Genomic DNA, 1098015 nt, shown 5'->3' on the forward strand with positions numbered 1-1098015 from the left:
ATTAGATTTTTTTTCTTTGCGACGCTTAACTAACTTTTAAAGGTACATATTATATTCTTCAAGGCAATCGATGCCACTCATGCATGTTTGCATTGAACACAGAGTAGAGTAGTATTTCTGAGGTTATCACCTCAAACTTCTATGTTCCAGTTTATACAAAGAGCACTTCTACGTAAATTATGTTGTTTGATGTTAGCATCGAGCAAGCAGATTCTATATAGGATTATACATAGGCATCATATTTCCATCCTAAAGATGTAAATTAGTGGGGGTTTTTTGCTCCAATCTATGAACTTATTAAATTATTCCCTCTTGTGTCCTCCAGTTAATAAGGAGCCATCAAAGAAGGTATCAAGGAAAAGCCAGGGGAACTATGGCGATGGCCAAGAATTTGACATTCTCTCAGCACAAAACTCAAATTCTTTCACTTTTCCCCTTTTATTTCCACTCAAGGCACTCTAGTGAGATGGGCTGAAAGAACTTGTCTGTTATAGATATTCCTCATTATTGAAAATACAGTAAATAAGTGTTCATTATATGTTTGCTTTCTAATAGCCCAATAGTAATTTATAGGCATCACATGTTATGCTCTTTACTACCAGGTTCCTTTTTAACCATGAAAGGGAACATAGGGAAATGGAAAATTTGCTCTGTATCCTAGAGAGGTTAATTTTACTGTTCCAGATTAACATATAAATAATGTTAATTTAGGCAGGGCTCAGGTGTTTTAAAGAAGAATATTGGGGAATGTGTATATGTTACTGTTACTGTGTTTGACATATCGAATACGTCACGGGGAGCTTGCCGGGCTCTCCGAGAGGGGCGGAGGAATCGAACTCGGGTCGGCCATGTTGGCTGCTTACAAGGCAAACGCCCTACTGCTGTGCTATCACTCCAGGCTATAAAATATTTGCATAGTATTTTATATTCACATATAACAATCTTCAAATAATTTTTACACTTAAAATGACAAGTGTTCTTCAAACATCTGTGGTCTTCTTAAGAACAAAATTAATGGATCTTTAATAGTTCACCTGGTGTATATATATTTTAAGTGATAACATAGTCTCTGTTAGATATGGTTAACTCATGTATACATAATCGTCACTATGCATACACACATCTTTATTAAATGTTTTTGCTTGTGCTGATTTTTTGTTTATGCAGTTATATTAACATAATATTCTTGAAAGAGAATTGTTAGCTTAATTTCTATAAACCACATAATATTTATTTATCAATAACAACAAAGCAAAAATAAGCGGCCTTTGCAATTGGTGGAAACTGCAGACAACATTGACTTCTCAAGAGTGAGGCATTTATATTTAAATGACAAGTACAAGAGATGTATTTCAGTATTTCCGTGCTGATTCTAAGTTGTTAATTATTATGCAGGGAACAAATGTAGTTTTGACACAGGGTTATATAAATTTGTCAAAAGCTTCTACAGCCTAAAAGTTTGGTCAGGTTTGTGGGTATGTTGGTTTGTTTTGACCTTAACATCATGTTCCTAATTCTGCCAAAACTATTGACAAATTAATTGCATATTTGTTTATCTATCCATATTAATAATACTAAATATGATTATGTTTTTCTAGGGAACATTTAACCTTTCATAATCCTAGTATAAAGGGGAAAAGATAAGGCTATTTCGTTGCAGGTGAACCATATTACAAAAGAATTTTACATGGGCACTGTCGTCGTTCAAAAGAAGCAGTTTTCTCTTAAGAACAATTTGTTATATTTAAATACTATTCACTTAATCACTTAACTTCCCGTTAGTCGTCGATTTGCTCAAGCGGGCGCCAGTAACGTCTCCATTTGTCCCTGTCGCGTGCTAGTGTAGCCCAATGGCATCTGTTCGCTCCGGGAACATGAAGGGCCTCAAACCGATCGTTCATGGTCTTGACGAAGAAGTCTGACCATCTGGTAGGTGGGCGGCCAGGCGGTCTTTTGACATCCCGTGGAATCCAGTCGGTAACAGCTCTAGTCCAGCGGTCGTCTTTAAATCTCATTATGTGACCAGCCCATCTGATTTTCGACATCTTGGCAAATGAGACAGCGTCCCTGATTCTTGATCATCGACGGATGTCAGAACTCCAGATTCTTTCTCTCATTTGAGTGAAACGTGATATTCCAAGCATAGCTCTTTCTATTCTTCTTTGGGAATAGAATACTATTGGAAAATACTATTGGAAAACTGAATTTTATCTTTGATTCAAAGTAGAATATGTCATTCTTTAGCTTAAAATGATATAAAGATGAGAATTCTGTTTTTGCCATAACCACAACATAAAAACTAACATTTTCCTAAAAACAACTTGACCTGTTTTTGCATTTTAATAAGGCTTTTTGTGGGAGGAGGAGAGCCAAATTCGACTGTTTTCAGGGCTTATTCCTGGCTCTGTGCTCAAGGATCACACCTCATGGCTCGGGGATCAACTGGAGTACCAGGGATCAAACCCAGGTTGGCCACGTGCAAGGCAAATGCCCTACCTGCTGTAACATTGTTCTGTCCCTGGAAATTTTTTATTACAATAAAGGAGGCTTTCTTTTGATCTACAAAGGATTTTGTAAATTAAGTATTCTACTTTTTGTTCTAAGTCATTAAGCCTAAAACATTTAGCTTATGCCCGCAAAATCAGCACCAAGGACAGCACATGCTTTGTTTGCTTTCCTTATCAATGCCACAGAATAATCCAGCTGGGTGGCAGGAAAGGACACCTGTGGAGGGATGGATGTTGGATCATTGCATGACTAAAACCTGATTATGAACACTTTGTAACTTGTGTCTCATGGTGACTCAATTAAAAAAATAAAAATTTTAAAAATCTAGAGCTTAGATCCAAAGTGGCCATCATAACAAATTCATTAGAACTGGTAGGACAGGCATACAAAAGAAGCTAATTGGTGATTTTGATCATCCGGTGTTTTACTGTTTTATCAGATGTAAGGAAAGCTCCGACTTGCATCTCACACTATTATTTTGCCTGCCATACCCAATATAAATGGGTTAGGGCCTTAGGCCATTAGTACTACAGCATATTTTTTTAAAGCGTAGATCATAGTTAGCTCTGGCTTTGTATTTGTATCAGAAACAAGTCTAACAGTGGTTTGTTAGTGTACCTTAATACCCTTGTGCTCTTCTTTCATTGACATACATAAGGCTGACATGCAGACACTCTTCTTGGGCATTCAAGTGTATCAGGCATGGTGCTCTCACTGGCAACTTGAAATTCTCACTAAATGACTGTGCACTGATCCAGAAGCAAGTATTCTTTGTTATCTGTCGCTTGTTGGAGGGTATCAGACTCTACTAGGTGACAGATTTGTGTTGGCAGTGATTATGCTCAAATTCCAATGTCATTTCACTATTTTCCTCATCACCTATCATTTTATCTTTTTGTTCTTTCCCCAAACCTCTCTCAAAATAGGTAATTCTGCTTACACACAGACAAAATACAAAACTATTTTTCTTCATTATTTTACTTAATGTGTATTTTGTTTGTGGGACAACACCCAGCAGTGTGCAGAATCTTCTCCCAATTCTGTGCTTGGGAATTTCTCTCCTGGTGGTCCTCTAAGGACCATGTAATGCCAGGGATCTAACCTGACCCTCCAGCATGCAAAACATGTGCTCATCCTCTTTACTTATCTCTCTGACTCTTTCTACTAAAGTATCAGATGAGATTTACTTTACCGGAGATTGCGTAGTTGTGTGTTTATGTGTGTGTGTGTGTGTGTGTGTGTGTGTAAGAAAGAGAAGAGTATGGATGGGAATGGAGGGAGAGAAAGAAGAGAGGAGAGAAAGATACCAGTTATGTTTTGATTACTAGGCCATACCTAACAGTGCTTGGGGCTATTTATTGCTCTGTGCTCAGATGTCACTGCCAGTTGTGCTCAGGAGACCATGCAGTGCCAGCGATAATACCCAAGCCCCCTCCATGCAAAATATCCACTGGGTCCCCTTGAGCCTTCTATCCTACTTATGTTTTGAAATTTAACTGTATTCAAAAGACAGCATAACCCCATGAAGGTATAAATCCAGAAGTTGGAAGAATCTATCAAAATATTTTTGAAGTTTCTTACTGAGATCATGCTGTGTAGTATAGTCAGGTAGTTTTACGGAGTCGAGTTTGACTGAAAGCAATGTAAAATAATGTTGATGATCATGACATAAACCTAAGATTTACATATTTTTATAATATGTTCATTTTTATCTGTGTTCATCTCTTTATGATTGATTATCTCTCACAGGCCTGAAGAAGTTGCATCAGTTTTAAACACACCCATTTTCTTATGTTTGTATGAGATAATATTACTTTGACTCGCATTACTATATTTTGAGAGTTAAAATATAGTACTCTATAGGGCCAGAGTGATAGTACAGACTATAGGGCATTTGCCTTGCATGTAACTGACCAGGGTTTGATCCCCAGCATCCCATATGGTCACCTGAGCCCTCCAGGAGTTATTCCTGAACACAGAGGCAAAAGCACCTCATGAGCACAGTCAGGTATAACCAAAAAACTAAAACTCATAATAAAAACAAAACAAAGTATACAAATATAAGATACATATCACCACATAAGTTATATAATTATTTCTGGTAAGTGGTAGCAAAAACAAATTTTTGATTACAACTAGACTTAGAATCAATTTCAGATATACTATGTTGCACTTACACTTTTACAGAATGCTATAGATTACAACTACACTTTGCTGAATTTAATGGTATCTACTCCCTTGAGATAAAGTGTATACAAAAATGAAGCCAGAATTATGCATTTGTTAGAGGATTGAATGTCAAGGCATAAAAAAGCATACCTAAATTATCTGGTACCTCACATGATTAGGGAGTCATCCTGGAACCAAGACCTTGGATGGACTAATAAACAGTTAAAAAATGTACAGAATATATGTGATGAAGACATAGAAAAGAAATAAAAAGATGTTATTTCTTATGAACTTGATTACTGATTTTACTGTCTAAATATATGAGAAAATTATTCAGCAACTTTTGAGCTCTGACCCTATTACTCAATCTAACTTCCCATGAGAGCTGCTTATAAGGCTATATTATGGTGTGATTATGATATAATTTAGCCTCTCTGTGCATATCTGAGCCAAAAGGCTATCTTTCCTAGACTCATTATTACAGACTTAAGGGGAAGGCATACACTTTGCATCTGAGATTTTGATTAGTATTTTTTAAAATATGAGTGAGAAATGACAATGCATTTACTTTTCAGTAGGAAAAATATCACTTTTGTTCATATTTTAGATATTGTTCATGTCAGAAAACAGAATTCTTTTGGTCTGTCAATCTCAGAAATAAAGTAAGGGACTTATCATATATCCTTATGTGATGTTTCCTTATCATTTTAAGATATATGTGTTCAATTAACTGTTATTGCTAATGATACTATAAAAAAGAGGGAGGGAAAACAAAGAAGAAAAGAACACTTTTTCAGGGGGTTAGGAATCTGAAGATATGAATATTGAGCAACTAAAGGCCATTTCACTACAGTTAAAAATTAAGGTTGACTGAGCCTGTTTCCACATACCACGGCAGATATTTTTATGGCCTTATTCCCTCTGACACTTCAATATCCACACAAGGCAGATAGATAGGTAGATAGATAGATAGATAGATAGATAGATAGATAGATGTGTGTGTGCATACATACATTTGTGCCTTTCATTATTTTCTTCTTTCCACCATTTACATGTTAGAGTACAAGCATTTGATCTTCCTTCTTCCTCTTCTCTGTAAATGCTCACAACTTTGGTGAGTTCCTCCCATTCCATACATTTAAATACAATCCACTTAACAACTGTTTGGTGTGTCAGTACAGCTCAATATCCTCACTGTAATTCCAGTTCATATATACAGTTGTGTACTTGGCATCTCCTTTTTGATGGACATCTGTTTGCCATGTCCAAACCTGTAATCTCGAGCCCCCATATATTTGCTCCACTGAGAGCCTCTGAATCTATTGACGGTAACTACTTCTCTTTTTGTGACTCAGGCCAAAATTCTGGCAGTAATCTTTGACTTCTCTCTTCATTTATGCCACATCATCAAGTCCTTTAGGACTCCTTTTCAGCTCTACCTTCAGAACACATGTCAAATCTGTCTCTCAGTATTATTACAGTTCTAACACACTAGGTCAGTACTTAGAGGTTCCACTTGATTTCAAATATATATTCCTTATAACAGACCTCTGTCTGTATCTAATAGTTTTATCAAAGATTTTATTTATACCAATCTCAATTTAAATATATAGTTTCAGTGAATCCAAATGTGTCTGCATTTTCCTTTAAATTGGCCTTTTTGTGTCTTGTTCTGTCACTGTCACTGAGGGCTGGAGTGATAGCAAAGCGATAGAGCATTTGCCTTCCGTGTGGCCGACCCGACTGACCCAGGTTCAATTCCTCCCCCGCTCTCAGAGAGCCCGGCAAGCTACCAAGAGTATCTCACATGACTTGTTCCCTTTAGGTAGCACTGTAGCACTGCCCTCCCGTTGTTCATCATTTGCTTGAGCAGGCCCAGTAACGTCTCCACTGTGAGACTTGTTGTTACTGTGTTTGGCATATCGAGATACTCTCAGTAGCTTTCCAGGCTCTCCAAGAGGGGTGAAGGAATCAAATCCTGGTCAGCCAGGCCAGCCACATGCAAGGCAAACGCCCTACAATTGTGCTATCGCTCCAGCCCCCATGACTCATTCAAGAAATATTATTTGATATGACTTAGTAAAAATTATTTTCCTGTTCCTTTCTATACTTTAAATTCTCAAATTTCATAATTAAACATGAGACATTTTAAATACAATTTGATTTTGGGTTTGGGGTGAAATAAGGACCCAGGCCCCTTGCCAAATCCACATACTAATATTTTTCCTTGGGCTGGAGCGGGTAGGGTGTTTGCCTTGCACGTGGCCGACCCAGGTTCGATACCTCTGCCCCTCTTGCAGTGCCAGCAAGCTACTGAGAATATCCTGCCTGCATGGCAAAGCCTGGCAAGCTAACCATGATGTATTCGATATGCCAAAAACAGTAACAACAAGTCTCACAATGGAGACTTTATTGGTGCCCGCTGAAGCAAATCAATGAACGATGGGAGGACAGTGACAGTGATGTTTTTTTCTTAAAATCTGTATTATGGTAATACAGATAATTTCTTGACCCCAGACTTCTAGAAAGTAAACCCTAGGACAGAAAAATAGGACAGAATTGAGGAGTGACACTTTATTGTAAAATGCAAGCTGAGATAATAAGGGTGAGGAAGTAATCAAAGAAGAGAGATGTGACATCTCACCATATGCCACATCATCTTTCCAGCTAATGCAGCCTCTCAGTGGATTGGGATGGCTTCCTCCAGCTTTCTGGGCAATATTCAACATGGACGTCAGAATAACTGTCCTATGGGGAAAGGAGAGAACTCCTGCTGGCCTCCCTTCTCCCGCTGATGCATTGTGAATGCACCCACCTTAACCTGATTGCACCTCCAGCTCTTTATTATCTTTTGAGGGAGCCATATTCTCTGTTCCACAATAGGGTGGGTCATTCCAGTCAAAAAGGCACACTGGTGGGGTAAATGTACCAATTAACACATGGAGAGAGAACGAGAGAAAGGTCAAGAGATTTTTGAGAAGACAAACAACATCTGTGTCTAATGCAGCAATAACTCAAATCACCTTATGTGTTTGGATCTGCTTTTGAGCTGATTATTCTGTCCCATGGTTTATTCATGTACCCTGGAAGCAACATTGAACTAGTCCAGAAACAAGGGCTTTAAAACAAATTGTATGTCTGATAACTCATAATAAACTTTACCAATATTTCCACATTTACTGTAATTGGTTTCCCAAGATGAAGAAAAGTGAAAGATCTATTTAGTATGAATGTTTTTGTATTATATTTAGAAATACAGAATGAATAATATCCTTTATTATGTAAATCTTCATCCTTAAATATGATCTTTTATTACTGCTTTTGTTTTGGGGACACACCTGGTGGTGCTCAGGGCTTAGTCCTGGCTCTGCACACAGGGATCACTTCTAGTAGGTGTTAGTTGGACTATGTATGGTACTAGAGATCGAATCAAGTCACCTGCATGCAAAGCAAACAACTTATCAACTTTCTGACCTATAATACTTGATTTTTCTTAAACATGGAATATTTAGCTTCTATTTTTGCTTCATGGGCTTGTTTTTATTGGAAGGGATACATTTTTTAATTGTTTGCAGTGATATATTAGAAAACTGTGTGGGCTGATGTTTACATAGAAGCTTACTGAACTTACTGTTTCCGTATTTTATACATTAAAATTCTAGAAAATTCTCTGAATAATAACTTTTCCCTTCACATTTTTCAGAATTTCTTTTCTTAAAGAAAAAAAGTGTCAGGCCACATTTTCACTAATATTATTTAAGAGGGAGGAGGTTTGGGCCATGTCAGACTGTGTTCAGTGTCTACTCCTGGTTCAGTGCTCAGGGATCACTCCTGGCAATCTCAGGAGACTATATATTGCCAAAGAGATCAAACCAAGCCAGCCTTGGATGAGCTAATAGTCTGAGCCCCGCTATGATGGCTCAAGCTCCCAGACTTTCATTTCATCCTTTCTTCTTCCTTTTCTGTTTTGTTTTATTGTGTTTATTGTTTTGGGGATACATTCAGCTGTACCCAGTGCTTCTCTGCTCAAGGACCACTCCTAGTGGTGCTCTGAAAACCATATTTGATGCCAGAGACTAAACCTTGGTCGGCTACATGCAAAGCAAGTCTCTTGCCTTCTGTACTATCTCTCACTGCCTCCACTTGCATTTTTTGCTTTTTAATGGAGTCCCTTAGACCATCAGTCCTATGTTGAAAAAGTGTCAAATAAGTGTTATAATAAACTAATTTTGACTTATTTCTGTATTCATATTGGTTTGGTGACTAGATTCACAATTAAAAAATACTTCATTTATTTTTTATCAGTGAAGCACCATGAGGCACAGTTATAGACTTACAAATTTTTGTGCTTGGGTTTCAGTTATAAATGATCAAGTACCCATCCATCAACCAGTGCCCATCCTCCACCACAACGGGTCCCAGCATCCCTCCCACCTATCATCCCCCCATCCTACCCTGCCTCTGTGGCAGGGCATTCCCTTTTATTATCTCTCTCTTATTGGGTGTTGTGGTTTGCAAAAGAGGCAATGGGTGACAATCATGTTTAGTGTATAGTCTACTTTCAGCATGCTTCTCCCATCCTGGGAGGATCCTCCAAACACCCTTTATTTGGGGCACCCTTCTCTATCTGAGCTTCCTTTTCCCTTAGCACATGTGGCTGGACTCCAAGTCATGGAACAAAATTCCTGGTACTAATCTTGGCCACTCCTGGGTGTTAGTCTCCCATTTTGTTACTTTATGTTCCCCAGATGAATGCAATCTTTCTGTGTCTATCCCGTTCTTTCTGACTCGTTTCACTTAGCATGATACTTTCCACGTAGTACCACTTGTATGTAAATTTCATGACTTCATCTTTTCCAACAGCTATATCGTACTCCATTGTGTAAATTTACCAGAGTTTTTTTAACCAGTCATCTGTTCTTAGGAACTCAGGTTTTTTCCAGATTCTGGCTATTGTAAAGAGTGCTGCAATGAACAAACAAGTGCAGATGTCACTTTGACTATAATTTTTTGCCTCTCTGGGATATATTTCCAGGAGTGGTATTGCTGGGTCAAATGGAAGATCAAATTCTAATTTTTTGAGAATCATCCATACTGTTTTCCAAAAGGGTTGGACCAGTCGGCATTCCCACCAGCAGTGAAGGAGGGTTCCTTTCTCACCACATCCACGCCAGCACTGGTTGCTTTTGTTCTTTTGGATGTGGGCCAGTCTCTGTGGTGTGAAATGATATCTCATTGTTGTTTTGATCTGCATCTCCCTGATGATTAGTGATGTAGAGCATTTTCTCGTATGCCTTTTTGCCATTCGGATTTCTTCTTTGCGAAAGTTTCTGTTCATTTTCTCACCCAATTTTTTGATGGGGTTGGGTGTTTTCTTCTTGTGGAGTTCAACTAGTACCTTGTATATCTTTGTTATCAACCCCTTGTCGGATGTGTATTTGGTAACTATTCTTTCCCATTCTGTGGACTGTCTTTGTATTTTGGTCACTGTTTCTTTTGAGGTGCAGAAGCTTCTTAGTTTAAGATAGTCCAGAAAACATAATCCTCAATGGGGAAAAACTGAGAGCCTTCCCCCTAAGATCAGGGAATAGACAAGGATGCCCACTCTCTCCACTACTGTTCAAAATAGTACTGGAAGTACTTGCAATAGCGATTAGGCAAGAAAAAGATATTAAGGGCATCCAGGTAGAAAAGGAAGAAATCAAGCTCTCACTATTCTCAGATGATATGATACTATACTTAGAGAACCCTAAAACCTCTACCAAGAAACTCCTAGAAACAATAGGCTTGTATAGTAAAGTGGCAGGCTATAAAATCAATACCCAAAAATCCATGGCTTTCCTATACGCAAATAGTGAAAGAGAAGAAAGTGACATGAAGAAAACAATCCCATTCACAATTGTCCCCCAGAAAAACAAGTACCTGGGAATCAGGTTAACTAAGGAAGTAAAGGACCTGTACAAAGAAAACTACAAAATGCTTAAACACTTAATCACTTAACTTCCCGTTAGTCGTCGATTTGCTCGAGCGGGCGCCAGTAACGTCTCCATTTGTCCCTGTTGCGTGCTAGTGTAGCCAAATGCTATCTGTTCGCTCCGGGAACATGAAGAACCTCAAACCGATCGTTCATGATCTTGAAGAAGAAGTCTGACCATCTGGTAGGTGGGCGGCCACGCGGTCTTTTGACATCCCATGGAATCCAGTCGGTAACAGCTCTAGTACAGCGGTCATCTTTAAATCTCATTACGTGCCCAGCCCATCTGATTTTCGACACCTTGGCAAATGAGACAGTGTCCCTGATTCTTGATCGTCGACAGATATCAGAACTCCGGATTCTTTCTCTCTTTTGAGTGAAACGTGATATTCCAAGCATAGCTCTTTCTATTCTTCTTTGGGAGACCTGAATAACGTTCTCATCTTGTTTGCGTAGGGCCCAGGTCTCTGAGGCATATGTTAATGCAGGAAGAACAGTGGAATCAAAGAGATGTGCCCGGAGCCGGAGGTTCTTCGTCCTCTTAGCTATTTCTTCGACATTCTTGAAGGCGTTCCAAGCCGCTCTCTTCCTCCTGCGCAGCTCGGGTGCCAGGTCATTTGTCATGTTGACCTCTCGACCTAGGTACACATAGCTGTTGCATTCGGAGATGGTCGTTCCATTGAGAGCGAATGGGGCGTCAGGAACAAGGCTGTTTCTCATAAACATTGTCTTCGTAAGATTCAGCTGTAGTCCTACCTTTCCACACTCACAGTCAAAGTCGGCCAGCATTTGTGCCGCTTGGCTGATGTTTGGTGTTATTAAAACAATGTCATCAGCAAAGCGGAGGTGGTGTAGTTGCCGACCATCTCTCTTCACTCCCATTCCTTCCCATTCCAGTTGTTGCATGATGTTCTTGAGGGTGGCAATGAAGAGTTTCGGTGAAATGGTATCACCCTGCCGCACCCCTCTCTTCACATCAACGATCACTTTGTAGAAAGGTGAGATCCTGGTAGTGAGTCCGCAATACAGCTCACAGAGGATCCTGATGTATTGGGCTTGAATGCCCTGATTGGCTAGGGCTTCAATGACCACTTCCGTCTCAACAGAATCAAAGGCCTTCTTTAAATCAATGAACGTTAAACAGAGCAGCATCTTGAACTCCCGAAAAACCTCAATGAGCTTGGTTATCATGTGGATATTGTCGATGGTGCTGAATCCTTTGCGGAACCCGGCTTGCTCGCATGGTTGTCCTTCATCTAGTGTTCTGCCAATCCTATTTAGGATGACTCGAGTGAACAACTTGTAGATGACAGAAAATAGGCAGATCGGGCGATAGTTGCCAATGTCATGGATGTCTCCCTTCTTGAACAGTAGTACGATCCTGCTGGTTTTCCATTGGGACGGAACCTTGCATTCAGACAGGTAGCGAGTGAAGATCCAAGCCAGTGTATTGATGAGTACTGACGGCAGGTTCTTCAGGTGTTCAGGTCTGACCTTGTCTGGGCCGGGTGCTGTTTGTTTCTTTACCGACGAAATGGCGTGTCGGATTTCGGAAGGGCGAACGTTGGGAACGACATATCCATCCTGTGGAATTTGGTATGTTGGCAAGTGGACATGGCTATCGAAGAGATTTGAGTAGAAATCATGGATAATCTTCTCCATTGCCGTTCTGGAGGATGTGATGGATCCATCAGGACGTCAGAGGGCAGTCATCTTGGTCTTGTAGTTGGCGAAGGACAACGAATACTTTTCCCGGCTTCTGCCACATCTACCAGTACTTCTGCTCTTCTCTCTTTGAGGTCTTCCTTGATCTCATCTCTGCACTGCTTTGCGAGCTCGAACGTTAGCTTGCGGTTGCCTGAGGCATGCGCCAAACCACGCTGGCGAATTAGCTCAAGAGTTTTCAAAGATAGGCGATTTTTTGTGGCTATCTCTCTCTTGGCGTTCCTCGCACATTCATGGAGGTGCTGAACCAGTTGATCGTATTCCTCGTCAATGTTGTCAACAATGGCATCTTCCCATGTTGCCGCAATAGTACCAAAGAGTTCCCAGTTGGTGGTCATTCTGGGAGTTCTCTTTTTGAACTTTGCAGCCCTTTCTCCCCGCTCTATGAAGTAGAATTTTGCATGAAGGAGACGGTGGTCCGATCCCATTCGAAATTTTGGGACAACAGCGACATCGGTCAGGCAAAACCGTCAATTGAATATGATGTGGTCTATTTCGTTGTGGAATCGTCCACCGGGAGACTCCTATGTCCATCGTTTAGATTCTGCCTTCTGGAACTGTGAGTTACCATGCTACTAAATGCTACTTCAGGAAATAAAAGAGGACATGAGGAAATGTAAAAATATCCCCTGCTCATGGATGGGGAGAATCAACATTGTCAAAATGGCAATACTTCCCAAAGCACTGTACAAATTCAATGCGATCCCTATAAGATACCCATGACATTCTTCAAAGAAATGGAGCAAACACTCCTGAAATTTATATGGAACACTAAGTCCCCATGTATAGCTAAAACAATTCTTGGGAAAAAGAAAATGGGAGGAATCAACCTCCCTTACTTCAAGCTCTACTACAAAGCAGTAATAATGAAAACAGCATGGTACTGGAACAAAAGCAGAACGTAGACCAATGAAACAGAGTTGAATATACTGACATCTCTTCCCAAGCTTATGATCATCTAATCTTCGATAAAGGGGCAAGAAAAGTGAAGTGGAACAGGGAAACCCTCTTTAATAAATTGTGCTGGCAAAACTGAATGGCTGCATGCAAAAAAGTGGGCTCAGATCTCTGCCTAACGCCATGCACAAAAGTAAGATCAAAATGGATTAAAGACCTCAACATCAGACCAGAATCCATAAATTCCAGACTGGAAAATCCATAAATTCCATAAATGACCAGAATTCATTGAAGACAAAGTTGGCAAAACCATCCATGATATTGAAGCTAATGGTATCTTCAAAGATGTCACGCCACTGGCCAAGCAAGTAAAAACTTTTTTTTATTTTTAATATAATATACATTCTGTTTTCTTAAAGTAGCATATTTTAATTACTTGAGTAAGATAAAATAAAAACCATATGCACCATTTATTACTCCTTGTATTGTAATCTTTTCTTTAAAAACACCCTTTTATTGAGGCACTGTTATTCACAAACTTATTCATAGTGGAGTTTCAGGCATACAATTTTTCCCATCACCAGGGTCAACTTTCCTCCACCAGTGTTCCCAGTTTCCTTCCAATCCTGCCTCCTTGACAAGAACATTTTTTAATTTAAGTGTTGTAGTTGAGATATTATGTTTTGAGTTGTATTGATTCTGTTGTTCAGGTGCATAGGTCCCTGCCCTACCAGTTTCTTCCCATCCACCTCTTCTTATCCTCGTATATATTTCTCTGTCCTCACTTGATGCAGTTCTCCCAAGCCCTATACCTCCCCCTCCACCCACCCCCCCACACACACATTCTATTTCAGGCACCATGATTTGTAGTATTGTTAATGGCAGGGTTGAATAAAAAAAAATTCCAACACCACATCCTCCACTTAGCCCCTGTTCTAAATCTGATTTTCACAAACTGATTTAATTTAATTTTAAGAAAATTATCTTTCTTTAACTATTTGTATTATCAAATATTTTCCAGTTGGCCAAGATGTGAATTAAGTTTTGTGAAATTCTATTATTTTAATGCATTCCATAAGAGCTCTATATCTTTATGCTGAATATGGGGTATTTTTAGCGATTCAGCTCTAAAAAAATGATTTCTTTATGTGTATGTGTGTGTGTGTGTGTGTGTGTGTGTGTGTGTGTATTCTTTCAGTTCACTCCATGAGAGCTCTTATGGAAACAAGAAGTGCCTTTTTATGTACACAAACACTGTTTGCCTCTTTCTTTACTACATTTTCATTCTCCAATCCTTTTAAGTCTATAGTTAATGTTTTGCTTATATTTTCCTCTAAGTTCACGTACCCTCACTCAGTTATTTAATTAAAGTAATAGACTATAAAACTCTAATAAACATTTTCATTTTTTGGAGCTCTGTTTGATTACTCCTTGTTCATACTGACTTTCTTCTCTACCTAATACTTTTACTATAATTTCGAGGGGTTTTTTTATAGGATTCAAGCCAATCTAAACTTTTAAAATTCTCATTCAGATGTTTCATTAATTTTAGATATTTTCCTTCAAAATCTCTTTTCATGGATCTATATTTTTGTTCTTGTTTGAAATTTTTACATAATGTAGATTTTTTTTGTAACTCTTCAGTGGGACTTAAGTTTTCCTTTGAGAGTTCTGCATACTTTAGCTCATTAATATGTCTCTACAGATTGATTTTAGCTTATTCCTAGATTTACTTTACCTGTGACATTGTTTCCAATTTGATAGTTTATTGTTTACTTTTGAGATTTGAGCAAGTCCTGGAACAAGTCCTCTGCCAGAAGTAGATGCAGTAAAGCAGCTAACTAAAAATGAATAAAAAATAATAGTTTAGTTACAAATTAGTGGTATGCCTATTTATTAATATATCTAAAATGAAACATGATAATTGCGTTCAGAGTATAACCTAAAGTCAATTTTTGTTGTACCCCCCCATGTGAAGTTCAGAACAACTCTCAAGTACTGTATTATTAGATTTTATTATTCTACTTCAATACTTGTACTATGTAGGATGTATTTTACAGAATAGGAAGTCTGAGTATCTCAATCTTCCCACACTTAAACTCCTCCATAAATGTAAGGAGATGTTTGTATTGAAAACTATTTTGTTCCAACACTGAGAAAAAAATACTTGTAATCAAGAGATATATGATAACTAAATATATGCTTGTTGAATAAATGAGTTGACCATTAAAAATGATGGACTTGGAACTAAAATGACCAGGAAATATAACTCTGTTTCCACAATGCTAATTTTAGATTGACACTCAGAATTTGAAACACACAGATTTGCAACTCAGATTTTATATATATGTGCATATAGATATTAAAGGAACTGCATAAACATGAACTAGAAATATGTTTAATGTATCTTTCTCCAAAGCATATAGCAGTTCTTTACCTTCTCAAAAAGTCACAGAAATGATGAATATTGTCTTTTCAGATATAGAATTATGGTAAACTCATTGATATAAAGGGTAAACTTTACTTAAATTTGAAATTGTTTCAAATTATAAATTCAATTAGTGATTGTTTAAATTAAAACTGATCCCAGTGTAAGTAATTTAAAGTAAAATCAGTTTCCCTGGAGAACAACTTTTCAAATTTCCAAGCATCTCTTATTTATCAGTTTCTCATAATTAAAATTCTTCTACATCTGAGAATTATATTAAAGGTTGGCTATCAGAAAATAGATGTCACACACACACACACACACACACACACACACACACACACACACACACACACACAGATTTCCAGCAAGGCAGAGGGTAATATTTTTTTCCGCAAAGGACATGGTAAGCAAAATAAAACAAAACCAAATGCAGATTACATATTCTTTCTCTCTTCCCTCTTCTTCCTCCTCCTCCCCATTCCTATCAAGCCCTTTGTATTCATTCTATTTGTATGCTATCTCCAAATCTTTTGTTGGGTAGTAACCTACTGTTCTTGGGCCAGCGAGAACATATCACAGGTAAAGCACTTGCTTTGTATTCAGCAGACCTGGTTTTAATTCCTGGAACCCCAGATCATCCCCTGAGAACTACCAGGAGTGATCCCTGAGCACAGATCCAGGAGTAAGCCCTGAGAAATGGTGACACAAAACAAAAAACTTTACTCCAAAAAACAAAAAACTCCTCCCTATACACACACAATACTGTGTATTACTTCTTAAGCAAGTTATACTCTATTTTTAAATGCAATAGTAACAGGATAAATAAGCTAAGGAAATCACATGGAGATAGAAGAAAAAGGCAAAATGATGGAATACGAATAAAGTGGAATGAAACAACAGCTTAGAGAATCACCCAAAAACAATATAATTCATTTTTTTTATAACTCATTCCTATTTCCCATTTGCTTAGCTCAGGTTTTTAAAGAAGAGGTGGTTAATTTTTTATTGAGCATATGTAACATACTATTCATGTAATAATATACATGCCCTTATTATATCAGTTTTAGTTCATACGTTTTCTATTATTTTAGCATACATGAAAATCAAATTCACTCTGCAATATTTTATGAAGAATGCATGTTCCATACAAGTAACAAAACCAAGACTCAGATATCTCCCAAAGCAGCAATTCTAGAAATTCTACAATTTTTGTAGCAGAATCCAAGTTTTTAAAATAACTTATTCTTTCAGAAAAAGAGAATAGTTGCTGATCTGTAAGACGGAACGGCTTTTGTTAAAGTCCCCTGTGCAAAGCTGTGAACTTCCTTTGATATATGTAACATTTTGAGAAGCAGAAGAAACCCCAAAGCAAAACATGCATATCATGATAGATTGAAAGGTTACCTCTGGCATCGTGAATAGAGAAACCTGTTGTCATTTCAAGTATACCATTGAAGTCCAAAGTTACTTTTCAGAAATGCCTTATTTTTTTTTTACCACACTAACTGATGTGTCTTTAGCATTACCTACGAAGATCGACATTAAGCACTGTTAGACTTGACATATTCTATTCACAATACTCAGATCTACCAGTGGCAGCATGATGCATAGCATCAAGATTTGCAAAAACAGAATGTGAACAGAGTTGTGTTCTGAACTCATGTCTATGTGCTGTAGCTGCTGTATCTGTGACGCCACTGAGGCTGCTGCCTACAGGACAGGCTTTATACATTTAGGTGACAAGTGGCTTGTGTGGCCTTTACTAAATTATTGAACTATGCCAGGATATTCTTTCCTCTATATAGTGATAGGTTTGAACTAAATAATCACTGAGGTTTCTTTCTGCTGCCCCTTTCCTTAAGCTTCCCTTAGACTGTGTGCTTCACACATGCTCAACCCCTCTTTGATCCCTGGCACCATATACAGTTCCCCCAAGTATCTATGGAGTGAAGCCTGACCTCTGGGTGTGGTCCTCCCACAAAATAAATTTTTAAAAAATTGTATACTTGTATTGGGTTTACTTTTCCTTAAAGGCAACTACAATGGACTAAATTTCTAGAATCCCAACTGGAAAAATATTCAGCCCATCTGCATTGCTATGGAGCCTGTGGCAATTTCAGGATGACCCAGTGAACACAGGGTAGAAAGTGCCAGTCCAAACCTTGAGTTGGAGTGTAGCTTCTAAAGCTCAGGTGTAAAGACAGGTACAACACTCTGAGGAACAGAGAAGTTGAGATTACAAAATGTGTGAGCTCCAAAAGGACCTTGATTTTATTTAGAAATGCCTAAATAAATAATGATAGTCAATAGCTGGATAAAGATCAGGAAGTACCAGAAGTAGATACTTTATCTTACCTCCCTGTAGTTCAATCTGGAGTTTACTCATGTTGAGCTTTGGCTTCGTTTGAACTGTATTTGCACTATAAGGGATTTTTCTCTTTATTCTTGTCAGTTAATCTATTCCATAGCTTTGAAAAATAAAGGAAACAGAAATAAAGAAAATTGTGAACTCGCTAAGTCATTATGCTAACTTGTGCGAGAATGAGACCAGAACCGCTTCCATTAGGGTTCTTTGTATTATTATTTCTCTGTTGGGCTAAAAAAAAAAGAGTTCTTTTTCAAATAATCTGCTCAGCAGTCAGACCTCTGCTTGGAATGGAATACATAATATTTAGAGTTCCTTGGAGTTAAGAAAACAGATGCTTGTTTCTGGTCAAGCAGTTCATTTTCCTGAGAGAATTCTGAAGCCAGAGTCCATCTAAAATATGATTATCTTACAGCTTGGTTCTGAAAAGTAAGTTCTTAAGCAATCTGACCCAGAGCTTGTTCTCTCGACAAAGTGCTGCCCAGGACCAGAGGTTATTACCTCCTTCCATTCTGGGTGCCGTGAGCTTAAATGCATGCTTCCGTTTTGAGAGCAGATTTTCACTGTGCAGGCATCACCACAATTGGGTATTTTATTCTGTAACAACTCAGGTCATGATATGAAATTGTGAGCATTTTTTTCTTCTTTCTTAGACAAGTCCCTTTTTCCTTTTTACTATTTCACTTCTGTTACTAAAATGCATTAACTTTTTTTTTAAACATCATCATTACAGGAAACTGAATTTCTCCATAAGGCTGATGATTAAACCTGATTCTCATCTTTTATTCCAACCTTAGATGTAAAACACTCAGGTGTTTTATTATTTGTCAAAAGTTTGTTTTTTGGGGAAGATCACATAATGCATCTGAATAAAATGATTATAATTCAAACAATTGTTTGAACAGTAAAAATAAATTCAAATTTAGAATTGTGTTATCTTTGGTGAACTATATGAAGTGTCTCTAGTTTCAATTTGGAATGAAAAATAAACCAACAGTTCTCCCTTCAATTGCAAAGATTTTCCTATTTCTTTTTTATTCTACATAATGAAACCCATTAGGTATTGTTTCTGTTACTGTAACTTTGAAATTATGCTGGCTATTTCACTATATTCTAAACCATTAACCCTTATCTCTCTTAATGGGCTTGATATGATGTAAAGGGAGATATCAGAGGTATCGGGTGCTAGAAATGATCAGAAAAGATTTTCTCTTTTAAATATGGATAAGGGTTCCTGAACTTCTGCTTTCTACGTGTATCTGAAAGAGGTCATTCTCCATCACTGAGAATAGCCAACTAAGAAGTGTTCATTCACTTAAGGTAGTGTTGCTGAAAGATCAAAGAATTAGCCTCAGCCATACCATGGAATAAGAAGAGCAAAATCCAAAAGCAGAATGGACTTACAGAAACCTCTACAAACAATATTCTTTGGACACCATACAGAATCAATAACTTTCACTTCAGACCCAGATATATCCTAGCTGCTGTATAATGTGCATGTAATTATACATGACTGTGTAAACTCACACAAAGGGGGGGGCACGCAGCACCCACACAGCAGCAGTGGCTCTATCTCTCCCGCCGCCCGCGTTCAGTAGTCTCACCCTTCTTCCCCCCCTGGGGAGGCCGATGGCGATGGTCAGGCAGAGGAAGGAACGAGGGCCAGGCTGGTAGGTATTAGTCGTCGTTTATTCTGATTCTCTCTTCATCTCTGTCTCTGCTCCCCATTCTTCCTCCCCCAGCTACTTCATTCTCCTTCTCCATTCCCCTTCATCCTGCTTCTCTTCCTCTGCTTCTTTCTTCTGAACCCTAGCCCACTCCTACAGTACAGTTAAATCCTCTCTCCATGAGGAATTAGGGGAACAATTACACATAGGTGCAGTCACAATCAATAGGGGTAGAAATCAATAGGGGTAGAAATCTTAGCCTCAGGGAATCAGGGAAGGTCACTCCTAGGACAGATCCTTTCTCAGCAAGAGGACCCACCCTAGAGCAGAATCCCATGGGTGTGCCTCTCCTCTCCTTGTCCCACAAGCATATAAGAATATACAATATAAACCATTTTGTAAAGATAGAGTAAGAAATATCTTTTTTCATTCATTCATTCATCATCCTGTTATTCGTCGATTGCCTCGAGCAGGCCCCAGTAACGTCTCATTCATCCTAGCCCTGAGACTATATTCAAGGCTCTTTAGGAGAATGAGACCCATCATTGTTACTGGTATTTGGCATATTTGGTGTGCCACGGGGAGTTTGCCAGACTCTGCCCTGTGGGCAGGCTATATTCGATAGCCTGCAAGTTTGTCCAAAGTAGGAATGAGATAATAAGATATCATATAGGGATTGCAATTAATTTATACAATGCTTTCAGTAGTATTGCCATTTTGACAATGTTAAGTCTCCCGACCCATGAACAGGGGATATCTTTCCATTTCCTCATGTCCTCTTTTATTTCCTGAAGTAGCGTTTTGTAGTTTTCTTTGTACAGGTCCTTTACTTCCTTAGTTAAGCTGATTCCTAGGTACTTGATTTTCTGGGGCACAATTGTGAACGGGATTGTTTTTTTCATGTTGCTTTCTTCTCTCTCACTGTTTGCGTATAGGAAAGCCATGGACTTTTGGGTATTGATTTTATAACCTGCAACTTTACTATACAAGTCTATTGTTTCTAGGAGTTTTTTGGTGGAGGTTATTGGGTTCTCTAAGTAGAGTATCATATCATCTGCGAATAGTGAGAGCTTGATTTCTTCCTTTCCTACCTGAATGCCCTTAATATCTTTTTCTTGCCTAATCGCTATTGCAAGTACTTCCAGTACTATATTGAACAGAAGTGGAGAGAGTGGGCATCCCTGTCTCGTCCCTGATCTTAGAGGGAAGGCTCTCAGTTTTTCCCCATTGAGGATGATGCTTGCTGTAGGCTTGTGGTAGATGGCTTTAATTATGTTGAGGAAGGTCCCCTCTATACCCATTTTGGCTAGGGTTTTCATCATAAAGGGGTGCTGGATCTTGTCAAATGCTTTCTCTGCATCTATTGATATAATCATATGCTTTTTATCTTTTCTTTTGTTGATATGATGGATTATGTTGATTGGTTTTCGAATGTTAAACCATCCTTGCATCCCTGGATGAATCCTACTTGGTCATGGTGTATGATCTTTTTGATGAGTAGTTGGATTCTATTTGCTAGTAGTTTGTTGAGGATCTTTGCATCTGTGTTCATCAGGGATATCGGCCTGTAATTCTCTTTCTTTGTGGTATCTCTGTCTGCTTTTGGTATCAGTGTGATATTTGCTTCGTAGAAACTGTTCGGAAGTGTTTTTGATATTTCAATTTCGTGGAAAAGCTTAAAGAGCATTGGGAGTAAGTCCTCTTTAAAGATTTGGAAGAATTCACTAGTGAATCCATCCGGGCCAGGACTTTTGTGCTTGGGTAGACTTTTTATTACCAGTTCAATTTCCTTGATGGTGATAGGTCTGTTCAGGTATTCCAGGTCTTCTTGGTTCAGCCTTGGGAGTCTGTAGGAGTCTAGGAATTTATCCATTTCCTCGAGGTTTTGATGTTCCGTGGCATAAAGCTTCTCAAAGTACTCCCTGAGGATCCTCTGAATTTCTGTGGTTTCTGTTGTAATGACCCCCTTTTCATTTCTGATTCGGTTTATTAGGGTTTTCTCTCTCCCTTTCTTTGTGAGTTTTGCTAGCGGCTTATCGATCTTGTTAATTTTCTCAAAGAACCAGCTTTTGGTTTCATTGATCTTTTGGATTGTTTTTTGGGTTTCCATCTCATTAATCTCTGCTCTGAGTTTTATTATTTCCTTTCTCCTGTTCGGGTTGTGCTCCTTTTTTTGGTCCTTCTCCAAGCTCTTAAGCTGTGAGGTTAGGTTACTTATGTGTGCTCGCTCCTCCTTCCTGAGGAATGCTTGTAGAGCTATAAACTTTCCTCTTAACACAGCCTTTGCTGTGTCCCATAAGTTTTGGTAACTCGTGTTCTCATTTTCATTCGTTTCTAGGAATCTTTTGATTTCCTCTTTGATTTCCTGTCTAATCCACTCGTTGTTCAATAGTGCACTGTTTAATTTCCAGGTGTTTGATTTAGTTTTCTGTTTTCGTGTGTGATTTACTTCTAATTTCAGCGCATTATGGTCTGAGAAGATTGTTGATACAATCTCTATCTTCTTAATTTTATGGAGGCATGTTTTGTGGCTCAGCATGTGGTCTATCTTGGAGAATGTTCCATGGACGCTTGAGAAGAATGTGTATTCAGCTTTTTGTGGATGAAGTGTCCTATATATATCTACTAAGTCCCTTTCTTCCATTGTTTCCCTCAAATGAAGTATGTCCTTGCTAAGCTTGAGTCTGGTTGATCTATCAAGAGGTGACAAAGCAGTGTTGAAGTCTCCCACTAGTATTGTGTTGCTATTGATGTCTTTTTCCAAATCTATGAGTAGTTGTTTTAAGTACTTTGCTGGTCTCTCATTAGGTGCATATACATTTATTATTGTAAGTTCTTCCTGTTGTACAGATCCTTTGATCAATAAGAAATGGCCTTCACTGTCTCTTATGACCTTCCTCACTCTGAAATCGATGTGGTCTGATATAAGGATGGCTACCCCAGCTTTTTTATGGGAGCTGTTTGCCTGTAGGATTGTTTTCCAGCCTTTGACTCTGAGTCTGTGTTTGCTTTGACTATTGAGATGCGTTTCTTGCAGGCAGCAGAATGTTGGGTTCAATTTTCTAATCCATCCTGCCACTCTATGTCTTTTAATTGGTGCATTTAGCCCATTGACATTGAGAGAGATTATTGTTATGGGATTTTGTCCCATTGTTCTGTTAAAATTTGGTGTATTTGAGGGGCCTTTCTTGCCTTAAAGTAGCCCATTTAGTTGTTCTTGTAACCATGGTTTTGAGTCTATGAAGTTCCTGAGCTGTGCCCCCACGAATAGCTAAAGCAATTCTGGGGAAAAAGAAAATGGGAGGAATCAACCTTCCGAACTTCAAACTGTACTACAAAGCGGTAATAATTAAAACAGCATGGTACTGGAACAAAGGCAGAACTGCAGACCAATGGAACAGAGTTGAATACAGTGACATCTCCCCTCAATCATATGCTCATCTAATCTTTGATAAAGGTGCAAGTAATGTGAAGTGGAGTAAGGAAAGCCTATTTAATAAATTGTGTTGGCATCACTGGACGGCTACATGCAAAAACATAGGCTCAGAACTCTGCCTATCACCATGTACAAAAGTAAAATCAAAATGGATTAAAGACCTCAACATCAGACCAGAAACCATAAGGTACATTGAAGATAAAGTTGGCAAAACCCTCCATGACATTGAAGCTAATGGTATCTTCAAAGATGCCATGCCACTGGCCGAGCAAGTGAAAACAGAGATAGATAAATGGGACTATCTTAAACTAAGAAGCTTCTGCACCTCCAAAGAAACAGTGACCAAAATACAAAGACAGTCTACAGAATGGGAAAGGATATTCACCGAATACACATCTGACAAGGGGTTGATATCCAGGATATACAAAATACTGGTTAAACTCCACAAGAAGAAAACATCCAACCCCATCCAAAAATGGGGTGAGGAAATGAACAGAAACTTTCTCAAAGAAGAAATCCGAATGGCAAAAAAGCACATGAGAAAATGCTCTACATCATTAATCATCAGGGAGATGCAGATCAAAACCACAATGAGATACCATCTCACACCTCAGAGACTGGCCCACATTCAAAAGAACAAAAGCAACCGATGCTGGCGTGGATGTGGCGAGAAAGGGACACTCCTTCACTGTTGGTGGGAATGTCCACTGGTTCAGCCCTTCTGGAAAACAGTATGGACGATTCTCAAAAAATTAGAAATTGAGCTCCCATTTGACCCAGCAATACCACTCCTGGGAATATATCCCAGAGAGGCAAAAATGTATAGTCGAAGTGACATCTGCACTTGTTTGTTCATTGCAGCACTCTTTACAATAGCCAGAAACTGGAAGAAACCTGAATGCCCAAGAACAGATGACTGGTTAAAGAAACTTTGGTACATCTACACAATGGAGTACTATGTAGCTCTTAGAAAAGATGAAGTCACGAAATTTACATACAAGTGGTACAATATGGAAAGTATCATGCTAAGCGAAATGAGTCAGAAAGAGAGGGATAGACATAGAAAGATTGCATTCATCTGGGGGATATAAAGTAACAAAGTATGAGATTAATACCCAAGAATAGCTGAGATCAGCACCAGGACGATTACTCCATAACTTAGAGGCCAGCGGGTATCCTAGAGGAAAGGGCAGTTCAGATAGAGAAGGGAGCACTAAATAAAGGATGTTTGGAGGATCCTCCCAGGAGGGGAGATTCATGTCGAAAGTAGACTATGGACTGAACATGTTTGCCACTCAATGCCTCTTTTGCAGACCACAACACCCAAACGGAGAGAGAGAACACAGGGGATTGTCCTGCCACAGAGACAGGGGGGATGGGGGGATGGGGGTGGGGGGGATATTATCCATGGTGGTGAAAAACGGGCACTGGTGGAGGGATGGGTATCTGATCATTGTATAATTGAAACCCAAGCACAAAATAAATTGTAAATCTACAACTGTAAAAAAATAAATAAATAAAAATTAAAAAAAATAAGATATCATAAAAAGATGTCCTGATAAGATGTCTTAAACTTATAGAATTGCTCTCCTAGGGCCATCTCGATCTCAGACTACAGTGCTCAGGCCAGATAGTCTTTCCCACCCCTAGCAGGATCCTAGTCTCGTCATTTCCTTTGGATCAAGACAGCATATTTCTATGATCAAACTCTTAACTTATAGTTAAGAATCGTGGCACTTTGGCCTGGCCCATTTCGCTGCCAGGGTAGCTCACCACTTGCCCTGGGTCCATTCAGTCCCTCGTCGGGACCCTGTTTTTGGGGTGTTAGGAACTAAGGGCAACTGAGACTTAAGTCGAGAAAGAAGATGCCCGGGAGTGAATAATGTTCAAAGCCAATCAAATCCTAAATTACAAAGCATAATGTTAGCGGTCTTCCTGTATCTATACAAAAAGGATATTAGTTTAAGGTAAAATGTTCATAAGGCATAAGGAGAGGAGAAAGGCAATATTTCACTCATACATATAAAATCATGAATTTCTGGGAAACTGATCTTACAAATTAACAAAGTCTGATTAAGGGAAAAGCTGATTAACTGGGTGGGAAGGAGAGCATAGGGAAGACTGCTTACAGATAAACACAATGGAAGTGGAAGTGCTTCAGGAGCACTGTGATGGGTGTAACCAGATTAAACACAATGGAAGTGGAAGTGCTTCAGGAGCACTGTGATGGGTGTAACCAGATAAACCTAAGCTCCTTGTACTCCAACACATGACAACATAAATTATTGAAATAGTTTAGATTTTAAAAAAAGGCTTTTTGAAGACTACAAAGTGTTCATTGTTGAACAACATATTTTCATAGAAAATTCTGTAAGATATGGGATCAAAATTCTGTAAGATATGAGATCAAAAGAACTTATATCTTAAAGTAACAAAATATGAGATTAATACCCAAGAATAGCTGAGATCAGCACCAGGAGGATTACTCCATAGCTTAGAGGCCAGCCAGGCATTCTAGGGGAAAGGGCAGCTCAGATAGAGAAGGGAGCACCAAATAAAGGGTGTTTGGAGGATCCTCCCAGGAGGGGAGATGCATGTCGAAAGTAGACTATGGACTAAACATGTTTGCCACTCAATGCCTCTTTTGCAGACCACAACACCCAAAAGGAGAGAGAGAACACAAGGGATTGCCCTGCCACAGAGGCAGGGGGTGATGGGGGGGATGGGGGTGGGGGGGATATTATCCATGGTGGTGGAAAATGGGCACTGGTGGAGGGATGGGTATTTGATCATTGTATAATCGAAACCCAAGCACAAAAAATTGTAAATCTACAACTGTACTTCATGGTGTTTCACTAATAAAAAAAAAAAAGAGCTTATAGCTGATCTGTATATTCCAGCAAACCAGCTACTTATATAATAGAAAAAAAATATTCAAAATAATAATAGAATTATCAGATACAGAAAGTTCAGGATATTAGTAATGTATAAGAGTTTTATAAAAATGTGCGTGTAGTATGAAAGAGTATTACAAAAATGGGCTTCTATTCTGAATACACTCAAAGAGAATACTCATATATTGGATGACATATTTGAAGAATTTTTATTTTTCTAAGTTAATGTAATTCACACAGCACTGTCTAGCAAAAAATAAAAATAAAAAAATAAAGACATTTTCATGATTTCGTAAAGTTATCCCAATTTGAAACATTAAGTTTAGAAGCCCACCCAGAAGATTTTGTAAAACAAATTGGCTGTTTTCACACATATGACAATATAGCTTTAAACTATGGAATTTCATGCAAAAATGCAAAATCATCTATCAATGGACCAAAATAAATGGAAACCCAGGCTGTGAAAATAAGAGCACTAAATGATAATAGGAAAGGAAGAGGAAGGGAGAGGAGAGAGAAAGAGAGAGAGAGAGAGAGAGAGAGAGAGAGAAAGAAAGAAAGAGAAAGAGAAAGAGAGAGAGAGAAATGAGGGAGAAAAATGAGAGAGTAGAATAAAGGAGGGAGGGAGGGAGGGAACTAAATAAATTTATGAGGTGAGGTAAAAGTTACGGTTTTGCAGTGCTAAACAGTTTACTTTTTAATGTGGCGGTATGACTGCATTAATTTTCAGCCAACCACTAGACAGGCCATTCAGCATGAGGGCTGGAATGTGGTTCAGATCGGACCCTGTAGAACTGGAGACTGTCCAGGATACCTGCAGTACTCCAGAGTCCATGGACCATAAGTTACTGGGGCTGGAATCAGAGTTGACTTCAGGCAAGGACAGGCCTTAACTCCTGTACTATCTCTCCAGCCCCTTAGTACTTTATTTTTTTCAATTGAAATTTTAAAATACTTATGTTTCGACCTTGGACATTAACTGCAAAACTGAGACTGAAAACGCCTCATTGTTTAAAATAAATTACAAGTAGTCATCACTTTCACTTTTCTTTCATAAAAAACATGACAAGTAAAAGCTATTTCTAAATTTAAAAAACACTATAATTGTGAAAATTAAGAAAAATATCATAGATAGTGATAGATGTATGTACCTAATATAGTTATTACAACATTCTATTGCCTTTTAGTAAGGATTTTCCTGACCATGTAAAGGGACTTCAGAGCTCAAGTAAAAGAAATGTAAAATTTGAGTATACTGGAATAAATTCTTATTATAGGCATCAGCAATAACTTTTAATTGCTGTATTTCGGAATAGACTAAAACTCATATTTTCAGCTCCAAGGAAATAATCACCAATTGCTGAAGCATGACTCCATATTCTAGATTTTTAGATGATTAATTGCTGCACACATATTTTGTGCCTGCCACATAACCATCAAAGCACTTTTGTTCATGTACTAGCTGTTTCAGCACACCTTTCCCATGCCTCTCTCAATGCATCACTAACAGAAAACTTGCAATCCAAGCAGAGAGAAAATTGACGTTACTGGGGCCAGAGCAATAGGACAGCAGACAAGGCACTTGCCTTGCACACAGCAGACCAGCACTCAATCCCAGGCATTGCGTATGTTTTACCCACGCACTGCCAGGAGTAAGCCTACAGCACAGCTGCAGAAAAATTAACATGTCATTACATGTATTACATCCATGGGTTAACTGGAAAAAAAAAACAGTTAGTTGGGGATGTAAATTGATTGTTGTTGTTTAAGTGAATTTCAATGTATGAACTACTAGCTCAACCAAAATCAATTGCACCTTTTGCTTCACTATAAGTAAAGTAAAAGTAAAGGCCTTCCCATTGATTATCGATTTGCTCGAGCGGGCCCAGTAACGTCTCCATTGGAGACTTTGTTGTTACTGTGTCTGGCATATAGAACACATCACGGGGAGCTTGCCAGGCTCTGCCATGCGGGAGAGATACTCTCGGTAGCTTGCCGGGCTCTCTGAGAGGGGCGGAGGAATCGAACTCGGGTCGGCCATGTTGGCTGCGTGCAAGGCAAACGCCCTACCGCTGTGCTATCACTATGTGCCTTTAAAAATATCATAGCTTTTCAAACATTAGATCTTTAATTCAAAGCACATTGGTAATGGTTGCAGCCAGTCCTTAAAAGTACACAACCCATTCAGCAGAAAGGAGAGGGAGAGTTTGACTAAAGTGGTTTGTCATGCTGGTATCCATTCATTAAACTCAAACTCGACAGATAGTGAAGAGAAGGAAGAAAATCTACTGAAAGTCAGTTCTTTTTCCTTTCCCTCAAGTTATGTTAATGTGCCCATTCTTAATATAAAATAAATTGGTTAGCTTTAGCTTTGATTTTGGCAGGGAGCTAATGTGTGCTTGAAATGAAAGCACTTTCTTTATTAGTAACTAGCCTTTGCTGGGGCCCAGCCAGGGGTGAACAGCCCAGAAGCAGAGGCTAAGATTAAGAAAAGAAAAAGAAAGAAGGTAGAAAAAGCCTGGAATTCGAGAGCTAAGAGCCTCTAGCCTCTAGGATAGTGCTGTCCTCAGCTTCCGGCATTTACTGATTAGAACCCTTAAACATCAGAACTACAAACATTCTGGAGTTGGATTTTTACATATCTGAGAGTGTTGGTCGAACATGAAGATAAACAGACTTAAAGCACTTCCTTCAGGGAAAATTCTTCTAGGAGATCTGCCCAGGGACAGCATTCCATCTGGGGGCAAGGGTGGGGAGGGGGGCTCTGGGGGGGGGGGGGGATGTCGGCATTCTAGACTCTGGTCCCCGAGGGCTTTGATTTTTGTAGGAAATTAATATGTCCCTGAAATGAGAGCACTTTCTTTAATACTAACTGGCCTTAAAGAACTAGAGAATCCCATATTCTCTGCCTCACTAGAAGCTTCTCTCACTTCGTGAAGCAGTTCACCACCCCACCTGGTTCTTCTGCCGAAGAATCGCACCCAGTGCCTCCCTCATGAAACATAATAGAACAAAATTGCATGAGAATTTTACTCTCGTAAGCCCTTCCCTTAACCAAAGACATTAAGTAAATACAACTTAATAGAGAATTTCGTAAATGTCACTTGTAATTACATTTATGAATTATCATAGTTACACAGTGTGTCTGATGTGATTAGTACTAAATGCTTAATTTTAGTATTTTATTTCAAGAAATAAAACATAATATCAAAGAATAAAACATTAGTTATTTTTTTAATTGCCACAACTTCACAAATATGAAAATCCATGGTTGGTGTTTGCCCCTACTTTCTCTGGAACTTTCCTTAAAGAATTTGAAAGCAGAATCGGATCTTTCTTAAAGGAAATGTGTATTATTTTTGTCTACTCTACAATTTTAAAATTCTTTCATTTTTTCTTCTACAAGGAGAGTTTAATGAGGCATATTTGCTTGTCTCCATGGTATTTCAAAGGAGGATTACAAGCCGAAGACAAGAAGATGTATACAAAAAAAAGGGAAGAAATGAATAAATAACACTTTCAATAAGAAAGAAACTTTGCATTTTTAAAATAATGAGGTAGGAGATACTCATTTGTATTCTCTAAAACAATGTGAATAATTCAAGGATAAGTTTGTCTAGGTGGGAAGGGGGAGAATGGTAACTAACATACAGCACAATGCATATGAAATACTGCATGCAGAACATTGGCTCTATTGCCACAATACAGAAATAGCACATATTAGTAATGGTCCATTATTCAGTTCTCTAAGACCCTCTTGGGCACAGGGATAAGAGAATGAGATTCACCTGGCTCTGTGTTCCCCCTCCTGCTCTCAGGGCCTTGGTCATGCTAGACACATATTCTGCCAGTGAACTCTATCCTTGACCCCAGTAAGCTTTTACCGTTTTGCAAAAATCATCAGTATCATGTTCTGTTCAATTTAACTCCAGCACTTGGAAATCTGTCACACACGAGGGAGATTTTCCTGTGAGGTCTTGTCCTCTCAGATTAAGGATCTTGTCTCCAAAAATCGCTCTTGGTGATTTTCTTTTTAATTTTCTTTTCTTTTCTTTGTGTGTGTGTGTGTGTGTGTGTGTGTGTGTGTGTGTGTGTGTGTGCTTTGATGAGGTCTGAGGTTGAAAATAACAGGTGATGATTTTTTTATTCTTTAATCCATGCAGGGACTTTGCAATATCACATCTATAACGGGATATAATTTAATGCTATTCTAGTCATACCTCTAATCTCTCTTTTATGGACTTAAAATTAAGTAGGTGGAAGTTGGCTGTAAGTAGAACAGGTCTCAAACGCATGTATTACGTTGTAAATTCTAGTTTAACTTCTCTCACAAAAAAAATATAAAGCATAAGAAATATTGTGTTGGTGAACTAATTCAATACACTGGAAATAGATAAAATAACAAGAAAATCAGTAGGAAGCTAAATAATTAGAAAATGTCAATTTTCAGGTCAATATGATCATAGAGGAGGTAGGTAGCCTTGCACACAGCCAACCCAGATTAAATCTCTGGCATCACCTATGGTCCCCAAGTCTGCCTGGAGTGATTCCCATGTATGTCTGGGTATGGCCCCCAAAACAAAATCAAACCAAAACAAAAAGAAAATGTAAATTTTATGAGATAAATAGCAGAAAGAGCCCTTAATGGAAATTTAAAGGAGATGGTTTCTAATTCTGTATCTATGTTCAAATAGAAATGCAAAGCTTTTGAGTGCCAGCTCTTCTTTTTTGTAAAAAGGGGGTGGCTTGGATGATCTCTAATGCACCTTAAAATTGGGGCTCTTATAACCAATGGGAGGGGGACTGCTCCTCGTCAAAAGGCAGTAAACATTAAATAGTGCTCAAGTGCTGAACTCCAAGACCAGAGAATGTTCAGAACCACAGAGAGACGAGGCCAAGCAGATGGTTTCCTTGTGTGCATGCAGACTTTGCAGTGCCACTGGGACGTGCTGAAGAAGAGCTGGGCAACCACACTGATCTCCTCCTGGCTTGTGTGGTCACAACACTCCTGAGGACAGTCAGTGACTTTGAGAATTTGGCCACACGACCAGGGCAGAAGAAAGTCAGAGCAGGTAGAGATTAAGGTGAGGTAATAGCAGATTTCGCTCAAGAACTATGATACTGGCAGGGAAAGACATGCAAAAATGGCAAGTGGGCTCAAGTCCAAATGCAAGCAGGAATGTATAGTCTAGGGGGAGAGTGAGGGAGGGTAGTAGTGGGAGGGGACCAAGCAGATAGCAAGGCTGGGGACAGGCTGGCTATACTGACCCATGGAGAGTCTTGCTGAAGGGTGGGCCGGGTGACTGTGCTCCTCCATAGAGCCTGATGGGGAAGGCAGTTGGATGCTCTTGGTGGAGGTTCTCTCTGGTTGAGTGAAGCAAGGTTCTTGGTGTAACTGCCATGCAGGACCCTCAGTTAGGAAGCTGTCAAGATGCCAGATTCTTTGACTTGCTATAGAGAATTGTCCAACAGACCAGGCTGATTTTTTCAACTCAGTTATTGATGGCAGGAACTTGTGCCCACTGGATGTGGGAACTGGCTTGTGCCAGTGGGTAGCCCCAACCAGGGTGGTATGCCTGTGGCACAGGCCACTCCAGACTCCACGTGTTTAGCAGTGTTCATCAGGTCCCCAACGGTGCAAGTGTTCAGCTGTGCTACTCCAGAAAGCCCCTCGGTAATGACACACAGACCACTGCCCTGGCTGGCAGTGAGGGGATGGAGGTATGGGGAAGTTGCTGGCCCTGTGCTTAAGGATCATCCCTTGAAAGTGCTCCAGGGACCCTAGGGGAGGGATGCCAGGGATTGAACCCAGGTTGACCACCTGCTTGGCAAGCCCTTATCAGCTGTGCTATCTCTCTGGCCCCAGGGGTTAGCTTTATGGTTCTGTTGATCTTGCACCTTTAAACAAATATCCTCATTAGAAATTTATGTTCTAGAAGCTCTCTTCAGAGAAGACCAGAATCCATTTGAATATTTCATGTAGTATTTTAATAGTGTGTGTGTGTGTGTGTGTGTGTGTGTGTGTGTGTGTGTGCATTCACATGTGCACACCACCCCTCCCAGCTTAGGGCTTACTCTTAACTCTGCTCAGAAATTACTCCTGGCTGTGTGGGGGTGGGGAACCATGGGGGATGGACCATATAAAATGCTGGGATTGAACCCAGGTTGAACCCATGAAAGGCAAAGGACCTACCTGCTATTTTCATGTAGTAGTTTTGAAGTATTTCTCTTGCTAGTTTTCATGTTCTGAGGAGAAAAGAAAGAATTCATTCAACTAAAGTGTTAAATATTCTCCCATATCTCAAGCTAGCTACTTCTAGGCATGGGTTGAGCTGAATTTCAAAACCATTGTCATTCCTTAGACAACCTGTAGTTTTAAATGACTAGGCTGTCAGCCTTTTAGTCTCTGCCTTTGCCTTTTCTGCTTTAGTGAATAGTAACAATTACATTGCAAACAGCATGTTATTTCCAACTGTTTTTTTGACAGAAATCTTTGTGTTACAAATATTGCAAACCTGAGGTAGTTTGCATGATTCATTTTTTATGTAAATCTTAAGGATAGAAAAAAATTAAGACTTCAATGCATTTAGTCTTTAAAATAGTATTGACTTATGTTTCTCACATTGAAAAATACTTGACAAACAGGAGCAAAGAAGGGTTTCTTTCGGCTAGGAAACAAGTTTTTATATTCTGTTCTTGGATTCTTATGGCAAGACCCTTGCAGTGGTAACACCTCACTGATGGGAGTAAGTGGTGTGATTTGGGGGAAGGGAACCCAGGGATTTTTTTTTTTTCATTTTCTTCAAAGAACTGGTTGCAGTGTTCTCATTCTCAAAAGGTAGATTTATTTGCCTTAGATGGAGCCAGCTGAAATATCTTTTCTGAAAGAAGGCAGAATTTAAGAAAGAACTGTTGTGCTGACACATGCAATATGATTGGGGTAGCCAAAAAGATGCAGTGGGTCCATGAAGATATTTATTCTTCAAGTTGATTAAACTTTTAATAACTACTGAGTACCTAAGGATAAACCAGTAAGATCAAAGGCTATGCTCCAGTTGAGAAAAATACTGGGGCTGAGAAATAATACTGCAGGTACCGCACTGGCCTTGCACTCAGCTGACCCAGAATCTGTCTCCTCACCACATACGGTGCCCAGAGATCCCTTAGGAGTCATCCCTGACTGGAGAGTGGGGAGCATGGAGCCACATTAACCAAAATCAATCAAACAAATAAAAGATGGGTAATATCTAAAACAGATTTTCTCAGATAAAAGGCATTGCTTAGAAACTATCAACCTTTTGGTAGTGCCTATGGTAAGGCATGCAGTTTGTTATTCATCAATAGGAATTTATATACATACTATATGAGCTTGTGGCTGGAGTGATAGCACACAGGTAGGGCCTTGCACGAGGTCGACCCGGGTTTGATTCCTCCATTCCTTTCAGAGACCGAGAGTACCCAGCCCACACCACATGGTAGAGCCTGGCAAGCTTCCCATGGCGTATTAGATATACCAAAAACAATTAACAACAAGTCTCACACTGGAGACTGGAGACGATACTGGTGCTCGCTCAAGCAAATCAATGAACAACAGGAGGACAGTTCTACAGTGCTACTATATGGGTTTATGAATGAACCAATTTATATATGTTTATCTATTCATGAATTTGTTTATTTACTGAGAGTAACTACACAAAGATTTGGTTTTTGCAAAGAGGGACCAGAGCTGTTTCTCATCATTTGAATGCAAATGTTTCAGTCACCTACCAACTTGTCTTTCGATTTGGGTCAACTTCACTGAACTTTATGTTTTTTCTTTGTCTCAAGGCCCCTAGTTCCCTTTTCTAGGGCTTTTCCTTGAAAAAATCTTGCAATTGTAAATCCACTCTCTGAGCCTTCGGGGCATAAAGTTGCCCAGGCATTTCAGGTGGAGAGTTTTTTGTTTTGTAATCAGATACATTATAAACCCTCCCAAAGGGAATAAAGGGCTGGACTCTGAGTTAAAGCTGGAAAAATTCTCTGGAATATAAAGAATGTTTCCCAGAAGATAAAACACAGGCTTAACCTTTAATCTGAAATCTTCTCTTAGATTTCTAAATATATCGGTGTTTATTGAGAATTATGCTGCAGTGGATATATATCTCAAATTACTGATTTTGTATTCTTCAGATAAATGTGCAGGCATTAAATCTCTCGGCCATGTGACATTTCTGTTCTTTGTACTTCAAAGAATATCTTTACTGTTTGTCACAGCACCTGCCTCATTTTACATCCCTTAAGACTGGGTATGAGAGTTGATTTTTTTCTCCATACTTCTCCAAGATTTTTTCTTGATTTTTTTTCATAATATCCATTCTCACAGATGAGAAGTGATATCTCATTGTTTTTTTTTTAAATTTTATTTTCCATAACAGTGAGCTGCAGTATTCTTTTCATGTGTCTTTTGACCATCTGTATGTCTTCTGTGGATAAGGATCAGTTTAGATCCTCTGCCCAACTTTTAATGAGGCTGTTTTATCATTGTATGTGTTCTTTATATATCTTAAATATTAATCCTTTGTGGAATATATGTTGTGCAGAGTTTTCCTTGTTTCTGTGTTTTGTTTTATTTTCCACTTTAATAGATTGCCTTTCCACTTTGGCACTGGTTTCAGTTGCTTTTTAACTTGTTGTAGTTCTGTTTGTTTATTTTCCTTTTCGCTTCACTTAATTTTGCAGAAAAGTTTGCAAAATCTTTTGAAAGGTCAATGTCAAATAAATTAACTACTTAAGTCTTCATCTCTGTGTTGTGTGGTTTCCATTTTTACAGTTTTCAGTCCATTTTCAGTTAATTTGTGAGAATGGTATAGTTACAATTGTATAGTAGCACTTAGTACTTATACATTTTAAATAAATAAGAGTGGAAAAGATTTACTTCCGTTTGTTTTCACCACAATTTTGGTCCATTTTAAGCAAAGAATTATTTTTGCTTCTGCAATTGTATCTTCCACAAACACATAGATAATGGTGGGGAGGTTGGCAGGGAGGTCTTTAGATAAACAAAGTCTTGAAATTTCCTACTTTGATAACTAACTACAGTATAAATAAAAGGACAAAAAATTTAAAAAATGATTTAATTACCCAGATCATGTCTTATCAGCATTTTTTTCCATAGCAATATATCTTGATTCTTTCTTTTTTTTAAAATTTATTTATTTATTGAATCACTGTGGGAAAAGTTACAAAGCTTTCGGGTTTACATCTCGGTGATGCAAATAACAAACACATTTCCCTTTACCAATACTTATTTTTCACCACGAAGAACCCCAATAAACCCCCACCCCCCACCCCTCCCAATGCCTGTGAGGCAGATGAATTCTAGTTAACACTCTATCTACTTTGACTAGATTCATTGTTTAGATAAAAGATGCACCATTATTATTTAGAATTTACTACCCCCCAATCAGATATGCTGAAAAAGCATTGTGAAATGATTTGCTTTCTACAGCTGGGTTCAAGAATAAATGATGTCGTGCGGCCGCAATAGCGGCCACGAGGTTTTGGATTTCTGCTATTTTACATATTAACCCTGGAAGTATTTCTACTGAGAGTCAGATAATTAAGAGATTGGTTTCTGTGCTCTGGAGCCATGGCCATGCCTGAGAGCCGCTCATGGGGGACAACTGGTGACCTTGGTAGAGTGTGAAGGACGAGCCGGGAATGCCCCCCTTCCCATGAGGTTTTAGTCGCCCCATCACCACAAGGCTCCCAAGCAGCTACCATCTTTCTCTCCAGAGGGAAGAAGGCAGAAGGGACCAACTCCCTTTCCCCTACAGGCAGACATGGTGGTGTGGATTAATGCATAGGGGTGGGAGTAAGAGTTGTTTTACAGTTAGATTACAGTTTTCTACTTGATTTAACTATTGACCTTATAATTGTGTTTTCGTATTTGTACTCAAACAAGTATCAGATAATAATGCTTGACAAGATACAAATATAAAAACTTCTTTCTCTTGAACAGTGACTGAGCTGAAACAAACACGTGGATTTATCTCTTAAACTTATATGTGTTAGGATGTTGTTGATCTGTTTAGATGGTCTTTAGTCTTAAAGTTTTTTCCATGTTTTCACACGTCAGAGATATTTTCTAAACATACTTTTTCTTACGCCTTTGGCTTCTTTGAGATGCTATTAATTTTAGAAGTCAATGAGAAACATGAACTCTAAAAGCAAAAGCCTTGGTCAAATTGAATGGGGCAAAGAAGACATCAAAATATTTGTCTATTGGAAATACATCTGCTCAGTGGTTTGGGCACCTTCTTCTTTCTGAAGGGATCTATATTTATGCATGCTCGTTGTTTGCCTCCTTCAAAATCTATAAATTATATCTATATCCATCAGGCTGACAAATGTATTACCTTACACAACAAAGCAGAATTTTATCAGGAGAATTTTAATGGCCTGAAGCTATTGAACACAGCTGGTGACAAACCATCCCTTCTGCTATTGACCACTGCTTTTAACAGCTTTCAAAATAGCATTCATGAAAATCAGAAAAATGGAGCACAATGTGTATCTCTCTTTACATCGAGGTGGTTTATAGACAAAAAAATAATGCACAACTTTTCAGCTTTATTACTGAAGGAAATGGCAATTAAGTAAGAAGTGTCATATTATTAATCTCACCCTCTAAAGAAATGTTTAAAGTTGAACAGTGTATAAAATTATAGCACTTAGGACAGGGAACTCTTATTCTTAACTGTTAACATTCAAAATACAAGGGAAATCGCAGTTTTCTCAAGTGTTTACATTCACGGTGTGTACAGAACTTTAATATACTAGTTAATTTTTACACACATAAGTACATAAGGTAGTAAATCTTAGTGCTGTTCTACCAGTGATCAAACTAAAGATTGGATAGAATGTGGGCAGTTGACCTGTGATAGAACTTCTACTAACAGGATTTGTTTTTAAATTATGAAGTGTATTCTCTAGTGAATATGAGAAGATGATGGTGTGAATGAAGATTGTAATTTGAAAAGTTTTAAAAAGCAAGTATTCAAATACCCCCACTTATATCATTAAACGATATAAGCTTCAAGAGGAAGAGATACATTTCTTAATAAAGTTCTCCCATTTTTTTCCTTTCTGCCTTTTTCTCTATAGCATTTAATAGTATGGCAATCAATCACTTAATCACTTAACTTCCCGTTAGTCGTCGATTTGCTCGAGCGGGCGCCAGTAATGTCTCCATTTGTCCCTGTCGCGTGCTAGTGTAGCCCAATGGCATCTCTTCGCTCCGGGAACATGAAGGGCCTCAAACCGATTGTTCATGATCTTGATGAAGAAGTCTGACCATCTGGTAGGTGGGCGGCCACGCGGTCTTTTGACATCCCGTGGAATCCAGTCAGTAACAGCTCTCGTCCAGCGGTCTTTAAATCTCATTATGTGACCAGCCCATCGGATTTTCGACACCTTGGCAAATGAGACAGCATCCCTGATTCTTGGTCATCGATGGATGTCAGAACTCCGGATTCTTTCTCTCATTTGAGTGAAACGTGATATTCCAAGCATAGCTCTTTCTATCCTTCTTTGGGAGACCTGAATAGTGTTCTCATCTTGTTTGCGTAGGGCCCAGGTCTCTGAGGCATATGTTAATGCAGGAAGAACAGTGGAATCAAAGAGATGTGCCCAGAGCCGGAGGTTCTTTGCCCTCTTAGCTATTTCTTCGACGTTCTTGAAAGCGTTCCGAGCCGCTCTCTTCCTCCTGCGCAGCTCGGGTACCAGGTCATTTGTCATGTTAACCTCTCGACCTAGGTACACATAGCTGTTGCATTCGGAGATGGTCGTTCCGTTGAGAGTGAATGGGGCATCAGGAATGAGGCTGTTTCTCATGAACATTGTCTTCGTAAGATTCAGCTGTAGTCCTACCTTTCCACACTCACGGTCAAAGTCGGCCAGCATTTGTGCCGCTTGGCTGATGTTTGGTGTTATTAAAACAATGTCATCAGCAAAGCAGAGGTGGTGTAGTTGCCGACCATCTATCTTCACTCCCATTCCTTCCCATTCCAGTCGTCGCATGATGTTCTCGAGGGTGGCACTGAAGAGTTTCGGTGAAATGGTATCACCCTGCCGCACCCCTCTCTTGACATCAACGATCACTTTTTGTAGAGTGGTGAGATCCTGGTAGTGAATTCGCAATACAGCTCATGGAGGATCCTGATGTATTGGGCTTGAATGCCCTAATTGGCTAGGGCTTCAATGACCACTTCCGTCTCAACAGAATCAAAGGCCTTCTTTAAATCAATGAACGTTAAACAGAGCGGCATCTTGAACTTCTGAGAAACCTCAATGAGCTTGGTTATCGTGTGGATATGGTCAATGGTGCTGAATCCTTTGCGGAACCCGGCTTGCTCACATGGTTGTCCTTCATCTAGTATTCTGCCAATCCTATTTAGGATGACTCGAGTGAACAACTTGTAGATGACAGACAATAGGCAGATCGGGGGATAGTTGCCAATGTTATGGATGTCTCCCTTCTTGAACAGTAGTACGGTCCCAGTTTTCCATTGGGACGGAACCTTGCATTCAGACAGGTAGCGAGTGAAGAGCCGAGCCAGTGTATTGATGAGTACTGACAGCAGGTTTTTCAGGTGTTCAGGTCTGACCTTGTCTGGGCCGGGTGCTGTTTGTTTCTTTACCAACGAAATGACGTGTTGGGTTTCGGAAGGGAGAACGTTGGGAACGACATATCCATCCTGTGGAATTTGGTATGTCGGCAAGTGGACATGGCTATTGAAGAGATTTGAGTAGAAGTCATGGATAATCTTCTCCATTGCCGTTCTGGAGGATGTGATGGATCCATCAGGATGTCGGAGGGCAGTCATCTTGGTCTTGTAGTTGGCAAAGGACAGGCGGGCGTTACGAATACTTTTCCCGGCTTCTGCCGCATCTACCAGTACTTCTGCTTTTCTCTCTTTGAGGTCTTCCTTGATCGCATCTCTGCACTGCTTTGCGAGCTCGGACGTTAGCTTCCACAATAGTATGGCATGTTAAGAAAATTAAGTAATGCAAAATTTCATAATAATGCTCACCACACTGCAAAGTCACAAGCCTACTTTATTTCACAGTGAATTTCTAACCACTATGACAAACTACCATGCATTTCTAGCATCAACATCTGGGAGATGTTGTTCGCAGAGAATTTGAAAGGAAGAAATGCCCTCCAGTAGCTGCGACAGAGGCTTCCATAAAAGAGTTTCTTTTGCTTTTTTTATTGGCTTCTAGAAAGTGCCTTAATTAGAATGTTTTTATTACTCTCTTGAAATTGAACCCAAACTAGATCAGAAAGGAAATGACTAGAAAAAATAATCAAAAGTATCCTTACAATTTTTAAAGTGTAAGTGTCTCAAACATTTATTTTTCCGTCTTGAATTGAAGATCCTGGGAGGTAAACCCAGAGTGCCTTCAGCCTGCACACATGCTGACAGTAACTGTACAGGCATATACAACAGGCAGAAGCATGGGGGTTGCCTTTCAGGTGAAAACTCTGTTTCTGAAGTAGCAAAGGTGCTGTGCTCTGAGAGAGAGGTGCTCTGCCCTACAAGAGGATGTGGTAAGCCCCAGAACACCTTCACCAGCTGCCCCTTCCTGCGAGCTAAGCGCCTCACCATCTCAGGAAGAATTGCACAGCTAACAGCCATTCCTGTTGGAACACACCACAGACCTCGGAAGAATCTGCTGGTTACAGCAGATTCATTTTTTTTTTTTTGGACCAAATCCAGTGGTTCTTTTTGGATCTGCACTTTGGGATGATTCCTGGTGAGACTTGAGCGACCATATAAGGTTTCGCTGGGGTTTGAACCAGGTTGGCTGCATGCAAGGCAAACACCCTAGCTGCTCAGGACAGCAGATTTCTGGAGGGAATCGCTCTCAGCAGTTCCCTCACTTTATTCCCTGGCATGGGCAGAGGTGCTGGCTGCTGGGGACCGGTATTCAAGAAACAAAATTTGATGAGAGAAAAACAAATTCTTTCAGGGATTTCCACCCAACAAGATGACAAATTTATGTCTCCCCAAAAACCAGCTTGTCTGCCGATAACTGGGAGGAGAGCTTTCAGAGCAAAAGAACAGAGAGTAAATGGAGTGTGTGTGTGTGTGTGTGTGTGTGTGTGTGTGTGTGTGTGTCTGTCTGTCTGTCTGTGTCTGTGTCTGTGTCTGTAGAATGAACAATCAGTCAATCTTTTGGGCTGAGTCCCAGAGACCCAGTTGTGTTATCTGCTGACCTAAACAAAGGAATAGGGTCAGTTTAGGGAAGAGAGCAAATTGAAGATTTGGGGGCACTAACCTTTGTCCTGGTCTAATACTGGTCTTAGGTCTGCAAGGTCCTGGAATTGGCCATTTTCTGCAGTAAGATGGTGTCCAACAGACCCTCCAAGGAGCAAGTTCTGCCCTTTCTCTTCTCTTGGGAAATAAACTTCTACATGCACTGAAAGATGCCACTTCAGAGTACTTTCCATCATAGAAGCAGCATCTGATGACTTAAGTGCAAACAATTTCTATTGTAAAAACAGATTTTGGATTTTGCTTTCATTACCCTTCTGCCTTTGCTTAACTTTCCTACATTTGGTTACTTTTGCCATATCTTAGAAGATGCTTTTTCAGTAATAGGGAAACAAAAACATTCATGTGAGTCCTACAATTTGCCATTCTGGGGCGATTCATCAATATGTCCCAGCAGTGAGGGGAGAAATTAAAACATGATCTCTGTAATCTTGTACATCCAAACTTCTTGTCCCCTTCCCAACTTCCCACCCAGAAAGAGCCACCAAAGGTTTTCACTTAGGGCCTGTTCTCATTCGGGCCATGTACCCTTAATGATGCCTCATTGATTTTGTAATGCTTAATTTAAAAGGGCAGTCAGGCTAGTACATAATCTTGTGTTGAGTTAAGACAGTGTTATTTATATGGCAGAGCACCAGATGAAATGTAAAAGTTCCAATTGACTAACAAGTACATAATTCAAGCCAAATCCCATTAGGGAAGCCCGTGGACGCTTCAGCACAAATGCCTCCCGAGGGATCCTGGTGCCCGTCTCTTTGCATTGAAATCAAACCCACACATATTGCACGGAGCTCTCTGTGTTGGGATTTTTCACTCAAACTCACCCGGGTGAGAATTCACTCCTACGATCCCCAACAAAAGTGCCCCCCATACCTTTCTTGGCTGTAATGCTCATTTCTTCACATTGTAAAGAGGAAATATTATCTTAAATAAGGTTCTTCTGTGTGCACGTCTACAAAATAGACATAGCATTCCATCTTGCCATTGCACCATAATGAATAGATCATGGCCAATGCTTTTTTATTTTCCCTTCTCCTTAATTCATCTATACCAGAGGTGATTACTGAGTTTCTACCTACTTCTGGGAGTTGGCTACATGGAGGCAAACTTTGACTACAGTGTCATGCTCTAGGGAAAAGAGGTGGAGAGATAAATAACTGGATAGGTCGCTTGTCAGATGGTAAAAATGCCCAGATTTCCTAAAACTCTAAGACTGAATGATAGGATCGGAGTGCTGAGTAGAAGAGAAGTGCCTTCTGGCAGTGCTAGACTGAAGCAAGAGATTCACCTTGGAGCTGTGGGGGAGGAAAGGAGAAGCAAACACCCTGAGGCAGGGAGTTCAAGTCTAAATCAAAGACAAGTCAAAGTGCAAGTTAAGAGAGGGAGTGGAGGAGGAAAACAGATGTCAGGCTTTTGTTTGTTGGGGGTGGGGGACACACCAAGTATATTGGAACTGCTCTAGGCTTTATGCTTGGGAGTTGTACCAGGGGAGCTCAGGGGAATGATCCTGGAACTTGTGGTATCAGGATTGAACATAGGTCTCCTGTCTTCAAAGTTTATGCTCATCCTGTCAAGTTACTCTTTGACTGGCCAGTTTTTAAGACGAGCACTGAACTCATGAATAGCTCTGGTATGTTGAGCTGCTGTATATGCTCATTCAATCTAGAATGGGTGCTCAATAAATATTTGCTGCACTGATTAGTAACCTGAGTACTAACCTGAGTACTAAGCGCTATATTAGATACATCCATCAATATATTTTTTGCAATCACAGTCACGGTCACGGTCCTCCCATTTTTCATCGATTTGTTCGAGCTGCCCCAGAAACGTCTCCATCATGAGACTTGTTGTTACTGTGTTTGTCATATCGAATATGTCACAGGTAGCTTGCCAGACTGCCGTGCGGGTGAGATACTCTCGGTAGCTTGCTGGGCTCTCCAAGAGAGGTGGAGGAATCGAACTCGGGTCGGCCATGTTGGCCACTTGTAAGGCAAATGCCCTACCGCTGTGCTATCACTCCAGCCCATTTTATGTAGCACATATAAATAATTCCACAAACTACAGATTGGGAAAAACCAGAGCACAACATTGTCTTTGGGCTGGCAATGTGGGACTAGGCCTGAGAGTGCTTGGACCAGGCCAGCATCTCGTTCCCTGATGGAGTGTGGGATGGGACTCGGGGCCTCCCATGCAAGGCACGTGCCTTACCACATGAACCATCTGCCTGCCGGCAGAGAGTTTTCCTAATTTTCTGTATTTTTCAAAATGTATTTAAGAACAGACAATTCTTTTCTTAGCTTGGGAAATACTCACTACATTCTCTCCAAGACTCACCCCCACCAGCTCAAGGCTCCTGCTCCCACTAACTCTTTCACTTGGCCTTTTCTCACTGATCTTGTGGCCATGAAATAACTCCAAGACTGTATTCAATACTGTTTGTCTTATAGCTCATCATAACCTCCAATACTAACCGGATCTCATCCATTAGCAAGTTATTCAATTAAATAACAACTCCCAAGTTTCTATTGATTTGCACCTAAGTCCTTATTCGTTTTTCTTACAACATAGGGTATTCATTTTGTGTCTGAGTTTAGCAGTAAGTCACAAATGTCAGAGATTTTGTGCCAGGAAACTACATGACAAGCTGCAATCCTTAAACTGGGATTTAAAAGCAGAAAGTGGGTGGGATGAGCACAGTGAAAAATTAAACCAATGAGTTGTTTGTCAGGACACTCTTAGAAGAGTCCTGATATCCAGTGAGATTTGCCACATAATTATCAGGCACCTTTAACATGAGCAACAATTGACTTGCCACAGCTTTGATAGATTTCCTATATGAAGTCCAGAAGCTCGAAACCTTGAAATTTACATTTTTGTCCATCACTGAACCAGTCACACTACTGTGTTCACCTTATGCTTTACCTTATGCATTAAGTAAATAGATCATTTGAGCTCTGTTATCACTAATTAAATGTATAACCTTGAGCAAATATTTTAAAATCTCTTAGCCCGATATAATTAGATCTGCTGTAAGTGCCCATCTAACTTTGAAAGTCTAAGGTCATACACTGTAAGAAAAAGCAAGAAATTCCCCCAAATAGTGTGCTCTGGCTATGTTTTCTCAAGAATTCTTCAGAAGAGCAAACTTCTAAGTATCCATCAGTTCAAGATTGCTCAAATCAACTATGGCATATTATGATGATGAAATAGACATTTTTTTTAGTGACTATATGGTATCTATTAAATGTCACTCATTCTTGAATCCAAAAACTGTTTAAAAATAATGGATAGCGTGAACTCATCTGTAATGGACTGTTAATCACAGTGAAAATTTCAGTAATTTTTGGAACAAAGAATTCCAGATATATTTCACTTTCTCTCTGTATTTTCTTCATTGTTTGATTATTTTTTGCAGTGTTCCTGGATCATTTTTTAAAATTTCAACCCCCCAAAAAACCACTCTACCTATATGTTGCAAAAATAAAATTGACTACAGTAGATTATCAAAATAAACATAAAAATATAACCCCCTGATTATGGAAATGAATTGCTATCCCTCTGGGTATTTCAGAGCTTTTTCAACTTATCTGTACTCCAGCAGAAATTCCATTTCACTCAAATATGAGAACATTCTAATGGGAGAAGGGAGAGAGAGTTATGCAAGTATTTAAGTCTGCTATTATGCTTATAGCTTTCTTTGCAGAATTGTTAAAACACTGCAGTCATTTTCCAAGTGGATGAGGTAAAAGCAGGTTCTCAAAATTCTAATTTCTCACTTTTTAATTTATTGGTATCAGGCATTTAGGCCATTAAGGGGATTTTCATAGAAAAATGTGAACTTTTTTTTTTTTAATCTTTACTTTCTTAAGTTAAAAACTGCAAAGGCCTCAGTCACTGCACCTACACACACTCAGAGGCACCTTTTAAGCGTCAAAGAGCCACGGCTCAGCTGCTCAGTCCCTGCTGCTTGAAGACTGTACTCCCGATTTAGAGTGTCAAAAAGCTATGGCTAATTATTCTCATAGCAACGATAATCACACCAATTATGAGTCTTAAAAGAAGCGAGGAGACAAAGAAGAGATAAGACTCACAAAGACAAGTTAGAAGAAAAAACAATAGTGATTTCAAATGCTCCCAGCCTGAACCTAAAGTGTCTTTTCTTTTGGAAAGAATAACAATTTAGAAGTGCAGGAAAGGGTCCCAGCAGGCCTGTGGCATCTCTGGAGTCCAGGTGAGCACGTGCCTCTCTGAGGACCACTGCAAACTTCCTGTCTGTGGTTGCTAACCCCTCCTGCTTCCTACCCACACACATTCACCAAGAACCCGAGAGGCGGAAGTGGCCCAAGTCCGTGGGTGGTTTGAAGGCCTGGCTCTGGGAAATGACGAGGAAATGTAATTTTCAACTCATTCGACTTGATATTTAGGTGACTTTACTGGATGCTGGTGTAAGTTATAGGGGAGAGCATGAACGCTTTGGACATGTGTTTATTCACAAATGGACACGGCCAGTTGTCAGACTTGTATCATGTTGGAGCAGTGTCAGTACATGTGGAAAAATTATACAGGTCATACTGTGAATTTCTCCTAAATATTGGAGGAATCAGCAAGCAACAGCTTTTCATTTCAAAGTTGTACTTCAGAACTTGATAGATGTACTTTCAGTGATTGAAACACGTTGAGGTCCAATGCACAGCCTACCAAACCTGAAGAATGGGCCCCATGCTATCAGTACTGTATGGAAGTTTAGTCTATATAGGTATGATTAAGTACTAGAAAGACTCAATGTTTAGAGGCTTGAGGGATCAAATAAAGAGATCAACAGGTCCCAGCAGGAAGGACTCCCAAAAAACAGAGCCAGAAGGGAGTCCCTGAACACTGCCCCACACCAAAAACCAAAACAGAAACAAACCAAACTAAAGAAACAAGCAAAATTCTAAATGAGGGGCCGGAGCTATAGTACAGCAGGTAAGGCATTTGCCTTGCACATAGCTGACCCAGGTTCAATCCCCAGCATCCCATATAGTCCCCTAAACACCATCAGGAATAATTCCTGAGTGCAGAGCGAGGAATAACCCCTGGAGCATTGCTGGGTGTGACTCCAAAAGCAAAAAAACTAAAAGCTAAACTAAAAGTTTATTGACACTACCAGCATAGAATATCAGCAATGTAATATTAGAAATATTCTCTCAGCATTTGTTCACGGTCATGGTCCTCCCGTTGTTCATCGATTTGTTCGAGCGGGCCCAGTAATGTCTCCAATGGAGACTTTGTTGTTACTATGTTTGGCATATCGAATACATCACGGGTAGCTTGCCAGACTCTGCTTTGCGGGCGAGATACTCTCAGTAGCTTGCCGGGCTCTCCGAGAGGGGTGGAGGAATCGAACTCGGGTCGGCCATGTTGGCCGCTTGTAAGGCAAACGCCCTACCACTGTGCTTTGGCTAAGATCAAGTGTAGTATCTCTCAGCATTTAAAGTCTGTATTCTTGTTCTTGTGGGTGGTGGCACTCTATTTCCTTAAGAAAACAATGTGTTGTCTCTGCTAGCTTGAGAAAACTGCCAGGCTAGTCAGTCTTGGAAGGGAAAGAATATGTGAGAGGCAAAAAAGATGTTAATCCTTTGCCTTAGGTGTCTGTAACTGCTACACTGTGGACTGGGTGGTTTATCAGCAGAGACTGGCTCTCAGTTCTAAAGGCTGGAAGTCTGAGGTGCCCGAGCCAGCCTGCGTGGGTTCTGTGAGAGGCTCTCCCACTCCCTGTATCACAGCACTCTGAAAGGAGGTGGAGTAACTATTTGTATTCTCTGAATGAAGACACTGATCCTGTGAGGCCTTACCATCTGCCAGGCCCCATTTCCTAATTCCATAAAATGGGAAGCTAGTATTTCAGTAGAGGGCCGAGGCATGACACCCTTAAGCTCTGTGTGGACTCAGCTGAGGAACAAATGAATGAATGAATTTCAGCATGAGTTGACTTCCTGCAAGAACACTGGTCATGGGTCTCAGATGGAGACACAGACGTCCGAGAGTTTTGTTTAGGATACCTAAGTAGAACTGAGGGTTGAGTGGTGTGAGGGAAAACTGGGCTTACGCCACAATGATCTCATCTGTTTTTCTACTAATGCTCTAGGTGCCTTCTGAAAAGACCCCCCCAGGGATGGTACTGCCATATGGCTCGGATGCGGGCTCTGAGGAAGAGTGTTACCCAAAGGAGTTGTGTGGCCTCAGTCATGGGAACATCCCTTTCTTCTTTCTCTCTGCCTGCTCTCCCCTCTCCTATATACCCACCCTCTTCGCTCTCCCTCACATGCTCTCTAGCTGTCAGATTTCTTTTATAGAAATAAGTGAATAAGTGAAATCATAATGAGACATGAAGTAGATGTGCTGGAGATGAAAAGAAAGACTTTAAGGAAATAAGAAAAAAAAGCGTGGGGGGTGGGGAAGAAATTGCTGCACTCTTTGAAAGCCTTAAAGAGGAGGAGAGAATGGGGGAGGGCAGATAAAGGGTGGTACCCTGCGCAAGAAGCTCTTTCCTTGCACATTTGACTTTCAAACATGCCTCTGATCATTTCCCAAGGAACTGGTGCTGAATTAAACTAGATCTAAACAAGGCTGAGCAGTTGAGGTTGAAAAAAGTTGAGAGCGAAGGAGCGCTGTTTCCTTCAGGCCTGCATGGCTGTTGTTGCTGAATTGTCAATCACCAGCCATGGCCTCTGCACATCCTTCCACTAAGGACAGATGCTGCTGTTCTCTGCAAAGAATGAGTCTAGAGCACCAGGGACTAACTGGATTGGACATTATAAATTCCATACAAGTTCTTATCGGCTCTCACCACACACACACACACACACACGCACACACACACACACACACACACAGAAGCTGAGTGGTTACATGCTGATGTGACTTGTTGCTTCTGTGATTTATATAGCAATTCTTTTATTAAATTTATGAGTACTACGACATTAATAGGTACTTTATCAGACTTTATTAAATATTTGATTACTTGATATCCTGTTACTCATAAATTTGCTCAAGCAGGTGACAGTAACATCTCCATTTGTCCCTATCACGTAATAGTGCAGCCCAATTGCGTCTGCTCATTACAGGAACATGAAGAGCCTCAAACCATTTGTTCAGGGTCTGACCATCTCGTAGGTGGGTGGCCACGCATTATTTTGACATCACGTGGAATCCAGTTAGTAACAGCTCTAGTCCAGCGGTCATCTTCAAATCACATTACATGTCCAGCCCATCTGATTTTTGATGCCTTGGCAAATGAGACAGAATCCCTGATTCTCAATCATCAATAGAGGTCAGAACTCTGGATTCCTTCTCTCAGTGAAGCATAATACTCCAAGCATAGCTCTTTTGATTCCTCTTTGGGTGACCTGAATAGTGTTCTCATCCTGTTTTCATAGGGCCCAAGTCTCTGAGGCATATGTTAGTGCAGGGAGAATGGTTGAGTCAAAGAGATATGCCTGGAGCCAGAGGTTCTTCATCCTCTTAGCTATTTCTTCGATGCTCTTGAAGGCATTCCACACTGCTGTCTTCCTCCTGTGCAGCTCAGGTGCCAGGTGGTTCATCATGTTGAGTTCTCGACCTAGCTATACATAACTGCTGCAGTCAGAGATGTTCATTCCATTGAGAGCAAATGACCCACCAGGAACTAGTCTGTTTCTCACAAACATTGTCTTCATGAGAGTCAGCTGCATTCTGATCTTTCCACACTCACAATCGAAGTCAGCCAGCATTTGTGCCACATGGCTAATGTTTGGTGTTATTAGAACGATGTCATCGGCAAAGCAGAGTTGGTATAGTTGCCAACCTTCTATCTTCACTCCCATTCCTTCCCATTCCAGTTACTGCATGACGTTCTGGAGGGTGGTACTGAAGAGTTTCAGTGAAATGATTTCAGCCTGTCGAACCCCTCTCTTTACATCGATGATTACTTCCTTGTAGAATGGTGAGATCCTGGTGGTGAATCCATAATACAGATCATGGAGAATCCTGGTGTACGGAGTTTGAATGCCCTGTTAGGAATTCTATAATCTCTTCAGTCTCAATAAAGTCAAAGGCTTTCTTTAAATCGATGAACATTAGACAGAATGGCATCTTGAACTCCAGAGAAAGCTCAATGAACTTGGTCACCATGTGGATATGGTCAATTGTGCTGAATCCTCTTCAGAACCCGGCATGCTCAAGTGATTGTCCTTCATCTAGTGTTCTGCCAATCCTATTCAAGATGACTCGAATGCACAGCTTGTAGATGACAGACAACAGGAAGATCGGGCTATAGTTGCCAATGTTGTGGATGTCTCCCTTCTTTTACAGTAGAACGGTCCTGCTTGTTTTCCATTGGAATGGAAACTTGCATTCAGACAGGTAGCGTGTGAAGGGCCAAGCCAGTGTATTGATAAGCACTGACAGCATATTCTTCAGGTGTACAGGTCTGATCTTGTCTGGGCCAGGTGCTGTTCACTTCTTTTCGAACGAAATGGCGTGTCGAGTTTCGGAAGGGAGAACATTGGGAACAACATATCCATACTGCAGAATTTGGTATGTGGGCAGTTGGATGTGGCTATGGAAGAGATCCGAATGGAAGTCATGAATAATCTTCTCTGTTGCCTTCTGGAAGATGTGATAGATCCATCAGGATATCAGAGGGCAGTCACCTTGGTCTTGTACTTGGCCTAAAGACAGATGGACATTGCGAATACTTTTCCTGCCTTCTGCTACATTGGTCAGCACTGCTGCTCTTCTGCCTTTGAGGTTTTCCTTTACTGCTTCTCTGTACTGTTTTGCAAGCTCAGACATTAGCTTGTGGTTGCCTGAACCTCATGCCAAGCCACGTTGGCAAATGAGCTTGAGAGTTTCCAAAGACAGACATCTTTTCGTGGCTTTCTCTCTCTCGGCGTTCCTTGCACAATCATGGAGGTGCTGAAACTAGTTGATCATATTCCTCATCAATGTCATCAATGACGGCATCTTCCCATGTTGCCGCAGTAGTGCCAAAGAGCTCCCAGTTGGTGGTCGTTCTGGGAGTTCTCTTCTTAAACTTTGCAGCCCTTTCTCCCCACTCTCTAAAGTAGAATATTCACAAAGGAGACGGTGGTCCAATCCCGTTTGGAATTCTTGGACAACAGTGACATTGGTCAGGCAAAACCAATGGTTGAATATGATGTGGTCAATTTTGTTGTGGAACTTTCCACCAGGAGACTCCCACGCACAATGTTTAGATTCAGCCTTCGACTGTGAGTTGCCATGGATGGTCTGGGTCGACATGGTGAACTCAGACAGTCTCTCATCCTGTTCATTCCATTCTAGGCCATGGGTCCCAATGTGGAGTTCTTTGGGTAAACTTTTCGGTCCTATCTTGGCATTAAAATAACCAACAATGATCTTGTAGAAGGTGTGGTCTTCCTTATAGAACTTCTCCAGATCCATGTAGAACTTTTCAATTTCTTCTTCATTGTAATTGGATGTTGGTGCATAGACAACGAAGATAGAAAATACAGCAATGGGTTGTTAGGCATTCGAATGAATCAACGCTCATGGCCAAGTTCGTGTTGACAAGGACACGGACACCACCGATGCCTCTTTTGTCACATTTTCTGAGGAATAGTTCTTCTCTAGTGTCAAAAGTGGTGTGATGTGATTGATGCCTTCTCATCTCAGTCAGACCAATAATGTACTTGATCTTCTGTGCTTGTACCATCAGGTCCTCAATGGATGCTTCCGATGCCAGAGTACGTGCGTTGAAAGTACAGTCATTTTAGTCATTCTTCTTTTTGGCAGCCTAGTGATATTTTATCAGCCTCTCCTTGTTCATCATTTTTTTAATGGAAGAAGGAAATGTTAAGTAATACTTTAAAATTTTCTTTCTTTCTTTCTTTCTTTCTTTCTTTCTTTCTTTCTTTCTCTCTCTCTTTCTTTCTATTAGTGAGACACCATGAGGCATGAGGTACAGTTGTAGACTTACAAATTTTGAGCTTGGGTTTCAATTATACAATGATCAAATACCCATCCCTCCACCAGTGCCCAATTCCCACCACCACAGATCCCAGTATCCCTCCCACCCCCCATCCCCTCCCATCCCACCCTCCCTCTGTGGCAGGGAAGTTCCTTTTGTTCTCTCTCTCCTTTTGGGTGTTGTGGTTTGCAAAAGAGACATTGAGTGGCAATCATGTTTGGTCCATTGTCTACTTTCAGCATGCTTCTCCCATCCTGGGAGAAGCAACATCCTTTATTTGGTGCTCCCTTCTCTATCTGAGCTCCCTTTTCCCCTAGCATGTGTGACTGGCCTCCAAGCCATGGAGCAAAATTCCTGGTACTAATCTCGGCCACTCTTGGGTGTTAGTCTCCTATTTTGTTACTTTATGTTCCCCAGCCTCTTTAACAGAGAAGATATTTTGATCAAGATTGATCACTGAAATGATTTCTTTTCAGCTTGGTAAAACTTAAAAAAGTTAGAGATAATCATAATTGCAAGCACTGGGCTAAAACACATGTTTTCCAAAGTCAGTTTATTTTCATCCTCTTGTTTGGGTTTTTCCCCCAACAGTCTCATGCATCATAACATTTTAACATTTTACAGATGAAAACAATGGTCAGGGTGTATAAAGTAGTACTTGGAGGTCTGAAACTTAGACTTTCCAGTTCAAATATCCCATTTGAGTGGCTGAAATGATAGTACAGGAGGTAAGGTGTTTACTTTGCACTTGGCTGACCTGGGTTCAATCCCCAGTGACCCATATGATCCCCAGACCTTTGTCAGGAGTGATCCCTGCATATAGAAGCAGGAGTAAGCCCTGAACACTTCTGGTATGGCCCAAATCAATACATACAAAGAATCCAATTTTGCCAGTGACACAGAACTCTTCAATACTTCCACAAGATGTTGTGCCTAAATTTTTCAGTTTTCCTGGTTCAGGACAGACAGCCATCCTCACTGAATCCCGGCTAAATGTATTGCTCTGGCATAAATATGTATGCTGTCTCCTGCGATGAGGAAGGCTGGAGTGAAAGATTGCAGGTTTAATTCCAAAAATGCTTAAGTTAATCTGCCTATGTGGAGTTAAATGAAATTCCTTCAGGTATACGAACTAGTGCTTGTGGGAGATACTTGGACCAGAGATAGAGACTTGGAATTCATGAGATGCAGATCGAGAATGAGTCCCCAGGCACGGACAGAAATACCCAGGGGGAATGCATTGAGTGAGGAGAGAAATGGATTTAGAATTTATTTCTGAAGAATGACAACATTTAAGGCAGAGGGAGGAAGTGATGTCTTTGAATGGGAAGGAGAGTAACCAGATAATGAGCTAAATTGGAAGAGATTTTTTATCTGGTACCCTGAAAGAAATAAAATACCCACAACTCTGAAAAGTAAGTTTTTGTAGCTTATTTGTTAGCAGAGCCTGACCTGAACATGAATGTTTCAAGCAGAATTCCAGGACTTGTTCTTGATTGAGGCATATCTGGAAAAGCACCTGGGGTGAGGTTAATGGCTTGATGAGAGAAACTGGAATTCTATGTCAGTTATAAATTATTTTTCTTTTCCACAGAACTTGGGTCAGAGAGAGCTGACTTGCTTTGATCTTCTCTTACAGGTCTCTTGCAGAAAGCCTATGTTGTGTCTGTCTCTTCGGGGCTTCTTGCTGGAGAGAGAAAGAGAAACAGAGATAGAGAGACACAGAGAGACAGACACAAAGAGACAGACAGAGAGACACAGAGAAACAGAGAGACTAAGAGAGACACAGAAAAAGAGAGAAAAAAGAGAGAGAGAGAGATGCTCTTAAAGGTGCCTTCCCACTTCACATAGAGAAACAACTTGGGAGAAATGTATATGGGGAGAATTCTATGTTTGACTCTATTATGCCGCTAGCCTGAACCCCAGTTTCATCTCCCCTCTGACACAGAGCATAGCAGTCAAGACACCCAGACATGAATGCCAGCTCAGCGATGCATGTGCAAGCTCTGGCAGGAATTCTTGGCCAGTGCCCAGTCTGGGTCTCTCGCAGACTATACGAAACCTTTCCTCAAGGCTCCTGGGGCCTCCTCCTTCTTGCCACGTTTGTAATCTGGTTCTCATCAGGCAAGCAAGCGGGACATCGCCAGCTTACTGGGGTCTCTGTGACAAGGCCGCTATTTGGCCAGCCCAGACTTTCCTCTTTAGCTCTGGGTCGTAGATGAACTTCAGCAGTCCATCCATGATTTGATGCAAGCACCCTAGGGCACCCCAGGAACAAGCGGGATGCCCCCTCTCTGCTCATCTGCCACCCCTTGACTCTTCATCTAGTGCCAATTTGCAGACTTACCCCCCCCCCAGGACTGTGATGTCTCTTCTAAAAGTTAAGGACCCCAAAACAAAGATCTTGCTCCGCAGTAGCTCTTAGCTGGGGGATGGAAATGGGAAGTTGTGGATCACTGCATCAATTCCCATTCAGTCATTCTCAACACTGGGTGTTTCCTCTCCTGAATCTCTTAGTTCATGGACTGGCTTCAGGGCTGTGATGGGATAGGCAATCAAAGACTAATTCTAGCAGGTTTTTTTCTGAGGGTGTTGAAATGATCTCTTCTATTGGATTCAAAAAGGACGCTGCTACTTTTTCTTCATGTTCTTACTGAGAAATTTTGAAAGCATTGTGATTGATAGGATGGGCAGTGGCCTAAGGGTAGATAGAGCACAGGGCTGGCATGTGCAGGGCCCTATATTCTAGCCCTGCCCTCATGCCACTTCTGGGCTCTGCAGTGTTTGGGTCTTGTGTGGGGCAGGGAAGGTATGGGGGCCGTAGACTCACAGTGATTCAGACAGCTGCTTGCTTCTGAGTAGTGGATCTAAAATGGTCTAGTTCCAGAAACCATAAGGTACATTGAAGATAAAGTTGGCAAAACCCTCCATGACATTGAAGCTAATGGTATCTTCAAAGATGCCATGCCACTGGCCGAGCAAGTGAAAACAGAGATAGATAAATGGGACTATCTTAAACTAAGAAGCTTCTGCACCTCCAAAGAAACAGTGACCAAAATACAAAGACAGTCTACAGAATGGGAAAGGATATTCACCGAATACACATCTGACAAGGGGTTGATATCCAGGATATACAAAATACTGGTTAAACTCCACAAGAAGAAAACATCCAACCCCATCCAAAAATGGGGCAATGAAATGAACAGAAACTTTCTCAAAGAAGAAATCCGAATGGCAAAAAAGCACATGAGAAAATGCTCTACATCATTAATCATCAGGGAGATGCAGATCAAAACCACAATGAGATACCATCTCACACCTCAGAGACTGGCCCACATTCAAAAGAACAAAAGCAACCGATGCTGGCGTGGATGTGACGAGAAAGGGACACTCCTTCACTGTTGGTGGGAATGTCCACTGGTTCAGCCCTTCTGGAAAACAGTATGGACGATTCTCAAAAAATTAGAAATTGAGCTCCCATTTGACCCAGCAATACCACTCCTGGGAATATATCCCAGAGAGGCAAAAATGTATAGTCGAAGTGACATCTGCACTTGTTTGTTCATTGCAGCACTCTTTACAATAGCCAGAAACTGGAAGAAACCTGAATGCCCAAGAACAGATGACTGGTTAAAGAAACTTTGGTACATCTACACAATGGAGTACTATGTAGCTCTTAGAAAAGATGAAGTCATGAAATTTACATACAAGTGGTACAATATGGAAAGTATCATGCTAAGCGAAATGAGTCAGAAAGAGAGGGATAGACATAGAAAGATTGCATTCATCTGGGGGATATAAAGTAACAAAGTATGAGATTAATACCCAAGAATAGCTGAGATCAACACCAGGAGGATTACTCCATAACTTAGAGGCCAGCCGGGTATCCTAGAGGAAAGGGCTGTTCAGATAGAGAAGGGAGCACCAAATAAAGGATGTTTGGAGGATCCTCCCAGGAGGGGAGATGCATGTAGAAAGTAGACTATGGACTGAACATGTTTGCCACTCAATGCCTCTTTTGCAGACCACAACACCCAAAAGGAGAGAGAGAACACAGGGGATTGCCCTGCCACAGAGACAGGGGGGATGGGGAGATGGGGGTGGGAGGGATATTATCCATGGTGGTGGAAAATGGGCACTGGTGGAGGGATGGGTATCTGATCATTGTATAATTGAAACCAAAGCACAAAAAATTGTAAATCTACAACTTTAAAAAAAATAAAATAAAATAAAGGGAAAAAAAAAAAGTAAAATGGTCTAGTTTGAGGTAGAGTTGGGGAATTTGAACTAGGGCCTGTTGCACGTTGCATTCCTCTAGTCAGTGCTGGCAGGGTGCCAGAGGTTAAAGCAGACTCTTCGCTGCTACAAAGTGCTGGTCGCAGAGCCAAAGGACTGATGGACAAAGCCGAGGGGACAGGAAGGTCTTGCAGGCCTTGACCAAAACTAATGGGGCAGAGCCAAATAAAGCCGACCATGTGGTTCGCCATGTTTGAGTGTCAGGAGTCTGGCTGAGGGTCTCTGGGGCTTGCTAACTTCTTTCCTCCAAGGAGATGTGGTCAGGCCTGGAGTATCCAGAGTGGCTCTGTAATTAACACCCATACATGGCCCCCTGCAGGTGGCCCCCTGCAGCAGAGAGGCGAGAGATGCCCACTTTCTCTCCATCCACCTTTGCCTCCCCAGGACCAGCTGGGAAGGTTAGGGCTAATAACATCTGTATTGAGCCTCTTCTTGTCACAGACCAACCCCTCGAGGTAGCCACCAAGCCACACCTGAAGTCCTCTTGTCCCACTCAGCACAGGGAGTAGATTCCCGATTTCGGCAGGAGCTGTGGACTCAGGCTGGAGTGAGGAATTGCTCTTTGCAGGAAAAGCAAGCCAGTCTCAAGCCTTCCCAAGGGTTCCTTGGTCCTTTTCTCACAGAAAAGAATTCCAGGAGTAGATGAACAGTGACATTAAAAACAGATTTTTATTTGGATGCAGGATAGCTTCCCAAGTGGGGTGGCAGTCGGGACCCCTGGGTAGATGCCACTGCTAGGACAGAGGCATTGGGAGAATATCAGGAGACCAGCCACTGCTTCGAAATCTTTCATCAGTGATGACCCCAGCTGGACATGGGGACTTGAGGCACAGCTGGGCACCTGCCCTGTGGGACCCAGTGGGACCAGAGCATGAGTACTATGTAGTGACTCATCACAGACTCTCCTCAGCCCTAAATTTCCCAGGTGTTCCTCAGGTAGCCAAGCAGGTAGAGAGGGAAGCCACCAGCTCTTTCTTCCAGACGTCATACCAGCCTCTGGGACCCTGCTTCTCCACCCATGGCCCGGGGCCACAGGGCCACACAATTCATTCTGCAGAAGTATAGGATCGGTTCTAACTACTCTGATTCCAACACGAGCCCAGAATCCCGTATCAGTGCATCCCTATGATAAATTAAGCCTGATCCAAAATAACGTTTTTATTTTTTGCTTGAAAGTCTTTTTTGCATAGAGTTCCAGATTTTTGAAGAAATAATATTTTTTACATTTTTCTCAGTCTTTTTCTTTTTCTGTTATGCCGGAGGCAGACAGGGACATGGCTCTAAACCTCCTCTTGAAACAAGGAGAGCTCATAGGAGGGCCTGAGGAGAACGGAATGCCTTTCCGCTGGTCATGGCAAGAAACCATCTGGGACTTCCTGAGGCATTGAGAAAGACAGATAACTCACTCGGCTTGAGGGCAGAGGGGCTGCTTATTCTGAGAAACTCATGAGCATTTTAGTGCTGCCATGGGTAGGACAGGAGAAATTCTTCAGGGAACTCTGAATTTCCTCAGAAAGACCTTCCCATCCTCAAGACCAGACACTTTTCTTTCTGGTATAGGTCCTAAAACACAGTATATTTGCATGAACTTAGATTTGTGGGAGCCTGGTGAATTGGTCTTTCTGGTGCTTCATGAAGCCAAGAGACTCGGCTTCTGGTGAGACGAGAACGCTGCACAGAAATCAGACTGTGGAGGACAGGAGGGAGTTCAGGTGGCTGTCCCTGTCCTTTAAGTTCCCAATGCCATGTGCTCACTATCACACCATATGCCCTACCCTTGGACTCATCAGGTTCAGGAGGAGAGAACTGAGCCTTCCTGACTCTGCCAGGTGACCAAGGTGATAATTACATCAGCCTCTCCACTGGGGTGTGCAGAAAAGTGCTGAGGCAGACTCCCCATGCTTGCTGGGTTTCACTGCCTCTAGTTCTACCCAAGTCAGAAACCCATTCCAGCTCACCGCCATGAAGTCCCTTAGCTCTGGCCATCCTTCAAACCGTTGTCTGTGTGTCAGGCTGGAAAGGGTCACAGGCAACCAGATAATGCAACTGTTAGAGCAGGGAGGTGGGGGAGAACTCCATCAAGACAAATCCAGAGATCTAAGGGAGCTTATTAAAATGATTTCAGAATCCTCCAGCCCTATCCCATCTAGCAAGATTAATGGCAGTGAGAGGAAATGTGCACAGGAGAAAGTTTTGAAAATATGAAAAGAGGGTGGGGCAAGGTTATTAGCAAGACAAAGGGGTGTTTTAGCATGCAGGCCACTGGCACTCAGTAGGAAATTCCAGATTGATTGAGAACTTTTAGAAGGTACAGTTGGGGATAAAAGACTTTAGTTGGGGCATGTAGTTTATTTCTTTTTCAGTAGATTATTCGAGCAGATAACAACAGATTTAAAATCTTATCAAGGTATCCATAGACTTATGGGAATGTCTGAGGGATGGGCAGCCAGATGAGAGAAACAGGGCAGCTCTCCAAGGATGGACTGAGCACACAGCACTTGGCAGCTGCCCTTCCAGATGTGAGGGAGCGGTTTCTGAGGACTGGATGCTCCTCCATGGGCCCTGGGCCCTCGGCTGGCACACCCTCTCCTGGGGCATGGACAAGTAGCCCTAGACACAAGGTGGATTCCAACCGTCTGGCTAGGTCACACACCCAGGACCTTCGCCTCCCCTCCTTATTTAGTCACTGGTGGATAAAATGTGACTAGAGAGTAGTGGACTACGTGGGAGTGGGGGAGAGAAGTGCTGCCCCAGCTCCAAAGCACAAGGGCCACCCCCCAGCGAGATGCAGAAGCAAAGTGCCAGCATGGCCCAGAAGACTAGGCCTCTCTCAGGGGAAGTGTGGCAGGCACAAAGACCATGAGAAGCGTAGGAAGGACCACCTGAAGTCCTGAGCTTTCCCCTCTCACAAAACCCTGACAACAGGTCCTGAAGCTGCATGTGAAGATGACACAATTTGAGGAGAATAAATAAAAACAAGACGTAAAAATAACTGTGCACAGGCAAAGTGTGATCGATCATTATCCTTTTTGGGATTCACCCACATCTCAGCTTAGACACAAGCACATTCAGTTCTCTCCCCTATGGAGCTGTCTTGCCTCACCCCACCCTGTCTCTTTCTCTGTGTCTCTATCTCTGTCTCTCTCTCTCCCGCTCTCTCTCTTTCCCTCTTTCCTTCCATCTCTCTCTCTTTCCCTCCATCTCTCTCCCTCCCTCCATCTCTTTCCCTCTCTCTCTCCCTCCCTCCATCTTTCTCTTCCTTTCTTTCTCCCTCCCTCCATCTCTCTCTCCCTCTTTCTCCCTCCCTCCCCCATCTCTCTCTCTCTCTCTCTCTCTCTCTCTCTCTCTCTCTCTCTCTCTCTGCCATTACATTACCTCCTTCATCCCCACTTGATCTCAGTTACCTGCATCCCTGCACCACCTTGGGGAGGCATCGCCCAGAGTCAGGTGACCTACCATAGTGACAACTTTCCAGTTCTCAGATTCTACAGGAGGAAGCAAATTCTGCTTCTCACCAGATTTTCTCTTCTTAATGTTCCCCCCTGGGACTCTCTTTTGTAGATCTTCACTGTGTGTATCCTAACTTAAATATCATCTCTTCACCCTGGCCTTCTCATCTACCCTGTCTGAAGGAAATTGCTTCCCTTGCTCATCTCCATCAGTCACATTCTACCTCATTACAAGACTTAGGTTTGTCTTCCTTCCTCATTATCTGAAAGAATCTCATTTACATGTTCAACTACTTGTCACCGGGCCCTTTCCCTCTCAGATAAGTGTCATGAAGTCGAATTTGTTTGAGACTTTGTTTTGCTTTCACTACTGAAGCCTCAGCATCAAGCATCATGAGTGTCATGTAGCTGAGTTCAGTTGATATTTTAGGAATAAATACTTATTCAAGAATTCAGTCTGGGCAAAGACTACTGTGAATCCACGCTCGGACAGAGCCGGGGTGCTGTGACCTCCTGTAATTATGCTGTGTGTTATTATTGGCTTGCATTCTTCCCCAATGCGTGCCCAGCGTGGGGCATCAGATCCTGAGCTCAGCCTGCATCTAAATAATGCATGATGGTGAGAAACTTTGAAAATAGAAAAGGCCACGTCAATTCCAAGCCTTATTCTCAATGCGTGTGATTGTTCTGCGGGCTTCCGGCCAATCAGACTACACATTTTCTAGGCTGTAGAGGTCCTACTGAGTAAATCACCATTTCAACATACACTGATTTAGGCAATTTTTTGTTGAAATGATGAGCTCTGCATGCCTTGCTGGAATGTGTACTTGACATGCACCAGGCAGTGTTACTGTGTGGTACTTGGGGCTTTGCTGTGCCTCTTGGAGAATTAAACTAATTTCCTATTTTCCTGGAAGACTCAAGAAAATATGAGAACATGCTAAAGGCGCACCTGAGTGTTACCAGAATATCACATGTATGTGAAGAAGGACATATTACGTTCCCTGTAAAGGTACCTAAAATATAATTTGTGCCCATGTCACCAATTAAAGCAATTATAGATGGATTTTGTAATCTCAATTTGACCAAAAGGCAGTGTATTGTTTGGTCTGCTGGTGGGAATCTTGTCATTTTTTTTTTTGGCCATTTTTTAGATTTACCATCTTGGACAAGTAGCTCTGCAGACATGAGCTGCAGGAAGCCACATGGGATTCTGTTGAAGGTCACCTGGGACTCATGTTCGTGCCCTCAGAGCTCGGGGCCACAGAGTGGGCTGTGTGATAGCCCTGGTGCAGTCACTTTGTGGCCCTGAAAGGAAACTCAGTTGGTCTTGAAAAGCATCAAGTGTAAATGTTTTTCACATTTTTTTATCCCCGTGAATTAGAAAGGTGACCTCTTCTAGGAGGTGATTTTATTCAGAAGATAATTATTCTTAAACCCAGAAATATATTTCAGATGTCCAATCTTAAAGTGTCTTTGTCCATTTGTAAGGGGCCAATGTTACAAACTCGGTGACAACTTTAAAAAATCTTCTGAGCATGCCTTTATTTGCCTTTGACACAAAGAGACTTTCCATCATTAAAAGAAAAAAAAGAAAGGAAAAAAAAAGAAAAAAAATCCCTTCTTTTTGTTAGCTCTGCAGAAAATCATCTCCATTCTTATTACTTTGCTTTATCAGTGATTACAACGTAAGCTCCTGATGTCACTGTAAGAAGCTCCTGATCAGCTTTGGTTGATTAGCTCACAGGAGAGGGGTGAGGGCAGGCGGTAACAGCTTTACAGGGAAAGGCAGCTGGGCCCAGCTGCCAAGTTGATAAGGAACAGAGAGCGGCACCATCCAAGCAGAAAACTCCAAGTCTTAAAATTTGCTAAGGCAGAGAAAGGCGTGAGACACACGTGACTTGTTCTGAGCATATGTGCTCGAGCCAGAGGAGAGAGAGCAAGGAAACAGTTGTTGGCTCGCGCCAGTGAGAACTTCTTGTGTCTCTCATTTGACAGACCCATGTTACTGGAGATTCCTAAAGTACAAAATGCTTTTCATATATGATCTAGAATAGGTTTAACCCCAGGTCCACTGTGTCTCTGAAGAAAAACTGGAAACAAAGAACCATTGCAGTATTGGGGATTAAAATGAGTCACTTGAAGGCAAAATTTCCACCATGTCTTCTTCCTACTATTCCCTGTTTATTCTTCTAGGAAATGTGACAAGCCGGCCCCCTACATCTGCTCCCTGTTGGGGACTTGATTGGGAGATAAACGGGATGGACAGATGTGCAGTGTATGGGACCTTTCAACCCTGGCACTGGAAATGCTGGCACCAGGGGCGGAGGTCGTGGAAGGTTTCCTCTCCCAGAGGAATCGCCCCTAGAGATGGCAGAGATGTTTATCTAGATGTTTATCTTGATAAACCCATGGCAAAAGATGTCTATCTCAACAAACTAAGGTTCTTGGATGTGTATAAGTCTAGCCCAGAAATATTAAGAGATGTAGGCATCTGGCCCATGAGTGTTGTTCTTTTCCTGGTGATGACTGGCTCTCACCAATAAATATTGTATGTGAAGAACGAGGGGTGGAGCGTGGGGGGGCTGGGCTCAGTCTGAGGGGCTGTGAGTCCCATGACTTCATGATTCTTTTATTTTTTTAAGATTTTTATTGAATCACCTGAGATACAGTTACAAAACTTTCCTGTTTGAGTTTCAGTCATACAATGATCAAACACCCAACCTGCTACCAGTGCACATTCACCAATGTCCGCAGTATTACCCCTCCCCCCATTCGAACCCTCCCCCTGCCTTTATGGCAGACAATTTCCCCCATACTCTCTCTCTATTTTGGGGAGTTATGGTTTGCAGTTTAGATATCAAGTGGCCATCACATTTGGTCCTTGGAGATGTGTGCTAAAAGGAGACTCCATGATTCTTTTCTCTTATTTTTGTCGATGAACAATGGGAGGACAGTGACAGTGACAGTGACATTTTTGTCCCTATTTTGAGTCCTAGTGATGTCTCTCCTTCGGGACTATTAACCAGGGTCAGTCCCCGGCAGTTCCCAATATTAATGATTATTTAATTAAAATAATCAAATTCACTGAAAAACATACCAAATGAACATCTTTATCAGGTACATAAAGCAAAGTATTACTGCATTCTGCAATGTTTCCAAAACAGTGAAGCTGAGACATAGTGTGGCTGTCTACCCCTTGGGAGCAGGAACGATAGAACAGCAGGTAACGCAAGGTGGGTTCAATTCCTAACATCTATTTGTTCTTCCCCAAACCTGCCAGGAGCAAGCTCTGTGCACTGGAGGTGTGACCGCGAACCAAACCAAACCAAACCAAATTTCTACTGCATGCTGTTACTGTAAAAATAAAAACCAGAGTAGACTTGAGAAGACACAGATAAGGACCTTCCAATGACGCCGGTGGCATTGAAGCTGAAGTCCAGCCATGGGCAGCACCAGCATCCTGTGGTTATACATCATTTCCACAAAACAATCCACAGTGGAAACGGTTATTGAGTTTGCTATGGAAACAAACACAGCTCTGGTTTCTCACTGTCACTGACAGACTCCCAGGAATCCCTCCAGGAAATCCTGACAGGGTCTCCACACTCTCAGATGACAGTTAGGCAAGGCCCCACCCCTCCTGGAAGACCCTGAATTCCATTCTCTCTATCTCTCTCCCTCTCTCTCTCCCCCTCTCCCTCTCTCTCCCCCTCTCCCTCTTTCTCTCCCCTTCTCTCTCCCTCTCCCTCTCTGCCTCTCCCTTTTTCCCTCTCTCTCTTCCTCTCTTTCGCTACCTCTCTCCCTCCCTCTCCCTCTCTCCCCCTCTCTCCCTCTATCTCCCTCTTTCCCTTGCTCTCTCCCTCTCACTCTCTCTCCCCACTTCCCTCTCACTCTCTTCCTCTCTCCCCCTCTCTTTCTCTCCCTTCCTCTCTCTCCCTCTTTCCCTCTCTCCCTTTAGCTTTCTCTCTCCCCCTCTCTTTCTCTCCCTTCCTCTCTCTCCCTCTTTCCCTCTCTCCCTTTAGCTTTCTCTCTCCCTCCTTCTCTTTCCCTCTCTCTCCCTCTCTCTCCCTTATTCTCTTCCTCTCCCTTTATCTCCCCCTCTCTCTTGCTCTTCCTCTCTCTCCCTATCTTCCCTCTCTCCCGCCTCTTTCTCCCCCCCTCCCTCTCTCCACCTCCCTCTCCCTCTCCCCTATCTCCATCTATCTCTTCCTCTCTCTCTCTTCCTCCCTCTCTCCCTCCATCTCTCCCTCCCTCTCTCTCTCACCCTCTTCCTCTCTCTGCCCTCTCCTCCCTTTCTCTCTCCCCTCTTACTCTCCCTCTCTCTCTCCCTCTCTCTCTCCCTCTCTTGCTCTCTTTCTCTCTCTTTCCCCATTTTAAGGCAGTTTTTGTGATAATTATCTAAGTTGTCTATTTGTGTTGATGGAAAGAATGTTCCTCTGGATTGTAGAGTGCATGTTCCATTTCCTGTGTCTGGGGATTGGAGCTCCCCAGAGACTCCCGCATATGGATAGTTCCTGTTGTAGTGTATTGCATTTGATGCCTTGTGCTGGACTCCTGTTTCCCCTCTGACCTTTCTACTCCGATCTTTAAGATGAAACTTTGTATTATGTCAAGAAGACAAATTATTCCTAAAGGATACAAGTCACCCAAAGGTCTGAAGTGCAGACCCGCCATGCCAAGCAGAGCTGGTCACAATGGAGGGTGTTGCAAAGTGGTGGACGGGGGCCTCTGAGTCCCTCACAGCATTTCTGGCATAGGGTGATGCTGTGGAAGTGTTGCCCAACTTTTTGTTTGTTTCAGGACCTTACCCTGCAGTGCTCAGGAGCTGCTCCAGGCTCTGTGTCCAGGACTGTCCCTAAATGGCACTCTGAGGACTATGTGTTACTGGGCATCAAAGATGAGCCGCCCGCATGCAAAGACTATGCCCTGTCCATTGAGGTACCTCTTAGCCCCATTGCATTGCCTCTTCACATTTGCCTGCCTTATCAGTCAGGATAAACTGACTGTATGGATGAGGGTATTTTTCTGGGCTTATTATTCTGTCCTTATATCTCCACATCTATTTCACCATTTAAAATAAAAATAAATGCACCAGTACTGCATTCATTTTTAGTAATTTGCTGTTTCATTCATTCATTTCAACCAATATCCACTGAAAATTTAACATAAAATAAGCATACTGTGTAGGGTTATTACTGAGAAAAACATAGATCAGAAATAATATTGATATAAAATAAAATCTCTGTTCTGTTAGGGTACTTGTCCTAAAGTGGATATTCACTATGTATTCGCTGACTTAATTATGGAATAAACGATCAATCTAATAATGCAAAATGTACTGTTATATTAGCCATAATATATAATATATATAATAGCTACCACAGAGGTGATGGAACTGGCAATATTTTACGTTGTATTGGACCATCTGAATCCAAAATGCTGCCCTGGGTGTATTTTGGCTATTTGTTGAAGAGATAAAAGCCTCATGTACTGATTTGCATCCACTGTTCATTAATTCCTTAGCTAAATACTAAAACACCTAGAACAGTGCCAAATACCAAAGGAACACTCAATTATATGCTATTTAATGAGGGCAATGACAATAAAAGTTACAAGTCTGGAAAATGAATAGCAATGTTATGATCCCATTTTAACAAGCTGGATGGTTCTTCAAAATCACTACATTTAGGAATCTGAGCTTTTTCTTTTTTCTGTGTTGTTTTACTAAGGAGCATTTTTCTAAAGGAATCAATGAGTTGGTTCCATTTAGTATGTCAGTTATAATTATTTTATTAAGATACTGCTTCCTAAAGACAAATAAGCATTTGTAAAGTAACCATTTGTAAACAAAAGAATTCTGTGATTTTTCAGTCAAGGGGATTTAGATTAATCCATTTAGCATCTTATAAATTTTTAGAAGTGGAGATATTATGAGACTGATGAATCAGCAAGAAACATTCCTCATAAATATGGGACAGTGTCTGTGCTTTGACATAATCTCTTTTCCATGTGCTACAAATACAGACCAATAAGGTAAGGTAAAGGTAAAGGCCCTCCCATTGATCGTCGATTTGCTCGAGTGGGCACAATATTAGATTTCTGGGCTGGAGCGATAGCACAGCGGTAGGGTGTTTGCCTTGCACGCAGCCAACATGGCCGACCCGAGTTCGATTCCTCCGCCCCTCTCGGAGAGCCCGGCAAGCTACCGAGAGTATTCGATATGCCAGACACAGTAACAATAAAGTCTCCAATGGAGACGTTACTGGGCCCGCTCGAGCAAATCGACGATCAACGGGAGGGCCAGCAAGAAACATTCCTCATAAATATGGGACAGTGTCTGTGCTTTGACATAATCTCTTTTCCATGTGCTACAAATACAGACCAATAAGGTAAGGTAAAGGTAAAGGACCTCCCATTGATCGTCGATTTGCTCGAGTGGGCACAATATTAGATTTCTGGGCTGGAGCGATAGCACAGCGGTAGGGTGTTTGCCTTGCACGCAGCCAACATGGCCGACCCGAGTTCGATTCCTCCGCCCCTCTCAGAGAGCCCGGCAAGCTACCGAGAGTATCTCGCCCGCATGGCAGAGCCTGGCAAGCAACCCATGATGTATTTGATATGCCAAACACAGTAACGACAAATTCTCCAATGGAGACGTTACTGGGCCCGCTCGAGCAAATCGATGAACAATGGGAGGACAGTGACAGTGAATTAGGTTTCCACTCAGTTCAGCAATTTCGCCACTGGTCTTTTACTCCCCAACCCAAAAGCTCTCTTTCAAAAGACATTCACACTCCTGTGACAATCACAGCACTGTTCACAATAGGCCAAGTCTGGAAACAACCCAAGTGTCTAAGCAGAGAAGAGCAGATAAAGAAGTGATGGTGTCTTTACACAACGAAACTATTCCGCTCTAAGAAAAGATGAAGTCACACCATTTGCTGCTACAAGAATGGAATTGAAGGGTATTAAGTCAGTCTGAGGAGAAGAATGACTTCCTCCATTTGTGGGATATGAGTAAATGTAGTTGGAGGGCTGGAGATATAGTACAGTTGGTGAGGTACTTGCCTTGAAGGCCGCCAACCTGGGTTTGATTTCCAGTGCCAGAAAGTCCCTTCAAGAGTAATCCCTGAGCACAGAGTCATAAATAATCCCTGAGCACTAAAGAGTGTGCCCCCCACACAAACATGCACATGCACACAAACATACACATACACACACATGCACACACACGCACGCGCACACACACACACACACACACACACACACACTGAGGTGTAGTAAAAGAATAAACGATAGCCAAGGGCAGCAGAACCTAAGAACTGATCTACAGAATTGAACTTCCAGTAGTAGGGAGAGTTGGAGGGATGGATGGGAGAATTTATAAAGAAACCCTGAGACATTAGTGGAGGGGGATGTGAACATTTTGGTGGACGGCATGGTGTTGGAACACTGTAAGCATGAAAATCTGTCATTAACAGTATGAGTAAGGTAAAAATTTAAAAATACATGGGAAAGGCTGAAATGGTTCATGAAATGCTAGATTTAGGTAACCAGAAGACAAAGATGAAATATAATGACAAGTGGAACAAAATGCAGGCTACCCAAAGAATGAGTATAAATAAGCCCCCAATATTCATAGAGATCACATCAAAACTGAGTTCGTGCCTGGGGTTGCTATCAGTAGAAGAAAATATACAAAGTGTGATGTAAAAAAGGGAGCAGTGAGAACAAACAAAATTCAAAGCATAATTTATTTTTCACTAAAAGAATGAATGAATGAATGAATGAATCCTTAAATTTTCAAATATATGGTAAAATATACCATAGAGTAGCAGATTTAACTACAGGTACAGATCCATTTTTAAGTAGCATCTATTTCTAAAATATTAAATAAATTTAAATAATTGAATAATATTAATGATATAAATATAAAATAATAATGATTCAAATAAAAGTGGAAACTAAGAGAAAAATTTCTTAAAAAATTTATGCAAAATCATACTTTGTTTCTTGAAAATAAGCAAGAACTATAAACAAACACAAGTTACACAATAACATATTCTCAAAATTTCTATTTCATTTATGAAAAGCTAAAAGCATAGTGCTTGAATTTTTATACCTATATTGTGGAAACATATAAATATATATATCAGTGTATGTATAGTGTATATATATGTGTGTGTGTGTGTGTGTTTGTGTGTGTTTGTGTGAGCCGACCAAGAGTCCTAAACAAGTCCGTTTTCAGACTTTCTCAGTAGCACACTGGCAGCAGACATAGACATGTGTTTGTTGGCCACTATTATTGTGGAAGAGTAGCAAGGTAGCACTGTCCTCCCATTGTTTATTGATTTGCTCAAGCAGGCACTAGTAATGTCTCACAACAAGTTGTGAGACTTGCTGTTACTGTTTTTGGTATATCGAATACATTATGGGTAGCCTGCCAGGCTTTGCTATGCGGGCAAGATACTCTCAGTAGCTTGCCAGGATCTCCAAGAGGGGCTGAGGTATTGAATCCAGGTCGGCCACGTTCAAGGCAAACACCCTACCCTCTGTGCTAATGCTCCAGTCCATTGTGGAAGAGTATATTCATAAATTGAAAGATTCACCCAGATTTTATTGAATTTTTTTTCTCTTAATAAATGAAAACAGAGTTAATGGGCAAGTTTTTGCCTCTCTCCTTTGGTGGCCTATCAATATTATCTTCCTTCATTTTCCTTCATTTGTCCAATCTTTCACTTCACAACTGTAGGCTCTGAGTGACTTACAAATGGAAGTTAGAATAACCGGCTGTCTTGAGCGAAGTGTTCTTTGGTAAGCAGGGAAGATCTTCAGTTTCATCTGGACAAATACCTCTCTTTTCTAGTAAATTCTTTTTGTTGTTGTTTTGTTTTGTTGTGGGGGAGAGGGCACACTATCTGGTGCTCTGGGTTAACTCCTGGCTCTGTGTTCTGAGACCCTTCCAGGCAGTGGTCCTATGTAATGCCAGGGATCAAACCCACTGTGCCACAGGCCAGGAAACACCCTACCCACTGTACTATTTCTCTGGCCTCTCTTTTTCCAGATGTTCTGTTGTGATGAAGGTGGGAAACAGTACTAAATCCATACCAGCAATTCCATATTCAATGATTCAGTTACTTAGCCAGTTTGCTAATTGCCAGCTACGTAGGCTGGTTGGCTTGATCTGGAGACTCTGAAACTTATTGAGAGCACAATAGGTGATTGGTTTCTCCAGTTCCCTGGCTTAGTTTTGGTCTCTTTCTCCTAATTTATCCCAGAGTTTGGCACTATTTCACTTTAAATTTTCAAAATATTTTAATAATTCTGGGTATAGGTCCCAAACACAAAGCAGAAACAGAAATAAACTATTGAAATATGTTACCTGTTACTAATCCATCTTCTCGTTCTCACTAGTAACATTTAATTCTTCATCTTCTGAACAAAAAAATGCATTTCCCAAAGTCATAGAATATAGAAAATGAAGAGACTTCCCCTGAGTACAGTTTTCAAAATGATGCTCTTATAAAAGAAATGCAATATGGCAATCAAAAGCCAATTTCCATGAAATTAATGAATTTCATTTACACCAGACACATTTTATGAGACTTATACATCTCACAAAATCAATTAATAGTATGTCATTGTTTAAAAGGCATAATTTACTTTTCTGTATTATATTAATATATCTTTTTATCAATGACCATTTAGATTAGATAAAATTCTGTAAATTCTTTCATCAGGTTTCACGCAGACGTTACTAACTAGCCTGGATCAACTACCTGAAATATCTTTTCTACACTCTAGCTCCCTCTTCAAACTCCCTGGAGGCTTTTCTCCTTAGTCTATTCACTCTGTCATTTTCCCCCAGATCTTTTGTGTTCTCTTTATTCTTCAGCATACAAATCTCAAGAAAATGACTAGCTGGGAGGGAAGAAACCGAGGAATAAGGGTTGGTTTTGGATAGGCAGAACTTACAAATAGTTCACATTTATAAGATTTGCTCTGCCACATTCATTAGAAAGACATTTAGTATACCCACACTTGTGTTTAGTATACCCATACTTGTGTTTAATTTAAATGACTAACAACATTCATTCTAACACTGATTTTTTTTCAATTTTACCTTTTGGAGTTGAGTTGCTTCATCACAATGAACAAGTTGCTTTGTCTACTTTAATGCTGTGATTGCTTCATCGATAGACTCTTCATTCCCCCCCGCCCCACATATCAGCTCTAGTGAGTATGATCATGGATGATAATACCGGTACATATTTGAGAAAAATAATTTGCTTTCTTTGGATAAATACCCAGGAGTATAATTATTGGGCCAGTGGTAAATCTTTTCATTCCTTGGGGATCTCCACAGTGCTTTCCACAGTGGCCATACCAATTTATATTCTCACCAGCAGTTCACGAGGGATACATTGTCCACATCCTCACAACGATCTGTCACCCTCTATATTCTGATGATTCAACTTCCTAATAGATTTGAGGTCATTTCATTATGGTTTTGATTTGTATTTTCTTCTGAACAGTGATAGTTACTATCACATCTGTATCCGTTGTCCATTGTGTGTCTTTTGTGGATAAATGTTTATGGTAGGTTACTTGCCATTTTTTCAATCAGGTGTCCGAATATTTATTCAGTTTACACACCATCCTGTCTTTTGCAACTAGGATGGCCCTTGGGTCCATGATACAACTATGTTAAGTGAAGTAAATTGGTCATACAAAAACAAATATTGCAGCGTTTCACTTAATTGGAGAATCTAAATTAAAAATGAAGTAAGTTGAATTCACAGGGCTGTCAGGTGAGAGAACTGATTCAAAAAAGCCAAGTCCCATTGTGAAGTGACTATAGTCTGAGAATATAAGTACATGTATATATGTTTGATAACAATGGATTATATATTTGATGTTTGCTAAAGAAAACACAAATGTTTTTACCATAAAATGGAAAAAATTAAGGTAAATATATTCAGTGTTATAGAACTCTGGTGTGTGTGTGTGTGTGTCGGGGAGCAGGGTGGGGATGGTCCTTACAATTGCATGTACACACATGCCTCTATCCACAGTGGATGCCTATAACTTGGTTTCTCTGTGAGAGCTCGGTAGATACAGGGATGGAGGACAGTGGATGGTGTGCTGTGCGCAATACTCAAGCACATGCATCAGAGACTTTCCTGTCTATGCAAACTTCCCTGAGACTCTGAACTGAGCTTTCACTTTTCACATGAAAAGTCATGATTGAACCAAAGGCAAACTTATCCTATTGTCACTTTAAAATATAAATGTATATCACGATCATGATCATCCTGTTGTTCGTTGATTTCCTCGAGCAGGCACCAGTAACGTCTCCTTCTTCCTAGCCCTGAGATTTTAAAAGAGCCATTTCAATGCTCTTTCAGTATTAGGAGAATGAGACCCATCATTGTTACTGGTATTTGGCATATTGAGTACAACACAGGAAGTTTGCCAGACTCTGTCGTGCGGGCAGGATACTTTTGGTAGCCTGCCAGGTTTCCAAAGGAAAAAAGAGATAATAAGATGTTGCACGGCTGCATTTGCGGCTGCGCACTTCTGGGAGCTGGGTTTTACAGTCTCTGCGTCTTGGCGGTTGATGGGACCAACCTGGCGCTGGCGGCAGCTGGTGGGTGTGATGCCTACCTACTGGAAGATGGGGGGTCTGGGTGGAGAAGGCCCAGTCCCAATCCAAGTAGGCTTGGAGACCTCAGTCCCGGGACCCGCATGCCTGGGTTCCTCTGTCAGTTCTTTCATGCATGAGGCCCATCCGGACGTGTGGAGAGTGGTCCCAGCATAGTCGTGGCTGGCTCCGTAGGTCCTCAGCTGCTGGGCCTCTGCTCGGGATGGGGGGGGGAGAGAAACTCAACCCTCCCCCCCTCCAAGGGGCCCCGGTGAGGACAGCCAGGCATGGGGCAGGAGACTCTAAATGTATATGCTATTTGATTATGTAAAGGAGTATATACCAATGATTGGCTCCATGAATAACTTGGCCAAAAGAGAACATATTTATCACAGATTTATAACAAATGGCTTCTAGTCCTTTCTATCCCAGAAGACGTTAAGGTTTCACCTCTAGGGAATTTATAATATATACCAAAGAGACAGAGAATAATGGTTGGATTTCTGTGGGTTCACTTTTTTCCTTTTAAAAGGAAGAAATTACAGAACCAATGTGATATTTGCTTATGCAGCATTACTATCATTATGATAAATAAAAACATTTGCTTATTTATTGGTGAAAAATGGCATTCAGATAGACTACATTTAGACCACTGGCTCATTGTATATTCATACAGACACAACTTCTCACAGAGTCTACACACAGAGGTCTGGAAGTTCGCCTCCAGTGTTAAAGAATGGTCCCAAGTGCTTAGGACTAGGTGCTCAGATTTTCTCTTTTCTCACCCCGTATGTCTGTCTAGTTGCTCAGGTCTCCATGTTAAAATTGAAATCATGATACCACAGTGGGTAGGGCATTTGCCTTGCACCCAGCAGACCTGGGTTCAATTCCAAGCATCCCATATGGTCCCCTGAGCACCAGGGGTAATTCATGAGTGAAATGCCAGGAGTAACCCCTGTACATCACTGGGTGGCCCAAAAAAGCAAAAAAAAAAATAACTCATAAGTGATAGATTAAGAAGATCTCACAGGAGATAAATAGCAATTCAGAAGCTCTTAGTGCTGCTTGGGAGTTTTCAGTCAAATGCTGTCCATGCAGTGATGTCCATGCTGTCCACACAGCATCACATGCTGAGAACATTTGAGTTAGAGATAGGGACAAAGAAGCCACTAAACGTCCCCAGTTCTGATGAATACAAGAGTTCCTATCCCTTCATCATGTGTTTCTCTGTGTAACAGAACACGGTCCCCATTGGGCATCACTCGGCAAGAGTCCACCCAGCTGTGCAAGCCAAATGGTATCCTAGCAGCCCTGGTGATGTGGTCCTGGTGTGACTCAGTGGTGCCCGGTTCCTTCAGACCACCCTCTGGTTCTGACACATGCACATCCTCAACCCTTGACCCATGAACTCTTGCCCCCCAACCCCCATGCTGGTTTCGTTTTTTTCCCCTGGAGGATTTCCCTCCATTTCACAGGAGCTTAAATGTGGTCCTGTTATATTTCTTCATCACCTCTCTCTGCTTTATAGAGTTTGAGTTATCTGTTGTTTTGTTGGGGCTATACCCAGGGATGCTCAGGGGCTACTCCTGATCTAGTGCTCTGGGCTAGTGCTCCCAAAATTTCCCAGGAGACTATGGGCTGACGGAAATCAAATTCAGGTTTTTAGGCATACAAGTGAGTGCAATTCCAGCCGTGTAGTTGGAGTTAAATGAAGTTTCATAATATGCCGCATTGCCACAAACAAAAATAATTCATTAATTGAAGTGAATCATGATATTGTTCTTATATCTTTAGCTTTGTCACCTGTGGTTGGTGGGAGCAAACAGAGAAACTCTGTTCCTGGGTCCGCCGAGCCTGGAGTCCAAGGTCTCAGAGAGTTCCACTTATCTTGTTCTGTGGGTCTTCAGTCATGCGTGAGTCTCGGCTGGAGCTGCCACTCGGGTCCGGAAAGCATCCTGGAGTGTGGCAACAGATGGGTAGTGGAGGTAGTGCCCCACCCTACCCTGCCCTGTCTGCTTCCATCAACCACCCAGGGATCGAATTGCACACAGAAGACCCACCCTACCCAGATAAATACCCCACTGGCAGACTTCCACTATCAACACTACCTCCACTACCCAGCCGTCGCTACACTCCAGGACGCTTTCCGGACCTGCGCGGCTGCAAAGTGGCTGCGCAACACATCATAAGACACTAAATACACATCTTCCGGAATTGTCGCACCGTATTTCATAGGGTTCAAATATGGTAACACCTACAAGGGTGATTAGAGGTCGCCCCAAAAGCCTCTATCCCTCTCAGAAAGACTGGCAAGCTACCGAGAGTATTCCGCCTGCACGGAAGAGCCTGGCAAGCTATCCGTTGTGTATTCGATATGCCAAAACCAGTAACTACAACTGATCTCATTCACCTGACCCTGAAGGCTTCACCGACATGGCAGCACTGAGAAGGATGAGAAAGGAGAGGCCGACAAAATCTCAAGGCCGACCTAGGCTGCCACAATGAAGGAAGAAAAAAATGATCATCTGTACTTTCAATGCACGTACGCTAGCATCAGATGCATCCATTAAGGACCTGATGGTACAAGTACGAATGATCAAGTACAACATCATTGGTCTGACCGAGACAAGAAGGCACGAATCTCACCATGCCGTTTTCGACACTGGAGAAGAATTGTTCCTCGGAACATGCGATAAAAGAGGTGTCGGAGGCGTCAGTGTCCTTGTCAACAAAAACTTGGCCAAGAGCATTGATTCATTCGAATGCCTAACAACCCGAATCTGACGTTTACATTTGAATAGATGTGGCTCACTGCCTGCAGTTTCTATCTTCATTGTCTACGCACCAACATCCAATTATGATAAAAGAGAAATTGAGAAGTTCTACATGGAGCTGGAGAAGTTCTATAAAGAAGACCACACCTTCTACAAGATCATTGTGGGTGATTTTAATGCCAAGATAGGACCGAGAAGATCAGCTGAAGAACTTCACATCGGGATCCATGGCCTAGAATGGAATGAACAGGGTGAGAGACTGTCTGAGTTCATCATGTCGACCAAGACCATCCATGGTAACTCACAGTTCCAGAAGGCAGAATCTAAACGATGGACATGGGAGTCTCCCGGTGGACGATTTCACAAATTTCACAACGAAATAGACCACATCATATTCAATCAACGGTTTTGCCTGACCAATGTCGCTGTTGTCCCAAAATTTCGAACGGGATCGGACCACCGTCTCCTTCGTGCAAAATTCTACTTCACAGAGCAGGGTGAAAGGGCTGCAAAGTTCAAAAAGAGAACTCCCAGAATGACCACCAACTGGGAACTCTTTGGCACTATTGCGGCAACATGGGAAGATGCCATTGTTGACAACATTGACGAGGAATATGATCGACTGGTTCAGCACATCCATGAATGTGCGAGGAACACCAAGAGAGAGATAGCCACAAAAAATCGCCTATCTTCGAAAACTCTTGAGCTAATTCGCCAGCATGATTTGGCGCATGCCTCAGGCAACTGCAAGCTAACGTCTGAGCTCACAAAGCTGTGCAGAGATGCAATCAAGGAAGACCTCAAAGAGAGAAGAGTAGAAGTACTGGTAGATGCGGCAGAAGCCGGGAAAAGTATCCATAACGCCCGCCTGTCTTCGCCAACTACAAGACCAAGACGACTGCCCTCCGATGTCCTGATGGATCCATCACATCCTCCAGAATGGCAATGGAGAAGATTATCCATGACTTCTATTCAAATCTCTTCGATAGCCATGTCCACTTGCCGACATACCAAATTCCACAGGATGGATATGTCGTTCCCAACATTCTCCCTTCCGAAATCCGACAGGCCATTTTGTCGGTAAAGAAACAAACAGCACCCGGCCCAGACAAGGTCAGACCTGAACACCTGAAGAACCTGCCGTCAGTACTCATCAATACACTGGCTTGGCTCTTCACTCGCTACCTGTCTGAATGCAAGGTTCCATCCCAATGGAAAACCAGAAGGACCGTACTACTATTCAAGAAGGGAGACATCCATGACATTGGCAACTATCGCCCTATCTGCCTATTTTCTGTCATTTACAAGTTATTCACTCGAGTTATCCTAAATAGGATTGGCAGAACACTAGATGAAGGACAACCATGCTAGCAAGCCGGGTTCCACAAAGGATTCAGCACCATCGAACATATCCACACGATAATCAAGCTCATTGAGGTTTCTCGGGAATTGAAGATGCCGCTCTGTTTAACGTTCATTGATTTAAAGAAGGCCTTTGATTCTGTTGAGACGGAAGTGGTCATTGAAGCCCTAGCCAATCAGGGCATTCAAGCCCAATACATCAGGATCTTCCGTGAGCTGTATTGTGGATTTACTACCAGAATCTCACCATTCTACAAAGAAGTGATCGTTGATGTCAAGAGAGGGGTGCAGTAGGGTGATACCATTTCACTGACACTTTTCAGTGCCACCCTCGAGAACATCATGCAACGACTGGAATGGGAAGGAATGGGAGTGAAGAGAGATGGTCGGCAACTATACCACCTCCGCTTTGCTGATGACATTGTTTTAATAACACCAAACATCAGCCAAGCGGCACAAATGCTGGCCGACTTTGACCGTGAGTGTGGAAAGGCAGGACTACAGCTGAATCTTACGAAGACAATGTTTATGAGAAACAGCCTCGTTCCTGATGCCCCATTCGCTCTCAACGGAACGGCCATCTCCGAATGCAACAGCTATGTGTACCTAGGTTGAGAAGTCAACATGATAAATGACCTGGCACCCGAGCTGCGCAGGAGGAAGAGAGCGGCTTGGAACGCCTTCAAGAACGTAGAAGAAATAGCTAAGAGGACGAAGAACCTCCGGCTCCGGGCACATCTCTTTGATTCCACTGTTCTTCCTGCATTAACATATGCCTCAGTGACCTTGGCCCTATGCAAACAAGATGAGAACGCTATTCAGGTCTCCCAAAGAAGAATAGAAAGAGCTATGCGTGGAATATCATGTTTCACTCAAATGAGAGAAAGAATCTGGAGTTCTGACATCCTTCGTCGATCAAGAATCAGGGACGCTGTCTCGTTTGCCAAGGTGTCAAAAATCAGATGGGCTGGTCATGTAATGAGATTTAAAGACCGCTGGACTAGAGCTGTTACTGACTGGATTCCACGGGATGTCAAAAGACCGTGTGGCCGCCCACCTACCAGATGGTCAGACTTCTTCGTGAAGATCATGAACGATCGGTTTGAGTCTCTTCATGTTCCCAGAGCGAACAGATGCCATTGGGCTACACTAGCACGCGACAGGGACAAATGGAGATGTTACTGGCGCCCGCTCGAGCAAATCGACGACTAACGGGAAGTTAAGTGATTAAGTGATCTTTAGCTTACCATCATCTTGGGATCTCACTTAATCACTTAATCACTTAACTTCCCGTTAGTCGTCGATTTGCTCGAGCGGGCGCCAGTAACGTCTCCATTTGTCCCTGTCGCGTGCTAGTGTAGCCCAATGGCATCTCTTCGCTCCGGGAACATGGAGGGCCTCAAACCGAACGTTCATGACCTTGACAAAGAAGTCTGACCATCTGGTAGGTGGGCGGCCACGCGGTCTCTTGACATCCCGTGGAATCCAATCAGTAACAGCTCTAGTCCAGCGGTCGTCTTTAAATCTCATTACGTGACCAGCCCATCTGATTTTCGACACCTTGGCAAATGAGACAGCGTCCCTGATCCTTGATCGTCGACGGATGTCAGAACTCCGGATTCGTTCTCTCATTTGAGTGAAACGTGATATTCCAAGCATAGCTCTTTCTATTCTTCTTTGGGAGACCTGAATGGCGTTCTCATCTTGTTTGCGTAGGGCCCAGGTCTCTGAGGCATATGTTAATGCAGGAAGAACAGTGGAATCAAAGAGATGTGCCCGGAGCCGGAGGTTCTTCGTCCTCTTAGCTATTTCTTCGACGTTCTTGAAGGCGTTCCAAGCCGCTCTCTTCCTCCTGCGCAGCTCGGGTGCCAGGTCATTTGTCATGTTGACCTCTCGACCTAGGTACACATAGCTGTTGCATTCGGAGATGGTCGTTCCATTGAGAGCGAATGGGGCGTCAGGAACAAGGCTGTTTCTCATAAACATTGTCTTCGTAAGATTCAGCTGTAGTCCTACCTTTCCACACTCACGGTCAAAATCGGCCAGCATTTGTGCCGCTTGGCTGATGTTTGGTGTTATTAAAACAATGTCATCAGCAAAGCGGAGGTGGTGTAGTTGCCGACCATCTATCTTCACTCCCATTCCTTCCCATTCCAGTCGTCGCATGATGTTCTCGAGGGTGGCACTGAAGAGTTTTGGTGAAATGGTATCACCCTGCCGCACCCCTCTCTTGACATCAACGATCACTTCTTTGTAGAATGGTAAGATCCTGGTAGTGAATCCGCAATACAGCTCACGGAGGATCCTGATGTATTGGGCTTGAATGCCCTGATTGGCTAGGGCTTCAATGACCACTTCCGTCTCAACAGAATCAAAGGCCTTCTTTAAATCAATGAACGTTAAGCAGAGCGGCATCTTGAACTCCCGAGAAACCTCAATGAGTTTGGTTATCGTGTGGATATGGTCGATGGTGCTGAATCCTTTGCGGAACCCTGCTTGCTCACATGGTTGTCCTTCATCTAGTGTTCTGCCAATCCTATTCAGGATGACTCGAGTGAACAACTTGTAGATGACAGACAATAGGCAGATCGGGCGATAGTTGCCAATGTCATGGATGTCTCCCTTCTTGAACAGTAGTACGGTCCTGCTGGTTTTCCATTGAGATGGAACCTTGCATTCAGACAGGTAGCGAGTGAAGAGCCGAGCCACTACCCAGCCGTCGCCACACTCCAGGACGCTTGGGATCTCAATGATCATCTTATCTCCTAAAAAGCAAACCTTCTGGTTCTAAGAGATAATGTTCTTTCATATATCATGGTGGTATAAAATTACAAGAACAGCTACTTTACTTACATCCAGGAGCAAAACAGATTTTGTTTAATTTACATTAAAATGATTGAAATTTTTAATGCTATGCTATTTTAAACATTTTATTTTCTTCATCTAAATTCATAAAGTTACAACACATCCTCTGTGTAATTATTCAGTGTCCCTTGACATTTTTTTAAAATGCCACCTAACTATTCATGCTAAGCATATTGTTGCTTAAAGAAAAGAACATGTTGAATGTCAAGATCCTGATGGTCTAAATAATATGACATTGACTATTCTGTGTAATTGCTGTTGAATCCAAATTGGTCAAATCATTTATTCAGTGACTGTCATAACGGTGTTTTCAGTTTCATGATGGTAGCAGCCATCAGCACAACTCCTCAGATAGAGATATGCCAAATTAACGATGATATCAAGACAACAGGATGCAAAGGTCCAGTGCATTCAAAGAACACTCAGGGCTTCTAGAGGAGTGGAAGGCGTGGTGTGTGTGGGAGGGGAGTGAAGATGGCAGGTGAGTTTCCATGGTTTCTCAGGGGCAGAGTTTAGTGGCATGGGCAGTAACTGACTCTCCTTGTCCTAGACAGGCCAATCAGTCAGAAGTTTAATGCTTGTGTCTTAGTGTCTTGGAAGGTTAGTATCTCTGTGTTGGTGCCAACAGTGTCTTAATCCACAGGTCCAACTCAGATTTCCAATTCTGAAAAGTTCACATGAATAGGTAGAGAATAGTGAAAGATTTTGCATGTGTGGAAGGGTGGGTCCTCTAGGCCCAGGGAACTACTTTCAACCAGGCCTTCCCTGCAAAGATAAGGCCCCAAAATGCCAAGAACGCGATGGTGTTCAGGCTCTGTGCTATGAGGGACCATGAGGAGCATGTCAGCCATGAGGGGGGCCTACAGGGTTGCACCAGTTCTCAGGGTGCTGAGTGAAACATGATAGTCATGTATGCTAACCATTGAATTCCCTCCTGATCCTGGTGAGAGTTTTTGTGTTCCTTTTGTCAGGGCTCTCTGGATTGTAAAAACTGAAATCAAATTGAATCTAGAGGTACTTGGCAACCGACAGGGCAATAGTTAAAGGCAGGAGTCAGCGCTGTGTATAGATGAACTCCTTGGGAGGTGTGAAGCACGGTGACTGGTAGTAGAGCATATAAGACCCAACCTTTCTTTTTTTAAAAATTTTTATTAGTGAAAGGGCTGGAGCGATAGCACAGCGGGTAGGGCGTCTGCCTTGCACGCAGCCAACATGGCCGACCCGAGTTCGATTCCTTCGCCCCTCTCGGAGAGCCTGGCAAGCTACCGAGAGTATTCGATATGCCAGACACAGTAACAACAAAGTCTCCAATGGAGACGTTACTGGGCCCGCTCGAGCAAATCGATGATCAACGGGAGGGCCTTTACTTTACTTTACTTTATTAGTGAAACACCATGAAGTACAGTTGTAGACTTACAAATTTTTGTGCTTGGGTTTCAATTATACAATGATCAAATACCCATCCCTCCACCAGTGCCCGTTTTCCACCACCACGGATCCCAGTATCCCTCCCACCCCCATCTCCCCCATCCCACCCTGCCTCTGTGGCAGGGCATTCTCTTTTGTTCTCTCTCTCCTTTTGGGTGTTGTGGTTTACAAAAGAGACAGTGAGTGGCAATCATGTTTGATCTATAGTCAGTATACTTTCAGCATGCTTCTCCCATCCTGGGAGGATCCTCCCAACACCTTTTATTTGGTGCTCCCTTCTCTATCTGAGCTGCCTTTTCCCATAGCATGTGTGGCTGGCCTCCAAGCTATGGAGTAAACCTCCTGGTAATAATCTCGGCTATTCTTGGGTGTTAGTCTCCTATTTTATTACTTTATGTTCCTCAGGTGAATGCAATCTTTCTATGTCTATCCCTCTCTTCCTGACTCATTTTGCTTAGCATGAGACTTTCCATGTAGTACCACTTGTATGTAAACTTCATGACTTCATCTTTTCTAACAGCTACGCAGTACTCCATTGTGTAGATGTACCAAAGTTTCTTTAACCAGTCATCTATTCTCAGACACTCAGTTTTTTTCCAGATTCTGGCTATTGTGAAGAGTGCTGCAATGAACAAACAAGTGCAGATGTCACTTCTACTATACTTTTTTGCCTCTCTGGGATATATTCCCAGGTGTGGTATTGCTGAAGACCCAACCTTTCAAAGCAGCCCAGAAACAAAGCCTCAAAAGAGGGAGTATCTGGGCAAAGTTCGCAAGAACAGGGTGTCAGCCAGCACCAGGTGTTCAGCCTTCAGCCTCACTCAACCTCCTAGTCACACGAGCCCTAGATACAGAAACTGTCACGTATGCCTAGCAAGTCATCCTAACTGCAGCATCTAGTCTTGATTGGGATTGGATGGGTCAAAGCAGAGTAGGAGAGGTGATAGGCCAATAATACTGAACTTCATGTGATTTGACCTTCTTGTAAGCCGAGTCCCTCTATAAAACATATGTGTATTTGGCAATACAGTGAACAGCCATCAGCTGCTCCCAGAGGGTGTTTCTCCACACACCCGTCATCCTTCGCCACACGTCTGCCAGGACCTGGTGTGCAGCATGTCCAGGCACCATTGGGGGAAAACTGTTCCCCAACATCTGACACCCAACGTAGCATGGGATCAACAGAATTTGGTAAATTGTTACGTTTACTCAGTACAAGCGTTTCCGTAGTGCAGGCAGCTCATTCTGTCTTTGTTTACCTGTTAGAGGAGGAAGCTTTATTAATCTATTTTCTTGATAGTGGTGGCAAGGCAAATACCATAGATTAATTTGTTTATAAAATAAAATATGATTTTGATAATTGCCACAGCTTGTTCTTATATATTAAAGAACAATATGGTAAGGATTATTAGCTAATATAGTCTTAATAAATGGAGTGTATTTTCATTAGCAGTTCCTCAGGTTTTTAATAAGAACCAATTTGTGGGAGCTGATCTTATATATCTTACAATAATGTTATAAAAAGTCCATTTTCTTTCGATTATATATTGCACGATGTTTGCTTTTAAAGATTTTTGCCACAATTATCTTTGCTTCTTGCAATTGTTTTAAATTTATGTGTGAAAACTAAAGTTGTACAATAGAATCTTCCTTTGGAAGTTATATTCAGAGATTCCTGGAATGTCTTCCAATCCACAGACCTATGTAAACAATTAATAATCATCTCTGAAGCAGATGGGTGAAGGAGTCTCTTTTCTGGTTATTTAAATGACAAGGATTCTGCCTTGTATCTTTCCCAATTGTGACCTCCTCAAAAGGAAACACATTTTTATCTGCATAAACAATTTTCACATTTCCCCCTTTTCCATTACTTATGAGATGAAATTAGTACGTAACCTTCATTAATAATATTCTAGATAGATATTGACACTCATTTTATTAATCAAAATCTCATTTTCTTGCTAGCAAAGGCGAAACTGTGGCTTTCAAATGACCAGTGTCCAGCAGGTAGTAGGTACGTGATAATATATATATATGTATATATATATATTTATTTTGCCACAATTATCTTTGCTTCTTGCAATTGTTTTAAATTTATGTGTGAAACTAAAATTGGACAATATATTATATATGTATATATATATATGCTTTTTGGGTAAAACCCAGCAATGCACAGCTGTTACTCCTGGCTCTTCACTGAGAAATTACTCCTGGCAGTGCTCAGGGAACCATATGGAATGCTAGGAATCAAACCGGGGTCGCCCTCGTGCAAGGCAAACGCCCTACCTGATGTGTTATCGCTCTAGCCCCAACGTGATAATATCTGGAGGTAAGCCCGAACTGCTGTTTGCAACAATGGACTTTTCATCCCTTTGTAGTTTTTTGCTTACTGTAGTGAAATATAAAACACAGGTGAGGGTGGAAATTATGCCTTAAGGAGAGAGGACAGGAAACTGGATTGTAGGTTTTTTGACAAGCTCAGTCTTACCGTTGGTCCTGAGGAGTCCTTGCACACTGACAGTAGATTTTGAGATTTCTCCTTGCTTTTGCCTATCACTTTCTCCTGGAGAGAGAAATGATACCAGTCATACAAGTTTCAAATTATATGTGGGTCATTTGTAAGGTGTTTTTCTGTGCAGTGATTGATGCAATCATATGTTTAATGAATATATAAAGTGCAAGTCACCTTTTGCCATTAGAATGGCATTATCTAATTAGTGCTAATTAATAGTGATTAAACCTTGAATAAAGGCCTCCCTGTCACTTATGCCTATCTTTTTTTTTTTATCAAAAACAAGTTTCTTTATCTTTGAAAGGTCAAGGGTAGGTGAGTGAATATTTTTTATTTTGCTATTAAAATAGGATCTGTATAGTTTGTCCTTCTCTGACTTTTCCTTTGATACCATTCTTGATTCTAACATATATTTCCCCATTAGTAAATAAATATCTAACACTGTATCTGATCTTAAAGGAAATAAAAAGGGAATGTGAAAATCATTTGCTCTGTAAAAGGCCCGATTTGCTCGAGCAGGCCCAGTAACGTCTCCATTGGAGACTTTGTTGTTACTGTGTTTGGCATATCGAATATGTCACGGGGAGCTTGCCAGGCTCTGCCGTGCGGGTGAGATACTCTCGGTAGCTTGCCAGGCTCTCCGAGAGGGGCGGAGGAATCGAACTCGGGTCTGCCATGTTGGCTGCGTGCAAGGCAAACGCCCTACCGCTGTGCTATTCCTCCGCCCCAAAAGATTGCTTTCCTTTAAAAATGTTTGGTTTGGAGGGCCCAGCCCTCCCTCTGCACTTTGGGGTCACTCCTGGTGGGCTCAGGGGACTATGCAGGTGCTAGGGATTGAGCTCAAGTTGGGGACATGCTAGGCATGTGCCATGCCCACTGTACTATGACTCCAACCCCACCCCACCCAATAATTTACATCCCAGTCATGAGTAAAAGACATTGAAGCTTGTAGCTAAAATATAAGGTGAGCAGCATTAACTATGACTTGATGAGAATTAGGAGGGCACCGGGTTCGTCTTGTGCACTGCCTGCCCATCTCACTTGCTCATGCTCATACACTGCTATGTCCAGGCTCTTGGGAGCCCCTGCAACGGCCGAGCTTGTCCACAATCAGCTCCAGTTGGCTTCCTGATGAATCTGCTTTCCCCATATGGTCATGGTAATCACTTCCTCTTGTCAACAAAAGTCAAACAATAGCAGAAATGACTGCTGATGTCACTCTGCTCTGCATTACTTTATCTTGTCTGTGTCACCTTTCCAACCTGGTTCTTAATGACTTACCAGAAGAATCATACTCTTTGTACTGCTGTAACCCCCATTTCTGCCTTGAAAATTTGTCACGGTGGAAGAAAATTTGACAATGAAAGTAGAACTCCAGCCTTACAGCAAGGATGTCATGTTAAATTAGGGTTGCTCTGCCTTCAAGCTCCACCAGTGACAGGAAGGTCCAGTCTACTGAATGCCAGATCCACTCTCCTATGTGTGATGATGCTGGTTTTGTTTGCCAAATAAAAAAATTTGAAACTAATGCTTGATAAACAAATATAATATTATAGCAACCTGTCACCAGGTGGTGACAAAGCCACAGTGGTTCCTAGTTGAAGCAATCCTAAAGGGCCAATTTCAGGCACACCCAAAAACCTGAACACACATACACAAATGTACATAGACATAAAACATCAAATTCCTTGGAGATTCCTTTCTGTTCCACATGCTGGATGGACACTCAGATGGGAAGATAAACTTTCTTCTCTTCCTGCTCACCTCCCTTTGCATATGTTCCTTTTCCTAACCCCCTATCAGGGCACCTTTCCCATGCGCTCCTGAGAGGGATTAAAATGTGTCCAAAAGCTTGGCCTCCTTTCCCCCCCTCAGTTAACAGCATGGACTCTTGGTTTTTATTAAAACTCTTCTTTCTTTGTCAGCAGGAGGAAAAAAAGTTCAACGACTACATCTTTATTTAAACTTTCAGACAAGTTAAAACTTCATGGCTAGGACTGATGGAAGAGAAAAAATTTGGTTCTCATGCAGGTCTCCTTACTGGGTCATTTTTCCATTGCTTCCAAGTTTCTTCCCGACCCTTTCCTGCCTTTGAAATATGTGCTGTCTTCTTAGACCCCACGACGTCTGGGCTCTGAATCTTTCCAGATAGTTTATTTCCTGCCAGTCAGAATCCCACCTTCGTTCAGGCATAACCCAAGTGTTGCATAAAACCCACATAAAATTTCTCCTGCCATCCTGCAGTTTGGAGCAGGTCCCTACCCACGGGCTTATTATTAGTTCGTTCAATTCTTTATGGCATTTCTGTACAGCTCAGCATTGTATCTGCTTTAATAGTTCTAGTCACCGTCTGCTAAACTAAAAACATCTTAGAGGATAGACTGAGCTAATTCTCTCTGAGCGGCCTCTATTTCACCACAGCTCACTGCCTCTGGTGCCATCCCATTTCCTAAGCCACAGCCCTTGAACTAACATTTGAACTGAGTTATAGATACAAACATGTTAAAGGAAAAAACTTAAAGATTGCGAGCAAATTGATAGAATTTTATTTTACTCTTTCTACCCTTCCTGCTGTTGCTCACACACACACACACACGCGCGCGCGCACACATACACACACACACACACACACACACACACACACACACACACCTGCCTGCAGGGCATGCACATTTGGTTGCGGAGCTCCCCAAGGCCTGTGGTCATTTTGTGGACACAGACCAGATCTCATGCTCCCTGACTTGTGCCCACACACATTCAGCATGTGGCGACTGTCAGGGGTCACTGCCCACACAGGCCTCACCAGAGTTAGCACTCCCGACTCAGTGCTCACTTCCCTTTCTGGCTGGAGAGCTCACTAAGGGTCACATCCTTTACTGATGGTGCTTGAACCCACTTGGCTAGAGTGTAGCCAGAAATTACCTCTGTTGGCAGTCCCAGAGGTCTCTGCATAAACCACTGACCTGGTACACCTGGGCAGCAGACAGGGTCAGTCAAACTCACAGCCTCAAGCTGGGAAGGCAGCCCTCCAGCGACTGAACCTTCACCACCCCACCCTCCGCCCCAAAGACTTTAATTCGTGCACACACTTCAAAAAGAAACAGACTCAAGTACTATTTGCTGTTTTGCACATATCAAACTCTTACTGAAGAAATCATAAGAATGAAAAAATTCCTTTCAGGCTCAGGTTAATGAGGATTCTACTAATAACTTTACGAATGGGAGGTTAGAGCAGCCTGACTGAACTGAGGACAATAAGAAAGAGGCATGAGGGGAAAATTGGGGGAGAGAGTCAGGGGGAAATAAGCACAATAAGGCAGGTTAAATGGAAAGAGCAAAAAATCGAGATTATAGACATAAATTGATACGTGAAATAAATGACTAAGCATAAGCTTTAAAACTGGAATTACATATGGGATGTATGTTGGGAGCAAGTGGAACGATTCAAGAGAAAAATTACATAAATTGAGTAGGAGAAATATGTGATTTTACAGGAAAGCACTAAGTGTATCTGTGTGAAAAAATCCTATGCGGCTTCAAAAAATAAAGTTCTCTTAATAAAAATGTGAACAATCACACATAGAAAATGATTCATTGCCGAATGAAGGGTGAGGTTCGTTTCTCTAGCAGACATCTCAGTAGGCTGACCTTTGTAGATTGAAGAACAAATAGGAAATGCCAACAGGGCGTCCACAATCAGCACAAAGGGAGGCAAAGTTATTGTAAGAGCCACAGATTTAAGCAGCTATTGTGCAAAAACAGCCTCGAAATGACCTGAACCATAAAACTTGTAAAAATGAATTCTAGGGATGGTTGAAAATGACTAAAAGAATATCTCTTTGCACTGTGAAAAGATTTTAAGCCTGCTGGAAATCAAAGAATACCTCTCTCAACGAAGTTTTAAAGTTTTCTTATTACTAAGTATGTATTTGATTTTTTATTTAAAAGTTAAGTATTATATTAGGATAAGATTTCTCTTGAAGATAGATAAAGATAATAAGATAACAGAATCAATTTTGTCGGTGCAGGAATATTATATCCTTGTGATCATAGGCAAATGACATACATGCCTGTTTAATTTTGTTTTTTTTGTGTGTTCGTAAAACTTGAGTAGTGCATCCTATCAGCCACCATGGTTTGGTATCATTGGTGTAATTAGGCTTCCTTTAGCACCGAGCTTGCCAGGGATCCTAACTTAGCTTGATCATGCATTAGGATTTTTGCTTTGAAGCTAGGGCTTTCAGTATATGCCTCGTAAATTTACTTTTAAGAATATTTTTATTGAATCACAGTGAAATACACGGTTAGAAAGTTGTTCATGACTGGGTTTCAGTCATACAATGTTCCAACACCTGTCCCTTTAGCAGAGTACATTTCCACCACCAATGTCCCATTTCCCTCCTGCCACCCTTGCACCAGCCTTTTTCTGTAGCAGACACTTCTTTTCTCTCTCTCTCTCCCCCTCTCCCTATCTCTCTTTTGCTCTCTCTTACACACACATACATTTTCTCTCAGTATTATGGTTTGCAATACAGGTACTAAAAGGTTGTCATGTTTATCTCTTTCCCTCCTGTCAGCACTCAGTTCTTGTCCAAAGTGATCATTTCCAGCTATCACTGTCATAGTGGACTTTTCTATCCTAACTACCCTGCCCCACCCCACCACTTGTAGCAAATTTACAACTGGGGACCAGTCCTTCTGGTCCTTGTTTCATTTGGGTTTTTAATCAATGTATTTTTTGAAGTTTATCAGGTGAAGAGGTTAGGCCACACCATATAACATCTAGTATTATACATAATAACCACAATTATTTCTTGAAAACTTGTATAAATTTCTTTGAATTCTGATGAGTACAATGTTATTGCATACAGTTAAGTGTTATAATATAGTATATCACATAGTACTTATAATATGATACATCTAGTATAATATGAAGGCCACAACTACTTATTTCTTGAAAACTTATGCTGTATAAATGTGTTTGAATTCTGGTGAATACAATAATATTATTGCACAAAGTTAAGTGCTAAAGCCTCTTTCTGCGGCTTCACACACACACTCCAGTAGAATTGATGAGATACTCCATAATTGCACAGTCATGTTTAGTGAGGTCCTGCCTATTGGCCCATTAAAATTTTGTCTGTTGAACCAAAATTTAGCAGCTGGCATGTCATTTTATATATGCCTCACTGATTCTCAGAAAAAAAAATTACCTCTCTTTAGTGTTCTTCATTCAAAATTATCATCCTTCCTGACATATAGTATATACTTTGAATTTTAAGTGAGTGAATTAGAGAATATGAATCAGAAGGAGCTTGAAAACTTCTTTTGAAATTTATTTGCTACTTTAGAAATTTCAAATAATTTGATATTAAATAAATTTGATATCAGATAGATTTGAGGTATTTATATTCCTTTGTATCAGTTATGTAAGATAATAGGTGTTATCTATTATCTATGATGCAGCTATTTTGTATGCAATAGAATATGCAGAGATACAAATGATAAAATCCTTGCCTGCAGGTAACATTGTAAAAATAATATGAATAATACTATATCATATGTAGATGTAATTGATCAAAGGAATATTGGAAGAGTTAATTGAATGTTAAGTCCACACTGTCCTCCCATTGTTCATTGATTTGCTCAATGTGGGCCCAGTAACGTCTCCATTGTGAGACTTCTTGTTACTGTGTTTGGCATATTGAATATTCTTGGTAGCTTGCCAGGCTGTCTGAGAAGGGCAGAGGAATTGAACCTGACTCAGCCAGGCTGGCTGCGCGCAAGGCAAATGCCCTACCGCTGTGCTATCACTCCAACCCGATTGTTAAGTAAGTGAAATAATTAATTATAAAATATTTAATTAAAAGTTAATTAACAATAATTAGTAAAGAGTTAATTAAGTGAATGAAATATCAAACCATGATCATTTTAATAGAGGTATATAAACCTCGACTCCTGAAATTTTCATAAGTAATTACAGAACTGGAAACATTACTTACATTGGTAATGTTCCATACAAAATTATCATGCTTAATAGTGAAACATTCGCTTTAAAAATAGACATTAAAAGGATATATGCTATCAGTTTTATAACATTGATCTAGAAAAATCTGCCCAGCACTAAAGTCAAGAAAAATCATTTTCTTCGGTCGGGATAGGAGATATGTGCAGAAAGTACATAAAGGACCAAACATGACAACCTCTCAGTGTCTGTATTGCAAACCATAATACCCAAAAGTAAAGAGAGATTATGGGGAATATTGTCTGCCATGGAGGCAGGGGGAGGGTGGGAAAGGGGGGTAAAAGTAAGGTAAAGGCCCTCCCGTTGATCATTGATTTGCTCGAGCGGGCCCAGTAACGTCTCCATCGGAGACTTTGTTGTTACTGTGTCTGGCATATCGAATATGTCACGGGGAGCTTGCCAGGCTCTGCCGTGCGGGCGAGATACTCTTGGTAGCTTGCCGGGCTCTCCGGGAGGGGCAGAGGAATCAAACTCGGGTCGGCCATGTTGGCTGTGTGCAAGGCAAACGCCCTACCGCTGTAAAGGGGGGTATACCGGGGATATTGGTGGTGGGAATGTGCACTGGGGAAGGATGGGTGTTTGATCATTGTGTGATTGTAGCCCAAACATGAAATCTTGTAACTATCTCATGGTGATTCAATAAAATTAAAAATAAATAAAAACCTGCAGTCTCATGGGAAGGGGGGTGGTACCAGCTCGTCCTTCACGTTCTACCGAGGTCATGAATTGTCCCCCATGAGCGACTCTCCAGCACGGCTATGGCTCCAGAGACAAAAGGACTTAATCCAGAGCACGGCAACTTGTGGCAGAAAAGCGAATGGACCATGCATTAAAATACGGCTGCATGCCTCCCTGGTAGGGAAAGGGTGTTGCTCCCTTCTGCCTTTCCCCCGCCCAGCAGCAAGATGGCCGCAGCCTCAGAGCTTATTAGAAAGCCAGGTATGAGCCAGAGTTGATAGGGCAACTGCAGTCTCATGGGAAGGGGGGTGGTACCGGCTCATCCTTCACGCCCTACCGAAGTCATGAGTTGCCCCACACAAGCAGCAATCTGGCACAGCCATAACACCAGAGGCACAGAAATCAATCTCGTAATTATCTGGCTCTTTGCGGAAATCCAAAATAGCAAGGCTGCTATTGTGGCCACGCAAGATTATATGATTCTCATAACCAGCTATAGAGAACAAAGTATTTCACAATGCCTTTTCAGCAATTCTGATTGTTGGTGTGGAAATTCTAAACAATAATGGTGCATCTTTTGTCAAAATAATGAATGTAATCAATGTAGAGAAGAGTTAAGTGGAAATCATTTGCCTCTCAGGAATTGGGAGGGGTGGGAGGGGGGTATATTTGGGGTTCTTGGTGGTGAAAAATGAGTACTGGTGAAAGGAAAGGTGTTTGATCATTGCATGACCAAGACTCAAACCTGAAAGCTTAGTAACTTTTCCCACAGTGATTCAATAAATAAATATAAGAGGAAAAATAAATAAAATTATGAAAAAAAAGTAAGGTGGAGTTCATGCCCAATTCAATCAGCTAATCAGTGGTGAATAATAGCAGTACTCCTACATTAAAAAAAAAGATAGTGATCAGTGCACACTACTAGGAAATGGTATTATGATGGGGTGAGAACCTCTGAGAAGACTGGGCATCCAGAAGGGACTTCATACTGAGCAGAGTGCTTGCTTACCTCATGCACGTGCAGTGCAGAAAGAAGACAAGCACAGGGGAGACACTGAGTCCAGTGACAACAAACTTTTCTATTGATGGGACTTGGTGATTGGGGAAAAAGTTACTGGAAAGGCTCCAGTGGATTATCATGAAAGGATATTGGCACTTTGGTGGTAGAGTTTATGAGGTAGATTTTGTATGTTAATAGTACCCCTAAAACATGCAGATGTTCACACTCTGGAAAGCCTCCACTCTGGAAAGCCTCTGCTACCGCAATAACAAAACAAAATCAAACCCACTTAGTATAGACTACTGGGTACAGAATTTTAAAAATGATGACCCAGAAGAGCAAAATTATCCTCAAACAAATCTTCTGATGCATTTGATCGAACTTAAAACTCAAAAAAGATCAAGCGGTTTCCAAATAACTTAGCAAAACCTAAGAATATATTTTGAATATAAAATTATCCAGAACCCAATAATAATAAATCCACAATATCTGTCAACTAGTCAAAAATTAACAAGCATGCAGAGAAGCAAGAATATGTGACACATAATGAAGAGAAAAATAAATCAATCAAAACTGCGCTAGAGTTTTTTTTTTTCTGGTCCAATGTGTAATGAGCTTGGAAGCCATTTCAATCCTCAAAAACAAGGAGAGAACTGAGCAAGCTGAAAAATAAACAAGTCTTTTTATATTCATTAGAGAACTGAGGTCAATAGGCAAATTTCTGCAGCCAAATTGGAGAGATAGGTGAATACACAGAATTAGAGCTTATAGAGCAGATCTAGTCCATGGAAACTCACTGCACAGCCAGTACCAGCAGCCTATTTCCCAGGACATCATGTCCAGGTTTTCACAACATAATCGCAAGCATAAATTCAAAGAAAAATACCATTTGAAGAGACAGCAACCATCAGAACCCGGTATGGCAGATATCTTGCAATTATCAGGACCTAATTTTAAAATAACTTGGACTAATATGCTAAATTCTATTAAGTTAAACTATATCAATATAATAAATCAAGCTATATCAATAATTTAAATGTGAATTATCAAAATGTATCAATTAAAGGATAGAGATTACAAAAGATGGGAATAGACTTGTGAAAAATAGAGCCAACCTGTATATTGTCTATAAGAACCCACTTTAGATGAAATAAACAGATTAAAAATAGTGGTGAACAGAGTGTACTATTAACACATGTTCACCAGAAATGGTATGTAATACTACACTATTAAAGAGGATAAGAATAAGTTTCAGAAATGAAAAATGAAGAGTCCTCCATGGTAGTTATATGTTTGCCAAGAGGGATGATGGCTGTACCATATTGATACTAGCCAAAAGTTGGAATTGTTACATTAATTTTGCACAAAGTCAATTTCAGAGAAAGGGAAATTATCAGGAAAAAATATGCTCATTACTGAAAAAGGAACTAACTATCCAAGAAATCTAACAATGTGTAGGTAACCTAACAAGAAGCATCAAAATATGAGCTGAAAATTGAGAGAAAGATAAAACTATATGAGGTTGCACGTCTATATGGACATTGGCAAATGTAAGCGATTTGTGTATAGTGGATATATCTGCAAAATCTTTTTGTTGTTGTTTGGTGGAGATTCCTGATAGTGTTCAGGATCTACTCTCAGCAGTGCCCGGGGGAATCAAACCCAAACCTCCCTCATGCAAAGGAACAAATAGCCAAAATTGCCAAAAGTTAGCAAGAGAGTTCAAAAGCCTCATGCTCTGACCTTTGAACTCTCTTGCCAACTCTATCTTTGCAAGATCTTTCCATATTCACATATTACATAAGTGATTGGTAATTTTTTTAGCAGTTCATAACTCTAACCATCAGGAAACATTACTCAATTGAAATGGTGGAAAAAACATCAGAGATCACAGATGCAAGTGAATATACAGAAAGATAAGCTTAACACCAGACGCTATCAAAGACCACAGCTTAAAACATCAATGACATGTTGTATCACATCTTTGGAAATGACTTAAACCCGCATCATTGACAGAAACAAATTCAGGCGAGTATTGGGAATTAGGAAGCATTGGGAATTCTATTATTATTAGCAGGAAAGGCAAGTGGTGAACTACCATAAAAGATAGTTTGGCCGTTTCTTATCAAATTAATGATGTTTTCCTACACTTTGACAAACATGCTCATTGGGGTTTACCTGAGTTGAAATTTTACATCCACACATACGAGGCTTTGTTCATGCCTCCTAAAGCTTGGACCCATCAAGATGTGTTTTGGTAGATGATTAGACAAACTGGGCTCTATCTATTGAGTATCATATCATTTAAATGCTAAAACAAATATTTTAAAACAACTGAATTAGTAAAAGACAGGTATTTCTCAAATTTAATGAAAACTATCAATGCATAGATTCAAGAAGTTTAGTAATTTCAAAACACAAAGGAATATGAATAAAACAATAGGAAAGCATAAATTAACAGAATGCTTGAGACTGGCACAAAGAGGAAAAATTGAAGGCAGGTAGAGCAGAAAGGCATTATGTACAGGTGAGAGGATAAACTGAATCCGAGGTTAGACTTCCCTGAGGAACCAAATTAGAATGAGCAGAACCAGTGACACACAGAAAGAAAATCTGCTGATTGCTTGAAAATGCTCAGTTCATGTTTCGATAGCCATTATAAAATAAAGAAGACACTATTAGGCATACAAAAGCTGAAGAAACTTCAGTTTTGTACTACCTACAAAAAACAATTACTTCTCAGGAAGAAGAAAAATATTACCAGATATATTATAATGCCAGGCATGATACTAGATATAATACTAGATTTTTCTCATCTACACCAAGGAAAAAGACCTCAAATAATGATTTTTAAGATGCTAGTAAATATTTTAAGGGTTTTTTCTTAAAAATACTTTAAAAGAATTATATAAATCAAAAGTAGCACAATGCTTAAGGTTTTTTTGTTGGTGCCAACCAGATTATGAAATTGAGTCGTTGGATGGTGCCCTGCAAGCAGAAAGCAGAACCAGGACCCCACATTGCAGTAAGTGGGCAAGTGTAAGCTTCAGAGTCTCATTGATATGGAAAAGGCAAAATTCCTGGACAGCAAATTCCTGCAGCATTAAACAGCTTCTCCCCTTCTCACATATTTCAGACCTAGCTAAACTTTAGATGTAAACATCCTCTCCTATTTATCAAAGACCCCAGGTGTGAGGAGGTCCTGAGGTAATTGAGGTGATGTAATAGATGATGTTTTCAGGTGTGAGGAGCACATGACCTATGTAATTGAGTATATTTTCGGTTGTGGAACTGACTATGTTTTTCTTCTAATTGACCATGTTTTTCTTCCTGTAATTGATCATGTTTTCAATTCCTCCAGTTCTTTGTTCTTCCCACGCTGTTGAATTTCATTGGTGATTCTTCCTAGGCTGTTAAATTTCATTGGATGTGATTATAATAAGCCAGCAAATAAAAGGAGGCTGAAGCACAAGCTCTTGGTCATAAGACCCGAGTGAGTAGGGGGTTTTTTGTGAAGCATAATTTCCAGTATGTTTTCTCCGTGCCTCAGACTGCTTAATCAGAACTGTTCTTGCAATAGTTTTTAATAAACATTGAAATAAAATACATGATTAAAATGAGACAGAAGTGAGGGAATAGGGAATGAGCAGATTTACAGTTACTGTAGTATGCATTAGAAACATGATGTATTACTGTATCTGAAGGTAGAGTGATAAAAGTATTGTATAAACCCTAAATTAGCCAGTAAAGATATATTGATAAACCAATAAGACAAAATAAAATTGAGAGCACTCAAGCAAAGATAGGATAAAATTGAAAAGCAAAATGAATTAGATGACAGATTGAAGTCTAGCCATATGTTAAAGGTAATCATAGGACAATTAAAAGGATGAGGTGTTTGATCACTTGAAACCCGTTATTCATCGAATTACTGGAGCGGGTGCCAGTAAAGTCTCCAGTAAAGTCTCCATTCATCCCTGTTGCGTGCTAGGGTAGCCCAATGGCATCTGTTTGTTCTAGGAACATGCAGAGCCTCAAACTGATCATTCTGTTTGTTCTAGGAACATGCAGAGCCTCAAACTGATCATTCAGGGTCTTGACGAAGAAGTCTGACCATCTTGTAGGTGGGCGTCCACGCGATCTTTTGATGTCCCGTGGAATCCAGTCAGTAATGGCTTTAGTCCAGCGGTTATCTGTAAGCCTCATTGCGTGTCCAGCCCATCTGATTTTTGATGCCTTGGCAAATGATACAGCGTCCCTGATTCTTGAGCACTGACGGGGATCAGAACTCCAGATTCTATCTCTCATTTGAGTGAATCTTGATATTCCAAGCATAGCTCTTTAGATTCCTCTTTGAGAGATCCGAATACTGTTCTCATCCTGTTTTTGTAGGGCCCAGGTCTCTGAGGCATATATTAATGCAGGAAGAACAGTGGAATCGAAGAGATGTGCTCATAGCTGGAGGTTCTTTGTCCTCTTAGTTATTTCTTCAACATTCTTGAAGGCATTCCAAACCGCTCTCTTCCTCCTGTGCAACTCAGGTGCCGGGTCATTCATCATGTTTATTTCTCGACCTAGGTATATGTAACTGTTGCATTCAGAGATGGTGGTTCCATTGAGAGCGAATGGAGCATCAGAACGAGGCTGTTTCTCATAAACATTGTCTTTGTAAGCTTCAGCTGTAGACGGACCTTTCCACACTCACGGTTGAAGTTGGTTAGCCTTTGTGGCAGCTTGGCTGATGTTTGGTGTTATTAGAACGATGTCATCAGCAAAGCGGAGGTGGTGTAGTTGCCAACCATCTATCTTCACTCCCATTCTTTCCCATCCTAGTCGTCGCATGATGTTCTCGAGGGTGGCGCTGAAGAATTTTGGTGAAATGGTATCACCCTGCCGAACCCCTCTCTGGACATGGATGATTACTTCTTTGTAGAATGGTGAGATCCTGCTAGTGAATCCGTAATAGAGCTCACAGAGGATCTTGATGTATTGAGTTTGTACGCCCTGATTGGCTAGGGCTTCTATGACCGCTTCCATCTCAACAGAATCAAAGGCCTTCTTTAAATCAATGAATGTTAGACAGAGCGGCATCTTGAACTCCTGAGAAACCTCAATGAGCTTAGTAATCGTGTGGATATGTTTGATGGTACTGAATCCTTTTCGGAATATGGCTGGTTCACATGGTTGTCCTTCATCTAGTGTTCTGCTAATCCTATTCAGGATGACTCGAGTGAACAGTTTGTAGAAGACAGACAATAGGCAGATTGGGCGATAGTTGCCAATGTCGTGGATGCCTCCCTTCTTGTATAGTAGTACAGTCCTGCTGGTTTTCCATTGGGATGGAACCTTGCATTCAGACAGGTAGCATGTAAAGAGCTGAGCCAGTGTATTGATGAGTACTGATGGTAAGTTCTTCAGGTGTTCAGGTCTGATCTTGTCTGGGCCAGGTGCTCTTTGTTTCTTTACTGATGAGATGGCATGTTGGATTTCGGAAGGGAGAACATTGGGAACGACATATCCATCATGCGGAATGTGGTATGTGGGCAAGTGGACGTGGCTATTAAAGAGATCTGAGTAGAAGTCATGAATAATCTTCTCCATTGCCCTTCTGGAAGGTGTGATAGATCCATCAGGATGTCGGAGGTGCTTACATTGTATTAAAAATCTCAATTAGCATGAATATGCTGCCTGAGTTTGTGTGCTGCGTGCATTCATGCGGCCGAGCACATGTGGCAGCTGAACACATTTGTTGCCCGCATCTTCCCTCTTGAGATGAGTACTTTCTTGCTTTCGTGCTTGATGCTGGTATGTATGTAGAGTCTCTCTCTGCCCTTGGAGAAGCCCGCTGTCTCTCTTGAGTACATAATTCTCTCACTCTCTCCCCTCCACACCTTAAAAAATCTCCAAAAATATCTATTTTTAAAAAAAATCTTAAATGCTGTCTATAAGAAATCTATTACAAGTCTAAAAATCCACGAAGGTTTTAAAAATTATGACTATCTACATATGTGTAGATATAATGCTATAGTGCCACCCTTGAGAACATCATGCGATGACTAGAATGGGAAAGAATGGGAGTAAAAATAGATGGTCAGCAACGACACCACCTCCACTTTGCTGATGACATCGTTCTAATAACACCAAACATCAGCCAAGCGGCACAAATGCTGACCAACTTCGACCGTGAGTGTGGAAAGGTCAGTCTACAGCTGAATCTTACGAAGACAACGTTTATGAGAAACAGCCTCGTTCCTGACACTCCATTCGCTCTCAACGAAACCACTATCTCCAAATGCAACAGTTATATATACCTAGGTCAAGAAATCAACATGATGCATGACTCGGTACCTTAGTTGCACAGGAGGAAGAGAGTGGCTTGGAATGCCTTCAAGAGCGTTGAAGAAATAACTAAGAGGGCAAAGAATCTCCAGCTACGAGCACATCTCCTCGATTCCACTGTTCTTCCTGCATTAACATATGCCTCAGAGACCTGGGCCCTGCAAAAACAGGATGAGAACAGTATTTGGATCTCTCAAAGAGGAATCGAAGGAGCTATGCTTGGAATATCAAGATTCACTCAAATGAGAGATAGAATCTGGAGTTCTGATCTCCGTCAATGCTCAAGAATCAGGGACGCTGTCTCATTTGCCAAGGCATCAAAAATCAGATGGGCTGGACATGTAATGAGGTGTACGGACAACTGCTGGACTAGAGCCATTACTGACTGGATTCCACGGGACGTCAAAAGATCGCGTGGACGCCCACCTACAAGATGGTCATACTTCTTCGTCAAGACCCTGAATGATCGGTTTGAGGCTCTGCATGTTCCTAGAACAAACAGATGCCATTGGGCTATGCTAGCACGCAACAGGGATGAATGGGGACGTTACTGGCACCCACTCGAGTAAATCGATGAATAACGGGGGATCAAGTGATCAAGAGATCAATGCTAATACTAATAAATATAAAAATGAAGTGGAGAGATTTTGCATACTTGCCTTGCAGGTGACCAACCCTGGTTTGATTACCCAGCCCCACAGATGGGAGTCCTGTGTTCTTTCCAGGACTGATCCTTGAGCACAGAGCCAGGAGTCAGCCCTAACCAGGCATGGCTCCCCTTGCAAAATAAACAGTGGAATTGCAATAGTACTGTCACAAAACAATAGATTTCAGAGCAAAAAGTCTTACTAACTTTGTACTGGTTTAGGAGAAAATTAATCAAGGATAACAGTAATAGATACATGCATGTCTATGTAACAATTTGAAGCCAAACTGGTGGAATTGATAATAGGAATATACAAGTTTTTGATTAGAGTCAAGAATTACAAAAGTTGTCTCAGTAATTGATTGAACAAGAAGACAACACAAATCAATAAAATCCCAACAATACTATCAACAGAATAAATGAAATATTTTTTGAAACAGTCAAGCCAGAGACAATGTAATGTGCATGCTTCTGAAGTGCACTCATTGGACCTGGGAGACCCACAAATTACTGATTTACTGATTACTCATCTATGTTTTATGATGCTGTTCATTATAAAGGAGTAAATATAGTTTTTTTTAATTAGTAAAGAGACATAATCAGTTTCTTTCTTAGAAGCAATGAACATACTCCTTGAAAGACCTAAGCTATCAATTTGTATTAAAAAGGTAACACGTTAACTGAAAAATCTGGTGTCCCTTCAATAAATGAAATTTATATTTTAAAATCTTCCTGCAGAGGGACTTCAGGATGTCACATGGCTTAATTTGTGCTTTTTAGCTAATATTGGAGAAAGGAGTGAGAGCAATTCTGCACAATGCTTTATGAAAATTGAAAATGGAAGAACATTTCCCAAATCGTTCTGTGAGGCCATCATTACTTTGGCATCAGAATCACTTGAAGATATTTAAAGAAAACAATGGGCTAATCTCCTTCATGATTTTCTTAAAATTTTAGCATCTCAAGCCATAGGAAGGATAATAAATCATGAATAAGTGAGGTTAGTTCATGTTAGTTCAGTATTAAAAATGAATTGGTATAGTTTACCATACTGAAATCTAATCTAATAAAGATAAGGTCTTGGGTCAGACAGACAGTACAGGACATAAGGCACTTGACTTGCATGGGGTCGACACAGATTCAATCCCCAGCATCACATAGGATCCCCAAACACCACCAGTAGGGCTGATTCCTGAAAATGAGTCACAAATAAGCCTTGAGCACTGTGATTTGTAACCTCAAGTTTTTTTTAAAAGTGATCTTAATAGATTTTTAAAATCTAATTTGACAAAATTTAACATTTATTCCTGATAAAAATTCTCAATGAAATTGTTCTCTGAGCCTTAGATCAAATTAAATACCTCTACTTTCCATTTTTATAGTTTCCTATTACTTTCTTCATCATAAAATGTCTCACTTTTGGTTGATTAATTGGCTTTTTAATTACTGTTGTGCCTAGAATTTCTGTTATATAGCTGATGTTCAATTGATAAGTCACTAGTGAACTAAAAATTGGGGCTTATGATCTTTTTAACCCAATAATAATTTAAAAAGCTAATTCTCATTGAGTATTTTATGTTCCAGGCAGAGTGCTAAGTGATTTACTTGCAAACTTATGTTTATAGCCATCAGATAAGAAAGGCACTGTTATTATAATTTCAGCTTTACAGCTGACGAAATAAAGGCACAGAAATAGCTGTATACTTAAGGCTATCTACAGGGTAAATAATAGAAGTTGGAGGACATTGTTGGACAGAGAGATAGCCCAGGGGTTAAGGTGCTTGCCTTGCATATAGCTGACTTGGTTTTATCCCCAACACTACCCCTAAGCACCGCAAGAGGTGATCTCTGAATACAGAACCAGGAGAAAGCCCTAACCACTGCCAGGTCTGGCTTCACTCTCTCTCTCTCTCTCTCTCTCTCTCTCTCTCTCTCTCTATATATATATATATATATATATATATACATACACACACACACACACACACACACACACACACACACACTTGAGCCCAGGGATTTTGAGCCCAGGCATTCTGATGCTGGAGTACCCCATTCTCACCAACCCACAGATGGAAAGGATAGTAGTTAGGGAAAGGAGAATATAGAAGTTTAACTATAGCCATGATTTTTTTTTATTAGTGAGACACCATGAGGTACAGTTGTAGACTTACAAATTTTTGTGCTTGGGTTTCAATTATACAATGATCAAATACCCATCCCTCCACCACTGCCCATTTCCCACCACCACGGATCCCAGTATCCCTCCCATCCCCCATCCCTCCCTCCCACCCTGCCTCTGTGGCAGGGCATTCCCTTTTGTTCTCTCTCTCCTATTGGGTGTTGTAAAAGAGGCAATGGGTGGCAATCATGTTTGGTCTATAGTCTACTTTCATGAAATGTTTAAATCTGCATGTGAAGCATTCATCTGCCTGCTACATGTTTGTCCTCAATAACATCAGAGCAAAGGCACCGGGGCAGTGACTAAGGTAGTAGGCAAACACTGATAGCCTTTTATCTGATTTAACTGGACTAGGAGGTGATTCAGCACTGCATAAAATATCACCTTTGTCTTTGAAGATCTTGGAGTGTCTATGAAGCTAGGCAAATTAGAAAATATTTTTCCATCTTTCTCTCTCCTTTCTTGTATTCTGATCTTTTTTTCAGTCTTAAACCTTGGACAATTCTGTAATTGTCAAAATTGCCATTTCAGATTTCAACCTGAGGATTTAGAGTGAAGCAAATAAACCACATACAGTTAAACATAGATTTTATGAAAACCATGTCTGTATCTCTGATTTTTTCTTGTCAAAAAAAGACCTAAGAAATATACGTCTTTTAAAATACTCGTCTACTAAAATTGTCATCCTAAACACAACTGCTTTCGTTGGTGAGAACAGTAATTTCATTTGCATACCATTTCTTATAATACTTTTTCCTTATAATTCTTTTCAATACCAGGTGTCTTATTCTACCATTACAATTTTTTATTCATTTTAATTTTATTTTATTAAAATGGGCAGAGTGTTAGCACAGTGGTAGGGCATTTGCCTTGTGCGTAGCCAGCCTGGCCGAGCTGGGTTCCATTCCTCCACCCCTCTCGGAGAGCCTGGCAAGCTACCGAGAGTATTCAATATTGCCAAACACAGTAGCAAGCAGTCTCACAATGGAGACATTACTGGGCCCGCTCAAGCAAATCGATGAACAATGGGAGGACTGTTTGTTTTGTTTGTTTGTAATTTTTTTATAGTCTATTACAGTTTATAGTCTTTTATTATAGCACAATAGTGTTAAAAAGTTATGCTATTGATACAAGCTTACTTCACCCTACCAGGACACACCACTTGACCTTGTGTCCCTTCTAGTTTGATTGTTCCTCTACTCTCTCTCTCTCTCTCTCTCTCAAACACACACACACACACATCTCTCCTTCCCCCAATGTTTGGTAAGTATGTATTTCGATATCCATGTGTTGACCTTATCTGGTCCTCTCTATGTTCTTGTTTTGACTCTATTCCATAGATGAATGGGATCATCCTGTGTTCGTTCTTCTCTCTCTCACTTGTTTTGCTCAGTGTGATATCCTTCTGTTCCATTCCCATTGCAGCAAACTGCACATTTTCATCTTCCTTACTGTTCCTATGTTTGAGACAACTGTGTTTCAGACAATATTGTATAGACTTTCGAAAATAATGTGGCAAGTGTGAAATACAGGAAAGTTATTACTGCTTAAGGCTTATTAGCTTTAAAACACATTGATACCATCCTTTTGGGAGAGTGGGTCAACTGGACCAGCAGGCACACTCGTGTATGTATTTACTTTCTGTCCAGTCACTCCGCTGAAATGAACCTGCCTATTCACTGACCAAGGGTTTGTCAATGTACTGAAGTGAAATGTGTGCCCCACCACAACTATACAACACAACAATAGTTGAGTATGCAGAGTGAAAAGTAGAATATTTTCAATAGTTAAAACCAGAGAGCTACAAATTTGCTTGAGATACTCCAAGGAAGTTTTTCTGGGGATTTGGATGGTACAATGGCATTAGACAAGGCTTTTTTTTGGGGGGGGGGAAGCAGGAGGGGTTGAATTTATAAGCAAAAGTGTCCCTCTTTAGACATTGCTTATAAACCACAGCGCTTGATATGAATGGAAGGAATGGGAAATATGGCTAGATTGCTGGTGTTTCTGAACTGACAGAGAATACTGGGGAAAAAAAGTTTGGAATCAGAGAAGGTTCGTGCTAGCCTGGTAGATGAGTTTTTTTGTGGAAGGGAAGCCTAGCAAGGTAATGCTAAGAGGTTGTAGTTTCAGAAAGAGAATACTGTAGTTAGGAAAAACACATTACATGAAATCATATTAACATCCTGGGAGAATGTACAGTTATCCTAACAAGACATTGATTGATTATGAACATGGAGAGGTATTTAAAGTGAATTAAATGGAAATACTTATCATATAAGAACTACTATAAAAAATGGAATTAATTTTGTCGTCTATGCCCTCAATAAAAATATGTTAAAATCCACATATGCCACTTAATTTTATTGGTCAAAATTATTGAATAAATTTTTATTATCTACCCTACATATCTGTGCATATTCACATATAGAGTTTTCAAAAATATAAGCAGATAAAAAGACCTTTTGTCTCTGGTCTGGTATAAAAAAATTTGGAATATATCACTCCTATAATCACAATAAGAACAAAGTTTAAAATAACCTGAATTCAAATACCCATCAAATTGAAATAAATTCACAGGTGAAAGTAGTCTTCCCAAGGCAGCTTTTTTATAAGATCCAAAGGAACATATCTCTCCTCTCGAGAACTGGGATGAGCTTGAACTTTCCATGTCTATTTATCAGGGAATTACAGGCGATATCACCCAGACTTGGGATTTTCACTACTGAAAGGTTGTAGATAACAGACTCTTTTCCTCTAATAGAGTTTGTTGTGCTTAACATCACAATTTTTCATATTTCAACTATGATAGTTTGTACTTATCAATAAAATTTATGAATTTTATCATTTCAACTTGATCTGACAAAAAATTGTTTATAGTATTATTTTTAATCTAATGGCTGATGAAATGATGTTCTGCTTCTTTTATTCTTGATTATATTTTCCCTTCTTTTTTTTTATTTTTCATCCATCATTTTACACAAGAGTGGTTTGTTGAATAGCAATTACCAACAGAAACACTTTTAGCTTGTTTTCATTTTTAAATATATTCCTTTAATATTTCAAAGAAACTTGATTTTTTAAAAAATATATATGCCTCTTCAAAAGACACTGGAGTAGGCTGGACAGTGTCATAGGTTACTACCGATTTTTTACTAATGCAATTATTTTTTATTTAAAAATTTTATTCTGGTAAGACAGAAAAATGACTATAATTATTTTTCAATTTCAATGAACTATTATAGAATAAAAATATTTGATACTAAGTTTTCTTATGCTTGAACACTGAAAATAATCATTTTAGCCCAAATAAACTGGTGCCATCAATATTTTAAAAAAATTAATGAGGGACTGGAGAGACAGCACAGCGGGTAGGGCGTTTGCCTTGCACGCGGCCAACCTGGGTTCGATTCCCAGCATCCCCTATGGTCCCCTGAGCACCGCCAGGAGTAACTCCTGAGTGCAGCACCAGGAGTAACCCCGTGCATCGCCAGGTATGACCCAAAAAGCTAATTAATTAATTAATGATAGTTACATAATAAATTATAATTACTAAGTTCTTCCTTATCACTGAAATACCTGCTTTTCTTTATTCTTGGGCGTCTTGAATCATCTGATGTTGAGGGACCTCCTGAACTGGGTTTCCATTTATTTTGTTCTTCTTCAGTTTTGGCTTGCTAGAAGGCTATGGCCTGACTAAGACTGTCAAGAGAAGGATATTCACCTTCATCTTCACTCTCTTCTACTTCTTCAATTTCTTCTTCTGGTTCAGGAATTTTCTTTTTCTTCTCTTTTTCTTTTTTCTTTGGAGGTTCACGTTCTCCAAGCATATTTTTGGGACAGGCACAACTCAAGTGTCCACTTTCCCCTCATTCATAACACTTAGATTTATCAAAGTAGTTTCCTCTTGGGACAAACTCAGCTGCTCTTCCATGATCAATAGCAATACTTGCTTTTATTACTCTACCAAATTAACTGTTTGTTATTTATTGACCTGGTACAATTCTGTGTAGTCTCTATCCAAAAACAAAATAAATGCTACCCTTTACTCTTCCTGGTATCTTTATCTTTCATTACAGTAACCCCGGTATAAGTCATTGTTGGTCAGGGAAAAAGACAAGTTGGATATATACACGGTGCTTTTACTTGGGGCCAATCCACCACTCATTTCTTCGGGCGGTCTGACCCAGGCCCCCGAGGGGCATGAGCTCTCAGTTCCTGCGCGGCCCTCCCTATCTCATGTAGTTGGCGCCCCCCGGGCCGCGGTGGCGCAGGCCCCTGCTCTTGTTTTAATTTTTTAAGTTCTTATTGAAGCTTATTTTAAATATGTGAGAGGGAGAAGTACATGTTTGAGAGAAAACACGGGCTTCTCCGAACTGGAAACAGGCCAGCAAAGAAACATGGACACAACCAGTAAGATGCATGTTCAGGCGGGAACTCAGGCTTAAAGAGCAAGCCTGTTGTGATTCTTAAATTCCAGAAAATCACCAGGACACGCTTTTCCCAGGGAACGCCGGCTCTGTGCTCTCAGCTGGTCTTTCAGAGGTCCTTCCTAGTCCATAGTCTTCCCTGCCCCCATCATGTCCACCAGTCCGTGATGACGTTCTTTTGATCCTTGTTGTGTCTTTCTTGGTCTCTTAAGTGATTTCTATTTGGAATTTTATTCTACTGCAAAACCTACATCACAGCCAGATTAAATGCTTTGTTATATCGTTTTAAGTTTGTAAGAAAGGCACCGTTGTTCTTCACATAAATGACTAAGACATTCTCCGAAATAACATATCAAAGTATAAGCAGTAACTTGAAGGTGATACAGAAAATGTCTGAGTTCTAGTCAACACTAACTTACTCGGAAATCTGGATTCTTAAGCTCTGGCCCATATTTCTTTAGTACTTTATGACTGATATAGAATTCTCTCTAGGATAAAGTAGGTCACTTAAAATCAGAACAAGCCTTGGGGGATATTTGTGCAAAGAAATAGCAGGAAGTCCATTTTTCTGAGGTAGATGTGGTCCAGCCCCTATGCTTGTTGGTTGTGATTCTGAGCATACAAATCTTGAATGAGCTCTTTACTAATGAAAGAATTTTGTGAATTTCATGTTTCCCCAGAATTAAGTGATTAATATTATTGGGCCATGCCTTTTCTCATACCAAACACAAACTAATTCAACATGCTTAAAAGTCTTTAGAATAAGGTTTTTAGAATGCAGTGCCTTTCTAAGACATTTGGGATTTTGTTTTTGTTAGATCAATCCATTGTAACTTATTCCCAGATATCATATGGAAAAGTATATTTGATGTTGTGATTTTTTATTCACTATTAATATTCACAGATTATGTTACTTAAAGGGTACATTCATCTCTTTTAGGGGTAATACAACCCACCAATGTTATTTTGTAAATGTTCAAATACAAATTTAGAAATATGTTACGGAAAGCCCAGTTTTCACACTGAAAGAACATTGTACCTAAAACTTACACATTTATGATTACAAAGCTCACATGCTCTTTATTTCCTTTATTATCAATGAGAAATTTCATATACTCTATAAAGTCGATGAACACAGACAGCAAGTTGTAGACAAATATATTATTCCATTATTATTATTAATAATATTTTACTATTCTTCATACTACACATTTTATTTTGTCCTAATGGCAGAATAATAGAGGAAATTTTACCTCTCACTTTAGGATATTTGAAGTTCTTTAAGCAATCATCAGGTTTTTTATTTTACCATTTTTAGGACAATATACATTTAAAGAAATATGTCTCCTCACCCAACTGCATTTGCACCCCAAGTTATAAGTGAGTGGGACCAAAGAGGGAAATGATGCATTTGGCTATTCAGAAACATACCCATATAATATTCAAATCTTAAATATTTGTCTTCCTACTCTTGGTGCCTGTCTAGAAGGAGAAGATAATGCAGGGTATTCAACCCATTGTGTTAGTTACTAGGAATTGAGTTACTGTAGCAGAAGTTCATATATATGATTAGAAAACAGATCTTTTTCAGGTGATTTTAGTATCACTGTATCACTGTCATCCGGTCGTTTGTCAATTTATTCTTGTGGGCGCCAGTAACATCTCTTTTCCTCCCAGCCCTGAGATTTTTAGCAGCTTCTCCTTACTTTCTTTCCCAACGATTGGAGGCACTTTCGGTGTCAGGGGAATGAGACCTGTTATCGTTACTGTTTTTGGCATATAGAATATGGGGAGTTTGCCAGGCTCTGCCTGTGCGGGCGGGATACTCTCGGGCTCTCTGAGAGGCACACACACACATATATGTGTGTGTGTGTGTATATATATATATATATATATATATATATATATATATATATCACAGTCATGGTCACGGTCCTCCCATGTTCATCGATTTGCTCGAGCGGGCCCAGTAACGTCTCCATCATGAGACTTGTTGTTACTGTGTTTGGCATATCAAATACGTCATGGGGTAGCTTGCCAGGCTCTCCGAGAGGGGCAGAGGAATCAAACCTGCGTTGCCCAGGTCGGCCAAGTCAGCTGCGTGCAAGGCAAATGCCGTAGCCACTGTGCTATCACTCCAGCTTTATATATATATATATATATATATATATATATATATATACACACACATATATATACACACATATATATACACATATATGTATATATATACATATATATACATATATATATGATTTGTTGCCTACTACCTGAACCCCATAAAATATGGTGTGGTAATTATGGAAAATGGGTAGGAAGTGTTTTATGATGTGTTGTGGAGCCCAGAAAGTGGCCTGGAGCGTAGCGGTGGTTGGGTAGTGGGGGTCAGCTGCTGGCGCTGGGTCTCATGGGGCGGGGCAGGCTCTCACCCACCTAACTCTGGGGCTCCTCAAGTGAAAATAGCCTGGCACAGAGTTCGGTGATTTTAGTATGTATTAGAATTGGATTGATCAAGGACAATGATTTTCCAGGAGAAAAAGCCAAGTGAGATTACCCATACACATTAAACAGACAAGTATTTAGATGAGAGTGGATCAGAAATATATGTGGGTATGGTTGAAGGTGACTAGCAATATATATATATATATATGTATACATATACATATATATATACATATATATAAAGAGAGAAGGGGGACTCAAATGACAAAGAATTTTAGGTTAATAATCTAAGGGAATATACAAGGATTTACCCCACACCCCCAATGAGTTTGGAAAAGCAGCACCTTTCAATTTAAAAATAGAAGATTAGGTTTCTTCTAAATGCTTAAATGTTAGTTAAACATTTTAGAACCTGGTTGTGGAGAAAACAACTGTATATATTTCTGACTACGTGTTTGGAGAATACACTATTCTTTTAGCATTTTGTACATCTCTGAGACAATTTCTGATTACTCAGTAATCTTTATGATGGTAATCTCTTGATCCTATTATTCTTCATATTTCCCATTTTATCCTCAAACTTCCCATTAGGTCTGGTCTTGCTTTGTTCTTTCTAGTTAGAAGCAAGTGGTTTAGGGGAAAAAATTCATCTAATTTAGGGAAAAAAGATTTGATCTAATTGTAGATGAGGGAGAAAGAAACAGTGTTTGATTCGGGTATTAAAATGGGTCAGGAGCAGGAAAGTCGACAAGCTTTGGAATGGAACCCAGGTAAACATCCCAAGAGCTAAGTGAGATTAGGGCTGTATGAGGTTTGTCACTTTAACAGTGTGGAATTCAGTGCTTAGAAAGAAGGTATAAACTTCATCATTTGTTCATATCACAGTTTTAGACTAAGAGTTTGGGGCTGATTCTTCCATTTTGGCCTTCCCTTCCAAGATCCTGCAGCATCATCAGGTCTGTAGTCAGAGGAGATATATCATAAAGTTCACCCAGGCGGCTGTAGGAAACAGGCCTCAGTGCACTGTATACTACTTCCCACCATGTTCCATTGACCAGGAAGTATCACATGGGACTCCCTAGGTGCCAGAGGTAGTGAGTGATGACATATTCCCTAGCCTAGCGTGAAAGCAAATTGGGTATGGAGAACATAGTGATCTGTCTGTCACAGGGAGAGTGGAATGACAAGGTTGGAAAAGAAGGACGGGTTAAGTAATGGCAACTATTTCATGCCAAAGCTGAATATTTCTTACTGATATGTTTGTTTCACAGCGACACATAGATTTTATTCATTATACAACATTGTTGGCTAAGAGCATTTTTTATGACAGCAAGTTTTCTGGAAAAAAAGAATCTAAGTCTAGGATAATATGCGGGACGTGTGAATATGTGAATCTGTGAAGCTCTTATCTCTCTTTTTGTTTTAGAAATTCGAATCAGCAAATACAAGGCATTGGGAAGCGATTATCACACAGTAATGATTCTTTTAATGTCAGTTCAACTTCCACTGTTTTCTCTTCTTTCCCTAAATCCTAACAGTAATTTCAAAGATTTACACAGTTCTGATACACAGACTGATTTTACACAAATATTTCCATTTTATTATCATTGCTATGATAGCAAATACTCTTTTAAAATAGAGTATCCCTTAATAGCAACCATTTTATTATTTAGTGCTTTGCGGATAGCAGACTCTAAATAAGATAGGCACTTTCTTTAATTGCGTATTGTTTATTTTTGGCTACACCACGTGTTACTTAAGGCTACTCCTAGCACAGTGCTTGGGGCTCATTCTGGGCAGTGCTTAGGAGGCCATCTGGCTTCAAGAGTCCAGATCTTTGCAAAGCATCCCTTAGAACCAATTTCCTGGACCAAGATAAGTTTTCTTAATGAATCAGCAATTTTATTAGAAGAGAATCCCTATCTTAGAAGCTTCTCTATAGATGTTAACGTAGTTTTACACTGCCTTTATGACAGTTATGGGAAGGACCAGAGTGATGCCACATTTGTTCAAGAGCAAATATTTAGTTAGCACTTCTCACAGCAGATTCTGCGATGTGTCTTTAGAAAACCAAAACTAGGAGAAAACTGAAACTAAAGACAATGAAGAAACAATCTGAAAATGTGTCCTTTGATATTTCAGGTTAAAGTTAGAGTCCAAGTAGTTCAAAATATTCTTTACTTTTATCCTAGCTTTCTTTAGATTCTGTAGAATCCCATGTCTAAATGGATTAAATTTTCTTTTTTTGTTTGTTTGTTTGTTTGTTCGTTTCGGTAACACACCCAGGAATACTCAGGACTTGCTCCTGGCTCTTCACTGAGGAATTACTCCTGATGGTGATCAGGGAGCCATAGAAGATGGCAGGGATCAAACCCAGGTCAGTTACATGCAAAACAAGTGCCTGACAAACTGTACTATCTTCACTCCAGTACCAGTTAACTGAGTTTTCTAAGGCACTGTTGCTGGAGAAGGAATTGAGTCTGTTTTATTACTTCCAGTGAGGAAAAAAAAAAACCCATGACAGACGGGTGTGGGCTGTGTATCTGCTGAAAATAACATATATATGTTGGAGCAGAAGCAAGAAATGAAAAAGAAATTAGAGGCACAGATTTCCACCTCAAGAAATTGAACAAAGCTGTCTTTCCTTGCATGTTTCCAACTTTGATTGCAAAGCAGGGACTCTTTTTTTGTTGTTGTTTTTTCGTTTTCTATTCCATTTCTTTGATGTTCTTTGTGGCCATTTTTTAATTGGAAAGAAGCCATTTTCTCTTAGAGAAGTGCTTAGAAATGCTTAGTCTTGAATAACATTCCACTTCATGGCTGCTGACAGCAGCAATTTAAGTGACTCTTTAGCAAAGTTACTTTTCCTGCTTTCTATTGATAGTATGATTTGCTGAAGATGCCTATGATATTACTATAAAGTCAGGTAGACCCTTTCTTTGCCAAGATGATTACTTTATGTACTTAGTCACTAACTATGATATTGAATTTTGAAAAAAGGGATGGGGCCAGAGAGCTAGGATGGGGTAAGGCTCCTGTCATGTGTGTGGCTGACCTGTTCAATCTTCAGCACCACATAAAGTCCCTAAGCAGACTCCTGAGCAGAGAGCCTGGAGGAAGCTTAATCACAGCTGGTTGTCACCCACATCCCACCTTCCAGGATGAAGCAACAGAAAGCAAAGCGAAACATTGGACTAATTTGCTAATATTGCATCATTTAAAAGGGTACCTGGGGAATGTTTCTGCTCTGAGAGATGTACAGTAAGTTTAAAGACTATACTAAGGACCAAGGAAATAGTGTGGTAGGTAGGGTACAGGCTGACGCAGGGGAGGCAGAAGTGAAGGCAGGTTCCTGTTCATTAGCCATGACTAGGGGCTGGAGCGATAGCACAGCGGGTAGGGCGTTTGCCTTGCACGCAGCCAACATGGCTGACCCGAGTTCGATTCCTCCGCCCCTCTCGTTGAGCCCGGCAAGCTGCCGAGAGTATTCGATATGCCAGACACAGTAACAACAAAGTCTCCAATGGAGATGTTACTGGGTCCGCTCGAGCAAATCAATGATCAACGGGAGGGCCTTTACTTTACTTTACTTTTAGGTTCTTCAATATTTTCAAGAATGAAAATGTTGAATAATAAAGATGCTCAGACTCCAAGTTGGAAAGTATAAAAGTTTATTGGAAAGTAGAAGAGAGAAGAAAAGGAGCTCCCCAAGTTTGGGGGCGGGGGAACTTAGGATAGGACTAAGTTAATTGTGGCTCTTTTTGTGAGATTTATATATGAAGACTGGATCTGTATGTGACAGAGAATGCAGGGAATCAACTGGGTGGTCAGGCTAGTTTGTTTTTCTGGCCATCAGCCCTCAGGTGTCCGTAATCTTAGTGGCCCTGTGAGCCTTATCTCTGGGGGCAGAATTTTATGATGAGCAATCATTAACTCCTGTTTATCAAAAAAAAAGTCCAGGAATTTGCAGGGAGTAAAATAAATGCAGAATGGGCCAGCCAAAAGTGGGACTGCTCATAGCAGCTGCAAGGGTAAACTGAGGCTTCAAGGGTAAAGCAAGACATCTGAAGTATCCAGCACCATATGGTCCCTGAGTACTTCTAGAAGTACTGCCAGGAGTACTCAGGTAACAGGGACTGCTCTGTGGGAACCAGCCTGAGTCTGGCCAGAGTAAGGAGAGTTTCACTCCTGCTACCCAGGGCCCAGGTTAGGGTATTTGGGGGAAACTTTGATGGCAAATTAAAGGTCCAAAAATATGAGCAGTTGGATATCAATTAGACATAAATAAGAGTAATGAGAAATATGTTTATCCTACTCAGAAAAGGGGATTATGAAAATGAAAAGACAAAGCTGTGACTGTCAGTCTGAACCAGCCTTTTGTGGGCAAACCCAGAATAGAAATATGTATGTGTGCAAACATTCAGACATATATATATGTTTTATGCATCATATGCCCTCACACAGCAGCACGCCTGATGTGCAGCCCTGAGTTAGTCATGTTGTTCCCTCAGAGAGGGGCCTGGTCATTGGAAGGTCTTAGTTTCCTGTTGCTGAAACTAGGGAATTGTGTGCTTCAAGAAGATTGCAGCCAGTAACAGGAAGAGCACAGCAGTCAGCTTGAGGGCAGCCTGCGTAACATGTCGAAGAATGAATCACTGCCAATGGAATCGAAGGGTAAAACACAAAATAAGTCATTAGGACAAATTAAAATGTGCTAAGAAATGTGAAATGCACAGATCAGCAATTTCACGATCTTAGAAGAGCCTGTTAAATTACATAGGAACACAAAGTCAGCTAAGGAAGCTGGGTCATACCAGGTGTGCTCACGGCATACTGATGGTGGTGCTTGGGGCCCCTGAAGTGCTGTGACTAGAATGCAGGTTGGCTTCATGCCAGACAAGTTCCTTACTTCTGGTAGGATACAACTCAGAGGCAACCTATTGTATAAAAACATACATGATTCTGCGAAACACCTTACATTCACTGCCCTCTCAGTTGAGAACATGCACTTGAAAAATAGCAGTTAAACCTGCCATTGCATTGTGGTAATTTGCTTAGGACTCTGCCTTCTCCCCTACACTGTGCTGTGTGTTTTATTGACAGATCATTAGGCTTCCAGTTCCTGTTGCCTAGAGTATCTGACATATGTGTGCATTCAACTATAGCTTGAGTCAATGACTGAATATTCTGTGTCAACCTTAGGTCCCTGGTAAGGCACAGCTCTCGGCCCTTCTGTATGTGCCAGTGATATTTTAATGAGTGCATAGGACTGCTGAATGGAATGGTGGATGGCCACAGCTGTTTAACCTAGATATTTTATAACCTACTGGAATGCTTCCTGGCTCCAGTTCATAAGGGAATTCATTGCTTTGCCTCCAGACCTGCTCCCAACAGTTGTCATTGGGGGACCCATGGCCCCCGCCGAGTTCCCATCACAGCTACAGAGAAAGCAGCACCTCTCCTAAGCGTGGTGTGTCTGCCTCAGAACTATGTGGTCAGCATGAATAAAGACCCACAATGTAAGTAGTGGCCTACCTAAGGAGAAGTGAAACCAAACCTGCACTCCTCTGTCATACCCCATCACCCTCCCAAGTTCTGATTCCATTCCATGAGGGATGCCTGAGGCCTTACACTGACTGCTCAATCCCTATCCCCTCGCCTCTAAATTCATTCCCTGGGTAACTGATGAGGGAGAGGCCAATTTTCTACCTTGGTCCTGATAGCTCAAAATTCAGCATGTTTCCTGAGTCCTGCAATTGCTCTTTGACCTTTTAGTCTGAATCTTTGCTCTTCTGAGGATTGAGATTGCTGTGTGTTGGCTCCGGCTACTTTGTCACTTGCCGAGACTGTGCCCACTTTTTCTCTACAGTGCTGGGAGGCTGTCTCACAGGGGACTCCAGGGCTGAAGCATTGTGCTGGTTTCTCATTCGGTCCATTCCCCTGATTCCAAAGACACTCACTGCAGCTTTAGGGAAGGAACTGTCATCCCAAAGCAAACAAAAAAACAAAAAACACTTGAGCCTTGTCACATTCCTTTTCTATTAACATAAAGGTCTATTGGTGCCTCTGTTATCTTTCAATTGGAAGGAAGGAAAGAATTCCAATCTCACTTGTCACCTTTACCCCTTGATATTAGGCATCGTTATTCTTTCTGTCTAGTAAATGCCAATTTCTCACATTCTGAGCTAACTAACTAAATAGATTGCTTAACCTTTCTCCTTGCCTTATGCTTTTCCCTTTTAACTTTCTCTGTACTGATTGAATAATTTCTATATTTTATAATCTGTCTGAAGCTCATTGACTGCTTAAAGTTTTCTTCTGTTGTTAGGCTTCTCTGATTTGTTTCTTCTGGAGCGATAGCACAGTGGTAGGGCATTTGCCTTGCACGCAGCCAACATGGCCGACCTGAGTTCGATTCCTCCGCCCCTCTCGGAGAGCCCAGCAAGCTACCGAAAGTATCTCGCCCGCACGGCAGAGCCTGGCAAGCTACCTGTGATGTATTTGATATGACAAACACAGTAACAACAAAGTCTCCAATGGAGACGTTACTGGGCCTGCTCGAGCAAATCGATGAATAACGGGAGGACAGTGACAGGGACAGTTTCAAGTTTTTTAAAATTTTTGTTTCATTTCATGCTTTATTTAATATTAGTATTATCTGTGTAATTTCAAGTATGATCATTTACTGTATACTTTCTTTTGAGTCCTTGAGTATGCTGAAAATAGCCCCATAAACCCAGCTTGACTCAAGTTCAGATACTCAGGCTTCCCGCCCCCACCCCTTTCCTTTCTTGAATGTGGGACATTCTTTCTTGTCCTTTCTCTATCTTCAAATTTTTTAATCTGTATTTGACATTGTTGTTGAAAATTGGGCGTTCCTGAGCTACGCAGTCTTTTGTTAAAGGAAACTGAGCTTTGCTTTCACTTGTTGGTCTTCCGGTCCTCTGAGTTTATTTATTTATTTATTTATTTATTTATTTATTAGCTATAGTCCTTCTTAAGTGGGATCTCTCTTGGCTTTGTTCTTAGTTCTACCACCTGACCTTTATTGTAGGAAATTAGCTTCTTATCACATGTATTCTCAATTCCTCTGCTGTCCTTCTGTGCTGGCTGGCCTGGCCAGGATCTGAATCTGATCATCAGTAGCTGGTCTCTTCACCCCACAGTGGTCTTCCTTCCTGCCTCCCCAGGCTCAAGAGATAAATGCTTTGGTGCGGTGATGCTATGCTGCTCCTCCCGTGGCAGGTTCCTCTCGTAACAGTCCTCCCCACAGAAGTTCACTGCCTCTGCAACCCAACTCGCAGGCTTGCCCTCCTGATGTGCCCATGCTCTGGTTGGGCTCCTCCATCAGTACCATCCAGGCACAGAGCCAGGCTGAGTGTGAGACATTCCTCCTACATTTCCTTCTCACAGTCATTCTGGCTCTGCAGGGACCTAGGGACTTCCCATTCTCAGAGGAAGAACCAGTTACTCTCAAGTCTGGCTGCAGAAATCTGGCATTGGATTTTAACCCTTCTTTGGCTCTGTTCCTGGTACACATTTTACAGATTTACTTCTTTTTGTGATTTTATTCATTTGAGCTAAGAATTTCCTCCTGACTCATCTCTTCTACATTTAATTTAATTTTATTATAATTATCATGCTATTATGTCATAAATATGTTATTACTCATTGAGAAAATTATTATTTAATCTCTAATTATTAATTTTATGGTTTATTTTAAAGAAAAGCTAATGCTATTATTTCCAGAATGTCATTTTCCTACACTTAAACAAAATGGAATTCAGTATTTATAAAATGTGATTTCCAGTTCATTTTACTCAAGACTTGAAATTCCCTTATATTTTGTTTTTAAATTTAATAATGTGTAAATTTGTGCAAGACACATGATATAAATGTTTTACAATCTTTTTAGCCACAATGTGTTGTTATCACACACAATGTAAAAAATGATTCAATAAATTGTCCCACTGAATCATCTGTGAAATTATTTGACCCATTGATAGCAGCCTATTTTATCAAGTTAATTTTTTTTCATAAATCATAGTAGAATGAACTCTAAGACTGTGTTAATTATTGAAATATCAGTTTCTATCACTATCACTATCACCATCACCCTGTTGTTCATCAATTTGCTCAAGCGGGCACCAGTAACTTCTCTATTCATCCCTGTCACGTGCTAGTGTAGCCCAATGGCGTACTGGGGGCTCTTTCAGGGTCAGGGGAATGAGTGTCATCATTGTTACTGTTTTTGGCATATCAAGTACACCACGGGTAGCTTGCCAGGCTCTGCCATGTGGGTGCAATACACTTGGTAGCTTGCCGGGCTCTCCGAGAGGGATGGAGGCTTTTGGGGCAGCCTCTAATCACCTTTACAGGTGTCCCAGTCAGGCATACATGCGGGCAGGAGACTCTCAGTAGCCTGCTGGGTTCTCTGAGAGTGAGAACTAGACAATAAGAGGGTTGCGACCATGCACTTCTGGGAGCTTGGTTTTATAGAGTCTGGATCTTGGCCATTGATGGGGTTACACGGCAGTTGGTGAATATATCTGTCTAACTACTGGAAGATGGGGGATCTGTGTGGAGGAGGCCCAGTCCCGAACCAAGCAGCAGGCTTGGAGATCTCAGCCCCGGGTCCTGCAAACCTGGGTTCCTCTGCTGGTTCCTTCATGAGTGAGGGTCATATACATATGCATATATATAAAACCTATGTTAAAATAATGTTAAAATAATCACTTGCAAAAATGCAGATTTAAATGTCATATGAATAAAATGAATTACAAATAGAGACTTAAAAGAAGTAAAATTTATCCCTGTGCTACTTTATAATACATCTATAAACTTTTATTTGCAAATGAAGAAGCTCACCTAATAGTTCTAAATTTAATGTTATTTATGGACTCCCTTATTTTAAGGAAGATCTATTGAGGTTTTTCTGTTTCTTTTTCTAGTGATCTTCAAGTTGGTATTTGAGTAATATGCTACTCAAAGGTAGCATGCTGCTCTGCTGGGGAGCTTTGGATCTTTGATCCTGTTCAGTCAAACCCTTGTGAGTAGATCCAGTCAGAGTGAAGAATGGAGGGTGGCAGGGCTGGTTGATGGAAACAGGAGATGGAGGAACAGGGATAGACAGAGAGAGAGAGAGAGAGAGAGAGAGAGAGAGAGAGAGAGAAGCTACTAAGGATGACTTCCCAGTCTACATAGAGAAGTTTGGGAGAAGTGTGTATGGGGAAAGAGGGATCAGGTGCCGTGGTCCTACTATGCTGTCAGACCGCTGTGAGAATGAGACCCTGGCTGCTTCCCCCGGAGGCCTTAGGGGACCCCAGAGTACAGTACCCATGGAAAAAAAATGTAGCAAACTTGCTGTGTGCCCTGGTAACCAGGTGACCGTCATTAACATCCTGGTGTCTTCTGTGTCCCCCGAGACTGGGATGGGAATATGATTCTGGACGGGCCTGCTGGTGCACAATATTGGTCATATCTCTGAGTCATTCCAAAGTGATTCTTCTTTTCTGCTACCAAGCGCTTCTGAATGAAATTGCTATTGACATTATTTTTTCTGCAGTATTTTCAAATATTGTTGTTGCTGTTGTTTGTTGTGTGTGTGTGTGTTTAAATCATTAAGCACAATTGAGTGATTCTAAGAATCAATAGCCTTAATTCATTTGTGTCTGTATAGGGTAGTAGCATTTGTGGGCCACACCTGACAGAGTTCCAGTCTGCTTTGGGCTCTGTGCTCAGAAGTGACCCTTGATGATGGTTTGAGGATCAAATATGGTGCAAAGGATTCAACTGGGGTCTGTGGGATGCAAGTGATTTAACTCCTGTATTCCCAATCCAGATAGAGGAAATATCCTGGATTTCTTCCTTGAGTGGGGTTCAATTCCAGGTCAAAGTAGAAAGACAGGGAGCCTTTCAAATGTGAGGGCACAAACCTACATGTCCCCCATGCACCCATGTATGCCAGCCCTGGCCTCATCAGCTCTACTGTTTGGGATTCCTTGGGACTGGGACAAAATACTGCATTTATCACAACCTGCATGCAGGTATGTGGGAGCATCAGCCATGGCCAGCATCCTGACCAAGTGTGCAGGTCCCGCCAGGCATAAACTGCAGACTCATTTGCCACAGGGACAACAAAGGGAAGGAAGGGGGAGGAGAGCTCCCAGATGGTGCTGGTCCAGGGACATTCCAGCCTTCTAATCCTGGCACAGTATGAACAAGGAAAGAAAAGGTAAAGGCCCTCCCGTTGATCGTCGATTTGCTCGAGCGGGCCCAGTAACGTCTCCATTGGAGACTTTGTTGTTACTGTGTCTGGCATATCGAATACTCTCGGTAGCTTGCCGGGCTCTCCGAGAGGGGCAGAGGAATCGAACTCGGGTCGGCCATGTTGGCCGCGTGTAAGGCGAACACCCTAGCCACTGTGCTGAACAAGGAAAGAAAAGAGATCTAAAACTTTAAGAAACAATGTCAAAGTTTTTAGGGGGTTAGTTTGATTGCTGGAGATGTAGGTTAGATAAGTGTTTCTGATTCAGGGTGCTTGTTGAATATTTCGAATAGTGGCCAAAATCAGAAGACGATAAATCAGACACTTATTTGGAACAAAACAGTACCTGAAGTGATAACATGACTGTTTCCTTTTGAAGTTGTTTAGTATATGTGTAGCACCAAAGTCTGGATGGAAGGAGTATAGTACTTCTCACACAATGAGATACAAAACACTGTTTTTCTAGTGCCAATATGCATGACAAGGAAAGCACTGAGCAGAGGGAAGAGTTGTGTGTGTCCCTAGGGTGGGCATTGAAGCTAAGAGGTCATTGTCTTCTTTACTCATTATGGGAATGTAAGGCTTGCTAAACCTTTTGAAAAATACTGAGGAAAGACCTCTTGATTTCAAATATATGAAACTGCACTGAGAACTAATATTCTTTCTTTTATTCAAGAAAACAATATTTCTAGACTGTCACAGGAAGAACTAAAATACCTACTTATAGTTTCCAAATTTTCTTAATATATTAAGAATAATGCTATACCAGCACTAGTGTTTGCACTGATTTATTTGCATAGCTCCACGTGTTGGTCTTTCTTAATCATTTAAAAATCTCCCGAATCACTCAAGCACTCATTTTGAAATGAAAGTTTCTGGGGAAATCAGAGTGGATATAGAAATAAGATCATGAATTTTATGTTGTGTTTCTGAAGCAAGCTCTGTCTTTCTGCTCTGCCAGCACCGTAACCAGGTCTTTGCGTGGAATAGCAAAAACACAAAAGCTGGGGGACCATGATTTAGGAAGCACCAATTAGAAAAGCCCCACTGCTTCTTTGTTTGAGACACAGTGTACTTTCAAAGTCTCTTACTGCAAAGACACTGGGGAGTCTGTGCCCACTTTTTCCTGGAGGAGCATTGCCCAGTGGTCTGAACTAACAGGATGCAAGATGAATGACCATAGAGTTCGGATGTTAGAATTTTATTTTAGTTTTCCAAAAGAGAAAAGCAAAAATGTTCTTGGCCTTTTTAGATATTTTTAAAATATGTTCTGACTAGTGTGCTTTATTTATTCTTCCCTTCTATATCACTGTACTGGTGGCATTGATCACTGAGGCAGGGACTCACAGGAAAGCCACCCCAGCCTAGACCTAGGGACCTGAGGAGGCAGAGAAGGAGGCTGCTGTGGAGTAGCTCCCTGGTTTGAGCAACAGCTATGAGTTTCCAAATTCAAAATAAATGTTGATTTAATACAAGGAAAAGGCACGCAGTTAAGAAAGCTGCAGTGAAAGCAACCAGTTATTGCAGAAGGCAAGTATTTTTTTTTTATTTTTTAATTTTTTTTTATTAGTGACAAACCAAGAGGTACAGTTGTAGACTTACAAATTTTTGTGCTTGGGTTTCAATTATACAATGATCGAGTACCCATCCCTATATCAGTGCCCATTTTTCACCACCACGGATCCCAGTATCCCTCCCACCCCCCATACCTCCCATCCCGCCCTGCCTCTGTGGCAGGGCATTCCTTTTTGTTCTCTCTCTTCTTTTGGGTGCTGTGGTTTGCAAAAGAGGCATTGAGTGGCAATCATGTTCAATCTAGAGTCTACTGTCAACATGCTTCTCCCATCCTGGAGGGATCCTCCCAATACCCTTTATCTGGTGCTCGCTTCTCATCTGAGCTGCTTTTTCCCTTAGCATGTGTGACTGAGAAGGCAAGTATTTTAAATAAATTTAAATGGCAGACGAGAAGTGCCTCAATGGAAAATCCATTTCCCTCAACATTGCTCTACAACCATCAGATAATTTTCAAATAGCAAGTCTCTTTTCTGGATCTTATGCAAATTTTAATGTGCTCTGCTGAATTATATTTCTAATCATATACTCCCCCCCCCCCACTTCAGTTATCCTTGATGTGTGCTCTCAACACTCTAAATTTCACTAAATTAAAAATGAAATAAAAAAAAACTATTCAGTAAAGGCATGCATTGAAATAAAAGCCAAGTAAATGCTGAGGAGGAATGAGTTCGGGTAGTTTCTGACAGACAGGCCAGAGTGTGTTACCGGTCTAATTGATGACACCAGACCAAAGTATTCATTTGTTCCAACCATTCCTACAGATTGTAGAAATTATTTCCAACACCATGATATGTATGTTGCAGAAGGTTTCTTTCTGGGACTTTTGAAAGCCTTCTTTAGCACCTGAATAATCAACATAGATTTGTCTTGGCCATTGCATTTCTACTTTAAAGGATCCACAGAAAGATTACTGCTGTGACCTCCAGTATTGAATGGTGAGGGGATGAGTTGTCTTCTGCAAACATGATACAGGTTGCTAATAAGAACTTCACCAGTGTGGTATTACATATTTTAACAAGTAAAATATTTGCATGGCCTTGTCTGGTTCTTAATTCCAAAAGAGGTTACTATGTATGTCCAAAGAAACTCTAGTCTGAAATAATTTGGGAAGTACAAGTACTAGGAAATAGATGTGTCATAGGAGTGTAAACACTGTGATTAACTTGTTTGCTGCAGCCTCCTTCAGGAAAAAAATAAATGAGTGCAATTAAATCATGAATAACTTGTGTGTTCTTGTTCTTCTGTCCCAATGAAATCATATCAAATTCTCAGCTTGGAAATTTTCTTTAAAGTACTAAATCATTCACTTTAGCCTTATCATTAAATGGCTTCTTTATATTAGTAATAGCTCACAAAAAATTAGTTTAGGATTTTATAATTTTGTCAACATTTTGTCTGTTTGTAATCAGCAAACATCCATCGCAATGCAGGCTAAGTTTTTCATGGTTGATTTCTCTTTAGCAGCCTCAAAGCATTAAGAGTTTTTCTCTTTTTTATTTATGAATAATTTTAAAACTGCAAATACTCCGATAGTTACAAAACAAGGTTCATTACTTAGAAATACTAGCTATAGATCTTCTTCCTGAAATATATAGAAATTTTCTAAGACAACAAAGTTTGAAATGAATTCTTTTTAGTGAAGTAATTTTGTGGTTAGCATGACATTACCTCAATAGGATTATAAATATCACTGATGGCTAAAAAATACTTTTAGTATAGAAAGAATTCAACAAATATTAATTTTCTCCTTCAGCCAAGGAGGAAACTTATTAATCATCTTCCAATATAATAATTTTCCGAATTTATTATTTTGATTGCCATATCTCTGGGAGCTATCTTAGCTAGCAAAGATATTCTATTTCCATCTCCTTGTTTAAGAAAGGGGGGAACAAGAAAAATGGGCCATATTAGAGTTATTAGGCCCAGCGTACATAGCTAATAGCTGACAGAAAATCAGAATCTAGGGTTTTATTTCATTTTGTGAATACCAGAGTACAGTGTTATTTTCAGTCAGACTGTGCTGTTCTTTGTTTCTGGGGGGAGGGGAGAGGGAGTGGGAAGAAAGTATTAAAATGCTAATATAGTTTCAACTGTATTATAAAATGTATAGAATGCCCTTTTAATCATTTGGCAAGAAAAATCTCTGCTCTGATGCCATCTGTCATGCGAGTCTACACACACACACACACACACACACACACACACACACACACACACGCTCTGACATAGGATCATGTGATTTCCTCCTGGAACTGACAGAATAACCTTGTTGAGCCCAAATTTAACCTCATCACTCTGCTTCTCTAGTCTCTTGCTCTCAGCTCTGTCAATCTTGCCTCCACACCGATTCCTATCTAAACTTTCTAGAATGCGTATCTGCCATGTTTCTCCTCTGATCAAAGATCTTCAAGAGTTTCATATATGACATATAAAATTCCGATAAGACCTTCTGCCTGCTGCAGAACCAAACTTTGTTCCATCCTTTCCTTGATTTGTCAAAACAGAACTTTTATTTTTGAATAAATTTCCATTTCTTAAAAGTTGCAACAATAGTGTAGATTCTCAAAGTTCCCTCACCCCATATCTCCTCAGCTAAATACAGCATACAATACCATGGTTTTCTTAGCAAAATTAGGAAGTCAGTGTCTGTCAGTCTGACCATGAACTGAACTTCGGGTGCTATTCTGTATCTTTTCCAGCATTTAATCCCCGATTTTACAGTTCCAGATACTGAAACTGTCTTCTCTGTCCCCGTGAGTTATTCTGGCCATGCCACGTCCTCTGTCTTGATTGGTCTTATGTTGACACTTCTGAGTGTGAGGTATTTTGGGGACTGTCCTTTAAGTTGGGATCATATGATGATTGCCTCGTGTTTAGTGTGAGGTAATAATTTGAGAAAGGAATGCCACAGAGATGAAAAGCTGCACACACAGCACGTTGAATCCCAACAGTCTGGTGATTTGTCCAGGTCGTGATGGCCTGGCTTCTCTGCTGGCTCCTGGATTGTCCTTTCTGGACTCAATTCTTCAGAAGTGAGTCTGCCCATACTCAGGGAAGTTGAGGAGTATATTAAACCCCATTTCCTGGAGGGAAAGAAAAAGAGCTGCAGAAATGATCTAGAATCCTTGATGCATTGAAGTTGAACTCATGGCCACTTGTTTATGTTTGCTGGGATCTCTCCTACTTTGTTGCTGGATGCTCTAGCTTTGACTACGGGAGCTTTTTGTGGTTGTTGAGTTGTCTCTTGATGTTTGTCATCCTTGAAATTTTCTGGCACTCCTTTCATGCCTTATAAGATGTCCAATATTTATCTTAATATACTTTTGCCCTTAGCCTACAAGCATTCTCTCCTCTAACAAGGGTTGCTTGGTTTTATGAAGGAATGGAACTTAGTCCTTGAACTGTCTACCCCACACGTGTAGCATTGAGTTGCAGAATTCATGTATATGATTTATTTGTGCTACACGCAAGTTCATAAGTGTTTTCTTAATAGCAATTGGCATTATTTTGTGTGGTATTTTTCAATTCTAAAGGGATACTCTGCCCAAATTTTCTATTGTGAGAAAAAAAATCTGCAAAAAACCTGTAGGGACCATGTTTCTCTGGTTCCAGACCTGGAAACTGCTGAAGATTTGCTAAGAGTCAGCTTTAGGAATTTTCCCACAGTTGTGGCTAAAAATTGCCTGAGCAGACTTGTAACCTGACTTCTCAAGGAAGAAAAGAACAGCCCTGAGGGGGCGGGAGGTTATTTGAGCATATGCTAAGATTTTATTTTTCTCCTGAGTATTTCTTTTTTTCCCTTTCCTGAAGACAAGTTAAGGGCAATCCCAGAGAATCTCTCCTGATAATAGAGTAAACCTGAAAGCAGAGCCCTCAACCAGATTTCCTTCCACCCCTTCCTCTTGTAGAAGCATCTCATCCTGGCCTGACAGAAAATTTTGTGGCAGTGTCCACCATCCCCTGAAATGTGTTGGATCAGGCCTGACTGGTTATCTCCTTTTATTTTGCCCGTGGTTGGTTTGATGTGGGCATGTGACTGAGTCCTGTGGCTGTAAATCAGGTGCTCCTGAAGAAAGGGAGCTCCCCAGAAGAAGCCCTTTATCTCCTTTTTCAGTCACTTTCACGTGGCTGTCACCCCACCTCCTGAGTCCTACAGCTGTTAGGTGCTAATCACAAAGACAAAAGAAAAAATAGCAGACTCAAGACCTCTGAGAACTTGGTTCCAGCGTCAGTCTCTGAGCTGCCAGATATCCTTTAGGATCAAGATACAGATAGTTTGGATCTGGAAATGAAGACAACCCATCTCATTACTCCCTGTCTACAAAAGGGGAGCAAAAGGCATGTGCACATGTGTGTATGTGTGTGTGTGTGTGTGGTGTGTTTGTGTGTGTGTCTGTGTGGTACAAGGGATTGAACCAAGGGCCTCACACCTATAAGGTGAGTGCTCAACTTCTGAGCTTTCTCTCTTACCTCATTTGTCCCTCTGGTCCTACCCGAGTAAACCCAGAGGATGCAGTGAGCATGACCCAAGGGGATGCCAAGGTGGTTTCTCGGCCAGTGATGGGAAGCTCAACCTGGGCAAGGGATTTGAGAAAGGAGCTGCTGGCCAAGTGGAAGGTGGCCAGTGTTGCTTGTCCTTAACGGAGCTACTGAGCTAGAGACAAGAGACACAGTGCCATGGGCCAGCTACTAGCCACAGTTGCCTAGCCTCCCTGGAGACAGTTCCTGCAGACCGGATGCAAAGGCCGTTAAAGGCAGATGGAACCAGATGGACCAGCTGAGCCAGTTACAGAAAGGCTTGTGCCTCCCCAGCTGTCTGGCATAAACCCCAGCCAGGGCTCTGGGCTTCAGAGCTGAGAGAAAGAAATGCTGTGCTCCAGACTGATTATCATGTAGGACTTTTAAAGGTGACAGGACTGAGCAACACTGCATCAACGAAGTGATTTCATCAATGCAGCATCTCACTGCCAGAATGTTCATTCCTTGGAATTAAGGGCTATATTGTGTGTTGTATGGCCATTATAAGATGTCTAAGTCTGGAGCGGGGCTTGGAGGAATCTTCCCCCTGCCAGGGGTTTGAAAGTGAGTCAGTTTCCTTTGAGGTGGTTGCATGGCTGGAGAGAGTCCCCAGTGCTTGACTGATGGAAACTTTTAGCTCAAAAGAACTGTAGGGTAGAGCACACTGTGGAGAAGCAGACAAATCCATTCATTCACAACTGAGTGAATGAATGGGTTTATCAAATTGCAGTTCATGACAAATAACAGAAGTGGTCCAGCAATGGCAGAAGAGCTGAAGGAGAACTTTAATGTCTTTAAACCCAAGCATTAATGTGAAAAAGAAGTCAAATTTGGTGTCGGACCGCCTTCCTCACCTTCTAAATTCCTTTTATTGGGTTGTCTTTGGGTCACACCAATAGTGCTCCAGGGTTACCCCTGACTCTGTAATCAGGAATTGTTCCTGGCAGTGCTCCGGGGACCGTATGGGATGCCGTGGATGGAACCTTGGTTAGCTTCTTACAACCCACTATATTACTGCACCAGCTCAGCCCACTATATTACTGCACCAGCCCTGTTCTAAGTTCCATTTTTAACATGTATTTAGTTAATTTACTGGAAAACAACATTTTTAAATTGACTAAGTGGACCCTAAGAATCTCTATATGGCCCCTAAGAATCACCTCAGAGAACACCCACACAGACACTGCTGACTATGCACTCGCTGTGCCTCTGGAACCTTCCTCCTGCCACTCTCCCCTGTGCCCTCGGTGGCTAAGAAGACTGAGTCTGCAAACAGAAGCATGGCTCTGCTTTACTTTGGTCACCCAGTGATTTCAGAGTCTTCCTTGGGCACAATTGCCCAATTCTCAGAGAAGGCTAATTCCTCCTCCTGTTCTTCACAGCGAACGTGCTGAGGGAAGGTGACGGTTGGCACTGCCTGCGTGATGGGGACAGGGGACCAGGAAGCATGGGATTGAAGCTGCTTTCACAAAGTCACAGCTCCCTTGCGGGAGGTGACAGTGCCTGTCTCCTTGCTTCCCTTCTCCCTGCCAAAATGGCATGTCTGCGACTCCAGCTTTCTTCATGCAAGAGCCATGACCCCTGTGGGGTTCCATCTGTCTGTCTGGAGCAAGTGTTCTCTTTGGGGTGAGAGTTCACGTGGTTATGGCATCCTGGAGGTGCTGCCATTTCTTCAGGCCCCATGTTCCTCAAGTGTGTGTACTTAGAGGGTGAAAAATCTGTGCTATGGTAAAAGAAAAGGAAATTCCCTGGGCCTGATGATAGTCTGATGCATCAATATAAAGCACTGACCTCTAGGCATAACAGAAGATGGACTTCAGAGGTGGCTCTTACATCACAAATAGGTTTGCTGCCTCCGAGCCTGGAAGACAAAGTGTCAAGACGACCTTTGATGTGACCCGGAACCATCCCCACCCATCCCATATGGAGATTTGAAATAATCTTTCAAGCATTTTCAAGTCTGTCCTTCTTTCCTTCCTTCCTTCCTTCCTTCCTTCCTTCCTTCCTTCCTTCCTTCCTTCCTTCCTTCCTTCCTTCCCCCTTTGCTTTGCTTCCTTTCCCCCTCCTTTCTTTGTTCATTTTTTCTCTCTCTCTCTTTCTGCTTCTCCCCTGTCCTCCCTCCAGTCTCTTCCTTTCACCAGAATCTGAAAGTCCATATTTTTAGTCAAATCTTATTCAGAACACAACTAGAAATAGCATGAGTCTGGCATACTGGGACATTTTAAATCCTAAAAGTTCCAGCTGGAAATTCAGCAAAAACTGTTCTCTTGGCACTTCCTAAGAAGCATCCCAGGTTTCAGAACAGGAGCTGAAGTGGGAAAAAAAGGACACGAAACTACCCCCACCAGAACAATAGCAAAAAGCAGGAGTGAGATCTCTTGGCATCTAGATTTCAGCTTTTATTTTGATTTTTATTTATTTTTACTTTTGCAAGTTGCCGGGGAGAGCTGTCTCAATTCCTGAGACTACAGATGGATCAAAACAGATTTGGAGAAAGCTGGAAACTCTCTTCTCTCCCGACTATAAAACCAGGCTGGCAGGAATACTTCACCATCCTTTAAAAGATTCCATTCTCTGCCCACACCTCCCTGGAAGCCCCCAGAGTGAATATGCATGGCCACTGCGGATCTGTGGTGAGCTCCGCGGGTGCCCCTCGCCCACACCCATGTCCCTCACAGCTGCGGTCTCTCCTGGGGGGCCCTGGGTCAGTCTGAAACTTCACAACTCTGAGTGCTGACTGTTCTCCATGTCCTGATAGTTACTCCTCTGGAACATTCTTAAAATCCAAGAAGGTGCTGTGCATCCCTCATGGTTCACTCTGTTTATACATGGCATATCACAAGCCCTGATTATTTGGTATCAGGATTCATAGTATTTAGAAATTATAGTAGTAGCAGCACAATTTATAGTATTCATACCCAGTTCTGTATCAACACTGAATGCATGAAAAAACTTTCAAATATAATTTTTTAACTTTATCTTTGTAATTTTGTCTAGTTCATCCTATATTGAATGGTATGAGTGTGTTTGATCGTATTTACTTTTGTGTTTAAATGTCTGAATGTATGTGAGGCTGAGGGTGTGTCTGTGAGTGTGATTGTGTCTCTATGTGTGAGTGTGTGTGGCTCCATGGGTATTGTGAGAATCTATGTCTCTGTGTGTCTATATGTGTGTGTAAATGTGTGCGTCTCTGTGGCTACAGGGATGTGTCTATGTTTATGTGTGTCCAAGTGTCTCTGTGTGTCAATGTGTCTGTGTGTTTATGTCTGAATGTGTGTGACTGTGAATACCTGTGCCTGTGTGTGTCCACATGTCTGTGTGTGAGTATGTGATGCCCTGGGTGTGTCTGTCGGTTTTAGTATGTGCTCATGTGTCTGTCTGTGTCTGTTTGTGACTGTGTAAGTGTGTATCGCACCATGACCATGTCTGTCTGTGAGTTTCTTTGCATGTCTTCACATGTCTGTGTGTGAGTATGTGTGTCTGTGGATACAGCAGGGAGAGGGTCTCTCCAGAATGGATTTGGGACTTAGAAAGTAAAGTTCATGGAGAGGTCAGGATTTCTTTGTGAGCATGTGAGAGGCTGGAATGTCCCTGAGCTCCCCAGACAGACGTTCCTCTCCAGTCAGATGCAGAAAGACCCACTGGGCAAGGTTCAGGATAGCACAGTGGTTTTCCTGAAGGAAGCACGTCTACACCTGAAGAGGGCAGCTCCGTCCACTCTAGCCTAGAGGCTCTATCTTCCTCAGGCCTTGCTGCCGTGGCCAGGAACGCTCTTCTCGGGGACCATGTGGGACCCACGGGCGGACTCTGAACAACAAAGCCCAGAAATGAAGGAAGTTGGTTGACAGTGGAGAGTGGCATCCCTATAATTATCCCCTGGCTCCTTCTGGCTGTGGCAATGGAAACTCCTTGTGGGGGAAACTTGAGGGGGGGTCTTGGGTTTTTATAGCTATGGGTTTTTATGTTTTTATAAATCAGACCTAGAATTACTGAGGTTTGTATAATTGTGTTGGCCTTGTGTGTGTGGAGGGGGGGTGAGAGTGTCCTAAATCCTATGAATACATCGACCTGCATGAAAAGTTTGGAGATAACATCTAGTTCTAAAATAGAAAGGCGAGTGATGCTGGCTAGCCTCCTAGCAGTCTCTTTCAAACTGTATATGATACTTTTTTCTATACGTTCACTCAATTATGGTTTCTTTTGATCTTAATCTTCACAGTTCTGACATACCCCAATGGCCTTTCTGCAAGTATATGAAGCCTGATTTTAAATGCTTTTTTTAAAAAATTCACCACCAGAGCACCTCGTATGCTGCTCTCTCTCTCTCTCTCTCTCTCTCTCTCTCTCTCTCTCTCTCTCTCTCTCTCTCGCTCTGTGTATGTGGTAGAGTGAATGCTAGACTAGAAATTAGGAAATTAGGAAGAGTGGAACTAGTGTCTGCTCTGCCATTTATTCGCCATGGAAACAAAAAAGTGATTCATTTCTCTTAGCTCATGTTCCCTTATCTGTAAATGGGGGTCTTGCCCTTCAGATTTTAGAGTTATGGTGAGTAAGGGATGTGAATGGGCTTTGAAAAGTGTGGCCTCCATGCCACAGGGTGGCAATTCTTATTATATTCACACATCATGAGATAATAGATCAACCTTGGGTGAACTCCTAATTTGCTCAGGTTCTATTCAAGACACTGTAGAGTGATAAACATGAATTAGGAGCCATAAGTTAAGTGTTCAAGATAAAAGGAACGAGCACAACAGTATGATAAGAGATAAAAGATAGAGGTTCAAAGAAAATATGAAAGCTGTTGTAAGCTAAAACAGCTTGACAAGCTGATAGGGTGTGAGAGATAATCTTCTGATCAGCCATGATATGGAATGTGTGAAGGGGGCTGCTCCCATCTCCTCTGCTCAGTTGGTGGTTCCCGCCTCCCAGTCCCCCACACTACTGGACCTGTTCATTGCAAGCAGAGTCCCTGTGATAATCCCCTGGGAACAAAGTTGGGGATTACCCTTCAAGGATTCAGGGAGGGCATGAATGCTGAGTAAGTATCAGGATGGGTCTCAAGTGCATTTATGACATCCGAAAACCATCATTTTTGCTCTAACAGAAAGTTCATCTCTATATAGCAGCTCTTTTGAAACCATCTGTGGAAATCTGAAGTTCTTGTAGCATTGTGTTGTGTGCAGTGAGCTTGCCTTTGCACAGAGGCGAAGAGAAAAGCCACATGATTGCAGTACAGGTAGTTACGTACCATAACAGTCAACTCAACTTCAAGGGCAGGGTAGTGGCCAGGACCACACAACTGACCACACGTGGTTGAAGGTCTGAATGACAGGGAAGTGTGTAGCTGCCCAGGCACTGTTACATGGCATGGGTGAAAGTCCTGTCGTTTGTTGCCTTGTATCTTTACTGCATTCTTTCATTCTTTTTTGAGGGGTTAAAGTGTTGAAATAGTTCATAATTGAAAGTGTTGCCCACACAAAGATTTGGGGGAATGATATTTACTAATATGAATATGTAACAATAATAATACATTGTTGGTTGGGACTACTTTAACTCCCAACCAGAAAAGAAAGGAATAAAATAAGATCAAATCACTAATGTGATAGAAGTTTTGTTCATACTTGCATATGAATCATTGAGAGCAGGACAGATTTGCTCTGTGCTGGTGAAGGCACTTCTGGGTTTTAAACTTGCATCTCTGCTTGTTCTGCACATTGACATCAAATCAGCAGCTATACAGAGAGGACAGTGACAAATATTCCTATGAGTTGGACCTAAAAACACCGTCTATCACTTTCTGTCCTCATGTTTGGTCATAACTCAGCCGTATGGCCAAATAAAACTTAAAAGGATGTTCTGAAATACAGTGTTTGTGTGTTACCGGAAGGAAGAGGAGCAGTCTCAAAGATGATCTACTTGGGAGTTGTTTGACAAAGGTGCTTTCCTGTGTCTGGTTCTTGAACCCTTACAGATCTCTTTCCGCTACTGTGAGTCACAGGATTTCAAACCATCCTGTGGAGTGTTTTAGTCATCATCCTTAGTTTTGGAAGTAGAGACAGAAATTCAGTGACCCATTGAATTACTTGTGCCTACACATTTCGTCATTTGGAGATCTAGTATTCAAACTTAAGTCTTCTATCCCAAGACCCCTTTCTTCCCTAAACTGCCCTCTTCACATGCTTCTTGGGTGGGGTAGTGGAACTAAACATAGGAATGAATTGATTATACTTTAAAATTGCTTTAAAAGAAGACCCACAAATAAAGGATATTTAAAAATAATTAAATAACGGGGTTAGAAAGACAATATAGTGGGTAGGGCATTTGCCTTGCATGCGACAAACCCAGGTTTGATCCCCAGCACCCCATATGATCCCCAAACCATAGGAGTTCTCCCTGAGCATCACTGTGTGTGACCAAAAACAAAAACAAAAAATGATTTTAATAGCCATGTGTTGGAAGTTACAACCTAATATATTAAGAAGCCCTAAACAATGACATTTGGTAGAACAATTCCTGTGAAGATATTACTCATGTAGCATTTACTTCATGAGAACCCTGGAATTTTTCAATATATTTTCAATAAGTTTTCTTGCTGAAAAGTTATTGAAAATATATTGAAATATAAAGCACACATTTGGAATATAAAGCATATTCCAAATATAATCTGACATGATTTCTTGTCCTGGTCTGCAATGTGGATTCCATCAAAAGCTATTTCAGTTTCTGGGGCCTGGTGTATCCTCAGTGATTCATAGAGATTATTAAAAAAGGAGGAAATAAACAAAGGAACCCCCCCAAAACCATAAAACTTATGATGGAAGTAAGGTGGCTTACCAGGTTTAGAATCAGCCAGTGTATATTAACTATCTATTAGAAATTAGAGACTGCTGATCTAATACATACTACTTTTCTCAAATAATATTAGGTAGAAAAGAAATGAAATTTCTTTGGCCTGGAGGTATAAATTATTTATGTTATCCTGTATCTCTTTAGTTTGGGCAAATTATATTTGGCTTTAGTGTTTTTTCACCAGGATGTTGTAAACTTTCCAAAAATTGGCCCTGTTTATTTATTCATTTACTTTTTAATTTTTATTAAAGTCACAAAGAATGATTCAGGAGGATATATCTCTAGCACAATCACTTTGCCTTTCCTACCTCCAGGAGGCAAATGCCACTTGCCTTCTTACTGGGGAGGCAACTAGAACAAATCACCTCTCTGCGCCCCAGGATCTCCCGTGGTAAGTGACAGTACTGATAAACTTTCCCTGCTTCAGATGCCTCTGGCTGAGAGCATCAAATGTTCATCATGGTTTTCTAGACTACTGCACTATGTCCCTACCAGATGATATTTGTTCACTACCAGACAGATGTGACTTCAAGCTCGGAGAAATATTAAGACCTGATAAATATCACAGATTTGGAATGAAGATGGTGGAAACCTACTAGATTCCAGAACCACCTTTCAAATTTTTGCTTTTAACCAGAACCTGCATTGCCTTCTACTCAGATAACTTCCATAGGATTGTTACTGTTTCTCTTCCCCACTGTGAAAGTGGTGAAAACACCAATCCAGAATCATTTTCTTGGGTGATAAAAGTAGCAGCAGTGGCTCTTTATTTCAATGAAGTACCCATTCCATGATCCATCATTTGTGCATTTTAATCACAGAAATGGAGAGAGAGAGAAAGAGAAAGGGAAAAGGAGAGAGAGAGGAGAGGGAAGAGAGAGAGAGAGAAAGAGAGAGAGAGTGCGAGCCCTATTTAGTTTCTGTATTAAGTGCTCGGGCTTATGTACTCCTGAGGAAACTGAAACCAACTTTTTTCTGGACTGGAGGGCCTAGTGCACTTGGATCTGTGTCTTCTGATGGACTCAACATTAATTCTCCCTTTATTTTCACTGCAGTTAATGTCTGAGATCCATGTCTGCGGGTCATTGTTGGGAATGCAGTTCATGTTCTGGTAAGAATGAGCCAGTGACAATTTGGAACTGAGGATTTTGGCCGGACAAAGACACTCGAGGCAGGCTCTTCAAATAAATGGAGGGAAAATAGCATCGGTAAGTGTGCCCAGAGTCATGGTGGCTTTAAGGGCATTTTGATCAATTGAAAGAACAAAGTAATTAACACCTGCTGTGGGTTACAGCAGGGAGAGAGGTGACTTGCCATCCGCTCTTGGAAACTTCTGCCTTTTGCAAATGTTGTATTGAAGGAGAGGTATCAGGAAGATCAGTGTGCTTACATGCAAATCTCTTACACAAGGAAAGGGTCTGCAGGATGTGCCTCTAAATCAAAATGTGCATGTCTATCTATCGTGCCAAGAAGACCCTGTGCTCCAAGGGTGGCATTTAAAAGTGTGACTAAATGACACTCAGTTAGAACATGAACAGCATTGTCTCTCTTATTTCTGTATTTTAAAAATGAAGGGGAAGAACCAGAAAGATAGCGCAGTGGGTAGAGCACTTGCCTTGCAGGAAGCCAACATGGGTTTAATCCCCAGCACCCCATTTGGTTCCCTGAGCACCACCAGGAGTAATTCCCCTTTGCACAGTGCCAGGAGTAATCCTTAAACACTGCCAGATATGACCCCGAAACCAAAAGAGCAAAAGAAGAGGAAGTCTCTGTGTGCCTATAAATGTTAAGACTGAAATCTTTATAATGGAGATTGGGCTGTATCCCCACAAAGCATGGATATGGATGTTTTAACACCATTATCTCGAAAAGTGCACCTATTTGGCAATAGAATCTTTAAATAGGCAATTAAGTTAAAAAAAAAAAAACAGTATAAGATCCCCTGCTATCCCAAAGAAAAACTTTTCTTTTTAAAATTGGGTATGACTTGGTAGGTTATTTCCAGCACCTTGAAATCCTATTAATAATAATTTATCCAAATGCTTTTTTTTTTAGCTTTGTCAGTCCCCTGAAAGAATATAGAGTCATACCCAATCAGATGTGCTTGCCAGTAGCCCAGAAGTTCTGAGTGAGCATGGGCATTAACCTAATATGAATAGTGTCCTTTAAGAAATTAGGACTCAGGCATGCAGAGAGGAAAGAAGAGGCTCAGGACAGCTTTCTTCAATCCTGGGAGAGAGATATTTCAGGGAAACCGATCTTACTGGTGTTTTCATCTCAGACCCAGAACTGTGAGGAAAAGAATCTCTCCCCAGTCTGTGGAGCTTTGTCATTGATCCTTTGCAAATGAATACACTTGGATTCCTGTGAAGAACACCAGAACCCATGTCTTCAGTTCCTTCTGTTGAAGGGAATGTGTGGCATTATCTGAAACAGTGCCTTAGGCATCAAGGTTGGTGCTAGGGATGCAACAGTGAGAGTCTAGAACCCTGCTGCTGGACGGATGTAGCCTTCCAGAATCTGGTACCTCCCTTCTGCAGAGGGAGAATAACTGAACTAATGTAAGTGCAAGGGCCTCTGCTTCCATTGTGCGCAGCATGAGGCTATAGTTAATGACACTATATTGCATATTTGAAAATTGCTTGAGAGAATAGATGTTCAAAGTCCTCATCATAAGAATGAAAGGAGAAAAACAAACAATGTGCATAGTTGTGTGTTGGCCTCATTTTCTCCAGTGGTCACTCTACAGTGTGCACAAATAACAAATCATTTCACTGTACCCTATAAATGAATATAGTATAGTATCTCATTAAAAGAGCTCATACTTCCAGAAATTGTCGTTAAAATTGTAGAATAAGAAAGAAAAAAAGAACCCAGGAAATGACATATTTTATACATAAGCAAAAGAATAGATTTTTCCATTGTGGTTGGAAAAACATAAACCCAATGCTTTGAATCAGGAATGGTTAAGTTTTGCCTAGAATCTAGTATAACATATTTGCTGTCTTAGATTCTCTTGAGGCATCCATTTCCTTTCTTCATACTGCTATAGGTTCAGCTCTTGATTTTACATTCTTCACAAGTGAATGTAATGTCAAAATTATTCGGTTTATCAGTGTTCGGTGTTCTACTATTGCATACCTGCTAGGATTCTTGGAAGACTGTATTTTCCTTTCATTATAAAAACTCATTCATTGAAGAAAAGTTAAGATACCTTCAAAAGAGAAAAGTCACCTATACTGTCATTTCCCAGAAAAAAAAAATTACAGTATTCATTTCAGGCTGTTTTGTGTCAACACGTGTTGGCACATGTTTCTGTTTTATTTTCCCATATTGGTAGCAAAATTGTTTAAGAACAATTAAGAACCTCATTTCTACTGGACATTAGGTCAGCCTTACTTTAAATGTGGTGAACAGTCATTAGTGCTGTTCACCAAATATATCTAGTTTTTTTTTAATTTTTCAGCTATGTGATTAGATTTTGAAATCCCTTAGGTTTCTGGCAGAGCTCGAAATATAGTCGAGTCATTGAAATTTAAGTGGATGTAATCTGTATTATTTCTAGGAAATAATAGTTGATTTCTACAGCATAATCGTTGCTCCAACCCTTTTTCCTTTCTGCCATGACGCCAAGAAGAATCAAGTTAATGCCTATTATACTAGCCTGTGTATAAAATTGTTATTGCTACAGTGACAAATCTTCATGAACTCAGTTACTTGAAATACAAACAAAAATCTTTTTTGTTTTAAGTTCTGGAGGCCCAAGTTCAAAAACAGTTTATGTAATCAAGATTTTGGCAAGGACATTCTCTCTGGGGAGTCTATAGGGGAGAATTTGCTTTCTTGACGTTTCCAGCATTTCTTGTTTGGCTCTTTAATTCAGAGGGACTCTTTAGCCTCCAAAACCATTTGCAAAGTACATGGATAGCAGAAATGTTCTACTCATTGACACCTCACCAACAGTATTTCAGCAGAATCCCTGTTTACTACACTCTCTGAGGGAAGTCTTTGAAGAAGAAAAGACAAATCAGTAAATAACATAGAAAACTGATCAATCTTTTGGAAAGTTTCAAAATTTCCTTGTGAATTAGACTAAATAATGTGGATCTTCTTTTCATAATTCTGTTTCTAAAATGATACACCCTGCTACATTTCCTGCATAGGGAAAAGTAACATTGTGTTTACATGGAGGGGAAAAAGATGACTAGAAAAAGAAATGAGTGAATGAATACAGCCTTACCTGGCTGGATTGTGATTGAAATGGAAAGCATTGAAAGCTAACAGAGATATCGATCACTTTTTATGGGACAGTCTTCTGTGGCAAGATGTCAACAACCTTTCATTGGCACCTTGTTTTTGCCTACCCTCTTGGAACGCTTGAATGCCATCCATTTTTGTTTGTGGGACCAGTTCTCTGCTGAGACTCTGAGCGCTGTTGGGCCAAGGAATAGTGACTTTCCTGCCAACCCATCAGTCATCAAGGAGTAACTGACAAAGCACAGTGACCGAGCTTCCGGCCCAGCAGGGACTAAGCATCTCATCTGTGCGAGCACCTGATCTCCACTTGATAGGGAGGATGAAATCCAAGAACCCTAGGAAGGCAGATGTCAAAGGAGATGCTGCCAGGTATACAGGGCGATTTTTTTCCTCCCATAAATTGACTCCTTCCCACTTGCATCCGCCTTCCCAATACCTGCTACACTTTCCAGTACTGCTTCGAACTCCACTGGGTCTTGATCTCTTTGCTAACCTGCCCCCTTTGTCAGGCCTGGTGAGCCATTTGGCGGGAGTGGCAGTGGCCATCTGGGGTGTTAGAATGAGGCTCTTTTTCATGGCATACCTGTCTCTTCCATTCCAGAGACTCTTGGCTTAGGGAGTTAAGTGCCTCAGTTCTCTGGGCTTCCTGCCACCGACTGGGTGTTGCATTAAAGTCTTGGATCGGTGCTTTCATTGGAGATTATATAGGATATTTATGTTGTCTTGGCAATTTTCTTTCTGTTCCCAGCATCCTGAAATTTACTTGCTGCCCTCATTGAGTTGCTTTGTTGAACTTTCATCCTAGAAGTCTGATTAGTCAAATTAAATGATATTTCACCTTTTCTGAACAATATGGAGTGAGGGGTTGGCTGTGTTCCATTTGGGGGAAAATTTAAATCGATATAACTAAGATTATTGTACAGGACTTTCCAGGTTTTAAAATACTACTAACAACCCCGTCAGAATAACCTGAATTAAGTGTGTGCCACTCACAGTTTTTCGTTTATCTTTGGTTACATATGCTTTTATTTTAAATAAAAAAGCAATCCTGGGAAAACAACGTCCTCTACTTTTAGATGGAATCTAGGGAGCCTTTTTACCTCCTGGGGCAAACAATCTTCATATAACTCAGAAACTACATGAGTTCAGCAGTTTTCTATCATGGTTTAATTTTCTCTTTGAAAAATGTTGGCAAAGATCAGTACGATTAGTGGCTAAATTGGAACATTTTTAAATCTAAAAGCTATTTGGTGAAGTAGGATCACCACATGAAAACAACCTTTGTCGGGCAAAGTGGAGTAACCGTCCAGGTTGGAAAACTGAAATCTTGACTGGTCTCTAGAGCATGGGTAATTTTAACAAGTTATTCAAGCTTCCTTGCCTTTAACTTCTTTATACTTAAATCAGGGAAAGTGTTTCTTTACTCTTGGACCCATAAATAGTGTAAGCATATCATTGAAGTGCCATAAAAATGGGAAAAAATTGCTAGATTGTAGTAATTTCTTATTCCGCTGCAAACTTTTAATTTAGAAGTAGATGTGATACAGAGACATCTGAAGTTTTTCATGTGTAGTATATAAGTAGTTTTCTTATCAAATTAAAATGGGAAACAAAATTATTAGAGTGATATATAAAAATACGCAGAATTAAAAGATCCTGAGCTGTTATTTTAAAATCAGGGATGAGATCTCGAAATTAAATTACTGACATAACTATACTTTAAAGAGATGATTATTTATATGACATAAATCAGTACAATAGTAGAATAGTGCTAGATATTTATTAGCAAGTTTTTCTTCCTCATATTTATTTAATTAATTCTTGGTTTGGGGGCTTCACTTGGTGGTGCTCAGTCTTACTCCTGTCTCTGTGTTCAAGGATGATTCCTGGCTGGACTTGGGAGACCACCTGGGGTGCCAGGTCAGCTGCTGAGTGTAAGCTGCTGTATGCAAGGCAAGTGCCCTACTATCGCTCAGGCCCCAAACATGGCACCTCTTGAGAACTTTTGGATTCCACAGAAAAGAATTAGGCCATTAGCATTTCATAAATCTGAAGTTGTTGATTATTGAAGGCACGATTTCAATGAGAAAGTTAGAAGACAAAATAGGAGATTGGGAAGTGAGAACGTAGTGAAGGGTTGAGTGGTAAGCACCAGGAGAAGAGACAGTTTTTATCTGAAACAAATGAGGGTGAGAATGAGGACATTTGGCACTGATTAACAGCAAAAGGGAAGAGGTCTTCCAGGCAGTTTATGCAGACAGTTTTACGGAAAGTAAGAGTGGATGGTTTTGAGAGCTCAGGTGCTGGTGTAATTCTTGGAAAGGAAAGTGGCTTCAATGTTCTTGGAGATATGAAAAAATGGATTATTGAGGCTATGAAGTTTTGAAATAATGATGAAAGGAATTGGACGGATTCACATCAGTTGTACTTGCTTTTCTTCACTGAAATTGAGCTCAGTGAAAGAGAGAGATTAGGAACCAACTGGGGTGAAATGAAATCAATGCTGGTAGTATCTGGAGCAAAACTAAAGTGGAATCACATGGCTTTTGTTTTATTAAGCATATTGATCTTTTTGTAGAAGTAAGACATGTTCGGCATGAAAAGGTGAAAAGATTACAAAACTTAAAAGAAGTCAACATATGTCTTAATATATCTTCTAAGCTGTCAGTTTATATGTAGAATAACGTGTGTTGAAGAGTGATCATCTATTAATTAGGATCATAGCAAGAAATAAAGATGACACATTATTCAATTGTATTCACTGAGAAGCATGTCACAAAATGTTCATTTACAAAGGTATTCCTGGGTAAAGCAAACTTGAGAAGCATTGGTATCTGGACATAAAGGGGCTCCTAAAGATGAACAGATATTAGGCAGAGTGGGAGGTTGGATGGGGAGGAGGAGACAGCATTCATGATCTGTCCCGGACATTGGCACACTCAGGATCATTCCAAAAGGAACTCTAGCCCATGCAGGAGACAGGGGACATAGCAGATCATCAAATGCTGAGAAGCCAGTCTCTAGCACTGCACCAGTGACATAACCTGGGGAGACCAACAGGCTCTTTAAAAGACACTGTCATTTCCAGGCTGGGGTTTACCATTTCTGCGCAAAGACCAATATAAATCTATAGTCTCCTTCCCAATTTCTGAACTTGGAGGAAGCAGTGAAGGGATTCCGAACGGGCAGTGGGAGTTTAGAGGAGACAGGAGTAGCAAAGGAAAGAATCTTGAATCACCCAGATAACAGCTTAATAGTGCTCCAGGTCAAGTGCTCATGTTCAAGAAGACGAGCATGGCCGTAGCTTGCTGGACTAGAAAGTCTTTCATGGCATTTGAGAATGTTCTTGGTTATTGTGGGGCAAAAGAACAGACAGCTGCCAGGATGTAATGGAAACATCCCAGATAAAAAATGCATGTGGGGTTAAGAATTGCTAGAGGGGACCCCCCCACACATACCATATGTATCTTATAATGAAAGTATTTTTCCTTCCCCAAACTTTTTTTATATTCATGTTAACTCTGAAGAGTCTAAGACACTTCCCCATATAGGTAACATTAGGGTGGAGTAGTTATTTTAAAAGGAACAAAGGCAGAGGTTGACATGATAATTACTAAAACAAAATTTCAATCAAGATGCTTCTGAATATTCTTTTGGCAGGTGCTTATTGATGCAAATTGAAAGGAAGTTGGCATAAGCAGATTGCCATTAAAACTTAATTAAATCTAAGACTTAAACATTAGTCTGATCACTTAGCGTTTTCAACAAACCAGTAACAAAATATGCAGTATCCAGTGGGAGAAGAGAAACGTTAAGTAGCACCTTAGTTTTCTTTAAATGTGCTCTTCCAGACCCAGTGAGAGATGAGAAAACATGATAAAGACAATATCATAAAGCTTCTTTTCTGATAGTCTCTTGTGTGATACAGTACATCATCATCCTTTCATGCCCCTGGTTTCCTAAAACCCCTTTCTTGGTGCTCATCTGTGCATCTCTTAGAATTGCAGAGGAACTCAGTGGTTGTGAAAAATTGTTGGTATTGTTATATATTTGCTAGAGCAAACCTTGGTCTGAAATCACTTCCAGGTGCTACCCATGCTCCACCAAAAAAGCATTCAATAAATAGATCACTGTATCACTGTCATCCCGTTGTCCATCGATTTACTCGAGCGGGTGCCAGTAATGTCTCCATTCGTCCCAACCCTGTGATTTTTAGCAGCCTATCCTTACTCATCTTTCCCAATACTGCTGATTGGAGGCTCTTTCAGGGTCAGGGGAATGAGACCTGTTTTAGTTACTGGTTTTGGTATATCGAATATGCCACGGGTAGCTTGTCAGGCTCTGCACGTGAGGGTGGGATACTCTCGGTAGCTTGCTGTGCTCTTTGAGAGGCATATATTTATCACAGAGGGAAATATCTCCCTCTATGATTTGTTGCCTACTATCTGAACCCCATCAAATATGGTGTGGTAATTATGGAAAATGGGTAGGGAGTGTCTTATGATGTGTCCAGGAATATGTTCACTCAAATGTAAGGCTCGGCTCGAGCATGTGGAAAGTGGCCTAGAGCATGGAAGTGGCTGAGTAGTGGAGGTCCGTTGTTGGGGCTGGGTCCCTTAGGGGGAGGAGGGCTTTCACCTGTCCCCCTCTGGAGCACCCCAAGTGAAAACAGTCTGGTGCAGAGTCCAGTGGCGTGGTTAGGGGGGGCCTCATTTTATGCTCCCTTCTGGGAGATGCAGCTGTGAGTTCTGGAGGGTGTCTGATGAAGCAATTATCTGGCGCCGGCAAGAGGTGGTTTATGGGTGTGATCCCTGTGTCACCAGAGACTGGGGCAAGCAGTCAGAGGATCTCTGCTCCCAGGTCCCTTCGAGCCCAGAGTTCAAGGTCACAAAGTTCCTCATTACCTGGGTTCTGTGGGACTTCACTCATGTGTGAGGCTTGGCCTGAGCATGTGGAAAGTGGCCTGGAGTGTGGCAGCGGTTGAGTAATGGAGGTCGGCTGCCAGGTCTTGGTCCCTTGGGGCAGGGAGGACTTTCACCCGCCCCCCTCTGGGGAGTTTCAAATGAAAGCAGCCTGAAAACAGTCTTATTTATGTAGATAAATAAATAAATAATCAAACAATCAGGATTAGGTTAGTTTCAGGGTTGCCTTGCATTGAATCTGTGCCATTCCATCCCGTATGCCTATTGTTTTAGATTTCTTAAGTCTACTAAGATCTTGTGCCGGTCTTTAATAACCCAAACCTAAATGATTGATGTTTAATACAAATATATCGAGCACCATTAGATACACTGATTTCTTCAGAACACTAGCGTTATAGAGATTTAACACAATATCTCCCTGTCAAGGAGTTTACACGCTGTTTTTAGAAGCAGTTGTATAAATAAATAAATGTCACATGGAGTGCCGCATGCTATAATTCCAGCAGAGTTCAAAGTACTCCAGGAGGGAAATCAGGCAGGAAGTGCCTGACTCTATCCAGGAATATCTGCAGAGACTTCTTAAATGATTCAGCGCAATTGGAGTCCTAGAGAACTTGAATAAAACGTGTTTTTCAGTCTATTCGATTCAAGGAGTCCCTTATATCTCTTGTGTAGTGGTAATAGCACCTGCTTAGAGTTTTAAAGGAAGCCAGTGAGATTACTTCAAACATATCTTTATTATAAATAATTGTACCTGGGCAAGGGTCTCATTCTACCAGAAAAGGGACACAGCTTGGGAAACTTTAAAATAAGAGTTGATGTGATTAAGTTATATTTAGCCTCTATTGAATAGAAGCTTGTATGCAAGAACTGATAAATGTGAGTTATTAAAAAATACAAAGCAAAGACCTTCACCCCCTAAGGCTTTCCATTTGAGCAGTTGTGTGAATACAAGAAAAATGTTTGTGTCTAAAAAAGCCCTGGAGGAGCTGGAGAGATAGCACAGTGGGTAGGGCATTTGCCTTGTATGCGGTCAACCCGGGTTCGATTCCCAGACTCCCATATGGTCCCCTGAGCACCGCCAGGAGTAACTCCTGAGTGCAGAGCCAGGAGTAACCCCTGTGCATCACCAGGTCTGACCCAAAAAGCAAAAAATAAAATAAAATAAAATAAAATAAAATAAAATAAAAAAGCCCTGGAGAGCAGCTGTATGCAGGTACAAACGAGTTTGAACCCGGGTCTGAAGTGGGAATGCTCTAGATGAGGGAGCCCAGAAGTTTCTTCACGGAAGGGAGGATTTCTAGCCCAAATCTCCACAATTGTTTTCTCCACTCTAATAACAGCTTTGTTTCAGGGATGGAGCGCACAAATCCCCGTGTGTCCTGAGCAAGCCAGAAAAGGATCATGTTTATAAAGTGGGTGTCCATGGCCGTGTATTCAAACTGTAGGAAATGCAGTAAGACGATGGTGTCATGTTAGAAACAGCCATGACCTTGATGCCATTATCTTCGAGATCTCTAGACCTTGATGCTAAGCCATGCAAACCAATGATTCTGTACCTGAGGGGGAGAGGGAGGGAGAAAAAGGCATCACTCCCTCTCAAATCTCTGTGAATTAAGCACAATTAATAAATGAATGTATCTATGCAACTACTTCTAGAAATTCTTTTTTCCCCCTTTTGACTACAGATTTATTTTTTTTAATTTTTTAAAAAAAATTTAATGAATCACCATGAGATAGTTACAAGCTTTCATGTTTGGGTTATAATCACACAATGATCAAACACCTATCCCTCCACCAGTGCACATTCCCCACCACCAATGTCCTCGTTATACTCCCCTCCCCCCCTCCCCCGTGGTAGACAATATTCCCCATACTCTATCTCTACTTTGGGGCATTATGGTTTGCAATACAGAAACTGAGAGGTTACTCTGTTTGGACCTTTATCTACTTTCAGCACACATCTCCCATCCTGACCAATTCCTCAAGTCATCATTTTCTTAGTGATCCCTTCTCTATTCCAGCTGCCTTCTCCCCTCCGCTCATGAAGCAGGCTTCCAGCTATGGAGTAATCTTCCTGTACCATGTATCTATTATTCTTAAGTGTCAGCTTCATGTTATGTTGTTTTATATTCCACAAATGAGTGTAGTCCTTCTATGTCTGCCCCCCTCTTTCTGACTCATTTCACTCAGCGTGATACTCTCCATGTCTATCCATTTATAAGCAGATTTCATAACTTTATCTCTCCTAATAGCTGCATAGTATTCCATTGTGTAGATGTACCAAACTTTCTTTAATCAGTCATCTGCTCTAGGACTCTTGGGTTGTTTCCAGATTTTGGTTATGGTGAACAGTGCTACAATGAACATATAGTACAGATGTTACTGCACTTTTTTGCATCCTAAGGATATATTCCCAGAAGTGGTATTGTGGGGTCATAAGGAAGCTCAATTTCTAGTTTTTGAAGAACTGTCTATATTGTTTTCTAGAAAGGCTGGACTAGTGGACATTCCCACCAAAGTGAAAGAGTGTCCCTTTTCCCCCAATCCAGGCCAGCACTGGTTGCTTTTGTTCTTTTGAATGTGTGTCAGTCTCTGTGGTGTGAGATGATATCTCATTGTTGTTTTGATTTGCAGCTCCCTTATGGCTAGTGCTGTGGAGCATTTTTTCATGTGCCTTCTGGCCATTTGTATTTCTTTTTTGAGGAAACTTCTGTTCATTTCTTCTCCCCATTTTTTGATGGAGTTGGAGGATTTTTTTCTTGTACAATTCTACTAGTGTCTTGTATATCCTGGATATTAATTCCTTATAAGATAGGTATTGGGTAAATATTCTTTCCCATTCTGTGGGCTCTTTCTGTATTTTGGTCACTGTTTCTTTTGAAGTGCAGAAACTTCTTAGTTTGATGTGGTTTCATTTGTTTATGTTTGCTTCCACTTGCATGGTCAGTGCTGTTTCATCCTTAAAGATGCTTTTAGCTTCAATGTCATGGAGAGTTCTGCCTACATTTTTCTCCATGTACCTCATGGATTCATGTCTGATCTTTAATGGTCTAAGTGGTCTTTAATCCACTTAGATCTAACTTTTGTTCCTGGCATTAGACAGAAGTCAGAGTTCATTTTTTTTGCAGGTAGCTATCCAGTTTTCCCAGCACCACTTGTTGAAAAGGCCTTCCTTGTTCCTCTTCACGTTTCTTGCTCCTTTGTCAATGATTAAGTGGTCATATATTTGGGGGTCTGTGACAGAATATTCTACTCTGTTCCGTTGGACTTTAGGTCTGTTTCCAGTCCAATACCATGATGTTTGAATTACTACTACTTTGTAGTAGAATTTGAAGTTGGGGAAACTGATGCCACCCATTTTCTTTTTCCCCAAGGAGTGCTTTAGCTATTCGTGGGGATTTATTGTTCCATATGAATTTTAGGAGTGTTTTGTCTATTTCTTTTAAAAAATATGATGGGTATCGTGATAGGGACCACATTAAATTTGTATATTGCTTTGGGCAGTGTTACCATTTTGATAATATTAATCCTCCCTATTCATGAGCAGGGTATGTGTTTCCATTTCCTAGTGTCCTCTTTTATTTCTTGAAGTAGTGTTTTGTAATTTTCCTTGTATAGGTCCTTCACCTCTTTAGTTAAGCTGACTCCGAGGTACTTGATTTTCTGAGGTACTATTGTGAACAGGATTTTTTTTAAAGTCTCTTTCTTCTCTTTTGTTGTTTGTATATAAGAAAGACATGGACTTTTGGGTGTTGATTTTGTAGCCTGCCACATTACTATACTGACCTATTGTTTCTAGGAGCTTTTCTGTAGAGTCCTTAGAGTTTTCTACATATAGTATCATATTGTCTGCAAATAGTGATAGCTTAACCTCTTCCTTTCCTCTCTGTATGCCCTTGATATCTTTTTCTTGCCTAATTGCTATGACCAGGACTTCCAGCACTATATTGAATAGGAGTGGTGAAAGCGAGCAACCTTATATTGTTCCTGATACTAGAGAAAAGGTGTTTAGTTTTTACCTATTGAGAATGATACTTGCCGTGGGCTTGTGGTAGATGGTTTTGACTATATTGAGGAAATTTCCTTCTATGCCCATTTTGTTGAGGGTTTTCATCATAAATGGGTGCTGAATCTTGTCAAATGCTTTCTCTGCGTCTATTGATATTATCATATGGTTTTATTATTTCTTTTATTGATATGATGAATTATGTTGATTGACTTGTGAATGTTAAACCATCCTTGCATCCCTGGGATGAATCCTCCTTGGTCATGGTGTATGATCTTTTTGATGAGTTGCTGGATTCTATTGGATAATATTTTGTTGAGGATCTTTGTGTCTGTGTTCATCAGGGATATCTGCCTGTAATTCTTTCTTCGTGGTATCTCTGTCTGCTTTTGGTATTAGGGTGATATTTGCTTCATAGAAACTGTTCGGAAGTGTTTCAATACTTCAATTTTGTGGAAGAGCTTAAAAAGAATTGGGAGTAAGTCCTCTTTAAAGATTTGGAAGAATTCACTAGTGAATCCATCTGGACCCGGACTTTTGTGCCTGGCGAGACTTTTTACAACTGTTTTAATTTCCTTGATGGTGATAGGTCTATTCAAGTATTCCAGGTCTTCTTGGTTCAGCCTTGGAAGGCTATAGGAATTTAGAAATTTATCCATTTCCTCGAGGTTTTCTTGTTACGTAGCATAAAGCTTCTCAAAGTAATCTCTGAGGATCTTTTAAATTTCTGTAGTTTCAATGGTGATGTCCCACTTTTCATTTATGATTTGGTTTATTAGGGTTTTCTATCTCCCTTTTTTGTGTGTGAGTCTTGTTAGAGGTTTGTTGATTTTGTTTATTTTCTCAAAGAACAAGCTCTTGTTTTCATTGATGTTTTGGATTGTTTTTTGGGTTTCCATCTCGTTTGTTTCTGCTCTGAGCTTTATTTTATCCGTCCTCCTGCCTGGGTTGGGCTCCTTTTGTTGGTCCTTCTCCAAGCTCTTGAGCTGTGAGGTTAGGTTATTTATGTAGGCTCACCCTTCCTTCCTGAGGAATGCTTGTAGAGCTATAAACTTTCCTCTTTACCCAGCTTTTGCTGTGTCCCATAAGTTTTAGTAACCCATGTCCTCATTTTTGTTTTTTTCCAGGAATCTTGATTTCCTTCTTGATTTCGTTTCTAAGCCACTTGTTGTCCAATAGTGAGCTGTTTGATTTCCAGGTGTTTGATTTGATTTTCTGTTTGTGTGTGTGATTTACTTCTATTTTCAGCGCATCATGATCTGAGAAGATCGTTGATACTATCTCTATATTTTTAATTTTATGGAGGTATGTTTTGTGGCTTAGCATGTGGTCTATCTTGGAGAATGTCCCATGTCCCATGCACACCTGAAGAAGAATGTGTATTCAGCTTTTTGAGGATGAAGTGACCTGTGTATATCTACTAAGCCCCTTTCTTCCATTTCTTCTCTAAGATAAAGTATATCATTACTAAGTTTGAGTCTGATTGATCTATGGAGAGGTGATAAATTAGTGTTGAAATCTCCCTCTAGAACTGTGTTGCCATTGATGTCTTTCTTCAAGTCTATGAGTTGTTTTAAGTACTTCGCTAATCCCTCGTTAGGTGCATAAATGGAGTGTACATTCCTCCTGCTATACATATCCCTTGATTAATAAGAAATTACCTTCACTGTCTCTTATGAACTTCTTCAGTCGGAAATCAATGTGGTCTTATACCAGAATGGCCACCTCTGCTTTTTCATGGGAGTTGTTTGCCTGTAGGATTGTTTCCAGCCTTTGACTTTGAGTTTGTGTTTTCTCTGACTGTTGAGATGTTTCTTGCAGGCAGCAGAATATTGGGTTCAATTTTCTGATCCATCCTGTCACTCTGTGTCTTTTAATTGGTGCATTTATCCTATTGATGTTGAGAGAGATTTTTGTTATGGGGTTTTGTCCTATCTTTCTGCCAAAATTTGGTGTATTTGGTGTATTTAAGGGGCTTGTGTTGCCTTAAAGTAGCCCGTTTAGTTGTTCTTGTAGCCATGGTTTTGAGTCTATGAAGTTCCTGAGCAGTTGTTTGTCTGTGAAACTGTGTGTTGTTCCTTCTGTTATGAATGAGAGTCTCGCTGGGTAAAGTATTTTTGGTGAGAAATTTATTTCATTGAGTTTTTTCACTATATTCCACTACTGTTTTCAGGCCATGAGGGTTTCATCAGACAAATCAGCTGTGAATTTTAAGGATGCTCCTTTGTAGAAATTTTCTTTCTTTGATCTTGCTGCTTTCAGAATTTTGTCTCTATCTAAGGTTTCTGTCATTTTATCAGGATGTGTCTTGGGGTACTTTCATTGGGATTTCTTCTGGCTGGTACCCTTCGGGCCTCCTGAATGTCGTGGTGTGTGTTCTTCAGCTCTGGGAATATTGTAGCAATGATGTCTTTGATGGTTTCTTCTTCATCAGGGTTTTCTTCCTGTCCCTCTGGGACTTCAATAATTCTTATGTTATTCCTCTTGGATTCATCCTGACCTTCTCTTTACATCTGTTCCCAGATAGTGAGTCTCTTTTCCATTTTCTTCTGGTGTCTGGAGAGTCTCTGCACTTCATCTTCCAGATCACTGATTCTGTCCTCAGCCCCTGTTACTCTGCTGCTGAGGCCATCCACTAAGTTTTTCAATTTGTTTACCAGGTTTTTCAAATCTGATACTTACGTTTGTAATTTTCTTTTCATTTTCCTCATTTTGACTTTCAAGTCCTCTTGTATTTTATTGGTGATGCGTTACATTGCTTCTTTTAGCTTCCTATGCATCCTCAGTAGTTCCCTTCTAAATTCCATTTCAGAGATGTTATCTAGTGCTTCATTACTGTTGGGGTCTTCTGGGTTAGACTCTTCAGAAAGTAAGCTTGGCGGGCCTCTGTGTTGTTTTACCACTGTGAACTGTTTGGTTTAGACCTTCACACACACTATCATGCTTTGTTTTTGGTGTAGTATTAAGTGAGGTTGGGCTAATGACTTATTGGCTTAATGTGTTTCTGGTGATTAAGCTGCCCTAGTGAAAGTTCCACCTAAGAGAATTTATGGTTCTAACAGTTTCTAACCTAATTTACGGGTCATAATTTATGGTTCTAACAGGATATAGAAGGGGAGAATAACTTGTGCCTGCACTAGTGGCCATGGCTCCGGGAAGGGGCCCCGGCTGCCTGGGGGTACCTGGGTGTGTGGAAAGAAGTTCCCTGGAACTTGGAGCTGTAGATGCACGCTGTGGGCCTCGGTTCCCCTCCCCCACTGTTCCAGGTGAAAAACCAGCCAGGAGGTGGTGCTTGGTCCAGCACTGCTGCAGCTTCGTGAAGGGGCCCTGGCTGCTCGGGGATACCTGGGTGGGATGGGGTACTTCTAGAAATTCTACATGGCTGGCGGGAGTGACTCTACCAATAGTTGTTATTTCAAGCAGTGATGAAGTGAAGAGGAAAAGGGTTTACTTTTGACTAAGTATAAGGAAAGATTGAGGCATTTCTGAGGTGTTGCTTTCTGTCATAGTGTATTTAATGACTTTGTGAGAAAAGGAAGAGACTTTGTAGGCCAGACAACAGAGATAAAACACAGGGCTCTGCATGTCACCAGGAATTTGAGTTTATCCAGTGGTGTCAGCTGTGAAAGGGGTAAACCCCTGTTGGTCAGTGTTCATAGAACAGATTCAAATAACTCAACAGAATAGTTTTTTAAAGCAGGAAAGAAAAAAAATACCATATCAATGAACATACCATTACATCTCTGGACACTAATCAAGAGACACTGGATTAATGCTAGATAGTTCAGAGCCTATTTGATTTGCACTGAACTTTTAGAAAATGGAATTTTGAAATAATTTTTCTTGTAAAGACGGTAGCGTTTGAAGAGTAACCCATCTTGTCTGTGTCTCTGAGTCTGAGAAACTCTTAATGGGAATGAAAAGTATTATCTGGTTGTTGTGTGGGTGTTGCTTGAGCTAAGAGGAAAGCAAATAGATTCCGTGGTCTACAAAAGCATACAAGGTATAGTTTTCTGCTAAACCTTTCCCTAAAGCCAAGTTTTACAGCCTGTTACCACAGAAGCAAAATTGTGTTTTCCTGTATAAACTTAATAGATAGCTTGCTAGTACTTGGAGTGGAAAGGCACATTGTAAGACACATGAACTAAATTCTGCTGCTGAATCTTATACACTAAACTACTTCACCACCATGGAAACGTGAACGTATTTTGAGTGTCAGTAACTCAACTTTTTAATTGCTACTCCAATAATAACTTCATTAGTTAGCTTGGTATACGTGATTGAAGCAAGTGCAAAATGCAGTTTCTACATAATCTCATTTTGTTTTTCCTTTGGGACCACAACCAGTGGTGCTAAGGGGCTACTTATGGCTTAATGTTCAGGGTTTGCCCCCAGTGGTGCTCAGGAGACCGTATAATGCCAAAGATTGAATCTGGACCTCCTACATGCAACGCATGCATTCAAGCCCCTTGGAGAATTTCTTCAGTCCCACATAATCCTATTTTTTAGCTTTTGGAGGAGCTATCGTGTTCTTTTCTGTAGTGGCTGCCACTTCCTTACCAAGCTTTAGTGTTTTCTGAAAATTTTTATAGTAACCTGCCTAATAGATGAGGCAATACCTCATTGTGGTTTTCTTTTACATTTTGATATTAATGAGGTTGAGGATTTTTTAAAAATATTGTATATCACCTTTGAAGAATATCTTTCCTGTCCTTAATCTATTTTTAATCAGGATATTTTATTTTTTGCATTATTGTTGTAGCTTTATGGATATTAATTTGGCAGATATGTGTTATACAAATATTTTCTTTAATCCCATCTATTGACACGGTGACACGGTGACATGGTGCTCCCGTTGTTCATCGATTTGCTCGAGCGAGCCCAGTAACATCTCCATCATGAGACTTGTTGTTACTGTGTTTGGCATATTGAATACATCATGGGTAGCTTGCCAGTCTCTGCCGTGCGGGCAAGATACTCTCGGTAGGAATCGAACTCAGGCTGGCCAGTGTTGACTGCTTGTAAGGAGAACGCCCTAGCGCTGTGCTATCGCTCCAGCCCATCAATTATATATATATATATATATATATATATATATATATATATCCATTCTGTTGACTGTACTTTGCTGCACAGAAGTGGAATGGAATTTTTTAGTTTTTAATTTCCTTTCTTTTTGATTTTTGGACAAAACTTAGTGGTACTCAGGAGCTGCTCACTACTTAGTGCTTGGGAAAACTCTCCTGGAGGTGGTGCATAGGGGATGGAGGTGCTGGGCCCTGCCCTCAGGCTTTCCCCATGTGTGCAGCACAAGCTTTGGGACTTCCTGCCACTCCTTGTTATCTTAGATACTGATGTTGTGTTCAAGGAACCCCTGCCAATCCAAAGTGATGATGCTTCCCCTTATGCTTTTTCCCTAATACTTTTATAGCTTTAGATCTTAAATGTAGGTTGTCAGTGCATTTTGAGTTGTTTCTGTGTGTATTTGAAATAATGTAAAAGTCTAACCTTATTATTTTTTCATGTGAGTGTCTGTTTTTTTTCTATTTGTTGAAGGGTCTGCATTTCCCTGTCGAACTGTATGGACTCGTGTGAAAATCATTTGACCATCTATGTAGCAGCTTATTTCTCTTTCTTTATTTCTTTCTTTCTTTCTTTCTTTCTTTCTTTCTTCCTTCCTTCCTTCCTTCTTTCTCTTTCTTTCTTTCTTTCTTTCTTCTTTCTCTCTTTCTTTCTTTCTTTCTTCTTTCTCTCTCTCTTTCTCTTTCTTTCTTTTTTTCTTTCTTTCTTTCTTCTTTCTCTCTTTCTTTCTTTCTTTCTTCTTTCTCTCTCTCTTTCTCTTTCTTTCTTTCTTTCTTTCTCTCTTTCTTTCTGTCTTTCTTGTGGTGGTATGAGCCACACCCAGCAGTGCTCAGTGCTTACTCCTGGCTCTGTGTTGAGGGATCACTATTGGCTGTATTCAGGGAACTAGCCTATAGTATATTAGAACAGAGGCTTCAGTATGTACTCATATTAGTTTAATATTGATAATTATAATTGTAACTAAAATTACACATGGAATACTATTGATAACTATAGTATGTCATCTGAGATAGACGAAAAGAAACCATATCTCAGTGATATCTAGCATATCTGCCACTCCAACCAGGGTCTCTCATTGTAATCTTAAAATGAAAGAACCCGAAGTGTTCTTGGAAAATGACTGATTCTAGCACTGAAAATATGTAAGGCCCTGGAGCACATTATTTTGGCAGAAGTAATGACATGCTTTATACACACATTGGTTGGTGAGAATGTATCGAAGGAACCCAGAAAATCATTGAAAAGCATTTCCAGTGACCAAATCAAAAGCAACTTGAACAGCAAAATTCCCAAAACAATATTGGATCATAACCAAAAATATTCAATAAATATCCATAAGTCCTTACTTACAAAAATAAATCATTCATTATATTAGTTTAAGAAAATATGGAAATCTTTGCAGAAATGAAACACTGAAGTTTTGTTTTACTTTACTCTGAAGTGGTGTTTCTCAACCACCAGCCAGACAGTCCCTTTGTGGACTACCAAGATATTCCAAGGGAGATCACGAGTGAAAAATCACATAAACGAGGAACCATGGCATAGGATTTAGGGGTCAACTGAAAGGGCAGGGGCCACAGGAAGGAAGGAAGGAAGAAAGGTTAGAAGAGAACCCCGGCAGAAAAAAAGGTAAACTGTGCTTAAAAGAATGGAAGCTTCAGTCTGACTTCTTGAGTATAAATTGTGCTGTGACTTCCTTTCGAAGATTGTCTAACGGAGAGCGGGAAATTGAGTAAGTTTCTAAAGAAGAAATGTGCCCAATACAGCCTCATCCCAGGTCAGGAACAACAGCTGGGACAGCAGTTTTCACTGATGGGGAGAGACAACGGCTGGCTATCTTGTGACCATCTCCGAAAAGCCACTGCCCTGTTCAACCATGAGACAAAACACAGCCTGTGGCAGCAGATGAGCGTATTGTAAAATACTTGACCAAAGTTGTCTCCTTAAATGTGTCGAGGTCATCCCAAGAAGAAAAAATTCATTGGAAACTCTCTCACAGCCCCAGAGGGGCCGAAAGAGACATACAGGACAGACATGTCTACACATGTGTGGTTTTCGGGATGGTCTCTGGGCAGGAAAAGGAAGGGAAGATAAAAGTCAGATAAAAGCAAGGGAAATACAGACATTAGTTAACAACAAAGGTAAAGGTAAAGGCCCTCCCGTTGATCGTCGATTTGCTCGAGCGGGCCCAGTAACGTCTCCATTGGAGACTTTGTTGTTACTGTGTCTGGCATATCGAATACTCCCGGTAGCTTGCCGGGCTCTCTGAGAGGGGCGGAGGAATCGAACTCGGGTCAACAAAATGCCAGTTTATTATAGTAAAAATAATCATTTCACTAAGAAGCAGTAGTACTGGGAAAACAATGTTCAGAGTATATTGGAACTCTACGATCTTTTATGTAAATCCAAAATTTATTTTAATTGTATTTTTAATAAATGTAAAAACAGTTTAAAATTTAAGACTTACTTAGAAATACTTTTAGTTTCAAGATAGGAACATACAATACTTATATATGATTTATTTTGCACTTTTGCAAGCTTTATTTTATTCACATTGTATTTAGAATTAACCAGTGAACATTTCATTGGAAATAACCTAAAAAGTGCACAGATTGGCCAGGCAAATTACAGTTCATTTGCCTGTGAAATTTGAGGTCAGCAGTTTTCTTTAAAGCAACCTAAATATTAAAAAAGAAAAAAAGAAGGGGGTGGAAGCTAACTTTGGGGTGAGGAGAGGAAGGAAGTTCAGTTCTTAAACCTAAAAGTTATCACATTTTAATCTAGAAATTTTAAAATGACCTTGGCAGCAACATCTTTTTAATTTCTCCTCTGATCCCTCTGAATGCCCTTAATTCATTCTCCTGCTGCCACTGCCATCCTACTCCTTCCATTTCGTGTCGAACAGGGTAGAACTTCAGAGTTCCACAGGTGAATTCCCCAGAATGAAAAATCCCTCCTCAGGCCCAGGATGCACAGGCACTGGGAACAGGGAAATGCAACCTGCCGGGAAGCCTCCAGTTACCCGCAGCATCTTCCAAAAGTGCCAGTCCTGCTGCTGCTCCCCAAGTCCACTCCGGGCTTCAGATGCAGGAGCTTTTGGAAATCAGTGTGTGTATTAGCAGCTTCCACATCCGGTAAAAACTACCTTTGCTCCAGTGTGTTTGCTTCTAATGGAATGATCAAGAGGATGTTTTCCTCTTACCTATTTGATCCCTGATTACCGCCTTTGTGGAAGCTGTGCTTTACTCAGCAGATTATGAATGTGGCTTGATGCATTCTATCTTGCCAAGTTAATGTCAGGTTCAAAAAGGGAGATGTTAGCGCTGACTCTTTATGTCTCCGTAATAATCAGACAAAAGACAGTTCACCTAATGGAAAAAGTCAGGCAGTTGCTTCTTATTATTTTTTGTTGTTGTATTGCCATTTTGTGACTTCTCACTGAATTGATGTTTCTATTTAGAAAGTAAGTTCTCTATTCCTCTCTGTAAGAACTAATGTAGTGTGCATGCACGTGCATGTGTATGAGAGAGAGAGAGAGAGAGAGAGAGAGAGAGAGAGAGAGAGAGAGAGAAGGAGAAAGAGAAATAAAGAAAGAGCTACGTTTAATAAGCAACCCCGGGTATATTACAATTAGTAGGGATGTTCTGAGATTTTCCCCATTTTCAAAAAACCTTTGCAGAGATAACCTCCTGTATTTTCTCATACTTATTCACTAGAATAACACATATTTACTAAATATGAAATTAAATTGACACATCTTAGGCCTCCAAATTCATAGTATACCTTAAGAGTACTCTGGATCATTCTATGGAGTTCAGCAAATGTATCATACCTACAGATGTGCACAAATATAGATATAAATGTAGATGGTTAGTCTCCTGTCATGATTGCAGACTCTTTTAATTAGCCTAAAAAAGTCTTCTTGACTCCCAGTCTCTCTCTTTCCATCTACTTTAATTCCCTGGCAAACACTTCTCCTTTTATTTCTCCATGGTTTTCTTTCTCCAAAATGTCATCTAGTGGGAATTGTTTGTTATACATAACTTTAAAAAAAATTGGCTTATTTACTTAATAATATGTCGTTTCTCCAGGTCTTTTCATGGCTTATAAGTCATGCCATTTGTGTAGATGTTAGGTGGGGAACGCTCAGCCTATGAACCCATATAATGTCTGATAAATCCTATGACCTGGTCCATAAAGGGACAGACACGAATGCCTTGGGCTGGCTGACTGTGACTTTCTCCTGTATTCTGTTGCCTGGAAATGACAGCATAAGTATTCAGATCACCTTTGGATGCTTTGGTGGGTAAAAAGGTTTAGATCTCTGGTATAGATGTATCACAATTTGTCTTTCCTCTTACTAAGCTGCATCTTGGCCATTTCTTGACAATAATGGCCAAGGTTGCTATTGTGAGGTGTGTTGGTCATACATTATCAATTACTTAGATAAGTATCAAAAAATTGCAACTTCTAGTGGTCAGAATCTGTTAGTTCTATAAGAAATCATCAAAATTTCATGCCAAGCTCCCCCTATCCCCCAGCAGGATTGTAGAGTTCCTCTTAACTCTCTTCAGCAACACTCTTGCCAGTCTTTTGAATTTTGACCATTTCTGCAAAACTGTTAGGATATTGGCTTTATATTTATTATCACTGTCATTATTTTGATTTGGAGGGCATACCCAGAAGTGCTTAGGGTTTACTCCTAGCTCTGTGATTACAGGGATCATTCCTGAGGGGCTCAGGGGACTTTTCCTAAGGTGCAGGGAATCAAGTGTTGGTTGACCATGTGTGAGGTTAGTGCGTGGTTCCCTGTAGTATCTCTCAGGCCCATAGGGTATTTAAAAATTTCTTTTATTTCTGGAGTCAGAGTGATAATACAGCTGGTAGTATGTTTGCCTTGCACGTGGCCAAACTGGGTTCAATCCCCAGCATCCCCCAAGCATCACTAAGGGCAGAGCCAGGAGTAATCCCTGATCACCACCAGGTGTGATCCAAAAAAAGCAAAAAGGAAAAAAAATATTTTCTCGATGTTATATATGTGCACCATTTGACCACCCTCTGTTTGCTATCTTTAGCAGCACGTCTGCAGAAGTCTATGGTGCATTTTTTTCTTATTTTCATATGGTATGCTAGTTTTCTTTTTGCTAAGTTACAAGAGTTCTTTGTATGTTTTCCAGTCACAGCCTTTTATTCCATGTGTTTGCAAGCATTTCACTCGAGCTCGTATCTTGTTTGTTCACTCTCTTGACATTGTTGTTCATAGAGCCAGAGTTCAAAAATGTTCAGAAGTCCAAGGTCTCTATTCTTTCTCTGCATCTGAGTGTTGCATCTGAAAAGGCAACACTGAATGCAAAAGTGCATGTTGATTTTTCCTGCATATCTTGTAGGAGTTTCATTTTTTATGTTACACTTTTAGGTCTATGATTCAGCTTGAGGTACTGTTGTGAGAGGTGTAAGGTCTTTTTTAGATTCACCTTTTTGCTTTGAGATGTTCAAGCAACCAACCACAATTTTTAAAAACTGTTTTCTTAACCCCTTTGTGAAAGACCAGTTGAATATATTCATGAGAGTCTTATACATGGGATCTCATTCCATTACACTGGTTGTTCTTGTGTGAGAGAGCAACCACTTTTTAAAATTAATATGCAATAACATTACAAATAAATCTTTGTAATGATACAAAATATTATTTTCAAAATAAATCAAAAGTGAGTACATTTAACCAATTCTCAACTCATAATAAACTGACTATGTGGAATGGTAATTTATAGGCATGGGTTGTTGTTGTTGTTGTTGTTGTTTTGTTTTGTTTTGTTTTGTTTTGTTTTTTGCAATGGCACTTTTTTCTTTTATTGTCTTTGTTTTGTGATTCAGGCTACACCTACCTGAGTGATGCTCAAGGTTACTTCTGACTGTGTGATCAGGAATGCTCCCATTGGTGATCCAAAGAAATCCAGCTTCCTTTGTGTGGACCATGAGCTTAGTTTCTTAAACCCTCTCTCCAACCCTGTTTTATTGTCCTCAAGTACAGTAGCATCGGTCCTCCGAATTTATTCTTCCTTGTTATTCTGTTAAATGTACTTGATCTCTTTTGCATTCCCAAATAAAATGTAGAGTTAGAGTGCCAAAATACATGAAATAACTTGGATTATGATTGCAGTTGAAATAATTTATAGAAAGTAATCTATAGATCCAGTTGGTAAGAATTGATATATTAATAATATTGAGAGTTCAGATCCATGAGCCTGAACTATAGCTCCATTTATTTAGTTCTCTTTAAATTTATTCTTTAAATTTGCAAATATAAATGCAAATGTATGTTTAATTTTTGTTTATTTTCATATTTCACTTTTTTGTCAGAGGAAAACACTTGATTCTTATACACTGGGTATGTATTCTGTAATTTTTGCTCTTATAACTAATTAGGTTTATCTTTTCATGTCAGCTCTTTCATTTTTTTACAGAAAAAATTTTCTTCTGTGAACGAACAGTTTAATGTTTTTTTCCTCAATCTCTCTCTCTATATATATTTTTATCTCCTTGATTTTTCTAACCATATTCCAATGTGAGTTTAAAAAGGAGTAGGGAGAGAGGGCATTTTTGTTGTGTACCTGATCTTAGCACAAAAGTTTCAAGTTCCTTGTTGTTAATTATGATGTAAATGTTGGATTTTATAGTCTTTATAGAGCTGACATGTATTCTCCTCAACTCCTACCCTGCAAGGATTGTTTACATTAGTTCATGCTGAATGTGTCAGGGATTTTATCTCCACCTATTGCTATGATGATGTGTTTTTTTCTTCTTTTTATAATACATTATTGATTACATCAATTGATTTTTTGACCATTACTCTACCCTTGCAGACCAGGGTCATGTTGTTATTCGTCGATTGCCTCGAGCAGGCCCCAGTAACGTCTCTTCGTCCTAGCCCTGAGATTTTTTTTTTTAAGTGCCATAGTCAAGGCTCTTTCAGAGTTAGGAGAATGAGACCCTTCATAGTTACTGGTATTTGGCATATTGGGTATGCCACGGGGAGTTTGCCAGACTCTGTCTTGTGGGCAGGTTACATTCGGTAGACTGCCAGTTTGTCTAAAGTAGGAATGAGATGATAAGATGTCGCGCAGCTGACATGTTGTTAAATTACTTTTTTAAAAGTATATTTTATTGAGGGTTTTTGCATTTACATTCATGAAAGATACTAGCTTGGAGTTTTATTTCTTTGTAATGACTGTCTGATTTTGCTCTGAGTGTAATGCCACAGAGAATGAGTTAAGGAATGTTTTCTTTACTTCTGTCCTGTGGAAGAGATTGCAGAGAATGGTATGATTTTATTCCTAAATGTTTGGTACAACCCATCTGGACCTGTTTTTTTTTTTTTGAAGGTTAGTAATTAAGAATCAGTAGTTTAACAGAATATTCTGATCACGTCATCTGTTTCTTCTGTATGAGTGTTGACTGTGTCTTTTGAGGAAGTGGCTCACTTAATATGGGTAGTATAATGTGTAGCAAAAAGCTTATATTATCCCTTTATTATTCTTTCTATGTTCAAATGCTGTATATAAATATGGAATTGCCTCACCTCTGATGTATATGATGTATCATCACTTCTGTTGTCTTAGTCTGACTAGAGGATTATCATATTTAGTGACGTTTAATTAAATTTTAACATTCTGAAGAGATATAGCTTTATTTATGGTGATATATGTTACTTTTATCGCATTATATAAATTAGATGTATATTTTACATTATTGTATAAATTTATATCTATATATTTCTAGAGCTGGAATGATAGCACAGCAGGTAGGGCGTTTGCCTTGCATGTGGCTGTCCTGGGTTTGATTCCTCCGTCCCTCTCAGAGAGCCCAACAAGCTACCGAGAGGATCCTGCCCACAAGGCAAGCCTGAAAAGCTCCCTGTGGTGTATTCAATATGCCAAAAACAGTGACAACAAGTCTCACAATGGAGATGTTACTGGTGCCCGCTTGAGCAAATCAATGAACAATGGGAGGACAGTGCTACAGTGCTATATATTTCTAGAATAATAAATATAATTCTTTAGTTTTCAATTGAGATTCTGTGGTTTACAATGCTATTTATAATGGTTTCTTGTGCATAGAATTCCAACACTATACCCATCACCATGAAGCCCCTCCTTCTACTGAGGACCTGAGCATCCCTCCCATAAATATAATTTATTTACTTATTGTCACCATGAGCAGGGTATCTGGGATCACTTTGGGTACATGTGGGACTCCAGGGGTTTGAACTTATGTCTATGATTTTAAAGTTTCCAGGGTGCCTACTCTGAGGAACTAGGTTGATCCTCTGGGCCCTTAATAATCTTTATAAAGGACCTGTGAGATTTCTTTAACTTTTAGTTGGTAGTTCGGGCCCACATCCAGGGATGCCAGCTGTGAAAACCCTACACTCAGAGCTGTGTAAACTTCTTTGCTTGGGGATTACACATTACCAGATGTTCACCTCCTGCATTCAGTGCTCTCGAACCACTACCCCACCATGAACAGCTGTTGCCTTGGGTGGACAAAGGAGGAAGAAGAGCGAAACTGGCTGGTGATTAGTTGCCATTTATTAAATCTCTCATCACTCCCAGCTCTCTCCAACCCTCTCTCTAACTTGCTCTCAACCCTCTTGTGACTCCTCTCCAGCCACTCTTACTCTAGTTCTCAGCCTTCTCTCTAACTCAAAATCTTCTCCTCTAACTCTGTGTCTCTTTTTCTGTTCGTATCTATCTCTGTCTCTTCCTCAATTTTCCTCAAACTCTCTGTCTCACTCAATCTACTCTTCTATCTCTGTCTCTCCCCCTGTCTCCCCGTAGCTGCTCTTTTTCTTTTTTTTTTTAAATAATGTAGGAATGCTGTTATTTGTTCAGCCATTGATTAAGCTGATTGAATTGGGAATGAACTTCACAATACTTTTTTATTTTATTCTATTACCTTGAGAGAGAGTGACAAAGCTTTCATGTTTGAGATTCAGCCATACAATGATGAAACACCCATCCATCCCTCCACCAGTGCATTTCCCACCACCATTGTCCCAAGTATCACCTCCCTCACATACATACACATCGCAGTCTTCACCCTGCCTCTGTGGCAGACAATTTCCTCAATACTCTCTCTCTAATTTGGGGCATTAATTTTGTTCGAAATTTCCCACCACCATTCAAGCCTACCTGCCAGGGGCAGACACTAGATAATATATTTTCCATAGCTCATTTCGAATATCATGAGAGATCACGTGGGCTCGATTGTAAATGTAAATTTCTAGATCGTAAATTGTTGGGTTCCAGAGACATCTCTGTATGGCACTAATCCACGTTGGGACTCAACTGGAAGCCTCTGGGCCAGGGCTGTTGGTGCGCTAATATGGCATCTGGAGGCAAATTGTAGGTGTGACAGCAAGTCTTCTGGGCAGGTGGTGACCCAGGGAGGGACAGCCAGGTCCTCTGCCACCATGCGGTCTGGAGATTTAGTTCTGAACTCGCATACCTAGGCCTTGCTTTGAAAGCTCTTGGTCACCAGGATTACATCTGGAGTAGGTGGGGAGACTGCACCTGCTTCATCTAGGGTGTCCCGGTGATATTGGCTCAGTATGGGGCCCAGAGAGATCTCCTGTGCCGTGGTGTCATCTGGGACTTGCTGCTGTGTCTCTGGGGCAGGGCTGTTGGTGTGCTAAAATGGTGCCCAGAGGCTAATTGTGGAGATGACAGCCAGTCTTCTGGGCAGGTGGGGACCCAGGGAGGGACAGCCCTGGTCCTCTGCTGCCATGCAGCCTGGAGGTATAGTCCTGGAATCCACATACCTGGGCCTTGCTTGTGGAAGCTTTTGGTCACCAGGATTCCATCTGGAGTAGGTGGGGAGACTGCATCTGTTCCATCTGGGGTGCCCCAGTGATATTGGCTCAGTATGGGCCCTGGAGAGATCTCTGGTGCTGTTGTGTCATCTGGGACCTCTGGCAGCTGCTCTTCTTCTCTCTCCATGCCTCCCAACCACGCTTCCCCATGGGAAAAGTGATCAACATGTTTTTCCAGTCTCCAAGACCACCTAAAGCCCACAAGGTCAAAACAACCTTTGAGGTGTGTTTCTCCTCTCCTTAGACCTGCAACTTGATTAATATCTTTAATTCTCCTTCCAAATATTTACCATTCCATATGGACACAGTAATAGATACTTTTAGGCTTGTAGGGTAACTCTCGTGGGGACATTTTGCTACAGACTCAGACTACAGTGCTCAGACCGGATTAATTGTTTCTAACCTGAGCAGGGTCCAAATCTAGTTTACTTTTTGGATCATGACACAATTTGTCCATGACCAAGCTCTTAACTTATAGTTAAGCATTATTGCAATTTGACCAGGCCCATTTCGATGCCAGGGTAGCTCACTGCTTGCTCTGGGTCCATCCAGTCCCTCGTCAGGACCCTGCTTTTGGGGATCTAGGAAGTAAGGGCAACTGAAGTTTAAGTCGAGAGGGCAGAAAGCAGTTTGTTCAGGGCAAACTCAGTGGCTTTGTTGCAAGTCCCCCATCTGATCATTCTCCCTACCATGCTGGTATCTGGTTCTCATGCTTGCTCTCTCTTTAAACAGTGCTTCTCACCTTTCCTCCACCTGGCAGTTTTTCCAATCATGTAGACTTGATGTACAGGTCAAAGTCATTGGCCACCTGCCTTTGGTGATGGTGTGTGGTCCAGGAGGTATATCTCTGGAGTCAATCAACTCCCAAGTCACAGGCTTGTCTTTTCAACTGTCTTCCTGTACCCATACAAAATGCAAATGCACTGAAATAACTAACCATGCAAAGGACATTAAGGAGATGAGAAAGACAATATTTACAAGTCAGAGTCCGATCAGGAGATAAAGGTAATTGACAATTTGGGGGAGCAATCAACAAACACAAGCTCCCAGTGGCCAGGGAGAACAGGCAAACTAATGTTATCCTACAAGAACCAATTTTGGTTTCTTTTGTTTCTTTCTTTCGTTCTCTTCAAGCCCAGAGATTCTCCGCTAAAGACAATCTCCATTTCTGTTGAAGATGTTAGAGCATCAAAACCCAGATGTACTTCAGGTTTCTCAGTCCCCCATCTCTCTTCTTAAATTGCCCGACACTCTTGCCTTTGGTCTACTCCTTCCGTTGCTGTCCTGAGCAAACTCAGTGGCCTTGTTGCAAATCCCCCATCCAATAATTCTCCCTGCTGTGCTGGTGTCTGGTTCTCATGCTTGCTTTCTCTTTACTTTTTTATTTTTATTAGTGAAACACCATGAGGCACAGTTGGAGACTTACAAATTTTTGTGCTTGGCTTTCAGTTATACAATGATCAAGTACCCATCCCTCCACCAGTGCCAATTCTCCACCACCACTGATCCCAGTATCCCTCCCACCCACCCCCCATTCTCACCATCCCACCCTGCCTCTGTGGCAGGGAATTTCCTTTTGTTCTCTCTCTATCCTTTTGGGTGCTGTAGTTTGCAAAAGAGGCATTGAGTGGCTAAGAGAAATGAGTCAGAAAGAAAGGAACATTCATCTGAGGAACAGACATAGAAAGATTGCATTCATCTGAAGAACATAAAGTAACAAAATCAGAGACTAACACCCAAGAATGGCCGAGATAAGTACCAGGAGAATTACTCCATTGCTTTGAGGACAGCCGCACACACTAGGGGAAAAGGCAGCTCAGATAGAGAAGGGAGTACCAAATAAAGGGTGTTGGGAGGATCCTCCCAGGAAGGGAGATGCATGCTGAAAGTAGACTATAGACTGAATATGATTGCTTGCTCTCTTTTTAAACAGCGCATCTCACATTTCCTCTGGCTGGCAGTTTCTCCGATCCTGTAGACTTGATGTATAGGTCAAAGTCATTGGCCACCTGCCTTTGGTGATGGTGTGTGGGAGATGAGCAGCATCTGGTCAGTCTGTGGGTCCTAGACTCTGACCAATACAGGCATTTGATCCTCTGGACTTTCATAGGTCTGCAGGCAGACATGGTGGCTACAGAGGCTGGTGTGGGCAATCCGTTTCCCCAGAGGTCTCATGCTTTGAAGATGCCCTTGGGGTAATTAAACTGCTTCATCTGTTTCTGCTGAGGCAGGTCTGGTTCCAAAGGGATCTGGCTATTTGAAAACAGTTGATGTCAGCCTCCCCAGCCTGAAGTCCACAGATCTGCCAGTATTCATTGTGGCAACCCAGACAAGCACATGTTAGTGACTCTCCCCCAGTTCTTGCTCCAGCCCATGTCATGTTCGTACTGGGCCTCCAGCAGTCCCTGACTAGTGGCCGAGCATTTATTGCCATGTTGCTGCTGTCTCAGCTGAGGGCTGAGATGCACTCCAGTCTCTGTGACTCTGGTCCTGGGCTGAGCGCTTGTTCTGTGGCTGCCCTCTCTTAGGAATCCCCCCAGAGTGTGGATTTCCGAGTGCGTCCTCTCACTTATGGCCAAGCTGTGACTTCCAGACTACTTTCGTGCAGAACTGGAAGCCAGGAGTTCCAGTGAGATCTCATTTCCGTTGTTTATATGCAACAATTACGGGAAAGGTGGCCAAGTGGGTGGACAGCACTACACTGAAGAGGACGGCATGGGTGGGAGTCTGGCATTCCGATTGCTAAACGTATGTGATGGATTATCTCTGTTCTTAGTATCTTCAGTTATGAAAGAAAGACCTGAAATGAGACTAAGATGCATTGATTTCATCTGTGTGTCAGATGCGGTTGTTTATATTCGGGGGAGAGCTCGTGTCTTTCATGTAGTAGGACTTGAGTAAATATTTATCATTTCCCTTCCACCATTATCATTTCCTTTCCACCAATACCATTACATTTGAGAGGACACTTTCCCAATAGATGAGAAATAGGCCTAAGGTAAAATGAGAAAAAGAAAAATCAAAGTTTGTATGTGACAAATCGTGGGAAAGTAAAGTTGAACTACAGCTCTTCAAAGCCTAGTTGGGTTCTTCATAGAGGATGTGTAGTTTGAGGAGAGAAGTTGTCCATGTTTACATATATGTCTTATAACATTTATAAAGTTCTCATGTACTTGAAGCTGTAGAGTGAGCAAGGTGCTTGTCTTGTAAACAGGTAACTTGCATTCTATCCCCAGTACCCTATATAGTCCTCTGAACACTACCAAAAGAGATCCCTGAGTGCAGAGCCAGGAGTATGCCGTAGCATTTTTGGGCCTGGTCTATAATAAAAAAATAGACAAATAGTTTCCATTTACTTTTATATGAGTCAGAACTCATAACATTCTTTTATATACTATGGAAAATATGTTATACATATATGTTTTCTGACTCCAAAATTAAGTTTTCTTGCATTAATTTTGTGTATGCAAAAAGTCATGTACAAATTGTGTGCAAAGATATTTATTACAGTATTCTAGTAGCAAATGTTGGGAACTGACTGTTTTAGTAAATGAGTGCAAGCAGGTAAAATGCATTATGATGCAGTTCTAAGAATTGTTTCGTGGACATCATTAAGGAAATATAAGCAGTTATGGATGGGGAGAAGCATTCAGTCAATGAAGAAGCGACAATTGTTCCTATAAAGACTTAGCACTGTAGCACTATCCTCTCATTGTTCATCGATTTGCTCGAGCTGGCACCAGTAGCGTCTCCATTGTGAGACTTTTCGTTACTGTTTTTGGCGTATAGAATATGCCACAGGGAGCTTGCCAGGCTCTGCTGCGTGGGCGGACAGGATACTCTTGGTAGCTTGCCAGGCTCTCCGAGAGGAATGAAGGAATTGAACTCGGGTCGGTCACATGCAAGGCAAATGCCCTGCCCGCTGTACTATCGCTCCAGCCCTTATACAGACATAGTACCAATCAATTAAAAAAAACTGATGGCAAAATATTTGAACATACACCTCAAATAATCAATGTTGTTACAATGTGGCTACTGTGGCCAGAGTAATAGTAGAAAGAATAGAGCACTCGCCTTGCATGTGATCAATCTGGGTTTTATCTTCCACATTCTGTATGGTCCCTAAGCACCCCCAGGAGTGGTCCCTGAGCACAAAGTCAGATGTAAGCTCTGAATACCTAAAAAGTGGTCAATATCAGTCAGGAGTGATCTTACAGGGAGAAAAGTGTGGGCTTGCCTGACGCTCGGCCAACCCTATTTGGCACTCCAGTGTCACTTACAGTCCCATGAGCTCACAAGGAGTGATCCATGAGCACCACTAGGTATGGCTCAAACTGCCACCTCCCCCCAAAATTGATCAAATTTAATAGGGAAAGAAAAACTAAAATCACAATGGAATATCACCACATATCATGAGAATGGCAAGAAGGAAGGAAGGAAGGAAGGAAGGAAGGAAGGAAGGAAGGAAGGAAGGAAGGGAGGGAAGGGAGGGAGGGAGGGAGGGAGGGAGGGAGGGAGGGAGGGAGGGAGGGGAGGGGAGGGAGGGAGGGAGGGAGGAAGACAATGATATCAGGTATTTACCAAGGAGATAGAACCACTTTGACTCCCAGATTCCTGGTGTGAAAATAAGATGGCATCAGTCCTTAGAGTTTTGGAACTTTCTGGAATGGTAAAGTTAACCAGACATCTCCTATCTAGTGATTTCACAATCAGGATCACATGCCCTAAATAACAGAGTGCACATGTGAATTATAAAGATTCGTACATGGCTATGCATAGAATTTTTGTTTGAACTGAGCAAGTGACTAGAAATCACCTAAAGAATTATCCTTCACTGAGACAGTGCTATTCATCAAGTGGAATATTACTCTGCAGCCAAAGACATGATAATATAATACAGCAGCTGCAGAAGGCTGGCCTGGTTGTGAGCATTGTTCCCTTGATCCTTTAGAAGTGGGGAGGGACTTCTATCAGCTCCAGCTGTCCCTGGTTACTGGCATGGTGGCAGAGACACTAAGGGTGTGGAGCACCTGAGGGGCACTCAGTTCGCAGCTTGCCAATGGCAGGACCTGCAGTTTGTGTGCAAAGCAAGAGTCTGGGAAGTGCATCCATGTCCTTGAGCCTGTCCTGTGGCCTCTGCATTTCTCCCTGACTTCTAATTGAATCGCTTTGCTGGTCTAGGTAGGGAGAAACAGTTGTGGAGCCTTCTTGGTGCTAGGTGAAGTGGGAAGCTGCTGGTCCTGTCCCCTTATCCCTTCTTTGAGAGCAAACATTCTCTCCTTCCCAAGAAGCGCCTTCTCTCTCTGCATGGCACCCAGGATGGTGCCTGATGGGGTGATGAGGCCAGCATAGATGCGTCTCCTCTTGTGTGATTGTTCGTCGCTGTTTCAGAAATGTCCTGAGTGAATTTTAGGGACTCGAAAAACTATTTTTGATTATGGATAGCTAATTGTTGGGGGAGGGGAGTGTGGGGAGAATGGAAGGGAATTGGAATTTCAAATCACCACCTTTCCACTCCCACCCCCCCCCACCAGGATCCTCAAAATTGTTTGTTTAGTAAGGGTATAAGTTACAAAATCAATACATAAAAATCACTACTTTCTTATACAAGCTGTGAACATTCAATAGTTGGATTAGTTTAAAATGTCATTTAGCGTGTGATTAAAAAGTAGGAAATATTTAGAAATATATCTGATAAGAGATGTACAAGACCTGTTTACTAAAATCAATACAACTTTTGCTGATATTTAAAGATCTGAGTCACTGAAGAATATGACTTGACCATGGTTGGAATGAGGAGAATCGCTAAAATGTCAGGGCTTCCCAAGTTGATAGGTAAATTCAATCAAATTCCAGCCAAAAAATCCAACAAGCAGTTTTTGTTTCTAGAAATTTGCTATCAAGGTATAAAATTAATATGACAATGTAACATATCTAGAATAATCAACACAGCACTGAATAAAGACAAGTTGTCATATTAACATTTTAAACAGTGTTAAGTCCATAGTAATGAGTATTAAATTAATGAGTAAAGTTAAGCTAACAGACAAAGTGTGAAGCATCTCTAGATAGAGATATAGATTCTGATTGGGATATACATGCACATGTGTAGGGTAACACTGTTTTTGTCCTTCCTGCATAGCCTCAGGTAGTTTAGGTTTATTGGGTTGCTCCCATCAGAGTATTCCCATTTGTCTGTGTTTATTTGTAACTTCTTTCTTTGTGCTCTGATAACTTGTAAATATTGTTTTTCTCTTTTCCCTAAATTCTTTGCATAGTTTATTCAGAGCAATATCCTTTTTGTATGGACACAAGAAGACAGTATATGTTATGCTTTTGCAACATGACTCTCAGTGATATTTTACTCCTGGCATCTGTTCTCTCGACCTAAGCCTCAGCTGCCCTTACTTCCTAGCACCCCGAAAATCAGGGTCCCAATGAAGGACTGGATGGAACCAGGGTAAGCGGTAAGCTATGTGCTACCCTGGTATTGATATGGGCCTGGCCAAAGTGCCATAATGCTTAACTATAAGATAAGAGCTTGGTCATGGACAAATGCTGTCATGATCTGAAAAGTAATAACTAGATTCGAACCCTGCAAGGGTTAGGAATGATTAATCTGGCTGAGTGCTGTAGTCTGAGTCTGTGGCAAGATGTTCTCAGGAAAGCTGCCCTACAAGCCTCTTACTGTGTCCATACAAAAATAACTAGTATTTAAGAAGTTTATAGTTATTGAACTGAGGAAAGGAGAAAAACACCTTAAGAGGTATTTTGTCCTTCAGCAGTCTGGAAGGGCTTTGGAATACCTATTGGGTAGTGTTTCCTTTGAACCTGGTGGGCCCTCAGGAAGGGCTTTTTTTATGTTGATTTTGCTACCTGACTGGGTGCAGTGTTGGAGAGGCAAGAGAGCTCCGGAGAGAGTGAGAAAGGGCAGGGCAGCAAGATGGAGTGTGGAGAGTCTAGCAAGGGGGACAAAGAGAGAAGAATGTAGAAGAATACAGGAACAAGCACTTGGAGAGAGAGAGAGAGAGCCCAGACTGCGAGATGGAGCATGGAGAGATGAGTGGGAGAGACAGAAGGAGACAGGAATAAGGAGAGTGTGAGACTAGAACGGGAGGCTCAGAGAGACTGGGGCAGGGCCTTGGGGAGGATGGAATAAATGGCAAACGATCAATTAACCAGCTTGGCCCTCTCCTCCTCCTCTGTCTGCAACATGACCTGGGCCTCCCCGGCTGGGGCTGGGGGAGTGGCCCGGCCCCCCAGAACCTGGGCCGCGAGGGATGAGAGCCACCGGGGCCTCTCCCTGGCTGCCCCTTGAGGTTTTTCACACACATGAAACAGTTTCGCGAAGTCTAAAATCAAATGGGGAATAATCTTTTTAACAAAGAGCGCCAAAACATTTTCCCAATGTTCATATTAAAATATGGCATCCAGCCATTAACTGGTGAGATAGTTCAGAGGTTAAGGTTCATGCCTGGCAGTTCTGTCCCCAAAGCTATGCCCTGGAGGCCTGGCATTCTGCCACCATCACTCCAGTGCATGAGCAGCACTGTATCCTCAGCCCCCTGCCAGCTCAGCCAAGCATCCCTGTAGGGAACCCGGGACCCTCTGAGCACCATTTAGGAGTCTCCCTTAAAAAATCAACTCCATATTTTATAAATGAAAAGTAACATTTCATATCCCAGGTACATAAACCAGGTAATAGACTAATATACAGTAAATAAAGGAACACAATATAATAGAACCTAAAACCACAGAACTTCTAGAAGAAAGCAGCAGAGAAAATCCTCATGTGTGATTAAGCAAAACTTGTTGACTACAATACTAAAAACAGGACTCATCAAAATTAAAGATTATTGAAAAGTGGACTGCACCAAAATTAAAATTGTTTTGTCCATTTTTTTATGGACTGCGTTTGGTGGTGCTCAAAGTTCACACCTGGGGATCAAACCCAGGCCAGTGGGGTGCAAGCCAAGTTCTCTGTCTTCTGTATTATCACTCTGACCTGAATTGTTTTCTCTTCAGAAAATATGGTTAAAAAAAGGGGTTTGCTCATTACATTTAGATTTATATTTAAAGTACCTGATGTTTTATTGTAGTTTTAGTTTATATCCACACAAACATAGTTTCTCCAGAATATATTTTGTTTTGAACCCTCATTGTAAATGATCCGGTGTTTATCTAATGCCCACCCTGCTCCAGTATCTTCCCAGCAGGAAGACTGAGGCAGAGAATCCACCAATAGAGGCTAGCAACTAGTGGGGAGAACGTGGTTGTTGCTGGCGGTGCTGATTTCTGCCAGAAGTGAAGACAAAGCCCTGGCTAACGCCCATCATTGAAGGAGGGTTGGCAAGAGCAGAATTGCTCGAGTTTTCCAGCAGATGGTGGGTGTGTGGGAGTGCCTTGTGCTGAGAAAAAGGAGAGACTCTGGAAGAACGCTCAAGGAAGATGGAAATAATAGATAGCTTTAGAGAATCAGTCAGAGATGAAATCTGTAGGGAGATGTAAGCTATGTCTAAGGGTTACAATTCGTATCCTAAGGGTGATTGAAAGCATGTTGAGCTTCAGAATGAGGGGATGCAACCCACTCTAGGCAGACAGAGGCTGTATTCTGCAGGCAGTGCACCGCGTGGCTCTGAGTGGGTATATACGGACGTGTTGCATGTGTGTGTGTGTGTGTGTGTGTGAGTGTGTGTGTGTCCTACTGCTCTTAGTTGTCTCAAAACCTAAGCTTCCTGTCGATAAAAGAACAACCTTTCCTTGATGGCTTTTAAAGTATCTTGCATGTCATGGCCCCAGGAGAGGACTAATACATTATCTGTACTGACTAAAATAATATAATGCCTTACCTTATTGATCCTTAAAATACTTCTTTCAGCTGCAATTGATGATAATGAGTATGGTGATATACTAGAAACCCCTGTTCATCTTCTGTCTGAGCCCTTTGGACTTAAACTCGGATCTTGTCAGAGAAACTTGAATGAATGGCGCCACCTTTGACCAACCTTTTCTCTTTCCTCAAGCTTCAGAGAAAGCTGAAAAAGTGTCCTGTCCAAAAGCAGCCGTCGTCCGCTCTGTCATTTATGTGCATTATGTCATACTCAGACTGACAGCCAGGAAGGGCCTCCTTGCCCCTTCCCCCTCCTTGCCTCACTCTAGTTCCTTCCCTGCTTCCTGCTTCTTATCAAGGGGTCAATAAAAAAAGCAACTTAAGATTTTGACACGTTGTGGCTATTTGATACAAGTGTTGGTGACATACTAAAATAATTGATGCACAGTCCCCGGATGGTTGAGTGAATTCTCAGTACTTGCTTCTCTTCCTTGCTTTTCAAGTTTTTGTTTGTCTTTGGTTTGAGGTCACACTTGGTCAGGGGTTACTCCAAGATCTGTGCTCAGAAATTATTCCTGGCAACACTCAGGGGACGATATGGGATGCCGGGGATCAGACTTGTGTCAGCCATACATAAGACCACTTCCCTTCCCAGTGTACTGTCACTCCAGCCCCACATTTAAACTTTCTGTATTATACTTTCTGATATTAGCAGTTTTTTGCCTACTCATTATAAGAATTTTGAAAAAAAATTCTCATGCATATTTTCAAACATTACATTTTATGCTACTTTTTGTTAAGAAATAATGCTTAAAATATATTATATAAGATTTAGTACTGTACTGGAGTACTATCCTTCCATTGTTCATCGATTTGCTCGAGCAGGCCCAGTAATGTCTCCACTGCGAGACTTGTTGTTACTGTGTTTGGCATATCAAATATGTCACAGGTAGCTTGCCAGCCTTTGTGTGCCTGTGAGTTACTCCCAGTAGCTTGTCGGGCTTTCCAAAAGGGTTGGAGGAATCAAACACGGGTCGGCCAGATAGGCCTCATGCAAGACAAATGCCCTACCCACTGTGCTATCACTCCAGCCCATATAGAAGATTAAGATGGATTAATAATTCAATTGTTTTATCCTGACTTGTCAACATGTTTGAATTCTATCGTGGACATTTAATTAAATCACGGATACCTAATTTGTAAGCAACCACACAAAAATCTACTTGTTGTTTTCATCCAATGTGAAGAGATTGAATAAAAAGAAAAACTTCAGTGACATTTAGAAATTTAAGTACCCTATATCTGCTGGTTGCTCCAAATTTAGAGAATTTATCATGAGTTCCCACACGGCAAAGCCTGGCAAGCTACCCGTGACGTATTCGATATGCCAAACACAGTAACAACAAGTCTCACAATGTTACTGGACCCGCTCGAGCAAACCAATGAACAACAGAGGACAGTGATGGTGACAGTGACAGTGATCATGAGTTCAGCATTGTAAGAATATACGAGGTTAGAGAGAGGATAAAAATCCTACAGGACTAAGACTTTCCCTGAACCAAACACTTAGAATGTTCTAGTTGTCCTGGACCTTGTTACCTGAAGAAGTATGCTCTCATAGATTTGTGTCTGTTGAGGATACTGTTTTCTGGGGAAAGAGAAGAGTTAGGAGACTGGGAACATCAGTGCCTTTTCAGGCTGTTTAAGCGGGGATGGAGCTAGACACCAATGAGGCCATTATTCCTCTTGCTAACACCAGCTAACTGCAGGCTCAGAAATCTGTGTACTCACTGGCACATCACAAAAGCTGAACCCTCAAATCACCCACCTTGATGGATCTACTCTAAGAGTCAGGATTCAGTGACACTCCAAGAACCCAGTCTCCCTCCCTGAGAGGCGTGTTTGTTCCCAAGCTCAGTGCTCTGTATCCCTCGAGAAGGAGAGGGTTGGCGAGTACACTCCTGGCAGGAGAGAGGGGCATTTTCCCGGGGGGTCTGTCCCTGCTGCTCATCTGCAAGAGATTGCCGGCTGTGCAAGCAACTTCCTGGGGGAGAAATTTTGAACCTTCCCAGAACGCCGAGAATGCTACACGTTTTTATTGCACTCCTTACTCCCTTAGGTTTGCCCTCAAACTTGTCTGTCCTGTCTGTAGCACTGTTCTCCCATTGTTCATCAATTTGCTCAAGCGGGCACCAGTAATGTCTCCATTGTGAGACTTGTTACTGTTTTTGGCATATCAAATACGCCACGAGGAGCTTGCCAGGCTCTGCCATGCAGGCAGGATATTCTCGGTAGCTTGCTGGGTTCTCCGAGAGGGACGGAGGAATCGAACCCAGGTCAGCCACGTGCAAGAGAAATGCCCTATCCACTGTGCTATTCCAAGTCACATGAGGATGCCATTTCTCTGCTACCCGCCCTCAAATTTACAGCAGGGAAATGGCACACTTCATCTCATGCAGACCAGTGGGAGGTCCATGGTGCAGCCAACTCTGCAAGCATATCTGGAGAGTTCTCCCCAGTGTCTCATGCAACATGGAATTCCAAATCCCTTGTATGTGCACCTCTACAAAGTTGAGGTGCAAATACATGTATAGACATTCCCTGTTGCATGTGTATTAGCTTCTGCTGATATGGGTCCACCACCTTTTGCAATGTTTCTCGGTGTATAGGTTGGTGCTCATTTTATTTGGTTTAAGTTGGACTTAACCAACAGCGAGTGTGGAGGTCCTAAGAGATAGAACCACTCTGGAATTGATCCCCCACCCCCAGCCCCTTCTGAATCAGTCTCTTTCTATCATCTTATCCTCCAGACTTCTCTTCGAAGCTGCCCTCCTCAGAAAGAGAGATCCTTGCTGGAATAAAGAAGGGATCACTAAGTTAACGATGGTTGGAGGGATCAGGGATCATTCTGGATGGGAGACATGTGCTGAAAGTAGATAAAGGACCAAACGTGATGGCCTCTCAGTATCTGTATTGCAAACCATAATGCCCCATAGTAGAGAGAAAGTATGGGTGAAATTGTCTGCCATTGAGTTCTCCCCAGTGTCTCATATGACATGGATGTGACACTGGGTGGTGGAGGACAGGGGGATGGAGGGTAAGGATACTGCAGATATTGGGATGGAAAATGTGCGCTGGTGAAAGGATGGATGTTTGATCATTGTTTGACTGAAACTCAAAAACTCAAACATGAAAGCTTTGTAACTGTATCTCATGGTGATTCAATTTAAAATAAAATTCAAAAAGAAAGGGAGAGCCTTATGTCTATCAAGGGTTCAAATTGCAGAGTTTCATTTCTCCTCTACTGATTATAATGCAGTAATTAAGAAATATGCTCTTCTCTTCAGTCCACATTCTCCTGACTTAGCAGAGAAAGCGAAGTTTTGAAAATGCACCAAATCTGAGCTCTTACTAGTTTCCTAAGGTCACCAGACACCATCTCACAGTGCTCCTGAGGGCACCATGCTCACTGGCAATATACCCTTTGTCTGTTTATTTTCCCATGTGCTTTCTTCTTGTTCTGTAAGATTGAAAGATTCAGTGAATGATAAACAGTGCATTTTACTAGAAATAAGACACGAGCTTTAATTTTTGACATTTCTAATTTTCTCTGGAGTCTTGACAGAGGTTTATTCAGTTCCTGGTCGGTTTTCCTGTCAGCCATCTCATATTTCCCCATTCTTTGGTGAGAAGAAAAGTCAGTGTATCTTTTGTTTCTAAAAATTAGAAAACGTAGGATTATGACTGTAGGCTCGATTTCCTGCTTGTACACAAATGAAATGGATGGGGAGCGGCCTTGGCAAGCTATTCTACTAACTAAGCTACTAACAAGGTTATTCTGCATAACCCATGATCTTCCTTGATATCACTATTATTTAGATTAATGAAGGAAATGTATGATATACACATAATTTTATCCCGTAAGCCATACTTTTGGCCAAAAGTTAAAGCAAAGTTTCTTCCTTAAATATTTTAAAGTAATTAAAACATAGATACATATACTTAATTAGAATTGTTTAAAGTTGTATGTATGCAAAATTTAGATGTAGGGTGATAAGAACAGACTTGCTGTATTTAAATATTATTGAAATATTCTCTAAATTATAAAAGCACAATTTTCAAGATCTTATGATCTAAGATATATGATGTTTCTGCCAACACTTGCATAATCAAGTCTCAGTGAGGTCATCAAACACCCTACATAAATACAGATTCTATAGAAGAGTATGTTGCAAGTAAATAGCCAAACAAAACCTTCCTAGTAGTTAATTGTTCACCATCTCCTGATACACACTTTTTTTATCTTTCAAAATATCTTAGAACGTACGGTTTAAATGAGCTTGGAATTTAAAATTTTTTTCCCACACATTTTATGAGTTTAATTAGTATTCTGCAAAGTCCTTAAATATTTAAGAGGGATTTGGTTATGGGAAATCTGTTATCTCCTTCAAAATCCAGGGACATAAAACTGTCTTTAAACACATTTAAATGAAATTTAAATGCTTTAAAAATTGCAACCCAAAGTGTATGTTGTTAAGAGCTGTGAGTAATTTAAGAGACTTGGTGGCTTTGTCTTGAACAGATGCAGGAGAACAATCTGAAAGGGAGCACATCTAACAGTGAAACAGCAGATGATGAAATTATGTATGTATTTATAGAACTTATATTGTTCACTCGCTCTTTATATAACTACCTTTTCACTTTGAGGTTTTCTTCATGGTGTATGTTGTGATCTTATCTGTTTGCTTTTCTTTTCTTTGGGGACAATGGGTTATTTAGTATCTCTTTTTAAAAATGTGTTTAGGGTTGTGCATCTTAACAGCCTTTTCTAGTCGCATTATTTGCTTGGTTTCCTCCCTGTAACATCTCTCCCTTATAAAGCAAACAAAGAAAATAATTGGGGGTTTGGGTGTAAGATAGGAATCATGTGATGTGAATGGGTAGGGGAGATGTATCTTAAATAGATCTTGCCAGAAATTCTAGCTCGTTGTTGTTTTTTTTTCTTTTTGCATTTATCATAAATGTAATACTACTAAGTGTGACTTCTAGAAACTGTTATTTATGGGAGGCCTTTACTGTGAAGAAACTCTCCGTGGTACTTTATGTATTTTTTCTGTATCATGTACTCCGTGTCCAAGCAACTCAGAAGACAGATGCGAGACTTTCATTTTGCACAGATGAAGAAACTGAGACACAAAGACCCGAAATGTTTTGGTTTTTTTTTTTCACGATCTCCTGGACCCAGCACGTCAGAACTGAGAAGGTGGGTGGGGCGAAAGAAGCTCTACTCAGCTGATGCAGCTGCTGACCAGGAGCATGTGGGCAGCTCCTAGAAGAAGAGTCCATGTTTTCCAAGGGTTAGAGTTGGTGACGGAAATGGGATCTGAAGAGTGACATGGTCCTCCAGACAGACCCATGACTAAACAGGCATCAATCCGTGGACTTGACATGCAGCAGAGTTATCTTCCCCCCAACCCCAGGGGATGCTGCTGTTAACCCCATTTCAGGGTCCCAACACAATGCCCGAGTGATAGGACCACAGGAAGATGCTGACCTTGTACGCTTCTCAACTGGGTGGTCCCCGGCACTACACAGCATCCCCTGGTCCCTCCAGAAGAGATCCCTGAGTGCAGAGCAAGAAGTTCCAAACACAGCCAGGTGTAATTCCCCAACCCCCAATCAAAACAAAATCAAGATCACAAAACTAGAGTCAGGAAAATGAGATATCTCATTCAAAGTCACATCATGACCTTATAGGTGAAGGAGTACAATTAAATCTGCGATTACACATTCTTTGCTCAATCTTCTGTTCAGTATCTATAAACAGAAAATTGAACTTCTTTTTGAACTTCTGATCTTGTCTCCAAAAATCCTCCTGCTTGATTAGTGATTACAAAAAAGATTCCTAGTGTAATGTAACATTTTTACAGCACAATAATTTGAGATATCATGTTTACAGACCTATTCATTCCAACTGTTTCAGTGTTTCCCTCAAGCTTTACGAAAATAGTGGAAAAGGGCTGGATGCAGGTGTAAATATCTTTTGTATAAATCAAAACTCTCATAGCAAGTTTTCCCATTGGACAAGGATAAAAAGTACGAAATCGGGACACCAAAATTCTTACACATTTTGTAATGTGAAAAGAAAATAGAGCAAAGAAAATGTAAAGTTATAGCCCAGGGCCCCATTGGAAGGTCAGATTGACTAAGATAGATAGTAGCATGCAGGGCAAATTATTACATGGCCAGCCAGAAATACCAGTGCTACAGGAAAAAGTCTGAATGAGGAGATCTGGACCATTTAGACATCTGAGGGAGAGAACTAAACTAACTGATTTGCAGAACTAAACATGTGGGTTGAAAATCACTTGTTTCTATTTCCGGTCAAAGTTAAAACAAGTTCATTTGATTGTGTGGCCTGGACTGCTAGAACTAAATGTGATGGCCTTAAACCAGAGAAATGCCATTTCTTATTTGGCAATGTGGCAGCTCTAGTCCCAGTGCCAGCCAGGGCTGTTCAGTCGGAGTCTCTTGGTCATCTCCCTGTATCACACGTGGCCTCTCTGCATGAGACCAGAAGTCTTTGGTGTTTCCTAATCACACTCATGCCATCATGTTCTTATCCCACCCTGTTTACCTCCCCCAGACCTCATCTCCCAATACCATCCTATGGGCATTTAATTCCCTCACGTCTGCATTCGGAGGAATACTGACATCCATTCCAGATCATTCGGTGCTCAGTCCCACCACCTAAAATGCATGTCTTTCTCACATGCCGAGATTCTTCAGTTTCATCTCAACATCCCCAAGATCTTCGCTCATTCCAGTATCTCCTCTGCCACCTAAACTCCAAAAGCTCACCGAAATCTCATTTAGAATGGATGAGACTCCAGGTGTGATTCTTCTTGAGGCAAATTTCTCTGCAGCTGTGAACCTGGGGGAGAAGAGGATGCTGTGCTCCTAGGGAAGAGACTGCAGGCATGGGAGGAAGGGGGAAAGGAGAGGGGATGATTCCTCAGAAAGTGCCAGGCTTGGCAGGCACATTTCATTAGGTCCTAATGATGTAGGCAGGTAGATAGGGAAAGGCCCTTTGAAATGAAACAAAGTTTCATGGAAGAATTCTAGGAATGACCCACCTTGTGGATACAGAAAACAAAGGCCTGATAAGACCATCCAAGACCATCTGCAGACCCTGAGGATATAGGCCTCCTCCCCATGAAATTCCTCCTTTTCGAAAACCCCCTTTCAATCCGGTTAACTCTGCTGCCCGAGCCCATGTGCTGCTTATGCCCACGTGGCAGAGCACATGTGGTGCCCGAGCACATGTGTTGCCCGCATCTCCCCTCTTGAGGTATATACTTTCATGCTTTTGTGTCTAATTTTACTCTCTCTCTCTCTCTCTCTCTCTCTCTCTCTCTCTCTCTCTCTCTCTCTCTCTCTCTTTCTCCCCCTCCGCACCAAAAATCCTCCAAATAAAATTTGTTTGTTTCACTGCTTGTCTACTGAAATTCCTTTCTGCGAGGCGAGACAAGAACCCAGCAACGCTGGGTCCCGAGTGGCAGAGGCGGGTGGGGAGAAAGTGACTGTCTTTCTCCTCCCCGCTTCACATAAGTCACCTGTGGGGCCCACTGACATCACTAAGGCTGGAGAAGAATCCTCATTGGTTCTTTTCCTTCATTTCTCACCCGGGTGGCACCAACCGCCCTAAGGTTCAGTCAAAATGGCTCCCAATGAGCTCTTGCCATAGACCTAGAGGTGAGGTGAAGGCACAAGCGAACTGCAGTCATGCTGAAGGTGACCCTGATGGATTCTGTAATCCTTCTGAAAGAGACCTCCTGTCCCCAGCATGTCACTCCTCATTCTCATTGGCTGAATATGAGAAACCAAACAGCTTCCCACCTTCTCTGTCCCCTGTGATGCAAAACAGCCGCCTCTTGTATAATCCCATCTCTGTTTCTAACTCTGCTCAGATGCCTGATCAGATTCACAGGTCACACCCAGAATCTCCATAATCCAATTCACGTTCAAACACACCCTCAGTATCCTCTTTGAACAAACATTCTTACTCCTCTTTGAACAAGCTTTGCTATTTTTATACAACATAAATAGACTGAAAATTTTTCAAACCTGCAAGTCTGGTTCATTAATTTCTTAACCTTGCCTTCCTCAGTTTATCTCTGTCCTCTCACATTTCACTTTGAAATGAACAGGAAAAACCTGAGATTTCCTTTTATTTATTTATTTATTATTTTGGGGGGGATCACACCTGGCGATGCTCAGGGGTTATTCCTGACTCTGCACTCAGGAATTACTCCTGGAGGTGCTCAGGCGGACCGTATGGGATGCTGGGAATCAAACCTGTGTGGGCCACGTGCAGAGCAAAAGTCCTATTGCTCCAACCCCGAACCTGAGATTTTCAGCACTTAGAAATCAGAAACTCTGTCATCCATTAAATATCAGAACCCAGGCATCCAGGTTCTTTAACACTTTATATCAAGGGTTACCTTTCCCCAGTGTCCAGAGACCCAAGGGTCACCCATCCCCTAGTGTCCAGGGACCTGAAGGTCACCTGTACCCCAGTGTTCAGGGGTTTAAGGGTTACCATGCCCCAGTGTCCAGGATCCCGAGTGTCACCCAACTCTTGGTGTCCAGGAGCCCAAGGGTTACTGTCCCCCTTTGTCCAGAAGCCCAAGGGTCACGTGTCCCCCTGTGTCCAGGAGCCTGTCCTGCATTTGCATCTGATGCCCCACCAGAAGTACCCCCCACCCCGCCCAGGCTCTCTGTGCAGACCTCACGTTTTTATCCGTCTCTGCCCGTTACTGAATTCCAGAGCTGCTTCCACACACTCAGTCTGCATCCCAGCAGCACCCAGATCACCTGGCTGAGCTGCCATCCTAAGCTCCCAGGTACCAGGTGACAACGCACAGCATTCACTTCTCTCCACCCTGGAGCTGGGTGCTGGTTGTTGGGGTGTGATGTGAGCGTTTTGACTGGCTGGCTATCAAGGGATGCCTCTCAGTGTCCTCGAGCAGAAGGAGAAGCATGACCCTATCATGACACCAGACTCCTGTGACCTCGTGGAAACTAGCCGTGATGCAAAGGTGCCATTCCACAGAGCCCCACGCTGGATGAGAAGTGTGCCAGGGCTTCAACATACGCTTCTAGGGAAGCATCACGGATACCATTATGCATTATATATTAACATACATGTACATGAATATGTATGTGTAGATAGGTTTATGTGTATTTATATATACTATATATTGTAATGCACACATAATAGACACATAGATTCATGTATATATTTATATAATAACTACATCTAGTCTAACTATAGATGCAAAAATGACTCTAGTGGATCACGTATAAAAATAGAAGTGATGACATCTCCTTCACTCTTTCCTTAAATATAGCACACTAACTGCTTTGGAAACAGCTGGCAGAAGTGTGACTTTTTCTTCAGAGAAACAGAGACTGAGCACAGTGAAATCAGCTGTTTGGTCCTAATCAGCACCCTGGAGAGGCTGGCAGCAGACGCTCTGACCTGTCACACCCCATCTCCTTTGAGGAGGAGGAACCGTGTTCCAGAGGGTTCTCTAAAGTCTGAAATTCAGCATCCACTAGCCCCTGTACAGCCAGTGCTCTGCATTTTCCCAAGGGTATTGTGGGTGGTTTCACTCCCAGCATACTTCAGTGAAGGTCATCATGGGTCTCTACAAATATCCACCTCCCAGAGTGTGTCTATTCGCCTGTCATTGACTTTGGTAGTACAGCCCACATATCAGTTGGCGGGAGATGTTTGAATGTAGCACTGTAGAAACTTCTGTAGTCATTTAAAAGATAACCTTATTTAAACATGATAGAGCAGAAAGAAAAAAATTTGAGTGGGTTTAAAAAGAGCAAAGGAAACAGAAGCATTAGCTTCCCTCTCTACCCAAATCTTGTGAAATATCAGGTATTAATTATTGTCACTTAAGGAAGTAAGTCATGTCCAGATATATGTAGCTAGGAGAGAGAAGTTCATGTATGAAACCCTATGTTCATGGAAAGAAAGAAGGAAGGAAGGTAGGAAGGGAAGGAGGGAAGAAAGGAGGGAGGGAGGGAGGGAGGGAGGGAGGGAGGGAGGGAGGGAGGGAGGGAGGGAGGGAGGGAGACTTTTCTGAAGAGCATCATTGAAGACTGGCACCCAAGGAAACCATGCTGTTAACTAGGAACTGAAAATCTCAATGCTTAACTAATACCCTTCTGAGATGTGTGTGTGCAGTGTGTAAATTTAGATATGTTGTTAAAATTTAAAAAATCTTACGAGAACTGAGTTTCTGTAAGGAAACAATAGTGAAACCAATCAAATGAACTAGAATACCAAAAATTATCTCCCCAGAATATAGCCATTGTATTTCTTGGGAAGTAAACAGAAAATATGTAATAATGGTTATACATAGGATTTGTGCAGAAATTACAATATTCAATCAGCTACACACTATTTTGAACAACTATCTATATACAGCACACATATATTTAAGCTACCATAGGTTTGAAATGTGAATGAAAGAATGTAATCAATAAGTGATTATGAGACTTTTAAAATCAGCAAACTAAGCTTTTTGATTTATTTTTTCTGTTGGTTTTTGAGCCAAACGCATCAGTGTTCAGGCTTACTGCTGCTTCTGGCCTCACTCCTGTCAAATGCCCTTAACTCCTGTACTGCATCTCTGGCACCAAATGAAGCTTTGAAGAATCAAAAGATATAAAACGTATTAATAAGCTAGTAAACAAAATTTTTGTAAACTAGAAGATGTTACTGAGAAAGTGTATGGCTAACACACTCCAGAAAAAATTTAAGGATGGGAAAACTTGTAAAATGTGTTAAAATACAGAAAGTCATACTAAAATTAATTATTTAATAGTCATTGGAGAAAGTTTAAAAACTAATACTAGTGAGGAGTGGAGTTAAAATAAATACCTAAGACATAGTAGCATAGACCATGGTTGGAATCACTGGAATTTGCCAGTGTTCAGATCCTGGAACTCCAATAAAATCAAAAAAGAGTGTAGGAGAGGGAGAGAAGGAAGAGGAAGCAAGAGGAAGGAAGATAAAGTGCTGTGTCCTTGGGTGAATACTTGCCAGCAGTAGGACAGCAGGAGGGTATTGGACAGTCACAGGACTTTGAGTGGAGGCCAAACTACTGCCGGCACCCACAAGGAAACTCGAAAAGCGTTCAAATGTCTCTGTCATCTTCACCAGAGACAGAATGCATGCAGATAACTACTTGCTTTGATTTTTACACTCATCCAAAGTACCTTTTAATTTTGAGCTTGCAAAGCAGGTGACTTCAAGGAAAATCTGAGAACCATGTATTTATAGGTTTAGGGAAGTAAAGCCATGGAGGAATCTGGCCCAAAGAAAATTAATTGAGAAGAAAAGTCTAACATGCAAGAAGTCTGTTGAAACATTTGCAAGGGAATTGAAATAAGTTCCGAATCAAAGAATACCACATTAGAAGAATTAATAACAACAGAATGGAACATTAAAAAAGAGTATCACATAGTTTGGGAAGGGGTCAAGCAGAACCCACAGCTCTGACAGGAAATTAAAATAAAGTGAGAATAGGCATTTCTGAGGCTGGAGCGATAGCACAATGGGTAGGGCGTTTGCCTTGCATGCGGCCAACCCAGGTTCGATTCTTCCATTCCTCTCAGAGAGCCTGGCAAACTACTGAGAGTATCCCACCTGCACGGCAGAAACTGGCAAGCTCCCTGTGGCGTATTCGATATGCTAAAACCAGTAACGAGTCTCACAATGGAGATATTTCTGGTGCCAGCTCTAGCGAATTGATAAACAACAGGATGACAATGCTACAGTGCAGTGCTACAGACATATCTAAAAAGTATAGACTTTGTTAAATTACAAAGAAATTCATAGTCTTGAACTACCAATAAATACTACAAAAGTAGTTAATGAAGCTAGAAGAAATTGCACCGTCAATATGAAGAGACCAGGAAAGAAAAGTGAAAAGACACAAACAGGAAAAGAAGCAGAAAATAATAAGGAGAAGAAGTATCGGTTCAAGCAGAACACAAAGAACAAAAAAGAGAGAAAATTAAGACATTTAGAGACTTTTAGAATGATAGAAATAAAACAAATCAGTACAAATATGTTAAATAATCTAGGCATAAAACAAAGATTCGCTGAAGGGCTTAAAAATAAAGCTAATTTCTATCACCACATACCCATTGGTTTGCTAATAATTATTTGGGTTTTATTCTAAAAGTAGTAGTGGAATGGAGATTTATTTCTTTATAATCTATTTTGTTAGCAAGATAATGCTAGTTTCATGAAATGGGATCAATATGTAGTTATACCCTCATTTGTTTTTCCCTGCTCTGGCAAGTCTGTATAATATTGGGATTTTCAGGGTCATAATGCATCGGTAAAGTGCTTGCCCTGCACACTGCTGACCTGGGTTGGATCCCCAGCATCCCACCAGAGTGATTCCTGAGCACAGAGCCAGGAGTAAGCCCTCAACACAGCCAAGTGTGACACCAAAATAAAACCAACCAAACTAAGTTGTGCATGTGTGTGTGTTCTCTCACTAGAAAAATGCCAGAAAAGGCAGATAAACTTGTGATAATTTTAACTGATTTTTTAAAAATCTCATTTTTTGAAAGATACATCTTTCTCTATGGATTAAACATTTTTGAACTATGATACTTATAATCCAGACATACTATTTTGAATTTATTTTTTCTGGGAGGGGGTGATTTGGACCATACCTAGGGGTGCTCAAGGATTGCTCCTGGAATCTGTGCTCAGGAATCATTCCCGGTGGTATTTGAGGGACCATATGTGGTACTGGGGATTGAATGGGAGTAAGCTATGTGCAAGGCAAATGACTTAACCCCTGTATTATCTCTCCAACCTCAAGATTTACCATTTTAGCATGATTTGGTGAATTATATTTTCTAAGAAATGAAAATTTCTATTTTCAAATTTGACATATGTGCGTGTGCATTTTCTCTTACAATCACCCTATCTTACATTCTAAATGTGCTGGTTCTATGTGATCCTTGGTCCATGTAAAATTTTGCTTATTTCTTATTGATCTATTCTAGCATATCTTAATTTTAAATGTAATTTGTTTCTGCATGCATCTTTAAAATGTTCTCTCAAGTTTTATTGGTTTTATTCTCTTACTGTGAGAAAAATTTCAGTTAGGATAGAGAAATATATAATAGTTGTTATATTTCTGGCTTAGCTATTCTGCCACTCATTAGATTTTGGGAAAGATCTGTCACTCTTTTGAATAGTGGTTTTCTCATTGTATTATAAAGATCGCCATCATTCATCTTATGTCATCAAGTTTAGACAAGAAAGACCAACTCTTACAATTCAGTTAGGATTAATAGTTGCCAGTTTAAAACATGAATTTTTGAAAACCAATTAGAAGTTTATAAATTAAAATCAGCATAAGCTCACTTACAAAAATCACCTCAAAGTACTTGATTAAGCTTCAATTGCTCTAAATGCCCCCCAAAGTTTTTTTAGTACTAATTAAAAATTATTTTGTGAAGTTTATATTCAGAGTGTCTTTATACTCTTACATGAGGATACTATAGAAATAGGTTAATTCCATAAAGGAGTTATATAAAGTTACTTAACTATAAAGGGAGTAGTTAATTTTCATTCTATAAAAGAAAATTAAATGTTTAGTTGATAAGCAAAGATGCTGGCATGATGTTTTTGCAGATTCCTTGAAAGACATTTTATTAAAATACCATACAAATTAAATTCTTAAATTAACATTGATACCCCTTCCTTAAGGGAAGCATATTTAAAATTAAATTTGTGTGTGATTACCTCAAACATAGCCTTATTAACAGCCACCTAGATGTTTGTGGGTTTTCATGCATTAAATTTTTGTTCAGATTATTCACGGTTTGTTAATTGGTGTGATACTTGATGAATATTGATGGTGCATATTGTGGAAATAATTTCCATATGAAAGGGGGAAAAGCATTTCCTGCCCAGGCAAAACTCTGGAAATTAAAATAAAAGAATTTGAAAAGCCTGAATTTAGAATATAAGCTGACCCTTTCATTTATTTAACAATTAAGAATTCTCTGTAACCAGGGTCCAACGTATGTATGTCATATTATAGCTGAACTCTTTAATGTGTCAAAGTAAATTAGGAATTTAATTGATTCTTTAGGGACCTTTAAATGTCTAATGTATAGGTTATATGTGTGCTTTATTTAAATGAGATATTAGGATTTTATAAATGTCTACTAGATTTAACTTCCATTTCTAAAATGACACATTGGAAGGGTATTTACAGTGCTCATCTTACATGTTTTACAACAGATTCATAGGTTTAGCCCTTATGCTTGTATAAGGAAAATCAGTTCACAGAATCTTTAGCTGGTTCATGATTATCACCTATCAACCTGAGAAATCCACAGATCACTGTATTTATAATTTTTATTAAATAATATACATCAAAGAGATTAAGAGTCTGTTCAATGTCCGTTTTATTGAACAACACATGAAGTGTTCAATAAACATTTTAAAATTATATTTTTAATATTTAAGGAAAAAAGATTGAGATTGTGAACTCTGTGTCATTTAATCTTCATCTCCCTACCGTACAAGCTGGAGGACTCTAACAATGGGTCAGAAGTGAGATTGAGCCTCTTGCTCTTTTGAAAGTTCCAATATCTTAAAATCATTTTATCTGTCACACTTGCAATAACAAAGAAGAGATGATGATATGACCCAGGTCCAACAACCCTTTTCTTTGCTTGGGTCATACTTTCTGAAGTTCCTTCTTTGTAAGTGCTCTACTTGGAATCTCATGCTCACCGTGTACTCTCTAACTAAATAATTCTTATGGAAGAGAGAGAGGATAACAATGAATTAAAGGAACCAGGGGGCCATGAATGAACATTAAATACATCCCCCTAATTCCTTAATGTATTTTGGCACTAGGACCCCCTATGGCACAACTATTCTTAATATTTGGTCTATTTTCATTACTTGCCTTTGGTTTCCGTACAAGGCAGCTTTCTTTGGTTCCAGTATCTTCTTTGCAAACCATATATCAGTATTTCATCATTTGGTTCACTTTCCCTTCAACCAATAAGACTTAAGTAACCCCAGGAATATACCCAATGCAGCTATTACAGTTAGAATCAATGACAAAGTCAATTCTCTTCTAGAAAACCAGGTCTTTAAAAGTATTAGGCCTTTGGATCTTAACTATATATGATATTCTGATGAAAACATAACTTAACTGTGTTTTAAAAATAGACTATTAACATAACCAATGAGACAAATGCGTTCCACATATCCTAAAATTATGTTGCTTAGAAATAATTTTGGCAATCCAGACATCTTCAGAATGTCAATGTTCTTCCCTGCTCCCATTTACATGGTACAGGCCAGTTGTTCTTTGGGAGCCAACTTTTCCCAACCCCCTGGTTATTTCCTAGTAAATTCATAAAAATGTAGTCACGAGGATAGGCATCCCCCAAACATTGCCTTGCACCTTCTAAAATGGACCTGCACAGAGCCGCTGATGCCTGCCTCACCTGCCAATAGCAAAACCCAAGCAGGCACGTGGTTCCAAGGTGCTACCAACTCGAAATGAAACGTCTTTACTTTTCTGTAGATTAGACACTTACTCTAGATATGGATTTGGCTTATCTGCTGGAAAATCTCACAAAAGTCACCTTTTTTGCAAGTACAGAGTAATTATGGTTAGTCTCTGCCTTTGTGTTTGCTTCTGTCATGGCGACTCCATTGTTACCTAAACCCCCCTGGGATGTATAGTGTTGGCTTATAAAATGACAATTTTCTTATCACTTATGATTTTGTGATTCCCTTGAATAATTCTTCTGGTTCTAGTGGTGTCACTTGATACTCTGTCATTGGGCTTCTCAATGGTGCCTAGTGATCTCAGGCATCTAACACTTGGCAGTGGGTACTGTAACTAGACTACTCTCTCCCCATACTGTCTCAGAGTTTTTCCTCTTCATGTGTCTTCCCTACATTTACTTCTTATAAATCATATATATTTTTAGATGATGGCTCAAGTATTGAAAAAGCACACCCAAAAAGGAAAAAGTTGCTACATTATCTTAAGGTTTAGACCCAGAATGACCTCAGCTTATTTATAGTAATTATATTCCAGGAAAATGTAAGGAAAGGAAAAGTAAATTCAGCCTCTGGAAGGGAATAAACAATGCTGGTTATTGAATTGAGGTGAGCCACAGGATAGGGAAATGCCTAAGCCCTCTCATGCTGTATCTCTGGTTCCCGTACTGCTTTTGTTTGAAAGCACATGTGTTGGCCAGAGAGATAGTACAATGGATAGGGTACTTGTTTATGTTGTTTTCAGCACCCTGTTTGATTCCTCACACCACATATGGTTCCCCAAGCCCTCCAAGAGTGATCCTGGAGTGCAGACAAGTGTGCCCCCAAATCGAAAATCTGCACTGTAGCACTGTAGTCCAGCTGTTTATCTATTTGCTCAAGTGGGCACCAGTAATATCACCATTATGAGACTTGTTATTACTGTCTTTGGCATATCAAATACGCCACGGGGAGCTTGCCAGTTTCTGTCATGTGGGCGGGATACTCTCGGTAGCTTGCCGGGGTCTCCGAGAGGGGTGGAGGAATTGAACCTGGATTAGCCATATGCAAGGAAATGCCCTACCCACTGTGCTATCACTCCAGCCCAACCCAAAATCAAATGGAATAAGAAAATAGGAAACTTTAACACCCAAGAATGGCCGAGATAAGTACCAGGAATTTTACTCCATGACTTGGAGGCCAACCACACATACTAGGGGAAAAGGGAGCTCAGATAAAGAGGGGAACACCAAATAGAGGTGTTGGGAGGATCCTCCCAGGATGGGAGAAGCATGCTGAAAGTAGACTATAGACCAAACATGATTGCCACTCAATGCTTCTTTTGCAAACCACAACACTCAAAAGGAGAGAGAGAACAGACGGAAATGCCCTGCCACAGAGATAGGGTGGGATGGGGGGGGGGATGGGGGGGGGGAGGGATACTTGGATCCGTGGTGGTGGGAAATGGACACTGGTGGAGGGATGGGTATTTGATCATTGTATAATTGAAACCCAAGCACAAAAATGTGTCTGCAAATGTACCTCATGATGTCTCACTATTAAAATTTTTTTAATAAAATCACAAAAATCACAATCACAAATCATCCTGTTATTCGTTGATTGCCTCGAGCAGGCCCCAGTAATGTCACTTTCATCCTAGCCCTGAGATTATATTCAAGGCTCTTTAGGAGAATGAGACCATCATTGTTACTGGTATTTGGCATATTGGGTACACCACGGGGAGTTTGCCAGACTCTGCCGTGTGGGCAGCCTACATTCGGTAGCCTGCCAGTTTGTCCAAAGTAGGAATGAGATAATAAGATGTCATAATAAGATGTTGCGCGGCCGCGAATCCAGTCGCGCAGTTCCAGGAGCTGGTTTTTATAGAAGATAGTGAGGGGGTTGTCCCAAAATTTCGAACGGGATCTGACCACCGTCTCCTTCGTGCAAAATTCTACTTCACAGAGCGGGGAGAAAGGGCTGCAAAGTTCAAAAAGAGAACTCCCAGAATGACCACCAACTGGGAACTCTTTGGTAATATTGCGGCAACATGGGAAGATGCCATTGTTGACAACATTGACGAGGAATACGATCAACTGGTTCAGCACCTCCATGAATATGCGAGGAACGCCAAGAGAGAGATAGCCACAAAAAATCGCCTATCTTCAAAAACTCTTGAGCTAATTCGCCAGCGTGGTTTGGCGCATGCCTCAGGCAACCGCAAGCTAACATCCGAGCTCGTAAAGCAGTGCAGAGATGCGATCAAGGAAGACCTCAAAGAGAGAAGAGCAGAAGTACTGGTAGATGCGGCAGAAGCCGGGAAAAGTATTCGTAACGCCCGCCTGTCCTTCGCCAACTATAAGACCAAGATGACTGCCCTCCGACGTCCTGATGGATCCATCACATCCTCCAGAATGGCAATGGAGAAGATTCTCCATGACTTCTACTCAAATCTCTTCGATAGCCATGTCCACTTGCCGACATACCGAATTCCACAGGATGGATATGTCGTTCCCAACGTTCTCCCTTCTGAAATCCGACACGCCATTTCATCGGTAAAGAAACAAACAGCACCCGGCCCAGACAAGGTCAGACCTGAACACCTGGAGAACCTGCCGTCAGTACTCATCAATACACTGGCTCGGCTCTTCACTCGCTACCTGTCTGAATGGAAGGTTCCGTCCCAATGGAAAACCAGCAGGACCGTACTACTCTTCAAGAAGGGAGACATCCATGACATTGGCAACTATCGCCCGATCTACCTATTGTCTGTCATCTACAAGTTGTTCACTCGAGTCATCCTAAATAGGATTGGCAGAACACTAGATGAAGGACAACCACGCGAGCAAGCAGGGTTCTGCAAAGGATTCAGCACCATCGACCATATCCACACGATAACCAAGCTCATTGAGGTTTCTCGGGAGTTCAAGATGCTGCTCTGTTTAACGTTCATTGATTTAAAGAAGGCCTTTGATTCTGTTGAGACAGAAGCAGTCATTGAGCCCTAGCCAATCAGGGCATTCAAGCCCAATACATCAGGATCCTCCGTGAGCTGTATTGTGGATTCACTACCAGGATCTCACCATTCTACAAAGAAGTGATCATTGCAAGCTCTCACTATTCGCAGATGATATGATACTCTACTTAGAGAACCCAATAACCTCCACCAAAAAACTCCTAGAAACAATAGATTCGTATAGTAAAGTTGCAGGTTATAAAATCAATACCCAAAAATCCATGGCTTTCCTATACACAAACAGTGAGAGAGAAGAAAGCACCATGAAAAAAACAATCCCGTTCACAATTGTGCCCCAGAAAATCAAGTACCTAGGAATCAGCTTAACTAAGGAAGTAAAGGACCTGTACAAAGAAAACTACAAAACGCTACTTCAGGAAATAAAAGAGGACATGAGGAAATGGAAAGATATCCCCTGCTCATGGGTCGGGAGACTTAACATTGTCAAAATGGCAATACTACCGAAAGCATTGTATAAATTCAATGCAATCCCTATAAGGATACCCATGACATTCTTCAAAGAAATGGAGCAAACACTCCTGAAATTTATATGGAACAATAAGCCGCCACGAATAGCTAAAGCAATTCTTGGGAAAAAGAAAATGGGAGGAATCAACCTCCCGAACTTCAAACTGTACTACAAAGCAGTAATAATTAAAACAGCATGGTACTGGAACAAAGGCAGAACTGCAGACCAATGGAACAGGGTTGAATACACTGACATCTCCCCTCAATCATATGATCATCTAATCTTTGATAAAGGTGCAAGTAATGTGAAGTGGAGTAAGGAAAGCCTCTTTAATAAATTGTGTTGGCATCACTGGACAGCTACATGCAAAAAAATAGGCTCAGAACTCTGCCTAACACCATGTACAAAAGTAAGATCAAAATGGACTAAAGACCTCAACATCAGACCAGAAACCATAAGGTACATTGAAGATAAAGTTGGCAAAACCCTCCATGACATTGAAGCTAATGGTATCTTCAAAGATGCCACGCTGAGCAAGTGGCCGAGCAAGTGAAAACAGAGATAGATAAATGGGACTATCTTAAACTAAGAAGCTTCTGCACCTCCAAAGAAACAGTGACCAAAATACAAAGACAGTCTACAGAATGGGAAAGGATATTCACCAAATACACATCTGACAAGGGGTTGATATCCAGGATATACAAAATACTGGTTAAACTCCACAAGAAGAAAACATCCAACCCCATCCAAAAATGGGGCAATGAAATGAACAGAAACTTTCTCAAAGAAGAAATCCGAATGGCAAAAAAGCACATGAGAAAATGCTCTACATCATTAATCATCAGGGAGATGCAGATCAAAACCACAATGAGATACCATCTCACACCTCAGAGACTGGCCCACATTCAAAAGAACAAAAGCAATCGATGCTGGCGTGGATGTGGCGAGAAAGGGACACTCCTTCACTGTTGGTGGGAATGTCCACTGGTTCAGCCCTTCTGGAAAACAGTATGGACGATTCTCAAAAAATTAGAAATTGAGCTTCCATTTGACCCGGCAATACCACTCCTGGGAATATATCCCAGAGAGACAAAAATGTATAGTCGAAGTGACATCTGCACTTGTTTGTTCATTGCAGCACTCTTTACAATAGCCAGAAACTGGAAGAAACCTGAATGCCCAAGAACAGATGACTGGTTAAAGAAACTTTGGTACATCTACACAATGGAGTACTATGTAGCTGTTAGAAAAGATGAAGTCATGAAATTTACATACAAGTGGTACAATATGGAAAGTATCATGCTAAGCGAAATGAGTCAGAAAGAGAGGGACAGACATAGAAAGATTGCATTCATCTGGGGGATATAAAGTAACAAAGTATGAGATTAATACCCAAGAATAGCTGAGATCAGCACCAGGAGGATTACTCCATAACTTAGAGGCCAGCCGGGCATTCTAGGGGAAAGGGCAGCTCAGATAGAGAAGGGAGCATCAAATAAAGGGTGTTTGGATGATCCTCCCAGGAGGGGAGATGCATGTCGAAAATAGACTATGGACTGAACATGTTTGCCACTCAATGCCTCTTTTGCAGACCACAACACCCAAAAGGAGAGAGAGAACACAGGGGATTGCCCTGCCACAGAGACAGGGGGGATGGGGGGAAGGGGGTGGGAGGGATATTATCCATGGTGGTGGAAAATGGGCACTGGTGGAGGGATGGGTATCTGATCATTGTATAATTGAAACCCAAGCACAAAAAATTGTAAATCTACAACTGTAAAAAAAATAAAATAAAATAAGGGGAAAAAAAAAGAAGTGATCGTTGATGTCAAGAGAGGGGTGCGGCAGGGTGATACCATTTCACCGAAACTCTTCAGTTCCACCCTCGAGAACATCATGCGACGACTGGAATGGGAAGGAATGGGAGTGAAGATAGATGGTCGGCAACTACACCACCTTCGCTTTGCTGATGACATTGTTTTAATAACACCAAACATCAGCCAAGAGGCACAAATGCTGGCCGACTTTGACCGTGAGTGTGGAAAGGTAGGACTACAGTTGAATCTTACAAAGACAATGTTTATGAGAAACAGCCTCGTTCCTGACGCCCCATTTGCTCTCAATGGAATGACCATCTCCGAATGCAACAGCTATGTGTACCTAGGTCGAGAAGTCAACATGACAAATGACCTGGCACCCGAGCTGCGCAGGAGGAAGAGAGTGGCTTGGAACGCCTTCAAGAACGTCGAAGAAATAGCTAAGAGGACGAAGAACCTCCGGCTCCGGGCACATCACTTTGATTCCACTGTTCTTCCTGCATTAACATATGCCTCAGAGACCTGGGCCCTGCGCAAACAAGATGAGAACGCTATTCAGGTCTCCCAAAGAAGAATAGAAAGAGCTATGCTTGGAATATCACGTTTCACTCAAATGAGAGAATGAATCCGGAGTTCTGACATCCGTTGACGATCAAGGATCAGGGACGCTGTCTCATTTGCCAAGGTATCGAAAATCAGATGGGCTGGTCACGTAATGAGATTTAAAGATGACCGTTGGACTAGAGCTGTTACTGATTGGATTCCACGGGACATCAAAAGACCGCGTGGCCGCCCACCTACCAGATGGTCAGACTTCAGATTTCTTCGTCAAGATCATGAAAGATCGGTTTGAGGCCCTTCATGTTCCCGGAGCGAACAGACGCCATTGGGCTACACTAGCACGCGACAGGGACAAATGGAGACGTTACTGGCGCCCGCTCGAGCAAATTGATGACTAACGGGAAGTTTAGTGATTAAGTGATAAGTGATAAGTGAGGGGGAAATCAATCAAACGTGTGTTTCTCTGTGAAAAAAGCAAACGAATGTAAAAGGTTCAAAAGGGAGGGGAAAAATGCACTTGATGGACCTGAACCTCCTGCGGAATATCACCTCTAATACTGCCACTCTGAATCCTGAGCAGCCAAGAGTCCTGCCCCTGGACAGTGCAGCCCGCCCTCGCTTCCTCCCCATGGAGTCACTATCACTGAATGTCCATCCCCACTACTTGGTGCCGAGAGAGGGATTCCCAGCTCACAGGCAGCAGGACATGGAAGCTTCCTCCAGAAGCTTCTCTAGGGCCTCTGAGGGACATGCCACGTGCCTGAGTGGCGTGTTTGATTGAGTGGTGTGTTTTTTATTCATTTGAGTGAATAAAAAAAAGAATAAATTATGAAAATCACCATGTTGACAGAAGAGTAAAAAAAAATAAAAGTGAGATACAGAGCATTATACAACTTATATAAATTGAAAGAGCATGCATATATTATACCAATCACTTGATCATGATCACTTGACATCCTGTTACTCATTGATTTGCTTGAGTAGGCACAAGTAACATCTCCATTTGTCCTGTTGCCTGCTAGTGTAGCCCAATGTCGTATGCTCGTTCTAGGAACACAAAGAGCCTCAAACCAATCGTTCAGAGTCTTGATGAAGAAGTCTGACCATCTCGTAGGTGGGCGGCCACACAATCTTTTGACATTCCGTGGAATCTAGTCGGTAACGGCTCTAGTCCAACAGTCATCTCCAAACATCATTACATGTCCAGCTCATCTGATTTTCGACGCCTCGGCAAATGAGACAGTCAATGATTCATGACCTTCGACGGAGGTCAGAACTCGAATTCTTTCTCTCATTTGAGTGAAGCGGGTTACTCCAAGCATAGCTCTTTCAATTCCTCTTTGGGATACCCAAATAGCGTTCTCATTCTGTTTTCGTAGGGCCCAGGTCTCTGAGGCGTATGTTGATGCAGAAAAAAACAGTGGAATCAAAGAGATGTGCCCAGAGCCGGAGTTTCTTTGTCCTCTTAACTATTTCTTTGACGCTCTTGAAGGTATTCCAAGCCACTCTTTTCCTCCTGCGCAACTCAGGTACTGGGTCATTCGTCATGTTGACTTCTCGACCTAAGTACACATAACTGTTGCATTTGGAGATGTTCGTTTTGTTGAGAGCGAATGGAACATAAGGAACAAAACTGTTTCTCATAAACACTGTCTTCGTGAGATTCAGCTGTAGACCAACCTTTCCACACTCACGGTCGAAGTCAGCCAACAATTGTGCCGCTTGGCTGATGTTTGTTGTTATTAGAACAATGTCATCAACAAAGTGAAGGTGGTATAGTTGCCGACCATGTATCTTCACTCCCATTCCTTCCCATTCTAGTTGTCACATGACAATCTTGAGGGTGGCACTGAAGAGTTTGGGTGAAATGGTATCACCCTGCCGAATCCCTCTCTTGACATCAATGATCACTTCCCTGTAGAATGGTGAGATCCTGGTAGTGAATCCGTAATACAACTCATGGAGGATCTTGAGTTTGAATGCCCTGTTTGGCTAGGGCTTCGATGACTGCTTCCATCTCAGCAATACCATATATATTTTGAGAATGACATATAGATACATATACATAAAAATGAATGTTTTTAAGTTCTGTATCAGTGTGCATGTGTTTATGTAAGTATGATTTATATGCTTACATAAATATTTGTATATATTTGTGAGTATACATCAGTGTTTTTCAACTGCTGACCATTTGACCCCTCTCTGGGTTATCCAGGACTTCCTATGGAGCCACATGTAAAAAATCACATACATGGGAGGTCATGTCACAGAACTTGGGGACAGTTGGTACAGGGAGGGGACACACACAGGAAGATCACAAGGTTGGAAGGGGGTCATGGTTGAAAACAATGGTATGGATAGACACACATACAAAAGACATAGTTAGCACATACCCATATACATACTTAAAACAATCAAGCAGATATCTGGTGGCAGGAGTAAATGAAAGGAGAATAAAGAGAGAATAAAACTGAACAGAAAGGAACTCTTGATAATACCAAATGGAGATTTGAAAAATCATTTTTACTCAGCTCTATGCCTACTGGGGGCTAGACTTTTATGGAGAGAAAGAAGAGAGAAGGAGAAAGGAATAGATGAATATGTCACAACAAAGGGAGATATTTTAAGCCAGTGAGTTTCAAAGTCACATGGGAAAAGAGCATCACTTGATCACTTGACTTCCTGTTAATCGTCGATTTGCTCGAGTGGGCGCCAGTAACGTCTCCATTTGTCCCTGTCGCGTGCTAGTGTAGCCCAATGGCGTCTGTTCGCTCTGGGAACATGAAGAGCCTCAAACCAATCGTTCATGATCTTGATGAAGAAGTCTGACCATCTGGTAGGTGGGTGGCCATGTGGTATTTTGACATCTCGTGGAATCCAGTCGGTAACAGCTGTAGTCCAGCGGTCATCTTTAAATCTCATTACGTGACCAGCCCATCTGATTTTTGACACCTTGACAAACGAGACAGCGTCCCTGATTCTTGATCGTCCACAGATGTTGGAACTCTGGATTCTTTCTCTCATTTGAGTGAAACGTGATATTCGAAGCATAGCTCTTTCAATTCCTCTTTGGGAGACCCGAATAGCATTCTCATCCTGTTTGCATAGTGCCCAGGTCTCTGAGGCATATGTTAGTGCAGGAAGAACAGTGGAATCAAAGAGATGTGCCCGGAGCCGGAGGTTCTTTGTCCTCTTAGCTATTTCTTCAATGTTCTTGAAGGCGTTCCAAGCCGCTCTCTTCCTCCTGCACAGCTCAGGTGCCAGGTTATTTGTCATGTTGAATTCTCGACCTAGGTACACATTGCTGTTGCATTCAGAGATGGTCGTTCCATTGAGAGTGAATGGGGTGTCAGGAATGAGGCTGTTTCTCATGAACATTGTCTTCGTAAGATTCAGCTGTAGACCGACTTTTCCACACTCACGGTTGAAGTTGGCCAGCATTTGTGCCGCTTGGCTGATGTTTGGTGTTATTAAAACAATGTCATCAGCAAAGCGAAGGTGGTGTAGTTGCCGACCATCTATCTTCACTCCCATTCCTTCCCATTCCAGTCGTCGCATGATGTTCTCGAGGGTGGCACTGAAGAGTTTCGGTGAAATGGTATCACCCTGCCGAAACCCTCTCTTGACATCGATGATTACTTCTTTGTAGAATGGTGAGATCCTGGTAGTGAATCCGCAATACAGCTCACAGAGGATCTTGATGTATTGAGCTTGAATGCCCTGATTGGCTAGGGCTTCAATGACCGCTTCCGTCTCAAAAGAATCAAAGGCCTTCTTTAAATCAATGAATGTTAGACAGAGCGGCATCTTGAACTCCTGAGAAACCTCAATGAGCTTGGTTATCGTGTGGATTTGGTCGATGGTGCTGAATCCTTTGCAGAACCCGTCTTGCTCGCATGGTTGTCCTTCATCTAGTGTTCTACCAATCCCATTTAGGATGACTCGAGTGAACAACTTGTAGATGACAGACAATAGGCAGATCAGGCGATAGTTGCCAATGTCATGGATGTCTCCCTTCTTGAACAGTAGTACAGTCCTGCTGGTTTTCCATTGGGACGGAAACTTGCATTCAGACAGGTAGCGTGTGAAGAGCTGAGCCAGTGTATTGATGAGTACTGATGGCAGGTTCTTCAGGTGTTCAGGTCTCACCTTGTCTGGGTCGGGTGCTGTTCGTTTCTTTACTGATGAAATGGCGTATCGGATTTCAGAAGGGAGAACATTGGGAATGACATATCCATCCTGTGGAATTTGGCATGTTGGCAAGTGGACATGGCTATCGAAGAGATTTGAGTAGAAGTCATGGATAATCTTCTCCACTGCCATTCTGGAGGATGTGATAGATCCAACAGGACGTCGGAGGGCAGTCATCTTGGTCTTTTAGTTGGCGAAGGACAGGCGGGCATTACGAATACTTTTTCTGGCTTCTGCCGCATCTACCAGCACTTCTGCGGGAGAAGAGCATACATTTGATAAAGAAAAGAGGTTTGGATCAGGAGCTTGTGGATATGACTTAGATCTTTGCTCCTTGGCCACCCTCTGTCTGTTGCAGAAGTTTGATTCTAGCAATTGGAGTTTGAGGGTCTTGCTACTTTTCGTGTCCCCTGAAACTGCAGTGCTGACGAGGTAGGACTTATGAACTAACTACATTCTGAAGTCTAAACCATCGACCTTGTTGTATTCTACTGACTTCCTTGACTTGTGTTTTGCTTGTACCCAACTTGCTTGCTGGAAACTAAGCTTTCCTTAGGTCCAGGGCTGGGGCAGGGAAACTTTCTGTTCTAAAATAAGCATCTTGCTTCTTCTTCTCTAAGTGTCCTGTACTTCCTTCCAGCCTTCCTGGGTAGTGTCAAAACTTCTGCAACTATTTTTGCCAGTACTTTTTCCACATTTGCATTTTTTCTGCTTTTTATTCCTCTTAATAAGTGAAATATTATCAGGAAAAAGCAACCCTCTTATGAGAAATGTGGGCTGTAGTTCCAACCGACTGCGAGAAGGTGTTTTATGCTTTTGCCTTAAACCTCTTCATAGGGAAGGTCACTCCTGGTGATTGCTTGGGACAAACTTTACTTCTTAGAAAATTGAGACTTTTTTCATCAAGAGAGAGAACGGTTTCCATGGAGTGACAGTTGTGCTGAAGGGAATATGTGTCATTCTCAACAGTTGGGTGATTCTCTGGCAGTTTATCCTCCACAATTTAAAGCTTTTTTTCCCCCCAATCAGCCAAATACCTGTGGAGGGCTTGCCCACATATGAACATGGTGAGTTAAAAGTGAAAAAAGCCTAAATCCCAACAAGCTTTCCCTGAGAGAGCATGTCCCCAACCTGGGACTGCGCCAGCCTATAGAGGTTTTATAAAATAATCCTGAGTTCCAATTACTCAGTTTTTATACTTCCCATTTTTTGTCTTATGGCTCAATTTATTTTTTTGAAACGTCCCTCCAGCCCATTTAAATTGAAAGTTTTCATGCTAAAAGACAGGTAACAAAATTTCAGCAAGCCCAAGTGAAGTGCCAGGCATGTGCTCATAATTCCATCCTCACCCTACCTCTCCCACCCTGGGGAGCACTCAACGTGTTTGAGATACAGCTCGGAATGGCAGAAGAACAAAAGTCTGTAGAACAGGCCTGTCAGAAATCTCAAATTTGCTGCTCAGGAGCTCTGTGAACCTAGAGACATTCAAAGAAAAACCTCGGAGACGCTTCGTGTTTGCCACAGGGAGATCGGAAAACCGTGTCCCTTCACCAGGGGCAGAGGGCCACGCACAGTGGGGACTGAATGGCGAGTCTCAGCCCCTTTCCTCCTCCTCTCCCCGCTAATATCTCCAAGCCGAGCCTTCATCGCTGGCACCTGAAAGGAAGCTTATCGTACAGCTCACCATTCAGCACCTTATCTCCCCTCTCCCTTTCAATCTTTTGAAATACAGCCTTTATCCATTGCCTAGAAGGGGGTGGGGAGGTGCCCTGGATTTTTTAACACTAGAAAGAATGAGCCCTCACTGTTAGAGATTTTAAAAGAGGTGGAGACTTTCCATACTACGAAGTGCTATGTTAATGACACGAGGTTTTCCATGGGACATAAGTTAAACAGTGGGAATTTCCTGTCCCCTTGGCCCCCACTGGGGCCCCCATCATCTTCCTAGCTTAGGAGGCTTCAGCTCTGGTCCCTGGGGACGGGCCTGCAGGGAGGGCAGCCAGGAGACCTGTCCTCCCTCCCTCAGTCGCAGCTTCTCAAGAAGCCCCATGGATGCTCAGATCTTTACCCCAAGCCTCCCACTTCCAACACAGGGAAAGTTCTATTGATACTGGGGGCCACTCTTCACTGCCACCATCCCAGTATCCACTATCACTGTCCCACTATTCACTGTCATTGTCACTATCCCAGCATTCTCTGCCGCTATTCGCTGTCACTTTCCCGCTATTCACTCTTCACTGCCATCATCCCACTACTGACCATCACTATTGCACTATTTGCCGCCACTGTCCCAATACTTGCTGTCACTATCCCACTCTTTGTCGCCACTACTCTACTCGGTCACTGTTTGTGGTTCCTGGAGCCACTATTCCCCTGGAGGCAGTGTTCTCCAAATACTTTCTTTCCAGGAAATGGGCACCTCACTGAGTACCTATTAGACTTTTCTCAAAGCCAAAGTCTGTGCGGAGGTCACCTCTCAGGCCACTGCTGCTCTGATCCTGGCCAGTTAGAGCATGTTGTCATAACTCTTTGAAGACAAAGACTTCAGAATTCAAAAGCAATAGACACACTTCCTGTATTTTTGGAGGTGAGCAAGGAAAGTCTCCCCTTCCTGTTCCTTATGTCTTTGTAAGCAAGGTGGTAATGCAACAGTTAGCCCTTCAGTATTCTCACCGACCCTTTGCTGAGCATCCTTTTGGGGTGATACTTTACTCACTTGCAAGCCAGCCCTGATATACAACTTCATTCTTTAATCCATCACCTAGGTAGTATTGTTTTTCTAAACATCTTTTGGGCCACACCCAATGTACTCAGGGCTTACTCCAGGCTCTGCACTCAGGGAATCACCCCTGGGGGAGCTCAGAAACCATACATAGTGCCAGGGATCAAACCCAGATCTGCCATGTTGGCAGCATACAAGGCAAGTTACTGATTATCTCTGTACTATCACTTTGGGCCCCTGCTTTTCTAAACATTTTAAAGTTGAGAAAGCTGAAATCCACAGTTCCCCAACTGGCTCAATAAATGACTCTCATTCAGCTGTATCATGCTACACCCCAAAGAGAGAATCGCATTCCCATTATCCTTGTAAACATAACATTTGTACATTGGGATTAGTGACAGGACTTCCAGGTGTCCATCACTGAGTCTTCTGCATGTCCTCTTACTGAAACTCCAGAATCCTGGAAGTGACTGTCGCTTCTTTCAGCACATGAAGGCAGTGGCCGTGACCTCTTAGAGATGGAGTTGAAGCTAGTTCTGAAATAGTTTCATAACATCTTCCCTGGAGATGTTGACTGTGTCATTCATTAGCTGAGAATTTACCCAGACCACATATCCATCTGACCACTAAGGACATATTCCCGAATGTTTATTTTGCCACGGTCATTTCTAACTTGCCATTTGTTTCTCCTACTATCTTGAGGGTAGGTTGGTATTAATGTCTGATGGATGGATCAGTGTAGACTCACAATCCAGATCATGGTCCTCCCATTATTCATCGATTTGCTCGAGTGGGCCCAGTAACGTCTCCATCGTGAGACTTGTTGTTACTGTGTTTGGCATATTGAATGCGTCACGGGGAGCTTGCCAGGCTTTGCCATGCGGGTGAGATACTCTTGGTAGATTGCCCGGCTCCCCGAGAGGGGCAGAGGAATTGAACTCGGGTTGGCCATGTTGGCCGCTTGCAAGGCAAATGCCCTATCTGCTGTGCTATAGCTCCAGCCCATAATCCAGATCATTCATAGTAAATTCTGTGATCATGCTAACTGGTAGAACTTAAGTTTAATGCACTGGTCAGAAGTTCATATCCTGAAATTGAGGTGCCTAGGTAGTTCCTAGGGCTGGGGAGATAGCACAGTGGGTAGGGCGTTTGCCTTGCATGTGGCTGACCTGGGTTCGATTCCTTTGTCCCTCTTGAAAAGCCCAGCAAGCTACTGAGAGTATACCGCCCACACAGCAGAGCCTGGCAAGCTCCCCATGGAATATTCGATATGCCAAAAACAGTAACAACAAGTCTCACAATGGAGACATTATGGTGCCTGCTCGAGCAAATCGATGAATAACGGGAAGACAGTGTTACAGTGCTTTAGGTAGTAAAATGGGTTCTGCTAACAGGTTGCTTAACATTAGGCAAATAACTCAACATTCCTAAGCCTCAGTTTCATAATGTGTGAAGTGAGGGTGACAATAACATGAACTCCACAGGATTGCAGTGGGCATGGTGGGAGGATCAGAGAAGGTAATGATTGTCACCACCAAAGGTCATAATGATCATGAAATGATCATTGTGGAAACAAAAAGTATATGATCGGAGGCCATCACATTAAAGCTCTTCATCCCTGTAATTATTTTCCTTCTATAGTAGGCTTTTGTCCCCCTGTTTCAGATCAACTCCCTTTTCCTTTTGGAGACCATCCTCCCCACCCCGAAGATATCATTCTTTAGGACCCTATCTGGAAAGTCAGAATGTCTCAAAGATCCCATGAAAGAGAAGACATGCTTCCACCACAAGGAGCCACACTGTTCCATCTGTAATGAGTGTTTGTATAATATCTATTCAAGGGCCATTGACTTGGTCTTTCCAAACACTTTGCTCTTTGGAGGTATTATTGTCAAACTCTGATTAGAATATTAGAAAAGGATCCTTCTCTCTCCCCATTTCCACACACCAAAGAACAACTTTTATGGCTTTTCTAATTCTATCAAATTTCCCCTTAGTTCTTAGTTCATGCTGGAGATGCACTGGGGCTCATTATGCAAATGTAAGTGACTTCCAGGCAACCCAAATCACCTTAGGTTATACTAATGAGTTCTAGATAAGAAAGAATGAACAGAAAATTGCATCAAGGGTATTTAGGAATAACTGCCCAACTGAAAAAATAATGATGTAAATTGTAAAGTGGAGCTATGGAGAGATTTAAAAAATTATCATTTCACATCTTCAATTGTTTTGAAAAATAGTTCACCTACTAATGTGCAGTACACCTGAATTGTGTGCGTAAGCAGGAAGCATTTCAGAGTGCTAAGCCATGCTGGTCTGGCTAAGGCATGATCTCAATTAGAAAAAGAAATTTGATTTTCTGTATCACCTGTCATGAGAAAAGGAGCATGCAAGCACACCCAAATCTTCAAAGTTGACAATGAAGTTGTCAACTGCAGATGTCAATGAAGTGGAATTTCACTGGAACTAACAGGCATTGGAACCACTGTAAACATGAACTGTGCTTATAGTGACCAGCCACACAGCACACCTAGGAACTACACTAGAAACACAAGGATTCAGACTATATGAGTATTTCAGAGCCAAAAACGCAGAAAAAGTGTGTGACAAGCTTTACTGAGAGAACAAAAGATTTGTCAGAGCTTAGCCCCCACCCCAACCCACCCTCACAAATTGCAAGTTTTGAGAGTCATCTTTATTATGTCCTTCGAAATATGTTAGGAAAGGCACCATGTGAGGGAGTTTCAGCAGAAGGAAATGTCCTTAATAGGGTTGGAACACACCCGGTGTGAAATGATTGAAACACTAGTGCAGAGGTCAAGAGTAAAACTCCAGGCTGAATTTCTGGAAATAACCCTCTTCCCCCCACCCCCAGCCACGCTACAGCCACAAAAGTAAAACTGTAGAACTAGGAAGCCCCAAACCCTTCTTGATCCCCAAGCTCCAATGAGATTCTTTCTGCCACCACCCTCTTGGAGACCTGCCTCTCTGTTGAATTGACTCCTTCAGCTCCAGGACTCAGAGGAGTGACATGACTGCCTGGACCTGCAGTGGCTCAGGAGTTTGGGTAGCAGGCAGTTCAGCTTGTTGGACGTAGTCCTGGAAGACGTGGAGTGTAGAGCTTTATCTGCCCTGCTATCATTCGAAGCACCAGAAGAGCCTGATCTTACAGAGAATGATTCCAAGATACAAGTCCTGGAGTGAAGTTATCCTCTTTGGAGGGAAGGAAAAAGTGTGGGGAACGATCTCTCCATCCACACTGGAGGGAAGGTTTCTCTCCACAGCAGGTGCAAAGGATCATAGGGTCATTCACTCTGGCAATGCCAGCTTTGTGGTGATCTTTAGATCACCAGAGACCTATTAAAATTAGAAGTGGTATTTGCTGTTTGTCACAGATAGTGAATTTAGCAACCATCCTTACCAGTAAATGTCATGCCAATATTGAGAAGATGGTCTTTCTACAGAACTCTTTCTCCAGAGTTCTCTCTCAGGAATTTTCAGGCAGGTATATTTAGGCACAGGGAGTGAAGGCAGGGGCAGAGTAAGGGTAAGTATTATAAACACACAACTTCTTATCCTTTTAATTTTAATGAAATTAAAAAAAACAATAGAAATAATGAAGCTAAATATATAAGAGAATTGATTGACATCTGCCAGAGGCGGGTGTGGGAAGCAGGGGACTGGATGAAGGAGAGAAAAGGTTCAAGCTTCTATGTAGAAAATAAGCTCTGGGAGATGTCATGTGAAGCATGGGACAAAAGGATATTCAAATATCCTAATAAAACCGGATATTTAAAAGTTGTTCAAAGAGCAGGTCTTAGAAGTTTTCATCATGAGGAGAAAATGTTGGCTGTGAGGTGATGGCTATTCACCAGGCTATTCACTGTGGAATCATTTCCCAAGACATATGGATACTGAGTTTGCATTGTAGCCCTGAAGATAATTTGTTGAATATATGTTGATTATAAAAAGAGTGAAAGAATATAAAGCATACTTGGTGATGATAAGACTAGCTAATATTTTGGGAGGAGGGGAACCAGAATAGTCAAAAATATCTGATCAAGTTTTCCTTCCAAAGTTAGTTCAAAAAGTAAAAATTATGAAAATGAAACAAACTTGAATTTTTTTTTATGTAGGAGTACCGTTATTTATTCAGCCACTGATTAGGCTGATTGAATTGGGCATGAACTCCACCTTACTTTTTTTTTCATTTTTTATAATTTTGCTCGAGCGGGCCCAGGAACGTCTCCATTGGAGACTTTGTTGTTACTGTGTTTGGCATATCGAATACTCTCGGTAGCTTGCTGGGCTCTCCGAGAGGGGCGGAGGAATCGAACTCGGGTCGGCCATGTTGGCCGCTTGTAAGGCAAACACCCTACCGCTGTGCTATCGCTCCACTGAATCACCGTGAGAGCAGTTACAAAGATTTCGGGTTTAAGTCTCGGTCATACAATGAAACACCTTTACCTTCACCATTGCCCATTCTCCACCACCAAAACCCCCAGTATACCCCATCCCACAGCCTCCCCCTACCTGTGGGGCAGATGATTTCCACATTACTCTTTTTCTACTTTGATTACATTCAATATTTTGACACCAGACTCACCATTATTATTTGGGATTTTACCCCAACACTGAGATCTGCTGAAAAGGCAACAGTAGACTATTTGTTTTCTATTGCTGGTTATGAATAACGTATGATGTCACATGGCTTCAGTAGTGGCCCTGCGATTTTGAAATTCTGAAATTTTAACACTTAAATCTGGAGGGATTTCTGCCCAAACCTGCTGGGTTCTGAGATTTGTTCTGAGTCTCTGGGATCATGGCCGTTAAGCAGCTTGATCAGGAGCCGGAAAGGCCATGGGCAGTGACTCGGGGTCTCCTTGGGACGGGGAGGAAAGGTCTGGCTCCATCCCTATCCCGTGAGGCTCCGTGTGTCTCATCATTGTGGGCCCAAACTTGACTATCCAGTGGCTTCTGGAGGATGATGGCCACTGGGCCATCAGGGGGAACAGGCCAAGGCACGAAACCTATTCCCACTTAGGGTGGCCTGGCGCTGGTAATCTACTGCGGGGACCAGATGCATTTCTGCCAAAAGCCGTTGGGTTTTGAGAATTGTTTCTGAGTCTCGGATCATGGCCATTTAGCAGTTTGATCAGGAACCAGAGAGGCCATACCTCCAATTATAGAGCTGAACTGGAGGTGGTTTGTGTGTTGGCCACATACCTAGCTTTTGGCTGTTTACTTTCTTGGTAAACTTTGCCCCAAGTTTTTGAGGTCTGGCCAAGGCCCAGCAGCGATTTTGGGTTATCTGGCAGTCTGACGGCACCATCAGGCTGCTGATGCACTCGCCTCACAGATACAGACAGATTGACCTGCTGGCGGCACCATACCCTCTAAACTTGAAAATTTTTAAGTCACAGTTTAAAGTAAAATTTTCAAATAATTTATAAAATATGCTATCGAGTATTTAAGTGTTGGCCTATATTGTAGTTTTAAGAAGCCTTCGATTAATATCCACAGTGCTGGACAAAGTGACTAAAGGACCACCATAAATTTACATGTCTAAGCACCTAAATTACTGTCATTTGGAAAATCCAATTGTAAGGAGTGAATTCAGGTGAGATGAAGAACTCTGAAGTGCTTTCCTGAAGGTATTACTTCCAGACTTTTTAAAAATGAAGAATATTAATTATAATTATTTATTTTTCATTATTGAGGATGAATCAGGTAGAGATGTTAGATCCAAGAGTGGATCTGAATCATGTGTAAAACCATGGGCATGTAGAAAGACAACTGCTTAGCAGGGACTTGGAACTGAGGAGTTTGGGTATCATCACCGACTTTCCCCACAGGTAAAGTCTTTTACCCTTGTAAAAGTTTTTTACCTTTTTTAACCTTTTTTTACTTTTTTTTTTTTAACTTTTTTTACCTTTGTATAAAACCCAGCTCCCGGAAGAGAACAGCACAGAGTCTCCTGCCCCCGTGCCTGGCTGTCTTCGCTGGGGCCCCTTGGAGGGGAGCGGGTTGAGTTTTCCTCCTCACCCCGACCAGGGCTCCTGCAACCGAAGACCTTCAGAACCAGCCACCACCATGCTGAGACCACTCTCCGCACACATGAAGGTACCGGCAAGGGAACAAAAGCACACGGGTCCCGGGGCTGAGATCTCCAAGCCTACTCGGATTGGGGCTGAGCATCCTCCTCCCAGATCCTCCAAATTCCAGTAGGCAGGGGTCACACCCACCAACTGGCCCCCTGGCACCGTGTAATCCCATCAACGGCTAAGACTCAGAGACTATAAAACCCAGCTCCCGGAAGCGCGCGGCCACATGACATCTTATTATCTCATTCCTTAATCACTTAATCACTTAACTTCCCGTTAGTCATCAATTTGCTCGAGCAGGCGCCAGTAACGTCTCCATCTGTCCCTGTCGCGTGCCAGTGTAGCCCAATGGCATCTGTTCGCTCCGGGAACATGAAGGGCCTCAAACCGATCGTTCATGATCTTGACGAAGAAGTCTGACAATCTGGTAGGTGGGCGGCCACGCGGTCTTTTGACATCCCGTGGAATCCAGTCAGTAACAGCTCTAGTCCAGCGGTCGTCTTTAAATCTCATTACGTGACCAGCCCATCTGATTTTCAACACCTTGGCAAATGAGACAGCGTCCCTGATTCTTGATTGTCGATGGAGGTCGGAACTCCGGATTCTTTCTCTCATTGGAGTGAAACGTGATATTCCAAGCATAGCTCTTTCTATTCTTCTTTGGGAGACCTGAATAGCGTTCTCATCTTGTTTGCATAGGGCCCAGGTTTCTGAGTCATATGTTAATGGAGGAAGAACAGTGGAATCAAAGAGATGTGCCCGGAGCCAGAGGTTCTTCGTCCTCTTAGCTATTTCTTCAACGTTCTTGAAGGCGTTCCAAGCCGCTCTCTTCCTCCTGCACAGCTCGGGTGCCAGGTCATTTGTCATGTTGACCTCTCGACCTAGGTACACATAGCTGTTGCATTCGGAGATGGTCGTTCCATTGAGAGCGAATGGGGCATCAGGAACAAGGCTGTTTCTCATAAACATTGTCTTCGTAAGATTCAGCTGTAGTCCTACCTTTCCACACTCACGGTCAAAGTTGGCCAGCATTTGTGCCGCTTGGCTGATGTTTGGTGTTATTAAAACAATGTCATCAGCTCTCTGGAAATAAAGATGGCGGCCACCCGGGAGCCTTGTGGACAGCAGGCTTGAGCCGGGGGTGGTGGGAGCGGCAGGGACCTCATGGGAAGGGGGGCGTAATGGGCCGTCCTTCACGCCCGACCGAGGTCACCAGCTGCCCCCCAAGAGCAGCTCTCCGGCACAGTCATGGCCCCGGAGGCACAAGGACTTAGCACAGAGAGCCACCCGCTTGGAGCAGAAAAGCAAATGGACTATGTGTTAAACCGCACCACCATGCCTGCCCGGAGGAGAAAGGGTGTTGTCCCACCCGCCCACTCCTCTCTGGAAAGAAAGATGGCGGCCACACGGGAGCCTTGTGGACAGCAGGTTTGAGCCGGGGGCGGGGGGCGGCAGGGGCCTCATGGGAAGGGGGGCGTTCTGGGCTGTCCTTCACACCCGACCGAGGTCACCAGCTACCCCCCACGAGCGGCTCCCTGGCATGGCCACGACTCCAGAGCACAGAAACCAATCTCTTAACTATCTAACTTTTAATAGAAATACTTCCAGGGTTAATAAGAAAACAGCAGAAATCCAAAACCGCGCGGCTGCGATAGCGGCCGCGTGACATCATTTTATTCTTAAACCAAGCTGTAGAAAGCAAATCATTTCACAACGCTGTTTCAGCATATCTAATTGGGGGCGGGGGTCATAAACTCTAAACAATAATTGTGCATCTTCTATCGAAACAATGTATCTAGTCAAAGTAGATAGAGTATTAACTAGAATTCATCTGCCACACAGGAATTGGGAGGGGTGGGGGGTGGGGTTCTATTGGGGCTCACGGTTAAAAATAAGTATTGGTAAAGGGAAATGTGTTTAATACTTACAGACTGAGACCTAAACCCGAAAGCTCTGTAACTTTTCCCACAGTGATTCAATAAAGAAATAAATTATAAAAAAAAAAAACAATGTCATCAGCAAAGCGGTGGTGGTGTAGTCGCCGACCATCTATCTTCACTCCCATTCCTTCCCATTCTAGTCATCGCATGATGTTCTCGAGGGTGGCACTGAAGAGTTTTGGTGAAATGGTATCACCCTGCCGCACCCCTCTCTTGACATCAACGATCACTTCTTTGTAGAATGATGAGATCCTGGTAGTGAGTCTGCAATACAGCTCACGGAGGATCCTGATGTATTGGGCTTGAATGCCCTGATTGGCTAGGGCTTCAATGACCGCTTCCGTCTCAACAGAATCAAAGGCCTTCTTTAAATCAATGAACGTTAAACAGAGCAGCATCTTGAACTCCCGAGAAACCTCAATGAGCTTGGTTATCGTGTGGATATGGTCGATGGTGCTGAATCCTTTGCAGAACCCTGCTTGCTCGCGTGGTTGTCCTTCATCTAGTGTTCTGCCAATCCTATTTAGGATGACTCGAGTGAACAACTTGTAGATGACAGACAATAGGCAGATCGGGCGATAGTTGCCAATGTCATGGATGTCTCCCTTCTTGAAGAGTAGTACGGTCCTGCTGGTTTTCCATTGGTACGGAACCTTGCATTCAGACAGGTAGCGAGTGAAGAGCTGAGCCAGTGTATTGATGAGTACTGACGGCAGGTTCTCCAGGTGTTCAGGTCTGATCTTATCTGGGCCGGGTGCTGTTTGTTTCTTTACCGACGAAATGGCGTGTTGGATTTCAGAAGGGAGAATGTTGGGAACGACATATCCATCCTGTGGAATTTGGTATGTTGGCAAGTGGACATGGCTATCGAAGAGATTTGAGTAGAAGTCATGGAGAATCTTCTCCATTGCCGTTCTGGAGGATGTGATGGATCCATGAGGACGTCGGAGGGCAGTCATCTTGGTCTTGCAGTTGGCGAAGGACAGGCGGGCATTATGAATACTTTTCCCAGCTTCTGCCGCATCTACCAGTACTTCTGCTCTTCTCTCTTTGAGGTCTTCCTTGATCGCATCTCTGCACTGCTTTGTGAGCTCGGACGTTAGCTTGCGGTTGCCTGAGGCATGCGCCAAACCACGCTGGCGAATTAGCTCAAGTGTTTTCGAAGATAGGCGAATTTTTGTGGCTATCTCTCTCTTGGCGTTCCTCGCACATTCATGGAGGTGCTGAACCAGTCGATCGTATTCCTCATCAATGTTGTCAACAATGGCATCTTCCCATGTTGCCGCAATAGTACCAAAGAGTTCCCAGTTGGTGGTCATTCTGGGAGTTCTCTTTTTGAACTTTGCAGCCCTTTCTCCCCGCTCTGTGAAGTAGAATTTTGCACGAAGGAGACGGTGGTCCGATCCCCTTTGAAATTTTGGGACAACAGCAACATCAGTCAGGCAAAACCGTCGATTGAATATGATGTGGTCTATTTCGTTGTGGAATCGTCCACCGGGAGATTCCTATGTCCATCGTTTAGATTCTGCCTTCTGGAACTGTGAGTTACCATGGATGGTCTTGGTCGACATGATGAACTCAGACAGTCTCTCACCCTGTTCATTCCATTCTAGGCCATGGGTCCCGATGTGAAGTTCTTCAGCTGATCTTCTCGGTCCTATCTTGGCAGTAAAATCACCCACAATGATCTTGTAGAAGGTGTGGTCTTCTTTATAGAACTTCTCTAGCTCCATGTAGAACTTCTCCATTTCTCTTTCATCATAACGAGATGTTGGTGCGTAGACAACGAAGATAGAAACTGCAGGCAGTGAGCCTCATCTATTCAAATGTAAACGTCCGATTCGGGTTGTTAGGCATTCAAATGAATCAATGCTCTTGGCCAAGTTTGTGTTGACAAGGACACCGACGCCTCCAACACCTCTTTTATCACATGTTCCGAGGAACAATTCTTCTCCAGTGTCGAAAATGGCATGGTGAGATTGGTGCCTTCTTGTCTCGGTCAGACCAATGATGTCGTACTTGATCATTCGCGCTTGTACCATCAGGTCCTCGATGGATGCATCTGATGCTAGCATACGTGCATTGAAAGTACAGATGATCATTTTTGTCTTCCTTCGTTGTGGCAGCCTAGGTTGGCCTTGAGATTTTGTCGGCCTCTCCTTTCTCATCCTTCTCAGTGCTGCCCTGTCGGTGAAGCCTTCAGGGTCAGTTGAATGAGACCAGTTGTAGTCACTGGTTTTGGCATATCGAATACACAACGGATAGCTTGCCAGGCTCTTCCGTGCAGGCGTAATACTCTCGGTAGCTTGCCTGTCTTTCCGAGAGGGATAGAGTCTTTTGGGGTGACCTCTAATCACCCTTGTAGGTTTACCATATTTGAACCCTATCAAATACGGTACGACAATTCCAGAAGATGGGTATTTAATGTCTTATGATGTGTCGCACGGCTGCTTTGCAGGCGTGTGGGTCTGGAAAGCGTCCTGGAGTGTGGTGATGGCTGGGTAGTGGGGTACTTTGGACAAACTGGCAAGGTACCGATTGTAACCTGCCCACACGGCAGAGTCTGGCAAACTCCCCGTGGCGTACCCAATATGCCACATACCAGTAACAATGATGGATCTCATTCTCCTCACTCTGAAAGAGCCTTGAGTATGGCATTTTTAAAAAAAAATCTCAGGGCTAGGATGAAGGAGACGTTACTGGGGCCTGCTCAAGGCAATCGACGAATAACAGGATGGTTGTGATTGTGGTTGTAAAAGGTAAAGTTTTTTACCTTTAGACAAGGCATTGCTTTTGCTTGTTCATCTCCAGGTTCCTTGAGATGTGGCCTGCTAGTCCAAGTTCCACCACCCATGGTGATGTCAGGGTCACTGTTTCAATATTGCACGCTTCCAGCCACACCACATACATAGGTTTCCAGCCACCCTTTATTCCTTAGCTCAGTATCAGGTGGCCACCTGAAAGGAGAGGCCGACAAAATCTCAACTGACGCTTGACAAAAGACCTTTGACATTTCTTCAAGTAACAACTGTCTATTCCATTTTTTTCACTTGAACGTCATCAGTTTAGGAAGTTCTTTGTTATTATGAGCTCTTTCTCCACAATCAGTATAATGGGTCTATAATTACAGATGTCTCAAAATGTGGGCTCACGGGGGAAAGAAAAAGAGATCATGATAGGCACTTCAACAGAGATAGGATAAATTTTAAATTTATCACTCAATATTGGGATCTCTGTCATATTCTCAACACAAGGTTTTTATACTTAGCGAAATGGAAGAGCATATTATTGGACAACTATTGTTACTTCTTCCTTAAACAAAAGGAATAGTTCCCCTCTGTCATCCAAGTGTCCAAGAAAAGTTTATTCGATATATTTCAATTCTTTTCCAGTTAACATGAGGTCTTGTTCTTGACTGTAAGAAGCTCTTAAGTTAGTATAGAAAACAGATGTGAAGAGAAGCAATTATAACATTTATATTTACCAAGCACGGTATGATTAAAAAATGAAGCTATGTTGTGAGACCCAGAGGTTGCCTAAATATATTACTTCCAGGGACACCTTATGATGATTCGCACATTATGTCAAAATTCTACCAGATGGCATTCCAGATGTATCCGAGAGGGATAGATGCCAAGTACTAGTGTAGAGACACTACATGCTGGAGTCCCTTTATACTGGCAGGACTTGGTGACAGGGACCTGGGACACTACAAGGCTGAGAACATGCCCCAGGTCTCACGGACAGCACACACAGAACAGGGATCACCATGGGGAGGGAAGCCCTATGCCATAGGAACTTCCTAAAATGGAAACAGAATTTGTTTGCATAATGCTATTACTTAGGCAAAAGCAAAGTAGAAAAACAATATCCAGAACTAATTAAATACAGACTCTATTTGTTGGAAGTTTAAACGGTTTCACTGAGTTAGAAATTCTCTGGAATTTGAAGTTGAGCCTTGAGTGGGGTAATCTTGTCACACTGCCCTCCATGCCAGAGCCATGGCAGATGACTGGGGAGACAGAACAGGATGTGCAGAATGTATGTGCATCTCGCATGCACTATACACTCATAGATCACATACCTTGTGTTAAAAATTACAGACTATATCGCATTAATCAATAAAGGACCATGGAAAAACTCCAACATAACTGCATCATAGTTATTTCATGGCGGTTAAAGAATTAAAGTTCTATTCCCCAGAGATGACAGATCACTAGGCAGTGCAGCTCATGAACTTGAACAAATTTTTCCCAGCCTTGTGTGCACACACCCTGCATACCCAGGAAGTCTTGGGAGCAGAGAGGCTGTGAGAGAGAGCCATTGCAACTACAGGGAAATTCATTCTCAGGGACCCTGAAGCAACTACTCGCTTCTTCATTGTGTTCTCCTCATTTAGGTTTGTCCTTTGGGTACAAGATTCCTAAAATTCCTTTGTCCTCCTCTTAATTCGCATTGGCACTGTCTCCCGTCCAACAACCCAGAATTAAGTGTAACTCTGTGTGAGGTTCCCTGTGATCCTCAGAAGGAAAATTTATTGATTGATCCAGAATCCCTTACTCAATTCTTACCAAATTCTGCTATTAAAACCAGAGTTGACATCCACTTTTGTTAGTTGTTGTACTGCTGGTTAAATAGAATGGCCACATAGACTTCTTCATGTGGATCATGGTTAGTTGAGGCCTATCCCACTCTGTAACTTCTTTCCTGATGTTGGGTGAAAGATGATAATAGAGGGTTGATTGGTCTCTTCACAGATATTCTACCAACAAATTGAACCAGTTTAGTCCTCATTCATAGATTTGATAAGTAAATCTTTACTATTATCTAAAATCTAAGATATGATAACTATAAATGTCAAGCATGTTATGATAATTATTGAAAATGTCCTTTAAAATATTTGGAGGAGGGGGCTGGAGAGATGGCACAGCGGGTAGGGCGTTGGCCTTCCACGTGGCCGACCCGAGTTCAATTCCCAGCATCCCATATGGTCCCCTGAGCACCGCCAGGAGTAACTCCTGAGTGCAGAGCCAGGAGTAACCCCTGTGTATTGCCAGGTGTGACCCAAAAAGCAAAAAAAAAAAAATTTGGAGGAAGAAGTCATTATCAGTAAAAGGCATACTTTAGTCTGTTTGTATTTAATGTAATATACACATATATTTTATACAAACTACTTTATATCTGTGTTCTCTAGCTTCTCTTGAAATTTCAATACTTTAATCACACTTTTATTATTAATGTAAGAAATCAACAATATTGTGTTTACATAATGTGTTTCCATTATGTATGTGGAATCCCTCATTCCTACAAAGTATTTAATGTTTCTTAATTTTTAAAAAATTCCCTGACTACAGTGAACATACACTTCTTCACTAGGTCTAATTTTACAGACCGATTTTTCTCTTTATTTAGCTTCTTTTACAAAAATATAGATAATGTCTTGTCAATATCCGGGAAGTTTTATTCTGCTAGGCAATTAAATTGCTGCCAATCAGCTTATCCTGGTAGCAGGTTGGTTGGTTAAGCAGGGTTACACTTCGGAGCTCTGATTGAGTTTTGTCAAATTAGCTGTGAGACCCTATCGGCTCCCGTGCCTCTGTCTCTCAGCTTTGAATTGTCATCCATCTCCCTAGCCCATGGACATAGAACATTTGAAGTTTAAAGTTTTGACCATTTTCTATTTTTTTAAATGCTTGAAGACATCATCAATATGTAAACTGTTGGAGGCTTTGCCCTTTGGGGCTCCATTCTCTTTGTGATCTGTCCTCTCAATTCTTCATCACTGTGCACCTCAGGCATCATCGTTTCTCATACCAGCTAGCCTTAGTGCAGCTTCCTGCTACCCTGGCCCTCCCCTGCTGGGGGCTGAAGGCTTCCCTTCATGCTCCACCTCTGTACAGCCATTTTCTCCTGTTAAAGAGCTAAGCCCTTGTGGGGGTGGGGGGGGCAGGCTTATAGTACAGCTGCTCAGGTGCTGCTTATTAACCTGGGTTGGACTCACTCCCAGAACCCCATCTGGTCCCCTGAGCCCCACTGCGAGTGATCCCTGAGTGCAGAGCCAGAAGGAAACCTCAGCACCCCCCACTGTGTCCCCATCCACCACCCAAAACAAAGTTCAACCCTCTGTTTTATTTACACCTGATTCTGATCACTCTCAGCACCTTCAGACACTGTTTATATCTAGGAATCCACAAGGGGAGAATCAGGCCAATCCAGGCTGCTGGGGAATGACCTGATGGTGTATTTTAACACCTGACTTCTCTTCAACCTACAGGAATGAGTGCGTTCGTGCGGGAACAGCAGGGACGTTATGGAACAAGTCGGCGTGGCTCCGCTCACTGTTCTAACTTGGATTCTCCTTGTGAGTACAGACTAGCTACTTCCTCTCTGAGCTGCACTTTCCTTCTCTCTAAAATCAGCCGTTTTCCTTGGGGTCTTCCTTTCCTAGAGACGTCACTGCCCTGCTCACTGTGGAAGGCAGCTGAAGCACATAGACTTTTGCATTCAGAAGCAGGCTGGGCACCACTGGGGAATGAGGGTGCCAAGACCCTTGTGTACTGGTTTGGAATTGGGTTTATTATGTCCTTAAATGACATTGCAGAGCTTTACTCATTTCTTATTCCTTAACACTGGCTTTGTCTCCATCATGGGGTGGAGTTGGGTGAAGGGGGGGAAAGAGAGAGAGAAAAAAAAAGGAGAGAGAGGAGAGGAGAGGAGAGGAGAGGAGGGGAGGGGAGGGGAGGGGAGGGGAGGAGAGGAGAGGAGAGGAGAGGGAGATAGAGGAGATAGGCTGAAGGAGAGAGAGAAGAGAGAGGAGAGAGGGGGAGAGGGAAAGAGAGAGGAAGAGAGGAAAGAGAGAGAAAGAAAGAGAGGAGAAGAGAGGAGAAGAGAGATCGGGTAAAAGATATCTTCCCCAGTAACTAACTTCTAGCAGAGACTAAGGAAGGGGGTGCTGGCAGTCTCTCTGCTCTCAATTTCTTTTATGTTAAATCTACTGTGAGAAATATATTAGAGAGGTGGGAACTGGTATGTCTTATGGACTGACTCTGTATTTCATGGTGAAAATTTGAGAGATTTGATGAAAAGAATGGTGTTTCTGTTTGCCTCTACTAGAGTAAGGTGAGGTGAGGCGAAGAGGGCTCCACCCGCTCAGTCTCGACCTTCGCTGCAAATGCCCTTTTCTAACTTGTGTGCTGTGGTACTTCTTAGTCCTCTCAGTCCCTTGAAGGAACAAGTTAAGAGGATTTTTAAATCACCTGTGTAAAAGCAGCATTAACAGCACAACACATGTGTTTCCCATATGCGGTATTAGAAGACAGTTCTATTTGAATGTTGAAGCTGATGGACCAGAACCTGAAGTCATTAGAAAATCCACAATCTTAACATTCTGAACCCCATGTCCACAGGGTTGTTTATGTACATGAAACTAAAACGGGTGGGGGAGTGGAAGGAAGACACGTATCTGCAGACTTACACAGGCATCTGAGCTTAAGTTTGAACAGAGGGAGTTGAGAGGACCTTGGCAGGAGCTCTGGCCTGCCAGAGTAGCCTGACTGAGGAGGACCTCACTCCACCCTTCTCTGAAGGAAGGAAACAGCCAAGGGACTTCTTAAAGGTCTTTCCAGGGAAGTTGCCATGATCAACACACTACTAAATATTGCCTGGAAGGGAAAGTGCTTCTGGAAGGAGAAATAGGAATGTGCAAAAAAAAAAAGTGTGGCGTGAGAGAGGGGGCTTGAGGGAGAGGGAGGGAGGTAGAGAGGGAGAGGAGAGGAAGGGAGGGAGAGAGAGAGAGGGAGAGAGAGGAAGACGAAGAGGGAGAGAGGGAGAGGGAGATGGAGAGAGGGAGAGAAAGAGGGAGATGGAGAGAGGGAGAGAGAGGTACATGGGGAGAGAAAGACAGAAAGAGGGAGAGAGAGGGAGATGGAGAGAAAGAGAGAGTGGGAGAGAGGGAGAGAGAGGAATTAGGAAGGAAAACAGAGAGGGAGGGATAATGGAAGCAGGAAGATGGGAAAGAAAATTAAGAAGGAATGGAGGGAGGGAGAGAGAAAGGAAGGAAGGGCAGGTGAGGAACAGTGCTGTGTAACTGCTATGATGCCACAGGGGGGAAGTGATATCATGAGACAAGTGTAACTGAAAGACAAAGCATCCTTCTTGCTGTAAGATAGTTGGATGTGGATCCTGATTCTGTTTCTTAGTTTAATTAGGAAAATCACTTCTCTTCCAATTTAAAAAAATTTTATTTTATTCCTTCTCCAACACGCTTTTCTTCCTTGTTGCCATCATGTCGATGGACCAGGTGTTCACATGCTTTGTCACAGGGCTCATCAAGGCCTTCACTTGTTTTTTTTAAAGTTTTTTTAAAATTTATTTCTTTAAATTGAATCACAGTGAGATACACAATTATAAGATTGTTCATGATTGGGTTTTCAGTCATGTAATGTTCTAACACCAGTGTACATTTCCCACCATCAATGTCCCACCACTATATCAGGCACTTCTATCTCTCTCTCTTTCTCTCTCTCTCTCTCTTCCTCTCTCTCTCCCTTTACTTTTCAGGGGGATAATTATTTAAAAGCATCTAAAAAGACACAATGATTAAATGCAAAGTGACCCTAAATTGTATCTTAAACCAATTTCCATCCCCCCACCCTATGTTTCAGAAAGGTCACGGTTTTGACAACTGGGAACATTTTATTTTATTATTTTCTTTTGGGGCCACAGCTAGCAGTGTTCAGGACTTACTCCTGGCAGAGTTCAGGGAATCACATTGAGTTCTGGGATCGAACCTGGATTAGCCTCATGCAAGGCAAATGCCTTACCTGCTCTGATATCTCTCCAATCCGTTGGCAACATTTTAATTCCAATACAATGGTAAATGGATAATAAAATTGTACCAATATTAATTTCTATTTTTGACAATTGCTCTGTAGTCATATATGAGGAGTCCTTGTTTATAGGAAATAGGGGTTTGAATAATGGAATATAAGCCAGAAATTTAATCTCCAAGGCCTGCACTTCTTTATTGCAGTATGTGCTACAGTATTCATTGCATCTGCTCCTATTTCAGGATCCCAAGTCATATTTGTGGTACTCTTGGTCACATGCTTGCATAGCAAGTGTGATAACTTACCCAGTGTTATTTCTCTGGGTCTCGGCAATACTTCTTGATTCTCTTAGTGTTTGTCTTTGAATTTGTCAAAATGGTAATGGGATCCACAAATCTGCATATATTCCTCTTATTCTGAGGATCATAGCAGTCAACTGATGTAAAAATCCGTGCCACTGTACCTAGGGCGAAGTCTAGTCTGAGAGAGAATATCCAGATTCCCTCCTGTTTAGACTTACGATTTTTGTGCTTTTTCTTCCTTTTAGAAAAAGAAAAGGCAGATCCAAAAATACATTTGACTCTCCTGTCTATACAGAGAAATTGCTGTTTGTCCAATATATAATTATCCTGCATGATACAGATTTTTGCTAAAGTTGTTCCAGCATTTTATGTCCTTCACAAAGAACCAAGTTAAAATTTCCCTTTCTAAATTGTTAAGATCAGATTGAAAACCTGCTGCAAAACATATTTTTGAAATTGTGCTCTGGCCAAGGATCAGAGCTGAAGAGATACCTCCAGTTGTCAGTGCTCTAGTCTCAAGTGACATTTCAGGTAGGATGTGCTGTGTGAGCTAATTCACCCACCCATTCCTTTTGTCAAAGCACTGAAAGGCTTAATAGCAGCGTTCTCGTGGGATGGATTCAGCTAGACTCACCCTTCTCTAGCTACATTTAACTGAACACTTATTGACCTAAGCAGTGTTAGTGACATAACCCCAAATAACTCTATCAACAATCCTCTGAGCTGAGAGTGTTTTCTCTTTTTCACAAGAGAGTCTGCCAAATTCAGTAAGTTTTCCCAAAGCCACTTGGCCAGCAAGGGGCAATGCTTGATTCAGAGTGGGCCTTCTTGTTCATACAAGCACTGACATCACACATGCCCTTCTCACGAGCAGGGCCACGGGAATTCCTCTGGTTCCTGTCTTGGGTAAAGACAGCAGAGCAGCTCTGCATGTGTTCCCAATTGCCCCTGTGATGAGTGAATTGTACCCGTGTGGTCACTGTGTTGGGAGGGGAGGGCTTCCTGCCACAGTGCCTTTGTCCATCTTATTGGCTGTGAGATAACTGTGTGTGAACTGATCTCTAATACTTTTGTTTCCGGAGCAACATTACATGGGAGCCCCACATTTCCCTGCCCCCTGTCCTTTGCCCCTCACTTCCTATCTGAACACCTTGATGAAGAACCCAGGCCTCTGCTTCTCAAAGTCCTCACTGTGAAGTTTATCAAAGCATGTGATCTAAGGACTATCGTGGTGAGCACAGGGACCAGAGAAAGGCTTTGTCCACATCATTTAAAAAATGGTTTCAAAAAAGACTATTTTTGTTCAGGCAATTCAATGTTCAGAATAGACATCAGGTAAAGTTTCCAGAGAAAAGTAGAAAACTAGGAAATCTGAAAGCAAGGAAGCTATTGGCCATGTACACAGTATGTTTGCTTGCACCATACCCTTCTCCCCTCATGTCTTGTGGTCCCAGCCCCTGTGGTACCTAAAACTTTCATGTCAGCCAAGGTAATCTTGAAACCAAGGTAAGACTGGACCCATCTGTATACAAGTATAATTTTCCACTATTTATACTGTCATCAAAGAAGTATTTATCATCAATAGATGGATAAAGAAGAGTAAACTACCAAATGCCTCCTAGAATAACCACAAAGTAATCAGTGGAGAATTTCTAGTTAATGATTTACTTGATGTAGTCCCTTATGGTTATGATTTAATAAATATTTTTGTGGGATAAAATATCAAATGAAACTATAGATTTATCCTCTCAAAGTGAGTCAAGTAAATAGGCACTTTTGATGAGGCAGCATATGATGGTTGATAATGCACCATTCTTTCTTAGTCCGTAAGAAGGACCCCTGACTCTAGAAGATAAAAGTTGTGCTTCTTGGTGGAGCTGGTGAGGAGAAAAATGCTCTGAGGAAAATAGGGGATTTTCTGAGAGGAAAGCAAAGGAAAGAAATCCTATGGAGAGAAGAAAGTGAATTCAGCTTTCCACATGCTGACTTTAAGGACTTAAAATACACGCTAATAATAGGTAACATTTCTCCTGAGTGCTGATAGAAAAGGTGCCAGACAAATTTTTAAACATCCCTGGCACTCTCAACAACCTGATGAGGTAGATATTCTTTCCCACTTTTATACAAGGAAATTGAAATAAATATGTGGGACTCATTTGTTGATGGTAATAAAAGCCACAGAAGGCTGACGGTGGCCCAAGATATACAGAAAATGGGAAAAGAGGGCTAATAAAATATACCAAAGAATAACACAAATAGGCAGAAAATGAGCAATTGAAAAGGTAAAATAAAAACACACAGAAGGAGAGAGAGAACAAAAGGGAATGCCCTGCCACAGAGGCGGGGGGTGGGGGGGGGGAGGGATACTGGGACCCGTGGTGGTGGAAAATGGGCATCGGTGGAGGGATGGGTACTTGATCATTGTATAACTGAAACCCAAGCACAAAAGTTTGTAAGTCTACAACTGTACCTCATGGTGTTTCACTAATTAAAAAAATAAAAGATAAAATAAAAGCAGGAGAGTCATACAGTTGAAATGAGGAAGAGGTTCCCCATGTTAGAGATGTCAGTGGCCATACCCATCAAGGTGGGAAATAGAATAGGCACCATCTTTCAAGGATCCCAAGAGAGAAGATTGAGTAAGGGGAAGTGGTGGACTGAAGAATGATATTCCTTTGAGTGTCTCACTGAAATGAGAGTGAGATAGTAGTAGTGGGCTTGAGGGATACTGAAGATGATGTGTAGGCATGAAATGCATGAGGAGAGAGACTGCAGAGGGAGTGACTGGCTCTAATTGGGGCCTTAGCTGGATGGGAGCAGAAACATTTCTTAGTGTAGCAGGAGAAAAGGTTGCCTGCATGCATAGGAAGGTTCATATATTCTGCATCTCTGCCACCCCTTCTACTTGTGTAGATTGTATTATCCAGCTTCAATCAAGTAAGGACTTAATCAAGCAAATCGTTCCGATTCATTTAATATTTCCAGAGTCATTGACTTGTATTTGTTTTCTTCCTGTTAGTCTCAACCCAATTATTCTTCACAACAGAAAGCAAATACTACTTTGAAGAATTAAGAGTGAGTGAGTATAAAATAGACACATTCTACCACCTAACTTTTCCAATGTGGCCATTGTTCCTTAGCACTGTCAGATGCTCTCAAGATGACTTATCCACATGCATCTGCTGAATTTGGTGGCTGGCTGTTGGGAAGAGGTGAGGTTTGGTGACGTAGATATAACTTTGGAACAATCTCATCTATACCATCTTGGTTCTTGTATTGGAATCCTTTTTTGTGCATTACCACCAAAGTTATTTTCAGAACATCGTATGGATTTTTCATTGAAACATCTGTGTTAACTTTTATTATCCCTGGTCTGCTTTGTAATTTTGGAAACAGATATAAAGCACGAGCAACCCAAAGCACAGTAATATAGTGGGAAGCATCCTTCATAAGTCAATTGAGGAATTTAATAATCTCTTTAGAAATAAGCTCTGCAGCTATGAGAAAAATGTGTGGGTTAAAGGCCTTCCAATTAAGAAAGGTTTCTCTGTGGATTTATAGGCTGGTGGTTCACTCTTCCTGTTCGTGTTTCCATAGCAACTGTCAGGTAGATTTTCTGCTACTTGCTAGGAAGTTGGAAATGTTGAGTCTGGTTGAGCCTTTTCAATTCAGTGAAGCTTAAATGAAATTCTTTGCAAGGAACTGGCATTTAGCCTGGGTCATTTATTCATATCTAGAAGAAAAAATCAATTATAGTAATCAAATGTGCAAATTTTTTATTGGGATTATTTTTGGTACATATTTTGTGCTGTAATCTATTTTTAATGCCAGGGTACTAAAGGTTTGAAGGGCTGCAGCTGGCCTCTTTGCTATATGATGGCTTGTGGCTTTAATTACAGCCCAAGACATCGGAAGGCATGCCTTTTTTGGGTCTCCGTTTGCAAGCTATAATCACCCCTGGTGATATTCAGAAGCGAACTAGGATCCAGGAGCCTCATTTGGTTGAGACACCTAAGCTGCACGGAATGCGATACACAAGCTTCCCAGCTTTCCTTCTCCTTCTCCTGTTGGTTGCTTGAAATTAAAGCCTGGGAGAGAAATGATTTCGGTACTGGGACGTCAACAGCTTGGAAGTAGAGTAGCATCATTTTCCCTTCAGATTATACCCACTTGGGTGTCGCTGACGATGTGGGTTCATTGCAACCCACGTTGATGGATGTCTGGCAGCTGCATGTAGGCTGTCTCCTGTAATCCCTGAGAAAAAGAACCAAACCACCCAGAAGGTGGGCAGTGTGCGCGCATGCCGCTGTGCCTCGCATAGCATACAATAGATGCCCCGGGAAGGACAGGCAGCGAAGGGGCATTACTTAGTGTGTCTTTTGTTAGCAACTTTGCTCACTGGCACAGAATCAGCGGCTTCTACAGAAAATAAGGCACAAGTCTTCACTTCCCACTGTGCTGCTATTTATACCCTGGCACCCCTGTGGACATTTCTTATAAGATATATTATTTACAACAATGGCTTTGCATGTTTCAGCTCATTTCACCCCCTCTTCTTTCCTCATCATTTGCATACCACGTCTTTACCTATTATAGCCATGCCTCATAGTCACACTGAGATTGACTGTTGGCAAAAATACACAGGGAGGGAGAGACAGAGAGAGAGAAGGGAGGGAGGGGGTGGGGTGGGGAAATTTCTTTCTTTCTTTCTTTTTTAATAGAACTGAAATGTCTTTTACTTACTTGTCTGGCCTTATTTTCTTCCTCTTTGGTCTGGAAACTGCTATATTCTATTTAGCTAAATAAAAACTTTCTGTGAGGAGCAGTTGAAGCTGAAGGAAACTCACCCTCTTCAGTCGTCATACTGAGAAGTGGAACTGAAGTCCCTCCACTCCGCTCTCAACTTCATTTACTCGCAAAGGCTAGTTTCCTCTTAAATAAATGGTATGTGGAGCTGTGTGGCTCCATCAGAAGAGGTTCCTGTTCCCAGAAGCAGACACGGAGAAAAGTGAAGCGGGCAGCATTTGCTGTCTGTAGCGAGCAGGACAGTGGGACTTGCTCAGCGCTGCAAATATATTCAAATAGATGCATTGGGGAACACATCGTGTGGCCAGAAAGATCGTTTTTTCAGTCCCGTGCTAACACTCAGCACAGAGCCGTACTGGTGGTAAACAGGAGCACCTGGCCATGGGGAGCAACAGACATTTAATTTTGGCTGCTCCTCCACAAAGGATGTGCAGGCCACTTCCACCCCACGTTCAGGCACCAGAGTTGAGCTTCCCTCCATCTTCTTCCTCCCTCCTTCCATCTTCTTCCTCTTTCCCTCCATTTTCTTCTTCTCTCCCTCCATTTTATTTCTCTCTTCCTCCATCTTCTTCCTCTCTTCCTCCATCTTCTTTCTCTCTCCCTCCCACCAGCAGCCCTACTGCTGGTACACAGCCAGGCAGGGCACCTGCTCCCAGGTGTGTGTGTGTGTGTGTGTGTGTGTGTGTGTGTGTGTGTTGGGAGAGCAGGGGTACAACACAGGCAGTGAGGGTGTCAGTCATCCCTCTGGCTGCTCCCAGCTGACTGTGCCTCATGTGGATTTTATCCAGCAGATGGGCTGTTCCTCCCGGTGGCCCTTGAACCTGATGCACCTCACCTGCTCTCCAGGCTCCTGCTCCTGCTCCATATTCTAGCGACCTCTGACCTTGCTGAAATTCTCCCTCCAGATCTCCATTTCTCAACTTGGGGTCTATCTATTCACTTCATGACGAGGTGCTTCATTACCCACCCAGCCCCTGGCTTTCCTCCCTCTGAGGGCCCAGGTGTTCTGCTTAGAGCTGCTAAGCTGAGACAATAGGCTAAGCGGCCTTTCTTCCTCCTCCTCGCCTCCTGGCCACACCTTAAGCCCCATTGTGCTACCCCGATTTTCCTGGCTGGCTCGACTGAAGGCTGCTTCCCTGCCTTTCTGTCTGGCCAGGCCCACCTTCATTTCCTCTGTGCCACTAGGGAGAGCAGGGGTACAGCACAGGCAGGGAGGGTGTCGGTCATCCCTCTGGCTACTCCCAGCTGACCGTGCCTCATGTGGATTTTATCCAGCAGATGGGCTGTTCCTCCCAGTGGCCCTTGAACCTGATGCACCTCACCTGATGCTGTCCTGACACCTTCCTGTGACCGTCCCCCAGCGAATGCCACACGGGTCTCCCATACCCACTGAGACTTGGCTCAGAGTCAGGTCAAGGAGTGGTGAGACTCATGCTCTATCCAAGAAGAGCAGATCTTATGAACAACTTTTCAAGGTCACTGAATATCTGGGAGAGTGTCCTGGGACATGACTTGCGCCAGTGAGAATGACCTAGGTTAAAAAAAACCCAGACCCAGAGCAGTCGGAATGTAGTAAAAGAGAAAACCCATGCACAGCCTGTGTGGTTTGATTAGCTAGCCCCCATCTCTGTTGGAAACTGTATGGAGGCTTCTCAAAAATATACACAACCAAATGCCCAGGTGACCCAGCAAGCTCACTCCTTGGCATTAAAGCTGCCCACACGCCTATGCTCATTGTGGTGCTGTTTACAGTCATCGAGACTTAGAAACCACCCACGTGGCCAGCAACAGAATGGAGAGGGTGTGGTTTATGCACCACAGAATGCCACTCAGCTCCAAGAAAAGATGAAATCTTGAGTTCCACTCCAACTTGGATGAAACTGGAGTGTGCCATGCAAAGCGAAGTGAGTCAGAAGAAGAACAAAGCTCAGATGATCTCACCATCTGTGGTGTATAAGGAAACACAGCAAAGGAATAGACAATTCCTGTGAAAACAAACCCCAAGATGGTGCCAGCCAACAGAAGAGGCTGCCGTAGGGATTACGGGAACAGTTGCAAACGGACCTAGAGATGGAGGCAGAGGGGTACTGCCACTCTAGATACAGGTATAGTGCTGCACATTACATGTCCAAAATATTAACATTTAGACTATTATAAGCCAGGACACCTCAATAAAAATTGTGGATAAAGAAAGATAATCTCAGGATACTAAAACAGCTCATGGAATGAGAAAAATTATTTACCAAATACCCATCTGATAAGGACTTAATAATAAGGATATATAAGGCCTTGGTAGAAATTTACAAGAAAAAAAACAGCTCCATCAAAAAAGGGGGAGAAGAAATGAATGGAAGCTCTCTCAAAAATGAAATACAAATAGTCTAGAGGGAATGAAAAACGTGCACTACACCACTAATCATAAGGGAAATGCAAATCAAAACAACAATGAGATATAATCTCATGCCAGAGACTGGCATACATACAAAAGAACAAGAACAACCAGTGCTGGCGTGGATGTGGGGAGAAAGGGACCCTCATTCATTGCTGGTGGAATGCTGACTGGTCCAGCCTTTTTGGAAAACAACATGGACATTGCTCAAAAAATAGAAATTGAGCTTCCATATGACCCAGCAATATAGTTCCTGGCAATATACCCTAGGGGCCCAGAAACACAATGCAGAAAACCCATCTGTGCGTCTATGTTCTCTCAGTAGTGAGAATCTGGAAACAACCTTAGTGCCTGAAAACAGATGACTGAATAAAGAAACTATGGTACATCTACACAAGGGAATAATATGCAGCCTCCAGGAAAATAATGAAGTCATGAAAAATTGCTTATACATGGTGGACTTGGAGAGTCTCAGGCTGGATGAAGTCAGCCAGAGGGAGAGGGACAGACACAGAATGATTGCACTCATTTACGGGATATTAAAAAAAGAACTAGAGTAGGAGATTGATACCCAAAGACAGTAGAAATGAGGGCCATGAGAACTGATAGGACATGGTGGAAGCTTGTTACGACTGGGGGTGGGGGAGTGCAGTTGGGCTAGAGAAGCGACTACATGACAATGATAGTTGGAAATGATCACTGTGCACAAGAACTGAATGCTGGAAGGAGGGAAAGAGATATGCAAAATAAAACTTTTCATTTCCTTTCAGCCGGAACTGCCAGTGCCCAGTAAATCGCAAAAATGACCAACACAAAGGCAAAGTGGAGGCGCACCTGCTATATGTTCTCCAGCCCTTTCAGAAAACATGGAGTCATTCCTTTGGCTACATACATGCGTCTATACAAGAAAGGTGATACCATAGACATAAAGGGAATGGGCACTGTCCAAAAAGGAATGCCCCACAAATGTTATCATGGCAAAACTGGAAGAGTCTATAATGTTACCCAGCATGCTGTTGGCATTGTTGTTAACAAGTCAAGGGCAAGATTCTTGCCGAGAGAATTAAATGTCCGCATTGAGCATATTAAGCACTGTAAAAGTCAAGACAGCTTCCTGAAACGGGTGAAGGAAAATGATCAAAAAAAGAAGGAAGTCAAAGAGAAAGGAACTTGGGTTCAACTGAAGCACCAGCCTGCTCCACCCAGAGAAGGACACTTTGTAAGAACCAATGGAAAGGAACCTGAGCTGCTGGAGCTGGAGCCCATTCCCTATGGATTCATGGCATGAGAAGTGTTTGTTTAAAAATAAAGAGACTCCTAGACTATAAAAATATGAAATAAAAATAAAGTAACCTTTCAGCATCTGTATTGCAAACCACAGTGCCTGAAAGGAGGGAGGGAGTGAGTGAGTGAGTGAGGAAAGGAAAGAGGGAGGGGGGGAAGAGAGAGAGAGAGAGAGAGAAAGAGAGAGAGAGAGAAAGAGAGAGAGATGAAGACAGAGAGAGACAGAGAGGGAGGGAGAGAGAGAGAGCTATCTTCCATAGAGAACAGAAGCATAGAGGCAGGCTAGGAAATGGGGGAAAGAAACTGGAGGTATTGGTGGTGGGAAATGTGTGCTGTTGAAGAGACAGATGCTGGAACATTGTATGATGAAACCCAATCATACACAGCTTTGTCATTGTGTTTCTCATGGGGATTCAGAAAAAGAAAAAAAAAGTGGTGGAGAAGGATAAAGAGAAAAAGAGCCTCTTCTATCCTGGCGGGTTCTCCCCTGGGAATCCTTTCAGACCCTCGTCATCTGCTCACAAGTACTCTCAGGCAAGTTTCTACCCTCTCTCCACCTTTGTTGTCGCATTTCAGAACTGGGCATATTCTGGGCATTTTCTACATTCGTTGAGAGATTGCTATGAAAATGAAGCCGGTTAACACATATTAAATGCATTAAATGTTGGTGGACAGCACTGAGCCCATCCAGGTGTCTGGTTTTCTTCCTCTTGTGGACTTTTCTGTCCGGAAGTGTTCCAGCCTCAGAGATGAACAAACACCAGGTACATGCTAGACGCTCTTCCCTGCCACTGTGCCTTTGGGGAGGTTGAAGTGGACAGGAAATTCAGAGGCATCTGGTAGGAGGGTCAGGGCGTCTGACCATCTCAGACTGACCAAGCAGGAGTACACGACGACAGTGACCTGTTGTCTTTCTCTGTCTTTCTTACAAACTTATCTCTTCCTTCCTCATCCCCAGTCAAATGCAGTGTTCTGGGCTCCTTCCTTCCAAAGCAGCAAAGCAGAGACACTGGCCTGGGTCCCCGAGGCCAGAAAACATGTCAGGGTGAGAGGTGCCCCATGACTGCTGCAGGGAGGTTGGTTGACTAAAGGGGGCTCCAGCTCCCCAGCCCAGGGATCTGACACCACGCCCGGAGTGAGCTGTTTGGGGGGCTAATGTGCATCAGGGGAGCCTCTGTTCAGTCTGTGGCCTCCTTTTCCCAGTTTCACTTTTGGATTTTTCTCGTTCCTTCCCTCCCGAACGGGCTCTCAGTTCCCATGCTCTGTGCACAGTCTCTACCGGTGCAAGCTCTGAATTTATTTTGTCTGCCCCTTCCAGATTGGCTAACGGGAGATCAGAGCTTTCTGCACAAGAAAAGGCTTCCTGGCTGTGCACGTCTGCTCCTTTCATGTCGCTGGGCCTTTCCATTCCTGGCGTGACCCCTGCAGCCCTGCAGAGACAGGACGAGGCACCCGGATCACTAAAGTGCCATGGTCATAGTCGCCACTGTGCTTCCAGGGCCTCTATAAAAAGCTGAAAAACCTGGGCCTCTGAGATCAGCCCCCTGAGACGCCGACGTTTGCTCAAAGACACCCCTCTCCCTGTCTCTTGCTGACTGACCCTGTCCCAGTGTGCCTTTCAGTAGCCAGCCCACATCTCTATATTTAGGATGAGGGCCAGCCAGAGGGACAGACTTCAAACACTTCTCCGTTGCCTCCTGAGAAGCTTCCCCCAGAGTCTGGTCTTGGAGGCGGAGAGCCGTGTTCCTCTCAGCACCTGACTGTGTGGTTCCCCACACCTTCACCAGGCTTTGTGATGCTCTGTGACCTAGAAAATGTTCAATGCGACTGACAGTTTCTGCTATAGCAGAGCACCGGCTTCCCTTCCAGCCACCACCTAGTTAGGCGGTGGGTCCTCTCACCAGCACAGAAGTGGAGGCCCAGGCACCGTGGATGCTAAGAGGTGACACACATGAGTTCACTCTGCTCTCATGTGCTCATCCTATCTAGGTAGTTGGTCACAGAGGCAAGACTGTCTGTGTCCTCATCCACAGTGGTGATATTATATGAAACTCCTTTGAGCACTGACCTAGCAGAAGTTGAACTGCTACTCCTGGTGGGGGACAGAGAACTGGGGTACCTAGAGCCTTTGGCTGCCACTATTCCCCCAGCCCATCAGCAGATGTCCTGGCCACCTGGTCCCCAGGTGCCCTGGCTTAGGGGGATGGTCTCTCCATCAGTGTTAACTCACGGTCAGAAGCACTGTTGTTCGTTCCCAATAAGCTCACCAGGCAACAAGGCCTTTGTGCCCAGGAATGCCAGACAGAATCCCTGCCTTACTCTGAGGGCCTTTTAACCAGCCACAGCACCTCCAAGCACCCAGATAAAACACATGCGAGTTCAGAAGACCCCCTCCCCACCAAAGGACACTTGTTGGTAGCAGAGGCACACAAACTGAAATCAATGTGACTGGCTTCCACCTCAGCCTCCAACTGCACCTCAGGAGACTCACATGGGTGTTTTCTCAGGGCAAGTCCCCAGATGATCTTGAAAGCGGCTGGGCCACAGAGTTGGGACTTAGACCACTGTCAGCAATAGGTGAGTTTGCAGTTATGGACTTGGAAATAATGAAGATCTAATAATTTAGCAGGAAAGCGACAGGGGTGGGGGGGTGTAGTGTGGGAATTGGAATGTCAAGTTGGAATCTCAGATTTTAAACTAGAGGAGTCTGGTGTATAGGGGTTGGCTCAGGTGAGTCTAGGTGGGCACTCCCAGGCAAGAGCATGGCCAACACTGCCGCCCCACTCCAGGAATGATGCTTCATAGTTCAGAAACAGATGGATGTCTTTACTCTGTTTTGGAATTTGGAAGATGTTTTGATTTGTAGTTATGCTCCCTCCACATACCTTCATGGCTACACTTGTATTTCTCTTGCTCATTCTCTCTCTCTCTCTCTCTCTCTCTCTCTCTCTCTCTCTCTCTTTCTCTCTCCACCATGAGTTGTAATGATACCAGAGAGGTGGGCAGTAAATTTTCTTTAGGGAGAAGAGAAATGATTGGTGGGCGAGAGTAGCCAGATATCTTCACATGCCAGTCCTGGAATCTATAAGGAACACAGACAGTCTAGTTTATTCTGTTGAGGCCAGGAGCAGAAACTAGTTTCTCATCTGAGTTGCAGGGAAAGTGGGGAGAGCTTAGTGTTCTGGTGTGCTCTTGCAGTCATGCCACGTAGAGATGGTGTGTGGACAGCAGGGATGGTGTGCTCCAGGAGCCTGTTTTGTGGGCAGGCCAGACACTCCTCACAGCCTCTGCCTTCTTTCACTGCACAGACACAGAGCTTGATCAAACCAAGCCCAGGGCCCATGTGATCTCTCCTGACCATCCCAAACATCTATTAGTTCCTCGCCTCTTTCCTCTTTTGGCACTCAGGAAGTGTCTTCTTAGCCCCAGAGATACAAGAATACCCCAAACTCCAGAACTTTCATGAGTCTTACATTGGCCTCTCCCTGAGCAGTACCCATTGTCTTTCTCTTCTGACATTTTTATGTTCCTTCTCCCTGATGTTTCCCGTCAAGGAGCCACTCGTTCAACCCTCTGCTTCTGTCCTGTGATATTTCCTGTCACATAAGCAGAATGTCAGAGTGTAATTGCCTTAGTTAGTGCTGAGAAGAATGTATGGAGAAGAAGATTTTAATCACTCTTTTCTCTTTGTTTGCCAAATCTTCTGTACAAAACTTTGGGCTAGCTCAGATGCCAATGACTCAAAATGAGATAATCATGAAGTATCCAACAGTTCTGTGCAATTTTTTTTTACTTTGCTGCTTCTTCATCACTTCTCTCTCTAGAGCTCCATTCTAGACAAGACTTGAAGAAGTTTAGTAAGTGGCTCTTGGATTTCTCAGATTCTTTGGGATCAAATGAGACTGTGAGAAATTGCTCTCAGAGCAAAACCTACCATGCAAGCATTAATATCGATAAGGCTGTCATCCAGTCCAGCCAACTCTCCTCAACGCCCCTTTCTGCATCTTCATTGCACAGAACGGATGCTCAGCACATTAGAGAGACAGGTCTTTTTTCTGCCCTCACACAGAGCCACCTGTTTCTGGCAAGCTTGGGGGGAGAGGGCTGGAATAGACAACCCCAACTAGTTTTCAAGTGCAGAATCTGGTTGCCTCTCTGTTTTCAAAGGTTAAGTAAGACACATGTCATCTGGGAGGCCACTATCTGAATAGATACTCGGCGTTTTAACGTAGGGATACCTGTCCCAGTCCTTACCCCATAATTGCTAATGAACACGGGAATCCCCCATGCCTGTCATTTGCTAGTGAAGTGAGGTGTTTGGTGGGACCGACGTCCTCATCTGTGCTATTAAATTCAATTTAGGGCCACCTGCTTTGAAGGGGAGTGCAACCAGCACATCTGGCCCTGTCTGCGCCAGCCCTGAACAGTGCCCACTGGAGTGAAGGAATGATGAAATGTGTCTCCCTGAGCTGAGGCAGATTAGCAAGCTGTGAGTTCTCTGCTGGAGAGAAGCAACCTAGATACTGAGTTGTGCTTCTTTCCCTAAAATGGAGGAACGGTGTTTTCTTGGTAATGCCTTATGGGTTTGAGGCATAGTATCCCCACCCTAGCCTGTGCTGCATGGACCACCTGGTCTCATAATGCCAGTGTACTCACAAATGTGCCACTCCAGCCCCAAACCACACTTTTCCCGACTGTGGGGAGTGGGTCGAGAGTTGCTAGGAGCAATCATCCACCTTGTATTGAATTTGTGTTTGTGATTCTAGAGCCATCTTAGTTTTTTTCCTCAAGTTTTGACTTCATACTGTTGAGGAAGAAGAACTTTTTAAAAGTGCGTGCCTGTGAGAGGCTGAGCCCAGTGGCTTTCAATAGCGGCCTTGCAAGTGTAAGGTAGAGAACTCTGTTCTGGAGCCCCCGGGTGCCCGTGGACATGGACTGGGAATCCCCACAGACTGCTGTGTGCGGTTATTAATCCTGCAGAGAGGGGCAAAAGGGTGTGAGAACCTACAGAGTCTGGAAGAGTAGGAAGCTCGCAAGGACTATGAAGCACCAAGCTTCGGAGGAGGAGGGAAGAAGGGCAGGGAGGCGCTCCAGCTTTCTCTGTATCCGGTGGGGGCTGTTTAAATGGTAGGAGAATGATGCTCATTGTGAAGATCCAGTGCTCTGTCATCACTCAAGGGGGAATAGGGAGGAGCCACAAGAGGAGAGCACAAGAGAGAGAGAGTGCTCCCACAGTGGCGTTCACAAGAAATGAAATCTGTGGACATCAGATGCAGAAAACAATTAGGAAGAAAAGTCCTCATGGGCTGAAAGCTTATTGGATGGTTTTGGAGGAGCAAAAACTATCCTGAGGAGAAGGTAGAGGCTGGTCCTGCAGTTCCTGGTTAAAAATCCTGGTGGGTGGTGCCCCCATTTGTGGGAATAGGGAGATTCAGAAGAAAAAAGAGCTAGGGTGTGTGAGAGATCTTGTTTTGGCATAGAGCATTTAGGGCTTCAGAAACATCTAGAGGGAGTTGAGTATTGAGGATAGATCTCTATGACTTGAGAAGGAAGAACAGGGCAGAATTCTGGAATATCTTTGAGCGCCAAGTTGCCGGATAGCTCCCCTGATTTCGTATCTGCTGCTTCAATTCAGTATTTGAGAATCAACTTAAACTCTCAATTCTGGCTTAAGGGTTCCTTTATTTGATTTCTTCAGTGGTTTATGTTTCTGCAATGATGCCATTTTAAATAACTGATTTCTTATTTTTTTCCAAAATATAAAGCACACTCATTTGTGATTGGGAGTTATGTTCTAAAAGATGAAAGGGTTTGGCATTCACGAGGTAGTCTTCATATTTCTGAGTTTCTGATAGTATTCCTTAAAAATAAATATGACTCTCAGATCCAAGTACAAAAACAAAATATTATTCACCTAGCACTGAAAAATCCCACATTATTTACAAGTATGTGTCACCTGATGACTTTTTGTGAATAGTTCAATGACTTTTTATTGAGAAAGACTTTTCCATTCACATTCTAACCTGTTCTTTCAAATGTCTTAGGCGATCACCTAAATATTGCTCTAGACATCTATGGAAAAGTTTATTGTAAAATATTTCAGCTTCTGCTTATTTTTCTTATAATAAAAGAGAATAACTGAATATATAGCCCTGTTGCTATGGTAACTAATGTTTTTATATATTGAGAAAGAACATGAACATTTCTAAGTGTGTTTCTATTCTGATGATATATGTCCCCATATATGGAAGACCTTATCTTTAGAGTGACTGTAAGCCCAGGAATTTTAAGGAGGGTTGCTCTGCTCACATCCTCACATCCTGTCCCTTCACAAATATGAAGGAGTCTGTGTGAGCTCTGGAGTTACAGTTTGGTGAATGAGAACTCTACACATTAGGCCAGAAGGGGAGTCATCGCTTATATTTCAAAGGATTGTGAAGAATGATTATGCTTTCATTGGCTACTACATTCTAAAAATACATAGCATCTTTCATAGATTTCAAATCAGAAAATCACTAGTAAACCCCATCAGCTGGAGACCTGGTTCCACAGTGAGCACATGGCACATTTTTTCTTTCATTAGCAATTGTTTATGGTCATTTTCTAAGTTTACAATCTGAACTAGATTAATAGTTTAGAGGAGGTGACAGTCACATGCCAGATAATTATAGAAAATATGTAAAGTGGTGCCTGCCAGGATAGAGCTCTAAATCAGATACCATACGGAGAAAGGCCTAGGAACAGCCTGAAGGCGGCAAGGAAGAATTGCAGGAGAGCAGGAGTCAGAGAGGAAGGAGGTCTCTGATTAAAATCTTAGAGTCTTGTCAGAGGGACAGTAGGTGCTTATAGAGATGCTGAGCCAACAGTGAACAAATTGATGAAGATCCTTCAGAATGTGCTTACAAACCAGTGTGGTGGTGTGTGTGTGTACGTGTGTGTGTGTGTGCTAAACTTGTCTTAGACATCAAGCACCTTAAAATACCTTATTATCTTGATCTACAATGAGACTTAAAAATACTGATCTATAAAAGTATCGTTCATTTAAACTTTATGATGAACACATTTAAATGATCAGAGATTTTAAATTATTTAACTTCTTGTCTATTCAGCTGAGCATTTCAAATTAATTCCTCTGAAACAAGCAACAACCTGATGAATAACCAAAATTAGAACTCATAGTACTTAGAAGAATAATCAGTGTGAGGGAGTAAATACTGTTTCTCTCTAATGTTTTTAAGGGTTAAATCAAAGAATATTTAAAAGAGAATGAAAAAATTGAAACTAGTGCAGGATGACTTATTAAAAACGCCAATACTACTGACAGTCCATTGTTGCAGCCCTCTAATTTTTATTTATTTATTAATGTAAAATTTTATTTTGGGCATCATGATTTGCAACAACATTGATGATAAAGTTCCAGAAAGATTCCAGAGGGCAGTGGGTTACTGTGGAACAGCGCAAGAAGATTCACCCAGTCTTTGACTCTATTTCTTAATACCAAACAAGGTTTACTGCAGTAGGATCATTTGATAGAGAGTCTATAAGTACATCCTTTATTCATACATGAAAACAAACAGGATGGGAGAGTAATATGGAGTTCCTCTTACATCCTTAATCTATTGAAATATATATGATATATATGTACTATTTAAGAAGATATAACAGGAAGAGACAGTAATATCAATGAAATCAATTAAAAGTAAAACATATTCTTGATCACTAGATATCCTGGTACTATCAATTTGCTCAAGCAGTCACCAGTAACATCTCCATTCATGTCTGTCAGGTGCTAGTGTAGCCCAATGGCATCTGCTTGTTCTAGGAACACAAAGAGCCTCAAACTGATTGTTCAGGGTCTTGGTGAAAAAGTCTAAACATCTTGTAGGTGGGCGGCCACGTGATCTTTGACATTCTGTGGAATCCAATCAGTAATGGCTCTAGTCCAGCAGTCCTCTCCAAATCTCATTATGTGTCCAGCCCATCTGATTTTCAACGCCTTGGCAAACGAGACAGTGTTCCTGATTCTCAATCATTGACGGAGGTCAGAACTCCAGATTCTTTCTCTCACTTGAGTGAAGCATGATACTCCTCTTTCAATTCCTCTTTGGGAGACCTGAATAGCGTTCTCATCCTTTTTTCATAGGGCCCAAGTCTCTGAGGCGTATGTTAATACAGGAAGGACAGTGAAATCAAAGAGATGTGCCCAGAGCCAGAGGTTCTTCGTCCTCTTAGTTATTTCTTCAATGTTCTTGAAGGCATTCCAAGCCACTCTTAACCTCCTGCACAACTCAGGTACCAGATCATTCATCATGTTGACTTCTCGACCTAAGTACACATAACTGTTGCATTCGGAGACGTCTGTTCCATTGAGAGCTAATGAAATGTCAGGAATAAGACTGTTTCTCATAAACATTGTCTTCGTGGGATTCAGCTGTAGTCCGACCTTTCCACACTCATGGTCGAAGTCGGCCAGCATCTGTACCACTTGGCTAATGTTTGGTGTTACTAGAACAATGTCATCAATGCAGCAGAGGTGGTGTATTTGCTGACCATCCATCTTCACTCCCATTCCTTTCCATTCAAGTCATTCACATGACATTCTTGAGAGTGGCACTGAAGAGTTTTAGTGAAATGGTATTACCCTGCCAAACCCCTCTGTTGACATGAATGATAACTTCCTTGTAGAATGGTGAGATCCTGGTAGTGAATCCATAAGACAGCTCACAGAGGATCCTGATGTATTGAGTTTGAAAGCCCTATTGGCTAGGGCTTTGAAGACCACTTCAGTCTCAACAGAATCAAATGCCTTCTTTAAATCAATGAACGTTACACAGAGTGGCATCTTGAACTCCCGAGAAACCTCAGTGAGCTTGGTTATCGTGTGGATATTGTTGACCATGCTGAATCCTATTTGGAACCTGGCTTGCTCTCATGGTTGTCCTTCTTCTAGTGTTCTGCCAATCCTATTCAGGATGACTCGAGAGAACAGCTTGTAGATGACAGACAATAGGGAGATTGGACGAGAGTTGACAATGTCGTGGATGTCTCCCTTCATGTACAGTAGTACAGTCCTGCTGGTTTTCCACTGGGACGGAAACTTGCATCAGACAAGTAGCATGTGAAGAGCCGAAACAGTGTATTGATGAGTACTGATGGCAGATTCTTCAGGTGTTCGGGTCTGACCTTGTCTGGACTGGGTACTATTCACTTCTTTACCAATGAAATGGCATGTCATATTTCAGAAGGGAGAACGTTGTAAATGACATATCCATCCTGCGGAATTTGGTATGTGGGCAGGTGGATGTGACTATCAAAGAGATCCGAGTAGAAGTCATAAATATTCTTCTCCATTGCCCTTCTGGAAGATGTGATAGATCCACCAGGACATCGGAGGGCAGTCATCTTGGTCTTGTAATTGCCAAAGTACAGGCAGGCGTTGCTAATGCTTTTCCCAGCTTCTGCTGCATTGGCCAGCATTGCTGCTCTTCTCTCTTTGAGGTCTTCCTTTATCGCTTCTCTGCAGTGCTTTGTGAGCTTGGGCATTTGCTTGTGGTTGCCTGAGGCTTGCGCCAAGCCAAGTTGGCTAATGAGCTCAAGAGTTTTCGAATACAGGCATCTTTTTCTGGCCATCTCTCCCTCAGAGTTCCTCGCACAATCACAAACGTGCTGAACCAGTCCATTGTATTCTTCGTCAATGTTGTCAATGACAGCATCTTCCCATGTTGCCAGATAAATACCTCATCGGCAGACCTCCACTACCTCTACTACCCAGCCACACTCCAGGGTGCTTTTCTAACATATCATAAGACACTTAATTCCCATCTTCCAAGATTACCGCACCATATTTGATGGGATTCAAATATGGTTTGAACCATGGGAACATCTTCAAGGGCGATTAGAGACCACCTTACAAGCCTATCCCTCTCGGAGAGCCTGGCAAGCTACCTAGAATATCCCACCCACACTGCAGAGCCTGGCAAGCTATCCATGGAGTATTCAATATACCAAAACCAGTAAACACAATGGGTCTCATTACCCTGACCCTGAAAGAGCCACCAATACATCAGCATTTGAAGGATGAGGAAGGAGAGGCTGATAAAAATCTCAAGGCCGAACTAGGTTGCCAAAACAAAGAAGGACAAATATGACTGTCTGTATTTTCAATGCATGTACACTGACATCGGATGCATCTATCGAGGACCTGACGGTACAAACACAAAAGGTCAAGTTCGACATCATTGATCTGACTGAGACGAGAAGGCATCAATTACATCACACCGTTTTCAACACTGGAGAATAACTGTTCCTTGGAACATGTGACTAAAGAGGTGTTGGTGGTGTTGGTGTCCTTGTCAACGTGAACTTAGCCATGAGCATTGATTCATTCGAATGCCTAACAACTCAAATCGGATGATTACCCTTGAATAGATGTGGCTCACTGCTGGCAGTTTCTATCTTCATTGTCTATGCACCAACATCCAAGTATGATGAAGGAGAAATTGAGAAGTTCTACATGGAGCTGGAGAAATTCTATATAAAGAAGATCACACCTTCTACAAGATCATTGTCTGTGATTTTTTTTGCCAAGATAGGACCAAGAAGTTCAGCCGTAGAGCTCCACATCAGGACCCATGGCCTAGAATGGAACGAACAGGGTGAGAGACTAACTGAGTTCATCATGTTGAACAAGACCATCCATGGTAACTCACAGATCCAGAAGGCCATATCTAAACGTTGGACATGGGAGTCTTCCAGTGGACGGTTCCATTACAAAACTGACCACCTCATATTCAATCGACAGTTTTGCTTGACCAATGTCGCTGTTGTCCCAAAATTACCAACGGGATCGGACCACCATCTCCTTCGTGCAAAATTCTACTTCACAAAGCAGGGAGAAAGGGCTGCCAAGTTTAAGAACAGAACTCCCAGAAGGACCACCAACTGGGAGCTCTTTGGCACTATTGTGGCAACATGGGAAGATGCCATCGTTGACAAAAAAAATATTCAAATAGCACTTTTATCATATATAAAAGTAGCATTTCAAATCAATAATACATAGAATATTGTTTAATGAATATAGCACAGCGGTAGGGTGTTCACCTTACAAGCGGCCAACATGGTCGACCCGAGTTCGATTCCTCCGCCCCTCTCGGAGAGCCCGGCAAGCTACCGAGAGTATTCAATATGCCAGACACAGTAACAACAAAGTCTCCAATGGAGACGTTACTGGGCCCGCTCGAGCAAATCGACGATCAACGGGAGGGCCTTTACCTTTACCTTATTAATCAATTAACCATTTTATCCAATTAAGTATTTAAATATAAGATATGAAGAATAAAATTACAGAATAGTGCAAGTATAAAAACAGTATAAAAAAAAGACATTCTAAATGGTATTTAAGCCAGAGAACTGAAAAGGAAAAAAAGATAAAGCTGAATACTTAAGCCCATAAATATTTTTAAAACTTCTACAGTATTTGATGCCATAAAATAGTGGAAAGATGTATGCTAGAAAAAATTTATATCCCTTAATATTTTTAAAACATATGCTTCTCTCAATTATTAAATTATAATCTTGTTAAAAATTGGCTAATTCTCAAATTTGTTTCTTTATGAAGAAGATGACAAATACATTACTCAAAGAGGTAAAACTTGATGACACTTTTTAGAGTAGTTTTTTAATACACTGTGCAGTCTTTAAAATATCTCTAAATTTTTAGGTAGCTGGGCTGGAGCGATAGCACAGCGGGTAGGGCATTTGCCTTGGACGCGTCCTACATGGCTGACATGGCCGACCTGAGTTGGATTCCTCTGCCCCTCTTGGAGAGCCTGGCAAGTTACTGAGTGTATCTCGCCTGCATGGCAAAGCCTGGCAAGCTACCCGTGACATATTCGATATGCCAAACACAGTAACAAGTCTCACAATTTGCCCGCTCAAGCAAATCAATGAACAATGGGAGGACAGTGACAGTGACAGTTATAGCTCTAAGGAAATAGTCTATTTAAAAGGTTAAATATGTTCTTGAATGTAACAAAGATATAGTTCCTAGAATTTTCAATAAAGCACTATTAGTAAATTGGAAGTAAAAAATATTACTCAAAAATGTCCTAAATAGGTGATTGATAAATTATGATATATATTGAACATTTGTTGTTACGGATGAATAATTTTATTTACTCTTACTTCTGATAAGATAGGCTAGAGAAATAGCACATCAGGTAGGGCATTTGCCTTGCACATGGCTGACCCAGCCGACCCAGGTCTGATTCCTCCACCCCTCTCAGAGAGCCTGGCAAGCTACTGAGAGTATCGTGACCGCACAGCAAAGCCTGAAAAGCGACCTGTGATGTATTTGATATGCCAAACACTGTAACAAGTGTCACAATGGAGACATAACTGGGTCCACTCTAGCAAATCAATGAACAACGGGCGGACAGTGACAGTGGCCGTGATTAATAAGATAATTTTATTTTCTGTATATCAATTTTATCACACTGTAGTAAATAACTTTTAAAATACTCCAAAGCCCTTAAACAGCTCTCACTGACTACAGAGAAAGCTGAGATGCCTCCCTTTCATCCCCAGGTATCTGTACTCAGGCCTGTTGAACTCACTTTCTTAAGTACCCATATGAATTTGTCACAGTTCCGGTTCCACAACTGCAAGTTAAGGAAGAATTCTGACTCTTGAAACTGAAAGAGCCTTAGCCAAACACAGGATTTAGGAGGAGGATTGAACTGACCTTCTCAAGAAGTTGGTGAATCACTGATTTGAGGGCCCTCTTCTCCATCACTTTCCATCTGAGTCCTGTATCCTCTCTCTTTTCCTTCTCTTATCGAAGATTGCCCTGATCCTTCTCCAACTTGAACACAACTGACAATGGCAGCCAATCATTGTTTCTGCCCTGACCCCTCGTCTTTCTGTATCCCACTGCGCCTCAACCCCTGCCTTTCAGATTACTGGGGAGAAACTGAGAGACTGAGATGGTTTGTTACAGCAAATAGATTGATTTCCTTGGCAAAGGAGGTTTTCTGTAGTCAACTGTTACAAAGCTCACTTCACATGTAACAGAGCTCAGCCTTGGGGAGACAGTGATATCCAATGGGAGGCAGTGCTTTACATATGGATAGAGACACCTTTCTGTCAAGCTTCAACTCAAGTGACCTTTCGCAAAACACCTTCACAGGGACCAGAAAGATAGTACAACTGCAAAGACATTTTCATTGCACACAACCCACCCTGTTGTGATCCCCAATACCTCATATGGTTCCTTGAGTATGGCCAAAGTGAGTTCAGAGCCAGGAGCAAACCCTGAGCACTGCTGAGTTGATCCCATGATTAAAAAAAAAATCCAATGTATTCACAGGCTAGGTAGCCCAATTTTAATGCTTCGTTTTGCATTTCCACACTATCTTATTCATACCTCAAGCCTGGGTCAGTTAACTGAAAGTAAAGTGTTATCTTTATCAATTGAACTCCACATTTCCAGCGCATAAAATATGTTAAATGAATGCAAAATGAAAGAATTAATTTGTATATAAATGAATGACAGTTTGAGATTAAATATAGGCCTGGTAAATGAGAAATGGAGCTGGATAATTGTTTTGTTCTGTCTGGGTGTGGATGGTTTAACTCAGTGCTCAATGCCTACCACCGGGTACATCCCTGGACCAAGGTAGAGATCCATTTGAGGATATGCAAATTAAATTAAAGGAAGTGTTTATGAACTACTTTTTATAAATACTAATATAAACACATTATGATCCAGTTTTAGAAAACAGAAAAAGTTGGTACTAAAAAATAGTTTTCATAAGTTTAAATTGTGCCACTGGGACTGTAAGGCTGATTCAACACACAAAATTCAATCAATGCATTTTATCTTAATAACAAAATGAAGAGAAGGAAAATGTAATCAGCTCCCGGTGAACCAGGAATAGAAGGACATTTCACCTTAAAAAAAAGATATCTAGCGTATGCTAAAAGAGGAAGTATTGAATTAGAAAAATGAGCATTTTATGCTAAGACTCGGAAAAAGATAAAAATAGTCAACATTATTCTCATAGTCTTAGTGTAATATGACAAAATAATCTATAAAAACATTGAGAACTAATAATTGGTCTTTGAAAAATCATAGTAATCTAGGCTGCTATACAAAAGTTAATAACATTTCTACATTGAAATATTGATATTTGAAAAGCTTTAAAGTAGCATTTCTACACTTAGGTATATATATTTTAAAATAAGATAAATATGAGATCTTCATAGTAAAAACTGCTGTGAAACAGTAGTTTCATATAAATTAAAGCTCTACATAAGAGATCTATCTTGTTTCAAGAGTATTGAGAAGACTCAACATTGTTAAAATGTCAGTTCTTATCAGGATGAGTAATAAATTTACCCAATCTTAGTCAAAATATTGCCAGTATTTAAAAAAAAATAACCAATTTGTTTTAAAATGTATATATAAAAGCCAAGAGCATTTAAATGAATATAAATAAATAAATAAATAAATAAATACAAAGCACCAACAACTTATGACAAAGATCTTGTATCCAAAAAGCACAAAGAACTCTCAAAACTCAACCAGAAAACATAAAATAAAATTCCAATTTAAAAACTGGGTAAATTTTTTAACAGACACCACCAAAGGAGATATACAGATGGCAAATGAGCTCATAAACAGATGCTCCAAATCATTAGTCATTTGGGAAATGCACATTAAAACCACAATGAGATTCCATTATAAACATATTAGAATGGCTATTATAAAAAAACTCAACACCAAATGCTGACAATGATTTGGAGCAAGTGGAACCCATATTCTGCTGGTGGGAATGCAAAGTGGTATGATAACTTTAGAAAAGTTTTCCAGATTTTTGTAAAGCTAAACATACATTTACCATGGAAAACTCCTTGATATTTACCTTAGCAAAGTGAAAACTACTTTCCCACAAATAATATCTTAAATTCTGTACACATGCAAAGTCCAGGGAGGTCGGGATTACTCATAGCATCAATATTTTTTTTGTTTTTGTTTATTTTTGGGTTTTGTTTTTTTTTAATTTTTTTATTGAATCACTCTGAGATACAGTTACAAAGCTTTCATGTTTGTGTTTCAGTATACAATGATCAAACACCCATTCTCCCACCATGTATATTTTCCATCACAAATGTCCTCTGTATCCTTCCCCCTGCCTCTATAGCAGACAATTTCCCACTTACTCTCTCTCTCTACTTTTGGGCATTATGGTTTGCAATACAGATACTGAGAAGCTATCGCGTTTGGTCCTTTATCTGCTTTCAGCACACATCTCCCAACCCGAGCGGTCCCTCCAACCATCATTGACTTAGTGATCCCTTCTCTATTCCAGCTGCCCTCTTCCCCAGTTCATGAGGCAGGCTGTCAACCATGGAGCAATCTCCCTGGCCCTTGTCTCTACTGTTATTGGGTGTTAGTCTCATATTATGTTATTTTATATTCCACAAACGAGGGCAGTCATTCCATATTTGTCTCTCTCTTTCTTACTGTTCCTTCACTTACAAGCAAATTTCATGACTTCATCTTTCCTAACAGCTGCATAGTATCCCATTGTGTAGATGTACCAAAGTTTCTTTAAACAGTCATCTGTTCTCAAAGTTGCCAGTATTTAATCTAATCAAAAAATTAAATATCGATAGAATTAAATTGACAGGATAGGATTTGGCTGTAAATTTCCCTTAACCTTAATCATGGTGAGATAGAAAGTTGAATGGCTGTCACTGGGCCCTGGAGGAGGGAGTGAGTGATTGGGAGCTGCTGTTTATGAGTCTAGACTTTCCACTTAGAAGAGAAATAGTCATAGCAGCAGTTATTGGTGATGGGTGCTCTGCATCACGAATGTCTGCAATACTGTTGAGTCATACTTGCGAACACTTAAAATACATTTTTCTGTGTTCTTTGCTGTAATGTTTTTTAATTCAATATATATTAGAACTCCAGCATATAAATATATTTTAAAACCTTTAAGTAAATTTGTGTGAATTTTGTCTTTAGGTATTACAGCAGTAAAAAAAATAGTGTTTTAAATTTTAGATAAGTATTATTGGTAAACAAGAATTTTTATAAAGATCATTGGTAGACTCCAGTTATGATAAAAACAATTTTTTAGTTTTTTTCTCAAAATTCCAAGTTTTTTCTCAGATTACATCATAGAATGGTGAGGATCATATATTGCATTTTTCAGAAACAAACAGACTGAGATCTTGTTATATAAATGTAATTGATTATAGTTTTTTGCTTATCCAATGACACAAGGTATGACTTTGGGTGTCTGTGAGTGCTTTCAGCAGTACCTGCCTCATTTGCAGTACCAGATGTGATCAGTCTGCTGTAATCTCAAGATTAGGCTTCTGCAATGAGGGTTGGCAATGCTGATAGCCCACCAGTTTTCTTCTCTGATCTCAAGAAATCAGAAATCATCAGACAACAGGTTAGCTGTTTAAACTGGGAGGTACCATTAATATTCACTTCTTTTCCAGGAGCAAAGCTAAATGAATAAAAATTCTTGAGTCCCATGTTCCTTGTAAGTCAGTGAAATGAAATCTGCTTCCTCCCACCCCATCCAATGGTCTTCTTCCATGTAACTTGTAAAACTATCCTCTATACCATTTCTCTCATTATAACTGAGTAATTCAACTCTTGGTAGTTCTACTGAAAAAATTAAATTTTGAGGAACATTTGCTAGTGCAGGTGATTTGGTCCACCTAAGGGTGTTGGTTCATTACTACATAACTAGGGACTGAGTGTCTTTGCCATAGAAGAGCTGGTACTCTCAGCATTTGTGTATCTTAATGGAAATACCCCCCCCAAAAAAAAACAGTGTTTAAAAATGTGTGCGTCCATGTAATATACCCCAAATCCAAAAGTGGCATCATTACTTTCTTTGCCAGTTTCATATGTTTATTTCAGAGGATCCTTTGGATATTTTGTTGCATAGACTTTCCACTGAAGATGTGATCTGGTGTTGTTTGGCCCCAGAACCCCAGAGACTCTTGCTTCCTCATGCTTCCTCCTTTTGCTCCATTTTCTCTTTCCTTCCCTCCCACTCCACCCCCAAGATGAGATCTTGCACCATCTGAGACAGGAGTCAATTGAAAGTGATTTCCAAAAATCCTGTTCATTTTTCATAGTTCCACTGGAGTTTGATAACCCCCCCACCCCAGTGAACTCCTGTCTTCCAATGCACTTCCAATGCACTTCCAAGTCCACTGCTGCACTGGGAATACTTGCTTTGTGAGGGCGCAGATCCAACCTTCAGAGTTGTATTCACTCTCTTCTAAGGATTCTCTTCTTGTTTCCAGATGTATCAAGAATATCTACTGACAATTAGCATCTTTCCTAGGTATGGACATGCACAAACTGTTCATCAAAAAAATGTGAAGACTTCCCTTGAAAATCATACATAGGAGAAAGTAGACAATTAATTACAGTCTATCTGGCAAGTATGGGTGTGACACAAAGACAACATGTAATATGGAGCACAATTTTAGACGTGCAAGAGAACAGCAAATTTGTGGCAGCAGAAGAGGTTGACAATTTGTGTCAGGAGTTAAAAACATATTTCTTCTTTCCCTATCTGGATGCCCTTAATATCTTTTTCTTGCCTAATCGCTACTAAGCTCTCACTATTCGCAGATGATATGATACTATACTTAGAGAACCCTAAAACCTCTACCAAGAAACTCCTAGAAACAATAGACTTGTATAGTAAAGTGGCAGGCTATAAAATGAATACCCAAAAAATCCATGGCTTTCCTATACGCAAATAATGAAAGAGAAGAAAGTGGCATGAAGAAAACAATTCCATTCACAATTGTGCCCCAGACAATCAAGTACCTGGGAATCAGCTTAACTAAGGAAGTAAAGGACCTGTACAAGGAAAACTACAAAACTCTACTTCAGGAAACAAAAGAGGACACGAGGAAATGGAAAAATATCCCCTGTTCATGGATGGGGAGAATCAACATTGTCAAAATGGCAATACTTCCCAAAGCACTGTACAAATTCAATGCAATCCCTACAAGGATACCCATGACATTCTTCAAAGAAATGGAGCAAACACTCCTGAAATTTATATGGAACAATAAGCCCCCAAAAATAGCTAAAGCAATTTTTGGGAAAAAGAAAATGGGAAGAATCAACCTACCTAACTTCAAGCTCCACTACAAAGCAGTAATAATTAAAACAGCATGGTACTGGAACAAAGGCAGAGTTGCAGACCAATGGAACAGAGTTAAATATACTGACATCTCCTCCCAAGCATATAATCATCTAATCTTCGATAAGGGGGCAAGAAAAGTGAAATGGAGCAGGGAAAGCCTCTTTAATAAATTGTGCTGACAAAACTGGACAGCTACATGCAAAAAAGTGGGCTCAGATCTCTGCCTAACGCCATGCACAAAAGTAAGATCGAAATGAATTTATGACCTCAACATCAGACCGGAATCCATAATGTTTATTGAAGACCAAGTTGGCAAAACTCTCCATGATATTGAAGCTAATAGTATCTTCAAAGATGTCACACCACTAGCCGAGCAAGTGAAAACAGAGATAGACAAATGGGACTATCTGTAAACTAAGAAGCTTCTGCACCTCAAAAGAAACAGTGACCAAAATACAAAGACAGCCTACAGAATGGGAAAGGATATTCACCAAATACAACTGACAAGGGGTTGATATCAAGGATATACAAGGTACTGGTTTAATTCCACAAGAAGAAATCACCCAACCCCATCAAAAAATGGGGAGAGGAAATGAACAGAAACTTTCTCAAAGAAGAAATCCGAATGGCAAAAAGGCATATGAGAAAATGCTCTACATCATTAATCATCAGAGAGATGCAGATTAAAACAACAATGAGATATCATTTCACATCACAGAGACTGGCCCACATCCACAAGAACAAAAGCAACCAGTGCTGGCGCGGATGTGGCAAGAAAGGGACCCTCCTTAACCGCTGGTGGGAATGCCGGCGGGTCCAAGCCTTTTGGAAAACAGCATGGACAATTCTCAAAGAATTAGAATTTAATCTCCCATTTGGCCCAGCAATAGCACTCCTGGGAATATATCCCAGAGAGGCAAAAAGGTATAGTCGAAGTGACATCTGCAATTGTTTGTTCATTGCAGCACTCTTTACAATAGCCAGAATCTGGAAAAAACCTGAGTGCCCGAGAACAGATGACTGGTTAAAGAAACTTTGGTACATTTACACAATGGAGTACTATGTATCTGTTAGAAAAAATGAAGTTATGAAATTTACATACAAGTGGTACTACATGGAAAATATCATGTTAAGTGAAATGAGTCAGAAAGAGCGGGATAGACACCGAAAAATTGCATTCTTCTGGGGAACGTAAAGCAACAAAACGGGAGACTAACACCCAGGAATGTCTGAAATTAGTACCAGGAATTTTGCTCCATGACTTGAAAGCCAGCCACACGTGCTAGGTGAAAAGGAAGCTCAGATAGAGAAGAGAGCACCAAATAAAGGGCGTTGTGAGGATACTCCCAGGGTTGGAGAAGCATGCTGAAAGTAGTCTATAGACCAAACATGATAGCCAATAAATGCCCCTCTTGCAAAACACAGTACCCAAAAGAAGAGAGAGAGAACAAGGGGGAATGCCCTGCCACAGAGGCAGGGAGGGACGGGGGGTTTTGGGGGCTGGGAGGGATGCTGGGACCCGTGGTGGTGGAGGATGGACACTGGTGGAGGGATGGGTACTTGATCATTGTATAACTGAAACCCAAGTACAAAAATTTATAAGTCTATAACCATACTTCATGGTGTTTCACTAATAATAAATAAATAAATAAATAAATAAATAACCACAGAGGAGATTATAGGATGATGCGCAAGTCTCCAAGTTTTGGAAAATCAGCATCATATGTATTTCAAGGCTATGTATGCTATGATAGAATCATGGGGGCTAGTAAGAAGTATGCAAAACTTAGGTGAAGACAGCAAGCTATTGGGTTATGGCATATTCAGGAAAGAAGATCTAAAGATAACTAAAATGTTTTAAAATAGATTCTCAGCTCCAAGTAGTCAATAGAGACAAGGATTGAGAAATCTCAGAATAACATGCACTGTCTTTTTTATTATTATTATTATTTTTTTGCTTTTTGGGTCACACCCAGCGATGCTCAGGGCTGACTTCTGGCTCTGCACTTAGAATCACTATGTTCAGGGGACCATATGGGATGCTGGGAATCGAACCCGGGTTGCCGCATGCAAGGCAAACACCCTCCCTGCTGTGCTATTGCTACAGCCCCAGTCTTTTCATTTTTTAAGTTAAGATTATTTAATGGAGATACCAGAAGACTGGTAATTACATATAAACTATTACGATCACGATCATCCTGTTGTTCGTCAATTGCCTCGAGCAGGCACTAGTAATGTCTCCTTCATCCTAGCCCTGAGATTTTAAAAAGTGCCATATTCAAGGATCTTTCAGGGTTAGGAGAATGAGACCCATCAGTTACTGCTATTTGGCATATTTGGTATGCCACGGGGAGTTTGCAAGACTTTGCCGTGTGGGCAGGTTACATTCGGTAGCCTGCCAGGTTGTCCAAAGCAAGAATGAGATAATAAGATGTTTCGCAGTTATGAATGCGGCTGCGCGCTTCTGGGAGCTGGGTTTTATAATCTCTGGGTCTTGGCCGTTGATGGGATTACATGGTGCTGGGGGGCAGTTGGTGGGTGTGACCCCTGCCTACTGGAAGATGGAGGATCTGGAGGTCTTCGGCTGCCAGGGCTCTGTTCGGGGTGGGGAGGGAAACTCAACAGGGGCCCCAGCCAGGACAGTCAGGCGTGGGGGCAGGAGACTTAGACACATAAACATAGAGTGGAAATAAATATTGAGCTAACAAGAGGTGCAAGAGATGTGTGTCTCACACAGGAGGAATTAAGGAGTATCTAAGGACTAAGACTGAGCAAAACCTTTGATTCCTATCTTTTTGGTTTGAGGACACATTTGTAGTGCTGAGGCCTATCTCAGCTCAGTGCTTGGGATCAAACTTGGTATTTCCTTAAGCAGAGAATGTGTTACAGATCTTTGAGTTACCTCTCCAGCCAAATAAACCTTGTGAATTTGCAGTCACCAATAGAATTGAGGGGTAGAATTTAGACATCTCTAGGATCAAAATGTTTTATCCTCTTAGGATATTTCACACAATAATTTTCCTGAGAAGTTCTACATGGAGCTGGAGAAGTTCTATAAAGAAGACCACACCTTCCACAAGACCATTGTCAGTGATTTTACTGTCAAGATAGGACCGAGAAGATCAGCCAAAGAACTCCACATCGGAACCCATGACCTAGAGTGGAACAAACAAGGTGAGAGACTATCTGAGTTCATCATGTCAACCAAGATTGTCCATTGTAATTCACAGTTCCAGAAGGCTGAATCTGAACATTGGATTTGGAAGTCTCCTGGTGGACGGTCCCACAATGAAGTTGACCACATCATATTCAATCAACAGTTTTGCCTGACCAATGTCTCTGTTGTCCCAAAATTCCTAACGGGATCAGATCACTGTCCCCTTCATGAAAAATTCTACTTCATGGAAAGGGAGAAAGTTTAAGAAGAGAACTCCCAGAACAACCACCAACTAGGAGCTCTTTGACACTATTACAGCAACATGGGAAGATGCTGTCATTGACAACATTGATGGGGAATATGATTGACTGGATCAGCACCTCCATGATTGTGCGAAGAATGCCAAGAGAGAGATAGCCACAAAAAGACACCTGTCTTTGAAAACTCTTGAGCTTATTCACCAATATGGCTGGGTGCAAGCCTCAGGCAACCACATGTGAACGTCCAAGCTCACAAAACAGTGCAGAGAAGTGATAAAGAAATACCTCAAAGAGAGAAAAACAACAGTTTTTCTTCTGGCAGATGCAGCAGAAGCCAGGAAAAGCATTCGCAACACCCGCCTGTCCTTTGGGAACTACAAGACCAAGATGACTGCCCTCTAATGTCCTGGTGGATCTATCACATCTTCCCGAAGGGCAATGGAGAAGATTGTTCATGACTTCTACTCAGATCTCTTCAATAGCCACATCCACCTGCCCACATACCAAATTCCGCAGGATGGATATGTCGTTCCCAATGTTCTCCCTTCTGAAATCTGACACGTCACTTTATCAGTAAAGATGTGAACATCACCAGGACCAGACAAGGTCAGACCCGAACACCTGAAGAATCTGCTGTCGGTACTCATCAATACACTGACTCAGCTCTTCACATGCTACCTGTCTGAATGCAAAGTTCTATCCCAATGGAAAACCAGCAGGACTGTACTAATGTACAAGAAGGGAGATATTCATGACAATGGCAACTATCACCCGATCTGCCTGTCATCTACAAGCTGTTCACTTGGCTCATCCTGACTAGGATTGGCAGAACACTAGATGAAGGACAACCATGCAAGCAAGCTGGGTTCCACAATGGATTCAGCATGATCCACTATATCCACACGATACACAAGCTCACTGAGGTTTCTCGGGAGTTCAAGATTCTGCTCTGTCTAACATTCATTGATTTAAAGAAGGCCTTTGATTCTGTTGAGATGAAAGCAGTCATCAAAGCCCTAGCCCAACAGAGCGTTCAAACTCAATACATCAGGATCCTCCGAGAGCTGTATTATGAATTCACTACCAGGATTTCACCATTCTATAGGAAAGTGATCACTGACATCAAGGAAGGGGTTCAGCAGGGCGATACCGTTTCACCAAAACTCTTCAGTGCCACCCTCGAGACTGTCATGCTAGACTAGAATGGGAAGGAATGGGAGTGAAGATAGACGGTCGGCAACTATACCACCTTTGCTTTGCTGATGACATCGTTCTAATAACACCAAACATTAGCCAAGCGGCAGTGTTTATGAGAAACAGTTTCATTCCTGATGTTCCATTCGCTTTCAATGGAATGAACATCTCCAAATGCAACAGTTATGTGTACATAGGCCAAGAAGTCAACATGATGAATGACCTGGCACCTGAGTTGCGCAGGAGGAAGAGAGCAGCTTGGAATGCCTTCAAGAGCATCGAAGAAATAGCTAAGAGGACGAAGGACCTCCAGCTCCAGCCACATCTCTTTGATTCCACTGTTCTTCCTGCATTAACATACGGCTCAGAGACCTGGGCCCTATGAAAACAGGATGAGAACGCTATTCGGGTCTCCCAAAGAGGAATCGAAAGAGCTATACTTGGAGTATCACGCTTCACTCAATTGAGGGAAAGAATACGAAGTTCCGACCTCTGTCGATGATCAAGAATCAGGGATGCTGTCTCATTTGCCAAGGCTTCGAAAATCAGATGGGCTGGTCACGTAATGAGATTTGGAGACAACAGGTGGACTAGAGCCATTACCGACTGGATTCCACAGGACGTCAAAAGATTCCATGGTCGCCCCCCTAGGAGATGGTCAGACTTCTTCGTCAAGACCCTGAATGATTTGTTTGAGACTCTTCGTGTTCCTAGAATGAACAGACGCCATTGGGCTACACTAGCACACTACAGGGACAAATAGAGACATTACTGGTACCCGCTCGAGCAAATAGATGAGTAACAGGATGTCACGTGATCAAGTGACCAACTAACTTTCCTGAATATGGAACAAGGTATTCTCTAAGCTGTATTTCATTATATTTTGGGAGAGTCTGAAGCGATTTTTTATGACAAATCTGAAACGATTTTTCTAACGACAAATTTTATTACACCCACTTCATTTATTTTTCTAATGGGCTTATTTATTCATATATATGCCTGTGTTCCATATTAAGATCATATCATGCTAATGCCCTGTCTCTCTAGCTTCGAACTGGTGTCACAGGTCTCAGAACTAAGCAGCAGTTAAGCTATGAACATTCTTTAACTCTGAAGTTTGTGGGTCAAACTAAGGCATTTATAAAGCCAAAACTAAGATTCATCTTTTGATGAACTGGGTAAGGTATGTGCCTTGCACATGTTCAATGTGGGTCCAATCCTTGGTATACTGCATGTGGTCCCCATGGTTACCCCAGGAGTGATCCCTAAGCACAGAGTCCAGAGTAAACCATGAGCACAGCTGGATATGTCCCACAAATTAAAGAGAACCAACAACCAAAACAAAAGTGTTCATCTTCCCCCACAAGGATTCATGTTAGATTTTCCTCCCCTCAGTACTAATTTCTCTGTTATGAGGTAACCCATATTTTCATTTATAAGCTATCTTGTGTTCCAATGCAGTTATTGAGCTGTGGCTGTTTCAATTAGCCATTCACAAGCTCCACCAGGCATGGAAGCAACTGGAGGTGCTCCAATGATTCCAACAGGTTCTAGACATTCTTGTACCAACCCCAGTATATAGGGGTTGTCTTCATTTAAAAAAAAAGTCACTTTATTATTTGTGGCAATAAAGGTTCCTTTCCTGAATGCTGGGGAATTGGTATGTATTTTCCAATATTTCCAATATGGCTAAGCCACTATTAATGACTTAAGTTTGGTAGAATCCTTTTTGTATCTCCTGAAAGTAGTGTTCCATTTCCATGAGGAACCAAGATCTCTAACTCAAGAAAATTCTAGAGTTTCAGGAAATACAAGCACAAAGTGTCAAGTGAGTTGATTGGAATTAGTGATGGATGTTGATTGGAATTAGTGACGGGTAGGAAGTACCTCCTACTTCCACCCCTCTAAGTGAGAATTTGCTCAAGTTTAGAATAGGAGGGAAGCTCATCATTTTCTGTGGTCACACTTGAGCTCTGCCTCTGCTGCCTTGATATCTCATCTTTTGTCATAATTGAGTACCCCCCCTTGCTGTTGGTCCATCTGTTTCTCACCACAGAGCCTTAAAAATCAGGAGCCTCTGGTTAAATTCTGGCTTTGCTGCCTATCATGGCCATTTTTTTCAACTTTCCTCTGAGTGTTGAGTGCTCTTATGCCACCCTGAATGTTCTAGAATCCTCTCATCTTATTCACTGGGAGACCAGATTCAAAGCAGGCTCTGCCAATGGGCTACGAAACTAAGTTACAAAGAAGGGTTTTTTCCACTTATAAAACAAAATAAAAAACAAAGTGGTATGTCGCAAGAGAATGTCTATAAGATTAGAGCACCTAACTAAATGTGGAAACAGTGATTCATTATTTGCCACAGAGTTGGAAGTGCTTCTTATCATTCTCTGACATAGAAAAGATATGGTTTTGAACATTTTCCTCCCCTGCTGAAGCTATAAAGTTGCTACCTCTTACTCCCTCTCTCTCTCTTCATTTACAAGCTGAAGAATCATATTCTCTTCCCCAAGTAGCATCTAAGTGGTATCATATATGGGTTATAAAATTGGTTAGGTATGGAGTGTAAAGGCAATTTTAATATTGAATTTATTTAGTCCAGAACATTTCTTTTGTACATGTAAATGTAACTTAAACAAATCAATTCCATCTGATTAAACTTACTTTACATGCTTAATGTACCATGGACACTCTTTCTCCTCTGGTGCTTTTCCCAAAGACCACAGGGAGAGCATTTAGATGTTCGTTTTGCATGTCATCCCAGTGCACATAGAGTCCAATAGATTCCAAATGAAACATTGCATTAAATTAATTCGACTTCAGCCTCAAATGTTCATCATGTATGATAAACAAAACTGAAAGAAATGATAAGATGTAAGATGTGGTGTCACATTTCATTTTAATATCTAAATGCACTCACAACATGCTAATATTGTAGCATTGTAGGCTTGTGTACTTTTATTTGGCATACCTCCTCAGGGAAAGAAAAACTCTCAAAGAACCTGGAATCGGCAGATAGAATGTAAAGTTAAAAATTATTCAGAGTGGTTAGTCTCATCCTTAATTGTACAGGACAGCCATCCAGGGAGTCAGCAATATTTTCAATTCTCTCCTTTCACCTCAGACCAATTTGTTCTGAATTTCGGTGGTGAAAACCCAAACATAGATACTTTTTGAAGCTTCCCTAGGTAATTCCTTAGGTAATATGTAAACAAAGTTTAGATTCTCTGATTTAAAGAGTAGTTCTCAAAGGTTAATTTGCTTCAGACCCCTGAAATATTTGCTAAGATTTGGATTAGAAATCCTATAATCTGTGTTTTAACAAATTTGGGTCCTTAATCTGAAAGTTTCTGAATTAGTACTTTTAGAATTTACATTTCAAACAGATCCTTAAAAAATGTTCTCGCTGCTGGTCTAAAGACCACTCTTCAAACCATTAATTTAGAAATATCCAGTTGATCTCAGATGAGAAGTAACTTATATAATATAAACATTAATAATAATCTTTAAAAAGCACTGTAATACTGTCTCCCATTGTTCATTAATTTGCTCGTGCGAGTATCAGTAACGTCTCCATTGTGAGACTTGTTGTTACTGTTTTTGGCATATTGAATACGCCATAGGTAGTTTGCCAGGCTCTGCCATGCGGGCAGGATACTCTCAGTAGCTTCAGTCCTAAAAAAGATGCAAGCAAAACCTCTCAGTAATTCTATGGGCAGAGACAAAAAAGCGGGGGAGGTAGTGAGAGAATTCATTTCTTCTTGTAATTCTATAAGAGAAAAACAAATAAGTCTAATAAATGTTATTGGTACAGAAACCTGAAATTCTATACAAAGAAAAAATTTCAACAAACTTGACAATTCAAAGGGCAGGGGAGGCCAAAGGACCCATTTATGATTTGAAATACCTTGTGTCAAATAAGAAAGGGAGAAAAATATAAATCTAAAATTTTATAACTTTGACAGAAAGTAACAAATTTCAGGTGAGTCTTATTATCAGAATTAATAGATAAACATGACAATAGAAAATATGAACAGTAAAAATTTTGCCACTACTACTGTTAAGTTTGGATTTTTCTTGTAATCTAGTACAAATAGTTTTACTCTTTAACTTGTCCAATAGTTGTACTTGAATATTTGAACATTAAGCCTGTGTTCTACACATTTGAAATATTAAAGAGTATAACTAAACTAAAAGTGAAGAGAATTCATTTTTGACATTTCTTCTGCCCTACCCTGATATGCAGAGCTTATAACAGTGTCATATGTAATCTATGTATATACTGACATAAACTATAAAAGCTCAAGTATTTTGTTGTTAACTAATGAATTCCATGCAGTGTTTAGTTTATGGGTATCAAGTTGAGCTGTAGACATTAAATACTCATTTGTGCTTCTTTATGTTGAACTTTAGAACTTCACTGAGTTTTTATATTTCACAATTTGAGTTATATTTACTGTATATAGAATTCTGTCTCAGCAATGCCTGGAAAGTTCCCTATGACATATGCTATATGTTAAAAAGAGTAATCACTTAATCACTTAATCCCCGTTATTCATCGATTTATTCGAGCGGGTGCCAGTAACGTCTCCATTCATCCCGGTTGCGTCCTAGCGTAGCCCAATGGTATCTGTTCGTTCTAGGAACATGCAGAGCCTCAAACCGATCATTTAGGGTCTTGACGAAGAAGTCTGACCATCTTATAGGTGGGCGTCCACGTGATCTTTTGATGTCCCATGGAATCCAATCAGTAATGGCTCTAGTCCAGCGGTTGTCTGTAAACCTCATTACGTGTCCAGCCCATCTGATTTTTGATGTCTTGGCAAATGAGACAGCGTCCCTGATTCTTGAGCGTTGACGAAGATCAGAACTCTGGATTCTATCTCTCATTTGAGTGAATCGTGATATTCCAAGCATAGTTCTTTCGATTCCTCTTTGAGAGACCCGAATAGCGTTCTCATCCTGTTTTCGTAGGGTCCAGGTCTCTGAGGCATATGTTAATGCAGGAAGAATAGTGTAAAAAGAGTAAAAAGTCTCACAATTTGTTGTGAGACATTACTGGTGCCCACTCGAAAAAAATCAATGAACAACAGAAGGACAGTGGACAGTGGACAGAATTTTGCTATTTCCAAAATACCACACTATCAGAATTATTCCATCTTGAAGTTGGGTAGTGTTAATCCTCAAATTTTGTTTTATCTTCAGTATTGTGTAGACATTTTCCCTCGCCATTTAAATTTTAGGTTCAGTTTATCAATATCCACAGAACAACGGTAACTATATTAGAAGTTTAGTAAATATGGATCTCAAGTTGAAGAAAACTGGATTTTGACAGTATTGTACCTCATATCTACATCCACAAAATCTTTATCTACCTATTTTCTTACCTGGCTTTGTAAATTATGATCTTGTAGTTTTCTTTCTATGATATTTTGTTAGGTTTGCACCAACATATTTGATTTGATTTCAGTGCAAAAATAAATAGTGCGTTTTTTAAATTTTAAGTGCAACATATTGATCTCTGGTATATAGGAAAATAATGACTTCTGCATTTTAACTCTATAACTTGCTATAATAGTTCATTAGTTCCAGGAATTATTATTTCTTTGTCTTTTCATTTTTTCAAAAATGGTAATTCGATAGAGGAGGCATAAGCAGTTACTGAAACAATAAAGCAAAGGCTACATGTTTAGATTAAAAGATAGGAGTTTTTCTTTCTAATACGATGTAGCACATTTTCAGGTACATTTCCAGACATATTTATTTCGAACTTCTAGAACCTGAGAAGAACAAACAAAATTTAATTGTTATGTGTTACCCGTTGATCACTGAGTAAAATGATCTGAATCAAAATCTAAATGTTAGAACAATTAGAAATGGGGTTGTGTTTTAAATTTTGTTTTTAAAACAAAATTATGGTTAACAAATATAGTTATAAATATGGGATAGCTTTGAGAAGAGAGGATGAACCATCTTTAGTAATTTTTTTTAATTTTTTAATTTTTATTAGTGAGGCCCTCCCGTTGATCGTCGATTTACTCGAGTGGGTCCAGTAACGTCTCCATTGGAGACTTTGTTGTTACTGTGTCTGGCATATCGAATACTCTCAGTAGCTTGCCGGGCTCTCCGAGAGGGGCGGAGGAATCGAACTCGGGTTGGCCATGTTGGCCGCTTGGAGCGATAGCACAGCGGGTAGGGCGTTTGCCTTACAAGCGGCCAACATGGCCGACCTGAGTTCGATTCCTCCGCCCCTCTCGGAGAGCCCGGCAAGCTACCGAGAGTATTCGATATGCCAGACACAGTAACAACAAAGTCTCCAATGGAGACGTTACTGGGCCCGCTCGAGCAAATCGACGATCAACGGGAGGGCCTTTACCTTTTATTACTGAGACACCATGAGGTACAGTTGTAGACTTACAAATTTTTGTGCTTGGGTTTCAATTATGTCACTGTCACTGTCCTCTCGTTGTTCATCAATTTTCTTGAGCGGGCCCAGTAACATCTCCATTGGAGACTTTGTTGTTACTGTGTTTGGCATAACGAATTCTTCATGGGTCGCTTGCCAGGCTCTGCCATGCCGGTGAAATACTCTTGGTAGCTTGCCGGGTTCTCCGAGAGGGACGGAGGAATCGAACTCAGGTTAGCCATGTTGGCTGTGTGCAAGGCAAACGCCCTATGTGCTGTGCTATTGCTCCAGCCCAGGGTTTCAATTATACAATGATCAAATACCCATCCCTCCACCAGTGCCCATTTCCCACCACCACGGATCCCACTATCCCTCCCGCGCCCCCCCTCCATCCCACCCTGAAGTCCTGGCATGACTAAGAAATTTTGAGGCTTCAATTACCACTTACCAAAAAATATCATAATAGGGAAAGTTGTCCAAAAAATCACTTGTAGTTGTTTTCCTGATACAGAAAGTAACCTCTCTCATTTCATTAAACAAGTGATATTAGTTGACTAAAAGATTCAAAAAATACATAAGGGAGGAACCTACCTTCCAGTAAAAGGATATTTAATTAGTAGAAATTACTTCCCTAGCTTTAATTTTTCAATTTGGAGCTTTTCTAAGTACTATTACACCATCCTAACAAGAATGTACAGAAAATCAATGAACTGAGAAGTTCAATGTAGTGTAACATGACAAAAGTTGAAAATATTGTGCAATATAGTATTATAGTGAACTAATCCAACTGAGTTTTTTCCTTATTACTCCAAACCCTTTTAATGCACTGGAGTTCTCCGATAATGAAGCTTTCGGTTTAAAGTAATTTCTATAAAGTAGAAAGGGATTCCTTGAGGAAATGATTTCAAGTCCCTTTATGTTATTGTGAAGCAGGATGAATGGCAGGTAAAGTATCTAGATAACCCCTGAAAGTCAGAACTCCACCACAATCAATTCCCAGTGTGGAAAAGCAAGAAATGGTGAAAGCATGAAACAAATAGAGCAGAATGCATTTTAGCTCTGCCAATAGGTTGTGCAATGCCTGAAGCTCAGTAAAGTGTATATTCTCTGTTTTGAAAAGTAAAGTCTGTTCTTAATTTGGGGACAAGGTTTCCTTTATTTGCTTTGAATTGGAGAGTTATCAAGTTTAGCTTCTCTCTAAAATCAGAACGCTTGCTATTTTAACTCGTGAATTTGTCTAAATAACCAGATATTCTTTGACAAACCATTACCTTCAGGGTGTGCATATACTGAAATAACACCCCCCAAAAATGTGTAGAGAACATGGAACTGTTCTGTTCAGAAAATGAACATCAGCCCAATTCACAGTTACATGTCTCCAAGCCTCATGTCTCAGGATATGAGATGGATTCCTCAGTCTCATCCAGTAGGACGAGGCAGTAGCTCTATTAGCTTTTCTTCTTTTGGAACTGAAGAGTGAGATGCCAAAAAGGCAGGTGGAAATCTTCATGTGTGACATGGAGTTGACTAGAACATACTTGCCACTGGTGTCTCTGATAGGTCCGGCATGCATAAGTGTCTGAAGGTTGAGTTCCCACAAAAAGAATCAGAAGCGGGGGTGTGTGAAATGCTAAGCAGGTCACTGTTTCAAATTGCAACCCACAGTGAAGGATTTTCCAGGAGCTGGCTTATGTGACTCAGAGCAAGAGCATCTTTCTAAGTCCTGTACCAGAGTCAAGGGAGAGTGAGGCAGCACGTGTGCTCAGGGAGTCTGGAGCAAAGACAGAAACAAAGTTCACTGGGACTCAGTTGGTTCAAGTTAAAGAAATTAAAGAGTAACTTTGACTGTGAAGGAATGAAGGACCTCCTGGGAGCTGAACTCTGTGACCTGGGTGTGAATATGGAACCCATGCTAGACGTTCTCACTGCTCTAGGCGATATGTGTATGGGATGGAAGGCAGCAGAGGTGGCAAAACATTGGCTCTAGATTACACCAGGAAAATTTTCAGGGAGAGAAATGGAATGAGAAAGCAAGAAGAGGATGTCAGGATGTAAGGATGTAAGGATAAAGGACAGGGCCTTGGACCTCATGTGTGGTGTAGAGTTGAGGTCATCTGTGTCCATCTAAAATGCTAGAACCAACACTACTGAAAGCAGAAGATCCCAACTATAATAATTAACTTGAAAATTTATTTGTCAAGGAGTCAGGTTGGTAATGGTGGTGGGACTGGAGGTGAGAACATTGTATGCTGGAAATCCCATTGTAAAGAACTTTGTAAACTACGGTGTCCACAAACAAACAAACACTGTCCTCCCGTTGTTCATCGATTTGCTGGAGCGGGTCCAGTAACGTCTCCATCATGAGACTTGCTGTTACTGTGTTTGGCATATTGAATACTTCACAAGGAACTTGCCAGGCTTTGCCGTGCCAGCGAGATACTCTTGGTCCCTCCAAGAGGGACGGAGGAATCGAACCCGGCTCGGCTGGGCTGGCTGCATGCAAGGCAAACGCCCTACCGCTTTTAGAAATTATTTCTTGCTTTTTTGGGGGGTGGGGTCACACCCAGCAATGCACAGGGGTTACTCCTGGCTCTGCACTCAGGAATATACTCCCGGCGGTGCTCAGGGGACCATAAGGAACGCTGGGAATTGAACCCAGGTTGGCTGCGTGCAAGGCAAATGCCCTACCCACTGAGCTATGGCTCCAGCCCCCTAGAAACTATTTCTTAAAGAGATTTTTTTCAATGAATCTGCCTTTTTTTTTTTTACATTTGCGGTTTAGATTTTTTTAATGCATTAGACATTTAAGGAAGTTTTTTTAAATGCAAGAAAGTCAAAACGTCTCAAGGCTTGTTTCTGTGAGCTACCCCAAGATCCTCTCTTTGAATTCCCGGTGTGCCACTTGGTCCCCATCTGTCTTGTTGATTTGTTTACCCTCTTGTGTCTGCTTCCCTTTTGGAGGGACTTCACTATTTCAAGTAGTTGTTCTCTAAACTCTGATCTGCACAAAGCTAAGTGATTATCAGTTCTTTATCCATATATTGGCATCCTGGGGTATTTTTAATTAAAATTTATACCTTCGACAACTAAATACTGAAAATGAGACTTTCTTGGTTCTTCTAAATTGCATGGTTTCTCTGACTTCCTCTCACACATAGTTTTACTTTCTTCTTGACTTATGACCCTCCCTTTCTGTCTAACTGAAAAATAAAATTGTCAATTCATTGTACAGAACATTTATTAGTTAGTTGTTTCTCGGTCACGTCACAAAACTTGCCCACAGGCCTCCAACTTTCATTTCTAAAGGAGTCAATCAAAAAAAAATTTTTTTTAAACATAAGCCGTGTTCAATCCAAGAATAATTCTGGAATCGTTTGCTAAGTGGGTTCTTCCTATGCCTGCACAGCCACAAGGAGAAGGGTTCTTCACTAGCAGAAACCGTCGTGAGAGGCTTACTGGAGACTTGGGTGGGTCTGAAGGGGTTAAAATTCTCAAACTATCTAATTCAGAGTATCAGCAAGGGCCCAGCAGAAGGCAGCAGAGTTCTTGTAAGCATGGAAGTTCAGGCATCCATGGGGGACCTCAAAACGAAGAGTTTCACTTGGGCAAGCGCTTCTTACATGCTTCCTGCTCATGCAATAGTGCCAGGGCACAGAGAGCCCCCAGAAGCAAAACTGGGAAGAGCGGAGAATAAGAGACACGTCGTTGGTACCGATCTGTCTCTACCTCTTCTCTGCACAGTTCTCGAAGCGAGAGAATATTCTTTTCACATTCCCCAGGCTGCTCAGTAGAGAATGTTATTTAATAATTCTGTTCTTTAATTTGTAGGTGGAAGAGCTTCCACAAAACAGCTGTGGACACAGCAAGGGTGATCAATAGCCATGTGAGGCAGGCTAACTTTTGTGTTTATTTGGGGGCAACACCCTGTGGTGCTCAGGGCTTACTCCTGGCTCTGTGCTCAGGGATCACTCTTCGTGGGCACAGGGCACTCTATGGGATGTCAGGACCAATCCAGGTTATTGGCAAATAGCCTACCCACTGTCCTATCTCTTCGGTCTGAGACTGGCTGACTTCTGTCATGCAGAATATGAAGCTGAAATATTAGCAGTGAGCCCAAGTCCTATTGTTCTTACTGCTAACAAAACTGCAGTATTTCTGATTTTAGGGAATAGAAGAAATCCTGTACTCTGGTAAAAGAACTCATCACTTACATTTAATACAAATTCTCGTTTTCCATAATCTAATTTCACCTATGCTCATCCTAGGTCACCAACATAGCACCAATTTTGTATAAAATATATTAGTAGTTCTTAAGTTTGTGTACAAGCATTTGCGTAATCACGATGAGCATTGTGGGCTGTATGCACATTCCCTGACTTCACTGAAAATAGTCCTGTCTTACTGTATCTCATATAAGAGAAGGACATGCTATATTCGACATGGCACAGTAGTCATATTAATTTTAAATTTATTTCAGGTAAAATTCCCATTTTACTAAACTTGGCTGATTTTCAGAATTGCTCCAGTGTAGTCAAATGTCATCAAATAAAAGTTTATTTATCAGTTATTTACAGGGGCTTTCTATTGTGCATTGGGTATTATCTTTTTTTGCTGTTTGTTTACGAAAAGCAGTTACTTATGGCACATTTCTTTTATAAACAGTAACATCCTTCAGCTTTTTTTTGCCTCTTTATGCCTATAGGGCTATGTGTGGACTTGAAATTTGTTTTCTAAATATGAAATATGTATACTTGAATAGGGCTGGAGCGATAGCACAGCAGTAGGGCATTTGCCTTGCACGCAGCCAACATGGCCAACCCGAGTTCGATTCCTCCGCCCCTCTCGGAGAGCCCGGCAAGCTACCAAGAGTATCTCGCCCGCACAGCAGAGCCTGGCAAGCTCCCCGTGATGTATTCGATATGTCAAACACAGTAACAACAAAGTCTCCAATGGAGACGTTACTGGGCCCACTCGAGCAAATAGATGAACAACGGGAAGACAGTGACAGACAGTGACGGACAGTATACTTGAATGGTTTTAACTTCATTTAAATGTGGTTTGGTTATAGTTTGGGGGATTCTTAATGTGACCAAAAAAATTATACTCCTGGTAATAAATATTCCTTTGTTTGTTTTTGATCACATGCAGTAGTACTTCAGGATTAAGCCTAGGTCTGTGCTCAGGGAGCACTCCTGAGCGACTCAGGGAGACCAGACATGGTGCTGGTCATTTGTAAGGCAAACACCCTACCCATTACAAGATCTCTCCAGCCCTAAATGTTCTTTGAAAATATTCCCATGATCCTGTCATATAATATTTCCATAATAGGATTGAAGTTATGGGCATTCTGAGGGCAGGAATACAGTTTATTGATCTTTTTTTATTTAAGAAGATCTGGACATTTAAAAGATGTTGTTGTATATTTGTTGAATGGCCAGGATTGCAACTAATTTGAATTAACCTAATGTCCGAGCTATTTAGTAGAAAGCTAAAAAACCTGCAAGGGCTACAAGGCAAGTCAATAGTTGACAGATCCTGTAGACAGGGCAGGTAGAAGAGGATTTACCAGTGGGCTTCGGCCGTAAAGTCTTGAAGCAGCACAGCTGTCTGGCAGAGTGACCAGCAGCAACGCAGACCCCAAGAGGGAGGGCAGGCATGGAGATGGGGCAGATGTTCTTAATACACCTTGGCTGGAATGTAGCTCAAGTATTCAGCCCCTTCTGATAAGTCTCCCAGAATCCAGAGGCCCCTGGAGCAAGTGGATATCCCCAGAGGTTTTCAGCTACTTGGAAGTAGCAGAAGAATCTCAGTGACTTTGGTTGGAATCTACCACAAGTGTGTGTGGGGTGGAGGGTAGGTATGATAGAGAAGAGACCAGTGTGACAATAGTTGGAAATGATCACACTGGACAAAAATGAGTATTCAAAGTAGGTAAAGGGATATACCTGATAACCTTTCGGTATCGTTATTGCAAACCACAATGCCGGAAAGGGGGGAGAGGGGACAGAGAGAGAGAAAGAGAGAGAGAGAGTGAGAGAGAGAGAGAGAGAGAGAGAGAGAAGAGAGAGAGAGGGAGAGCAAGCAAGTGCTCATGTCTGTCATAGAGGTGACTGGGATGGAGTGTGAAGGGAGGGAACCTGGGGACACTGGTGCTGGGAAATGTGCACTGGTGGAGGGATGGATGTAGGAAAACTGTATGACTGAAATCTGTTATGAACAGCTTTGTAAGGGTCTATCTCAGGGTGAGTCAATAAAAAATAAATAAATAAAAAGTAAAAAAAAAATCTCAGTGACTGAGATTTTAAGGAACTTACAAAATGCAAAGCTGAGTGCTTGAATTTATATTCAAAAAAAAATTTGACCAATGCAGCAAGGTGCGAAGGCAAGAATGACAGGGGCTGTTTCTTAGTTTCCTCAGTTCTCCTGTGGCGGGTCTCACTATTTCAAAGACTCGTTGAACTTTGGTCAGAACTGCAGGCCCTTGGGGGCTGGAGCAATAGCACAGCTGGTAGGCATTTGCTTTGCACATGGCCAACCCAGGTTCGATTCCCAGCATCCCATATGGTCCCCTGAGCACCACCAGGGGTAATTCCTGAGTGCAGAGCCAGGAGTCACCCCTGTGCATCTCCAGGTTTCACCCAAAAAGCAAAAAAAAATAAAATAAAATAAATGAACTGCAGGCCCAAGCAACAAAAGGACTAAAGAACTAAAGTCTTGAAGAGAGAAGGACTGAACAGAGAATAACAATTCTGTGGATAGATTTTGATATAAAAGAGTGATGTTTATTTTAATTTGATGCTCACAAGTGCTTATAGATCTATTATCTATTCTGTATGGACAAGGCTTGTGTAACTCCATTGGAGATAAAACATATATACAGGATTATGTGATACCCATATGATAAATTCAAACTGTTTTTCAGAAAAATTTAACTGAGAGAATCTTGGGGAGAAGTAGGAAGGAAATTGGTGGGGTTTTTTCTTACTAATTAACCACTAATTTCTCATTTTAATCAGCCAAAAAAACATACTGATAGAATGTACATTATTCAAATCTATTTAAAACTTGAGTAATACAAGCTCAGTGAGAATTTGCTGAAAAAAAAAATACGTTCATGTGATGACTTTAGATAATAGATGTATATATCTGTTTTTTTTTTTCTGTAGGTCTTCAATTTTTATTATCCATGTTCTGTGAAGAAGGTGACATTTGTTACTGTGAATGGTGTGGCTTAGGAGTCTATTTAAAATTTTTATGTTGGTAACCACTTAGTCCCATTTATTCAGTGAGTGATTTCCTTCCCCTTTATTGAGCACAGGAGTCATTCCCCCATATTAAGCACACAAGTACTCCTCCCATGTGTTGTGTTTCTGTCCATTCTGCCCCCTCCATGAGGACCATGTCCATGTGGCCTGTTCCTATGCTCTTATCAAACAATTTCAATTTTTTCAGTTTCACAATAAAACTGTATGCAAGCACATACATATACACACCTTTCTCTTCAAAATCTACTGGTACTTGTTTTGTCTTGGAAATTTCGGATGGTATGGCCAACTTATAACTACACAAAGTTTGCTTTTGAACTGCAGTTATACTACAGAATAACTTTGGATGGGTATCTGCCAATATATTACGTATCCCATTTATGGCTGCAGAATTGAAAAGAATCTCCAAAGATACCAAAACAGCACATCTGGCATGTGGCCAACCACTGCATCAGAGAGTTCTGTGTGAGGCGCTGGATGAATAACCCAGCTTCCCACTGAAAGATGATCCCGTTCCTTTGCCCCACTTGCCTTCTCAAGTTTATCTCTAGCTATTCTGTTATTTCTCTTTCACATACAGAGAGTATACCCATGAGTATGTGAATATGTGGCTATTTCTGCTTCTTTAAAAACATACCTTCTCTTAACCCCTTCTATGCCCCCAACTACCACTCCACATACACTTTTCCATTTCCAGATGCCACAAAACTATTCACAGTTTTGGTTTATAAAGACAGACCTGCAGATCAAAGAAAAAGAGTCAAACATCCTGACACTGACCCTCAAATATTTGATCATCTAATATTTGATAAAAGAGCAAGAAATGAAGTGGAGCAAGGAAAGCCTCTTCAACAAGTGGTGCTGGGAAAATTGGGCAGCTACATCCAAAAAAAAAAAAAAAAAGAACTCAGACCTCTTTCTAATGTGGGGCACAAAAGTCAGATCAAAATGGATTAAAGACCTGGATAGCAGACCTGAATTCATAAGACACATGGAGGAAATTGTGAGCAGAACCCTCCATGACAATGAAGCTAAAGGCATCTTCAAATATGAAACACCACTGACCAAGCAACTGGAAGCAAAGATAAACAAGTAGGACTACTCTAAACACTTATTTTTGCTTTTGATTTTAGGTCACGTTCAGCATTGCTTAGGATTACTCCAGGTTTTATTATTAGGGAAGGAATTGGGGGTATTTATGGGTACCTAGGGGACCTGATATGGTACTGGAGACTGAACCTGGGTCAGCAACATGCAATAAAGTGCCCGGGCAGCTGTGTTATTTCTTCAGCCTTTTCACAAGCATTTTTATCAGAGTTTCTTTCAGTCTGATGTCCCTTAAACAAGTTTCACTCAGGATTTCTCACCTTTCAATTGAGACTGTTTTTGTCAATCTGACCCTTGAGCTCTCTCTACATTGATATTGGATTCTTTTTTAGAATATTGACATTGAATTCACTTGCAGCTCTATTTTTCTAGGACATGATTCAATTTTCTCAATTTCAAATATATTAGCATAAAATCATGCATTTTGTCATTCTACAATCCTTTTGGTCTTTGGCTGCCGGAGCCCTGGTCGGGGCGGGGAGGAAAGCTCAACCCGCTCCCCTCCAAGGGGCCCCGGCGGCGAGGACAGTCAGGCGCGGGGGCAGGAGACTGCCGACCAGGGCTCCGGCAGCCAAAGACCTCCAGGACCAGCCACCACCATGCTGAGACCACTCTCCACACACATGAAGGTACTGGCAGAGGGACAAAGTCACGCGGGTTCCAGGGCCGAGATCTCCAAGTCTACTCGGATTTGGGCCGAGCATCCTCCACCCAGATCCTCCAAATTCTAGTAGGCAGGGGTCACACCCACCAACTGGCCCCCTGGCGCCGTATAATCCCATCAACGGCCAAGACTCAAAGACTATAAAAACCAGCTCCTGGAACCGCGCGGCCGCATTCGCCACCATGCGACATCCTATTATGACATCTTATTATCTCATTCCTACTTTGGACAAACTGGCAGGCTACCGAATGTAGCCTGCCCACACGGCAGAGTCTGGCAAACTCCCCATGGCGTACCCAATATGCCAAATACCAGTAACAATGATGGGTCTCATTACCCTAAAGAGCCTTGAATATAATCTCAGGGCTAGGATGAAGGAGACGTTACTGGGGCCTGCTCGAGGCAATCGACGATTAACAATTCTTTTAATGCCCCAAACATGTATGATGATTAATATGTCTTTATTTCCACCTTGTCTTAAAATTTTTTCTATTTGAAAATGAGCAGTTTTTCTTTCTTGGTCTTTGGTTACCACTTGTTCTTATTGCCATCAATATTATTTCATTTTATTTTCTCTTTTGAAGAGAAAATACTATTTACTATGTTTGTATTAGTTTGCTGTATTTACTTTTTGGAGTGCAGTTTCAACTACTATCAATTAACTGTCTCTATATGCATCTTTATACTCTTTTTTTAACCTTCGTAAGAGTGAGACTTAGGTTAGCTGATTGTGAATCTTTTTATGGTGTGTGGGTGTGTGTTGGGGGAGTGCTCCCAAGTAGTGCTTACGAGTGCTAGAACTTGTTGAAGCAATACTTGGTCGCTGAGGGCTTGTCCCTGGTGATTCAGGGCTGCTCAGGTTTAGGACTGTCAGTGTCCTCCAGAGTGACACCTGGCAGTGCTTGGAGGGCCATGTCAGACTGGAATTGGAACTTTGGGCCTTGTACATGCAAGACATGTGCCCTAGACATATGTGTGTTTTAACGTATTTGCTTTTACATATAACATTGTTATTTACTTGTTCTGTTATTAATTTGAAAATGGGTTTTTTTGCTGTTTTCTGACTTATGAGTTTCTTAGGCACATAATTAACTTGCAAACATGAGGTTTTCTATGATCCTTTAGCCCACTGCTTATGTAAAATTCAGAAAATATGCTCTAATTTATTTAATGCCTTTAACACTTCTTGAGACATGCCTTATAACCAGGCAGATGAAAAAATTGTCTGCATCTTTTACATGTATTTTAATGGATTCTGTATTCTGTACAGCGTGCAGAATTGTGGGTGAGACACTAGATTAAATTTTATATGTATAATGTTAAATTTTTCTGGTTTTGCTTATTTTTATTTACTTGTCCAATTAATTGCTAAGAAATGTATTTTATTAAAATCTTAAATTGTGGCTGCGAATCTAACTTTTTCTTTGTATTTATGTCTAATTTTGTTTCAAATATTTGGAGTTAAGTATTAGGTTCCTACAATCTAAAATATACTTTTCTGGTAAATTGAAACCTTTTTCACTATGAATGAATTCTTTATATGTAATAATGTTTTAGCCTACAGCAACTTTATTTTATAAAGAATTAATCAAGCATGTCTTGCTCCATAATTTTAATGAAGTCTTTCTGTATATCTTAGATGTCTCTAGTAAGAAGCTAGGAGTCAGATGTCAGTTGGCTTTTCTATTCCAGCCTGAAGAAATTTTGATTTTTTAAATCACAATATCCAATCCATCCCCATCTAATAAAAATTATACTTAGATGTTTGATGGTTTATTGTTTTTTCACTTGTTCATGATTCTTTTCTTTTTAATGTTTTTATTAGTTTTACTTTTCCCCCTATCTTTAATGTCCACTAGTTAAAGTTGGGGGAAAGTTTTTTCTTTCTTTTAACATAATAAACATTTAAAAAAATTATTTATTGAATCACCATGAGAGCAGTTACAAAGCTTCAGGTTTTAGTCTCGGTCATACAATGATCAAGCACCCGTCCCTTCACCAGTGCATATTTTCCACCACCAAGAACTCCAATATAACTCTCATCCCACCCCTCCCCCTGCCTGTGAGGCAGATAATTTCTACTGAACTCTCTCTCTCTACTTTGATTACATTCATTATTTCGACAAAAGATGCACTATTATTATTTGGAATTTTCCCCTAACAATCAGACCTGCTGAAAAGGCATCATGAAATAATTTGTTTTCTTTTGCTGGTTATGAAGAGCATATGATGCACGATTTTGGATTTCTGATATTTTACTAATTAAGTCTGGAGGGATTTCTGCCAAAAGCTGCATAGTTCCAAGATTGGTTTGTGTGCCTCTGGGGCCATGGCCGTGCCGGAGAGCTGCTTGTGGGGGGCAACTCATGGTCTCGGCAGGGTGGGAAGAATGTACCATTTTGTCCCCCATCCCATGAGATCACAGTTGTCCCGTCACTGCCGGCTTATACCTAGCTGTCCAATAGGTTCTGAGGCAGGGGCCACCATGCCGTTGGGGGTGGGGGGGATGGGGGAAGGGACAGGCACCCTTTCCCTCCAGGGCCACAGCACCATAGCTTTACTGCATAGTCCATTCACATTTCTGCCAAAAGCTGCTGGGTTCCTAATTAGGACATAACATAATCAACCTTTTAAACTTCAATTAGTGTTGTGGTAAAAGTTAAAACCTCAGCTTTTAAATAGCCATTTCCCCTTGAGAGCAGGCAGGATTTGTGATGGTCTCCTATGATTGCTGCCTTGTAGGCAGAAGGAATTTTGCAGATGTAATGAAGGTCTCTAATCATTTGACTTTAAGTTACTCAAAAGTGAGATTATTCTGGAGAGGAAGGAGGAAAGACTAGCTGACGTAATAAGGTGAGCCTTTAAAAGAATAAAGAAGCAGTCACAAAGATAAAGAACATGTATTAATAGGAAAAGGATTTAAAAGGCAGATTACTAGCTGACTTTACAACAGCAACAATGAAAATCAGAAGTTATTGGAGTTGTATCTCAATGTGCTGAAGAGACCTCAGAATTCTATACAAGACAAAAATAGCTTTCAAGAGTGAGAGAATGATAAAGAAAAAAGATTTTCAAGCAAGAAAAAGGGTGAACTTTCTATCAGATGAAATCATTGAAAGAAAATTCACTAGTATATAGACACTAGAGGGGTGACATGTTTCAGTTAAATGGTATATGTATAGAAGAAGAAAGAGGAAAGGAAGTGATCATGTGTGAATAAATCCACATGCTCACTGATTGTATAGCAATAAGAACCTCAGAGACTTCTAACTCCAACATCAAAACAGACTAGCCCTTAGCTGTCACTGTCACTGTCCTCCCGTTGTTCATCGATTTGCTCGAGCGGGCCCAGTAACGTCTCCATTGGAGACTTTGTTGTTACTGTGTTTGGCATATCGAATACATCACGGGGAGCTTGCCCTTAGCTAAAAGTTAAAAATGCTAAAGTTGCATTCTTTAAATGAAGATATATATAAATTAGTTTTAAAATATGAGAAATGACTATTTAGTGTTCCAATGTAATTGCTGTGTTTTATTTTTCTACCCTTATACAACAAATTAGCACCAAATCAAGAGCTTTCAAAACTATGCAGTTAACCATTTATATTCCAATGACACAGAAGTCCATGATGCTGCAATGTAGGGGGAAATGGTTCTCTTTAACAGAAGTGTGTGGAGCTCTGAATGTCTCCACGGGGGAAAAACGTCTGAGCCCTTCTCTCTGCCATACATAAAAACCATGGTAGTGTACAATGCAGTTCAGTATCAAAGATAAAAGTCCAGAGGAAAACATCAGAGAATCTCTCCATGAGGCAGGCAACAGTTTCTTAGAACCTAAAAGCATTAATCATGAAGGGAAATGTAAATAAATTAGATAATACTAAAAGTGTGTCTATTGATGAGAAGGTAATAGTGAGACAGTAACAGTGAACTCCAGAGTGCTTGAGACGGGGTCCCACCTCTAATTAGGAGACTGTTAGGGGGTTGCTTAAAACCAAACACTTTTATCAATGATTTAGGATGTCACCGCAGACATGTGCAATGCAGCATAACCTTAGTGTCACCCACAGTGCCTGTCCCCAGCAGAGGTCCAGCCTCATCACCTTCCTTCTGTCTCCAGATTCATTCTAAAAACAGTGCCTTTCGCGGGAGACTCCATCGGGGTTGCGTTTTCTAAACTTACCTTTGTTATTGCCCTGTTTCAAATAGCCCCACTGCATTGTGCCAGAGCCTTTCATGTTCTAAGCGCAGCTTGCTGTTCTGCGCCCTTCGTAGGGAATGTGTAATCAATAAGCTTGCTCCGGAGAGCAACATTAATGGCGTATTTTGTATTCTTGGCCAGCAGTTTAGAATCAGTGAGTCAAGAATGTATGTAAAATTATGTGTTTTTAACAAAGAGTACAGAAGATAAGGTGCTTTATTGATCTATTAGCACAGTGTTATGACCAGAGGCTTGCAGAAACTGAACCATAAATTAGTTCTAGGAGCAATTGTTTTGTATTCCTTACTGGGCCTTCATTATGGCTTACAGAACAACCAACTCAAATAGTGAAAACTGGTTGTACTTATAATACATATATTTTATAATGCATATATAAATGTACAAAAACTTATAAAATAAAGTGATGGTCAGTTAAATATAAACATATACAAAGACTAAACAGCTACTTCATTAAAAGGCCAATCTATTTACACAATAGAATACTGATAATTACACATACACACACACTAACATACACATATGTCTAGCTTTGCTCTGCCCCTCTGTTTCACTTACAAAATGATCACCTACTATTTACATAAATGAAAGTTGTTTCTAAATAATAATTTTCTATTTGATGAACTCCCAATGCAAAAATTTTTGGTGCCATTTTAGTTGTTTACTCTGCAGGCAATAGAGCAAACATGTCTAATAAAGCCTCAACTTATATAGTGGTAGTGACAAACAAGGCTAAAAACCATCCAGTCGATTCAATATCACTTGAGCCCATATTTTATTTGCAGAGCTAAAAACATGTCTTAAAGTAATCTTTACTGAGGTCCCTCTAAGTGCATTTTAGGATTTCAGTTGAGAGTCCTAATATTTTCTGAGGAAATATGGGCATGAAAATTGAAGTTCTTGTACAAGAAAAAAAAAAGGAAATGAAAGAAAAAGAAAAAAAATCCAAAAGATTTTTTAAAAAGAGGATCAAACTCTATCCAGACAATGTTGCCAGGATATCTTTGGTTCCTCTCTGTACCTCCCCCAGGAGTCTTTTGCTGCTCTACTCCAGTCCTGACCCTACTCAACCCTGTACTGAAAATATTGCCCCTCTATTCAAACCTTGTCTGGTTTCTCCTCAAGGAGCAAACCTTTCTGCTTCCAAGTTCTCAGGATGCTTTTCAAAAACTTTTTCTTTCTATTCTATTTTTGCAGTATGGTTATTTGTGTGTGTATAATATTTCTCCCACCCCAGATGATAAATATCCAGGTCAGAGATGCTGTGCATTAATTATCTACTTGGATCCAGAGAATTCCAATCTCAGCCAGCACCTCAAAACTTGAGATGCACTCAAAGCCTTCTTAGAGACTTCACAATCACGATCACAACCATCCTGTTGTTCGTCAATTGCCTCAAGCAGGCCCCAGTAACGTCTCCTTCATCCTAGCCCTGAGATTTTTTAAAAAGTGCCATATTAAAGGCTCTTTCAGGGTTAGGAGAATGAGACCCATCATCATTGTTACTGGTATTTGGGATAATGGGTACGCCACGAGGAGTTTGCCAGACTCTGCCGTGTGGGCAGGTTACATTCTGTAGCCTGCCAGTTTGTCCAAAGTAGGAATGAGATAATAAGATGTCACTTCCGGGAGCTGTGTTTTATAGTCTCTGAGTCTTGGCCGTTGATGGGATTACACAGCGCCAGGGCGCCAGTTGGTGGGTGTGACCCCTGCCTACTGGAATTTGGAGGATCTGGACGGAGGATGCTCAGCCTGGATCCCAGCAGGCTTGGAGATCTCAGCCCCGGGACCCGCATGCCTTTGTTCCTCTGCCAGTACCTTCATTTGTGCGGAGAGTGTTCTCAGCATGGTGGTGGCTGGTTCTGGAGGTCTTTGGCGGATCCCTGGTCGGGGCGGGGAGGGAAACTCAACCCGCTCCCCTCCAAGGGGCCCCCCCAGGCGCGGGGGCAGGGACTTAAGGAAAAGTTAACTTTTCTGTATGTTTCGATTTAATCATCACTTCCTAAGAATGGAAACAATGAGGGAAAGAAAGTCGGAAATAAGTAGATCATAAACAAACAGAGATCCTCAGTGGAGAGAGCAGACCAACTGGCAGACGCAGTCAGGAATATGAGTGGCAAGGACAGCAAGCCACCTTCCCACCTTCCGTGACACCTGTCCCCCAAGGCCTGCTCCTCTGGCTGCTTGCGTCCTTGTGGGGCTTTCGCGTTTCACTGTCATATTTCCCTGCCCCCCCCAAGACCCACCTGGGTTGGGCTTGTTTCCTACAGAGCCAAGTGGAGCTTCCCACGGTCTATGACTCAGCTGCCACCACTATACTCCTGGTCACAAAGTGAAGGGTTTCATAAGCTCCATGGGGAGGTAGCCCTTCTATGTGCTAGGAGACAGAAATCCTCCTAAGTTTCCATGAGGAAGCTTAAATTTTACTTTAGGCAGGGGAATGGAACAATAGTACAGTTGATAGGGTGCTTGCCTGCACCTGGCCAACTCAGGGAACCCCAGAACCCCTTCTGGTCCCCCCAACCCCCATCAGAGGCGATCCCTGAGTGGAGAGCCAGGAGTAAACCCGGAGCACCACCAGATGTAGTCCAGAAAAGGAAAAAAATTCTTTTGATGAGCTGAGAGACAGTAATGGGGTTAAAGAGTCTCATCTTATACATGTTTGAACATACCCCCCAACCCCCACTATTCAATAATTCCTGACACCACACATGGTTCCCCACGTACCACCAGGAGTGAATGCTGAGCACAGAGCCATGAAAATTTCCTGAGCTAGGTGCAGCCCACCTCCCCCTCAATTTGTTTTGATAATGAATTGATAAAATGAAGTTCTTGTGACCATATTGCCACTTGAGGACATGAATTTGGCAACATTCGTTAATGACTTCCCAGTAAGAACTGTGCCTCTGAGATAGAATCCACTGATATAAGCAATGGGAATCTATTTCCTTCTGTGTATTCAAAAGATAAAAAATAACATGTCTTTTTCACTCATATAAATAAATATGTTACTGGAAGTTGGGAATTTTGAAATGGATAGTGACTGGTCCACTGGAGTGGAGAACATTAAATAAATGACAGCAACTGGGTCGAGGGCCCAAGGCAAGAGCATGATTAATGTTGGTGGATGATGCTGTTTCAAGTTGCATCTTCTCTCTGTCCTGGGAGGCTGCCCCCTGGAAGTGCTCTGGAGACAGCTGTTTTCCTCCAGCAGCAGCTGGAGCTTCGTGGCCCTTTGGGCAGCATCAGATCACTCCATGCTCAGTCCCTGTATCTCTGTGGAGAGGCTAGTTAGAGTCTCCAACTGCAAACAAAAGACAAATGAAAGGAAAGGACACACGAGAGAGGGCTTGTAATTCAATGGAGCCATCCAAATTGTTTTAAACCCCCCAACCTCCTGGGGGAAAGAGAAGTCAGCCTTCCCTAAACTCCATCCTGCATTGCACATGTGATCGAATTTGCAGCTGATGAAAGATTAAGCACCACTAGCTCTGGGACTGTGACCTTCATCAAAGGTCTGGAACAAAGAGCTGGTGGTCTCAAGGGATGCAGGGAGTGAGACCCCCCATTCCCCTGGGCCTCTGGCTCTGCTTCTCCTTGACTCCAGGTAAAGCCATTCCCAGTGACAGGAGGTAGAAATGTGCAGGACTTTCATCCAGATGGTGCAGAAGTAACTCTTTGCTGAACCTTTCTTAGCAAAGTTCCTTTAAACTTTCCTCTCTAGCACCTTCCATCTCAAATTCTCCCTTCTCCTAGCTGCTGGCAACCAGTTAAGAAATACCTCACATCCCAAGGAACCATCTTGAGATCAATTCCAACTTTTCTCCTATTCACCAAGTTCTTTAGGTTCTATTATCCTAGTGGGTCTTTTTGTTGTTGTTTGAGGGCACACCCAGAGTTGCTCAGGATTAGAGAGATTACCTCTGGCTCTGTACTCAGGAATTAGTCCTGACAGTACTCAAGGGACCATATGGGATGCCAGGGATTGAACCCAGGTCAGCTGTGTGTAAGTGCCCTCCCCATTGTACTATCACCCTAACCTTCCTTAATGGATCTTTATTCTCAATTCTGTCCTCTTTGTCATTTTACTGATCTTGCTATAATATGCACCTCCCTAACCCATTCATTTGCTAAAACAAAGTACTATAGTCTGAGTGGCTTAAGGAACCCCCTGTGAGGAATTGTTTACTTCTCACAATTCCTCAGATTTAAGGTTAGGACCAAAGAATTAGCAGATTCTAACCCCGAGGACACACTTACTGCTCTCTGTCTCCACATGGAAGAGGGGCAGAGGGCAGAGCTCCCTACAATCTCTTCTGTGAAGTCCTTAATCCTATTCATGGGGCCAGGGGGAGGGTGTACAATCATTACACAAGATACTCCTTTATTCTCATCCTGCAATCCATTTCCTACACTTAACCAAGGTATACAAGTGATCTTTGAGATTGACTTGTTAAAACCCTTGTGAACCCTTGGATAAACTATCCACTCTTTCAGAAAATACACATAATCCTTAATCATCGGAGTTCAAGACTGAGCTACTGGCTCATCACCACTATTGCAAATTGAAACCAAAGAAATTCAAAAGGTCATCAAAGATTACTTTGAAAGCCTGTATGCCACGAAACAAGAGAACCTAGAAGAAATCGATAAATTCCTGATTCCTATAACCTCTTAAGGCTGAGCCAAGAAGATTTGGAATACCTGAATAGACCTATTATTATCAAGGAAATTGAGACAGTAATCAAAATTCTTCCCCAAATCAAAAGCCCAGGTCCAGATGAATTTACTAGCGAATTCTTCCACACATTTAAAGAGGACCCACTGCCAGTGCTTTTCAAGATTTTCCCGATTGAAGAAACACAAGCACTCCCAAATAGTTTCTATGAGGTACATATCACCCTGACACCAAAAGCATACTGAGACACCACAAAAAAAGAAATTTATAGGCCAATATCACTAATGAACATGGATGCAAAGATCCTCAAAAAATACTAGCAAATAGAATCCAACGACTCATTAAAAAAAATATCATACACCATGACCAAGTGGGATTTATCCCAGGAATGCAAGGATGGTTTAACATTTGCAAGTCAATCAACATTATCCATCATATCAAAAAGAAAGACTAAAAAAATATGATCATATCAATGATGCAGAGAAAGCATTTGACAAGATCCAGAACTCATTTATGATGAAAACTCTCAGCAAAATGGGAATTAAAAGAACTTTTCTCAATATGGTCAAAGCTGTCTACCACAAGCCCATGGCAAGCATTGTGCTGAATAAAACACGTTTGTTGCCCAAAATGGGTCGACTGTTACATGTTCCAATCTTTGTGGCACATCCTTGATTTCTCAACTCATACAGGAACCTCCAGGCATCACTTGATAAGAACCATTCAGGACTCCTCTATTCTGCCCTGCTGTCTGCCCTGAGCTCTGCGGGTCCTCTGAGGCTCTGCTTGTCTGGCAGTGGGTGGGGGCGCACGTGACCCTCCTCAGACTGTTTATTGGAAGCCAGGGACCATGTCTTAGATATTTCTCAGCAGTATCTCACACCATCCCTGATATGTAATTGGCATTGAATAAGTATTTTCAACAAAGTGGGATTGAATTGGGCTGGATTACAATCTGGTTGCTAAGGGAGAGGCTGCAAATGAAAGACTCCAGAGCAAAGCTGCAAAATGAGGGTTTGCTCAGAGACAGCTCTTCCGGGAGAGTTGGGGGTAAGGGTGGGGGTAATGCCAGTGCTGGAGGTCACTAGCTATTGTGTTCACTTTGGCCGTCAAAGCCTTGTGGTGAATGTGGGCACTGCTGCTTCCAAATCAGCAGTCCCTGTCCCAGGTGTATCTAATGTGTTTCTTAAAATGCTCAGAAAGGCAAAAGATCAATACATCGACAAGGAGGCCAGTTCCATTCCCCCACAGGTAGAAAGAAGAAATTCTCACATTCCTATTAGATTACTTTGCCAATATCCAGAGTTACTCTAAGGATATGCAGTAACTGCTTGTGTTATCTGGTTTGACCAGAAAGGTCTAGAAAATATGTTCTGTAACCGAACCTAGTGTTTGCCTGTGAGACAGTAGACAGTACTGCCCACAGAGCACCATTTATGCCTCCCATTTGGAGGAAACCTCTTCCTCCTCCCCCCTTTCCTCAAGCTTGATATTTTCAGTGACATTGGTTTCCGGTTCCAGAGCATATTGCTGCAAAATAGAGAATTTTAAATAGCAAAAGAAAGAATATTCATGCTTTGGATTTCCTCTGTTGTTTGACGTTTATAAACACAGGACTAACCACTGAACGTTCTCATGCAAAGGTTCTCACCTGTCCTGTGCAATGATGTAGGTCTGACGTTCTCTTGGAAACTGGCTACCCTGTAGCTCAGGTTATATGGCTGGGCGTCAGCTGTGTCAGCCACACTCGGAAGGCTCCACACTCTCCAGGAAACTGGCAGGTCAGACTTCCTTCCACAGTCATGGCTACTTCCACTCTGAAGCAGAAGCTTCCTGCTTGCCCTCAGTAGTGCTCCCAGGTCTCTGAGAGAGGGGGCAGTCTCTGGCGACTGGGGAATAGCCACTTCTTGACAGTGAGGAAGGGTAGTGGGGGAGCCTGTTCAAGCCATGTGAGAAATTGGAAATGATCCAGCCCTGCACCCCATACACCCTGCTGTTCAGTCAGGCCCAGCACGGCCACCACACAAACACAACCAAAGGGTTTAGTGTTTTCCGGTCAATTGTCAAAGTAAGTCCCTAAAGAGGCAAGCAGGGTAAGCTAGCAATCCTTTGTATAATACTGGTGTGTATGTGTATGTGTGTGTGTGTGTGTGTGTGTGTGTGTGTGTCTGTGTGTGTCTGTGTCTCTATGTATGTGTTCGTGTATGCACGCATCTGTGTCTGTGTCTCTGTGTGTCTGTATGTGTGTGTCTGTGTCTCTCTGTGTGTCTGTGACTGTGTCTCTGTCTCTCTCTGTGTGTGTGAGAGACTTTGCAAAGCCAGTGCCACCAGCTGGGTCTCTAAGAACCAGCAGGGATTCATTTCTCTCTCTCTCTCTCTCTCTCTCTCTCTGCCTCTGAGGTGCGGGGTGGCTGGCTGAGAGCCGTGGGCACAGGTAGTCCTCTCTTCCTGCCCACCTGTGCTTTCATTTGGCACAGGAGAAAGGGTGAAGGAGGCTATTTGTGGTCCCCACAGAGCCCCACTAACCAGGACTCCACCTCACTTTCTAGTCCCCTCACTTTGGGAATTATGGTTTCAACAGATGAATTTGGGGCGTCCCAGTCAGTCTGTAACAGCAGTGACATGTTTCGGTTAAGTTAGCTGAGCTGCATGGATGTTATTTGTTCCCAGGAACCTGGACGTCCTCCAAAGGGCCCAGGAACCTGGACGTCCTCCAAAGGGGTCATACCGAGTCTTGTTCCTGTCCTGGAGCCAAGGATGGGCATTCCTCACTTTCCCCTTCTCCACAGAGGCCCTTTCTCCCTCGCCCCACATTGTGCTTGTCTGTGCTCTGCTGGGTAGGGCTGTGCTGAGTCATTCCTGAGCTCGCCCAGGGAACCAGCCTCTCACCTCTGAGAGGCCAATCACGAGTTTCTCTCAAGACAGCAAAAATGTTCTCAAGAGCACTGACTTTTTTGGGGGGGGTTGGGAGCACCCCTGCTTTTCTCGGGTCTCACTCCTGTGCACTGGGACTCCTTATGGGGTGCTGACCATCCCTCACTTTATCACTCCAGTCCCACAAAGACTCTTTCCTTGGTCTCCCAGAAGGAACCATTCCATACCTGTCAACGGCATTCCCTAAACACCAGAAACACATGCTCCAATTAGATTATTTGTATTATAGATATGGCTTGCCCACAGTCTTCCCAAAGCACAGGGGGGTAGTGTGTTCAAGTTACGAGTCTATTCCTTCAGTCCAAAATTATACTTCAAGCATCTAAATTATTATATGTTAAGAATACATGCAATGAATTAATATATTTGAGATCATCTGTATGAGATGATTAATACCATTTTATCTTGCAAAAACATGTAGTATTAGGGTTTTAGCTAAAATTCCTACTCAGTGTAGTATGTTGGATTCATTGAACATAGAGGCAAGCTGATTTAGAAAACCTCAGAATAACAAATAACTGTAAGGTGGGATATATCCTGTTTCCAAGTGGAGTAGTGATTTGTAAATCAGCAAGTCAGGAATATCATAGTTATGATTAGGGACTTAACTCTTTGGAGCAGTGGAGAGAAGGGGAGTGTAATATAGGATTGAGTGTCTGTGGGGACTCTTTTATCTAGGGGGAAAGCATATTTAAGGTAGAGTGACTAGTTATCAGGACATAACCCACTCTCATGGAAAGCAAAAAACACTTTTTCAAGTGCTCTGTGAATACATTATCATCCATTAAGTATCCCTTAGAGGAAGTCAGGTATTAGTTCTATTTTATTAGCTCAAGTTTTTTTTTTAAATAAGATACTTTAAGGTTGAACACTTTTAATTGCAAATGTAAGATGGAACTCATGGTTGTGAAAGTACACCTGTACCTGGACAAAATCCAGTGATTTGCCATGCCAGTCTACAGCTGTCTACAGTTAAATGGTCTAACTTCACCTTTATTTGCTAGTTATTTAATGGTAGGATATTTTGCAAGTTATTTTAGTTTTTAAAAAACGTGCAAGGAAACTGAAAGTTAAATTAAAACCTTTTTCCCCCCCCAAACTGAGGCTGGAGCAATAGCACAATGGTAGGGCATTTGTCTTGCATGCAGCCAGGTTCGATTCCTCCACCCCTCTCGGAGAGCCCAGCAAGCTACCAAGAGTATCTTGCCCGCACGGCAAAGCCTGGCAAGCTACCCATGTTATATTCAATGTGCCAAACACAGTAACAACAAGTCTCACGATGGAGACGTTACTGGGCCTGCTCAAGCAAATCGATGAATAACGGGAGGACCATGATGCCCTAAGTCTTCCTTTATTCACTAATTTAATAAATCTTTATGGAATATTTTTGATGTTCAATATCAAGATTTGGGTGATCGGAATCAGGCTTAAAAGTGCAGGAAGAGAAGACAAGAGGGAGGGGGACCCCTGTCCTGTTTACCAGGCTCATGGAAGAGAAATAGAGCAGAAAGCAAAGAATGGAAATGAAAGGCAGAATTCCACACGGACATTGAAATGGATGCACACAAAATTCTATAGTGCTAAAGACTAAATTGTTCATGCTTAATTCAGTAAACTTGAGAAGGCAGTGATCATTGACTCATTTTCATTAGATCTAGAAAAGTTACTCGAGTCTGTTGAAAAACATAGATCATAGACTTGCAAAGTAAGATGCTAAGCAGGAACACATAAAGTACTTCCTAGACTTCCAAGCATATACATAGCCACTCTATGAAAGTCTGTAAGATTTTCCTGTAATGAAGCAAAACAAAATCTTTCAACAAAATCTCACAAGAAACTCTCTTCTTTATTTCTTAGAGTAGCATTTTGTAGTTTTCTTTATACTAGTCCTTTACCTTCTTATTTAAACTGATTCTGAGGTGCTTGATTTTCTGAGGCACTATTGTTAATTGGATATATTTTTTAAATATAACTTTCTTCTCTTTCATTATTTGAATATAGGAAAGCTAAATATAATTTGTATATAGGAAATCTACATATGCATTATTTCATTATTTGTGTATATGGGAAAAATTTGGTATTGATTTTGTAACCTACCACTTAACTATACAAATCTATTGTTTCTAGGAATTTTAAGTCACATCTTTAGGATTCTCTAAATACAGAGGTAGGAAACATACCCTGGTGAAGGGACAGCATTGGAACATTATATGACTGAAACCCAATCGTGAGCAGCTTTGTAATGGTGCCTTGACTCACAATGAGTCAGTTTAAAAACTAAAATGAAAAGTAAATAATTTAAAATAAATTGAAGAAATGGGTGATGAGTCTTTATCAAAAATGCTTGGTATGGCTGGATAGAGTAAGGCTAATTGTAGGAAAGACTATTAAAAGGTAAAGAGTGGATTTTACTTTCTGCCTTTCGGTTGTGACTGATCAAATTGTTTGGTAATAGTTAGAATCTAAGAAAGATTTTCCAGGGAAAACCATTTTTAGTGGTGTTGGAGACGATAGAACTAGACTCTAGAAGAGCAGTTGGAAATGCACTGGAATGGATCAAATCAGATCTGAAAAGGATCTTAACGGTGAGGGATTCAAAAATGTTAAGGAAAATACAAATACAGAGCATTTCAAATAAAATGAATAGATATGAATGGTGAAAGAGAAATAAATGTTTATTCCTGCCAACTGGTAAATTCTGTAAAATGTATCACACAGAAAGGGAGCCAGTTTCAGAAAGAAGGCAATAATTTGGTTTGGGGTTTGAATGAATTTGGTTCTTAAACTAAATTATGCCAACTTGAGTGACATACTTGAATCTGTAGTGAATTTTCAGAAAAGAATTGCCATGGCTCAGTGACTATTTCCTGGTCAGAGCTGGGCTCCATTATGGGCCTCATATCGGCTTTGTATGAGGGTATCTGCACCCTAGAAAGTTGCCAGGGATGTAGTTTAGTGGTAGAACACTTGCCTTGTATGTAAGTCTCTAGGTTCTATCTTATCATTTTATAAAATAGATAAAGGGGGAAAAACAGATTACTTTTATTTTGCCCATAGGCCATTAGCGTCAATATTTATTTCCATAATCACATCAATGAATATAGCTTATAAAAGATCATGCTATTTAACTAGTGACTGTTAGAGATGTTTCAAAGAATCAGAAAAGGGGTATGGGGATGTTATGAAAAGAAAAGTGCTTTAAGTTGTTGGTGGTTTAGAGTGTCAGTAATAAGTGTAACCACTTATTTTCTCTTTTTAAAAAATAAGTAAATTTGAAATACTCCCAATCTTCAAGGCTGAGTGTCTTGTAAAATAGGCATATACATTAGTATGTAGCACTGTAGCACTGTCTTCCCATTGTTCATCAACTTGCTCGAGCGGGCACCAGTAAAGTCTCCATTGTGAGACTTGTTACTTTTTTTGGCATATCGAATATGCCACGTAGAGCTTGCCAGGCTCTTGTCATGCGGGCGGGATACTCTCAGTAGCTTGCCAGGCTTTCTGAGAGCGACAGAGGAATAGAATCCGGGTCAGCCGCGTGCAAGGAAAACACCCTACCCTCTGTGCTATCACTCCAGCCCATCCATTAGTATACTTCATTAGTACACTAAATCCATTAGTATACTTCTTTAAAAATACTTTTGCTCCATTAGTATTTCTAAGCTGATTAGGAAGCAGCTGAAAATTTGGAACAACTCTGCCACAGTGGAATGTAAAGTCTTTCACTGTGGCCAGCGAGCTGCATCTATTCTTCCAAGTTGATAAGGGTCTCCTGCTGCCCAGGAGAAAAGTCATATCTGGAACATGGATCTGTTTTCAGACTCTCAACAGTGAACCAATTTGGACTTGCCAGGCACCCAGTTCTTCTGAGGTTTGAGTCTTAGCAGATTCAGAAGACATGGTGCCTTCATTCCACTTTCATTTCTTCTAATCTCTGTTCTCTAGGAAAGACATACTTTGTCAATAGTCTTGGATTTCTACTTAAGGTTGTTTCTTTTCCTCTGTCTGTTCACTCAAACTTTTTTTTCACCTTCCTTTTCTCTTGGCCCTGAAAGTTTTACTTTTTTTCAGTTAGACTTTTTAAGGTCACAGAGAAACTCAGTGGTTCAAAATGAAAAAGATAAAACCAGGAGGAATGCAGTGTCTGGGAATCCCCCTCCCATCATGCCTTTTGTCCTTCGAGCTGCTGGTTTCTCTGAAGAGGTTCCAGACTTTTTTTGAGACCCCAGAGCCAGGCCCGGCAGCTGGCATATGTCATAATTACTTTAGAGTTGGCCTAGTCCAAGAGAAATAATGAGATTTGCCTGAACAATTATTATTAGCACATCTTAAAGATTTAGATGAAGGTTTGCCTCTCCTTATTTTGAAGTGTTAAGTATGTTGATAGTGCGCCCTGCAATAAGAATAGAATCTTCTTCCTGCAAGTGAGAATGACACAGAAATAGATGGCTAGAAGGAAGAACATCTGAACTGTGAATATATGCGGCGGCATTATCAGCAAATGGAGTTGGCTGGGAAGAAAGAAGACCACTCCCTGGGGCTGAACCCAGAACTGGGAGAACTGTTTCAGGACTAAATGTGCATTACATGTAAATGACCCTTTAAATTGGTGTAGATTGATCCATTAATGTTTACAACCATCATTAAAAGTTTATTGAAGTAACATTGGTTGATTTCATTGAGTGAATTTCAGGTGTATGGCCTCATTTTGGACTTCGATGTGTAGTATATTACTATTTCCACCAAAAGTCCAGTTTCAACAGTGTTGTAATGAAAATTTTCCAGAAGAATTGTGGAAGGGTTAGTTTGTCTTCGTTGGAAGCAGCAGGGTTGAGTAAGAAATAGCTTTGGCTGAATGTCATATACTAATACAGTCCTCTGTAGTGAAGTGGTTTAAACTTGAGTGAAACTTCACATGATAGGTCACTTACAAGTCATGTGATGCAAGCATTGCTTAACCCATTGAAGCCAAGTTGTTCTTGTCTATAAACAGAAGGAAATGATCAGCCTTGCTTTATAAGGTGTCTGTGACATCTTCTTGAGATTATACATTTTTAATTTCTAGGAAAGTGCCTGACTCAGCAAGCCCTCAAAAATGTTATTATCAAACATCTTAAATTCCTTATGTGACACTCAGATATCTCTTCATGAAGTGTTTCCACTAGTGAACCAGCCCAAGATCCCCAAGACACTTTGATCATTAATAATAATCTGCTTCTGGGTGTTGATATTTTAGTCCTTTGGCGCTTTTGTTATGTGAAGCCTGTTAATCTTGACTATGGAACAGAATTCATAACAAAATATTCAGATCATCTTTGTGTCATTTACTCGTGTCTGTCTCCGAGCACCATCTCCTCTGGACCTTCACCAATGTCCTCTCCTCGGAAACTCAATAGATGTTTATGCTTTGCCGAGCCATTAGAATATTCCTATTCTATGTAATATTCTGCCTGCGTGGCAAAGCCTGGCAAGCTACCCGTGACGTATTGATATGCCAAAAACAGTAACAAAAAGTCTCACAATAGAGACGTTACTGGTGCCAGCTTGAGCAACTCGATGAACAACGGAAGGGCAGTGCTACAGTAATTCTCCTTTATTAGGTGGAAAACAACTGAGAAAAAGCAATTAGGCTTTGAGAAGTATAATTAGGAAAGAAAACTACCTGCAAATGTAATACATTAGTACATATATAACATTTTTGTTTAAAGGCATAATCTTACGATTTACAGGGGGAGAAAATTGTGGGGGTTTTTTTGATCCCTACCTTTTCTTAAATGGGGGTTATTCCAGTTTATGTCTAGGTCCTCACACATAGATTATTATCCAGAAAGTAGGTTCATAGAAATAACATTGTTAATCTGTTTATAGATTTCATCCTAAAAAGATTATGTTGAAGGGCAGAAAACCATGCACATGTAAATATCAGAACGTAAGGTAGAAATTTTTTTAGTAAAATGTTCATGTAAAGTGCTATGGCAGTTTTGCATAGAAAAGTAACTTTTGCAAAAGAGAATTAGGCTCAGCTTGTTAGAAAGGAGATGTATTGAGTCTTGGAGGTTTTGGGTGTATGATGGGGTTTATGTATTTGATAGATACACTGTAGAAGCCTCAAGAATGTAGACAGGGTCTGTAGTTAACTTGAAACTCCCTTTGTTCCTTTCATGCAATACTTATTTCATTTCCATCGATTTGCCTCAAACGTCCCTATATCAACTCCTGATGGTCAGGATTTCTGGTTGCCTTTTGTGTTGGGGGAGTGAGGAGTGGGGTGGGAAGGCTATAACAAATCTCAATAACTTTTACTTTGCAAAGTCAAAGGGAGACATTTTAGTTTTTACAAGCCAAACAATTTCTGTTGCAAGTACTTAACTCTGATGTTGTAACATGAATGTAGCCATCAACAACAAGTAAATTATGTGCATGGCTGTGTTCAGATAATAGTTTGTTTACAGAAACAGACAGCAAGCCAGACTTGGTTTATGGCAGCAGTTTGCTAATCCCTGGTCCATAGCATAAGTTTATTGATGTATCGGTCGAAAGAAAATATTTCTGCTATCTGCTATTCATAGAATGGGACTAGAGCAAGCTGGAACCTACCAGATTTAACACCCGGCTGTCAGGAACAGTGAAGGGTCTGGGATTTTACTCTAGTTGGAAGCAAATTAGCTCGCTTGACACAGTTTCTAGGATGCTGGCATGAGACACAGATTCCTGGGTCAGAGACAAAAGAAAACTCATTACTCATGACAAGGCAGACTCAGGACATCAGCATTTCCTGTGCCAATTCTCCCAGCCCCAATTCCCACTGGGTGGCACAAAGAAAACCAGGTAACAACTGCACACACGCTGCAGCACGTTACAGGGAAAACCCTGATCTTAGAAAACACAAATCTTTTATAATGGACAACCAGCTCGCCAGACATTTGCCCTAGCGAGAGACATTCGCCGCATTATGCCAGAGCAATGTCCTTTGCTCTGGAGAGAAACACCATTTCTGCTTTTCAAGGCACACAAATATCCTTGAATAGCTCCTCTGAACAAAGGCAGGGAGTGTCTCTGTGGCATGTGCAGAAATGCAGAAACTCGGAGAACTCCCACTTCATGCAGCCTCCCCCGCCACTCTGAAAGGAACAAGGAGTTACGAGTTACACTGAGCACACTGAAATGCCCACAGAATTTACCAAAGCAGGAATGAAAAAATAAGGAAGAAAAAAATCAAGTAAACAAGCAGAAGCATCTATAAACCTTTACATGCACGGCCCAGCTAATGAGCACCAAGATGGACCTCAGTTCTCTTCTAACTCTTCTCCGGAACCACTTCCTTAAGCAAGATTCCACAGAAATCAACAATTTCAATGCAACTCATTTTTACTTTGGTTTTTGTTAAGTGTGTCTGTAGAGTCATGGCTCACTGAAGGCAGGGATACATTTTAAGAAGTGTGTGGTTAGTGCCTTATGCTGATATCCTCAAGAGCAAATTACTCCACACTCAGACTGTGTGCTAAATGAAGTTCTGTGTTCATCATTGGCCAAAATGCTAACGGAGGTGTGACTGTATATTTGTATGTGAGTCTGTAATTCAAAGTTGAATTACTTCTGAGCTTACAGAGAAAACAAGGAAAAAAGTCAACACTGCACTAAAATTAAATTGCAATGAAATTTAATTTTATCATATTACACTGGAATTTCACATATTTCTTAAAAAACATTCACCCTTAGACTATTTTTAAGTTTTAAGTTCCCAAGAATTTACATGATCTGTAATTACATTTTATTGGATAGAAAGTCTAATATATTATAGCCGTGTGATTCATCATATATATAATTCCTTTTTGGTCCACCTTATTCTTCTTCACTGTATCATTTAAACTTGGATTTGATACTATTACCAGTGTCCATTCAAATGCAGGAGGCAGTGGGTGTTTTTGCTCTTAACTCTTGGCCAGGTGTTGCTTGATCCCCAAATTCTTGTAAGAAGACAAGAAGGCAGGAGGTCAACCACACACACTAAGGTGGTGCAGAGCAAGAGATTAAATATTTTTTCTTACACAACTATCAATTTTTTATGTGCAATGTCAAGGTATTTTATTGAAGTGGAAAATGTTGTCCTTGTGGTTACATGTTTGCCCTTCCTACATTGCGGGGCACTCTGCTAAATTTCACAGAGGAAATGAAAGGTAGGACCACAGCTGTTTCTTGCAGAGAAGATGTGGGAATTTGTCTACCATACACATGTGTATGCAGAATCCAGAGACACGGGACATGAGAGCAACCTGGGCCACAACAATCAGACTGTCATGGCTGGGAGCTGAGAGGAAGGTCCCTGTGCTACCCGCCTCTTCCCCTTCTCCCTCCCCCCAGCCCCCCGCCTTGCTTCAAATGCACACTTGTATAGACCTTGAACAAGTCATCAGGTACCGGAAGAAAGATGTGTGTGTGTGTGTGTGTGTGTGTGTGTGTGTGTGTGTGTGTGTGTGTGTAAATGGCATCAAAGTGCAGGAATGTGGGCTAGGATGGTCTTCTCAAACGACTTGTCCCCCCTGTCTTTTTTTTTTTTTTTTGCCCCATTAGCTTTTTGAAACAGTATTCCTTTAACTCCAGGCCTTTATTTCTTTTTTAATTAATTCAGCTGGGTTTGGGAGCCACATGGCTGTGTTCAGGCTCTGCACTCAAGGATCACTCCTGCTAACTTGGGGGGAACTGTACAGGATGCCAGGGATTGAATCTGGGTCAGTGGCATGCAAGACAAGCGCCCTCCCCACTGTTCTTTTGCTCCAGGAAGCATCACTTCAGGCTTTTTAAAACTGGACCTTGTTATTTAAAGGTGTCTGCTTTACTAGACCGGCATGGTGGGGATTGCATGCCTTCCCTGTGTACAAGAGGACTCTAACACCCCATTCTGTATGTCAGGAATCTGAGCAATGTGGTTGAGGAGCCTCTCTTCTTCCTGGTGGAACTGCTGGAGATAATTTGCTGCTAAGAACACAGTGGTGGTGGTCCTGGGTTTGAAGTTGGATTTCCACTAGATTTGGGCTTTGTTTTCCTTTAAGCAATAGCATGATGCCAGCCATATTTCAATCAGATAAAACCTCGATGTTTTCATATTAATTTAAGTTCAGTGAATTTGGTGCAAAGTATACATGAAGGGTTCAGCAGTGAGGGGGTGTAGAAGGCACAGTCGCTGGGTGTTCTGCAAATTAACGGGGGCTGAGATGAACTTCCGCCTGGGTTTTCTGGACTGATTCCAAATTTAGAAAGAGCTTGACAAACAGTGTTGCCTTAGCCAGCAGGATTTTTTTTTCTCTCATGAAGAGCTTAAATAAAGAGAGAAATGCTTTCTGTGGTAGCAGTGTAGTCTGTCTGTATGTGTGTGTTCATTCTGTAATTTTTCCCCACAAATAGCACGGCTTGTTCAAGAAAAAGAAATAGATTAAAAGGTGATTCTATTTGCATGTGCTTCTAGGAGTCTAGAACAAAACAGGAAGGATATTAAGATCTAAATCAAAAAGCTCCTATTCCAGTTCAAACAGGTATGTGTGAACACTGGCATGAAATACAACCAACGCCATAAATGCCCAAGTTTTTAGATTATCTTCATGTGACCAGTTGAATCCAAGTCCACTTGTTTCTGTTCTAACTCACAAGTAAGGACTTTAAACATGTCACTTGGCAAGGTATTAGATCTAGGTAAAAAAATACACAAGACTACGGAAAAATATTTGTCTTCTTTGTTTTGTTTTGTTTTTGTTTGGGGGACACGCTCACCTGTGCTCAGAGCTTACTCCTGACTCTTCACTCAGGCATCACACCTGATGGTGCTCAGGGAACAGTATAAGATGCTAAGGATTAAACCCAGTTTGGCCACTTGCAGGGCCACTTGCCTGGCTTGCTGTTCTATCTCACACACACACACACAAAAAAATACTTAATTCTTACTAAATAAATTTGAACTCAGGAGGAATTCATGATAGAAATTTTACTGAACTTTCTGTCACACATTCTGGAGGGTTATAAAATCAGTCACTCTGAGTGAGAGAGTGTCTCTGTCTTGTGGTCCCTGCAGGTCCAGCCTACCCCATCCTGTCAGCTGTCTTCTTCCCTTAGGGTTCCAGAAAGATCCTTAATACAGAAGGTCCCCAGATTCCAAATGTGCAGGGCTCCTGGCTTGAAATGTCATTACAGTTACATTTGCTGCTGTGTTCTTGTCATTCTTGTGTCTCTTCATGTTGATTAGGTATGATTTTCCTCTCGATAGTAATCAGCACTGTATAATGGTTAAAAGACAGTTGTCCCTAGGTTGGAAAGTCTAAGTTCCTTTTTAATTCCTTCACAGTTTTTTTTTTTTTTTTGCAGTAGGCTCAATCCATCTGAATGGCGCCCCCATCTCCCCAGATTGGGTGAATGTTTCTAGGGTTCTGTTCCAGTCTTTCTTCAGGCCTTACTAGTCAAAATAGAGTTTAGAAATTTTAGTCCAAAAATCTATGGACTAGGGTAAAAGGGAGCTCAGATAGAGAAGGGAACACCAAATAAAGGGGGTTGGGAGGATCCTCCCAGGATGGGAAAAGCATGCTGAAAGTATACTATAGACCAATCATGATTGCCACTCAATGCCTCTTTTGAAAACCATAACACCCAAAAGGAGAGAGAACAAAAGGAAATGCCCTGCCACAGAGGCAGGGTGGGATTGGGGAGATGGGGGTGGGAGGGATACTGGGATCTGTGGTGGTGGGAAATGGACACTGTTGAAGGGATGGGTATTTGATCGTTGTATAATTGAAACCCAAGCACAAAAATTTGTAAGTCTACAACTGTACCTCATGGTGTCTCACTAATAAAAATTAAAATTTTTTTTTAAATCTATGGATCCCTGGGTATGGATAAAAAGATCCAGCAACTTTCCACTTCTGGCACATAAACTAGTAACTGCACACGGGAATGAAGGAAGCATGACAGAATGTACTTTTAAGACGTAGTGAATCATTAGCACTGAATCAGTCATACTGATCTTAAGAGGAAAAGCAGAGCATTCTTGTCTGTTACAGTGGGACTGGGGTTCTTAGGTTTGATGCTGTGGCCATCAAACTTTGCCACTGCTGTGTGTCCTTGGGGCTGTGTGACTCCACAGTCTTCCTCACTGTGACTGTCATGTCCTCCATTTTCCACTGTATCTCGACTGACAGCAACTAGCCCAGCAGGAACAGTTCACTGTGTCCTTGTGCTATTGATAACAATGAATAGCTTCCAAGGACAGTGCTTCTGTGAAGTGCCTCTCCCTTGGTAACCACATAAATTTATCTCCGCTGTTTTTTCACAGTTATTTATATTGTTGTTGTTCCAAATGCCCTAAACTTCTGAGTGTGTATAGGGTAAATTGGCCAAGTGAAGGGTCATTTGAAATGCATTTACAATTACAAAATACTGCCTTTTCGATATTTTACTGTCTTCAGAATTCTGCATTAACTGAATGTTAGTGTTCCTCATCCCTGTTAAATTATTTATGGGAAATAAGCTAACTATTGATAAAGTTTAATGGAACATGTTGAAGCCTGCAAAGTTCTTCAATTGTTGGAGGAGAGAAGGTATTTTAAAAATGAATTAGGGCTGGAGAAATAGTCCAGGGGTAAGGCATTTGCCCTGTGTGCAGATGACCTTGCTTCCATTTCCAGCACCTCATATAGACCCCCAGGAACAGCCAGGATTATTCCTGAGCACAGTGCCAGGAATAGTCCCGGAGAATTGGTGGGGAGAGGCGGGGGAACAAACAAACAAAATACCCTGAATTAAATATGTTTTAATGTTTGCAATGGAAGAGATAAAAGAGTAAAAGAGAAGAAGGAATGAAATTTCATGGAGCAGAAAATGTGGCTTGGTTGGCTCTAAGAGCCAGAGATGAATTCCCTCTCTGTGCAGCCATGAACCATGCTCATGCTTGAGATCCAGTTTTAAATGTTTAGTAAATAATTGACCTGATAAAAAAAACTTTCATACATTAAATGAATTTGGGAGGGGTATTGGGGCTTTATGGTCTTCAGCACATATGTCCTGGAGAAATGAGATACAAACCCATTTCATCCTCTCCTGGTGCTGCCTAATATTTGTGCACTGCCCTCTTAACTAGAACATAGTGAAACAGGCAGGAAACTAGTCATAACTAGGTCAACTGATGAATTCTGCAGCTCTGAGACATCCTCTCACACACTAAAGGTCAAAATACACTTTCGTAGTAAGAAATGAAAATTAATTTAACTCAAGAAACAGTTTGTATACATATCACTGTTCTAGACTGAGCTTACTGAACCCAAATATGGGTTCTTAGCTTGAACTCAAATAAGGGTACTCTAAAGAATCAAGCACTTTCAGGTGGTTCTAATGCATGCTTTAAAATACATGAGGCGTTGGTTTTTCTGATTTATAGAATAAGAAATAGAAAATTAGTTTTCAGAATTGTTTCTAAATGCTGCATAACAAATTTGAATAAGACTAGCCATAACAAATCTGCTGAACTTGCCATGAATCATGGCCAAAAGGACCGTGTTAGCTTCCCGACTTTCCTAGTGAAAGATATGATTCAAATGGTTTATTTGATAATAATTGAAAACCTTGGATTGAGAAAATTTATTTTCTACCATGAGACGTTTTACGGAATGAATATATTTTCTAATCCATCATTCAAAGGCTATTTTCATTCATCAATTTGGAAAATACTTTTCTTTTTAACATTCCTGTTTTTGGTGGGGGAGAATTGTAAGTAAAAGAATATAATAGAAAATATTTTAAGATGATAGGCACATATTTCTGCTTTATGATTGCTTGGCCAAATGGAAAATAAATGTATCTTTCATTCTTTACAAGTGAGGAGAAGCAAGTTACGTTGGTCCTGTTTCTCTCTGCCATGGACAAATTGGTGGTTTCTCCTTAACATTCCACAATCAGGGGTGATGTTAGCCCCACTGTGTTTGGAGTAGGGCCTATGAGGGGAACAGAGCCCTAATGGGCCATACATGCTCCTGTAAATGCAGTTCCCTTGGTCCTTGTGCCAGATGAGGAGGGAGTGAAAAGAGGCATCTGTGAACCAAGAAGGTTCATAGGTTCCATCACCAGATTCCTAACTCTCCGGTACCTTGATCCTGAACTTTCCATTCTCCAGGTCATAAGAAATACTTTTCTGCTGGCTCCAGGCCACGAGGCCTACAGAATTATGAGAGAGCCTGCTTGCACTAAGACACATCTTTCGCCCCTGCTATGTAGTAGTAGACAATTGAAAGGGGTGGCATGGTGAAGAATTCAACCCAACAGCCAGGTTATCATTGAAAGAAAGCCTGTCATCTACATGATTCACTCTGGATTAAAAGCTGAAGCCAGAGAGGGGAACTTCTTCCACCCGGTCTTCTGGAGTCCGGGCTCTGGGCAGAGCTTCCTGTTCACCCCTGCTGCTCTCTGAACGGTCCCTACTCCTGTGCAAATCACTGGCATATCGGAAATATTTGGGAGAGCAGAAAAACGTTTCTTCCATTGGCATGAAAGGGGGCAGTGATCTTGGTTAGTAATGAATGGAATGAGTCAATTCATTTAGGAAAATTCGTCTGGGCACCACAGATTCCTGTCCTGGTTGAAGAAACTAGGGAGTAATCACCGCAACAGCATATTGACTGCTTCCTGCTTTACAAGGGTCTGTCTTTAGTTCGCTGATTTCCTTTTGCATCCAATTTTACTAAGAATGTATTAGAGATGGGGCTGGAGAGATAGCACAGCAGGTAGGGTGTTTGCCTTGCACGCGGCCGACCCAGGTTTGATTCTTCTGTCCCTCTCAGAGAGCCTAGCAAGCTACCAAGAGTATCCTGCCTGCACGGCAGAGCCTGGCAAGCTCTCCATAGCATATTCAATATGCCAAAAACAGTAACAACAAGTCTCACAGTGGAGATGTTACTGGTGCCTGCTTGAGCAAATTGATGAACAATGGGACGACAGTGCTACAGTGCTATACAGTATTAGAGATGAACAAAGTCAGATTCGGTGATATATACCCAAAGACCAACCATTAGTGATTTCTGAAGCCAGATTGCATTGCAGAACTCTGTCTTACAACACCCTCGGTGGATCCATGGCTGCCTCTGTGTCAGCCTCCTGGGGCAGCATGCCCGGAAAAGGCTGTGCTCTGCCAAGAACTCTGTAGAATAAAACAAGGGAAATTTAGGCTGGAAAAATAGTACACTATTTTTAAGGCACCCGTTTCGCATGTGGCAGGTCCTAGTTTGATCCCCGGAACCGCATATGGTTCCTAATCACTGCCAAGACTGACCCACTCCACACTTCCAAGAGAGATTCCCTAAACAAAAGCCTGAATAACCCCTGAACACCACCAGTTACAGTCCAAAATATCCTCCAAAAGGAGAAGACAATGCATTGGCTAAAGTTCACGTTTTCTAGAAGCTAGCTTCAAGATTCCTGGAATGTAGCATAAGGACATAACATCATATAGTAAATCAAATAATTGAAGTTGTAAAAGAGACTTTCTTTGCCGCTAGTATTAATTAGTAATTATGTTTGCTTTTCTTTGGCTAACTCTTTTCCAATCTGCACATACTTGAATTTGCTACCAAGTGGCATCAAAAATCACAGTGCTTTAGTCATTTATTTATTGTTCTTTCTTTTGAATTATGAGCCACCGCCAGCATGTAAGGGTGGGAGCATCAGTTCACTTCCGGTTCTGTTCTGGGAGAAGGCTCTCTGGGTACCACACAGTGCCAGGAATCAAACCCAGGCCTCCAGCATGGAAAGTATGAGCTCAGTCTTTTGAATCCTCTCCCAGTTCTTAAGTTCTTATTCTATGCCCATTTCTCACAATGTCCTTTGCACTTTGGGCTAACTTTTATGGTTGGTTTTCTGTTACACAAATGAGAACTCTAGTAAGCATATTAGAAATGTAATCTTTAAAGAAAATTTAACATGAAAATACACAAAAAAAACTTAATTGCATTCTAACCTTTTATCCACTGAAATATTAAAAGTTCAATTTAAAGATGCAAATATTTTCCTTGATTAACTCTCCAGAATATGGAGATATGGAAAATGAACTGTTTGGATAACTATGAATACTGCTGTCATTTAAATAATTAACCCTAATTAAAGAAAAAACTCCAATGATTCCACTGGGGGAGGGGACCATATTCTTTGGTAATGTTAACATAGAAGTCAAACCTCATCTTGGTTGAAAAAATGGGACATTTAACACCTTCCTGAGCCACATACATTATTTTCCTGAATATACAAATTCTTGAGTTTGCAAGTGACACATCTTGCTTACGTAGGAGTTAGAGGAGTTCTTCTTATGGTACTTCAATAGCTCATGGAATTTGAGAAGAGAAATAGTGTTGGGTGCAGATAAGATGAGAAACACACACACACATGCTATCAGAATGAACTCTCTTCATTTCTGATCCCCTTTCCTCTCACCAGCCCGCTTCTCTTTGTCTCACCGGACACCATCTTTCTTTTTTTTTCTTAGTCACTATAGAAAGACTCAGATGACTTGGCTTTCTCTTGATTCTCACCAGAACACTCTAGAATCCCAGTCCACCTCCTTCCTACAAGGCCTGAATTTGAACTAGTGTGAGTCCAAACTCTCAGAACCAGGCAGCTGTGGTCACATGCCAATGGGTCCACACAGGCTCCCAATGGCACCCATGTGGGTCAGATTGTAATTCCAAGGATTGATAAGTAGAAAAACTCAGTCTCAGAAAAACTCTGTGCGTGGCACTATTCCCTCCCTCTCAAGTTCTTCTCTTCTTTTTCTGGTCACCAGAAGCACTGCTTTACCCACCCATACTGCTGCTCTTCCACACTCAAGATGTCTAGACCAGTCCACTTGACTTTCACCACACACCTCAGTTTAATATGAACCCTGCCTGGTCTGCTGCCTGTTCTCTTGGGTTTGGACTCATGAAGCCCCCAACTGTACTCGGCATAAACTATGGAGTACACTTAGGGAAGCCGCCAGAATGTGCAGTGTCTTTGGCAGAAGGTGAAACACAGATGGTCCCATCAAATGGATCACGTCCGTGGGTGTTACATCAGATCCAAAGAGAAGAGAGCAATGTTTGAAAGGGTCATTGAGCTGAGGAGAAGCTCAGATCAACATTCAGGAATCTGATAATGAATTTGAGCAGGTAGGTATGTAGGTGGGGCAGTGAAACATTCACCTTGCTTCTGGGCCTTGGATTAATCCCCAGAATTGGATAAAAATATATAAACACCATACAAAAAGCGAAATCCTAGATACTATAATAGTGACACTAAAGGATGTTTCATGGTCTAAAACTCTACAAGCAAGCTGCTGGTGGTGAGGAAGAGGCTGACTGATTATTCTGGTAAGGAGTTGGCCACTAGTAAAGCCAACTTGAGGGAAATGGACAGTGGGAAAGACAAGACAGGACAACAGACTTCAGAGGTATGTGCCATTGATGGGTTCCATTGAACTGTGACAGAATTTCAAAGCATGCAGCAAACTTGAGATTACTCCTTCCAAGCTCCTTGTTTGTCAGGTGATGAAAGTGGGGGCAAACAAATGACATGTTTAGTGCCAGGCCTTCTAGTGACTAGGAAAGTGCTCTGCTTTCCATGCAAGATTCAATGAGAGAGAAATTACATGTTGGGGAGAGACTATCTTCAAATAAACTCATCCAGGACTGCTTTGACTAATAAGCGTGTTGCTTTCTGGCATGCCTTCCTCTTTGCTAATGAAAGTAATGAGAGTAGTTCTAGGCATAAGCATGAGAACACTGCTGTCAATCTCGGGACAGGCCTCAGCCAACAATTCAATTTATGGTTTAATGAAGTCGGTAAAATCTCATATGTGGGTAATCACTTAATAAAGAACTACAGTGACCTAAGCAAGGAAGGACAAATCTAATGTGAGTCTCCAAATGCTAAAGGACATACCAGCTGGGCCTGAGCTCTGCCTCCAGCCATACTCGCCCCATCTAAATCCAACCTGGAGTCGCCCAGGGTCTTCCCCTGCCAGGGACTGCATTTCCCAGTGCCCTGGTTTATGACTGGGAGAGCAGAAAGGATGGATTCGCTGCTGTTAAACTGGGAGAAGATCTCCCCAGAGGAATCACACGAAGACAAGTTGCGATGTAATAAGCAAAGGGTCTTTATTGGCTAGCTCAAGCTAAGACCCTCGTCCGACTCATGGACACAGTGGCAGCCTTCTCAGAATGAGTGACCCCAACTCTCAAAAGGAGGGGTTTTTATACCATAACATTATATAACAAGGACATTCCACGGACCACTTTTTTTGGGCCAAGTCTGAGGGGCTTTCCACTGCTTGTACTTAGCTGATTGGTTATAAGTTGGAGTTACATAAAGGTTGCATAAGAGTTACATAAGAGTTATATATGCGGGAGGAGGGGGCTTCCTTACCTACATCTGATTGGTAACCCTTAGTTGACCTCCCCATGGCTCTCTCACTTCGGGGAAACCATGACTCAATTCCAGGTATCTGTGCTCAATTTTAGCAATTCTGGAACAGAAGCCTAGGCCTACCTTCTTCTGGCTGCTTTATGAGCCTCTCATGGCGCTGCCTTTGCTTCTCTCTCTCTCTCTCTCACGGCTTCTCACCCATGAAAGAGTACACTTCTCTTGTGTTCTGTCTGTATTCAGAAACCCTAGGAGATGACCACATTTTAGGTGTGAAGGACACTGGTCCCTACAGGACAGCATGGACCAACATTCTCTATCGTCTGTGCATCACTGCTGCCCTGTTACTTAGGTAAGACCAGGGAGAAACCTCAGTGGGCTGAGCACCTGATTTGCAGGCAGGAAGCTGGATTCAATCCCTCCCACACACTGCTGGCAGCAAACCCCCAGCAGGATTTGAGGGGTATCTCTGGACACTGCCCAGCAAAAAGAAATCTCAGCAGAGTTGAGTGTCTAAAAGTTTGGGAGGTTATTCAAGCAACTAAACTAACTGCAATGACCATGGTATAATATGAATATGGTATTATATAAATACAGAATGCTGTTCATACAGTACCATTCCTGTCTGCATAAAGATGCAAGCTGAGAGGTCTTTTCCCAAAGAGAGGCATTTGAAAGAGGTCAGCCTATTAGAAATGTGTCATGTTCCAGAATTGCATGTCTGAAACATCTTTTTAGTTCCACCCGCATTTCTATAGAGCTTCAAAGTTGATCTGTCTCCTCATATAAAAGGAGATAAAGTTTTATGCTAAAACAATCACTTGTAATTTGATACCATGGTTTGAGTCAAATATTATTAGAGTAAGATTCCAAAGAACTACTGGGAATTGCATAAGCTACGATTTCTAACATGCTTCTCACAGACATCTCCTTTACAGCCAAAATAGCCTGATTTGTCTAGGCCAATGAGAAAATCTCAAAGATTGCCAAGGCGCTTACATATCCCCACAAGTAGTACACAGCTTCAAGAGGTATTAACACAGGAGAAGGCTCACAAAATGACATATGAGAACCATGTCCTAAGAGTCTCCTTGCACATTTTGCATAGGCGACAGTATCCTTACTTTTCACCATTACTCAGCTGACAGTAATATTTACCAATACCCCTCCCTTTTACTAGAGATCATTACGAAACTAGGAGATTTTTTTCCACTGAGAAGGACAGTATCCATTTGAACAGATGCACAGGTTTTTGGTTTGTTACCAATGTGTTATGAGTTTTGTCCCTTGTATCCCAAACTGGTACCTTCTGATTTATGTTTCCAGGAAACTTTAACACATGCATCTTTGTGATCTTGTCTAAGGACATAATTTTTTTTTAAAAATGCTTACTTCTTAGGGTCTTCAGAGACATTAAAAGGAGGTGTAACTTGCCTTGCCCCCAGATATTCCTATGAATAATGTAAAAACATGACTTCATGTATTATCACCAAGAAAAAAAATAATGGTAACACAAGAGAAATAGAGGAATTTCTGCAATCCCATCAAGTAGACACTGAAAGAGAGATGAGGTGATCAGAACAAAAACTTTACTTACATGGAAATGGAACTGACACCTAAAATTTTTTATTCTAAGTTCAGTACTTAGTTATTACATTGGAGGTTTCTTAAAATGTTTATTAAATCTTATTCAATAAAACAACCTGGAGAGCTGACAATACCCTTTGCATTATATGCTCTTAATTATAGAAAAAAATCGTTTTTATTTTTAATTTTTTAAGATTTTTATTACCTAATAGTTGTTTTAATTATAAAATTAGTAATACTAAGTTTCTAACAACTTATTCAAATGATAAATGAGTTGTGCCTTAATGATCTACTTCTCAATTCTTAAATTTTTTTTCAAGTGTATTAGCAGAGATAGCCAACTACTGATGCATTAAAATCTGAGAAATTTTCTTTTACAAGAAAAAGAAAATATGCCTAGAATTTTATTCCAGATATTTTTAATGGACTGGAGCAATAGTACAGCTGTAGGGCATTTGCCTTGTGCTCAGCAGGCCTGGCTGAGCCAGGTTCGATTTCTCTGCCCCTCTTGGAGAGCCCGGAAAGCTACCAAAAGTATCTCGCCCTAATGGCAAAGCCTGGCAAGCTACCCACGGCATATTCAATATGCCAAACACAGTAACAACAAGTCTAATGATGGAGACATTACTGGGCCCGCTCGAGCAAATCGATGAACAACGAGAGGACAGTGACAGTGACAGATTTTTAATGCATAGACATTAAATGGTATTCCCATATCTTAGGGCAAAACTGAGAACATAATCAAATTTAATTACTCTATTAAATTTGGCTGGAGCGATAGCACAGCAGTAGGGCATTTGCCTTACAAGTGGCCAACATGGCCGACCTGAGTTCGATTCCTCTGCCCCTCTCGGAGAGCCCGGCAAGCTACCGAGAGTATCTCGCCCGCACAGCAGAGCCTGGCAAGCCACCCGTGATGTATTCGATATGCCAAACACAGTAACAACAAAATCTCCAATGGAGATGTTACTGGGCCCGCTCGAGCAAATCGATGAACAACGGGAGGGCCTTCAGTAACAACAATTACTCTATTGGTAGTATGGTGGGAAAGAATTTAGATTCATAATCTCAGTTATTGGTCACTGAATGATAAGAGTATCTTTCACTGCCAATAGTAATCGTGAAGAGGAAAGAAAGTGATAAAAGAGAAAAGAAATTTTCCATAATGGGAATTACAAAAGACACAATCAGATCTCCTATTTTTTCTACACAAATAAATAGTATATTCAAGCAAAAGTAGTAATTAATTCACTTTACCTACTGTGAAATCCAAATTACCCAAGAGTTAAGTACTTTAAACATATCTTTCAAGTAAGATAAAACCATATTGCACCAAAAATGTGTACAGCTGTGTGTGTTATGTGTATGATTATGTGTAGTGATTCTTAAAATAGACTCAAAAGTGGTTAGATAATAACCCCCATTCCTGCTTCCATCACGAAAATTACCCTTCAGAGTTTCACATACAAAACAATGCTCTCAACTTTAAATAGTAAGATAAGATATCAATGAGAAAAGATTTTAAAGCAACACTACTGATGCAAATCAAAACAATTATAAGTCATCCAAAGAAGTCTAGTTATTTTTTAATAAAATTTGCCCTGACTCACAAACAAGACATTAATCTCAATATTATTTAACATGAATAAGATTAAAAACCACTAAATGTAATGGAAAGAAATATTTACAAACAGTACATACAACATTAAAATCCTGGTTTTGATGTTGTTAATATTTTAAAATTTAGCAGAAGCACATGATAAAATAATAAACCAAAAAGCACAGGATTGAAAGGGGATTCCACCATAAAATGTTTCTTTTCCAGTCTGACCTCCCAAGTAATATCTAGAGGCAATTACATCTCTCCTTTGAGAGATATTTATATACTAGGAAATATATACAGAGATCTATATTTCTACTATATATAGATATATATTTTGTGACTTTCTTTTTCATAAATATTTTAGCTTGTTTATTTTCGGGGGCTGGGTATATTGGGCCACGCCCAGTGGTGTTCTTGGCTTACTCCTGGTGGGACTCAGGGAACTGTGTAGGACATCAGGGATCAAACCTGGGTTAGTCGCATGCAAGGCAAGTGCCTTACCCCCTGGACCATCTTTGAAGTGCCACTTGTTGATTTTTATCAACTGGTGGAAAAATATTCATGTTGACTGTTCTACAGATTGCTGTTGTCTTTGAACAATGTACCTTGAAAATCACACAAATAAATATGCTAGCACTATTCATGTTCAAAAACTTTGTAGCATGCATAAGAAAAAATTAACACATAAGAAAATGACTTGAAAATGACTTAAAAATAAGTAAATGAAGCTTAACAGTGAATATTCTCATCACACTAGCAAATCAAGAATCAAACATGAGAGCAACTGACAGTCATGTAGTAATGCCCAAACAGTGCCTCTTTGGTACTTCTTCACTTCTTCACTTCTTCAATCACTGCCACCAAGGATATTTGCCTCCCATACTTATCAAATGCCTCAGATAAGTTTTCTGTTTAAACTTTATAAAATTAAAACCACGCCATGTTTTTACTAGGTGTTGCAATAAAAGATATGGCATTATGAGTCATCTCCAAATTCAGTGACTATAAAAAATAATCACTCACATTGTCAATTTGGGAATAAAAATTTAGATTTCAGACAATTTTGTTCATTCCATAATATAATAGATAATATAACAGTTAATACAGATCTTAATGGATGAGCTATAAATATTTGTATAGAAAACTATTCTAGAATTTTTTAAAATTCTGCCATTGTAGCTTTAAAGCCAAAAGAGATATATGTTATGAATATGTATGACTTAGTGCCAATAAAACTTTATAAAATCAGGCAGTGGGGCCTGTGGGTCATCTTTGGGACTAGAGGACGGTCTGTCCTGGTTTTATATCACCCTCAAGTCTTGGTGTCTAAATAAGTCTTATTTCCTGTTCACATAGATACAGCCAACATGAGTTGGCTGGACAGGAACTACATCTGGGTGCAGGCTCTTTGTTGGTACTCTGTAGTATCTTCATGGAAGTGGGAAGCAAGTGGGATGTAAGGAGCGATGGAGTGAACAGCCAGACTCTGGGTTCTATAGCAACAAGTGCCACACATGACTGCCATTCACAGGCCTCTGGCCAAGCAAGCCCAGCAAGGTCACCTCCCTCCCTTCAGACATGGCAGGGAGCTGTCGTCCCCTTTGTGCCGCGCTGGAGAGAAGATCCAGAATACTCGTAAGCCAAGTTCCCAAAAATTATTGCTATTGCTGTATCTGGACAATAGGGCGCATGCCAGCCCTGGGGAAGCCCCAAGCTGCAGAAGGGAGAAGTCTATGCCCCTGGATGTGGTGGACACTTGCATCTTCCTGCATAGTACCACCCTGACCACCCCATCTTCATCCCTGCCTCCGCCATGACCTCCACAAAATGAGGCTACCCACTCAAATTCATCCCCAGCCTCCTTCCAAGGCCACGGAAGTCTCCTCTACTGTGCAAAGCAGAACCCTCAGAGACAATCACATATGATCCTAGAGAGTGTTGTACATAAACTTGCAGAAAATTTCTAGGAAGATTGAACCCCAAATGCTCAGGGCCATGAGCAGTTCATTAACGTACCTTTGTCTTATCTCACTTTTCCACTGGCTTTGTGTCTGCTTTCTGGAAACACTTCTCAAATTATCTGCATGGCTCAAGTATTTATTTCCTTTTCTGCTTTCAGGGGAATAGAAACTAAGCCCATTAAAAAGCTTATAGTCCGGATGGGACTCTAGAATTGGGTCACAGACCAGTCTAATGGCACTATTATGTCCTATTCAACTCTATAGTCTCTGTGGCGGACGCGGGCAGTGGGGCTGGGGGCTGGAGTGGTGGTATAGGGAGCTATCTGCACTGCAGTTGGTGAACAATTATAAACTTAATCAAGTTGTAGCCCTAATATTTGCTGATGGGCAGCTCATCACAAATTTAGCATTTTGGATGTATGGCTATTGATGTGGTCAGTATCAATTGATATTGTAAATTATATTCAATACCCAAAGAAGATGGGCTGGAGCAATAACACAGTGGTAGGGCATTTGCTTTGTGTGCAGCTGGCTGACCAAGACAGGTTCGATTCCTCCATCCCTCTCGAGAGCCCTGCAAGCTACTGAGAGCATCTTGCCCACACAACAAAGCTTGGCAAGCTACCCATAACATACTAAATATGCCAAACACAGTAACGAGTCTCACAATGGAGACGTTACTGGGCCCAATTGAGCAAATCATGAACAATGGGAGGACAGTGCTACCCAAAAAAGACAAAATCTATCTGCTTTATGTGGGAAGAATATCAGCATGTATTCTCTCTCTCTTGCCCTAAGCCTATGTCAACTCTCTGCTCTGTCACAATATTCTTTGTAGAAATTTTTATTTATCATTCTCAAAAAAACATCATTCTTTACCACCATATTGATTACATTATATTAAAATGCCTTGGAGAGCAAAAAGTGGCAAGTTTTCTGGGTGCCCTGAGAAGGTACACACAAAATGCCAGAGGGTGGTATGTTTCTTAAAAGATGCAGACAACTGCCATTTTGATAATGTCCACAAAGAACCCAATTAGCTGTAGATGCTTCAATATGCATATAAGGAACAGTCCTGGAAACACAGCTCCCTTATCACTGAGAGAGCAAGAGAGCAATGCAGGCCCAGGTGGAAGTGTACTTTGTATTTATGTGGGAGTCAGCTTCTGCCTTATTTTTTTACCTGAGGCTCTAACATGATTCTAATTTTTTTCTTTACAATACTGTTACTGTTTCTCATGAACATAATCCCAACACCATACCCATCACCAGTGTACCTGTCTCCCTCCCCCAAGGACCCCAACACCCACCTTCTCATCCCTCCAACTCAGTTGTGTGCACCAGTTCCCCCATTGTGCTGCTTTTGGATCTTTGTTGCTCCTTGATGTGTATCTATAAGCCCCACATCAGAGAGAAACCATTCTATATCTGTCCTTTTCCGCTGAATGACTTCACTCAGCATGATATCCTCTAGCTCCATCCAAATTGCATGATTTTGTTCTTTATCGAAGCTGCGTAGTATTCCATTGTGTATATAGACCCACAACTTCTTGATTCATTCATGTTTGGTTGGATATTTGGTTTGCTTCCATAATTTGGCTGTTGTACTAAATGCAGTGATGAACATAGATGTGCATATGTCCTTTCTAATTATTAATGTTTTTGTGTCAAACATATGTTTTAAGCAACCCAGAAAGTTGCCACTTTGGGAGAGCCATTTTTAGTTCTCCCATTTTAATATTTGTTTCAGAGTACAAGGTACACAAAGCACAGAGTCAGAGAGAGCTCTGCTGACACTAAGATACTGAATCAAAGCACTACCTTAGGTTTGAGAAGTAGTTTCAGTCATGGCCCGTGGCCCAGGAAAACTGGGGCTGCCTAAACAGAACACTGACTAAGTGTATGAACATTACTCCATGTAGTAAGTGGGATTTGGTCAGATTACCAAGGTTTGACATGCAGCATATATAATCATATATATATATATATATATATATATGATTATTTTGTTTTGAGTTGGTATAGATTCCTCTTCTGTTATAAGAACAGGTATACCTCGGATACCTTCTTACCAACATTAGTGTGTTAATGATTGATGCTCCTCCTTAGCTCACGGCTGTGACCTCCTGAGTCTTTCCCTATAGTCAGTTAAGAAGGGCAGGGCTGGGGTGAGAGAGAAGAAGAAGGAGGAGGAGGAGAAGGAAGAGGGGGAGGAGGAGGAGGAGGAGGAGGAGGAGGAGGAGAAGGAGGAGGAGGAGGAGGAGGAGGAAGTTGAGAAGGAGGAGAACAGAAGCAGGTAAAGGAGGGGAGGGAAGGGAAGGGAAAATGGAAGGAAGGAAGGAAGGAAGGAAGGAAGGAAGGAAGGAAGGAAGGAAGGAAGGAAGGAAGGAAGGAAGGAAGGAAGGAAGGAAAATTCTAGCTCAGTGTGTTGGTATATACTAGACACAGCCTTTCCTCCAGCCCATTTTGGAAAGAACACGAGAGAACTGGTGTGGAACAAAACCTGTCTGTTCAGCTCCAGTGGGGAACTTGGGTATCACTTTGGTAGAAAGAACAAAGTAACCTAAGGTGAGAAAGGTCTCCGAGGTGTGTTGGCTGATGAGCTCAGCCCTGACAGAGTATGGCCACGTGCTGGGACCAGAAATGAGGGAGCAGAGCAGGCTGGCACAGGAAGCACTTGCCAACCAGGGGCGTGGAGGTTGGTTTGGGGCCACCAATCAGTCTGCTGTACACAGGGCCATCTGCAGCCCTTGTCAGAACAGGCAGGAATGGGGCTGTGACAATCACCAAGTGAAGTATCTTTGTCTTCGAGTCTATTGGATGGAAATTCACAAGCCAGCCTCTATCCTGGCTTCGGTCTTGGCTTCTGGCTTCTTTATCCTTTTCCATATTTTTTTTACTTTCGACTTTTTTCATCTAGCACATGTCCCACTCAGAACGCCACAGATCTGTACAGCAGGAGATTCTCTTGAAAATCAATCCTGACGTGTTTCTCTCACATGTAGTATATTTTTATTATTTGAAATTTTTGTATAGATTTTTTTGTTTTTTTATCTCATTATATAGATGGTCTCTTTTTAAATTTTTTGTTTATTTTTTATTAGTGAAACACCATGAGGTACAGTTGTAGACTTACAAATTTTTGTGCTTGGGTTTCAATTATAAATTTATCTTGTTCCCCTCTTCTGGGAGTGGCAATGTCCAACCACGATTTAGTAAACTGTCTAGCTTAGTATGTGCTACTTTTTAGTTTTATAAAATTATGTTTCTTTCCTGTTCCATAAAATGACAACAGTAAAACCATTAAGTTAGGGTAAAGGTTTAATTAATTAATATATATGATTGAACTGTACATGGGCTGTAAGAATGAGCTACCTGAGTGTCAATTACAATTATAATTCTTTTTCTTTTGCATCCTTTAAGTTTTGTCTATTTCATTTTCCATATTACTCCTGTACTCATTTAAAATTTATGTTTTCTGTGTTCTTTTGATCAGCAGTGAATATTTTTAAGGAATATTTATTCTAATACAGACAAAAAATAAAATCAAAGTATTTCTAGAAAACAAGATTTGTTTCTGGAGAGCAGGGTCAAAGAGGACTTTTGTCTTCTCTTTCTGAGACAAAAACCTCAGTAAATGGGCATTAATATTTTTCAAAAACCACATTAAGATCACAAACTTTCTTAGAATATTTTCTCTCTATATTGTAAAGTTAATATCTCATTCATTCCATATGATATATTAGTATAAATAAAATAAATCAATCCAGTTGCCTTTTTTTGGTTTTGGATCATACCTGGCATTTCTCAGGGCTTAATCCTGACTCAGTGATCAGGGATCAATTCTGATGGCGTTGGGAGATCATATGGGGTGTTATGAATTGTATCTAGCTTTGATATGTGAAAAATACATGCCCTACCCACTGTGCTATCTCTCCTGCCCCAGTTGTCTTTTTCCTAAGTATGATCCATTCTTTCTGTTTTCTACAACTTCATTATAAATAAGAGGGCAAGAAAATAGTACAGCAGTTAGGGCATTTGCCTTGCATGCAGGTGATCCAAGTTCAATATCCCCAGCACCATATATGGTCCCCTGAGTATTACCAGGGGTAATCTCTGAGCACAGAGCCAGGAGTAAGCTCTGAGTTTCAGAAAAGTGTACTTCCTTCAAAAAAAACCATTTTTATATTTTATCTTTAGACTTGCTGTACTCTTATTGATTCCTGTCTACTCATAAATCCATTTCTGAAAGAGAAATGAAAATCTCCAGCTTTAACTTTGAATTTCTATTATTTCTCTCTGTATTTCTACAAGTTTTGTGCTACATCGTTTTGAAGCTGTTATTAGACTTAGGTTTATATATTTTTTCAGTTGTTTCTCCTCTATCAGAATAAGTTCCCTTTTCATCATTTTTATACTTATTATCTTGAAAGGGACTTAGTTTGTTTTCTTTTTTAAAATAAATTTAGTCTGTCAATTGCACTCATACTGTTCATGATCTTTTTTATGGACTTATGTTTCCATTTCTGTGTTTAAACTGGCTTAGGCTTTATATTTTATTTTATTTATTTTTAGTTTGGGGGATGCATCCAGATGTGCCCAGGGCTTACTCCTGCTGTGTATTCAGGGTCACTCTTGGTAGGCATGGAGGATCAGGTGCTGGGGATAAACCCTGTCTGGCCCCTTACAAGATAATGTCCTACCCACTGTACTATCACTCCAGACCAGTCTTTTGATTTTAAAGAATTTTGAATTTTTATATTTAAAATAATATAAAATATTAGGGGGGATTGTGTTTTGTTCTTTCTATTTTATTATATACTGTGCTAACCTCTGTTTTTTAACTGGAGTATTAAATTCATTCACATTTAATGTACTTATTGATATATTAGGAGTTAATCCTACCCACTTTCTACTTTCTTTGTATTTCTCCTATTGCTATTTTGTTATTTCTCTTTTTCTGACTTATTTCTTGATCACTTGATTACTTGACATCCCGTTGCTCACTGATTTGCTCGAGTGGGCACCAGTAATGTTCTCCATTCATCCCTGTCATGTGCTAGTGTAGCCCAGTGGCATCTGCTCATTCTAGGAATACGAACAGCATCAAACTGATCATTCAGGGACTTGACAAAAAAGTCTGACCATCTCATAGGTGGGTGGTCACACGATCTTTTGACATCCCGTGGAATCCAGTTAGTAATGGGCTCTAGTCCAGCGGTCATCTCCAAATCTCATTACATGTCCAGTCCATCTGATTTCCGATGCCTTGGCAAACGAGACAGCATCCCTGATTCTTGATTGTCAACAGAGGTCGGAACTCTGTATTCTTTCCCTCATTTGAGTGAAGCGTGATACTCCAAGCATAGCTCTTTCAATTCCTCTTTGGGAAACCCAAATAGCGTTCTCATCCTGTTTTCGTAGGGCCCAGGTCTCTGAGGCATATGTTAATGCAGGAAGAACTGTCCTCCCGTTTGCTCGAGCGGGCCCAGTAACATCTCCATTTTTGAGACTTGTTGTTACTATGTTTGGCATATTGAATACACTTGGCAGCTTGCCGGGCTCTCCGAGAGGGGTGGAGGAATCAAACCCAGCACAGCTGGGCTGGCTGCATGCAAGGCAAACGCCCTACCGCTGTGCTAACAAAGAACAGTGGAATCAAAGAGATGTGCCTGGAGCTGGAGTTTCTTTGTCCTCTTTGCTGTTTTTTGATGCTCTTGAAGGCGTTCCAGGCCGCTCCCTTCCTCCTGCACAACTCAGGTGCCAGGTCATTCGTCATGTTGACTTCTCAACCTAGGTACACATAACTTGCATTCAGAGATGTTCGTTCTGTTGAGAGTGATAGGAACGTCAGGAACAAGACCATTTATCATAAACATTGTCTTCATGAGATTCAGCTGCAGTCCGATATTTCCACACTCATGGTAGAAGTCTGCCAGCATTTGCGCCGCTTGGCTGATGTTTGGTGTCATTAGAACAATGTCATCAGCAAAACAGATGTGGTGTAGTTGCCGACCATATATCTGCACTCCCATTCCTTCCCATTCCAGTTGTTGCATGATGTTCTCGAGGGTGACACTGAAGAGTTTCAGTGAAATGGTATCACCCTGCTGAACCCCTCTCTTGATGTCAATGATCACCTCCTCCCTGTAGAATGGTGAAATCCTGGTAGTGAATCCTCAATACAGCTCATGGAGGATCCTGATGTATTGAGTTTGAACGCCCTGTTTGACTAGGGCTTCGATGACCTCTTTTGTCTCAACAGAATCAAAGGTCTTCTTTAAATCAATGAACATTAGACAGAGCGGCATCTTGAACTCCCGAGAAACCTCAATGAGCTTGGTTACCATGTGAATATGGTCGATGGTGCTGAATCCTTTATGGAAACCAGCTTGCTCTCATGGTTGTCCTTCATCTAGTGTTCTGCCAATCCTATTCAGGATGACTCGAGTGAACAGCTTGTAGATGACAGACAGCAGGCAGATCGGGCAATAGTTGTCAATGTTGTGGATGTCTCCTTTCTTGTACAGTAGTACAGTCCTGCTGGTTTTCCATTGGGACAGAACCTTGCATTCAAACAGGTAGCGTGTGAAGATCCAAGCCAGTGTATTGATGAGTACTGACGGCAGGTTCTTCAGGTGTCTGGGTCTGATCTTGTCTGGGCCAGGTGCTTTTTGCTTCTTTACCAATGAAATGGCATGTCGGATTTCGGAAGGGAGAACATTGGAGACTTATTTTTATATTACATAAATTACATAAATTTAGATAGATAAAAAGGTTCTTATGTGTGTTCATATAAATGTTTGCCCACTTTACTATGTTAAAGAATTAAAAATGCTGATTGTTTCAGATGCTTAGTTGCAATGAGTAAGATTTTTTTTTAAGAGTTTTGTGTTTTGTCACTACAGGTAATTAATTTGTTGGCATTTCTCCTTGATTTTATTGGGGGCTTCATTTCATTTCTGAGCTAAAGGCTACCATCATATTTGTTCAGTCATTACTCCTGAGGTACAGCCTTACTGATACAGCAGCTGACCATCCAGAGTTCCTTTCCATAGTTACAAGCATCTCCTAAATCTTAGCGCTGTCTAGTTCCACTCTGCTAGGTAACAGAATTTCACACTAAGCTTAAACAGGAGTATAAGCTCAGGAATCCCCTTCTCCACTGCCTTATCCATTCTGGCCACGTGGCCTGTAAATCTCACTACTGAGCTCACCTTCTGTTTCCTTTCTCCCAGGAACAACAATCCAGAGCTGTGTCACTGTGGAAATATTGCACAAACTCTGTTACTGGAGATACTTTGCTAGGTTTTCAAGTCGGTCCTGCCAGGAAGCTGTTTGTGAGTGCAATTTGTGAGTGTATCCTGCCTAGAAGATAAACTCTTCAACAATACTTTTCATCCTGTCTTCACTGGTATCATGAAATATTCCTTTTCATTCATTTTATTTGGGAGCTTTCTAAAGCAGAGGTTTTATGTCTTTCTTATTATGAAACAAATGGTTAATTTTCACATGTGATCCCTCCAAATTTGTGCCTTATTGAGTGTCTCTATTGCTGTCTTCTGAAATCCTTATTCTATATATCAGCATTTCCTGCCCTCACCCAATACAGTAGCAGAATTCTGTTGCTGACTAGGTGATCAACATCAGTCTGTTGTCATTGAGATACTTGGGGCTCTTGTTGCCCACTTTTTCTGCTGCTGTGGCCATGCAGTTGTCTTTTACCTGTTCTGTAGACATGCAGGGACAGTGTCAGAAGACTTGGATCCTCTAAACCAACAATACAATAAAAAAATGCTGGATAATATGGTTTCACATAACAGCCAAGTAACTGGAAATGTGTGACAAATAATATATGATTATATATGCTTTATATAGTAACTGAAAGCAAACAAAAACCTAGAAACAAACCAAATAACTATCAGTGGAAAATAGAAAAATGAATTATGTTGTGTTGAGTAGAATATTCTACATGAGTGAGTATTCATTATATATAGCTCCCTATACTTGTTTATTAGAATTCTGAGTGAAACAATTTTCAGAAGACCAAATACAACATGATATAATTTATTTAAAAACAAACTCAAACTAAGCAGAAACAACATTTTATTTTGGAATGAATAGGGTGGAGATGTTCGTAGCTAGCCAGCTGCCCGGTTGAGAACAATACAAAGAGCCAGATAGAAATGGGATGTTTAAATAGACCTTAGATTTGCAGGAGCAATCCAGGCTAAAGGAAGCTCATCTCTAAAGAGGAGAGAGACTTGTGGGGTGCGTGAGGATCCAGCTATTAGAGAAGGCACTTTGGGGTTCTGAGCTTCAACTGTGTTCTCAGTCCAGATACAGTACTATTCCTGTGACTGAAAAATACTTTCAGTTTCCTTATTGTCAGCCATGTCTGATTTTCTATATTTGGGTATGTTGATTTCAATTTTACTGTATTTCCCTTAGTACTTTCTATTTTTAAATGAGTGTTGACTCTTTTCCACCCTATTTTTGGCAGGGATTTGGGATGGGTGGTCCTGAACTGTACCTCAGGGGAAGCAGGCTCCCATCCCGTCAATGCTCATCCAACCAGATTAAGTTTGGCGAGAGGACTGGAGAATGCCATGGTGCCAGGGACCAGCGGGTCCCACAGGAGGGGACTAAGGGCCTTCAGTGTTAACCCAGTGATGCTGGGGAAGTAGAACCGAAGATCTAACTGGGGTTGGGCAAATTTTCCCCCTACAATCTACCTGGCCCCAAATTTTGACTGTTTTTACTCTACCATCATCAATGAATTCTGTGTTATTCCATCGACACAGTCACGGTCACGGTCACAGTTCTCCCGTTGTTCATTGATTTGCTCGAGTGGGCCCAGTAACATTGTGAGACTTGTTACTGTGTTTGGCATATCAAATACGTCACGGGTAGCTTGCCAGGCTTTGCCGTGCAGGCGAGATAATCTTGGTAGCTTGCCGGGGTCTCCGAGAGGGGCAGAGGAATCGAACTGTGGTCTGCCATGTTGGCTGCGTGCAAGGCAAACACCCTACCGCTGTACTAACGCTCCAGCCCATTCTTCTCATTTCTCCCTTTGTTCTTTTTTAATGTGGAACATCATTTTCAGGGTTGGCAGTTGAACTTTATTTCCTGGAGAGTCAACTTAGTGTATGGTTTAAGGAATAGATATTGGATTCTTCTTGGGTTCTAATGTATCAGATTCAGATTGAATGTGTTGTAGATTAACTGGAGGAAAATTGATGTTCTATAGCATGGTGATTCAGATACTCATATTCTGTGTTACATGTTTCAGTAATATTTAAAAGTTTGTTCAAAAGATCTTACTCCCTATTAAATCTGTTCCCCAGTGGTTCAGAGTTTTGTCCAAGCTATATAGATGTTTGTGTTTTCCACCAAACTTTAGGTATATTTTGGAAATATTTGAACATTTCTCAATTTGTATATTTACATTTTATCAGTAAACATGTAACCTCCAATTAGTTACAATTGACGTATAGGCTCATGGATTTTCTCTATATGAAAGTACATGAACAGTAAAGGAAAGAAATGTTAAGTTAGTCTCTTTTCAAAACATACATAGTTCCTTTCCCCCTCTTTTGTTTCTGTGTGGGGCGTGTGTGGGCCACACCTGGCTGTGCTCAGGGCTTACTCCTGGCTCTGTGCTCAAGCATTACTCCAGGCTGATCTCAGGTTACCATACAGGGTACATGGATTCTTGTGCAAGGCAAGCACCCTACCCACTTTACCATGGCTTTGGCCCTGCGCCCTCTTCTTATATTACCTAGAATATCCACTGAAGCATTGAATTGAATGATAATGGAAGTTATTATTGTTTTCTTTCTCATTCTAATAGAACTATAACTTCAACTTTAAAAACAATGCTCTATTCAGTTTTAGTAAATGAAATTTCCTTATTGAGTGTGATTCTATCAAAGTTTATGAAGAAAATGTTTGTTTTAATATATGAAATGATTTTAAAATATTCTAAAATCACTCTTTGGCCCACACTGCATCTTCATGGAAAGAGGAGTCAACTTCTCTGTTCTCTTTGTGATAATTCAGTCTCTTCACTCTCTCTTGTCCCCTTTTTACTTCATGGATTTCTCCTTGCTCTGGAGGATGCCACAGACTACATTTCCCCTTGGATCCATCAACTAAGGCTCAGGAGCACCTTTCAAGGCTGTGGTGTGCTGACCCCACTCTACACTCTCTGTTGTGATTGTCTTTGCATTTGTTTCCTTCTCTACCAGACTTTGAGAAAATATTGAGTCTTGTCCTAGCTGTATCTCTAACAGTGCCCAGCAAAAATTAGGTGCTAAATACCTTGTTGTAGAGTCACTAACTGTTAAGTATATTTTTACGTGTATGTTTTAGGTCTAAGGTGGAATCTTTGATTCTATTTAGACCTAAGATTATAATCCCCTTGAGTTTTGATGTAAGAAGTTTAGCCCACCAAGAGCATGTACATTCTATGTGAATTATAAATATTATGCTGGCAAAGTTATGTGACACATCATTCAAGACCTCTCTGTGAGAACTGATGAAAGAAATGCCTCTCTCATTTTCCATCTCAAAGAGCTGTTTCTTCTAAACCACTGGCTTGTTCTATTTCCTGGACAGTAAAATACATGATGATGTAATTGAATATTCTATTTTGCATTGTTTTGGAACTGCGAAACAAATTGTATCTTCTACTCAGGGTTATAACATTATAGTATTTTGTTAATTTCTGATAATGCTTTCTATTTATGTCCCTTTTCCCCTCCCCTCAATAATATTAAGTTGCACTTCATACCCTCAAATTAGGTTACTCTGTAAACAGCTTTCAGACCTTATCAGTCAAACAAGGTAAACTATCAAAATAATATGTTGTTGAGGTATTCTCATCACTTTGTCTTATCTCACATGCAGCTAGCCACACATTTGTAATGTCATGTTTCTCCTGAAAATATTTTATTGACTTCTTATTGTTAATCTATGAAGCACAATCTTAAAATTATCTTCATGGAACTTTTTCTCAGTATATTAATATGTAATAATTTAAGATCAACTGGTTCAGCACCTCCGTGATTGTACAAAGAATGCCGAGAGAGAGATAGCCACAAAAAGAAGCTCTGTCTTTGAAAAATCTTGAGCTTTTTCACCAATTGGCTTGGCACAAGCCTCAGGCAACCACAAGCAAACGTCCAAGCTCACAAAACAGTGCAGAGAAGTGATAAAGGAATACCTCAAAGAGAGAAGAGCAGCAGTGCTGGCAGATGCAGCAGAAGCCGGGAAAAGCATTCATAACACCCGCCTGTACTTTGCCAACTATAAGACCAAGATAACTGCCCTTTGACATCCTAATGGATCTATCACATCTTCCAGAAGGACAATGGACAATGGAACAATTTAGAAGATTATTCATGACTTCTATTTGGATCTCTTTGACAGTCACGTCTACCTTCCCACATACCAAATTCCACAGGATGAATATGTCATTCCAAACGTTCTTCCTTCCAAAATCTGACACACCATTTTATTGGTAAAGAAGCGAACAGCACCAGGCCCAAACAAAGTTAGACCCGAACACTTGAAGAATCTGCCGTTGGTACTCATCAATACACTGGCTCGACTCTTCACACACTACCTGTCTGAATGCAAGGTTTCGTTCCAATGGAAAACCGGCAGGACTTTACAAGAAGGGAGACATTCACGACATTGGCAAATATTGCCCGATCTGCCTATTGTCTGTCATCTACAAGCTGTTCACTTGAGTCATCCTAAATAGGATTGACAGAACAGTAGATGAAGGACTACCATGCGAGGAAACTGGGTTCTGCAAAGGATTCAGCTCAATCGACCATATCCACACGGTAACCAAGCACAATGAAGTTTCTTGGGAGTTCAAGATGCCACTCTGTCTAACGTTCACTGATTTAAAAAAGGCCTTTGATTCTGTTGAGATGGAAGTGGTCATCAAAGCCCTGGCCAAACAGGGTGTTCAAACTCAATACATCAGGATCCTCCATGAGCTGTATTACGGATTCACTAGCAAGATCTCACCATTCTACAAAGAAGTGATCATCCATGTCAAGAGAGGGGTTCAGCAGGGCAATACCATTTCACCAAAACTCTTCAGTGCCACCCTTGAGAATGTCATGCAACGATTGGATGGGAAGGAATGGGAATGAAGATAGATGGTCGGCAACTACAACACCTCCGCTATGCTGATTACATGATCTAATAACACCAAACATTAGCCAAGCGGCACAAATTCTGGTCGACTTCAACCGTGAGTGTGGAAAGGTCTGACTACAGCTGAATCACACGAAGACAACGTTTATGAGAAACAGTCTCGTTTCTGATGTTCCTTTCACTCTCAACGGAACGAACATCTCCGAATGCAACAGTTATGTGTACCTAGGTCGAGAAATCAACATGACAAATGACCTGGCACCTGAGTTGCACAGAAGGAAGAGAGTGGCTTGGAACGCCTTCAAGAACATCAAAGAAATAGCTAAGAGGAAAAAGAACCTCCAGCTCTGGGCATATCTCTCCAATTCCACTGTTCTTCCGGCATTAACATGTGCCTCACCAACCTGGGCCCTATGAAAACAGGATGAGAACACTATTTGGGTCTCCCAAAGAGGAATCGAAAGAGCTATGCTTGAAATATCATGCTTCACTCCAATGAGAGAAAGAATTCGGAGTTCTGACCTCCGTAGATGGTCAAGAATCAGGGATTCTGTCTCATTTGCCAAGGCGTCGAAAATCAGATGGGCTGGACACATAATGAGATTTGGAGTCGACCACTGGACTAGAGCTGTTACCCACTGAATTCCATGGGACATCAAAAGATCGCGTGGACGCCCACCTGTGCAAAGGTCATCTTCGTCAAGACCCTGAACAATCGGTTTGAGGCTGTTCGTATTCCTAGAACAAGCAGATGCCATTGGACTACACTAGCACACAACAGGGACAAATGGAGATGTTACTGGTGCCCGATAGAGCAAATCAATGAGTAATAAGATGTCAAGTGATCAAGTGAAGTGATCAATAATTTAAGAATATTATATCTGCATTTTAATGAATCATTTGTAAAATATAAAGATTAATTTATATGACAATATAGTGGCTTCTCATTCCACCATAATTATAAAATAAAACATTTTATCTTCACAATAATAATCTTGGGGCACTTATTTTTATTTTGTTTTTTTTTATTTCTTTTTGATGCCTAAATATACTGTTTTTATTAAGAAATGTAAATTTTAAAATGATTTTATCCTGTTGGAGAAAGTGGAGAGCATGAAGATTAAATTAACTATCAATTATTCAGCTGTTGTCAAAATTAAAAATTCTTTAACATACTGTGTTTTATGTAGCAAACTTTGGCTCATAAACTAACACAGAGTCCAGGAAAACTTTTCCTGAAACTCTTATGTTTAAAGGACTTTTCATTAAAGTAGTAAATTACTTCAGAAAAAAAAAGCATAAGGATTTTTTTCAGTATTCAAATCTAACCTTTCCTGCTATTTCACCAAAACCCTTGGTTTTTTCCTTCTATGTATAAAAGTCAGTTATCTGTTGGTAGCTCTTGTAAATATAAAAAAAATAATTGTTTGGGAAAATAACTTCACCTTACAAAACACTTTCTCACCAGTGTCTTGAGAAGAAATTATGAGCTTTTTAATGAAATGGTATATTCCTCTGCAAAACTTCCCAACCAGAAAGTCATTTATTTGTGCCTTAACAACAGTTAAAGGAAATATAGACACTGTTGAGGACCGTTTTGAGAGCATCTGTAGGATGGGAGGGTTAAACTTCTTCATGAGCTAATTGATTGAGATTCTAGTTTGAGTACACTCACAAGCAATAACTAAAGCCAAGAGACTGAAATGAGGATTGAATAACCCCTGTTTAGAAAGAATAAACAATTGCATAGAGTCCTATTTGCAACAGTATTTTGCATTGGCACACGTTATTTCTGGGTGCCTGTTTAAATATGAAGCACATTACGACACACTTCATCATTATATACCACTTAGCTATCCAACAAACATTTCCTCAGTCTATTAAGTGTGCCATAAAACTGTCTCGTTTGGAATTACATACATTTAAAATTCAGGCCAAATTGAGCACCACAAATTTGTAGGAGATATTTAAATTTGTTTAAATTATTATTATTATTATTATTATTTATTTGGTTTTGGGGGGGCAGACCTGGAGGTGCTCAGGGCTTACTTCTGGTTCAGCACTCAGGGATCACTTCTGGTGGGGGGACAGGCAATGGGACCATATGTGGTGCCAGGGATCAGACCCATGTCAGCCTCACGTAAGGCATGCACCCTTCTAGCTGTAATCTCTCTCCTGGCCCTCTGCACTTACATTGTTGTCTTCTCTATCATAGCATAATTTTTTCATGGTACAGAAGAATTTCTAGCCTAAAGCTTAACATGCAACTCTTGATATTCCAAGCAATTTTTCAACTCTTTGAGACCTCGAAGTCTCCTGTTGTATCCAGTAATCACTGTCACTGTCACTGTCCTCCCGTCAGCACAGCGGTAGGGCGTTTGCCTTGCACGCAGCCAACATAGCCGACCCGAGTTCGATTCCTCCTCCCCTCTCGGAGAGCCTGGCAAGCTACAGAGAGTATCCAGTAGTACCTATCTAAAAAACTAAATTAACTGAGTCTACAGATCAGACCATAGGAAGTTGTGTAAATTCTAATTAAGCTTAAATGTGTTGTGCTTAGCTCCGTGGTGCTCTTGTTTTTGCCAATTCCCTTTTATATCAATGTCTTCTGGAAACTGGCTCAACCGGTATAACTTTACTAATTGTTATGAATAGCTTCTGATTTGGGCTGGAGCACAGTGCATAGGGCATTTGCCTTGCATGCAGCCAACATGGCCGACCCAAGTTTGATTCCTCCACCCCTCTTGGAGAGCCCAGAAAGCTACTGAGAGTATTTCACCCACCCGGCAAAGCCTAGAAGCTACCTGTGACGTATTCAATATGCCAAACACAGTAACAAGTCTCACAATGTTACTGGGCCCGCTCAAGCAAATCAATGAACAATGGGAGGATAGTGATAGCTTCTGATTTACTCCATTTCAGATTACAAATTGTTGAAATCCTTGCAGAAGTTGAGAACCCAGGTAGTTCAAATCATCTTGCTTGAATTTTCTTTTCCCAGCTCATTCCCTATTCCCTCTTTCATCGTCCATCGTCCACCTCTGCTTGGTCACTTGAGTCCCTCCTCCTTTGTCATCCTGGAATTCTTCTCTTAGACAGTTTCTGTTATGGACTATTGGCTCTAGCCATGGTATTTCCACTGATCCTGTTTCTCCGATTTCGACCTAGATACCAGCTTCTACTTGTCCTATCAGTTCTTGAATGAATGTGCTCCACCCTGACCCTACACCAGTTACACTACAAACTCGGTGTTTCTAATCAGCACCCACAGGAGTTATGTCTACACCATTTCCCCAGTACTTGAAAGGAGGTCGCTCCTCTCTTCACAAACAGGATGTCTTCTGTTGATTTGATTGAGTATCCCTTCATTCATGCCGGTCAGGATAGGGATCAGATTTCTCAAGCTATGGTGTCTAATAGACTGATGCTTCTTTCCAATGTGCTACCTAGCAGCTGGTCATGAACGTTTCTGCACAATATTCCAATTGTTTAAGTGCCTCTCTAGCAGAGTGATCTCAGTATTTTCTGTGTGTTAAAGGTTTCTCTGCTTAATTCTTGTATATTTTCTGTGCTTCTCGAAGTAGTGATATATAATTTAGCTTTAACAATGATAATATTATCCCATAGTAAAATGCCATGATATTTTCCACATCACATCATCATGGCACTGTTATTAAAAGGGCATTATATCTAGTCATTCGAGTTTGTTTTCCTTATATTCCACAATTGAATAAAATGCATTGTCATTTGTGATAGGTTTGTCTGTAGGATCAGGAACATTGCAGTGATATGGGGGGTTCTCTGCAGAGGTCTAAGGCTTCCTGTGTTCTTATTTCTGTCCTATGCCAGAAGTTAGTCTGTAAATTTATCCCTTTATAACCAAAGTACTCAAACTAGGTGGCCACAGCTATATATTCACTTGATCTCAAAGAAATGATAGCAAGATTTCCCTTAAAATTAGATCCTCTCTGTATATATTTCAAAAATTAAAATTACTTAAATTTAATCACATTAATTTTACAACAGAAATTAATTTCACAACAGAGTCTCCTGCCCCTGAACCTGGCTGTCCTCACCAGGACCCTTGGAGGGGGGTGGGCTGAGTTTCCCTCCCCCAACCCCCAGCAGAGTCCCAGCAGCCAGCAGCTGAAGACCTCCAGAACCAGCCACAGCCATGCTGAGACCACTCTCCACACATCCCGACAAGCCCCATGTATGAAGGAACTGGCAGAGGAACCCAGGCATGTGGGTCCCAGGACTGAGATCTCCAAGCCTGCTCGCATCAGGATTGGGCCTTCTCCACCCACATCCTCCATCTTACAGTAGGTAGGCATCACACTCACCAGCTGCTGCGGGCGCCAGGTGGGTCCCATCAACGGCCAAGACCCAGAGGCTATAAAACCCAGCTCCCGGAAGTGCGCAGCCACGAATATCTCGTTCTTACTTTGGAGAACCTGGCAGGCTACCGAAAGTATCCTGCCCTCGCGGCAGAGTCTGGCAAACTTCCCGTGCCGTACTCAATATGCCAAATACCAGTAACAATGATGGGTCTCATTCTCCTAACCCTGAAAGAACATTGAATATGACTCTTTTAAAATCTTAGGGCTAGGAAGAGCAGACGTTACTGGTGCCTGCTCGAAGCAATCGACGAACAACAGGATGATCGTGATCGTGAATTTCACAACAGAACATGGACCAAAAAATAGTGTCGGGTCAGAGAGATGGGACAAAAGTGAGGTGTTTGCCTTTGCATGTGGCTCACCCTGTTTTGATCCTGGGTATTTCCTGTGGTCCCCTAAAAAACAACAGGAGTGATCCCCGAAGAGAGTGCCTGAAATAAGTCCGGAGCAGAGACAGGTGTGACCCAAAATGATCCACAAACCCCAGCCTCCAAAAATGACACTCCAGGTGTAATAGGCATTTTTATAATAGTGGTAAGATAATTTATCCTTTTTCAGCTTTAAAGGAGTTGATCAGAACATGTAAGTGTTGCAATAAACGTGAACATTATTCAGAATTATAATGAAATGAAAAACCAGTTTTCAGGATTAGAGAGATAGTTCATGTGCCAGAATCTGAGTTCCATCCTTGGCTCTGTATCACCACTTGAGCACTGCCCAGGTTATGTGGGCACAAGAACTTGTGCTTGGTGCACAAGAAAAGATTTGCTGTCCATTGGCCATTGAAATCAACAGGACATGAGGCCACAAGACTTTACTAACTGAGCCATGTTCCACTTCTCCAGATACAATGCTAAAGATAGTTGACTAGAATGAGGGAGACATATACAGAAAGGTAGTGAGATATTTTTAATAGCTATAGTAAGTGAAAAATAATCCTTCAGTCAATGATAACTGAGAAGATAGATTTTATTAATATGATATTTTATAAAATGAAAGGGAATTTTCTACTCACACTAATATTTTCTGAGCATTAACACTTAGTATTGGGCATTCAGCCTACTCGAATGATCTCTGCAATGTGTGTTTCTAAAAATCCTTGTCAGTGCATTTTTAAGCACACTTCCCTCACCTGAAAGTCATATAGATCCTACACAGAATTCTCTGATTCAGTGAGATACTGAATGAGCTTCAAATATGGCTGTGAGTTGAGCAGGAGGAGAGTATATTGTCCCCTACCACAAAACTGAAAACAAAACAAAACAAAACAAAAACAGCAAAATGGATAATGCAATCATAGGGCCCACACACTTGCTCACGCCTGTTCCGTCTCTAGAGTTCAATGTTGGGATTTGTCATTTGATTCAGAATTATATGTGATTAACTGAATTTAGACAGTATTGGAAAATCCAAAAATATTTTTCTGTGGCTGGAGAGATAGTATGCCCAGTAGGTTTTTGGCACGGCACATGGCCAACTCTTGTTCAATTCCCATCAACTCATATGGTCCCCAGAGCCTGTCAAGAGTGATCCCTAAGCACAGAACCAGGACTAATCCCTAAGCACAGCTGGGCGTGGCACAAAAACAGAAATAAAACTTTCTTTTTTTAAAAACAGAGACCATCTGGGGGTATGGTGCCGCCAGCAGGTCAATCTGTACCTGTGAGGCGAGTGCATCAGCAGCCTGATCGCGCTTTCAGACTTCCAGATACCCCAAAATTGCTGCTGTGCCTTTGGTCAGACCCCAAAAACTTGTGGCAAAGTTTACCAAGAAAGTAAAAGCCAAATGTTAGGTATGTGGGAAACATACCCACAAACCACCTCCAGCTCAGCTATATAATTGGAGGCAAGGCCTCTCTGGTTCCTGATTGAACTGCTTAATGGCCATGATCCCAGAGACTAAGAAACGAATCTTGGAAACCAGCAGCTTTAGGTAGAAATGCGTCCAGTCCCTGCAGTAGGCTACTGGTGCTGGGCCAACCCAGGTGGGAATAGGTTTCGTGCCTTGGACTGTTCCCCCTGGCGGCCCAGTGGCCGCCATCCTTCAGAGGCCACTGGATAGTCAGGTTTGGGCCCCCAGTGACAAGACAAACAGGGCCTCACGAGATAGGGGTGGAGCCGGGCTTGTCCTCCCCACCCCAACGAGACCCCAAGTCATTGCCCACGAATGGCCTCTCTGGCTCCTGATCCAGCTGCTTAACGGCCATGATCCCAGAGACTCAGAAACAAATCTCAAAATCCAGTGGCTTTTGGCAGAAATGCGTCTGGACCCCACAGTACGTTACTGTCACCAGGCCACCCCAGGGAGGAAAGGGTGTTGTCACTTCACCTGCTCCTACTTGGCGGCTCGGTGGCCATCATTCTTCAGAGGCCATTGGACAGTCAGGCCTGGGCCCGCAGTGATGAAACTTGTTGGGCCTCATGGGATGGGGGGTGGGGGGACCGGGTCTGTCCTCCCCTCCCCAAAGAGACCCCAAGTCATCGACCACTAATGGCCTCTCTGGCTCCTGATAAAGCTGCTTAACGGCCTTGATTCCAGAGACTCAGAAACAAATCTCAAAACCCAGCGGCTTTTGGCAGAAATGTGTCCAGACCCTGCAGTAGGTTACTATCGCCGGGCCACCCCAGGGGGGAAAGGGTGCTGTCCCTCCGCCTGTTTCCCCCTGGCGGCTTGGTGGCCGCTATCCTCCAGAGGCCATTGGACAGTCAAGCTTGGGCCTGCAGTGACAAAACTTGTTGGGCTTCAAGGGATGGAGTGGAGCCGGGCCTGTCCTCCCACCCCAATGAGACCACAAGTCATCGCCCACAAACGGCCTCTCTGGCTCCTGATCAAGCAGCTCAACAGCCATGATCCCAGAGACTCAGGAGCAAATCTTGAAACCCAGTGGCTTTTGGCAGTAATCCCTCCAGATTTAAGTGTTAAAATTTCGGAATTTCAAAATCACATGGCCCTACTACAGCCACGCGACATCATATGTTATTCATAACCAGCAATAGAACACAAATTGTCTATTGTTGCCTTTTCAGCATATCTGAGTGTTGGGGTAAAATCTCAAATAATAATGGTGGATCTGGTTTCAAAATATTGAATGTGATCAAAGTAGAGAGAGAGTAATGTGGAAATCATCTGCCCCACAGGTGGGGGGAGGGCGTGGGATGGGGGTATACTAGGGTTTTTGGTGGTGGAGAATGGGCACTGGTGAAGGTATGGGTGTTTCATTGTACGACCGAGACTTAGACCCGAAAACTTTGTAACTGCTCTCACGGTGATTCAATAAATAAAATTATAAAAAATGGGAAAAAAATAAAGATTACCCTAGTTTAAATCTAAAAAAAAAACAGAGACCATCTTTATTTAAGCCACAATTCACTTCTCTGTATATTCTTTACCATTAATCTTTGTAGATGGCTTAAACTGTTCTGAGTATTTGTGATATTCACAATGATACCAGGGTAATTAGCATTGGTCTTTTATTTACATAACTGTGTAAGTACAGTAAGTAAAAGTAAAGGCCCTCCCGTTGATCATCGATTTGCTCGAGCGGGCCCAGTAACGTCTCCATTGGAGACTTTGTTGTTACTGTGTCTGGCGTATCAAATACTCTCGGTAGCTTGCTGGGCTCTCCGAGAGGGGCGGAGGAATCAAACTCGGGTCGGCCAAGTCGGCTGCGTGCAAGGCAAATGCCCTACCCACTGTGCTATCAATTTTCAAAATCCAAAGACATTGCTTCCCCTCCAGTTTTATGTATTTTGTTTCTTACATATTTTTCTCTATTTTTACTTTTATTCATCTTTTTCCCCATAGTTTCAACTCTGAATACCTAGAAAGATACTTTTTTTTTGAAAGGAAAGAGCTGAAAGTCACTTCAAATTACAGAATGCTCCAGGAAAATAAAATGTCTCTTCAATTAAAGCTTTTGAAAAATCTCTGCATAATGCTTTGTGAGACAAGGCATGGATTGGTGTTATTGCATCTTATGCTGTGACAAAGTACCATAATTAGTACGCTGTTGTAACTTACCACTGTTTCATTAAAGCTGATCGCCTAACTACCTGGGAAGTTAGCATGGCTTCTTGAGTACTTGACCTGCCTTATTTTTCTTGCCATCGCATTCATAGAAATTGAGCAAAGTCATTCATTGCTGGCACAAAAATAATTCTGAGAAAAGTTAGAATTCAAGGAAAATAGGCAGTTTTGCTCTTTGCCTTCTCTTTCCAACTTTAATTGATTTGGTTTTATGATGAGACTTCAAGTGACACACAGATAATATGGCATTCAGCTAAATTCTTAGCAATTTAGAAATCAAATCATATTTACTCAATTTATATTATTAACCCCTTCTCTTTTGAAACTCTGACTTTAGAAAGTAGAGAGCACTAAAATTCATTAACGTAAGCCTATTTTGGCTTTGGAATTCTACATGTTATGTGAGCAGAAATAGTGGAAGCTATTGAAGCGGCTTGAGGTAGGGATAAAAGGGGAAAGTTTTAAAAATTATAGAAACAGACAAGCAAACATATATGAAACCCCTCCATGCCCTAAATGCAGCCCCTTTGTGTTTTCAGTCACTGGTAGAGAAACAGATCTCTCTATGCTTCGACTAACCAGCCCTCTCCCACTTTATGCAGTGAACAGCCCATCGTCACAGTGCTGTGACACGGGAGTAGGAGGATAACTCAGGAGAAGTCCATTAGTAGAAGCACAATATTCTACATCATCACCAAAGAATCCCTCAAAAAAAGAGGCAGACCTATAGGTGGATCACTTCAAAGCCAGAGTAATTCATAATACCATCTTGTAAGAAGTGTCCTAGAAAACGAGATTTTTACTAAACTTAGGGTCTCTTTAGAATCCAAGAGAGGGCAGGTGGGTTTTGTCATCATTATTCTTCTACTAGAAACTTGACAGTGAAATTATGCATTTAGGAACTCTATACAATTAAAGTGGTGTTTCATAGGAGACACCTTAAGCTACATTTGCAATAGAGCTAAATTTATCTCTGTGATTTTTTATTATTGGCAGTTCACAAATATTAAAATGAACCTTTTTTGAATTGGATTATGGAGACTTTTTGTTTTAATTTTCAGCCTTCATTGCCAGAGGAATAGTATAGTGGGTAAGGTACTTGCCTTTCACATCAACAATGTAAGTTCAATCCCTGGCACCACATATGGTGCTCCAAGCCCCTCTAAAAGTGATTCCTGAACACAGTTGTGTGCACACACACACCCTATCCCAAATAAAGCACACACACAAAAAACAATGTTCAATCTTCTTGGAAGTTTAGGATGTTCTGGTATATTCTATGGCCCTTCTGTTTCAAGTACATTCTTAATAATAATAATAATAATAATAATAATAATAATAATAATATGTGTATCTGTAAAATATTCTTGATTTTCCTATCATCTTAGAATAAAATGTCCATGTTTATGAGTTGAAGGGAAAGATGAAAGAGTATGTCTACCTTAAAGAGTGCGAGACAGCTAGGAACGCAGAAGATGACACTGAAAATAGAATTCAAAGTAATAAGAGTTATTATCATCCCCCCTCTCCCCATACATAGGCAGGAAAAGAAAAGGAGGCCAGGGAGAAATCCAAACTCAAAGCAAGCCCCATAGTCCTGAACTCTGGGGCATCAATGTAAGTGGAAGGGAAGCACACACAGATGCTCAGTGGGAAATGTAGAATACCTTCCCGTGACGTTTGAGTCTGAGTTGTCAGGACAAGTGAGACCCACTCGGCAGCCAGAATAGCCCCAGCACGCTTGTTGCCTTTTTTTGTTTGCACAGTAGCTGTCAATCCCAGCATTGCAGGTAGTGGAACCCAGCGGGAAGAAGGGGCGGGGCCCAGCAAATGCAGCCTGTACTGAGAGCAAATTTAAATTACTGAGCCTTTTCCCCCCTTTTTTATTTTTCTACTCTGCGACAAACTGAAAAGATTCCAGCACGCTCATTTCACCACCCTGCTTCTTCTTCTTTGCCTTATTTTTTTCTTTTCTTTCTTTCTTTTTTTCTTTTTTTTTTTTTTAATGTGTGTGTGTCTCCCTGCTTCCAGGATAATTAAAAGAGAAATCTGTAAAGGCAGCATTCCTGTGAGCGAGTTGGTGCTGCAACGTGCTGGTAAGAAAATGAATTTAATTTTTAATCTTTATTTTTTTCCTTTTTTTTTTTAAGCGCTGAAGGCTTTGTCTGTTTAATGCAATCCTGAGCTTGGCTTCCCTGCCGTGAGGGGTTAGCATGTAATGAAAAGGTGTAATTGGCTGGTCTGTGACCTTCCAGTGCCACCTCTAATGGGGACTGGCAGCATGTGTGTGTGTGTGTGTGTGTGTGTGTGTGTGTGTGTGTGTGTGTGTGTGTAGAGGCACCTCTCTGCCAACGGACGCGTCCCCTGGAGTGGCAGCGGGGCTAAGCGGGTGGCACCGCGGCAGTGAGTCGTTCTTGGGCTCGTGTTGGTGTCTCCGGGTCCAGCCTGGGTGGACGCGTGTGAGTTCTGCAAGTTGCGGGCTCCCGGGGGCGGGGGGCATGCTCTGGTTCCAAATAGGTTCGCTGCAGACCGTGGCTGCATGGTTGGTTGTTGACTGGCAGGAAGGGCCGCGAGGAAACTTTTCCTAGGGAACCTGGTCATTATCCTCGACTTTGCAGCGTCCAGATAATGAAGCCGACTCCGGGGAGCTTTGAGTCCAGTTATTTTAATCCCTTTCATCTCTAAGTAGTCAGGAGTTCATTAGACAGTGTGCTGCGGAAAGCCCACATCATTTGGGGGGCCTTGAACTTAGATGCCAACTCAGTTCTTGGAGAGGATGCATTGGAACAAGCCCAATTAAACGCAACAAGTATTTCCATAGACTATGCCTGGGTCCTGGGACTGAGAGTTGCCACGCCTAGGGTCCAGTCCAGGGGAGCAAGGAGCAAGAGGTGGCAAATCTCCAGCGACTGATCACGCTCACCAGTTACAACCGATGGCATCATCTTAGGCACAGTTCAAAATGCAGATCTGTTGTCGATGAGATGAAAAGCTGCCAGGTTGAATTCCGGCCGTCCTGGTGCTTCTGTTCCTTCTCTGCATCTGAATTTTGCTCTTGTCAATTTTCAGCTCTGGTCAGGACACTTTTAGGTTGCGTGTTAATATTAGAAAGAAAAGGAAACAGACATTTCATCTTTCCAAACAAACGTTTGATTTGAAAATAATTCCATATGGCAAACTATTTCAGCTCATCTCATTTATTGAGATTCTAGTTTGTGACACTGGAAGGTACAGGCAAAGGTTTAGGGCTGTCAGTGAATCCGTTTGGATCTGAGTGAAGACAGAGACTGACTTTTTTTGCCATTTAAAATGCATGTAAAACATTGAGGGGTAATTTTTTTTCTCTTGTGCACTGAGATTACTAAAATGGGATAGCTTTTATTTTTGAGTCTAATTTTCCCCATATTTTTGTTTTTCATTAATATAAAAACCAGTAATGAAAAGATGGATTTAATTGCCACAAAGAAACTATATAAATCTCTTAGGAAGTTTTTTAACAGAAAAACTTTCCCATGGAAGTTTGGGGATTGCATGCCATTTCTCTGTGCTCAAGAACACAGCCCTGGAAATATTTGCTCCCTGGTCCCTGTAGCACTTCTGTCTACACCTGTCATTCCAGCTCTTAACTGCTTTCCACTTTGGTCTCCCTCCACGCCTCACCCATGGCCCCCAGTTCACTAGAAATGTCTAAAAAGACCTCAGAATATTAGAAAATGTCAATTGTTAGAATAATTTCTGCCGCTTACAGCAAGAAAAAAAATACTATGGACTTAAGAGTTCATTGTAAAATCCGTTTATCTCCCAGTAACTGTCTATTAGGAACATTTCAGTTATAATTGGAATAAATTGTTGCCCAGTAACAGCCAACTAACTCTGCAGCTACTTCCCATAGGATCAGCAGCTAGAAGGAGCTGCATGCAAGTCAAATCACAGCACTTAAACTTTTCTCTTTTTAATTTTGAAAGAGAATCTATTTTTTTTTTGTGATTTCTCATGTTACTTAAAAATTATTTTTTTGAAACAGTAAACATTTCTTTGAAAATTTCTCGTTCACCAAAATCCCATATGTGAAGGTTAGAGGTGAATAGACCTTTGAAAACATTTTCTTTCTGACTCAAAATAAGGCTGAGCCAGGATGAACACAATCTCCCTTACTAAAAGTGTTAACAAGACTCTGGACCAGCGTGTTATTCACTGTGAGAACTGTCATCATGCACAAAACGGAATGGAAAATTATGGGTTTCACTATCATTTGAACTATTAATCAGTCCATAATTCTAGAAATTGCTGCTGTTAAAATGATTTTCACCATTAATAAAATATTGAATAACTTGGAAATTACTTTCATAAGATTTTACCATATCTCGTTTGGTTTTGGCTTTTTGTTTGTTCGTTTGTTTTGTTTGTTTTTGTTTCCCAGTAGAATCAAACTGTTAATAACCCCAAATCAGGATAGGGCATACAGGATGGCAGAATATCTTTTCTTTCCTTGCTGAGGTGCATTATAGTTCTAAGAGTGAGGCTTATTTGGTCATCGTTCTGCATTTGTCATTGGCTTTGTGGTATTTGGGAATAGTTTTCTCCTTATAATTGCATAGGTATTGAAACAGAAATTACCCACGGTGAGAGAAATACTGTTCTCTTGCATACAGACGTATAAAGCATCCAAATTATATGTAATGCTAAAAAGAAATGATTAAGGCAACACAAAAGTATAAGTAATACTTCCTGAAAACATGGCATTTGACATTTACTCTGCTCATTATAAATGTTCACTGAGTATCAAATATATCAGAACCTATAGGAAATTGAAAAACGGAGAAGACAAGTCTTGGCCATCAAGGAAATCCCCGTGCTGTAGAAGTTAACTGGTAATCTAGAAAATGTAATTTGATTAATTAGCCTATGATGAACTTGGCATTTTTTAGGCTCCCGGGATCAAAAAAATTATAACATGTTTGCCTGACCTCTTGGAACTGGTTTACTCTTCACTTCCCACATTGGTTCCAGTTCTTTTTGTATAACTGCATATGTTTTTTTCTAAATATTATCATTGCTATCTGTAATGCCTGTATTGTGTTTTACTCAAAAAGAAGCAAGAAACACTGAGCAAGATATTAAGATATATAAACCCTAACCAAGCACCCACTGGTTTGTGCCTTAATCGTTGTAGAGTTTTTACAGGTGCCAGACTCTGCATTTGTGCTGAGCTGATGCATTTGTACTAATCATTTAATTTTGTCCCCTCTTTTCCCTTCATGCACATGGCAAAGCCCACAGGAGCAGAGAAAAACATGGCAGGACAGTACGTATATACAGAAAATGCTGTTCTACCATCTGTTAAAATGGTTTCTACTTGTGACCCAAGGAAATAGAGAATTTTTTCTCAAAACTATTTCTATCTATCCATGCTTTCCTTAAAGTCATAAAAAAAACTCATGTACCTATTAGCAACTAACACTTTAAATTTTTTAGAGCCATTGTTTATAATATACATTAATTTTATAAAATGTAGTATAAATGTAAGAACAGGATATTGTATAATGCCTATTTTTAACTTCTTTTCTAACATATCCACTTTGTATTTCCTGAGTAAATATATAAATGCTTGTTATCCTTTAGTTTTCTTCCTGCTTCCATAGTACCTTTTTTTTTGGCTATTTGCACAGTATGAAAAATAGAGCAATATATAAGATAAATGCATATGAGCAAAATATATTATTTTAAAAATCTTTTCCCCACCCAATATTAACTAATCTTTCCAAAACCCAAGTTAGTAGGAACAGGAAAAAAATACTATTTTTCTTTTAGTATTTCTTCTGGAAAATTAGCAAACCTGGAGGATCTGTAATTTCTACATTCATTTATATGCTCTAACATTGCCCTAAAATCTCAGCTCTTTAAGGAACATATAGACTCTTGATAAAGAAACTAGAAATTAGTGGTGTCTGCCCTCTATAAGTTTGAAATATATGACAGTTTCAAATGAATAGTCACAAAATAGGGTTGTAATTGTAAGTGGTGGTTAAGTTAAAGTACTCAAATGAATGTTGAGGGTCAGATAAGATAGATGGGATCAAAGAAAACTTCTCTGGCTTCCTCCAAAGCTCTTTAGAAAAGTGTGTTCACATTCTATTTCCTTGTGTCCTTTGGTTGAGAAGATAAGGAAGTTCTTTGTAACCTGGAGGACTGTCCCATCTTCCAGTCTCATGCTTTGAACACACACTCTTATTATATTCTTTTTGTTTGCTCACATATCTCCTTCTCTGTATACCATATTTGTTTATTTGGTTGGTTGGTTTTCTTTGTTTGTTTGGGAGCCACACCTGGAAGTGCTTAGTGCTTACTCCTGGCTCTGCACTCAGGAATCACTCCTGGTGGCCTCAGGGGGACCATGTGGGACCTGGGGATCCAACTCAGGTTGGCGGTGTGCAAAGCAAGTGCCCTGCCCACCATACCATGGCTCCAGGCCAACACCCTTTTGTAGGTCCCACTCCCATTCACCTTCCCTATCCTCCTCCACTGCTTAATTTCTCTCCATAGAACCTGCCAGCATCTAATAGCGTATGTCATGTATTTTGTTGAACTCTCTCCATTACTTAAAATAGCTGTTCATAAAGACACATTTTGTTGATGTTTAATTCTGGCATCTAGATATACCTAGCACATAGTTAGTCCTCGGTCACTATGGAATAAATGAATCTTAGATGTTATGAAAGATGTCCATTCCCCCCAATCAGCTGACTTGTCTCTATGTACCAAGCAGGTTCCAGTGGGTGCCAATGGGTCTAGAAAGCTCAGAGCTGGAGGCAATGGAGTCAGGGAGGCTCAAAAGATAGAGATAAGAACAGAAAGATGGAAAACCCAAGACCTGAGGAAGCAGCAATCTCAGGATGCAGATGAGAACACAGAGAGGAACAGCGACATCCAGTCAGAGAAGACCCAGTGGGAGAATTTCACAAGACAGTCAGTGGGGCAGAAATGGAGATATTATAGGGGCACTGTTTTTCTGCAGAATCCACTGGCTTGAGGAAGGGTTGGGTCATCTGGACTAAGTTACACCTTTCTTACTCTATAACTAAGGCTTGGCTTTCTTAAAGAACTGGAGTTGGCCAGAATAGTAATGAGCTGACAGAGTCCCATGAAGGAAAGCACTGTTTGAGGGGATTGGGAAACATCTCATTAAATTTTGTAAAGTGACATCATGCACTCTGACATTTTCTGTGTACTTTTTGGGTAGTTTTGAACAGTTTCAATGCCACTAATCAGAATCTACTAAATAGGCCACAGGGAACAAAAAGGGATAAAGCAAGATTCCTTGCTCCTCTTTTATTCTTCCACATCTGTATGTTCTACTATATGTATATTAAATAGGCAAAGAATATTATCTCCCTGTCAAATCATCTTCAGAACATTATGTGGTAGAACCTACAGGGTGGAATGGTCAACTTTGTGTAGCTAGGAGATAGTTTGATGACATTAGTCTTTCTTTTCATTAAATGTGGTATATTATCTAGATTGCTAGCATCCTGAATAGAAGAATCCAGTGTGTGTGAAGGACGGGAGGTGGGGAGGGGATGCAGGGTACATTTCAAGTGCCTTCAAGTACTATTTCAAGTATATTTCTCATTTTGAATGACATTTGATAGGATTTTAATCATACAATTGGTAATTAATTACCTTAGACTTGTTATCAAAATAAACTGCTTTTGTACAATCTGGTGAGCGTTCACTGGTCTGAGTGTAAACAGAGATCAGCATAGAGAAAGTGACCACCACATGAAAGCTTTCTGTACAGTTTGTTGTCAATTGGGCACCCAGTTTCTGGCAACAGTTTGCTTTATGTCACTATAGATTCCTTGGAAATAGAAGCATGGGTTACATACTCTCTTGGGGGCGAGGGCTGAGTGACAGCTGGTGGTGCTCAGGGCTTATACCTGATCCTGGACTCAGGGATCACTCCTGGGAGGAGATCCCGGGCATAATGCTAGGAATCAGACAGGGGTCAGCTTTGTGTAAGGCAAGTGCCCGAATTCTTACGCTACTTCTCAGCCCCTGAACATTCTCGTGTCTGGTTTCTTTCATACAAATACCTTACAGGAAATATTTTTCTCCAAATATGACTTTTCTTATGCTTTTATAATGGCCTTTAATATGGAAAAAGTGTCTGTAAATTTAGATTAATCCAAATTACAAATATACCACATAACCATTCTTTACTTTGTATCTTCTAACTAAAATTTTTCTATTAAAAGTCAACAATTTTTTTCTTTTCCTCTAGACGTTTTATCATTTTAGTTTGTACATGTTTATGATTTATTTTATTTTTAATGTTTGATATGAGATTAAAATCAAGGGGTTTTCTCATACAATAAATTATTCCAGTCCTGTTACTGAAAAATTTACCTTTTTTCTTATTTAATTACTTTAGATCATTCATACATATTTAGTTGAACGTTAGTCATTTTCTGAAATCTCTGTTCTGTAACTCTATGTACTATATAACTGTGCTTTTTTTTTTTACTGACTCTGAATGTCATCATTACCCTTGTTTTATGGAGGGCCTAGGAAACTACCTGCCTTACAGGTAGTTTAAGATCTCAAACCTTATTTTTCTTTTTTAGAAAATGACTAACTATTCCAAGTTATTTTCATTTCCATAAAAATTTTAGAGTTAATTGAAATTTGTACCCAATAAAAACTCAGTCTAAAATTTTTATCGGAGCTGCATTAAATGTAAAATTTCATTTGTAGTATTAGCATTTTAACTATACAAATATTCTACTTCAAAAAACAATTTAATTGTTATCCATTTATTAATTCTTTTTTAATTTTAGCAGTGGACTGTAGTTTGAAATAAACAAGTATTTTGGCATTTTTGTTGAATATAACCCAGAGGATATAAGTTTTATGTATTGTTGAAGGCGAACTTTATTTTTAATTCATTTTCTACTTTGGTTGCAGTTAGATATAAATATTATTGATTTTTCAATAGTGGCTACATGGCTATCTTGACAAATTCATTTGTTAGTTCTAGTAGGTATTTTTAGTTTATATATTTCTTTGGATTCTTCATAATATGTCATTACTTCTTTGATAAAAACACTTTGTTTTTTTTTTGTGATCTGCATCAGTCCATGAGCAATCAATAAATAAATTCTAATTGCTAAGATTTCCAGTAAAGGGCTGGATAGAAATTTACAGGGTCAAGATGGGATGAATTGATGGGGGCAGACACTCAGTGAGAAAGTGTGGTATTGAAACCGTATCATCAGCAATACTATAAATCACAGTGCCTCAAATAAAAAAGAAAGACAGCAATTCTGAGGACAAATATCTTTGACTGGATCCCTTCAAACATTCAATCCTTCACCATGGAACACAATTTTCATGGGAGTTTTTTTTTTCAGGCAGACCCTTTGTCACATAAGAAAATTCCCTGTGGGGCTGGAGCAATAGCACAGCGAATAGGGCATGTGCCGTGCACATGGCCGACCCAGGTTCGATTCCCAATATCCCATATGGTCCCCTGAGCAACACCAAGGGTAATTCCTGAGTGCAGTGCCAGGAGTAACCCCTATCATCGCTGGGTGTGACCCAAAAAACAAAAACAAAAATACAAAAAACAATAAAAAAGAAAACTCCCCGTGACCCCTAATTGCCTCAGAGTTTTCACGATGAAAGAGTTTTGAGATATAGATATACATATAGAGAGAGAGAAAGAGAGTTTTTTCTTTTGCTAAATATTTGATTCACTAATGTTTTAAGGATTTTTGAATCTCTGTTCATGAAGGATACTGTTTGGCATCTTCTTTCTTCAGTATCTTTATCTAATTTATTGCCAGAGCAATATTGATTGCATAAGAGACTGAGGAGGAATCCTTCCTTTTTTATTTCTGGAAAGATTTTGGGTATTATTTGTATTTTTTTATTATGTGGGCCTGGAGTTTTCTTTGTAGTAAGACTTAGTTTCAAATTTCACTTCATTTGAATAGAGAGGGGTAATTAAATTTTCTGCTTGCATCTTGAGATGTAGCTTAGTCATAGAACATTTTGCCTTCTGTGTCTGAGGCCCTGGGTTGGATTCCTGACTGACAAATAAATAAATGTCCTGTTTCATCTTCTGTGAGTATTGCTCACTCAGCATAAACATGGACTGTGTTGGTTTCATTTGTGTTATCACTGCTATCACTGCAAATTGCTCATTATATTTCTTCTTTCTCTGAATACTGTAAAATCTATGGTAGTAACTTTATCTCGGTATTTAAAGTTTGTGTTTTTCTCTTTCTTTTCTTTCTTTTGGTTTTTTGTTTTTGTTTTGGGACCACACCCAGTGATGCTTAGGGCTTACTCTAGCCTCTGCACTCAGGAATTACTCCTGGTGGTGCTTGGGGGATCATGTGGGATGCTGGGGATCAAACCAGGGTCTTCATGCAAAGCAAACGCCCTACCCAATATACTGTGGCTCCAGCTTCTCTTTTTTAAAAAAAAAATCTATTAGTGAGGGTCTGAGAAACAGTATAGCAGACAAGATGCTTTGCAAGCACCCAACCTGAGTTCCATCCCTAGTACTCCATAGGGTCCCCCAAGAACACCAAGCAGTGATCCCTGAGCATTGAGCCAGAAGTAAGCCCTGAAGAGCTAGGTGAGGTACCCAAATGAAAACAACAGAAACAAACAAAACAAACTGGTCTTCTATTTTTTACTGGAAAGGTTGCCACAAACATATTCATAGTGGCTTAAATAATACAAGTTTATTATCTTAGTTTGTGTATATCAAAAGTTGAACACAGAATTCATCAGGCTGGTGTCTGCAGGTTCCAATTCAGGAGGCTCTGAAAAAGGATCTCTTCCTCACTCATTTTCATCACTGGCAAAATCAGTTTCCTTGTATCATAGGCTGAGATCCTCATCCACGTTCTTTTTTCAGCTTAGGGTCAGCTGCAGATTCTAGAAGGCATGCAGATTCTAGAAGGCATGCATGTTCACTGGCTTGTTGGATGCCGTCTTCAATCTTCAAAATATTGATAGCTTCTTTTGTCATTTGCCTCTTAAACCTACTTGGAACAGTGTCTAAGAGATACTAGTTTTCTAGCTATAGATCTCTGCATTACTTTATATACAATTAAGGAATCGCAATAGGCATCTTGAAGTTCCTGAGATTGGTATTCACATAGTCGAATGACCCAACTCTCTTTTGAACCTTGCCATCATGTATGTTGCATCAACATATGTTATAAACTCATGAGTAAGGTCTATGGTTTTTATCCTCCCGTTTAAATAAATCAAGAGGAGAAAAGTTGTTTATATGATATGAATGTTTCATTTTAATGTTATTTATTGAGCACTCTTTCTGCTTATGAATTTTCTCACTTTCGGATTATTTAGATTATATTTTTTTAATAGTAGAAAACCCAGAGTATAGGGAGGAGAAGGAAAGAGAGAGAGTGAGCAGGGGTTGGGGGAGGACAGAAGAGACAGATGAGAAGCAAGAAGAGGCAGGGCTCAATAGAATTCAGGTACATCGGTGGCACTAAGGAATGGTAGGGCTAACTACCCAAATCTCAGGGTCAACACTGAGATCAGGAGACCTTAACCTCAACAACCAAACCTACAAAGGTGCCTGTCAAGAGGACAGCGGGCAGTGGACCAGCATGGGAGGGAACCTAGGTACATTGGAGGAGGGAATTTAACACTGGTGAGGGGATCAGTGCTGAATATTGTATGTCTGAACCTCAACTATGAATAACTTTTTAAATCATGGTGCTTTAATAAAAAATTAACTAAATAGTTTCAATAAACATCACTTGATCACTTGATACCACGTTATTCATCGATTTACTTGAGCGGGTGCCAGTAACGTCTCCATTCATCCCTGTTGCGTGCTAGCGTAGCCCAATGGCATCTGCTCATTCTAGGAACATGCAGAGCTTCAAACCGATTATTCAGGTTCTTGATGAAGAAGTCTGACCATCTTGTAGATGGGCATCCACGCGATCTTCAATAAACATAGAATTTATTATTTATGGCTTTTTATTTCTTTTGCTGTTTTTATGTCATTCAAATATCTTCTTGCCATTATTTCTCAAGAAAGTTCAGTCGTTTTAGAATTTCTCAACTACTAATAATGTGCATGTTTTCTGTCACTGTTATCATGATAGTCATCTTTGGGCTTTTAGCAATTTAGTAATTTGGCTACAATATGTTTTATTTTAATTCTGCTGAAGTTAATTCAATTTCTTATCATTGATTTTGTTTTGCACCAGTTTTGTGAGAGATTCAGCAGTCTTTTGTTCAAAAAATTTTCTCAGCTTCTTTGTTTTGGGAGTTGAAATTGTGTATGGGATACCCTCACTAATTCTTTCACAAACCTCTCCATCTTCATTCATATTCTTTCCATTGTTTTTTTCTCCCCATTGGGTGAGTCGGGTACTTTGTATTTGTGTTTCTGGATGCAGTGCTCTCCCATCTCTCATCTGCTCTCAGCTCCAGTCTAGTGAGTTTAATTTTTCAGTCACATTTATATTTTTTAAAAGGTTTGTTTATTTTTTGAGTTTTTTTCATCATTTTGCTCATGGACCATATGATTTTTAATTTTTTGAACATATTCTAATTGCTGCATTAAAGTTTGTGTCTGCTCAGTCCACTTACTAAGATCACTGGGTATTGTCTTCAATTGACAGTCTTTGTTCCCATGCATGGTTCTCATATGCCTGCTCTAGTAATTTGGGGGTGTTAATTGGAGAAATAGATCACATCTTAAATAGATAGTAATTGTGACAGTGGATTCGATAGTGCTCTGAAATGTGTTGCTCTTTTAGTCCATTAATTGATTAATCTACCTGAACTTAAGCTGTAATGGTCTTCTCCAATACCCAGTTGCTGATAATCCTGCTCAGAATTTATGGCTTTCATATTCTTCTTTTGTTATTATGACCTCCTGGAAGTCTTGCCTGTACCTGCATAATCTGGCAACTCAGGATTTTGGCAAAGAATTTTCTTCATGTTTTTGGCCTTACCATTTCTGTGGTTTCTTTGCTTCTAAGAATTTTGCTTCTAAATCTAGCTCCCATAGCATATCCTTAAGATCTCACTTCTGACATTTCTAATCCCTGAGGCTTCTGCTTTCTGCTGTCTATGTTCCATGCAACTAGAAAAATATATTCAGCTTTAAAAGCAGCAAAATTCTCTATCTTGCCCCCTGCATCTTTCATCTTTCAAGAGTAGACTTTTCTCTTGACCTCCCCCTGCTTTCTTGCTAGGCCCTATAGGATTTCCTCTCACAATGCATGGTTTCCCTGTCAACTCGATACTATAGCCTTTTGGTTTTATTCCTCTAAAATGGTCTTGTTCTCAAGATTTCATCGTTACATTTCCAGTTTTATTCCCAGCCCTAAACTCTGATTTCTTGCTGTCCTTGGCTGACAAAGTTGCTTTCCCACAGCCATTTTCTTCTGCCATGATTATGGAAATTGGGAAATACCATTTAATTCTTACCATTTTAAAAGAATGTTTTCTTTTTTAATGCTTTTCCCCCAGAATAAACCTTCACCAGATTTTTGTCTCCTCTTCTAAATATCCCAGTAAGGTTTATGCAATTTTGTATTTTTATGCAATTTTGTATTTTTCTATGAATTTGTGTGCACGAACATTCCTGTACATTACTTTACTGTACATTCCTCTAATACATAACACATTTATGTATTTTATGTGTGATGGACTCTTTTTAAAGTAACAGATAAACTAATATACAGAAGTTATAAGTCTTGGTCATAAGGATGCAGTCTATTCTGTAATAAAAACAGTGAATTTCTGGGTTGTCCTCTTTCAGTTCTCAAGCTGGGTCTCATACAGTGGCTAGCAGGAAAAATCAAATACCCCTCCAAGAAATTGAACAATCAAAGAACTATTTGTTGATCTCCTCCATATAAACAGTGCTAACTAGAAAATATAAATAAAAATGTGCATTTAGAGAGGAAATATTTTACCATGTTAGAAATCTTTGTCACTGAAAATTTTAGATAGTAGTATGGGCTCAGGTATGTTTCCCTCCAAAAATAATTAAAGTAAATATTTTGGGTTTGGAATGATAGCAGCTGGTAGGGTTCTTGCCTTGCATGATGAAGCCAACCCACAATTCCAGACACCCCAATTGGTCTCTGAGTCCTGCCAAGAGGGATCTCTAAGTGAAGAGACAGGAATAAACCCTGAACACCACCAGATGTGACCCCAAAACAAAAAAAATGTAGATAGCTTTATTGCTATCTAGATATATATGTATATGTTTGTTCAGATTTTAATCTCTTCTCCTTCACAATGTGACCTTATTAGAAATAGTTGTGACACGTGGTATCAGAAAAGTTAAGGTCACACACATATAAAATGGGGCCCCAAATACACTGTGACTGGTGACTTACCCCGTTAGCATACCAACATAACTTAGCTCACTAATTATATAAGGACCAACTCCCCAGGGATGCAACCCCTGTTGGCCGTGGGGACCCAGATGGAATTTGCACAGCACCAATTGGGAACATCAGTATCACTGGCAGAGCACCAGGAGGCCAGGAGAGGGTCCCTTTCAGTTTCCAGTGGGAGCAGCACCCTGCCAACGCCTGGATTCCAAAGTTCTTAACTAAAGTCCTATGAAACAGGAAGTCTCTTCCGTCCTCACACACGGACTTGTGATCCTTTGTTATGAGACCCTAGGAAATTGGAGCAGGTGACATGGTGAAATACACACTAGTAAAGATCTAGTAAAGAGAGCCACTTAGTAAAAGTATCACTTTTCCAGATAAAAGTTTGAAGAATAAAATCCTGATGGGGGGGGATGGAGGGTGGGAGGGATACTGGGATCCATGATGGTGGGAAATGGGCACTGGTGGAGAGATGGGTATTTGATCATTGTATAATTGAAACGCAAGCACAAAAATTTGTAAGTCTACAACTGTACCTCATGGTATCTCACTAATAAAAATTTTTTTAAAAGTATAGGTCGAAATAAGTAAAATCAACCCTGTGCCAAAAAAAACCCCAAAATTCCTGACTTGGATGGTCACATGGGAGGTGCATATGTTTGGTGCTCTTGCTATTCTTATGAAGGCATATTTTTACTGCAATGGTTATGTGAATGTTTAACCTCTATCATCTATGCAACTCAAAGGGTCTAATCTTTATCCTTAAGTGAAACTGAGGCTCCTGATATGAAATAATATGTGTCCTCTTCCTGTGTGTCCGCTAAGCCACCTCTCAGCCACTGAACATTAAATCTCTGGTCTTTAACACTGAAAATGTCAACAACCAAAAGAACATAAATTATTTTAACTTGGGCAAAATGGGAAAAATTTATCTTTAAGACAAACTCTTGAGACTTATTTATAATTTTATAGTGGTGGCATTTTCTATATGGAAGTCGAGGGACTGACTCTCCAGGCAACGGGCAGATTCTCATGTGATGAGCAAGAGAGAGTTACAGGCTATGCAGGGAAAGACATGGAGAACAGCACAGAAAATACCTCTGTAGCAAGATCAGGTGTAAAGAGGAAGCTATTGGCATGATTGAAGCAGAATACCAATGAAATAAATAGTAGAAGAGAAGAGGGGTTATATGCTAGGGACAGAGTTGGCAAACTTTTCTCTGTAAAGAGCTAGTTGATTGACAATTTAGGATTCGCAGGGCATAACTGTAGCAACAGTGCAGGGCTGTGCCATGGGAGCAGGAAAAGGAGCTGTAGATGCCATAAGCAGAATCAGACAGGCTGTGAACCAATCAAACTTTACTTGAGGATTCTGACAATTCGAATTCTGCAACATGTCCTTGTGTGACAACCATTTAAAAATATAAAAAGTCATCCTTCAGTCACAGGCACACAGGAGGTGTTGGCAGTGTCTTTCAGGGGATGTGGTAGGAAGGGAATGCATTTCTCTGGCCAAGAGAAAGCCAGAGGAGGGGTATGTGTTGAGAGGTGTCAAGGCCCAATGTTTTGTGCTTATTAAGGGATGTCTGCAGCTGCTCTCTGGGGAACGGGTTGTGTGGGGTAGAGGCCAGCAAGCAATGTCAGGTCAGTCCTGATACGAGATGATGAGGTCAGGAGGAGGCTGTTTGCTCCAGAGAGGGATGGAGAGAAGAGGCTGTCTAATGTATTTCAAGTATGTAGACTGGAAAGATTTTGCATATTATGTGTCTCCAACACAGGGGTCAGCTAGGAAAGGTGGAGAGTGGGACTGAGACTTCAAGACTGGATTTTAAAGAACTGTTTACTCCCTTTTGATTGGAGTGAATACTGCCAAGGTGTGTTTGGAAAACTCTCCCATCATGGTGCTAGAGCACTCACTCTTCAGGATGAACAAGTAAAGACTACTCAGAAATCTGATTTGAATGGAACAGTCATTGTCATGGTCACCAAACAATGGAGCATCTGGCATAGTGTCCATGTTCTGGGTCACCATCCTGGGGTCCCTTGATGCATTCAGGGCTGATCACCATCCCTCCGGCTGGCCAATAGACAAAGGAACAGGGTCCACAGGCTTGTTGGTACCAGTGGCCATTTATTCAAAACTTTCAGCATTAATTGTAGAGAAATCATGAAGGGTTGGGGGGCTAGCAATTACATATAGGTGTGTTTGAACATTGACATAAACAATGAACGTATTTAAAGCCCTTCCTTCAGGGGAAGTTCTACTAGGAGCTCCACCCCAAGATAGAATCTTATGTAGGAGCTCTGGTACTCAAGATTCCTACTAGGAGATTCATCCACGGCTGGAATTCCACCTAAGGGTGTTTTGTTTTCTCCTTTCCTTTGCTAGTAATCCATTCAAGCAATCACATTAAATTTACTTCTTAATAATATTTTTAGTCATAACACAGGAATAGATATAGGCTTTTTTCTATACCCTAGATCAAACATTAAGGGTGGTTTTTCCTGGGAACATCTCGCTATATTTCCCAAAATAAACTCCTCAGGTCAGGTTAGTTTTTTCTAACCCCAATAAGGGTCCTTATTCATGACTTTCTTTTGGTCATGACAGAGTTTGTTGCATGACCATGCTTTTAATTTATCATACTTTTTATAGTGTTTAGGTATTCCTTTTCGAAGCCAGGGTATCTTACAGCTTGCTCTGGGTCCAGCCAAGTCCCTCAGTGCAACGCTCTGAAGGGGTGTAAGAACTAAGGGTAACCAAGGCTTAAGTCAAGTAAGTATGACAGCTGTCAGGAGTAAATATTATTAGGAGTCGATTGACTCTCTTGTTACAAAAGCATAGCATTAACTGTCTTCCTGTGTTTATGCTAAAAGAACAGTTCTCTAAAATAAACTATGCAAAGGACATAAAGTAAAGAGAAAAGCAGTATTTCACTTATATATACCAAATTCAGAGCCATCAGAAGATTTGACTTTACGAGTTATAGTGTCTAATTTGGAGATAGTTGTGATTAACAGATATGGGAAGAAGAGCACAAAGGAAAGGTTAAAGATAACACAGAGGATTGGGGGGAGCAATGGAACTGGATGTGTCTCGGGAGCACTGTGGTGGGAGTAACTCAGTAAACCTTAGCTCCCAGTGGGAGGAGCAAGGATAATTCAGTGTTAAACCTGAAATGCTCGGAACTATAATCCAACAGCACAGAAGGTTTGAATCCTGACTCAGAAGAACTGGGGACCCTGATGTTTTGTCCTAAATTCTCCAGGCCAGTCTTCTCCATGATAGCTTGTCCTGAACTCTGACTGACATATCAGCCTGCCCAGCTCCCTCATCAGAGTGGGGACTCCGTACAAGGTAATGGTATCAAGTGACCAGTGTTATTGGTCAATTCCTGCCATAATTATTCAGGCCTTCCTTAGCCCTACCACTGAGGGGAAATGTATCAGTTGAAAAACCATTTCCATTTTCTGCTTCCAAATGCACTTTTTAGAACGGCAGCATCTAGAATAAATGAAAAACACAATTGTATAATTTGAGGACCTTTTTTCTGAGGGAATAGTATGATCTAGTCTTTCAATGGGAGAGGTATGAAGAACTGACTGTTTGTAAGAGTGGCACCCTGGTGCCCAGCACACATACATCCAACATATGTTGTTAACACGAAGATGAAACTAGCAAGAGCTGCTCCTAATTACTCCAAACATTGTTCAGACTGGTCTGTATTTTTCATATATAAAAGCATATACCTATTAAACCATGAGCCGCAACTCTTAATGGTTTTCCTTTTGTGCACTTCATTTGGCTATCAATAATTTAAATATTGATTTGTTCTCAGGGGTAAAGAGTACAGTGGGTAGGGTGCATGTCTTGCTTGAAACCAAACTGGATTCAATCCCAGGAACCCCATGCAATTCCTTGAGCACCACCAGGTGTGATGCTTGAGTACAGAGCCAGGAGTAAGCCCTGGTCACCAATGAATATAGTCCTCTTAAAATTTCTTAATATTATGAGGACAAATAAATTAACTGAATTTAAACATTTTTACCAAAAAAGATGAAACTCCAGAAAATAATCTTAATACAATTTATTGTTATTTAACTTCTGTAACAGCCATCTTTAATATCTGCTCAATGCAGGGTGCTGGAGACAATTCAGAATAGTTCATCTAGTTGTATAGTTTATCTAGTCATAATACATGTTATACTTAAAGTGGAGAAGTAATCTGTGTGTCAAACTATTAGACTGATAATACAGGATACTCAACATTTTTAGTTTACCTGCCTGATTGGACTGCATTTCTTCCCGTAAAGTAAAATGAAAATAAAGCAGAAATTAACATGTTTAAGAAACAGGTTGTTGATCTGGCAGTCGCAGTGATTGGTATTAATCCAAAGGTGTTAGAGGTATGCTTCCCCAAAAACCCACTCATGATTGTTTATAAGTATTTTTACTTATAAATCACAAAAATTGGAAGCAACCAAAATCTCCCTCAATGCATGAGTGGAGAAACTGTGGAACATCCAGCCAGTGGAATATTACTTGACACTAAAAAATGAACAGGCTACAACACCATGAAAAGCTATAAAAACAATAAAGGCATATTGTTGGATGGAAGAAACCATCGTGAATAGGGGACTTACTACCTGAATTCAGCTCTAAATCACATTCTGGAAAATGCAGGATGCTGGAGCCTGTGACCATCTCCGTGGCTGGTATGTGTTGAGGGGAAAGGAATGATTAAAAGGATCATGGAGGATTTTTTAAATTTTTATTTTATTTTTAGTTCACAATATTTGATTACATTTAATATTCGAACACCAATTCCACCACCATTACACCTTCCCACCCCTATATTTTGAATGTTTCCATCCTGAACCCCAACCTCTGCCCCAAAGCAGAACCAAAATAATTTATTTTGTATTGCTTGTTATGAATAAACCGCTGAAAATGTTCCAAAAAAGGTTTCTTTAGAGTAAAATGTGTGAAAATTGTTGAATCTCACTCAGGGGGCATTAAGCTCTTCTATAAGAGATCACCAGCATGTTGTTAAAGGTTGAGTCTTTTGTGCTTATGTGTGTGTGTATACATATACATACATACACATATATGTGTGTAAAATTATATTTCCCTCAAAGATTGCTTGTCTTCTACTTTATTTTTATCAGTGAGACACTATGAAGTACAGTTGTAGACTTATAAATTTTTGTGCTTGAGTTTCAGTTATACAATGATTGAGTACCCGTCCCTCCACCAGTGCCCATTCTCAATCACCAATGATCCCAGTATCCCTCCCATCCTCCCATCCCACCCCGCCTCTGTGGCAGAGCATTCCCTTTTATTCTCTCTCCTTTTGGGTGCTGTGGTTTGTAAAAGAGGCATTGAGTGGCAATCATGTTTGGTCTATAGTCTACTTTCAGTATGCATCTTACATCCTGAGAGGATCCTCCCAACACCCTTTACTTGTTGCTCCCTTCTTTATCTGAGCTGCCCTTTCCCCTAGCATGTGCTGCTGGCCTCCAAGCCATGGAGTGAACCTCCTGGAACTTATCTCAACTATTCTTGTGTGTCAGTCTCCTATTTTGTTACTTTATATTCCCCAGATGAATGCAATCTTTCTATGTCTATTCCTCTCTTCCTGTCTCATTTCACTTAGCATGATATTTTCCATGAAGTACCACTTGTATGTAAATTTCATGACTTCATCTTTTCTGACAGCTGCATAGTACTTCATTGTGTAGATGTAGCAAAGTTTCCTTAACCAGTCATCTGTTCTCTGGCACTCAAAACAAAATCTGTGTTTTTCCCAGATTTTGTCTATTGTGAACAATGCAGCATAGAATGAACATAGAAGTGCAGTTGTCATTTCGACAAATTTTTTTTGCCTCTCCGGGATATATTCCCAGGAGTGGTATTGCTGGGTCAAATGGAGCTCAATTCTACAAAAGTCAGATCAAAATGGATTAAAGTTCTCAACAAGAGACCAAAATCCATAAGGTACCTTGAAGACAAGGTCAGCAAAACCCTCCACAATATTAAGGCTAATGGTATCTTCAAAGACTGACCAACCAAGTGGAAACAGAGATAAACAAATGGGATTATCTTAAATTAAGAAGCTTCTGCACCTCAAAAGACACAGTAACCAGAATACAATCTACAGAATGGGAAAGGATATTCACCAAATACCCATCCGATAAGGGATATATCAAGGATATACAAAGCACTGGTTGAACTCCTCAAGAAGAAATCATCGAACCCCATCAAAAAATGCGGCAACAAAATGAACAGAAACTTTCTCAAAGAAGAAATCCAAATGGCTAAAAGGCACATGAGAAAATGCTTTACATCATTAATCATCAGGGAGATGCAGATCAAAACAACAATTAGATATCATCTCACACCACAGAGACTGGCCCACATCCAAAAGACCAAAAGCAACCAGCGTTGGCGCAGATGCGGCAAAAAAGGGACTCTTTCACTGCTGATGGGAATGCCAACTGGTTCAGCCCTTTTGGAAAACAGTATGGACTATGGTCAAAAATTTGCCTTTTACTTATTAAACCCCAACAAATGTGGTGCACTATTCTTGGAATATGAGTGGTGTGAGGTATGAGATGCTGTACAATCGTGGAGAATTTTTTTATGGAAGCAAAATACTCTGTAAAACATGACAGTGGTGGATTCATGGCATCGTACATTGTTTCCCCAGCATATACCACACCAAGAGTGAGCTCAACGGTCAGCCATGGACAGTGACTGTCAGTGATGTTGAGATCTGCTGTGTGAGGCCTGAGCAAGGAATAGACTGTAAATTTTAGGACCCTTTTCTGAACCTAAAACTGCTCTGAAATGTTTGTCTCTTAGGCAGTGATCTGACAACTAAAGTGACAACAGTCCGCAATGTGTTGGCTCTGCCAACTGAGCAGAGTTTCTGTATGACAAATGAAAGCCAGTGAATAGACCCAGAAATGTTTCTCTGCTTTCTCAAGTCTCATTTGCAGCTTTAATACTCAGAACATAGGAACCCCATGTGAACTTTCAGACACCCAAACTTTTGGAGCTGGTCTTCCCTTAAGCCCCATCAGTTCTATCATTACTCTACCATGTTCCTGAACCACAAGTCTTCCTGACTTATAATTTCTATATGAGATTGTCAGTAAACAATACTCCTTTCAAAAGGTAAAATATAGCTCCCATCCCAACAGACTATTTTGTGCTTCGAAGTTCAGAAGTTTTGGACATTATTTAGGAGCGGGATGGGGGGGAAAAGGAAGAAAGAAATAATAAAAGAACAAGAGAAGAAGGTTAGAGCAGGAGAATTCAAGACAAAAAATGTCCTGTAGCAGTGAAATGGTTCTGGAGCCTTTGATAGAGATCTTGAGCACCTCTGAACTGTAGGGTTTAGACCACTTTAATCTTCATCTTTACATTCCTCATGCTGTCTTAGTGAGAATATTCATAACTATTCTTCCAGGCAAGTCAATTTTGTATAATAATGCCAGTTATTTATTTCTGTCCTGAGGGTATCTGTAATGCAGTGTTATGTTGTAGATATAAGATTTTTAGGTTGTTGTATTTATTCTCTTTTCCTGTGGTTAACTTATTGCCAAACATCAATTCAAAATAGTGCTCAGGGGGCCAGAGAGAGTACAGCGGGCAAGGTGCTTTGCCTTGCACACGGGTGATCCGGGTTCAAAACCTGGTCCCAGAGCCTCGTGTAAGCTCTGAGCATTGCCAAGTAAGATCCAGGCAGTCCTCCCCACAAAAATAATTATCACTCATATACCAGTCTCCACATGGGGATTTTTTAATATAATCTTCAATAAAAACAATTGCTAACTTTCTGTGTTTGGTCCAGAAGGTAGAAGGTTAAGTTCTGGGGCACATCAGCGACTGATCCTACTTGTGGTACCCAGGGAATATGCCTAGAAATGCCAGTACTGTTTACTTCTCACCCACATCACGGATTTCTATTCCCCCAAAACAGAGATCTGACTAGCACGTGGTTGCATTTATTTATTGGATCTCACCACCCCAGCTGTACATCTATCATAAAGTATATTACACATTTTGTACGTTTGATTTGTGCCTGGTGAGATTCAACCATTTATGGGAAATTCCTGATTCAGAAGGAAGAGCCTATTGTACACATTTCTCTTTGTGGCATCTAATGCTATTGGGGCATTGTTACTGTATCTATTTTTAGACTGGAAAAGCATCAGATATAGCAGAAAAAACCCCTCCCCCTCTCCTCATCCAAAAATAGTCACAGAGTCATTCGAGAGACATGGTATTTAGGTTTTATTTGCACTGACTGTGAATACAGTACAGGAGCAAACTCTAAGTAAATTATCAAATCAAATGGCTTGCGGTGTGGGGTCTGGAGCCAAGTGAGGTCAGAAACTCCTGGACACAGTTAGCTGTGCCTTTCCTTAGCTACAGTACACAGCTCCTTCTGGCTGGGACCATTTTAGCTTCAGAAGTATTCATAGTAGAGCATGAATTACTGGCAACATTTCATCCAGTTGGGGAGCAATAAGAGGTTGAACGAAGAAAGAATAGCCTAGAGAGGCTGAGCTATAGTACAGTTGGTAGGGTGTTTGCCTTGCATGCAGCCGACATGGGTTGCATCCCCAACATCCCACGTGGTCCTCAGAGATCCACCAGGAGTAATTTCTTAGTGCAGAGCCAGGAGTAAGCCCCGTGCAGAGCCAGGTGTGACTCAAAAAGAAAAAAAAAAGAATATCCTAGAAAAGCTGGCTGTGGTTGGGAACAATAAGTGAACTAAGAGTAATGGCGTTAGCTCCCCGTATCCACGCCCCTCCATGTTGTCATTGGTGTGTCACTGAGGCAGCCCTGGTTTGTATTTGAGAGCCTGCCCTGTCCTCACAAGCAAGGACTAGTGGAGACAGATGGAAAAGCGCTGTCTCCATTTCCTCTGTCTGTATTAGAGATGGTCCAGCTGCCCAGATTCCCTGACCGCATCACCTCAGGGACATGTTCCTGAGGCTCCATCAGACTCTAACTGTCACCACTGGAAAGAGGTCACACCCCACTCATTCCAAGGCCTGATCTGGTGGAAAGAACATGATCTCAGCAGCCTATCTCGTTTTAAGTTCTAGATACACTATGCGACCTTGGAAAATAGATTTTGTGTTTCTAAGCTTCAGTTTATTCACCTGGAAAATGGGGTTCTTGCCACTTTGGGTGTTAAATCCATTCTGTGGAACAAACACACAAGCGTGCAGTCCTATAAAAATGATCTCTAGGTAAGTTAAGGATAGTATTATTATTATTCACAATTTGACCCGTTTAAAACTTCTTTATGCAAGATAAAATCTCAACTGTACATTAGACACCTAACGAAATATTACCTAGATTGATCTATCAATTAGTTTGCTACTCACCCATAATTTCTGGAACCTAAAATATTTGAGGACTCAGCCTTTTCTGGTCTGTGGAAATAGAGTTACAGTTCTCCTTTGCATAATTCAGTGTTGCTTAATCTATTTAAAAGCAGAATCTTTTTTCCCAAGGGAAGACACTTGTGTGAACCCCATATAAGAAAGTCAAAGAGTTACTCTAATTTACACCAAGTTAAAGCTCAAACCTTCACCCTACAGGTGATGAGTAATTTCCACTTGTGAGTCCCTGTTTTAAATCACCCTAAAAAGACTTCTTTGCTTCTTTGGAATAAGGCATTAGGAGGCACCCAGTCCTCTGTAAAGTCCTTTATATCCCTGAATTTAATTTAGCTCAATGTTGAGACCCCAGAGAACCAGTTCGTTCTCTCTCTCTCTCTCTCTCTCTCTCTCTCTCTCTCATTCTATCTCACCAGCTAAACCCCTTCATCTGCAGATACCCACAGCTCAAACACTGCTGGCCAGTCTAATAGTCTCCATTTGAGGATAAGAGAAATTAGACAGGACTGCAGTTGATATCAGCATCACTTGAGGTGCATATGAGATATTCGTATTTTAACAAGCATCCCCAGTGAGCCCAATACTTTTTCCTTTGAGAATCACTGTGGTAAAATACAAGATACTCCAAGGTTTCCTAACACCCAAACTGAAGGTAGTAAACACTCTACATGAAATTTAAGCCTCTGAAGATTTTTATTCAACAACTATTTTTAAAAAGGAAAATTAGAAAGAGCAACCAAACTAAAATTATACATTGTAATAAAAATCCAAGGTAGGGTAATTTATCTTCCAATAAATTGTTCTATTGAGATCTGTCTTGTAAACATTATCTCAGGTCATTTCTCATCTCCAGGTATCCTTAATCTTTTGTTATTGTTTGCATTTTAATATTATTTGGAAAATGAGAACCCTTACCCACTGTGTCTTAAAAGAACAGTCAAGTGGAATACCATTTCTGGTATCCTATTTGTCATTCAAGTTAAATAATGACTCCTGAGTTAAGTAATTGCCTCCTTTCTTGACCACCTACTCCACATAACCATCACATTAAACCATTGACTTTCTTATATTTTTCAGTTTGTTTAAATTTTATGTGTTTTTAAGTCTTAGTTGTCTTAGCTTCTACAAATTTCTTTATGAGCTCAAGAATTATGTCTTACATCAGGCCCCTAGCCATTCTTGGCCATCATATATACTTATTGGATGAAAAATGAATAAGCAACTTCTGAGTCCCTGTTTTAAAACACCTAAAGAGACTTCTTTGGAATAAGGCATTAGGAAGAAACAGTTCTCCTCATAGACATCTAACTCCAAAGTCAAGGATATTTCTTACCCCACTTCATTTCCTTTTTTGATTTTTGGGTCATGGTAGGCTGAGAGATATGATTCCAGTCACACACTTTGAATTGCCAGCATCATGGCCACTTGGAAAATGTATAATTGGGTTAGCCAGACTTGGAAAGAAGAGTAGGAAGGGAAACGATATCATTCCTTTGTTTTCAAGGCTCAAGATTTTGTATAATGATTTTTCCCTTTTAATTGTAAATTGTCAACTCTATTCCGTAGTATGGAAGAAATCATGCAAATGTTATGCTTCATTTTCCTTCTAATAACTCAAAATAATTATTCACTGGCAGAAACACAGGCTTAGCAGTACATGAAATAATACAGAATCAGGTCTCATTGCATATGTAGAAGGTCCAATTTAGGCAAAAGTTATTTCTAGCAATGCACAATTTTGAATTCTCAATGGCCACATTTTGAATGCTCTTAAAGTTTTTAAACTTAGGAATTAAATTTTCCTATTTTTAAGCAGATATGGAGTTAGCAATATAAGAATTTCTAAAAGTGGGTGAGTGATATTGATTCTCACATCTACTCAGTCTATGAAAAAAATTTGCAAATGGCTTGCATAGTAAATGTCTTTGAAGAGATGATTCCATTTTTGGATATTGTTGGTTATATATATACTTTCCATTGGATGGGGAAAATTCTATTTAGAAGGATAATTGTCCTCAAATATGCCAATGTGCTTGGTAACTTGGGGGAACATTATACATCATTGTCAATACAATAGGCTATGAAATTCAGCAACTGATTTATGAAATGTTGGTTTAAAAATTTTTGTAGCATTAATATTATGCTGGTTTGTCCAAATTAGGAATGAGTGCTTTATTTTCAAAAATTTAAGTTTATCTTATACTCATCTGACATCTTGGCGTGCCCTTAGCATTCTAGAGTGACTCCCTCCCTCAGCACTAATTCCTCAGGACAGCCTACTCGCTACCAGCTGTGGAGGCAGCTTGAGCTGCTACAACAAAAGTCCACACTCAGATCAGCGCATGGCCACAGAATTAAATTGCTCACAGTTCTGAAGGTGAGAAAGTCTGTACTGATAGTGCCTGCTGAGTCGTGTCTTGGTCAGACTCTTCCCATATTCATAGCGGGCTCTGCTTCTGTCCTGGTATGGTAGAGCACAGGGGAGCGGGTGCAGCAGGGTGCTCCTGCGTAATACTAGTCCCACTGAGGAAGGCTCCTCTCCCCTAGCCCAAGAAGCACCTCCTAGAGGCCCAGAGCCTAATGCCATTAACCCAGGGTAGCATTTGAGCATGTTAATTTTTGAGGTGCACACATTAAGCCAATAGATCCTGCAAATATATTTCCTCACAGACATCGGCTAATTCCAGGGTCACATCTACAATCACCAACTGGTTTCTAACTCTCAAATGATAGGCCAGGATTTCCCTATCACCCCGAGCTGGTCTATCAGATAACCAGGAACCATTCTCAGAATATGGAGCAGTTAATTATTTGCCCAGAAATTTAATCAACCTGCTTAAGAAAAAAAAAAGTTTTATTTTTTAAAAATTAGCACATCATGATTTACCAAGTTGGTTTCAATAAGGTTTCAAGCATATAGTGTTCTCACCTTCAATTCCATCACCTGTGACCTTAGAGCCTCCACAAATGATCCCAGTTTTCTACCTCACCCTCAACCTGACTCCTTGGCAGACACATTTTAACTTTTCTACTATGATTAGATCCCATGATTTCAAGTAGTGTTGGAAGTCGTGCTTTATAGATATGCCTTCTCCCTACACCGCACCTGAGCTTAAGGCCCCTGATCCTAACCCTTATGTTACTTTCACCTTGTCTCTTCTTGCTTTCCCATCCCCCATACCCCCACCCCTGCCTTTTCTTTCATTCATTGGCATTTTCATTGCTACCATCTAGAACCAATATTTTCCCACCTTTGTCATCCTCCATTCCATAGACATTCTCTTCTACCTGGCACAGATCAATGAGAACACTCTGTGGTATGGACTCTTGTCCTTCTGACTTCATTTAACTCTACTTGCAGCAGATTATATGACTTCAACCTTTGCGGTTGCCTAGTATTCCACTGTGAAGATGTACCACAACTTCATCACCCCCTCTTCGTTTGTTGGATACTTGTGTTGTTTTTAAATCCTGGCTATTGTACCACTACAAAGAACACAGGTGTACATATATCTTCTTGAATGAATGCATTTGTATCTTGGTGGCAAACATTGAGCAGTAAGATTGCTGGGTCAAAGGGAGCTCAGTTGTTAATCTTCTGAGGATTCTCCATTTTGTTTTTCACAGGGCTCTAACCAGACCAACTATTTCTTAAACCACTGTTTGTCCATCGAGAGAATAACAGGAGTTCTCCAAAGTAGCAAATTCAACAACTCAAAGTATTATATGAAGAGTAGGTTTATTCCCTGATCTGACAAGCTATGGACTTTTGTTCCTTTCGAAATAGCTTTTAATTAATATACTGGTTACCTTTGGGTGGACTTGAAACATAAGGCCACCTCTGGTCTATATGTATCTTTAATGATAGAAACATTTAATCCAACCTTCTTCCATAAGTAATCAAAAATTTACAGTTTACAATGATGGTGTTATCATAAAATGATAATTCTATTCTTGATGATTATACCTAATAATAAAGCAGTAGCCTGTTTTACCTGAATATGGGTTTTACTTTTAAATCATGCACTGGAAATCAGTCATGAGGAAGACTGATTGTTGTTGAACAAGTTTTTGTTGAATTTCTCTTTTCAGATAGACTCTATTGTGGTTTATCTATTGCTGTCACTGTTTTTTTTTATGAGGTCACACAAGACAATACTGGGGGTGTCCTACAGACTGTACTTGAAGCCACTAGGCCACTTTAAGAGACTCAGTTAGAGGCCAGAGTGGTAGGACAGCAGGTAGAGATCTTACCTTGCATGAGACCAACCCACGTGCGATCTCCAGCATCCCATATGGTCTCCCGATCACCACCAGGACTGATTGCTGAGTGCTGAGGCAGGAGTAATCCTTGAGCATAGCCAAGTGTGACCCAAAAATAGAGAGGGGGGAGGGGAAATCTCAGTTTCATAATTGTTTGTACATATCTGCTTATTCTCTTTGCATATCATATTCTTTGTAACTAGATGCTACTAGAAATGATGCTACTAGAAATTGTCCTTTAGGGTAAATTTTGACATTCCATCAAGTGGGGCTGGGCATTGGAATAATTTCTTTTTACATTATCTGCTAGGGGGAGAGGTCTTACATAGGAGAGTGAAATTCCTTATGCAGTCCTTGGTCATAGAACTAATTATATCGACTGCCGTGCTTGAACCTCACTGGGAAGGTAAAATTTATGCAGTTAAACTCCTTTATTAAAAGGTGAAAGGCCAAGATGAGTAATGCCAAGGGCTGCATTTCTAAGCTTCCAGTGCCCAAAGGTAACACGAATTCAAGTCCCAGGGTAACACATTCAACAGATGCTCTCTCTGGAACCAGTAGAAATAAATTCTTATTTCAGTGCACCATATTAAACCTTTTCCATCTTGGTTTGTGGTTGGTAGCACTAGTATCTATATACATATATTTATATGTATATCTATATCTATTTTAAGCTGTGGATGTTGCTTTGCTTCCAGGTGAGTCTTTCGGTCATGTTTATGAGTGATTCAATGAAGAGAGGCAGCTATTCCCAAAGCAATCTGGTGAATAATTCCCCTTCAGAACTGTGTGTTTGTGTTGGTAGAGAGCGAGGGGAGGAAGCATCATTCTTCATACAGTGAGAGGAAATCCTCCCTGTTCTGTTTGCGACAGTGGCAGCTTTGTTTTAGCGAAGTCTGTGGCACACTCACCTCCTGAGATGGGCTATGGATGAACACAGCCACCTGGGCAGACAGAGAGCTTTGGAGAGTGTTATCTCCTCTTCTTAGAACACTCCCAGAAGTGATGTTTCTCTTCACTTTGTCTCCCAAAGAGGCTTCAATCCGGAGATCCAGAAGTCAGCCAAATTCTAGAGCCCCTAATCAAGCATAGGAAGAGTATTTGTGTAAGAAAAAGTTCTGAAAAATGAAGTGGAGAGAAATAGTTCAGAGAAAGCAAACTCACTTTCAGTGCCATTAGTGTTTATGATCAGAAACTTTCAGATTCTAACTTGGCAGCTAACTGAAGAAAGATACCATTCTAACATGGGCTGTGTCCTGTAAGGCATGGAAGAGAACCGGGATCACTCCAACTGTAGAATGCCAGCATTTGGAACTGGAATAAATCTAGCTTCTCCAGGACTGTGATCCACTTCATGCTCCTGGAGAGACCAAAGAGATTCCGAGAGCATGTGAAAGAGACAGGGAGCTGAGAATACAAATCCTTTTGCTGCTGAAATTGGACTTTACAAACAAGTTTTTAAAAAATCAGATAATATAAACATGGAAGCAAATAATACAGTTAATTTCCTTTTCTCACTGATTAAACCCATTCGGATATGTGCATGCAAGCACACACACACAGAGACACACACATGCTTCGATACTGGCCTGGTGATAGTATTTCAATGCCATTATTGAATTATTTGCCATGTCAAGATAGCAGCTTCCGTACATCAGAATTCACATAATATTCATCAAGAACTGTATTTTCTATATCCTGCATAAAAATGAGTCCATACTTTTCACACTATCATATCATGCTTTATTTATTGACTGCTCTTTTTTTGGCATAGTATTTTCAAAAGTAATCTCAGTGCATAGGTTGCCTGAGAACTTGCCCCAGTGTGTGCCTTCAGGAAGCTATTGCCAGGAGGTTCAAAGAAGAAGGACCATGCAGTGATGGGGAAGAGCAGGTCTTTGGAAGGTCGATCAGTGGGAACAGACAACCGCAAAGAATGACTGTGAAAAACGCAGAGCAACATGTTGGATAAGTTGATGAAACATAGCCTGCCCTTATCACTGCCCACGTGGACAATGCAATCTCCTTTTCCAGAAACAAGGTCCGTGGGAGTTTCCATTGGGCTGCACACTAGACAGGAGTGGCAGGCCTGTGCAGAGGGTTCTCCTGGAAGTTCTGGAACGCTGGTTCTTAGGGGGCATTAGAGTGGTGTGTTACTTCTTTCTCTCAAAGTGTCTCTCATTTGTATATCCAGTTTGTGTCTATTACACAGGGGGTTTCAGTGTCTCTCTCGCTGTACAGATATAAAATCTACATTGTTCAGTGGCCCCGGCTGCTGTGACGAGTCAGAACCTGGAACAGTTTGGATGGTTCTTCTAGTTAGACACTTTCTCTCCTAAGTTATGGCTTTGCACATAAAAAAAGCCAAGCTTGATCCTCATTGGTTTGGTCCCTCATGGCCTGAAATGCTCCGAATGTTTGCACATTAACATCCAGAAATAGCAAATCAAACACACCACAGCGTGTTTGGTAAGCTGTGAACAGTTTACATCGTTTCTTCATGAATTCTGTGACCCTGTCCAACTTTTTATTATTATGCTGCTTTATCCCCCTCTGAAAGGAGAAAATGGACTTAAATGTACTTAAATTTCCTTTTTTTACGGACTGGAACAATAGCACAGTGGGTAGGGTGTTTGCTTGCATGGAGTCGACTGGGGTTCAATTCCACCGCTCCTCTTGGAGAGCCCGGCAAGCTACCGAGAGTATCGTACCCACACAGCAGAGCCTGGGCGAGCTCGTATTGGATATGCCAAAAACAGTAACAACAAGTCTCACAATGAAGATGTTACTGATGCCTGCTCAAGCAAATCGATGAACAATGGGAGGATGGTGGGACAGTGCTACAGTGCAACAGTATTTTTTACAAAATATTATGCTTTCAAGCTTATTTGAAGAAATATTTAAACAATAGGCTATTTAACTGGCAAATTATAATAGGATCATTTAGAAATTATATATATATATATATTCACATGTTTTGCCAAATTAATACATCTTGGCTAAAAGTCTTAGCTAATACCAAATGAATTAGCAGTGACAATCTTATGTTTAAAGCTTTCAAGTATACAAAAGTGTATTTATTTGTAGCAAATAGCTCAAAGTGAGAATGAGAATCTGAAATGTAACAAGTTGTATTTATAATACAAATAGAGCAAACTTTATAAGACTCTACATTTGTTAACTGTTTTTCATTGCATGACAGGTTACAGAGAAATGCAGTTTCTTATTAATAAAATGAATAGTTTTCATGGGGACAAAAAACCCAAAGTGGAAACAAAATGATGAGAGGCTACTCTTCTCAGACTTTCATTGGAGTAAGTGCATTTATTTTTAAATAAATTGGAGTAAGAGCATTTATTTTTAAAGGTTTTTACAGGAGATTTTCTTTCATTGTATGTGCGATATAAGGAGCCATAAGGCAACAGCAAACAAGAAGCAACACGAAACACGGTTCAGTTCTGGGGTGTCAGCTCAGGGAGACCGGGCAACAGATTCTAAGAGGCCTGCGTTCTCCATGTAATATATTCAATTGCAGGATTTCCCGTGTCTCAGCCTCTGCATCTGTAAAAAATGCATTGAGACACTTGCCCTGCAGACTTGTGTTCAGAAGCAAGTGGATGATTGTGACTCATGAGTGACTCTGAGTATCGTAACTCACAAACATTGCTAGGCGACTTGGCGCCCGGTTTCAGCGAGCTAATGGTGTGCTTGGTGTTGATGATCCGCTGCAGACACACTTCACACATACTTTGTGTCTAATCAGGCAGCAACTGAAACCTGTTCTTATGATGAAAAGCCAAATCACAAAGATTGACTGCTCAATAAGTGGAGAGTGTTATAGTATATGGCAAGCATTATTATTATTATTATTATTATTATTATTATTTATTACTGTGTCTCTGCACTTTTATTGTTTTTCCGTGGGCTCTCAACATGAAGATTTCTTTCTATGGGAAGATATATAAAGAAGTTGATATTATCTTTGTTTTAACACGTGCAAGAGATTTCCTGGCCAGTGGGGATCTCGCCACCTCCAAGTCTGACCCATTTGTAGGAGAAAGAGAGAGAGAAGTTGGGATGGCATGTCTGACCACACAGTGTCTGAGGAAGACCCCATCTGACATCAGAGTCCACAAAACCAGTATTCTGATACATAGGTCATATTCATTTGAAGTAGAAAATGTATATTGATGTAAAGATTATACTTAACACCATATCTTTCCATTTTTCTTCATGGCACTGAAAAAAACACATGGTGGAAAGAAATAATATTTGGAGGAAAAATTCCAAAGACATAGAGATTGGGCACCTCTCTCCCCAAATCTCAAAGTCCCCAGACATGCACATGCACATGCGTGCACATAGACACACTCACACACACTCACACACACATTTACACACACTCACATACACCCTCTCACACACTCAAAATCACACACAAATACACACACAAGCATACACTCACACACTCACACATACATTCACACACATACACACTCTTACACCTACGCACACTCACACACACACTCACACAAACAAACACACACTCATACACTGAAAGTCACAAATCACCTTAGAATGGTGATCACAAAAGACCCCTTTCAAGCAATCCTCTGGGAAACTTTCGGTCAAATCCTTCTCAGGAAACACAACTCAGATATGCAGCCCAAACACCCAGAGAACTCCACAACAACTTCTAGATGATTTATTTATTTTTACCAATAATCCCCTTCACCTAAGCCAAACTCTGAAGAAGCTGAATACTGAAACATAATTATAATTCAACTGAGAAAGAATGATCACTGGTGCTGTAAAGTGCCTATTTTGCTAAGAGTCCAAATATGTTAGCTCTGTCATATTATTTATTCAGAGTGACAAATGACCCTTGGATTTCAGAATTTTATTTAGATCATTCTAGGTATATTTCTGGCATACTGAGAATCCTCCCCTGATCATTTAAAAATTGCACACATTTTTCAATGTCAGCATTTATTGTTTTGATAGTGTCAAATCATATTGTATTTTTTATGTCTCTTTCATCTTTTGCTAATTCATTATGTTTAATCATTTTGATCAGAACCCCCATTCACATGATTCAATGAGTACATAGATCAAATTAAAAATGCCCTCAATTTAATTATTTGATTTTCATTTGAGCAGCCAAATGAAAATAATGACTCTACTTGATTATTATCTAAAGTTCAAAGACCAAAACTTTCTTGATCTTTTTTGACAATGCTTGCAATTTCCAACATTCTGAAGACATCCTGTCATTGCATAATCCATGAATCAAAAATACTTGGTATTAGCACATGTTCTAAAGCTTTTCCTTAAAAACAAGAAGTGGGGAAAGTCATAAACATGACTGTCAGGAACAAACTTGCTAATTTCAGTTAAGTTACCCTACATAATTTCTATGATTTCAAAAAAATAACTTCTTTTATGAATTTTTCTTCATTAAAATTCTGGGAATCCACCTCATCAATAGAGCATACACTTTACATGTGTGAGGACCTGTGTTTGATTCCTGAATCAGCAGGGGAAAAAAAGTACATGTGTACATCCCATGTTAGGAAAGAAGGTGTGCACATGTGTACATCCCATGTTAGGAAAGAAGGTGTGGTATGTGAGTGTAAATATACTCATAAATATGACATTTTGATTTTCATCTACATATGACAATATTTATTATTTAAATTTTATACTTATTATTGTAACTAGTACAGAGATTCAAGAGCTTGGGGGGTGTTAAGTATTTTTGGAATAATTAACATTTCATAACGTTTATCTTTATTAACTGGAAGATCATAATTGATGATTCTACTAATATAATTATTTGGTATACCATGGGAACAGTTATTCTTACCATACTATGAAAAATTTAGAAACAATTGGCGTACTTGAAGTACCTAGTTCAGCATTTCTTAGACAGACACTCATGTGCCATTACAATCCAAGGAGCATGAACTGTCTTGCCTAATTACCAGACTAGGTTAAATTGGAAGCACTTTTACTTTTAAAATATTTTAAATCTTTATTTTTTCTTGTTATGAAAACTGAAGTCAGAAATTTGATTTTTTTTCTGAGATAGAATTGCTATGAGCAGAAATCATTTTCATACTTTAACACATGACATCTGCCAGTTATTCCACCTAGAATGTTCTTTGGAAAATGTGTTTTTCTGCACTGGAAAGTTTTATTAGGGTAGCTTGTGTGTGTACGGGGGCGTGGGCAGGAACACTTAATTCAGTGAAGTGCACAAGTGGGTTTTCACCACATCTTTAGACTTATTTTTTGATAATTTTAGAGAAGAAAAGAAATTGTTAAAGAATTGAATGTGCCATCTATATCACCCAAAGATTGTAACTTATGGTCTATCTAGCTTGGAAGAGAGCATAAGGTAATAAGCAGAAATGATTAATACACAAACACATGTACACAGACATTAGTGTTGATAAACACATGCGTGCACACACACACACATACACACACAAATTACATGAACTAGAGAGGAAGTAGAATGGAAGTTTATTGTCCTCTCCTGAGTGGGTAGGTACAAACTGGCCTGAGGCTCTGAGCTGAGAATGGACAGCTCTTTCCCTTCTCTGAATCCTGCGGGGAAATAGACTTGTGAGCACCAGGAAACAGAGAAGCAGAAATTGACACAACTCGCCCAAGAGAATTAAGAAGGAAAGTCTGCTTAGGAATGATGATAACTGGGATTCAAGTGAAGAGTCTAGAGTGTAAGAGATTGCACCTCCAAAAGATGGCCTCCCCCTTGGAAAAGGAGAAGCTCCCATAAAAATTACAGTACTCGCCACATAGGTACCATGGAGGTTTCACAAAATTAGTCATTCTTCGCTCCCCGGTGCCTATTGTAAGAAAATCAATACGATATAAATGTCTGTAGGGGACAGGCTAAAGAAAGCTTCAATCTCATCACAGCTAGAAAACCACTTGATTCTTCCTTCTCTGAGGCAGTTCATTTCCCAAGGTCGAGGGTAGACAAGCCTGCTTGGCAACAAAGCATTCCAGCAACACAAACAGATGCGTCTAGGTACTTCAATCCAGCCTCTTTCACTGGCATTAAAATCTATTCAATATATTTTATTCAGTGTGTTTCAAAAATTTCATCCAGACACATTCAATAAATGCAGAATTGTCTTGCACAGAAATTATGCTTGTTTGCATAGCATATCTATTCTAAAATATGACTAAATGAGGTTTCCAGCAGTGTCTGCACTAGGAATAGTTTTGAATTCATTTGTGCTCTTTTGCTCTTACTCTTCTCTATCTTCGGGAAGATAATCTTCATTCTAATCACTTTTAAAAACATAAGCTAAAGGCCCAGCGTTTGCTGAAGATGGTAGCGACTCATCGGTATTTCTAATCTTAGGATGTTTTTCTCAGCTGAACTCCACTGCCCCAAACTGTTTATGTTGATTTTTTTCTTATTTTCATGATGGAATATTTGAATCTCTGAAATGCGAATTCTTATCTCTAATATCTGAAACCAAAGTGTGTTTTGTGTTTGTGCCTCAAACCAGTATGATCTTCTTGTTTGGTCAAATGGGCAATTTCTCTAAGATGCCCATTAAGCGATTGAACTAGCTGGGTCATCCCTGCTCCCTCATTGTCATGGAATGCCTAGCTCTTGCTCTGTTCACCTAACTGGTACATATCTTCCCCAACTTCCAATAGGATGGTGTCCTGATAAGACCATTGTGGATAGGAAATTCATCTTGTGTTCTGCCATAGCTTATCTTTGCCTGCCTTAGACATGCTTCCCCACTTATGTGAGCCTACCAGGGGATGAAATCATCTAGCACCAACTCCACATTATAACCCAGTGTTGAATGTCCCACGTGATTCACTCCAGAGGAAGGTGCACTGCCATTTGTAGAGCCTGGTGGTTTGCCCTGCGATGGGCTGGCTGCCTTTGATAGCGTCATCCGACAGCTCCCTTCCTCAGAGGAATGCTTACTTCTAGGGCAAGAAGAGGTAGGAGGAAAAAAGGAGGAGAATTCAAACTTCAAAGTGTGGTGTCTACTCTGCTGAATTGATATTGCTTCCATACCACCACAAAGTCAAAACAGCCCTGAGTCAAATCGTCACTTGTGGGACATGCTGTACATCTTAATAATTTGGAAGTTGGGGCCTTCCAGCAGTGGTCAGACAACCAGACTGGACAACTAAATGCTCAAGTCCAAGGCATTGGTGATGCTCACACCCTGAGGCATGAGGGCCACCAGGGCTGTACCTGGAAATTGTGGGGTTCCCATGTGGTACTGGGATTGAAGCAGGAGTGCCGAACCTTGTGCTCTCTCCCCATCCATGTTCATCTTAATAATTAAACATTTGGGGGTGGGGGCAGAGAGAGTACAGTGGGAAGGGCGCTTTCCTTGCACACAGCCAACCTGGGTTCGATCCCCAGCATCCCATAGAGTCCCCCAAGCACCGCCAGGAGTGACACCTGAGTACAGAGCCAGGAGGAACCCTGAGCACTGGAGCAAAAATCAGAGTAAACTTTTATTTCTGTTATTGCAGTGAGAGAGATATAATGCAATGGCTGAGCACTGGCGCTTGGCTCACCCAGGTTCAAATCCTGGCACCACATATTGTTCCCCTGAGCAGGAAGAGTGCTCCCAGACTGCAGAATCAGGAGTAGTCCAGGGCACGGCTGCTATGACCCCAAAACCAAAACCAAGTTTTTTCTGTTACATAAACGCTTTTATAATCGGCTTTTCCTGAATATATGTACAAGATCAGTTTCTTCATCTCTGCTTCTCTCCCTTCTTGGGCCTCCCATTTCTCCTCTCCTTATGCAATTCCATTCTTCATCCCTTCCCAGAGAACCATTCAGTAACTTAGGATTTATCCTTTCCTTAGTGTCTTTCCATAGCAGGCACCAGTCATCATTGATGCCTTTATGAAAGAGTGTCATTAAACACGTGTGTTCCTGCTTTGTCGTACCCATACCAGCAGGTCACCTCAAAACTGCTGACTTGTGAATCAGCCTCATTCTCTCCAATCCTTTCTCCACATATCAGGAGATGAGCTCTCGGGACCAAACGGATCAGCCTCTTACTAGCTTAATGTCCTTGACAAAACTTCATTCGTGCACATAAAATTGTGCAGCTGCTGCTGCTGCAAAAAAAAAAAAAAGTAAAGTGTCCTCAAAAAATTAAGCATCAAATTGGCATAATATCCAGAAATTTCATTTCTGGTATGTAGCTAAAAGAATTAAAAGAAGAACTTGATATTTGTGCACTCGTGTTATAAGTATCTCATTCATACAGTTGTAAACAGCCCATGTGTTCATCAATAGAAAATGGACTAGACAAACAATGGAATATTATTCACCCTTCAAAAGTAAGAAAGTAGCAACATGTGCTAGAACTTGAGTGAATTGTGACAACACTGTGCTAAGTGAAATGAGCCAATTATGAAGGGATAGTACTATATGCTTTGACTTAAATGTAGAATCTATATTGATCAGATTTTTAGATACAAAGATCAGCATTATGACAGTTCCCAGACTTGGGATTAAGGGGCAATAGAGAGTAAATGTCTGATTGGGCAGAGTTTCAGTTGCACAAAATGCAATAAAGCTCTAGGCGTGGATCATGGTGCGTATTGCATAGCGCCATGAATGTACATACTGTCGGAAGTGGTTCAAATGGCAGATTTGAGAGAGAGATTTTTCTTTTAAGAATTCTGGAGAAGATGGAATGAAAACAAAATGATTTCTGTAGAGGGCAAATAGTGAAGTGTTGTTTAGGAGACATGAGAGAGATAGGAGAAAGGAAGAACGAGGAAGGAGACCAATAAAGTCAGAAGATATATTGGCCACCACCTTAGCTGGAAGCCCAGAGCCTTTCTGAGCCTTAGCTGTGCTGCACCCACATTCCCAGAGCCCCAAGTGCCACTTTGGCAGCCTCTGTCCTTTCCAGATAGGCTAGGTCGAAGACTAAGCATCTCCATGAACCTGATTCTTGTTTTCAAAACCTCTAAGCGGGTCCTGTTGTGTGCCTGGGCCCAAGCCCTGTTCCTAAATGGGGAGTTAGCAAGCACATTTAGCCCTTGTCGTGTAGCCCACGCTGTAAGAAAAAACATACGTCCCATTTTCTGGTTTTCCTACAAAAGGAAGAAATGAAAAAGGAAGTAGTTGTCACAAGACGAACAGAAGGGTTTGAAACAATGGGAATTACTAGCCTTTCCAGTTAAAGTTTAATTGGCTTGATGTAAGCACTTTCATTCCTAACAATGTAAGGACATTCGTAAGGGCATTTTCTTTGGGTAGTTTTTTTTTCCTGATTGGCAAAACTTTGAGTGAGTAATCCAATGTCTTTGACCATTCCCAGAGAAACAGTCTTTCTTTGTCGCCCTGGTGTAGGCCAAGTTCTCTTAATCATCAAGTTGGTCTCTTGCCTATGACTCGTCTTGCAGCTCGATTCTTCTTCAGCTCACTAGTTTAGATACATGTCAAACTTCTCACTGTGATGTTCTATGGTTAAGTTGTTCTCATAAATACTAAATCCATCAATGATGCTCCACTGAGCACCTTGTATGTGTTCAGCCTGTTTTTGACACTGAAGAGAAGGGACCTTAAAGATAGAAGGGCACAGTCCACATTATTCATTAATTTAACATCAGAGTCACTACTAGAGACATCTCTGATCGGCCTCATCTGATTAAGCTTCAGGTGTTTGATACCTTAGGCATCAACATGAATCTATACCTAGACCAGAATAGTTGGCAATAGTTGAACCACAGAGACCAGAGTGGCTTAGAAGACCGTCTGATTAAATTCTTTTAAGTTAATAGTAGTTGACAAGCAATTAAGGTTTTCATTCAGAATCTACTTGCTGCGATAAAAGATTTACCCCTTTAAGAAATTTAAAAAACAACCAAAGTTCACATTATGTATGGAACATTAGATTGCTGTGGGCCATGTTAATAAACAGCTTTGCGCCCCTAATATGTTGTATATTGAAAGGAAAATTACCCTTTCCTCTCGGTATCTCAAAATAGGCCCTTAACTAAGAGCTGGCTTCAAATTTAAAGTCTCCCAAGTAGATATTAACCAGGAAGATGTCAGTGGCGCCTTGAAAATCCTTTGGAAGCTTGTCTTCCCTATTGGAGCCTGGGCCAGCTCACAGATGAACACCTCCCGTTCCCGCCCCTTGCTTTGGGAAAAAGAAATCCAAATTTTATGCTGAGGAACTAGCTGTCTCTGTTCCTCTGATGGTGCCACTGCTAAGATTACCCTCAGGGCCCTTTCTGCCCAGAGTTGGAGTACTGGACACTACTTGAGGTGGATGGACATCCCTTTGGCCTTTGGCTGAGTTGTGCAATGAGCCTTTTTCTCTAACAAGAAAGCATCACTCATCCCACCCTGAGACTCATGTCCTTAGCTCCTCAGAGACACAACTACCAAGAAATAGTGGACACATGTCAACTGGAACTTTCCACTCTTTTCTATTTAACAGACTAATGTTTCAGCCTGTTGGAAATATTCATTAGCTGCTCTTTGAATCATAGCATTTATCAGCTTAGAAATTCTCAAAAGCCCGGAGCAGTTATATCACTGACAGTAAATAGTAACCAAGTTTGAATCTGAAAACTTAGTTTGACTCTTAAGTCATGGGCTCTTGAAATGCAGTTGCTCTTTGAACCCACAGAGCTCAAAAACCTGTTTACAGTACAGTTCGCATCAATAACTTGTGTTCCAGCAAAGCTTAGTTTTACCAGCACAAAAGCAAATTTGGGGTTTGGTTGATGTCTGGGAGAACCAGACCTGGACGAGGGTCCACAAAAGTACCTTTCACTTTTGCCTGAGAAGATGCAAAAAATGAGGAGAGGTTGGGATCAGTGCAAAACCGCCAAGCTTTACCCACAGAGTCAATGTGTCACCAAAGAAACTGACATGGGTAAGTCAGGGAGTTAGCTCAACTCATACAGCTCACAGCCCCTTGAGTTCTCAAGATGGAGTAAATGATGCTCTCTTGAATCCCACAGAGGGATTCACCACTCTGTCCACTTCGAATCTTATCTCATTACAGTCTCTTTTTCATTGATACTAAATCCAGTGCTTCCTTCATTCCATGGCCCCTGGTGAAGTCTGTTTTCTGGAAACATTTATTAGTGTCTCTCGCACATGTTACTCTTTCTGCTCTCTTTAGAAACTCATCAGTTCTCGTCTGTGCTGTGATAGCAATGTGCTCATTGGTCTCTTAGCTGCACCCCCAGTTTCCATAAACTTCTCAAAGCATTTCATGCCCTACTGGTTTGTCATGTTGGTCTGTCCCTGGTTTTCATGTTCCCACAGTCCCTGTGAAGTACTTGGCCATTGAGTTGCTGAACATGTCAGCATGTGTGGGGAAAGGGACTGGATAAAATGCAAATATGAGTAATGTGAGGTTTTGTCCCAAGAAGATGAGCAGATAGGAGAAAGAACCTGCACCCCTGTTCCTGAAACACATGGTGAAGGCCAAGTCCTTGAGCTGGGCAGCACTGAGGGCCCCCAGTCTCACAGGGGTTTGGTTGAAGGAAGACCCCTGACTACAGTCAGAAGCCCATAAAGAGGAAGGAGAGAGGCTGCAGTCAACACAGCAGGGCCAACAGCGAAGGAAAGATGGCCGTGGGAGAAAACAGACCAGCATGCCTGAAGTAGTGAGGAGCGCTCCAGTCGAAACCCTCCTTCCATGTTCCTTCAGCTCCTTGAGGCCATCAGGGGTGCCTGCTTCCCTCAGGTGGCCTGGGAATACTGTTTCCCACACTGGAAACCATTGGGTGAAGTGGGGAAGCCAAGAGGGCCAGCTTGGTCTCACCACACATCCAGGCCAAAATAGATGGAGCCTATATAGGAAGGGCCATGGTCAGGCAGGACTTTGTGGCCACCTGCCTGGCCTCCATCAATGGGCAGTGAGTGGTGAAGTGGCTGGAGCTCATCTGGTCTCTCCAGGTGCGTGAGCAGCGGAGACCAAGGTGCAGATGAGGAGCCCAGAGAGACAGGCCAATGCGAAGGGCACTCACCTTGCACACCCCTGACTGGGTTTGATCCCGGACACCCCAGATGGCCCTGCAGGAGTGATCCCCGAGCCCCACCAGGGACCATGAAGCTAAAATTTGATGAACTCATTTCAATAAAGAGGGCATGAACACACTCCTCCAATAAAATTAATGAAGAGCAAGTGAGCAGTGCTGACAGGGGGAGGACAGGGGGTCTCACTGCAGGAAATGCTGAGCTCCCCTGGCTTTGAGGAAAAACCAAGAGAGTTTATCGCTGCTGCCTTGGGGTGCAGGTGGAGAAGAGCTGGGCCAGGCAGGTGACACCAAGGCTGGGTGAGCACAGCACTCGGTATTCCCATTAACCCCAAACTCCAGGATGGACAAGTCTAGGGCAGCTCAGTGAGGGCCAGGCTCAGCATGGTCGTGATGGCCTCTGTCTGCAAAGGGAGCTTTCAGCCATAGACAGGAGAGCCTTGAGGGTGCATCAAGGGGGGTGAGTCATGGGCCAGCACTGCTGCTGGCTAACAATCGCCGAAAGTGGGCCATGTCTCTGGGGATTGGTTCCGAGAGATCAATTCTGAGTTTGGCACTAAGGGATGAACTCTGATTGCCAATGGTTGGAAAAAAGAATCAGAGATGAGCAAGAAAGCACATCAGGAGATGCAGTCAGATCAAAGGGATGCGATAAATACAAGATTCCCGCCTCCCAAAGGGCAGAGGAGGCTTCTTGGGCAAGTACTTGCAAGTTATTCAGTAGAGCAAGAGTGGCCGGAGCCTCTCCGTCCTCTTGGAGCTGGTGGCTGCCACACAGGCACGTTTGGCATGTAGCAAGGAGCCTGGCCAGGGAGAACACTATGTCCATGAAACATTGGGAGGTGGGCACTTGCAGCTAAAATTTGATTAACTCATTTCATTAAAGAGGACATTAACAAGCACAATAACGTAATGCGATTAATGGGCTCATTAAAATATTTACTCACAAGTCACAGAAGGACCGTGGGGAGGTGGGAGAGAGACAGAGACAGAAACCTGGGTAGGACCAGCAGTCACCCTGGCTCCTCCCTCACCCTGCCTCCTTCTCCTTCCCACCCTGGAGATGGTAAAAGCCATGTTGCCCCCGCGCTGCCCCTGGGTTCCACACACACAGCTGGGTCTTTCTCAAGCGGTCACCAAGGGGTCAGTCATGTAAATCATTGCTAAGGCAGAGGCACTCCTTGTCTTGATTCTTTGGAAATACGTGAAAAGGGTCCGACTCAACAAAGGGATGAACAGCAGTCCCCTGAGGGAGGTTGATGGGGAAAGCGAAGGCAGGGGCTATTGGTCCAGAAGTGGAGACAAGGATGCATGGGTGTGTGGGGCTGTCCAGGGCTGGCTGGAAATGGGGGTTCCGGAATCCTCACTGCGAGAACTTCCATGATCAGAGCCTCATGTGGAGAAAAGGCAAAGAGGGACTTCCCTTCATTGTGGCCGTGGGGGGTCCCACAGGGCACACGGACAGGACAACGGCATCGTGTGAGCTGCACAGGAATGGTTCAGCAGCATCTCCCTGACTCAAAGACACGGGCATTTCTGTTTGGAGTCTCTGGATGCTGTGTCCCGACGGCATGTCCTCTCACTATCCAGGGAAGCTTCTGGAATTGAGCTCTCAGTTTGGGATTTTAAAACCATTGATTCATGAAGGATGGAGAGCTCGGACGGGGCGAAGGTACTGACGATGGCTCCATGCATGGCACTGTCTCTGCTCCCCTGAGCACCACAAGTCAAACCCTGAGCACAGAGCCAGGAGTAAGTCCTGAGCACAACTGGTGCCCCTCATCTACCAACACCCCCCAAATTATCAATTCGCTTATTTAATATTAGATGACAATTTAAATGGTTTGATTTCATATGAATCTGAAAGTTTCCATAATTTGATAAAGGGGTCTGTTTCATCCAAGTTATCAAATGTATAATGTTGTCTGCTATTTCCTTATTGTTTTTTTTTAATCTTGCAGGATTTATAATAATGTCTCCTCTGCTTTTTCTTCTTTATCATGCCTTCCAGATATTTGTCAGTTTTACTAATTTTTTTAAAATGTTCTATTATATGTTTTTTTTTTCTTTTTTAGGTGTTTTCTGCTCTTTCAGAGCTTGTTTAAAGGGGCTGGAGCAATAGCACAGTGGGTAGGGCGGTTATCTTTCTTGCGGCCGCAGCCGACATGGCCAACTTGAGTTTGATTCCTCCGCTATTGTAAACAATGCTGCAATGAACAAACTCCCCCCACGGAGAGCCTGGCAAACTACCGAGAGTATCTCGCCTGCACGGCAAAGCCTGGCAAGCTACCTGTGACGTATTCGATATACCAAACACAGTAACAAGTCTCACAATGTTACTGGACACACTCGAGCAAATTGATGAACAATGGGAGGACAGTGACAGTGACAGTTCTGCTTTTTAGTATTTCCTTGATTTTGCTTGGTTTGGGTTTATTTTCTTCTGCTCTTCCTAAGTTCTTGAGTTAAGATGGTAGCTTATTGATTCAAGACTTTTCTTCTTTTTTAATATATAAATTTAGTATTATTAGTTTCCCTCTCAGCACTGCTTTTGCTGTGTATTAAAATGTTGCAGTGTTGTTTAATAATCAGCATTTCCTTTAATATTTTTTCTTATTTCATTTTGTCTTTCTTGTGAGCCATAAACTATTAGAAATGTGCGAGTTAGTTTCAGTAGGTTAAGGTATTCCTGCTATATTTCTGAAATTGCTTCTAGTTTCAGAGCATAGTAATTAGAAAATACACTGAATAGTTCCCATGTTTTAAATCTATTGAGATTTGTTTTATCTTCAGGATACTGTCTTTTTATATATCCCATGTGAATTTGTAAAGAAATTGTTTTCTGCTATAATTCAGTGGACTATTCTATAAACGTCCATTAGATCCTGTTAATTGACAGAGTTTAGTGAAGGTTCTTCTATGTTCGGTTGACTTTATATCTAGTTGTTATATCAGCATCTTCTAAAATTATATATATTATATATATGTAATGTCAATAGATTTCAGCAGGAGAAATATATCGACTCTACCTTCCCAGAAGCAGAAAGTAGTGTTTACTTACTTAAAAGATTGGTGCACTTATGAGTCACATCTCAGCTCTTGCAACAGGATAATCAAGACTTTCTCAGTTCATTTTTGTAGGAAATCATCACTTATTTACCCTTGAGTCTCTTACTTCTTTGTTACTTGCCCAGCTCTCAGGATTTACCCAAATCCTTGAAATATTGTTCTTTGTGTGTGTGTGTGTGTGTGTGTGTGTGTGTGTGTGTGTGTCAGAGTGTGTGTATGTGTTTAAGAGTAAATAGTAACAATTCATGCTGAATTTTCACAACAACTTGAGAAGCTATAAAATCCAAATATCCTCTGTTCTTCAAATAATAGCAAAATGGCTACAAAAAAGCCACTTGGTAGAGCCTGAATTTCCTATTCACCCACCTATTCCCCATGCCACCTTTCTCCATTAAAGAAGAGAGGTGACTTCAGAACCTGAAGAAATTGAATCTTGAGTTACCAGCCTGGGCTCTGGAATAACACAGAGGTAGTGTGCCTTTTTAATCACCACAGTATTCCATGTTCTGTGCATGTGACTGATACAGATGCCTTTTCAGTCACCACAGTGTTCCATGTTCTATGCACGTGAATGATGGGTTCCACAAGTGATTTAGGCAACGGGTGATCTCCTCAGAGCATGTGGTGAAAACTGTGGCTCCTCAGTTTTCAGCTCATAGGACTCACCAGAAATCATTCACTTCCTTGCTTCACCTGCTCCTGCCTTCAAGATGGTGACATTATATCAAAATGAGTTATTTTCTTAAGAATAAATGGGCTGTCATTATTTCCCAATACATGATGCGTGGAATTCAATACCTAAGCATATATTCTACTAACATCTAGAAATACTTCAGAAAAACTCCAATTGGGAAACACAGTATGTCCGTCCATTTTTCACTGACATGCTAACCAATTCCACTGGCCTGTTTGTGCCTATTCTTTTCCAGTTTCTACTTCCAGGCAGTACTGTGCTGAGGAAAAGAGTGTTCCCCCACCCCCTCCTGTCTCCTTGCTCTGCCCCAGTGTATAGCAAGAACAAGAGCTTGGGACCATTTGGTAAAGTGAATGGGTCAGACATACGTTTCAGGGAACCGAACTGCCAGAGGACAGAGAATGAGCAGGCTGCTTCGTCTTCCGATTTTAACATCTGTCCTTGATCAGGCATTATCTCCTGGTACATGGAAATATATGTGAGATAATCTAAATAAAACTAGGTGGGGAAAAAATATTGGCCCAGGCCCCTGTCTATGCCTGATTGGAAAAGGTTGTTCTCAGCATCTCAAGAGATCAGAAGCAAAAAAGCAGAATATAAAAAATGTGACTAAAAAGAGAAGAGAAATTGTACTAGCTATTTCAACAAACCAAATAGTCTCATCATAAATAAAGGAAAAGTACACTAGAAAAAATGCAAAAAAAAGAGAGAGAGAGAAATAGAAGATAAAAGAAAAAAAAAAGAAAGAAGATGGTGATGGAGCCGGAGCAATAGCACAGCGGGTAGGGCGTTTGCCTTGCATGCAGCCGACCTTGGTTTGATTCCCAGCATCCCATATGGTCCCTGAGCACAGCCAGGCATAATTCCTGAGTGCAGAGCCAGGAGTAACCCCTGTGCATTGATGGATGTGATCCAAAAAGGGGGGGGGGGGAAGAAAAAAAGGGAAAAAAGTATCAATGTCCTTGCACTTTGCCCTTCTCTAGAGATAGGTAGACTTGGTCTGGGGAAGACAATGGATATTTATCTTTAAAATGCTCCTTAGATAACAGAAATGTGAATTTATGGCTAAGAATTCTTATAAAAACACCAACAAATTTACCTCAGAACCTCCTTTTATCCTATCCTTTGAGATGACCATCCTCTCTCATGTTCCATGCACCTAAAAATAAAAGGAAAACAAACAAACAAACAAACAAACAAACAGAGAACAGATGCAGATGCAGAATAAAAGATGGGGGGAATATATCAAGCATGCCTGGGAGTTGGAATTCCTCCTGACTGCATAATCCAGGGAAAATGGCAGACCATTGCATCCTCCCAATGAGCTCTGCAACAGAGAGGACCAGAGACTAGATGCGCTGTTTTCCAAATGAGGGCGTTCTGGGCCCAAATGGAAAAGGTACAGTAAAGGATGCTCTGGAAATAGAGATCATAGGCAGTGTCAATGCGAAAATCTTCTGAGTTACCTTGAATTCAGGGTTTCTTCCTCAAAACGAGGGCTGGCAGTAAGAAAGAGCACTTTGGAGAGAAAAGGAAAAGGGAAAAATAGTACTAAAAACAAGTACATACCAAAGAATACTAATCAAGTACAATCTTCGCTGTCATTGAGAGTCCTTAAATTTAGTGAAAAATTGAAAGGGCTCAAGCTTTGTTCTGGAATATCTGTGAAACCTCTCCCTGAATTAGCCAAGAAGGTGCAATGAAAGAGAGAGGCAAGGACTAGCTAGCCACAGCCTTACCTGTGCGGTAACTCGTGTTACACAATGCACCGAGGTGCAAAGAACACTGGCACAAAATAAAAATAATAAATAAAAGCAAGTGGGCCTAGAACAGCATGGGAATCCTCCCTGAGTCTTGAACTGGTCTGAACTGGAACTCCGAGGAGGCATCTGTGCCACCTCACGCAGACAAATCAAAAATTCATGTGCTTTGCAATAGGCAGCCAAATTGTGCATCCTGCCTCCAGCAGATAAGCCTTTGTGCAAGGCTGTCTAGCAGGTAAAAGGAAATCCACTGACCCCACTGAGCAGCTCGCAGGACCACCTGAACAGGAAAATGCCTGATGGATTGAAACTGACAGAGCTAATAAGCAACTTCCAGAATCTGCATGAACCTAATTGCAGAAAATCTTTAGTGCAGCTGCTGCTATTGGCTTTCTCAAATCTGTAAGCCAAGCGGCCTTGGCTGGACAGTTTTGCGGGCTCTGGGGCTGTCCACCCTGTCCCTAACCGCAGGGCATTCAGCTGAACCAGGCCCCGCAGAGGTGTCCCACCGGGAGGCTTCCCAAAGCCTGTCTCAAGGAATATTGGGAGGAATATTGGTTGTGTCTGGGTCTCATCAAGTCCCCTTTCAGTAACTTCTTACACCCAGATGTTATGTTTTTTTTTTCTTTAAACCATTCATATCCTCCTGATCCATAGTCAGATAAGTTATCCATTGTGCCACTGGCCCAACCTGGGCTGGAGCGGATAGCGCCGTGGTTAGGGTGTTTGCCTTGCATGCGGCAGACCTGGTCGACCCGGGGTGGAGAGTATCTCACCTGCACAGCAAAGCCTGACAAGCTACCTGTGAGGTATTCGATATGCCAAACACAGTAACAACAAGTCTCACAATGGAGACTCACAATTTTATTGGTCCCCACTTGAGCAAATCAATGAACAATGGGAGGACAGTGACAGTGACATTCATATCCTGGTATAGGGATTTACAATCCTGTTCATCGTACGTTCATGCATCCATTATTCCAGTACCACACCCATCACCAGAGGACCAGCTTTTCTCCATCAGTGTCCCAAGGCCTCCTCCCATATAAGCTCAATGCTATAAACAAAATCTTCAGTCCCCATCACTTGTACCATTTGTTGGTCACCAGACTTCTTCAAGGGAAGGCTCCTTTCATCTTATATAATACATAGGCTCCTGAGAAAACTCTCTGGTTGGGGAAAACGTCGATCATTCATTCACAAAGAAATGAATATTTCCTCAGAGTTAGACATCATCCAGGTCTCGGTAACTCTTTATCTTTTCATTTCCCTTCTGCTGGTGTTAGTTTCTCTGTCACTGTATCACTGTATCATTGTCATCCCGTTGTTCATCGATTACCCGAGTGGGTGCCAGTAACATCTCTATTCCTCTCAACACTAAGATTCTAGCAGCCTCTCCTTACTCGAACGGGATACTCACGGTAGCTTGCCAGGCTCATATATATATATGAGAGTATTTCCATCACCAGAGGGCCAGCTTTTCTCCATCAGTATCCCAAGGCCTATATATATATATATATATATATATATATATATATATATATATAGTTTGTTGTCTAATGTGAGTTTCTCTGTCATAAATAATCCAGTTGCTTGAGGAGACGACTGCATGGGTAGAAAGCCCCAGTATCACTTCATCCTCTTTGACTGTCCTTGGGATGTTCTAACAGATAAATTCCCAGCCTATGTCCGGAGAAAGAAAGTCTTAATCTCTGAGAAAAGTCTGCTCTTTGGCATTGTCCCTTTGAGATTAGGCAGGAGACCACCGCCACCATTTTCAGCTTCAGTGCCATCTTCAGGGGCACAGACCCACTGACCACTCCTCACTGTCCTAAGGAAAGATTCCAGGGGGGACCCAAAGAACAAAGTGGTTTCCTCCCAGCCTTCACAGCAGTGTTAGAAGTTGAGCTGTCATGGTGACCCCATATCTATCTTGCCAATGAGCTTGATTGATGCTGTTTCTGCAACCCACGTGGTGTCTGCCAATGCATCTCTCCATGGCTAGGAGAAAAGGTGGCCTGTGAGCCTGTCTTCATCTGGGCAATCCACTGCTGGGCTTTTCTAGAAAGGAAATTATACTTATCTGAACCATAATTGCCCTTAATATTCAATTTATTAGATCTTTCTTCATTGAGACTTCATTCTAGTGATGATCTCTCTGGATGTACATTTCATCATGATTTTCGTTTCCTAGTCACAAATCGCTAAGTGCTATTACCCAGAATGAAAATTAGACATTTGCACTGATGAAAAGTCGTCTTTTAATATTTGAGTCGGAAAGGCAACAGCCTTGAAGCCTCTGCCGCTGTCTAGCTCATGAAAGATGTTCTTGGACATTGCTATCTAGGATCTAGGGCAATGATGCTGGAACACACCAGAACAAGGAGAGGGAGAAGGAACAATATCTAAACCTTGTGGGCCAGCGATGGTACAGCAGGGAGGGCATTTGTCTTGTACACGGCCGACCCAGGTTCAATTCCAGATATCCCGTATGGTCCCTGAGCACAGCCAGAGTAATTCCTGAGTGCACAGCCAGGAGTAACCCCTAAACTTCTCCAGGTGTGACCCCAAATACAACCTTTCTAAATTGGCTTTTCCCGTGGTCCAAAGTCTGTCTCTCCATCATATTGTTTCATCACAGCCCTGGCTTGTTCATTCCGATCTTTACCAAGTACTGGCCAGTTCTGATGCTCTAGTGGACTTGTTTGGATCATGGGGGTGGGAAGTCATGAACCTGGACAGTGCTCTTCCTCCCCACTAGCTGCCTCCCTGCTAAGAGCAAGACAGACAATAGCTAACATGTAGCTTATGAAAGGTCACAAGGGGGAGATGCCCTGAGGAGCGAGAACCAAGGGGATGGCAGAGAGAGGCAGAAGGAGAGTGAGTCACTGTGGAATGTCTCCAAGCAAGTGAGACATTCACGGAGCCATTCCTGGTGCTGAAGTGGGGCTCCCAGAGACAAAGGCTCTCCTAGGAGGAAGCCTGCAAGGGAGGGTTGCCTGGGTACTTCTGGAATGGAAGGCCCTTGGAACTAGCCGTGCGTGTGGAGGGAGCCAGGTGGAGAGGGAAGTTCAGAGTGGCAGGGAGCAGGGCAGAGACTCCGAAACCAGTAAGGGAGTCTGTGCTTGCCCTGCAAGAAATGAGTCCCAGAATGGCCTCGAAGTGGTCGCAAAATATTCTTAAGACCCCTGTCATCTGCACAATGAAATACTATGCAGCTGTTAGGAAAGATGAAGTTATGAAATTTGCTTATAAGTGGATAGACATGAAGAGTATCATACTAAGTGAAATGAGTCAGAAAGAGAGGGACAGACATAGAATGACTGCACTCATTTGTAAAATATAAAATGTCATAATATAATACTAACACCCAAGGGCAGTAGAGTCCATGGTTGGAAGCCTGCCTCATGAGCTGTGGAAGAAGGCAACTGGGATAGAGAAGGGACAACTAAGTCAATGATGGTTGGAGGGATAACTCAGGATGGGAGATGTGTGCTAAAAGTATATAAAGACCAAACATGATGGCCTCTCAGCAATCCAGAATGCCCCAAAGTAGAGACAAAGCAAGACGGAAATTGTCTGCCATAGAGGCCAGGGAAAGGGTGAAGGTGAGATGGTGGGGAGAGACTGGGGACATTGGTGCTGAAAAGTGTACACTGGTGGAGGGATGGGTGTTTAATCGTTGTATGACTGAAACTCAAACTTGAAAGCTTTGTAACTGTATCTCAGGGTGATTCAACTAAAAATAATAATAATAATAACCCACTGTCAAAATCTACCGCTGGGCAGAAGAGAGCCTCCTTGGGATATGGGTGCCTTGGAAATGGGAGAGCCTACTCAATAGCCACCTTCAGTTCAGAAGGCAGTGAGGCATGGGAATTTTGTTTTAAAGCAAATTATCAGTAATGTTGCATTGCCTGCTTAGTTTATGTGTGTGTGAAAGTTTCTTGGACCTAAGGAGGTCATGAGCAGAAGTTTAAGAACCTCTGCCCCAGCATCTACAGAAAGCAAGTAAGACATCCATCTGAAACCCTTCTGTGACTATAAAACAGTATGTTCTAGAACCTGTAAAATGATTTCATGGGGCTGTGGAGGTGGCTCTATTGATTGACTGCATGCCTGAGTGAGGTCCCTGGCTCCCCACACTACTGGAAGTAGCCCCCAAGCCCCCTAGCCTACCTAGTGTGTCCCCCCACACACTAAGCGGTCAACATGGCCGACCCAAGTTCAATTCCTCCGCCCCTTTCAGAGAGCCCGGCAAGCTACTGAGAGTATCTCGCCTGCATGGCAAAGCCTGGCAAGCTACTCATGACGTATTTGATATGCCAAACACAGTAACAATTGTCACAATGGAGACGTTACTGGGCCCGCTCGAGCAAATCAATGAACAACAGGAAGACAGTGACAGTGTGACAAACTTATGAATTGGTTTTAAAACATAATTGCCTAAAATGCAACTATCAATAACTTTATAAATCACTTTTCTTTAGTTAAAAATATTTTTAAATTTTTTGATAAAATCATAAATTAAAAATAAAAGATTATACTTTGGTTCCCCTCTCCTCCATTCAAAACTAAAAGAATAAACCAAATGACAAGAACAGTAATGTGAGTGAAATCAGCCTCTGAACCTCTGGGACATGAGGTTCACAGTCCTTGTGGGGAACGTGGGTCGAACTGGTCAGTGTCTCTGCAATACCAGCCGGGCTCCACCCTGATATCTTGAATAAGGCACTTCTGGCTCTGTATGCCTCAGATTCCTTCTTTGTAAAATGTGACTATAACATTGCCCACTATAGTGGTCACCCTAAGAGCTGTTTGAAAGCAAATTTCATCCATGTGAATGGAGAGAACTCACTGGCTTTATTAAATGATTCCTTAGTGGGGCAGTGGTGTTTGCAGTAAGAAGGAAGTCTCTACCAGGAGCTGTACAAAATGGAAGGTTTTGTAGTCAGAGCAGAGGGTGTGGTGTGGTCATTTTCCAAAGAAAAAGATCATTTCAGACAAAGCCATTTTCCCTAGTAGGGAGGAACAAGGGGTCTTATGTGGATGCCTTCCCCATAGCTAACCCAAAAGTTCTGCATTGATAAGACTCAAATTTGCTTTGGGCAGCAGAGAGAGGGTATTTAGGTTAGTGCAGAGCATTCCAATTTGGTCCTGTTTGTTTCTTGTTTTATAACAGGCTCCAAGGAGTGCATGTACATAAGCCACTCAGAACAGGTCCTGGGCCAGTGAAGACCCCATAAGGACTTGCTATTATTGCATTCTTTATGGAAGTGAACAGCTGTACTCAGAATCTCTTTTCAAATTGATTGAAAGATTTTTGAGTGCAAGAACCATTTTCAGTTTAGGTTTTGTTTTGTTTCTTAACCCCTCCTGACTAGTTTTTATCGTGACAACAAGAGATGGCAAATCCCTCCTACAGAGATATTGAGTGAGTGTAACCCAGAAACACAAGGTCATGAAAACGGGCATATTCCCAAGGGCCCATGGGACTCTTACAAAGTTCCCCTCATTTTCCTTCCTGCTTATTCAATTATTTCTTACTAAGACACTCCTTGTTCCAAACTATAAAACCATGTAAGAAAGTTTCCTGAGGGACTGACACAGCCACCCTACATGCTCTGTCTGTCCTATGGCGGGAATTCAACACATATTTGCCCCACTGTGACAATTTCTTCAGTGACAGCATTTGGGAGACTGACACCAGAAGCCAAGGCCCATACGACCAGTAGCATCCGAGGGGAGAAGGAAGAATCTCTTTGAATTGCCAGTGCAACTTAACTCAAGACCTTCATTCCTGGGCATCTAGTGGAGTCACCTCTGAGTGGTCTTAACAGGATCATTTAAAAGCCCGCTGGTCTTTGCTGTGTGGCATTTCCTACCCTCCTGTTAAATCACAGTCCAGACCTCTCCTTAGTCCCTTTTTTGAATTTCGTTGGCACCAGAAGATGGAAAGATCAGCGATCAGTCTTGGTGGGTGGCCCCATCAATGCTCTGGCCTCCATCCCGGGCTTAACGGAAATGCTCTTCTCATGCTTTTAGCCTCCGCCTTTCCAAGAAGCTGCCTGGTGCTTGAAGTTGAGGTCCAGCAGTTCAATAATTTCATCTGAAACTGTGAAAAGCGTGTGAAGGTGGTTGTTTTCTGGAAGTACAGAAGGTCATCTGGGACGCCCACTCTCTCATTTGCTGTTCTTTCTGAGAACAGCACAATGAGTTTAATGTGTCCGTTAAAAGATTCAAGTTAAGCATTAACAATAGACTAAATGTGATGTGCATTCACAGTTCAGGGGCCACGGTAGTTTTTTTGTCCCTTATTTGTTTTTCTCTTGAATTTTCAGTGACATTTTTAAGAAATGCTACCACCTTTTCAACTGTAATAATAAAAGGGTATTAGGTGACACAACCAGTCATCCTGACAACTAGTGCTACTAATCCCAATTTGCTGAAAGAGCATTTCTTTTATCCCAGTAGGTTCAGCTTCTTATAATCAGAAGTTTTCTCTTTTCTACTTTCAATTTCAAAGCTTTATGAGAGGAAGATGAATCTGTTCATTGTCTGGAGCACAGGAATGAACCCCACTTCCCAAAGGGTCTTTGCTACTAGTTGGGCTAAGAATCAAAACAGTCTTGGATGGGTTGGCCAAGTAACGACATAAACTTACTGATGTATGCATGAGGAAGCTATCAAAATGAGGAAGGTTCTCTCCTTGCATGGTAAGAAGTGAGAAACTGGGGGCGAAGGCATGAATCCTGGGGTAAGGCACCAAGGAGAGAGAAGGGAAATTTTTCATCTGCCACAAAGATGACTTCACGGGATGAATTTCTGTCTCCAGGTTCTTGTCCGCCTTAAGCTAGGTTCTTCAGTTGAAAAAAGCTAGTTTCTGGAGATATCCCTAAATCTAGGGTCTCTGTATTCTTTCAGTAGTGAGAACAGTCCCTCCAGATGCTGCCTGGCTCCAGTTAACCCTTGTACCCGATACCAAGACATTTGTGTTAGAAAAGATAAAAACGTCAGTGGTGGGTTGGCTCTGATAAAAGGTGGGTGGGGAGGAGAGGATTCTTCAGATGTGCTGACTCTGGCTCCACCAGCCCCACAAAAGGCAATAGCAGGGGCCTCTGAGACCTACTTGGTCTGCACAGCACTACTTCAGGAAGGCACTGCTAAAGGATTCTCAGGCTGGGCCAGGCTCAACTCCCCCTTGGAAAAGGAAATCCAGCGGCAACCTCCACCCAACTTTCAGCTCTTTTTTTTTTTTCACTGCTGGAAAAAAAAAAGCAGAATACAGATGATGAAGTTAAATTGTTGTGTTAATTCTAAGCAGAAGGTAGGATTCTGCAGAGAAAGAAAAGAAAAGCTAAAAAGCTCAAGGAAATTTCTGCCCTAAGGAAAGGCAAGAATACCGAGGGTGGAGCACTGTAGAGGAAAGGCGGGATTATGAGCTCTGAGTCCCGCTGCTGGTGACCCCCAGTGCAGTGGCCATAAAGGGAAGGTAAGAAGTTGTACCTGAGAGTGGACGCAGTGCCCTGTGAAGTGGAGAAGTTACACACCCTAACTGGGATGCAGCAGACCACAGAATGGAGTGATGGAGCCGCAGGGATTTGCTTGGGAAGCTGGCTTGTGCTTTTTCCAAGTTGCCCTAAACACTCTGTGCAGATAAGACTTCCTACCAAGGTGTGATCAAGGAGAAAAGATCGAAATTCTTCCAACCGCTGGCTTTGCGCGTCTCATATGAATTGCCTCTGTAGATGGGGGTGCTGTGGGGGCTTTGGGGCTGAGTCCTGGGTCATCTTGTGTCAGAACCTCGGGCTGGTGTCAAGTTGGGGCTGGGTTGCTTGAGAGTCTTGAAGCTAGAACTGGACCAGGACTGCGCTCCTTCTTACACTTTATCTTGGTGTCTGTGCTTGGCTTGGCCCCTTGTTCTTGGTTAAGAGACCAAGAATGCCTCTTCCCCAAATGCTTGTTTCACTCCAAACATTTTGCATAGAGACTATCTGAACTTATTTGGGGAAATCTGGCCTGAGAAATAAGTGATGGAAATTATTGTTGCCCAATTAAATACTACCACCATTGATTCAGTTTACAGTGGAAGAGATAGTGAGAAAAAAAATACTACATGTAGAAAAAGTAAAGATTTCCCTCTATGCTTGTAAGATCTTAACTGAAACATCCACTGTCTTAAGACAGAATAGAAGGGGAAAAATGAATGAACATTCAATAGCACACACACACCTCCTATATTCAAGGAAGACACCCAGGAAATTTGATTAGGTCTCCAAGTTTCTTTTCTTAAAAAATTGAATTCCTTTAGGCACCGTGGTTTATAATACTATTAAAGATGAGGTTCCCTGTGTACCACAGTCCACTACACACACTGCAGTAGAGTGTCCACTTGCTGTCACTATTGTCTCTGGACATGCCCACTCCTGGAGCTCAGTTCCGTAGACCAGTTCTCTTGTCTTGTTGTCGTCTTCAGTCATTTGTTAGCATTCCCTGATTATGTACCTTTATATATCACAGACAAGAAACATCTTTCTGTGTCTGTGCCTCTCCTGGCTGACTTGACTCAGCATGATTCTCTCCATATAGTGGCAACTTGGAGGATTTCATGTTTTCATAGACAAGTAGTATTCCACTGTCTATATGTACCACAGTTTCTCTATCCAGTCCTCTGTTCTTGGACATTCAGTTTTTTTCAAGAGTTTGACTATTGTGAATAGTGATGCAATAAATATAAGAATGTAAAAGTCTTTTTGGAATAGGGTTTTTTGAGCCATTAGCAACGGATCCCCTTTCTTCAGCTAAATGTAAAGGGCGTTTGTGGGGAGGGGTCGAGAAGACTTAGAGGAGGAGGGAACAAGATGAATCAAGCAGGTTGATTGTGATCCATATGCAGGGTTAAGCTGTGTTTTCCATCCCCAAAAGGACAGGAGAGCCAGTCACTCCCCTCTTCCCTAAGGGAAGACACCCTTATTTCGCTTCTCCTTACAAATGCCCCTTACAAAACCTGGTTTTCAGAGTTTTTCCTTCTGTTCTTAAAAAGAGCCAGCTGGGTGCTGGAAAGATAGAATAGTGTGCGGGGTGTTTGACTTGAATATGGCCAATCAAGTTCAATCTCTAGTACTACACATGGCCCCCAAACACCACGGGAGAAAGCCCTGAGCACCATGGGGTGTGCCCCCAAAACAAACAAATTAGCCTTATCCAAAGTCATTCTATGCCATAACAAAATTGGCCACTCTCCATATAGACACCTAATTGGGTCTAAGGTTTTGAACCCAGAACTAGACTTTTTTAGAAGACTTAATGAATACATAACAACAAAATTCATATTTAAGTAAAGTAAGTAAAGTAAAGGCCCTCCCATTGATCATCGATTTGCTCGAGCGAGCCCAGTAACATCTCCATTGGAAACTTTGTTGTTACTGTATTTGGCATATCAAATACATCATGGGGAGCTTGCCAGGCTCTGCCGTGCGGGCGAGATACTCTCGGTAGCTTGCCGGGCTCTCCGAGAGGGGCAGAGGAATCGAACTTGGGTCGGCCATGTTGGCCGCTTGTAAGGCAAACGCCCTACCATAATACACCAAAAGGATAGTATCATTCCTTCTAGAAGACAGAAAGAAAGATGAATCACAGGACATTTATTGTCTTTGAAGACTAATTATTTTTATTCCTAATCACAAATTCTGCTTCCTACATACCCTCCCACCTTGAAATTAGCAGTAAAAGAAGAGCAAAAGTTTTGACTATCAGCAGAACCTAGATTCTTGACTCTTGACTCTGGCTCGCAGCCTCCATTTTTCCTAGCCTCCAATCAGACAACCTGAAGCCACCCACTGTGGATGCTGACAAGCTTATTCATATTCCTCACTAAGAGCATAGAAGCCCCCCACAAACCCCCCAGGTCTTCTGAAGATTCCCTAGACTCTCCAGGGCTATACTCAAATGTATTAAGTTCTTGATTTCAAGTATTTGAGAGTGGGAGAGGGCACAGTACCATTGGGAACAGTGGAAGTGGAGAAGTTTCTGTAGATAGACAGGCCCTGGGCTTGAGTCTTGGATTATTTGGCTCATGGAATTGTCCTTTTGCTTTCTGGGCAAGATGCTATTAACCTTCCAAGGAACGACACCCAACTGGATCTGATTCATCTCTTCTGAAGAATTAGCATTAGGCAGCAGTGAGAGAACAGCAAAGACATGACTCTGGTCCGTAGGCACTTCTTCCGTAAAGAGCATTTGATCATTGTATAATTGAAACCCAAGCACAAAAATTTGTAAGTCTACAACTGTACCTCATGGTGTTTCACTAATAAAAATTTAAAAAATAAAAGAGCAATGAACACAGAAAGTCATGGGTCCAGGGCAGATGACTGCTGGAAACTTCCTGGGGCAGAATCTTTTTAAGGACAGTGCCTTGAGCCCTGGCAGAGAGGAGTAGACTAAGCTGAGCCCTAGGGCAGAGGAGAATGGACTCAAGGATTTCCTCCAGGGAAAGGGAAATAGTTGGTTTTTTAGGATTAAGAGGTGATGGGGTGGGCAGGAAAGGAGATGCTTTTAGGGGTCCTGTTCCACAGGAAGCAAATACTCAGAGATGATTGTGTGGCTTAAACAGCGAAGCAAAGAACAACAGCATGACCTCTAATTCCTGGAACTGCCGTTGTGCCCAACTCTTGTGTGATACAAATGATCGCTCCTCTATAAATTACACCCACCATTGATTTCCTCATCAGCAAAATCGGGACAAGCTCTGAAAGTCTTGCAAAGCCTGGCGAGCAAACACTTATTACTGACAAGGAGTTACCTAACAGCTCATGGAAACATCCAGTTGTAGCAAGGATCAAAATGCTCTCACTGTGGCATTTTTGACTGGAAGAGAAATCTTAAAATAGAAAGAAATAAAACAACAATCCAAACCAAACAAAAAACCCTTCACGGTAGTAAACAGCTCCTATGTGCCACGGTGCTCCCCAGGCAGGAGAAGCTGCTACTAAACTGCTAGCGGGACACTGGCCCTTTCCATTGGCAACTGGTCACATCTTAGAAAGGTTGTGCCAAGTTCTCACTTGATTGCAAGTGGCATGAAACTGGCGTACACTTGCCTTATTGTAAGCTCATGAAATCACCCGGTTACCATCTGTATGAAAATCCTCCCTGCCCATATAACCAACCTTCTGATACCAGAAGCTGAAGCCCCACCATTCTTGGACTTAATGGCTCTGGCGACCAAGGTGACTTGTGCTATCTGAGCAACTCTTTGACTGTGATGCAGTTCCCACAATTGGGTGTGTATATTTAATAATGGGAGGGGGGAGGATGGGGAAGAATATCCTTCAATCTAGTCAAAGAAATAAATTCACCTTGAAGGGAATAGAGAGGAGCATTTGAATTCAAAGACCCCCTTTGACTCCAGCTTCCCACTGTGCCTTGCTCCTACCCTGTGATTCTCTCTGTTCACTGCATTTTAAGACGAGGTGCTCAGAAAATTCCCAGGTGCCTCACAGTCCACACTGGCCGAGTGAGCCAGACCTCCTAGGTCAGTAACTGGAGGTCCTTGATTTCTGTCTTGGCTGTAGAGGGTGGAGGTGGCGCATTTCACAGATTTGGAAATGACAAAGTGCCCCGCTGCTGGTGGCTGCGGCCACCCCCGACGCTTCCTGCTTAATGGAATGGCATCATGTCCTTAACTGCAGATCTTGACTTTGAGGAGATAAAGATGGCCATAGTGAGCTCCAAGGCAAATAGGTGAGAAGCTTGTGACAAGGTGGGTCCACACATGGGATGATTTGGCTGCAGAAAAGGGTCCTGAAGATCCGACAGGCTAATGGAAGTTCCCACTTAGAAAGAGAAATCTCACTTCTCGGGCTGAGCTAACTTCCAGTCAGCATGGTGATTCAGCCCACTGTCTTTGCACTATCCAGCCCAGTCATTAGCCAAAGGACAGGCAATGGTGTGTCAATTTCTCCCCAACAATCCAGAAGGTCACGAAATGTACCTGAAGGACCTATTATTTAAAATCTGAATACCCTCCAACCCCTCCCCCCCAGATGCCAAGCTAAGGTATCTAGGTATTTTTGACAAGTGCATACAAGGATTTTGACACTAAGGAAGTTTCCAATACACTTTTACAATATAAAAAATACATAAACTACCCAAATGTGCTTCTAAATTGCGACTGTTTATTTTAAGGAATAAAACATTCATCATCTTTAAATTCTGTACTTCTGTACACTGATTGCTATGTGATAAGGGTGAGGGTAGCAGCAAATTACAGTCAATTCCGCAGCAGAGATAAACTACAAGCTGTTTTTAGTTCTGTTTCTGCAACATCCATAGTGGATTTCCGCATCTCTCAAGAACTGGCTTTTTCTCATTGTACTGGCAATGAAATTGCAGGTAAATCACCCTCAGGGGTCCTGTGTAAATTATGTCCATAGATCCGGAGGGAGAAGACGGCAGGAAAAAAATATTTGGCCATCCCATGAAAAATGGAAAAGTCCGCATCTGCTGAGTTTGCAGGTGCCCTCGCTCGAGGACATGTGGCAGATCTTTTCCCATCCCAGACAAGGGGCTTGGCACTGCCATCTCCTCCACCTCAGCACAGGACCTTGTGGGGGCTTGAAGCTTTTAAAGGACTAAGGGCAAAGCAGGTACATAGTAGGTACCAAGTCACCCGTTCCTTCTGCAGACCTGGGTTGTTTATTCTCATTCAATTTCCAAAGGAAACAATGTAACAATGTTGAAAAGAAACAGTTGAAGCACACGCAGGTACAGCAGCCCCCTCACCTGATCTTCCTTGACCCTTTTGCATCCTCAGGCGTTCCTCTCACACTGCACCCACAGTTCCTGTCTGCCCCCAGCCACAGCCCTGAGCTCTTCCAGGCTCCCCTCAGTTGAAGTGTGAAAACCAACTGCCTGCAAACAGCTCCGCTGTGCATGCATAATGCATCGGGCAAGTTGCTGATGTTCCTCCGGGTACAGACGTTCAGGATGGGAATGGTCCACGCCCCATCAATTTGGCGTCTTTGCCGAGCGTTTATTCTTCCAGCCACCTCCTTCCAACATCCCACTCCTTGTGGCATCAGGAGACTTACTGGAGCCATCTGAACTTGGATACGACCAGGCGATACTGCATGTAGACCCAGGCATTTGTGGCTGTGAGGGAGTAGCCCCAGGGTGCAAGAAATGGGCTCAGCTGACCTCAGGGAGGCTCCTCTTCCCCTGGTTGACAATGACTTTGGCCCTGGTGGTGGGGGACTTGTGGCCAGGAAGAAAGGAGCCAGGGTGAGCTGTCAACCTGCGTCAGCCCAGCGGATGCCTGAGCAGGATATGTTTTGACAGGTGACAGTCTCCCGTGGTGCCAACTGACACCCAAGCCCACAGCTTCCAGGGGGAGCCTCAACCCTCTGGCAGGTGCATGGACGACCTCGGCCAGGTCTCCTGTCAGTCCGTCTCAGAACATGAGCCCATGGGGAGGCAGCGATGTTGATAGGCAGCCCGAAGAGGGAGACCAGAAGAGGCAGGGAGAGACAGGCTAGTGCTGAGAAGTGGCCATCTTGCCCCACTCCATCCTGGACACATCTCTGGAAGCAGCCGGCATGCTAGAACATTCTTGAGAAAAGGCGCTTCTTTTCCACCCCCTTTGTGCCAGCTTCCGGTATCCACACAGAAGTCTTGTGGCACTGGGGTGTTCATTGTACCCAAAAGGGGCCACGATGTGGCACAGGGCAGCCACTCTACACCCCGCCTCACTCTCCGGACCGCACAGTCACACACATGTCTTCGCACACACTAATGACCAAGACCCACCTCTGCCCCGAGTTCCCCTCACTATCTTGACTTGCAAAGCACGAACCAGACTCAGTAGAATTGCATTCCAGACATTTCTTTAATATTTAGGGCAGTTTAAGGAACGTGGTAACAAGAGTGTTCATGTTGTTGGTCTCCGTCCAGTTAGCACACCTTCGTTTCCAACGTGTCCTTAGTTCACAAACTCCTTCCTCCGCCTGTGTGGTACTCTGAGGTTTTCAATCCAAGACCAAAAGTTTGTCATTGTTCGATTCAGTAAAATTCTTTTCTTTTTTTTTGGGGGGGGGGAGAAAGGTGGGGCTGGCACATACCCAGAGATGCTCAGGGTTTACTCCTGGATCACCTGGGCATGCTTGGGGAAATGTAGTACCTTGGAGTGGGGTCTGACACAAACAAGACAGGCCCTTTGGCCCCTGTGGCCTCTCTCCAGCCCCCGTCACGGTCACGGTCACGGTTCTCCCGTTGTTCATCAATTTGCTCGAGCGGGCCCAGTAACGTCTCCATTGTGAGACTTAATTGTTACTGTGTTTGGCATATCGAATACATCACAAGTAGCTTGCCAGGCCTTGCCTTGTGGGTGAGATACTCTCGGTAGTTTGCCAGGCTCTCCGAGAAGGGCGGAGGAATCGAACTCAGGTCGACCATGTTGGCTGTGTGCAAGGCAAACGCCTTACTCGCTGTGCTATCGCTCCAGCCCTCTCCAGCCCCAATTCAGTAAATTCTTAATCAAACACTGTGTGAATGCCAGAATCTGGAAGAAGCTAGGGTGAACGTATTTGTGCCTCATGGGTATCAGGTAGACCTGAAGTGTGATGGTGAGAGGCTGCCACAGGGCGCCCAGAGAAGAAGCCGCAGCTCCACATGGAGGACCTGATTGAAAACCCAGGGTCCCACAGCCGAGAAGCAGACAGGTTGGCTGAGATGCTGCCTCTAAGAAAATTTGTCTATTTTCTCTTGACTGCCCATTGGTGCTTGGGATCAGAGTCCATTCCCTGTGCTGTTGGTCTTTGCTGTGCAGGCCGACTCTTCTTCAGTGCTCAGGCCCACGTTGTGTACCGAGAGTGGGACCTCCTGCATTCAAAGTGAGTGCTCCGGCCTGGAACTCTCTCTCCTAACTGAAACTCAAGGTTTTTGAGATTTAATGTAGAGCATGGGTGACTGTAGACATTAGTGCCATATTGTATACCTCAGAGTTGTGAGAGACTAGATATGGAATATTCCTAGCGCATGCAGGTGCTCGCACGCACACACAAACACACACACACACACACACATACACACACACACAGAAGTGATGATTATATGATACGTTGTGTGATGTGGTATGAGCTAATGCTGTGGGCAATTGTGCTGCTGCATATAAATGTGCTCAATCAACATGTTATAGATCTTGAACTTGCACAATGAAATTTCAGTTATAACTCGGTAAGAGGAAAGCAGGAAGGAAAGAAGGAAGAACCTTTTTTTATTTTTTGGCTTTGTAGTGGGAGGTTACTTAAGAGTCCAGTTTAAAAGAAGAGAGGATGAATAAGTGCCAAATTTTAGGGAAAATAAGCAGAATTCCTGAAAAATCCATCAAAACTAAAATAGGGTGGTCTGAGGCTTGGTGTGAAGCTCCGCCAAGGGCAGCTGGTGTGGGCTGGGGGGCAGGAGGCCAGATGGTGAGCCAGGAGCAGGAAGGGCGCCTGTGTTGGTAATGAGAACCTCTACAGAAAGTGAACAATTGTCTTTTAAAGGGTCAGCTGCAGGAAACCCTATTAAAATAGGAACGTGTGAATGCTTTGGAGAAATCTTCTACAAAATGAATGTAGCCTACTATTAGGCAAAATCAAAAATAAGAATTCAAGCCATGAGTGCATGAGTCAGAATTTTAATAAAGGAGACGACCCACGACGTTACTTCTGACAGTTTTTGTTATGGCATGTGGGATGTGTCTGCATTATTGCCATTTAGGATAATATCATAGAAGCTTTGGAACTTCACAAGTCAACAGCTCCTTTGACTTCCTACTGGTAGAGAAAGAAAAGAAAAATATTCCTGACAGATGTATCCCATGAAAGCGAAGTATAGAAAATTAAAGAAAGCCTGTGATGTTCCTGTCAGCTCCCATTCTCCTCAAGAAAACCTTCGTGGAGGTGAGCAGTTTTAGGTTGTGGGTGGATACAATCCACCTCCTAGCCCACCTGCCGGCCATGCACCCAGGGCCAGTGCTAGTCCAAGCAGTGTGGACTTTGGGCCCCAGGCGGGAGCCGCCACTTGTGTTTGCACTCAAAGCAGCAAAATCTCCTGTCAGAGATGCACCTGAGGAGGATGTAAGGAGGAAAGCCAGAGAGATGTGCAACAACCGTGGCATTAAGAGGGCCCCCAGCTGGGAACTGCCCCCAGTTACTTCCCTCTGCTCTCAGTGCTTCCTAACTGCTTGATCCTGGAGAATCTTTTCCTTGCACCTAGCCAAATAAGGGAGGGAAGACTTGAGCCCATTTAATGGTCTTTCCAAGGCTGTGACAATGTCGAACAGCTTGGTGGAAGGCAAGAGGAAAGCAAGAGATAGCAGGGCAGGTAGGTCCATGGCCTGCACACAGCTTGCCCAGACTCCATCACAGGCAGCCCACGTGATTCCCAGAGTCCCTCGAAGAGTAATCCCTGAGCATAGAGCCCGGAATTGCCCTGTGTAACTCCCTTCCCCCCTCCACCCCACAAAAAAAAAAAAAAAGACTTCTGGAGAAGCTTTAGATGTCCAAGAGTCTGAACTGGCCCTTCATGCCCGGCCCTTGTTTGGTTCTCACTCCCCCTCCCCTCAGAGACTGCCACCATGTCCCTTCCAGCATCACCCCATGCCCTGTCACCACGCCCAGAAGGCCCGCCCACTGGCCTGGGGGAAGGTCAACTTTCCAGAACCTACTAGAAGATGTTAGACCAGGTTAAGCAGTGGGTACTGGACAGCCAAAAGTTTCTCTTCTCCAGTGCTTAAGAGCTTGTCCCCAAGCGTTCTCCCGCTAGTGGTTCTGTGGAAGACAGAGCCCACGCTGAGCTTTCAGCTGGCAGGATGAAACGACAGGCAGACAGAGGGAAATGAGGGCACAGCGCTGAAGGCTAGGGGACGGGAAGAGGGCGTGCAGAATCCGGGGCCAGGCACGGAGCATGGGGCACAATGGGAGACGCAGTGAGCGAGCGCAACAAAGGGCGGCCAGACAATATTTCACAAATACATTAGGAGCAAGACAAAGGAGAATGCAGACCCGCTAATTAGGAGGGAGGGAAAACAAATAGCAGATGCATCAGAAGACTTGAGCTTTTAATACCTATTATGCTCTAGGCTTCACAAAAATGGCTAGCTAGCATCAGAGGCTGAATATAAACCGCAGTAATGAGCGCATGGGGGGGAGAGGGGGAAGTTTAAATGGAAACCAAACAGATTAGTAACTACTTAGTCAAGCTAGATGCTTCCCAATCAGGCCCTGACGAGAGGCGCCGAGCTACAGGAACAAAGGCGCCTTGGCAGGGCTCATTGCTGCTAGTGTCTGTCGACAGTCGAGGGGAGCCTGCAAGTTGCAAGTGACTGAGTCAGACGCAATTCGGGGTCAGCAAGGAGCATGGGTGACTACACTAAGGGGGTGCAGAGCCAGGGTGGTGACACCACCCCGGGGCCTGCTGGGGATGTTCTTGGGAAGCCAAGATCAAGAGCTACAGGCAGAAAGACTCACTGGCTAGTGCTCTCTGATGGATGAGCAGTTAGACTATGACCCTGAAAGTATTGTCCTCTGCATCAGAGCCAGCAGATGTCCATCCCAAAGGCAGATCCTCGTTTCTGTTTCCCAGCCGGGAACTTGGGCACCGAGAGATGGGTCCAGGCTTGAGCGAAGCGCCTAGCTCATGACTTGCAGACCCAGAAGAGCTAAAACATCAACATTGTATCCCAGTGCTGGGTCACTCTAGGGGGCCAAGTTAGACTATGACCTAACTTATGAGTACTTTTCACACACTATGAGAGTGTGTGTTGGGGGGGAGGGGGTATTTATTTATTTATTTATTTATTTATTTATTTTGGATTTGGGGGTCATTCCTGGCTCAGGATTTGCTCCTGACTCTGTGCTCAGGGGTCACTCCTGGTAGGGCCCATCAGAGTCTCTGTGGTGCCTGGAATAAAATCTGGGTCGTCCACATATGAGGCAATGCTTGCACTCCTGTCCTATCCCCTTTTCGGCCACGGTATCAGGGCATGGGGTGATGGAGGAAGGGAAGTGATGGCAGTAAGGGTGGGTGGTGGGCAGTTATCCAGAGCTTCCTGTAATCTAGAGCTTATAAACTCTCACTTTCCCTGCTGAGAACATCCTTCACAGAACTGAGCTAAGGAGGCGGAAGTAGAGTGGGATAAGAAAAGAAAGAAACTGCATTTGCCTGGACATGCGCTCACACCGACTTCTGTCATCAGCACAGCAGTTTCTTTGACTCCTAAACTCCAGCAATGCAGTGAAATGTAATTAATGTAATTGATCACATGACATTGTCAGCTTTATATCTCTTCTACCTGGGCCACCAAAATGTCTGTGCTTCACTTTTCAGGTCAGAAGCAGATGGTTACTTGGCAAATAATAAAAATATAAAGCTCTCCATATCTATCCCACCCTTCTCTAACTGCTACACAGGAGAGAAGGAATAGCAGTAGCCACTGGGCAGTGATTGTCTACCCTTGCCACAGTTAATGCAAGAAACTGGTCCAGGTCTAACCAGAGTGTCACAGTACAGCATCAGACACGTTTATCTGATGGAGCAAAGATGGTAAAAACAAACAACCCCTCTCTCTGTTGCACCTTGGGAAAATATAGCTGAAAAATCCTAGCATCCATCCTGTGAGCCCCAGAAAGGTCCCCTAGAGTCCTTCTCTAAAGACAGCATAAGATCAGTTTGTCCATAACAGTTACTCAACTCAGCAGAGCAGTTCCTGGCCCTGCGTGCCTGAGGCATCCAATTAACTGACAGGAGGATGCTTGGTGAACTGGGGAGGTGGGGGGAGGGGGGTGCGCAGGAATGCCTGGCTTGACTTTTTTATCATTAATTCTATGAACACTGGGGGATTTTAGACCCAAATAGGCACAATTTCTTTCTTTCCCTGTCATTCCCCACTCTTTGAAAGCTGGCTTGAATTCTAAATCTCTGGAAATTAGATAATAGTATACTGCAGTCTCCAAACTTGGGAGTCACTGGCAGCATTTTCTAATAGAATGTGATGTGAAACATTCTATAGGTGACTCCGTGGTCCTTAATTTTGAGAGGCCAATAGCATTTTCTGGCAGGAGCCGTGGAGGTTATTAGTCATTGTTCTCGGGGTGTTTTCTGAATTGGATGGCATTCACCCAGTGGCCAGACCTGAATGAAGTTTACTGCAGAGCCAGGCAGACACGAAGGATGCTTGGTGCCCAGATGCCAACTAATGGGCAGGAGCTCTGTCAGTGACCCCTGCAGAGAATGAGGATCCATTCCAGGGTCTCATGCAGAATGCAACCCCCTGGCAGAAGGTCTAGCACGACCACCTCAGGAGATGAGACGGGAGAGTAGGCAGCCAGCGGTGACCTGACACATAAACCCGACAGCCCCCTATTGTCTGGCTTGCCTCTTCATAAGCACCATGCAGCTACGCAAAGCCAGGGGCTGTGAGGCAGCTTATTGTGCTCCGACATCCTTGAGCAACACTGCAGGCTCGACCACACATGCGTCTCTCAGAGATTGTCTGAATCCATTCACACACATGCATTAGGCCCTTCCCAAGAGTGAGTGTGTCTTAGATTCCTGCTTGCATCTGCTGAACTTGAGCATCCATTTGTTTACCATTCCAGAATTTGGATATCTCTTCCGACATTGCTGCACAGACATGTAACTGCATGTTGCTGGGGCAGCTCATGACACCTTGTGTATTTAGCATTAACCAGCAGAGGAGACACTCTGTATCTCTGCCTTGAAAACTGCTTTTTCCCAGAGTCTCAACAAGAGACAAATGTTTCAGCTGGGCTAGGGTCACTGCAGCACCGACCAGCTCCCTTTACGCATTTGTCCCCAAACCAAATAATTGCTGAACATGGTTCTTCTTACCACCGGGTACCGTCTCCACAAACATGGCAGCCTCTGTACCTCCAGAGCTAGTGGCCTCGGTGCAACCCCAGCAGTCAAATAGGAGGGGAGGCTGAGTCAAGGATCACTTCCCATGTTTTACTGAGTACACAGCACATTTTTTCTTTCCGTTTGAGGGACTACATGGGACAGCAAGAGCCCCTTGAGCTTTTGGGGGAGGCCTCCCTACATCCAGCCCAAGTTTTCAGCCTGCAAAATTCCTGCACTCCAGAATTCTGTGGATGAGCTGCGGTGAGGAAGGAAGGTCTGCTTTCCAGTTAGCATAGTCAAGTGGAAGTTGTCTCTGCAGAGAGGTGTCATCTCTGTGCCTCTGTTCTGTGCATGCAGTCTTCTAGAGACCACTGTAGGAATAAGAAATGTACCTATAGCAAGAGAGAAACAAGTAGGGCCAGGCAGATAGTTGAGAGGAAGGCACTTGCCTTGCTTGCATCTGACCAATCCAGATTCAACGCACCCCACAGAATCCCCTGTGACCCACCAAGAGTGATCTCTGAACACAGCAGGACATGGCTCCCAAGCAAAAACAAAAAAAATGGGGAAGGGGGAAATTAGAAAAAAATAGAGTTGCAAGAGGCAGAAGGCAGTGAAAACTCTCAAGAGACATGCGGTTCGTGAGAGAAACATGCTTCTCAGACATCCAAATCCATAGAATTTTGCAAGGGCGTTTCCCTGGAGGCAGACTGCATGCATGTGTTCATGCATGTATATTTGTTTCACTGTGCACATTAATAGAGAAAAATCCTCTTCATCCTGAGATCCCAATGCACATCAGTCCCTGCGGGAACATGGGGCAGATGGGAATAAAGGCTCCATCCACTGTTACCCACGGGAGGCTGAGATGCAGAACTGGCTCCCGCCAATGCCCACTGTCCCACAGAACACTGCCCAGCTCATTGAAGAAAATCCGTGGCTTTCATGTTAAGTCACTTCAAAGACTTTGCTTTCAAAACTAACAATTTAGAAGACAGTCTTTAGAAGTGATAGAATTTCTCTCACTGTTACCTTCAGGACTTTAAAAAGAGATTTCAAACACTGGCTTCTACTTTGTCTCACTGCAATCGTCAAAGAACGCCTGATGCTTTATTTGAGGATCTGTGTATATACTTTTGAGCTTATAAATCACCACAGTGGTTTTGAAACTGTGGGTGAAACCTAACGAAATTTTGTTTAGAAATGCAAGCTGTGTATTTCTGTGTGTGTGTTTGGGGGGGGGGGGGGGCATTTATTCAATGCCTGGCAACCTGAAAAGCCTCATATAGATAGTTCCTGCCAAGTCTGTGTGTGAATCCGCATATATGTCTCAGGTGACATTGTTGTCCAGGCCCTCATAGAGAAACCATTAGAAACCTCTGAGATGGCTTCTATTCAGAAGTTGTTCCGGTCTTTAGAAACAAAAAGGGTTGAAGACTATGAGGCTTAGCAGCAGCGCATGTGTCTCACACATGTGAGGCCTTGGGTTTGATCTCTGGCCCCAGAAAAGATTTTGAAGGCTTGTTTCATGGGCTTGGTAGGTTTATATCTTTTCATTTCCGGCTCTGACATGGAGTTTCATCCCTGGGTCCTGGACTTGTTAGGTTTTTAATGTGGTTCTTAATAAAATAGATATTCCTTTCTCCACTAACTCTCACTGCAAAAAAAAAAAAAAATATTATACTCTAAAGTAATAGGACTTCACATGCAGAACAGCATTCTATTTGAAAATCTTTGTGATCCAATATATAACATTTTCCCTGAAGTCTCCTTTATGGAAATACGCCTTCAGATAAAATCATAGGGAATAACATCCTGAGTAATGGTGCACAGGAGCAAATGAAACTCTCCTCACATTCTCATGCTTTCTCTTTCTGTCCCTCTCACCCACTTTAATTGTTTCTGTGTCAGCATGACTTTTCACGCCCCAACCCCCCAAATCTTTAAGGGTAACTGCTTCACAACAGTTACTGGTGCCTTCTAAGCCGGACCTTTGGTCCAGAGATATAGACCCAACTTCGTGCCAAAGGGTTCTGTTTTTACCACAGAAATGTCAGACCCTCCAGATCCATTTATAGGGGGTCCCTCACCCACAAACTATACCATGCTGGTTCTTTCTTCAGTTGAAAAAATTTCTAGTTGATTAAATATATAAATGAATTTTTATAATTTCTACAAAAACAAATTGCATGTAGAACAGAAGCAGTTATTTCCCTGAGACTTAAAGTGGACAGATCTTTTCAGAATAGATTCCCTTCCTCTGAAAATCACGGATGGCCCAAGCACATCAGGGGCTGGGTTTCTGGTCATCCAAAACTCAAAGCAAATTCTAAACTATTCTAGACTAGGGAATGGTATTAGGATTACACCTCACTGTTCTCCCCCCAGCTCGGTGAAATGTTGTAGTTACATCACAGAAGAAAAACAGACATGAATATGCTTCTTTGCACATATACTTCAAAGGAAGAGTTGCTGGCTGGTACTGGGGTGGGGGGGGACATCTCCTACCAATATGTTCTCAAATGATGTTGCATTCAAATGATATTGGGTGCTTTGAAGTTTGTCTGTTCCTAATTAACTAGATTTCAGGTCAAAATAATGTATTAATGCTTAATTTTCCTTTTAAAGATAAACCACTATATACTACTTGGAATTTATTTTATTCTTCCTGGTGACCCCAGTTCCTGATTTCTTCTAAACGATGTTTGTAATTCTTTTATAACTCCTTAACTTCTTCCATGGCTGAGGCCCCAGAGGGTGTTCTGGATACTGTCCAGGAATCTCTAACAGTGATTGAAGAACCAATTATTGCTTCCAAGAACTCCAGTAGTTCTTCACGGGAAGAAAAGTCCTCTTGCTTACACAGCACCTTTCCCCTGGGGTTTTGACACCCTCAGGAGCAAATGCAGGCACAGGACCAAATGAACCCAAAGGAGTCATTCCAGATCATTCTAATTGGCCAACATGTCGTTAACTTGTCTCTGTAATTCTAACTCAGGAAAGGATTTTATTTCAGGAAAGGCAACAAATCGACTCTGTGGCCCATTACAGAGCTTTTTCATCTGGTTTTGAGAGGCGTTTTCCACACACAATCTCATCCACTCCTCACGGAGGACCCAGAAATGACTTCCCTGGGAGCATGGTTGCTAGCTGGGGGTGCTCAGGTACCACCCCAGCCATATGTCCTCTATGTCCTTGGGTGGCATCCTTAACCAATCCACCTCAGCATGAACTCCTCTTCAATTGGCAGGAGCTTGGATGTTCACAAGTCTGTGTGTGAATGTGCATGTATGTCCAAGATGACATTATTATCCTGCCCCTCATATAAGTTGATGGTCAAGTGGTAGTTTTCTTCCCAAAATAGCAGCTTGAGATATGTCCCCCTTCTTTTAAAAAAAAATTTCCATGTAACCCAGAGATGGTGTTTGGTGAAAGGCATAATGGTGCTGTGTTTGTGTACAGTGTGGAATAATCTCACTATTTCTGAACCTCAGTAAATCAACTTCACCATCATTATGTGGAATTCACTTTTAAGATTTGCCTTCTTGAGTCCCTTCAACCTATTTCCTCAACCCCAGCCCCCTCCTCTTTTTTATTGTAAGGTAAAAAGGTAAAGGCCCTCCCGTTGATCGTCGATTTGCTAGAGCGGGCCCAGTAACGTCTCCATTGGAGACTTTGTTCTTACTGTGTCTGGCATATCGAATACTCTCGGTAGCTTGCCGGGCTCTCCGAGAGGGGTGGAGGAATCGAACTCGGGTCGGCCATGTTGGCCGCTTGTAAGGCCAACGCCCTACCGCTGTGCTATCGCTCAAGAATCAAATTCTCAGGAAGAGGTCTATGAACTCCCTAAAGTTTGGGAGCAGGCAATGCCAAGATGGGAGACAAACCCTCATAAACAAACAGGGTCTTTGAGGGTGGCAAGACCCATTATATGCACCACACACAGAGTCTGCCTACAATGCCCGTGATGCTCTCGTGTCTGGAAAGATTGGCCAAGGCAGGAGGTTGGATTGGTGTAAGCTCTGGTGGGTAAAGCCACACTGTGAATGGTTTGTGCATAACTCATTTCCAAGAACAGGAAGATAAAGGAACACGTCAGGGATTTCCATCTTCCAAGGAAGACTAGTCCTCAAAAACATGATCATTATCCTTTATCTTGACACTAATATCTAGTCAGGAATAAGTTTCATAGGCAACCAAGAATGGTAATTGAGTGAAGAATTGATTTCTAGTGCATCAGTGAAAAAGCAACTCTTACTATTAGTACAAATTACCCATAATTACAATTGCCCAGAGACTATCTTATCAGTCTGAGTAGGATAGAAATATGCTCAATGAACAGTGCCCCTTCCCTAGTGCTAAGTGTGGATCCTCTAAATGCCTATGTAAATTAGCATTGTAGCAAATATAATCCATTGCCCTCTCCAGAGCAGAGCACAATACTCACGATGAGTGAGAATTGGCAGACATGGCATCGCTTTCAGCCCTGTAACAAGCAGAGCCCAGACCTGCACATCGTGGTGTGGTCTTTCTTGTGAATAGAAAGACTGCCTGTCTTTCTGCATCCGGCCATGGAATATAAGATATGAAGTAGACGGCAGCATTTTTTGTCCAACATCATCAGGATCAGTTCCCTTCTTGACTAGCCATATTTTTTATATTATTATTATTATCATATTATTATTTTAATGAAGGTATTTTGTAGTCACTTTCATAAGTCATTCCATGGCGGGCAGTTAATCTAAGTGACACTTTCCCCTATTGAAACACTAGAGCATCCCAGTGCCAGGACAAAAGGGGACTCCATCCCAGAGTCTTCATCTGACTCTGAACAAGACCCAAAGACAATGCAGACATCTCCAAACAGAGTCTTTACTGGAATGAAAGGACTAGCCTTCCTCCTCAAGGGCATTTTCAGTAGTGGAACGTGACCAAGAAAAGACTAGTGGCTCAATAGAAGTGGAACAATTACAAGAGAATTATATTGCTTTGCATGTGAAATGAGGATTTTTTTTTTATTTTCTGAGGTCGCTACTCACCAACCTCACACACATACATGTGTACATGTACACACACACACACACACACACACACACACACACACACACTGCATATCTAGAAGACCTATCTGCCACAGAGGTAGAGAAAACAGGAAGAGTTAAGCCTGTGGGGATGGTGTTATAAAGCCCTCACATTTGATACCAAGTTACCCACAAGGTTGTTTGAAACCAGCGTAGGCTGTGCTGAGAGGGACTGGGTGCGTTGGGGAAAGGTTTCTGGTAAAGTAACTGCAGCCTGCTAGTCACTAATTCTGATTAAAAACTATTTTCAGTGTTGAATCAGGACTGCTCTTTGCTCCCAGATGTGGAATAGAATGGTCTCTTCAACAGTGAGTCTTCAAATTACAGAGGAGTAAACCACAGGGTGGCCCTCCACCTGCCGCTGATGACTGCTCCTGGTATTTATAATGCAAAATAGCTCATTAAGATGATGGTCAAGTGGTAGTTTTCTGCCCATATTAGCAGCGAAAATCATGGTTGTGTTTCTGTGTGCTTTTACCCTTACAGTATCAGCAAACTATAAGCGAACACTTAATTGCAACACCAGACCTTTAAAAAATAAGCGAGCTTTTTCTTTTCTTTGGCAGAAAAGCACTTGAATTGGCATTCACCTGTTATCACACATCAGCTCAATCCAAACTAGCCCATCCCCTAAACCACACACTTTCAGAGTACAGAGGTGAGGACCCCCGATTTTAGTGTTAACCAGGGGTGGCTTATTGAGGCCATTTTTCATGACCTCTCTGCTCTCAAGTCTCAGTATTGGCCATTGTCTCCCCAGACACAAACTCGGAGCTCAATATTTCCAGTTGTTTCCCAAACACATGCAGGAGTCAGTATTTACCATTGTTCCCCCCAACACACACTCAGGAGTCAGTACTTAGCACTGGTTTCCCACACTTGTACACTCAGCAATCTGTATTTGCTATCATATATCCTGCACACACATATATTCTTAGGAGTCAGTGTTTACCATTAGCACACACAAGCACATGTTTTTGACAGGTGCCATACTTAAGGGTCCTCTCACAGCCAGGAAGATCATACAGAGGGCATGTAAAAGCCCCAGGTTCATCCCGGGCACTGCATGATTTTCTGAGCATTCCAGGTGTGACCCAAAACACAAAAACTAAATAGCAAATAAAACAAAAATATTCTTCTCTGAAATAGACTAAATAATTGACCAAATTCTGGAACTGACTTGATGCTAATGAACTACCCAATTCCAATAGGTCCAAAGGGCTATTCTGAGCCCCTGCATGGGCTAAGAATTACTCCTGGGGGCGCCACCCTCAGACCTCACACCATCTTCTGTTACCCAGGGACAGAAAGGTAGGGGTGTGAGCGTGGCTCCCACGGGGGCTGATCTGTCCTTCTCGTGAGCAATGATAGAGGAGAGGACCAGTACTGAAGCCCCCAAGTCCTATTTCTTGTCTCACTTCTTTCTTAATACCTGTAGAATCAGAATTGATCTCATCAGACTTCCCTTTTACATTGTTTAGTTGGAGGTTCATCGTGTTTTGGAAGGAAAATGAGATCTTGATTGTGAGTGGGGTCTGAACCCTGGGTCCAGCACCTCAGGGCTTCTTAGCAGGACCCAACTCTCCAAACCCTGGGCTGCGTCCGAGGAAGCAAGCAGGGAGCAACCGAAGAATAGAGATGCCTCACTCAAGATTGAGAATTTGCACTTTTCTCTGACCCAGAGCATTTGCACTTCCTCTAATCCAGCGTTATTTGAAGATTTCGTTGTTCCAAAGGTGCTTCATTGCCGTGGCAGGAAAAGATCCTCCGTTTCCACTAAAGACACACTCTGTCTCTCCCACCTGTTTCACCACAGTGGCTGAGCAAGCAGTACGGCAGCCAATACAGTCATCTCCACCAAGGCCAGTTGTGACCACCTCAAAACTCCTTAGCCAGACGCTTGGAAAGTCTTCAGTAATCATTTGTTCCGATGATTTAATTAAAATCTAAGCCACACATCTGTTTGGAAGCCTCTCGGTCGAGCTCGGAGAAGCTTGTTCTTCGGCTGGTGATTGACAGGGAAGAACAGATTGACTTGGCATCTACATGCGACTCATTAATCTTCTTCAAGTACATTCTGGGGAAATGTGGAGTTCTCGCAACAAGCTGTTACCAAAACAGCACTTTTATCCTCACAGTTGGAACCCAAGCAGTTGTAGCAGGAGTCACAAGTTAAGGGAGAGAAGTGTTAGCTTGGAGATAGTTTCCTGTGATGATACAAACTAACGTCGTAAGGCTCATGACCCAAGCTAGGGAATGCCTGGCATGGGTCAGCCTGTCCATTTTGTGATCTTAGTATCTCGTGGTCTGAGATAAATGTTACCTGGATCAACACAGCCATCTCCAAATTTTGTCTTAGATGTCATTTTAAAAATATTAGTGACTATACTATCCTGGATTAGGCATCAATTATTTGTAGATTAAAATTTTTTTCAATTTTAATTTTTTATAAAATTGGGTTTGCTTTGCCAGCAAGGTGGAGCTTTCTTGTGCTATCATGGTGTGTCCTTGGGAGATGAGATACAGCAGAGATATCAGGGGAAACACCCTAAATGAAGCTAACATTTTCTAGAAGAAAAAATTAACCAAAATATAGAAGAACGACAAAGCAGCTATGTTGTCTCAAATGGGCAACCTCCAAATATTGGTGGGAGATTTGGGCTGTGGGGGATTTTCATGAACTTAGCATTTCTGCTTTGTTCTTTCTCTGAATGCTGTCTCTGCAGATTTAAATCCATCTTACTTCAGAATGCTGGGTCTGTAACCAAGAAGAAATCGTGCAGATGGCTAAATCATTCTCACTTGTTCGAAACCATGACAACTTACCACCATACAGCTTTAAACACCTGAAATTAATTAGAGAAAGTACATTTGAACATGGAGAGTATGATTTACAGTACAGGCTTAAATACAGAGACGTGTTTTGATTTCAGGTTGTCATTTATTATTTTAGCCATATGTGTTGATCAGAATGACTCTGTCTTTTTGTCTTTTAATGGAAACTTCTTTCAGGAGCATTGGGGAAGGAAAATATGCCCTGTATCCAGACCATAGACGTTTTGGAAGAACAAGACCAATATTCTTTTAATCATGATTCAGACCTTTACTGATTATTAGGGCAGGTAGGAAGGGAATGAACAACTTGTCAATACCTCCCGGAAGTCATTAATTTCTTATAATACAACTCCCTGAACTTTAATATTTAAGAACCAAATTTAGGCCCTATTTTTCTCTCACTCCCAGAGTAATTTACACAAGGGGAAGATAGTTTGGTGGAGCCAGAGGGTCTCAGCTTTGAATCTTTACTTCAGAGCAGGTTGACTATTTGTCCTTGGCAAATGACTTAGAGACCAAGGGGTGAGGGTGGGAGGTGTTGGAAATGAGGGAGAAACAGAATCCAAGGTTATGAGACAAAGGCTTTGCCAGACCAGAAAACTCTTTAGGGACACAATAAAATGGAGTCTGTTGAATCTGCGGTGAGTCAGGCATCTAAGATGTCAAGGGTCCTAGGAAAAACATGTGTGGCTGGGAAAAAGTGGGAAACTGGTGTCCAGCAGAAAACTGGGAGTATACAGATATTTTTAATGGTCACTAATAGGTTCTATTTGAATTTGTGTAAGTGAATGAGAGCACCAAAGGAATGTGTATAAAGAAAGAAGAATAGCTCTAATACTAGTCCTCAAAAGAAAAGCAGATTAATGGCCATTCAAGAAACCAAGAAAGTGCTATCTAAGATAAGAAGAAAAAGTAGCACCATTACATAGAATGTTTGAGTAGGAAACAGTTGATGACAAGATCAGATGCCTCCAAATGCTCAATAAGGATCAGGACTGAAAAAAATATAGAAGGCAGGAGTTTAGGAGAAAGTATAGTGAGAATAAGAAGCCACTAAAGTATAGGCACACTTTTAAAAAGTTTAGTGCAAAAGAAGTGAACATTTGCATGCATATTTGAGGAAACTTGGGGGGAGGTCCTTTTGAAGTTGAGAGGCCAGAATGTGTTTGTAGAAGGGTCAGAGAAAGAGAAAAAGGAAGCAAGTTATTGAGTTAGTTTCCAATGAAGCAAGAGGGAATTAAGGTGAGAGGCATGGTTGGATTAACCTTGGTAAACAGAATCTTCTCTGAGCCAGAGGAAGACTGGACATCAATTTCATGGCAGTTCATTAAATTGAAAATATGGACCTCAGACTCCAACTCAATTTTCCTTTTCCTTTCCTTATTTATCTGTTGTTCTGTGCCTATTTTCCCAAGAACTTACCAGGTAAATAGTAAAACTCCATCTTTAAGAAGAAAAAAGTGTGTTCCTTTGACTTCCTTTGACTTACAACTGCTGAGGCATCTCCAAGAAAGAATATCAAAGGCCATCCTGATTCATGAGAAGGGAGAGACTTTGAGAAACGGGGCAAGTTCGATCTTTTCCCTGTTAGGATTATCATCAGAGAGAGCACTGATTGATTGAAGAGATAGGTAACAATCCTCTTTATAAATAAGCATGTTAAAGATCATGGCTCTAAAAAAGGTAAAGGCCCTCCCGTTGATCGTCGATTTGCTCGAGCGGGCCCAGTAACGTCTCCATTGGAGACTTTGTTGTTACTGTGTCTGGCATATCGAATACTCTCGGTAGCTTGCCAGGCTCTCCGAGAGGGGCGGAGGAATCGAACTCGGGTTGGCCATGTTGGCCGCTTGTAAGGCGAACGCCCTACCTGCTGTGCTATCGCTCCAGCCCCCATGGCTCTACATGCACATAAAATAAACCCATTAGCCTAATACCACCCAAGTCCTTCCTAGGCTCAGCATTCAGCAGAAGGATGAAACATATTAGCTGTAGACAGAATTCCATGACCTCAACTCTGGAATACATTTCTACATTGGGAGAGGCTCTGCTTCACCCACTTTGCGGTGGCCTCCTCGTCAGTTTGTGGGGGAGAAAAAAGCATCCAACTTTATCCAGGGTAATAGTAGTAACTGCACTGAGGGCACTCCACACCCAACATCCGAATCCACTGCAGGCTGGTGGTGAATGCTGAGCCATCTGGGGCCATGTGGCATGTGGGAATAGAATGGTGTGAGGTGCACACTATAGAGCTCCAGTGGCATCTACAGGGTGAGATGTCCCTAATGCCTACGAATGGACACACCCCTAGTGTGGTCACGCCTACAAGCCTGCAGACATCTGAAACACTCCCTCCACATGGGCAGAGACTGTGCCTGGCCTGTTTGGCTGGGGAGGATTCCTGTCCCTTTGGTTGGGGGGATTCCTGTGCCCATGGAAGCCTGCCTACTTTGGTTCCTTCCAACAATGTTTGTATTGAGGCTTTGTGACTTATTGTGGTATTGCTAGCAACCTTCGGGACACGCAGGACAATTGCATCACATCCACCACTAGAGTATCCCTCCTCCTCTGTCTCTCTGTCCTTTCTCAAACTCCCAGCTCCCCACCACCACCACTTGACAACCTCGCTTCTGTAGGCAGAATCTCCAGGTTTGTTTTCATTCACCATGAACTATTCACTTACTTTTATTTGCATTTCTTTTAAATATATGTACTGGTTTTGGTGTTGCCAACACTAGTACCAGTATTGTATATACTTGTGGTCTTCTGGTATATACTTGTAGCCTATCTACGATGTCACTACTGAGCCTTACAACATGCCCACAAAACCACAAAATCAGTAATCCTCTCCCAATAGGATGCTGTTGGGATGCGTGGGATTGTGAATATTTTGCCAATGTTCCAAGGCAAAGGGGCCTTAAGAATGTTTCCCTGAGGTTTCTCCAGGCGGCATGCTCCCAGCCAATGTTCAGGGATTGCTCCTAAAGTACTCAGCAGAACATGTGGTGTGGTGACCAAACCTGGGTTTCCTATATGCACAGCGCGTGCTCCAGCCCTTTGAACTCTCCCCTGGGGAAACTTTTAGAGTCTTACTGAAATGACTCACAGGAATTTTGGCTCCTGTGCTTTCACATGCACCATTTGAGAGAACCATCAACAAGAGTAGCTCCTGTAAATACCCCCTAGTGCAGTGGGTCTGTGTGGATGTCACATCTGCGCTGTACACAGAAGTCTCTTCTCTAAGCAAAGTGTTCCTTGCTGGGGAGAATATGAAGAATCCCCAGCCACTGATTAATGCTGTCACTCTTGTGGCTGACAACAATTGACTCTAATTGTGACTCCAGACATGGAGCACCTGATCTCACGTGGCTAGAGTCGTTCGTGGGTCCCGATTGGTGATGCGTGGCACCATCCAGCAGGGCTGTGCTAGAGCTCAATGGCGAATGCCCACGGAGACAGAATCCATGCCACTTACTGGAACAGAGAATTGAATCTTAGGAGGCATTCACCAGGTAACTGACAGGGTGGGAAGAGAGTACAGTGGATCAAGAGGATGGATGAGCTGCATGAAGCTGCTAGGCCTGCAGCCCCCATGGGCACTGGCTGTGTTTAGTCCAGCAAGAGATGAGAGAAGTGATCTCCAGGGCAGGCCTTGTCCTTGGAGGGGGCATTACATGGGTGGATGCTCGTAATGCTAGTCCAAGGGGCATGATGACACAAATTCTGCCAATGTTTATTTAACAAATAAGTCACAAATCAGACAAGCTGGACTTATTTGCTATTTCTCTGGGAACAGAAGCGCCCCACCAAACAGAGGGGATGCTCTCGAGGTGCAGGTGGGAATAAGACAGGTGTCTGTTCTCGCCTCAGTGTGTCACCTTCTCTGTCCAGGCTGGTGTGGGAGAAACTGGCAAGGGGCTCATTGGTCAAGTCCATGGGAAATCAGGCATGTTGGCACAAAATTTGGCAAAGTTTTAGCAAAGCACATAGTTTTGTAATGTACAAGTCAGAAACAGTATAAGCAACATGGGATGAACTGAAAGGCTGGAAACCAATTCAGGCAAACAAGCAAGATATTTGGGGAACCCCAGGGAGAAAAGTGCTCCTGAGGCCTTTTCCTAATATTTGGGAGGGCCCCCACCCCCAAAGAACCTAAATCTCTCCATAGTCTGTACTTATGTGCTCATCCACCCCATTCCCTTGAAATATTTCACGGCTACCTTGAAATAAACTAAATTTATAAGACTGGGGTTTCATGATGCTCCCCTAAAACCGAAGGTGTGAGGAGCGCCTTTCCCTCAGTAATCAGCACGCTTCTCTTCCCAGTTCTGGACTGTCCTGAGAGGGCCCAGTATATGCACGGTGTAAATGAGTTTCTCAACCCTTTCCCCACACAGCCCCTCTGTGGTCCCACTGTTCTACAGATTGATCCACAAACACACACACACACATCGTATATACACTCACACACCACACACACACACACACACACACACACACACACACACACACACACACTCACACACATACCACTTGTTTTTTGTTTGATTTTGCTTGGTTTGGTTTGGTTTGGTTGGGAGGCCATACCTGGCAATATTTAGGGGTTACTCCTGGGTCTGCACTAAAGAATCCCTTAGCAGTGCTAAGGGACCATATGGGATGCCAGAGATTGACCCTGGGTCAGCCTCATGCCAGGCAAGCACTCTACTCACTGTACTTTCTCTCCTGCCGGTCTTGTGCCCTGGATCCCCCCACTTCTGCCTGTGGTATTCTTGGAATATATTGGGACCCACAGTTGAGAAACACCACAACAACCCAACCTGCATATCCGAGCTCACTTCACTCCCCTACAGGTAACTGAATATCACCTACCCATCTGCAGGTGGCCACAAACATGGCAGGCACAGGATGAACCCAGAGCAGGCAGGACAGAACCAAAGATTAATAAAGGGGACACCTATGCAAAAGGCTTTGAAATCCCTGACACTTTGGCCTTGATTTAGAAGGGGAGAATGATCCAAGTGGCAAATTATCTCCCCGGACTTCCATGCAACAGGCAGGCTCATAGCCCAGAGGGCCAAAGCAGTGTCTTCTAAAGCTCAAGTTCTAACGGGAGGCCAGGGACCACTATCATTGACACAGAGAGAGGAAGGAAATAGAGTGGTCACCAGGGAAGAGGAGCTTAATTATAGGAGAATCATCCAGCCAAAAGTAGTGACACCACTGCTCTCCACACTGCCTAGGTCAAAGGTGAGCAGAGTAGAAGTATCCTGTCTGGGCTTTCCTCCTGCTCTCCTGCCAGCGTCTCCCAAGTGTAGAACTAACTGGAAGTCAAAGCACAGAAGAGTCTAGATGATGCAGACAACAGAGATCAACTGGGCGCAGGAAGATGGGGAAGGGATAGTGCATCTTAGGGCCCCAGAGACCCTACAGTCCTTCTGCTGACCCTGTTTCTCTAGTAGTTGTTTCTGCCTGGACTCAAATGTCCATATTAAATTCCCTATATCCCTCTCCAACCTGCCCACTGACTTTCATGCTTTCTGTGGTTCTCAGTGTCCCAGTGCTAACCTCCTGTGCCCCTGCTAAGAGCCTAGTCTAGCTATGAGGCAGGCAAGTAGAGAATCTCCAGTTCAGAACATCCAGATTAAGGGAAGAGAGTAACAGTTGCTACTGCAATGGGACGACCTTGGACGAGTTATTGAAGGAGAGAAGAAGCAACAGGGAAGGAACTAGACTGCGCTGACCATGTGCCACTACCTCCCACCCTCATCCTTTGCTCTTAACAATTTCTCTCTTGGTTTCATTTGTTCTGATCTTCATGACTATAGTTTTACTTCTCCTCATAGTTTTACTTCTCCTTTTTGTTTGAGTGTTATCCTCTAGTTAATCTTTCCCAACTTCTTCAAAGAAGTATGTGTACATTCCTATAAGTGTGTATATTTATGTAAAAAGGCAGAAAATTAATAGTAGCATTGTACTATGTACAGTATTTCCCCATTGGTGTTATGATAGCTGACTCAACACAGAATTGTCCAGGTGCTTTATAAAATACTAATATTTGGTCCACAGTCCAATTATTGATTATCACTGATATTATTAATTATGGTTGAAGGTAGAGGTTCTAGGAGAACAAATGTAAGAGAACTGAACCTGTTCTTCTGTTCCTTTTTGTGTTTTGTGTTTGCCGGAGACTCTGTGGGGGCCAGTGATAGAAGTGATTTGGACACTGTAACTTCCAGAATACTGACCCTGCCCTCTCTGCATGTGGCTTTGCAAATTTGCGCTCCTCCCCCCACCTCGACCCCCAGAAGATTAAGATTCTCCTCATCCCAATTGCAGCCATAGCAGTAAAAGTTGAGGGGGACAATTCAGCCCCCTTAAGCGAATGGCAGAAGGGGCATGTTTCCGGATTAGGGCTGCTGGCATGTTGCTGCTGGGGTTTCATAGACAATTTGGGACTCCAGCTCTTAAGAGTTGTTGTTTGTTTGTTTGTTTTATTCCTACCCTCTGCTGTAACTTGGACTCTGTGTGCATTTGCCACACCTCCCAGTTAGAAATGATACCACCGGGCATTAGAACTATGTGCAGAATCCATCACGGAAATCGGCTGAAGCAGAATAGAACGCATTTGAAATAGCTCTGCAAATACACATGTTCAGTTACAGGAGCTTTCAAAGGAAATAACTTGGCTACTTGAAGCAGAAAGTAAGAAAATAAGCCAGGCTCAATAAGGGAATCTTTTCTAGATTTTTATTTCTCTCTCCCTCGGGTACCTAGGGAAGAATGCCAGGTAGAGTTCTAGCAAATTTTCAGAAACATTATTTCAGCACTGGTAAAGGGAGAACAAGTTTTCTGCCTCCCTGGCTTTGTGAGTGTGTGTGTGTGTGTGTGTGTGTGTTTGTGTGTGTGATGTTTTAATCTTTCATACTCCAAATATTTCCTCAAAACATTCAGGACAGCTCATAACTCCTCCTGCACCCACTAGGGTGAAAAAAGGGCCTCACTCCTCTCTCTTGCCATGTCCCTTTTCAATGGGCTGAAAAAGAACTTCCAGCCAAGTGACTGCTCTTTGTCCCAGGACAGCTGGTCCAGTGAAGAATCTGGAAGATGCAAGTTAGCACAATGCAGTCTAGAGGAAGCTGCACCCTGACTGGAGACTCTAGAGGAAGCTGCACCCTGATTGGAAGATGTTGGCATGCAAATGTTGCAGATGGCTAGACTCAAAGGGTGCAGCTAGTGGGATTAGAGATACATACTTGGTTTATTCCAACTAAAAATGGAAACAGAAACAGAAACCAGCAGTTTTACTAGCTCTTGATCTAGTCCCAGGCACCCTAATCCCCCAGGATTCTGGACTGTTAGCTGGAAATAGAGGTGTAATATGCTATGATCTCACATTAGTTCGCCAGCTCATGAGCATGTCCCTGCAGTCAACAGTCAGCTTTCTGGACTAGCCACTCAGAGACCGGATCAGAGTTCTGTTTCAGTATGTAGACTGGAAGAACCTTTTGGAATCATTCATCTGCCGAGATGAGGATTGTCTCAAGGCTCCAAGATTGTCTCCCCACAGTTGGATGCATGACTTAGGAGAAACTTTTGGTGTCTGGGGAGGTCCTTGATGTTCATCTTCTCCACACTTCTTCCTCTTGAAAAGTGAAGCACCAAAAGGCAGAGAAACTGTTGGTCGTATCCCCAATCAGTCCTCCAGAGTGACTAAGAGACTTCCCAAGGTCTTAGATGTTATGGAAAGCCAGACCTTCTCTTTCCATTTCCCATGTCGAAGTTAACACTGGGACTCCAAATTCCCACCCATGGGAGTTGGAAGTTAGTCAACCTTCTAGACCTGCTGAATCCCAAAGAGAAAGGACCCTTTTCTGCAACTGGGCACTTGAATTATATTTACAAGAAAGTGCTGTTTTCAAAAGCATCCACAGTCCAGAGATGCTCATGTCTGAACAGCAGAGCTGGCCCATGAGATTCCCTCTGGGATCATGATTATTGAGTCAATGGAATGCAAGTCCCGGCCTACCAGCAGGTTACCAGAGTCTGGTGTGTGGGAAGCCATTGCTCATTGAATGATAAACAAATTCAACACCACACGTGCAGTGGGTTTTGTCTAGAGTGCCCCGTGAGCCCCTAATGAGATATGGCTTCTGCAGTAATCTTATTGCCATCCTCTAACACGAAGTTAATATGAAAGTGCTGGCATTTAGGGACCTGAATCAATTATGTACCCACAACTACAGGTTTATGTTGTAAAGACGTTAAAGGCATAGAACACTGGATTACAGTTGGGCATCCTACTGTCTGTTAGTGACATTCCGTCTGTTAGTGACATACTGTTTGCTAGTGTCTGTTAGTGACATTCTGCCAATGCCAGTGACCTGGATTCAAGTGTAACTCTAGTGTAAAACACAACAGTTCTTCCTGCCACAAACCAATGAGCTCAAACCAAGAAATGGCCTGCTCTGGACAGTACAGGCTGATGAAACACAGGATCCAGGCCTGGCTCTTACTCTCTGCTTCTAGAGAGGATTTGGGAGCAGAAGCAGGTCCAGGAAAGTGTTTGCAAGGAAGATTCTGTGCATCAGGCGCAGCAGGACGGCAGGCAGTTGGTGAACATGGCTTGTGACAAGTACCCACTCACAGCCATGAACTTGGCAGTTGCCTCTTTCTCTGGGCTGTGTTGGACATTTGACCTGATAAAAACAACAACATCTCACAACATAGACCTGATATGTGAACCTTTTCTTGGCTTTTTGCTTTTTGGGCCACACCAGTGATATTCAGGAATTACTCCTGATGGTGCTCAGGGACCATGTGGGATGCTGGGGATCAAATCTGGGTTGGCCATGTGCAAGGTAAATGCCCTTCTTGCTGTACTCCAACCCCAGTGTGTGATAGTCTTTGTAGGTTTGTATATGATCCTAGTGTAACAAAATGTTCTCATATAAAGTATCAGTATTTGGCTATGCAAGCTCATTTTAGCTCTGTATATATGAAACAGTAATAAAGAACTGATTTTAACAAAGAAATGCATCCATATTATTACTAATTCTTATCACCAAAAACTATAGAGAAATGGAGATGAGGTGAGAATTTTTAAATTCTCATCTGAGAAGTCATAAAAGTAACAGAAAGAAAGTGAGAAATATTATGAACCAGCTATAGTATTAAATGCAACCTGAGTCTCCTGTCCAACAATCCTTGTCCATAATTCACTAGGTTTACTATCAGCAAAAAGTTGCAAAATAAACTCAGAAGTCTTTCTGGAAATCACGAACAAACGTCTAGGGTTTCTACATCTAAAAAGAAATGTTTTGTCCAAAGTCATCTTTAAGATTCTTAAGCCTGAAGAGCCTGGATTTTGAATCAGTGTGATACACACATCTCCTTGGGTTTTCTGTTTCTCTTTGATACACAAAGAACTAAGCAATCAGCCCACGCAATGCCTCAGCTCTTCACAAACACTTGATGAATAAAATGAGAGACCGCAATAAGACCTGTAAGATTATGCTTTCTATTTTTAACGTAAGGAAGCCGGTTTTTACCTGAAAGTTTTCTTTTGTGATTTATTTTGAAAACCAAACATGATCTATGGAGATACATCAAGATATGTGTGTGAGAGAGAGAGAGAGAGAGAGAGAGAGAGAGAGAGAGAAGAAATACAATCATGCACCCATTTAGTTATTCTTAGATAAGAGCATTCCTCTTAATCTAGTATGACTAGTAATCCTAAAACTGGATTAGTTGGATTTATGCCTACAATCAAAAGAAGCCCAAACAAGGCCCACTTCAAAAGAAAAGACATCATGAATGTTTCTCTAAACAAGAAAAAAGGATAGTCGAATTAACAAAAAAGGTGTCTATCATATTAACCTTCAGCTGATTGCTGCATCATTCTCAGTGATGAATACACATATACACATATACATATACGTGTGCGCGCATGCACGCACCCCCCCCCCACACACACACACAGAGAGAGAGAGAGAGAGAGAGAGAGAGAGTCACAGATAGTGAAAAGTTATGCTTTTTTTTTTTTTTTGCGTTTTTGACATCTAACTTTACCATCATGATATACTGGGGGAGATGGACAATGCCTGGCAGTACTTGACTGCACCATCTCTGTGGTGCTGGGGATTGAGCCAGAGTCAGTCATGTGAGAGGAGAGAGCCTTCAGCCAAGTAATGTCCATGCAGTAGGCGAGCTTCTCTGACACCAGGCGTGCAGATGCTGACCCAGATCTCCCACAGAGAGTGGGAACTTAGACCATTGAATTCCCTCAGGGACCCCTATTTGCCCCAAATGAGTCCCTGAAACTTGATCAGCTTCTTTCTCTAGGAATCTCCAGACACTACCAGTGACAGTGTAGGTTGTCAGGGGAGGGAGCTTGGGGAGGGGCAGAGCAAGTGTTTGGGACCTGCCCCTCCCCAAAGTGCAAAGACCTGTGAGAAAAGGTCATGGGGTCTCTCTGCAGCCCAGCCCTAACCTCATACATTGTACCCAGTCTGGACTGCTGGTTCCACCCACAGCCAGGACCGTGACTGCTTCTGTGTCTGTCAGGAGTGGGAGAGAGCCTGGCCCTTCCTTCCGTGGGCGTATCAGCCAGAGAGCTCAAAGCAGATAAGCCCTTGGTAACCCCACATGTGCATACCACAGGACATACTAACGCGAAGAGTTAGGAGGCCCTGATGTGTCCGTAGCTTTTCCATATTCCGTCTAGTATTGGAACTGAGAGGACAGTTGCTCACCTGCTGCTTCTGTTATCAGGACCCGCTGACCCACCTGGGAACCACTGGGCTCTGTGGAACTCTTCCTCCTTGGCCATGAATTATCAGTCTTCATTCTCAAAACACTCCTGCAATCACTTATTTTTATTCTCTCTCGCTCGCTTCAGCATTAAGTTCTTTTAATACCACTTTTCCCCTCCACACCTGATTCATCCAATTGGTGAAATCATGGAATCTGATTACCAACCTTTATTGGTGAACAAGTTTTGCTGTCTTTGTATAAAGCACCTATAATTCTGCCCCACGAAGAGCAAGTTATTTATTATGTGACATCAAATGCAAACAATATGCACCCATGAATTCCACCATAGCACATAGGGATGAATGATTATCACTCACAAAAGGTGTGTCTCCCGTCTCGAGGCTCTTTCAGATTGCATTTTATTTGCTTACCTGCTTATTTTAAGTCCAGTCTTTTATAGGAAGCAAAGGCAGTGAATCAAGAGGGAGAACCCAGATGAGCAGCCCCGGGCTGTTGGTTGCGGTCCTAATGCCAGCACCAATGAGCAGCCGACTGTGGACACATCACTTTATCTTCATGGTCCCAGTTGCCTCCTCTGTTAAATGGACCAGAGTGTCTCCAAGGCCTTCCCCAGTCAACTCTCAATCATTTAGCATCAGCCTCTGGACTTATAATTACTCCTGCAAGCTCAGGTTTGGTGCTGGAGGTTTCTTCCTGTGGGGCATTGGTCATGGTCGCCGCCTCAGATTTCAATCTTACACTCCCCAAGCCCCAAGCTCACCATCCAGCCATGCCATGTTCACAGAGATGGGGTTAAAGAGAGAACTTTAGGCCATTCTAATGATGTTTCTCTGCCACCTAATTGTAAGTAGGTATTCTAATAACAACCCATTAGTTGAAATGATTTGATCTGTTTGACATCTTTAAACTTTGAAAACTCAAACTGAAGTGATGATTATGTTATAGTTAGGGGAATCACAGTATTTTAAAAGAAGAAAGTACAACTGGTTTGATCTTCTAGGGTAGATCAATAATTTTCCCTAGGCTACGATTAGACTATGATTTCCTATTTCTTAGAAAACTCATCAAGTTTTGTAAGTCTCATATGAGACTGGTTTTAAGTTATTAGAGCTTTCCTTTATATATATATATAAATATATATATATTATCTTATACAATTATTTTTTCATTTGGTGCAATGCCTTATATTTGTTTTGGGGTGGGGCATTGGTAACAGTTAATGATTAGTACAGTAAAAAAAAAATAACAGCGTGTCTTGTTTCTCTTGATCACTCTTAATCAGAAGCCTTTATTCTAGGTAGGTTAAGTAATACTGAGAATTAATTCAGATTTTAGTGTCTGGAGAGAGGGTTAATAGTGGTTAAGAGAGAAGGGGTTAATAGAGGGTTAAGTAGAGAGAAATAGGCTTCTGGGCTGTGACCTCGGCAAATGATTCATTTGATCCTGAAGTCCTTATTTGTGCAATAAAGAGACCAGAACTTTAGGGATGATGTCACCATGACAGATACCTAAGACTGGGGGCTAAAAAAAGAGAGTATTTTCTTACCTTATTAGAGGCTGATAGTCTGAGATGACGTCAACAACTTCGATTTCTTCCAAGTTCTCTCTCTCTTTTTTATTTTTTTAATAAATATTACTGCCATTTATTCAGCCACGGATTTAGCTGATTGAATTGGGCATGAACTCCACCTTACTTTTTTTTAAATTTTTTATAATTTTATTTATTGAATCACCTTGAGAGCAGTTAAAAAGATTTCGGGTTTAAGTCTCGGTCATACAATGAAACACCCATCCCTTCAACAGTGGCCATTCTCCACCCCCAAAAATCCCAGTATACCCCCATCCCACGCCCTCCCCCTACCTGTGGGGCAGATGATTTCCACATTACTCTCTCTCTCTCTCTCTCTACTTTGATGGCTTTCAATATTTTGACACCAGACCCACCACTATTATTTGGGATTTTACCCCAACACTCAGATCTGCTGAAAAGACAACAGGAGACAATTTGTTTTCTATTGCTGGTTAAGAATAACACATGATGTAGCATGACTGCAGTAGTGGCTGCACAATTTTGAAATTCCCATATTTTAACACTTACAGCCAACATGGCCGACCCGAGTTCGATTCCTCCGCCCCTCTCGGAGAGCCTGGCAAGCTACCGAGAGTATTCGATATGCCAGACACAGTAACAACAAAGTCTCCAATGGAGACGTTACTGGGCCCGCTCGAGCAAATCGACGATCAACGGGAGGGCCTTTACCTTTACCTTACCTTACATCTGGAGGGATTTCTACCAAAACCTGCTGGGCTCTGAGATTTGTTCCCGAGTCTCTGGGATCATGGCCGTTAAGCAGCTTGATCAGGAGCCAGAAAGGCCATGGGTGGCGACTCGGGCTCTCATTGGGACAGGGAGGAAAGGGCCGGCTCAACCTCCATCCCAAGAGGCCCTGTGTGTCTCATCACTGAGGGCCCAAACCTTACTGTCCAGTGGCCTCTGGAAGATGGCGGTCACTGAGCCACTTAGGGGGAGCAGGCGGAGGGAAAACACCCTTTCCCCTCTGGGATGGCCCGGTGACAGTAACCTACTGCAGGGTCTGGACGCATTTCTGCCAAAAGCCACTGGGTTTAGAGATTTGTTTCTGAGTCTCTGGGATCATGGCCATTAAGCAGCTTGATGAGGAGCCAGAGAGGCCGTTCGTGGGTGACGACTCGGGGTCTCATTGGGTTGGAGGGGAAAGGGCCGGCTCCACCCCCATCCTGTGAGGCCCCTCATGTCTCGTCACTGAGGGCCCAGACTCTCCAGTGACCTCTGAAGGATGGCGGGCACCAGACCCCCAAGGGAAACACTCCAAGGCACAAAACCTATTCCCACCTGGGGTGGCCAAGCACCGGCAACCTACTGCAGGGATTCAACGTGTTTCTGCCAAAAGCTGCTGGGTTTTAAGATTTGTTTCTGGGTGTCTGGGATCATGACCATTAAGCAGTTTGATCAGGAGCTATAGAGGCCGTTTGTGGGTGGCGACTCGGGGTCTCGTTGGGGTGGGGAGGAAAGGGCCGAATCCACCCCCATCCCGTGAGGCCCCTCATGTCTCTTCACTGAGGGCCCAGACTCTCCAGTGGCCTCTGGAGGATGGTGGCCACCAGGCTGCCAGGAGGAACAGGCCCAGGCATGAAACCTATTCCTACCTGGGGTGACCCAGCGCCCGTAACCTACTGCAGGGACTGGACACATTTCTGCCAAAAGCTGCTGGATTTCAAGATTTGTTCTGAGTCTCTCGGATCATGGCCATTAAACGGCTTGATCAGGAGCCAGAGAGGCCGTTTGTGGTTTGTGGGTGGCGACTAGGGGTCTTGTTGGGGTGAGGAGGAAAGGGCCTACTCCACCCCTATCCCATGAGGCCCCGCGTGTCTCGTCACTGTGGATCCAAACCTGATCGGACAGGGACTAGATGCAGGGATCAGATGCATTTCTGCCAAAACCTGTTGGGTTTCGAGATTTGTTTCTGAGTCTCTGAGATCACGATCGTTAAGCAGTTCAATCACGAACCAGAGAGGCCATGCGTCCAATTACACAGCTGAACCCGAGTTGGTTTGTGGGTTTGTCTCCCACATACCTAACTTTTGCCATTTACTTTCTGGTAAACTTTGCCCGAGTTTTTGGGGTCTGGTCAAAGGCACAGCAGCAATTTTGGGGTGTCTGGAAGTCTGAAGGCGCTATCAGGCTGCTGATGCACTCGCCTCACAGGTACAGATTGACCTGCTAGCAGCATCATACCCCCATTTCTTCCAAGTTCTCTCCTTGCCTTTCTTCCCAAGTTTTCATCTTCTGGGTATACAAGAGTTTGACATCTATGTGCATATGTCCAATTTTCCTCTTCTTCCACAGATACCACTGTATTGGGTCAGAACTTATTGGGATGTCCTCATCCCTCCCAAGGCCGAATTTCCAAAAACACTCAGACGCACATTCTGAGGCTGCACCACAGGGTTCAGGAAACACCGTTCATTGAAAACTAGCTGACTCTGGATAACCATTTGTGTGCAGCATATTTAATGGTGCTGGGAGCAGGGGTCTGAGGAGCGATCACATCAGGAACTGAACCTGGACTGACGTCTGGACATTATCTTTGGGCCACTGGGAGTCCCTGAAACCCAAATGGAGTCCTAATCAAGCTCAGTTGGTCTTCCCAAGAGCAGGTGTCACCCCAAGTGGAGGCAAAGAGCTCAAGACTTTGTCCCCTGATGCTGCCCAAGTACAGAGCAAATGTACTCTTGAACATACAGGGTGAATGGCCAAGGACAGGGCTTGGTGCCGAGGCAGCTGCTCTGGCCAAGAGATTCCCTGCAGGGAGGCTCACACACATCCACTTTCAGCCTGCCAGTTGTGGGGCAGGGGACCACTGTCCCCCAGTGAAGAGCTGGCGCCCTGGAAAGATAAACAGCAATTTCACCCTATCCTGCCGCGGGCAGGCCTACAGACAGGATCATAAGATCATAAGGCCTGTGATGTATGGGCCTGGTGTACTTAGGGGCTCTGTTGGTTCCTGTGTCCTCCCTGACCCCAACCCGTACCTGTCCATAGGTCATGCCTTCACTGCAAGGGGCCCTGGCCTCCTCACACAGCACTGCCTGATGCGTATCTACGGCTGGCGCAGGGTTCTAGGAGGGCTGGTGTCCCGCCATTTCCAGTGTTGCTCTGTAACATCCCTCCCTTCTGACCCCTTCATTCCAGATAACGCTAATCAACAGTCTGAACTCTTCATTTAAGGGACTCTCGAGGGAGCCTCATGCTGTTCCTCCTCAAAGCTCTGCCGTTTCTTTCCAGATTATTCAAAATTATGATTATTTGTAAGTTCCCTGCATGGAAAGCTTGTCATCGGCAGCACCTGGAGATGCAGGCTGGAAGAGTGTCCAGGGAGCACCCAGAGACCAGGAGAAACGGGAAGCATGGGAGGGTGCAGACACAGGGTTGCCGCATCTCTCCCACCCCTGACTTTGCTGTTGCCGATGGGAAGTGTCCAAGTGGTCCCTCAGCAGCCACTGTCTTCTCCATACCTGGAATTAACCTTCAGGCAAACTAATACTGGGGTTGAGGTACAGGTGGGGCTTTGGGGGTAGCTCAGTGGTAGAGAAAAGATAACCCACAGAGAATGAATGGAGAGAAATAAGAACATTATGTCAGGGAATGCAACTGTGGAAGTGAAAGAAGGGAATCTCCACCTTGCCTTCAAGGGACAGCAGCAAACAAAGAAGAATTTACCTGAGACTTTTGTTTTTCCCAGGACAAAATCTCTGGGCCTTCCTTCAGTGCAGCCTTGGGGGTAGGGGTGGGGGATGGTCTACTCCAGGTGTGAGCCAGATAAGGCAGCACAATGGAGGGAATCCTGTGTTTCAGAAACACTCCTGAGGTCACAGGTTTCCAGGGGTAAAAAGAGTGGAGCACATATGCTGGCTGCACAAAGAGAGAAACTGGGGGCAGACAGAGCCCAGGGGAGCATGTGGCTGCTGTGTGGATATTGCCCTGCTGTCTGTTCAATTGCTAAGCATCTCTGCCCTAGCCAGCTCAGACAAAAACAAAATGCCACAAGGAAGGAGGGTGACATTATCTGAAGACATTGGTTTCTTCAAGTTCTAGAGCAGAGGTTCTCAAACTTACCAGTCTAACACCCCCTTTTCAGAAAAAAAAAATTCTCAGCCCTCCCTGGAAATCTCCCTTCTTTCAGAGAACAAAAATATAAATAAATAAAAAGTACCTCCCCAATGGCACCCAAGGGGAGGGAGGGAAAGAGAGAGAGAGAGTGAGAGAGAGAGGAAGTGAGTGAGAGAGAGGGAGAGAGAGAGAGAGAGAGAGAGAGAGAGAGAGAGAGAGAGAGACTCCGGGGTACTTATACCATGCTGAAGATTGCACCCCACACCTCATCTAAGCTTATTTACCTCACAAAGGCCCCGCCTTTATATCAGGATTAGAACTTCAGGATCTGAATTTGGAAGGAACACAGCTCAATTCATAGACTACTGTCCCTGGCCCCCAAATATCTGCCCTTCTCAAATGCAAAACATGTTCCTTCCATTCAAACAGTCCCAGAGTCTGAAGTGGGTCTCCACTCAAGTCTCATCTAAATACTCCAAAATCAGAGGTGCATGGGACTGGCTCTGTGGGTCAGTCTGAGGCAAAGTTCCTGTCCAGCTGGGAACCTGAGGAAGGAGTGGCAAGTGAGAGAGACTCTAGTGATCCAGCCCCATCTGAAAGGGAAAAATCCCAGAAAGCTCCCAAATAAGCCCCATGGCCAGGAAGGTGAATCCTGAGACTGGACTTGTTGCCTCCCCTCACCCTCCAGACCAATTAGTACTCACTGGCCCCTTGATGGGTCTGTGGCAGCATCAACACCCCACCACTCCCAGGCAGAACCTGCCCTGCCCCTTCTGAGCCTTACCCAAAAGACAAGCTGGATTCCCTGGACAGTGGGGTGTCAGGATAGTCCGTTCCCTAGGGGTTCTGTGTGGCCTGTGTGTTTCCATTGGGGGATGGGGGTTAGGGGGTTAGAGAAAGCACATTCTGGGCTCTCCTCATTACCTCAAGTCCAATTTTCATCCCCAAATCTCCAGTGCAAATGTAGTCACATTAGGACTAAGGACTTCAGCATGGGAACTTGGTGAGGATGGTATATGTCTGTAGCGGCTTCATGCCCCAGGAAGAAGGAAAGTGAGGATGCCAGCGCATGCTCCCTGCTCTCAAGGATGAGAATGAAGCATACGGGGAACTAGTCAGTGAAGCCCCCTGGAAACCTAAGCTGCCTGAGTGAAGAAGTCAGCTGGAAAGAGAATTGGAGGCAGATGAGCAGAAGGACGCAGGCCCTGTAGCAGGGGGCAAACATGACTGCGAAGGGCTGCAGTGGGACCAGAAGTGCTTGGGGTGGTCACAGAGAGCCAAGAGAGGTTGGCAGGGGTCAGCCCAAGGCACACCAGTCTCGTGAAAGGGGCGACTCTGTGGCCACACAATGTGAGCTCTTGGAAGGACTCTCCACCGCAGTACTCACAGTGTGAGATGTCCCAAGGGCTGCCCTGGAGAGTGGCCCAGTCTGGAAGGAGACTTGTGGGCAGCTGGATGAGGGATAGTTATCCAAGTGGACCATGGTAAGAGCTGGGGTGAAATGGTCGAAGTGGAAATCAGGACGTCTGAGCTGGCCCTGCTATTAGGAAGCTAAGATGCCAGAAGTTGTTAGTAAATCAGATATGATGGACAAACTCGGGAGAGGAAATATGAATCTTACTCACCATGACAGATGGCTCTGATCCAGATATGTCAGCAGTCACAGTCCAGTTCATTTTTCCCCCTTTAGTTTGTTTTCATTTTTTTTTTGTTGTTGTTGAGGTAACATTGGTTTAGGAGCCTGTGAATGTTTCTATTTTAGAGGTAAATATTACCATGCCATCACCAAAGTGCCACCATCATCCACACAGTCCAGGGGACCCCTTGGCTTTGCAGCATTCATCCACCTGTGGACAGTAGCCAGGAATGCCAGCCAGAGGCACAAATGGCTCCTGTCACTGGACCTGGGTGGGGCCTGGACCTCTCTGGACTCAGATGTCCTTGCCCCTCCACTTTCTGCTGGCTACAGGGAGAACCCTGCAGTCCTCATTTCCCAGGCTCACTTCCCGCTGTGGTGGGTCTTCGGGAAGCCTTGAAGAGTCAAGGGCAGGAAGAAGAGAGAGTTCCAAGTCCCTGTCTCAGGATTCTGGCTCCTGCAGATCTGATCTGCCTTGCTGCCTAAGTGGCTATGAAGACCCCAGTGACATTCCTTCTCCCTCTCCTCCCCTTGGGCTGAGGTTTGTATTCTTTTTCTACTGTGGCTATTTCAGAGAGCTTACACTCTTCTGTTTTTGTTTTGTTCTTCTTATTATTTTTCCTTTTGGCTTGTTGGGCCACACCTGGCAATACTCAGAGGTTACATTCAGGAATTACTCCTGGCGGTGCTTGGGGAACCCTATGGGATGCTGGGGATCAAACCTGGGTCTGCCACATGCAAGGCCAATGCCCTACCTGCTGTGCTATCGCTCTGACCCTCTCCCTTATTTGGTTTCTCAGTCCTTCCATTGTGTAAATATTCTCAGATTTAAGTTTCTGTTTGCCTGCTTTGACTTTGACTCACGTCCCATAAGTCACTAAATCCAGAAGTGTGCTTCCTCCAGTCACTCACCAATATCTAAAATTCATTGGTTTCTATCTGCTATAAAAGACAACCAACATAATTTCAGGAGACTTGACAAATTGAATGAGAGACTTGCCACGTCTTTTGTCCCAGAAAGCAGAATGTATGTCTGTGACACAAGAACAGAACAGGGTACCATAGTGTTGGGGGACAGGAACACTGAGAAGTCTAAGAAGGTCACATGATGTTGGAGTTAGAAAAAGGTGAAACATGCTGAAGACTTGTTTCATACTGTTCCCAAAGGCAGGCTATAGGGTGGCACCTGTGTTGAGCAGAGAGAAGCAATGCTTCCCAGAGTAAGGGAGACTTTCTTGAAGGGTTATTCACAGCCGCAAAGCTGAGTAAGATCTCAAGTGGAATCATTATAAATCTGTGTTTATAAACTCCATTCTCCTCCGCCCTTCATCTATGGGAACATCCAAATAATTTCCAATGGAGTCTACACCAAGCCCCGATCCTTGCTCAGTCTCCATTCTATATTGAATGTGATTTATAAAAACTAAAATGCCTCATATAGTCTAAGTAGTGTTGGTGACTGTGTGACTAATGAACTGGGTCAAAGGGAAAGGTGTGAAGCCAAGTTATATTTTCTCAGAGCTGGAACTTTGCTATACTCATGAGGATGATTCTAGTGCTATACAAAATTGGATTTTCTCTATTGTAAATATAGCCAATGTATTAACGGTTTGTGCCATGAATGACCCAGCTCTGAGCTTTACTGAATGGCCCACATTATCTAGAGAATTGTGTATAGAATTCCCTGCACCGTTTAGTACATAAACAAGTCAGATTCAGTAATCTTCCTCTTCCCCAGGCGAGTGTAAGCGTATGCACACACCTGCAGATATTTTCCATCTATCTTGCAAATACACTTAAAATTTCAAAGCAAAGTTTATTAAACCACAATGAGTGTCACCTAATTCTCCATTTCCCAACTTTCTGAAATTTATGAGATTGCCCATAGTCTTTTCTCTCTCTCTAGCAAGAGATGAATGGAAGATCAATGATAGTAAAAGACAAAGATATGTATATAATGTATGGAAGCATTGTTCTACATGGGAATTCACTTGAATTTGATGGGAATCTCTACTTAAATGTGACAAATAAAAGGCTATGATAAATAATCTTCAACTAATTTTCCCTATGGTCACAACTCTAATAACACAAGAGTCCATATGTTCCTTTTTGCATGTTTGTATGTCCACGTACTCATTCATTCATAAAATATCCACATGCACGAATGGGAGACATTCTGTCATGTGTTCACTGCCTCTTCTGATCTTGCCAGCATGTATGGCCTATCTCTGTGTCAGTGAGATGGTGTCACTGGCCACAAGTAAGTGCCAAGCACATGAAATGTAGTGACAAAGGATAAATACACTCACCAGGCTTTTAAGACATTGCAATAAATAACAAAACATCATATTAGCAATTTTTGTGTTGGTTACCTATTGAAGCAATAATAATTTAGATCAATTAAATGACATATACTTCTCGAATTAATTTGAACTTTTTACTTCTCTTAGTGTAGTGAATAGAAAAATTTCAAAATGCATATGTTGCTGAGGATTAAATAAATAGTTGTAATAAGAACTGGAAGGGTCAACCCTTCCACCACCCACAAGAAGTAGCTCCGTGCCTCTCTGCCGCCGGTGATTTGGGGAAGTTCGTGTCCTTCTGGGACCTGGAAGTGGAGGCATGTAGAGATCCGTAACCAGAAAAACTGATGTTGAGTCTCTTGCTCACTCGCCATGAAGCTCTGGACACGTTTTGAAACTCCGAGTCAATTTCCTCATCAGTTAAGGGCCCCACAGGATATTAGAAGGATTAAGGATAATGAATGTAAAGTACCCAGCTCAGTATTTGACATATACTAACTGCTCAAAAATAATGCCAGTTACTGTGTGTGCATTGTAACCTAAGTATGCCTGGGAATAGGTGGGTAAGCTAAGCCTGATTCCATGTCAGGGATACGCTATCAACTCATGCCACATTTTGATGCCCGTCTCAAAGGCCAGAGCTGGCCTCACCACTGTGGGTTAGGAAAGTCAACCTTTTGTAGCCTGCAAACACAGTAGCTCTCACCTGTTTATAAGGTCTCCCGCGGACTCCCATGGTGGCACTGTGGCCTTCGTGAGGCAAAAGGCCCATTGCTGTCAAGTTCTCTCTCTGCCGCCCATCACTCCCTCCCCTGGGACTCTGTGGAAGGGTCTATTAGAGGAGGACAGTGGGGAAGAAGAAGTGATACTTTAGGGAAGCAAAGGGCTTCTTAGAACCAAAGTAGTCTTGAGGACAAGTTTCACCTTGATCCTGCATCTGGGTGAGTTGATTGGCATTTAGAGACTCCACTTTTCTGCGGAGAAGGAACTTTAGGAAACCAACACTTTCAGCTCAAAATCACGCAGATGCTAAGAGGTACATTTAGGAGTGGGGGTGCGGGTAAAAGGGCTCTATCCTGAGTCTTATCACCATACATATATGCGGGAAGCAGTTTCTATACCCAGTCCCAAGTGCTTGTGTTCTGGTGTGTCTGGATGAGGGTCAAGAGCTATCTGGGAGCTCCTCGATCAACAGGAGTTTTGTCCTTCTTATTCTTTCCTCAACTCTTCCTCCATCCCTAGTCCTGCCCAAAGGGCAGAAGACACCCCTTATTCCAGTCTTGTGGAAGTGAGAGGGTCCAAGCTCATGGCTAAGAAAGGAGAAGTATATCTAAGGATCTGCTGTTGGTGGGTGGATCCATTGGTCATGCTTGGGTCATCCTGGAACAGAAACTGCCCCCGGGGATGTTATGTCCTGTGAATGTCCCCCCTGTATCTCCTCCAACCCTGAGGCTAGAAAAAGGTGACAGAACCTAAGCCTTCTCTCCAAGGATCTCATGATCCAGATCACGCTAGAATTAATTGCCTTGAAATATTCATCAAGGATGGTGAGAAACAAAGTGTTGATTTCAGTGGTAATGGATGAAAATGACACTTTCAGCAGAGTGTTGTTCAGGAAGTCACTTGGGATTCGATGCTACGCACGCATCCTTGGCGTTTTCTAATTTAAAAAGTGCTAGTGAAAGGGTGGCATAAACCTAAGCCGGTTGGGGTGCTCCCCCCACCTTTTTTAAAGCAACCTGGCCACCATCCTTTGCCCCCCATCCTCTGCCTCCTGTATCTGAATGTGAAACATGAACCACTTCCAAACAAGTTAAACTTGAACACCCACTTCTTTCTCAGGCTCATTACCAGGGATTTAAAACCTCTCTATTCATTCCACAACAATGGTTTCCATGGCAATGGCTGTACCACGAGGCATCCCCTGCAGCTCTGCTTAAAAATGCACCAGCAGAAATGGTAACACCTCAGCACTCTTCAGGAGGAGGGTCTCCTCAGCCAGCACCCTGGGTAGAAGGAATTCAGAACAATGATAAAAATATAGAGGTTTTTTTTTTAAAAAGAAAATAAGCAATCAATTGTTTTGATTTCTTTGTGCCCTATTGATTTTCTTTAATCTTTTTGTTTTTTAAATTTCAACCCACCATACCTTGTGAAGATACAATATCTGATACAAATCACTGAATCGCATTTGTGTGAAGGTGGTGGGATCAGAGATGATGACAAGGTGCTGGTCACCTTGCCCCTCTTTCATCTGTTTTTGACTTTGGTCACCAGGCCCGTTCTGTACCCCTGTAAGGGAGAGAGAGGCAGAGAATGCAGGCAGACATGTAGAAATGCAGGGAGAGAGTCTCCTGCTCTGTTCCAGTTCTCTACACTTTTCACCTTCCCTCCAGAAACCCCAGTAGGAGGTGCCCTGGAAAGGCAGCCCCGGGGCAGGTGGGACCCTGATAGACACACAGACCAGGAAAGTGAGTCCATTCCCACTTCCTGGAGAGTGCTCTGAATTGCCATCTCTTCTTGCTCCTTTGAGGCCAGTGTTTCCAGCATCCTCCAAATTAAGAAATGCAAGAGCAGGGAGATAAGGAGATTTGCCTGAGATCTTGTAGCCCAATGTGTCAGGATGGGGATTTCCAACCCAACTTGGCCAGACTCCAGAGCCCCTGCTCCTGAGTTAATTGATAAAACAACGCATTTTTCTCACTTCTCATGCAGGTTGGAGAGAAGAGAGAGGGGCAAGGAGAACTGTCAAGAGGTGCAGGCTATTATGGAGCTCTCGAGTCACTATGCTGGGCCCCTTCTCAGCACGTCTCCAAAGCATTATTTCTTCATTTTTTCTGGCAAATGTTAATAGCGATGTCGACCTGCTTCCCTGGGTTATAAAACAAGAGACAGTAGAATAAACAATAGCTGAGCGTTTTTGAAATGCTAAGCAGCAATGGTGGTGATCATAAGCCCACAAGAATAGACATCAGCAAAGGGAAGGCAGATGGGAACCGTTTGCAGGGGGCTGCAAGAAAACAGGGATAGGGGCTTGCCCCAAAGACCGTGCTCAGTAACATGCAGTTGCCCTCATTCTGTCAAGCCCTACCTAAGCAAATGTATTGGATGAGAAATGCACTCCTGATTCTAATTTCTGCAATACCTAGTGCTAGAGGTGAGATTATCTGGGTTATTCCTGGCTCTCCTGGTACAAGTATATACAAGACACTGGAAGACTTTCTGTGTCCAGAGCCATTTCTTCACAACTTCTGGATGTCGATCTCCTTTAAACATTAGGGTAGTAACGTGAATCCTTGCTGCCTTCAGCTGGGGAGCACGTTGATGTAACCCCAAAGGGGTTTCCTTAGGGTCCTTCTAAGGTGATTGCTGTGGATTTCTACTTCTGCTCTGCCTTGGGGTCAGACCATAACAATGCAGATACCTTTAACTAAGATTTGCAATTAGCACCCCCTTCATTTGAGATCTCTAAATTAGCAGAAATTAACTATGGCTGTAATTTTGCAGCATTCTCTTCTTCTCCTGCATTTGCAAAGTTGTATGAAAAAGAAATTGGAAAATAATATAGAAAATAACACAGAAGTGTTCAGACACATCCTCTCCCAGATATCTATTTGACGAGCATTTATTCAGTACCTGAAGATACAAAAATAATACCTTGCATGGTTCCTATTATCAAGGAACTAGGATTCTAGGCAGAACCATGTAAGACTATAACAGACATCATTTAAAAAGTGGGCTCCAGGGGAATGCGAACTAAAGCCTTATAAATGTGATTAAGCTGAGGCAGGACTGGGGGATTTTGTAGACCTTTCCGTTCACTCTACAGAAAACATGTATAAAAATGTGCCGCAGGTACCAGCGGTGGTGCCAGGACTTTGAAAGAATCTTTTACAACAGTATAAAATAAAGGCACTTGGGAATTTTAACTTTCAGGGGCCAAAAGATTAAGCAGTTAAATTTTCTAAACCTTCAGGGTGGTCATTTCTGCCCATAACTTACATAAATGGATTATAGCTGAATTTGATGTTGACTTAAAAAGGACTTTGGATTTTGCAAGGTTATTATTTGGGGATGTTTGGAAAAAAGAATACTTTCCAGAAATTTATTTAGCTTCTCAGAAATTATTCTTCTTAGAATGTGTCTCTTCTGTATCTGTCTACTAACATCTTCAGGTTTTCTCTGATTAATAGAAGCTATCACCAAAAAATACAGATGGTGCTTTGGCATTCAGAAACATACATATTTAAATATGCATATCCATGAATATACATCTTTAAGTATTGGTCACATCTGCTACCAAGATGAAAGTGGAGGATAATTATGGAGAGAAGTACCGAGGGCATTTAAGTAAATATCATCTTATGGAATGTGAAAGTGTAAAGTGCATAGATTTATTCTAAACTAAATCATAGATATAATTTGGTGACTAACATAAGCTTTTCTCTATGACTAAGTCAGTTTTAATAGTTAAGAGTTATGAAGAAGGAAAAGCAGGGAAGTGAATTGATCCTGAGATGAAAGAATTATGTTACACTTCCAACAAATAGATGAGGAGAAATACATTGACTTTAAAAATTCAGTAGAAGTTGATTTGTATCCCAAGTTGGCATTTATAAATCAATTAAACTTCTGGGAGGGTTACCAATTGAATTCCCTTAGGGAAGAGTTAGGGAGTGTTAATAATACTCCCTCCACACCTGTAGTCATGAGAAATAAAATATAAAAAGAATAAAGGAAAAGAAAAACTTGTTTGAGCTTAGAGAGAAGGCAACCAACCTATGCTCGGTAGAGAACTGAGAAGGAAAAAATCAGAAAGAGCAGTTAAAGCGATGGGCTTTTGGTAAAGAGATTCAAATGACTGTTATCTGGAAATTTGGGTTATCTGTGAATCAGACACTGCAGTGGGGAGAAAGGAGGTTTGGGGGAGAGGGAGAATGAAGTCATCAGGAGCAGAAACAGATGAGCTCCTCGGAAATCCTTTGTAGGCCTCAATTCTAAAGTTTGCAAATGGCCATTCTGCTTTTGACAACTGTTAGGCTACAACTAGTGAAGAGAAAATGAGAGACAAAGAAAACAGCATAGACCTAACAGATTTATTCCAAGAAAGTTATCTACAAAATAGGCAAGTAGAACAGAAATTAATTCCATGTGAGAATAATTCTATACAAGAGTTTTACAACTTGAAAAATAATCTCAATTAGAAAAGAATAATTATGAGAGAAACATGTTAAAAATAAGTAAATATGAAAGAAGTGCACTTAATATTTATGAATTAAACATGTGGCTTCAGGACCAGAGAGATGACTTGAAGGGCTGAGTCCAGGCTTTGCATGTAGAGGCCTGGGGGTGATTCTCCAGCACCACGTGGTCCTTTGAGCACAGAACCAGGAGTAGCCCCCAAACATAGTCAAGTGTGATCCCCTCCTCCCGCAAAGCAAAACAAAATGAAACATAATAAAAATGTGGTTACCATCTTTGTCAAAACAGTTGTTAGTTTAAATGAGCAGCTATCATAAACACAAAGTTGGCATAGTTAAGGAGAGAATTAGTATTTTGGAAAACAGCACTGTGAAATTCACTCTGAAATACTGACGGATTTGAAAACCATGAGCAAGAAGATGAAGAAGATATGCTTTGACATTTATATTGAGGAAGCTTCAGAAGATAATACAGAAAATAATGGGAAAAGCATTATTTGGAAATCTCTGAAGTTTTTGTGATAGGAAAAACAATAGTTTTTCATAGATTTGAAATTGTGCTGTGCGTACTAAGCAGTTCACTGTAAAGTAAACCCACACTGTGAAGAGTTATAATTAAAAGTACCTCACGTATAATGTTAAAACGTTAAGAGCTTCTAAAGAGAAAATAAAGGTGACTTAAAAAAAATAAAGACATTACCGTCAGAATTTTTCTCATCAAAACTAATATTTATAAAAGTAAATGTCAGACTAATTTCAGATGACTAAAATGTGCCCAGAAATGGCAACAAGAATTCTATGCCTAGATTGACTAGAATTTTTTTAATGGCAGAAAAACAAATATTCAAACACAGAGTGTTTGCCACCCACAGACCTTACTGAAACTATTCCAGAAGAATGTTCTTCAGCAACAATAAAAAGTGAATATATTCAAGTGGCATGGGATGAAAGAAAAAAATGCAAGTAAGACATTGATTAAAATGTTGGTATTATTCACTGTTGACAGTAATAAAATCAGGTAAATCCAATTACTCAAATAATATAATTTTTCTCAGAAAGCTAGGCCTACTAAATTGCTCATGTGTTGGCATAAAGAATGCAAATCTTTGAGCTTTTGACACATGAAATCAAACTCAGGCAAGAGAGGGAAGGATGGAGAGAGGGCGAGAGTAGGTGGGGAGGACAGCGGGACACAGGATTTAAAAGAAGAAAGAAAAGACATGGAACACAGGTAAACGATGCAGAATTGGTAGGACCACGAGAGGGTCTTGGTAAGGACCTGGAGATGTGGTGACCAAGATTCCTGTTGCCTTACATAAAGTTATACTGGGAAGATGTTGCTGTCCATTTCAAAGGTGATGGCATGATCTTGGCTATGCATCACAGGGAAAGAGAGAACAGTGATGTGCAGGAAATGGTTGGATTCTGCCATTCTTCAGAGTGAGATGTAGAAGGATGGAGATGATAGGCTCAAAGGGAGGAAGCAGAGGGTCAGAAATTGAAACTTCCAGTGAGTGAAAAAAGTGGCGGTGTAATGTGGAAGTGACAGCCACGAGGAGAAGGTGGCATATCCAGATGGAGGAGGACTTGCATGTGGTAGTGAAGAGCAGCTCTGGGCAGTGTGAAACTCTGTCTTTCACTAAATAGTGACCATGCACCATGTGCTCGAAAGGGAGAGGCTGGGCCAGTGACACGCTCTGCAGAGTCTGTTTATATATCTCAGATGTAAATTTAGAACATTAAAAACCTGTTTATTGTCTACAGAGATTCTGGTTCTTTCTGGATGTATCTCTATTAAACCTTATGACTTAATTTTAGACTTCTTCAAAAGTGTGTGTGTGTGTGTGTGTGTGTGTGTTGCAGTTCTGTGAGTGCCTGAAGATTATATTAAACAGAGCTATGTAATTTTTTGTGTCAAAGAACTGAAGAATTCTCTTTATCAAGGAATCTACAGTTCAGTGAAAACAGAGCAGGAACCATTGGGCACCTTGATCAGTGAAGTTATTGCTTTGTTGATTACATGTGGGTTTCAGATAAGGCAGGCCAGCATCCTAAGTTATAGATGGAAGCTGTCTGTAGTATAAACTTAAGTCTGTGAGACAAGGAATAGAGCCAATTGTTTTAAGTTTTGGGCCGGGGAGCTAGTGCAGCTAGCAGGGCAATCGCTTTTCATGCAGCCACATGAGGTTCAATATCTGACATCCCATTTGATCCACCAAGCACCATCAGGGGTAATCACTGAGCACAGAGCCAGAAATAAGCTCCGAGAACTGTGGGTACAACCCAAAGACAAAAAAGCAAAAACAAAAAAATACAACTTCCACAATTATTTTAGATTTCATGTGATGAAAAGCAGTCAAAAATATTTATTAGACTCTTGGGGTTGAAGCGATAGCACAGCAGGTATGGCATTTGCCTTGCATGCGGCTGACCCGGGTTCAATTCCCAGCATCCCATATGGTCCCCTCCTGAGTAACTGAGCCAAGAGTGCATGAGCCAAGAGTAACCCCTGTGTGTGACTCAAAAAGCAAACATATATATATATATACATACATATATATATATATTAGACTCCTCATGCCTATATTTAAATATCCCTGGTGGTCAAAAAACATATACAGTGGATGCAATGTGTCATGGGGTGGAGTATGTAGCTCAAGAGAAGGGCTCTTGCCTTCATGTCTAAGGTCTTGGGTTCCAGTGTCAGTTCAGGGGTAAAAATCAGAGATGTGGCTAAAATGGTAGAGTCTTTCAAGTGCTTGAGATGTTGAGTGCAGTCCCAATACCACATCATCCCTGAGCACTACTGCGTATGGTCCGGGGAGCCCCTGAGTACCAACAAAGAGGAAAGATACATGAGAAAGCACTGCTTTTCAGAACTATACTTTATATTTGACATGCACGTAACGTTTTATGAAAAATTAAATGCATAGAAAGTGCCAAATTAAAGGATTACTGAGATTCCCCACCCCCACAGGAATCAAACCCAGAGCCTCATACACGCAAGTTAACATTGTAGCTGAACTTCATCCTTGGCCCTTACATATTTTTAATTGCCCTGGATTTTCAGAGTGGTAAAAGATCAATATAGTCTGATCAGGTCAAAAAGAATATGTATTGGGGGGGGGGGGGGGCTTGGATTAAGAATAGGACTATATCCAGCAGTAATCTGGGTTTACTCCTGGTTCTATGGTCAAGGATAATTCCTGGCAGTATTTAATCACTTAATCACTTAACTTCCCGTTAGTCATCGATTTGCTCGAGCGGGTGCCAGTAATGTCTCCATTTGTCCCTGTCGCGTGCTAGTGTAGCCCAATGGCATCTGTTCGCTCTGGGAACATGAAGAGCCTCAAACCGATCGTTCATGATCTTCACGAAGAAGTCTGACCATCTGGTAGGTGGGCGGCCACGTGGTCTTTTGACATCCCGTGGAATCAAGTCAGTAACAGCTCTAGTCCAGCGGTCATCTTTAAATCTCATTACGTGACCAGCCCATCTGATTTTTGACACCTTGGCAAATGAGACAGCATCTCTGATTCTTGATCGTTGACGGATGTTGGAACTCCGGATTTTTTCTCTCATTTGAGTGAAACGTGATATTCCAAGCATAGCTCTTTCTATTCTTCTTTGGGAGACCTGAATAGTGTTCTCATCCTGTTTGCGTAGGGCCCAGGTCTCTGAGGCATATGTTAATGCAGGAAGAACAGTGGAATCAAAGAGATGTGCCCGGAGCCAGAGGTTCTTCGTCCTCTTAGCTATTTCTTCAACGTTCTTGAAGGCGTTCCAAGTCTCTCTCTTCCTCCTGCGCAGCTCGGGTCCCAGGTCATTTGTCATGTTGACTTCTCGACCTAGGTACACATAGCTGTTGCATTCGGAGATGGTCGTTCCGTTGAGAGCGAATGGGGCGTCAGGAACGAGGCTGTTTCTCATGAACATTGTCTTCGTAAGATTCAGCTGTAGACCGACTTTTCCACACTCACGGTTGAAGTCGGCCAGCATTTGTGCCGCTTGGCTGATGTTTGGTGTTATTAAAACAATGTCATCAACAAAGCGGAGGTGGTGTAGTTGCCGACCATCTATCTTCACTCCCATTCCTTCCCGTTCCAGTCGTCGCATGATGTTCTTGAGGGTGGCACTGAAGAGTTTCGGTGAAATGGTATCACCCTGCCGAACCTCTCTCTTGACATCAACAATCACTTCTTTGTAGAATGGTGAGATCCTGGTAGTGAATCCGCAATACAGCTCATGGAGGATCTTGATGTATTGGGCTTGAATGCTCTGATTGGCTAGGGCTTCAATGACCGCTTCCATCTTAACAGAATCAAAGGCCTTCTTTAAATATATGCTAAAACCAGTAACTACAACTGGTCTCATTCCTGGCAGTATTTGGGGAGACAATATGCAGTGCCTAGAGATTCAATGTCGTTGGCATGTAAGACAAGTGCTTTAGTCCCTGTATTATCGCTTTTGACACAAGATTCTGTAGTTCTGTGTTTTTTTTTTTAAATAGTTGAAACTGGCTTGGATTCAAATCTGAAAACAGAAATGTAGAAGGCATATTTCAGAGCCAGCTTTATTAAATAATAGGGGCAAAAAGAGAAAGTAAAGATTACATGTGAATAGCTCTGAGTGTCAAGGCTATTAACACACAAGTAGGTAGGCCAAGGAAAGCTTTAGGGAAATAAAGGATATTGTGAAGATAGTTGAATAGGACTGACTGATGACAAGGTCCAGGAAGCATAGGTTAATAGGGACAATGGAGCATGGAACCTCACGTGTGAAAGCCTGCAGAGCTAGCCAGGAAGAGACACAGGGCACTCAGAGGGAAGGAGAGAAATGGAAAAAGCGTGGCTGATTAAACGCACTCTGAGGCCTGGAGGTTGTACAACAGCTAGGGTGCCTTCCTGGCATGCAATTATGCAGAGCCCAGGACAGCCCTTGCATTAAACTACCACTCAGTCTTCCAAAAAATAACTGGAAGGACCCTCCCCCCAGGCCTTCTGAGCACTGTTTGGGAACCCCAAGGCCCCCATTCCCCCCCCACCAAATGAAGGACATTCTGATCAAGCATCAGACTGTTATTAATTATTAGAAGTGAAGCAAACAAGAAATAAACCAGGTATTCAAAAGTATCCACCAAGAGTTCCATATTGTTAAGAAATATAGGGTATTTCTTAGGAGAATGGTGAAAAGTAGGAAAGAAAATTGTTGGCATTCAAGTTAAAGGATTTTGTTTGGGTGAAGAATAACATACATAGGAAACCTGAAAGTTGTTAGCTGGAAGAATGTGTGTTGGGGCTAGAGCAATAGCACAGCAGGCAGAGTATTTGCCTTACACACGGCTGACCCAGGTTCCATTCCCAGCATCCAATATGGTCCCCTGAACACTGCCATGAGTAATTCCTGAGTGCAGAGCCAGGAGTAACCCCTGTGCATTGCCAGGTGTGACCCAAAATGACAAAAAAAAAATGTGTGTTAATGTTTCATCATCTCAAACAAATGGATTTTTACTGTGGCACTCTTATTAGAGATGCTAAGAACCATTAATATCTTTCCAACACAACTTTCACAGGGGGAGAGTAAAAAAAAGCACAATTGAGCACATCCAAGCCCAGTGTTTACCAAGCCCCTGACTGCTAAAAAGGACAACTGAAATATGAGTGAATCACCTCGAGGGTGTGCATTCATCACAAGCTGATTCTTGATAGCCAGGGGCCACTTTGTACAGGAAAACTATATGAAAATCCCAATGTACAATAAGATCCAAAGCTTGGAGGAGAGCTTGGAAAATTCATCCTGTGTGTTTAGGTGGTGTTTCCAGTCTTCCTTAACTTTATTGACAAAGAATGTTGGCCATGGTGGACAGTCATGTCTTGTAGGTTGAGGTGCTGACCAAACTTTCTTTACTTTTCATTGTAACTTTTCATTTGCAAATATCTTATCCCAAAAGACTTTCCTTTTTGAATGTGTTTTATGTACTGTGTCAGGATCCTTTTTCTTTTCCCAGTGCATGCTTCTGTTTTACCACCATGTAAAAGAAATTCTCTCACGCTATGATTTCTCTATTTGACCTCTCATCAAATAATTACAGTCTGTTTTAAGAATTGAAAGCGTCAGATTTTCTCTGGCTACTGGGTCATGTGTTTAATTTTTAGGTCAACACATCCAATTAAAACAAGTTCAGTACAGAATAGACAATAAAAAGTGAAGTCTTACAAAGGACAAGATATTCGCTTGTCTTAAGTTTATAACAGAGGGTTGAAATACATTTAGGTGAAATTGTACTATTAGTTTTTGTGCTATCAAATTTGAACTTTAAGGAAATCTCAACCACTCATGGACTCCCATAAAATATTCTACTTTTATATATTTTTACAGAAAAAGCAAGATTTTCACTTTACAGAAAATGCAAAGTACAAAAGGTATTGGCAGCTGACTTCATCTTTATCTGGCCAGGCATGTTTAGCTCCAAGTTTTTCTGCATCTTTCTCAGCCAGAGCTCCAAAACTCTGTCTTCTCTGAAGAAAGATTGAAAGAAAACTGAGGCTTAGTGCTGGAAGAGAAATTAAAGGCCTTGGGAGGGTCAGATGACAGAGTGATGTGAGGGATTAAAAGTTTCATATCTTTGGACCTTTTCTCTAAAGTGTGAGGCACCAAAGACCACCCAGAATCATTCTTAGGTTCTTTTCTTGAGCATGAGGGAGTATTATGGGCCCACATGTTTGTTTTCTCAGGTATGTACTTGGATTTTTATGCTCTTATGAAAGAAGAACCTCAGACTTCTGATGCTCTTAACCAGTGGTCCATAGACTGTCAGTGAAGAAATGAGAGAGGTAACAAGACTTCCAGGCAAACACCTAGTCTTCTTTGAGTTAAACTGCTCATTTCCCTGGGTCTGTCACTGTAAATGTGAGCTGGGACAAAGTGTTTAAATGCGATAGGTTTCAAGTCCTTATGTGTGAGAGATAAATAGTAATAGTGCTGACACCAAAGATAAAACAAGCTTATCCACACAATGAATCTAGCCCAGCAGTTCTTGCCTACTTGATAACTATCAACTGTCATTGTGTAATTACTCTGTGAGCCAGCTTTAACTGACAATGAGGAATTGGTGTAGCTGGTGTATCAATTATAATCAATAATACTTAGCTTTTCTCCAATTGCTTTTTTGTCTGGGAGTACTTATATATTCCTGCCATTGAACCTTCACTCATGTTATTTTTCTTTCGTAGACTACCCATCCCTCCATGAAACAGCACAGAATTTTTGTTGTTGAAGATTCCTTCTGTCTTGACCAGTTCTGTCCCCTTTGGTCCTTTCTCCCAGTCCTTGTCCACTTAATAGTTAGTTAGCAATGCCCATTCCATTCTCCCAAGCAACACAGATAAAGTAAATAAACTAACAGCACCGGTGTTACTCTTGCCAGAGAAATGTTTACCTTTACTGCAAAGGAAATGAAATGAATGCTACTTATGCATATGTGAGGAAGAGGTTCATCTTCTTTTTAGAAACCAAACTAGAAGAGGCTATTCTCTCTCCAAAGGGATTACAAACTCGTTTTCATTACCACAACAAGAGGAAAATACTAAACTCACGAGGAGAAGCAGACATGTCAGATCACTGCGGAGAGAAACTTGGAGGCAGAATAATATAGTTTGAGTAAGTGCTTAAGTAAAGCCTAAAATAGAGATCATGGAGCAAAAAGCAAGCATCTTAGCCAAACATGAACACTGAGCTCGTGGCAGGAACACCTAGACTTGGTTAGCTAGAGTGAAACTTGCTGAGATTCTGTGGCCAGGGTAGGGTTTTAGGTTTTCCATCAAGAGGAAATGAAGATGAAATTGCTTGATCACCTCTTAGGGGGCTTTCTATAGGAGTCATAATATCTGTATGTGGCCTCTACTGAAATTTGGGTTCTTACTAAAATCTATGTTCTCAGTCAATCAACTTTCAGGCATGAAACTTTTGATTATCATATGTCAGATTTAAATAATCCAATACAAGCAAATTCTTGTATTCTAAAGTTTGCCTATGGGCTATTTAAACTAAAATATTGATTTAGAAAGTGGGTAAATTACCATGCAAATATACTGCAAATGCAAATTGTAGTTGTCTTAACCAGATACCTTTCTCTCTGAGGAGTCTCAGATTTCCTTTCATTAGGATGATTTGGAGTACTCCTATATCTATGCATTTATTGGATCTTTCCATGTCCAGATGTTCTTTAGGCAATGAAGTCTTTATATTAATTCTTTCTACAAAAATCTACCTATAAATCTAAGGATAATTGCATTCCTCACCAATCATCCCCATACTCAATAGTTTTATAAGTTGTTAATCATTGTCATTTCCATGTGCTGCTTTTATTATGCATGCAGACATTTTTATCCCGAGGTCTAGGACAAAGGACAAAGGATAGTTCCTATTTTAAAAATATCCAAAATGCCTGATAGTTCTCTACACATAGAAAAACATATGTTTTTGTTTAATAAATGAAGCAACAACTGCATAGAAGAACAAATATGTGCTGTAAGAGGGTAAGAAGTTTCTTCTAGGTTCTGATTTATCGGAATTTCAAATTGAAAACCTAGGAAAATTCAAATGCCAACAAAATGCTTTGGAGAAGAGTATTGGATATGGAGTTTGAAAATCAAGAAGGCTGAAAGTGTGTGATTTCATTCCATGAACAAACACACATGTAAGAGTATTTTATTCATCTTCACTCTGTGTTGGTGCCTTTGGCTCTCTTAGTGCATGAAGGCCTGGGAAAAAGTGAAGGAGAAATATATTTTTGACTTGGGTTAGTAGATGCCAAAGGATCAGTACAGGTTCTTGGGTCATTACTGGGTCTGAGTAGGTCCTCACAAATCAGGATAATTTGTTAGGTCATTACTAAAAATAAATTTTTATTATGCTTATGTATCTATGACCTAAAAAAACTTCTGTTCTTGCAAAGCTGTGGAATTAGGATAAAAAAGAAAGCATATCCAGGACCATAAAGATAGTACAGTGGGTAGGACTTGCCTTGTACATGGCCAACCCAGGTTCAATCCCTGTTGCTACATATAGTACCCTGAGCCCTGCAAGGAGTGATCCCTGAGTGCTGAGCCAGGAGTAAACCCTGATCACAGATGGGTATGACCCAAACCACCTCTCAGCCCCCCCCCCAAAGTATATAGCCTCAAATAAGCTCTCACCCTGAACTGAAAAAGGTCGTAACTCCAAAAGGACACTTAAAGACAGTGTAGCCCCAGAATAATATTCATATTTTTGGTGCCATTTTGTTCCTGTTATTCCTTCACAGAAGTATGAAGGAATTTGCAGTCAGTCAGGGAAGCAGTAAGTCTCTGTTATTGTGGGATACTTAAAAGTTCCAAGTATTGGGTAAATAAACAAAATTGATTCTAAAAGAAACCAAATTTGCCCCAAACACTATGAGGTATTGATGGATGGCTTATCGGTAGAATATCGATTGGGGGGAAAAGAAATTTGACTTATAGGAAACAGATAACAAAGAGGTACGGATTGACTTCTGGGGATTCAAGAACTTAGTGGGAAGGGTTACAATAAATTATGTTCTTCATCCACAACAATAATAGCCTTTCAAGTAAAAGTATTTTATTTACGTACAAATAAATAAATTAAATTAGAGGCCTCTAATGGATAGCCTCATAAAATATGCAAAAAAAATCACATGTAAATTTTTAAAGAGAATGATTTGTCAATATAGAGTCCCTGGATAAGTCTATGATCACTATTAGATTAATCAGCATGGGGTTGATCTAATACAGAGACAATAAGAATGAGAGAAGAGAGAGACCCATTCTTTCCTGAGACTCATACTGATACTATGCAGAGATTAGTTTACTTGATTTTGCTGTTACTTTTTAACCATGCTAATATCTAGAGCCAGTCATTAAAAAAAAGACTCCAAGTCCTATTTCTTTATAGCTCCATCCAGCAATGACCTTAGAGAACCCTTTCTTGTTCTCAAATCTCAAAACCTATTCTCAAGTAAACAATAACTTGTGTTCTTCAAGCTTAAATTGTAGGATGCCTATTAAGTTTATTAGGTGAGGTATTTGCAGTCCATCATTTAACAACTGTATGAAATTGGACGAATTCTTTACCTTGCCTGGGACTCAGTTTCTTTAAAAGTAAAATAAAGTTACTGTATCTAACTTCCAAAGCTGCTATCTTAAAACTCAGGTTTTGATGAACATATAAGAAAATATATTTCACATCATTGTATCTACCAATTTTAAGGTGTGATAAAAGCAATGGAAATGGTTTTGTAAGTTGTCCATTACTGTGTTGGTAAATATTTATTGTATGATTGAATAGAGGGGTTATTTGATCTCATAATGGCTGTATAAACATTTTTGAAACCAATAAAATTATCTGGAAATAGAGTGATAATAGTGGGAAATGATTTCCGTTTCTAAATTTCTCTTCTTGTGCTAATGTTCATGGGAAGATTATAATCTTAGAGAAAAAGATTTTTCCCTTTCACAATTACACTTCCCTAGTAAAAGGGCTTTGTTAGTTCTCTCAGCTTCATCTAATCATTACTGCCTGTATGCTATGGCTAATGTGTTTTTGGTTTTTAAGTGTTGACAAGTCACACATATATTGAATCTCCTGACAAAGAGAAGATGTCAGTATTCTCACATGATTGTTGTGGAGGATAATGCAGTGTTTATAAACTAACAAGTGGGTAGTTTTCACAAACCAAACAAAGGACGTGGCCCTACACATATGATTTGCTTATAGTTGCTCACCAGATACAAGGTCATGTATAATCGTTAGCTGTATTTTTTGCATTTAAAATAGTTTTAGAAGCAGCCAAATATTTGAGCTAAGGAATGCTCTATGCTAAACATGAAGTTGGAAAATGAGGCTGATTTTGATCCACTTGCTGTCAAGGGGTACTTTGATGGCAGAGCCTGAAGCATGGCAGCTGGGATTGACCATTGCAAACAGGAGATGACAGACTAGATGAGAGATGATGAGAAGACTTTGGCAGGGGTGGAAATCGTGTCAATAGTATTCAGAAAAGCTGACACTCTAACACGGGGCACAGAAAAAGACCTCTCTACCCCCTCCCACGTTCAAGCAAAGGGGCGTTTTAGTCATGCGAGGCTTCAATAAAAAGGATTGAGATGGAGACAGAATGTTGGCTGCCATTGCCATGAGAATCTGAGAGAGCTATTCTCCAAAGCCTTCTCGAAGTCATTCAGAAAATCCCGAAAACATGGAACCTGAAGATTTGGTGATCATCAAGATGCTATCTATTCAGTGTAAAAGACCCAGATTCCATCCAGCACAACCAGGAGGCGCTCATTCCTGTGAAAATGCAAATCTTTTTCCCATCAGATTTCACTGTCACTTGACCCACTTTGCTTGAGGGAGCCCAGTGTTTGGGAATCTCCTCTGGGCTACTGAAGAATATCACCTTAATTCTGTATCTTTGCAGCAAAACTTGCACAAAACTGCAAATGCTCTATCAAAATGAAAAGATATTGCTGAAAAACAATGTTGTGTGCCTTTTGGTTATGTGTCTTGGTGAAACTCTTAGTCATCCAGATAATCCCGGAACTAGGAGAGCTGGGGGTGTTTTTGCTTCTGCCTGTCATAGGCAGAATCTTGGCATTCTCGTATGTTTTTCTTAGGTATAAAAAAAGTCAGAATAGGGTGAAAACTTAATGTCATTGAATTCCAGGCTTTTCATTGTATAAATGAACAGATTCTTCATTACCTAGATTTTTAAAAACCAGCCCGCATTCATAGTCCTTTCCAATTCTACCTTGTCCTGGACGCCTTAATTTAAGAAGTGAGACAAATTAGAATGGAATCAGAGGAAAATGAACATTTCCAATAAAGGCTGAAGACTTTAACCTAAAGTAGGAAGGATGAGCTATGGTGGGGGAGAGAGTGAAAGCTGTCTGCAGATTGCAGCAGTCTGTCCTAAGGGATTGAGTAGGGAGTTTTCTCTTCTAGACCCATATGACTTGAGTATCTTCTTCTGGGTACAAACTAGTTTTCCTATCAATGCCTGGAATTTGTTTGCCATTCCCAACTTTTATTAGTTCAGAAGGTTTCCCCCTTCCCTTGGATGGGTACCATTTTATGTCTTTGAGTTCGTGAGCTCTTTCATGAGTTCACTAGTACTCCGAATTTATCTTCTCTTTTGCTTCCCTCACCTTTGGTGCCCTTCAACCCCTGATGTAAGAATTTTGGGTTTGCCAGAGATGTTTTTGAAGCATTATTCTTTGCCAAGAATGTAGTTTCTAGTGCCCGGGAGCTTCAACCCCACAGAAATGTAAACCCCCCTGGGCCCTTCAGGCTCCACTGAAGTTACTGCTTTGTTGCTCTAAATGAAGGATCATTCCTCTACCCAAAAAGCTAATATCTGTTTTTCTGGGGAAAAAACTAAAGACCAGATATTCCATCACACCCAAGGCAGCTTACCAGAATCTCCTCTTCTCCAGAAGTTTTTGCTTCCATAAACTATATTCACAGAGCAAAGCCCCAGGAGCAGGGGCTGGTGTTGGCTTCAGCCCACACCCCCTTGTTCAGCCCACACCCCCTTGTGTTAGGATTGATCTCTGACCAGAGAGGGAGCTCCTAGAAGCTGGTTTAAGATCAGAGAAAATAGATAATACCTGAGGCTCTGATCAGGGCTGATTTGGGAAGCTTGGGTGTTCCTGCAATCTCACGGTTACTGTTGAAATTTATATTTCATAGCACTTGTTGTAAAGTTGTCTAAAAGCATTCAGGAGACAATAGCCAGCATCTTGAAACAGCCCAAGTGCCCAAGAACAGACTGGGTAAAGAAACTCTGGTATATCTACACAGTGGAATACTATGCAGCTGTTAGGAAAAATGAAGTTGTGAAATTTGCTTATGAATGGATGGACATGGAGAATATCATGATGAATGAAATGAGTCAGAAGGAGAAGGACAGGGACTGGAGTGATAACACATTGGGTAGGGATTTGCCTTGTACACAGCTCGACCTGGGTTCGATTCCCAGCATCCCATATGGTCCCCAGAACATGGCTAGGAGTAATTCCTGAGTGCATAAACCAGGAGTAATCCCTGTGCGTCGCTGGGTGTGACCCAAAAAGCAAACAACAATAACAAAAACGAGAAGGAGAAGGACAGACATAGAATGATTGGGCTTATTAGTGGGATATAAAAATAAAGAAGTACAATATGAGACCAATACCCAAGGATAGTACAAACAAGGACCAGGAGGATTGGTTCATGTTTAGAAAGCTACCTCAAATGTTGCTACAGGAAAAGGCAATTGGGATAAAGAAGGGACCACCATGACAAAGATCGTTGGAAATGATCACTCTGGATAAGAACTGTGTGCTGAAACAGGTAAAGAAACAAGCCTGTTAACCTCTCAGTACCTGTATTGCAGACCATAATGCCTCAAACAGCAGGGGGGTGGGGGGTGGGAGAGACAGTGATAGAGGGACAGAGACAGAAGGAAAGAGTCTGTAATAGAGACAGGTTGGGGGGAGGGTGGCAGGAGGGAAATTAGGGACATTGGTAGTGGGAAATGTACACTGGTGGAGGGATGGGTGTTGGAACACTGTATGACTGAAACCCGATTATGATCAGCTTTGTAACTCTGTATTTCATAGTGACTCAAAAAAATAAATCACTATCACTGTCACTATCACCCCGTTGTTTATCGATTTGCTTGACTGGGCACCAGTAATGTCTCCATTTATCCCTGTTATGTGCTAGTGTAGCCAGATGACATATCAGGGGGCTCTTTCAGTGTCAGGGGAATGAGGATCAAATCATTCTTACTGTTTTTGGCATATCGAGTATGCCATGGGTAGCTTGCCAGGCTCTGCCCTGCGGGTGGGATACTCTCGGTAGCTTGCCGGGCTCTTCTAAAGGGATGGAATCTTTGGGGAAGCCTCTAATCACCTTTACAGGTGTTCCTAGTCAGGTCTATATGCGAGCAAGATACTCTGGGTGGCTTGCTGGGTTCTCTGAGAGCGAGAATTAGACAATAAGAGGTTCCACCGCTGCACGCTTCCAGGAGCTTGGTTTTATAGTCTCTGGATCTTGACCGTTGATGGGGTTACAGGGCAGTTGGTGGGTTCAACTGTCTAGCTACTGGAAGATGGGGGATCTGGGTGGAAGACGCCCAGTCCCAATCCGAGCAGGCTTGGAGATCTCAGCCCCGGGTCTCGCACACCTGGGTTCCTCTGCCGGTTCCTTCATGCATGAGGCTTGTCCTAGCATGTGGAGAGTGGTCTCAGTATGGCTGTGGCTGGGTCCCAGAGGTCTTCAACTGCCTGAAGAAACATAAATAAATGAACAATAAAAATAAATAAAAAGAGCATTCAGGGAGCAAATGATTGTTTGGACCAGATCAGCATCTCTCCATTGAAGCCATAAGGCTTTCATGCAGGCCCAGGATAGTCCAAGAGAACTTCAGGGGAAATTTCAGAAATGGATAGTCATGGCACAAAACAAGAGGCAATGGGTAGGATAGCAGGGCCACAAGGAGAAAACGAGGCCAGAAGGGGGTCATGGTGAGACAATGGTTGAGAAGCACTGGACCAGGTAACTCTCAAGAATTTGTCTAGCTCTAAAACCATAGTAGTCTAAAGTTGTCAAAAGCCATGAACCAGGATGTTGGTGACAGGGCTAAGAGTGGGGTAGCCATGACCAGGTCATTCCTACAGACCTTCAAACCAAGGGTTAAGATGCCTTATGGTCATCTGTGTAGTAGCTTTGGCACTGCCTCTCCAAGCATTATGGGCAAACTGCATCATGAGCACCCTGGGAAGCTTATTCAACAGTTAGGTTCTTGAAATGAATGCTTTGAAACCACAGTCTTTAAAGTGGTGCTGTTTAGGGAGCCATAATATAGCAGGAAGGGCATTTGCCTGGCACATGATCAACCAAGGTTCAATCCCCAGCACCCCATATGGTCTCCTGAGCACTCATTGATTACTGTGTGCAGAGAGAAGAATAATCCCTGGGAACAGCTGGGTGTGCCCCCCCACACCTACCTAATCATGATGTTCAATAAAACATTATTAAGTTACCAGGAGGAAGGATATCTGTGCTATTGTCCAATCACAAGTCACATATATCCATTGAGCATTTCAGTTGTGGCCAGTTGAATAAATGGAATTTTAAGACTCAGTTTATATTAATCCAGTTTAAATTTAAATACCCACATGCAGCTATAGGCTGTTGTGGTCAATGGCGCACTTGTAAGGTCTTAGAAGAGAGTTTAGAAGGAAATCTGAGACTTTCGGAATGAGGGTAGAATAGCAAGGCAGATGCCTGAGTAAGGGTGGAGCAAGGAGGTAGCCTAATGTAGAGAGAAATGTAGCAGGAAAGACCTGGACATCCTCCGGTACCATAGCTCATGCCCTTTCTCAGGTTCTGGAGCCTTGGAAAATTGTTGAAAGCAGATTTTCCACAGTCAGTGAAATGCTTGTACCAATTCATCTGCTAAATTCACATGAGGTTTCGGGGCAGGAGAGTTAGAGAATCTCTGAAGTTCATCCCCTGTCTCCTTTCCATGCCAGAAATCCCTGCCTGGGAATTCTGTATGTGGTTAAACACTCTTCAGACTATGGACAAGAAAACTAAACATAGTTTCAGGATTGGCCGGAAGCCACTCATTTATCATCAACTGAGCTTCCATATCCCCTATCCTGTCCCTCCTACATCTTTCTTCACCCTGGGTCATGAAAACTTCCTATTTTATATGGAGAGAAGGACCGGCTAGATGCAGACACAGAAGTTGGGTGCTCAGCAGGGCATATTGGAATAGCACACATAAATTTATTCAGAATGCAGAGTTTTGGGGCATTCTTTGTTTTTGTTTTGTTTTTGTAACACTTAACCTTGTTCTGTTTGGGGAAATAAAGCTCCCGTTGGCTTGATTTTCCAAGCACGGAGAGAACAACAAAACACTTTTGATTATCTTTCTTTTCTCTTATAAGAATAACATGTGCTTAAAAATGAGTCAATAAATAGAAGTTTCACTCCTCAATGTTTGATTAGGGGAGCCTTTATGCAATTGATTTTCCAAGCTCTTAGTCATACCGCAGAAGGTCCCCATACATTTCAGGAGTATTAACTGTTAAAAATAGTTCTCAGTTGCTGGGTAAATACCAATTTGCAGCAATTGGGAGGAAAAATTTTGCCTGACTGTTTACATACATTGTGGGGAGAATATTAACATCACCTTGAGCTATCTGTTGTTTGCTTGTATGTGCGAAGGGAGAGGAACCAATGCTTAACACAACACTTGGAACTCACATTTGCTATTGTGTGTTCATAAATATTAATCTGCAGTGATAATTAGCTCTATAAATTTTACAATTAGGCTTTCAGAAAAGAAGTTGAGGCTCATAAAAATAAGGCATGCTTTTAAGCTTCTGCTCAGCAAATCTCTCCACTCTAACAACTGTGAGGCAGGGCCTTTGTTTAATCTTTTCCTGAAATAGGCATGCTTTACACTTATTCCATCTCTCCCTCGAGTTCATACCCTTGCAACAGGGAAAATAGGTTTTCTATTCTTAAAATCTAGTTACCACTTATTTTCAAAGCATACTCAACCCCCCTTGTTTTACTTGGACACCCTGGGATAAGGAAAAGGCCAGACTTCTCTCATTCAGAATCAGCCCCAATTCAAGCCACGAGAAACCTCCAGACGTCGATTTCCCTGCAGGCTTGCGTCTATGTGCTCTCTCGCCTGCATTGGGTTTAAGCCAGACTCTGCTTCTTAAATCGGAGAATTAAGTCCTGCAGCGTGATGTCAGTCACAAATTAGGGGCATGGGGGCCCCAGAGATATATATTTTTCAGTAGCCCCTTTTACCTTTCAGTCATGCTGACTCCTAATCCACCTGCCATTTGTGAACTGCATACACTTAATCAAATCGTATCATTCCTCTTTCTTTGAAATTAAGAGGATCGGCTTGATGAGTGGATTTTTAATCTGTCTACATACTGGAAGCTGTTAAGATAAAATTCTTGAGCCCTTCACCAGCACAGAAGTGGAACCTGTCAACCAATAGTTTTAGGTTCCGGTTGGAGTTCTAATACAGCTAGCAGACAAGCGCCTGGAGAAGGGAGCAGGGAAGGGGGAGCGAGAGGATCCCTTCCCATTTGTTGCTGTTGTGAATATTTTGCAAGACTCTGTGGTTTCATGACTGCTGCAGAAGACAGAAAGAGGCCCTCTGAAGAAAGGGCTCCCTTGAGGGAGCCTTATGCTAAGAGGGTCGAGAATCCCAGCAGTGTGAAGATGGGCTATGGCCTGTCCTGGTCACCACACGAGTGAAAGCTGTTCCTCATTGCTATAGCAAAGGTGCTTGTCAGGCAAGTCAGAAATTTCCCTTGAGGAAGTCTAGGACATTACCACAGAGGGATACAGTTTCCATCTCTCACTGCAGCCATTAACTCGGTGAAGGTGAAGCCTGACCCCTGTGATTAGGTCACCATGGCCAAGTCTGGGGTGCATTAAGAAGTTCCACAATGGCGGCCAGTGCAGGCACACTCACCTGGACATCCTCTGCCCAGCTTTGAGAGCCACTGAGACATGCCTGACACACCAGGACTGCCTTCATCCCCAAGACTTCCCCTTGCACCCATGTCCACTCGAAGAGGGCTGCTCCCTAGTCGTGCAGATTAAAAATGGGGATAATCAGTTTTGCTCATAAGTTGAAGTTGAAGACTGAGTCCGTGACATCCAACACTGAGCCCATGAAGTGTTGAGCACTTCAAAAGGTAACCAAAACAAAATCTTAGTTTTTCCTCTTCCCATACCTTCTCTCAGGTAAAGGATCCGTGGACAGAGCATCCACCCGAGGCCCAAGGAAAGAACCCCAGAATGAAAGAGGTGCTGCGGAATCAATGGCCTGTGTGCCAATAGAAAAGGGAAATAGATTGAGTGCTCTGGGGCACAGGCACTGACAGGAACAACCGCTAGATCTGTTGGTTCATCTCGGCTGACTTTCCCCAAGGCAGGAGACATCAGAGGGAGAGCTGAGGGCACAGCCATTACCAGGCTAACCATCAGTGCACTGGCATCCATGTGTATGCAGGATGTTCAGCAGAGGGAACGGGGGCAGGGATTCACATCACCCCTAGAATGACAGACCCCAGAGCCCTCCCTTGGCCATTTGCATCTTTGGTGTGAACTGCATGGGCTGGTTAGGGGAGAGACACTTTCACTGTGAGCCTGGGAAAGACAGTTCTGTTCCCGTGTGTCAGTCTCACCAGCCTGTGCTCTGACAACTACGCTCCTTCCCTCACTGCACTCATTGGTTTCCCATCTGACCCCAAAAGGCTTTTTTGTTTTTTATTGAATCATCCTGAGATCCAGTTACAAAACTTTCATGTTTGAGTTTCAGTCTTGCAATAATCAAACACCCATCCCTCCACCAGATGCACATTCTCCACCATTAATGTTCCCAGTATCCCCACCCCTGTTTCCAGTCCTCCCCCTGCCTCTATGGCAGACAATTTCCCCCATTTTTGAGTTCAAGGTTGTTCTGACGGCAGCCAAGTAGGGTCTGACAGATCACGGGTCAAAGAAGCACAGAAATGTTTCTGCCCACTGAGCCTGAAGCATGTGTTCTTAGAGACTGGTCTCTTCATGCACTGGTGACCCCCTAATCTATCCATTCTTTCAAATTTTAGGGGTGCTTAATGCACCTCGAGATTTCTCAGGATCACTACTGGAATTTGTTTGTTTCTCTGTGCCACACCTGGTGGTGCTTGGGGTTGACTCCTGGCTCTGTGCTCAGGGCTCAGTCCTGGCAGGGCTCATGGGACCATAAGTGCTGCCTGGGATGAAACTTAGGTCAGCTGCGTGCAAGGCAAGCACCTTCTCCGATCACTGTCTCCTCTAAACTATCTCTGGGCTGTCGCCAGTGGAACTTCACATCGCAAATTAGAAATGGCTCCAACCTGGGAAGATTCTTGCCGAGGGAAAGTGTTGCTTCCTCCCAGTCCCTATAACTGGGCCGGAACAGCGACCTGCCCACACTGCCGGGAGTTCAGAGGGGATTCCAGTAGGACAGTTCCACAAGGGACTTGGTTATTTTTGTGGCAGCAGAAGTCACGGATAGAAAATGGTTATTAGCAGTTCACAGATAATCCCCAAGTCACCAGCTGAGCCAAGATTCCTCAGCATTTCACAGAGTTGCAGACCAGGAAAGTGGCTGAAACTCCCCTGAAACAAGAAAAAGCCAGACTCCAGAGCCATCCCCACAGGGACTGAGGGGGGTCAGCAGTGTCCCCCCCGCCCCCAGTCACCTCCTGCTCCCCTTTGCCGACTCTCTGGCCTGTTCCTCTCACCAGCTCTGAGGGAGCCCCAGGCCTCTCTTCCACCACGCCCTATGGAGACTCACACAGGTCTCCCCCTCCTAACTTTGTTCCAGAGTAGAGAGGCCTGCAAACCTTCTAGAATGTTCCAAGCCCCGCCCAACATCTCCCTAGACAGTTGAGTCAAAATCTCCATAAACCCCTCAATTGATTTCTCTGTGAGTCTCTGCAAGCTCTAGACACTTCTTTCTTCTCTTGCCTTGTTTCCATCAAAATCATTTCAAACTAATGTGAATTTAGTTTGAAATGATTTTGATACTCTTTTGGAATACTCAATTCCTAGACCACAAGAATATGGAGCTTCTTACAACCTTAGATTCCATGAAGAAACTATAAATCTCGTTACTTTTTTTAAAGTGAGGCAAGTTAGTTTTTATTTGAATGAAACTTGCTTATAAAGATGGGAGAGGATAGAAAGGGGAAAGGCGTTTACTAGAAAACACAATCTTCAAAGAAGCAGAGAGAAGCCAATGAGATCCGTGTTTAAGAAGAGCCAGCCAAATCAAGTTACTGTTCTTTATTATTTTATTTTTCAAAATTGATTTTAATGTGGAACAAAGCCACAGATGTTGATGTCATTCTAGAATTAAAATTGATGAGATAACAAAGTTGCAATATTAAAATCAATAGATCGAGAAAATCGATTTATGTGAACATTATTGTGATCACAGGTTGTGAAGTCCTCGTTTAGGAGGTGGTTAAGCTGTTTGTTGCTGTAGGAGGTTTTGCAGAGACTCCAGCTTTATGGTCTGGGCCAGAGTTATAGTGGTGGGCTAAGGACGCTGCCTTCCCTGGGCTTCAGCTGGGCAGATGTTCAGCTTGCCCACCGCCTGTGGATGCTCCAAAGATTTTAGCTGTGGGGACGGTGATTCCATAATGTTGAGCTTGGTGTGCATGTCCTGGGATATTTAGTTGGGGTTTGTTGGAGGAGGATCAGTGTTTGCATGGACATGGCGGGGACTGTGGGAGGAGGGCGTGGCTGCCAGAGCTTCCAGAAGTCTGGGAGGTTATTAACTCCAATAAAACACACCAGTGTTTTCAGCCCAGTCATTAGGTACCTGAAATTATTTGCAGGGGCACAACGGTTAAGGTGTCTAACTACAGATTAGAAGTTAAATTTCTTTTAAAAGTCATTTCATTATTTAGATCACAAGATTCTTGCCCAGGGAAAGTGTTGCTTCCTTCCTGGGCTCTGTGGCATAAGCTCTGTTTCTTCTTTTTTTTTTTTTAATAAGTCAGACATTAACAGTAAATTGTTTTAGACCTTTTTATCGAATCATAGTGAGATACATAGTTACAAAGTTGTTCATGTTGGGTTTCAGTTATATAATGTTCCAACACCCGTCCCTTCACCAGTGTATATTTTCCTCCACCAACGTGTCCAGTTTCCCTCCTGCAGCCCCTCCACCCTCCTCTGTGGCAGTCGCTTTTCTTCTCTCTCTCTCTCTCTCTCTCTCTCTCTCTCTCTCTCTCTCTCTCTCTGTCTCTCTGTCTCTCTCTCTCTTTCCCTCTATCTGTCTCTGTCTCCCTCCCTCTTTCCCCTGCTCCTTTTGGGCATTATGGTTTTGCAATAAAGGTCATCATGTATATCCCTTTACCTACTTTCAACACATGTTTAAGCTCTGCTTCTTGAATTGACCCAGTGAAAGCTGTATCGGTGAGATATACAGACTGATTAACTAGGAGGAATGTTCGGTATTATTTTATTTATAAATCAACAATGCCAAATACATGAAATATCAAATACTAACAATAGGATCGTTAAAGATACCTATTTCTGAAATAATATCTAGTGATTGAAAGTTTCTCTGGAAAGATGGAAACCTTGGGAAGAGGCTTTCAGCATATTAATATTAGTGAAAAATATGGTAAGGTAAGGTAAAGGCCCTCCCGTTGATCGTCGATTTGCTCGAGCGGGCCCAGTAACGTCTCCATTGGAGACTTTGTTGTTACTGTGTCTGGCATACCGAATACTCTCGGTAGCTTGCCGGGCTCTCCGAGAGGGGCGGAGGAATCGAACTCGGGTCGGCCATGTTGGCCGCTTGTAAGGCGAACGCCCTACCCGCTGTGCTAAATTTCTCCTCATCTGCAGCTACGTGTAATCATAAAAATACATGTACATAGAGAGTAAAGGCAAATATGTGGAATTTTGAGTGGTTATCTCTGGGTGGTGAGATTATAGATAACTTTTATTATTGCTCTCCATTGGATTGCTTCATTTTCTAAATGTTACTATAGCAAAAATTCATTGCTTTTATAATCGAAAAAAATAAAAGCTGTGTTATTAGAAAGTGTATAAAGTGGCAGTTTGATCTGCCCGTCTCCCACGTTGCAGAGTTACACCATTTTAGAAGCCTGATTTGAATAAGGGTGCCAGGGGCTTGCGAGTGTAGACCAGTGGTTCTGATACTGTGGTCACAGGTGTAGACCAGTGGTTCTGATGTTGTGGTAAGTACAGTGCAGTGTGTGTGGAGGGGAGCCCTGGGCACTGCCTCCTTCTCCCTGACCACACACAGGCCCACCTCCCTGGAAGTCTCCCCTGCCCTCCACCTGTGTCCTGGGCTGCTGGCCTCATCCTCTGACAGCTGAACCTGGATCTGTTTGCTCAAATCTGCTTTGTCAGCAGTTTCTGCTCTAAATAGTCTCTAAGGCCAGAAGTTAAAAGAAAAAAAAAAAAACAGTGATCAACATACTACTTTCAAGTACAGAATACCAGCCTATTTATAAAAGGAAATTAAGTAAAACCAGTAATTATAACTAGCATACAACCTTTCAACATAGACAATGAGAAATTCAATTTGCTTAAAATAATGAGATCTTCTGGCAGGGACAATCTGTTCCAAGGCTGCTCCCCGGAGCCCTGGAAGGGAGGAAGCCTCCCTGACATTTGATTCTGTCAGTTTATCACCCGTCTTGGGTGGGGTTTGCATCACTCTCTGAGAAGGAAAGGGAAATTGTCTTTTTTCTCCTCCCCAGTTATAGAAAACCTGTTGGAAAACAGGTTTCTGTGTGAACTCTTGAAGGAAGGTCACTGGGTCCCTGGAGCCTGGTCCCCTGTGCGCTGGTTCCATTCCTTTCCCACTCACCCCTGTGCCCACACCCTGTGTTGGGCATTCTGAAATGTCCCAGCTGCCTGCACAGACCTTCTTTGCCACAAGAAGCTCATCTTGTGGAGTTCAGCACTAGTTAGGACAAAGTCACATCAAGTTTCATGGAAATGTGTCAGTACATAGACCTATAGTAGCCTCAACGCTGCTCCTTCTTTCCTTGGCTGCAGGTCACCGTATTCTTCTGTTCCTTCAAACAAGTTGCCTGGACCCAGCCAGGCAGAAGGTAGAAGGGCATGAGCTCTCTCCGTGGCCTTGAACCCTGTGTCTAGCCCAGGAGGAGAGGTGGACCAGATGATCCACACTGGCTGGTGGCAAGGAGGTCAGGGATGCAGATAGTGTTTGGAAGAGGAACCTCAGGGCCATAGGACAGATGAGAGGAGGGAACATCTACACCAAGTGGTCTAGGAGGTGTGGAACCTGCCGAGGGCCACAGGAAACGCCTTTCCTGACAGAGATGAAGGACAGGGAAATGGGAGTAAGGACAGTAGCACGCTGTCATCATTACATCACGCAGGGTCAAGGCGTGGGGTCACAGGGCAATCATAGACAGGAGTATTGGCTTGGCTTGTGCCGCATCATTGACTGCTCCCCAAACTGAAACAACCACCCTTGTTGGTTCCTAAGTGCACCCCTCAGCAAGCTGAGGTGCCAGCCCAGCTTGCTGAGGGGTGGATGAATGGTCTCAGGTTTTTCTGACACAGCTGAGGCCCCCCTGACCTGGTCAGCAGGGGTTCTGCTCCTGCAGGAAGTTTGCCTTGGATTCTGCACGTGCAGCTCCCAAGGCTGCCTGAAAGCCAGGGAAGCATGTCAGCTCTCCCTGGGAAATATTTCCAGGCCTTTCCTTGGGTCCCACCTGCACCTCTCAGGTCTTGGCTCACATTACACTGTCACTGTCATTACAGTTGCTGTGGGGGAGGACTGTCACAGTCCCGAGAGATGTCACAGGTCTTGTCCCCTCACAGTCCACCACAAAAGGGTTAGGTGGCAGCCCAGAGTGACAGAAAAAGGAGACTCAGGGACCCAGGAAGTAGGAAACGTGTTCAAAATGGACAGCCCAGGCAACTGTGGTCTCTGGGCAATCTTAGATGTGGCGATGAAACTCTTTATCCGAAGACCTTTCCGCCTGGGTGTCCCTCTTACTCCACTGCTTTCGTAGTATGTGACTCAGGATACCAGAGAAATAGCCCAGCAGGTGCTTGCATGCAGCCCATCCAGGGCTGATCCCCAGCACCTGACATGGTCCCCTCCAGGGGTGATCTCTGAGCACAGAGCCAGAAGCCAGTTCCTGAGCAAGCGATGAGTTGCCCCCAAATCATAAAGTAAATTAAAAACGGGACTGATCAAATTCTAGGACCTCTGTCGCCCTCAGTGCTCCCATCTGACCTGGGGAGATCATGGCACCAAATGCCCACCCACAGATTCTAGCGAGGTGACCAGAGCTGAGGGGAGTGAGAGAGCGTGGACAGAACCTGAGGTCAGCCAAGAGCAGCCCAGAAGCATGGATCACGGCCACCTGGTTGAGTTCCCTACTCTGCCTTCAAGGGGGCAGGGATGGGCCCAATAAAGAGGTTCTGCTGGGAGATGACGAAAGCCTGAAAGAAGCAGTGATGGCTGGGCTGGCCCATGAGGGAGCTCCGTTGAGGCTCTGACACTCACACCACAAAAATAAATGGAGAATGGAAAAAGCGATAGAAGTTGAGGGGGAGGAAAGAGGAGAAGTGTAACAAATGTTTACCAGATGACATTGGAAAAAGGTCACTGATTTCATCTGGAACCTGCAGAAGCACCTCCCAAATGTCTGTTCAAGCAGTGGGAAGGCAGCTCCCAGCTGAGATGAGCAGGAAGATTGGATTTCAATGGGAATTGTCTTTTGGGAGGGGAGTTGCAGGTGTCTGGAGATGTGGGCTTAAAGGAACCCATTGAACAGACACTGAGTTTGAAGCCGAACCCTCCCAGGATCAACCACGTGATTCAGAGATACAGAAAGAAACTCTACCATAAATCTCAGCCTGCCCACAGGCAAAAGTTCTCCCTCATTCCATTCGTTTCTGGCTTTATTGAGATGTAATTGATACACAACATGTGTGAAGTTATGGTGTCCAACATAGTCTCACAACATCATTGTGAGGTTCTAACCACAGTAAGTTAAAGCAAAGTTTATCCCCCTATGTAGATAAAAATAAAGAAAAGAAAATCATGAATATTTCTTTTGGTAAGAAACCCTCAGGAATTATTCCCTTTGAAATACTCTTCACTCATTAACTAATGTTAACTCTAGTCACTGTACTATACATTATGTCCCAGTACTTACAACCAAAATTTTGTACCTTTGGCTCAGCTTCATCCTGTTCTTCCATTTCCTCTTCCTGCCTTTGGTAATCTCATATCTGACCTTCTTCTGTGAGCTTTGCTATTATTGTTGTTGTTTTATAATTTACTCCTAATTGAGACAATGCAGTATTTGTCTTTCTATTTCTAATTTATTTTACTTGGCTAAATGTCCTTAAGATCCAAGCATGGCTTACTTATGCATTTTTTAATTTTGGTTTGGGTTCACATCTGGCAGTACCTGGGGTTTACTACTGGTTCTGTGTTCAAGGATCACTCCCCATAGGGCTCAGGGGATCATATGGAGGGTGGGGGACAGGACAGGAACCCTGGAAGGCCGCATGCAAGTGTCCTCTCCACTATATGATTGCTTCAATTGATCCACCCATGTTTTGCAAAAAGTGGAATTACCTTCTTTTTATGATCAAGTATCTTTTCTTATATATGTATGATGCACATTTTGCATAAATGTGTGGAGAGGTTGTGGTATTCTTATACATATACATATCTATCTCTTATAGACTCTTTCTCCTTTCATCCAGTGGTGGACATTAGGCTTTTTCCTAATGTCCATGAACATTAGGAAGTTTTGGCCATGAACACGGGGTGTAGACATCTTTTAGAAAAAGTGTTTCCTTTTTCTTTGCTACATGCTCAGAAGTGGAATTTCTGGGCCATGTAATATTTTATTTTAATTTTTTTGAGAAATTTTTATACTATTTCCTTAGTGGTTGTCCCACGTCAAAATCCTGCCAGCAGCACATGGGCATTCTAAAAGGATTTCTTTTCAGAGATGAATAGGCCTTTATTCCTTCCTACAGTCCAAACTCTGCCAGGCTGGTGTGGTTGTGTAAAACTCCTTATTTTGTTCGGTTTTTAACCAACTGCAACTTCCCTGGAAGCAAGATGGTTCTTCCATTGCCTCTGTGCCAAGAGACTCCATTGGTAGGGACTAAGCTAAAGATGGCGCCCAAAGGAGTGAAGGCAGAAGGTGTCAACTGAAGACAGGGACGGGAAACCTGAGAAAGAGGGACTCTGTCCATGTACTCTAGGAGTAGCAACACAAGGGTGAGCCAAGTGAAGGAACTTCAGATTTCTCCATCAAATGCAGCAAACTGAGGTCATGGGCAGAAGAGGGGCCCTCTCAACCCTAAGCACTGCCAATTTTGTACTTGGATTTTGAGTTATCTGGATAGTGACTTCAGGAGTTCTCTCAAGCCTCAGTTATCAGAAATCTGAGGAAACTCAAAGAATTCCAATGGCCCTTGGAATATTCCAGAAAAAACAATTTACTCCAGAGGGTGGATGGACTTCCCTCCTTAAGCCTCAATTGCATTGCCTCTCATAAAAATGGAAATCTGCTCTTGACTTGGTTGGTGCAGACCAGCTTCCCAACATGCTCATGCACAGAGCAAAAGGTCTTGAAATAGTCACCCTCTGGATCATTCATTCTTAAACAAATGCAAGCTATCTCATCATAAGATTTTACATTCATTAACAATTATCTACCCAATTTCAGTCCTTGCACAAACCACTTAAGGGCTGTCCATGGCAACAGAAAAAACTAAGAATCCAAACAAAAGACCCAGCCTAGAAGGAAGATAGGCAGGAACTTAGGGTCTCTGTGTAATGGAGTTCTCATTCCCAGGAGCTGTGTTGGGACCAGTTCAGGACTAGACATTTGCCACAGTGTCACCTGGCGTGTCTGGAGAATGACTAGCTGAGTGTCTAGTTCTGGCAAAGCATTGTTCTTGCTCTGTTTGGGTGTGGTGACACCCAGTGCCATGGAGAGCTGGTGAGTGTGGCGATACTGTAGGAGAGTTGGAGGATTTGAGAAGGAATTCTAACTTCTACCCATTAAAATAACAGGGGGGGGGGGGGAGGAAGTCCTAGCTGTGCCAAATTTAAGTCTTCGTTCTCACATTTTCTTTGAAAGAAGCATTTAGGAGGCTGGATTTTTCCTTCTTGGGTTTAGATGATCATCTCGGCGCCGTCCACCCACTCTTTGCCTTTGTCTCAGAACAGCCCACGAGGCCCCATGTCCTTTCAAAAATCATTACCCAGGGGGGCTGGGGGAAGCAATCTGTGCAGGCGGGGACCAGTTGCTGCTGTGAAGAGGTAGGTGGAGAGTTGCCGACAGCATGGCTGGGGAGCAGACGGGCACAGCCGCTAGAGAGGAAGTTCTCCCAGCCACCTCCCAGCTTCTTGCTATGAGGCGCCAGTTCTCTGGCCTGCACCAATGCACCCAGCTACCCTGTCACGGCAGTGAGTTCCATCTTCACCCAGCTCTCAGAGGGAAGGAGGAACAGTGGAGGTTGCCCTTCCATTCCCCTCTTGAGCATTACCTCTCTTCTCTTATGGTTCAAGTTTCGTTTACAAGGAAGGTGGGAAGGCAGCAAGGAAAGTAGTTGGGGAAGCTTTCAGTCCATCTCATCCTGTGCCAACTTGAACTTCTCTCAGACTCCTGCCTTCCATGGGCATTGCCTCTTCGGAGGTCCACAAAATTAACGGAAGTGCAGACAAAAGAGCAACTTCCCAACAGCTGCATCCTCTGACTCTATCTGTTTTATCAGATTCTCTCAGTTAGGAGAGTGTGAATCTTGATCCCCAGCAGCTCTCAAGTAAGTCTTGGGTGTAGTTCTGGGTTTATTGAGTACTGAGGTTTCTGCATAAGTTAGATTCAGGAGAGAGGAATCTAAGAAATGAGGAGTGAAGAATGTTAGCGTGTTTGCCTGTGGATCATCCACACTGAACTCTCAACAGTGGTCACACTGGGAAATCCCATTCAGAACGCTGGGAATATGTCAGGCTATGTCTTGAGAATATAATTTCTTTCTTTCTCATTTACCTAAAGCATTTAGGTAGTAAAATAAAGCATGCTGTGGCGCCAGCACACCAAGCACTGGGGCTTATCGAGTAATAATGACAAACCACACTTCCGAAGGCTTCCCAGGCAGGCACAAATGTGACATACACAAAATTAACTCTAATGGCCAAGAGAACGTTTTGTGTAATAACCTTTTGATATTACATCGTAATTATAATTAACTTTAAAGGACCAGTGTGTGAGACACTGTCCTCTGAAGAAATCCTTATAGTTGATTCCAAGTTAATGGTGAGATTAGACAAATGAATGCAATGAAGTGCAGCGACCGACATTAACCAAAATCATATTTCCCGTGCTTCAGTCTTGGGCCTCTCCTCCTACACTGCTCAGGGGTTTCCGGTCTTTCTCAGAGGCTAGCTCTAATGACTCAAACACTTGACTACAGCTAAAGCAACACATCGGTCCAGTTAAATATTTCATCTTCAGTATTCCCCAGTGCATTCCAAAAGAAAATCATGTCTAGAAAGAACATGCAAATACCACTTCTCAACAGAGCCCAGAGCACAGCCGTGTACAGGGATGGATTGAGTCTTGGCAGACTACTGTTTAGTGGGAAGGGGAAAACATTTACCAGCATGGTATAGCACTTTCTACTTTCCTGGTTCATGGACTGAAGCTTGTCTTAAATGCTCTCTTTATTTAAGAGTTTGCGCACTTGTTCGTGGGCTACACCCAGTGATGCTTAGGGGGCATGCCAACCCGAGCTACCACATGGAGATAATTCACTCAGCCACTGAGCACACTCTCTCTCTCTGCCTCCATCTCTCTCTGTCAATGTCTCTGTCAATATCTCTCTGTCTCTCCTTATCTCTATGTCTCTATCTGTCTCTGTGTCTCTCTCTGTATCTGTCTCTCTGTGTCTGTCTCTCTGTCTCTGTCTCTCTGTGTCTGTCTCTGTCTCCCTGTCTCTCTCTGTCTTCCTATCTCTCTCTGCCTCTCTGTTCCTCTGTCTCTGTCTCTGATTCTCTCTCTCTCTCTCACTTGCTCTCTTGCTCTCAAATAAAATTCCTTTAAGCCAAAAGGTATATTCTGTGTCCACAGAACATCAGAGTTCTGATGACCAGAGCTGTTTTAAATCTCAGGTTCTATAGGAGTTTCTAGCATGGCATGCCATGGTGCTGTGCAAGTGTGTGTTCTGGAGCCTCGGAGTGGTCTGAAGTGACGCTGTGACATGCCTCTGATACCTTCTCAGTCTCTACCTCAGAGATTCACAGAAGCTCTTTTGTCACTTTGACCACTGCACTTCAGGGCTGTGGTCCGGGGCTCCTGCTTGATGGATGGCTGCTGTGTGTTGACAGTATCTGAACCTGAACCCCCCCCTACCAGTAGGGTGCTGTCTGGGGGTGGGGGGTGGCTGGTCCCTCAAAAGCAGGGTGTGGGAAGCCGCAGGTCTCTGGCTCAGGTATGTGGATTGGAGGCCACTCTCAGCTGTGGGTCTGGTTGAGGGGTCTGTGTCTGTGGGTGGCTGTGTCTCGGCAACAAAGTCCAGATTCCTCCTGGGCATCAATCACTCAGCAGGAACTAAGGCAGGTCAGCTCCTTATGGATTCTGTTGGCCTCAGACAGCTTTGGAAAATCAGAGACCAATTTTATCATTTGGATGTACTAAAATATACCATTTAGTATTTTTTCCTTCCCTCTGCCCACTTTGATGTTTAAGCTGGCTGGTATATTGATGAACATCAATGATCAGTGGAGGTTAGAGCACTTGGTCTGGTCTGGTGTCTTAGCTCCTACCTGTCCCCAGAAAGGAGATGTGTTGAAAGTGTCTGTGTTAGAAGGAGGGTCTTTGGGAGGTGAGGCGCCCTCAGAAATAGGATTAGCATTAGCACCTTCCATAAGAGACTTCGGGAGATGCCTCCCCTCCCCATCCTGTGTGTGTACCCTGAGAAGTGGGCTGTGTCAACCTAGAAGCAGCTCTCACCTAAACGCGACTGTTCTTTTGCTCTTGGACCAGCAGCCACAGATGTACGAGCCATGCATGTCTGCTATGGATAAGGCCCCACCTATGAGTGTGGAGACAATGGCAGGGTGGGGTGTGAAATAGAGATCAAAATAACAGACCCAGGGTCAGAGTGATATACAGCAGGTACAGTGTTTGTCTTGCACGTGGCCAACCTGGGTTTGATCCGCACCATGCCATGTGATCCCCTGAGCACCACCAGGATTATCTCCTGAATACAGAATCAGGAGTAAACTCTGAGCAACACCGGGTGTGGCCCAAAAAGCCCATTGATCAATCAATCAATCAATCAATCAATAGAACACTCAGCATACCTGACCATAGAAACAGTTAACATGTTATTCCAAAGCTAGGGCCAGGAGACCAGTCAGATCTTAACCCCACTGGGCTCTGTCTTTGCTCCCGGTAGACAGTTATTCAAGGAGAATTTAATCCATTTCTGAATTCTAGCTGCTATCGCCCCACGTGCCATCAGGACTGTCAAACCACGGGAAATTGACAAGAGGAGAAATGTTGGCTTTGAAGCAGTAGGCGAACGGAGGAGGCAATGGGAGAGAAGTCTGAAAGGGTGAAAAGAAGATTCCCACTGCTTGGCTGCCAAACCACCTGTGACCTGATTTTTTTTTTCCTGTTGTCTCTTTATTGTTCAGTCTCAGCCTCCAATCCCTGGACCTTCTGCATAAATGCACTATAAAATCCTTCACAGCGATTACCTGCTAATGTGGTACAAGCTAATGAAGGCTTGCGGGTCTGTCATCAGGAAAATGCAAAGTAATGCTGGCCTCCCTGGAGGGGGCCAAGGAGAGAGTGAGAACCAGAGTGAGAGCCGCTTGATGATTCAAAATAGGAGATTTTGCATTGTAAGCTTTCATTTAAAAGTGATTTTCTATATTGGCAAGCGTAGGGGGTCAATTACCAAAATCTATTTTCAAAACTTCCTCCTAGGAGTCTGGTCTTGGGGTCATTTTGACCACAGCTCTGTTGGGTCACAGTTAGCGGCCACTCGAGTCTGTCCTTTTTAATTGCAAGGATGAAGAAGATTTCTGATCAGAGCATTTTTAAAAGAAGTCATTTGCAGTGGGGGCAGCATGAGGGGGGGGGGGAGGGAGACCTGGAAGTTGCCTGCGTGCTGATGGTGTTTGTCTCCATGGCAACCCATACAATCCCCAAGTGGAAGAGGAAGCGTGAAATCTGGATGCAGACCTTGGGGAACAGCCTTCACTGTGATGATGGGGTAGCACAGGGGGACGAGCATCCATAACAGAGAGAAAGGACAAATGGTGGTGTATTCATTCAACGCAACAAGGAGAGGAGGGACTGGCCCAGAGCAAGAATTTCCACTGTATTTTTTTTTTTGTCTCCAAGAGTCTTGTGTGAATTTCAGTCAATAAACAAAAAGGAGCAAATAGACAGGCTGCCCTAGAAGTCCTGACCACGCGCTGTTGAGTAACCTCAGCAAGTAGGTGCTCCTGTGGTTACAGATCAGAGAGGTGTAGTCATCTGCCTGAGGCAAAAAGCCAGGAAAGGGCAGATCTAGAAGGACTGACTCCAGGATTCCAGGAGATCTCAGAAGAGGATAGATGGGCCACAGAGGGCCATGGACTAGGAAAAGTGAGGAAGGGCAAGATCGGGAACAGTGATCTCTCTGCTGGCTCACAAAGGCCCAGCTAACACTGTGGATAGTGCAACCAGCTACCATTTTCATGACCTTGGTGACATTCTGTCCAGGACCATCCCCGACTCCTGGGATTGCTCCTGGGGAACTAGTCACTGTAGATCCTGGCTCTTTGAGGGAGTGGTAATGAGGATCAACAGTACTGGGGCAGAGAGGAGAGCCACCTTCAGGACTGGAGTAATCACAGGATTCCCAGTCTGATTTCCCAGGAAGGAAGGGGCAGCCTCTCTCCTACCTAGCACTGGGTGGGAGAGAGGTTGCCCCTTCCTTCCAGGGAAATCAGACCTCAGGAGATGCATCTTGGCTGAGTGGGTCTGTATCACAGCATTCTCGCTAACCTCTGGGTCTCTTCTGCTGCATCTAGGGACAGGCCATCTGTGCCCGGTCCCCTTCCAGCGCAGAGCACACTATGCTCCTGGCCCTGTGTTCCTTCCAGCACCGTTTGAATTAGGCATCCGGCTGCTTCATTCCCAGGAACAGAATGAAACCCACTGTGGTGAGGGTGTTGGTCCCTGGACTTGCCTGAGTTTCTGGGGCTTCTGTTGACCTTGGAGAGTTTGACAAAGTCAGAGGAACAGGGGGCTCCAATCTGGGTTTCTACAGTGCAGGCTCCTGCTCTTATTCATGTCTACACACACACACACACACACACACATACACGATCACAGCTTTACACGCACAGTTGCTAGTCACTTTTAAGGCAATAGAACCGAATTCTTTGGGATAATTGCATGACCCAGATAAATACACCCAAAGCAGCAGATACCAAGACCTGAAAGTCTTCTATATTGAGGTTCATCTATTTCCATCTTCACCAGCCTTTATTGCATGTCTACTGTGCACCGAACCTTAGATTTGAGGATGAGATTTCCAAAACTCTTCTCACTACATTATAATCTGGGCAGTGAGTCCCCCTCCCAAAGCAGGAAGGAGACAAGAAGACTTTTTTTTTTCTGTAACATAATTTTCAATGCAATGATGGATTGATTGGCACGTGGTGAGCACACAGCCATTTACACAAATAGGCAGACATCACAAAAGTATCAGCAGTGGTAACAGGGAGCTGGGCTTTTGTTTTCGACAACTTGTCACAAATAAGCCACAAAATGGATCAACTTAGGTGGGTAATTCGCAGATCATTTTTCCTGTCTTTTCCTAAGCGATGTCGTTGGGGGGATTTGTAGTTGTTTCTGAAACATGAGACTGTTGTATTTCAAGGAGGGAAGCAAAGAGGGAATATACATTTACATTTAAAAATAGTTTCGATCTCATTTGTATCTTTGCCAAGCAGTCAGAAAGCTGCCCTTCCACCAGCATTTTCGTCAAATAGCACTGCAGCCGTAAATCTGCCTATTTCACTTTCCATTATTTCTCACGACCAGAGAGTCTGGGAGAGTGTGCATACAGAAACGCCTGGCAGAGCTTTAGCAGTGCTCTGCACCGCTGGGTGGAGAATTGGAAATGCACTCTTGTAGGGAGACTTAAAGCTGTTTTAAAGCAAAGTTAAGTGCATTGGGAAGGCCCAGAATAGTTCGTGCAGCTCCAAAATGAGAAAAATAGCCAAGAGGACCATGAACTGGAAGTGGAATTATTTTCCATATATTTTGTAAATCTAACCAGTCCATTCTCCATTTGAGCCACAAAATGAATGAGTGGCAAAGGGGCCAACTCAAGATGAAGCCTCCTGGGTTTCCCCTGGGACCTCTCTCCTGCCTCCTGGGCTGTATCTCCATGGAAACTCTCACAGGATGGGGGGGCAGGGAAGGGGGAACAACGCGATTATCACAGAAACTAGACTTCTTTGATCACCATTACTGAACCACAACCAAAATACTAACTTGAAATACTAACATTTTACCAGGAAGATAAAACCCATTCTTTGAATATAATAAGGCTGAGTGTTTCTTCTCTGATAGTCTGCTGATAATAAGCCTCCCTACTTTAATGTTACTGCAGAGATAGTTAGCAACCTTCCTTCAGAAGCACACCCCGAGTATGGAAGCAAAGTCTGTACCAGATACACACACACACACACACACACACACACACACACACACACACACCCTTTAAAGGTAAACTTCACATATCAGGTTAACATTTTTTTCATCCTAAAAGATCAAGGTGAGAATATTTCAAAGAAGGTTGAAATTAAACATTATTTCAAATATTTATAAATAATAACAAAGCCTCAAAGCTAAAATTGATTAGCTGAGGTCTCTCTACTACATTTTTTTGTGGTTTATTAGAAATGGGAAAATCACAAGTTGCTACAAGTTGCATAAGAAAGAAGTTTGGTGTCTAGTATGACTTGCTCAAAAGGATACATCAAGTGGAAATAACTAGGTTGAGTGGGTTTACCTGCTGCTGAGGGAATGGCCTGCAATGTTTTTCACCATAGAAGCAGTAACTAATAATGATTCACTCAATCCTTATGTAAGTAACAAGCAAATGTGCTTAGGGAAAAATATGCATAGAATAGCTTAGCTGTTTCATTTTTTTTTTCTTCAAAGAGCTACTCCAATTGGTTTGTCTAGAATTACCTACCTCTTCTAGCCAGCAACCAATCAGTGAGGGCACAGAAATCTTGTTCAGATAATAGAATGTCTATCTTCCTTATGTTTGGTGCACAAACATTTTTGTTCAAATTTATAGTTACTAATGAGGATGCCTCTCCCCTTCTAGAAAAACACGGAAGCATTCTGTCTACGTAGATGGATAGCTCATTCAATTATTATCATTCTAAGTGTATGTTTTTAAATGGAAACACATCATTCTCACTGCAGGATGAAATTTTGGCCTTTCCACATGAATGAGACAGTCTCTATCTTTACAGCTAACTCCACCCCCTGGCCCCTGTCACCTTATGACTCTTTTGCCTGCTCATTAGTCAAAGTAAATGGCACAGAAGACCCTGCGCTTTGCACTGAGATGACTGAAGAGCCCGCACCCTGACCAGTTTGCGGGCAACTGGAAAATGAAGACCTTGTGTGTTCTCTGAAACTCCCTACACAAACTATGGGACTCTGTGAGCAATAGCAAGGCCATGAGGCTGACAGGGAGGGTAGCTTTGAACCAGGTCCAGGGACTGCATGCAGGTAACAGGCTCAGGAGTCACCTGGACATGATTTGCCTGCAATTGCGCCAAAAAGCCAGTGCACCGTCTGCCTGCAACACGTGACCTAGACGGAGTGTCCTGTCAACCTGCTCAGGGCTGTCAGTCACTCAGCAAGCCTGCAATATCTAAGGGAGTTGGAAAGCCAGACCCTTGGTTGGGCTCAGAGCTCCTTCCTGTTCCCTTTCAGGTCTTTCTGTCCTGCTCTCCTTCATCTGTTATTAAATTGTGTCAATTCAACCTTGACTTCCAGGTGTAAATCAGGGCTGATGAGAATTCAGTAGCAGTGCTGGGTTCTGTGACGACACTTATAGTGGTCTGTCTGCAGCTCAGACTAATGTGTCCAGCAGAGGATAGAGCCTGGGACATCTTGGTGGCCTCCCTCCAGGAACTCATGAAAGGATGCTGGGTTGTGGTGGGAGCCCTTTTCCAGAGAGGAAAACCTCTGAAGTCTCATTACCTGCAAAGGTAATGACCGGTTTTCTAAGAGAGCCAGACCACCCTCATCAGCCATCAGCACACATCCTCCTACATTGTCATGGATCGTCTCTTACAAGTTCAGAGGCACTTGGACTTGGAACTGATTGGCCAAGTACACACAGTTGAGCTCGAATCATGCTGGGACTCATGGACACCCAACCTCACCATCACAGGCAGCAGCTCAGCATGAAACGCAGCATTACCTGGAGTGGTCCTGCACTTGGGTCTGGCCCTGGCTTCCTCCCGACTCGGTTTGCATCACCTGAGATTTTGTGAAAAAAATTCTCCTGGCTTCCAGTACTGTGAAGGTCTCCTCTCTACTGTGAAATTGGAGAATTGAAATAAGAATTTGCTTCAGCGTTTCTCAGGCTTTGCTCCACTGTGGCCCCCTCTGACCTGGTTTCTCCCCTGTGCTTCCTGGGCCCACACAATCCTATACTTCAACCCCTACTCTGGTGTCCAGCCAACCTCACTGACCTGGTGTTTTCTTGTGGCTGCCTTGGAATATTCTGGAATACTGCTGATTTCACTGATACCATTAGGATGGCCTTAGGTTCCACACAAACTGGCCAAGACCTGGTCCATCGGGGTACACTGGGTGTAGAGGACAGACAGCAAGACTATAAGAGGGTGGGTGAGCACTGGAAAGAAAGTCAACCATCTAGGGAAAGGTTTGCACCCCACCTCCCTGCTGAAGTTGCTTTCTTCAGCCTAAAGCCTAAAAATCTCTCTGAAATTTTGTCTGATTTTAATGAAAGGAGAACTTGAAGGGAAGGAATATTGCCAAACTGTTTTCCCAACACTGTGATGGGCACAACCCATTTGCCCTTCAATGCTCACAAATGATTCCATGACAAAAGGCAATGATCCTTGCCAGGAGTGATCAGTATGCCTTTATTTCATGGGAACCATGGAAGCCTGTGGGGGACAACGAACGGCAGCCTGGCACCCCCTTGGAATGAGCCTCACGTGTGCTTTGGTACCCCTCATCATGAGTTTGGGCTTCATTTTTAACCATTTTCCATTTTATTTATGTAAAAAAATTGATGCAAATAGGAAAGAGCATCGAAGCAAGTGTCCTGACAGCCATAACAGCATCCTCGCCACAGGAATTGGGACGTCCATTTGAAACACGCAATAGCATTCAGAATTGATTCGTTCATCCATCTCCATGCCAAGGATGATGAACCACATTCAGAAAGCAAGTGCTTTCCAGTCACCTGATTCCCAATGCCTACCCTACCCAACCTCCAATACAACTTGAAGGAAATCACTTGGGAGGCAAAGGAAACATTCATAATAATCTCTCAATTAATTGGAACAAAACCACTAGGAAAATGTTCTCTTTTTTGCACAGGACATCAGAAAAGAAGCATAAAATGAGTGGAATTCTTCAAAAAATAAAATCTAGAAAGTGAGTAACTTTCAGTCATGTCCAACAACTGGTTCTAGATACTGAAGTGAATGTCCAGACATTTCTACCTTTGGCATCTGTTTTCTTGGATGACAAGAAAGGAAAAGGAAAGGGGAAGGTCTAAATATCTGCTGGATAAGTAAACACATTTGTTATAGCTGCAGTCACATCTTGGAAAGACATGGAATTACACAAAAGATATTTGGCTTGGGGATTTTCAGCTTAAAGAAGCTGTTTGATTTAGATGAGAGAGCATTTTTGAGCACCAGATGTGTTTACCTTAAGACAACCAGATTAATAGTGGCCTGGGGACCCAAGATCATTCATCCTTAGTGACTGTCCATTACTTTAGGCAAAATAACATCCCGGACTTAGTGCTTCCCACAGGAGCCTTAATTAGCTCCAAAGACAAAATGAGGCACAGCGGATGCCTCTGTTATTTCATCCTGGAGCTCGAGGGGTTGAATGGATCTGGAAGTCAGTCTCTTTCATCATCGCTAATGGGTGCTCTTGAAGGGAAGATTTACAACACTGTCCGGGTCGAATAGAAGATGAGGGGATGAGGCCTAGGATGACACATGACCGGATGGGTCCTGACTGCCAAGACAGCAGGCAACTTGATGTGGGTCCCAAGGCCAGTGCTCTCCTAGATGCCCTGGCCCCACCACCTGCCCAGGGGAAGGCCCATAGTCTCACCAAGACCAAACTTAGTGTATGCAGAGAAAGCATTCACACTCTGGCAGCTTTTTGCTGGGATTCTTCCAACGAGTGCTGTGGGACTTCAGCAGACATACCTCTGCACAAGTACCTGGCAGAAATCCCTGGGATCTCTTTTGCACCAGAGGATTGGTACCCAGAGCCCCCAAGCAAACTGGCCTAGTGCTTGAGAGGCCCAGCACACGTGTCCTGAGGGATGCTGACTAATAGACTCACTGAGAGCATTGCTCCAGGGCCCAAGCAGCAATGCCACCTTCTTTCCAGCCTGAGCTCTCTAAGAGCCTTTGATTCTTTCCCACCCCCATCCAGCCATTTTCCTGTTCTCTATGGGTAGATGAGGCACAGTCTGACTGCACACAGGGCTGCCGGGCCCTGCCTGTGTTCTGGGTGGGCGGCCCAAGTCTAGAGGGAAGTGCCAATGGGGTGGTCCTCAAGATCCCAGGGCTCTGCTGGCAACACCAAAAGCCAGAGTCCAGAGGTGGTATTTCAGACTCACTGAACAATCTGCTTTGACCTCTCCAGGCACCACTATCATTGATTTGTTTCTAGACCCTCGACCTCTCAGATATCTTACACAGTGGGACCTTCTGCAGGAAGTCGCAAGCGGGCTTGGAGAGAAAGGGCTTGCTGGGCTGTGTTCACACAGCGCTTCCTTATCTAGCATCCCCCATGACCACCCGTGGGCACACCCTCGTCTCCTACAGTCTCAGAGCAGGAGAATGAAGAGCTTAGGAGTGGGTTCTGGGTGGAAGCCAAGACAGCGGGAGGGTCAAAGGGCTTCTGGGAGACAGGGTGTTGTGGGGAGCGAGTCAGGCAAACATCCCTAGGGCCAACTCTTCCCACTAACAGAATCAATAGAATCTTCTTACAAAAGAACAGATCATTGGCTCTCAATGTCTCTTCAAAGAACAGATGGAAGGTGGGAGTTGAGCTCTCTATTCTTGGATCGCACTCATCACTTTGGATGCTATGGTTTTAGCCAAATCACCCAACTGGTGTGTTGACTCAGTTCTCTCCATCTGCTAAGGTGCTAAAATAACGGGCCTCCCCATCTTCTGTGTCTACTTGCTTCTCGATATGCTTTGAAGGACAGCCTACAAAATCTCTTGGTTACTTTGGTTAAATGATTACGGGAACCAGGAACCAAACTCATCACTACAATTAGAGAGAAATTCAATTTAACCCTTGAATCCTGTGATTATTTTTCTGAGTGCTCTTCTAATTATAAATAATTTTCCAAAACACAATTGATCTGGGTTCTGCTTATAGGATTTCATATATTTCACTGTGCATTATATCAGTTAAGATAACTAGTTCAGGCTCAAACAAGCTTTGAGGTTTTGATCAGAACCAAAAAGGCAGCAACAAAATGAGCCTTGCTTTTCTTCAGTCAGTTAAATAAGATCTATCTAAATGAATGTTCTATGTGCCTGTCTGAATAGGCCATAACACCCAGCCTTCCTAATTAGAGCTGTATCTTTAATATTTTTATGGCTGAGAAAAAAATGAAAATGTTCTTCTTATTCCTGCAATGCTTCCTTAAAAGGGTGCCAAGAAAAATAAAGCTTCATTCTAAATTTTAGAACATGTGTGACTATGAATTTAATTCTATGAGTGGCTGTTAATATTTTTTAGAGTTGACATTTGTTGACAGTTTATTTTAAATGACTCCTTGCTCCAAGTTGGTTTTGCTCATGTGAGATAACTTTGAAATCTTCACTTTATCTCTGGGCAGACTTACAATTCTTTGAGATGGAAATTGGATGTTGGAAAAGGCATTTTCCTTTGATCCAGCTCCACTTAACTTCGAGGAGACTGTTCCGCCATTTTTCATAAAAGATTTTGTTTATCTGAAGTCCAAAGAGCCATCCATGGATTCAAGAAGGTCAATGGAAGATCAGTAGTCAAGACCGTGCTTTCCAGTTAACTGGCTTGTTGTCTCACTTCAGACCAGGTTGAGTGCTTGGGAGAAGTCGTGGAGCTCTGGGTTAAGGAGAGGCTGAGGCTGATGACACGGGTATATTTACAAGTCAGTATTTTCCCGGAAGCTGGAAGCCGACAAAGCCCTGGACCCCTGGGCCTATCTTGTCTCCTGATCTCAGGAATGGAAGTGGGGAGGCGGGTGGGAAGTTTGGAGGAGAGTGTCAAAACGCTGACCCCTCCCTGGTTCCACCAGGATCCATTGAGGGAAGAGATTGGACATAGTATGGAGCTAGTGAGTAGGTGCTTTTACTCTACCTGAAGGGTGGGAGCGTGCCTGACACCCATCCTGGCCTCTTGTAAGCTATGATCAGCACCCAGATGGTTCCCCAAGATGAGAGCTGTGTAGCCCATGGAGTTACAGGAAACCCCACAAAGGGCGGGTCCTTCACAATCACCCTCCTTTACTGTCACACTGTGTTCCTCTAAGAAGACCTCAGGAGCCTCTTCGTTGCTTGTCACATCAGTGGCAGGTCCCCAGGGGGGCCAGCAGGCCAAGGGCAGCCACTCTGGAGAGGCCATGTGGTATCAGGGGTGGAACCCGAGGCCTCACACATCCAGGACCTGTGCCCAGACCTTTGAGTTATCTCCCAGCCCTGGTAATACCTTTAGAACCTAAAGTCAAAAACACTCGATACGAAGCTACCATTGTTATAAGCCATATTTCTTACCGAAAACATAATTGAGAAGCCTGGAGTCCAGTGCCTTTTTATGAGGAATCCCTTTTCCTGAAGGACTGAAAATCAGTGTCCTCTCTGTCCGTATCTAACTCAGTTATCTGGTCTGGTTTGAGACTAATGACAGTGGGGTCAGGGACACCTGGGGCCCTTTAATTAGACACAAATTATCCAGAAACACTCAGAAGCAGGCACAAGTGCCCACACATGTATATAACCCCCCATCATATAACCCCATTCTGTGAGGTATAAATGTGTATACATTTGTATTACCTACCTATGATATACATAAGTATATTTATGTTAATTTCGCATTTCTACTTTGCGATCTACCATCTTCCAGACATTAGCTATTTGTCAGGAAGCAAGCAGGCGCCCATGTAGCAAGTCCATCATAACTGCAGGGTGGGATGAGGTGGGGGAGAGTCTGCTTTTACCTGTAGCATTAGCTAAACTTTCAACATGGCTCCAAGAGTGTGGATATTTCAGGTTAAAGTGCAGTTCATTTGAAGAAACAGTGAAAAGGAATATCAACATGTCTTCTGTATTATATAGCAAAAATGACCCATTGAGAAAACCTACTTTTTCCATCAAGTCTAGTTATTGTACATGACTCAGAGCCACACTAAAAATGTGGCAGTGAGGGCTGGAGTGATAGTGTAGTGGGTAAGGCACTTGTTTTGTATGCAGCCAACCCGGGTTTGATCCCTGGCACTCTGTAGGGTCCCCTAAGCCCCACCAGGAGTGATCCCTGAGCACAGAGCCAAAAGTAAACCCACAGTGCAGCCAGGTGTGGCCCCCAAACAAAACACAAAGCAATAAAAATAAGGTCCCTCACACCTACGTTGTGATTCCATCTGTATGGCACTGTAGAAAGAGAAGTCTGGAGACACTGTTAATAAGTGGTTGCTGGGAGTAACTGGGCTGAGATGGGCAGCTTGAGGGATCTGGAGGCTTTTTTAGGAACAGAAAGCAACCTATGAGATACACACATGTGGTTCTTATAGGTACATATGTATGTGCTATAGCTTCAAACCCGTAGACATTATTCCCAGTCCATAGACTGTTCACCAGCAGAGTAAATGCCACTGTCAGCACTGGACTTTGGGACGGGGATCCATGTGGGTTTCTCAGCTGAAGCAAGTGTCCTGCTCTAGAGCGGGATGTCGCCAATGGGGTGGCAGTTCTGAGGGGACTGGAGGACTATACCTTCTGCTCACATTTGCTGTGAATCTAAAAGTGATCTGAAAATATGGATAAATCCAATCCAACTGTACATTTAATCTTTCATTCCTTGATTCCTTTCCTTGGGAAATAATGAAGTGGCAAACTTTTCTAGAGCATGGGAAAATGGAAGTAAAATAGAAGGAAACACATACATAAATATCCATTCTAATCTCAGATCTGCTGCTAATGAACGAGGTGACCTTAAGCATTTACACAGCAACTATTAGTAAGAATTGTGTGTGCCGAAAGCTTGGCTCAGTATTGGGGACATTCAAAGTAGAGAGGGGGTTGGGCAAATAAATCCTTCTGATGAACAGTCATGAGTTTCTGATAGAAGCAAGTAAATTTCTCTGCTAGGACCCAGAGAGCCAAGGGCAAGGATTGCTAAGTTTTGCAACAGATACCAGCAAGGAAATGAAAAGGAAGAGATTGAGCCCCTGGGAGCAAGTCTCTTGACTCCTCCGACTGCACATCCAATCTTGAAAACAGTTGCTTTGTGTGGGTGCCCCTTCTTTCTGCCAGACCTGCAGTACTTTTTGTTCCTCTCATCTGCGGTCACGAGATTTGACCAATCTGTACCTGCTGCCAGAGCCACATTTCCTGTATCAATCTTTACATCTTGGTGGAAGTGATTCATCTCTACCTCTTGGTAAAAACCTGGGTTTCTGCAAATAGAAAGGTCTGGTGGGTGTTTGAGCTGCAAGGTCAGAGTCCTCTCTGGACATGGCAATCAACGATCATTTGAATCTAATTGTTTTAATTACCCAATTAGCATGATGTGACAGACGTAGGGGGAAATAAAATTAACATGAGGTAAGGAAAGCCCTGTAATAAAAGCAGTAGCTATGAAAGATCATTCCCCACAATCACATAAAAAAATCAGCCTTCTTAGCTTACCAACGCTTAGCTTGGTAACTTTTAAAAGCATGGAAAACTTTTGTGTGGTTTTGTTTGGGATATTTTCTTCTTCACAAATCACAAAACATGTCATGTGGTCATGTGGAAGTATAAAGAGTGTTCCCTTCCCCTCTCTCTCTCTTTCTCTCTCTCTCAGTCCTGGAATTGAGGGTGGGCCATGTGGGGGATAGGAATATTACTGTTGCTGACAGCATTATGCTCAGAAAATATCAAAAAACAAAGAGTTTAAGATGGGTATTTACATATAATATCCATGCCTATTTACATTTAATATCATATTGGATTTAATTTTATTACTTTCTGGAAGGCAATTGGGAGAAAATAAACACAGTGGAATGTTATCTCATTGGCATGCAGAATCAATATGATAATCACATGGCTGATATAAACTCATAAGAAAATGCTTCTGACATTTCATCGGAGCTTCTTAATTTAGTATTTACAATGTCTGTGTGAAATGATATAGTGGTTTTTATTGTTTAATTATGGAGATGGAGAATGTAACAGATCTCTGAATTTCCCCTAATTACTATTAGCCCGCTCTCAAACTGTTGAATGCAGAAGCACATGAGTTGGTCTCCTGTTAGAATTGCTATTGCATGGGCTTCTGATAATTTCTAATTCTCCCTTAAAATGTTTTTTCTGGGAAAAAAAAAGCTTCTCCTCTCCAATATGTGGACTTTTATTATGAGCAATAATGCGGCACAGGGGTATGATTATGGCAAGATAATCACAGTGCAAAATAGAAATGATGCTTTGGAGTACTATAACCTTCTTGAAATGATTATTCATCTTGCTGATGTCCCTTAGATTTATGGCTCCTTCCTGTAAGGTGATCAGCATTTTTGGAAATGAGCACTGGATACTTTTTTTATGATGCTCACTGTCTATGATTTTTAATTACATTATTTGGACTAGCCAACGTATATTGAGAATAACTTGGAATGGGGGATAAACCGTTGCATTGGCCTTCTCCCCAGCTTCTGTAGAATTCATGAGCATGAGCTATAAACACAGAGGATGTTTGTGGAAAGGAGATTGAACTTGTGTTTCTGGAGTAATTTAAATGTGAAGACCTGGGTTAACTGATCTCTAGGGTTGATTAGGTTGACCAGATGTCTCATTTCTTCCCCAGTGCTCCTCTGGTAATTTTAACTGTTCATTTTATGCCTTTGGATTCTATACCAGTTAGATGTCCATTAACATTTCAACTCTACTGAAATAGTAGAGAAATCATTCTTTCCCTCCAAATGAGTGATTTTCTCCATCTGTGGAACTCTGACCCCCACTATGAAGCCAGTGTGAGGTAGTCTCTCCCCAGCGGCACCTTCCATGAGGCAGGCTCCACAGAGGTCCTTTCCTGATTTTAAAGGCAGATTTATCTTATGGCAAATGGCTCCATTTAAACAAAACAAAGCAAAAGTTATAAAATTTCACTGTCTCCAGAACTGAGAGTGAGTGATTAACATTCCCCACCACTTCACAGAGGCTGCCACAAGGAACTCAGCAAGGGAGAATTGATTGAGTCACTTACTCAAGAATAAAAATGAACACAGTGCCAGGCCTGTTGACAGGGAGAGATATGAGTCCAGCCTTATCTCCACGTTATTGCCTTTGCCAGTTACTATCACACTATTAAGATAAAGCAGGTTACTGGGTTTTATAAGCCCCGATTGGAAGTTGGATAGTGAACTTGAGATTTTTTTCTCTCTGTGAGTATTGGACAGAGCCCAGGCAAAAGTGAGTTGGTAAATAAAAAAAAAAAAGAAGAAATCCACATTCCAGAAGCAGAACAGAAGCGAATCAAAGTGCTTGTGTGGCCAGACAGAGCATATAGCAACAAATGATGGGTAGGGTAGATGATCAAGCAGTGGGGGACTGAGAAGAGGGGAAATCTGAAGAGCTTGAGGACACCCCTTGGCTCAATCAAACATGGATTCTATAAAGTCAGGTTGGTGCGGTTCCCAGCCCTTCAAGCCACCAATAAATGAGGCTGAGTAAGTTCTAGTATCATTTGTATCACTGGGATAGTCACTGTGCTGTAATGTATAGAACCATGAGGGACAGTGGGGTGGATAGATATGTCAAAAGTTCAACCAGTTCTCATTACTCAGCACTTATGTATTTGTCAGTCAGCCTGTTCTCCAAAAATGTCATCCCTAAATCCACACCCGGCACACAATTACAGTCATGTTTGGACTTAGAGAGAGCAGCAAAAGAACAGCTTGAGTTGCTAGCCAAGCATGCTCCAAGCTCTTTGCCTAGTGCCCAAGATTGGGGAAACTTTTTTCTGTTTAGGGCCACTGGATCGTTATCACATCTTTCTCAGTCCCTATAATACAGACAGATGAGCCACAGATCAGGCATTTCCCAACCCTGCAGCCTAAACATTTTGTGCCACAGCTTCCACATGTTTGCAGGTTTTATTGGCACTTGAACTGTTTAGGATGGCCCCAAAGCATGATATTGCAATGCCAGCTAGGGGTCCTGGACCATAAAAGCCACACCAAGCTTTAGATGCAGCACCATGATGTAGGCAATCTGCTTCATGTCTGCATGACTTACTGTTGGCCAAGAGTTCAGTGTTATGAAACTAAAATATTTATGTATGTATGTATATATTAAAGGAGCAATTTTGAATAGAAACACAGGCAGTCTTTAAACTTTAAACCTATGAAACAAGGTCAAGTATTGCTTGATGGAAATGTTAGGGCCAGAGGTTTGCAGGGAGCTAGCTCTGCAGTTTTCTTCTGAGCAATGATTTATTATTCACTAATTCAGGGTCTGCAGTGACTCTCAGAGAACATAACTACTGCAAATAAGCATCAGGTACGTTCTTTGGGAAGTGAGAAGTACTGCGCATTTCTCCCAATTATATCAAAGTTCTGGGATGCAAACTGGGAACCTATCTTTTGGAATAAATGAGAGGTACTCTGTTGTAGAAATAACTTTGCCAATTAAATGGATGTTGGTTCTTTGATGCCCCCATCACCCTCAATCTTACCAGGCATGGCTTAGGATGAAAAATAAAGTAGTCACATAAAGGTTGCTTCCAGGGGTATGTCTCAAGACAGGGTTGATTTATTGAATGAATGAGATTCTGTAGTGGTCCTAAAAGTAAGAGATAGTATAGGGTCAGTCATATCCAGGGCAGAGGCTGTTATCTACCTTTGCCCCTGAGAGAATTGGATACTTATAGTACTTCTGCTCCTCCAATGCTCTTTGGAAATTGGAAGGCTCTCTGGATTGTCCAGTATCAAACACATGTATCAAATAGTTTCCAGGGTCAAAAAGAATGAACATTTCTATAGGGTCAATCACGTGTCTCTGGAAAGCAAAAATAATAAATAGCGGGGGTGGGGGAGGGAGTCTTGTAGCTGAGCTTCCTCATCCTCTCAACAGTGCTCTTAGGGAGAAACTGTTGCTCACCCATTTTAAGAGGAAAGAGAGCAGATAAGTAACTTACAAGTGGCCACGAGTTCTTAAATTACTGACCTGGTGTTTGAACTGGGTCCTCCAGGTCTGATTCCTAGCTTATAGACAGCACACACACACACCGCCCCCACCTCACTCATAGAAATCAGAAAATCTTGAGCTGCTCAGGCTGGGAGCTGCAAAGGAAAAAAGAAAGTGCTGGGTCATAGAGGACAGTCCTTGTGGGGACTAAGTGGCCAGAAAGCAGAGTGCTGGACCTAGCCCAGGTAGGGGACACTTCCTGCTATGTTAGCATCTGGATCCCACAGCAAAACGTTTCTTACCCACTTGCTGCTCTGCTTCTGTGTTGGAAGCAAAAAGCAGGAGACTTAGAAAGGACCCAGCATCCCTTGGAACTTCTTCCCCTCCCTCTCATCCTCATTCTATTCAGCTTGTTCACTTTGGCCAACTCTGAACCTCGACAGTGCTCTAGGGGTGCTTCCACCTCCACACTGCTTTCCAGGCTTTCAAGCCCATCACATAGCCCCAGCCTGAAAGAGTTCATCCTTGGAAACATCCTCAGACTCCCTGAGGATCTGGGTCTTCCATCCCAGGCAGCCCCCTGCCCTCCTCCCTGGGGAGGGACAGCCTCCTACTCACCTCATGACCTTTACCCTTGCCTGACTCATAGCCTTCTGACTGCTCTGGACCATCCCTCATGACATCCCCACTGTCTGTGGTCTAGCAGGAACACGCATGATCCCAGAAAATGCCACCAGAGAGGGTCCAGTTGAGCATCTGCCTTGCGTCCCCAGACAGTCCTCACAGAGCACTGCGTGACCTCGCTCTTGGAGGGGGGGGGACAGGAAATGCCCCCTTTGGGTCCCACAGTGCCCAGGTTTGCACTTCTCACCTCATGTTGGTACAGCATGTACAGGACCACTGAGCTTTCCCAGGCCTGCGGGTGCTGCTGAGTCTTCACTCGCTGACAAACAGGATTGGCGAGAGGTGATCGAACAGAAGGAGGTGTAGGGCATTGTGCCATCTGAACAGTTGGCACCAGGTCTCTCTGCTCGGGGAAAACGTCCCTTTAAGACAGAGAATTGCAGACCCTAGGAGCAGCAGCGCCACTGGGTCCAAGCAGAAGGGAGAGGGGCGTAGGAAGAAAGGAGTTGTGGGCTGCGGGCATGGCAAGAAGAGCATGAAGGACTGGAGAGAAGAGACAGAGGAAGGAACCCTAGTGGCCAAGTGGACAGGGCTGACCTGCTGGCTGTGGCCACGCTGCCAGCTCCTTTCAGCACAGTTCTGCTGGGGGACAGGCGGCTCTTGTGTCACAGCCAGAGAGAGCAGTGCAGGATGGCCGTGACAGGACCAGGCGCCCACAGCACACATGGACGTTGAGGTCTCCCTGGGACCTGAAGGAGAGTGAAGAGCCAAGGGCGAAAGTGAAGAACTGAGGGTTTTTCCATCAGAAAGGCCTGCTGTGCTGTCTACCCCCATAAACAGGAAGTCTGCTTCATCCCTGGGAAGGCCACTTCATTGCTCCTTTGCCCAGAGGGCTTCGTATGGCAGGTTTTGGGGGGAACTGGGCTTCCCCTCTGGGACTAAGCGACATATCCTTGGGTAGGGAATTAAAGCTGAGGAGGAAGAGTCCAGATTCTTGAGTCTAATGCACAGAAGTCCACAGGAGGCATTTACTGATTGGGAATGGGCTAGACTAGAGATTTGGACCAGGGGGCAGGTCACCACATCCAAGTTTCCCTCCATCCCAGGGCAGTCTGGCATCAACTACCTCTCCCAGTATCACTGCACAGTGCCTGGTACAAGGGCAGGCAGCTCTCAGCAGGAGATAATAATCACAACAGGTATTAGAATTAGACCTATGTGCTTTCTCAGAAAACTGAAAAACAGGCATAAAAAGCAACTCCCTTGAGAATTTGAATAAACGCACAGTGAAATACATAACAAACATGTTTATGAGCGGTATTCAAATGAAACCAGAGAGACGCAGAGAAGTCAGCTGTTAGACTCTACGGAGGAGTCTGGGTGCCTGCGTTCTTTGCTCCCTCACACCAGAAAACGAGAAGTGAAGCGTGTTGTGTGTCTCTGTTTAGGCAGAATTGGCAACCAACTGCTCTTGGAAAGAAATGTTTTCTCTGCACAAATTGTAAGAGGAGTGTCTCACATTGAAACTTGCTGGAATTTGGAGTGGCAAAGCCACAGGGCTGGCAGGCTGCTTGACAATTGGAAGTCGATGGGGGGTGGGGGGTGGGAGGGGTTATAGCAATGCTAATTCCCAAGTCTCATTCCCACCCCAAAGATCAGGGCTGCTTCACCAAATCATCAGAAACACACACGCAGAGACAGTGTGGTCACTCACTTAAAGCATCACAAAGCTGACCGCAAATAAATGGTTCTGAGACTTCGCCTTTTAAGAAGTTCCTTGGGATTCAGTGAAAGTCCCTGAAAGGGTGGAAAGGAATCATGACTTTGCTGTAGGTGGATGGAGTGTTCCAAAGCTGAGATAAAGCTTAGTTCCAGCGGAAAAGGAGGGAGAGATAACACAAAGCAGCCTGGGTTTGGTCTTGGCCAGCCCACAGGGTCCCTCGGGCATCATCAGGAGGAAGTCCTTGGGCACCATTGGGAGAAAGTCCTGAGTATAGCGGGTGTGGACCCACAACCCAAGAAACAAAGCAGTGATGCCCTGGGTCCAGTTTTCACTCACTCTGGAGAGAGGCCCAGAGACTCTGCCCATGTCTATACCAGGAGACCAAATGCAAAACCAGTCTGCGAAGTGCAGCTCAAGAAGGTTCTTCCCCTCCTCAGAGGGCAGCAGTGCAGGAGTCTATGCCCTGAGCTCACGTTGCACTGGCCGCTCCTTTGTCCCGTAGTTTCCTGAGCCTCTGCTCACGGGGGTCTGACTTCAGAGACTCCAGTGGCAGGTCCTACGGGGATATTTGGAGCCGGCAGACCTTTCCCCCCTAGCTAGGCCTTACCCCTTTCCCTGGGAAGAAAAAGCCCCAAACCCCTGGGGTTGGGGTCCTGAGGTCTCCTGACAGAGAGCACGTGAGCATCGGTGGCTGCTCATCCAGGAGGAAGCAGAGGGGGCCAAGACAAGCCAGAGATGTTGCAGGGGTAGCCATAGGGAAAGTAAGGTGGCTGCTGGGGAGGAGGGTGGCAGAGAGCTTCCCTTCATGGGAACTCAGAGCCAGACGGCGAACACCGTGCCTGACACACGTTTATCTCGTCCAATGCTCCACTCAGCTATGAGATGTCTCGAAGGAACAAGCCATCCCAAACCAGACACTCAGTGGCAACAGGCCCATCTGGTCCAGACCATGGGCTTATTCCACACCTCCGAGTGGAGAGCACCTCACGGATGAGACCCCAGAAAGCTGGATTCAGCCAGTCTCTAGGGGTTGCTGCATTTCCATTGACTGTTCCATTTGGTTCTGTTTTAAACTTATCTCTGAGCCTGGAATTAGAAAGAACAGAGAGTCCTCGCAGGAAGTCCCAGAGGAATACTGCCATGGGCAGCAAACGCGACCCTCCTTCCTCCAAGGGCTTTCTTGCTCCCGTCTTCTCAGCTGAGGTGATTGCTGACAGGGATCAGAGCCGAGCTTAAGTACAAATGTCTCCAGTCTGTGCCGTATCAGCTTCTACAATCCCAAGCCAGACGTCCCTTCCAGCCCTCTGACCCTTCTTTGTTCTAGTATTATGAGCCATCTTAAGACAAGGAACTGCATCGCATAACTGTAGTCTCTAAAAAAAAATGCATGCCACCATGGGGAAAAAAATATTTTTTTTGCAAAGCCATCAATTAGCAAATCTAGCTCCCTTCATCAATTCATGTCACATTCAGCTAATTTGGTCAATCGATGCATAATGGCTCGTTAAAAAAAATGACCCGAATTAATGCTGCACCATGTTTCAGCACATAAGCGCAGCTCCGGTGCTGAGATATATGTTGATTGCAGAAAACCCTGGGGGCGAGTCTCAAGTCTCAGTAGATGGAGGAATCAGTGAATAACATACTCACATGCTTTTCTGTAATTTGACAAATTAAGACAATCATCCTGGGTGCTGAGATTTGGGAGAGAAATTCTGCACTGCTGAAATAGCCAGTGGCTGATCGTCTCCCCCGTGGGGACTACAGGGAAAAGGAGCAAGTTCAGGAGCACAGAGGCAGGAGCAGAAGGGAAAGTGCCCCTGCTGCCATCACAAATAAAATAAAATGTCAAGTAGGCGTGATTCCTCTACTGCTAATGCCTGTTACCTATGGCACCAAGTCTGACTAGGTGTACCCAAACACTGAACGGGAAAACAAAATAAATAATCCAAACATGAACTAGGAAATAAAATAAATAATCCAAAGATCCAAACTTTAGACTGCCTCGAGATGATACCTTTTGCCCTTAAAGGCTTTTTTTTTTTGATTGGTTTGAGTTAACTTAGAGAACAACTGAGGAAAGGGAGAATGTGGAAGCAAGGATGGAGGGCATTGAGGGAAGAGGCTAGAACTGTCCCCTATTTGACCTTCAGTCCTCATGCTCTTCTTTCATTCGCTGGTCTTTCAGGATCACAAGGAAGGCATCCTGCCTATGGAAGCAGTGGTAGCAGCTGAAGGTCATTGACAAGGTCATTGATCCAGTACCAGGGGATGCTGTCACTTTGAACCTGCTCATTGGATGGTAGTGGGGAGCTTGTCTCTGAGCCCTGAACAGGTGTTGGTGCTGACCCCAGTCAGCGCACCAGGCAGCCTTTTGTAGGTCAGGAAGACAGCAGTGATGTCGTGTATTTTCACATCCCCTGGAGCGTCCTGCTCCAGTGAATCTACTGGGAGTGGAGTGAAGTTTCTCAGATCCCTGCCTTGGACCTCTGTGTAACAGGTTTCCTCTGGTGTGCAGTAGCCCCAGCACCCCCCGGAAGGCCAGCTTCCTCCAGGACTTCCCAATCTGCAGGGCATCCTCCTTCCTTCCTGCCTGAGCCCTCCCTTCGCACTTGCATCCACTTTCCATCAAAGTGTCAGAAGCAGCCCTGGCATCCTGTGGACAGTGCAGGAGTCACCAGTGGGCTCTCTTGATTCTCTCCACTCCCGTGCTTCGGAAATACTAGCCTTCCCTTCCATTCCCGTGTCGTTCTCTCTCTCTAACCACACTCTGCTGTCTGCTGACAAGACTCAAACCTGGGACAGCAGCACAGATATGATTGTCCCTGGCCCTGCATCCCGCTTTGACCTAGAGAGTCCCATTTTGGTACCTGTCCCCAGACTGACCCAACACACACAAAAAGCTAGTGCTGGCTCTTGCTTCCCCTGAATGAGCCTTGGCTGGGACTGAGGCTCGGGCAGGGGAGAGTTTTCTGTGCACTTACCCTGATAAGAAAATAGGTTGGGGGTTTATTAATTTCCAGCATATTTGGGTTTGGAGCTACAGAACCACACTTTCTGCATCTGCCTGGGAACTGCATCCTGGTTGTCATTTATATGAAAGGAAAGGGCTATTGTCAAGTCAAGACTCCCATATCCAAGTTGGAATGAATTTGTGTTAGCACTAGGCTTAGAATAAATGAAATAAGACCCGTCTAGGGGAGTAAATCTGCCTGGCTAAAGCGAGTTCCATATGCAGTTAACAGCATGTAAATTTTGCAAATGTGATTAACAGCCTCGTGCATGTGAGACCCCGTCAGCTCCTGACAAAGCTTTCATAAGGGAACGGGAGAAAGATGACAAATAAACAGATTTTCATGAAGCCTCCCTCGGGGTCTTGTCCTTTTTCTATAGATTTTTATTCTCGACTTTTTTCCCTCTTATTTTAGAGCTTAATCTTTAATGCTTCTAAGGCTTCTACATTATCGAGTTGAAGTAGAGTGATTCTTCAACTGCCGAGCTCAAACAGCAGCCTGAAGTATATTTCTATTTGGTGTTCTTCATTGATAGCTCATTGAAATGTTCTTTCTCTTGTATATTAATTTCAGAGCCCTCAGATCCTTAAAAAAATCAATCTTTCATTAGCTGTTGGCAATAGAACTTTAAGATGCTGAAACCTGTTCTCTGTCAATGCTGCTGAAGTGTGAATGACATCTGCCATATCAGTGTAGGGCTGTGGAGTTGGGTCCCCTCCCCCAACTATTCCCTAAAATGCCATGGAGGGGCTTTGTGGAATACCCATCACAAGCTGTGGGAGAGGTCCCTTCTTTCCACAGCCTTGGTCTGGAGGATCAAAGAAACCACTGCCAAGTGGCAATAAGGGATTTGTGAGGGGAGTTCTACACAAGCCAAATACATGTATATGGGCTCATGACCAATTTAGAGGTATTGTCACCCCTTGCGTTCTAATAAAAACTCTCTCTGGGTAGGGGCAGCTCCATAGAAAAAGGCTAGGGGTGGATTTGGAGGTGGAGGGCTTCTGGGGACCGGTTAGATTCAGTTCTCGTTCAGCTTCACTACCATTTTTGATACCTGTCTATTGAGAAATGAGGATGTGGTCTTGGAGCTGTCCCCGAGGGGCTTATGGCTTGCTGAGGTCTCATAGGAGGCCAGAAGTCCCTCCCCATTGATTCTGTTTGCCCACTCCCTGCCCCAAGTTCAGCATGGACAGGAGACTAGTCTCCAGTTGGATTGGCAATCTCAGTAGGTGGAGATGTTTGGAGTCGCTTCTCCAGGAAAAGATGCAGCAGGAAGTGAAGGAGAGGCATATGTGGGAGGGTCCTCAGAGGACGCCAAAAGCCCCAACACTCTCCTGGTCTTCCTGCGGTCTTAGTACCTTCAAATCTGACCCAGTAAAGAAGCTTTCTACATAGCCTCTTAGAAGGGAGATTGTTTCTCTCTTTTCCCCTGGATATGAGCTCTAGGACAGACTGAGTGTATCTGGCAGCAATACTGCATCTCTAGCCTTGAGTATATTTTTTGGCACAACGTGATGCCTCATTGTCACATCACCCTCTTTAAAACAGCACACATGGAACAACAGTCAAAATTTGGATCGGAAACCTTGCGTTGGTAGATGCAGATACTGTCTTCCCGGCCACTGGATAGTTACTGTTTCAAAACGAAAAGCAGAAAAAGGAGGGGAAAGGTTCGTTTATAGAGCACCCAAAGTGCCAACCACTCTGCCAGGTCATATTTGTTCTTGGGTTCCTTTGCTTCTCACCCACATTCATTTCTAGTGCCTGGCAAGGAGCTGACCACTTTTGGAGTCCTGTGCAGATGGAAACTGTATTCATGGAAGATGCTCAAATTCCTAGAATCCAGCTTCTAAGTTATTGGATTTATACAGCATTGGCTTTCAAATTTTAGGAGACTTTCTTAAAGTCTTTAAAAAAATCTATAAACTATTTTAATCTCATTTTCAAAATCTGACTTCCTTATGTCTAATTAAAACTCCCTTTCCAGCCCCTTAGATGCACGTCCCTCCTGCTTTCTGCAACAGAAGCTTCCAAACCATGCTTCCTTGAGCTACATTCTTTTTGAATTACATAAACTGAGATACTCTGGGAATAACAACCTCTCCAACAAAAGAGCCAGTGTGTGTAGAGATAGCTGAACTCTTGCAGTGAGATGTGTCCAAGTGAGAATGTGGCAGTGTTGTGCGTCCACTATTCCTAAGTACTAATTGGAGGCATTTGTTTTGAGGAATCTGAACACATTGCACATGATGTCATATTATGCAGTAGCTCTCAGCATGGCATAAGCAAACCATTGCAAAGCTCAAGTGAAGACCAGAAAGAAAAAAAAATCAAGCTTTAGCAAAGTGATTAAATAATGCCCTATTGGTACCCTAAGAACTTCTACCTGATGTTTTATTACTGACCAACAGGCACCTACTTTTATTCTGTATCCTCCTCTTTCAGAAGTTAGATAATAAAAGAATAATGGAATAATATCTCGCCAAACCAGACATCCCATCTGCTTGTGTTTGTTATTTTTCCCCCCAACCCATCGCCCACTTTCCCCAAATGCTTTTTCTAACTCAATAATTTTCCTTTAACACAGACCTAGGATTTTATTCAGCCCATCTGTGTGGCTTCGTCTGGGGGAAGGGATTGAGAAATTCATGTTTGTTCAATCCACATTTGGAATGTAAGGACATTTGTGAATACATTTGAAACTCAAGAGTTAGTGAACATAAAGTCCACCCACTGTCACAGCCCTGGCTATTTTTCCTCGTTTTCAGTGTTGACTGAGCTAAATTCCAGGCAAAGAACTCTGTATCTCTGAACTACTACCTATCTCCAGCATTGGCCTGGAGGTCACTTGAGCCTGGGTCCAAAGGTGACTGATTCCCTGGCTATAGAAAGAAATCAGAATGATGAGTGAAAGTGACAACATCCACTGGCTCATGGGCCCACCAGCTAGAGATTGTCATTAGAAACCATGAAACAATTTTGCATCCATTAAGCCAACAGCTCCCTACCTCAGAGAAATGCCTAAACTCAGAACCTGTAAATAGCTTCAGGGGGATTAGGAGAAAAACCTGTGCATGGGAAAAGGAGGATGGGAAGAGGAAGTAGCTAATGTCCTTTGACCACTGCCAGCAGAAGCCATGAGCAAGAGGTAGGGAATAGTGTGGAAAAGAGCCTCAAATGAAAAGGCTGCTCAGTGGTCGCAGCCTCGGAGGGCAGAGACGGACCATTAGCCCCCACTCTGGGCCCCACACATTCACTGCAGAGTGCACAAAGCTTCTTTGGGCCTCACCCGAGAAAAAGTGCCTTTGCCAAGTGACAGTTCCATGGAGCTCTCATGTGGGCTTACCGCTGTCACACACCTTCAGATTCTCATCTCGAACGCAGTGTTAAAACTCTTCTCACCGAATTTCTCTAATAAAAACGCAGCTGTGAGCATTCAATCAAATATGTACTTATCATGTCTTATTCCTCTGAGTAATCACTCTTCCCCCGTTCAGCCTGACATTTGAAACTTTGTTTCTAAAGACTTTAGAGTTAACAAAAGCACTTTCCCTCATTAGGAACAAAGCCAGACTCAGGAGGAGGTAGAACAAAGCAGCTGAGTACTCTGAGCAAAAGTACCTGCTAACGGTCATTCTGTGATTCTTGTGAGCACCCAAAAGTGTGCCCTGAGGGCTTGGGTCGAACCCACCGGGTGGGTCCATCTCAGAAATAGAATCCACATTCGTCTCTGGCGGTCATACCACTCTGAAGAAGGTTCACTTTAGAAAACTTTAGAAACTCCCCCAAAGTAGAGATCAAGAATAATTATTACTGTATAACCGTTCTGTGGAGAAATGACTTCAGCCTTGGCAATAAAATTACTTAAGGGGCTTAAAAATAAGAAAGACAAAATCTGACTCTATTGGAGACAGCATTGAGGGGAGCTGTCTGTCATCCACCCGGTGAGTGCATGGACTGAGAATTTAGTGACTCTGGCAATTCAGCACCCACAGTTCGCCTCCAGCTCCTCCTCTAAGTTCTTAGCATCCAAACTTTCTCAGCAATGAAGGAAGCTCCACAAGGGAAGGAAACACACATGTTTTACAAATTTGAGGGACCAGAAAGTGGCGATTCCTAGGCCAGAATATGGGAAGGACCGCCTCAGAAGCCCCAGGCAGGGCAGGAGGGGAGAAGTGGGGTGTGGACTGGGTTCCTGTGGTCCCTCTAGCTCTGGCAGTGCTGGCTTTCCCTTCGCCTCGAATGTTATTAATAACCCTGACCTCCGTGTGGCTGTGAGGAAGAAGCGAAGCATCTGTGTGAAACACTTCGCACCATGCCCACCGCACAGCCGGCGTTCCTAACTGTGTGTTCTCTTTCTCCCACATAGCAAGCCTCTCCTTCCAAGCTCTCCCCTTCTGCCTGGCTTTCAAATGCCAGGAGGTTTCAGGCTCCATCATCACAGCTAAAAGCAAAGCAGGGAAGTTCTTATTTCTGAGTCTCATCACTAGGCACGAATGGGATCCAGGCTTTCTGCACCCCGAAGTGAGGAGATGGCACCTGCTCCCTTCTGGGAGATAAAGTTCAAAGATGCGGGTGTGGGATGGTTGGCATGCCTGCATATTCTCCCAGCAGCCTTGCAAGTAGCAGCCCGGCTCATGCAGGAATTGCTTTGATGTTCCCCATTTCTAGGAGCCAGTCTCACATTGCATGCAGTGCAAGCACAAATCGGTTTTCCATTCTGTGAAGGAAGTGGAAGGGAAGCATGGATGGATGAACCACGCCCAATCATAACACTACCCGGGCACTGAGATTATGGGGAATAGTGAGTGTGCCAGAGCACCATCACTTGCAGTTCTCTTAGACTTGCTAACACATAGTATGGAAAACCTCTAAGCTGATAAGTCATTTTTTAAAATCTTTCTTATCTTGGTGGATAACAAAAATACGTAGTATGAAATATAGATGTGAAGGTCAATTTTCCCATGTCTTTTAAATGAGTGATCCTTTCCTGTGTCTAAGAAGCAACAATTCTTGCAAAGGTTTGGGCTTCCCCCTCCCCCCCAGGTAACAGCATGGATGCACACCAGTCCCACACATGCATTCAACATAGTATCAGGCACTCACTGCTATTCTCTGAACCACTCATGCATCCCTTTGCAGCACTTTGTAAGTGGTTCCATGTTAGTCCATAGACAGAGGTGATGGTCTCGAGAAAGCCACGTGGTACTCCTCCCTGGCGATCCAAATCTCATTTTAAGCGAGTTCTCTTCACCCATCATTCAACCTTTATTTCCATTACCACTAATTATTAGTCCAGAGACTGTTTTAGGGACCGTACGTGGCTCTAAGTCTTTTTACACCAGAAGACAACAGGACTTAAATCCATGGTTCAAAGACTGGGAATGATTTTTGTAAAGTTCTTAGGTACTTTCACTTCTCTCCAGCAGAGATTTTGTCAGGGATAGCACCAAGAGTGCAGAAGAGCTTCCATTCCTTGACACTGTGGCTGCTTTGGTGTTTACTGACCTGTGAAACTGGCTGACCTCAGTACTATGTCCCGATGTCTTTCCTGAATATATGGTCTGACCTGCCTTCCTAGGGCTTGATGTATCATTTTTGTTTGTGTCTGTTCCCTCCTGTATGCATGATTCTTTACTTGTTGTTAAGAAATTACTGGATTGTGGTGGGGGAATCACCACCATAAACCAGTCATGGTCAGAATGGCACCTTTGGCTCTGTCCAGAAGAGTCATCACAATGAACGCCACAGGAGGTGGTTGTCCAGGCAGAGAGTCAGCTCGGCATTACCTCCCCCTGCTCCTATCATGAGGGCCATCTTTTCCAAATAAACGTATATGTTAAGAACAAAGGCTGAGGGTGCGGGGGCGGGGAGAGGTTGTCAAAGTGATAATACAGAAGCTAGGGTGCTTTCCTTGCACACAGTGGACCTGAGGTTAATTCCTAGGGAACCTGTATGTGGTCCCCGAGCATCCAAGACTCCCTAAGATTGATCCCTGAAAGCAGAGTCAGGAGTAAACCCTGAGCACTTTTGAGAGTACCCCCCAAAATAAAAAGCAAATAAAAAGAGCAAAGTCTGAAATATTTCTGTTGCTGTGGCCATGGGGTGATAGCAATCAAGTACCTATGATATATATAGCATTGAAGTGAGACAAAGCACATTTCCTGTCAAGCCCCATCTGCATGTTTGCAGCCCTGTGGTCTAGGCTAGACTAAACTTGTTTGGCCCAGGGTACTGTCCGACCTTGGGGTTTTTATTAGAGGGGCATTACCCACAGGTTGTTTGATTTATATATTGGTTTTGTAAGTCTGTTGCTTGAACGTTTGTTCAGTTGGAGTTGTTGAGACAAGGAACTCGAGAGAAATTATATTTCATGGGGCCCAGAATCGCTCAGAAGCTGTGACAAAAGGTAGAGCGTCCTGAGGTCTCCTTTTATTGTCATCAACCTGTAAAAGTCAGGCGCAATACAGTGACATCATGAAAAGTTACAGAAAGAACTTTGAGGCATCAAGGCATGTATTGTTTCCTTGTGTCTGCAGGTCAGTGGATTTAGGTCTCTGGGAAGAGATACCAATCCAAAACAGACAAGGAAATCTTTCCTGGGCTACAAGCATCTGGGTTTGCATCCCAAAGTCTAGGCTGGGCTAGCACCTGGAATCTGCATGTCAAAGACCAGCCAGGCTTCTGTGAGAAAAGGAAAACTAACCCTTTTTATAAACTGAAATTTATTAAATTATTTACTGAAGGCTTTCGGAAGGGAGAATGTTGGGAATGACATATCCATCCTGTGGAATTTGGTATGTCGGCAAGTGGACATGGCTATCGAAGAGATTTGAGTAGAAGTCATGGATAATCTTCTCCATTGCCGTTCTGGAGGATGTGATAGATCCATCAGGACGTCGGAGGGCAGTCATCTTGGTCTTGTAGTTGGCGAAGGACAGGCGGGCGTAATGAATACTTTTCCCAGCTTCTGCCGCATCTACCAGTACTTCTGCTCTTCTCTCTTTGAGGTCTACCTTGATCGCATCTCTGCACTGCTTTGCAAGCTTGGACGTTAGCTTGCGGTTGCCTGAGGCATGCGCCAAACCACACTGGCGAATTAGCTCAAGAGTTTTCGAAGATAGGTGATTTTTTGTGGCTATCTTTCTCTTGGTGTTCCTCGCACATTCATGGAGGTGCTGAACCAGTCGATCGTATTCCTCGTCAATGTTGTCAACAATGGCATCTTCCCATGTTGCCGCAATAGTACCAAAGAGTTCCCAGTTGGTGGTTATTCTGGGAGTTCTCTTCTTGAACTTTGCAGCCCTTTCTCCCCGCTCTGTGAAGTAGAATTTTGCACGAAGGAGATGGTGGTCCGATCCCGTTCGAAATTTTGGGACAACAGCGACATCAGTCAGGCAAAGCCGTCGATTGAATATGATGTGGTCTATTTCGTTGTGGAATCGTCCACCGGGAGACTCCCATGTCCATCATTTAGATTCTGCCTTCTGGAACTGTGAGTTACCATGAATGGTCTTGGTTGACATGATGAACTCAGTCTCTCACCCTGTTCGTTCCATTCTAGGCCATGGGTCCCGATGTGAAGTTCTTCAGCTGATCTTCTCGGTCCTATTTTGGCATTAAAATCACTCACAATGATCTTGTAGAAGGTGTGGTCTTCTTTATAGAACTTCTCTAGCTCCATATAGAACTTCTCGATTTCTCTTTCATCATAAAATGAGATGTTGGTGCGTAGACAACGAAGATAGAAACTGCAGGCAGTGAGCCACATCTATTCAAATGTAAATGTCCGATTCGGGTTGTTAGGCATTCGAATGAATCAATGCTCTTGGTGTGTTGACAAGGACACCGACGCCTCCAACACCTCTTTTATCGCATGTTCCGAGGAACAATTCTTCTCCAGTGTCGAAAATGGCATGGTGAGATTCGTGCTTTCTTGTCTTGGTCAGACCAATGATGTCGTACTTGATCATTCGCGCTTGTACCATCAGGTCTTCGATGGATGCATCTGATGCTAGTGTACGTGCATTGAAAGTACAGACGATCATTTTTGTCTTCCTTCATTGTGGCAGCCTAGGTCGGCCTTGAGATTTTGTCGGCCTCTCCTTTCTCATCCTTCTCAGTGCTGCCATGTCGGTGAAGCCTTCAGGGTCAGGTGAATGAGACCAGTTGTAGTTACTGGTTTTGGCATATCGAATACACAACGGATAGCTTGCCAGGCTCTTCCGTGCGGGCGGAATACTCTCGGTAGCTTGCCAGTCTTTCCGAGAGGGATAGAGGCTTTTGGGTCAACCTCTAATCACCCTTGTAGGTGTTACCATATTTGAACCCTATAAAATATAAAAGGTAAAAGGTAAAGGCCCTCCCGTTGATCGTCGATTTGCTCGAGCGGGCCCAGTAACGTCTCCATTGGAGGCTTTATTGTTACTGTGTCTGGCATATCAAATACTCTCGGTAGCTTGCCGGGCTCTCCGAGAGGGGCGGAGGAATCGAACTCGGGTCGGCCATGTTGGCCGCTTGTAAGGCGAACGCCCTACCCGCTGTGCTATAGCTCCAGCCCCTATAAAATATGGTACAACAATTCCGGAAGATGAGTATTTAGTGTCTTATGATGTGTCGCGCGGCCGCAAAGCAGCCGCGCAGGTCCGGAAAATGTCCTTGAGTGTGGCAACGGCTGGGTAGTGGAAGTAGTGTCGATAGTGGAAGTCTGCCAGTGGGGTATTTATCTGGGTAGGGTGGGTCTCCTGTGCGCAATTCGATCCCTGGTTGGTTGATGGAAGCAGACAGGGCAGGTTAGGGTGGGGCTCCTGATTAGAATCCCTTTGTCACCTGTGGTTGGTGGGAGCAAGCAGAGAAGCTCTGTCCCTGGGTCCACCGAGCCTGGAGTCCAAGGTCTCAGAGAGTTTCGCTTATCTTGTTCTGTGGGTCTTCAGTCGTGCGTGGGTCTCGGCTGGAGCTGCCACGCGGGTCCGGAAAGAAACAAACAGCACCCAGCCCATACAAGGTCAGACCTGAACACCTGAAGAACCTGCCATCAGTACTCATCAATACACTGGCTCGGCTCTTCACTCGATACCTGTCTGAATGCAAGGTTCCGTCCCAATGGAAAACCAGCAGGACCGTACTACTGTTCAAGAAGGGAGACATCCATGACATTGGCAACTATCGCCCGATCTGCCTATTGTCTGTCATCTACAAGTTGTTCACTCGAGTCATCCTAAATAGGATTGGCAGAACACTAGATGAAGGACAACCATGCGAGCAAGCCGGGTTCCGCAAAGGATTCAGTACCATCGACCATATCCACACGATAACCAAGCTCATTGAGGTTTCTCGGGAGTTCAAGATGCCGCTCTGCTTAACGTTCATTGATTTAAAGAAGGCCTTTGATTCTGTTGAGATGGAAGCGGTCATTGAAGCCCTAGCCAATCAGGGCATTCAAGCCCAATACATCAGGATCCTCCGTGAGCTGTATTGCGGATTCACTACCAGGATCTCACCATTCTACAAAGAAGTGATCGTTGATGTCAAGAGAGGGGTGCGGCAGGGTGATACCATTTCACCGAAACTCTTCAGTGCCACCCTCGAGAACGTCATGAGACGACTGGAATGGGAAGGAATGGGAGTGAAGATAGATGGTCGGCAACTACACCACCTCCACTTTGTTGATGACATTGTTTTAATAACACCAAACATCAGCCAAGCGGCACAAATGCTGGCCAACTTTGACCGTGAGTGTGGAAAGGTAGGACTACAGCTGAATCTTACGAAGACAATGTTTATGAGAAACAGCCTCGTTCCTGATGCCCCATTCGCTCTCAACGGAACGACCATCTCCGAATGCAACAGCTATGTGTACCTAGGTCGAGAAGTCAACATGACAAATGACCTGGGACCCGAGCTGTGCAGGAGGAAGAGAGCGGCTTGGAACGCCTTCAAGAACGTCGAAGAAATAGCTAAGAGGACGAAGAACCTCTGGCTCCGGGCACATGTCTTTGATTCCACTGTTCTTCCTGCATTAACATATGCCTCAGAGACCTGGGCCCTATGCAAACAAGATGAGAACGCTATTCAGGTCTCCCAAAGAAGAATAGAAAGAGCTATGCTTGGAATATCACGTTTCACTCAAATGAGAGAAAGAATCCGGAGTTCTGACATCCGTCAATGATCAAGAATCAGGGATGCTGTCTTATTTGCCAAGGTGTTGAAAATCAGATGGGCTGGTCACGTAATGAGATTTAAAGACGACCGCTGGACTAGAGCTGTTACCGACTTGATTCCACGGGATGTCAAAAGACCGCGTGGCTGCCCACCTACCAGATGGTCAGACTTCTTCGTCAAGATCATGAACGATCGGTTTGTGGCCCTTCATGTTCCCGGAGCGAACAGATGCCATTGGGCTACACTAGCACGCGACAGGGACAAATGGAGACGTTACTGGCGCCTGCTCGAGCTAATCGACGACTAACGGGAAGTTAAGTTAAGTGATTAAGTGATTTACTGAAGGCAGCCTAAAGGAAACGATGTTCAGCTTCATCCAAACCACGAGAAATTGTTCCCATTTTCATAGTCCCTATGTTCCTGCCCGTGTGCAGTGCAGTCTACACAGGCTCATCCTGACGGCTCAGTCCAACTCCAACATAAGTCTTTCAATAATACCTTGTCATACTAATCACAAATATTTTTCCATATTTTTCCATCTTCCATTTATATTTGTGATGTTTTCATGTGGAAAATGTTTTATTTTTATATTTCACACTTGGCGGGGGGGTTGTAGGCATTAAATAGAACTTTCTATTCTCAGATTACTGATATTTCTAGAACTTTGACCTTCAGGATTTTATCCATGTATATTATATAAAAAGTGAGATGGAGATGTGATAGTTTTATAATAGCTGCCCATTTGCTACTTAATGAAAGCTGCATCACCTATTGATTCATAACTCAATTTTTATTATCTATTAGATATCTATGTGGGCTGGAGTGATAACACAGTGGGTAGGGCATTTGCCTTGCACGCTGACCCAAGTTCAATTCCTCTGCCTCTCTTGGAGAGCCCAGCAAGCTACTGAGAGTATCTCGCCCACACGGCAAAGCCTGGCAAGCTGCCCGTGATGTGTTCGATATGCCAAACACAGTAACAAGTCTCACAATGTTACTGGGCCCGCTCGAGCAAATCGATGAACAATGGGAGGACAGGGACACTGATAGTGACAGTGACAGATATCTATGTCTAATTTGGACATATTTATAAGTTTCAACTATGTTTACCTGTCTGCCTATTTAACTACCAGAATCACCAAACAATAATTATTTTAGCTCTTTAATACATTTTAGTTAAATGATAAGGTGTCTCCCTGCTCTACTTTCCTAGAATTCTTGCTTTTTGTTTTAACTGCATGTCCTCTAAAATAGATCTGTCTTTATATACTAATTTAGCACTGCATTGCACTGTCCTCCCATTGTTCATCGATTTGCTTGAGCAGGCCCAGTAACATCTCCGTTATGAGACTTGTTGTTACTGTGTTTGGCATATCGAATATGTCACAGTAGCTTGCAAGGCTTTGCCGTATGGGCGAGATACTTTCGGTAGCTTGCCAGGCTCTCTGAGAGGGGCGGAGGAATTGAACCTGGGTTGGCCAGGCCAGCCATGTGCAGGGCAAATGCCCTACTGCTGTGCTATTACTCCAGCCCACATTAATTTAATCTTTGGAAATTTGCAAATAGCAAAATATCCTTGAGTCTTTGACACCTCGTCTTCTTGTTCAAGACCATGCCATGTTTTTATACTCATTCAAGCTTTCTTTTAAATTCTTTAATAACTGTAAAATACAGATTTTTCTTCTATCATCCCTTTCTATTTCTGGCTGTGTATATAAAGGCTGTTCAGTTTGTATATGAATTTTGTACCTACCATTCTTATTAATGATAAGAACTTAGAGCAGTGTTTTGTTTTAACTAAGCTCTCTTTTGTTTGGTAAGCAGGGCTACAATGGGATACAAAACAGCCCAGTTCTTGGTATGTTGGCTGTATTACAAGCTCCTTTCTGGCCCAGCACAGTCAGCTGTTAAGTCCAGGCTGTTTTGCAGGACAGCAACCCCTAGGTGCTGGGGGCCCTGAGCAACCCCAACCTCAAATATCAGTATTTGCATCCATGCAGGCCACAGTGACATAGATAGACAGAAGTGAAAGGTAGTAACTGAAATCCGGCGGGCACAGGATCACCTCTGCTTCATAGCAAACGGTGCAGCTAGCTGCCCTCTCACACAGGCAGGGAAGGGTGATGCCACAGCTCCCCTGAGCACCTGAATGACTTCGATGGAGCAAAATGTGCCTTCTTTTCCTTTGCTTGGCTTCAATAACAAATTATGTTCCCCCGAAACAATAAGCTTTGTATTAGCATACAAGTGAAAAATTCACATGTGAATGAAATTTTTTAATATTGTTTCACATATTTCTGAAAATAATCTATTATTCCAGCTCAATTCTCAAACATATCTGGACTTGGGTTTTGGTGGTGGTGGTGATGGTGATGTTATTTGTTTTGGTTTGAGGACCCACACCTAGAGTTACTCAGGGCTTAATTCTATCTCAGGGATCATTCCTGGCAATAAACTAGGGCTCCTATGTGGTCCTGGGGATGGAGCAGAATCAGCAACAAGTGTAGCAAGTGCCCTTTGTGCTGTACTAGCTCTCCTGCCTCTCAACAAATCTGAGGAATTATTCCAAGCCTATTTCCTTTCTCTGTGGTAGATCTCCTGCTCCAGTTGTTCAGAGTTTCTTCTAGGAGGCTATTCCACACTCCAACCATATTCCGCTCACGGGTTATCTCCACCAAGTTTTCTTCCAGGCTTCATCTCTAATTCTAAATTAACTCAGCATCTCTTGGAGGAGAAGGGTGGGTGGAGGGGCTTTCTTTGAAGCACTCTATCTTTCTGTGAAATCTCTGTCTTTCAAAGATGTGACGAGGAGGAATGGATAACAGTGTATAAATAAATGTGTCTTTACCTTCTCCATCTGCTATGCTCAAAAGGCACATCGAGAATAAACACATTCAAGATGTCTCTAAATAATTAGCAAAATCAAAAGTGTTAACTTAAGGGATGGGTGATATTACCTGCCTATGAGAGGGGGGGAATGGAGATACTGCTTATTTTCTTCAAATACTATCCCAAAGCAAGGTAATCTGTTGATTGATAGATAGCAACACTGTCACCCTCAGTTCTTTCTGTCTTAGTTGTTTGCATGACAGTAGCAATAGTGCATTTATTTCCTGAGAATATGTTTTTTCTTATGGATGTCTATTAACCATTCAGAAAAATCTTTTCTTCTTCTCTACACCCAGTCATATCTAGCTAAGCAAAAATATATGTGACTAATACCCTGAAGAAAACTGTTAGGCAGGAAACTTTTTAACAAAAGATATATATATATATATAAACATAATTAATGAATTTTTAATGTTTCCAAAGTACCATTGTAATGGCCAATTACACAGAACCTTTTTGATGATTCCCTTTGGATCAATAATATATGCACAAGGAAATATGTTTCAAATAATTCCCCGTATGATCAAAACAGTATATAATTGCTACATCACTTGACTTACTTTGTAACAGAGCTAATATTTGGCTTTTCAACCTGCAATAAATACCTTTCCTCTATTCTCTTCTGATTGTGCCATAATTAACACCAGGGAAGCACAAGTTTAAATATATATGACAGATATTTATTTAAAATGCCTTCTGCTGCATATATTAACATTTTTCTTTCTACTTTTGAGAGTAGCCTTAAGTTCAGCAATAAAACCAGATTTGCATTTCTGTTATGTTAATAGCCTCATGCTAGAGCAGAATATATCATTTCAGAGGAGGCCAATGAGCAGCATTACAGTAATTGTGTGTTTACTGTGTTGGGCAATTTATGAAGAAAAAAAATCTCATAGAAATGGCATTCTCAATCTCCCATGCAGTCATCAAGTATAAACAAGAAATTTCCATCTGAGATGACCAGGAATAATTGGGTTCCCAGTCATCAGTCTCTCTGATTTATGAGAAAACAGATCTCCTTGTTTTGGAAGAATCTTTATTTCAATATAATGAACTCAATAGCTTCTCTCTGCCTGTTGTCAAAAAGTCCTCCACAGTGAAGAGAATCACCAAGAAATCAGGAAAGACAGGGGTTACCTAGATCTGGAAACTTACATTCCTGAGACATTAGCTAAATATATAAAATCACTATGTCTAGAGATTCAAATGCCCTTTTCATACTAGGACTGAAGTTTCAAAGAGTGTCTCTTCCTGGGGAATTCTACAGAAGGAAGACATGAACAAAATCTGCAGATTCACAGAACTTCAGACAGGGAGTTTCATCAGATGCCTCAATAACCGTGCAAATGGGGGAGCAGACATAGAGGCACAGTATGTACCACAGATGTCCAGTCTGACCCTGGTGGGCATAATTCTATCACCCCTATGAACACTAGTGTCCCAGAATCCTTCCCCCAGGACATTGAGTGCATGAGAACTCATAGCTGGCTCTCCGGTGAGACCTGGTAGGGGAATGGCTTCTTTCCCAGTCCCAGACGAGGGACTTGCTCCTCACTGTGGACAACAGAAAGATAGGCATGACTTTGGACCTTCTGCTCTCCCCAGAGTAGGAGGAAGCTCGCTCTGTCTACACTTGCCCTCACGCAGACTGGGTTCCCCGCCCTTGAGCCCAGAGCACCAGCCCTCACACAGACCGGGGCCTCAGCCCTCCAAACTGGGGACTGGGGTGTGCCATTTGGAAATGTACCATCTCAGCATGAGTCAACTATGTAGTTTTCCCTTAGTTTAGCCCATGAAGTAAACAGAATCTTGAGAAATAGTCTAATTAAGTCAATGGCCTGGTTTGGAATTTCTTTAGATAATGGTGGGTGGTGAGCACAGGATAAACCACATCGGCCATGTTCTGGCTCTCTGTCCATTTAGGGTCCTTGATGAGCCAGATAAGAATCACCCATCCGCTGGTTCCTCCAGGGCCCAGCTTCTATGTATCTGTGAGTCCTTTCAGCTTCTGTTTACAAAGTTCTGCTCTCACTCTCTTCAGCCCCAAGCCTTTCCATCAAAGCAATTAAGGAATTGCTACTTGGGCCTCTTCGTTCACTCATCCATTCATTTATAAAGATAGGGAATTGGTTGTATTGTAGTGGAGTGAGGGTTTAGAACTGTGAAATAATCTGTATACTATCTACTAGAAGTTCATGTATATCATGAATAAGATTAGTTCCAGGTTCTCAAGTTGAAATATCAATGAGAAAAGCAGCTCTGGAAAGAAACACTCCTTTGTAGTGATTGCATAGAATTAGGTCTCTAAAGCTTAATGTCACTTTGATACTTGGACTTCGAACTGATCAGATTTTACAAAATAATTTTGAATAAATAGTTTCTATTTGCCCTGAAACATGTCTTTAACACCCTTCAGAGACATGATTGAAATGATGAAAATGGTCTAGACAGTCTCAGTAAACATTTGACAAATTTTTGGTTGAGTGAGTGTCATTTTCTGTTTAAGTAAACTGGGGTTTTCTTAAACTTTCTCCCCACAAGGGACCCCTTCGGCCTGAGAAATGAAGCAAAGGTGAGCCCGGCCAGAAACCATGGGATTCATTCTGTGGACAATTTTGAATTTGGTCATTATGCATTGAGAAAGCTTTCACAGTTGCCAAGTTTTTCACCACCGTGAAGTTTAGTTAGAGGATTCCTATAAAGGGTTGTGACCCACAGTTTAGAAATCTAGGGTCTAGATAATTGACTGGCATATAACAGGTAATTTTCAACTATGTCTATTTTAGTTTTGATGGTGAATTTCCCAGGAGCTAGCAAATTCAGATTTTTCCACATCAACCACACTTGTCTGTGTCATCCGCACCAAGTAGAGGGGCTTCAACAGGAACAGCTGATGAGCTTAGGCCCCCACTTATCTCTTTCTCAGTGTGTCATATTCCATCTCACAAGCATCCCTGCCTTTCCTAAAGAAGGTCACATTTCCTTTCTTGGATCATCTCAATGCCCACCTCTCCTTCTCCCACCCCTCTGTTGACAAAAACTGGCTTGCTGTCCAGTCCCATTTCCAACATCAGCTCCTCTGAAATCCCCATCATGCCTCCTTTCCACAGGCTCCTGGTGCAACTTATACCCAATTAAGCACCATTTTCATTGTGCTTCAACATTATTTCTGCCATTACACACAGACACACACACAGACACACACACACACACACACACACACACACATATATATATATATATATAGATCCACTGCCCTAATGAGACATGTTGAAGTTCCCTGTGCCCAGTTAGTCTTTACAATCTGTCAAGTGTTCAATAAATACCTGCTTTCACTTCTGCAATTATCGCAACATAGTGTACCTTTCTCAGCCAGATGTTTTTCCTGTGGTGTTGGTCACTTTTCCAGGGATACCTTTGCCCAACTCTGCTCACTCTCTACCTAGATCTCCACACACAAAGACTTCTGCTGTTGCCAGGCCTCTGCAGAGAGACTTCTCTGATCAACACCTTCCCTTCACCAACCACCAGGACAGATCTGTGTCCATAGATATATCTCTTTATCTTCCTCAATTATATTGAGGATTTTCTGATTCTTTTGATTGCAAGTTCACACTTCTTACTCAGATGTCTTTGAGGAAAGAAGACATTTGCTTTAATCTGAATATCTAGGACCAATGGAGTAGATACTCAGTAATGATAGAGGAGTGAAATCTGGCAGATAAATCAATGCATCTTGTTATCTATCATACATGCATGATATTCTTTCTTTTTAAGGGGAGATGAAAAATATATTTAATTGACTTTGCAGATTACAAAATCCATGACTTCATTTTCCTTCCATCTTGGCTCTTCATTACACAGGTTGATTATTCCATTTCTGTCATTGGGTGCACCAGTCGGCCCTTTATTCTCATCCATAATCTGCTGCTCTCCCTTCCCTCTTACACTGCTATTTCCTTGACTTTGAAGAGCAAAGGAAATGGTTTGAAGTCAATTACATGAGGACAATAGACCTTCTTTAATTTAAACAGAAGTTTAACCATCTCTGAACAGCCAGCACATAAGTTAGTCTTTATGTAAAATACAGAATGTGTGGCACATGAATCATGGTCTTCACTAGGCACTCTGGATAAATATAAAATATCACCAGATTTCATCAACAATAATAACATTTAATTTGGAAGGCAGCTTGTGGTAGTGTAAAAGTTAGACTCACAGACCAAGATTTCAATTGTGACTCCACTTCCTACATGGCCTTAGACAAATGACTGTCCTTCTATTTCTTCACTTACAGACTGGAACACAGCATACTGTTTATGGACAAACCTCTTGGCTTGTAGCAATACTTGGCCGTGTCCAGAACACACCTTATATTCTTTCCTGTCCTACTATGGGCATTCTGTTAAAGAGTACTTCAGGCAAATTTCTTAGTATCTCAGTTTGCTCTCTCACCTCCCTCAATTCTAACCCCTTATAGTCTTTGTTTAGATGAAATGGGTAAAAATAAATATTAGGGTTCAACCCCAGTAACTGGATGCCTCCTGTATATAACATTTTCTTTCTTCCCATGCTGCCCTCCCCCCACTAGTTGATCTCTTTCAAAATTTATTTATGAGTCCCTGGAACCAGGCCCATAGATGAGTTTAAATGGCAGCAGTTGTGGGATGTGACTGCCAGGGCTTCCAAAAGTACAGGGAGATGGGAGGAGGTCCTCCACCCCAACTCCAAGAAGGCCTTTAGTTTTCAGTCAAAAATCCTAGTGCTCTTGAAGTTGGGACAGGTTAGGTTCACTGTGGAACTCAGTCCTGAGGCACTGGAGTCTGAGGTGGAGGAGTCTGGCCAGAGACGTGACGATGGCTTTTGGGTAGCTTTGTGGGAGCAGCTTTGGGGTTTTGTTAGAGCGGGAAGCTGGTCCCCATCTGCTACAAGACTACCTGGGAGGTCTCAGCCGGGAATGGCTGTCTGAGAAATCTTTGCGGTTAGGTGATCTCTTTCAATATCTATTTATGAGTCTCCAGGACAAGGCCAGTGGAGGAGCATACATGGCAGCAGTGGGGCGTGGGCTTGGCTGCCACACTGCGTAGCACCTTTCTGCAGTGCTTTCTTCATAAACCTCTCAACTAGATCAGAAATCCTTGAGTGGAAGGATTCTGTGTTTGTTTATGCTTCCTAGTGCCAGGAAAGAGCTAGCAGTCGATGCAGCAGATGACCTGGAAGGAGGCACTCAGGAGTCATTCACGTTCTGCCCTGAGGAGAAATGCAGGACACTGGCTAGGCAGAGAATGAAGAACATCGAGCATTGAGAATTCACTTTGCCTTGGGAGAGATGTTTATACACGCTCCAGGGTTATTGGTTTTTAAAAATTTATTCTGTGAGGCAATTTGCTCTCCCTCTCACACCATGATCATCTCTCGATAGTGGTGGAGAGAAAGGGGCTTTGGGCGGGTCACCCCAATCAGCCAGAATGATTTCTCCAGCCACTCCCAAAGCCACACTCAGATTTCCTTAAATTTCACATAACCCAAGGGAGTGAGTGCAAAGGCCTGGTCACCAGTGTGAAATAATGATGTCACAGCTCAGCTGAGGATATCTTTTATAGCAAGGAACTGTAGGAAACACACACACACACACACACACACACACACACACACACACACACACCCCTAGACAAAGGAAGTGTTTATTGAATTGCAAATGAATTCCTTGTGCAGGTTCCTTAGCATTTTTGAAACAGAAAATCTGTTAGAAAATAACAGCATTTGCCTTGACCCCTGCCCGCCCTTGTTTGTCTCCAGAGCTCTGGGAATAGAAAATATGGAAGAACTTTGGAGCCCGGTGCTTATTTCTTAAAGGCTTATTCCCGCTCAAAAAAAAAAAAACAAAGGGAAGAATAGAAGTTTCCCAAAGAGTAAATTAAGGTTGGCTCAGAACGATTCTTTTGAGAATGCTCCCTTTCCTTGGTTAGACTAAAGCTAGGTGTGGTGCTTGTTGAGCTGGCCACAGAGCCGCCTGCCTCTGACCCAGTCTGTCACACCCCAGCATCCCTTCTCAGCCAGGCTGGTGGGCTGCTCGAAGCCTAAGGGCCCCCCACATCCACATCCTGGTGAAGGGCAGTAGCCCCGAGAATTGGATTGGGTTCAGGGCTTCGAGCTGTGCAGATAGGAGATTTCTCCTGGCTCAGTGGACTCATACTCAGGCTTGCACTACAGGAGGCCCTGGTTCAATCCCCAGCACAGCTTGGTCTCTGGAGCACTGAGCCAGGAGTCCCTGAGCATAGGTGTGGCCCCCAAAGAAATTGAATAAAATATTAAAACAGGCTTTAGCCATCTGAGCTCACTTATACTCTCTGCCATCATAATTTGGGGAACTTACACCACAGAGAGTTAAATATTTTCTTGTTTCATACCTGGTCTTTTTGTTGTTGTCTGATACTTTTCTTTTATGAATCCTGGAATCCATGGACCATCATCAAAATATTCCTTTCTACAGGCTCCCTTATGAGAGAAAAGAGAGTCATTCTCTACCAGCCTCCCTGAATTTTGCTGAGACCTGGAGTGGATACTCCACCAAATGTCTCTCATAGCTCCCCAAAATTCCAAACTACCTCCTTCCTCTGCCCACATTTGGAACATTTGCTACTGCTCCAGTGCACTGGGTTCCATGACCAAAAGTTCCATGACCAAAGAGGCCCTCCCGTTGATCGTCGATTTGCTCGAGCGGGCCCAGTAACGTCTCCATTGGAGACTTTGTTGTTACTGTGTCTGGCATATCGAATACTCTCGGTAGCTTGCCGGGCTCTCCGAGAGGGGCGGAGGAATCGAACTCGGGTCGGCCATGTTGGCCGCTTGTAAGGCGAACGCCCTACCCGCTGTGCTATCGCTCCAGCCCAGTTTCCCATCGGAAAGAGCCCCTCTCGCTCCTGCCTGCCACAGGGCCATTGCTGGGATAATATCTGGGCCTTGAAGTAAAAATGCAAGATTATAGGCATCCCTCGCCCCTGCGCTCCCAACCCAGATCTTACTTTGTTTTCTACCAGGTGACAAAAGAAGTTTCCCTGTGGCCAGCAATACGAAGCTGCAATTTAGGCTTCCCTGTCACCTCTCCGCCACCCGCTGATAAATAGAATCTGTGCTGCCTGACACTTGTGAACAATGGGCGAAATGGATATTAGAAAAATCTCATTTATCTTCTGCTTTATTTCTTGATAGGGGTCCTTGTCACCAGGGCTACTGTGTGACCAGCTTTGCAAAGGGCATCTCATTAGTTTTTCTTATCAAGATAGCAAGGTCCTTTTAAACGGCAAGGCACTTATGTTTTAGATTCAATTAGGAAACTGTGGTGTGCGTGCGTGCGTGCGTGTGTGCGTGTGTGTGTGTGTGTGTGTGTGTGTGTGTGTTTGCATAGCAAAACATCTGTGTCACTTTCACACACACACACCCCCTCTCTGACTCTTGGGGAACCTGGGTCAGAAGTCACAGTCCTTTTAGGGATTCACAACCACCTCCCACAACTGGCCATTTTCTCTGTCCTGGGGTTTGGGGCAAGACTTTCAAGCATTTCCTTCCTGAGATGGTTCATTTCAAACACCAAACAAAAGCCTCTTGGCTGACTCCCCCAGTATACAGACGGGACTTTGCACCGCCACACCCAGGCCTGCTCCCCCAGCCCCCCAGCCCCCCTGCACACGGGACTCTCTTGACAAATGTCTTTGGAACTTTGGGGTTGTCTCACCTCTTTCCCCAGTAACTAAGATACCCACAGGGAACATCCCATCCCGGCAGACAGACAGGATCCTGTCTCACATGTCATCTGAGAAGCCCCTGTGACAGGAGGGTGATGAGGAACAACTATGCTTCATTCACAGCGGATTGGGACCCCCAAGGTTCAGAGGCAGAACCCTGCCCACAACTGTGGCAATTAAAGGTCCAGCGAGAGTGGGATGATGGGACCATGGGGGTACCATCCTGAGAGCACTGTCCAGGATGTGTCCTGCTTTTCACTGGGGCTGTCGATTGCCCCCTTGTGAAGGGGCTGTTTGAGGAGGGAGGCGCATCTAGCATAGAGCGTGGTCATTTAAAAGCTCCATCATTGGGGTGAGGGCAGTGCTCTGGCCCCTTTCTGCCTGCAGGGAGAATCTCTGGCCTCACAGATCCATGTGTCATGGTGCCACGGGCCCACAGCTTAGGGTCCAGAGGCTCCTGGAAGCCACTGCAGTCAGGGACCCAGCGATGTCTGTCTGTCCCACCATGCCTGTGTGCCTCAGTGGCGTGTGCTGACCTGGAAACTCGGGCGTCCTAGACCCTCTCTCCCCCTCCTGGTAGTCGCCCTTGCCAGAGTGCTCCACCCGCTCTGATGACCCCGAGCACACAGGCTGTTCATGGACTCAACTGGACTGGGCCAGCACCTGAGATCCCCTCAGCCCCTGCCCCGAGGAGTCTGGGCACCGTGGGCCCACAGCAGTGAAGGGCACAGTCAGAAGTGCATTTTGCACTGGTGCCATCAAGGCGTTTGTGTGTATTGTTTATCCAAGACCTTTTCCTGGTACCCCAACTTTGCCTGTGTGCCCTGATCTCAGTCCCAGCCAGGGCATGGGGGCAGGGGCATGCCTACATTAAAGATCCCTCCCTCCCTCCTTCCTTGTTGCAGGGCCCAGCCCCTGGCTCCTTCCTCACTTCCTGCCTGCCTTCTGGGGGCTGCCTTCTCCTTTCACCTCACTTTGAGGCCCGCCTCACCAAGTGGACTTTCTTGCCAATGCCTCAGCGGGACCCTGTGACCTGAATCTCCAACCCAGGCCACATAGGGCCCATCCTTCTGCAGGCCTCTGGGAGACAAGCTGTTCCACCCAACTCTCCTTTGAGTCTTTAAAAAACCAAGACCCATTGGTAGATGCAGGAATGAACGTGGTTAAGATTTAAGGTCCCCAGCAGCCCACTCCTAACCTCAAAGCCTAGTTTCTGTTTGCTGAAATGCTTGCTGGAGGAGATTCTGTGGTCACCAATGAAGGGGGCTCTGTGCTTCTCTTCCCTCTCCTGACATGGAGCACGCATGTCCAGATGGAGGACTGGGGGAAGCTTGCACACTTCATGTGGATTGTTCATCTTCTGTGCTCATTGTTTCTGTAATTCTCACCATTTATTTTATTATTCATGAGTATGGATTATTTCATTTTACTCTTCATGCTTATGTTATATCTTGCCAAGCTTTTTTTAACAAGGAATTTACAAAGTTAGCTGAGCTTTAGGCATATTTCAACCCCGATCCCTCTACCGGTGTCAGCTTCCCTCTATCTGTGTTCCAATATTCCCTCCTCATCGCCTTGACAGGGACATAACAGAAGTTTCCATGGTTGCTACTTAGATCTCATGTCTTCAGTTGGGTTGAGTCTATGTTTTGGATATACAGCTATACCACTCGCCCATCTCACCTGAACTGATGCTCTGCTGCCTTTCTACTGGAAATGCCTGAATCCTTTGCCATGAGGTGACATTGTGTGAGTGCAGAAGGGCCAGAGTGTTTAGATCTGATCCATAGTTGGAGAAACACAACTGTGTCACTGAGCTGTGGAGTCACTTCCCCGAGTTGGTGAGGTGGGGGTAACCATCAGGACCAGGATACAAACCCAGGTGTGTTCACTCTAAAGTCTCCCATAAAAGTTACTGACCCCACAGGAACCTTCCAGCACACTAGGATGCTCGCATGTGAAGGCACAGCTCATATCCCCCATTAGAATCTAAAGTCCTTGAACTGGGGTTCTTCTTGCATCTGAAGGCACCCTATCCCTGGCCCAGTGCTTCTGGGCATGGGCCTCCAAGGAAGGAACAAATACATTTGCTTCTTCATGTCCTGGCACTGGGCAGAGAGCATGGAGGGCACTTTGGAGAGAAGCCCCTGACCCCAAGCCAGCACCGAGGGCAGTTCCAGGGACCTTGTGCCACCAGAGCCGCCCACAGCCTTTACACTGCAGGATCCATACAGTGTGTTCTGTAGGTGGAACTTCACCGGGTTGGGTATGAATTGCCCATTGGGAAATAGTTTATGGTTTGGTGATTTTGTTTCTTGGTATCTAAGGAGATGGAGTACCAGCTACCCAAAGGGAGACATCCTTAAATGTCACAATTATTCAACCCCTGATCTTAGAACAACCGTCTTTGTGATTTGATATTCTTCAAAGCATTTCTCTGACTGCATTCCATTTGGTTCAGTGACAGCAATAAGGCAATGGAGGTGTTTGGGGGAGGGGGTGTGCTTTAAGGGAAGCTCCTCTTCACTCCCCCCACACACATTTTCCCCCCTGAGAGCTTCTGAATTGAAATGTCCCACATTCCTTACCTTTTCTGATGATATACTGTAACTTCTCCAGGCTTGAGGTTTCAATCCTGGATTTTCAGCTGCTAGGCTAAAACTGATTTCCCATCCATTCCTCTCCAAAAGAGGCACTTTGTCTAAAGATACCATTATCCACGGATATGTTCGCTCTGGTGAACCGAGGCCCCTCATAGATAATCCTGAGTACACTCACACATTCTTCATCGCTGGGACTGCTGGGGTTCTGTTTGCTAAACGACCTTATAAATAAAAGATAACTGTGTTTTCTGCACCTTCTTGCTTCCGCTGCCTGAGGGTGGGTCATCCTCTTCCCTCCCAGAAAGACGGGAGCTTGGCCTAAGTGCCTCTTGCTCTGCTCTGCCATGCCAACCATTTACTTTGGGAAAAACGCTCCGGATGATCATCCATCTCGGTTTGGGTTAAGTTTGCTTTACGTTCCACAGACACCCATCATAGAGAGATCTCTATTTGAGGGAAAGTTGGAAAATGGGTAGGGTGGGTTCTGACATACCCAGCAATGCTCAGCCCTACTCTCAGAAGTCACTTCTGGAGGGCTCTGGTGACTGTGCGGGGTGCTGGGGATTGAACCTGGGGTGGCCGCATGCAAGGCAAATGTCCTCCCGCTATATGTCACTCTGGGCCCCCAGAGAACCCTCAGACACTGTAGACACACACCTTCTCTAGGACAACATCATTACTCAAATAAGACTCGGAGTTGACTCTAGAGGAGTGGTCATTCCAGAAGCTGAGAATCCCAAATTCTGTGAGTCCTGATAGTACTGTTTCTAGGCTGGGCAACACCCCATGGACACAGGGAGGACTCTTGGTGGTATCCATCCAACGCGGGGCAGTTGGCTGCCTGCTGGTCGGATCATCCAGGACCATGGGAGACTTTCCACTTCTGCCATCTCCACAGCCAGCTGGAAGAGGAGGTGATTGAAAGAGACATTTGCACAATCAGTTCCTGACATAACCCAACAAATACTCATGCACACACACACACACACACACACACACACACACACACCCCGGCTCCATCTGTGTGGCTAGGCGTGGGCTTGGCTGCCAAAACCGCAACTGCACTGCAGTCGAACGAAGACTTGAAGACTTTTCAATGCTGTGTGAATGCTGTTCCAGGATCCCAAGAATAATGAAGAATAATGCAAATATGGGCTTGTGCGGGTATTTGTGAGGGCCTCAGTATTAAGCAATGCACTGAGAGTGAAAAATAAAACAAGCAGAGCCAAACTGAAGAGCCCCACCCCAACCCCGTAATGGCATTGGGGACACCCTTGACATTGCCTCATGTCGGGTACAAGAAGGCAGAAAGGCAATCAGGATGTCTTTGGGTGAGCACATGGAAACTTCCACTATCCATCTGACTTCTCAAGTATTCAAACTCTTAAAATCAACCAGAGCTTCTCACAAAGCATAGAGTACATTACTCTGTGACTCAGAAGTCCCAACCCTGACTTTGCTTACAGGGACATCAAGGCTGGTGCAAACAGCTCCGTCCAGCTACTAATGAGAACAGAAAGGAAAAGAGAAAGATCATAAGCATGCGTTGACAGGAGAACAGTTTATTGTTGTTGTCAATTTTATTTTATTTTTTATGATATATAATTATATATAACTGAAATAAATAGAAATGGCAAGATGGTGCTTCACAAACTCCTATAGCCATCATCTAAATGACAACAAGTCAAAAGCATTGATGTAGAGAAACTAGAGTCCTAATACAAGCCTGATAGGAAGGAACAATGTTCATCGCTTTGGAAAATAGTCATGGAATTTCCCTCTGGAATTTCCCTCTGGTTCAAAGAGCCCTCTCATTGGTGTGAATCTAAACAGAGAAAATGTATGCTCACACAAAGGCATGAAGGTTCATAGTGGTACTACTTAGAATAGCCACAAAATAGAAGCCTTGAAAGTATCAAGCAACTGATGAAAGGATAGACAACGTGTGTGCATACATACTAGGGAATACCCAGCTGGAAAAAGGAAATAAGGTATCCGTGCATGCTCCAATGTGGATGAACTAAGGAAGCGTTTGATTAAGTAAAAGAAAGCCAGACGAGAACAGTCAACTCAACTTTCAGTCCATTTATTTGAACTAGACAAATATTTGTAGACATAGTAGGTCACAGGTTGTCTGTGGCCTGGTGACAGAGCAGGATGATTGGCTCAGAGTTTCTTCTGGGGAATGAGAATATTCTAGAATTTGTGGATTGTGGTCACTATAGATGGTTGTCCACCCCTGTGTTTTTCAATCTAAAACCACTGAATTGCATGCTTTAAATAAATGAGTTGTATGATTTTTTAAGATCTCAGATAAGTTCTTTTATTTTTATTTATTTATTTTTGCTTTTTTGGGTCACACCTGGCAATGCACCAGGGTTATTCCTGACTTTGCACTCAGGAATTACTCCTGACAGTGCTCAGAGGACCATATGGGATGCTGGGAATCGAACCTGGGTCAGCTGCATGCATTGCAAATGCCCTACCCACTGTAATATTGCTCCAGCCCCAATTAAGATATTTTTAACATTTTTAATTGAAAAAATGTTAATTGATAAAAGAGGCAAGACTATCTACAAAATTCATTTCACAATAAATATTAAGTAACAAAATAAGAATTCATGGGCCAGGGTTCTAATTACAAAGGGGTTTTGTATATATCAAGTAACTCTACTTTCATCTTTTGAAAGACCACGCATTGGGGCAGTGTTTAAGGAACCACGTGGTACCAGGGATGGAACTTGGGGTTCCCACATACAAAGCAAGTCCTCCAGCCACCTTAAGTCATTTCTATGACCCTCCCACTTTTTATTTCACTTATTTATCTATCATATTAGTACTACTCTTTGGTTTTAGTTTGAGGGTCACATCTGGTGAGTTTTTTGGGGGGCTACTTCTAGAAGCCCTTAGCCCACACAGAGGCAAGGATAAAACCTGGGTCTCTCCTCTCTCACATGCAATTCAATCCTTTGGATTATCTATGTGACCCAGCATTGTTCATATTTATAAAAGGTGTGTGTGTATGTGTGTGTGTGTGTGTGAGAGAGAGAGAGAGAGAGAGAGAGAGAGAGAGAGAGAGCAGACAGATAGACAGACAGACAGATAGAAGATGAAACAAGAGAAATGAAACAGAATTCTTTGGCATTTGCACGAATGTTTTAATTCTCTTGGGAACATCTTCATTCATTTTTGTTCATTTGTTTTGTTTTGGAATCACACTGGGAAATACTCATGGCTTATTCCTGGCTCTATTCCCAGGGATCACTCCTGGCAAACTAGGGGACCATTGGGGGTATTGGAGATCGAACCTGGGTTGGCCACATGCAAGGCAAGCTCCTTACACACTACTATTTCACATTTCTCACATCTTCATTCTTTTTTTTTTTCTTTTTGGGTCTCACCCGGCGATGCTCAGAGGGGTACTCCTGGCTCATACACTCAGGAATTGCTCCTGGCGGTGCTCAGGGGAACCATATGGGATGCTGGGAATCGAACCTGTGTAGACCATGTTGGCTGCGTGCAAGGCAAATGCCCTACCAGCTGTGCTATCGCTCCAGCCCCAGCATCTTCATTCTTAAGTTCAGTTGAAGATATATAGTAAGATATATAATATATATAGCAAGATATATAGTATGTTATTTAAATTACTGAGCAGTCCTGTAACAAAAATAATAATTATCAGCATTTCTCCCAAAGGATCAGCTAAATTTTATGGGAGCATATTTTGCCCTTTTATGCATTTCTGTTCCCATTCAATTTTCCACTGAGTCCTAAAATCTCTGATTTCTGGTTGCAACCCTAGAAGCCACTATAAAGTTTTGAGGAGATTAACAGTGTATTCCCACAATTGCCCATGAGCTTCCAAAGTCTTGAGTGATCTCCATTTACCAATTGATGTGTTTCCTCGCTGACTGGATTTGAGGGCTGGGACTTGGCTTAGCTGGGTAGCAAATGTCTTAGTCCTGTGGGAGGCCCCTGGTGTGATCTTGCCAGCCCCACCCAGACTGCACCAGGAAAAAGAAATTTCTGTCTAGTGCTGCCTTTCCTAAAATTCACATATTAGGTTGAAGCCACAGTCAGCTTGTGAGCTGATGGCCGTGGTCTCTCTCTGCCCATTTACTATGTGCATCTGCAGCACCTGCAGCTTCAGTGGATAGAAGGGCATGCCCAACAGTTTGTCACTCCTCCTTGACTCTTTCAACCACATCTCTACTTTTCTCATCTATCATCTTAAGTTTCAAATTAGGAATCCAAGATAATGAGACTTGGGATGGGGAAGCTCGGGGCCACAGCCAGCAGTGCTCAGGGCTTATGCCTGAATTTGTGCTCAGGGATCTCCCGTGGCAGGGAGAGAACCATATGTAGTGCAAGGGATTGATGCAGGAGCAGACGCCCCCAGCCTTCTCAGACGGCGTAAGAAACCTGCTTATCCCAAATGGATTTATCCCAAATTCATTCATATATGTTTTTATCATCAAAATATTTAGACCTGTGTTTCTGAATATTTCTCTCCTTCTTTCCTTCCTTCCTCTCTTCCTTCCTTCCTTCCTTCCTTCCTTCCTCCTTTCCTACTTCTCTCCCTCCTTTCCTTCTTTTTTTTTCTTTCTTTCCTTCTCTTTCCTTCCCTCCCTTCCTTCCTCCCTACCTGCCTTCCTGCTTTCCTTCGTGCCTTCTTTCCTTCCTTCCTTCCTTCCTTCCTTCCTTCCTTCCTTCCTTCCTTCCTTCTTTCCTTCCTTCCTTCTTCTCTCCCTTCCCCTCCCTCCCTCCCTCCCTCACTTCCTTCCTTTTTTCCTTCCTTCCTTCCTTTCTCCTTCTCTCCTTCCCTCCTCCTTTCCTTCTTTTCTTTTTTTTCTTTCCTTCTCTTTCCTTCCCTCCCTTCCTTCCTCCCTACCTGCCTTCCTGCTTTCCTTCATGCCTTCTTTCTTTCCTTCCTTCCTTCCTTCCTTCCTTCCTTCCTTCCTTCCTTCCTTCCTTCTTTCCTTTCTTCCCTTCCTGCCTTCCTTCCTGCCTACCTTCCTAACTTTCTTCCTTAATACCATCAGCTAGTTTAACCTTATTAAGCACATTGCATATCTTCACATTTTCTGAATCTATGAGTATCTTCTAGAGATTCTTTCCTTTCCCAAGTAAGTGTTTAACATTTTATCTGGCAATATAGAACTTGCTTTTCACAGGGTTAAATGGTTATTATCCAGAACATGTAATGTTTCAGAACCATGTACATCTTGACTGAATCATACAGAGAAAACGCCAAGTTCTTTTTGAGAATCATAGAATCGTCCAAGGAGAAGGGGGTGCGGTCTCAGCGGTGTCTGCAGTGTCTCTGCAGAGGCAAGATTGAGCTCCCAAATCATCTGATTGCTATTCAAGGTGCTTAAAGTTGTGAATGTTCACTAGAAAAATGTTCAGAGATCTTGTCTGACTTCTGCTTATTAGAAAGAAGCACAAGCTACTGAGCCCCTATTGTAAAATTGCTGTCCAAATTATTTTATTGAACATAAAACAACCTCAAGAGCTTGATAATAAGGGTTTTGGTTCTTTAAGATATTCTTGACCTATCTAATCCCTCAATTCATAAAGAAAACAGGAGCATATTAAGGAGAACGTGTTGCGTATACAAATAGTCTGTCACCGTTTTCATAACGAGGGAATTCTTTCAATCAGGTTACTCAGTGAATTGTTTGCTCTTTAATAAAATATTGATGTTTGCAAGTCTAAAATGCTCTCAGTGTTGCAATATTTAAAAGGATTTCTAAGCGAGTCATTAAAAATAAGTCCCCTGAAAGTTATTTTCCTTTGGTGATTACCTATTACTCTTGGTGATTGTCCAGATTCTAAAAGTAAGAAGTCCTGGAACCTCCCTCTTCCTCCCTTCCCTTCTTGGTCCCCTCCCACTGTCTGCTTCCTCATTGAGGAAATTATGTATGAGGTCCATCTCCAGAAAGATTAAGGACCAAATGGACTCTGCTTGCAGAGTCTCCTGCCCCGGCACCTGGCTGTCCTCGCTGGGGCCCCTTGGAGGGGGGTGGGTTGAGTTTCCCTCCCCACCCAGAGCAGAGCTCCGGCAGCCAAAGACCTCCAGAACCAGCCACAACCATGCCGAGATCACTCTCCACACGCATGAAGGTACTGGCAGAGGAACAAAGGCATGCAGGTCCCGGGGCTGAGATCTCCAAGCCTGCTCGGATTGGGGCTGAGCATCCTCCACCCAGATCCTCCATCTTCCAGTAGGCAGGGGTCACACCCACCAACTGACCCCCAGCACTGTGCAATCCTATCAATAGCCAAGACCCAGAGACTATAAAACCCAGTTCCCGGAAGCGACATCTTATTATCTCATTCTTACTTTGGACAACCTGGCAGGCTACCAAATGTAGCCTGCCCACACAGCAGAGTCTGGCAAACTGCCCATGGTGTACCCAATATGCCAAATACCAGTAACAATGATGGGTCTCATTCTCCTAACCCCGAAAGAGCCTTGAATGTGGCACTTTTTAAAATCTCAGGGCTAGGACGAAGGAGACGTTACTGGTGCCTGCTCGAGGCAATCAACGAACAACAGGATGATAGTGATTGTGATCGGACTCTGCTTCCAGCCACTTCTGGTCCAAGCAATGCCTTGCAGTGCTCCAGGCTCCCCTGCAGTTCCACAATCTTCCCAGCCATGCCCCACCCTGAGCTGATGGCTTAAGCTTGCCCCAAGAGGCTGCTTCTGGGGCTTCGGATCCAGCTCCTTCTCTGTGTCTTTCTCAGTGGCTTGCAAGACCCTCCTATGGCCCCAGCCAGCCTCTCAGCCACATGCTGCCACCAGCTCTGCTCTTCAAAGCAAGTCCCTGGGGCTCACGTGTTCAGTGGTGGGCTACAGTTCTTAGAAGAGGGTGCAGGAGGGTCCACGCTCAAGGAGGCAAAATGATGACCAAGGCAGAGAGGGTGGGCTCGGGGTGTAGAGCAGAGGGGAGGGACAGTGGGAGGGGCTGCACTGCCGGCCTTCTGGACAGAGGAAGGGGCCGTGAGCCCAGGAATGCAGGTGGCCTGGAGAAGCTAAAACACTCCAGAAATCGATTAGACTTTGACCCCTCCCCCAGTTCAAATGTCACCAGTCCTCCCTGCTTGCGGCTAATCTGATTAAAACGTGTTTGTGGATATCCCTGGCAAGCGTATCATCTACCAGGTAATAATAGTAATAAAACAAGGCAGGGTGTTATGATGCCACAAAGTAATTCCTGTTATCCCAGATGGAAAATAATTAAGCGAAGCATCAGGATGGATGAGCAGATCAGCCCCACAGAGTGTGAGGCAGCAAAGTTCTTAGCAGAAGCTTACCCAGGTCCAGAGTCCCCAGCCTAGACTGTTCTAGACTGTTCCTCAGGTTTCCTAATTCTGAGTACCACCTCCTTTGGAAAATCTCTCAGAGCCACAGATGGGTTTCTCTCTCCCTCCTCGTGCATGTCCCCAGTGCCCAGGACGGTGACAACTTCTGGCAGAGCCTTTCCAGTAATCTGTCACCCTGAGAAGGACAATCCATCCCCTCCACACGTCGCTCCAGGCTGAGGAAATGGTTTACTTTTCTTTATCTTCCTGGCATCTAATTCAGTATTTGCAATACTGTATGTGAAATACAGCTGCTTGACAAAAGAAAATGAAGGCTGGGAATACTTCTATTGTTTGCATCTCAGAAAGAGCAGGGCCCTTGTTACATTTCTTTGATCAAAGCTCTCTAAAGAATCAGCACAAAAAATTCCCCATCTACCTTCCTCGTTCCCTATCTTCCCCCTTTTCATCCAAAGTAAGCCTGAAGTGAATTGAACACAAATGATGGAAAAGAGTATGGAAGAGATGCTTAAGGACCAGAACAGACTTCCAAGGGAACTGAAACTCGCTTGGGTTCACTTAACACAGACTGCGGCCCATTTCTGACCTTATGCTGTCTCTGTTCAATCCCAGTGTATCATAAAAATAAACAAAACTCTGAAAAAATGGTATTTTTACTTCTTTTTTAAAAACTGAGGTGTAACTTGCACACAGTAATAAGTGAGCTACTCTTCATTGTGCTCATCCATAAATTCTGGTGACAGAAAATCAAGGCAACACTTTTCCATCATGTTTCAAGTTCCCACCGGCTCCTTTCCAGTCACTTCCATGCTGTCCTGCCCTCTAGAGTAACCACTGCCCTGAGACTGCTCCAGATTAACTTCATCAACCCTAGACTTTCAGTTGAGTGATACACTGTTCTCTTGGGTCACCTTTTTCTGCTCAGCCTTCATACATTTGAACTTCACCCATGTTATTGTGTGGCTTGGGCATTCGCTCTCATTCTTGCCGAGTTGGATTCTGGAACATACCAGAATTGCTATTTCTATTCTTCTGTTGATGGACATCTGGGTGGTGTCCAGGTTTGAGCTTTTACAAAGAAATCTGCTATGAACATGCATGTTCAAGACCTTGTGTGGACACGTGTTTTCATTTCTCTGCTTAAATACCTTGGAGATGCTGGTTCACATGGTAAATCTATAGCTGTGTTTTACTAACTGGTTTGTTCACATTTAAATCAGAGCATGTTGAAGAAATGTAGAAATTCTCTTCATTGTTTATGGTTATTAGTGGGTTGCAATAGGTTTGAGCTCTATGTTCACATTGCCTTGTCTGGAAACCAGTCAGGAACCCTCCTGGAGGCCATGTACTAAGACTTCTCATGGGATAAGCCTGTATGGGAGCAAGAAGCATTAGGGAAGCAGGGAAGAAGGGAAGCAAAGATCTGCCTTCATCTAAAGCCCAGCCTCTACCCTTTGCACAGAAAGCTCTGGAGCTTCTCATTTGCAGTTTGAAGACTGGGCCTTTGTACTCACAGGTTAGCCAGGCCTGGCTGAGAACAGCTTCTGAGGTGGTGGGGGTGGGGGTAGGTGGGGAGCTGACTTTGCAGGTTGGATGTGACCTCCCGGGGGAGTGACTTGGCTTTCTTGGGGGGCCGAGAGCAATTCACTGGAGAATCTGCAGCTGTGAGCCATTAGCAGCCAATAACTCACAGCAGCTGGGGGGCTGGCGGGGCTTGGTAATGAGATCTTGGGGCGGGAAGGGGGCAGCTCCACACAGGTCAACCCGGAGATCATGCATTCTTTCCACAGCACAGTTTTACTGCATTTGTCCAGGACAGGACTGTTCAGGACAAAAGAAGGACTCGGCTGTCACCATTGACCCTTTAGTAACCTGAGCTTCAATGGCACAAGCTCCTGAAACTAGAGTTTTCTTGTAAACAGGTGATGGGAACATGTCAAGTACCACCCAGCACTGCAAATGAGTCTTCTCTCCTTAGCATTTCTATTTTGACATTTTCTTTCCTTGTGCTTGCTCTGATATAGGAACAGAGGCCAGGGGGATAGCTTGAGTTGTAGGACACACAACTCATCCATGCCTCATCCATGCCAGGCTCTGAGTGTTATCCCCCACGCCTTGCTAAAAGAGGCCCGGGGCTTCTGAGCACTGGTTGTTCTAGCCCCTATACTCAAAATGGGCACAGTATATAATACAGATAACACCAAATATCTGCTAACCAGCAATCTGTTGGCAAGACTTCTGGTCAACAGCAGGCATGAGTGGGCAGTTTGGGGTCACACACATTGAACTCAGATGTTTCACTCACTGGGGTATCAGCACCCCTAACCTTCATGTTATTCAAGGGGGCAGAGCACGGGATCGGCTGCTCTCTGCAGGCCCAGTTGGAGTCTCAGGTCAATCCCACATCATGAAACTCACCTATTGGTCTTCTTGGGAGGGAAGCAGGCCGTGGCTGCCACCTCTGACTCCCTGTCTGGTGATCTTGTCCTTGAGGGCAGGGTCTGAGAGGCCCCAGTGTGTCTCAGTCCCCGTTGGGTTCCATGGTTTCCATCACCCCGTATTGAACAGGGCTCATGGGCAGACTGGCCTCTCCCTCAGGAAGGATGTGACTTATTTGGGGCCAAACATCGTTATTCTGCACTAAAAGCTGGCCTCACTACCCTTGGGCTAGTTTCAAAGAAATTCTCTGAGAGCTATTTGCACCCTGTGTTTGCACCCTATCAATATTTGCAACCGTCCACTCCTAAATCCTCAGGGTACATGGCAGGGCATGAAAAAGAAAAAGGCAAAGGTCACAAAATGGTAAGAAATGAATGCTGGTCCCAGAGAGAAGATGTGGTCCCCAGAGTTCCACCCCCACACCCCAAAACAGCCCCCAAGGAATCTCCCACCTCAGCCCAAGATGGGTCAAAAGAAACAAAACCAGAATGAGGTTAAAGGCATCACCTTCCTAAAGGCATCCAAGGGGACTCCAGAGGCATGGATGGTCCTCGGGGACCACAGCTGTCTCCCTGCTGGCAGAGGGACCCGGTGGCACTTGGTCTGAAGCGGGCACCCATGGCAGCATCTCTGCCCGCACGCTTGGCGCTGGAGGGTCCTCTGCTCCACTGCAAACAGCCCGACCCACTTCTTCCCAATAAGACGGCGGCGGGCACAAGAGCTGTTATTGCAGGCCCATCGCAGTTCATTATTTCCGCCGACGAGGAAGGAAGTCCTCAGGCAAGCTTAGCTGAAATATTACAGGGCTAAGAGGTGAGCGTGAGAAACCTTTCATTTCCAGCATTGCTGCCGCGCTGTCCGCCCCAAACAACACCAGGAAGAATTTGCCCCCGAACAACCACTGCGAAATTGAGCAACGTTTATTACCCTGGTTATTTCTCTGTGCTTGTTCAATAGCAAGCAGCCACAAGTTAATATTTGGGGCCATTCAAGTGCCACCCTCTCCTGAGTTCTGACTCCCGCTCTCCCGCCCCAACTCCCCCAAGGAAGCGACAGAGGAGAATAAGGGAGGATGTGCAGATAGGAGCGTGGGAACTCAGAGGAGGAGCGTAGGGTACCAGCTCCTAAATCTTCACAATTGGCTCCCACTTGAAATGGCTCCTACACAGTTTGGGGGCCTGAAGCTCTCCCACCCAGGTGAATGCTGAGACTCAGCAAGCATGTGTCACCAGTGGAGCCGAGGAGGAAAGAAACCCCCCAGCTCCATGACCCCCCACCCCCAATGCATTAGTTGTCAAGAGGACTGTGGCAGCAAGCATTTTTGTGGGGAGATGGAAACCAGAGCTTGTTGACTGGCCTTCATTGCTATCTCCCTGCGGGAAGGAACTCCTTACTGCCTATCAGCTCTGTCCCTCTCCTTGGCCCTCCAAGATGGACCACAGCTGGTAGGAGAAATACTCGTGGGCCTCTGACTCAGCGGGAGCAACAGGTTATGTGATTAGAGTGCAAATCGATTCCCCAGCACATCACCTTCACTTTCCTGCCAGCAGTCAGCCTACTGGAACAAAGGAAATCCATTTTGTCATAAGTGACATTTTGAAAGAGATATTCACTTTGAAAACTTACATTTATGTAGCCTTCCGGAGGAGCTTATCTCCAAGAACTCTGAACTCTCCAAACAAAATAGGTTAAGGGATTAAAAACTCAGACGCATATTAACATCCTCAGAATAAAATTAAAATGATGAGTCTGCTCAGATTCTGGCCACATGGAAGGTCAAGCCAAAGCACAAACAGTTTTGGTGAAGAAAGGATTTTCGAGTGAAGACACATTTTCAGCAACTTTTTAGTCATAATACATATTGATTATGACCAAAACAATATAATGACAATAACAACAGTTCAAAATGAGATCAGGCTACAAAACACACTCAATTTCCATATTCATTGGAGCGCTGTTCTTTTCTTTTCTTTTGCTTGAGGCCACACCTGGCAGTTCTCAGGGCTTACTCCTGGCTTGGTGCTCAGGAATGACTCCTAGAGGTGCTCAGAGCACCATATGCAGTGCTGCGAACCAAGCACAGCCAGCAAACACCCAAACCCTTGGGCTACTTCCTTGGCCCCTATTGGAAGTTTTTTCTGTCAATCATTTGAAGTTCAAGTTTTGTAGTTTTTTGAATGAATAAAATAATCCTCAGAGCAAATCTTAGGCATTTGAAGCAGTACTACTAAGAAGATAGAAAGTTGATTTGCTCTAATTTCAGAGACCGGAAGAGTGGTGCTGCAGAAGACAAGCATGACCAGAAATTGCCATGTGTCCCTTTTCACTTCAATGCTCTCCAGGCAAAGTTTGGCATCCTCGAGAGCTCCAGGTGAGCCAGGTAGAAAACAGAGGTGCTAGAAAGCTGGAAAGCCCATCTGCTTTTAGTTATGCTGCACTTCCAGTAAACTTAGGGAGAAGTCTGTGCTTGCCACAGGGCTCTGCCACCTTCCTCCCCCACCCCCAGCCCCAGGTCTGTGAGGAGCGTAGCCCAGACTAGCATTTTCCTACGGCCCACCTCATCCTTTTTCTCCCCAAGTTGGGTGTGAGTCCTTAAAAAAAAAAATTTCAGGTGAGACATTTTTACAGCGGCAGAGAGAGATTCATATGAGCTGTAGAAACTCAAATCATCCTTCCACCCAGTCAAATCTAACCATGGAAAATAACAATACCAACAAATGACGCCGGCGTGAAGCCACTCAGCGCTGTGGCAGCGGATTAATCGTGTGGCTCTTTGGGAATGTAAAGCTTTTAATCACGTAGTGCAGCCGTCTTTGGTTAAAATTCATGGGCACTTTACGGGTTTATTCTGGCCCCTGGTGCCCCTGTATTGTTCATGAAGTACAATGAAAACCTGTTAAGAATAAAGAATAAAAATTAATGTCAAACTGAATAAAGGAGCTGAAAAGGTCAAAATGTGCTCCTAGGGCCAAGGAATATGGCTACCCGTGGAACAGACCACGGAAATCAAAATTAAATAGAGAGCTTATGCCCATCAATTTGTGGAAGGAGCAAAATTGTCTACAAATCGGCTTCCCAATGGCTCTGCATTACGAAACCTCAGTGCGCCAACATCTTTATTATGGATATGTGCAGCCCCACCTAAACAGCCAGCCCAGGCCACAGCCCAGCCTCCCAGCTGCAGGAACTCCTGCCCTCCCCAGCACGGGGGTCCAGAGATCAGCAGATAACAGAGGGAAGGGAAACTTCCAGATGAAGAGTCTAAAACAGCCCAGTCTAAGGCAACCCAGCCCTCCACCTGGGGAGGAGGGTCAGGCGCCAGCTAGAAGCTGGTTCAACAGGAGACCAACCCCGAAGTCTGGGGGCTATTTTACACACACAGGCAGACCAGAGCCTGCAATTATAAGCCAAAGGCCCTCCTAAATCAATCAGATGGGAAGATAATAGAGGTACGGATAGCAGAAGGGTAATGAATATGCATTTGGCAAGATCAAAAGGGTTCCTGTTCCATCAAAAATGGTTTAAGGTGCTGGGCTGCAAGGCAGAGGCTACGTGAAGAAATGAATGGGCCCACTGGCATTACAGCTGTGATGTGAAGGTGGTGACGGCTCCACAGCTGACTGGTCTCACTTGTGCAATAGAATAAGGGGAAAAAATGTCTGGGGTCAGCTTCCTATTTTAGTGACTCTCTCTGCCAGAGGATGTTGTGAAAATTGATCAGGCGTTTTGTTTTGGAAAATAATAATAATAATAATGTATTCAACCCACATTCCTGCACTTAATCTCCTTCTAAATAAGCCTGAGCATCTGTATTAGCGTTTCCGGCATTGACACACTGTGACGGAGATACTGCACAAAAGGCCGCAGGAATTGTTGCCAGGCTGCTCGCCCCTACACACTGGTGTTGAAATGTTTCCTATAACTCCAGGAGCACAGACACTGGAGTGATAGAAGAGGTCTCCAAATTTCAAGGAACCTCTGGATCTTCATCTGCTGAAGCATGGAATGCTTGTCGATGAGCCAGTGTGGGGGTTTACAGAATCACCTGGGGTGGGTGGAGGCTTTGAGAGACTCCATGGAGAAGTCCCCAAGCCTCAGGCTCACTAGGATCAGTGCTTAGGATGGAATTAGAGGCACATCAAAGGGAAAAAAACGTGGAGTTTCTGCACCTGCAGTAGACAGGCGCTGCTGGTCGCTCTGTTCATGTCATGTCAGAATGGCAGGTCAGCTTGTCACCTTTCACATTTAACCCACAGTCTTCGGCATGTCCTTGTCACCTGCTCTGTCCTTGGGACCACATGAACTTCTCCCAATCGATTCTCGACAGAGCCATGTAGTGCTTGTGTTCTTGATCTTCTGCTACTGTTCAAAGGCTCACAGAGAGAAATCAGGAAAATGTCAGCGGACTCAAAGGGATATTTCTGTGGTTCTATAGCCAGCTTTCTCCTTGGGTATTTCTAAGTGGTTTTATTGCAGGAGTGCAGTTCTATAATCATGCTCTCCTCCGGTCCTCTCCACACCATTCCTCCCCTACATTCCTGAAATTTATAGTCTTAATCTGATTGCCAAGGAGGCCCAGTCAGTTGTCCTCCCAGAAGGCTGGCACCTGGGAAGCTGTTAGCTCCTTCCTCTCCTAGAGAAGGTGGAAGCACATTTAAAGTCTGATGCACTCAGGTTGGAATGCCTTGAGCTGAAAGCAAGGCCTGGGTCTCAGGTCTCACCACATCACAGGAGCACTGGAGTAGACCCCTCCCCATCATTTTTTATTGGACTGTCTCTGCTACTAACTCTGATTGCTTGTTATTTTCTTACTCTTTGCTTTCAATGATTTGGTCTCTTAAAATTATAGCACTGTAGCACTATCCTCCCGTTGTTCATCGATTTGCTCGAGCTGGTGCCAGTAATGTCTCCATTGTGAGACTTGTTGTTACTGTTTTTGGCATATCGATTATGCCACAGGGAGCTTGCCAGGTTCTGCCATGTGGGCGAGATACTCTCGGTAGCTTTCCGGGCTCTAATACATAAGAAAATCTTGCCACCTAAGCATGAATATTCATTGAATTACAGTTAAAGGGGTCTTACCATTGCCACCACAAAAAATAGTTGAATCCCACCCTTACTCACTCTTCACGGCACAGAGAAGCAGCTGGCTGGTAGCTTGGGAGCAATGGATGGTATGTTGGAATGTGGTTCTTGTGTAGGGTAGCCTGGAACAATTTACTCTTGTCTGGGAAAGCCAGTTTCATTGTCTACCAAATGATGGAAAAATCTCAGTCCCAGACACCTGAAAGGTTGATTGTACCAATGAAAAGGGATTATGGATAAAGAGTCAAGTCCCAAGGTCGTCCGTGTTCATCGTGCTTTTGACAGGAGGAGGAAGGCTCAGGGCTCGGGTGCAGGAGCAGAGGCCTGGAGACAGATATCAAGTGACTTCCCAAAGCTCAGCACCAGGTCTTGAATGAAGCTGCATTCCCTCAACAACAGTGTCAAATGCTAAATAACTTTACTTCATTTCCAAAAACATCCATGGTGGAGTCATTCTGATGAAGTGGTGCAAATTATAACGCTGATTTGAAATCAGCAGCGCCTGGCTGGGAGCCAGGGTCCAAATGTACAGTGGAAGGAAGTGTTCTCTAGCTAGCCCCATCTCTCTCTCTTTTTTTTTCCTTTTAAGATTCTTTCATTGAGTCACTGTGAAATAGACCCTTACAAAGCTGTGATGATTAGGTTTCAGTTTTGCAGTATTCCAACACCCATGCCTCCACCAGTGTATATTTCCCAGCACCAGTGTCTCTGTCTCTCTCTCTCTCCTCCCTCTCCTTCTCCCCACCTCCTTCTGGGCTCTCTTGCTCTCGCTCTATCTCTCTCTTCTTTTGGGTGTTGTGGCATTATTTGCAATACAGATACTGAAAGGTTATCATGTATATCCCTTTACCTACTTTTAACACTCAGTTCTTGTCCAGAATGATCATGTCCATCAATTATTGTCCTACTGGTCCCTTCTCTATCTTACCTATCCTCCACCCCACACACGCTTGTGGATGATTCCAACCATTAACCAGTCTTCCTAGCCCCTGTTTTCCCTGACCTTGGGTATTAGTTTTCTAATATATATATATATATATATATATATATATATATATTACAAATGAGTGCAGTCATTCTATATCTGAACCTCTCCTTCTGACTTATTTCACTTAGCATGATACTCTCCATGTCCATCCATTTATAGGCAAATGATCTTATTTTACTAACAGCTGCCAAGTATTACATTGTGTAGATGTGCCATAGTTTCTTTATCCATTCATCTGTTCTCAGACACTTAGGTCGTTTCCAGATTTTGGCTATGATGAATAGTGCTGCAATAAACATAGGAGTGCAGATGGTGTTTCTGCTGTGTTTTGGGGCCCCCAGAGTATATTCCCAGAAGTGATATTGATGGGTCAAATGGGAGCTTAATTTCTAGTTTTGTGAGGAATGTCCATATTGTTTTCAAAAGAGGCCTGACCAGTCAGCATTCCCACCAGCAACGAAGGAGAGTCCCTTTCTCCCCACATCCATGCCAGCACTGGTTGTTCTTTTTGGATATGTGCCAGTCTCTATGGTGAAATTATATCTCATTGTTATTTGGATTTGCATCTCCCTGGTGATTAGTGATGAAGAACAGTTTTCATGTGCTTTTTGGCCATTTGAATTTCTTCTTGGAGGAAGTTTCTGTTCATTTCTTCTTCCCATATTTTGATGGGGTTGGATTTTTTTCTTGTAAAGTTCTTCCAGTGCCTTGTATATCTTTGATATTAACATCTTAGTACAAGGGAATTGGGTGAATAACCTTACCCATTTTATAGGCTGTCTTTGTATCTTGGTCACTCTTTCCTTTGAGGTGCAGAAGCTTCTTAGTTTAATGTAATCCCATTTGTTTATCTTTTCTTCCACTTGCTTTGTCAGTGGCATTTCATCTTTGAAGATATCTTTAGCTTCAACATCATGAAGGGTTTTGCCTACATTTTCTTCCATGTACCTCATGGATTCAGGTATGATGTTGAGATCTTTATTTCATTTTGATCTGACTTTTGTGCATGACATTAGACAGATATCTGATCCAATTTTTTTTGCATGTAACTGTCCAGTTTTGCCAGTGCCACATGTTAGAGAGGCTTTCCTTGCTCCAATTCACATCTCTTGCCCCCTTATCAAAGATTAAATGATGATACATTTGAGGGTGTGTATCAGGATATTCAACTCTGTTCCATTGGTCTGTGAGTCTGTCTGCATTCCAATACCATGCTGTTTTAATTACTACCACTTTGTAGTACAGTTTGAATTTGGGAAAGGTGATGCCTCCCATCTTCTTTTTTCCCCAAGGATTGCCTTAGCTATTTGTGGGTGTTTATAGTTCCATATGAATTTCAGAAATTTTTGATCAATTGCTTTGAAAAAGTCATGGGTATACTTATAGGGACCCCATTGAATCTATATAGTGCTTTGGGGAGTATTGTTAATATGAAAATGTTAATTCTCCAGTCTGTGAGCAGGAAATGTGTCTCCATTTCCTATATCTTCTTTCATTTCTTGAAGTAGTGTTTGTAGTTTTCTTTGTACAGGTCCTTTATCTCCTTAGTTAAGCTGATTTTATGAGGCGCAATTGTGAGATTGTGATTGAGATTGGTTTTTTAATATCATTTTCTTATCTTTCATTATTTGCTATAGCAAAGAGCCAGGCCCATCTCTGATCATTCCCCAGCAGCTACTTATAAGCACATCTGTTTTGTGTTTTTGCTCCACAGACCTCAAGTACACTCCCGTTGCATTGCTCCTCCTCCTCTTTGCCTTCATCATTTTCATAAGATGCAGTTCTCTCTCTTCCTGAACCTAAGGCACGTCCACCTGAAATCTGCTTGGAGAGCAGTGTTATTGCTGCTTATTTTAGATTACATGTTTCTTACAGCCAAAGGCCATTAAGCATTGTCAACATATATTTTTTGAACTATCTTAACCTGACTTTAGTGCCCAGCCTGGAAGAATTGAGAAGTTTCTTCCCAATTGGCCTGGCCTAGCTAAGATGATCCAATAGTACAGATCAGTTAGGACTGGAGAGATAGGAAAGCGAGGAAGGGACTAACCTTGCATGCTGCTAACCCTGGCACCCTGTATGATCCCTAGTGCACTGCTAAGCCCAGAGCCAGGAGTAAGCCCAGGGCACAGCAGCTGGGTATGGTCAAACAAATAATCAAACAAAAACAGATCCAAATCACTCACCAGATACCCACATTTTGATTAAAAAAGGATACCCAAAATGAGCAGTGTGTGGTCCACATCTTAGGTTTTTAATAAATATAAATGCCAAGTTTAAATTTTGGGAAATAAATTGAACCTGCCCTTATACTCAAGCATTACTAAGTGCTAGGTGAGCTAAATATTTAACATTTATTTGCCTCCATGTATTAACAGTAGAAAGTCTTTTAATATAATAAAAAAATGAGAAGAATTGACCAGTGAAGCTGTTTCTGTTTTATTTGACAGCTGTAAGTAATGGTGACTATGGCAATGTACACTCTGGGGAAAGAAATCTGCCAAGACTATTCTCTGGGGATGTTAGAATATATATTCACATGATAATAAAATATCACAGAGGATCAATTTTTTAATATTCTTAAAATCATGTAGATGATCTTACACCATGGTCAACCTGGTCTTATGGCTTAGGCAGTGCCCTTGGATGCAACTTTTTCTACCAAGTCATAGAATGTAGGTCCTGCTATTAAGGACATGACCTATATGGTGATATTAGAAACCAGGTGCCTGTTTGGGAAGGCTCAAAGCTATTCTAACTGCTTAGAATGGGGCCGACAGAGAAATGTAGTGTTTCTCTAAGGCTCTCTTGTCCACACAAGAGTCACTTGGCTAGTCTGTTTCTTTGTTTGTTTTTGAGTGATCCTTTTCTTTAAAAGGATCCTTTATTTGGAAGGAAGGGACTAACTATAACTGCTGGTACTCAGGGGACCATGTAGTGCCAGAGATCAAACTTGGGTTGGCTGTGTACAAGACAGGTGTATTAACCCCTGTTCTGTCCCTCTACCCCTGGCTAGTTTTTAAACACGCATATTCTTGGAGCCCCAATACAAATTGGGAGTCTGTGTCCCAGGGTCTGGATAGAAAAATCTGAGTTTCCAGTCCCCTTTCATTGTTGGTTACAACAAGTCTCAGCTTTGCCTGGAGATTCATGTGGTAGTTCTGCCAGTGAGTGGCTTTCTGCAGCAGCATTCATTGCTTGTGTTTAGTGCTATGAATGATCTAAAGATGGCTGATTCGAGCTTCGGGAGAATCCTTTCTGCTAAATAGGGTGACAAGCTACCACAGGTCAATTTGATGAGTTGTTCAGTTGGCCAGAACAAACCACTAATCGATGAGCAAAGCCTAATTATTTACAGTCATAGAACAATGGAATCAGATGTAGCAGGTGATGCAATGACCACGAATTGACCAGGGCACTTCTGTCTGGGCCACTTTGAAAGGGCGGTCACTTTATAAGATGACCCATGAGTCTCTGTCCAGTATCTATGTGCCCCTACTCTCTGCCTAGACGTCCATGACCAAACTCTTCTCCTGAGGCATTTCTACTTTCGGACTAATGTACACAGCCAGTTAGCAATGTCTTTGCTATTATTCCCCTCTGTGACCTATGATTTTATAAGAGACTTCCCTGTATCAGATACCTGACAAAGATATTACCACACCATGCTGTGTTTTAGATTATTGTTCCAGGTCTAGCCGAGAACCCAAGAAGTTAAGCAGTACTTTAAATAGGTAGAGTTGGAATTGGATTTCAACAAGATGACCACTCTTTATTCAAGCTACAGTGGGCTTTGTCAGAAGTCTGTGGTGTGTGGAAAATGTTCAGAGTGTGAACTGTGGGGATCATGAGCTGTTCCAGAGCTGTTCTTCCTACAAGGGGGTGGTGTTTCTATATGACAACACTGCCTGTGCTGGGTACTCAGACAGGGACAGAAAAAAATGCTATAAACCGGATCTGAGTGGATCTGTGGGGACAAGGGGACTTTCCTTAAATACTTTCAAATCTTCCTTCCAGTCTGTCTATGTAACACGGTATACTTAGGCACACATTTGTCGCAGAGCTAGGAGAGGTGCAAGAAGAGTGGAGAAATCCATGTTTGTGGAGGAAGTCACCCTCTCTACTATGACACTATGTGGCTCTCAGGGGGTGGTTGAGATTTAACTTCATTTGCTGTAAACTCTGTAGACATGACTCACCCCCCCCCCCACCAACTGATTCAATACAAGAAAAGCCACAAACTCCGTTCCAAAATAGACCTGTAAGAGGGACAGAATTACCCAGACTTCTGTCAATAGCAAAACAAACAAACTGAAGTAAAAATTCTCTCAAATGACCAGGAGTATTGTGATTATAATCCTTAAGGTGCTCTGTTAAAATAAAGGGATAGCAGGAGATGTGTAGTCTCTGCCCCTCCCTTAACTGAATTGCTATAAATAACCAAAATGACACTTATTCAATAGAAACGGTAACTATTGCAAGTATGTTCAGAGATGGGGCAGAGAGCACATCTACAATTTGAATGGGTATTAGTGAGTGATTATTCATGAAAAAGAGGTTGCTGATCCTAAGAAGGCTAAAGGCAGATAGATGCTAATCTTTGGTGTAGCTGAATGCTTTACATGCTATATTGAACAGTGTGTGTGTTCAAGTGTGGCGGCAGGAAAGAGACTCAGATAACATGGAAACCAATGTGTATAACTAGATGCCAATAAAACCATATTTATAGACCACAAAGTTTGAATTCCATATCATTTCGTGCTATAAAAATTATTATTCTCTGTGTTTTTTTCCCAACCATTGAGAAAGGTTTAAAAAAAATTCTGAACTCACAAGTCAGGTTAAAACAGGTAAAACAGAGCAGTAGTACAGCTGGAAGGGCATTTGCCTTGCATGCAGCTGAACAAGTTTCAATCCCCAGCATCCCATATGGTCCCCCGAGCAATACCTGGAGTAATTCCTGAGTGCAAATCCAGGAGTAAGTCCTGGGCGCTGCCATGTGTAACTTCAGAACAAAACGAAACAAAATGTAGGGAAGAAGCTGAACTAGACCCCTGAACTATAAGGTGTCATCTTGGCAGGCCAACAGATTCTCTACAACCTAAATGCAGACATAGGTTTTTTTCCTACTGATTGTAGAATGTTCCTCACTGTTCCTAATACCCTGATGTAAATCCTTACCAATCACAATGTTACTAAAAACTCAAACATTTTAGAACCTATTTTGGGTTTTGGTCGTGTGGGGGGGGGAGTATGTATATGTGTGTATGTATATGTGTGTGCATGGTTGTGCGTGTGTGTGTGTTGGTGGGGGAGCACACCAAGTGGTGCTCAGGGCTTACTCCTGGCTCTGTGCACAGGGATCATTGTGGCAGTGCTCGCGGGACCATATGTGTTGCCAGGGATCAAACCTGGGCTGGGCAAGTGGGAATTGAGGGCTTTCTTACCATTCTAGCATTCTGCCTAGAATCTATTTTGTTCTGCTCAGCCAAAATGTCAAAGTGCTACACAGAACAAATGGGTATCAGGAAGCTTTGGATCACATCTATTGGCTCATGTTCTAGAGTTTATCAATCTAAAGAAAACAGACCAAGCAGATTTCTCAAATTGTCCTCATTCAGCCCCTAAATAGAATTTCCAAGTTTGACAAAAGGCATTCCTTTTCTACTACCACTCCAGTTCAGTCGATGTGGATAAAATATTGGCATCCAATATTAAAGCCCCCAGGAGGACGTAGACGTACAGATGAAACTGCATTGGCGTGAATGTGGCAGGAATCAGAACTTAATGAATGTAGCTGCTTTACTCTGATGAAAATAGAACAAGTTCCTAGTCCGTGACTGGCCACTAAATTTCACCTGTAAGTCCCTGGGCAGGAGCACATGCCCATACCCTAGCTGAGCCTCACCCGCTAAAACTGTTAGAAATAGCTTTCACTACAGCTTTGCTTCAACAACAACAGCAACAAAGCAATTTAAAAAATTGTATGTTTGTACAGAATCTTTCTCAAAGGAGCATTTCATTGCTTCTCTTGTTTTTTGTTTCCTCTTTAGGCCAACAGAACTGGAGAAGGAGTGAATCCAGCCAGCAGGTAAGAGCTTGCTTCTCTGCTGGGCTAGTCAGAGCTGTTGATGGTACATGTTCAGAGACGATGCTGGCTCTTCCCTCGCACATACCTGATTTTCTGACTTTCTACTCTCTCGTATTCTTTATCAAAGTCATCCTTTGGCACTCCTGTATGGCAACTCAATTTCCTTTCCAACTGTTGCTTTTGTCTTTTTTGTGAGGTATTTTTCTTGTTTTTACTACAAAACATCCATTTATTTCAAAGATATATGAAATATGGTAATGAATGGATATTTGGGAAATTGGGCCCAGGGATATCCTTTTGAGGCCTAAAATAGTTGACACTAAGTCTATGTCATCATCCTGATTGACAAAATGTCACAGTCTGCTCTGTGACCCTCAGTGTCAAGTTCTACCTGCTGGCATCACTGACTCTTAGGGGAAAAGAACACGTTCGCTTCCTGAGTCTGAAAGTAACAATACCCACATCTAAAAGAACAATGAATTATCCTTCTCAAATAATTTAACACAGGGACACTTCCCCTACTCCTCATAGTATTTATAGTATTTCTATTTCTGGATGTAGCAAAGATTTATGCACTGGCCATTTTTTAAGACAGCCTAGAAGACATACAGAAATTAATCAACCATTTCCAAGTCATCCTTGAAGAAAGGCGGTTCAAAAATCTTTTCTTTTCTCCACATAGGTATTAAAATATTGTTGCAATTGGGTCCTGAGGGCCACAGAGGCTGGAATGTTGATGTTGATAAATGATTCCTTACTAATGGAATTTCACTCATTAGAGCTTTTTAAAATTCATTTTGGTCTTGTTGATTTCTATGCTTGTTGTTTTTATCCCCCAATATATTCCATTTTTCCATATTTTAATCCAATTACCAGCCCCGTAAATAAGCATTTGCCCATCTCTAGTAGGTGCACTGAACTGTGAGCATAAGTGATTTCTGATTACAGGCAGGCTAATTTTCAGGGGACAAGAGGAACAAAATGCAATGAACTGAATAAAAGAATAATGGAAAATACCTTGTTAGGTGACATGTGGCACAGATTGAGAGCACAGATGGAAAAGTTACTTAATCCTAAAATACATATGCATTGTGTGGATAGTAGCTATGATGTGGGTCAGATATCATCTGCATGGTTAAGGAAAGGAAAATAGTTTACATTTCATTGCTTGGAAGGATTCATAATATTAGGGTTAGCTTCTCCAGCTAGACAGGTGACAAAGATCAATTTAGATCCTATAGCACCCTAGAGTTTTGTTGACTGAGCCAAAGGCAAAAGCCATCACACAGGACCATCTCCAGGCTCTTTGGCCTTTTGAGTTCTCATGCTTCTCTCCCATTCATGCTTCCTTTTCTCTACCTGTGTTTAGAATGTCTGCCCTCGTGGCCTCCTATGTTCTTAAACCTATCTCCCACACCACTTGCATTTGGATGTAGGGTCCAGACTATCTTGGACAGTTGGCTAATAGGACAGTTCCATTTACCTGCTCTGGAGGTGTGGAGAAGAGGCATGAAGGTGATGGTTTGGTGGATGTGTTAGGAGTCACAAATATCCTATGCCCATTGGGGTCATACTGTACATCCACACAAAGCTGGTCATGATCTGCTCAAAAGACCAAACCCAGGCCAACTGAGCCTGGGAAAAAGGCAGCCGTTTTATGGCCCTGTTCTCTCCCTGAGGATGAAAAATGGGTATAAGAGGCCCAGAGAGAAAAGAAAGCCTTTTCCCCTGGCAAAGAGTTCCGTCAAATAAAGTTTCAAAAATCTCAGATAACAAGTGCATTGTTGAATTAGGCCATCTTCCATCACAAGAATAGAGTGTCCTATTTTTGAAGCACCTAAATCAGAGCAGAGGTTCATAGGCCACAGAGCGTTTCAGAAAGCCGGCGGGCGTGTGGCCTTCACAGCTGCCGCGCCTTGAACCACTGTGCTTCACATTCCACATAATGACGACTTCTCTTTGGGCACACAAAGCGGGCCAAGACAGGAGGCTAAATTCAAATGGTCACCAGAGACCCAAATATCGATTTCTCGGGAGAAAAAGAACTGCTTGAAAGGGTTGCTAGAGCGAGCTAACTGGGCTGGTGGGAAGCAAGCAGACTTCATTTGCTCTGGTGTACTTTGCTGCACCCCCAAGATGGGGGTCACCAGGTAGACAGATGAGCCTGAGCTTTGCTCTCTTCTTCTTGCTCAGAGGAGAGATCCTAGAAAATTAGAGACCCTCATCCACCTCCCCCGGTTGTGTGCAGCGCCATCTGCCTCTACTTAGTAATGCAGCTGAACTCCTTCCTTTCACTTCTTTAGGCAAACATGAAATCATAAAACTTTGCACAGTACTTAAGAGACATTTAGCTGCCAACTGATGAATAAAATGGGTGATTTAGACACTGAAATCCAAAGCTTGGTGTCACTTTTATCATCACTCCATTATGTACTGTAAAATACAGGGCTGTAACTTATAAAGACAATGACAATCACACACAATATATTTCGTAGATTCACTGCTAATATTAGCAGAAGGTTATTTTAGACACATCAGGCTTCTGACTTTGCTTTCAAAAGTTTTCATGTGGCATCTCAGGGGCTAAGACCGAGAAAATCAGACATTCGCTTGAATTGCTGCTGAGTTGGAGACTGACTTTCTACCCACTCTTCATTCAGGAAACAGTCCCAGTAGGGGAGTGAAGTGATCTGTTTCCTGGCAGACCAGGGACCCAGGGATGGACCAGGTCACCCGAATAACATAGATGCAACTTTCACCATAAACAGCTTGGGCAACTGATTCAGTTTGGGTTTTCACATCGACCAAATTCCTAAGTGACTGCCTGCCTGTCCTCCTTCTCCACCTGAGGAGGCTGGAGGGAGAAATTTCCATCTGGGGCTCAGGGGCTCTGAGTTGCCCTTTGCCATGGCCTGGAGCGATAGCACAGCGGGTAGGGCGTTCGCCTTACAAGCGGCCAACATGGCCGACCCGAGTTTGATTCCTCCGCCCCTCTCGGAGAGCCCGGCAAGCTACCGAGAGTATTCGATATGCCAGACACAGTAACAACAAAGTCTCCAATGGAGACGTTACTGGGCCCACTCGAGCAAATCGACGATCAACGGGAGGGCCTTTTACTTTTACTTACTTTTACTGCTGATAATAGACTACGGCGGAAGTTTCAGGCTCCCACTGTATGATGTCCCAGGGAATTTCACAGTACCTACAAATGAAACAGCCTCACTGTGTGCTGGGACAGGCTGGATTCCTGGTTGGCAAACAGCATTCGGTTCTTTGCAGTTGTGGCTGAGATGGGGAAGGGTCCTCACCTTTTCTTCCAGGGTGGTGGGGGTCAGACTCAGGACCACATCTGTGGGAAGTGAGCACTCTTCCATGAGCCCCAGCCAGCAGAGATGCCTTCCTGGTAGCTCTATTATTTTATTGCACTTCATTGAACTTTTACTGTAGTTTAGTTCAATGTTTATAATAGTGCTAATGTTTATGGTTTAGATGCTTATGATTGTTATGGTTTTAACGTTTATGGTTTTTATGGCTTTTAACGTTTCTGATTTCTGGTTTTATGGTTTTGAGTTCAGGATACCATACTGACGAGAGTCTCCCATACTATCCTGTGTCACTTTGAGTCCACCTCTGCTTTCCGCCCTACCACTGCTCATTCACCTCGGTTCTTTCATCAAAGGCCAGTGATTTTTCATCCTTTGATAGTACCTATTCCCTTATTTTGTCTTTCTCTCTAGAGCTTAAATGAGTGAGATAAGCCAGAATTCATTTGTTCTTCTCCCTCTGACTTATTTTGCTTACCATGAGGCCCTCCAGGCCTGTTCAACTTGCCACAAACTACACGGTTTCCTCTTCTCTTTGAGCTGTTCTTTACCCCAGTATGTACATATGTCACAGCTTGTTTGATCCATTCATCTTGGTGGTTTCCCAATCCAGGCTACCATACCAGATCTGCCCTGAACACAGGCATGCAGAGCTATTTTGGAATTTATGTTTTTGGGTAAGCATCAAGGTGGGAAGTATATTCCAAGGGGAATGACTGGGTCAGAAGGTACTTCTAGTTCTACTTTTTGGAGGCATCTTCCAACTGTTTTCCATAGAGACAGGCAGGAAACTTGACCTTTCCCTACATGTGTTTCATACACTCGTGTTCTCTTCTGTGAGCAGGGCAGTGTCCTGTCATTTACCAACCAGTCCACACTCTGATGGCTCATCCGGTGGCCTTCTTAGCTTCCTGGCTTTAGGACTGGAAGATGCTCCATTGCCCGTTCTTGACAAGACACATGCTGTGACTCTAGTACCTCCATTTCTGGTCCCAGGTGATTGTCTGTTCCTTCCTCCCAGTTCCGAAACTCAGAGTTCTCACCTCCCACTTGTCACCTCTCCCCTCTCACCTCTTTGGCTTCTGTTTCCCTGGGTCTGACTTTGACCTGAGGATGTTCCTCCCTTTCTGCCCTCACCTCCAGCTGAGCCTATGCAAGTGCCTCTCGAGTCTGGATGAAATGGATGCTGGTGAGTGAAACCATTTTTAGAAGGATGCTCAGGGTTGATGCCCACCAGACTGGTAAAGACACAGTACAGGTCCCACCTCCAGTTTGCTAATGAAGTTAGCTAGCACTCATTTAAAAGATAAATCTGCTCTTTAAAATTTATTTCCTCTGCATTCATTTTCTCTTCCTGTAAATGGGGACCTGGGATCTCATAAACCTGAATTAAAATTATCAAATACTATTGAACCAACCTAATGAAAATTTTAACCAAAAGTCATTGCAAATTAGGTATGCACTATGCAGAGAACACAAGCCTTTGTAAAGGAGATATTGTTCTTAGGTACACTCATGAATGGAGACATTCTTGAATAAATTACTTCTTAATAACATCAGAGAGTCATTGGCTGGGTAAATATCTCCCTGGGGCATTTGCTGAGATTCTTGAATTTAAATGTTCCATAGAACTTCATATTTGTCACCTTTACTAACGAGTTTTTCCTTTATAAAATCATTATTGGGGCGGGGGAAGCTAAATTTTGGATCCAAGTTCTAGAATTAATGTGGTTTGAAGCCCCTCCAGGGATGGAAAATTTATCTCGCTGAAATGCAACATTTACATAATTTCTATTGCCGAATTCAAACTCCCCAGTCCACTTGCCAGGATGTGACCTGCAGCAGGGGGAGTGTCAAAGCAGAGAGAGGAGTTGGGAGCTTCCCAGAGGACAGAACACTCCCATCGCTTCTGGTTTAGCTCTTGGTCAGTTCAGGCAAATAAAGCCTTGAAGGCCATGGCTTTGGGTTTTGACAAAATCCGTGTTCCCCACAAGGGTCTATATGGCTGCCCCATCTCTCAGACGATCAGTTACCCCGATGATTCTGTGACTCCCCAGAGTGGAGGCTCAGTTTTCCTCCACTTTGCCTCCAGTTTGCGGCCACTCTGGTATGCCTTAAGTGATGACCTCATTGTTTCAACAGCTCAGTCACACGCTCTCTGCTCGTCAAGACACGTATCACAGGCCTGTAACTGTGGCTCCCAGTACTGCTGGTACCCCTTTCCCCAGAACCCTTTAGGGCAGATGGTGAGGTTCTGCTTGTTAACATACCTCAATCTCCTCTCCCGTTCGGGCAGCTGAGCAGTGTCCTGACATTTCAGAGATTTGACTCCCACAACCAGGACTCAAAAGGTTGCCAGTATATTGTAATCACAGCTTTCCTGAGCTGCCATGTCCCGTCCAGGCTCCACCCAGGGGTGGTTCACTCTAGCCCGGCTCATCCCACACCCGACTATGCAATGGGACCCCCAGTATAGAGCATTCCTGAGCTGAGCACAGACCCCAGTTCCTTGCTCAGTGGCCACCAAAGGTTCCTAGCCCCTTTGTAAGATTTCATAGCTTTTACTTTCCTGAGACTTTGAATCAGGACTAGCCATGATGATTCACTGGCTTTAAATGAACAAATGGTACCCTTTCTGAGTGCCATAATCTAAAAAGAAAACTTTGCAATGGATTGGGTCAAGAGCATTTCTAATGAAACTGTGGGTGAAAAAGTAGAGATAGTGTTTGAATACAGTTTAACATGCTAAAATTTTTAGCACGTTGGCTAAAGACAATACCAAGTATTACTCAAGCTAAGACCCTTCGAAAACAACAGCTTTTCTCCTGAACACACACCTTGGGAGTTCTGCTCGTCACCATGGCACAAGTCAGGCATACAGAGAGCAAAACTATATGTGTCTCATCAGCAAAGGCAGTAGCAAAGACTGTGTGTCTCAGCTTCCACCAGGAAAACCCTCCACTCAACCTGAAACAAAATCACTTCCATGTTATTCTACACTCATTGCAATGCGTCTGTTCAAACTAGGATAATTTTCTACTAATATCTACATCAAATTCATTGTGATTAAAGTGCAACATAAAATCCTAGCAAAAAATATTTAATTCATCAAATAATAGTCCAATCCCTGGTCAGATTCTGGCAGCAAGAGTCAGAGGAGATTAGATTTAAACTGAGGTTTACTACCAACCATCCCTGAGGACAGGGGGTAACCATTGTGGTCAGTTTCCCTTTTGGTCAGAACTAGTTTCTCTTTGTCTGATTTTCCCAAGAACTGAAGGGCTGAACGCAGCTTTGCATTCTTGGAGCCCCAGGTCCAAACCCTGGCATGCCACCACTAGGAGCTAATTTCAAGCACAAAGTTGTAGTAGCCCCTGAACACTGTCAGGGGTGGTCCCCAAACCAAATACATTATCTTTTTCCAAATGTCTGATGTCTAGGTCAGAGATCTCCAGACTTATTTGATCTATAGCCTCCTTTCAGAAAAAATATCCCTCAGAGTGCCTTAGGAAATCTACCTCCCTTAAGTGAACAATCTGAAAATGCTCCCACCCCTCTCAGTTGCTTCTGAAGCTCTCAGCCCCCACCTAGGTCATTGCCAAGTCCCCATCCCAGTGAGACCAGTGTTGCCCATGTTAGGAAAAATGGATTTGGGGGTGATATTCTCCCGTCTGAAATTCCCTTCTGAGCATGAGTCTCATCAGAGCAAGCATGGCCCCGAGCAGTTATGTATCTCCTTCGCATCTTTGCCTTTTGTTGAGTAAGTCATCCTCCTCTCAGCTAAAACAGTGGACTTACATACAACAACCACTTTGTCAAAATAGCAAAGCTAAGTACACCCCCTGCTCCCTCCCATTGGGCACCCCGTGGCTTATAACCTGATTGGCAACCTCCCAGGTCCCCACTTTTGCTCTGTGTGTTGATAGAGAGACCATTTTCTTTTGTGGTTCCAGCATCCTTCCCAGGAAAACAGAGCCTTCTGCTATTCCACGTCTCACAGCGTGGATTTGGGGTATTAGGTGATAGAAAGACTGCAAGATGCCTGGCATGATGACTGAGATGTTATGGCATCACTGGCCAACTTCAAACAAGGGCAGAGTAGTATGTTGTCAGGGGATATACAACATCTGAATTGGGGAAATGTTTGGTGTAAGTAGGGCCTAAAGGGCAAGATGGGAGCACTGGCATCCCCTGATGGGCCAGAGGATTTCCAACCAGGTGGTGGCTTTGGGCAGTGCATTTTCAAGGGGACATAGCATAGAGGAGTGGGGCCAAGGCACACAGCAGTTCAGGAGGACAGCTGTCCGTTTTCAATCAGGAGGACCAAAGCATAGTCCCCTTATCAGTAGCACAGCCAAGAGTCACCCTGTCTTGAGCTTGTTTTGTTTTGTTTTGGGGGAAGACCTGACAATGTCCACTTACTCCCAGCTCTGTGCTCAGAGATCACTCCTGGCAGTGCTTGGGGAACTTATGGGATGCCAGGAACCAAACTCAGGTCAACTACATGCAAGGCAAGTACCCTAGCCACTGTACTATTGCTCCAGCCACAAAGAATCACTATGTCTTACACCAATGGGTGAGAAAGGTCATCAGTGTGCAGAAAGGCTGAGTGTCCTGGCCATCTCATTTCCTAGATGACATGGAACTGTCCCAACAGGACTGATTCCAGAGTGGATTGTTCACTTCAACTAGAAAATGACTCTGGAAGAGACTTGTGGAGCAAGAGTGGACAACCATGACCCTGACCGGGCTCCTGCTGTGGCCTCAGTGGGCCCCTCAACCTCTCCTCCCCAATGCCAGTCACACCCCCATGTCTCTCCAGTTGAGAAAGTGTCCATGCGACAAAAGGAGCTCACCGTGCCCAGCTGAGGCCTTTAGGTAAAGCAGATGCCACCTGAACAAGTTCCCTCTGCTCTTATCCCTCGCCAGCCTTCTTTATCTGGATGGGACAGTCGGCACTCTCAGGCCCAGCCTTCCACTGTGGAGCTGGCTTCTCAGATGACTGCAGGCCGGGTCTCTGCCCCCAGCCTCGCGGGGGCCACCCTCACACTGCCAACTCCTTCTGCTCCATTCTTTCATTCTTCCTCACTTTCCAGAAAGTCAGCCGTGAAAGACTTGTCATAGCCCCCTCGCTGTATCATCCTGGGCAAACAGCAAAAGACAGTGCAAACTTGAAAGAGTCATTTCACACACGCCGACACGGAAGGAAGCTTGTCTGACATCTTCTCAGTAGCACCCACAGAGTCGCCGCCGTCTTAATCATCACTGGCACTAAAGGCGGCAGCATAGTTCTCTCTTGTGGCTGCACACGCGCAGATAATGTCTGTTTCATTTGACAATATACAGGTCTGCAATCACACATGTTCCGTATACCTACAAATGAGGGATTATAGTTTAAATATTATCTTTCTACACTAACATTTATATGATAGCTATCACAGTGAATACATATTGTCAGATCTACCATATACAGGATGTAGTAGGATATCTCTCAGCATATCATGTAGCTACTATATACTGCAGTTTATATTGTCTAAACTAATATTGCATCAACTATATGCTATATTTTTACTACCTAGTAGCACTGTAGCACTGTCCTCCCATTGTTCATCAATTGGCTCGAGCAGGCCTAGAAATGTCTCCATTTTGAGACTTGTTGTTACTGTGTTTGGCCTATCAAATATGTCATGGGGCGCTTGCCAGGCTTTGCTGTGTGGGCGAGATACTCTCGGTAGCTTGCCGGGGTCTCCGTGAGGGATGGAGGAATTGAACCCGGGTCTGCAGGGCCGGCCCCGTGCAAGGCAAATGCCTTACCATTATGCTATCGCTCCAGCCCCTTACTATCTAGTAAGAGGAGTATATATAAATACATACACATATATAACATATATATGTAACTTTTCACAATAAAATGCAATGCTCCTTTGGGAGAGATTTGGGGCCTTGATCTTTTATTTTGATTATTTTAAATATAATGGAAGATGAAAAAATAACTTTGAAAAACGTTATGCTGTCCCAGGTATGCCACACATTTATCTATAAATAGCATAAATTTATATCCAACTCCAGTTAAGATAAACTCTTATCTGTTGTTAAATTAGCCATAAAAATCAGTGCCATTGACCCAGGTAGGACAGCCTTTTTGGCCAGATGTCAGGGTTTCCAGAGTGCTGGGTTTGCCACTGTTCCCCACCCTGGAAACCAAGCAGTGCAGCAAAGGTGAGAGATTTCTACATGATCCTCATCCCTTGGGTACAGAAAACTTGTGGGGGGTTTGGGGGGAGAAACATAGCACACGCAGATATGTAATTGCGCATGGCCTCCAGGCTGTCATGGAGAGGAGTCAGTCGAATGATAGAGGTTGGCAGCTGCTGCCCAGTGATTCCCTGGGAAGGGGCATTGTTCAGCTCTCTGGAGGCTGTGTGTGCAGCTGGGTGGCTCCCCAGAAGAGGTCCTGGTCTGAGGAGGGGTTGTCTGAAGCAGGAGGAGGAGCAAGTTTGAAGACATAGACAAAAGTTTCAAGCAGGGAACCCCCAGAGCACTTGGGGGCCAGGCTGGGCTCTCTTCGGAATGCAGATCCTACTTGAAGTTGTCAGAGTATTCCTGGCTTTCAAGTGAAGAAATTAGAGGGTTCTAGACGGCTGAGAAGAGACCCCCCATTCCACACCCCACCTTGGGGGAGGCGCTCTTCTCCGTTTAGAAACGGCGTCTGAATGTTTCAGTCTTGGCATTTCAGCCACTGCAGAAAGAAAAATTCCAACCGCCTCTTCACTGGGAAAACAGGGTGTCTGCTAAGCTCTCCCACATTCCCTCACTGGAGATTTATGTACTTGGCTTAAAGGTTTGGTCCTGCTTGAAATGCTGAAAGACATTCCTGAGGAGTGACACATGAGCCCCAGCTGTCTAGGACCCGCCACCTCCTGAGGGGTCCATCACACACGGGGGAAGGGGGTTTGCTAAGGAAAATAAAGCTCTAATACAGGACTGCAGATGGGCAGTGTGGGGGTGGCCCGGGAGGGGGGCATGGGGGGGTCTAGGGGCTAAGTGGGCAGACTGGACTGTGCATTCTGCTCTGGGTCAGCTGGCCCCGCCTTCTGGCTTCACTATTCCTCCTGGGCTGCCGCCACTCGGTCGCACAGCCTTGCTGTTTCTCCTTCTCTGACAGTGCCGAGTCTACACTCCCACTGAGAGGCAGCATTCAGGACGAGAAACTCACCACATGCAGCCCCCGGTTGCATCTTCATTTCTCTGCATAGAAGAGCCCAGGTTCTAGGCCACAGGGAATAGGTCGGGGGTCCCACCTCCCCGAGCTTCTATGGGCTTGGAGACCCCACTGCCTGCCCACCTGCTTCCAGACACGACACAAAGGCAGGAGAAGAGGCCAATATCCCCAGCCACGGGCACGGGGTTCGCGCCTTCCCTGCGAATGTCAATTACGGGAAGTCTCCGGAGCCCGGTTAAAAATAGATCTGCAGGTTTCTTTGTTCACGTGTCAGAGAGGGTCACCCCATCAAATCTGATTCCATCATTCTCTTTTCACCCAAGAGCTGAGTTGTCAACCATATGAGACTATAAACCTTGGTGACGGTGTGTCACCTGCTCCAGATTAGCGCACCCTTTCAATTATGTCCGAATACAGCAGTCTCCCAGCCTCAGAGGACGAGCATGATGAGAGAATGCACACAGACATAATATGTGTCAACATTTCATAACCAGGTACCCCCTGAGCCCCAGATCTGCTGTGTCTGCCGAGGAGAGAGTGGGGAGGAGTGAGTTGGGGCAGGCTGGGTGGGGTGAGAGTGGCCACCCTTGGCCCTTCTTGCTGCCACCTCACTTAGGAGAAACCCTGGGAAAAGCATGTCACTGTCATTTTCCTCCATTCCACGCTTAGGCAACTCACCAACCACCTGCTTGTGTCGAAGAAATTTTGTGCAGATTAGGCCCGATTGTTTCTTGAACATGTCCTGGTGCTGAACACATTCCTTTGGGTAAGGTCCAAGTTAGACATGACCACAGAGGATTCCTCCCTGTGGCTGTTCCGTGGCCTTCAGCCATCGCACCTTGATGCTGTATGTATCACTTAATCACTTAATCACTTAACTTCCCGTTAGTCGTCGATTTGCTCGAGCGGGCGCCAGTAACGTCTCCATTTGTCCCTGTCGCGTGCTAGTGTAGCCCAATGGCATCTGTTCGCTCCGGGAACATGAAGGGCCTCAAACCGATCGTTCATGATCTTCAGGAAGAAGTCTGACCATCTGGTAGGTGGGCGGCCACGCGGTCTCTTGACATCCCGTGGAATCCAATCAGTAACAGCTCTAGTCCAACGGTCGTCTTTAAATCTCATTACATGACCAGCCCATCTGATTTTCGACACCTTGGCAAATGAGACAGCGTCCCTGATCCTTGATCGTCGATGGATGTCAGAACTCCGGATTCTTTCTCTCAATTGAGTGAAATGTGATATTCCAAGCATAGCTCTTTCTATTCTTCTTTGGGAGACCTGAATGGCGTTCTCATCTTGTTTGCGTAGGGCCCAGGTCTCTGAGGCATATGTTAATGCAGGAAGAACAGTGGAATCAAAGAGATGTGCCCGGAGCCGGAGGTTCTTCGTCCTCTTAGCTATTTCTTCGACGTTCTTGAAGGCGTTCCAAGCCGCTCTCTTCCTCCTGCGCAGCTCGGGTGCCAGGTCATTTGTCATGTTGACCTCTCGACCTAGGTAGACATAGCTGTTGCATTCGGAGATGGTCGTTCCATTGAGAGCGAATGGGGCGTCAGGAACAAGGCTGTTTCTCATAAACATTGTCTTCGTAAGATTCAGCTGTAGTCCTACCTTTCCACACTCACGGTCAAAGTCGGCCAGCATTTGTGCCGCTTGGCTGATGTTTGGTGTTATTAAAACAATATCATCAGCAAAGCGGAGGTGGTGTAATTGCCGACCATCTATCTTCACTCCCATTCCTTCCCATTCCAGTTGTTGCATGATGTTCTCGAGGGTGGCACTGAAGAGTTTCGGTGAAATGGTATCACCCTGCCGCATCCCTCTCTTGACATCAACGATCACTTCTTTGTAGAATGGTGAGATCCTGGTAGTGAATCCGCAATACAGCTCACGGAGGATCCTGATGTATTGGGCTTGAATGCCCTGATTGGCTAGGGCTTCAATGACCGCTTCCGTCTCAACAGAATCAAAGGCCTTCTTTAAATCAATGAACGTTAAGCAGAGCGGCATCTTGAACTCCCGAGAAACCTCAATGAGCTTGGTTATTGTGTGGATATGGTCGATGGTGCTGAATCCTTTGCGGAACCCTGCTTGCTCGCATGGTTGTCCTTCATCTAGTGTTCTGCCAATCCTATTCAGGATGACTCGAGTGAACAACTTGTAGATGACAGACAATAGGCAGATCGGGCGATAGTTGCCAATGTCATGGATGTCTCCCTTCTTGAACAGTAGTACGGTCCTGCTGGTTTTCCATTGGGACGGAACCTTGCATTCAGACAGGTAGCGAGTGAAGAGCCGAGCCAGTGTATTGATGAGTACTGACGGCAGGTTCTTCAGGTGTTCAGGTCTGACCTTGTCTGGGCCGGGTGCTGTTTGTTTCTTTACCGACGAAATGGCGTGTCGGATTTCGGAGGGGAGAACGTTGGGAACAACATACCCATCCTGTGGAATTTGGTATGTTGGCAAGTGGACATGGCTATCGAAGAGATTTGAGTAGAAGTCATGGATAATCTTCTCCATTGCCGTTCTGGAGGATGTGATGGATCCATCAGGACGTCGGAGGGCAGTCATCTTGGTCTTATAGTTGGCGAAGGACAGGCGGGCCTTACGAATACTTTTCCCGGCTTCTGCCGCATCTACCAGTACTTCTGCTCTTCTCTCTTTGAGGTCTTCCTTGATCGCATCTCTGCACTGCTTTGCAAGCTCGGACGTTAGCTTGCGGTTGCCTGAGGCATGCGCCAAACCACGCTGGCGAATTAGCTCAAGAGTTTTCGAAGATAGGCGACTTTTTGTGGCTATCTCTCTCTTGGCGTTCCTCGCACATTCATGGAGGTGCTGAACCAGTCGATCGTATTCCTCGTCAATGTTGTCAACAATGGCATCTTCCCATGTTGCCGCAATAGTACCAAAGAGTTCCCAGTTGGTGGTCATTCTGGGAGTTCTCTTTTTGAACTTTGCAGCCCTTTCTCCCCGCTCTGTGAAGTAGAATTTTGCACGAAGGAGACGGTGGTCCGATCCCGTTTGAAATTTTGGGACAACAGCGACATCAGTCAGGCAAAACCGTCGATTGAATATGATGTGGTCTATTTCGTTGTGGAATCGTCCACTGGGAGACTCCCATGTCCATCGTTTAGATTCTGCCTTCTGGAACTGTGAGTTACCATGGATGGTCTTGGTCGACATGATGAACTCTGACAGTCTCTCACCCTGTTCGTTCCATTCTAGGCCATGGGTCCCGATGTGAAGTTCTTCAGCTGATCTTCTCGGTCCTATCTTGGCATTAAAATCACCCACAATGATCTTGTAGAAGGTGTGGTCTTCTTTATAGAACTTCTCTAGCTCCATGTAGAACTTCTCGATTTCTCTTTCATCATAATGAGATGTTGGTGCGTAGACAACGAAGATAGAAACTGCAGGCAGTGAGCCACATCTATTCAAATGTAAACGTCCGATTCGGGTTGTAAGGCATTCGAATGAATCAATGCTCTTGGCCAAGTTTGTGTTGACAAGGACACCGATGCCTCCAACACCTCTTTTATCGCATGTTCCGAGGAACAATTCTTCTCCAGTGTCGAAAACGGCATGGTGAGATTCGTGCCTTCTTGTCTCAGTCAGACCAATGATGTCGTAATTGATCATTCGCGCTTGTACCATCAGGTCCTCGATGGATGCATCTGATGCTAGTGTACGTGCATTGAAAGTACAGACGATCATTTTTGTCTTCCTTCGTTGTGGCAGCCTAGGTCGGCCTTGAGATTTTGTCGGCCTCTCCTTTCTCATCCTTCTCAGTGCTGCCATGTCGGTGAAGCCTTCTGGGTCAGGTGAATGAGACCAGTTGTAGTTACTGGTTTTGGCATATCGAATACACAGCGGATAGCTTGCCAGGCTCTTCCGTGCGGGCGGAATACTCTCGGTAGCTTGCCAGTCTTTCCGAGAGGGATAGAGGCTTTTGGGGTGACCTCTAATCACCCTTGTAGGTGTTACCATATTTGAACCCTATCAAATATGGTACGACAATTCCAGAAGATGGGTATTTAGTGTCTTATGATGTGTCGCGCGGCCGCTTGCGGCCGCGCGGGTCCGGAAAGCGTCCTGGAGTGTGGCGACGGCTGGGTAGTGGAAGTCGTGTCGAGAGTGGAAGTCTGCCAGTGGGGTATTTATCTGGGTAGGGTGGGTCTCCTGTGCACAATTCGATCCCTGGGTGGTTGATGGAAGCAGACAGGGCAGGGTAGGGTGGGGCTCCTGATTAGAATCCCTTTGTCACCTGTGGTGGGAGCAAGCAGAGGAGCTCTGTCCCTGGGTCCGCCGAGCCTGGAGTCCAAGGTCTCAGAGAGTTCCGCTTATCTTGTTCTGTGGGTCTTCAGTTGTGCGTGGGTCTCGGCCGGAGCTGCCGCGCAGGTCCGGAAAGCGTCCTGGAGTGTGGCGACGGCTGGGTAGTGGAAGTCGTGTCGAGAGTGGAAGTCTGCCAGTGGGGTATTTATCTGGGTAGGGTGGGTCTCCTGTGCACAATTCGATCCCTGGGTGGTTGATGGAAGCAGACAGGGCAGGGTAGGGTGGGGCTCCTGATTAGAATCCCTTTGTCACCTGTGGTGGGAGCAAGCAGAGGAGCTCTGTCCCTGGGTCCGCCGAGCCTGGAGTCCAAGGTCTCAGAGAGTTCCGCTTATCTTGTTCTGTGGGTCTTCAGTTGTGCGTGGGTCTCGGCCGGAGCTGCCGCGCAGGTCCGGAAAGCGTCCTGGAGTGTGGCGACGGCTGGGTAGTGGAAGTCGTGTCGAGAGTGGAAGTCTGCCAGTGGGGTATTTATCTGGGTAGGGTGGGTCTCCTGTGCACAATTCGATCCCTGGGTGGTTGATGGAAGCAGACAGGGCAGGGTAGGGTGGGGCTCCTGATTAGAATCCCTTTGTCACCTGTGGTGGGAGCAAGCAGAGGAGCTCTGTCCCTGGGTCCGCCGAGCCTGGAGTCCAAGGTCTCAGAGAGTTCCGCTTATCTTGTTCTGTGGGTCTTCAGTTGTGCGTGGGTCTCGGCCGGAGCTGCCGCGCAGGTCCGGAAAGCGTCCTGGAGTGTGGCGACGGCTGGGTAGTGGAAGCTGTATGTATAGTGTTTGACTTATGGTTTCCACTTTCTAGTTTACAAGCAATAAACTTGCCTTTCAGTCTTGTCTTCTTATGGCTGTTGTCTCTTACTCTCCCTCGTTTAGAATTAAACTGGGCCACAGGTATCTGTGTATGTGCATGAGAAGAACAGTGTGTGGGGTGCAGTATTAGCTGCTGTTTTAGGTATCTGTTGTGGGTCTTCATGCCCTGTGCCTGAAGATACACTATTCTAGTTGTGTCAGTGTTTGAGACATCTTTATTTGGGATGTGGGTAGGGTGTTAGGCCATACTCAGCTGTGCTCAGGGCTTAGCCCTAACTCTATTCAGGGACCACTCCTGGCAGTACTCTGGGGACCATCTGCAGTGCTGGGGAATCAAACAGGTGTTGGCTAACATAGTAGGCAGTGCCTTACCCCTTATATGATCTCTTTGGTCCCATATTTGGAATATCTGAATCCAGCTTGCTATATTCATGGAATAGCTCCATTCACAGGGAAGCATTTCTAAGAACTAGTTCTTCCCTGATCAACTCTTTGAGATTTCTTTTAGGTGAGAAATTGAATTTATTAAAACTCGAGCCCCTTCTCTTTAAATCAAAGCACACTTCTTCCTATCCTTTTCTCATCTACACATTCTTCCCCCAAATAAATAGGAATGGAAAGACCTCTAGGACTGGCTTCATTTCTGTTCACACTGTCTTCTCGAGGGGTCACCCTGCCTTTCCTGCTCAGCAAGGCAGCTGCTCCGGAGGCCCCAGATGAATGGATCTTTCCAGCACCTATAGCACATTGGCCTCCTCTCTCCTCACTCACTCCAGATAGGCCCCTTGGAATGACGAGCAACACGGCCGTGGTTCTTGTTGACACAGGCCAGAGTGTCCTGAGCAGTTTGTGTCTATCTACTTGACTTGATTCTAGAGTGACATTCGTTGGCCACATTTTACAGATGAGGAAACATCAGCGCAGACACCAGGAAAATGGCACTTCAGAGCAGATGGGGGAGCACAAATTGAACCCACATGCCGGGCATGAGGCTCCTGCTCTACACTACACCTCCACCTCCCATGGAGGCTGTCCCACCTCCTGCCCATGGCCCCTTCTAGAGGGATCCTCACTAGGATATCAGGACATCACATGTGATTCTGAAAACTGAGCACAAAACTTAGCTCTCCACAGATCCTTACAACCCTCCATGGCCTCGCAACGGCTCTCAATCACCAATTAAGGCAGGATGACTGCAGCTGGGGAATGATGTTTTTAAATAGCTCCCAGGTGGTTCAATGTACAGACAGGGCTGAGGGCCATTTATCAAGATTAATAGAAGGGAGAGGGGAGGGAGCTAATAGAAAATGATGGGTAATAAAAATCTAAAAAGCATTAGATTCCGAGTCCTGACATTACCCCAGGACCTGGGTCCCATTCAGCATGTAAAAATGGGTAACACTTTCCCAGCCCAGAGAGAATGTCATGCAATTAGACGGGATCTTCTTCCTCCAATACAGCAGTTTATCCATATAGCAGTAGGGAGACTAGAGTGGAAGGTTGGGTACCAGGAAGGAAACTCTCCTCTGCCTCAAAAGAGATGCAATTGTAGGGGTAAAATAATATAATAACACCAACTGGCAACCATAAAATGGATTAAAATATCTTTTTACCTCTGAACCTCACTTTGCATGTACAGGAGAACTTAACGGTGCTCACTTCAGTACACTGTAAGCCAGACAATTATTTGAAACCCCCTGCAGTCCCAAAGCTATTTCTGAGCAAAGATTTAATGTCTGAGCTCTATAGTGAGATTTCTGATTTCCAAGACTTCATTATCTTTATGAAACAAGCGACAGACAGTGCATTTACTGACGTGCAGCAAAGTTTTCTCCTAGACTGCTAAGTCTGAGCCGCCATTGTCAAAACAAATGGATAAAGCATATTGTGTGATTTGCTTTCCTGGTTTTTTTTTTAATGTCTGTTTGCATACCCACTCATCTGCAAAATTTGGTAATTCACAATGGGGCTCTCAGTCATTAGTCTGAATTAGTAAGTTCCTACTGTATTTTAGAAATCAAATTGAAGTCCTCAGGAGGTAGAAATGCTCGAAATTATCTAAATGATTTTCATTATGGTAGCTCAGATTTTTATTAAACATGTTATTACTTTTCAGAAATTATGAACAATTAATAATAAAGCGTCCATCAAGGGGTACTTTATTTCAGATCACAATATGAAAAGGCCAGTGATCAGCTACCACGACCAAGGATTGAGGCTCCCATTTCTCGCTAAGGTGCTTTAACTGTGAAGTTTGGGCTGCCAAATCTCGCAGGCAGGACCAATGCTCTCTCTCTCCTCCTGCCACCTCTCCAAGTGGCACCCTCGTATCCTAGTGTTCAACAGGGTCCACGAGGTCTCTGGGACCTGGCACACACCCTGGAAGCAAAGTTTGAACAGTGGTGCTGGAGTTGAGGAACTGGAACAGTCCAGCATTCCCACAAAAATGTCCCACCCACCAGATGCCCCCAGATGTCACTCAGAAGCTTGTTTGCATCCCTCCTTCCTGCTCTCCTTTCCATCCACGCCCCCTTCCCTTCCAGACCTTTCCATGAGTAAACATAGACTCACGCTCAATCTGTGATATTCTAAAACTCCGTGGCTCTAGGAGTCCCATCTTCTCTTCCTGACAATTAATCAGCACTCCTGGGCTCCCCAAGCTCCAGAAATCTGCCTCCTTCTCTGTAGGAAACTGGAAAATCTCAAGAAGAGACTTTTTCTTCACAGTGATGAAGCCTTCGCACACCACACCTTGACTTTCTGTTACGGCTGCAAGGGAGTAAGGGGATCTCGGCATAAAGAAATCCTACCAGAAATGATAAAAGCTTAAAGAAGCCCACGCTTCAGCCCTGTTCAGTTAGCACTTAGGACATCAGGAAAGAGTGTGAGTTTGGTTTCATGTCCACTCCACAGAGCTTGGATTCCCCCTGATGAAACCAGGGTGAACCAACTTTAATTTAGGCATTTTCCTTATCTGCCAATTATTCAAGCTGTTCCCTCTGTCTTCACATACTTTATTAAGTGTCAGCAGAACTCTAGCCATTGGCTACCCCTGGGGCATCTGATGGTGTCAGGCAGGTTGAAAGAAGTTTTCTTTCCTTTATTTAAGAAAAGAAAAAGATCAATTGAATGAATCCAGATAATCATGGAATGATAGTCCCTGCTAATTACTCATATGGTGACTTTAGATGCATTTCTTGTTAATCAAGACACAAATTGTAGTAGGCACCATACAATTGAAGCTTCTAAGTTGGTTCTAGCAAAGTTGGAATTATTTGTTTTATTTGACTAAGCAGACTAAGCATATAAATTTGCATCCTGCTAGACCCTCACCCACTTTTGTGACAAGGACCCAGTCCCTTTATGCTGATATTCATGCTCACAAATCAATGAGGTGAGGTATTATTTTACTTTTTAGCTGACTTGAAGGAGAGAAGTTATGAAAACACCAAGTATTTGAGGCAGGGAGCCACAAAATTGAGGTGTTGTTGGAGAAAAGTTTCCCTTTGCAGAGTTTCATAGTTGAGCTGAGAAGCTGAGAAGAATCATCTGTTGCTTTGGGTAAATAGATAAATAATGTCTCAGAGCAGTTGACCACCCAGTGGGCATTTGCTTTGCTTTCCCAAGGAGGAGCTGAGACCCATGAAGGGGGATGCCATTCCTATAGCACATGGAAGAATCCTGGGCACTGAGGGAGGCAGGCCATACCTCTGACCACATTGATTGATTTATGTCTGAGCCAAGTCTGGGGATAGAACACAGTGAGGTCCAGTTGTTCAAAGGAAAGAAAGACTAACAACTGGCTTGGCATGTTTAAGATATCTCTAACTTAAACCATGATGGTCTTGCCATGGAAGGAAATACACTGAAAAGGAAGAAGAAACAAGTGTAGAGCTTTGTGATAAGAAAAGCCATTGGCTCAGGAAAGAGGAGGCAGCCACAGATGTAGATGACCAAAGATTCCAGCTTGGAGCTATGTCTCTGGTCGTCAACTCTTTTTATTAACTACATCTCATTGTGAGATCTGGTCTGGGAATCCTCTGTGAATGGTATTACTGAGTTGAGAATAAAATCTAACACATATGATAGAAATAATAGACTGAGTGAGTTGGAAATGATATTTAAGTTAAGAAATAATAATCCTGTTAGTGTAGTGGTTTTCACCTTGACCCTTCCAAAGAGACATTCAGACACACAGGCTAAATTTTTATCTGAGAAGTGAAGGACTCTTACATAAACTCCATCAAGGCAAAGATTACTTCTGGCCTGTGGTCTTTAAGCAGTCTGCCCTTGCAAGGTATTATATATTCAATATATGCTTAATGAATACTTATATATGAAAAGGACGATGATGATAACAACCTTTGCCAAATGCCAATTACAGGACACCCAGTCAAAGCTTCATGGGTCAATACATCAGCAGAAAGCAAGCAGCAAATGGAATTAAAATAATGTATCTGTTTGTTCATTGTTAATGGCTGCTATGAATTTGAATTAGACCAGTAATTGCTTCCCTGATATGAGAGCAAAGTGCCAAGGCAAAGACTGTAATTAACATTCAGATGGAATGTAGGCCCAGAGTGTGGTGACTCCTTTGAAAAGAAATTTCCAGTTTCCTCTGTCTCTCTCTCAACCCCCTTCTAAATTTCTTAGCTTTCCTTGCTCCAAATTCTGGTTTCGGTTAAGTTTGCTCTCTCCTGCTCTGTTCTCCTTTGAATTATTGTTCCCAGTTCTTGAAGCAAGCCACATTCCTGCATTTAATGGGTGCCAAGTCTTTTCCATAAAGTTAGGAAGCAGGAAGTCACTGCCTGTAAAGCAAAGGTTCTCTTGCATGGTTGCTTGAGGATCAGCCAAATAAGAGACACAGTGATGGGCTGAGACAGAGCTTTATTGCAGCCCCCTGGCTAGTTTGAAGATGTGAAGATGGTACATTCATTTTGCTGACCATCTTGCCTGTGAGGTCACACGAAGAGGCTTTGACAGCAAGAGCTCATTTTCAGAAAGTGGATGGGAGAGCAAGCAATAAACTTCTCCCTGGGCTGGTACCCCAAAGCATACTAAACAAAAGTTTCTGAGTTAGGGTTCTTAAGGTTTGGGGAAAGGGGTGGGGGATGGGGCGGGTGTAAGGACAAGATAAGGACAGGCATCCCTGGCCCAAAGAGATGGATTTTAATTTTGAATTTAGCTTTTAATTTAGGGGCAGTTTCATGCCTGGAGAATGGTGATGAGAGTCCTGAGGAGAATGTAGAAAGGCCTATAAGCGACTCAAGTTTTATGTTATAGATTTTTGCTCAAGCTCCTCTGCCTCTAGGAGAAAACAAGATATTTCACATCATATCTGATCAGTGTCCATGGGAAGGGGACAAAAGTGAACCAACAGGAAACCAACAGATGCAGCCACATCCAGAATCAAATATAGTCACTGCAATATAATTTTCCAATCAAGCACTCGGGATTTTTAAAATGCCTCCTCAATGGGGCTGCATTTCGGATCTCTCCCTCCTTGTACCAGTTTATCATGTGATTACCTGATTTGTGTTAGAATGCCTTACTTTTGTCCAAGCTACCCTATTCTAGAAGTTTCCCCAAGAGAAGTCTTGGGTATCAGATAACTAACGCACCTGCAGCTGTTGGCTTTGTGTGTTTCTTCCCTCATGATGCCTGGCCCTTCATTTCATCCCTCGTCCTCTAGGAAGAGGTTCTAACAGCAGGTGTCAAGATGCTCTTTCAAAGACTCACACATCCCCACCTGCTACTTTTCCAGGATTCAAACCCTGGTGGCACCAAAAAAAAAAAAAATGTTTAACGTAGCAGGTGAAAAACCACGTTCTCTCAAGACGGGGCCCTGAGAACAGTGCATGGGAAACAGTACTTTGAAATCGTGGGAGGGAAAACACCTTTCTAAGCCAGATCTTCAGGCACAAAATGCTGGTTGCTGTCACCAAGCAGGCTCTGGAAAGGGACTTGAGAGAAGTGACTCCACCAGTGGGAGTTAATTGGTAACTCAGACAATGCTGCTAAGTCGGATCACTAGGGGGCTTATTGACAGAAAGAGCGCTGGTTCAGAACCCTACCTTAAAGTTTGCATGAGGAGCAGCACCTTAGAAACACAACTGAGTCCAGCCAAAATATGCTTTTGAGCTATGATTAACGAAGTAATTGTTCCGTTGAAAATCATTTGTGCTGAGTGCCCACTGCCTGGGGAGCTTAAAATCTAATTCCCCCCCCCCCTTTGTTATTATTCTGCTCTTGGAATGACTTGAAAATGTCAATTGGGATGGAGAGCAGGAGGGGTTTCATTCGCAATATAAGGAGCACAGAAATCCTCACAAGAGATGCTAAAATGCTCTAATGGAATCCAGAGAAAACCTTGGGTATTTCTGTGAACGTCTAATGGAATACCTTTCCTCATTTTCTTCCTTCACAAGAGAAACAGATGTCATAAGTCTGAAACAAGTGCTTGCAGTACATAATAGTGTAACAGAATGATAGCAAGATCCTATCAGAATTCCTTTGAAAATGAAAGCTGATGCTGAGGGCACAGTCTGGTTTTAGAATTTCTAGAGCTCTTCCACCTTAAATCTGCTGGCCTTTGGGGTCTGACAGTTCTCTGTTACGGGGTGCCCGAGGGTGGGAGCTTGACAATATCCCCTCCATGACTCAAGAGTGTGACCACTAGAACCACCACCCAGCCAGATACCATGCTGTGTCCATACTTGGGGACAGCTGTCCGGTTGCTGCCTCCCCACTGCAGATAAACCATGCTGGTCAGCAGAGTCCATGTTGAATCAAGACCTCTTGGCTCCAAGAAGACACAGAGGTGACCGTGTGATGTCATGGCCGGATACTTTTACTGAATAAGCCCTGTTTCTTAAGGGAAAGATGAAAGTGTTGTGGTCCTAGGGAACTGGTTTTCTTTTCTCCATGCCAGTACTCCATCTGCTGCCTCTCGAGTCCTCTCAGAAACTGCATCAAGCTCAGATACCTGGAGCTTGATGGCCCCTGGGGGTCAGCCGCACCACTGAAACAGGAGCAAACATAAGTGCCTGCATTCTACTTCTGGCTGAACCTCTTTGGGAAGATGGTGAAACACTGAGCAGGGGACTGACCCTCAGAACACTGGGAACGTGAAATCAGCTCTACACAGCCTCCCTCTACTCATTTCTAAATAGCTCAGAAGCCCTTCTTCCACTGTTTTGTCTCATCTGCACATAAGATCTTGATGTCTAGTGGAGAGGTGAGGCTGTTGGCAGAGTTGAATTATCATGGCTGGAAATTTATCTGTCAAACGAGGTAACGTTTGTGGGGGGGGGGGGGTTGGATCACCTGCCTTGTGTATTCATTGGAACAAAGGTCGTCCTTCTGAGAACCAGAAATTCCCACACCAGAGAGCCCACATTCACTTCTCAGCATTCTTCCTTCTTATTGTCTGCATACTTCTCTGCCTTCTACCTTCTCCAGAATCCTGAGACCTGCTTGTGCCTAGCTCTCCCTTCCCTCACGTCCCATCACTTCCTCTCCCTCCATTGCTTTACTGGATTCTTTCTGCCTTAATGCCTCTAAGGATTTCTGGGTCTCCTCAGTCCTCCTGTTCTGAGAGGCTCTCCCTGGCTATGGGCTTCCCCAGTCCTTGATTCCTGTACAGTCCCTCTGCCAAGGAGTTTCCCATAATCTGGACCTCTGTCCTGTCTGACTTGTGCTTGGTACCTTCCTCTGGATATGGAAAAGCATCTTAAATAGCAGCCCAGCAGGTAGGGCACTTTCCTTGCATGCAGCCAACTTGGGTTTGATTTTCAGCATCCCGTATGGTCTTCCAAGACTGCTAGAAGGGGATTCCTGAGTGCAGAGCCAGAAGCAACCCCTGAGTATAGCCTGTGTAGCTCCCAAACCAAAACAATAACAAATGAAAGTAAAAAATAAAACCAACTCAATGCTCACAACCAAGGTACAATGGTGGGTTCTGCATAGTGGCATTCATCTATTAGTCTATCCTCCCCCCCCCCTCTGCCCAATGCTCTCCACCACCCCACTCTCTCTCTCTCTCCAGTACTCTACTCAATCTGGGACTCAGTCTTTCCTTAATCCACATTCAGACCGAGTTTTCCAAAATAAATTCTTCCCCTTTCCCATTGAAAATCTCTCCTGGACCAATGCAAAAGCCTTCCCCTGCTTGTCTTGCCAACAGCGTTTCCAGTGCTTTAATTCTCTTACTGTACTTGAGATAAAAACTCAACCCTTACAAATGTCTACCAGGCCCAGGCATCAGACCCCTCTGCACCTGCTCCTCCTGCCCACAACCACCCATTCACCCATTTTGCTTTTTTTCTACAGATGGGTCTATTGGCCTTGCAAGGCCTTTGCACACTGCCCTCCCTTGCGCTCTGATGCTCATTTCCCAAATCTGAGTTTGGCGCCCTCTTCTCCCCATTCAAGTTCCAATTCCAGTTCCTTCTTGGAAGAAACTTGGTCATCAACAGAAGCAACCCAGCCGCGGTCTTTCAAGCAGAGCAGTTACCTCCCCTATTGCCTGTTGGACTCTCCTCACTGCTGGCTACACATCTGTCTTCTGCTTTTATGGTGTAACACACAACTCTGGCTGGTTCTGGTGCCCATTCACTGCTGCTTTCCCTGGAGCCTAACCTGGCACAAAGAACAGCTGAACGAATGAACACTTGGCAGTGCAAAGTGATGTGGACCACGGGAACACCCGTGATAAGTTCAATGCGGTTGGAAATGCCAACTGATTGGCAGGCTTGGGGGTCTGCCTACACAAGAGGGCCTCTTTCCATCCTGAGATCTGTGGTAATCCCAAATGATGATTTTTGGGATTTCAAGTGCTTTCATTGAAATCCTTCAGTGACTTCCGGAAGGGACTGGAGCTTGTAGGAACACATCAGAAGTCCTCAGAACTGTTTCCAGTTTAGTAAGCTTGCTTCAAATTCTGGTGTGTCATGTGAGCCTACTCCCTCAGGCTTGATTATCTCTAAGACCCAATGACTCTGGTTTTCTTAGGCAATAGGCTCAAAGACAAGATGTGCCCTTATCAATGAATGGAGCTGGTACCAAGGGAAAGGTAACTAGAGGACAATGAGCTCAATCTAAGACTCTTTTCCAGCAAGGCTTAGCGACTGGTTAAAATCACAACCCCTAAAATACTAAATGGCTTTTGGCCTCTGGAAAAAGTTGAAATATCCCACGAGTCCATTTTAAATTGTGATCACTCTGAGAGGCTCACCAATTGCCTTTCCCACTATTATTTTATCTCTACTTACTTTGTTGTTGCCAGCATCAGCAGCATTAGCATGGGTAAAAGAAATTTCTCTCTGTGAAAATAAAGCTGGGGGCGGAGAGCAATTACCAATATTGACCTGAAATACAGAATAGGATGGTAGCTGAATTACAGCTAATTAGAGACAGGCATCAGAGAAAGGGAGCTCTGCTGACTAGAAGCATTCTGCTTCAAGAGAAAGGGAAGTGTGAACTAGTGGGGGAAATCGTAGAACCTGCCTCATGTGTCTGCACAGTTTGGCAATTAGATAAAATTCACACCCATCGAGATCAAGGAGACCTCAGGGAGGACACAATCAAAGGGGGTTATATATGCCCTGCCACATGTTGACAGACTTACAATCATATCAGAGCCAGAAGAACAGGGACGTTCTGATGAGTTCCTTACAAGGGATATCTTTTAATCATGGAGAAATAACTTCCCTAAAATATAAAAGTGGCTTCCTTTTGCCATCCACATATCTGCATTTTAATTGACAAATAAGTATGTGGGCTTAGATCTACAGTGTACCTTATCCCTCTTATCTAGGCACTGTACAAATATAAACTTTTTTAGAAGTCACATATTCAAAAGCTCTGAGAATAGTTTCCATCACAAAAGGGTTTTATTTTCACATGTAAGGGATACATCACTGGAGGGCTTTGCAAAGAGCTCTCCTGTGTTTTTAAGTATTCGGTTGGAGACTAGTATTGGATATAGATGGCAGAAAGAAAGAAATTTAAAGTTCACATTCTAGAAACCATAACTAATTGAAGAGCTATCAAAATAAAAATAAAAACATCTTTGTAATCACTGAACATGCCAATAGCTAAGTACATTAACATTTTAAGGACTTTATGGATCACTTTAAAGAACCAAAACATATAAATTAGGATGTTGGTTATTAGATCAAAAGCCACAATGGCAAGGAAATGGACCCTTTTCAGGAACAAAAGATGCTTTGCTCCCCATTACCTCCATGGAATTGCCAATCCCCCCACTTCCAGCCTATAAACTAGACAATCAGATCGCACATACATGACAGCTCTCTGCGATCCAAACTCTCTTCCTCAGTGTTCAGCCACCTCATGACTTTCAGCTTGCAAGATTTTACTCTTGACCACTGTTGTTTTTCCGTTCTGTTATGAAAAAATATTTTCCAATATTTACTGCATCCTGCCTTGATCAGATAGGCTGAAATTGTAGTTTCCTGAAGAATATATTATTAAGAATATATTATTAACATGGTGGGCAGATGGAAGGGATAAATCACTGTAGTCCTGTCCGTGAAGCCAAACACACAGGATGCATCAGCTATAGACTCTCTGAGAAAGAGGGTGTCTGGGTTTCAGACCCAGGTCAAATGCCTTTGGAAGTGGCGTTGGTGATAAGATTGGTGGAGCTAATTGCAAACGCTAAGGGAAGCATAAACCATGATACACAGAGAAAATAGAAACAGTGATTTGCAATGTTTCCTGTCACTTTGTAAACCACAGATGATGAGAAAGTCTTTCCACCTTGTCAGTGAGTCTCATCTTATCCTGTGTGTGTTTGGGGGGAGAGGGGTTGGTTTCTGTTTCTGTCCCATATTCTTCTAGAAGCAGCCAGATATGGTTCACTTTGCAGTTTCAAAGCAAGCTACATTCCCCATTACTCAGAAAAATTATATTTGGACATCCACAGAAATCATGTGGATGGAGCTAAGAATGTGCCTGTCTTTTCTTCAGTGGGCCTGTGGATGTGATTATATTTCCACATTCCAGCACCTTGGGCACTCGTGAACAATTTTAATCAAGGATGTTCTTCTGATGATACTCAAAAAATAACAGTTCAAATATTTGAAAGCTCTATCACATTGCGCTCACTAAATGTTTGTAAAAAGGAATGAGACTTATTAGAAAGCAATTCTTTCTTTTTCTGAGGCAGTTGGTGTTCACAGCAATGTGGTACGTTTCTTGGTGCTTTTTTTTGTCCCTAGGGACATGGGGTGGGGGGTGGGGGATCTCTGAGTTAGTATCACTTATGCTAGTGGTCGGTTTTCACCAAAGTATTGGCTAGCAGACCCAACTGCGGACCCTAAACATTACAGCATTTTGAGATTTTATTTTGTGTTTCGTCTTGTTTTTGCTGTTACTTGTATGCCCAGAGTTTGTACCTACATTTCATGACCCAGTTGCTTTAATTATGCCCGACAAAACTCATCAATACCAGGGAAATGCTCCCATAATTTAATAGAGCAGATAAAGCCTAAAGGTCTAACTGATAAAACTTATGGTCATGAGAATCTCTGTTTTGATCAGAGACACAGTGGGATCGTAATGTATTCTTTCAATCTGTACCAACGATAGTAGCAGGAAGCTATTTTATAGATTTCTTGGTAATCTGAGCTGATGTTATACCTGTTACAGGACTTTCTCAATAAAATAGAAACACAGCAGGATAAAAAAAAGAAACAAATAGTGATTTTTATAACAGTCAATAAAAGCATGACTTTCTAGTAATGGAAAATTTGTTCATGAATCGTGAAGTATTGGTGGCTCAGTTGGTGTGGTAATAAAATAATTTGTGCCCTGCCATTGGAACTTTCTTTAACGTGCTGGCATGTACCTTTAATTTACTGGGTTATTCCTTTTCTTTGAGAGAGAAGTCACCAAAGGCAATGAAACTTATTAAGAAAATAATGTATCTTAGTCAAATGCAGACACCTAATCAAAACAGTCTCTTGAATAGCTTTTTAAACTACTTTATAGGCCATTACTTTTATTCACGAAAGAAAATTTCAGCCCATTATGTGAAAAATAAATTTATATTTAGTTCTCTCCTTTCATGCAAATGGGAATGAGCCATTTTATATCTTGAATAGTTAACTTCCTGCCTCCTGAATTAAGAGTTTGTGTTACCTTTGAAGTCACATGTTGACCTATAAGAAGTAAAATGCAGAAAGAATGAATTGCCGTTTTACATGATGATTGAGATTTTTTTTTCAAAAAGCAGAGAAAAGGAAACTAGGGTCATTTGAGGGAAAAGGGCAGAAATTATTCAGTTTGATCCATCAAAATATGTTCCATCTTGAATATTTCTCCCCAGTCCTCTCAAGGGAGAATTATTCTATAGGTTTCTCTTGATGTCTTTATGGATATTAATTTGCTAGTAAAACTTCTCACCCCAGGGTTCCTGAATTGCTATGAATCAATAAAACAGTGCAGAATCCTGTTTTCTGGAAAAGGCCGGGCTGTCAAAGTGTAGAAGCTTTGATTCCTGCACCCCAGTGACACATGCAGTCACCTTATTTTTGCGAATTCAGAGTTGGACTTCAAGATAGGAGAGAGGAACCTCTCTAGAACATGGGAAATGAAGAGAAGCGATGGGGAAATGTTTTCCTTGCCCAACCAATCCAAGTTCCTTTGCCTCTCTAAGATTTCCAGAAAGCACGTCTGAGAACCACCATGGTCAGGTGAATTCCCGACCACCTGTTCTTTGCCAGAAGCAGAAAGCTGAGGTCAGGTGTGAGTCTCCTGTCTCCACCCTTGGCCATATGGGTGAATACAGCACTGTTGGGTATGGCCCTATAATTTTTTTCCTAATATTATCATGAAGCTAAAGAGTATCATTAAAGTTGTCTATTTATTTATTTATTTAATTTTATAAGGTGGTTCACAATATTTGATTACAGTTCATATCCAAACACCAATCCCACCACCATTACACTTTCCCACCACCAAATTTGGGATGTTTCCATCCAAAGCCCCAATCTCTGTTCCAAAGCACAACCAAAATAATGTACTTTGTATTGTCTGTTATTGCTTCAGCCCCTCTCGGAAAGCCCAGCAAACTACTGAGAGTATTCAATATGCCAAACACAGTAATAAGAAGTCTCATAATGGAGATGTTACTGGGCCCACTCGAGGGAATTGATGAACAGTGGGAGGACAGTGTTTATTTGTTTGTTTGACAGTACTGTCTGTTATGGAAAAATGCTGAAAATGCTCTAAAATAGTATCCATAAAAGAGACAGTGTGAAGATTGTTCTATTTTGTCAGGGGTCATTAAGATATTCTTTAGAATATCATTAACATGTTGTTAAAGGTTGAGTGATGTGAGCTTTCGTGTATATATATCTGAAACTATGCATATATGCATATAAATATGTACATATATATATATTTCCCTCTGTGATTTGTTGCCTACTATTTGAACCCCATCAAATGTGGTGTGGTACTTATGGAGAATGGTTAGAGAGTGTCTTATGGTGTGTCGTGAGGTCCAGGAATAGGTTCATTTGTACGTGAGGCTCGGCCTGAGCGTGTGGGGAGAGACCTTGAATTCTGTAAGTTTTCGGCTACCAGAGCTGGGTCCCTTGGGGCAGAGAGGGCTCTCACCTGCCCCCTCCCCGCCTCTGGGGCACTCGGAGTAAAACAGCCTGGTGCAGAGTCCGGTGGCATGGCTATGGCGGGTGTCAATGTTGCTCCCTTCTGGGAGAAAAAGCCATGTGTTCTGGATGGTGGCTGATGAGGAGATTATCTGGCGTCAGTAGGAAGTGGTTTATGGGCGTGAACCCTGGGTTGCAGAGGATCTCTGCTCCTGGTCCCATTGACCCCAGAGTCCAAGGTCACAAAGTTCTGCATTACCTGGGTGTCGTTGGACTTGACTCATGCACGGGGCTTGGCCCAAGCATGTAGGGAGCGGCTTGAGAATGGCAGCAGTTCTGGAGGTTTTTGGCTGCTGGGGCTGGGTCCCTTGGCGCTGGATCAGGGAGGGCTTTCACCCAAGGCTGTTTATTTAAACCTTATCATCCAAAGTTTCACCTGTTACTCAGGAGACCAGCCTTTGGTTTGAACTTAAGAATTCTTTCCTTGTTTGTGAGTTTCAAAGAAAAGCGTGTCTGCATGGGATTTGAGCATTCGGTGGATTTGAGCATTGAGAACCATTCCCCTAGCCGACCCATGGTGATGGATGAAAGAAGAACCGGGGGAACGGAGAAAGAGGGGAACTGGGCCCCAGGCTTGTTGGTAGTTTGTTTATTGCTCTCTCCCTTGTTTGTAACTCCCATGTTACAAAAGTATAGCATCAACTGTCTTCCTGTGTCTATACAGAAAGGACATTGCTAAACCATGCAAGTGACATAAAGGAAAGAGAAAAGCAATATAGGATTATTAGTGCTTGATGGAATTGGGTGTGCCTCAGGACACTGTGGTGGGAGTAACTCAATAAACCTAAGCTCTCTGCGGGAGGAACAAGGACAACCCAATGTTATCCAACACTTGTTCTTTCTTTCCTCAATACTGTGGATTAGCTATCTACCCTGAGCCATGTGCCATACAAGGACCTCTGTGTGCGTGTATCAGTTTGGGGGCCATACATCGCAGTGCTCAGGACTTACTCCTAGTTCTGTGCTCAGGGAGCACTCCCAGGGGAGCCTAAAGAACTATATACATTGCTGGAGATTAAACCTTGTCTGATAGGATAAAATATAGTTAAGGCACAACAAATGGTCAAAGTCATCTGAAATGGAGTTTTTGTCTAACGAACTGAACTCATGGGCTGAGGATGATGACCGGGATATGCCCCAGGACACTAGTGGAGGGTTAAGGGTTCGGTGTTGGAATGATGAATGCATAAATTATGAAGAAAATTACAATTAACAGTATTGCAAATCTCAGTACCTCAATAAACATGCTGTTTTTTTTAATTAATAAAAAGAAACCTTGGTCTGGCTTGTGCAAGGCAAGTACCTTAGCCTCTCAAGATCTCTCTGACCCCTCTTTGCATATATTATTTTTTATCCTCATAGCTGTGTCTGGGATTACATGTTGTCCGTAAATTGCAGACAAGGAAACTAGTCTTTGTGGGGTTCAGGGTCTGTTCAGACTCACACAGAGTGTGAGAAGCGGTGCCTAGATTTAGACGTCAGACATACAAACCCACATCCTTCTCCCCCCCCCTTGAGACCCCACCCAATAGGCCCCAATAACCTTATGGCATTCAAACAATGGAGCTGCACTGAGTTCTTAGTAACACCAATTGGTCATCTGTTTCTACCCTCCCCACGAATGGAGTTCAGCATCTAGCACAGTGTAAAGTCAGCAGAAATGAAATCTTAGGCAAGTCCATTGGGAGATATATATACAGTCCCCTGGTTCTAAAACACTCCTCTCCACTCACATTTAAAGCAAAATGTTCTTCGTGGAAACACAGATTAATAAAATAATTAAGCTGTGTTTTATAGGTAAAGTTTGAGTCAATTTTGGGTGGAAGGCACTCTTGCCCATTTTGAAACTTCTGCTCAGACTCTAAGCATTTCTGCTTAATGAGTTCTTAAAAGTATGTGTTATTTTAAATCCAAAACCCTAATGTCCTCACAACTGCACTGGGTGGAAAGTTATCCCTCCACCATTTGGAAAGAGAAGCCAGAACTAGTTGTGGGGCTGGAAGTAAGATAGGGTCAAGTTTTTAAAGTAGCCAAGTAGATCTAGTTTGAAATATTCATCATTTATTTACTCATATTGAATGTATTTTACCCCTGTTAATCTACACTGAAATCTCACTTGGAATTTAACAGCAATCTATACCCAACCATCAAATATTTAGTGTCCATTTAGGAAAAGTAATCGGTAGGACTCAAGCGACTATTTGTTCTGTTTGATTAATGTTTACCAAGTGGAAGTTTTGGAACAAAATAATGCATCAGTGTTCCACCCTGGCTGATGTTTCCATACTTCTTCATACTCTGCCTCCTTTGAAACCTTCTTTGCCCTGCCTTTGGAAATGGAGTGCAGTGAATTATTTCTTTAAAGCATCTTTCTTTCTGTAAAAACTTTGCATTTCTCCAATTCTGCAGGAGGATTTCCTTTGCAGAACTCACTCTAGATCATCCCAAAGTGTAACTCTTCCCTACTCTGTGCTCAGAGAGACAAAGAGCCGTGTCCTCCCTCCCAAGTGCCATCTCCCTGCTCTGAGTCCTGTGGACACTGTGTTCTCGAATCAGCACAGACTTCATTCTCCTCATCCTCAAAGTTTGGTGAATGAATGAATGGGCTTCCTCGTCTGTATATGGAGGGTAATAGAGCCCTTCCTGCCACTTGAACAGACTGTTTCAGTGATTAAACCAGGCAAGGAAAACATTTTTTAAACACTGCAATTATGTGGAAACTTACAGTCTTATTGAAATTGCAGGCTTTCCTTTGAATAGTGCTTGATAAGGCAGATATCTGAAACAAGATGAGGAGCAGGAAATACCTTTGGGTTCATAAAATCTTGCCTCGCTCAAATAACTTGCTGCCTAAGAGAAATTAAACAAGTTAGTGCCGTTTTGCTAAAGCCTGAATTGTAGAACTGAACGCGAAACCTATGCCCTTTTCTTTCTCAATTCCGACTCAGAGCCAAACTCTCACAACATTTTTTTTGCCAGAATCGAGTTCTGTAGCTCAATCCTGCCGTGTTATCAACTTACTGAGTTTCAATGGCGAAACACTTAGCTGTGGATGATCCACGAATGGCACCAGATCTACCACCATCAGCCTTTCTGCCAGAAGCAGAAAGAGAAAGAAAATCTTGTGTGAGGAAAGTCTGGGCTCTTGCTCTGGTTCCTGAGGGGCCAGATAGCGTTTCCTGTCCTGGTTGCCATCTTGATGGCTTTGCCTGGGGCAGGCTGAACAGGAGAGATTTAGATGAGAGACTAAAACAGCGGGGCTGTGTCCTGCCACCGAGTGCAATTTCAGATCCTCGGTTTGGGAGTGTTGATATTAATCTTCCCTGCATTCTTCTACGTGGAAATGCTGAAAGTTCTAACTTTTAAAAAATCATGGCCCACTCTTCAATTTTGATGCCCCATAGATATCCAGACGTTTTATCCTTTCTCTAAATTTTCCTTCAGTGGTGTCTGTAAGAACTGGGGGCCCTTGCCACACCCCCTGGGGTAATCAGTTGAATTCAGATGAATTCAATATGAATATGAGTCTCCATGAATTTAATACAGTCACTGAATTCATATGGTTTAAAGTGACCGATTGGATGTTTGTTCTTTTGGCTTTAATGAGAGCCATTACATGATGAGACTGAAATGGGCACAGTCTTCTTTTGGGTGGGGAAATGGTGAAGCAAAGGTAACATGTTGGAGTCCTGGTAGGCTGGAATTGGAGAGCTCACAGTCCCCTGGGCCCTGGAAGGATTGATCTCCAGGGCTCCTGGACCAGATCAGGTGAGGAGAGATTCTCTCTCATTGATGGGAGACTCTTCAGCCTTTCACAACTATGTCTTCAGCTCTTCATTATCAATTCAATAACTGTTGTTTCAGTTGCTGTCTAGTCTTCCAGAAATTCCAAACAGCTTAATGAGTAGCATTTACCTTGAAGAGTGAGTCCAGGTTTGAAATGTTTAAGTCATCCAAGTTGCCCTCTCTCTTATAATCACTCCTCACACTTTTTAAGGCCCAAACCCACCACATACATGGGAAGAGAATTAGTAATGTGAAGAAAGAAAGGATAAAGACATAGAGGCTAGTGGACTCCCAGAAGCATCAGTGTGCAAGGAAGAAAGAGAATAGAGGAAGTGAAATTCAAAGAAACATAACATAAAGTCTGAGAACTTCCAATGCGTTTGAAAATGATGATTAGATATGTTTCGAAAATCACATCCCACTGGCTCTATTTTTCTGTTTTTTCATCTTGATCAGACCGTTGCTCTAAATAGCCTGGTGAGAGCATTCAGGAGACTGGAGTTGTTTTGTTTTCTTTAGGGCAAACACAGTGTTTAATCTTTTAAGACAAAGTAACATCACAACTCCGTTTGTTAAAGCAAAGCATCCTGGAATCCATGGTACCATCCCAATGTGAGGATAGGAGTCATGTCTGTCCTCAGCCTCACCTTGTAATGACTTCCAGAGATAAGGGGACCCAAGTCCTCACCCCCTCCCCACCCCAAACTCTGTAACCTCTGTGAATGCCCCACCCCATACATTTCCCATAAATGCTCCATTTCTTTGCTTTTAAGAAGAAATATATAAAAAATGTAAATAAAGATGTCAGGATGTCTGGATCATCATCCTGACAAGTTTTTTGTCCCACGGTCATCTGCTAGGATATTTGACTCTGGAGGAGATCATTTCATCTCTCTTGGCCCCCGATTCCATAACTATAAATTAAAATAATGACTTCCTCCCAGAAGCTCTGGCCTTTCAATGCTATAAATCACAGAATCCCATTGTTATGCATGTGTGTGGCATTTACCAGTCACCTATTTCTGGATGGCATCAGTGTTGGCGTTTCTGCTCAGATCCTTGTCTGCTGAAGCTGCTGCAGGCTCAAAGTTGCCCCCTAGAATTCACAGTTGCACAGTTATTCTTAGGATATTTCTCAGTGATTACTCTATAAATTCAAAGGGCACTGATAGACTTTCAGTGAGTCCTATCACTATCTATCATCCCATTGTTCATTGATTAACTCAAGTGGGCACCAGTAACATCTCCATTCATCTCAGCCCTGAGATTTTAGCAGCCTCTCTTACTCGTATTTCCCAATGCTGCAGTATTGGAGGTTCTTTCAGGGTCAGGGGAATGAGACCTGTTATTGTTACTGTTTTGGGCATATCGAATACCCCACGGGGAGCTTGCCAGGCTCTACCAAGTGGGTGGGATACTCTCTCTCTCTCTCTCTCTCTCTCTCTATATATATATATATATATATATATATATATGTGTGTGTGTGTGTGTGTGTGTGTGTAGGAAATGAGTAGGGAGTGTCTTATGATATGTCATGGCCGCGTGGTCCAGGAATATGTTCTCATATTGTAGGCTCTGGCCAAGCATGTGGAAAGCGGCCTGGAGCGTGGCAGTGGTTGGGTAGTGGAGGTCGGCTGCAGGGACTGGGTCCCTTGGGGTGGGGAGGTCTCTCACCTGCCCCCTCTGGGGAGACCTGAGGTGAAAGCAGCCTGGCGCGGAGTCCCAGCTGAGTCCTAAAGTCTAGAAAATGGCAAATCTCCTTCTCTCAGTTCATACCGGTTGGTGTGATTGGTTTTCAACCCATCTGATGCTGCTTCACAACAGGGTCAATATCAGCACTAACTTTTGTGACATATCCTTGGCAGGAAGGCTGGGGAAAGGACTGAGCCATACCTCAAGTGCTCAAGGGCTACTTCCAGTGTGACGTTCAGGGACCACTCAGGGTGATATTTGGGGGACCATGTATTTCTGATGATCAATCCCAGGCCTCCTGCCGACAAAGCAGGTGCTCGCCCTATTGACTTGTCTTCCCAGTTCAAGGGAATTATTCGTGTGTTTACTATTGCCTGTGCCGGAACTACAATTCTTAGCTCAGTTATTGACTGAAATTTTCCTAAGGGTGACTTTCTTCTGTATTACTGAAAAATCAATTTTTTTCTGGATATGAATTGAAAAGTGACTCTAATTAGCTGCAACTAACAGTAATAATAACAATAACTACATTGGTAAGTGCTCTCATTTATATGGAATTTTCTTTCTGTCTAAGAAGGACGTATACTTTGCCTGCTTGACAAGGTGTTAAAATAACAAAATCAAATTGATCAATTCAATCCCCTGGGGCACAGTGTAGTCGCTATTAAATAGTCCAGCACAGTGCAGGATTGAAGGGTGATTTTCTTATTTCTCACCTTTTAGAACATACACCTAATTCTGGTGGTCTTCTTGCACTGCAGAGCAAAGCTCAACTTGTTTGTAATCTCTAGTCACTTAGGTCCCCCATCTCCATCAGAAACACCATGGAAACTGTTGAAAAGCAAATGAACAGGTGAAACAAACCAGAAACAAACTCACATGAAAGACCAGACTGGCAGTTCCCAGAGGAAAGGTGGGATACATTGTAGAATGGTGGGCAGAAATTCAATTTTGGGGGTGGAATCACGCTGTAAACTAGATCCCCACTGAGCTATAATGCTACATGCTTGGGACTTCACCAGTGTGACTGCAATTGCAAAATATATTTTGAAACGACTTTTAAAATAGAATAAGCATAGATTGGGAACCAGATAAATCTGTTCTCATCCCATTCTCATTTCTACTTCTTGAGAGCTGGCCACCCAGGGCCAGACACACAAGCAGCATTTCCCATGGTAGTTGGCAAATGTAGGAGATGGGTACAACCTGTTACCTTTCATCTCCAACACATCCTCAAGGCACAAGGCAGAGGCTTGATTGCAACGGCTGAGGGGAACAGTGGTTGATTATTGTCTACAGGTCTTTTCTCTTGCTAGTTTGCCTTTCTTGGTTTTTGGGCAAGAGGGGAGACTTATGATGTCTTTTGTCTACTCCCACTGGAATTATTAGGTTGTCATCACCTGTTATGCCCAGCTGGGCATATTTAAGCTATGAAGAGACGCCAGGGAGCTCACCACCACTTCGTTACCTGGTTCCAGGATGTGGGCAGCCGTGTCTTCCAAGTACATTCACACACAGTTGGTGGAGATAAAGACAAGTGTGTCTGCTCCCTCCAGATCTTAGGGAAGCCAGAGTTCCTGTTTTCTTATTTCTTGTTGGCTTGCTGTCCTTAACTGTCTGCCTAGTTTCCTCCTTCCTAAGTCATAGTCGTGTCATGATGACTAATGCTCTATCAACTGTCATAGTGTAGTATAGAGAATCATAGACACTAGAGGGGTTTCTCCCCACTGTCAACCAAATACTTAAAATGACCCAACACCAAAACAAGGTCCCCACCCACCATGTTCCAGCCATTCGTGGGGATGCTCCTATGCATCTCTTTTCTCATGCAGCTCATAACCTGCGCTTGATGACATTCCTCACTGCTTCCCACAGATCCCACATCATTTCTAAATCACTTCCACTTGTACTGCTCTCAAGCTAAACAACAAGCTGACTTTATAAACCTCATGAACAGTAATGAAAAATTCCTACCCATGACAAGTGGCCAAATAAAAATTATGCCTGGTCTTAAAGGTGCCTTCATGTCATCTCTGTGCCAGAGAGAAGATGCTGTCGCTTCCCCAGTCATCTCTGCTGGGCAAAGCAGCAGGCCAGGCACCAGTAAGATGCCCCCCAGGGCAGCTCCAGAAGTATGAGGAGATACTAATGCTGGCATATTCGGGAGCAGACTGGGGTTGGAAAGATTGGAAAAGGGATCAGGGAGAGGTGGCCTTTGAGGGATGTGTTGGGTAGGAGAAGAGTTTTCAATTTCCAGCTTGTCTAGGGGCAGGGAAGAAAATAAAAGAGCACAGGGGCAGAGGTGGCCCCAAGAAGTGGGGTGTTTGTCAGTGCCTCTGCATGTGTGTGTGGGGGGGGGAGTGTCTCAACAGGTGTTTGCAGGCATTTACAGACGTGTTGGATAAAGTCTAGGAGAATAGGAAAGGTCAGGAGGACGTCAAAGGACTCTTATAAAACATTTTTTCCTGTCATGTCATTTGCTATTTTATTTTACTTCTTGCTTGCCTGCCTTGCCTGCTTGCTTGCTTTTCACCTGCCTCTGCTACTGAGTGATAATATATGCACAATACAGACTGCACCAAGTGAGAATTGATTCTTTTAGGAAAGCATACCTCAAGTAGGTTTCTGTCTTTTTAAAATCTGTAAGAACGTGTACTGGTTAAATTATTTTGCCGCCTCTAAATGTGGAATAAAGCTGAGTTCTGGAGGGGAAAAAAATTGATTGCCATAACAAGGTCTACTGCTAAACTGAACATATGTTGCTCATAATGTCACTTTCTAAATCAATGAAATTATCATTATAGAACATGTCGACAAATTAGACATGTAAAGTGCCGGCTGTATGTGGGAGAGATGTAATTTGGCTCCATAAAAAGAAAATTAAACAATAAAATATCAATGACAGATGTAGTTAGCTAAAGGTTTTGAGGTTTAAATACCAATTTGTGGGGGGAAATTAAGCAGACAAACTAAGGGTACCAGATAAAAATACCAGTCTTCAAGGGAGAGAAGATTCTTTTTTTTTTTTGACCAGATGTTCGTAGACCTTAGCTCTGCCCTTTACTTACAGATGAAAATATTGACAAGTTCTGTACTTTGTCAACACCAAACAAAATAGTTCAATGGTGATAAAAGCAGTAAATCCAATCAAATATTTAATTCACATCTTTGATTTGAAAGAGTATAGTCGGTTAGGTTAGCATGGGTGAACCCCATTTATTTCTCTCCTCACCCGAGCTCCTTCAATTGGAATTTGCTTTTCCTTAAAAAAGCAACAGGCAAAAAAACCACAAGTTTCAAGATTTCCCTCATCACAGTCCATCATTCCTAACAATAATAGCATTATAGAAGTGGAATCTCATAAGTCTTAAAAAGAATTATGAAAAATAATTCTTGGTGAAGCTTGTACTTATTACATTCATAGCTAGAATATATAGATCCCCTTTTTTCCTCAACAATGAAGCCTGAGGCTGAGTTGAACTGTAGAAAACAATTGGCAATGGAATGTAAAACTTGTTAGTATCACCTTTAGATTAAGACAGGAACAGGAATTATGGAAACTTTGGAACATCTCAACACTATGGATTTGGGATGGGACTTGTCTCATCTCTGATGAATCCTGTTTTTTTTTTGTTGTTTTATTTTTTTGTTTTTTAATCCTCCATTACCTTCACCAATCTTAGGCACTAGTGCAAATGTTTTATCATTTTCTTCCTAACACTCACAACAGTAATTTGCATGTACTAGTGACTAAATAAATACACACGGAAATAATGTACAGATTAGTCGATGCAGTCACACAAAAAGAAAGGGAAACTGTGATGCCTAAAGATGATGTATCCAGTTCACAAATTAATTCTGCTTCTACTTTCTTGTGTATTCTGGAGAGTTGTAAGCCTGGTTTGCATGGTGGGAGTGAGGAGCAGCCATGAGAAGAACTTCCCATGTCACTTTCAGGCTGGATGGCAGACATGTGCCTCGAGCCCCAGCTGTGCTGGGTGCTCTCAGCATTCATGCCAGTTACTCTGCTAGCCTGAGTCTGCTCAGTTATAATAAGGGCAGGCCTCTGCCAACCTGCAGACACAATGTCTACACAACCCTTTGTTGTTTGGTGCCTTGAGATTTTCCTGGGCTGCACAAAGATAGAGTAGCCACTAATATTCCCCAAGAAACATTGCTTCTCCTAGAAAGTAAGTCACATGATAAATGTCTTTGCAATTATCTTAACCTCCTTCCCAATCCCTGTTCCAGTCTCGAAGGGGTAAATGTGATTGAATACTAGTTGTTGCAATTGTCCACTTATTTCTTCCAGTGGGAAAACTCTTTCCGAAGTGAGCTTATAAGAGGAGGATGATTGTAGAAAACCACATGTAACTTCTCTCTCTCTCCCCCCTCTCTCTCTCACTCCCTCTCTTTCTTCTCTCCCTCTCTCTGTGTATCTCTCTTCTCTATCTCTGTCTCTCTCTCCTCTCTCCTCTCCCTCTGTCTCTCCTCTCTCTCCCTCCCTCCTTTTCTCTTTCCCCCTTCCTTCACCTCTCCTTCCCCCCTTCCTCTCTGTTCCTCTCTGTCTCAGTCTGTCTCTGTCTTTCTGTCTTTCTTTGTCTCCCTGTCTCTCTGTCTCTCTCCCTATGACTCACTCCTCTCTCCATTCTCTCTGCCACCCTCTCTCTCTGCTTCCTCTCCTTCCCCTCCCTCCCTCCTTCCCTCTCTCTGTCTCTGTCTCTCTGTCTCCTGTCTGTCTCTCTCTCTCCCCCAAGTAACGTGATTCTCTAGTTTAGCAACATAGAATCCTCTAAATTAGCAATATAGAAAAACATTTCTTGAACTAGCTGGATTATCCTGGTCATTCTGTTAGTGTATTATTTTCTTGAATTTCTAAGTCTAATATTATTGAATTAATGGCTCCATTACTTTGCACACAGCATAACAAAAAAATGACATAATTATATAAAGTAGGAAGAAATGAGGAGCTAAACTAAGTGACATTCCCTTCTGAAAGTTATGGATAGAAAACTTCTTCAGCATCTGTTATGGAAATATGGAAACTGGTATTTTAAAATGCAGTGTGAAATGTAAAATAAGAGATTCAAATGTGGTTAGTCCTTATTCAAGGATCCTTGCTTGTCAAAATAACACTTCCAAGAGGAAAGTCATGTAGAAGGTGGGACCCTGAAATGTTGCCTCCCCGTCCCCGCAGTTTGCAATCTTCAATCAGTGAGACATAGGCTATCTCACTGATCCCGTACAGCATCCAACACTAGTGACCACAAATCCAGGGTCAGGGCCACCCAAAAGGAGCCAAAGAACAAAGGGACATTTTGCACACGGGTCAGTTCCAGACCATCAAAGGGAGTATCTCTCAGAGGTTGATCAGGATGGAGGCACTCACCCCAACTCCAGGGAAAGAAAGTGAGAATGGGAGTCAGCTAGAAACACAGGAGAAACAAGAAAGAAGAATGGGATGGAGCAAAGAATCCCAATACCCTGGAAGTGAGCTGCAGGGCCAATTGATCCATGTCACAGGGGAGCATTGAGTGCTCCACGCACGACTCCTCTGGTTCTGCAGCACACAGCACTTGGGAAGGACAGGACTCATGCATGTCAACCAACTGCTTCCTGGCTCCCAAAGAGAGTCTGTGCCCAGAGCTCTGCTGCTCCTCAGCTTCTCAGAGATTTGCTGTTCTTATTGGAATTGACATCTATATCCATTTATTTTCACTCTTCAGACTTTCCCTCCTTCTATCTTCCCATCTGAAATAAATGTCCCAACTGCCCCAAGAAAGAAACAGGTTTTAAGCCTGAAAACAAATAGAAGATGCACACAGGGGAGGCAGCAGGAGGAGAGTTTGGGATTTCTCGTACTGGAGAACTGAGGTCCTTCCATTGTGGTGTGGGGATGTTGAGATTGTGTGGGGACCAACAGTGAAATTCAGTAGACTCTGTGAACAAAATTGCACAAATAAAATCAGCTTGGAAGGAAATGATTACCCCAGAATGAGAAGTCAGAGGCGTCTGCAAATTTTGTTAAGCATTAGAAATCTGGAAAAGTAATATACATATCTAATAGTAACTATTTCATATTTATCCTTAAATTATACACTTTCTCCTGCATTTTTGGTTTTGTTTTTACAGTAGGGTTTTTATGGCTTTTATGGCCTTTTGTTAGGACCACCAGCTTATATTATTTTTTCATGTAGAAAGTGGAAAAACATTTCAGGCTTCTAGAATGACTGACTGGATATCAATAATGGGAATTATTATTAGTATTACTGAGTCCCTCCAGTAATACTTGGAAACAGCATACCCATAGTTATGGTTGGAGTCCAGTTGGAGACTCTTCCATTTTCTTTATCAATCAGGAGATTTGCAATCATTCTCTAGAGCAGAGTTTCTGAAATCTGTGCACTTCAGTTCCTGCCCACAGACTTGGACCATCCATCCACAGAAGTCACTCATCCAAGTAAATAGGTCCAGTAATGGTAACTTATTCTGCCCTTGGCCCCAACCCAGACATGTGTGGGGCCATTCCAGTAAGAGGAGGGGTGATAGACAAATAGGGAAGAGGGGCTGATGGGAAGAGGTGGTGGTCATAGGCCACGGTGTTTATATGGTAACCTTGTGGTTTAAAGTGTGCATGCAAGAACAACATTTATAATAGAGTGGTCAAGGCTCCATCCCTGTTTTCTGGGACAGTGTGTGTCATTTAAAGTCTCACATCCTGACAAGCCCATCAGGCCTGAGCACCTCAGAACAGAGGCTCATCCTGGAACCTAGCCACACCATAGCCACAGAGAGAGTGCATGAGCAAAGAGGCCCAGGCACAGCCTTCACTAACCTCAGGGCACCATCAAACTGGTTGCAAAGCCCATTATTAGCATGAGACATTGCACACTGAGTGTTATCTTCCAAGGTTCCTTCTGATTTAACTGACAGAAATTAGTATGATGGGTATAAAGGAGCTTGCACAAAGTAAAAGCCTAACCCTTCTTCGAAAATTATTCTTCCAGACTATTCTAACCCCAGTATCCAAATGATTTCCATGGTGGCTGGCTTCAATATTTTAAAATGAAGTCAGTGATAAAAAATTAAAATGTTAAATTCTAAATTTAGCTTTGCAGCCAACTTTTTCAGAATTCCATCCATGTCACATTTCCTGGGATATTTCTGTGTGACAGTACATTGTGAAACAAAAATGTCAGTGTAAACACAGAATCTCAGCAGCAGAATTAAGTTTTTATGCATATCAGCATCTCACAGAAAGCAACAATGACAAGCTTCATAACATGCCCCCTCCCCCCAAAAAAAGCTTTGTAACTCAGACCCTTGAAATTACTGGTTTGAAGCAAGACCTCATGAAAACCAAAATGAATAATTTAGAGGAAAGCTATAATTGAAGACTGATGAATATCTATTTCATTTTATTTATACAAATTCCCTCAATAATTTCAATGCTTATTCACCATTACACTCAAGAAGTTTATCTTATTTGTAACTTAATTCTGCTTGGACATAAACCCTCTTGTCTGGCTTACATCCTTTTTTGATATTAAATGGTCAACACCATCTTCAGAATCCTGCATATTCTTCAGACAATGATTGCCCAGTGACCTTCCCTGGTCCAATTTAAGTAAGACTGTGAATTTTATATCATCTGTGAGAGAGGCAATGTGACAATCTGAATGTAAGATGCATGACTACTTCCTTGCTACTGTCTTTTCTGCACCTCAAATCCCATCATACTTAACACCTACTCCACATCTAGCCAATAAACACCTGATTAGTTGGTAAGCCTGCAGGAATTTTAAGAAATGTATTGAGGTAAGTCAATAAGTCTCCATGGAACTTTATCATTCTCTGCTCTAAACTAAGGAAATTAGACCAACTCCAATTGAGTGTCCAGTCCAGTCCAAAAACCCTGCCCTGTTAGAACTACTTTTGACATTCTTTTCTAGGGATTCTTTCTCCGCAGTCCAAACATGATACCAAATCCCCAAAGATGTCTAGTCCATTATACAAAAAGGGACTTGATGCTGGCCTCTCGGGCTATTTTCCTGGAAGTGCTCAGTAAAGTGTGCTTATTTTTCAAATAAATGGGATAGGAATGCAGTTCAATCTCTGGCTTCTGAGACCATTTCTTGCTCTTATGATCGTTTGTCTTCAGCTTTGGTCCACCTCCTGCTGTTTCTGCTGTGTGAGAGCTGTGTTAAAACTGTCAGATTGCCAATAGATTTGACTATCTGTAGATCAAGACCAGATAAAGTAGTCAAGAATTACATAGATATCTTCTGAGAAATATAGTGGGGACATTTGTTTGTTTGCTTCTTTTTGCTCACAGCCATTTCCATGTGATGAGATGGTTGAATTGGGAGGAAAAAAGAAAAGAAAATTTTAGATCCATACCTTTCACTCTCCTTAGTAGCCAACATATGAGAGTTGGTTAAGAATATCAGCTTGCAATATTTTGGACAAGAACAACCTATTGGCTAGTTGTCTATGAATATTGGTTAATAATCTTGACCATAATGATATGGTCCTCTGATGTACAAGTTTTTAATGTCTAGGAATTTAAAAAGTCAGTGTGCAAGCTTAATACCACCGTGCTCAAGTGATATGGACTGGCCCTTTCTGTATAATTATAAATTATAAAGAAGTTATTAAATATTAATTATAAGTCTCAGGGACCCTATGACAGATGTGCCATCTGGATAGTTCTGAGATGTTCAAACAACCTTCAGTACTTACATGACCTGAGCAATGGCAAGATCTTTTAGAGGAGAATGCAATGGAATGTAGCATATTGTTACTTATTATATCTACTGTTCCCATTCAACTGTTCCCGGAATGTTTAAAAACTTTTTCTGTGTGTCTGTGTAATGGCTCACAGACTGTTTTTCTTGAATTCTCTTTCATCCTCATTTTTGAAAATGTATGAAGATTTAGAAGTTTTTGATACATCCTGCCAGCCCTTTGTCATCCCAAGCGTGGTCCGAATTGCTAAGTCACATCGAAAGACGGATATGGTATCTCAGACCAAACCAGCTCTGAATAGTGCTTTCTGAGGCTACCTTATGTTCTCCAAATTCCAGCTCATTTGTTTACTGGCAGAACTCAAAACTAGCAGAAATCTGTCAGCATCCTGGTCCCTGTTGCCTTTTTTCTCCCACCTGTCTGCATTCCCATATGGCACAGTGTCCCCGGGCATGCAAGGTCACACCCATTAGCAGAGTCCTTTAGAAAGCCCGTCACAGGTGGCACCATATCTTGTTCTGGGGCCTTTCCCTGGCCCCCAGCCCCACAGAATCAATCCTGTTGGTGCTCTCCTCTTTCTCGGGCCTTCACTCTTAATGGCCAGGTAGGTCGGTACTAAAAAGACTAACAGGTCATCTGTGACCAGTGCCTTTGATTTGACAACCCTAAGCCAAAGTCAGGAGGAAAACATCCATTCATCTTCTAAGAGGTTGTTGGAAACAATGAAGACCGTGCTCACGGCACACAATTCTCAGCCGACCAACAAGCTGCAGTGATGGTTATGCTGGGAGTGACAGGAAGACAGCCCACTCCTGTTCGCCTGCCCCTTTGGCACCATCAGGCCTCCTTCCTGCTCACTCCAGCTACAAATCCCTGTTCTCCACTGGCTCCCACTGGAGGGATTGTGTACCAGTGACCTTGGATGTGCTAGATGTGTGAAAGCCTCACTAGATAAATACTTGGACCCAATAGCCATCTCTTGCTACCCACTCCCCTGCCGTGTTCATCAAGGCACCCTGATTTACCATGCTGTTTACGGTAGAAGGTCCTGCAAACAGTGTTTTCATGTCATGCACACCACCACACCACCAGTGTCAGCTTACCTTCACCAGTGACCCATCCACCCCGAAGTATAATCGCCTCCCTGAGTCACTTTAGTTCTTTTGGCCAATTCCCAGATTTCGTCGCCATTGGCCCTTTGTTACATCTCCCTAAGTTTCTTTACATCCCACGTAAGAGAGAGATGATTCTGCTTCTCCTTTCTCCTTCTGACTCACTTCACTTAGCAGGAGACTCTCTAATTCCATCCACGTTGTACAAATTGCAGGATTTCATCCTGTCTAGTAACAGAGTAGTATTCCTTTGTGTCTAGAGACCACTATTTCTTAATCCACTCATCTGTTCTGTGGACACTGGGGCTGTTTCCAGAACTTGGCTATTGCAAATAGATCCACAATGAACATATGAGCATGGATTGCTTTCCAAAAAAGCATTTTGGGGCCCTAAGGTGTCAATGCCAGGAAGTGGAATTGCTCGGTCAAACGGGAGATAATTATTTGAGAAGTCTTCCTGTTGTTTTCCAACACGGCTAGACCAGTCAGGATTCCCATCTACAGTAGATCAATTCCTTTGTCCCATATCCATGCCAAGTCCAGTTGTTTTTGTACATATCTGATCATAGAAATCACCCTCAATCTTTTATTTTGTATGCTAATTTTATATAGTATGCCACTGTGTGGCTGTACAATATTATTTTCCTAAGTTTTATTCTCCTGGGTATTTAGGAGAGTTTCAAAATTGTTTCCAAAATTTCAATCACATGTATCTCTGTAAGAAATAGGAATAATCATATGCACATATACTTTTATACTGTTGATGATATCTCCAGAATTAATTCCTAGAAATCAGGACTGCTGGGTCAAAGAAAACCTGCACCTGTAAGTTTAAATGGGCTTTACCAATTCCTTCAATAACTTATAAATTCATCACCTGGATTCATGCTGGTAATGTATAATAGTGCAATGTGCTATTATTATACTTCTAAAGCTTTGTCAATCTGTTAAGTGAGAAATAGTTCAGACTTATTTTAAAATTAAAATTTGATCTAAACGTATTGGTTTTATGTTTAAAGCATTTTGATTTTTCTGTTTGAATATTTTCTTAGTATTCCATAAGACAGATTTTGAAATATTCTTCATATATTAGGTATAGTGAACCTCTATGCTACATGTCAATACTGTCTCTAAGTTCATTGTCTTTCTCAATTCTGGCATGCAGCATATTTTAATTGTTATCTATGCAAATACATCAGTATCTTATTACCTCTGGATTTGAAAACAGTTAAAATACCTTCCTCGATCTGGGGACACATTTCAAAGGACTGGAGTATATGCTTTGTATGCTAAAGATCCCAGTTTGATCCCCAGCATGGACCCTAAACTGGGTTTGGTTACTGGGTGTCCTTTGGCCTTTAGTACCAATGGGCCTGAGCAGATTTCCGTTGATGGACCCAGGCATTGGACTGTCTGGTCCGATTGACCAAGTAGCCCCAGAATTGGCCTCCAGATCCCCTGAATGTTGCTTGAGCGAGCTCCCCAAAAATCATAGTAAGAATTCCTTTTTGCTTTCTTTGTTTTGCTCTGCCATTTGTTTTTGTTTGTTTGTTTAGCCTGAGAGTGCGATCCAGTGGGCCCTGGTGATGCTCCTGGCTCTGTGCTCAGGGATTACTCCTGGAGGTGCTTGGGGGATCTTATATGGTACCAGTCATGAGCAAGGCAAGTGCCATAACACCTTTCCTATCTCTCCTGTCCTCTTTTTTGACCTTACACTTATGAGCTAGTTCACCCATATTTCTTCCAATCCTTGTATAGTTTTATGCTTTTATTTAGGTGCCTAATCAAGTTATTTTTTTTCTATATGTGCACATACCCTCCTTTCCTCACCATTTATTTACAAGCATATTTTCAGTCAAATGAAATTAACTAGGAATCAAGCTAAATGTATAACATCAAGTTAGCTAGGAGAAAGGGAACAGCTTTTCTCTCCTGGATCTATTGTTGTATTTATTGACTCATTGGCGGAAATATTTTTTTTGCCCACCTGCTCCACACCAAGGCTATTTCCATTTCTGGCTAACAGTGAGGAAAATTATCTTGCTGCCCTCAGATACTTAAACAGTTCACTGATTCCTCTGATCCCATAATAGTCTTAATCTTTATGCAAAAAAAATATACTGAAACTTGGAAAGCACCTTAGGGTGCCCACTGTGATTTAGAGTGTGAACACAACTGGCTGGCTCCATTGCAGTGAGAGTGGTTTTAAGAGGCAAATTAAGCTTCTTTGGAATAAGAGAAAGGAAAGCATTTTTGATGAAAAATAAAAATGGCAAGTTACAGGTACAAATATAAGCCAGTGTTTCTGCGAAGCATCTCCTGCAAGCCAGCTAGAGAAAGGTCTGCCCTGGGAAGAAGAAACACTCTAATCTCCAAACAGCTGCCTAGAGTTGGGACATTATCTCACCCCTTGTGAAAAGTTGCCATCTGCCCAAACTCCCATTTGAAGATTCCCTCACTGACAGGCAACTTACAAATGCAATATTTTTTTAATTTAAAATACTGCTTTTTCTATTTTTGTCTGTTTCTCACTCATTTATTTAATGCACAAGCATCATCTTTGTCTTGGTGATGTTTCATTCCTGTTGTTTACTGCATCCCTAAAGTCATAATCCTCTTAGTGACATCTTAACCTATGAGTGGTTGCCATGGCAATTGTTAGATTGTCACACACAGAGTAGTATTACCTGTGGCTGGGTACCACCCAGACCATGGAAACTTAACAGGCTATTTAAGGTAAATGTTCCAATAAGAAATTCCAGAGAAAATGGGTTCCTGGGAGCATAAATATATTGGTAGAAGTAAAATGAATCCAGTTCAGTATCTATGATCATCTCTGATAAGGTAACAAGTGTAGTATCATCTCTGATAATTCCAGAATATGAAATATGATTAAATGTTGAAGAAAATGTTGGGGATTTTTTTAGTAACACCTTTTCTTAAGAGTCAGACTAAGAAATTAATCACAAAATATACAGGTTTTTTAAGATCCCTTTCCTTCTAAGTGAATTTTGTTCTCTAGCTATTTCACATAAGATGTTTTACAAATATCTGAAACTGAAAATAACACAGAAGTGCATTAGTTAGTAACTAACTTCTCAAGCGCATATAAGTAGAAATGTTATAAGCTATCCACCAACCTATATATTGGAAACCACATTATAAGCTAAACACTTTCTGAAAATGTGTTTTATTTCTTCTTTTTAAGTTTATACAGGATCAGTGTTATTCTGCATTGTAAATCACTCAAATGCATATAATTTAAGAGATGTTAGATGTAATTATTCACATTCGCAAGAAACAAGAAGAAATCTTTTGGTCATAAATTAGCAGTAATAGTGTGTGCAATTTAGTACTTATTTATATTAGTGCACTCCCAAAGCATTTAAAGAGAACTTTTAAAAGCTATTCCCTCTGGCATCTACCTGCTCCCAAGAGGAGCTGCCACAAGTTGTTAGATTGTTCTCACACCCTACAATCTACGCCTTCCCCACTGAATAGCCAGTGGAGACTACACTCACATCTCATCCCATCCACACATCTCATCCTATCCAAATAAGCATGTCCCACCCTCCATCCCAATTCACAAAATCCTATGAAATAAGGAAATGCTGCATTTTATATTGTTGGGTTTTTTTTAATCTCAGAAGTGTGCACTTTTATATCTGTGTCTAATTTTATTAGTAAAAAACATTCCAACATTTATAAAAGCATTTGCATCCCTATTCTAAGTTAACCCTTCCTAAGTGGACATGTATTTGGCAAATAGCTGCCATGAATTTTCTTTTTTCCCTCATATTCTAACTACAGGATCAAGGTAGGTAAGCCAGGGAGAGGCTGGCTCTGAGGAACAAGGAGGTTGCCTGCCCAAATTGACTCCTGACCCAAAACAGAAGCCAATTAGCAAAACCTCCTGTTCCCATTTGACCAGCTGAATGGGCTTTCTCTGGAAGGTTCCCAAATAACCCACACATCTCCACACTTCAATGCACATCCTCCAGCTTTCAAAGCTCTAGAAAGCAGACTCGGAGACATGAATATTCGCTTATTTCTGTGGGAAAAGCTTCTTCCACAAAATATATGCAGAAATGCCATCAACTCCATCTAGACTAGGCCATGTAAAGTGAAAGGAGAAAAAAAATCTGATAAAACCAAAGCAGTGTTTTCACAGAGGCCTGTTTTTTTTTTTCAGAACATGGCCTACTTGGGATTCTTTTTCAATCATCCTTCAACAAGCAAGCAGAAAAGTTAGACCCGGGGTTAGAACTCATGTGAGAATAGCACTGCTGGTCAATGCTAACTTTTCTCATCTTGATTTCTTCCTAAACTACTATTTTCATTCATTCCTAACTCTCTCCCTCTCCCTCTCCCTCTTCTTCTCCTTTTCCCTTAGATGAAGAAATTCTTCTCTCTCTCTCTCTCTCTCTTTCTCTCTCTCTCTCTCTCTCTCGTTTTCAAGACAATTTTTGAAACCATGTGAATTTGTTCAATCTCTTCTTCTAGTAAACATTTTCACATGTTCCTCCAAATTCTTCTCTTCTTCCGCACCCCTACCAAGCTCGCTTTGAAGTGGAGAACTTGGCAAGTTCCTTCTCAGCAAAGCAGCATGCTTCTTCCTGGGGGTTTGAATTGTGTGTTGTGTTTAACCTTCTCTTAACTGGTCTACTAGCCAAAAATTAGTGCAATTTTGAACTAGTTGCATTTCCCTCCTGTGGGGAGATCTCTCCCCATGAACACCACCTCTCTGACTTCACTGTTTGGTGGATTTATTTTGCCTGTTGGTTTCTCAACCTGGAGGATGACCCCCCTACAAGAATCCTAGAACGAATTGAACACTCCCTGTCATTGATCTTGCTGTGTCTGGGGGTAAGTCACATACCCTTTGTAATTTCTCAATACTTTTGTTCTTGAAAGGTCCTGGCCATCTGATATTCACTTGGCTTTGGAGCTTTTGGAGGGTCAAATCTTTGTTACTGTTGTATCCTGGTGATAGAACATCCTGTCTCACATTTGCATTAAATGACACAGAGATGGAAATGAACATTATAAGGATGGTAAACTTCTCTGGGATTTTGGCTGATTATTAATAACCCAAATGGCTTCACTCCTGCCCAGGCCATTTCTCATTTTAATTAGGTCACCCATCAGGGTTGAATTCTGTGTCACCTAAGTCTGCACCGTACCTCTAAGGCAGATTTGTTACACTGCTTCTCACTGATTTCCTTCACTGTCTTTTACTTGCCACCCTTGGGGTAGAATTTCTTATTAGGAAAGGGGATAGTCTGTGTTCTCTGAGGACAAGTAACTCAGAAATCTAGGATATCAGGGAACTGGTCAATATTGACATAGTCTTAAAAACCAGATGTTTATTATTCTATTAGGCCTTTAGTTGGGGAAACGTGTAAGAATCATTCTGCTTCCATTTGGAGGCTGCAGGAGTGTGATTCTGGCTGGCAGCCTCTTGAACGATGTTATGTCAAATGATCTCAGCAATAAAGAGACCTCAATTCAGGATTAACTAGCTGTGTGATAGGAAGTGCTAACTCCACAGATTACATGGTAAAGTTTAAGTCTAAGTCAATTCGCTTCACTTCAGAATCAGGCCAAACCCCAAAATTTTATAAAAGAAAATTTTATAACATTTTAATGTTATAAAAGGGTGTGTTATAAAAGAAAATTCTCATTATATGAATTTTCTCTCTCTTAAAACAGAGCAAAGTCCGATAGTTTTTCTATTGTTTTTAAAGAAATTTTTTCGGACTCTTTTAGAATACAAACTGGAGATAGAGATAGTACTGTGTATATACTCACTAACCTTAATTTTAAAAATTAACACATTAAAAGAACACCTGCTGAATTTTCAAAATAATAATTCAGAGAACCAGAAACATCACAAAAATGAATTTCTGCCATATCCTCTCACCCATCCTCCCAATTGTGTTTCTGAACAGTATTCTACAGTCTGGCGTGGAGCCACGTGTGTTGCCCCATGGGAGGGGGGAGGCATGGGGAAGCGGGTGTGTCCATATGTCTGTGGGATTCAGGCTGCTGCCCTATGGTGCCACCATGGGCTGCACTGCCTTAAAGGAAGGGATTCAAGATGATTTGTTGAATTTGCTAATCAGTAATTGAGGTGTGTGAGTGTGTGTGTGTGTGTGTGTGTGTCTATGTCTGTGTCTGTGTGTCTGTCTGTTTCTGTGTTCAAGTCTTCCTGGAAGCTGGTTGCCCTAGAGATGGTTCAACAACATCCCCCTGAACCTTGAGCAAGGCACTCAAGGTCACATCATAGCTCTCAAGATCACATCTCTAGGCACTCAAGGTCAGGTCTTTCTCAACAACTATGCTTGAAGATACCGTGATATGTTGAAGTGCTGTGCAAGGCAGAGCAAAACACCAAGAGTGCGAGAAGGCGCCTGGCCCTCGCTCTTCAATTTTCACTCTAGTCAGAAGGAGGCATCCAAAAGAAGCCCATCAAAAATTGTATTTATAGGGTGAGGTGCAAGAAGTGATGGATCCAGTCAGGTACAGTGCCAGGGTGATGGTGTCCTGGTCTGGCAGATGCTCAGACCTGAAGTCTAGGACAATCCAGCCAGGTGCAGCAGCCGGAAGTGGGGAGAAATGCAGAACAAATGGGGCAGCCTGGGCGAGGTTCCGCAGCTAGAGATCCTGGAAAACTTCTGGAAATTACTATGGGGCCAGTGGCAGGGAGCAAGTCAGAGAGCCTTTCCTGCTATCAGAGGAGACTGTGCTTATCTTTCAGTTAGCTTCTCAGTGCCAATGACAGTCATGTTGCTCTCAACAAAGGCGGGGTGTGACCTCCCAAACGTACCAAGCTTAGTTTCTTCAGCTTCTACTAAAATGTAATAAATAAAATTTTATTTATTCTAACAAAAGAAGATTTATTGTTGATTTATTATTGATTATTATTAAAAGATCATGCTTTTATTAAAATGTAATACAGAAATAATCAACAGAAGGGATCTCTGCAAAATACAAAAAATCCAGCAGTAGAAGAGGGAGCCCCAGCCAGCAGGGAAGCTGGATGGGAACAGGAAGTGGTTCTGGAAGGGAAGCCAAGGGCCGTGCTGCGTGGGGTGAGGGCAATGCGGGCATCCTGGAGGATTCGCAGCTTTCTAGTCTGACAGGATGTGTGATTTGTGGCCGCACTGGCTGAGATGGGAGGAGAGAGCAAGGCACGGATTTTTCGCTTGTTTTATGGGCGATTCATGGCAGTTACTAAGAGTTCCGCATGTGGGTGTGCGAAGTGTGAAACGCCTGTAAGACAATCCCATGAAATGTCAAATGGACACTTGGCTGATCCATTTACAAAGACTTAGTGCCTGCCAGAACCATGCATTCTCCTCTGACGGAAGACAGGAAACTGCAGTCCAGGGGAGGAGATAAAATCAGTGGAGAGGTGCGCTGAGCTCCCCGAACCTTCAGCATCGCCTCCACTGGCTACTCAGAGGCCAAGTCACAGCGAGCTGAGAGTTAAGACACTTTCCTAAAGAAGGCGCCCAGCTGTCGGCAGTCCATCAACTGTCTCCTGATCATCAATGTGCAAAGAATGCCACCACATATTAACAATAACAAAATCTAGATGTCATCTAAATCTCCAACCCAGATGGAAATGCTAAGTAGGCTATATTTATATAGAGGAATGCTCTGCAGTCTTTGTAAGCAATAATTTGGAGAGACATTTAATGGCATGAGCTAGTACTTAAAAGTGGCCATGAAGTATTTCCCATAGGACACATTTACAGGATTGCCTCCATTTTCTTAAAGACTCAAAAGAGTGTAGAAGATTTAGAAAAGAGGATTTTTAAAAACCAGTTTCGAGTGGTCAGACGTAATATGATATTCCTATGACCTTCATGATTTGAAGCATTTTCCAAGTGTTTCTAGTGACCTGACCTTCTAGTTCCAGGAACTTTGGTAACTTTGGGGAGAGAGGAGGAATGTGTACATATGAGCCCTATCTTCAGATTAATTTTTCAGAATACACGTACGTGCTCATGAATGACTCCCCGGTTTTAATCCCCGTCCCTTGCAAGAATATAAATAAAAGTCTAACAGAATGGATCTCTGCAAAATACATTGTTAATTCCATTTATTTGTCTGAAGTCAATAAAAATGTCAGTTCTTAAGTTATTTCACCAGTGGATCATAGGGAAAGGGTATGCAGAGAATACTCTTGGGGGAAAAAAGGACTCTGCAAGAGATCAGACAGTGATTCTCCACAAAAGAAGGCAAAGAAGATAATGTGAAATAGTTCTTGTTAACTAATCTGTATTGCATACTTATTATGCCAGTCACTCCTATCAGTAGCTGGCCTTAGTAAAGCCTGTTGGAAATGTATTTCACTTTATCCTGGATTAATTTGGGATGAACACCATTCCTTTGCCAAAGTGCTCCAGCAGAAAACAAGAACTTGGAAAACACTGGATGTGAAACAGTGAAATGTGTATGTACAGAGAAAGGTATGCACATACAGGTTCTGCCCTATAAAGTTAAGTAAGAGAAAGTTAAAATATAATTAAAACTTGTCACTAACTGGACCCCACGATAAGAGTGGAGAGCATAGTGGTGACCACCTGTCTGTCTGTGGATCTGTCATTAATTAAAGCTGTCATTAATTGAGTAAAGGCATCCTCAAAACTGAAGTGGCAAAGTTCTGCTCAGATGTAGTTGTCATGGGTGCTGATGACGAGGTCTCTAGAGTCACCAAATCAATTCTGTTTTTATTCCAACTTAGGCACTAGCTTCTATAAGAACAAAATTCCTTTATTAAGACCAAGAGGAAGATCTACGGAATAACAAACATCATTTCTCAAAACAATCATTTCAGGATTTCAGAAGTGCTTCACAGATGTCTAGGAATAGCTGAATAGCCCTGTTCCTAGGAATTCCTTCTCCTGGGAGAACAGTCTTCTAAGACTGGCTTCTAGTCCTTGAAGTCAGCAGGTTGGCGACAGCATTGTGCTGACAACATCCTCTTCTCTGAGAAAGGCTGGTGTGGTGCACTCGTGGGGGAAGCTGCTTTGCAATCTTGGTTTGGGGGTAAATTTCTAAATCTGACTTACTGATTTTCCTGACACTGCTCCCATCTCTGGCTGTACCATCCATTGCACCCAGTGGGAAATCTGTCCATTGTGATCTGTGAGGGCATTTGCTTTTACAAAGGCTATGTTGGCTCTTATGGGGAAATGGAGCCATGAACATTCTGGAAAGTAAAAGGCAGTCATTTGAAATGAAATAGAAATCTGTGGGTTACATGTTTCTCTGAATAGCAAAACTGACCACCATAAGTAAGAGCTGTTATGTGCCGCCATTTTTTAAATTCCATCCAGATTGAGTGTTGTTCATCTTCAGAGTACATGCTGATTAAGTACAGCATTGCCTTTCCTCACATTATTGATCAGTAAAATGACCTTCCTTTGTGGGCTGTGAATTTCATGAGGAAGCTTTATTAAATCATTACCCCTGGCTTGCAAAGGAGTGAGATGAAAATGGATAGGAAGGGGTATAGCTCTTGTACTGATTTTAGAAAAATGAGTCTAATGTTAAACCTGAGTAAGTTCAGATGTGTTGTCAGTGAAATCTATCACATTTCCTCTTTGTAGGTAGAAAACAAATTTTTAGTTGAGATGTTCCATAGTCAAGTGTGGTTTCTAGGGCTAATGAATCCTCTGGTTACCCAGCCCTCCAGCCCCATCTGGTTAATGTTTAAAATGTGTTTGCCAGTCATGTGGAGCAGTTATCATTACCGAGAAAGGCTGTGTTTATAACCAGGCTCTGATCTGCAGTCATGGGGCCTTCCCTTGTGTACTGGCACTGTGAGAGCAAAACTTCAGGAGTCTCAGAGACTTTTCTTTTAAGTATGTATAAGGTCAGGTATGTGCCAGACTCAACCATGGGCCCACTTGACCTGTGCAAGTTCCAGGAAGAATTTTAGCCCACACCTTGGTTCATGGCTATCTCCTGGGACGTCTTCTGTCACTTTCTACCACTGCTGATCCATCATCATGTGTCTCTCTGTGTATTCTAAGATGCCCCGAGGAGCATGTGGCTAGGCAGACCTTTCTAATGAAGTTATCTCTGGAAATATGACATGGCAAGAGTGAGCTGCTGTGATGTTTTCTTTATCTTTCAATCCTTTCTGGAGATCTAAAATAATTTAGGCTAAATAATTTACTGAAAATAACCAGAGGGGAAAAGCACTAGCTGTAAAAATAATTCCATGCTGATGGACTTTAAAAATGAAATAGGGATGAGCAGGAATGATAGTGCAGTGGGTACGGTACTTCCCTTGCATGTGGATGAGCCAGATTTAATCCCAGCACTACAGATGTTTACCCTAAGACTGTCAGGTGTGAGCCCTGAGCGCAGAGCCAGGAGTGAACCCTAAGCATGGCTGGCTGTGTCCCAAGAACCAAATTAAAATAAAATGAAATACTGTGTCTCAGAATCATCCTACTGGCAATCCCTGGCTCAGGGAAATTCTAGTTGACATAGTCACAAGCCAACTTGTAAATATGTAAATAGACTTAGACACTTTCCAGCTGTCTGAAACATTATTATATAGAGTAACTAAGGACAGTATTTTCAACTGATGTGCCCCCTTAGTGAGTTGTGGAATTACTGCTAAGGGTTACAGCATCTCCCACTTTGCTTTTCTTTTTCTCCACTAAGCTTTTTTTGTCTTTTCTTTTTTTTATTGGATCACTGTGAGATACAGTTATGAAGCTTTCATGTTTGAGTTTCAGTCATACAATGATCAAACGCCCTTCGTCCACCAATGCACATTTTACACCACTAATGTCTCCAGTATCTCCCCCATTCCAGCCCTCCCCCTGCCTCTATGGCAGACAATTTCCCCCATACTCTCTCTCTACTTTTGGACACTATGGTTTGTAATACAGATACTGAGAGGCTATCACATTCGGTCCTTTCAGCACACACCCTGAATGATCTCTCCAATCATCATTGACTTAGTGACCCCTTCTATACCCCAGCTGCCTCCTCCCTCAGCTCATGAGGCAGGCTTCCAACTATGAAGTAATCTTTCTAGCCCTGAGTCTACTGTCCTTAGTTGTCAGTCTCATGTTATTTTATATTACACAAATGAGTACAGTAATTCTGTGTCTGTCCCTCCCTTTCTGACTCACTTCACTAATCATGATACTCTCCATGACCATCCACATATAAGCAAATTTCATGACTTCATCTTTCCTAACAGCTGCATAATATTCCATTGTGTAGATGTACCATAGTTTCTTTACCCAGTGGTCTGTTTTTAGGCACTCGGATTGTTTCCAGATTCTCTCACACCACAAAGATTGGCACACATTCAAGAATAACAAGAACAACCAGGGCTGGCTAGGATGTGGGGATAAAGAGACTCTCTTTCATTGTTGGTGGGAAAGCCAACTGGTCCAGCCTTTTTGGAAAACAATATAGGCATTCCTTCAAAAACTAGAAATTGACCTTCCATATGACCCTGCAATACCACTTCTGGTAATATATTCCGAGGGTTAAAAAAAAGCACAGTAGAAATGACATCTGCACCTGTATGTTCATTGCAGCACTGTTCACAATAGCCAGAATCTGGAAACATCCAGAGCACCTGAGAACAGACAGCTCCCCTTCGCTTTTGCTGCTGTTGTAATGAACAATGAGTAAGGTCTGCACTCCCTTAGTCCTGACAATTGGGAGGAGGTAGTGAATGGCAGTTTTTATGGTGCCAAAGATGACAATGCAGCACCAATAAAATGGGTACTCAGCATGGGAGGGAGGGGGACTGCTGAGGATAGAACCTACAGTCTTGTGTCTATGAGCCTCAGAAGGTGCTTCACCTTTGAGTCATATTCCCAACCTCCTCTTTGCATTTTTAAATGAAAGGTATTATAGAATAAAAAATATTTCAGTGTATCATCTCAAAAAAGGCAAGTGTGGCTTAATATTTGTTTCCATCTGTGTATTTGTTGGACTTATTTATTATGCCACTATGTGAAGTATAAAGTTCAGAATCATCCCAAGAAGCTATATCCCTTGAGTCATAAAGGACCACACTTTTAAAAATGCCTCCCTAAATATGGATTCTAATTTCCAAGGCCCTGATAGTAAGTGTGTGCACGTACCTGGGAGAGAACACAAGCATTTGTGAACTCTGGCTTCTCTAAGCATTTGCATGAGTGAGTGATGGAAATAAATTTTTCACTGCAGACTTACAACCTTCCCTGCCATTCCTTCCCTATTCTGCCCCAGAGAGTCGATGGAGCAAGAGAGAGCAGTAGTAACCTCAGGTGAAATTCGGGGAGACAATTTATGTTCATTGTCTTAAGGTATATTTCCATGGGGCAATGAGTATTGCAATTTTTTTTCTGATAAGGGGGCACTGGGTTAAATAAGTTTAGGAACGTCTACCCACCATCACTCACAGTTCTGGGCATGTCAAAATAGTAGAATATCTTTTTTTCCTGGTTTCTGGCAACAACATTACTGAAATGTGCAAATAAACAGTATTTAATAAAAAAGCAAAGTCCTGTCCACAAAGAAATGTCCTCAAGCAAAGCTTTTATTCCTGGAATCAATACTTCTTTCTCTCTCTCTCTCTATCTCTTATGTAACAGAATTTATAGACCATGAGTACTTTTGAAGCTATAAAATTCTCTGTGATACCTACTACCTTGAGATGTAATTCACCTGACTCTGGCTTCACAAATTAAAATTAAAATTAATGCTGTATACCCTGGTTCTATAACCCAAGGAACCAGCGCTTTCCTTGGGTTATGCCTATAATTCCATACCAAAGTCGATGACTTCTGGAAAACAGGTTTCATCACTTAACATGGATGGAAAACTTGTATTTTATTTTATTTTACTTTTGCTTTTTGGGTCACACGCAGTGATGCTCAGGGGTTACTCCTGCCTCTGCACTCAGGAATTACTCCTGGCAGTGCTCGGGGGACCATATGGGATGCTGGGAATCGAACCCAGGTCGACCATGTGCAAGGCAAATGCCCTGCCCGCTGTGCTATCACTCCAGCCTCCAAACTTATATTTTAAATATGCATTTATAGATAAGAGTTTATTAAGTATGGAATGTTCATCAGATCAAAAATTGATGTGATTAATGTGGTGCTTGTTGAGAAATGCTTTATAGCTCTTTAAAAAGTAAATACAAATAAAGATTGTTTGAAGATTGGTGCTTTTTTAAACATTTGACCAGGAAAACACTTGAAATTAACCATTTCACAGACAAAGTAGAAGCATTTTCCGTCATGTTCTTTGAGATTCTAGAGAGAAATGTGGATAGTAGATCATCTTCAAGGGACAAATAGGAATTATCATGATCACAAAGAAATTATCATGATCTCAAAGAAAGTGAATGCTGTCATCTACAAATTGGATGACAAGAGTGATTGCATGGCCCCAGGCTTCTATTGTTGGCAGGTTTGAGTCACAATTCTTGATATCACTTTCCTTAACCTTCAACCATTTTTACCAAACAGTCTAGGGATGTGGTCTTGAAGCATTTAAAAACATGTAGCTCCCTCATTACTAATTATATTAGTATCCTACTACTGTCATGATTATTTTGGGTGGAAAGGAATGATTGGTATTAATCATTTGGTTCTAAAGAATACAAAAGAAATTATTTCTTGGGGCCCAGGAGATAGCCCAAAGGGTAGATCACATCCTTTGCTTCTCTGGGTTTGATTCCCAAACCGATGTGGTTTTTCGAGCATTATGGGAACATCCCCTGAGCACAGAGCCAGGGGTCAGCCCCAAGTTCCACAAGCAAGGGTACAAACAACACTGTAGCACTGTCCTCCCATTATTCATCGATTTGCTCGAGCGGGCCCAATAACATCTCCATCATGAGACTTGTTGTTACTGTGTTTGGCATATCGAATATGTCATGGGTAGCTTGCCAGGCTTTGCAGTGCGGGCGAGATACTCTCGGTAGCTTGCCAGGCTCTCCAAGAGGGGTGGAGGAATCGAACCCGGGTCGGCCAGGTTGGCTACGTGCAAGGCAAACACCCTCCCCACTGTGCTATTGCAATAGCACAAACAACAAACAAACAAACAAAAAAAGTAAAATATTTCTGCTTATACACTTGGACCTATAATATCTAGTAGACATTTGAGACAGTCATTAAATTTGGAACTGAAGGTGTTTTCAACTGGAAAATTTATTTTAACATCTAAAGTAAATAAATAGATAATTTTTATTTATAAAATCTATATCCTATAGGTTTATTTTATGTGAGTTTAGTAGTTTTCACTGAACATTAGGGCACCTCAGAGAACGTGGATTCCTAGTAAGAATCTGTTTGATATGTTGACTTTTAATGGCTCAGTTATATTGATTCAATTAAGTTAACTGGGGGTGATAATGATGTTTTTATTGACTCCTTCATTTTTCTTTTCTTGAATTACCACTTTATTAAAATTCATTTATGACTAATAATTTTCTAAGAGCCATTGTCTCTGAGCACTGTGAACATCAAGATGCTATACATCAGATTGACTAAAAGAATCAATAGATTTTGTTAATCACTATACAAAAGGTCAATATCCATTATAAAATAAAGCCTGAGTTCGTGGAATTCGACAAGAAATACATATTCACTTCATACATATGTACGTACATAGGTAAACAAAAGTATATGAAAAAACAGAAAAAAATAAATAAAAAAACAGAAAGAGCAAATAACTGAAAAAAAGGAAATAAATTATCAGGAAACAAATGAAAAGATATCCGATAACCTAAAAATTCAAAGATGTGGCCCTCCCGTTGATCATCGATTTGCTCGAGTGGGCCCAGTAACGTCTCCATTGGAGACTTTGTTGTTACTGTGTCTGGCATATCGAATACTCTCGGTAGCTTGCCGGGCTCTCCGAGAGGGGTGGAGGAATCGAACTCGGGTCGGCCATGTTGGCCGCTTGTAAGGCGAACACCCTACCCGCTGTGCTATCGCTCCAGCCCAAAGACGTGAATACCCATAAAATGATTATGAACTGTTTTCTAAAAATGCAAGAATGAACAACTTGTCTTTCTATAATTGAAGATGTTGATCTGCACCTGTGCTATAAAACAATAGCACATTATGGCAAATGCTACATTTTTTTAAGCATAAAGGGAAGACAATATCTAGAGAAATAGAAGGTCCTGTTCCCGCCCTGTTTCTACTGATGGTGAATTTGTTATGAGATGGTTACATTTTACGCGGTTTAGAATTGATAGAGAATCCTTCAGTTCATTCTTGACAGGAGCAAACCCCGTCTGTAAACTAGGTGGTGAGCAGCTCCCAGATGAACCTGCGTTTGTTTGTTTGCCCCCTCTCTCCCGGGCACAGAGAACAGGCTTGTTGGGCGAATGGTATCGACAGCGCATCAGCAATCTGTACATTTTCATTTTGAACTGTGGCATCCTGAAATAAGTGGAAGCTGAAATGATATCTCTGGGTGGCAAGATTCCAAATTCTCTTTATTGATAGGTGAAATTCAGGACTAGGACTGAGTGAGTGAGTGAAGGCAGCCAGAAATAGCCACCGGACTCCTGAGTGCAACTGGGTGGGAGGTGAAGGAGGAAGGGGAATGGGGGCAAGGGAAGCAAAAATCAGAGGAAAAAGAGACCAGCTGAACTTTTCTTCTGTTTGGTGTATTAAGCTTCAATTTGCCTTAGGCTCTTTATCCACTTTTCATCAGGCTGGCTCTCTGCTCTGTTCACTGTACTCTGGGAGGACATACCAGCACCACCCACTTTGGGCAACACTTAGCAGGAATCCCTGGGAGATTAGTGCCCAAGCCAATGTAGTGACATCCTCCTGCATGGAACAAAAATAGCATGCACCTCATTTAAGTAGGTAAGGGGTGCTTCCGAGAAAGCCTCGGCCATGAATTCCCAGCAGGGTCTCCTGGGGGACCCAGCTCTTAGGCCAGTGGCTCCAGGGACCTGAAATCCCAAGGCTGGAACGAGTCATCCTTGCTAGAAATTCAGGATAAATGAATGCACTAAATCAGTGGGTTAATTATCTGTATCATTGACCTTGGAGCCCTAATGGAGAAAGATACTTCAGCCATTGCAGAGCTATAAACAAAGAATTACAATGTGCGTCCCAGCAGAACTGACACTCAAGTACATTTGAATCAGGTGGAATGAAATCTATCACCACCACCATCAGTGAAAAACAAATCTCTCTTCTTTGCTTCTTGGATTTCTGACATTTCTTGATCCCCTGACCTAGGCCTCACTCAGTTTCCCCAAGATCAATAACGTGCACCTTCTGACTTCATTTGTCTTTTGATTAAAGCTGTCTTTGTTGAGCAAAACTGCTCAGATCCTTCTCCCAATCTCTTCTTTTTTACACAGTTCTCCACATTTTTTTTAACCTTGCCCAAGGCTGCGCTTCTCCTTCATTGGCTCAGATCTTTGCTTCTCTGTGATATCATCTACCTAATTGCTGATTGTTGTAAGCCACCTTTCATTCAGGCCATTCATTCCCTGAGCCTGACACTACTTACAAGCCCATCGCATCCCTGGGGCATAACAGTTCATGAAAACAAGATGAAATGGGAAGCCAGGAATGGAGAGGCTCAAACTAGTAGATCCCCCCCCACCCCCTGCCGTGCAGCCAATGTCCACCACAGCTCCCAAACTGAGCTGTTCTTCCAAGCGAGCCACGTGGGGGCCCTACCACACACAGGCAGGCCACCTTGATCATGTAAGTTAAATATCAATTGTCTCCTTCTCACCACAGAATTGGAGTCTCTGTGGCAGATGCCAGACTTTTCCTGGATCTGTGTGCCCACAGAGAAGGCAGATTATGTTCTCAAGAAGAAATACTGGTCCTAATAGAAATAGCACCTGAAATAGTTTATTTATCTTTTCCCGCTGCTCCCCTCACTCACCCTCTCTGCCTCCAGCAAGTCCCAACGTTTTCTGGATCCCACTGTTTCTCTCCTCTTTATTGCTGAGAATATGGAGACTTCCAGAACTTGCCTGGATTTTTCACTCTCTCTGGATTCTCCAAATGACCCAGGTGGGCACTAGGGTGGGTAAGAGGTTCTGGCACTGTGTTTTGGTGCCGGTGTTTGTGGAGAGAATCAGCCACGTCATTGGGTCATGCTTGGCTTCATTTTGCCACTAAATCGTATTCAGGCATTCACGAAGTGGCTTCTTCTTATACTGTGTAATTTAACTGAAAAGATGCAAATCATTCACTAGATGAAACCGATAATCTGGAACAGGAGATAGAAAGTAAGTGGAAAGATAAGGTCTGTGATCAGAGGTTACTATAAAGGAGAAATGCTGAGATCTGCCCACACCCTCCTGCTCCCTAACCCCACCCCCTAGCACTCAGGATGAGGGATAACATGGAAGCCAATTCCTGAAGGCCCTGGAGAATGTGTCTGGAAAAGGGAGGAAAAGGCCAAGAGTGTTTCTAGCAGAGAGACCAGTGTCACAAAAGTGTTGAGGATGGAGAGAGCTCTATGTGTGAGGGACTGAGAAAAATCTCCTGCAGGGCAGAGTGAATGAGGAGACAGAGGAGATCCGACTAATGATGTTGGTAAAGGTCACACCCAGCAAGGCTTTGTCGGGCTTATTAAAAAGTGTGGATGTATCATAGAAGCAGTGGTGCATGGAAGCCATCGAGGAATCTTAAGTAAGGGGTAACATGCTCGAATGAGTGTTTAAGATCTGTCAGTGGTTTCCGAAGCATTGTCTAGTGGCAGCAACTGGAAGTCTACAGACCAATTCCATGAATAGTCTTGATATTATGATGATTCTGTTGAATGATAGAAGTTTCAAACAATACTGAGGAATTCGAATGAACTCAAATGGATGGTTGGGGACTGAGGGAGGGAGACATGGGGGCAAGGGGTGGGGGGGGAGCGAAGACCTCCCAGAATTTGACGTGAGTAGTTGGATGGGTATGACGTTATGTGAGCTCTCAAAGATATTTGAGCAGGAAATCATTTGCTGAAAAACCATGTGTTGAGGTGTTTGACTTGTGGGATTCGTGTGAAATCAAAGTAGACATAGTAAATGGGTAACGAGAGGCAGACATTTCTGAAAAGCGGTGATGGACAGTTTCACGTGTCACCCTGCCTAGTGACAGAGTCTTAGTTGTACCTCTTAGTTGCCACCACATATGGTTCTCCCAGACTCCACCAGGAGTGATCCCTGAGCACAAGCCAGGAGTAAGCCTGGAGCACAGTCAGATATAGCCCCCACATCAAATAAAAAATAAGGTAGTAGAACTTAGAAGTGAGGAAAGTCAAGAGGCCCAGGAGAGAGGGTCTGACCATATATGCAACGGGACTCCCCTTTTTATAAATGGAGTCACTCCGCCCTTTCTGCAGAAAAGGACTCTCCCACCATTTTGCCACATGTGGGCCAAGGTTTCTCATCTCTCATCCACACACATACAGAGGAGTCATTTCTTCTCTTGGGACCTTGCTCCTCACAGGTTGCTTCTGAGATCCACTCGATAAAGGATTTGGACATTGCAATACCAAAGTCTGTCTGTCTGTCTGTCTGTAACTCTGAAACAGAGGTAGCCTGGAAAAGGTCCAGCAATTCCTGACCCAAGTAGATTCTTAGATCAGAAAAAAACAAAAATCTTTCCAGATCAACTCCAGTCAAAATATTCCCTTGGAAGCACCCTGCATCTTTGTAGAACTACCATCTATAAGAGAAGGAAGATGAGGTCAAAAAAAGGTGGACAAGGAGGGTTCAGGGAGAAGCCGGTGGGTCGCGCAGTTTTCTTGCAATACTGCGGGTTATTCAAGCCATGGTGGCACCGTTTTGAACAAATAGAAAGATCTTGGCCAGCTGGTGGGGAGCGAGTGGGGGGTTTGGTATGTTTTCACTCGACACAAATATAAAACCCAGCTGAAAAGAGAAAGCAAGGAGGGGCAGGAGCAAGAGAGTTAAAAACGCAAAAAAAGGGGCAGGGGGAGATCTTAGTTTGGTGGCAGGTGAAGCTACCTGAGCTGGGAGAACAGTGCCCTTGTATCTGTGGGTCTCTGCAGAGGTTCTCTGTGCCTTGACTATTGAAATTCCAGGATGAGAAAGCGCTAATGGATCCAGTATTGTCGAGGTAATGAATTAGTGTTCCATGCTGCGCTGCTGTCTGAAAGAGTTTGCAGGGGGAGCCCACAGATGCGCTGCGCCCCATGCTTTTAGCGCACATTCAGCTGGTGGTTCCTATTAGTGACAGAGCGGCTCTGCGGTCATGTAAAAATTCAGAAAGCGAGAACAGGAGAGCCCTGTCAGTGGGAACCTTGGGAAGATGAACACTTTTGTCCGGGGGGCTGTTTGCAATCCACTTTATTGTGGACATTGAGCACCAGGTCCCCACCGTGCAGACTGCAAGGGGAAATGCTGTGCTCTTGAAATATTCCAAATCAAAACAGCTTTGAACGGGGCTTAAAAAAAAAAGTACATTCTCTCCATGGAAAATCCCATTTGGCAAATTGGCTCAGGTCCCACCTGGTGCCTAGCCCCTGAGCTGCCCCGAGCTCCCACACACCCACAAACCCAAGGAGAAACACACACGCTCATGGCAGATGCTTTCAAGGCTGCATTACAAAGAGTTGTGAAGATCAAGTCCAACAGGGAAGGTTGCAGCCATTGTGGGCCATGTCTCTCAAAAAGAGGCAAAGCCAGAATAGCCAGGAAGAAGGAGCTAGAAATCAGGATCCTGGGGAGACTGGCTTCAGGCTGGACTCCGTGTCTGAGAAAGCACCTTCTGGAATGTCCCATAATTGTCTCGCTTCTAAAGTTATCCTGTGTCCGTAAACTCCCCCTGCCAGCACTTCACCTGAAAATCTCTTGAATCGAAAAATACAGTTGAGGAGAAAGGGGGGCCCTGCCCTGCCCTCTGCTGCCTGCTGGCTGCTTGCTGGCTTCTACATGGCCTGAACAAAGGCACTCTCTCCTCTCCCTGCTTCTGTCTCCGCATTCTATCAGCCACCTGGACTCTGCATTCTTCCTTCCAGAGGCTGGGAAAGCAGAAGCAAAGGCAAACACTTCTGTGCAGCATTTTAATGCAAAGTGGATTTCTGGAAAATGTGGAGTGAGGGGGAGAAAATTGACACCCCAGCAAGGTTAGGCAGACATCACCTAAGTGACCAACTTTGGGCAACCTCTAGGATTCCTAACCCATTTCCCTTGGCCTTGGGTATTAGTTTCATACTAGTTTTTATATACAGTACATATTATATATAAAATATAAATATATATATATATATTCCACAAATAAGTGCATTCTATATATGACCCTCTTCTTCTGACTCAGTTCACTCACCATGATACTCTCCAGGTCCATCCATTTATAGGCAAATTTCATGACTTCATTTTTCCTAACAGCTTTATAGTATTCCATTGTGTAGATATACCACAGCTTCTTTATCCAGTCGTCTGTTCTTGGGCACTCAGGTTGTGTCCAGATTCTGACTATTGTGAACAGGGCTTCACAATGAACATAGAAGTGCAGGTAGTGTTTCAGCCGTATGTTTTTGGGTCCCTGAGATACATTCCCAGAAGTGGTATTGCTGGGTCAAACGGGAGCTCCGTGGAAGCTGGAAAGTACCACCAGGGTGTGGCAGTTGGAGGGTAGTCAGGATAGAGGAGGGTCCATTATGGAAATGGTCACTCTGGACAGGAACTGGATGTTGAAAGTAGATTAAAGGATATTCATTTCAGCATCTATATTGCAAGCCATAATGCCTTAGTTGAGAAAGAAGAAAGAGCGAGAGAGAGAGAGAGAGAGAGAGAGAGAGAGAGAGAGAGAGAAGAGAGGTACCTGTCATAGAGGCATGGGGGGGTGGAGGGTGCACAGAAGGGTGCGAGAAAAACTTGGGGGCACTGGTGCTGGGAAATTACAATGGTGGAGGAATGAGTATCAGAATATTGTATAACTGACACCAAATCATGAAGAGTTTTGCAAAAAAATAAATAAATAATTTTTAAAAAAAAATAAATAAATAATTTTTTTTAAAAAAATAATTGGACAGCAGGAGAGATAATGGGTAGGTCACTTGCTTTGCACTCGATCAACCTGGGCTTGATCCCTGGAACCCTGTATGGTCCCTTGATTCTACCAGTAGGGATCCCTGAACACAGAGCTAAGCATCACTGGAAGTGACCTCCCCCCCCCAAAAAAAATCAAACAAACAAAAATTAGGCAGGTGGGGGAGGAGATTGAAGGGCAGGTCAGGGTGAGTTTCAAAACAAGGCAAAATCAAACCCTGAAAATTTCAGACTGTAGAGAGATTGCACTGGAATGAGACTGTGAATGAGCTGGACTGGGTTAAGGCTCTCTAACCCCCACCAGTCCCAGATTCTTCTGCATCAAACTGGGCTAATAATGTATCTCACACTTTGAAATCCAGCTGATGAACTGGGCTAATTGGTTGAACTAACTTATGGAAGGATATCTGTGCTGGGGAGTGAGTGAAGTGATACCTATCCATAAAAATAGTCATCATGATGGCATAGAACAATGGTGCCTAGCTAGGGCAGACACACAGAGTACCCTGAGAGCCATTTCAGTAAGACCACTGGACCACACCCTAAGAAACTCTCACTCATTTGCTTTGAGCTGAGTGCACACATCCTGTACCTCAGTTATCAAAGTAGGTGGATGGCAGAATCACTGGGGAGAGTAGCTTCCTTCACATCCTCAAATCAATAACTTCTCCATGGATCTGGATGAGGCGTGTTTCTCTCTATCTCTTCGTCAGCTCCACCTTCCAGTTCTCTCTGACCTGACTGCCAGTAGCCTGTGTCCTTTCCCTCTGGACACAGTGAGGCCTGAGTGTCCTTTCCCTCTGGACACAGTGTGGTATCTGACTAAGTGAGTCCATCAGAGCCTCTCCGAAAATCAGAGGCAGAGCTGGAAGTTACTACTTACAGGGCTGCTCCTCTGTATAAATCTCAGGCCCCTAGACCTTGCTCCTCAAACCCATGTTCTCCCTTGAACGATTACCTCACTTGCTTGTCTCTATGTGTCTTTGCTTTTCACACTCTGAGGAAACCTGTGTTCTCTCTTAAACACAGACATCTCTCTTTCTCTCCCTTCATATTTCTCCAGGAAAATTTTATAAAAACTGTCTTGCTAAACACACACACACACACACACACACACACACACACACACACATCGTAGGCCACTGGGGACCATCTTTTCAGATGTTTGAGGGAGTCTGTCCACAAAATGAAGTCAAGTCTAGGTATGCAGAAATGACCTTGAGTCCCTAATTCTTTGCTTTCTCTGTTCCTAAAGCTCTTCATTCCATCTTGTCTGCTGCCCCTGGATCCATCCTCTTTACAGAAGCCAAAAATCATCCATCTCTACCACCTTCAGTGGAAAAGGTTCTAATGAAGAGTTGAGGCTGATTTGGCTGGAGGCTATGAACCTGCCATTCATTTTCCCCATGATCTCACCTGTCTGTTAGAAAGGCTTTTACAACCCAATGTCTGACACTAGCATGGGTAGAATAGACCTAATTTGTGTGACTAACAGTGAGAGAAATTAGAAGAAAGGTCTAGACTTGAGGCTATATTTGGCAAGAAGCATTAGAAGGTTCCAGAAAAAAGTAGCTGGAGCTAGTTTATGAGTTTCCCTGGAAGCTTTTCCTGTGGATAAACAAGAAGGTAGTATGGCATCAAAAACTCTTGGAGAGGAAGGACTTGTCTTGTTAACCTCCAGATACATGACAGAAAAATAGAAATCTAATGTGCTCTCTAAATCCATTCACACCTGGACAGTCTAGAGTCTAGATTTCATGCTTTTAAAATTTGGATTTAAATAGTTAACTCAAAATGGTATTAATATAGTAATAAAACCATAGAGATAATAAAACTGCATAAAATTAGTTGAGTCTCAATTCAAAGTTTTTCTTTTTTTACATTTTATTAATTTGCAAAGCAAACCTTTTAGAGACACATGCCAGATACTTCAGCGTGGTTCAAATCTGAACATTCACAAATGAGAGTCTAAATCAATGAGCTTGGGATGTACCCAAATGAACATTTTGGATCCAGATTATCACCAAGGCAAATGGTGAGAAATTCTCTATCAACAGCCAAAAGCTGCAAACTCCCCATTTCTTCTTATTCCTCCTTAAGACCGAGCTGTAGAGGAGAAGCTCTGGCTTCCCTCTAAATTGTCCCCATGAGATAATTAAACACAGATCCTTTATTTCCTCGGAAGTCTCCCATATGGGTAAAGGATGTGAAAGATCAAGGCAACATATGTGAAAATGTGTCAAGTCAAAAGAAAACTCACTTATTTGAACATCTTAAAAAATAAAGATAAAAAAGAGAGTACCAAGGGAGTCATAAAAAGTTAGCTCTAGGCCAGAGAAGTGTTGCTTTTAATTTCTAGACAGTAGAAGAAAATTTAGCGCATGAATAACATTTCATTAAAATGGATCCCTTTAAAGATTTATAGTTTTAGGTTCAAATGTGGGAGGGCAGATTTGCAGCTCTCAGTGAAGCGCTGATTTAGCAGTGATCTGGGAAACAGGACCTCCCACCTGCTGTACAAACATACAGTGTCTTCCTCAACACAAATAGGGTGTGCATTTCAAAGAGATCGGAAGCAGGGGAAAGGACAAGCAACCTCACCATTTAAGACAATTGTCAGTAAAGGGTCTTGTATGTCCAATGAGTGTCTCTGGGGCTCAGCACATGATACGGTAAGTTCTGTCCAGGTGAAGGAAGAGATACTGAGTAGAAGTACTTTTCCTACTTAGGCTCACCACCAGGCGCCTTCAGCTTGACTTTGCAGCTGCAACTCCTGCCTCCTTTCAGGTACCCTGATTTCATTAGGCAATTGGACGCTTTATGGATACACAGCATATATGGCCTCAATCTCAGGGTGCAGTCTCACAGAGCCCGTCACTAAGAAAAAGTAATGGAGCAATTTCAGGCTCCCTCTTGGAGCAGGATGTTGATCTTTAACTTGGCTCATCCTTCTACTATTTCTGCATCTCTGGGCGTTGGTTCTGTTATACTCACTTCCTACCCTTGCCTGGACCCTTGCCTCTTTCCCTCTCCCCTGTCCTTCTCCAGATGGACTGACTACATTGGTCCAACCACATTTTCACGTTCATGGAAAGAACAGGCCAAGATGGATGCAAACTCAAGGTCTGTCTACACCTGGCCTTTCATATTTCTGGTAACTTTGTCAAAGAGTTATCTCTTTGTGTTGGTTCCCCTTTCCTATCAGAAACCTTCATTGGACAGCTCCGCATCATATTCATGCTGGGAATAAAATTGCAAACACTATAGAGGGAGAAACTGAAGAGAAGAGGCTGGTGGAGAGAGTGTGTGGACAGGGCAGGCACATGAGCATGCAGAGAGCAAGGCAGAGATCTCCATGGCTCATGGGGGCGGATGTGCTCTCCACTCAAAGGGGCTCTCACAGGAACTGGTTTGTGGTGGAAATGGCTCCAAATGCCAGGAGACACGCAAAACAGACAAAGATCTCTCTCTCCCTCTCCCTCTCTCTCTTTTTTCTCTCGCACTCTGTCTCTCATTTACACATGTGTGCATGCATACATGTGCACACACACACAAATGTGCGCACACACACACACACACACAAATGTGGGATGAGGATGAATATTTGAAGAAAAAGAAAGGAAGACCATTTGAGCTGTCAGGAGAATGATGGAAAAGGTGGGTAAGTGGAGTCAGACAGGCTATGGATAGTTTATGGGGACACTGAGACCAAGGAGGGGGTGTCCAAGTACGATGGGAGACCACTGGAGGTTTCTAAGCAGGGGGCCCTTGTCATCTGATGGTGACCTCTTCACCACTCGTCCAATTGTTCCTTGTCCAGCTTCCATCTGACTTCTGGTCCCATCGTTCTTCCACCTGTGCTCTGGAAAAGGGACTGCGTGGTACCCTAGGGGAGCCCCCTAGCTTCTCTTGTCCTCTCCTCTACTGTAAAAACCCAAGCTCTTTTCCCCAGGTCTTCTCCTGAGTCATGGAATTTAGTATCAGCTCCCAAATCTTGCAGTATCCCCCAAAGAGCAAAGCTGGATCAAGGGTGGTATGGCCTGGGGGCTCCAGGCAGACAGCTGGGAGGAACCCGAAAAGAGAGTGTGTGTGCTTGCTCATGCAAGTCTCTCTGCCTCTCTCTGTCTCTGTCTCTCTGTCTCTTTCTGTATCTCTCTCTGCCTCTCTATGTCTCTGTCTCTCTCTATGTCTCTCTCACACACACATGCACACACACATGCACACACACATGCATACACACACACGCGCGTGCACGCACGCACTCACACATTGGTTCAGCGCATGGTGAACTACTCATGGCAGCTGCATCATTGGCAAATGCACAAGGAGTGAAACCAGGGTCCAAGCTCTTTGCTGACCTTAAGAGCCTCAGGCTTCTCTCTACTTGTCTCCCTTCCTCCATGAAGAAGCACCGTGCCTCTCCACCCTCTTTTCTCTTTGCGCTTCACTCCCGTCTCTCTCCTTGTCCTTTCCCCAGCCTCTGCCTTCCTGCTAGCCTGGCAGTGAGACACTCTGGTGGAGCTTGGCTCATGGCGCTGGGCCCGGGACTGCCAGCCCAGTGCTCTCCCAGTGCTGTCTTGCACACCTTTGCTCTAGGAGATCTCTGAAGCCGCTGCCCATGGCCTTTCCACAGAGGCTTGAGTTCTGACCATACAGGCAGAGGCCCAAGCTTTTGTTGTTGCTTTAGTTCTTTCCCAAGAGACCCCGAAGTGCTGTGGGGTCTGCAGATCTCTGCTGAGCGCCCCATCCAGCCATGGTCCTGCGTGATATTATTGAGGATTTTCTGCTTCTCGGGGCTGGGGTCCCTCACCTAGGCCCATCACTGGGGTTGGGGTTCCAGAGCTCAGGAGGGTGACCCCAGGAGCTGGGGAGATAGGAAGGGAGGGTTTTTAGTAACTGTTTCCGCCTCAAATCCCAGTTTTTCTGATAGTGGAAGTTTTTGTGATTCTGTTTTGCTCTGTTCTGTTTTGCTTTGCTTTGTTTTTCTCAAGAGGGATAACCCACACTTCCTCTGAGGAAAAGTGCCTTTTAAGTCATCTATTTGGACATCTGATATGATTTAAACCCTCCGGTTCTTTTCTTTCTTGTTTATTGTAGTAGAGGCCAGAGTCAAACCATCCTTCGGTGGAACTCCTCAGCTCTGCCCGCGTCTGGAACGGCGTCCCTGACAGGAGTAAAGGATTTGGGGGGCACTAACTCTGTTCATTTTCATAGGCACTAGATGCAACAAATTTTTGCCTTGCCAGATTGGCGATGCAGCATGGCCAGTGCAGATAACCTTTCCCCTCCAGAACTTTTTCCATCAGAAAGGGATATGGGAACAGAGGTGAACACTTGAAAGGAAACAAAACCAAGAGCTGCTTCTCCTTCTCCTTCTCCTTCTCCTTCTCCTTCTCCTTCTCCTTCTCCTTCTCCTTCTCCTTCTCCTTCTCCTTCTTCTCCTTCTCCCCCTTCTCCTCCTCCTTCTTCTTCTCCTTCTCCTCCTCCTCCTCCTCCTCCTCCTCCTCCTCTTCCTCTTCCTCCTCCTCCTCCTCCTCCTCCTCCTCCTCCTCCTCCTCCTCCTCCTTTTCCTCTTCCTCCTCCTCCTCCTCCTCCTTCTTCTTCCTCTGTTACAGAGTTGCTCAAGATCAGGTTTCAGTCACACAATGCTTCAACACCCATTCCTTCGCCAGAGTACATTTCCCACCACCAGTGGCTTCCCACCTCTCTCCCCCTTCCCTCTTTCCTTTTAGGCAACGTGTTTTGCCATACTGACGTGTTATCATGTATTTATACCACTTTACCTCCTTTCAGCACTCAATTCTTGTCCAAAGTGATTATTTTCAACTATCATTGTCATAGTGGTCTCTTCTCTGCCCTCCCAAAAACTTGTGGCAAGCTTCTTCCCATGGACTGGTCTTCCTTGCCCTCATTTATACTATCTTTGGGCATTATTCTCATGCTATGGGGATATTTTTACAACACACAAATGAGTATGATCATTCTATGTCTATGTCCCTCTCCCTCTGACTCATTTCACTCAACATGAGGCCCTCCATGTCCACCATGTATAAGCAAATTACATGACTTCATTTTCCCTAATGGCTGCATAGTATTCCATTATGTCGATGTAGCACAGTTTCTCTTTCTTCAGGCCTCCTGTGCCCAAGGCATCCTCCACCTCAGCACAGCCCATCAGACTCTCCTCCCTCTTCAGACTTTCAGCCCCAAGCTTCTCTATAACATGCTAACCTTCCTTTGTCTTCTGTAGCCAGGCTGTCCTCTTCTTTGTGATTTAAGCACAGTAAGTCTAAGATTCGGAGTCTGTCATGAGTCAGGTGGGACCCTAATTTGAGGAGATCAGTTGACATGGGTAGAGCTGGAAGCACCCAGGAATTGCTGGTGCAGAGTGTTCTCCCATCCCCCAAAGGAACTGACCTTGAGAGCTCTGATCTTGGATGTGAGCCCTGGAAGTGTGTGCCAGTGCCTTCCTGTGGGACAGAAAGGGGTTGGGACTCTGTGGTGGCATCCTGGGAAAAGCACACATTATTAAGCCCTTCAGTGCCCTAAAGCCCCAAGCTTCCACCCTTCAGGTGGAAGCAGAGCAGCTCTTCAGTGAAAGAACTGGCTGGACTCTCAGACCTCTGCCTTTGGGCCAGTGTTTCTGGGGGCTGGGTGACCTGAGATGCTCAGCTTAAGGCCCCCGTTGGGAGGTTATATTTGCTTCCTCCCCCACGTGCCCTCTCCTGGCAGAGTTTGCATGGGCAGGCTGGGATCTGAGAAGTCAAAATTGTACAAATTTCTAGTGTGTAATTTAATACTTTTTAGGTCTGTGAGTCAAATTCCACTGCTTCTACACCTGGAGTTATTGTGAAGGGCAGCTGTTGGATAGAATACGGGTCCCTTAGCACACAAGTGAACTCATTAGTCCTCACCATTGCCTGTGAGTGTCTCTTTGGGGATGGTTACAATGATGGTACACCCCCATCAGCCTGTGAGAGACCCCCACTATTAACTGCACTTGCATATCTCTGGGATTCAGAGCCTCCAGGCCAGAGTGATGAATACCCAGTGGTAAAGTCTGGGTTCATGTGTGAGCCCGCCTGGTCAGTGATGTGCCACCCACACTTCCACCAAGACACCACAATTTAGGGTGAGGTTCGAGTGTTCACAAAGATGACACTCGCAAGATGCTTCAGCCCATCCTGGGGTAGAGGAATAAAAGTTTCCTTGTTATTGCACCCTGAGGGATTTTGAGGCACATAGGGTACCTTGAGGAGGCCATAGATGCAAACTCACATCACAGGGCACGTGCTTGGTTCATCCTCAGATTTAGATCCTAAGTGTAGGAAGTCTTAATCATACCTTGAGATCCATCTCACGAAAATCCTTGTAAAGGATAAATTCTTTTAAAAGGAGTTACAGAGTAGGAACCCCAGCAATATTTCAATAATTTTCAATCAATCAGGACAGTATATATTTTTTGTATCAGTGGCTCAGAATGGATATCAAGTTACAGAAAATAAATGGCCAGACCTTGTCTGCAGAAGATTGCAGGGAATTAAGGAGAACATCGGATGATACATTATTGGAGCAATGCATTTCCACATTGAAAGCTGCTGACATCACTAGAAAGGAACCGTGGGATAAGAAGTCTGCCTCTGTGGAGTAGGGACTCCAACCGGGGGACCTCAGAAACAGACTGTGGACCAGAGAGATAGTGGGCAAAGTGCTTGCCTTGCAGAAGCTGACTCTGGTTCTGCATAGGGTCCCCTGAGCACTACCAGAATTGGACCCTGAGCATAGAGCGCAAGTAAGCCCTGAGCACTGTCAGGTGTGACCTACCCTATCCCAAAGTGGTCGGTGTATGGGGACCCAACAAATTGAAATCACAGAAGCTGAGCCCCTCCCTCACATGTGATCCACTGCTATGGGGTGGTCACTGCCAAGGTATTATGGAGACAGGAGGCATTTTGGAAGCTCCTCGGAATTTGAGAAAGTTGAAAGCTTGGAAACCTGTGCCAGGGAATCCTAACTGGCTACTGCTCCTGATTTGATGTGCCTGCTGGAATTCCATCATCAATACACACGCCATACATAGACAAAAAGTAAAGACTATAAACTTTTCACAGCAAACTCATCATCTTAAAAAATATTTTCAAGTTTTCTAGTGGTTTGAGGTACCTGCTTTGAAGGGAGAAAGGTTGGACAAAATGGGGCAAAAATTATATGATGCAATGTGTTACAACTTTAACATGTTACAACTCTTATATATTCAGTCATAAAGTTCCTATTGCATTTGTAACTACAAACTGACATATTTATTTAAACACTGTCAACAAGCAGTCAGAATTCTCACTTTTTCACATTTCAGGGGGAAAAAAATCCTTAAGGTTTGCTCCCATCTTAAAAAAAAATTCTCATTTTAAAGTTTTATATATTAAGGCTTTTTTGAAAATGAATCAAACTATCTTTAGTCTGATAATGTGGGCCTGAGAGCTCAGATACACTGTTTTCATGCTACCAAAATTTGAAACAATTTTAGTTTTCTCTTTGTATTGAATATTTTTTGTAAAACAACATACTCCCAGAATTACTAAAAAAAAAAAAAGAAAAAAAAACAATGACTAGTTAAAAATCAAAACCAGATTTTTTTTTTGCTCTGTTTTTCCAATTTCCATGAAATAACAAGCTTTTTATAAACAGGAGAAATGGTCAAACAAGCTGGTTTCCAAGAGACCTCGCCCTTTCAACATCAGACACCCGGAGGGGGAGGTGTAGAAAGATTATTGTACCGGAGTAACAGCGATTCTGCAATTAATTTGTTTCCAGCTTCGTGAAAAGCATTCTTTCTCTCTACATGAAGAGAGGGCTTTGTAGTTTTCGCCAGTTATTTTATCAGAGCCCTCCATCGGCAGAGCCTGTTACATTCTCTTCTGCCACAGCAAGTACTGTACTGGCCTCCATGGCTTTTTCTTTTTTAATCCCCTTTTGTGAGGTTGACGGTCCAGAGGAGCTTGCATGGAAGCAAAGGCCTAGCAGAGCTCACCTAAACCTTAAGCTTTCTTTCCAGCTCTGAGCCATGCCAATCCACACCATTATGGAATGTCTGAACATTTTAAATAATATAAGATACCTGGGTCAGTGAACTCCCAGTGTACCCTCCATAGACTGCAGGGCGAGATTAGAAAATTGTTTGGCCCTGACCATTGCTGTGGATGGTGGAGTCATTTGAAGAGAAAAGAAAGATACTATTGAAATTAGGGCAGAAAAGGAAGTAGCCCAACAGTCCTAAAAGTTTTGGGACACCTGCTTTTACCCAAAAGCTTCCTAGGGTATACAAAAAAATGACTTCACAAACAATAAATTTAATCATAATGATGTAACTGTGTAAATATATTTAGAAATATAAGATCAGAAAGAAATTTCAGAGTAGCAGCCTAGGTTGTTTTCCAAAAACTTTACATCTCCCAAAAGGATTACTACGTAGATGCAAAGAAAATTAGAGAAGATCATAGTTTTCTGATTTTGAAATTTTGAAAGATGATAGAAAGAGGGGCCAGAGCGATAGTTCAGTGGCTAAGGCACTTGCCGCGCACGTGGCTGACCCTCGTTTGATCCCCAGCACCCCTTTTGGTCCCCCAAACTCTGAGCACCACCAGGAGTAATCCCTGAGTGTGAAGCCAGCAAAGTCATTCTGAGCCCTGCTGAGAGTGACCCCCCAAGGGAAAAAAATGGAAGAAAAGAAATACATGCTTGGTTATAACTTAGAAAACAGAAAGGGTATAAAGCAAAAGAAAAATTAAATTATGCCAGTAACTCTTGTTTTTGTATATTTCTAGTCTAGGACAGTGCTACAGTGTTAGTCATTTTTTCATTCATGTAACTTGTTTGATGGATATTTCCAATTAGATGTCTATCAAAGTGTTTTGTCGGGTCTTTGGTGGTAGATGCAGACATGTTATTCAAAATTTTACTTACATGTATAGAAAGCCTAAGTCAGCTAGCAGAAATTAGAATTCAATAGAAAAAAAGAGAAAAATGTATAAAGAAGAAATTAGGATATGCCTCAAATGATAGAGGTAAATGTATGTAAGGCTCTGCATTGTCTCCCTGACACTACTGAGTTAGATATACCCCACTCTCACCACCAAAACAACAATGATAACAAAAACCAAGTCCAGGAAAAGAAATCTAGGGCTGTAGCGATAGTACAGTGGGTAGGGAGTTTGCCTTGCATGCAGTCGACCAAGGTTCGATTCCCAGCATCCCATATGGTTCCCCAAGCGCCACCAGGAGTAATTCCTGAGTAAACCATGTGCACCACCGGGTGTGACCCAAAAAGAAAAAAAAAAAAGAAATCCAAGTGCTGTCATCCCTGACCCTGAGCAGAGCACAGGATGTGAGCTGGTATCAACTTCCCACGCAGAAGAGACCACAGTTAACTAGGGCGTCTGTCCTGGAAAGGGCACTCTCTCCAAACAACCCACTCCCTCTCTCCAGAAAAATGGAGAAAGGAAGATTGCTGTACTTCAATCAGCCCCTTCTCTGCTTACCTCTCTCACGACGATTCCCCTGTGGACTGTTGGGAATCCAATTTCCAGTTCCTGGAGTAGTCCAGGATATCGGCAATACATTAGACTCTGCGTGTTAGGCTCTGCTGCTTTCACTTAGCTTATTTGGAAAGTCTTTCAAAGTTATTTCACTTTAACATGGTTTTAATGGCAGCAGAATATTTCATTTTATAGCTATAATATTCAATACAGGACTATTTTCACTCTACCTTAAGTTTTTCAGGGTCCCACTTGTCTCTGTTAACTCATTAATGTAGTCTAGGTGGCAGTGAATATCCTTCTACCCACATCTCAAAAGCAAAGCTTCCATAGCTGAAATTTATGGATGAAATACAAATATTAAAAAGCAAACCTTATGTATAAAACTTTCTATTCTATACATACATACAGACATACCACATTACTTTCTGGACAACAATCAAATTGGACCTCATTGTGGCATTATGTACAATCATCTAAGGGATTTTATCAATTTGGTGACTAAAATGTATCTTGCTTTATTTAACTTGATCTTATTTGAGTCTTCTAGAGATTGTATAGGCATGGTTTCATTGGAATTCTCTCACTACACTTTCTATTTTTGACATTTGTGTTCATTTTTTCTGATTCCAGATCCAGAATCTGTTCTGTTACAGAACCCATGCTTCTACATTTGTTATTTCATGTGTCACGTTTTAGCCTAGTGGATTTTGTGGACTCAAATACAGAGGACTTTTGTTTCCTTCATATTTTTTAATCATTGCTTTTATTTAATTGTTTCTGTATAATTACTTTTACTTAAAAGTCAAGAAACTGCCAAGACAAAGATTTGCCTTCCCTCTATTTTCTTCGGGCTGGAGCGATAGCACAGCGGTAGGGCGTTTGCCTTGCACACAGCCAACATGGCCGACCTGAGTTCAATTCCTCCGCTCCTCTCAGAGAGCCCGAGAGTATCTCGCCTGCACGGCAGAGCCTGGCAAGCCACCCGTGATGTATTCGATATGCCAAACACAGTAACAACAAAATCTCCAATGGAGATGTTACTGGGCCCGCTTGAGCAAATCGATGAACAACGGGAGGACCTTTACTTTACTTTTTACTATTTTCTTCAAATTTTCTATGGTTTTCCTTTTTCACTTTTCCTTCTCCAATGTGTCTGATTTTCATTTTAATTTCTGATACAACTGCAGGATCTAATGTTTTACTTCCCGAGTCCTCACAGTTTTAAAAAAATTATGTTAGTTGACTAATTACTATCCAGTCTCTCTATTTATAGTTTACTTTCTTATTGATTAAGTTTTCTGTTTGAGGAATAAATGCTGCAAGGTCTTTGTTCTATTCCAAAAATGTGTTTGTTAACTTTTGTGTTAATAAGTAAAAGTAAAGGCCCTCCCGTTGATCATCGATTTGCTCGAGCGGGCCCAGTAACGTCTCCATTGGAGACTTTGTTGTTACTGTGTCTGGCATATCGAATACTCTCGGCAGCTTGCCGGGCTCTCCGAGAGGGGCGGAGGAATCGAACTCGGGTCGGCCATGTTGGCCGCTTGTAAGGCGAACGCCCTACCCGCTGTGCTATCACTCCAGTCCTATAATTATTATTGTTGTCTAGATATACTTTCTTTCCTCCTGTTCTTCTTTCTCTTCTTTCTTTTCCTTCTCCTCCTCCTTCTTTTTCTCTTCCTTCTTCTTCATCTCCTTCTCCTTCTTTTACTCCTCCCTTTTCTCCTCCTTCCCCTTTTTTTCCTTGTTCTCTTTCTTGGGCATGCCTCTCTCCTGGTTATACTAATTTTCATCTGAGCTTTGATTTATACGGGGCAAAGAGCCATTCCCGTAGGGCCCCAGAAGTGCTTCCACCATTTCTGCCCAGTACAAAGACCTTGGATAGACTCCTCAGTGTTCTAGGGATAAACCCAGGGCCTCTGCTGTCTGCTGTGATCTGGGAACTCAACAAGACCACCTTCTCTTCAACTCATGGGGATCAGCCATTGTAGTGTCTGGTTGAATTTCACTTAGGCTTTGAAAAAAGTTATTCCCTTCTTTCTGATTGTCGGTTGTAAGTGACCCCAGACATATGGGGTCTCTGGGTTGGAGAGTAGGGCTCAGGGCAGGTGATCAGGGGACACCCACCCTAGCTAAGTGACCCCTCCTACCCTCACACAAATGAAGTCATCTGTGCCTTGTCCTCTGATGCCTCTCTCCTCTCTCTGGTGGGGACCATTTGCCCCTAATTTAGGGCATAAACCCCTTTCTCTCACTGCATCTTCCCAGCCTTTCAACATGCAAAGTATTGAAATCACTTTTCCCTCCAAGTACTCTTTAATGCTGAGTCTCCCTCCTCGGCCTTTTGTCACTGCTGCTGTTAGGCCAACATGGGTCACACTTACACATGATTGGGGTCCCCCTGAAGGTCGCTATGGTGCTAATACAGTCGTGTAACTCACAAGAGGCTGCATACTCTACAGTAGAACCCAGTCCCTAACAGCTGAGTTGCCCAGATGTGGGCAGCATCTAGCACTAAACTTGAGCCTTGCACTTTTACAAAAGCCATACCCAGGCATCCTGGTGCTATTGGTTACTCATCCTGGAGAAGCCCTGGGAGGCAAGTGGGGAATGCTCCTTTCTGCTTGATTTACTCACCTGTGCTTTGATTCATCCTGGTCCTTAAGCTACAAAACCCCCCTTGTTAAGTCTCCACAACTGTGTGGTGTGCCCACAGGCTTACACCATGCAAGAAATCCCTGTCTGCAGTGATACCACAGCCTCCCATGATGTGTCTGCACACAGGCGTGCTGACAAGCCCCCTTACCTCTGTTTGTTTCCTGAACAGTCTGGAAATCAAGTATTTACTTAGTATTTGTATTGAATCAGGTGTTATGAGTGATCTGGAGGTAACATATGGTATACAGGAGGATTTTAAAGGGTCTTTGCAAACTCTACAGCATTTTATACAAAAGGCTTGAGGGTCCTTGGCTTTAGGTGTGATTGGGGACCTTGGAACCAGTCCCCTCCCCTCCATAAAAGGGACAAGCATTCACCTTAGATCACACAGTGCTTAGTTTAGTTTTGTACTCAAACCTTTCTTTAGACATCACCTCTTCACTGTTACCAAAGACTTTTCATCAGTCCATGTCCGAAGCTGGAAGGAGTAAGCATTTGAACTGAGGAGCAATTTTCCAGTGTATGTTTACATGTGTTAATAATGAATTCAGAGAGTGGGGTGTTACACTTTGTATGCAGTTGTGTAATCTTTTCCTAGTAATTCTCTTTTGCTGGATTTTACCAAAGTGTTGGTCTACAGTGTACTGGGAAATACAACCCTCCACTGTGCCCAGCAGCATGGCCTTGCCCAGTAGACACATTCGAAAATACTTTGACGCACAAATGGATCATGTGATTGAAGCCTACCATGCCATCAATTCATGGTCAATATTTTCCTTTGCTCTGCTTACCAGTCTGAATTCCAAATTATTTAGTATTTCAGGCTGTGTCTTCCAGTGAATCTGTCACACCCTTTCATTTGTATGTTCACTGTCTCTTGGGGTTCCTGGAGGGTAATAATGGAGGGGTGACCATTTTCTCCTGGCATTCAAAGGGCACTTTTCCTGGTTAGGCAGTCTTGCATGACAAATTGGATTGTCTCATTGGCTGGAAATGTGACCATTGTTTTTTTACTTGCCTGGAAAGCTCAACCGTCCCATTCCACCCCTGGTCAAGAGTTCTCTCTTCAAAACCAACAGCCTTTTCAAGGCAAATAAAAGAATAGGGAAGCTGGGTGGGGCAAGATTTACTCCCTGGCCTGGGAGACCAAGACCATTGGTCTTGCCTTGGGCACTTCTTTTTTCTATGGAAGTAAGTCCTGCCAACAAAAGCTGGCCGGACATTTCAAATAAAACCCTGGAAATGCTTGGGAAATCTCATCTTCCATGGCAGAACAGGGGTTAAAATTCTGAAAATGTTTCCCTTTGTTCAGTTCAAATTTGGCCAGTGCTCCCTTGGCATGGCACCAGGAGTATCAGCCAGTGGACATGGCTGGGCATCTCTCACCTCTCTTCCTTCCTCACTTCTAAAATATGACTTGCATAGATCCAGCTCCCTGAGGGCCGCCAGCACACGCGCCCATGCTTGCATACACACACACACACACACACACACACACACACACCCCTTCCCAGTTTTATTGTTGTTGCTTTTTCGGTTTCTTAGTTTGTTTTGGGGGCCACACCTGACTATGCTCAGGGCTTACTCTTGACTCTTACTCATTCAGGAATTACTCCTGGCAGTGTTTGGGAGACCATCTGGGAGGCCAGGAATCGAACCTAGGCCCACTATATGCAAGGCAAATGCACCCTACCTCCTGTACTATCACTCTGGCCTCATACCTTCCCAGTTGAAATCCATTCTTCCCTCCTGTTTAGCTAAGACTCCAAATAAAAATGTATTCCTTCCCCTTGTGTGGAGAGCCTGAGCTGCTGCGCCATAGACTCATCTGCCTGTAGAGGCCAGATTCACCACTCATCAGCTGTTCCCTCGGCTTACCTGGTTTCAGGGTCATCTCTTTGAAGACCCTTTAGAATTTCTTCATTTCCATGAGAGCAGCTTTTTAAAAGTTTCCCATAATAGCAATTTTCAAGTCAGTAACAGAGTTACCGAAACATCAAGCCTTGTTCATACGCTTTTCATTGTATTGGGTGTTGTGAGCCAAACGGGGAAGCACTTGAAATTCCATTAAAGTTACATTCATTTATTTCTGAAAAGAAAAATGGGGGAGGGGGAAAGTTGTCTTTGGAAATTTGTCTCTATAGACATCATTAAAGTATAGCAGCAGACAACAAGCGCTGCTTGTAGCTGAAGATGAATGGTTAACTATTCAGGTACAGATTTCTCAGAGTAAAATACAGCATCAGGGTGAAATCAAGAAAATGCAGCCTCTGTGTTCACTACCGTGACCTGCATGAATTTAATATGATAGAGAGAGAGGTGCTCCCAAATTTCACTAAGCGCATCCCCCAGGGTTGCCCAACAAATCCACGTGACCTACCGGCATTCACCAATGCACACCACCAGCCCTCTGAAAACTGGCACATCCCAACTTCCAATATTTGAAGATAAAGTCAGACTTTAATCATCTCACTCACTGCTCTCTTGCAAAAGTGACTTCAAATGGCGGCTTTTTATGTTTGGCTTATAACAACTAGGACAATAGGAAGCTTTAAGAACATTCAAAAAATCATTTTCATGGTCATTCAGCAACAGGCTTTCTGAAATAAAGCTCATCCTCACAGGGACATTCTCACTTAATAGGGCTGCAGATTCAGCAGCTAACCCATGGCTGCTTTGCTCAGTTGAAGCTTATACACAAAGCTCATGGTGTCTTCAGCATATATGTCCCAGGCAATGTTTGAGGGCCCACAAACCCTAAACGATGACCAGTTGTTCTTGGAAATAAACTGAATGTGTCATTTCTTCTCCTCCTTTTTTTTCCTCCTTCTCTTTCTTGGTCATACCTCTCTCCTGGTCATATTCATTTCTCTGGACACCCAGGCCTGGTGTACTAATCTCCACTGTGAGTTGCTACAACAAGCACATGCAGCTTCACCCTGTTTCAAGGGTCATGAACCAGTGCTCACACCAGTGCTCAGAAGAGCTCACTCCCTCTGCCAATTTCTGGCACCCAGAAAAGCCTGGGGATCTCCTACACTGGATTGCATTTCTAAGAAGTACATTCAGTTTCTTCAAGGAAGAGAAAACTGAACCCTCAGGAAGGGAAGAGCTGCCACCAGAAACAGGTACTTCAGATACCATGAAGAAGACAATTTCCCAGAGCTAACAGAATCTGCAAAGGGGCTATGATCCCATTTCCAAGGTACAGATGTGGAAGATAAACACAGAAAGGTGAAAAAAGAACAGAAGAAAATTCTGTTTTTCACCTAGCTAGGAGGCATGTTTGGTTGGTTGGTTAGGTGACTTGAGGGTTGATTGGTTGGTTGATTGTGTGGGTGAGTGATTGGCTGATTGGTTGGTTGCTTAGTTGCTTGGTTGGTTGCTTGGTTGCTTGGTTGGTTGATTGGGTGGGTGATTGGCTGGTTGGCTTTTGGATGGATGTCTTGTTGGTTGGTTGTATGGGTAGGTAATTGGCTGGTTTGTGGTTGGATGGTTGTGTGGCTGGGTGATTGGATGGTTGGTGGTTGGTGGTTGGGTGATTGGCTAGTTGGTTGGTTGGGTGGGTGGGTGGGTGACTGGCTGGTTGGTTGGTTGACTACCTGACTGGATGACTGTCTGGTTCACAATCACAAATCACAAATCATCCTGTTATTCATCGATTGCCTCAAGCAGGCCCCAGTAACATCTCTTTCATCCTAGCCCTGAAATTATATTCAAGGCTCTTTAGGTGAATGAGACCCATCATTGTTACTGGTATTTGGCATATTGGGTACGCCACGGGGAGTTTGCCAGACTCTGCCGTGGACTGTCTGGTTAGTTATTTTTGTTTTGTAATTCCTGGCTATTAAGCAGTAGACTTTTTATGGGAGAAAAAATTCCTGGGAAATTATACTTATCTTGTGGAAGCTGTGTTGGATAGCTGGGTAAACTTCTGCCAGTGATGAATGCTACATTCTCTCCTCATACTTCTAGGTCAAAGTCATCCCTGGTCCTTCTCTGGGGTGGCCCAGCAATGCCCTCCAATGCCTTATGGAGCCCAATGAAATGCTGTCTCTCAGTCCCCTCTCAGAATGTCCACCCAAGGCATGTCAGGTGTGGCCCAGGAAATCCCAACAGCACAGGGCTGGGCACCACCACATCCACAGCCCTTGCAATAGAACTATTGGCCTAATTGGCTGGGAATTGCCCCAGGGGCCTCTGGACCTACTCAGCACCATTTAGGGACCCCCCATCTCAAAAAAGTTTGTAAGAGGACTGCAGCTTTAAAACACTACTTCATCACTTATAAGCTGTGTTTTGTTCCTTTGTCCTTTGGCAGAAAGCCAACTCCCTTCTCCTCCCTCACCCATTAACCCTGAACTCCTAGGGGGAACCACTCACCCCCCTTCCTTCCCCAGATCTGAATTCAGCAGGGTGCTAGGGGGTCTGAGATAAGGCGGATGTTGTCAGAGTCACAGAAATGGCTTCTTTATCATTTCTTCTTTTGAAAGTTGACTTCCTAAAGGGAGAATGGCTCTTCTAGTGATCTGAGCATTCAGAACGCTTTAGAGGTAAGCTACACACACACACACACACACACACACACACACACACACACACACACGCTATTATCATCACCCACATTTGGTGAAGTGTTCTCTGGGATTTAAAGTGTTATGTAAATGTTTACACATCATTCCCCGTGACCCGCGAGCCACAGCAGGACAGCGGAGGCGCCCCGGGAGGAGCAGGCAGACCCCAAGAGGCCATGACATTGGCCAAAGGTAGGAATTTTGCTGGAATTTGAGCACAGAGATGGTGGTGCTTGGGAGGAGCGTCAGTTTACAGCCGTCAAGGGAAGTGGGAAGTGTCTGTGACTGTAAAAGCGAAAGGGAATCGCAACTGAGTGCTTGCTGACTATTTTAAGATCCCAGATGGGCTCCCGAGAGACCAGGGAACTGGAGTGGTGGGGGAGAGAGGCACAGGACAGTGGGGGAGCATGTGGAGCTATGGAGGGACAGTGCCAGCAAAGCAGCAGTGCCCACATCCTGCCCTCCAGGGACCCAGGGAAGAACCGCTACTTCCTCAGCCAGCCATTGGCACCCTCCCCGGCTGGTAGGAGGGACATGGTTGAGACACTACATCACACATGAAAATCTATCAGTTTCTCCATGGGTGAAAGTCATAGGGTGGGACATGCATGTCATTAACACCAACACTTCCTAAATTGTCTCAGTGCAAGAGACCAATGACCCAGCCCCATGTCTAGGCTGGCATCAGGATTTGACTGGCCCCAGAAGCTGCTATTCTGTTGCTGCCCATGATCTGGGGGGTGGGGGAGTGGGAAATGGGTTCGCAGGTCAGTGGAGGAAGAAGGAGAGATCTGATGGCAGAGAGGGAGTGTCCAGCCCAGCTCCCTAGGCGAACGGCTAAAGAGAGAATAGTGGTCTGGTGGGGGGGGGGGGGGGGGGCAGTGGAGGTCTGTTCTGGAAGATTCCCAGCTCTCCCGGATCCCATCTCCTCCATCCATACAGCTCCTTGTGTGCTCAGATCCAGCCCGCACAGTCAGGGGGAAAAGTGTCACCCCAGAGGCTTCCCCTAGCCGTGGCAGGTCTCAGCTCACGGATGAAAGCTGTTCAGCTTTAAAACAGGCACAACAGATACACGAGTGCTGGGTGAGGCCGTACGCCCGGCTTGCTTAGTGCTGAGAGATCCTGCATTCTGCACTCCCCTTTCACGTTCCTTAAAACACGAGCAAGGGAGGGAGGAGGGGCGGGGAGCAGTGTAGCAGCATCTCTTGCCAGAAAACAGTCGACCCGAGCTTGTTAGCAGCCTGTGTCCAAAATATTTTTTAAAAAGCAAATCCTAACCACTGTGGAGTTACAGCCGCGGAGGGAAGCTCACAGCCTGATGTTAGGGTCCCAGAACCCACGCCCCCAAAAGAGGGAAGGAAGAAACGCCAAGCAGCCTTCTGACGGAATATGAGAGCAAAATCTCGGAGGCAGGAGAAATGCCCCCCAGGAGAGAAGACTGCAGCTCGCAGTAATCTGTAAATGATTGCTGGTAAAGTCTCCAGGCTTCAGGCTTGATCTGTGTTTGTTCCAAAAGAAAGCCAAGGAGGACGGTGTTAATAAAGAGAGATTTAACTGAGAGCTGTGCTTGGAATAAAGTGGGCTACAGAAAGGTCAAATTTGATCAGTTGGAGCAGATTACAAGGGCTTTAAAAGGTGGTGTGGAGAAATGAGCCCGAGCTGGGAAGTAATATAGCACGGGATTGATTTGGGGGGTGGAGAAAAGCCAGGACAAGTGCTTATCAGTCTTGGAGGAGGAAGAGCCGGCCCAGCAGCCTCCGCCACCCCATCCCTCACCCCTCCTCCAGGCCTCCGAGTCGACTTCAGCTGCCTCTTAGACAATGGTTTCCTTAATCTCTGACTTGGACCCCTTGAAAGACTGGAAAGTTTTAAGGTAGGCCTGCTTTCTTTCTCTTCCCGGCGGGCTCAGCCCTCGCCGCCACCCCCCATCAGGAGCTTGAGGCCAAGGGTGGCCCAGGCCTGGGTGGGTCTCCCAGATACCCAGATGGGATGCGCAGCTGGGAACGCGGGAGTCTGCGCCGGGGCATCCGGCAAGGCAGGGACCCCGGGACGGGGTTCTCCAGGCGTCTCCCTGCAGCGGCTCCTCCAGCCTCCTCCACATCAGTGCTGGTGGTCACAAGGGAGTGGCATGAGGCTCGAAAGAGTCCAGGGGGGCAGTGGCAGGTGTCTGGGCCTCCGGAGGGCAGAGGGGTTCCCAGAGAACGTTCTCGCAGCCTTGGGAGGGCCTGGGTGGGAAGGCAATGCACACCGACCAGCGGCCTCCAGGGTCTGGTTTGGAAACACTGGTCCGGGAGGCACTGGGCACTGCCAGGGGAGGGTTTGCCAACTGAGGTCTGCCTTGGCACACTTCGGGGTGAGCATCTTTTTCCCAGAGCCCGGAAATGAAGATGGGGAACTTTATCTGGAGGGGCCGGGCCAATCCTGGGAAGAAGGTGCCCCCTGCTTTACAGCAAAGGGCCCCCTGGGGAGGGTGAAAAAACAGAAATGCTCAATTGAGAGATTTGCATGAAAAGGGACTCAGCCCAGTCCTGTTTCCCAAGAGATCGGACCCAGACGCAGTTCTGCTAGACCCAGAGCTGGCTCCCCAAAGGGTGCTCGGCCTGCCGGGACCTCGCTCCTGCCAGGAGCTGTGGGCTGGTTAACCCTTACTTGTTTCCCCTCATGAATGACTGCCATGGTTCTTAAAAGGAACAGCATTGTAGAGAAAAACAAATACTCGGCCTCAGCAGGACCAGTAGCCACCATTTTTCTACTCTGTTTAGTTCCTCTCTCTATCTTCTAAAACCTTGTGTGTATATTTGTACATCACAGTGCTTCTGCCATTTTATTGTGCTGTTTTTCCAGGTAAATGGTAAACATATTTCCATGGTTTTGCCTATCCTTCATAATCATAATTCTAAATACTAAAATATCATGATGCTGTTCGGTTGTTCGGTTAATATTATTAAGTCATTTACTCTGTTTGTTGAAAGTGTGTCTTGGAAATGCTGGACATTTGTAGTAACAACACAAGGAACATCTCCTTGCCTGTTGCTTTTAGTTTTCTTTAAATAATTGCCAGGATTTCGAGTTGATAAGGCAAGAGCATCTTTCCCTTCAGTTATATTTTCCTTTGATTGCAGGTTTAAAATTTTTAATTGAGTACTTCTATGGACATATGGCTGTGGGTATTTCTATAATACAACCTTGAGAATAAAATTCAATATTTCTGGAGAGGGAACTCTAATTTCTAAAATTGAGATATCTCATGAGTACTTTAAACATTCTTCTCGGTGATTAAATTTATTATTAATATTATCACACAAGTGGCTAAGACTGGCCCTCGCTCTGAGAAAGTCTGTGTGATTATAATAAAAATATCTCCCTCCAACAGTCTTTTTTTATATAACGAGCCAAAATCTTAAGCCATTTAAAAAATTAGTAGAAATGTGACCTGCCGCCTAAATGTGTTCCAAATGTAAGTAAAACTTCCTTTCTGGTCTGAGAGCATGTGGCCTTCATGCGGGTCAGTGCATGCTGGGACGAGATAGATTCCACATGGTCGGCCCGCCACCCAGTCCCTCTATTTGCTTCACAACTTGGCAAGCGTTACTCCAGCAACTCTTTAACTCTCTTGTGCTCCTTTCCCAGGGGAAAGCATTCTGGACGGGGTGTGTATTATGTTCTAAACCCCTTGTTTGTGACTAGGGAGCCTTGGGCCCATTCTGACTCCATCTACTTCCAGCCGTTCATCTCTGTCTCCCGCATGGGAAAGCAGCAGAAGCAGGACATTGTCTCATGCATGGCAGGAGGTGAGGACGTGGCACCTTCTAATGCCACCCATGGGCGGTCCTGATACACGTCTCCAGAGGGGAGAAACCCCCCCCCCCCCATTGCAGATGAGATCCGACACAGGATCCAGCCCTGCTCTGGTGTGCGTGTGAGCAGTATGTGTGGTGTCCTGTGGCTGGGGGGCTTCCTTTGGGCCTGGAATAGTGGGAGGGGGGTGTTGGCTTAGGGCTTGGGGCTCAGAGCTGGGCCTCACCTATCACTTCTCAAATGTGAACACTGGACTCCATTGTTGAGCTTGTTTATGCCATGAACTTGGTGTTTCCAGGTGCTTTCTGCTTCCAGATACAAGTTGAGGTCATAAACCTTTTCTCAAGAGCTCCGTGGCATCACTCCATCCATGTGTCCCTTTATCAAATGGAAAAACTCAGACTGGACAGGGCTGTTGACTGTTGCAATTATTGTCGACCTCAGTGGGGCAGAAGAGAAACCTGAAGTACCTCCAAAAGACAAGCCAAAGATTTCCAAAAACCTGACTGTCCTTTTGTCTGTTGAGGGCTGGCGGGAAGCAAAAACACAAAAGCTTCTCTCAGAAATACCAAACAGGGGTAACACCCTAATTCTGTTCCTCCTTCACCAGGCTTTCCCCTCTGAAAATGCCAGTACCCAGGGTCAGCAGCGGCCCAAAAGTGTTACTCAGAAGTAGAGATTCTGGGGACCACAGCAATAGTAAAGTGGATAAGGTGATTGCCTTGCACACAGTCAACCCAGATTTAATCCTGGTGCCCCATATGGTCCCCTGAGCCTACCAGGAGTGATCCCTGAGCACAGAGTTGGGAGTAAACCGTAAAGCCATGGGGTATGGTCCAAAAACAAAGCAAACAAACCCAAAAAATGAGAGAGAGGGAGAGAGAGAGAGATTTTGAGAGAGAGGTGTCACTTGTCTCTTAGTCCCATGTGCTTGCAATGGTAGTTCTCTTACTGTGCTGTTGTTATTGCTGATCTCGTCCTGTGTTCAGATGATTTAAGCTCTGGCAAAAGTTTGCGTTGGGAGTAGTGGACCTGAGCATTGAGGTGATGAGCAGGAGAATGAAGTTTAATGAAGAATGAAGAATGAAGTCTAGCCACAGTTTCAGGCATTTTCTAGGCAGGTCTTGAGAAGTGTCCCTGTGGGTGATAAGACAGAGTTGGATCCAGAAGAAAATGAGCGCCAAGCCCCAATCTTAAGGAACCAAAGCATGCAGCCTGACAGAGCCAGTGGTCTGCCCCATCCTCTGGATAAATGTGGGTGGCAAACAGGTGCTCTCTCGGGTGGGGTCTGAGCACCTGGCTCTCCCCCAGCCTGGCTCTTATCCAGTAGCCCCTCTGTAGAAGCATCTAGAAGGCCCCTAGCTAGGGCATGGAACACAGAAGATGAAGCTCATTAGTGTTCTCAGCATTCCCGCTGCCCCTCTGCCCTCCACGCCCTCTGGTACCTTCTTCCCCACTTGGGCTTCTTCAGCATGTGCACTGCCCCCCACAATCTCTTCCCTGATTTCAGGTGGTTCATCTCGGGACTGGTCAGATTGTGAGCACACAGCAGAGTCACCAGGTTCTCAGACTGGAAAACGAGGTGTCCTCTCCAAAGCCACATTTCCTGCTCCCCCCCCCTCCCGAATGCCCAGACCCTCATTAGCTCCCATTGGCTGTAGCTGCTGAAAACCCAGGACTCAGGCCTCCTCCTGCCCTGCTGTCAGCTTGTGTCTGAGGAATGGGACCTCCTAAGGGGCCTCCCCACCCCCTACCTCCTCCCCTAGTTTTCACTCAAGAGGAGCGATAACAAATCCTGTGACTTACCTTTGTTCCTGGCCTAAAGCCCAAACCCACCCTCACACCTGGGACCACTACCTGGTGCTGAGAAGTCCTCCCTCCCCAGAGCCCTTCCCTGCTCTCCCCACACCCGCATGCCTCCACCCCTCTTCCTCATTTCTCGGAGTCAAACAAGCCAAACTTCTTCAGGCCTCGCCATATCTACTCCCACTCCCCCCGTAAAACTTTTCCTCAGCTATTGGATCCTCCTTCTCATTCAAGGTTTAGCTCAAACGTTACCTCCTCATTGAAGCCTTGCCTGCCTCCCAGTTGAAAGTCACTGTCGTCACATCTCTGCCTGACAAACTATATCATATAAAACCTTGTGTATGATGCCACTTTTTAATATTTGTGCCAAGAGTAGCAGGAGGGTTAAGGCACATTCTTTGTGTTCTAGTGACACCAGTTCAATTCCTAGTATCACATGGTCCCCTGAACACGGCCAGGGTCACCCCTGGAGACCTCTGATCTTTACCAGAGTGGCTCAGGTTGTTCCCAGCACCACAGGTTCCAAGCAGCATGGCCTTCTTGGGTCTCACATTGAACTGCCTGCATCGTTGCTCCAGAGTCACCAGGAGCAACCAAGGGCCTCCCAAGCACTATTTGAGAGTCCCCCCTGAAAGAGATTAAAAAATAAGATTGTCACTGTTCAACCATGTTGGCCCATTAAAAGCAACCAAGAGTATTCTTATCAGAGTACTTACATACTTTCCCCAACCCCATGGTTATTTTTCTCTCCACTACATCTATCCCCACAGGTGAGAAACTGTGGTCTATATGAGTGATTAGTGGATACCCAACACCCAAAATAATTCCTGGCATATAACAGGTGCTGAGTGAATGAATGAATAAATGAGGCAGTCTCGCATCTGACTTTGCATTTCACACTGCAGAATCTTCAAATCTGTTGTTCCTCCTCTGACTGCAGTAGAGTGGGGTGTGGAGTGCAACGAGTGATTCCAAATGCCAAGGCTCATCACCCTACCTTCGGTGTCTCATCTCTTCCAATCAGCAGAGCATCTGGATTTGATGGCTTGGAACCATTGTAGATTCTGAGAATCTAATACTTCACTTATTATTGGAGTAGAATTCATTCTTTAGGTTGTTGTTGCAGTTATTGCTGTTGTTTTGGGTCACATCCAGCAGTGCTCAGGAGTTACTCCTGGCTCTGCACTCAAGGATCACTCCCAGAGGGCTCAGGGAACCATGTAGGATGCCAGGGATCAAACCTGGGTTAGCTACATTCAAGGCAAGAGCCTACCTACTATACTATGGCTCAAGTCCTAGAATTCATTCTTTCTATACAAGACACTATACTTGAGCAGGGGTTAGAAAACTTGTCCTGTAAGGGACCAGATTTGCATCATCTCTCTGGCCTCTACTCTACTCTGCCCTTTCAGAATGAAAGCAGCCATAGACAATGTGTTCCCAAGTGAGCAGGGATGCAAGCCAATAAAACTTTATTGACAAAAACAATCAGTGGGCTGCCCTTGACCCATGGGCTCTATTGTCATCTACTGTCTAGACTAATGAGTTGACCCACAGGAGAGAGAAGTGGTCTTGACAGCTAGCTGGAGAGATGTTTTTAAATCTACGTGGCAAAGTGCTTGTCGTAAACCTGCCTCATAATTGGGGAAGAAATTAAAAGGCGCCTTGGTGATATTTCAAAGGTCAGAAATGTTTCAGATCTTGATCTCATAACGATGATTCTAGTCTGGAGAAAATGTATAACTCACCAATCCCTCGGCTGACTGGAGGAGCCTTGATACTATAACGAAGCACACTTCTGCCTGTTTCCAGAGCGTGTGAGAAAGCCTCACTAATGAGAACAGCTCATGGCGAGGGAAAAGAACAGACTGACATGCTTTAGGCCCTGCGTGGCCTGGGTCCTTTCCTTTTCATTGCTTTCTCTCACTCATTTAATAGACATTTCCCTTTCCCATGCCTGATAAATCTCCCAAGATGAATTCCAAGTGCACGGAGGCAAGCCTGCTATGTGACTTTGAATGAAAGCCAAGTGTAGCTACACTTCTGCTCATGTCATCCTGATGCCCAGGTGAGCACAGGTCACCTGAAATTTCCACTGGGGTCCCCTGGGGGTGGATCAGCCATGGCAGATCCGGGAAGAATCTTCCTAGAATAGCACCTGAGAGAGAGCATGTACTGGGCGAACCAGCATGCTCAAGGCTTGCAAACAACCCCTTTAAGCCTAGTGACCATGCCTGGGCATTGGTGCTGTTGTTCCTGCCTCCATAGCATAGACTTGGGAGTCACTTCCTGTAAGCTGGAGCATTTGATGAATGTGACATGTGACATGGCAGCTGTCCTTGGCATGTTGGAAAATGTGACAATGTGGCATCTTCACCATGCTGCAGATGGTAAAAAAAATTGCACTCCACTATTTTCCCTTGGCTACGGGAATATTTGCAGATTTAAGGTGCAGTCACTGCTAAGTGCCCTTCATTGATCTTAGAAAGAGGACTAGGAAACAGAGAGCTCCCCCACTACCAATTATTTAGGTAGAATTCATAGACTACAAGATGCCACTTATATGATTTCGTAGGGAGTAACCTCCTGTTCCTCCCTCATTAACTAATAATCCATGGGAAAATAGTCACTTGACCGTCATTCCACCCTCCCCCATCACAAGGGCTGTTCCCCCCACCCACGTCAAAATGGGCTGAAGTAACATATTCAAGGACAAGACCCACAAGTCCAGATTGTTTGAAATCTCTGCTAGAAGCAGCACAAGAAATCCAGCACCACCACTGGGAAACTCTTTTCCTAAAATACAAAGCACAGGAGCCTCACCTGCACTTTTATTCTGCCCTTTGGGAAGAGAGAGCAAATTGTGGCATTTGCCCTGTAGCTCAATATGCGCCCAGGCTGCAAGTTCCAAACCCTAGATTCCTGTGTCCTAGGGCTTGGACTTCTCAACAGTTTTCCACCCAGGCCCCTCTTCCGACCTTGTTTCCTTTCTGCCCCCACCCCTACCAGTTCTGCCATTTGTGGGACCCACTTGGGACATCTTGGGACCCACCAAGGGGCCATGTGAGGCTCGAGTTTGGCAGAGTTGGCTACATGCAAGGCAAATATTTTATCTGCTGTTACTATCTCTCTAACTGTCTATCTCTGAGTCCAAGCTTTCTGATTATTTGTCTTGGGTAATAGTATTAAGAAACTGAAGTGGAATCTTTCTTTCAGTTTTTTCATGTTCTCCCCATTTCTATCACAAACTCCTGGAAATAAATTTCAATAAGGTTGAGAAATGCTTCTCTAAAGGAGATTTCCAGGCTCTCCCCATACAGAGCCTGTTGCCCGCCTCCCCTCCCCACACTCACACACCACTGGGAGGTGCCACAAGAGAACAATGCATCCCCTGAGGCCCACAGGAGTAGGAGTCCACTCTCAAACACTACTCTGTTACCCAGAAACACATGCGGCCAGCAAAACAGTCCTATCCTTCAGCACGAAGGCTGAATACACCTTAATTCCATTGGTGACTGCCCACATGAGCTTCATCTCTGTCCACTCCAGGTCTTGGTAACTGAAGAACCAGGCTTTCAGCCCAGTTGGGCACTGGGGTCATTTGTAAGGCCCACCGTACAAATGGGGGTGGAAGCAGATTCTACCCCAGGATCACCCACAATCTAGAAAATGACACGATCAGTGACAGGCAGAACAAAGAAATGCCTCTCCCGGGACTCAAAGCCACGGTCCTGGCACTCATCCTTTCCCTGTGTGGCTGAGTTTTTCTCGAGGCAAAGCAATTCTTTTTATATTGATCCTCATTTTCTTTCCAGCTCTCTTAGTCCCTGTTCTCCTGGAGAGCTGATGGACCGAACCACAGGGCTGTTTTCAGATACGCTCTCTCCACTGGGGTTGTGCTGGGACTCTGCTGTGGGAATGTGTTTTGCTGACCCGGGTGGGCATTGGCGATTGCCCAACTGGTAGAGCGAGGCTAGAGCTAGCTGGCCATCCATCCTGCTCACAGGTGTTCTGGTGAGCCAGGGCTGTAGAACTCCATTTGCTTTTTCATTGCCCTCGTTTTTCACTCTTATAGAGACGCAAATGTCTGAGCCAGAAAGAATCGTCAGAGGCCCCAGAGGCCCGTGGAAACAGCAGTTTTAGATATTTTATCATGTTTCCTGGTGGGTGAGTGAAAGATTTCCTAGACTGAAAAACTCTTTTAAGTTCGGTATTTACAGATGGAACTTGACGCGGATTCCAGAGTCCAGGCATGCAACCTACCTTCCCTGCCAATACCAACATCATTATTGAGGGCTCAGAGCTAGAACATTCTCACTTTTTCTCCCTGACAACACAGGTGATTCATAGGTCAGAGCTCACCAAAAATCTCTAGGCAACTTTAACCTAGGTGCTTCTTCAAGTAGACCACTTTCTTCTTTAGAATTTCTTCAACCTTTAGTTATGTCATTCCAGTATTCATTTACAATGGCGAGGAGGGGGACATTGTGCGTATTTTTCATTTGTTAGGTTGGGTTTGGTGACCACATCCAGTTATCTCAGAACCTTCTTTTGGTTCTGCGCTCAGGGCTCTCTCCTGATGGGGCTCTAGGAACCAAGGGTCAAACCCAGGTCAACTCCGTGCTAGGCAAGAACTACAACTCCTCTCTGAGCCTAGGAAGATGTTTTTGATGGACCCACCTGTTCCTTAAGACTGTAGGCTTGCATCTGGGAGAGCAAGAATCTTGCCACCTTTACCAGGTACCCATCGCACCGGGTGTTTATGAAATGCGCATGTTTGAATAACATAAATATACTTTTTTCCATACATGTGGGAAGTAAGAGTGTATGCTATTCCATGGCATTAGGGTCAGGAAAGCAAAAAGTCCTTGGTTCGTGTGAGAGACACAAGCCTTCATAAGTCAACAGGTTTCCGGGGGAACTGAGGGTGAGAGGGGACAAGGAGTGGGGCTTAAGGGGCTATTGGCTTCTGAAAGGATGATTCTAAGAACCATTTGGAAATCTAGAATATTCTCTGATTCAAAACCATCCTCCTCATTGGACACTTGATGTGTCCTAAGAGGGAAAACACGGCAAATTGAAGCAAAAACAAAGCATTTGCAATTTAATGGAGCATTGTCTCAGAACCTCAGTATTCTTAACTCTAAGTGTCGGGCTGGTCATGGTGACTAATTGGGATTGTCCCGAATAGTTTCTGCTCTGTTTCACACTGTAGCCTCCGGCTGCTCAGAATGCCTCAGCTGCCTCAGGTAACCAAACACTGAATATCTCAACTGTATTTCACAAGTCTAAAGCAGAGCTGCCAATCCTGGTTGTGTGGAGAGCCAGCCTGTCAATATCTTCACCTGTGCAAGCAAACCATATGGTCTCCGTCACCGCTACTCAGCTTGGCCGTTGGACAGATGCAGCCAGAGGCTGTTGTTGGACAGATGCAGCCAGAGGCCAGGCGACCCAACAGGCCCAGCCCTAAACTCCCGACAAAGACAAACAGTGGGTGGGCTTTGGCCCACCTGCTCTGTTTACCAACTTCTGAGTCAGTCATAGGCCCACTGTGTGGTGCCAAGTAGGAACTTTCCAGACCCAAGGTTGCATGGCAGCAAGAGGGAGATGGAACAAGGAAATAGCAGGGAAGGACATGTCTCCCCAGATCTGGTGCACACTCCTGGCCAGGGGTGCACAGGGCTTTCCCTGGGTGAGAGAGGAGACTGTTCCAGAAGCCAGAGAGAGGAAGGGTGATTGCACCCCACAGGTCCAGGTTTGCCTTTCACTGGGACCCCACTGGGCCCAGAACCAGAGCACATTTCGTCTCTCACAATAATCTCCCCACGTGCGCTTCCCATGAGCTAGGTTTCATCTGCATCCCACGGGCATGTATCCCTTGAGGGAAGCTTATGTGTGTGCATGTCCAAGAGTTGGAATAAGTTTCCAAGCTCAGGGCCTGAAATCTTCATGGCTGCAAAATCAATCTCTTGGTTGAGTTGTGGCCATACACCATCTTCTTAAAGGGCAATGAGACCCCCTCAGGGAGTTGGTCCTCAGCCACATGGGGACGTGGTCATGGCTCTGGAGGTCCTGTCTCTCATGATCCCACGTTTCCTTCCATCACAGAGCTGCCTGGCCCCACACTGGTGGATCATTCCTCACAATCATGGCAGAAAAAACACAGATTTGGAGGTTTGAGATGGGGCATGATGGGGCCAAATGAAGAAGCACAGCTGTTCCCTCCTCCAGGGATGCTCTTTGGAAAGATCAATCAGCTGTAGTTGCCTGTGAATCTCAGTCAGTCTAATGTGACAGCAGAACCTTCGCATTTTAACTCTTCTATTGTGAGATGGGGGAAGGCTGAGCTGGGGTTAGAAAATTCAGGAATTGGACAATGTGGGGAGAAAAATGTCTCTGAAATCCAGCTCCCCGGATGCCCATCTATCGCCAGGGCCCCTATGGTGTTGCGTTGAGATCCCGCCCGCTACCAAGAGCTTGCTCCACTCTTGACTCTCACTTAATAAATTACTACTTCACAGTCAATTGCCCTTCAATTACTAGATCGAAAGTGTCCGTTTCCCTTGTCAAAGAAGTAGAATTATAGAACAGAGCTTAGAGAAGACCACTGGGAAGGGAAAGGCTGGGAGGCAGAATTTCCTTCTTACTTTCATTTGATTTGTGATTTCCTTCCCACCGGTAGGAAGTCCCCCTGTGCCACTGTCCTGCTCTGGACTCACACCAAGTTCCCTCAGGGTTTGTCATCCTGCCTGCACCTCTGGGCAGTCAGCATCTCGGATGACAGAGCGGGGCGAGAAGGATACAGAATACTCCAGCCCTGGTATGCTCCACCAATGTTGCTGTAGGAGCAAAAGCAAAGGGTCATTACTTTCTAAAAGAACGGGGATAAGTGTGTTGAAGGAAAACATCTCTGGAAAACTAGGATTTGGTGTTACTCGAAACCAGCCACTGAAGTGTAGACCAACACCTGCTTCCCTAGTTCCTGTTCCCTGTCTAGTGTTTGCCTCACTGTCTTCTCTCATCAGAGGTTTTTCATTTATTGCACATATCTTGGGCAAAACTCTTAGAACAGAATCGGGTATGTGGTGCTTTATAACCCTGGCTTTCTGCTCTGTCTGCAATCCAGCAGAGCTCTCTAGAGGATAAAGCTATATTAAGCTTTAATTCTCTAGTTAATTTTTGTTTGTTTGTTTCCATAAAATTGGTTTCCTTGTCTTTTGCTTATTCTCTGCAGACCACCATTAGTAAATCAGCAAAATCACAGACAGCCCTGCTAAACCCATTAGTTAGATGAGGATCAGAAGGAACTACTTTGAATATAAACTTCAAACACCAAAAAGTGGCAAAAGAGAATAAAAGGGTTTTGGAATCCTTGACTGTAGATTTCATAGCATGTTTTTTTCACCCCAGTAATTGGCTTAAATTCCTTTGATCATCATTACTTATTTTTTGGCAAGCGATGTTGTTTGCCTTGGAAAAACTGATTTTTTTCACCTTGTGGTAAAACCATTCTTCCACATGTCATTGACTCAGACAATTGTATGTCTCTGAACTTTAATCTCCCAGCCCTTAAAATAAAAGTTTAGTATACATATATATACACTAAACTTATTTTATACATTTTATAAGTATGTATACATTCATGAAATATAAATACACAATGTATATCATTATAATATGTGTTATGTTTATATAATAATTTAAAAAAACAAGAAATTGAGCTCCCATTTGACCCAGCAATACCACTCTGGGAATGCATCCCCGAGATGCAAAACAGTATAGTAGAAATGACACATGCACTTATATGTTTATTGCAGCACTGTTTACAATTGCTGGAAAGTGGTCTTAAGCTTGGCTGTGGCTGGAACCAGAGGTCTTCAGCTGCCGGGGCTCTGCTCAGGGTGGGGAGGGAAACTCAACACTGTCCTCCAAGGGGCCCCAGTGAGGACAGCCAGGCGCGGAGGTAGGAAACTCTGCATTGTTCTCTTCCGGGAGCTGGGTTTTATAGGAGGCAGAGTCTCCTCCGGTCTTAAGCCATGCTTAACACCACTCTCCACACGTTCGGATGAGCCTCACGCATGAAAGAACCAGCAGAGGAACCCAGGTGTGCGGGACCCGGGGCATAGTTCTCCAAGCCTGCTCGGATTGGGACTGGGGCCTCCTCCACACAGATCCCCCATCTTCCAGTATGTCAGCGTTACACCCACCAACTGCCCCCGGCACCATGAAACCCCATCAATGGCCAAGACCCAGAGACTATAAAACCCAGCTCCCGGACGTGCGCAGCTGCATTTGCAGCCGTGCGACACCTTATTATCCAATTCTTACTCTGGGGAACCTGGAAGGCTACCAAAAGTATCCTGCGCACACAGCAGAGTCCAGCAATCTCCCCGTGGTGTATTCAATATGCCAAAAACCAGTAACAATGATGGGTCTCATTCTCCTGACCCTGAAAGAGCTTCAAATGTGGCACTTTCTAAAAATCTCAGGGCTAGGACGAAGGAGACGTTACTGGTGCCTGCTTGAGGAAATCGATGAACAACAGGATGACAGTGATACAGTGATATATAATCATATAATATATAATTTTATATAATTTTATATGTGTATATTATATATGTATATGTTATATATTATTTTATTTTATATTATATGTGTATGTATGCGGGCTGGAGCGATAGCACAGTGGGTAGGGCATTTGCCTTGCACTAAGCCAACATAGCCGACCTGAGTTCAATTTCTCCACCCCTCTAGGATATCCCGGCAAGCCACGGAGAGTATCTTGCCCACACGGCAAAGCCTGGCAAGCTACCTGTGATGTATTCGCTATGCCAAACACAGTAACAAGTTTCACAATGTTACTGGGCCCACTCGAGAAAGTCAATAAACAATGGGAGGACAGTGACAGTGACAGTGATGTACGTGAAATATATACACAAAAATATAAAATATACAATTATAATGTTTTTTATATTTATATATAATTATATATGCTCCCGAGTTCGATTCCTCCGCCGCTCTCGGAGAGCCCGGCAAGCTACCGAGAGTATTCGATATGCCAGACACAGTAACAACAAAGTCTCCAATGGAGACGTTACTGGGCCCGCTCGAGCAAATCGACGATCAACGGGAGGGCCTTTACCTTTACCTTTACCTTATATATGCTCTATAATTATATGCTATATAGAATATATACATACATACATACATATATACATATATATATGTATTGCAGTGCCAGGGATGGAACCCAGGACCTCACACGTGTCAGGCGAGTGCTTTTGTACTAAGTTATATTTCTGACCCTGAAATAAAAGTTTAAACAACACATTGAGGCAGTAAATCCACACGTGAAGGCCCTTCTTCAGGAGAATTCATGGGAGGGAAAAACAAACTTGTTCATGGAGATCATGGACACTACCAGATATTTTACAAAGCTAATTGATTTACACTTTGATTCCTCTTTATATCTGAATTTTAGAAATGATCAAAGACAAATTTAGTTAAATTTTTTTCTAAGATGATCCTGGAAACTAGTTCTCTGCTTCTGACTTTAGATAAACCTGTTTCAAAATGCATTTGCTGAAAATCTAATCGACCTGATTATAGCAGTCAGGCTGTTTCAGGTATGTTGAGTGCATTTTGCAAATGCACAGTTTAATTATGACAATCTCTGTGTCCCTTTTCCTGTAATTATTTTTCTCTGCATTATGCACATACTGAATAGCCAAAGAGCTGTCTGTGAGGGAGAAATGAACAAGTGGGAAATTAAATGTCCAGTTAAGTAGCAACGAGGCTCTGTGAAGATATGGAAAACAAGTTGTATCTTACAGAATGCAATCCGTTCTTCTAAGAGACCTGGGATAAACAAGCTTAGTATTATTCAGACTAATCATAGGGTACTAATTTCCTTCCTTGCATTTCCATTAAACTCTCGGCAGGTGACTCCATACAACAATCAGGTTTGGTATATTCCAGATGCAGGTAATGGATTAAAGTTAAGCAGATAGTATTTTTAAAAGACAGCAGGTAACTGGCGACCAGGCCAGTGTTTCTAAGAGGAATAAAAATAAATGAGTAGGCACTATTTCGTACTCGCCTTAAGGAGAGACACTGAGCCAAGGTAACTAGGAGTCTGGAGGCCTCAGCTGACTTTGAAGTCGTAGCAGAAATTTCCAGATGTCCACTATGGACAGAACGAGAACTCATGTTAATAGCACCACTATATGACTTGGATTCCATGCACTGAGTTTGGGGACTTGCGCTCAGACAGGAATGGGCAGAATGCAGCTGGTGGGCTCACTGCTGCACTCACGCTTGTCCTCCTGGCCTCTCCTTGAGGCACAGCCTGAGGGAGACACATCCATACCCCAGCGGCCCGGCCACCACAGCCCTGTGCCCTTATCTCTGAGGTGGCTCCCCTGAGCCTCTGGGGAAGAGTTTTGGGGACCTTTGTCACAGAGCCTGTAGTCACTCAACAGACCAGCCCTGCTATGAATATCACTCGCAGGAAGCCAAACATTCCCAATCATGCCGAGTTTCATTTTGGGGTACTTTTTATATCACTGTATCACTGTATAACTGTCATCCTGTTGTTCATCGATTTACTCGAGCAGATGCCAGGAATGTCTCCATTCGTCCCAACCCTGAGATTTTAGCAGCCTCTCCTTACTCATCTTTCCCAACGCTGCTCTATTGGAGGCTCTTTCAGGGTCAGGGGAATGAGACCCATTATTGTTACTGTTTTTGGCATATCAAATATGCCATGGGGAGCTTTCCAGGCTCTGCCACTCTGCCATGTGGGTGGGATACTGTCAGTAGCTTGCTGGACTCATATATATATATATACACAAACAAACACTGTCCTCCTGTTGTTCATCAATTTGCTCAAGCGAGCCCAGTAATGTCTCCATTTTCATACTTGTTGTTACTGTGTTTGTCATATTGAATACATCATGGGTAGCTTGCCAGGCTTTGCCATGCGGGCGAGATACTCTGGTAGCTTGCCAGGCTCTCCAAGAGGGGCAGAGGAATTGAACCCGGCTCAGCCGGGCTGGCTGCGCACAAGGCAAACGCCCTACCAAAATGGGTAGGGAGTGTCTTATGATATGTCCAGGAATATGTTCCTCATATGTGAGGCTCGACATGAGTGTGTGGAAAGCAGCCTGGAGCATGATGGCAGTTGGGTAGGGGAAGTCGGCTTCAGGGGCTGGGTGTCTCCTTGGGGCAAGAAGGGCTCTCACCCACCCCCCTCTGGGGGGCCCCGATGTGAAAAAAGCCTGGCATAGAGTCCAGTGGCATGGTTACGGGGACCTCATTTTATTCTCCCTTCTGGGAGAAACAGCCATGAATTCTGGATGGTGGCCGATGAGATTATCTGGTGCAGACAGGAGGTGGCTTTTGGGTGTGACCCCTGAGTCAGTGGCGACTGGGGGAAGCAGGCTCCTGGATCTCTGCTCCTGGGTCCCTTTGAGTCCAGAGAACAAGATCACAAAGTTCTACATTACCTGGGTTCCGTGGGACTTTGTTCATGTGTGAGGCTTGGCCCAAGCATGTGGAAAGTCTGGAGCGTGGTGGCAGTTGGGTAGTGGAGGTAGGCTGCCAGGGCTGGGTTCCTTGGGGTGGGGACGGCCCTCATCCACCCCACTCTGGGGTGCCCCAAGGTGAAAAACCACCTGACGTAGAGCCTGGTGGTGTGGTTATGGGGGCCTCATTTTATGCCTCCAATATATATAAAATATGTGTGTGTGTGTGTGTGTGTGTGTGTGTGTGTGTGTGTGTGTGTGTGTGTATGGGCTGGAGCGGGTAGGGCGTTTGCCTTGCACGCAGCCAACAACATGGCCAACCTGAGTTCTATTCCTCCGCCCCTCTCGGAGAGCCCAGCAAGCTACTGAGAGTATCTTGCCCACACGGCAAAGCCTGGCAAGCTACCCGTGGCATATTCAATATGACAAACACAGTAACAAGTCTCACAATGTTACTGGGCCCGCTCGAGCAAATTGATGAACAATGGGAGGACAGTGACAGGACAGTGTGTGTGTGTGTGTGTGTATGTATATATATATATATATATATATATAATTTTGGCAGCCTCTACGCAGAAGCTTTGTTCCGAGACTACCCAGCAGAAAAATAGATAAACAGAACTTTAGAACATCGCTGTTGTTGCTGTTCTGAAATTGGGTGTAGAGCAGGCATAAGCACATCCATTGAACCTCACCTGTGTTCTGTCACGGCAGGCATGGGGCTTCTGGACCCTGGTGCCCCAGGCTTCCAGTACCAGGCTTCCGCCCAGGTGGCACACTTGCAGGAGGAATTTCCTCACTGGGGCTGCTGTGCAGAGTCCTCCAAACATGTGGCCAGGCTGGAGCTGGTCAGCGATAGGCATGCCGGGATCTGAGGAAGCTCCAGCCAATAGCCTGGCTCCTTCCATGGGCAAAGTGGAACTTCAGATCCACCCCAGATTGGCGTGTTTCATGCATGTGTGTGAGTTTCCTACAGGAGCGTGTGCGTGCACGGCCAATACCGAGTACCCAGACCAAGCAGGCCCCAGCACCGTGCATGGGAGGTGCCTGCTCTCAGCATTATTGTCATTTGGGGCATTTGCCTGTGATCGCTGCTAAGGTCACAGCCTTCCAGACCTTGTACAAAATGGGATAGTATCCATCCTTCACACACTCAGGTTTGCTGAGTGTTGAAACAGGCAGGAACCCATGACATATATTCCATACAACTCTTGCTTTGAATTGGTTTTAGTCTTAAATTAAATTGTAGTTTGAGGTTTACAAGAACATTCAAGGACGATGGGAGATAGTCGTTGTTAGCTACAATGAACCTGAGTTATCTAAGGTCAGAAACTGCTGTGAGGGCACTCACCTTGGAGGAAATGTGCTGCAATAAGTCTGCTCAAGAGTTGGGACCCATGAGTTCTACCGTGAGTTTTGTTTGAAACACTCTTGCTGTGAATGCCAACACCAAATCTTGACATCCCAAATACAATGGCCTCATTTAAATCCACATTGTACTTGAACTCTCAGAAGCATTAAAACTGTTGCCTTATTCTTTCCTATTTTGGGTTCTCCTTTCTTGACTTCCAAGAGACCATATCCATGGGCTCTCCTCTCTCTGATCATTACCATTTATTATGTCCTTTATCAGATCTTCTGTATATGGAAAGTTTGGCCTTTGATCCCCTATCCCTAACCCCTCTCAAAACGTGTCCGATAGCCTTCCAGTAAGCCTGGATAGAATTGGAAGAACCGTTTTTGCTTTGCTGATGGAACATTTCCTTTTGCTATTGATATTTAAGTATTCCTTCAGTTCACATCCTCCTCCCCATAATCTATCAGAGCAGAATCTGGGGGCTCCTTAATATTCACTACTCAAGGGTTGCTCCCATTGGTGCTCAGGAAACCAGACAGTGTCAGGGACCAAGCTGAGTTTGGCCACATGCAAGACAAGTGCCTTAACCCTTGCACTGTCTCGCCAGCCCTCAGCTGTTTCCTTGAACGTATTGTGTATCCCACCCCTTTGCTGGCTTTCCTGCAAAGATCCATAAAAAATGTCCACAACTTTTCCCAAATGGAATCCATCTGCTCCGTTCTCCATTGCATTCAGCTCTGTTCTCAACTTTGACCATGGGCTTCGTCCATTTGGCCTGTTTTCATTCAGACATTGTGTAACATGTTCCATGTTTTGAACTAGAGGATAAGAATTTGGTAGTGAGCAGAAATAGACCCCGACCTCATGGAGTTGGCTGTTCAGAAAAAGACAATAACAACACAAAATGAATATAGAGTTGCACCTCTGCTGGAGGGGCCCATGTTGCCCTGGAAATTGCAGAGTTAGGGATTGACTGTGGATGCAGCCAAGATCAGAACAGGATGTTGGGACAAACTCACTGTGAGAGCAGGGAAATGGTTTAACAAACATCACAGGTCAGACTGAAGAAGGAAGGAAGGCGCTCATGTCTTTCAGCAGGAGGATCAGGAAGAAGTATGTCTTCCCTGACGTTGACAGTGCTGGCACATGTGTTGGAGCATTTTGGAAACAATTGCAGATGTCCAGGTCAGAGGTGACAGGTTGGTCTGGGCCAGTAGCAGTGGACTTAAATATAAGCAGACGAAGTCAAATGATATGTAGCAATAAAATCTTAGGATATAGAGGAATGATGTTATAGGTACCAGGGAAAAGGAAGTACCAAGGATACTTGGAAGTTTCTGGCATTGCAGGGGTGTCATTTGCTATAAGAATGAGACATGAGTTTGACTTGGGACAGCTTGCCTCCAAGGTACCTCTCGTACCCATCCTTCCTCAGTGCTCCATGGGGTCACAGCCCAATGAGCTCACCAAGCAGTTGAGCATATCAGAGAGGGAAAATGTTGACTTCGCAGTGCTTCAAGTCAGGCTTACTTGCCCTGGTGGTCCCGTGGACTGGCTAGGCATGTGACCGCCACAGAGCATCCTGGAAGAGAACCTTGCCTCCTATCACTAGCCCAAGAAAGCAAGATTTGAAATGCAGAGCATGGCTTCTTATGCACAGTTTCACTGACCATCTAAGGGAAGGCAGGCTGCCGAGCGTGGAACTTTGGAAGACCTCCACGCTTGAGAAGCAGCCTCAGATGGCCAAGACACATGGCCAAGGTGCTGTGGTGGACAAGCCTGTGTCCAGCACCATGGTTTGGAGGAAGAGACTGGATGACCACTAGGGTTCAAAGGGGCTGCCTCAGTGGTACTGGCCTGGGGATAGCCAAGGAGCTAGGACCCAGGCTGTCAAAATTCCCATCTCACTGCACCCTCCTGTATCAGCCTTGAGTCCCCTCACTGGGTCACAGCCCAGCACCTCAATCTCACTCTTCCTGCCGTGGAGAGAGGCTCAGTAAGGAGCATTTCTCAATGGGGGGATCCCCCAGAATATTCCAAGGGGGGCTGTGGGTGAAAATCATGTCAATGGGGCATCCTGGGCCGAGACAAGAGGGCCTACCATAAGACAAGGGGGACATGGGGAGGAAATAAGGTGGAAAGGGGCCAGGTTGGACAAAAGTTGAGAAGCATGTCTGGAACCGAAACTCACTGCCTCATCACCACCTTACAGCAGCGCTGGGGAACCAAGTGTGGGCTTGTTTCTGGGATCTGGGCACCCCATTCTGCATCCCTGGAGACACCCGTCCACTTGGCAGCCCACAGGCAGGCAGTCTGAGAGCTCTGCTGTCGCCAACCCTGGCCCAGGACCATCTGCATGCAGTAGGATCCCTCAGACTCAGAGAAAGGGCGAGCTGAGGGCCCACTGTGGGGAGCGGAGCCCCATGGCCCAGTTTGCCCAAAAGAAACTGACATCACCCAGTCCCAGACCCGTGGCTCCCAAGCGGATAGTCAAGTTAGCTTTGTTGGGTCAGGATGGATATTGTTTTTAATTCAAAATAAAATGCCCTCAGAACACCCCATGGGTGAAATCCCACACATTAAGTCCATGTGTTCAGTGAGACCAAGTTGAAACTTCCATTTGAAGAATCTCAGGGGAGAGAGTGAGCTTTCTAACCAATTAACTATCTGGGTACTGCTCAGATCTCACTGTGTATGTTACTGTTTCCAATTTTATGTTCTCTCCTCTCTCTCCTCTTTCTCTCTCTCTCTCTCTCTCTCTCTCTCTCTCTCTCTCTCTCTCTCTCTCTCTCTCTCTCTCCTTGTCTCTCTCTCTCATTGCCATGCCTAGATACAGAGAGAGAGAAGGGAGGCTGACAGAGAGAGTTCACGTGGTCATGAGTAAGTTTGGAAACCTAGTCACTTGGAGCAAAGAGAATTAGATTATTTACTTATAGCAGATATTTTCCTTTTCATTTTTCATCTTGCTTGGAGAGCAGCTGGTTGGCCCTAATTGCTTGCCCAGAATGGACACTTGCCAGAGAACTGATTTGTAAGGGAAATTTCCCAGCATCTCACCAACTTTCACTCGTGAGGAACGATGGATTCAGATAAATCCAAAATGGAATTTTGAAAAATTTATTTACTTACTCTAAGAGTGATAGCACAGCGGTAGGGCATTCACCTTACAAGCGGCCAACATGGCCGACCCGAGTTCGATTCCTCCGCCCCTCTCGGAGAGCCCGGCAAGCTACCCAGAGTATTTGATATGCCAAACACAGTAAGAACAAAGTCTCCAATGGAGACGTTACTGGGCCCGCTCGAGCACATCGAAGATCAACGGGAGGGCCTTTACCTTACCTTTACCTTACTCTAAATAAGAACATAGGTATGTGTGGATGCTTGAAAATAGAACATTTTTTTTCAGATGGAACAAAAAATTTCTTTAAAAATGGCATATATGATTCTGTTGTTTCCTTGGGGAATCTCAGCCACAAACCCTTGCTGGAGATTCTGCTGGGGCATAGCAGTGTAGGGGCCGGGTCCATAGATGTGTAGTCCAGATCCTCTGGAGTTCTAGTTGAAAAATTAAAGTGGGCCTGTCTTTGAAGTTTCCTGTGGGCCAAAATCACTATCTGGGCACTGTCTTTGAGCACTTCTGTTGCATTTGGTGATTTGGGCATAGACTGGGGGGGAGGGGGGTGAGTAAGAGCAGAAGCCAAGATGGTCCCAGACTCAAGCTCCATCTGCACGGCAGCCGTGAGCTCAGCTCATGCGGTCATTTGCCAGGGCTACACTTTCCTTTTCTCCTCATAGAGGCTTTTGGAACTATAGGCAAGAGAAACAAAGTGAGTGTCCATTCACTGAGCCGTATGTGTGTGTGCATGAACACTGGGGCTTGTGTAAGCATGCATGTGTGTGTGTTCCCAAAAAGTCGGGGTGAGATTGGGGGTTGAGGGAGGGGTCTCAATGCTAGAGCGGATGCTTCAAGTTTGGTCTCAGCACCACAAAACAAATGGCCCTGAGCACCATTGGGCATGTCCCCACCAAAACAAAACACAAAAATATATTGGAGTGGCTGAGTTCTGTTAACTATGTGCTAAAGCAATCAAAATAATTTGATTCATTAAAAGTACTAACCTATGCCAGAGAGAAGTACAGCAGGTAGAGTACTTGCCTTGCATGGGGTCACTCAGGTTCTCTCGCCAGTATAGCTCCCCGAGGAGTGACCTTTGAGCACAGAGCCAGGAGTAAGCCCTGAGCACTGATGGGTGTGGCCTAAAAGCTAGTTTGTTTTTAAATACCAAACCTAGCATGTGTTGGCACTAAGCATCTTAAGAATGGTCTTTGTTGTTGTTGTTGTTGTTGTTGTTGTTTTGGGTTATATATATATAAAGTAGTTCAGGATGATCCTTTGTACAGTTTAGTATAAGCTGCCATTTGAATAGTCTTCGTAACCCACGTCCTGTTCTAAGCTGGTCACATTAACTCATTAATCTTAACTCATTCTTCCTGCCACCGCCTGGGAAGGGCCTAGAGTGCTTGTTTACCCACACTTGTTTCTGTGTTGATTTATGCCAGAGATTGAACCCAGGACCTTAAGCACACGCAGGACACGTGCCTTCATACTGAGCCACATCCCTGGTCCCCACCTGTTAGATGAGAGGAGTAAGGCTCCGTGTTCAACAAATGCACTTAGAAACCATGCTTGTTAGACTCTGTAGCGGCACCTGGCAAACATTATGAACATTTCAATAGTTTATATGTAACTATAGACATAGCACATATATACTAATATACATATACTATGGATGATTACGTACTATCTATGTTGCATATTCTGTAGACAAATTACATACTTTTACATAACTATGATTGTAGTATATGTAGTTATAGAGAAATATATGTAAATGCTTATATATCATGTAACATATAGCTATATGACTGATATACAACTGAGAGGACAAAGCTTCTTGGCTACAGTTTAGAATAAGTTGTACAACTCAGCTTGGTTACTCAGGTTTGAGAATACAAAATCCAGTGTACTGGGGTCGGAGTGGACTGGGTGAGGTTCTTGCCTTGCATGGAGCTGATCTGACTGACCTGGGTTTGATCCTGGGCACCCCATATGGTATCCCCTGAGCACAGCAGACATTACCCCTGAGTTCAGAGCCAGGAGTAAGTCCTGAACACTTCTGGGTGTGGTCCAGAGACAGAGACAGAGACAGAGAGAGAGAGAAAGCCAGCCCAGAATACCAAACTTTGTAGCAGAACTTCATGAGAACCCTCAGTTTAAGCATCTGTGTGGAGTGTTACAGAGACGAACTGCGCCACTCCCAGGAGTAGAACTCATCACCTGTGTTGGAACCCTTTACCTGTGCTGATCATTTATTTATCTGGCCCACAGAGGCAGAGCTTTCTAGGCTTTCCCATTTATTTTATTCCAATTCTTTTTGGCCTCTCAGTCTCATCCACAAAACCCCACCCCCTGAGGCCAACCTGGAACCAAAGCTTGCTGTAGATCTGTTAAGAGCCCTGAACTCGGGCGCCTTGGACACCCCCAGTGCCTCTAACACACATCCCAGGCTGCCCCACGTGACTTCGCTAATTATGCAGCGTCTCTCTGGGAGCGCTAACAGTATGGATATGGAGCCAGGCTTTTGATAAGGCTGCGGGTGTAAACCCTCTTAAAATGACTTCTCTCGTAAGTGGTGTCAGAAATATGTAGTCTCTCTCGCTGAGCAGACTGTGAGCAAATTTCTGCCAATGGAGAGCAGCTCGGATATGTGCCCACAGGTTCCCACTGCCAAAGCACAGGAGGGCACGTTCAGGGCGAGGGGTGGCCAGTGGAAGCTTCCACTCTCCTGCAGAGGTGACGCCCCAGCACGCACCCACACCTCCGTCAGCCTCTGATCAAGAGGGAAGTCGGGGAAAGGGCCTGGAAATGAGCCTTGCCGGTGATTTCATCAGCCTGTGACCTTTCTTGTGCCGTTGTTTGTCCTCTCCTCTTCCTTGGGCATACTGTTTTAATAAGCGTTTGTCATTTTCATCTGCACAAACTTCTCCAGTTTTCAAAGGGACTTGGATACTCACTGGAGCCGTTTCACAACTGGAAATCAGCGCCCACTTGGAGAGGGCTCTTGGGGGTCATTCTGCTTAGCCTCCCTGATTCTCCCGGGAGGGTTCCAGGGGACCTTATTGGGGGAAAGGTGCCAACGTTCGCCGTGGGAAGAATGCAGTTGCCTGAATGTGCCTATAAACCTTCATAAAGGTCAAGCTAGCTTTTGCCTGTGCGTTTAAATATGCTTGCGATTTTTTTGTTGCCTAGATTGATCAATTTTTTCATCTCTCTAAACGTCCAGAATGCTTGGGGTCCCACTCTAGAAGTTGTGTGTCAGAGCGGCAAAGAGCACTGAACAAAGCGGTGAGCAAGCCGAACAAGGAGACTATTCAGAGCACTTCATCATTCTGATCTGTGACTGGCAAATTTAGGCCTGATCACCCCTTAGTTCTTCAACTCAGATGATAAGATACTTCTCTCAAAAAGTATCTGCAGACAGTGGGACTCTGAATCACACAGGGACATTTTATAGTGACATCGAGGCTGTCTCCCATCCAGTGAACACACACATTCTGCCAAGGCTAAGACTTAGAAGCACCATCACTAATATGAATCCATTCAGATTTGGATTAAGAGGCTGGAGTGCAGGAGCTACTGGGATCTTTAAACCATGAATAGTTTGGTTTCTAATAAGTGAAATCCCCTTATGTCAACATTAACTTATGACTAAAATATAACCCCTGACTTCTGCCAACCAAAAAAAATCATGAAACAGTTTCATCGTTGGATGGGGCAACACCCCCTTCATCTCTGCCCAGTCCCCATTTTGCTGGAGCTGGCCCTGCTTTGGGAGATGGTTCTTATTATCTGCATCCAATAAGCAAGCAAACAGGGAGGTGGTGTGAGTCATCCCCCCCCCCCGCCCCCCAGAACTCATCTCTTAGAGTTGGAGGCTCTGCAGAGGCCAGAGAGAAAGACTTGGCTTTCCAGCAAGCAACACATAATTTTTTATTGTATCTCCCATACATGGCACAGAACATATTATGGCACAGAACATATCATATGCATTTGTCATTTGTCTGAAATTTACATGTGACCGGGAATCCCGTGTTTCGGGGAGCCCTACCTACAACAGCACCTTGTGATGGGCTCCAGGTATTCTGCAAACACCTGGGAATGAGTAGGAGGCTTTGTCCCTGGGAAGTTGGAAATCCACGTGACAGACCCTGAAACTACACATCGAGTGAGAGTGGGAAGCTCCTACAAAGCTCCTGGGGAGCTTCAGGTAATGGTGAGATTTGTTTCTGCTCTCGACACTGATTGGGGCATCAGGCCTTTGGGGTCCGGAAACTGTAGCTACATCAGGGCCATCATAGAGAGGCAAATTAGAGCATTTTGGTGCAGAGAACTGGATTCCCTCTAGAATGCCAGATTCAAATTCCTCATCTCATGTATGAGAATGCCAAGTGGGCACCAGAGTCAAAATAGCTTGAGGCTTGCAGTGACCAGACCCTCTCCTGTGAAGCAGTGTCTCAGGGAGCAGGGCCAATCATCTCAGACCAAATGATCTGCCAGCCTCCTAGCAATTTCAGTATAACCAAATTGTTTTTTTTTTTTTACTTAAGGAGGGAACTCAACTGTTCTGAGCCAGATCCCATGGAGAGTCATGTCCGTCTCCATTTTACAAATATTTTTCTATTCCCATGAACAGATGTTCCTGTCCACCCTTGAATGTTCAAGAGTTAAATATCTAAATAGTGGATTGCCCAGGGAGATTTGCCCTTCTTCCCTCATTTTACTAACTTTCTGAGAATTATTTCATAATTAACACTCTACCATCTCTGTTCTCCCTCTGATGATGCGAAGGGGGACACATACAGGGCACTAACGTAAATAATTTATCTTTGCAAACTGAGTACAGACCACATTAGAAAAACATTACAGAAAAAAATGTTTAAAGAAATAACCCAACACCATCCAGAGCTTTTACAAATTTATCATGTCCTTTACTCTAGCTACCAAGGAAGATCAAGATCAGAGTAGACATATCAGTTCTTCCTCCAGACAGAGAAATTATTCATCTTCTCTACGGCCTCCCAGTAAGACTAACTCGTACTAGAATTCACACTGACTCCTTAAAACATTCCTGAAAAGTGCTTGAGTAATATGTGTTATAGATTACATGCATGGAGAAGACATTGTTAAACAAAAATGTGTGTGAACGCACAGGTGTGTATTGTTACAACTATGAAATAATGAAAGCAAAGGATGCAAATCACGAGTGGAGAGGTGTGAGTTACAAATCTCCTTTTCCCTGGTGTCAGTGTCTCTCTAGAGCAGAATAAAACACCTTCTTTAAAAATAAAACTAATTTGGATTCAGAAAATGCAAATCAAAACCACAAGCTATCACCTCACACCCATTAGGATGCCACTATCAGGAAAACAACATAGCACCTATCAGGGTGAGAATGTGGAGAATTCAGCCCCATGTGTATGTCAGTGGGAGGGAAGTGGTGCAGCCACTCTTGAAGACAATATGACCATCCTGCAAAAAGTTAAAAGTAGAATTATTATCTGATCCAAAAATTCCATTTCTGGGTCTCAGATCATTCATACATCATGTTCATAGCAGTATTATTTGCATTAGTCAAAAACAGAGTTGAGGGGAAATGACTTTTGGTTGGCAAATGAGTGGATAAACAAAATGTAGTGTATACACACAAAGGAATATAATTCTTCATTAGAAGGGAATCCTTACACAAGCCAGACTTGGATGAACCATGTAGACATGGTACTAAGTCTACCAAGGTGACCACTAAAAGTCACATAAAGGACAATTTTACTTATTTAGCCATCTATTGTGTCCAAATTCATAGAAAGAATATTTCTCAGTGACTTCCAGAAGAGAGGAGCAAGGAGGTGATGACTCAGGGGCATAGAGTCTCAGTTTTACAAGAGAAAAGAATTCTAGAGAATTCTTTTAAAGTAGTAAAGTAGTACAGTAAATGTACTTGATGCTGCTGAACTATAAAGTGATTTATAATTCAGTAAACTTGCATAAATTTATAAAGTGAATCTCAAAGAGATTAAGATGATGTTTCATGGTTTATGTATTTTGCCACAATTTTAAAAACAACTTAATTAAAATTCATCTATTAAACCAGTATTTATCAGCAATTTATTGTGGCCCAATTTATTAGAATAAGAATGTGCAAGGAAAAATGGACATACTGAATAATGTTAGTGGACATTGAAAATATTATGTATTTGTGGAATGAAATGAATGAGTGAAATAATGAATGAATATATGAGTTCACTAGAAATAATGCTGAGATTGATCATTTCTAATGGGTATGAGAAGGGGGAGTTTAGAAAAGCAGTTTCATTTTTATTTATTTATTTATAATGTGAGTAGCCACATTCCAATATACAAAGTTGGCTCATTAGAACCATCTCTGCTATTGAGGAATGATAAGTTTATTGGGCTAAAGCGATAGCACAGTGGTAGGGCATTTGCCTTGCATGCAGCCAACCTAGGCAACCCAGGTTCGATTCCTTCACCCCTTTCAGAAACTCTGGCAAGCTACCGAGAGTATCTCACCTGCACAGCAAAGCCTGGCAAGCTCCCCATGACGTATTTGATATGCCAAACACAGTAACAAGTCTCACAATGGAGACGTTACTGGGGGCGCTCGAGCAAATTGATGAACAACGGGAGGACAGTGCAGTGCTACGGTTTTATTACTCCCACCCCTTTACAACTGTTACCACACCAATGTTATACAGATTAATATTTTCCTTGAATATTGACTTTCAAACCTATTTGCATGTGTCCAGTTTGGATTCATTTTTGATGAAAGATAAAACAAAGAATGATAGTCTACATGAAAATTGTCCCAATGATTTATTTAAAAATACTTTGAAGTAGAAGAGATCCCTGTCCCAGCAGTAAGAAAATCTATATCTTGTTCCTTTCTAATCACTAAACAGATGTAGATTTTGGTTTAATATGTCGCATTCTCTCTATCTCTGATGCCTCAGCCTTCTGGAGAAGATTCTTTCCAGGCATGGAATTCCATGAATTTACCGATTTAAAGTTTTCCCCGAGTCTTGTCAACTCCTATCCATTAGATGTGTCACTTTTTAAAATCCTAAATCATTTTATTGAATCAGGTTTAAAACATTGTCTTTCTTTACCAGAAGTTAATTGAAGGGAATTGCTCTGACTGGTTTATGGGTATGGCAAGCTTTGCGGGTAAAGTACAATGATTGCTTCTGGGCATGGTGCCATTGGAAGTGTCTTAAGTGGTTTTCTGCCTCTGGGCCTTAGGCTGGCAATATCCCAAGAGAGAAGAAACACAAGGCAGAGACAGGTGACTGGGATGAAGGTGAACCACACAGGGAGGCTCCAGCACAGTTGGTCCTTGCAGAGCTTGGCTTCTGGTTTCTGATGCTTGTATCATGGAGGCTCTCCAAGGCCATGTCCTTGGCTAATCTGTGGAATCATGGTCATGTTGTGTTTTCTTGTTTTGTTTTGTTCTGTTTTGTTAACGTACAACTATCAGCTTCCTAAATTTTAGTGAGAGTATCCTATAACCCATTTGCCAAGTTCTATTTGTTTCTCCTACCACTAATTTGGTGCTCTGTCTTATTGGCATGCCTGGCACAGGTTACTAATATCACTAAAATTGATATCCAGTCAATGGGCAAGATAGAGCCATTCCTACTGAGGTTTATAAGCCTTTACAGTGCATGGGTGATGTACAGTAATGATGCCTCCCCACTTAGATATATAAAAGCAATTGTTTAGCCTCAGCTGTGAAAAGATTTTCAGAGGCAAATTCCAATTGTTGGCCATTAAATGCCATGGACTAAAAGAAAAAAAAAGAAGGACCAATAAGCACATATTGCAGAATTACTATAATAATACAAACACTATTTATGGCAGATTGTTGGAGTCTTACTTACAATGGTAATCATAGCTATTTTATACAATAGTCTTAACTGCAATGCCAGACTATTACCTAAAAGCTTTGGGGAAAAAAAAGGGGAGTAACATAGTTCATGTAACATGTCACTCCAAAACGAAGCCAAGATTGACTCCCCATTCTTTTATTCTTCCTTGGGTCCTTGAAATATTTTAAAAAGTAATAATAGCCTGCAATCCACTCCCTTCTTTTCATTTTGCATAACTTCCCACTCCTGACATCCTGTGGGAAAGACTAAGGAGAGAAAATAAAAGAAGAGTGGGGGTGAAGTCAGTCAAAAACCAGCCCTCTCCACTCACAAGGGACTTCATTGCTGTTGAGTTTTTTCTTTTCTTTTACACAGATAATAAAGAAAATAAGAGATTTTCGAACTCCCATAATTTGGCTAGAAGCAACGCAAGTCCATACTTCCTGTGTGTTAGTCATTTTTCGGTTGCCTAGCTGCAAAACACAAATAAATTGCAAAACTCCTTTTTTCATCACCATTGCACACATCTTGTCAATGAACCCGCTTCCCCTAACTTGCTGCCTAACGTGCTCAAAAACAACAGGCGTCACCATATTGAACTCCAAATTGCTGAATTCGCCAGCGTTGCCTAACGCTGCTTTTGATCCTCAATCTAGCACTGACGGAGGGCTGATCGGAGGGCTGGTCTGAGGCTGCCTAAGTCAATCTTCTCCAGAGAAGCCAGGTGAGCTGGGAATGAGCAAGGCTGGTATCCTGCAAGAACTTTTCTTTTCCTCCTGAAGCCAGAAGAACAAAGAAATGTTCTTATATGCAGCAATGAATTAAATCCCAGTTGCAAGTTTCAAGTGCGTTAGCATGATTCTAGAACAGATTGCCCCAGTGTTGCCTTCTGATGGGGTAATGAGTATGCTGAGATACTTGAACACCATCCCAGATTCCCTTGTGTTTACCTCCTTGGGGTTGGCGGAGGGTCACAGCTACCACAAAGGGGGGCAAAGGCTCTTCTAAAACTGGGCTTACAGAGCCACTTCTGTCTTCCCAGTGCCACGTGGTTGGCATGGACTGATGTGTGCCCTCCCCGCTGAAGAGGTGACCGAGTCATTCCAAAGGGAGGTGCTGAAAGGAGGACGGGCATGTGACAGCCACTCACTTGAACCTGTTCTGCCCAGGGGACAGGGGTGAGAGAGATCGTCCTTCAAGCTACCAGAAACAGGCAGCCCCTGACTCACAGTGGACCACTTAGGACCATTGGCCCTGTACTGAAGCCTAGGCAGGCTGTCCAGTACGAGTGCCCCTCCCCACAGGGTATCCCCAGGAAAAGCTAATACAGCACCTGGAAGATACCTGGCCTGGAATAAGTATTTACTGAGGCGACAGTAGAAATGGGTTCAGGATGGGAACTTGAGGAAGACTCCCAGATGGTAATGAAAATCCTGGGGAGGCCCTGTTGAGGACAGAAGGCCCAGCACCATCTCCCAGAACACAGTTATCTTCATGGCAGCAAGATCACCAGCCTCTTCTTTTGTACTTTAATGTTGGACCCCAGTTTGTAAGTGAAGGCAGTTCAGAAGCACATGGGACAGAGGTGAGCAGAACCCCATTGGGGAGGGTTAGGGCATGAGGGTGCATGCAGGAATGAGGTCAACTCAACGCCATTACACGTCCTTGACTGCATAGATCACGCTCCAGGGCCTATGCCCCATCTCATCTCAACATTTCCACTTGGGTCTGCTCATAATTTCCAAGGTACTTCTCCCCTCCATAGTGCTTTGTTTAGTTTAATCTGAGGGGGTCTCCTTGATGTTTCACAGAAACCAGGGGCCATACATCGGTATTTTCAACCAGTGACACTCTAGGGACCCCGTGATGCCAGGGATCCAACTACAGGCCTCCTGCTTGCAAGGCATGAGTCCCCCTCCCCCTCATTTTGGAAGCAGTTTCCTTGGGCCCAGGGATTGGTTTGATCATGGAAACACTCTAAACAAAGAATCTGTAAAGCATCCATTCACTGTACTGGAACGGAGGGGAGGAAAGCTGGCAAGCAGAGCCTGCCCGTGTTGCTGTTTACGATCAGTAAAAACGGAGATGCTGTCATTAGAAGGACTCTGTTATCTCTGCATACCTGCTCCCCACTCCTGGACGCACATGCTTTAGAGTTCCCAGGCCACGTGTAGTGCCTGAGAAGTTTTTCCATGTTGAGTTCTGCAAAGCAAAATCTCAAGCAAGGAGGGAAAACGAAGCTGCTGCTTGCCACTCATCCTTATGAGAATCTGTTCTCATGCATAAAATGTTTGTGATAATGCCTTCTGTTCCACTTTGCCTTTTCTCCAAAGAGCGCTGGCTTTTCAAAACGGTGGCAGGAAGCCCATCCCAACCAACCTGGTTCATGTAAATGAAGCAACAGCAGACATAATTCAAACCCACAGATAACTTTAAAAGGCATTCAGACTCAATTCCGGAATGTGCATGGTATTTTTCCTGATGAATTGTGTTTATTAGATTGATGTTCAATTTGAACTCTTTTCCTGTAGCACATGGCAATAAAAAGAAGCTGCCAAAGATATCTCCTTGGGCCAGGAAAAAGCCATGCCAGTGTCAGAACTCGCTGTAAATAAGCCTGAGTGGGGGATTCGGAGCAGACAGCACTGTCTCATTGACCATTCCCACACTGTCCCTGGGGCTAGGGAAGACTGTCAGCAAGGATTTTGAATGGGCAACATCAGGGGAGATTTGGGAGCAGAACTGCAATGATAAAACGGGAGGCATAGATTAGGAAGTGCAAGATAACTGGAAGCTCCAGGTCCTCTCTCAGCTCTGTGGGTTACAGGTTACCAGATTATCCAATCTTAATTCTTCAACAAGAAGTCCTTACCTCGTTTCATAGATATGAAATGCTTCCAAGAATTTGGGCCGCACACATAGAATGGCAGAGCTGGGAACTGTACCCCGGGTTTCAGTCATCTCTGAATTCCAATCCTCTTTCCCTGTAACCAGGAAACACACTAGGCATCCTCCACACTTTGCTTCAGACAACTTGCGACTGTTCATTGCTGGCAACAGGGGGGAAATGACTGCTGCCCATTGATCTTGCCTTGTATAATCTCACAACACTTACTGATAAGATTGACCCAGGAGATTTTTGTAAAATGTATGCTTTTCTATACAGACAATCATGTAATCATTCAATAATCACTCTGTTGGTTGTTTTGTGTAGATGTTCTTTATCAAATTGAGGAAATTCCCCTGCACTCCATTTTTTTTTTAAACACCCATGGGTGTTCAAACATTGAAATGTTCTTTTGTTTGTTGTTTTCACTTGGGAGGCCACACCTGGCAGTGCTCAAGGTTTACTCCTGGCTCTGCACTCAAAAATCACTTCTGGTGGTGTTCGGGGAACCATAAAGGGTGCTACCACACCAGGTGAGTTGTGTGCAAGGTAAATGCCCTACTCACTGTACTCTCATTCCAGCCCCTGAGTGCTATTTTTGGTATCTGATGTGATGATATGATATTTTAACATTACATAACTGATACAGTGAAATATATTAATTGAGTATTTTTAGTTGAAGCAGACTTGCATGTCTGGAATATGTCCACTTGATTATAATGCGTCATTTTAATGCACTGTTGGATGTGATTTGCAAATATTAATTGAGGAATTTTGTGTTAACATTGATCATATATGTTAATCTAAAGTTTTTCATTCTTGTAATGTGTTCATATGTCTTTGTATTAAGATCATGCTAGCTTTCTTTGGGAGGGAGGTTTAGGGGGCTTGGGGTCACATCTAGCAGTGTTCAGGGCTTACTCTAGCACTGTACTCCTAGTGGGCTTGGGGAATCATAGAAGTGCTGGAAATTGAACCCAGGTCAGCTGCATTCAAGGTCATCCCCCTATTTGCTGTCCTATCACTCTGGGACCCAGATACTTTCTAAAATGAGTTAGAAAGTGTTTTCTAACTTTCTAGAGCATAATACGGAGATCTTTCATTATTTTTGTTATAAATTATTTTTAGTAGAATTCACCCATGAAAACACCTGGACCTGATTGCTTTTTAACTATTATCCAATCATTGGTTTCTGGCCTAATGATTTGATTTTTTTTTCTCCCCGTGGCTTTCGGCTCAAATTGCTCTTTTTTCTTTAATTTCCTAAGGTAGAAATCACCTATTGACTTTGTGGCATTTTTCTTTTTTATTATATGAGTTTAGTACCCTGGGTCTCTTTCTGCTTCTGTTACATTCCACATCTTTTCATCAAGTTGCATTTTTATTTTCATTTGGGTAAAATTATTTTAAAGTATCCCTGAGACTTCTGAACTCTCAGCTTATTTAGAAGTGTATTGTTTCGTTTCCAAATATGGGGGAAGGCAGAGTGGCATTATGAGTATTTCCCAGTTACTGATTCAGATCAATGATACTGTCATCAGAGAACTTACTTTGTCTATCTGGAGTTATCTGCATTTCTCAAGGCGAGCTCTGGGATCCTGAACATGGTCTATCTTGGCGAGTATTCCATGCAAGCCTAGAGAGAAAGTGCTCTCTAGTTCGTTGTTGGGTTTGGGCTTCTATAAACGTCAATGAGAGGAATTTGATTGATGTGCTGCTCAGATGGCCTCTCTCCTCACTGAGTTTCCATTGCTCTGACTCTTATTTCACTAAGAGATGGGCATGAAGTAGGAACACGTTTTGATCTTTGAGATGCTCTGACTCTCTGAGCATGCTAATTCAGGATCTCTGTCTCAGTTGGTTGTCTTCTCATGCAGCACGAAAAAGTGCTTCCACAATGGTAGCAAAATTTCTTGGCCTCAGAGTTATGGTGAAGGGGAATCACATATCAGGATCAAGTTGATTGAGAAGATTTCTATTCGCCTTGAGCTCAAGGGTCCCGAGTTCTCTGGGTGGTGCTTTCACTCAGACTTTCTCCTTTTATTCTCATGCTTGTTCCTACTTCCATATAGCCCTGTAAGTTTTGTAATGGAAGTTATCTGTGAAATCAAAGCTCATCTGTGACCTCTGCCCAATATATAAGAGTTTATTTATCAGGAATGCTTAACAGGTGAAGTAAATGTCTAGTTTTTCCCTAGATCACCCTCCAATATGAAGTGCTTGTCTTAAAACATTTCGAGCTTGGGAACAGGAACCCCTCCACCTCTCTGAATCAGACCAATGGGCAGTTTAGAAGAGTAGGAGAAAAATGAGTCTTCATCAAATACTTCCCAGAAAACTATGATTCTCTTGCTCCATTCCAGAATAAAATTTGAAATAAGGAATAGAAGGAGAAGGGATCAGGATCATTCTCCTCAAAAACACCTGAACTTGGAGAATTCAAAAGAGTATGCCTTGGTGCAGTGTTTAGGGAGGCCTCCTGTTTGTTTTTTTATCCCCAGAGAACATGATAAGCCTGGGGAAGCTTTGACAAATTGCTTCTTTGTGGTATCTCTAAAACAGCCCCGTGAATGAGCAAATACAACTAATTCCAGAGAATTCTCCTAAGCCTTTCCTCTCTGTGTATTCTGTTGCGTTTTTCTGGTTTTCTCTGACTTCAGGAAAGGCCTGGTATTATTTTATGTCCATGAGGAAGGGAGAGTTAATGGGCTTTCCCAGAAAAATCTGGCACAAATCTGACAGAGGTAAATGATCAGAAAGGTCTTGGAACTTCAGCCGAGTAGCACAACTATTCAAACTCACATCTCCTTTCCTCTGAGGAAAAAAACTGTAACTGTTCCTTAGTTCCCAGTGCCTCATGCTAGACAGATAAGTGATCAGGATTTCCCTTTCATTTCTGTTGTGAGGAACACCAAGGTTTTAACTACTTGCCAAAGGACAGGACCAGCCTTCTAATTTTGGTTCCTGCCCATTGCCCAAACAGCTCCATAGAGTGTGATATGTAAATGGCAGCTCATATATTCGCCGTCAGCATGATGAGTGGATTTGACCATCAGAGATGCAAAATAGCATTGGCCACTTTCCTGCTTGGCTGACACATGTCTCTGAGAGGCCAGGCAGATGCCTCATGATCCTCAAATGAGATCTCTGTCCCAAGCACATTTCAAACTGCAAGCAAGATTGAAAAAGAGAGAGAGAGAGAAATGGAGAAAAGGAAGGAAAGAAGGGAGGGAGGGAGGGAGGGAGGGAGGGAGGGAGGGAGGGAGGGAGGGAGGGAAGACTTAAGATCACAACTTCAGAAAAATTGAGAGTTTATATTTTTGCAAATAACCCGAATATTGTATGATTTCTGGAAACCCCCAAACTACCCAAAACTTTAATGCAAAATAAAATAATAAAATGAAACCACATACGGTAACAGTTAAATCCTTCTAAGCACATCTGAGTTCTTTCTTCCAAGAGAGGGCACTTTGACAAGAGGTGTGAAAGAAGGTTTCTAAAAGTAGGAAGTAAACTGAATAGCATCAGACTGTTTAGAGGATGAAAAAATCCTTATTTCAGGAGAGCAAGTCTGTGTATCCGCCTTAGCCATTACTTGGAAGGTGGCTCATGGGTCTGTGACCACCATTAAGAATCTGTGCCACCGCCGCCTCCTCCTCGTCCATCCCCAACCTTCTCCTTCTCCTCCTCCTCCTCCACTACCGATGCATGCATGCTGGGTCCTGTCTGGTACAGCTTCTCCACACCCAGACTTGGGCTCTTTTCCAGCTTCCTTCTGCTTTCCAGGACCTGCTTGTTCCTAGGATGTTTCTGTGCTGCCAAGGAACTCTTCCACTCACTGCCCAGAGTTCTTCCAGATGTTCCTGCAGCCACAGAGTTGGTGTTACACCTGGCAAGGGAGAGGTAAGGTACCTGCGAGTGTCTTGCCATCTTGACAATATCAGCCAGAGAAGCCAGTCAGGTTTTAAGAACCCATAAGATTCTCTATGATCGTTCCCTAACACTTTCAGAGATCTTGTCTTCATTTTGAGATCAGTATATATGCATATAATACGTATATATACATTGCATACACACACATAATGGTGGGGTGAAGCTGTAGGTGGACCCCATGAAATAGGAGAGAAGCCGCACTGGTTTTCTGGGTGGAGTGGGCCATACAGAGCCAGGCATGAGAAATTGGGAATTTTCACTTAAGTAGTAGAGGTGTATAATACCCGTCTCCACCCCAAGTGCACACTCAACACAGGGAAAGGTTAGCTCACGGGTGCACAGAGCAGAGGTGAGGGCAATCCCATGACCAAACTCTGGCTTGCCTAAAGGACATTAGAAAACAATCTAAAGACAAGTTATTTTTGCCGCAAATAAAAATTGAGTTTGGGCTCCAAACTATTGTACATGCCGTTTAAATAAGATTCAAGAACTCTGAGGTGATTGCAGGTTTGAGTTTCCTGTTCGTGGTTCCTGCTTGCAATTTTCCTGGCCCTGCTTGCCTAAGGTTAGGGGAGCTTCATCTGATGTGATTTCTTTTATTGCCTACATATTTGATGCCTACCCCTTTGATGGCAAGTGCTTCATTCACCTTGAAGTGGCAATCAAAAAGAAAAAAAAGCCCTAAGAAATGCCTTAATATTTCTGTTTGCAGCATAGAGAGATACATATATATGCATGTACATGCATACCTATGTACACACCCTGGTGTAAGCAAAATTGGAAGATACAGTAATGTATAATAATGTAATTCTACATGAAATATTGCTAAGCAGATTTCTAGAAAGAATGTTTACCTGTACATTTATTTATGCCAGGGGACACTGATGCATTAGGCACAAACCCAACCCTGACGGCCTTGTCACGAAGATCATTTCAACATCATTTCAGTTCTCTTAACTCCTCATGGGCCTGTGAAATAGTGAGGCAGGAGCTGCCCGACCTAGTTATTTTTGAGACTTGGGGAGGAAATGTTCGAGGGACAAATCTATGTCTGACATCTGGGTACTGCCATTCCTGAGCAATTCCAGGGTGGAGAAATGCCCATCACTCCTCCCACCCCTACACACACACACACACACACACACACACACACACACACACACACACACCTCCTCACCTGGGAACACTCCGACCAATCTATGTAAGGGAATTCAGGCAGATGAGCTTCTCTGGAATGGGAGGAGGCTGGCTTTCATGTTGAAGCAAGCATCCTTTACAAATGTCTTTGGGCATCCATGTCTAGTGACTTGTACTGTATTTCCTTTGTCTATTGCTGAACACTGGGATTCCTTAGCAGGGTCACCTGGACCTCACTGCCCACCCCCAGCCACTGACACTCTGGGCTCAGCAGCCACTGGAAAGTCAGGAAGGGCAGTGTTATGCTTCGAAGGCCTTCTCGTGGGCATCCAGCTTCTGTAGCACCATCTCTCGATTTGAACATGTGGCATTACGTGTTCAGCAGAAGGGACTATATTGAAATGACAAAACTCAAGTCGCTGCTGTAAGCATTGAATTTCAACCAGGATTTGACAATCAGAGCACATCTGTATGATGTCACTTCCCCTCCTCTCCCTCCTGTCTCTCCCTCTCTCTCTCTTTCCTCTCTCTTTTTTCTCCCCTCCTCTCTCTCTCTCTTTCTCTCTCTCTCTCTCTCTCTCTCTCTCTCTCTCTCTCTCTCTCTCTCTCTTCGCTTCCCCTCATCCCTCTCCCACCTCCCTCCTTTTTCTTGCCCTCAAGGTAGACGAGTCCATCAGGTAACTGGAGATTAAAATTTCCTGCCATATTGAGCATATCAGTTCAGATTAAATCCTTTGGAGGAAATTTCATTTCCTTTTCCTATATGAAACTGCCCTTTTAAACAAGTGTGGTTTCGGTAAAAGCTTTTTTGTCTGATATGTGCAGTGCCTCTTTATTGGAATGAAAACACTATGCCCGGGGTCCGTTCAGATGCTCTTGAGTTAGGGAGTGAAGTCACTGGGTCCAGCTACTATTCCAGCACCTGCAGCCCCTCCCCTTCCCGCTGCACCCACCCCTGGACCACGCAGTGCGGTGGTTTTCTGGGTCACGCTCTTTGAAAGCATGACATGAGGAATGCCGACATGGTGCAGGATTAGGAACATGTCTGCATAGCAAGAGCTGTGGGGAGTGAAGGTCTGGCTTGCATTTAGGTGTGGGATCAAGATGGAAGAGACCAGAATTAGAGCAGTGTGCGTGGGGCCTATGCACCACGGTCCCTGAACCAGTCGACTAGAAACATCTGGTAGGGAAGTGTTCCCATTTCTCACCTCCCAGGTTAGGGGACATGTGTCTGTTTGATTGTTCTGTCCAGCTCGGGGAAGGGCAGGAACAACAAAAATGAAACTAGAAGAAGTCGATGCTTGGTCTCTCCCAAGGTCCGCCAAGCTTCTAGAAAATAGTGATGACAGTATGGGTAGAGAGGAGCAAATGAGGCGATGCCACCCGGGTTTGAGGGGGCATCTGAGCACCCCCATGTAAGGACTTTCTTTCAGTCCATGATGGGAGTTTTGCCTTCTAGGGCCTGGAAGAAAGCTTGCTCAGTATTGAGGGCCCCCATGGGGTGGTGGCAGAGAAGAGACTCCCTCTCCTCACCCTCTGCTTTCTGTTCGTGTCTCTGCAACTCCGTGTTGAAGTACAGATCTCGGTTAGCTGTTTCTAATTCTTGCATTGAGGGCTTTTCAGATTTGCTCTCTTGACAACTTTCAAGGGTGCAAGATGGTATTGTGAACTCTAGTCTCCAGGCTGGAAGTTTCAGCCTCTGACGCCTGCTACCTGTTTGGCCTACGCTCCCCTCATCTACCACCTGTGGCAACTTCTGTTTGTATAATTTTCTCTACCCTGATTTGAATCTACAAGACATGGAAAGTTGGACTTAAAGACACATAGGGAGATAAGAGCATCGGACATGCCACCTTTATGCCGGTCTGCAGTTTCTGAGGTGAGACAGGAGATACCAGATGTGTGTTTGCCCGGACCCTTTTTGAGAGTACAAGCTCTCCATTTCCACTGACTCGGTCACAAACAGGCTTGTGAAGATCTAATGCCACCAATAATCATTGTTTTAATTCTCATCCTCCCTTCCCTGCCCACAAACTTATCAGCCCTGGATTCTTTGTTGCAGTAATAAGAATAAGATTAATTCTTAGGTTGCTGAAAACAAAGAGAGCCAAAAATGAAAGGATGGTCCTGGGGAGCTCAGAATCCACTGTCAGGCTGTTCAATGAGGCTGGGGCACGAACAGACACAAAAGCAGCTCAGAGGTCTGGACACAGAGCTGTGTGAAATGGATACTCTGCTGGCGGTACCTGGATGGGGGAGGCCCAAGGGCCAGAAACCACAGCTCAAGCATCTTCCATATGAGCATCACTGGCTCTCAAGCAAGCACAGTGACAAAAGGTGTCTCATGGGCAGACTTAGGTTCCAACTTTCTCTCTGGTCCCAGCGCATTGAGAGTCTGGATCCCACTTCCCATTCTCCTCGGGGAGAAAGTAGACACCACACCTAGCAGGTCATAACCAGAATGGGTTTTCCCAGCATGGCTGGACCAGCAGATAGATGCTGTGGTTCATCCCTCATTCTAGCTCTGTGGTCCTAGACCCATCGATGACCATGAGAAAAACTGGAAATGGAGGGAAAGGATTTTAGTTGGGAAGCAACTGTGGCAAGGGTGTTGGGAGAAAAAATATAACTTGATTCATCAGGCTTCTCCTTGATGATATCTGATATTGTCTTTTTAGTTAATATAAGAGAGAATTTATAATTTCAAAGAAATGGCAGCCAGAATTTCTCCTAACCTGCAGAAAGAAAAAGAGAATTTGGTATTTCAGTGATAGAAATTGTGGGCACATGAATTATGTTTTAATTCTAATGTGAACCCTGTGATATGGCCATTTATCCCATTTGATATCCAAAATTGCATTGGTTTTCCTAACTAGAAAGTCTTACATGGCTAATGTTTTAGAAGTGTAACCAATTGACCATTCCCAGAGCCCAGAATCCATCCACAAAGCCAGGCACATGTAGTGTTTATGTAACCTTTTATCTGATCCCTCTGGATATAGAGATCTCAAAAGGAAGTATCTGTAGCGGAGAACAGGGAGATTAAATATTTAAAGTCATATAATTTGGGAGGGAAAATTACTCCATTCTGACCAATGATAAAGAACAAATGCTTTATTATATTTGCTGTTCTGCTCACTCAAATCATTTAATGATACAATAAATAATAGAAATAATCTTTCCATTACATGCTAATTTTCACTTCATTATTCTGATTATTTCGCATCTTACTTTAATTCTGAGTTCTTCTCATGAAGAGGCTAACCCCTCTCTCCATGCCCTGGTTTCCATTCATTCTCACTTTCTCAAAGGATTTGCTTCTGAAACATTTTTCCAAGCATCAAATATTTCCCTTCTTCAATAGACTGTTCCCATGGGCTTCTAACTGGACTATGTTAACCAAACCCTAGGTTAGACTACTTCAGAATCATAATTAAAATGTTTTTAATCTTAGCCCCTCACAAGTAACCTGCCAACATGCATTTTAAAGAAAAATAATATTGCAATATTGAAAAGATATGCTCTCCATCACAACTTACTAGAATGTACCTGCAGATAAGATGATGTGGTCCAGAGTCAACAGAAAAATTCATCCTAGAGAACCATCTAGAAGTGACAGTCATTAGAAATGAGCAGGAAATGACTTTAATATGGCTTTTGCAAATATACTCACAGATTTAAAGGAAAACATGAAGGCAATGACTAGAGTAATTAGAACACATTGGAAAATTGAGCTGAGGGGCTGGAGAGACAGTGCATTAGGTAAAGTGCTTGCCTGGCACATAGCCCACCTGGGTTCAGTTCTGAGGAAACACATATGGTCCCTGGAATGCTGCTAGGAACACAGAAGTAACCACTGAATACAGCCCCCCACCAAACACACACACAAACTTTTCTTTTTTAATGAGAAATACACTATCTAGAAACTATGTTTTGTTTATTAAATGGGCCTAATAACAGATCAGAAACTATACATAATAAAAAACTATCGGGGAACCTGGGACACAGATGCTTGGAAGTATACACTGGTGGAGGAATGGGTATTGGAATATTGTATGGCTGAAATCCAATCATAAATGGCTTTGTAATGCTCTAAAAATAACTAAATAAAAATTTTAAATTTTTGAAAAAGAAAAATCCCATAAAAATAAAAACCTCACAAAGTCTAAAAAATAAATTAAAATTAAAAAAAAACTATTTAGCATTGGAAAGAAACACAGAAAGAGAGATGCTGAAAAATGAATAAAGAGTTTCACTGATCCATGGACCAGGTGTAAGTGGCCCTCAACACCCAGATGGAAGTGAAACAGAATACTTGGCAAAAGAATAATTGAAAATTTTCAAGTTAGAATGAAAATGACAACCCCACAAATGCAAGCATTTGACCCACACCAAGCAAGGCTGGGTGGTGCCTGAGACCCTCTCCTGTCTCTCATCTTCCATCTACTGGCAGGCGATGTAGCAAAAAAGGTGTGGCAACTGCTTTTAGGATGTTCCCTGTGCCCTATTTTCTAATGTCCTACTATTGGCACAGCTGTCACATGATCTGGACCAAATTCAAAGTCTAGACAAAGATCTATCTTTGGATGGGAGAAACAACCCAGCCACATTTCAAAACGGCAAGCATAACACCCCATCAGAGATCCCTTCCTGGGCATTCTATCCTGATATATCCCCCTTCTGCTCCTTATCACTCTATATTTTTATTTTTATTTTCCCTCTAGCATTTAGAAGTACTCAGAATCCCATTAAATGCTGATTTATCTGCTCCATTAGGATAGAACTCCATTTGCTTTTCTAGTGCATTCTTTCCAGCAGAGGCAGACAGCACCTGGTCAACAGTGTTTGAATGAACATACTTTCTGAGATGTACGTAAGACATTAATCTCTACCTTTCATCCGACACTGAAATAACCTCACTCTTCTTTAATTCATTCAGATTTGGCAAGCTCAGAGGAAATGTTGTTTTTGTCTCCCAATTCTTGCCAAAGCACTATGATTAGAGTTTAGGTTAGCCAGTGAGGCCAAAATCTTACCTCTTGCAAGATTTTTATGTACCCCCAAAGTGCTCAGTAACTAAGATATTACCAAAAGTGTTCAGTAACTAAGATATTACCATAAATGTGTAAATATTTGTCTCTGCGGACTCACCTTCAGAGCAAAATCACGAGCAGGCAAAGTAAGAATGGGACTTTTTCAAGTCTTAGGAAAATCATGTGGGTATAGTTTTTCCTTCTTTTATTTTTCAGCCCACACCTATTCACTTGACTTTGGACTGACAAAGTGATTTTTAAAGACCCCAAAGCAAGTCACCAACCAAACAAACAAACCAAAAAAGTGCATATTCCCTTAAAACTTAATCAGACCCCGACTTGGTTGAAAGCTCAGGTTGGTCAGAGCAGTTAATTTTTATGACATTAATTAGACTCTAACTTCAGGGTTTCTTAATCAAAAATGACTCAATATTCTCATTTTTTGGGTCAAGACTCAAGAAAGAAGAGGATTCACGGAGTGAATTTCAACAATCCTCTGCAACACGAGTATCTGACCACTTTCAATATTTTCTACTTTCCTAAGGCAACAGTATGACTCAGCTGGTGTGAAAGGGAAGTGCGAGAAATAGGGAGAAGATAACCTAATTCTTCCATCAGTGTTTCACACAGGACATGTGTCTTTTTCTCTGACTTTCTCACAAGTAATCCCCACTTGTACTCCTCTCTTTGCATCCTTGTCAACACTTTGTTTCAGAGAGTTCCAAGTAACTGGGTGGACAATTGGTCACACAACACATTATTCTATGTTTTTTATTCTAATATTTTTAAATTTTGAAGCAAAAAAAATTTACAAGTTTCTATTTACCCAGGATTATTTACTAGTGATAGAATGGTCAGTAGAACTTGTGAATTTCCATAGACATTTGCAATCCAACTATTCTCCAACATTTTGCTCTCAGTCCTGCTTTACATTTCGAAAAATGAGGATCTCAAAGAGTATTTATTTGTTGTGTTACCTGTCGTTACTTACCTCAGAAATTAAACCTGAGAAAAGACAGTAGAATAATCCGGTAGAATCCATTAGAACTGGATTTTGTAGAACTGACATTTCAGTAGAATAGAAAAATGTTGTGTCCTTTTCTAAATAAAATGCATTACATCTGAATAATTTTATAAGTTGCATTTTATGAAAAAAATTGATGAAATTTACATTGCTGCCAACCATTTTAATATCTTAAACAGATAACTTGGTTCCCACGTATAGCTCCACATTCAGACATTTCTGTATCAAATGCCTTCATGAAACCGTAGGAACACCTTCACATACTGAGTGTTTGAGATTAAAAAAAAAAACAGCAAAGTTAAGCAATCTTATTATGAAACTAGTTTTGACTTCACAGACCTTCAGAAAGGGTCCTTGGGACCCACAGGCAGCCCCCAAGCCTGACTTTGAGAGCATATGCCCTACTGATTTAAAGAACTTTCCTCTCTGGTCATGGCCTCATGGTGGCAATTGTAAACTCATGAAAAGGGCAAGAAAAATGGAAATAAGAGAAAACGTTAAGTTTTATTCCCCTAATTTTTAAGGCAAAACTCAAAGTTAACCCAGTTGACAAATGTATAAGACAGAGATGAGGTTTATTTTCATGAAAGAAAATGTGGATGTGGTGTGCACAGTGATGTGAAAATTCCTAACCTCTAGAGCCTTCCTCGGCTTTCAAAGGCACTGTGGGGAAAGCAGATTTGTGTCCTGCCCCTTGCACCACCAATCAGCAATTCTGCTTTTCTTTTTCTTTATCATTTTATTTTTTGATTTTTGGGTCACACCCAGCGATACTCGGGTTACTCCTGGCTCTGCACTCAGGAATTACTCCTGGCAGTGCTTGGGGGACCATATGGGATGCTGGGATCGAATCCGGGTCAGCTGTGTGCAAGGCAAACACCCTACCTGCTGTACTCTTGCTCTGGTCCCACAACTCTGCTATTTTAAGCTCTTCTCCTGATCTTTCCATTTCCAGCCACTAAAAAGATGGATTTTGTTTTGGTTTCGCAGTACCAGGGATTGAACCCAAAGCTTCTTATACAAGGCAAATGTTTTGCCACTGAGCTGCAATTCCTGCCTTTACAAAATATTGTGTTGTTTGTTTTAATGGAAAATTGTCAAAGTTTCTCTTAAAGATTCCAAATCTCCTAGAAGACATTATCAAGGCAGATTAAAGCATTCATATCCCAAAGTTTGTGAAACTCAGGCTAATTAATATTCTCCAAGTTAGACAAAGGCCCTTGCCTTCCTAACCATTTCATTATTAAAAATAATCTTAACAAAATAGTAATTCTAATAAAAGGAGTTGACCAGGTCAACCCCTTTTCTTTTTTATTCTCATAGTATTCAGCTTTCCAAATGCCAAATGTGTTGGGAATATTTAAATGAAAATAAAGCTATTTTTTCATGCTAAGCTATGACTTCTGTATGGGAAGGTGTACTTCTTTGGAAATATGAATATACCATTTGCAAAGCTGTAAGTTAGACCCAACGGCACAGATTAGAGGACAAAAAGCATTCACTGACTTTCAGAGTCATGCTTTCTGGTTACTAATTGTGAATAAACTTTCACAGAGCAGCTCTGTCATTTAAAACAAACAGTTCACTCTGCTCACAATTTTGTAAGGAAGGAAGGAAAGGACAAAACGGGATAGCTTTCACTGAGACTGTCTCATATTGCCTGGGCTGCAGTTTGACATGGAAGCTTCTCTGGGGGTATCTATCCCACCTGCCTGGCCACTGATGCTGGCGTTTCGCTGGAACTCGGCAGGCAGGGCTGTCAATCAGAATAACAACATCTGAAGTTTCCAGTGTGACTGTTTCAAACTCCTTCCGTGACATCTCATTTGTTTACTGCTCCACAAGCATCTTAAGAGAAATAGTGATAACTTAGCTTTTCCTGATACAGTCTGAGAAGCCATTCAGTAGCATTTCCATCATATTCTCTTGGTTCCAAGTCATTAGCATCGTCTCAGATTCAAGACCATCTAGACTCCACCTTTCAATGGGAGGACTCTTTGATCACTTTCAGCCTTGTTTTTAAATCAGCACATCCTGTAGAACTGAGAATAAAGGTAAAAGGTAAAGGCCCTCCAGTTGATCGTCGATTTGCTCGAGCGGGCCTAGTAACGTCTCCATTGGAGACTTTGTTGTTACTGTGTCTGGCATATTGAATACTCTCGGTAGCTTGCCGGGCTCTCCGAGAGGGGCGGAGGAATCGAACTCGGGTCGGCCATGTTGGCCGCTTGTAAGGCGAACGCCCTACCCGCTGTGCTATCGCTCCAGCCCAGAACTGAGAATATCTGCTATATTTTCAAATGAAGAAAAATATTTCCGATATGTAGAGCTATATGATGTCAGTAGACTTCCTGTCTTGATTCTAGTTAACTATGCACAATCACATGAAAGCAATTTCTGTTCAAAACTCTCATTTCAGTTCTGTTTAAGACATTCTGGTCTGTGCAAAGGAAACAACCTTTTCCAGTAAACAGATTCTAAAGCATTCTATTAAGGTTAATTTGTTAGAAGCTGCAGACTACTAAATCATTGCTGGGGTTGCTATTATGGATCATTGTGTTAAAAATTGTCCAGACAAGCTCTGAGTCAGGAAACGACTGAGAGAAATATTGTTTGCTTCTTTTGGATGGTGAAAAACAAGCAGAAAGGAGTTATCTAGTCTCAGAGAGAGTTGACTAACAGCTTCATCTCCTTTTTGTATTGATTTATCACTGGTGAAACATACTATGGAATTATGGCAATACATCTTTACACTTCCAGATGTGCACAGGATCTTGAGCACTCACCACTAAAGTTCCAGCACCACCCATTTCTTCTTCTAAATGAAATAAAAGAGGAAATGATTATGTCCATAGTAATGACAAGCACTTCACTAGTGGGTAATCAATAAGAGCAGTGCTAAGCCTGATTTCCCAGAGTTCAAAGTGGTCACCTTTTAAAAGCTTAAAGAAACTCTAAGGGTCTTAGTCAACGGGTTGGCCAACAACAACATCACAGCCCAGATTCAGGATAGAATCATCGAGAAGACATACTGCAGGGGACCTTAAGAATGGTCACTGCCATCTAGGATGGAGCCAATTTAAAGAAGTGGAAATTCATGGTAGCTTGTAGAAACCAGGTACTTTATATTGGATGCATAAATGATATTCTGTAAGAGAATGATTGAAAACAAAAGTCCCAAGGGAGTTTTAAATTTTAAAGGTCACCTTTAACTTTTGCCTGGATTATTACTGCCCCATGGTGTGTTTCCTATTTTTGCCCTGAGCAACAGAGTTGTTCTTATAAAAACATAGAAATTTTCCTAGTGAAAAAATAATGACCTTACTCTGACCTATGTTGATGCTTACCTAGACCACCAAAAACAACATCACCAGCAACACCAGCAAGATCAATACCACTACCAGAATCAACATCAGCATTACCACCCAAATCATCATCTTCACCACCTCTTCTACACTTTTCCATCATCCTTTAGAGAAGGCAGTTCCTGACTTGTCTATTAGTTGAAATTGTAGATCTCTACACAAGAGAAATATCTTGTGTAGAGGTCTAGGCTTAAAAGTTGTGAGACTTGTTTTCATTAAATCAGAACTCCAGGAAAATAGAAATGTTTGAGGATGGACCTTGAGTAGATCTAGATTAAATAATGAGAAAAAATAACAATAATATTAGAATGATTCATAATTAATAAGAGAATCATGGCAAGTAAATGAAAATTTCTAAGAAGTAATAGTCATCAGGCAACTGTGTCCAAATTTTCTATGATTAATTTAGGGGAGGAGAGAGCAAGACTAGGCCATGGACTTGATGGTTCAGTAACTCAAAAGTCATTCATATAATTTGAGAACTCCAGTTGATCCCTCTACTGAATCCACCCAGGGGTGGTATTTATACTTATTGCAATTATGGTGATATGTCTATTAGGGTTTAGTGTATTTCTCAGCTATTCAAATCAAGGCCAAAAGAAAGAAGTTGGCTAAATTTATATAGAGTTGGAGGTGTTCCAAGGTCAAAAAAACTGAATAAGAACCTTGAGGACTTTATAAAGATGCCAATCCATTTTCCTCAACCTTCTAGGTAGGAAGACAAACAGCAGTGAATACTTAGCATACTGAGAGATAAAGAAGAGCTTTTGTGTGTTGGGAATGGGGCTCATACATAGTGATTATACTAATCCCAATGAAAAATTAGCACTCTGTGTAGAATGGAATGATTCCTTGGGTCTACACAGGGTAAGTTTTAAAAGTTTCCTTGATCATCTGTCCTTGCTCATAAGGACTGGGCATCCTTGAAGTTGGTGCAGTAAATCTTGTGCTCCAAATCATTCAATGTTCTTTTTTGTAGTTTTTATGGTTGTTTTTGTTGTTCTTGGTTTTGTTTGTTTGATTTTTATTGGTAGTCACTCAACTTTTTCAATTGGGATAAAACCCAACTCTATGTTGATCACTTGATCACGTAACATCCTGTTACTCATCAATTTGCTTGAGCGGGCACCAGTAACGTCTCCATTTGTCCCTGTCGCGTGCCAGTTTAACCCAATGGCATCTGCTCATTCTAGGAACACGAAGAGCCTCAAATCAATTGTTTTGTTCAGGGTCTTGACAAAGAAGTCTGACCATCTCGTAGGTGGACAGCCATGCGATCTTTTGACGTCCCATGGATTCCAGTTGATAATGGCTCTAGTCCAGCGGTTGTCTCCAAATCTCATTACATGTCCAGCCCACCTAATTTTCAATGCCTTGGCAAACAAGACAGCATCCCTGATTCTTGATCGTCGACGAAGGTCAGAACTCCGGATTCTTTCTCTCATTTGAGTGAAGCGGGTTACTCCAAGCATAGCTCTTTTGATTCCTCTTTGGGAGACCCGAATAGCATTCTTATCCTGCTTTCGTAGGGCCTAGGTCTCTGAGGCATATGTTAATGCAGGAAGAACAGTGGAATCGAAGAGATGTGCCCAGAGCTTGAAGTTCTTTGTCCTCTTAGTTATTTCTTCGCGCTCTTAAAGGCTTTCCAAGCCGTTTTCTTCCTCCTGTGCAAAGCAGGTGTCAGATCATTCGTCATGTTGACTTCTCGACCTAGTTACACATAACTGTTGCATTCAGAGATGTTTGTTCCATTGAGAGCAAACGAAACGTCAGGAATGAAACTGTTTCTCATAAAGATTGTCTTCGTGAGATTCAGCTTGTAGTCCGACCTTTCCACACTCACGGTCGAAGTCAGCCGGCATTTGTGTCACTTGGCTAATGTTTGGTGTTGTTAGAACGATGTCATCAGCAAAGCAGAGGTGGTGTAGTTGCCGACCGTCTATCTTCACCCCCATTCCTTCCCATTCTAGTCGTCGCATGACGTTCTCGAGGGTGACGCTGAACAGTTTCGGTGAAATGGTATCGCCCTGCTGAATTCCTTTCTTGAAGTCAATGATCACTTCCCTGTAGAATGGTGAGATCCTGGTAGTGAATCCATAATACAGCTCATGGAGGATACTCATGTATTGAGTTTGAACGCCCTGTTTGGCTAGGGCTTCGATGACTGCTTCCATCTCAACAGAATCAAAGGCCTTCTTTAAATCAATGAACATTAGACAGAGCAGCATCTTGAACTCCTGAGAGACCTCAATGAGCTTGGTTATTGTGTGGATATGGTCAATCGTGGTCGATTATGACATCTTATTATCTCATTCCTATTTTGGACAAACTGGCAGGCTACCGAATGTAGCCTGCCCACACGGCAGAGTTTGGCAAACTCCCCGTGGCGTACCCAATATGCCAAATACCAGTAACAATGATGGGTCTCATTCTCCTAAAGAGCCTTGAATATAATCTCAGGGCTAGGATGAAGGAGACGTTACTGGGGCCTGCTCAAGGCAATCGACGATTAACAGGATGATTTGTGATTTGTGATTTGATGGTCGATCATGCTGAATCCAACCAGCTTGCTCGCATGGTTGTCCTTCATCTAGTGTTCTGCCAATCCAACTCTATGTTGATGCCTCTTAAACACAGAGTTTCGTGAGTAGGAAATATTCCTTTCACACTCTGTAGATGAGAAGGGAGGAGGGAAATACAAAGAGAAATAGGCCGATGGAATGCCATCTGGGCTAGGTACAAAAGGAAATGAGGACAGGATAGCAGAAGAGGATGTATTCAATGCTTCGTTTCTTTAAGTAAGTGAGCAGGAAGGAGAGGAGGTCATGATTGGGTAATGGGTTCTTGACTTGTGGTTACAGACCTGATGGCAGAATCAAGGGTGTAGTGGGTGGTTTGGTGGGGAGGCAGCAAAGGAGATGATCTTAGGAGGCCTGAGAGCCAGCGGATTGGACGTGTGCTCTGCTTCATCTTCCGAGTGCTTTAAAATGGTGCTGGCAGCAGTGTGGGTGCAGGAGAGGCTGGGGAAGCCAGGCACTGTGAGCCTGAAGGTAGCAGAAGTTTTCCATAGACTGAAAAGCTACTGGATGACCAAGGGTGAAACTCAGCCCTCCTCCCAGAGAGGGCTCATGAGGTTGAGGGGGTCTAGTCATCAGCATTTGTTTCTGATTTTATTTCTTACAGGTGCTTTTCATTTCTTATATTGCCAAAGCCTTGATGTTCTGCGAATCTGGATTCAAAACCCAGCCTGGATTTTGCTAGCAATGTGGCCATGAGCAAGTTTGTAAATCTCTCTAAAATCTATGTAAAACGCATACCTTTTAGCTATGTAAAATGTTTATTATAGTGACTAGCACATAGTAATGACTCCAAGAAAAATTCACAGGTGAACAGGTAAACATAAAACATTCATACTTGGAAACACACCCATATGCACACAGACGATCTTACTTAGTCTTCTGGCTCTAACCACCAACCGGTATTTGTCCAAGGCAAATCATTTTTCTAGCTGGATGCCACCTCTTTCCCCTCCTCACCTGTCAGATCTTGGGAAAGTGCTAGATTGTCTCCCAGCACATGCCACAGGTGCTCAAACATCCATCTGCCATCATGCTCATGTACACCTGGAAATTCTAGTTCCTGATTCAATTTGTGCTTCTTCCCCTCCACACTGAGTACTAAGAGGGCTCAGACTGCCAGCACAGAATACCACAAGCTCATGTGATGATAGAAGCTAATCTCTCATGGTTTTCGAGGCCGGAAGACAGAGGTCAAGGTCTGGGTAGGTGGTTCCTGGTGTAAGTTCACTTCCTGCCTCGCAGAAGATCACTTCTCACCCTGCCCTCAATGGGCAGTGAGATCACATGCAGTGTCTTTGCTGTCTCTTCTTAGAAGGATGACCAGCCCTCATTAGCTCCCCACTCATGACCTCTTCTCCTCCTCGCAGCATCCCAAAAGCCCCATCTCAAAACACCTTCGTGATATGGGCAAGAGCTTCAGCGTAAGGATTTCTGGATACTGTGCTACCTTCAGTTCATGGAAGACTAGCTTTCAACCAACTCCACAGGACTTCAAAGACCACTTTTCCCTGGGAAAAAGAACTAAAATTCTAAATCTCCCTCTCATCCCCAATTCTATCATCTAGAAATAATGAAAAGGCTACATATCCACAATATAGCAGTTTCTCCTCATTAAAAAATATGTAAAATAAAGGAAATTTGAGTGTTTTAGAATCTCACAGTGTATGTTGTTTCAATGGAGAATGCTTAATTCGCTGTACCATTGCATATTTGTATTTCAAAGAACCATTTTCATAAGTGCCCTTGGAAGGAAAAGGGAAAAATTCTATTTCCTGATTCAATCATTTTCATTTACTAAGGAGAGCAACCAATGAGCACAACTGACCATGTGATTCACTTTTTATCAGCTCCCCATAGGAAATAGAATCTAGCCATATATGAAAAAAAATAAGGAAGGAACCTTCTAGAGACCTAACACCTGCAAATCAGTACTTTCATCGACGCCACCTGGATAATGAATGTCACAGACCAAGGTTCTAGTGCTATACCACAAAAGTCTTGTTAGCACTTTCTTCTGCCGCAAAAACATCACCCTCCATTTCTACTCCAGTTATTACGTATTCATTCCTTCTAATGCTCCCCCAAATAAAGCACATTAATGTGAGGCTGTTTAATAGAAACAGAATAAGCCAAAATGCTTTTAATTTTAATGAAATCTTTCAAGTCTATATTGTAATTCTGAGAGCAAGTCACAAGCAGCTTTATTACCCTTATATTTGCATCTAAGTCATTCTCAATACATTTTTTATTGCATAAATGGAAAAAATATTAATGTAGTTTAGTATAGTAGCAGCACAAAATTCCCCAGTTTGCCTTGCCGAGCAGATCAAATTTTTGTGTGTTATTTCAAACTCACTAGATTGAAATCCTCTGGGGATTATGTTTTCATTAGTAGTCCCAGTAACCTTTTCTTTCTATTGTGCTGATCCCCTGAATTTTGTTGCGATCCCAAAGCAAAACAAGGAGAGAAAGGAAATGCAGACAATGTCTGAAAACTGAACCGGGAAGAACAAAATAAAATTACAAAGCGGAGGGCTAAGCCTGCTTGGATCCCAGGTTACAATATGCCAGCGACACTGCCAAGTAATTGGGGGAGTCGATCCTTTCTACAAGTCATTTGTTTGTCAGGTATCCTCAGCAGTGCTCTCGCCTGTGGTAGGGCATTTGCAAATTCAGGCTGAAGAATCAGGGACACTTGGGGGTGCTTTCTTGCTGCTGTGCTTTTCATGTTGGCACAAACCAAGCCCTGTGTTTATCCTGACTTCAGTTCTTCTTCCACCTCAGCTCCCTGAGAGAGACCCCAGGACACCAGCTCAGGTCCTCCCTCAGAACAGTCACTCCCAAGACGATCCTTTTCCTAAGCCTGTAGCTGCTAGAGAACCTCCATCTTCACACTGATGAACTTGGCCGGCTCAGCTCCCTTTGTTGCATTTTCCTGCAGTCTTGGAATGTTCTGCCATAGGAAAGGGGGGAGTGTGTTTTCACATGTAATAAATCACCATCTTAAAGCAGACAGTATGCTCCATGCAGCTAATATGAGCATGGTGAACTCGTGTCCTTTGGATACAATTATGCTAACCGTGGCATAAGTTAATAGATAGCACTTAGAAAAAACATGCAAAAATGCATTCTCTTTCTCGCTGTAAGCAGGGTTGAGCTGGGGTAGCAACAGAGCTGTGCTGGATGGGATTGAACAATTTACTCTCAGAAAAATGGAAGGCCCAACTCACACCATCTGCAGAGCTTGCTGTGCTCCAAATATTCCCCATAGCTAATTTTGGGGTATTGAAAAATACCGACCACAGCTATTGGGGTGCTAGCATGCCCTAGCGCATCATTCCTGGCCAAATAACCCCCCACCCGATCTGCTATGGTGTTCCATCTGGCCACCAAGAGAGCTTTACAGATTCCTGACAAATGGAAATGTTAGCTGGCTCAGATGTTCTCATATATTAGGCTTCATTTTATCGATGAAACCCCCTTCATCACCAGTGAGGTTATAAGAAAGAAACAGTGTCACAATTCACTGATGCTTTATTGGAGGTCACAGCTCCCTCTCTCTACTTATCTCTCTCCCTCCCTCTCTCTCTCTTTCTTTCCTTCCCTCTTCTGTCTCTCTCCCACTCTCTCTCCTCCTCTCCCTCTTTTCTCTCTCCCTCCCTCATCTTTCTCTCCATCCCTCTCCTTATCCTTTCCCTCTCCCTATACCTCCCTCTCTCATTCCTTCCCTCCTCTCTCTCACTCTCTCTCGCTCTTTCTCCATCTTTCTCTGTCTCTCTCTCCTCTCACTCTTGCTCTCTCACTCTCTTGTTCTCTCTCGCTCTCTAGCTCTCTCCAGCCCTTCTTGTCTTTTTGGACCTCAGACTTCTGCATCTTTTCTTCCAACATCAGGCCTCTCCTGCTTTCACTTTCTTCCATCATACAGGCTCAAGTACAGGGTCATTGCTCCAAATACCACCTATCAGAACCAGCACTACTGTCTCACGCCCTCTCCCTTCCTCACCTGCTCTTGAAAACTGCGATCCAGACACAAGCCCACTCTCCCCACAATCCCAACTGCTGAGCACAGACAGAAATCCCCAGTCCCAGGCAGGTGGTACATTCTAATGTGTACCTTCCAAAATCCGCCTGGCCCTCTAATACATCTGCAACCCTCTGCTGGGCCCTGTCTCCAGCTGCAATTATCTGATGTTCCATGAGTCTATCCATTTCCAAAACCCGCCATTCCAGCTTTTTCTCTTCCCTCACCCAGAGACATTGCTTCCAATTCCCACCTCTCTTTTCTCACATAGCCCATCCAAAATGCTGTCTGTAATTTCCTCATTTTTGTCTCTTTTATGTCTTCCTCCTCTCATAGTCAGATTTCTGTGTCTGTGTTCCAGTAACTGTTCCAGTCATCTGTTCCCAGTCAGCTTGCCGGCCCCTAAACATGATTTAGGAGTGGCCCCTGGCTCTGAAACAATCCCTTACTATCCGTGAGTAGACAGAGCTCTGCTTGGCACTTCTCCCCGGGGTCTCAAAGGCTAGGGGAGTCAGATGTCAGCTGGGGCTGCAGTCATCTGAGGTCTCAACAAAGCAAGACATCCAAGATGGCACCCTCGGGTGAATGGCTGTCAGCCGAAAGCCCAGCTGGGGTGGCATTGGACTTCTTACCCCCTAAAGCTGGGAGTTTCTGAGGCATCATGGCAGGATGCAGGCTCACACGAGGCAAGAAGTTGAACACCCAGTGAGACTTCACTCCCTCTCGTCAGTGAGATCTGAAACCAATTATACCTCATGCCCAGAAGTAGCCCATGCCATCTCTTGTCTGTCAGTCAAAGCTGGCACAGAGCCCGTCCAATGGGTGAGAAATAGATTCTACCTCGTGATAGAAGGGCCACAGGCTCACTTTGCAGGACATACGGGAAGGGAGAGGTTACTGCGGCTGTCTCTGGGACCTGCCATCACCCTAAAATGCTCTTTGCTTTCCTCTGCTGCCTTCCTCCCCCACGTGAACCAATCAGCAAGCCCTTATCTCTATGTCCTTTTAGAAAGAACATGTGTAGAGATGAATGATTCATCAGTTCTGTTGTGTCTCCTTTTACTGCTTGTAGTTTACTTCAATGAAAAGCTTAAATGTGGCGGAAAATCAGAAAGTATGTGTGGTTCACTAACTGGGATGTGGATTTTTCTTGCATACATTTTTTTGATAGTGCTAGATATTGCCTCAAAGTGGGCACGATTCTTTCTGGAATAATAGAGACCTAATTCATGTTTTGTAAAAGAACCATGAGAAAGTTATGGTAACAGATAATAGTATCAGGATAAATGAAATCCCCACCTGTATCTTTCTATTATCTGTTATCTAAATAGCCATCCTTTACACCTTCCTTCTTTCTGTTCATATCCCTACCAAAGCAATATTTTTTTCCATTTTTCCATGACTTTAATAGTGTAATGAAACAGTAAATTGGCCCCTTAACTTTGCTATGGAAGGATTAGATACAGTATAGAAAATATTTAGGGGTTTAAAAAAGGAGAAATTGCATGTCAATATAAGGCATTAGAATTTTTACCCTGGTTCCAATAAAGTCAGGTAGAGTAATAATCCTTATTGGCTAAAGTGAGGATGGTCCTGAATATCCATTTTTAGGATAGACTTTCTCTCTGTCCAAGAAACTGTGACAAAATATCTCCTAAGCCCCCGGTTTCCAGCGTTAAAAGGCAGAGGTTCAGGCCTACCTGCATCTCCCTCTGTCTGCTCACCTCTCTACCCTCTCCTTATTGTGTCTGGTCACCATGCCTGATTACAGAGAGGATCTCTTTAAAAATCAGACATGAGGACTGGAGCGAGTCCAGGAGTTAAGGCTTGAGTGCAGCCAAACCCCACTCAGTCCCCAGCACAGCAGCTGGTTCCTGGAGCCCTGCCAGAAGTGATCCCTGAGCTCAGAGCCAGGAGGAACCCCTCAACACTACAGAGCAACAGTAACAATAACAACCCCAAAACAACAATAGCAAAAATCAGCCTTCAGCAACTGAGATGGCCTCACCCTGATGTGGACATACGCTGTTCCTAGATGTTTGAGAATCCCTAGCATTGGTTTCCCCAAAGCAATTTGAGGGTGGGGGTTCATGTGTCCACAAGAAAGGCCCATGGATATACCTGAACACATGTGACTCAGTGATTTAAGCCCCCTAAGACACCTGCAGGAACTTGGAGCCACCAATTGACCACATGAAGCTGCTCTGACACAGATTTCCAAATGTGAGCTCTGACCCAAGCTTGGCAGCTCAGAGTTCCAATTAGCAGAGGCCCGTTTGACACATTCTTGCCATCCTTCTTATCTCCCTTTGTCAAGCTCCCATCTTCCGGGCCTGTGGCCCAGAGCCTCTGCAGCTGCAGAGGGGGACAGCCCGCACCTGCCACACAGAGGCCAGACCCCAGCGAAGTCCTCTCGCTGCGGAAGAGCGAGCAGTCTCCAAACGGCGAGACCTGATTTACTGCCTCTGTCCTGCTAATATATCTCGGTTGCCTCCAGCCTTGTTATTTTTCTCCCGACAACTCTGGACTGACTAACACAGAGGCCTGGAGTGGACCGGAGGCAGAATCAAGCCAGCTCGCCCCCGCCTTGCAGGGAAGGACAACTCCCTGGATTGCGCCATCAATAATTCACAGAGCTCTTCCAGGCACGGCCGTCACAATGCAGATTTAATTCATTCCCTGGGAGGATGGACAGTGGTTCTGTTGATTCCAGCTCACAGTCGAGCCGAGTTGGGTCTCTGGTTCCTTCCAAAACATGTCAATCCCATAGATCGCGGTGCATGGGCCCTGGGGTCTGCCGGCTTCATCCTGCCCTGCGGGATGGGCATTCGTTTCTCCTGAGTGCTCACTGTTCCGGAAGGAAAGTTTATTCCAGAGCTGAGAGGGAAATGGAGGTGAGGAGGCGCCCATGCATTCTTCATGGGTATCCAGTGGCCATCCCAGAGGTCAGGGTTGTGTTGCAGGTTGCAGCTTCTTTGCTTCAAGCTCCCTGGGGCCCACATCTGGAGCTGTTGTCCCCAACGAAGCAGGTGGCAACACACCAAAAGGAGCTCCCAGTTCTTTGCACCTGTCAGAAGGGGCCATGGGGTATCCCAGCAGCAAGAGGCCAGGGGCCAGGGGCAGGGTTGGGATGGACACTGAGCCCAGGAGCCAGGAGAGAAAACTTATCCCTAGAGAGACCAACAGTTAGACACGACACTCAACCCTGAGCAGGGCGGCCGGGAGAAATGCCCTCTTTCCATCTTCTGCCCCAGCACAAAAGCCATTCAGAGCCCCCAAGGGTCCAGGGTTCGGGGGCTTCTCAGCTTCCCCCCACAGAGCCTGATAAGAATGAGGGCTGCAGCTAGAAGGAGGGGAACAAAAAGAAGAGCAGAGCAGCAAGAGGTCAGTGGGCAGGGTGCTTCCCTGCACGCTACTGACCTGGGTCCAATCCCTGACACATGTCTGGTCCCCCGAGCCCACCAGGGATGATCCCTAAACTCAGAAGTAGACATAAGCCCTGAGCGCCTCCAAAAAAGAGACAGAAAAAAAAGAGGAGAGACCCTCAAACATACTGGATCACCAAATCCTTGGTCAAGAGGAAGGGGCTGATTCCCACCTAGCACCTTCCACTCACATTTTACAGAAGCCTGCATAGCGCGTTTCTTCTTCTGCTTTGAATTGACCTCCTTGTCAGGCACCATGGTTTAGAAAGTTATTTATAGCAGAGTTTTAGGCAAACTATGTCCTCGCACCAGTCCCACCACCAGTGTCCGCTCCCCTGCACCAGTGTCCCCAGTCCCTGCCCACCCAGCAGCCTGCCTCCTTGACAGGCACATTTTCAAGTTTTGCTGTTGCAGTTTAGCTTTCCTGCTTTCAGTTTCGTCAGCTCCGTGGCTTTAGATAAACAGACATATCCCAGTTCCACCGTGCCTATATATTGGGGCTCTGGCCCCTACCCTATTACTTCCTGTCCACCTCTTCATATTCCTTGGTTTCCCTCCTTCCCCGTGCTTTTACACTACTCTAGAATCTAGAGTGATCTAGTTAATACTTTGCATCCCCTCATCTTGCTATTCTGTATTCCACAGAGAAGTAAACTCATCCTATATTTTGTTCTTACTCTGACTTACTTCACTTAGTCTATATCCTCCAGTTCCATCCAAGTTATAGGAAACTGCATGATTTCATCATTCCCTGAAGCTGCATAGTATTCCATTGTGTATATGGACCACACCTTCATTATGCACTTATCTGGATTGATTCCATGGTCCAGCTCTTAGGCTATGTGCTGCAATGAATAATGGTGTGCATATGTCCTTGTGAATGAATAACTGTTTCCTGGGGATTTTGTTTGGAGGCCACACCCAGTGGTGGCAGTGGTGTGTTGGGAGTTACCCCCAGCTCTGTGCTGAACTGCTAGGGGAGGGGAGAGGGAGGTTGCTCCTTGTGGTGTTCAGGAGATCATGCATACCAGGGTCAAACCCAGGCTTCCTTCATGGCTACTGGCCTTGAGAACTGTCCTGTGGCCTGTATTTTGCATTTCACTTCAGAAGGTTGTGTTTCAAAGATGATCGGACATGTTCTTTCATTCCTCATTGAAACAATGCTCAGCACTTTTCATATAAAAAGCTTCCATCAGGGACGCAACCTACTTCCCTCTTTTCGTCCCTCACCTATGAGGGCATTTGCAAACTATGCGGAGTATGGCTGGAACCTTCTGACAAGTCCTCAGCCATACGCAGGCTGTGTTTTCCATGCTGGTTGCTATGATTGTATTCCTAAGGAAGTTAGTTGTGTTTTGGAAAGGCTAACTCACAGGCCTGACCCATCCCTCTGACCCCTGAGGTGATTTCAGGAAGTGAACGGAACAAATGAATGTCGCAATTGTTTTGAGGTGACCTTGAAAAGAAAGTCACCTCAGAAGTTCCAAGCTGTGATGTTCTGCTGAGTGTTGTACAAATTTTTAAGTCAAATTTTCCAAATGGTGGAGAAACATTCCAAACCATGTGTCATCTGATTCACTTCACACAGCTGTCAGCAGACTCCAAACAGTGCTGGTTCCCATTAAGCGCTCAGAGGAACAAGATAAGGGTTACTTCTGGTCCCTCCACACTGAGAAAAGTTCAGGGCTGTGCCAACTCTAGCATAAGCCTGTAAAATAAATTCAAGGAGGCCAAGAAAAAAAAAAAGTCCTCTCAAATGTTTGCAACTCCACCCATGGATGAGAGGGTGGGGAGCTGGCTGTGAGCACATGGGTGAAGAACAAGAATGTTGCTCTTTTAATAAAATTTCTTGCCACAGAGGAGTCGTGGTACATAAAATCCCATCACTTCTGGAGTGCTTTCCCTGTGTTTTGTGGGACCCACCCAGAACTCGGGAGGGAAAACACTTGGTTGTAGGGTCCTGGGGTCCTGCCTCACAGGAAACAGAGATATTACTAACTAGTCTGGATAATTTGGATAAGGAAATCATCTTTGAACTATTCTCATTAAATCCAGTGGACTTAAGATATTTCATTCTTGGGATTCTTCAAAACAAGATTAAGACCTTAAATCCAGAGGGAGAAGGGAAGCAGGGAGGGCTATTGTGTTACATCCATGTCTTTCACACCCTCAGTAGATTCCGGCTATGGAATCAGGAGCCTCTGTAGAGAGGATGAAGCCCTCTTGGTCGGTGTGTAAGAACCAGAACCAAAGTGTTTCCGCGTCTCCCTTCCCTTGCTCTGAGTCAGCTCTCCTAAGTTGGCGCATCTTTGGGTGAATGTACACATGCACTCATTGGCTTATGTACACACATATATTGTACCAACCTAGCCAATGCAATATTTATGTTTGTACTTTGAGCGGCCTAAGATTTTGTCATAAACTCTAAGGCTGCTGTAGGGGAGAGAGCACATAAAACTTTCATGACTGGTATAAAAAATACAAAATGTTATCATTAATATTTAATACAATTTGCAGCAGTCAATGAGCAAAATCAATGTTTTTTAATTAAGTTATTCATTTGTAATAGGAGCGGTACCTTGTTGTGTGTTTGCTGGGAATTTAATAGGGTGGACTTAAAATAAATAAATAACCCTAATTTTCACCCTTGGGGTAATGGTACTAGCAATAAAACTATTAATTGGTTGCCTTTTCTTTGATAAGCAAACAGGATTTCTTCAGTGACAACATCTTGTATTCTAAGGTGTTTTATGGTGTCTGGGCCGTCCGCGGTGCTTAGTAAGATGAATTGCTGGTGCTGCTGCTTCTAGCAGGTACAAGCGTGCTCCTGGTCTGGGCCGCCCCTCACCAAGGCTCTTTGCTGAGAACTCGGGGAAGTTAATGGGCAGAAGTTGATTCGATGTGATTGGATTTTTTGAGGCAGGCTCTAGCTTAATCTTAACATTCAAGAAATGAGCGGTAAACAAGAGGTTTGTTAGTGTCCCCTCTCTGCCTAGTTCGAAAATCCTTTTTCCCAGCCCTTGCCTTTTGCCTCTTCTCTCGTGGGCTCCTCTTGTGGCATGTCCCTCCCCTGTCAGGCCTCTCTCCATGAAGGAAGTCAGGTACTGAAAATAAAGGGACAGGAGCAGGCAGCTCTTTTGCCTTCTGGTCATTTCAGCTGCCCATCTGGTGAGGAGGCTGCCTTCTAGCCTCTGTCCAGCCCCTCAACCCTCAACCTCCTGGTATAAGAAATACATGGAAAACCCCCTCTATTACAGATACCTTTTTCCCAGCCTGCACAGCTGGTCTCTCGGCTGCATGAGACAGTGGCCTCCGTGCTGGCTGCAAATCACAGATGGAAAACGCACAGAGGCCATGGTCTGAGCCCAAGACTTTCAAGGGGTTTCCCTGGACCATAATTGTTGGAGAAACATCACTTACTGGTATAGTTTCTAAATGCAAAACAAATTGACTGAATACATATTGTTAAGTGCATTCTGTTGGTTAAATCGACCTACTTAGTCATCACAAGGTCCCTTAAAATGAGTAAGGTCATCTAAAATGAATTTAAAGTAACAGAGGCAGAGCAGGGAAGACAGTTCCCTTGAAACCAGTCAAGCTGGGTTTGATCCCCTGCACCACATATGGTCCCTCCAGGAGTGATCCCTAAACACAGAGCCAGAAGTAAACCCTCAGCACAGCCAGGTATAGCCCAAAACCAAACCAAAAAGTGAAAGCAATGCATGCTACTAAGACATGGTCTATAAGATTGGATTAACTTCTAAGGAATAGGCAAACAAGAAATGCATCCTGATATATGTTTCCAATAAATTCATCCTAAAAATAATGTAGAAATGTGGGACCAGTATTAATGAGGTGGCCACAAAGATTGGGAGTTTCTATTTTTATTTTTTCTTAATAATCCCAATAAATAAAGATCTCCTGTAAACTAGCCTTAACTAAAGTAGATCACAGATGAGTTCGTTATCCAAATTATCAAGCAGAGTGAGGATTCGCACTGTGGGAGGAAAGGGCATCACCCCATGGCACATGCAGGATCCTGAGGTCTCTGCTGCCATGTGTTGACTTCATTGGTAACGTTTCACTCGTGATCCCTTCTTCGTTTCTTCAGTCTAGAATTCAATTTCAAATCAAACTCAATATCCCATTTGAAAATTTCAGTTTCTAGTAATTGCATTAGTTCTAGATATTTCTTTTAAAAATACAAAATAAAATAACTTTCTACATATGCAGTTTCTTCCTGGTTCCAAAAGGATAAAAAAAAACTGCATTTGTTTCCTTTTGATTCATCTATCACTTTGTACACTTTTATGGATTTTTATGTGTAATCACATTTTCAGAGGGGATTTTTTATAGAGTCGGCCCCATTTCTGCAGAGTTATTATCTTTCAGCCTTAAAATTATAAAAATTGATACGCAGTCTTTGGTTTCTCTCTCCTTGGGAATGTGATGCGTGCTCTTTCATCATTCACGGTGACAAGCTCAGCTTGCTTTGTTTACCATAGTGAAAGATGACTTTCATTCTTGTGTTTATTCCTTTCCCCTCCTCACTAACAACAGTGCGATGGATCGCACAGCTGTGATTAGGTGTGTGTTGGAGTGGGGTGGGAGAAAAGGCACCTTATTTCTAAGCCTTGGAGATACTCTTACATAGTTGCTCTAAAATCACCAAAAATATGTTATTTAAAAGAAACCTAGAGAAGAATTCAGATTTCCAACTGCCAGTCCTCGGAAGACTCCTCTCTCTATCCATCTCTCCCCACTGCGTCTCTGCCAATTTTCTTTTTACTAGCTGACTGCTCTATCCTATATAAAATGCTGCTTTTTTCACTTAACTAAGCAACAGCCACTCTCTGTACTTCTAGGGCAGATTTAATGGCGCATTTATATTCCATCCAAACTTGAAAACAGCCAGAGAAAACCTACCCACTGGGATCATAAGTACCGGTGGCATTTGGGGGCATCTGAAAGCTTTGCATGTGGCATTCTATTTACCTGGAACCCCCTCAAATGCTTATCATTGAGACATTGTTCAGTTGTTCAACTTTTTTCTTTTTTAATGAGCAGTATCAGTATTGACAGGGCATGGGTGAGGTTTACAGACATTTTATGCCTCTTTCCTGTGGTTTATGTTGAGGATCATTATGACCTCTGAGTCTTAACAAGCCTCCCACACATCTGTCTCTTAGAAGTCCACCAGATGTCAGTTTCCAGATTAGCACCCACTTGTGAACTGTCTTCTCTTCCAGGGTGGTAGAACAACCAGGCATTCCAGGCAGGGGGATGCTGTCTTGGAGAACTCCCCTATAGAGTCACAGCTGACCCTTGACTAGAATGTAGGTGCATGGCGCATTTCCTCTGCTACTTTTCCCCTTCTACCTGGCACAGATGGGACTTCGCGCCAGGTTTTGGGGTGGGCGAGAGCCCTCCCCACCCCAAGGGACCCAGCCCCGGCAGCCGACCTCCACTACCCAACCATTACCACTCTCCAGGCCGCTTTCTGAACCACGCAACCGATTATAAGACACTTCCTTCCCATTTTCCACTATTACTACACCATATCTAATGGGATTCAGACAGTAGTCAACAAACCACAGAGAAAAATATATAAATATATGCCTCTCGGAGAGCCCGTCAAGCTACCAAGAATATCCCACCCACACAGACAGAGCCTGGCAAGCTTCCCGAGGCGTATTCCATATGCCAAATACAGTAACAACAACAGGTCTCATTCCCCTGACCCTGAAAGAGTCTCCAATCATTGGGAAAAGAGTAAGAAGAGTCTGCTAAAACCTCAGGGCTGGGAGGAATAGAGACGTTAGTGGCACCCGCTCAAGTAATTCGATGATCAATGGGATGGCAGTGATACAGTAATACAGTGATACCTGGCACAGACACATGTACGGTGTCAGGTACAGATGAGATGCACGAGAGGACTCACTTTGGCTGTGGCTGATGAATGGGAAAGCAGTGGGACCACTTCGTTTTCCGACTCTGTAAGACCATCTTATGAAGTCATGAAAATGACCGACTCCTCCGTGGAAATGGTGATTTCCAGCTCTTGGAGGCTCCTCCAGGGGAAGGACGGATTCTCATACATCCTCCTCTACTAGGAAAACTTGTTGCCCAGTAGGAGTTGTTATCATCACACATTCCTTTGTGTGAAAGTAGCATTTTAGATACAAATGAAGAGGTGCTCTCAAAAACATAGCAGTGTTTGATCCAGTGTGTGTGTCGGGAGTTCAGGGTGGGTGAGGGAGGGTACAAGCACTTGTATCTCTGGGTGCACATGTGTAGATAGACATGGAGGTACTTAGCTGAAATTCCTGAGCTCATATTTGCTCGGCTGAAGGGCATAAGAAAGTTTATTTGTACTACTCTTATCTTTTAGTATTTTAACATTCCTCTTTCATGAGTCCTAATTCAGGGTACATCTAAAAACATCTAGGGGCTGGAGCGATAGCACAGCGGGTAGGGCATTTGCCTTGCATGTGGCAAACCTGGCGTCAATCCCCAGCATCTCATATGGTCCCCCAAGCACTGCAGGAGTAATTCCTGAGTGCAGAGCCAGGACTTAGCCCCTGAGCATCGCCAGGTGTGACCCAAAAAGCAAAAAACTAAAAATAAATAAAAAATAAAAAGATCTAAGACTAGGCTCCGTGCATACAGGTGAGCTGAATCTAGGACCAATAAAGTAGTGAACCCAAGCAAGCAGGAATTCAACCTTCCTCCATCTTCCTCTTCAAGGAAATATAACTGAAATTGTATTGGGCAGGGTGGAAGAATCTCTCAGTGACCTAAAATCTCACAGAGAGCTGGTAAGGCTATAAGATAAGTGTGATGGAAAGACTGAACAGGAGGGAGCCAATTTAGTTCCATTCCAACTGACAGTTGGATAGAGTCTCCATCCATCCACCCACCCATCCATCCCTTCATTCATCCTGCTTCATGCCTCTTAGATTCAACAGTGGCACAATCTCTGACCTCTCCTAGCAGCATGCATCTGTTTTGTTCATTCAACCAGAAAAGACCTGATTTTCCAGAAACTTGAACCAGGGTCGGCCTGTGAGATTAAAAATAAGTTCACAGCAGAGATGGCTGACAGGGTGAAGACCAACTCTGAGTGGCCTGCACCAAGGGAAGCTGAAGTTATTTGTGATTACTAAGCACCCCAGCAATGATTTCCCAAATGTGCTCACAAGTGATTCCCACATACTCCACCTCCCAACTCCTGCCACTCTGAGAATCCCAGGAACCTCTCCCCCGTCCCATACCCAGGGAAACTCTATGGAGACCCTTTATCTTGACCTGGAGGAGGGAAGAGCCCTTTCCATGACAGTGCCAGTCATCCTGGGTACCAGAGCTGCCCCTTCCTTCACTGTATCAAGAGCTCCTTCTACTGACTTATCTATTGGGCACCTCCCGAGGACATAGAAGACTTTTCTGTGAGTCTCTGGGCACCAGGATTCCTCTCCTTGAAGGCCCTGGAGAACACACTTGGCTATGCTTCTCACATATGAAGCAGTTTCTGCTAATGAAACTCTGCCCCACACATCCAGGCAATGGCTGTCTCATGGTGAGCCTGGCATTGGAGCTTCACCCTCCGTTTGAGCCAATGATGTGTAGCCATCCACATGGGTATTCAGGGGGTACAACCCTAGTCAGCGCTTTCTGCATTGAGACCTGTGTCCTCAACATACCCCGAGTTCTCTGTCAGGACTCCCCGCCATGGTCACGTGGTATCCCTCCCTGCAGCAAACTTCCTATGGAGGAGAGGGTGTTTGCTTCCAATTAGAACTGTCATGATATAATTGTTTGTGACAGTGAACCTGATTTTCTTTCCCACAAATGCACAGATGAAAGTAGCCGTTCTTATTAGCGTTTTATGCCTGCATTGGCACGTCTCCTCATGCTCTGGGTAAAAGTCAGGGTCAGGAGGAATGAATAGCCCTCATTTTGTTTAGAGGTTTGCTGCTGATTCCCTCTCACCAACTTTTAGTTCATTTTCTAGGGAATAAGAAGATTTTTATCCTTCCTTTTCATACTTCTACCTCCCTATTCTCTTCCACATCCTTCTTGTCTCTGCAAGAATGTGCAGGGGGCCATTAATGACTGTGTCACTTTCTATCCTGGGCAATACCTGACATGATCATGCCCACAGGTAGTTATCTTTTAGGGAATTGAGCCTGCACCTTCTTCATGGAGGAATATAAATGATGTGTCGCTCTACTAACACAGCAGAATGTCGGGAAACTTGAGTGCATTCGCAAGGGAAGAGATGATGTGGGCAGGATTCCCATAGTCCTTCCCATCCACATTTTTGAACGGACAGTAACCACATTCCACTCACACATTTAATGTCACTGAGGATAGCCCAGACGTAGCAGTTGGATTTCAATGTTCACTTTGACCCCAGCATTTTAAAAAAGGAAAAAAGTACTTAGAGGCAAGTTGTCACAATTGTCACAAATTGTCACAAATTCATCCATGGCATTGTTCTAGTTCTTGTGTGGAGGATAGTCTCAGTTGTACATAATGGATGGTGGTTTGTTTGCCAACAGCCTCCAGGAAGTGCCAAGTGAACACCCTTCCTATGGTAGAGATGGTGATTCTACATTCAAAGCTGCCATGCCAAGGTAGGGGACCACTATGTAAGCCCTCTTGACAGTTCAGGAATCTCCCCTCCATGGCCTAAATTCTTCCCAGGGGAAAAATACCTCATTACCCTCCTCTGTAAAATGTGCCTTTCTCCTGGATGCAGGTGCCCCTGACCCTCGGTCTGCACTTGACCAGGTGGAAGAATCCCAGGGTATCCAAACACTTCTGCTCTCTGCCCACCCACCGTCCCACACACCTCTACAGGCCTCCACTAACTATACCTCACAGAAGGGCTATCTCCCTCATTAGAAAATGTAGCATCTAGCTCCCCTGAGAAATCTGATGCACGGGGATGCAAGCAGTTGATGTTTCATTTTAAAATCCATCTGGCAAATATTTATTCAGCCTGCTAAGTCAAAGAATATGTGCTTCATCTAATGCCAAGTGGGGAAGGGTAAGATAAGGTTTGAGTCTTCCCAGACCATCAATCTTAAGTCTGTGAACAGCTCACCAAAGAACGTGGTCAAACGTCAGCAGGAAGCAGCTTGTCTTCATTGATGGAAGGTCGGCCCCACAGGTTCTGCAGAGAAGAAGCTCAGAATACAGGGAGGACCAACCTGTAGCTGGATAACGAGATTTTCCTCCACACCTGGTCACGGGGCTTCTGTTGTCGTGTCTGCTGTTTCCCTTTCACAAGTGGCTGGAAAGACAAGTTATCTTCTGTTTTAACTGGAACATTCTGAGCAGAGAACCCATACCGTGGAAATGTTCTCTCAAAAGTTCTCTGCCTCATTTCCTGAAAGGGTCAAAGAAAGAATGCTGAGGTGCACATCCTTACCCCAAAACTTTTAGGACACTGAACTTGGACCTGAAAGACACTTCCTATGGGATCCAGGCTGAGAAAGCCGCATGGGTCATCACATCCCCTCTGACATGTGGAGAGCACAGCAGACAAGGAGAGGCCTCAGGGGATGGTGGAAACATCCTCTCTGCCCGACATCACCAGCTTCAGAAGCACGGCACCCAGGCAAATGCAATAGAAGTAGGAAAAAGCCTAGCCAGGCCTTTCTCCATACCCCCAAACACAGGCCTGGCCCTCACTCCCAGTCCCTTGGGGAGGGGCAGGGAAGCAGTGCACAGAGAAGCCAGCCTTGGACCAGTAAGTGTGTGCACTCTGGAGAACTCAGCCAGTTCTCACAGTGCAGATGGGAATCCTGCATCCTGGGAGTCTCACCAGACAGGGGTCTGCAGGAGAGTGGTTTTCATTCTGCCCAGGGAGGTGAGTTTTGATCTCTTACCTAAAGCGATTTTGCTGTTGTTTATCCCTGTTTGTGTAACCAACTAACTAGATTAACATATAATTAACATATAATATAAACATATATAGATGAACATGTTAACATTTAATATAGATTAGCATGTATGTTAAGATTAGATTTAAAAAGGCCCTCCCGTTGATCGTCGATTTGCTCGAGCGGGCCCAGTAACGTCTCCATTGGAGACTTTGTTGTTACTGTGTTTGGCATATCAAATACTCTCTCGGTAGCTTGCCAGGCTCTCCGAGAGGGGCGGAGGAATCAAACTCGGGTCGGCCATGTCGGCCGCTTGTAAGGCGAATGCCCTACCGCTGTGCTATCGCTCCAGCCCAAGATTAGATTAACATATAATACATAAACATATGTATTGTGTATTATGTATTAGATTAACATATAATACATAAAGATATATATTAACATGTTAATGTATAATATAGATTAACACAAAATATAGATTAACATGTAATATATAAAATATTCTTACCTCTTTGGTGGCAAATCCTATGAATTCTTGCCTTACAAATCTTTTAGTGTATATATTAAATAAAATTTCTGGGGACTTTTTTCCATTTTTTTTCTCTTATATACTCACAAGGTAATTGCCATTTTTTCTCCCTCTCTGAAAGATTGTGATAGAGAGTTTTTTGCTTTCATTGAATATATGAGCTAACTTTGCATTTTTCTATATTCCGGAACAAATTATATGGTAGCAATGGGTCTGTCCATACAAGCTGACTGTTGGTTTTCAGAGGTGGAAGGTTTAAGAAATAAAGAAAAACCTCACCAGTAAAAATGAATGGGAGGCTATTCAGAAAGTCGTTCTGTTTCTTTTTGGCTTTCATTTTCTTCATTCTTACTTTTTTTGACATATGAAGAATAATTGAAAAGTACAGCTGTGGAGTTCTTGGGGAGCTGGGGCTGGGCCATAGTTAGTTGTGCTCAGAAACTTCTCCTGGCTCTGTGCTCAGGGGTCAGTCCGGGAGGTGCCAGAGTCTGCAGGCAAGCAGCTGAAACTTAAGTCTGTCCTAGCTCTCCTGTCCCATAAACGTGTAGGATCTTTCAAGCATACAGTGTGATGGCGTAACATGCATGCACATTGTGGAAGAATCCCCTCCAGTGAGCTAATTACCACATCCATCATCTGAGAGGCTTATCTCCTTCCGTGTGAGTGCATTTCATTCCTGCTTTTGAAACAAATATCAATGATACAATACAGTGTTATCAGCTGTAGATACGGCACAATGTTATCATCTGTATGATGTGGTACAGTGTTCGCAACTGTATGATATGGTACAGTGCTATCAGTTGTGTGATAGATATAGTGTTCTCAGCTGTATGATAAGTACAGTATGATACAGTGCAGCGTTCTCAGATGTATGATAGGTACAGTGTTCTCCGCTGTATGATATGGTACAGTGCTATCAGCTGTATGATATAGTACAGTGTTCTCAGCTGTGGTACAGTACTATCAGCTGTGTGATATGCACAGTGTTGTCAGCTGTATGATAGGTACAGTGCTATCAGCTGTAATAGAGCGTTATCAGCTGTGTCATATGGTACAGTGCTATCAGCTGTGTGACAGGTACAGTGTTATCAACTATATGATAGGTACAGTGTTATCAGCTGTATGATAGGTACAGTATGAATGGTACAGTATTCTCAGCTGTATGACAGGTACAGTATTCTCAGCTGTGGTACAGTTTTATCAGCTGTATGATATGGTACAGTGCTAGCAGCTGTGTGATAGGTACAGTGCTCTCAGCTATATGATAGGTACAGTATGATACAGTACAGTGTTCCCAGCTGTATGCTATGGTACAGTGCTATCAGCTGTATGATCCAGTACGATGCTTCCTCTGACTCCTCAGCCCAGTTCCTGTATAATGGAACTCTTGCTCCCTTGTCCTCCAGTCCTCTCAGCTCCCCTATCCTGTGTGCCCTGGCAGTTTTTTTCTGTTATTTTTGTGCACAATCCTTCTTTAAAAAATATTCCATATAATAAGTGATACCATGTCGGCTGGTCTTTCTCCAACTCCTTTAACTTATCAAACTTCTCAGTTTCCTCTGAGTCCTTGCAGAGGAGATTTCCTGCTTCATTAAGGCAACTTGTTCATTGCTTCATATACACGACATCCTTCTCCATCTGCCCCTTCACGGCACTGTGTTATCTTCATACTCTGGCCGTCATGAATACTGCTGCTGTGAGCAGAATACAGGCATCTCTGCCCAAAGAATGCTGTTGACTTTAGATATGTCATCAGAATTAGATTTGTTGAATTATATGGCATCTTGGTTTTTTTTTTAATTTATTTAGATTTTGGGGACCTCTCCATATTCCTTTCCATGGTGACTTGTTGAATTCTAGGTTGGGTTTTGTTTTATTGTCCGCCTTTGCTGTTTGTGTCAAATCTGAAAGATAAATAGAAAAAAAAAGGAAAAAGAAAACATCACCAAGACTGATGATGTCAGGGAGGTTATTAGCTGTATCATCTTTGAAGAGTATTATAATTTCAGAACTCAATTTTAGGTCTTTAACTTATTTTAGGGCTGGAGTGATAGCACAGCGGTAGGCCGTTTGCCTTGCACGCAGCCAACATGGCCGACCCGAGTTCAATTCCTCAGCCCTTCTTGGAGAGCCCGGCAAGCTGCCGAGAGTATCTCGCCCGCACGGCAGAGCCTGGCAAGCTCCCCGTGACGTATTCGATATGCCAGACACAGTAACAACAAAATCTCCAATGGAGACGTTACTGGGCCCGCTCGAGCAAATCGATGAACAACGGGAGGACAGTGATACAGTGATACAGTGAACTTATTTTAAGTTGATTTTTTGAGGGGTCCTGTCTGATTCCTAGGTATGTGGCAGCTGATGGCTGCCTTTGTTGTTGGAGAAAAGTTTTAGTTTGATGTAGTCCCACTGGCTTTCTTTTGCTTTTTATGTCTTTGTGGTTATTATTTTCACATTAAAATTTACTCCCCTGACAAATAATCTATTCATTGATTTCTGGGCTTATTTTTGTTTTCTCTTCCTGCTGTTATCATTTGTATCCTCTTAGCTCTTCCCTCATATCCCAAGAATACTTCATTTGTTTTTATTTATTGTTTAGCAAACCTATACCATTTGAAAATTTTTGTAACTTGTATTTCAATATTGTTGTTCTCAATATTTTAATATTGTTGTTTCAATATTGTTGTTTAAGGTAACAAGCCTCCTTTACGTAATAAAACAACAAGTCTTAAGTAAGGGGAAAAATAAGTAAAAGATAAAGTCAGTTTATCTTTTATGTGTTCTAAGAGTTACTTAGTAGATATTTTTGTTTGTTTTTGCTTTTGTGTTAGTGTCCAGATGAGTGCCTAAGTTTGCTTAAATTTTCATTTTTAATTTCTGGTTTTACTGCATTATGGTCAGAATCTATGACCTTCCCTTTGCAATGCTTTTAAGGGATTAAAATCATTTTTGACAATGGTTGTGAGACATTTGGTGTTTTGCTTGCATGGTGCCCCCTCAGGCTGTGCCACACTGTTGCTCGACTGCCCAACTGCCCCCCAGTGGACCCTTCTTTGTCACACTTTGGAGCCAAGAGGAGAAGGGGAGAGGACCCTTCCTCGGGCGGCTGCCCTCCTGTACTGTGGAGGCAGCCCCTCCCAGGGCTCAGAGAGCCATTGTCAGAGACCCAATGTTGCACTGCCTTTACTTTGCTAACCAAGGAGCACACACATCCTCAGGTTGGGCTTGCAGGCTTGCGGAACAACTCTTGGCCCTTTGCAAGTAAACCTCCCTGGGCTGCATTTTCAGCCCTGCCATGCGGACAGTCTACCTGAAGGTGTGGCACAGATCGGCACCTGAGGGCTCCCAGAGAGGGTATGCCTGTGTCCAGGTGCGCAGAACTGGCTGAGGCTCACTCTTGGCCCGACATCATTGTCACCTGCGACACCTGCTTACTAGCATGTCCAGCCTTCTCTCATCCAGAGACGCTGGAACAGGGAAAGGGAAGGGAGGAACTGAACGAAGAAGGAAGTGTGAGAAAACAAGCCGAGAGGAGCCAGAAGTGGGGCATGAGCGGGGATCCCCCTTTGCAGTATTGCTTCTGTTCATCACCACTTCCTAAGCTTGACCACAGAGCAGAGATATTCCAGGGTCCTCAAATGACTTGAATGAGCAGGGAAGGAGGTTGATATTGGTTTAATCCTCACTCATTGCTATGGAAATATACCCTCTCTGCTCATGAAATCCAATTCATTATTGGGAAATCCCACTGCTACCACGAACAAATTGAATTCTTCCATTGGGTTTTATTGCCCTACAAAGCAATTCCTTCGTTGATGAGGGAAACCCCATCACACACCGAGGGAGGGGAAATATCTAATTCTTAGCAGTAAGGGGGGTCTCCACTGAGTTTTGTCCTGAAGATTCTCTCAGGAGTCAGGCCCTTAATAAATATATTCAGCTTATTATTATGCTCCCATTATTTTATTATTCTGTGATTCCACGTTGTAAAACATCATGTTGGTGCAGCCCTAGCCACAGCCCCATCGCCAGCCGTCTTGATGCAGCATCAGGCTTCCACGTGCCATGATGCCGGCTTGCGGCCTGGCCCTCAAGGGAAGCTCCTCTCAGCCTTATTTAGAAGATTTGGGTGGGAAAACCACTTGCTGTCATTGCTCCAGTCTCTTGAAATGATAGTTCCACGCTGTTTTAATGAAGATGAGCTAGCACCTGGAGAAAGTATCGTTTACTTTTCTTTCCTTTTCTCTTTTTATTTTGCTCCTAACAAGCCGTTGTCAGATACCCATTGATGCACCACTTTTATTTTGCTAACCTAGGAGCATGCACGTCCCTGGGTTGGGGCTGCAGGCCTCAAAAGAATCCTTGTCCCCTTGGAAAGCACCTTCGAGGGGCCTGGTTAGAGTCAGCCCTGATCAGTGGGGAGAATGCAGGTTCAATTAGACTGTATACTGCTTTTCAACGTGGTAGTCCCTGGCTTTGAAATTCCTCGTAGAAATTGAGCATTTAAGAAATAAACTTTGACAAGTACAACATTTTTCATGTTTGTGAGTTTCATTCTGCATCCTCAGGGCAGGGCAGCTGAGATGGGCTGTGGCCTGTCTGGGGTCTCTTCAACTCACCAGAGGTGCCCCATGCCCTGCTGCTGGCCAGTACCCTGAGGCTGAGCCCAAGAGTTGTAGACACTACACGTCTAAACCCCTTCAGGTCTCTGATATTTGACCACTTTATCTACAAAAGCATTTTATTTACTGGTTTTGACATATTGAATACATCATGGATAGCTTGCCAGGCTCTGGCATTCAAGCGGGGTACTCTCAGTAGCTTGCCAAGCTCTCCGAGAGGGATAGAGGCTTTTGGGATGGCCTCTAATTGCCCTTGTAGGTGTTCCCATGGTTCAAACCATATTTGAACCCCATCAAATATGGTGTGGTAATCTTGGAAGATGGCTCTTAAGTGTCTTATGATGTGTTGTGCAGCCGCAAAGCAGCCACGCAGTCCAGAAAGCGGTAGGAGCAGGCAGAGGATCTCTGTTCCAAGGTCCCATTGAGCCTGGAGTCCAAGGTCACAGAGTTCTGCTTACCTGGTTCTTTGGAGCTTAAAACTTATGTGTGAGTCTCAGCCCGAGTGTCTAGAAAGTGGCCTTGAGTGTAGTGGTGGCTGGGTAGTGGAGGTAGTGGAGGTAGAAGGTAGGAAAACCTCAGAGGTAAGAGGTAGGAAGACCTCAAAGAAAGAAGAGCAGCAGTGCTGGCTGATGCAGCAGAAGCCATGAAAAGCATTTTCAATGTCCTCCTGTCCTTCACCAACTACAAGACCAAGATGACTGCCCTCTGACATCCTGATGGATGTATCACATCTTCCAGAAGAGCAAGGGAGAAGATTATCCATGACTTCTACTCAGATCTCTTCAATAGACATATCCACCTGCCCACAAACAAAATTCCACAGGATGAATATAATGATCGCAATGTTCTCCCTTCCGAAATCCAACATACCATTTCGTCAGTAAAGAAGCGAACAGCATCCAGCCCAGACAAGGTCAGATCCGAACACCTGAAGAACCTGCCCTCAGTTCTCAACAATACACTGGCTCAGCTCTTCAAATGCTACATGTCTGAATGCAAGGTTCCATCCCAGTGGAAAACCAGCCGGACTGTACTACTGTACAAGAAAGGAGACATCCACAACATTGGCAACTATCGCCTGATCTGCCTGTTGTCTATCGTCTACAAGCTATTCACTTGAGTTATCCTGAATAGGATTGGCAGTACACTAGATGAAGGACAACCACATAGCAAGCTGGGTTCCTAAAAGGATTCAGCACCATCGACCATATCCACACGTTAATCAAACTCATTGAGATTTCTCAGGAGCTCAAGATGCCACACTGTCTAACATTCATTGATTTATGTGTGATTTGTGATTTGATTTATGCCTTTGATTCTGTTGAGATGGAAGAGGTCATTGAAGCCGTAGCCAAACAGGGCATTCAAACTCAATACATCAGGATCCTCCATGAGCTATATTAAGGATTCACTACCAGGATCTCACCATTCTACAAGGAAGTGATCATCAATGTCAAGAAGAGCAGCAGTGCTGGCTGATGCAGCAGAAGCCATGAAAAGCATTTGCGACGTCCTCCTGTCCTTCGCCAACTACGAAGGGTGATACCATTTCACCGAAACTCTTCAGTGCCACCCTCGAGAACATCATGTGATGACTGGAATGGGAAGGAATGGGAGTGAAGATAGATGGTCGGCAACTACACCACCTTCGCTTTGCTAATGACATTGTTCTAATAACACCAAACATTAGCCAAGTGGCACAAATACTGGCTGACTTTGACTGTGAGTGTGGAAAGTTCGGACTATAGCTGAATCTCATGCAGACAATGTTTATGAGAAACAGTCTCATTCTTGATGTTCCATTCACTCTCAATGGAACTGACATCTCTGAATGCAACAGTTATGTGTACCTAGGTTGAGAAGTCAACATGATGAATGATCTGGCTCCTGAGTTGCATAGGAGAAAGAGAGCGGCTTGGAACACCTTCAAGAGTGTCAGAAAAATAGCTAAGAGAATGAAGAACCTCTGGCTCCGGGCACATCTCTTCTATTCCACTGTTCTTCCTACATTAATATATGCCTGGACCCTACGAAAACAGGATGAGAACACTATTGGGGTCTCCCAAAGAGGAATTGAAAGGGCTATGCTTGGTGTATCACGCTTCGCTCAAGTGAGAGAAAGAATAAGGAGTTCCAACCTCCGTTGATGATCAAGAATCAAGGATGCTGTCTCATTTGCCAAGACGTCGAAAATCAGATGGACTGGACACGTAATGCCATTTGGAGATGACTGCTGGACTAGAGCCATTACTGATGGGATTCCATGGGATGTCAAAAGATCAAATCGCATGGCCGCCCACCTACAAGATGGTCAGACTTCTTTGTCAAGACCCTGAACGATCGGTTTGAGGCTCTTCGTGTTCCTGGAGCGAGCAGATGCCATTGGGCTACACTAGCACGCAACAGGGATGAATGGAGATGTTACTGGTGCCCACTCAAGCAAATCGATGAGTAACGGGATGTCAAGTGATCAAGTGATCTACAAAAACCACTACTGAACATGTTTGACCTGATGTGTTTCCTTCGTGCTGTAAATCACAGGTGACATAAGCTAGGAGGTTATTATAGATTTTATCCCTCCCCTTCTTTCCTTTATTCTCCCCCCACTACCACCACCAATACTCCCTCTGTTAAACCAGGCAGAGATCTCCCCAGAGGAATCACATGAAGACAATATTGCGATTCAATAAGCAAAGGGTACCTTTATTGGCTAGCTCGAGCTAGGACCCTCATCCAGCTCACCAACACAGTGACAGTCTTCTTGGAACGAGCGGTCCCAACTCTCAAAAGTGAGGGACTTTTGGGGGCATGGTGCTGCCAGCAGGTCAATCTGTACCTGTGAGACAACTGCATCAGCAGCCTGATGGTGCCTTCAGACTTCTAGATACCCCAAAATTGTTGCTGTGCCTTTGGCCAGACCCCAACAACTTGGGACCAAGAAAGTAAACAGCCAAAAGTTAGGTATGTGGGAGACACACCCACAAACCACCTCCGGCTCAGCTATATAATTGGAGGCATGGCCTCTCTGGCTCCTGATCAAGCTGCTTAATGGCCATGATCCCAGAGACTCAGAAAAAAATCTCAGAATCCAGAGGCTTTTGGCAGAGATGCGTCTGGTCCCCACAGTAGGTTTTCGGCACCAGGCCAACCCAGGAGGGAAAGGGTGCTGTCCCACCGCCTGCTCCCCCTTGGCAGCTTGTTGGCCACCATCCTCCAGAGGTCACTGAACAGTCAGGTTTGGGCCCGCAGTGACAAGACACTGGGGCCTCACGGGATGGAGGTGGAGCCGGCCCTTTCCTCCCCGCCCCAACGAGACCCCGAGTTTCCACCCACGAATGGCCTCTCTGGCTTCTGATCAAGCTGCTTAATAGCCATGATCCCAGAAACTCAGGAACAAATCTTGGAACACAGCAGGTTTTGGCAGAAATCCTTCCAGATTTAATTGTTAAAATTTTAGAATTCCAAAATCACACAGCCACAGCCACTACTGTGGCCACGTGACATATGTTATTCATAATCAGCAACAGAAAACAAATTGTTGGGGCTGGAGTGATAGCACAGTGGGTAGGGCGTTTGCCTTGCACGCAGCTGACCCGGGTTCAATTCCCAGCATCCCATATGGTCCCCTGAGCACTGCCAGGAGTGATTCCTGAGTGCAGAGCCAGGACTAATCCCTGTGCATTGCCAGGTGTGACCCAAAAAGCAAAAAAAGAAAACAAATTGTCTACGGTTGCCTTTTCAGCAGATCTGAGTGTTGGGGTAAAATCCCAAATAATAATGGTAGGTCTGGGGTTGAAATATTGAATGAAATCAAAGTAGAGATAGAGTAATGTGGAGATCATCTGCCCCACAGGTAGGGGTAGGGTGATGGATGGTGGGTATACTGGGGGTTTTGGTGGTGGATAATGGGCACTGGTGAAGGGACAGGTGTTTCATCATTGTATGACTGAGACTTAAACCCCAAAACTTTGTAACTGCTCTCACTGTGATTCAATAAATAAATTTATAAAATAAATAAATAAATAAAAGTAAGGTGGAGTTCAAGCCCAATTTAATCAGCCTAATCAATGGCTGAATAAATGGCAATACTTCTACATTTAAAAAATAAATAAATAAAAACCAGGCACCACCAAAAATAAAATGAGGGGTTTTTATACTATAACATATAACAGGAACTTTCCACCGACAACCCTTTTGGCCAGTCTGAGGGGCTTTTCACTATTTGTACTTAGCTGATTGGTTATAAGTCGGAGTTACATAAGGGTTGCATAAGAGTTACATAAGGGTTATATAGGTTGGGGGAGCTTTTCTACCTGCATCTGATTGGTGACCCTTAGTTGACCTCACTATGGCTATCTCACTTCGGGAAAATCATGACTCAATTCCAGGTATCTGTGCTCAATTCCAGGAATTCTGGAATTGAAACTTAGGCCTGGATTCTTCTGGCTTCTTTATGAGCCTGTCATGGCTCTGCCTTTGCTTCTCTATCTCTCAACTCTAGTTCAAATTTCTCCTCCTCCTCCTTCTTCTTCTTCTCCTCCTCCTCCTTCGACTTCTCTTCTTCTTTCTCTCCTTCTCCTCTTCCTTCTTCTCCTCCTCTTCTTCCTCTTCCTCCTACTCTTCCTTCTCTTCCTCTGCCCCATATTTCTCCCTCCTCCCATCTTGCTCATTCTGCATCTCATCCCCTTTTTCACCCTTCTTCCCATCATCATCTCTCCTCATCCCCCAACACCTCCTCCTCCTTCTCCAGGAAATTCTAAGATCCCACTTTCAATTTCTCCTCCCCAGCCTCCTCTCCTCCTCTTCCTCTTCCTCCAAGTCCCAAGTCCTCCCCTCCTCTTCTCCACCTTCAGTTCCTCCTCCTCTTCTCAAGAGCTATGGGAAATGTAAATTAGAACCCAGTTAAAACTCTCTCCTCCTCCTCCCTCCCTCCCTCTCTATCTCTTCCTCCCTTCCTCCCTCTCCCCCTCTCCCCTCTCACTCACTCCCTCTCTCACTCACTCCCTCTCTCTCTCTCACTCCCTCCCCCTCTTTCTCTCTCCCTCCCCCCTCCCTCCCTCTCTCCCTGCTTTGCCTCCCCCTCTGACTGCAAGTAGCTGAGTCTGAGAGGGGTGCCCACCCATTTGGGTTCTAGTGGTTGGTTTTAGGGAGGTGGAACCTTCAGGTACCAGTGTCTGCACAAGTGAATACGGTGACCGAGATGGACCATGTTTTGTTTCTCACCGCAGTTCTGCTCCATCGTTCAAACTCTGTGGTGTTTTTCTTTGCTCTTCGGGTGCCTACTCCTGGCAGTGCCACACAGGCCCACAGGGATAGGGTGCCCGGGGTGCCAGGGATCAGTCTTGAGGCCTCGTAGGTGCCTGGCTTTGCCACTGAGCCCCAGCTTCAGTCCATGGTGCTTTCAGCTGTTGAAGGTCTCATGCCACCAACCAGTCAGCATGATACAGTTCTCAGAACACTCTTATTTTTTAACATAAAGTCATTGAGTAATGGCTTTGAAGAGCAGAATTATCCATCCTTTCTATGCGTTTTCTATGTACTAGTCTTTCATCTGTCCACACACACACACACAGACACACATACACACACATGCACACACACGAGCTGTAATAGCTTCACCAGACTGCCATCTCTACAACATGCCTGTCGCTGAATCTGCCACAGCCCTTCACTCACACTGTTTCTCTGAACTGAAGAAAAGCTAAATGGGTGAGAACACTTTCTTGGGAAGACTTTCCCAGTGAACCCCGAGCCTGCCTGCCTTTGAGCTCACCTGTGTATCACCGCACATCACTGACTGTCAGGACCTGTGGGGGCGGGGGAGGGGGCTTGGTTCCAGACTCACAGGGAGTGCTTTTGGCCCTTCTGTGAGACCCCACAAGACACCTCCTATAATTCCTGTTACCATGGAAATGCTGAATAGTTTTTTAATGGATTGTTTAAGAGATAATGACAAGGAAAACATAATAAGACATATGCAACCATTAGTCTAGATAATATCATTATTTTTTTTCATCAGAGTTGGTTTAATCCATAGATGTGAGCCTATGCATGTAGTTAATGATGTGACTTGGGTCTTTTTTAATATCCTTAGATATATCTCTCCATTTATTCATCTTTGGGTTCTCAACCGTAGAGGCAGTTTCAGGGGCATGGTGAGTCTGGGTGATCTTTAACATACCTGGAATATCAGGGCAGCTGGTTTTATATTAAGGGAGAGGTGGGTTCTAGGGCTATTAAAAATAAAGTAAAGCAACCTTTTCAATGATAGAAAGTTGCTCTTAAAATTTAGGTGACTAACTTGGGGCCAGAGAGATAGTACAGCAGGTAAGGCACTTGTCTTACACCTGATTAACCCTGGTTTGATCCCAACACCACATATGATCCCCCAAGCACCACCAGGAGTGATCCTGAGCACTGATTAGTGTAGTTCCCTGCCCCCAAATAAAATCTGACTGGATATCTATTTCATATGATATAAAATATATAGGTATAGCAGTTTCTGCCTGCTTGAATTTCCATGGGCTTCAAGTACTATTCTCTGCCCCTTCCCTTTGGTCTGAATGTGTCCTGATAGCGTCCATCAGTCTAGTTGGTGCCCATTGTTTTGGGGTCTTGTGGGTGCCTCCATCCAGCTTCTCTGTGCCTCCTCACGGGTGAATTCAGCCCATTTCCGGTTTTGGTGTTACTGGAGTCAGAGGGTTTTTACTGCCACCTTGCTTCCTGTTTCTGGTTCTGTCTGTTTATGGCCTTGGTGAATATTGTAAGGACTATTAACAGTCTCCATCTAGAATCTAGGCATGCCACAGCCAGCAAACAAATAGAAAACAAGGCTTTCAAGGTGATGAATGCACAACTAACCTCATTTGTCTTTCTAAAATTTGCTTTTAAAAATTACTTAAAGGAAAAAATTCTAAGCCACACACAAAAAAAAAAAAACAGTCACAATTTTTTAAGTCTCAAATGCTCCCAAGTCCCCAGCAAGCAAAATAGAAACCACATTTCCACAAAGAAGACTTAACTAGCAACAACAACTTAGTAAACCCTCAAGCAAGGACTTCATGTCCCCATGGTGAGATTTAACACTCTTCACAATTTTCTCTTTAACGAAGTATTTTTTGATCATGCCATTAGCCATTTAGTGATAATAAGCAATATTAACAAAATTATTGTGGGCCTGCTACAGAGACAGACTTGAGGAGTGGTTGGGAAGACGGGGATAATGGTGAAGGGAAGGTGATGGTAGTGGTGGGGCTGGGGTTGGAATATGAATTCCCATAACAAACCATCATGAACAATTTTGTAAACCACAGAGTGGGGGTGGGGGTGGGGGTGGAGGTGCAAGAAACTGTATTTCCACCAATGCTGTAGCAAATCAATGCACATGTGTTGGCTCCTGCTGCACTGACCAACTTCACTGTTTCGGCTTCTGGGACTCAGGATTCCTCTGAGCCCAAGAGGAGAATGTGTTTGGCTTTCCCAGCCTGGAGCCTCCAGCTTGCCTGGGCTCATGGGCTTCTGTCAGCTCAAAGCCATAGGGAAACCTTGGCCATTCTCTCTGCAGCCTCTGCCTCTGTCCAGCATCTCCCTGGCCTCTGATGCTCTTGCCTTCCTCTCTCCTTTGTCAGCATCCCGTGATGAGCCCACCTCAAGGTCCTTCACTTTCCCCATCTGCCACTTCCCCTTTGCATATAAAGATGGAAAAGTGTGATCTTCATAGTTTCCAGGGACATGAAGGTGGATAGATTATCGGACGGGGGTATTATTCAGCCTCCCACATATCCTGACTCCAGAGGGAACTTTCTTCTCATACCTCCTGACCACCTGAGCAAAGGGTCTTTATATTGTAACTCCGTGTTCTAACAGGATTGTTTCCCTCCCCGCCCTGCCACCCCTCCATCTCAAGAAGTGGCTGTGACCCTGCACTGTGTCAGGTCTTGGTTCCACCAGCATAACAGCAGCAACAGGTGCTTCTCCCGAGTCCCCCAACCCATCTTCCCATTGACTTTTGGGAATGTCCCAGGCACCCCACTTGGTGCTGGGGTGTGAGGACCCCATAAACACCATGGACACCTCAGAGCCCATACCCACATCTCAGAGCCCACACCAGTCAAGGGGCTGACCAAAAGGTTGCCCGCGGGACACTTACACATGGGAACAGATGAGACTGTGTTTAGGACACAAGCAGGGGGCAGGGGGCATCCGGCAGTTGATCAAGCTCTGAGCATCATCGCTGTGCATTAAAGAAGCAAGGTAAAAAGGTAAAGGTAAAGGCCCTCCCGTTGATCGTCGATTTGCTTTGGCCGCTTGTAAGGCGAACGCCCTACCCGCTGTGCTATCGCTCAAACGAGGAACATTTTGCCATTATTTATACACCATTGGTGGCAGGCTGGACACGGAGCTATCATAGGGAGATGTTCCTCTCAATATGGTGGGATTTGGGAGGGAGGGGGAGCCCAGATTTCTGTCTGGGTGTCACAGCTTCCTCAGTTTGCAGTGGAGAAGGGATCCCTTGGCAACAGTTCTGTAGACGTGACTCCCTGTCGCCAAGTTGCAAATAACTGAAGACCAGAGAAACCTAGACCCATCCCTTCCCATGTGGGAGCATTGCTGGTTTGCTCCTGAACTCCAGTGGCGGGAGGTTTGAGCCGTCTGATAGGAACGCATCATCGCGTAAGCATTTCTGACAGTTGCTGTCTCCATGCATCTTTTTTATCACCCTCCCTTTTACAAGGTACCGCAGATAGCACATGAGTTCAGCCGTGATTAATGGGCCTCTCTCGCCCATTGATTGCACAGGGCTGTGGCCGCTTGAGAAAAATGTGGCGGTTAATGCTAGTCACGATGTTAGGGAAAGTGCAGGCGGGTGCCGTGCGTGACCCGAGGTGACTGGTAAAAGTCAGTGGCCTCTGTGAGGCCATCTGCTCCATTGGGACTCCAAGAGGTGAGATAAATACTGTGTCCCCATGCGTGCACACCTGCAGGAGTGCTCAGGAGAGACGCAAAACTGGGCAGCTGCTTCTGTCTTCATTGGACCCTCTTCCAGAGTGAGACAAACTTGGGAAAGGCTTGGCTAGAGCTCCTTTTAGTCATCTCTCTTAGGAACAAAGTCTAGCTGTCAAAGCTTTCAGTGGAACATGTAGTTTGCAAACTTTAAAAATTATCTGAGAGAGATGAACAGAGAGCAAGACAGAAGGTTGGTGAGTTGTTCTGTTCCCTCTGGGATTCCACCAGCAGCTGAGGAGTGCGGGATACCCCCATATTGAGTTGTTTATGTGTCAGATTCATAAGATCAAATTTAGGGGAGAGGTCTCCTAGATTTTTAAATGATGAGAGATTTAAGGAGTAAGGAATTGCCTTGGTTTTATTGGAAGTGTAAGGAACATTCCTTCAAGGCATGCCTTGTTTCCTGGAACCATTCTGGAGGAAATCTACCTGTGCACAGCCTGAAGCCAGAGGCCTTAGGAGCCATAGAGAAAATTTGACTGTGAATCAAAATCTTGGCGGGGTGGGGCAGGTAGGGGAGAAGCTCCATAGCAAAGCAGTCACCTGAAGCATAGCTAAGAATTTTCATTCAATTGTAGAACAGCAGGTAATCCTAAGGCCCTGGTCCATGAATGAATTCTGGTCTCTGTGCATGCAGCAAGCAGAGATCAGAGCCTTTGGGAGGAAAGAAAAGCCTATTGGGGGAAAGAACACAGCAGCATTTGCCTCCGCCAGCCTTCCTCAACTCTTTTGCCTGCACTCCAGGAACTGGACTGAAAACCCCACCAGAAGCTACCCACTAGAATTCCTGACACCTCTTTGTCTTTGCTCCAGAGACTTCCCTCTGCCTAAAGCACCTTTGTATGCTGCTGGAGACCTTTGATCCGTGGTGATCCAGAACAATCTGTCCCTCCTATCATCTGAGTTTGTACATTCCTTATTCCCAACTTCCACCAGTACCTGGTATATTCTTCCAGATCTTCTACCCAGTGTCTCCACATATACCTTCAGCTCAGACGGATACCCCTCCCCACAATCTACTCACCTCTGGGAATTTCATGGGGAGAAGGCCACGTGATTTCCCTCTCCATAGTCCTTCTCTGTCGAAGTGAAGCATAAACTGTATCTGAATGCTCTGAGAGATGAATAAACTTGTATCCCAAGAAGAGAGGGGCAGAGGGAGAGAGAGAGAGAGGAGAGAATAGGAGCAAGAGTGAGAGAGAGAAAGAGAGAGAGAAAGGAAAGAAGGGGAGTGCGGGAGGAAGCGAGAGGGGGAGGACAGAGAGAGAGAGGGAGGAAGAGAGGGGAAGAGAGAGAGGAGAGTGGGAGAGAGAGAGGGAAGGAAGAGAGGAAGGGAGAGAAAGATGCCCCTCATTGCTTCCCTTGTCTGAGTATGTGAAACTCTTCATGGAAAATCTTCTCTGATGAAGGCAATGGGAATGGTGTGTAGGATTTCAAATCTGCCCATATAAATGATAGTGGTGGAAGACCCCACAGAGCCAACAGGAAGCCGTGGAGATTTTCACACTGAAATCCAATGAAGTTTCAAAGAAATTATATACTGTGCCCTATTAACGGGAGGCCCTGAGGTTTTATTTTCTAGACTCTTTGGTACAAAACACAGACACACATATATGTGAATGGTTATTTCATTGATATAGGAGTTTTCATGTCTCAGCAGAACTAGAGACTGTCTGGCAACCAGGAATAGGAAAGAACTAACTTTTAGTTCCAAAGATCCCCAGGGGCCTCTGACCTGTGTCCATCTGACCTTGACTTTTTCATTGCAGTAATGGGTCTGTGCTAATAGGGGTGTTGGGAATTCACCACTGTCTCCTCCAGCCACATGCCTGTTGGCTAAGAAACCATAAAGCATCTCTCCTCGTTGGACTTGCAGTAGAAGAATGTCACTTAAAAAACACTCCCCAACCACTAGCCCCAAATGTCATGATTTCAACTCCGTGCAAATTCTGTATCACTATCATCCTGTTGTTCATCAATTTCCTCGAACAGGCACCAGTAACATCTTGTTCCTCCCAGCCCTGATATTTTAGAAAGTGCCACATTCGAGGCTCTTTCACGGTCAGGAGAATGAGACCCATCATTGTTACTGGTTTTTGGCATATTGAATATGCCACAGGGAGTTTTCCAGGCTCTGCCGTGTGGGCAGGATACTTTTGGTAGCCTGCCAGTTTCTCCAGAGTAAGAACTAGATGATAAGATGTCACATGGCTGCTAATGCGGCCGTGCATTTCCGAGAGCTGGGTTTTATAATCTCTGGGTCTTGACCGTTGATGGGGTTACATGGCGCCGGGGGCAGTTGGTGGGTGTAATGCCTACATACTGGAAGATGGGGGATCTGGATGGAGGAGGCCCCAGTCCCAATTCGAGCAGGCTTGGAGATCTATGCCCTGGGTCCCGCACACCTGGGTTCCTCGGCCGGTTCTTTCATGCGTGAAGTTCGTCTGAACATGTGGAGAGTGGTCTTAAGCATGGCTGTGGCTGAAACCAGAGGTCTTCAGCTGCCGGGGCTCTGCTCGGGGTGGGGAGGGAAACTCAAGCCACCCTCCTCCAAGGGGCCCCAGTGAGGACAGCCAGGTGTGGAGGCAGGAGACTCTGCGCTGTTCTCTTCTGGGAGCAGGGTTTTATAGTCTCTGGGTCTTGGCCACTGATGGTATTACACAGTGCCAGGGGCAGTTGGTGGGTGTAACACCTGGAAGATGGGGGATCTGGGTGAAGGAGACCCCACTCCCAATCCGAGCAGGCTTGGCAATCTACGCCTCAGGTCCCACACGTCTGGGTTCCTCTGCTGGTTCCTTCATGCGTGAGGCTTGTCCGAACGTGTGGAGAGTGGTCTTAAGCATAGCTGTGGCTGGAACCGGAGGTCTTCAGCTGCTGGGGCTCTGCTCGGGGTGGGGAGAGAAACTCAACCCACACTCCTCCAAGGGGCCCTGGTGAGGACAGCCAGGCACGGAGGCAGGAGACTGTGCTGTTCTCTTCCATGCAAATTCTAAGAAAAACATACAAATAGCCTAAGTGGAATCTCCAACAATTCCTCAGGAAATGTTGAGACTTAGCTCTGCCTGGGGCAGCTGGGCAACTTATATGTAGCAGAGCTACAAACAAATGCTAATCAACATTAAGCTTCATCATAAAACCCACGACTAGAAGCATGTGGATTCCTGAGAGGTCAAATTGGGGTTCGGTGATGAAGCAGGGCACTTATTTTTTCAAGTCCCAATGAGCAGAATGGTAATGGCTTCTGACTGTGGTCTGTTCTCTTGACCTTTCTCGTTTCTTCTTACAAAATGAGAATAAAATCAGTAGCCCAAGAGAATGAGATGGTAATAGACCTAAGAATGAAGCCCCTCCAATCGACCGGTTTTCACATTTTATTGACTTAGTGGAATTTCCAGAGGGCTGATGTGCCCCAGAGCAATTCCTCCACACTCCCAAGGTGAGGGGGAGAGAAAGCACTGCAGGAGGTGGATGGGAGTTTGCTTGAGAGTGTGGAATGTGGTCGCTTCCCTGCCATCCGCCACTGTCATATTACACTGGGGCCAACTTGGCAGACTGGCTTGTATGCTGGGATTTGCAAACTACAGAACTTGATAGAACAGTTCATTGTTCATTACTACAATGAAGCCTTGAAAAACTTGCTTGATAGTTTTACTGATTTTCCCCAGACAGTCTGATTATCATGAATGTGATTGTGCTGACTTTTTGTCCATTTGGTGAAAGAAAAGGTCTCTAATGCCCAAATACCCTGCTGCCTCAGAACGGGGGACCTTAGAGGGGAGGTGGCCATCTGTTGGGTCCAGGTCTCTCTCCATCCATGTGTGAGAGGCGATTCTGCTTCTGACCAGACAAAGGGGGAAAATCCATTCAAAATAAGAGCTTAGCAAGGAAGCTCAGTGCTCCGAGATATTTTCTCTTTTGTTTACGATTGCTTCAGAAAATTATCCATACGTATGGTAAGTCAGAACAAACGCCAAGACTTTTTCAGATGATCTACTTAGGATTATTCTTACTGCTTTTCCTATCCATCCCTGTCAACAAAGAGGAAATGACTGCCATTGAACCTGTCAGCTATGAACCTTTAGTCACAGGGCATGTACAGCAAACTGCGCTTACCCAGAGAGACCCCACCAGAAATTCGATTTCCCTGCTCTCTAAGCAGCTTGACAGTGCACCTGTTTGCACCAAGTACAAAACACAGAATCCAAAAATGATCACGTCCATTATCGACAATCAGGGCAATAGACAGGTCTCACAGAGCTCCTCTGGCCTGCTCAGCTGCTGGGCGCACTCATGGCCTGGTGCCTTTTCCCTGAGAGGGAGGGGTTGACTGGTTTTCTCAGGAGCCAATGTCAGCTCTGACAGTTGACATAACATGAGTGGCTCTTCGGAGACAAAGCTGGATCTTCCATGCAGATCTGACTCCACAGCCCAGCTCACCCCAGCACTCCACACAGCCACAGCCACGCTTATTAGCTAGATGAGCCAGCGGGATGGATTTACAGAGCTACAGGCCTTGAGGTCGAATAACCTCTGGCTTCAAGTCTCAGTTCTGTCACTGATTACCTCTGCATTCTGGGAAGAGTCTGTTAATCACGCTAAAGCCCGCCATTTTATCTGTGAAGTGCTCTTGACATGGGGCCTCCTAGCCTAACTCCCAAGATGTCATGCCTAGCAAGCGCCAGACATGCATAAAGGCTCTGGTGACACTCCCGTTTTCAGTGTTCATATGGTCTTGTTTGCAAGGCTGACTCTTAAAAATATGCGGGCCTCACAGCTTTCCCATTGTTCTCAGAAACAGACATCTATTGAGCAAGGCTCTGCAATCAAACCTTTATGTAATTAGAACCTAAAGAATAGAAACTCTTCAGAAGCCTTCGTGGTCTCCTTGGGTTCCCAGAATGAGTGAAGTCACGCTCTTCACTGACTTTCTCACTGACTGTGCCTTGAACTCTTCTCAGATCAAAACACAGAGCAACGAACAGTAGTGAATCACGTGGCATTGCTGAAGGCACCAGCAGTGTCACTGAGCCTGTCCGAGTGGAAAGTTTCTCTGAGCACCGTAAATGTCACATCCCTGTGCAGAGTCCTGTCCCTGGCAAGAAGCCTGCAGTCATATTCCTATGCTCCATTGTCAGCCTCTCTCCCTCCCTCCTCTTCTTCTTGGTCTAATTCTGAGTGATGTTGCGGCTCTCCAGAGCTTCTCCATCCCCCTGAAAGGCCACATTCTTCTCAGACTCTAGATTATGCTTTTGCCTAATGAACTGGTGCATTTCTTCAAAAATCCTCAGGAACCGAATAGACAGTTGTCCAAAGAAGACATGCAAAAGGTCGAAGATTCAGGAAAGGATACTCGCTATCATGGTCCTTGGGGAGATGTGCCTTCACCCTACACATAGACACCCCTTTAACCTGTGAGCTTGGCCTTCACCAAAACAATGAGAAAGCACCATGGGGTGGAGAAGGCAGGGGAGATTGGTGCTGCCACTACAGAAAATAGAACTGAGAGGCCTAAAAGGGTTGTGTTGTTTTTAAATATAACTACTTATGACCCACCAATTCCACTTCTAGGAATAGACATAAAGGATAAAAATCCAGCTAAAAATTATGCCTGCACCCCTGTCTTCACAGCATTATTGTTTCTAAGAGTCAGCACATGGAAAGAACCTCAGTGCCCATCTGGGTCTGGACACAGACATTGTAGGATAGATTGATGACTGTGTTGATAGGCAGGTAGGTGGATAGATGGACACTGGAATATCACTAAATGGTGAATCAAAGTAATCTTACCACGTGTGACATTGTGGATGAATTAAGTACACAAAGGCATAGTGCTGAGGAAAATAACTCAAACAAGCAAGCCCAATGATCTCACATACACATACAATCTAAAAAATAGAATAAAATTAGAGAAAAGGAGAGCAGGTTAATGGAAGCCAGGAACAGAGGGAGAGAGAGTAGAATCAGAAGTCACAGACTTGCAGTGACTAGGTGGGAACAGCTCGGCCCTCTCAGTACTATGTGGTGACATCATGATTTGGTGGAAATGAAGCCAGAAAGAGGGTCGGTCTCCGAGGCCTCACCCCAGAAGAAGTTTTTCTTGTTTCCTTTTCTTTTCCCTTTTCCTTTCCCTTGAGGCATTTGCTGCACTGCTCGCATTCCTCATTTTTTTCTTTGTTAAATTTTTTATTAAATATGAAATAATTATATTTGAAATACATTCTTTGTGTTTTTGTGGTAAGCAAGTTGTAACAATACACATAAAACTATAAATATTAGACATTATAATAATTATAATAATGATTATAATATTATAATTATTAAGTGATGGACTGGAATGATAGCACAGAGGTAGGGTGTTTGCCTTGCAAGCCACCAGCCCGGTTGAGCTGGGTTCCTCAGCCCCTCTCGGAGAGCCCTGCAAGCTACTGAGAGTATTTTGCCCGCATGGCAAAGCCTGGCAAGCTCCCCATGGCATATTCAATATGCCAAACACAGTAACAACAAGTCTCACAATGGAGACGTTACTGGGCCCACTTGAGAAAATCGATGAATAATAGGACAGTGCGACAATGCTATTAAGTAAATATCAATGCAAATGGTTATTAGTATAAATACAAAATAATATATTAGTTATTAAATACATGTGTTTTGCATTTAACATTTTCTATCTTTTCTTAGGCAAACTCACTAGGTGAATGTGTCTTTATTGATGAGCATTATACTTGACTATAACTTCGTCACCCTACAGCTGTCCATTGTGTGATTTGGTGTTTAATTGGTTGTGGGAAAGGTATTCAGCATATGTGAGACAGTGTTTATTAAATGTTGGTGATTGCTTTTAGGAAGAAAGTAGTAAACAAATAGTATTTGTTCTTTTGTTAGGACAAAATTGTGCTGCTGGGAAGGGTTACTACAAGTGCAATACAATTTGTTTACCTTGGTGGATCTTTGCTTGAAGATTAACTTTAGATACCTTATTTTTTTTTTCACTATCCACGACTTAGCTGTTTTATTTTTTAAGCCACACCCTGTGTTGCTCAGGACTTATTCTGGACTCTATGCTTAGGGATCACTAAGCACAGTGATCCCTAAGAGTGTCAGGGAATCATGTGGGCTGCAGGGGGGTTTACCCAGGTTAGCTGCATGTAGAGCCAACACCTTACCCACTGTGTTGTCTCTCCAGCCCTGTTTCAGTAATTCTTATATTTGTTTTATGATTGATGAAGGATGAAAATAAGGGTTTGGTTATAATTTGCTTATTAATTTATAACTTGTTCTATTTCTTTTATAAAGACTATGTATTTGTTTTGATGTGTGCCTTACTAATTTTTTTCACTCTCTCTATTTTATTTTATTTTTTTTTGTTATCTTTTTTTTATTAGTGAAACACCATGACATACAGTTATAGACTTATATATTTTTGTGCTTGGGTTTCAGTTATACATTGATCAAGTACCCATCCCTCCACCAGTGCCCATCCTCCCCCACCACGGGTCCTAGCATCCCTCCCGCCCCCCCATCCCCCCCATCCCACCTTGCCGCTGTGGCAGGGCATTCCCCCTTGTTCTCTCTCTCTTCTTTTGGGTACTGTGTTTTGCAAGAGAGGCATTGAGTGGCAATCATGTTTGGTCTATAGACTACTTTTAGCACATCTCTCCCACCCTGGGAGGGTCTTCACAACATCCTTTATTTGGTGCTCTCTTCTCTATCTGAGCTTCCTTTTCACCTAGCACATGTGGCTGGCCTTCAAGTCATGGAGCAAAATTCCTGGTACTAATCTCAGCCATTCCTGGGTGTTAGTCTCCCGTTTTGTTGCTTTATGTTCCCCAGATGAATGCAATCTTTCTGTGTCTATCCCGCTCTTTCTGACTCATTTCGCTTAACATGATACGAAATGAACAGAAACTTTCGCAAAGAAGAAATCCGAATGGCAAAAAGGCACATGAGAAAATGCTCTACATCACTAATCATCAGAGAGATGCAGATCAAAACAACAATGAGATATCATTTCACACCACAGAGACTGGCCCACATCCACAAGAACAAAAGCAACAGGTGCTGGCACGAATGTGGCGAGAAAGGGACCCTCCTTCACTGCTGGTGGGAATGCCGACTGGTCCAACCCTTTTGGAAAACAGTATGGAGGATTCTCAAAAAATTAGAATTTGATCTCCCATTTGACCCAGCTATAGCACTCCTGGGAATATATCCCAGAGAGGCAAAAAGGTATAGTCGAAGTGACATCTGCAATTGTTTGTTCATTGCAGCACTCTTTACAATAGCCAGAATCTGGAAAAAACCTGACTGCCCGAGAACAGATGACTGGTTAAAGAAACTTTGGTACATTTACACAATGGAGTACTATGTAGCTGTTAGAAAAGATGAAGTTATGAAATTTACATACAAGTCGCATTCCTCATTTTGTAGTCTCATCAGACCAGAAAGTATGTATGTGATTTCCCAATACAAAGGTCAGGGACCAACCAAGACTGAACATGGAGCTTCCACATGTCTTCCAGCGCCATTCCCCAGCCAGCTTCCTGCTGGGCACTGTCCTACAGTCATCTGCCTGCTGTCACCCTCATGGCAGAATAAGTTCCTCACAGGACTTGCACACTCTGGGTAAGATTGTCAGCTTGAACCAGTCACCCACTGAGGCGCCTCTGGGTTCCACCTGTCACTCCCAGCTGCTGTCCCACCCCAGTCTCAGGCCAAAAGTTGACAGGAGGAGGCCCTGGGACCTTGCAGCCCACCCAGAGCTCAGAAAGAGTATGTGCTGTTGCTCTGGAAGCGAACTTGGGAAGCATCACATGTGAAAAGGAGGAAAGGGCCTGACTCACTCTGCCTTTGGGGCGCATGTCTCAAAACTGCAAAGAAGAGTGAGGACAAATAGACAGAGATGAGGTGCCGGGCACAGGGACTCCTTCCCTGGGTTCTTCTCTTCTCGCTGCATTCCCTCCTACTTGCTTCCTTTCTAGTGGGCTCTCCTGGGACATCCTGGAGAGCCTGAGAACAGAGGGTGAAGGCACCTCCCTTCCAAGCGAGAAATAGAATGAACCTGACCTTCCCACAGAACAACACATTCATCCAACCCCAGACCCCAGGAAGAGGGTTAATGTGATGCTGCCAGTTTCATAGACACTGGGCATTTCCCAGAGAGACACGGGAGAGACTAAATCACTTGCTCCCGGGTACAGGGCAAGTCACTGAGCATCTAAGAAACAATTCTACATACAGGAAGATGGGGGGAATGATGGAGCTCCGAGATGCTAGAAACTTTGCACTATCCAAAGCCTCTGAGGCCCACTCGGCAGCCACAATCTCCGGTTTCCATATCAACTGCCCTGCACCGGGGCCCTCGGCTTAAACCTGGGAGTCTGGCAGAAGCAGAGCACAGCCCTGCTATAGGCCCGGCAGCATTCCTTGCCCAGCTGCAGAACCTAATTCCAGGCCTGACCGAGCCTGACTGGGCCCCACATGGTCCGCAGAGTACCCAGACCAGGAAGAGAAGCCTGTGGCCAGAGTGATTGTCTCTGGAGGACTCTGCCATTGAACATTCTTCAGTGGATGCTCACAGTGCAAAGAAAGCCCCAGGAGTAGATTTGTGTTTTCATATGGGGCCCCAGGTAAATTGGAGGTCACCTCAGGAGAGTGCTTCCTGGTGCCAGAGGCCAAAGCTTGTAGCTCAAAGCAGAGGTAAAATGCAAGCATACAAGTCAACACTAACGAGCCAGTGGTAGCCGGCTGGGGTCTGGGTGGATGTGTGTCTCACAGGTGAAATAACGCCTCTGACCGTCAGTATGACACTGTTCACAAGTCTGAAATCTCAGGGTTTGGCAACTGTGAGTAAGTTCCCACACAGTGAAAGTCCAGAGATTCCAGGCAGAGATTCTCCTCACCAAAGCCAGAAGCAGTCTCAAAGAGAATGTGGGGACTGGAGTGATAGTCCAGCAAGGAGGGCATTTGCTTTGCATGTGGCCAACCCTGATTTGATTCCCCAGAATCCCTTATAGTCCCAAGCACCACCAGGAGTAATTCCTGAGTGCAGAGCCAGGAAGAACCCCTGAACATCACCAGATGTAGCCTAAAAAAGATCTCCACAAAAAGTATTTTAAAAATTAAAAATAAATTTAAAATCAAAGAAAATGAACATGTCCCAAGCACAGAGATGTCACAGGGACTGGCTGAGCAGTCTTATCTCTGGCCTGGGATAGAGGCAGTTGACTATCACAAACTTCTCTGTGTTTGAGGGAAAGGTGACTAACCCAAAAGCATCACCTCCTGGGATTAACTGGAAAAGGTGCCCCTTGAAAACAGAACCGCATCAAGAGCAGGCAGCCTGTCTGTCCTCATCAAGGCCCCAAGACGTGGCCCACGCTTAACGTTGCTGCTTCTCAAAGTGGGTCCCACAGCCCACGGTGTGAACCTGCCTGAACTTCGACTCCAGCTGGGAACCTCATTACAGAACCTTCGGTCTGTAACCTCTCATGCTTACAGACCGGAAGCAGCTGCCCACTAAGAACCCCCAAACTGTGCATTTTTTAAAACTTTTGTATTGATAATATCCTGTGATTTGCAGTACTGTTGTATATAAGCCCAACACCTCCCCCCTCCCCACTCCCCTGGGCCCCTCCCTTTCAACAGCCCCTCACATACCTCAGCTGTGTGATCAGTTCCCCCACTGTGTTGCCTTTGGCCTTTGTCACTCCCTCCAAAGCTGTGCTTTCAGGGATGAGCAGTGCTCGGGGGACCCGGGGCCCATCCCTGTGTGAAGGGGTTACCTGGTCATGCTCGAGGGTCTCCAGAGCTCTGCCTGGAAATGCTTGGGGGGAACCGGGGGGAGGCCAGGGATCGAATCAGGGTCAGCCACATTCAGAGTGCTGGGCCTTAAGCCCCGTCCAGTCTCTCAGGAGACCTGAAAGAATTTCCTACATCGCTTATACCTCAAAGCCTCCAGGAATCTCCAGAGTCAAGGCAAGGACTATAGTATTATGTGCCAACAAAGTGGACACCAAGTGTCCAGGCTTATCTGCATTTTACTGCTGAAAATACTGGGGCCTGAGGGAGAAGCTTGTCCATGGCCACCTGCTGAGAGGGACAGAAAGGAGCAAGATGGGAGGGCAGGTACAGGTGCTTGTGCCCCATTGTCGAGCTGCCTCCCTTCTGGGCTGACCCTGTAAAGCCGCAGTCCAAAGAATGAGACAGTGGGTGCCTCTGACTGGGGGGTCACAGTCTCCCCACCCCACACAGCTTACCCAAACAACCAGCAGGAAGCTGAAAGCCAGGAAAGGCAACTGACATCCCTTCTCCCATCAGAGCAGACTACGAGACAGTCTGCAGCTCTGTCCTGTGCAACCCATTTCAAAGGGCAAAATATATTTAGACTGAGTAAAACATTCAGCCTCTGAAAACAAAACTTCCAGCCCCAGCCCATGGGTTGCATAGGATTACAGTCATTTCATCTTAGGAGAGCAGAAATGCTTGGAACTGCCGCCATGATATTACTGAAGAGAGAGCTAGAGTTGATATTACTGAAGAGAGAGCTAGAGTAAGTACACTCCTGACAGTGTTTCTCAGTCCTTGGGACATACAAAGGAATCCAACAAGTTCTGGAGGCAATAATCTATTGGCAAAAATGCTATCAGCTTGATGGGTTCTGAGACCCATGGATAGAAGCTGTCAAACATCTGGAATTCTGGGTTTTATTTTTGAGTTTTTTGGTTTGTCTTATTGGGGAGTGACACACCTGGAAATGTTCAGAGCTTCTTTCTGCTCTGTGCTCAGGGATCAATCCTGGGGTGCTCTGGGGACCAGATGGGATGCCAAGGATCAAACCCAGGTTAGTTACATGCAAGGCAAGGTCCTTCCCCACTGTACTATTATTCCAGCCTCAAAAATCTGGGATTGTGTGTGCAGGAAACAGCCTGGTCAACTGCAGATAGGTTTGACTGACTCTTCAAGAATATGGAAGAACAAGCTTGAGAAAGAACCTGTCAGTGGCCAGCCCTGGGGAGAGGCTCTGGCTATCTTTATCAGCATATCACGGAAGGTGGGAGCTCTTGCAGCTCAGATGCAGGACCAACTCAGCCCTCACAAACACAGAGTGTGGCTCAAGCATTGGAGAAATATTCTGAAGCCTTGAACCTGAGGGAAATAGTCCTGCAAAAAAATAGGAGACAATCAGGGATTTCAACATTTTTCTCTCAATATTTGGTAGAGCAAGGAGACAGGAAATCAGAAGAGTAGAAAAGATTTGAACAGCACTTGAACCAACTTGACCCAGTTGACATTTATAGAACATTACACCCAACGGCAGAATTCATATTCTTTTCAAGTGTATATGGAACATTTGACAAAATGGACCATGCTCAGACCATAAAGCCAGTCTCAATGAGCTTTAAAGTATTCAAGTGATACAAAGTACACACTTTGACAAAATAGAATTGAATTATAAATCAATGACAGAAAATCTCCAAATATTTGAGACTGAGATAGCATTCTTCTAAATAACCCATGTGTCAGATAAATCATATGGAAAATTAGAAAGAATTTTGAACTGAATAAAAAGAAAAGCACAACATATCAGTATGTATGGAATGCCCCCAAAGTATTATTATGGGGGGACACTTTCATCACTAACCTTGTCTATTAAGAACGAAGAGAAGTCTCGAATCACTGACTTCAATTTCCATATTAACAATCTACAAAAAGAGCTAATTAAGCACAAACTATGTAGAAGAAAGGAAACAATACGATGAGAGTGGAATTGAAAACAGAATATCAACAGAGAAATTAAACCAAATGCTGGTTCTTTGAGATTAATAAAATTGCTAAACCTCTAGCAACATTGACTGGGGGAAAAAGAAACCATGATTTATTCATTCAAAACTGAGAAATATGACATCATTAGTCATTCTGTGGATACTTTAAAATATGATGAAGAATACTGTGAACCACTTTTCTGAAAAACAGTACATTTGAGAATTAGAGTAGGAGTCCAACTTTTTCTATAATGTGTCAGACAGTTAAACTTTAGACTTTGAAGAACACATAATGGTCTGTGTCACATTTTTAATACAAATCTTTAGAAATTAAAAAAAAATAACTTGCAGACTATGGACCAAACACGGATAGACGAAACAGATAATTTTTTTATAAGTAAAAATGACTAAAGGTCACTCTAGAAGAAATAAATAACCCAGATAGCTTTATTTCTAATAAGAAATTGAATTTGGACTTTTAAAAAAAATCTGACAAAGAAAACTCAGGACCCAGAGAGATTCACTGGAGAATTCTATCAAATATTTAAGGGAGAAATAGCACTTCTATCCCCAACCTTTACCAGAAAATTGAAAAGAACCAACTACTTCTGAGCTCAAACTAGGAGAAAATCAAATACAGCACAAGGGCATTAGAAATTCATCCCAGAGACTAGGAAGATGGTAGGAGTAGGCAGAGTCCCTGTGCCCCCTTTTCCTCGGATGTACTAAGACTGACCCTAAGGCCCTGGTACTGCCTCATGTGGCTCCTATTGGTCCATTGCTGGGGCCAGAGAGCACAGTGGTTAGGGTGCTTGCTTTGCAAACAGCATTACTGGATCTGATCACCGGCACTACACATAGTTCCTTGAGCTCCGCCAGGAGTGACCCTTGAGTGCAGAGGGGCCAGAAGCAAGCCCTGAGCACAGCCAGGGGTGTGTTTCCAAAAACCAAACCATAGTGAGAAAGGTCCATTGTGAACATCAGATGCAAAATTTCTAAAGAAAACGTCGGCCTGTTGAATGCAGCAGTCTATAAAAAGGGAAAATTCATGATGACCATGTGGATTTTATGCCCCAAAATGCAAAGTTGTTGCAACATTTGGAAATCTATTTATATAATTCACCATTTCCCTAGCTAAAAGAGGAAAATCATCTAATAGATGCAGAAAAAAAATTTGATAAAAGTCAGCATCCATTCCTAGAAAAACAAAATAAAGCTCTCAGCAAACTAGGCATAGACAGAAACTTCCTCAATCGGATGTGGAAACTTTGCTGCTACTACTGTGGGTGAGAGTGTTGCCTGCTCTCTCCTTTAAATCAGCCTTATACCGGGGTTTCTGGACACAGGCAGTGTGCAGGAAAACCACAATATGAAAGTGCAACATATAAGACCCCCATGCAATATATAAGTTCAATATATACAAAGCACATTATATAAAACGCTCATATAAAACATTCAAAAGGCAGAGAAGCTGTCTGTGCAGCAGCAACTACTGGATTGTCTGTGTAGGAAACTCTACGGAATCGATCCCCAGTCGCTATGAGGACTAAGAAACAAGCTTAACAAGTTGGCAGGTTATGAGATCTCTGTATCAAAGGAATTATTTTTCCACATACCATGTATTTATGGTGCCTCAAAAGTATTAAGTAGCCGACAATAACTCTAATAACAGAGGTGGAAAGCCTGTTCCCGGAAACCTACAACACCCTGGGAAGGGAAGGAAGATGACAGTTCCGAGGAAGCCCAAATAAAGGGAAAAACCCAATTCGTGAGTCAGATGATTCAATATTGTTCAAATGCCAATTCTCTCCAAGTGGATCTATAGACTTGATGTAATACCAATCAAAAATCACAGCAGGCTTTTAGTAAGAATTGACTAAAATTCATGTGGAAATACCTAGAGTCTAAAATAACCAATTACTTTGGGAAAATAAAAAAAAAAAAGAACAAAGAGAGAGGAAAGAAATGAATGATTTCCAAACTCATTATCAAGCTGCAGTTACCCAAATGACCAAGAGAGACAAATCCATAAAGGGGAAGAACAGAAAGCAGAGGGAGATGCCAAGTCCAAAATGGACAAATGATTTTCAACAAAGCCATGAAGGTGATTCCACAGAAAAGTAGTAGGTTCTCAGTCCATAGTGTTGAACCAATTGGCTATTCATATGCAATTTTTTAAAACTCAAACAGGGGTCAGAGCAATAGTACAGAAGGGAAGGTATGTGTGTGTGGCATGTGGCTATCGTGTTTGATCTTTGACTCTTCATATAAGTGCCTCAAACCCACCATGAGTGATTCCTGCGCACGGAGCAAGGAGTAAGCCCTGAACACAACTGAAGATGACCTAAATAAACAAAAAACAAAAACTTCAAACATACAAACTTTAATCCTTGCACCATGTGAAAAATTAACTCCAAATTATCACAAGACTATGAAACTTATAGAAAACACTCAAGAATATTCCTCTAACTTTGGCTAGGTAAAGCTCTTGGCAACAGTTCTAAAAGTGTAATTGAAATATTGGTAAATAGAACTTCATAAATAATATTTTACTCCCTGAGAAAGTTCATTATGGAAATAAAGAGCAAGTCACAAGCTAAGATAAACTGTATACATTCCATTTCTGATCAAGACTCCTGAAAACTCAAAATGATAAGAAAATGAACAATTCCACTTCTTAACTAAAAAAAATCTTAAATGGACACTCTCCAAAGACTATATACAGATGCAAAATCCACTCATGTAAACATTGCCAACGTCTTTAGCTATTGGCAGACTAAATTGAATCTATAACCAGCTCCCAGTATGTGCCTGTTAAAACAGTAATAGTTAAATACTGGTCATAGAAATCTGGGGGGCGGTGAGTGAGGGGAGCTAGATTCCTGTGCTCTTCTTTGCTTCTTGGGGGAATGGACAATGTTAGAGCAACTGCAGAAAACAATCTGGTTATTTCTTAAAAGTTAAATATACACCTCCCACGTGGTAAGGTCACTCCAGTCTAAATGTTTACCCAAGAGACAGGAAAGCATGCAAGGCCCGCACAAACACGGGTCCACAAATGTTTATGGCAGCTTTACTTGTGATAGTCAAAAGGTGGAGCCTTCCCAGGACTCCCAGAGGAGAGAATGGGGGCACTGTGCCTGTTCCGCCATGGACTGCAACTCGGGGACCAAGGACAGTATTCCCTGGATTAGCTGGAACACAGATGAACCCCAAAATGATAACGCCGAGGAAGAAAAGACAGACTGAAAGAGTCATACTGAATGGTTCTGTTTAAATAAACACTAGCAAGACTTCTAGCAAGTCCTCCTGATTTTCTGTATTTAAAATGCAGTGAACCCAAACCCAGGAGAGTGATAAAACAACCAGTGACTCTTTGGGAAGACCACATAGGGAGAAGGACTATAAGGGAGGGAGGGGACCTTGGCGACCAGGAGGACATTCATTCCTTCATTGATTGTGGGAGTCTTTTCACCAGCCCATAGTTCTGTCAAGCCTACCAGATCCTGTGCTTAGGCAGTTAGCTCGCTGATATTTAGTTAGGTGGCTTGCACGCAGGAACTCCTAAAGGCTTCTAAAGGAGGTGCAGAAACAGAAAGGGAGGGGGGATAGAGGATAGAAGGAAATGACAGGAGAGAAAGGAGAAAAGGAGAGGAGAGAAGGTAGGTGGGAAGGGAGAAAGGGGAGAGGAGGGCAGGGAAGGCTGGAGGAGGGCTGGAATCCTATCCAGTTTAGCCAACAAAAGTCCCCTTGTTCCTTGAAACATTGCAATGCAGATACAAGCTTTGTACCATTAGCCCATTCGAGGGCCGTGGGTCAACAGGGCTTGGAGGGCTGGTCATGACAGTGTTCTCTTGTGTACTGAGCCAGGGAAGAATACCCAGGGCAGTTTCAAGTCCCCGTGAGCCCCAGATCAGATCCCGAGAAAGCCCACTGGACCCATCTCCCCACAGACATGTGCACCAACAGCATCTGCTGTACAACTCAGCAGAGCAAATTCGGGAGAGACACATTTCCCTCCACTATCCTTGTCGTTTGGGCTAGAACACCAGAGACAGCTTACCCAGAGGCCTGATGTGTTTCTGGAGCCTTCCAACCATGATCAGCCAGCGTTGGTTGTGTTTTCTCATCTTAACCATTTATATCATAGTCAGGCAAGCCTAGATTCCAATTTCCTTGATTTTGCTGAGCCTCCACGTCCACATCTGAGAAGTGGGCTGTATAATAACGGTCTGAGTGGTGATGTTGAATAAGAGAGAATCTAGGGCAACTGTTGAGCAAAGAGTCAGTGGTGATGGAGGGCGTTGCTGGATGAACTCTACAGTGGCAGTTGTATTTCAGATCTATTTCAGATCTATTTCAGTGTTTGAATGATGTCAGAAGCAACTTGTGAATTTGTATCTTTCACTCTGTGACCCGTGGGTGGGATTTTGGTTCTTTCCATTCAACTCTCACAGTCTCCTGGTGCCTTTACCAGGTTTGTGTTCATCCTGTCTCAGATCTGGGGTTTGAGAAACTGTCTCCAAGATGGCAAGAACTTTCAAAGGTCCCAACTCCCCATTCTCAGGGAGAATGGGCTTTGTCTAATGATTCATTTCCCAGGATGCCCATTCAACCAGATAAGTGGTGAAAATAGCCTTAATTTCCAGAGGTGTATTATCTCATCTTCTTATATCTTCAAAGTCATTCAGGTGATTAATTTTCAATTATTCCCAACATAAATGGAAAAGACCTGGAAAGGGCCTACACCGTAATTCAACACATTCCATCTATTAAGTACTTTACAACGGCACCTCTTCCATCCTGCCTTGTGTATTAGCAAAAAAGACAGAACGAGTCTCAGCCCTGCCTGCCTCTGCTTTCCAGCTGGTGGGGAGAAGGCGATCATGTGTACATCCTAGAATCTAGATTTCTGAAGAAGCAGCGTTTCTCCCATCCTAGTGAGCTGTTAGTGACCTTGAGTTTCATGAGACTTGGAGGGAGAAACTAGTTTCTCACCATCAGGGATTTCTGCCTGTGGGTAATTTACAGTTTGGTTACTCCATTGTTTTGGGCACTTCATTGTTCAATTATGCTGTAAATAGGTAGCAAATAAGCAAAGGCTACAGTATGCATAAGATAGACCTCCAGAATTCCACTTCTTTCTAACAAAGCAATTTTCCCCAAAAAACTCTTAAGGAAGAAAATGTACTTGACAAATATAGCATTTCTATTTTTACAAAACCACATGCACGCGTGCACATACACACACATGCATACACATGCACAACTTGAGGTGGAATTTTTTTTTTACAGCTTGTAGCCAGCCCTAGAGATTTAAATACTGAAACCTTCAATTTGTACCAATAATTCATATACAGCTATATGAGGTGAAAAAGGTTAATGATGGAATTTTTTAAATATGTTCCATTGACTATAAATGGCAGATCTGACAGTTAAAATGAAAATTGTTCCAGAAGAAACTTTAGTCAAACTAATTATTTGAGACGTTATAAGGATGTATAATTATATTCTTCACCTTTAAAAAAAAGTTTTATTACAAATGTGCTTTTAAAGAACAAGTAGAGAAATAAAAGCCGTAATTGTTCTTAATTATAGCTAACTGTAATTGCACTCAATTGCAATATGCTGAATATCACCAATGGCTAAAGAAATCCTGGCATGCACAGTGCTCGCACATTCAGGCACCGAGGTATAGTTTTATGAATATTCTGCTGTCTATAATTTAGCTCTTTTGCTGTTGATTCCATTTGCCTGGGTTTATTTATTTATTTTATAGTGATTGTAGAGATATAATTGTCATCTGTGAATGTGCTGAAGGTTGGAGATTGCTCCTGGGGTTGGTTCAAAATCCCCCTCGCCCCAGAGAAAAGACTGATTGGCAGTGGTGAAATGGGCGCCTTGGACAGGCCCCACTGTGATTGAATGGACAGACTTGGCTGGGCCGAGATGTTGATGGAACCAGTGTTCCTTTCCCAATGGGGCGCATGAAGGCACCAGGAACATGTGGCGATGTAAGCAGCAGGACTTGCCACCTGCAGGGGCTCTTGCCCGAACTAAATTCCAAGATACGCTCAACTACTCCTTCACGGGTGCTCAGAGACCTCTGGAGTTCTGTGTCTGCCCTGTGACGTGGCCCCCATGCCTGAATGGCTGTGTGCAAAACAAGCACCTTCTCCGCTGTGCTACCTCGCCCAGCCCTGCTAATTAGAATTCTGTAATAGTCAAAGAGGAAAAAGAATCCTCGCAGGTGATGTGGGAAGAGACTGCCCACAGCTGTTTCCAGGAAGGGCTGTTGGAATTCTCAGCAGCATAGCCAGAGTCCACTTATGGCCATCCCAGACCCAGGCAGTTTCCAGTTGCTGAACACGGCACCCAGTATCTGTCTGCACTGCCCCCGTCTCCTCTCTCCAGGCTCCCGGGCACCCCCCATCCTGTCTAGTGACCACTGTCTTACTGTTCTAATCTAAGCGTTTGTCTCATCTCCTGCATCCAAGTGAAACAAAAGGTTTGGATCCCTCCCAGTGATCTCACCTAGGGACAGCCCCTAGGCACCTGTGTGTGGTGGGAACACACTCAGCCCTTTTGAGAAAGAAAGCCATATGGAAGCTTACCATTCAGGCCACTTCATGAATGGACCTGGGAGCATTTTTTTTTTCATTTAAAACAAAAAAATTTTTATGGCCACCTCTACTCCTTAGTCTCCCTCAGACTTGATCATGGCTTCTAGAAGCTACTTCCTCTCCCCCTCAGTCTCTTCTTCCCAGCTGCCTGCACCCCTTCCCTAGCCAGATCACATCCCCCACACCCCTGAAAATGCACAGATCCTCCGTGACTTCGCATAGAAACTTGCAAGGTTGCAGGGGGAAGACAGGACATCCGTCCTCACAGAAAAGTGTCTGTGCCCTGTCAAGAGTGGGCACAGAGGAGGTGGTGAGGTTCAAGAACCATATGGAAAATCCATAATTGTGAGCATTGGTGGGTACTGGGACCTGAACTCCAATAGTTACCAAAAACAGGGTGTCAGCAGGAGAGATAGTACAGTGGTTAAGGCACTTGCCTTGCAATTGACTGTGGTTGGTCCCGGGCCCTGTATTGTCCCCCAAACCCAGATCACAGAGCCACCAGCAGCCGCTCCTGAGCACTGGGATGTGGCTTCAAATTGCATGAGGAACAAACTCAGTGTGCTGTGGTGTTGATGTGCTAAGGAAGTGTCATTGGATTTCTCTTCCCCCAAACTGACCCCGCAGAGAACCAGCGCACAGTAGGGCTGCAGATTACTTTGTTGAACACGTGACAAAACACAGGTGAATCATAAGGGCTAATGAGTTCAGTACAGATACTTGTCAGTTGATGGATTAGGCCATTAGTCAAACATTGCAGTCCGGACTGATATTTGCAAATCCCACTTTGATCCAGAAATTATCAAGAGTGGGGATGATTTCCTCTCATTAAGAGGACTTATTGATGATATTCTGTCCCAGAGAGCTAATAGAGAAAAATTAGGCATTACTGCAAAGTGGCCAGGCTTTTTAACTGATTTATCAAAGAAAAAATAATTGATTTTCCATGAATTGTTTTTGACATATTTTCTCTTAAAAAGCCCATTTAGGATGTACCTGGGGAACTAGGTGCCAAGGTCCTTAGTGGCGCATGCTCCATCCCTCCTGCAGAGCATGTGTTTAAAGACAATGAAACTTTCGCGGATTTCGTTTTGCTAGCGCAGCCTCATGTACGCACTGTGTGTGCTGCAGTTCTGCCTTCCGTGCATGCAAGTGCATGCTGGGAAATGAGAGGGAAGCATCACACTTGCTTGCCTTCCTCCAGGGCTAGAGGCATCCAGTCGAGAGCACCAAAGCCCAAATCAGGGAGTTCAGAGAAGCAGGACCAGCACCAGGCAGCGGATCTGCCTCTTACTGGCTCCATAACTCAGCTTTCCAGCCTTAGCATGCTGATGACTCAGTAAAGCCGGTAATCCTCCACTCCAGTGCTCCTGGCTGAGCTTCCTCCCTATGCCCTGGCCTGGGGAGGTCAGGCCTGAGTATCGCTGGAAGAATCAAGTTGACATCTTTGGGGAGGGCTCACTCAGCAGTGCGCAGTACTTATTCCTGTGCTCAGAGGTCACTCCTGGCAGTGCTCTGTGAACTGTCTGGGATGCTAGGGATCTAACAGGGTTGGTTATGTACAAGACAAGCTCCCATCCAAGTTAACTCTCCAGGTCCAAAGGGACATCGTTGTAAAGCAAAGAGAGCAAAGGCTCTTCTTTTGCATCATCATGCGAGGCAGAAAGGGCAGGGTTGCTCCTTGAGCCTCATCCCAAACCTCCCCCACCGTGGAGGGATCAGTGAAAAATCACATTCCTGGTTAGTTCAGAGAAACCCAGAAATTCCACTTCAAGATTCTTGAGCTCAAGAAGACAAAGGCCCATGTCTGTGACTCTTGGGGATAAGGAAAAAGTCACCTGAAATAGTCTTGAGCCAAACATAAGCCCAGATGCACTTCTGCACGGAGAGGGTAGATGGTCCTGTGGTGACCTGGTGTCATGGGTCCACTGCAGGCCACAGGAGGGCAGAGCCATCAAGAGCCTGGGCTGGGTTCATGGCCGCCCCCTATGTGGCTGGGAAGGCAGGTGATGAGACATCTGTTTGCCATGTCTTTTTCTCACTCTGGTCCGTGCCACTGATGACTTGGGAACACTCATGCAGGGGAAGAGAGCAGCCACATGTAAATGTCCGCCCACGCCAGCTAGCATCGAATCTGCTCCCAGTAAAGGGACTTGGGGTGATGCAGCCTCTACCCAGGGGAGTGGTGGTCCATGTTCTTACACAGACCCACACATGCTGATATTACTGTCACCAGTGAGATGGAAGTGGGAGAAAGTGAGGAAGAGGAAGAGCTGGGCAGTGTGCCATGCACCGTGGGGGCACCGCATCTTGAGTGCTTGCTTCAGCAGAGAAGAAACCTTCAACCTTCGTCTAGAAGGTGTTTCAGGTTTCCCAGGTCTCAGGCTCACCCTATCACTTGATCACTTGACATCCCGTTACTCATCGATTTGCTCAAGCAGGCGCCAGTAACGTCTCCATTCATCCCTGTCGCATGCTAGTGTAGCCCAATGGTGTCTGCTCATTCTAGGAACACGAAGAGCCTCAAACCGATCATTCAGGGTCTTGATGAAGCAGTCTGACCATCTCGTAGGTGCGTGGCCACATGATCTTTTGATGTCCTGTGGAATCCAGTCCGTAACAGCTCTAGTCCAGCAGTCATCTCCAAACCTCATTCCGTGTCCAGCCCATCTGATTTTTGATACCTTGACAAACGAGACAGCATCCCTGATTCTTGATCATCGACGGAGGTCAGAACTCCTGATTCTTTCACTCATTTGAGTGAAGCAGGTTACTACAAGCATAGCTCTTTCAATTCCTCTTTGGGAAACAACAATAACGTTCTCATCCTGTTTTCGTAGGGCCCAGGTCTCTGAGGCATACGTTAATGCAGGATGAACAGTGGAATCTGAGATGTGCCCAGAGCCGGAGGTTCTTTGTCCTCTTAGCTATTTCTTTGATGCTCTTAAAGGCGTTCCAATCCACTCTCCTCCTTCTGCACAACTCAGGTGCCAAGTCATTCATCATGTTGACTTCTCAACCTAGGTACACATAACTGTTGTATTCGGAGATATTCGTTCCATTGAGAGCGAATGGAACGTCTGGAACGAGACTGTTTCTTATAAACATTGTCTTCGTGAGATTCAGCTGTAGTCCAACCTCTCCACACTCACGGTCGAAGTCGGCCAGCATTTGTGCTGCTTGGCTAATGTTTGATGTAATTAGAACGATATCATCAGCAAAGCGGAGGTGGTGTAGTTGCCGACTGTCTACCTTCACTTCCATTCCTTCCCATTCCAGAGTTTCCCAGAGCTCAGGTTCACTCTATAAGAAAAAAATAATAATAATAATATACAGACTTTTAATGATGTCTATAAACATATCTTCCTCTCCCAATTGCTTAGAAACACCCAACTTAAAGGCCCATCATTTGCCCCAAGCCAGGAGGTAAAGGTAAAGGTAAAGGCCCTCCCGTTGATCATCGATTTGCTCAAGTGGGCCCAGTAACGTCTCCATTGGAAACTTTGTTGTTACTGTGTCTGGCATATCGAATACTCTCGGTAGCTTGCCGGGCTCTCCGAGAGGGGCGGAGGAATCGAACTCGGGTCGGCCATGTTGGCCGCTTGTAAGGCGAACGCCCTACCCGCTGTGCGCAGGGAGGGCAGCCAGGAGGAAAGGAGAAATTGGCTTGATTTTAATACTCTCACCCTTCATTAAAGAAACCCTGACTCTTTCCAAGGCCAGAACATGAAGTCATGCACAAGAGGAATGCTACACATATAATGGATTTCAGCTTATTTTTTTTTACTTGTTTTAAGTCTTTGTACTTGGGGGAAAAATCAAAGGTACGTTCAAGAGAAACGTTCCAGCTCTGAAAAATATGTTCTCGTGCTGACATGCAGTTAGAGGGGGCTGTGTCCTGTGGTTTACAGTTGTCACCTAATTTTGGAAGCCAGCAACTGTGCAGAAATAGATGGTGTGCTCTTGCTCCCACACTTCCTAAAAAAAGAACTGTTTGCCTGGTGCAGGAATGGAGAAGAAGCCTGGGAGGGAAAAGGCCTCTCACAGCCCGCCCAGAAAAGCCGGCGCCACTCAGGGCCCTGGCGAATGTGCCATGCGTCAAAAATTAAAGTTATTTTTAAGGAATTCTATATAAACTGTAGGATACACACAGGACACTTTTCTACTTTTGAAATGCGCTTGTCTCCTGGAGTTCCCCCCCCCCCCATTTTTCCTTTGATAGAATTGAATTCATAGCACCACTTCCTATTTGCAGGCGGTTTTGTGTTCATTCTCATGGGTGGTGAGCATTATTAGGGTGAGCTGGGGCTCGAAGGCATCAGAGGTGAAAGAAAGTGCCCTGGTCATGCTGCCTGCCACAAGGGCACTTTTCTTCAAAAGATAAACAAACAAAAACCTTCTGCAATTTGAAGGTTTTTGAAGGCCTTACATTTATTTTTATTTTCCCCCTCACTTTATTTAAACACTGTGCTTTAGAAAGTTGTTTATGGGGATTTGTTACAAGCATCCTCTATTCCAACCCCCATCCCACACCAGTGTCCCCTTCCCTCCACTGTTGTCCCCATTTTCCCAGCCACCCCTCAAGCCTGCCCCCAAAGCAGACCCACAAGAATCTATGTTATATTGCTTGTTACCACCAAATGACTAATAGAATGATCAAAAACTATTTCAGTCAAAAGAAATGTGTGGAAAGGGTTGTATGTCACCCCGGGGACATGAAGCCCTTGTCTGAGGGTTTCCCAAGGGCACCTTCTTTCAGCCCAGCTACAGCTCAGTCCCTAGCACTGCTCTGCTCCCTAAAATGTTTCATTTTATTGTGTCCTTTTTCCATCATTGTTTTTCTGTTTATTTGTTTGTTTTTAGCATTCTGAACTCTTCTCGAAATGAGATTCTCTCGGCAGGATAACTAAAGGCAGGAAATAAGTGTGATTATGTTCCGTTCAGCCCTGGCAACAAAGGCTTTGTTTTTTTTAAAAAAAAATTTATTTTATTAAAGCACCGTTGATTGCCAAAGTTATTCATAGTTGGGTTTTATACATACAGTGTTTCTGCCACGAGTGTCAGATTCCTTCCACCAGTTTTTTCAGGTTCCCTCTCCACCTTACCAGCCATCTTAATGGGAACCATATTTTAATTTGGTTATTAAAGTTTGAGTCTCAAGATTTCCATATTGTTGACTCTGTGGTTTGGATATTTGGCTCCATCATTCCTTAATGCCACTCAGGTGCCTGGATCCCCTTGACCTTTGCCCCCGTTGCTCCTCATCTATCTCTTCTTCCCCTCCCCCCCTCCTGCACTCTTTTTCTTTCCTTCTCCTCCCCATGCTCTGGGGTCCAAGGGTGATCTAGGCATCCCCCACTTTAAACCACTGCATTTCCTCAACCTATTACTGTAAATAGCACATACAGGTGAGATCATCCTGTGTTTATCCTTCTTCTGACACTTAACATAATATCTCCCAGTTCCAACTCCTTTGCAGCGAATTGCCTGATTTCATCATTCCTTGCAAAAGTGCTTCTTAAACAAATTTAGGAGCTTGGAAGGAGCTGCAAGTAGAAAGCATGTCTCGTCGGGTTCTAGTGCTCTCATATTTATGAACAGTCTGGTGCCTTTAGGCGATGAGTATTCAGAATTTTAGATGCAGTGCGGTCTGTGACTCAGCAGAGCCATGCGTGCTAGAACGCGGGATGGAGCCTCCCTTTTGGCCTTATATAATACCCCCCATTGGTGTGCAAAGCCTCAGGAGGATTCAGATGAGATTCATCTCGTGAATTTCAAAGCACCCAGCGTGGCCTGTGTTGAGCGTGATCTCAACCTGCCCAAGAAATATATTGGATGAATAAATATTAGTGAAGGAGAAGATTTATGCTTCGAGCACATTTGGGACCTATGAAAGTTTGCGAAAAGTATGGTAGATCTAGACACTCTTTTATTTTATTAGGCCTTTTTCAACAGCTAGCAGCGAAATTATGGGGAAGGTAGAGAGATTTCTCCACTCAGCACCCTCTCCGCCTGCAGTCTCGCTGCCAACATCCTACATTTCCCAGGGCAGTGAAACGTTTTTGAGAATTGGACTTTCAGTGACACAAGGTCTGTGGTTGACAAGACAGTATATTTCTGGCATTAGACACTCAATGAGAAGGACAAATGGATAATGGCATATATTCCTCGTTAAAGACTCAGCCACAGGGACTGCACCACCCTCAGCATTCTCTGTGTGGATCCTTCTTCAATTTCTGCAACTGAGTCATAAAGGAGCATTTTCTAAGCAAAGCCTAACATGCGCTGCTAAATTCCTTTTGCTCAAGGGTTTCTTCACACAAGGTGTACATTCACAGAAATATGAATAATTCAAATTATTTATCAACAGTGGTAAACAAGCAGAAATGAATAAATCTCTAAAAGCCGGAGTGTTATGTCAACCATTGTTGCAAATGTTGAGGTGGGGGCACCCCACCTGGCCCAGTAAAATAAAATCGCTCTTTCTTTGTACATTTTTGAACTTTTGAGGTTCCATGCTCCAATGCCACCATCACGTCTGTAGGTGACATTGCTTTAACTTTTTTGTCCATCCATTCATGAAGACCAAAACTTCCTTTCCTTAGGAAGTCATGCCTAGAACCCTGATGTGGATTCTGAGAGCACATTCAGCTCAAACATCATCCCTCCTTGAGTGTTTACTTTGTGGTCACTAAATTTGTCCTTTGCTGTAGAGGTGACACCAGCCCACTCCTCCGGGAGGATGGGTCTCCTGTGCGGATATGGCAGTGACTTTTGGCATTGATTATACCCAGAATTCACCACCTAAGAAATTCTGGCTTACTTCTCAGAGGATCTTGAACTTGAAGGTATCTGGAGAATTCCTGTCTTCTCTCTTAGAATTCTCGCATTGCTTTGCCCCTAGATCTGATTTAATCTCAGTTTCTCTTCGGATGTCTGTCATTTTTCTTCTCTTTCCTGACTTAGTTCTTGTAAACACTTTCACTCTGCTGCCAAAATTCTCTTCAGAGGGCCTTGTTTGGCACCACCTGCAGAGTTTTGATTGACACCGCAGGAGGGGGTCATAGTACTGATGTCTAGAGCAGGGGTCAAGGTTGATGCTAAGCCTGAAAGGCATAGAACACCCCCACCTTGAAGGGTGAGCTGGCCCAGACAGCCTCATTGTGCCAAGGTTGAGCTATCTCCCTCTACTCTCGTTTAATTAAATTGATTTTAATGCCTTTGCAGCATTGTGTTTAAGCTACTGGGGAGGAGAAACTCATACTATCACTCTGTAATTTTGCTTTCCAAAGGGACTAGGACTTTAGAACAGAAAGAAGGGTGCTTGTCTTGTATGTGGCCAATCTGAATTCCATTTCTAGCACCACGTGTGGTCCCCCAAGCACAACCCAGGGTGATCCCTGAGCAATGTTAGGTGCGCCCCTCCACCACCACCCCCCCACATTTGAGACAAAGAAGAATAACTGTACCCTGGTAACTTGATCCAGGGGTGCTGCTTTTACTGTTATCAGGCTCTAAATATAGATCAAACCCTCAAGCACAATGATATCAGAAACGTTCACTAGGGCATTGAACAAATGCCAATGGAGTGCTCCTGCATACGGTCTCCAGTGGTAAAAGGGAATGAAGAATGAATGTGATGTGCAAGGTATTTCTGCTATGATTGATGAATATAAATGAAAGGGTGGGGGGGTTGTTTCTTAGCTAGCCCCCACAATCCCAGATCCTATGTGAAAAGGGAAATTTCCGATGCAGGCCCTCACTCCTCAGAAGAGGAAATTCCTGAGATATTCACATTTGGGGCGAAGCATTCAATGCTGGTTATGCCAGAGGAATGGAAACATTCTCTCAGAAGTTCATTTTTGTAGCTGAAGGTTTAAGATCATGTGGGTTTTTAGGAAAGCATTTCTCCTGTGCTGAACCTTTGAACCCTCAGTTATCTAAGACAGGAGGGTTCTATGGGGATCAACACCTCCCCGCAGTGCCCAGGTAGTGCCAAGATCTATAGATTGAGAAGCGAGTTCTAGAGGCCAGGAGGACCAGAGATGGTGCATGGAGGAGAAAATCGTTCCTGTGGTGTTGCAAAAGGAGAGGGAAATGTGAGTTTACAGTGGATTCTTAACTCAGGACTGATGCATTAGCTTTATGGGGTCCACAAACCACCTAAAAATGTACATATTGGGGGTTGCAAATGTAGGGATATATTGTTACATTTGCTGGGTTAGATGTCTAGATCTCCCCTCCCCTTAATGGGATTCGAGGACCAGAAGGTTACCATCATCGTTCCTGTTCCTGAGTACAATACCTTCAGTCCCTCCAGCAAAAGATGCAAGCACATTCACTCCTGAAGTGCCTCAGCAGAAAGTCTTCCTCTCCAGCCCCTCTCCGCCTCCTCTTCCTCACTGCCATGTTTCCAACATGCCTCTCTATTCAAGAGTCTGCAATTAGCGTGAGAATGAACTGAGTTTGGAAACGTCTCTCTGGCAGTTCTTTGTTTGCTCTAGAGCTTCAATTAGTGGATAGCCTGGTCATTTAAATATCCAGAGCATCTGCATTCAACTGTACCAACTGTTCAGGCTTCATAACAAAGGTAGGAGAAATAGCAATTTGCTACTTTAAAAGTTGGATTTGGAGTTGTACGTACCCCTGCAACCCCCCACCCACCCACCCCAGCAACCTGGCTTCCAGAGGAATGTGTTTCTAAGCGATTCTCAGAAAGAATGCAGGTGCTCTATGTCAGTGAACGCTATCACCTGAAGGAGCCCGGAGATTTTTTTTTCTGTCCTATTTTTCTATTATGGGTATTGAATGTTTGATTATTAATAGTTGAAACTCAGTGAAGACTTTCTGCCAGAGGGCATATAGGTCACATGTGTGAAGCTTCTCTCACAAGAAACACTGGAATAGGGTTGGGAATTATTCAATATGTGATTAGTTCCTATTACATTTCTAAACAATGTTATAGGCTGTGGCTTCTTCACACATCTGTTCCAATAACAGCTTGGTATTTTCTGTTATGGTTTTATTAGATGAACTGTTATAATTTGTCAAAAATAGCTGAGCATCCCTTTCTTTTTCTCTTTCAGAGAGACAACCACAGAATTAGCCGGAAGTCTACCAAGGTGAGGCCAGTTTTGCTTTTCCTGTCCTTGATCTCTGAAAGAACTGCTGTGGCTCTTGGAGAAGCCATTTTCATTTTCTCTTCCTTACATCAGTTTTCAAGACCTCATATTTCACTCAGTAAATGCCAAAAATTGTGTCTGGGACCCAGATACGTGACATCTCCTGGAAGCAAAGAGAAGGGGTCCAGATGTGGCTTGGGGGAATTGTTCTTGTTGCTCTGAACTCATATAATGTTTTTAGAGATGTGTGTGTGAGTGTGTGAGTGAGTGCGTGCAGATGCTGTTTCAGACACAGCATTCCTCAACATGCTGCTTCCCTGGTCCTGTGCCTAGAAGTCCAGTAGAAAGACATACATGGTTTCTTTCCTGGATGTATCCTTTATTGTTACTGCAGCAAAAGATCCATCATTGGGTCTCCGAAAGTTCTCATGATTTCTCCCCAATTAATTTTTGTCCTTTTTGTGTGTGTGTGTGTGTGTGTGTGTGTGTGTGAGATAAATACACTTGTATTTCTTACTGTCATTTGAAGACATACTTCATCCTATTATCTCAACGGGGAAGATTGGTCAATACATGCTGACCAACGTATTGCATTTTTTTGGACTTTTATGCCAGCCTTTAGATGGGATCAGTGAGGGGCGATGTTTTGCAGGGGGCTGCCCACAGGCTGCAATGCACACGCCTACATCTTTGAGCAGATCCGCTCAATGTTGATGAATGAATGATCGGAGTATGGGTGGCCGCCAGGGAAGGGTTGGAAATGGAATTCAGGAGCCTCTCAAACCCAAGGCAGAGAGGAGTGAACAGAATGTGATAATGAACACACCAGGAAACGGGAGAATCCACACCATCACCATCTGCTATATGACATGGCGCATTTGGTTACTTTTTTTCTTTATGTAAAGAAAATCTTTGCTTATGGGCACATGATTAATATTGGGGAAAAAAATAACCTGTTTACTGTGATCTGAATATTTAAATGACTGTATGTCTTCATTCTTTGGATAATGTTCCAAAGACACGTTGCAATTGTGTGCCAGTTTACAGGGTTCGGGTGGCCCTGTGTTCTGGGGTATGTATCCCCACTTTTTGTCTGTTGGAGTGCCTCACACTGAAGGGAGGTTTCCTGGACCCCAAGCTCCCCGGCCTCTTCAGGGAGAGAGAGTCATGTCATTGCCTCTGTTTGGAGTGAAGAAGGTAATCCCAAAATAATGGGCTGAGGAATGACTTTCAAGCTTTTCTGGAAAGGTTAAGGAGAGGACCACCCCCATCTTGTCAGGTGAGACCTACCTGGAGCTGTCGGCAGGCAGATTAAAATGACTTCCAGGTCTGAGAAATCTGGTGCGCAGCCTGAATTCCATTAAGCAGCTTGATCTGGTGCATATCAAGCAGCTATTCCTGCCTGGGCCTTTGAGGGTCTTCAGCTGAAGCTGGTTTCTCTCCGGGTCGTGGGGGTGTCTGGGTGCTTTCTATTGTGTTTTTTGGGGAGACAGCTCCATAATTGACCACTGGTCCTGGGTTTTGGGACCATCATGATAGATTGCTAACCTCACCCAGTGCAGACAGAGGGACACAGATGAGTAACATGAAGAAACAGAAGTTTATTGGGGTGCCCTCCTGGGAGGACCCCACTGGCCTCTAGTGAGGCTGAGGTATAGCTGCATCCTGGGAGAGGTTAAGTGGATTTGAAGTTGTGTCAGGCAGGAAAGGGAGAGACAGCACTGGAGGTCCCAGGAATGCAGCTGGGGGCCCTCAAGCTTGCGAAAGGCCATTGAGCCCATAAGTCCTGTCTTTGGTGCAGGAAGTGTCAGGTGATCTTCAATGCTGGGAATGTCACTATCTCATCAGCTGGCCACCATTTGGTCCCAAGCTCACTTAATACTTTTCCTACGAAGTTTGTTATCAGGACGTTGCGTGATCTTAAAACCCGATGAAGCCACAATCCTGTTTTCAGGGAAACTGGGCACCGTTGTCCTGATGTGGCTATGGGCGTAAGGGTAAATAAACATGGTGGCTCTTGCTCGGCCGCCTGTGAAGGCAGCTGTGGCTGTCCGATTAACTTTCTCTGCAAGCACCTGGACATAGCCAGCGGCAATCTTTTCTCTTCTTCACGTGAACGTGGTAGAAGGGTGAGGTGCTTTGCTGGTGATTTTTTTTTCCTCTCAGCACCCAGACAGCTGCTCTCAGTAGACTTAGTGTGTCTGGACAGTCTAGGACAGCCCTGGCCAGTCTCTCCACTCCCAGCTCTCTCCCCTACATCCTCAACCTGTCACTGAGGAACTGCAAAGGGCCCCCGAATACCGTGGTGCCATTTGGAACCAGGCACCTGGTGTCATCTTGATTCTTTGTTGGATGCTGATTCGTGGAATGGGACATTGCGGGGTTTTTTTTTTATCCTTTTAGTCATAAAAGCCGGCTGAGGCTATGACATGCAGGAAAAAGATGGAAAACTGTAATTTGGGGCAACTGCTAACTAGTGATATGTGGCCAGGAGGGGAGCCGGTGGCATTTTACAGCAGGTTTGCGATTTGGTTTGCACTGCCTCTGACTGTCTTGAAATTTTCCGCAAGACCATTTACAAATATTGCACAAGGGTGGTGTAATTCAACTTTAATTGCCATACATGGCATTCATTCCAAAGGTGCCGGCCACCGGTTGCTCATATTCCATGAAAAAGCGCAAATCGCCAGGCAGAGCTTGTGCCGCAGTGCTTAAAAATGCTTTGAGGTGCAGAAGAGGGATGTGCTTACCGTGCCTGAACAGCCCCCAGGTTTGTTTTCGTTACTAATGATAACCTAAATGTGTATTTGAATTCTTGCCATGCTGAAATTAAAGCCAAGTAATAACATGTCACCAGGAAAAAAAAATTAGATTTCACGAGCAACATGCACGCAGCATTGTTATTATAACATAAATATTAAAACCAATGATCTTGTAGAGATTAAAACAAATATTTAAACTGGCTCCTCACACAGCCCGTGCTGTCCCCTGTCTGGGGGCGCGGTGGGGGGTGGGTCGTGCAGTTCCGCCTTCCTGAATGGGGAGAACTTTTCAGTCTCATTCTGATGGAGCAAGGTGCTGTCTAGTGATGAGAATTTTTTTTTCCCATTGAAAGCGTGTCTATCAGAATCTTCTTAATGGTCAGGGGTGTCTACCTTGGGTAAAGCATGTTTCCCTCCAACCACGGCAAGATCACCCTGATTTCCCAATGGAAGGTGGTGAGTCAAGGGTGGCACCTTTGGGGTAGATAGCAGAGGAAAAGTATGGACAAGTTTATGTAAGCGGGTTTTATTGTAATCCCGCAACGTTGGCGACTGTGTTTGCAGAAGGTAAAGACAAGGCATTTTAATTCCTCAGCAGCGCAGTTCCTCAATGGAAGAGAAACAGTATGGAAAGTGAAGCAACTTGGCAGATCTGTACCGGAAACAGTACACAGAGATTCACAAGGTGGATTTGAGGGGGTGGGTAGAGAACTTGGGGCCCCACTCAGCATTGCTCAGGGATTTCTTCTTGCTCTGTGTTTTAGAGATCACTCTTGGCAGGGCTCAGGGGAACATGCAGCGCTGGTGGGTGCCCTGGCAATTCCCTTACCCTGAACTATCTCTTCAACCCTCCAGGAAGTTCACAGAGCTAGAGATCTTCCAGAAGAAACTTTTAGCCTTGAGGACAATGAGGAAAAGGAAGTTCTCTAGCCTCCTAAGCCCTGCCTGGGGGAACGTAACAACTAGCTAATTATAACCTAGAGCTGCTTAAAGATTTCTATAGATCAGAAGATTACGATATGGGTGGTACCCAAAGCCAAGGCAGAAAAGCCCAAATGAATGGTGGGATGATCTGGAACCAGGCTGCCAGGAAAGGCACCATCCACAAAATGATCGTGGGGTTGGGGGCAGAGTGCAACACCCACTTACATAAGGGCTTGGTGTGGAAATGTTCTCAGACCTCAGACCTCAAATGGTGAAAATTCAAACCAGAAAAAAAAAGGGGTGGGGTGGGGGAGGGGGAATGGGGAGTGGCTCTGTGTAAACATTCTTCCAAAGATATACAGATGGTAACGTGTCTGTGAGGATGTGGCAGTATCATGGCTTGTCAGAGGAATGCAAGACAAAACCACAACATCACACACCTCTTAAAATGTCTTTTATCAAAAGGCAAGAGATACAAGTATCTGGGTGGGTGTAGGCAAAGGAGCTCTTGTGCCCCACTGGGGGAAATATGGATGGATACAGCCACTATGGAAAGCGGCATGGCAGATTCTCTGAAAGTTAGAAATAGAACTGCCATAGCAACCCTACCTCTGCATGCTTAACTGAGCACAAATAAAAACGGCAACCTGAAAACACAGAAACTGTGAGAAACATAAGACATACCCATACCCACTTGCATATGCACATCCATGGAATATTATTCAGCCATGAAAAATATAAAATCTTGCCATTTGTATCAGGATGAACCTCACAGACTTTGCTATCAGCTAGGCTGAAAAAGACAAAGACTTCATGGTACCACAAGAAAAAGTAAGACTCAAAGAAAAGTGGTGTCTGGGGATAGGGATGGGGAAATTAGGAATAAGATATTGTTATTTCCAGGTTATCCTCTTACCAAATGCTCTAGAACTGAACAACATTTCCTATTGCCTGGAATACCCCTAAGAACAATTCCCTCAACTTTCCTGGCACCAAATCTGGTGCAGTTCAGCCTGTACAATTTTCTGTCATTTGTTCATTGACTCAACAAAGGCATCTTGAGCACTAACCATATGGCAGAGACGGTCGTGGGCTCTGTGATGGAGAACAGATAGAACACAGTTTTTTCCTCTATAACACAGTAACAACAAAGTCTCCAGTGGAGACGTTACTGGGCCCGCTCGAGCAAATCGGGAGGGCCTTTACCTTTACCTTTACCTATGGTGGGTTACAATGTAGCAGGAGCTAATGGCTGCAAAGAACCTGGCTCTGCGAGAAAGACAAATAAGCAAGAGAAACGCACTCAGGGACTTCAGCAGTGAGCTGGACGCTTGTGACAGGAGGAAGCAAAGACATCCTTGCTGAGTAGATCTCCCAGAATGACTTAAGCCAGTGGGTCAGGTGTGAGCTTGTGACAGTGAAGGGGCCGGGCATGGCACCCTCAGGAAATTCCTCAGGCAAGAATGCATGGAGGCAACAGGAAGTGCTGCCATCTTGTTGGGTGCAGTGCAGAGGGCGGAGGTGGAGCTGGGGAGATGACTGCTTAAGGCAGAGGGTTTACTCCCGTGACCCATCCACTCCCATTGATGCTGTACATCCCAGGAATGCTTGGAGCTGTTGTTTAAGAAGAAACTGAACTGATAGAGTGTATTTGGAGAAAGACGGAGTTGGCATTCTCTGCTTAGGACCACGTGAAGCCACAGGACTTAGTGATTCCCAGAGCACCCCTCCTCTCAGATTCACTACTAGGATTTTACATAGGGAGGGTTATAGAAAGACGCGGCCAAGGGCTGGAGCATGCGTGTTTTGCTTTGCATATTGGAGACCTGGATTTGATCCCCACCACCACATCATTCTCTAAGCACTGCCAGGTAGAGCCCAAAGACAAAAAAACAAACAAACAAAAAGTCATCTGACCTAAGTGCCTGATTTCCAAACCTCGCCTTATCTAGCTTCCTGATTCCAGCCCTCAACTTAATGTCACTGGGCTGTATTCTCTCCTCCCTGTCCTGACACACATTTCCTGAGCTTTTCCATTGCAAGCCCCACGTACAGTCTGTGAAGGAATGCTTCAAATAAGCAGTTTTCCTTTCTGTGGTCCCAGCTGTCACATGGGCTCATGACCCCCTTCAGTGAAGAGAGACACTTCTTGTTTTTTATTATTAATGTGTGTTTGTTTGTTTTGGGGTCATGCCCACTGATGCTCAGGGTTCCTTGTGACACTGTGCTTGGGGATTACTCCTGGCAGTGCTCAGGAGACCACCTGGGATGCCAGAGATCAAATTTAAGTCAGACCCGTGCAAGGCAAGTGCCTATCCGCTGTACTATCCCTCTGGTGCCAAAGAGAGCACTTCTGTAGGGAAGGATTTCCTGCCACGTCTGAACTCTCAGGGAGGGGACATTGGGCCATTCTGCCATCAGGGAGGAAGGTAGGAATTGGGGTAGAAGCAGTGACTCTCTAAAGAAGGAAACCCCCCGATCCCCACTCCACTCTCAACTTTCATCCCAACCTGGTCACCCTGGCATCTACCCAGCCCATTCTGCTGAACTGGCCTGGTCAAGACCAATAGCAGCCACCATCCCATTCAATTCAGTGTCCATGTCTCACTGGGCACACAGGCCCTGGTCAGGACCGGGGATTCCTTCCTCCTTCTGTTCTGCTCTCAGCTTCTGGAAGGCGAAATCCGAGTTCCTCTCCCAGCCTTCCTGCATGTCTCTTCTCTGCTAAACATTTCTGCATCTTGGGCAGAAAGAATTTCACCCAAACTCGAAAGTCTCACCTTAGTGCGTGGAGTCCCCCTGCTTATTCTAAGCCTCACCTTCTCCCTTGTGCTTAGAACCAGAGTTTCAGTCGAACCTCTCTATGGCGATACAAATCTTGAACTTGACGTGGCCAAAGAGTTCTCTTGAATCCTACCCCTGCACCAACCCCCAGTGCACCCAACTGCCCAGTAGAGACATCTGGGGTTCTTTGTTCGACAGCCTTTCACTGTCTTAGCAAATCCTCCATCCACAACGATGCATGATTCAACTCTAGCACTTCCGTCTAATCCCTCCACCGACCCCTGCAATTTGTACAGGACTCTGGAGTCGCTCCGCCCACTCCCAGGGGCCTCCTGCTGCTCTCCCAGCCCCTCTTTCACAGTCCATTCTCCCATGGCAGCTCAAGCAGCTCCAGAAAGGCACCGATAAAACTTCACTGGTCTTGGGTTCAAGGCCGCCACAAGTGCATCTGCCCAAGGACAAAGCTTCACCAGTCGCCTCTGTCCACTTCTGCACCTTCCGTGCCTTTTCCCTCCTTGTCTTTGTTGCTGACACACAGACCTTTCTTCCCTCTAACCACCCAGATCCCTGTATCCTCACTACCCCCTCCCGCACAGTATCACTCACCATCCCGTCATGCTGCACAGCACCTGACTGTTTCCTGTTCGCAAGGTTCCTCTCCTCTCACCCCGAACCTCTGCCACCCTTGCCCCTCTGCTCAGTTCCTTCAGTCCTGCCTATCGGTAGATCAGTCTGCAGCAGTGACGGATGACCGTGAACCCATTTTAGAGACAGGAAAAGTGAAATCTGATCTCTGGATGATTGAGCTTCTTCCTTCTTTCTGCTCTCTGGGTCTTCTTCTCTCAGACTCTGTCCACCCACTCTTTTCAACAGGGTGGGAAAATGACAGTCCACAGACAAAGCCTGTGGATGTTCTTCTGCATTAACGCGTATTGGAATCCAGCCCCCCCCCCCCCCACACACACACATCTGGGTGGCTGCTGCCCACATCAGGATCGTGGTGCAGACCCAGAGTTCAGTGCTGGCCCCGGTTGTGCACCCGAACTGAGGCTGCTTCCAATTTACTTGTATTGGAAAAGGCCTGACCCCTGTTTAGATAAACATCTTGGGATATTTTTTCTCGGGGGACTTCCTGCCCCACGGGCTTCGATATTGGTTCCCTTAGTTCCAAAGGCTCCAGGGCCTGACCCCTTGACTTGCCTCTGTGAACAGGTTGACATGGAACTCTTGTGTCTCCTCTAACTTGAGAACCCAGTACGAGTCCTGTAGTCCTGGGCTCTGGTATCTCCTCAGTGCCTGGCGGTGCCTGGACGCGAGAGGCCCTGGGTACATATTTGTGGAAGCCTGATTATCTGCATGATTATCTGCATGAGCAGATGCTGGAATGAAGGAATGCATATTAGAGTTGGGAAGAGGGGCTTTGTCCACTTGGGCTTCTAGAAGAAAGTACTATGTAATAGGCAGTTTCTCCAAGTTCCAGTTATTTCTTTGTTCTGGAAGCTGCGGTACCAAGACCACGGGATGTGTCGTATGACCCAGGCAGCATCTGGGTGAGGCCCCTTTCCCTGGCTTGCACATAGCAGCCTTCTTGCTCTCGCCTCACAGAGACATAGGGGTGGATGGAGAGGAAGGAGGAGAAGGGAAGAAGTCTGAGTTGCTTTCTGGTCCCTTTGGCATTTTCAAGCTCACACCATCCTGAAAGCCCACTCCGGGTCTGGCCAGAGCCTAACGACCCTCTCACATGACCCACCTGTTAATGCCATCCCATTGGGGATGAGCACTTCAACCTTTGAATTTGAGGCTGCTTTAATATTCACTCCATAATGGCATAAACCCGGGTTTGGGGGTGGGGGTGGGGAGGGGAAACAGTCTTCTCTCAAGAAGCATGGATGGAGCAGATATATGTCTGTTCTCTACCATCCTCTTCACTCTGCTTCCTGCTTTACTTTTTTTTGGCACCCAGAAAGATTCATCTTTTTGTCTGAAATGTTGGAAATCTACATTTGACTCTTTCTGAGCTGTTTAGAGCCAAGACTGTGAGTGTGTTAGCATAAAAGTGGAGACAGTGGGGAAGCGGGGGTACACAGGGAGATAGTACAAGTATGGCACATGCCTTGCATGTGGCTGACCTGGCTTCAACCCCTCCGCACCACCAGGAGCAATCCCTGAGTGCAGAGCCAGGAGTGAGCCCTGAGCACCACTGGGTGCGACCCAATGAACAAAAAAAAGAAAGTGAGGGAGCAGGAAAGAATGTGACATTTAGAATGCACCCAGGTCCCACCCCCAGTACCACATGTTCCTCTGAGCATTGCCAGGACCTGCTCTGGATGCCCCCAAGCACCACCTGTGTAGCCCAGGTAATCTCCAGGATCACGTGACCCGAACAGAACCATATTCCTGGACCGTGACATTAAACCACCAAAGCAATAGGTCAAGAAACTGGTGGTGGGCCTCTGGTATCCTGAGCACTTTTTTTGAGTCCCTTACAAAGATGGAAGGAGGAAGAAAGGAGGAAGGAAGGAAGGAAGGAAGGGAGGGAGGGAGGGAGGGAGGGAGGGAAGGGAAGGAAGGGAAGGAGGGAAGGGAAGGAGGGAAGGAAGGAAGGAGGAAAGGAGGCTTTGGCTAGATACACTTGAATCTTGGTCCTGTCCTTACTTGTTAGCTCGAAGGTGTTAGTTACTACCCATGTCCCTATGAGTCATTTGCAATTTGGAAAAAAGATGGTTCTCATCCATAGAGCCACTGTAAGAAGACAGTCTTTGAAAAATATTTAACTCTGCTCCTGACACCCAGCAAGTAAGCAGTACAGGCTGGTTCAAAGACACCATTGTGCTAGTTATTGTAGCGCACATGGGCAGTATCCTTCTCTAAAATATACCACATCACATTGTGAGTGGGGCGCACAGAGGCATGGAGCCAAACTCCGGTTTGTGTTCAAATCCCAGTTCAGCCACTAGCTCTGTGACCTTGGACAGGTTTTCTGCCCTTTCTGTGTCTCCTTTTCCTCATCTGTAAAATGGGATAACAGTAGGAGCAGCCGTTCAGAGAATTAAACAGAGTAATGTAGGGAAACAGCTTAAGATGGTATCGTCTTTGTTTTATTACTAGGAAAAGTAAGTTGCACACAAGTTAAAATTTGAGACAGGAAATGAAGTATCAAGCCATAGGCCATATAAGCCTCTAATTCAGATATTAATTATTCAGTGATTATATTGTTGCCTTGCTATGAATGATTATAGATTTAAATAATATATTCCAAACATTAAATAGAAAAGTTCCTTGACCTTGTTAGAAAACATGAGAATTATGATTAGTTCTTGAAATTGTGTGTGCAAACATGGCCCATCTATCATGGGCAACCCTACCCAAGAACATGGTTTTCATTAATTCTCAAAATTACCTAATTCAAAACATTTCATTCTTTATGGATGTTTATAAGAGTCCATAGTGAGTAAATTAAATTACACTTGTTTTATAATATGGTGTTCTGATGTGTAACCGACTATCAAAGGCGCCGTCTTTACAAGGAAAACTTTAGAATATTGTTAAGTTATTCACTGTGTGACCTATTTAAGCTGTTCAGATTCTCCTTGTTGTAGACTGCATAATTAAATTTTAAATGGAACATGATAAAGAAATTATACTGGTGATCTCCAGAGATTTTGATACCCTATTTGGCTCTTTATGAGAGTATAGCAAAGGCATACTTTAAAATTTAATAAAGGCCTGCCCTAATTTTTTTCCTTAGATTTTCCTTATCTGCTCAGTAATTCAAAGCTATTTTACATTAGCCACAAGTGTTACCTGAAATAGATGATCAAAATAAAAATTCCTAAAAACCCATTTATCCCAATTTGAGAATTCCATTATTTGCCCGTGAGAGCTTTTGTGTAGCTGCTGGACAACTTGAGAGAAAGCCTGCAGCCTCCTGAATGTGTCACTGTGGAGAATTGGGGCTTTATTCATTCTGTTTGCAAAAACACTCCTGACTTCAGAGCTTTGGGAGCCAAAGGGTAGAAAACGGTTTCTGGTGAAAGATAAAATTTTGCGATGAGAATTCCCTCTGTAAAAGTTACACTTCTAGAGAAAATTGAAGGGGAAAAGGGAAGCTAGGGGATGTAAAAGGAGGGAGAGAGAAAGAGTCAGAGGGAGGGAGGGAGAGAGAGAAGAAGAGAGAAAAGGGACAGAGGGAGTGGAGTTCATGCCCAATTCAATCAGCCTAATCAGTGACTGAATAAATAGCAGTACTCCTACATAAAAAAAAAATGGACAGAGGGAGTGAGAGGGGGGAGGGAGAAAGGAAGGGAGAGAGAGAAAGGGAGAGACAGAAAGAGATAGAGTGAGAAAGAGGAAGAGAGAAAAATAGAGAGGAAGGGGAGGAAGAGAGAGTGAGAGAGAGGGATGGAGGAGAGAGCGAGGAAGGGAGAGACAGAAAGAGAAAGAGATAGAAAGAATGAGAGTGAAAGTAGGAGGGAGAGAGGGGAGGGAGGGAAAGAGGGAGAAAGGTAGAGGGAGGGAGAAAGGGATAGGGAGAGAGGAGGGAGAGAGAGGGAGAATGAGAGAGAGAGAGATGGAGAGAGGGAGAGAGAGAGGAAGAGAGAGCGAGAGGGAGGGAGGGAGAGTGCAGAAAGAAGGGCCAATGAAGACTGAAGGAAAAATCCTAGTGGTGGACCAGGGGTCACTACAGCCGTAGGATCAATAGTTCTGTCCCACGTTGCTTCCACATTTAAAGGAGCACTGCAGAGATGAAAGGGTCTGCTCAGTCCAGAGCCCCCTGATGTGCTTAGTTCCACTCTGTTGGGTGAAGAACACTGGGAGACCAACCTCTTTACTTTCCTGCTGATGTCCACCTCTACCGCCTGTCCACCGGCTTTGTGCTTTCTCCACCCAGTGGAGAGGTCCTGTCCCACTTGGGGATGGCCTGGTTTTCCCAACTCCCCAAACATTGGCCTCCATCGATGTTTGGAATGTCCAAGTGCCCAAAAGCATGTTGATGGCTGAAATGTATTCTTCCTTACACATACCTAATTTGTCAACCTCATAAACCTTTCCTTCCAGATTAGGCTTTGTAAATATTTCTATTATGCATTTCCCCCTTCCTTCTTTCTGGCCAAGAGACAAGTTTCCCTTGGGGCCCCAACCATCCAAGCATCCCACGTTGTTTTCATTTTTTAACTAAACCTCCACCAACTCACGACACAAGATAAACCCCACCAAGGGCTGAGAACGATGCCGGCAGAGAAAAGAATGTCTCCATTGAACCCAACCACTTCGGGGAGAAGGGGGTGTGGCTTGAAGAAGCCAGGCTGAGCTGCATGCAGGATCCTAGAGAGAATTCCAGACAGGACTCAACAGGGAACATGACCCTCTGGTGAAGAACAGGAATTCTTCTTTTTCAACTCCCAGGCAACCTTTGGGGCAGAAGACCCTTCGATTTTAAACCTAAACTCTGGTTGTTGTAAATGTCAGAATCATCAGTTCATCTTTCAATGCCACCCACCCTGACCCCCTTCTAAGGTCATAGCAACTCACTCCCCAGTCAGGCTTTTAGAAAAAGTGTGTACCTTGGATGCTCACCTGTTGATGGTACCAGGATGGTTATGACAAGCTGCATCCTAAGCCCCAGGAGGTGGCATTGCCTCTGACAAACCCAACTGTTTTAAAAACGATAAACCAGGATGGCCAGAGGAGCAAGTCTGCTCTTTCTTGATCCCGGCTCTAGCGCAGTCTGTCACATCAAAGTTGATGACATTTTTAGAGGATTCGTTTACGTACCACATACACTGGCCAAACATCACACTTGGTCTGGAGAACAATTTTTCCGTGTGGCAATGAGAATGATATCACACTTGGTCTGGAGAACGCTTTTTCCGTGTGGCAATGAGAATGATATCACAGTGGAGGAGACGGGTCCTCCGAGTGAGGAAACAGCAGAGACCAAGCAAAGACCAAGCACTGTGGTGTGTCCTGACATGGTTCCAACCAGAGTGGTGGGCAGAGAGAATTATGGAGCGTGTAATTAAAGAAACAGGGTGAAGCCAGCTTGCCCAATTTGAAGTGATCAGAAACTTTGGCCTTTAGATTGCTTTGTTTTGTTTGCAAGAGACCAGGGAATGTATTTGAGCAGAAAGAATCTGCAGTTCCCAGGGCTTTAGCAAGATTCATCTGCTAGGGTGTTTGCAAAGCAATCTCAGTGGGAAGAGTCCCCCCAGCCTGTTAAAGGCCTCCAGAATCAGGACAGAGAGGCCATCTGGGAGTTCCAATGTTCTCTACCCCTAACACCAGTGAATTAATGAGTCAGTGGGAAAGGAGAATCTTTCTACAAAGTTTAAATGAGATTAATAGATGATGCGGGTAGGGCATTTTTGCCTTGCACGTGGCCAACTGGACCGACCTGGGTTCAATTAATTCCTCTGCCCCTCTTGGAGAGCCCAGCAAGCTACCGAGAGTATCTCACCCACACGGCAAAGCCTGGCAAGCTACCTGTGATGTATTCAATATGCCAAACACAGTAACAACAGGTCTCACAATGGAGACGTTATTGGCCTGCTGGAGCAAATTGATGAACGATGGGAGGACAGTGCTACAGTGCTAATAGATGATGGGAAAGGAACAATGGCTGATTGAGAAAGTATTAGGGGAGGTCAGTATAAGAAGCCTCAGTTCAAGGGAAGGAAGCAGAGAGAAGTGTAAATGCCTGTCCAATTTCTGGTCTGTGCATCATGGTATCACTCACAGACCCACAGAGACCAAGAGAAAGAGCTCGTTGGGGAATTAGAGTGGGGTGGGGGGCTCTAACCAAGAGACAGTTGTTGATGCCAAGTTGGCAATAAAGGCCAGATGCCAGATTAGCATTCTTGGGGAGTAGGGTCTCGGTGGGGTGCGTGTGAACAGAGAGTTAGAGGTTTGTGTCTTTAATACTAATATGGCTTGGGAATTTCTGGCAATTTCTTGGGAGAAGAGAACTTACATGGAAACTGTTCTTTTCTCTCAACATCTACCCCAGACACCATCTTTGCTCTGATGTTTCCTGTGAAAATGTGGTGGTGCCCCACCCTGATAGAGGGGCATCTGCTGGCCACTGACAGAGGAGCACCGCCTGTCCTCATGTGGCCTTTCTTGTCTTGATCAGGCTCCTCTGGACCAGGCTCGTCTTCTCTGAGTTTCTTCTTCTCGAGATTCTTGTCTGGTGTTCTGGCACTGAGAGTGCTCAGTTGAGAAGGTGGCAACCCAGTTCAGTGTCCATGATGCAAGAATTGCTCTTTAATACCAGGGTGGATGCACACACAGGCTGAATGTGACCTTTCAGCGGTTCATTTTGTAACCTAGTCCCGCCATGGCCAAACAGCATCGTAAACTAACATTTCCTGTTACAAAACAGCACAGACGTAGCAGGAGGATGCTTCGGGAAAAACGGCCTCAGGGACATAGATGGGTTGGGAAGTGGCTGTATCCTTGCTTCCACAGTATAGCTGTGGGACAGCAGTATAGGTTTCAGCTCTTGTTAGTGTGATGGGCAGGTACACACACGAGGTGCTTGGACAATCCACAGGGGATGTTCTTTCTCCCTGTGGGAAAGGACCAGAGCTCTCTGGATTTAAAATACAGCTTCCAGGGGCAGGAGTCAGGAGCCAGGTTGGAGGAGCACAGTGAGGCCCAGCAGCTGGCACCGGCTGGCCTAAGCATACCACAAAGACCCTTCCCCACACTGCTCTCTCCTCCCTACTCTCTGCCCTCTGGGAGTCTCCCGGCCTGTGACTTTTGTGCTATAGAAAGACACAGTAAGACCCTTAGGTGCCACAGTGGTAAAGAAACAGGAAATCCACAGAAATGCTTTTTCCAAACAAAGACAAGAGCAACCACAGGCTCATCTAGAAATCACCCAAAGTCTCAGAGTCATTTGGGTGAGGATTTGCAAATACTCCGCCATCCCATGAATGAGTTCTCAGCCCTGCCCACAGCTGGGCTGTCGCTCTGGTATGTGAAAGGGAGGGTCTGCTGGTGGCCACATTCTCAGCGCCTCTCCCAGTTCCTCAGACCAGGGGCTGAGCCCCCGGACCAAGTGCTGGCAGACAGCTGGGGCACCTCCCCAGGCAAGTGGGCATCTGCCAGTGCGGGTGTGAGAGCAGAGTCATGCCAGGGTTGGTGGTGGGCCAGGGACCCTCTGATTCCTTGCCCTTGTCTGTCCGCACTGCCTCCCTTCTGTAGTTCTATAGTTCCTTCCCTCCCACCACCTCACTCCCTGGGAAAGAAGGACGAGGTCTGCCTTCTGGTGGCTCTGCCATCCTTGGGTGTCACTGTCACTGTAGTGCCTGATCTTTCCAACTGAAAGTGACCCCAATGTCGGTGCTGATGCTCCTGCTTCCGCACAGCTCTCCGTACTCCCCAGAGCTCTCGTGTTCCCCACAGCTCCCCATACTCCCCACAGTGTTTGTGCTTCCCACAGCTTTCCGTGATCCCCACCAGCTCTTTGTGCTCCCCAGAGCTCCTCGTACTTTCACAGCTCTCATGCTTCTCACAGCTCCCCATACTTCCCACAGCTCTCATGCTCTCCACCAGCTCTCTGTGCTTCCCACCAGCTCCCCACACTCCCCACAGCCCCCCATGCTCTGCACAGCTCTTCGTGCTCCCCACAGCTCCTCGTGATCCCCACCAGCTCTTTGTGCTCCCCAGAGCTCCTCGTACTTTCACAGCTCTCATGCTTCTCACAGCTCCCCATACTTCCCACAGCTCTCATGCTCTCCACCAGTTCTCTGTGCTTCCCACCAGCTCCCCGCACTCCCCACAGCCCCCCATGCTCTGCACAGCTCTTCGTGCTCCCCACAGCTCCTCGTGGTCCCCACCAGCTCCCCATGTTCCCCAGAGCTCCTCATGCTCCCCATCTGTGACTGCTCACTGAGATACAGATCTAGCCCCTCAGGGCCTCAGGTAGGCCGGAAACTGGATTTCTAACAAGTGCCCACAGGTCCCCCTGGTTCTAGTTTTCCAACTGCTTTAGAAAGAGCCGGGACCACCAGCCGCCAGTCACCCCTAGTTTGGAAAGAGACACTGCCCCCTTCCAGAGCCTACATCCTCATCTGTGTGAACAATCTGCTCTCGCCTACCAGCTCACTGCTACTCTCACTCGGAGGATAGTCTCCAGAGTTCCTAGAAGTGCCCTCAGCAGGACTGGTTTCTTCTCAGATTCTGAGTTTCTATAGAACCACTGCAGGTGCCTGTGCATTGAGCTCTAGGAAGACCATTTCATAAGTGAACCCATAGCAGCTTAGGGTGGAGCCATCAGGCAAGATCTGACTTTTGATTCTGAGTAGATGATGAATAACTCTCGTTCTAGGAAACACCAGAAGTCTGTCTATGAGAGAGCTTTTAGTTTAAAAATATGATCATATTTGGGTCGAGTAATTAGGTTCCCAGACATTCTCACTGATAATCCAGTGACTCTGGATGGTTTATATCCAAAAGTGTGACTGAATGAATATATGTATATATTTGTATTTGTATTCCAGAATTAACTTCCAAATTACAACCAGGTCTCGGGATAGATAGTTGGTTCCTGGAAACTGACATGTATTGACTGTAGAGATGTTAAAATTGTCCTTGGTTTATTTACTCCACACAAAGCTGCAGAGTATTACAAAAACAATATTCCCTCTCTCATCCCTCCTCCATTCCCATTCCTCCACTCTCCTCTGGTAAAGTAACCTGAGGTGTCTTGGATACAGCAATCTAATTTGGAATGATTCAAGAGAGATGGAGGGCAAGATCTGAAACACTGAATATTCAGAATTCAATAATGAAAAATAATCACTTTAGTGAAAAGCCAGCTGTTCTGTGTTTCTAATAGACATGCGATGTTGATGAAAAATAGCATCCAAGTGAAGTTTACCAAGTAGAATTGCTTGGAGTCAGGGTATTATACTGTTTTTGCAGAATAGAAAATGTTATTTGGGTTTAACAAAAAGCCATGCAGTGCAGTCCAAAGACCCAAATACCAGAGGATTATCTTTAAATTTGGAGAATGAAAAATGCCAGTTTCTTGTATGTAAGGTAACGCATGATAATTCTTTCAGGGAATATGCCTATGTTTTCTGTGTCCTTCAGATTTCATTTGATTGAGTGTGCTATGGATTTCTGTGATGCGTGCGGATGTGTTAAAATGCCGATGCAAACAGAACAGGCAAGGTGGGTTTAGATCATTTTCTATTTGAATTATTAGAGCATTCTTCTGTTTTCCAACTGGAGGGTGACGGTGGAGAAGAAGTCGTGCACCAATCTCAAGTCACTTTTTTGTGTCTCCCTGAAGAGTTTGTAACTTTTAGTGAGTTTTCCCATGAGCCAAGGATTGGAGTTCAAGGACAGAGTGGGTGGAGGACCAAAGCAGGAAGGTATGGAAGAGATGTACTTGTGGGAGGGTAGGGGGATACACCCTGGGAAGCCAACACTTACTCCCACTGACAACCCAGTGACCCCCTTGCCCCACCAAGGAACAGGAAAGCAGAGATATTTTCATAATGCCTTGTCCTTCAGCAACCCATGTCTCCAAGGACATCATCTTGTTTGAGGGCACTTGCCTTACTCTATACACTCCTAGGGTGGCATGAAACACTCTCTGAGAAGCAGAAAGAAACAGAAGCCCATGGGGTCTGGGAAAGTCTCTTCAGGGACCCTCAAGGCAAGCAAAGGGCTTCTCCCAGGGCGTACATGACACGGTATGTCTCATCCATGCGGTCACTACTTTGTTTCTGGCACTTGTTATGGTGCTTGGTATCTTGCAGAGGCTTCCTAAGTATGTGTCCATGGAATGAAGAATGCCAGGGAGGGACAGAGGAGGAAACAAAATGCATGGCTGCTGTTGCTTTGGGAAGGCCAACCTGGCCCTCTCTCAGCCAAGAGCAGAGACAGATCAAAGATTAGAGATCGATTTTGAAAAATGGTATTTCACTTCTGACTTTGGTTACCAACTAATATCTAAATTTTAATGCCTGCCAGATTTATTATTCATGAGAAGACGGGAAAAGAAAGGAAAGTGTAGGCAGGGAGAGCAGATAACTCTGTGAAGCAACTACCTGGGCTCTCAAGTCTGGCCTGAGGGACTTCAGCTTTTGACATCAATCGTTCTATTCATTTCTGGAAGGATTAACAGTATGTTTTTCTTTGTTTACCTGGTGTATGTGAGTCTCGGCTGGTTCCCGGTTATTAATGAATCATTAGAGATCTATGTGGATTATCTATGCTAAGCCCTAGACTAAGAAATCAGGATGAATGACTTGCTTCTTGTCCCCAGCGGGAGGAGTGAGCTGGGGAGGGTGTATTTGAAGGGAAGCCGACCAATGGTCAAAATTCAGGCAAGGAGAGAGAATTACCTTGGTTACCTGGATGTTTGCAGAAAACAAGATGGTGCCATGGGATACAGGTGGGTGTGCTTACGTTGGACTAAAGTATTTGAACAGGGAGCCCAAAACAGGTCTCTAAAGCATGACGCTGAGCATAGAAATATCTAGACTAGGACGCTAGCCCTTGTAGCTCCTATGCTTCTATGCTGCTAGTTCTCAAGAGTATTTTTCTTTAGTCTACCATGGCGTTTGTGTGTGTATGTGTGTGTGTGTGTGAGAGAGAGAGAGAGAGAGAGAGAGACAGACAGGAATAGAGACAGACAGACAGACAGACAGACAGAGCTCTCCTATCTCTTCCTGGGATCTGTGGTCTAGAGAAATCACACGGGGGGGGGGGGGGGGGGAGGGGGGGGGGAAGGGGCACCTGTGAATGCAGATGGTGCATCCAATGGGGACTGATGACATTTGAAACACTGGTGCCTTTCCTGGAGGAGCATGAAGAGTGTTCCCGAGACTCCAGACCCCGCATGCCCTGATATGCATTTGTTTTCACATCCCCAAGAGACAGCGGATCCCCCTAGGCACCCGGGCCCCGAGGGAAGGGGAAATTCAGCCCATCAGCACCTGCTCCCTCCTCACAGGCCACCTCTGGATGGTTTCCGCAGACTGATTTATTGGTTTAATTTGGGGTTGGCTGTGGTGATGGGAGCAAATGAGTTTATCCCTGGGGGGGTGGGACGGGCTGGCCTTGGAGTCTGTTGGTTCTAACAATGCGTGTGGATGCTGGACTCATGTTCCGTCTGCCCTGGAATGACCTCAAATCCTGCCGCTGTGGACATAAGTGAGCACAATGGTTAGTAAGCACGCCTACTCTTCCTAAACACCTCCATGGGGGCCCCTGGGTGAGAGGCTGTGGGAGTGTTGACCCCCCGGTCCTCGGTGCCTAGAGCAGCGTCTGGTTTTCTGGATTTGTGGAATGAAGCAATGACTAGAGAGTACCCAGTTCCAGCACTCACCTGCTCTCTGCTCACTCTAGGGAGGGGGACAGGCACTGCAGATGGGAGGGCAGTGGCCTGGCTCTGGACAGCCCAAGGTGGGCGGGTTCTTGAGCCCCGCTCAGGAGCACACATCAGGGTTCCGGGGCTGCTTTCAGCTGCATGATCCCCATGGGAGAGGCTCACCATCTTCAAAACTGGCACTTTTATTCTTTTAAATGGGGGGCACTTTGACTTGCTGGGCGTCTTCTGGGGTTTTCTGGTCAAGCAGGGCCCACCACGGCTAGCCTCCCTGCCTCCCTCTGCTCCGTGGGTTGGCATCTTGGGATTCTGTCTGTGTGGGCTCTCGGCACCACCTGCTGTGTGCAGCACTGGGGGGCCCCGAGCAGGGAAGGACCAGATGTGAAGGGCCTCAGAGCAGCTTCTGTGTCTCAGGTGGGGAGGTCTAGGGGACGATGCTTGGGGGCAAGAGACTGGCTACTCAGTCCACAGCTGTAGAGGCCCCTCTGGCCACCTGGCTGGGAGCCGGTTCCCTCAAGAAAACAGCAAACGCAGGTCCTTCGTGGTCTGTGGGTTTCACCACAGTGAGCTGAACTGTGTAGTGCCTCTCAGAATATGCTGCCCAGGCCCAGCTCAGGATTTCCCCAGGCGCTATCCACTGAGTCTCCTTGTACATTCCCTCCTGAAGCTGGATCTCATTGACATAGCACTTTCACCTGTAGAACTGTAACTTTCCTGACCAGGCGAGGCACGAGCACAAAACACCCAAGTTTAATAAAAGTGCAGAAGGTGCACGGGCGTTCACGGTGCAGCGGCTGGCAGTCAGCCCCTCATTCCCACCTTCAGATGCCCGGGTGCAAGTCGGGGTCGATTTCAGAGTCCTCAGACTCTGGGCCCTGGGAGGTCCCCAGGGCTGCTCTGTGTGCGTCCAAGGAGAAAGGCATCACTGGGCAGTCTCGGTGGTCAGAGAAGAGAGTCAGCTGTAGCATTTGGGTCCTGGTCGCATGCTCTGAGGAGCAGGACACGTCCTGAGAACATCTGACCACTGCCCTGGCATGCCAGTACTTAGGGGAGACCATCCTGCAGCTGGTGCATGAGCTGGACCACATGGGCTAGAGCCCATGACTTTTCCCTTGAAAACCATGGGTGCTGGACTATACCCCCAAAGAAAGGGTGTCCAGGGGCACACAGTTTTGCCTGGGGGAGCCCCTCAGGCGATGCAAGAACCTTTAGGAGAAGGAAGACAGGGGAGGTGAGGAGGAGGAACAGAAGTGGCCCAGGACAGTGGGGTCAGGGCAATGAACTCTCAGAAGTGACCTTGATCCAGAAGTGACCTTGATCCTAGAGTCTTCCTCAACATAAATATTTGAACACGTCCCTGCATCTATGTCTAACTACCTCTAGGTATTCATAAAGAATTAATGAGGGTATGAGGCAGCCCAGAGGGAAGGATCAGGGTTGTTTAAGTGACCACTTAAAGGCCATTTGTAACCAGGCGTTGTTGTGTGGTAATCGTGGCCTGTGGCTTCCTGAGAAAGAGAGAAGCGCAGTTTGGAAAATGAAGGAGAGAGAGAGAAAGAAGGAAAGGAGGGAGAGAGAAGGAGAGAGAGAGAGAAAGAGGGAGAGAGGGAAGGAGAGAGAGGGGAGGGAGAGAGAGGGAGGGAGAGAAAGGGAGAGAGAGGGAGAAAAGGGAAAGAGAGGGAGGGAGAAAGAGGGAGGGAGAGAGAGGGAGGAAGAGAGAGGTAGAGAGAGGGAGGGAGAGAGGGAGAGAGAGGAAGAGAGAGAAAGAGCGACAGAGTGAGGGAGGAAGAGAGAGGGAAGGAGAGGGAGAGGGAGGAAGAGGGAGAGGGAGGAAGAGAGAGAGGGAGGGGGGAGAGAGGGAAAGGGAGGGAGGGAGGAAGGGAGAAAAGGAGGAAGAGAGGGAGAGAGAGGAAGAGAGAGAAAGAGAGAGAAAGAGCAACAGAGTGAGGGAGGGAGAGAGAGGGAGACAGAGGAAGGGAGGGAAGGAGGGAGGGAGAGAGAAAGGGAGATAGGGGGAGAGAGGGAGAAAGGGAGTGAGGGAGGGAAGGAGGGAGAGAGGGAGGGAGAGAGAGGGAGACAGAGGAAGGGAGGGAGGGAGGGAGGGATAGAGAAAGGGAGATGGGGGAGAGAGGGAGGGAGGGAGAGAGAAAGAGAGAGAGGGGGAGAGAGGGGGAAGGAGAGGGAGGGAGGGAGGGAGGGAGGGAGGGAGGGAGGGAGAAAAGGAGGGAGAAAAGGAGGGAGAAAGGGAGGGATACAGAGGGAGGGAGGGAGGGAGGGAGGGAGGGAGGGAGGGAGGGAGGATGGGAGGGAGAGAAGGAGAGAGATAACCATCCATCCTGTCTATGTATAATTACCATTCCTCTTTCTTCCCTGAGGAAGCGTCTCCCAAGTGGTCTCTGCTGAGTGAAGGGCTCAGGTTTGATAGTCGTAAGATATGATGCCGGGGGAAGAAACAGACTGGGGAGTCAGTTCAGCTGTCTACCTAATAGGGAAACAGTCATAAAAACGCCATCCCCTGCAGGTAGGAGGAAGATGAAATACAGCACGGCCTCACGGATGGATGCCTGGTCTCCTCTGTCCTCAAGGCATAATCAATTGTACATCATTAACAAGACACAAAATCTTTACTAATTAGCTTTTATGATCGTATTGCTATTGCGTGAGCAGAGGCATTTAAAGCAGGGGAGATAAAGGATATTAGTCGCATCCCACCTCCCCCTCCCAGCCCCTGCCACTCACCAACGCACCCTCAAGAAGAGGGAGAGCGATGCCTATCACCCGTGTCACCGTCAGAACTCACTCACTGTTGCCATCTGTGGTTTGTAATTCAGTGCCGTTTGGATAATATTTTTAGCAAGTGAGTGACAACTGTTGAAAAGACCCTGAGAAAGATTGACTCGCCTCACAGCCTGGAGAGTCGGCAGCCAAAGGCCTCACTCAGGAATTCTCTCCTTCTCTCTCCACTTGGAGTTGTCGAGGCTCGTTGCTACTGTATTTGTTTGAATCCCCTTACCCTGTACATGACTCCTCACAGATGGCTCTTCTCCAGAGAGAAGGCATGCAATTCACCCATTGGAAAGCCAAGAAGAGTGAGGTCGAGTCAGCAGGTATCACCAATGGATCAAAGATTGAAATGGAAACTAGAAGAAAATAATCTTACCGGAAGAAACCCTGGGAAAATTCTTTGATAGCTTCACCATCAGAGTAGGAACGCCCTCTTAATACCATGGGGCAAAACGCAAAAGCCATTCCAAGTTTTGATATATATCCCTGCAAAGAAATAATCAGGCTAGCCTACTAGAATAAAGCATCATTAGGCAAAGTCATAAACAAATGATAAGTGAGAAAAAATTAGCATTTCGTACCACAGTCCTGTTCCTGCTCCCTCAAATGCTTAAAGAATTGCTATAAGTCAGACTGACAAAGTCCACGAACTAATGAAGAAATAGGCAAAGGACGTGACTAATCATTTTCCCAAAAAAAGTATTCAGATGGTTCTAAATATATTAGCATATGCACAACTACATGCATAATAAGGTAAATGAAAACTATATCAAGATGGTACTTTCTGATTTTATATGCAAAGAAGTTGTGCTGGTTAGGGTATAAACAACAGGCTGGCTCACAGAGTATAAATATGGACAAGTCTCTGAAGGGAGAGTTGCAATTTCTAATCAAATGCCAAATGTCTGAGACTTTTGAACCAGTCCACTGACACGAATTTATCCTGTAGGAACACTTGTATAAAAAGATTTATTCAAGTTTTCCATTCCTGCCTTATTTGTAAGAGAAGGTGCTAGCAAGCCAGGCTTTAATGTGTGTGCATGTGTGTGTGTGTGTGTGTGTGTGTGTGTGCGCGCGTGCACACACGCACATGCATGAATGTGTGTGGTGTGAGTTGGGATGGTTGATCAATGAAGAGTCATCTTGTCAGTTAAATACCATGTTTCAAGAGGATAAGAAGGCAGATTTCTTTACCGATTTGGAAAAATCCCCCAGATATATTGTTGGGGGAGGGGAGATGTGGGGAAATGATACGGAACTGGGAGTACATAAATATGTTTTCTTCGGTGGGGAAACAAAAAAGAACATACAGATGTATTTCCTGCTTGGAAAAGATCACTTCTAGTTCATAGCTCTTCAGAGATTAACAAAGGCTCCCAATGGTTTGGTGCTTCCCCATTTCTAGGATATCTTATGCTTGTTCGAGCATCTCTGAAGATGCGGACAGCTCTGTAAAAGTCAGTACTATTGCGTGGTCATATGCAGACACTCAAGTGAGGGTGCTACGCACCCCTAAGCATTAAGAGCTGCTTGCCTGCTCACGTGCTCAGAGATGTCACCACACTCACACTTCAGGGAAGGTGGATTCCCTCCATTTCACAGATTGGGAAACTGAGACTCAGGAAGGAGAAATCTCCCATTGCCCTGAGTTCCCCCTGAGCCACAGCCCCCCAACAATCCTCACCCCACTCCCACCCAAGTGCATGCTGGGATACAGTCGCTCATTCAATTCTGCAGGGCACTGAATGGCCCTTTCACAGAGAGAGAAACTCAGGCTCAGATCCATCAAGGTTGAGCCCCTGGCCGAGGTTACACAGCAAGTGACAGGGTCAGGGGCTGAGATTTAAGCCCCGCTGTGAGCAAGCCTGAGGGTGGCTGTGGGGCCAGCCTGTGTTCCTGGAACCACAGTTTCTGGCTAGGAACAAGCATCTGAATATTGTTGTGGAAATGGGGTGTTTAGAGGGATGGAGGCAGAGGCAGCACGTGGGCTCCTCCTGAGGACTCACTCAGAAGGAGCAAGCTCCGCGAGGCAGAGGATGAGCCCGTTTAACTGCAAGCAGGCCCGTGGCCCGTCTTTATTCCAGGCCCTCCACTGGAATCGCTCAGGAGAGAGTGCTCATTAGAAAGAAACGAGCCAGAGAGGGAACCAGGGGCTGCCGTGGCCCTGGCTCTCACGCGTGTCTGATGTGGACGATCCAATTCCAGATATTTTTATCGCCGTGCCCCTCCCCTCCTCTCCCCTCTTGTGTTTGAAGCATCAACACTGAGTTATTTCACTTTATGGCAGCCACAAAACTGCCCTGAGTAAGAAGAGAGTGAAAGATGGATGGAGCGCTCCCCGGCCTTCCGAGATAACCCACAATCAGAGCTGTAGCGCTTCAGAGTTCTTTTCTGGAGAAAAGACTTCTGCGCACCCTGAGAGGAGCTCGTTCCCGGTGGGGGCCTGTCATGGGGTTCTCGCCCCCTTCTCGCACTGAGCCCGCCCATGTGGCCGCTGAGAAGCAGAGGGGCCTGGTCCTCAACATCCCAATCCTGGTCTTAGGCTCGTGGACTGGGCGGGAGACAGGGGCCATGAAGGGCCTTTGATGAATGCCCCCATCACAGTGGCAGACACATGGGAAGTTGCATCTCTGAGAATGAGCTGGACGCCACTCCCCCTCCCAACACACACACACACACACACACACACACAGACCCGATGACCTGTCCCAGCGGTGCTCTCTGAGCACTGGGGTTCCATGGACTCTTTCAACATCCTCTCTCTCTCTCTCTCTCTCTCTCTCTCTCTCTCTCTCTCTGGTCTACGACCCCCCCTCCCCCCCCCCCTCCGCAGTTCCTGAGCTTTCCACATATGACCATCCTCGGTCCCCTTGCCAATTAGTTATTCTCCCCACCAAGTCATTCACACTGCTTCTTGGACCTTTTCCTTCTATTTCTTGTGTAGTTTTTGTTGTAAGCGCCATGGCTTATAAACAGTTCATCATGGGGTTTTAGACCTGAACTGCTCGGGCACCGTGCCCTCACCTGCCGTGTATACTGAAGACAATTTCCCCGTTGTTGTTGCTTTGGGGTGGTTGTCATTTCCCTTCTCTGTTCCTTCGCATTCCCATATGAGAGTGATCCTTGTGTGTCTGCCACTCTCCTCTGACCAACGTCTCTCAACACAATCCTCTCCAGCCCCAACCCCGTGGCAGCCAGTTTCATGATTTCATTTTCATTCTTACAGCTGAATGGCATTCCATGGTGTCTCTGTATTACAGTCTCCTTACCCAGTCCTCTATTCTTGAACTCTGGGGGGTTTTTGGGCTATTGTGGAGAGGGCTGCAAGGAACATAGGGGTGCAAATATCTTTTCCGAATTGAGTTTTTAGGCCCTTGGGGTTGCTGCAGGGTCATATGGAAACTCAGATCCTCATTTTTTGAAGTGCCCGTATTGTTTCCCCTAAAAGTTTAAGACTGGCCTCTGTATTTAGATTAAACTCAGAGTGATGCTCAATTTATTGACGGAAGTCGAGCGGAGAGTACAATCATCTCCCATAAATATTTACTGAGTGTTTAAAATGCTGGTTCTGATCAAAACAAATGGGGTTTACTTTGCTCTGCTTTGGTTTGGTTTCACGAAAAGAGCTATCTGCTTTCCCAGGGAAGTCCCTGTTGCATTGGAGATGGTGACCAGCCTGGACAGGTTTGGGCCACCGGAATCCCCTGCGCTTCCTTTCCCTGGATGACAGCGCATGCTTTATCTCCCTGTGCTTTGTCTGAGTCCTTCTATGCAGAAGCAGCATCATGCAGGCCTCACCTGGTCCTTATGGAAGCAATGACGAGCCTGGGCCTGAGGGAAAGTGACCTTAGATTATTTTCTGTGGTGAAAAAATATTTTTAGTCTTCCAGATGAAATAGCATGAGGTAGGTGCCAAGTGTTAGAGCACTAAATTATCATTTGCCTTTCGGATTAGCTCTGCTGACCGTCACCTCGCATGCCCCAGCCTGCAAAAAAAAAAAAAGGGTGGGGGAGCAGCCACACGTGTTTACTCCAGATGGTGGTCATCAGCCCGGGCGTGTGAGGCTGGTGGCAGGCCTGCCCGGGGCTCCAGAACTCTCCGGCTACTCAGTATTGCTTTCAGCTGCAACCTGGATGGCCCCAGTGAATTCCTCTGCAGACCTGTGGTAAACTTGAACTCAAAACCCTTAACTGTTTAGAGCTGGAAAGCTTTCCAGGAGGCAGAGAGATTGAGGCAGAGTCTACTTCTCTCTTCATTCCTACCCGCTTCCGGCGACAGAGAAATCCTCTCTTGGGCTCTTACAAATCACCCAGGCCCTTCGTAGCCAGGGTTTCTGGAATGACGGGGCTGCTCGTGTATGCCAAAACAGCCACCTGCTTGGTATTCCGGTTCTGTCCAGTCCCCACCCGGAAGAAACAATACCCCGTTCAAGCGAGTTGTTAGAGCACTCGGTCAAGTGGAACCCTCTCTTAATTGATCTGACTACGCTTCACTGGGCAAACTGAAAATTCAGATTCCTCATGGTGACCTGGAGGCAATGAAATACTCTCAAATGTCTTGAATCATCAGAGAAAGATTAAAATATGCTCTATGTTGTTTTAGCGTTAAGTGTATTTTACTGCCTTCTGTGTCTTGCAAATTGGTAATGCCAACCTGGTATATTTGATAATACTCTATTAGACAGTGTCTGATCTGACACCAGCCTGTTTCCTCATGGAGCAGGGCAGCAGAGATTTCCTGTTACGCCTGCCTAGTTGTTACGCTGAAGGCAAACTTGGTTCATGCTTTTTTTTTTTATAGCAATCCTGATAGGTATGAGTGAGAGCCAGCCTCCTCTTTCTTTCAAATTGGGCATTAGCTTTATAGTTTTGAATTCACTGAGCACATTTTCGAGGGAGGGATTGAGCCACAGAGGGAGTGTAGCCAAGCACATTTTCGAGGGAGAGATTGCCCCCAGCCAAATAACTCAGTCCTCCTGAATTTCTCCAAGTACACCATTTTTTCTGGAATAAAAGAGAACAAAATAAGGATGAGACCATGAGACTCACTTTATTGGCTTTCAAGCCCCTCCCCATTTCTTGAGCAGAGCCCCAATCTGCTTGACTTTCAAAGTGACCTTTGTACGAGTAAATGTCTCCCGTCCTAAGGGAGGCCAAAGAGTCTGATTGGGATTTGAAAGGCTCCTGTACCCTTTCCCCTAAAAAGAGAAGGAGAGGGAGAGAGAAGAGGTGTTTGTGTAGGTGAGGGGATTTGCAGTTTCAAGATAATGATCTAAAGACTTGAAGGTGACTGCGGACCTAACTTTATTGTCAGAAGATCACACTGTGTATTTATCATTTGTAATCCTGACTTCCTGAAGAGAAAAATTAAATGGCAATAGCGTTGTCCTATCCAAGGAGGTATGAGTCACTTTCCCATCCAGGTAAACTTTATTTCACTGATTAAACCAGGAAACTAGAGCCTCTGGGGGTCTTGTTTATAAGATAAAGATGTAGGGGCGAGGGTTTGGCCCAATGGGCAGAGCACATACAGACCCTGGGCTTGACCCTGTGTTCCCCATGCTCAACTGAGTACCCCCTAGGATAGTCCTGGTGCATCTCCCACCCTCCTGCCCCACCGGCCCAACACCAAATTCTCATGACTGGACCAAGCATCAGATTTGGGCATGGCACCTCTCTGGAGGACTCCTAATTACACAAACAAAATCACAAAGGCTGTTTGAAATGTTTTCCATGTTTGCTTCATCAGGCTCCTTTGTGCATCCTTCTTTGTTTTTCTTGTGTGTCCTTTTTCTCCTCCTCAGATCTGTTTTTCCAGTCCAAGTATGGCTGAGCAACTAAAATTGAGTCTAAAATTAGGAAAGGCCCTTCTCTCTCATTTTCACCCCACGCCCCATTGGTAACACACCGTGAGACTTGTGAAGAAATCAAACAGGGTGTCCCGCTAGTTGCTCTGAGCTCTCCATGCCCTAGCCAGAGGAGAGCCCTGGAGAGCCCCACTTTTCATGGGCTGAGACTTATACTCCACTCTCAGAGGCTTCCATGCGTGAAGTTCCCATGAAAATATTCCTTCACAAGAGATCCTTTCCAGCCACCAGGGTGAAGGAATGGAGAGAAGAGGAGAGATGATGACTGGAAGGAGGAGACGCTTGCTATGTTTCACAAGTTCTTCTTGGCAAATGTCAGACAAAACTCTGGGTACCGCCAGGGCCTTCTGATCCCTGTTCTCTGAGCACCTGGCCTCCATCAAATGTGAGAACCCATCTTGAAAAGTCCAGTGAATGAACCATCTCTATACGAAAATGCTATTTCTGTCTACACTGAGATAGGAAAAAAACATTTTCTTTCTATTTCACCCCTAAGGAAGTATCATCTTGAATCTTGTCCAAGAAATAGGGTCCTGAACATTTTCTCACCATCGAGGATTAGAGCTGTGCCTTGAAATTTGTCCAAAAGGCTCCTCAAAGCTGGAACTCGAGAAACTCAGACAGAGGACGGGAGCGAACAAACTCACTGGTTTAATCATTGTCTGACAGGAAGCGGGGGGACGGGTGGCAGCCTAGCCCCACTGTGCAGGGTCCTAAGAAAGGTCCAGCCTACCCCACAGGTCTATTTAATGATTAGTTATCATTCCAGGAAGGACTCCTGGTCTCAGGCTTGTTGGAAAGGGATATGATAGATCCTGAACTGGATCTTGATTGGGTTTTGGGAGCCAAAAGCTAAACCCTGAAAAGTAATTGGTGAATAGCAAAGGTTATTGACAGCCTTAGGTAGAGAAAGTGTTTATTATCCTCCAGTAGTCACCTCACTGTGTTGACCCCTCTCTAACCCTCACCCCCTTTGTTAGCAGCACTGACTACACAAGCGCCCCCATACAGGATGGACCCCCAGCACCAAATCCCCAGCAGCACTTATGACCAGGAGATTACTTGCATCTTCAGCCAATTCCCAGTTGTCTAAGACAGACTCAGAAGGATTCTTCATGGTAGATGCATGCAGAAAGTAGATAATGGACCAAATATGATGACCTCTCAGGGTCTGTATTGCAAACTACAATGCCCAAAAGTAGAGAGAGATTATGGGGAATCATGTCTGCCATTTTTTAGGGGGCGGTAGGGCGTTTGCCTTGCACGCAGCCAACATGGCCAACCCAAGTTCAATTCCTCTGCCCCTCTCAGAGAGCCGGGCAAGCTACCGAGAGTATCTCACCCGCAGGGCAGAGCCTGGCAAGCTCCCCGTGATGTATTCGATATGCCAAGCACAGTAACAACAAAGTCTCCAATGGAGATGTTACTGGGCCCGCTCAAGCAAATCGATGAACAACGGGAGGACAGTGACAGTGACATTTCTGCCATGGAGGCAGGGGGAGAGTGAGAGAGGGGGTGTATACTGGAGAATTGGTGGTGGGGAATGTGCACTGGTGGAGGGATGGGTGTTTGATCATTGTGTGATTGTAACCCAAACATGAAAGCTTGTAACTATCTCATGGTGATTCAATAAAATTTAAAAATAATAATAAGAAAAGAAAAGAAAGATTCTCCCCCTAGACCAAACCCTGAATATTCTTTTTTTTATTAGTGAAACACCATGAGGTACAGTTGTAGATTTACAAATTGTGTGTTTGGGTTTCGGTTATACCATGATCAAATACCCATCCCTCCACCAGTGCCCATTTTCTACCACCATGGATAATATCCCTCCCCCCCATCCCCCCATCCCACCCTGCCTCTGTGGCAGGGCATTCCCTTTTGTTCTCTCTCTCCTTTTGGGTGTTGTGGTCTGCAAAAGAGACATTGAGTTGCAAACATTTTCAGTCCATAGTCTACTTTCAATATGCATCTCCCCTCCTGGGAGGATCCTCCAAACACCCTTTATTTGGTGCTCCCTTCTCTATCTGAGCTGTCCTTTCCCCTAGAATACCCGGCTGGCCTCTAAACTATGGAGTAATCCTCCTGGTGTTGATCTCAGCTATTCTTGGGTATTAATCTCATATTTTGTTATTTTATATCCCCCAGATGAATGTAATCTTTCTATGTCTATCCCTCTCTTTCTGACTCATTTCGCTTAGCATGATACTTTCCATATTGTACCACTTGTATGTAAATTTCATGACTTCATCTTTTCTAAGAGCTACATAGTACTCCATTGTGTAGATGTACCAAAGTTTCTTTAACCAGTCATCTGTTCTTGGGCATTCAGGTTTCTTCCAGTTTCTGGCTATTGTAAAGAGTGCTGCAATGAACAAACAAGTGCAGATGTCACTTCGACTATACATTTTTGCCTCTCTGGGATATATTCCCAGGAGTGGTATTGCTGGGTCAAATGGGAGCTCAATTTCTAATTTTTTGAGAATCGTCCATACTGTTTTCCAAAAGAGCTGAACTAGTCGGCATTCCAACCAACAGTGAAGGAGTGTCCCTTTCTTGCCACATCCGCGCCAGCATCGGTTGCTTTTGTTCTTTTGAATGTGGGCCAGTCTCTGAGGTGTGAGATGTAAACCCTAAATATTCTAATCCTGACCCAAACCTAACTTTAATGCCATATGATCCCACTGAGGGAGAAATGTTTTAGACAATTCAGAGATTACAATCAGTTAGATTATTTATTTCATGAGCCAAGTACAGCATAGTCCGTCATATAGAAATTGCTGTATTTTGGCATTTTGTAGCACATTCATAGTGTAGATCTTCTTCGAAAAGCACGCTATACATCTTACCAGGGAAATTCTCTTTTTTGTCTTCCCGTACCACCCCACCCCCTCCCACTCTTCCATCCCTATCCCAAGAGCCATGAGTGAATTTAATAATGCCTATTAAAGTGCTTTATATTGTTCAGAATCTAGCATGAAGGAAATTGAAACAATTGGGACTGGTGTTATCAGTGATTAAGGGATAAACTGGCCACTTTCTGAAGATGGTTTAAAACTTTCAGACCGTTAAAATGTCACTTAGTGCCTTGGAAAAGGTAATTTACTAAATGGTACTTTGGTAACTTAAAAGAATTAATGGCCATCAAAAGTGAGCAGGTTATTCCTTTTTTGGGTTTGGGGGACAAGTCTGTAGAATTAGAGGTGAGACCATCTGTGCTTTGAAAGAGATCTGATTTGATGTCATTTCAGCGACATAAAAACGTAAAGTCATCTTGAGAGTGAGAGGGAGCCTAAGGCATTTGATTCGCCTGTTGAACACTTTCCACACACATCTACCCAAGGATTAAGGAAATGGGTTTTTAAAAAATACTTTAACTGACTGGGAGCGGCAACTTCCTCTCTGCTATTGTCATTTTAGAATCAACAAAATCATCAAACCTCTCATGCAGTAGCACCACAAGTCTTTCTATCAAAGGGCTATAATAATAACAACAAATATCTGACAGATGTAGAAGGCGGTAAACTTTACAAAATGCTTTCCCATCCCACACTCTCGCAGTGTCGGTTATGAGAGAGCAATAAAGAGTTTTCCTTTTGGGTCAATAGGAAAAGATTTCAGCTGGATGTGCTTGCTCTCACTGCAGTGAAGTGCTGGCACAGGTCCTGAGAAAGGCAGTGGGGGGCATTGTTTCTTGGTGAGGGAAAGAAAGCATATTTAGAGACATGATTAAATGCATCCAACCCAATACTTGGGCTCCAGGAAAAAAAAGAAAAAAAGACTTGAGCTTCTTCTTTCTCATTTACTAGAAGAATATCTTGCCTTTCCATCGACATTAATTATATATTTGGAAGGCAAATGTTGAATCATATCCAAATAGAAATAGCCCAATGACTATATTCCTCTCTCTTGAATATCCTGTGGTACAGTCTGATTTGCACAAATTTAATTATTGATTGTCCTATCATTTGCTGTTAATTTTATGTGTCTGAGTTTCCCTGACTTGATTGCAAACTCTTCAAAGACAAGATTCATTCTTGGAGCTATTTTTGTAGCCTCCAATGGGGATTATTATGTGGAGGGCATTTGAAGCTGCTTTAATTGATCCGTGACTGCTCTAATCCTGGGCCCAAAGAGCATGGCTCCGTAATACCAGAGGTTCCCAGATGTGAGCAGGGATCAGCTAGGACTAGAGAGATCACAGTGCTGGGGTCCAGCCCCTGAATCTCTGGTCTAGAGGGTCTGGAGGAGCCAGTGATTTGTATTTCTGGGGCGTTGCTTCATGATGCTGATGTAACGTCCTTAGAGAACCCCAAAAATAGTTGTGTGTTTAACATCTCCAGATTGTGTTTGATAATATTTAGGATCTCTACCAATTTTTTCATTGGGATTTAAAAGCACCAAACAATGTTATTCAGAAAGTACCATTATTAACCCACAAGTTAAAATGCTTCAAAGAAATCACTTTCCACTCACACTCTGTCTGCCCAGGAGGAATGATGTGATTCATGATTCCGACATTTTCTGAGAGATGATGGAGCCCATAGCACAAGCACAGCTATGCCCCAAAACCCACCCCCAGCTTACAAGGGGCTTGCTCCGCAATTGGCGTGGAGTCAGTTGCTTGGAACACAGTGATTTTTGCCCTCAGAGAATTTTGATTGCTACCCTGATGAGGGGACTTCCCCTCTGTGTTTCCTAGGGTGGCACCTTTCACTGGGTGGGGTGGGGTGGGGTGGAAGATGGAGAATTGAATAGATTCCAGTGCAATGGGGACACTTTGTATTTGCTTAGAGAAGGTTGATTTTCAGAGGTACTGAGTGATTGCTTTACCCTGAAGAGGGGACATTAGACCAAACAAATTTGGGAGCCCTAAGATCGCCACCAGTCAGATGGAATCCCCAGTTAGGAGATCAGGGATGACAGAGGCGGAAGCCCCATTTGGGTGTGTCTGCATTGTCCTTGTCACGAGGTCCAGGTGATTCCCATAGTGTGCCATCCCGGGGCCACCCCCACCTGCACTGGGACACCTTCGAGCCTAGAGCTGAGTAGGGAGCAACAGTTACAGGGCACTGAGGCAGGAGCAGAGCCAGAGGGAGGAGCAGAGGGTCAGGAGCTGCAGGCCAGCATGGCAGAACTCCCCGGGTCCCCAAACAGACCCCAGAAGACAGAGGCCTGCTATCATGGGGAAGGAGAAGAGACTGCTCTTTATTGGCAGGGAAGGACAGAAAAGGAATCCTCCAGCCACCAGACCAGGGAGGGAACAGGGAGGAGAACAGCTCTTCCAGGGTCTGTTTGTGAAGCACACAGGCACTCTCTCCTGCACTCTGATTCTCTCTTTCTCACACACGCTCACCCTCACACATTCACAGACTCACACACACATGCACTCACAGACACACACACACTCACTCTCACACACTCACTCACACACACTCACTCTCACACACATTCACAGACTCACACACACATGCACTCACAAACACACACACTCACACACACTCACACACATTCACACACACTCAAACACACATTCACATACTCTCACACACTCACACACTTCATTCACACACATTCATTCACACACATATTCACACACACTCACACACTCACTCACATACACTCACAGACACACACACAGACTACTCACACACATGCACATTCCTACTGCTACATATGCAGAATCACACATGATTCTTCAGATTCTCTCTGTCCCTCACACACATACACGCATTCAGTTATCCCACTAAAAGGAAAGAATGAGTTCTCGAACTATTTGCCACAGAAAACACACGGAAAGCAGCTTCAGTTCCTCCAGGCATCACCTGAAGCCACGTGGTGACGTTCCTGCAGGAGCCATCTGAAGCCCTGTCGAGTGGCATGGGGTCTCCCTGGCCTAGCCTCTTTCCAGAGTGAAGACCCTCATCCTTAGACACTTGACGGTGACCATTAAAGACCGGTCCCTCTAATACGATCATTTCAGTCAGATGTTGGCTGCTGCTGATGACAAGTTGTTGTTTCAATGCTTTGTGGTATGAGCGGGAGTGGGGGAGCGGGGTCCTTTCCTACTGCTGGTGTAGACTAATGATGCGGATTCAGCCAGCCACTGAGTTGGGCATCCTTTCAAGTCAAACACCATCTTTCCAACTGAATAATTTCCTCTCCTGTTATTTGTTTAGTTTGACTTTAGCTAAAGAATAGAAATGCGGTGCTGTGGCAGGAACAGCTGAGACACTTGTTTATGCAGTCCACTTGAAACACACACTGTTTCTGCAGAAACATCTCCTGAATACATCCAGAGCCCAGATTTGTGCTTCTGCCTAGCAGCGCTACTAGTGCTGTTCTCGCTGTGAATCGCACAGACAAGAAAAGCTCTTAAATAATTGTTTTTCAACCTGTTACCAAATATACTGATTATTTCATATGTGTAAGTGGTAAACAGTAATCACTAGGAACAACTCCCATTTTCTTGTCGAGAAGAAAATGTAATTGCAACAAGGTGGAAAATACCATCTTGTTCAGATCTCTTCCTCTCAGAATTCCCTTTCCACATTCTGCTTTCGCATAAATCACTTGAGTCGACTCTTTGTTCCGGATCAGCAACATAAATAAGTGCGATTTTTTATACTCCCAAGATTTGAGTTCATCTGGCTATCTCTTGTCGACTTCTACTCATTCATGCGCCAAGAGGTGCCTGTGTGCTTCTTTGCTCTCCTTTGCTTTATGAGAGAAAAAGTAGGAGTATATCAGGAGTCACATGAAAAGCAGGAGCCCCAAGGGGCTAATAAGGGAGTGGCTGGAGCTGGGGGTTCTGGCTGTCCTGGGAGACCCAGAGCATCCGGAAAGAAGCATGAGTGCCAGTGGGAGGGCGGCAGATACCCTTCCCTAGTACTCTCTGCCTCTCCCTTCTACACCCCTGCCCTCCTGACTGCCATCTTTCTGTAAGGACTTTTTCATTTCTGCCTGTCCTTCCTCTCTGCCTGTTCCTTCCAGCCTCCACCGGATCTCCTTGCCAGTTCTGAACTTCTCCGCTCCTCTGTTCTCCTAAACAGGGATGCTAAGTTTTGCACTTCCAGGGATGTAGCTAACATCCAGCTCCTTCCCATCTCTTCCACTCCGCCCTGCTTTTGTGCTGTTGTTTTTCTCACTTTCTCCCATTTCCCACGTTTATTTCAGCCTATAAGCTTGCACGGTGCTCTCTCATCGGGAAGTGCCCCATCTGTGCTCCAGCCTCTAAAGCCACCAACTCTGCATCTCTCCTCCCCCTGAGCCTTCACAGAGCCTGGGGAGGCTCCGCACCCTCACTTCTTATTCCTTACCCAGCCCATGCCACCTCACCATGATTCCCCCTGCACCTCTAACCATGCACAGATAAAGGTCAGGGAATCGGGCCGGCTCAGAGCTGAGCCCCTGTTGGGGAGATGGGAGCTCTATGCGGTCCTAACGGTTCTAATGCCACAGATGCCCTCTTGCTCAAGGAAACTCATTGTGGGGTTTCCCAGAGTCTGTTCAATGGCACAGCACGTGAGGGGCAGGGATAGGATTTGTGTAATATGGGGAGCTGTGCTGTCAAATTGTTTCAGGAAGTGTTCAGAACTTTGTAAAGAATGTGCTCTCTCCCAGGAGGATTACTCCATAGCTTAGAGGCCAGCCGGGCATTCTAGGGGAAAGGGCAGCTCAGATAGAGAAGGGCGCACCAAATAAAGGGTGTTTGGAGGATCCTCCCAGGAGGGGAGATGCATGTTGAAAGTAGACTATGGACTGAACCTGTTTGCCACTCAATGCCTCTTTTGCAGACCACAACACCCAAAAGGAGAGAGAGAACAAAAGGGAATGCCCTGCCACAGAGGCAGGGTGGGATGGGGGGGATGGGGGTGGGAGGGATATTACCCACGGTGGTGGGAAATGGGCACTGGTGGAGGGTTGGGTATTTGATCATTGTATAATCAAAACCCAAGCACAAAAAAATTGTAAATCTACAACTGTACCTCATGGTGTTTCACGAATAAAAATTTAAAAAAAAAAAAAGAATGTGCTCTCTCTCCCCCTCTTCCATCCCTTCTCCTCTCTCTCCCTCTCTCTTTTCCCGACCTCCTCTCCCTTCCCTTCCTATCTCACCCCACTCTGTCTCCCCTCTCTTACCTACTCTTCCCCCATCTCTCCTTCTTTCTCTGTCTCCATCTTCACCCATCTCTCTCCCCAACCCCCCGACTTCTGCTTGGACTCCCTCTCTCTCCCTTCCCTTTCTAACTTCCCAATTCTAGTGCATCCTAAATTTCCAGGACTCCCACCCAGGGCCTAGCCCCGAATTGTGTGTTTCCCCTTCCTGCGCCTGACAGGCATTCCCCACTCCCCAAGGAGTCCCCGCGGCACCCAGACACTCATCACCCAACATGTCCCTGGTGGCTCTGCCTGTTTCCCTGCCCAGCCTCGTGCATGCCTGTTTCTGCCCAATAGCTGGCCCCAGTCACGGGCCCACGGAGTTGCCCTTCCGTGAGAATGTGGGGTGCAATCGGCCCCGACTCTGTCCGCATGACAAGAGCGTGAGCCCAGGATAGTCTCACGAGCAAAGGACAGACTGCAGATGGAGCATTCCCACACAGCAGGGATGAGACAGTGGCAAGGGGCATGGTCAGGCCGAGAGGGAGATCATGGACCCCACTCGGGTGGGAGGGGACTGTGCCTGCCAGAGTCCCACTGTGAAACATGCAGAGACTGAGCCCTTGGCTTCTCCCCAGCCGTCCCTGTGCACAGAGCCTGCCACGAGGGGTTATCTCATCCCAAGTGCCACTGACTCCTGTTTGGAGCTTCTCTCCACAGCCCCACTTCCCACAAGCCCCACTGTGTGCTTCCCTTCAGTGAGGCTGCATGAACAAGACACAGGCCCGGGGACAGACAGCCATATCTTTACCATAGCACAGCGGTAGGGTGCTTGCCTTGCACGCAGCCAACATGGCTGACCCGAGTTCGATTCCTCTGCCCCTCTCGGAGAGCCTGGCAAGCTGCCGAGAGTATCTCGCCCGCACGGCAGAGCCTGGCAAGCTCCCTGTGACGTATTCGATATGCCAAACACAGTAACAACAAAGTCTCCAATGGAGACGTTACTGGGCCCGCTTGAGCAAATCGATGATCAACGGGAGGGCCTTTATTATTATTATTATTATTATTATTATTATTATTATTATTATCTTCACCCCAGTCTCACCGATATTTGGGCCACACCCAGCGGTGCTCAGGGCTTACTCCTGGCTCTGTGCTCAGGAATGACTCGTGGCAAAACTCACGGGACCACTTGGGATACCAAGGATCAAAGCCAAGTAGGCCACGTGGAGGGCAAGTGCCTTACCCACTGTGCTGTCACTTACAGGACTTCGGACAGGACGTTCTGAATTCTTGGCCAACTGGATGTACTATTAGCTACTCCCGGGGGCCAGAGGGCCACAAGGGGCACTGAGTGAAACTATTGATGTTCATTGCCAAGTTTATGGAGACTAGTGGCTATTCACTCAATGGTCACTCATGCTGTTGGATTTGGCTTAGCCTGGTGGATGACCCCCCTCCCCTTCTACATCCATTTCTTATTCCCACAATGCTTGGTCCCTCATATAAACAATGGAGCTCAGGATCCCACCAAAATCTTACCTTAATTAAAAGTTTTTCCATCATCACCTCCCTCTCCTTGCAGGGAAAGTGTTAGAAACCATAAGCCTGAAATTCAATACTTAGATAAATAAATAAAAAGTACAAGGTATTTCGAGTCTCTGAAAGATGAACTGGATTTGGGTTCTAAAGCCTTATTTGAGTCTCTCCCATAATAAAACAAAAAAATCTATGGATTGTAATTGATCAAACTCAAGGAGATGGAGCAGCCCACAGCCTGTGCTGGGATTTGAACTTAAGATTTGAACCAGATGAGGCAGAGCAAACCTGAAGCTTAGTGGGCTAAGCTCTGGCCGCTGGGTGTGTGATTAAAAAGAGCAATTACTGTCTGCGAGCAGAGGAGACCTGGGCAGTGGGAGCTGCGTTCCCCTTGCCCCTTGCTTCACTCTGCTCACTAAATTAAAAATGTCCCTGGAAGAGAGCATGATGGTGCCTGGGCCCACTCCTGAGACCAAGCCTGGAAGCCGTTTCCAGTTCTCCACAGAGAGGTGAGCAGCTGTCTTCACGGGCTGGGAAGGGTGATTCTACACAGCCGGGCTCCAAATCTCTTTATATTCTTTTCAATTTTTAAAAATTTTTATAAAGTTATTCATGATGATCCATTACATGCAATATTCCAACACCAGTCCCACCACCATGGCACCTTCCCGCCATCATTACTTCCAATTTTCCCAGCCACCACCCAAGCCTGCCACAAATCTTTTCCCCCACAATCAGCTGTTCAGAGATCAGCCTGGACATGAGTCACGCTGGTAACCCAGGGCAGGCAGAAAGAAACAGCTCTCTCCTGCTCTCTCGAGAGGTGAGGGGTCATGCAGGAGCCCGGGTTTCAGAATGGGGCGTCTCCTCCCACACGCTCCGCCTGGGGACATATATTTAACTGATTCCCTTTCGAGGGCCAGACGTCACTTCGGTGACACACACTGGCCCACACACTGGCCAGGCAGATTCACTTTCCCTTATCTGTCGCAGAGGTTGGAGGCTTGAAGTGCTTCTCCTGGAAACGCTGAGCATAGCACATTCAGAATGAGTGGCCTGAAGTTCCATGCACACTTCCACCCCCACAGGATCATGCCCATGCACACTTCCGCCCCCATATCCCCTGCTCACAGACAAGGATGAGAATGGGTTGGCAGTGGGCCAGGGTACGCCATGAGCTCCTGGCTGAGAAAGAGGCACTCCGGACCTGCAACTAACGCACATTTCCACCGTGACCAGGAGGCAACGCAGGCAGTTGGGGTCTATGTGCGACTTCCGGGAAGGAGCAAGGCCCATCTGGTGCCAGGCCTGTGGTTCTCCCCATGGATTCTGCATCTTCTTCCTTCCCCTGCCTCCGGCAGCAGGGAGGAGAGACTCGGAGCCCTGGGAAGCGAGTCCCTGTCCTCCGGTCTCTGTTCTTCCTCTTAAGTCCACTCCACTTCCCAACACCCCATGCTTGCCCTTCCAGCCCACCTGACCGGCCGTGGGAGTTGCAAGCTCTTGGAGAGGGCTGGTGGCCTCGGGGTTGGGAATCTGGTTCTCTGAGGGCTGGTTTGGCCTGAGGTTTCTTGGGTCTTTTGAGCCACACCCAGTGCTCAGAACTAAGTCCTGGTTTCGTGTCAGGGCTCACTCTAGATGGGGACCAGAGACCATCAGAGGAGGTACTGGGGATGGAACCCAGTTGGCTGAGTGCAAGGAAAGGCCCCTCTCTTCCACTGCGCCCCCTCTCTGACCCCTTGGTTGGCTTTTGCATTGAACATCATGTTCTCTGCTTCTGAGGTGCGACCCCTCTCTCGCCTTGGGGGCATTCAGCTGCCGCCCAAGCAGCTAGCCTTCCTGTGCATGTGGGTCCTGTGTGTTGTGTGCATGTGTGCTGTGTATGTGTGGAATATGTGTTTTGTGTGTGTGGTGTGCATGTATTGTGTGTGTGATGTGTCTAAATGTGATACGTGTGATATAAGTGTTTTGTGTGTATGGTATGTTTGTATTGTGTGGTATGTGTCTATGTGTGGTATATGTGTTTTGTGTGTGTGGTGTACAGGTATTATGTGTGTTGTGTGTGTGATGTATGTGTGTGGTATATGTGTTTCATGTGTGTGGTGTGCATGTGGTGTGTGTGGTATGCGTGTATTGTGTCCTGTGTATACGTGTGGTGTGTGTGCCTGTGTTGTATATGTGTTTTATGTTGTAGTGTGCATGTAGCATGTATGTGGTATGCGTATATTTTGTGCTATGTGTATGTGTGATATGTGTGTGTGGCATATATGTTTTGTGTGTGTGGTACGTGTGGTGTGGTGCGTGTATATGTGATGAGTGTGTTACATGTGTTTTATGTGTGTGGTATACATGTATTGTGTGGCAGTACATGTATGGTGTGTGTTTGATGTGTGTGATGTGTGTATGGTATGTGTGTGTTGTTTGCATGTATGTTAGCTCTCATCTTTTGCTCTATAGTGTCCCCCCTGCATAACCCATCCCGGCTCTCTCCCATCACTCCTGCCTAATTATTCTCATGTGCAGATCCTGCCTCCAACCTGCATCCCAGAAAACTCTCCCACCTCCTTGATGTGTCCTGCCGGTGTATCTCCTTCCATCAGGAGCCTTGCCCTGAGGTGGCCCCACTGTTGACAGCTCCCCACGAGCAGACACCCGCATAGCCTTCCAGATGCCACAGGTCTTTCCCTGCATGCACGGTGCCTGAGGTGCCTCCTGGAAGCGGAGGTGAGGCTCCACATTCACCCACACTCCCCAAGATTGAGGAACAGCCTGATAAAGCCTGCTCCCCACAAGTCGTTTTATTATTCAACGGGAACCACACATGCCGAACAGCTGTCATTTCAGACACGTTTTCAGGGACACTTGGGGAAGCACACGCAGGTCCACTGGTGTTGGCATGATCTTTGCAAAGCATCCAGTGGAAAGAAGCATTTCTGGGCCCTTGGAATAGCATCCACGGTAAGCTCAGCACTGATATCGGCCTGGTTCATAGGCAACCACGGAGATCTTTCAAAACAAAAAACTCATGCAAAGAATATTTAAACCCAGAATGTCACTTGGGAATAAAATGTTCCCTGCTAGGATTGTCTTTCCTGGCGTGAAAGATCCAAGTTTTAGAGACTAGGAGTGAGTCAAAGTCGAGACTCCAAAGCACAGAAATGGGAAGAAGCGACTTTGTGAAGGCCTCCACCATCCTGCTGTTTGGAGACAGCCCTGGCAGCTGTATTTTAAAGGCGCAGTAAAGGGTTTTTGTCTCTGAGCTGGATGTATCTCACTTGCACATTCAGTGCGCTGAGCGCTGGTGCTCAGGTGGGTTCAGAATCCGACTCGCTTCTCTTTGGCTACGCACAAGGGCCTTGAAGCCCGTAGCTGTTGCCTTCTGGCTGATCTTCATGGATAAGTATTAATGGGCCCCCACGTCCTAGCACTGGTGTGTAGAACAAGTGTCCTCCCGACAATGAGCTAAAACTAGTGTCTGGTGCAGAAAATGTTTGAGAAAACTCAATGTTTGCTGCTATTTCCCATTTTTCTAGAAACAAATGTGCTAAGTATAAAGTGGCCGTGGCTGTTTTCAAAAGAAGGTGGTTCACATTAGCTTTTTTGAGGTTGATCATAGATTTACAAAATCTTGCCATAAAATCACTATACTTGAACATATTCAAATTATGCTATTCAGAAAGCAAAACAGAGCAATTGTTCTTGAAACATTTCCAGATTTCCCAAGACACTGGCTTTCCACCATTGTTCAGTTATTCAGAAAATGAATATCCAATTTCAACCTAATGCTCTGCAAAATCTATCTTTGTCATCATTTAACTGTGCCGCTGCCTTTTCACAATGCGAATCGCAGACGTCCAGGCAGGGATGGAAGGAGAAGATGATCAAATGATACTCAAACCCAAGTTCTTACATGTTGAAAAAGCTCCGTTATAGAACAGGCTGGCTTCAGGTCAGCTTTTACTATTGACCTTGGCTAGTGTCACATTAAGAAGGCAAGAGGCAAGGAATTTTGCTTCTTGTGGTGGTTCTGACACCATCTGACACACAGACACCATCTCTGTGGTGCTTCTGAGGTGGTTCGTGTGTTTTCAAGATGAAGGTGATAGGAAATTGGCAATAATAAGCTAATGAGCATCCAAAACAATTGCTTTAATTAAAACCCAAACTCACCCCATACATGCCAAGAAGGAAGTAAATATTACTTTAAATATTATTGCCTCTGAATGGAATCCTGGAGCCAGGCTTAACAGGTGCTTCAGAAGGAGAGGCCAGAGGACAAAGAAACCAACAAAACTCAATAGTGACCAAATAGTTCGTCATCCATGCCTACCTTCAGCCTCCAAACTGGTATAAAGTGAGGAGAAAGAATGTTGAAAATGGAAAGGGACTGGCTTGTTATTGTTTATTTGGGGGCTTTGGGAGCACACATGGCACTGTTCTGAAGTTCCAGAGCTCAAATCAAGGATTGTATGCAAAGTACTCATTCCAGCCCTTCGAGTTATTTTTCAGCTCCCAGAAAGAAGGATTTAAAGGCCCAATGCATGAGCCAGGCAGTATTACTAATGAGATGAGGGAAATTATGAGCAGACCTATATAGGAGCAGGGGAAAGTTTTCTGCAAACTTATTTCATGCCTTCGAAGAGGTCAGGTATAGGCCCATTTGGGGTCCTTGAAGGGGACTTGCTTTATGGGCACCTTTTAGCCCATTTCAGAATAGCAGCCCCTCTGGTTTCCAAACCTTTTGAACTGTCCTCCAAGGTCTGAGTTGATGAAAACAACTGATGAAGAATGAGGACAAACAGAGATGGAACACTTTCAGGGTCCCCCCTGTAACTCTGGGGACCCTGAACAGACAGCAAAGGGGGAGCCATGTATTCTCCTGGCTCCTGGCCATCAGCCCTCTAGTCAAGAGAAGAGGAGGCCAAGAGTGTGAGCTTCCAGTTCAAGATCAACTACAAGGTCAGCAAGTTGAAGTTCAACTACAAGGCCATCCAGCTCCAAGTTGTAAATCTAAGAAGGTATGCTATGAGGGTTTCTGAGGGTGGTTGAACCCACCATTAATGAGAATAAAAGCACTAATGAAAACAGAGATTTACGGATGCAAGCGGATCTGCTAATTTGGAAAATGACAAACTCCACTTCTTTGTGACCCTCTCCTCCCATGGCTTGTTCCTGAGAGTCTCGTGTGTCCTGACAGACCTCAGTCCCTTCATTTCAAACCTCCCAGAGATAAGACAAAACCTCACTACCACATACGGAGTGCTTCCACTCAGGAGCCAATCCGAGTCTCTGAAACCCAGAACAGCTCTATCTGGGAGTGGCTTCACATCAAGCTGCTGATATGAGGGTGGAACGACAGTATTTCCTGTCCCTTTGGGTAGGAAGCCTCCTCTGCCTCAGGAGAGGTGTTTGAGGAAAGCCGAGGGCATGTGGCGGGAATGTGGACATCGCCCAGAGAGCCAGACTATGGGTGATGGGCAGGACAAGGAAAGCACTGAGCAGGGTTGGATTCTCATCACCCAACTCAAAGGTGTCTGATGGATTTACTGGATATGAGGCTACGGGCAGCAGAGAGAGGACCTGCCATCACCCCAATGGCCTGGGAAGGGTGAGGGCACAGGAACAGCTGTAGGGCAGAGTGCCAGCTCCTATTCTCATCACACCAGAACATGCACCATCCTACCACAGCTGGAAGGGGCCTGTTCCGCTGAGATGGGCTAAACATTGATCATGCCGTGCATGTGACACTTCCCACCCTTTGATTATAACGGGGCACTCACCTCCAGCCCCCCATGTTTCTGTCTGTTACCTGCCCCCACCTCCCACTTCCATGGTGATCTTGTGGTAGTTTCCATTTCCTAGGGTCTCCTGGAAACTTGCTCAATTTGTCTCCTGTTTGGAAAGTTCTGGGAACATAGATCTAGACCTATGAATGGATAAGCTCCTCCTATGATGTGGGTTCAGGGGGTCAGACTCCTTGACCCTCTTCCTCAGCAGTTTGGGGGTTCCCAGCCCCTCCCAGCTGTCTTACATGCTACCACTCAACCCAGGCTTGTTGAGGTATGAATAGTTTTTACTTTAATAATTTAAGTCCTTTTCCTAATTACATGTAGGGCTGGAGTGATGGCACAGTGAGTAGGGCATTTGCCTTGTACACGGCTGACCCAGGTTTGATTCCTCCATCCCTTTTAGAGGACTCGGTAAGCTATCGAGAGTATCCTGCTTGCACAACAGAGCCTGGCAAGCACCCTGTGGTGTATTCAATATGCTGAAAACAGTAACAAGATGTCTCACAATGGAGATGTTACTAGTGCCCACTCGAGCAAATCAATGAACAATGGGAGGACAGTGACAGAGACGGGCTATATAAGATGAAAGAAATGCATTCTAAGTTTTTTGTTTAGGGGTCACAACCCAGGGTGCTCAGGGCTGACTTGGCTATGACTCAGAGATCAGGTGGGCTTTGGGGACCCTCTGGGGTACTAAGATCAAACCTGCATCAGCTGTGTGCCAGGCAAGTGCCCTAACCTCTCTACTCTCTCCCCGGGCCTTATATAAAAGAAAAACTTAACTGACATAAGCCAAAATTGATCTGGGGAATGTGTGTGTGTCAGGAGGCGAGGTGGGGGAGTTAGATATGGCTCAGTGGCAGAAGCAACTACCTTACAAGCATAAGGCCTCCAGTTGGCCCCCTGGTGCCACCCACATGCCCCAGCTCTGCCACCCCCCACCCAATATAACTCAAGATGTGACCTGCAACACCCACCTATGTTAGAACACTGCAACTCAATATGAGACCTGCCACAAATTCCCCCAACTAGAAAAGTGTCAGCAGAGCACAAATGTCCATTTAAGAGTGACCCCTGGGGTGTGCAACCATCACCGATGATCAGGTCAACAAAGATGACTGAAAAGCAGGGACAGGAGAGAAATTCCTTTTTATCTTCAGTAAAATTGGGGCTCTATGGGAATTCAGTGCTGCCTGTTCCCACCTAGGACCAGCACAGACAGGAGCGGTGTGTGTGTGTGTGTGTGTGTGTGTGTGTGTGTGTGTGTGTGTGTGTGTTGAGTGGGGGAAAGAGGGGCCCACATACAGCTTATCCCCGCGTTGCTATACCCTCCCAGGCCTCACAGTTACCTGGGTGACTTGAGACTGATCCAAAGCTGCCCTTGAGACTCTGAGCCAAAGCCGGGAAACAGCTGCTCTGCAGCGACCCGACAGACAGCCCAGACTTTTCACTGATGCCTCAAGGCCTTCGCAAGGGTGGGCACTAGTGAGCCCCCCCCCAACCTTTTTCTTTGAATTCATTTTTGCCTTCAAGGACTTAAAGCCAGTATTTAAATTTGCACGTAACCTCTGCGTCCAATTACTGAACCATTGAGAGTGGAAGATTCATCTGTGTGAGCCCGCTGGTTTTTTGTTGTTTTTTTTTAATGAGTTGACTGTAATCTTTTCTAGTATTAATTGGCTTGCCGTAACACTGGGGAAGGGAAATTGTTATGTGTTTTAGGAGTGCAATGTTACCATATACACCCACCACAGTGCCAAAATCTCTCCCCATAGTCCATGCAACTCTTCTATGCCCTGGACATGTCCTATGATCTCCCGGCTGCTGTCAGAGCCTGGTATGCTGGGATATTGTCCGTTTCTGACTTAGTTTCCTTCTCTCCCAATAGATCCCATGTCGGGGGAAGACCATTCAGTGTTTGTCTTGCTCCCCGACCCGTTTCACTTAGCCTGAACCCCTTGGGTTCCATCCACATAGCAGGAAGTAAGCTGGCTGTGTCTCTATGCCGAGGACTTAACTCAGCACCTCTTCATGCCCCCAAGTGTGACACATGGGGAGTTCCCAGACCTCGGCTACTGTAGGTGGTACCCATGTTGGGCTGCAAAGATTCTGGGCTAGTGCTTTTTTGAGCTTGGGACCAATGAGCTAGGAGATCATATGGAATTCCTGTTTTTACTTTCTCTGAGATATCTTCATACTGTTTTCCTTGGAGGCCGACCCAAGGCTCACCTAGGTGAGTCTGCTGATTTTTAAGACCTAGGCCCTGGTGAGAATATGATAAGGAGCAACAACACCGACAAAGGAGGTGACAAGCTCCTGACCTCATTTCACTGTCTCGTCTTCATCAGGCTTACTCAGGTGTGCATCTCCCCATGGTCCCAATGAGGAAAATGGTTCAAGGAACCACACATGACCCCAAAGCTAAAGCCGCACTCTGGGCTTTAACTCTAAAGTCATCTTCTTTACCGTGGCCCTCACAGCCAAACTAAAATATAAAGTGAAATGAAGTTTTGATAGCTGTTGAAGATGATCAATGCGAGCGGGCAAATTGAATAATTAAGAATCTAAAGTAGCTATTTTGCTTTGACTGTTTGGATTATGTAACTGTCTACAGTTACAAGTTAAGGGGATAATTGTAAAGTCTCTAAATTACTGGAGGTTATATGGACATAAGCCTGATGCTGTATTATTCTGACTGTAATTACAGTTAATTTCCTGTTCCTGCCAGCTCCTTGTCTAGTGAGTATCAGAGCCGGTAGAGGAAGGTGAGGTTCAGTTTGTTTGCTCAGTGATCTTGTTGGGGACAGGTGAGTCCCCCTCGGATGCTCCATGCAGACAGCCAGACTGGGAACAGGGAGGCCAGGAGGTGACCACTGGCTTATAAAACCACTCTCCTCTCTGAAGGGTTTCACCACAGATTCTGTTTCCTTAGTAAGACCCTCAGTACATCTTCAATGACTTTTCCTCCTCAAGGGCCCAGTCCATTTCTTGCCAGGAAGCTATCAGTGGTGCTGAATGAGGTACCTCAGCACTGCGAGTACATTAACCACCATCCTTGCCCCAACACACAATTCTTTCCTGCCGTCTATTCTTTATTTTCATAATTTTCAGAGCAAAGAGGGCCCTGGGTCCAGAGATTGGAGAAAGAGGGGTGTGAGTTCAGTCCCCCAAGTTTATTTTCTATTGGTGAGGGTTTCAGATCTTCAAAAACTTCAGGAGGCAAGGTAATAATATTTTGCCCACACTGCCTTTCCCATTTCTAAAGTAGCCTTTTGACAGGGAATTAGGTGAAATGTATCCTATATGTAGTATATAAGAAACTGTTTAAGCTGTAATTGCGCGCCATTTGAATTAAGTGCTCTTCCCATGGCATGCAGATTTTGACCTGCTCAGGAACACGAAAATGTACAAGGCTTCACACTTTCACGATACTATTTTATCATTTTGAAAAGTTATTCTTAATAGACCCCCACATTACATTTCAGTAAAGTGCTTTCATTTTCTTTAACAACCATTAATAGCTATTAGAGGTAAGGGAAAAAAAATAAGGCTTTATATAGATCATTAAAGTACACTTAAGTAATTTGTAATTGACAATTAAATCAGCGTGGCAGTGCATTATCATCCGTTTGACAGATGTGTCTTTTTTAAAGTTCTGAGAAGAAAGGGCCCCTTTGTAAGACGCCCCACTCTAGACTATTCTTGCATTTTAATTGATCACAAAGAACTCATTGTCTCCATATATGTGCTTGGGGATCGTCTTTTACAAGTTTCCCCTTGTGACGGGTGTGACGCTGTGTGGGAGTTTGTTTCCGGCAAGAAACAGTCTCCTTGGTGACATGTGAAAAGGTGGCACCAGCTACCTTTCAACCCTTCTTCTTGTCACTGTCTGACTAGAGAAACTCGAGTTAGAGCTTTTACTGTGAAAGGGCAGATTCTGCCCGCTCGCTCTTTGCCTCCATCTCTCTGAAGACTCTTGAATGCCTGCACAGGAGGCAGCCTCTAGGTTACCATGACGATGGCACCAGGATGCCGCCCCCCCTTTCCTGGGCAGCCAATGGGCACCGACCTTCTCCTTATCCATCCAACCCGTGTGAGCTGCACAGGAGGTTTCGTTTGTTTGTAAAATCTGGACTGTTTCCCCCCAGAGGAAATTTGTGGATTGCCTTCTAGAAATTCTGGCCAAAATGGTCCCTCTGTTGAGATCCTAGCACAGAAATGAAACTGTATTTCAGAGGGAGTTATAATCCCATTTCCCCCTTAGGTGGAACGTTTAAAAATGGCTTAGATAATAATTTCCACTTAATCTTCATTTTCTTACCCTACACAATGACACCAGAATTTACCAATTCAATGTAAATCTCAATAAGCACAAAAATGCTTACCCTGTATCGTGAACTATAAAATAAGAAAAAGAAATCAAGAATCATTTGCATATAATTTGCTATACTCAGAAAGGTCAAAGATAGTTCAATAAAGTTTTGTTCCCCTTGAATATCTAAGAAAGATATTTTATAATATGTTCTTAATCTCTTTTTTGTGAATTTGATTAATCTCATTATCAGCTTCACTTATTTTATCTTCCTACTCTTAATTTTGTCACTGTATGGGTTTTTTTGTGAGATAAATGCATTGCATTAAAAGTGACGAAGGATGGAGAGTTCTTTTTAAGTCATTTAGATGTATTGAAATTAGCCAGATATTGATTGGTACCTAATTGATTTAAATTAAAATAGAAATTTCATTAGAAAGGAGTGTTCTTTAAAGAAATAGATAGCTTTACACTGTGTTGTACACTTCCATGCACAGAAATTTTTTCCCAATAAATCGAATTCATGAACTCTAGGGATGCATGCCCCACTTAGAAGTGACTTAGAGGAGCTGGAGCTATAGTTCAGTGGGGAGGGTGTTTGCCTTGTATGCAGTCAACCCAGGTTCGATTCCCAGTACCCTACATGGTCCCCCAAGCACCCTCAGGAGTAATTCCTGAGTGCAGAGCCAGGAGTAAGCCCTGAGCATTGCCAGTGTCACACCCCCCACACACACCAAAAACAAAGAAATGACTTAGAAACAGAAGAAAAATAAAATTCCTGTAGTCATAGATAAGGGGCTTATTTTCAGGGGACAAAGGGGGTGTTTGCCACAGACAGGGTGGCTGAGGGCAAATTCCCAGGTGGGAGGGAAAATGTTCCGACAACGCTGTGTTGGAATGGTCCTTCATGGGAAGAACCTCACAGAGCTTGGGAACTTTCCAGAATGTCAGTCATGAACAGGCTTCTTGGATAGGTGACCTTTGACTTTCAGACCCTCTGCCTCAGTTTGATTCCATTCCTTGAAAGGCAGTCCAAGGAATTCATGAAGGAAGCTCCAGATTAGAAAGATTGCAGGGACACTTGAAGACGGGGGGGTGGGGGGGGAGAGAGAGAACAGGAAACAAATGGTTGATGGTCTAAAATATCCACCAGTGAATATGTTATATGTTATCACAGGTGCTGTTTTCTGTTTCTGGGAGTACCCCCAAACTCACTGAAGCAGTGGGAGCTGGAATGGTGTTCCCCCAAAGTAGAGAAACTCTCAAATGTGAGCATTTGTTCTCACTTTCATGCTAAAGGAAAGCCCATATGTACTGTCTAATGAAGTATGTTGAATGATGTTAAAATAAAGCACACCTGTCCCAGCACTACCATGCCACGCACTTTGCTTTTCTTGTCTTTCCGTTTTTTATATTTTTTTCCTTTCCTTTTTTCGCGCTGGGAATCAATCTCAGAGCCCCATCCATGTAAACCATGTCTTCTACAGAGTAACATTCCTGGCCCCAAATATGTTTCTTAAGCTTTAAAACATCAATCATGATGTTGACTTTTTAACATCAGACTCAAAAACAGAATAGTAGGTGCTTTGGAATATCTAGCAAAAAGGTGAGGTGTTTCTCTTTTGGGGGGAGGGGATCTCACCTGGCTGTGCTCAGGGCTTACTCCTATACTCAGTGATCACTCCTGGTGGTGCTCAGGGCACAGTGTAGGGTGATGGGGATAAAACCCAGGTAGGATGCATGCAAGGCAAATCCCTACCTTCTGTACTATCCCCCTGGACCATATTTATGGTGTTTTAGAGTCTGGGTCCTGAAATAGGAAATAATCCTCTATAAGCACGTATGGTTTGTGCTGAGAGTAAAAAGATATTTTCATTTTATAAAAATATCTACTATCATGCATCATTTTCATAGGCCAAGTAGAACAGATATTCTCAACAGCACTGTAGCACTGTCTTCCCATTGTTCATCGATTTGCATCGATTTGCTCGAACGGGCACCAGTAATGTCTCCATTGTGAGACTTGTTGTTAATTCTCAACAGATATTCAATAAAATTAAATCTGCATTCCTAATGAGGGAAAACAATCTTAGAAGCCCAGCAATACAAAAGAACTTTTCAAATGTGATTAAAAAAAAAAATCCAGCTCTCTTAACCCAGTGCTGTCTGTGAGATAAACAAGGAACAGATATTGACCACTATCAAATAATGTTCTACAAGCTCGGGTCAGAGCAAGGAAACTGTGGAGATAACAGGCAACTGATTCAAAGCACAAGTGTTTTTTTAAATGTATAAACATTAAGCATTAAACATTTTGAAAATCACAAATTTTCAAAATTTGAAGGAGAGAATACTAAAAAAATTATTGAACCAATAATTTAACTGTACATCAGCAATAACATAAGTGAAAACTTAAAAAAAAACACAGTAAGTCCTCCCTGAGAAAGAAATTAAGATATTAGTAATATGGAGATAAATAATGATCGTAGAAAACTTGAGTTAGCAAACACTGATTTAAATGAAGATGTTGGTTACTACAGAGTTAACTATAGGAAATATAATGTCCAGGTGGAGAGCGAGAACAAGTGCTATAAAGATGTTAAATTTTAACAGATAAATCTAATGCTTCAATGCAAATAGTAGGGAAATTCTAAACCCTAACTTGGAGTTCCCTGGTCAGTGGTTGATACTAACCACAAGTGTGTGTGGGGCTGAGGGTAGGTAAGATAAAGAAGAGACAGTAATAGCTGGAAATGACCATGCTGGACAAGAACTGAGGGCTAAAAGTAGGTAAAGGGATATTCTTGATAACATGTCAGTATTGATATTGCAAACCACAATACCCAAAAGGAGAGAGAGAGAGAGAGAGAAGAAAAGCAAAAGCACCTGTCATAGAGGCAGGCAGGGAGTAGAGGGTGGGAGGTGATGGGAGGGAACCTAGGGATACTGGTGCTGGAAAATGTACACTGGTGGAGGGACGGATGTTGGAACACTGTATGACTGAAATCCAATCATGAACAGCTTTTAAATGGTCTACCTCACAGTGATTCAATAAAAATGTTAAAAATAAAACTTGAGGTCCCCACTGAGAAGAGAAAATACTGATTCAGGGGCCATGATAGATCAGATGCTGTAAGATACAACTACCCAGGTTTCATACTTCAAACAATGAGATACTTAAGAAATAACTTAGAGAAACTCGGGGGCACTACCTTCAATAGTTCATCGCATCTCCTACCCCAAACCCTTGGAAGAGAAAAGGATCATAGGTGTCATAAATGACACAGGTAAACCTGCATGAAGAAACTCAGACATGCCTTTAAGAACTTTCATCTCCATGTTACGTAGGAAAATAAGAATTGAGAGAGGCTATTAATAGCCGACCCGGAGGAGTGTCTAAATTGGGGACATCAGTAAAATGAACTCTTATGATGCAGTCCTTGAAAACCATATTTTCAAAAACCACGGCAGAGGGGAGAAAGATGGTTCCTGTAAACAGAAAAAGGATTAAAAGCTGTGGGATCAATACAACCACCAAAAAAAAAAAAATTACTGTTGTTTCTCGGCGGATATGGGTGATGACCATTTCTCTTCTTTATACTTAATCTCTATTCCTGAGCAGTGGGGTGAACAGGAATTGCGTTTATGATCATTAAAAACCATAAACATTATTTTTAAAGGAATCCCATATAGATCCCAGTCATCACTCTCTCGGCATTAATGGCATCTAAATTAAGAACATTTTAATAGTAAAGTTTTAACAGTATTATATGCTCGGTAGGAATCCAGTCTGTTATATGGGTAAGTTTCATTTGTAGCAAGATGCTAAATATAGGCTGAGAATGGAAGTTCCTTCCCAGAGGTTTGTGGATCAATAATTGCCGTGGGGGCTGGGGAGAGGTTCGGGGGTCACAGACACAGGCCCTGCATGCGAGGGGTCCTGTGTTCACTCTCTGGCACCACCCGGTGCCATGTCACTAGGCCCTTGCATTGGTCACTTTTGCCCAGTTGGCCAAATATGACTGAGAAAGTCCCCTGATCCCTGAGTACTGCTTGGGAGACACACCCCAAAATAATAACAATAATAAATGTTACAAAACACGTTTCCTTTCTGTCCGTAAGAGCCAGGGAGTGTGCTTGGTAAGTTGTTCACAAACCCCCCAGCTGACGTGCTTTGTGCCTGCTAGTAGGACTGGGGGTCTTTCGGATGCGGGTGCTCCACTGCCTCTCCCCAGCCCCGTGGTCTTGCAGCTGCTTTGGCATCCAGCCTTCCTTGTCAGATACGGGAAGGAAATGCAGGCAGGGGCTTCCTGGCCCCTTCCGTGGGTGGGAGGAGGGGGAAGCACATGTGTGTGTACACGTGTGCAGGGTTGTCTTGGAGATATTTCTCTCCACGTTTGGAGTTTCGGCAGAGAAAGCACAAGCGTGTCAGGTAGGGCTGTGGGAGGCAGAAAGTAGCATCTTTAATCTCGGGCGATGACTGACACCCCAGAGTCTGACATCTCAAGTGACATGCAGATGATCGCTTTGTTCTCCAAAGCCCAGGGGGTGGGGAGGTGGGTGTGTATCTCAGTGGTGCAGAATGAGTGTGTGTGTGTGTGTGTGTGTGTGTGTGTGTGCGCGTGTGCGTGCGTGCGTGCGTGCGTGTGTGTGTGTGTGTGTGTGTGTGTGTGTGTGTGTGTGAATTTGACATGCATCAAATGGTGAGTGGTAAGGAACAAATCAGTGGCACTCCAAGGGAGGTGTGACCTGTCTTCGTGGGGAGAAAGACCTCTGCCTCAGATACCCACTCTCAGTTCCCCAGTGGGGTTGCCCCTAACTCTGGTGACCAGAGCTTCACCTCTGGGGTCACCCAGCCTCTTAGCAACAAAACCCTGAACCATCTGTGGGTCAAGGGTGTCATAAAATGGCTTCAGGAGATTAGAGGTCAGCAGAGGCAACAGAAGAGAACTGCCAAGGGTCTCTCCTTGGCTTTGTTTTGGGGTTTTCCACCTTAGATCAGTGTTTCTACAGGCGTCCAGGTGGGGACTCCAGGCACTGCCGCTTACTTTGCTGAAGCAGGTGGAACAGCTGCCCCAAAGCTGGTGAGCATTGAGACCTCAGACAAGAGCAAAACTCCTCAAAGCTTCCCGGAGCCCCTTGGAGACCCCCGTGGCCTTATGGACCTTCAACCACCTGAAAGTTGCAGGCAGGTACTCGCTGCAATGGGGGCTGAGGGGACAGAGCCCCTTCTCGGACTCTCTTCCCCCTGGCCCGCAAGCCCAGTCTGGTTCTGCCACATTGCTCTCCACTACAGTTTATTGGTCACCTGAGCATTCACTGCTTTATTCTGTGGTGCAACAAACGTGTGAGGAAGAGAGACCTTGGGGTGCTCGATGGGGCCTCATGGCCTGTCACCCCCCAAGAGCCAGCCCTCTGCATGGAACATGGGCCCAGGGGAGGAGCCTTGAATGTTTGTGGCTCGGGTTTTATTCCTGTTCTGCATATTCTTCCCAGACACTGCTGGACGTAACCCTGGCCCCAAACCCTGCCCAGCAGCAGTGCCCACACACCCCCCAAAAAGAGAAGCACCCATGAGATTACTAATTAGTTCATTGCTAGTAATCAGAGCTATGAATTGCTTCCTACCATAAATTTGCACGCACAACATCTGGCAGAGTGGGTTTCTTCCTTCTTACCCCTGGCCTGCAGGTCGCATGCGCACTTTGACACATCCAGGCCAGGCAGCTCTTGTCCAGGCTTGGGTGTGGGGCGGCTGAGCTTGCCCCCCCCCCCCCACCAGACAGTGGCCGCAGATCTTCTCTCCAGGGCTCTGTTCTGAGGTCCAGGTGGAAGGGCCAGTCATTTTCCTGGGGTTTGAATCAAGGCAAGTCAGAGAACATACAAACCCACGCCAAACCACTCCAGTCTGCTTGCCGTCATGCCTGCTAGCACCAAGACCAGCCCAAGCAGGCCCTATGTCCCATCCCGTGTAAACAGCACGGGCCATCTTCCCCAGCCTTGTTGTCCACCTAGGGTCACACAAAGAGGCAGCGTGCCGGAAGTGGCAAGATAATCTAATCTTCCAGACAAATTATGACAATGAAGTCTGGGGGAGGGGACATGGAGTTACAGTGACTAAGAATTCTTGGGGATCTTCCCACTGCTAGTTTGGGATCTGCAAGGCCTAGTGACCTCCCTGGCCCCCTGGGCTCTGCCTCTTCGCCTCGACCCCTAGGAACTTTCCTGGGCATGCCATGACTTACAATCTTCAACCTTTGGCCATTTGTTCTGTCCCCAGGAGGGTGCGGGCAGTGGGACGAGGAAGTGACACTTCAGGCCAAATGATGAGCCAAGTCTCAGCTTGCAGTGAAAGACACATCAAGTACTTGGACCATTGGGGACATCTCCCGGGGAACAGGCTTGAGGTTACGTGTGCGTGGAGTAACAGCTACTGTTAGCTTGATTTTTGTTGTCTTGTTTCTCATTTTTGCTTTTTGTTCAGGGCTTCCTCCTAGCTCTATGCTCATATATCATTCCTGCTGGTGGCCAGGGCACCGTGTTGGTACCAGGGATCAAATTGGGCTCTGTCACAGACAAGCCAGGCACCATAACTTCTGTAGTGTTTTTCCAACCTGCCCTGATTTGCTTGTTTTTAATAGCAGGCAGAGGTGAGAGTAATCAGAAAGTTTTGGTCCTAGGGGCTGGAGCAATTGTATAGCCAGGAGGGCATTTGCCTTACATACGGCTGACCCAAGTTCAATTCCCAGCATCCCATAGGGTCCCCCAAGCACTGCCAGGAGTAATTCCTGAGTGCAGAGCCAGGAATAACCCCTGAGCATTGCTGGGTGTGGCAAAAGAGAGAAAGAAAGAAAGAAAGAAAGAAAGAAAGAAAGAAAGAAAGAGAGGGAGGAAGGAAGGAAGGAAGGAAGGAAGGAAGGAAGGAAGGAAGGAAGGAAGGAAGGGAAAGAAAGAAAGAAAGAAAGAAAGAAAGAAAGAAAGAAAGAAAGAAAGAAAGAGGAAGGAGGGAGGGAGGGAGGGAGGGAGGAAGGAAGGAAGGAAGGAAGGAAGGAAGGAAGGAAGGAAGGAAGGAAGGAAGAATTTTGGCCCATAAGCCAAAGAGATAAAAGCATGCAGTGGGGGCAGAAAAGATTGTATGGCAGGCAGGGTTCTTTCCTTGCATGCAGCCAACCTGGGTTCAGTTCCCAGCACCCCACATAGTCCCCTGAATTCCCCAGGAGTGATCCCAGAACATAGAGCCAGGAGCAAGCCTTGAGCGCCACCAGGTAGGGCCCCAAATCAAAATCTGGAGTGGGTCTCCCCCTGAAAATGAAGATAGCCAGCACAGGACAGACTTCTAGTTACAGCCATAGCCAGGAGAACATTGGCCCTTCCCGAGACATCACAGACAAGGACACTGTAGCTCCCTCCGCCCTAAGTTTGAGCATTTTACCCACTCATCTTGTCCTCAATGCCCCGTCTTACCCGCTTTCCATTTTTCTGCCCCCCCTTGATCAGCAGCCAAGAGTAATGGGAGACATCGCCCACCTGCCACGTGACTTTCTGTAGATCAATGGTCTTTAAAGTCGGAGGGGAAAAAAATGTCTTAAAACAACAGCTCCATGAATCAACCCACGCCCTTCATGGCGGGCACAGGAAGGCGTGGATCTGTCTGCCGCAGGACCCGAGGCGAGCAGGGGAGGGAACTTTCACAAAGACCTGTATGGATGGTGGGCATACAGGTGGCCCTTCCAAAGGCTGCCTCCCAGGCCACCAGCCACAGCACCCACATGACCTGGGTGCCACCATATGCCACTTGAGGTTCTTCCTGGCAGCGGACAGCCTGTATGTCTGCTTTTATGAGACTTGGGCTCCAAAAGAGGAGGCAGAGAGTTGACAGACAAGAGTCCACGTCAGGGCAGAGAGCAAGAGATGAGGACATCACCAGTTACAGCTCCTGTGGTTCTGTCACGCTGTGACCACTCTCGGCTCCTGAACCATCTCTTCTAGATCACAAGGGTTTCCTCTCCCCCTTCTGGTACACACAGTCACTGCGCCAGGCCCTGGTCTTCCCTGCCGTGAGGGAAGCTAGTGCCCAGAATGGCTCAGGGCACACCTGGGAGGTACTCAGGGACCAGTCCTGGCTCTGTTCTCAGGGGTGACCCATGGTAGTGCTTGGGGGACTCTAACCAGTGTGGGCAGGATTCCAGGCAAGTACCTTCACATCGCACACTCTTTCTGCTGCTATTCTTGTTTTTGGAGGATGCAGCTCTGAAATGCATCTAACCTTGACCAAAGGAGGACACCGCGGCTGGGGAAGTGAGCACGTGCAGGACGCCCGGAGGAGCACTACTGGGTGTGACCGAAGCCCACTGCTTTCCCAAAAGAAGGCTGCTGGACTCCCACACACAAGACCGCTCCCTTTGAATTGCTCCTTCTGGCCAAGTAAATGTCAAAACACAAAGAGATGGGCTAGACAGTAGAAGAAAGTTGGAAAGTTGAGTCATTAATGCTGCACTTCATGATCACGATCATCCTGTTGTTCGTCGATTGCCTCGAGCAGGCACCAGTAACGTCTCCTTCATCCTAGCCCTGAGATTTTAAAAAGTGCCGTATTCAAGGCTCTTTCAGGGCTAGGAGAATGAGACCCATGCTGCATTTGGATAACTTTTATTCCAAAAGTTATTGATAACTTCAATTCCAAAAGTTATCTCTAATATAACTTTTCTCTTAGAAAATAATTTAGGAAGACCCCATTTAGAAAAGTCAAGAGTTCTGCCACTCGTCTCACCTCATTGTCCCCCAAGCACTGCTCCCCATGCTCCCCATGCGGTGCTCCCCATGTTCCCTGTGTAGTTCTCCCCACATAGTGCTCTCCATGCTACCCCTTGCAGTGCTTTGTTAAATCTTGCCACCGAAATTTAGTTTGCTCAGAACTGAATCCATAAAGTTTAAAACCTCTCGTTTTTGGCATATGGAGGTCATTGAGATGAGTATTTGTTGTTGGTCTCAGCTAATTATTGCTCTAGCCCTTTGGAAAAAACACTGTCTCTGCAAACTTCATAACCATTAGGATTGTTAAAAATTAAGTGCTATTCTAAGGTAACCTTTTTTAAAAGTCATAGTAGTGCTTCTTCTCTCTATGTTCGACTCAATTTTGTTTGAAAAAAAAAAGTTTGGACAGAATTGACATATCATCAGATCACAGCCTCTGAATCAAGTCTGTGTGAAATTCCTATCAACGCTCTAAGGGTGCTGCAGTCAGATCAGGGCTGAGGAAGCTCTGTGTCAGCCTCCTTAAGCACCTGGCTAGGGACAGCGGCCGGTAGAGTCCCCAGGGTGACTGGGTGGATGGAGCAAGGTCCACTTGCTGAGAGCCCAGGCCTGACTGTCAGAGCTGGAAGCCCTCGCAGGCACTTCTGCTGGCCCAGACTGAAGCTGCTTCACCCTCGGCATAAGGGCTGCTACTCAGCGCCTCCCAGGGGGGTGTCCTGCAGATGGGCTACTGTCCGTGAGGGGGACTGCGAAGGCCTGTGAGATTCTCTGTACTATCCACAGCGTCCCCCCAATGTGGATTCACACACACACACACACACACACACACACACACACACACACACACATACACACACACACACTATTTGAAATGATCCTCTCCCCAGCGTCTTGACGGTTGATAGTAAGTTTAAGCCTTTGCCAGTGTTCACTGAGCGCCCACGAAGGGAAAGTCTCTGGGTGGGGGATGGAGAGGAACGAGGGAGATGGACCCAGGGCAGGCCCGGAGCCCAGAACTCCCCATACCACGTACTCATGTGCACAGTAGAAGCCCATGGTCCCTCACAACCCTCAAACTGCCATAAGCACCCATCCCTGGGCTGAACTGACCTCTGTCGCCTTAGTCGATGTCTCGCCTGGAGGGATTTCAGGCCCAAGCGAGCACTCTGGACCTAACATGGATTTCAGAAGCAGATGAGCTGCTTGCCCCTTAGAGCAGGGCTCGGATCAGCCCGGTGATGACTCGCCTCCTGGCTAGGCCAGCTAGAAACTGAATGGGGGGGGGGGGGGGGAATGGGAGGGGCCACACCCGGTGGTGCTCAGTGGTCTGGCTCCACATTCAGGAATCACTGCAGGTGGTTCTTGCGAGATTGGATGAGTGCAAGGCAAGTGCCCTAAACACTGTGCTATCTCTGTGGGCCCTGAACAGGAATATTATTGTATGACTGAAATGCAAGCACAAAAGTTTGTAAGTCTGTAACTGTGCCTCGTGGTGATTCCTACTTTAAAAAATTTAATAGAAAAAAAAATAAAGCAAAATAAAAGAGTTTTGTCACCTTTCCCTGATGTTCAGAACTGTAGCCACGGCCAGTCTCTCTATGCACCTTTCATGAATATATGCACTGGCAGGCACTTCCAGTTTTCTAAGAGGGTCTTTGGGGCACAAATCAGTGTTTGGGGGTCCCATTTCAGTGCCAGGGCCAAAGGGCTTCCTGGCAGATGCTTCTGCCATCGGTGCCCAGGGCACTCACCCCACCAGCCCTCTCTGCTGGGCTCTCCAGCAAGAGGCTCATTTCCACAGTGTCATCCTTGCTTTCAAAGAACCATTTTGATGGTGCAAACCGCCCCTCCCTGGGAAAGAGGCTCCTTTTGGCTTACCCACCTTGTTGCGTATGCCATAGGGAAGGGAGGGCCTGTAAGATCCTGACTGAGGGGCAAGAGTGAGGGTTGGGCGACTCACACATCACGTCCTTTTGTGCGCCCCAGGAGGCGGGGTGCCAATTGCATCACACTGCCCACTGCTCCACCACCCACCGCCCCCCCTCCAGGGGGACCGATAAGCAAGATTGCTGTGAAACATCCCCCACCTTCCCGACTTCTCTAGCTTCCCATTTGGGGGCCAGGAGAAGGTGCAGAAGCAAGATGTGGTGGGGAGAAGGGGGGTGCGGATCTTCAGACAGGGAGGGAACGGCTGGCGTTGTTCACACCCTCGTAGCAACTCTCCCTCACAGACACACTTTGGCCCAGATCCTGCTGAGGGTCCTGGTGTGCCACTGAAGACAGGGCAAGTGCTGGGAGCCGGGAACTGGCGGTCCACAGCTATGGGGGGCAGCATCCACCCTGCACCAGCCACTCCTCACTTTCTGTCCACACATCCCTCCTGGATTCGGGCCTTGGTTTGCACCTTGGGACAAAGGACTGTTCTCTCCACCCACCTCCCAGTCTTCCTGTGAGGGCTTGACTCTCCATTTTCTCAGGTGACCTGCGTGGAAACCCCCAAACTCCGAGGAGCAGCAGCCCAGCACCTTCACCCAGTTCCCCGTGCGGGCCAAGCCCCCCAGGAGAACTCAGGGAGGCAGTCTTGTCCTGCTTCCAAGGAGAGCATCTGACTGACCTTTCCAGGGCAACGCCGCGGGGCTGCCCCAGCTCCCATCCTGAGCAAAGCCGTCCAAAGCCACCCACCTCCTTTTTCGGAGGCTTCTCCTTGATTTTTGTCCTCGCCCATGAAGTGCTCGTTCCCAAGGCATGAAAGCATGCCTGAGCACCCCGGTCTCCACCCTCTGCATCCTTGACCTAGGGTGGGGTGGAAGGTCTCGACCTTGTCACTCTTTCCGAGGACAAGAGGAGAGGGACAGATGAGGCCATCTGTGAATTCTCTGTGCCAGAAAAGAGGGCAGAAGCCCTTTCAGCACCCTGACCCACCCGGATCTTAGTCATCTGGAGTCGCACTGAGAGTTGAGAGCAAAAAAAAAAAGAGAGAGAGAGAGAGAACAAAAAAATTGATTTTGCCTTAAATGTATAAGGGAGAGGTAAATGAGTTGCTTATTTTTCTCTCCAGTTTGTTGGGTCATTTATTATTATTATTATTATTATTATTATTATTTTCTCATGATGCTAATTAGGAGAAATAACACCAGCCGGGCTTGAGCGGATGCAAACAAGAACCTATGGGCAGCTCCGTGTGTTCGTGTAAAAATATGCCTAGACAACATAACTTGTCAGAGAGGATTATTTCTACTTAGTGGATCTGCAGGGGCCCCTTTGCTCCACCATTCAGAATTTGACTAGAGAGTGGGGAAAGCGGTGGGGTGGGGGGGGGGGGCGCAGTAATGCTCAGCTCCTGTGGCATTGATGTTCGAGCCACTTCTGAACTGGCTTTTGTTGAGACTATCAGTGTAGAAAGCATGCGCTGTCCCAAATCCGCGGTTACTATGAGAAATGAAGAGCTGCCTTTAAGGTATGTGCGTGTCCTTTGTTTTGAGATCTGTGCTTTGCTAGTTTCGAGGGCTGGCGGAGACAATGAGCGTGGCTGGGGACGGAGTGGCCGCCTTATCTTAGGAGGCGAAGAAGGGGGGAAACAAGGGATCAAGCGAGAACGAGGGGAGAGGAAATTGAGACCGGGAGACCGGGAGAAAGAGCGAGCGAGGGGCGAGTGAGGGAACGAGAGGAAGGCGAAGGACGGCGGGGTGCGAGTCATATTTGCACTCGTTGCCGTTTGAAAGCCTAGCATGCATTTGCTCGCCGCTATTTGTGAGTGGCCAGTGGATCATTTTAAAGGCTCCGGTTCTGGCTCTCGGTCTGCCTTTGGCTTTGCCATGTCGGAGCCTCTTTCATTATTATGCACTCTGCATGAAATAATCACTGGGAAAAGGAGCTAAGGAGACTCCATGTTAGACTGCGTTCCAAATACGGCTCTAATCTGGACTTAGCCTACCTAAATAGTCCTCCTGTGTTACCAGGTTTGGATCACTTTATCCTGTTTGCCAGAATGTGTACCTGTTTCAGGACCCCTGTCCGTGCATGTTGTCTGGGGTCCGTGTGTCTTGAAAGCCAGTATTTGTCTCCTGCCTCTGCGTTAGGGTTCTATCGCCTACCAAGAATGAGCCGCCACTGACCTTTGGGGAAGCAGAGAAAGAATTATGATAGAATAGGCATCCTGCTTTGAAAAATGTAGTCTTTTGTTTATTTGCTAGCAGACATTGTAGCACTGAATACATCTTTGGGTCTGACAATAGGGCGGGGGAACAATAGATCTGTCAAACTAGCTTAATGCATGTCTGGGCTTTTTTTTTTCTTTCTCAACACCCTTTTTATCTGCTATAATCTTGTTTGTATAGACTATACAGAAAGAAGAGCTTTTAGAACTGCTTGTTTGTGGTATTGTGCTTTTTTAAAGATGGGGTATCTACCGTTATAGAGCTTTTTGCATTTTGCAGCTACGTTGGTTGGATTAAGTTAGAGATTTATTGCTTACCTCTGTTAACTACAGAAAGAAACTTATTGATTGAGACTGTTGTAATACCATTATCATTCTGGCAAATGCCTTGTTGTCAGGCAAGCCTCTAGAGTATTTCATGTTTAGGGATTTAAAATTTGCCTATTTGGGGGACTTAAGGAATGCTGCGTGAAAGAGCAGTTAAGAGGAATTTATCTAATGTTTAAGGAAATTGGGATTTCCAATCTCTTCCTCTTCTGTAGGCATCCAAGTGGACAAACAGTTTAGAAATACAAGGACAAGCGAGAACTTTTGCTCTTATAATTTTGATCATAAGTTATTCTTTTAGAGACTATTAAGTTGTTGAGTTAAAGGTCTCTGTGAAATATATTGAGTTTTTATATCTAGTCATGGGCTCATAAAATGCATTCCTATGCAAGGCAAACATTTTATTTTTCACATCTACAAAAATCTCTCATTTTGTAACATGAGCATGGTTTCCAAAGTGAAGAGTGGGACTTCAAAAAGAGAGAGAGAAGGGGAGAGAGAGAAAGAGAGAGAGAGAGAAAGAGAGAGAGAATGGAAAAAATCTTTCAAACTTCGCAAATATCAAACATTTTAATTCATACTCTAGCTATAAAATAACTGTTGTTCTAGAATATCAAATGGCAATCTGTTTCCATAAAAATGATCTCACTAAAAAAAAGAATACAGCGTATCTAAATTATCCGTGTTCTGCTTTGATTAGCTGCTTGAGCTGGAGCAAGATTGAAAAATTAGCAAGTTCATAGAAAAAGGCAGAGGACCTGGTTTTGCAAAACAGAAGGGAAATCATTTTAAAGGGGGAAAATGTAAGAACAGTTTTAATAAATATTTCCTCTTGAATTATCTTGTGGCTCAAATTAGTGATATCGCGTAAATAAGGAATCAGATGTATTACAAGAACATAGTCATTAAATGACCATTGGTCTTTTTAGATTTTTAGAGTTTGAAGCTGCATTTCAAATCTCAAAACTGAAGTTCAGGTGTTTGGAGTTATTCCATTCAGATGAATAAAATCAATGTGATGGACTAAATAATTGGAGTACTGAAGTATAGATCTTTCTTTATTGACAATATTTTCAGAGCCTGAATGAACCTCAAACGTAGCTATAGCCTGATAATTTTAAAGTTACCCATTGTGAACAGAGTAGATTTTTAATGCAGTTATTACATTTGTGCTTCCTTCCAATTTGATGTGAACTGTCCATCCCATCCGCTATGGCAATAATTGCTTTTAGGATGAGCTCATAAAAGGTAATTGTTGCAGCTTTATATCTGAGGTTGGCCCGCTGTTCCCAACACACCTACATTCTGCTTTCTGGGGAAATCTCTATTCCAAAACAAAGCTTCGCAGAGCTATTTTATTTGGTTGGGGAAAGGGAGGGTGCAGGGTGGCTAGGAAGAAAATTCATCTCTGTACTCCTGGCTGCTTATTAGTAACAGATTGAAATAACCGAAGGAGTTGGAAACCTCCACGTTGAATTTGTGACTCCGTCACCATTTCCCTCCCCCCCCCCCACGAGCTTTTCACTTGAATTCGTGGTGGTGGTCACCAGTAGGTCTGGGAACCAGGGACATCCTTCTCCCTCGCCGGGAATGTTTTTTTCTGGGTTCTCCTCCATTGCCCAGTTCTCGGATTCAGGAACCTCCCCCACACTGTGCCCTACTCCTCCCTTCTACTTCAGCCTGGTGGGAAGGGGTGAGGTGGTCTGAAGGAAGGGGGGTAGCAAACTGGCCTTGCTCTGCGTCTAGGACAGGACTAAGGCACAGAATGATGCCCCGCTAGAAGTCTCAATGGACGCCAATTCCCCCAGTGACCCAAACCAAAGTCTTAAGTGAATTATCCTTCACAGGGCAGACTTGCAAAAGAGGTTCGACCTTTTCTGATGGAGACCAAGCCTTGCACCCCAAGTCCCCTCACCCAGGAGCCCTTGGGGCACACATGAAGATGTGTTTGGCTAACCACAGGCGCATCTGTGACCCTTCCCTGCCTCCCTTTCCCTTGCATCTGTTCGGTGGAAACCTCACCCGTTTCTCTTTGGTGAAATACCAATCTCTCACTCGCCACTATTGCCCTTGGAGCTAAACAGACAAAAGTCAAGAGCCCCAGACTGACAATCATAGAGAACGTTGGAGCAAATGCAGCTTGTGCCTGGATATCTAGGAAGTCATTCCGAGAGCGAATCGATACTAATTATTGTAATCAGGGGGGTTAATTAGGTGAGAATGTGGCTGCAGGAAAGTTCATTGCTCGCAGCCCTGGAACCACCTCGGTGGCTGAAAAGCAGGTGAGATGGAGGGAGGGGCGCTGGGCATTTGAGGCGTATCCATGGGTGGGCCCCCAGACGCGTGTGCCCACACTGGTGTGGAAGTGTGGGGCATCCAAAGACCTCAGACTTATTCTCACATGCAGCCCTGTGGCAGCCTCATGAGTAGCACCCGGGCCCCTGGTGACTCTCCTATCAGTGTTGACCCCCCTCCCCTCAGCCTTTCAGCGTTTGGACTTTCTCCTGGGGGCTTGAGCAGGGCAGGGTGGCTTGGTGGTTGGAAGCAGGTGGGTTCCCCTTTTCTGCAAACTATTGATTGTTCCGGTGATTATGTTCCAGAAAAGCTCGGGGAGTTTTTCTGGATTCCCTCTGCCTTCTGTTTCACTCACTAGCTGCAGCGGGGGACTGCGGGGTAGGTGCAGATGGCTTCTCAGCTGGCTGCTGGGCAAGAGGGTGGTGGCCAGGCTGCCAGGGGTACTGGATGGTCGTGGCCTGTGGAGAATTGGAGGTCAGAGTTCTGGAATCAGACTGCCTTCCCGCCACATGGGTGGGACCTCAGGGATGGGATAGAGCTGGAGGAATGTGTGTGTGTGTGTGTGTGTGTGTGCGCGTGCACATGCATGTGTGTGTGCATGTGTGTACATGAGTGCGTGTGGGCACATGTGTGCAGGTGTGCATGAAGGTGCATGCATGTGTTTATGTATATGTGCATGTGTGCACGTGTGTCTGTGTTTGCACGTGTATGTTGCATGTGCGTGTTGCTTGTGTGCACGTGTGTGTGCCTGCGCACGTGTGTGTGCACGCGTGTGCCGCCACCCCACCATCAGAGGTGTGCTGGTTAGTTAGCCCTCACCTGGCAGCAGCTCACGGGGTTCACAGAGACACAGTCCTCGCTCTCTGCTTCCTTCGCCCCCGGAGGCATCATGGTGGGCAGGACGAGAACGAGCCTCGTCTGTCTGTGCCACTCACTGCAGCCCATTTTCTTGTCAGACCCACCAGAGCTCAGGGCAGCAGCTCAGAGCGGCCTCCGGCAGCTTTAGTAGGGTGATGACTCACTGGGGTTTATGAAGCAGGATTTGTCCACAGGCCTCCTAGAAAAATAAAAGCCAGAAATGTCCAGCAAAGTCAGGTGCCCTGGCCGGGAAGAGCTGGACATCTGGAAATCCTGCTGGGCCGCCTCCTCCAGGAAGGCACTTGCACAGTTATCGCATTCCCTGTCTCGAGCAAGGGCAAAGCTGCAGTGGGCGAGCACTTGCCATGGGAAGGCGGGTGGGGAAGATGCTGGCCCTAGCTGGCCGGTGCCCACCGAAAGGGGCTCTTTCACAGAAATGGTGCAGAAATGACTTAGATATACCACCCCCCCCCCCCACCCTTCATCTCAAAGTCGCAGGAGCTGGGAATGGAAGCGGGAGAGGGGCAGGGGTGCCAAGCCATTGCCCTGATCATGCCTTGCTCAGTTTGGAAAAAGTAGGAGTCCAAGGGTCCACACCCGGTGATTCGGGATGGCCCAAGATTCTGGGGACCACCAAGTTCCCCTCCAGTAGAATCCGGAATCAAACTTGGGACCTCAGACATCAAAGGCAGTTGGTCCCGCCTCTTGGATTGTCTCCCGGCCCCTGCCTCACTTTTGGAGTAACTTGGTGGTCCAGGAAGCGCCACCCTCTTTGGAGCCTGATGAAATGGCGTACCTGTTATTCCGAGCTGTCTTCAGGAATCATCCCCTGAACCCCCTGACACGTGCCTGGTGGCAGCAGTGAGGAGCACTGTGGCTTCTGTCTGGGGGTGACTCGCTCAGAAGGGATGGAGTCCTTCTCGGCCCCAGACTCTCCGGGGCTCCATGCCTGCTCTCACGAGCCGTTATGGGCGTCACGGGCTCACTGTCTGCACCCCTGTTTCAATTCTGAATGAGCGAGCAGGGCTGCTGGCAGGAGTCTAAGATTAGAGGGAAGTAAGAAAGTTGTATTTCGGGGGGAGAGTCCCTCCCAAGCAGCGTTCTGGAGGTCCTCCATGATACTTGACCAGCAGGGCTGACAGATCAATGCTTGGCAACATCACTCAGTATTGTTCTGGGGTCCTCAGATCAAACTCGGATCCATGGGCACGCACCCTTGCCCCTCCCAGCCATCACTGGAGCCCCCAAACCTGTCATCTGTCAATAACTGGCTAATAAGCCAAAGCCACCAACAATCCACTCCACAGCCAGTGCTACCTCTGTCCCAGGATCCTCTCCTGGCCACCACCGCCGACGAGGCCGTGGTGTTCCTTGACCCCATTTCAAAGACAGCAAAACGGAATTCCAGAGAAGTGAGGGTCCCAGAGAGGAGTGGGTACTCGCAGGGGAGATTCACACTCAGGCTCCATCCCAGCTTCCTCCCAGACACCTGGAGAGCCGCCCTCACCCTCCAGGCCACCTTCCACCCCTTTGATTTATTGGGCCTTCTGGGTGTGACCAGAGGAGCACGCAGGCAAGGGGATCCTGGCCTTTGGGGGGTGTCCTTGCTCAGGAAAGGGTGGGCTTGGGCCTGCACAATGGGAACAGAGCTGGAAGAGAGCAGAATCCGAAGCAAGCGCCCCCAAGTGGAAAGCGTGCATTTGGAGAGTAGACCGTGGGAGCTGGGAGCAGAGGCAGCTCCTGGCTGAAGGACCCAAACTGGAAGCCCTGCCGGGGTGGCCCCAGTGCCCTGGTGTGGGGTGACAGGGAGCAAGCAGAGTGGCACAGAGAAGGGGCAGCAGAGCAAACCCTCCAGGAAGGGTGAGGCCGGGTGAAGCGACTGCTAACTTACCTTTGTTATTCCAACAAAGCCACACCAGCCCCTTCCCTGAGTCCCCTTCCTTCTTAGACCACAAAGTTGTCCCCGTCTTTGTTGCTGCCCATCCTGCCACTTGTCTGTGAGGAGGGCTAAGTCGTCCTCATACTTACCGCTGAGCCCCAAAATAAGGGGGGAAAAGGGGTCATTTTTCCCCCTCTAATGGATTTCCTTGGGAGTTAGCATCAAAAGCAAATTTAGTCATTTGGGATTTTCAGAAGCCTCCATCCTAAGCTAAAAATGGCTGGAGATTTGGACCATATTATAGGGAAAAAATAAATTTCCCTGTGCGCAAAACCTTAATGTATTTCCAGCCTACATGTCACTTGAATAGCTTGATTATATAATTGCTGTGGCAATAATTAGGTTAACACACCGTACTTCGGAGCTGAAGACTCCACGCTTCCGGCCACGCTTTCCGGCACCCGTTGATGGCCACGCCTGAGCCAGGTCCAGCTCCCTGTGTCCTGCCCCCTCCCATCCACCCACCCACTGCTGCTCTTTGGGGGGCAGCAGATTCTTGCTGGAGCGAAGCGGGTTCCAGTGTTCGGTGCAGGGAAACCTAAGCCTTTTGTCTCCTAATCCTCACTCTACTTCCAGGGGAATGTGTTCAATAATAATAATAATGATAAGGGGGGAAAGAGGCAAACCCACGGGGGTTGGGGGTGCAGAGATGGGCTGTCCAGCAGAGATCTTGGTCCTTGCCAAGCGCTGCTTCACATGAGCCCACCCCGAGGCTTCCAGCATGCCCGCTCACTGCCCCCACCTGCTCCTCTGGGTCTCCGCACGCCCGCCTTGGGGAGGGGGACCCCACAGCTGCTGCTGCTCAGCTGTTGGGCTCCATCAAACGCTGCTTTCGCCCCTTTTAATTGAGCATCATGTGATGCAGGGAAAGGCGAGCGAGGGGCCCAGGGCAGGAAGCACTGGGGAGGGGGATATTCCAGCCCATGACCGGGGCACCCAAACCCCTTGGCACGGGGTAATCATGCCAGCACACCAGGGCCCCTCCGCCAGGCTGGTACCAGCACCGAAGACCTGGGAGAGTTTGACAAACACTGGCGTCTTCATGACCCACTGGAACATTCCTGGAGAGCTTTTGTTCCCGTGCTCTGTGCAAATCCCCTGCCAGACAGGACAGCCCCTGGCTCCCCAGTCATGCCCCCATTTCCTCTCCCAGCCACCACCTGCTGTTCGCTGGCCTCCGGGGACAGGCTCCTCCCTCCTGCCAGCCCCTCCAGCCCGGCAACACTGGGAAGGAATCCGGGGCCCATCACCCCCACAGCTGTTCCTAGTTCAGGGACCAGCCCGGGTGGAGGCAAGTCCAACTGATTCCTTCCGCCAAGAAGCCACCAACCACAGCGCCTTAAAAATGTGTGGTCAGCTGCCCCCTCGGCAGGCAGCTGGGTTGGGGGACAGCTGGGGGCCTCCCCTGGGCAGAGCCGAGGGGCCAGAGAAGCTGAGAGGGCCAGGAGGCGGCGGCAGGGCGATGATGGAGCGAGGAGAGAAGGGAAAAGGCAACTTAGATCAGGAAGGGGTCAGCTGGCTGGTCCCCGGGTCCGAGAGAGCCTCTTTGCTGACCTTCCCGTCCTTGGGCATGGAAGCATCTGGAAACTCGAGAGGGGCAGCTCACTTCCGAGCACGCAGGTACGTACACCCAGCACGGCCGAGGGTGTGGCCGGCTTCGTCAGCAGCAAGAGAGATCGGCCCCCATGATTTGTCATTGATATTTTTCCCCCTATTAAAAACAGATTCTGAAAAACACAAGATTGCAAAATGCCAGCAGCAGCTGTTCTGAAACCCCCCTTCGAAATGTAAAATAAGAGTTTAATAACCATTTCATAGCCTACCCAGCATTTAATTGTACTTGAATTGTTCACGGGATGAGCTTGAAGTCTCCAGCCCAGGAACTTTCCTCATGGGGAGAGGCGTGACAAGAAGGGTGTAGAAATATTTTGTAAGCGCTATCTTTATGGTACGGAGAGAGTTTACTTAAGGGTCTGTTCAAGTTTTTTTTTTTTAATCCAGATAAAAAAAAAAAAAAGAAAAGCACCGCTGTTTATTTTTGCAAGTTGCTAATGAAACAGGAGTAAGCCAATGACAAACACATGGTTACAAAGTCAGATAGTCTCACTGGTACTTAAAATGCATGCGGATTTCAAATTTATTGGCCGAAAATGATGGGAAATCTTCCCTTCTAGGGCTGTATTCCTGACTCCAGACAGCCCTGAACACATTGGTCTTTTTTTCTCTTTAAAAAACAAACAAACAAACAAAGCTATGTTGATAAAATTGGAATTTGAAGATGTGATGGGGTAACGATGTTTCAGATTCTTGTTACAATTGGTGAGCCAGAGATGAGGGGGGTGTGTGGAGGTGGGGAGTTGGGGGCTTTTGTGAAGGGGGCTTTTTGTACCCATAACACAGTGCTGGACTGTTTGGCTGGGCCCTGACATAGTCGGGGGACCCACGGCCTGCGTGGATATGGTCATGCATGGCATTCGGAGTGGTTGTCAGTACAGGGAATTGTGCCATGAAATAGTCTCGTGGGGGGTGTTCTTCCCAGGGAAACACCAGGTCCCTGTGTCAGGGTGTGATTTTGGTGCTGGATGCTAAGAGCTGTGATCTCTGTTCTGAGTGGTTGCGGGCGTGGGGGGGGGGGGGGGAGCGAGCACAGCAGAGCTCGTCCCATGCGGTGGCTGCCACTGAGCATAAAGGCATTTGTCAGCACTCGGTAACTGCAGGGAGCCCTGGTGTGGCTCTCCTTCTCTCTCTGGTGGGTGACAACAATGACCATCCAGGACAGGACGGAACTGGGTTTGCAGGGAGGCAGGGTGGCTGAAGCGCCCCTCGGCTGGCCTTGCAGCCTCCTATAAAAATGAGGTCATTCAGAAACTTTCGCTTGAAGTGCCTCCAATTCTTGAATTGCCTTTTGTTTGGGAAATGAATAGCAAGTTGATTAAGAGAGAGAGAGAGAGAGAGAGAGAGAGAGAGAGAGAGAGAGAGAGAGAGGTAGTAGGGGGATGGGCCTAGCAGAAAGCTGAAGGCTTTTCCACCCGTGACGTGGCTTTGGGATGGGTTGTCACGGTGCCCTGGACCTCATTCCTGGCGATGCCAGCACTCACCCCACCCCCAGGTCATGGTCACCAGCATGTGCTGGCCCGTGGCCCCGCCCCTTCCCTGTGGCTGCCAAGACCGTGGCCTCTGCAGGGCCTCAGTGACCCTCGTGCTCAGCAGGGCCAGCAGAGCTGCCTGCCAAGTATTCCAACTGCCCAAACACACCAGCTGAGGGGTCCAGCTGTAGGGACCCACCAGAGGGGGCCTGTGGAGTTGTTGGGAGGTGCCCTCTCTGTCCCGCTGTCCACCACCCAAGCGGCCACCTGGGAAATGGAAGCTTTTTCGCGGTGGGGCTTGGGGGGGGGGTGGCTTTTGTTTTGAATTTTGCAATTTGTGTTTTTCACCAGGACTATTGTTGTGCGTGGGTCTGTGAGATCACGGGCCCAAACCCTGGGGTCATGTGTGCATGCACATGTGTCGTGCATACGTGTGCGCGCACACGTTGCTCTCCAGCCCCCGTAAGCGCCTATGCAGCTGCTGGATTATTTATGAAACTGGCAGCAAACGAGTCTCTCTTGGTCCCCCCTCAGCTTCCCCGGGTGTCTGTCCTCACCGGAAGCCAGGCAAGAAGGAGTTTTCTTGACCCGGGTTTTACTTCTCACTTTGAATGGCACCATCAAAATGGGCTCTGAAAACTCGGTTACAGGGTAGTTGTTAAATAAGGCAATAACCTATGCACTTGTAATTCTTTCTCTATGACCTACTTACAGAGTACTTCACCCTCCTTATGGTATGATTAAAAGCTGCTTTGAATCCACTATTGCCTCAAGGGATTTGAGGCTAGAATTTAACAAACTGCTGAGAAGGCTTAAGTCGTAAGAGGGCTTCCCTCCTCTCTGCCTCCTAATTCACATGCAATTAAACAGGAAATAAATATTTCAGAAGTGGACATGTTAATGAAGCATTTTCCGCCTCAAAAAAAATGTCGACATATAGAAGGGGAAGTTATTTTTTTTTCCTTTTGATGAATGCGGGTTTTTTTTCCCCCTTCTGTTTTGGAGACCTACTCTCTTAAAATAATCAGCTCATTATGTACATTTGGGATTTATGTCAATAATAGATGGGAAACCAAGAATTGTCCAGGTTTGTCTTCTCTTATCCAGCTAATTACTTTATTAGGGTTATTAAGAAGCCAACAAAAAATTCTTGTAATTTCAGAGGCGGTGCTGGTAGTAAGCCGGGGAGGGGAGACGTAAACGTGGCTTTATTATCAGGAAAAATGCAGGCATTTTGGATTTCAGAGTTGGTTTTATGGCTTTAGCTGTTCAGTTCCTGTTAAATCTACACCTGGCCGCTCAGCAAAGGCAGTATCTTAAGGAAAAAAAAAAGGTTAGTGTAGCTACCTCTGTCTTGAAATTAGAGTAATCTTGATCTACAGCTGAAGAAGGAAATCAAGACTATTAAGTATGTAGGGGGTTAATTTAGTATCCCAGGCCACTGGGCTCTACTGCTCATCAGAGCAAGTCTGGATTTAAAATAGCTGAGTGGGGGTCAGGAAGTGGCCCAGCCTTAGAGGACATCCCTCTGGGGTGTGAGCCCCTGGGTTCCATCCCTGGCACCACCAAAATAAATAAAAGGATTGTGCGGACTTTGAGTTGGCATACAAAGTCGATCTTCATAGCCTCGAAGGATGATCAGGTCTCATTATCAGACAAGAAAGATGCGAGCCACATTTTTTCTCTAGCCCTGGAGGTTTTGGACACATTCAGCTGCATGTGACTTGCTTAACCCTCTGTTTGCCGTGATGATCAGGGCATGTTGCATCTTTACAAAATAGAGTGATGATTCCTGGAATAAGTGTGGGGGGGGGGGGGGAGGGGGGAGGGCAATCTGTAAGCAACCAGCAGCCTGCGACCGTTGGCTTTGGTGTAGAATGTGAGAAAAAGACCATGGAGAAATGTCACAGATTTTGTGGCTCTGGGAGAAGTTGGGCTTCACCCAAATAACGGATGGAAACAAGAATGAGGACGCTCAATTAGAATGGCATCGTGCAAACTTCTTATCTTTCAAGAATTTTCACAAATCACTTGGGGAAAATTACATTCATCTGCTCCTATTCATTGGCAGGAGTGTTGCCAATTTACTCAATTCCTGTTAGCAAATCGCTTATGAATCTGACATGGGTGTAGCCGCCCATACCCTTCCATTGTCAGCCTAACCCTCAGGCGTGCAGTTACTGTGCTGGGTGGTGTTACATCACAAATCTGTCTTCTGAGAGAGAGAGTGTGTGTGTGTGTGTGTGTGTGTGTGTGTGTGTGTGTGTATGTATGTGTGTGTGTCTGTGCATGCACACATGTATGCATACAGTACATATATACATATATAATAATAAGTGAGTTAGTGCTGAATTTTTCAGTCCATTCCCCGTCCTTTTCAAAATGAGGCCAAAGGAAATGTAATAGTAAGAAGACTGAGTGGTCTTTCTCCTCCAAGCCTCAAGAAGACCCAGTCCTGACTCCCATCCCCAGTTTGGGAAATCAGGAGCGCCTCTCCCGCTCTGCAGCCCTCGGCACAGGCTTCTCCTGCACCCCGGGGCGCAGAGACGCACCCTCGCGGCTGCTATTTGGGGGCTGCTGGGGAAGTGAATTCCGCTGGAGGTGCCAAAAAAACCCAATTTAATCCTCCGGCCGCCCCCCTGCGCCCGGCACCCTGGAGCAGGGCGTGGAGCCGCCCGCGCACCCCAGCGTGCCTGGGGGGTACGGGGGCGGTGGGACCCGGGGGTCCCGGCGGGCGCGCAGGGGTTAAGGCTGCGCCGGGCCCGGCTCCGCCCCCGCTGCCCGCACCTGGCGCTGGGCTCGGGGCGCCGCGGCGCGGGCAGGCGGCGGGGATTGGCGGAGCGCGGGCGGGGCGACGATGTGACAAGTGCCGGCTCGGGCGGCCGCCGCGGGGAGGCCGCGCGCACCTGTCCCTGCCCGTCTCCGCCGCCCCCCGCGCCGCGCGCAGACCATGACTTCTGCCTTCAAGCTGGATTTCCTCCCGGACATGATGGTGGAGGGCCGCCTGCTGGCCCCCGACCGAATGTGAGTGCGACCCCCGGGCCGCGAGCCCCCGACCCCGGCCGCGCGCCGCGCCCTTCCCCGCCCGGAGGCTCCGGATCCGCCGGCTCGGGGGTCCCCGGGAGGACCCGGGGTGCGGATCGCAGCGTGTCCCCCCGGCTCTGGGGGTCCCCGGGAGAGCCCGGGGTGCGGGGCGCGGCGTGTCCTCCGGCTCGGAGAGTCCCCGGGAGGACTCGGAGTGCGGGGCGCGGCGTGTCCCCCCGGATCAGGGGGTCCCCGGGGTGCTGCTGCAAGGAACTGGGTGCGGCGTTTCCCCCACCCACCCCGGGGATGGGCACGGCTATGGATCGGGGCGCGTGTGCTCCCGGGGAGCGTCCCCGGGGCGCGGGGCAGTGGGGAGCCGCGAGCGCGCGGGCAGGGCGCGTGGGGTCCCGGAGAACGGGGCCGCGGGGCTGGGGCGCGGTGCGCGCGTGCACGCTGGTGTCCTCTGGAAGCAGGGCGGCTGCTGGAGCTGGCCTGGCCGGGTTCGAGCCCCACTGCCCGTCCTCTTCCCCCGCCCCCAGGACTTTTGCATTTGTAGAGCCTTCGCTGGGGGGTGCGGGGCTGCGGAGGGGGGTGAGGAGGGGGTCCCGCGGGTGCGCGGGGGTGCTGCTGTTGCTGCTGCGCCGGGCACCCAAGTGGCGGGTGAACTCTGTTGCCGGAATTAGCGGTCATTTTTACGTAATCGCGATGGTCTGTCTGACTCGCAGGCTGTGATTTAATCATGAATGTGCTCCTGGCGCCGTGCCAAGTCGCCAAACTTAGGGGCCGAGAGTTGACGGCGCGGGGGGCCCGGGGGAGGCCGGCGTTGGCGCGGGTCAGAAGCGGCTTGGGCTGCGGGGAAAGTTTCTGGGCCCGGCCATGGCCCTGCAGACCCCAGCCTGGAGCCCCTCCCCAAATGCTCCGGGAAAGAGAAGCCCCAAGGCCCCCTGCCAAGGCTGGCGAGGAAAGGCTTGGAGTGGGTACAAGGCGCCAGCATCTCTGGGCGAGGCCGGCGCGGAGAATCTAGGCTACAAGTCGCGAGCTGCGCAGGGGAGAGGGCAGCTGGCCTCTGGGCGCATGGGCAAGGGGAGGACATTTGCAGCCTTCGCCCACCCCGGTGCCAGCTTCCCCGAGGCTTTGTGGTTTGCAGGCCCTTCTGGGCATTTTAGAAGCTACCCCCCCACCCCCCACCCCCACGCGACTCACTCCGCCCTACAGTGTGAATTCTTCTAAGTGGAGAGATTCTTGAGAAGCCGGGCAACAACATATTATTTGGAGTTCTGAAATTTAAAAGGGAAAGAGGAAAAAAATCAGTTAGTGGGGGCGGGTAGCCATGAGTGTGCCAAGTGACAATTGGGTTGCAGAGTGACGCCCTGTCCACTTGCCCTGCCCACTGAGATAAGGCCCATCCTCCAGGCTGCGCTAAGCAGATGACTTAAAATATTCAATGTTCTGTGGGCAGTTTTCTTCTGAGAATCCACGCTTGATCCACCATTCTCTTGGTATTTGTATTTAAAAAATAAAATTAAGATTTCTCTCATGGGGCCAAAGGGAACAAGAGACTTGGAGACTGCACTTGTGGGCCAAGGTGTTGGCTAGACTGGAAGTTCCGCCTGTTTCTCTGTTTTTGTTCTCTGTGTGTTGGGTGTCGAGGGTTGAACCTCTCGCCGCTGGCTGGACCGGGATCCTGAATTTATGGGTACCCATTACGTAGGTGGCTGTGATCTATCTAGCTCATGAATGCTGCATGAATGTGAAGTATTAATGGCCTTTGAGAGGCACGGTCTCATGTCAGCCCAGTGATGGAGTATGGGATTCTAATTCGTCTCTCTTGTTGGGTGCCTGACTATGACCCGGCCAGTCCTTGGCCCCCATCCCTCGTCTCTGCAGACTTTCTCCTGTTCTCTTCCCGGCCCCAGAATCCCCCACCCAAACCCGCACAGAACTTCTACCTCCCTTCTTCCAGATGTACATTATTTCCGAATGATTTCCACTGGAATCAGATTGTTTTCAACTGTTGCTTAAACGGAGGTGGGTGGGGGGAGGGCAGGAGGGGATCTGCCATAATGCAGAGCTGTTTTCCAGAATGGTCTGTGTGTCATTCTATAGATGCTAGGGACATCTATAGAAGGTTTAGGCCCTGCCCAGCAGAGTAGCTGAGGGCCAGCAGGGAGTCGCAGTTGAGGAGAGGTGTGGGGTTTCCTGGACAGGGCATGTCCCCTGTAGTCTGGCCAGTGTGGCTGCCAGCGACCATCGGAGAGCGCCCTCCATCTAAAAGGAACTTCCTTCAGGTGGAGGGGCTCCTCTGATTGGCATTTTCTGTGGAAACAGCAAACCATTCCTTTCCACGGCCATTTCCCCCACAAGAATATATCAGATAAGTTTGCAGGATGTAGTGTGTCTTCAGGGCACAGGAGATGGATGATTCTTACAGGCACCCCACGAGACCCCCTGTGCTTTGCTTGAGGACTGCAGGGAGAGAGCGGCTGGTCTCTGGGCACACAGGCCTGGGGGGTTAGTTCTGGGCACAGGGCCTGGCTCTGGGATGTGTTTGCAAGTCCTGGGACTTCCCGCGTCTCATCACGAGAGGGGCGTGGACATGGCTGTCTTCAAGAACCTCGGTCATTCAGCTGGGGTGTCTTCGTGTCCCTGGGGAATACCATGTGGCATCAAGAACCTCATTAAAAATAAATTCTAAGAGAACCAGAATCGGCTGCTGGAAGGGGTAGTTTCCCTCACTGACCCTTTGTTACTCCCTCTCACCCCCATATACACACTTAAGGCTTGTCAGTGTTTTTGAACTTGTCAGCAAAACCTAAGGAGTGTCCTGGAAGCAAGAAATTACAGGGGTGGAAAGGTCTCTAAGTGCCACCGTGAGAGGGTCCGTTCCAGTGTGTGATGCCAAGTATAAGACCCTGGGAATGTGCTCCCAGCACAGCAAATGAAACCCTTACCTACCCTGCGTTCTTTGAGTTCCCTGATATGAAGCCATCCACTTGGTGAGTTTTGTGGTGTCTCCAATAGTGGAGAATGGACCCATCAGCATCCTGGTTCAGCAGGACAGTGGCTCTTGGCATGGCCTTGTGTGAGCTGGGCTCTTGGAGCATGGTCTCTCAGAGGAGGTGTCCTGAGGGGCACGAAAAGTAGATGTGGGGTCATGGAAAAACTGTGTTCTCAAATGAATTAATTATTCTGTGAACAGCTGCTTTGCAGCTTCAGAGTGACCTGAGACCACCGAAGTTATGAATTACAGACCCTCACGAAAAATGTTTCAGATTAAAGGAAAAGTTAAAGCAAAAGTTTCAGAAAGGCCCTATCTGGAGACTCCCAGGTGGGCCTTCTCTGGCCCTAGAGACTGAAGCATTTATGGGACAAGGTAACTGCTTGTCCAGGAGTCAGAGTTATGACTTTTCTCCCCTGCGCCCCTAAACTGGCAAGGGCACTTGGGTGTGTGCAAGGTGTCCTGCCAACTCATATGCCCACTGTCCCTAACCTTCACAGAAGACCCACTTCACAGATGATGCTGAGAGAGGTGATGTGCTATCCCCCCACTGGATGGGTAGTGCTGGGGGACAAGGGGCTCTACACACACACCAGCGCGTGTTGAGGAAACAAGAACTGAGGGTGAGCAGGTCAGACTTCTGGAAAAGCCAGACCCGGGCCCAGGAGGACCGTCATAGGGACTGGAGACACCTTGTCCACTCGGAGTGACTCTGTCACTCCAGGCCACACACTGGATCCATTCCACTCTCCCCTGAGACCCACTTCCATGGCGGCTGCTCAGAGAGAGACTCTGGTGCTTCATGATCACATGGTTTGGGGGTCACAGTGTACCCACAGGCACGGAGGTCACCGCCTCAGGTTCTCTTTTCCCTCTACCCTCTCCAGCTGACTCTCAGCATAGATTCAGAAAATGCCATTACCCATAATAACACGCAGAGATAACAGATTGATTGCCTGGTTCCGGCACGGCCACGTGAGGGAAAGGAGAAGATGCTAAAAGAAGGGCTGGGCATCTGGCTCTGGAAGGAAAAGTTTAAAAATAATGTTTTCAGGTGGGTTTGCTCAGCGTGGCGGTACGCGTTCCCCATCAGCTGCTTCCTGAGACCTAAACTCCAGCCCACATTGGCATTTTGGAACACGGGTGTTATCTTTGATCTGGGCGAGAGGTATTATTTTCATTCTCAGCCTCGCCGTTTCATTGTAATTTGCTGCATTGAGATGACTTGGGCATCTGCGCGCAAAGCTGGGAGCTGGGAAAGCGGGACAAGATTAAAAAAAAATAATAAGGGGGGGTGGAGTTGGTGTGCATCAAGAAACCAAGTAATAAGGGGTTCCTTGGCATGTTTGCCACTCAGTGCCCCCCCCAGAGCTGTAACAGTGCATCTGGCCTCTGACGAAAGACCCGAGGGACCCTTTTCCTTTTTGCATCAGTCCCAGAATTGCACCTCCTTGCCCCATGTTGAACACTTGGCCTCTGGGTAGGGAAATAACAGGCCTTGTCTGGTCAGGCAGCACAGTCTGACCCACTCTGGGCACTGCCACCCGCCACCCCGGAGAGCCCGTCCCCACCTCAGGGGGTGCTAATTATTGAGGCTTGTAGTGATGGGTGAGTGCAGGAGACCAGTGGTCACAGGTGAAGGATCTGGGCGTTACTGTCAGTCGTCCTGAGATTTGAAACATCGCCAGACCCACACAGCGCGTACCCAGCACACCTGCCTGTCTGCGGGTTCTGGTCGCAGCCCATTTGGGGGAGCCACCTGGAAGCTGCCAGGCTGTGTTTTCCGAGGCCCAACCTCGCCCAATCCTGAGAAAAAGATGCCAGTCTGCTCTCGCAGCCGGGAGGAGTAGCGTTGGAGGGCCCCATGTGTGACCGCAGGCACTGGATGTCTTTTTATTCACCCTGAAGTCGATGCCCTGGCTGCCCCTTGGAGAAACCTGGGCGGGAAAGCAAAACTCATTAGCGCAGTAAATGCGAGGCACTCCGGTAATTGTGAAATAACGATTCCCCTTCAGCATCTGCCCTCCTTGCTGTGCCATCTAGTTTCCTGATGGAGACAGGGTGGCACAAGGACCTGCCCAAGGAAGGGGAGTGCCCAGAAGGGGGACAAACCCCCGGAGTCCAGTGTCGGGCTGCAAGGCTAGTGGACCCCAGCCCCAAGGTCATGCCTCAGTGCTGACTTGCAGGTCCCTGCGGGCATCTGCTGGGCACTGCTGGGGCTGGGGGAGCTTCTAACCCAGCTGATGACTTCCACTGGAATGCTAATAAATATGTAATCAGCTGGCGCTCAGAATGACAGATGAGTACAAATTCTGGTTTGGGTTAAATTTTAATTACTCCATTGGAATGAATGCCTCATAGCCAACTTGCCTGCAAATTATTAGGCCCTTTCCATTGTTTTTTTTTGGTGCCTTAAGATGTATGTAAATTAGAATGAGAGTGTCCTTAGACTGAAGTACAGTTTGGGGTGATTCTTCCGAACTCGACCCCTCCACTTTGCACACGGTCTCTTCCCTGAGGCCTGGATGTAGGTGAGGCAATCGGAAGAGCAGTCCTCTGCCCTGCCCCGGGCTGGCCGCTGGTCTACAGGGTGGGGTGGCCATCTAGGAAGGTGCCCCAGGGGCCAGGATGCCCAGGGAACATGCTGTGTGCAGTATGTTCACCTCTGGATCTGAGTGGTTTGGGAGCCACACCTGGGGTGAGGGATGCCTCTGTCCACTCTCTGACTGGGGGGGGGGGGGGGGGAGGGGGAGGTCTCTCCTTTGTACTCTGGGGATGGCCCTTGGCTCCCACTCTGGAGCTCTATAACCAGTGCCTGGTTCTGTGTTGTAAAGGAGAGAAAGGTCTGTCCTACTCATAGGACTTGGCCCGCAGTAGCCCAGCTGCTGTGGCATGTGAGTTGGCTCACCCAGGCTGTGGGCTTCCTCCTGTGACAGACACTGCGTGGGGAGGGGTCCACGGGTTCCCCGGGGGTCTCAACTTATGGGCACTCTGGCTGTCGAGCAGCGCCAGACATTTGTGGTTCCTCGACATCCACAGTTGCTTAAGAAATCCCCCGGTTTTATGCTCAAAGGCTTCCTGTTCGTGCTTTATCTCAAGGAAGGAAGTCCAAAACTCGACTCAGATTCATCAAAATTGATGAGATCCTTCTCCATCAATTATGTCTTCCACTCCCATCTCCCTATGGCAGCCCCTTTGGACCGCATTCATCAGACACGGCTGAAGGGAGGCAGCTCTTGAGGTTGAAAGGGCAAATTACTCCATGGTCCATAGGTCTGAAGTGTGCATGTGCCTGCTTGTGTGTGCATATGTGTGTGTGTGCGTGCGTGCATATGTGTGCGCGCACACATGTGCTGATGCCTGATAACTGACAGGCATGGTTACACATATGCAGAAACTCCTGTGTGGGCAAATTCTCTGATGTGTCTTCCTGCTGTTGGCCCAGGAACTCACAAGTCTATGACACCTTTAGGAGATGCTGGTGATTCCAGACCCATTTAGGTGATTCCAGACCCATGATTCCCATCAGCTGGGGCACCCCAGGGTCCCAAACCCAACATCTTTGCCTGTCTGTACCAGGCGTGTGCATGTATGTGTCTGTATTAGGATGTGTGATCTATTTCCGTCTACCATACATGTATATACATCTTTTACATTATATGTGCATAGATATTACTTATGTCTGTACATTTTTATCCTATATTATATGTATGCATATATTTGTTTATGTTATATATTTGTTTATATCATATTCTTAATATATATAGTTGGCTATATTGTTTGTCCTCTGTCTATAGTATGTTTACATGTTTTGTCTATATTAAATATGTATGTGTATATACCATTTCGTGTTCCATATCTGTGTGTGTCTATATTACATATGTGTATGTATATGTACATAGAGATCTGTATTATATAATGTTATGTATGTGTGTATATCCATACCTGTCTATATGTTGTGTGTATATATGTATCTGTCTATATGTGTGTGACCATTGGACCTGTCCGTATTATGTATGTGTCTCTGCCCTTTTCTCCATATATGTATGGTTCCACAGCTATCAATATGCATCCACACATGTGTGCATCCATATCCATTCACATGTGCATGTATACGTCTGCACGTGTGTCTCCAGAGGGAAGGAGAGGTTCGCTCTGATGACCCCCACCCAGCCAGGTGGGAACCTGAGTGCCTTCTCGGGTCCAGGTCCTTCGGGTCCTCTGGTCCTCAGCTGCCCTTGAGGTGCTAGTGTGTCCTTCCCGGTCAGAGTCTGGAGTGCAGGATACCTTCTTCCACTAAAACCAGCCACACCGGTCACAGCGCCACAACTCTGAGCCACGTCTCAAGGGTCCCCTGCAGGTTCCTGGAGCTATTCAGAGCTGGGGTCTCAGCATCTGACCACGGGAGACAAGATTGGGCATATACTAAGCACGTCCACCCTGCACCATTTTCCACCCTCCGGCTCTTCTCCAGTGCCCGCTGGCATCTTCTGTGCCCAGGCCGCTTCCCACCTGGAGGAGGAATCGGGTGGTACCAGCAGGGGCTCCTGGCAAGCCTCAGCCCCTCGGCCATCCCAGTTGGTAAATCCCGTGGCTGCAGCTCAGTGCTGTTCTGCAGAAAACAGTCTTGACTTCCTCAGCTGTGGAGGGGTGCTGCATTTTCTGGGTGCACATTGGGGAGCATATTCCAGAATGATGAGCTTTGTGGATGGCATTGTGGTGGCCAACTATATTTGGCTGGGCTGCAGCTGTGTTTGCTTTCTCGGAATTGTCCCAGGAGGCATGCCACTGCAATTACTTCCTGGGGGCCCTGCCGCTGACATCTCTGCTCGTGACTCTCTCGTCCCTCCAGTCCTCCCTCCTGGGGATCAGGATGGAGAGGCTGCCTTCTTCCTCCCCACCCGGGGGTTCCGGGCACCCCAACGCTGGCTGTCACGGTGGGCACCCTCGTCCTGGCCAGCTGCTCTGTGGTGGACGTGGGCCCTCTGCATCTCCGTCTTTGTCCCCCAAGCCTGTGGCCTTGTGTCTGCTCCCCGTGTCGCAGCCCTGAGGGCTCGCTGGTGAATCTCGTGAGAGATCCTTAGAGTCAAAGGCCAGTGTCCTGTTGGAGGTCTGGGCGTGTGACTGAATTGGCCGCTGAAGATGCAGATTTTGAGACTCTCAGCCTTACTCCCCACTCTCTGCCCCCTGCATCGTTGCTGCTTCTGAGTTTGCCCCTGCACCAGGCAGGGGGTGATGTGGGAAGGGAAGCGTGTCACCCGGCATGTCCAGGGAAGGTACCAGGGAGCCAAGCCAGATGCCCACCGAGAGGAGAGAGTGGTCAGCATGGCCCCTCATGGCAGCAACCTATCACTGCTGGCGTCACTTCCGCCAGAGGGATTCCCTGGGCTCCCCCCCTTCTCCCCCCCCAGCCAAGGCTTTTTCTGACCCTGAAATGGACACGGAGGATGAGCACCTATGGATCAGGGCGCAGCCAGCCCCCCCCAGCCTCGCCTTTGCCCTCGCCAGTCCCTCAGTCTCTTTCCAGAATGACCCGCATCTTCACTGCCTTCTTCCCATGTGACCCTGAGAGGTTGGCAGGGAGATGGTGAGCCTTGCAGCAAGCTGGCAAATGGGGCGTCAGTTCTCCCTGCTGGGGATCAGGATGGAAAGGCCACCTTCTCACTCCCTTCCCAGGGGTTCCGGGCACCCCAACACTGGCTGCCACGGGTAAGAGGCTGGGTGGGTAAGATGCTAGAGGGGCATCTTGGTGGCAGCATTTACATCCCTGCTGGCGTGGTGGCAGGTCAAGACCATTCCCCTTGAATTCTGGGTCTCAGGCCTCTCCTCCATGTTCTCCCTGCTGTCTCAGGACAGGTTTGTGGGAAGCAGGAACAGGATCCAGGCACACCACGGCCTCCCTACCCCTCGAGGGCCAAGCCAAGCGTCTGCTGGTTTGGGGGCTGCTGAGGGAAACTGGCACCGAGGCCCCGAGGACGGGCCAGGGCTCTCTGCACCCGGGGGCTCTCTGTTCTTGCTCTGGAGGCCAACATCATCTGTAATTATATTTTCAAGTGGCTGAAAATTGCAGGCTTTGTCGAAGAAAAATACAGGCCCAAAGTGGAATGCGTGTGTGCCCACCCTCATTAGGAGGCTTCAGACCCCGACGCGAGGCCCAGTGCCATGGCCCCTGCTCCCCCAGCCCAGCTGTGTCCTCTGGGCTACGGGCATAACCCAAGGGCTGGGCTTCCCTGTCGGCGCCAATGGAGGGAGCGCCGCGCCCCCCGCAGCTCTGAGCCAGGGTCCGCACCCTGAGTCGGAGCCACAGGGTGGCCGCTTCTCACGGTCTGTGCTTCCTGCCTATCGGAGAGTCTGAGGTGCCTTTATGGGCAAGCTCAAGGCAAAGGGTGGTCAGAGGGGTCATGACACCCTGAGACTGCTGTTAGCCCAAGGGAAGCTCTTTCCTGCCACTTACCTCCCCTAGGGCAGCTCTCTCCTCTATGCTCACCTCCCCTAGAGGCTCTTCCTGCTCACTCACCTCCCCCAGGGCAGCACTGTCCTGCCCCCTCCCCTCCCATCTGGTTCCATGGCCCATGAGGGGAAGCTGCAACTACATTAGAACACCAGGAATCTTTCGCTGCTGGTTGATTTGGCGGCTTCCATCCCAGGATGCCCAGTGGTGACATCCTAGGCTTTCCCAGGGTTTAGTCAGGACACTGATGCAGCTCACGTAGGGAGAAGTTGGGCCACCTGCTGTCCTCTGGGCATCTCATGGTCGGATCCGTGAGTCGAGGCTCTGTGGAAGACACAGACACCCGTGCCTGGGCAGAGGCAGAGTGAGCCCAGACCTGTGCAGCTGTTGCCAGAGCAAGGGGCGACCCCAGCTCCCAAATCCCACTGATTCCTGTGTCCAGACGCACATTTCATCCGCCTGTCCCGACTTCAGCATCTTCACGCCACACAGGTTGGGGGCAGACTGCTTCCCATGTGCCCGGAAAGCACTGCTCTGTTTAGCGCCTTCATGCCATCTGGCTGATATTCGTACTCGGGGACCCAGACATGAAGGTGCCTGTGTCTGTGATGCAGGGGGGAGCTTTCTTTTGTTTCAAGAATTTATGCTGAGGACAATAGCGGATAGGACATTTGCCTTGCACGCAGCCAACCTGGGTTTGATTCCCAGCATCCCATATGGTCTCCTGAGCACCGCCAGGAGTAATTCCTGAGTGCAGAGCCAGGAGTAACCCTTGAGCATTGCCAGGTGTGACCCAGAAAGGGGAAAAAAAAAGAATTGATGCTGGATTTGGGGTGGAGGTGGGTGGGGATGGGACCAGCCCAAGAGCTTGCCTTGTTGGCACAAAACCATGGGCTTCTGCAGGATGACAGGCCAACGAATGCTGAAATGGGTTCTCCCCTTCTGCTGTGAAGAGTTCGAGGACCTGCTGAGAGCACAATGCTGGGCTTGCTGGCCCACGGCAGTGAGGGCCACTGCTCTCTGCAGTGTTCATTTGCCCCGCGCATGACAAGTTCCTGTGCTTTAAAAAAAATGTATTTGGACACGTGGTTTGGAAAGGACCTGCATTTTCAAATGCTTGGATTCTGGGCCCCATTGGCCAGGCGTATCTATGAAGCGCCAGTGGGAAAGGCACTGCATTCTGGAGACCCCATGTCCAGTAAAGCTGAGCCTGTACCGCCATTGGTGACACTCCAGAGATGCTGGTTCAGCAGCCCCAGGGCCAGGCAGCCGAGAGCATTAGGGTCGCTGTGGTGCATCCGACCTCTATTCGATGGGTTTGTTCTGTGACGTGTGGAGTCCTCCTGGCATTTCCTGTTCCATTTCCCCGGCCCCTATCCCTTTCTAGGGCACATGTTGAGGGTCCTGGATGGTGCCGTCTGTTCTCCGTGTTGCAGAACTGGAACCGGGTTAACTGTAGTTGCCGGGTCATTGTGTGTGTCAGTCTCCCCACTATGACGAGCGTCTTTCAGATTGTGCTGACCGCCCAGGGGGGAGAGCCAGCCTCTTGTGGGGGAGTTGCTGGGTGCCATCCCCATGGGAAACCCGGCTTTTCTTATTGGAAAGCAAGAACTAGAACCATTGCCTCTTATTTTTTTAGTTTTTTTTAACTTAACGGGTGGGGGGCATACCCAGCGATGCTCAGGGCTTGGCCCGAATTCTGCATACAGATAAATCACTCTGGGGGGAGGGGTGGGGGACTGTCCGGGATGCCAGAGCTCAAACCCAAGCACATGCCAGTCAAGTGCCCTCCCTGCTGTGCTGTCGCTCGGGCCCCACCTTGGCCTCTTTATATAGAAGAAGATTCTTCATCCTGTACAGCAGAGAAAGGAAATAGTGAAACAGGGTCTCAGGTGGCACATCTGAATTCCAGGGCTCGGGTCCCCAGGCCCCTCTCCCCTCCCACCCCCTTTCAGAAGCAGGATCGCTCAGTATCCAGGATCTTCCACCTTTAAGCCAACAGACAGAAGCACCTCCAGTTGTACCTAAGCTGCAACTTCCCCCATCCCATGCCCCCGAGGAATGCAGGGTGACGTGAGCATGGGGTTAGGCTTGACTGGTGGGGTCATGAGGGCTGGGGAGCTCCAGAGACGGGGACGACCAACCTTCACCACCCCTCCCCCACCCCGCCCCAGGTCAGGCTGGGTCTAGGCTGGTCCAGAGGAGTTCGACGGGGAAATCCCTGGCTGGTCTAGAACATCTTGCCGTCCCTGTACCTGGTTTGGGTGAGCTCAGCGCGGGAGAACACAGAAACTGCAGTATGGTCGGGGAATTGGGATGGCACAATATGGCCTGTGGCCAGTGCTCCGGACACAGCGTCCACTCTGCACCCATCTGTCCACTAAGGACCCAGTGGCTCAGAGTCCTGGCTATCTGGGAGGCTCCCAGCTTCTTCCCATGGCCTTAGACCTACATCGTGCCCCAGTTTGGATGATGAAGTGTGCTTCCCCCTGCGCCCCCGCCTCTGCTTTCTTTTAAAAAAATTTTTAAATGTTATTTTAATAAAGTTGTTCACAATATTTGATTACATTTAGTATTTGAACACCAATCCCACCACCATTACACCTTCCCACCACCATATTTCCTTCCCAAACTCCCAACCCTGCCCCCAAAGCAGAACCGAAATAATTTATTTTGTATTGCTTGTTATGAATAATCCACTGAAAAATGAGTCCAACAAAGGTCTCTTAGAGGAAATTGTGTGAAGATTGTTGTATTTCACCCAGGAGTAATTAAAGCCCTTCTATAAGAGATTAGTAACATGTTTTTAAAGGTTGAGCCTTATGTGTGTGTGTATATATATATGCATAAATATATTTCCCCTAAGCTTGGTTCCCTTCTACTTTAAACCCCGTCAAGTGTGGTGTGGTACTCTTGGTGTATTGGTGGTCGCATCTGCTTCTGAAGTATGTGTTGATCAACTTTCTAAAGACTCTCTGCATTGGTCTCACCCAAGCTTTGCCACAAATATAGCTTCTTCTGCCATCACTCCATCTCTGGGTCTGGAAAATTCCTGACAACAGCTTTCTGTGAGAAACCTCCCAGTACCTGAGCCCAGCATGTGGAGGACCGAGATTAGGGTCCCTGGGTAGCCTTTCTGTCCAGTCCCATCTGATCCAGGAGGAAGTGAAGCCGTCCAAGTCTCCATGCTCCAGTAGGGCAGAGCACGCACCCCTGCCGCTCTGGGGGCAGTCTTGCAGGAGCTGGCCAGGGGGCCCAGGCAGAGAGTGCCCAGGGACCTATTTCTGGATTCTGATCTCCCAGGGACTGTCTGGCATCTGTACTAGCACTTCCTGAGGATGTGTGATGCTCCGCTGTGGAAAACCGATTTCCATGACATCACATTTATACCCAGCTGTTTGTCATGCCTCCTGGCCAGCAGCTTTAGCATCTCAATGGCCCGTGTCACATGTGACTGTGGGCAGCAGTGACGCTTGTGTGTGCGAGTGTGTCTGTTGGAGCTTGGAGGGGCAAGCTCAAGGGGCCGCATGGACTCACGCTCTGGAGCTATGTTGATCGCTGTCTCACTACCTAGCACCAAGGTGCTGTGATCACATCCCGGTCAGAATGTGGGCACTGCATCCCGTGTGTCCATAGGAAGGCGCTGGACGGCTGGCTCAGCTCACAGGCAGCTGAGTGAACTGCGTATAGAAAGAACAGAGACCACGGGCAGGCGGGCGGACAGGCGGGCGCATGTCCAGGTGACGTCAGCCAGCGTTCCCTCCAGCCCAGGGCCCAGCTCCTGAATGGAGACTTTCTTAGGGGGGAGAAATAATAATAATAATAATAATTTTAAGATTTTTTTCCTGTCTGCAGTCAAACCTCATCCCTAATTTGCATTGATTATTCGAGTCTCTGTTTCCTTTTGTATTTGTATGATGTATCTTTGTTTAGAGGCTACAGCTTCCTGCTAAATTTAATTACTTCCCTTCGAGGCTTTCAATCGAGGGCAGCGTCGATTAATTGTTAATTACTTTCCCTTGCCATTTGCACAGCAAAGGTACAGCCACTAATTGAGGGTCTGTTCCGTGCGGCGACAGGAGACTTCTTGAGTCTCAATATTTACCTTTCTGTGGGGACCGATTTTTATTCCTCCCCTCGTGTCTTGGATTAAGCATGAAAGTAGGCATCCGGCGGCTAGACGCCCCTTCCTGCCATCCCAAGAGGTGAACCGGGAGCCCCAAACCAGTGGGTGCCATCTGTGGCTCGGTGGCGCCACCTGGTGGTCGGCAGTGCCTCCTTATCCACATCCAGGCCCCATCTGCTGGCAGGGGTGGGGTGCCCTTGGCCTCCCTCTCTCTCTCGGACCACCCTTGGCCCCTCTGCGGATTTACAGCCAACCTGCCCTGGGGGGTTTCTTGTTTGTTTTTAAAATGGCATTTCCTGTCCCTTAGATGTCTTTGAGATTTGTGTCCTGTTTTCTCTGGGTCCTTGAATCTCCTTCCCGGGCTCTGGGCGCGGAATATGCCTTTCTTCTCTGCTGCTGGTTTCGTCCCCTGCCTCGCCACCTTCCCCACCCCGACCAGTCTTGCATGCTGACACTCTCAACCTGCCCTCTGTTAGAAAACATCTCTCTCTGCTTGTGGGGTCCCCAGCGCCCCGCTGGGCAGTGCCCACGCTGGTGGTGATTCTGCAGCTGCTCTCATTCCCATCGGCCCTGGGGTGGGGCGGGCATCCCCTCAGTGTCCTGGTCAAGGGCCCTTTTCTGTCCTGATAAAGAGTATTGGGGGGTCCCATGAATGAACCTGTAGAGCCGCCGGCTTTGGTGGACCCGGCTGTTGGTCAGACTCAGAATGTTCCGGTCACTCAGTGGGCTCTCCCTTCCCTCCCGAGGTTGGATTCTCTCCCGGCATTCAGGTCCCTTCTTGCGCGTAGACACCGCCTTGGGAATGGGAACAGGAGCCCAGAGCTGATGAGCTCCAGGTCTGCAGCCTCAGACTTTTACAGCATAGGCACACACGCATGCATGCACATGCTTAGACACACACGCACACGCATGAGTGCATGCACACACATAGACACACACATGCACACGCACACGCACTGGCGCGCACACACACACACATGCATAGTCATACACATACACACATATAGGCGCGCACACACAGGCATGCACACGTGTGCCCCTGCAGAACACAGAGTGATGCTCATGGCCTCAGGTCCAGGCTGTGGGGAAACTGCAGGTGAGGCCAGAACCAAGCGGTTCGGGCTCGCTCTCCCTCTCTTTGAGCTTCCTCAGCCTTGGCACAGGGACCGGGCAGGTTGGGGACCCGTCGGCCCTGGTGAGAATGAGGGGCAGCAGCACCAAGCTGTGCAGGCGGGGCTGTGTGTGGCACACACCTTGTGACAGCCAGAGACCCAGCCAGAGCAGAGGGCAGGGATGGAGGGACAGCTCCCTGTCAGCTGGGAGGCCACCCCTTCCACTGCCCAGTGTTCTTACCAAGTTCATCCTGGGGGACCCCATCCTGTTTGTGGTCCAAAACACAAGAGTGAATAAGGGCTCACTCCCAGCTCTGTGCTCAGGGCTCACTTCTGACAGTGCTCAGGGTTCACTCCTGGCTCTGTGCTCAAGAAATCACTCCTGACAATGATCAGGACTCACTCCTGACAGTACTCAGGGCTCTCTTGGCTCTGTGCTCAGGGCTTACTCCTGACAGTGCTCAGGGCTCCCTCCCAACTCTGTGCTTAGGGCTCACTCCTGACAGTGCTTGGGACTCACTCCTGTCTCTGTGCTCAGGACTCACTCCTGACTTCGTGCTTAGGGCTCACTCCTGGCTCTGTGCTCAGGGATCACTCCTGAAAATGCTCAGGGCTCACCCCCTCCAGGCCACATGGAGCCTTAGGAGTCCAGACTCCTCCTGGCCTGATGTCTGAGCCCAGAGCCAGGCAGATGCCCCATCAGCGCCAAACCAGGGGAAATCCATGTGGACACAAGGCCTGGTTAGGAGAGCTGCCCTACAGCTTGGGGTCTCACCCCACAGTGGGGGCAGGCAAGGCAAGCCAGTACTAGCCCCCATGGGAAGGTCGTGGCTCCAGGGAAGGTCGTGGCGCTCCCAAAGGAGCTGTGTCTTGCCTCAGAGAGGGGCCAGCAACCATCGCAAGGGCCACGGGTGCCCCTGCAGCCTTCCCCGATCCTTGGCGCTCGGTCAACTCCCACAGGACACGGGTAGAAGGCATCACGTTATGAGAGCCTGTTTCCTGATGAGCCATGCTGAAAGCTCCCGTCGCTTTGGTCCTTGAGGGGGGACAGACCCATCGGCTTCTGATCCCAGCTCCTTTGAAAGCCAAGGATAATTATATATTGATCATAGTCCCCACTTTGGGCCAATCAATCTAAATATGCAGAGAAAGACTGTTTGTTTGTTTTGATTCCGGGTGACTTTACTTTTTAACTCCATGACCTGTGATTGCATAGGGCAGGCAGGGGTGACGGAGAGCAGACATCCCCTGTGCCCTTGACAGATTTCAGGAACATTCCAGGGAGCAGGAAGTCAAGACGTGCTGGGCTCTGGATTTGGGCTCTGACAAATTGGCTTTCTGAATTTTCCCTGTAGTTGCGGTGACTTGGTTGCAATAGTGTGAACAGCGCAGGTGACGCCCCTCCCCCCTTGCTGTTATCTCCCTTCCCCCCCCCCCCCCCCCCGTCTCCCACTGCTTGTTCATCTCCCAACCAAATGATGATAAAACCCTTGGCCTTAAATCACGAGTGGACCTTTGATGGGAGAGCGCCCATTTGCAGGGAGAATGGTCAAATTAGAAGCCTTCCGTTAATTGTTTAATAATTTCATGTTGTGGACAGTGGAACCACAGAATCTTAGGACAAGAGAAGGTGAAGCCGCCAGCACCAGCACAAGATTGGACAGGGTGGCTGACGCTGACCCCTCAGACCCTGGTTGTGTGGGTCTCACTGCAGGGGGCTTGAGGGGGCAGGGTGGGGGATTCCAGCAGAGCATGTAGAAGGCTGGGTACCGTGTTTCGGAGACATGAAATCTCTACTCTTGCCTTTAGCACCTGGTAAGACCTTCCAAGTAACCAGCATTCATAGATGCTTGTCGTGAGATTTTATTTTATTTTACTTTTATATTTTTTATAGAATTTTATTATTGAATCCCTGTGAACTAGACCCTTACAAAGCTGCTCATGATTGGGTTTCAATCATACAGTGTTCCAACACCCATCCGTCCACCAGTGCACATGTCCCAGCACCAGTGTCCCCGGGTTCCCTTCCATCAACCTCCCACACCCACTATGGCACTATGGCAGGCACTTCTCTGTCTCTCTTTCTGTCTCTCTGTCACTGTCTGTCAGTATCTCTGTCTGTCTGTCTCTGTCTCTCTGTCTCATTCTCTCTCTTTGTCTCTCTGTCTCTGTATTTCTCTGTGTCTGTGTCTCTGTCTCTCTGCCTCTTTGTGTGTGTGTCTCTCTCTCTGTCTCTCTCTCTCATTCACTCTCTCATTTACAATACAGATACTGAAAGGTTATCAGGAATATCCCTTAACCTACTTCAATACTCAGTTCTTGTCCAGCGTGATTATACCCACTATTATTGTCACACTGGCCTCATCCCTCCACCCCACACTCCTGCAGTTTACTCCCATAGTTGACCTGTCCTTTTAACCACAGGCAGGAATGCTCTGTGCCTACCTGTGTGTTTGCTGGTTGGAGGTTTCTTTGGGCACCATCCCCTGTGGCTCTGGGGACCCTCCTTGCCCTGTCTGTTGACCATGGGGTGCCCGGCCTGGTCCCAGTGGGCCTCAGCTGTGTGCTGGGAGAGGCGGGGACCTGGGGTTCTGTGTCCACCAGGCTCAGGGGCAGGAGAAACCTTCACGTCCCTGCTGGTTTCTGACCTTGCGTCAGTCACCTCCCTCCTCCTGGCGGGTGCTCCCTGGTCCTGCTAGCCCTTGGCTCTGTCTGCCACAGGTGGGCTTACGCTGGACTCTGCCGTGACCGATTCGGGCTTTTCTCAGCATCTGACACTCTGTGTCTTTACACCACAGCCCCAAGTTCTTCCTCCCACAAGGACACAAGTCCCCCTGGGGCCTCCATCCCCCTGACCTCACCTGACCCTGTCACCCACCCCCATGCCCCACCACTGGCCAGATGCTGCCACCTGGAGTTCAGAGCTTCCTCCAGCATATAAACCACTGGGTGCCGGGGAGCGAGGCATAAGGACATCTGTGACCAAGAGGAACAGGGCTGAGAGTGGGGACTGCAGACCCCGGGTCTGGGTGGGGGAGACGGGCAGGGCTGAGGCTTTGGGGTCCACAGGCCACGTGACTGGTGCTCAGCTATAAGCTCCACCCTCCCTCCAGGCTTCCCTCCCCGACTCAGAGACTTTCCAGCTCTCCCCTCCGGAGCTCTGAAGCTGCAGGGGGTGACCGGTTGCAGGCGGTCCAGGCTTTCCAGCTGCAGAGTGCTGACCTCAGTGGGACGGGAGAGTCACCTCTCTGGGACTGGGGGCCTCCGGGAGGCTGGGCAGTACATAATCCAGGCCCGCTGCTACATCCGGAAAGAATCGGGGCTGAGCTACCCGTGCCCTCACCCAATCCTGGCCTAGTGCTCCCACTAGGCCCGGCCTTATCTGGAGTCACTGAAGTTGGCAGAAGGACATGCTCGCAGGGAACCAGCCAATGAGTGTCCCCATGACTCGTGTGGCTCGGGGGAGGGGACTGCGTCTGTGCCTCTTGCTCAGGGAATCAGTTACCAAGAGGTCAGGGCTCTGCTGGAATAGGGGTGGCTCTGTCCACTTCCGACTGCCCAGCAAGGGGCCGTCTCCCAGGCCAGACTCGTTTACACAGCTCTGTGTCCACAGTGGCCTTGGTGTTTGCACAGCCCTGGGGGTACAATACGGCCAGAATCGGGCTTCAGCCCAATAGCACAGTGGGGAGGGTGTCAGCCTTGCACATGGCCGGCCTAGGTTCCATTTCCAGCATCCCATAGGGTCCCCCAAGCACTGTCAGGAGTAATTCCTGAGTGCATGAGCCAGGAGGAACCCCTGAGCTTCACCGGGTGTGACCCAAAAAGCCAAAAAAAAAAAATAGTAACACTATTCCGTGGGGGTCAGTAGAGTCACAAACTTGCATAGCCCTGTCAGAGGCCTCCATGGCCTCCATAACCTCAGAGAGATCCTCATGCCCTCGACTCAGCTCCTCCCGGCCCTGGCCAGCGACCCTCCTTCCTGTGCGTGGCTCTGGGTGCCTCGACCACGGTGAGCCTGGCTGCTGCCCCTCTGAGCCTAGGCCAGAGCTTCACTCCCTGTTGGGGTTACATGTGCCCATGAGACGCACCCCATAGATGGACATTGAGAGCCCTACACACACAGCCAGGCCAGGCTTTTGGGGGGGCTGGTGTCTGTGGCTCTCTGGATTGGGTGCTTAGGGATGCACCCCTGGGCCCTGGGCTCCAGAGCCCCCCGAAGAGACTGCACTGCCTCGTCCCGCCGGCCTGTGGAGTCCTGAGTTCCCGGCCTCGTACCTGGGCTGGTGGGAACAGGTGCAGACACACAGAGGGTTTCCGCGGGACCCCCGGCCCTTATCTGTGGTGGGGACAGGCAGGTCCCGGGCCCCAGGGACCACAGTGAGGACAGGGCCAGCCTCCTGATGCAGGCTCTCCCCTCCTGCCACACCGTTGTCGAGGAAGGACAAACAGCCACTGTGTGTTGTCCCTGCCCTAGGGCCAGCCCAGCCACTTTTCCTCTTTCCTGGCCATCCATGGGGACAGCGGCTATGTCTGCCCCCTCCTTGCCTCTGGCCCAGGGCTGAGCCCTGCCTGCCCCCACTCGGAGGGTCGGTGCAGCCAGCTACCTTCTCCCTGGCATCCAGCCTCTGGGCCAGCTCTCAGTCTTTCCAGAAACTTCCAAATACTGAGGTACCAGCTTCTCAGTCTCTGCAGCCCGGTGGCCTTGTTTATAAACCTTCTGTTATGCTGGGCTGGGCTCAGAGACCTCATTCAAACAATGTTTTTCCCTTCCAAGTACCTAGATTATGATTTTGTTAGAGTCGTTTTTATTATTCGACCTGGCTCTACTACACGATGGCACTGTGGACCCTATTAGCAAGTAGGTGCCAATGGGCTGATATTCTTAATACCCTGGGATATAATACTGCCGGGTAATAATACCTTATTGCCAGGATTCTAATAAGGTTCCCGCTACCGCTCACGGCGAGCTCTGGTAGTTCTGTGATAAATCCCCAAGCGGGAGACACTTTCGCCCTGAGCTCGGGCCAAGAGAGAGCCGGGAGAGGGGGCAGGGACGGCCTGAGTTCTGTCCGGTCACATATGGCCGTTGCCTTTGCTGTGCCGGCTGCATTGTCACCTGAAGTTCCAGGCTGTTTCAGAGCCTCCTGGTCTTCCCAGGGCCTGTCCGTTCCCGAGTGAGCAGGGCTGGGTGATGAGCCAGTACCTGCCAGCCAGACCCCATGACTGGGCACCCTCTGAAGTGAGGGCTGCTTGGCACTGACTTCTGTCCCCTCTCGTCCTGCCCTGTTGGGGAGAGGTGTGGGGGAGATGGCTCGTTGATCCAGTCCCTGGCGCACCATAAAACGCTCTGTGCAGGGTTCGCTGCGATTACTATTCCTCCTCTTACCTTTTGACACACAAGCACTAATGTGTGGAGAAATATTCTTGGCACCGCGATGCTGAGATGGAGAGCAGGTAGAGAGTAGTAAAAAAGGCTTTAAGTAGGGCAATAAAATGCAAATGTATTCCCTTTGCTTCCTCCCCCCAGAACTGGAGCTCGAGCAGCTCCCTGAAAATCACAAATACGACCCCCACGGAGACCCCCTTAAGGGGCCCTAGGTGCTGATAGCCTATTTAAAGAACAAAAATTGATCTTTCCATAGCACCGAATCGGGCCCAGGCACTCAGAATTCCCATTAGCTACTGCGCTCATTTAGTCGTTATTATGAAAGGCCGCAGTGCTCAGTGTTCTTTTCTTTAATCTAAACCTGGTGGCGGGGGAAGTGGGGGAGGGGACAGAGAAAGAGGTGGTGGTGAGAGAGAAAATGGAATCGAAAAGACCCCGGCAAGGTGGGTCCAGGCCAGGGCGAGGCCAGGACGGGTCCCAGAGAGAAGGCCCAGCCCCGGAGCCTGACTCAGCCCATGCGACCCCATCTTCCGCCCTTGCTGAAGGCACTGGGGCCTGGACCCTCGAACATTCCCTGAAGTTCCACTTGGGAAGGAAGTGCCGGAGGCCTGGCCAGCTCTGGATTTCCGGTTTCCCCTCTCCTGGCTCCCAGGGGGCAGCAGGGCTGGCGGTTTGCATTTCTGATGCATCCCTGGGTGTCTGCTAGAGTCGGGCATGGGCCTGCGCCTACCGAGTGCCATCAAGATGCCCCCAAACTGCTGCCGTGTCCCCGGGCCCCCCAGCCCCTGAGGCTGCACTCAATAAATACCCACTGGTTGGCCGAGTCAGAGGCCATGGAAATGAAATATAGAGGGAAGACGGAGTATATTTAGGCTCTCATTAGGCGCTCTGCCTAACTCATTAGCACTGTCCTGATTTCTTTTATGTCCTGCGCATGTGGGCTCAGCGCTAATTTTCCCGGTTCTGTGGTCCCCAATGTCCTATCATTTCCATCTGTTCCAGGGTTCCCCTCTTGCACCCCTCTCTCTCTTTCTCTCTCTCTCTGGACTCCTTGGAGGCAGGATGCTAATAATAGCAACAGAACCCCCAGGAGCCACCCAGTGAGAATTCTCACACCTCCCCAAGAAGAGATTTCCATGATTCCTGTACCATTAATCTTTCTGCCCTCTGCCAGTGCGCACCACCCCCCCCCCCATTCACACAGAGCCAAAGCCATTCTGAAATGTGAAATTTGATGGAAATTGCCTCCACTCTGCGAACATTTGATCGAGTCACGGGGGAGAAGAAGATTTATCGAGAAGTGATAACAAAACAAATTGGACTTGGAGAGGCGGGTTGTGGGGAGCAGAACATTGCCGGCTGCATCTCTTTCTCTCCTCCTCCTGGTTTGGGTGTGGGCACTTTGGGTGTTGATTTCTTCACCAGAAAAGAATTTGGGCTGGGGAGGGTGGCGGGAAGAGACTCTGCGCACCCTCTAAACGCCCCGATCCACGCCTCCGCGCGTTTAAGCTTTGCTTCCTGCCATTCTCCGCTGACTCCTTGTTTCACATGCTGGACAGCTGGTGGTGCAGGATGCTCAGGAGCTTTGGAGATTGACCTCTGTCTTTCTGAGAGTCATTCGTGTCCCCTGCTCTCTGCTGACCCCTGTGCTCACTGTTGGGGAAGTATCTTCCAAAGCAGGTTCCACAGAGCCCTGGGGACGCGTTGGGCGACTGTTAATTCAGAAGCAGCAAGAGGGTGAATAGCATCGACTGTTGGTCAGGACAGGAGCGTCCTGGTGTGGGGCTGGGGGTGGGTATCCCTAGGCTGAGATCCGTGCCCGGAAGAACAGTGCCCATCTGCCTCCCCTTTGGTCCTCAAGAGACTGCGAGGGTCGAACAGACGTGGCTGACTCCGAGGACCCCTTCCCTTCCAGAGCTGACCGGTTCTTCTGAGCAGACTTTCAGCACTTACTGGTTTGTGCCTGCATGGCATGCTGATGTCTGCCTGACCTCTTCTAGAACCTCTTTGAGAACCGAGCATTTACCTGGTCTGACTCTTATGTGACGGCAAGCACCACTGTTCCACCTAACTCACACATACGTTTCTCCTTGTTGTTGGGGGTGGAGTGTGGGTGGGCTTCTAGGGTGAAAGGCTGCAGAAATGTCTTCTGTGGGCCTGGGGCCTATGCCTCCAGCCCAGATGTCAGCTTTCAAGTTTCTGGAAATGTCGGCCCCGGGGGTTATGTGCGTGTGCAAACCCTCGCTGCATGTGGAGGAACACATCTGCTTCTCGGCCATCCCTTTGGACCCAGTGACCTCAGGCTGGAGTCCAGGGAGCAGTACTGGGCCTCCCCAGTGTTCTCACTGAAATATGCTGAGCACATATGTGTTCATTTCTGGGATGTAGCATATCAGAGCTGTGGGAGACAGCCCCACAGGCAGTGGAAGAGTTGGTGCTGTTTCCTGCAGGGTCGGTGCTGAGCAGAAGACACATGTGGGGCGGTTTCAGGGGCAGTTGTCTTACACAGAGCAGGGGTGGGGATTGGGGGAGCATTGAGTAGGCGTCGGGGACTCTACGGAGTTGGTTTGAGTGTTCCAGGGCCCAGCTTTCAAGTTTCTGGAAATGTCGCCACTGGCTCTTTCCCATTTCCCCCTCTGGAATCTTAGCATCTGGGAAGGCCTGGATCCCCCCCATTGGCTGCAGGAGTGTGCCCGTCCAGGTCCACCCTGCCAAGACAAACGCATCCATGAAACAACCCGGGAAGAAGTTCACAGCGCGGCTCTTTCCTTTTGGGACATCAAAACTTTTTAACTTGATGCTTCCCAGAGCTCCGGCATCTTCTGGCTTTGGTCAACCTGGTTCTCATCCCCCGGCGGTCATTGCCAGCGTAGGTGTGTGACTGGGCCACTCTAAATCCCAGCACGCATGGGGCCGCTATGCCGCAAATATGCCGCAGGGGCTGGCCCTGAGTCCTGAGACCCCGTTTCTGTGAAGGATGGGAGGATAGTGTCACTGAGATTGTCAGGAAGGTCGGAACTGGGCGTCCCCCGGTTCTCTGTGTCTCTGCCTGTGCCTTGGTGAGGGAGAGCCCAGATGAGCTGGAAACGCAGCCCAAATCTGGCAGCTCTGGCAGAGCCGGTCGCCATGGGAAACGGCGAGAAGGGGATGGTTCTTGTTTTCTGAGTCTTCTTACATAACCCCGAACACACTGTTCTGTTAAAAACAAGTGTTTTAAACTAATTCTTGAAGTCCAACTCTGCCATATTTCCGATGGCTGGACACTCCTGCACAAGCCAGTGTGCGCAAAGTGCATCTTCAAGTCCATGGGTGTGCAGGGGCATGATTAACCCTCGGGGCCGGCATGCAGTTAGCATGGCTGTAATTCCTGGACTGGTCCCTGAGTGTCATGCCGCGTTCCTGTCGGGGGGGGGGGGGGGGGGGGGAGCGGGGGGGGTGGGGCGGAATAATGCCAATGGGATGCCAGCGTGTCCATGGCACAGAGAGGTGAAGGCACAGTGCAGCCAGGTCACTACAGCCTGGGCCAGCTAGGGCACTGCCTGGCCCTCCTCTCTCTCTGCTGCACTGTTGTTGGCCCCTGGCTGGAGTTGGCATCTGTCACCCCTCCCCTTCTGTCCCCATCTCTCCCTCCCTGCCCCCCACCTTGGGCCCTTGGAGGGTCTGGAGTAAAGTCCTCAGTTTCCCCCATGGCTGCGTCCTGCCCTACTGGGTGGCTGTTCCTTGCATGGGCCTTCAGTAAGGGCAGGGTGAGGGCAGGGTGTGGAAAGAGCTGCGGGGGTGGGGGGGTAATTTGCAGGCAAGGGGGAGCAAGGAGGTGTGGGCCAGAGCAGTGGGTGGAGCAGGGGTCCCCATGACCCCGCCCACTCTCCGGGGCCCAACAGTCTGGCTTCCTGGTCAGTGGGCAGCTCAGTGCTGGCCTCACGTGCCCATCTCTGCTCAGCAGCGGGGGCCGCAGATGCAGCAGGACCTTGGGCTTCATGGGGTCTGGTGCAGCCCCCGTCCCTGGCTCCTCCCTTGAGCCCCACTAAGCCCAGGAACTGTGGCTGCCATGGGGGTGTTAGGGAGCCCCAGAGCACAGCCAAGGCTTGACTGCTTTCAGCACAGAGAACAGAGGTGACCCCCAGGCAGGCATGGGTGGGGGCACGCTCGGTCTCAGGATCTCACCCCATTAGAGGATGAGGTGCACAGCACCCATGGGTGGCGGCAGGTGGGGGCACCATAGTTTCTGCAGGGATGGTGGGAAGGATGTGTCCTCATGGATGGTCTTCTGGGGTCTCACTGTTGGGGTCAGGCCCTCACTCAGTTGCGCCTTGTGCTTCCCTGCTCCCTCCCCTCCACCCCTGCACCTGCCCTGAGCCCTCTCTGCCCTGCCTCCCTGCCCAGCACCCGGCATCCTCAGGTGACCCCAGTACAGTGGGAGGGGGGATGGAGGGGGGCGGCAGGTGGGCAGTGGGGGTGGGCTCAAGCATTGCCCTCTATAACACTGGCACGCGTCCTCCTGCAGCTGCGGGGGCTGATTTCAGTGGAGGTCTAGGGGGCTCCAGAGTCAGCGGCATCTAGGTTCTCACAGCCCTGGCAGGAGTGACCCTCCAGGAAAACTGGAGCCGGCTGAGTGGAGGCCGCTGAAAAACGCCCGGCGCCCTCCAAGACTCGAGGATGTGCTCTGTGCTGCATTTCCCAGGGAAGTGGTGACTTACGTCTTGAATATTAGAAACAACTGGAGCACATGCAGCTCTTTTGATGATCTATTTGTGTATTTATGGAAAATACTTCAAGCACAACCCTCGCCTATATTGATTGGGGGGGGGTGCTATCTCACAGAGCAGCTGGCTTCTGTCAAACATGAGAGACCCCCGCTTAGGGTGGGCGTACAGAGCCAGCCCGAGCCCCCCTCCCCCCCATCATCGAGAGGGCATTTGGTTTTGTCTCTCAGGAACAGACAGTGCCTCCAGAACCTTCTGTTGAAGGCCAGACATCAGTCAGCAACATGACATAGACCCAGTTCCAAGCGAGTTAAACCCGGACCCAAGTGAGGGCATCGGGTGGAGCCGGTCCAAACTGCTCTGGGGTTCGGGCTGCCGGTCAGCACTTGAGCTTAATGTCATCCCCCCCCCCCCCCCCCCCCGGAGAGAATCACTGATTGTTTCATGACTATGACTGCATCCTGGACATTGTGGAGAGCCACTGTCACACGTGCTGTGTCTGGAGAGGGGAAACAAGCCTTGCGTGTAGACCGTCTGGGGAAGTTGAAGGAGACGTGGCCAGCCCGAGCCCTCCCCTGTGCAAAGGCCTGACTTCTGGGCCTGCCCTCACTGTCCCCACCTGGCCAGTCAGGAGCGCCAGTGCCCAGCTCTCCCGCTAAGTCTCAGAAATCCCTGGAGTGAGCCGTGCCCAGGGGATTGCTGCCCGAGCTGGCCTACGACTTCACCCCTTGGCACTTCACCCTGTCCGGAATCGGGCGGCCCCCTCTGGAGAGGAAGCTGGACTCAGCTGGGTGACAGCGCAGACCTCTGGGAACGGCTCAGCCATTGAGTTTCTCTGGAGAGTCTGTTCCCCTGGCAGACAGGCTGTTACATTAGCCTCCAGCAAAGCCACGTCTTTCACAAGCACTGTCATGGGGTTGGCGCCAGGCAACCTGCCCGGAAGCTAGAGGGCCCCATTATCACAGGGGGCTGGCATGGGCACTGCAACTAGAAATGAAGGAGGTTCAGGATGCCTGGTGAGCTTATAGCAGAGACCTTTTGAATTCAGACCCGGGGTCTGTCTCTCTCCCTCTTTCCCTCTCTTTCCTCTCCCTTTCTCCCTTTGTCTCTTTCCCTCTCCTTCTCTCCTCTCTTTCTCCTCTCTTCTCCCTCCCCCTCTCTCCTTCTCTCCCTACTTTTCTCTCTCCCTCTCTTTCCTCTCCCCCTTTCTCTTCTCTTTCTCTTTCTCTTTCTCTTTCCTTTCTTCTCCTCTATATCCTCTCCTCTTTTTCTACTCTCCTCTCCTTCCTCTCATCTCTCTCTCTCTCTCTCTCTCTCTCTCTCTCTCTCTCTCTCTCTCTCTCTCTCTCCCCTCCCTCCCTCCCTCCCCCCCCTTTGGAGCTTGTTCTTCCAGTGGAATTCCATGTTATCTTCTGTATTAACTTGCAGTTCTTAGAGTGGAGATTCCGCATTATTAGCTTTCCCCGTGTCTAGAGCTTGTGCTTGTTGCTTGTTTTTTTAAAACACATCTTCACCTCCATTCTATTTTTGCAGCACTGGGTTCATTATTTCCAAGATTTTCAGTTGAGGCAAAACTACATTTGCTAAGTTGTGTTCTTGAGGCCAAAGGGATCCTTCTGGAAGAGTCGGTCCCCCTGTGCCTGTAAATCATCAGCCACTGGCAGTGATCACGAGGCACGAGCATTGGCTGCCATCACCACAGTCACTTCCCCAACAAGCAGCACTCAGGAGTCTTCTCCTGTCCTGTGCATCAGCTCCTTTGTATGTTTTTCTCGGCTAACCATCACTTTAGTTTAGCAGATGGCTGCTTTGGTCCAGCCTAGGACTGTTCTAGTGAGGTCAGTGGCCCCCACGGGTGGCTGATGTGAGCAGGGAGGAGAGAGATGGTCGCTTTCTCCCAGTCCACCTCTGTCACCCCGAAACCCAGGGTTACTTGGTTCTTGTCTCGCTTGACAGAAAAGAATTTCAGGAGTAGATGAGCAGTGAAGCAAAACATTTTATTTGGAACATTTTTGGAAGGGGAAGGAGGGAGAGAAAATGAAAGAGAGTAACATGCTCAAGAGGGAACCCAGGTTTCTCCAAGGGAAGTGAGAGCCCCTACATACACCCCAGTGTTAGATGTAGAAGCATGAAAGTCCATGTCTCAAGAAAGGAGAAGAGGGCGACACATGTGCTCAGGCGACACATGTACTCGGCCACGTGGGCGCAGGCAGCACATGGGCTCGGGCAGCATATGCGCTCTCCCTTTGTCCAAGGTGGCTTTTATGGGGTTTTCCCAACCTGCCCCCATGTGGGGCTTCTACCTAAGTAAAAGTCTGTTGCTAGGGTGATTGCCAGGGGTTTGAGTTGGGAGTGGTGATGGTCTTCTTTGAAATGCCTTTCCTGGCTTTTGTTCCTGCTGGAGCTTCTCTCAGAGGGTGTCCAGCCTTCTCCATGTCTTTTGTGAAAGTCTTATCAGGCTCACTTCCTGTGCTCCCAAGGTGACCCTGATGGCCTTTGGTGTAGGCAGTTTTACTACATCCCAGGGACTCCATTGCCACGGCCTTCCTGTCTACTCGCCTACATCACTAGACTTGTCTCGATCCCCTGGAAAGAGGTTTCTGAGGCGCCTGTCAGAGGCTGGCCGGAAGGGCCAGTGCTTCCCTAGTTCTCTGCTATGTCCACATAGCAGATCTGCTTCTCCCCAACTCCTGGTTCCTGGGGCAGAGGGGATGGTCTCGTGTCTAGAGTCCACCTTGATACAAGGCTGGCAGAGCTAAGCCGGTGAGGTGCACATTTGGCGGGAAAATGCACAGAGCCAACAGCATGTTCACGGACCAGGAGTGCCCTTGAGGCTCTCACTTCCCATGGATGGGTTCTGGGACATGGGGTCCATGGCTTGGCCTTCTCGATCCCAGTCTCTCTGCTGCAAGATGAGACCAGTGCTATGCACTTGGGCAGATACAGAGAATTGATCAACCAAGCTCAGAGAGACCATGCAGTGCTTGGACCTTAAACATGGTCATCTGGGGTTTAATTCCCGGCACCCCAGATGGTCCCTGAGCCCTGCCATGAGCAAGCCCTGAGCAGTGCTGGGTGTGGCCCAGAAATTGAAAATAAAAAAAACAGGCACTAGGTGGGTGATGTCAGCTCTTCATACTGGAGCACATGCTTCGCATGTGACACACCTGCGCTCAAGCCCAAGACCAACTCCTGAGCACCAAGCCAGGAGTAGCCCCTGGCACTGCCAAGTGTGGCCCACCCCATCCCCCGAAGCAACAGGAAAACATAATTCACTATGCCCAGTAGGTGCGTGGCGAATAGTTCCTGTAAAGCCCAAGACCACTGCTGCCAGGAGAGACTCAAACACAGCAGTGATCTCAGAGGGAAAGCAAGGCCGTGACTGTGGACGATTCATGACTGTGCACAAAGCAGCAACAGGAGCAGCTGAGCTTAGATCCGGAGCCCCACGCCCCGCCATGAGCGTCTCTGACACCCTGCTGAATGCAGGCAGCAGGAAGGCTACCAGCCCCCCAAAAAAGTCCAGTTCCGTGAAGGTTTACATGGACTCAGTTCCTACACCCTTGGAGCCAGGTGGAAGGTGACCCGGGGACCTGGCGTAGGGGCGCAGGTGTGTCAGGGAGCCCTCGGAGACATCTCCTGGAGGAAAAGTCAAAGTGAGGTGGTGTCAGGAACCCTGTTCTTTTGGCCTTTGCTATTTGGAGAATCTCATGGTCTTCTTTGCTTCGAGTTCTTCTCAGGGGTGACGGGAAAAGTCGTTCGTTTCTTTCAAGAGAGAAAACTGTCTTTCTGCTGGTGTAGGGGTGAGGGCACCATGCCAGCCCCAGCCCCGTGATCTGGGCTCGGAGGTTGGTTGCGCCTTCTTCTCTTAAGATCGTTTTCTATTTGGGCATTTAAGAATGCGCTCGGCCAAAATTTCCATCTGTGTTTAGGGAAAAAGGGGAAAAAAAAATGCCAAGGCCGGAATAGGCTTTGCAGGTGGGAAGCCATGAGACTAGTTCCCGGCATTGGTGGATCCTTGAAACAGTGAAAACAGTCAGAGAAAGAAAGCCAGGAATGAGGAGTGATGGGACCGTCACTGATGAGGCTGCGGTGATGTCCCATGGTACTTAGCATCACCTGTGAAGCCACACCCCCTTCCACATGTGACTAAGCCTAGAGACAACACTTTTATACTTAATACATATATATATATATATATATATATATATATAGAGAGAGAGAGAGAGAGAGAGAGAGAGAGAGAGGGTGGAAGGTAGCTTGCCAGCTGTGCCCATGACTTCCTTACTCTGGGCCCTGTACTCAGGGCTCCCCCCTAGCAGGGTTTGCTCCCGGATGGGTTGGCTATGTGCAAATTAAGCACCTTATCCTATGCACCATCTGCACCATCTCTCCAGCCCCTGTACTTATTTTTTTTTAAATCTTCAACCAAACCTCCTTGAGCACCAGCACATTGGAATGGCCCATTTTCTCTACTGATGGCAGAGGGAAGAGCCTCACTGTCCCAGTGGGGCTCTGAAAGTCCTGCCGAAAGGTGCACAGGAGCCCCCAACCTGAGGGGGAGGTGGGGAGGGGTCCCCAGACTGGCCTCTCAGAGCAAGGCCATGCTGCATGGATTCTCTCCAGCACAGAAAGCCGAGTACAAGCCGCCCAGCTCACAGGACGGAAGGAGATTCTTCTCCTGTTATCACCCAGGAGACATTTGCGTCTTCCTCCCAGAGATGACTCAGGCCACAGTGCAGCCTCCACATGCAGGCACCCAGGTGTGGTCCCCAAGTGCTACCCCCAGAACAAACAAAGTCCCACCCAACATTTTGTGACACAAAACCAGTTCATCCTCTTTTGCTTGGAAAGGTGGGTGACCATATCTGCCATCTTGTATGGTTTGCTTTTTGTTTTTTTGGGAGGCTTTGGGGGGTCTACAGCAGCAATGCCCAGCGCTGACTCCCCTGGTTCCTCCCCTGGTTCTGAACCCAAGAATTATTCCTGGTAGGCTCAGGGACCACAGCAGGTACCTGGGATGGAATCCGGGTCAGCCACATGCAAGCCAAGTGCCCTACCCACTGTGCCCTCTCTTCTGGATTCTAAATGTCCAGGTTTACTTCCCGCCATTCCTCGGTGAACAGAGAGTGGTATGGTTGCAGGGGAAGAGGGCAGAGAGTGGTGTGGTTGAAGGGGGAGAGGGGCCCACATGCAAAGGCGCTCTCGGGATCAAATTGGAAGGTCTGAACCGGAAGGTGGGGAGGTTCTGCAGTTAGGCAGGGGATTGAACCTGGGTTAGCAGCATGCAAAACAATTGCCTTATCCACTGGACTATCTTTTTGCCCCCCCCCCCCCGCCAAGTTTTTATTTCTAAGGAATCTCCACACTCTATCCCAAGGTGGCCACACCCTTCTACCCACAGTGCCCCTGGAGGGCCCTTCTTCCTAACCCCAGGCCCTCCACGGTAGCAGCTGGTCTCTTGTCTGGCACTCAATGGGACCCTAGGGTGGCTTGGATTTGGGACTCCCCAGTGACCAGTGCCAGGGGCATCTGTCTGTCTCTGAGCAGTTTTCTGGATGGGAGAAAGTCTTAGCTGGCCTGAACTCGTGCACTGAGCCCTCTGCACTGAACCACGCCCTGGGAAGTGGGGTTCAAGGCCCCAGACCTTCATTTCCCACACCAGCCTGTGACCTCAGCATGAACTATGGCCATCAATCCCCAGCATGGGAGATTTGCTTGTAGGGGGTCCTCTTGTCCCCTCCAAAATCAGAGGCAAAGTCACCAGAAGGGGATGTGAACGTGCCTGACGTAGAGTAAAACTCACTCCCCAATGTGGGTAAACAATGTGTGTTCGTTAACAACATCATTAAGTATTAATAATATGCAAATTGTGCCCATTTGATGATTTGAGTTACTCCATAAGTGACACACCATGCAAAGCACGTGTGTTATACAATAAATGCAAAGGCGTCATCATGCTGAAATCTCAATTCACCACCTGCAACTCAAGAGGTCATGAATAAGACATACAGAAGTGCCCAAGTCGGTCCGGAGCAATAGGACAGCAGGTCAGACAATTGTCCTGCCCACAGTTGACCTTGGTTCCATCCCTGGCACCTCATACCCACCCCCTCTGGGCCCCACCAGGGTGAGCCCTGAGCACAGGGCTAGGAATAAGCCCTGAGCACAGCTAGCTGCAACCCAAAAATCAGATCTATCTTTGGCCAGGGCAGGGGATGGTGGTTCCGGGGCAGCTCGAGAAAGCCAGCCAAGGGGTGGACATGCCGTGGCTCCTCTGGCCACCTGCTGGGGCGTCCCTTCTTGGAAAGTGAGTCAGCTTCTTCTCAAGGCCAATTTCATCACCGACTGAATCCCTTGTTCTCACAATGCCAGGGCACTGCCTGTGGAGCTCCCTGGGATGCCGGGGATGGCTCCTGGCCCCGGCGGGGCGGTTGGATCTGGCACACCTAGTGAGGTCATCCCCAAAGCCGAGCCTGACTTCCTGGCAGCACTGGGGGAGTGAAAGAGGGCAGAATTGGATCCAGCACAGGTGGAATCTGGCTTCACATATCAGAACAAGTGTGTGGAAGAGACCCCTGGCCTGCCTGGGAGAGTGGCCCTCTCTCAGTTTACCCTCACAGCCCCTGACCATAGGAGCTGGACTCTCCTGGTCCTGCCTTTCCATAAAGCAAAGCAGCGTGGCTGGAAGTCCACTATGAGTCACACATTGGGATGCTGGAACTTCACAGAGAGGCTTCGGGGCTCAGTGATGGTGGCTAAGGCGTTTGCCTTGCATGTGGCTTGACCCCTCAGTCCTTAGCATGACATGTGATTCCCTCCCAGAATCTCCAAACCCTGAGCGCAGAGCCAGGATCAGCCCCCCGAGCATGGACACCTGTGTCCCCAAACCAAAAATAGAAACCAAAATGGTTTGTGGGTGGACAAGCTCTCAGAGACACCCTCCTGGGCGTGGCGGGCGCTGAGGCATTGTCCAGTGGCTGTTGCTCCTCTGTCCCACACCCTGAGCCCTCACAGTGAGCCCCTTGGACATCAGTGGACACCCTACGTCACATCCTGAGGGGGCCAAGAGTGGGGGCTGCGTCTGCTCAGCCGTGTCAAGCCAGGGTCCTGTTTCCATTCTTGAGGCCTGTTCCTCGCACCTCAACCTTGAGGAGAGGAGACGTTAGTGCGGAAATGGCTGGGGGGGGGGGGGGCAGAATTCCCACGAGGGGGCGCAGCACACCCCGCGTTGGTTCAGGACTCAGACGTGCAGATGCTGTGGAACAACACCTGGGAACTGTCAGACGAGAGAAAAACAACAGGTTCTGGCAGGTTCTGGGTTCACTGGTGTCTCCAACATCCAGGCTGTGAGTGTTGACCTCTGAGAACGAGCAGAACAAACCCAACAAAACAGGCACCATTTCTGTTGCCGCTTTTTTATTTTATTTTTTTAATAAAATGACACATCACAGCTCTGTGAAATGACACATCAGTATCCCTTGTGGAGGGGGAACAAACACTCATGTTTCAAACCTTTCCCTTGGCTACGATTTGTAAATCTCTTGCATTCTTCCCCCAAGAGTCATGATCTCTTGTTTTTGCTTTTAAAGTCAAGTAAGATTGCAGGCAAACATTTTTTTTAAAAGCAGATGGAAGTAAAAAAATAAGTTATTAATATTATAGTAGCTGGAATGTTGATTGTCTGGACCAAGGAGTTTGCTGAATCTATGCCCCAGCTTCAGGGGAGCAGACGCGGCTTGTGGCTGAGGGAGAATGGAGTGGCGTGGAGGGAGTGTAGGGTCTGCCAAGGGGCCCCTAGTAACAAGAGTGCTCTCTTTGGTAGCAAGCTAAAGGGACATGTCTTCCGGTTTCCAGTTTTCCAATGGGCCTGGGGTAGGGTGAGTGTGTTGGATCAAGAGGGTGGTAAGGTAGGCCCTAGGGGGCTGAGGACCTTCATACATGCCTGAAGCCTGCTCTGTGTTGCACGTGTGCGTACGTGTGTGTGTGTGTGTGTGTGTAATTCTTTCATATACATATATTTTAGTGGAATCACATGAGCTATGCAGTTACGAAGTTCCTGACTGAGTTTCAGTCATACAGTGATCCAATACCCATCCCTTTACCAGTGCACAATCCCCATCACAATGTCCCCAGTTTCCTTCCCGCCTCAATCCCCCACACCCCTCCTGCCCAGCCCCCCTCCCATGGCAGACACTTTTCCTCTCTCTTGTACATGCTCTCTCTCTCGCTCTCTCATTTTCTTTTTACATGCTGTGATTATTTAAAGGGTATCATACAAATCCCTTCCCCTCTTTTCAGCACTCAGTGCTTGCCCAGAGTGATCATTACCAACCATCATCCTGGTGGCCCCTTCTCTGTCCTAACTCACTCCTCCTTCACCTCTTCGGCAGCTTCCTCCCATGGACCATTCCTCCTGGCCCTTGTTTCTGCTTTTGTTGGGTATTATTCACATACTATGGTTTGTTTGGGTTTGGAGGGGGGGTTGTATTTTGGTTTCTGGGTTTTTCTTTTTTTACAGTCCTGCAAATGAGTGTAATCATTTCTCTGTCTGTCCCTCTCCCTCTGAATCATTTCACTCAGCATGATACTCTCCATGTCCATCCATGAATTCACAAATTTCACAACTTCATTTTTCCTAACAGCTGCATAGTCCTCCGTTGTATGGATGTACCACAGTTTCTTTGCCCAGCTGTCTGTTTCGGGAAGCTCGGGCTGTTTCCAGATTCTGGCTGTTGTGAACAGTGCCGCAATGGACATAGGATGTGGGTAGCTTTCCTGCATTGTGTGTTGGAGCCCCTGGGCATACTCCCTTTGCAGTGTTGTAGGGAAGCTCAGTTCCTACTTTTCTGCCTTGCTGTCTGCAAAATCTAGACTGGCCCAAGGCTGCTTAGCGGGGAGTCTAGCTTCCCAGCTTCCAACATCACATTGTAAGGGTTCACAGGGACCTTCAGAGTGTGAGCAAATGCATGTGTGGCCCCTGCAATCTCTTTAAACAGAAGATGGCTTCGTGCCGAAATGGGATTTTCAGCCAGTCCTTTGGCTGGGCGCTAAGACGATGCACATTTGCTCAATTAAAGCTGGGTGGGTGGGATGAGCACAGTACACCCGCTTGACTTGGCCTCATCCCATCCAAAGTACACAGACAAGTGTCAATGGCCTGGGCAAGCTGCAGGCAGGAGGGCACCAGGAGCCAGAGCGGCAGCACTAGTCTCCCTGAGACAGTGACTGAAGCCTTTCAGGAGGAGGCGGCTGTGAGACCAGGGCTGGCAAGTGGGGTTGGCAGCCTCCTCCGGGTACGCCTGGGCCACACCTACCAGGTCCCTCACCTGCCAGGTGGCAGCTGCCCGAGTCCTTGACAGTTTTCAGAGCCACCGAAGAAGCTGGTGACCAGGCTGTATTCGGGACAGTGGGAGGGGCATACTAGAGGCCAGGGCTCCCTGCGCCAGGCAGAGCCCAGCAGAGATTCCCGCCTGCCTGCTGGTGCTGATGAGGGGCCTGCAGTGGTAACCGCTGACATGGCCCTTCCCCGGCCTAAGCCCAGGGTCAGATGACAGATGGAAATGGAACAGCGGGAGAAGTAAATGCTGAATATTCCCAAGTGAGTCTGTTCTGACCACGCCAGTGTTTCCTTTGTTTGGGGGCCACACCCAGGGCTGTTCCTGGCTCTGTGATCAGAGGGGGTTTGTGTCGTCCTGGGGCTGGGCCTGGGCCTGGGGCACTTGCTTGTGAATCATGCGCTCAGCTGGGGCAGGTACCTCTCAGCCCCCATGAGTATATATGCCTTTTCGGAGAGTAGGGTTTTTTGGCTTGTTGGGTCACACCTGGCAATGCTCAGGGGTTCCTCCTGGCTCTGCACTCAAGAATTATCCTTGCGGTGCCCGAGGGACCATATGGGATACTGGGGATCGAACCTGGGCTGGCCAGCACCCTGCCCACTGTACTATCACTCAGGCCCTGTATGTATTCGTTGAGTCAAATCCTAAGGCTTTTCTAACTGGCCACTGGACTCTACATGTAGGCCAGGTGTCAGAAATAATCAGGGCATCCAGGAGTGTATCTCCCGAATATCCAGGGCTGGACATGTAATGTCCCACTGCCTGGACGAGGTGGCTGGCTCTCACGAGTGAGTCAAGTCAGAGCCACCATCCCTCACAGGAAGTCCTCCCGTCTCTAGGTCACCCCATGTTATACACAGGAAGCACATAGCTGCCAGGGTGGCGGCCAGTCCTGAGGCTCCCCCTGCTGCCCTGTGAGCCCCAAACCAGGTTGTTCCCAGAGGCCACCAACTTAGAGTGGGGCGTAGAGGAGGAAAAACTCCCTTTGAGGGAGACCGTCCTCTTTCCAAACTGCTCCACCAGGATTTAAGCATAAATAAACCCCCCAAAAAGCACCCTAGGTCTTTTGCTGCTCAAGCTCAAAGTAATCCTTGCAAGAAGCACCCCGGAGGGAAGAGAGGCGAAGGATCCATCTCAGAAACGGGCTGCTCAGGTGGGCTAGAGCCAAGCATGTTCTGGAACATGACTGCTTCCTGAGGAGGGGGAGACGGCACCAGGGGTCTGTGGCACGAGCCCAGGGTTGTGGGCATCTGCATTGGGGCCCTAAGGAAGGGAGGGCTACAGAGTGTGCTGAGGGGTGATTCTTTTCTGAAAAGGGGAAATAGATTAGAGAAGTATAAAATCTTGAGGGCTGCTCTAGGGAGACAGATCACATGACCCGTCTCCTGCCGCCTGGGGGCTCCCGTGATGGCCGTTCTCCAGGCTAGCTGATGGGTGGAGCAGTGCTGGGGACAGCCGGCCTCAGTCTTTTCACTTCCTCTCGAGGTTCCTGAGCATTCACTTGTGCTGACCTCCCGGGGGTTGGGGCAGGGGAACGCAGTGGGAACCAGCCAGCTGAGTGCAGGGAAAGTGACCGTGAAGGGGACCAGGAAGCCCGTGACTCATCGCCTCTCCAGATCACTGCCCGGGGCCTGCTCACGTGGCTGCTTCCTGGACACCCGGCCTGTGGCTCGTGCAGATTCTCCCTCCCACCCTACTCTGCACAGCCCCCCGACCCCGCAGAAAATCTCGGCGGACACAGGGAGCAGCTGTGTGACAGACTAGCGCATCTTCTTCCCGCCTTGCTCCTGCCCAACCTTTCATCTCTCTGACTTTGTTCTTGTTTTCCCAGAATGTTTCACCTTTTCCTGTTCCTTGTATGGTGGTAGATGCCATGGCTGGGGCAGGTGTGCTGGCAAGGCATTAGAAATCCCAGCAGCAGAGATATCCCGGCCACATGTGACACTCAGGTCACATGTGACACCCAGGCCACACGTGGTACCAGGCCACATATGATACCCAGGTCACACATGGCTCCCAGGCCACACGTGGTACCAGGAAACACGTGGCTCCCAGGCACACATGATGCCCACGCCAAATGTGGCACCCAGGCCACATGTGACTCGCAGGTACACATGTAATATTCAGGCCATACATACCAGGCCACACTTGGTACCCAGGGCACAGGTAGCAGGTGGAGAGGCGCCAGACCCCATTTCAACCTGTCAGATTGGGAAGACTGCAGAGTTGTCCCGGGGGCCGTGGCTTACCCTGGTCAGTGCTGTGGCTGAGGAGCAGAGCTGCTGCGACAGCGGCTCCTTATCACCTGCTCTGGGCCCGTCCCCTCTGTGTCCATGGTGCAGGCAAAGAGGCTGGACAGCGAGCTGTCTCCAGCCTTGCCACTGGCTTTGCCAAGAGCCACCCCAAACAAGTCACTCAGGGACTCAGGGGACACAGGTCATGATGTCCTCATCAGGGGTGCCAGTAAGCCGTGCTCATTCTGGAAGATAAGTGGCGGGTTCAGTACCAGTCCTTGTAGAGACCCCCATTAATGCCCACTCCCTCTGCATTTGCTGTGTCAGTATAAGCAAATCCGCATCTTCACACGCCTTCCACCATCATTAATGGCTTATTCCTTAGTTAAGTGCCTGCTTTCTGGCCCTGCCCGATGGCTCAGGAAATGTTGGTGGAATGAGCGAGTGGATGTTTACATGTAGTTAGCGGGACGTGGCTATTATAATTCTCCCCATTAGACAAGGAACACAGCATTCGCAGCTTACCCTCGATTACCCAGAAAATGGATTCACCGCCTTCCCGGCTCCCAAAAATGGATCGGTGTTGGAGACTTCCGGCAAAGCCAGCCTCCGTCTCCACATTGCTGGGGGTATTCGCCAGCACCTCCATCTATGCATGCTGCAGGGGAGACAGCAAGCTGGACCCCGTGCTGGGCCGGGTGCTGAGGAGCCTTTGCCTGGTGTTTGAGAGTGAGAACCTGCCTGTGATGGGAAGAGAAGGGGGAAGACTTCAAAGGGACAGTCGGGTTTAAGCCCAAGCCCAGCTGCCCTGTGCAAAGAGAGGGACATTAGTGGGACAAGTGGGCGTTGCCTGTTGTACTCCCAAGGAAGGCCCACCTGTGCCCACCGCTGCCCACTACTGCCCACCATTGCCCACCATGGCCCACCATGGCCCATCACTGCCCACCACTCCCTGCCACTGCAGCCAGCAGAGCCACTGACTCCTGGTATCTTGTCCCTCTTGGCACGGCCAGATGAGTGCATCTGGAACTGGAGGGCACAGGAGTCAGTGGGGTTCCCAAGATGTGCCCTGGACACCCATTCTGTGGACAGCTGACTTGCAGGGTTGCTGTATATGTCAAAAGCTGCTTGTCTGTGAGGGGAGAGAACTTCAATCTCTTCTAGCAGATCCTTCATTGTTTGTTTGGGGGCCCCACCCAGCTGTACTGAGGGCTGATGCCTGGCTCAGTGCTCAGGGACCCATCCTGTGGTGCTCAGGGGACCACATGTGGTACTAAGGATAGAACAGTGTGACCCTACCTGCTTTGGCCCTATAGGACAAATCTTCAGCAAGTGCCAGACCTCCAGGTAGAGCTGGCTTATCCTTTACTCTAGAGATAATTCTTGTCACCACACCTGGTCTCATGTTGAAGAGTGGCCTCTGTTGGACTGTTCTAGGCATTCCCTGCTGAACAGCTGTGCACATGGACCCACAGCTGGGCAGAAGAGTAGGCCTGGGGCTTCTCGGTTCTTAATTGTAAGGTGGCCTCTTGAAAGTTCAGATGGAACTAGCCACCAGGCCACTGCCTGGGCTTACCTCAATCTAAGTCACACTTCTGAACCTATTTGAGTTCGAAAACCCAGCAGAAGCACGTTGGCACCAAAGATTTACATTCCAGATGTTGCCCAGAAAAATGCGAACTCCGCCAGCGCCCCCACTCCCCCACATTATCCCGCTCCTAGGCGCTGGGTCCAGTATGGCTGAGATAGGGGGTCCATAGGAGCCCAGATACTTCACAGATGGGTCTGTCAGAAGCTCCAGAAGCTTCTCTCAGGCAGTCCTCTTAAGTTGAAAAGTCAAGACGAGACTCCCAATTAATTTTGTGGCTTTTCAGGTGGCATCATCTGCAAGCAGCCATTTTAATCAGAAAATATTGTCAATTGTTTAAAAATGGGGCTGGAGAGACAGGTCAAGGGTCAGAGCATTCACCTTACATGTGGCTGACTGTGGTTCTATCCCCGGCACCACACAGGCCCTCTGAGCCCCAACCAAGAATGGCCCCTAAGCACTGCCAGATGTGGTCCCCCAAACAAAAACTAACAAACAAAATTCTCATAGAGCCAGAGAGAGACAGTGCAACCAATAGAGCACAGGTAAGGCATTTGCCTATGTGAAGCTGATCTGGGTTTGAGCCTGCACTCCATATCATCTCCTGAGCCCCACCAGTAGTGACCCTTGAGCATAGAGCCAGGAGTAAGCTTTGAGCACTGCCTGTCTAACCTCTCCCCCTCCCCCCCAAAAAAATGTTAGTCACTTTGCTATTGGTGTGGAAATCTCAGCCTCTACCTGATAATTAAGAAGTCCCTGGGAAAGAGATAAAAGGAAAAATATATATATTTTCTAAAGTTTTGCCCAGAGTGCGAAAATTATGGTCGAGAGAATCGAAACCCCTTCAACAAAAAAAGGCCATTATCGTCTAACTGCTAAGGGCATCCGCATATATGCTTTTAAATAAAACCAATGATCCTCATAATATCATTATGGAAATGCAGGCTCCAGCACATTAACAGGGTCCTATAGGGACGTTTTGCTATTCCTGTATGAGATTGTGGGTTCTTAAAATTACACACACACACACACACACACACACACACACACACACACACACACACCACACTCACGTACGCCCTGTGGCTTGTGAGTCAGTAATGCCTCAGTGTCACGACCATCAGAGGGCCCCGGGGCCCATGTTGTACCCCCTCTTCCGCATGCGCGGTCTCAGGGACAAGGTGCTGCTCTGACACCACTTCTGCCGCCCCTTCCTGCAGGAACCAGTAAGACCCCAAAGGCATCAGCAGGGATGGCCAGTGATGCCGAGATCATTCCCAGCCCTGTGTCCATGGGTCTGAAAGCAAGAGCCCAGCAGGTCTCAGACAGCACCGAGTCCTGATCTGAGGGTGCTGGAGGAAGCAGCCTGACACACTGATCTGGGCCTGGGCCTTGCCCACACCCCCCCCCCACCATGCCCTCTCTGTCCTGGGCTGGAAATGGGGGGGGAAGCTTGGGACCAGTGGCGGCAGTGGTGGTAGGAGACGAGCTCCGTGGTCAAAGTCTCTGAGGTGGTCTCTCTTCACACTCCTGGAGCACCTGGCTGTGGGGACAGTTGCTGGGCACTGGGGTCCGGCTCTCCTGACCAGAGAATGGGAAACTCCATCCCAGTGCTCCATCCAGGTGCTCCATCCAAGTGCCCCACCCGGGTGCTCCCACCGTTTGCTCCCTCCAGACAGGGTGTGTGCATGGGGGCTTTGTCCCCACCTCCCCAGTAACCTGGATGAGGTGACACATCTCAGTCGTGCTGTAGGACTCTCAGGGAGCCCCACTCGGGGCTCTGCCCGATGATAACTGTAAGGTCCACAGCCGCCTGGGCCCACCCCAAGCCTCAGAACAAAGCTCCCTCTTCGGGGCTCAGGTTCTGCCGGCCAGGGTGCAGCCCCGCCCGGTGGGGCAGGGATGATACCACCTTTGTGCTGGCGGTGACCTCTGTCCCATCTCTCTGAGGAGCCGAGCTCCAGGGATGAAGGACTGGAGTCATCAGCACCCAGGGCTGCATGCTCCCCTCAGGTCCCCTCGCCTCTGTGGGCTGAAATCACGGGCACCCAGCCAGGTGAGCAGAGCACCCCCGAAATGTTTGATGGCCCGAGAGCGCAATCTCTCCCCTTGCACAATTAATCTGCGTCTCCATCTGCATCTGTGGCAGCCCCCCCACCCCCACAGCACCCAGCGAGCACCAAGAGGAATGAGCCGTCTGCGTCACAAATCTCCCGGGGCATGGAACGGGTGCCACAGGGCTCATTAATCTTGATTATTTCCCGTAATAGATAACTTCACAAATCAGCTATTATTCCTAATCACGCACACGGAGATAACGGGCGGGTAATAGCTTCTTGCATGGAAGGCCAAAATAAAATTTCTTTGCAGAAAGAAAGAGAACAATAATTCTGCGATGTCCAGGCCCCAGGGCCTTCTGCTACCTTAGGAGGGTGAGGAGGAGGTTGCAATTCAGGGGTCCCTCGAGGAGTCTGGGACTGGGCAGGCTTCTGAAGGAGAGCAGTGTGTTGGTTCCACCTGTCAGCTGGGTTCTGGGCCACCGTGGCTTGGAGGCTCGGGGGCAGTGGTGCAGAGGCAGTTTCTGGAAGGAGTTTGAGCGTTCTGCTGACCCAGAGCAAGGATCAAGCACAGCCAAGAGACTCACAGCTATGCCCAAGGGGCTATCAGAGAGGTGGGGGTGCTTTCTGAGCTCAGGTTCTTCATGCATGGAGGATGTGTGGGTCCCTCACACTCACACTCTCATCTTGTCATAGATGTTTACACTGACACATACACAAACGGTCACACTCACACAGACTTTCACACACACACACACACACACACAGTCACAGACTTTCATACTCACACACTGACACACTCACAGACTTTTACACTGACATATACACTCACACAGCCACAGACTCTCACACTGACACATGCACACTCTCACACAGGCACAGACATTCACACTGACACACACAGTCACAAACATTCACACTCACACGGTCATAGGCGTTCACACTCACACATGCTCAGACTCTCCACTCACACGCATAGTCATAGATGTTCACACTGACACACAGACTCTCACACTCACACAGTCAGACTTTCACACTGACACACCCACTCACACAGTCACACAGTCACACAGTCACACAGTCACACACACACTCACAGACTCTCAGACTCACAGGGCTCATCTGCAAAATTTCACCCCCTAGAGAAACGCCACCTCGGGAGGGAGGACGGTCACTGACTTCTGGAGAGTTCTTCCCAGCAGACACGGGCTGCCATGGGTGTTCAGAATGGGTCTCATTGGGGGGCTGCATGTGGGGGCCACCGCATCAGGAACCCCAGGAGGCCACTGCCTGCCTCAAGACAGGAGAAGCAGAGTCCTCCGGGAGCACTCCCTTCAGTGGACATAAGCCAAGAAAGTGGCCTGTACACAGTTTCTATTACCAGTTTTGCTTGGGGGACCGTAACTGGTGTCCTCAGGGGCTACTCCAGGGTCTGGGCTGGGATTTCAGTACCAGCCATGCTCGGGGGAACCTAGGGTGCAGGATGCAAGGGGTTGAACCCAGCCCGCTATGTGCCCACCAGCCCCTGTGCAGGACTTTTTTCTGGGTCAAGTCGGAAAGAGCAGCATTGGATGCAGAGAGGCTTGGTAGAGCGGGAGTCTGCCTGTGGACCTGGGCTGGCCAGAGGGCTTGGTGGTTAGGGCTCACACTGTGCAGGTGGCAGGACCCTAGTTCAAAGCCAGGTACGGCATGATCCCCAACCACTGTGGGCTGGCCCTGAGACCTGAGTGCTCACCCAGGCGGGTCCCACGGTGGCTACAGCACCCCCTCCCAGGGATTTTCCCTGTAGGGTGGGATTTTCAAGCACAGGTCCTGCTGGGATGTAGCCCGCCGCTCTCAGCACATGGACCCCCATCCAAGGTTGAGCCCCACCCGCCGCCTGTCACCTGTCAGGGCCGTGAGGGAGATGCTGTGGGTCACCGTCCACTTCCGCTCAAGCCATGATGCAGACAGCGGCCTTGGAGGCTTGGAGACGATGCATGTGGCCAGAGGGAACAGCCAATCTCTCAGCCTGGTGGGAAACTCCCTCCCAGAGACAGGTCCCAGAGCCTGAGTGGCCAGCTGCATGGCACGTTCCAGCACTGACTCTGCATCCCCACAGAACATGGAACCATCACGTGAACCACACGTCAGAGCTGGAGCTCGCTGGGTTTCCTACCCATGTCCTGGGCAGCGGAGCTCGGGAGGCAGGTCTGTCCCCACGGCTTGGGGCTCTGCAGGCCACAGCTGGACAGCGGCCATCACTGTGTGACGTGGCCTTGTCTGTCCCGCCTTCATTCTAATGGCAATGAGTCGGGGACGCTTCAGGGATCAGGTGACAGGAAACCACTGCACGTTTTCTGGCCCTCACTGTTGACATGATTGCAGGGAGGGAAAAAAAAAATAATAAAACCTCCATAGCAATCAGCCTTTCCCTAGAAACTTTTGTTTCTAGAGAAGGAAAAGAGGCACAAGCCAGCTGGGGGCCTGGCATTCCTCCGTTCCAAGCACTGACTGGTCCCTAAAGTGGAAGGGGGCACCTCTCTGGCTGGTGTGGGGCGGGGAGAGGAGGAGGTCTGTCTGCCAGGGGCCACGTCCCATGGTCTGGGTGCTGCATCCTCGTGGGGAAGACGAACGGCAAAGAACTCCATGTGAGACTGTGTGAACTGGAGTAGGGGGTGTTGGCGAGGATTCCAGGGCAGAACCTTGAAGGGTACACCGCTCTTGTTTTAATTGAATATCATTTTGTACATTAATTAATGTGTCCGTTCTAATTGCCCAAAATGGGCAAATAATGATGTGTGGAAACAGTGTAATTACATTTCGATATTTTGGGGAGAGTAATAACTGGATTGGATTTGCTTTTGACTTGGGAAGCTGGTGATTACTCCTCTCAGTCACTCAGCCGCTCCCGTTATATTTGCGTTCACTTTGGTTTCATTTCTCGCAGAGCGCCCAGATGGGCTGTGCACCATAGTGGTCAGTGCAGGAGCAGCTTCAGGTGCTGGCCGATGGCCTACTCTGGAGCACCTCTCCTGGGGGACACTGACACGTTTGTGCTCACAGGCAGCCTCAGACAGCCTTATGAGGCAGAACTGGTGACTGGCTCGGGAGAAGGACCCTGGGCTGGCCAGAGTGCTCAGTGGTTAGGGTTCACACTGTGCAGGTGGCAGGACCTGAGTTCAAAACCAGGTACCCAATGGTCCTTGAAACTGGCTAGGGGGCATTACACGACCTGATCAGCAGCACCCCCTCATGTCCTAGGATCGAACCATTCAGCCCTGTTGGCCAAGTGTGTCCAGGAGTGACTGCCAGTCCCCTGAGGCCTGCTTGAAAAAACCAAATAAAATAAAAATAAGTGAACATGTGTGTACATGTGTATGTATGTGTGTATATGCGTGCATATGTGTATGTATGTGTGCATGTGTGCATATAGATGTGTACATGTGTGCGTGTGTGTGCATGAGTATGTATGTATATGTGCATGTGTATGTATGTGTGTATGTGTATGCACCTATGTGTGCATGTGTATATGTGCATGAGAGTATATATCTGTGTGCATGTGTATCTGTATGCACATCACATGTGCATGTGTATGCATTCATGTGTGTATACATAAGTGTGTATGCATTCATGTGTATACATGTGTGTGCATATGTATGTGTGTGTACATGTGTGTATGCATTCGTGTGTATATGCATGTGTATACACATGTGTATAAGCGTGTGTGTGTGCACGCATGTGCGTATTTCTTAACAGAAGCAAAGCAGGCAGTCCTGGCTCCAGTGTGCAGGCTGCCCGGGCCACTGCCTGGCACGCGGCTTCCTGAGTGCAGGTCCCAAGTTCCTGGCAGTAGTACAGCCGCCCAGGATGGGTCTCCCAGCTGCCCTCTGCGCCTGCATGCCCCGGCTCTGCCTTCTTCCTCCACAGCCCTGAGAGGAGTCAGTCGCCTGAGCCTGGTCCCCTCCAGCCACGCTCCCAGCTGTCCCTGAGAGGTTGCGTCCTGGCTTAGTGAACAGCGTGGCAGTGGGAGTTCGGATACGGGGACTGGAGGTCGAGGGGTGGACAGGCCAGTCTGCTGGCACTGACCACATCAGCCGACATGTGGAAATGCCACTCCTGTGACGAGACAGCCATGCTCTCTCAGGGGGAGCGGCTGGGCAGAGCTCTGATGACCTGAGCAAAAAGGGGCGAAGGCTCCGCGTGATGCAGCCAGGCTGGCCTGGGCGCTCGCCACTCTTGTGAGCCCGTGGCAGATCTCAGCCCCTCGAACGGTCCTGCCCGGTTCCCTCATCAGTTCTGGTTCTGCCTGAGCAAACCAGGAGTCTCCTCTTGAGCTGCAGGTCCTCGAAGGGTGTCTGTGCCAAGGATGCAGAGCTGACACGCGTTCGCTCCTAGCTCTGCATCGGAGAAGCTTGAACAAAGCGTTTCTGCCATTTCCTCTGCTACCACAGCCCTCGGCAGGAGCTTGTGGCAGGAATGCCTCCTGCGTTCCCGACATCCCATCTGCGCGGCCCCCTGCCAATTACGGCTGCCTTTGTCCTACCTCTAATTCTCTCGTTCCTTGTGGCTCCCGCCGGTGGAGGAGAAGGACCCCCGGCTGGTGGCCTTCCCCTTGCAGTTAGCGACAGCTATCATGTTGACTTAAGCTCATTTCTGGAGGAGAAGTGCTTTGCCAAGGAAAAGATGCGGGCTAATCGCTCCGTCTAATTACAAAGCAGAGTAAATCACTAAAAACAAATTAAGTATCTTAAATAAAATGGGAAATAAAGGCAGTTAGCAGCGAGGAAGAGATAGGGCAGCCCCTTGGGCTCACGCCTCCCCGTGTTCGCTGGTGGCAGCGCTCCGGCTGTGGCAAAGTGTCTCTTCCCCCGGAACCACTTCTCCAAGAATTGGACCAAAAATGATTTAAAAAAAGAAAAATCTCTGTCCACCCCCGACCCAAGAACAAAGGATAAGCCCCACGTGTTGGCAGTTCTAGGTGCTCCCTCTCTGGCCTGTGTTTTTTTCTTCTGCCCATGGCTTCGGAGGTGACTTTGAAATCCCTATAGGCCTCACTGAAATCGGCTGGAAACTAATGAGAATTTTATACTTGACCTCAATCTGGAGAGGTCTGAAATAAGCTTATTATGAGCCAAATCCTCCCCCTGCCTGCAGACCTGCGCGCCGACCGCACCCCTTCCATGGTCCTGTGGCTGAAGGTCTTCCATTGGGCTTCCAAATGCCGGGCACCATGAACCCCTGGTCCCCACGGAGTTTGCCTTGTCTGCGGGTGCCATGTGGCAGTGGAACCCGGGATTGGGGGCAGAAGCAGGGCTGTCGGTGGCCGCTGGGATGAGAATGACCAGGCACCAAAAGCAGCTGGTTGAACCCCGGGAAGAAAAGCTGCCTCCTTTAGACCATACCCCCATTTCCCTCTGCCTCCACCAGCTCACCGCAGGGTCCCCCTGGACCTGGCCTCACTTCCTTTGAGCTAAGAGGGGTCTCGATTTCTGACACTTTTGAGCTGGGAATGTTGAGGTGAGGGTGCAGGGAAGGGGCTCGTGGGTCCCCAACCAGAACAGGGACTTGCTGACCATGCTGCCCGGTCCTTGAGGCCAGGGGAGCAGCAGCAGTGACCACTCATGACCGTGGATGCCCCAGTTAAGCAAGTGAAGGGACTCAGTGTCAGAGCATCATGGAAGATTCTAGGCTGCATCTCTCTGAGGGGCCACACTGCTCTGTGAAGCGGCCGCATATGAAGGACTAGAGTAAAGAAGTGGCCTGGAGGAGTGTTCTCGGCCATAGACGGAGGTGGGTGCTGACAAGCGCTCCCCCCTTTCCTTCTGCGAAGGGGAAGAATCTAGAATGTTCTAGAATGTTCTCATCTGGGATCTCAGGTACTCTTGCCTCTTCCTTCTGTGAAGGGCTGGGATCCGGGATGCCCAACTCTGCATCCACCCAGGTGCCCGGAGACAAGGAAAGGGAAAAGCCTGATGCTCATGTCAGCTCATACCCAGGTACTGGAGAAAACTCGACCCTCCACCACAGGTAGGAATTGGAGACGTGGGGAGCAAAACCGGAAACTGCCACGGGTGTGGGAGCAGGAGGAATCCCTTCTCTCCTGGGAATGGGGGCCCTGCCCAGGTTGTCCTGCTGGAACGAATGACTTCGTGTTTGTGCATGTCTGTGGAGAGTCAATATGCAGAGTAAAGGCCTCTGCCCTGCAGAGAGACCCCTGGGCAGGGCTGCTCTGAGGGGACATAAGCACAGTGGCCCGCGGGGCCATCCCTGCCTCGTCATCTCAGACCCGCGTCCTTGGGCGTGTCGGCCTCCAGAACTCTTTCCAGCTTATCATCAAAGTTGCCAGATCTGACGCCGGGCAATAAGCCCATCAGGGCAGGTGGCCGTGGTGGGAGCTGACCAGACCGCCCTGACCCCCCTCTCACCCCGTCTCCTCCAGCAGCCCCTTGTTTTGGGACAGCCCTGGAGAACAGGCCACATGGCGTGGTGGACAGTGCAGATCTGAGGGACTGAGACTTGGTTGGGAGGAATGTGTGTCCTGAAGCTGGTGTGGGACCCTTTGGGTCTGTGCTCTCCCCCCGCTCACGCACCCCCACCCCCACCCCCGCATGCTGGGAAGCTTCAAGAAGCTGGAGCTGGGAGTGAGCAGGGACAGTGGGCAGAGGGAGGTCGGCAGCGTCTCGGGGTCTCCTGGCGGCCTCGCGCCTGCATCTGCTGGTGCCGCTGCCTCGTCGGGAGGGTGACGACTGGCCCATCCATCACGGCGCACAGCGGGGCACTTCCAAGCCGCGGGAGCTTATAAAACACACTTGGCAATAACTCGCAACCATATTCGTATTTTTTAATAACATTTTTGAAGGAGAAAAATCTGTTTTTCAATAAATCCTGACGTGGCTCCCCTCCAGATTTTATTTCTCATTTAAAATTATCTTGGGGCCGAGTTTTTTTTTTTGAGGAGGGTTTTTTGGTTTTTTTTTTGTCTTCATCTTCTTCCATTCGTTGGCTTTGGACCATGAGGGTCCTGTTCAGGGCCAGCAGGATGAAGAGGAAGACTGAGCCACCAGCAGACTGCTTCCGGTCTGGGCTTGCCGTGAGTCTGAGGCCCGGGAGGCCAAGGCAACTTTCCTGAGGTTCTGTGGGCACTGTCACTCCAGCTAGACTAGGCCGTCTCTCTGCTCAGTGCATTTGGGGGGTTCTCGCCCCTGGTGCTCAACTTGCCTGGGCACATTTCAGCTCTTGCATGGAGATCGTCGTCTTCCTTAGAAAGTGGCCACCTGCCACTGTGATTAGTGGACACATATGGGGTCTGCTGTGGCCAGTGCAGAGTCTCTGGGATTGGAAACGCCCCGTTTCTGCCTTCGGTAAAAGCAAAGTGCCCATCCACGGTGCTGGGCGGTGCCTCAGAAATGCCTCTGCCCTTTCCCAGGCAAGGACCTCAGCACACAGCACTCGGAGAGGTGGAGGGCTGCCTCCCAGCTTGGTTCTCGCACACGGGAGGGGCTAAGGAACTCGAGAGACAGCTCCGACCCCGAAGGACCCTCGGTGCCCCCACACCCCCTCCCCTTCCAAGATCCATGCCCCCAGTGCCCACTGCTGTACCCCGGCACAGCCAAGAGTGAAAGTCCCCAGGGACTCCTTTTTTGGCCAGCAAGAAGCCTGCTGGCATTTCAGGCAGTGAGGTTCAATTTCTCCCTCATTTCGTACAGACTTGAGGACACGTTTCCATTAGGGTCAATAGTCTAGACCCCCCCAGTCACCCACCTCAAAGCACCACCATTCCCCAGACTGTCCACCCTGGCCCCATGTCCCTCCTGATCACCTCTTGAGCCTCTTCCCCCACCCACAGTGTCCCAGCAAGGGCACTGGGGTTCTATAGCCCACGGCCGAGTGTTCATCATGGTTACTCTCTGTCCCATGGTAAAGACCACCCAGTGCTCATCCTTTCTCCCTGAGAATCATCTGCTCAACCTGATGCCAGCCAGTGCTAGCCGGGCAGCTGCACTTACTTGGTTTCCTCCTCTGTTGTGACCGTGCCATGTTCCATGACTCATACACCAGCACGTGTTCCTTGACGCACATACACCAGCACGTATTCCGTGATGTATGTGCACCAGCATGTGTTCCTTGCCACACGTACACCAGCACATGTTCCATGACACTCATACACCAGCACAAGTCCCTCCACTCCCACCTCTGCCCCTCTGCCATGCGACTGTCCTGGGAGTCATCCCCTCTGTCGGAGGCTCTGTAGAGTGTCCCCTTGCCTCCTGGAGGGGTGGCTTTCAGCCTTGTAGTGCACCCGAGGGTCCCTGCCCACCTCCCCAGGATCCTGGGGACTGAGTTCTGTTTGTCCCTGACCGAGAGCACAAACCTGGCCAACGTGTGAATAAGCCCCCACCTGTCACCTCCGACCCACGCCCCGCCATGCTCTGGGCTTTCTCCGTGCTCGAGATTCAGCCCCAGAGCCAACTTGCCCCACAGCTTCTCACACGAAGGAGTTTCCCTCTTCCTGTTGCCTCGGCCCATCTGAACTGGCATTAGACTGGCACAGTCTGGGCACATTCCTATCACACTTAGCAGTGACCTTGCAAAACCTTCTCTTTCTCTTACAGTGGGTGGGGTGGGAGGGTTCCTGACTCTGGGCTTTGCAGTCACTCCTTCCCCCATCTGGTGCCAGGGACCCACCGTAGGCCTCCTGCATGCCAAGCCTGTGCCCAGGCCGGGCAGAGACTCTCGGGCCCTTGCCCACCACTGCTTCCTTAGCTCGGCTTTGGCATCAGGAGACCTGAGTGAATTCTGAGAGCACGGTAAGTGTGACTGTGACACTGAACGATTAGAGACCCCTGATTTTGCTCCTCTATCAGACGGGGTTCCCAGTGTGCCCCCTCACGAGCTGTGCTGCTGGCCACAGGGACCCTCCAACAGTGCCTGGCCTGGTGCATGTTCTCTGCCAAGGCCACAGTCACCTTCAAGATGGTTCATTTTGCGGGTCTGGCAGAGACCCCTCCATTAGCGTGAATGCACCCCTGACTGTGTTGGTTCCCGTGTAAGCCCACGTGGCGTTGGGTGGCAGGAGGACAGTCTGTTTGCCTGAGTGACACTTAATAAGCCTTGAACTTGCCTCCTCCTGAAAGGAGAGTCCCCGGACATGTGATATTTATGGCCTCTCATCACCGGCCCAGCTGGTGTGGCTCAGATGCAGGTGTGGCTGCTCCCTTGGGCCCTGAACACTGGGCCCGCCGAGTAACAGGTTTGCCCCATGCAGCCTCCGGTTCCTTCCCGGTTTCCTAGCCTAAGCTGTATGGTACCATCCCCCATGGTAGGAGGGAAGCAGTTCTTATGTGTAAAGTTTTATCCCTGCCGTTCTCGTTTGCATTTTACAGTGGGCTCTAAGTGGCCGTAAGGTCCTGTCAGATAATGGCGCTGTTTCATCCACTGTGCAGGCCAGTGGTTAGTAACAAGGCTCTTGGATAGCTGGGGGTGGGGGTAGGGGGTTCTATGGGATGTGGTGAAGCTTCAGCATTCCAGTGAGGTCTGGGTGTAGAACTGGCTCTGTGGCCAGATTATTCGGCAGCTACCCCAGGAAGGAGGGAGGGGAGCAAATTTCTAGTGACAGCTGGGCCAGCGCCTTCTCAGACCAGTGGGGGCAGAGGTGCCATCCCAACATCTGAACCACATAACAGGAAACCCAAACCACCAGGATGACTCTTGACAACATGCCAGTTAAGGAGGCAGGTGGAGGGGCTGGGGGATGCGAGGCGCCTGGGAGGAGTCACTGGTGGTGGGACCAGTGTTGGCGCACCACATGTCTGAAAATCTGCCATGGACACAACTATAAATCACAGTGCTTCATTAAAATACATGCATATTTTAAAATTCTGGTGGTTCATCCTGAGCATGCCTCCCTGCGCCCCCTCCCCCCAACCACTGGGGCTGTGGAACCCTTTTCATCCCTTGTTCTTGGCTTTCTGCTCAATCTGAGCAGAGCAAAATTCTGTATTTTTTGTTTTGTATTTCTAGTCACACACACACAGCACCTGCCTCTCTCGCCGCCTTTCTTCATGGTCACTTATCTTGTGTATGGGCTTCTTGGGCCTCAATTCTGTCTGCATGTCAGTTTGCAGAAGAAGCCATGACAGAGAGTATGGCGGGTCCTCTCTGCTTGTGGATTCGGCCTCTCCTCCTCCTCCTCCTCCCAGGACTCCAGGGCTGCAGCAGGCCTGCAAGAACCCTCCGCCTTTCTTTTCTTTCCCCCACCCATTGGAGGCGTTGCTGCTGTGCACACGTGTGCCTGGGAGGTGGGTGCTCTGACTGAGTGCCCTGGGGGGTGGCAGGAATGCATTTGTTGTTGCTGGCAGCAAAACACACCGTCTGTGAATCTGCTCATTCGCATAAGCGTCAAGGTCAGCCCTGGCCTCGTTCCCCATGGCTGGGTGGCAGGCTGTCCTGTGGCTTTGTGGCAGAGCATCATTCGCATCCTTGTTTGTCACCCCCACCCCAGTAATTGTCATCACCCCCAGCTGCCTCCCAAGTCCCAGCTGTTCCGGATGGTGACTGACACAGGACCTTGTCCTCTCGGCCTGGGGAGCATTTCTGTGGGCGCCTCTTGGGATTGTGGGATCTGAGGCTTTCTCAGTGTCTCAGGGACCATGCCAGGGCACATGCCCCACAGCCGTGAGCGGGCTTGGCTCTTAAGTTCTTGGGGGCAGGGAGAACACTTGTTAATGCCGGGGGATGACAGCTGGCCGGGGTCTGTCCCGCATGGAACATATCAACATTCAACAGTTAAGCGAGTTCCCTGGAAGCATCTGACCTTTTTTTCTGGCTGTGCGGTATTCTGTTGTAGATAGAGGTGACAATCCTTGTTGTCCGCTCACCTGCCATTGGACATTTGGTGTGCTGTGAGCACTGCAAAGAGAGCAACTGGTCACAGGTCGAGTTGGGGATGGAGACATTATGGCGGAAGAGGCTTTTGAACAGGACCTAGAAGTCCCAGGCCTGCACCATGCAGAAGCCTTCTGTGGAGATCACAGAGTCCCCACCCTCGGCCCTGCAGCCCTCTCTGTAAAACACTGGCAGCTTACATGCGGGTCCTGCATGAGACTGTAGGGTTAGTTGTTGAGGTTCCTGGGAATGTCCGTCAGGGGAAGAAAGAGCATCGAGGGTCTGCCTCCCAGCTGTGCGGAGGGCACTGGCGGGGCCTCCCAGGTCCAAGGCTCCATCCTCAGCACCCTCAGCTGGTGGTGGCATGGGCACAGGACCATGGGTTTCCCCAGGACTGGGCCCTGGAGACATCACTGTTGCCTGCTCAGGGGCCAGAGAAGCAAACTGGAAGGCACAGGACAGGTGATGGGAACCTTCCTTCGAGCGGAGCTGGCCAGGGGTCTGCTTCTGGAGGAGGACCCCCCCCCCATGCGGCCCTGAAACACAGGCGCACACAGCCTGAACAAGCAGGGTTAGCTCCTGGGTCCAGGCTCCCTGTGGCAGAAGGGGGCTCCCAGGACCCCCTGGGCAGTTCCCTGCTGTCCTAAGACTCCCATGCCAGGATCAAGATCTGTCCTTCTGTGGGGGTGGCTGGTTCATACCCCGTGGTGCTCAGGAACCGTGTGGGATGCTGTAAAGAGTGTCAGAGTGCACTGTGTGCAAGCTCATCTCCTGCTCGATCTGTTTGGCCCACAGTCCCCAATGGGGATCTGTGTCCACGGTGCCTGAGTTGGGGCATCACCTGGTCCCCGGGGGGTCAGCCTCCCAACAGCACCAGCATCTCTCTGAGACTGGATGTGATGGGCCTTCCCAGGCCTCACGTGGGCCCGCGTCCCCTCTGTCCTCTGGCCTGCCGCAGCCACGCTTCTCTGGGAAATGGCACCAGCTTCCGGCATCATGTCACACGTCTGCGTCTGGCTTCCTCCACACTGGAATTACAAGTGGAAGGAATTATAGATGGTCCAATTAAAGCTATAATTGGGCCACAAAAAATGAAAAATCGTAACAAATCCAGTTCCAGGGAAGGTATCTCCGCTCTGATGCTCAGCCTCTGGGGTGCTCTTTTTTTTTTTTAAGCATGATATAATGACTCCAGATTCCTGCCTCATGTTCCTGTTCCCAGGCCTGGTGCCTCACAGACACACACGGGGACAGAGCGTGTGTGCTCCGGAAGGATCAGGAAGCCCTTTCCAAGAGCTCTCGTCAAGAAGACCATCATTTTTCTTAGTCTCCACATGCATCGGTGGCCCACAGGATTTATGGAAACTGTCAGGATACAAGAGATATGAAGGGGCGTCACAGAGGGAAAAAAAACTGTTGGTATCGCTAAATATAGCGCGTGTCAGAGAAAACGGGCGCCCGCTGAAACAACCCGTCAAGCCTCCTGCGATACCAGGCTGGGATTTGCTGCATATTCCTCAACGGAAGCAGCCCCCGAGCTTCGCCATCCTCACCCAGAGCCCCCGGGCACCAGGAGGAACAGCCCCACCCCACACCATGCGTGCACCCACTCGGGCTGAGCCAGGGAGAGAGTGAGCAAAGGGGTTGGTTACACAAGAGCGGGAGCTTTTCTCCTTCAAGTTTCTTGTTCTGATCCATCGTCAGCAGAGAGGGAACGAACTCTTTGAACTGGAGAAACTGACATCTTAGAATCATCGATTTTCATCATTGGTGTATCTTAAAAATATCTTCCCAGAGACATTTGGATTCCTGGGAAGAGCTATCGCCTTGGCTCAACATCCCCAGCAGAAAACTCCACCATCTTCATAAAGAAAAGGTTGTTTCTGGCTCTGGTGGGGCAGCATGCCACCTGCAGGGCAGAGGTAGGGGCCGAAAGGCCAGTTGATTCCATTGGTGACTGACCCTCTGCCTGGGTTTCTCCCCCCCGCCAAGTAGCAAATGGGGGGTTCCTGGCCACTCCCAAGTGGATGGATGGAGGGGCACCTGTCAAGAACTGACCTTGTACACAGGTGCGGGTACTGTCTTCTCTGCAGAGGGACCGTGTGACGTGGAGGCCAGTGGGCCCACTCGGATGCAGGTCCCCTGGGAAAGACCCGCAGCGCCACTTGGAGTGAGAAGACCAGGGCCACCCGAGGGTCTCCTGGGACTGCAGCAAGCCCAGACGTGGTGCATCTCCTTCCAGGCCTTTCCGGGAGGGGCGGGGGAGCAGCAGCAGGACTGCGTAGAGACCAACAGTTCGGAGCCTCACACATCTTTGTGGTGTAAGTTGAGAGAGAGGAAAAGAAGCATGGACCAGGTCACTGAGTCAGAACTCCTCCCCCAGGCCTGTCCAGGGCACTCCTGTCCATAGCAGGACCATCCACGTGGGCAGCCAGCGAAGATGACATGTCCCTTCAGCTCCTCAGCCCCATTAGGCAGCTCCTCGAATGCAAGGGGCTGCACCAACAGAGCCGCTAAATGACACAGAATGTCTCCATGGACAGAACACCAGCTGACCCGTCACTCAGAGTCAGGCGGGACAACGTGGCTGCCACTCGGCTGAGATGCCGAGGGACAAACAACAGCCCCATCAAACACGGTCAGGACCAGGGTGCCCGGAACACGGAATTCTCGTCTCCATGGACAAGTTCCCTCAGCCACTTGCTGGTGACGTCAGAGCCTGCTGTGGTCCCTGCCTGGAGCAAGGACTCGCCCCTCCCTGCTCAGCTGACCGCATCCACACTCCGGCAACTGGGGCATGAAGCCTAGGCAGTGGCAGTGACGGAGAGTCCCGAGCACCTGGGCCTCCCTCAGATAAATGCCAGGAAGGCGCGAATAATTTCTTAAATGGCCATAATCCCATGGATGGCCTCTGTAATTTCTGAGATAAGAATCCTTCTAATTTAATACTCGGAAAGGAATGTGGCTGCTTCTCTGTGAGAATGCACAGATCACGCTTCAAGAGATCAGAAGCGCATGTCCTAGGTCTCTCGCCCGCAGGGAAGGAAGGGCAGGGCACAGCCAGAGCTGCTCTCTGCAGGGCCAGCGGGTTCTGCGGCCTCAGGGCCCTGATGGTGGGGTGAGACACTGCACCCGGAACCTTCCAAGCATATTGGGCCCGAAATCTGAGCTCATGGTCACTGTGTGCGAGAGCCTTTAGGGCTCAGCCCAGGCTCGCCTAGGGCTGTCTGGTGCCTTCATTCCTGACGATGTGTGCTCACACCTCTGGCTGGCCCTGCCCCATCTTGGGTCAACCCAGTGGCCAGCCCAAAAAATCGTCCTGTGGTTTTTCCAAGCTAAGGACTGGTGAATCCTGGAATCCAATGCGTGTCTGTTGGTGATGCTTGGCCGTATCTTAAGAAACACTGTCCTGGCCAGAAGAATAATGCACTGGGCAGGACACATGGGTTGTTCCTTTGGGGTCACCCCCAGCAGTGTCCAGGGCTTCGCTGGTCTCTGGAATCAGAGGTCACTCCTGGCAGTGCTCAGAGTACCCGATGGGGTTCTGGGGGATTGAACAGGGATTGGCCACATGCAAAGCAAGTGCGTTAACTCTAGTGCTGTCTCTCCAAGATGTATGTTGTTGTTGTTGTTTTAATGCAGTTGCATCAAGTTACCATGTGTAAGTGGTTCTGTTTTAGGCACACAATGTTATGCCCCCACACCCCTAGTTTCCTGCCACTGCCGCTCCTCCCAGTGCCTCTCCCCCATGGCCACTTCAGCTGTGAATCAGAGTCAGGGGGTTTTTCCTTGGACATTGTGCCCAGTCACTGTCTCTTTCATACCCCTCTGAGCGAGATCAACATAGGCACTTCGACTAAGCATCGCGTGAGCCTCTTCTCCCACGTTCACACGCTGCGGGGGGGAGGGGGGTTCCCCTTCCCCAGAGCTGAGCCCAAGGTACTGCTGTCCTTCCAAGGGCCTCGGGGATCTGCAGGCTCCCACCTGGTCCCCACAAGCTGTGCAGAAGTTGCTCTTCTCTGCGGAGTCCTCAGGATAAATACCTACCATCAGAAATATCACACCACGAAGCATCTGCTTCTGACTTGTAGCCAGAAGAAACTGAATTGCTGAGAGGATATCCTTCCCTTAGAAACCCATTGGGAAGGGGTCCCGGCCCTGGAGAACATGAGGCATTTAGCAGAGCAGAAGCAGCGTCCATTCCGCCGTCAGACCAGCATGGCCAAGCACGTACTGTAAGGGGCTATTGCACTGCTCAGGGCTGCTCCTGGCTCTGTGCTCAGAGGAGCTCCTGGTGGGCTCAAGCCTAATCAGCCATATGCATGATGAGCCAGCACAAGGGCAGGCCTGACCAGGCTTCGCTCGGCACTGACCCTACTCGAATGGCCTTCGTGCCAGCCTTCGACTGTCCTTCGCAACTGGAAAGAAGCCACATGCCCTGCTGTGGACCCCCAGGATAGTCCACAGGATACAAGTGTAAACTGTATAAATGATGGAGAGGGCACACAGCCCGAGCCTAGGGTCCAAGCTATGACCAGGGGTCCCCTGGAAGAAGCAGTTCAGAAGGGGCTCCGACTGTTTTCAGGGACACAGCATCTGGGGCTGGTGGTGCTGGCTGACAGATGCTCTGCTACAGTCATCCAGTGGCACTAACCCCTTGACAAAGGTGCCTGTGCTGTCACGGGTGCCCAGGTGCTGGGGCTGAGGGGATAGCTGGCCTTAGAGTTGTTCAGAGTGGACAAGGATGGCCAGGAGGGTAGGGGGGGTTCGCACTGCTCTGTGAAGGCCATGCCCCATCGCCTCCAGGTGTCTCCATGTGGGGACGCTGTTCTGGGGTCGCCTAGCCCCGTGGCTTCTCTCTCCTGTTCTTGCCAGGGATGGTGTCCATCCTGGCACTAGACACGAGGTGTTTCAGATAGGGGGGTGATATGTGAGGTTCCAGCCACCTTGAGGGACAGGACTACCCCACTAGCTGGCCGTGGAGTTGGTGGCCCCCTCTGTCTATCCTGACTTCTGCTCCCCCAGGGAGAAGCCCCTTTTCCCCAAGGCCTCCCGCCCTGCAGCCCCTGATCCATTTTTTTTTCGGGCGGAATGTATTCAGAGCATTCTGCCTCCAAAGGCATTTTGCTCTAATGGCTGTGTAGAAATGTTTACTCTCAGCTTCTGTGTTTTTAAAAAACAAAAGGGTAATCAGAAGCATTTAATTGTCCTAGATGCTCTACAAATAGTAATTAAAATCTTTTTTTTTTTGGTTTTGCACAAGTATGATCATGTTGGGAATTAAATCAGACCCGTGTCACGCCTGGCTGGCTTGGCCCAGGTGACAGATTACAGCCGTGCCCACATCGAGACCCAGTACCCGCCTGCTAGTCACGTGAGGAGGCCCCCATAGGTATGGGGGTGCTCTCTACCCCTCTTCCCAGCATCTGACCCAGGTACCCCATTGCACTTCTGCCATGTCCCTCTGGGTTCGGACGGCTGCCACATTTGCCGTCTGTGCATCCCAGAGGTGCTGGGCACTACTGACAGAGAGTGGACACCCTCTATGCCCTGCTCCCGAGGATCAGCTGAGACCAGCTCCCCACAGCTTCTCTGCCTCACATTCCCTTTACATGTAGCCTTTGATGTCCTTTGTCCACTGGTCGCTCCAGTGCCCAAGATGGCGTCCAGGCGAAGGGCTGCCCACACACTCTGCCGCAGACAGGGTCAGGAGCAAGAGGTGTTACTTCATAGCGTGCGAGTCTCCCCTCTCGTCCTTGGAGCGTCTGGGCTGGAGACGGGGAGGTCAGCGCACCCTGCTTCTATTTTGGTCCTGACCAGTGGCCATGGGGTTGACCTTTCCCGAGTCACTTAACCCCCTGTCAGCCCCGGGATGAGGATGGAGGAGCCGAGCTCTCTGGCCTGTCTGGGAGGGTGACGTCATCGGGCATCACCAGCTGTGACATGGGGGTGCAGGAGAGCGGCACGGCTAGTCACCTTGGGCCCCTGCACCCGCAGAGGTGGTTTCCGCCCACCCGTAAACATTGGCCCTGCTGGTTAATCTTGGGGAGACATGCTGAAGCAGAGCAGCCTTTGGGGGTGCAGTGATGCAAGCAGGACCTTACAGGCTGGCCGCTAGCCTCAGCCAGCTCCCACAGGCATTTCTCGGGGGCCCAAGCCCCCTCCTTGGGCCCTTGGCTAATGTTCGTTAAAACGCATCTCACCGCCAAATGCATGGTTGCTTGCCGGCAGAGTCCAGCTCTTGGTCACTGGCTCCAGGAGGGTGAGCTTGTCCCAGGACTCGGGTGTCTGCTCCCCAATGAGGTGCCCTTGCATGTCTGGGAGCCATGTGCTACGCTAGGTGTTTACGGCACTATGTCCGCCCTTACGCAAGGTTAACAGGCTGGGATGCTTTTTAATCTGCTGTCACTCCTCACATCAGGGTCCATGACGAGCAGTCCTGCACTCTTCCCAGCCACTGACTGCGGCATCCCATGGCTGACACTCGAAACTTTGATGACTGAGCAGTCCAGCCACACTATCTCCCTCCCTTCCTCCTTGTGTTTCCATTGCCCTGACACCAGCGGCATTGGGTGGGAGGCCAGGACCCTGCTGGTCCCACGTGATAAAGCATCCTAGGGTGGAAGGCGAGACCTTCTATTTTACTTTATTTGGCTTTTAGTCACTCTTGACAGTGCTCAGGGGTAACTCCTGGTTCCACACTCAGGAATCACTCTGGACAGTGCTCAGGGGACCATCTGAGGTGCTGTGAATCGAACCCAGGTCAGCTACTTGCCAGACAAGGGCATTACCCGCAGTCCTATCACTCAGCCCCTGGGGAGTACTCTTGCATCTCCCCAGCAAAGAGCCTTCTGGGGAGCATGACAGCATTCAGAGCGAGAAGAACCTTCTGAGGGCAGAGGAGGCAAGTGAAGGAAGCAGACTCCCAGCTGACGCTGAGTGAAATTTCCTGTCTCCTTCAAGAAAGAAAAGTAGCAGAGGCATTGCGACACACACAGGGTTTGGGGTTCTCAAGAGGGCGGCCGAGGCAGCCTTTGCTTGAGCATCTGTGGGTCGGAGCTAACAACATGGAGACTAGGCCAGACCCCAGGACAACTTGGGCCCCTCCCTTCTTCAATGCATCCCCAAGACCCACCACATGCCCGCTTCCCACTGTGCCAGGACACAATGACAAAGATGGTCTATGCCCCAGGAAGCGTCAGAGGGTAAGCCCGGGCTGATCCCTCCCCCCAACGCTGGGGACCTCCTTGCTGTCAGACTTTTCACCTGTGGACTGACAGTTGTCGCTGCTGGTCATCGAGTGAAGAGGACCCCAGGTGGGTGGTGAACTGTCACCAGGGCAGTTTTGTCTTTCCTGGAAGGGATTTTTCCTTTCCCTTGGGGACACAGAGCTGCATGAGAAGGGCTGGGCCAGGCCCATGTCAAAGGGTTCAAGGGTCAGTTCAAGGATCAGTTTGGTTGGGGTATGCAGGATAGCTGAGGAGCCCACCCAGAGGGATGGTCCCAGCAGGAACTTGCCCTGTGAGATGCACCCCCCGAACAGGTGTGACCTTCAGTTTCACTACACCCACCTCTGGCATGATTGGCAAGAAGCTGCCAGGATGATACACGTGTCTTTTAGATGTTGGCGCCAGAGACAGTAAGGCTTTGTGGGCAGTTCACCCCTGTTTGATCTTTGGCACCCCAGATAGTCTCCTGAGCACTGCCAGGAGTCAGCCCTGAGCACAGGGCTGGGAGTCATCCCCAAGCACAGGGCAGGAGTCAACCCTGAGCACAGAGCAGGAGTCAACCCTGAACACAGGGCAGGAGTCAACTCTGAATGCAGAGTCAGAAGTCAGCCCTGAGCACAGGGCCAGGACTCAGCCCTGAGCACCTCCAGGTGTGGCCTCACAGAAAACCCTCAACAATAAAAATACATCATGTGACTCATCTTTTAAACTGGGAGTTTACTGGGCAGCCAGGCCTGAGCTGAACACTGGGGCCCTTCCTAAACCCTTCATCCGGCAGCCCCCAATGTGCCATCATGCAGCCTGCATGGCCATACTAGTGACCATCGCGATGGCAACCATCGGAATAATAAGAACCACTTACTAATCAGTTTAGTAACCAAGGGCATCTGCTTCATGCGTTACAGAGCCCAGTTACCAAGGCTTTTATGATGCTCAGAAATTGCCTGTGAGACAAAGTCAAAACTCCTAATGGTCGAGGCCATCACGCCGGGCGGGTTTCCAGCCCGCTGGCCCCTCCCAGCCGTGGCTGCAGAAAGCCACTGGTCCGGGGACATGCCTGGCGCCGTTGGAAGCCAGACCTTTCTCAGTGCTGTACCCAGAGGTGCCTGGTCATGTGCCCCGTGCTCCCTCCGCCTAGACTCAAGTCCTCTGACAGCCTGACTGGTATAGTGTCCATCTGCCACAGCTCTCTGGACACTGGCCGATGGCCCTGTGATCCCACCCTGCACCTCAGCAGGTCACCTTTGTCCTTAGCAGCATGACACACCGGTGCCGATGTGGCATGTGGTAGGTGGGTGCAGGGGGGCCGGGTGGCGTGAGTGCGGGGCCTCTGGGAGCATGTCTACCCTGCCCGCAGGATCCAGGCACCCGGGACCACATGCAAAGCTTTAGGATCTATCCTCTGACCCACCGTGGCAGTGAATTTTGTTCCCCACTGTGGGATCCACACTCCACCTCCAGAAGAATGAAGTGGGAGTGGGCCCGGGGCATCTCAGCCTGACTCAGGAAGTCCTGGGAGACTGGTGTGTCACTGAGTCCCCCCGTGAGGTGTCTGACCATCGGGTCTGGGTGAAGCTGTCTGTCAGGACCGGGCTTCTGAAGACCAGACGGGTGCCCCTTGGTGATGCGGGTGCACATGCTTCCGGGAGAATGTCTAGGGGACACCATCTCTGGGGAGGATGAGAGCAGAGCACGCTGGGAGTGGGGCATTTGAACACGCTGTTATCTCTGGTGACAGACGTAGGACCAGCTGGGAGCCAAGGAAACATGGTGGCGGAGCCATACCCAGCAAGCCAGGAGGTCACCTTATGGCCTTGTGGGGGGACAGCATCTCCCCACATCCAGGCGTTTTCTGTGCCCTTTGGAGGGAAGGACCGATGTCACATCTCCTCTAATACTGATGGATGTGGAGGGGTAAAGTTGGCTCTGCTGAAAGTCAGATGTGTGCCTGGGATGCTGACAGAAACCAAGGAGGCATGTGGCCTGTGGCTGCCTCACATCAGGGCTCTTGGTGATGCTAGGAAAGGAACCAGTGCATGAGGGCTCAGTCACACTCGGGAACCCCCGCGGGGGAACGACCTGCTCTCTGGGTCAGTGTGTGTGCGTGTATATGTGTGTTTGTATGCATATTTGTGGGTATTTGTGTGTGCACATGTGTATGTGTTTGTGTGTGCATGCACATGTGTATGTGTGTACGTATGTATGTGTACATGTGTGTATACACTCGTGTATATGTGTGCGCACATGTGTATGTGTGTGCACATATATATGTGTGTTCTGTGCGTGTGTGTGTGTGTGTATACGCATTCGTGTATGAGTGGGCACCCAGACAGGAGCAGAGCATCTCCGGGCCATGCTTGTCCCAGCTCTCCCCCCGCACCTAGTCCGTTCACCCTGGAAAGCGCCCCTGCATCTGCTCCTCCCACACTCAACCCCAGCACTGCTGCTCTTGGGCTCATGTGCTCAAGAACAGAGGCCAAGCTTTGGGGAACCTCGGCAGGGAGGGGGTGTCCGTTGTTGGAAAGTTCTTCCTCGGGATAGATGCATCACCATGGCCCCACGTTCTCCAGGCCTTTTAGGGTTTTTTTTTTAATTACTTATTTAAATGTAGAAAAAATCAACTGTTGATACAAATCTAGAATTAAAATTGATAAGATTTTTTAAAAGACACACTATTAATAGGTATAAAACATCCATGTATGTGAAAACTGTTCTATCTGATCGGAGGGTTGCTAAGTCCTTGTCTGAGAATTGATTCGCTGTTTGTTGCTTTAGGAGGTGTCCTGGGACTCCAGGATCTGTGGTCTGGGCTAATGCGTCCACCTGGCGGCAGGTGTGGGAGGTGGGGGTGGCTGCTGGGGCCCCTGAATGGGGGGGTGCCTGGGCACAGCTACTCACCCTGATTCAAAAATATATAGACACCAAAGTTCTCAGCCTGGGCACCAGGTACCCGAAATTATTTGCACGTTGGAGTCTGCAGAGAATGCCCATGAAGCGCTGGTGGTGGGCCCTTGGCAGTGATGGGGTGGTGGGGGGCGGGAGTTTCTGCTGGGCTCAGCTGGGCAGGTATCAGGGCACCCTCTTTCCATTAGTGTTTTGGAGTTTCAGCTGGGGGACACGTGATGCCACTGAATCCAGCTGTGTGGCACACGTCTCCTAGGAGATCTAGTCTGGAGCCATGGAGCAGGGCTGGTGGGTGAGTCGGCTCGGCAGCTGCTGTCCAGGCCTTTGGTTTTCCAGGCTAGTTGGCGCTCAGGGACTTCCCCTCTCATGGGGGCCACTCAGCCGGCACCAGTCAGAAGGACAGTTTCAGCCCAACTCACCCTGGCACTAGTCACCGATGGCTGGAATAGCAGATGCATGTAGACGCAGGAAGGGGAAACCCAGCGTCCCCAGGACTCCAGTGGGGGTTTCTCAGCGGGGGTGGTAGCATAAGTTGCGTGACATCAGTGTCAGCATTACTGAGCCAGGAATCAGACTCATCCCATGCCCTTTGGTCATGGCCAGGTGTGGGTTGTGGAGGGGAGATGGTGGGGGCAGGTGATCCACTGGGAACCCCCATCAGATGCACTGATAACAGCACATGGTCTGGTTTATTAGGAGGGGGGGTGGGTGCATGCAGTCACCCTCTGTTTCCAGGAAGAGAGCTCTACCTCCCAGCCACATCCTAGAAACACTTTTCCTGGAGAACCCCGTTCCCCGTCTCCCCCTTTCTACTAAAGTGTGATCTGCTCTGCAGTAAGGTACCACCTGGCTCTGAGCGTCTCTGCAGCCCCTCTGTGGCCAAGTGGGGATGCAGCCCTGGCAGGGACTGTGGCTTCCGTCCCACTATCCCGGGCCCTAGCGCTCCCCCCACTCCTGCCCCTCTACCAAGTGTCCACAGGCTTCCCCCAGACTCATCTCTGCTCCCAGTGGTGCAGCTGCGACCTTGCAGGCCCGGCTCACTCTGAGCGCTCCTTCCCTGCTGCAGCACGGCCCTGACCCTGCCCGCACACCCAGGGCATTTCCATGGGTTTCTGTCCTTTACTGAGAATAAACTGTCCTGTGGGCAGGAGGTCCTGGACCCCGCCCTGGGGCAGCGGGAGCCACCCGTGAGGAGCCCAAATGTGTGTCTCAAACTCACACCACGCCCCTGCACAGCCCATACAGTCTCTCTCTGGGCCCATTTGGACTTTTGCGTCTGTTCCTCCTGCATACTGGATTCCAGGCCCAGCTCTGCCAAGATTCGAACCTGGTGGCTCACACAGTTATTTCCCAAGGCCAGGGAGGTGGTCCTCTCCTCTCTGCCTCCCCTCAGTGACATTGCATTTTCTTGCCATGGTGCCCTGGCACACTGTGGTACAGTAGGCAGTGCCACGCCCAGTGCGTGCGTTCGTGCATGTGTGTGTGTGTGTGTGTGTGTGTGCGCGCACACATGTGTGGTGAATATTCCAATGTGTGGTCTGAGTGCCAAGGTCTTTCATGGTCATATTCAGTCACCTTCCCAATTTTGAAACCTGGGTTTCATCTGATTTCTTCTGGGCCCGAGCAAGCCCTTCTCATTCATGCACATGTGTTGGTGCCACAAAGAAGCACCACAAACACCCAGCCCAGCCTGTCGCCCATCCTTAGCCCTTCTCACTGCCTGAGTGTGCAGCAGGAAGGTTGTCCAAGGAGTGGCTGAAAGAGGGGAAATCCCGAGAGCTGCCTTCTAGCACCTCTGCTCACCCACACTGAAGTGCCCGTGGAACACCCAAGGGCGCTCAGCTGTTGCCAGTGTAAAGTTTTGGCTTTGAACCAAATAGCACCATAAATTAAATTTGAAATGTTTCCGTCAAATTCCAGTTCCACCGAAAAGAATCCTCAGTCAGACCACGAAAGCTGTGCGACAGAAACGCTGAAACTTAGAGTGATGAGAGGTTGGGTTGGAGGATGCTGATGGGAAGATGTCCAGGGGACAGCAGTGCCGGAAATGATGCCAGCTATCCTGGCCTCCCACGAGGGTACCTGGGTGCCCTCTGGGGCTCATCATGGACCATGTACTCCTCCTGGTCATGAAAGAAACGGTGCGATGACAGTCTTGAGTCTGCCCAGTTTCACATCCCTGCTGAGCAAAGATCACAGTGAATAGTTGGACACACTGTCCTGGACATAACCAGCCTGTCCCACAGGCTGGCCCCACCTGGTCTTTAAGGCATGTTTACCCAGCCAGAGAGGGTGGACAAAGGCCACTGATGAGTCTCGCATTTGGATAAGGACTCGGGTGCTGTTCCCAGAGCCTGGGTCTCCTTCCTGCCATCCCGTGTCTTACACCAATCTGGCTGTGCCCCCTCACCTGGGGGGGGGGGGGGTAGCCAGCCACAGGGAGCTGTAGCAGTGGCATGAGGAGCATACAGTATGTGCTTTGCAGCTAGTTGTCACTCAGTAGAGACTCATCCCCAGGATTCCTGCTGGGGGGGCCAGGACTGGTGCCACCAGGACAGAGAAGATCAATTTACAACACTGGACCTGGGGTCTCGCTGGCAGCAGGTCAGGCGGAAAAGTCAGTAGTCCTGCCTTTACTTGGGCTCCTAGTGAAAGACCGGGTTCTTCACATCTAATTCACAGGTACAAGTCCCAGCATGTTTGGAGGAAGGAGGAGCTTGGAGGTAGAGTGTCAAATCTTGCACTCCTGGGTGGACTCAATGACAAAGGAAACTACGATCAGGAACTTGTGACTATTCAGATTTCATGGCGTCAGGTGCACACGCATAGCCCTGAGCTCTCACGAATCGGGCCAGGTCTCACCTTCCGCCCCTGAACCCAACTTCACTTCCTCCCACGCTGCTTTTTAAGAATTTCACTGCAAGGGCCAGAGCTATAGCACAGCTGGGATGGTACTTGCCTTGCATATGGCTGACTCAGGTTCCAACCCCACCAGGAGTGATCCCTGAGCACAGAGCCACCTGGAGTAAGCTCTGAGCACCACCAGATGTGGCCCAAACCACTTCCCCATGCCCCCCAAAAAAGGATTCTGCTGTCAATCAAGTGTGTCCATAAGGTGTGGTCACAAGGAGAAAGAGAAGGGCCTGCTCATCTCACGCCTGGTTCTTCACACTAGAGCTCGACATTCTGCCAAGTTCTGAGTGTTGCTAGGGTTTGGCTTTCATTGTGCTTTCGTTGCTCCCCTTGCTTCTGGTCCCAAGGGCAGGTCACGGATGAAAGAGGCCAATGCCTGGTGGTCAGGAGGGCAGGGAATCCAGAGAGGCAGGGGGACACCTGCCTCCAGGGACCCCCGCAGGCCCAGTAGCACAGCTGTGGGGGGAGGGAACTGGCCACCGGGCACGACCACAGGGTACAGAGCGGACAAGACTGAGGAGGGACACCCATCAGCAGGCACAGTCGCAGGCACAGGGCAGGACCCCCAGCAGGCACAGTTGTGGACACAGGGCACAGGATGGGGTGCTCGGGTCAAGTCGCACTCAGGGCAGAGCCCATGTCCAGAGTGCCCTGTGGCAGCCCCCAAGGCGCTCCCCAGTCAAAGGCTACAGTGGGCTGAGCTCAGTGGGCTACTGGGAAGCAGAGGGGCTGGTGTCACCCCCGCCCTGCCCAGCTCTGGTACCTCAGCCACTTGTGGTTCTACCTGTGGTATCTCATCTACCTGTAGTTCCACCTGTGGCACCTGATTCACCTATAGCTCTTCCTTTGGTACGTGGTCCACCTGTAGCTCTATCTGTGATACCTCATCCACCTGTACTTCCACTGGTGGTACTTCATCTGACCGTAGTTCCATTGGTAGCATCTTATCTCTCTGTGGTACCTCGCCCACCCATATTTCCACCTGTGGTACCTGATCTACCCTTAGCTCTACCTATGATAACTTATCAACCCATAGCTCCACCTGTGGTACCTCATCCACCTGTAGTTCCACCTGTGGTACCTCATCCACCTGTGGTACCTCATCCTGTGATTCTCTGGGAACAAACCACCTCCTGCCTGCCCTGAACACTCCCAGGGGCCCAAGGCCCAAACCAATGAACATGCAGCCTCTGAGCCCGCCAGCACCCCCCCCCACACACACACACACCACCATCTCTCCCTCCCCAAACACCAGCAGATGCGGAGACCAGACATATCAAGGATGCCACTCCTACATGCTGTTTCCATTGGGTAACCAGGAAGGGAGCAGTGAGGGAGGGCGGGCAAGTGTCTGCCTGTCCATCTGTCCTCCCTCCCACCTGTCTAAGGTGCCTTTCTCCTCACCTGGTGCCAGGAAGCCTCCGGCTTTTCTGAAAATGAAACTGCACCACGGCTGGAACAGACCCCACCACCACCACCTCCCCTTCTGTCATGCCCCTTCTGGTGCCCTCAGACATCTCCCCTTTCGCAGGAGAGACTCGAGCTCAGGGGCCTTCAAGGACGGGTCACTTACCTACTGTGAATTTGCCACATAAACTCAAGCCCCCGTAACCCGGCCCTGCCCTGGTCAAGCTCTCAGGTCTTTGCAGCTGTTTCTGAGGGTCTTCCACATGCATCTGGAGACCCCCATAGCCCAGGGTGGGGTGCGGACAGCGGCGGTCTGACTGAGCACATCCCCTCTTTCCTGCACATCCCCTCAGACCCGGGCCCTCTCCTCTTTGCGGCCTCCCCACAGTCTGCATGGCTGGGGTGTTCCAGCAGGACTCGGGCCCTCGGGAGCATCTGGGGACACTGGTGGGCCCAGATGACCATAGGAGACACTTCTGTTCTCTTAAAAATTCCCAACCGGGGAGCTGGAGCAATAGCACAGCAGGTAGGACGTTTGCCTTGCACGCGGCTGACCTAGGTTCGATTCTCAGCATCCCATATGGTCCCCTGAGTGCCAGGAGTAATTCCTGAGTGCAGAACCAGGAGTAACCCCTGTGCATCACCAGGTGTTACCCAAAAAGAAAAAATAAAATAAAGTGGACATAGATTAGATTTAAAAAAAAATTTTTTTTCAACACTTGCAAAAACAAAAAAAAATTCCCAGCCAGGTGCCATGACTTTATTTGTCCTACTATTGGAAGGAGGGGGCTGGCCTGCTAAGCGTGAGAGCCCCTGGGAGGGTGGTCAGATCCAATGAGGTCCTCATTCCAGTCTCAAAACCACTCTCATAGCCGGCATTGTCACGAGATTCTTGGCGTGTCTAGACATCCCCAAGTGGGGGTACTCCGTGGAGTGAAGCAGCTTTCTCAGAAAAGAGCATGTGAATCCAGAATGCATGAATGCAACAGGAAGTTATGAATTAAGAACTGTTAATCCTTCAAGAGGTTGGCATTCTAGGGCGATAAGAATGTCCCATCTCGGAAGCTCGGGACCATCAGTTGGAGTTGGAAGTGGGTCACAGCCCTCTGGAAGTCCCCGGGGTGGGCTCGCCACTCTGACTTAAGCATGGAATTGAAGGCTCATTGTTAGAGACTTAGGAGGCTTCTATCATTCGGGGGTCCTGGGGCCTGACCCCTTGGGAACCGAGTCTGCCCATCAACAGCCAACCCCCCTCTGCACAGCTGCCAGAAAATGCAGAACCAGACGGCTGAAACAGTGCTGGAAATGGAGGCACCTCACACCCTGGACAGGCTGCAGAGTAACACGACACGAGGTGTTTGGAATTTGGAGTCAGCACCTCTGGGTTCTGGGTGTCCCCTGCCAAGGCAGCCTCAGGACTGAATTGTCCCATTGGCTCTGTGAAATGGACTTTCCCCATGTGTGTAAAAACAAAAAGGGGCAGCAGCAGGTTCTATCTCTCCCCTCCACTGTCTGCATTCGGTAGTCTCAGGCCGCTTCCTCCACCCTGGGGAGGTCGATGGTGATGGGTAGGTGAAGGAAGGAACGAGGACCAAGTTGGTCTCAATTGCTGTTTATTCCAATCCCATCTCCATTCTCCTCTGATTCTCCTCCTGCTTCTTCCTCCCCCATGCTATTTCATTCTTCTCCTTGATCCCCCTTCATTCTCCTTCTGGCTCTGGAATCTGGATCCCCCAGCCCACTCTTACAGTCTAGTTAAATCCCCAAAGTATGACGGGTTTGGGGCTTACACATAGGTGTGGTCAAAATCAATAGGGGTAAAGTTCTTTCCCTTAGGGGATGCTTCTAGGACAGATACTCTTTCAGCAGGACAGTCCACCCAAGAGCGGAATCCCATGGGTGTGTTTTTCCTCTCCTTGTCCAACATATAAGCAGTCATATTAATCATTTTGTATGGACACAGTAAGAGATGTATTAAGCTTATAGAATTGTTCTCCTGGGGTCATCTTGATATCAGACTACAGTTCTCAGGCCAGATTAGTCTTTCCTATCCCTAGCAGGGTCCTAATCTCGTCATTACTTTTGGATCATGACAGCATTTGTCTATGACCATGCTCTCAACTTATAGTTGAGTATCGTGGTACTTTGGCCTGGCCCATTTTGGTGCCATGGTAGCTCACAGCTTGCTCTGGGTCCATTTGGTCCCTCAGTGGGACCCTGCTTTGGGGATGCTAGGAACTAAGGACAACTGAGGCTTAAGTTGAGAAAGCAGATGCCCGGGAATGAATAATATTCAAAGCCAATTAAATCCCAAGTTACAAAAACATAGTATTAACTGTCTTCCTGGTCTATACAAAAAGGGAATTGCTTTAAAGTAAACTGTTCAAGAGACATAAGGAGAGGAGAAAGGCAATATAAACTTACAAGTTCAGTGTCCTCGAAGGATCTGACCTTACAAATTAACAGAGTCTGATTAGGGGGGAAAGCTGATTAACTGGTTTGGGAAGAGAGCATAGAGAAGTGGTTACAGATAAACAAAGGAATGGGAGTGACTCAGGAGCACTGTGATGGGTGTAACCCAATAAATCTAAGCTCCTTGTGGCAAGGGAGAAAGGACAAATCAATTGTTATCCTGCACCATGGCCCTAAGCAGTGCTTAGATAGGTGGAGGCCCTAGGAATTAGCCAGTATCCACACAGGACTAACTGGGCACTCCCTATTCCCTGTTACTCTGGTCATCGAGAAGCCCCTGCTGTGTGGCCATTGACCATTGTCCATTTGGCATCTCCTGAGACCCAGGAGCCTCTAGGAAGTGATCAATTGGCCTGGCCTCACCAGTAGTCCCTGCCAGCTTTCGGCATGCGGGAGGGTGCCTTAAACTCAGCCCAGCCCATCACTCCTGCTCCTCTTATGTCCCGGGCTCAGTGGCCCCATTTGGGTGCATGATGCCTCACACCACCCCTGCCAATGCACAGCTCACCACCGAGCACATGCCAAGGGGGGTGGGGAGGGCACAGTGATGTTGCCCCCAAGCAGAACACACACCCCAGGAGAGAGACCTGGAGGCGGTGACAGGGATGGCCTCAGACTCATCCCCGCCTACCTACCCACTCCCTTTGTCCAGCGGGGCACCTACTAAGCATCAGGTAGTCAGAGAAAGTGTCACCACCTGGCCCTGCCTTGCACCCTGCTGGCTGCCCAAGCACAGAGACCTTTTGAGCTGTCCCGACTCCTCCAGGCAGATCTTGCCCTGAGACTTGATTTGACCTGCTCTGTCAACACTCATCCCATGAATGTAGAGAGTATGGGAAAGTGTGGGGTGCTGGGCTGTGAACTGTCAGGCAGGTTCCAACTCTCGCTCACAAAGGCAGGGACACAGGGCTGGACAACAGGCCAGGGAGACAGCCAGCCCAGCACCACCTGGGATCCTCTGAGCCTCACTTGGGATGATCCCTGATCACAGAGCCAGGAGTCACGCCTGAGCATCACTGGGTGTGGCCCAACCTCCCCAGCTGCCCCCCAAAAAGCCTCTGTGTGGGGTCAGCATGCCTTTGTTCTGTGCATGGAGCTTGGATTCCTATAGGAAGGCAGGAAGCCAGAAGGAGGGAGTCTGATTGGCAGAAGACCCTCTCTGCAGTGTTTTCTCAGAGGGTTTTGTCTGGTGATGGCCAAGGAGGGGGTCACTGTGCTGTGGCTGGAAGGGTCCAGTGGTGGCCAGGTCTGCGAGCCACTGGTTACCCCCCACCACCCGTGTCCAGGCCTGGAACCCGTTGGCAGCACGCAGTGGGGTAACTGTGGGTCAACAGACGGGAGTTCATCTGCAATTATCGCCTTTGTTTCTGCATGGTTTGAGCAGTTCTGTTGTGTATTCTTTTCCTTTGGAAACCCGGTGCAATGTAATTATAATTAATAATGCCAGAAGTAGTCTCAGTGACTTAAGTCATGAAAATGAATGTCTGTGGCCACGTGGAGCTGGTCTTCAGCCACATGGAGGGGCTCTGTCATGAGGGGGCCTAGGGATGAGGACACGGGCCGGCTGCTGTGGTTACAATGGCAATGTGTGGTTTCTTAGCACCTCATCAGAATGGCTGTCCCTGCTGTTATGTTTAAGTCCTTTTAAGCATCTCCTAAATCTTCCCACTTTGGTTGTGACTTTAAAATTCTAAATTATATCAAATGAACATTTCAAGAAAGCTTCTCTTTGCAAAATGTAGTTTAAAAAAGAGTGAGGTTGGAAGTCCTGTTAGAATTCAGGGTTATCTTTGAGTCATTGACTCATGTTGGGGGGTGGGGGCATTGCTTTAAGGGCTAAGAGGGCTTGCATTAACATTCAGGGCATTCCATGCTTACAGGGGTTGTCTCCTTATAAATGGTTGACTTCATTTGGCGGGGAATGAATCTTTCATAGGATGGTGGTTTTTTTTCTGGTAGTGATGAAGCCTGCCAAAAAAACCTGAACACCCAAATTTCTGAATAATTTCAGTGTGGCTGATGGTAAATTTCCCCATCATCATTCTAGTAACTTCCTTTTTTCGGGTGCCATAACTCAGAGACCCAGAGAAACCCTCTTGGGTGGTGTAGAATATAAACCTGTCGGGTTCCTACCTCCCCTCATCCCTGCACTTGCAGTTACTTGCTGTGCCCTATAAACCCCCAGCCTGCTCTTGGCTTTGCTTCTTCCCATCACCCTCTGAATGGGGCTCATTTAACAAGTGCCCCAGGTAATGCCTGTACTATCCCTGCATCGTATTGCTCCCTCCTTCTGGTCTGTTTGGAGACGCCTTCCTGCAGGGAGAATCGTTCCCTGCCCCAAGCTGAGATGCTCGTTGGGGTCCAGGAATGGCACCCAAGGACCCCAAGCCTTCCTGTCTGTGGCGCTGTCCATGGTGCTGGCTCAGGACTACAGCCAGAGAGAGAAGAGGTCTCCAAGGAGGCCCTCAAGGTCAGGGATGGCCACGAGGGGCAGCCTCACCTGCAGAACAGGAGTCAGTGCTGGGTTGATCTTGGGGCCCAGCGAGGTGCGCATGGAGATGGGTGTCGGGGTGGTGAAATATGGGGCTCTAGAATCAGCCACAGACTGGCTCCTGGGCACCTTGCCTGCGCTGAGGGTTTAAAGATTATCCAGAGGAGCTTTAAATGATCTGGAGGCTCTGGAACCGTGCACGCAGCTTTCCACTCCTCTGGGAGTCACTTGGAAAATGAATGAGTAAGTTCCATAGACAGCCCTGGTAAGACAAGAGCATCAGTCCTGGGCTGCGCCTCCGGCTCTTTGCTAGTGACTCTGAAGCGCCAAAGTCATCAATCACTGCTTATTTATTTAGTTCCTGATGCATTTGACTCCTGATGTGCTTTGATTGATGAAGTTGAGAATCCAAAGAACCATTAGACTTTGGTTCCTGCCCTCAAGACATTTAACCTCTAGATGGCAAAGGAAGGAAGGAAGGAAGGAAGGAAGGAAGGAAGGAAGGAAGGAAGGAAGGAAAGAAAGAAAGAAAAAAACTCTCACTGTAGGCAGGGAGCTGGTTTGAAGGGCCAAGGAATGAAGGACATGCATGAGGACCCCCCCGCCCCCAATTCAGTCTCCCAGTACCCTACCCTACCCCTAGGACTGGGCACCGCCCTGGGGTAGATACACACTTGGTATCTTTCACACTCAGTAATTCTCTTGATTCTTAAAATGGCTGTGATAGGCTGGGTGGGTGGCTTGAAGGCTCCTGGAATGGCAGGTGCCACCAGGCACTGTATGGGTCCCCTCTACACAACCAGGAGTAGTTCTCTGGTACTACACACATACATACCACACACAACACACACACACACTCTTGGGACATGCCCTATCATCACAGCCATGGTTAGATTAATGGAACACAGTAGTGGAGCTTACCAATGTTCTGAGACCTCACCTCTGGGGAGCAGTGGGGTCCTGTGGGCAGCCAAGATCTTACCACAGGAGCTTCCCGCTGCCAGTGTCCATACAACAGCCCTGAGTCACAACACTGCACTTAGGTAGTGAATGGGAAGAAAGTAGCAAGCACAAATGCGCCCCCTCCCTCAGCCCGTCACTCTGCACCTCTGCTTCCCCATGGAGACAGGATCAATTCTAGTGGACAGAAGTTGCTCTGAGTGGACAGCGTGATAGCAAGTCTGGACCCCAGGGTTCTTGCAGGGGAAAGACTTGGCAGGAGGTGGCGAGGTGCACATGCGGCAAGATTGAAAGTGTGAATAGGGGGGAAATATGACTCAAGGCGAGCCCAGGGCAGAGGCACATGTGGGAGGGCAGGGCCAGGCTAGTCTAGGTGGGGCTGGACGGATAGGCCAAGGTCCCAGGCAAGTGAGGGTGCATCTTCCAAGCATGCCTGGACCCCAGCTTCTCCCTGAGACTCCAGTGGCCCCATTCTGGGCATCCGAGGCAGCTGAGGCTTCCTCCCCATGCCACCAACCCCCCCCACACACACACACACACACTTCTCTCTGTCACATTGGCACCACCCTGACTTTGAATCGTCTGAGCTGTTTCCTAGTAGCCAGAAGTGCAGAGCCGCCTGGAATGCTGGAGAGACTCTACTATGGCCAACAGCTTTCTAGTCCCCACTGCTGGCCATGCTGCTGTGGACCGTTCTCACCCCTGCCCCTGCCCGGACGTAGGCCATGTCAGGGTGGGGCACTCAGGAGGACCCTCATCCCAGGAGAAGTGAGGGAAGTTTCCTGGTCTGTGAACTGCTTCTCTCCTGTTCCCCAGATTCATCCCTACCCGCCCCTCAGTCTGCATATCCTGCCCTCACCCTGTCCCATCCCGCTGCTTTCTCCCTGCTCCGCCGCCGCAGATACCAGTCTCCATTCAGGCTGCACCTGAAGCTCCTCGGGGCTCTCCCCAACTCTGCCTTCCATGCAGAAATCTCCAGGTGCCTCTTTGCATTTATCATCGTCTTTAATAAAAACACCTTTCTTTGCCGAAGCTATTCTGGACATTTCCCCCCCCAGAAAAAAAATCATTTCAAGGTGGTGAAACATTTTTCTTACCTTATTTTTTTACCTTATTTCTCAAAAGAAGAAAGAATTCCACCACGCCTAGGCTGGCCGGAGACAGCTACTTAAATCATAGACCCACACCCACTCCTCCCAGACCAGTCCCTGCTCGCAGCCCCGCCCCCTTATCCTAAAGCCCCACCCATGCTCACAGCTCCGCCCTTGGTCCGAAGTCCCGCCCCTTATTCTGAAGCCCCACCCATGCTCACAGCCCCGCCCCCTCGGCTTGCAGCCCCGCCCAGGTTAACCCCAAAGCTCAGTGTCATGTACACTTCCTCTGCCTTTCTGGTTTGGTTCCATCTACAGGCAGCTGGCGAGTGTTTAATATGGACAGTGTCTAGCGAGAACGCCCAAGTCTCTCCACGGCTGCCCCAGAATGACATTCACAGCTCCCACATTTTCAACCCAGTGTTGCTCGTTTATGGCAGGGCCAGGAAGTGGCAGGCGTGCCAGCAGGACAGAGAGGGTGAAGGAAACCCACCCTGCCCACCTGCTCCCACTGAACGGGGTCGTGGGCGAAGGACAGGAGGCGAGCATGCAGGCTACGATTTGATGCGGCAGGAATAGGTTTTGCCCCCGGATGTAAAGCCGTGGGTGGCAGCTCAGGACCAGTGAGCGCTGCATGCCAGGTGGCTGGTACTGGGCTCCGTGGAATGGGCAGGTTGTACCCTTCTCTGGAACCCAGCGCTTGGTAGAGTGACCCCAACTGCGGCAGGTGGAAGAAAGGGCAGGACCAAATTTACAGAAACATGGGTGGGTCTAAATATATTGGGGTGGTGTGGGGTGCTCTCGACTCTGTGCTCAGGAGCAACATGCAGCATTAGGGGTTGAACCAGAATCATCTGCTACCATCAAGGCCAGCCTCCTACCTGTTAGCTGTGTAGGGTTTAAAAACTAAATAGTTTAACAAAACAAAACCAAAAGCAGGGTACTTGGCCCACACACACCCCTCACCAAGCACAACCCTAAGAGTCAGAGAATTGGAAAGGCCCCGGGACCTCTCAGAGAGGAACCACTGCTGTGTCTGGGCCTGTGGAACACAAAGCTGCCCGGTGATCAGACTTGATTGGAATAAATCCCTCCACCTAGCTACCTGACTGCAGAGATGTGTCCCCAAAGGCATTCTGTTTACTGAGCATTTCCCTTCAGGACCCAGCATCCCTGCATCCTGCCAGCAGTGATGAATTTACCATAATCCACAGGAGAGGGTAAAGCCAGGGCTCAAACTATGGAATGGGAGACAAAGCAATAGTATAGCTGGTAGGACACTTGCCTTGTATGTGGCCAACCTGGGTTCGATCCCTGGCATCCCATATAGCTAACTTGGTTTGATCTCTGGCATCCCATATTGCTAACCTGGGTTTGATTCCTGGCATCCTGTATGGTACCCTGAGCCCTCCAGGAGCTTGCCCCTGAGTGTAGAGTCAGAAGTAAGCCCTAAGCACCTCTGGGTGTAGCCCAAAAAACAAAACAAACAGAACTCAAAATACAGAACAGCACACATGGGAGGCCTTGCTGGGGGTCCCAGTTCTTGTCGTGGCTCCCTGCAAGAGTCCTGGTGCCTCTGTGGTAGAGACACTTGCACATGTTCTTGAGGGAGTTGGCTGCATCACTGAGGCAGGGCTGGGATTCCTAAGTGGCTCTGAAAAGTACCTTGTGCTGACCCAGCAAACAGCACTAGGTCGGCCCGAGGACTCCTCCAGTTTGGAAACACAATTACTTGGCAAGCGATTGCACTTAATAGGAGAATCTGGTCAGACGTTTCGCACAGACGCGTTTTCCCTGGGGCTGAGTTCTTAACAAGGACAGAGCTGTGCTCGAGAAATCAATAGATTCTCAAACCAGCTCCAAAGCAGGCAGTGGGGCTGGGGGCGGGCACAGATGCAGGAAGTGGAGGAGGAAGTGACCAGGTGGCCACAGGGGAGCTGGAGAAGAGGGGAGCATGGTGAACTCCCTTCACCCAGATGTAGGGCAGCTATGGGTAAACCTCCCGCAGCTCTTAAGAAACGCAGCCAGCCCACAGGACACGCGCTGCTGGCTTGCTATTTTCTTTCCTTTGGAATTTTTATGAATAGGAACTAGGTGCTATTCAGCACAGCGCACACCGTGGGTATGCACAGGACCATATCAGATGGCAGCCACAAGGGAGAAGGTGGCTTTGCAGCGACAGAAACAAATATTCTGGAGACTTTCTGTGCCTCCCTGCAACCATTTTCCAGGTAGTAGTTCACTTAAAATCAGAGCGTTGTTGAGAGTGCCTCTGATTCCCTGAGGGCACTCAGACTTTTGAGAAATCTCCTTTATTCCTTGCAAAGTCGCGGAAAGTGTTTCTCCTATACTTGCTCTCAGCCTGAAGGAGCGGGCACTGAGTCCTTTGCCCAAGTCAGGAAGAACAGAACTTGGGTCCTACATCACTTAATTCTCATTCCCCTTTGTTACTTTTATTAGGTATTTTTTTAGGCACTCAGTCATCATTGAATGGTGAGGAAATTGATGTAGATGGGTGGATGGATGAGTGAATATATGAATGGATTGGTAGGAGGGTGGATGGGTGGATAGAGGGACAGAAAGACAGATGAATGGGTTCGGTGGGTGGATGGATGGATGGATGGATGGATGGATGGATGGATGGATGGATGGGTGGGTAGGTGGATGATCCAGATGTTGGTACTGTATTAGAAGTATTTTACATATTAAGAATGGCGCATCTCTGACCAGCCTTCACACTAGGGCACCTTCTTTAACATAAGGAACGTGTTTGTAGCTACACATCTTATGAAAGGGAAAAAAGTAGGTCAAGTTGTGCATAAACATGGGTTTGATGTGGGGAGTGTGCTGATCTCAGCCACCCAAGCTGTGCGGTGGCGGGAAGAAGGAAGGAGACATTTTAGTTATGATCCATGATGCAGGCTTCACTGTCCCCTTTCTGCCTTATCATCAACCATCCCTTGTGGGGCCTGGGGGTGGACTGACCCCCACACACCTGAGCTGGCAGAGGGAGCAAGAAGGTGGCCTTGGGAGCGCCTCAGTGGGTCTCCTTCCTGGGGCCTGGGCTCTCTCTGGTCCTTGTCTCCCAGTTCCTGAGCAGGAACTCCAGAAGCATCTTCCCAGACTTCCTTCCTCTTGGGCCACATCACCTGGAACCGTCTGATGCTCATGGCCATGTGCCCAGCGAGCGTAGCCCTGGCCTGCTCTTGCCAATGTCCAGGAGGTGACCACCAGCAAGGTCATGTGGCAGCCCACACAGTGCCCATGGCATGGTGAATGCAGACGAGCTCAGAGCAGATGTGCTGACTGAGAAAAACAGCATGAAGAAAATGGGTAGCTGTGGCCTCTCGGTGGGACTCAGACCCCACAGCTCACAGACCATAGAAGCCATTTGAAGTTTCAATCAGTGCCTGCACTGAGAGGGGTTTACTGTAGGTAGTTCCACCCGCCCACTCCTCAGTGCCAGGCTTAGGATTTTCCCACAAGGAGACTCTGAGGCAGATGCTCCCAAGTGTGTATGGCCTACCACCTTCTTTCTCAAAACAGGAATAAAGAAGAGTCACCTCATTGAAAAAATAAATAATAGTTTACCTTCTGGGGCTGGAGCGATAGCACAGCGGTAGGGCATTTGCCTTGCATGCAGCCAACATGGCCAACTCGAGTTCGATTCCTCTGCCCTTCTCAGAGAGCCCGGCAAGCTACCAAGAGTATATCTCGCCCTCACGGTAGAGCCTGGCAAGCTATCCGTGACATACTCAATATGCCAAACACAGTAACAACAAGTCTTATGATGGAGACATTACTGGGCCCGCTCGAGCAAATCGATGAACAATGGGAGGACCGTGACCGTGAGTTTACCTTCCACACCAGGTCGCCTGTACCGCGCCATTTAGGTGGTTCCAGCATCCCCACTCTAAGGAGCACTGGTCTCTGGAGCTGGGGAGGAACCGGAAGTGGGTCTAAGAAGCTTCTTGAACACCTGGGACTGGCGGGCGTGTTTATGTGAGGGCAGGTGCCCTGGGAGAGAGCCACAGCCCCCGGCTCTGCCCTCACCTGCACGTGGGACCAGCTCATGGTGTTTGCCTTGTGGGTCAGTGTCCACCTCCAGGTGGGCCCTTTTCCCTTGTGTGTCATCTGGGTGTGTCGAATGACCATTTCTGGTTGTCACCCTGGAGTGGGAAGTAACTGGAAGCCATGTTCTTTCCCTCCTGTTTTATCTCCTCCAGCCTGACCAGCCCCCAGAATTCCTGTCATCATCTCAAAATAAAATGCTCCTGCCAGAGCTGGTCCCCGCCAGCCTCAGAATGTGCCCAGGCACGGGGGTCAGGATGCAAGGCAGGGAAGCCCATCAGAGCAAGCCCGGGGCAGCGACAGGCATCTGTCCGTCCGTTCCAGGTACAAACTATGAGTTGGAGAATCCGCTGGCTGGCCTCACATGCAACACGTTATAGTAATGACCATCTCTGCATGGTGCAGGAGGCCAGGTCAACTCTCCTGTGTCTTGGAAATAGACACCCAGCCACACACCCAGGGCAGGCCCCAGGCCAGCAAGTGGGTCCCAAACTGCTGAAGGTGGTTCTTCCCAGATGACAGACCCAGGCCCACCAGAAGCACGGTCCAGACCCTGTACTCTGTTGACATGTGTCCTGCCAGGGGAGGCCGAGGGCAGCTAAAAGCAACATTTTCTCATTCCCTTGCCAAGGCTGAGAAGCAGTAGACACAGAATTTACCTAACAAGATAAAGCCGGGCACCTTGCTTTGCCTGGACATCATTCAGACCCCATGCGTTTCTCTGCCATGAGAGAAGGAGCATGCAGTTTGCTGCTGTGTGTTTGGATCTGCAGAGTGTCAGGTTGAGCAGAATCAGTCAGAGGAAGAGGGTCAGACTCAGAAAGACCCCTCCTATGCGGGCCATAAAGAAACTTCCTAGGGAGCCGGAGCAATAGAACAGCAGGGAGGGTATTTGCCTTGCATGCGGCTGACCCAGGTTCGATTCCCGGCATCCCATATGGTCCCCCAAGCACCTCCAGGAGTAATTCCTGTCTGAAGAGCCAGGAGTAAGCCCTGAGCAGTGCCAGGTGTGACCCAAAAAGAAAAAAAAAATGGTCCTAGGGAAGATAAAATGCCCAGTGACCATAGAAACAAAACTTGGCCCCAGGACTGTTAGCAGAGGCACACACGGAATGCAGGGAGGGGAAAAGTGCCTCACAAAGGCGGGAGGGGTGTGAGGGGAGCCGGAAACTGGGGCCGGCCGTGGTGGAGTTAACTGGACTCTGGAGGAGTAGACATTCGTGTTGGAACATTGTACACCTGAAGCTCAGCGGCAGATATCTCTGTAACTTTGTAATTCACAGTAACAAGATAACAATTTTCAAAAGTCCCCGTTGCATTAAAGCCTGGTTTAAAACATATCCCCACAGTACTCAAATCAATATTTTTAGCTGCAGAGATTCCTAGATTGCCAGACAGGAGGCAGGGACTTTTCCAGGCGGGGTTGTTGCTGGGGGTGGGGGTGAGTGGGGCAGGCTAGGCAGGGCTGGGGTGAATGTCCCCCAGGGGGAAGAAAGCCCACGTGGGTGCGTGACCTGGACCTGTCTTCGGGACCTCAAGGCCGCCCGCTCGGGAAGGGACGGGGCATGCGCTCAGAGAGATGCAGAGAAATGTGGACCCCAGCCAAGGGCGGGTTCTGCTGTGGCTGGCATCAGGCGGGGGCCCTTGCTCCTCGGGGGTCAGTGCCCCACCTGCCCTTTCTGCTCCTTGAGACGCCCGGCTTCCTAAAATGCGCATCTTTATTTAGACGAAGAGCCCATTTGGAGGCGTGTTAATAATGTATGGGTTCAGACATAAGTGGTTCCATAATTCATTTCACCATTACTCTCTGTCAGGGCTTTGAATGTTATTGTTAATTAAGGAAGGAGAAAGGGAAAAGGGAAAAAAAATAAAAAACAGTATCTGCCTCCAAGCCTAGCTGGGGATTCACCTTTGCTGTTCACAAGTTGACTTCAAAACAAACCCCCAGAGAGGTGGGTCAGGCACTGGGAAGTGGGGGGAGGGGCTGCCTGCCTGGACACAAGGCCCCATTCCCAGCAACTCATGCCCCCACCCACAGGACCAGTGCCGCATCCTCGGGCCTTGGTTTTGATCCATCCAGCTGGGTTGGCCAAGAACCACTGGCAATGACCCTCAGGACTCTGCTCACGGCTTGGGAACCCCCTCCTCAAGACAAAGCTTCCGCCATACCCTAGGGGCTGACCCATAACAGTCAGTGAGTGAATGAAGTTGCTTCCGTGAATCTTGCCCTTTCAGGGGAGTGAAGACCCTCCAGCTGGAACCCTCTCTTGAGCCCCAGAGGAATCCCCCATCCTTTACACCCTCCAGACCTAACCCACTGGCCGCCTGCTAAGGAACCCCAAGTGTAGAGAGAGAGTATGGGGGAAATTGTCTGCCATAGAGGCAGGGTGAGGTCTGGGATGGGGAGGAGGATATATTGGGGATGTTGGTGGTGGAAAATGTGCACTGGTGGAGGGATGGATGTCCGATCATTGTAAGGCTGAATCTCGAACATGAAAGCTTTGTCACTGTATCTCACAGTGATTCAATAAAATAACAAAAAGAAAAAAATTAAAAAGGGGACCCCGGGGCTGGAGTGATAGCACAGCGGGTAGGGTGTTTGCCTTGCTCGCGACCAACCCAGGTTCAATTCCCAGCATCCCATATGGTCCTCCGGGCACCGCCAGGAGTCATTCCTGAGTGCAGAGCCAGGAGTAACCCCTGAACATCGCTGGGTGTGACCCCCAATAAAAAGCAAAATATAGTGGGGGATCCCAAGTTCATATGCCTTACTCTTACCTGGTGAGAGACCCCCTAAGAACAGACCCTTTGGGTCGCACACAAGGGGTCCCTAAGCCAGAGAAGATGGGGCAACCACAAGCTCCTCAAAGCAGTGAAATCCAGGTGGAATGGAGGCATTGACACCCCACACAAGCTCTTTGCTTCTAGATCTTTCCATGCTCTGGGCTGCACCCTGGTGCCGCAGTGGACAGGACTGAGTTGCCCAGGATGACTCAGTGTTGCGGGTCAGTGGAGGCAGCACCCAGTGACCCCCGGGGGGTGACCAGAGGAAAGTGCTACTTCATTTTCTTGAACCCCCCCCCCCCGAACAGTCTGCTCCACCCCACGGCCTCCATTTGGGAGGGATCAGGGAGCACGGTGCCATCTCCCCAACAAGTCCTGTGTTTCCTGGCATGGGGGCACTGTCTAAAATCCCCATGAGCCCAGGACGGGCCATGAAGAGCATCTTCATAGTGATTTCAGGGGCGGATGATATTTCTGCCTCAGCCTCCCCTGGCCGAGGCCCCCTCCCCTACCCCACCCCCAAGCCAGCCTTTCCCTCTCTCTGTCCCTCCGGCATGGAGCTCTGGGTTTGCAGAGTCAGCAAAGCAGAAGGCCACCACACGTCGTGTGGCTGCGCGCGCATCTACCCTCTGTGGCACTGTCCCTGATGAACACCTGTCACCCCAGACTCAGAAACTTCCTGTGTGCTGTAGCCTGGCTTTCGGGGACGTCCCTCCTGGGACTCATTTCAGTGACGCCTCAGAGAGATGAATTCCTCTTTGACTGGTTGGTTTCGCTTGCCCTCACACCACCACAAATAAAGCAAGTACGTGAACCCCCAAACCCAAAGGATGCTCTGGGCACCTCTCAACTCAGAGGATGGCATGTTTCTCCATCAGCTGCCCCGTCCCTGCACCTACCATTCTCTCGACCCCAGCAGGGGCCCAGCTGTCTACCTAGGATCTGGCAGCTCCACCTTAAACGGAGACCAGACACCACCCCCACACCAACATACGCACACGCGAATTCATGCACACACACACACACACACACACACACACACACACACACACACACACCACCCCCCAACAGCAATTTGTTTGCGCTTTTGCCTTTGGAATCGCTATAAAGCAGTGTGCCGTGCGCTCAGTGATCTCCGATTTATTTCCCCCGCGTCCAACTCCCTTCTCTTGGAGGAGTCTATTTAGCAAATATTGTCAATTCGGGAAAATTATGATTGTAATTTCGGTTGCCCCAGTTTGGAGCTGTCACTTTCCCCTGAAGGACTGGTGTAATATGCTGTGCTGGGTGGCGGTGCCGTTATTAATGACAACAGTAATTATTGTGCCAATTCAGAACCCCGCCACCCTTGCAGGTGAGTCCCAGCATGGCCGTGTGGGGTTTGACAGGCCATGGGAAGTGAGGGCAGAGAGCGAAGGCTTCAGCACGCGTGTGAGGAGAAGGCATGGCTGATACCGTTGCCCAACCCTCTCCACCCTACCCTACAACTCCCTTGCACGGTGTTGGGACTCCGTGCCCCCCTACCCACAGTGTCTGGCCTCAACACCCTCCCAGAGAAGCCTCATGACGTTGGCTATCTGTACCCAGAGCTGCCCAGCCCAGGTGTGCTGTGGGCAGCTGGGCCGGCACATGGGTCCCTCTGCCCGCAGCCAGCGCCATGGAGTTGGCAGTGGCTAGTTCGGGGCCTGTTTGGATCTGCTGCCTTTTGCCCCAACTTAGTGCCCTCAGCTGGAGAGGTGGGTGGGTTCCGACTGAGCGGCGCTTCATCTGTTCCCCTCCTCCTGGGCATGGGACCCACTCCCACGTGTGGCCAGTGTGGCTGGGAGCCCCTTGCTTTAGAGAACTGTCCTGAGCCCTCCGCCCCGGCCAGAGAGACCCTCAGGGATGGATGCAAGTGGCCCCCAGCCATGGAGTGGGAGGAAGCTCTTGTACATTCTGCACAGGCCAGATGGAGTTCCTAGGGAGGGCAGCACAGAGAAACAGCACCGTGAGAGCTTGGGGTTTCCTCCAGAGCCAAGGCTCAGGGCTATCCTGGACCTGGGGCTCACCCCATCATACTCCTTGGGGTGCACACAGTAATGAGCATGGTCTAGGCTCATCACATGAGTGCGCACACACACAGACACGCACAGAGAGACACACAGAGATATACAAGCACACACACACATACGCACACAGAGACAGACATACACAGAGATAGACAAACCCACACACATACACGCACAGAGACAGACAGATAAGCACAGACACGTATGCACACAGAAACAGACACAGAGATAGACAAGCAGGCACACAGAGACAGACACACATAGAGATAGACAAAACACGCACACAGAGACCGAGAAGCACACACACCCATACAGACATACGCACATAGAGATAGACACACACAGAGATAGACAAGCACACACATACATACAGAGATAGACAAGCGCACACACACATACACACACAGACATACACAGAGATAGACAAGCATACAGAGACAGACACACACGGAGACAGACAAGCACGCAGACACATACACACAGAGAGACAGAAACACAGAGATAGAGAAGCAGACACATACACATACACGCACACAGAGACGCACACAGAGACACAGACATGCATAAGCAGATGCACACAGGTGCATGCGTCCACACGCACACACAGTTCTATGTGGAAACCTAACCCAGGCTAAGATGGTTGCCTCAGCGGTGAGGGTGCAAGCCCACAAAAGGGACACAGTTATCCCCTAGCCTGTGTCCTGTGCAGATGCAGGCAGGGACGGTTGTGCAGGAAATGGGCTTCCTCAGAGCACAGGCCTCCTTCACTCTGCACCAAGACTTGAGAGAGCAGAATAGGACTTGGGTGCAAAGACTCTGAGTTTGGGCATGGGGGAAGGATCGAGGCAGAGCCCACAGGCAGGATGGTCTCCCCCTGTAGCTAGTCACTTAGGGGTGACCACAGGGACACCTACCTGCAGATCCTGCTGGTGGTCACCTTGTGGGTTGACCTCGAGGACCAAGCTAAGCAGGGCAGAGAGGACAGTACAAGAGGACCACATGGTGGACCTCACAAAATAGAAACCCAGAGACCTATGGGGAGGGGGCTGTGTGGAGGGGTCGGGCATATCCCTCCCCCCCCCCGTGTCAGAGGGGGCTGTGTGGAGAGGGCGGCGTTCCTCATTGTCAGAGGGTCAGGGCCCAGGAGCACACCCAGCCCTGCACAGCCAAAGTCAAGCAGCGGGTGGGAGAGAAGAGCGTGCCCAGCACCCTGTTCACAGCTTGAGTTTGGGGCTCGGCGGGCCCCTGAGCAGTGGGCGATGGTCACTGTGTCACAGGCTGGGGACCCAGCACACAGTGGCTTCCCTGGAGCGGCGAAGGCAGACTGCACCAGCTCTGGAGGCGAGCGTGGCGGGCCCAGCACTGGGACCCACTCTGTTGGGGTCCCAGGGCTTCTCCAGCATCCCTGGTGGGCTCAGGTATATGCCACCAGGCCTGGTCGCCTCTGGGGGTGCTCTGCCCCCTGTGCTGGCTCTGCCCCTCCTATACCTGGTCCCCTGCCCTGAGGTGGTCATGTCAGGGCTGAGCTGGTCCCACCACCAGCTCCTTGCCCAGGCCCAGACTGCCCAGACCTCCTTTACATGGTGCTAACAGTCCCAGCCTTACCTTAGAGACGCGCCACCACCACCACTGTCTGGGTGATACAGTGAGCACTCAGTTTCCAGGGCAGCCCCTTCGCCACATGTGAAGGGAGCACCATCTGGGGCAATGGAAGGGAGCACCATCTGGGGGTGGTAAAAGGGAGCACTGTTGGGTGTTATAAGGGAGTATAATTGGGTGATGGAAGGGAGCACCGTCTGGGGTGATGGAAGGGAGCACCGTCTGGGGTGATGGAAGGGAGCACCGTCTGGGGTGATGGAAGGGAGCACCGTCTGGGGTGATGAAGGGAGCACCGTCTAGGGTGATGGAAGGGAGCACCGTCTGGGGTGATGAAGGGAGCACCATGAAGATTGATGTTTTAGAGTGTCAGCTGAGGCACCCTGGAGGGCCAGGCCTGGGGAGAAGGAGCTGCACCATGAACCCAGCAATTACTCTTTCTTTTTCCGGCTGAGGTTGACCCACCCCATTTCAGCCACTTCAGAGAGGCCTCTCCCCTCTCCTCTCTTAAATATAGATAGATCGAAATTTAATTTTTAATATTCTCCTCCAGGTTTTTGACAGGTTATACATATGCTAATGGAAACAAGCTTATTATTTGAAGCACAGAGCGCTTGTCTCTGCAGCTTCATTAACACCGTTATCACCGCCTGACATTTATCTTATAATTTTCTAGAGCTGACTGTTGTGTCTCCATGGAAACCCAAATTGCAATTGAAACAAGTGTGATAATAAAGGCATCCGTGGAGATTGACAGCGGGCCTGGCTACATTTGTTTATGGCTCCTGTGGCAGCCGTGGCCCGGGAGAGTCTGGGCTGGGGTGCGGGGAACCAGTGACCCAAGCTGTCCCCATCACGGCCCATCTCCATGTTCACATGCGGGTGCTTCGTGGCGGTGAACAGGAAGCGTCTTACTGCGGGAGGAACCCGATTGTCCCAGACCCAGAGACACAGCTTCCTGGGAGGGGATCCTGGCTCCAAACTTTCCCGGCCAGTGGGTTGGGGCCAGAAAGAATCTTTGGACAAGGGGGCAGACAAGGGGGTAGTGCACGGGTGGGTGCACTACCACCGCGCCCTGGTACCGAGGAACCTGTTCTTTCAAGTTCAAGACTTAGCATCAAGAGTCCCAGAACTGGAGTAGGTCCAGAGTGAATTAATCTGAAATTAATTTGATTCTGAAAGACTCCATCTGGTTGTGTTTGGGAAAGGCAGTTAGACAGATATATAAACAAATGATCATCTGTATTCATTGTGCCAGATGTAGTGTCAAAAAATGAAGAAATGGCTTTAAAAAAAAATACCAGTCAGCTTTGGGGAATTTCACTGTAATGGTGTTCCGCCTCTGAGGATAACCACCATTAGAATTTCACATTAATTCCCTCTCCTTATCCTTGTTTAGGGGGTGGTTTCAAAGAGAGGAGTGAACAAAATACAAAACCTATTTTAGCTGGTGATTTAAGATGCTAAATGAAGTTTAGGATATGCAGGATATGTGTGTGTTGGAGGGAGGGGGACTATATATTTCCAAATCAAAATGTGATGTTTGATATTGATTATTGATTTCATTGTTGGTGTGATTGACCTATTTAAAAAATGAGCCAAGTGAGCTGCCATTTGGACTTTGGCTTCTGGAGGTGCTACCAGCAGCTTTCAGATCACCCCCAAGAGGGCGTGTCTGAGTGACCTCTGATGCGTGGTTCTCCTGCGTCCCTCAGGCACTTCCTCTGCACAGCCCAGCAAGGGACAGGTGGCTTCTTTGGCTCCTGTCACCTTTACTCCCTGGCTCCCTTAAAAGGCGTCCTTGTCACCCGGCATGGGCCACTGGCTTCTGCTCAGTTTCAAGGCCTTAAATAGCATCTTTGGGGGTTGGCCACACCCAGCGGTGCTCAGAGCTTACTCCTGGCTCTGTGCTCAGGGAACTGTCTGTGGTGCCGGGGAATCGAAGCAAGGTCAGCCTGCCGCCCCGGCCCCCTTAACTAGCGTCTTTTGTGACGTCATGAAGAGAAGGAGTAAAGCCCACTTGGTGGTCTGCGATCCACTCCTGTCTGCTTCAGGGAGACGAGGCCCCATGGGGGGACAGTGCATCCTTCCCAGGTCCCCTACACCTCCCTCCTTCCCCCACACAGTGATGAGGAGGAGCCAGGGAAGAAAAAGGAGTAGGTGCTTCGCAGAGACATAACACAGAAAGCGGAAGTAGCTCAGCCAACCCGTGGCTGCGTTTGGTGGTGACAGAGTGCCCGGGCAGGTGTCACTCAGGGGTGCTGGCTGTTGGGCTTGAGATAGCCCGTTTGGTGAAGAGCCAGAGGTGTCTGCTTTGAAGCACCAGTTCTCTTTCTGGTCTGTTTCTGAAGGAATCCTCTGACCAAATCCAGTCTCCCCAACTCCTGAAAGAAAGCAAAGCTAGGGTGGGCATCTAAGTGACATAAGATTGTCCCATGGCAGAGAGGGCTGGGACGGGCTCAGCAAAGGCTCTGCACACACAGGGACCAAGTTCAAGCTTGGGCCTCACGGGGCCCCAGTGCACAGTACAGCCCTTGCTGGTTATCAGTAGGCCCTGCCCTGGTGCCCTGAGCACCAGCTGAGGACCCTCCCCACGATCACGACAATTTGCTGGAACTCTGGGAAGCTAAAAGTCACGCCCTGCTACGGGATCATCCCCCTGTGCCACACACACACAGTCTCTCTCACACACACACAAATACACTCACACATACACTAATATACATACAGACTCATATACACACAGACACAAACACTCACACACATAAACACACAAACACTCATACACAAACACACACACACACACACACACACACACACTGCTTCCCTAGCACCCAGTGCTGCTAGCCTCGTAGCCATAGACCATTGTCATTCCCCGTCTCCCTGACGCCTTTATGAGGTGCCTGGACAGGCCCACGGGCCGCGGCCTGGGGAAGCCTCTGAGCCCTCAGCCCTTAGCACGCAATGGACGGCAAGAGGAACAGGCAGGAAGCCGCGTTGGACAGACCGAGAGCTTGGAGGCCAGCTGCCCAGTGGGTGCAGAGGTCAGGGCCCCCCAGAGCACAGCACCCCAGCCTGGGGGGGTGGGCTGCGTCTCCCTTGCAGGCTCTCCTGCAGAAGGTGGGGTTCTCTCTCTCAGGTGCTCATCGCAGGAGAGGGACTGTAAGGCATGGGTGCCTACGGGGTCCCACTGCGCACCCACCACCCATCGCCTCTCAGATTCTCTAGAATCCCACGAGGAAGCGCACCGGGGCCCTATGCGGGCCAGAAGGCGGAGTCCCCACGCCGAGCCTCCACTGCTCCTTGGGAGCATGGGGGTCTCTCCGCCCTGTGCTCACTGCCTGTGTCTGTGCTCGGTGTCAGCTCCCCATCCTGGCAACTCGCTGCACCCCCAGCTCCCCACACCCAGGACAGTGACTGGCCTGGCAGCTGTGGGTTTCTCCCCGAGTTTCTCCCCAGGAAGGCTACAGAGTGAGGAGGACCCGGACCTCAGGGTAGTAACCTGGGCTGGTCTCTACCCTTCCCGCTGGGGTGCATGTTCTAGAACACAGAAGGCTGGAGACAATTTTGGCAGGAAGCAGTGTCCTGCCCGGGGATTCCGGGCGGCCCGCGCCCGCACCCAAGGCTTCGTTTCACGATGACTCGCGTTTCCGTTCACTGATGGGGCCCCTTCAGAAGGGCCCTCCGCACCCGACGGCCCAGGCGGGCAGTGGGCCAGGTAACCCCCAGCCCCGGCTCCGCGTCAGCCTCTAGAAAGCAGGGTGCAAGCGGCTCCCTGTGAGGGGGCTTCTGTGTGGCCGCCACCCCCTGTGGCATTTCTCGATGCTGGTCTGCTGGCACCCGCCCCAGGCTTCCTGCCCAGTCACTGGTCCACACGAGGGCCTGGGCGTGGTGAGGGTAGTGGGGTGCTCGCTCTCCGGGACCCCCAAACCCTCGACGTGACTTATGGGTGGAGGGCGGGGGGGGAGGTCTTCCTTTTTGCTGTCTGCCAGCAGTGCAGGTGGGACCCAGGACTGTTCCCCCCTTTTACGGGGCAGGGATTGTTGCCCCGGGTCCACGACACCCCCACGGGTCAGCTCACGCAGCCTGCCCATCCCACAGGCTGGGGTAAGCTCAAGCGGCCTGGGTTACTCGTTGGCGCCAGGAGAAGGTTCCAGGGGAGGACTTGGAGGCCCCCTGCCTCCGGAGACTGAATTCATTAACATTCGCTCTGACCGTTTGGAGAAGGGCTTTGCCTCCCGCAGTCACACGGGCCTTGTTTGCTGTAGTTAATCTTCCATGAGGAGGCACCAGCTGCCCCCTAAATCCCAGCCTGCAGGGGCAGGGTCCCCAGTGCTGAACCCGAGGCCATTCAGCCGTGCCATCATGACCTTTGCGTGGACCCCTCTCAGCAGACAGGACCATGGGGTGGCCAGCTCTGGGAGGAGTGGACCAGCCCACGTGGTTGGATGTAGGTCTGCATGGGACCCCGATACGGGGAGCTTCAGAGGGAGCTGCAGCTCCCAGCGCTGTCCTGGGGGCAAAGGACAGGCTGCTTCCGGAACTGGGGTGCTGCTCGTCCAAGGAAGAGTGCCAGCCCACTGGGCCACGCCCCGGCCCAAGGTGCAGGAGGGGTCAGAGGCTGCCTCACAGAGCCCCTAAGTGGGCACCATGTGCCATGGCAGCCATGGAAAGAGGGGGCGGGGAGGGGCTACAGCCAGTGGCTGTCATAACCTGTCCCCACCCCCAGATCCCAGGCCCCTCATGACATTTCTCCACGCCCCCCGTGACTGCATGCACAGCTTGTGTCTTGGCAGACTGGAACGAAGGGCACAGGATGTTAACACGCTTCCTGAGCCCGTGACAGTGTCTATCAGCTGACCCGGATGGCAGGGCTGTGTCCAGGGAGGCTGGGGACCAGAGGGAGGCAAGGGATAGCAGAGACAGCCACCTGCACCCCGCGCTCTGCCCCCGCCTGCAGGCTGCTCCTGGCCAGCCATCGGGGCGCCTCTGAGCCCAGCCCTTGCCCCAGTCCCCTGTGCCCTACTTGCCACTGCCCCCTGACTGGACTTACCCTCGGGGTCTTCCACATTGGAGTCCCTCATGCTGTTTTTTGCCTGACAAGATCCAGATGAAGCCGTGAGCTGGGGGAGTCTCCACTTTAATTTATATATGCTGGAAATTCCTGTTTAATTTCAAGTCTGTGAGAAAACCCCTTCTTGGCTGTGCGCCCATCTCCATCTGCCGGGGGAGGGGGGGGTGGCACCCTGTGCGGGGCTGGGGGGTACAAAGCACGCGCCCATGTCCCATGAGCTCTCCCGTGCTCTGGCCCTCATGTCGGGGTGCAGATTCCCCGACATCCCTGCCATTGCACACAACTAAGGGAGCGAGAGAGAAATGGTGGCATGCCTCAGCCTTTCCAAGACCTGAGGCCCCATCTCCCGCACAGGCAGCCGTGTCTCCACCACGGCTCTTCATAGTCCCTTGGCGCAGCCCGGCCCTCGGCACGTTTCTTCTTAGCATCAATAGTTTTAGAAAAAATGTGCAAAAAGGTATGCCAGGCAGTGCAGGCTAAGAGCCCAGGGGCCACCCCGGCTGTGTTGGGGGACGCTCGGGGGGAGGGGGGGCTGGAACTCGGAGCCTTGCACGTGGATGCGGGCTGAGCTGCCCACACTGCCCGCCGCCTTTGTCTCTCACGATGCCGCCCGAGGAGTCTCGGAAGCTCTGGCACCGCCCGCCTTGATCTAGTTCGCTCCTGGAAACTGGAGTAGGGAAGTAGGTCGGCAAGTAGGGGAGATAGATTGCCCCCCCAGATCCTGCCACACTCCAGGGAGGGGCCTCGAGACACACACAGGGGCCAGTGTCAATAGCCTGTGGGTGCCTAGCCCCAAGAGAAACCTTGTCCAGTTCTCGGGCCGGCCCTGCCCGCTGCCCTGAGCCCCTTCTCAGCGAGGGGCACTGCAGATGTGACCAGACACTGGTTGTCATCACAGGGGTCTGGCCCCTCTGGCCAAGTTTTAGAGTCGTAGAGCCTGGGGGCTTTCCTGCCTTGCCTGCCCAGGAGTGTTGGGTGCTGAGGAGGGGGGACAAGCATGGGAGTCACACTAGGAGCCCTCAGCCAGATTGCAGCAGCAGGAGATAGGAGGAAGGTGGGGAGCCCACCATGACTGGGGGTATCTGTTCTGCAGTGAGCCCACTGTGAAGATGCCAGTGGCTCTCCGTGGCCCCTGGCCACAGGGTTTCTGGCTTCCTGAAACGTGTTGGCTCCCATCACCCCCACAAGGATGGGGGAGCAAGATGCCCCCTCCAGAAAGGGGCCGGAGCCAGGAAGAGAGTGGGACCCCAGGGAGGCGAGCCTGTGTGTGTCACCTCCTGCCCTGCCCCTCAGCCAGGGCACAGCTGCCCATCCTGCGCAGACCAGAGAATCACGCTGCTCCTTCGACAGCATCAGAGCCGGGCATCGGGGCGTGGCTGGGAGTCCTGGGAACCTAGCACAGTGCCAGCCTTCGGGGAAGGCTGCGGTTGGAGAGAGGCATCGTGGAGGGAGCGAGGGGCAATGGGGTACTGGTCCCAGTGTGAGAAGAGCGAAGGTGGGGGGAGGGTTGGAAGCATCCAGAGGCTCCTGCCTCCCCGCCCGGGCAGAGGGTGCCAGGGAAAGGTCAGCGCCCATCTAGTTTGGCCATGGATCATGCCCTCCAGAGACCCCTGGAGGGTCTATCTGCCTGGTCAGCTGTGTCAGCCACATGACAAGGGGGACCATGAGTATGCGGGAGCCAGGGGGACAGAGTCTTAGCCCACCACGGCCTCTTCAGGGTGGACACTTCCCAGCGCGTGGAAGCAATGCTCCTTTCTGGCCGGGCTTTCGGGGTGAGAAGCACCGTGGGGGTCACAGGGCTGGGTCTGTACTCTGGGTGCTCACCTTGGGGTCCCCCAGCACCCCTTGGGAGGTCTCGGGGCCCTTCCTGGCAATCCTCAGCCCATAGGGCAGTGGTCCACTGCGCAGGTCGAATATGCATGGAGGCTCAAGCCCTATGATGCCAGGATCATGAGCACCATGTGGGAGGGGCGGGAGCACGGGCAAGCACCGGGCAATGCTGGGGAACATGTGGGCAATGTATAGTAGCAGGGGTGGACAGGGGCCAGCCGCAGACGGCCAGCACCTCCTCCCCAGGCTCTCACTGGGCAGCTCTTACCCTGTTTTATTTCTTTGTTCTTGTTTTTGGGTCACACCTGGCAGAGCTGCGGGCTTCCTCCTGGCTCTGTGCTCTGGGATCACTCCTGGCAGAGCCTGAGGGACCAAGCAGATATGCCAAGGGCAGAGCTTGGGCTGGCCCCCTTGCCCGGATACGTGCGCCCTCCACACCCTCTATTATTCTTGCTTAGGGCATGAACCGTGCCAGTCTCTGCTCTGGAAGTGAGCCTGAAAGGAGGACTCCTCAGGGTCCCTCCCCACAGGACCAGGACTGGACAGAGTGGCAGTGGCCGTGCTGGACACTCACCCATACCAGGGGCTGGGCTGGGCTGGGGCCATATATCCAAGCTGGTGACACTCATATACCCATGTTACAAAGAGGCCACGGACCCACAGGGTGCAGTGAGGGACTGTGGTCCAAGGCTAAAGCCCATCCCTGTCCTGGACACCCCAGTAGCCCAGTGTAAAGTCTGCATATGGTCCCTCAGGATGCCAGGGAGCAGGGTGGGGGGGGGGGGGGTGATTCAACATGCTCCTACCAGCATCCCGATCCCAAGGATGGAAGTGAGCTAGAATCTTCCCGCTCCCCCCTTCCTGCCCAAGCCTGTGGGGGCTGTTCCCTTTGAGGCAGCAGAGCTGGGCCCTCATCCGCTGAGGCCTCCGGGAGACCGTGCTGGGCCCAGCTTCCGGCCACGGTGCGAGGCCTGCAGTGGGGCCTTCCTCTTTCCGCGGCGCTGCTGTCCTCAGCAGCTACCCCCGAGCCTCCTTCCGCTCCCAGAAGTGAGAACTGCCGCATGCTGGAGGGGGCCCCCCACACCCAGCCGCCCTGTGGCTCCCTACCACATCCTGCATCCTGCTGCCCCAGTCAGCTCCGCAGGAGGTGAAACAGCCTGTCCTGAAGTCTCAAAGGAGCCATTCAAAGAAGGCTGGGGTCCAGGGGCAGCAGATAAAGGAAGGTGCTCACCCATGCACTAGCTCTGCGTCACCCCTAAATTGTGGGCAGGCAGAATCGGTGCTCGGCGCTCAACATTTCATTCAGCAGAACCTTTGTCTCTATTTCTTTCTTTCATTTTTTTTTTTTTTACTGCAACAATGAGGTTGATTAGAGAAAGCCCCGAAAGTGCTTCAGGTTAGATTGTTGCCTGATTGTTTATCTCGAGGATGGAAAATAAATAAATAATCCAATAAAGCAGGAGATAAGAGGAAGTACAAAAAATTGAAGCCAGGACCTAATGTAGAGTGTTTGCCTCCCCAGCCCCACCTCACCCCACCCCTCCCTTTTTTTTTTTTTAACCTTTCTCTCTGGATTAAATAGAATTCGGAATTTTGCCCTTGCATGGCTTGATTTTTTTCTTCTTTTTAAGCCCTCCATCTCTCTCTTTCACTTTTCCTTTTAAGGGTTCAGGAGTAGCCTGGACCTCCGTGGGTTTAAAACCTGCTGGGGTTGTTTGTTGTATTAAGGAAATAAGGTTCCTGCTGCTGCTCCTGAAACCTGGGACTACAGCAGAGTGACAGCTGCCCCTCGCAATGTGGCGCCCTTGTGGCCGGGTGGCCTCTGCCTGCCCCGGCCTCCGCGGGCATGGATGGCCACAGCATGGCTGCTGTCTGCCGGGTTTGTGTCTGCTGCTGGGGAACAAGGCAGGGGCTCTTGGTGGTCGGGGCCCAAAGGCTATACCCAGAGCACAGAGCTGGAAATGCTTGAGGAGATGCCGCAGGGGGCAGCTTGACTGTTTGCAGCTCAGATGGGTAGCAGCCAACTCCAGTCATCAGCTCCCGCCGCCCTGCTGGACACAGGCTCAGGGCTCCTCACGCTCCTCCAATGGGGTTTGGGGAAAGCGGCTTCAGGAGGGGCCGATGCACAGGGCGGATGGGCTTGTTCTTTGTATCAGCCCCAAATATTTACTGAAGCCAGGAGGGGAAGAAAGACAGGCGCGCCTCTTTCTCCCAAACGTGTGATTATTTAGAACTCCAGTGCAGCATCTGGAAGTCAGATACACAGAGAGCAATTTATGGAGTGTGAAAGATTCGAAATATTCCGTGCCCTTTAGTGGGAACTCAACTTTTCTGGGGCCGCGTCCTCCCCCCCCTCGCTCCCCGCCCCCCACCGCACAAAGCAGGCGATTCTGAGAGCCCCTTTAGCCTCTCTGAATTAAACCCTTTGTGCCTGGGGTCCCCTAACAATGTGCTTTTAAACAGGAGTACCCCCTCCCCACCCAAGCCCTTTTCTCTCCCCGGTGGGCAGCCAATGAGCTGGCCAGAGGCGTTGCCGGAGCACTTTCCATTCCGAGCAACAACAGAACTCATTGCATGCTCGCACGGGTGCCTCTCGGCTCTGCAAATTCATCACCAGCCTCTCGCATTAGTCATTTGAGCGACTGCCAAGTGTTTCTTTTCTTTCTTCTTTTTTTTTCTTCATGTGACTTTATCACCACCTCTCTCCTCTCTTCCACAAGCGCGCCCCCCCTCCCAAAAGAGAAGGGCGCAGGGGGTGGATGGGTGGGTGGGTGGGTGGGGGAGCAGGGGGAGCGAGCGGGCGTGGAAATCCTGCAGGAATCCAGCCTCTGCCTTTCTTTGCACACGAGGCAGGGCCGGTGCCCGGCTTGCAGGCTGCGGAAGGCGTTGATGGCAGGCTGGCCCCGCACCTAACTGGCAGCTGCCACCCCCGCCGGCCCCCCAGTCGCACGATGTGCCCGGCCCGGGGGGTGCCAGACGGCAGGGCGCTGCCCGGGGCCCCCGCGGGCTGCAGCCGGCCGGGAGCAGCGCGGTGGCGGCGCGGCTTTGTCTTACTTCGCCTCTTGGGCACGACTCATTAGGCTCTTCTGCCCCGCGTGCTCCTCTTCCTCCTCCTTCCGCCTGCCCCGTCCCCACCCCTCCCTATTTTTTGTCTTCCTGTCACTCCTCGTCGCGCGGCCCTAACTCTGGCCCCGTTCCCTTTTCGGCAGTAACGGCACAGCCAGCAAGATGAACGGCGCCTTGGATCATTCGGACCAGCCCGACCCAGATGCCATTAAGATGTTCGTGGGACAGATCCCCCGGTCCTGGTCGGAAAAGGAGCTGAAAGAACTTTTTGAGCCTTACGGAGCCGTCTACCAGATCAACGTCCTCCGGGACCGAAGCCAGAACCCTCCCCAGAGTAAAGGTAGGGCCGGACTGGGGGAGCGCGCGGGGCCGGGGCGAGCACGCGCGTGCGCGCGGGCGCATGGGGCGCAGGGCGCAGGGGCTGGATCACCTGCCCGGAGCATCCTCCCCGCACCCGCCCGAGCCTCCGGACCCGCACCGGGCACAGGTGGACCCAGCAGCAGGGATGTGGGAGGGAGGGGCGCTTCTGTCGGGCGCGTGATCCACCCCCCTCCCCTTTCGGCACTGGGCAGCGGGGCACGCGCGCAGGGTGGGTGCGCGGCTCGGCTCGGCTCTGCGTTCCTCCGCAGGCAGCCTGGCAGCAGGCGGGTGGGCGTTGTTTCTGGAGCAAACTCCTCCTTACCCCACCTGCGGGGGTCCTGAATGCAGGAGGAGAGGGGAGGGGGAGGGGGAAGCCGCCTCCCCCCCCCCCCCCCAAACCTTCTCCACTACCTCCACCATCCATCCGGAGGGCGTGTACCAGGGGCTGGGCCCCAGGGAGGGCGAGCCGGTGGGAGCCTCACCCTAGTGGCCGCTCCGCATTTTCTCCCCGCCCTGGGAGGGGGTGGGGTTCAAGTGCATGGTCCCCTGCGGGTTGCCGCCTCCATTTTAGGAGCGCGATAGGGTGAGGGCGGGGGCGTAGCCGCTGACCACTGCGCCCCCCCTTCTGCACCCAGGCTCCTGCGCCCTTTGTCAGCCCCCCCAGTGGGCCAGGCAGGACTGAAAAGCCAGCCAGCCCCTGCCCGCCCCCGCCTGGCCTCCCCCTGGGCTTGCCCCTGGGCTGGGCAGTCCGAGCATCCTTGATAAAGCGCTGGCTCCTGGCTCTGCTCAGCATTTTCAGATTTCTCCCCCAGCCCCCCCCACCTGCCCTTGCAGACCCGTTTCTCTTGGAGTGCAGCCTGTTATTTCTTCTCTAAGGCTGCTCCCAGGAGCTCCTGGAAGCCCTCCCCCGCCCCCCCCTCCCCCTCCTACACGGATCCCAGCTCTGAGCAGTCGCCCAGGCAGGCCTCACTGCAGGGGGCAGGGTCCCCAGTGCCCCGTCCTGTGCCACTTGTCCGCCTCTCATCACTGAGGTCTGCTGGGACCTTTTTCGAGCACTGTGCGACTTATGCAGCTAGTTAAGTTCTCTTTTTCCTCAAAATCAAGACCCCGAGGTGGGCCCGGCAGTTGCGCCCCCAAGTGTTGGTTGGTTGGGTGCTGTGTGGAGTGTCTGTGCAGGTGGCTGTTGGGGTGGTTTGCGGGCTGTGTCTGGTCTCTGGCTTCTTAACTTCTGCCTGCCCGTGTGCTGGGGCAACAGGAAACCAAGCGCCTTGAACTCAGTACGCATCTGGGTGGCCTGAGCAGCCTCCATCTCTTTCCCGTACATTCCTCTGAGCAATGTCCTTGTCAGGCCACCTGCCCTGCCACCCTGGCATCATGTCCATGTCGCTGCTAGGCTGGTAACTGGTGTGCGGTGGCCCAGATTGCCGGGCGAGCGGGCACTCATGCTCCTCAGCTCCCGCCGGACACGTATCCTCTGCCTGGTCTCCACCCAGGTGCCACAGGGCTGCCCGCCACATCTCACAGGTGGGCAGAGGGTGCTCCCGGAAGGCTACACACTGCAGCCCCGTGGACATCTGCTCGCGTATCTGACCCCCTGTGGCCACTCCGTGAGATAGCCCCCAGCCAGCCTGGGCCACCCGTCCTTCTCGGGGTGAGGGAGACCCACTCCTTCCCCCACCCCACCCCTGAGTGTCAGAAACTTTGCTTTTTGTCCATGTGCTCAGCTGTCACCCTCTGGGGGTTAGACAGGATGTCAGCCCATTCCTAGTGTTCCTGCTGGGGACCAGTTCTTCCCTTTGGAAGCATGGGTAACTCCTGCCCCTTCCCCCCCCCCCCCCCCCCCCGTCCCCAGAAACTCCCCAGAGAGTTTCTGACACACCATACACGGGAATGTGATCTGTCAGCCCAAGCTCGTAGGGTCTCTGTCACAGTTGGCCTTGTTGGGAGGGAGTTTGGGTGGTCTGATGGCATAGCACGTCCTCAGGGGCGATTAGAGCCCCCGGTAGCTTGTGTGGGGAGAACCAGCCATGGGGTCCTGATGCCACGGGTGTCTACACATGCTGCAAGTGTCTGGTGTGTCCCCACAGTCAGCAGAGCACAGGGGTCATGATTGCCCAGAAGTGAGTTTGGGGGACATTCTTTCTAAGTGTGGCTTAAATGATCTCAGTGCAGCTTTGGGTTGGCCTGGGTTCATGGTGCCACTGACAACCAGGTCCCAGAGAGAGAGAGAGAGAGAGGCGCCATGAGGGGGTTTTCCCTCCCCCAGAGGTTCATGTTGAGTCCTAAGGAGGCCTAAGAACTCACCTCTGTTTTGGAGGCCTAAGAACTTGGTCCTGTTTTGGAGACATCCTTAGTCGTAACCGTTCCTTCTCCTATAAGCACCTGCTCCGATCACATCTGTGTGACTTGGGGTACCCCACTGAGTTACCCCTTCTGGGTTGTTTTGGAGAGAGGGTGTTTTCCCGGAAAGTGTGGGGTAGCCAGGATGGAGAGAGCCATCTGGTCAGGAGCATTGGCTTCCAGAGAAGCCTGCAAAGTGTGGGGCCCTGGGCTGTGACCACCTCAATGTCGCGTCAGGCACGGCCAAAACTGCCCAGTGCCTGTCAGGACAGTCACCAGGGGCTCAGAAGTACCATCCTGGGCAGTGAGCAGGCAGGTGGCAGCAGCTGGTTCCTGTATGAGAGTGACAACTGTGGTTGCCGTCCCCAAGGATCTGTAGGGACAACGAGACAGGTACACGCTGGGGGAGTGAGCTATGTGAGGAACAGACGGGCCAGAAGAGTGGACAGAGGATAAGCGTGAGGAATTTAAAGCCGCTTGAGGAACTGAGAGACGGGAAGTGTGCAGAGGTGAAACCGGAAGTGCATCGAGTTTGAACCGAAAGTGCTCGGAGATGACACCAGAAGTGTGCAGAGAGGGGATCATGGCGGCTTGGGCAGGGGCCATGACCAGGGGAGCCCCTGACCCACCTCTGCAGGCCTGGAGGGGAGCTGCCACTCCGTGGGGGAAGGCTCACCTGTCCCAGACTTCAGAGGAGATAAGAAGTCTGTGGATGGAAGGGAAAGGCGGGACCCTGCACCTGAGCAGTCCCGACCTGCAGAGGGTCAGCAGCGTGGGGCCGCAGCCACGGGAGCAGGAGGAAGGACTGGACACAGCCAGGACACTGGCGGCAGGAATGGCCAGACCTCCCAGGGGGGCAGCGGAGGGTCGGTGAGGGCAGGATGTCCAGCGACTGGAGCATCCCTGAGAGGGGCCCTGGGAAGGACAGCAAGGCAGCTGCCCGGCAGAGTGGGGACACATCCTCATGCCCACTTATCGGGTTCCCTCCATGCTCCTGACTGCCTTCTCCATCAGCCTCAGAGTTACCTGGTGGAGTGGGGGGGCAGGGAGAATGGCCCCACAGAGGAGGTGGCAGTGCTGTGGCTGTGGGGTGAAGCCCCCTACTCCCCACCCCTGTCCAGTCCTGCCGTGATGAAACTAGTTCGGGGCTGCAGCAGCCAGGAGGAGCACTGTTGGGGGTAACTGTGGGTGCGTCCTCCAAGCTCTCCTGCTGTCGGGGTGGGGACCGGAGGGACGGGAAGAGCAGTATTTGGCAGTGAGAGGTGGGCCACAGCCCCCTACCCCCCCCCCCCCCCACGCTCCCCAGCCCCGGGTCACCTTTCACCCACCCCGCTGACTACATCGGCCTAAAGAGAACCGGGAAAGGGAAGTGATCAGTGCTCCCTCTTAGAACAGGCTCGAAGGGCAAAACTTCCTTCTTTCCTGCAATGTGCAAAACTTCTAGGCGTGGCCTCGGCAGCTGAACTGTGCTTGGAGTCCCATGGGTGCTGCTGTCAGGGGTTCTCCAGGGTTGGGGGGGGGAGCAACTTTCAGGCGGGCAGGACACCATTTCCACCCCCTCCTCGTGGGGCCCTCTGTAGCCAGGTGGCACTGAGACCAGTCCTGGCCCCCTCTGGGCTTAGGGACCTGCGTCCCCAGCTCCTGTCCTGGTGTTCTTGGACTATGGCAGGGCTGGACCCCCACACTCCCCTCCCTCTCCCCAATAGGGCCTGATCGAAACCTTGTGTTCAGATGGCAGTAACTGCTTAGCCAGTAAGGTTGGTCTGAGTGTCTCCAGCCCAGGAAAAATGGGGTCAAAGAGTGAGCTGCCAGGCCGCGGCCAGGAGAGACGCAGAATTCAGCGTCTCTGTGCTGAGCAGGAGGGCGGCAGCCCCAGCCTGGACTCAGCTGTCCTATAACGGGCACTGACCCAGCTTCTCCCAGGAACCTGCACCAGCTGCCACAAAGTTCCTGTGCCCGGCTGGCAGAAGCCCGGCAGAGAGAGGTGAAAACCTGCGGGTTGGTCATCTTCGCAACTTCCTTTTGGTTTCGTTAACACGTGCAAGGCACGCCAAGCCTGTCTGCTTCTCCTGAAGGGAAATGACTCTGGAGGGCCTGGCGAGAGCAGCACATCCTCTCGCCAGACTCGTCCCTTCCCCAGCCCGAACCAAAGCCTCCCCCCAACCCCCCCACTCCCCGGCAGGTCCTGGTCCTAGATAGTGTGCCCCTTCCTTACGTAACGTCACCACAGTGCTGCAGTGCAGAAAGGGCTCAGCACTCAGGAAGGTGAACCAATTTTGCGTTTTTCATGCAAGCGGGTCAGGGCTGGGTTTTCTGCCCAACGTTTCTGGGACAGGCTGTGGGGGTGCCCTAGATTGTGCCTGGTGGCCCCAGTTCTGCCAGGGGCTACATGGCAGTTCGGGGGGGAGGTGCTTCTCCCAGGGTCTGTCCTGGAAGGCCTCCCATCGCCCACCACAGCGGCTGCCCCTGGCAAAATGAGGGTGAAAGTCAAGCAAGAGGTCCCATCCCATGGGTAGGGGTTCCCATCTCCTGCTGGCCAGAGGGGGCTTGTGTTCAGCCTCTTCACACTGATGGAGCAGGGTCACCCCTGAGTTTGGGTTGGGGGATGTGGAGGTTGGAGTTCTTCTGAGTTGTGCAGATTGGGTTTTTCTTTTCCTTTTTTTTTTTTTTTTTTTTTTTTTGCTTTTTGGGTCACACCCGGCAATGCTCAGGGGTTACTCCTGGCTCTGCATTCAGGAATCACTCCTGGTGGTGCTCAGGGGATCATATGGGATGCTGGGAATCAAACCTGGGTCGGCGGCATGCAAGGCAAATACCCTACCCGCTGTGCTATCGCTCCAGCCCCAAATTGTGCAGATTGGAGCTGGTGAGAGGGAGAGGGGGACCCCGTGCCCCTACTCTGCCAGGCTCATGCCAGAACCCCAGGGCTGGATTTGGCAGCACTGACCACTCTCCACCCCCTCCCCCGAGCCGCTAATGTCCATCCTGAGGCTCTCTTTAGGGAAGGAGGGAGAGGGGAGCAGAGGCCTGAGAGGGTGCCCAGAGCAACGTGCTGTGGGGCTGCAGCAGGAGTGCAGGGCCTGGCACATGGACACTGGCACTGCAGTCAGTGACAGTTAAGCCACCTCAGGTGTGGACCAGAGCAGGGACAGCATCAATGTGATACACACCTGCCCTCATGGAGCAGACCCAGATCCAGCCCTGGCACCTTATGTCCCTGCTAGCACCACAGTCCTTGAGGCCCCCAGGTACTGTCTGATATGGCCCTGGACATCCAGCCCCTCTCAGGTAGCCCAGGTAGGGCCCCAACCCTGCAAGCCCCCACAGCACCTCATCCCAGGGCCCCAGCAAGGCACTGTCCTGCTGGCCAGAAGCCCTGCTCTCAGCCACCTCCGGACACAACCTGCCGTCAACACACTCAGAGTTGCCTACCCCCAGGTCTCACTCGCCTCTGAGCCCCAGGAGATACCGCCAGCTTCTGACTTGAGGGACCCCTAGTTCACGCACCTAGGTGGTGAGAAAACCAGGTTTGGACAAGGAGATGGCCAGTTTCCCATCCACGAAGAGCTGAGCTCTCAAAAAGTTTACGTGTCTACAGGTCCTGGGGGCTGCCCCTCCCCGAAGCCTGGTCCTCCCTGGTTCCAGTGTCCCAAGATCCCAGGGACCCAGGCCACTGGGTGACAGGTGCGCCTTCTGCCTCCTTCAGGTTTTGCTTCGCTTTGCAGTTCCAAACTCCCATTAGAACCGCAGTGAGGTCTAATGGGAGACTTGCTCAGACTTCTCGCATGAGAGGTACCAGGGAATGAGGCCATGCATCTCTGTGAAGCTCACTGAGTCCCAGCCCTGGTAGGCAGCTGTGTTGGTGTACTGGGTACCCTTCTTCTCACGGTTCTCTAAAGATAGTCCCAACTCTTGGACTTTGGTGCTCGGATGCACAGTGGAGGCATGATGCAAGGGGCTGGCTGGGTTCTTTGCTTGGTTTCCTAAACCCTGGTTTCCCCGTTCTCTTGCTCTGATTCCTGGTGAGGACCAGCCCCCAGGCTCCAGGCAGGCAGGAGGCACCTGACTATGGCCACCAGGGTTCAGCAAAAGAGGCAAGTGGGACCGGGGGAAAGCATAAAGAGAGCTAACGTGTGCACTGGAGGCAGACTGGTGCGGCTCAGGTGCTCTGCTTACAGGACAATGGGCTTTTGGGACTTCGGGGTGAGACTCCAAGGGTGAGACTTTTGGGACTCCGGGGTGAGACTCCAAGGGTTCTGACCCAGAGGGCAGCCAGCTAGCCACGAGCGTCTCCAAGGTGCATTTGAGATGACGCTGGGCAAATTGGCGGAGTGTTAAGCCAATCAGACGTTACAAAGAATCAGGGTGTCTCCCCGCCCCCTCTTAGCCTCATGTTAGAGGGAGACAAGGTGAGGGGCTGGTGGCACCATGAGATCGCCAAGCCCCCCACGAGCAGAACAGGTTTAGCTGCAGGTGGATTCTCGGGCACTGTGGTTAAAAACTCACGAGTCCAGGAGAAGTGGAGATGGTGTTGAGACCCCACAGGAATTGGTGTCAAGATCAATACTTTTCACTCTCTATGTTAATGACCAAGAAAGATACGAGATCCAGGACCCCCTCCTGACTCAGAGGAGGGAAGCTCAGCTGGAGAAACGGGGTCTGGATGGGCCTCGTGGCAGGATAAAGGACCACGGGAGGCTCCTAAGTGGGATCAGATCCCTGGGCCACCAAATGGGGGCAGGTGTGGGGGCCCATGGTCCGAGGTGGCTGGCCTCTGGCCTCAGAGCACCTGGCCCTGGCCTCTTCTGTTTCAGTCTGCCACCTTCCTCCCCGGCCCCTAGAGGGCTCAGGACAGGAAGCAGTGAGGGTTGGCAGCTCTCCAAGGGTTTGTCACCCCAAGACCCACCAGGTGGGCCCCTCGCTGCGCCTCCACTGTGGGGCCCCCTGAAGGTGGGTCTCGAGGGTCAACTTCAAAGGCGCAGAGCCCTGAGTCCTGCGGGCAACAAGGGAAAAGGCTAAGGCCAGACGCGGATGATGATCTGGCTCCAGACATGGCCGGAAGAGCGAGGGAGGGAGGTGCGGCTGGGCCAGACATTGTTCCAGCTGGTGCTGAACAGTCATGCACAGCCCAAACCGACAGGGAACACATGCCTACAGGTAACACACACACATATGCACATATACACACACACATACACATATACACACATAAACACACACACATACACACACATGCATGTATGCATATATACATACTTAAACACTACACACATATGCACACATACACACATATGCACATACACATGCACATGAATAACATACACACAAACATATATACACATACATACACATATATACACACATGCACACATACATACATGTACACATACACATATCCATACACATATGAATATACACATGCACATATACACACATGCACATGCACACACATAAACAAATATACACTCATACACATGCATACTCACACACATAAACAAATATACATATTCATACACACATACATGCACATATACATATGTACACACATATAAACAAACATGCAAACCCATACACACATGTATATGCACACACATATATACATACACACATACACACGTGACCATATACCTGTGCACAGAGGCACAGGCAGCACGCATGCACATGCCAGACCACACGCCCCTGCATGCATGTAAGGTCAAAGGCACACATGCACAAACACACACGTGACCGTCAGCTGTGTGGCAATTCCAAGGTGGGCGATTTCTCTGATCCCATCTTCTGCATGTGGCCCTAGACCCGCACACCACCACCTGAGGTGTGAGCTGGGACACGCTGCAGGAGAATCTCCTGGGGGCCCTGGCCGTGGGCAGCAGTTGCTAATGCAGGGTGGTGAGAAGCCCGTGCCTTGGTGCTGCAGGCCGTATATGGGTTGAGGTGGGTGGTGTCGTCCTGGCCATACCACACCCGCCATCAGTTCACCAGCTTGCATGCAGTTTCAGTCGGTTCTGGGGAATGGGAAGGGACGGTGGAAGGAGGAAGTAAAGGGTACTCAGTGAAACCAGGGGTCTCCAGGGAAGAGCACTGGGCTGGGCAATGCCCACGCTGAGCCGGACCTGAGCATACTGAGGGCTGCGCACAGCCGCACCTGAGGGATACCAGGTGGGACAGGTCAGGCTCCTCACAGGAACCTCAGACCCCGAGGGGCCCGGGGGGGGCACCCAGTCACCCCGACACTCCGGATCAATGTGGTCGCGCTTGCCAGCCAAACCCCAGCCCTGGGCTCTGACCCCAGCCCTGGGCTCTGACCCCCAACCCTGGGCTCTGACCCCCAACCCTGGGCTCTGACCCCCAATCCTGGGCTCTGACCCCAGCCCTGGGATCTAACCCCCAACCCTGGGCTCTTACCCCCAGCCGTGAGCTCTGACGCCAGCCCTGGGATCTGACCCCCAACTCTGGGCTCTGACTCCCCAGCGCTGGGCTCTGACCCCCCCACCCTGGGCTCTCAAACCCCCACCCTGGGCCCTCACCCCCAACCCTGGGCTCTCACCCCAGCCCTGGGCTCTCACCCCCATCCCTGGGCTCTCACCCCCTGCCCTGGGCTCTAAACCCCCCACCCTGGGCTCTGACCCCCCCAGCCCTGGGCTCTGACCCCAGCCCTGGCTCTTCCCCCCTCCCCCCTCCCCATGGTGCTGCTCTCACCCCAGCAGTGCCCTGAGGAATGGCCCTGAGAAGCGTGTCCTTGGTGCTGACCCTGCTGGAGTTCTGGGCGCATAGCCCTGTGCAGGCCCCACAGAGAGGGAGGGGCCCCAGCTGCTCCCGTCACATTGCGGGTGGCAAAGGCTCCAGGAGGAAGACACAAAATTCTGTGTTGGCCGCTTCCTCAGGGCTATGCACACATGTGCCCTGCCGGCTCCCACATTCCTCCTCCCTGCCGGATCCCTGTTCTTCCTCTCCATCTGATCCCTGTCCCTCCTCCCCGTTGGATCCCTGTGTCCCGAGCTGTGTTTGCTGTTTGCTTATTTGTGTTCATGTGAATATTTTTTCAAGACTTTTTGTTTGGTTTTGTCAGAAAGAGGATGTGGGTGGAAATGCTTGGCAGGGTTCAGAGAAACTGGGGTTCCGGTACCACCCCGACAGGCACCTTCACCCCCTTTCTGCAGAGAGCACAGGGCAGCCAGCCGCCATCACGGCCAGCTGAACGGGGATGGCACACCTGGGGGAGGATGAGGGCTCACACCCTGTCCCCTCGGATCCAGCAGGGATTTTCTCATGGGGATGAGGTCTGATTCACCCCAGGGAATGGCCCATCTGTCCCCGGGCCTGTCTCCCACGGGTGCTCTCAGAGAAGCTACCTGGGACCGGGTGGCCCAGCTCGCCCTGACCGGGTCTGGGAACCCGCAGATGCCTGAGCCCTAGTCCCCAAAACGCTTTGCTCCTGAGGGATTCAGGAGCCCCAGGTGGACCCCTCATCCCTGGTGGTCTTGGGGTGTCACTCCCGGGCCCGGCTGCCCTGCTCCTCCTCTACTCGCTGCTCTGCACGCCCAGCGTGAGGGCTACTCCTGGCCCTGTGGGCCTGGCCCCTTGTGGAGATGCTTCCAGAACTGCTGCTGCTCTGTTCTCCCCGGAGGACAGACTGGAGCTTCCTCCGGTCTTCCTCCAGGGGCAGCGTCCTGGCATGCGCACGGCCCCGAGTTTGCGCCCAGCCCCATATGGGCTCCCAGGGAAGGCGGAGTTGGGCCTCCACTGAGCCCTGCGCCCCGGCCTGGCCGCCCCGGCTGCAGGGGACCCCTGGGCACCCACCCGCCTGAAAGCTGCACTTCTCACGAGGCCACCCGGGCTTACGTCACTGGAGGCCCGCCTGACCACGAGACACCCCCCCCATCCCGGGTGCCCAGAGCGCTGGGCAGTCTGACCCATCCCTGGGTGGCGACGGAAGCTGCGAGCCCCCCGCCGTGCAGACACATCTTGTCACATGTTGGCGCCGAACGTGGTATTTTTAGAAACCTTCAAAGCGAGGAAACCGTTGGGCCTATCGCATCCCCGGGTCTGTGGAGGAGGAACAGGGCCGAGGCGAGCCAGGGCTTGGGGTGGGGCCTCGCGGAGGGGCCCCTGCAGTGCCCATGGGGCTGGGCGAGCTTCCGGGCCAGCCACATCCTGGCCCCCCACAGAGTTTCCACGCTGCCCCCAACGTGGCTGCTGCTTTCCAAGAGCATGAGGGCCCGGCGGGATGGGCGCCGGGAGCCCGGGTGTCCTGGGAGACCCGGCAGGCAGCTGGCCCCTGACTCTGCTGCCATCACTCCTCTAGGACAGAGACAGGCTGCTGTCCCCTGTCCCCTGGGCCTCTGACCTATGCAGGGCAAACAGCGGTCAGGGGCTTCTTCCTAACAGGGAAAGGCCAGCTGCCCTGCCCCATACCTGGCAAGGGGGACTCACAGGCTCCAAGCTGCCCCACTGCTGGCCACACCCCAGGCTGGCATCCCTGAGGGCTTCTCCTCTGCCTGGCACCTCTGCCTGCCTCAGCCGAGGAAGTTGGGCCTGAGTAAAGCGGTACCCCGCAGGCGAGGTGCTTCCAGCCTGGGATGCCCCACCCGTGTGTGCAGTGCGGGCATTGGACTCTTTGCCTCAGAGTGAGGTGCTGTCGTCTATGGGCAACTGTCTGAGCAAAGCCTGGATCAAGGGCAGAGCCCTCGCACCTACACCCCTGACTTGAGATCCATGTCCACTTAGCACTGGCCTCCAGCGGGTGGACGGGGACAGCAGCTTGTTTCTCCTGCACACAACAATAGCCCCATCCACTGAGTCCAGTGCTGGGCACAGGGGGAGGCTTGTGGAGAGCTCAAGGCCGCTGGAATGTTCCTTGGGAGAAACAGGAAGGACACGGGATTTGGGTGTGAGGACATCTCCCTGGCCCAGAGCTGTGTCCAGCCTGGGTGAAAGGCATTCATTGGTCGCCCCTACCTCCTGCGGCGAGCACTGAGCCCCGGGCCCAGCTCAGCTGGGGACGGGACATACTCCTCCAGGCTGGAGGCACATCTGCAGCCATGCCTCAGCCCCTTGGCAGACCCCTGGCCTGAGGCGGAGGGAGGGGGGTGCTGTCTGCTCCTGCAACCTCTCGCGAGGGCCAGACAGGAGCTGTCTCCCCTAACAGCAGCCCCAGGAGGAAGGAAATTGTTGGGGTACATTACTGTGTGAAAAGATTTGATGGGGAGGAAGGAAGGAAGGAAGGAAGGAAGGAAGGAAGGAAGGAAGGAAGGAAGGAAGGAAGGAAGGGAGGGAGAGAGGAAATAGAAGAAAGGAAAGAAGGAAGGGAAGGATGGAGGGAAGGTAGAAAGGATGGAGGAGGGAGGAAGGAGGAGGGGAAGGGACTCACCTGGGTGTCTCTGCACAGTCCCTGTAGCCCTGTAGCCTGAGGGCAGTGGGAAGAACGCTCCCTGACAGCCTCACCGCTTCTCCCTGTCCTGCTCCCCTTTCCCCCCACCCCACAGCCTTTTCTAGCCCCTGGGCACTGGCCTCCTTCCTGCACTTCTGTGAGCTTTCAACCAGTTGGGGTGTGGTGGGGGGCGGGGCACCCATAGGTGAAGGATCTCCTCGCTCTGGGTTCCAGTCACCCAGCTGTCGGGCACTGAGCCCAGGGAAGGAGGAGAAGCCTGTGGCAGTGAGGGGCTGCCCGCGTCTCAGCTGCCTTTTGCTGTCTGTCCGCTTGCTGGACCCCTCCAGTGCCCGGGCAGGGAGCCCAGCTTCATTGGGCTTGCCACCTCCCCTGCCTGCTGCCCTGGTGTTGGTCCCGGCCCCCTGCAGCTGAGCTCCAGCACTGGGGCTTGGGTCCAACTGGTTCTGGGGTGTGTCCACGCCCAGGTCTCCTGACCGCGCCCTTCCCATCCCCATTCTCAAACCCTCACAGTGCCCCCCCCAAAAAAATGGCCACATTGTGTCGACAACAGAGTTCTGGGAAGCAGCCTCACCTGCTCCAGGCTGGTCACCCCAAGCCCCCACATGTTCCTCAACCCCCCAAAGCCGCTGCCTCCTTCCAGGGCCCCCCACCCTGCTCCCCACCCTGCTCCCTAGAAGGTCTCCCAGGCTCTGGGCGACTCTCGCTTCTTGCATTCTGCCTGATGGTTTTGGGGTGCTGCTTCAAGCCCTGCAGTAGTTTCGGGAGGCTGCACCTCTCAGGATAAGGCCCACGGCCCCCCACGCTGCAGCCCAGCAGTGATGCCTGTTCAGCAGGGCCAGTGGCTTCTGCATTACCTTGTCACAGGTCCCTGGGGACAAGGCAGCAGGGGACGAGGGATGGTCCCCGGCTCACCCTCTGGAAGGTGGCACTGGGGAGGAAACCACCATATGGGGGGGGGTCCTCTGGCTTCCTCTGTGTCCCCCGCATGCCCCGCTCAGCATGTGCGCATCTCCATGCCCACCGGTGGCCAGTGGCCTCTGGTGGGGACAGGAAACATTTCTGGGGGATGCTCGCTGCTAGTGGCCTTCCCTGCGCTCATGTGCCCCTGCACCTGCCCCTGCCCTGCTGGTCCTCGCGCAGGGCCTTTCCTTCTCATGGCCCACAAAGAGAACTCTCCCTTTGCTCAACAGAACAGGCCTCACGGAGCAGGTGGCAACCCCCATATTGGGCAGGTCCCATCATCTCTGCCTAGTCACCGTATCATTGAAGAAGCAGAACCTGCAAGTTTCTGTCTCTTTCTGAACACCACGGGAAGGATCCCACTTCCTTCCTCTCCTCTCGATTCCAAGACCCCCACGGCAGCCAGAAGCTGGGGAGAGGTGGGTTTGGGGTGCTAGTTGTGTGGGTGCAGAGAGCCCATGGGTGCAGAGAGCCCTCGCTCATCCCAGCCAGTGGCTTGAGCACTGGCCAGAAGGGGAGCCACGCCTGGCACCCTGAGTTGGATCCCTGGCACCATATGTGTCCCCCTGGGCACCTCTGGGTGGCACTAGAGACCCCAAGTCCTACTGGACCCCACACATCTCCTTGGTGCTAAGTCTGGTTATCCCCAGGAACGGCCCAGCCCCCCTGAGTATTGCCTAGGAGGTCCCCTGCAAAGGCAGAAACAAAAATATCCCTAATCTGCAAAGAGTAGCCTCATTTGTGGCCTAGATGCCAGGCCTGGTTCCTGCTGGCTCAGCTCGGGGGCTTAGGGGTCAGCCTGCCCTCAGGAACACGACCTTTGACTGACTGGAGTTTTGGCTTTTGTATCCTGGGATGTTTGGTAGAGTGTTTTATAACTTCCGGTCACACACAGGAGAGGGGACTTCTCACCCTTTTCCAAAGCACTTTTTCCCCTCCCACCACCATTGGCTGGGCATAGCCCCGAATCCTCGGAGAGTGAAATGGAAGTGGACACCCACCCTCCCATGCCCCAATCTCAGGAGCCTAGGGCAGCATGTCTGGGCATTCGGGCAGCGCAAGGTGGGCTATTGCACAGCAGGTATGACCTTGCACACTGCAGGCCCAGGTTCTGTCCCTGAACACTTCCTTGGGTCCCTCATGCCGCACCAGGAATAATCCCTGAGCACAGAACCAGGAGCACCACCAGCATGACTCCAGAACAGAAAGCAAACAGCAGCACAGTGGGGAGGTGTGGGTCCTGAGGGCCTCGGGGGCCCACCCCAGCCCCGTCGAGTTGAGGACGGGACCTTCTGCTCCACTCAGGGAAGCGTCAGGAAAGGAGCAGGTGGGGCTGTTGTCACATGCTTGGCTCTTGGCGCTGCCTGTCCGCTGCCCCTCTTGCCATTTGTGGACTTGTTTTTCTTCACTCCGTGAAGCCTCCCCGATCGCTGGGAGACACATCCCTCTGGACATGCAAACTGGAACTCCTGGGGTGCACCCAGACTGCTTGGGCTCTGGACTCAGAATGGAGAGAGCTGGGAGATTTCACCTCATTTCTTTGGCTGATTTGGGTTTAATGTTTCCCTGTGAGTTGAAGCTGTTCCCTGTTCTTCAATTTCCTGGGAAAGTTTGTATGGGATTGTCTTCTTGCTGCTGCTGCTTCTTTTATTTTTTTAAATGTTTGGAAGAATTCATCATATCACAGGCTCAAGTTTTCTTCCTCAGAAGGGTGAAAGTGTAACCGCAATTTCTTTAGTACGTGTCAGACTGTGCCAGTTATATATTCCTTCTTGAGTTTCTCTTCTTGAGAGAATAAATATATCTGTTTCAATCTGGGTTGTCGAATTTATTGGCAGAAAGCTATGTATAATGTTTTCCATTATCCCTTCAATATCTATAGAACCTGCCCTGATCCCATCTGTTTCCTGAAATAGGTCATTTGTGCTTTCTGCCAATTTTTCCCTCCTTCTTTGGAAAAAAAAAGTTCCTCCATTTTTTTTTCTCTGCTCAAGGAACTGCCTTGATTTTATTAATTTTCTTTTATTATTATTTTCTGTTTCATTGATTTCCACTTTAAGTTGTGTTGCTTCTCATTTGCTTCCTATAGGTTTAATTTGCTCTCATTTGTCTGGTTTCTAAGAAGGAAACTGGGATAAATGGTTGGAAATCTTCCTCTAACAAAATCATTTAGTCAGGGAGACTCCCTACCCAGTGCTCCTTCACCTTTAGTTCACAGAGACACTGAGGTTTCATTGTGATTCCTTTTAAAAACCCATCCGGGTGTTGAGATGCAGAATGTGCTTTTGTTCATATTTGAAGATTTTTTTCTTTTCAGATTGCCCTAATTGAGCTGTTATTTAATTTCCTTGTGCTTCGGGAACATGACTTAACTTCAAATGGCTTTTAAGGACTGTGTAATGCACGGAGATTCGTTTGATAACCACGTAGCGTGGCGTTTCTTGGCCCCCGTTCCCAGATGCAGTTGGAGAGAGTTTGTGTTCTGTTGTGTTTCACACTTGCAGGGCATGGATTTTGTGGGCAGCGTGGGCTGTGTTTTCTCGGTCCTCCCTGGCCTGCCCACCCACCCGTGACTCAGAAGGGTTGTTGACGTTCCCGAGCATGGCAGTGGAGTTCCCCTGGCGATTCTGTCCCTTTCTGCTTTACAGATTTTGAGTTCTGTTATTCGGTGCATAGATGTTGAGAGTTTACATTCACCTTTGATGAGTTGACCCCTTTGTTATTTTCAAACACTTGTTTTCATTTTGGGTATTGAGTTGGAAAGTCTACTTTGAGATAAAGAGAGCCTCTTCATTTTCTTTTAATTCCTGCTCTCACCTATAGCTTTTCCCATTCTTGCGCTGTTAATCCTTTTGTGTCTATTTACCTGGTTCTTTTCAGGGGTCTGGACCAGCAGTTCTCAGGGGAGCATCGCTGGTGTGCCCAGGGGATTGTGCAGTGCCAGGGTTCAAGCTGGGCTTGGTCGAGTGCAGAGCAAAGCCGTGGACTCTCTCCAGCCGTATTTTTTTTCTTTTTTCTTTTTTTTAATTAGTGAAACACAATGAGGTACAGTTGTAGACTTACAGATTTTTGTGCTTGGGTTTCAGTTATACAATGATTGAGTACCCATCTCTCCACCAGTGCCCATTCCCCACATCCAATGCTCCTGCAATCCCTCACACACTCCCACACCCCCATCCCACCCCACCCCTGTGGCAGGGCATTCCCTTTTGTTCTCTCTTCCCTTTTGGGTGCTGTGGTTTACAAAAGAGGCATTGAGTGGCAATCATGTTTGGTCTATAGTCTACTTTCAACATGCATCTCTCATCCTGGGAGGATTCTCCCAACACCCTTTATTTGGGACTCCGTTCTCTCCAGCCATGTTTCATAATTTCTTATCGAGGGAAGATTGTGGGTAGCTTTCTAGGCATTTCCACACACTCCCCGGGCCTTGGAGCGACTCCCCGTTTCCTTTCTGCTGTTTAAACTGCCCCCAAGGGTAAGTTCTCTTTTCTAACTGAACTCTTGAGTGTCCATTGGGAATCAGCGATGAATTTGCTGCTATGTATCTGAAGCTTCGCACTCCTGAGGGAGCCCGTTGTCTGCTCCCCACTGAGCTCGGTTATCCGCTCTCCCCAGGGGGCTGCTGGCAGCCGGGAACTGCCTTTGTCCCTGTGAGGGCGGCTCTGAGCGCCCGGCATCGGGCCTGGCTCTACACAAGCTCTCAGAAGGCGGCAATGAGAGCAGAGACCCTTAGAAGTGGCGGGCATGGGAGTGGGAAGCTCTTGTCTCCCACCATCGCCTGGAAGGCTGCAAGCACCTCAAGGAGGTAAAAGCACCCTACAAATGATGCCGCACTGGGCCAGACTTTCTATCTCTCTCTGAACACCACTGAAAGGATCCCACTTCCTTCCTCCCCGTCCGTCCCATGGCAGCCAGGAGTCGGGGAGAGGGTGGGGTTGGGGTGCTGTTTGCGTGGGTGCAGAAAGCCCTCACTCATCCCCAACCAGCTGCTTGCTCACTGGCCAGAGGGGGAGCCACGACTGGCACCCCGGGTTGGATTCCTGCCACCATATGTGTCCCCCAGGGCACCTCAGGGTGGCAGTAGGGACCCCACTGGACCCCAGACATCTCCTCACTGCTAAGCCTGGTGATCCTCAGGAATAGCCCAGCCCCCTCTGAGAATTTTCTAGGAGGTTCCCCACCAAAGGCAGAAACAAAAATATCCCAACCCGTGAAGAGCAGCCTCGTGTATGGCCTAGATGCCAGGCCTGGTCCCTCCTGGCTCGGCTCAGGGCTCAGCCTGCCCTGGAACTGTTTTTTCCTCCTTGTACAGGGCTGGCCTGGCTCCCAGGCCGCTCACCCAACTGCTGCGATCTCTTTTCTTCCCTCCTGGAGGGAGAGGCTGGGAGCAGACCAGCAGTGCTCAGGCTCTGGAGGGCCTCGGCATGGCCCCAGTGTGAGAGAGGCTGCCTCCAATGCCACAGCACCCGCTGGCACTCACGTGCCATCCCCATGCTGACCACCCCGGAAGCCCACCCCACGTGTCTGTCACTGGCTTGTCATAGTGGCTTCTGGTGACTTCTCTGAGCTCAGGCCATGCAGGGAAGTCTCTCTGTGGGATGGGAGACAGCAGGGAGGTGTTTGCACCCTGGCTCCCTTCTGCCCTCTACTGCACCCCAACCCGGCGTCATCAGGAGGGTCCCGGAGTCCCGTGTCCACTTGCCTCCTTGGAGACTGGACACTGGATGTTTTGAGGGGAAGGAGAAGGGGTGTTTGTTGGGCGGGGAAGGATCAAGTCAGTGTCTCTCTCCTGCCCTTTGCAGTGTGGGTTGTCGCCCCTAAGCGTGGTCATCAGCTGTCCCCTGTGCATGACTGGGCAGCTCCAAGGCTGTGCCTCTACATCAGGGGCAGGGCTGCGCCTTGATGGGGATTTTCCAGCACGACCCCCAAGACCCCACAGCCAGGCACAAGGGCTGCATCACCCTGGAACTCAGCTGGAAGGAGCAACTCAGCTGGGCCCTGCCACCTTGCTGTTTCTCCACATCCCGTAGCCCCCTCTGGGCAGTTTCAGGGTGAGTGCAAACAGGGTGCCAAGTGGCCATGCCGACCCCCAGTGCCCCCAGCCCCGGAGCCCTGGCCACCTCGCAGTGACTCGCACGTGGAATGACCCCTGGTGCTTGGCCGTGTCTGTTTTGCGGCCCCAAGCAGGTGGGCGCGGCTCTGCCCCAAGCCCTCACATGAGGGCGCTTTGCTGGCAGCCCAGGAGAAGCCTGACCCTGAGCCCAGACCCACCTCCTCCTGGGGCTGCCCTTTGAGACAGGTGCCATGGCCAGAGGAAGACAGGTGTGCAGACTTCGGGAGTGTGTGGGATCACAGGTGTGCAGGGTGTGCAGAGCAAGCGCAGGGCTGCAGTGCGGGATAAGTGCAGTGATTATACTTAAATGGCGCCGAGGAGAATTTCCCACGCGGCCGCATGGGCCTGGTGTGAAGAGCTAAGCGGCTCTTTCCAATGGGCTGGAATCAGTTAACATCTGGTCCTGATGCGTGTTGCAGTTCCCCTGTGGGTTGAGCTGGGAGCCTGGGGCCAGCCCCCCACCAGGCCTGGGTTCAGAGAGGCCCCTGGACACCTCCTGATGATACCCTGGGGTTTAGGCTGCAGAAAAAAACACACCCAGTGGGGCAGGTTTCACCCAACGTCTGTGGCCCTCTAAGGGTTTATTGGTTCATGGGATCACTTCTACACCCTGGAAGAAGGCTTCGTGCTGCTCTGTTCTGGGAAGGGGACAGCTGCATGGCATCGCCTCTGGCGTGTCTCAGCCCAGGGCCCCAGTGTGTGCCAAGGGGGGCTCAGGTGAGGGCTGGTGAGTGCAGGGGCCGACCAAGGGGAAGAAGGCAGAGGCCAGGAAAAGGCTGAGGAACTCGGAAGCGGTAGCTCGGGCCTTGGAACCTGGACCTCGGGGGCTGCTGCCCTGGCTCGCAAGGCTCTCCTTTCTGTGCCGTACTGGTTTATAAACTGGGCTTGGGTGGTGACAGGGAACAGAATGAGGAAAAATGAAACTAGGAAGTGAGAACATTGGCCTTTGGCCAGGAAGTAAATCTCATCAGCCCTTTGCCTTCAGCCAGCCGAGAGGGTCCCGAACTGAGAGGACTCATCACCCCCATAAAAAAATCACTCGGTGCTCCTGGAGTGAACAGGAAGTGGTCCCCTCAGTGGCGCCCAACTGCATCACCCCATTGTTCCAGCACCCCTCAGGGATGGGTAGTGCCCACTTTGGGACACGCCAACTCCTTTCCTCCCCAAGGACCCTCTGGAACAACCACGACACCCAGGGTCCCTGAGTTGTGGGAGTGGGGCAGGGCCCTTCCCGTGGTTGTGGTTAGACCCTAAAAAAGCCCCCACGTGCCGTTTCTCCAAGACTCAGGGTTAGACCAGATGCGGTTTCAGGAAGGACGCGACTATTATCGGGCAGCACAGCTCAGGTTTCTTGACTGCACTTACAGCACCAAGAGTCCCAACGCCTGGTACGTCCTGTTGCCAGCCAGGCACCCAGACACCTCAGCACTTGGCTGGCCCTGCAGCACCTCGGGAGGGAGAGGAAGTGGGGTGGGTCTCACCAGCTGCTGCTCTGAATCTTCAGCGGCTCCTCTACAGTCCCCTGCCCGCCCTGGGCGCTCAGCCCACCTTGCCATGCCGGGGACAGTCCTGCATCCAGCATCCCTCAGGAGCAGGTCGGGAGGGTGTCCATGGTGGTGGCAGGATCAGCAGGGGTGATCTGCAGCCCGGGCGCCTGGCTCTCGGCTGTCCCATGGGCACTGCACTATTCTTCCCCTCCATTCCCCTGAGGGCTTCTGGGCGCGGGAGCTGCCATCTGGGTTATTTCTCTGTCCCACCGAGAGCAGAGGGGGACTGGGCGGTGTCGGGGCTGACCATACCCAGGAGGAGCCTGGCGGGGGTGCTGGCCTGGGACATCCCAGACTCCCAGCACCTACTTGCTGCTGACCCCTGGTGGTCCTGAGACCCGATCTCATTCTTGCCACCTCCAACCCTACCCCCAGTCACCTTACAGAGACACCGTCACCCAGACCCCGGCAACCTTGCAGAGACACCGTCACCCGAAACAGCACGGGAGTAGCTCGGGGTTAGCCTGCACCCTTCCGTCTCCCATCCCCAGTCAGCGGCATCTCCAGGTGTCGCTGGGAGACCCTGGTGCTCACCCATCCTCACGCCCTGGCCCTGACCCACTGGCCAGCTTGATCAGGAATCCACAGGACCCCCGAGTAGCACTTGGGAGACCAAGAGGGGAAAATGACAAGAAAAACAGGAGGGCGGCCAGGGGTGTAACCCTGACATGCAGCCGTGTCCTGACTGAGCCACACCTTTAGGAAAAGGGGAAAGGAGAGGCAGGCATGGTGCCCAGAATCCCCTGTCCTGGGGGCTCTGGCCTGGCAAGGGGGTGCTGCCCCCCCCACCAACTCCCCAGAAGAGGAAGCAGTGCCGGTGACGGCGACTCACTACAAACTGCCAGCCTCACGGGAGTCCCTCTGGTGGAAACTCACTGTGTGCGGTATGAGAGGCACCTCACTACAGCCCCCAGCAGGTACCTCCAGCCCTGGGTGGGGCACAGGAAGACCAGCCCCTGGGAAAGGACTCAGCCCATCTCAGTGTCCAGCTGGGCCCATCTGATCCGGCTGCCTCAGCCCATTCCCCTTTGAGACCCCTCCTAGCCCAAGAGCTTGTCTTGGTTTTTGAGTTTTGGTTTTGGCTTAAGGGGCCATGCCCGACCGCGCTCAGGGCTTTCTCCTGGCACTGACTCAGGGCTCACGACTGAGTTCTGTGCAGAAATCAGACGTCTGCTAGTGACAGGTCAGGGTCTGTTTCGAAGTCCCGAGAGCGTTTCTTCTGCAGTGGGAGGGGGTTGCCTGGTCTGCGGTGCTTGACTAGCCTGAGAAGGCGTGGGTTCCTCGGGAGGGAGATAGGGTCAAGACCCCCGCGGGCCTCTCGCCTGGAGCCGCTCAACGCACCCCACAGGCCCTGGGACCTGACGAGCTTCTTCTCCATCCCACATTCCCTGTTCCCAGGAGGTGACAGGGTGGGGAGCAAAGGGCCTCTCAGATGTCAGTGCCGTCGTGAGGGAAGCAGAGTGGCACTTTCAGTGGCCTGGTCAGGCCCCCTGGCCAGGACCCCGCTGTCCCCACCTCACCATTGTGGACAGGGCTGGGGGAGGGCATCTCTGCAGGTGCATGTTGTTCCCAGATGGTGCAGGTGCCCACAGACAGACTCAGCTCCATTCCTAGCTTGAATGCCATGCCTCCCCGCCCGAGTGGAGCACACCAAGGTGAGGGAGCACACCTGCCTCCCTCTGACCCCCGACACACACGATTCCTGGTGTTGTCATTGATCCTCTCAAAGGGTGTGATGGCCACAGCTCAGAGGTTCTCTATGAGGGCCGAGACGGGCAGCGCAGAGCCGGGCTGGCCTGGCACATGGCTGCTCAGGGCCAAGTCCCATCCCCCCCATCTTGCCTGGTCCCCCAGGCCCCACGAGGAGGGGTACCTGGGCACAGCGGGGCATAGGGGCACAACAACCCACCCCCCAAAAATAGCGAGAAGTCACAAGAAGGTCTGCATTGATGAGCCCTGGACCCTATGGAACTGGGTCCGCACCAGCTGGTGACTTGCCCCTTCCAGCCAGAATCGGCTGGTACTTGGTGTCAGAGTTTCTAAGACAACCGGTGGGCCATGGCATGTGGCTTCCCTCTGTACCTGATGAGCGTGCTCTGCCCATCTCTCCACCGTCTCTCAGGCGGCTCCATGCGTGAGGCGCCATCTGGGAGTTGCCCACAGGGGCTGGAACGTGGGGGTTGAAGAGAGTGCTGTCTCCACCCTCTCTGGGCCCCCTGGTGTCTGTGGCTCGGCTCAGGGCGGGGGTGGGCGGGGGCCTCCCGCATCACATGCCCAGTCTCTGTTCTGGGCCTTTGGCCCGTTCTCTGATCAGGTTGGCGAGGCCACCATCAAAGACACGCACAGGCCCCTCGGGGTCGGAGGCCTCAGAGCAGGAATTCTTCTGTTGGTTGCTCGCAAAGCAACAAACTCAAGTGCTATGGAGCCCCGGGAGGTTTCTATTGGTGCCAAGATAGAGTAGGAGCCCAGAGGAGCCCCAGCGGGGTCTGGGGCCAGCCCGAGGCTCAGACCAAGCCCTTTCTCGGGGGCCGCCCACCTGACTCTGGGGACGGGGAGGACAGGACAAACCGTGTTCCCGGCCAGCTCATCCCCGGCACCGAGGGCGGGACAGGGTCCCTGTGGAACTGGGACAGCCCCAGCCCCTTCCACAGCTCAGCAGTCATAGAAGAGTCCCGGGGGAAGCCCAGGGCCCGGGGGCAGAGGATCACTGGCTTCCTGCCCTTCTGCACTTCTGGCTCTGAGAGCCGCAGCCTGACCCCGTGACAGGCCTGGATTTCTTTGCCACGAGCCATATCGGGTGTCAGGGCCAGAGTGTCCAGGTCAGTGGCCCTGGGTGCTGAGCCCAGCTGCTGTTGGCTACCCCTCCCCCCCACCCAGCCTTCCGGAGAGCCATTGTCCAGCACAAGGTCGAGGGACGATGAGATGACCGAGGGGACACGGCCTCTTGTCTGAGTGTCCTTTTCTACCTACAAAGCTATCAGGGTCCGGGACAGACAGGATAGCGGGCAGGGCACTTGGCCAACCCGGGTTCACTTCCCAGCATCCTGAATGGTCCCCCAGTCCTCCCCCCCAAGAGCAATCCCCGAGAGCAGAGCCCGAGTCAGCCCTGAGCACTGCTAGGGATGACCCAAAAAAGAGAAATAAAAATAAGTGGACTGAGCAGCTCCCAAGGGAAGTAGAAGCCAGCAGGGAAAGTGGGGTGAGGGGCGGGGCGGGGTCTGGTGGTCCTCTGGGGCCTGAACAGTCACCAACTCCCCTGCCTTATACTGGCCAGGGCAGCCCCACTTGGCGGAAGCATTCTTCCATCCCTGGGAGGTGAAGCAGGGCCTCTGGGCAGGGTTAGGGACAGAGTCAGTCTCTGCGGGGGGCTCTGCCAAGGCTGGGGTACGTCCCTTCCTGCCGCATGGAGCTGGGTGTCGGCCACTGACACCCCAACACTGTCGGCCAGGCCATCTGAGACAGGCCCTTGGTGAGGCGGGCAGCTGAGGAGGCGTGGAGGTGGGGATCTGCCCTGAGCAATGGGGAAACTGAGTCACATGGAGCTAGCTTGGGGTTCCCAGGGCCGCCCAGAGTCTCAGCACTGTGACAATGGGGACCTTCCTGTCTGGGGGGTGGTTGCCTGAGTGCACCCCCACCCCACAGAGGCCCTGCCCTCTTCCCCCACCCCTGCGCCAGCATGAGAAGCGGCTTCTCCGGCTCTGCCCACAGGAAGTGGTACTCACTGGTTTCATGCTTTCCTCATGAAATGGGCTTTGCTCCTCCCGCGACAAGCCAGGGCAGGACCATCTGCCCCTGGCCCTCCCCTCCAGGAAGTATGTGTCCGTCCCCTGACCTGGACAACAGCCCAGATGACCCCAAAATGCAGCTCGACTGTCGGGGCCCCGCTGGAGAGACACAGAGGTCAGAGTCAGCCGCATTCCCGCCAGGAAGCAGAGACAGACTATCCCGAGCTGCCGCGGGCCGCGAGGCTGACCCAGATCCCAGAGCACACCCAGCCACTGGTGGGGACAGAGAGACATCCAGCGGGAGCTTTGATGGGACCAGGGGTGGGCTGCCTCCCCCCACCCCGCCCTGCTGGAGCCGCAGGGCTTGGGGCTGCAGCTGGGCTTGGGGCTATAGGCAGCCCCTCTGTTCATTTGCCCCTGAACTGCCAGGGACTGGCCCCAATGTCCAGAGGCTTTGTTTGACATGGACCCTCAGTCACAGGTGCCCTATTTCTCTTCCCAGCTAAGGGCTGGGCTTGGAGCACTTAGAAGCTGCCAGTGACCTGGAGAGTTAGACTAGGGAAAGGTCTTGCTTTGCATGCAGCCAACCCAGGTTTTCATCCCCAGCACCCCATGGGGTCCCCAGACTCTCCCCCAGGAGTGATCCCTGAGCACCACCAGGTGTGGCTGCCCCTCCACCCAAAAGAAAGGAATCAGATAGGGCCAACTGAGCTGCCACAGAGGGGTGCCCACTCAATCCCAACAAAGTTCCACAAATGACACAGTTCGTCTCTGTGACCCTCAGCCGTGAGTGTTGGGGGGGGGGGGGGTCCAGGGTACAGCAAAGTCTTTCCTTCCCATCCCGGACGGACTGAGAGGGGTGCAGGGGCACAGTTGGTCAAGGGCTGTGGGGTGAGGGCCCTGAGAGGAGCTCAGGCTTCTCCGCCCTGACTCGCTTGCTCTTGGAGGTCTGGCTCCGTCCCTGCCCCTCAGGCGCTGGGGTCACTGTCTGGGCCTCCGACAACTGTCTGTCTCTGCTTTTCCAGGTCACTGCTCTATAAAAAGTTTGTTTTAGGGGCTTTCTCTGGGGATTTCTGACCCTCCTGCTTGGCAGAAACCGAAAGCCGAGGGCGATGGCGGGGAGAGGCCACAGGGCCTCTGCACTTACCTGGGCTGGGGGCGCCAGAGGCGGGGACACGCCAGGCCGGGGCCACTTTATTCCAGGGTGCAGGAGGGCCAGGGAGTTCCGCAGCCTTTCTCCATGTAATCCAAATTGCAGATCAGTCACGCCCACCTTTTTTTGCAAAAGAAAAAAATTTAATGGTGGGGGTGGGCTGGGGTCAATGGGCTGGTGAGGCTAAGATCTGGGCGGGTCCACGTGGGTCCAATGCTCGGTGGCCGCAGCTTTGCTCGAGGGAGCATCCAGGGGCCCCAGATCCTCGAGGGACAGACCTGGGGGCTTTGAGCCAGGATGGAGCTCAGCCAGGGCAGGGGTATCTGCTCGTTCGGGAACTTCTACCTCTGCCGGGCCGGGGCGTCCGCCATCCTGGGGACATTCCCGAGCCCCCAACTCCATCTGTCCCCGACCCTTTCAATCCATGCACAGACAGAGAGGCAGTGGCCATGTCAGGCACATGCAGGACTCGAAGTTGAAGCCAGGCTGCCATGTGACAGCCACGGCAGAGCAGCACCCGGGCTCATCGGGCTTAAACCCGGGCCTCCCATGTGCAGAACCTATGCTCAGCCCACCTAGCATCTCTGGCCCAGCACAGGCTGTTTGCAGGGAGCCAGGGCGTGGGTGACGAGGCACCTGTTGGCACATGACCTGGGAGGCTCCAGAAGGGTGTCACTCAGAGTGGACCAGAGTGCTGCCCCGTCCTTCCCTCCCCCCTCCCTCCTCTCTTTCCTCCTCCCTCTTTCTCCCTCCTCCTTGCTCCCTCTCTCTCCTCTCTTTCCCCTTCCCTTTCTCCTTCCTTCTGACTCTCCCTCTCTCTCCTTTCTCCCTTTCTCCTTTCTCTCCTCTTTCTCCTTTCTTTCTTTCTCTCCCCCCTCTCCCTTTCTCTCTTCCTCTCTCCTTTCTCTTCTCTCTCTCCCTTTCTCTCCCCCTCCCCCGCCTCTCGTTGAAATAACAAAAAATCTGTATTATTACTAAGGAGCATCCAAGTCAAGATTTTCAAGGGGAACAGCTGTGGTTTGAAAAGATGTGTGATAATCCAGATGGTTTCTTTGAGGCTAAATCTACTTGATCATTTAAAATTAAAGTCTTTCAGTAAAGTTGCGTGTCTTTGTGATTTTAAAGGCACTATTGGATGTGTATGTGCGAGCGTGTGTTTATGTGTGAACCATCAGTGTTACCAGGGAGTGGGTGTGAGAGAAAGGGGCGTTAGACCATCGGCTTTTTAAGACCATCGGCTTTTAAAGAGTGTGTGAAAGTGTGTATATATGCATGTGTGAACTGTAAGAATGTGAGTGTGTGAGACCGTGTGGGGGCCATTGACTAGAAGGGTGTGTGTATATGAGTGTGTTTATCTATGGACTGTAAGGGTGTGAGTGTGTATATGTGTATGTGAGGATGTGTGTGTATACTGTAAGGATGTAAGTGTATGTCTATGTGAATGTGTGAGTGTGTGTGACTGTGCATGTGTGAGCTGTAAGAGTGTGAGTGTGTGTGAGTATGAGTGTATATATGTGTGTATATGTGTGTATATGTGTGTCTGTGTGCATGTGTGGGCTGTATAAGTGAGTATGCGTGTGCATGTGTGTGTATGTGTGTATATGTGTGGCTGTGTGCGTGTGTGGACTGTAAGGGTGTGAGTGTGTAAGTATATATGAGTGTATATGTGCAGCTGTATGCATGTGTGGGCTCTAAGAGTGTGAGTATGTGTGCGTGTGAGTGTGTGTGTGTGTGTGTGTGTGTGTGTGTGTGTGTGGGCCACAGGCTGGTGTACGTTCCTCGCCAGGGCTTTGGGACAAGCAGAACCTCTGACAGGATCTCCACTGCTCTGGCTGGCTGAGGTCACCCGCCCCACCCAAATTCCTGAGACTAGAAAACCATTTGTGATGCGTGTCGGGGAGGCCTGTGGCACTTGTCCCCCAGGGTCTGCCACTCTCTGCTCCCTCACTCCCTGCGGCTCACACCCAACGTGGCACCCAGCTGCCAAGAAGCTGGGCCGGGAGCCCAGGCCCTGGGCAACAGCCCCCCGGAGTGTTCTCACCAGATGCCCTCCAGAACCAGCATCTCCCCGGGTCCTGCAGGGTGTCAAGTGGGGAGATAGGGAGACATGGGTCCTCGGGGCAGGAGCTTATGGCCAGGAAGCCTGAGCTCTGCCCCAGGCTGGGTAAGGACCACCTGTATCTCTCGGTACAGGAAGGGACATCAGTGGCCCGCGTAGAGGCCTGAAATGCTGGCAGCAGATCCAGCACCACTTCCCAGGTTGCAGCTCCAGTCTGCTAGCCAGGGTGGGGAGCTCAGTGGTCACCGGGAGTCTGGCCCTCTGACAGAGTGGAAAGGACTCTCCTTCCCAGGATCCTCTTTTTGCCAGGGTCCCCCAGATGGATCGGTGGGGATCAGCTGTTGCTGGGGATGGGCCAGGTGCCCTCAAAGGAAAGGGGGATGGTGCCAACGTGTGTCGCTGAGCCTGGGCAGGGGGCAAAAACTCAGAACAGGAGTCAACAGAACTTGAGGGCTTAAACCCCCCAGACCCCTGGCTCTGGCTCGCATTGGCCTCCACTGACCACCTACACAAGGCCAACAGCCTCCCCCACTGACCCCAGCCTCTTGTCTGAGTCCCGACTTCCTGAGAGGAGGGAGCTGGGTCCGTCATCACCTGAGGCGTCTGCTGCCCAAATTAACCCGAGCCAGCCCAAGCCACGCCGACACAGAAACGCGCCATGGCATGGACAGCTGGAGTACATCCCTAACAGCTGTCCATGCTGTGAGTGGAAAAGAAGCCGGCCCCTGCCCCAGCTGACCCTGGCTGGCATCCGTAGGCATCACTGGCCTCTCAAAGGATCTTCCCCTTCCTCCGCCGAAATGACCTCTGTGGTCAATAGGGCTAATGGTTTGCAAAGTGCTGGGTGGGTAGGAAAGGTGATGGGGCGGAGAGGGTGTGGGAGGGAGTGTGCTCGCCTGGCACGTGGACCCCCCCTACCGGGTTGGACCCCTGAACCCTGTCGGGTGCCCTGAGCACAGAATCAGGAGTAAACTGTGAGCTCCCCAAAATGTAATCATACTTAAAAAAATTTTTAAGATAGTAGTGTTTTATCTGGCCATGTATAGAGTGATGTCACAACCCCAGGAGAAGTGAACAGCCTAGAAGCTCGTTGGGGTGAAGCAAGTGTTGCTGTATCTACATATTAGGGGTGAGGGCAGTGCTGGGAATCGGACCCAAGGCCTGGCCTGTGCACGGCCCATGCCGCAGCTTGACACCTCAGCCCTCAGGACTCCAGCTGCCTCAACAGCTGTGCGTCCCCACACACCTTGGACAGGAGCCGCTGGCCCTGCCCACACAGAATGAGATCCTGCTGCCATGGGAAGACAAGGGGCAGTGAACAGCTCTCTCCTCCTCCCCACATCCGCCCTGTCTCCCTGCCCCACCCCAGAGGTGGTCAGCGTCCACCCGTTCTTCTTCCTTTGTCTGTCTCTCAATTTCCTGTCCCTGTGGGTGAAACCATCCAGTTCTTGCCGTTTTCCCTCTGACCCAGTTGTGCCCAGCCACCTCCCCCCACCCCCCGACCTTCCAGCTGTGGCATCACCCTCCCCTGCCCTTTCCCAGGAGCGAGCATGAGACCCTGCTGTCCACATGCCTCAACCCTGCACATGGCCCTGTGGCTGGCGTGGTCTCTTCCTGCTGCTGTGTTCAGACACTCAGATCCGTGGCCCAGGCCCTGTGGCTCTGTCCAGGTGCTGGAGAAAACACCGTCGCATTTTCCAAAACTACTTGTACTGCTGGATGTTCCCAGTTTTGCCTCTTTTTTTTTCTCTCCCTCATGGTGCCAGAGATCAGACTTAGGGGATCCCCGGTGCAAGTGCTGCACGGCTGAGCCGCAGGAGTCCTGAGGGGGCCACTTGAACCCTGCGCCATGGATCTGGGCGTCCTGGGGGGTGCTTGGCCATGTAGTGTACATGTGAGTGCAGAGAAGGGCAAGGCCCAAGCCAGAGCTGGGAACTGAGGATCAGACCCCCAAAGGCGCATTTGGGGGTCACCATGTTGCCAGAAAAGTCTCCCATGGATGCTGACCTCAGGGGTCAGCGTGTCCAGCTGATCCTTCCCCCTTGTGCCTCGTGCAAAGTTCGTTTCCCGCGGGCAGACTTGCGTGTGATCAGGGGGTGCTTTCTCATGAAGAGGGTTGATTTCCAGTGGGTGCTGAGAAGCGCTGGTGGGCCACGAGTCTGAAGGGCTCAGGTCTGAGTGACGGTCACCCCCAGGGTCACTCAGGGTCCATGAGACAGTGAAGGGGCAGAGTCTGAGGGTCGGGTCAGCTCCCTTTGTGTCCCACACACCCCCGAGACCCCTCCCCACCTGTCACCGAGTCCCCACGCTGCCGTCACACCGGCCTCCCCCTGCATCTCAGGGGCAGCCCCCTTGCCCACCTCAGCCTTGTTCCAGGAGCCCCGCAGGAAGCTCACTGCTGAGGACGAGCCCAAGGTCTGGGACCTGGGCCCAGCCACAAGGGTGCTGTCCTGCCGGGGAAACTGGGCCCCTTGCAAGCTGCCCAGAGCCATCCAGGCTGCGCCCTTGCCTCTCACCAGTGCTCCACCCACGGTTCTGCTTACCGGTTCCCAGTGCTCGCTTGGCTGACCTGCGGGTCACTGCTCTTTTCTGGGCACCCGGGGCCAGGGCCATGTCCCCTCCCCACACTGAGACTGCCTCTCCAGCCTGGACTCCACCCTGGTCCCCAGACCATGAACTCTCCCCCAACTCTAGTCTTGGCTCTTTGTCGGAGCCTTGGCCCCACGCTGCCCGGTGCCCAGCAGGGGCAGGAGAGAAATTTCTGGAGTTCCTGGCTGTCGGGAGCTTGCAGACCCCAGGCTCCTGCTGGTCTGTCTTCCTCCCCGCACCACGCAAGTCAGGCCCACTTGGTGTTTTTCTGCGGAAAGCTGCAACTCAGTTTTCCTGTTTCCAATTATTCTGTGATTTGAAGCGAGTGATGCCTATGGCTTTTCTGGGAGGGGTGGGAGGAGGGGCGCCTTTTTAAAAAGGAGAAAAAAATCATCGCTCGTTCATTGGATGGGTCAGTCTCCAACATGGGCTTCAGTCGGCAAGAGCCAGAGAAGGGAAAGTCCCACCTGGGACTCTTGGAGGACCCCCAGGTTCGGGCCCCCTCAGGACACGTCCCCGGGACTGGTGTTCTTCAGGCCACAGAGCACTTTGTCCTGAGTCATGGGCCCAGCACGTGTAGGGTTTTACCTGCCTCATCTCAGTGGGCTGGGGTGAAGCGGAGCCAGACTTGACAGGGTCCCACGTTTCTTCTCCAGACAAGGCTGCTGTCCCAGGGAGGGCGGAAAGTGCCCTGGGAGGTTGCACAGGCTCTCCCTAGCTCCCGGGAGTGGGCTCTTATTCTGAAAAGCGGGGCTCCCATGCCAATGCCAGGGTGTGTCGGGGTGGGATAGTAAGCCCCCACGCTCCATCCACACTACTCCCGAGAGGTCCAAGCCCCAGAGTTATCCTCCTCGGCTTGCAAAGGGCTCTGAGCTCCCTCCGCATGGGCCCTTCCCATCAGTGGGGTCTCAGGACCCCCAAGAGCTCCCCTAGGGTCCGTGTGCTGTCCACCTTGGTGAACCCCTCCCTCCCTCTCTCCCTGCACTTTCCTAGGCCTGTGTGGCCTCAGCCCCGTGCTCTGGAGCCCAGGCTGGCAGGGGGGACCCTCCCATTCCTTCTCAGTTGCTTTGTGAGGCCAAGCTACTATAAGTGTGGAAACGGACAGACTCCATGCCAGGCGGGGCCTTGAGTCACATGTGAAGGTTTGTGTGCAGAACCCCGGGTGCTTCCGCAGTCTTGGCTGTTTGATGAGCAGCTCTAGGAATGTGGCGTGAGCATCCATGTCTGGGCTCACACGGGTTCCCTGCTAGACCCTCCCCATGCTCAGCTGCTGCTGGCCTCTGGCTACTTCTGCCTCTCCAAGTCCTTTGGGTCCCTGGCCTGTTGCTGATGCCCTAAGGTGTCTGGGATGTCCCAGCTGCGGCTTGAACTGTGGCCCAGCCTTTGTGGTCCCCTTGGCTCTGTGGTATTAGGCACAGCTGTGTGTGGGGGGGGGGGGGGAGGGGGGAGTGGGTAGATGGGTGAGTGCAGACCCTGCTGTTCAGCCATCTGTGGGCACAAGTGTGTGGTCCGGGAGGGCCCTCACTGGCCAGAAGCACCCCGTCTCTTACTCCTCCCCACCCCAACCTGTCCCGCTGTCCATGCGTTTTGTTTGGCTGCCTTATGGGCAGGCGAGATGCCAAGGGAACCAATGAAATTAGCTGCATCTCCATGGCACAGCCATGTAGCGATGGCGAGATTGTGCTCAGGGCCTCCCCCAGGCGCTTCACTACCCAGACAAGTACCCAGATGTCATTAGCGCTAGGTGGGGGGAGGGGTCAGCCATCCTCCAGAAGGTCAAAGGTCTTGACCCCAGGGTCTTTGGTAGGGGCACTTGTGTTGCCTTGCACGCAGCCAACATGGCTGACCCAAGTTCGATTCTTCTGCACCTCTTGGAGAGCCCAGCAAGCTACCGAGAGTATCTCGCCTGCACGGCAAAGCCTGGCAAGCTACCTGTGACGTATTCGATATGCCAAACACAGTAACAAGTGTCACAATGGAGACGTTACTGGGCCCGCTTGAGCAAATCGATGAACAATGGGAGGACAGTGACAGTGGCTGGGGACATTGGTGCTGGGGAATGTGCGCTGGTGGAGTGATGGGTGTTTGATCATTGTATGACTAAAACTCAATCATGAAAGCTTGTAACTGTATCTCATGGTGATTAAATAAAAAAATTTTTAAAGTGTGGGGTTCCGTTCTGGCAAACACACGTGGGGCCTTTGTGCTGGAGACGGGGGAGCAGGTCGGCCGGCCAGGGCTGCCAGACACTCATAGCGCAATTCCAGAACCTTTGCACTTAGAAAGAGACTGTCGGGGCCATGTTCTGCCGCCTTGAGGAACTCTTCTCTGATGCCCATCGCCGTGTGTGCCTGGCCAGTCCCATCAGCATCTGTCCTGGCCCATGTTCCAGAGAGTCTGGCCCCCAGAGCAGCACCCGGGGAAGGCCCCAGTCTCCACGGTGGGCTAAGCAGAGAGACGGGCGGGGGTGAGGGCGGGGGTGAAAGGCCGGGCATCGCTCTCCCTGCCCTCGTGGACTTTGTTATCTTTAAATTGCGCCTCCTTTAAGTCGATTATGTGCTCGCCCTGGTCTCCATTATATCCAAAGCAAAGCATTCACAGACGTTTCTAAGACCTTTTTCTTTCTCTCTGTAGGTTGTTGTTTCGTAACATTTTATACAAGAAAAGCTGCACTTGAAGCCCAGAATGCACTGCACAATATTAAAACGTTACCTGGGGTGAGTCGGTTTATTTTTGTACCAAAAAATCACTTTATTGCTGTGTTAGGGGGGAGGGGGGAGGGAGGAGAACTTGATCTAAAGGTTCTAAGCTAGGGACGTGACTTTAGTCTCTGGAGGTTGACACCCCCACACCCCCGTCCGGACCCTCTGTTCACAAGGGTGGACAGCTGGCCCTTGGCCCATCGGACTTTTTCAACCTGAGTCACCCAGCTGGATGGCCAGGGTTGCCAGACAGACTAGGGGGCTGAGATTTGGGGGGTGCTGGGGGGACGCGGTGAGCGGGGGGTAATAACCCACACAAGAGAGGCAAGTGGAGACGGAAAAGCTTTTACTCACCAGGAGCGCCTTTCAGATTTCCCCTTCAGATTTTTCTTTTGAAAGGACGAAAGTGTGCCCTGCCTGGCCGCAGCGGTCCGCCTCCTAATGGCCCGAGCAGTCGGCGGTGGTTAACAAAGCAGCAGTGCCAAGGCCGCTCGGGGCTTCGTGTGGACAGAGGACAGATAATACAAAGTCGGCCGTTCCTCCCCGCTTCCTTCCCGGCACCGTCTGATGATCAATGCTGTTCGCGCGAAATGAACCAGCGCCGTCTGCGGCGGCTCCATCAGAAAGCTGTAGGGGCTCTCCAGAGGGTCCCCGCGGCTCTGTCCTCAGCTAGCCCATGGCCTCCTTGGCGGTTGGGATATTTCCCCGGTGACCTGGACGTTGTTGGTGCTGAGTTGATTCAGTCCCATGAAGCGTGTGTGGGTATTTGTGTTTGCGTGGGCTTGGTTCTTTGCTTTTTAATCCCGACGAGCAGGGGTGGTAGAGAAGGCGGGTTGAACCCAAGAAATCGAGGGAGCGTGATGTCCGCAAGTATCTGCGGGTCTCCTCTAGACTGACCCCATCCAGCTGTAGTCCGTGCCCACGGTAGAAGCATGTTTGCGCTGCTGTGTACGTGCGTGGGACACGGGCCACGCAGGGAGCAGAGCAAGCAGTGGCCTTCAGCCGTGCAAATGGCGGGATGTTGACAGGGCTAGTAGAGGCTGGACAAGGCTTCCAGGGTCGCCCAGGCTTCTGATCCCCTACACAGAATCCGTTATGAGCGTTGTTTGTGGGAGACACCAGGTTTGTTAATGCACATATGTGCAAATTAGGTGGGGGGTGTCAGGAGAATTCTCCCTCCCAGGCCAGCTCCTGTCCCCGAGCCTTGGGAACCCATCTCTGAGAAGGCAGCTGTTTCTAGTTCCACTGAGCACTATTGTCGGTGACTCATTTCAGTACGGTTCTCCCTGTTAGTGGGCCTTTTCTAGTGTGAGATGGGGTGGGGGGGCTGTAGGGGCCACGTGATGGAGAGAAGCAGCCTGTCCGCTGCATAGTCAGACCATCCTCATTTCCCTGGTCAGACCCAAAGACCCCATGGTAAGATCCCTCTCCTAAAATAAGGGCTTTTCCATAATTGCCCCCCCCCCACACACACACACACGCAGAGCTCTTTTTGTGTCTTTAAGAGCATTACCCGAGGGGCTGGAGAGATAGCACAGCCTGTAGGGCACTTGCCTTCTGCATCCTAAAGGGTCCCTGAGCCCACCAGGAGTGACTCATGAGTGAGAGCCAGGAGTGACCCCTGAGCTCCACCAGGTGTGGCCCTGAAAATAAACAACAATCAAAAAAAAGAAAGAAAAACAAATTTTAAAATGTTACCCAAGAAGATGGATTTGGTTTACACCTTCCGATAGATTCATGCCATACGTTTAGTTTATTGATGTCACGTCACATCCTATGTTAAATTAATGCCAAGTGCTCCTGGCTTGAATCCTTTTCCCCACCGTCAGAAACTCAGATCCAAGAACAGGCTTTTCTGTGAATATTCTCAGGAATATTCTGCACATTTCAAAATTAATGGGTTCGTAGCGATGATGATATCATTGATGAACACACTTCTCTTCAGGACTCCTGAGCAGGCCTGACCAGGCAGCAGCATCTGGATTTTTTAAGTTGCTTTTCTCTCATTCTTGCTCCTCTTTTCCTTCTCTCTCCCTCCCCTTTTTCTCTTTCATTCTCTTGCTTATTCCACTCTCTGTCACTCTCCACCCCTCTCTCCACCTCTCTCTCCATCTCTCTTTCCATCTCTTTCTATCTCTCCATCTGTCTCTCCATATCTCTCTCTCTCTCCATCTCTCTCTCCACATCTCCCTTTCCCTCTCCCTCTTCCCATTTAAGAATTCTGCACAAGTTTAAAGGTGGGTAGTTAGAGACCACTATAAAGGGCACCAGTTCCGGCCTTGGAAAAAAGATGGTTTGCGGCTTGTTGGGGGTTTTCTTTTGATCCAGTTCAATTTCATATGCCCAATTATTCGAGGCAGGTTAAATGGAATTCTGAAAAAGTCAGGTCTGATTTGTTGCCTGGGCGCCTTCCCCAGGCACGTGCTCTTGCTACATTTGCCATTTCAAATTAGGGAAATGGAAACAGTCCCACCTCCTGCATTCCTGAGCGGCTTGACCTGACAAACAACACCCTTCACAGCTACGACGAGGGGTAGGAAAGCGGCCGCTTCTCAGCTGAGCCCTGGGTGGACAGGAGGAAATGGGAACAGACATAAAAGATTAATGCGTATTCTTGGGGAAAAAATATTACAGGGTGCCTTGCTGTTTGATTACAAGCCTTGGAATTAGTCAACATTTCCATAATTCTAAACCAATATACACCTGTTTTCCCACTGTGATGTGAAGGCACAACTTAATTTAACGGAAGCCCCGCTGTGCTAAATCTCTCATTAAATACCAAGTGAGTTCGGTAATTTAAAGTTGTAGCAATACTATTTTAACTGGTTGCCTTCATATTATGAAATTAATAAGAAATTAATGATGCACTTTGCCATATGCCTTCAATTCCTTTCTGACTCAAAATAAAAGGGCTAAAGAAAAATGCATCAGCAGCTGACACTTTAAAGCTTTTCTGGTTGTAATCATTTTCCTGCGGATAAAGCCCATTAAAAAGGCAACTTGCTGTCTTTTTTTTTTCCCCTGCAGTGTCCAAAACTTTCCGCTCGAGACCAGATCAAAATAGCGCTATGTGTTTGTTTGGCTCGTTCGATTCTTCCTTGGCTGTTGCTGTTTAATGTCACAGAACTTTTATCACGCAACCAGACTTGATGTTTTGGGGTGATCTTTTGTTCTGGGGGAGCAGCGTGAGGGGAACCATTGTCTGGATGTGGTGGTTGTGTGTGCCCAGGGCTATGTTAAAGATCCTCTTCCCACCAGGACTGGGATTCATAGATCACAGAGCCCCCGTTTCATGGGCCGGGGGCCAATAAAGGAGAGATTTCAGCTCCGCTCCCCCCCCCCCACCACCACCATATCTTCCTGCGAGCCCAAAGCACCGTCTCGGATTTGACCCTCTGTCAGTCCGGAGCAGAAAATGGAGCTCTGAGTCCTCTCCTGCTCTCTGTTCAAAGTACCGAAGGCCACCAGCAGATTCTAGCTACAGCTGCATTTTGACTCAGACATCACTGTATGTATTCGCTTTAAAAAAAACGATTACTAACAGATCTTCCATTCCGATTCATAAACAATGTGTATCTGCTGAGAGGTCACATCAGTAATATTTCCTAATGTCATCTAGATGTATTTCCTGCCTGGTGTTAAATTTGTCTCCAGCAAACAGCCATTCAGTTTGAGTTTGTTTGTTTTGGGGTTGTTGGGGGTTTTTTTGATGCTATAATGCTACTGTGGTTTACAGAAATAAAAACCTTAGGCACGGATGATATTTCCTTAGATGATCAAATTGAGATGATTGCCTTATTGATCATACACATACATATACATACCACACTCACACACATACACACTCATACACATACACACACATTCACATTCTCATACACATGCACTCATACATATATTCTGACACCCTCATATACTCACATACACCCATAACACTCATACACATTCACTCTCACCCATACACACACACTCCCATGCATACACTTACACACCCATACACACACATACCCATGCACACTCACACTCCCACTCCCATGCTTATACTCACACACCCATATGTACTCACACACGCCCATAACATACATTCACACTCATGTGCTCTTGTACAGATACACTCACACTCTTATACTCATATACACACCCATATATACTCACACACTTGCACACACATTCACACTCACACAGTTTCATACATTCACACTCACATTTACACACAATTTCATACACACACTCACATTCACACACGCACACTCTGTCTCTCTGTCTGTGTCTCTGTCTGTCTGTCTCTCTCTCACACACTCAACCCCTTGAGTGGTGTGTTTGTGCTAGCAGAGTGCATTGTACTGAGGTATGGGTCCGTGGGCCATGAAACCAAAGCCCCAGCACCTGCAGTCACACCCCAACAACTGCCTCCTCTGAATAAGTTCCACAGAGATGCCAAACTGCTGAAGATTTCAGGTACACCGGGTTTTTTGGCTGAAAACTCTGGACCTTCTTGGAGTGGGGGTGGGCGACCTTCCCCCCCTTGTCCCCATACTTCCAGAAGCCCCAGCAGCCACACCCACATTCTACACCACCGCCTGCAGACTCACAGTCCAGCCGCATATTCTGGATGGCAGCCGTGGAACATCTCTGAACTCTCTAACACTGACACCCCAGTCTGGGCACACCAGATGGGATGGGGTATGGCCTGGGGGCCTGATGAACAAACATGCACGCAAGGCTCAACAGACCCTCAAGCAATGGCTTAATGTCCCCATGATGAGAGATGACAAATTTTCTTCTATGGAAATCCTTTTTGATCATTCCATCGGTGGTCACAAACAATATAAAATAAATGACTGTGGGCTAGAGCGATAACACAGTGGGTAGGGTATTTGCCTTGCACGTGGTCGACCCAGGTTTGATCCTTCCACCCCTCTTGTAGAGCCCAGCAAGCTACCAAGAGTATCCCATCCACATGGCAGAGTCTGGCTAGATCCCTGTGGTGTATTCGATATGCCAAAAACAGTAACAACAAGTCTCACAATGGAGACGTTACTGGTGCCTGCTCGAGCAAATCGATGAACAACGGGAGGACAGTGTGACAGTACTACTATGGGCCTGCTATGGGGGCGGACTTGAGGGGTGGTTGGGGAAATGGGGACAATGGCAGAGGGAAAGTGACAGTAGTGATGGGATTGGCATTGGAGTATTGAAGCCTGGAACAGACCATGATGGACAACTTTGTAAACCACGGTGCTTAAAGGGGGAAGTGCCCCATCTCCCACCATCACATTCCCAGACAGCAGGCCCAGGAAAGGCAACTCTAAAGGTCTATTTGATGCTTGTGGTTCTAATTTGACTTTTTTAAATAACAATGAGGCCCTTTGATGGAGGGAGCAGAGAGATCATTCTGCGGGCAGGGCACTTGCCTTGCGCATGACCAACCCAGGTCTGTTTGCCAGTACCAGATAATTCCCCAGTACTGCCGAAGTGATCCCTAAGCACAGCCAGGAGTAGCCCTGAACACCCCAAAATGAAAGCAAGAGAAGGAAACCCCAAAGAGGACGGAGGCCTTTATGGCAACACATGTCGGCTGACCAGCAGGATGGTCTCCGGAGCCCAGCACCTAGCCCAGCTGCCCACTCTTCTGTCCAGCCTGGTCATAGCCTCTCTGGGATAAAGCCAGCTGGGAGAGCTGCAGCCTCCCTCAGAGCAGGCATGGCGTAAACTCATTCAGTCACAGGCGCGGTGGCAGGAATACAGCCTGGCAAAGCTCTTCGGCTCTGAGGGCAAGCAGGGGTCTCTGGAATGTAAATGTCTAATGAAACACTGACAGCACGTCACCTCCACACTTTGCTCCCCATGCGCTTCTGCCAGCTTTCCTGAACCTAGGCTCTCGTTTCATTCAACGCTGGTCCATGAAGGCATGAATGCCCTAAAATTATCTTTGTCCAGCCAAGCAGCCACCTGAAAGGGGTGTGTGTGTGTGTCTGTGTGTGTGTGTGTGTGTGTGTGTGTGAGATCACAACATGCTACCATGGGCCAGGAAGACACAGGGCTGGGGTGACAGCCCTGGGGAGCCTTATTCAGTTGGGGGAGCTCCGTGTCAGGGGGTACCTGGTACACGACCCAGGGAGTCCCTGGGCCCCTCACTCCTGCTTTGGAAGGGCCTTTCCCTGGGCGAGCCTCAGGCACTCTGGAGACCTGACCATTCCCCCGAGAGCAGATCACTGGGGTCCGACACCCCTGGGGGTGCTCCTGGCTTCCATTCTCCCAGGGTCCCGCCTGGAGAGAGATGATGCCCTCAGCCCCTCTTCCTGCTGCTAATATGCATTTAATGGCGCTGTTCTCAGAGTGTCAGCGATAATAATAGCATTAGCTTCGTCATTATTCTGTCATGAACACCCACCCCATCTCTCATCACGGCACAGAAACTCTGCCCCTCCACACACACACATGCACGTGTTCACACGCACACACATACATACATACACATATGCACATTCACACACACGCACACACACGTGCACATATACACACATGTGTGCACGCACACACTTAAATACATACGCACACTCACACACGTGTACATGAATACACACACATGGACACACATACATACGCATACTCACACACAGATGCACACACATGCACACACTCACACATTCACTCACACTCACACACACTCACACACATGCACGCACACACACCCCACCTCAGCTCCAAGCCGTGAGGCCAGCTCTCTGTCCTGAGGCCTCGTCCAGCTGTCCCAACAGCCTCGCCCTCAGAGCCAGGTCACACAGGCCCTCTGGGCCCGCATTGTTGGAGCCCAGGGTTTGCCGCATTCCTGGGTGCCAGGGAAGGCGGGTTCCCAGAATGAGGGCATTTTTCTGGCATGCAGCGCATCCCTCTGCCACCCCCCACCCCGATCTGCTGGGCACCCCGCACACTGCGGGCTGTGACCTCAGACCCCCAGCTGGAAAACAAAAGGAGGGTCTAGGGCTTACACGCTGTGCACCTTTGCGTGCAAGGCATTTCAGTACTCGGAGTCTCCGAGGGAAGGTGCTGCAGGAGCATGTGGCCACCCTCTGACCTGCCTCCCCTGGCACCCAGAAACCGCCAGAAGTCTTCCTTTCTCTCCCTGCAAAGGCAGGGGTGGGCCTTATGTCCGTTAGCCACCCTCAGGCCTCGCAGAACCGTTCAGAGGCACTGTCCCTAAACCATGGACCAGCACTGGGAGGATAGATGGGTAGGTGAGTGGTCAGGCAGATGGATGAAGGGGGTTGGACGGGGGCATAGGTGGATTGGTTGCGCAATGGGTAGATGCCTAGCTAGGTAGGGCTGAGTAGAATGTTCTAGGGAGATTGAGCTAGGGAGATCTAGGTAGACTGATATTACTTGCTTCAACTATTGGTTGGTCATCTATGAGTGTCTGAGGGGGATATTTCTGACAGCTTCTAGGTCAGCCTGTCCATCTTGTGGCCCTACGCTCTCTGCTTCCCTCTTCCATCTGCCTGGAAGCCAGCAGGGCCCTGACGCAGACGTGTTCATGCCCAGGGGACGCGGGAGGGAAGGAAGTCATCCCTCTCCCTCACCACCGCAGTGTGGATGAGTGTGAGCTTCGGGGTGGCTGGGCCTCCAGTACACATGTGTCTGCACAGGGCTTCATGGGGGCAGGGCCGGAGCAAGAGCACAGTGGAGAGGGCACTTGCCTTGCATGCGACTGACCCAGGTTTGAACCCTGGAATTCCATAGGGTCCCCTGAGCACTGCGATGAGTGACCCCTGGGTACACAAAAATAAAATTTTGGGGGTTCTTGCTTTGCTTTCTGAAAGTATCTCAGGGGACATCTAAGCATTCACCTTGTTATGTGGAGGCCCGTGGGTCCCTGCACCACCCCCCTCGTCCCCATGTGGCAAAAGCAGACCAGCCTCTGAGCAGTGGGTGCTGCCTGTGTTCCAGGCCCTGTGAACCCTGCGACCACTGGGGGTGCCACTTGGCCACATTCCTGGTGAAGCAGAACCATTGTCCAAGGCCTATGTTGGCCCCAGGGACTGACACAGAGTTGGGGTCGGGCCCCCTCTGGTCCCCAGGAACCATGTGCTCTGCTCTTGAGGGCCCCCACGTCAGCACAGACTCTGTGCCCAATCCTGTCCTGTCTGCTGCCTCATCTCGCCCAGAGAAGCTATCCCAGGGCAGAGCTAACCCCTCAGGTCCCAGGTCACCCCAAGGTCAGTGCTTCATTCCAAGGCCAGCCCAGGGCCCCCACCTGCTCCTCTGAGCCCTGCAGCTTCCTGTGGAGCTGGTGGTGTGCTCGGATAGAGCCAAGGGCTGTCCCCCACTGGCTTTGTCCTGCCCGGCAACACAGTCAGGACAAGTATGCAGAAATGCTGACCCGCAGCCTGTTCTCCAGAGAGGCCCCCAGCTCCCTCTCAGCTACATATATGCCTCAAAGTGCTTCTCTGTCCTCCTGCCCAAACTCTGAGTCCTGTCCACATGCTGCATGCTAGTGTCCATCCCCAGCCATCTGCCCACCTCCCATCAAGGCAGGAGCCACGCCCTCAGGATGGAGCACTGACCATGAGATGGAGCACTGACCTTGGGGTGAAGCACTGATGCATTCAATGGGGGATGGAGCACTGATCTCTGGGTGAAGCACCGATCTTGGGGAGGAGCATTGAATGTGGGTTGGAGCACTGACCTTGGGATGGAGCGTTGACCTTGGGGTGGAGCGCTGACCTTGGGATGGATCACGCTGACCTTTGGATGGAGTACTGACCTTGGGATAGAGCACTCCCATTGGCATGGAGCACTCACCTTGGGGTGGAGCACTCACCTCAGGGTGGAGTACTGACCTTGGGATGAAGCGCTGACCTTGGGATGAAGCACTGACCTTGGGGTGGAGCACTGACCATGGGGTGGAGCACTGATCTTGGGGTGGAGCACTGACTGTGGGGTGGAGCATTGATCTTGGGGAAGAGCATTGAACGTGGGATGGAGCACTGACCTTGGGATGGAGTGCTGACCTTGGGGTGGAACACTGACCCTGGGATGGAGCACTGACCTTAAAGCCTCACTCCTGGGCCTGCACCTTGTCCCACGGAGCCCCTTCCCCCCATTTACCTTTGTCACTTAAATGTCAGCCCCTTGCCATGTATGTAATGGCCTTGGCTTGAATTTTTTATTTGATCTTCCAAGGGCTGAGCTGCAAGATGAAGAGTATTTATAGAAAAAAAAAAAAATCGACCCGCCGTCATGATTTCCCAAAGCTCCGCCAACAAGTCTTTTCCAAAGTTGGTAAACGCGCTCACATTAGAGGGGAAGGTGCAAAGCAGAGGGAGAAAGTGAAATAAAGTCTTAAGGAATTAACAGGGCTGGGCTTTGTTTGGCAAAGTATCAACCAAAGTAAAGTTCTGCTGCAGAAGGTGAGAGGGGAAAAGAACTGAACCGCTTCCAAACAGTATCAGTCCTCACTCCCACACTGATGGGTCTGCATCTTAAAGCTGGGCGATGAGGAGTAGCCCTGAAGACAGTTTCCCCAAATTTTTGGTAGGGAATCTAGGGGTGTGTGTGTGTGTGTGTGTGTGTGTGTGTGTGTGTGTGTGTGTGTATGTATTTAAGCCAGCCTCATTTGTTTTTTTGTTTTTTAAGTGGGAAAATGCTTAATCATTTTGCTAAACATGATTAAGAAAGGACAATTACACTAGTTACCGCCTTTCATTCACTCAGTTAGTACGAATCCCAGAGGCCAGGGAGGTAGTTAAATACGTGAATGGGGAAGGCTCCTGAGTTGAGGTATGGTATTTATTTGTCGGGTGTAAATGAAGTTGTCATCCCTAAGCCAATCAAACTATGCATTTTTTATGAGAGGTTGCAACTTGCAGAGAGATGGAAATGTCAGGCACTAATTAATAAACGCGGCTGGCAACGCAGCTCAAACAACCGGAGACCCGGGAGCTCAGCCCTGCGGCTCAGACAAAGGCACTGGCACTCTCTGTGGCTGGAGGGCGGGGGTGGGGGGAGGGGGAATGCCTGGCTCATGCACCCATGTCTGTTTGGGACCCTGGTTTCAGAGACCTGCCTGTCGGGGGGGTTGGGGGTGGGGGGGTTGTCGTGGGGAGGCCCTCCGAGCGCGGGCAGAGGGTGACGGAGCACATTGCCGCCTTCCCTCCTGATGCTCTGTTTGGTTTTGCTTGTAGAGTGGGTAAATACTGCAGTGGATTTCTGGAAGGTTCTCCAACCCTTCCAATGGAGAGAACTGGCAGGAATTCAACTCCAGGGGCTTTTGATGAGTCACGAGGGAAGAAGATGGGGAAGGCGGCAGTGGGAACCACGTCACGGCAGTACGTGAGGGGTGCTAGACTCTGTCCGGGCTGCTGTCTGAAACGGCTTCACACACTGCTCCCGGCACTTGACACTGGGTCTTGCTGTGCTGGACTCTCAGGGGTCCTATTAAAGGAGACACGTAGTGTGTGTCTGAGAAGGGCGGTCAGAAAATTCTAGGCTTAGGGAGGTGTCCAGTTTGGCTGGGATGAAGGGTGGTCACTCGTGAGAAGTGAGGCTATAACTGGGGTTCAGCAGATAAGCCCAGGAGCTCAGACTTACGTGGGCAGAGAACGGGGTCTTTGAGCACAAGGGGGAAAGGGAGCATAACATGGGGGAGGCTGGAAACTCTGGAGAGTGGGTGGGTGGGGACCCTGGGGTAGCCCAGAAGAGGCAAGAAGCGCGGTCTGGAACCCAGGCGGCAGAGATGAGGTGTTCTGGAGGGAAGAGCAGAGAGAGCTGAATGCCCAGGCCCAGGGAAAGTGACCAGGTTAGGCCAGGGTGTTGGGAAGGGGTGAGGACAGTTATCCACAGGGGCCCATTCCCAAGCTTCCCCTAGCTCAAAGGTGACCCCCCATCCCAAAGTGACCCCCAGAGGTGAGCAAGTCCCAGGTGTGGACTGTGCGACCCTGGCCCCCACCCTCCTCGTTCCAAGTGGCCTCAGTCCTCATTAGCAGATGTGTCGCTGATGGGAAGCCCAGGAAAGTGGGGATCCCAGGGGAACCCCATAGATCCCTGCGGCTTCCCCCTGCCCTCCCACTGCGCCTTTCTCTGGAGGAAACCCCTCATTCCTTTGCTCCTCTCCTTCTGCGGCAGTGTGTTGAGTTTGGGTTTGGGGCCATACCTTGTGGTATGCGGGGCTAACTCCAGGCTCTGCGCTAGGGAATCACTCCTGGTGGGGCTTAGGGCTTGAACCTGGGTCAGCTGTGTACCAAGCAAGTGCCCTCCCCGCAGTATTATTGCTCTGGCATTTTATGAAATGGAAGCTATAGAAGCAAGTTTACCAGTGTTGCTGTTCAACAAGAAGACAGAAGCTCCAGAGTCTGTTCAACATGGATACATTGTGCCCCTAAAGCTGCCTGGGTTGGGCCAGACCAGACAGGGACAGCGGGAGGGTGCTTGCCTTGCACACAGCTGACCTGAGTTCGATCCTCAGCACTCCATATGGTCCCCCAGGCACTGCCAGGACCATATCTGATAGCACAGTCAGGATACCATATCTGATAGCAAGCCACCCCTGTGCATCGCCAGTGTGGCCCTAAAGAGCTGAGTGATGAAGGGCAAGGGTCCATCCCTGAGAGACGGGCAGCCCGGCGGCTTTGGGGATCCGTTGGCAGTCCTGCCCCTCCTGATGAGGACCCACCCAGGTGTCTCCACTTGGTAGCCATCCTGTCGAAGCCACTCAGACCGTTTCTGAAACTCCCTTGAGAAGATTCCAGAAGTCTCCATTGTGGCCGCCGTACCTGAACCACGGGCTGTGCTCCTGGGCCAGCCCCAGAATTCCAGGTGCCTCTCCCAACTACAGCCACTCCTCATGCCTGTCCCCTCTCCCTCCACTTTCCTGCTGAACAGGTCTGTAGTGGCATGGCCGCACTTGGAAGCAGACGGGCGGGTTCTGCCATGCTGCAGGTTTAACTGAACCTTGTGTGCGAGGCGGGCTCATGGCCAGGCTCAGATACATGTCCCACTCCGAGACCCCCAACCTGCCTCGGGATGCGGGAGCAGGTGTGGATGACGGGTGCTGGTGCCCGTGGGCCCCGCCTTGCCACTGCCACGGGACCTGGTGAATCATCCAGGCACAGGCCAGCAGCTGCCAGGGTCGTATGGTGTCCGCTATCCACAGTCACTGTGACAGTGGGCAATGGCTCCTCACTGGCATTGCGGCCCCCCTGTTCCCGAGCCACAGCTGGACACTGCCGGGGACATGTGGACAGTCCACATGCTTGGGAGGAGGAGCATGGAGCTCCACCTGGGCTCTGTCCCCTGGGCCTGGAGCACCCAGCCTCTGTCCCAGCATGCGTGTAAGGGACACGAGAGTGGTCCCAGCCCACCGGTCAGTTAGGGGGCTATAATAGGGAAGCCTGTGCAGGAGCCGGGAGCATGGGATGCTGGCCTCCCATGTATACTGGCGTGTCCTGTGCCACTCTGCGTGTCCAACCTCATCAGCACCTGTGCTCACGGCCCCAGGTCGGCCCCAGCGTGTCCACCAGGCGTGGCCACCACCACCAGTATGCACACAGTGTGTCTACCCTACGTGCGGGGTCCAAGCTCCACCCCCCCACAGATGCCCACCTGTATGGTCTCTCCCCTTTGCTGGGCCTTGAGACTGCAGTGAGGACCTTCACCCTCACCCCTGCACATGTAGGCCCCGACATGGAGGTTTATGGGGAGGGAGCGACTCTAACGGCTCTTGCCACGTCCTCCTGGACACCCAGGCCCCGTGTCCAATGGGTGATGTGGGAGATAGTGTGTGGGTGACCACAAACTGTGCATACCTCACGTCACACAGCACCCTCCCCCATGGGCTCAGAGAGTAAGTGGAGACTGGATTCTGACCCCCGCCGCCCCTGCCCAGCCCAGCACTTGTGTGCTCCCACATGGGGTGAGTGGGCCTCGGCCTGGCTGGTCCAGGGCCGCTGGGGCTCCAGCACAGAGCAGTGCCCACTGTGTGGATGGTTCGTGGGTTTCCCCAGCTTCCCTGTGGGCCCGTCGTCCACCTGCCTGCAGGACTTTGCCTGTCGGCCTGGACGTGGCCAGCCCTTGGCTCACAGCCCTCCATAGGTGGCACGCAGGGCTGCCCTCCCTCAGCACCCGCCTGCCGCCGGGGCCCAGTCCCCTAGCCCAAAGAGGGCGTGGGGCAGCAGAGGTGGAATCGTGCAGGGGGCTCACATCTGCTGACAAGCAGTACCCTCAGACTCTCCAGTGCCCTCCCCCCAACCTCTGTTCTGTCTCAGTCCTGGCAGCGGGTTCCTGGGCTCACTGGCTGCCTCAACGCTCTTACGCTCTGTCCACTCTCTGTCCTCCCTGACCTGCACCTGTGCCTACTGGGCTCCTCACAGCCGAGCAGAGGAGTGAGGGCCGCCCCCAGCAGGCCATGTGCCGCATGCCCCATGCCCGGGGCTTCTCCCCTTCCCCCTCCCATGCCCCTGTGATGCCCCCCTACTTGGACGCCCCCGGTGGGTACTGGGTCCCTTGTTGCCACCAGCCTGCTAATACTGTCCCTCACTTAAGAATTGCCACCAGGACACCCTCTCACTTGGGTCGGACCCAGAGCCAGCTCGGAGCAGTGCGCAGTTCAGCAAGGGCAGGATGGCAATGCCACCATCCCCCCAGTCTTCCTGCTTGGGGACGAGGGAGGAGAAGGCACAGCGGTGGGCCCAAGTCTGATGACAGAGGCCTGGCTTCTGCAGGGAGCGGGAGAGCGCCCCCTGCCAGCCGCACACTGCGGGGCTCCGAGTGGTTCCCGGAACTCGGACGGAGCATCCAGGGTCCCTGAGCCGGGGCCACTGGCCAGCCTGCCTTGACCTTGCCCCTTTTCTGTTACAGATGCATCATCCCATTCAGATGAAGCCCGCGGACAGCGAGAAGTCGAATGGTAGGTGTGCCTGCAACTCCAGTGTCCGCCGTGAGGTGGGGTGGGCAGGGAGGGCTGAGGAGGCCCACCTGGAAGCTGTGCGGTTTGCACCCCTCTGCCCAGGGGGCCACGGCCTGCACAGGGGAGGCCTGTTTGCACTCTGCAGACAGAGCCCGGAGTCAGCCCGCCATGTTCCCCACACCTCGTGGGAAAGCTTCGGAAAGCTCTAAGGAGAAACGCCCCTTCAACCTCCCCAGTCCCCAAGCGGGCCAGAGGCCCAGGCACTGAGCATCGTCCCAGAGGTCACGGACCTGCCAGGCTCCCATGTGGCCTGGCCTCATTCGTTCCGATGGACCTCTAAGGAAAAGCCACTTAGAGATGCAGAGAGGGTCTCCGCAGGCCTGGGCGATGGGGACACCTGCCATGTCGGCAACTCCCCAGGTTGGCTTGGCCACGTTCAGCCACGGGGGTCAGCACGAGTGAATCTCTGCTCCCCCGCTATTAGGCCCAGAGTGGCTGGTGGTAGGGGTGGGACTTCCACCCCCTGCTGCCCCACCCCCCACCCCAGCCGCCTCCTGCTTCGTGGCTTCCCAGAGCTCCAAGAACCTGGCGCCCAGCTCCCTGTGCCCCAGTGGCCACATTCATGCAGAAGAACAAGGCAAGGGTCAGGGAGGCGCTCAAAGGGCCTGTCCGGACTCTGGGCACGAGCCAGCCTTGATTCCCAGCCCCCTGGAGAGTCCTGGAAAGGTTCCCCATCCCTGCCACCCCAGAAGCCCAGCAGAACAAAGCAGGACAGGAGCTACCCAGGCAGGGCTGGTTTCAGGCTTGAGGATGTGGGGGTCAGCCCAACAGCCTGGGGAAGATGGTCAGTGCCAGCTACTCCCTGTTCGGGGGTACTGGGTTCCTCCTGTACCTCTGGGAAAAGAGCCCCTGGCATGGCTCAGGGACGCCCCACACCCCAGGTCAGCACCTAGAGCACTTTCTCATTGCTGCCCCTTCATCTGATCACAGGAGCCTCTACGGCCGTTCAGGAACTGAGGGTCATGGTGCCGGGCCCCTACGGCAGAGGCCATGGGGCCCATCAGGCTGCTGCCCGCTGGCCCTTGCCGAGCTCCACCATGGGCCCGTGCTTCTCTCCAGCCTCAGGGCCACATGCTCACCTTTAGCCCCGGGATGCTCTCGACCCCAGCTCAGAGACACCATCGGGCCAGACCTCTCCCCAGCTCCCAGGCCCAGTCAGCGCCCCTGCCCGCCACTTGCTGGGCCCAGCCACTCCTGACGCCACTATGGGGTCCTGGGGCCATCCATCAGTGGGTAGAGGCCAGGGTTGGAGTGAGGAGCCTGCAGACCCTGGTCTGTCCAGGCCCCCTTACTGGGTCTAGGCAATGAGCCCCTTCTCAGGGGCCCAGCCGGAGGGCGCAGTCGGTGGCCACCAGTGTGGCCATTTCCCCTTCCGTTTAGAGACATGAATGGGGACGAGGCGCTGACAGACACCCCACAGCCACTGCTCCCCAGCCCCTGCAGGTCTGAGGCCAGAACATGCACCCAGAGGGCCACCCAAGGAGAGGACATGCTGTGGTCCTTCCACACAGGGTGACCAAGTGTTTCAGAGCGAGCTCTCATCTCCCTGTGGGCCCATGCAAGCACTGGCATGGGTCCTGCAGCAAGCGGAGGAGGTGACCCTAATCCAGCCCCTCGTCGGCCTCCGTGGGGATGAAGCAGCTTGTGGGGGTGGCTTAGGCTCACCGGAAGCTTCCCTGAGTCTCCTGCCACATCTAGCCCCTCTTCTGCCCTTTGTCTTTCACCCACACTCAAGCTTGAAACATCTAGCAAGAAGAATAGAAAAATTGGGGCTGGAGCCATAGCACAGCAGGTAGGGCATTTGCCTTGCACACGGCCGACCCGGGTTCGATTCCCAGCATCCCATAGGTTCCCCTGAGCACCAGCAGGAGTAATTCCTGAGCTCAGAGCCAGGAGTCACCCCTGTGCATCGCTAGGTGTGACCCAAAAAGCAAAAAAAAAAAAAAAAGAATAGAAGAATTAAGAATATCCAGAAAGACGGGGCCGGAGTGATAGCACAGCAGGTAGGGCATTTGCAAAGCCAGGAGGAACCCCTGAGCATTGCTGGGTGTGACCCAAAAAGCAAAAAACAAAACAAAACAAAACAAATGTATTAAAAGAAAAAAATAATAATATCCAGAAAGAGTCTGGTTCACTCAGCCATGTCGCCACCTCCCTCTCTCTCCACAGGGGGCTTCACAGCGGTGATTAGCTCAGTTCTCTAAGACACCAGGAGGAATAGAATGTTCTGGAAGGGCAAATGGAAGCTCAGAGGGCAGCAGGGGTGCCGGGGTGGGGACGGCCTTGGGGTCCCCCCGAGACAAGGCGGCAGTGCACTGTGAGGGTGAGTGAAGGGGCCGTCACTCACACGTGCTCTTTGTCCTCAGCCGTGGAAGACAGGAAGTTGTTCATAGGAATGGTCTCCAAGAAGTGCAACGAGAATGATATCAGGGTCATGTTCTCTCCGTTCGGCCAGATCGAGGAGTGCCGCATCCTGCGGGGGCCCGACGGGCTGAGCCGAGGTGAGTGCCCGGGAGGCAGGGTGGCACCGCCCGACACCAGGCCTTCCCTGGTGGGCTCCGTGGGGGAAGGTGGACAGGCCGGGGGCGGGAGCCCCGCAGAAGCTGAGTGTCCCCACTGTTGTCTCTGCCCAGCCAAGGTGGGCCGGGGCCCCCAGGAACCTAGGGCAGGTCGCTGGGGTTCATCCCCGAGAACAGGCACACAGGGTCCGGGGGCCAGACTGCCCTGCCCGCACACCCCCCGTCCCCAGCACCTCAGGAGGGCACTTCCCAGCCCTCCCTGGACACCAGCTGAACTTCTCCCAGACTCCGCACTGATACCCAGACCCCCGCCCCCACCCCAGGCAAGGGCAATGGGCAGTGGGCAGCAGTCAGGGAACTGTGCAGGGGCAGGAAGGTGGCCTCAGCTCTGCAGTTTTGGGGTGTGAGCACAGGAGACCCCGGGCTTAGGGAGCAGAGGGGCTAGAGGGGAGCCATGCCACGCCGGGACCCTCAAGGCCCGGAAGGAAGGGGGGCGCTGAGAGGAAGCCAGGCAGGGTGGCCGGAGCATCTCCTCACGGCTCTGAGACCCCCAGACTAGCCCCCGAGAGCCGGCTCAGGCCGGAGAGAGTCCAGGGTGACGGCGTGACCTGCCAGCAGGTAGCCCCATGGCCCAGACCCCCACGATTCCCAAGGCTGGGCCAGGAGCAGCACTCAGCTCAGCTTGGCCCAGAGCAAAGCTAGATTTGAGCCAATGAAGATCACAGAGGAGCTGGAGGGAGGCAGGGAGGACGCGGGTGAAGGACGGTGCCGGCCCAGCCATGGGTGTGATGAGCAAGGGATGGTGGAGAAAACCAGGGGCCGCGGGAAGTCTGGGCACCCCAGGCTCTATGGGGTGTTTCTCCTCCCCCAAGCCAGGCACCAGCGGCCTCCCCAGTGTGGGGTGAGGCGTGTCTGGGCCCTGCGTGGTGGGACTGTGTCCACGGTGGGGGCAGTAGGGGGGCTCTGAGCTGTTCACGCAGCTCGCCCAGTGGGAAAGACCAGCCAGGATGGACGAAGGGCCAGAAAGGTTCTGCGGGACCCTTCAGCGCCCACTCCGCACCTCCTGGGCACCCCACCCACCCAGTCACCACAGGTCACACCAACCCCTGCGTGGTTACCCCTCTGCCCTCTGCCCTAGCTCCTGGAGACACTTCCTGGGGGACAGGGGCCCTGAGCACTCCCACCCAGCCTCTACGGCACTGGCCACAAGCCTCATCTCAGCCAGGGGCTGCAGGTGCATTTCCTGAGGTACCCAGGCCCCGTCAGGATAGTGGGGGCTCCCTCCACAAGTCCCTGTACCCTGGCACAGCCTCTCGCAGAGACGCGTGGCCCTCCACGCTCCCCCTCCCGTGCCCGCTGCCATTTAAGGCCTCAGAATCTCCCGGCTGTTTATGGTACCCAACATTCTCCCGACCTGATGGGTGAAGCGGTCAAACCTGGGGCTGCTGGCTGAGCCCAGGCGGGCACTGTGCATTAGCTCCTGTGTCCTGGGGGCATGAGGACAGGGCTTCAGGCTGGCTCGCTCAAGCATGTGGGGACCCCACTTTTCCCAGGCCCGTGGGTGCCCCGAGCATCAGCCGCAGCCTCATCCCCACCCTAAGGCCGGGCTGCCTTTTATCACCTGACTCCAAGGAATGTTCCAGGCTCCCCTCACTGTGACGCTTTGCCAAGGGTGAGGTTGTCCCCGCATGCTCTGCCCAGTCGGCCGGAGGAAGCCGGCACCTGTGTTAAGGAGACCAGCAGCATCGCAGGCCAGGGTAAGGGACCCACGGCTGCCCCCGGCCGGCATTCAGGGCCCTCTTGTCCAGAAGACTCAGCGAGCCCTGAGAGCCCGGCTCTGCTCACGGAGTTTTTCCTTCTGGCTCAGAGGAGGCGTCTGCTCATGGCTCTGTGAATCCTAAAGCCCCTCACAGCCCGGAGCAAGGGTCCCGTGTGCCTGGTCTTGCCCCAAACTGCTGGCAGGAGGAGGCGAGTGGAGGAACGTTTCCCCGTGAGTCATGCTCTTGGTGGAGTGGCGAGGCGGCTGCCCAGTCGTCCCAGGAGCTGGCTTCTTCTCCCTGACCTTCAGAGAGGGACAGGAAGCAGCGGCTAGGTGCACACAGGCCAGCAGTGGCCGCGACACAGTGCTCCCCAGGCTGCCCACCTTTGGGGCTCTTCACGCGCAGCCGCCGGAGGACAGTCTGCCGACAGAGCCCCTGCACCATTCTAGAACCTTCTTGGCTGGCTCTCAGGCCACAGCCGCCGCACGCAGCATGCGGGTGGGCAGGAGAGGTCAGCGCCACCTACAGCCGTTTCTGTCCCACTGGGCCTGGAGTTTCTGTCCCCCAGGGCTGACAAGGCAGGGACGACTGCCATCTCCCGCTGCAGAGGAACGACAAAAGCCAGCAGGCCCCCACCCAGAAGCATTCGGTTCCAGACACGGAGCCTCCCCAGGGGGCACAGAGATGGGGTTTTCTCCACGGGGATATTCTCTCATAATCGGACACAGCACACGGCACAGGGCCCGACAGGCACAAGGAGATTCTCTCTCTCTGTCTCTGTCTCTCTATCTCTCTGTCTGTCTCTGTCTATCTCTGAGACTGTGTTTCTGTCTCTCTGTCTCTCTCTGTCTCTGTCTCTCAGTCTCTCCAGTTTCTGTGTCTCTCTCTGTCTCTCCTGTCTCTGTCTCTGTCTCTCTGTGCCTCTCTCTGTCTCTCACTCTGTCTCTGTGTCTCTGTCTGTCTCTGTCTCTCCAGTTTCTGTGTCTCTTTCAGTCTCTCCTCTCTCTGTCTCTGACTCTGTTTCTCTGTCTCTCAGTCTCTCCTCTCTCTATCTCTGTCTCTCAGTCTCTCCTCTCTCCATCTCTCTCTGTCTCCCTGTGTCTCTCTCTGACTCTGTCTCCCTCTGTGTCTCTGTCTCTCAGTCTCTCCTCTGTCTCTATCTCCAGTCTCTCTGTCTCTCACTCTCTCTCCTCTCTCACTTTCTCTCTTTTCTCTCTCTCTCTCTCTCTCACTCTCTCTCTCTCTCTCTCTCTCTCTCTCTCTCTCTCTCTCTCTCACACACACACACACACACACACACTCACTCCCGGTCTCTCTCTCTCTCCTAAAAAGGCTAGACAGTCGCCCGAGTTCTCAGAAGGTCTTTGGGATAGGGCAGGGGACAGCCCATAAAGCTATAGGCATAAGCCCCGGGGTGCAGCGAGGAAGAGCTCTCTGTGCTGTTGCTAACCCTTTCCTCTGGGGCCCTGCTAATGGTTTTCTTGTCTTTCTCACTAAGTGACTTACCCACGTCCTACTTGTTCTGGGATTGTGGCAACTGCATCAGCTGTGCCTTATTGATCTCTGTCCACATTGTCCGTGCTTCTCAATGCGTCCCTAACCTCCGTTTGGGGGTGCGGGTGGACCCCCGCTCCTGGGTAGTCAGAGGCGCCTGTGGGCGCCACACAGGCTCGGCCCAGGCCCCCTCTAGGAGCCTCCAGCAAAGAAATGCAGAAAGAAAACGCCTCCGAGTGCCTCCCATTGGTGCTGCAGGAGTGAGGCTTCTCTTGAACGGGCAAGAAATCTGGGGTGCACCTTTGAGCACCAGTCTGGAGAGCGGCTGAAGCTCTGCCCTCTGTCATACCCTAACCCCACCTCGCAGAGGTGCCCAGGGAAGTGGCAGCGCCCCCCTTAGCCAGGACAGCGCCCTGGCCGCCTGTGTGCAGGACCTCGGCCACGGCTTGGAAGGCCAGAGTGTCCATCACGTACGAAACTTCGGCTTCTTAAAAGCCTGTGTCATGGGACAGTGTGAGGGAAATCTGCCCCATCCTCAGCGGTTCTGCCTAGGAAAAAAGTAGCCCGTGAAGCACAAAATAAAATCCAAAGTGTTGCGTTTCCCAGCCGATCGTGTTACACCCTGGCTGGGCTTCCTCTGAGCTGCAGGGCTGGCTGGTGCCCAGACATCACCGACGCGGCCACCTTCCCCAGTGCCCAGGGAGAGTGGCGGGAGGAAAGAGGGTTCTCAGCTCACTGCTGGGCAGGAGTGGGGTCTGAGCAGGGGGTTCTGGGGACCCCCCCGGAGTCTCCCTGTCAAGATCAGAGCTCCACCCCTGCATGCCCCCTGCATGTGTGGCAGCCCGTGCCCGCCCCTCTGTTGGGGCGGCTTCTTCTGGGCATCTTTTAAGTAGCAGTGATAATAACGGCTCGGGGAAGTTGAGTGAAACCCGGAATCATTCTGAAGCAGACCATGCAAGAGGCAGGCACTGACCATCAACACACGCTGAGTGTCGCAGGTGCCTCTGGGAAATGGCTGCACAGCTGGGGAAGCTCCCATCAAACCAGCCCGAGCCTGCATGAACCTCACAGTCTTCCTCTCTGAGGATAAAATGCAGATTTCAGGAGGCTGCAGGTCTGTCAGGGACGGCTGATTAACGGTGTCACAAGAGAGGTGACCTGCGTGGGGGTTGTCGCCACCCCAGGAGCTGAGACAGGGACATGAGTGGGGGGAGAAAAGGGGGGGGGGGAACCGGCTCGGCATGCCATCCAATGGGCACAGGTGGACAGGTCTCCCCAGCCAGGAAAACGTGTGCAGCCTCAGGTACACCAAACTGTCCACGGGCTCTTTCAAAAGCCACATAGAGCTTCCCCAACAAAAAGTCGGATGCAAATGTATACGTCGCTGTCTATGCCCTGTTGATTATTCAGAGGAATAGGGCATTTGCTTTTTTGTTCCTGATTAATAATGTACTAAGTGCTTGGTACAGGATTGGGGGTATATTTGTCCGTGTTACCAAAAGCCCAGATTTATCAAGATGCACGTGTGTATTTTACCACCCCGAGGATTGAATATTCATAGTGGTGGACAATTTGAGCTCATGGAATCTATTGGCTAATTTGCCCTTGGTGTGAAGGTTTAATTATTTGCTACCCCCAAATCACCACTGAAATGTGAAAGACCAAGGAAGCTCTAACTGTGGATGCCGAAGTAAAGATAATCAGCCGTGGAGAAAAGGTTTTTTTTAAGAGAGAGAGAGAGAGAGCGAGACAGAGAGAGAGAGAGAGAGAGAGAGAGAGAGCGAGAGAGAGAGCAACTTTTTATTTGAGGAAATGCAAGCGAGATCTTAATCATTTCCAATCCTGTGGCTAAAAGAAAAAAAAAGGAAAAATAAATAAATCAAGGATCCAACTTGCCTCGTCTGAGTCACCGTTTTAGGAAACCAAACTGATCAATCAACCTTCCTGCTTTGGGTCTGATTAGCGAGTCAGGAGTGTGGATTTAAAAAAAAAAAAAGCCAAAGGCGGTAAACCCAGAGAGAGAAGTCGTTTATTCCTCTGTACTACTGAGAACAGTGTCGTCCTGTGGCAGTTCTCGTAGACTGTGTTGGTTTAACAAGCGTCCAACCCTTTTGTCTTGTTGTTTTTTGTCTTTCCTGCCCCTGTCCCCTTGTTCCCCACAGGCTGTGCGTTTGTCACATTTTCTACAAGGGCAATGGCACAGAATGCAATCAAAGCCATGCACCAGTCTCAGACTATGGAGGTACTGTATCATCTGCCCTTTCTTTGTTTTCTTTGTGCAAATGATGGGGAATGGTAACGCAATTCTCTCCGTGGCGGAATCGTTCACATGGCAATCACAGATTTAACCCTCCATCAGCCCTTCGCCCCGTTGGTCCTCTTTTCCCACTCAACCCCCCCTCCTCCCCTTCTCTCCCTCCTCCTCCTCATCCTCTCTGGCTCCTCCCTCTCCTTCCCCGCCCTCTCTCTCCCCATTCCACCCCCTCGGCCCCTCTCCTCTCCCTCTTTCCCCGAATGACTTGAAATGCATCTAGTCAACCGTGCACTGGTGGTTCTGCCCTGATTTTGAGCCTCTGATTGCAACCCCCTGCTCCAGGGCCCTGCACTGTAGTTTATCCTGCTCTGGAGCCCTGTACTCTGAGTTGGCACTGGGTTACACACCTCCCTGGCTGGGGCCAGTGTGAATTTAACATAAACAGCCTGGCCCCCGCCCCCAACTCCAAATCCCATCCAGTGCTGAATGGGGGGGCTCCTTTGATGCACTTGCTCTGAATGTGGGGTCCAGCCTTCCCGAGGCTGGTCCCCAGGGCATGCAGAAACTCCTTTTTCTCCCGCTTCAAGCGAGCCCAGATGATGATTGCGGACATGGGCCCCTGACAGCTCGGGGCTGCCTCCTCCCATCCGAATGTTGCAGGGAGGAGCTTTGGCGGGCGTGGGGGTCCCCTTTCGTAGTGGATGGCTCTGTACTTTTCGTCTGTGATTTGGGTCATGGCCTTTCGGAATTTTGCACAAAAGCATTCCAAGAGTGAGATGCTGGTCCTTCTCCTGTGCTGTCTGGGACGTCTCGGGGTGCATGTTCTGCCGTACTGTGTGGACTGTATCTCTGTGTCGGGGACTCTTTCCCGGAGGCAGCCTTGTGGTAGCTGAAGTCATGTTTTCATCTTTTGCCAAAAAAGAAAAAGAAAAAGAAAACATTTTCAATTTTATTTCATGTGCAAAAAAAAAAAATCTTGACTGTTTGAGCTTCTTTTTTTTTTTAACCTCCTTTTTGGGGGGGCGTGGGTAGTTCTTTTTGTTTGTTTTGTTTGTTTTTTGCAATGCTGCATTTCCCAAAGCATGCTGGGAGCTCAGTGATCACTCCGCGTCATGTTTTGTGGGCAACTTTTTTACAGCCAGCCCAGGGGGGTTGGGAGCGGGAGCGTGCATGGCCTTGTCACTCCGTGTTCCCTGTACTTCCGAGTTTCCATACCAGCATTGCAAAGCCTATTGTCTTTTTCGAGCCTCATTTTGCCTTCAATATTCTCCACAGATCTTATATAATTACTGTGCTTTCCTTTCAGTGAAATGCGTTTCTAAGACACTCACCCCCAACCTGAAAGCCAGCTCAGTTGAACCTGCCCCCTGCTAGGACCCGAGCCCCCTCAGGGGCCTGGGCGAGGCACCCCAGCAGCCCCTCCCAGGTCCCCCCTCTTCTGAGGTGCTCTTGTCCCATAAACACATGCTGCGCAGTTGAGAGAGGAAAAGCCAAAAAGCTACTAGGGGAAAAAAGAGAAAAAAAAAAATCTCTCCCTGCATTTATTCTCTTCCATGTATGTCTCATCTGTCATGGTTTTCACTCCCGGTGATTCCGTGATTTTCATTCAGTGGATACCCCCTTGAGCTCATTCACTTATTTTTTTATTTTTATTTTTTAGCTCTGCTCAAAGCACTGTCTCCCTGTTCCTCCCCCTACTCCTACCTGGGCAGCGCCGGGTGGCCCCTTGGGGTCTGTGTTCCAGTTCACTGCCCAGAGTTCCTCAGCACAGAGGGCAGCTGGGGGCGGCCGTACCCCCCAGAAGCAGGCAAACACAGAGCGTAGGCATTCTCAAACCCCCTCAGCCCTGCCTAAGACCCCAAACCTGGCCAGCCCCCAGGCTTGGCAGAGAACCCCATCCTCGGCCCCTGCTTTTCCTGTTCCCGTGTCAAACTACTGACTTTGCAGTGGGGAAACTCAAGTTTGTCCTTTCTCCAAACCAGCTCGAATGTGACCTCCCAGCTGTGGCTTCACGCCACTTGGGGTCCCTGACAGCTTGAATTCCAGAGGACGGGGACATGGACATGTCAAAGAGGCCCTAAGAGGACCTGTGTTTGCCCCCCACCCGCCCACACTCCTGCACCCCGCTTCCCACTGGTTTCAAGCCATCACTTTTAACCAGGGTCGTTATTGGCCTGGTTTCTGACTGCTGCGGGCTTTTTTTTTTTTCCTTCTGTACTTAAGGAAGAAACTGCATAGCCCAGCTGGTGCAGGTTAGGTGTCAGCCAGGCTGTCCCGCGATGGACAGGCCAGGATTCCTGTCGCGGCTGCTGCTGGCTGAGCAGAACCAGCAGCCAAAGAAGGCTCAAGCCCTGAGACTGACAGACAGGGAGCCCCCCTCCCCCTGAGGCTGAACCAGAGCAGGGGGTGACCCCGGGCTCACACACGGAGCAGGAAATGGGGCTCCGGGTAGGCCTGGAGCAGAGCTGCCGTGTTTCCTGGAGGGGCTTTGGGTTTGGGGATTTTGTTTTTTGACGCCACTTGGGTCGAATGGCTTTTTGCCTCAGAAAGACGTGACGACTTTCACGGCGACAGGAGGTGGGGCCAGCCCTGCGTGCAGGGAGGCCAGGACAGAGGAAGCAGGTTCTGCCCAGTGTCACCCCGGAACGAGGCCCTCATCGCCCTGAAGCCCGCCATCTGCTCAGGCACGGCCCACCCGCCCCAACCCAGGGGCCGCTCTGCACCCACCTCCTGGCCTCCTGAGAAGCAGCTGCTAGAATAGTCAGGAGCTTTGGGCGCCCAGAAGCCAGCAGGAGTCGCCCCCACCCTCAAGGGCTGGAGAGAGTGGATGCCCCCCCACCCCGGGAGGAAGACCATGTGGCTCCGGGGCCTGGCTCTCGGGACAGCACTGGCGTCCACCCGCAGTCCTACAGCAGCGGCCCCGCTCCCTCCTCTGACCCCGTCAGAGCTCCCGGAGGCGCCCAACGCCCACTCCCCTCCCGGGCCCCTGCCCACAGTGGACACAGGCAGCCCCACAGAGGCCAGCCCTTCCGCACACGCGAAGCCTGAGCTCACCCGGGAGCACCACTCGGGCACGGGGCCTGCCAAGGCCCAGCCAGGTGGAAGGAAGACTCTGGAAGCCAGGAGGAGAGGCGGTTTAATAACCGGATGGCAGCAGCGGGCGCCCCTGGCCACCCGGCCCCGAGAGCGCCCAGGACAGTCTCTGGAGTTTGCTCTTGCCGGTTCTGCCCCGAGAAGAAGAGAGACAAACAGACCTGGCTCCGGTGGAAAGCCAGTCCGGGAGCGCGGGTGCCCCAAGGGGACGGCGAGCCCCACAGCGGGAGCTAACCCCCCGCTTCCCACTGTGTCTGACCGCAGGGCTGCTCCTCACCCATCGTGGTCAAGTTCGCTGACACCCAGAAGGACAAGGAGCAGCGGCGCCTGCAGCAGCAGCTGGCCCAGCAGATGCAGCAGCTCAACACTGCCACGTGGGGGAACCTGACGGGCCTGGGTGGCCTCACCCCACAGTACCTGGCGGTGAGTGTGACACGCGGGGTCTCCTCTGTGCCCCCAGGGTGGGGACGAAAGTGCCTTCTGGACAGGCAGGGATGTCCCAGCTTCCTGGGGCACCTCAGCACTAGGATCTCACCCCTGGACCAGAGTGCTTGTTTCGGGGGGCTGCGTGATACCCTGCGGCACGGGGTGGCTGATTGCTGTTCTGAGGGTGCAGTGGTGAAGCCAGGAGAGCTCAGCCACCCCCCACCCCTGCAGAAACCCCAGGGAGCTCAGTCCCCCTCCTGCAGATCCCTGAGGAGTTCAACCTCCTTCACCCCTGCAGGAACCCTGGGGAGCTCACACCCCTCACCCCTGCAGGAATCCTGGGGAATTCAGCCCCTCACCCCTGCAGAAATCCCGGGGATCTCAGCTCCTCACCCCTACAGGAACCCCTGGGAACTCAGCCCCCTCCTTCAGGATCCCTAAGGAACTCAGCCCCCTTCACCCCTGCAGGAATCCCAGGGAGCTCGGCCTCCCTCACCCCTGCAGGATCCCCAGGGAGCTCAGCTCCATTCACCACTGCAGGATCCCCGGGGAGCCCAGCTCCCCTCCTGAAGGATCCTCGGGGAGCTCAGCCCCCCCTTCACCCCTGCAAGATCCCCAAGGAGCTCAGCCCTCCCTCACCCCTGCAGGATCCCCGGGGAGCTCAGCCCCTACCCCTGCAGGAATCCCAGGAAAGTCTCACAGGCCCTTGCTCCTGGGAGCCAAGTAAGAAGCGTGGACCCCGTGAAGCAGGCGACTCTCACCTGAGGGCTGGGAACCCCCATCTCATCCTCCCTGGCACTGCTTGGTCTTGAAGCAGACCCAAGGGTCCGCTTCCTCCTGTGCCCAAGACCTGGTGTCCCCTCCAGCATCTCGCTGGCCCTCTGCCCCCTCCTGGGCCTTCTACTGGCCTGCTGGGACCCTTTTCCCCCACTCGACAATGCCGGCGTCCATGTGTTAAAACATGGCTGCTGACCAGGATTTCGGACAGTGCCCCCTGTGTGAAGGGCCTTCCCAGGCCCCATGCCACCTATGATCCTGTGGCCATGTTGGTCTCCTTGGGACCTGGGCACCACAGACCCCAGGTACTCCTGCCCAGTTTTGTTTTTTAATAAAAGCATTCCATTAGAAGAAGACCGCGTAAGGCAAGGCTCTTGCCTGCATGCAGGACTGCGGGGACTTGCTGAATCCTGGCACCACACACAGTCCTCAAAGACTGTCCAAAGTGGCCTCTGGGCACAGAGTCACGTGTGGCCACTGACACCTCAGCTGTCCTCTGAGGTGTGGGTCTCCTGCCCAGTTTTCAAAGCTTCAAAACCCAGACACTGGACTTTGCTCAGACCCTTGGGACCCCCCAAGCCTTTGCTCTGTGACAAGCACTCCAGCCGCTTCCTCCCGCGCCCGAGACCTGGTGTCCCCTCCAGCATCTCACTGGCCCTCTGCCCCCTCCTGGGCCTTCCACTGGCCTGCTCAGACCATCGCTGTTTGCCCAAGTTCCTGGAGCATTTCTCTAGACAATGCACACCCAAAAGGAGCACCTGAGTTGGGTGCTAGCCCACCAGCCGGGGAGCCTCGGCACCCACTCCCCCCAGGCCGCAGCCCTGCTTTGGGGGTCCAGGCCCTCATCAAGGATTTGTCTCAGCCTCATGGATGCAAGCTCACGTGAGGCTCCTGGCCCTGCCTTCTCCCAGCTGGCCAGAGGAGCATCTGGAGAGCTCCAGGGAAGCACAGGTCCTCATCCTGGCCTCCAGCTGCGAGTTTTCAGGGGTGCGGGTGTGTGCAGCAGGGGGATCTCAGGGAGGTTTGCAGGGGTGTGGGTGTGTACAGCAGGGGGATCTCAGGGTGGTTTGCAGGAGTGCGCGCAAACACGGCAGTTGTGTCTCGGGGTCTATAGTAGCCACAGCGTCTACTTGGTCCTGGCATTCTGTGCAGGTGCCAGGATCTGGGCACAGGTTGCTGCTAGAAGCGTGGTCAGGCGACCGTGCCAGGCTGGACGGGGGTGTCTGTGGTTGCTGTGGTGGTGAGGGGAGGCGTGGGCCCAGACTGCCAAGTCCACGAGGTGCAGGGAAGCCCGGTAGCCACGGCTAAGAGATGGGAGTTCGGGCGGGCGCCAGATACAACGAGGGAGTATTAGTCACGCTGCGTGGCTTCAGTAGATTTAACACCTGGCTGTTAAAAAGCGTCAATTGATTAATTGTTTTAAGGCGGGAGTGTTACTGGGTTTCCCCCTGTCTGCTTCCTAATGGAGATGAGACATTAATAAGGATTTACGGCCCGAGTCTGGAACCTTCTACCCCGGCAGACTTCACAGAGGCTCCCGCCCGGTCTCAGCTCTCACCTTCCCTTGCAGCTCCTCCAGCAGGCCACCTCGTCCAGCAACCTGGGCGCCTTCAGCGGCATTCAGCAGATGGCCGGTAAGTGCCCGTGCCCACCGCGCCGGGGTCCAGGCCGAGGGGCATGGTGAGGACCCCCTCCACCCCACTCTGTCCTGGGTGGAAATTTGAGAGCCAGCTGCCAGGAGGGTCCTCCCTGGTTGGCTACTCCTGGGAGCACTGGGCAGCCTCGGGCTCCTGTGCGGGTGTCCGAAGCTCTGAGGCGGAAGGAAAGGGGGCTTCTCAGTGATTTGGGGATGTCTAGTGAGACCCCCTCCACCCAGGCAGGCTGAAGCAGGACACAGGCGGGGGACCCAGCCGGGGCTTCTCCACTGCCCCCGGCCAGAGAATGCAGGACTGGGAGGGGCAGTGGGGCTGGTTCTGGGGCACCCAGAGCGGCCTGCATGGACAGGCTCCTGGGCCAGGTTTGTACCTGCTGTGCCCCCCACACTGAGCTGGGCCCTGGTGCCCCCTGCCCAGCAAGGGGTGGGGAGTGTCCCTTCACTGCAGATGCCACTGGATGGGGCAGGGGGAGGGGGGCAGAGATCCAGGTGCATCAGAACCAGCACAGCTTGCTCAGCCCAGGCTGCCCGGTTTCATGAAGGGACCCAAACCCCATGCAGGTTCAGCACTGGGGTTCCGTCTTCTGTCATCAGGGAACACCTCAGACTCAGCCCCCAGATTTGTGTCCACGAGAGGGTGTGTGTGTGTGTGTGTGTGTGTGTGTGTGTGTGTGTGTGAGAGTGTAAATGTATAAATATAAGAGTGTGTGTGACAGCATATGAGTGTGAGAGTGTTTATGAGTACAAATACATAAATGTGAGTGTGTGTGTGTGAGTGTCTGAGCACGTGATGTATGAAAGCAAGTACATGAATGTATGAGTGTGTGTGAGGATGACTCAATGTATGATTGTGTGAGAATATGAAAGTGAGTATGTGTATGAGTGTATGCGTGTGTGAGCGTATGAAAGAGTACGAGTGTGTGGGTATGAGTACAGGAAAGTGTGAGTGTGTGAGTGTATGAGTGTGTGGGCGTGTGAATTTGTGAGAGTTATGAAAGTTGAGTGTATGAATGTGTATATGAGTTTATGAGTGTGTTTATGAATGTGTGAGTGTATTAGTGTGAGTGAGTATATGAATGTATGTAACTGCGTATCTGTGGGGGGGTGTATGGGTGTGTATCTGAGTGTGTGAGTTTGTATCAGAGTGTTTGAGTGTATATCTGAGTGTTTGAGTGTGTATCTGAGTGTATATGGGGAGGGGGGAGAGAGAGCTGAGTTGCTCCACGAACGCTTTGTGTGTTCTGTGACTGACCCCTCATTTGTCCTGTGAGGGTTCCTGGGCTCAGGGGCTCTTGTTGGTGGGGCCCTCCAGCAGCCCTGGGCTGTAGCTCTGGGCTCAGCCGGCATGCTCTGTCCTGATTCCCTCAGGGGCCTGGAGAATGGGAGCACACAGCAGAGAGCAGCTCCCTGCATGGCCACCCACACCTGGCCAGGTGTTTGTGTCTGTCAGAGAGCTGAATCCACCCCGGGGGTTTCCCAAAGTAGCTGAAACTAGGGCTGAGAATTCCTGTCGCCCCCCCCCCCCCCCCGCCCCTGCATCCCAGACAAGGGACTTTCCTCAGAGGAAGCCCCGGGGAATCACAGAGACGGTGCTGGCCCTGCATGTCAGGGTCCCCGCAGCTCCTGGCCAAGGGAAAAGCCGCGGTGCTCCAGGCTGTAGCAGAGCCTTCCTAGCTACTGATGCTGGGCGTCTCGGGGACCCTGAGACCAAGGCCTGTCGGACATACAAAGGAACACAGGGGGCAGTTAGCAGTGGACATGTGCCCCAGTGTGCCAGGCCCCAGCACCCCAGAAACAGACACCAGATTCAAGAAGACGGAAGCTCCAACGGCCAAAGGTGCCAGCCCGTGTCTAAAGTGCTCAGAACTTTCTGGTGGCTTTCGTTCTTGGCGATCTTCCTCCCAGAGCAGGGCTCTGCCTGCGGCTCCCAGTCCTCCAAACTGGCCCAGGGGGCCTCAGGTGAAAACTGGGGGGCACCAGGATGGAAACCAGACCAACAGGACCTTGGTTGTGCTCACGGTTCCTCAGAGTGAGCGGGCTGGGCTGCTACCGTGACGGCTGCCTCGAGGGACCCCGCTGGGCAGGGCGCCCTGGCTCTGCAGGCCCCAGAAGACTGTCCTCACCGTCTTTCCTCTGCACCACCCTCAGCCCGGAGCTGCTGGGAGGTCGGGGGCTAAGCAAGCCAGTATCACGTGTGGGTGATACTCCCCGGGCAGGAGGTGTAGACCACGAAGGCCCACGTGCCTGTGCCATGGGCGTCCCTCCGTGGCATCAGCCCAGCGCCTGGTGATGCCTGGTCTCTGAGTTAGGGGAGCATGGCCCAGTGTGGCCCACGAGGGTGTTACCTCAGGAGCTCTCGTGGATCTGCCCATGTGGGGAAGGTCACTTCAGATGCTGTGCTCTCACCTCACTGTGGACACAGCGGCCCTCACGTAGCACCGGCGTCTGCCCTGTGGGACCCAGCTCTGCCGCCGGCCTGGCCTGGGTGAAGGACATGCAGATAAAGCCCACGAGAGGAAGCAGAAATGTGAAATGATGGGGGAGCAGTTGGAGCAGCAGGTCCAGAGCGACACTCATGCCCCACCACCGAAAACTCCATTTCCCTTTCCTACTCAGCTTCAATGGTGTCTCATGAATGCTATAGAAAGGGAACATTTCCTTCACAAGGGATTATAAAGCAGAAAATGGATTAGGATCAAAATTCCTATAATCTGAAGGCTTCCGCAGGTGTATTTCATTGTCCTTGAAGCCAGTGCCTTTATTTCCCCCCTTTAAAAACTGCTGGGTGTTTTTTAAAATATATATAAATAAAGGGAGAGAGAGAGGAAGGAAGGAAGCAAGGAAGGAAGGAAGGAAGGAAGGAAGGAAGGAAGGAAGGAAGGAAAAAAAGAAGGACGGACGGACCAGCACTTTCTCAGCTGCATCCTTTGCTCCCAGAGTTTAAGGCTTCTCAGACCTTGGGGTGTGACTATGGCCAGCATGTGGATTTTCCCCCTGAAGAAGGGGGAATTGGGAGCAGCGAATTTTGCAGTTCCACATCAGAAGAGAACACCCAAAAATCATGGCACAGCTCATGCAGGTCACATGTGGCCAGGAAAATGGAACAAGGAAAGGCCTAGACCTCCTGGGGGAGACCTGGACCCAGAGATGAGCTGGGGACGCAGGAGGAGGGTACTGACCCCCAGTACCCAGCAGGCTGCCCACATGGCAGGGCTGGGCTATCCGGGCACACTCACCAGGAGGCCTCTGCACATGCAAAGAGAGCCCAGGACCCTTCAGGAAGGAGCTGAGAACCCGCACATTCGAGCTGCCCCACCTCCGTCTGGCTACGCTGCCTGGCTGGGTGCGGGAACGGACCCTCCGAGCCACAGTGCCTTTGGCCTCTGGTCCCCGCCTGGGGAGCTGCTGTGGTTACTCCTGCACCTGGCAGGGACCCCACTAGGTCTCTGGTGGCAGAGGACAGAAGCCAGCAGAAGACAGAGACCGACTCCCGGTGCTGAGTCGCGTGGACACGGCATGGAGACCGTCCCAAGCAGGATGTGCCCAGGGCAAAGCTAGGAGGAAAGGCCAAAACTGCCCGCCCTGAGCCGTGAAGTGAACAGGGGGACACCCCCCCCTGCCGCCCCCACGAGTCTTCTGGAGTGTCCCAGGATGCGTTAATAGGCCTGTGAGGAGAGTTGTCTCACCGCCCATCTGTCACTTCCAGCAGACCTGATTGGCAAGTGCCCGTAAGAACTGACATCTGTTCTCGCTTATTGATATGCAGATTTATGGTAATTGCTATGAACAATAAGACACAAAATTACCTAAGGTGAACATTAAATTAAATTTTCATGCCCTTCTCCTTATAAATAATTTTTCTAAAATCATAACTTCACAGCAGACCTCCTGCGCATCAGAGCAGGGCCCACCTCCCTCCTTTGGAGAAGGGCTTTGCTGGCCCTGGGTGAGGTGGGGAAACTGATCCCCATCTCCCTGATTCCTCCCACTCACGCCCTGGCTGTCTCTACTTCGGTGCCCCTGCGACTGTCAGGAAACTTGTGTACAGCCCGGGGCACCTCCAGGCCCTGGGCCTTGGCCCTGGGTGCGAGGGGTCAGTAGGCAGTCTGCCCTCCTCTGGAGAGAGCTGGGGTTTGGGGGCTCTTGGGGAAAATGGGCGGAGCCTACAGAGCTCAGGCAGTCTGGGACTCTGCCCCTTGAGCTGAGATGTGAGCAGGGGGACTCTCCCTGCCAGACCTTAGTCCTCCCGAGCCCCCTGCAGATGTGTCCTGGGCCTTGCAAAGGCTCTAATACCCATCTGTCAGTTTGTGGCAGGCCTGATTGGCATGCAGTCCTGCAGTGGGCACCGGGCAGGTGGGTACCTGGGAGGGCAGGAACAGGGCAGGCACCGGGGACGGTGTGTGCCACCGGCCCACTCCAGCCCCAATCCAGCCTTTGAGCTCTGGACCAAACAACAGGGCCCAGAAGGACGTTTTCAGGGTCCGTCAGACCATGCCCTATGTTGGGGGGTCCCCTCATAAGGCTGGGCACTGTAGCTGGCCGCCTTGCTTGTCTCTGAGTGACCGTGAGGTGTGCTGCAGGAGGTGGGTGCGTGGCTCGGAAGCACCCATGGCCCCACGGGGCATGCAGAGCCAGAGCCCCTGGGATCCGAGTGCGTGCGCTGGGGCTCAGGACCAGCCTGGCACGGCCCCTCCTCCCGAGGGCAGCCCCAGGGCGCGCCCTCATGCCCTGCCCCCCCTCCTTCCACAGGTATGAACGCGCTGCAGCTCCAGAACCTGGCCACACTGGCGGCAGCCGCAGCCGCGGCCCAGAGCTCAGCTACCACTACCAACGCCAACCCCCTGTCCACCACGAGCAGCGCCCTGGGGGCCCTCACCAGTCCGGGTAAGGGGGCACCGCGCTTCCCCCCACCATGGGAGCACCCAAATGTGTGTCTGTGCTCCCTGCCAGAGGGAGCACTGCTCCTCCGAGGGGCGGGAATGGGGCTCCTGCAGTCTGCCTGCCCCACAGGGCATCTCTGGGGAGACATCTCCCTTCCTTCCCCTGCGTCTTTTGGAGCCATTTAAGACTGTTCAGGTAAGTCTCACAGCCCCTGTCAGCTTGCTCACAGGCTCCCCTCCCTGGCTCGGGCTGAACCCACAGTCAGGAGGAGAGGATGTGTGCTGGTCCCCGGTTAGGAGGAGAGAGCACGTGGCTGGTCCCGGTCAGGAGAAGAAGGTGCATGGCTGGTCCCGGACAGGAGGAGAAGGCGCGTGGCTGGTCCTGGTCAGGAGGAGAGGGCGCGTGGCTGGTCCTGGTCAGGAGGAGAGGGCGCGTGGCTGGTCCTGGTCAGGAGGAGAGGGCGCGTGGCTGGTCCTGGTCAGGAGGAGAGGGCGCGTGGCTGGTCCTGGTCAGGAGGAGAGGGCGCGTGGCTGGTCCCAGTCAGGAGCAGAAGGCATGTGGCCATCCCCGGTCAGGAGGAGGGCGTGTGGCTGGTCCCCAGTCAGGAGAAGAGGGCACGTGTCTGGTCCTGGTCAGGAGGAGAGGGCGCGTGGCTGGTCCTGGTCAGGAGGAGAGGGCGCGTGGCTGGTCCCGGTCAGGAGCAGAGGGCACGTGGCCATCCCCGGTCAGGAGGAGGGCGTGTGGCTGGTCCCCAGTCAGGAGAAGAGGGCACGTGTCTGGTCCTGGTCAAAAGGAGAGGGCGCGTGGCTGGTCCCGCTCAGGGTTGCAGGCCTTTCCCTCTCAGCGCGTGGCCTTATTCAGCAGTGAATGCCGCTTTCCTTTCCGAGAGCCAACCAGATGCAGTTGCCTGGAGACAGGATTGTTGCTGTGGATGTTTTCCTGGCTTTTCATCCCTGAATTCCCAAGACCTGCATGTGAGCGGCCCCTCCCTCCCCAGCCTGTGCCTCTGGACTATCTCCCAGCCCACTCTGACTTGCACAGCCCACGGCCTCTCGGCTGCACCCAAATCCTGGGCTAAAGGCACGGGGGTGCGGCAGGGGTCCCCTCCGGCCCAGGCTGTGCTCTGGAGGCCCGTTCCTGAGTTTGTCTCTCAGAGCATAATCTGGTTGAGGGCCACGAGAGCCTGCAGATTGGGCCACTCAGTGGCCACTGCCCTCCAGCACGTCCACTCAATTCTCAGAACATCTGCAGAAGTGTTTTTTGAGGGTCTCATCCCGTGAGTACTGGCCCACACCTCAGGGCCCTTCGCTGGCCCCAACGCCCCCTTAGTGAAAATGATGCTCACCTCAGGCAGGCTGCAGCTTGGCCCCCTCTCGCGGTCGTGTTTAAAGTTGGCATGGAAAATACTTCCTTTAGTGAGAACTTCCGTCTCCCCCGTGAGGGCTGAGACAGAATTACACTAGAGCTGTACCACGGATTGGACCTGCGTTTTTTCACTCTGTTTCGCTCAGGGAGGAAGGGGCGCATTCCTTTGTCTGCCAGGATGGGAAGAGGAAAGGCTCTTGGTTGGGGAGGAAGCAGTGTTGACTTTATCTGAGTGAAGGTCAGCTGTTGTGGATCCCAGGTGAGACACCCCACAGGGCCAGCTGTGGGCAGAGGAGACGGCCAAGGGCTCGCCTGTCAGACCTCCCAATCCCTCAGACTTGGCACGGGTTTCTGCGGTGACCCATGGGGATGGCCTGTCCAGGCCTTTCCCAGGTGTAAGGGACGCTGTCCCAGCTGGACCCTCGGTCCCTGGGCAGCGTGGTTCCTCTCTGGACCTTTGCTGCTGTTCTACCAGGTGCCTTGTCCCTTGCGGATGGTCAGTGTAGGAACAGACATAAGCCAGGGGCGCGACAGGGGCTCCCAGACCCTCCTGCCTGGCCTGTCGCTCACCTGCCCAAGTGGTGTCCCTGGGGCCTCCAGCGGGTGCTGACCTTGACGGGGCATCCAGGCCACCTCAGGAGACAACACAAAGATGGACCTGGTGGCCAGCAGCCTCAATGGCTAGCTCCGCCCGGGGCCTCAGGACAGTCACTTCCCTGTCCTTGTAAACAATGGTGAGATTTGACATCACTCCTGAGGCAGTGGTGGGGACAACACCAGGATTTGTTCTTGACTGTGATGATGTTGGTGTCTGCGTCCATCTGAGTCCCTCAGGCTCGGCTGTGGGGTGAGAGGTCAGCCCATCAGTAGTTGGGTCCTCCTGCTAGGTCCATCCAGAAAGGAGCGGGCACCCGCTCCACCCCCCAAACCGTTTCAGTGCCACCTCCCCGGCAGCCAGCTCCCCAACAGCCTTATCATAAATGGTTTTTAACCGCCTATGCTTTAAAACATGAAAGATTAAGCTTTAATTTTTGTTTAAAAAAAATCCCCTCAGGTAATAAATAGGGCCCTTTGTCTCGTGGCCTTGAAATAAAAATTAAAATAGTTTAAATTGCCCATGGTTAGAATAAGTGTTTCGTGCAATTATCGGATGGTAGTGAATAAAATTAGAAATTAAATCATGAAAGAATAAAGAACCAGGTAAATGCATATTATGCCTTTTATGGCTTTTCTCCTGGGTCTTTTGAAGCCTAATTTAATTGTGTTTCTTGTCTTTTGTTTTGAAATGATAATTTTCCCTTTGTTTACTTCAGACTCCTGTTTAGTTCATTAATTCTTGGGTCATTTCTCCTCACCCAGTTTCGAACCTGCTTAAGAGGCCTGGAGCCATTTCGGTCCTGAGCCCGGGAAACTGCCTGTGAGCTGTTGTAGCCACTTCCCCGGAGCCTGTCATGTGCTTTTTGGTTTTAGCTTGTTTGATTGTTTGGGGACACACCCGGCAATGCTCAGGGGTTCCTCCTGGCTCTGCACTCGGGAGTGACTCCTGGCAGTGCTCAGGGGACACATGGATGCCGGGGATGGAACCCAACAACGCCCTCCCTGCGGTGCTTGCTGCTCCAGCCCCTGAGGTGTTTCCTGTGGTTCTGTTGACTCAACCACTGCTGGAAGGTAGATGTAAATTTGGGGAGCAAAGCACCACCTGGAAATAGATAGGTGTCTAAGCCCCCCTCTTACCACCCCCAAGGCTCGGGTGCCTTGGCTGTGGTGTGCGAGAGAGACAGACAATGTCTCTTCCAGCCAGGCCTTCCCCCACTGGCCCACTCTCCGCCCTTCAGCGCCCAAGAATTTCTTGGGCCAAGCGCCTCCTGGGGCATCTGGTCAGTCACATTCAGAAGCCTTCTGCCCTCACTCCATCTTCCGTGACCTCCACCTGGGGAGGAGCCTGAGGTGAGACCAGGCCTTGGGCTTGTTGGATGCTGCAGAGTGACCCACTGCCCATCTCTTGGGCGCCACACGGTGCTGCTGGCCGGTCCCCCATTGGTGTGAGAAGTGTCACCTGGATCTGAGGACTTTGTGACCCATAGCCCGGTCTCATGGCGGGACACTGAGTCTCCGAGGAGGTAGACCACCCCCTGGAGATGGGGGTGCCCAGAACCTCCTGGGGGCCCCTCCCCAGCTATGCACCCCCACCCAGCCCTATCCTTGGCCGTGGCCATGTGTGCAGCCTCTGTCGGGGCTGGGCCAGAAGCTCCCTGTGGCTCCCTCTCAGCCTGCCCAGGGCTTCTCTGCAGTGGGGGGCCCCTCCCCCTCCCCAAGCCCCACCATGCTCCTGACCCAGCAGACAGCCCACAGCCCTGGCAGCTCCCTGGCCCACTTGGGGCCCTCACACCCACCTTCTGTTCGTCCCCAGAAAGAACCACCCCCAGGGTCACTCTGAGCCCCTGTGAGCTGCCCGACGGCCACACGTCACAGCTCAGCCCGTGTTCCGGGCATTCCGCCTCTCCCTCTTGAACCCAAACCAGCATGAGTTTTTAAAAAGCACATAACAGTAGTCCCACCCCACATTTTTTTACTTTTAGGGTCACAGCTGGCAATGCTCAGGGGTTCCTCCTGGCTCTGCACTCAGGAATCGCTCCTGGCAATACTCGGGGGACCATATGGGATACCGGGGAGAGAACCCAGGTCGGTTATTGTGAAAGGCAAACGCCCTCCCCACAGAGCTATTGCTCTAGCCCCTCCCCCACTTCTTTTTTGCAAAAAATAATTGGTACCAAATCTGCAACGAGTGTGCAGTGGAATATGGTATTTGGGGCCATCAGGCGGCCTGGTGCACCCTTGCTGCCGCGGCCGACGTCAGTTCTCTGCTCCTCCATGTGCATTTCTGCCGTGTGTCCACCCTGAGCCCACGCTGCAGTGTCCGCTGTTATCAGTGCTAAAGGAGCCAGACGCAGCGAGTGTTCTGTAAATTGTCACTGGAGTGACTCTAATTCCCTTGGACGCTTTTTCATTCCTTCGACAAATATTTACCAAGTATCCGCCATGTCCTTGGGCCTTTGGTTAGCAGAAATGAAACACCTCAGTTAACACGGAAGGTGACGAAAAGCGTCTGTCCTGGTGTCACTGACACCCTAATATTCCTGGTGTATTAAAACAGTCCTCCCTAACAGTAAGAACGAGGGCCAGGAGGGCTGGTCCCTGGCCAGAAGCCTGCCTCAGGTGCTGGGGAGAGGAGAGCTGGGATAGAGAAGGGACCCCCATGACAGAGGTAGTTGGAAATGATCACTCTGGATAGGAACTGCGTGCTGAAAGTGGGTGAGGGAGCATGATAACCTCTCAGTATCTGTATGCAAACCATAGTGCCCAAAATGAGAGGGAGAGAGATGGGGGATGGGGGGGAGAGAGAAAGAGAGAGAGAAGAAAAGTGTCTGCTATAAAGACAGTCGGGGGGGGGTGGCAGGAGGGAAACTGGGCACATTGGTGATGGGAAATGTGCACTGGTGAAAAGACAGGTGTTGGGACACTATGTGACTGAAACCTGATCATGAACAGCCTTGTAACTCTGCATCCCACGATGATTCAATTAAAAAAAAATAATAGGTAAGGTAAAGGTAAAGGCCCTCCCGTTGATCGTCGATTTGCTCGAGCGGGCCCAGTAACATCTCCATTGGAGACTTTGTTGTTACTGTGTCTGGCATATCAAATACTCTCAGTAGCTTGCCGGGCTCTCCGAGAGGGGTGGAGGAATCGAACTCGGGTCGGCCATGTTGGCCGCTTGTAAGGCGAACGCCCTACCCGCTGTGCTATCGCTCCAGCCTAAAAAAAAATAATAAAATAAGTAAAAAGCCCTCCCTGGCACAGAGCACCCGCCTGCACAGGGGAGTCCTGGGTTGCAGCCCAGCACCCCAAAAAAGGCTGTTTCCATAAGCAGCATGAAGGGTCCGGGGGATGGTGGAGATGTGCAGACCACAGCCCAAGCCCTGGTCTCCACTGGGTCCCACACAGTCCCCAGAGCATCGTGTTAGAAGTAGCCCCTGAGCATCACCTGGTGTGCCCCCCCAAAAAAAATTTTTTAATTTAAAAATAAAACTATTAAAAGCATGACTTTACTAAAGTATGACAGTAGATCATTTGTTTAGCCCTGACGTAGAAACAAAACTTCTGCCTTTAAGGCCCTTCTGCCAGCATCCTCTTGTCTGCTCCCATAGGATGCTGTGAGTGAGTGGGGGTGGGGAAGGGAGCTTCTTTCTCCCACTGCTGCCATCATTGGATTGATGCAGTGACAGAGCAGATTCCCATTGGGAGCAGGTGGGGTGGATGGGGGTAGCAGAGAGGGCAGGACTTGGCTCTGAGCTGCTCTGGGGGCATCTCCCGGGTTCCGAGGCAAAGGGGAGTCGTGTGTGGAGGACAGAGCCCTCGGGGACTTTCTGCACTGATCACCCTGATCCTCAGGGTCTTGCAGACACTAGTGCCGGCCCTTACCCTGGACGTCCACATGGGAATCACTTTCCCCTTAGAGACAAGGCCGATTCTCGGGCCCATGAGGGTTCTCAGGAGGGTGGGTGGCTTCTGGGATGGCCTGTTCAGGTGTCACTGCCGAATCGCTTTCAGATACAAGCTCTCCTTCCGCGCGGTTGGCGTGAAGGACCCTCCAGCCCTGGAATGCCACGTGCTAGTGACCAAGTGCCACCACTGCACCATGCGGCCCCCCTGCCACCAACCCCTCTGCAACATGAGGTCAGCTTAGAGCTGTGGCCCACACAGCCACTCGGGGTGCTGCCACCCCAGGTCATGACCCAGGGCACCAGGGCCTCACCGGGCACTCCCCGTGTCCACGGGTCTGCCAGGGTGGAAAACCACCGTGCCTTGCCCTGAGGCCCAGGAGTTTTTGTGTGGAGGCCCTTGGCTCTGGGCGTAGAAGTATTTCCAAGAAACATTTAGGCCCCCGAGCAGCTATAAACTGGACACGGCGGCCATAGCACAGGGTGCTGGGGGCTCTACCCCACCACCAGATCTTAAGAAGCAGGGGTGCCTCTGCTCGGGGAACTTTCCACTCCGATGTCCTCACTCTTGAGAAATCGCCAGGGTTTTTGTTTTTTTGTGTGTGAGTTTTTTGTTTGTTTTTCAGCCTGTGACCACGAGCCTCTGCAGAGCCCAGGGCTGGCTGGGGTTCTGGGTAGGGAAGGTCGCACTCATGAGCGGGCAGCCTGGTCCCTCTGCTCTTGGCACCATGCTCCGTGGAGCCTGAGGCCGCACTCTCAAAGGCTGGGGGGCGTCGGCAAGCGAGCGGGCTCCTGGGGAGAGGAAGGGTGCCGTAGGCATGCAGAGGCAGGGGTCAAGGCAGTCCGATCACCTTCATGGGCTCCCTGCACCACCTACCTTCTAGAATATTCCCTCAGAGTTCTCCCCAGTTGTGTGCTTAGAAGGAGCAGGACCATGCAAGGAAGCATCTACAGCTCATCCTTCAGATGCGCCACCTTCCGTGAGGGCCTCATCCACTGGGCTGAGGGCCCCCGCCCTGCTAAGGGCCCTGGGCCCGCAGTGCTAGAAGGTTCTGGAAGAACATGGGAGGTATTGGGGTGGGGGGGAATCCCATGGGAGCATCTCAGCCAGGAGAGGAAGCCAGACTCCTTGGAGGCTTGTCCATGACTGAATCCTGTGCCAAGGTTCCCCCCCACCACACATACACACACCTTTCTGGCACGTCTCAACGCTCATGCCATCCACTTCAGAGGCCAGCCATGCTGCTCAGGGACCCCCGTAGAGCAGGAGCTGCCAACTTGAATGAGTTCACCTGTCAGTGAAGCATCATTGAGACCCATGGCCACCCCCAGCGGGAAATAGCAGAGACTGTGCAGGCGGCACCCGCCCGCCTCTGCACTAGGGGCCTCCCGCCACGGAGACCCCTCCTGCCCCAGAGAGGGCCCTTTGGTGAACAGCTTGAGAATGATGATGGGGACTGGGCGGATTGGAGGGCTAGGAAGGCAGAGACCCTCAGTGCCCTGTGTGCTGGGAGACCACAGTGTGTGAGTACACAATTGGTGGCATTGGATTCTTTCTCTCTCTCCTCCACTTTGAAGCTCTGGGCTGAGACTGGCCTTTATGTCGATTATTTGTAAGAATTCAACACCATCTTTTGGGGTCTCCCCAGTTGTGTTCCAGGGGCCTGGGGCCACTCCCAGTGATGCTTGTCCAGCAGGCCGGAGGGTTCAGTGCTTGGATAGGCCAGGCCACACTGGGGCCACGAGGCCCACACCAGGAGCCCTGGGGGTGAGGGTGCTGGGGCTGGAACCAGGCTAGCCGCATGCCAGGCACACTCCCTGCCCCAAATCTACCCCTTCTCTGTAGGCCCTCCATACAGCTGAATCCAGGGGGGGTGGGTGGCTTATTTTTCACCCCCCACTTTAACACTGTGGTATACAAATTGTTCGTGATGATTTGTTCCAGTCATTCAGTATTCCAACCGCAATCCCACCACCCCCGTCTCCTTCCTTCCACCACTGTCCCCATTTTCCCAGCCACGCACCCCCCCAGCCTGTCTCCATAGCAGGCCCACAAGAATCTATCTGATATTGTTTGTCACTACTAAGTAGCTAATGGGACAATCAAAAACTGTTTCCGTAGAGAAGATTGGTGAGGGTTGGCGTGTCTCTCCAGGGACAGGAAGTCCTTGTCTGAGGGTTTGCTGAGGTGCTGCTACAGGCCAGGCTTCTGCGTTGGTGTTCTTGTTGGCTGAGATTTGTTGGCTACTCCATTACATCCCATGGGATCTGGCGTGCTCCCGCTGGCTGTCAGCGTTGGGGAGATGGTGCTCCAGAAAATCCGTAATACTTGGTTGGGCCATCGACTGGGCAGTCCAGCAGGAGGCACAGCTGCTGGGGCTTCGTTTGAGCGGGAGTTGGGCAGCCCCCCTGCTTTGTTCCAGCGGTCTCTAGGCTGCTGGTTTGTAGGCCAGCTAAGGGATGTAGGGAATGCATCAACTGTCTTTTACAGGAGCCACACAGTTACCTGTGTGGGTTCGGGGGGGAGGGGGTGCAGGGGGGGTGCTTTCTTAGAGCCTGAAGAATTCCCTCGGGTACAGGAGAGCACCAGCCTGGCTAGGCGTACCCTAGGGGGCTGGGGCCTGAGCCACACGGAGTCCTGGGGTCCCAGCCGAGGAAGAAGCAAGAAGGAAGCCGCCCAAGTCTGCTGGTGGGCAGGCAGGCGCAGCTGTGTCCATCTCGCTCCTGGGCGGCAGCAGCCCAGCTCCAAGCTGGATTCCTAATTCTTTTCCCCCCGATGCTGATCTGGCGTCACCTCCACTCAGTTACAGATACCACCTGCCGCCACAGGGCCGCCATGGCCTGACTGCAAGTATCTCTGTGAGCCCTGTCTGCACCATCCCACCCTACTTTGCTGTAAAAATGGAAAATATGTTAAAAGCATAATATGATGTGGTGCTTGGGTGCCCCCAGGACCTGAGGGCACATGTGCCCAGGGAGGCCACAGGAGCAGCGGGTGCGCCAAAAGGACGGGAGACTTGGCACCCACACGCTTCCCTCCCACCCACTTCCACCCCACCGGGGTCCTGGCAATACCCTGGAGGGGGTGTTTGCCCACTGGGGAACGTCTGGTGTGGAGAAGACACCATACGGAAGCCACGTGGCCATCTCGCTGTCCCATCCCGGCCTCCTTTGGGTCTGGAATTTTCCAGCCTGGCCAAGGAGGCGGCTCAGAGGCCTGGGGGTCGGGGTCGGGGTCCAGAGGCTGCTCCCCGGCCACCACACACAGCACTCCGCCCTCACGCGCCTCCCCTCATCTGTTTTCCAGTGGCAGCATCGACCCCCAACTCCACAGCTGGTGCGGCCATGAACTCTCTGACCTCCCTCGGGACCCTGCAGGGTCTGGCGGGCGCCACGGTCGGGCTGAACAATATTAACGCGCTAGCAGGTACCATCCACAGTGAGTATTTGCTGCTCTGGAGGACAGCCTTCCACACACACACACACACTCACACACACACACACACACACACACACACACTCACACACACACGCAGTCAGCTGGGAGCCCCAAGGAGGACCCCTGAGGAATAGAGGAATAGTCTCTCTCTCTCTCTCTCTCCCTCCCTCCCTCCCTCCCTCCCTCCTCCCTCCCTCCTTCTCTTTCTCTCTGCCAGGAGCCCCAAGGAACACACACACACACACACACACACACACACACACAGCTGGGACCCCCGAGAACAGGCTTCCCCTCACACAGTCAGCTGGGAGCCCCAAGGGACACTGGCAGAGGTAGGCCTAGACAGCACACGCCTGGATGGGCAAGCGTAAGGGAGGCTCTGACCCCCCAGGGACGGCCATTCCGGAGCCAAGCAGGGCAGCTGGCCCAGGGACACATGTCGTCCTCAGGCACAGGGACCTCAGGAGCTTAGCTGCTCTTGCTGTCGGGGTCAGGCAGCCAGTCACTTGGTGTGTGCTTGGGGGTTCCCCTGCTTTGCTTGCCCATGGTCGGGGTGAGACTGGGGGCTCTGCCTGCCCCTTGCCCGCCTCTGAAGCTTTAAGCAGTCCAGGAAACGGGTGAGCGGTCGGGGCACCTCTCCCCTGAAGAGCAGACACCCCAAGGCTGCCCCGAGAGCTCAGAAGCAGGCCCCCCTCCACACTGGCCCAGCCTCACACCCAGGCCTTGAGGCCGCTTTCCTCGCCCAGCACCTAGTCCTTCCGCAAACCAGGACTGATCCGCTCGCCGGCCTGACGTTGTCTCAGAGCCGGGGCCCGTGGGAATGCTGTCCTCCTCAGCACACACTCAGGACTGCTGCGTGTTATCCGTCTGTCCGTCCGTCCCTCCGTCAGCTGTGTGTCTGCGTCTCCCCCCTCGTCTGCTGCACTCTGCTGGGACTTGCCCGTTACCATCCTGAGGGGCTGGAGCGGCGTAGACGCCACAGCCTGTTCCCAGGGGTTGTGTGTGGGGCGGTGTGGATCCTGGCAAGGGTGACAGGCTTCCCCCCCCCCCCACCCCACCCACCAACCCACCCCAAGGCTTTGCCCCAGGTGAGCAGAGGCATGTCTAGTTTGCAGAAGGTTCAGAGAGTGTTGGAGTTCAAGTAGCCACACCTGGCCCGAGTCAGGAAAGTATCTCACTGGAAAGTCATGCACAAACCAAACGTGCTCCCTCGGATGTGGTGACAGTCACCGCCGGCTACACGTACGTGGCCCCGATGCGTGCTACTCATCTCACAAACCAAGAGAAACCCGAGCGGGCAGTGAGCAACCGGCAGAGCCGCAACTTGACCCCACAGGAGAATGACCCCACCCGCCCCCACAGTGGGGTGTGGAGCCAGAAGCAAGCCGATGGGTGGGTTCCAGTTAACCCCCAAACTCAGCCTGGCAACCACCCTCTTCCTCCCTGGCCCCTGTAAGATCGTGACTGAGACAATGTGACAAGACGGTCGAGGGTCTGTGAGACCTTTTCTTTCCTCAGTCTACTCCCGAGTCGGGGGAGGAAGGTGGGTCCCATGTCCCCCAGATGGGAGCGCCCCTCAGGACACTTGGGAGTGGACACAAACAGGACGTAGCTGAGGAAAAACGTGGCGAGCAGCAGCCTGGGCAGAGAACCTTGGCATCCAGTCTCTGTGCCTGGAAAAGTCCCTTTTCTAAAGGCCCTCGAGGAGGAGCAAGTGAGGGTGACACCAAGCACATGCAGGAACACCCACAGTTTCACGTCACTGTGGCCCAACAAGCATGGTCCCAGGCACCAACCAGGCGCATCGGCCCTTGCACGTTGCCTGCGAGAGTTCTGGCCTGTTCCTCACCCCTTGGTCTCACCTGGCAGCCGAGGATGGGCTCGCTTCCGCCCTGGAACCCCACCCAGCAGGGTCACGACGTTCTCCTCTTCCCTTTCGTTCTTGTAATAATGCTGTGGACAGCCCAACCTCCCCCCAGAGGCCATGAGCCACGTCCACGTTTGCAGCGGAGTGTCTGTCATTTTCCTGGCGGGGGGTCTGCCTGGGAGGAACCTGCGGCACCCCCAGCCTTCCCCATCAGCATTTTGCAAGGCCCTTCCCTCGCGGAGTTGCCAAGGCATCAGCACCGTCCAGCCGTCCTCTGCCAAGCAGCCTGCGTGGGAGTTGGGCCAGCTGGCCTTGACACGAGACGCCCCGTCCTCCTGAGGGGAGCGACCTTCCAACCCGGTTGCCTCTAGACCAGCCGTTTCTGCTGCCCCACGGCCCGGATGTCATCTGGCTGTTGTGTCTGCTGCCATGTGACCGGTTACTCAGTACAGAACATCATCTCACACAGGAAGAACTCACAAGGGGTGAAAGTCAAGTTGACGGGTCCCGTCCTCCCAGATAATCACCTGCTCTGCCATGGGCGTGCTGACAACCTCAGGACCTCTAACACACTTTGGGATTTTAATCCTCTCTGCGTGGACTTTCTGCCCAGGAGCAGAGCTGGCTGGGGCTCAGGCCCACCTCAGCCTCTCTGGGCTTCTGGCCTACCTGTGTCTGTCACAGGGAAAGAGAGTGCCACGCCCTGCACACGAGGGCCACAGGAGCAGAACTCTGTGGAAGGCAGCTGGCCAGGTGTGGGGCGTGCCGGTGGGGCTGGCATAGTGAGCAGGGGGAGGCCAGGTTAGGGCTTGTGGGACTTCAGGAGGGGCCAATCCTGAGACACCCACAGGCCCTCCAGAGCAGACGCGAATGAGAAGTGCCACGCTGCCATGTCTCACACCACCAAAGGCACAGGTGTGGAGAGGTGACACGGCCCTGTCCCATCCAGCACCCGAAGGGCTGGCGGTCCCACCTGCACAGCCCGCAGCTCAGTCTAGCGCCCCCATCTGAGAGCTGGGTGCAGGACTGGGTCCCCATGCCCGGCGGGGAAGGAGCAGAGGTGCCTGGCAGCTCTGCACCTCACACTCACCCCCGCCCATACACGAATGCAGACAAAGTGGGGGAGACCGACACCCACAACAAGGAAGGGCCTGACCCCCTGGTTCATCACAAGGAGAGGAGGTGCCCGCCACCGAACAGATGAGCAGGGGGCAGAGGTGGGTCCCGGGCAGCTCACGCCCGCTCTGCCATCCTGCCATTGGGCTCTGCATGCAGCAGCTGTGGACAGAGGGCACCCTGGCCCGGGCCGTCCCCTGGGGACCCTAAAGGCAGAGCTCAGCTGTCATCCCTCCCCTCAGAAGAACGTCTGCTCTGTGCCTCCGGCCTGGCTGTCCCTGAGAGCAGGAGCGTGGGCAGAGTGGTGGGGCTGGGGGCAGCACAGACGCACATGGGCGCCCCAGCATCGATCTTCCACAGACGAGCATCTGCCGGCTCCGGGCGTCATCCCTGACCCTGCCGATGGCCCTCGGTGTCTTCACCGCGTTCTTCCAAGCGGCAGATCTGAGTGTCGGCATCAGGGAGGGGACAGGAGCCAGTGAGGGCGTCAGCGCTGCCGTTTTCCGGGCTCATCTGGAAGGTCCTACTCAGAGCTCGGTGCTCGATCTGATTCGGATTCGGGGGCAACGGGAGCAAAGTGTCATGGAGGCAGAGCATGGCCAGGGCTGAGGGGAGACCGGAAGAGGAGAGCTCTGCTGCCGTCAGCCCACACCACCATGGAAGCAGCTGCGGGTCTCTGCATCCCGGGGAAGCGGCCCCGCACGTTCCTGGCCCTGCTACCCCATCAGCCGTCCTGCTCCTGAGCACTTTGGCCCAATCCGCGAAGGAGTGCAGAGCCTCCCTGTGCAACGGTCGGGAGTCAGGGACTGAGTCTTCTTTCACCCTGTCCCTCTCAAGCAGCCCCCAAAAGAGCCCGTCCACAATGCATGTGTGCAGATGTGGCCAGCCGCACGTCTGGGCACCGAGAAGCAGCTGGCTTCTGTTCCCCGAGGGCAGTGGGACTTGCCAGTAGCACCGTGCATGGGCCTTGGGTGCCGCCTTGACTCCCCGCTATGGGTGGGGGGTGGGGGCGGGAGCCACTGACTGTGGCTGGTGCTTCCTGTCTGCATCTCATGGCGGGGGGGGGGGGGGCATTGCTGTGCGGGTGCATGCCACTTGCTGTTGTCCTTGTGTCAAAATGATCTCTGACTTCCTTTGGAAAGCACTAATGAAAAGTGCTGTTTCTCTTCTCTATTGTTGGGTTTTTTGTAAAGTTGCTCAAATGCTCTCAGGTATGGCGGCTCTGAACGGAGGACTCGGCGCCACAGGCTTGGCGAATGGCACGGCGGGCACGATGGACGCCCTCACCCAGGCCTACTCAGGGATCCAGCAGTACGCGGCAGCCGCACTGCCCACTCTGTACAGCCAGAGCCTGCTGCAGCAGCAGAGTGCGGCGGGCAGCCAGAAGGAAGGTAGGTGCCTGGCCGCCCGCAGCGAGGACCACACAGCTGACCAGGAGTCGGGCGGACACCGCTTCATCCCCACGAGCCGGGCCTCCGAAAGGAAATGGGTGGCCCACACCAGCCCCGCCCTGTGCCCCGTCCAGCCACACGCTCAGACGCTCCCATTGGCTGCCCCTCCACCCCCCACCAATCTCCTGCACACCTACCGGTCCCCTCCCGCCAGGGACACACACACGCACAAACACAGACACACACACACACACACACATTCACACACAGACACAGAAACAAACACAGAGACACACACAAACACACAGACACAGATACACACATACACACAACCATAGACTCACACACAGAGACACACACACACGCGCGCGCGCGCGCATGCTGATACCCTGCCCAGGAGACAGTTTCCAGGCATGACTACGTGTCCCATCTTTATCTGATGAAGATTCAGCCTTCTGGGGAAACAAAGTGGCCTTCTGCCTTGCTTCTCTGCTGGTCATTTCTAGATGTTCATGCCATAAACAGATTAGGGGCCAGAGAGAGAAAGTCAGGGGTGAGACATTTACCCCGCGGGTAGCTGGCCCTAGTTCCATCCTCAGTTCCACACATGGTCTCGTAAACCACCTGTGTGACCGAAACTACGCCAGCCAGACTCCATCCGCCGAGAGAACAGTACATGGGCTAGCCCAGCTCTGGGTCCGCCTGCATCTTGGGCCGCTGGAGGTGACCATCTCTGTGTCCACCCCTCAGCTGGCCTTCCGGGCCAGCCTCTGCCACATGCTGCTGCTCCCCTCGCTTCACGCGGGAAAGAAGCCAGGGTTGGCAGCTCTGCCACTGAGCCAGTTCTGCTTTCTTTCCTGGCCTTGTCCTCCCTGCATAGTTAAGAATCTGCTTCTAGCCATGTTGCCTGTTGGCCGTGCTGTTTGTCTCTAAGGGACTAATGGTTCGTAGTTTGTGAATTTGTGAATTTTCAAGGGGGCACAATTTTAACTCATGTATGACCCCCCCCCCTAAGAAAGGCTTTTCTGTTCATCAATTGCTCAAAAAAAAAATGTCTGAGGCTAGAGAGATGTATGGCAGGTGGGGCGCTGGCCTGGCGTGCAGCCGATCCGGGTTCGCTCCCTGATACCACAAATGGCCCCCAAGACCCACTAGGAGTGACCCCTCGGCACAGAGCCAAGAGTAAACCTTGAGCACCACCAGGTGTGGCTCCAAACCACCCCACCACCACAAAAAAGAAAGAAAAAAAATATGTGACTTTATGAAAATCTTGAGTTTTTTGTGAATTTAGATTTCTCTTTCCTCTGAGCCTGAAGTATGAGCGTGGAGGTTAGAAAGCGCGTAGACGCAAACGTGAAGCCACTACGCTGTGGCCGTGCAAGGCCAACCTGCACCTCAGAGATCGTGGCCACGAAGGCCACCTTGCCCGGTGCCAGGCAGAGACACGGGGGATGCTCGCAAGGAGGGTCTCCTCGAGCACCCAGAGAGGCCATGTGGCACTGAGAAGGTGGCAGCGGGTCCCCAGCCCGATGTCCTAGCCACTAACCACGCACCACTCACCCTGCCACGAACGTGCTCCAAAAATGCAAAGCCCCTTCCTAGGGAAACCGTCCCCGCGTCGAGCGAGTCAGACAGGGAGAGGAAATGAGCCACAGGCCAGCACTAAGCCGAGTCTGAACTCCCGCCTGCTCTCCTGTCCTGTGTACAGGGCTGACAGACGGAAAGGCGGCAGCCAGAGCGGGCCTTAAAGGGTCAGTATGAAGGAAAGTGAGGCCCCCTGGCTGTGCGGAGACAGTCCCCACTTGCCAGCTCTCCTCCCACCTCAGGGCATCTAGCGCTCAGGCCAGGGGCAGCCACTGAGCTGGGTGTCCCGACTCCCCCACCCCCACCTGCCCGGCTTCAACATGCAGCAGGTAAGTGCCATGCATGGTAGGCAGAGCCCATGGCATCCTGGGTTTCTGCAGGACCTCGTGCCCTGGGACAGTGGCCTAAGGGACACTCACTCGCACGTGACCACAGCTGGCGAGGGGTCCCGGAGGGTTGTACTAAAGGACGAGGAAGGAGACACCTGGGTGTCAGCCAGGGATGTAACTTGGCTGCAGGGCCTGAGCACGCCCCCCCCCCCCCCACACACACACACACACACGGCTGTAGGAAGGGTGCAGCCACACTTGGTGCCTGTGGCAGCAGGCACCATCTCATCTTGGTGTCGGAGACCCGAGGGGCTCCAGGAACAGGAGGCTGGGGCAGAGGCTCCATGTCATGGGCCATGGGCGGGCAGGGCCACTGGTGGTCCTGATAGAACGGCCCGGGGCACAGCCTATCCCCTCCGTCCACTCTTGGACGGGCACACTGGACCATCCTGTGCCCACACACGCAAGATTCCCGTCCCTGGGGACTGGGCCGGCCATTTCTGGAGGCGCTTCAGACGCGAACTGACTCCAGACTCCCACAGGGCGAGTCCCATGCCCCAGAACCACTTTTCCTCTTAGGATTTCGCGTGGAGGAAGCTTGGCCTGACTCCTCTGTCTCCGTGCCTCCCTCCCTTTGCCTCGGACCTGTGGGCAGGGCACCCACGAGTCCCACCCCATCAGGGCGTCCCCAACCCCAGCAGCCCATCCTCAGGGTCACTTCCCCTGTGCCCCGTAGGGCCTGCTTGGCTGCCAGGTACAGGGAGGGGGCGCGCAGGCTCCTGCCCCCTTCCACGACCTCCTCTTGGGCTACTGCAGGGGCCTGGTGCCCCCACACGTGTGAAACTTACTCCCCCCCCTTCCCCCAGCCTGGCCGCCTCACCAGTCATTTCTAACATGATTATCAGCCTGTGAGTAGGGACTTGGCCAATGACACCTGGATGGGTCATTAGGTACATGACTGCAAAGTATGAGCAGCGTCCCTGCTGTATCCGTTACTCCCAGTGGTTGCCATCTGCTCCAAGTGCTGGGGGACCCCAGCCTGCTGCTGCCCCAGGTCACCACAACAAACATCCCCCGTGAGCTCTGACGGGGGGGGGGGGGGGGGGGGAGGACAAGGAAGCCATCCTTCCCGAGTCTCCTCCCAAGAGTCCTTCCCAGCCAGGAACACGAGACAGGCAGGCAGCTGCGCCCATGGCGTCCAGAGAGAGGGTCTTGTCAGAAAAGTACCTGAGCAGGTGTGAGGAGCTGAGGAACCAAGGATACCTTACTCTGGTTTTTCTTTTCCTCTCTAGGTCCAGAGGGTGCAAACCTCTTTATTTACCACCTCCCACAGGAGTTTGGAGACCAGGACATTCTGCAGATGTTCATGCCTTTCGGAAATGTCATCTCTGCTAAAGTCTTCATTGACAAACAGACCAATCTGAGCAAGTGCTTTGGTATGCAACCGACGCCGCGCTAAGGCCCCACCGGTGGCCACGGGAGCAGGGATGGGAAGGAAGCCGAGACGGGCTCCCGTGGGGTGGCGTGTCCGGGTGGGCTGGCCCCTTGTCGACTGTCACATTACCCAGAAGAAGGGGGTGACTCCAATGGCAGGCTCAGGACAGACACAGAGTCCCCATGCGTGAGGCAACGCTGTCTACACCGCACTTGTCAAGTGGTTTCTGCACCTGGGAATCTGTCATGTCGAGTGACCAGCAGCTTCTGAGCCGCATGCCTGCACAGCTCTCTCCAGCACCGGGGAGAGCGGGGTCCGCAGGGTCCGGAGCCACACTCAGGCCGTTGGAGAGGCTCATGTGGGGCTGCTTGCGGGCGTTCTCAGAAGACCCCATTCTCACACCCACTTCCTCTGGACGTTCGGTGCAACCTGGCTGATTCCGAGATGGTGCTCAGAACACGCCATCTCCCCGGCATTGGTCTTCAGACCCAGGTGGTCCCCAAAGCAGCTCAGAAGCCAGAGTCTGTGTGATGGGCGTGGCCGGCTCCGGCCCAGTCACACCTCAAAGGCCAGGCCAGCAGGAGGTGGTGCCCAGCACTTAACAGTCACATTGACTCTACCTGGCCCCAAGAAAAGACAAACGGAAGCGTGGTCGGTATGAAGGAAGACGCCCAAAGGAGTGCGGGTGCACCCAGAGGTGCCAACATGTCCATCCTGGATGCCTTGCCATTGTACAGTGGGACTCGGGCGCAGGTTGCTCTGGCTTTGAGAATGCCTTCTGCTGGCCCTCTCCTGTCACTGCTCTCCTGGGGCTGTGGCAGAGGTGGGGGTGGGGGGCAGAAGTCAAGTTTTGGTCTGTCCTCGGGAACCAGCGTGGCACCATGTTCCCCAGGGGAGAAGCCGTCAATGCCCCTGGGAAGGGCCCAAGCGCCATGGAACGGAGCGGGATGGGGCGTCACTTCGGGGAGCTGCCCCAGGCCAGGCGTGAAAGGCAGATGGTCACTGTCCCCGTGGCTGACAGTGGCCAGGCCTGAGCCGGAGGCTGGAGAGGAAGTGGCCATGGTTGGCCCAGGAGAGAGCACCAACTGCCTCAGAGAGTGACCGTTCGTCCGTCCAGGCATCTCAGCATCCGGCTACTCAAGGTCTCTCCCTCAGCGGGTCACCCACTGTCCCCTCTGGACCAGGCATCCTTTCTCCAGTTCACCATCGACCCATTTCTACTCTAATCAACTTGCTGCTTTTGGATAAAAACCTGGAAGGAAAGGAGAAAATGAGAGTGAAAATCTAGGATCCAAGATCACAAGTATAAGGAATCTTTGTCTTTCTTAAACAAATGGAAACCCCCGTTTTTTGCGGTACTGCCTACCCGTGAAAAGCTTTTTCAAAAAAGCTCATTTTATTGGCTGAGAATTCTGCTTGAGGGTGATGTTTGTGTCCCTTTCTTCCTTCACTCCATGGTGAAGATATTTTTCCTTTGCTTTAAATTTTAACAGAAGATCAATGTAGCATAGGCCCTTCTGAACAGCTGACGTTCAGGGGTGAAACAATCAGCGGAACAACTTCTGTCCAACACCCAGGATGAGTAGGGCCTGCCCACGCCTGGCCGGGGATCAGCACCAATCGTGTGTGCCCCATGCATCCACACCACCGCCCAGTGACTGACCGTGTGGCCAGGACATGGCAGAGCCTGCCCTCCCTGCCTGTCGGTGGTGAGCACTGAGACAGAGCGGGAACTCTGCCAGGATGGATGCCAACCCTGAGCACAGTTGAGTCCGAGGGACACACGCCAACAAACTCTGGCCTGCTGAGTTCACTGGGCCTCAAATGTGGAAGTTGAGATGAGGAGAAAGGGTGTCTCGGCATCTCCCAGCTGCTCCATCCCAGCTCTAGAATGGACCACGTCAAGGGTTAAATTACCCTACCATCCACTCACTACATGACCCCAGTCCCATGAGCTCAAGGGCCACTGACAGGAAGTGGGGGTGGGGAGCGGCAGACCTGGGATCTGGCCTGGGGGCTGCAGTCTGGGACCCGAGAGCCCCTGGGCGGGGGGAGGGGACCTCCACCCTGGAGTGTGCCCACTGAGGGGTGCAACTCGAACCCCAGCTTCGGGGCAGGCCTGGGGTCCGTGGGGTGTGCGGGGCCAGCACACGCCTGTGGCAGCGCTGGCCTCTGGTGACGCGGCCGCCTCCCCCGTGTGTCTTCCAGGCTTCGTCAGCTACGACAATCCAGTGTCTGCGCAAGCGGCCATCCAGGCAATGAACGGCTTCCAGATCGGCATGAAACGCTTGAAGGTCCAGCTGAAGCGCTCCAAAAATGACAGCAAACCTTACTGACCTAACCCCCGAGGCTCCCTGCTCTTACTTTAGCTTTCTTAGGGTAAGTCCCGCGAGCCGGCCTGTTCCCGACAGGAGAGGCAGAGGAGGACCGCATGGCCAACTTACCGAGAGACGGTTATTTTTACAATAAGGCCTCCACAACCCCCACCCCACCCAGTTCGCCATAATTAAACTTGGGCTACCCAGTTTCTGTTGAGGACACCCCTCCAGTCCTGCCACTGTATTCTCCTTGGTTTTGCAAATCGAATCTCCTTTGACCTTTTTCTGTTCAGTTTGGTTTTGGATTTTGTGGGTTTGGGTTTTTTTTTTTATTTTGCTTTTTTTTTTTAAGGAAAAAAACACAAATAAATGCCATCTTGAGAATTTAAAAGGCAAACAAAGGCAAATGTGCGCTGTGCCAAGGGCACTGCCTGGAGAAGGCACCCCTCCTGCGGGCGCCCACCCCCAGGAGGGGCTGGCTCTGAGGCGGCACCGGCGGTGGCCTAGGGGGACAGGGAAGCCAGGAGAAGCACTTAACACGAGACAAGACGTCTTTCCACTACATCCGGTTCCTTTGATTAAGCAGGATTTTATTTTAGGGTTCAAAGAAACATGACATTTATTGGTCAGATTATTACACTGGTTGTCTATTTTGTTAGTTTTATTTTAGTTTTTAGAAAGGATTAATGTAAAAAAAAAAGATTTAGAGATCTGTTTCTTAAAGTTACAGGGTTTAAAATAAAATAAAATGAGTGAAAATACTTGATGTTTCTTGAAAGATAAATTTAATAATAAATAAATACTACATAAATAATACATAAAAAAGAAAGCCACAGGCCTGTAAATTTTATTTGTAAAAAAAGCATTTCTATTTTTGTACAAAATTTTTACTGCCTCAGAAATAATGGAAGTTATTTATTGCCTATTGTTAACTTATTGGGAACCTGAAGAGCAGTTCTCTGTGCTAGCGAGATTCTTTTGAAGTAGTCTCTGGAGGAAGCGTTCTAGGAATGGGCTTTTTCTTCGCCGTGGAACCCTAGGCCTGCAGCTCATGCTCTCCCTCTCGTTGTTTGTATGTCTGATGCTCCGTGCGTTGACGTCCATGACCTAGTTTACAGTCTGACCCTCCCCGTTTGTCACCTCTCGTTGGAACTGGACCCTCCCCTGTCCTCTGCTGCCCCGACCCCGTGCCCAGAGCACCTGGAATCCATCCCCCTCCCTCTCGGATGGATTCGGGGGTCCCCGTGCTGTGGTTAAGACTGTCAGGAATGCAAATGACGTGGACGGCCGCGGTGGCAGGCCCTGGGTTTGCATTGGCCGCCCGGAGGGTGATGGTGGCTGCCCTCGGCTCCTGTGTAACTCTCGACTCTCCCTTGTTTTCTCCCTAGACATCTTCATGCCCGTTAGTTCACCGTTTGCCTAGCATGTCCCTGTGGCGTCTCAAACAGTTTCATCGTCCCGTCATTGTTTCTGATGTCTTTCTGACCTCACATCATACTCGGTTCTCCTACTGACCTTTGATCTAGTTTGACCTTTGAGATTTGCATGTGACCTCATCTAGCTCTGAATTCTGGGAAGTCAATGTGAAAAAAACAAACATTGCTGCATTCATGCAAGACTGAAAGTTATTATTAGACAAATTAACTATAGGAAAAAAAACCTGTGGCAAAAATGTTTCTTTCTTCTTTTTTTTTTTTCTTTTCATAAAACAGACTTGAAAGTATTATACAGGGATTGGCATTCTTCCCGACTGGTGACAACAGCAATATGCACCCAGGGGCACAGAATGTTGGTTTCTAACAGACTACTTCCAAAACAGTTTGAGAAAAAAAACTGTCTGATTTTAAGTCTCTAGAGGTCTGTAATAGTTTTTACATTTTTCAGGCAGTGTAAAGTTTTTTGATAAGGCCATTTTAGGTGGCTCACTTTCTCATTAAGATATATATATAGAACCACTTTTTGTAGATTAGTATAAGAAAAATATTTACCCTGTTTTGGGGCAAATGCTACCTATTTGTGTCACCTTTTGCTGAACTGACTCACAGTTAGACAATCCATGGTTTGACGCACATGAAATTCCCTATATTTTATACTGTTTCAATGTACAGGAGAAGGGTTACTGTAAACTGTTCCGTTGGTGCTTCTGTGAATTCAGTTGTGGTTTCATCATGAGTCTTATGGTCTTAATGTTCTTTGTTGATAAGACAAGTTTAGAATTGGTTTTCTTAATACAAAAAAAAAAGAATTTAAAAAAAAGTTGTTTGCTTAAAAATAAATTTCATGTGAGGGGGAAAAAAAAAACACCTATTCCAGAATAAGTTTTGTGTTGGCTTGTAAAGCATTGATGTCATTTTTTTTTAAATTGTGAACTATTTAGATGTGTTTGTGTTCAGCAAAATGTGATTTTTTTTTCTTTTAAAGAAAAAAGTGAAAATCTATAGTGCCAAACTCCAAAGGTACTTCCTTCCTAGCGCTCCAGTGTGTTTCTTGTGAGAAGTAATTTGATAACATGGGTATTTTATTATGTGTTTTGTATAAATCCCTAATATTTAAAAAACAAAAAACAAACAAAAAAAAGGTTATAAAGTTTGTTAACTTGCTATCCTGTGGTCTTGTTGCCTGAAACTGTTATTGTTTGTTATTTCTCGATGATGTTTTTTGTAAGACATTGTACAAGTGCCCATGTCTCACTTTTTTAAACGCTCTGCACACGAGGCCGCTCCCGCAGCCTCACTCTGTACTTTCTTCATGACACGTGGAAACCTCTAAGGTGAGAAAGTTTTGAACTTTTAACCCTTTCTACCCAGAGCTCTCTGAAATGTTGATAACTTTTTATACTGTCATCATTTTAGTTTGTTTTGGGGCGTTTCAAATTTGGACTTTTTTTTCGGCATATACCATTCTTTGAGTGCATACTACTTTCTTCTTATCCTTTGGATGAGATTCAAAAGGAAAAAAAACCAACAGATTTGAAGGGGGGATAAATAAGTACACTTTTTTTTTTAATATTGATTCTTTCTGATCATTTTTTTACAAACAAATTCTCAGCGTGCTGCTGGACCCTGGCCTCAGTTTTAACTCTTGGCGGTCCCCGGGGCAGGCAGGACCTTCGGAGCGAGGGGCACCACCTAATCCGGAGCCCCTGCGTCCGTGGGCCGCCAGTTCAGGGACTGCCCAGGCACAGTCTTGGGGAGGTCCACTTCTGTTTCTTTGGTCCCGAATGACGTTTCCCACCAGCCCTGCGGACGCCCATGAGTGAGCAAGGGTCGGGGCTAGGCGCTGGGCTCCCTCCCTGCCTTTCTTTTCTCAATGGAATGCATTTAAATGGGACTGCTCCGCCCTGCGGATCTCTGTCCTCAGTCACAGTTGCTGACCAAATACCTAGCACCAGTTCCTGCTGCCACTTTGACAAGTGCCATGTCTACTCCTTTGATGTCACTCCACGTGAGCACATCTCCCGCCGCCTGACCCAGCACAGTGTCACCCCTTCAGCCCCTGCCAGGCGCCTCTAGGTGGCTTGTCCCCACTGCTGGCAGCCTCACCTGCCCCTCTCCCCACCCACTACCAGTCAGGTTTGATGCGTGTGGATGGGAAGGACCAGCCTCTATAACGATGCAAAAAATAAAACACACACACACACACACACACACACGCACACATGCACACACGCACACACGCACGTTTCCTTCCCACAGCACATGCACTGCTAATGAAACGCTCTGTTTTCTCCTCACACTCGCGTGTTTACTACTGCTGGGGCCTTCCGTCACCCTCTGCAGGCTGCGCTGTCCTTCCCGCAGCGTGGGCCGGGAACAGAGGTCACCGCACACAGCCCTCCTCTTCGCCACGGGGTGGTGGGCGAAGACACAAGAGCACATCCTTGGAATCTCTCCGTCTAGCGGTTACACGTGCATCTCCAGAACTTGGTTCCCATCTCTCCACGGGCACCCCCATCCCCTGGCATGTCCCCCAGAGGCACCTGCGCAGGGCTCAGGGTGAACACTTGGGCTGCGCCTTGTCCTGCGCAGGCCAGCAGCACAGCACTTTGAGGGGGAAAAATCCACCTTTTCTTTTTTCTTTCCCCTTTGCATGTTTCATTGTGATGACGATAACCCTCCTCGAAAGACAAGTTGTCCTTCTGTATTCAATAGCGAAAGGAAAACGCTGCAAGGGTGCAAGGGCCTTGCCAGAAGAAAAACACACACGTGCACACACACATACACTCACAGGGAACCCGCTTTTTAAACATCAAGTGTAGAGTCTAGTGGTTTTTAAACTCTGAGAGAGCATTGCAGACAATGACTATCCACGGCGCGGCGAGCCCGCCTTGCATCCACCCTAGGGGTGACCGTTCTTTGGCTTGTGCTACTCTGGAATCATTTTACTGTTTCTGTTTTTATTATCTTAAGTGCTATAATTAACAAGAAATAAAATTTTAAAAAAACCTGTAGTTTCATTACCTTTTTGAATAATGTCATACAAAAAATGTATTTGTGTTTTTTTGTGCTGTGAGAATTGCTGTTTGTAGATTAAATAATACCATTTTGTTTAGAATTATAAAATAGTTTTTAAATATTGTCTGAGAAAAGCCAAAGTTAATGCAACCTAGTGGAAACTGTAAGACCATTTGAGTATTGTTTGTTTTATTGATGCATTTGGATTTTGTTGTTTGATGGAATTTGAGCCAAAAAAAAAAAAAACGCAGGCTTTCCTATTTCTACAACTGATTGTACTTATGCATTTTGTACCAGTGGAACTTTTTATACTGGAGATTAAAAAAAAAAAAGGAAATTTTTGTGGCTTACTCTCGTGGGCCTCGACAATGACTGATTTCAAGCTTGATTTCTGGTTGATAGGAAGAAAGTTGCTTTTCTTTTGAGAATTAAAAACTTTGGCTTGGTTTCTTTTCTCCCTTTGCTTATATCTAGCATTAGAATTTTGTCTTAAAATACAGCGGTAAGTTTCACTTTTTATTCTGTATCGTGCAGTTACACAATAAGGTAATTAGATTTAGAAGTACTTGGTCACTTTAAGTGGATAAATGTATTAGTTAAAATTTAGCAGTTTGCTTTTTTGCTGTTTAGATCAAAGTTTTTTCTGATTCTTCTGTCCTCATTGTGAACATAACCGTGTAGTTGAAACAGTCAAACTTATTTTTGTAACGTATGTTACTGTGTGATGCAGTTTTTTGCTTCTGTCTCCAATATTAAACCATTTTCCTAATACTCGTTTCTCTCTCTGCGTGTTGTATTGTTGGCAGTCATTATGTGTTGGTGATACATCTACACGCCTCACTGTTTCACGTACGTTTTATTTATTTTTTTTTCCTCTATGTTGTGTACAAAGATACAGTCGATTCCGCCTAAGTGAATATCTGATTCGGGGACTCTGCACACCAGCCCCCTCGACTCACACCACTGCCCGTTTGCCGTGCTTGGCGATTTGTGCTTTTTCTCTGGCTCCCGGGCTCGCCTGCCCACTGAGCCAGGATCGCCACAAGCCTGCTTTGACGGTCTTTGCCCCACACGTGGTGGGGAATCGCCCCCTCACCTCCTCCGCTCCCCCCACTCCCGACTGGACACCGCTGCTGGACGTGGGAGAATGAGGCTTGCAGAGCGGGGAAGGACAAAGGTCTATCCCTGCACCCCAACACGGGGAGCAGGTGGGTGGGGACGGGGCGGCGGGAGCAGGGGGTGGGCTGGGTGGTGAGCGGGTGGGGACTCAGGCCCATGGCAGGCAGGGAAGGCCCCGGGTCCGAGGGGCACTCTCTCAGCCCGCACCCACGCCCCTCCTGGCTTTTCAGAGCCCTCATCCATCACCCCCACACCAGTTCCCCGGAACTGTTCCTCCCTCCCCCTAGAACTCAGCCACGGGCCCCTCCCGGTGCCCTCCGCACGCTCAGGAACTGGCTCGCCCTCCAAGTGCTCTTAAAAGCGCCCACCGCTGCTGGCCCCCAGCCCCTCCCTGCTCAGGCCCCCACCCCGCAGCCTTCCTGGGGATGTGAGGACACTTTCCCGTAGGTGCTCAGAGGGCCTGGCGAGGCACAGGAGCCAGAGGTCGGCCAAACCCCAGCACGGCCTCCGCCCGGGCCTCTGCACACCTCTCCCGACAGAGGACAGAGGGCTAAGAATGTGCCATTTTATTTTTGGTGGGGGCCGGACCGAGGGGGTGGGGTGGGGAGTGGTGGGGAGGAGGTGGTCAGTTCTTTCCAAGATCCAAGTGTCTGTGTTTGAGGTACATTAGGGGACACCAGTGCCCCCTCCGTTTGGCATGAGGCAGAATGCTTGTGCCAAGTCAAGGAAGGGAATGATGGAGGCAGTTCCCTGCTGTTTGGGAAAATCAGAATTTTGGAAAACTCAGAATTCTCCAAAGACGGGAGCAAGGAGGAGGAGGGCTGAGCGCACCCGGAGTGGCCAGGCCAGGAAGTGAACCTCCAAGCGAATCATTCCTGATAAGTGAATAAAATATTGTGGCCAAACAATCAGCTTATTCACTTATCAGGAATCGACTGTTGTGCTCGGTCACTGTTTCTGTTTTTCATCTCTGTTGTAGTTCACTATTTTTGCTGTGTTCTGTTCTCTCCTCTCATGCTTGGGCAAAATCACTGGAAATCCTCTCCGTGTGACCATGAGGCGTTTCTATCGAGTGAAAATGATTATCTTAACAAAATCTATGCACTGCTATCAGGAACACAATACTGGATGTGTCTTATATATATTGAACTATATAGTACTCGATTTCTTAAATAAAGCTTAAGAAAGGACGCTGTTGTGTGTAAAGTTAATGTGGTTATTTTTCAAAACAGTGTTTTTAAGGGGTATTTTTGTGCTATTAAGTCGTGAGTGATACAGGATATTTTTCATTAAAATTATATCACTGGCTTTATGACTTAATATTCAATAAATTGACTTTGGAAACAAAACGGAGTGGGGGGAAGTTCTTCCAAGTTGCACTCGAGCAAGAAACATCTGGAAAACCATCCCCTCACTGGGTCCCCAGCAGTCTCTAGCTGGGGGTGTGGAGAGAAGCATCCCCTCACGACCCAGAGCCCACTGGAGAGAGTGGGGGGGGGGGGATCCCACACAGGGAAGGCCCTGCCCTTCCAGAGGGGCTGGCTCCCAGCTCGCTGCCCTGGGCTTCCTGCCGCTCGGCCACTTGCATGACACGTGGTGTCTCTGAGACACCCACGAGAGGCGGGAGGTTGCACCCCGCACACGCACGGAGGATGGACTCTGAACATTTCCCCAAGGGTACCGCAGTCACATTTCATAATCACATTTTCTGTTGGATTTTTTTTTTTGCCTTTGGGGTTTTATGTTAGATTTGGTTTCTTTAGTGGGAAGGGGGAGCACGACAGATGAGGATCAGTCCAAACTCTCCAGCATCTGCTTCCTCTCAGCCCCCAAACACCCCTTTATACGTTTAGGACCAAAACCAAAAATCCCCAGAGAAAGTGATGGCTCAGAGAACTGCCAAGGGCAGTGGAACCAACACCCCTGGGGTCCTGGGGTCTCGGCAGCTAACCTAACACCATCTGAGGAGCCCCGAGTCTCTCATCTCCCCTTGAACATCAGCCACGGCTGGAAGAGTCACCGGCCCCACCACCACCGGGCAGGTGCACCGTCAGGGCCTGGGAGGCTGTTCCAGGCCAGCTGCTCAGAAAGATGGCACCTCCGGTCAGCAGAGCAGTTGAGGTCTACCCGCCCGCCTGCAGGATCTCCCGGGGCAGGACCCTGGGAGACATTGGGGGAGTCCCGGCTAAAACCCCGGTGAGCCTGGAAGCATTCTCGGAGAGGGGGCCGAGCCCCGGCCACAAACGGCCCCCGGAAGCTCAATGGGCCCTCGCTCTCACTGGCAAAATGACAATAGAAGGAACACCTGCCACTTGTACATGGGTGGGAGCAGCTGATCTGAGCTGCCACGGACAAACCCTTGCCTCAGCACCCACAGACCAGCAGTTCAGGGGACTGAAGGCAAGCCTCCGCCCAAGCTGTGTCCACACCACAGCCTCGGAACGGTCACTGCAAGGTAGCTGCCGACATGGACAACCATGGTCAGTCTCACTGGACGCCCCAGACAGACCTGTACTAACAGGCAGGACAGGCGTGCCCTCCTGAGACGGGGCTCAGTCGCGTCCTGCGATGCTGCCTCCTGGCTGCAGCCCCTCTCTCTGCCTCTTTCCTTCAAGCCTCTCTCCATGACAGCAAGCCAAGCTGGCCATGTGGGCCCTGTCACCTCAGGCCCTCTGGCCTTGGCAGCACCCACAAGCATAGCCTCTTTGGCCACCTGACAAGCAGAGACCAGGTTCAGAAGCCCCTGGTGGACAGGCAGAGTTCGCTCCAGGCCACCCTGCCCATCCTCGCTCCACCCTCACAATTCAGCCTGCCATTTGGCATTTACTACAATTTCTATATCAAATGCACAATTTGTACTTGAAAAACAATTTTCTACTAAAATCACAAAGACCACCTCCTGGAAGAGGGCGAGCCTGAGAGGCGCAGGCCTGTGGGCTAAGGAGCCAGGAGCCCGCCGCACCCTACGTCTTGCTCCCATGCCCCTGTTACCTGTCTGTGAAGCATCATCACCATTTCCTGTGCACTGTCTGCATGCCGCTGTGTCTGTCTCCTCAGCTGGAGTTAGCTGCTGACGTGAGTGACTCATTCATCACCACATCCCGAGTGCCTCATGCTGTGCCTCCCATCAAGTGAGTGTTCAGAAATGCTTATGGGTGGACAGAATGGATGAATGGATGATGAGTGGCCTGATGGGTGAGGGATGAAGGGAGGGATGGCTGATGGGTGCTAGATGGATGGATGGGTGAGGCTGAATGGATGGATGGTGGAAGGATGGATGGATGGATGGATGGATGGATGGATGGATGGATGGATGGAAGGAAGGGTGGGTGGATAGGTGAATGTATGGATGGACGGATGAATCATGAAGGGGTGGGTGGATAGATGGACGGATGGATGGCTGCACAGACAGACAGAGGTGTGAGTGGTTGGATGGATGTGTGACCAGGTGTAGAAGGAAAGAGCTCATGAATGTGGCAGAGGGTCTTGCTGGGGCTGGGGAACAGCATCCTTTACTCTGAAGAGATATCTGAATTTGGTACTGCTGAGGATGATAAAAACCATAGGCTTCTTGGTCAAATTTAGGAGCTACAATAAAGGTTCTAAGACATAAGTGGAGATGAGGAAAGATGTTCTGCTTGTGGTGTGGCTGACCAGCCACAGAGTCCTGAATGGAAGGACACTCCTGCATCCTGGTCACCCTACCCTTGCACATGTGGTCATCTCTCTTAAGCTAAAAGTGACACCTCTCGTCAATATTTTGTATCAACTGTCCCTCCAGTTAACCATGTAAAAGGGCACAGGACTGTGTCCAGAGTAAGAAGAGCCTTGGACATTCGCAGGCTCTCCTGGATCAGTGCAGCTAGGGGCCATCTGTGGGACTAAAGCCCCCGAGAGAGTGGGAGGGGCAGCCCACAAGCAGTGCCACACCACAGGGCTTGTAGAATGCCTGAATGATAGCGGGTTCCAGGCCCCCCCCCCACCCCGGCACCCAGGAAATGAACCTGATTGCAAGAAACTAGCCCCCACCTATGGGCAGTAACCATGGGGCAAGACGCACAGCTGCGTGGGTGGCTCAGACTAGCAGGGGGACCCGCTCCCCCTCAGTGGTGGCACCGCAGGCCCTTCCTCCTCCTCACCAGCAGAAAATCCTATCCCAACGCTCTCCCCCAGTGGACACTGCAACCACGGTGCCATGCCAAGGACTCAGAGAGAAATGGAAGCTTCCAGACGGGAGGGGGGGGGGGGAGAGAGGAGGAGGGGGCGCCTGTGCTGAGGCTGAGCGCCGGTCAGGCAGTGCCTCCCAGATGAGAGCTGCAAGGTCTGTCCCGGGGGTCGGAAATGCGATGTCGCTGCCCAGGGCTGAGCTGGGCACGGGGGCCGCTGCAGCCCTCCTTACCCGTGCCCAAGAGTGTCCAGGCCAATACAGCTCACAGAGCTGCCAACGGGGCCTCCCTCTGGGGCGGCACGGCCAGGGGGCATGATCGTCCTGCAGGACCGGCCCTGCCGTCCATGCACACCAGGCTTTGGGCCCCTCCTAGGCAGGGACCCCCCAAGCCCAGCGCTGCAGGGCGCCCCTCCCCCACCCGCCCTGCAGGCGCCTGTTCGCCTATGGCAACCTGCAGGTCGAAACCCTCTGACCCGCGGTCCGCACGTGCACACGTGGGCACTCACGGCCTGGCCCACGCTCCTTGGGCGCTGTCCATGGCAGCCGGCGCTCCCGGGGGTCCATACTGCCCCAATCCCGCTGGGCCTCGAGGCCAAGGGCTCCGGCTGCAGGAGCCGGGAGCGCGGGTGCACGGAGCACGAGGCTAGCGCAAAGGACTCTGGGACCTGGCGCACAGCCCTCTGGGAAGGGGGCGGGGATGGGCGTGGTCGCCTCAAGCCACGCCCCCAAGAGCCACGCCCTACGAGCCATGCCCGCAGCCCGCCTCCTCGAGCTTGGCCCTATAGGGGGGCAAGGGAGGATGCGTCTGTTTCCCCCCCACCCCGCCCTGTAGATGGTACCGCTCTCTTTCCAGGCTCCAGCCCTCTCTGAGCCGTCTTCATTGTGTTTTAGAGGGAAAATTCAAAGGACTCAGTAGTCTCACATCACCTTCACATTGTGGTACCCTCCAAGGGTCCCCCGTAGACAGTCCCGTCTAGATTTGCTGGACTATCTGGGTCCGTGGGATGCCACTCTCTGCCCTTTGCACCCAAAGTCTAGCACCCTTGTCCAACCCATGCTGTGTCTCTCTTGTTTTGTTTCGTCATACATGGTGGTGCTCAGGGCTTGCTTACTCCTGGCTCTGAGCTCAGGGATCATCCTGGCAGTCCTCAGGGGGACCATATGGGGTGCGAGAGATGGAGCCTGGGTGGTCAGAGTGTAAGGTAAATGCTTTACCCACTGTCCTTACACACCGGTCCCATATGCGTGTTTCTGTCTTAACTGAAACCAGCTTAAAAGTCAAGCACTGGTTATCTTCATTCTCCCTTGAGGATAGGGGTTGTCAGATAAGAGACAAGATTCCCAGTCACATTTCAATTTCAGATAAATCTTACATTTTTAGTGTAAGTACATCCCCTATGTCACATGGAGTACACTGATAGCAAAATCAAAACAAACCAAAAAGATCATTACTATTTTATCTGGTTCAGTTTCATTGAGACTTTAGTGTACTTACTAAACCTGCCTGGTCCACTAGCAGGAGAGATGAGGCCCCTTTTCTTCACCTCTAGTTAGCGTAGGGGCTTATAGGAATGAATGTCCCCGTGAAGTAGATGCTGTTAGCCTTTCACATTGTGTTCCTATTGCATCACATGAGGGAAAATTCACGCTTTCCATCAACGTTTTCAAGGAGATTTTCAAGGACATTTCATCTGCGGCATCCATGAAGTTGAAAGCAGTAGCAAATATTAGAAACGGGTGAAATGCACGCAGAGTGGAAGGTGCAAAGGAAGCGGCTCTGTGCCTGCAAACCTGCTCTTGTAACTGTGTCACGGACGTTCCAATCGGGCCGGCCCTGGTCACACGCAGACAGGCTGATGATTTTTTTAAGCAAAAAAAAAAAAAAATTAAAAAATTAAAAAATTCTCGGAAATCGTGGCTGACTCTGAACATGAACCCAGACACATCCAGCTGGTGTGAAGATAGAGGGCTGGGCTGGCAGAGCTGAAGGTGCCAAGACGATGGAAGCATCAGGAGTCAGCCAACCCCGCAAAGAACAGACGGGGAACTCACTTTTCTCTAAAGCGGCTGCGTGGGTGGCTGTGACCCAGAGGGGAGGTTCCTGGCAGGATGAGATGGGTGGACACAAGCAGGAGAGTCAAGCTTCAAGTGCTGTGCTCCTCTTCTGCCCACCAGCTTTCTCACTGGAGAGGGGCTTCCACTCTGGGCAGAGAAGAGGGCGTTCTCCAGCAGGACACGGGACACGGGCATGCCCCAGCTTTCCCCGACAGCCTCTGCTCCTCCTGCACCCCCATCCGCCTTCCGCCGCCCCCGCCCCCACTGCCTGACCCATCTTCCATGCCACACCTCTGCCCCCAGGTAGAAGCAGCCATCCTCCCCCACCGCTGCCCCCCACAAGGGCAGGGCAGGTCCACATCCATGATGTTCATGCATTTTTTTTCTTTTAGGGTCACACCCAGCAATGCACAGGGATGCATTACTCTTGGCTCTGCACCCAGGAGCTACTTCTGGTGGTACTGAGGGGACCATATGGGATGCTGAAAATCAAACCTGGGTGGGCCGTGTGCAAGCCAAACGCCTTCTCCATTACTATAGCTCTGGCCCTTGTTCATGCATTTTCATAGGCTCCAAACCCATACCCCCCACCTTGTTTATTCTTATTATTTTTAGTTTTTTTTTAATTGGATCACAGTGAGATGTACAGTTACAAAGTTGTTCCCGGGTTTTCACCACGAATGCCCCCGTCCCTCTCCGGCCTTCCACCCCACCTCCATAGCAGGTACTTTTCTTCTCTCCTCCACTTTCTTTTTCTCTCTCTCAAAACCCCATTTTTGAGCTTTTTTTCTCAGGTTTGGGGCCTCCCACAGAGCTGCTCACCTCCTACAGAGCTGGGACCACCAAATGGGTGCTTGTTGGGGCTCCAGGCCAGCACCCGGGGGCACTGGGGCACACGGAGGGCCGTGCGATGCCAGGGACTGGACTGGGCTGGGTCACACGCAGGACGAGCACCTTAATCCCGGGACTCTCTCCAGCCCTTCATCCTCCGTGTGTGTGTGTGTGTGTGTGTGTGTGCATGTTACCTAGGTACAAGAATTTGCCAAAGAATAGCACTTGGGCCTTAGGGGCAAGGCCAATTTCGTAGCACCGGTGGGTGTTTTCCCATCTGGCCATACTGCTGAGTGGCCAGGCCATCCCAGGCTTGCGTCCCTACTGCCTGGGCCCTGGGCTGCCGAAGGGCTTAGACAGACATGGTTTCCACCAGGAGTGGCTCCAAGTGCCTGTATGGACAGCGAAGGCAGACCCTGCTGGCTTCTTCCAGCCGAGGCCCTTTTCCTGCTCATATCTCTGGACCACGGCCGTCCACGGACCCAGAACCTTCTTGACCTGTGTGACCAGATGGTCTGGGCAGAGACCTCTTGCATAGGCGCCACTGAAAGGCTCCGAAGAGCTGCTGCCTGCCAGGACTTGGGGCCCATACTGTCCCCAGGGTGCCCCCGGGTCCCCCTCTTTTCGCCGTGGCAGCCCCATTCCCACTGCTCAGGGCTCCCATGGGCTGGATGCTCTGGTGGCAGGGCAGTAAGGACCCGGATGCCTGGGATGACCAAGCAGTAGGGACACCAGGGCTGTGAAGAGAAACGGGGCAGAGAAGAGCCCCACTGTCCCTTCCCTTCCCAGTGGGCTGCCACTGCCCTGAGAGTCCTCCCTGTCTCCAGCTGAGAGAAGAGTCCAGGGTTGAAGTGCTTGTCTTGAAAGATCTCTCTAAACCATCACTCTGGACAAGCACTGAGAGCGGAGAGGAGGGAAAGGGATACGCATGATGACCTTTCAGCTCCTGATCCAAACCATACTGCCCAGAATGGGGGGTTGGGGAGGGAGAGAGAGAGACAGAGGGAGAGAGGGAGAGGAGAGAGGGAGGGAGGAAGGGAGGGAGGGAGGGAGGGAAGGAGGGGTGCCTGCCATAGAGGCAGACTAGGGGTGTGGGGAAGAATAGCTGGGGACACTGGTGCCGGGAAATGTACACTAGTGAAGGGACGGGTGTTGGAACATTCTATGACTGAAACATGAACGACTTTGTAACTGTGTATCTCAGGGTGATTTAATAACATTTTTAAAAAGAAATGTTTAATAAAAAATAAAGAGCTCCTTCCATGGCTTGTGGTTGAGGGGCGGGGGGGGAGGGGCGAGGCGTTATAGGGTCTTGATGGGGTCATTTGCAAGCAATCCCTCTTCCTTTCCTGCACAGAACTGGAGGCCAAGCGCAAAGCCAGATTGGAAGGAGGAGCCAGAAAAAGCACAGAGCAAAAACAAGCAGTGGCGGTTTGCCCTCCTCAAACAGATGTGAAATACGCTTATTATAACCACAAGTAATAACGCAGGGGTGAGTGTGCACGGTGTAAACATCTTTAGGACCATTCTAATTTCCTCTTTGCTTCAGGAAGCGCAGATTGTTATGGCAACAGAACAGAAAAGTGGGTCCCAGTATGAATTCAAGATCTGGGCTCCATCAGTTCTGTGTTGGTCGTGAGACTTGTGCATGATCACCCCCCGGGGCTGAGCTGAAGTGGAGGCATAGTGACACCCACGAAAGCACCGTGAGGACCCTCTCAGCCTGGAACTTCATGTGCTCCAAAATAAACGGTCATTTTCTGCCGAGCACAGTGCTTTGCTTGCCCACACAATTGGCAGCCTGATAGAGAACACTTGAGAAATGCTGGGCCCCTTCTTGCCAGCGGGCTGGTGGGAAGGAGAAACGCCCACCGCAGAGGGTACCGTGGGCAGGTTCTGGAGCTCAGAAAGCTGGACTGATCGGGGAGGGGTCCCCTCTCACCTGCCCCTGCCTCACTTTTTAAGTTGCAACTGGAGTGATCTTTCTGATGCGGAGAAAGGAATTTCCATAAATAGCGAGTAGGGGAACCGGCTAGCAGACAAGCTCCTCTGAGATAGGTGAGCACAGAATCATCTTGGGGCCCAGCAGGATCCAGGAATTCCCTTCTTGGGTCTAGAAGTTTAGATAAGTGGGATCTGGGGGGTGCAGTTCAAGAGGTAGAGCACGCCTGGCATGTGTGAGGCCCTCGGTTCAACCCCAGCACCACATACGTGGTTCCCCGACCACTGCCAGGTGTGGCCTCAGTCCTCCAGAACAACAAAATAAATGGGGCCTTTGCTCACCTCCTCAACAATGCATGTTGAAGAATACACATTCCTGTCATGTTCGTGGAGGAGCAGAAAGGAAAATAAAACAAATTAAAAACGCAACAAGGAAACCACATGCTTCTTCATCCACATAAAAACTGAGGCGTTTCTGGGAAGAATCACAAAAGAGGAACCTCCAGTCATTCAAACGAGCTCATGGAAGCCACTGGGTTAATTCACGCCCAGCGCGGAAGCCAGGAGCTCCATGGGCAAGCCCGGGCTGCGCATGCAAGAAGCCCTTCACATGGAGTTTGCAGACATAAAAGCAAAAGCCTTGGCCCGAGAGACAGTCCATCGAGCAGGGTGCTTGCCCTGCACAGAGCTCAATCCTGGCAGCTTGAGCCCCCAGGAGTGAGTCCTGAGAACTTCCAGGAGTGACAAAAGACAAAAAAGACAAAACATAAAAGAAAAGCAAACACCTGTGATGTGTGGGACCCAAGAGCGGATATTCGATGTAGGAAAGAAGGAACTTGAGAGAGGAAGGTGCTGGCTTAGCCACAGAGGCTGCGGTGGCTCTCAGAGAAAGAACATTCCAGAACAGGAAAGAGATAGAACATTCCAGAACAGGAAGAAGATAGAACAGTCCAGAACAGGAGGGAGATAGAACATTCCAGAATGGGAAGGAGATAGAACATTCCAGAATAGGAAGAAGATAGAACATACCAGAACAGGAAGGAAAAAAGAACATTCCAGAACAGAAAGGAGATAGAACATTCCAGAACAGGAAGGGCAACTGCAGGGATGGAGCAGTGGCCACGTGGCTCTGCATCTCAGAGGGTTCAGAGATGCCTGGAATCAGGTCCTGCTCTGCTGCCTCCATGCCCCGCCCAGCGTGGGATTAAACCCAGGTCCACTGAGGTCCTCCCGACCCTCCCTCACGTTTCCTCCTACCACACACAGCACATGTGGGGCGCTTGCTGTTAGGGTGATTGTGCGTGCGTGCGTGCGTGTGTGTGTGTGTGTGTGTGTGTGTGTGTGTGTGGTCCCTGGAAGGGCCCCCAGCAGAAGAGTCAACTCCGTGGCAGGGGAGCTCAGTTCTGAGCCTCTGGGCTAGCAAGAAGCCCACAGGGTGGAGGGGGCAGAGCCAATCCAGCAAGCCTGGCACAATGCGGGCAGCGAGGCAGGGAGAGGGCGCTCCAGTCCCTGGTGACCTAGGACTGGACACTCTCCCTGTGTAGTTGACTGTGCTCAGGAAGTACCTGTGCAGGGCAGACAGGCTGGAGGCAGGAAGAAACAGTCAAGGCTCAGAGCTGCAGACCCAGCAGCGCCTCTGGGCGACACTGCCGCACCCCCAGGCCAAGGAGGCATTGGGGTGTCTTGGGGCTCCCTCCTGGCTAGGCTCCCTGGAGCCCTGGGCTGATGGCTGAGCCCCACCTCCCGGAAATGGAGCCGGGATGCGCTGGTGGCTCTGGGTGGGAAGGCTCAGAGAAGGGGTGTCTGTTCTCAGGGGGGTCCGGCACCAGGAAGAAGGTCCACCCAGGGGCACCCTGTCCCGTGCCCTCCACGTGCACCCCTGCCCAACTCACGGGGCACATCCCGTGCTCGGCGCCGGTGTGCTGGGCAGTTCCAGGTTTGGTGGTCTGTATCACCCACTCTGAGAGTGTCCAGTCCCCCGACCCAGAATCATCACCCTGTCTCCACATCCTCACCTGCAGCCTCCCTGGCCGTTGTCCGCCCCTAGCACCCCTCCAACTCCCCTACTGCGCCCCCCAGCCCCCGTGTGCAGAAAGGAAGGCGGGAGCAAGGCCCGCTGGAACAGTGGGCTTCCTGTCTCAAGCCCAGCAGCAGGCCACCTCCCCTGAAGGCTCCAGGGAGGGTCTTCCTGCCTCCTCCAGCCCCTGGGGGCCCCTGAGGCTTCCCAGCAACAACACCCCCAAAGCCGGACCTGCCCTTCCCTCTGGGTCTGAGTCCTTGGATGCCTTGTGGTGCCTTGCTTTCCTCTATCGAGGATGGTGGACCGCAAATGTGAAATCCTAAACACAGAGCAGGGCGGGGCTGGTCAGGGCACCCCTTTGGGGTCACCCCCCAGGCCCCGAGCCCACTCTGTGAGCGGGAAGCTGGGCGAGGCAGGAGCGGGTCAGAATCCAGGGTCCACTCAGCTGGAGACATGCCTGGGCTCTGCCTGGCTCTCAGCCATGTCCCCATCCAGGCTTGCCACTGCTGACCGGACAGCAGCCAGGACAGCGCAGGGGCAGGAGCCATGAAAGCCACTGGAAGGAGCAGGGTGGGGAAGGCCTGTCCAGCTGGGGAGAGGAGCAAAGGCCCCTCAAAGGCTCCTTCCAGCACAAGGCCCTGGGGCAGGCGCTGACTTGAGCCCTGGTTTCCAGAGAACGCGGATCCGTAGACGGGCCACTTCACCTGCGGCCATGCAGGGAGCACTGCTGGATGCCAGGACGGCAGCTAAGGCGGCAAAGGGGCAACACGCAGCTGGACGATGGCGGACCCGCAGTGGGGATGACTCTGGGGAGAGGGGGGACAGGCCACGGGGCCTGTCCTTCCGCTCTTCCTGCACCCCCAGTTCGGGTGTTCGCCCAACATAGCAGTGACCCATAGCCCCATGTCCCGGCAGTGGACATCCAGATCAGCCACTGTTCCTTGCGGCCCGTGTCCTTGGCAACCGCCAGCATCCTCAGCCACACTCACAGCGTCTGACAGCGTCCGGCATCCAGGGATTGGGCCACCACGGGCCCACGAGTGAGCCTGTTTCTGCCTGGGAACATTCTGAGTTGACTGTAGAAAGGGGAGCTGTGAAGCACAGGATGTGTGAGAACAGGCAGCAGAGGCGGTGGCTCTCTGGTCTGAGTGGAAACAGCAGGCGGGTGTGCTCAGAATCACCTCACCTTTTCCCTGCCTGGACGGAACCCGCCCCTAAACTAAACAACAGGACCAAGCCCACGGGGATAACTTGGCACTGAATTTGCCGCAGAATGGCCCGCCAGGCTCACTCCTGTCACAGGCCCTTCAGCACTCAGGAACTGGAACAGCCCTGCCCTGTGACGGCCCACGAGTGAGGTGGTGGGGGTGCAGTCTCCACAGAGGAGAGATGGGAAGGTAGGCCACTGGCTCACACCCAAGCCGTTAGTGCCCCAAAACAACTTTCTCCTGACCAGGAAGGATCTGGAGCATGAATGGTTTACGGGGACGTGGGCTGTAGACAGAACAGACATTCATTTGGTGCCCAAGCAGTCTGAAGTCTAGAGTTCTGTGGTTTCTTATTCTCGAAGCTTCCACGACTAAGATACAAACAAAGTTTTTCAATGCTGCAAGAGCTGCTCACCAGGCCATGGGCAAGGGTCCTGGGCAGACGAGGGGTCCCACACAGACTGGACAGCAGAAAGCACAGGGAACTATAAAGTTCACCAAACTCAGTCCTATGCATGCGTTCTTATGTACAAATCCTCAGACTCAGACTCAGGTACAAACCCTCAGACTGCCTCAGCTACAAATCCTCAGACTCTGCCTCAGGAATGAAGAGGACAGGTAGACAGGGAAGTGCCCCCATTGCAATGAATTCTTGGAAAGTAATAAAATTCGTAGTCCCAAGACTGCAAAAACCCACCTTGTGGACACAGAAACTAAGGCCTGATCAGACCTTCACCTGGCGCCAGCACAGACCCAGAGGAGGCTGGATCCCACTCTGAGAGAAGCCCCAGCAGGAACAAAAGCCAGGAAAGGAACTTCAAAGAAGACCATCAACTACTCACAACTCTCCCCATTGTTTGGCAAATGCTAGGAGCTGAGTTGAACCTGTACCACGTGCCCTTCCTCCCAGCACCACTGGGTGTAGTCCTGGAGGCCAAGGAGCACCACCGAGGTCTGGGCAGTGGGGCTTCCTGAGCCTGGAGCACTCAAGTGTCAGCCCACTGGGCTGAGGATTGCCAGGAGTCACCCCGAGCCCTATGTGGGAGGCCAGGAACTGACTAAATAAAATCAAGGCCTCCTTGGGGGCAGTGAGAGGGACACTGGCTTCCCTCTTCTTCTACTAGAGCCTCAAAGAACCGTCAATTTCTGGACATCCTCCTCTAGGCGTAAGAGGAGTGGCTCAGGAGCAGAAAGGGCCCCTCCTTTGGCAAGGGCAAGGCCCCGAGTTGGATCCCCAGTGCTGCCTACGTGTGCCAAGTGTAGTCTCAGCTCCTCTGCTAGCTGAGTCTGTGATCCCCCCAGTTGTCACAACAAAAGTAGCCACCCAGGGATGGGATCACGGTCACGGTCCTCCCGTTGTTCCTCGATTTGCTCGAGTGGGCCCAGTAACATCTCCATTGTGAGACTTGTTGTTACTGTGTTTGGCATATCGAATACATCACGGGTAGCTTGCCAGACTCTGCCGTGCAGGCGAGATACTCTCGGTAGCTTGCCGGGCTCTCTGAGAGGGGCGGAGGAATCGAACTCAGGTCTGCCATGTTGGCTGCATGCAAGGCAAACACCCTACCTGCTGTGCTATCGCTCCAGCCCGCAGGGATGGGAAAGGGGAGGAAACTGGCTTGTGAGCGTTTTCTTCTCAGCATCACCATACAGGGTTTGGATCTCAGGCTGGACACAAGGCCCCAGGACCAAAGCACAAACTCATGTAGGAGGCCCAGGCTCTAGTCCCAGCCCCACCTGCACCCCAGAGCACTGCTAGGACTGACTTTGAGCCCTGAGCCAGGCGTAGCCCCTGAGTATGGCCCCACGGCCAATCAAATTAAGAAAGAAACTCTTGTGTTTGAATGCACTGCCATTCCCGGCTCGCTCCGTGAGTCATTAGCCTCGCTGCTGTTGGAAGATATGGGCTGTTGGCCACGGACCGCTTTGGTTCCTATGTCCACTATGACAGTCCCCTGACATGTGGAGTGACAGCGGGTCCAACCGACCTGGCACATCTACACGGAGCCCATTTTTCTAGGCAAACCTGCTTCTCTGCAGATTTTCTCAGGCTGGAGAAAGACAGCAAACTTCCTTGGACTCATTCACAGAGAACCGGGGAGCTGGGGGCGTTCTCTCAATGCCGGGAACGGAGAGGAGGAGGAAATGGGGTATAAGGAGGGGTGGGGGCACATGACTCACAGCAGAGCAGGAGGTGGGCGAGAGGCATCCATTAAAGCTATTGCCGGGGCTCTGCTCTCAGCTGGGCTCTGGAGTGGGGGCGGCACACCCCCCGTGGGCTGGCACCAGGAAGGAGAACAAAAGCCAAGCTTTGTTTGAAGGCGCTGCTTCATGGATCCTGAAAGCATGTCACTCCTCCTCAATGCTCCCTGGGGTGGAGGGGGCCACAGAGAGGGGCAGGAGGGGTGGCTGTTCCCCCACCCCCGTCTTATTTTTGTGTTCTGAGCTGCTGTGGGCAAGGGGAAGGTGCTGAGAGCTGGTGTGCAGAGGGTCCAGAGGCAGGAGGTGGAGGGTCCCTCCCCGTGTGCTCAGGAAATGGGGACGGACGGGCTGGGCTGATGGCAGTTGTTCTCAAGCTCTGGGGGGAAGGAGTGTTTTTTTGGTGGAAAGCTTTTTTTTTTTTTTTTTTTTTTTTTTTTTTGCAGTAGGGCGTTTGCTTTGTGTGCAGCCCGCTTGGCCGAGCCAGGTTCGATCCCTTCGCTCCCCTCGGAGAGCCCAGCAAGCTACTGAGAGTATCTCGCCCGTGTGGCAAAGCCTGGCAAGCTACCCATGACGTATTCAATATGCCAAACACAGTAACAATAAGTCTCACGATGGAGACGTTACTGGGCCCGCTCGAGCAAATTGATGAACAACGGGAGGACCGTGACTGTGACCGTGATAGGGTTTTCAGGGCACTGCAGAGAGATTTTGTTTTTTCAGTAAGATGCTCTAGAATTGAGTGACTTGAAGCATGAAACCAATTAAGCAAAGCAAGAGAAACTGCCTGTTTACAGGTACCTGGGGGTGTGGCTTGGCGGGAGAGAGAGTGTGTGACAGGCAGGAGACCCCAGTTCCATCCCAGGCAATCCCCAAAGAAGGAAGATGATAAGCCTGAGCCATAGGACAGCCGACACAGGTTTGATTCCCCATACTCCATATGGTTTCCAGAGCACCGCCAGGAGTGGTCCCTGGGTACAGCCACGAGTAACCCCTGAGCACTGCTGGATGTGGTCCCCAAAACCAAAATTATATTTAAGTTTTAAAAAAAGAAAAATGATAAAGCCACGACTCTGTCCAGGAGCCATATAGGTATCTTAAAAAAATTCCTTGCAGGGGTCCAGAGTGATAGTAATTGGAGAGGGCACTTGCCTTGCTCACAATCAACCAGAGTTCAATCCTGGCATCCCTGAGCACCACCAGGAGTGATCCCGGAGCACAGAGTCAGGTGAGGCCCCCAAATCAGAAAAAAATAAATCCCTCCCAGTTTCTCTTACCTGGTGACATCGTGCACACCAGAGGCAGCTGTGCTGTCTCCCCAACCCCCGCCCACTGGGGCCAGGACATCCCAAGTGACCGCCAGGTAAGGTGGGACTACACGTCCCTTGGACACTCACAGTTCTCTATCCTGTTTTTGAAAGTTACAAGTATTACTTACTTGTAATAAACCTGATTTCGGCCCCCCACCCGATTGTTCCGTTCCCCTTCTCTTTCTCACCTAGTATTTTATTTTTAGAAGACTGAATCATCCCTTTGCTCCCCCTCTTGTTGCAGTGCCTTGGATGGGGGTCACACAGGGTCAGGTTGAACTGATGGACGGGGAGGGATGGGGAGGGGGGTCTCACACACACCCTGGGATCCTGGAGAGGGGGTGTCGCTGGCAGCAAAGCAGTGCAGGGGATGCCTCCACAGCTTCTCACCTCTGCCCCAAGCACTGGCCAGACCGGCTAGCTCCACACATACAAGCAGATATGCTGACCGGGCTCTGGCCTCGTGGGCTGGGCAGCGTGGACACTGGCCCTGCATGACCCTAAGATACCTACCCAGAGCCCGCCAGCACAGCGCCCCCTGCCAGCCACCCGTGGCTTCCTAGGGCTTCTGGGGATTTTCAGGGGATCCCTAGCAGTGACCCTGGTCACCTGCTGCCTTGGACACCACCCGGGGTAAGGTGGGGTCGGATGTCCCTTCGGCCCGTGCATCTGACTGGAGGCAGGACCCAGGGGCTGCCCAGGGCAGGTGGAGCATGAGTATCTCTGGGGGCTCCAGAAACCCCTGGGGGAAGTGGGTGGAAGCTCCAGGACAAGGCCACACCCCGGCCAGGGGAAGGAGACCCTGGAAGGTTGCGGAAGGAGAGAGGCACAGGCAAGGTGCCCGGAACAAGAGGGAAACAGGAGCATCTGATGGGGAGCACCGTTGGTGTACGATACAGAAGCAACTCACATCCTGGGGAGCACAGCTGGTGTAGGATCTGGGAGCACCTCACACATGGGGAGCACAGTTGGTGTAAGATCTAGGATCATCTCACACCTGTGGGAGCACAGTGTAGGATCTGGGAGCACCTCACACCTGGGGAAGTGTAGCCAGTATAGGATCTAGGACCACCTCACAACTGGGGGAGCACAGCCTGTATAGGATCTGGGAGCACCTTACATCTCGGGGAGCACACTTGACGTAGAATCTAAGAGCATCTCACCCCTGGGGGAGCACAGCTGGTACAGGATCTGGGAGCACCTCTCACCTGAGGGAGCACAGGTGGCATCTCACCCCTGGGGAGCAGTCACCTACCAGACTCTTGCCGACTTAGCTTTGGGCGACCCCTGTGGCACACAGGTTCCTGGAGGGGTAGGCCCGCTGTCCGAGCTGCCAGGTGGGCTCGTGCTGGGTTTCTCACTTGTGCTCCCCTCGGTATGGCAGGGCGGGTCACAGCCCTTCACCTTTCAAGAACACGGGAGGGAATGTAAGATACATGTTGACGTGTTGAACACGACATAAACTTTTTACAAGGCCAGCAGTGGGTCTCTCTCTCCACCCAACGAATGGGAAACTGCAGCCAAGACTTACTCAGGTGACCCCAGCCCAGGGCACAAAGCCCCACCTCGACAAGGTAGGAAAGAGTTTTCAGCAACAAAATCATTGCCAGTGCATGTTACAAGAGGAGTGAAGTGTGAAACACGTGATGTTGAGTACAAGAAAAGACACAAAAAGCCACAGTCCGATTCCACTGAAGTGCAATATACAGAAAGTGTATTAGTAACCAGTGTCGGGGGATGAAGGATGACTGCATGGGGGCCTGAGAGCCCTGGAGTGCTGCAGAAGTTCTGAAATGGCTGTTGTCCTGAGCACAGCAGCACGCTGAGTAAAGGGATCACGGGGCCTAAGAGGGGAACCTCACGGAAGTGAGCCCCCCACCAAGGGGCGGGGGGTGGGGTGGGGAGAGCAGCACAGCGCCAGGCTAGTCTGCGGGTCCAGGGCCTGGTGGTTTTGCCTGCAGGCTGTCACCTGAATAAGTGACTTCTACACGTGACTTGCATCTTCCTCACACTGAGAAAGAGCCGATGGTATCTGCTTGTCATGGAGCATTCAACGAGCAGAGGACCAGGGGGCCAGATGACAAGCTGACCAGGTCAGCAATTCTCAAATCCACTATCTTTATCTTCGTCGCATCCTCCCTGGCCTTAAGCTCGGTCTCACCTTTGGGGGAGAGCGCCTGACACTCCATCCTGCCTAACTCCCCCCACCCCGGGCTCCTCCCAACCCTCCAGCTTCTACAGAAATGTACCAAGAACCCCCAGAGCACATCCAGGAGCACCCCCACCCATGTGAGCAGGAGCAGCATGGGCCTGGGACACCAGGACAAGGCAGGTGCTCAGGAAAAGGACCCCTAGCTGAATGGACACAGGTAGGCAGCAAGGTCCCAGGCCCTGGGGCACTGTACCAGACTGAGCCTCCGATTTACAGCCTCTTCCTTCTTTCATGAAAGGAGGGCAGTGGTGCCCAGGAGTCAGGGTGAGCCCCAAGAACTAATGTGCCACCTGGAGCTGGTCCCATCACCTCCAGCACCCCCTCCTCAGAGCTGCTTTTCCTCTCCCCACTGAGTCGGTAGAGTTCAACACCTGCCGCATGTGGGCACGCATGTGGGCACACACAAGCTTCTTGCCATCACAGGGCTGCAGTGTGTGTGCTGACACTTTCCTTGTGCTCGGTCTTCTGTCAGTTCTCGGCCTCAGCTGGAGAATTTAGGGAGGGAGAGGAAAAAGTCTTCCCTCCCCTACAATCCTGACACCTGATTCTCTCTCTCTCTCTCTCTCTCTCTCTCTCTCTCTCTCTCTCTCTCTCTCTCTCTCACACACACACACACACACACACACACACACCTTACAACCTTACAAACCTAACATGGTGCAAGAGCAAAGATACAGAGCTAAGGAGCTTGCCTTGCATGCAACGACTCATGTTCCATCCTGGGTACCCCAAGCCCTGCCAGGAGCAGTCCTGGAGCACAGAGCCAGGAATAAGTCCTGAGCACTGCCAGGTGTGCCTACCCCCAAAAAATGAGTAAATAAAAATTAAAAGCTACCAATTAAAAAAAAATAATCCTACACACACTATTTCCTGAAACTGTCCAACTCTTTGAGACTCCAGGTCTAGTTTCTTTATCTTTTCAAACCATTAGAAAGTGAAAACATCAAAGTGCTTTGGCCTTATGCAGAACTGCCAGGAGGAGATTTGATAATGACAGAATACTGATTCTATGCGCATGCAGTTCACAGGAAAATGAAACTGGTCTCCACAAAAAGCCATAACCAAATAGTTTAAGTATATTTTAACCTTCATTATCAAGATTCTCATCTTTACCATCATTTCATTATTTATCTTTAATCAAAAGATAAATCTGAAAGATAAAATTATACAATGGCAAAATGACTTCAAATGAAAATCTCCTGCGTAAGAAATGAACAGGGCACCACAGGTGACAATGGAGCGAGGCCTGGGAGGAGCGCTGTGCTTCGAGGGAAAGGGCACACAGAACCAAGCGAGGGCAGGGCAGTGCCGGACACTGGAAAGGCTGGCACAGAGCTGGGGGCTGGAGAGTCCTCGGGCAGGGAAATCAGCGCTAGCCGCGTCCAGAGAAGCAGCGCTTTTGCCAGATGGGAAATAAAGGCAAAAATAGCATATAAAAGACACAAAACAAAATATACTTATTACTTTTAGCATGTTAAAAACAATCATCAAAAAAAGTATAGATAAAAAATGTCATAGATGACTTAAGAAAATAGTATGTGTGTATATATATATATATCTTGCATGTATATATATATAAAATCTACAGCATTTACCCCAACTGATATATATGTACGTATTTATATATATATTTTTTGAGCAGCTTAGAGGCCATCATCATACACAAAATTGTAGTTTGGTTTATTACCAGTTACAGAATCACAGTTTAAAAACTGGAATTGATATCTGGCGCCATTTTCAGATGTTTATTTCAGAGCTTCCACATGATCGGAATTGAGGGGCCAGAGGCATGGGCACTCAGCTGTGCTGCGACGCTGCATCTGCTTGGCCATTCCATCACATCATTACCAACTTGATTAGAATTACATTAGACTCTATATACATAAGACATATCGTCACATTCACTAGCTACACCACTGTCACTCTGTACCTTGGGCGCCCACAGCCCCGCGCCAGCCCCGGGCCATCCACCTCGGATCTACGCTGGTGCCCGCTCCCAGGACACGCCCTGTCGGGCCTCTGTGGAGTGCTCCACGCTTTGTCAGTGTTTTGGCAATCGTAGTGTAATTGAATAATGTTAAGAACATTACTAATTTCTTTTTACCATGAACCTGAATTTTTTAACTGAAAAGGGGGGGGGGGAGGAATTTTGAAAGCATGGAAGTCACACACAGTCTGAGAGTGTGTGTGTGTGTGTGTGTGTGTGTGTGTGTGTGTGTGTGTGTAAATCTCTAACTCTTTAAAGCCCCACGTCTCAGATTCCTAGAGGTAAGCAGAACCAGCTCCCACACATTCCCATGAGGATTATCTGATGACATAACTTCAGCAATTCCCACTGACTACATTCTCTCAAGAAAGTGCCAGAAAGCGCCACGTGGAGAAGGCAAAGGTTTTCAGGGTAGAGGGTCTCCGCTGCCCTCCCTGCGGGCATGCTCTCCCCACCTCTGGCCAGAACCATAACAGAGGCAGGGGTGGCCATGCTACTGCATGGGAGTGGCCCGAGTGCCAGTCTCTGGCCCCGAGCTGGCCTGAACTGGCCAGGTTTGTAAGCACCAATGAGCAGTCAGCCTTGCCCCTGCTGCGTGTCTCAGAGGGGAAGGAGAGGCAGTGGGGGTGACAGCCCTGGGCGGGCAGGCAGAGACAGGAAATGGAGACTGGTGGTCAGTTTCGGATCTGGGTTAAAAACAGAAGGGACAAAACCTGGAATAAAGACTGGGGTGGGCGGGGAGGGAAGGATGCGTACAAGACAATAAATTATTTTCTGGATCCAGATTAAAGGCAGGTTCCTCTAACAGGGATTCTTTAGTTATGGGTTCAAATGGGTATGCGTAGATGCCCGTAATATCTAGTCAAAGACACACAGACTACATATAGCCTCAAAAATACCAAATCCAGAGCCAGTTTCTCAGTGCTTTGTAACATTACTCAAACAGAATGGACCAATGGAGCCCAAGGTCCAGGTTTTGGAGAGAGCCGGGAATGAGACTAGGGACAGGGCCGCTGTGCGTGTGTACGTATGTGCATGCGTGTGCCCCTGAACGCTACTGCTGCACCTCACTGTGGACTTCATTCGAGCAGGTTCGTGACAGCACGCTGATGACGTTCATCTGCAGCGGTGGCCCCCGGGGTGGCCACACTGCCACGGACTGGACTCCTGACCTAGGCGGGAAGCGCACGTCTGTTCACAGACGTGAATACTGCTTTGGCGACCAGGAATGAAGCCTGGTGGTCTCCCAGCGTGCCCCACTCTCGTGAGTGTCAGCAGAGGTCTTTCTCATAGCAACACTGACTCCTGAATGGCGAGTCTGTCTCGGTTTCGGTAGTGGTAGGCCGCCGGCGAGGGCCCTGAGCACTGGAACCCCGACGAGCTGCCGGCATCGTTCAGCGCCGGGGAAGTTCTGTAGCGCACGGGGCTATCCACGGACACGGGGGGGAGGCTGTGGTCCTGGAAGGGCCCTTGCTGGAAGGTGGGAAACTTCGTCAAGTGGCCCTGGTGATTGCGCCTCGCCTCCTGTGTCCAGGACTGGCCGTGCACTTCGGGTCTGTAGGTGTGACTCACTTCCGACCACTTCCGGTCATCGGGCAAATAATCCACAGGAGGGATGATGAACGCCCCGTGCTGTGGGGACCCTGAGCTGCCTGAGTAGCCACCAGCACCGAAGTCCACTGGAAGCACTTCGATCCTATTGGAAGGCAGGACGATGGGCGTGGGGCGGCCGGAAGGTCTGTCTGGAGAAGTGTGGGCTGAGAGGGCCGAAGGGTAAGGTCTCCTGGATGAGGGCGCCTGTGGGGAGTCACCGCGGTACCCGGGTGGGTGGCTGTAGGAGGGCGGGGGCACTGGCCCTCGGTCGGCACCCTCCAGCTGTGCCGCGTACCTCGAGTAGGGGAGCCTGACGGGGGTGTTGGGCTCGGCCGCCTGCCTCCTGGGGCTGTGGGGGTGCGCGACCGCCCTCTCCAGTGCCTCCTCCACACATGCGCCATTGTCGTTCTCGGGGACGTTGTCGTACTGGGAGGCATTGGAGCCCCGCTTCTCATCATCAGTGCCCGGAGCCCGCATCTTCTGCCGCCCATGGCCATTTCCGTTGGCCAGGCGCGCCTCAGAGCTGGGGCCGGTGACGGTGAGGGCGGGCGGAGCAGAGCGGTTCAGCACCTGCTTGGTGCTGCTGTCTGGCGCGGAGCTGTCGGCCGGCTTGTTCCATCTGGGCACGAACTCCCGCCTGCCCTGGGAGGTGGCATTGCTATTCTGGTTAGCAGCCGCGTGGTTGTACTGAGTGGAATTGTCCTGGAACGGGGGGGTGACTTTCTTCCGCAGGTCAGCCTCGTCCTTCAGCCGTCTGTTGGCCTCGTCCAGCGCCTTCGCTCTGGGGTGCCTGGCTCGCTCCGGGGTTCCGCCACGACTCTGCTGGTGGACGGGGGACTCGAGCTTCTTGCGGGGTGAGGAGTCACTTTCCCTCCTGTCACTCACATGGGGACTGGCCTTGCCCACACTCTTCTGCCCGTTGCTCAGGTGACAGACAGCAGGAGGCTGGGACTCAGGGGGTAGCTGTCCCAAAGGTTTCTTAGGATACTCTTCCTCCTTACCTAAGGGAAAGAGAAAGTCACACGGCTGTGAGGAGCCAGCAGCAGGCACGAACAACATACATGAAGGCACAAGCTCTCTGTGCTTACTGCCACACTCAAGGAGGGGAAGGGTAGGACACAGGCCCAGCTGAGCATTCGTGAGGCTGCAGATGGGTAGGATGACCCTAGAGCCTTGGGGTTCAGGCCCATCCAGTGGGACACAACCTTACAACCTCTCCTTTGGTTTGAGGGTGGGGGGTGCTGGGGCCCCACCCGGCAGTGCTCAGGGCTTCTCCTGACGGTGCTGGGCACCTACTGGGGTCAGCCACATGCAGACCAGAGCCGTGAGCCTGCCGCCATCTCCCCGGCCCACGGCCCTGAGACATACTCTGCATGCTTTCTCGAGAAGAAAGGGCTGATGTATTCATTTCTCTTCCTAAAACAGGCCTGCAGTCAGTATTTTCCATTACATTAGCTTCACTTTATCCAATTCAACCAAAGTGGTTTTGAAATCGCCGTAGAACTTTTTCTTAACCACTTCACACAAGTCCACCAAATTTAAAAGTCAACTGAAGAGCAAGTGTGTTCCCCCGAATCACTCACTGTTGTTATTACTACTGCTACCACTGCTCATTTTATTTTTGCTACCTTCCTCAGTATAACTTCATAATAAAAAATACAGTCCTCTCTATTTCCAGTTAGCATGCTCTAGAATCTGGGGCCAGAGAGATAGCACAGTGGGTAGGGTGTTCCCCTTGCATGCGGCCAACCTGGATTCTATCCACTGGCACCCCATAGAATCCCCTGAGCCAGGACTAAGCCCTAAGCACAGCCAGGTGCAACCCCAAAACCCAAAATAAATTAAATCCGATAAGAATCTAACTTTAAATACAGCAGAAAAAGAATCTGAAAAGGAAAAGGTCCTATCTGGCACTTAATAGTTTACATATGTAACACCAGAAGATCAGTGAAGAATGAAAGGACCGTAGGTTAAACTGCCATCAAGCAAACTTTCAGAAGTATCTGCTACAGGGCTAGAGCAAGAGCACGGGGAGAGGGCATTTGTCTCACACACAGCAGACCTGGGTTCAGTCCCTGGCATCCCATATAGTCTCCTGAGCACTGCCAGGAGTAATTCCTGAGCACAGAGCCAAGAGTAACCCCTGAGCATCACTGGGTGTAGCCGCCCCAAAAAACCAAAGAGAAAATTATCTGCTGCAGTGCACATGCCCATTGTGCTATCATCTGGAGGCCAGCAGAAACACCAGAAACACCATGGCATGGACTCCCACGGCCCTTGTCCCCCACGGCACGAGGCAAGGCCCAGTTTGTCACTAGAAGCAGCTGCCTCCTCGTGTGTCTCCATGCTGCTTGGTCTTTGTGGGGGTAAGAAATCTGTCAATGACCCACACATCAGAATTCTGAAAAGTCATTAAAACCCTGCAGCCAGTGAGAGACCCGTGTTCTTCAGACTCTGTGCGCCTGACTTTTCAGAGCTTTATCAGAGGTTCCCAAAGACTTGGTCTACTGCCCCCTTTCTGGAAAGTAACACCACCTGGGGCTGCTGCCAGTCAGCGCCCCCTTGGCCCAGATCCCTGGGGGTGCAGGGCTGCCTGCAGGGGGGCACAAGACACTCCTCTGCTTTACGAAAGGTTGCTGGGAGCCACTGAAGCATCTGAAAGGTCAGCTCAGCACCATGAGTCCCAACAGACCGGGAATGAAGCAGCTCCGGAGGTTGGGCTGGGCGGCTCCCAGCCCCACTGCCACTGTGGTTCTGGGCAGTGCCCACGCGGCTGTGCTCTCTGGGCCAGGGAGCAGAGCAGAAGTATGCCAGCCTGGCTCCCATGCCCTCCCAAGCCAGGCTCCCTGAAGGTCAGAGAAATTGGGATGGCTCCCTGAAAGCCTAACTTGGCCCACCTCTGTGTCAATACTCTGTTCACATGTGGAAAAGCACTAGGACAACTAAAGCACATGGAGATGGGCCCAATTCTCACGAGGCACCCTCATGGGTGCGAGGCCCACCCCAGCAGCCCCAAAGGCTGTTGGTAGCGGCCCCTCAGGGGCTCACAGCCAGTGGTGTCACAGAAGGGAAAGACGGAGCAGAGGATGGGAGGACACAGGCAACAGAAGACAGTCCAGCACACACACCAGTCGTGTGGACAGCAGGCAAGCTTGGGGATTTCTCTGCTTCAGCAAGGAACATGATCAGATGTCTGTCTTACATCATGACCGTGAATGCAGCATGTACAGCAGCAAGGATGGGCACGATAGTGGACACTCGCAAAGCCTTGCTGCTGTCAGGCACATAGAAGTTATGTGCCTATGTGGCAAGAGCCAGTAACAGAGACCCCGGGGACCTCAGTCACAGAGGGACAAGCCCAAGGCTCACAACCCGGAAACAGCAGGAACAGATCCCCATGCCCAGGGCTTCCAGGGCCATCTTTCTGATCTCCAACAAAAGACCCAGTGGGAACAGGGACCAGAGGTGGTGTCTAAACTGCCTCCCAGACCTACCATTTGGCAGCCCCATACAGGACTCTCCTCCAGAAGACCAACAGCCACACAGGAAGTGTGGGCTGTGGCTATGCCACACACACACTTCTCAGGGAAGGAGGGAGTGAAAGTGGAGATGGATGCAAGGGAGAGTCGGGTGGTGGCATGCGTGCGGGCCAGGAGGGAGAGCTGTGTCACACGTGCGCAGGCATCAGGGGAGAATTCCCACTGCTCAGGGGCTTAGGGCTATCTTCCAGTCAAGTCAACTGGGACATTCTCTAAGCAAGGGACTCAGACTTGCTATGCATCTATATATCACATGAATTAAAGGACATTTTTAACGCAAAAGTTTAAGCTACAACTTTGATAAATTTAATTTCAGATGTTTGTGACTGGGTGAGAGAGCAAGCTGAGTCAGCAGCTGAAGCCACCACACAGCCACGCCAGCCCCAAGGGACCTGCCAGCGTCACCTCTGCTTCTCTGTCCGCTGCCTTTCAGGCCACAGTGGTGCTCAGGGGACCGCATGGGCCACTGGGGATGGAGCAGGGTCAGGTGCCCTCCCACTGTTCTATGGAATCTGCCGTGACTTTCACTTTGTCCAGGTCCTTTCTGAGACTGTCTGTGGTAGCATCACAGAACAGTGCTGACGACTGTCCATGGCATCACAGTGACATCAGCATCTGCAGAGTCGGGTCAGGTCCAGCCCAGCATGCTGAGCTGCGGAGGCAGTAGGCTCATCGAGAGTCAATTCAGGATAACCCTCCTAGTGTTTCCTCAACGACCGTCTCTCCTTGAGAAGCAGGACTCTGGGGAGGTCCTTCAGGGCCAGTCCGGGGCGGGGGGTTGTGCATAAGGGGCCACCCAGTGCCAGGGATGGAACCAGGGACCTTGTGCACCCCAGGAGGAGACCCCAGAGCAGGCCTGGCCCAACAAGTCCCCGCCAGTCTCATCTTAGACCCTGAACACCCCCTTCCCACCAATCCTGTGTCCTGGACCTTGGCAGTTCAACTTTCTGACTGCATTGGAAATACTCCTGTGTGACTGATGCCAGACAGAAGGCCACGGGCAGGCTAGGAGTGTGGCTGTTCATTACGCCCCTCCTATTCAAGAAACACAGCAGTTTCTCTCACCCACTGCCGGGAAACACCTCTTCCTCCTGCAAACACAGGAGCTAAGTGGGAAGGCATGACAACACCCATCAGCTATCACAGGGGATGCTTCGGTGACCATTTTCGCTAAAGGCATTTTCTACACAAGTGGGCACATTTTGCTGGTGCCAACAACAATCAGAACACTGACCAAGAGGAAGTACAACTTGCCATAGTTCAGAAGGACAAAAGGTGTATGACTGGGTTTTGTGAAGACTTGGTTTGGGGATTGTATGTGTGAGAGGGAAACTAGGGCAAGTGGCGCCAGGGCCCTTCAGGCCCATCGTCCCTATCCTTACTCAGGTCTTTGCCGCCACCCAGTGGACACCATGCGCAACTACGAGTGCTGGAGGAGGAGCTGCAGAGGCAGGAGCCTGCCAGGGACAAGCTAGGGCTCCAAGTGCTCCTCTGGGCTCCCTCCCCCTGTGCCATGGCTTCAGGGAGCTCTGGATAACGGCTTCTTACTCTCTTCCACATCAAAGACAAAATCCGGGCTCAGTGCCTTGGTGTGCCAGGAGACTGCCTGGCCTGGCAACTCCCAGTGCCAAGATTCTGCCACACCAGAGAGGTGTGTATAAGCCCCTGCAAAGCACATCTAAGATTCTTTTCTTAGAGCCACATGTATTGCAGTGTGTGTGTGTGTGTGTGTGTGTGTGTGTGTGTGCGCGCGCAGCGCAGCTTCCTAACTACTGGGCACTGGGCTGTCTGCGCATCCTGGGATGGCACGAGGTGCAGCAATGAACGCAGCTGGGCACAGAGCCTTTCAAATCAATCCATTTGTGTGGGGGATAGATGCCAAGAAATGGTAGCACTGGGCTACAAGAGAGCTCTTTTTTTTTTTTTGAGAAATCTTCGTATTTCTCTCAGCTGGCCTTTGGGCACTTGGGCTGTTTCCAAATCTTGGTTATTATAACTAGTGCTGAGGCTTTGTGGAATGTAGGCATGAATATATCTTTTTCAAATTAAGTGGGTTTTGGCACTTATCCCAAGAACACAAAATACTAATTCAAAGGAGGAAGAGCCCTTTTTCTAGAAGTATTGGGGGGGGGGGGGTGTTGGGAAGGAGAGGAGGGGTTTGGGAGGGTGTAAAATGAGATAGAGCATGTGGCTGCCAGTTGGGTGCTGATCATCTCATGACATCCCAGGGTTTCCTACTTTATTCTCCTGTCTACATAGTTCTAGTCTATCTTCCCTCTGCATGTGTCTTTTACTACACGTGACCTAAGCTCGTTAGAAGTAGGGAAACTACTTAAAAGTCAAAGTTAAAGCAGCAAGAATGTAGTTAGGAACTGCTGTCCCAAATGTGCTCCGTGCATCAAGACAGAGTCGTGAAAGTGGTTAGTGGACTGGGACTCATCAGAAAGCGAGCGCTCCACAAGACCCGCACCCACCCTCCATGTTCTCATCAGTCCTGATGACCCAGAACAAATCCAGACCCACCACCCACATGCCACTAGAAGCCAAGCACTGGGGCTTTCATCAAAGGGGGTCAGGGACAGGGAGGGGGGCGAAGACCAGGTTTTCCTTTTTCATGTATGTATTTCTGTGATGATGTAAACAGGTGGACATAAGGGTGAGGGCGGCCCTGCCAGGATGCAAAGCCCAGTGTGGGCCCAGGGTATGACTCCCCACCTACAGGATCCCTATGTCCCCTGCCAACGCCCACTGCCTCCTCACACCCATTCACTGCCACAACAGCAATCAAGCCAAGGAGGCAAAGGGCGGTCTCCAGACTCACTGTGTCAGACTGTGGTGGAACTCCTGAAAGGTTTCTGCCATGCTCGTCCTACACTTCCTGCTCCCTCCCTCACCTCTGTCCCTCTTCTCCACTGACCCCGGACCAGTCCTGGCACTGCCCTGCTCACTCTCCATCTGCTCTACCCCAGGCAAAGCCTATTTGCTGTGCACAGAGAGCAATGGGTGTGCAGGCACCCCCATGGCTCCAGCCCGAACTGGATGGTACCTGAGGGAGTGCAGAAACACAGTCCCCACCCCCAACACACACACACACACACACACACACACATGCACACACATGCACAAGCAGAGCCCGCAGGCCTGGGCTTGGTCGGGAGAGCCAGCAGCAGTAGGCCTGAGCCTTTACTACCAGGTTCCTCTTCCACAAAACGGGGCTTCTATGCTCTGCTCTTGCGCATGGTTTCCGTGAGCCAAACGAGTGCTGGCTGGGATGCTCCTTTCAAGTCTAGCAGGCTGAGCACAGGGTCGCCCAAGGACCACCTGCAGTGACCCCGAGCACAGGGCCGGGAGGAGCCTCCAAGTACCACTAGATTTGCTCCCAAAACAAACAACAGCACCATAGCAATTTCTGTTGGAAAATATTACTTGCCAACAAATTTTCTAAATTTAAATGGCGATAACAATGCCATTCTACTGGGGGCGGGGGGGGGGGGGGCGCGGAATTAATTAATGTTTTTCTTTTCTTCTTGCCAAAAGCAGCCGGTAAGACACTGATCTGTGTATGTTATCACGAGCATGGGTAACGCTCATGTCCCGATACAGAAAGACAGAAAGGCCTGGGTTATTTGTGCGAATCTTCTATCATGGGGGGGGGGGGGGGGAGGCAGTGAGAGGAGGGGGATGAGAGGGCCACACCCAGCGATGCTCAGGGGTTACTCCTAGCTCTGTACTCAGGAATTACTCCCAGCAGTACGCAAGGCACCATGGGGGATGCCGGGGATTGAGTCTGGGTTGGTCGAATGGAGGCAAGGACCCTACTTGCTCTGACCCTGAATCTGCTATCATAACTATAATTATAGTGTCTGGATATGCCTTACCAGGCTCTGGAAGGTCTAATTTTGCCCGCTTTAGTTCCGCCATGGAAATCTGAAGTTGTTCTATTACAAAGTCATCTTCGTAGAAAAAATCCTTTGACAAGGTTTCCTGAAGAAATTCAACGAGTTCTTCCATAGACAATTTCATCAGATGTTCTGAGAAAGTATGAGAGAAATAAAAATCATGTATCAGCATGTACTTCAGGTGAAGGAATAGCACACAGCATCCTGGTGCAGCCCTTTCTAAGAAAGGAGCACAGAAGTCACTCGTACAAGGCACCAGGAACTGAGGCACAATTCCCGGTGAGAGACTCAAAGGAGGCAGAAATAAGCGCTGAAGCCAAGAGTCAGACAGGAGCAGGTGTGGCTGGCATGGGGAGGGATGGCTCTGCTGTCTTACTGGCTAAGGCTGACTGTGCCCAGCACTAATATGAACCCAGGCCCAGCACATGGCAGGCCACCAGTCCCGGACAATCTGCTGCTGTTGTGACATGGAGCTCCCACTACCAGGTCCATGGTTTTCATGTCTGAATTTTAAAAATGATCGGATTATGGATTTTATGTGCGCTTCTACCTGAGTTTTACTGGAAAGAAATTAAAGGAGGTGCAAAGGAGAAGGCAAAGACCAGTCAAAACCTTCCACCTGCCATGCACATACAAGGTGTGCTCACTGACTGAGCACAGCCTGCAGTGGCCATGCCAGAGCCCTGCTGCTCCGGCCCAAACACATGCCACTGCCTTGGCTCACTGTGCCACACCCTCACCAACAATCTCCAGCACTGGGCACCACTCTAGCATTAATGTCTCCAAATACATCAGGACAGAAAAAAGAAAACTCCTCAGGAACAGCAGCTGATCCCCGAAGGCGCCCAGAGCTGTCTGAAAGCCTGAGAGGGTGGCGAGGAACTTCACAAAAGTCCTTGGCCTGGTCTCCCATAGGAAAGGTACGAACTAGCTGCCAGGACGAAAGCTTAGCTGCAGAGGGTGGAGAGCCCGTGGCCGCTTACTTCTCAAGATTAAGGGCCACAGAAGTTTGAGGGCGAAGAGAATGAGGACATGCTACGGTCTCACCCCCTGGGGAACATGAAACACAGATCTCAAGAGCATGGAGACTTGTCTTTTGCATCTCGGCAGTTCTTTTGCATCTTGGCAGTTCCTAACCCTATAAGAGCTTAGTGAAGGGGGAGGGAAGGGCGGGGAGGGGGGAAAGAGAGCAAGAGCAAGAGAAAGGGAGAGAGAAAAAGAGAGAGAGAGAGAGAGAGAGAGAGAGAGAGAGAGAGAGGACAGAGAGAGAGGACAGAGAGAGAGAGAGAGGACAGAGTGATTCCTGTACACTATTTGGCTCTGACATTGTGGTCTGGGTGCCAGGGAAGGGCAAGGAAGCGTAACACTGCCAAGTTCTCTTCTTTGCGCTAAACAGAAGCATGGATAGAAGAGGATTCCATTCTTCTCTGAGTGTATGTGGCCCCTGAAATTCATGCTTTTAAAGCCACCAACCAAGACTGGGGGACGGCTCAAGTGGTGAGGTTTTTGGCACATGACCGGTGTGTGCAAAGAAAGCCCTGGGCTTGGCTCCCAAGCACCCTGGGCCAGGAGTAGCCCGCACAACAGTAAATAAAAATCCAGTAGCCTCCCAAGAACTTAGAACAATGCTAAGCAGAGTCGGCAAAAAAACATGAACCCTGACCTCACGTACTCAGCCTCTAATTTTGTTGAGAAGCTGAACAGATCATTCAAGAATAACCTAAGAGTAGAACAAGTACGGGGTAAACATGAAATGATGGTGTTTGACCTAGAGTATAAGACGATGAAAATCTCTAAAGCATTTGATGACTTTCTTTGCAGAGTTACAAAAGAAGTCACGTAATTTTTTTTTGGTTCAATTCTGGGCCACACCCAGTGATGCTCAGGGGTTACTCCTAGCTCTATACTCAGGGATCACTCTTGGCGGTGTTCGGGGGACCATATGCAGTGCTGGGGATCAAACCCAGGTTGGCCACGTGCAAGGCAAGTGTTCTCCCCATATATATATTTTATTTTTTAAGGCTGAATTAAGAGTTTAAAATTAAGAAGATTCTTCATATTTATGATGGAAAACTCTTATTTATTTTTAAAGAAAGGCATATTATCAAACTGACAGAGTCCTTGTTAAACACAAGTTTTTCTCAGTACCTGTGCCACAGCCTGCCAACCATGGTGCCAGTGCCGGAAGTGCTTGCCTGGAGGTAACAGGGCCATCAAGCTGAGGGAGGGAGCTGGGCTGGGAGCATCTCTGGCTGCAGCTGGGAGCTGTGGGTTTGCCTCCCTCTCGGAAAGGAGAAACTGGATGGAAACCATCTGCTCCTTCCAACTATGGGACCTGCTCTCAATGGTCTCTCTCTCTCTCTCTTTTGTCTCTCTTTCTGACTGAAAACCCAAAGGTTCACACTGATGAAAAGGAATCAAGGACCCCAGGGAAGACCAGTTCTTTAGAATCATTGTAGCAAAAGCAACATCTTGCGTACTACCCCTTGAGGTTCCTGGAAACAGAACTGACATATAGGAAGGAATTAGAAACTTTGCAATGTCTTGAAATTTGAGTCCAAAGAACCCCTGAAAGTATATCAACCAACTCAAGACCATTTCTTCACTGATTAAGAATCTAATTACTAAAGGAAATGAAGTCAAAGTTGGGTGGGAAATGGGAAATCAGAGTTAAAACAAGGCTAGATTTTTTTGTGAAGTCTTTAGAGTTAAACATTTTCTTACTTTTGTGTAATTTTAAGATTGTATAAGACATAGCGGTGAGAACTCTTTCTCCTTCAAAGATGTAGATATCCCATATTCTGAGGTTTAGTGTAAAGGGAGTCTATAATCAAAACAGAACAGAAATAAGATGAACACTTTGCCTTCGTCTGTTATTTATAATTTTATCACTGGACTTCTAGAAATAAATACTTACACGATCAAGAAAACATTGAAAAAACCATTTCATTGTGTAAAAACTTGTGTAGATTTCTTGAGCATCCTGAAAAAACAAAGACTTAACAGTTTCTGGATGCAGTAAACAAAGTACATCAATACAGATCTAAAGGTTAGTGAAGCCACTAGAGGTAGCCATCAACATTACACAGAAAACCATAAAATGACAAGCTTTAAATGCTGGGGTATTTTCACCTTTTCTCTTCTTCCTCCCTCCGTAGAGCATCTATCTGGGTCAATAAAACCAAGCCTGTAGGACACAGCTGCACAATAAAAGTATCTCCGTGGAAGAGAAGTAACCAGAGGACAACAATGGAGGGCATGGGGACTTTGGTGAGGGTGGGAGGCAGTTATGTGGTGCATCAAGACCATGAACATTAACACTAATGTAATCCTGTCACCTAAACCATGCAATGAGGGGGCGGGGGTGGGGGGCATACAAGGTGGTACTCAGGACCGTATGGGATGCCAGGGATTGAACTCGGGTTGGCAGTGTGCAAGGCAAGTGTCTACCACTCTCCTGTCACTCTGGTCCCTAGAATAATTTAAAAAAACAAGCCCGAAAAGTCCCTCCATGACTACTGAGAAATTACTTTCTTTTCAAAGTGTACTGTTATGTGTACATATGTACTAGCTATAAAGCAAAGCTTGAGTTAGAGCTGTTCTAGTTCATCAACAGTAAATCTCACATATTCAGTATTCTTCCAGCCAGAGGAACTACAATGCGCAATAAATGAAACGGGCAGCACTGGATGAAGGCGGGATAAGTCAGCGATACATCTACCTACCAAGTGCTGCTTAAGCTTGGAGAGAAATTTATTCAGTATCTTTTCATGGTGTTCTTGGAACCTCAAAAGTTTAGGAAAACCATGGACAAAAAAGCCTAAAATGAAAACATAAAAACACATCACAAATAATACAACAGAAATGTCTGTGACAACATTCCCTTCCATTTTAACTGTTAACAACAAAAATTCAGTTATTGGAACGTTCTTCTTCCCCATCACAGAGATCACCATGTGAGAGATTTGGGTGATGAGACTTGTATTATGGGGTAATAGTGGTTGGTGAAAGATCCCCTACAGCCTTGCAGAAAAAGAGAAGAGGACAAAATATGTATGGATTAAATGGGATGCTAAGGATTTGCTGACTTGGGTTCAATGCCCAGTATCACATGAGCACTGCCATGAGCAATGCCAGGTATGCCGCCCCTGCCTCCCAAAGGAAAAGGTTAAAAGGGAAGGTAAGAAGCAACGAAAACTAAAGCCAGTTAGTAGTGATATCTGTTCTCTTTTCTTGCGACTTTTTTGTTTTGTTCGGGGGCCACACTTAGCAGTGCTCAGGGCTTACTCCTGGTTCTGCACTCAAGGATCACTCCAGGCAGGGCTCAGAAGACCATATGGGGTGCTGAGGATCGAACCCAGGTCGGCCATGTGCAAGGTAAATCCCCTACCTGCTGTTCTACTGCTCCGCCCCTCTCAAAGTATTTGAGCATACATCTTAAATACACAAGTTTGTTCATAGGACACGGTAATCTTGCTTTTACTGTTGATACATAACAAATACTTTATACTTAAAAAGCAATTTCACACTTCTGAAGTCTTTTAAGCATGCCCCATTCCTAGCAGTGTGTCCTAACGTGCTGAGGGAGGGGAGCACCAGGACCCATGCAGGCCTCCCACATGCTGCTCATGTGCTTGACCACTTGGGCCATCTCCACCCCCACTTAGCTCACTATTCAATCCTTTCCCTATGTGATCTATAACAGCAATAAAATATATAGTAGGATATGATCAATGTCACACCAAACACTGTATTCCACCCCCACTGATCGTGTACGGCAGAAGATCTCTTGGGGACTCTGTGTTAGTCATTCCCAGACCCTTGTTATCTCTTTTGGTCATACGTTTCCTTTCAGGTGTTCGCATCGTCTGTGAGAAAGGACACGTACATGAGTTTTCATTTGGTTTTACGGGGGCCACCACACTTGGAGGTTCATGGCTCTGTGTTCAGGGATCACTCGGCTGGGACTTAGGGGACAATTTGTGGTGCGGGGGGTCCAACACAGGGCAGCTGCGTTCAAGGCAAGTGTCTTACCTCTGGTTCTCAAGAGATTTCTGATTTCTCCCCATCTCATTTTCCAACTGAGGCCCATCTGGTTTTGAAGGAAGTTAACGGACGGCCCACAATTATTCTAGAATGCAGGACGTTACCTAGTCCCTTGTTGCCTATCACTGATGTATATAAGGGCTTCCTCACGTCTGTATGCTCTGAATGTCCTTTTTTGCTGGCTCTGCCCAGACTTTCCTCATGTGGAGTCCACTTCTCTCACACAGAACATGTTTCCATGAAGTAAGCCCGTGTCCCTCTAGAGCCCACTGCTGGGGAACATCACTCAGGAGCCTTTGGGAGGACTATTTCCTACCAAGATGCTTTCTACAGCACTGGCATACAATTCCAGAGGAAGAGGGTCGACCCCTCCCTTAGTAACATTTTCCCAGTGAAATGACTTTATAATAAACTGATCTCTCTCTATCCATGTCATTCTTAAGGCCAATTTGATAGAAACCCAAGTTCGAAGAAAGGTTTGATTTTCAAAAGGGTGACACAAATAATGTGTCTTTAATAAGTATGATTTCAAGGATGCTGAGACACCTAACATTTTTTTCTCTGTTCAGTGACATTCCAGAGACATGCTATTTTAAGTCTTGTTCCCCCAGCCTTCACTTTGATTCTGCACATTTATGAAGACACCACTTTAAGAGAGGAGGCACAAAGAGCTTAGCAACCATACTTAGCTGTAACATTTCAGAGACTCAGAACAAGCTAAGTACCACCCTACACATGATACCCACTATGTTCCAATCCAAATGTAAAATACTGGCTACATCTAGCTGGTGACAATAATTGCTACAAGTAAGCTACTAAGAGGCTTAAAGAAATAACTTCCCTAAATTTGGGCCTCTTGCATACAATTACTTACTGCTTAAACCGTAACATCTCATTGTACTTCAAGACACATCAGCAATGTTTGCCCCCAGTAAATAGAATAAAGAGTCCAGGAACAGTTATCCTGCAGAGAGCATTTACTTGAAATGCCACAAGGACTGAGGGGTCACATCCCCACCCTGTGCCCCTCTTCCCCCCAAACCACACGGTAAGTATATAAGATTTCATAAATTGGGTTCTGGACAGCCATAATTTTCACAGACAGAATGAAGGATACTTTCTCAGTGTCATCTACGCTCATGTCTGTTTTAAATTCGTTGCTCTCACAAGGGCAGCATGAGGAGAATAATTCTGCGTCAAGGTGACAAAGGTCACTTTTATTTCTAAAACAAGTAGCAATCCAAACTCTTTAAAATAGTTTAATGTGGATGCTGGGCAAATATAAAGAAAAGGTTACTAAAAAAAAATCTTCTAATATGAAAATTAAAGAATCAAGCCAGTTTTGAAACATTAAAGTTGTCAGAGCAGGCCGCCGGCCTTTGGTATACAAGGAAATTAACTTTGCGGCTTAAAGAACTAAAACACACTCGAGATGCAAAGCCACCAAATGACCGTGAGCAAATAATTGGCTCTTTCCTCGACTGAACCTCCAGACCCAGTCACCAATGAACATGACACGGAGCACCATCTCACCAAAAAGCACCTTTTCTTTCCGAAATCCCTCCAACCCGAAATAGGTTTCTTCATGCCAGAGGGCCATGTTGGTAGAGCATTTTCACAAAGCAGCACTCAGCCATGGGGTCAACACAACAGAATTGGCAGCTAAAGGAAGTCCAGTGAAGGGCACCACCTGATCTGTCAGCCTGCCCCAAGGCTCCTGGGTTTTGCTGGTCCCTTCCCCTGCCTGCTTCACCATCCCTGGGCGCTGTCCTGGGCCTTACCGTGCATGGCGTGCTTGGGGCCTGAGAACAGCTTCACTAGGGCCCAGAAGGCATCTTCCTCATTCATGTACATGAGGAGTAGGGCTGTGATCTGGCTCATGCCCTGGCAGTAGCCAACTTCCTGTGGGGAGGAAGAGCGGAGATGAGCAATATGCAAGCGCACATCTATCTGAAAACCCACCGACAGTCCGTCAGAACCTACGGAAACATGCTAATTCCTGGGCAAGAACCAACGTGGCAGTGGGACTGCACTTGGCCCTGCCCAAGGCTGTGAGCGGGGAAGAGTTTGGGCCCCTTTTAAGGGGGGAATTCTTAGCTAGGATCCCTGACACTGCTGCAAATATCTCTCCTCTTGCAGTTATCTAATGAGTGTCTTCGGGGCCCTTCTACAGACATGTTTTAAGATTCGCCACCACCCACATCTCAGCTCGCTCTCCCGGAACTGCAGAGTCTACCCACAATCCCCGGAGGACACCATCGTCCAGGGCAGAGGGTCCCAAGTGTACATGTCAGAAACCCCAACCAAAATCCACCCTTCAAGTAAACACACCCCCTCAGTCACTCCCTCACACACCCGACTCACCGTATTGTAGATGGAATACGCGGCAAGCACATGGAACAGGGACTGCTGCCTAGGAAGAGGAGTCTCCAGTGAACAAGGTGTCACACCCCTCCCAAACATCAAACAATAAACAAGGTCGCCTGCTCGAATAGGCCACCAGGTTAAAGGTCAAAGACGGTAAAGCAATGATTCCCAGCTCAAGCCGGAAAAGCACAGCTGACCTGACTTGGGGGATGTCAGTCTCTGACAGACTTGGCTCAAGGTCAGTGGCTGCCCTTTCCCCCGAGGAAATCACCCTGGGAAGAATGAGCCTGGCAATGCCAACATCAGCAGAGGCAGATGTTGGTAGGTTGGGGTGATGCGCTCTGCATGCAGCTCTGGGCTCCAGGGCAGCCCCCAGAGGGTACAGCGGGATCAAGGCCGCATCCAGCCAACCACGGGCAGGAGTGGGGCATCTATACCCACCATCCCCGCAGGCCCTGGAGCGAGTACTACCCCAGCCTGCCAACGCCAGGCTCTTTGGGAGCTGTGTGTCCACTGGGAGACATGGGCAGGACCTCAGAGAGCTGCCAGTGTGAGCTGCCACTGAACATGCTGGGCCGCAACCAGCCCTGAAGGGGAGCAGATGGGCTGGAACGCCCGCTCCTTTGCACTAAGTGGCCGCCAAGTGGCCACTGCACGGTGACCAAGGGGGAGAATATTCTGCAGCACAGAGGGAGTGTCTGAGGCTGAGACTGTCAAGTTAAACTACAGCCGTTTCCAGTGGGGCCGCTGGACCTCAGGGGAGATGGAGGGAGCAGGGACTGGGCATCAGGAGAGCATCAGGAGCCAATTATGACCACTAGTTGCAGAAACGAGGGCTCTGCATTTCCCGCTGAGTTTGGCAGGAATAAGTAAAGATGTGGATATACAGAAGTCAGTCTCCTTCTTCCCTGATCAGCTGACACAGCAGTCCTACTGCTTAGGAGACACTGAATATACACAGCAACACTAGGGCAGCAGTGACTGACCATCTGAGGGGCTGGACACAGCACTGCGGATGGACACAGGCCTCATGCTAGGCAGAAGGCTAGACCATGTCAGGAAGGAAGACTCTGTACTTGCCCTTTCTTGATACAGGCTAATAAAGGCAGCCGGGCCAGTGGGCTGGGTTGTGACTCCGCCAGCCCCACTCACAGGGTGTCACTGCAAAGAAGGTGGCCTGCAGGCGGCTGAGTGGGACCAGCAGGTGAAAGGCTCTGAGAGCAGAGAACGGGGTTACCCCAAGGGAGAAGCCCCCGTGTAAACAGCTTTCGCTCCCAATCTTGTGGAGTGCCACTGTCCTCCATGATGTGCCCCATGGACCTGGGCCAGCCAGAATGCACCAACAAACCTCTACACTGTGACCCTTCCTGGCTTCTACTGGCAGAGGTCAGGGAGAGCATACCCATCACACAGAACGTTCACGGGCCACCAGTGGCAGTGGTGGGTATGGCACCGAGGGCTCTGCATGCACATGCCAGGTGTGGCCTCCGCTCTTTATCTGGCACCCAAGCCCCTGTGGTGTTTCATCATCTACACATGACTGACACGGTTCTGATAGGTGACAAACTCATTTCTGTTCTAGGACTACATCTACTAGGTTTTCCCAGATCAGGGGGCTAGAGATGGTACAGGGGTTCAAGTGCTGGCCGTGCAGGCGCTGAACCTGGTTGGATACTGGGCACTGCATGTAGTACCCTGAGCACCACCGGGAGTGATCCCTGAGCACAGAGCCAGGAGGAAGTCCTGGGCACAAGTGGATATGGCCCCAACCCCCGACCCCAATGAAAGGAAAAAATACCCAAACAGAAAAATGATTCTTTACCAATTTTACAGCACTTACTATGTTAGGGGTTAAAATTTCAATTTAAGGACAGCAGGTAGGATGTTTGCCATGCATGCAGCTAGCCTGGGTTCGAATCCTCACACCCCATAGAGTCCCCTGACCCCACCAGGAGTGGTCCCTAAGTGCAGTGCCAGGAGTACACCCTAAGCAGCATGAGGTATAGCCCCAACACAATCACATTTCAAAGTTTAAGTTAGATTCTAAATTATCTAAAAATTGACCGAATCATCTATAAAATTAAGTTTTAAGTTTTTAGGGCCTGAATCAAAATGATTGTATACACAAGCCATTCTAAACACACACATCTGAAGTTAACAGAAGCTATGATAAAGATTATCATTTACATTTCACAGTATTGAACTTCACTTACTTGACACCATATCTGTCTCTAAACATAATATGGTCCCTAAACGTGCGGTTGACATCAAGGTCTATTTGTCTGATATCAGGTGAACAACCCCGTGCTCTGAGTTTTAATTTCTGGAGGAAAAAGAGGGAAAGAAAACACATCATTTTTCTATTAATCAGCTGCTGAAGATATTATGACAAAGAGTAAACTTATGATTGTTGTACTGTTCAGAATATTATCCCCAGGGTTCAAAAATGAAAATGATAATCAAAGGTTTACATGCTTTGAAACCTTTGAAAATGATAATCAAAGGTTATAAGCGCCCTCACTCTCCTGTCTCTTTCCTCCGCCCTGCCCATTGGCTTGAATTTGGGCTGAGAACTTCCTGGAGGAGGCACTGCTGCCCCACCTGAGAACATGTGTGCTGATGCCAGCCCCAGGGCTTCCTTCCTCTCTGCAATATAGGGTTTCCTTGTCCTGATGGTAACCATGCCTGCCTCTTTGGATCTGCCCCACTTCCGGTACTGCAAAGCTGATATGAATTCAAATCTAGTGCACTGTATGTTGTGCAGCTTTCTTAGACCATACGTGGGGAGAGCCAAGCACTTGCCTGGCACGTGGCTGACCCAGGTTCTATCTCCAGCATCCATCCCACAGGGTCCCCTGAGCACAGCCATGAGTGATCCCTGAGTACAAAGCCAGGAGTCAGCCCCGAGCATCACCAGGTGTGGCCCAAAACCAAAACACCAAAGCACAAAGCTAAAAAACAAGCCAAACAGGAGGGGGTTCTCTCCACACCACTCTCACAGCTTTCTGCAAACCCTCCTCTCCCCAAACCCCCCACGAGGTCTTCCTGTTCTGTTTCGAGCCACCTCCAGTGGTGGAGGTGGGATAACAGTGGGGGGACTAGGGGCTCTTTCACGGCTGCTTCCAGCTTCTGCTTGGTGACTGGAGGGAGTGGAGCCTGCAATGATCGGGCCTCTTAGAGATCCTGAGACGGACAACTCCAACAGTCTACCAATGCTAGCCTAGGATTTACCATCTCTGAGGGTCCACTGGGCTTGAACGAAAGCACAGTGGGTAGGGCGTTTGCCTTGCATGCAGCCAACATGGCTGACCCAAGTTTGATTCCTCCACCCCTCTCGGAGAGCCCGGCAAGCTACTGAGAGTATCTCGCCCACACGGCAAAGCCTGGCAAGCTACCCATGACATACTGGATATGCCAAACACAGTAACAATTGTCACAATGGAGACGTTACTGGCCCGCTCGATCAAATTGATGAATGGGAGGACAGTGACAGTGAGGGTCCACTATTTATTAAAACTTTGTCTGGATTCTGCTCTTCAAAAATTGGCAGGTATTATCCCTTCTCCCATCTTATTCTTGGTGAGTCTGATTTTATAAAACTCTCCTGCTAATTCACCAGCTTTTGGGGGGGTGAGGGGAGAGATAAATGAATATGCTTGATCTCACGTTTAACTAGATGGAAGATTAAAGTTTAAATTATTTATTCCTAACTACGCCTAAGTATAATTAAGTATTTATATACATGTGTTATACTGATCCATTTATATGCACTGGTAATAGACATTTCAGCTAAAATTAATTTCTATATATTGACACATGCATACGCACACATACATATAAATATAACTAGTGTATCTGCAAATAAGCCACCTCCTGATATTAGCTAACAACAGAACAACTGGAAGAAGGCCATCTGGAACACGTGTTGTATATATTCAGCATCAAATAAATTTGTGTATTTTTGTGTCTTGAGGTAGAAGCTCAGAGGAAGCAGCTTCAGGAGCTTTCCAAGACATGAAGAATAATTACAGTGCAGAGTTCAGATAAAAATTGGTCAGAAGAGGCTGAAGCAAGAGCATAGCTTGTCTTGCATGTGAATGACCTGGGTTCCATCCCTGGAACCATATATGGGGCCCCCAAGCCCCGCCAGGAGTGGTCCCTGAGAGCCAGGAGTAAGTCCTGAGTACCACTGAGTGTGCCCCTCCACTCCCCAAAAGAAGTTACAAAAGATTTTTAAAAATTAGTTTTGAAAATGAATCTTTAAAAGGGAACTAGAGAGATAGTATAGCAGGTAAGGCGAGGTAAGGTAAGCTTTACACGCGGCCAGTCCAGGGTCATTCACCAACATCACATATGGTCCCCTGAATCCCTCCTGAGTGATCCCTGAGCACAGAGCCAGGAGTCAGCCCTGAGAACCAGTGTGCAGTGTGTTCTCCAGCCCCGTACCCCCAAAATTATGCATCGCCAAGGGAAACAAAAGGTGATGGTCAAGCAGAGGTTCTGATGACTGCTCTGTGGGCATCCTGTTAAGATGAAATGTTAAAACAGAGAGGAAATATTTCTTCCTGTTAAATGAGAATGAGATGAACTAGTCTTTAGACTAAAACTGAGCTGAATGGAAGAAAACACCCAAGCCCTATCTCTATTATCTGTTTCTCTGGAGGACCAAAAGGCCAATATTAGGAAGCCCTCAGGATGAAGCAAAGGCCAGGGAGGTGGTGACGGACTGGCATGACGAGGGGACTTCTGCCCAGCAGACCTGCGAGGGTAGATGTGCAGATCAGAAAGGACACATAGTGCTACAGTCACCGCTGAGCTGACCAGAAGGACTGACCCATGGGTCACAATGACCTACAAGCATTCTGTTCAAAAGAATTAGGATCCACCCTATAAATCTGAGGACTCCATGCAGAGAGGTATACAGATGAAAACTTAGCAAGATCGAGGTGGACTGGGCGCAAGATGGATGAGGGTGTGTGGAAAGGAAGAAAAGAGAGAAAGGGGCTGAGAGAGAGTGAGACGAGGTGGGGGGAGAGAGCAAACAGGTTAGGAAAAGTTTGGACAATTTAAGAAAAGGAGGTTATGTGCCTATTAGTGTCTTGCTTGAGGACAGCCATTTGGATCAGCGGTTTTCACAGCTGGCAGGCAGGTGTAGAAAGGTTGAAAATCACTGTTCTGGACCCCTTTGAGAAGGAGAGGAAGAGAGAGTAATTGGGAAAGGAAGATTTGGTCCAGTAACGGTGCTGGGGAAACTGAAACGGTACTGACAATGACTAGGACATTGAAATGATAAGCTGGAAATGTTGGCAGCCATACACTTTTTGAGCTTATTTTTATGACTGGTATTTACAAATGGTTACTTCTACTAAATGAAGAGAAATTAAATGAAGTAAAAAAAAGATATCTGAACTATCACTTGTATCACTTGTCATCCTGTTGATCATCGATTTGCTCGAGTGGGCGACAGCAATGTCTCCATTTGTCCCTGTCAAGTGCTAGTATAGCCTAATGGCTTCTGCTCGCTCCAGAAAAATGAAGAACCTCAAACCGTTTGTTCAGGGTTTTGATGAAGAAGTCTGGAAATCTCATAGGTGGGTGGCCACACATCCTTTTGACCGTCCCGTGGAATCCAGTCGGTAACAGCTCTAGTCCAGCAGTTGTCTCTAAATTGAATTATGTGTTCGGCCCATCTGATTTTCATGCCTTGGCAAACAAGACAGCATCCCTGATTCTTGATCATCGATGGAGGTTGGAACTCCGGATTCCTTTTCTCACTTAAGTGAAATGTGGTATTCCAAGCATAGCTCTTTAGATTCCTCTTTGGGATACCTGAATAGTGTTCTCATCCTGTTTTCGTAGGGCCCAGGTCTCTCAGGCGTATGTTAGTGCAGGAAGAACAGTGGAGTCGAAAAGATGTGCCTGGAGCCGGAGGTTCTTCATACTCTTAACAACTTCTTCGATGCTCTTCGAAGGCGTTCCATGCTGCTCTCTTCCTCCTGTGCAGTTCTGGCGCCAAGTCGTTCCTCATGCTGAGTTCTCGACCCAGGTACAAATGGCTGCTGTATTCAGAGATGTTCATTCCGTTGAGAGCAAAGGGACTGGTTCGTTTTTCATGAACATTGTCCTGGTGAGACTCAGCTGCAGTTTGATCTTTCCACACTCACGGTCAAAGTCGGCTAGCATTTGTGCCACTTGGCTGATGTTTGGTGTTATTAGAACGATGTCATCAGCAAAGTGGAGGTGGAATAGTTGTCGACCCTCCAGCTTCATTCCCTATATATCTGAACTATATAGTTCTAATATTACAGTCTGTGTACTGGGTTGAAGAGTGTCACTGTAAAATCCAGACTGAGCTCCAGCCTATGAGGTGATCTGCTTTGAAGCCACAAATACACACATACAACACCGGGCTGGGGGTAGTCTCCATCCAGTGACTCAGGGGACTGCCTCAAGATGGAGACGACAGAGACAACCAGACAAACACAAGGAGAGAAGACGGGGACACAGCTGCAGGTCCTACGCCAGCCCCCACAGAGCAGGAATCTGCTGGGTGAAAAGTCCATTTGTGGGAGCCACTGTGCCAATCCCAGGAACAAAGGTGGCACGTAACATAAAGCCAGTCACTAAACACACATTAACAGAGAACGTCCCCTGCCAGGCACACTCCACTAATGTTCACGGAAATAAAATGCCCAAACAGCTCATTCCTAAATACCTTTCACTCAGAAAAAAGGAGAAATTGTGTTAGTATTAGTCAGTATTTTTGCCTTTTAGTTCAATAAAATTTTTATATATGAATAAAATTGTACGTATTCATATATGGAAAGAAGAACATTATCCAAAGAACATTATCCCAAAAGTATTACAAAGCCTCTTTTATCATTACCTTTCCTTTATTCCATTTATTCTTTTTTATTTTTTTTTCATTCAATGGGAGGAAGAGGTGGTGCTGAATGGCGGTAAAATGTTCTGTATGAAACCTTATCATTAAGAGTACTGTAACCCACACTGCAAAACATACCCATAAAGCCCCTCAGAGAGGTAGCCTGCAGGGTGGGAGGTACATGGGCTGGGAGTGGGGGGACTGGTGGAGGGAAGTGGACACCTGCTAAAGGATCAGTGTTGAAACACTGTATGCCTGAAAATGAATCATGAGTAATTTTGTAACCTCACAGTAACTAAATTATAAAAAAAAGGAAACTTTTTCCTGAAAAACATATTTCAAAATGATTTTTAAGTATAAATTTATTCCTTTAAAGGTTACTATGAAATTTATGTCAAGAAAGAATATAGCTCTGCTGACAGGAAGGAGATCTAACACATTAGCTAATTTAAGGATATCAACGCTGTTCACAGAGTCAAAAGCTTTATCAACAAATGAAATCTAGAGATACCCTTACAATCCGGGGAATGTCTTCTTTCTCACACTGGAGAAAACAGCTCATCGCTCACAGCATCTGGATAACTAAATTTGCCCATTACTCCCCCACAAATTCTAGAAATGAGACGTTAAGTCTCTTCTAATACTAACCCATGAACAAGCCCCTACATACCAGGTGTTAGTTTTTCTTATGAATATGCTCCAACACTGATTGATCATTACAAGCATTTGAAATGTGCCTAATACTTACTGATTAGACTCAAAATGACTTTTCAAAAACATATTTATTTGAAATTTAGCTTGCAAACTGCAATAAATAATCAAGAAAACAGATAACAGACCTATTGTATGTCAATTTTGATATAATTGCCAAAAATGATATCAATATGTTACATTACCTTAAAAGGCGTCAGGATGCAACATTAACTCTTAATTTAAAGTGGCAGTTGGCAGGAGATACTTACACTATAAAGATCTCTTGTTTCTTCTTTCATTTTTGGGATCTCCAGGAGCAGGGCCCACACTTCCCCCCTGAGCTGGAGTGGGATTCCTTTGTAAATTCTCCTGTGAAACTTAGGAAAAGAAACAGAGATGGAAACTTGAAACTGAAAAAGGCTGAGACTCATTCCTTGGGCTAATATTTGTTGTCAAAGAATCCATGATAACCAATGGATCTTTTCAATATGACATATTTGGGTCCTATCCTCTTCTCACTGTTCGGCTCCTCGCAGGTCAGTTAGCCTCTGTGGAGCAGGACAGATTCAGAGGGGAATCAGAGATTGCAGGGTGCTCTCTTCTGACTGATGAAACTCAGCAGTGGGCACCCTGCAGGTGGCAGGAGCAGAATTTGGCACCTCCTATGAGAGGACAATGGATGCACCACTGAGGAACATGGGGTGACAGATAGCGGAGGCTGGGGACCAGGTTTGGAGGATAATGAAGAATTAAAACTTAACAACCAAGTTCCTGACTGCAGTCACAATGACAGTTTATAGGAGGTGCTGATGTGTGCTTCCAGTTCAAAGTTACCTTGTAATATCACATTTTTAAAGAGGTGGGTGCCGCTGTTATCAACTCTATCCTGTAGATTACGAAATGAAGATGCAGAAAGGTTGAGTGACCAGCTCCACAGACTAGTAATCCTGCGGAGAGAGAGCTGAAATTCAGCCCCTCCAACGCCACAGTCTTAGCAACTGGTACATAGACTTTGGTGAGTTGAAATCAAATCTGAACTTCCTCACTTGGAAAGTACCACCTTAGAAAGTCTGCCTTTAAACTACCTTTTGGTTTCCAGTATCTTTACCTATCAACCAAACCAAGCAGTATGTTGGAGTCATATGGTTATGTTAAAAAAAAAAAAAACCTGAGAATGTGGCTGGAGAGATAATACAGCAAGTAGGGCTATCCCTGGCATCCCTGAGCCCACCTGGAGTGCTCTCTTAGTGCAGAGCCAGGAGTAAGCCCTGAGCACCATTGGGTGTGGCCTAAAATTTAACAAAGAAAAGAAAAAACTTTTACCTGTTCTTAGAACAGAAGAAAAAGGCTCCTTTTTTACTTTTGTGCAATTTAAAACTAAATGTGAATTAGAAGCAGCAATTCTCTCAGAGGGTGCTTCTGTCTCAGAACAAATTGGACCATGCGCACCATCAAACGATGGAGTATATAGTGGTAGGAAAGTGCATTAGAAGGGTACATTAAGGTACTCATTCTGTTAAGATTTCTCTTAATGGGAACTGCACTAGCCAGAGCGGCTGTCAAAGGAACAGCCATGGAAAATGCGCACCTTCTCAGCTGTTTTCACGCTTCTCATGCATCTGTGGCACCAGAAACACAAAGCCACTGAATGCCATCAGCATTTGACAAGGTAGACAGTGCTAGTGAAACCTTCTGGCTGTCACCTCTCAGTCACCTGATCACAGTGACAGAAGGTACAGCAGCCACACTGAGGCCAATTGAGAGGCAATAGAGCAGTGAACAAGAGAGTGTGTAACTAATCATCTGGGAGATGCAGAGCAAAACAAGGATGAAATAGCAACTTGCACCACAGAGACTGGCACACATCAAAAAGAACAAAAGCAGCCAGCGCTGGGGCGGATGCAGGGTAAGGAAGGGACTCACGTCCACTGCTGGGGCAAAGCCAGCTGGTTTGGTTTCCCTTCTGGAAAACAATATGGACATTCCTAAAAAATATACGAACTGAGTTTCCATATGACCCGGCAAACCCACTTTGCCAAGGAGATACGCCAAGGGCCCAAAAACACAATGGAAAAAAGACACCCGCATTCCTCTATGCCCTGCAACTCCTTCCACAATAGCCCAAGTCTGGAAGCCACCTGAGCGTCCAAGAGTAGATGACTGGATAAAGAAACTATGGCACAAAGACACAGTGAAATATATTACTCGGCCATCAGAAAAGATAGCCATGGAATTTGCCCCTACGTGGAAGGACCTGGAGAGTCTCCTGCTGAGTGAAGCTGGTCAGAGGGACAGAGACCTACACAGTGATTTCTCTCCTGTACGGAGTACAAGGAAACATAATGGGCGAATAACGACTGCATAAAGGCAACGAAACAGAACAGAACTGGAGTTCAGCTGAGGGGCAAGGGGTAGGACAGGGATGGGACAATTGTGTACAGGGCGCTGAGGGCTTTCTGTGCCCAAGCTTGTAGCCCATTCACTCCCAAGAGACGAGAACTACTGTCCCAATTTTACAGATGAGGGGACAGGCTCTCAGAGAGGGCGGAGGGGTCCCCTCTTCTCCTCCAACCATGTTATCTAGCCCCCTGCTCTGCATTCCAGCACTGCTCAGTGCTCAGCATCGCTGCTTGCAGTGAGTCCCGCTCACAGCACTGAGTGCTGCCCAGCTCGCATTCGGAGAGAAGCGGGCCCTCCAACACCGCACTGTGGCCAGCTGAGCCCAGGGTCGGCCTCGAGCCCAGACCAGAAGCACCCATCATCATGGTAACCAAGACAGCCCCATACAGTCACACAGACCCCTTCCCAAACACCAGTGAACATGCTGGCCACTCTCGGGGGCTCACTGACACTGCACATGGCCACAGCTGACACGGGCTTGCTGGGCAACAGCAGGAGCTGCAGCAAGGTGTCTACCAGGAGCTTCACAGCTTCTCCAAACCCACAGGCCTATCTAATGAGCCCAGAGGTGCTCTGGAGAAATGGGACACGTGACTGTAACGTGCTAGAAGTGACAAAAACTCAGTGCAAGGCACAAAAGCTCACGGAAGGGGGCTTGTCAGAAGTCTCTGGAGAAGGAGCTGGCCCTGCTTCAGGCAGTCCTTGTGGGGCTGGCCCTGCTTCGGGCCAGGCCTGAAGACTGTGACATGCAGACGAGAACCGCCAGGATGGTTCTGAGCCCAAAGGGAGGCCCATGGAAAAGGGGAGGCTGTGCAGCCAGGAACGGATAAGACCATCCCACTCCATCCCCGTCTGCCCCGCAGGAAGAGAAGCGCATCCCACTGAGTTACACTGAAATTTCAACAACTTATGTAAGACTCTTGCCACTAGAAACACTATGAAAAGTCTGATCCGCATGGCTCATATGGAAGTGGTGTTATTTTAGATTACCTTTTCCGTATTCTTGTATTTTTCCCAGCCTTTCAGCATTTTCAGCCATTTAGTCGTTCTTTCAATTTCCAGTTGTTTTTGCTAAAACACAATTGAAAGTCACTGTTACTGTCTGCAACATCTTTACTCGCATATTATCACCAGAAGTCAGAAAAGATGCGGCTTAAAAAAAGGACTACTAAAAATGTTATGCTGTATTAGATAGCAAATTAACTTACAAAGTCAGACAACTGATCACTTCTCAGCTACAATGAAGTGGGAGACTCTCCAATAGAAGGCAAAGAAATTATTTACAATTTCTAATACTTTTCAACAAGTCACTGAAATCCCAGTGGATTCTGCAGTCTAAACCCAAAGGAAGATAATCTAGTCTTTTAAAGAAGCAATAAACAACTTCAAAACTCAGTCTTCTTCCACATTTTACTGAATTCTTGCACTTCACTATTTTCTGCACCAGCGCTGATCTTCAAAGAAAAACTGGGCATAAACTATGGAGATTATTACACCAGGCACTAGGCAAGTGCAAAGTCAAACAGAAATAAGCACTAGGTACTTCCCTTCAGCACCCCACACCCAGCTTAAGGCACCTGGGCGCTGGGGCATGCAGTGAAGGCCACACGAGACTGTGTAGAAGGGCAGTCATAGCACCCAAAGTTAGAGAAGACAGTTCCAAATAAAAACAAGAAGAAGCGAAACTGCAATCAATCACGGGCCACAGAGGAAGAAATAGACTGCGATCATGAGCACTGGGGAAGCAGTAGACTGCAATCACAGGCCATGGGGGGAACAAGGCCTCCATGTTGCAGAGGGCTAACACGGTTCCGTAGCAGGCATCTTCAACGTGGGCTGTGAGTCAGGTGGAGAGTGGGGGTTGCCTGGAACTGATGCTTTTCCTGCCAGTGGTGTCCAGGGGAAGGGCTCTGGCTTCTCAACCCCCAGGCCTGCTGGACAATCTGTCTCGTGGGAATTCCAGACCCAGCAGGAAGGAGTGAGCAGACTCAGCCTCTGCCCCTTGGTTGTGGGTGCTCACTTCTGTCACCCTCAGGAAACACTCAGTCCTCAGGCAACCGTCAGTGGCAGAGGGCAGGCTGAGTCCTCTGCACACCTGGGCTGCCTTCTCCTGCCCACTCACTCGCCCTGTCCGAGGTGCCTGCTGTCCCTGGCCAGAGCAGTGCCAGAGTGCATTTTGTTTTCACGGAGACAGAACTCAACATTATTTCCTATGAGCAAATGAAGATTTGCTTGTGGTCAGTTCTATAGCGCAGAGAGGATGTGGGAGCTGATGCGGGGAAGAACAGTGCTAGGAGACTGCTCACCACAACCCCAGTGGTCAGCCTCATCCTCCCCGCTTGTGACTGAGCAGAGCGGCACAGGAGTCTGGACTGGCTCCAGTGGAAGTGGGTTCACAGGCCAGTAGGTTGCCAGCAACCCCGGCACCCGATGCCAGGAAGCTCAGACCTCATCCCTCGGGCAGCCCTCGAGCCACTGCCCAGTGCAGGCTCACACAGGGGCCACCGGCGAGCTCTGCTCACTTCTACTCCCAAGAAAAGGGTCACATCAGTGTGGAACTGTCACAGAATTTTATTTTTTGGCAGAGTAGTAAAACTCTTAATTACTTCTCTTAAAATCTGGATGAGTTTTTTAATTTTTTACAAAAGATAATTACTTGTGACCATAAAATTGTCTTTATAATTCCCATTTTTCAAAAGACAAGGCATATTCTTCATGTTATTAGTGATCAAATATTGCAGATGGTTCCAGAAACATGTTTAATTTTGAAACTCAGTGGGGCACTGAAACCTAATTAATGTTCCTTGCTAAATGTGACTTCCGAGAAGGCCACGCTGTGAAGAGTGAAGATCGTGTGAAGCTGCCATGTGGTACGTTTTCGTGCTTCTGCGCTTCCTGCCTTGGCTGTTTCAAAGCAGCAGCCTTTCCCCAGCACGGGAAGACAGAGAATAATTCAAGCCCACGAGAGCGCGCGCCACATTCTGCCAGGAACAACCCGCTGAGAGCTCACAGGGCTCCTGCCATCTTTCATTTCCCCGACTATGAATTATCAATGAATCACTTCAGAAAGCCGGCACTCTGCATTCTAACACTGCTCCTGACTGACAGCCCCACAGTCCCCTGGGCCAGTCTAGGCAGAATCCTCCCTCCCGGACCCGGCTCCAGGAACTTGTCCCCGTGGCCATTCCCCTGCCCTTCTACCGCTGAGGATCCTACTCCCAAGGGCAATGCTGATTGCTTCCTGGTGTCTGACTTGGCTTTAGGTCCACTCCCCTAACTGCTACCACAATTAAAATCTGTGCTAAAGATGGTCCCAGTGGCCACTGAAATAAGTGAGATAAAAGTCTAACTTCTATATGAATGGCCCTTCACAGTGTAGCCCCAAATCACCTGCTTGCACGCATGCAACCTTTCCTGATTTGGTCTCACGACTTTCACGCCCCGTACCCCCTTGGCCAATGTTTCCCATTTGTCTGTGTAAGTATCTCTCAGGCCTCTCTCAAACGTTAAAGACGTGAAACCTTTTCCAAGCACCGGTGGCCCTCTGAGTCTCAGCATTTCAAGGCATGGACCCAGGACCCAGCTGGCCTGCGTTCAAATGTCGATCCTACTCTCCCTCTGGGCAGCAACCCGGGCACCTTTTCCCTCCTGCGTCTTCATGTCTCTGTTACAGGAAGGGGATCACTGTGCTTGTGTGAGCGCCTGACACCTGTGTTGTGGTGGGTCCAAAGGCCCAAAGCACATAACTAATAAAGCACGAATCCCCGGCTCAGAAAAGCCCTGTCATATACCTCTATTAATTTAATCACCTGAAACTGGCTAATTCATAAGTAAAGTTCTATAAGCATTTTAAGTTAAACATGGCTTACATAAGAAAAGACCACCATACTACTGAGCAAATACAGCAGTCAGTGGTGGTCCCTGCAGTCTCAGAGGGCATGAGGCAATGAGTCAGGGTTATATACAGAACAGTCAAAAGTCCTGAGAGGACAGCAGTTCAGTCACTACAAAAGTAATCTGAAGCTCGCCTAACACCATCTCTCATGGAGCCTAAGAGCAGAAATGGGATCACTCCATCAGGATCACAACATTTCACTTTTTCAGCCTCCAAAAGAAAGAGCCGCATGTCAGCAGTCTGCACAAAAACAACATGAAGTGACTGCTGCCTTCATGACTGACACAGCTCCCGGTTCTTCCTCTAAAGGATTTCAAACCTGCAGAGACGCTGGAAGAACCTTACACCATGAAGCCTAAAGACGCTTCATCCAAATCCCAGAAAAATGTATTTATGTGCATCAGGCAATAGCTGTTTTACTTGTTTGGTTCGGGTTTGATTTTTGTTTTGTTTTCTTTTGGTTGGGGGGGTTCGGGGGGGCTGCTTAGGAGGCCACGGGCACCTGTGAGTATTCAAGCACCTGTCTCCTAAGAACAGAAGCCCACGGCCCAACTTAACTACAGTACCAGGGACTCACTCATAAATTCTAAGCCTGCTGTTACTGTGGACAAGAACAGTCCACGGGCAAAGTGCTCGCTTGTCTGCATGTGCTCCTCAGAGGAGTCTGCTCCCAGGGGAAGGCGCAATGGGTGCTGGACACACAGGCCGTGTCCTCCAGGTCATGAGTCTGGAGCAGTCCCCTACCATTCTTGTTGTCCACCACAAAGGCATGGGAGGAAGCCCAGCCCCATCTCTGGCTGTCCCTGCTGTCCCCTCCAGGTCCAGCAGAAGCACAAAGCAGATGTTGCTCTGTCCTTCCCTGGCACCACAGCTGGAGCCACCATGTCAGCTAGGCTGCACAGGGACCCACCCCCCTCCCCCAGTCAGGTCATTCATTTCCCATGAACTCAACAGACAACGTCCCTCTCTGGCAATTCACAGGGAATGCATAAAGAACTCTGGTTGCTTTTCAATTTGGGGTGCCCACACCTAGCGATGCTCAAGAGCTTCCTCCTGGTTCTGCACTCAGGGATTATTCCTGGTAGGCTCAGGAAACCATATGGGATGCCAGGAATGGAACCCGGGTTGTCTGCATCAAGGCAAGGCAAGCGCCCTCCCCACGGGTCTCTCTTTCTTGCCCCTACTGATGGACTTTTTCTGAAACTTTTTCTTGTTGTAGCAGCTCTCCACCCCCTTGTAATAGAACTATAGTATAAAGAACTGTTTTGTTAACACATTAACCCATTTCATGCTGATCTTTCCAGAAGTTCATTTTGTCCCTAATTTGGTTGGGCTGATCCACTCCCCTATCCCCATGTGGGGCTGGCAATTCCCCCATCAAGTGGCCTCTCAGTCTTGCCTTATCTGCCACAGAACAGTGCAGACTTGGCCGGTACTTTTCTGCCCTACAACAGCCATTTCCTCCCCACATGGAGGCTCCCCTTGGGGAGAGTGAGAGGCTCAGATCTGGGCAGCAGATGTGCTCACCGCTGCAATCCATAAATCACATCAGAGAATCAAGTATAAGAAATGTGAATCCTCTGAGAATACCAGATCAACATCTATCACAAGGAAAACTGCTCATTCCTAGGCAGTCTCCTTTATGCCCTTGGTTATCTACACCTGGGCACGGCTGCATGCTTTCCAGCCCAGATACTGTGTCTGGGAGGGGACTAAACTGACAAAGAAGTCAGCAACCCATACTGACTATCTGAAAACTGCCATGTTAAGTGACCAAAAGGACGCGAATCAAAGACTGGGATGAAAAGCTTCCTTGCTGCCTCTCGGGCACTAGCAAGGGACACTGCACTGAAAGGTGAATTCAAAGGGTGGCTGCTGAATCACCCAGAGTCTGTTCAAAGAACAGAGGCTAAACATGCACCATGCACGGTGGCCATGAAGTAGGCTAAACATGCACAATGCACACTGGGCATGAAACAGGCTTCTCCTCCAGCACAAGAACTCTCAGCACTTCGCAGCAAGTCTCTGGATGCATTTCTGTCCTGTTTGAGTCTTAGGTGGGGCCTGTGGGAGTGTGCAGGGGATGCAGGAGTTGGGCATTCCTACAGCTCACCAGCAGGGGGCAGGAGAGCTCAAGAAGAACAGGAGGACCCAGCCTCCAAGGAGGGAACCCTCCAAAGACCACAGGTCTGCAGGAACTCCAAGTAACACACAAAACCACATACAAGTACGATTCACTTCCTAAATACATGACAAAGCCCCACCCATTGGTAAGTTAGGCCAAACTGCACAGAGATAAACTCGCTGACTCCACAAAAATTCATGGCTCTTACCCTTTTCAACCTTATTGAAAATATCAATAACCTCAAAGTAACAAGAACAGCCATTATTAATACTGTCCTCTGCAGAGCAAATATAGTAAGTAAGTTTACCTATTTGCCTTCTGCGGGGTAACCCAAAACCCTCTGCAGAGATCAGCCCTTCTCCCCCTGATAATGGACAGCCTCTCAGGGTCCCTACTTTAAGCAGAGAACTGTCTGAAGTAAAGTCTGGCCGAGGTGGGCTGGGCAGAGAGCTCAGGAGGCTGAGCCCCAGCATGGCATGTGGAAGATCCAGGCCCTATCCCCATGCATGTCCTAAGGTCCACCAGGTACAACCCCTGAGCACAGCTGGATGTGGCCCCAAACCAAACACAAATACACAGTCAAAACAACAGGAAAGGGGATATGGTGCCGCCAGCAGGTCAATCTGTACCTGTGAGGCGAGTGCATCAGAAGCCTGATGGCACCTTCAGACTTCCATATACCCCGAAATTGCTGCTGGGCCTTTGGCCAGACCCCAAAAAACTTGGGGCAAAGTTTACCAAGAAAGTAACCCACAAACGGCCTCTATGGCTCCTAATTAAGATGCTTAACGACCATGATCCAAGAGACTCAGGAACAAATCTCGGAACCCAGCAGGTTTTGGCAGAAATTCCTCCAGATTTAAGTGTTAAAATTTCAGAATTTTAAAATCACGTGGCCTCTACTACAGCAACGCAACATCATATATTATTCATAACCAGCAAGAGAAAACAAATTGTCTACTGTTGCCTTTTCAGCAGATCTGAGTGTTGGGGTAAAATCCCAAATAATAATGGTGGGTCTGGTGTCAAAATGTTGAATGCAATCAAAGTAGAGAGAGAGTAATGTGGAAATCATCTGCCCCACAGGTAGGGGGAGGGTGTGGGATGGGGGGTATGCTGGGGCTTTTGGGGGTGGAGAATGGGCACTGGTGAAGGTACAGGTGTTTCATTTTATGACTGAGACTTAAACCCGAAAGGTTTGTTACTGCTCTCACGGTGATACAATAAATAAAATTATAAAAAATTTTAAAAAAAGTAAGGTGGAGGTCATGTCCAATTCAATCAGCTAATCAGTAGCTGAATAAATAGCAGTACTCCTTCCTAAAAAAAAAAAAAAGGAAAATCTACTCCTGTGGGCATGTGGGCATAAGGGTCCTGGCCTTCCCAGTGAGAGTGAGGGTCCTCTGTCCACACAGACACCCCCCCCCCCACTCCAGACTGCAGTACAGTACGGATGCTGCTTCCACTAACTGTGCAGTAGGGTGATAAAGGTCCCATTCTTACACCCTCTTCCAGAAATGGCAGAACTCGGTCATTAGGAAAAACAGGGTCAGTTAAGAAAACATAAAACACTGGACCACATCCAGGCATAGTTGGTGAGAACAGAGTCACCCTGGTGAAGCCAGGCCCTGGGCCAGGACAACCAAGAGTGTGATTAGAAAGACTCGGGCTGGAGGTCCCCAAGGTCTGCCACCCAGGGTCTCCCTCGGCCTCCTCTAGTGACTGGGCAGAAGCGAGAACTTACCTGATCCAAGCACTGAGCAGGTCCTGGCGCCAAGCTCAATGCAAAAGAGCTTCTCCATGACAAGCGATTAAAGGACAGACATAGGCTGGAGTGATAGTACAGCGGGTAGTGTGCCCACCCCACTGGTACACAGATGACCTGGGGTCAACCGGGTTCTATCCCAGGCACCCCATATGGTCCCCCGAGCCCCACCAGGAGTGATCCCTGAGCGTTGAGCCAGGAATCTGAGTCCCACCAGGTGTGGCCCCAAACAAACAACAACAAAATTTTTTTTAATTAAGAAACAAAAGACTCATTGGCCTGCCCCACAGTTACAGAGCTGAAGAGAAGTTGTCCCCGAGAGCAAAGGACGCCAGGATCTCAAACTTAGGGACAGTTTTTATGTTTATTGGGCCACCCTCAGCAGTGCTTAGGGCTTAACCTGGCTTGCGCTCAGGAATCACTCCTGGCAGAGCTCAGGGGACAATATGAGGTGCCGTGGATCAAACCCGGGTTGGCCACATGCAAGGCAAATGCCCTCCCACTGTACTACTGCTTTGGCCCCCTTCATTTACTATTTTTAGAAAGTTATTATTCTATCAAGTCTCTCTCAAAATCCCTTTTCCAATTCGTATTTTTCCTTCTCTGCCTGAAACTAGTGTCCCATCAAGCATAAACAAACGGAGATGATGCAAACCAGCAGTTTTTCCATTCTACGACTTATTTCCTGGTACAGAAAAAAGTGGCATTGGAGGTAGACTCTGAACAAGCTGAAACCTTTCCTCCTGGTTTTTTAAGGCAGCAGCTACAGCCAACACCCTGGCCAAGTTCAAAACGTGACAAGTTTCCTAAAGAGTTTCCTTGGGAAGCAAACAAACTTATAAAACTCACTGCTAGTGGTGGGAAATCTGAGTCGATGACTACAGAAAACTCACTGCTGGTGGTGGGAAATCTGAGTGAAACAGGGGCTACATCAGAGGGAGGCTGAGAATCTCTGGGGAAACTTCTCATGAGACTGGCCAGCATCTGGCCGGAGTCGAGCAGAGTCTGAGGCGGGCGTCAAGCGATTGCTCCTGTCTCCACATGAGGCCACGAAGAGAGCTGCCCTCTGGGACTCAGGCCGTCCTGGAAGTGAGTCTCCAGAGCAGTCCCATAAGGTTTCCTGAAATTACTTCACTGTGACCATACTGACTTTTCTACTGACCAGGGGTAGGGTCAGGGACCACTGTGTATAGGGGTCATGTGACACCCAAAATCACAGAGGTGGAGGAAGCTCCTCTCCCTTCGTCCATAGTCCCCAGACCCTGGAGGGGAAGAGGCAGAGCTGCACTTACCCGTTCCATAGCTGCATTGTGGTAGGGAAGCTCCTCCTCGCTGCGGAGGGAAAACAGTACAGGTGAGATCGCAGAACACTGCAGCCAATGTCAAACACCCCAGAGGCACACGTGCCTGAGATGGACCATCACCTACTTCCCATTATGGAGAGTCACAAACCCATCCCACCAACCCCACACACAACAGCGAGTGGCTCACTCTGCACTCTCCCTGACTCCCATCAGTCCATTCCAGATCGCACTGACCCTACCATCACCTCCAGCCACTTACATGCGGCCAGTTCATTCTAAACGTTAATCTAAAGTAAATACTAATTTAAAAATTCAGTGAGTCGTCCCTCTAGCCACCATCAAAGGGCATGGCAGCAGAGGACAGAGCAACTGTGGTCTAAACTGTGGACACAGCAAGAAGATTTCCAACAATGGAGGACAGACTTGACCCTGCGCCACAGCCGCAGGAACAGCAACCTAGCACAGAACGTGACAGGGAGACCAGAAAGGCGCTGTACCACCACACTGACGCTCTGCCAATAGCCACTGTCCAGCTGAGGCTAAGAGCCCATGGTTCTGATTTGCTGTTCCGTGTTGTTTAGTGGCTGGGAGGGGTGGGGGGGGTGGTAGGGAGGGGTGGTGGTGTTCTCTTGTCCCTGGTGGCCGTCACTAGGGGAACAGCCCTTCAAATCCTCAACAACCCCCGCCCCTTGCCTGTTCTTTTCTTCTGTGTTGTGCTGGAGCCTCATGTCCCCCCGACTTTCAGCCCATTTTGTTAGAATAAATTTTGGAGAAGCAGTGGTTTGGGCCACATCCGGGGGTGCTCAGGTGCTATTCCTGGCTCTTCACTCATGAGTGACCCCAGGAGGTGCTCAGGGCAGGTTACAGCAAGTACTTGTACTATCTCTGTTTCCTCAGCCCATTTTTTTAAACCTGGATTTTTTCCTACTGACTTACAAGAACTATTTCAGCTATTAGCCTAGCAGACTTACAAGTATTTTCTCCCTTTCCACATGCTGCCATTTCATTTGTTTAATGGTTTCCTCTGCTGTGTGGAAGACTTTTACTTTAATAATAGTTCTATTTGTTGTTTATCTTATTGCCTTTTAGGGTCAGGGTTGTTAAAAATCATCTTCTATGTCAATGTCAAGGAGCTTATTACTAAGTTTTCTTGTAGGAACTTTATGATTCCAGGTATTACGTTAGAATCTTCGTTCTATTTTTGGTGCATGTAAGACAGTGGCCCGATTCCATTCTTCTGCATTTTGGCTGTTTGACTCTTCCCAGCACAATTTCCCAGTGTGTCCTCTTCACGTGTCCCTGGCCCCTCTGTTAATTCACATACATGGACAGATCTATTACTGAACTCTTTCTTCAAGTATGTCTTTACATGTGCTTGTCTTTAATGCCAATATTGTACTGCAGCATAGTTTGAAATCAGGAAGTATGATACCGCCAGTTTTGCTCCTTTCTCAAGATTGCTTTGACTATTTGACTTTTGTTTCCACTAAAATTTTAAGACTGTCTATTCTATTTCTGTAGGAAATACAACCAGAATTTTTATAGAGACTGCATTAAATCTACAGACTGCTTTGGGCATATGGATATCTTAAGAATATTGATTTTTTTCCAGTTCATGAGCACAGAGTAGCTTTTCATTTGTATCTTCTTCAGTATCTTTTAGCAATATTTCAGCTTTTTGTGTAAAGATCCTTTACCTATCTGATCAAATTTACTCCTAGGTACTGGGTTCTTTTTGATGTAAGTAAGTATAAGATACAAATGTTTTCTTAATTTCTTTTTCCAATAGCTTGAATGAGTTTATTAAAATATAATAATTGTTATGCTTTTGCTTCTGTTTTGGGGCCACACCCAGAGGTGCTCAGGGGTTAACTTCTGGTTCTGTACTCAGGAATTGCTCACAGGACTCAAGGGACCACATGAGATGTCAGGGATCAAACCCAGATTGGCTGCTGCACTACTGCTTTGACCCCAGTAACTGTTAAACCTGTAAGAAAACTTTATAGAATTTGTTTATTTGTTCCAACAATTTTAATGCAGTCTTTTTTCTGAATATAAAAGCTTCTATCATCTTCAAATATGAAGGAAGAGTTTCTACTCTTCCAATCCAATCTGAAAGTCTCATTTCTTGTTTGTGCCTTATTGCTCTGGCCAGGATTTCCAATACTGGTTGAATAAAAGTGGCATCCTGTCTTCTTCATTTTAGGAGGAAAGCTTCCAGTTTGTAACTATAAAGTGTGATGTTGCCTTGGGCTTGTCAGAGATGGTCTTTATTATGCTAACCATATATGGTAGTTGTTATTTCATTTACACAGCTTGTCTCATGAACGGATGTTGAATTTCACCAAAAATAGTAATAATAATAAGACTTCATAGATGAATGACAGATTAAGAATGTAGCCCAGTTTTCCAAAGTGAATTTCCTTATATTTTGATTTCTCCAAAATTAAAACATTTCCTATAAAGTCTGCTGTGTGCATGACCCTGACTACCCAGAAGTTTGTTCCTCAAATCTTTTCACAGTCTTCCAAGGAGAAAGCAAGGAAACACCCCCTCATCAGGAGCGAGTCACAGCATGGCCCGGGGAAACGGGCAGCTGGGGGAGAGTTGCACACATGAACTGATATGGACACCCATCCCCACACCAGCCCCCAAAGGCCCTGCAAGTAGAATAAAGAGAAGGGGAAAGTGTGTGTGTGTGTTGGGGTGAGGGTGTGAAGTGTCCCGTCAACCCAGCAAATGACAGCCCATGTTCCAACTGGGTGCAGGTCCATGTCTGTGAATGAAGCTCGGAGACATGCGGCCACAGTCATTCACTTAGGGATCAGCTGTGGCTGTTCACGAGAGCTGAACAGTCATGATGAAGACCAGATGGCCCACAAAGCTGAGGTTATTTAACAGTGAAACTTAGGCAGACTGCAGTAGAACACAGATGTGTAACTGTTAACAGGTCAGGGGGAGTATTTCTTTGACAGTAGAAAAACATTCATTTGACACATAAAACGTGTTCAAGTGAGTAAGTTTATTATAATGAATAAGCTTATTTCTATTTTTTGTAGTAAATTTTGTCTATGTTTAGACTTACTCTTAGTCAAAATTATTGGGTAGGTAATCTCAAGCGCTTATCATCAAAGCCATTTCGACTTTAAAAACAAAAACCTTCAGGGCTGGAGAGATAGCCATACTTTTTTTTTATGCTTTTTAGGTCACATTCAGCAATGCTCAGGGGTTATTCCTGTCTCTGCACTCAGGAATTACTCCTGGCAGTGCTCGGGGGACCATATGGGATTCTGGGAATCGAACCCGGGTCAGCCGCGTGCAAGGCAAACGCCCTACCCACTGTGCTATTGCTTCAGCCCCGCCATTTATACTTTAAAAACAAAAGCTTTCATTCAGGTCAGGCACTTGCACTGCATGCAACCCACCTGGGTTCAACTCCTGGGACCCCAAACTGTCCCTGAGTTCACCAGAGTGACCTCTGTACACAGAACCAGGAGTAAGTCATGAGGACCCAAAAATAAAATCGAAACACCTGCTTCTGGTTTTCAAATAGTTACAGCTACAGTATGTCATAGGCAATCTAAGTTTTATAAATAATCACATTTTGGTAAGTATTGAAAATCTGGAGTTTGTGTCCATTTTATCCTTAATTTTGGTATAATTGCCTCCTACTTCTTCTATTAATAACTTGTGACCTAAAGTGCTATCTATCATTATCCAAATACCAAAGATTCTTTGTGGAGTGGACTAGTAGTGACTATTTTTAATAAAAATGTTGAAAGTCCTAGCTCAAGTTCATGTTGTTCCATCTCCATCACAGGCACGCACCAGCGATAACTCCCTGTCTCCAAGCACTACAAAGGCATTCCTGTTCCACCCCCGAGCCAGGTTAGTTTGCCAAGTCTTTATTATTAAATCTAGTACAAAGCCAAGTAAATCCTGTCCTCTGTTAGGTACTGCCACCCTTCCCCAATAATAAGCATTTAAGTTACAGAGAAGTAACTGGATATGAACTCAGCAGCCTTCAATAAAAGCTACAAAGTGACTGTGTGACAGTGTACTGTACTGCACTGAAAGCCCAATCTCACCACAGAACCAGGAAGAAGCACGAGGAACTAAGACAACATAGGAGGGGGGAGGGGTAGGGCTGCTCCTTTAAATAAAGCATGACAGGAAGCAGCATCTAAATGCCTAGACCGGATTTCAATACCACAAAAACCCCAGCCACAGTGAGCAGCAGAGAGCAGCACTGCGGACCCTGGGACAGTGTCACCAAAACCCATGAGTTTGATGAGACTCCAGGAGGCCCACATGGCACTGTGACGGTCTCTGCGCCTCCCCATCCCCAGACCTGCCTACCTCAGGGCTGTGTTGGAGCACGGAACCAGCAGTGTGAAGGCTCAGCCCTCTCAGTCCTCCAAGACAGGCTAACAGAAGCCATGAAGCCCCTGCTGGCCCTCTGAGTTTTCCTTTCATGCTCTCCAGGCATTTCAAACCCTCCTCAAGGGTCTTCCTACAGTTGGGGTACAGTGGGTGGTAGGACCCTATAGTGGGGGCGTGTAGGGTTACGACCCTACAGTGGGGTTATATAGGGTTAGGACACTACAGTGTGTGTGTGTGTGTGTGTGTGTGTGTATGTGTGTGTGTGTAGGGGGGGGGTGTTGGTTCAAGACCCTACAGTGGGGTGTCCTACAGTGGGGGTGTGTAGGGTTAGGACCCTACAGTGGGTGTTGGTTTAAGACCCTACAGTGGGGTGTGCAGATTAGGATCCTACAATGGGGGAGGGGAGGTGTAGGGTTAAGACCCTACAGTGGAGGTGTGTCAGGTTAGGACCCTACAGTGGAGGTGTGTCGGGTTACTGCCATGCCCAGAGCCCAGCCTGTTCCTGTCTGTAATAGCCAAGGCTGGCAAAGGAAGCACGTGAGATGATTCCTCACTAATGTCAGACTGGAGAGACAAAAGGGTTACAGCCGTGGGTGTGGCTGCAAGACTGCCACAATTCCAGCTGGGAAAGCTCACCGGCGGGGTATTTTTAAGAATAAAAATCAAAGCTGGAGCAATAGCACAGTGGGGAGGGCCTTTGCCTCACACATGGCCAACCCAGGATTGATCCCTGGCAGCCCATATGGTCTCCTGAGTACCATCAGACTAACTTCTGAGCATAGAGCTAGTAGTAAGCCCTGAGCAGAGCTGGGTGCAGATGTCCCTCCCACCCAAAAAATAAAAAAAGATTTAAAAAAATCACTTTATCTTTTGACTTTACAGTGGTCTAAGCCTCTCCTAACTTTTTTTTTACATATAACATACTCAGGATAAATAGAATTAATTTTAAAAGAAGCAATAATAATAAGCAAGATCAATGGTTTCTTTTCATTGCTCATTTTTAGGGTGCATTAACACTAACATTCTCATTGATAATTATTTTTAAATGCATTTCTTTAAAATGAAAGGTTCGTAATATATTTTAAATAAAAAATAAAATTCATTTCCATTTAATTCTGCTAAATTATTAAAAACTCATTAATTGCATTTATTGTTCTCAATAAATTTAAATATTAAAGACTGTATTCTTTACTACAGTAGTTTTAATTGCAGGAATTAAAAGCACCACAAGTTCTGTGCGTGCAGCAGGGCCAATCCTGAAATCTTCCTGTGGGGCATCCTTCTGGGTGGGTCTCAGGATGCCATGGGGCACCTCCTAGAGACAGGGGCAACCAGCAAGGCCTAGATGTGGTGCCGCTGAGGCCTGCTGTTCTAGGGGTGACCCAGGGCACTCCAGTGGTTTGGGGGACTCTAGGGCTGTGTCAGGTGATGCTTGGGGAACCATGTGGCCCTGGGACTGAACCTGGACCAGTCACATGCAAAGCAAGGGCCTGAATCCCTGTGTTACCTCTCTGAACCCCAAATCTGAAATCTTATTCATAATTCATAGCAATGCTATTTAAAACAGACACACAAGATCCCAATGACAACAGGTGACCATGTACACATTATAATAAAAGTTAGCTTTTAATCTGGGCAACTTACTGTAAGAAGCCAAATCTATCCGTGACTTTGTAAACCAGGTAATCGGCATCTTCCCAAGGTTCAATCTCTGCACCTTCTCGTCCCTAAACAGGATAAAACAGGATGCTGTAGTCATTTACAAAAGTGAGGCATTTTTCCAAACAAAGGCCAAAGTTACACACGCTCTTTTTTAATGTGTGAACAATAAAGGCTAGGAAAGAGCCCCGGACCCCCTTCTGAAAATGAATTCCTCTGGCAGCAGGCTAACTCTGTAGGAATTCAGGGAACCTATGTGTACCCGCTGCCATGGGCCAAGCAGTAATCCTGGGGCAGTTGCCTGGTGGGGAGGGAGCAGCAAGAATATGGCGTAGGCCTGACACCAACCAGTGGACAGGTCCTCTTGTTGCTGCTTGATTCCCAGCTACCTGCCCCCACCCTAACACTGCTCCAGCCCAGGTTGAAGTAATGCCCCTGTTCCCGGGCACCTTCCTAGGCCTCTGCTCCCCTCACCCCTCCCCAGAGGCCATCCCTGGACACTGCCAGGCAGTGGCCACCCAGAGCTGAGTTCTCAGCCCACTGCTCTTCCACCTCACACCTCTGTAGAGCTACCTGGCACGGATGAGTGTGGGCACCCTTCGACATAGACCCCTTAAGTCTCTACTGAGCACTCTACAGTTCCATGGATGCCACCCCTGGGAAGGCCGCATGCTTCTCCACCAGTGAGCAGTGAGCACACTATGGATAAGGAGTGAAGGGCTGGAGTCTGTGCACTAAACCCCCAGGACAGCACCATGCCAGCCTGCTCACTGGAACAAAAAGAGGATAAGTAGGTGATGAGGGCCCTACTGGTGTCAAGTAAGACATAGGGCCACTCATGCCTGCCCTCAAGCCACAGCCAGGAACAGGAGCCACCGCAGTCACTCCTGACACTCAGAAGCCAGCGCCAGATCCCAATGAGGCCACAGGGGCCACACTGGGTCCGATACAGCCCCAGCCAGAGGCTTTCTGTGATTTCATGCTCCTGCCAATCTCACCAAAGATAATGCATATGAAACTACACACAAGGGATATAAATATAAGACATGACATTTATGACCAATCCTTTCATTCATTACAGACCTAGAGAGGTAAAGATAAATCTTCAATAGTGGTGCTTCTGCTAGGGTCTCAAAAACCAAATCCCCTAACAAAAGAATAGAATACTAATGCAGATTATATATAAATTTGGTTTTTCAGATCAATGCTAAATGTTTAATAGCAGCTATAAATCATGAATGAAACTGGGCAACTAATTCTATATACTGAACTATCACTGTGCATTAGGATACCCAGAATGAGTCAGAAACTGTTCTAGATATTTAAAATAAGGTAAGTCAAACAAATAAAAAAAACCCTAACCCTTAGGAAGCAGAGTAAGAGCCGCCCTCAAGGAAGCCAGTCTACCCTGCAGCCTGCTGGGGTCCTGCACCCTGGGGAGAGGCAGGGAGAGAAAGGAGTGCAGAGAGCGCGGCAGGGGAGACAGAAAGTGCAGGGCTCTCACTGAGAGCAAAACCTGAGTAAAGTGTTCAGAGATTCAGCAAAGGGGCACGAGGCCAGGCAGGGCGCGGGTACAGGCAGCAGGACGCGGCGAGACCAGAGCAGCCAGTCACGCAGCGGTCAGTGGGAAGCAGGACTTCACCACACACACACAGTCCCCAAAACTCTCTGGCACCTGACCTCTCCAAACATCAGACCCACATCTGTCCACAAGGTTTCTCCCTCAAAGAGAAGACAGAGGTACTTACTCGGTCATACTTAGCTACGATCTCAGCTCTCTCCTGGGCAAGTCTGAGGGCTACATCTTGGTCTGTATCTGTAGGTAGACCAAAGTAAAGTGAACTGTTACTCAAAGAACCATTTAATTACTGAGCTAAGATAGAATAAATAAAAATAAACGAACACACTCTAAAATGTCAAAAGATGTTAAACAACTGTGTAAAATGACAAAACTAGCAAATCAGGTAACAAATTTAAAAGGATACAGGGTCACTGTAGATTGTAATCCAAAGCAGTGGTTATATATCATGATTATCAACATATCCAGGATGTTAGATAGGATTTTCTTTTAGAAGGAAAATTTATTAACTTATAGAATAGCCTGCCCCTTAGGAATTGACTTTTTATATAACTTCATTAAAAAATGTGTGTTAAATCAGAAACCTCTTAAGTTTCACGAGGAAATACACTTAGGTAGATAGTGGAAGGCACATTCAAGACTTTGGAAAAATGAGAAAATTTACCAAAATATAAATGAGTGCCAGATATGATTTGGTAGCTTAACAATTAGAGAGTGTTATTTCAGCAGTAGAGCACGTGCTCCTCATACAAGGCTCTGGGTTCCATTTCCATGAGTGCACACACACAGGAAGAGCTAAAATAAAATCTATCTTACAGAGTTAAACAAACCATTCCTTCATTTAGTCCCTCAGATCCCCCCAATCAATGCACTAATTACACTTTCCTGCAGTCTCCCTCCCTCCCGCCCTCCCTCCCTCCCTCCCTCCCTCCTTCCCTTCCTCCCTCCCCCTTTCCCTCTCTCTATGCCCCCTCTCTCTCACACACACAGTTTTTATTATATTAAGTATCTTTTAAAAATAAAAATCTGATAACAACAGTCAATATGTAACAGATGGATGTAATCTCAAGTCCCATAAATAAAATCAAAGACCAGGGACTATAGGAAAGTATCTCCGGGGCAGAGAGTGTGGAGGTAAGGTGCTTGCCTTGCATGCAGCTGACCCTGGTTCCATCTCTGGCACCACATGGTCCCCCAAGCACCTCCAGGTGTGGCCCTGGAGGCCCCCAAGTCATCCCCGGCACTGCAGGGCTTGCACAGCACAACATCCTTGGACCCTAACACTGAGCCACCTGCCCTGGTGGTGAGAATCGCTGGGAGGCGTCTGGAAGAAAAAGACATATTCCCCACACTTGGCAAAAGCAGGATACACACAAGAACAGCAGCAGTGGCAACAGCTATACTGTGCTCCTACCAAGTGCCCAGCAGGTCTAGGTTGGGCCAAGGTGCAGACACTGTGGGCACACTGCCTCATGGTCATTCAATGTGACAACTCTAAGACAGGGTGCAAGGGGATCCTGTAACCAAATTAGCAACCTGGCTAAGGTTACAACACTAATAAAAAGCAAAGCTGGGATTCAGAACAGGCCATCTTGACCCCCACAGACCATAATTAAAACCATTATTTTATAATGATGACTGAAGACATGAGAAGGGACTTCCATTTAAGAGACAGCACATGGAACACACCGTTTTGTGTTTGTTCCTCCTAAACCCCCACTGAATGGCCACAATCGCCTTCCTCCAAGGACCCACAAATGTGGGTTGCTTTCGGTGGGTGGAGTTAGGGGGTCAACATCCCAGATGTGAAGGGGTGTAAAGAAGCAAGTGCAAAGAAAGGCTTGGTGCCCAAGGGTCACCAGCCCCTCCCCCGCAACTGCTGCAAAGCAGAAAGCCAGTAAAATACCTCTAAGTGAAGAGGTGATATGAGGCTGAAGGTGGGGCTGGGGGTAGGGTTTGAGGGGAAGACTGCTCTGACTGACATCTAGCTCTCAGAGACAAGCGGGGGTGGGGGGGGCGGCACGTGCGCAGGCGAGGGTGGGGGTGGGGAGGGAGAGAGCACACCAAACTCCTTAGAAAGGAAAGAAACACAAGCTTTAAGGAACACTTTGCATCAAGCTAAGAGGCCAGGGCCGGACACGGAGAGCGAGGGGGAGCCCACTGTGCATTACCCAGGACAGACATCTCCACACTCTTCCTGGATAGCAACTTCATGGCGTGCAGCAAAGATCTTGCTGACAATTCACCTCCAGGCATGCAGGCTCAAACAAGTACAAGATTATTTCTAATAGCACAGACAGTAAAACGAGACTGTGTCAGGTTTTTAAAGTTTGTTTGGGGAAATAGATTTATGTAACTATATTTTCTCTGACTTCAAGTGTCTACATGCTGCTATCTTTGGGGGGAAATATGAATGAAAGGAGTATTCGATAAGTTTTGCAAGAAGGCTAGTGGTATCCGGAGTCTGGGATAATCAACTCATTCGAAAGATCCATTCCCCTTCTCCAGTCTTATGAACCACAGCTTTATGAAGCTTTTTCCTCTTCTGCGACCCAGCTTGAAAGCATCACACTCACACTTGTGTGGAAGGGCTGAGAGGGCAGATGAGTGGACAGAGTCAGCCAGGAGTCAGCCAGGAGAATGACCCTGCATCTTGGGATCCAGCGACAGGGACAGAGCTGCTGGGGGGCGTGGCCCAGCCCGAAACAGTGCTTTGAAAGCCTGGCCTCTCCTTTCGGTTTCTGGGTTAACAGAGAGAAGCCTAAATGCAAAAAGGCAAGAATTGAAAACAGTCCACAGTTGGGAAGAGAAGACACAAAGTATCTCAAGAAAATTGTGTTGAGTCAAACCGTGAATTATAAACATCAACATGGTAAGATCATCTCCAGTCAAGAGATTTCCATATGGAAAACTTGACAGAGGCCATACTGAAAATGAATACAACTGGATTTCTGTATGAGGAAAGATGATTCAGTTTTAGCATGACCAGAATATTAACTTTGACTCTATAGCAAATAAATAAGCTCTAAGTCTGCATGTTCTTTTAGAAATTTTTTATCCTCAGTTCATCCTCAGGGGATGGGGTAGGAAAATTCATATAATGGTAATGTCAAACTAATTAAAAAAAAAAATTCTACTGTGTCTCCAAAGGCCTAAAGGGAAATGTCAACTTCTCATAACACTGCATTTAGAACCATTTTCAATAATGTGAACTGTGAGGCCACCACCTACAGTACGAAGTAGCATCCTATATAGAATTCACTGTAGTTAAATTCTTTCAAGCTGTGGGACTTATCACTGGGAAAGGTATCCAGAACTGCACTAGAATGCCACTGCTTTTGCTCTCATTTTGATGAGAACCCCTTTGCAGAAACAGAGGGACGCCCCCAAAGTGCCAAACACAGACTGCGAGCAGCTGCTCTGTGTCTGTGCACAAGTGCATGCTCATTCCACACACCTACCAAAGAGGGTCACTGTGCAGGACCTCACAGGCCACACCAAGAGCAGAAAACACCTACTACATTATTCAAATCATGTAAGATCGATTCCTTATTAACTCTGTAGCTAATAGAACAAGATTCCAAAGATTCAAACTAAAAGATGCATTTTTTTTAAAAACAGTAAGAATCCAAAGATGTTTACTAAGGATTAAATACTCAAGTATAGAGGAAAACAATTCTGGGCACAATCTGGGAAAGAAAATGACAAACACAGCATTTTATGAAGCATATTAAAAATGCTGGCAGCTATCACATTTTAAGATCTGAGTCCATTTAAATTTATAGAACTTTTAAAAAAGAATCAAGCGTCCTCTCAGATGAGGTAATTTTAAAAGCACGCATTGTTTTATACTATCACAAAGTCAACCCCAAATTAGAATCAGCAATTTCATTCCTTTTTACCAGTTTGCTCCACAATGACAACAGACTGCTCTGCCTAGTGCATTTTGACAGAGGAACATAAGGTATTGCAGAGCACCAGTCCCATTTGGAAAGCACTTTACCCTTTATGAGATAACCAGTCCGGCCCTGGGAGTTCACAACAGCCTCAGTCCTCATAGAGTCGAGATTTCATGGCCAGCCTCTGGCTCTCAAGCCCCCAAGCACATCAAGTGGTGCCTCGGCGACCGAGACAGGCAGGCAGAAGGCGGAGGGCAGGTCCACTGGCTGTCCCTGAGAAACCGGCACGGGGCAGAAGAGGGGCCTCGCTGTGCGGCGAGGCCTGCAGGGACGCAAACAAAGATGCTGTTTGTTAAGGGCAGAAACATGCCTTTCAGGCTCCCTCCCAAGTCTGAACTGCACCAGCCTACACCCAGCATTCCAGCGAAAAACAAATGGGCTTTACACAAACCATTTCAGAACAGGCCTTATGCTTGCTGTGTTCAGATTAGCCACATTCTTACTGCTTTTAATACAAACTGGCCATGAACAACAGAGACATTTTTCATTTAAAACACTAAATGTAAGCTAGGAGTATGTAGCTAAATAGTAAGTTTCTCCTCAAAAATATTTTCCACCTTTATACAATTTTTTTTTTCAGGGCCAGGGATGGAACCCAGGACCTCACCCATGCAAAGCAAATGATCTACCACCGAGTTACACAAGTTGCACCCACAGTCCTTAACATAATTTTTAATGTTGAAATTTCAGACACTAAGCAAGTATAAGCAAAACATCTGACAGAGAGAAAGAGGGGATCTCAAACTCATTATACCAAGCAAGGTCAAGGTACCCCAAATACCAAGAAATGAGAATGAGACTGGACATCAAACCTCTATCCAAAGATAAAGAAGCACTAATTTTCAAAGCTCTGAGGGAAAAAAAATACCATGAAACTAGAATTCTCTACCAAGGAAACTACTGATCAAGCTTGGGGGGGGGGGGGGGGTGGAGGGGGAAGGTGCACACACACATATTTAGATAGCAGCAGCTGTGGTTGGCTGGAGAATGACCCCACAGATGCCCACATCCTGATCTCTGGAACCTGCAAATGTACCTTATATGGCAAAGAGATTTGCAGGTGCAATTAAGGATTGAGACAGAGTATCCAGCAACTCGCAGGGAGCACCCACTGCCATCAGAAGACACCCAGGAGGCTGGGTAGATGGTTCAAAGGGCTGGAGAGATGCTTCTCATGCTGGAGCCCTTGGGTGTGATTCTGGAGACTGCTGGAAGCAACCCCCAAGCACCAAGCCAGGGCCAACCTGTGAACACCACCCAGGATGGCCCCTGACTAAATGAAACTCAAAACCAGAAGACACCTAGGACCCAAGGTGGAAGAAGCCATGCCCAGGGACACAACCACGCAGAGCTGTAAGGAAGAATGGGCAGTGGGAAACAAGGAAAGCAGGGAGGGGCCTCCTGGGTGAGAAAGGCAAGTGAAGGATGCTACTCTCTCTCTAGAAGACACAGGAGCCGTCCCAGCGCACAGCGACTTCAGATAGAGAACACTCATATGTGGGCTAAAGCCACCACCTTTGGGGTCCTTTGTCTGCAGCTCATCTGACAATAGCAAGCAAATACAGTAACTCCAAGTTTATTACCCAGGTGGCCAGTGGACATATGGAAAAATGCTCATCATTACTGATCATCAGGAAACGTAAAAATGACAACAATGAGATGTCACAGTCAACAGTTGTTGTTTGGGTCAAACCAGGAAGCCCCCACTGGGGAGTTGGGGGCAACTTCCTAGCTGGACTAGGAGCCATACATGCCAGGGATTTGAACTAGGGCTTCGCCATATAAAGCATGTGCTCCAGTCCTCTGAGCCATCTCCCCAGCCCTCTGATGATGATGAGATGCAACCTTACACCAAGGAGAATGTTTCTACCAAAGCAGTTACACTGAGAAGACGAAGAGGGTGTGGGGGAAAGATTCCCGTCATGAGGGAAATGAAGCCTGGTGCTGCCACTGTGGGAAACTCTACGGAGCTTCTCGAGGAGCTGAAGACAGAGCTGAGCTGCTGCCCAGCGCGTGGCCATCCCTCCTCTGGGGCACTAGTGGGAGGATAAAGAAAGCTCTGTCTATCCATCCCAATGTTTATCACAACATTTCTCACAAAGGCCAAGACACGGAAGCAAGAGTGCGCCCAGCGAGACACCAGGAGTTGGCCGTAGATCCCTGTCTTGTCCTGGTCTGCTCCCCCAGCTGTAGTGACAATGCTGGAGTCAGCTGAGGAACGTGCCAACGCCATCTTGGGCACCTCATCACCCTTGGTAACTGGCCACACTCTTCACCTCCCATTCTTAACCACCTGACCTACTTTTGCCAGGAATCCTATTTGGGGAATACGGGGGAGTGAGGGGTGATGGGGGGAGATACAAGAGCCTAAACCCAGGCTGCATACATACAAAGCATGGACCTTACACGGAGCAACATCCCTGGTCCACTGTAAGTCACTCTCCATGTTTTAACTGAGTAATTTTCCATCCACCATGCCTCTCTCACAGCTCTTTGGTTAGGAACCCCTCTGGCCCTCACCAGACCTGAGTCAACTCCTTTTGCGGCACTCTTATCAATTAACAGCCTCACTGTATTTATTACCAAGTGTCTGAATAAGTTTTTTCTTAAAAAAAAAATCAGAAAGGGGGCAGACACCGGATCCATGAAATCACAGGGGGCTAAAATTAGACCTTCCCAGACACCACTGCCCAGAGCACAATCGGGAACTGCTCTGAGTGGGGAATGAACTCAGGGTGTCTTTATGAAGTCAGACCCTGAGCAACATACGATAGTGGTAGTTAGAAGAGGGACAATCAACATGAAAATCAATATGAAAGACACTAAAGAAGGTGGAATGACTAGGAAAGAGCTCAGAATAAGCAAAACAATGATTTAAAAAAATTTCAAAGCCTACCAAAGGGCTAAAACTTTGATGGCATATTGGAAAAGTGAATCCATTTGACATTAACACGTTAAACATCACAGATTTTTCTCTGTATAAATTTACTTTATCAGATGCCACGCCACTGGCTGAGCAAGTGAAAACAGAGATAGATAAATGGGACTATCTTAAACTAAGAAGCTTCTGCACCTCCAAAGAAACAGTGACCAAAATACAAAGACAATCTACAGAATGGGAAAGGATATTCGCCGAATACACATCTGACAAGGGGTTGATATCCAGGATATACAAAATACTGGTTAAACTCCACAAGAAGAAAACATCCAACCCCATCCAAAAATGGGGCAAGGGAATGAACAGAAACTTTCTCAAAGAAGAAATCCGAATGGCAAAAAAGCACATGAGAAAATCCTCTACATCATTAATCATCAGGGAGATGCAGATCAAAACCACAATGAGATACCATCTCACACCTCAGAGACTGGCCCACATTCAAAAGAACAAAAGCAACCGATGCTGGCGTGGATGTGGCGAGAAAGGGACACTCCTTCACTGTTGGTGGGAATGTCCACTGGTTCAGCCCTTCTGGAAAACAGTATGGACGATTCTCAAAAAATTAGAAATTGAGCTCCCATTTGACCCAGCAATACCACTCCTGGGAATATATCCCAGAGAGGCAAAAATGTATAGTCAAAGTGACATCTGCACTTGTTTGTTCATTGCAGCACTCTTTACAATAGCCAGAAACTGGAAGAAACCTGAATGCCCAAGAACAGATGACTGGTTAAAGAAACTTTGGTACATCTACACAACGGAGTACTATGTAGCTCTTAGAAAAGATGAAGTCATGAAATTTACATACAAGTGGTACAATATGGAAAGTATCATGCTAAGCGAAATGAGTCAGAAAGAGAGGGATAGACATAGAAAGATTGCATTCATCTGGGGGATATAAAGTAACAAAGTATGAGATTAATACCCAAGAATAGCTGAGATCAGCACCAGGAGGATTACTCCATAACTTAGAGGCCAGCCGGGTATCCTAGAGGAAAGGGCAGTTCAGATAGAGAAGGGAGCACCAAATAAAGGATGTTTGGAGGATCCTCCCAGGAGGGGAGATGCATGTCGAAAGTAGACTATGGACTGAACATGTTTGCCACTCAATGCCTCTTTTGCAGACCACAACACCCAAAAGGAGAGAGAGAACACAGGGGATTGCCCTGCCACAGAGACAGGGGGGATGGGGGGATGGGGGTGGGAGGAATATTATCCATGGTGGTGGAAAATGGGCACTGGTGGAGGGATGGGTATCTGATCATTGTATAATTGAAACCAAAGCACAAAAAATTGTAAATCTACAACTGTAAAAAAAAATAAAATAAAATAAAGGGGAAAAAAATTACTTTATCATTAATTTTGAATGGAAATAAATGGTATTGACACTATAATGGTTATATAAGAATTTAATTGATTCCCATGTTCATAATCAACTAGAGGCTAAGGGGCCACTGAACTGTGGCTTGCAGACACTCTACGTCCCCAACTGAGAAGCAGCCACCACTGCCGAAACTCTCCTTCACCCACACAAGAACACACACTGAGGTCTATTTCCAAACTCATATTCAAATCTCCCTCTTCTTTGCAAAACTTGAATTATCCAATAAATAATTTCACTCCTGCTCTCCTGGGGACTTTGCCTAGCAACACTATAAGATTTAGCTGGTTCCTGTGGAAGTAAGGACCAAGAGCCCTGGTTTGTAGCACCTCAAATTTCCAAGCCTGAAAAAGACTTCCTCTGTGGTGGACAATTTCTGAACTTCCCATGTGATGTCACCCACTAGTGACATCACATGGGATCTAACTCATTTTTCGTAATGCATTTTCCCAGATGCAGCAACATCATTTATTCAACTGGCCTCTCCTGCTCATTTGGCTAGGCAAAAGAGTTCATTTTTAGTGTGAGTTAAACATGAACCATCACAAGATTGAGAGCTTACTGGCAAAGGCAACCAAAGGCTAGTTGGGGAGAAATAAAAGGTATGTGTATTCCCCAGTTACAAAAGCATAGCATTAACTGTCTTCCTGTGTCTATACAAAAAGGACATTGCTCTGAATTAACTATTCAAAGGACTTAAGGAGAAGAGAAAAACAGTATTTATAAGTTAACAGAGACTGATTAGGAAATAAAGGTAATTGACAGTTGGGGAAGCAGAGCACAAAGAAAGGTTAATAAACACAGAGGAATGGGAGCACTGTGATGGGAGTAACCCAATAAACCTAAGCTCCCTGCGGCAAGGCAGAAATGAGAAACCAATATTTTCCTACGTGTGTGTGTGTGTGTGTGTGTGTGTGTGTGTCGGGGAAGGGTTGAGGGGAGGGAAGTGGGACGGGACACAGAATCTACCAGTCATACCAATCAGCTGAGAAAAAGCAGCTGTTGCAGAGAGGAATATAGTGCTTATAAGCAAGGCAAAACAGAGTTCCAACAGACAGAAATGTCCGTCACAGAAAGATTTTTACCAGATGCTGTTCCAGGAGTCAGTCCCTGGAACTTAAGATTTTCATGTCCAGTTCAATGTTGTTATATGGCAAATGCTCCTTTCTTGGGAAAACAACTGTGTCAATCATTGATGTCTCTGATTTGAGTCCTTTTGTTCCATCTTATCTGTCAACCAAAGGAGGCCCAGACTACCAAAATGCCTAAGCAATGGTTCAGCTCACTGGTGCGATTCTTTCTTGACAGCGCATGGACTAAGTACTATTAATAACAAGCATTCTTTTAATGATAAAATCTTAATAGGCACCACTACTAAAAACTTCAGCATTTTTCTGCATGATCTCAGTCCAAGGCTGGAAGGAATGCTCAGAGGAGGAGTGCTCAGAGTAAAGCAGATCAACATCAAAACACAGCTAGAGAGAGTACAGCAGGTAAGGTGCCTGCCTTGCATGTGCCCCACCTGAGTTTGATCCCTGGCATCCCATATGGTCCCCTAACCACTACCAGGAGTAATTCCTGAGTACAGAGCCAGGAGGAACCCTTGAGCATCACCAGGTCTGCCCAAAAAAGTAAAAAACAACACAAAGCACAACCAAAAAAACCAACAGACAAAATAAAGGCTGGTGCATAAAACCATCATTTATGTAAATGATCAGTCTATATGAGGCCACTGAGTAATATGCATCTATCACCCCTAGGACTGAGTCTGAAACACCATCCAGGGTGGCCACAGGATGTGGCCACCATGCCCAAGGAACTGTCCAGTGGTCATGTGAAAACTGTTCTGCAGCCTCCTAAGGTACCCTGGCTTCTCCCCCATGGCCCTGGCATGGTCCCACTCCCCCCTCTATCTCTCCCAAGTCACTTCCTTCCATGCCCAACAAATTCCTTCCATGTTCTCAAAATCTGCACAACCTCCCCCATTAGTATAACAATTTTAGAAAAATCAATTGGCTTCTTTCCCTCTTTCTGGAAATGCTCACTTGGGAATAATAACAAAAGATTCTGACCATAGTTTACAATGATTAAAAAAACAGTATAAACTAGAAAGAAATGGTCAAAGGCTGATGACAGTTAAAAATGTGAAGGAACCAGGGGGCAGAGCTACAGAACAGCAAGTAGGCACTTGCCGTGCTCGTGGCTGACTGGGTTCAATCCCAGGAGTGGGTGCTGAGCACAGAGCCAGGAATATGTCCTGAGCACACGGGTATGCCCACCCCTAAAAAACCATAAAGGAACCAATGTCACAGTCCCCAAAGAACTGTACAACACACCATTTCCTCCTGCAAACACCAATAACTGTGTGTGCCAATGAGAACGGGCATTGTCTGACACCAGGAATGTGCCCAAGAGGAAGGGCTCAATCCTCTTCTGTTAGCTTTCACTGCCAGTGTAAACCGAGTTCCCACCTTCTCACTCAACAGTGCATGGCCATGCTGCTCAGGGCACCATGAGCCGTCTGTCCACACTCCCTAGCACATCATGCTTCAGTTTGTTTGAAACTGTTCAGAGCACATCTCTCTGAGTTCAGACACAGCTGTAAGGAGAGGGAAGAGGCAGCAAGGTTATCTCCATGCAGGGAGCTCCCAGACCTGCCACCAGGGCCGCTGGAAAGTGGGCAAACACCGCTCGGGGGCCTTCTCCCAGCACCCCAGCCCCAGTCTCAGTTCCACATCCTCCTCTGACAAGGAATAAAGGCGCCGCCTGATGAGCAGAATGGTGCTTGCTTGTCAGCATACATATTTTAAAGCCTGTAAGAAGGGGACAGAGTCCATGTTTTAAATAGAATACCTGGGAATGGGAGCCACTGAACCTTCCTTGAGCCAACTAAAGGCTCTAAAGAATAGCGTCAACAGGCATTCCCAAGCAAGGTTCTGTTAGCACCGCCATTTCCAGAAAGCTAAGAAACAAAATAATGTTTGGAAGTCCTGAGCTACTGGCAGGAGATTCTCAGATTCGTCACAAACTGTCCCGCCTCAGAGCTGCGTCCGCATCCAGGCGGGGGAGACTGCTGCTTCTCACCGGATTCTCTCCCTCTGGACTAGGTGTGGAGGTTTTTCTGCACTAACTCTTTTAGTAAACTGTAACAGCCACAAACAAAGGCTCATATCTCTAGTGTCTATCTCATGGCAGCTGTTCACCAAATATTCCTTAGAAGGGGAAAAGATTATCCAGGGGGCTGAAGTAATAATTCAGCAGTAGGGCACTTACTTGCCAAAATTTTTTAAATTAAAAAAAAAAGACTACTCAAGATAATTACTAATATATATAAATTATTCAACAGGCAAATAATGGATCTATCGGGGCAAGAGGGGTCTCCCAAGCAGTGCTCCTGAGGTTGGGGACTCATCTGCTACACTACTCAGCCACTCAGGCAGCAGGCCCAACCATCACCTGGAGGAGGCGCTATTTTCAGTCTTTGAAGCCAGGGACGAGGAGACCTGTGCAGAGCCCCTATGGAACTTGGAGCCTCGGGCTGCACCCAGCAGTGTGGGGTGGGGCCCAACCCCAGGCCCCAGGGCAGCTCTAAGCCATCTCTGGGCCCCTCAGATCTGTACTTCAAAGTTACGGTTACAGGCTATTTTCCATATACATATATACACCTTCACTGCAAAAAAGCACCCTGTGATCCTTATCTTTCTCTTACATTTCATTCTGTTCTTTAAATTTTATTTCAATATGGCATGTACATTTTTATTAAGACTAAAATTCTAATATGAAACATGACAATGTATTCAATGTACTTCAGATTAACTCATAATTATTTACAGTACTTCACATTCAGTAAGGAGTCAATATGAATACACATACTCTATCTTTCCCCTCTGTCTGTCTGTCTCTCTCTCTCTCTCTCTCTCTCTCTCTCTCTCTCTCCTGCCTACACTGAAGGAAGAAGGGAAGAAGGACTGGAACTGGTGGTCACATTCTCTGAAGGAAGTTACTATCTGTCACTCTGCATGCCCAGGCAGCGGGCTGGTCAAAGGGACACTCTGGAACTCTCCTCTGCTCACCCCTCATGAAAGCAGAGGTCCTGGCTGCCCACCCTGTGCCTGGCCTGTGCTGTGGCTAGATTTCCCAGCGATGACTAAATGACTAAGCCAGGCCCTCCCAGCAGCCATCAGATCTCCATCTGTCAGGCTCCTAATATCTTTACTTCCCAGGGCAAAGTAGCAGCACTACTGGTTCCTCAGAATCACAACTCCTACCCTCATGTGTAAGATGATTCACCAGAGGAAAAGGCTATGAAGTGATGTAACAATATTTAAACACATTACTACAGACAAGAGGCATTAATTACCAGTTGCTGAATAAGAGTGTAATTCCCACACTTAGGGGCGGGGCTAAGTGACAAAATTGCCAACCACAGAACCAAGGGGAGCATATGAAGGCTGACTCACACAAATACGCCTACCAGAGCCAGTAAACTCAGATCAGACCTTGGCAGCCTTGCCCAAGAAAGGCTAGTAACAACTCCCTGTTTGTGGCAACTTCATCACCTGCCCGGTGAGAGTTTACTATGAGCCGGGCACTACTGCAAGCACACACGAGGTCCTTGCGCAGGTCTAATCTCACAAAATGCTCACAGCCTCCACAGGGAAGCGTACGGGTGTGGTGTGGACAGCCCACGTCATTCAGGTCAGGCTGGCTTCAAAGCATCATTTCCAATCATCACGCTATTCTGGTGAAGTATAAACTATCTCTCTAATTTCACCTTACATCTGCTGGCCCTTATGTTTCCTTTCTCAGAAACAAATCTACCTGTGAGTCCTGAGAACTCTTAACAATGAGTTTTCTGATTCTAAAAGTCTTCCAAGTTTATCGCACTAGACTACTGATTATTTGTGTAAAATAGACATAAATGGTATCATAGAAGACTCAAAAATCATCTATATGTTTCTGAGTCGTCTCTATGTTCCAATTTGGGTGTTTAAGACAGAAATAGGAAAAAATATTCAAAGAAATGGAAACTTAATCACCAAATGGTTACTAAAGTTAAAACTTTCTAGTTTGCCCTTTAAGTCCCTATTTTCTCTAGAACATGCATCTTACTTGCTTGTCTGTTTCTCTGCCTGCTTATTTCCATTCTGGAGAAGCCTCTGTTCTCTCTTGAACACATTTCCTCTCTTTCTCTCCTCCTGCATCTTCCTAGGCATGCTTCATTCAATAAAAACTACCCTGCTTCACCATTCCATCTCCTTGAAATTCTTTGCTATGAGGGAAAAATGATGGACCCTGGAACATCTGTGCTTACATTGGGACTGAGCTGATCCAGGCCACGCAATTCCTGGAGAGCTGGTGGCTGAAGTAGATGGAGCAGAGAGGTAGAAACACTCTTTATTCAGTCTACCTCCTTTGCTCCCCACTCTACCAAGTCGCCAGCAACATAAAATGGCAGCCATGGATGATTATAGCGAAGAACTTCTAAATGAATGTGATAACCCCATGAATATCTGGGGTTCAAGTCACTCACTCCAGCAAAAGTCAAGCACTCTGTCAAGAGCACACTCAGTTAACACCAAGTGCAAGGATGTGAACCCTCCTGCCAAGAGCCAGCAACAAGCAGACACACCTGCACACACAGGCCTGCAAGGGAGGCGCTGTAGAAGGGATGCTCTGTCCACAGTTCAGCCTTCAGATGACCACGGGCACTGGCACCCTCAGAAATAAACGTCAGGGGAGCTGTCTCTTGGGAGCACCAATCAGAACAGCTGTTTAAGCTGCTCCTGGATCCCTAATTCCAGAATTGTGCCATTTTGTCATACACTGTTCCACGGCACTAGACGACTAGTATAATGTCTACACAGAACAGCATCAAGGGGGAAAGAAAAACTTTTTAAAAATACTCTGTGCTTTAATAATCATGCTGTCATGATTAATTTCTATAATTATGAAAGGAGTTCTGGTAACTGTTAACTTTCACAACGACTTTGGCTCACTTAGAGCTAAATATATAGTTAAGTTCAGTCAACGAAATTTCTGCATTGCGGGATCAGAGCAACAGTACAACAGGGAGGGCACTGCCTTGCATGAAAATGATCCAGGCTCAATCCCCAGCACAGAACCAGGGAATGCCCTGAGCACTGCCAGGTGTGGCCCAAAAACAAACAAAAATTTTAGAAGTTTGTATTGAATAGAGCCCAAGAGATATTAACAAGAAACGATGCAATTATACCAAAATACAAGACAAAGGGGAGAAAAGAAAATTCACTGACTACCTACCTTTAGAGTGAGTAAATAATTTCGCAGATAGTTTGACAACCCTATTCTCTGTGCAACTGTAGCTATTCTACTCTTGACATCAAAAGTGAAACACAAAGTAAACTGTACCCAAATGGCACATCAACACAGAACTAAACATTCCCAAGAACAACTGAGAAACACACAAGAATCACACTGAGATACAAACAAAAAGGCCTCCCTCTGCCCCCAATGATCCATAAATTGGAACTGGAAAGTAAAGTACCAAAAGCCAGCATCTGGGACACAAATAGATATCGGTGCCCCTCTCACACTGGGGCTGTCATTCATCTTTTTTTTCCCTGGGGAAGAAAGCGCTCATGTTTGGACCACACTCAGCAATACTCAGCCTGGCTAATCAGGTGTGATGTGCAGAGTTAGGGCTGGCTGTGAGATGCCTGTATGGTGCTGGGGGACCTGAGTTCTAGCCCTTAGCACAAACTCCCCAGGCCGACTTCATTCATAAATACACCCACCTGACAATGCGAAAAACAACTTAGTTAAGAACTGTGTGACCTTCCATTCTATTGTGCTCAGGGTCATCACAGAATGCTAGATATATTTCCCAGAACGAACTTAGAAAGTGATAAAGACACATGGAAGTCACTGATCATCAGAGGTTCCCAATTTTATGAGGCCTAAGGGCCTCCCTTTCCAGAAAATAAAAATCACTCAGCACTCCCCAGGAAATCTACTTTAAGTGTATATATAGTGAACTAATGTCTACAATTTTACTGAATGTTTTCCCATCAAAACTAGGAATCCGGTAGCACAAGCAAACTCGAGTTCATAAGCTGTGAAAATCAAATGACTGGAAGTTTCAGGACTGGCATTCAGACCAAGCACACAAGGCAGCACTCTGAGTCCAGGGACGGACTCCACACAGTCTCTGAATAAATAGTAAACACCAGGCAATGAAGCCAAGGCTTGCCCAGAGCCTGCCATAGGGCAACCTCTGCCCTACCTTTATGGCCGCCTGCCACTCCTACTTGGAATGTTTAGTGACCAGTAAGATAAAAAGACCAACTTTCCCTTGGAAGAGTTGGACAGATTGTGTTTTTCAATGTTTGAAAATTCCAAAGATACTGAACTGAACCCCCAGACTGCCATCGTACCTTCCTACTGTGAATACAAGAGCAGACAACACCACCTACTGCAAAAGACCCCTGTCTCCTGGGGGAGTCAGATGTAAGGACCTGACTGTAAGTGATGTGATATGGCCTCCAACACCTTCCGGAAAAATGCTATAAAGAAGCTGATGGGAAACGCAAAATCAGAAAAGAGGTTTCATTCAAGCTGGGAAACAGGAGAAAATGGTGATGAGGACACGGAAACTCATGATGCTTTATTTAAAAAAAAAAAACCAAAACTCGAGTCAGAACAAACAGGTTCTTCTATTCCAATGAAATCTACCTCAAGTGTTCAAACAGGATCAGAAAAATACTCTTCAAACATTTGTCATTTCTCTTTTATCTACATTTTTCTTCCTTTTTTTAAATGATATCCCATCTACCACAATGATTAAATATCCTTGGAGTAGAAGATTAAATAGATGCTGAAAAAATAAGAAAGAGAAAATATCTAGGGTTTAGAAATTAGTCTAAGACCATAAGGAAAGCTAATGAACTTTGTAAAACATTAACAACTTGTGCTTTGACACTTCCAACCTACCATTAAGACCTGGGTATTCATTCACTTTTTCCTGGCTTGTTCAGGATGGACTTAAGTGATTGTAAGCCTTTTTGTAAATGATGCAAATTTTACATCATTTCGAAACAATTTTTTTAAATCAACCTAATCACATCCAAATACATAATCCTCCACTAATATGAAACGCTTATATCACTGACCATACATATGATCTTCCTGAAACTGAATATATTTGAGAAAACCAGTAGTAATAAAATGCTGCTTTCCACAAAGAAAAAAATCAGTGCATTAAGCTCAGGACTAAAACAATAACAACCTTCTTAGATACAACTGATCCAGGACAGAAGAGAAAGGACTAACTTGATTTCTTGTCTGGGTATGGTGAAAGTCCACCTTACATCTTTATACTCACGTAAGTCTTTAACCCATCTGCATCCCAATGCCTCTAAATCAGATTCTAAATGTACTGTTGACAAAGTTCTCCACAGAGCTGAGGACATGGTGGAACTCGCTCAGGTCAGTAACTGGGCGAAAGTCTATGTCAATTTCCATGCAAAATGCAGTCACTATCCATGGACTGAGGATCAAAACACATTCTGCACAGAAAACTTAAAATCCTCACTCTGGAAAATGTTTCTGAGAAAGTACTGCCACCAATTCATTGAGCAAACAATCTCAAAGTACAGAGGACATTTGTAACAACTTTCCAGAATCACTACGCAGCAAAAAAAACAAAAAGATGGAAACAACATAAATGTGCATCACTCCAAGTATTAAAGCCCACAAGGCAGTTATGCCCTGGCATGGTTGGGTTCATCTCTGAGGTCCTAGTAGTGGGGAAGGATACACCACAGGAAGGGAGTCCCTGAACTCATAGCTGACCAGCTATCATGGGGGAAACTGAAACAGGATGGGAACGCAGGGATGTCATGTTTCCCTGTTGGTCCCTTAACAACCCTGGACTTACCATGTGCATGTACCTACGTAGCAAATACAAAACTGAAATGACAGTTATAGTCTGATCTGAAAGGCAAATGCCTCTTTCCAGAAAAGTAGAGAACTTCGTCTACTGCAAGTCTCGTGCTGAAAGTAGGCCAGTGTCCCCTTCTGCAAAGGCCTTCGTCTGACTTTAATGGGAGAGCTGAGCTGCAAGAATATCCCCTTTTCCTGACAGGACACCTCATCTTTTTGTTTCCTTTACTGCTCAAAGACAGCATTCAAGAGACTGAAGCCATGATCAAGTGCTGCTTTGGCTAACTACTCCTCTCCCCTGCCCAGAAGAAAACCAATACATGCTTTCTCCCCCAGTGGCCAGCAGAGAGAGGACAGTGGTGGTGCAGAAAGAGGAAATGAGAACCAGGAAACAAACCCTCAGACCCTGCAAAGATTTAAAAAAGGATCAGCATTTTCCTAAGAACTAAAATATGCAACAAAGTATCTTACACATGCTAAGGTCATTGCCTCTTCTGCCGTTTGAGAGTCACTTCAAATACTTCAAAATCAGGTACCAGGCAACCCCCAGTGAATTGGAGGCTCTGCCTGGGAGATCTGCTGTTGCCACTTCTGTGGTCTGCTGGCTTGGCCAGGAAAGAACAGCCCACAATAGGGCTGGTTTGAAATGGATGCTTTCTAGAACTCCGTCCCCCAACCCCACAGTGTTTTAAAACCCCTTGGAGACTCATTTTAGATTCGTATTTAAAATCTTACAACTTTAAACTGCTCTTGCCAAGAGTACTCCTGCTAAGGGCAGACCTTTGTCTATGGAGGGAAGTGCAAAATCCCAACCACACCTGTGAGGTGGCTGGAAAGATAAAGGTAATACACAGAAGCCACTGCAAAGGATGGGGGAATCCTCACGCACTGCTGGTGGGACTGCAGACCCGTGCACGTTCCTCAAAAGATTAATGGAAAGTCCGCGTTACAGTGAGTCCGTTTCTGGTAGTTACCAGAATACAAACATGGATCCAACGAAATATACGCGGTCCTTGTATGTTCCTGGAACTATTTCAGTGGAAACCCGCTTAGTGTGCCTCAGCAGGTAAGGGGGGAAAGGTGTGCTGGATCAACACCGTCACACTGGACTCACATCAAACAATGAAATCCTGTCATCTACAGCAAGAACGGGTGAGATTTGAGGCTCCGAGGCCAGATGGGCAAAGTCGAACCCCTCACGGTTTCACTCACATGTAGGCAATAATAAAGCCATCAATGCTTTGGGGCTTTATGACTTGGCCCTATTCAAGCCTCTGTTCCAGTATTAAGAAACACAGATCCTCGGGGCTGGAGAGACAGCACAGAGGGTAGGGCGTTTGCCTTGCACGCGGCCAACCCGGGTTCGATTCCCAGCATCCCATATGGTCCCCTGAGCACCACCAGGAGTAACTCCTGAGTGCAGAGCCAGGAGTAACCCCTGTGCATCGCCGGGTGTGACCCCCCCTGCCAAAAAAGAAAGAAACACAGATCCTAAAGACTCACTAGCTCACTACCTGCCCTCACCAATGAATGTCACCTCACTCCCGAGGTGACAGAGAGGCCGCTTCCCGAGTGCAGTCCACAGGAGAGGCCATGTCTCTGCACAACCCATCTCTCACCTGCCCTCGACGACAAAATACCTAATGACTTCACTGTAAGAAGGTGAGGATTAGTTAAGGAGGAGGCTTTTCAATGAAACCCCTGGGAGATTTCCTTGAAGAATGGCCTTCAGGTGGACCATAGAATCTGAGTAAGGACATCCTGAAATCAGATGCTTAAGCTGCTCAGCAATTACACTGGGAATTACTGGCTATTTCCTTTCAATCATTATCAAGCACCATAAATCTTTTGGAGAACATGGTTATCTGTATTTATGATAAGACTTAGTAAGATTTTTCTGCTGAATTATGACTGGAATGTGTGCAAATATGTAAACTTTACAAACTTCACATATAAACTTTAGGAGCACAAAACCTACAAGTCCACGAAGAATTCATTTAGCAAATTAAAATAAAATCAATACTGAGTTGGCTGGAACGATAGCACAGCGGGTAGGGTGTTTGCCTTGCACGCAGCCGACTGGGCCGACCCAGGTTCGATTCCTCTGCCCCTCTTGGAGAGCCCAGCAAGCTCTGTATCTCATCCGCACGACAAAGTCTGGCAAGCTACCCGTGACGTATTTGATATACCAAACACAGTAACAAGAAATCTCACAACGGAGACGTTACTGGGCCCACTTGAGCAAATCGATGAACTACAGGAGGACAGTGAAAACAGTGACAGTGACACTGAGTTCACAAAATTATTCCTATACCAGGAATTTTACTCCAATTCTGACTTTGTTTTTGTCCCAACTTAACAGAATTCTTAACGCCTGTCTACTGTTTGATTACTGTTTTAAACTTGGGCAAACCACAACCTGTATGAACTTAAGTCTCCTTACCTATAAGGTACAAATAATGATAACAGTAAAAGCATCAGCTAATGTTTGCTTCATGTGTATGTGCCAGCTACTATTCTAAGCATATCCTAATGTTCTTAAGCATATATTTATAGTCATATATGAACCGGGCTGGAGCAATAGCACAGTCGTTACGGCTTTTGCCTTGCACGTGGCCGACCCGGGTTCGATTCCTCTGTCCCTCTAGGAGAGCGCGGCAAGCTACCAAGAGTATCCTGCCCACACAGCAGAGGCTGGCAAGCTCCCTGCGGCATATTCTATATGCCAAAAACAGTAACAACAAGTCTCACAACGGAGATGTTACTGGTGTCTGCTCGAGCAAACTGATGAACAACGGGAGGACAGTGCTACAGTGCATATATGAATCGAAACACTTCTATTGTATAGTCACTATTACTGGTGACAAATCACAGGAGAGGAAGGGGGGCTATTCTTACATTACCAAAGGTTTCAGCAAGAGGCAGAGTTCAAACTAAAGGAACCCAGAATCCATATTCTATAAACTACTAAGAAATAGTTGGTAAATACAAAACATTTTCCTGCCAACTCGCAGAATTCTTGGAAGATGACACTGAATCAGGCTCTGAAAACATTCTGAGGGGACCAGAGCAACATTCGAGTGGGTAAGGTGCTTGCCTTGCACACAATCGACCCAGGTTCAATTCCCAGCGCTCCATATGGTCCCCTGAGCACTGAGCCAGGAACAAGCCCTGTGCACAGCTGGGTGTGGCCCAAAAGCAACAACAACAAAAGCATTTTTAAACCTGCAAGCATTAAATAAACACAGATATCTATTAGTAATAAAAACCAAGGGTAATACTGACTAATCAAATTGGCTACTTTAATATTCGACTAAGCAAAATTAAACTGGAAAACTTTAATTAGAAAGGACCTTAAAGAATATTTATTCAACCTCCCCATAAGTGGTAATATCCCTTCATAAGAACTTACTTAATTTCTTGAGATGAAAATCTCATAAACTAGCCCATTCCATCTTGCAATGTTCCAATTATTGGAAATGGCTCACTTTTGGTTGTAAACAAAATAGACTTTTCTCCATGACAAGCTACAAATACAAAATCACTGAGACAGTCACCCTGCACACCGCATGACATACTATTCCAATCTCCTTTGAAATCTGACAGCCAAAATTCAATGTGAGGGCCCCAGTGCTATTTCGATCTCCATGCAAAACCTACAGTTTTCAATTACATTTGTGTTTAGTCTCATCTGATCTCTTACTCCATCCTATAAAGAATCTTGCAAATCCTCGTGCGAATAAGCCTTGTTTTTTTCCTTTTTTGGGTCACACCCAATGATGCACAGGAGTTACTCTTGGCTCATGCACTCAGAAATTATCCCTGGCGGTGCTCGGGGGACCATATAGGATTCTGGGAATCGAACCCAGGTCAGCCACATGCAAGGCAAACGCCCTCCCCGCTATGCTATCACTCCAGCCCCGTGAATAAGCCTTACCTTAGCAATTTCTATCATCTCAGTACCCTCCCCCAATCTTCTTTAATCAATGGTTACCACACTGATTAAATTTTCATCTTAGCCATTGAAAAACTGTCGAGTAAATTTTCAACAGAAAGTCCACAGAGCAGCATCAGTCCTGGATAAAGTTACTGCCCCTGTTTTCCAATGTGAATTAGGCCAAGAGGACTCATGGCCCCTGGAAGCACCACCGGGTGTGACCCAAAAAGCAGGTTCCAATTCAATCCTAATCCCAATTGAGTACCACTATAACAATGAGGAAACTGAGGCGTAGAGGGTTAATGCTTTAATGATGGTTCAAGAGTACATGGCGACTAAGTGATGATGCTACACATCAAATCCTGTCTCCGATTCCTGGGCACTTAACACTGTGATAATGTCTCTACTCCATGTGGCAAAATGCACCAAACTTCTATGGGGGTTATTTATGTCTAGTTGCCAAATCTTAAATTACTGGTCAGATACAAATGCCATTCAAATTGTCTTTTTGGAATATTTTAATCCAATTTTCTTAGAAACAACTGAGCCAGCTCCACTATTAAGCATAAATATTGACTAGGCCAGTTGGTACTTTCTGGAAAAGACCAACAGGGCACAACTAAATTGATGGTGCCTTCCTTCCTAAACCACAGAGGCATGCCACCTATACTGCTGCCCTCTTGACGAGAAGGCAAAGAATTTCTCCCCCTCCACACTACTGAACTACCTGCCATAACAAAAACAACAAAATGCCCCAGCACCGTGAGTAAAGGCTTTGACTGTGTCTACAGGCGTGGCACATACAACTAATTAAGAAAAAACAAAGGTCATATTCAGCAATGTGAGACTTACTACAATCATTCTATTCATTGGGCAAAACTTAAAAACCAGAAAAAGAAAAGAAGAATGAAAGAGCTTTTGAATGACAATGAGTTTAAACAAGTCAGTCAGGATGGTGAGTCATTCTTCAATGTATACCTCAAAAACCGTGAGGAGATATCACCCTAAGTCTAAAATGTTCACCAACGTCTTTTTCAAAGGAGGGGAATGCTGCTGCTTGCTGTGAATACCTATTTTCACAAGTGGCCCAGTTTGGCCACCTGCCCTGGAATGGTGAGTGACTTTAAGATGGGTGCAGGGACACTGAGGCAGCAGGGCTAAGGCAGCTGTGGAGCATGCAAAGGACCACAGATCTGGCAAGGTAAGCTGTCCCCCCCCCCCCCCCACAGTGGAAGTCAGATAAAGAGGTTTATTTTATCCCAGTGGAGAGCAATTCACAGTATGCACACAATTCATAAAGACCAAGAGGATGTATGCCAGTGAGACATTTTCTTAACTCTAAGTAATGAAATATTTCCTTGCAAAGGATCCCTCCGAAATCACCTCTTCCTACCAATGGCTTCACTATGCCAGAACTTAAGCTCAAAGATTAGCATCATTTACTGGCATTTCCTTCACCCCCACCCATGTAATTTCTCACTTATGTCAGAAACTTTTCAATCATTCCTTGTTTTTTTCATTCCCCTCCCACATTAATTTTCAACCCTATTTAGTGCACAGAGTGATATTTGTTGGATGGAAAGAAAGGGTTGCTTCAAGACAGGACACAGTAATTTCCAAGTGTGGGCTACTGGGACCATTTCATAGGTGCATAGTAACTTGCCAGTGACAATAACTAACACCACAAAAATTCAAGTTAAGCTTTCTTCTGTCGTGAATTTCTCTGTTTCCTAATGTAGAAATTCTGTCTTGAATTTCTGTGTTTCCTAATGTAGAAAAGCATTTGTAGATGACAAATGGGCAAATATGCCAGAGAAAACAGATAATAACCCAGTATAGACTGTTGAGTAAGGTGAGTGTTGCTTGTTACTTGGGTTATAATCAAATAAACAGCTGAAGAACAATTACTCTTAATAAATTATGTCAATGTATATGTACTAAGATTGATTCACTGAACCCTAACTCTGTCCATTAGTATTAGATCTGCCTTTATATAACAAAATGCAGAATGGCAAGGCTAAGTCAGAAAGAGCTTCTCTCTTAAACAAATTAATCACATTCAGTATTTCTGGGTTCATTCATCTGACTCAGTTTTTTGGTGTATTACCGACCTAGATTTTTACACTGGAAGAGGTTCTAAGCAAATTCTAGAGTTCCAAACCCTCAAAATAATAATATTTAACAGACCCAAAGCTAAAATATACAAGCAGTCATCAAATACAGATGTCACTAATTACCAATCAGACTCACTTTGCTAAATAGCTTGATTTTCTCAGTAGAAACCTGTATGTGAAAGGTTAAGAGTCCTTGGGGGTACGGTGCCACAAGCAGGTCAATCTGTACCTGTGAGGCGAGTACATCAGCAGCCTGATGGCGCCTTCAGTCTTCCAGACACCCCAAAACTGCTGCTGAGTCTTTGGCCAGACCACAAAAACTTGGGGCAAAGTTTACAAGAAAGTAAATGGCCAAAAGTTAGGTCTGTGGGAGACACACCCACAAACCACCTCCGGCTCAGCTACATAATTAGAGGCAAGGCCTCTCTGATTCCTGATGGAATTACCATGATCCCAGAGACTCAGAGACAAATCTCTGAACTCAGCAGCTTTTGGCAGAGATGAGTCTGGTCCCCGCAATGGGTTACCGTCACCAGACCACCCCAGGGGGGAAAGGGTGTTGTCCCGCTGCCTGCTCCCCCTTGGTGGCTCAGTAGCTGCCATCTTCCAGAGGCCACTGGACAGTCAGGTTTGGGCCCACAGTGACAAGACATGCGGAGCCTCACAGGACGGGAGTGGAGCCGGCCCTTTCCTCCCGCCCCAATGAGACCCCAAGTTGCCACCCACGAACAGCCTCTCTGGCTCCTGATCAAGCTGCTTAACTAAGGCCATGATCCCAGAGACTCAGAAACAAATCTTGGAACCCAGAGGCTTTTGGCAGAAATGCATCCAGTCCCTGCACCAGGCCACCCCAGCTGGGAATAGGTTTTGTGCCTTGGCCTGTTCCCCTGGAAGCTCAGTGGCTGCCATTCTCCAGAGGCCATGGACAGTCAGGTTTGGGCCTGCAGTGATGAGACACAGGGGCCTCCCGGGATAGGAGTGGAGCCGGCCCTTTCCTCCCCACCTCAATGAGATCCCAAGTCGCCGCCCACAAATGGCCTCTCTGGCTCCTGATCAAGCTGCTTAATGGCCATGATCCCAGAGACTCAGAAACAAATCTCGAAACCCAGCAGCTTTTGGCAGAAATGCACCCGGTCCCTGCAGTAGGTTACTCTCGCTGGGCCACCCCAGGGAAGAAAGAGTGCTGTCCCTCCACCTGCTCCCCCGTGGTTGCTCAGTGGCCACCATCTTCCAGAGGCCATTGGACAGTCAGGTTTGGGCCCGCAGTGACAAGACATATGGGGCCTCACAGGATGGAGATGGAGCCGGCCCTTTCCTCTCTGCCCCAACGAGACCCTGAGTCACCACCCACAAACAGCTTCTCTGGTTCCTGATCAAGCTGCTTAACAGCTATGATCCCAGAGACTCAGAAACAAATCTCAGAATCCAGCAGCTTTTGGCAGAGATGAGTCTGGTCCCTGCAACGGGTTATCGGCGCCGGACTACCCCAGGAGGGAAAGGGGTGGAAATGTCCCTCTGCCTGTTCCCCCTCGGTGGCTTGGTGGCCCCCAACCTCCAGAGGCCATTGGACAGTCAGGTTTGGGCCTGCAGTGCTGAGATACATGGGGCCTCACAGGATGGGGGTGGAGCAGGCCCATCCCTCCCCTCCCCAACAAGACACTCAAGTCACCACCCACAGACGGCCTCTCTGGCTTCTAATCAAGCTGCTTAACGGCCATGATCCAAGAGACTCAGGAACAAATCTCGGAACCCAGCAGGTTTTGGCAGAAATTCCTCCAGATTTAATTGTTAAAATTTCAGAATTCCACTACTGCGGCTGCACAACATCATATGTTATTCACACCAGCAATAGAAGACAAATTGTCTACAGTTGCCTTTTCTGCAGATCTGAGTGTTGGGGTAAAATCCCAAATAATAATGGTGGGTCTGGTGTCGAAATATTGAATGTAATCCAAGTAGAGAGAGAGTAATGTGCAAATCATCTGCCCCACAGATAGGGGGAGGGTGTGGGATGGGGGGTATGCTGGGGTTTTCGGTGGTGGAAAATGGGCACTGGTGAAGGGATGGGTATTTCATTGTATGACCGAGACTTAAACCCGAAAGCTTTGTAACTGCTCTCACAGTGATTCAATAAATAAAATTATGTCACTGTCACTATCCTCCCGTTGTTCATCGATTTTGCTCGAGTGGGCCCAGTAACATTGTGAGGCTTGTTACTGTGTTTTGCATATTGAATATGTCACGGGTAGCTTGTCAGGCTTTGCTGTGCGGGCGAGATACTCTCGGTAGCTTGCTGGGCTCTCCGAGAGAGATGGAGGAATCGAACTCGGGTCGGCTGTGTTGGCCACATGCAAAGCAAGCGCCCTACCCGCTTTGCTATCACTCCAGCCCAAATAAAATTATAAAAAAGAAAAAAAAAGGAAAAGTTAAGAGTTGCTCAGTGTCTCAGTCACTCATTTCCAATGTCATTGAAGATATTACAGAGGCTCCTGAAACCACCTGCTGAGTCAAACTAAACAAGCTCCTAGCAGGATGAAGAACTCAGAAAAACAGTCACAAAGAGACAGATGGAGTGTGGTAGTCCAAAAGCCAGGAAGCACAAAACTCAGGATTACAAAAGCAATCGAAACATATCATCATTTCAGTGCCTCTTTATTTTACAATCAAAGCAAATATGGGTGGATGGTAAAGTCACCACATTTCTCTGAGTCTATTATACTTGGCAAAGGAATTTCAACTGGTGTGAATAACATTCTAATTCAATTAAGACTTACAACTTTTAAATGCAAATTTGAAACTGGATTCTCTCCAACACAGAATTGGAGTCACAGGGCTGAAAGTTTGACTCTAGTCGTTAGCCAGAAAATGAAACAGGAAAATCGATGGCCACTGTGTAGTGACAACACGAGGAGCATTTTACTGCAACAGGAAACAGAAATGGGAGTAGCTGTGGGCAAGCGGGAGGACTCAAATGAAGCATTTTCCCACTTGAGGAGGGAACTAACAGCACGTGGGCAGGATGATGGAGTGTTCCATTCGAGTCCGAAAACTGGCACAAGAAAAGAAAGAGCCGAGTGAGCGAAGATGCTGAGTGGGTGAAGAGAGGCCAGAGAATGTCCCGCACAGCTGGCACAGGGTCAGGCAAGGGGACAGTGTCTGGCCACCAGCAGAGTCAGCTTCTAACTTCTCTCCTCAGAAGCAGCAAGACAATAAGTTGACCACTGGACATGGTGGGAACCACTGAAGGTTTGAGAAAAGGAGAAAACTGAGAGTGAGGAAGGGGGAGGTAGCACAGCGTCCAGAAGCACTACAAGGCCTGCAAGCAAGACCTGCTCTGCAGACCATCTCACCCACCCCTAATGTGATCTTTTAAGCTCTATTCTGAAAAGCTTCCTTAAAAAGCAACAGAAGTCAAGCTGTGTAAAAAACCAACCCCAAATGTGATGCAGCAGTGAAGGGCAGTTTCCTTAGAACAAGTGGCAGTGGCATGGTGCTGCAGGCCTGAGCTGACCCTGTGCACCACTGGGCCTCCACACTGGACCCAAGGAGCACATTAGCAAGAAGGATCTCCGCGGTGTGGTTCCCCACATCCAAGCACCACAGGGAGATTCTGTGTGTGTGGCGTGTGTGTGTGTGTGTGTGTGTGGGGGGGGGGGGGGGGGGGAGGCAGGAAACCTATGGTACTGGGAGCAATTTTAATCAACTAGTTTTTCAGGAAATTTCTGAAAATTATAACTAATATGCAAGTAAGGCCCTATTTATGTGGAGTTGGGACCACTCCTGGTGGTGCTCAAGGCCTGCCTGTTCCTGGCTCTGTACTCAAGGATCACCCTGGAGGGCTCAAGAAACCTTATGAGATGCCTGGAAGTGAACCCAAGTGTGCCGTGTGCAAGGTGAGCACCCTAACCACTGTATTATCTCTACTATCACTACTAATTTGATCTTTACCTCTCTCAGTCTCTCATTTCTTGTATTTGTAAAAATGTGATACTACCAACATACAAAGTACTTAATAAGAATCAATATCTTCATTGGAATTATGTGCATGAGAAACATTAACAGCATTGTAAATCAGAGTATCAATAAACACTTTTAAAAAATTAAAGAATCAATAGCTAAATAGTATACACACATAATAAAAGACCAAAATGACAGAAAATAAAATATTACAGGAGGCCAGGAATGTGACTCAGTGGTGGAGCACACACATTTGGGATCATAAAGGATCAAACCTGGGTTGGCCATGTGCAAGGCAAGCACCCTACTCACTGTACTATCACTTTGGCCCCTGGCTCTGCGATTTTAAATTACTTGCACCTAAACTTGAGTCTAACAGCAAATCTGCCTCTGCTTACTAAAAGTATCCAAGACATGCACTTCTCAAACGTGTACTTTGCACACAAGAGGTTCGATTTGATCCCTTGCTCCGTGTGGTCTCCCAAGTATATAAGTGACCCCTAAGCACTAAGATGGAAGTAGCTCCTGACCCCTGACAGGTGTGGCCAAGCCATTCCCAGCCCCCCGAAATCAAGTATAGTTTTACACCCTCAGGATAATTCAAGTTTTTAAATGAAAACATTAATAATCTTGTTTTAAAAAAGCACAACACATTTATGCAAATCTCAAAAATTCACATTACAATAAGACACTTCTAGTATTCCCTGTATGCGAAATCATTACACAAATGATCTTCTCCACATAAAGTTCACAATAATCTGAGTCATCTAAGCAATTACAAATGTGGACTAACATTAAACATCATACATTTGGAGACGGGAGTGAGGGTTTTGGTCCCCACCTAGGGATGCTCAGGGCTTATACCGGGCTCTACAGGTTTTTTGTTTTGTTTTTTTGGCCACACCCAATGGTGTTCAAGGGTTACTCAGCTCTGTGCTCAGAAATTACTCCTGGCAATGCTCAGGAGATCACCTGGGATCAAACCTGGGTTGGCCACTTGCAAGGCAAGTACCCTACTTTGGCCCCTGGCTCTGAGATTTAAATTACTTGCACCTAATTAATTCTAACAACAAATTAATTTAATTCTTACAACAAATTAATTCTAACAACAAATCAGCCTCTGATTAGTAAAAGTATCCAAGACATTTGTACTTCTTAAACTTGTCTGTTATATCTGCCAAGTTTTCACATCAATAGTCAAAGTATTAAATACAACACTCACTACCAAAGTGATTTCACTTAATTCTGTCTTATTTTTTATTACACATTAGCAAAACTTTTAAATAAAGAAATAACAGTGCTGTCTTCTGGTGCTTTCTTGAAAAATATTAGACAACCACTTCCCATTTAATCTACTAATCATACCTGAGTATGTCAGAGAAAAAGAAACTTGTGTTCAACAAAAACCTATACATAAATTCCCAGGGCCTCTTTATAATCCACATATTCTTCAGTTAGATCCTGCTCCATCCATACCAGGAAGTACCACTCAGTCACAGAAACAGATTGTTGGTCTAGAAAACAATTTTCATCAAACTAATGAACAAAAGCCAAATCTCCAAAGTAATATATTATTTCATTTATACGTAGTCTCAAAACACCACAGCTGTGAAGCAAATCAGGAGTTGCAATGGGATGGGAAGGAGGGGGAGGAGCAGTGATAAGCAAGGAATGCTGTTGATGAACAAATCTGTCTTTTGACCCTGTAGGGTGATACACACACCTCCACACGATAGACTAGCATACACACACATGCACACACATCTGGTGGAACAATGGGGCCTGGTATTTGCAGGGCCCTGAGTTTGAGTCCAAGACCCACAGAGAAGGCCGTGATACGGGAACAAGACTGGAATGCCCCAAAGTCCATATCCCGATTCTGACAGCTCACTGCAGTCCTGGTAGCTGTCACTGTTGGGGGGACACCGGGCCAGGGTACATGGAACCTCTCAGCACAGTTTTGCAAATTCTAGTGAATCCATAATTATTTCAAACTGTAGTTTTTTTTTAAAACACCCGATCCTGTTTTTAAACACACCCCCACCCCACAATCAATATAACCTTTCTCACTTCTCAACTTTCTCCCAACAATCTGTGTGAAGTCTCCCCTTGTTGGGGTGAGGGTAGGGAGGCACAACCAAAGCTCCCAGGGGTGCTTGGGAGCCATCAGGCTCCACCTCCCAATGCTTGGGGATCAAGGTGCTTCCTGGGATTGAGTCCAAGGCCTCACGCATGTGAGTGCTCTCCTGGTCCAGTTTTTCCCTCTTTAACCCCTGTCCAAACCCCTCATTTCCAGGGAAGGGGTCACACGTAACAGACGGCATGAGAAAGTCAATACCCCTAAAGTCAGTTCTGTGTGCAGACAACGCCCAGACTGAGAACTCAGCCCACAGGAAGTTAGGGTGATCGAGGATACCATTCAAAAGTAGTTTTTCACTGACATTTTCCAAAGATAAGGGCTGTCTCACAATTACCTCAAATGCAAAGGAATATTAAAATGTTCTTACATTGTAATTTAGATTAACTTAAGCCAGATTTCTACAGTAGAGTCTCTCTACTGTGATAGATGTTTCTGATAAGTGCAGTGATGAAAGCAGCCAGATGTTCAGGTAATCAGCACTCAGAGCTTCCATGACTAAGTAGCATAATGACCTTTATTAATCGCTGCATCTGCTGCCTGCCAAACAGGGAAAAACAATACTATGGCAGCCTATTTTTAAAGGGTAACTAACAAGTTATGAGTGAAGACACTTCAGCACTTCTAAATTACATTTAAATTATATCAAGATAGTGGAACAAACAAACATTTAATTCCAAGTAGCATTCAAGTAAAATAACTTACCACAAGACTAATTGTTCTCTAGAGAATGTTTATAATATCCACTGGAAAGTCTATTTAATAAAATAATACCAAGTAAGAATTGAGTCCTTTTAGTAACTGGGAAAGAGATTAAATGTTATCAATTATCTATTAAAACCACATGCACATTCATCACTTTAATGGTAAGCTATAAATACCCCACATGCTCATGAGCCAATGCATTCTTGAGAATCAACTCATCTTCCAAGTGAAGAATGAATCCTGAGGCTCACCTTCACAGATCAATACCAGGCAGCACAGCCTTTAAGAAGTGGCCACAGTAGGTATGACATTAAAGGAGCGGAAATACTGACATGTGCAAAGAGCTAGTGATCACAAAGCAAAATCACCCATCACAAACCAACCAATGCTCTGAAACTATTCACTATCTCCTCTGCCCACAACATACCAGGTAACCTGTACAACCCCTTATAACAAAGCATGTGTCTCCAATGCAAACTAGTCACAGAAAGCCATAGGTCTACCATGGTGATGCAGTGAGCAACTTGCAACAAATAGGGTATTTCTAATCATCTTTACCACATCATGCACCACCAGATTATTACATTAAATTTACATTAAAATTCTTCACATGCAGCAGAACTATCCCATTTGAAGTGAAAAATAACCTACATCACACCCAGATGTCATTCATTACTATAGAAATAAACAAACCCTCTAGATTCTGCTTATAGTATTAGGTGATACTCTCTTCCTGGTGATTCCTCCCACCCCCACCTTTTTTGCCTTCTTGTTCTAAGCATGAGAAGAATTAGCACGAAGTCAGAAAGAATCCACAGCAGCAAAACAAAGAGAATGGGAGGCAATTTAAAGAAGTAAGTAAATCAAGCTGAAACTGGACGCTCCTTCCTCTACAGATCACCTCGTGTGTCACCAATGTGGGAAGTGATGAGCCATTCTCAGACCCTTCGCCAATGTGACAAACACAGACAAGGCGGAAGGAGCCTGGGCCCAGGCTGACATCACAGATGGTGCAATGGATACTCAACTCCCCGGACTTCACAGCCTCCTTGAACAAATGCAGTTTTACTATTAATAGAAATACTGATTGCATTTCAAAATCGGGAGGTTCTTGTATTCAACAAGCCATGCCCGAGCATTTCCTAACTGCACAGATAATGACATTTTCCATTCCAGGGTCTTTACATACCACTCTAAGAGATGAAAACATTATTACCAAATATTCTTAACAAGGTCATGATGAACAGAAAACTGGAACAAAAGAGTGAGATTTGATGGGCTGGTGATGAGTCAGGAGTGGCTAGAACCCCAACTGCCCCCCAGAGGAGACTGCTTCATGCCCACAGCTGTGGCCGATCGCAATTCATTTCACTAGAATACCTGCTCCACAGAAACTGTCAAACTGGAGGTGTGTGTGTGGTGGGGTGGAGTGGGGCAGGTGCTGAGGTATGAGGAGCAAAGGCAGACTGTTCCATCAAGAGTGTTCCCTACAAAAGTCAAACAGTGCTGAGAGCAAGCTCAGTAGGCTGGAGTCACTGAGGGTCCATCCCTGGTATCACATGAGCCCTAAGCACTGCACCAGGAGCAGCTTCCAGAACCACAGGTGTGGCCTACAAACTAAACAAAACCAACAAGCCCCAAAAAAACTAAGTGGATAAATTACAAGTGGAAAATGCCTTAAGCAGATTGTATTACAAAAAGGTACAGGAAGAAGACTGGAGATGATTCCGTGCCTCAGAGGTAGAGCATCTGCCTGCGTGTGTAGGTTTTGGGTGCTATCCCAACTCTCTTCCCAGCCCCCCAAAAAAGGTAATAAAAGATACAGAAAAGACTGAATGACAACTGTTACCTATAAATATAAAACAATATATCTGAACACCGTGAACATTTGTTTATTTAACAAACACACAGCATGTGCTCAAGGCTGTTCTAGCATTTGACAACGTTGACTCATTTAAACCCACATTCATGACCTTATGAGAACTTCTGTCTGTTGCTGCTCATCTAATTTTACATACGAGGATACTGGGGTGCAGAAATTAAAACTTTCTGCCCAAGGTCATGTGGCTAGTAGGCAGGATCTACCTGTGTGAAGCCCTTCACAATGCAGACCCTGTGCAAAATGAAAGCTCAAGAGCTCATTTAACTCAAGTCCAGCTAGTTCCAGTTCAATAATCTCTTTTCAGGGGTTATTTGAATTCCGATTTGCTCTTCTCCCTACAGAACACTAGATGGCTGGCCAGCAAGACAAGAACAACACTCGGGAACCCTTGAGGTCAATCCAAAACACTCAACCAATTCAAAATAAACAAATCTTTCAAACCATTTTATTTCAAGCAATGACTAAGTACAAAATTCAATAACTCAATAGTCACCTAGGAGATTGGAAGTACAGTATAACACTGTCCTCCCGTTGTTCATCAATTTGCTCGAGCGGACACCAGTAACGTCTCCATTGTGAGACTTGTTACTGTTTTTGGCATATCAAATATGCCATGGGAAGCTTGCCAGGCTCTGCCATGCAGGCGGTATACTCTCAGTAGCTTGCCAGGCTCTCCAACAGGGACGGAGGAATCAAACCCGGGTTGGCTGCATGCAAGGCAAATGCCCTACCCGCTGTACTATTGCTCCAGCCAAAGAAGTACAGTATTAACAGAAATAATAGTAATAACAAATGATAAACGCCATAAAAACACTGAGTGCATACACCCAGCCCTTGCCACAAGCAGAATCCCAATGCTTTTTTTTTTTTTTTTTTTTGCTTTCTGGGTCACACCCAGCTATGCTCAGGGATTATTCCTGGCTCTGCACTCAGGAATTACTCCTGGCGGTGCTTGGGGGACCGTATGGGATGCCAGGGATCGAACCCAGGTTGGCTGCGTGCAAGGCAAACGCCCTACCTGCTATGCTATCACTCCAGCCCTCCAGCCCCAGAATCCCAATGCTTTGTACCCACTGTGATCACCCTCTCTAAGGTAAAGAGCAGATGCACTGGGGGGTTCGGGGGGAGGGCACGGAGCGGCAGGCAAGTAACTTCCCAAAGGCCACACAGCTAAGTAAGTGATAGTGAATTCTGGGTTGAGACTCCAATCTACCTAATTATACTTCCTGTTCTAGCTAGCTTCCTCTGTGCTGCTTTTCCCTTCATTAAGTCATTCACAGAACTGTATACCAACAACGTAGAACTGTGAAAAAAAATCTCTATAATCTTCCTATAATTAAGTCAATTACACAAACCAGTTTGCTATGTGTATGTCCATAGACAGGAAATGCAGGCAAGCATTAAGAATAATAATTATAATCTAAGAGGCTACCACAAAAAAAAAAAATTGGAGAAAAGTGGTAGAAGAGGCCGAAGAAATACTACAGTGGATAGGGAGCTGGCCTTGCACAGGGTCAACCCAGGTTCGATCCTGGCACCCCATATGGTCTCCCAAATTCTGCCAGGAGTGATCCCTGAGCTCAGAGCCAGGAGTGATCCCTGTGCTCAGAGCCAGGAGTAAGCCCTGAGCATTGCTGGGTGTAGTGTATCCAAGAAAAGGGAAAGGGAGAGTGGAGGGGGAAGAGGGAGGAAGGTGAGGGAGGGGTACTGAGCATCAGTACTCTCTTCAGGCAGGTAGAGCACATGACAGATGGAAAACACTGTGATAGAAATGACACTGACTTGCTTAAAGTCACTGGTGGTAGAAGTAAAGCACAAGTCCTCTGAGCCCAAGTCATCAATGTCTCCTACCCAGGTACAGCGGCCACACCTGAGCTCTGCCAGAGGACATCTGCTACTCCTCATGAACAGCTCTGATTAGGCCACGAGAGAAATGGAAACAGTACCTGAGATGCATGTTCAAGCTCTGATCTCCAAGAGACCCTGGATACCACTGGGGAGGGCTGACTTCACTGTCTGTAAAAAGCCAGGAAGTCCAGAAATCGAAGAGGGTGGTGCAGATGCTCACTAGTCCCAATTGTGTCATGAAAGGACAGATTTCTGTGCTGCCTCACCAGATTCCTTTCCTCCTCAGGGTTACATTATGGCAGCTGCAACTCCAGAAATCACATTCATACTCCAGGTAGAAAGAAGAATTTAACAAGGAAGTAGACGCACCAACTGCCCCAGAAAGCAAAACTTAGGGCCAGAGAGATTTTCCTGGCATTCCGTACACCCAGGTTCAAATCCCCAGCACAACATACAGTCCCTGAGCACAAGCCAGCGCTAAACCCTGATCACCAGCAGGTTATGGCCCAAAAAACAAAAGAAAACAAAACTTTCTAAGAAATCCTCTGCAGTTAGTTGATTACGCCAGTGTATCTTCTGGCTTGAAGGAGAGAAAAGAGAGAGAGGGAGAAAGGGAGGAGGGAGGGAGGGAGGGAGGGAGGGAGGGAGGGAAGAAAGGAAGGAAGGAAGGAAGGAAGGAAGGAAGGAAGGAAGGAAGGAAGGAAGGAAATCTAGTACCTAAGGAAAAAGGTATTCATATACACACTATTTTTGTCATAAAAAAATTACATGGAAAAGAAAAAGTTCTAAGAACATAAGCATCCCACTATTTAACATCTTTTAGTACTATGCTTTCTATATTCATAGGGCATTTTTTGTCAAATAAAATTATATATGTGCGAATGCATTTCTTTATGCATTTTTAAAGACAAGAAGAATATTCACTGTGAATATTCCAAGCAGCTATACTTGTGTCTGAAATATTTAAGCTAGAAGAAACATTCCTATAAAAAATTCTGACTGTCTATAAAGGTCAAGCTGTATGGATTTGACATTTGGATCAAACTGGGACCAAGTTAACAAACTTACATTCTTCTGAAATAGTAAAATCAGTGAGGTATTTTTTTTATGCCTAATAGATTCCTGCTATTCAGATGTGATTGCAATCTTCCCTTTCAGAAGAAAGGAAAGAAAAATAAAGCAGAAAATAAAAAGGTAGATAACCGTAAAGCATTCTACATAACACTATCACATTTTCAAAAGATAAATGACAAGTGTCTCTGCTTTATGAAGCATTTTCACTCAATTATTTATCTACAAGCATGATCTTCCTTAAAATGAGAACAGATAAGAAAATATCCAATAAGGTTTCTTGTAAGTCTAATATTCTGCATATGGCTATCTATATTGCATGTCAAATATTACTTCATTCCATCACCCAAAATCATCTTGCACAGTACCTAAGAAATCTCAGCTTTACTTGAAACATAGATCATTCCAAATTAAAGGGGAAAAAAATCCAAAATAAAAGATTTTTATATTATCTAAGATACGTATATACTATTTGAATCACATAAAGACAGAATGCTATAATAACCTTACATTTGAAAAGGGTAACATGTAAATTTATCAATCTTCTCATTTAAAACCACAGATTTAATTAGTGAAACTACCACCACTGAAAACTTAAGTTGATGGCCTATATATCTTATAATCAATTTCTAATTGATATTCTGGAGATTTACTATCTCAAATGTTTAAAAAAAAGCAATAATACAAGTCTTTCTTCAAAGATGTGTGCATATTGATTCATTTTAAGATCTGTAAAAGACAGACATGCAATTAAAAAAAGGTTTTAAAATGTACTGTGGCATATCCCAAGCTGACAGAGATTATAAACAGAGGACTGGTATAAACAGAATTGGTTAATACATAATCATACACAGATTAAAATGATTATTCACTGAAAGGGGCAATAAGAGCTACCATTCACTGACTAAATTCATATTAATAACTACCATTTCATCAGCGAGTCATAAAGCTAGCTTGTGCTCCCTTTTTGCCCTGCTACAGACAGAATGCTTGCTTATTCCCTTATAGCTATGAACATACTTTAGAATTGAAAGGGGATTATATAATTGATACTTCTACCTCCAAAACACAGAATCCAAGAGCCTTTCTGCAACGTGACAGACACTGCTGCAGCAGCGACTGACCCCCGCCATCTCCATAAGCAGAAAAGGACAGGCTCTGACCTGTGAGCGAAGGCAATAATAAAGAGGCCTGTCTGGTCCCTTTCAGAACAAAAGCATCATGACTTCTCTGAACTCCTTCTCCCCAGCAGCTCTTTGGGGCCGCGGCTGAAACTGTGAGCGCCTTCCCGGGCTTGGCTGTTCCGTCAGAGCGTTCCGGCAGCGCCCTTCACTGCCTTCGCTAGCACACGCCTACCTTCCTTCACCGTGGCCGCTCTCTGCCATGGGGGGGTCATGAGCTCTTTCACCATCTGCAGGACCTGAATCATTGCTAGAGAAAAGCCAAACACTCCAGATGTTTCCTCCAGAAATCCAACAGGTTTCACGCTCAGCACATCTCTGCTCTCAGGGAGCCCCGCATCCACGCGCTCAGCCAGACAGATCCAGGCTTTGCTTAGTTTCCAGGAAGGCTCTGAAGCGGTTCAAATGAAGCCACGCAAGAATCGAAAGCATCTTCAAATGACAGCCACGTGTGAACCCCCTTCCCAAAGGCCACAGAGGACTACTTTGCAGAGCTCTGACTACTTACAAACAAAAGACAACAAAATGAGGGTAACCTTCTGTGCATCACTAAGCAGTGGGAAAACGTTTTCTCACAGAAGTCATGGCAGGAAAAATAAAGTACTGTGCTATAAATTCTCCTCGACTGGATCACAGACGCTATGTGCAAGTTTTCAAAAACACTCAGAAGGAGTCAACCAAAATACTGCGCTGTCAAAGCCCAAACGCCTGCTTCAGGGTCTCAAAAACCTCATCTTTGTAATACAGAAAATGACAGGAGGATAAAAATATGAATCAATCTTGCTAACTCCAAATTTCTTGATCTGCATAAAAGACAGGGTCCCTCAAAAATACCTCGCCCCCAGAGAAACACACACACACACACACACACACACATACACACAACCTCTGACAACAGGTGCAACCTCTGACATCAGGTGCATAACGAGAGGTCAAAGTTCACACCACACCTGGAAACCCCCAAAGAGGAGGAGGGGTGGAAACTGGTCTCTCCAAGAGGCAAGGATCAGAAATGTCAAGTCAAGGCAAGGATCAGACACTGTAATCGGGCAGCTACAATTCCTGCCCTCCGATTTTTAACAGCCAAGTCGCAACAATGCTCAATTAATATTTAATATCTTTGTTACAGGTTCCATTGATCATAACACAGCTCTTTTCAAAATAAGCCTCCAGTTAACTACAGAAGAAAAATACAGCCTTATGCACACTGCAGCATTAATCACAACAGCCAAAATATAGAAACAATCTAAGAGCCTATGACAGATGACTGGACAAAGATGTGCTATATATGCATACACAATGGAATATGCAGGAGGGGAGGGGAAGGGAAAGGGGGGAGGGAAGGGAAGGGAAAAGAGGGGAAGGGGAGGAGAGGGGAGGAAGCTTGTCAAGTGTGAAAACATGAATGACCTGGAGGATATTATGCTAAAATAAGAAGAGAGAGAGAGAGAGAGAGAGAGAGAGAGAGAGAGAGAGAGAGAGATTAGACTTCACACATGTAAAGGATAAAAAGACATAAAGCAAATGAATAAACAGAATCCTTTGATATTAAGAATAGTTTGGGGGATAGGTGAGGCAGGGTCTGTGGCGATGGTCAGAGGGAGTAGGTGCAGATGGCACATAATAACAAGATGACCTTCAGGTTAATGTGATTAAATATATTTACTAAATGATTCTATACTAGCAATTTGTTCCACTTTCTGTGTTGCCAATTTCTCTCTCCTATTTTTTTCTTTTCCATATATCACTTTGAAATTTTAATTTATCTTAAAATCATGGATACCAGAGCTAATCAAAGGCAGTTTCTTTGCTTTCATGTGATTTAAAGGCTTATTTGCTGTATTCCCAGACAACAGAGGTATACACTGAATAACCATGGTTAGAAGTGAAATATGTTTCCAAACTCAAAGGTATAGGCTCACTATGTAAAAATATAGTTTTAAATTCAGAAAGTTTCCAGCTCTACGAAGAAGTGCTATACCAAATGCATACATATCCATCCATAATGTATTCTCCATATGGATGTTAATTTAAGACATCAGTGCTATAGATCCAAGGTAGTGAGAAAATATGCAAGTGGAGGACAAAACAGGGCAATTATCCTAACTACCTTGAAAGAATGGGCTGGAGCGATAGCACAGCAAGTAGGGCGTTTGCCTTGCACGTGGCCAATCCTGGTTCGATTCCTCCATCCCGCTCGGAGAACCTGGCAAGCTACCAAGACTATCCCACATGGCAGAGCCTGGCAAGCTCCCTGTGGCATATTTGATATGCCAAAAACAGTAACAAGAAGTCTCACAATGGAGACATTACTGGTGCCCGCTCGAGCAAATTGATGAACAACGGGAGGACAGTGCTACCGTGCTACCTTGAAAGAGCATGTTTGTGGGGGCTGGAGTGATAGCACAGCGGGTAGGATGTTTGCCTTGCACGCGGCCAACCAGGGTTTGACTCCCAGCATCCCATATGGTCCCCTGAGCATCACCAGGAGTGATTCCTGAATGTAAAGCCAGGAGTAACCCCTGTGCATCGCTGGGTGTGACCCAAAAAGAAAAAAAAGCAACCATGTATTTGCAAGACATAGTTAAAGAGTCTCCACATGGGCCAAGCTCAAGCTCTAAACCTCAAATCCAAACTGAGAAGGGCCCAGGGACATGGCTCAGCTCTAGAACACTTGCCTTGAATGTAAGAAGTCTCAGGTGCCAACCCCAGCACCATTAGAAAAACCAAAACTCTGACTTAATAGCCAAAGTACCATTTAGATCAAAGGCCTCAAACAAGTTCCTCGGGTATTTCCATCCTGTGCCCCCACCCTAGCACAGGTCTAGCCATAAACTGGGCGTGAAGACTCCATGGTTCCGCCTTTGTTCCCAGCTCCTAGGAAATGACTTCCACTCTTCTGGAAAGCACTCAGCTCGAGAGTCTTCGTCAGACCTGCTTTCCCAACACGTTCCTCTTTCTATACCAACAATGGCATAAGTGGGATTCCTCGGTCATCCCTAGCCTCCACAGTGGATGAGGTCAGTGATGTCCACACCCACGCTTCCTAACACCTCGGTTACTACATCCTCCACCACAGTGACAGCAGTATCAGTTTGGACAGTGAACACCAACTACATAGCAACCATTTGGACGGATACTCTGGCTCACAACTGGCAGTCTTTCGCTTCTGCAAATCAGCCAATAATTTTGTCTTGTTTATCTCATCCTCTTCTCATTTCTTCTATCACACTGTCTCAGTCCAAATATCTGAGCACATATTTTAAGAGATGTAACCTGGCTACACTCTCATGTTCAGACCATGAATGACAAAGAATGAAGAATCATTATTGATTAGAACAGAGTAGAGAACTCAGTGTAACACATGATACCAGAGAATAGACTGGGTCAGAGAGGAAGAGAAATGTATATATGATGACTGGGAATAACTGGTGAAACCTGAGTGTGATTCTGTGAATTCATGTAGATTTTTTCCTACCTATGGCTATTATACTAGAGCAATATAAAAAAAAAATCCGGCATTTCAGTAAATACATCTGAAACGTAAGGGTAAATACACCAAATGATTCTCCAATGGTTCAGGAAATATGAGTCTTAATACTGAGTGAGAATGCAAATGCAGTAAAATGCAAACATTTGGAAAACTACTATTCTTGCAATAGTTTCCCATGTCTAAAGTTACTTTAAAATAAAAAGTTAAATCTGACTACATATCCCAAAAGATATTCATTTGTTTATAAAGGGTATGTATTGACAGGTGAGTCAGTCATATGAAATAGTAATTATAAAGGATAATAGAAATAAAAGGAATTACCTATTGTATATAGGTTTTGCTTCAGTTAAGTATGTGTAAGAGCATGTTGTATGAATCATATTTATGCATAGAAATACATGCTAATATTTACTTCCATTATCCTATACATCACTCTAAATCCTCCAGAAATACAAATTTAGAAGGTATGTACTCTTCTTATGGGGTTACTCTGGCATGGAAATCCTAAAAAAAGTTGATTTTTCAGGACCAGAGAAGATTAAGATGCTTGCCTTGCACGCAGATGACTCTGGTTTAATCCCTAGCACTGCATATACTCACACCAGCACCGCCAGTAGTGATCCCTGAGCAGAGCCAGGAAGCACTGCAAATGGCTGAACATGACCAGAAAAACAAACCAAAAAAAAAATTAATAATGTTACAGAGATCAAACCAACTCTAGACTCTTAAAATAAAGGTTAAATCTTGATGAACTATCTTTAAAGGCCTCGTTTTCTTCTTTAATCATGGGCATAATATTCAGAGTCTTTATTATTAGAAAAATTACATGTGTTTGCTGAGGAAAATAATCCCCTAAAATAAGGCCCACCGTAAAGAAATGAGCACCACTACATTTTTTAGACTTATCCAAGTTCTTCTCTGTTTTGATTTCAAAAAATAAGGCGATAAGCAGCTTTGAAACTGATGTATTTTCACATTTTAGAAACTGTCATCGGGGACCAAAGAGATAGTACAGTTGATAAGGCACTTGCCTTGCACATGGTCTACCCGGGTTCGATCCCCAGCATCCCATTTGGTCCCCACACCCTCCCAGGAATGATTCCTGAGTGCAGAGCCAGAAATCAGCCCTGAACTTTGCAGGGTGTGGCCCACAAAAAAACAAAACAAAACAGAACAAAAGTCACCAACATATTTTAATATAATAAACACAGAGACGGACTTTCACACAGCTCTCTGACCATAGCATTTTTTGATCATTTAAGAGCAACCCAGCATCTTTTCATTCTTGGCAAAGATTCAGATTTTTTTGCTACCCACTTTTCAGAAAACTTTTTTTGGCTTTCCTGGAAATATATTTTGGAATTTAACTATTGTCATTTTTTCTCAGAACTTGTAAATAAGTAAGAAAAATGTTAGAGGTCACACTTCTTGTAACAAAAATAACGGGTAAATATTTAAGATATGAATTGGCCTGCAAACAGACTACTAATATTAAATTATAAAACTATTCCTGACTAGCCTATTTCTGGGTTAATAACTTAATGTACTTTATTTATTCCATATTATAGTTAAATTTTAAGTAACATATAATCACTTTGCTCTAGAATTTTAAAAATCAATCTCTACAAAGTTATCAACATAAAATACAACCTATGCTGCTTATAAGTTGTTGAAGCTGAAGCGTTACAAAATGGGCAGGCACTTGCCTTATAAGCAGCCAACCCAGGTTGGTCCAAGGCACCCCATAGAGTGCCCTGTGCTTGCCAAGCGTGAACCCTAAGCAGAGTCCAAAGTAAGCCCTGAGTACCACTGGGTATGGCCCAAAATCAAAAAGAATTTAAAAAATAAATAAATAAATAAAAGTGTTGGGGCAGAGAGACAGTACAATAGATAAGTTGCTGGCCTTGCACACAACCAGTATCAGTTTAATCCCTGGCACCACATTGGTCCTCCGGGCAGCTCCAAGAGTGATACCTGAGCACAGAGCCAAGAGTAAGCCCTGGCTGGGCACTGCAGGGTGTGGCCCTCACTAGATAGAGAGGTAGTAGGGAGCTAAGTAGGTGGTTGTTACTGAAGGATGGTAGTCATCTCAGAGACAGAGCACTTGTCTTGCATATGTGATGCCGAGTTCAATTCCTGACACCACAAAAGAACACAAAAATTATGAAATCAGGGCTGAGGAGATGACTCAAAGGGCCGGAGCAATGCTCTGCACACAGGAGCTCCAGGTCTGATCTCTGGCACTGAGTGGCTCCCCAATCACTGCGAGGTGTAGTCACCTCCTCAAAAAAAAAAAAAAAAAAAAAACAACAAATAAACATAGAAATCTGTGAAAGCTAAAATTACCTTTTTTCCTCAATCACAGCCTCTCATGCAGCCCTTTACTCCTGAGGCTCCATCTGTGTGGGTCTAAAGTGAGGCACTGGCTGGCATATGCATTTCCACCCGGGTCGTCCCATTGTCCTGCAGAGAGAGCACTGCTCCTGCGGCCTCTCCTTTCTGCTCGACCAGTACCCTTCCACCTGGTCAGTATGTCCCTTCCAGTCCTTTCTGCTCCACCAATACCCTGCCACCTGGCCAGTCGGTCCTCTCCAGTCCTTTTCCACTCTGGGGAGCTAGACTGGACCACTCTTGCTGCAGTCCCTAAGACCACCACAGCAGCAGTGCACGAGGAAGAACACTGTTGATGATGAAACACAAATACTGTTTTATCCAAAATCATACAGTCGCATCTTTAAAATCAATGATTCAAACACCATGACATTTGGAGGGGAAAGGTACATCACACTATTGGTGCTCAGGGGAAACTCATGGCTCAGTGGTCAGGGGTGACTCCCAGCAGTGCTCTGAATAATGTGGTACTGAGGATCAAGCCTGGGGTTTCTGCCTATCTTCCTAGCCCAAACACCATGACTCTTAAAATATGCATTTTCGCCAGGAGGGCTCCTGAGAGCTCAGGGGTCACCATTCTCAGCCAACTGCAGAGCTGAATGGTAGAGACCAAGGATACAGGGCTTCTTGGGTCTGCAGTGGCAGAGACCACCAGGGCCACCTGGTAGTGCTCAGGGATCACACGGGGGTTGACCACAGGCAAGATACATACCCAACCCCCCCATAGTATCCTCTCCCCTCTTAAATAATTTCGACAATTACATAAAAATTGTCTAAAATCAAGGTTTTAGATAAACTGTCTGAAATCAAGGTTTTAATCACTTATATATTTTATATAGTCCAAATTAATTTCACTATACCTTGCAATTATTAAAATTTTAGGAGGCATAAATGGTAATATCCTGACATCACATTAAAATCTAATAGAACCCATAAATCTCTAAACCCTAATGAGAATCAGTCTTGAGATACTCATTTATTCTATTTTTAGCTAAGGAAAATTTAGGAGGACAATGACTAAGAGGCACCAAGTGATTAGAAAAGCCAATCTTTAGTAAAGCCCATCTCAATTTCTATAGAGGAAGGATTTACTGGCAGAAAACAACTCGGTTGAACAGTGCTCTTTCTTATGCCTTCAAATGATCTGTGAGATTTTTCCAGCCATGTAATCTTAGAATGGAATTGTGTACAGAGGATATCTCCCATGGTGGTCATTAAAGGCTGTCCTCCTCAAGGCCAGCTCACTGTCCAGAAAACATTTCAGTACCAACTTTCTCAAGCTTTCAAACAAAAGCAAAACAAACTAGCAGAGCAGAACAATAAACTCCATCCTTACATAAGAGATTCAAACCCTAGTTCCACTGAAAAAGAAACGGGAAATGTTTCTACTAAGGCATGAATAGGAAGGAGACCAGGAAATCCCCTGTGCTTTTCCCTCTCTTCCAGAGGAGCCCAAACTGGTCATCCACATGAAGCCCAACACCCTGAGAGGAGCTGATTCCCCACAGCCCTCATCTGAGAGATTCAGTCACAGAGCTGGCGTGGCGCCTTCAGAGATGCCCACATCATGAAAGATGAAGAACACCAGAGTCTGGTTTCCAGATTCAAGGACACAAAACTGGACAACTCAGTTTTTCCCAGGGACAAAACCACTCACTACAGCATCACAGAGCAGTGCTGGACTCAGCCTGCCCAGCACAAACAGCTCTGATGCACATTCCAGGGGAAGGGCCAACAATGGGCACACTGATGATTAGATAAGCACAAGTTCTCTACGAAATACTTTTAATGTTCCAAGAGAGAATACTCCATTCTGCAGAAATACTCATAAATGTACAAAGGGGAAGAGGTGCATGACCTACAACCTCCTCTGTAGCAGTCTGAAAACACAGATGGAAGGGCCAAGACGGGCCAGTGGGGAGAATGCGGGCTTACTTCCTCCAGCAGTCAGAGCGAATCTTACCAAAACCTAGATCATCTGCACAGAACCCACTGTAACCTCAGTGAACAAGGCTGTCTCAGCCTTGAAGACGAGCAAGCAGACAGACTGAAAGAAGCAGTGCCCTCACCAAGAAGGAAACCCACTGCAGGACAACAACTGCACCCAGGACAAAAGCCTTACAGGGTTGTTCCCCTTTACCTGAGGAACGAGGGGACTCCACCCCAATCCTAGGACACTGTACTTACAACACTGGGAGTGAGGGGCTAGAAAATCCAGGGTCTGAGCAGGGTCAGATCATGTGAGGTCTCTAAGACGGCAGAAGAACAGCCCTGGCGGAAGGCATCCTCAGTGTTTGTCTCCACAGGAACGCCCATTGGCAGGCGCCATCCTGACAACCTTGAAGTCCTGCTGGTGGGCACCACACGAGATCTCACCCTCCACAATCACTTGTCCTGTTCTGAGAGCGAGCTGAGCGAGCTGGGAGCTGAGAGACAAATCCTTCTTTCTGAGTGCTGGAGATGAAATCCGGGGCCTCACAGATACCAGGCGCAGATGCTAACCCTGAGCTACCTCCAGGGCTACATCCTCTACCCCTGAGCTATGTTCTGCCCTGAGAGATCACTAAGCGCTTACTCAGAGCAGCCGCGCACAGCCTGCTGCTGCCAGTCTACACCAAGCTGCACGTCAACAAGCAGAGAGCACAGGGTCCTCCTCCAGAGCCTACAGGTTCAGGTGGGTCCAGTCAACCAGGCTGCTCCTGCTCACAGCTGGTGTCACTGCCAGCAGCAGCCTCTTATACCTACAGCATGGGCAACTGTATAAGGCAGTCTAGGGGCTCCCAGGCTACGATGGCCATGGACCCGAGGTTGCTACCTGCTTCTGCCTGAACTCAGGATCTCAGCAGAGACCAGGCTCAGGTGACTGTGCCCGAGGCACTGCCAAAGACGCTGAACCTGGGTGCTACAGCTGATGTCAGGTGATCACTCCCCAAAGCTACTCTCACTGTCCAGGCCTACTCCCCTTCAGTCACAGCTAGGCTCAGGTACCAGGAACTGCAAACCCTGTTTACCACCGAGGCATCCTCAAACAGAGGCTCCCTGGCCCACACCCAGCCCTGGACAAAAGATCCAGCGAGGACATGGAGGAAATGGAGGAACATATTTCCATCAGTAGGCCCGACAACAAACTAGAAAGAACTCCAGGAGCAAGGCACATAGCTACCTGAAAAGGACGTCAGAGCAAGTCTTACTAATGTTCATACAATGAGATCAGCAGAAAAAAACAAAGACAAGAGAAGTATGAGAAAGTTTCAGAAAAGTCCAAACAGAAGTCAGAGCTGAACAACAACTGAACTTGAAAACTAAGAAAAGTCCAAGAGCAGAAGAAAAGAGTCAAAAGCTGATCAGGGAGCTCAAAGGCAAAATGGTGCAGGTCACCCAAAAACACCAGCCAAGAAATCTTCATCCAAAACTATGAAGATAACATAGCTGCTTTAAGGGAGAGAATCAACAATATAAATGCCACATGTTCCAGTAAAAAAGAAAAGACAGAATTCACAGGGGCTCACCTTAGGCTCCCATTCATGGGAAACTTGAGTAGTACCACCAAGACACAGGCCTGGTTTGAAGCAGAACACTTATTTGAAGTAATAACGGCTGAGCGTTTCCCAAGCAGAGAAATTGACACTCACATTCAGGGAGCTCAAAAGAGTTCCAAACAAAATAAAGCAGATGCACACCAAGACACGTTATAATTAAAGAGGCAAAAATGAAAGAGAGAATCCTGAAAGCTTCAAGAGAAAAGCAAAGAGCCACAGAGAAGGGAACCACCCACAAGATTATCAGCAGGTTTCTCCTGGCAGCTCGGCAGGCCCGAGGGAAGTGCTCCATGGAAAAGAACCATCAGCCAGTAATAAAGGACGAACAAACAGCTTTTCAGGGACTCTTAAGAGAGAAAAGAAACCCCACTTGAAAGCAGTAAGAGACCTGGTAAATATGAACTGAGAAATATATATATACATTTTTAATATTTTCATAAACAAAAAAGTAAAAAAAGATGACCGGAGAGAAAGGGCAGCAGGTAAGGTGCTCGCCCTGCATGCAGGCAATGCCATTTAATCCCCGGCATCACATATGGACCACGAGCAACTTCAGGACAGAGCCCTAGTTACAGAGCCACGAGTAAGCCCTGAGCACAGCTAGTGCAGCCCAAAAAATACACATACACACATAGTTATGGGAAGCACTGAACGGATAGTACAGCGGCAAGGGCACTTGCCTTGCTTGTAGCTGACCTGGGTTTCAGCCTTAACACTCCACATAGTTCCTCAAGCCCGCCAGGAGTGATTCCTGTGCAGAGAGCCAGGAGTAAGCCCTAATGCCAGCAGTAAACTGAAATAATCACTTAATCACTTAATCACTTAACTTCCCGTTAGTCGTCGATTTGCTCGAGCGGGCGCCAGTAACGTCTCCATTTGTCCCTGTCGCGTGCTAGTGTAGCCCAATGGCATCTCTTCGCTCCGGGAACATGGAGGGCCTCAAACCGATCGTTCATGACCTGAAATAATCCCCCAGTAAACTGAAATAACCAAAAAACAATCTCAACACATGTCCAAACCCATCTCTCCTCACCATTAAGATTCCCTGATTAGGGCCTGAGAGACAGCTCAAGGGACGGGGTGCCAAGCTTGGTGCAGGGGGCCCCTGGCTTGGGCCCCAGTGCTGCATGGTCCCATGAGCACCACTGGAGCAACCCCCAAAGAGAGAGTGAGGAGCCCCAGAGCACTGCAGAGTGTGGGCCAACCCCCAGCCCCCAAAAATTGGTGCTGGATGGAGGTTAGTGCCAACTCTGTGCTTAGGGGATCCTGGGCGCCAGCAGGACAGCACGCTCATCACTGACCTACTGCTCCAACCCCACAAACGGCTGGATTTGAAAGTCTACAGTCCACGATCTGGCTTATAAAATATTAAGGAGTCCATTACAAAGGATGTTCAGTAAGATTTATTTCAAGATTCAGCTCAATGCAGGCAGGCCAGTATATGAAATGTGATTTCGGGCCAGAGAGATAGCTCAGTGGTGAGCGCATGCACAGACTGCAAGAGAACCAGGTTCAATCCAGGCACCTCATGATCCCCTAAGCAATGCCAGGGCAGAAGCAGAGAGTCAGGTTAACCCTAACATTGCTGGATGTGACTCAAAAGCCAGATTAAAAAATATTGTAATTCAACTTTATATTCCCAGGGCTAACACCCTGAGGTGCTCGGGGATTACTCCTGGATCTACACTTAGAGATCACTCGTGTCAGGGCACAAGGGACCTTATAGGGTACCAGGGATCGAACCCAGGCAAGCACCCTAAACTGCTGTACTATCTAGCTTTTTATACTTCCTTAACCAGTACCCAACTTCCATCATATATAGCTACTTCATAAAACAGGGTATTTATCCAGTTAGGCACTATCCAACAGAGAAATTTTAGTGACTATTCACAAGATCCTTCAAGGTCACATGGTTTTTCAATTTACTAAGACTCAGAAGAACCCTATGCTACTTTGAGAGAATTAGCAATCCACTCAACTATTTATAATATTATCTGCTCTAACAAATGTTAGAGCAAATAACAAACAAATCGTTCTTCCGCAAGAACTCAGCCCACGGCTCCAACAAGAATGAAAATATTCACTCATGCTCTTAGAAAACCACAAACACTCAGGGGCTGGAACAATAGTACAGCAGGCATGGAGTTGGCCTTGCATGCAGCTGAACCCAGCTGTCAGGGTTCAATTCCAGCACCCCATATGGTCCCGAGACCCACCAGGAGTGATCCCAAAGCACAGAGCCAGGAATAAACCCTGAGCACAGTCAGGTGTGGTCCAAAAATCAAAAGGAAAAAGAAAAAGGAAAGAAAGTAATCCACAAATACCCTATACACCAAATTCCCTGTATGGCAAATTTGCTGCCAGCACTTTCCCTCAGTTAAGTAAGAAATATTTCATAGACAGAAGTCACCTAAACAAAAACTCACTACATTATTTAGGCGAAAGGGCAGGATCAAACACTCCCACACAATAGATTCACTCCTGGATAGTGCCCTGTCAAAAGAGAATAACATCCACAAAGAGTCTGCTAGGAATCATATAATGTAATCAAGTTACAGAGCAAAACCTTCCTGGAGAAAGTGAAATAAAATATAGAACTTAGAAAGGTTTTTTTTTGAACTTTAAATTTAATAGAGTAATATGCTTTATTTTTCTTTCCTAAAAATGTGAGAAAATGGGGGGTATGGTGCCGCCAGCAGGTCAATCTGTACCTGTGAGGCGAGTGCATCAGCAGCCTGATGGCACTGTCAGACTTACAGAGACCCCAAAATTGCTGCTGTGCCTTTGGCCAGACCCCAAAAACTAGGGGCAAAGTTTACCAAGAAAGTAAACGGCCAAAAGTAGGTATGTGGCAGATATACCACAAACCACCTCCAGCTCAGCTACATAATTGGAGGCACGGCCTCTCTGGTTCCTGATGGAACTGCTTAACAGCCATGATCCCAGAGACTCAGAAACGAATCTTGGAACCCAAAGGGCTTTTGGCAGAAATGTGTCCTATTCCTGCAGTAGGTTACTGGCGCTGGGCCACTCCAGGTGGGAATAGGTTTTGTGCCTTGGCCTGTACCCCCTTGCGGCCCAGTGACTGCCATCCACCAGAGGTCACTGGACAGTCAGGTTTAGGCCTGCAGTGACGAGACACACAGGGCCTCACCAGATGGGGGTGGAACCAGCCCTTTCCTTCCCATCCCAACGAGACCTTGAGTCGCCGCCTATAAACAGCCTCTCTGGCTCCTGATCAAGCTGCTTAATGGCCATGATCCTAGAGACTCAGAAACAAATCTCAAAACCCAGCAGCTTTTGGCAGAAATGCATCTGGACCGCATACAAGATCACCGCCACCTCAGAGCTTATTGGAAAGCCAGTAGTGATGGAGCAACTGCAGTTCATGGGAAGGGGGGTGGTAACAGCACGTCCTTCACACCCTACTGAGGTCACAAGTTGTCCCCCACGAGCGGCTCTCTGGCACGGCCATGACACCAGAAGCAAAAGGACTTAATCCAGAGCCCGGCAGCTTGAGGCAGAAAAGTAAATGGATCATGCATTAAACTAGGGTGCTATGCCTCCCCATGAGGGAAAGGGTGTTGCTCCCTTCCGCCTCCCCCCCCCCCCCTCAGCAAGGTGGCCGCCGCCTCAGAGCTTATTGGAAAGCCAGGTATGAGTCGGTGGTGACAGGGCAACTGCAGTCTCATGGGAAGGGGGACGGTACCAGCTCGTCCTTCACACCCTACCGAGGTCACAAGTTGCCCCCGACGAGTGGCTCTCTGGCACAGCCATAACACCAGACGCACAGAAACCAATCTCATAATTATCTGGCTCTTTGCAGAAATCCAAAATCACTATCGTGCCTGTGTGACATTAAACGATTCTCGTACCAGCTATAGAAAACAAAGTATTTCACAATGCCTTTTCAGCAATTCTGATTGTTGGGGGGGGGGGGGGGATTCTAAACAACAATGGTGCATCTTTTGTTGAAATAATGAATGTAATCAATGCTGAGAAGAGTTAAGTAGAAATCATCTGCCTCACAGGCATTGGGAGGGGTGGGAGGGGGGTATATTGGGGTTCTTGGTGATGAAAAATGAGTTCTGGTGAAGGGAAAGGTGTTTGATCATTGTGTGACCAAGACTTAGACTTGAAAGCTTTGTAACTTTTCCCACAGTGATTCAATAAATAAATATAAGGAAAAAAATGTGAGAAAATGAAGTAGTACCTAAGCAGCAATAACCTTTGTTTTTTGTAGCTTCTTCCTTATGCATGTTCTTTCAAAACAATCCTTTAGAAATTGTTTGGCACTGTTTTCTATATAAACTATTAATGTTGTTCTAATTGCCATTAAAAGATATGAGATTCATTTCCAATTATAGCCACAGTTTAAACATACAAATCAACTTACTTGGTAATTTTTGCATCTTGGGCACCATCAGATAAAGTTTTAGACAAATTTGATCAATGTTAAATGTAGCAAAATATGCAAATATAGAAAAACGAGAACAATTCAAGCACAGAGAACCAAAAGGTTTTCTGTGGGTTGTAATTAACAATTCACAATGAAATGCACAGCAGTGTAATAGCATTGTGCAATGCACTACAAAATAAACATTCCGCCTCAGAGTTTGACATGGAAAGACTTAGACTTAAAACTGGGTAAAAAAATCTTAATTCATTTGAACCAACAGGCCAGATGAGTCTCAGCAGTAGAGGGCCTGGGTTCAATCCCTAGCACCCAGGTGATGGTGACCCCTGGCCCAGCCAAAAGCAATAATAAAAAGTGTTTAACAACCCCCTGGCTTTAGAGCTGGGGCAGTGTGTCAAGTACACAGAGAAACCGATCCCCTGTGGTCAGGGTCACTGGGCACAAGTGGCAGCCTCACCTGAGGTGTGAGGCCCCACATGCCCCCATGGGCACTGTAGGCTGTACAAGCGCCACTTCCTCACATGGGAGGGGAGAGCGCTCAGCAATCAGCCTGCCCATACACACCAGGGCTCAAGCCTGCATTCTCTCTGGAGAAGCATAGAAGTAAAGATTCAGTCACCCACACTGACATATATTCCTATGTTTAACCTGCATTTTGCTTCTCCAACATTTTTTTTCAAAAAAACAGAAATTTTGATAGACTCAAGCCCCATCTTTTTGAAAACTCATAATCTCCTAGAAATCACAGCATAATACAGACCAGCACCCCACCTGACTCTGGTTACGGCATTCTACTCAAGAATTCTAGGACCAGGCAAATGGCTCAGCACTGGACTCCATCCCAGGCACCTTCTGGTCTCCTGAGCACTGAAGAGTGAACTCTGAGCACTGCCAGATGTGGCCAAAAAAGAGCAAAACAAAACAAATAATTTTTTACCACTAAAAGAAATCAAAGAATCAGCAAGAAAAAGAAATGTTAACCCAAGACTGTTTCAAATGGGGGTATGGTGTTGCCAGCAGGTCTATCTGTACCTGTGAGGTGAGTGCATCAGCAGCCAGATGGCGCCTGATGGCCCAAAATTGCTGCTGTGCCTTTGGTCAGACCCCAAAAACTTGGGGCAGTTTACCAAGAAAGTAAACGGCCAAAAGTTAGGTATGTGGGAGACACACCCACAAACCACCTCTGGCTCAGCTACATAATTGGAGGCATGGCCTCTCTGGTTCCTGATCAAACTGCTTAATGGCCATGATCCCAGAGACTCAGAAACAAATCTCGGAACCCAGCAGCTTTTAGCAGAGATGAGTCTGGTCCCCGCAATGGGTTACCGGCGCCAGACCACCCCAAGGGGGAGAGAGGTGGGAAGGTCCCTCTGCCTGCTCCCCCTTGGCGGCAAGGTGGCCGCCATCCTCCAGAGGCCATTGGACAGTCAGGTTTGGGCCTGCAGTGCTGAGATACATGGGGCCTCACAGGATGGGGGTGGAGCAGGCCCTTTCCTCCCCACCCCAACAAGACCCTCGAGTCACCGCCTACAAATGGCCTCTCTGGCTCCTAATTAAGCTGCTTAACGGCCATGATCCAAGAGACTCAGGAACAAATCTCAGAACCCAGCAGGTTTTGGCAGAAATTCCTCCAGTTTTAATTGTTTAAATTTCAGAATTCCACTACTGCAGCCACACAACATCATATGTTATTCATAACCAGAAATAGAAAACAAATTGTCTACAGTTGCTTTTTCTGCAGATCTGAGTGTTGGGGTAAAATCCCAAATTAATAATGGTGAGTCTGGTGTCAAAATATTGAATGTAATCCAAGTAGAGAGAGAGTAATGTGGAAATCATCTGCCCCACAGGTAGGGGGAGGGTGTGGGATGGGGGGTATGCTGGGGTTTTCGGTGGGGGGAAATGGGCACTGGTGAAGGGACGGGTGTTTCATTGTATGACCAAGACTTAAACCTGAAAGCTTTGTAACTGCTCTCACAGTGATTCAATAAATAAAATTATTAAAAAAGGGAGGGAAAAAAGGTGGAGTTCATGTTCAATCAGCTTAATCAACGGCTGAATAAGTAGCAATACTACAATTTAAAAAAAAAAAAAAGACTGCTTCAAAGGGAGCCTGGAAAAAAAAGCTGCAAATTAAGAACAAAGCAAGGAAAGACTGACTGTAGTCAATCTCCTTGATATATTCAATTAAAATGTCTACCTTTTAGGTCATTTTCAAGAACGAAATCTGCAGTTGCGCCCCTCCCTGAAATCCTGCAACAGCCTCTATAGAATCTAATCCAAACTTTAGGAATGTACATGACTTGGACCCAGATTTTGCTTTCTTTTTTATCTCTGTACTCCAAAATGTTCACTTGCTACATTTCTGTGTCCTCAAACCCTATGTTTTCCTAACCCCCGGGGAAGATTTTATCCTAGAATACTGCTCCCTCTCTTTCTTGTTCACTGTAAAGCCCAGGCCCAGTTTTAGGCACAAACTATGCCTTTTTGCTCAAAGAGTGGACAGATTTAGCTGGAGCAATAGCACAGCAGGCAAGGCAATTGCCTTACACACAGCCAACCCAGATTCAACTCCAACATCCTGTATGATGCCCCTGGACATAAATATCGGACATATTACACCACCAGGAATAATCCCGAAGTCAGCCCTGAACATTGCCAGGTTGGCCCAAAGAAGGGAGAAAAAAAAAAAGTTAAGCGATTAAAGAAAGGAGCAAACTGGCAAGTCACTCTAATGCATAGGGCAGGGAACAGTATCACAGCAGCACATAGAGGTCAGCCAGTCACCATGATGGGGCCTGGGTGGCAAAGAGAAGTTCCAGGAACTGGGCAACTAAGCAGAAACAAACTTTGCTTTAATGTGCTAACAGTGAAGGCAGGAATTCTGCACTATGATACAGTAAAAGTAAAGGTAAAGGCCCTCCCGTTGTTCGTCAATTTGCTCGAGCGGGTCCAGTAACGTCTCCATTGGAGACTTTGTTGTTACTGTGTTTGGCATATCAAATACATCACGGGGAGCTTGCCAGGCTCTGCCGTGCGGGCGAGATACTCTCGGTAGCTTGCCGGGCTCTCTCAGAGGGGTGGAGGAATCGAACTCAGGTCAGCCATGTTGGCTGTGAGCAAGGCAAATGCCCTACCACTGTGCTATCACTCCAACCCAGGGCTAAACCCTTCATGCTTTGCAGTTCCCATTCTCCACCACACAGCAATGGCAAATACATAAAAACACATTGTATAATGACATGCCTGTGCCCCCAGACATGCCACACATGCCTATGCGCAGGTGGAGAATCGAGCAGGAGCACCAGGCCAGCTGAGCCTAAGGCAGCTAAACTGGGCTCTGGAGCCCTGAGTGGGAGCGGACAGCAGAAACCTGGCCTGCGGGGGACACAGGTTGGGAGGGGGCTTTTACTTTGCGATTCATTCTCACATAAATCACATTTATGTGAGAGCGCTCCCCAGCGGGGCTTGCTCACTCAGAACCCAGGCTGGCGTTGACCCTCCTCCTCACTTAGGAGACTAAGTGCAGGTCGCCACTCTGCATGTCCCGGCCCCAGAAGCTGCTGACCTAATGCCAGCTGACTCGGTGGCCTGGTCTGTGACATCCCCACTGTGGTGTGGACCAGGGCCCTCAGCCACCAACACAAGCCCTGATTCTGTTCCATCAGAAAGCTCACAGCCAGGCCCACACAATGGCAGAACTGCTCACAAAAGCTCCAAGAATGCATTTGCATCTTTCTTGATCCACATTTGAACTCTTGCACTAGCAATTCCTGCTTGTTCAAAGTGCCCACCAGTCTTAAGAGCAGCCACGGAAGGGGCCAGGAAAGCAGAGACCACCCCTCACCGCACCGCCATGCAAGAAGCAGACAAGGGTTTCCCATAAACGCTTAATGTTCACTGATTGACTGCTTTCAGTTATTTTTTCCATACTGGTGAGGAGGAATACTACTCTACTCATATTGAGGTAGATTTGATCAATATGACAAAAACTTTTATAATACTGATTTTCTGAAACTATATTCCAACAAGGAAATGCTCAAAGTTTTCTTTATGGAAAAAAGCTGCCCTTTTTAAAAAGTATATCAGAAGTATAATAAGATACCAATCAGGGTCAAATCTTTGCAGACCCTCCCCACACACTCCCTCCCCCACCCCCTGCTTTTTTTCCCTCTGAAAGTAAACATTAGCCCAAAATAGTGAAATCCAATTCTCAGCAGAAGGAGACAAAGAATGTCACATCCACACTGAGAAGATAAGGGCATGAAATCCCACAGGTATGGGACAGACTTTGGTTCCAGTTCATTCAAATTCCCTCAAAAGTAATAGTCAGTTCAGGGTTTTTGGTTTGTGGGGCTTACATATAGTATTAACTCATGGTACTCAATAACTCAATTTCATCCAATAAAAAATGTGCTAACAGAGCCCACTGTAATTTTCCCTCTTGGCATTTCTAAAGAGTGAGATGCACAGGCTGACAAGTCTATAGAAAGCTGCAGACAATGAGGCTCCGAGCCAAGGAGAGAATGACACAGACTGCTCACCACCTCCAACCTCTAGGCACAAAGCACACACCAGTCTCTCCTGCTTCAGGGTTGGGTCTGAGCAGAGTGTCAGAGCCCTGATGAGGGGACGCACGGCCGCCTGCCATGGCGGTCCCCCTGTTCCGGGCACCACGCTGGAAAAAGCACTTACTCATGGCTGGAAAGGGCTCCAGGCGCAGTCCCAATCGACGAGGAAAGCACACTCTGCTGTCCAAGGCTGCTCAGAGGAATACATGTCCTGTCAGAAAAGAAAGGAAACCATATTTTCTAAAAGCAACTTTTCTGAGAGATAATGAGGACAATCACTTTGCTTCCATTTCTTCCCATTTCCAAAAGAATTCCTTGTCTTCCTCCATATGGAGGTGACCGCCTGAGCCTCTGGGAACAGTTGCTCCCTCCTGTCCTTTCTCTCACCTTTTCCCTTCCCTGATACAAGCTAACCTCCCTCCCCCAAATAAACGATCAACAGAAAGTACTTTCGAGAGTTACTTTTCTTCAGTGACTAAGAATTCTCTCCCCCACGTCAGGTCAGCCAGAGGAAAGGAATCCCTCACACCTAACCACCAACAAAGAACTTGTAGGCACTGTCCAGTACTTATCACCAGAGGACGGATAGAAACTGTAAGAACAAGCATTTTCCTCATTATAAAACTAGTAGTGAATCATTTTTAAAAATGGAACACACAGGGCTGGACTGATGGTATAGCAGGGATGGGATTTGCCATGGAAGCAGTCAACTCAGGTTCAATTCCCGTCATCCACATGGTGCCTTAAGCACAGCCAGATGACCCAGAAGTTTTTCCTGAGCACAGACAGGAATAACCTCTGAGCATCACCACACGTGGCCCAAAACAAACAAAAAGGAACATGAAAATAAATCACAAAGTAAAAACCCCCTGCCAACAATGCACCACCTTTTACGTGCATGTGTGTGTGTTTGTGTGCGTGTGTGTGTGTGTGTATGTATTTAGGTGAGGCCTTAAGACATGTTTCTTCTCCCAAGAAAGACTGAAGGAGGTTTTAATATTTTATAAAACCTACATTAAAAATTGGGATGGGGGATGGGGGGTGGGAGAGATACTGGGATCTGTGGTGGTGGGAAATGGTCACTGGTGGAGGGATGGGTATTCAAAATAAATAAATAAATAAGAAAAAAAATTGTGTACTTGCATCTATTTACATAAGTATCATTCTGTGGGCCAGGGAGTGAGTTCAGAGGACTGGACTCATTCCTTGCTGCACAGGTCCTACGTCTGTCCCCCAGTACTGCAAGGCCCCTAAGCACTTGGCAGGGATGGCCCTGGAGACCTGAAGCACCACTGGACCCAAGCACTGAATTGTCTGGCCCAGCTGACTGAATCACTGGGAACAGCCCCCACCCTTGTGCCAGCAGAGCTGGAAGGCCTCCCCCAAATACACACACACACACACACACACACACGCGCGCGCGCGCACCCCATATATTAGTTATAAACCTAAGCTTTATTTCAGATTTATATTACAGAGCTTGCTCTCTTGATCATACAGTAAAGACAGGTAAAAGTCTTCTTTATGGAAAAAGAAGCTCACAGGAAGCTCACAGGCAGGCCCACACAATGGCATTTCATTCATAAATGAATGCTGACATTCTCAATGTACCCATGAATGTATGTGTCCTTGCAAATCTACTATCAAGACTTCCATGGCGAATATTTGATTTGATATAAAACTGACACAAAGATACCACCTGACAGCTTCCAACATGAACTGCTAAGGCACTTCTAAACAAGGAACAGCGACTTTATTTCTGAATCAATGAAGACAGTAGGGCTACTACCCCTTAGTTTCCCACTGGGTCTGAAATAAATTTAAGGCTTTCTTTTGAAGAACTGATACTTCCCTCAGGTCGGACCACCTATGAGAAGCAGAAAGTTACAGAAGGAAGGAAGGCGGCACTAGGCTTGCCTGGGCCTGGTGCAGAGCCCGGCTCCGACACTGCGATTAGCAGTGGCCTGTATCACAGCGCTGCCACCTCGTCGCCTGATTCCCAGCCCCCGGGCTTTCTTCTTCATCTCTGCAGCAGGTAATATAAAATGATGTTCATTTCCAGATCAGCTAGTTATTGAGAAGTTGGACAGATAATCTAGCTCAACATAAGACCCACACTAGTAGTTTTGGAACCCAGGATGAAGTCTCTTTTCTTTTTTATTTATTTCCTGCCCCGTCCCCCCATGATGAAGTTTCTTGCAATAAATACACTTTCTCAGTGGTGCATCTGAGTCTATCAGATTTGTTTTCCCTCCTAGGAAACACCTACCAAGTCCTTCACACTGAAGCCTGGGGCAGATCCAGGAAAGCAATTCCAGATTAGACAAAATAAAATGCATTAAATGTTTACAGATGACCCAGAAGTTCACCTACAGCTCACTAATAATCGGAGGACTTATACTCCTTAGCCACAGACTTTTCTCTTTGCTCATATTTATATCAAAGTCTTTGATCTGTTTTTAAAAGAACTGTCATTTTTTAGCAGCTGATACATTATTTAAGTTCCTGGTGTATAATAAACACTGAAACAAATACACTTTCAACAGTTGTACCTGAAGATTAGAACCTCCTGCCCAGATGTCCAGAACAGGTCTCCAAGTTGTGTCACCTTGATCAAAGACTTTCAGCTTGGATTTGAAATTCCAAAATGGAAACAAACATCAGAGCACACAAAACAGTATGCTTTGCCATAATCATGCTCTGCCGTAATCATAAATTGCCAGATTGATACTTCTTCAAGAATTGAAACTCCTTAAGATATTAGAGCTTTCTCCACATGAAAAATAGTAACTTCAAAAAAAAAAAAGGGTAAAAAGTAAAGAGAGAGTATGGGGGAAATTGTCTACCATGAAGGCAGGGGGAGGGCTAGAAAAGGGGGGGGTGTATACTGGGGACATTGGTGGTGGAGAATGTGCACTGGTAGAGGGATGGGTGTTTGATCATTGTATGATTGAAATTCAAGCATGAAAGCTTGTAACTGTATCTCACAGTGATTCAATAATAATAATTTTAAAAAAAAAACAGGGTAATGAAAATCAGAAGCCGGGGGGTATTATTCTTATTATCAACATTATTATTATTATTATTGCTGCTCTTTTTTGTTTTGAGGATATAACTGGTAGTGCTCAGGGCTCATTCTTGACCATGAACTCAGGGGTCACACCTAGGGTTTCTTGGGGGATTATATGGGGTTCCTGCTAGGCAATGAACCCAAATGGGCCTTGTGCAAGACAAGCACTCTGTCCACTGTAAAGCCCTGTATTTTTAACCTTACCAGCTGATTTGAAAAATGTACTTGACAAATACAAAACAATAATCCATTTATTAGAATATTAAATGTCACAAAATAATTCTTAGATACATTTTTATTACTAATAGCTGAAGTCACTTGTTTCATATTCTTTATGCTAATTCAAAAGTTTAGAATGTTTCTCTTATCTACTTTCAAAATTGCCTGTGGATCAATTCTTTTAAACTAAGCATCTCAGTCGCATGTAAGGTGACATTTTCAGATTCCCTTTATCCTTCCCTGAATGCTACTCTACTGGACACTCAGAAAATCAGAGAAGATGGTACTTTGCTTTTCACAGTGTCTAAGAGAAAGGGAAGCATTGCTTTAAATCTACAATTTTAAATAAAAGGTGTATTGGGGTATTTCTACAAATGTTGGCCCTTCGAATTTTTTCTTGACCCCCCCCCCCAGAAATTGAGCTATTCATGGGGCCAGAGAGATAGTACAGCAGGTAAGGCATTTGCCTTGTACACAGTGCCAACCCGGTTTCAATTCCCAGCATCCCATGTTCCCCCGAACACCACCAGGAGTCATTCCTGAGCACAGAGCCAGGAGTAAGCTCTGAGCATCACCAGGTATAGCCCAACGAACAGAAAAGAGAAAGAGAGAAGGAAGGAAGGAAGGAAGGAAGGAAGGAAGGAAGGAAGGAAGGAAGGAAGGAAGGAAGGAAGGAAGGGAAGGGAGGGAAGGGAGGGAAGGGAGGGAAGGGAGGGAAGGGAGGGAAGGGAGGGAAGGGAGGGAAGGAAGGAAGGAAGGAAGGAAGGAAGGAAGGAAGGAAGGAAGGAAGGAAGGAAGGAAGGAAGGAAGGAGAAGGGAAGGGAAGGGAAGGGAAGGGAAGGGAGGGAAGGGGAGGGGAGGGGAGGGGAGGGGGAAGGGGAAGGGAAGAATTGAAGAAGGGAAGGGAAGGGAAGGGAAGGGAAGGGAAGGGAAGGGAAGGGAAGGGAAGGGAAGGGAAGGGAAGGGAAAGATTGAGCCACTCATACCCAGGGTTACCAAACAGGAGTTTTTGCACATGACTCTTGCCATTCTCATGCCAAATCTTCCTACACATGAACGGTGAGGCTGCAGTGGCCCATTGAGAGCCCATCCTGGCAGATGACACCTCCTCCAAAGGCCAGCAGCCCCAGCAATTGTGCAGACACACAGCAGGCCTATGGAGAGCTTCTGCCACAGTGAGAAACTTAAACCCTCTGGCAGTATCTGAAAGGATTTCTGGTTTCTGTAACATTAGATACTCCATTCTAGAGCCTATTTCTTTAAAATTTAAACATAACAGAATTACAAAGTGTAGTATTTGGTATCCCAATCTACTGCTTCAAAAAGTATTCTTTCAGCAAACCAATGTAAATGACCTTAATTCACTGGATAAGAACTTATACACACACACACACACACACACACACACACACACACACACGGGAGCGCGCATGTGCGCCCGGCCCTCTGAATATCTACTAAACAATGGTCTGTGCTCCATCTCCTTCCCCACCACTCACAAACCACAATATAAAAAAAAAATCAAGTTCAATTCTGAGGACATGAGGCTGAATGCAATGTGTCTATTTGTCACAATGGGGCAAACAGGCTGGTTCCACTTCAGTGCAGTGGCCAGGATTGGAATTCAAGGGAAAGGAAGCAAAAGGATGGCAGTCCTGCTGGGCAGAGGAGGGAGATGTCCAAGTTTAAGGAGAACCACCCAGGATTCTAAGAGAGGGAAAAAATCCTAAAGTTATGAAAAAGTATTGCAAAAAAACTGAACTTTTTTTGTTTGTTGTTTTGGGGGTCACACCTGGCGATGCTCAGGGATTACTCCTAACTTCTCCACTCAGGAATAACTCCAGGCTGTGCTTGAGGGGTCATATGGAATGCCGAAGATCAAACCCAGGTCAGCTGCGTGTATGGCAAATACCCTTACCGACTGGACTATCCCTTAGGCTCCCTAACCTAGACATCTTAATTAATAAATGTTCAAAGGGCCAAAGAGGTAAGACAGTAGTAAAGCAGTTGCACTGCACACTGCTGACTCTGGCTTGATACCCAGCACAACATATGGTGCCTAGAGCACTGCTGAGCAAGAGTCAGGAGTAAGCCCTGAGCACCACTGGGTATAGCCCACCGCCCCTAATAATTAACAACCCACTATGCCTTTTCTAATCTGTTCAGATACACAGTGTTCATCTAAAAAAAATATCTAGCACTCTTTACTTGGAACTGTTTCGGCTCTACAGTTAAACTGCTAATAAACATGCTCAGCAAAGACTGCCGAAGCCCTTCTCTGATCCCAGGACACTTTCTCCGTAACTCCCTCAAGCTAAGGTGATTATCTTCATCCATTTCCAAAATACATTCCTTTATAAACACACAGTTCTTCATGTGCAGATAAAACTCTAAAGAAGCAGAAGACAATGCAGATGATCTGAAATTCCTGAGTCACAGGTTTTATCTTTTAGCATACTTAGTCTCTGAAGGTAAGGAGGTTAAAGTCATTAATTCTTTCCATAATCTTTAACTTTGTGGTGCCCGTTTCAATTTGAAGAATTTCCATTATTTGTGAACTTTTCAATTTTATCACTCCAGATAAGTACTTCTCCAACGAAAATAAAGTTGTCAAGAAGTTCTGTTTCTGAGATTCTTGTTTTCAAATGACTTATTAACTCTTATGACTTGATACCTGAAATACTTGCTAAAATACAAAAAATAATTCTTTAAAATACATAGCTAAGCTCACAGAGACTAAGAGAATGCTTCATAGACCAAAATAATAGTAAGAAAGAACTGAAGCACATATACATACAGTCCTGGGTATTGATAAGTCACTGCCCTAAAGATATCTCCCATAACAAAAGACAATTTTCAATAGTCACTTAGTCCCCTGATTCCATTCAAATTTAAATATAGTTTCCTCCTCTAGCTAGACAGATTTCAACAGCCACATATGGCTACTGGACAGCACAGACCTGGTGACTATTTTCATAGAAATCCTACTGAAAAAATGCAGAGGATTTCCATGTTAATACTCCTACTGGGACAAAACAAAGCTTTACACTAGATTGCATGCGAAGGACAGAGCGAAGCAAAGACAAATTTTAGAAATACAACTTCCCAGTCTGAAAACAGCAATTGCTTTGCACGCAGCCAACCTGGGTGCAATCCCCAGTACTCCATGCGGTCCATGGTTCCCTGAGCTCTGCTCAAGGATCATTCCTGGCAGAAATAAGCACTGAGCACCTCCAGGTGTGGCTCAAAAAGGTGTGGCGGGTAGGGTACTGAGGATTATGTAATGCAGAATCAAACAACTGCCGTGCACACAGCTGACCCAAATTCAATCCCCGGCACACCATAAGGTAAACCAAGTCCTAACAGAAGCAAGCCCTGAGCACTGCTGGGGGAGGAGAGGGGAACGGAGAGGCATCCCAAAGGGAAGTTTATGATTTGGGAGGGGACAAGGGAATAGTTCAGAGAAATCTGTTATCAAAACTAATCTTCAATAAGATTTCAAGTTGAAATCAAACTTTTTTGCTGTGAAAATCTCAATCCTACAAATAAAATGGGTTGGTTGGCTCCGACTACAAATGCCCTCTGTGAGAAAGTTCTCTTAAATTAAAAGTCTCAAAGGATTTCCCATTGATAAAATTACATCAAGAATGAGCTCAGATAAGAGAAGGAACACATGGAGGGTGCGGGATCCCGGAGGAAAAGAAAAAAGAAAAAACAGGTTCCAAAAAGAGCCGAGAGCACCGGCAAGTTCCAGATGGAGTAGGCGCCGCATCCCGCCTCCCCCAGATGGAACCCTGGTGACCAGAAGCCTCTACAAACACAGCTCGAGTATGCGCTTAGGCGGCCGCGCGACATCTCTCTATATACAAAGTGATCAATGAGAAGTAAACCACCCAATCTTTCTCCCTGAAAATCAGAGTTAAGTTTGGAGCATGGCCACAGCCCCAGAAACACAAGGACTTAATGCAGAAACCAGCAGCTTAGAGCAGAAAAGTGAACGGACGATGAGTTAACCCAGGCCATCATTTCTGCCCAGAGGGGAAAAGGGTGTTGCCCCATTCGCCCTCTCTTCTCTGGAAAGAAGGATGGCGGCCGCATGGGAGCCTTTTGGACAGCAGGTATGAGCCGGGGGTGTGGGGGCGACTAAAACCTCATGGGAAGGGGGGCGTTCCGGTCCGTCCTTCACGCCCTACCGAGGTCACCAGTTGCCCCCCACGAGCGGCTCTCCAGCACGGCCACAGCCCCAGAAGCACAAGGGCTTAATGCAGAACCCAGCAGCTTGGAGCAGAAAAGTGAAAGGACTATGCGTTAATCCAGGCAATCATTTCTGCCCAGAGGGGAAAGGGTGTTGCTCCCTTCCGCCCTCCTCCCTCTGGAAAGAAAGATGGCGGCCACATGGGAGCCTTGTGGACAGCAGGTATGAGCCGGGAGTGTGGGGGCGACTAAAACCTCATGGGAAGGGGGGCGTTCCGGTCCGTCCTTCACGCCCTACCGAGGTCACCAGTTGCCCCCCACGAGCGGCTCTCCAGCACGGCCACAGCCCCAGAAGCACAAGGGCTTAATGCAGAACCCAGCAGCTTGGAGCAGAAAAGTGAACGGACTATGCATTGATCCAGGCCATCAAGTCTGCCGGAGGGGAAAGGGTGTTGCCCCATTCGCCCTCTCCTCTCTGGAAAGAAAGATGGCGGCCACATGGGAGCCTTGTGGACAGCAGGTATGAGCCGGGAGTGTGGGGGCGACTAAAACCTCATGGGAAGGGGGGCGTTTCGGTCCGCCCTTCACGCCCTACCGAGGCCACCAGTTGCCCCCACGAGCGGCTCTCCAGCACGGCCACAGCCCCAGAAGCACAATGACCTAATGCAGAACCCAGCAGCTTGGAGCAGAAAAGTGAAAGGACTATGCGTTAATCCAGGCAATCATTTCTGCCCAGAGGGGAAAGGGTGTTGCTCCCTTCCGCCCTCCTCCCTCTGGAAAGAAAGATGGCGGCCACATGGGAGCCTTGTGGACAGCAGGTATGAGCCGGGGGCGTGGGGGCGACTAAAACCTCATGGGAAGGGGGGCGTTCTGGTCCGTCCTTCACGCCCTACCGAGGTCACCAGTTGCCCCCCGCGAGCGGCTCTCCAGCACGGCCACGGCCCCAGAAGCACAAGGACTTAATGTAGAACCCAGCAGCTTGGAGCAGAAAAGTGAACGGACTCTGCATTGATCCAGGCCATCAAGTCTGCCGGAGGGGAAAGGGTGTTGCCCCATTCGCCCTCTCCTCTCTGGAAAGAAAGATGGCGGCCACATGGGAGCCTTGTGGACAGCAGGTATGAGCCGGGAGTGTGGGGGCGACTAAAACCTCACGGGAAGGGGGGCATTTCGGTCCGCCCTTCACGCCCTACCGAGGCCACCGGTTGCCCCCCGCGAGCGGCTCTCCAGCACGGCCAGGACTCCAGAACACAGAAACCAATTTCTTAACTATCTGACTTTCAGTAGAAATACTTCCAGGGTCAATAGGTAAAAGAGCAGAAATCCAAAACCAACATTTAATTCTTGAACCCAGCCGTAGAAAGCAAATCACTTCACAATGCTTTTTCAGCATGTCTGATTTGGGGGGGGGGTAAACTCTAAATAATAGTGGTGAATCTTTTATTGAAACAATGAATCTAATCAAAGCAGATAGAGTGTTAACTAGAATTCATCTGCTTCACAGGGACGGGGAGGGGTGGGGGGTGGGGTTTTATTGGGGTTCTTCATGGTAAAAAATAAGTATTGGTAAAGGGAAATGTGTTTGATATTTGCATGACTGAGACATAAACCTGAAAGTTTTGTAACCTTTCCCACAGTGATTCAATAAATAAAAAAAAAAAAAAAAAAAAAAAAAAAAAAAAAGAATGAGCTCAAAAATCAAAACTGCATAAGCAAGGTTCAACAAAAATTTCAACCAAGGATGGAATCAGTGAAGGGCCTTCCATGTGAGGTCCTGAGTTTGATGCCCATCTATCTACATACACACACACACACACACACACACACACAAACTTAACTCAAATTCATCAAGTTTTTTTAAAAATCAAAAGATGCCCATCACACACACGCGCGCACACACTTATCCCAACACTTAACTGAAATAAATTCATCAAGTTTTTTTAAAAATCAAGATGCCCATCTCTCTCTCTCTCTCTCTCTCTCTCTCACACACACACACACACACACACATATACCCACACTTAACTGAAATAAATTCATCAAGTTTTTTTAAAAATCAAAAGATGCCTAAGGTTCAAAGCCAGAGTCCTGAGCTCATTCCCTAGCACCATATGGTCACAAGCACTACCACAAGTGGCTACAAAAGAAAAGAAAAAGACAGCAATACTGCTTTAACATTGTAATGCTTTAAAGTGTCTTTAAAATATCATATGAGGACCTAGTGTGAAAAAGTATATAAAATGAACAAAAAAGACAAAGTTGAAAAAAATCGAGTGAAACATAGGAGAATGAATAATTAACCTCAATGATGGAGTTCTGCTATCTTGGGGCCAGACCAATAGTATAATGGGTGCACGCTTGCCTTGAGCCAGACTAACCCATGATCAATTCCCTGACTGAGTTCAATTTTCCATATCCCATACAGTCCTCCAGTCCCCTCCAGAAGTGATCCCTGAACTCAGAGAAGGAATAAGACCTGAGCACCACAGGTGTGGCACAAAAACCAGAACAAAGACAAAAGTTCTGCTAGTTTAGATAATGCTAAAAGAGAAAAATACATCTGAAATTATCCAGAATTTAACCAAGGCAGACAGATTAAAGAAAGAAAAATAAGATATTGAAAATATATTTAAAACATATTAATACGTACATCTAATTGAAGTTTTTATAAAGAGAACAAAGACTGGAGAGATCAACATGTAAAACGAGATAACTGAAAATTTTACTAAGGAAGTGAAAGACACTGTAGATTTAAATTCAGCAAATTCTAAGTATAGATAAAAAAGGAAATTGACACCTAGAGACATCATAGTGAAACTACAAAAATTTCAGTGACCAAGAGCACTTAAAAGTAACCAGAAATAAGTCAGATTGCTTCAAAGAGCCAATCAAACAGGACTTCTGACCTCTCAACTAGACAGCGAAAGCCAAAGATAAGAGTAAATTTTCAAAGTTGTAAAAGAAAATAACTACCAAGCTATAGCTAAGTACCCAACTCAGCTAAACTGCTTTTTCATGAAAAGATGAAAAATGATGCCAAAACAAAGTCTGAAATATAAAGAATGAGAAAATAGTGAACATGAGTAAATGCAAGCAAATATTTGAGGTAAAATTTCTAAAATAGGAGGTACCAAAAAATAAAACCTTAAGCACTGAACAAAAACTGTGCACAGGAGCCAAAACAGAGTCTAGCAGCTACGATGCTTGCCCAGTAAGCAACCAGGCCGGGCTCCAGCAGCTCAGATGGTGCTCCAGTCCCTCCAGAAGTTATCCCAGAACAAAGGCAGTTAAACCCTCAACACCACAGGGTGTGGTCCTAAAATGGGGTGGGGGGGGAAGAGGAGAAAGAGGGAGGAGAGAGGGAGAGGAAAAAGAGAGATGAGAGAGGGAGAAGAGAGGGAGAGAAGAGAAGCAAGAAAGGGAGAGGAGAAAGAGAGGGAGGAGAGGGGGGAGGAGTGAGGAAAGAAAGGGAGAGAAGGAGAGAGGAAGAAGAGAGAGAGGAGAAAGAGAAGGAGACAGGGAGAGAAGGGGGAGAGGAGAGAGGGAGAGAGAGGAGAGGGAGAGAAAGAGAGGGAGTGAAGAGAGAGGAGACAGTGAGGAGAGGGAGGGGGACAGGGAGAGGAGGGAGAGAGGGAGACAGGAAGAGGGGGAGGGGACAGAAGGAGAGGAGAAAGAGAGAGAGGGATACAGGGAGAGGAGGGGGAAAGAGGGAGATGAAAAAAGAGAGAGAGGGAGACAGAGAGAGGAGGGGGAGAGGGAGGAGGAGGGGGGGGGTGAGACTGGCAACTGCACTGCAAAAGACAAAGGAGCTCTGCTGTGAAAAGGTTGGCCATGGAACAAGAGCCATGGGGAAGTGCCAGCTGCCCAGTACTGGGTCATTTGTACTGTCTGATTCTGGAGATTTGGATCTCAGCTCCAAGGTGCTACACTCAAAGTTCATTTTCTAGCAGAAATCCATTGATCCTATTTTGCTAATCTGCTGCGCTTTCTGGAAACCTTCTCATAAGAGCTATCAAAGATGATGTCTCAACCAACTGAAATTTCCCCCAAAAGGCTTATGAGTCAGTTTTTAAATGATTAATGTTCACTTTCCAAATTAAAAGTAACCAAGTTCATTACTGAGAAGCTATTAGCAACCAGGGAGTGTTCTAGGTTCTCCAGACACAGTCATGAATGAGAACCAAGATTCAATCTCTGGGAACTTCCATTAGGTCATTCTAGTTCTACTCTCCCTTCTTCACCCACTCACAGTCCACAGGGGAGATTCCCAGGCAGTGCATGCACCTTGGGCTAGAGTGATATAGCACAACAAATAGGGCATTTGCCTTGCATGCGGCCAACCAGGGTTCAATTTCTCCGGCCCTCTCGGAGAGCCTGGCAAGCTACCAAGAGTATCCCGCCCGCACGGCAAGGCCTGGCAAGCTACCCGCGACATATTCAATATGCCAAAAATAAACAGTAACAAGAAGTCTCAGAATGGAGATGCTACTGGTGCCTGCTCAGCAAATTGATGAACAACGGGAGGGCAGTGGTACAGTGCAGGCACCTTACTTCTGGATAAAGAACATCCGTCTTTAAGAAAGAAGAAAATCATTATTCATTTTCAAGCAGGCCTCACCAGGAGGCCTGCACCTTGCTTGGCACTCTTTTTAACTGCAATGGCATCCCCTGAAACACAATGCTAAATTCCCACAACTTTCAGTATTTTCCCAGCTCAAGAAGTCAGGCAAATCTTCTATCATTGAGGGAGTGAAAGGAGGTTTGTTTATATCCTATTCACTGGATCAACAAAGTACTTCCTGCTAATAAAATCAGAGAATGAGGGCAAACAGAGAGTTCTTTGGATTTCATCAGTTTGTTTACACATGTATGTTAATGAAGCATGAGACAAGAATGAGGTCAAATTCCCTCACACAGGTAGAATGTAAGTTGGGAGTCCAGAAGAATTTACCAAATCCTACTAGCTTTATATTAGTCAACAGAACTTCTAGATATACAGGAGACAGAGAGAGGTGGGGCCTTTCAAACAAAGTCAAAACTTATTTACATATTAAATTTACCTAATGAACTATCTAGTACACCCATCAGAACTGTTTTCAGATGCCTGAGTAAAACGTAAAGGATTCAGTGGTTCTGATTTTTTTAGACGGACATCATTTTAAAAGCCAATTAAAAAAAAACTGTTGAAACCCAATCATGAACAACTTTGCAACTGTGTTTCTCACAGTGATTCAATAAAATATAATAATATTTTTTGATCACTTGATCACTTGACGTCCCGTTACTCATCAATTTGCTTGAGCAGGCGCCAGTAAGATCTCCATTCGTCCCTGTCACATGCTAGTGTAGCCCAGTGGCATCTGCTCGCTCCAGGAACATGAAGAGCCTCAAACCATTCGTTCAGGGTCTTGACGAAGAAATCCAACCATCTTGTAGGTGGGCGGCCAGGTGTTCTTTTGATGTCCCGTGGAATCCAGTTGGTAACGGCTCTAGTCAAGCGGTCATCTCCAAATCGCATTATGTGTCCGACCCACCTGATTTTCGACGCCTTGGCAAGCGAGATAGCGTAGCTGGTTCTCAATAGTCGATGGAGGTTGGAACTCCAGATTCTTTCTCTCACTTAAGTGAAGCGTGATACTCCAAGCACAGCTCTTTCGATTCTTCTTTGGGAGACCCAAATAGCATTCTCATTCTGTTTTCATAGGGTCCAGGTCTCTGAGGCATATGTTAATGCAGGAAGAACAGTGGAATAGAAGAGATGTGCACGGAGCCAAAGGTTCATCCTCTTAGCTATTTCTTCAATGCTCTTGAAGGCATTTCACGCCACTCTCTTCCTCCTGCGCAACTCAGGTGCCAGGTCATTTGTCATGTTGAGTTCTCGACCTAGGTACACGTAACTGTTGCATTTGGAGATGTTCATTCCATTGAGAGAGAATAAAACGTCAGGAACAAATCCATTTCTCATAAACATTGTCTTTGTGAGATTCAGCTGCAGTCCAACCTTTCCACACTCACGGTCGAAGTCGGCCAGCATTTATGCCGTTTGACTAATGTTTGGTGTTATTAGAACAATGCCATCAGCGAAGCAGAGGTGGTGTAGTTGCCGACCATCTATCTTGACTCCCATTCCTTTCCATTCCAGTCGTCGCATGACGTTCTCGAGGGTGGCACTGAAGAGTTTCGGTGAAATGGTATCACGCTGCTGAACCTCTCTCTTGACATCAATGATCACTTCCTTGTAGAATGGTGAGATCCTGGTAGTGAATCTGTAATACAGCTCACGGAGGATCCTGATGTATTGAGTTTGAACACCCTGTTTGGCTAGGGCTTCGATGACCACTTCAGTCTCAACAGAATCAAAGGCCTTCTTTAAATTAAACATTAGACAGAGCGGCATCTTGAACTCCCAAGAAACCTCAATATTTTTTATAAATAAAATGTGAAAATTCCAGACTGCAACTATAGCAGATGCCTAAAGAATATGAGTAGATGTAATTCCAAATCCAATCCTCAAGGGATTCACATTTCGATAAATTCTAAACACAAGAATGCTGCAGATACACTCACTTCTGCCCATATCTCAGCCTGTAATGTGTACTTTTTTCTTCCTCCTCCTATTTTTCTTTTAAAAAATATTTTAATACGACGGGGTTGGAGCAAGAGTACAGCAGATAGGGCATCTGCCTTGCACATGGTTGACCCAGGTTCGATTCCCAGCATCCCATATGGTTCCCCGAGCACCTCCAGGAGTAACTTCTGAGTGCAAAGCCAAGAGTAACCCCTGTGCATCCCTGGGTATGACCCAAAGAAAGCTATATATATATATATATATATATATATATATATATAGTAAAGGCCCTCCCGTTGATCATCGATTTGCTCGAGAGGGCCCAGTCACGGGGAGCTTGCCAGGCTCTGCCGTGTGGGCGAGATACTCTTGGTAGCTTGCCGGGCTCTCCGAGAGGGACAGAGGAATCGAACTCAGGTCGGCCATGTTGGCTGCGTGCAAGGCAAACACCCTACCGCTGTGCTATATATTTTAAAAGGAGTCAAAGCAACAGTGCAGCGGATAGGACATTTACCTTGCATGCAGCTGACACGGGTTCGATCCCTGGCATCTCATATCCAAGCATGGAGAGGAGTAACCCATGAGTATCACCGGGTGTGACTCAAAACCAAACCAAAAAAAAACTGTAATATTTTAATAGAATTTGAACAAGGGAATGCAATGTTTGAAAGGGGGTGAAAAGCCTAAATCACTTGACCCCAGGGGTATAGGAAGGAGGACAGAGAAGAAAAGAAATCAAGCGGGTGAGATGGACAGGAAGCGATGAGGAGCCAGGGGTCAAGGGGACCAAAGTACATTGATGGTATAAAGAAGTGGTAAGGTAAAAGGTAAAGGCCCTCCCGTTGATCGTCGATTTGCTCGAGCGGGCCCAGTAACATCTCCATTGGAGACTTTGTTGTTACTGTGTTTGGCATATCGAATACGTCACCAGGAGCTTGCCAGGCTCTGCCGTGCGGGCGAGATACTCTCGGTAGCTTGCCGGGCTCTCTGAGAAGGGCGGAGGAATCGAACTCGGGTCAGCCATGTTGGCCGCTTGTAAGGCGAATGCCCTACCGCTATCCAAACCAGAGTCAAGGACACTTTAAGTAAGAGATCCAAACTTTAACAACTAAACTTTAAATTGTGCCTACTGGGGGCCGGAGCAATAGTACAGCAAGGAGGGCATTTGCCGTACACGACCGACCTAGGTTAGATCCCCGGTATCCCATGTGGTCCCTGAGTACTGCCAGGAGTGATCCCTGAGTGCAGAACTAAGAGTAACCACTGAGGATCGCTGGGTGTGACCCAAGAAGCAAAAAAAAAAAGTGCCTGTCAGGGCCAGGGTGATAGCACAGATAGGGTGTTTACCTTGCACACAGCTGACCTGGATTTAATCCCTACCACCCCATATTGCCCCTGAGCATAGCCAAGAGTGATCCCTGAGCACAGAGCCAGGAGTAAATCCCAAACACAGCCAGGTATGGCCCAAAAACAAAAACAAAAAACTGTTTGTCAAGGTGACAAGCTGGAGATGGGGTAGGTGGATAGGGAGGAACCTGGGAACCCCGTGGGAGGGAAGAAGACACTGGTGGTGGGATTCATGCTGGAACATATTATGTCTAAAACCTGGCTGTGAATAACATTGTAAATCATGATGCCTTAATAAAAAAAAAATTTTTTTTAAAGAGTATCTCACCCTGGGAAATGCGAGCTGAAAGTAGACTATAGATCGAACATGATGGCCACTTAATACCTCTACTGCAAACCACAACACCCAAAAGGAGAGAGAAAGCAAAAGGGAATGCCCTGCCACAGAGGTGGGGTGGGGTGGAGGGGACGAGGTGGGGGTGGTTGAGAGGGATTCTGGGACCACTGGTGGTGGAAAATGGGCACTGGTGGAGGGATGGGTACTCGACCACTGTATGACTGAAATGCAAAAGCACAAAAGTTTTTAAGTCTATAACTGTACCTCGTGGTGATTCACTAATAAAAAAATTTTTTTAAATAAAATAAAATAAAGGGTACGTTTCCCCTCCGTTCCCCCCCCCCCTCCACCATTCAATACACACATATTCAGTCCCATGCAAACTTCTCCAGAGGTTTGAGAAGCAGCTGTGAAGACAGAGCAGCTCCCTAACAAGGTTTGCTTTCAGGTCAAAGTTCCAAGGGAGTGAAGGGAGGGAGTTTCATCTTGGGAAGTTCCTTCCTGAATGAAATGAGTGAAAACACATCAACTTATAGGTCCAAACTCAAAAAGGAGTTAATGAGGACATGCAGGTAGAATGTCACTGAACTGGAATTGAGAGTTGTGGGCAGACTCATCTACCACACACAACATTTTAGATGCCAACAGGACAGTTCCTCCATAAACCAAGACACCTGCACTCTGAGGCAAAGCTGGAGGTGACAGAAACTATACCAATAAAGGCAAGGGAGAAGAAACACTATTGCTACATGCCAAGGAGAGTAGAAACTCCCTGATACAAAATAATCTTGAAGGAACCAAGTGAGACACAACTGAATACATACTGTATGGGCCCACTGTGACCCCCACCCCGGGAGGGAGGGAGGGAGGGAGGGAGGAAGGAAGGAAGGAAGGAAGGAAGGAAGGAAGGAAGGAAGGAAGGAAAAGTTGGAGGCTGCTGGAAAAGTTGGCACTGTTCCCTGGGGCAGGGAAGAATGGTGGCTGGGGGGAATGTGGCTGACTTCTGGGTAGGCAAAAAAGTTTTTCATACTGAACTGGATGGGAGTATAGCTACTTTATGGGAGAAGAGGCTGACCCAGCAGTGCTCAGGAGTTATTCCTGGTTCTGTACTCAGGATCACCCCAGCGGCACTCAGGGGACTATACATGGAGCCAGAGTCAGCCACATGTGAGGCAAGCTCCCTACCGCCGGTACAATCTCTCCAACCCTGTAGTTATTTTTATATAAATTCTTAAAAAATTAAAGTAAAAGTAAAGGCCCTCCCATTGATCATCGATTTGCTCGAGCGGGCCCAGTAACATCTCCATTGGAGACTTTGTTGTTACTGTGTCTGGCATATCGAATACTTCACGGGGAGCTTGTCAGGCTCTGCCATGCGGGCGAGATACTCTCGGTAGCTTGCCCGGCTCTCCGAGAGGGGCGGAGGAATCGAACTCGGGTCGGCCATGTTGGCTGCGTGCAAGGCAAACGCCCTACTGCTGTGCTATCGCTCCAGCCCTTAAAAAATTAGTTAAGATTAATGCACATTACATCTATGTCATACCATAACTTTTGAAGGGGGGAATGAGGTAGAAAATAACAAATAAAATAGAGCAGGAGAGACAGTACAGAGGGTGAAGCACTTGCCTTGCATGCAGCCACAGTCAACCAGGTTAGATCCCCAGCACCCCATATAGATCTCTGAGCCCCACCAACAGCTATCCTTGAGCCATGTCATATGTGGCCCCCCCCAAAAAAAAGCAACAACAATAACAAAAAAAAAGGTAACAATGAAATAGGTAGAGAAGGAAAGGGGAAAAAAGAGTCCAGTGTTTTCAAAGATCTTCTATTATGTGAAAAAAAGGTGAAAGTCTCAACATTACACTTTGATAAGTGTAATGAAGAATTCCAGTTAAAAGCAAAGTTCACTGTTTCACTAAACAGAACGAATAATGAAAGAATATATCATCCCAAGCTAATAAAGGAGGATAGTGAGACTTTTAAAAATACAAAGCAAAGCTTTAAAAAGGTACGTGGAACAAGTGAGTCAAATAATTTTAAAACATTAATGCCAAGTTACTGATGCCATTTCATTTATTTTATAGATGTATAAATGTACGGATTTATAGACTTGTTTTGCCATGCCAAGGACCAAACCCAGAGCCTTATACATGCCAAGCTAGTGCCCTGCTCTTGATCCCCATCTCCTTCTCTATTCAATTTTCTTTATCCTCAAAACTTTTTTTTTTTTTATTTATTGAATCACTGTGGGAAAGGTTACAAAGCTTTCAGGTTTACGTCTCAGTCATGCAAATATCAAACACATTTCCCTTTACCAATACTTACTTTTTACCATGAAGAACCCCAATAAAACCCCACCCCCCACCCCTCCCCGTCCCTGTGAGGCAGATGAATTCTAGTTAACACTCTATCTGCTTTGATTGTTTCAATAAAAGATTCACCACTATTATTTAGAGTTTACCCCCCCCCCCAAATCAGACATGCTGAAAAACCATTGTGAAGTGATTTGCTTTCTACAGCTGGGTTCAAGAATTAAATGTTGGTTTTGGATTTCTGCTATTTTACCTATTGACCCTGGAAGTATTTCTACTGAAAGTCGGATAGTTAAGAAATTGGTTTCTGTGTTCTGGAGTCGTGGCCGTGCTGGAGAGCCGCTCGCGGGGGGCAACCGGTGGCCTCGGTAGGGCGTGAAGGGCGGAGCGAAACGCCCCCCTTCCCATGAGGTTTTAGTCGCCCCCACACTCCCGGCTCATACCTGCTGTCCACAAGGCTCCCATGTGGCCGCCATCTTTCTTTCCAGAGAGGAGAGGGCAAATGGGGCAACACCCTTTCCCCTCCGGCAGACTTGATGGGCTGGATCAACGCATAGTCCGTTCACTTTTCTGCTCCAAGCTGCTGGGTTCTGCATTAAGTCCTTGTGCTTCTGGGGCCATGGCCGTGCTGGAGAGCCGCTCGCGGGGGGCGACTGGTGACCTTCTTCCCAGGACCAGAACGCCCCCCGACCCATGATATCCTCAAAACTTTAATTCACCTCCCCTTACCAGAGACATACAAATAAGCACCAAGGGTCAGGGAGAGGACTCAGGGGTAAAGGATAGGCCTTGTATGACATAGCCCTGAGTTCCATCTCTCTCTTTCTCTCTCTCTCTCTCTCTCTCTCTCTCTCTCTGTCTCTCTCTCTCTCACACACACACACATACACACACACACAAAGTCCAAAAAAACAAAACCATGGCGGTGGGAGGCTAGTGGATCTTACTGATCTATATAACATTACTGAGTGAAGTTATGCAAAACTTTACTACTTTTGATTTGCTTGCTAACTTGTTGAAAGTTTAGCAGTAAAATTATAACTTTTCTACACTATCAATGTCAGCAAGACTAGGACCAATGTATACATTTACTGGAGAATGATTAATCTCTTTAGAGCAAAAACACACAAGTAAATAAGAATCTCCAGTCACTCTCAATTTTCCTATAAGCACATGAATTACCTGCCAAAGTATTCCTGATTTTAGAGTGAATTTTGTGAGAGATGGTGCATTTTAAATAAAGCAGTTACCTTCTTCCCAGGGGAAATGTCTACTGTTTAAAATCAAAACACAATACAAATGGGGCCAAAGATATTGTACAACAGGTAGAGTGCACGCCTTGCATAGAGTCAACCCAGTTTGATCCCCACATCCCAAATGCCCCCACCCCCACTCCAAGAGGTGGCAAGAATGATCCCTGAGAGCAGAGCAGAGGACGAGTGATCCCTGAGCAACACAGGGTGTGTTCAAAAATGAAAAACATAACAAGAAAATAAAAGCACAATACTGATGTCAAACAGTATCTCTATCTGGAAAAAGCAAAGGAAAGCAGGCCAGTGTAGGAAAGTGACACCAAAGTCATTTCCAGGTCGAGAGTGCATCCTCGCAGAGAATGACTCCCTGGTCAGTTCTGGCTCTGCGGCTGGGGTTGAGGGGAGGAAGGCCGGGGGTGGGGGAGGGCTGGCATTGGGTATGAGAGTCGGAGGGTATGAGAGCCTTTGCCATGGATTCATGGAGGCTGCCTGTGCACCAAACAACTGGCACATGCACCCCAGTCTCCAGGGGGCTGTAGACCTGCGCTTCCGGCAGGATTAAACTTGCCCCCAGCAGCTCCCCTTGGAAGCTACAATCTCCACCTCCTCCTCCTTAGGAAAACTGACTCCAATTCCCACACATCACTTAGAGGTCCTGGCACTCTGCATCAAAAGACCTTTGCATCACAGCTGTTGGTAAAAACCTGGCACCTAACCTGAGTTCACCAGACATCGAGAAGGAAGGTTCCCACCACCACTACCAACAAGTTATTTGCATGAAGGGACATAGCCCAGTTGAGAATCTAAGTGTGACTAATTCCGATGGTCTAACTTCCATGTACTCTACATAGAAGAGGGTGTTACAAGTCATCCCTCTTCCAAATTAATATTATTCTTGTACTGACTCTCACTTTAAAGAGAAAAACATCTTAAAAATAATATAGGGAGAGGCTGGAGCGATAGCACAGCAGGTAGGGAGTTTGCCTTGCATGCAGCCAACCTGGATTTGATTCCCAGCATCCCATATTGTCCCCTTAGCACCACCAGGAGTAATTCCTGAGTGCAGAGCCAGGAAGAACCACTGTGCATCGCTAAGTGTGACCCAAAAAAAAGCAAAATAATAATAATAATAATAATAATAATAATAATAATACAGGGGCTGGAGCGATTGTACAGGGGGAAGGGCATTTGCCTTGCACACAGCCAACCCAAGTTTGAACCCTGGTGTCTCATATAATCCCCCGAGCACCGCCAGGAGTAATTCCTGAGTGCAGAGTCAGGAGTAACCCAGTGTGCCAGTGTGAACCAAAAGACTATACATACAAACACAATATTAACACACAAATTAATATTGTGTATATATATATGTATATACATATACACAGTGGTTGGAGAGATAGCACAGCACGTAGAGCCTTGCACGTGGCTAAAGCGGCCAACCCAAGTTCGATTCCTCCACCCCTCTCTGAGAGCCCGGCAAGCTACCAAAAGTATCTCGCCTGCACCGCAAAGCCTGGCAAGCTACCTGTGCCGAATTCGATATGCCAAACACAGTAACAACAATTCTCACAAAGGAGACATTACTGGGCCCCGTCGAGCAAATCAATGAACAACAGGAGGGCAGTGCTACAGTATATACACACAATATTAATTTTAAAGTAGTAAGATTAAAACATGCCTTCCAAAACTACATTGAAGGGACAAACTTTATAGTAACTTTCCCCTTTTGGGAGAGGGGGGGCGGGGAGGGGGAAATCCTGCCAGTGCTCAGGGGGCCAGTGGTTCCCAGGGACCACACCTAGGGTTTCTGCGCGCAAAGCATGCCCTCCCTCCCAACCATCACCCCAGCACATAAGAAGCACTCTGATGGTCAACGGTCCACATACTGTTAGTGCAAGACCACAGCACTCTAAGAATGTTTATTCAAGAACTTTATAGTTGGCAAGAATATGAACCAAGAGATTTTATCATTTCTCCGTAACTGATGTACTAATCTCCAAACCCGCCGCTGGCTTTCTCGAAATTCACTGCCTGCTTCCTGCCAGTTTGCCAGTTTACCTCCCTTCCCCTCCAGGAAAGCCACCGTTTCCCCCTCCTCCCCCTTGCCACCAGTCTAGGTTCCCTGGTCCCTTTTCTCCCACTTTTTCCGGAGAAGCCACAAACGTGGCTCAGGGGCGAGGGGGCCACCTCGGGTGAGCCCTGACTGCTGAGATGGTGGGATTTGCCCCGCCAGCGGCCAGCGCTGTCCTGCAGCTCGGGGAGGCTGAGGAGCAGGTCTCGGCGCCCAGGTGGGGCCAGGGCCTGTTTACCGGTGCAACTGTCCTGGGCAGGGTGATGTCATGTGCAAACACCGCCGAACTGCCCCATCGGCCATCCTGCCCCGAACAAGTGGCCCGGCAGGAAGCACGAGACTCCCGGCCCACCAAACTCCTCTGCGTCGTCGCAAAACCTGGTTTAGAAACCCAAGTTTCTCGGAGTCTGTCCCGAGGAACTCATCAAGGTCTTAAAACGACAGAATCAGTCGGAAAAGAAAAAAAAAGAAAGAAAGAAAAAAAAAGAAACTGGGCTGCCTCAGGATACCTGTCCTGGCTACGAGGGATCTTTTGCTCCACTCCCCCCCGCCACCCCGGCACCCAGTCTAAAAAAAAAAATGAAAAAATGTAGGTGGTTTCCTCGGGGGCGCATCCGCACGGGACCCCGCGGCGACCTCGGCGGCGAGACCTCGGCTCGGCTCGGAACGCGAGCGGGCCGGAACCAGGCGCGGACTCCGGGGGGTGCGACGCGAGAGCGCGCGTGCAGGCGCGCGGGTCGCCGGGCTCCCGAGCCCCTTCCCCTCAGGGGGCTCCGCCACAGGAACGGGGGGGGGGGGGGAGCGCCACATTACAAAATCTAAGATGAAATTTTAAAAAAGGGCAGTTCCTCCCCCCACGCCCCCCCCACACACACACCATCCTGCCGGGGCGTCCCGAAGGGCGCGCCGGGCCGGTGGGCGCGGGACCCCCCACACACACACACCCGGACCCCGCGGCGCGTCTCGTGGTGGGCTCGGCCGGGCGTCCACGCTGGGGCCGACGGCGAAAATACCCTCAAAGGGAAAAAAAAAACAAGGAATTTAAAAATAAAGCCGCAGCCCGAGGCGGCTCGGTCCCCGCTCCCGACGCGCGCTGCGGTGCTCCCTCAGCCCTTCGCCGAGCGACCCCGGCGACCCCCGCCCCGCCACCAACTTCGCCGAGCGAGACGCGGCCCCGGGGGTCCCGGTGTGGTGGGGGGGCTCCGGGGGGGATCCCGCCCCGGGGGTCCGGGCGCCCCTCCCCCGCGCGGCCGAGGCCGGGAATGGCGGCGCCCGGCGTCCCGGCGGGAGGAAGCCCCGGGCGGAAGCGCGGCGCCCGCCAAGTTACCTCAGGCCGGGCCGGGGGCGGGGGCTGCGCGGGGCTGAGGCGCTGCTGAGGCGCTGCTGAGGCGCTCGCTGAGGCGCTCGCTGAGGGGCGGCTGAGGCGCGGGCTGAGGCGCTCGCTGAGGCGCTCGCTGAGGCGCGGCTGAGGCGCGGGCTGAGGCGCTGCTGGGGCGCTGAGGCGCTGCGGGCTCCGGCGGCGCGGCAGGTCGCGGCGGCTACCGCAGTGCCCTCCGCCCCATTGTTTCCGTCCCCGATCCCGGCGCGGCCGAGCCCGGGAACCAGGAAGTGGCCCGGCGCGACACCTCCCGCGGCCGCTATGGAAACGGCCCCCGCCTCCAGGGCGGCCCGCCCGGGACCCCGCCTCCGCGCCGCCGGCCCCGCCTGTTCACCGGCCGCCGCCAGGCGCCGCCGCAGCGGCCGCGGCCGCCGCCATCTTGGCGCGGCCAGGGCGGGCGGCCCCTTCCGGGCGGCACGTGCGCGCCGCGGGCGGGCGCGGCCCCGCGGCCCCCGTACGGGAGCGCGCGCGCCCGCGCCGGCCGCTTCCCAGGCGCGCGCCCTGCCCTCCCCCCGCAGCCGGGGAACCAGGCGCCAGGCTGGTGGTGTCCGAGTGGCAGGTCGCTGGGTGCAACGCCAGAGCAGGGGCAGGGCCGCCCGGCAGGGGGCTGCTGGCCGGCTGGGCCTCTCTGGACACTGCCTGGCGGTCCCCGTGCCTCGTTTGCGTTCTCCTTTTCTGAGAACTGACTTTGATTCATCAGGTGCCTGCCCGGCCCGGCCCGGCCCGGCCCGGCCCGGCCCGTAGGAAGCGGCCGCCAAGTAGCCTGGCCTCCCCCCAGGTCCCGGTTCTGCAACTTTCATCTCTGCCCTGCACTGTCCCCTACACTGCCCGGCCGCCTCGCCTGCGCAGTCCTCCAGTGCTGCACCTTCTCTCTCCTTTTCTCTAGGTCAGCTTTCCTTTTTTATAGCCGGGAAATTGTCAAGAGTCTCCCATTAAGAGTCTCCCATTAAAAGGTGCCATAAAATTTTTTTAAAAAAAAGACAAATGATGCAAACTTCACAGGGCTGTAATTAGCTGACAGTTGGGTGATTGATTCCATGGAAGCCAGAAGAGTTAGGAGTGCAAATAACTCAGAGGCTTCCTGTCCTTGATTCCAGGAACTCGGATCACTCAGGGCTGGGGACTGCACAATGGCTTTTATCGCCCTCTCAGCCCAGAAACCAGGGGGTGGAGGCAGGAGCCCAGAAAGGAGATGGATGGAGGAGGCAAGGTCCCACCAGGGTACAGATGTTCAGAACTCTACTGCAGTGCAAAGCCAGGAGTAAGCCCTGAGCAAAGATGGATGTGACCCCCCCCACCCCCGGGGGTCTTCATTCATTCAACCCTGGTTTGTAAAGACCGAATGTTTTGTTTTACAATGCTTATGTACCAAATTACAAGTATACTCTGACTCTGATTTGGGGTATAGAAGCAGATCTGGAACTGGCAGGACAGGGGGGAGCTTCCTGGCACCCACACACTTCTCCCGAAGTCCTGGAATGCTCTGATTGGCAATTGAACTGGGTTTCTCTGAGTCTCTGGAAGGCAGGAGCCCCCACTGGCCCAGCAGCCAGCTTTGCATGTGGCAGCACCCCTGAGCACACTTATTGAGTCCAACTGCCGTTTCTGAGCTTGAGCCTTATCACTCAAGGAGACCCGGGGACCACAGATAACTCCCGAGCTCAAGGGCATCGCTGCCAATCAGCCACAAGAACCCCAGTTCTTTGGTTACTGGGCTAATGGGATTCCGGTGAACAGCCTCAGGACACAGGCTTATTTGGCCAAATGAAATGGAAATTCCACTTGCCTCCCCTACCTCATCCCCTAACTGGTTATTTAAGTCATTTTCCAAGCTTTTATTTTGGACCTGGAGAGGAACACCAGTCAATTTCATCATTCAATAACAGCGTGCTGTGTGGTTGCTTTAAGGAAATTCCCAAATTTTCCTCCTAAGCCAGAACATCCCCACTTAGCCATAACTCACTTGAGTGTATTTAAAAATCTAGGTACTATTCACCTATGAACACAGATTTTTCTCTTTATATACCCAGCAGAGTTCAAATTCACTTACCTGGGTCATATAATAAATGCTGAAAATGTTTCATTATTAAGGAAATAAAGATAAGATCTTTTTTTTTCCTCGAAATCAGGGATTGGCACACTTTCTCTAGAAAGGCAAAGATGAATAGAAAAGTAGCCACAGAAACCTGCTTTATGGAAAAGGAGGAACAGAAACCCACTTTTTTTTTATGGAGAAGAAGTGGGTTTCTGTTCCAAAAAAATTCACTTGTGTGGTGGGCTTCCCCATACATAGCTGTTTTTGGTTTTTGTTCTGTTTTAGGGGCACACCCAGTGGTAACCAGGAGTTACTTCTGACTGCATTCAAGGATCACTCCTGGTGAGCTCAGGGGACCACATTGGACGCCAGGGATCAAACCCGGATCGGCCTTGTGGCAGGCAAGGGCCTTACCTGCTATACTATCTCTCTGACCTATACACAGGTATATTTTGCAGACCCTTACTAATTGCATTTGGATTATTTTCACTGCAAGACTATAGTCCCTCCAACATGAAGTCCCAGATGTTAAAATACCCTTCTACTGAAAAAAAGGGTAAAAGGCCAATATCAATCCTTTAAAAGAAAAAAAAAACTCAAAAAACAGGCAGAGTTGTTACCTGCACTAGAAAAT

General features: G+C 46.1%; 3 protein-coding genes and 1 pseudogene across 21 annotated transcripts; 2 read left to right on the forward strand and 2 right to left on the reverse strand.

Annotated features, from left to right (window-relative positions):
- Nucleotides 1–98047: 98047 nt before the first annotated feature.
- Nucleotides 98048–101728, reverse strand: LOC130023983 (zinc finger CCHC-type and RNA-binding motif-containing protein 1-like; annotated as a pseudogene).
- A 116453-nt stretch (nucleotides 101729–218181) lies between these two features.
- LOC130023984 (60S ribosomal protein L21-like) lies at nucleotides 218182–218676 on the forward strand (the record flags this gene model as incomplete). Its single annotated transcript, XM_056114581.1, has 1 exon — nucleotides 218182–218676. A coding segment is annotated over one exon (495 nt), but the record flags the coding sequence as incomplete, so codon positions are not given.
- A 95126-nt stretch (nucleotides 218677–313802) lies between these two features.
- On the forward strand, nucleotides 313803–952123 carry CELF2 (CUGBP Elav-like family member 2). 15 transcript variants are annotated; one of them, XM_056114747.1, is made up of 15 exons: nucleotides 313803–314025; nucleotides 507980–508017; nucleotides 700941–700976; nucleotides 865561–865757; nucleotides 897292–897374; nucleotides 911214–911262; nucleotides 913689–913823; nucleotides 919258–919337; nucleotides 922707–922865; nucleotides 925216–925279; nucleotides 930049–930183; nucleotides 939352–939483; nucleotides 943660–943857; nucleotides 947063–947206; nucleotides 949414–949853. In XM_056114747.1, exons 4-15 carry the CDS (start codon nucleotides 865580–865582, stop codon nucleotides 949539–949541), a joined length of 1485 nt encoding a protein of 494 aa, XP_055970722.1. In that variant the 5' UTR covers nucleotides 313803–314025; nucleotides 507980–508017; nucleotides 700941–700976; nucleotides 865561–865579; the 3' UTR covers nucleotides 949542–949853. The 15 variants fall into 15 exon arrangements, with proteins under 15 accessions (XP_055970722.1, XP_055970717.1, XP_055970712.1 ...); XM_056114742.1 differs by lacking the exons at nucleotides 313803–314025; nucleotides 507980–508017 and adding an exon at nucleotides 592898–593411; XM_056114733.1 differs by lacking the exons at nucleotides 313803–314025; nucleotides 507980–508017; nucleotides 700941–700976 and adding exons at nucleotides 767979–768132; nucleotides 950912–952123 and having other exon boundaries at nucleotides 949414–949584.
- A 22371-nt stretch (nucleotides 952124–974494) lies between these two features.
- Nucleotides 974495–1095751, reverse strand: USP6NL (USP6 N-terminal like). 5 transcript variants are annotated; one of them, XM_056114673.1, is made up of 15 exons: nucleotides 1095681–1095751; nucleotides 1072725–1072811; nucleotides 1018327–1018394; nucleotides 1016564–1016646; nucleotides 1010525–1010564; nucleotides 1002438–1002518; nucleotides 999317–999424; nucleotides 993685–993794; nucleotides 991469–991517; nucleotides 990886–991006; nucleotides 987784–987878; nucleotides 986976–987041; nucleotides 986783–986882; nucleotides 984038–984190; nucleotides 974495–977621 (listed from the first exon to the last, which is right to left on the reverse strand). In XM_056114673.1, the coding sequence occupies exons 2-15, from the start codon at nucleotides 1072726–1072728 to the stop codon at nucleotides 976315–976317; spliced, it is 2385 nt and encodes a 794-aa protein (XP_055970648.1). In that variant the 5' UTR covers nucleotides 1072729–1072811; nucleotides 1095681–1095751; the 3' UTR covers nucleotides 974495–976314. The 5 variants fall into 5 exon arrangements, with proteins under 5 accessions (XP_055970648.1, XP_055970647.1, XP_055970645.1 ...); XM_056114672.1 differs by lacking the exon at nucleotides 1095681–1095751 and adding an exon at nucleotides 1095296–1095660; XM_056114670.1 differs by lacking the exons at nucleotides 1072725–1072811; nucleotides 1095681–1095751 and adding an exon at nucleotides 1054365–1054448.
- Between the last annotated feature and the right edge of the window lie 2264 nt (nucleotides 1095752–1098015).

This window comes from Sorex fumeus, unplaced genomic scaffold (assembly GCF_029834395.1).
Source record: "Sorex fumeus unplaced genomic scaffold, SorFum_2.1 ptg000026l, whole genome shotgun sequence".
Lineage (NCBI taxonomy): Eukaryota > Metazoa > Chordata > Mammalia > Eulipotyphla > Soricidae > Sorex > Sorex fumeus.

Bases quoted from the DNA above. Each gene is read 5' to 3' on its own strand.
- CELF2 (XM_056114737.1), top strand. From the start codon at position 760,267: ATGCTCAGCTCCTGTGGCATTGATGTTCGAGCCACTTCTGAACTGGCT. The intron at 760,395-865,560 runs GTATGTGCGTGT...CCTTTTCGGCAG, and splicing joins AATGAAGAGCTGCCTTTAAG to TAACGGCACAGCCAGCAAGA. The intron at 922,866-925,215 runs GTGAGTGTGACA...CTTCCCTTGCAG, and splicing joins TCACCCCACAGTACCTGGCG to CTCCTCCAGCAGGCCACCTC.
- USP6NL (XM_056114670.1), bottom strand. From the start codon at position 1,054,437: ATGATTCAGGTCCTGCAGATGGTGAAAGAGCTCATGACCCCCCCATGG. The intron at 1,018,395-1,054,364 runs GTAGGCGTGTGC...GTCTACCTACAG, and splicing joins AGCGGCCACGGTGAAGGAAG to ATACAGACCAAGATGTAGCC. The intron at 1,016,647-1,018,326 runs GTAAGTACCTCT...TATCCTGTTTAG, and splicing joins TCGTAGCTAAGTATGACCGA to GGACGAGAAGGTGCAGAGAT.